Source organism: Zalophus californianus, chromosome 7 (genome assembly GCF_009762305.2).
Source record: "Zalophus californianus isolate mZalCal1 chromosome 7, mZalCal1.pri.v2, whole genome shotgun sequence".
In the NCBI taxonomy this organism is placed as follows: domain Eukaryota; kingdom Metazoa; phylum Chordata; class Mammalia; order Carnivora; family Otariidae; genus Zalophus; species Zalophus californianus.
In genome coordinates this window covers 34,456,524-35,460,472 of record NC_045601.1, presented here as the reverse complement: position 1 = coordinate 35,460,472, position 1,003,949 = coordinate 34,456,524, and the positions used below count along the sequence as shown (strand labels likewise).

General features: G+C 36.5%; 1 protein-coding gene and 1 long non-coding RNA gene across 9 annotated transcripts; one reads left to right on the top strand and one right to left on the bottom strand.

The window, feature by feature from the left end:
- Positions 1-65,863: 65,863 nt before the first annotated feature.
- LOC113926190 lies at positions 65,864-136,684 on the bottom strand. Its single transcript, XR_003521219.1, has 3 exons — positions 136,600-136,684; positions 84,223-84,393; positions 65,864-66,081 (listed from the first exon to the last, which is right to left on the bottom strand). It is a non-coding gene; the product is annotated as an uncharacterized LOC113926190 (long non-coding RNA).
- A 236,223-nt stretch (positions 136,685-372,907) lies between these two features.
- On the top strand, positions 372,908-987,996 carry LAMA2 (laminin subunit alpha 2). Of its 8 annotated transcripts, none has more exons than XM_027602583.2 (67): positions 372,908-373,113; positions 515,312-515,482; positions 525,943-526,055; positions 582,173-582,415; positions 627,682-627,861; positions 631,237-631,326; positions 632,730-632,847; positions 639,347-639,525; positions 642,947-643,046; positions 650,082-650,242; positions 663,685-663,825; positions 665,952-666,125; positions 720,939-721,043; positions 721,988-722,199; positions 731,068-731,179; positions 736,694-736,747; positions 736,931-737,044; positions 741,582-741,709; positions 750,736-750,822; positions 759,128-759,339; positions 763,188-763,294; positions 764,041-764,304; positions 768,556-768,736; positions 771,790-771,926; positions 782,339-782,575; positions 783,803-783,946; positions 784,630-784,809; positions 784,918-785,106; positions 785,187-785,320; positions 789,080-789,197; positions 796,710-796,844; positions 808,895-809,019; positions 815,368-815,454; positions 819,639-819,694; positions 840,793-840,935; positions 844,552-844,650; positions 859,919-860,030; positions 865,056-865,218; positions 866,236-866,446; positions 872,473-872,589; positions 873,288-873,451; positions 874,740-874,878; positions 894,652-894,754; positions 903,441-903,557; positions 905,393-905,614; positions 907,201-907,206; positions 910,122-910,276; positions 916,197-916,340; positions 917,332-917,465; positions 919,368-919,527; positions 922,543-922,667; positions 927,737-927,899; positions 928,575-928,719; positions 935,627-935,765; positions 937,830-937,841; positions 940,609-940,729; positions 943,665-943,841; positions 947,266-947,414; positions 952,650-952,826; positions 953,063-953,231; positions 964,267-964,379; positions 964,717-964,906; positions 966,857-967,012; positions 974,835-974,988; positions 977,559-977,689; positions 979,588-979,810; positions 987,634-987,996. In XM_027602583.2, the coding sequence occupies exons 1-67, from the start codon at positions 372,993-372,995 to the stop codon at positions 987,789-987,791; spliced, it is 9,600 nt and encodes a 3,199-aa protein (XP_027458384.1). In that variant the 5' UTR covers positions 372,908-372,992; the 3' UTR covers positions 987,792-987,996. The 8 variants fall into 8 exon arrangements, with proteins under 8 accessions (XP_027458384.1, XP_027458381.1, XP_027458379.1 ...); XM_027602580.2 differs by having other exon boundaries at positions 819,639-819,832; positions 905,432-905,614; XM_027602578.2 differs by having other exon boundaries at positions 819,639-819,832.
- Positions 987,997-1,003,949: the final 15,953 nt, after the last annotated feature.

The following is a 1,003,949-nucleotide window of genomic DNA, read 5'->3' as shown; positions in this document are numbered from 1 at the left end:
TGGCTTGTGGTTCTGAAACCTTCCGGCCTCTTTCCACTTCTTCCCTCAGGAAGAACCTAAGAACTGCATCAGGGTTTAGTATCTTTTCCTTTCCCATAGGTCTGCTGGAGTAGAAAAAAAGGTTGTTTGCTTTGTTTTTAATATCTAATAGGTACTTAAGGCAGAAGTATTTAACAAAAGGACTTTACACTGACAATGAAAACGGCAACGAATGATTTCATCCGGAGGAAAATGATGCTCTATTATGACAGTAAAGTATTTTACAGTTTGCTAGTTCTTCAGCAGCTTGAAGTGATTTCACCATATGCCACATTTACTTGCTTCTGTGAAGAGACTATTTGGTTGCGCAGTATATCCATTTTTGTAAAATTTTCAAGTAAAATAGATGTGGTCACAATTGAATAGATATTTTATTAAGAATTTTAATGTCATATATACAATTCCTAGAACAATAGAATCTATTGATTGACATCTGTCAAGTACTCATATCTTTGGTCTTTGTAAACAACACAATGTGAAATTCAATTTAACATTCATGTAATGTATTTACCGAGCCATATATTCCTCCTTTATACAAATTAAATATATGCTATCAATGACCAAATTTATGACAGAACTGGAAATATATCTATATACATATATATGTATAAAATCAGGAAGAAAGAGACTTTTTAAAAATTTTGCTAAGAGTAGAAGCTTGATTAGACAGAATTTGGAGTCTTCTGGCTGGCTCATTAGCACACTGACTAGCCCAATGCTTGTCAATTCAATTCACACAATAAAATTCATTTTTCCTTAGGGTGCAGGGTACAATTTTTTTTTCAACTCACTAACCTATAACTGTTCACACATCACTGTTCTATTTCTTTGATTGAGGGACATTCCTAAATCCTAAGTAACAAAAAACTGAAGGGCATATCTTTTCTTTTTGAAGCAGTAAGCAGAACTTTGTAAAATTTAGCGGGAATATGCCTCAGGAAAAACAAACAAAAACCCACCACCCATATACTAATTCACCTGTTCTATTCTTGAAAGAAAGATGAAGGAAGTTCATGACTTGCTAGATTTGTTTGTTTAAACACACAAAATGCTTGTTTGAAAAATTGACATAGGGTGCCAGGGGAAAGTTCACACACAGTTCTTATCATGCCTGTTCCTTGGGTCAACTGATGGAAGATTCATTTCACTTTATCTATCCTGGAAGTAATAACAGTAACAGGCAATGTTTACAGAGCACTTACAATGTGCGAGGCCCGGACTTAAGATACGCAGTGTCTCACTGAGTTCAGACAACAATCCTTTGACTTTGGTACAATTATTACTCCCATTTGACAAACAAGGAAACAAGATTAGGGATTAAGTAATTTGGTCATCAGCACATATCTGAGTGAAAAGTGGGTAAGGGGAAACAAGAAAAGGCAAGAAAATTCTCAAAAGGAATCAGCAAAGTAGCAAGAACAACTTCTCACTGAAAGTCAAAGGAATAAAATAAAACTTTTAGACAAGTAAATCAGTCCTTTTGTCCTTAGTTGTCACAAATGCTGGCTGTAATAACTAATGCTGGCCAGAGTGGATTGAAATCTTTTGAGGAGAGTATGTTTTTCTTCCGTAAGGTATTTGGCAAGTATTTAGAACTTACTAGATCTCTGTTTATTTCACAGAAAATAGAATGAATGAATATATCTATCAATTCATAGAAGAAGTATAAATTTGGTATAACTTTTAGAAAAAATTAGACGTGTTAAAAATCACTAAAATGTTCATATTCTTCAATCTACTGGCTATTCTAAGGAAATAATCCAAAATATGGAAAGTGTTGTATATACAAAGATATTTGTGATTTTCAAAAGGGAAAAGTGGAAATCATATAAATGTCTGACAATAGGCAGATTCATGAACATTATCTAGATAGAATATCTCAGAGCCACTAAAGTGAAAGTTATAAAAAAAAAAGAGCAAGTTGCAACATGGGAAAATGCATATGATAAAATGTTGGGTAAAAAACACCAGAAGACTGTACAGAGTTTCAGTTTGGAAAGATGAAAACATTCTGGAGATGCACCGTAGTGATGGCTGTACAACAATGTGTACTTAATGCCACTGAACTGTATACTTAAAAATGGTTAAAATGGTAAAATTGTATGCAATATATGTTTTACTACAGTAAAAAAAATAGAAGACAAAAATCAAAATGTACTATGATTATAACAGAGAAATAATGAAGAATGAAAAAAAACCCATAAACCATAATACTGATAAAATTAGTAGTAGTTATAGAATAATAAAATTTCATAATTGCCCTTCTCTATTTTCCTACCATTTGGGGTATATGGTGAGAGTATATCTTTTAAAGAGGACAGGTTTGTATTCGGATTGCAGATTTACCACACAGTACCTCCAGTCATAAATTTAGATCTGTGTTTGGGAAAATGTTTTCTGTGGAATCCAGTTTTATCAAAATTTCATAAGTATATTGGAAAATAAGGTCTGAAGATCAGATAAGCTTGGAGAACTCTGAATTGAGCAAAGTTAAAAGGTTCCTTTACCAAAACAGTCTTCTTTACTATGTAGCACTTTTTCCATGGTTATCAATATGGTATTAGGCACCGTGAATCTGGAGGGGGGAAAGAATGCAAAGTTTCTGAAAGTTTTGGACCATGGAACTCTTTAATAAAGAAGTATTTCTCACAAGGAGGATTTCAGGGAACAGAGTTTGGGAAACACTGCCAGCTAACATTTAATATCTCTATATCTCAATTTCCTTCATATGAAAATGAGGCTAATCAATCAGATTTTCAGATAACTAAAAAAAATACAGTTGACTTAAACTGGAGGGTTAGAGGCATTGATCCCCTGCACTGTCAAAAAGCTTCATATAACTTGACTCTCCAAAAACCATAACTAATAACAGCCTACTGTTGACCAGAAACCTATGGCTAACATAAATGGTTGATTAACGTATATTCTGTATATGTATTATGCACTGTATTATTACAATAAAGCTAGAGAGAAAATGTTAAGAAAATCATAAGAGAAAATAACATTTACATAAACTGCACTGTATTTATTTTTTAAAAATCTGCATATAAGTGGACCCATGCAGTTCAAACCTGTGTTGCTCAAGGGTCAACTCTATAGATTTTTAAAATAGATATAAATTCAATTATCGGTATAGATATAAAAGGGCCTGGACAATAATAGTTGCTGAGTAAATGTTATTTTCCTTCTCTCATTCCACTGAAGGATTATGCACAAATCTGTACCCAGGAGAAGCAAAGTTTTTATTTACCCAGTGACAGACCATGAGTACCCACAGCATGTGTTTATGAGCAATTAGATAATATTCTCAGCTTGTTAATAATAATTAATTGCTTACATATGCTTTTCAGTTTGTAATGCCTATTCACCCGCATGATCGCAATCTATCCTCAATCTATCAAACCCTAGGAAGATTGAAGCCAGGGCAGGTAGTTTTACTAATTTCACTTAACTGACAAGGAAAACCAAAGTTTAGAGAGATTAAAAAATTGGCCAAGCTTTGACACTGGTCAATAGCAGAGTTGTCTCTTTGACCTGGGCATTCTGACGGCGAATCTCATTCCTACCTTCCTGCCAATGACTATATACTTCATTCTCATCTCTAAAACTGTTCATTTTAGTTAGATGCAAAATTCTCAGTGTCAATTCACCAGACCGAGCCTCTTAGGCTGGCAAGTGGAAATGAGCTTCTATTTTCTCTTTGCAAAGAGAAAAAAGAAAAAGAAAAAGAAAAAAACGAGAAGCATTTTCTTGCTATAATATTCTTGCATGGGTATGTATGTATCCAGGAAGGGAGGGGCAGGGAATTTCTGACCATAAAGCCCTTGAACAGAGCAGGGACTTCCAGAAAAGGAAAAAAAAAAAAGTGCCTGTTAGGTCTTTGAAAACTGTTGTTCTGGGTGGGTGTTGGGTCTTCCACTGTAGGGCAAAGCCCAATTGTTCGCGGGAGTAGTGCTGGGAGCTGGCCAATTACTACTTAGATATTGACATCAGAACATCCAGGAACAAATTGAATAGTGATGGCCGTGTGCCTAAGTCTCTAAGGAAACCCTTCTCTCTATATGTTCTTAGGTAATTTTGGATCAAACAGAAAAAAATGCACTGTATTCAAAACCACAGTTATTTTGTGTGTCCCTTGAACCCTTTAAAAAATCCATAACTGGGGATTAGTTCAGAAACACTAGTCAAGAAAATGCATGCTCCAAAGGTTTTATCCAGGGAAGAAAAAAAAATTTTTTTTGAGCAGCTTGAGAGCTCGGTGTTGCCAATTTGGAAGAGCAATTTGCCTACAGCTGGATATAATTAACAAGCATGGGTCAAAAAGAAAGGCAATCATAAAAGTGTGAATTGGATAGAGGTGGAGGGATGGGGACAGTGACAATCACTTCCAGAACTGGTGTATTCTGACTTCAGAGGCTCTCCTCAATTTCAAAAAACCTAGTCTAATGATGTTAATAAAAGATTGAACTCAGGGGGAAAAAAATTAGGGTTTTCATAGTACCCTAGTATGTGGTTGATAAATTATGTTTTCTGGAACACTATAGGGTACTTTATCTACCCTTTATACTAGCAAGTAATTTCCATGCCCAAAAAAAAAAAAGAAGAAGAAAAGAAAAGGAAAAGGTGTGTGTGTGTGTGTGTGTGTGTGTGTGTGTGTGTGTGTGTGTTTCTCTCTCCTGGCTCACTAGAGGAAAAAGGGTATAAAGGTATGAGCTATATAGTATCCCACTGAATACTGTTTGAATTCTTTTGGTCTGAATGGACCAATTGTCCTGAGATATTTTGTTTGTTTGTTTGTTATTTTAGTAAAACCAGGAAGGAAGATAACTCTTACAACTGATTAAATTCATCATGTATGCAATAATACATTTTTCAGGGTTAAGAGCTCATATGCAAAGTTGCAGCCTGAGGAGAATTAACACAGCTGAATGAGAAATTCTCTAATGATTATGCTTCTTCCTTCCTCCTACTTACTTCTGAAGGGGGTTGGGGGCTAGCTCCACATATGGAACCCTGTAGATCTTGCCATCTTTCTTCTCTGCTTATTCTTTTCTTGAGACAGAAAGAAATAGAATTCTGAACACACAATGTGGTACTTCCAAGGCTCTGGAGATTTTTCTAATCCTCCAAATGTTCTCCAATAAAATCTTCCCTTTACACTGTTGGTGCTGCCACAGTATTCATAACCAGAGGAAGTCTGACAAGAAAATGAGCCATTAAAACCTACACACAAACACAGGGGCTCATTTCAGTGCTGAAGTCCTCTTAAACTAAAGCAAAGAATTCATTTTGTCATTTGCAAGCATTTATTAAGTGTACAATACAGTGCAAGTTACACTATGGGAGATACAGGAGAATTAGTAGTTTACATTCGAATTTAACAGACCAAAAAAAATAAGAGACAACAAACCATACTGTGTGTGGGGGGGTGTGTGTGTAATGTATATTTACAATTGTGTGCGTGTGTGTAATAATACACTCACACACATGCACATCTCCTAAATGTGAAAGAATAGAAAACAAAGTATTAGGTCATGGTGGAGTACAGTTGGAGGGAAAAGGGGAAAAGCTTTTGAGAGATGACTAGTTTTGAGCTACATCTTGAAGAAAGTGATGGTTGTGGGACACCTGGCTGGCTCAGTCAGGGAGTGGAGCATGCGATAGAACTCAGGTTGTGAGTTCTAGCCCCACATTGGGGGTAGAGATTACTAAAAACCAAACAAACAAAAAGAAAGTGATGGTTGTGACTGGCAGAAAAAAAGTCCTAAGCATAAACCACTTTTTGAAGCTTGAACTTCTTACTCAAACCGGCTTTCTGTGAAGTAGCTTGCTCTCGATAACTGATCAAAATGTGTCTCTTGTTGACTTCGATAGCTGCCTGTCCTGGAGACCAGTTCTTATTTTATTGTTGAATGCTTTCAGATCACCTAAGAAGACTTGTTGGAAGATGCCCAAGATACAGATTTCTTATAACATCAGTTTGTATGCTTTTAAAGCTTCACAATTTCCTAAACTACATAAACCCAGAAAACAGTTCATTAATAAGTAGCCTTACAAGCCCAGTAGAGTATTAAAATCACATGCAGTTTCTTTGGGGCCATAATGAAATAGTCAATTAGCCCTTTTACTTGTTGACAACTACCACTGATATAAACTAATGGTTCACTGATCTCAGCAAAAAGTCAGAGAACGACAAGCTACAATAGTCTAGGGAAAGAATCAGAGGCTGAGTTGGTCTAAACCGAGTTTTATTTCAGTTTCTGCATGTGAAATGGCCACATAACTATCTTGTATAAACTTTAGAGAAGTTTGTTGGACAAGAGGAGTGTACATAAGAAATAATATTAGATAATTAAAAAAAACACTTTACATGGGGTGGTAGAAAGAATAATGACAATATCCTATTCCCCCCAAAATATCCAAGTCCTTGAAACATGTGAATATGTGATAATGTTTCCTTGCATGGCTAAAGTGACTTTGCAGGTGTGACTAAGATAAGGATCTTGAAAATGTACTATACTTGAGGGATATCTTGGTGGGCTCAATGTGATCCACAGGGTCCTTTTAAGAGAGAAGCAACAGAGTAAGAGGGATGTAAAGATGGAAGCAGAACCCCGAAAGGAGAGAAAATGCTACACTGCTAGCTTTGGAGATAGAAGAGGGGACCATGAGCAAATGGCTTTTGGAAACTAGAAAAGTCAGATGAATGGATTCTCCTCTAGAGCCTCCATATGTAATGCAGCCCTACTGACACCTTGATTTTTAGGCCGGTGAAGAACCATGCAGACTTCTGACCTCCACAACTGTGAGATAATAAATGTGTGTAGTTTTAAGCCACTAGTGGCTTAAGCCAAATTTAAAATAATTTGTTAAAGCAGCAATAGGAAGCTGATACACATGGGTTATCTCATTTGATCCTTATAGATATTATACCCATTTTATATACTCAAGCAAGAAATGAGAAAACTGATACTCAAATAGATTAGACAATCTGCTTAAGTAACTGGTGGAGTTAACAGGCATATTCAGGCTCTGACCAGATTCTACAGTGTTGAGAGTTGTGCTGTTTCAAAACACTAATTTTGAACGGCAAGAGTACATTGAATTACCACAAAAAGGTGATTGTGATAGAAAATTTATAAAATTTTTAAAATGTATTTGCAGTTTTCTCTCTTCTGTATTTGCCATGAATACAGGTCTTAGCATTATGTTACAGTTACTTTGCTATAAATGCTACCAATCACATTCTATTCTGATATGATCATATTATTTAATCAGAGAAACACATAAACTGGGAGCTAACCTTTGTCAGTAGTTATTTGGAGATTTAACGATCGTTTACATTTGATATATTTTCTGTCATAACTATCATTATGTTGTCTTCTATAGACTATAAGCTATTGAAGGGCTGAAACTATAGTTGCTCTCTTTTCTGCAAGGCCCACACCCACGTCATCCCATACACTTGCTTAAATCTTCTATATGTGAATCTGTTGGTCATTCATTCTGAGCATCAGTGCCTCTTTGGGAATCAAACTTTAATTGGTGCATAGGCTGTCACTCTAATTTCCTAGAAGTTAAGGATTATCTATTGTTTGTCATTGTATCCCTGCCCATAAAATAGTTACTGTCATAGAGTTGTTCAAATAATGATAGTTGAAGAATGGATGGATGGATTGGATGGATGGATGGATGGATGGATGGATGGATGGATGGATGGATGGATGGGTGAAAAGACTTTTCAAGGGGCACCTGGGTGGCTCAGTCGTTAAGCGTTTGCCTTCAGTTCAGGTCATGATCTCAGGGCACTGGGATTGAGCCCCGCATCGGGCTCCCTGCTCCACGGGAGGCCTGCTTCTCCCTCTCCCACTCCCCCTGCTTGTGTTCCCTCTCTCTCTATGTCTCTCTCTGTCAAATAAATAAATAAAATCATTAAAAAAAAAAGAAAAGGAAAGACTTTTCAAGGTCAAGTGGTTTAATAGTCTGGCAGGAGAAGGTGTAGAATTCTGAGACAATGAAAGAAGAAATCCCTGGAGGGAACATTTAAGAAAAAAAAAAAAAGAACAGAATAAAAAAATCTTAACTACTATACCATTTGAAGTTTAAAGTATCATTAGGATACAAGATACTGAAGACCATTTTTTCCCTTATTCCTTTTCTATTTTATTTTTGCTTAATAGCTGCAATATTGATCAAGAATGCCAACTTATTAATTTATACTTTTATGTTCTTTCTGCTGATGAAATATTTTCTTTTAGGCATGACAAATAACTGCCAACATCACTTATTTATACCCATAGATACTGATGGTTTATAATCACAGCTCATCGTTTTTTTACTCAGTACTCAGTTCCTATTGCATCAATGAAATCAGTGAATCTAAATCCAAGGCATCCTGGACAAATTGAGATTGCACCCTAAAACAGGTTAGGGATTTTTAAGTAGGCTCCATGCCCAACGTGGGGCTTGAACTCACTTCCCTCAGATCAAAATTAGCATGCTCTCTTGACTGAGCCAGCCAGGCGCCCCCAGTCAAGGTCTGTTTAAGTCATCTAAGATCTGAGTGTTTGGGATTTTATCCTTCCTACATAGATTCAAGAAGGGAAAGCTAAGTTTATAACCCTTATTCAAAATGTTGTCTTTTAATCATAAAATACTTTAAGAAATAGTGATCAGGTTTATGGCCGAGGATCCAGTTACTGGTTATAAATCCTTAATATGGTGGTTTGAGTAAGCGTACAACCTAATTTTTTTTTATTTACTTAATAAATATTCACTGTGTACCTCACAGTGCTGGCTACTATTCTAGGTACTGCTTATACAGTAATGTGCAAAGTAGGCAAAAAAAAAAAAAAAAAACTCTAGCAGAGAGAGATGGACAATAAACAAATAAAACATCATCACAATTAATATTGCAGTATCTGAAAAATATCAGAAAAAAGAGAGACTTTTATTGCATTTTGCTTTTGAAACCAAGACTAGGTTCAATGTAATAATGTTATCAAAATTTAAATTTTGACTCTGTATAAAAAAAGAATGTATGGTTAATGGGTAAGAAAAAACTTTTTTTCTAAACCATGTGTATTTATACTTCATGAAAAATTTGTAACTATATATTTCATGAAAAATTTATATTTCATGAAAAATTTCATGAAAAATTTGTTTTCTTTTTTACTTTAGCTGCTAGGAAACAGAGCTAAATTTACAGTTATATTTAGTAATTATGTAGTTGTTGGTCTACCTTGTTATATACTAAATCTCTGGTGGTCTTATTTTACTAGTCTACTCTATTTTCCTTTCACTTTGGTTTCTTTACTCATTTATATTGTAATGTACTAATTTCATTTTTGTAAACTAAGAGCTAAGTCTACCACTAAATTAGCAAATCAATCAGTCAATTGATCGATTGATGGATCTATCCCAGGAGAATAAGTACTTAAGTTTTGCAGATTCACAGAAGAGATCAAAAGTTTCTACCTTCCTCCTTCTTCAATCTTTCTAGATGAAAAATGCCATGTCACAGAAAGGTAGGGTGCCTTATCTGAGATTTCATAGTGCATTCTTAAAGCATGTGCTCATTAACCACTTGTCAGGGTGAAATGGGAATGGGGATGGTTTCTGCATTATGAAAAGCTATGGGTTAATATGTAATTTATGGTTATACATCTCTAAATCACAGAATCCTACTAGTTTTGAGTTTCTACCTCCTCTATGTGACATTCTGCCAGTTATCCTTGGATTTTGCAGAGAAAGAGATTAGGATGACCCACCAGGTCCTCCAAATTCTTAACAAAACTGCCAAGAAAAATAAATCTTGGTACAGAATCTATAAATCTTAGCAAATGGACATGTTTGAGGAGACTAGGTAAGACATTAGAAATGCCTTTAAATTATTGTAACCTACTCCTGCATTAAAAAAAAATTACGTGATTCAGATCTAAAGATATGATTTCTCAAGAAGAAGAATGACACCTGAGTTGGTAAGTGACAAGACCCATCACAGAGCTATTTTGTCCAGTAGTAATACAGCTGCTGATCAGCTTACTAAGGAGCCCAAAGGCAGTTGAATTATTTAGCAGTGGAATAAATTGAAAAGTTGGCCCTAACTACTTCAATACAAATTGAAACACCAGACTCTGCAAAAATCTCAGCAATAATCACAGAAAATGCAAGTGAATTTGAAACTAGGTTTTGCACTTATTCTATCATCACCAACTCCTTTTTCTGCCTCTTCACCCTCAGCCTCCATTTTCCCCACTCCAACCCATGGATTTACCTCCACTCTTCCGTCCCATACACCCACTTCTTGTTAACCAATACCTTCCTAACATGGCCATTCCCCCCTGCATTTCTCCCTCCCTCCTTCCCCCTCCTTTCCTTCCTGTATTTAATGCTCTGTGCTGGGCATTGAGGGGAACAGAGATGGAGCTCAAGGATCTATACATCCAAGAGCATTAGTTGCCATCTAATGTTGAATATCGGGCCAGGGAGAATGACATGGGAAAAAAGAATTAGAAATAAAGGCAAATATGATAGGCACAATTAAGGTACAAACAACCTGCTGTAAAAACACAGCTGAAGAAGCAATTAATTTCTGTCATTTTCTAGCAAGGATGGGTGACAAATATCTTTACTCTGTGTACTCCCCTCCCATCTGTTTCTCTCACTTCTAATGGGAACGATTTGGGATCTGAGTTGTCAGTTTCTGCTACTGAAATGTGAAACCGGAGGATGAAATTTATTCTGATGTCAACCACAGAAGAGGCTGTATTTAACTTAATATAATGAGAGAGCAGTTTGGTGGCCAAATCTCTATGAGCAACAACGATCTGAGGTCCCTGTTGCCAGTTACTGCTTTAGGACCCCCAATCCTAGTTGCTTTCAGTCATGTTTTCTCATCTCTCCCTCTCTCTTCTAACTTCCCAATCCCTCCCTAGGATTTCCCAGTGTTTTGCTTTTGCTGCCTCATTAGCTCCTGGTCCCAGACTCTTCCAGCTGCTGTACAATTCAAGGCCAGAGCAGTCTATGTACGAGGCAAGCTTGATTGCTTCTATGTTAGGAGTTTGGGGTCACTCTTTAGAGTCACTTTGCCTAAAATGCCATCATCTCACATGTCTTGTCAAATGTTCAAATATTCCCCATGAGGGTAGAGCAGAAGGTCTATGTGTCAGTTATACGTCCATTGGAATTCTGTCAACCATCTAGCAGAGATGAGCTACCCTCAGAGGCTAATTCACTCATTCAGCCACTATTTAGCATCCTCTTACAGATTAGCTTGTTACAAAAATGAGTAAGACTTGTCAGTCTCACATGCTGGTTGGGGGAAGAAACACAACTTTGATTTTAATAAGTGATAATGGTTGGGAGGAGAAACCACCAATGCTGCCTTGGGCATTGGGTAAAAGCTTCAGAGAAAGGACCACAGATTCGAGGTAAATCTTGAAGTTTAAGTTGGAGTTGGCCAGAGTTAGGGAAAGAGGGGGAAAAATTGGAATTGTGAATACTTTGAAATGGGGAGGTTTTGGGTGAAAGCCAGGATAGAGACTTGAAGCAGCCAGGAATAGCATAAGACACTGTGGGTAGGGGAGAGGAGATAGATTCAGAATCTGGGAAAAAATGCCAGAAGGGAGAAAGGAATAAGGGAAGATTATAAGACAGTCTGTGACTATTTTCGACTTTTACCATTGAGAGCTTGTTTTAAGAGGCAAAGAAACAAGGCAGCTGGGATTACATTAGTAGGATAATTTGGAAGGAATTCGAATATGAATAATGGAACTGACAGTACACGAATCGTCAACATTCCTTTTAATCGACCCTTCCCCCAGTCACCTAAGATCTGCATTGTTTGTTATACAGAAATATGTTGAAAAGCACAGAAGTCCTGGTTCTATCATTAACTCACTGCTTGCAATTACCCTAAACTCCCAGGGATCTACTTCTTCATATTTCACAGGAAACATGGGAAACGATGATCCCTAAGATCTCTTTTTCAGTCCTAAAGGCTATGGTTATTTTTAGGTCTTAGAAGAATTGTGCTGTGTATAGCACTATCTAAATAGATACAATCTCCTCCTACTAAGAGCATGAGCGTTACCAGAACTTTGGCACCAAAGAACTCAGGGTTTTTATTATTTAAAAATAACTTTTTCCTCATTACAAAAATAACACAGAAAAATTCAAAGGAAGAACTTTGTGAAACATTACAACTCCTACCCACTTGGACACAACCATGGTTAATACTTGGTATATAGCCTTACTAAGAAAACTGTTATTTCCATATCAAATTAATAGTGAATTATTCTCTACTACAAAAAGCTGTTTGTTTGCTTCTTCTAGAGCCAAGGGATTTTTACACACACACACAAAAAACAACTGAGTACTTCATGGGGCTCAACAAATTAGAGCAGATTTCATTCTCCCTAAAAAGTCACTCAACGTACATTAAGTAAAAGTAGAAAAGTTACAACTCAATACAAGTGTCTTCCCTGTGATTGCAGATTAATGATCCTTCTTTAAAGTCCTTTCAAGGAACACACTCCAACATTAATAGGTATGATTTATGGCTTATATACCATGTGTCAGGTACTGTACAAAGTACTTTCCATGTGCTACTTTCAAACCTCATACTACTACTCTAGGGCAGGTAGTTTGATCCCAGTTTCACAGATAGGATTTCAAAGCCTTGAAGAGGTTAATTAACTTCATGATGGCCACATTGCTAATAAAGAACTGACCCAGAACTTCCTGGTACAAATGTCATCTTCTTACCACAATACCAACATTCACCAAGCTGTTATCCAAATAATAATAGTGTCCAGTGAGATAAGAATGTTCCATGAAAAAAGGCCTTAATTTTTGCAAAACTAAATTTGCAAAACATTACACTGTAGGAAAGAAACAAATTTAGCTTAACTCTTAGTTTCTTTCATATATATATATATATATATATATATATATATATACACACACACACACACAGACATTCTTTGTAAATATACATGTGTGCCATTTATTTATTTATTTATTTATTTATTTATTTATTTATTTATTTTTATTCTTTTATATTTTTGAAAGAGAGAGCATGCAAGTGGGGGTGGTGGGGAAGGGGCAGGTGGGGAGAAGCAGAGGGAGAGCGAGAGAGAGAATCCAGGCTGGGAGTGCAGCCCGACCCAGGGCTCAATCCCACAACCCTGTTCTCTTAGTCTCTTAATCTTACTTGGGCACTACACATGAGTTTTTCACTGACGGGCCTTTAGCCACATCACCCTAGAGACTAAGGCCAATAATAATGAATGAGGAAACCCAAGAACTATTCAGTGACCTAGGTTTTTCCTTATGGGGTCCAATTTAAACAATTATTGCCCACTGGGAGCATTTCAGACAAGTTCAGAGAAACCTGCATAATAGAGCATACAAATACCAAAAGTCATTATTTTCTTCCAAGTCTCAAGTACAAACAGAAAATAATTTGTCGTGAAGTTAATAAAGCTTAATTTATAAGCCCCATTTCATGCACCCCTTCCAAAACCCTGGGAGGTCCCTAACAATAGTTCATGTAATCATGAACTTTTTGTAACATTTGCAGAAAAAAGATATTATACCTGCAGTTGCTTAAGACTTTGTCTCTTTCCCCTTCAGCTTGTCCTGTGCCATGTTTTGCCCTACTGAATAATATTGGAATAGTGGTAGACTTTTTTGGTATTCAGTTAACTAGACATTTTTGGATGTCACAACTGAGGTGGGGAGTGGGAATGTTACTGGCATATAGAGGTCACGGAAGCTGCCAAACACCTGGAATTCACACCTACCAATAAAAATTGGTTGGGCCCCAAATGTCAATAGTGCCAACATTGAGAAATCCTGGGTTAGTGGAATAAATTTTTGTGGTTTGCAATTACTTTCATGTATAGTTAAGATATTCCTGGTTGTCCTGGTGTAGAAATGGCTTTCATGAATATTCTGTGCTGACTCACCCAGGGTCATGATATGGAGATAAAAGAACAGAGATTGTATATGAACTGGCCCTACAGTAATTGACACTAGAAGCGTATCAGTGGTGATGGAGAAGAAAGAGTTTGAAACGCATGGAGCCAAAAGCTAGTCTGAGATAATTTTTTCAAATATTGAACATTTAAAACTAAGAGGAAGATCCCCACTTTAAAACAGAAGTCCTCTTCTGTTAGCAATATACTCAATAATGCAACATGTACAATTATAAATGCAGCATACATTTTTTTCTTTTTTCTCTTTTTTAAGATTTTATTTATTTATTTGACACAGAAAGAGAGAGAGCACAAGCAGGGGAAGCAGCAGAGGGAGAGGGAGAAGCAGGCTCTCCACTGAGCAGGAATCCCAATGCGGGGCTTGCTCCCAGGACCCTGGGATGATGACCTGGGCTGAAGGCAGATGCTTAACCGACTGAGCCACCCAGGCACCCCCATATTTTTCTTTTTGTTTAGAATTATGAGCAATGGAATTTATAGAACTCCTCAGATTGCAGGATACATGCCTAAAGCTGTACTATAAACATTGTGTATGTCTGTTCTTAAAGTCACCTATTTTTAACACATGCCAACATAGGGGCATCATGGCATGACATTGCCAACCATGACTTATGAGATGGAAATAAAGTTTTCTAAATTAACTAATGTTAATTTAAAACTCATTTGATCTACCAGGCTAGAAGACAGATTAAGTTATCTTTTCATTCCATTTATAGAAAATAGAGGAATTGTCATATAAAGAGGTGCCGGGGCATGATGTGAGTTACAATTAGGCAGGAATTCATAAAAATGTTATATTTTCCTTGATTTTTTGGTTTATTTTACTTGTCAGCCTTTTAAAATATATAATTCATTGTGATTTCTTTTATCATTTTAAATATTCACTTTGGAATCTAATTTTTAATTTTAACTTCTTTTCTTAAAAAGTGTCCACAAAGTTGTGTTAAAACATCAGGCCCCACAGAGCCTATGTATTCTCCTATATACACATTTTATTTTGATATAAAATCCTGAATTGGTATTTCTTTTATTTCTTTAAAGACAGTGTTTGCTTCCTACTCATGGCTCATTGCATAAAGCAGCCCCACTGAGAAGTCCATTTTTTCCCTCTTCTGCGCTGTCTTACTAGGACTGAAATATTCTCTTCCATTTCCTTTACTTAATGGAAAATGAAGATGCAAGAAAAAAAAAATCCCATTTCCTCTGTGAAACCTGCTGCCCTGGAGTCACAAACATAATTTATGGATTCTAGCCATGCTTGCATTCCTTGCCATGCCAATAAAGTTTATTGAAATTGGAATTGGAATTAAAAAGCTTAAACCAAAAGAACCATTCCAGAGGTCAGAAAAAAATATATATGTCAGCTATATCCAAATAAGAATGTTGCTCTACCTTCAGCCAGACTAAGGCAAATTAGCAAAAGCCATTCTGTTTTATTTTTTAATCCAAACTAATCATGTTAACATTGAAGAAAACTTTCATTTTTATTTAATATTTTATGATCTAATACTTGTTATTCCATATTAGAATGAGGATCCAAGAAAAAAAAGAATTTTTTGCCTTATGGCTCGGAGTTCTAGGGCTTTAAGATTTAAAGGGAACGTGACAAAAAATATCTATGGTGAGGCTAAAATTACTAGTCAGGGTGAACATTATAAAAATGTAAGTAAAAATGAATTTAAAAGTGATATGAGTACATTGAATTGGTTGAAACGTAAAATCCCACAGAGAAGTATTTGTGGATTGCTGCAGGAACTCTACATTAAAGTACATTATTTCATGCAGAGAGAATCTTACTGAAATTATAAAGTACTCGTATGGCAAAAAGGAAAGAACAACCCACAGCTTTATAACAGCAGTCAGAATAACAGCACACATCTCAAAATAAATCTCTCACACTTTCAGAGGAATAACTCCTGCTAATCAAATGTCTTAAAACATCTGGGCACTACTTGAAGTTCCTTGCACATTCTGGCCAAAGAGACAGAAATGTAGGTTGCAACAGGGCATGATAATATTTTGGAGATGCTGCTTTAGAAGCATTTCTAATTTCATTCAGTCTTAAAATGCCCCAGTCTCATAGGGAGACACAAAGCTGGGATGGGCACCACGAGCGTTAGATTGCGGATTAGGGCATATGTGAAGCTAAAAATAATTAATTGGCTGGATGTGCGGGGATAATAGCACAAACCGAGCATTTGAGTTCCTGATTCAACTTCTTACACTCTACTTTGTCTAGTTCTGGAGTGATTGGATAGGCTTGCTGCTAGAAACTTTTGGGGCAAAATCTGTATACTTTGATGTTTTAGTGGGATAATTTGGTCAAGAATTCTATCAAGCTCCCAGCATTAAGAAAAATATCTGTGTGGTTCTATAGACTTAATCTTTTGCAGAATCAGGAAAAAGGGAGTAGTCTAATACAAAGAAATGGCTAGCTATCTAGAGACAGAAAAACTGTACATAACTGGGTAAATTTCTTCACCTTATCGATAAAATAGATAATAGTACACATCTGAGCTTATTGTGCTAAATATGAAATAATAGTTATGTATGGAGAAGTGACTTCACATGGCACCTGGAACAGAGTGGTTTTGCTGTTGTTATTTTAATAGTTATATCTTTCTCTTCCGTTATTTTTTAATTTTTTTTTTAGATTTTAAAACAAAATTATTTATTTTTACGAGAGAGAGAGAGAGCAGGAGTGGGGTGGGGTGGGGAGGGGCAGAGGGAGAAGCAGACTCCCCGCTGAGCAGAAAGCCCAACGTGGGACTCCATCCCAGGATGCTGGGATCGTGACCCGAGCTGAAGACAGACACTTAACCAACTGAGCCACCCATGTGCCCCTCTTCCTTTATTTTTTTTTAAGATTCTATTTTTAAGTAATCTCTCCACTCAAGATGGGGCTTGAACTCACAACCTCAATATCAAGAATCACATGTTCTACCCACTGAGCCAGCTGGGCGCCCCTCCCCTTCCTTTAGCTACACGTAGGTGATTATGTTTAAGAGAACATTGTTTGTCTACTATATTTTGAAATTAATCATAATCATTTTGCTTCTTTATATGGGTAAACATTTTGAAATTTGTGGGAAAACATGTTAACAAAATGAAGAGAAAAACTTACTTATCAGATGATTCACAGAGTAACATCAGAATTCATACTTGCTGAGGTGTGGGAATGGGGATGTGACATTTAATAGTATTTTACCTCTGTAAGTGCTGAGACTATTTTATGTATTCAGCATTTCTTTTCAATTTGTCAAATAAGTCTAACCTAACCTGAATAAAAATCAAGTTTCTGAAAAACAATATTATATATGTAAACCATGCTGAAATTAAGTAAGTGCATATTTAAGCAAGAAGGTTGAGCTAACAATTCCTACCGTAACACATGAAATGTCTAATACATTATTTATTCACCAGAATGAAATACACTGAGATTTTTTTCCTTCCATCCTTCCATTCATTCATTGATACATTCAAAAGTTTCAGGTAAAACACAAGTCAGTTGGACCTCAGTCTTCAATATATTACATTTAAACCTAAAAGATTCCACTATGCTGATCTATAAGGTTGTTCTACATAAACCCTGATGATGGTATTGTAATGAGGTTCCAATGTAATAGGAATATAATTTACTATCTTAAATATAAGAAGTATATATAAAAGTATATTTTAGGTATATCTTGAATATAATATATTATAATTTTTATAGTTCTGCCTACCACACCACTATTCATAATTCTTGAGGTTTTTTTCCTCTAATAATTACATTGGTTTCATGATCCACAGCCACACTGTTAAAAAATTAGATGGCCTTCTGTTAAAACTCTGGAGAAATGAAACTGAAGTACAATAGTTGAAATTTAATAGCCATCTATCTCTATTATCAGCACTTTGAAAGCTAATGCGAATCTGTTAAAATGTATACATGTATTTTTTCATACTTAGGCCCATCTTCTCCAGTATTATGTCACATTTTCTTGTTTTCAACATATTGAAATTACAAAACTGAATCCATAATATCTTACCTGCAAATTGGAAATCCAAAATAATCTGAACACCACAGGTGTTTTGAAACACATATGATGGCAAAACCTGGTTAAACATGAGGTTATTGATAATCTCTATTTGACACATTTATGGATATTAACACCATTGCCTCCAAAAATAGCTGTGTCTTTGATTACAGTGCTTCCACAGACCCCACCGTGGAAGTATACAATATATGGTATATGCACCACATCATTGTTCTAGAATTCTAAAAGTTCTTAACTTTAATACACGTCTTGCTCCATGGACTTCAGGGAAGAGAGAGTAGACCTGGCCTTCCTTCAAGATTGTTTTCGTTGTATTGGTTTTCAACTTTCCTTCCTTATTTCTATTTTTAAAAATTCAATAAACTTGGATTATATTAAAGGTCAGTTGTGTTTAGAAATTGATCAAGGGTTAATAATTCAGGGCCTCTTTTGTGAGCTATTAAAAGTGGAATTAGGGTGATTTTTATTAGAGAGCAGGAAAGAACACTAGATGTCAAACAGGATTATTCATTTAAAAATAAACAAACAAAGGATATGCTTTCTTATCATGGAAATAAAACACTAAATTCTAGGTAATCTTATTTAAATGAAACTAGGTAAACCTTAGTTTCATTTTATCAACTCATCTCAAAAAGCAGATGCCTGGCACTGTATACTGCCACCAGCCCTCTGAGTTTTGACCATAATCCAGATGTTTGCAAAGTTTTTGATAGATGGTTCTTAGTGTTCTGCCACCCTGCTCTGTGAAACATGTAATTGTTTATTGTACTGGTCCATTTAACTCCCATTTAGTACCATATCTCATACATACCCACAGTGTTTATATTTCCTTTCTTTGGCAAATAAAAGAAAACATTTTATATTTTCTATATATGGGATTTTAGAAGTCAAGTTGTTAATGCAATAGAGATCATTTGGGGAGTGGTCTATGTTAGATCCTTTCCTTCCTTCTTCCCTCCCTCCCTCCCTTTCTCTCTCTCTCCCTTCCTTCCTTCCTTCCTTCCTTCCTTCCTTCCTTCCTTCCTTCCTTCCTTCCTTCCTTCCTCCCTCCCTCTCTCCCTCCCTCCCTCCCTTAATTCTTCTCTCCTTCCCTCTCATTTGGTCTTCCTTCCTTCAAGTGAATATTATTTTTAAGGAACTTTGATGCATGTAAACTATTCTCTTGTAACATAATGCTTTTTGCTCACATGGGAGTTAATCACATAAATATTGCCCTATTTAAAACAATTGTAATGAACTTTTATCTTCAATTATAAAAATGCTATTAGCACTTGATTGGTGATAATATGATTATATCAATTAAACAAACGTAGATCATATGTTAATGACATTTGGTCTGGATAGAAAAATAGGAATTTGAAAGTAAACTTCTCTAACTTGGTAAAAATTTCCAAATCACCTCAGATAGGTGAAAATATCATATAATAAACTACATGGATTTAAAGTACACAATCTGACAAATTTTGACACACATATATATACACGTGTGGAAACATCAACACAAGCAAGATAATGAACATATCCATCACCCCCAGGAGTTTCTTTGACACCCCTTTCTCCCACTGCTCCTGGCCTTCTCCCCCATCTTGTCTTCAGACAACCACTGATCCACTTTCTGTCACTATAGATTAGTTTGTATTTTTAATAATTTTATATAAACAGAATCATACAATTGTACTCCTTTTTTGACTGACTTATTTCCCTTAGTATTTTATTTTGAAATCCATCCATGCTGTTATGTGCATTAATAGTTTATTCCTTTTACTGCTGAGTAGCATTACATTGCATGGATATGCCACAATTTCTTTTATCAATTTACTCGCTCATGAATCAAATTGGCTACATTGCAGTTTTTGATATTACAAATAAAACTGCCGTGAACATATTTATATAAGTCTTTGTAAAGACATATGCTTTCATTTTTTTTTTTTTAGTAAATATCTAGAAGTAGCATAGATGGATCATATGGTAGGTGTATATTTAATGTTTCAAGAAATTGCCACATTGCTTTTCAAAGCAGTTGTACCATTTTACATTTCCTTCAGTAGTGGAGGAGAATTTTAGTTATTTTGCATCTTCATCAACATTTGGTATGGTCAGCCTTTTGGTGTGGGACATTCAAGTAAGTGGGTAGTGGTATCAAACTACGGTTTTAATTTACATTTTTCTACTGACTAATGATGTCAAGAATCTTTTCATGTGACTATTTTCCATCCATGTGTCTTATTTAGTCAAGTGTTTTTTCAAAATTTATATCCATCCTTTAAAAATACTTTATTTTTCAGAAGTTTTAGATTTACAGAAAAGCTGAGAAAATGTGAGTTTCCACATTCCCCTGCACCAGTTTTTTCTAACATTTTATATTAGTATGGCACCTTTGTTACAATGAACCAATATTGATTCATTATCATTAACTAAAATCCATACTGTATTTAGATTTCCTTACTTTTTACCTAATATCCTCTATTTGTTCTAGGATCTCATCTAGGATATCATACTATATTTATTTAACATGTCTCCTTAAGCTCCTCTTGTCTGTGGCAGTTTCTTAGACTTCCCTTGTTTTCAATGGACAAAACTATGGATCAGGTATTTTATAGAATGTTCCTCTCATGGAATTTGTCTGGTATTTTTCTCATGGTCAGACTAGGATTATAGTTTCTTTTGAAGAAGACTACAAAGGTAAAGTACCACTTTTATCATATCATATCAACAATATATACTATAAACTTGATTCATCTCTATTGATATTAACCTTGATCACCAGACAAAGATAGTGTTTGACAGATTTCTTCACTGTAGGGTTACTCTTTCCATACTGTACTCTTTGCAAAGAAGTTACTACGTGCAGCCTACTCTTAATAAGTGGAAAGTTATACTCCCCCTGCTTGCAGGTGAAGTATTTTGGTACATTATTTGGAAATCTTCTGCATAGGAAACTCGTTTTTTTTTTAATTTATTTATTTAATCATTTATTTATATTAACATGGACTGATTCATGAAAATTTATTTTACGCTCTGGGTTCTAAACCAGTATTTCTTTTTTGTTGTTACTGTTGCTCAAATTGTTCCAGCTTTGGACATTGGGAGCTCTTTCATTTTGTTCTTGCCTCCCTGTGACATGCCCCCATGTTCTGAGCATTTTACTTTCTGGTTATACATAAAAGATGCTCCAGCTTAGTTTTCCTTATAATCATTTTTAAATTAGTTTGTTGTTTCCTTAACAATGAGCTTTGAGTGTTCTTTATATATTTTGGATATAAGCCCTCTACCAAATACAGAATATGCACGTATCTTCTCTAAGTCTCTGGCATATCTTTTCATTCTCTTAACAGTATCTTTTGAAAAGTAGATGTTTTTAATTTGATGAACTCCAATTTATAATTTTTTGGTTATGTTTTATGTATGATGTTTTCAGTATTATATCTAAGAACTCTTTGCTTAATCTAATGTCATACATTTTCTATGATTCTAAAATCTATAAAGTTTTAGGTTTTATCTCCTGCTCTCTCTGTCTCTGTCTAACAAATAAATAAAATCTTAAAAAAAATAAAAGAAAGAAAAGAAAAGAGGCACCTGCCTTTGGCTCAGGTCATGATCCTAGGGTCCTGGGTTGGAGCCCCATATTGAGCTCCCTGCTCCATGGGAAGCCTGCTTCTTCCTCTCCTACTCCCCCTGTTTGTACTCTCTTGCTCTCTCTCTCTCTCCCTCTGTCAAATAAATAAATAAAATCTTTAAAAAAATAGTTTTAGGGCGCCTGGGTGGCTCAGTTGGTTGAGCGACTGCCTTCGGCTCAGGTCATGATCCTGGAGTCCCAGGATCGAGTCCCACATCGGGCTCCCTGCCCAGCAGGGAGTCTGCTTCTCCCTCTGACCCTCTTCCCTCTCGTGCTCTCTATCTCTCATTCTCTCTCAAATAAATAAATAAAAATCTTAAAAAAATAAAAAAAATTTAAAAAAAAATTAAAAAAATAGTTTTAGGTTTTACTCTTAAGTTTATGATGCATTTTGATTTTTTTGTGTACATGATGTGAGGTATGGATTGAGGTTCCCTTTTTTTAACATATGGGTATTTAATTGTTACACTATCATTTGATGAAAAGATTATACTTTCTCCACTGGATTCCCTTTGCACCTCTGCCAAAACACAATTGGCCATATATGTGTATCTATCTTTATACACTGTATTTTCTTCCTTTGATCTATATTTCTTTTTTTTTTTTAAGATTTTATTTAAGGGCGCCTGCATAGCTCAGACAGTTAAGCGTCTGTCTTCGGCTCAGGTCATGACCTCAGGGTCCTGGGATCGAGGCCCACATCCAGCTCTCTGCTTGCAGGGAGCCTGCTTCTCCCTCTCCCTCTGCCTACCGCTCCCCCTGCCTACCACTCCCCCTGCCTACTGCTCCCCCTGCTTGTGCTCTCTCTCTGTCAAATAAATAAATAAAATCTTAAAAAAATAATAAAGTTTTTATATATTTATTTTGAGAGAGAGAGAGTGAAAGCATGGGGGAGAGGGGCAGAGGGTGAGGGAGAAGCAGACTTCCCACTGAGCAGGGATCCAGATGTAGGGCTTGAACCGAGGACCCTGAGATCATGACACTTAACCAACTGAGCCACCCAGAACCCCTCTATATGTCCATTTTTACACCATTAGCAAACTATCTTGATTACTGTACCTCTATATTGTCTGGAGAAAATGTGATATAATTATTCTAGCTTTATTCTTCTTTCTCAAAAGTTGTTTTGACTATTCCAGTTTCCTTATTTTTCCAGATAAATTTTAGAATCAGCTTTTTAACTTCCACAAAACAAAGATAGCTGGAATTTTTAACTGGAACTGCACTGAATCTGTACCTAAATCTGGGGAGAATTGACATCTTAACAATATTGAGCTTCTGCTCTAGGAACATAATATATCTCTCCGTTTGTTTAGGTCTTTTATTTCTCTTAGCATTGTTTTGAAGTTTTTAGTGTCTATGTCTCACACAACTTCTGTCAGATTTATTCCTAATTATTTCATGTATTTCATGCAATTGTAAATGTTATTTTAGAATTTCAACTTCTGATTATTCAATACCAGCATATATATATACAATTGAATTTATATCTTGATCTTGTATGCTTCAAATTGCTTAACTAACTTATTGATTCTAGTAGCTTTTTGTAAATTCTAAAAGATTTTCTTCATATGACCATGTCATCTGAAAAATGAAGATAGTTGTATTTTTCCTTTCCACTCTGAATTCCTTTTACTTTATTTTCTTGTCTTATTGCATTACCTAAAGCTTCCGTGTCTATATTAAATAGAAGCGGTGATGCAATTATCCCAGCTTTGTTTCTGATCTTAAGAAGAAAAAATTTTGTCTTTCTCCATTTAATATAATGTTACCTATTCCATAGCTTAACCAGAAAGCATTCAACATTTTACTTAAAGTAGCTGTAGGTTAATTGTAGATTGTGGACTTTATCAGGTTGAAGATTTCCCTTCTATTCCTGGTCAATTGAGAGTTTTTACTGGGAATGAACATTGGATTTTGCCAAATATTTATTTTCTGAATTTATTGAGATGTTCCAGAGTTTTTCTTTTTTAGTCTGTTAATATGGTGAATTACATGATCGACTTACATATTATTGATAACAATTTTGCAAAAATTTTAAGAATTATTTCATTTATGGCCATCAAAAATATTTGTCTGTTTTTGGTATTAGCATAATAGTGCTAGTATCATAGAATGACATAGGAAGTATTTCTTCCTATTTAATTATATGAAGCATTTTGTGGAGAATTGCATTATTTCTTCAATAGATTTTTGGTAGAATTCACCAATGAAGCTATCTAGGACTAGAATTTTCTTTCTGAGAAAGTTACTGACTACAAAATCAATTTTTAAGGTACATATAGAGTGATTCAAGGGGGTAAGTGAAATCTGAGTAGGACAAACACAAAGAAAACCATGCAAAGCCCCATCAGGGCCAAACTACTGAAAAAAAAAAAGACAATGGAAAACCTCTTGAAAGCAGAAAGAGAAATGACTATTCACAGTGAATTTCTTGTCAGAAACCAGGAAGACCATAAGAATGTAGCACAGTATTTTTCAAGTGGCTAATGAAAACTGCTATTAACTCACGGGTCTACATACAGTAGATATATCCTTCAAGATTATAGTAGAAATCAAGAAATATTCAGGGGACCTGGCTGGCTCAGTCAGTAGAGCATGTGACTCATGATCTCAGGGTTGTGAGTTTGAGCCCCACATTGGGCATAGAGCTTACTAAATAAATAAATAAATAAATAAATAAATAAATAAATAAATAAATAAATAATATGTTCAGATGAAGTAAAACCAAGAGAATTTGTTGTCCATAAACCTATTTTCAAGTAATGGCTAAAGTAAGTTTTCTGATTGGAAAAAAATGATAAAAAAAAATGTACGTTGAAACATTAGGAAGAAAGAAAAAACAATGGAAAGGTAAAAATATGTTAAATTACAATAATTTTTTCTTCTCTTCTTGAGTTTTTCAAATTTTCTGTCAGACAGTTCAAGTAATAATTATAAAAATTTATATAGAGGAAATACTCTAAGTTTAACTAAATAAACATTCTAAATAATTCATGAGCCAAAGAAGAAGTCTTAAGGAAAATGAATATATTGAACTGAATGAAAATTAAAAACAAAATAAAAATGTGTGGGACATAGATAAAGCAATGCTGAGAGAAATTTAAAGCACTAAATGCTTATTAGAAAAGAAGAAAACTCTCAAATTTTTAATCTAAACTCCCACCATGGGTGCCTGGCTTGCTCAGAGAAGTGAATGATGCTTGATCTCAGGGTCATGAGTTTGAGTCTCACGTTGGTGTAGAGATTACTTAAATAAAAACTTAAAAAAAAACCCTCTCACCTCAAGGACCTAGAAAAATAAGAAAAATAAACCCAAAGCAAGCAAAAGGAAAGAACTAAGAAAAAACAAATAATAATGTAAAGAGTAGAAATAAGTGAAATTGAAAACACAAAAACAATAGAAAAATTAAAGAAAGAAGAAATTGTTCCTTGAAAAGGTCAATACATTTGACAACTCTAGCAAGGCTACCAAAAAAAAAAGGTACAAATCACCAATACCAGTAATGAAATATGATATCACTACATATCTTGAAGCTGTTAAAAGTACAGTAAAGGGAAACTACAAACAACTTTGTACTCATAAATTTGATGGCTTAGCTGAAGTGAACCATTTCTTCAAGAAACACAAACTAATTCAACTCAATGTGAAATAAATAATTTGAATAGACTTATAAATATTAGGAAATTAAATTTGTAATTAAAACTCTCCTCCCAAATATTTAGACTCAGTTGGTTTCACTGCAGAATTCTACCAGACATTAAAAGAAGAGTTAATGTTAATTCTATACAATCGCTTCCACAAAATAGTAGAGGGAGGTATACTTCCTAACCCATTTTATGAAGCTAGTATTTCTCTGATTCCAAAACCAAACTAAGATGGTACAAAGAGGGTGCCTGGGTGTCTCAATTGGTTAAGTGTCTGCCTTGGGCTTGGGTCATGATCCCAGGTTCCTGGGATCAAGCCCCACGTTGGGCCCCATTCGTGGTGGGGAGCCTGCTTCTCCCTCTCCCTCTGTTGCTTCCCCTAATTGTGCTCTCTCTCTCTGTCAAATAAATGAATAAAATCTTAAAAAAAAAAAGATGGTACAAAAGAAGAAAAATATAAACAAATACCTCCCACAAATATAGTTGCCAAAATTCCTAAGAAAATATTAGTGAATAGAATTCAGCAATGTAAAAAGAATTATACACCATTACCTAGTGGGATTTATTCTAAGGACACAAGGCTAGATAAGTATTTGAAAAGCAAAAATATGATTTACCATATTAACAGGATAAAGTAGAAATATCATATGATCATATCAACTAATATAAAAAATCATTTGACAAATTCAAAACCTATCTATGATAAAAACTCTTAGAAAACTTGGAATAGGAGGGCACTTCTCAAATTGATAAAGAACATTGACAGAAACACTGCAACAAATATCATACTTAATACTTAATGGTTAAAGATGAATGCTTTTCCCATAGAATCAAGAACAAGACAAGTGTATCCACTTTCACCATTGCTATTCAACATGGTACTGGAAGTTCTAGCTAGCACATGAAGTTCAGAAAATGAAATAAAAGGCATACAGATTAAAAAGGAAGAAATAAAGTTGTCTCTATTTGTAAATGCTCTGCATGATGTTCTACATACACATTTCAAAGGAATATACAGAAAATAAAACAAAATAAAACTCTTAGAACTAAGTGAGTTCAGCAAGGGCACATGATACAAGATGAAGACACAAAATCAGCTGCCTTTTTATATTCTTACAATGAATATGTGGACACTGGAATTAAAAATACAAGACCATTTAAAATTACTCAAAAAAATCATGTGAAACTTAACAAAACATATATAAATCTTGTAAGGTGAAAACTACAAAATGATGAGGAAAAAAACTTTGAAATTTCCAAATAAATGGAGAGATGTAATCTTTTCATGGATTGGAAGTTTCAACATAGAATAGATGTTAATTCTTCCCAAACTGATGTACAGTATAATGCAATTGCTATCAAAATATCAGTAATTTTTTTAGATATGGACAAGATTTTTATAAATTTATATGGAAGGCAAAGAGACTAAATCAGCTAAAACAATTTTTAAGAATAAGAATAAAGTGGGAGAAATCATACTTGATTTTAAGACTTACATAACTACAGTAATCAAAACTGTGTGGTAATGGTCAAAAGATAGACACACATACCAATAGAACAGAATAAGGAACTCAGATCCCTCTAAACAAGTATGATAAGCTGATTTTTTACAAAGATGCAAAAGCAATTCAATGGAGGAAGGAAAGGGTTTTTAACAAATGATGCTGGAGTGATTAGATAGCTATGGACAAAAACATCCTCCACCAAAATGTCACAGCTTATACAAAAATTAATTCAAAATGGATCATCAATTTAACTGTAAAACATAAAACTATGAAATGTCTCAAAGATTATACAAAATATAATCTTTAGGATCTAAGGCTCAGTAGAATCTTAGATGATGCCCCCCCCAAAACATGATCCCTGGATAAAAAGAAATCCAATAAATTAGACTTCATCGAGATTAAGAACTTTTCTCTTCAACAGATCCTATTACAATGATAAAAAGACAAGCTACAGACTGAGAGAAAATATGTGTAAACCTCATAAGGAAAATGACTCATATTTGAATATACGAAGAATTCTCCTAACTCACCAGTAAAAAAAAGAAACAAGTAAAAAATAATACAATTAGAAAATGGACAAAATACATGAAGAAACATTTTACTGGAGAAAATATACAGATGGCAAATAAGCACATGAAACGATGTTTAGTATCACTAGCTACTAGTGAAATAGAAATTAAGACCATGATGAGATATCACTTCACATACATTAGAACAGCTAAAAGAAAAAAAATAATAGCAACAAAATCAAATGCTGATGAGGTTGTAGAGAAACTCAATTTCTCATGCTTGTTGGGAATGTAAAATGTTACAGCCACTCTCAAAAAATACTAGGATAGCTTCTTTAAAACTACATACATTTAATGAGCACTGGGTGTTGTAGGGAATTGTTGAATTACTATATTGTACACCTGAAACTAATAAAACACTGTATGTTAACTATACTGGAACTTAAAATTAAAAAAAAAATAGCAAGATTGATAACTATCCCCCCCCCAAAAAACTACATACATTTACCACACATTCCAGCAATTGCACTACTGAGCATTTATCACAGAGAAATGAAAATTTATGGACATGGACAAAACTTGTCCATGATTGTTTATTGCAGTTTTATTCCTAAGAGCCTCAAACTGGAAAAAACTAAAATGTCTCCCAATAGTTGAATATCTTTCAAAAGTATATCCATTCTGTAGAATACTACTCAGCAAGAAAAAGGCATGAAAGCGTTATGCTGAGTTTAAAGAGCCAAATTCAAATGTTGCATATTCCATGATTCCATTTTTATAACATTTGCAAATGAAAAATTATAGAAATGGAAAGTATATCAGTCCTTTTTAAGGTTAGAGATGGTGAGGAATACAGGGTAAATATTGACTATAAAAGGATAGCCAGAAGGAGATCTTGGAGGTGATGAAATAGTTCTATACCTTGATTACAGTGGTGGTTACATGAATCTATATGCATGATAAAGTGAAAAAACTATACCCAAACAATGCACCAGTGTCAGTTTCCTGATTTATATTGTAGTATAATTATGTAAGATGTAACCATTGAGGAAATTGGATAAATGAGGCATGGAATCACTCTGTACTACCTTTGCAACTTTCTTTGACTCCATAATTATCTGAAAATACAAACATTCTTAAACGAAATAATAGAGCAGCCAAAATGCAACAGCAGAGTACACAGAGCATATACGAGAAACCCTTCCTGAAGTGCCAGGCCCTGGACAGTGTAGGACCTCTTTTTAATATAGCATTACTCTGAGGTACAGGAAACATAACAAGCTTTCACAACATGCAAAAAATAGAAACTTAGCCTAAATGACAAGTTAGAGAATTCTCCCCAAAAGAAAGGACAGGAAGATATCACAGCAAGGACTTGCTAAAAACAGATATAAGCAATACATCTGAACAAGAATTTAGATCAACAGTCATAAGACTACTAGTTGGACTTGAAAAAAGTATAGAAGACAACAGAGAAACCCCGACCCTGCAGAGAAAAGAGACCTAAAAACTAGTCAGGCTGAAATAAAAAAAATGCTGTAACTGAGATGCAAAAAAGACTGGATATAGTCACAATGAGGATTGAAGAAATAGAGGAGAGAACAGGTGATATAGAAAAGAAAATTATGGAAAATAACGAAGCTGAAAAGAAGAGGGAAAGAAAACTATTAGATCATGAACATAGATGTAGGGAACTCAGCAATTCCATAAAGGGAAATAATATCCATATCATAGGAGTCCCAGAAGAAGAGGAGGAGAAAGGGACAGAAGGTTTATTTGCACAAATTATAGCTCAGAATTTCCCTAATCTGGGGGAGAAAACAGGCATTCAATCCAAGAGGCACAGAAACACCCCCTCAAAATCAATAAAAGTAGGTCAATACCACAATATATCATAGTGAAGTTGCAAAATACAAAGATAAAAAGAGAGTTCTGAAAGCAGCTAGGGAAAAAAGGTCCTTAAACTACAAGGGTAGAAACGTAAGGCTAACAGCAGACCTGTTCACAGAGACCTGGCAGGCCAGAAAGAAGCGGCATGATATCTTCAACCTGCTAAATGGGAAAAATATGCAGCCAAGAATACTTTATCCAGCAGGACTGTCATGCAGAATAGAAGGAGAGATAAAGAGTTTCCAAGACAAGCAAAAACTAAAGGAGTTTGTGAACACTAAACCAGCTCTGCAAGAAATATTACAGGGAGTCCTTCAAGCGAGAAAAAGACCAAAAGTAACAAAGACTATAAAGGAACAGAAACAATCTACAGGAACAGCAACTTTATAGGTAATACAATGGCATTAAATTCATATCTTTCAATAATTACTCTGAATGTAAATGGACTAAATGTTCCAATCAAAAGACATAGGGTATCAGAATGGATTAAAAAAAAAAAAAAAAAAACAGGCCCATCAATATGCTGCTTACAAGAGACTCATTTTAGACTTAAAGTCACCTCCAGATTGAAAGTGAGGGGATGGAGAACCATTTATCATGCTAATGAACATCAAAAGAAAGCTGGAGTAGCCATACTTACATCAAATAAACTAGATTTTAAACCAAAGACTGTAATAAGAGATGAAGAAGGACACTATATCATAATAAAGTGTTCTATCCAACAAGAAGATCAAATAATTGTAAATATTTATGCCCTCAACTTAGGAGAAGCCAAATATATAAATCAATTAATAACAAACTTAAAGAAACTCACTGATAATAATACAGTAATAGTAGGGGACTTTAACACCCCACTCACAGCAATGGACAGATCATCTAAGCAGAAGATCAACAAGAAGCCAAGGGCTTTAAATGACTCTCTGGATCAGATGGACTTTACAGATATATTCAGAGCATTTCATCCTAAAGCAGCAGAATACATATTCTTTTTTTGAGGGCACATGGAACAGAGCAGATCAGACCTCAACCGGTACAAAAAGATCGAGATCATACCATTCACGTTTTCAGACCACAGTGTTACGAAACTTGAAGTCAACCACAAGAAAAAATTTGGAAGGACCACAAATACATGGAGGTTAAAGAACATCCTACTAAAGAATGAATGGGTCAACCAGGAAATTAAAGAAGAATTAAAAAAATACATGGATGCAAATGAAAATGAGAACACGGCAGTCCAAAACCTTTGGGATGCAGCAAAGGTGGTCCTAAGAGGGAAGTATATGGCAATACAGGCCTTCCTCAAGAAGCAAGAAAAATCTCAAATACACAGCCTAAACTTATACCTAAAGAAGCTGGAAAAAGAACAGCAGATAAAGCCTAAATCCAGCAGGAGAAGGGAAATCATAAAGATTAGAGCAGAAATCAATGAAATAGAAATCAAAAGAACAATAGAGCAGATCAGTGAAACAAAGAGCTGGTTTTTCGAAAGAATTAACAAAATTGATAAACCCCTAGCCAGACTTTTCAAAAAGAAAATAGAAAAGACCCAAATAGACAAAATTATGAATGAAAGAGGAGAGATCACAACAAACACCAAAGAAATAAAATAATTATAAGAACATATTATAAGCATTGTTGAACACTACATCAAAAACTAATGATGTTCTATATGCTGGCTAAATGAACATAATAAAAAAATAAAAATAAATAAGAAAAATAAAACCATTAGGATCAAGATACGAATTCTCTACAATAACAACAAAAAAGAACATACTATGAGCAACTATATACCAACAAATTAGGCAATCTGAAAGAAATGGATGCATTCCTAGAAACACAAACTACCAAAACTGAAACAGGAAGAAATAGAAAATATGAACAAACCCATAATCAGCAAAGAAATTGAATCAATAATCAAAAATCTCCCAAAAAACAAGAGTCTAGGGCTGGATGGCTTCCCGGGGAATTCTACCAAACATTTAAAGAATTAATACCTATTCTTCTGAAACTATTCCAAAAAATAGAAATGGAAGGAAAACTTCCAAACTCATTCTATGAGGCCAGCATTACCTTGATCCCGAAACCAGACAAAGACCCCACTAAAAAGGAGAATTACAGACCAATATTCCTGATGAACATGGATGGAAAAATTCTCAAGGATTTATTCCTGGGCTGCAAGGGTGGTTCAATACCCACAAATCAAACAACTTGATACACCACATTAACAAAAGAAAGAATAAGAACCACATGATCCTTTCAAGAGATGCAGAAAAAGCATTTGATAAAACACAGTATCCTTTCTTGATAAAAACCCTTAAGAAAGTAGGGATAGACAGAATATACCTTAACATCAGAAAGGCCATATATGAAAGATCCACAGCTAATATCATCTTCAATGGGGCAATACTGAAAGCTTTTCCTCTAAGATCAGGAACACAACAGGGATGACCACTTTCACCACTGTTGTTCAATATAACACTGGAAGTCCTAGCCTCAGCAATCAGACAACAAAAAGAAACAAAAGGCATCCAAATCAGCAAGGAAGAAGTTGAATTTTCATTCTTCACAGAGTAAATGATAGTCTATGCAGAAAAGTGGAAAGACTCCACCAAAAACTTGCTAGAACTCAAGTTCTAGACCTCAAGCAGTCACAGGATATAAAATCAATGCACATAAGTCTGTTGCATTTCTATATGCCAATAATGAAGCATCAGAAAGAGAAATCAAAGAATTGATCCCATTTGCAATTGCACCAAAAACCATAAGATACCTAGGAATAAACCTAACTAAAGAGGTAGAAGATCTGTACTCTGAAAAGTAAAGAACAGTTATGAAAGAAACTGAGGAAGACACAAAGAAATGGAAATATATTCCATGCTCATGGATCAGAAGAACAAATATTATTAAAATGTATATACTACCCAAAGCAATCTACACATTGAATGCAATCCCTATCAAAATAACACAGAGTTGGGGGCACCTGGGTGGCTCAGTCAGTTAAGCATCTGCCTTTGGCTCAGGTCATGATCCCAGGGTCCTGGGATCAAGCCCTGTGTTGGGATCCCTGCTCAGTGGAAAGCCTGTTTCTCCCTCACCCTCTCCCTCTGCCTGCCACTCTGCCTACTTGGGCTCTCTATCTCTCTGTCAAATAAATAAATAAAATCTTTAAAAAAAAAAAAAACACAGAGCTGGAACAAACAATCTAAAATTTGTTGGAACCAGAAAAGAGCCTGAATAGCCAAATAATGTTGAAAAAGAAAACCAAAGCTGGAGGCATCACCATTCCAGGCTTCAAGCTGTATCACAAAGCTGTAGTCAAGACAGTATGGTACTGGCACAAAAATAGATACATAGATCAATGGAACAGAATAGAGAACCCAGAAATGGACCCTCAACTCTGTGGTCAACTAACTTTGAGAAAGCAGAAAAGAATATCCAGTGGGAGCAAGACAGTCTCTTCAACAAATGGCGTTGGGAAAACTGGACAGCAACATGCAGAAGAATGGAACTGGACCATTTTCTTGCATGATACACAGAAAAAAAGTCAAAATGGATGGAAGCTGACCTAAATGTGAGATAGGAAACCATCAAATCCTAGAGGAGAACATAGGCAGCAAGCTCATTGACTTTGGGTGCAGCAACGTCTTACTAGTCTCGTCTCCAAAGGCAAGGGAAACAAAAGCAAAATGAACTATTGAGACTTCACCAAGATAAAAAGCTTCTGCACAGCAAAGGAAACAATCAACAAAACTAAAAGTTAAGGCAACCCTCTCAGGTGCCCTCCCTCTTCAGGAGCTTTGTACTCTATCAGTCAGTAAACTTTACTATTGCTCAATAAACCTTAATTTGCTGTCCATCACTCTGTCTGGTCTATTTCTTCGTTCTTTGAAGTGGTATGACCAAGAACTGTGGGCACCAAAGGAGAAGAAATCCTGTAACATATGTATTACATACCGTTTTCTTATAATAAAGTAAGCTAAAAAAAAGGAACTATTATTAAGAAAATCATAGGGAAGAGAAAATACATTTACAATAGTGTACTGTATTTATCTAAAAAAAATCCATGTATAAGTAAACTCTTGCAGTTCAAATCCATGTTTTCTAATAGTCAGCTGTATAAGAACAAATAAATGATTTAAAAAAAGAATAATTAAAAAAACTTAAAAGGCAACCTATGGAATGGGAGAAGATATTTGCAAATGATATATCAGATAAAGGGCTAGTATCCAAAATCTATAAAGAACTTATCAAACTCAACATCGAAAAAACATCCAGTCAAAAAATAGGCAGAAGACATGAACAGACATTTCTCCAGAGAAGACATACAAATGGCTAACAGACACATGAAAAAATGCTCATCACTCATCATCAGGGAAATAGAAATCAAAAGCACATTGAGATACCACCTCACACTGGTCAGAATGGCTAAAATTAACAAGTCAGGAAACAACAGATGGTGAGACTGCAGAGAAAGGGAACCCTCTTATACTGTTGGTGGGAATGCAAACTGTTGCACAGCCACTCTGGAAAAGAGTATGGAGGTTCCTCAAAAAGTTAAAGATAGAACTACCCCAGGACACAGCAATTGCACTACTAGGTATTTATCTGAAGGATACAAAAGTAGTGATTTGAATGGGCATATGCACCCGTATGTTTCTAGCCTCAATTTCCACAATAGCAAAAACATAGAAATAGCCTAGATGTCCATCCACAGATGAATTGGTAAAGAAGATGTGGGATATATATATATACACAATGGAATATTACTAAGCCGACAAAAAGAAGGAAATCTTGCCATTTACAATGATGTGGATGGAACTAGAAGGTACTATGCTAAGCGAAATAAGTCAGAGAAAGACAAACACCACATAATTTCACTCATGTGGAATTTAAGAAACAAAATTGATGAACATAGGGGAATGGAAGGAAAAATAAAATAAGGCGAAGGCAGAGAGAGAGGCAAACCATAAGAAACTCTTAACTACAGGGAAAAAATTGAGGGTTGCTGGAGGGGAGTTGGTTGGGGGATGGGGTAATTGAGTGATGGGCATTAAGGAGGGTGCTTGATGTAATGAGCACTGGCTGTTACATGCAACTGATGAATCACTAAATTCTACCCCTGAAACTAATAATACGCTATATGTTAACTAACTTGAATTTAAATAAAATCTTCAGGAAAAAAAAGCTGAAGACAATAAATTAATTGTCATATTGGTAAAGGATGAGCTTGTTAAATTTTCTTCTGATAGTCTATGTTTTAAAAATTGTTTTTACTGAGACCAAAAGTGAACATATAAATGAATATTTATATAGAATACAGAAAACCATAGAAAGAGAGAAACATTTTAAATCCAGTGTGGAAAGACTAAATTATTTAATAGTTATTATTGGAAAATGACCTATATATATATAAAAGTAAATTTCAAATGCATCAAGTTTTAACATTATTGGAAAGTAATTTGAGAGAGTATTTGATATAGTCCTGTAGTGGAAAGTTTGCTTTTTCAAAAGACAGGGCCAAAAAGAATAAAATTAACTATTAGCAATTTAAAAAAGATGGACAAATTTAAATATCAAAAATTAGTCAACTAAACAGCAATAAGCCAACCTATTTATCAATATCAGAGTTCAGAGAACAAACCATAAATTGGAGCATAACTGCATAATTCATATTTTAAAGAATATAAGTTGTTTAAAGCATAAACTCTGGAAGCTAACAAGCTAGGTTCAGATCCCACCTGTACCTACTATTTTATTATTTATTAGGCTTTGGGCAGTTATACAAACACTCTACCTCTATCATTCATCTATCTATCTATCTATCTATCTATCTATCTATCTATCTATCTATCTGTCTATCATCTATCATTCATCTATCTATCTATCTATAGATCTATCTATCCATCATCTATCTATCTATCATTCATCTATCATCTATCTATCTATTTATCTACCTATCATCTATCATCTATCTCTCCATCATCTATCTATATATCCATTATCTATCTATCTATCTATCTATCTATCTATCTATCTATCTATCAGCTATCTATCCATTATCTATCTATCTATCATTCATCTATCATCTACTTATCTATCTATCATCTATCTATCATCTATCTCTATCTATCTATCTATCATCATTCATCTATCCATCATCTATCTATCTATCTATCATCATTCATCTATCTATCTATCTATCTATCATCTATTATCTATCTATCTATCTATCATCCATCTATCTTTCTATTATCTATCATCTATCTATCTATTATCTATTTATCTATCTATCTATCTATCTATCTATCTATCTATCTATCTATTATCTATCCATCATCTCTCTATCCATCATCTATCTATCATCTATATCATCTATCTATCTATCCATCCATCCATCATCTATCTATCATCTATCTATCTATCATCTATCATCTAAGTATCTATGTATCTATCATCTATCCATTATCTATCTATCATCATCTATCTATCTACTTGTTTACTAACTTATTTAATTTATTATGGTAAGACACTTAACATGAGATTATTTTATTTTAACTGATTATAAATATACAAGACTGAAGAGGGCATGAGAAAAATAGGCATTCCTATATATATTGCTGAAGAGAGGGTAAATTATCAAATTTTGTTTTGTTTCCTGTGTTAAACATTGGAGGCTTTCCTCAAATGTGTTTGGATTCGTAACTCATTGCTGGTATTCTTGGAGATTGGCAAAGAAGAGAGTTAGTGGTTAGTGGGAAGGGAGTTAACGACTATTCAACATTAGTCTTTCGCTTACTCTAATTCTTTTCTCAGTGCTATGCCTCCATGTCCCTGATTAAACCAGGGGCCTTCTGTGGAAGTGGGAGAAATTGATCTCAGGGTCCATGGGCTCCAGGGCACACCTCTGCCTGGACCAGTACTAGGAGCTACCATAGCCCAAGGCTTTCTGGGATTCTGAGGGGTGAATCTGCTAATATTTTAATAGTCTCCTTTGTGGGTGTTAGATTACGTCTTCATCTTGCTCCGCCAATTTGGTTACTTTCCATCTGCTTTCATGTTCTATAACTTTGTTCACATCTCTTGCCTGCTATTGTCTTCTCTCTAATTATCTTTGCCCTTGAAGGTTTATTCTTTTATTTGCATTACTTTCATTTCTAGAGGCAGTGGAAATAAACACCAGAGTTCAATCTATGGTGCTTAAATGAAACTTGTTTCTCAAATTACCACAAGAAATATGACTTAATTTTAAAATGGAAAGTTAAAATGAATGTTTAATTTGACGGATGAGGCCACCTCCATCTCTATATTTCTATGATTCTTCAGTTAAGCATGAATCAAATACAGAGTAATTTGACTGTTTTATAATGTCCACATCCCATATATGTGGGATGTTTTTACAGCTCCCTTTTCCTTTTTAGATCGAGATTTGCTTCTCAATTTGTCAAACTGTTGTTTATGTTTGATGTAGGAACATAGCACATAGAGTGGGATTTGCCACATTGAAGAACTGCACACTATGAAGGAAATCTTCAGGGTTAGAATCAGGGAATAGTTGTCTAATTTGTATTTTTTTAAAGTCCAAATTGTGTGGAATTTATAGGAGAGACAATTTAGTAACAATATTAGAAATGTAAAAATGTCAGATAATCGCTAGCTGTTCCAGGAAACTGTTAATTGGAATAAAAAATAATAAAAATGTCCTTCACTTACATAGGATGTTATTGATTTGTTGGCTTGGATCAACTTTCACAGATGTTTCCTACAAGATTTGAACATGGAATTAAGCTTAACTAGGGTCATGTGATGTGTAAATACCTACCTTATGCATGTATTTGACACTTTATACCTCTTCCTCGACTAGAATACAGTACTCTCAAAGAGGAACTTTATCTCCTCTGCTCTATAATTGTTTTCATTTCCATTAAAAGAGAAAGATACAAATAATAGATAGAATGAAAGCATGCAATCTATGTTATGTCAGTAAATCCTTGATATCTATTAAAACCCCACCTAAACTTGCAATTCCCTTGACAGAGCATGTAGCAAGGCCTTTCTCCAGCTGCTGTTTTTGCTGATGAGATGCCAAATGTCTTTACAGATACAACTCAAAAGAGAGAGAGAGAGAGAGAGATGGGAATGCAATTATAGGAACTCTGTTCTCCAAAGAAGTAGTTCAGAGAAAGTAAATGTTTTTTACACTTACTGGATCACCACACAAGGATGATTTCAAATGATGTTCATTGACAATAAAAGATAATTTTATCTGATTTTTAAATGTTGATTTATATCTAATAAATAATGTATGAAATGTCCATCAGTTGCTCCTCAAAACTGTGGAACTTCATCCTGTCATAATTTTTTTTGTTTTAAAAAAATCTTTAAATTTAAACTTTGAATATTTTTCTCATTTACCTGGAATCCAATTTATGTTTATACATCAATACTCATGAGTTGTACTCTGAACACTTGTTATACCGCAATGAATATAGAGGCAATCAATATGTAAATATTACTTATTTTCATGCATATCATGTTTTTATGGAAATGATGTAAGAAAGGTAGCATTAGTGTTAGAAACTTAATGAACTCTATAGAATGAAACTAAAATTTCAATAATTTCCTTTTTTGTTTTTGATTAAAGAACCCCAATATCCAAATAATTTCCATTACTTCTGCTTTTCACACTATCCACCTTCCAAAGAGCTTGCTCCTTATGTTTAAGGATGTTTGGATGGATATTCATATTTGTGCACATATTATTTGCATTAATAGTCTTTAATGGGGATCAGCACAACATTAGAAATTTCTAATGTCAAATTTGAGGTTTCAGAAATATTGGCTGTTGCTTATTGCTATGTTCTCCAAAAGTTTACAATCAGCATTATAACTTGTTACTGTTAGGGCCCAGTAAATTGAAATCTTGGAAGGTAACAATAAAAAAGTAAAACAAAATAACTTGTTTCTCTCTCTTTCTCTCCATGCTCTCTTTTTTTTCTTTCTCTCTCTCTTCCATCTTTCTTCTCCCTCTCTCTTCTCTTTTTATTATAGTAAACATAGCAAATTGAGTTCACAGTTGAGATTGGATGATATTTCTTATTCATCACTTTCTAAGTTAGCTTACATATCTGTTCTTTAAAACATCAAATTGTTACAAAAGTCTGTAGAAAAAAGAAAACTGCTTTTGAGGCCGGGTGCTACATTTTTAGTGTTCTTGAATATAGGTGTAAATTGAAATGGAATAAAACAAGCAAGAGCAAACAGGGTAAGAATTAAAAACACTTTATCTTTGTTCTTTCATTTCCTTTACTATGGAGTGCAATCAACACTTTACAACAGGGTTAATACACTCTCTTCAAACATGCTATTATTCTTTCAGAAGAGCACAGTAACTTTATTAGTTATGCTGTCTACAATCTTTCCAAAGTGACAAGACTGTGTGGGTGGGTAGATCACAAGCAATTCTCGGTGCCCTCTGTTGGAGGCAGGGTGGTGCGACCACCCTGTACACCAACAATAGCAGCAAGAACCATACAGCTGCAGGTAATTTTAATGGTGGAAGTTCTAATTTTAATTAGATAATTAACTGAAAAGAAAGAAAGAAAGAAAGAAAAAACCCAGAGGTTTACACTTCTGCTCAGCAGTTATTGAATATTCAGATCTACATGGGCTCTCCATTCAAGCAAAGCCTGCGTTGCATCACTTTGTTTTAAAGGAGTCTTAGTTTTCTTTCATATGAAGGCAGTATCTCAACTTACTCCTGGATCTTTCAGTTTGGTTCAAGTTACTCTATCTGGATTTTTGTGTTTCTAAAAATATTTTAAAAAATAAACGCAAAAATATGATTTGAGCAACATATAAAATATTGAGTAACCCATCATTATTAAAACTTGTATTTCAACCTGTTTTTTACAGATGAAAGCAGAAAATCCTTTCTTGCTGATGCTTTTCTTATTATTACCATTATCACCAAAATAACTGATAGTAGAAAGCCTTGTAAGTACAGAAATCAAAATCAAATAATGTGAATTCAGCATCTACAGTATATATAACATCATATTTGGTAATTCATCACTGTGGTTTCAAATGGGAAAAATTTGGAAAGCTATCTGTTATGGGCTGAATTGTGTCAACAAAGTCCTAACCCTGGCAGATATGAATGTAATCTTATTTGGAAATAGGATCTTTGCAGATGTAATCAAGTTCAGATGAGATCATACTGGCTTCAAGTAGACGCAAATCCAATGGCCGAGGTCCTTACAAGAAGAGGAAACAGAGACACACACAGGAAGAAGGCCATGTGAGGATAGTCAGAGACTGGAGCTATTCCTTTTTTTAAAATTATTTTTTTATTTAAATACAATTAATTAACATACAGTGTATTATTAGTTTCAGAGGTAGAGTTCCATGATTCATCAGTTGCATATAACACACAGTGCTCATTACATCACCTGTCCTCCTTAATGTCCATCACCCAGTTACCCCATCCCTCCACCCTCCTCCCCTCCAGCAACCCTCAGTTTGTTTCCTATGGTTAAGAGTCTCTTATGTTTTGTCTAGATTGGAGCTATTCTGCCATAAATCAAGGAATGCCAAGGATTGCCAGCTACCACCAGAATCTAGAAAGAGGCAAGGAAGGATCCTTCCCTAGAGCCTTCAGAGAGATTATGGCCTTGCTGACATCTTGATTTCAGACTTTTAGTCTTCAGAACATTTCTGCTGCTTTAAGCCCAGAGTTTGTGGTACTTTTCTTATAGTAGCCTAGGAAACAAACACAGTATCCTCTGGCTAAGTGAGATTGCTTCTAATCAAGGAGATTCTGTTATATGGTACAACCCTTAAAGACCTGCAAACCACACAATTTGGCTGGAAACGTAAGCAGTGCTGAGAGAACAGTTTGTAGGAGAGGAAGACATATAGACTGCTTTTGTGCACAATTACAGGAGGACAATTACCTACACTTAACTGGTGAAGCCATAAGCTATTCAACAATAATGGGACACATCCTGATGCTCTTCAAATACTGAAATTCTAAGAAGGGAAAATGTAATATGTGTATCAACACTTTATCAACTACTTAACACAGGTGATGTTCTCTCTTAAAAACATTTTTGAGCAATTAGCAAAGTAGAGAATTATCAAATATAATGAATGAAAGTGTCAAATAAGTTTAGGGCTGGAAGTCTTAGTACAAATCTTGATAACTTGCTATTGTGCCTCTTTCCCTGGCCCTTGCTCTTCTGTGTTTTGGCCCTGGCTTAATACAACCAAGCATGAGCTTCTGATATTATTTGCAAATACTAGGAATCCGCTAATACTGAGAGAGCAAAACATAGGTGATCCAGAGAGGATAATGTATTAGATTAAGAGAATAGAAGAAAAAGATAGAAACAAAACTTTTACAGATGGACTGGATACAAAATAACTAAAAGATGGTACATTACATCAAGGGGAGGAAATAAACACTGGAAAAGAAGCAGGAGAAAGGAAGAATCAGAAACAGTGCCCTGGAAAAACAAAGAAGATTGAAATAATATTAGAGGCAGGAAAAAAAAAACACCTAAATTGCATTCGAGAGCAATATTTCAGAATAATATATGGGATTATAACTTCACAAATATCTTTATGAAATGATAATTTGATTCAAAACAACTATTAAATCACTATGTAAATACATATTTTGATCAAATATGTGATTGAAGAGGTTTATAATACATTTGTGAGAACTATAGAAGAGATATTTAGAGGTCAAAACTGTCAGTGTCTATATATTAATAGAAGTCCTATTGCTAATAGGAGCTTCTATGATATTTAATTAGTATTTATAAAATACTTTAATCATTTTCACAAAATGTGATATAGAATATTATCAGAGTTTTGTGTATACATTTTGTGTGTGACAGTATCGATGAATAAATAACATAACATTTTTTTCAGAAAGCCTTATCTGCTCAGATAATGTTCACACTCACTTACTCATATGATGAGAACAAAGTCATCCGCCCCGATGAATACATAAGAGGCACAAAGTATGTGAGAAGAGAATGCAGCAGAAGAAACATTTCATAATTTATCAAGATCTGCTCTAAATTATTGAGAAACATAAATATTATTACTGTAAATTATTCCATTCTGTATGCTTTTCTCTGTCTATGCTATTTTCCCCCTTTTCCCAATTATTATTTTCCCTTTTCTACACTTTGTTACCTTAGTCTTCAAAATCATTAAGTTTCCAAAGTACTATTAGCCTGGAAAATGTACATTCTCACCATGCAGATTAATCTATTAATCCCTTAATCTCATCTCTCTCTCTCTTTTACATTTTTTTTCTTCTATTGCCTAGACAACTGTGCATGATGTCAAAATTCTCTCCACTACTTATAATTCCATAATGGTAAGAATGGGGATGAAGGATGATGGATATTAGGTTTAATTCAAATCTCCTAAATTTCCCTTAAACCATGAGGCTATAAAATATTCCTTTGGGAGGACAGGGCATATGTATGCTTCTTTACAGAATACATGCAAACAAACAAACAAAGGAAAAAAAAAACAAATAAACCCAAGACGTGCCTCTCTGGGCCCAGGGGAGAGCAGCACCCTTGGCATCTCTAACTCTTGCCCGTCCTTCCTCTGAACACCCAGTGCGAGCTGCCCTTGTCTAGCTGTCTAGAAAGACTTGTACAAGTGTTTTCTGCTTAAATGCAAAACACATTGATCTATTATCAAGTAGCAGTTTAGTGGGGATTATCCATTATTATCCAATGGCAGGCCCTGGACGAAAAGAGATAGGGCCCTAAGAAGGCAGAGAAACTGGAAGTTTAGAAGGACTCCCAGGGAAGTAAGATGAGTGGAAGGAGCTAAGGACAAACTGCTTTGTCATTGTGATAGTCTTGGCAACTGAAAGTGCTACAACTGCCCCATTGTCCAAAACTTTGCCACAATTTCTTGAATGTTCTATATTTAGTTTTCATCTTTTGCTATAATTTAGAGTTTCTGTGTGTTAGATTTGAGAGCACAGGTAGGTTTTTCCCTGTTCAGTATCCTCCCAGGTACTTTTTCTCCGATACCATTTCTCTGATACTATATTTGTTTGTTCCGTACCCAGATGTATTAAACAAATTTGCTAATTGGAAATATGGTACAGGGCGCCTCGGTGGCTCAGTCAGTTAAGCATCTGACTCTTGATTTCAGCTCAGGTCATGATCTCAGGGTCATAAGAATGAGCCCTGCATCGGGCTCCTATTTAAAATTCTCTCCCTCTACCCCTCCCCCACCCCCACTGCTCTCTCTCAGAAAAAAAAAAAGGAAATATAATATGAAAACTCATCATAAATACTTGTGTCTTCCTTTTGGGTTTTATCATAGTGTGACTTCTCTAAAAGATTTTTTTTCTCTCTGAGTTCAGTGACCATTTCCATAGCACAGCCCTCAGTTCTGTTGCAATAACTTTCACACAGTGATTTGAATTTTACAAACATGTCTTTTAGTTCCTCCTTATTATTTTTGCTTGCTTGTTTGTTATTTCACCTTTGACCAATATCTCCCCAATCCCCCACTCCCCAGCCCCTGGGAACTACCATTGTACTCTCTGTTTCTGTAACTTTGGCTTCCTAAGATTCCACATATAAGTGACATAATACAGTATTTTTTCTCTGACTTATCTGACTTAGCATAATGTCCTCAAATTCCATCCATGTTGTTGCAAACAGCAGGATTTTCTTCTTTCTCATACCTGAATAACATTCCATTTTTGGCACATCTTTATCTATTCATCTATAGACAAACACTAGGTTACATCCATAGACAAACATTAGGTTGTTTCCATATCTTGGCTATTGTGAATAATGATGCAATAAATATTTTGTGAGCTTAATTTTTTTTCTTTTCCTCATGAAATCCCTATTCTTCATAAGTTTCATAAGATGTTCAAAGTCAATTAATAAGTGACCAGACCTTTGCTCATGCTTGTTTGTCTCTCTTTTTCAGGCTCTGTATAATCCATCATGCTTTTCTTGGGATTTGAGTAGCTCTATTATGCGAATAAGTTAAAGCCTTGCTTATTTACATAAACACAACAGGTATTTATTGAAGTTTTTTTTTAAAAAGATTTTATTTATTCATTTATTTGAGAACAGGGTCGGGGGAGGAGCAGAAGGAGAGGTAGCAGATTGTGCAAGCGCAGAGCCCGACACCAGGCTGATCCTACAACCCTGAATTTATGACCTGAGCCAAAATCAAGAATCCGATGCTCAACTGTTACAGGAATTTTTTTCTCTGTCAGTGCCTGTGGTTCTTGGTTATACCACTTCAAAGAAAGAAGAGGTAGACCAGACAGAGTGATGGGCAGCAAAGCAAGGTTTATTGAGCGATAGCAAAGTGATAGTACAAAGCTCCAGAGGAGGGAGGGGACCCGAGAGGGTTGCCATTGGAGTTTCTAAGTCTAGGGGTTTTTATGGGCTTGTTGGTGGGCTGTTTTAATCTGATTAACCCTCCCTGCACCTGTCATCCAATCAGGTTTTTGTCACATGGGAAAGGATGGAGGGCTCCTTCCAGGGTGGTGTAAAATCCTTTTAAGGGTAGTTTCCTCTTGGGGAGGGGGGACCCCTTGTCCCTCCTGCCTGCCTGCCTTCCAACTATCCCTCATCACAACCAACTGGGCCACTCTAGTGCCCCTATTGAAATTTTGTTATATACCGAGTACACTCCTATGTACTATGAAAAATATATGTGTGTTGGAGAAACTATGCATATCCTACAGAAATGAACAATTTAATAGCTTTATCTTTGGGCTTCTTGTATTATTATGCTTTCTCTGTGCTTAAACGGAATTATTGCCTAAATCAGGGGTTAGCTGGGCTACAGAATCCATGTTCTGGTTACTACATTACACTATTTCATAGGACCTGTTGATTATTTCTTCTAAATAGTTTTCATCTGTACAGTTTTCACTATTCCATTATTATTACTTTAGCTTAAGCCTTCTTTAATAATTAACTAGATAGTTGTATGGTAGCCCCTCTCCCTCGTCTTTCCGCTTTCTATGTCCTTTTCTTTCTACCCATCCGTTTGTCTACCCGTTTATTTATTGTTTGCTATTTCCCTTGTTCTTGACTAATCTCTGTTGATATTACAGAGATCCGAAAGTGGAGCCTCCTTTAAGGAACTGACGGCCTAGTCTAGTCCATTACAGTTCCGTTGAGCCTTGTATTTTTCTTCATTAAAAACCTTTAACTCTTCCAGTGACTTTTAGTATAAGGCTCAAATTTATCAGGGCTTGCAAGACCCTTCACATTTTGGCACAATATATTATAATTTAGAAGGCCAGAGCCAGGGCTGATTGATGTCCTGCAATATGCAGGGCTATTTTAAAAATACCGGGAATTATATAACAAAGAATCTTGCACGACATTCAAATGCCCACAAGGTGTCCAAAACTCCATCCGAACCCAGAGTCTAACTCTGTTCTTCATTACAGACAAAGCTTTTATCTTGTTTAACTTTGGGGTAATAGTTTTAATATGCACCGTTCTGATGGTAGTTTGAATGAAGATACTAAACAAGCTCAACTGCTAGAAGCCTCTCCCATTTTCAGCTCCCAGGAACCAGAACAAGAAAATGAACAACACTGTAAGAGAACCCTGTGGTATTGCCTCTGTTGCCTTCTCGGTGATTCGTTGGAAGTGGGGTGGGGTGTGGAGGGGGCGGTGTAGCGCGCGTGCACAGGCGCGCACACACGCACGCGCACATGCATATAGCTAGTTAGCCTGGGATAGGATGCAGCCCAATAAAGCAGTTACAGAATAAAATAGAAAGAAGAGAATAGAAGAGCTGGAATACTGTTCTTCCTCCCCTGCGCCCCACCCTCATTATCTTGGGACAGTCAGCACCTGCTCCAAATCCCTGCCTAGAACTTCTGTCCCATTTTCCTTAAGGATAAATTTTGGGTAGTAAAACAGCTTTTTTCCTTCTGAGGAAATTAAAATAAAAACCCAAAAACCAACCAAACAAAACACAAACAGGTGGAGACAATCTGACTTGAGGCAGAGGTGTCTCCACCCTCATTCTCCAAATTTTTGGGACAGTTGTACTTAATCTTAGCCACACTGTGGAATTATCTATGGAACTTTAAGAAACACTAATGCCTGGGGACCCACCCTTAACAGTCTAGATTTAATTGGTTTAGGGTGTGGCTTGATGATTCTGAAGTGATACAGTTTTGAACTAGGGAATTATAATCTAAGGAGTATCTCCTCCTAATGCTGATTCTGCCAGAGGTTCTGAAAAGTGAAGATCTGACCTAAGATATTTTGGGGGTAAGGAGTGATTCTGGTGTTTGGGGCACTTCCTTTTAGGAGTCATTAACCCCCCACCTGCATTCCCTGATTCATCAAGCTGACACACTGGGAAATAAACATTGTCTGGCAGCATGACTGATATTTTCAAACCAGTGGTTCTCAAATTTTGTTACCCATTGGAATCACTTAGAGATATTTAAAAAAAAGAACTAACACCTGGCTCCCTAGATATGCTGATTTAATTACTTCGGAGTCAGACCTGGCTTTGGGGTTTTTCTAAGTTCCACAGGTAGTTCTAATGGGCAGCAAATCTAGGGAACTAGCCCTAGAGCAAAAGAACTCACAATACAAGAGGATATTTGAGGAGCATAGCCATTTAAGAACAATATTCTGGATTGCAGACATCTGTAGAGTAGAAATATTAAGAAAAATGGATTGTGAATTTAAAATTAGGGAAGAGGGGCACTGGGTGGTCTCAGTCGGTAGAACATGCAACTCCTGATCGTGAGTTCAAGTCTCATGTGGGGTGTAGAGATTATTTAAAACAGTAAAAAGGAATGCAATTAGGGAAGATATTAAACGATGGAGAAGATTTAAAAAAAAAAAAAGGGAGAGGGGCATCTGGCTGGCACAGTTGGTTGAGCATGGGGCTCTTGGTTTCCACTCAGGTCATGATCTCGGGATCATGGGAAGGAGCCTCGAGTCGAGCTCCGCACCTAGCTGGAAGTCTGCTGGGAATTCTCTTCCTCTGCTCTATCTCAAATAAATAAATAAATCTTTAAAAAAGAGAGAGAGGGTAGCCAAATTCACACCATATACATATACAAAAATTTCCAGAGCAAAACACCAACACAGAATCTAAAATCAGATTTTTCAACAGAAAACACTAACTGCAAGAAGATAATGAAGGGATGTTTTTATAAGTAGTAAAAGAAAATAATTTAAAATATAGAATTTTCAAGCCAAACTGTTTTCAGATATGTCAGCATAATAAAAAAAAAATATTCTCAGGCATGGAAAGCCTTAAGAGAATTGCCATGAAGACTTATATGGACAATACTTATAGGTAAATTAGGAGGAGAGAAAAATCCAAGGAATGCTGCAAAAGATATCTGATTAAAGGTGATTAAATAGCTTACCTTATTGTAGCCATTTATTTAAGACCAAATAAAAAGAAAAAATATATCCACAATACTCCAGAATTGAAAGTCTAGAAAAAAATTACACGATGGGCATTGTTGTGGAGGAAAATTAAAGAATTTAAGAATTTGCTAATTTTTTGTCTTAAAAGGGAGGATTAGTTATTTTTTCTTTTTAAAAGGAGAAAGAAAGCATTAAAAAATGAAAGGAGAAAGCATTAAAAAGAAATAGAAATGGAAAACAAAAATAAGGTTGGAGAAACATGCCCAAGTATACCAGTAATAATAATGATAGATTAGACTCATGTATTTAAACTCCAATATTATTTAAAAATCCATATATATATATTATTTATAAGACATATCGACTCTTTTGTGTCCAAGATAGAACAATAAGAACAAGATTTAGTCTTCTATCTGAAACAACTAAAAAATGACACATATAGAAAAGAATGGTTTTTAAAACATTGGCCTTAAACAACAAAGGACAATGATTTCTGGCAGATAGGAAACAAATGAGGTGATCACTATGATTGCTCCAACTTTGAAAGAATTTCCAGATCGTAAAGGAGGTAAGAGATCAATGGACTCCCTGATTTGAGAAGATTGAGCTAAGAATTCAAGGAGAAGAATGCAGTTAAATTTCACATGGCAGCTAGGGGTGCTTGGCTGTCTCAGTTGGTATAGAGCATGCAACTCTTCATCTTAGGGGACTCTTCATCTTGGGGTCGAGTTTGAGTCCCACGTTGGGGATAAAGTTTATTTAAAAAAAAAATTTTCTTTTTTTCACAAGGCAGCTAGAGTACCAGAGAGGAGACAGCTGCACAAAGATAAAACTCTGGGCAACTACAGAGAATCATCCAAATAATATTCATCAAAGTACTGATCAGGGCACGCATTTAAGAAAACCATCTCACTCAATAGTAATTGAGGACCACCCAAAATGATTAAAGAAAACAGGACCCAACATTCATGAAAGTTGGGGAATAATGCGTAATACTACTAGCTACATTGGAAAACTACACAATTCACAAGGCTTTGGGTATAGGGTCTAGTCTTGGTACTGGAAATATTTAGACTACACATGGATCAAGTCTTGTGTAACAAATCTTAAAAGCAGGACACCAAAGGATTAAACTGTTTCTAAGTGACTTAATTTTATCTCAGAAGAAGTTCAAAAATATTTTTAGAATGCAAAATTCATTTCACAAGATAAAATTCATCTTGCCTGATATCTAATAAAACATTACTAGATATAAAAAGAGTAGGAAAAACACAACCCATAGTTAGGAGAAAAATCAGGTGATCAAAACTAATCAATCAATCAATGAGAGCTGACAAAGATGTTATAATTAGCAGACAAGGACATTAAAATACTTATAACTCCATTCTATATGTTAAAGTAGGTAGAAGAAAGATTGAATAGTAAGAAAGTTGGAAGATATAACAGAGAAGCAAAGAAAATTTCTTCAGATGAAAAATACAATGCCAAGGATGAAAAAATATACTCAGTGGTATTTTTTTTAAAGATTATTTATTTATTTATGTGAGAGAGAGAGAGAGAGAGAGAGAGAGCACATGAGGGGGGAGGGTCAGAGGGAGAAGCAGACTTCCTGCTGAGCAAGGAGCCCAATATGGGACGCGATCCTGGGACTCCAGGATCATGACCTGAGCCGAAGGCAGTTGCTTAACCAACTGAGCCACCCAGGCGCCCTACTCAGTGGTATTAACTGGATATTAAGCACAGCAGAAAAAAAATAGTGAATCTGTAGATACAGCCATAAAAAATTATTCAAATGAAGTAAGTAGAAAAAAGACTTTAAAAGAAAATGAATGGTGTACCAGTTAGCTCTGGGACAATTTCATGTGACCTAGTGTACAGATAATTGGAGTTTCCAAAGAGGGAAGGTAGATATATTCGAAGAAATAATGGTCAAAAACTTTCCGAATCTGATGAAGGCTATGAACCTGCAGACCAAAAACATTGTGTTTGGGAGAACACAATTTAGTTCACAACACTTTCCACCCTATAGATTTTTAATTTATTTTGTAACCTATCAGTAGGAACTCTTGTTTTGAAAAAGCACAATGAAATTGTTTATATAATTTTAGGTTGTCCATTTAGGTTTTTCAAATTTTTATACTGTCCCTGGAGATAATTGTACAACGTCTCCACAGACTCTTACTAGGGTCTAAAGAGCAAGCAAGACTCTAATTTGTTTGCTTGCTTATTTCGTCTCAATCCATCCTTCATTTCACAAAAACCAATAGAAAGATGTACTTCAAGTTCTAAGTACGGGTCCCTAAACATGTCTTGGCAGGTAGCAGGCTACCAGGAAATGAGATGTATTTTTTGGCGGGGGGGGGGGGGAGGGGGGGAGAAGGGGGCATTATTCTGCCTACCACATTTTTTCATAACACCAGTTTTTGTTCTACTGTCCATACTTATTGCCATGTTTTCATTTTCCTATATTTGTACAAAATGAGTTCACCTCACCCTACTTGTCATAAATCATATCTTAATCATTTCATGTATGTGCAAGCATCTGACAATTTTCATATGTCTCCTGGTGTACTTGTACCTGAGTTCCTACATGCTGAAATAGAAATTATTTTATTTTCCTATTATGACTCTAAAATTTTATGGTTAGGACTTCCTTCCTTCCTTCTTTCCTACTCTCCCTCCTTCACTCCTTCCCTCCTCCCTCCGTTTTTTGAAATTATGCATGTTAGTAGGTTACATTATCTATGAATTTTATTTCAGAATCATAGAGTGTAACAAAATAATTACAACAAGAAGGGAGGGTTGTTACCATCAGATTGAGAGCCACTGTGTTAGAAGTAGGAAGTTGATTCTGAACAATAAACTGAAACCTCTTCCAGACAAATTGAAGTGCCCCTATATAAAAACAAAACAAAACAAAAACAAACAAAAAATCAACATAAAAACATCACCCACCCCCAATACACACCTCCAAATACTTTGGATATTCAAGCAGATCTAGAGCTACTGTCAGTGAGTATATTGACCTTGGTTTGTTATTTATTTTAGTTTTATTTATTTATCTTTTTAAAAGATTTTATGTATTTATTTTGACACAGAGAGAGAGAGAGATACAGCGAGAGAGGGAACATAAGCAGGGGGAGTGGGAGAGGGAGAAGCAGGCTCCCCACAGGGCAGAGAGCCAGACATGGGGCTCCATCCCAGGACCGTGGGATCATGACCTGAGCCGAAGGCAAATGTTTAACGACTGAGCCATCCAGGCGCCCCTTATTTTAGTTTTATAAAGAACCTCTGCTTACAGACCTGTGACTAGAGTAGAAATAGAGCTTATCTAATATATTTGTTAAAGCCTTCACAAAGCAATAGCAGAAACGAAGCAAATTAACTGAATAGCTCAAACCAAAAATGGGCTAGTTTAAAAAACTTGTTTAGATAAAAACTTAAAATATATCTTAATTGCATGTTGAATACCAAATGATAATGTGTATACATTTTCAAAATTAAAATATTGTATTCTTTGCAACACTTTTAATTTTTACTTATATGATTTATAATGAAATTCATTACCAAAAGATTCCTTAATTTTATGATGATAGTTTACATATGACTATATTTCTCCATATTTTCTAAAGGAGTAAATCTCATCTTTGATGTTATGAACCAAACATGAGCCTTTCACAGATTTCTTTGGCTTACTTCATAAGGACAATAGAAGGACTCGAGATTCTGCTTCAGATTTTTTTCTCCCAACCTTTTCCCTCCTCTGGTCATGTAGTGATGGGGATGATGGTAGGATAGGGCTGAGCATAAAGTCCTGAAAATCCTATCTGTCATGACAGTTTCACAGTTGGTTCCTTCAAGGAAACTACAGGGAAACCCCACCCCCCGCCCCAAACAAAAACAAAACCAAAAATCAAACAAACACCACAGGAGCCACGAGTTGAATAGAGATATTTCGTGGGAATTTATCCTTTAAATGTCTTAAGGGAGAAGGAATATTAATGATCTCCTCTTTCTAGAGACATGCGTGCACCTTCTAATCAAATTGTGGCCATGTGGATGGTGGTCTTCTGCCTCCAAGAAACTGCCAACCAATAACTCAAATTGACTCCACTTGCTGTGAGTGTTTGTACAATTCCCAATGAGTGCCTGGTTGGGTTCACTCACTGCCTATCTCTGCCCCCCTTTCTGGTTTAGGTAATAATGGATAACTTGTAAATTCTTTTTAGACATGATGCTCTTTACTCCGTTATTTCATTTAATGCTCAGAGCGCTCTATGTGGTTAGAACTATCATTATTTTACAAAGGAAGGAAATCAAAGAACATTAGGGAACTAAATAACTCTTGAGATGACAGAGTACATAAATCAGAAATCCAGTAAATGAACTATCATTGTTTAATACTAGTTTGCCCAATTCATTCATTCATTCATTCAACAAAATATCTGAGCACTTAATATATGTCAAGCAGAGAGCTGGGTGTTGAGAATGCAACGATCAACAAGACAGTGAAGGTACTTGCCGTTTGGGAACATAAGTTCTACTGAGAGGAATAGATACAAGCAAGGAAATAGATTAAGTAGTTAATAATTCAATGATGAGCACTGGGTGTTGTAAGTGATGAATCACTGAATTCTACTCCTGAAACCAATATTGCACTGTATTTTAATGTAATTAACTGTTTTAGAATTTAACTGTAATTCTAACTAGAATTTAAACAAAAATTTAAAAAGAAAAAAATAGTTAACAATTCATAAAGATTTTGATTAAAGAACACAAGGAACACAAGGGAAGAAAGGTATTCCAAGTAGAAAGTTCAGGGAAATGGGGGCGCCTGGCTGGCTCAGTTGGTAGAGCATGTGACTCTTGATCTCGGGGTTGTAAGTTTGAGTTGGGTGTAGAGGTATATTTTATTTAAAAATGAAATCTTTAGGGGTGCCTGGGTGGCTCAATAGCTTAAGTGTCCAACTCTCGATTTCAGCTCAGGTCGTGATATTGTGGGTCATAGATCAAGCCCCAATTTGGGCTCTGCGCTTGGCTTAGAGTCTGCTTGAGTTTCTCTCTCCTTCTGCTCTCTCTCTCCCTCTCTCTCTAAAGATAAATAAATAAAATTAAAAAAATAAGAAAGAAAGGAAGTTTAGGGAAAGTGTCTCTGAGTTGGTGCCACTTAAACTAAGTCTTTAGGAAGACAAAGAATGTGGCAGGGAGAGCATATCGGTGCACCCATAGCCTCCTCGTCCCTCACACAAGCCAATGTGGAGGATGAACCGCATGTGGTTTGTAAGACTGGAGAGGTCATATAGGTAAAGCATTTTTTGGAATAAAATTTGAATATACATCCACATTTAAAACACATTTTAAATTTGGTTGGATGTTGCACTTTCTTTTCTTGTAGGCTTATAAAAATATTCTTGCATATGTGACCTAAGCTACTTCAAAAGCAAATAAATCTTTTTCTTAAGGGTAAGGAGGACATGGGATCCCAGGTTGTTGTTGATGTTTTTTCTTTTCTTTTTCTCTCCTCTGGGCTATAAGTGATAATGCTCCATTTTGGATTTTTTTTCTCTACTCTGCAGGCAGTCACTGATAAAGATCTTTCCTGGAATAGTAATAGGAAAATAATGTACAGCAAAGCTGACACACCACATTCTGGGTTGCATTGGAGGGGCAATCATAACTTTCAATTAAAAAAAAGTTTATTTTGGTAAGATAATATCTTTCCAGCTATCCTAACAGATACCGGTGAGAAATGCACGCTGTGGACAGAATGGTGGTGGGAAGCCATCCCAGATCCTCAGGGGTATGCCCTTGGGGTGGAGTCCTTGAGCACTCGCGCTGAGGGGTAGTGAGATTGCCGTTACACCAGTAAAACCTGCTCTGTGGGGCTATGCCAGGCTAGCTTTTTATTTGTGCTTTTGTTTTCCTTTAAATCACTTCTCAGCCTCTGTTTCTCAAGTCTGGAGGCAGCAGGCATGTAATTTTGGTAGACCCTTTCTCGGTGAGTTTCTAGATGTTTTATTGTTTATTTAGAGTGTGGGGGCGATTAATAATGAAGAGACTAGTACCCTAGGTTAAGACTGGGCAAATTTCCATTTGTAGGTCTGACAACGCTCCACATTCTAGGAAAAATGGAGAGTTAAGCCAATTGCCCAGGTAGTTTAGGCAAAAAGGCATAAATAGAGGATGATTAAGTCCTTCCTCCTCCTCCTGTTTGTGTCTTTGAGGTAACTGCCACAATGTTCTGCTTTAGCCTGGCTGTGGAAACCTGAGCCTCTCATGCCTTAAGCTGATTTGTATTGTGAGACTAAACTCTGTCTAGCTCCGTATGCTGTGACTTCTTTTTATGTGGCAAATATATATATATAGATATATATATATAGGTATACATATATATCTATATATATATTTTAAATTTTTCTCAGAGTGCTTTTATTTATTTTTTTAGAGAGTGGGGGAGCTTTGTTTCTTTTGCTTTTTTATGTTCTTAAATCTCCAGCATAATTTGGCATCATATATTTAGTTCTATTAAAAATTCTCCAGGTTTTGGAGATCTGGGTGGCTCAGTTGGTTAAGCATCTGCCTTTGGCTCAGGTCATGGTCCCAGGGACCTGGGATCAAGAGCCACATCAGTCTCCTTGCTCACCGGGGAGCCTCCTTCTCCCTCTGCCTCTCCCCCTGCTTGTGCGCTCGCACTCTCTCTCCCTGACAAATAAATAAATAAAATATTTAAAAATAATAAAAATACATACATAAAAATTCTCCAGGTTCAGATCACACGATCATTTGTAGTTAACTGTGACATATATTCATGTGGCTTTTTATTCCCTTCCCTTCTTCCTTCTTTTCTTCTTTCCACATTTATTTGGTACATATAATATTCCAGGTACTGTGTTATATATTAGAGAAACAAAGTCAAAAAATAATCCATATCTTAGTAAACTCAGACCATAGTTGTTGGGGAGATGGACAAGTAAATTAATAATTATATTAAACTGTGGATGAATACTTGGATAGAAGCTGCTAGAAAACAATACATGATAACAAGATAGTACTCTGAATAATACACTCATGCATAGAGAAAATACACAAAACCAAACAAAAACAAATAAAAAAATAGCAAAGCTTCCCAGAAAGGAAAATCCAGACTATCGACTGAGATGCATATCATATGATTTAGTTGTTTTTAGTTTTATAGGACATGAACCTGATATATAATTATTGATGGTCTAGGAAAATAGATTGACTGGATAAAAGAAGTTTAATCTTTCCTTCTCTTTCATTGAATTATAATGGGACGTATATGGGACATATTTATTTCTTTGAATAATCTATATTTCATGACACATAAGAGGTGCTTAATTAAAATGTTTGGAGGAAAGAAGTACCACAACTCTAAAAAGTAGTGATGCATTTTATGAAGAAAAAGTATGTATGAAACATATTACATACCTCTCTGTATTAGTTAGGACAACACTCAATATAACTTATGATTTCTTTGAGAATCCAGAATCACTATTATGAGTAATAATTATTTAATTGAAATTTATTTTTTAATTTTTTTTAAAGATTTTATTTATTTATTTGACAAAGAGAGACACAGTGAGAGAGGGAACACAAGCAGGGGGAGTGGGAGAGGGAGAAGCAGGCTTCCCGCTGAGCAGGGAGCCCGACACGGGGCTCGATCCCAGGAACCTGGGATCATGACCTGAGCTAAAGGCAGACGCTTAACGGACTGAGCCACCCAGGCGCCCCTTAATTGAACTTTAGATGTACATGCAGATAGAGATATAGGATGTAGGAACAAATGGGTAACGATATGAGGAAGTACATCACATTTTTTTCTTGAAAAGATCCCTAGATTGCTGAATGATTGCTTTTAGTTTATTTTCATACATTTGTTTTCTTTCTCACCTGTGTAGAAGAAAACCAATGTACTGCTTGGCCCCGAAGGAAATATAATATGGCTATTTTTTTCCAATTTTGTTTTGTTTTGTTTTGTTTTGTTTTAAGTAGGCTCCATACCCAGTGTGGAGCCCAACATGGAGCTTGAATTCACAACCCTGAGATCAAGACCTGAGCTGAAATCAAGAGTGGAACACTTAACCGGCTAAGCCACCCAGGCATCCCTCCAATGTGAATCATGGAATAAAAATACCCAGCTTTTTCTCTAATGATTTCCGTACCCTCCAGAAAATTCTTCGCTCTCATTGCCAGCTGATTTCTCAGCACACAAATCATTCTTTTTTTATCAACCCATCACTACTAACACATAGACTAATATATTTTTCTATATATTTATGTTAATATTTATTGTACACTCACTATGTATCAGGCATTATTCTAGGAGTTCAAGATATATCAAGAAACAAAACAGTCAGAATCCCTAACTTCATTGAGTTTATAATCTAATATGTATAACCGAAGAATCTCTCTGTTTTAAGGATTTATGCTAGTGTAATTGGGACAAGAACACCTATTATTTAAAGATTTTATAATATTTTACAGTTGACAATGCCCTTTAAAGAGAATATAATTTCATTAGAGCTTACAGATAAGATCGGTGGATAGGTGTTATTACTATTTTTTTTTTGCAATGTACAAATGCAGAAGTTGGGCTTTAACAAAGTAAATGACTTCTCAAGGTCACATAGCTGTAAGTAGCTGAGCTGCTTGAATCTAGAATATTTAGATACTATAAAATTGCTTCAATACTTGTAATTTAGAAAATATTTTTATATTCATTATTTAATGTGTTCTTCACAAGGATCTATGTGGTACTTATTGATCCCTCTCTAATTTTGGTACTTGATAGTGTGGAATTGGGTTATTTGTCCAAGGTCATCTAGCTGGTAATGGTAGAACTGGGAATCCAACCATGTTCATTGAAAAAAATAATCTCTCTATGTTAAACACCAGACAAATATTTTCCTTAATCTCTTTATATTCTTTTAGACAAATGGAATCCTAAAAGTTCATCATAAATATGACAGAAATGTTTTAATTCTGTATGGGTTAATATCCCATTAAATCGATTTTTGAATAACATTTCATACTCTGAATAACACTCAGGTATACAGTTTGAATAATGAAGTGACAGTGGCAGGCAGAAAAATCACAAAAATATTATGCAACATATTCTGCTTTTCAGAGTACATTCTACAATTTTCTTAGGTGAACCTATCATTCAGACAAGGTTTTTCAAAAAGTACATTGCAGATGCCAAAATAAGGTTAAAGCAACAAGAAAAAAAAAAACCAAAAAAACAACATCCAGAAAATCAAAACATAACTCTAGCCACCTATCCATTAATACATACCTGTAAATATAGAGCTAGAAATGTACATTTTTAAAATACTTAATTGAAGTATCGTTGACATATAATATTAGTTTCAGGTGAACAACTTAGTGATTCAACAATTATATACATTATGAAATGCTCACCATGGTAAATGTAGCTACCATCTGTCACCATACAAAGTTATTACAATATTATTGAGTATATTTCCTGTACTGTACTTTCCATCCCAAATGTACGTATGTATATTATTTTCTATGGATGGTATTTCTAATAGTGCAGTTTTTATTACACAAAAGACAGCAGGATTGATATATGCAAAAGCTGTTAAGGTATCCTCTCTTCCTCTCTCTCTCTCTTTTGTTTTTAAGAGAGAGAGGGTGTGCATGTGAGTGGGGGTGAGAGGAGCAGAGGGAGAGAGAGAGAGAGAGAGAAAGAATCTTAAGCAGGCTCCACACTCAGCACAGAGCCCAACTTGGAGCGGGATCTCACGACCCTGAGATCATGACCTGAGCCAAAATCTAAAGTCCGACCTTAACCAACTGAGCCACCCAGGCACCCCGGTATCTTCTTTCTTCTTAAACTCAGTGGTTTGACATTATTACTGTTTGGCAAGCCGGAGTAAACGGGACCACAATTTCACCTGCTTTGTAGAAGTATTCCAGGAGACTCTAAAATGCCACGTAATTTTCCTGCAGCTTCATTGTTTGATGACTTACTTTCCATGGACACACTCAGTCCTTAGGTTTTTGTCCCACTGCCAAATGTGAAAGGTGCTTGTTGAGAGGCACATAAAGAGTTTCTGCACTTTTGTTAAGAGAAACACTTTGTTTCTATGAAACTATTTGTTATCCTGCTTGTATATACATGAATGTTGCCCTGGTTACCCTGGATATTATTATGGTTTCCTTTGCCAGTAAATACCCCAGTGGAAGGTTCCTTGCCCAATACTGTTTAGGAGTAACCTCAAAATTACAGTCCATCAAATATAGCAAAGCCCTTGAGGCTTGTACGATCAGCGGGACTCAGACTGCCCTCCTCCATGAATAGCCTAAACAATCTGATTAAATATAATTATCTTATACTTTGTTCTAAGAAGCTATTGAGGTCTTTAGGGTAAGGTAGGTGTTTGGTTTTTGTTGGTAAATATAGAGCATATCCAGATAGGATTAAGTTTGGTTAAGATGAAATTTTGTAAGTGGGGTGGGAGTAAGACTGCCTAACTGGTTCTGCTCACTCTTTGCCCAAAACTCTGTTATAATAGGCAAATTCTACTCAGTCCGGATATCTGTATGTAAGAATACATTAAAATGCTTCTTTTCCTTAGATTTTATGATGTTGATCAAAGAATTATTAAGAATGACTAAATACACTCTAGCCTGGGGACTACATTCATATTCTGTATAGAGGTGTCTGACTAGGGGACCATGGAAATAATTTCTACACTTCATTGTTCTGGATGCTTTGTATCTTTTCACCCTTTTGGTGATTTATCCAGGTTCTAAGATCTGAAATCGATACTTTGTTTCAGAACACTAACAAGATCTTTGTGCTTGCATGTAAACATAGCCAAAGTTCACTTTATTTATTTATTTTTTAAGATTTTTATTTATTATTTTGAGAGAAAGAGACAGTGAGAGAGCACAAACAGAGGGGGAGGGGCAGAGGGAGAGGGAAAAGCAGGCTCCCCGCTGAGCAGGGAGCCCAACGTGGGGCTTAATCCCAGGACCCTGGGATCATGACCTGAGCCGAAGGCAGAAGCTTAAGTGACTGAGCCACCCAGGTGCTCCCAAAGTTCACTTTATTTATTTATTTATTTTTTAAAGATTTATTTATTCATTTATTCGACAGAGAGCACAAGTAGGCAGAGTGGCAGGCAGAGGGAGAAGGAGAAGCAGGCTCCCCACTGAGCAGGGAGCTGGATGTGGGGCTCCATCCCAGGACCCCAGGATCATGACCCGAGCCAAAGGCAGCTGCTTAACTGACTGAGCCACCCAAGCGCCCCCCAAAGTTCACTTTAAATAGAATGTTTATCAATAGATTTCTATGGAGATTTTACATTCCTCCAATATGCTTGCTGCTTGATTTACTTATTAGTTCTTGTCTTTTCCTGCCTTTGTCTGTACATACTTAGGTAGGGGATTTTTTGTTTCTGTTTTTTCTTTTTTGACATATATATATATTTATGTTTGGCTAAAGTTATGAGAAGCCCAACTCCAAATGGCTTAAAAATTAAAAGTGGTTAATCCACTCATGTAGTTGAAAGTTTTAATAGGAGTGTGGGTTTCAGGTTCTGTCCAGTGAAAAACCCAGCTCTATTTTTCTGTTATTTTTCTTGGCTCTGGTTTCCTGCAATTTTAGGTTTGCCTTCTATCTGGCTTGTCTTATGATTATTAATGGCTGCCCGCAGCTTCTGGGATGACCTGTTTCTCCGTTCAGGTTTATAGAAAAAAATGAAACCATTGCTTTCCCAGTCATTGAAGTTTTCCTCTGAATAAACCAGTGATGCTCAGAGGAAATGAGTTTAATCTAACTGATTTATTCTAATCAAGGCTCATTCTTGGAGGAAGTCAGCTGCCCCAGAAACGCATGGTTTCTATATAATGGAGAAGGACAGATACTCGTTGGGAAGTAATCCAAATGCCCAACATACTGCATGAACTTAAATAGTGAATTTGTTTATATTTTCATTGTTGTTTGTTTTGCTACTAACACTGGAGAAAAGAAAGTTAGGGGAAGGTTATTGGGATCTTCTTCATGAGAAAGTTACGTTCTTAATGGCAACCATGATGAAAACAGATTTTCTCCTTTATATAAGTACTGAGACACAGTGTTGTCAACTGCTTTCTGCAGGAGTTGGTATGGTGTAACCAAGTGGTTTCTAAAATACGAACACACCCCCTCCCCAGTCACGGCAGGCATCTCCTGGGAATCTTTAGAAATGCAAAGACTAAAACAGAAACTCCGACATTGGCGCAAATCTGAGTCTTAACAAATACTGCAGTTGATTCTGATCAAGTTAAAGTTTGAGAACCATTGGCCTAACAATTACTTCAAGTGTCACTATCCTGTAGTTTGCATGTGTACTTGATAGGATCATTTACTTTCATTTAATTTCTATTCGAGATTGGGGTATATCAGACAACTGAATCCCAGATAAATTATTTTTTTGTTATATTCTGGTACATACCAATAAAATTTTGCATTCAACCAACATTATACAGCCAGTTCTGCTATAATGATTATGTTTTAAAATGTGAATTTGTTCCAATGCCATTGATTTATTAAGAAACAAGTTTAGGGGCACCTGGCTGGCTCAGTTCTCTTTATTTTGGGATTGCAAATTCCAGCCCCACATTGGGTGGAGAGATTAGTTAAAAATAAAATCTTAAGAAAAAAGAAAAAAGTTTAGCATGAGACAAACTTTGCATTTGCTTATACATGATTTCATCTGCTAGAAAAATTAGGTGAATGCAGGTGTGAAAATTAATAAAGGGAAATCTCACTAAAATAATGTCAGAAAGTTTGGCAGTGGGAGCTCTCATGCCCTACTCCTCATAGTCAATTGTAAACCCAACAGGAAGAGACAGACCCTGCAAGCCAATACTGCTTTGCTATCCCCGCAAGAGGAAGAAATGCTTTCCTCCTCCGCTGGCAATAACCCAGCCAATGAGAGACAGTCACAGTTCAGCCAATGAGAAGCCATTATACCTCAACTCCTAGCTTCCTCCAAGGAACTTGTTGTTGATAACAGTCTCCCCCAACTTCCCACTTGCCTCTAATAAAAGAGCATTCTTCACCTTTGGTGAACATGCCTGTGGTTTTTGCCATAGCTTGCTTGTCCTAGATTGTTACTGCTATTCCCCAATAAACCCGTTTTTGCTGGTAAAATGACTGGCCATTTTGTTTTCAACGTTAACATAAGAAACAGCACACAGCTCAGCTGAGCCTCATAGAAAACACTAAATGTGCACACAATCAGCACCCCACCCTAATCCACATCTGGTGTTACACTTCCCATTGATTCAGAAAACCTGCCCTCCCAACACTTCACAATAACGCCCTTCCACAAACAAATCTCAGTGCGTTTTCTAGGTAAATGCCATATTTATTGTAGTATATATGTATTTCTTATCTATTTAACAAGTATAAAACTGTGCTATCATTTTTACTAGGTTCTTTTCTTTCCTTTTTAAAAAAATGTTCTACTTGACAAAAAAATTTTTTTTTGGACAAATTTTTTGAGTATCATGACCCAATTGCATTCTTTTCCATAGTGTGGAGATTTTTAGAAACACAGATGTTGCATTAAAGCAGCACTGAGTGTAATTTGAACAAACCTTACTTAGAACTGTTGCAATCCTTATTTCAGGGCAAATTTTTTGTTTTATTATCATAATTATTTTGTTTCCTTATTAAGGCACATAAAACTGAATTTAAAATTTTTACCATCATAGAGTAGCAACCTTAAAAATATTTACCATTTTTTATATTGACATATTTTGTTTGAATCTAAAATTGCAGGTTTTTACAGACCTATATTATTCTATATTAGAAGACATTCCAAAAACATTGCATTTCTCCTTAGTTTCATCTGTTTTTGATAACCAGTTATCATTGTACTATGCAAATACCTGAAAATGCTCAAATTATTCTTATCTTTTTGGAATAAAGATTCATTGATAAGAGCCAGAAGATATTTAAAGAATATTAGGAATTTAACGTAACATTAGGAAGATTTAATAGCATAGGCTGTTATTACTGTCATTATTACTATTATTATTTCCTTGAATATATATATATATTTTTAAAGATTTTATTTATTTATTTCACAGAGACAATAGCGAGAGAGGGAACACAAGCAGGGGGAGTGGGAGAGGGAGAAGCAGGCTTCCCGCCAAGCAGGGAGCCCAATGTGGGGCTCCATCCCAAGTCCCTGGGACCATGACCTGAGCCGAAGGCAGACGCTTAACGACTAAGCCACCCAGGCGCCCCTTGAATATATATTTCTTTATGTTATTTGCCCTTTTCCAAAAGATTTTTATTCTTATATTTTTAATCAAGTCTTTAAGGAATGTAAAAAAAATGTTTGTCAATTATAATCATCTGTTATTATATGAAGGAGGAAAGTTCTTTGGTAATTAGCTGTGTATATGTTATGTGCTGTTAAAACAATTAGCTTAAAGGTTGTTGTACGGAAGTGACCCTTTAGGTTTATTTATTTTTCAGTATATGCCCCACTCCGTCTTACCCCCCTATCCAGTGATGCAGTGCCAGGGAAGCATGATTTTTGGAGTAAGGAGAGCTCAGTGGGGAAATAATAGCACCTGATGGCCCTTTAAAGCATTTAGCAATCAAAGGTGGGTTGTCCAAATTGTATTTACCCTGAACAGAAATACAGCAAAACTGCTAAGCTTTATTTTTGTAATTATTCATGGCTTATGATTTTTGTTGTTGCCTATCCTCTATGTTTTCTAGATCAGTATTAATAGTCTTGATCTGTCTTGATCTAGACTCTGTTGCCTAAATTGCTGTCAGTTAAATGCTTTGTGATTATGATGAAAAGCATCATTATAACTGTTAGAACAGAGGTCTACAAACAAAGCTGTACCTCAGGGAGAGCAGCTTCCATCACGGAGCCACGGCTGGGTACAGTCTGTATAAGGGCAGGACTGACGATCAGGCGCTATAGAACAATCACTTATATATATCTTTCAATACAGAATACCAGGCCTGTGTGTGTTTATCTATGTAATTCACTTCTTATTTTATGAAGAGAGAATAACAATTAAATTAGGTTATACAGGATGATCAATTAATACATTTGTTAACTGGGGAATTTTGATGGTTTTGTTGATCTCCTATGGTTTGATCTCTTAACTCTGTAGCCTTTATTCTCAATAGTGACACACAATGAGTATTGAGGCATTTGCATCTATAAATATCTTAAAATATCATGTTTTATACTTTGTACAATGAAAAAGTGCCCTGCAGTAGTCTCAATAACTTCCATTAATATTTGCTCAAAGTCTAATAAATCATTAGACATAGGGTCCAATATCACCAACAAAATACTCTTTTTTTTTAAATTTTATTTATTTATTTGAGAGAGAGAGAGCACAAGCAGGGGGAGCAGCAGAGGGAGAGGGGGCTCTATCCCAGGACCCTGGGATCATGACGTGAGCCAAAGGCAGATGCTTAACTGACTGAGCCACCCAGATGCCCCCAAAATACTCTTTTCCAAAATAAAAGTAACAGTATTTACAAAGATGTTCACATTTAAAAAGTAAATCGAACACAATTACATAAATCAGGTCAGTGGGCCAGGGTCAGTTTCCAAAAATACAAATTTGTGACTTTAAACAGTCTATAAAAACCTCCAAGGAAACATCAAGTCATTAACTTCCTTATTTTTGAAAGATTTTTTTCCTCACTAAGTTTGTAGTCTACTTGTCACCAAATACCAACTGGGCTTTAAAAAAGGAAAGAAAGAAAAAAAAAAAAACCCAGACACAAATGTCAATCATGCATGTAAACTTTTGGCATTGTATAATGAAGTACCCTTAAACTCTTGGTGAATAAACATCTTGAATGCCAAATGGATTTTCAGGGGACATACACACTGACATTACTAAAGTTCTAAAGCCAGTTTCCAAATTCTAAGTTATTCTTTCATAATGTACAAAACCCTTAAGTCTTCAACAGAAATTCCTTATTTTAATTAAAAAACCCCCAAAACCTTGAAGTTTGAAAATAAAAGCTTATATTTTGCAGAGTTGGTGAGGAAAGAACCCATGAAAGGCTGCTTTTGTAAATATAAACTGCCAGAGGGACGCCTGGCTGGCTCAGTCAGAAGAGCGTGCACCTCTTGATCTTGGGTTTGTGGGTTCAAGCCCCATGTTGGTTGTAGAGGTTTCTTAAAAATAAATCAGTAAGCTTTAAAAATAAATAGACACATATAAACTGTTGGGGAGAAAATAAGAACTTTAAAAGACAATGACAACATTCTGACATCTCAACATGATGTAGCATTGATGATTATGTGTTGTACAGGAAATCTTTGTTTTCTGGTTCTGATTTGTTCACTGACTCAAGGTTTGACCTTGGGTGGATCATTTCATTTCTCAGGTCCTTGTTTCTCTTATGTCAAAAGAAGAGGCTTGTCTGCCAAATCTTAAGGTCCTTCTGTTTCTAAAATGTTGCAAAATTATAATTCAGACCCCATGATATTATTTTTAAAAATTATCTAAGTGTTTACAGGAAGAAATTTTAAATGCACCCTATATACGGAGCTACTGTGTTGAAAGAATCTAAGACAATTTCAGAGGTGTCCCTGAAAGTACTATTGCTCTGAACCGACCACTACTGGAGAGGGGTACAATTTCTCTCTTAAAACTCATTTATTTGCCTCAAATACTGATGGAGGAAAGAGTACACGAATGTCTATTGTAAAAACACAGACAATTAGATATAATTTATTATAATAGATCTGTAGATAACATGGACCATTACCTACATATTACTTGTTAAATTTAATGCCCTCTAGCACTCAAGTAATTGTATTGAACCTCTCATTTGTGTATGTTGTTTATCTTGAGTAAAGTTTATTTCAAAGATCAGTGCCCCTGAGTTAGTCAGGAAAAGGTCAAAGCTCTTAACTCAGTCTGATGTACATCAACTAAAAGCCTCGGAACTAGTGGCATTTCTTGTTAGAGCCTTTCAATTGCAAGGTAGAAAGAGAGAGAGAGAGAAGAACCATAGTGCAGGATTTGTCTATAGTAGTTCGATTTAGTGAGACTAGTAAACCATTAATTGAATATAAAAACATTGCAAATACATATTTTTGTGCTTGTTTTAGGGCTGTCTGCCACCTTGACAACAAAGTGGAAAATAATGCATTTGTGGGAGTAGATAAACCTTGCATCTCTGAGCTTCCTGGGTCTGAAATAATTGGCAGCATGAATCTGAAATGCAGACACAGAAAGTCATCTTTGATTTGATGCCTTTTTTTGGCATTTCATGTTTTTATTTTGGTGGATTTTTTCCCTCTGATATTTCAAATAACTCAAATAAGTGTGAAGAGAAGCACCAATTATTTATGTATGCACCTAGTTTGTGAGGATTCCTAACTATTGATCTGCAGGTAGGTGTCTAGGCTGAAATAGATTTAAATGTGTAGGTGGCTGTGCTGTGGTTTTACATTTATCATAATTAATATCTAAAGCAGGAGAGAAAAGACAAATTGTCACTCTTCTTCCTTCCCCCATCTGCCTTTGCAAAAGCAGGAAAGAGAGGGGATTGCTTTCTATCTACTTGAAATAAGACATTTAAACTATAGTGAATTCAAAAATCCTTAGGCATTTTCCTCAAAGTTTCCTTCAGTGAAAATTGATATGAATCAAACATTCATATTAAAAAAAAAAAATGGCAGGACCATTGCTCCTAGCAGAGTTATCTGAATGATTTGCTAGGTCAAGCAATCTGTCAACTATTTTCCTCTAGATCAGAGGATTAGTGTATCAGGCCAGATTCTTATCCTGTATAACATGGAGCAAAGTTATTTTTGGAATCTGAGAGGGTATGATATGACACTCCTAAAGGAGACTTTCTAAGACTTTACTTCTAAAAACCAGTGGATATTATAGTAAAATATAATTCCAGTGCTAAAGTACAGCTGTAAAATCTAAATGCAGTTTGAATACATTCAGAGTGAGTCTTCAATGCTTTCTCCATTAAATAAAGAGATTGCAAATTAAAAGTACTCAAAAATTGCAGTTGACATTCAGGAACTCATTAACTTCATTCTTTTCCAAAATCGCCATAGCAATTAGTCTAAACTTTAATTGACCAAAATTGTTCATCATTAAAACACTGATTTTTAAAAGACTACTTTTTTTTCTGCCTTGGACTTACACTTTTTAGAATTTTCAATCCATTACTCTGAAATGATCAAGCAGGTTCGCATTTGCGTTTTATTTGTCCAGAGAAGACCCTCTCACACTGGCCTCTTCTGCTTGGTCAGAGGTCAGTGAGCATCCTGTGCCAATCAGCTATAGATTGCATGACAATCTATTTTCCCAGAAAACAGAGAAAAATTTGTACACTGGGATCCAATTTATATTTAGAAGTCTTGATAGGATCTTTCTGTTAATTCTTAAATGTTTCTTTGTGATATAATCTTTACATTTTCATCTCAGTTTAACTTTTTCGTTTTAAGATATTACTTCCTTGTGAACAGATTTACCACCTTAAAATTGCCCACCTCAACTTAAAATACACGAACTCTTATAATCCTTCCTTCATGTGTTCAGTTAGTCATTTGTTCATTCAACAGCATCCAGTGCTGACACTGTGCTAGCAACATGGAATAAGAAGAGGAAAGGGATGTGTTCTATGATTTAAAAGTGCTTATAAAAGCCAGGAAAACAAGTAAGTGCATTTAAATGTTAAGAGAACAAAGGCAGCAGAATATGCAGGTCACGCTTGGGACCCAAAGGAAGGTATGGTTTTTACCATCTGGTAGGGGGAGGGGGGAACAGAAAGCTGTGGGTGTAGATGATGCTTGACCTGAGTGTTCCAAGGTGTTATTGCCACATGGTCAATGGATAAAAGTGCTCTCCCTACAGAAGGAGGGCCAGAGGAAAGGGAAAAGCCATGAGACTACAGGGTGAATTCAGGAAACCAGTAGCTCAGCCAGGCTAAAGCAGAATGAGAAACAAGACACACGAGTGAGGCAGGGCCCAATTACATGGATGCTACCAAGACTGAGAGTGTGGATTTCAAACAGCAAAATATAGGTCAGGGGAAGAATCAGCAAAGTTAAGCAAGAAAAATAATAAGATATTTATATTTTTTTCTTTTGAAGAGAACATACCAGATACTGAAAGAAATGGAAATAAAACATTTCAGAATATAGCTTTTGCTTCTTGTTAACAAAGTCTCCACTAAAATGGACTAAAACCAGAGGTACAGAAGATAGGCAGAGATGTTGCTTTCCTTCCTGGGATGACAAGACTGGTGGACCATAGAATTCTGGGAATGTGAGGACCAGAGCACAGGTCCTTAACTCCGCCTCCTTCACCAGCGCTTGATAAATACCTGAGTAAACAGAAAATTATATTCAATTAGTTTCTTTAAAAGTCATATGACAAAAATGGAAACTATAAACCTAAGAAAATAAACTACATAATTGAAACTACATATTTTTGTAGAAATAATATATATGACAATAATTGCAAAGAGGACAGGGAACTCTTATTTGGCAAAGTTCTAACATTTTATCTGAAACACTATAAAATTAAGTCTATGTAGATCATGTTAAGTTAATGATGCATCTTGTAATCACATAAACATCCAAAAAATAATAAAAAGATGTATATTTAAAAAAATCGAGGAATTCAAAGGGAAAAGCAAATTTAGTTAATTTAAAAGAAGACAAGAACAGAAAATACCTAGTGAGACAAATAGAAAACAAATAAAAACTTATAATTTGATCTTATTTATTCATTTTTTATTTTAGGTTGAGAATCTGTGTCTTTTAATAAGAAGGAATTAATTTATATTTAATATGATTATCAATTTTGTTAGGGTAAAGCTTTTTTAAAAGACACAGATTCTTAACCTGGATAAAAATGTAAGGCCCAATTATATATTCCCCATAAGAGAAAAATTTTTCATTGAAAAAATACACATGGAGGGGTGCCTGGGTGGCTCAGTCAGTTAAGCATCTGCCTTCTGCTCAGGTCATGATCCCAGGGTCCTGGGATTGAATCCCAGATCAGGCTGCCTGCTCAGTGGGGAGGCTGCTTCTCCCTCTCCCTCTGCAGCTCCCCATGTTTGTGCTCTCTCTCTCTCTCTGTCACATAAATAAAATCTTTAAACAAAAACAAAAACAAAAACACATTGAAGCAAAACAATGGAAAAAAATTATACCATGTTATCAGTCAGCATAGGAAATATGGAGTGGCCATATTAATGTTAGACAAAATAGACTCTGGGACAAAGTATATTATCGTATATAAAGAGGAACATTTTATAATGATAAACTGTTAATTCATTAAGGAAATATAACAGTCATATATGAGTATGTGCCTAATAACAGACTTTTGAAATTCTTGAAAAAGCACCTGGCAGAACGAACAAGAGAGACATATCTAATTATCATACTATATTTCACTCATTAAGATAGAACAACTAGACAAAAAAGATCAGAAGGTATATAGAAGATCAGAATAATATCAGCTACCTTGAACTAATGGACATCAATAGAATACACCCAGCAACTGACAAATATACATTTTTCTTAAGTACACATGGAATGTTCACTAATAGGCCCTAAAATGAGTCTGAGTAAATTTCAAAAGATTGCAATATTCCTGAGTATATTCTCTTACCACGATGAGTGTAAATTAGAAATAAATAACAAGACATCTAAGAGTCTGAAATATTTGGAAATTAACAGATTTTAAATAATAGAGGGGTCAAAGGTGAAATCCTCTCGCTCTGCCCTCTCTCGCTCTGCTCTCTCTTGCAAATAAATAAATAACATCTTTAGAAATAAATAAGTACTCCAATTAAGAGGCAAAGGCTGTCAGATTAGATAAAAAACTGAGTACCCAATTACAAGCTGTGTGAGATATAATTTTAATATAATGACTCACTTTTAAAGGTGTAAAAGAGTGGAAAAAGATGTACCAGGCATTAGAAAGTGGTTACGATGCACTGAGGAGAATGTAACACCACTTCTGTGGTAATCCTGCAAAAAATGTATATCTTGAATCTAATCATGAGGAAATATTGGACAAACCCTAACTGGGGGACATCCCACAGAATAACCTGCCCTCCTCAAAATTCTCAAGGTTATAGAAGTCAAAGAAAAACTGAAGAATTGTTCCCGACTGAGGGAGGGTAAAGAGACCTCCAAGAGGTGATTCTGAGCCAGATCTTTTATAAATATAAACATTAGTGGGACAACAGGCAAAACTCGAATGGGGTCCAAAGACATGTCCTAAAGAGTCAAATTGAACGAGTTTAGTCTTGCATCCATGGTAATTTTCTGATTTTGATAGCTGTGTTTTTTTTCTATGTAGAAGAATATCAAATGCCTTTGTAGGAAATATACAGTAATCAGGATCTTGGGGCTTAGAAGTGATAACTTTTTCTCCAGTGGTTCAACAAAAAATTCGTTGTGCTAGTTATGCAACTTTTCCGTATATTTGAGAATTTTGAGAAATTTTTTAAACTTGAAAATTGACAATAAAAATGAACAATAATTGGAATGAATACCATTGAACTTCTCAACAGTAACACTAGATGCTAGAGATACTGGAGTAGTGCCTTTAAAATCTGAGGGAAATTGATGTTCAACACAGAATTCAATACCCATACCACTATTAGTCAAGTATGAGGATAGAAGAGCAACATTTTCAGATACACACGAATTCAGAAAGCTTATCCTCTCTATCAGACACTGGAGAATCTCTGCTATCAAAATGAGGAAATTAAAAAAATACCTGTTAATGAAGAGAATGGCAGTGTTCAGTTGGCCTGAAGCATTAAAAGAGGGGCCCAAGAGTAGCCAGATTGGGAGGTGGCCAGAGGTATATCTGGAAATTACTGTTCTTTAGTGTAAGTCTTTTTAATTTATTTTTCATTTTTATGTTATTATTCTTTACATCTTGAAAAATTTTAATGTTTGTTTTTTAATCTTTTATGGAGTTTTAATTACTTTTAAATTGAAGTATAGTTGACACACAGTGTGACATTAGTTTCACGTGTATCATGTAAGTCTTTTAAAATGGGTACACGTATTATCTGAATGATGATGTTAAAGAATTATATTTAAAATGAATGAGAAGTGAATGAGTAAACAAAGATGGTAAGTGAAGGCTAGTTTCCTTAACCATAAAAGGAGGAAACAGGAAAAGTAGCTAGAGAAGAACTTTGTTTTGAGAGATTTTTTTTTTTCTTGCTAAATTAAGATAAATAAGCATGGTGCTATAATCTGAGGAAATGCCAGAGGAGGAGGTGATCAACTATGCTGGGAGAAACAACATGATGTCCCACATGGTAGAAATGATTCTGTTGCCTAGTGTGCAACAGAGAGTCCCACTTTTCTTCACGTAAGAGCATATGCTAACAAAATAATAGCACATCTAGAAGAATGAGGGTTGTAAAACTTGGTGAAGATCGGAAACAACATTGGTGGCTGATAGTTGGGGGAGCTGAAAGAGGGACGCACAAGATTGTCAAACATTATGGACGGCCCAGCTGCAGAGATGAGCGTACACGCTTAGCGGCATTAGCCACGCCTCTGCTTGTTTATTTTCCCTCAAATGTTATCACAGCCTGGGTGTAGGGACTAAATTTAGATTTGGGATTTACCCAATGGGTACAAACAAGTGATAAGGCAGGGGGTGGTCCAAATTGAAGAGAAAAGGAAGTGAAACTATGCAAGAATGACAGACGCAATTTAAGAGGGAGGGGTTGAAAAACTGGAGGGCATAATGCATTGAAATGTCAATTAGGGTGGGAGTAAAGGAGCCCCAGCCTGGGATGATGTGAAATCGGAGTTCACGGAAGAACGGAGTGGTGGGGGGAGGAGACTCAGCATTGGGACTGACTGTTCAAAAGAACTGCCATTCAAAGGAAGCGCGCGCTGGTGGAAAAGACCACCAGTAAATGCTCAGAGCTTCTTGAGTGGAAGGAAGAAAGCAGAGAGAGGTCCTTAGGTAATGGTGGAGCTCTTCAGTTTTGGAGAAGTTAGGCTGACTTAGAACCTCTTTGCTGTTTCCTTGCATTTCCTTCTTGGGGATGACATTTCTTGGATGAATCAAACTTCCACCACATTAAACTATCTGTGGGCGAAAAACCACTTACTGTGAAAGTCGGCCTTTGCCGGGTTTCTACGTTGGCACCAATTTAACACCTTAGTCCTTTCTAGCAAGGTTATTTTTTATTTACGTTTTCGATTTCCTCTGCATTTCAGTGATAGTTGTCTTGGCACACAGTCCCAGCTGCAGACAGCTTTTATTTTTAGGTTTCCCTATTCAGAAAGAGTAGTCCCTGTTTAGGGATTTTGCTGTCATTCTAAGCTTTCCACTGAGCTCCGACCCTGCAGCTTTCTTCAAATTCAAGTCACTGGGGAGGCCTTTTGAAATGCTGAAAAGACAAGACAACATTTTGTACAAAAGAGAAAAAGCAAACAAAAAGAGACTCCAGAACCAAGTAGATACCGGAAAAAGGACAAGGAAGTAAAGACAGTGACAAGAGCCAAAAGGACAAAGGACAATACATCAAATCCTTAATAAGCCAGCCAGGAGCACCAACATCAAGGGCAATTAACTTAGAGCTAGAGGTTTGCAAACAGGGAAGGAAATCTTGTTTCATAATTCCCAAAAGTACCACCCAGGGTACTACAGGTCATAAAAATACTTCCCATTGTTAAAATAAGGAAGTTATTTTCTGGTCCACAATATTAGTGAATCAGTTAGTTTTGAGGACTCTTCTTGAAATTCATTCAGGTATAGATATTCAAAGGGGTGAGTACGCTATTTGAGTGTAACAATCTATGTTGAACCTGTATTTTTAAAAAAGAATGTATAATTAGGAAATGTGCCTAGACGTTAAACATACATTTATCTAAGCATTGCCATATTTTATGAATCCCTTTCCCCAATATTTAGCAACCCTAGCTATGAGGCAGGAAGGACAAGCTGATATTCTGTAAAGTAACTGTAATCACATATAAAGGTACAGTTCAGGGCATGAATAGTTTGCCTCTAAATATGGATGTCAGGAGCAATAAGTACTTCACATGATCCCCAAATATGCCGACTTTTGGTCTGTTTGAAGAGCACGAAAGTATTGATGGTCAGGACAGGCTGCAGAAAGCGAGTTACACTATGATTGCTAAGCTGCAGGAGGAAAATCCTGGGTAGCGTTAAGGTTCGTGGCTCCCAAATGAGCCTCTTTTTATCCTAGAAGATTTTAAGAATGATTTTTCAATCATTTCTTGAAAATAAAAGTATTTCATTTTTTTTTAAAGATTTTATTTATTTGAGAGAGAGTGAGAGAGAGAGAGAGCACAAGAGGGGGAAGGGTCAGAGGGGGAAGCAGACAGCCCACTGAGCAGGGAGCCCGACTCAGGACTCGATCCTGGGACTCCAGGATCATGACCTGAGCTGAAGGCAGAGGCTTAACTGACTGAGCCACCCAGGCGCCCCAAATAAAAGTATTTTAGTCTAAAAGACATCAGCCACTTGAGATGACTCATAAGAAACATAGAAAGAGCCTCTACTAACCATTTAAACTAACTCAGCAGGATCACGTACTACTACTGTATTCGTTTTACCTCATTCACCAGTATCAGCAAGAATTTTGGAGACAAACCATAGTTACTATAAGATGTAGCTTTGGAATAAACTAGGCTTATATCCTAGCTCTACTATAACTTTGATCGGGATAACAATAATAATACTTTTCGCCTACTCTTATCGTAGAGCTTGGTACATATAAAGCGCTCAGTATGTATTACTCTTATGGTGATGAGTAAAAATGTGTAACAAATTGCCAAGATTTAGACTGACTTTGAGAGCGATCTTCTTTAGCAGATGCCCGGGCTTCTTGGTTTCTCATGTCTGTGGCATTCTCTCTAAACCTAGAAAAACGTATCTGTATCCTTTGTTGACTGTGCTATTCTCTAGAATGTCCATATCTACACTTCTGGCTTCGTGGAAATACTGTCCCTTCCAACAGTCTCTGCTGGCAGGTCCTACCTGGTATAACAGTCCCTGTCCATCAGATTCTGTCTTTCTGTGACACATCTACTAGAGGTGTCTACTAGAGGTATGTCTCACACAGTTCATCAGCTGGTCTTAGGAACCACCTGGAAAGGTTCCCTCCTGCATAGGACAATGCTCTGGCTGAGCCATTCATACCTTATCACCAAAGACCGTCAGGAACAAGGTCAGTAGGAAAATGGCACTCGCCTCGTGTACTATCTGTATCTTTTCCTCCTTATCATGAGCCTCCTGCTCCATTCGCCCTGGAGTTCTTCCCTGGCTCTTGCAGCACTTGCCACCAGAGATTGTAACTGGTTCTTTTCAGTATGTCTCTCCTTCAAGATGCTAAGCTTTATGAAAACACAGAAAATGTACGTACCTCTTGATTATTTTTTATTACCGTTTCTAGCCCAGGGGTCGGCAGTCTTGAGCAGTGGTTAAGAGTTTGGTCTGGAGCCAGGCTGCTTGGTTCCATTTATGACCCCACCCCTGCTGTCGGTGTGAATTTAGGCAAGTTACTTACGGTATTTGTACTTCAGTTTACTTGCCTGAAAAATACGTATTTTAAAATAAGAGTGTTTACCTCTTAGGGAAGATTAAATAAGTTAATATGCAAAAAGCACTTAGGATAGTGCTTGGCACAGAGCAAATAGCTATTAAAGTAAGGTGCTCAATAAATATTCAATGGATTAATAAATGCCACAGTAGGTCCAGTCATTAGCATGCTGCAGACATCATATAATCAATCTGAATAATTCGGGCTGCCTTGAGAGCCCCTTGTTTTTTTCACACATGTTTTTCCTTTACTGCCTTTTAGGCATTATTGTATTTGTGTCAAATCCACTTGCCTAAGCATTTAGGGAAGCAAAACAGTGCTACATAGTTTTAAAAACCATTATAATTTGACTTTATGGATTTCTAGAACTTCATATACAACATGCCTAATTGCTTCACCTGAGGTTTTACATGGCTGATCAAATCCATTTATTTAATAGAAACGTGGTCATGTGGTGTGTGGTGTGTAAAGAAGGATGCTAGATTGTGTGTGTGTGCGTGTGCGTGTGTGTGTGTATTTGTCTGTGTGTGTGTTTTGGGAGTGGAGCTGGCAATGCCAAACATGAACAAGATGAAGTTTCTGCTGTATGGAGTCTTGAAATCTAATAATGGAGATAACCATGTAAACATCGAACTAAATCACAAAGCCCAGTCCTCTGAGAGCCTGTGAATATCTGCATCCTGCTCTGGGAAAGCATAATCTCGCTGTCTATGATTTTACCCAGGCTGACATCTGAGTTAGGGTGTAGGCTCCTAATGTTTCACTTTATCAGTTTGTATAACGCCCTACATCTCTGTACACCGAAATAACATGTTGCTATATTAGCACAATATGAAAAGGATGTTTTTTCCCTGAAAGGAACAAAAGTGGTGCCATGAAGCTATAGAAAAAATAAGTCTCTTAGTAAAAGACTCTTCCTGAAAGGATTTCCTAAGAAACACTTAAAAGTATTTAAACAAACGACCAAACAAATAAAACATGATAACTGAGTAGAGTTTAAGCGTGTGTCCCTTCCATATTCTCTCATCTCAGTTCCATTGACCTTTAATGAATCACTTCTTGGGTTATTTATTTCCACCACCATTTTATTGTAACACTAAGAGAATTCCCAGATGGGAGACTATAGAAGTCTGTCAGCAGCCGGGTCTATTCTGGCAGGAAAACTATTCTATAAAAAAGAAAAGAAATGGATTTCCTTTCCCTTTAGTTCAATATTTTCTTCCTCTACACATTGGCTAAATTCCTCCATCCTATTTCCTCACAAATGTCAGGGTTGGGTTGCCCCGCTCTCAGACAGCTCTCTTCATTATGATTATCAGTGTTAATGCCATGTCATTAATCCTCGCGGGTATACGGAGGCCTCACGCTGAATGAATGGGGAAGGTCACCATGGAAACATTTGTCTCCATAGCTGACTCACTGCAACCCCCATAACTGCTGAGCCACATCCTGTCGGCCATCTGAATTGCACTGGATGAAGCCACAAATTTGGCATCTCCTACAGGACCATATTCTTCACGGAAGCTATTAAAAATCGATGCCAAGGAAACATTCCTCAGATGCAAGGTAATAATACCGTTTGAGATAGGTTTAAGTGGGTGATGCTCTGCAATTAGCTGTTAACACCTTTTAATAAACACACAGTAAACATAACCTGTGGTGTTTCAGCTCTCAGTTACCGCGAGTCTTGTGCTCTCTGGAGATATGCACTGGCAAGGAAAAAAGCACCCATCTAGAAAATAAGCAAAACACCTGCCCTCTCACATTTCAGAAAGGATCCCCCTCGGGTGTTCGTGTGATCTATCAGTCTGTAGCACAGTGGAGGGGAATAAAATGGTCTTTGCTGGATTTTCTTTGGCTGTTCCAATGAAAAAAAGCAAGCAAGATAACCCATGTAGAAAAATCACATTTGTGGACTGTGGACTTCTTATTTAGCCTTATCATGAGAAGGCAGGATATCATTATTTCCTAGATGGGAAATTAGGTCTATGCTGGGAGATATCAGGCTTAAATAAAATCACATAAGAACTACCGTGCGCTTCCCAGCCACCTCAGCACAGCTGAACCGAGCAATCTGTCTAGGCTTGCTGTGTTCGGATGTAATTATACAGATCTAGGCCCAGCAGAAGCAAGCATGGGAGTGTAAACGGGATCGGACTACTTCCCAGGCCGGTCAGGTTGACTAGGTCTTCAGAGGCAGGTAGGTCCTCATCTCTCGTTTATACCTTGGATCCCAGATGGAAGTCTTTAACAGTAGACATTTATAGAGTACTTGCTTAAACATATGCCAAGCTGCACATGTTGTCTCATTCAATTCTACAGATTATCATAAGAGGTAAGTAATATTCTTGACTTCATTTGACAGATTAAGAAACTGAGGCACGGAGCAATTTTGCGATTTCCCCATGGTCACATAGCACTTAAGGAACTAAGCTGGGACGGAAACCAAAGCAGTCAGCCTCCGGAGTTCATTTACTTAAACATTAAGCCATATCTTTGTCCCTTGTGGAGTTAACATTTATTCACCCCTCTCCCTGTCTACTCTCTCTCTTTCCTCCCTCTCTCTCTCCTCCCCTCCCCCATCCTTGGTTGGTCTCTCTTTCTCTCTTTCTTGCCTCCTTCCTGCTGCTGTCCCCCAACTACCTCCCTCAGGGCCAGCCCCATTCCCCCTTTGTTTTCCCTCCCTCTCACCGCTAAGTGGACAGCTGATGGGCTGCACCTGCGTACACCGGCTGGTTCTAGGCTAAAGGAGCTTAGTCTCTCCCAAACTAACTTCTACCTGTAAAGCAGTAAAAGCTAATATTTGCTTCCAGATTCCTCCCAACCCTCCTTGGTCCCTCTGCTACCGTTTCTTCCATAGGCTTCCAGTTCTCTTGTACTCTTTTCCCTCTCAATATTTTTCTCAGAAAGGATAGGACATCTTAAACTCCTACAGTGAGTTCAGTCACTGTTTTAATTAAAGTGTTCTCATTTTATGAACATTTGCTTCTTTTATTTATTTTTAATTTAAACTTTGTTATTGAGATATACTGTATATGGTGCAATGGACTGAAGTGTGTGCCCCTTCCCCCAAATTAGTATGTTGAAGACTTAACCCCCAATGTGACTGTATTTGGAGATGGGGCCTTTAAAAATGTAATTAAGGTTAAACGAGGTCACAAAGGAGGGGCCTTATTCCAATAGGACAAGTGTCCTTATAAGAAGATCAAGAGATCAAAGAAAAGGCTGTGTGAGGATACATGGAGGAGTCAGCCCTCAGCAAGCCAAGGGGACAGGCCTCGGGAGAACATTGTTGGTACCTTGACTTTGGACTTCCAGCCTCTAGAACTGCAAGAAAATAATTCCCAATTGTTTAAGCCACCCCATCTCTGGTATTTTGTTATAGCAGCCCTAGCAGACTATTACATACAGAGAATACAGAAATCTTAAGTGTACACCTTGACAGCTGTTTACATATTTATATACTCACGAACTCACTGCAGATGAAGAAATAGACTATTTTAAGTACCTAAGGGACCTCTCATGTCCCTTCCCACTCACTGTAGTAGCTTGTGCCCATATTTTCAGATCTGCCCTGCCTGCAGAGAGGGTGTGCTCAGATCTGTCCTCTGGGATGTGGTGGGTCTCTGCCTCTGCAGGCTTCTACCAGGCTAGGGGTCTGGGTCAGTGAGTTGATTCCAGGGACCAGGTTTAGCAAGGCACTTGGCTCAAGATCTAAAGCAACATTCTCCAAGCTGTTTCACAAATGATAAAGATGATGTCATAATCTTCATCTGATTTTTCTGTGTATTCTCAACTGTTTCTGAATTGGAGAGGGAAAAGGGTATCTTTAGCATCTTAAAACCTGACATCTTGGTGCTTCGCTGGGCCCAAGTTTGGAATTAAAAAAAAAAAGAAAAAAAACACCTTACTGTTTTTATCATGAAATATTTCAAACATTCAAAAACATGTAGATACTAATATAATGAACCTACCACCTGGCTTCAATAAATTTAGACAATTTACTATATTTACCTCTGGAAAAAAATTTAAACTACTCTAGTAAATCCCAGTTTCTTTTTATTATGCTTGAAGTCTAAAGGCTTTGGGTCTTAACAAATAAAGAGTGCCCCTAACTGAATCAAATAAAAAACACAACACAAAACTCCCATAATTGCCAACCCCATTTTTATCTGATGTATTTTCCATCATGTTGCAGATCAACTGTTAATCTAATTAAATGCCCCAAGGCTCAAATTGGTAAACTTTAAAACTTCTCACTTCCTTTGAAATGTGATGAGGATCCTGGCTTGATTTGGATTAGACATCTGATGAAGGAAATGGGAACAACTGGAAGTTTAAGCAGATTTGGGACTGGCCTGCATGCCTAATGTCTTTTGTCTCAATTCCTAGCAGCCAGGTAGGAATGGTCTTGGGATCCATTTACTTACCTAGCAATCACTTCAATGATACATATAGGAGGACCAAGTGGTGAACCACCCCTTGAAGATGGGGCAGCTATTTCAAGAGATTACAGAAATTCTGAATAGATTTGAGAGGGGATGAGCAGCATAAACTCTTCAAAGAATTGCTGAATGAGTTTAGAGTTGACAAAACTATTACTGGTGAATAGTGTGAATGAAGAATCCTGTGTCCTGAGGGAATATGTTCAAAAAATGAGAAAATTGGGAGTGTAAGGGAAGACAAATTGAATCATATTAAAGGTAAGCCAGGTAGAAGATTACATTCAGGGCAGGGTTTGTTATTATTTTGGGGGGATTATCCATTCTAGGATGGTGAAGTTAAACTGTGGATGGTTTTGAACATAAAGAACTTGATGGCTTCCCGTGCTTACACCAGAGATCTAAAAAGGATGTTGGAAAATCAAATGGCAAGGCCTGGAGAGAGAAACTGAGAGATCGTGAAAATGGAGAAGAAATTAGTCAGTGAAAGCCTGCAAATGTCAAGAGCCCTACATAAAATAGAGGAAAAAAGAGACCAATTTAAGAAAGTGGTGAGTCTGTTAAAGGGTGCACGCCTTGATTATCTTGTGCAATCATTTGTTAACTCTGGATTTATCAATGTGAGTGAGAGACCACGTGTATTTCAGTAATAAGTCCCAGGCTACAGCATCTAAAGAACTTACAACCCATCCCAGTGTCTGAGTAAGATATTTCTACCAAGACACAGCAGTAATTGTAGAGAAATAAGTATGGACTTTAATTTCTTTAAAAAATTAACTTACAAGGGGAACATAATTGGATTTCATCCTTTAACTCTTTGTAAAGAAATTTAATTTTTTTATTTAAGTTTCTTCCAGGGTACTTCATAAGAAAGGTAGCTCTAAATTTGTATATTCCTTTGTTGGCATAAGTATTGGAGAATCTTTGTGTTGTCATTTAGTTTTACTGCAGAACTTCTGAAGATCTATGTTGAACAATTGGGCTGGAAAGAACTTGAAATAGGAAATAACATAAGAAGTGAGTAGCGTATGGTGTGATTTGGAGCTAATTTATTCAGTGAATCTGACCTGTTGTAGACCCGTCTTGGGTATAAAGTAAACTATCCCTTGGTGTTCATAGGAGAATGACCAAATGAGCTATGGTTGCTATTAGGGAGGGTCCTTAAGAAGAGAGGAGTAAGATTTTTCACATAGATTTTGGTCCTTTGGCAAGGGGGTTGCCATTTCTGGCTGATCTGTTTAAGAATAATGAAATAAGTGAATAACAGCTGTTAAATGTTGGAGGAGATCATCCTGCGCCAGGGTAATTCCTCCAGTCTCTACCCATCTCTCATGTTTACCTACTCTTGGGAAAGGAAAAACTAACCTATTATAGCAAATATAATCAAGGCAGCTTCTTCCCCTTTTACTTGAGTTGTTCTGCCAGAAGAGGTGCATTGTTGGCAGCACTTTGCCATTTGATAAGGACCCTGCACCAGGGTGATGGGCCGGGAGCTTTCTGGTCCTCCCTGTGATCAATGGAGGAAGGGCTTAAATTTGTTAATTTCAGTGATAGAGTCTTAAGTTCATTCTGCCCATAGTCTCCAATCACCTTTGCTGGATATAAAAGTGATATTTTGATGTTATTTAGTCCGAAACTTATACACGGAGAGATCTTACTTGACAGTACCCTCAGTAACATTCTACTTTACCATAAATGACTGAATAGAACTAAAATAAGTTTGCAATAATATACTAATATACATAAATAAAGCATCAGTAGTATGAATATATAAATTAGGACTCAGAATATAGACTTGGACAAGGTGGGGAACAGAATATAGGATTTTATATAATCATATTAATAGCTAACATTTGCTAAGTGTTTATTCTATACAATTAATTTTGGTAATATTGAAGTCCCATTTATTTTTAAGATTTTATTTATTTATTAGAGAGAGAGAGAGTGCACAAGCAGGGGGGAGGGGCAGAGAGAGAGGGAAAGGAAGAAGCAGACTCCCCACTGAGCAGGAAGCCTGACAGGGCTCCTTCCCATTTTTAAGATGAAGTTCCATTTTTAAGATGAGGAAAACTGAAGCGTAATAAGGGTAAATGACAATAGCCAATGAGAGGTAAAGCCTGAATTCATAATCAGGTATCCTGGGTGGTTACGTTTAGGTGTCAATCTGACTTGGCCAAGAGACGCCCAGAAGGCTGGTAAAACATTCTTTCTGGGTATGTCTCGGATTTGGGTGTGCCTCAGGTCTCAGGAAGAGATTAGCATTTGGATCAGTAGACTTGAATAAAGGAGATAATCCTAACCAAGGCGAGTGAGCATCATTCAATCTGTTGAGCCCCTAAATAAAACAGAAAGGTGGGAAAAGAGTGAATTCCCTCTCTGGGCTTGAGCTGAGACATCCATTTGCTCTTGTGCTCAGACACCAGTGCTCCTGGTTCTCAGGCCTTTGGACCCAGACCTGGTCTTATACCATCAGCCTCAAGACTGTCAGGACTTTGAACTTGGACAGAACCATACCACCAGTTTTCCTGGTTCTGCCACTTGTAGGCAGCAGGTTGTGGGACCTCTCAGTCTCCAAAACCACATAAGCCAATTCCTATAATAAATTCCTACATAAATATCTATATCTATCTTCTTGGTTCTGTTTCTCTGGAGAACCCTAACACATGGTTGAACTCAGAGTGGTACTTTTAACTTACAATACACTGGAAATTTATTAAAACAAATTTGGCCTTGGGGCGCCTGGGTGGCTCAGTCAGTTGAGCGGCTGCCTTCCGCTCAGGTCATGGTCCCAGGGTCCTGGGATCGAGCCCTGCATGGGGCTCCCTGCTCGGTGGGGAGCCTGCTTCTCCCTCTCCCTCTGCCTGCCGCTCTGCCTACTTGTGCTCTCTTTCTGTCAAATCAATAAATAAAATATTAAAAAAAAACAACAACAAATTTGGCCTTGAACTTACTGGAAAATAAAACTTTTGTTATAAGGGTTAACACTTCTTCCCGTCTTCTTTTTTATATTAGGATAGAGTACCAGGAGAAAAATGAATAATTTAATAATCTCTTAGGATATCCTGACAAAGTTTACACCAAAAAGTTTACCCAGTTGTACCTGCCCTTAACAGTGTATAGAGTGTGCAATTTTAACACAACTTGTCAAAATAGGCTGTTATCACTTTTTACATTTCATTTCAGTCAGGATAAACTATGTCATCCAAGTAACAAGCAACCCCAAAACTTCAGTGGTTTACAACTTAGGTTTATATCTTGCTCAAACAATGTACCTTTTGTGGGCTGAATGGGCACTCTGCTCTGTCATCCTTCCTGGAATCCCACCCAGGAGACTCTGGAGTTTTGCATCAGCAATTAAATGTTTTGGCCTAGAAGTGAAAAATAATCACTTATGCTCACAACCCCGTTAGCCATAACTAATGGGTGAAGCCAATTGCGATTTGCCCAGGTAAGGCAAATCTACCATAGACTTCCTTATTAGGAAGAGAGCTAGAAAATACTTCATAATCAGCACTAGGCTTGTTAAAAATTTTCACAAATTTCATAGCTGAAAAATGTCAAATTGCTTTGTTTTACATTCATATTACAAGAGAGGTTGAGAAATTTTTCTCTGTGAATTTTTTGTTCATGCTTTTTTTGTTCTATGTATTAAACTGAGTATGTTGGTGGAGTCCGGTGAAAAAACTGATTGAGGAATTTAAGTTGTTCCCAAGTTAACATCAATAATTTGCCACTCTCCCACCGTCCCCAAGAAATTCCATCTAGGGAAATATTCTGGAGGATAGTGACCACTTGATCCGCAACACACTATAAACAACACATCTTAGAATTATTTCAGTAGGGGCATTGACAATTGACAGTGTTTGGTAACCTATGACTGATTTATGTTTACACCAATATAACATTAGTCATTCTATGTAACTTACTCTGCCAAAGGTACCATTTTTTCCAAGGTCTGTTTGTTAGGCCTCTTTCAATTGAAAGTGACAGAATTCTAATTCAACCTAGTTTAATAAAACAAAAATGTATGGCCTCAAGTAAAAATTATGGGGGCTCCCTAGGTTTAAGCATGGCTGGATATTTGTGGTCCAATGACATCATCAGAATTTTCTCTTCTTTCCATCCCTTATGTCTGTTGTTCTTATGTTGATCCTTATAGGTTTTCCCTACATGACTGCAAAGAGAAACTTTGCAGCTTATGGAGAAACTTCCAAACCTGTATCATCCTTGGAACTAGGAAACTCAGACAAGACCTTTCTACATTCTTATCAATCCTCAAAAAAGACAAATCTTAAACTTGCTTGAAACATATACCCACAGGACCAACCTCTCTCTTTAGGGGCATTGAATATACTGATTGGCTAGCATTGGGTACAATAAAATTCATACAGTGAAGTTCTAACTCCTAGTCCTTCAGGATATAACTGTACTTCTTGAAATAATTTCTTTAGGGAGGTAATTAAGTTAGAATAAAGTCATTAGGGTGGGCTTTAATCCAATATGACTGACATTCTTACCCAAAGAGGAAATGTAGACCCAGACATGTACAGAGGGGAAGACCATGTGAAGACACAGGGAGAAGGCCATCTGCAACGCTAAGAGGGAGGCCTCAAAAGAAACCAACCCTCCTAATACATGTATCTTACACTTCCAGCCTTCAGAACAATGAGAAAATAAACTTCTATTATTTAAGCCACTGGTCTTTGGTACTTTGTCGTGGCAGCCCTAACAGATGAATACACATTCCCAATCCTGTGGTGTGAAAGGATAGATGTGGCTCTTGGATTACGCACCCAACTGCAAACTCCAGAATGGGAGACAGGCAGTCCTCAGGAGGAAAGGAGAGGTTCCAAGACCCAAAAAAGAAGGTAATGATGCTGAACACACCATAATTGCTGATGTTTCCACAGATGGAGAGTAACCAATCTCCCTTGACCCAAAAGTCATGATTTCACAGCACCATTCTGGAAAAAGAGTTTACTGTTTATGATAGATATCTCATTGAAATTGTTCAAAAAATTTTGAACCTCAGCTTCAACCACCACAATTTAGTATAGGTTGGAATGGCAGTAGAGCATAGTGCTTACAAGGCTTTTGGGTCAATCATGTCTGGATTTGGATACTGAAACCATCTATTTATTACTAAGATCACTTCAGGAACTTATTTGAATCTATGTTTTGTCACTTATCAAATGGAGATAATGAGAGTACTTTTCTCCTACAGTCGTTGTGAGGGTTAAGTTAATTCATGTAAAAATCTTAACATGATGTCTAATACATTAATAGAAATAGTAGATACTGCCTACTATTGTTTGCATTATATCTACTATTACTGTTGTTATATATAGATTGTTCAGCACACTAAAGTGGCCTATTTGCATATAAGTCATTCAGAGTTTTGACTTTTAGCTTAACCTTATCATTGACATGCGAATGAAGGTGGTGATGGATATAAAAGCTTTGAAGCTCATCCTAAAGCATATTTTGGGAAAATAATAGAAATTATGCTTGCCACATTTCACACACCTCAGTGTTGAGTATCCTGAATTTGAGGTGTCTATGTGATAACAAAATAGAAATATCCGGTTTATAGCTAGAGCCCTGATACTGGACCTAAGGATAGAGGTCAGGACAGTCAGGAGTCATTTGTTTATGCCAGAGATGACGAATTAGCAACCTTGAGGAATGCATTTTTCCCCCCTCCTAAGTAGGCTTTAACAAATGAATGGGCTACCATTTAATATTGTTGGGGAGGAAGACCTTATTCTGCCCTAAGGTCCTTCTAGCTGGACTTAGAATCAAATTGACATGAGACAGGTTAACAGGAAAAATCAAATTTAATAGTCATATGTATGGGACGCCTGTGTGGCTCAGCTGGTTAAGCGTCTGACTCTTGATTTCAGCCCAGGTCATGATCTCAGGGTTGTGAGATTGAGCCCCAAGTAGGGCTCTGGGCTGGGCACGGAGCCCGCTTAAAATTCTCTCTTTCCCTCTCCCTGTGCTCCTCCCCACTCCCTCTCTAAATTAATCAAACAAACAAACAAACAAACAAACAAATAAAATCTTTATGTCAAACTGGCCTTTCTTGGGACAGCATGCCCTGGACCCCTACATTATCATCCTATATTAAACAAGTAAATGGGTTACTATTTAATATTATACTACATTAAAAAAAGACTGGGTGGCTTTTCTTAATAAATCAGATGATCTGGGCATAGTGCTTGGCATTTACATATGGCAAATATCAAAGGGAACTGAGTAGCTGCCCTTTTTGGTCATGAATCCAACCCTTCACTCAGGGTATGCATGTGCATATATTCCCTATTCATTTGGGCCACCTCCTTCCTTTCTGGAGGCATCTGAGCAAGACCCTTGATGAAACTGATAGTTGAGGAGAGAGATGTAGATGAGATTGCCACATGGATGAAGAAGGAAAAGGGGCCAATTATGGAAGTAGGTAGAGGCAGAAGAGTCATCCAAGAAACTGAGCAGTTAGTAAGAACATCTAACCAGTTAGTAAGAAGTTAGTAGGTTAGTCAGTTAGAGCACCAGAAAAGAGCATTGTCATCACACTGAAAGTGGCAAATAGTGTTAATTAGAGGAGGGATGGTCAAACAGTGTCATATTCCCCAAAGACATCTGGTAGGCAGAATGAAAAGAATCTACTCATTTTGTCAACTAGAAACCCACTAATGGCATACAATAATGAAAATCGTTTCATTCTTATGAATGGGCAGAAATCTACAACGGACAGAGGAAGTAAGCAAGTCCTTTCTTTTCTTTTTAAAACCTTTCATCTAGGGCGCCTGGGTGGCTCAGTTGATTAAGCTACTGCCTTTGGCTCAGGTCATGATCCCAGCGTCCTGGGATCGAGTCTGGAATCAGGCTCCCTGCTCAGTAGGGAGTCTGCTTCTCCCTCTGCTCCTCCCCCCAGCTTGTGCTTGCTCTCTCTCTCTCACTGTCTCTCTCTCTCTCTCACAAAAATAAATAAAATCTTTAAAAATCTTTCATCTAATGGAATGATAGCTACATGAGGTTTTATGGGAGTTTTTAAAAAATTATTATATGATAAAAAGGTGTTTATTGACCAAATGAAAAGTAGTTCAAGTAGGAGATGCAGCAAATAGAGCAAAGGGAGAAACAACGGATGGAGCCCCATTCTAGCCAGCTGAGACCAAAGAACAACATTTCAGGGGCCATGCTATTCCTCTCTATACTGTTCCAGTTTTAGTATACATGGTGCTCATATATATAATTTTGAAGGCTTGCTAGTCTTGCTGTGAATGTCCCATAAGTCCCTGGATCTCAAAAAGTTTAAAATTAGTTTCGTTAATTGACTCCACTCATCCTCAAACATATTTCTATCCCTATATTCTCTCTCCTAGTTACTCAGGCTCCCAAATTAGAAGTCTGGAAGTTATTTTATATTTCTTATTCACCACCAGTCAATTCTGCTCACCTTTCTTGCCACCTCTTACCCAATCAGACACAAAGTCCTATTGATTCTTCTCTTAAGTTTGTCTGGAGTCTCTCTTTTTTCTTAATCACAGTTCTCTATTTTGTGATATCACTGAGTTGGAGGCTCTTTGAGGACGAGGCCTGTTCTTTATGTTTTTCTGCATTTCAACTCCTAAAAGTATATATAAAACATATTATAAATGTTGGTAAGTTTTGTGGAGACGAACTAAATGATCACCCAGGTTCATGTCCTGCTACCCCTGGATCTTACACTCCAGTCACACCATACAACCTACTCTCCCTTGCATACCCCATGCTATTACATGTTTCCTTGTATTGTTTCTGCCTGGGATGCTCTTCACAATGCATTGTCCACCTGGAAAGTGGACCATGTTTCTGAAAAGTTGGTAGAAGAATTACTGCCCCTGTCAAATTGCCCTTTAGTACTCTACTTTTGTGCAGACCTTGCTGCAGAATACCAATGACATTTCTTTTTCTATCTAACACATGACAAAGTATTTCTCAACCTCACCTGGGTGGCATGGCCATAGAACGTGAGTAGAAAAGTTGTGTACACTCTTAGGCTTGGCCTGCAAATTCCTTCTTGTCATCCTCCACACTGTTTTCTACTTTCAGGTGGTTGGTTTAAAGAACCCCTCAAGGGGATCTCAGGAGCTGTATGTTGAAGATGATAGAGCTATTATAAAAAGGGAACCCAGGTCCCTGAGTCATTGGTTGGAGGAGAGCTACCCAAATAGCAACTCCTGTATTGGATCATTGTGAAAATGAAAAATAAATTTTTATTGTGTTTAAACCACTGACAGTTTGGAATTTATCCATTATAGCCACTATAAGGGAGTACCATTTGCCACCCCAAAATGTGTCTCTTTGGTATAAGGATTATTTTAGGCTGGTTATTTTTTAAGAAACTGCAAACTTAGGAACTCTGAAAACCAAATAGAAGTTACCTTTTTATAAGAGACTCTTACATGTATAAGGAAGAATCTCTATTTGTAAGGGTGTCTCCCTTGCTGTACCAGGAAAAGGGGGATAACTCAGTCTTTAGAAACTCTTATTAATGGAGAAGACTTTGACTTAGATGTGCATAACAACCTCACCCTTGCTTACTGTGCTTTTCTGGGTAACCTCTCATAGCTGACTCTCCACCCCCAGTATCTTGTTTTGTCTTTAGCTGAAGATGGTTTTAAGGTGATGGCTTTGGCCATTTTAGAGACTTACTCAGTTTTTCTGGGTCTCTCCCATGTATATGTGTTACTAAACTTTTGTTTTTCTTCTGTTAATCTGTCTAATATCATGTAATTATCAGACTAGCCAAGGAACCTGGAAAGGAAAAAGACAAAACTTTTCTGCCCCTACAGTTTTGGCAACCTGGATGGGATTTTCACTGGCTGGACACTGGCTCTGGGGCTGCTGCAGCCAAGAGATCTTGAGACTCTGACAAAAAGCTGGCAAAAGGTAAGAATTCTGCCTGCAGGATCCAAAAGAAGTGAGAGTATTTTTTTTTTTTTTCTTTTCTAACTGTAGATAATCTAAACAGGAAAAAATATTTGTGGAACTAGTTCCTTGGGTATAGTGACTTTTGTAAAAATTTGGTAATAAGTATTCTTGTTTTCCACTGGTTCTTTTTCATCCCAGAGAGGTTCACCATTTTCTATTGTCTGCTTTATGACCAGTGAGAATATTCTCTCTGGTCTTTACCAGTTGGAGGATGCATAGTCATCTGAGGAGCAGCTGAATACACTGCGGATCCAAACTTAGGAAATAAAAACGAGGTGGGGAGGGGAATGGAGACACACGTGATTCCCTGTGTTTGGAAAAGCTGCTTAAAACTGGGCCCCTTATAGTTAGTGCCTGTGCTTTCTTAGGCTCTGGGAGCAACCTGTCTGGATCTTGGGAGGCCTGCATCTCTTGAGTTCTCCTTTAGGATACCTCTTGCATCCACGGTTAACTCATAAAAAGGCTTATTCATTTGAGTTCCTATTAAGATTAATAAATCCTAGTCATCAATGGCCAGATGAAGGAACCTTTGGAGAAACTTCTAGATTGAAAAAAACTTTGTAGGCAAACCACGAGAGACTCTTAACTACAGGGAAAAAACCGAGGGTTGCTGGAGGGGAGGTGGGTGGGAGGGTGGGGTAACTGGGTGATGGGCATGAAGGAGGGCGCTTGAGCACTGGGTGTTAGATGCAACTGATGAATCACTAAATTTTACCCCTGAAACTAATAATACACTATATGTTAACTAAATTGAATTTAAATAAAAATTTAAAAAAATATATATTTTGAACAGAAATGATTTGACACACAAAAATACTTTTTAGAGGGCTCTGACCTAAACAATCATCTTATTGGTACTTATGGAAAGGCTAAGTTAAAAAGAAATATAATGGCTAACCTTAGGGACTCTCTTAACAAGATGAAAGAACAGAAATTAGACAATTTTAGAACAAAAATTAACAATCACATCCAATGTAATTCCCCTTCTCAAAAATTGGCACTGATGCAGGCAGACCAAGTCCCAGGACCCAGAGGCGTCCCGCAGGACTAGCCAAGAGAGACCTGGGCTATGCTCAGGATAGAAATGACACACGAAAGCCAGCAGGAAGTGAGAGCAGAGTTTATTGAATATAGAGAGAGAGCAGATACAGACAGAGCGTCTGGGCGACTCAGAAAGGAAAAGGAGAAATGAGTCTCATCTTTGCTTGGGGCCTGGGGTTTTTACTGAGGACAGTGGTCTGGAGTACGTGTCCTCTCAGGCATCCAGGAACTGGTCAAACAAGGAGAAGCGCTCAGATGTCCTTCATAAGTCACTTATGCCTTGGAGCCAAGGGTCTTGGTGAGTCAGTGGTCTTGGAAAATATACATTAGGGCCTGGCCTGGTCACTCCTTAGATGTTATCTATTGTGCTGAAAGACTCCAAAGAAATCATTAGCTTGACCTTTAAAAGGAGGACATACATCAAGACATGTGTGAGGTGAAAGTGCAGTCCTAGCGAGAACAGAAGCAGGAAAAAGAGCAAAGAAAAAAAAATAGCTTTTTTTTTTCATGGGTTCCTTTCAGTTTCCCTGTCTTAGTTCTATCTGCCTATTTTCACTTCCCTTTCCCTAGAAGATTTATAGAGAGCACTCCAGCCCAATCTCCCATTCCAGTATGCAGGTTAGTCTGTAATTACTAAGAGCTAGGAAGGGAATTTAGCAGAAGCACCTGAGACTGGTGGCCGTTTGCTTTGCTGTCACTTCCAATTCCTCCTACTTTCCAGGGCTTTGGAACAAGGCTCTGCCTCCTTCAGGCCTTCCCATGTCCTTTGTGGAAGTATTCTGGACCCCCACCACAAAGAATTCATGTCCCCTGGATATCAACAGAAGTCTCCTTGATACAAAGAATTAAATTTAGTTGGGAAGGGGGGCCAGTTCCTTAATAGTCAGGCTATAATCCTGGTCTTTGGGGAATGGGAAACAACTATTTTGTCTTGCAGCTCTCTACAAAACCAAAAATGTGGTTCTAGAAACAGTTCAAAGCTCATCTATCTTTACCAGTTCCAAACCTCCCTCCATTCATCTCAAAATGCTTTTAGATATTGTAAGATACCAGAATATTGGAAATAGAATTGTCTTGCACTTAAGGAAGGGAAAAAATTTAAAGAGTAATTACTCTAGACCTCTGATAATAGGCAAATATATCCTAAAATTCCTGGAAGAAACCTGGTATATTTTCTCTGTGCCTCTGTGATGTAGATTTTCTCCCCTCTCTTCTCTAGCACTTAAGAGCCATTCCCCGAAATGCAAACATTAGGGAGATGTTTCTCAATAGAAGAAAAAAAATTGCAGGGGAGCAGAAAGGTATTGGAAATTAGGCTAATGAAAATTCTCAGGGGTGCCTGGGTGGCTCAGTCAGTTAAGCATCTGCCTTTGGCCCAGGTCATGATCCCAGAGTCCTGGGGATTGAGTGCCCAGGGAGCCTGTTTCTCCCTCTACCCCTCTCACCTGCTCATGCACTCTCTCTCTCTTTCTCTCAAATTAAGAAAGAAAGAAGGAAAGAAAGAAAGGAAGAAAGAAAAAAAGAAAAAGAAAGAAAGAAAGAAAGAAAGAAAGAAAGAGAAAAAGAAAGAAAGAAAAAGGTCTCAAATTTCTCTCCACAAATGTTAGTAGAAAAAGCTTTAGCCATTTGAGCAAGTGGACTTATTCCAACTGCCAAAAAACAAACAAACAAAACAATTGGATCAAATTATTCTTTTGTAAGCTAGTCAGTTTTGTGTTGTGCCTGACTCATGGCTAAAATTTTAAGGCAATAACTGTGGAGGGTCTCTGTTGTGTCTGTATGTGTATATCTCTCTCTCTCTCTTTCTCTTTCTAGTGTGTGTGTGTGTGTGTGTGTGTGTGTGTGTGTGTGTGTGTGTGTGTGTGTGTAGTGTGTGTGTGTGTACATATAATTAGATGTGTTATATTTTTCTACCTCTGGATCTTGTTGCCAAAATTAATTTGTAAAGAGCTCTATTTAATTGGCCTAAAATTAAGTGTTTATAGATTAAATATTCCTAAAGTTCTCAGAAATATAACAAACTGACCCAAATACTTTTCATGTTTATGTGATCTGGAAATATATTTGATATTAGAGCTAGTTTAAGTTCATTGGTGTAATTAAAGTAGACATGTCCTTAGAGTTATCAGCATCGAATATAATGCAGACAACTTTTATTCTGCCTGGGTTTACTAGTCAAATATGTTTATGTTACATCTCTGTTTCAAAATTTGTCAGGAAGAAACAGCTTGGGATGATGCAGACTTTGTCTAATGCCTCATGAAGTTTTCATGGAAAGTCTAAATGTAATTTTTGGGAGCAAGTGATTTAGATAAATGTAAGTGGGGTAAGAGTTTTTAGGTGAACTTGTTAGCAGTAATTATATTGTATGGTATGTACCCTTAAAAATAGCTTTTGTTAACCTTAAAAGTTAAACTGCCAGTTATTTTACCAGCAAAAGATGGGTTTATTCAGGAATAGGAGAGAATTGCAATCTGGAACAAGCAAGCTGGGGGGAAACCATCGGCAAGTCTGCCAAAAAAAGGAGAGAAATGCTTTTTTAGAAGAAAGTGGGAAGTTGGAGGCGGGGGGAGCTCCTGGGTGGCTCAGTCGGTTAAGTGTCTGCCTTCAGCTAAGGTCATGATCCCAGGGTCCTGGGTTCAAGCCCCATGTTGGGCTCTCTGCTCAGGGGGGAGCCTGCTTCTCTCTGTACCGCCCCCTCCCCACCGCTTGTGCTGTCTCGCAAATAAATAAATAAAATCTTAAAAAAAAAAAAAAGGGAAGTTGGGAAGGCTATTATCAACAAAAAGTCCAGTGGAGTAAACTGGGAGCTGGAGGTATTAGTGGCTTTTCATTGGCTAAGTTGTGACCATCTCTCATTGGCTGGTCTGTTGCTGCAGGGATGAGGAAAGCCTTTCTCCTTCCTGCCGGGATAGTAAAGTAGTGTCTAAAGTAGCATCTATGTTCAAGGTCTGTCTCTGGCTGGATTTGCAATTGAGGATGGGTTGTGATGCATGAGAGCTCCCCCCGTGCCGAACCTCCCAACTCAATTTTAGTGAGGTTTCTCTTAATAAATTTTCACATTTTTTCCTTTTGATTGAGATCTGTTTTTGAAAGTATTGGTGATCAGTAGTCAGGTTCTTTTTTAAAATTAATTAATTTATTTTTGTGCGAAAGAGAGCACACGAGTGTGAGCATGAGTTGGGGGAGGGGCAGAGGGAGAAGAAGACTCCCTGCTGAGCAGGAAGCCTGATGCAGGACTCAATCCTAGAACCCTGGGATTATGACCTGAGCTGAAGGCAGACACTTAACCGACTGAGCCACCCAGGTGCCCAGCCAGCTTCTTTATATTAGTGGTTTTGTACCTCAGTGCCAGGAAGGACCTTTGCTGGTTGTCAGGTCCTATGTTGGAGGGGAAGTGTTTCGCAGTTGGAAACCACTTAAGGTCACATTTGAGTAATAAGGAGGGTTAGGAGGGAGAACCCCCAGGTGCTTTTCATCTAAAATCTTTTTCTCAAGGTCATAAGTATTGGGGATCATCTTGAAACACTGAGCTAGCTTTATCTTACTGGGTACATCTTTTAAAAAATCAACAGGCAACAAAATGTGAAACTTAAAATAATTTTGCAAAACAGAAGTAACAGAGCAATTCAAAATTGTATGATGGTTCTAAACCAGGACTCTTGCTCTGAAAGTAACCAACTGAAATATTTATTGGCACTTATTCAGACATGGGGGAGAAAGGTTCTCCCTATAAAGGCAAACCTGGCATCCCGAAGGCTCTAAGGGCAACGATGAAAGCAGAATAGTGAATACAGCAAGAGCACACTGGAAGAATTAACTGAGTGCATTTGGGAAGATACAGTGTAGGTATAAATACGAAGCAATAGCTGATGAACTTCTGGTAAGAGGGCAAAATTTCAAAGATGTTTTAAAACAGTATTGCTATTTCAAAAGAACTATTTGGAAAAAATGTGTTATTGATAATAAAACCTATAAGTTTGCAAATTCAGAGATGATACATTTGGATAAGAATCCAAAGTCAGTTCATAGTACAAATGAAAGAAGACTTTTGTGAATTCAGAACCTTCTAAGCTTTCAGAAACAGCAAGTGAAAAATTAATTTGTTTTGAGATCAGGATGAGTCTATTTCCCAAAGCTCATGGTCAAAAGAAGAGTTTCTTGGGATACCTGGCTGGCTCAGTTGGGAGAACATGTGACTCTCAATCTCGGGGTTTTAAGTTCAAGCCCCATGTTGGGTGTAGAGCTTACTTTAAAAAAAAAAAGAACAGAAAAAACAAAAGAAGAGTTTCCTCCTTTCACAAGGGCTTGGGAAACACAGACAAGGGTCTTGTCTTTCCATGAAAGAGAAGCAGAAGCAATAGTGAGAAAGAGGCCTGGTCTGAACATCTTAGGAAAGCTGCCTTGTCAGATGTCCGATGTCATCTGCGCCACTGCCAGGAAATCTTTACTTTCAGGTCAGCAGGTGGGGTACAGCTCCAGCCAGCGTTTGGTGCTTGCTTGCTTGCTTTCTTTCTTTCTTTCTTTCCTTTTTTTTTTTTTAAGGTTTTATTTATTTATTTGTCAGAGAGAGAGAAAGAAAGAGAGAGAGAGCACTCACACAAGCAGGGGAAGGGACAGGGGGAGAAGCAGGCTCCCCACTGATCAGGGAGCCCGATGCGGGACTCGATCCCAGGACCCTGGTATCGTGACCTGAGCCAAAGGCAGATGCCCAACCAACTGAGCCACCCAGGATCCCTGGTTTGGTGCTTTCTTTACATGTGTCATGTGAATCCAAGAGTCTATTCCCTGGAGTTTGGCAGCACAAAGTTTGGTTAACAGTTCATGGTAAAGGCCTTTCCAGTGATGTTGAAGTGTCTTTCTAGAGATGTCTTTTTCAACATGCAGAATTTCCAGGTTGCAAGGTGTGATGCTTGTCATCATCTCCTGAGAATGAGCTGTAAAAATATTGCTCTACCAAAGCATGGTTATTTTTAATAGATGGAACTAGGCCTTCATGCTATTGAAGTCTATTTCCTTTTATCAACTATGGATAAAAGGAGGCAGGGGCCGGGTGTATTGGGTGTCCTGTGACTACCTCAAAGGCTGAGAGTCTATGTGTTCCACAGGGGGTGGATTTGAAATTTAAAGGACCAATAGCAATGCTTTAGTCCATGGTATTTGGAGAGTTTCTGCAAATTTTGCCAATTGAATCTTAGTAATGCCATTAGTGCATTTGACTAACTCTGAGGACTGAGGATGGTATGCGCAATGGAAGTGCTGTAAAGTAGCACAGACTTGTCAAAGCACCTGACCAATTAATGGGTTTTCTGCTCACTTTGTAGTTTGAGAAGGGTTCCCCAGGTAGGGATAATGTTTTCTAACAGAATTTTAGCCACAGAAGAAGGGGTATTGGCCTGTCTAAAAAAAAATCTTCAGTCCAGTGATAAAACACAACCATGACTAAAACATATTTGTACCTATGAGATGGGGGGAACTATATGAAATCCATATGCCAAACCTCAAATGGTCCATTGGGCAATTTAAAATACCCAGGGGTGCTATGGACAGGCTCCCCAGGACTGTACTTTGGACAGGTAGACAAGCAAAAGTTAGGTACTTTTTGTGGTCTTAACTTTTTCAACCAACACTGATTCATGAAAGTTATAATGTTGTCAGCAGACCAATGGTTTAATGCATGTACAGTTGTAAGTATTGGGAATTTTAGGATTTCTGGTAGGACCAGGTTGGTCTTTGGATAGTTCCTCATTTTATTGAACCAACAATTATTAGATTTCTATTATTGTTTCTCCTTTCTGGGGCCAACTGTTGGGCAGCTGTGGTCAGTTTGTCCAAATTGTCATTTAGGAGAACATCCTCTTGTACTGTGACAGAGGCTTGGCTATTGGTTTCCTTGAGAGCAGCATTTTTAGTGGAAATATCAGTGAGTTGGATTACTTTGGCTTCCAGGGAGTTGAGTCTGGAATGTCCACAAACCTTAATAAATTTTGGACATAGGAGCCATTTTTAATCTTATTCCCATTGGAGGTAAGGAAATCTCATTTCCATAACATTCCAAAATCATGAGCTACCCCAAAGGCATACCCACTATCAGTATAAATGTTAGCAGTTTTCCCCTTGGCTAAAGTACAAGCCTGGGTAAGGGCATATAACAGCCTGTTGGGCTGAAGTAGCCAAGGATAAAAGTGTTGCATCAGTGACTTCAGAGGAAGCTGTAATAGTATCCCCAGCATGATGTTTACCATTTTTATACTTTAAATAAGAATCCTCAGTAAATCATGAAAAATCTGAATTGGTTAGAAAACTTTCTATAAATTATCATGGGAGTCAAAGGGTCATCTGTCAACGTTAAGTGGCTATGAGAGGTTTCATCTGGGTACAAATGTAGCCCTATTCTGAGATCAGATGCTCTAAGTATCTAATCTGAGCTCGATGTTTTTTTGGAGACTCTAGGTCCTTTTAAGGCCAAGAGTTTTAATAGGTTGCTGTTTGTGAATAGGTTTGAGAGGGGAGCAGAGAAGTAAATCATCTACGTATTATAATAAGGTAGATCCTGCAGAAAACTTTATATCCTCCAAATCAGCTTCTATGTTTTGTGAAAAATAAGGACTATCTAGAACCCTGGGGCATTACTGTCCACGTGTATTTCTGTCCTTCCCAAGTGAAAGCAAAAGATGTTGGCTATCCTTATCAACTGGAATACAAAAAATGTATGGCACAGATCAATTACAGTGAAAAATTTGCTTTCAGTGGGAATGGATGTTAGTAGCACCTGGGGGGTAGGAACAACAGAATGCTAAGGGATAACTGTTATTTATTGCCCAGAAGTTGTGGACAAACCTCCATTGTTGGACACTGGGCTTTCTCACAGGTAAACTAAAAGTATCACAGGGACTAGTGCAGGGAATAATGAGGCCCTGAGCCTTGTAATCTGCTATTATGGGCTTGATGGCTTGAGGGGCTTCTTTACCACAGGGCCTTGATTAATTCTGTGGAGAGGTTTTGAGGGATCTATTTGAATCTTGATGAATCTACACTGTGGATTCTACCAATATCAGTTGAAGATTTTGCCTATAAAGAGAATAGTAGCTGATCCAATAGGAACAAATAATCAGTGTCCCCAGACTCATCTATAGTGCCATTAAAGATGGAACACAGCAAAGATGCTGAAGGGACATTTAATTCTCCTGGTTGGTTATTCTGATTACTACTGTCAGATTCTAGAATTATTTCTCATTTTTGGAGAAATTCTGGCATGGTGGTTTCTACGAAATCTCAGCCCAATAAATTAATTGGGATGGAAGAATTAAGGAGGAAAATGATTAGTGTCTCTCAAAAAGCCTAAACCAAAGCGAATAGGTTCAGAAACAGGAACCTGTTGACGTTTATTAGAATCTTCCACTGGTTGAACTGCTTTAGCGCCCTGGGGAAGGAGCCGCTTTATAGCAGTGGAATTGAGCACTGAAGAGCTACCTTCTGTGTCAATACAAACAGACTCATTCCCAATCTGAAGAATGGTTTCCTTAAGCTAATTAAGGGAAAGAACTGGGAAGAACCCAGGTAAGGCCACCTGGGTGGCTAAGTCAGTTGAGCATCCCGCTCTTGATTTTGGCTCAGGTCATGATCTCAGCGTTGTGGAACTGAGCCCCGTGTGGGGCTCCATGCTGAATGTGGAGTCTGCTTGAGATTCTTTCTCTCCCTCTCCCCCTCTCAAATAAATAAACAAACAAAATCTTAAAAAAAAAAAGAACCCATGTAGTTCCTCAGAGCCCCATTATTGGGAAATCGGAGGACATTGGAAAGGCTGGCTAGAGGGCTGAAGACACCAAAGTGCTTAAATCTGTAATAATCTTTTTCTTGTGCCCTGGCCCTTTGTAAAAGCAGCAAAAACTAGAAGGCTTTTGGTTTTGTTTAGGGGCCTTCATTTGCCGGAGTTAAAAATTGAGAATTTTAATGGTCTTTCTTTTAGGTTAGTCATCTAGCATGTGAGCAAGCTGGTTTGCCATATTAACTAAATCTGGAGTGGTCAATTTCCCATCCTGATCCTTTTAACTAAAAGAGAAAGATCCCAGTTCAGCTCATTAATAAACATACAGTTAAATACTAGCTGGGTGGATTCAACATTTAAAGGAGGATCAGAACGTTCTGAAAAGAATTTAAAACTGATTGTAATAGTCATGAACAGGTTCATTAGGCTTTTGTGTGCAAGCCTGAATTTTTTTCTAAACAGCAGGTGGAAAAAGCTCCCGTAGTTGTTCAGGGGAGATTTCCAGGGAGTGTGAAAAAAGTTAGAGGTTTATTTCTCTAAATCTCCTTGGGGGTGTTTCCTTCAGGCTAGTTTCATCCAATGTTTGGCCTGGTCCTCACCAACAAGCATGTGGACTAATTAAATCTGAGAAACCAGGTTGGTAAGTTTTGAATAACTAACTGTGTTAAATTCTTCAGCAAACTTATGGGGGTCCTCAGTCCCTTTAGGAAACTCCACAATTTGACCTTAGTCTAGGCAACATAAGAAATTTGAGGTTTATTTAGATCTTCAGAAGACTTAACTTTAAAAAGGCAGTTTCACTAGGCTCCAGAGAGGAGTGAGTGGGGAGAGATTCAGAGGGAAAAATAAGTTCACCAGACAAAGTAGAGCAAAATGGCCCTGGAAGTGGGGCCATTGAGCACAAGGCAGCCATCAGCTGTCTGCAGACAAAAAAGATGGAAAAGGGGATAAAGGGGCCTCAGAAGCCATTTTTGCCTCTTTCTATTGTTTGCCTCAGTTAGTTTAGAAATAGTCTATTGCAAAAAGGCAAACTTAGAATTCTGAAAGCATCTGGAAGCCTTGAGGTACCATTTAAAGTAGCCATCCTGGGGGGCCTGGGTGGCTCTGCCAATTAAGTGTCAGACTCCTGATTTTGGCTTGGGTTATCATCTCCGGGTCATGAGATCAAGCGGCACTTTGGGCTCCACGCTGGGTGTGAAACCTCCTTGGGATTCTTCTCTCCCACGCCCTCTGCCCCTCCCCCACCAAACAAAGGTAAAATAAATAAAACATTAAAAAAAGTAAAATAGCCATCGTATTCAGGTTTTTGTTTTTTTTTTTCCTTTCCCTTTTCTTTTCTTTTAAGGAACCATGGCTTTCTCATTTAATTTTGAGTAAAACAAGCATGGGGAGATAAAAAATTTCCCATAATAGCCATTGAAGTTTTAAATTACTTTTGGTTAAGTCAGTCCATTTCGTTATAAATGGGCATACAGAGGGACCATGGTTTTTAAGCATAAAACTGGTCAGAGTCCCAGCAAGGGGGCGGGGGGTGTGATCAAGGCATTTTGATGCCTGGAATCCCATGTCTTAGAGGTTTTTCAGGAACAACCTGATTCTAGAAGGAACTGGACACAAGGGCCGCATAGTTCCAGTAGGGGCGGTCCAATCCCAAGCAGGAGCTGGATGGAAGGCTAGCACACTTCCAACAGGCACAATTCCAGCGGGAATAGTCCAATCCCCAAAAGGAGTCAGATCAAAAGCTAGCACAGTTCCATCAGGAACAGTCTGATTCCAAAGAAGAGTTGGACTAAAATCCAAATGAGTACTCTCGGAGATAAAAACAAAACAAAGGCCTTAAAACAGATCCCAAATGAAGCCTGGACAGCTCAGACACAAAGAGTGGAGCTCAAAATCTGGAAGAAAACTTACCCTCAAATCCTAGGGTCTGCAAGAAAGCAGTAAGCCCAATTGGCTCTTGGGTACTGTAAACTGTTTGTTCACCAGCCTCAGAGCTGTTGGGGGTCTTTTCTGGATCTCCCGATGGTCCAGCAAGTAATGTTAACCTTAAACATCAAACTGCCAGTGATTTTACTAGCAAAATATGGGTTTATTCAGGAATAGCAGAGAATTGCAATCCAGACAAGCAAGCTGTGGCAAAACCATAGGCAAGTCTGTCAAAAAAAGGAATGGAATGCTCTTTTATAGAGGAGAGCAGGAAGTTGGGAAGTGGGTTATATTGACAAATGGAGTAAACTGGGAGCTGGAGGTATAGTGGCTTTTCGTTGGCTGAGTTGTGACTATCATTGGCTGGTCTGTTGCTGGGGGGATGAGGAAAGACTTTCTTCCTCCTGCTGGGATAGTAAAGTAGTATCTAAAGGAGCATCCATGTGCAAGCTCCCTCTATTCCAGTTGGATTTGTAATTGAGAATGGGTGGTAAGGCAGGCATGAGAGCTCCCCCTGCCAAATCTCCTGACTCAATTTTAGTGTGGTTTTTCTTAATTAATTTTCACGCTGTTATAAAATCTTTTTGGTAACTTGAAACGTTAGAGTTTTGCTAAGTTAAGTTAAATATTAGAAATTCATTGATTATCTATGGCATTTCCAAATAAAATAGTGAAACATTAATTACTGAACAAAGGTTTATCTACATTTGGCTTCCTTATAACAGAGAAACTAAAGATAAACATGCCTTGTACTTTACTGGAAGATTATACTACGAAGTAGCACATGCTTCTAGAAGTCCTAAAATATATTCATAAATTTGCCAATCTAAAGAATACTGGTATAACAAACAGTTTACAATTGTTTACTGCTTAGTTTTTACTAGAAATCAAGGTTTCCAAGAGTTAAGAATGTTAATGTATGTTAACTAAAAGTATTAGAAATAATAAGGGAAACATCTCCATATGCAAGGAAATTAGGATGTGTGTTTGGAGTAAAAGAACGTATGGGAAATTAAAACACATTTTTATTGAAGGAAAATAAAAAGTAAATTTGTCCTAAAATGAAACTGGTTATTTGAAAATGGGAAAGAAGAACACCACGGGACAAACCTGGAAGTTGTAGGTTTGTGGAAAGAAATCCTTAGAAAGGAATTTTATGCATGCTCAGGACTGGCTCAGACTGGAATTAATTTAATTGAGTGAAAGAATTTTAATATCAAAAGTAAACTGGTACAAAATTAGAATTTGGTGTTCTCTTTGTTAAAAGGACAACATTGCCTTGTATTATTGGTTTGCTTTTGATGAGAGATTGGAAAAGGTTTTATTTTATTTTTTTTTTACCTTTTAAAGTAATCTGCCTAAAAAGCAAAGATTTTATGTTTTATCAAAATAATTCCCTATGCTTCATGTTACCTTTATCATCAGGGCTTTAATTACTTATGTAAATATAATTCTCTTGATATTAAAAGAGCTATGCTTTGCTCAGAATAATGTAGCCTTATTGTATATTTACCTGTGAAGTCTTTGTCACTTTGGTTACGTAAATAACTAAGTATTGTTTCACAGTGGCCTATGATCCAAAACTTTTCATATATTTGACAAGATTCCCAAAATAAATCCTCTCTTTTTTGAAAGATTATATTTATTTATTTCAGAAATAGAGAGAGAGAGAGAGCATAAGAGCAGGGGGAGGAGCAGAGGGAGAGGGACAAGTGGTTTCCATGCTGAGTCCAGAGCCCAGTGTGGGGCTGTCCCATGATTCTGAGATCATGATCTGAACCAAAATCAAGAGTTGGCCACCCAACCAACTGAGCCACCTAGGCACCCCTCCCCAAATAAATTCTAAATGAAATCTTTTTAACCCAGAAAAAAACTTTGGGATATTCTAGAGAGTACCTGGAACATCTCAAAAACAAAACAAAACAAAACAACAAAAAACTTGTTAAACTAATTAGGCTTATTTGGTATTTTAAACTACGTGGAAAGCATTGTCAAATAAGTGATACTAAACCTTCTTAGATTATACTTGTATAAATATATATTAATAAGTGTTCTAGAAATTATATGAAATTCCTAAAAATCTGCTATGTTCTGGTGTAATATTATCACTTGTAATTTTAGTTATCTTGAAGTGTTGTGTGTCAAGGAAATAGCCACATTTCCTTGTCAAGTGCATTGTAGTGAATTCTCATTAGATCTTTAACCATGCCAATTTTTAAGTTTTTATCATTTACAGAGAGTTATTATTTCACTCTGATGCTTTTTCAAAAGTGTTTGCAAAGTGCCTTATCTTCAAGGAGACTTATGGAAGGTCTTCCAGAATACAGCTTTCTGACAACTGTAAGATTATAAAACTGAACTGGGTAAGAATTTCCAGAACCAATGATAAAATTGGATCTAGGCAGAAAAAATTAACATGGGACTGAATGAACTAATGAAGATGATTGTCATTTTTGTGACTTTTGTTGATTTTTAAAATGTTTTGTTTTTTCCCAATTTAAAGAAAATTTTTCTCTTAAGCTGACCATAACTATTGAAGTTTGGTAAAATACACCTTCATGAACAATCAAACATTTATCTTTTTCTCCCTACCACATCCCTCCAGAATTTGGAACTTTCAGTGAGGACTCATATTTTCACGGTTATATATTTATTTGCATAAGTTCTGTAAGAATCTGTTCTCCCTTTATTTTTTTTATTTTTTATTATTTTTTTTAAATAAAGATTTTATTTATTTATTTGAGAGATACAGAGCACGAGAGGGAAGAGGGTCAGAGGGAGAAGCAGACCCCTCTGCTGAGCAGGGAGCCCGATGTGGGACTCGATCCCGGGACTCCGGGATCATGACCTGAGCCGAAGGCAGTCGCTTAACCGACTGAGCCACCCAGGCGCCCTCTGTTCTCCCTTTAATAGGATACAATTGGAAACATTGGTTATGTTATTGAGGCTTTATGGAATGTTGTATTTGAGAGAGACATGCTCTTTAAAGAATGAGACAAGCAAGTTTAAGGAACTAAGGTTGACTTTATGGAGCCAATAAAGCCCCTTGGAAAAACAGCCTGGTACCTTGTTTACAGGGTTTCTAAATCCCTTACCAGATGAGCAAAGTCACTTCCTGGCAGGTACAGGAAACTTTAGGATATTTTGGGGACCTTGAAAAGATTGGAATTCACCCAATCTATATGCATTGCATGCAAGTCTAACAGCAGATCCTTGGCTTGGCTTCCTGGCCTTAAGAGGCTTGTAAAAGTTCAATCTGAGACTCCTTACAAAAAGTTCCAGAAAAGTAGATCTAAAATGGACCTAAATAGACAATTGCTATTCTTGCTGCACTTACATAATCAGGCCAAGTTTATTGAAACTTAAATGTATTTGGCAAACAAATTTGTCTTAATTTGCCTATCTTTGTTGGAAATGAGGATGATTTTTTTATTTTTATTTATTTTTTTATAGTTCACAGATTTATTGTGAGAATTAAAATGAGAGGGTAATAACATGTATTCAGCAAGTATTAACATAGTAAACAAGAAATAAATTCCAATATTACAATTATGATGAGAAAGTTGTAATATATATATTACAAGTAACATATATGCATGCATAACATGAAATATATAATATTTAGTAAAATTCTTATATGTGTGTGTGTATTCTTTTTGTGTATGTGTATTATCTTTAATTAAACATATTTTTTAGATTTTATTTATTCTATTTGACAGAGAGAGAGAAAGAGCATAAGTGGGGTGATCAGCAGGCAGAGGGAGAGGAGAAGCAGGCTCCCTGTTGAGCAGAGAGCCTGATGTAGGGCTTGATTCCAGAACCCTGGGATCATGACCTGTGTCAAAGTCAGACGCTTAACCAACTGAGCCACCCAGACACCCCTAATTTTAAAATTTGTTATTTAAATTCAATTTAATGGGGCACCATATATAGTATATATATGTGTATATCTATATATATATTTATAGATAAAGATATACACAATGGAATATTACTGAGCCATTGAAAAGAATGAAATCTTGCCATTTGCAATAACGTGGGTGCAACAAAAGGGTATTATGCTAAGTGAAATAAGTCAGTCAGGAAAAGATAGATACCATATGATTTCACTCATATGTGGAATTTAAGAAACAAAATAGATGAACATAGGGGAAGGGAAGGAAAAATGAAATAAGATAAAGAGAGAGGGAAGCAAACCATAAGAGACTCTTAACTCTAGGAAACATACTTAGGGTTGCTGGAGGGGAGGTGGGTGGGGGATGGAGTAACTGGGTGATGGGCATTATGGAGGGTACGTGATGTAACGAGTACTAGGTGTTATATACAACTGATGAATCTGGAAATGTGGATGCTTTTAGAGAGAAAAATTATTTCAGTAACACATCTTTGTAGATATTATATTCTAGTTCTCATTAATTGCCTTTAAGCATTTGTTGTTTGCCTATAAACCAAAGTGGATCCTGAATTCTTCTGGTTTCCTCAAATATCCGTGATTCTTCAAACTAATGTTTCCATTTTTTTCTCAGTCTTTTGATTTGGAACCAATGAGAACTAAACCTGCCCTTTTTCCTGAAGCTCTGCAAACTGAAGCTAGACAACTTAGTATGAGCTTCAGAGAAATCATCACGAGAGCTCATCTTTAGACAGTCTGAATGCTTGCTCCTGTGTGGCCCACTCAGAGTTTACCTGAACACCCAATGACATCATCAGAAACATTCAAACTGCAAACTAGGCTTTGACCCTTACATCTGTCAACGGCATGTTCTGTACCTGGCCTCAGTTCTTGAGTTCAGTCAAGAAAATTCAGAGCCAAACTCTTAAGTAAGCAAGGGTTTCATAGCAGTTTAAGCAAAAGTACAGTCTCCAAGATAGGAGAGTGTGCAGGCCCAGAGGTGGCAGCTGCATGGTGGGGAGGGGTGTCAGTGCTATCTTTTTGGATAAGTTATGATTTATAGCTAGGCAGTTTCTGACTAAGGTTACAGCCAGTCATCTAAGGGACTTCCTCTACTAGTTGGGAGGGGGAGTTTTTGGCCCTATATGGTCCTTCCTTGTCTGAACTGTCCTGGCAACCATTTTCTGCAAGGCAGGTTAAAACCACAATGTGAATGTATTATAATGAAGCTATAGGTTACTGTAGGGCAGTGGTCATATGGAAGAACACATGCATATCCCTTGGGATCTCTCTGGACTGTTTGGAGCTTGGCCTCCATACCCTTTCATAGGTTGGAAAGCATTTGTTCCCTACTCTTATCTAGCTAACTGCCTACTCTCACATCTAGAAATCTCTTTTCTTGACCGCCCTCAGAACTCAGACTGGGTTTGTAGTCATCTCCAATCTTTAACTTTTGGTTTTCTTTTGCCTCCATAGAAATACCTTATTAAATACCCAATTTCTCAGATAATATAGGCCAAACTTTGGGAGCCCTTACAAGGGAAAACCTCCAAGACCCACCTCCTGAAGTGAGACACACTGTTAAACTAAACTGACCTCTTCTTTGGAATGAGAGACTGGTTCAGTGAAATGTTCACTCTATCAACTTAGCTTCTGGACTGTGAAACTTGTTGGGGAAATTTCAAAGGCAGGACTGTAGGGGAGAGAATTTGCCACCTCAAAATATGTCCCTTTGGCATAAGGATTGTGCTGGGTGTTTTTTGTTTTTTTTTTTTAATTTTATTCATTTATTTTTTTTAGAATCTGCAAACACTGGAGAAGCTCTGAAAACCAAGTTATTCTTCAATAAGGGACTTTACATGTATATATAAGGGAAATCTCCATTTGTAAGGGTGTCCCCCTTGGCTATACCAGGAGGAGTGGGAGGAAGGTGTCAGTCTGTAGAAACTCTTGCCAGTGGTGAAGGTAGTGATTTATATCTGCATAACAACCCTCCCCTCCTTACTGTGTTTTCCTGGCAACCTCCTGTAACTATTTACCTCCAACATCTTTTTTTGTCTTTAGCTGAAGATGATATTTAAGGTGATGGCTTTGGCCACTGGGAAGAGTTATTCAGTTTTTCTGGGTCTCGACCATGTATACATGTTACTACACTTTTGTTTGTTTTTCTCTTGTTAACCTATCTAATATCAGTTTAATTATTTTTTTTGTTTTTCTTAAATGAAATAACTTTTTTTTGTTGTTAAGATTTTATTTACTTGTCAGAGAGAGAGAACACAAGCAGGGGGAGTGGCAGGCAGAGGGAGAAGAGAAGCAGGCTCCCCACTGAGCAGGGAGCCCGATTTTGGGCTTGATCCCAGGTCCTGGGATCATGACCTAAGCTGAAGGCAGATGTTTCACTGACTGAGCCACGCAGGCATCCCAAATACCAATTTAATTATTAAACCAGCCAAAGAACCCAGAAGGCAGGAAGGGAAACTTTTCTACCCCTACACTACTAATGTAATTTGAATTAATACAGCTTCATTGCATCTTGCACCTCCATTATAACTCATTATGTTAGACTGTAATACTTGGTGGATATGTTTGTTTTCCATCTTGACTGTGCTTGTCCTTAGACATAATCTCTATTAATATTCCCTAATATCTGGTACAAAATAGATTCTGTTTTAAAAATATAAAACTTAAATTTTATGTGAGAGCCATGATTTACTATATTGGCCTTTTCTTGAATTGTTTTTTGGGGGTAGGTTTCATAAAAACAAAATAGTCCTCATAATTATAAGTAACTAGATTTTTTTGTACATGAAATTCTCTTATTAGAAAACATATCAGGGGATGCCTAGCTGACTCAGTTGGTAAAACATGCAACTCTTGATCTCACCGCTGGGAGTCCAAGCCCCACACTGGACATAGAGCTTACTTAAAAATAAATGAATGAGTAAATTAATGATGAATGAATAAATAGAAAACATATCAGATGTAAGCAGTCATATGTTAACCCAGTTACCATAGACAGTTCCTTCTATTCAGGATATTGAGTGACAGATTTTCAAACTCAAATGTAGTTTTAAAATGTATAATTTGTTATTTGTATTTTCATTAGTTGCTAGCGATGGTAGTTTGTGCAAATTAATGCTCACAGTAGGAGTGTTTTAGTGCTATTGAATATAACAGTATGCAATTTGGAAGATCACTTATGGCAAACTTCCTGGGAAAAACAAGTGGCCTGACCGTTAATAAAATTTGGTCATTGTTAGAAATTAAAAGTTTATTGAATAATAAATACAGTAGTCATTTGGCCTTTAAAAGTGAAGTTTTGAATTGTTGGTAAAAAAAGGTAGTTTCATACAGTTCTTTTCATTACCTGTTTCTTCTTTTGTCTAAATGATCAAACCCTGGATTGGAAGTAAGAGTTGTGGAGGGAGCAAAAGGGTAATTATTGTTCAAGTCAAAATAATAGCTCTTTTAGTTCTTTCTACGCTTCTCCCTTCATTCCAGGGCAAATAAGATATTTTCAAGCCATTTTAATTATAATAAATGTTAAAATAATAGAGAACAGAAAATTCCTTTGTTATTCATAATTACTCTATAAAATAATTAGTACAAGTAGAGTTAGGAAAATTTACTAAAATTTAATATGAGGATATATGAATATTATTGTTATATAGAGTCTTATTTTATATTTTATCTTCAGAGTAAATCTCATTAATTTAAAGTGATAATTATTTAGACTTAATAAGTCAAATACTTTAGTCTGAAGCTTAAGATGCTGACATTAAAGATGATATTTCAGAATCTTTATTTACTTAGTGTTTTATTTATTTATTTGAGAGAGAGAGAGAGAACAGAGGGAGAGAGAGAGAGGGAGAAGCAGACTCCCTGCTGAGCAGAGAGCCTGATGCAGGGCTCAATTCCAGGGCCCTGAAATCATGACCTGAGCTGAAGGCAGACGCTTAACCAACTAAGCCACCTGAGTGCCCCTACTCAGTGTATAAGAAGAAAAAAATGCATAGTCCTTTTTGTGAAATTAATGCCAATTACAGTGGATTCATAGTTATTTACCAATGTAAATATAAGATTTGATACATCGATAATTGAGTTTCTGTTATTATACATACTTCGGGTGGATGCAATTATATTTCTTTTAAAATATCATAGAATCTTACTTTTTTGCAATTTCTTCACATATTTCTTCATTAAACAAGGGACAAACAGACAGCATTTAAAAAATTAACATTAAATCTTTGCTGCTGGAAAAAATATCTCTGTAAATTAATATGCAGAGTTTCAAAACAGGAGGTTCTAGGAAGACAGTGACCTGAATTGGTGTTCCTCCCTTCTACTACCTACTCCACCCAAATTGTCTGTCTCTCTTGATTCAAATGGCTGCTGGAACCCATAGAACAGGTGGGTGGAAAGGTTTTCATCTCTCCCCTTCTAGTGGGGCAAGTACCCAAGACTATTAAAGCAGGCTTGAACTAAACTGTTAAAATCCCTGGAATCTGTAGAGAGCACTGTCCTTAGAGATTAGTGGAAACCCAGTAGAAGATCAACATGTTTGTGGGCCTGATGTTCATTAGTTTCTAAAGAGGAAGACTTTTTTTTTTTTCTTTTAATGAAAGAGAATTGGACTATCCTCAGACTTCTTCCATGTAGTCAAGCCAGGGAGAGAACAACAGGTGCTTTAGCAAGGACTTTTTAATGGCTGGTGGGCCACCAGAGAGGCCTTCGATATTTGTGCCCCTTTCTTCACTTTGGTACATTCCAATCAGCCTCGAGTTCCACTGAGCAGAAAAAAATGAAACAAGCCAAAAACATCTAAAAAGTCCTGGTAGCCAAAGAGAGGAAGATCACTCAGAAGAAACAAAACGTGTCAAATGAAAGTGAGCTCCTGGAAGAGATAGACAGTAATTTGAATTGAAATACAGAATATTCAAGGAGATTGAAGTACTTCTCAAGATGTCTTTTTGGGGGCTAAAACAAATAAACAAGCAAAAATAAAATTCACTCCCTCCCCAAAAAAGATTTCCACACCAAAGAATTTATCAGAAGATTTGAAGGAGTGGTAGTCTTTGGTGAAGATGACAGAGACTGCTATGTATTCCATAAGACCTGGCCTCTCTTTGTACTGGGCATGTAAAGTGGCGTTGGGGAGGAAGAATTCTCTGCCCTTCAAGTTCCTTCTAGCTGGACCAGGAATTAAATCGACATGAGACTGATTGATGGGAGAAAAATCTAGTTTAAAAGCATAGCCACACAGACATGGGAATTGTAAAGACAGTGAAGCAACATGATGCTCATACAGAGAGGGGTAGGGGTCTGAGGGAAACAAAGAGGAGAAAGATCATTGGTGGGAAGGTGAGAGGAGATGTTTGGAAAACAGAAGTTGCCCTATTATGTAGATAACTTTCCCAAGTAAAGAGGAATTTGTTAACAGCTTTCTTCCTGGTATAAGCAGGTGATGGAGGGGAAGGTAAATAGCTTTTCCTCAATCTACTGGGTTTTGATTGCCTTAAAGTCAAAATAATGTTCATGCCCAAGTGGCCCATCTTGGGACAGCCCGACCTTGGTCCATACAGTAGATTTCATTTCCTAGCCACTTTTGCCCTTACACATGCTCATACAGTCAAGTTCTTGCTAATGAAGAGCGAATAGAATTAATGTGCACAAATTATAGAACTGACATGCCAACTTCTAATGGTGATCCCGCACTCTCCTATATTTTAGCTGGGGGTAGATGCCTGAGGTGACCTAGGAAGCCCTATGTAGAAGGTGAGAAGTCTCCATCAGACCAGGTTGACTGAGCAGAGCAGACTGCTCTTATTTTGACCATTTACACTTTATATGATTAAGAAATACAATGCTTAATTGTATTAAGCAACTGAGTTTATCTGTTATGTTTCAAGAATACCTTAATGAATACAGTGAGCTGAAAATAGTGATCTGAAAGATTGAAGGAAAGAAATATCTCAATGCATACTTTATAAAAGTAGATTTATATTAATTGTACATTTGAAGGTAACTATAAAATATAAATAAATGGAGGGGCACCTGGGTGGCTCAGTCGACTCTTGGTTTTGGCTCATTATCTCAAGGTCCTGGGATCAAGCCCTATGTCAGGCTCTGCACTCTGCTGGGAGTCTGCTTGAGGATTCTCTTCCTTTCCCTCAGCCCCTCCACCCACTCATACACTCTCTTTCTCTAGAATAAATGAATAAATCTTTAAAAAAATGTAAACAAATGGAGTTCCAGAAGGAGAACAAAGAACATGGAGAGGAGAGAAATGATTAAACCAATAGTAGAAAATTTCTCTGAGATGTAGAGACCCAAGAGAACTTAGCTATTTTCAAGTAGAATTGATGAGAAAAGACATGAACATAAAGATTTCATGGTAAAATGTTTAAAGAAAGATCCTTTCTGGGTGACTCAGTTGGTTAAGCATCTGCCTTCAGTTCAGGTCATGATCCCAGGGTCCTGGGATCAAGCCCCGCATTGGGCTCCCTGCTCAGTGAGGAGCCTGTTTCTCTCTCTCCTCCCTGCTCATGCTCTCTTGCTATCTCTGTCTCTGTCTCTCTCAGATAGATAAATAAAATCCTTAAAAAAAAAAGAAAGATGCTTATAAGCCTCTATCCAAAAAAAAGGAAAATAATTCTTACATAAAAAAGAGGATCCGACTGTCAATGGACTCCTCATCTGTAAGAGGTAAATATAGAAGAGATGGAATAACATCTTGAAGGGAGAAAGGCTTCAAGCCAGGAATCCTAATGTACTCATAACAGATATTCATATTTCAGGGTGTGAGAAAGATATTTATGATTATGCAAACCATGAGTATATGCTGCATTAGAAGAAAATAATTGAGAAAACAATGTGTTCAAACTGTAGGGAAAATAGAAGACAGACTCTGTGATAGAGAGAATATGTAGCCATATAGCTAACCCTGTATGGATAATAGTATCCTACTGATTTGTAAGTGTTAATTACGGAGTCTTGAAACTGAAGGAAATATGGGGACTAAATATTAGCCTACAACCCAAAGGACTACATTATTTGAGCAAAATCCAAGAATTTGCAGTGGGTCGGAGAAGAGAAAAGTAAAAGCATTTAAGGAGCTTTATCTGGGTCATGCTGAAGAGGGTGAAAAACGAAGCACAGCTCATTGGTGTGGGATGTGGGTCTGTGTGTGTGTGTGTGTGTGTGTGTGTGTGTGTGTGTGTGTGTTTATGAGTAAGGGTAGAAAAGCAGGAGCTAGGATGGAATTACAGCATCTTGATTGAAAAAAGACTTGCCATTTGATTTTTTAAAAAATCTTATTAAATATTCAACCTTTATTTTAGGTTATAGAGAGATACAAATATGGCAAGTGCACAAAAACTAAATCTGTGGGGTTTTTTTTTAAGATTTTATTTTTAAGTAATCTCTACACCCAGTGTGGGGCTCGAATTTACAACCCCGAGATCAGGAGTTGCATGCTCTGCCCACTGAATGAGCCAGGTGCCCCTAGCTATCTGCTTTTTTTTTTTTAATGTTTATTGTTATGTTAATCACCATACATTACATCATTAGTTTTTAATGTAGTGTTCCATGATTCATTGTTTGTGCATGATACCCAGTTCTCCACGCAGAACATGCCCTCTTTAATACCCATCACCAGGCTAACCCATCCTCCCACGCCCCTCCCCTCTAGAACCCTCAGTTTGTTTTTCAGAGTCCATCGTCTCTCATGGTTCGTCTCCCCCGCCGATTCCCCCCCATCATTCTTCCCCTCCTGCTATCTTCTTTTTTTCTTTTTCTTAACATATACTGCATTATTTGTTTGAGGTACAGATCTGTGATTCAACAGTCTTACACAATTCACAGCACTCACCATAGCACATACCCTCCCCAATGTCTATCACCCAGCCACCCCCTCCCTCCCAACCCCCAACACTCCAGCAACCCTCAGTTTGTTTCCTGAGATTAAGAATTCCTCATATCAGTGAGGTCATATGATACATGTCTTTCTCTGATTGACTTATTTCACTCAGCATAACACCCTCCAGTTCCATCCACGTCGTTGCAAATGGCAAGATCTCATTCCTTTTGATGGCTGCATAATATTCCATTGTGTATATATACCACATCTTCTTTATCCATTCATCTGTCGATGGACATCTTGGCTCTTTCCACAGTTTGGCTATTGTGGACATTGCTGCTATAAACATCAAGGTGCACATACCCCTTCGGATCCCTACATTTGTATCTTCGTGGTAAATACCCAGTAGTGCTATTGCTGGATCGTATGATAGCTCTATTTTCAACTTTTTGAGGAACCTCCATACTGTTTTCCAGAGGGGTTACACACCTTGCATTCCCACCAACAGTGTAGGAGGGTTCCCCTTTCTCCACATACCTGCCAACATCTGTCATTTCCTGACTTGTTAATTTTAGCCATTCTGACTGGTGTGAGGTGGTATCTCATTGAGGTTTTGATTTGGATTTCCCTGATGCCAAGCGATGTTGAGCACTTTTTCATGTGTCTGTTGCCCATTTGGATGTCTTCTTTGGAAAAATGTCTGTTCATGTCTTCTGCCCATTTCTTGATTGGATTATTTGTTCTTTGGGTGTTGAGTTTGATGAGTTCTTTATAGATTTTGGATACTAGCCCTTGATCTGATATGTCATTTGCAAATATTTTCTCCCGTTCTGTCGGTTGTCTTTTGGTTTTGTTTACTGTTTCTTTTGCTGTGCAAAAGCTTTTTATCTTGATGAAATCCCAATAGTTCATTTTTGCCCTTGTTTCCCTTGCCTTTGGCGATGTTTCTAGGAAGAAGTTGCTGCGGCTGAGGTCGAAGAGGTTGCTGCCTGTGTTCTCCTTTAGGATTTTGAGGGACTCCTGTCTCACATCTAGGTCTTTCAACCATTTGGAGTCTATTTTTGTGTGTGGTGTAAGGAAATGGTCCAGGTTCATTCTTCTGCATGTGGCTGTCCAATGTTCCCAACACCATTTGTTGAAGAGACTGTCTTTTTTCCATTGGACATTCTTTCCTGCTTTGTCAAAGATGAGTTGACCATAGAGTTGAGGGTCCATTTCTGGGCTCTCTATTCTGTTCCATTGATCGATGTGTCTGTTTTTGTGCCAGTACCATACTGTCTTGATGATGACAGCTTTGTATTAGAACTGAAAGTCCGGAATGGTGATGCCTCCAGCTTTGCTTTTCTTTTTCAACATTCCTCTGGCTATTCAGGGTCTCTTCTGGTTCCATACAAATTTTAGGATTATTTGTTCCATTTCTTTGAAAAAGGTGGATGGTATTTTGATGGGGATTGCATTGAATGTGTAGATTGCTCTAGGTAGCATTGACATCTTCACAATGTTTGTTCTTCCAATCCGTGAGCATGGAACGTTTTTCCATTTCTTTGTGTCTTCCTCAATTTCTTTCATGAGTATTTTATGGTTTTTTGAGTACAGATTCTTTGCCTCTTTGGTTGGATTTATTCCTAGGTATCTTATGATTTTGGGTGCAATTGTAAATGGGATCGACTCCTTAATTTCTCTCTCTTCTGTCTTGTTGTTGGTGTATAGGAATGCCACTGATTTCTGTGCATTGATTTTATATCCTGCCACTTTACTTAGCCATCTGCTTTTTAATAGTAGTGGAACGATAGGAAAGATATGTGTCTGATTAAGAGTCTCATTAATATAACCATTAACAGGTGGAAAAAATATAGATCAATTAACATGAATAAAAGCAGAAATAAGTTCATAATCTAACCAGCAAAAATAAGGAAAAGGAAAAAGAAGGAAAGAGAATATAAAAATGCCGTCAAATTCTATGACTCAACATATTCGTTTCCAAAATGACTGCCTTCTGCAAAATCATAGAATTAAAAAACCACAAGGCTTATGGGAAAAAATGGAGTGAGGAGTGCAACACTCAAAACCTTTATCAGAGATAATAAGAAGATTAGAACCTAATAAAAATGAGCGGGACAGCTTTATACATGCCAAATTGTTAAAATAATATATAAGGACTGCAATAAACATGTCAAATTACCTTGAAAACGACTGCAGTATGCTTGTGAAAGTGGGAGTGGGTACGGTTGCAGAATGAGTTTCTGTGAAGGGATAGAAGGAGGGCTATCAACATTTGCAGTCTTTCGCAGCATGAAACCCGGAAGCATGTTTGCCTTTGATATGTAGGTCCTTCGAGGCACGTGTTTATAATAGAGACTTGTTTCATCAGTATTTAAAATTTGATCCAATGCCTGGCATTCTCTTTGACTGACTTGGGTAGCACTGCTGGACAGATACCTAATCTGTGGTTTTCTCAAGTGTGCTCACAGCTTTAAGGACAGGGAATTGTGATGTTTGGAACCACCAAAACAGTTGCTAGTAGCATTAAAAGGAGCCAGTTCTGCAGCGTTTGGTGATTGAGGTCTTTGTATATGGTGATGCTTTCTCTTTGATAGTGAGAACTCATTGTGTCCTGTTTGATCTTTAATTCACATGCTCAACAATCTTTCAATTTCTTCTTTTTTTTTAGGTCTTGTTCTTATTGATTTTCACAGCACTTGGAGTCATTCCAGGCACAAATATTTATTCATTTATTTTTGGTTAAGGCCAACCAGTAGTTCTCTGCCTTTAAGGATATTCATGAAATGATCCATAAGAAAACATGGAATTTATTTCCAAATTTTTCCCTAACACGTCAATCATGTTGGAACAAATTCATATTTTAAAATAATCACCATAGCAGAACTGACTATATATGATAAACAAGTAACATAAGGGATAAAATGTTCTATCTGTCACTACATTAAATGTTAATTGACTGAGAACTCCCTTTACAAGAAAGAGACCATCAAATTGAGGTAAAAAAAAGCACAGCTCTGTACTGACTATGGGAAACATGTTGTAACAAAGGGATGAGCAGAGAAATATGAGGTAAATTCAAACAAAATAAGGCAGGAGTAGTATTATAAATATCAGAAAAGCTGAAATTTAAGGATAATGGCACTAATCAGAATAAAGAAAGATATTCTACAATAATAAAATTACTATATACAAAGAAGATATATTGATACCATTTACGTACCCAGCATAGCAACTAAATAGATAAACTAAAATCTATTAGAAACTAAATTAGATCCAGCAGAATTTATAACAAAATTTTAGGATAACATTTTCAATCTTGAACAGGTCTGGTAGGGAAAAAATAAAAATTGTTTTGGGTAAAACAATATCGTATGTATATGTATACACATGTACATATATGTGACCATAAATATAACTATATCCCTCAACTAAAGAAAATACTATAGATCAATCTTCCTTTTTAACAGGTAAAAGAATGAAATATTAGAAAAAGAATTTTACAATTTATCAATTAGTATACTATGATAAAAGTTTTATTTTAGCAATGGATGGTGATTTATTACCAGGAAATCTGCCACCAGAATTTAATCCATGATTTAATATAATACAAACTTAAAGAGAATAAACATGTTCATAACAATAGATGTTGAAAACAGCATTTAAAAAATTTATTAGGGACTTCCAGTAAAACATGTAGAAAAAACAGAAAAAAATACCACATTACAATTAAAAAGACCATTTTACCAAAAACACAGCTGAAGCTTATTTCTTTCCTAAATGATGAAAGGCTAAAAATCCCTGAAAAGGGGGCACTTGGCTAGCTCAGTTGGTAGAGCATGTGACTCTTGATCTCTGTTGTGAGTTTAAGCTCCACATTAGATGTGGAGCTTACTTAAAAAAATAAACAAAATAAAATGTTAAAAATCCCTAAAAAAATCATTGAAGGTATGTGTTTCTAAATGAAAAAAAAAAAATGGACAAAGGACATGAATGGACAATTCACAGGACAGCAAATCCAAAATGTAAATGAATGAAATGATGATAAAACTCACTAGGAGTTGGAGATGCAAATTAAATTAACTGAGATGGCATTATAACCTGGTTAGATCGGCCAAAATTAAAAAACAAAAACAAAACAGAACTAAAACACTGATATCTTCCTACTGCTTGTGGGGAAAAGAGTATTTTCAGAAATTGCTAGTGGATGTGTGAATTCTTACTTTTGGGGGTGATAGAATATCTAGTGACAGCTTTTGTAACTAAAAAGGAAAAAAAAATCCCCTGATATTCCCTTTCACCCCGCAATTTCATCCTGGGTATTTAGGCCATAGAATTAAAGGCACCAATATATACGTATAAATATATAAGGATGATTAATTAAACTTGTTCATAGTACCACAAAAACAGGAAAAAAGGGTGCCTGGGTGGCTCAGTTAGTTAAGCATCTGACTCTTGATCTCAGCTCAGGTCTTGATCTCAGGTTTGTAAGTTCAAGCCCCACAGTGGGCTCCATGCTGGGCATGGAACCTACTTAAAAAAATGGGGTACCTGTGTGGCACAGTTGGTTAAGCATCCTGACTCTCGGTTTCAGCTCAGGTCATGATCTCAGGGTCCTGAGATCCAGCCCCATGTTGGGCTCCACGCTAAGTATAGAGTCTGCTTGAGATTCTCTCTTCCTCTCCCTCTGCCCCTCCTGCTCTTGCTCTCTCTTTCTCGCTTTCAAATAAATAAATAAATAGATCTTTTAAAAAAATGGGAAGAAAGGGAATATCCACTATGATGGTTGAATTATTGTAGTTGCATATAATGAATTATTTTGCAGCTATTAAAACTGAATTAGAGCTGGGGCACCTGGGTGGCTCAGCCTTTAGGCGTCTGTCTTCAGCTCAGGTCATGATCCCAGGGTCGTGGGATCAAGCCCCCTGTCGGGTCCCTGCTTGGCGGGAAGCCTGCTTCTCCCTCTCTCACTCCCCTTGCTTGTGTTCCCTCTCTCTCTGTGTCTCTCTCTGTCAAATAAATAAATAAAATCTTTAAAAAAATGAATTAGAGCTATATTGAGGTACTTTGCAGAATTTCTATGGGGTATTATTGGGTTAAAAGGAAAAGAATCAGAAAAATATATGTAATAAGATTTTTTGTTTGGTAGCAAATCTTGAAAATAATCTCTATTCATGTACATACTGAAAAATATGGTCAAATAGTACTACATTTTTAACATGATTTTCTTGAAGAGGAAAGATAGAATAAACGTGAAGAAGGGGGGGAGGGAGAGGTGGTATCAAGAACAAAGAAAAGGAGGGGTGCCTGGGTGGCTTAGTCAGTTAAGCATCTCCCTTTAGCTCAGGTCATGATCCCCAGGGTCCTGGTATTGAGCCCTGCTCAGCGGAGAGCCTGCTTCTCCCTCTCCCTATGCTGCTCCCCGTGCTTGTGCGCGTGCCCTCTCTCTTTCTGTCAAATAGATAAATAAAATCTTAAAAAAAAACAAAGAAAAGGAAAAACAAGCAATAACAGACTACAAGAAGACAAAATGTCCAAGATATGGTCACGTTTATTCATCTATGTAAATTAATATTCTCTAGTCGTATGCTTTCTAGAAGAGATAGATTGATATTTAACCATTAATAGGCTTACTTATAAATGCAATGAAAGACCCAATAATGGGCACGCAGCCTTACTTTGTCAAATTATCAGGCTCCAAAAATGTGGAATTACATGGAAAATTTGGATTTAAGAAGGGTGTGGTATGTCTAGGCTACATTTGTATCCTGCAGATCAGAGAGGGCATAGGCAAGATGCTGTCCTTACATTGACCTTACCTTACCTGGAACAGTAGTGATGGATTCAGGGCTTGGGTTTCTCCACAGGGAGAAACTACACATTTCAAAAGGAACCAACAGGATTATATTTACACAAGGGTCTCATCATTCTGCTTTGCTTTCTCCATTGACAGCTGGAGCCGATTGTATGGAAGGCTATGACAAGTGGCCATCTGTGTATAAGAATAAAAACAAATTCCTGCTTTGCGGAAAGTTTCCTCAGGTTTGAAAAAACAGTCTGATATCTGAGTCCCAAATGCAGAGATTCTGATTCAATTGGTATGGTGATTGGGCTGGGTTTTTGAGATACAGTGATAGAGAAATAGAGAGAGAGAGAGAGAGGGAGAGTTTAATCCCCAGGTCATTTCTTGCTCAGCTGGAATTGTAGAATTGTAATCAATTTCAAATATATCTAATTTTTCTGCTATTACACACCATTCCACATCTAGCTTAGTTTCTAGAAGGGCCGAGATCCAATGAGGACTGCATCATTTAATGCTCACTGGTCAGTAAACCAGGGCAAAACAGAGTGATTAATTATTAACTCAAAGGCACGGGTTAAAGATGTGTTAAAAGGGAATGGTGATGTTTGTCATCAAATTAGTTTGTATGAGGCAGGGCACGGACTAGTATAAAAGAGCTGAACCTTTTATTGTGGTCAACTTTGACATTACATTCGAATCACCTGGGGAACATTAACAATTACTGATACTCCCCCTCCCCCAAGATTCTGAGGCAATTGATCTGGGCAATTTTTTTTTAAAGATTATTTGAGAGAGAGAGAGAACACGCAAGGTGGGGGAGGCGGGCAGAAGGAGAGGGAGAGAGAGAATCTCAAGCAGATTCCCTGCTAAGTGCGGAGCCTGATGCGGAGGCTTGATCTCAGGACCCTGAGATCATGACCTGAGCTGAAATCAAGAGTCAGACACTTAACCGACTGAGCCACACAGGTGCCCCAGTCTGGGCAATTTTAAAGGTTGCCCAGTTGGTTTTATTATGTAGCCAGGGTGAAAAGCCACTGATCTAAGAGAAAGTAGCACCAAAAAATAAAAAAATAAATTTGTGTAGAGGTGCAAAGACACTTTGAGATGGATGCCATGCCATTCACTTATTTATCCCTGCAGTTTAGGCATTCAATTTAGTCATTTTTTTCATTACATTCAATTAATTCAATATTAAGCACCTATTTTGTATTTGGCACTAAGTTAAGGGCAGAGATTCTCCACTCAATCATCATGTGATACCTAAAATGCAAATCTGTTTTCACTAATTTCTCCTGCGCCTGGAAAGTGTCTCTCATTCTGACTCCGGCTCTGTTAGAAAGAGAAGCAAATTTTCTATTCTATTCTCTCCTCTCTCTCTCTTTTTTCCCTTTCTCTTGTTTGGTTTTAGCAAAGTGAGCAGGACAGAGATAGGAAAAGAGACTCAGAAACTTCCATTGAGTACCTGTTTTACATTTAGGCAAGGGTTAGCATTTCATGGTTGGAAACTCACAAATCTGTGGAGGGATTATTAACTCCATTTTACAAATGAAGATACCGAGACTCAAAAAGTAAGTAACTTGTTGAAGGTCAAAAAGCCACCTATTTGCAAAGGTGGATATAAACTGCAAAGTTCTTCTCAGAAAACTTTCCACTACAGAATCTCTAAAGTCAGAAGAGTAAAATTATGTCTCCACTGGAAATTGTGTGTGTAAGCGTGTATTTGGGGGGGGGTGTCTGGAAAGGTAGTTTCTTTGAAGTTTCTTCATATATCTTACATATTCATTTGGATTTTTATTTCATCCCTTATATGCTAGTTAAAATATAAAAATTGTGGGGGCACCTGGGTGGCTCAGTCAGTTAAATGTCTGCCTTCAGCTCAGGTCATGATCCTGGGGTCCTGGGATGAGCCCCGTGTCCTGCTCAGTGGGGAGCCTGCTTTTCCCTTTGCCCCTCCCCCTTCTTGTGCAGGGGCTCTCTCTCTCTCTCTCAAATAATTCTTTAAAAAATTTTAAAAATAAAAATTGTGTTTAACTTAGTATTAGGAAAAAATCTTTTAAAAAATTTTTGAGTATAATTGACACAAAGAATAATCTTATGTTTCTGCTTTAATGGGTGCAATTGCATCAAGTTTATCAATTGCAGAAAACTGTGCTAAAGACAACTGTACATACAAATGTCAGTATCCAGGAAATTGTTGTCCTCTGTCTTGTGATCACTAAATTTCAGGATTTTGTACTAACATAAATCTGGGGATACAAATGGCAATAGGTCCTTTTTCACTATGTTTTGAGAAGTCTTGCTGAGACTCTTAACTCTTACCTGAATTGGAAAGATCTCTGCATCCACTGGCCAGTCTTGCTGATGATGATCTTTACTCCTGATGGTGTAATTCTCATCTCATGAATCAAGAATCTCAGATGACTCATAGTCCCTATTATTAACTCCCTTCATCCAATTAAAACTTCATTTGCTGTGTAGTGATCATATATGTATTTTCACCACTCCATTTGCAGCACTTTGAGCCCTTGTAATTATTCAACTCTTGTAATTATCTGTTTAATTTGTACATTCCCTGATGGTATAAGCTCCAGGAAGGTAGGAATTTTGTCTTTTTAACAAGTGTATCTCCCACACTTAACATCTTGCCCGGTGCATATCAGACATTTTGTTGAATGATTGTAGATGTAGGACTTTTCCAACTAACTCACTCTTAAAATTCACTTGTTACATGCCAACTTTCACCGAACTTGAAGAAAGCCTGAAGTAATTTTTAATTTCGTCGCTTGTCCTATCCACTATTTTTTAATTGCATAATATCCTAACAACTTTTAAGAGATTTGTTTGAAATGTTGCTATATGAATGATGACTTATTATTGCCTAGGAATTTTAAGAAACAAAATTCCACCCAATATTTGGGATTATTTATCTTTCTATAAAAAATGTTAGAATATAAGTGAGCATCAAAGTTCAGCAACACTGCTAGTGGTAATGACTTATATGTACTATAAATTCACCAGTTTGGATTAGGAAGATACCTTTTGGTTGTTCCTTCTATCAAGACCATCTCAAGGATATATCAGTGAGAGCTGAGGGACAACTGACCGGATCAACTATTCATTTCTATTTTTTGGTATGTTTTTATTGGTTTCAGACATAGTTTTAAATGATTAAGATTCAGTCTTGCCCAAGGTCACGTAAACCCATACAGAGTTGGAACCATCACAGAACTGCTCTTTGTCTGATGCTGTCCACTCTGATTTCAAAGTAGAGGCTCTTTTTCACTTTTTCCTGTTTTAATTTTCAAGTTCTGGCAGAATAGAAGAAATATAGAGAAAATGGTTCACTGCTTCCTCTGGTATATACTTTATCTTGTGAGAATTTATGGTAGGTAGTACTTGAGAACATTGCATGGAAATTCGGACAGCATCTCTCCTGCTGTATATCATCCCATTTTCTTATTTGCCACATTATAAATCAGCTTTGCAAATAGCCACTCATGCAGGGAACTAACACTTCAGGCTGGATGATATAGTACTTTCTAATCTTGTATACACCTTAGGAAGCTGTTATCTGCTAAATATACCATATATTTTTTTTATCATTGTCATCTCCAAACCACAATTAATATTAACTGACAAGTGGTGACAGTCTCAAAACTTTTTGGGCAAAGAAATGATACTATTGCACACCGCTTTGTTAGGCAGGGGGTTATATGGGTAATTAATAATTTTAGAATATCTAAATACCTATTCTAGGGGATTGAGGTAGAAAAGCTTCACCAGGGGTTGGTGAAAAATAAACAAAAATGATGTGGTATAGTGAGATGCAGCTAAAAAATAACCTTGGCAGAAAGAAGAACAGGCACAAAACACAAACTAGCCCTTTTCAAGAAAAGTTTTGAGCTGATCCAACTGAGTATAAAGTAGAGCTGCAAGCCCAGGGTAAGGCTCTGTAAAAAGAATTGTCTGTCTATGTGTTTATGGTTTTCAAAGCTAGAACTAGTTCATGTGCCCACAGCTTTGATGGCTTCAAGGGGATGGGAAGCAGCAGGAGTTAGGAGGGAGTGTGGACTAGCTAGCAGCTCTGGCTGGGCTCCGCGGTGCTAGCTAAAGAGCTGGCCTAGCCTCTTGCCTGGGGCTGAGAAACAGCAGTCGGCCTAGATCAAGGTCCTAGGGAGGGACTGAGCAGGTGGTTTGATTTGAAAGGTTTGAACTGGCATGAAGTCAAGTAGGTCAGCCTGGTTGTGCAGAGGCAAGCATGGCAAGAGCTCCATGAACCTGTGGCTTTGAGAGGGCTATTTGACCTTGAAGGTATTTTTGGTTAAGGGCTGCTCTGTTCTTGCTTTTTCTGCTCCCCCATGCGGTGGAATTCTCAAATCTAAAAGGTTCAGAATTGGGAAAAAGCCTTGTTGCCTGCGAGTAGTATCATATCCTTATTCCCAGGAAGAGTCCTCATGTCCTGAATTAGAACTTGTTACTGATCATTGGCCTCAGTGGTAAAATCATGATGCTAGTGAAGGGGAAATTTTAAAGCCAAGGATGCATCTGTGCTGAAGGAGTAAAATTCTAACCTGAGAGGATCCTTAAAATCTGTAGCTCTCCTTACTTTGCCCTTGACTCTGTCAGCTCCCTTACTTATAAGAAGGATGTGGGGCAGACTGATAAGATGGGTTCCCCAGAGTATATCTACCCCCTCTTCAACCTGTCTGTGGGTTGACAGTTTATGTAACACTAACTCTGAATGTGTGGCCCTGACAGTTGTCAAATTAACATTTATACAGAATTTTTTCCATATGCAAAAAGAGTCAGGCTCAAGTTTTTAAACAATGGACACCAGTTTTCCAGTTTGGGATGCTTTAAATATCATCCCAGTAGGACTGAGTCTTCCCTTGGCATAGAAATGTGGTATATAAGTGAGTGCTGGGCCACTTTTAGTGCTCAGTAATTACGTGTCTCCCACAAGATAACTTTATTATTATCCCTCAAAAACTATTCTTTTTCTCTCTTGTCTAACTCCAGTCACAAACTGTCTCAGAAAGGAGCCTTAACTAAATGTTCATTTTCCCCATAACTTTTGTACAACTCCATCAAGGCTTCAGCATTCGGAACAAGCCCAAAAGCTTCCTTTAGGGCCATTCACTACCCAAATAGCTCTTCTCTACATTTACAAAATGGACAATAAGCTTATGGTATCATTACTCCAAGAAATTGCACAAGCTCAAAATATGTGCAAAATTAAAAGGTATACACTTAAAAATATTTTGAAAACATTTAGACATGTCTAAGGAATGTCTCTATCACTTGAAAATATTATGCGGGACCATTATTTTTATAACAGTTGAATGGTCAGAGCCAAACTATATCTGGAGCCATGAAGATGTTTGAGAAATAGGGTTTGGTCAATGGATAGCTACAAAACAGTTTCTGAGCTGGGAAATAAGACCAACAGGACTTCAGAGAATGTAATAAAATGGGGAAGGGGATCTTTCTCTTACTTCACCATCAGAATTACCTTAGTTATCCTATGTATTTTTCCTTTATGACACTTAGTGAGTTTAGAATTATGCATATTTAAGTGAATAATGCCTATTTCCCAAATAAACTCTAAAATCCACAAGGGCAGGAATATTGCTCGTTTTCCTCATCTTGAATCCCCTATATATTGTGCATAATGCACAGAGCCTGTGCAAGGTGTATACTCAACATATTTTTGTGAAAGAATAAATGAGTGGAAGAATGAATGAGTCTCATAGATAAGTAGAGGTGTAGACAATGAAGGAAGTTAAATCCAAGGATACCATAGTCAGCAGAGGTGACCTTGAATGATAGACTAAAGTTTCTGTGCTCTGTGCCCTGGTTTATGGCCTGTTGGGTAAGAGTGGCTTGAGTGCCCAGGTGTTGACCATGGCCAGGGAGCACTGTGACACCTGGAGGTAACTCTTCTCTCTGATCGTGAGGATGGTAGCAAAGCTTTCATCTCATCCTGGATTCGGATTACACACTCTGTATACAGTAATTGTGCAACAAGCCAGGTGAGCAGTAAACAAAAGCTGTTTTCATTTCTTAAACTCCCTACGCAATTCTTTAGCATAAGAGATGATAAAAAATTTTGGCAGTCAAATGTTTTACACATATTTTCAGGGTGGTCATGAATACATTATTATTGTAATTCCTCAAATTTTTGGAATTTAAGTGTATGTGCAAGAGGAACAAATCCATGCTGACCTAACTAGTTGGTTGTATAATAATTAATGCACGTAATAAAGACATTAAAGGACCATCTTAGCTAGTAATAGTAAGTTTATCTTCCTTAAATGGACTTTTTTCTTCTAAAACACTTTGCAATATAATTTATTTGGGCTACTTTGCATTCACCAAATTTCTTTATGTTCTATCTTTTGGAAGCTATTTGTCTTCTTTTGTTAATAGGCTTATAAATTTGAGTTTTAAAGCCAATTAAAGAGAAAATCACCAAATGAACTAAGCCTAATTTATTTAGCTAACTGACAAGCGTTTGCTTGTAAAGAATTTTTAAAAAATATGTATTTTATGTCTTATTTCATCTTAAAGGCTTTAATTGTACTTTAGACTTCAGTGCCTCTGATACATAATCTGTAGAATGGGGTGAGTCATTTAATGGCTATTCTCTGTTTATGGAGGTGTTCTATTATAAGCTAAAGTATATCAGTCATGAAATCCTCAAAACAAAGCTATATTAAGGAATTTGTTTACTATTTATTAAAACATTTAAAAATGTCTAAATGGTTTCAGAAAACATTTATTTAAATCCAGGCTGGATATTGGGGATATAGAAATAAAAAATGTAATCTTTGTTCTGAGGAAGCTCACTGTCTAGTAGGGAATATAGATAAGGAAACCAGGCATTTCATTCCAGTGTGATGAGTAATATAATAGAGGAATTCACATGATATTTAAAGATGAGAGCAGAGCGTTAGAGGCATGTTTATTTTTTACCCTGAAAATAATTTATTTTGTCGAAGAAGATTTTCTAAAGGCAGTTATACTTGATGACTTTCTTGAAGAAAAAGAAGATAGAGCCAGGAGGAAATTGTGTGTGTATGTTTGTGTGTGTGTGTGTGTGCACCAGCCTGTAGTTTGGATATTTCAAATAGAGAAAATAGCATGTACAAAGACATTAAGGCATCAAATAGCTCTTTATCACTTGTAGCGTTATATAGTGTTAATGTTTAGTAATCACTGATGAGAAGCTGGGGGAGATCAACAGGAACCAGATCATTGAGAACCTTATAAAACATGTTAAACAAATGGCTCCTTATTCTAAAGTTAATATGGACCCACTGAAGAATTTTATACAGTACAGTTTCTTTAAAAAAAAAAAACCCACATGCCATCTTTCAATATACATAAACATATGGGCCTTCTTTAAAATATTTTGAAGTTCAAATAAAAATTATTACTGCAAACGGTATAATCATAATCTCCAATAGGATTTTTCAAATTATCATAAATATGATTTGTTTAAAGAAGTCTTTCTTTTTTGCCCTTCCTCTGCAACATTTGGATGGGATTATATGACTTCCTTCCAGTCACTCCATTAAGAATAACAGCTCTAGCATCTGCGTGGCATGTGGATAAATTTCAGAATAAACTGGGGGGGGGGGATCTGCTAGGACATTATCAGGTATTGCAGGTAAGAAGTGATAAGTACCTGAGCTAACAGAGCTGTGATAGGAACTGAGAGGGTGGAGCTGATTGAAGAAGTTTGGGTCAGTAGGACTGGATGAGAGAGGGAATGGGGGATGGAAAAGAGAAAGCGGTTAAAGGTGATTGCTCAGTTTCTGGCTTACCCTAAGAGTTAGATGGTGACCCACGTCAAAGCGTTTTGAAGGAGTGGGTATGGAAAACAAGTAGGAAAAATGAGTTCAATTGGGGATCTACTGATTTAAAGATGGATGATGTGTAATAGACATACGGATACATGGGTTGGAGCTCAGGAGAGAGATCTGAGAGGCAAATATAGATTTGAGATTCACAGCTGAACAAATCGTAGCTGAAATCAGAGACTTGGCTAAGATGTTCCAGGACAGAGGGTTAACTGGAATCAGAAGAGTACAAGTGAAGGAACTTTGGGAAAAACACACATTTACAGGGAAGGGAAGAAGGTGAAACTTAAAAAGAGACTGAGAAAGAATATTATTGAAATAGGAATTAAACCAAGACATGCAGAATCTTGGAACATGATGGAGGAAATGATTTCAAAGTAGAAGAAATAATTACAGGGTCAAAAGTGACTGTGAAGTCAGGTAAGATGAGGATCTATAAGTATCCCTTCAATTTGGGATTTAAAAAGCCATTGTTGGAAAAGCAGGATCAAACCTAGAAATTCAGAGACTAAACTGATGGTTGCCAAGGGTGGGTAGGAAAAGGGGAGATGGGCAAAATGGGTAAAGGGGAGTGAGAGATACAGGCTTCCAGTTATGGAATGAATAAGTCACAGGAATAAAAGGCACAGCATACTGGGTATTTACCCCAAAGATACAAATGTAGGGATGCGAAGGGGTACATGCACCCCGATGTTTATAGCAGCAATGTCCACAATAGCCAAACTGTGGAAAGAGCCAAGATGTCCATCGACAGATGAATGGATAAAGAAGATGTGGTATATATACACAATGGAATATTATGCAGCCATCAAAAGGAATGAAATCTTGCCATTTGCAATGACATGGATGGAACTGGAGGGTATTATGCTGAGCACAATAAGTCAATCAGAGAAAGACGTGTATCATATGACCTCACTGATATGAAGAATTCTTAATCTCAGGAAACAAACTGAGGGTTGTTGGAGTGGTGGGGGGTGGAAGGGATGGGGTGGCTGGGTGATAGACATTGGGGAAGGTATGTGCTATGGTGAGCACCGTGAATTGTGCAAGACTGTTGAATCACAGACCTGTACCTCTGAAACAAAGAATACATTATATGTTAAAAAAAAAAGAAGAAGAAGATAGCAGGAGGGGAAGAATGAAGGGGGGGAAATCGGAGGGGGAGACGAACCATGAGAGACGATGGACTCTGAAAAACAAACTGAGGGTTCTAGAGGGGAGGGGGGTGGGGGGATGGGTTAGCCTGGTGATGGGTATTAAAGAGGGCATGTTCTGCATGGAAAAAAAAAGGCACAGCATAAGAAATAATACTGTCAGTGTTGTTGTAATAGTATTTAATGATGATATATGGTAGCTACACTTGTGGTGAGCATAGCATAATGTATAGAGTTGTTGAATCACTGTGTTGTATACCTGAAACTAATGTAACGTTATGTGTCAACTATATTCCAATAAAAATTTTTAAGAAAGTCATTGTTGGCTAGATTGCCTCATTTGTGAAAAGTCAGGTGATATTGTAAGGATTTTTAAGGAAAAGAATTGCTCTTGAAAGGATAAAACCAACCAAACCAAATTAAAAACAGTCTGGTACCAGTAGATTATTTCTTTGTACTCATTTTTCTAAATGTTATAAGACCCTTTGGTCATTTGGTTGAAAAAAAAGGGGGGGGAGGAGTTATATTTGCTGCATCAACATCCTTATTCATTCAGCCGGTTGTTGATTTTAGTAAATCCATATAATCAAAATGATGAAATTGGCCTCTCAGATTCTATTTCTTTTCATTATATTATTTGTATTTCTTTTCTTAATTTAAATTTGAATGTCATTTTCTAGAATAGCATTAATGGTTCTAAATTTATAATGTAAGTATTATCAGGTGAATATTTTCCCAGCTTTTTTGAGATATAATTGACATATAACACTGTGTAAGTTTAAGGTGTATGATGTGATGATTTGACATATATATTGTGAAATGATTGCCACAATAAAGTTAGTTAACACATCTATCACCTCACACAGCTACCTTTTTTTTTTTTGTGGTGAGAACTTTTAAGATCTATTCTCTGAGCAACTACACTATACAGGATTGTTAACATAGTCACCATGCTATACATTAGATCCCCAGAACTTATTCGTGTTACAACTGGAAGTCTGTACCCTTTGACCACCTTTACCTATTTCCCCGTCCCACTCTCTTCTGGCAACCACCATTCTACTCTGTTTCTTTTCTTTTCTAACTATTTATTTGAGAGAGAGGGAGAGAGGGAGAGCATGCGCACATGGGGGGGCAGAGAGAGAGGGAGAAGCAGACTCCCCGCTGAGCAGGGAGCCAGATGCGGGGTGCGATCCCAGGACCCTGGAATTATGACCTGAGCCAAAGGCAGATGGTTAACTGACTGAGCCACCCAGGTGCCCCTTACTCTCTTTTTCTATGAATTCATTTTTGTTTTTGTTTTTTAGATTCCACATATAAGTGAGATTATACATTATTTTTCTCTTTCTGACTCATTTCACTTAGTGCAATGCTCTCAAGGTCCATTCATGTTGTCACGAATGGCAGGATTTTCTTCCTTGTTTATGGTTGAATAATATTCCATTGTATATATATCACATCTTCCTTATCCATTCATTTATCAATGGACACTTTGGTTGTTTCTATGTCTTGGCTATCCTAAAGAATGCTACAGTGAACACAAGGTGCAGACATCTTTTTGAAGTAGTGATTTCATTTCTCAGAAGTGGGATTGCTAGATCATGTGATAGGTCTCTTTTTAATTTTTTTGAGGAATCTTCCTCCTGTTTTCTATAGTGGTTGCACCAATTTGCATTTCTACCAAAGGTGTAGAAGGGTTCACTTTTCTCCACAACCTTGCCAGCATTTGTTATCTCTTGTCTTTTTAATAAAAGCCATTCTAACAGAAGTGAGATGATATATATGGTGTGAAATTTAACACTAACTTTAGATGAAATGAAGAGAATTTAATTCTTTTCAAACCCATAGAATCTCTCAGGAAGAGGGACTTCCCTAAGTTAATCAGTAAATTAAAAGCATCGAGGAAAATTTATGCCCAGAGCTGGTTTTCTCCCTAGCTCATTTAGGTTTTTCAGTTAACTCTTAAATGTGGGAAATACTGTACATCAAGTTTGACTCTGGTGACAATGAAAGCAAGAAGGGGAAGGAAATATAAAGACTTGCCTGTGTTGGGGCACCTGGGTAGCTCAGTTGTTAAGTGTCTGCCTTCGGCTCGGTCATGATCCCAGGGTCCTGGGATCGAGCCCCGCATCGGGCTCCCTGTTCGGTGGGAGGCCTTCTTCTCCCTCTCCCACTCCCCCTGCTTATGTTCCCTCTTTCGCTCTCTCTCTCTCTCCATCAAAATAAATAAATCTTAAAAACCAAACAAATTTGTGTTACCTAACATTATTGTTTTAAGCAATAGGCTAATTTCTGTTTCAAAGTAAAATGATCACAAAAGCTCAAAATAGCCTTGGGCAGTACAGGAGAGCAGAGAAAGCACTGAATTGGATGCTAAAGATGAAACTTCATGAGGAGAACAGGTGAAAAAATGGCAGCAGGGGTAATATTTTGGGCTTAGGAATGACTAGGATATTTCCAAGAGGCTACCTACTCCCTGAACAGGGATTGTGTGAATTGTGTTTCCTAGATATACAGCACCTGCAATGTGGATGGTTAGGTATTTTGGAGAAGTTGAATTGATTATTTCATTCCAGGCCAATGCAAATATTTCTCAATAAATAGAATATCTCTACAATTAACAAAGGAAAGTTCCAGAAAAGGTGGCACTTCCTAAGCCAGGGTCTCCTTTGTGAATGAGAAGATGTATTCTTATTTCTGTCGTCTCTTGTTCATGCAATGGGCAGAGACAAGACTAAGGAGGATAATTTTTATTCTCTCAGAAATCTAGCAGAGCTGGTTGAAGCTATTGGCCTTTAGAACATCCTCAGGACTTTGATGTCCTCTAATCCAACTTGTGAGGGACCGAAGAGCTCTTGTCTTTTCAAGGTCAGAGAGGCACTCTACTCTAGGCTTTAGGTGAGAGGTGCACAAAACTTTCCAGAAATTCCCCATGACACTATATTTGGAAGTAGGAATTTCCTTTTTAATTCTAATTGATTTAAGAAATGGTCCATGTAGAAACCAATTAGAATTTTTACCTACATATTTCAATAATCTAGCACTGTGCATCTGACTTAAGATAAACCTTGAAAATCACTGCGTATGTCCATAAAAGCACATAGATCACATACACATGAACATAAGATTTTCAGGGTGTGACTCAAGGAAATATACAGTTATACTCTGTGATGGAAAATTTTGGTTCCTGATATTTATATCTGTAGAATAATTTCCATCTTGCTAGATTTGAGTAGAAAAAATTTACAAGAATTATACAAAGTTACTTTAGAAAAAACATTTCTTTAGAAAGACCATCAACCACAAGATAACCAAAGGTTGGTTATCAACAAGGGACCGGTAATTGTTCAAATTTCTTTGATCTTGTGAAATGTCATAGGAAGAGCTAATTATTGCATAAAATGTATTCCCAGTTTTAAATATGTGAGGGTTGCTAAAATTCAACAGTCTTAGAAAGAGTGTCAAAATCGCCCTTTGGATGGGACGCCTGTATGGCTCAGTTAGTTGAGGTTCTGACTTTGGCTCAGGTCATCATCTCGGGGTCCTGGGATCGAGCCCTTTGTGGAGCTCCATGCTCAGCAGGGAGTCTGCTTATCTCTCTCCCTCTGCCCATCCCCCCATTCATGCTCTCTCTCTCTCTCTCTCTTTCTCAAATAAATAAAATCTCCCTCTGAAATGAATAAAATTGCCACTAAAAATGTTGAGGTAATTCCTTAGCTCTTATTTGTCAAAACCTGGCTACAGAGGGTGACATTCTTCTGATGTCAGATGCCTACTATTCTTGTTCAAAAATATTCAGTGATTGCATATTTGCTAGCAAATAGCTCTTCCCCCAGTTTTACTTGACAAAAATCTTAATCATTTTAAGATTCTTTCTTAAATATCACCTTTTCATGAAGACTTCTCTGAATCTTTTCAACTGAGTATGATCTCTCCTTCCTCTCACTCTACCAACTGCCCTACTCTTCACTTTGTTAGACTTGTTTAATCTGTTCATTTGCCACAATATTTTGTGGCAAATTTCTTTGAGGGCAGAGTTTCTTCTTCAGCTTTGTATTGTCTATCTCCTTAGCCCAATATTAGATAGATAAGGTAGATAGATAATAGTTGATGTTTGAATATTTTATTTTCAATTGAAATTATATAGAGGAGAAACAGGCGGACATAAAAGGATTTTGAAAGAGAGAAGACAGACTTTGGCCAAAAAGATCTTCATCATTAGGATACTAATGGTCTATAATTGAAAATATTACGCCAATCCGTGTGGGAACTAGGTCATTTTTTGGTCAACACATGTTTTTACTCTTGTCACAATAGCTTTTTTTAAATTATATTTTGATCTTAATTCACTTGCCTTATACTGCTGAGCTCTAGAATGGTCATGTCTCAATCTGGCCAGAGCAGGAAATGTTTAGGAGTTTACTTATGGAGTCCAGCTTATTTTAATTTCAAGATCACCTTACCTCTGAACTTTTAAGAATTTTTTTTAAGGATTTTATTTCTTTATTAGAGAGAGAGAGAGAGAGTGTGCAAGCGCGCACGAGCAGGAGGGAGGGACAGAGGGAGAAGGAGAAGCAGACTCCCCGCTGAGCCAGGAGCCTCAAACGGGGCTCGATCCCAGGCCCCCGAGATCATGACCTGAGCAGAAGGCAGACACTTAACTGACTGAGCCACCAGGTGCCCCACCCCTGAACTTTTAATCAACTATTTAGTTCATCTCAATCTTTGGCCTTTGTATACTTCCAACTCCTGAAAGTAATGTTGCTTCTCGCTTTGGATCCCATTGTAGTACCTTCAATTCTGAGAGTTTTGGATCCCAAATTCCTCTTGGCTCTCTCAGTAACTCATAACCCTGACATGATCTTTGTAAGGTTCTTCTTGGGTATTTTCATTAGATTAAGGAGAAAGGTAGGTGGGAGAATAGTACAGAAGAAAATAAATTTGACTACTTTTAAGTGTTACGTAAATTTATGTGATTTTTGGGCAACTGACTGGCTCAGTCAGTGGAGCATGTGACTCTTGATCTTGGGGTTGTGAATTTGAGCCCTACATTGGGTGTAGAGACTACTTAAAAATAAAATCTTAAAAAAATTTATGTGATTATTATCATGTAGCTCTTGCTGCTGTCTTTGTCCTTAATTTTGCCTGATAGTTGTTGCTATGCCAAGGGGTCCTGAAATCTTCTTAGGGTCCCTTCTGTATCTATAATGATCTCCATAGATCAAATTCAGTCCAGAACATTCAAAGCTTGGGGTTTCTATCTTCTTGATTACTAATTGACTATAACTTCCAATACTCATAAGTAAAAATTTGCAGTCAAGTTATAAGCAATTGATTCAATTTGGAGGACATGAGAATTTATTTCCATAGAATTTCAAAATCAAAGGAGATGAAATTTCAGAAAGCAGTATTTTGACTCTCAAAAATCCTTGATTTTATATGCTCCTAAAGGTGTGTAGAAACGTGGGATATTCTGGGATGGTCTATATCATAGCTTTTAGGAAATAAAGACATGAGTAAAAATAAATTGATAAGAAGGTAAATTTGGTATTTAAAAAACTTAAATATGCATGGTAAAAATGATGGGGTGCTCTTAGAATAGGTAGACCAGCCAGAATTTTTGTGACACTAATATTCAGCTCAAGGGAATTTTACCAAGGTGTAGGTTAGAAAATTCCAAACCAAACCAATGGCGCACAGAGAAGATCCTGGAACAAAGAAAGAAATCTGTTTGAACAAAGGCAAAATCAGCAATAAAAGAAAACAAAGGGGCATCTGGGTGGCTCAGTTGGTTGGGTGTCTGACTCTTGATTTTGGCTCAGGTCTTGATCTCAGGGTCATGAGATTTAGTCCTGTTGGGCTCTGCACTTGGTGGGGAGTCTGCTTGAGATTCTCTCTCTCCCTTTCCCCATCCCACCCCATGTACTCTCTCTCTCTCTCCCTCCCTCCCCCTTTCTCTAAAATAAATAAATAAATCCTAAAAACAACAACAACAAAACACACACACACACACAAATAAAGCCAGGTGACAAAATCAAGGTCAAGTATGATAATGGTCATGAATCAGCATAAATAATCAGCACCAAAGGTAGCCAGAAACAGATGAGTGGGAGGTTCAAGTAAATTGTTACATGTTGTGTATTACCACAGTCTCCTTCCTTCTTTCTTTTTCCCCCCCCTCCTTCCCTGCCTGACTTCCTTCCTCTCTCTCCCTCTCTCCTTTCCTACCTTCCCTCTTTCCCTTCCTTTTAGAAAAATAACCCAGAGGCACCTAGGTGGCTCAGTCAGTTAAGCATTTGACTCTTGGTTTCAGCTCAGGTCATGATCTCATGGGTCATGAGGTGGAGCCCCATGTTAGGCTCTGTGCTCAGTGGGGAGTCTGCTTGAAGATTCTCTTCCTCTGCTCCTCCCCCCCAATAAATAAATGAATCTAAAAAAAGAAAAAGAAAAATAACCTCTACTATGTGCACCATACTAAGCACTTATTGTAATAATGAATAAGATGTATTTTCTGCCTAAACAAGTTCTTAGTTCTAAAATCTAATACTAAACACATGGCTTGTGTTGTCAAGAGTTATGTGCTTATGGGCAGGAACTCACCCCTGACCTTCAAACAGAAATGACTGTTCAAATTGATGTAATGTGTGTAGCTCATGTTGTTATACAGTAGAATTCACATGTATAGTGGAGCTGAGAGACTTGGATAATGGCCACATGTAGACTTGGTGATCAAATAAGAGAAATTCATAATGAACTTTTAAGTAAGAGGACATGATTTTCTTGCAGTGTAGCTGAATCCTTGCTACTAATAAGAAACATTAGGGTGAAATTTTTTGGAATTACACAAAACATATTGAACTACCATTATGATAGTATGAAGTATGATATCAAATCCATACTTGGATAGCATACATGCTTAGGCTTAAAATACATTGTATTTCAAGTTGAACTTCATGACAGCTGAATAAGGGATATGATATTGCTTTTAATGAGCTAATTCCTTCCCAATTTTAGGACTGATGAAAGGTCAGCCCTTTCAGATTACACAGCACACACTTGTATGAAACCCTTATAAATCATCCCCATGTTCAAGAGCAAGGGTACTATACCACAACTCCATGTATTAAACTGAAAGTGCTTTTCAAAATAGGGGAAAGAGGAGCAAATATTCATAGTGACAATAAGCATATTGTCATTCTCTATTTCATAAGTGCATTATGAAATAGAGAATTTACCTTGGTAGTTTCTCAGTGGACAAGGCATGGATAAAATAGAAAGTTATTCCTTAGAGGATATCAAACCGCATAGAAACACTTCCCATTTGGATGTAGGTATATGTGCCATCTGTTCAGTGCTGGGTGCCTGGTCCTCTAGCTTTATCCCCAGATTTCAGAAAATGTATACTATGTACAGAGTGGCTCTAATGGATCAGGTTTAGTGAGGGTTGCCTGAGCATTGGAACATTTCTGAAAGTTGCTTAGAGAGTTTGAAATATAGCAAGTGTCACACCTGAAACCTGAACAGAATTGGGGAATAGGTAGTTAGTATTGGTGGGTGGCCAGAACTTAGAATCTACCTCCAAACTTCAAAGGAGATTCAGAGATGTGTTTCTAACAAAATTGTAGTTAAAGGGGGATGGAAACGGGAGTATAAATTGCTACCACCTTTTTGAATGAAAAGTTATTATTAAACAATGGCTAGCATTAGTTAGTACTTTCTATATGCCAGAAACTATGCTAAGTTATTTATATATAATTTTATTACTATGTGTCAGGTGTCTTAAAAGTGTTAATTTTCTTGACCTAGTATTTTTACATCTAGGAACCTATAGTAATAATTAATGATCCGTATAAAGCATTAGGTACTAGGATGTTTGCTACAACATTATATAGCATGGAATCTGAAACAAATGTCCGACAATAAAGAATGCTTAGATAAAGTTACATGATGGGATAATTATGCACTCATTGAAATCATGTTTGCAAAGAATATCTAATAAAATTGGAAAATGGTCTCCATGCAGCATTAAGCAAAATTAAAGTAGGATGCAAAATAACATATAAGGTATCTTCTATGTTACAATAAACCTGCATTTTTATAAAAAAGACTTTGGGGAATACAGTGAAACATTAGTTATGGTTTTATCTGGGTGACAGGAATTCTGAATGACTTTAGTAAATCTTTTAAAATTCGTTTTTGCAGTTTCCAAATTTTCCACAAGTACACATTAATTTATAATTAGAAAAATAGCTTAAGAAATATCCTGACAATATAATTCCTGGCTTCTCTATAGTAAGATTCCCTTCACTTGTCTCCCTGCCCAACTACCTTGTCAATGGGACCTCCTGCTTATCTGATAATTTCTTTGAGGTAATTTTTGGATCTCCAGTTTAGATCAATCTTCTTCTGGACTTTGAGTACTTAGTTTCCTTCCTCTGAAGAAACCACTCCCCATAGTAGACTGTTGATTGCGGCACCTCCCTTTGGTGAAGGGATCCTCCAGGAAAACTATCCCGTTCTACATTTAGTTACTCACTGACACTCTGGCTAGCTTCATGCTTTACTGGTGGTACTCTGATGGGACTTCTGGGGATATAATGAGTGTCTTGAAAGGTACTTGAAATCATGGGATATCAACAGGGGAAGTCTAGTAGTCCTCTGTTCTCAGAGGAGTGGTTATATCTCTACACATCTACCGATCTGTTTTGAAGACTTGACTGGCAAAACAGCATACAAGAAAATTTTTATAAAAGTCCCTAAGACTCCTGAGTCAATTAAAGATAAGAGACTTCTCAGATTAAAAGTCAGTGGTGAAAATAGAGCTACCATATGATCCAGCAATTGCACTACTGGGTATTTACCCCAAAGATACCAATGTAGGGATCCGAAGGGGTACGTGCACCCTGATGTTTATAGCGGCAATGTCCACGGTAGCCAAACTGTCGAAAGAGCCAAGATGTCCATTGACAGATGAATGGATAAAGAAGATGTGGTATATATACACAATGGAATATTATGCAGCTATCAAAAGGGATGAAATCTTGCCATTTGCAATGACGTGGATGGAACTGGAGGGTATTATGCTGAGCACAATAAGTCAATCAGAGAAAGACATGTATCATATGACCTCACTGATAGGAAGAATTCTTAATCTCAGGAAACAAACTGAGGGTTGTTGGAGTGGTGGGGGGTGGGAGGGATGGGGTGGCTGGGTGATAGACATTGGGGAAGGTATGTACTATGGTGAGCACCATGAATTGTGCAAGACTGTTGAATCACACACCTGTACCTCTGAAACAAAGAATACATTATATGTCAAAAAAAAAAAAAAAAAGATAGCAGGAAGGGAAGAATGAAGGGGGGGGACATCAGAGGGGGAGACGAACCATGAGAGACTATGGACTCTGAGAAACAAACTGAGGGTTCTAGAGGGGAGGGGGATGGGGGAATGGGTTAGCCTGGTGATGGGTATAAAAGAAGGCACATACTGCATGGAGCACGGGGTGTTATATGCAAACAATGAATCATGGAACACTACATCAAAAACTAATGATGTAATGTATGGTGATTAACATAACATAATAATAAAAAAATAATAAATGTTAAAAAAAAGTCAGTGGCTGTTACAGATCTTGGAGCATTATGGGGGCTCAAGGAATACATGATGAAGGAAGGAACACAGAGGAAGATAAAGATAGCCTTTACTATAATAAATATTTTTATTATTGGAAAATATATTGTTTTTCAGAGGATAGGATGTGGGGCAGACATATGAAGAAGGTAGGGAAATCACTCTGGGGTAGGGAAAGTTTAGGGACAGTGTCCTTCCTTGGGATAAATACTCCAGATTGATAAGGGAAAATGTAGGCTGATATTATATAAGTGTACATAGAGATGTTCGATATCAACTCTTCATTAAGAGAAATCATAAGCTGTTTCTTCTGAAGATCAAAAGAAGTAAAATTACTTATGACCCAGACCTTCTATGGCTGAGTGTAGCAGGCTGAAAGATGGTTACTGAAAGTTACCAATCCTAATCTCTGGAATTTGTAAATGTTACTTTATTTGAAAAAAAAAGAAAAAAAAAGGATCTTTGTGGATGTGACTCAGTTAAGGGTCTTGAGATGGAGAGATTTCCCTGGATTATCCAGTGGGCCCCAAAATACCATTACAGAAGTCCTTATAACTGTATAAGACAGAGGCAGAAGGAGATTGCATACAGACACGCCTAAAAGACATACAAAAGATGAGGTAATGTGAGCCTGGAGGCAAAGACTGGAGTGATGCCATCACAACCCAAGAAAGTGCTTAGTGCCACCAGAAGGTGAAAGAGACAATGAAGGATAGCCCCCTGGAGGCTTTGGAGAGAACACAGTCCGGCTGACCCCTTGCTTTCAGACTTGTGGCCTTCAGAACTGTGAAAGAATATAGTCCTGTTGTCTTAGACCATTAAATGTGAGGTAATTTGCTGCACCCCTTGGAAATGAATACGTAAAATAATTCTTATTTTAATAAGAATTTATTTAATACTTATTTATGTATTTAATGAGAACAGTCTCATTACAAGTGGTTGGTGAGAAACCTGATTCTAAACGTTGTGCTTGTGATACGGTGAAAAGTAAAATCAATTCTGAAGAGCAGCTAGGCAGTGGTGGTAAGGATCTGAGTACAATGCAGCAATGGTGTCAGCTCTTGCAAGAGGACCGGAGAGTGAAAGGAAGGGAGAATAAGAGGGAAAGGGTCTCCTTCCTGAGTGCCCCGGTCTCTCTCTTATTTGAAACATTAAATCTAACCACCTAGGTGAGCAGGAAATTGCTCTAGTTACAATACCAGGGGTGGGGGTGGGGTGGGAACTGGAGCCTGATACTCCGTGGGTTATTTACCCAAATCGAATTATTTTTCAAAAATTTCATAGCTGGGTAAATAGAATCTATGCTATCATTTATCACCATGGGAGCCCATGGAAGGGAAGTTGCCAGACTCATCTTTCTGGAGTTGGAGAACAGTCCTTTTTAAGGAAATGGTTTGAATTACTTGTTTAAAAACAAAACAAAACAAAGAGAACTGTGGCTTCAAAACTCAAACTTGATCCACTCCAAAGCATTCTTTCCTCAAAACTACCTTGGGGGTGCCAGACCTAGTAAATTTACATTTGATAGACAAATAGAAAAGTTTTCCTTGTTACACAAAGGCAACATTATAATCTAGCTGTCAGGCCTCAGTTCCATCCATGCAGGGAGATGTGGGACAGATGAAGATAACTCAGGGAATCCACCTGCAGCCACAGTCTCAGGGAGCCTCCCTCAGTTAGTTGAAATCCCAAACGCTTATCACAAAAGCGAGAGAAATTTGATAAGGACCTGGCAGTGGTGACCAGACTTACCCTTGCTAGAACAAGAAAGTGATATGCAGAGATTGACATACTCTTAAAACGATCAAAAGAGTAAATGCAAAGGTTTTCTTTTCAGAGGTTCACGTCACACTGAGTTTGGTCAGATAGTGTGAGGGGCCCAGTTAAGTCACTTGTTGGAGTATGTAAAATAAGTTGGGAAAGAAAGGACAAGATTGAAAAGAATGGGGTATTTATTTACTGAAAGGGACCAATGAAATCAATCCCTTCTCTGTGTAAAAGGAGGAAGGGAGGGTACTCTGCTAGGTATTTAAAATGTGTGGACTCAGGATTATTTCTAGAGGGCACTTAGTAGATACCATGGTATGCATGGAAGGTAATAGAATTATGTCAACTATCCCAAAGTAATGGGCTAAGAAATCAATATTGACATTTGTTAATGAAAGTAATACAAAGCATTATTTAGAAATAAGGTGGCAAGAGCTGTAATCAAGGCATAGAACAGGGAGGGGGACTTTTTTTTTTTTTTAAGATTTTATTCATTCATGAGAGACAGAGAAAGAGAGAGGCAGAGGGAGAAGCAGGCTTCCTGCAGAGCAGGGACTCTATCCCAGGACCCTGGGATCATGACCTGAGCCGAAGGCAGACACTTAACCGACTGAGCCACCCAGGCGTCCCCATGGAGGGTGACATTGCCAGGCTCTACTCCTTGGAGTCAGCCACAGTCAACAGCTTGGTATACAAAACTGTAGAAGTTAGAGTTGATAAATTTGAAAATGTCACCCAGCCTACCCCCTTATTTTATAGTGGAGGAAAATGAGGCACAAACAAAGCTACTGGGTTGTTGAAGTTTGCGTAGCTGATTAGAGAAAGATCTTGGTTTGCTCCTATGTCACCTAGAGATACAAATGCTTTTTATTCAGCTGACTTTTCTCTTGAGCTACCAGGACACACATCGTAGATATTCTAAACCTTCTACTAGGTTGACTCAAACAAAGCAAAGAAAGAAATTTAAAAACAACAGAACAAAACAAAAAAGCTAAAAAAAATCTTGGGACAGCTGAAGAGAGTTCCTAAGGTAACCAAATGAAGAGGTATTTTGTGATTGAATCATCAGTCTCAGTAATTGAAGAGGGTTCTATTCTTATTTTCAAACTAGAGGAAAAACATAATAGAGTATATGCCAATCTCCAGAACTTTCTTTGTGTGATGCAGAAGTATATTTTAAGCTTTTTCCCTAGGAAATCAGCCTCCAGTCTCTGCATCATTTTGGCTGGTTTCTACAATCCTGCTCATCTATCTTCTGCAGTATCCCCAAAGCTGCTTATTTTATGGCAAATAATGCAAAAGAATTTTTGAATTTTCTCTGAGATATCCAAAATTTTACTAAGTGCTGATGCTTTTTCCTCAAAAACAATCTTCATGACCATTCCTTTCTCTATTTCTATATCTTATAAAGACCATATTTAATACTTAACCTTTCCTAGGGAGATTGTTTTCAGTACTCTGAAAATCAATCCCAGAAAATTGATTAAATCATTTACATATTCTTAGTCTGCACCAACAATCCTTTCTCTCTTAAATAGGTTTCCATTTTTTTCATGATTTTATGATTTTTCAGTCTTTCAAAGTAGTAGAGCAGAAATATGGTCTGCACAGCTTTCCCCCTTATAGTGCCTATTATAGTTTTCAAAATGTCGAGGAAATTGTATATGAATGATATTCTAAAATATGTGTATTCATAGTGTGAATACATGTTTATTTGTATATGTACATAAACAATGATAATATGTAATTCACACGTTTTTGATTAGGAAAGAAACTTGGACTTTGAGCCATATAAATTTGGGATCAAGTGTTGGTTCTTCCACTTGCTGTGTGATCTTGGGCAAGTCACTAAGCTCCTGCACCTTATCTTCCTCATTTGAAACATGAAGATAATAATGACTCTCTTGAAGCATTGTTGCCAGAATTAAATATGTTAAAGAAATAAAGGGTATGATACAATGTCTGGTATCTGGTGGGTGTCAGCAAACGGAGATTAGCATTATTTTCTCATAAATCACATTATATTTTCAAGAAATTAAACATTATTGCCTGAAAATATCCAGGCAATTTCTCTACCAATGTCTGTCCTTTAGAAAACGCTGCTGCCTTGAAGATCATTCACAGTTGTAGCTTATGCAGTCATTCTCAAACTTACGTTTTCTCCTCTGCTTCCACTCTAACAAAAATAGCTGCTCTGCTATTATCACTTTCTGGCTCTTCTACTTGTTCATGCATTGTTTCAGATGGACTGTAATGTGTTCTAGAACCATCAGAGGGATTCTGTGCTCTGCAGTTGCTTTAGAATCAGCTTCTCCCACAATTGGTTGTCACTTGCAACATTTGTTATCAGTTGACCAAAATGCTCAGTTGAACATAGATTAGGTTGTCATGCCTCTGGTGTGTCTGAGGTTCAGAACTTTTTACTGGACACATTCTCTTGTCACTTGATGCTAAGAGGACCATGTCAATAGTAGAACTTATCTGGAAGCTGAATATGATGTTACAGATAGAGTTAGGTGTCACATTATTGTAGTGGGCAGTAGTGTTGCCTGATAGAACATGTTTAACTTTGTGCCAAAAGCACATTGGGTTCACTATAGCTGTCTAGCTCTTCACATATCAGTAAGTCATTTGCTAGCATGCTAAAAATGTAGCAAGAGCCCAGGATTATTTTTAGTTGGAAAAGCTTCATTTACTTCTTATAGGATAAATAGATCTTTAATGAATAACTTCTGTAATTTAACCTTGTTTTTAACAGATGAAAAAGGAATAAATATTCAGTGATTTGAATGATGGGTTCTCTGTAACAATGAAATATTTAAATGCTCTTACCAGGAGCATTAATGGACCATAACGTTTCTTTTGACAACAAGTATTTTCTATTAAGTGAGAGTAATCTTCTTTAAGCTGAACATAAAATCGCAAACATAGAGAGCTTCATTTTGAACTTTTTATTACTTTGAAGTGAGCTTTTATTCAGGCTGCTCTCGGAGGTGTTTTCCTTAACTGTTACATGCGTGAAGATCTCTTTTAAATCAGCAATAGTTTCGTGATTAACTTAGAAACAAAACCCTAAATTTTAGTCACTGGCATGAAATGTTTCTTGGAGTAGGAAACTGGAATTTGTTTTCCTCTAGCAGTAACTCATTCATCATGTAATGCCCTCTGATATTAAATGTCATATTTTCAGTAATCTAAAATGATGGCGCCTGGGTGGCTCAGTTGGTTAAGCGACTGCCTTCAGCTCAGGTCATGATCCTGGATTTCCAGGATCAAGTCCCGCATCGGGCTCCCCGCTCAGTGGGGAGTCTGCTTCTCCCTCTGACCCTCCCACCCCTCATGCTCTCTCTCAAATAAATAAAATCTTTAAAAAATAATAAAATGATGCATAATTTACAAAATATTTCAATTCTCTTGCTATAACACCAAGTATGGTAGGCTGTATATAGTAACATGAGCCCACTGGTAATGAATTTGATGAGATTAATTGAAACCGGAGTGCAATCTGCCTGTGGAGATTATCCTGACTTGGAGTAAGAACCCAATTCATTCAACTCAAGATTTGAGAGTTCATGCTCATGTGATGAACTACTTTTGTCCAATTCCTATCAAAAAGTGTATAACCAAAATAAAATGTTTTTGAATAATTTCTTATAGTAAATTAAGATATTCTATTTCCCATATAAGTAGCCCTTTTAGTAGATCATTACATAGCAAAAACATTGATCTATGGCTTCACCAGAGGGGTGGTTTTTGTTGTTTATTTCCTTGTGTTTTAATTTTCTAAAGGATTAATTCTCATTTTTTTGGACATATCAAACTTGTGGTATTTTCCTGTATTGTAGATTTCAGTCAGAAGATCAGAATTCTCTCTAGATATTCAAATAGGCAGGGGTTTGGCCCAGGAATTATAGGCATAAGTATTGTTAGGGCTGGGGAGTGAAAGTAAGGGAAGCCAACTTGCTGGTCTCCGTGGCCAGTAGACCTAGAGAGGATTCTCAAGAGTTCATCTGCATGTTAATGTGAATCTTAAGACTCTCCAAAAAGTGGCTACTAATGTTTCCATTACCTGAGGCACCCAAAGTGGATGATTTGGAAGTCGTCACTATGTCTCATGTCTATCTGCTCATATTTTTTTAATTGCTGTCAGAAAAGAATGCTAATTTCTTCTCTGTTACTTTCTGCATCTTAATGCTTGCTCACCATTTGCAGGCTAACCTGGAACCATCCAGTTAAAGGGGGTCTTGAGTCTTGGAAATGGAGTTTCAGGTTCTCCTTTGAAGCAGACTGGAAGATAAAATACTATCTTAGATGGGGCTGCTATAACAAAAATACCATGGACTTGGTGACTCAAAATGCAAACATTGATTTCTCACAGTTTTGGAGGCTGGGAAGTCCAAGAATAAGGTGCTGGCAGAGCCAGTGTTTGGTGAGTGAGCTTTCCCTGGTTTCCAGATAGTTATCTCCATGCTGTGTCCTTACATGACAGGGAGACAGCTCTTATGTCTCTGACTCTTTTTATAAGGTCCCTACTTTCATAACCTAATCTAATCCTAATTCTTTCCCAAAGGCTGTATCTTCAAATACTATCACATTGCAGATTAGGATTTCCAACATACAAATTTTGGGTAGACACAAATGTTCAGTCCATAGCAAACAGGCACAGGGGTGATGCGAAGTTGAACACAAACCTGACTTAGTTCACCCTTTGTCACCTCTGCATCCACTTATACCTTTCTACCCATATTTTACCTTCAAAAATAACAGCCACCCAACCTCAGCCTTCCACATGATATGAATGAAGTAAGTCTGCATTATGTAGCCACATATACATATGGCCATACACAACTCACCCTTTTATGAAAAGGGTAGACTCAAAATTCTATGAATCACTGTATCTCTGGGTCATGTCCATTCTTTTTCAAACTTGGTTTGAATTTTCCTTTGATCTCATAACTTTATTCTGAACTCTAAGGTTAATCTCTATTACTGCACTTTATATTAGAAGAAGTGGAAGGCTGGAAAATAAACTGGTTGAAATACACAAATATATATATCATAAAGCAGAAAAGGAAATGAGCTTAGTTTCTACATACCTTATTTCTGCAAGTGAATAAGAAGCCATAGCTGGTATTTATGATTTTCTTTTCTCACTATCCATTCCATTTTCCCTCAGTAAGCACCTTAGCTGGTCATGGTTCTTTACCTGATGCAGAGATGCAACACTTATTTTTCAAAGGGCTGGAGTAATTAGTGGCCCTGTTTATTTGGGTTGCTCCATTGTTTTATTAACTATTTCCACTGGACCTATGAGTACTAAGATGCAACCCGAAGGATTCCTTGAATCCTTTTTGCCTTCAGTATATAGCAGCAACTCTATTTATCCTTGATAATTGGGATAAATCACTCCAGTTCATACAGCAAACCCTTCTTTGCCTATTGACTTAGTGGTGTGAAGAGTTCAAAGTGACAGAGGATAGTTTAAACTTCAAGTTCAGTGGAATCATTGTCAGGTCCACTAGAGCCAATGATGGAAAATAGGAAGGAAATATTTTGTGATTGGGTTCCTAAGGATAACAGTGAGAGGAACCACTCCCATTCCTACTTCTTGGTCCTTGACCCATGTCTTCCAGTTATAATACAAATAGCACAATATCGGTTGCTGGTTCAAAACATACTCAAAATCTTGCAGGAAAGCACTTAGCTGGTCCAGGTATTATTAGTCAGCACCCTAACTGGGTCTTTACTAGGGTATTCCACTGTTGTATCAGACAAAGAACCTTGAAGTGATGTGGTACATGATAAGATGAATAAATTCCATGGGGTTGAACATTTCCCCATTCTTTGCTGGTAAACATGTTCTATGGTCTGAAGCAAAGTTTTGTGGGATTCGGGATAGAGAATCAGAAATTCCATTAGCCTTTGGGTAGTGGTGGTTCAAAGCAGCACAGATAGCAAAGGCATATCCATATGTATTGCATTTATTCCTATGAAACATGTTGCTTTCTCTTCATAGAGGTGGAGTGGTCATCCTGGCTAGTTGATCCCCTTGGGTATAATGTCATAAAAGGAAATCAACATCAGACTCAGCTTATGGCATGCTAGATATTTAGCAATAATGGTAGCCAGAATAGTCTTGTTGAAGGTAAGACCATGTTTTTAAACCCATGCATAGCCTCTATCCCTGATGCTTGACTATTTTGTTCATGAGCCCACTGACAAGCTAGAGTGGCTGGGGAAAGAGAGTGGCTAATATCCACTCCACAGAAAGTGTTATCTTCTTCACTATCAGTGAAGTGAAGAAGAATTATTGAGAAAATTCTTCACAGTTGTTGCCTTTTTGTGAACACTTATTTGGGATACAAATAATTTCATTTTTACCCATTTCCAAGAGTTTACCACTTTTTATTCTGATCTTGCTATCAATCCATTATTGTTTCTTTCAAAGTGTAGATCAGTGGGAAAACTGTTATCCATTTTCCATGATATAGATCTGTCATCTCAAGAAAAAGTAAAAAATTGAATGCATTAATTTATATACAAAATGCATCCATTTTTGGGTAATTTGGTATATAATTTGATGAATTTTAGCAAATGTGTACATTATAACCTCCACAAAACCCAAAATATAGAACATTTCCTTCATTCAGAAAGTAACCTTGTGCCTCTTTACAATCAATAACTCCACTTATTCCTTTCCGCAAATACTGATTTGTTTTCCATCACTATGAATTAGTTTTGACTATTCTAGAATTTCATATCAATGAAATCATGCAGTCAGTATAAATCTTCAGTGTCTTGTTTCATTTCATTCTATAGTATTTCTGAAATCCATGCATGTTGCTGCATGTATCAGTAGTTGGTTCTGTTTTACTGCTGAGTAATATTCGATTCTATGAATATACCCTAACTTCTTTACCCATCACCATGATGGGTTTTATAAACACTTGTTATTCATTCTCATGGGTAAATACTTATGAATGGAATTAATGACTCAAATGTCAAGTGTATATTTCACCTTATAAGAAACTCTCAAAATGTTTTCCAAATGGTTGTAGAATTTTCATTCCTACCAGCAATATATGAGAGTTACCATTGCTACATATTCTTGCCAATACTATCTATTGTCTGACTTTTTAATTTTAGCAATTTCTATTGGGCACTGATTGGTTTTAAGTTGCATTTCCTGTTGATTAGTGATTTTTATTACTTTTTAAAAGATTTTTATTTATTTTAGAGTGAGAGCGTGAGTGAGGGGGAGGAGCAGAGGGAGAGGGAGAATCAGACTCCATGCTGAGCACGGAGCCCGACATAGGGCTCGATCCCACAACTCTGAGATCATGACCTGAGCCGAAATCAAGAGTCAGATGTTTAACCAACTGAGCAGCCATGCACACCTGATTGTGATTTTTCAAATGCTTATTGGTAACTTATATATCTTGTTTTGTAAAGCATGAATTCAAATATTTTGCTCATTTATAATTTTGTTATTTTTCTTATTATTGAATTGTAAGTTGTCTTTATATATTCTGGAAGCAAGTCCTTTGTCAGATATGTATATTTTGAATGTTTTCTCCTAGTCTGTGGCTTACCTTTTTGTTTTTGTAAAGGTCTCCCAAAGGGCAGTCACTTTTAATCTTGATGAAGTATAAATATCAATTTTTTACGTTCTAGTTTTTTATGTACTACCTAAAAATAGTACACAGAAGTGATAAAAATAGTACTCCAAGTTCACAAAGACTTTCTCATGTGTTATCCTAGAGTTTTATAGTCTTAACTTTTACACTTCGGACTACGATTTTTTCAAGTTAATTTTTATGTATGATATGAGGTAAGGGTTGAGGCTTATTTGTACATCATAGTCTTCATCTCCAGTTTGGTTTAGGTATTTTTCATATTACCCATATCTCCGTTTAAAATGCTCAATCTTTCCTGTAGTCATTTGAACATGTGGGACATATTACAACACATAGTTGTAATAACTGTTTTAATGTCCTTGTTTACAAATTCTGTCATCTTTATAATTTTGGGTCAGTTTTGATATTTTTCTCCTCATTATGAGTCTTATTTTTCTGTTCTTTTTATTTTTGGAGAACAGATTTTGTGAATTTTACTGTGTTGAGTGCTAGACATTTTTGTATTACCATAAATGTTTTTGAGCTTTGTTCTAAGACATATTAAGTTACGTGGAAACAGATTGGTTCTTTTAGGTCTTGAGTTTAATCTTTGTAGGGGAATCAGAGCCACATGACTAAGGAAAAACCATTATGTGTATTCTGCCCAATGCCCTATTTTCCACTGTGGCTTGTGAGAGAAGAACTATTCCTGGCCATGTGAGAACCTAGTGACTTTCCCCCTCAGATCCTTTTGGGTTGTTCTGTTTCCTCACAGATATGTTCTCACCAGGACTCAGCCAAGGACTTGAGGGAAGGGAGATCCTCTGAAGATTACTGAACATCTCTCTGGGTGCAACTCTCTCCACTATGGCACACTGACCAGCAAAATGTAGCCTTCTCCAAAGAGACCTGAGGAGTTTGTCAAGGATTAGAGTACACTCGTTCTGAAATGATGGGAGATGAAATGCTGTTGTGGCTATCCAGTCAGTTTTAGGGCACCATTTCTTATGCAGGGGAGAAAATTCATGTCAGCTGACTAGAAGTCCTCTCCCCTGGACGTGCTAGAGACTCCCTGTGACTCTAGTCCTCAGTCTCCTTTGCCTTTGCTACATGCTGACATACTTTGCTTGATGAACCTTCTTTCTTTAGTGATAATTTTATAGCTCTCTTTGTCTTAGTCACATTGCTGTCTTCTAAGTAGTCATCTGACTTGGGGTTTCCAGAACTCTTTACACACATATACTGATAGTCACATGAGTCATTCTCATAAATGAGTAATTCAGTAATTATGTGTTGATTTTTAACAGTTTTACTTTCAGAGATCAATTCCATTGTAAAGATTGTGACTACAATTATTGTGAATTAAGAATCTTGGAACATATTCCTAATTAAAAAAAGTCTTTGCTAGGGCCTTCTATCTAAATTTGTATGAATTCATTTATGATCTAGATTTTTTGGGAGGAAGTATCATTTATTTGTTAGCATTTCCTGGTTTGCTGTTTCCCTTTTTGTTTCAGTTGTATTTTATTTTATTTTTATTTTTTTAAAGATTTTATTTATTTATTGGCAGACAGAGAGAGACAGCAAGAGAGGGAACACAAGCAGGAGGAGTGGGAAAGGGAGAAGCAGACTCCCCGCTGAGCAGGGAGCCCAATGCGGGACTCAATCCCAGGACCCTGGGATCATGACCTGAGCCGAAGACAGACACTTAATGACTGAGCCACCCAGGCGCCTCTCAGTTATATTTTATTATTTACAAAATTTAAATTCTTATATAGTAAAAGTTATTAATCTTTACATTTATTTTTCCTTCTCTCACTTCAATGCAAATGAATGAATTAATCTCTAATCTAGAGACCTGATAATCATTAGATACTATTTTCTGCTAGATTGGTGAATATTTATATTTGCAGACATTTTAGAGTGCTGTCTCATGTTGCATATTTCTCTCCTTATAATGAAGCCAGTTCCTTCCTTCCTGGCTGCCCCCACCCCACCATTTGGCTAATCTATAACATCATTGGGTTGGGTCCATGAGAGCCATGTTGGTACAATATGATTCTTTCTTTTTGATGATGGTTTATTGTAACACAGTGGCCATCTGAATCAAGACAATCTAATTGGCATTATTTTCCTGGGATTTTAAATATGGGCTCTAAAATAAAATTGGAAACAAGGGGAACCACTTGAATGGATATAATGCATTCTTAGGATGCTGTAAAACGGACACACCTTTCTTCATTGTGTCTCTGAGGTCTTCAGTGAAAAATGGATGGATGAAGTTAGTGCTTAGTGAGAAGAAAGGGGAGAGGAGAAGAAAGGGAATTTTCTGGGTTTTTGATGTCTTCCACTTTTCTATTTCAGTTTTTCTCTAAAGCCAACCTACATGTCTGTCCTTAGGCATTAATGAAATATAGCTATATCTTTGTAATAAATTCTCTCTCATTTTCTTGCTTTATCTAGCTAAATTTAATTTATAGTGCTAATAACATGAGTTCCAACTAATAAACTTTTCAACTTTTTTTCCAGTAATAATTTTGATATAAGCTTTCAGATGTGTTATCCAACATCCACCCTAAGAATAGAAGCTGTGTAAACTATATGCCATCTTCTGGGCAGCATATGAAGGCAGTTTGCAGAGGAAGGAAGCTAAGGTCAAGTCATAGCCTGGTTATGAAGAAATCTATCAGAGTCTATAATTTATAAGAAGAATAAGATTATCCTTGAGCCAAGTTAAAAAAAGAAAAATACCAAAAAACCCCCAAAACTTCTGTGTGGGTAGTTTAAGTACCAAGACCCTAGAGATGGAGAAGGGACAGAAGCAAAATGCAAGGGTAATAAGAGAAGACTGGAAGTAGCATTTAGTAAAATGAGGTAATCTGTGCAGAATCAATCTAGGATGAATCTCAAGGATACAGAATTTAGTTAACCACTTATTTTTTTCACTGAGCAGCTATGAATGCATAAGACATTGGATATATAGCACAAACCAAGGCAGATAATGCCCTTTCCTTATGGATCTCATATTCCTGTGGGGATGAAGAGGAAGATCTTAAATAATTAACTACTCAATTATTTAATTCATTGTTATTGTGATGAGTGCTATTCAGAGAACCATTGAGAGAAGGAATTTGACTAGGTCTGCATGATATGAAATGATATTTTGAGGAACTAAAATAAAGTGTTTTTGTATATATTTTCTAAGCCAGATGCTAAAGTGCCAGACTTGTTCCAATGGGCCTGCGGATTAAAAAAAAAAAAAAAAAATCACTTTATAATTACTTGTGACAAAAAAGCGGCAGAAATGTAAAAGTGGATGAGTATAAATTTCTGAATTCTTTTTTTGTGCCTTTGACATTAATTTTCTTCTTGAAATAAGTGTTAGTCTTATGACTTAAAATGCAGAGAATAATACACTTTATCTAGTTTTGTCAGAAGCAAGTAGTGAATGCAAAGACTTATCCTGCCTTAGAAATCTACCATTCTAAGTGGAAAGGCTTTGACTATCAAATAAATACAATGCTGGTTACATATATTTCCTTACACTGTTTTAGTAAGACTTGTTTCTTTCTGCTGCGCAACTGACATTGCTCAGACTTCTTCTCTCCAAAACATCAGGCATTGGAAAGAAAAAGAAGATAGGAGAACTAACCAGATTTTAAACATGAATTATGCATTATATTGTAGAGGAGTGGTTGGCCATTTTTGGCTGTTTCCTTATCCTTAGAAATCCATTCTTTTATTCACCAATCTAGTCATATCCAATCATATTTAGTCATATCTAACTCCAACAGAACAGAACTATTTTTCCTAAGGCCATGGACCTTTGGAGTTTGTGTTTAGGCTTCAAGGAGTCAGTGAAACTTATAAATTGTATACATAATTGCAAGTGAATTTTGGAGTGAGGATTGGGTAAGAAAAATGGGTCCATAATATTTACCAGTTTTAAGAGAAAGCAGTGAGTTGAAATTGTTAGGCAGCCATGCCCAAAAATCCTTGTTTGTCTCTGAAAACTCTATCCCACATTGATCTCATTCTGGAAGCGGTTCTGAAAGATGTAATGTGCTTAAACATAAACTGATGCTCATGCTACTTACTGGTTTGAGAAATGAATATCTTCTCTTGCAGGTCAGACAGAGTTCCTAGAGATATAGGTTTTATGTCTTTTGTAACTTCCTTAGCTTCTAGCACAGGGATTTAATTTTAAAGAGTAATTAAAATTCTTTTAAAAAACATAAATCCTTGCTCCTTAAAATAAAAAAAAAGGAATTTTTTAGTGAAAATTTATCTATCATCATATGTCTACATTTCTGTAATTTACAATTGTATTCAATTATTGTTTACAGGAATGTTTTTGTTATAAAATTATCGATAAAAATATGTTTAGTTCAATGAAAAATATACATACAGTTAGTTGACTTTGTTATCACCCTGTATCATTGGGTTATTTTGAAAAGAGATCTTACAAATGTCAATCTTTTCCTATTATGCCTAACTTTAAAAAATGGTATAGTTAGTAAATTAAATAATACTATTTACTCAGTATATAGTAAACAGAATAGTAGCATCCCTGTGATACTCACCAGCTAATCCTCAAATCTGTCAATAAATCATGTTGGCATAATTTCACGGCAAGGGAGAAAGAGATTGCAGATAGAATTAAGTCTAATCATCAGGTAACTTTAGAATAAGGAAATTATTTGGGGTGCCTGGGTGGCTCAGTCAGTTAAGTGACCGACTCTTGATTTTAGCTTAGGTCATGATTTTGGGGTCCTGGGATCAAGAGGAGTTTGGGCTCACTGCTCAGCAGGGAGTCTGCTTCTCTTGTTCTACCTCTTCCTCTCCCCTCCCATGCGCATGTGCGTGCACACACACACACACACACACTCTAAAATAAATAAATAAATCTTAAAAAAATTAAAAAAATAATAAGGAAGTTATTCGATATTTTCAAGGTGGGTGCAGTGTAATCACAAAGGCCCTTAAATGTGGAAGAAGAAGGCAGAAGGATCAGAGTCAGAGTGATTTGATGTGAGAAACTCACTAGCCTATCATTGGCTATGAAGATGGAAAGGGGCCATGAGCCAAGGAATGCCAGTGGCCCCTAAAAGTTGGCAAAGGCATGAAAATGGACTCTTCCCTAGAGCCTCCAGCTGGAATTCAGCCCTACTAACACCTTGATGTTAGCCCAGTGAGACCTATTTTGAACTTCTGACCTCCAAAACTGTAAGATAGTAAATTTGTATGGTTTTAAGCTATAAAATTAGTAATAATTTGCTACAGTAAGAACAGGAAACTTAATATACACTATCTGGCAGGAATAATATTAGCTTATGTTATTGTCTATATACTATGCAGAGAATAATTGGTTAAATAGTTTATATACTTTTTTTTTTAAGCTCTAACAACTTTATATATTAGACTTTTACAGCAGAGGGCAAAAGTAAGTTTTGTATGAAGATCTGACTCTAGAGCCTATGGTCTTAACCACTATGCTATACAATCTTCTTTTTATATATCATTGAATGAATAATTGAGATATGTAATGCCAACTCACGTATATACAGAGCACATATGAAGTGCTCAGAAAATGCTTGTGAATAATTCATATTATAATTAATAAATTGAATTTTCTATTAGAATCCAATTCTTAATGTTCTGAAGAGAAGTACTTTTGTCAATAGGATATTCAGGAGGCTGGAATTATTCTACCTTCTTGGTCAGAGTTGTCAGTGGCTGGAGTAACTTTGAGCTTGACTATTTCTGTCTTAGCTGTTCATTACATCAATCATTTGAGAGATACTCAAACCTTTGAGAGCTCATTCTTATAATTTTGAGAAGAAGAAGATATATGAATCTCCTAAGCCTACCTTGGTGAATCATCTTAATCTGGGTGTTTCCCTCAAGGTGTTCCAAAAAGGCATTTTTTATAGTATGAGAAAGTGAAAGCATATCGAACATAAGGCCACGTTATAGATTCCCTACAGGTAAGCATCATATAAAACAAGCGATCCATTTTTTTCTTCAACTTTCCAAACTTGTTTTTATCCATTTGCTTGAAATGTTTTCTCTCTCACTCTATAAGTATGTTATGTGTAGTGCCTGATTCTCCCTATGGTATTTGCTTTCCATGAACTTCCTATTGATTTTCGGTTATGTGTATACAGCCCCGCATGAACATAAACTGCCAACACCAGACTTAAAGAAGTTCTGCACTGTAACTGTTTTATCTTGGTGACAGAGCACTACAACGTGAATATTTTCTATGCCCTCTTTTAAAAAAATGTATTTGAAGGCAGTTGTGACAGGTAGGGGCAAGTCTAACCAAGTGATGATGTTTATAAATTATAGTGGGAACAATTTGGCATGTGGGATGAAGGATGTTCATGTAAAAAGGACAGATTGGAATAGATAAAGATGAGCTGTTGAAAATGTAGCATTATGGAAGGTGAAGTACAGTATAAATCATGAATGAAAAGGTACACACAGATGAGAAAAGTGAAGAGGAGTGGTAAGGAAGAAAGACATAGCAAGTTGAGATGACACCTAAAAGGGAACACAGTTCTGAGACAAGTGAAATTTTACCATTATTTTAACTTGAAATGATTAATCATGCCATTCACATTTTTAATCTTTTGCCTGAGAATCTCAAACACAGTCACGATACTTTGAAATCAGAGAGATGGAGCTCTATGTTGGGCAAAATACTTAACTTCTTTATTAGTTTCAGTTCTATCATTTGTAAAATGGTGATAAATATTAACTCAGGGTCATTGAATGGCTTTTACCTTAGTAAAGAAACTGGAAAAGTGCCTATGAAACTTTTATATTCTTAAAACATAATAGAAACAACTAAGACTCATTGATATTGAAGCAGATTGAAACAAACAGTAAATGGCACAGAAAAGACTAGCCATAAATACAAGGGATTGAAATCATCAAGCAGAAAAGCCCATGTGTTTTAACTTATTTCAATTATTTTAAAGGTTTTGACTAAAGTCCACAGTTCTGATTAAATGTATATCTCCGTTAGTAGGTATTAATAGAACAGAGGAAATAAGGAGATTGATGGTGCAGATGGGACTTTTTAAAGCTGATCTGTTGTGGAAATGATCTGAAGTTAAAAGATTGTAGTGAGCTTCCTATATATTATAATCTCATGTTTCAAGAGTTTATGAATGTATCACTGCATTAAATTGAGGATTTTTTTCTCTATCAAATCAATAACAAGTAATTTTCTAGAATTCCAAGATTGTATTTCACTTTTAGATAGTATTTTTATTTATTTATTTGAGAGAGAGTGGGAGAGAGACAGAGCATGAGAGGGGGAAGGGTCAGAGGGAGAAGCATACTCCCCGCTGAGCAGGGAGCCTGATGTGGGGCTCGATCCCAGGACCCTGGGATCATGACCTGAGCTGAAGGCAGACTCTCAACCCACTGAGCCACCCAGGCACCCTTTAGATGGTAGTTTTAGAAATGGAACCTAAATTATAAGAAAATTTTTATCACATTTCTAAAAAATGTTTACATAAGAGACCTGTATTGTATGAGAACATTTAAACAATATTCCTCTACATGACCGTGATGTCTCCTCTGAAGCTTCTTTCTTATTAAGCAGGGGGATAAAAAAATGTGTTTTTTTTAGAAGAAAGATAAGCTGCCTGTTTTTCTTAGCTTTACGCCTTCTTTCTTGCATATCATTTGTTTAAATAAGAATTTCTATTTATCTTTTGTTAATTATTTGAAACACTATTTTGTTTTTTTTAAGCATATTTTGTTTGAAGAGTTCAAGATTCTAAAGCAAGAAGCTTAGTTACTGAATATTTTATATTGATCTTGTTTTGTTTTTTTTTTTCTTTCCATCAAAAGCACTTACAAATACTTCAAGTGTAGGAAATAACACTGATGTTTTTCTCCTTTGGACTGGTTGAGTTGGACCTGAGTGGGTTACTGGAATATAATTGACAGAATGACTTTTTCTTGCAGAACGACTTCTTGGACTGCTAACTAATTTGCAAAAACTTAATCAAATATTCCTGGCCCAACTGCAAGCTTCAACTCAATTAAATATTCCTTATACAAATTCTTAAAAAAGGAAAAAGAGTGTCTATTGAATGCCTATTTACACATTCTTACCTTTCTCAGAAATACCCTCCTAGTTCAGACAAATATTGGCTCTTGATAAGCTACTTTATTTTGGTATATAAAGCCTTCTTCTGGACCATGGTTCAGTCTTGTAAATTACCATATTTTCCTGACTGGGGAGGAGGGAGACTAGGTTTCAAACCGTCTTGAAAGAGAAGATGTGGATGTACCACCAGGTGTGGTAGTCAAATTATATGATTAGGGTTTAGATCTTTTAAAAGGAACTTCCTTGGGGTGCCTGGGTGGCTCAGTCATTAAGTGTCTGCCTTCGGCTCAGGTCTTGATCCCAGGAAGGAAGCCTGCTTCTCCCTCTCCCACGCACCCCTGCTTGTGCCTTCTTTCGCTGTGTCTCTCCCTGTCAAATAAATAAATAAAATCTTTTTTTTTTTAAAGGAACTTCCTCTAACAAGGCTTCTTAATGTGGCCTCTCCCACTGACTGATTCCCCTTCTCTAATACTGTTACATCAAAGAAGAGCACGGAGGAATTTGGAATTTGGGTGAGTTTTGTGTGCATTCAGAAAGGGTGCATAATTCTTTTTGGCTTATTTCCTCATAATCCAGTCAAAATTTGTATATGGTGGCATTGTTCTATTTGTTTATCTACTTTATCTTTCTTTGGGAAACAAGATTAAGAAATCAGAACATTCTGCTGAATTCTATTTACCAAATTTATCTTTGAATCATCCTAATTTAGAACGAAAGCATTGTTACTCTTTGAACACAGCAATTTGGTATAGTTTTAGCTTCTATTTTCCAAGGTGAAGGTGAGAAAAACCAAAGAGGAAAATTCCCACTTGTAGCTAATTCATTTATCAACTGGAACTTCAAGGTTATATCACCTACCCAAGGTTTAAGAAATATTCTCTATACTGACAAAAAATTCTCCTGATCTAGGTTTTGTTTCACATTGGCATATCCCTGGGGCATCAGTTCTAGACTGGGAAAGCACACAGTTAAAGCAACTGAATTTATTCTTTTTAAACCAATCCTTGCCTTTTTAGTCACATAAACCTTGGTTCTCTCACTGTGTTCATAATTTCAGCCCTTTGAGTTAGAAATTTAAAGTGGGGGCACCTGGGTGGCTCAGTTGGTTAAGCGACTGCCTTCGGCCCAGGTCATGATCCTGGAGTCCCAGGATCGAGCCCCATATGGGGCTCCCAGCTCAGTGGGGAGCCTGCTTCTCCCTCTGAACCTCTCCCCTCTCATGCTCTCTCTCTCTCTCTGTCAAATAAATAAATAAAATCTTTTAAATAAAAGAGAAATTTGAAGTGGGAGTGGGGACATTATAATACATCCAACTTTTTTTCAGTGCCTTCTATGTGGAAGCATGGTGACATGTGCAGCTAACACTGAACAAAAGTTTTTTTTTTTTTTTTAAGATTTTATTTATTTATTTGACAGAGAGAGACAGCGAGAGAGGGAACACAAACGGGGGAGTGGGAAAGGGAGAAGCAGGCTTCCTGCCGAGCAGAGAGCCCAATGCAGGGCTCCCCCCGGATCATGACCTGAGCCGAAGGCAGACACTTAACGACTGAGCCACCCAGGCGCCCCTGAACAAAAGTTTTAATGGGAGGAGAAACTAGTACAGAAATAGGAATGGAGTAATAGCACACATAGCCATCAGTCCCTCAAGTTGTATTTATATTTGCTTTAGTCAACAATTTCTGTGTTTTAGGCAGACCACTGATAATTTTAAGGTGGAGTAGAGAAGAAAGTAGAGATGATACAAAAAGAATATTGAGAAAGTTGATTGCAGAGTCAATGTGCAATAAATATTTGGCATGTTAACAATACAACCTTCATTACGAGCTTCAAAATGTAGACTCTACATTTTTATGGTAAAAAGAAAATGGCCCCGGGACTTGAGCGTGGAGAAAGATGTTCAGCAGGCTATTGACCCAGAGGGTAGCTTTTGCCTTAGTGTGTCCGTCACCATTATCAGGTCTGCCCTGCAGGCTTTCAGGCAGGGATTCCCGATCCATCACACATTAAGGATAGATCAGTCTCAAGCAGTGAACTCATTTTGACCAAACATACAGAAAATGTGTATAAAATTAGATTCATTAAGGCCACATTTTACAGAGTGTTCATTATTCATTGTTGAAGACTCTGGAAAGCATGGAATGGCTGCCTCCTAATTGCTTTCCCGTCCATCTGAGACTGCAGATATCAGTTGGAAGTTGCTACACACTTCAGCTAAGGATGTTCTTTCAGATACTCTGCTTTCAACTCTCTACCTTTATTCCTCTTTGAACCTGTTTTCTCTCATCTGGTCTACTCTGCCCATTTTATGCCTCTTCCCAATTCCCCCTTTTTGGTGAATCTCTTTGATGTTTTGATCAGATGTCTGATTGGACATTCTTATCAACTTTTCCCTTGGATGTTGCCTTGCAAGTGACTAATTTTTTTTTCAAACCCTGCAGTACAATCCCTGTACCCATCTTGGGCTCTCTGGATACCATATCCTAGTACATAACCAGAGACTCAGGAGCCTACCTGACTGAAAAGGAGAGTTAGTTATGTAATGTGATGTTTAATGGCATCTGACAAAAAGAACCTGATACATCCATCTGTACAATAGGGATACAGCTGTTATTGGAATTGGATAGGTCACATCTTTAGGCCATAAATCCTTTCCTAAATAATACCTAGAAGAGCACTTCCATTATTTATCTCTGTAAGTAAGACACTTTTCCAGATTATAGTACTAATGATCCTCACCTCAGATGGACCTCCCCCCTCCTTTTTTTTGGTGTGGTAATACTGTCATTGTCAGAGCTGGTCAACTTTGGAGTTATTCTCTTTTTAGTTAACTTTCATCACTGTGCTTAAATCAGTTATGTTTTGGTTTATAGTTATTCTCAGGTGGCAGTTTTTTACTCTTATTTCTAATATCTTGATGGGGTATATCATTACTATTCCTATATACCACCCATAATAGAGTATACACTGGTAACTGAATATGGGTTCCATATATAGAAAACGCCATCTATATCCATTTCCTAAACAAATGATTGAGATTCCACTGTATGCCAAGCACTAAAACCATTCGTTAATGTATTAATTTATTCCTTTAAAGCATGCTGCATTTATTGAGCATGTACTACTGTATATTGGGAATTATGTTAAAAGCTTATTATTCCACAGAGAGCAAGTTGGACATAGTAACTACTCTCAAAGTGCTTACAGAACAGTTGGGAAATCAAGGGAATAAAATCACAATACTGCCGGTAAGAGAGAACACAGAGGAGGTAATAGGGTCTTATAAGAGAAATAATGCATAAATATAGTAGTTTTTACACTGTAAAATTTAGTGATGATGTAATTTGAACAAAACATACAAAGTGACCCAAATCAATGAATTAGGAAATTAAAATATTAGCTAATAGTATGGGGGTGCCTGGGTAGCTCAGTCATTAGGCATCTGCCTTCGGCTCAGGTCATGATCCTGGGGGCCTGGGATCGAGCCCCACATCGGGCTCACTGCTCCACGGGAAGCCTGCTTCTCCCTCTCCCACTCCCCCTGCTTGTGTTCCCTCTCTCACTGTGTCTCTCTCTGTCAAATAAATAAAAATTTTTTAAAAATAAATAAAATATTAGCTAATAGTAAAATAATTAAATAGTTTAAATCTTCTAATGCCATTTGCTGGGCTGGAAATTTTGCCACATCTTTATGAATGCAAGGAGAAAAAATAAGCTTAATTTAGGTTTGGTTCGCTAAGAAAAGGGAAACCAAATCTAGCAACAATCTGAGACATAGAAAATGAGTGAAGAATAAAGGTTACAAATTACCTTCTAACATTGATAAGTAAAGGTGGAAATGTGGAAATCAACAGAAGTTTGGCAGAAAGACAAATAGAAAAATTGTAAACTTTAAGAGAAAAACGAAGCCTAGATCTTCAGGAAACTAAGCCTTAAAGGGGAAAAGTTAATGTTAGAAAACCACACAAAAGCCTGAAAGCTTAGAATGTTCAGATCTCTAAAGAAATAAAGACACCATCATACAGATTTTATAGGGCATCTTATTTTCACAATAGCTGGTACTAAACATTTTTTTTTCCCCAAAGAGAGTCTACCATATAACAACTAGTAAAACAGCTAGAACAACAGGTAAAATTGGATAAAAGACTCCATCTTCTAGCAGTCCAGGATTTTACCATGTAATTTGTCCTTAAGTTTTTTACTTAGCCTGTTCCTGAGTGTCTCACATAACAATTGGGTTGTAGATTATCCCATCATTGAGTTGTTTGACTGTTTCTGAATCATAGACTGGGGAGGCTTATAGAGAGTCTATTTTCCTGACTCCAGGCCCAACAGCATTCTAATCTAAAAACATCACTCTTGGTTCTTTTGTGAAAGAGAGACCACAGTCTTCCCTTTATAGGCTCTATGGAAAGCATCTAATTGGTAGGCTATTTTAAGATACATTTTCAAAGATTATGCTTTTTCCAAGGCTTTTCTCAATATAGTACTGGTGCAGGATGCCGACAGCCCATGCTAGTATCATGTCATTCTAGCCCTTTAACGAATAGACCTGGGGAGGAGGAAAATGAGTTTATCCCTTGGAAATGATATATAGATCTCCTTTCTTAGTTTTATCTAGAGTATAAACTTATATCCTCAGATCATGTCGTTTCTTTTGTATTCTACACAACACTCTCTTTGGCTTTAGACAAGGTTTAGAAAAAATAATAAGGAAGGATATTTAAAACGGTAGTAGAATTAAAGTTGAATGAGAGACTTGGGGGTGAGTTGAAGGGTTTTGAGTAAGTAGTTGCTCAGATAAGAAGGAAGGATGGAACTTTGTCTTCAGAGGACGCATCCTGGAGAGGCAGACTAGTGTCCAACATTCTGGACCAGGTGAACTGAGAGCATCAATTCAGACTGATAATAGCTGTGATTACCTAATTTGTAAATTGACATACCTGTGCTTTTTCCATTGTCCTTAGAAAGTTGACATTATATTTCAAAATATTTATCTGAATATATCTGCTACTCTTGCTTACCTAGAACCCATCACCTTTTCTCTTTTACATTGTTTTTACCTCTCCCTCCCTTTGGGAAACTATCCTGCTCTCAATTTTAGGGCTTGTATTTTGAAAGGTTTGACCACTAACCTAGATCCAGAGATAGCTGTGATCTAGGCATAGACAATTATTCAATCCCTATGTCTACAGAGCATGGTTGGGGTGGGGTAGGGAATGAGGGTTTCACGTTTTTCAGAGCTATTCAACTATTGAAAAGGAGGAGCTCTTTCCACTATGATTCCTAAAGGTGGAAAACAGGCTGGAGCTGCTAGCAGCCTTCTCGCTATTTCCTAAGATAGCCTTGGCTGCACAAAGCCCATACAGAGAAAAGCAGACCTGAGATAAGAAGAGAGACCAAGTTCTTATTCATATAACTTGAGCCACTGGATCTGGTATCTTCTGAATGTTCAGATTCTTGAGCCTATAGATTACTGCCCTTTATCTTCACAAGACACCATGACTTGCATGTTTATGTTACTCATAACTAGAGCAGTCCCAGGTAATAAAATGTGTTTTGTTTCCACAGCCATAAAGCACCTTGGGTGCTTCTATATTTCAAATGCTGAGAACTCTACACAGAATCCACTTTCCTTCTGTATTGCTTCACCATCTGAAGAGAGGACAGTGAAGGCAGCATGAGTGGTCAGCCGGCCAGGCACACTCTACAAATAGCTGACATGGGTCATTTCTCTTATGCTGATAGCATAATAATAAATATTTCCCTCCCTTGTTAGTGAACAAGGTAGATTTATCTTCACCTACATTTTTTTGTTGTTGTTGTTTTCTGTACAAAGAACAATGAAAGCTGGTATTTTAAAAGAGAGATCACTGTCAACACCCTTTGGTAGAGCCTAGGAGGCTACCAGGAGATGTGAACAACGTGACACTTCTATTCTCCAGTCTGCTCAGCTGGGATCCTACTGTTGAAATTGTTGCCTTATAAACGGCTTCTTCCTATCCAGCAAGGCTGGCGTTACAGGAGATCATGGACACTAATCACTCATTCATGCTAACTTTGAAGGACATGGATGAGAGAATGAAACAGCTCTCATTGAAATGGTCCAAATATCTGTAGCTGAGTTTTTCCTTGGAGAAGAGTGTTAGATATTGGAATATTATAATTCTATTCCAGTGGTTTAAAGAAAAATAAATAGATTTGCAACACTACGTATTAATTATATAAGAAGATATGTTTCATCTGTAATACTAAGATAGAAAAAAAGCCTCATTTTCCTTATTAATTTTCAAGTTGTTGAATCTTTTTTTCTCTTCTTCTCAAGACTGATGGCCATTTCTATACCGGCAGATAAAATGACAAGTTAAGAAGGCTCTGAGTCATGTGATGGTAGGGAAAGTGTTGGTTTTTTTTTTTTAAAGATTTTATTTATTTGAAAGTGTTGGGTTTTTAACTAGCAGCAGATTTTATCTTATTATTTTTAGAAAACACACATATATATCATGTAAATTAAAAGTTGCCCAAATTATAAGTGGAGAGCTTGATGAATTCTCACAAAGTGAATATGCCAGTGTAACAAACACCCAAATCAAGATATGCAACATGACCAGCACCCCCAAACCCTCTATTCAGTCACTGTCTACCCACTTCTTTATCATCATGACTTCTAACAACGTAAATTAGTTTTTGGCAGAGATCTGGAAAGACAGAATGTCCTACTGAAATGTGAGGAGAGTTCCACTAAAATTGTATGAATATTTTTTTTACAACAGTACCCGTTTTCCTCCAGCCCACATAGGAACCTAGCGATACCTACTCCACATTTCCTCTGGGGCATATATGATATCAAGTTTTAAGTCTTGCAGTTGACTGAGGTAAGAGGTTTTGTCATAAAGAGCTATATAACATTGAGTAAGGTTGCCAGTGGGGCTCTCTGCATTAAGTAAGCACCTGTAATAGTCGTTGGGAGAAAGGGCCAAGAGAGAGGCAGCCCTGTCCTCTTCTCCTCCCTCATGCCCTGTTCCTTAACTATCATGGTTTACTTTTTAAATAAAAGAAAAAGGAAAAGAAATAAAAGTGTCCTTTAAAGAGTTTCACTTTAAATCTTTTGCTTCATTCCTACAATCCACTTTCTCCTGGTTTCTACTTTAAGGAGTACCATTCTCTTGGCTCATTCTACTTTTCTCTGATGCACCACAATTGGACACAAGCTAACAGGTTGAGAAATACTCCAGGAGTGCTGGCCAGTGTGAGCCTTGTAAGGCTGGGCTAAGTGATGTTGAAAAGGTGACTTGCTTTGGAAGAATAATGGTCATCCCAACATCCTGTCGGCTGTCCTGAGTTTCAAAGTGTGATACTCCGTATCCAGCTAAACTGATCTCTTGGTCATTTGCCAATGAGAATACTGAATGTTTAAGAGAACTAGTACAAATGCAGGTTTACTGTCCCCAAACTAATAGGTGTTACTCATCATACTGGGATATCAGAGCAAATTGACTTTTAGGAGCATAGAAACATGATTTGGTTTAAAACTACAGACACTGGATTACACAGTTACTCATAGCATTAAGCAAATTCAGAATTAAAAGAATGTGCCTAAAATGATATTTTATTCTTTTCATTGAACAATAATCTCAGTAACACTGACAGTGAGAATCTATGCATTTAGGAATTTGCAGAGCAGTTATTTTAATTAGATTTAAAAGGGATATTATACTGTATAAAACCCTCAAAACATTTTTCTGTAGTAGTGCTATGGTTTATTATGTAGAACTTATTTAAAGGCACACATGCAACATATTAATTTTTTATAATCCTGTATATTATACATATTTCTTCCTGCAATGAGTAATTATTGAGAAATAATGAGAACTGTTGAGAGGGTGATTTTAAGAGTTTAACAAAGACAGTCTCTGACCTTAGAAGCTTGTAGCCTTCTTGAAGATGAGGCCTCTGAGTCTGTGTTTTGGCTCAGTTTCTGTTGCCTGAAATAGCATGTGGAAAACAACAATAATGGGAAGGAATAGAGTTTATTTGAAGGCAGAGTGGACAGATCGGTCTATCTGAATGCTATGTGTGTATGCGTTTATGAACCAAGTGTAAAATAAAGTTGGACTCACAAAACTGGGCATAGTATAGTCTGCATAGTGACAGATGTAATTATACTCACTCAATAAATGTTGAATGAATGAATGAAAAAGAGCCTTGAATACCTAATGGAGGATTTGAGTCTTCATCATGTAGATATCAGGGAGACATCATGACTATAAAGTGTTTCCCTCTTTGTGATCAGAAATGTTAGAGTTCTTTTGATAGACTGAGCAAAGTTACAAGAAAATGGATGAGAACTGACACAACTTTTCAGAGAAAATCCTCCCCCACATTGTACATATTTAAATTTATGTGAAGTTTGCCCACAGGCCTTGGAGGGAGTTAGTAAAATAAATGATAAAGAAACTTCAAAACATCTTGTACTTGGATATAAATTTCGTGAACTATAACCAGTCCATCTTTCTCAGGCCTAATAACATATTTTTTTCTGTGACATTAAAAGCATTTAAATTGGGGCGCCTGGGTGGCTCAGTTGGTTAAGCGACTGCCTTTGGCTCAGGTCATGATCCTGGAGTCCTGGGATCGAGTCCCACATCGGGCTTCCTGCTCAGCAGGGAGTCTGCTTCTCCCTCTGACCCTCTTCCCTCTCATGCTCTCTATCTCTCATTCTCTCTCTCTCTCTCTCAAATAAATAAATAAAATCTTAAAAAAAATCTTTAAAAAAAATAAAAGCATTTAAACTATACCAGCAAGACTTGTGACAATATCAAGTGCTGCTAGAATGATAAAACCAAAATGCCATATATATGTACATATATACATACACACACACTAACATATATGTATACACTAACACATATATATACTAACATACATGTTAATGTTATACACATGTACACATACCGTTAATTAGGTTTTTAAAAACTCCATGAGATGAAATTTTGAAAACTCTCAAAAAATATTAGCTCATTAGAGTTTCTGATAGAAATTCAAATTTTATAAGTATTTCCTTGAAGTTAGATCTATGACTTTTAAAATATAAACTGATTTATTTTATTTTGTTTGCTTTGATTGTTTTATTAAGATTTTATTTTTAGTAATGAGCTCTAACAAAATGGTCTACTTGGTTGTGCTCATACAATGCTGATGTTAGCCTATTTCTCGCCAGATACAAATGATGTATTTTGATCTCTGGTCCTATATCCATCAACACTGTTAGTAAACATGAGATGGGCGATGTGAGTCAATTATTTTCTGACCATTATCGTCTACATAATTGGGTTACCTCCTAGATACAGTCTTTGTAAATAGTGTTGGGTTCTGAAAACTAGAGTGGCAAATGGCATATGGGGAAACATTCACCAGGATTCTGCAAGTATATAACAGATACTAGTATTAAGAGGACTTGGAAGTTTCTGAGATCAGCATGACATTTTGCTTACAAGTTCTCAACATGATACAGAACTAAAAATAGGTAAGGAAAAGAAAGCTTTCAGATTGTTTTCAGCCTTTTTTGGGGGGAACAAATGAAAGAATCTGGTCATCATTGCATTTGGCATCTTTGGATTATTTTAATGGATTGTGTCCCAGATGGGTATTAGCATATTGGTAGGGCATGGTCAAAATTTTTAAAAAAGCAACTGCTAGTGGATTGGCTTGAACGGTTTCCTTAAAATGGCAGATTAGTTTTACTAGTGGTGTTTTTAATACAGCTTCACAGCAAAGCAGATTTGTGTAATTTGGCCACCTGCTATAAACATCAATTTTAATCAATCACATATATCTTTGCCAATATAGTTTATCAGTGGTAAAATGTTTGAAGATTTTGAAATAAATTTCATGATAAAATTAAGCAGCCATCTGGAATTATAATACAGGTTTTTTTCTAAATGATTTGCAAGGCATAAATTTGAAATGTTGTATATAGAGAATATACAGACATAAGTATACATCTGCTTTGTCCCTGTTCACAATGCTGTGAGGACATTTTATTGGGAATCATACAGAAAATTTACCTACTTAACAAGGACCTGAAAACAACCATGGGCAGAAAGATTCTTGGGTTCTGCTGGTCTAGCTTGTGTGCTTAGATAATGACTCCATCTGCTCTATCAGGGTCTCAGTGATTATGATCCAATCTCTGTAGCTTTTCAGTCAGTGTAAAATTATTGCAAAACACAAAATCTGCTTTCTGGTATTTATTTCAAGTGATGTGGCTTTAATAATGTGGCCCCAATCCAAATATAATTTATGGGAAAAATATTGTATTTGTTGTGCATAGGCAAGTTAGATTTGCACCCTCAACTCCCTTTCTCTGTAGTAGAAACTTCCAAATTGTTCGGGAAATACACATTCAAAGAATTTGCATAAAGATTATTTTACAATCTGGATCTGTGAAACCAAAGTATTGAATATTTAAATTAGTAGTAATGTCTGCATGTAACCCCTCAATCCACTTATTTCAGGGACATAGTTTGTTTGGTTTTTGTTTTTTTTTTAGATTTTCTTATTTTAGGCTTATTTTAGGTTTAGTGATTTATTCATCACTAGTGGAGGGGAAGGTGGGGATTGGTTTTCATATCCTCTGTTTTATCCCTCTTTTTATACTCCTTTTATTACTCATTTTAACGTGCCACCTGTGGGGGTTTCTCCGTGAAATAACCAGTATTCCTCCAGCTATGAACATATTTTATTAGCTTTATAGCTTATCCTGCCTTTTGTTCAAAATCATAGGCCTTGGAAAAGATGAGCTAGAAAATTAAAAATGTAAAATCTGAACAAAAGTATTTTTAAAAAAGACTTGGGATTGCCAATGAAAGATTCATGATTAGCACTGAAAAATAAACTATTTTAAAGTCATTAGGGATGACATGTTTTACTTTTAATTTCCATGGCATTATAGTCAACATATGGGATATAGAATCCCTACTTCATAGAGATTAACTTTGAGCATGTAAATAAACCAAGCCTCATATAACCACTCTTGTGCATTCTCTTTTCCATTTCATTTAAAAGTAATATTTTTAATATTTGAAGTATTTCCTTAGGTTATCACCTCAAAATCAAAAGTTTTATAAATCATTTATCCATTTAACAAAACACATAAAATGGGCTGGGTACTTCACCTACATCAGCTGATGTGGAAAGCCTGTGAACTAATGAGGTTGACTCTACATGGCTAGCTATTGTCAGTATACCACAGGACTAATTCTGTACAAACATCCATGACCCAACTTGCATGGCACAATAATTATGAATAAATGCCTGTTTTGAAAACAGGAGGAAGCAACTAACTCTTCTTTGAATGGTAAATAATGATTTCACAGAGGAAGTAGTATTTATACTAGACCTTGTGAGATGCATAAGAGTTTACCAGGCAATGCAGAACATTCCAACAGAAAAAAAAAATAGTATGAAATAATATAGCAAATTAAGAGAAGGCTGGGAAATTGAAGCCCATGGAATTGGGTAAGGGAACAAGACAGTCAAAAAGTAGAATAAAGGGCATAGAATTCATCTAAGGTCAAATTAAGGATATTATTGCCATGATAAGGAATTATTCTGTAGGTGTAGAGAGCTAGCCAATATTTTAAAGCAGAGGACTGACATAAATTGATAGATTTTTGTAAATAGATTATAAAGTGATGGTGTGGAGGTTGTACTAAACAGGAGACTGGTAGAAGAGCCAATTATACAGAATAAAACCATGGGTTTTTCTAGGAAGAAAGTTGCTATTTCTTTCTTATCTGTGTCCTATACAAACGTTGGTTTTACTGCTAGATTATAATAAAATGTATGAAGATTAAAGATTACTGTGCACACCTAATTTTTTAAAATTTATCATCCTATGATGAATTTTTGTATGTCTTTACATTTTTTTTAAAGATTTTATTTTTTATTTGACAGAGAGAGAGACAGCGAGAGCAGGAACACAAGCAGGGGGAGTGGGAGAGGGAGAAGCAGGCTTCCCGCTGAGAAGGGAGCCCGATGCGGGGCTTGATCCCAGGACCCTGGGATCATGACCTGAGCCGAAGGCAGACGCTTAACGACTGAGCCACCCAGGTGCCCATGTCTTCACATTTTTTTTTTTACAAGTTTTAGGAACATTTTCATATGTCCAAATTACTATTTTACATGTTGCTAGAGGGGTTCATCAGGTTGATGAATTAACTCCATTATAACCCCAAAAAACTATTTTTTAATATAAATATGTTTCCTTTATCAACATTTTGCACATATACAAGGGCACAACCAATTGGTTTGTGTTTTGTCTCTTTTACTTGACTGTTCTTCAAAAGCAGATATAATGTAAATTATTAGATAAATATCCAACAAGCAGCTGCCTGTAGAAAAAAGGAAAAAGTATGTGAATAAGGAACATATCAAAAGATAATTTAATTCTTCTATAATTGAAACTTGTAAAGACAAGATGTGATGGGGTTTGGAATGTAGGGACTCCTGTTATAATTAGTATTATTGCTATTACAATGTCTTTATTTTTTTAGTTTTCTCTTATTTACACTGCTCAAAATCTCTACTGTAGTGGGTTATGAAATGGGATTCACATGTGTATGATTGTTTGTCCATGTCAAGTTTGATTTGATGGGTTTGACTTGATTTGACAGGTCAGATCAATCAAGACAATGAAACAAGCCTCTACACTATATCCAGTCTAATTATACTGTCAACACATAGATGTTTTGTAATAGTAAAGCATATTAATTGTTTGCTGCAAGAAGTTTAGGATCCTCAGCTGCCCTTCTAACATGTAAAATATTGTTCACTTTAGCAAATATGTAAAGGAATAGTTGGATTAAATTTTTAGCAAAGCAATTTATTTCCTTACTTAATGTGAGACTAGCACTAATGATTCTTGTAACAATTGTCATAAAGATGATTCATATTTTTCTATGTGGCTTTATAAATGCACCATCTAGCATAAGATAGAAGATTCTAGTTTAATTGCTAACATTTATCTTTTTGGGTCTCATTTTCCCCCTGGAGTAACATTTCTAGAAATGATAAAAAATAAATCATTACTTAAAAGATTGGGTTTTAAAATGGAATTCAAAATTATTAGATAAAAATTTTCATAGATGGTAGTGGTGGTGCATGCATTATCCTAGTTTACATTATTTTGTCTGTGAGGCTATAGATATAATTAGAGAGTTAATTGTTGTAATTGTCATTTGGGGGGGTCAAAATTTAGGTAAAAATTTAAGAGCAGTAGACATTTGTTGTAAGATTATCCTGTTAGATAATACCTTATATGGGTAACTCTTTCTGTGTCTTTTTTCCTCTCTTTGCTCTCTACCTCTCCTCACATCTGTCATTTCCTCCTCCCTTCTTTTGCACCCACACATATTTATTGAGAGCTTACTGAGTATAAAATGTATCAATGTAATGATGAATATATTGCCATGCAAACAAAAGCAAATATTTCTTAGATTAAAAGTACTGTTAAGATTAGCCTTGAGCAATATTTGAAGAAGGAAAGAGCCATACTTTTGCAGGGACAGTATCATAAGTGGGCAAGGACTAAATCAGGGCAAAATTGGTTATTTAGGACCAAGTCCAAAATAGACCTGCTCTGCAGGTCTAGCAGGCAAGAGGTCATGTTCCAGCTAGCAGAGGGAGTATCTATTAGACCATGACTCAGGTAAGGAAATTACAAACCAATCACAGTTTTACATGGACTTTTAGCAGATCCTTCTGAGAGAAAATGCATGGTGAAGAAAAAGAGCATGGATGGTCAAAAGAAGGAAGGCATAATTAGTGACTTGGGTCTTCAAAGAAAACAAAGAATTCATTATAAGAAACAAAATCTTTTTGTCTTCATCAGTGAGCAATAGCTGGACCATGGTGGAGTTGACTGAATAGGGTGGGCCCTTGTCAAGAACATTAATTTAAATTGACTGACTAGGGGTGCCTGGGTGGTGAAGTCTGTTAAGTGTCCTACTTTTGGTTTCGGTTCAGGTCATGATCTTAGTGTTGTGAGATGGAGCTGTGTGGGGGGCTTGAGATTCTCTCTGTCCCTCTGCCCCTCCTGCTTGTGCTCTTTCTCTCTCTTTCAAATAAATAAGTAAATCTCAAAAAAAAAATCAGTTGATTGGTTGTGATGGACTTTGCAGTCAGACTGCCTGGATTCAAACCTCAGCTTTACTGCTTATAAATTATGTGACTTTGGGCAAATTATTCAACTACTTTGTGTCCCAGTATTCTTATCTTTAACCTGAAGAAAATAATGGTACACGCCTCATAGAATTATAAGAATCAATTGAAATAATATTTGTAAAGTGCTTAGAATAATGCCTGGCCGATAGTAAATCATTGTTAAATATATTAAAAAAATTAAAGGCTATATGCATAAATAGTTCATAACAGAAACTATAAGTACTACCATTACAAACAAAAGCAAATGCTGGGTAATTGGGGTTTGGATTAGAAGTGTGGCTTGCGGTACATAAGGGAGGGAGTGGATCTAGAATTTATTTCCTCTAGTTTTATGAGGCCAATCCAGTTCTCACCCAGGCATGCCAAATTAGCCTGGATATATTGTAAGCTCAGGCATATAAGTATTAAAAGAATCTAAGATTTCAAATTCTTATTTGGAGATACAAGAATTGTTGTGACTCCCAGTCCACTCTTGAGCTAGCAAAATTTGGACCGAACTTCTCTTTCCAGGAGACTTACTAATCTTCAGGTGTAGAAACTTTGGGGCTTCTGATAAAAATAGCATATCACACAGTCCACACTGGTCCATAGATTAGACAAACAGGCCAAACACAACAGCAAAAAGGATTTTAAAGCTGTTTCAGTGGCTGATGCATGTGTTTGGCCCATTAATGAATAGCTGACTCTTGTGATTTGTACAGTTTTTGTGGGTAGCACCTGGGACTTTTTGACATCTGGAAGTCTCATTCTATCTTTGAGTCCATGATATATCCATTTGGAGAGTCCAAAAATGTGAAGATATTTTGTTGAAGTTGGAGAATGATGCAGATTAAGAAATGATTAATTGTTCTGTTGAAAGGTTAGTTCATGTATTCTGTTATTCTAGGGGGAGAGTTCTATTGGATGACAAAAATGTGAATTTCTCTCTATGTCATTTTGTTCAGTCTGTGGAGAGCAGAGTATTATTTTTTACAGTATATTTTCAAATAATTTGTCCAAACTAATTTTGTATTCCAGAGTCACATATTGCTCTTAGGCTTTTCTCCCCACATTTCCCCCTAGTGGATTATTTATACTTTTAACAAAATGATGAATGGTTCTTTGTATATTCTAAATGTGTTTATTTCCTCTGGAGAATCTGAGTGAAACAAGTATATTCTTGCAGAAGAAACCTAATATGGTTACCTATTCCTTTGAAATTCGCTTTATCTTTGATTCTATGAATTCTCTACAAATTGGATGCTGTATATTAAAAAGCTACAATATTTCATATTTTTTTTTAAATTTGAGCACCACTACTTTATTTTTTTTTTAAAGATGTATTTATTTACTTGAGAGAGAGAGAATGAGAGAGAGAGAGTACATGAGAGGGGGGAGGGTCAGAGGGAGAAGCAGGCTCCCTTCCTGAGCAGGGAGCCTGATGTGGGACTCGATCCCGGGACTCCGGGATCATGACCCGAGCCGAAGGCAGTCGCTTAACCAACTGAGCCACCCAGGCGCCCAATATTTCATATTTTTAATAGCAAAGACAAGATTGTAGAAACAGGTTATAGTAAAGATTTTAGTTTCTTTTAGAGAGGAGTATTTCATAACAAAATAAATCCATTTAGGGATTTAAAAATATATTTTCTTTACAGGTTACTACAAAACTTTTAAAGACATGAAATTATTTTTCTCCTTCCTGGAGATCCTTTCTCTCTTTCTGATTTCCTTCTCTAGCCCCCATCACATTTTTGTACTTTGGCACATAAGCATTCGACTACAATTTTGACTTCAGAGATGTATCCATTTGTTTTCATGCTGAGGACATGCACACACACACACACACACACACACACACACACACACACTGCTGGTTTTGGAGAAGAAAGGATAAGGCAAAGTGAAGATATGGGACAACTTAAGGCACAGAATTCTCCAGAGGATTGCTTCATTTTTTTTTTCTTCCTATGTAATCAAAGTGTTATAAAAATTATATTTAAGTTTTTGGAATTTCCCAAATTGGAATGGAATTAAATATCATTTGGAAATTCTTAAAAGTATATTTGTGAACACATGTATAAGTAATTTTGCAGTAGGTAGTATGAGTAGAAAAATATACAAGTTTAGTTGTTAATAATCTTATTGAAAATTTTTTATAAGAAGGACTTCAATAGCTACAGATTTTTGATTTTTAAAAAAATTTTAAACTCTAATCAAGACATTGTGGCACTTATATGGAAACATACACATGTTCACAACATGATCTATACCCTCCAAGGTTTTATAATTTAGTTGAAGAGAAAAACGGTTGATACCATGAAGATATAAGCTAGTTTGTGAATGGCACAGAAGACTAAAGGCATTTTTGACTCTTTAGGATATTAGGCAGATGTGGATATGCATTGTTCTCTGTAGAAAGGATTCCTACATTCCTTTAGTTTTTCCTCAGCTTTAAAATTGTAATTGCTCTCATTGTTTGGGGAGCTGTTGGAAAAATCAGGGATGGCCTCCTAGAGGAAGTAAGATAAATGCAGGACCTAAAAGTAGTGTAAGATGCCCGTGGATAGGGACACATACAGAGGAAGAGGGAGCATTCTATGAGAGGTCAGTATAAGGCAGGGAAGTGTAAAGTAAATTTGTTCAGAAGTGATGAGTAGGCAGCCAAGTCGAATTAGAGCTGAATTTAATTGGGCCAAATTATAAAAGGCTTTGGTTTCCAATTAAGACATATTGGTAGAATGGGAACTTTAAATATTTTTGAAAGTAGAAATTGTGGTGTATAAAACAGATTGGGAAGTGAAAAAAGATGAAGCTGGTGTTCTTTTTAAAACATAGTATATATAAATACATAAAAGATTTAATATGAGGAAGAAAAAGAAGAAACAAGGATGAGAGAAGATGATAAGAAAAAAACCTGCAAGGACTTTTCAACTAGATGGGCATGGATATAGAAGCTATAAATATATTCATTCACAACAACAACAACGACAACAATGACAACATGGCAGAGTGCCTATTTATGAGCCAGCCACTATTTTAGGAACTTGAAATACATCAGTGGACACAGCAAGGTTACTGCTCCTGAGGTGTTTCCATTCTAGGGAATGGTAGGAAATCCTAAGTGAATGGAACAGTTATAGTGGCACAAAATACTAGCTGTGAAAGGGGAAATTGTTACAAAATAGTGGAGCAATTTCAAAATTTTGTGCTAAAACAGTAGAAAAGAAATTTGTTCATTGGAGTTTGAAAGAGACGTATTATTTGCCATTAATATTTCATTTGAACTAAAGAATAAAGTAACTCAAGAGTATTTATATTAAACATTTTAGAATCTCAAGGTAAGTCCCAAAGGTAGACCAGGTAGAAAAGGGCATTTCAGGTTGAGGAAACTGCACAGACAAATCAATCAAAGAGGTGTAAAGTAGAGAATGCTAAAGAGATAACAAACTAAATGGCAGAATGCTGGCAAAATTGTCAATAAACAGACACGATCCTGGAGTGTGGCAAAAGCCAGCTCATGAAAGACCTTCCATGCCAGCACATGTTAGAGAGCATCCTGAAGCAGAGTCCTTCCAACCCTGTGATATTAGGAGAAATAATGCTATCATTATAATCTCCAAACATAATATGTCAAGCAATAACACAAATCTATGAAGTAGTATAAAATAGGATGGTGTAGTCTAATGTACAGCCAGTGGTCATATCTGTAGGATGAATTTAGATTCTCTGGGTTGAAGGAGAGTCAGACCATAAACAGATAAAGGACATTTAATGAGTTTCCAAAAGGCAATCTTCACCTAGTCAGAATATAAAACAGAATCACAAAACGAGTAACACTAATTTATTAATTTATCCAATAAATATTTACTAACTGCTCATAACGTATCACTGTGGGAGATGAGAGTTTTGCTCTTGAGGAGTTTATAAGGTACCACAAACATCACAATCTTTGAGTCTGAAGAACTAAAGTAATAGAATCTACTGAGTGATGTTGTGGCTACTTCCTGCCCCCTGGGTATCTTGAGTGAATTATGTTGCTGATCTTCAAAGATTAGGAAGGTTAATGGACAATTGCATTTCTTAATGTGCTTCTAAGTGCTTCTTTTGTGAACTGAATGTTAGCCTATTTATAAGACATGCCACAAAGTGGTCTAGTGGGAACTCTTTAAGCTGGTGCTACAAACTTGGGGCTGTGAAAAATAAGTCAGTACTTAAGCATATAATGAAAGTAAGAGAGAAAAGAATGCTTGAGCAGAACAAAAAAGGTAGTATTAGAAACCGTGACAGACAGTATTGGTTGGTGGTCTCTATGTAGACATGCACTGGTTTTGTTCATGCTCTGTCCAGGGATGTTGAGCATCAGGAGAATTTGGCTTCCTCCCCAGCTCCAGGGGTGAAGCTTGATTAGTCCAAGCCAATTATGGTAATTCCATACCCCTGCCAAGTGATTCATTCTGGCAGGGGCATGTGACAGAATTTTGGCAAGTGAGATGCGAAAGGAAATCAGTTGGACAGCTTCTGGGACAGTTTTAGCCCTTCTTATTTAAGGATATAAGGAAGAGAATATGTCCACTCTTCACTCTTGTCTTTTTGGATATTGTTGTGTGAGGATGTAATGTTTGAAGCTACTGCAGACATCTTGCTATCCTAACAGGACAAGCCTAAGGACCTATGTCTACATTCTGATGATGGCAGTATGGGAGAGATAGAAAGAATCCAAGTTCTTTGTGATATAATGGATTCTTGAATTAACCAACTAACTGATGCCCGCCACAGTTGTGAACTCCTATATAACATAACAACTGTCTTTACAAATAAATCCATTGTTGTACTGGCTTGCTTTCTCTTGCAGCCAAAAAGCATTGCTGGGATGGAAAAACTTTTCCTCTACCCTCTTAGGATCAGAGTTTCAGGGGCTTGTGAATTAAAATGACAAAAAGCAGATTAACAGGAGAAAAGGCATGTGTTTCTTGATATAATATCCTTTGTATGTGCAGCCCCACAGAAAAATAGTGAAAACATAAAAAAGCAGTTAGATTTGGGCCATCTATACCATTTTAACAAGGAGTGATAAATTGCAGAGAATGATTGGACAAAGGAAAAAGGATTTGGGGCTACCAAGAGCAGTACATTGTGGGAAGCTGACTAGGAAGTGTATAGTAGGTATGGATTGTTTGAGTATGGTTTCATATGCAGATAAGAGTTGCTTTCCCCTTCCTGGAAAGGGGAGCATATCTACAAATAGTAACTTATGACACTTTTACAAAAGGAAATTTATACTCTGCCTTTAGGCAGAAAGGGGAAGGGCAGAATGTTCTTCATGTATCTCCTGCTTCTCAATTACCTTTAGCTCAAAATTATCCTTATGCCAAATAACATATTTTGGGGTGGTATATTCTGATCCCTTTCAATGTCCTACCTAATACAGCAATTATTTCATGTTATGACTGAATGTTGTGTCTCCCCAAATTTCCTGTGTTGAAACCCTATCCCTCAAAGTGATGTATTAGGAGTTGGGGACTCAGGAGGTAATTAAAATTAGAAGAGGTCATGAAGGTAGAGCCCTTATAAGTGAGATTAGTGCCCTTAAAATAGTCAAAAGAGAGCCCACTTCCCTATCTGCTTTCTACCTTGTGAGGATATAGCAGTAAGTCTGTAACCCAGGAGAGGGCTCTTACCAGAATCCAACCATATTGGCACCCTCTTGGACTTCCTGTGTCCAGAATTGTAAGAAATAGATTTCTGTTGTTTATAAGCTCATGGTATTTTGTTATAGCAACCTGAAGTAAGACATCCACTCTTGTGTTCCTAGAGGTTGAGTTTGAGTGTCTTGTTTAGGCTGGTGGGTACATTTTGTACTCCCTTAGGAGCTAAAGCAGATTGGAGGGGGGGTTACTTTTCATGTTAGACATATTTATAACAATTTTTATGTCTGTAGTAAAACCAATTTTAATTATCAGAGTGAAGCTGGAAGTGATAAATGAGAAATAAAAAAATCAAAACAATTTATAGGCAGGTTTTAAACTAAGTCTTTAATAGTTTACTATTTAGGCATTTTTCTTATTTTCATGACTACTAAGAGTGAAAACAGATCAAAAGCAAGTGATCAAGAACTAGCGATGGATAAAGAAGACAGCTATTTTTTTCAGGTATAAAATTAAATGCAGTCTGTAGAGAAATTAAAGGAAGTGGATGACCAGCAACTGACCCTTAAAACAGACATACACATAAGACAAAGTTTAACCCTTGATAAATACAGCCTGGGTGTAAGGAAATTCAGATTTGAACCATAAGATCAATGAAGTGTCTCTTTTTACGTCACTATTGATACATTTGTGTAGGAGTTTGAATGACATTTAAGAACCTCTTAGTTATATGAAATTGAATTTCAGTGAAACTAGGCTGTTATTTTGTGATCTGACTTAGCATTTTTTCTTTAGGAAGATATTTTAATTAGCGTATTTGAAGGTTGAGTGGAGAGTTTTATCCTTTCAAAGTAGTGATTTTCTTCACAGACTTTAGTTCTATGTCATATATTACTGACCTTTAAAATGTCTCTGAATTACTGCTGTTTTCCCTTCTTAAATTGGGAGAACTTTATTCCTGATTGAGAAGCAAGAACTGAAAATGTCACTTCTCCTTTTGAGGTATGAGGTGTGGAGGAAATCTTTTAGAAATGTTCGGTTTTCTAGTTCCACCAAGTGCAACTTATACTTGTATGGAATGTTAGGTCAAACTTTTGTATTTATTGGCATTTTTCATATTCAAGCATGAGGACTTGATGTCCATGTGAAAACAAGAAGTAGAACTCACACACACACACACACACACACACACACACACACACATCTCCACCTAGTTTAGGGAATTCAGTACCCAAATGAGAGCAATTACTGGCAATATTAGCATATTGACAAGAGGTGTCAGAGTTCAAATGTCCACTCTGTTCACTTTTTACTTTACTTACTCTGTGATACTGGCTTAAAAAGGGTCCTTTTTAAAGGAAGATTATGATCTCCTGTGGATTGACAGACAGCAGTCATGGCTCCTATAATATGAATCATGGCTCTAGATTAAGAGAAAGTTATTCACTCACTTGGAAAATATTGTAAGTGTAGGATTTGATGTCCTGAAATTCATCAAATGTTTACTGTGTGATTGGCCTAACAGGTGATCATAGCACTTTAAAAATTGTTCTAACAGCTGCTTAGACTACATGGAGAAAAACTTTACTTTCTCAACAATTTATTGGGTACTACCGCAGGAGAGAGACTTATACTGAGTTCTTGATGACCGCAGATATTAAGAATATACAGACTAATAGAGAGAAATAGATGTGTACATGCAGCCATATCTAAGTGTAACAAGGAACTGCAGGTGATACAGTTGAAGCATAATTAGATGAAGGGACAAAGATTAGATACCATTTGATGAAAAGAAAATCATCCATCCATTCATGCAACAAGTATCTATTATGCTTTGTGGAGAGTGAAGATGTAAACGAAACAGACATATGGAGATTATTTTTGGATGGCGAGTGAAGATGTAAACAAAACAGACATATGGAGATTATTTTTGGATGGCAAGAGATTAATTAAAACATCTCACTAACATTTAATTACAAAATAGGTTAAGTATTGTGGTTGAACTGTACTGGTGGGTAAAGGTCAGGATATATACAGGGCAGAGAATTTAACTTCTATATTGTTTAATGAGCTGGGGACCATGAGATGTGTTCTGAGATTTAGCCATGTAACCCTTTGGTGCTTTATTTTCTTCAACCTCTTCAAAACCAGAAGTTATATTTATCTTATCTCATAGAGCATAGGAACATAAGTGAACCAGCCTTGAAAAATTAAAAACATTATAGAGACTGAAGGTGTATCTTGTTATAGAATAATAGTTAAAAGTACTAACTAAGGCCAAGAACATTTTTTGCAGAACAAGATTGTCATACAAAATTAATTATGCAGGGTTGATAGATGCAATTTTTTGTTGTTGCAAGTATTTCACAAAAATATTTTGCAGTAGGTAGCTGATTTTTGAGAACAGAGTCAGTAGAACACTAAATACAGAAATAGATTGTAGTGGTTTCAGAAAAAATCAGTGGGGAAAAAATACAAAGTAGGGCTAAAAGTGAAATTCCTTATTCAATTCCCTTTGTAGAGGAATAAGTCAGTGAAAATATCCTTCTTTTAAGTTCTGATCTGTTTCCTCAGGAGAAATTCTTCTTCCCTCTTAACTCTCTTCCTCGGTTCCCTCCTGCTTTTTGGCCAGCAATGTCCTGTCTCCAGTGGGTGATTATGACTTCTCTGTGAGCTTAATCGGTGGAAGACCTGTGTCTGGGGTCCTTGTAGGTCTAGGTTTTGCTCCTCCTTCCTTTTTTTAAACAAAGTACTCTACACTGATATCTATTCCATCATGTTTTTCTTCATATTTTCCTGCTTTATATTATATTTTTATAATATATATAAAATATATATATTTTTATAATATATAATAATTATATATTATTATAATAATATTTATATTATCCCCACATTATTCTTCTAAAGATAAATTTTTAAAGATTAAATTCTATAGATCTTGTGCTTTCTTTAACCTGACTCCATGGCCCACTGTAACCAGATTTGATATTGCATATTTCTGACACCTTCTAGGTAGTCATCACAAGTACCTACTATCAAAAGCATAACAAATCAATAGAAGAGGTAGCCTACGGCTTTCTGTCATTCTCAAGCCACTCAAAATTATGATCTATTTCAGGAAGGAAAAAATTCATAAAGCTCCCTGTTATCTTCCTTTATGTCAGGTAAGCAAGCTCTGACATTCTAGGTTTTTAAGAAACATATCACATAGAATTGATAGGGATTTTTTTTTTGATAGAATTTCCAACTGTGATTTTTATTTCATACCTACACATCACTCTCAGCAGGTCACAAATGATTGTATTATGAACATCTAATTTGATTCTTTAATATATTTGTATCAGCAGCAACATCTCCTGGAAAAGCAACACTCCGATTCCATGTATATGAGGGTGATTTGGCACTGACATCTATCGTTCCATTAATCACTGAGGGAGATTTGGCTGAATTAATTTGTTTTCTGATTCTCCCTTTTCTCCTCTACTGGTCCATTTCTGTTCTTTACTGGGTTAAGATCTTGGACATTTTAAAGATACTTTCTAAGATAAAGAAGGATTGTCATCAGAGTTACAAAAATCAATTACATAAACCTAACATCAGTGCACTGAAGTCCCCAACTATAAAACATCACTGGACATAAAGAAAACTTTTTGTCCCCCTTTCTAGAACAGCACTTCAAATTCATGAGCATTTCCTCAAGCACTTAGTGACAGGGTACTTTATGCCCGGTGCTCTCTGTAAGGTGGACACTGGGGCTGGAGACTCCGGGTGGCAGGTGGGAGGAAACACAGGTGAGGGCCTTTTAAATTCTGTATCAGCCGGCTGTATTTCTGTGGAACTGTGAAGAATTTTTTTTTTTCTCAAATCTTCTTTTGTAGGGTGTGGTCTGTCTCCAAATAGGGTGGGTTTTTTTCTCCTTTGTACTTGCAACAATCTCTTTCCCTAGTTGACACTGTCCCTGCACTTCCCAGCGGTTTCACACCTGGGATAACCCAGGCTCTTTTCTGTGTTCATGACCGTTTTCTCTTTTCAGAGAAAATTGGAAGAAAGTAGAACAGGATAAGTCTATATTATTTTGTGCCCTTTGTAATATCTCGTATTTTTTTTGCACTACTTAAAAAAACAAAGCCAAACAAAAATCCTTTGTCCATGATTTTCCTTCTCTTCTGAATACCTTTTTTTCATTTTTCTTTCTTCTCCTTTGTCCTTCTTGTCTTAGTTAACAGTAAAAGCCTTCTAATTTTTCTAAAGCTATTTTTCGAAGGAGTCTTATTATGTTTGTGTAAAATTTCTCCTCATTCCCCCTATTGTACCATCTTCTGTAAGACTTTAATGTGATCTCTGCCCAGATGACTAGAACAAATATCGTTATTATTTCTCCACACATTGCATAGCATGAAAAAGACTGTCCTTGTATTTCCCATCTGAAAACACTTATCCATATTGTAATTCACCTTAAAGTGCCTAAAAAGTATGCATAGAGCTTTATCTTAGCAGTATTGCTCATTTATTCTAATTCTTCTTTATTTGAATAGGGAATCCTTCTTGTGAATTCTTTCAGGGCATGGAGACATTAAAAGACTAATTATTTAGGTGTTGGTTGGAAAAAAGTGAGGTAGCAAGTGTTGACATTTGGATTTCTGGAGAAGGCACTTTATTTTTATGAAAAGATGATGGTGCCACGGAAGATTTTATATGTGTTGATTCATTTCACAAATACAAATTTAGAGGAAAGCCCCAAATGAAAGTTTTAGTGAAAGTGATCAGATGATAAAACTCTATGTAAGAGGTAGGCCAGCCAAAAAAAAAAAAAAAACAAAAACGGGGGGCTGGGGGATAGAGAGAATGAAAGCTGAAGTTAGCCCTATAAATTCTACACTGGAAATGGGAAATGGGAAAAGTAAATGAAGAGGAAATAACTTGATTCCAACTGTAAGCTCCTCATTTGAAAGTACATATGATTTGATTACATATTTCCTAATCTTGATAAAATGACACCAATGTACAAATTTACCCCAACTCTACCAATATTATCATTATCGTCTTCATCAGCATTATTATCATTATCATTGAGCACCCACTTCATGCAAAGTAAGATGCTCTGTGTTTGTGCTGTGACCAGAGATTAGACAATAGCTCTGTTCACAAGGATGCTATGATCCAGGAGTAGAGAGTGTAGATATACAGAGCAATGAAGGAATGCTAATCAAAGTCATTAGACTTTCTGGAAGAGTGCTGAGAATTTGCCCTGATTTTGATTTTCTCTTTACACTATTATATATAATTCCTCTATCGTTCATAATTTGATTGACATTGGATGTTAATCAATGTGGTTCATATGAAGAAAATTTGTAATTCCAAACACGATTTGTTCTCTTTACAAAACTAATCTGGTATGAACTATATTTGACTCTCTAGAGAATATAGTGAGTCCTAAAATTATTGATACCTGTTTGAAATTATGAATGTAATTAATGCTTATTATTGGAACAAGTAATCTTACAAATCTCGTACTACTTTTTCTTCTTTTTTTAAAGTAGTTTCCACACTCAGCATAGGGCTTGAACTCTAAGATCTAGAGTTGTATGCTCTACCAACTGGGCCAGACAAGCACCCTGTAAATCTCAGACTTTTAACATGAGGTCTGATGGGGATTTGGGTAGAGATATTTCCCGGACTACACCTCTAGGCAATGACTTAGGGATGTAGCTTCCTTTAATTATGTAGCTCTGCCATCTTGGAGTCTATCACTTCCTGCCTCAGATTAATGAGAAAGAATGAACTATCAAATGGGATTTTTTAAGAATATGTCACTTCTGTCAGTGTTTATTGGTCTGAATTTAGTAGAGTGGCTTCAACTTTATAGTAAAGGTGGGCTAAGAAGTGTGGTCTTCTTGTGGGACCTCCAAAAGAGAGAATGGGTTTGGTGAATCCATAGCATTGTCTCCGTCACACTGCAGAATAGCTAATAAAATGACAATGGGCATTTGGAAATTAGGAACTTAGGAGAGAGGACAGAATGATAAATATAGCTTTGGAAGACAGTGACGACGGTATAGGGTTGATTAGTTTGATGTTGGATAATGAAAGCCATTATCCAAAGAAAGAGCAACATAGCAAATGATTAAAAAGGGACTTAAAGAGTGCCTGACTGGCTCAGTTCGTAGAGCATGCAACTCTTGAGATCAGAGTCATGAGTTTGAGTCCCATGTTGGGTGAGGATCCTACTTAAAAAAAAAAAAAAAAAGATTTAAAGAATGCTTTTAAAAATGAAGGACAAAGAGGAAACTCTCCTGCAGCATAGACTTTTAATTGCCTCTTATTGTCTATTTGTTCCTCTTTTGTAACAAAACTGATTTACTGCCCAGGTAAATGACTAGTTTGTACCTTTCCTTATAATTGAGTATGACCAGGTGACGAATTTCTTTCCATTGATATATAAGTAGAAATGTTATGTGAGATTTCTGCGAGGTCTTAAAAAAAGGAATTATGCTCTTCATCTTTCTTTTTTCTTTTTTGAATCATGAGCTGACCTTTGGGATGGAAGCATATATGGGGTTGCTGGAGTAGGAAGAAAGAAGTCTTGGTCTCTGAAAGCTCTGCCTTATTCCAGAATCCTTTTACAGGAGAGAAAATTATAGTACTATTTTATTCAAGCCACTATTAATTTTTGTTTTCTGTCTCATGCAGCTGGTCCAAATCCTAAACAGCACATCAAGGAATACCAACGTTGAACACAAAAAATGGTACACTGAAACTAGATTTGATACTTCATATTTCTGGTTTTTCCAGATAAGCATCAAAGTTCCATGATAGCAAAAGAAAAAAAATAGAAGATGTAACCTCTGTTTTTTTGTCATTCTCAATCTACTCAAAATTATAATTTTTTTAATCAAGAAAATAAAAAACATCTAGAGCTTCCTGTTATCTTTCTTTCTGTAACAAAAACAACCTCTCTGACTTTCTAGGTGTTTAAGGAACCGATATCTTTGGAAAATCGTCTAAGAAAACTTTTCCTAGGTTCTACTTTTAGGTTTTTATCTCTATATGAAATACAGAGATTTTATGAAAGGTGAAATAAAAAGAGATGTGATCATAAAAAATCTTAATCGATTTTGGTAAACCTGTTCTTCCTATAGGCTAGAACATCTCGGAAAATTTAGAGGGCAATGCAATCAATGGGCAGTAAATAACATGGTGTTATAAAGGATAAATCATGTTGAAATTTGTAGTTCATGTAGAATTACAAACTTTGAGAATAGAGAAAAAACAGTAGATTGAATATGTAGTTCCTGGAATTTAATAAACCATTAGAAGTACCTGAAGAAATATTTGAAAAATTAATATGAATTGCCACTGTCGTTTTGGCTGTGAAATGAATGGCATTGAATGAATTGAAAACTGTCTTATGGGTGATAAGTGCATGGTAAGATTAGTGACGTAAAACTGAATTTTGGCAGAGCTATCTAGAAACAAGTCAGTTCTATGATTCTCTCTCTTCTCTATCTCTCTCAGCATATTTTTATTAGTCTTCTGAAAGGATAGTATCATGTCGTATTCTAACCAATTAATAAATCTATATTGCATGCTGGACTGTTGTGCTGACCAAGAATTTTGGTTAATTATTATTAACTGATGAGTTGATCATAAATTGGTTGTTTTGCTTTATTTTAATGTCTTTGCTTTCCAAGAAGCTGCATTTTATAAATGTGGTGGTTGCAAGCCTCTTTTATAGACTCCTGATCTGTTTTCTTTATTTTTTAAAAACTTTTAGAGAGGACACAACTTACTTCAATAACTTCTTTCTTGCCCTCTTTTCTTTAATGGTCTCTTCCACCCTACCCCATGGTTTATCCTTTACTACTTTTTTCTTTGGCTCGAATATTATCACTAAGATATTAGATTTTTAAGTGTTTGTTAGAATAAATGAATAAAAGGTGAAGTACAAAAAGGTTGTTTTTCTAGATTCAAGATCAAGATCTTTACACAAGATCTGGTTTAATCATTCATATTAACTGAGTAAACTTGGGCAGTTTATCTAACAGCTTCAAGCCTTTTTTTTAATTTATAAAATTTGGCGTATAAATACATCTGTTTCAGGCATGCTGTGGGACTGAAATGATATGACACATATAAAAATAGTTAATGGAAATAGGTGAAGGTACAAACTTTCAGTTTTAAAACAAATAAGACATAGGGATGTAAAGTACGGCATAGGGAATGTAGTCAATAATATTGGAATAACTCCTGTTTGGTGACATAGATGGTAACTACATTTATTGTGGTGAGCGTTTTGTAATGTATATAATTGTTGAATTACTATGTTTACACCTGAAACTAATACTAATATTGTATGTCAACTATACTTCAATTAAAATTTTAAAAATGTAAAACCAAAAAAGGGTCAATGGGTGCATCTTACAGACTCTCTAAGATTTTTCTTTCTGTCCTTATTTTTTTGTCTCTCTGTCCTTCCAGCCTCCCTCTTCCCCTTCATTTCTCTAAAATAACATATTTGTACTTTAACAGACAACAGTATCCTAATCAAAGACTTAAGTATACCTCTTAACTCACACCTTGCCAAATTTTTATTCAAATCACTGGAGACTCAGATGACTTCTGTACAAAAACAAAGGAGCAAACAAAATATTTCTGACTATGGGTATTTTTATACTGGCATTTTCAGTGTGAACTTAGGGGAAATGTTAGCATTTGCTCTTTCTGTATCATCTCAGGAGTATTTTCTCATTCCACTCTTGATTTCACTCGCCTACACATCCTGATTAACGTCATAGTAGTGGCAAGTATGTAGATGCCTAAAAATGTATAAATAGTAAGAAAGAGGCTGTTTCAAGGCAGGCTTTTGAAGTGGCTCTTTTTGTGGGAGTTAACTTTATCTCTCTCTTGACAGAGTTCAAGACTTCCGTGATAGGTCATAGTCATGAGCCATCCCACTAGTGAAGAAATAGCATCATTGACAATGCTTGCTCCTAAAGCTCTCCTCCCTGCTACTGTAGAAACTCCTAGTCCTTCCCCATGATGTCTCTTCTTCTCCCTCACTTTCCTTTACACTGAGTGGACAACCTTTATTTGAAATGTTAAGTACTGATCTCAGCGTCCCTCTCACCATCTTCTCTCTTTGCTTCCTTCCTTTCTGAAGAAGCACATTGTAACACTAAACTATTATGCAACTGACGGATACAGTTTTTAAAATGCATTTTTTTTAAAGTAAACTCTACACCCAACATGGGGCTTGAATCACAACCCCGAGATCAAGGGTCACATGCTCTACCAACTGAGCTAGCCAGGCATCCCCTGATGCATACAATTTTAAAACTGATGAATTAATTCTTATTTTCTTAAGAAGTGAAACTGTTACAGGTTGGCCTATCATGTAGAAGTAAAAACTACTCAAAAGAAGGCAAGTTATGATTATAGAAATTGGGTGCTTAGTGAGAAGTTGCTACTTAAGTGACCACTTTGGAAAAGAGGCACAGGAGTGGTTGACAATCCCAAGGTAATGTAGATCCATTCATGCTGAGTGTGCGGCTGCAGACATCATTTTGAATATCTGTATTATGAGTAAGTGGTGCAAATACAAAGACACAGCCGTACTCTGTATGGAATTAAGGGGACAAGCAATTTGTTTTCTTAAATCTGTGAACGGACCCTATAACTCATCAGAAATAGCAAATTTACAAACACAAAATTGACAGAAATATGTAAAACTTTTCCAGCGGTTCACTTCTGAATATATTACAAAATATGACAGAACATAGTAAATTTCATGTCACTTTATTTACTAAAGGAAGTGCTATGTTTGTAAGTCCTAGAATATCATCAAACTGTGTTTTGAACTTCATTTCTTTTTGAGCTAGAATTTTAAAAGATTACATATTTTCTTGAAGAAATGTTCATCCACTTGCTAATAATGATGCTGAAGGAATGGAAATGTAATTTCTAGAAATTACTTACCACTTTTTAAAGTTTTATAGTTCATGAACTGGGATACTAAAGATTGAAGTTTGGTTTAATATTTAGTGGAAAAAGGAGAGCTTATTATTTATATCTTTGATAATAGATATTATTTGAGGTTTCTCTTACCAAACTTCATAAAATATATTTTGTAAAAATGATTCCTAAATCAGGTTTTAGAGTAAGGAAAAGAAGACTCACTGAAAGAAATTAGATCTCTAACACTGTAGCTGACCTAAACAAGTTGGAGAGTTCTTATACAATTTTGTTTCATTTTCCCATCAATAAAAAGAGTGATAATAATACTTAATTATTTATTGCACAGGAGTCTTGCAATAATTAATTAATGTTTTAAAGTACTTTGAAGATGAAAACAATTTTATAGGCCTCATTATTAAAGGTAAATTTTTATGGTAAGTATTAACCAACCAAAGTCATGCATTTGGTCTCCTCAATTTATTTTTGTAATGCTTCATTTGGATCCTTCTGTTAATTAGGAACTTAAAAAATAACACTTAAGAAAAAAGGTGAAATCTTGCTTTGGATCTTGATGTTTGTTTGGACTGTGAGATCATGGGTAACTTGCTTTTATGAATTTTGTTTTTCTCATGGTCATAAGCCTCTCGTATCCCAGCAAGTGAGCAAGTATTATTCCAGTTCCCTATTACAAAAAGAAATTTGTCATGTCAGAGCTTCTAAGATTCATCTTTCTCTAAAGCCCTTCACTTAATGCAAAGACAAAGTGACTATATAATGACAGTTCTGCATATGAAAAACAACTTTATTAATTCATTTAAAATATTTATTGAGCATATACTGTAGCCTACGAAAGATACATCACCAGGTACGTTGGGAAATATAGAAATGTTTCATTCTCATGGCATTTTCATCTCCTGAAAGAATTCAAGTAATTAAATTTAAGGTGGAAAGTGATAGGTACTCTATAGAAGGTTAAAATTCAGTATCATAATGGCTGAAAAAGGGAAGACATCATATATGGTTTCAGGAAACACAAAATTTCTGTAAAGGTAACATCTTAGAGATGTCTTTATATTTAATAAGAGGAGTAGTATTTTATAACCATGGTTCTTAACAAGGAACCTGGCTCCTTCTCTCCCTCCACCCCCCCATTCCCCTGGGACATTTAGCAATGTTTAGAGACATTTTTGGTTGTCACAGCTGGGGAAGTGTTACTGGTATGTAATGGAATGCTGCTAAACATCCTACAATGCACAGGACAACCCTCTGTGACAAAGAATTATATGACCTTAGTGTCAATAGGACCAAACTTGAGAAATTCTGTTCATGATGGAGAATACGGAACTATCAAAGGTACCAGATGGAGAAAGTATAGGACATGTATTGGGAGTAGAGAATTAGAGGTAGTTAGGATTAAAAATGAAAATTAATAATTTTAATTAATTTATTCTTTCCCTTACTCATTCAATAAATATTTATATCTCAGGCAATGTGGACAGAAAGATGCAAGACAGAGTTCTTGCTCTGGAGTTTACAGCGTAGCTGGGGAGAGTCGGGTAAACCTGCCACTGCATGTTCAGTGAATCTTTGCCTGGTGATTTCGATGAAACACCAATTCTAAGTGTGTTTTAAAAGAGTTCCATTGAAAATAAAGTTTTTTTTTCTAAGATTTTGTTTATTTTTTTTTGACAGAGAGAGAGGAAACACAAGCAGAGGGAGTGGGAGAGGGAGAGAAGCAGGCTTCCCGCTGAGCAGAGAGCCCGATGCGGGGCTCAATCCCAGGACCCTGGGATCACGACCTGAGCCGAAGGCAGACGCTTAACAACTGAGCCACCCAGGCACTCTGAAAATAAAGTTTTGAAAAGACTGTATTATATCCTTCCTCATACCTTGGGACTACATAAAACAGGTATATATTTCTCTCTGTGTCTCAGTCTCTCTCTCTATATATCTGTTTGGCTTTATTTCAGCCAGCCGTTATTTTTCTATTGTATCTTTTCTTTCTTTTTCTATAACAACTGTTGGCAACCTATGACGTGTTGAATCGCTTCCACTGTTGGCTCTTCCAGATTCTCTCTCCACTCTTCACACTCTTCCATGCCCAGGATGCTAACCTTTGTGGATTTCATGCTCAAGGGCCCCTGTGTTTGGCTCAACTGGGACATTTGCAACCACAGGAGAGGAGAGTGAGAGAAAAGAGCAGTTAGGATGTATCTTCATTGGCTTCCTCTTCCAAGAAACCAGGTCACCACAGATTTGCTACATCCTTTAACTCCTATCAGATGGCCTTTCTCATAGAGCCACCCTCTCTGGGTTCTTATAACTTCTCCCTCTCCTTACCCCTTCAGACCTAGGGCTGTCAATGCTCCTCACCTATTATAAGCCTTATGATTCTACACTATCCCTCTTTATGAATCTGTCTACATATTTATAAAAAGTCCTTTATTAAGATCTCCTCAAATTACCCATCTAGGACCTCATTGTTATGTATGGAACACAGGACTTAGGAAATGTTAATGTGGTAGCTGCTTTATAAAAGTTCTGCGTAGCAAGGAGTCCGGCAAAGTTTAAATTTTGTATTACCCATGAGAAGCTATTGAATTTATCTTTTATTTGTTGGCTTACTTTTAAGTGTGGCACAGCTCAGGGATTTGGCTATTCCACAGAACAATTTTGATATTCTCTATGTAATTCTACATTTGCTATATTTGGTTTTAGAACAGATTTAAGGTTTTGAAAACTGATGTGGTATCCAAAAAGCTATGCTTTATTCTGGTGGCTGTATTACAAAGGCGGGAAGGAGTTAATGAGGCAAGGAGAGCAACTAAGATACATAGTCAATACTGAGTAATTAGTATTTTATTCCTCCAGTTTCCCTTTCCTTTTTTAATTCTCAAGAAATAAAGATAGTACTTTAAAAAGTCAAGACAAGGACTCAGTGTTAGTGTTGACAGGGAAAGCAAGAATGAATAAGTGAGCATGTTAGCATAGTTTGCTTGTTGGATAGGAGAGTGCAGAATGCTGATGTAGGATAAGTTGGGAAAGGTGGTAATGAAAACGTAAAACATGAGGCAAAGAAACAAACTCTTTCCCCTGAATGCCTTTATAGCTACCAATTGCATTTATCTCATATGAATATTGAGGTTAGAATTTTATTGAGATGAGGTCAGAACACTGGGTCCTCACAATAATGCTTTAGGTAAGTAGAGACTCAGTTAATGGTGACAGTGATTCCTGGTGTGAATTCACTGGAGAAAAAGTGATTCTTTTTACAAGAAACTGGAACTTCAAAGGCAGACCCTTAATAGACTGAAGAAGGGACTCTATCTCCCCCTTTTGATCTTTAAAGTATCTCCACAGGGATGCCTGGGTGGTTCAGTTGGTTAAGCGTCTGCCTTCGGCTTAGGTCATGATCCCAGCATTGGGCTCCTTGCTCAGCGGGGACCCTGCTTCTCCCTCTGCCTGCCACTCCACCTACTTGTGCTCTCTCTGACAAATAAATAAATAAAATCTTAAAATTTTTTTTAAAGTGTCTCTACATCAAGAAGAACCTACGGAAGTTTGCATGGACCACATGGAGAGAGACCACAAAGAGACTTAGGTAAAATATCATCATTGTCCTAAGGTTCCACTTGGATGAAATAAATCTGTACTCCCTAGGGGTGGGGGTAATGTATTGCAAAGTAGTTTAGCTGAAGCAAAGGTACTCTTTATATTTTCTTTTTTGTTCAGCTGTGTTAATTTATACTCATTGGACAACATACTGCGAGTCACTGTCAAGTGTGTATCAAGTGTGTATACATTTGTGTATCAAGGGATACAGAAATGAGTAAGAATATGGTCTCTGCCTTCAAGGGGCAGTTAATAATCTTTCCAACTATGTCTCAACTATGCTATGGGGAACCAAAGAATAGGTTATTTATCCAACTTGATAAAAGGAAGAATCCTCCTTGATTAGCATGGTGGTAGTAGCAGTAAGCTGTAAGAAAACCAAAGATCAGGGCGCCTGGGTGGCTCAGTCCATTGAGCATCTGCCTTTAGCTCAGGTCATGATCTCAGGGTCCTGGGATCAAGCCCCACATCGGGTTCCCTGCTCCGCGGGGAGCCTACTTCTCCCTCTGCCCCCTCCCCCACCCCCCCACTTGTGCTCTCTCTCTCAAATAAATAAATAAAATCTTAAAAAAAAAAAAAGAAAACCAAAGACCAGTATGAATCTCAGAACAAAGTGAAGGTGGTTGGTGTGATACAGTGATTCTTCCTCAGCAGGGGATACTTTCTGAGGGTCAACCTTAGAGCATCTTTTTTTTTTTTTTCCATTAAAGAGGGAGGTATTTCCTTTAGTTAATGCTGAGATTTCCACCCTGAGGTATTATAATAATGGTTATATAACAAAGTTACTATCAGGCCAGTGTCTATTTTAGTTACAGAATTTTAAAAAATATTAACTTTTTAGCTCGAATGATATTTTTCTGATTAAAATGTCTGTTAGTCACATATTTTTTTGAAAGTTGAAAACAAAATTTTTATGGTGTATTATATCTGATACACTCAGATAAATATAATTGGCCATTGAACAATGTTGTGTTAGGGGCTCAGTCAAGAATCCATATAACTTGATTCCCTGAAGTCTTTACTAATAGCTTACTATTGACTAGAAGCCTTACCAATAACATAATCGTCACTTAACACATATTTTGTATGCTGTATTATTATATGCTGTATTCTTACAATAAGGTAAGCTAGAGAAAAGAAAATGTTATTAAAAATCATAAGAGAAAATATATTTATTAGTACTATATTTATCGTAAAAAATCTGTATGTAAGCGGACCTGTGCAGTTCATACCTGTATTGTTCAACGGTCAACTGAATTTGAGGAATTGGAATTTTAATTTATTTTTGAAGATATGCATTTGATCATCTCCAAGTTCTTTTTCAGTTACTGTCCCAACCCTTCTTCTCCTCTATCCACCAGCACCACCAAACACCATCTCCCTTTCCCAGTGATGTATGTATCCCCTCATATGTTAACAACTTCATTGGAGTATAATTTACATATCACAAAATTCACCATTTAAAGTGTATAATTTGGGCACCTGGGTGGCTCAGTTGGTTAAGCATCTGCTTTTGGCTTAGGTCATGATCTCAGGATCCTGGGATTGAGACCCTCATCTGTCTCTCTGCTCAGCGGGGAGTCTGCTTCTCCCTCTCACTCTCCCTCATTACTCTCCCCCTCTCTCTCTCAAATAAATAAATAAAATCTTAAAGAAAATAAGTAAAGTGTATAATTCAATGATGGTTAGTAGATTTATATCATTATGCAACCATCACGACAATCTGGTTTTATAACATTTCACTTACCAAAAAAATTCTCTTGTGTCCCTTTGCAGTTATCTCCTGCTCCTACCCTAGCTCCAGACAATCACTGATCTTTTTATCTCTATAATTTTGCCTTTTCTAGAAATTTATTTAAACAGAATCATGCACTGTGTAGTCTTTTGTGTCTAGTTTCTTCATATAGTGTTTTTGAGGTTCATCCATATTGCTGCATGTATTAATATTTTGTTCCTTTAATTGCTGAGTAGTATTCCATGTTTGAATATACCATATGTTACTTATCCATTGACCAGTTGATGGGTATTTGGATTGTTTATTTTTTGCCTATTATGAATTATTCTAAACAAGTATTTATGAATAACGCTTATTTATACACAGGTGTTTTTGTAAATGTATGTTTTCATTTTTCTTGGGTAGACACCCAGGACTGGATTTCTGGCTTATATGGCAAGTATGTGTTCAAATTTTTGAGAAACTACCAAACTACCATTTTTTTCAAAGTACTATACCATTGTAGGTTTCCCACCAGCAATGCTTCTCCATGTGCTTACTAATTCTTGATATTGTCAGTTGTTTTAAATACTCTAGTGGATGTGCAGTGGTATCACATTGTATTTTATCCATTTTATTTATTTATTTATTTATTTATTTATTTATTTATTTATTTATTTATTTATTTTTGAGGGTTGCGGGGGGGAGCGGCAGAGGGAGAGGAAGAGAGAATCTTAAGCAGGCTCCATGACCAGAGCATGCCTGATGTGGGACTTGATCTCAAAATCCTGAGATCATGACCTGAGCCCAAATTAAGAGTTGTTTGCTTAACCAACTGGGCCACCCAGGTGCCCCTCACATTGTATTTTATTTTATTTATTCATTTAAAAAATATTTTATTTATTTGAGAGAGAGAGTGCACATGAGTGGGGGTGAGAGGCAGCTGGAGAGGGAGAAGGAGAAGCAGACTCCCCATTGAGTGGGGGTCCCAAGGAGATGAGGCTCAATCCCAGGACCCTGAGACCATGACCTAAGCCAAAGTTGGATGCTTAACTGACTGAGCCACCAGGTGCCCCCATATTGTATTTTAATATGTATTTTCCTAATGACTACTTATATTGAACTTTTTTTCATGTGCTTACTGGACATTTGCATATCTTTTTTATGAGTATCGATACACATCTTTTGCTCATCTTTAAGATGATTTATTGTCAACTTCTGGAAAGAGGGGAGAGTAGGAGGATCCTAAGCTCACCTCATCCCATGGACATACCTAGATAACCCGCCACATCAATGCATGGAACTCAAAAACAATGAGAAGATTGGCAGAAGAGACTTGACACAGTTAATATAAGAGAGGAGGACACATAGAAAAAGGAGGGATGGAGATATGGTCAGGAACCAAACTGCAGGAGAGACTAACCACAAATGGGAGATCCCCACAGGCATGGAGAAGGGAGAGGAGCAGATCCCATACCAGTTGCTCTAGACATGGGGGAACTGCACTGGGAAGATGAGTGAGTCCCCATAAAATTTGGCTTTGAAACCCATGGGGCTTAACTTCAAAAAATTAATATATATATAAAAATATTAACTATTAAAATTAATATAGACCTATATAAAATATATATAATATATTAAAAAAATTTATAACCAACTTAACTCCAGGTACTTTAAAAATCAGTGGGCTCAGCTCTGGGAAAGCCAGAGGGTGATAGGAAATGGAGACCTTGTCCTTAAAGAGACAGTGTAACAAAAACAAAACAAAACAAAAAAGCCACCACCAAGACACAGCGTAGAGGCAGCAGTTTGAAAAGCATCTGGGGTATATGTGAAGGAAACTTATTTGCTAATCTTAGAATGCATGCTGGAGGAGCTGGAATCTTTAGGAGATTCTCTAAGAAGGAAAGAACTAACAGGTGCCATTTTCTCCCCAACCCACCCCACCCCCAGTCTAGGTAGCCGAACACCTGCAGGAAACATTGCAAACACTCTCCACCTAACTTGATAACACTGGGCAGGAGACCCTCCGAAGCCTTTCATCCTTCAAGCAGCCCTGGCAGGGACTGTGCTACTCCAAAGTGACTCTTGACCTGGGGAGAGGGGAAGATAACCACACACACCAGTACACTCACGGTTATAGCAGCTCAACATTATATGCAGAGAGTGCCCTGCCAATCAGTGTGTCTGCAGCCCTGGTAGGCATCTGGTCTGATTGCTGGCCCCTCCCACCAACAAAAGCCTCTCAGGGGACAACACAGGGAGGAGTGCTTTGTGGTCCAGTGTGACCACAGCCCTGGCAAATGGGCTGAAGGCAGGCATTTGGTCTGACTGCTGACACCATGCAACTAAAATCCCTTGGTGGCCCCAAACTGGCCCCTTAACAGCACAGGGACCAAACCCTGCAAACAGACAAAGTGGGCCATTGCAGTTCCATGGACTGAAGGCAAACAAGGCTCAGCCACAACAGTAGGGTGCACACAACCCACATAAGAGACACCCCTGAAGCACTTGGCTCTGGTGAACAGAGGACATTACACCAAAGGACACCACAGGATCTCTTCTTCATAAGGCTACTACTTTCAAGATCAGAAGATGTAACTGACATTCCTAATACATAGGAACATAGAGGGTTAGACAAAATGAGGACACAGAGAAATATGTCCCAAATGAAAGAATTTGAAGTAACAGTCATAAAGACATTCACTGGACCTGAGAAAAGAGTGGAGGATCTCAGTGAGACCATCAACAAAGAGATAGAAAACATAAAAAGGAACCAATTGAGATGAACTCAATAACTGAAATTAAAAAATACATTAGAAGGAATCAATACTAGACTGGAGGAGGTGGAAGAACTGGTTAGTGAGCTAGAAGACAAGAGTATTGGAAAGCAATCAAGCTGAATAGCAAAAACAAACAAACAAAAAAACCCAGAAAAGAATAATTTTTAAAAATGAGAATAGGTTAAGGGAACTCAGCAACATCACCAAGAGTAATAACATTTGCATTATAAGGACTCCAGAAGGAGAAGAGAAAGAAAAGGGAACAGAAAATGTATTTGAAGAAATAGTAGCTGAAAACTTCCCTAATCTGGGGAAGGAAACAGACATCCAGATCCAGGAGGCAGAGAGAGTCCCCGACAAAATCAACCTAAGGAAGTCTACACTAAGACAAATAATAATCAAAATGGCAAAAAGTAGTGATAGAGAATTTTAAAAGCAGCAAGAGAAAATAGTTACATGTAGGGGAAATCCTACGGGGCTAGCAGCTGATTTTTCAGCAGAAACGTTGCCGGCCAGAGAAAGTGGCATGATATGTTCAAAGTGGTGAAAGGAAAAAACCTGCAACCAAGATTACTCTACCCAGCAAGGCTGTCATACAGAATAGAAGGAGAGATAGAGTTTCCCGGACAAACAAAAATTAAAACCACTAAGCCAGCGTTACAAGAAACATTAAAGGAAATTCTTCAAGTAGAAAGAAATTTTCAGGATTAAGAAAACTAGGAAAGGAAAGAAATTCATGGGTAAATACAAACAATGAAAGTACTAGATTAATCACTTATAAAACCAGTATGGAGGTTAAAGCACAAAAGCAGTAAAAACCAATTATATTTATAAAAATCAGTCAAGGAATTCACAAAGATTGTGAAGTATGATACATACATAAAATGTGAATGGGTGGAGAAAAATTTTAGTGCTTTTAGAATGGGTCCAAACATAAGTGACTATCAATTTAATACAGACTGCCAGATGCATAAGATATTATATCCAAGCCTAATGGTAACCACAAATGAAAAACTAGTAATAGATATGCAAAAAATAAAGAGAAAGGAATCCAAGTATATCACTAAAGAAATCCAACAAACCACAAGGGAAGAGAGCAAGAGAAGAAAGGTATAGAGAACTGTAAAAACCATAAAACAAGTAACAAAATGGCAATAAGTACATATCTGTCAATAATTACTTTTAATGTAAATGGTTTAAATATTCCAATCAGAAGACATAGGGTGACTAAATGGATAAAAAAGCAAGATGCATCTGTATTCTGTCTATGTGAGACTCACTTCAGACCTAAAGACACATGCAGATTGAAAGTGAAGGGATGGAAAACACGTGCAAATGAAAGCAAAAAGAAAGTTGGGGTAGCAATATTTATATTGAACAAAAGAGACTATAACAAAGCCTGTAACAAAAGACAGCACTACATAATGATAAAGGGAATAATCAAACAAGAGGATATAATAATTGTAAATATGCATCCAACATGGGAGCACCTAAATACATAAAGAAAATCTTAACATACATAAAGGGAAAAATTGACAGTAGTATAACGATAGTAGAGGACTTTTAACAGCACACTTACAACAATGGATAAATCATCCAGAAAGAAAATCAGCAAGGAAACAGTGGCTTTATTTATTTTTTTTAAAGATTTTATTTATTCATTTATTTGAGAGAGAGTGCAAGTGGGGAGAGGAGTGGAGAGAAAGAGACAAGCAGACGCTGTGCTGAGTGTGGAGCCCAACATGGGGCCCAATCCCATGACCCCGAGATCATGACACGAGCTGAAACCAAGAGTTGGATGCTGAGCCACCCAGGTGCCCTGAAACAGTGGCTTTAAATGATGCATTGGACTAGAGTGATCTAACAGATATATTCAGAACATTCCATCCAAAAACAGTGGAATACACATTCTTTTCAAGTGCACATGAAACATTCTCCAGAATAGATCACATGTTAGGCCACAAAACAAATCTCAATACATTCAAAAACACAGAAATCATATCATATGTCTTCTCTGACCACAATAGTATGAAACTAGAAATCAGTCACAAGGAAAAATCTGGATAGACCATGAACACACAGAGGCTAAGTAGCATGCTACTAAACAATGAATGAGTCAACTAAGAAATCAAAGAAGAAATCAAAAAAAAATATATGGAGACAAATGAAAATGAAAATCCATTGGTGCAAAATCTTTGGATACAGCAAAGTCTGTTCTAAGAGGGAAGATTATAGTAATGCAGCCCACCTCCAGAAGCAAGAAAATTCTCAAACAGCCTAACCTTATTTAAAGAAGCTAGGAAAAGAACTAAGTTCAAAGCCAGTAGAAGGAAGCAAGTAATAAAGATTAGAACAGAAAGAAATGGGATAGAGACTAACAGAACAATAGAACAGATCAATGAAACCAGGAACTGGTTTTTTGCAGAGATAAACAAAACTGAAAAACCTTTAGCCAGACCCATCAGAAAATAGAGGACTCAAAGAAATCAGAAATGTAGGAGGAGAGGGGTGCCTGGGTGGCTCAGTCAGTTAAGCATTTGCCTTTAGCTCAGGTTATGATCCCAGGGTCCTGGGATTGAACCCCACATTGGGCTCCCTGCTCAGCGGGGAGTCTACTTCTCCCTCCGCCCCTCCCCATGTTTGTGCTCTCTCTCTCTCTCTCTCAAATAAATAAAATCTTTAAAAAAATAGAAATGTAGGAGGATAAATAACAACTGACACCACAGAAATACAAAGGATTATAAGAGAATATTATGAGGAACTATATGCCAACAAATTGGACAACCTAGAAGAAATGGATAAATTCCTAGAAACATATAACCTTTCAAAACTGAAGCAGGAAGAAATAGAAAATTGGAGCAGAATGATTACTAGCAATTACATTGAATCAGTAATGAAAAAACTCCCAACAAACAAAAGTCCAGAACTAGGGGGCTTCACAGGTGAGTTCTACCAAGGAAGAGTTAATACCTATTCTTCTCAAACTATTAAAAAAATAGAAGAGGAAGGAAAGCTTCCAGATTCTTTAGACAAAGCCAGCATTACCCTGATATCAAAAGCAGATAAAAACAGTACAGAAAATAATAACTACAGGCCAATATCTCTGATGAACATAGATGCAGATATCCTCAACAAAATATTAGCAAACAGAATCCAACAATACATTTAAAAAATCATTCACCATGATCAAGTGGGATTTATTCCTTGGATGCAAGGGTGGTTCAATATTTGCAAATCAATTAATGTAATACATCACATGAACAAGAGAAATGATAAAAATGATATGATCATCTCAATTGATGCAGAAACAGCATTTGACAAAGTACAACATCCATTCACGGTAACAACTCTCAGCGAGGTAGGTTTAGAGGGAACATACCTCAATATAATAAAGGCCATATATGAAAAACACTTAGCTAACATCATAATGGTGAAAAACTGAAAACTTTTAAGATCAAGAACAAGATAAGGATGTTCACTTTCACCATTTTTATTAGTATGGGATGTCCTTGCCACAGCAGTCAGACAAGAAAAAGAAATAAAAGGCATCCAAATTGGTAAGGAAGAAGTAAAACTTTTACTATTTTCAGATGCCATGATACTATAAATAGAAAACTCTAAAGATTCCACCAAAAAACTACTAGAACTGTAAATGAATTCGGTAGAGTTGCAGGATACAAAATTAATATTCATAAACCTGTTGTATATATATACACTAATAATGAAGTAGCAGAAAGAGAAATTAAGAAAGCAATCCCATTTAAAATTGCATCAAAAAGAATAAAATGCTTAGGAATAAATCAGACCAAGAAGGTGAATGAATTTTATTCCAAAAACTAAAATACTCATGAAAGAAATTGAAGATGACCCCCCAAATGGAAAGAAATCCTGTGCTAATGGACTAGAAGTGCCAATATTGTTAAAGTGTTCATATTCCAAAGCAATCTACAGATTTAATGCTATTCCCATCAAAATACCAACAATTTTCACAAAACTAGAACAAAAAATCCTAAAATTTGTATGGAATCACAAAAGACCCCAAATACCCAAAGCCAACTTGAAAGAGAAGAACAAAGCTGAGGTATTGCAATTTCAGATGTCAAGATATACTACAAAGCTGCAGTAATCAAAACAGCATGGTACTGACACAAAAATACACATATCAATAGAACAGAATAGAATCCAGAAATAAACCCACATGTTTATGGTCAATCTATGACAAAAGAGGCAAGAATATACAATGAGATAAAGACTGTCTCTTCAACAAAGGGTGTTGGGAAAACTGGGTACCTACATGCCAAAGAATAAAACCGGACCTCTTTCTTACACCATACACAAAAATAAACTCAAAATGGATTAAAACTTTAATATGAGACTTGAAGCCATAAAACTCCTAGAAGAAAGCATAGGCAGCCTGTGGCTTGTCTTTTTCTTTTCTTAAGAATGTCTTTTAAAGCCATGGCTATATAAATATGTGTATCCATAAGCCATATATGGAGGGATTATTTGGCCTTTTTGGTTTTGTTAAAGTAGAATCTGAGTCTATGTCCATTTTAGCATATCGATTATCTCACTCAACATTACCTTACAGAAACTCTTCTACTGGTTCTAATTCTTTATTTTTAATGACTGTATACTATTCCATGGTATGCATTCCTCTGTTGATGAGTTTTCAATTTATTTTTTTCTCCACAATAGGTTTATTTTTTCTCTCCACAATAGCCAGTGAAGCAACAACCATACCCATATCCATATATGTATATTCTAAGAATTGGTGCCTTTCTTTCTTTAGCTTGGAGATCAGGAGTTCAAGATTTGGCTCAAAGACTGTGAATACTTTTTATTTTGATAGCTATTGCTGGAATGATTTCTGGAAAGGATATGATAACTCACTCCTCTACTAAATGTGTGAGCATCCTTTCTCTCTTATTCACACGAGTCAGCAAGATGTCCATTTAAAAATGTTTGCCAGCGAGGAAAGTAAAATGTGCCTGGACTTTTGAATTTCTATGATGACTATGAAATTTGGGCATTTTCCATGTTTGCTGCTTGACTGGATTTGCTCATCTATTAACTTCCATTTAAACCTTCATACATATTTCCATTGGTTGTTTGCTTTATTCTTTTCAGAATAAAACTGTATTTGGATATTACACATACTATCTTTCACCATCTGAATTACAAATATCTCTTCCAGTCGTATTGTTTGACTATTGGTTTTGTTTTTGGTATTCCTTGCTGTAAGAATTTTTAAATTTTATAGCTCTTGGTCTTGCTGAAGAAAATCTTCATCTCTAGACTCAATGTAGTTTCTTAAAATACTTGTATTGTCTTTTTAATATATTTTAAAATCCTTTTCTAATATTTTAAGGTAGGTACTAAGTTCCTTTATTTGTGCATTTCTCCTTTAATAATAAAGTAGTACCATGGAAGGAGTGATATCCCCCTAGCAGATGCTTATAGCATGGATCTTGGTTTCTGAAAACCACTGACTTCTGGAAGGAAACCAAAGCACCTTGGAGAAATGGCTGATTATAGATTGTGGCCAGGAAAATACAATCAAGTCCTGATTATAGTGTGCTGAAGTTAAGTGAGAAGTTGTTCAGAGACTAATTGGCTCATATCAAAAGACAGGAATCACATTGAAAGGTTTCCCACTGATCTAATTTGAAAAAAACTTGAACGTTAAAAATAGAGAACAAATAGCGATGATTGTAAATGCTTATAAAATATTTGAACAAAAAAACTTCCAGGAGTCAATAGATGTATTCCAGAAAAGAAAGAAGAGACACAGAAAGAGAAATTAATGTAGGAAAAAAAAGATAGATTTAAAAAGCACCAATATAATATCTGATTTAGGCAGGAAGATCAAGGGAAGCGAAAACCTGTGGCCCATAGATTGTTGGGGAGGATGATAGTTTCTCAGTGATAAAGTATCACTCCACAGGTTTCTTACTAATTGTGAAGGGAAAAATGTACCGTTATTATGGAAAGATCTGGCTGTCATGACCCCATCCAAGTAGACAGTCTTATCATTTGCTAATAATAGGACCACCTGACAGTTTGGGTCTCTTCTGCTATGCAATGTAAAGTATATAAATCATTACCAATAAAGTAGTCTTGACAAAAGTGTTTATTCTGAATAAAGTATGTCCTTAACTTGTAGTTTAGAAGTATTGGAATTAGAGAAACAAGGTAAATGACATCATTTTGAAATAATCAGACAAATCCATAATTTGGGACATTCTCAAAGCCAACTGCCTGGATTTTGTAAGAAAGTCAAAGTCAAGAGAAAAGAAAAATTGCTCTCTAAAAGAGTAGGAGGAAGGGGGCGCCTGGGTGGCTCAGTCGTTAAGTGTCTGCCTTTGGCTCAGGTCATGATCCCAGGGTCCTGGGATCGAGCCCCCTGCTTAGTGGGAAGCCTGCTTCTCCCTCTCCTACTCCCCCTGCTTGTGTGCCCTCTCTTCTTGTGTCTCTCTCTGTCAAATAAATAAATAAATAAATAAAACCTTTAAAAAAGAAAAAGAGTAGGAGAATGCTCTGGATTAAAAGTGATCTCAGAGACATAAGAATCTTTCTTGCAATATATGACTTTGTAAATGGATACTGGAGTTTAAAAAAACTTTAAAAATCTTTTTAGTGTAATTGGGGAAATCTGAGTAACAACTGAATGAGATGACATTGAAATTACTAGTTTTTTCAGTTGTGATAGTAGAAGCATGTCCTTATGAGGATATGTGAGCTGAAATTTTTTAAACTTGGGTTTTACAAAATGTACAAAAATGTGGGTTTTAATTGCTGCCGAAGTCTTCATATAGAATGAAAATCTTTTTTTTTAAAGATTTTATTTTTATTTATTTATTTGACAGAGAGAGCAAGAGAGGGAACACAAGCAGGGAGAGTTGGAGAGGGAGAAGCAGGCTTCCCGCGGAGCAGGGAGCCCAATGCAGGGCTCGATCCCAGGACCCCGGGATCATGACATGAGCCGAAGGCAGATGCTTAGTGACTGAGCCACCCAGGTGCCGCTAGAATGAAAATCTTTTAAGTACTACCTACTGGTCTTCATTCTGCCACCTGGTGCTCAACAAGAAAATACCAACAAAATAATTAAAACATATCATATAAGAGAGAATTACAAAAATTGGGTATCCTGATACTATTATATTAATCATATGCCGCTGTGGCACACACCATTTCAAATGCATGAGTCTTTCTAACAGCTATGTCTAGGTAGAAGTCAGGAATGTCAACTGTTTCCAACACTTAGATGTCATTAGGTTGCAGTCAAATAAAGATTTGTTTGGTAGTCTGCAAAAATAATTTATTTAAAAATGTTTCTTGAAGTGTGTGTATATACACACAGACAGGATATATTTTATATAAGTATATATATTATGTAATATATATCACATTATTATAAAAATATGGTCTGAAAATGTACTTGAATTTGTTTTAAAATATTCTTTGCCATTTTATACTTGATAGGCATTGCAGGAATTTCAAGGACATAACAAAAATAATGCATATTATCTTGAGTAACTCTCTCCACTTCTTATGCTATCTTCCCTTTGGCAAAAAGAATGATCTGATGGCGAGTGGCGAGTGTGGAATACCATTGCTCCATATTGCTGGGTGTTAAAAGTCACTCACCCATGTGGACTCTATCTCTGCAACACACACGTGTTTGAAGTATCCTGCTTCAGCTATCTGGGTAGGATTGTCTGTTCCCATAGACTTAAATTATACTTTGGAGGGGTGTTTCAAAGTCTGCACTTAGGCGGGAGTACCAGGAAGCCCACAGAGTTATAGGTTTAAAACGAATCCTCCCGTCTAGCATTGTTAATAGCAGTGCTGGTATTTTGATATCCATCTCTTTGATACCTGCTTCTATTTCTGAATTGGTTAGCACTTGAAGAGTGAGAGAGAAAATTTAATTTAGTGCCCACACCACAATTTCCAACACTTAGTAGTGCATAGATATTATGTATTTTAAGCATATATGATCGTAGCCAAAGGGAAGCCAGAATAGTGCTATTTACTTGAATTTTAATTTGACTCCAGAATTTATTTTAGACCCTTTGGTCCAATGCTAATTTAGATCACTTTCAATAGACATTATTTTCTTCCCTTCCTGCTTTACAATCCTAAATAATAAAAGATATTAAAGTCCATATTTATTCTACAATCATGATTTTTTAGCTTCATGAGGGCTTGAAAGACTAATAAATGGTAGTGATATGGTGGTTTTAGAAGCAGTTGCATCAGAGCTTGGTTTTAAATCCCAGCTCTGCCTTACAGCAACTGTGTGAACAGGTTAAGTTTACTTCATCACTATATCTCAGTTTCCTTATATGTAAAATAAGAATAGTAATAGTATGTACCTCATAGAGTAGTTGGAAAGATTAAATGAGCTAAGACACGTACAGTGCTTACTGTGGTAAGTGCCATATAATCCTCAAAAATTTAGCACCTGTTATGCATACTTATTTGATAAGTAGATGAAGAATTGGTTAGGAAAGCTGGGAATTCATTCTTGCCATAGTTACAGTGAATGATGGTCCATTTTCAAAGGCTGTGAAGAAAGCTGAGGATAGACTTATTCTAAAATAAGAACAGACAACAGTCATGATCTTTATCCTAGAAAATTGAAAACAAGTAGAACAACACTCCATGAAAGCTAAAGAAATCAAAATATCAAGGACAGATTTTTGTGAAGAAGGAAAGAAAGAAAAGAGGTAAATCATCAGTTATGGGGAGGAGGGTGAAGCTCAAAAGAAGAAATCTCCAAAAAAGTAATTAAGAAATAAAAAGTGATTATTCTGAATTGATCCACGCACCAATAGACTAATTGAATAGCATCTATAAGACTGCAAATTGATGTATTTTTTCTGACCATTATTTACATAAACATTTCTCTACTTGAGAACAACAATAGGCAACTGGAAAACGTCAGTCAGCCAGCATGCCCAGCTAGATCTTCCTTGTCTTCCTTGATGTTCATGATGAAAGCTTCGTCTATGGAGAGACTACAAATTTCATTCTAGATACCAGACTGATGATAGAGGTAAGACATGCATATTCCTTGGAGTTTGTAGTTTCCTATCTAATTTTTTTTTTTTTGGTTGGTACTTTGTAGATTTGGAAAGAAAAAGTTTGGTGAGAAAAACATTAGTGTGAACATATATTAAGATTCAGCTGCTAACTTTTACATTTAAAAATAATTCTTCACTTTTGAGTTATAGTCCTTCAGGTGTGATCTGTTGTATCTATAGCATAATTAGTGGTATTTAAATGTCTCTAATCCTGACAGTTCACTTGGACAAATGCAGAGCACAATGAGCACTGGTTTCTAAGAAGCTAGTAAGTAATTCACATAACAAATTTGCTTAATTTTAGTTTACAATAATCTAACATTTTAGAAAGGTTTACTTATTTGTATATTACAGTGACATCTCTTAGAAAAACATGCTTATTTTCAGAGGCTTATAAGGATGTGATATACATGAGTCTGTTTAATGTATGTAACTATGGACAGAGTTAACATTGAAAGTTTTAAGTACTTTTTTTCAGAATTGGGATTTTTATTTTCATTCTCTGTAGCAAGCTAAACTTGAGATCTGTGTGAAAAGAAAGGGTGGATGGTGAAATAGAATGTTGTGATGTGAAGGGAAATTTGATGAAAGTATAATTGATTCAGAGATTTTTGGTTGAACAAATGAAACCAAAGATTTTTTTTTCCCCCAATACCACAAACTAATTACACTTCTTTCTGATTTCCTTGGAGACACACGTGGAATAAAATGTAATAAATACTGCACTTGTAATAAATACTGCATTACTTACCAGAATGTTCTCCTCAGAAAAAGTAATGATACCCTTTCATTGACATCATCCAAGTGATAATATACTTTTGTTTCTATCATTGGAGTAATAATAACCTTTCAACCACATCACCACACAGTGCTTCTTTTATTGTACATAATGCATAAAAATAAAAAGGCTATATTATTTCTTAAGGAGAAAGATTGTTATTTAAATAAATTCACAGACATCTGAAAACTACAGTTCCTTGTTAACATGTACTAAAATTTCTATAGTTACTTACAACTTTGTACAAGAATTTAATTTTAATATTCTTTCAATTCTCACAGTATACTTCAGATTGCTGCTACTACACATCTCAAAAATATGACTTAAAATGAGTTTTAGTTGCTTATATCAAAATGGTAAGAAATTGGATTTTTTTTTGGCCAAATACTTCTTAAGCTGATTCAGGGTCTGACTTGCATAAAATATTATTAGGAAATAAATTGTATGTTACTAAAGGACAGATATTACGTCCAAGTTTATGTTGATGGGTGAAGTGAATATAATTCAAAGGGTTGACACTACTCATGGTGAGAATTTAAATTTTTTATTTTAAGTTGTTTTAATCACTTAAATTAACTCACAGCTTTAAGGTAAAACAATATGTATTTAATAGAGTCCTTTATGAGTTGATACCTATCATAATACATTGTATACAGTGTAAAGTAAATTATGACTTTGATCTCTTAGTATTTCTTAAGAATAAACATAAATTCTTTCTGGTTTTGCTTAATTTTGCATCACTTTATCATAAATTGTAAAAACTGTGATTTTTTCTAGATGAAGGAAACTCAAACAGCATTACTCTATGTAATAAGAAAAGTAACCATATATTAAATACTTCAAATAAACTAATCTCAATAGTAATAAACTAATCAGAATGCTTCCTCATGCAGACATGAATCGCAGGAAATAGGCTAGAGGAATTCGATAGCAATTAATTTTAAAAATTTACATTATTAAATATATGTTTACTAAATAAGTGCCTGTTTCTGGTCTTATTCTATGCCCTAAAATGCTGCATCTGAGCTGGATAACATGGGTTTGAAGGCACACTTAAAAACGTAGGACAGAAATATTACCATCATTTCCGGATTTCTGCTACTGCAAATACTCTCTGGGTTAAAGCCTAAACTGCCTATTGGATTTTACTGGAACAAAGGTAACCCAGTTAAAGCTTTTTCCAAAATTCAAATTTATTTAGGAGAGCAGGAAAACAACCTCAAGACTGTTTTTAGTTGTTTTAGAAGTCAGCTTTTGGTTTTCTTTTGGAAGGAGAGGGATTGTTCACCACAGTGGTGATAATAGTGCTGGAATGACAGTATTATTTAGTTGGTGTGACTTAACGTGCCAGGTCCCTTTTAGGGAATATTAAAAGTGATGTATTATTTTCAGCAGTGATTATTCTTATATATATATTTTTTGGTACTAGCTTTATTGACATAATTCACATACCATACAATTCACCTACTTATAGTCTACAATGCAACTTTTTTTTACATATTCAGAGTTATGTAACCATTGCCACAATCAATTTTAGAACATTTTCATCACTCCAAAAAGAAATCCCAGACCCCTTTACAGTCATTCCCACTTCCTCCCAATTACCCTCCTACTGCCCCAGCTTCAGGCAACCACTAATTTACCTTCTGTCTTTATAGATTTGCCTATTCTGGATATTTCAGAATCACAATCAGACAATCACAATCAATCAATTTGTGACTGGTTTCTTTCTCTTAGCATAATGTTTCAAGGTCATCCATGTTATAGTGTGTATCAGTACTTTATTGCTTTTTAAAAAAAATATTTTCAAATTTTTTCCAAACAAAAGTTCTCATATATTTATTACTGAACCAACCTACTGCTGTAGAAGCATAGTAACAGAGAAAAATCATTTCCCCAATAAAACATGTCAATTGTTCAGGTAGTAGTGATATTTACAGAATGATAGGATACAAGCACTTGACCTTCATGAAGCGTAAATATATATGTGTGCCATATCATATGTGATCCCTTATAGTCCCAGCTTGGTCCTTGTCCAGTGCCTCTTTCTGGAGTTGTATCTGATTTTACTACCAGTTTTCATCTACATGCACTGAGGAATGGGGCAATTCTGCTTTTGTTTCTTGGCCAGGAATCATGTGATCCCGAAAGTCTCGTGAGAAGACTCGGAGAAGAACAGTCAATCGCACACAACATGATGGCAGAGAAAAAGTTTATTGCCTTTTAATATCAAATAAGATTTTATTACATGGATATACCACATTATTGTTTATCAGTTGAAGGGCAGTTGGGTTGTTTCCCTCCTTTGGCTATTATGAATAATGCTGCTATGAGCATTCCGGTACAGTTTTTAAGTGGGTATATATTTTTACTTCTTAAGAGTGAAATTGCTGGATTATATGGTAACTCTATGAATAATCATTTGAGGATTTTCCAGACTGTTTTCCAAAGAGGTTATGCCATTTTACATTCCTACCAGTGGCATATGGATGTTCTGATTTTTATACCACCTTGCTAACACTTGTTATTGTCTGTCTTTTTGGTTGTGGCCATCCTAGTTGGGGGGAGAGGGTATCTCATTCTGGTTTTGATGTGCATTTCCCTGATGATTTTGAACAAATTTTCAGATGCTTTTTGGCCATTTGTATATTTTCTAGGAAAAGTATCTATTCAGGTCCTTTGCCTGTTTAAGCAATTATTAGTTGTATTTTTATTATTTTAAAAATTCTTATATATTATCAATTTTGCTTTGAGTGGTTTATTAAAATAAACACCGTAAGTGTATGTGTGTCTAAAATAAGTTCAATTATTAGCAAAATATTAATCAAATATAATTTTTTGGTCAACATGACATAGAAAAACTAATTTGACTTTTCTTTCAATTATTCTGGAGTCTGCTTGACTACCAAACTTTGTGGATTTTAATATGTTACCCAGAGCACAGCTTATATAATAATAGGATGTATTGATTGGAAATTAAATTCAGGGAAATAAATTATTTGTTGTGGGTCTTAGAAAGATAATATGAAGGAAAAAGTAAATTTTCACAGATTTATATATTTTTCTAATGCATTTAAGTTTGTTTGTTTTTTTTTAAGATTGTATTTATTTGACAGAGAGAGACACAGCGAGAGAGGGAACCCAAGCAGGGGGAGTGGGAGAAGGAGAAGCAGGCTTCCCGCCAAGCAGGGAACCCGATGCAGGGCTCGATCCCAGGACCCTGGGACCATGACCTGAGCCGAAGGCAGATGCCCAATGACTGAGCCACCCAGGCGTCCTGCATTTAAGTTTTTTTTTTTAAGAAGAATAAAAAATTTTAGGATTTGAGCAGTCTTCTTTCAAATTTTTTTTCATAATCCTTTCCTTGTATATATTATTACTTTTAGGCTATAAATTAAATTTAAAAGAACATAAATATTTTTACATTTCAACAAAATCAATCACCTCTGTTCCCCACTTCCTTATCTTCAATTGAACAAGTAAGGGAAAGAGTAAAATTCATGGTTGCCCCATTGATGTTGCTGATCTAGCCCATGTGGCACAGATAGTATAAGCCTAGCTTACATGGAAGGGCACTTAAGAACAACTGAAGTTTGGAGAGGAAACCAACTGACAACAATGTCCAAGTATTAAGTATTCCTGCATGTATACCTGAAGGAAAGACAACAGAGTCCTCATGATGAGGCCCTGGTTCCCTGGCATTTGAAAGAAGGGTGACAGGTACTAATGGTCCTTTCCTTTGGGGTCTTTCCTTGGGTGAGGGATGTAGTATGAAAATCGCCTTAAGTAACTAGACAAAAAGAATGTGTAACTCAACATATACCTGACCTCCCTTTTATGAAAGGAAGATTTTGAGAGGTATATCTGAAAATTATCTCAATTTGCAAACTCACTGGACAGTGTGAATTTCTTTTAGGACTCCTCATATATTTTGATCAGGTAACAAATTTTTACCATGAAAACAAAAATGAAATGGATGAAAAAACTGAACGGACTGGACTTAGTTATAAATTTGAAAATTTGGATACACACAGGGAACCAGCATTTAAAGTATAATCCCTGGGGTGCGTGGGTGGCTCAGTCGATTAAGCCTCCAACTCTTGATTTCGGCTTAGGTCACGGTTTCAGGGTCTTAGGATGGAGACACACATGGGGCGCTGCATGCAATGCGGAGTCTGCTTAAGATTCTCTCTCTCTCTCTCTCCATCCACCCCTCCCCCATCCCACTCATGCACGCATACTGTCTTGCTCTCTAAACAAAAAATAATTAGTTACATTAAATATCCCTATTTGAAGTGGTCTTTGAAATAAAGCAGGGTGTGAATGTATGGTATATAACTTGAAGATAAATTCACGAATGTATAAAAAATTATAATTTTTTACAAGCACATGCAATTCTTGCTCTTGGACAGATGAAATTCGAAATATTGACACGTTGCGACAAACGAGAATATGCTGACTGTAAGTCATGATCCAAGACCTGGACGTAGTGATAACACTGGCATCTCATTTGAGTAATAGCTCCTTATACCAGGTGCCAGCAACAACATCTGAGCTTCTCTTTCTTCTGCCCACCCTTCTTTACTTTAGCCTATTCACAGGCAAGTGGAATTTTACTGTTTAACAACCAAGCTCTATGACAGGGTAAGTCACAATCTAGTGATGTGAAGGTGGAGAAGAGCATGTGTTAGGCCAGGAGAGATGCAAATTGTCCATACAGAAGAAAAAAAGCAAAAAGGAAGTAAGAGGGAAAGAAGGAGTAAGAGAAGGACAACCTTAAGGGCAAGAATTTTGTATTTACAAATATGCTTTCCTTTAGTTGTGGCTTTTGAAAGTGTGTGCCTGCATTTTGTGGTCTTAGTAAATCATGGCTATTTAAACACGAGTTTAAAGTTATTAAATTACTGACAGCCAATCCCCTAAAACTTATGTGCATGAAAAGATGTAAAAATAAAATAAAAGAAAGAAATTTCCTATTTAAAATTTAATGCTGATGTGATTAAAAACATAGATCAACAGCTTAAAGGCTATCAGACTTCATAATCAAGGAGTAGGCTTGTTATAATAAAAACAAGCTTCATTGTCATTTCTGGGTGCAGATTTAATTTATTCTTATTTTTTTAAAAGCCAAACATGGTAGGAGGTGATTCATTTATTTGGATGGAAAACTACATCTGGGTCAGAGTTAATAGCCTTCTAAAAGTAAAGTATCATTTGAGAAGGCTTGTGGATATGCCTGGAGCTTTTTACTTTTATATCATTTGCTAATAAGCTAGTTATCTGGAAGCTATTAAATTAGAATATTTGATTTTGCTGAGATTAAAAAGAAATATTGGATCATAATATTTTGTTCAGAAAGCTTCCATTACATTCTGTGACTTTTTAAAATCTAATGTCATGGCTTGTTTCTTCTGTTTTTAGGGGTTTTGTTTTGTTTTACTTTAGGAAATGTTTCTCTATTTGTATGTAAAATAAAACAAGTATGACAATTGAAGTAAAATAAGCTTAGCTGGTGTTTTACAAGGCTTCAAACTTTAGAACTATGCCTGATTTAAAAGAATTTCATGGTTCATATTTGTGCTGTATACATTCACTGGTTTTTACTAGCAGGTAGTAAATTCCCAAAACCTATCTCTGAAGGATAATTTGTTATACTCTAAGCATTTTCCCTTCTGGCGCTAATGGAAACATAGGTATATAGTGTAGGAAAATGTGAGAATATTCACAAACTACTCCTGAAAAAATTAAAATTGAGAAAAAAAAAAGTTAGAGATGAGAGAAATGTCATAGCCAACACTTGTATTTGGCAAATGTTATAAGGTTTTTAGATTGTAATTTTTAATATTTGGTTTTTCCTTTATTTTCCTTTTTTAATTCTTCTTTCCCTTCTCATTTCTTTGTTTCTTTTCTTTTTTTATTCTACCAAAATTACTTTTTGCTACAAACAGACATGTTTACACTCTGGGAAAGATTTTAGAATTTCAATGATCTTTCATTTAGTTTTGCAGGGTCAAGATGTGTGTGTGTGTGTGTGTGTGTGTGTGTGTGTGTGTGTGTGTGTACTGGAGAAGTTTTTATTCTAAGAAAATTTGAAATATAAATTTGAATTTATTATTTTTCTCTTTGCCTAACATTTTATATAAATTCTACATAGTTTTGGAAACAAAGCTGCAGTAAATAGTTCAGAATCTCTGTGGTCATATTCTTTCCTTAAAATTTCATACTAGAAATCCCTATATTGACTTATTTTAACTTGAAATATGATATAGTCACACATAGACCTCCCTATAATAACCTTTCTCAAGGTTCCAACTATGGAACTGCAAATATGAAAATATCATAATTAATTTCTTCAAGTAGTTATTAAGCATAGTCCTCAAAGATCACCTTCTTTAGCACAAGGAGTATTGACTTATGAATGAGATTTTTAAAATTTCACTTAAAAGATCATTGTTTAGAAATCTTGGAAATCATTTCCCCACTGCAGTGATATTAAGAGGATGGGACTTGGTCCAAGAATGATCCCCAAACTGGTTTATCTATCTCCTAATGAAGCTGAAGTGTAGAAATATGGACTCTAACTTTGACGTATTGTTTGCAAGAAAAAAAAAATGGGTTGAACACTTTTGATTTTCTGCTTAACCAGGGTTCTGCTCTGCCTCTGTACTCTGATTCTTATCCCTGGCTGCACAACTCCATACGGAGAGAACCAGGAATTGCTCAGATCTGGTTCACGGCAATTTCATGCTAATTTTAACCGAGCCCATACCCCTGCTCTTCCTTTTAAATTTATCTCTTACTGGTTCTCTAACAAAATATTCAGAAGAGTAGCTGCCATGGATGTTTTATCTTCCCCCTTATCTTTCTAATTCCATATTCCCCCTTTCCTCAGGTTTCATCCTATTCCTCATCAAATGATTATTCTTCCTACTTATTTGAAAACATTCAGATTTAGGGCACTTTCTTTTTTTTCCTCCTCGGCTTGTCAGTTTGTGATTTGCTTCAGTTTTAGAGAAAGAGATGATTCTATTATAAAACCAACCCAGCTCTTTGTCCTTGACCTAGCTCTTTCTGTTTCAGAAGGGGTATTATTCTTACAGATATTCTTTTCTAGTCTAGAATCTCACACCCTGCTTAACATACACATTTATTCCCACATCCCTCTCTAGCTACTGTCTTCTTTCCTTCTTCCCTTTATTGCCAAACATCTTCAGTGTTGCTTTCATCTCTATCCATGTGACCTTAAATTCATTTAATTTTTTTCTCTTCTCCTCATTCTACTGGGAGACCGACTCATTGTCAGCTCTAAATGGCATTTATTCATTCTCAAACTATTTAATTCTTTAATGCATTTCACCCCTGAAGATTGCTCTTTCTCGACTTCCGGGAAAGCATATCACATTGCTCTGCCATTCTCAAATTCCTCCTCTCTTCCTGTCTTCTAAGTGCTGTCTTTTTCAAATATTCTTATTCACTCCTCTGTTCTCGCCATTAAATACTACACCTCAGGGATCTCACCTCCCCCAGGACTGCAACTCTCCCTTCTGTGTAAAATAATCTTAAAATAACAGTTGTTTCCTGTTTCCAAAGGGTTTTTGCTTACATAATTACATTTAATCTCCAATACAAATCTGTGAGGTAGATCTTATACTCATTTTGCAGACTACAAAATTTATCTTTTTCAGCTTCCAACTATCTGGCCACCTTCCAAAAGTTAACTAGCTATATACAGCACTTGGGCACTCAATATAAAGCAGTAACATATTCAGGATTCAACTTACAATCCTTTCCCTGTCCAGTGTCCTCCGTCCCCAACATTCCTACTGAGGTTAATAATACAACTACCAGCCAAGTCATTTAGTTCAAAATCTGGACTTAAGTTCCATTTCAAATAGTAGGGGCTTCCAGTGGAATTAATCTGGATCATTGCCTCTTGGTCACAACTATGATTTATTTCTAACCACAGGACTCCTGACATTAAATCTGTGGGTTTTCCACACCAAACAGTTCTCCCATTCTCTGTGGACTCAACTGGGTGTCCTATAATCTAATTCAATTCTAACACTAATTACCTGGAGTTAATTCAGACCCCACAGGTTAAGGGCTCAGTCCCACAAGACTGTCCCCTCCACGGCAGATGACAATTATATGTAATGAGTTCCCAGGTTACCCACACTTTTGCTCAACGTGGCTACAGATCAGAGGTTCTTACAAGTCCCTCCTCAGGTTGTTATAATGGCTCACAGAATTCAGGGAAACACTTTACTTATTATTACCAGTTTATTATGAAAGATATATGTATCTATGTATGTGTACACACACACACACACACACACACACACATCTGGCGGGAAAGGCAGCAGAGAACATAAGCTGCTGGTTTTAGGTAAAAAGATATTTACCCTTCCTCCTCCACTGTCATTCCCAGACTCCAACACCAAAGGAGTAAGGTGCTATTGAGGAGGAACAGGTGATACCCCAGTATATAATACTCTATATTCGTGGGATATAAAGGATATTCTAAAGGATACAAATGAACAGCCAGAGAAAGAGGCATGCAGGGTAGGGTCCCCATGGAGTTTGGGGTGCACCACCCTCCTGGCATGTATATGCATTCACCAACCTGGAAGCTCTCGAACCCTTCCATTTAGAGTTTTTATGAAGTCTCCATTGCATAAGTATTATTGATTAAATCATTGGCTCTTGGTGATGGAATCATCCTCCAGTCCCTCATCCTTCTGAAGAGGGAGGTCAGGGAGTGGGGCTGAAGGTAGGTTCCAACCCTCTAATCAAGAGGTTGGTTCCTCTGGCAACCAGCCCCTGTTCTGAAGCTATTTAGGGGCTCATTAAGAGTCATCAAGAGCCCTTCTTCACATGAACACAGATATCATTGAAAGGGGCTTATTATAGATAGCAAGATACTCCTCTCACACTAGCATTCAGGAAATTCCAAGGGTTTTAGGAGCTCTGTGCCATACATTTTTCATTGCCCCACGTTATCACCGTGGCCTTCTCTGTTACCTATCAACTCCTCCTTTAAAAGCCCATTCAAATGTTCATTCCTTCACATGATCCCAACATTCCCAGGAATGGCTCATGACTCTGTTCTGTGGCACTTGTTTGCCCCCATCCTGATATTGCTGAATAATGTGGCTGTCAGAGCTCAAGATCTTGAGTCAACCAGGCCTGCTTTAATCCTTGATACTTAGAAGCCAGATGACTTTGTTACAAGTTACTTAACTTTCTGAAGCTTCATTGTTCCATAGTGGTAAATAATGTCAGTAATAATAATGCCTCATTTGTATGATGCTTAAAAAGGATTAAATGAGATAATGCACATAGCTGGAACATTGTAATTGCTCAAAAAGTTACTGGTAACTCACCTCCTAAAGCATTATATTATGAAAATATGCCAAACGTGGAATTTGAAAATCCAGTTCCCAGTTTTGTACCTTTTGGCTTTACAGTACTATGACCTGGTCATGATAACTAAACTCATAGTACTTTTATTACCTGTGCTACAAAGTGGGATGGATTATAATGCAAATAAATATTTGCGGGATTAGAAATTTTTCTGTGAAGATATTCATAAACTAAGATTGTTGGTAAAATATAAACAATGACTAAAATGAACACTTGAACAGAGGAATCAGGTGTTGTACATCTTCGCATTTTGTTCATTAGATGAACAAACATTAATTACATAAACAAACATGGATAATAGAGTGACTTTTATATATAAAAAGCCTTTGGTTGTTGATTGAATTAACTTTGATATCAATTCTCCATTTCTCAAATACAGACACTTTCCAGATTCTGTTGATTAAGAAAAAAACCTCTTATCTTTATTACTTTCCTCTGTAACCCAAAGCCACTCTCCTAACCAGGCCTTGGTCTCCTTTGAGAATAACTGTAAGTAAAACCTACTTGGCTGCCTTGCCTCCAGGCTTTAGCTCTATTAATCCATTCATTAACAGGATACAGAAAAATCCTCCTTAAACACTTATTTGGTCATACCATTCCCTTGTTCAAGAACCTTCAATGGCTTGTTTTTCTCTAGCAGAACAAAGCTAAACTTCTCCCCTGAATTTTAAAATCCTCCATCTGTTTCTGCTCTTCCTAGGCAATATTATTTTCCATTATTCCTTAACAGGCTTCCACTGCCCTACTGAGACAGGTATATTTTTTTGTCTCTAGTAAACTAGGCCTTGAAGATAAAAATTTGCATAAAATATTCAGTAGCATGTTCCGTATTTTTCTCTTACCTGCTATGCTTCTGTGCATGCCATTTAAGTCTCCTGGAATGCCTTCTTCTCTCCCATCACCTTACATAAATCTACCCAAACTCTATGAGTCAACAAATGTTTTTACTCCTCTATTAATCTTCCCCCTTTCTTAATAGCATTACATTGTCTTTTAAGATAGTCTGAACTAGATGATTTCGTCACATGGTATATGATTCAGAAGGTACCATGGGACATGTAAAGTCTCTGTCCCTCAGTGACTACCCATTTCTTGGCTCCGAGAGATGTTCTGTGTATAAACAATATTGTATATGGCCTCCCCTCATCTCTTTTCCACCCCCCTTTTGAGTACAAATAACGAAGGGAGTGTTGAAGGTATCCCTAAAGAGGTCATATTCCATCAGAAATGTGAATGAAGTGATTGAGCACGTTGGGTGAAGATCTGGGGAAGGAATATCCCAGGTAAAGCAAACTGCAATTGCAAAGTCCTTCCCATGACAGCAAGCTTGCTGTGCTCCAGGAGAAACAGGGTGGACAGTGTGGTCTGCTGGGGAGAGTGCGGATGAGGTGACAGGGGTGGGGGGGCTGCGGGGGTGGGGGTGCAGGGGAGGTATAGGGCTAAATCAAGGAGAGTGACCTAAGCCAGGGTAAGGAGTTTGGCATTTATTCTCAACTTATTGAAAATCTATTGTAGGATTTTGAGCAGAGCATGCTGTGAACTATTCACATTTTAAAATGACCGTTATGGACAGTCTGTTGAGATTTGACAACAGACAAGTACAGAACAAGCAGGGAAGATATTTATTGGTTTCAGCTGAAAGGAAGCTGTAAAAACAGCTTTGGGTTTTGATATTGCAAATCAACTGAAATTCCAGAAGACTTAGACATTAATGACATTACTATGTATTGAAACCTAAAAGATATAGGCAAAGTGGAATTTGGGGAGAAATTCATAATAATAAGAGCATCTATTTAAAATGTTGAAAGTGAACTGAACATTTCGCTAAGCAAGAGTTGGATTAAGAAAGTAGGCTAAAATAATTTAGGTGGGAAGGACAGAGAAAGAAATAAGCAGGAATTAAATATAAACAAAGGAAGACTAAAAACCGGTTCAGCAAAAAGACAAGTGAGAAGGAGAAAATTGGAAAGCTCGAAGAAGAAGAAAGAAGAAACATTAATTCCGGTTACAGGTAAATTTTGTGAGACTTGTACAACTCAAAATTCCACCTTTTCTAGGCCTCCAGTATATAGTGATTGATTCTTGGTGGCTTCATCCATGGTTTATGGGCCTCTCCCAGTGGCTGCCTTTCATTGAGCAAGGACTAGAGAACTCCCCAGGGCTGGGCCAATTATGTTCCCCCCCGCCCGCTAGAAATTTAGCACTTAAAATTATGAGAGGTATGGGGCACCTGGCTCAGTCTGTGGAGCGTGAAACTCTTGATCTTGGGGTCATGAGTTTGAGACCCTATGTTGGGCATAGAGTTTACTTTAAAAAACTTAAAAATAAAATCTTAAAAAAAAATAAAATTTTGAGAGACACTGAGCATTATGCTTTCCTCATTTTTATTTTCACAATAGTCTTTTTCTTTTACAAAAAAAGGCATACACCTCACTCAGTGGTAAATTGCACCAATGTGTAAAAACCACCAAGATGCCAAGCAAAGAACTTCAGAAATATTAATGTTGGTGTTGAGAAAGTAAACGCCTAATAATTGGGTAACAAATCCTCTTGCAAATCAGGGAATTACTTTTTCATCGAATTAAACAAAATTTAAGGAGAACCTAATAGAATTTTCATTGATAAATCATTAAAAATAATTTTTAAAGAAATATCTGTAATTTTTATCATATAACAAATAATGAGTTCAAAGAACTAAGTAATTTCACTATAACAAAACTCCTTCTAAGACCAGTTATGAATGCATATGAATAAGCTTTCTCAGCACTTATATCTATGAAAATGAAAATAGGGATATCTCACTTGAGAAATAACACTCATCACTGAATTTATGAATTAATAAAAAATGAAAAAAAGAAAATCTTTAGTCTCATCCATTTCACTAAGAAAAGCAATTTCAATTAAAGTTTACATTTTATGATTGATAATTGTGAAAACTTGTGAATTGTTTAAATCAATTGAGAACAACTAGTAATTATATAATGATTTAAAAATCATTTAACACTTAGAAACTTATAGTCAAAGGAAATTAAACATTAAACTTATAAGCATAGTTTTCTTGTAAAAAATATTAAAGGCTGATAAAAGTTGCTTGAGCATAAAAATATGTATTACCTTGGTATAAAGTTTTATGGGGTTAAATGAAATATGAAAAGAAAAAAAGGAATAATGTAAGATTTTTTACTTATAAAAGCTTTTCAAAAAATGGATTGTGGCGGGTGTCAAATCACGATGGTATTTAGATTCCACTGGATACCTTTTAAAGTGATAGAACAATTTCATTTTTAAAGTTCTATATTTACAGTATATACCTACAATTATCTTTTTCCAATTACTTGAGTTTACAATGCAACACCTTAATTTTCAATTTAAAAATTCTTTACAAATATCAAATCATAATGTTTTACACCTGAAACTAATGTTATATGTCAACTATATCTCATAAAAAAGTTTTTACGGAGATATGTAAGCAAAATGTTTGATGACCTCTATTTTAGAGAGAAGACCTGCCCCTGGAACCTGTGCTACAGAGGTCTGGGGAAAGCCTATTCCTTTCACAAAGTAAGTTACATCCTCAATGAAAAGAGCTTTAACTATTGCCAGATTTTTATACGGTTCAGCTAAGGACCTATAGGCATTGAGTTTGAACCCTCAGTTGGCTACTTGCTTTCTGTATGATATTGGACAAGTAACACACTTAATGATTCCTCAATTTCTTCACTGAAAAGTGAGGAAAAAATATGGTGCCTATCTCAACAGTTGTTGTAGGAATTAATACAGTGCCTGACATACAGTAAGAATCTGAAATATCAGTTGTTAGTATAATGAAGAAATGGGCTCTAATTAAAGATAGAGAAGGGAATATTAGAATATTTTAAACAAGTGATTGACAAAGTAATTGTGAAAAACTGAATTGGGTTTGTCTTTAAGAAAATATACATTGCTAACTTCTACCTATAGAAAGTAGGAATCTTGAACAGATCAACAGTTATAGAAGAAACTGTTACCTGAAACGGTATTGGGATTTGATATTTTAAGTTCTTCTAACTTGTATAAGATGTTTAGATTTTTTTTAAATTTTTTATTGTTAATCACCATACATTACATCACTAGTTTTTGATGTAGTGTTCCATGATTCATTGTTTGTGCATAACACCCAGTGCTCCATGCAGAACATGCCCTCTTTAATACCCATCACCAGGCTAACCCATCCCCCCACCCTCCTCCCCTCTAGAACCCTCAGTTTGTTTTTCAGAGTCCATCGTCTCTCATGGTTTGTCTCCCCCTCCGATTTCCCCCCTTCATTCTTCCCCTCCTGCTATCTTCTTCTTTTTTTTTTCTTAACATATATTGCGTTATTTGTTTCAGAAGTACAGATCTGTGATTCAACAGTCTTGCACAATTCACAGCGCTCTCCATAGCACATACCCTACCCAATGTCTATCACCCAGCCACCCCATCCCTCCCACCCCCCCCCACTCCAGCAGCCCTCAGTTTGTTTCCTGAGATTAAGAATTCCTCATATCAGTGAGGTCATATGATACCTGTCTTTCTCTGATTGACTTATTTCGCTCAGCATAACACCCTCCAGTTGAGTACAAATAACAAAGGGTGGACAGTGTGGTCTGCTGGGGAGAGTGCGGATGAGGTGACAGGGGTTGGGGTGTGGTCTGTGGACAGTGTGGTCTGCTGGGGAGAGTGCGGATGAGGTGACAACAATCCATGTTGTTGCAAATGGCAAGATCTCATTCCTTTTGATGGCTGCATAATATTCATTGTATATATATGCCACATCTTCTTTATCCATTCATCTGTCAATGGACGTAAGATGTTCAGATTTTTAAAAACTGGCTCTAAAAACAGGACAAGGTGGGGGTGGTGGTTCGGTTAGTGAAGCGTGTGATTCTTGATCTTGGGGTTGTGAGTTCAAGCCCCACACTGGGTGGGTGTGATTACTTAAAAATAAAAAAAAATCTTAAAAAAAAATAAAAACAGGACAAGGTGGAAATTGCCATATTGCTACCAGAATGATACTGGTTGCAAAACCTGCCACACAAAGAACTCATGTACACACGCACACAGACACAACAAATCCCACTTATAAAATATGATTTAAAAATCAAAGTTTACTCTAGGAATACAACTCTACTGACATATTAGAGAAACTGTTGCTCTCATGGGACTAAGAAAAGAAGAAAGCCAAATACTTATATTGAGAACTGCTGATACGAGAAATAGCAACAGATAGGATATTCCTAGATAGGAAAGCTCAATATGTACAGATATCAATTTTCCTTAAGTTAATCCTAAAAAGGTGTGTAATTCAAATAAAATTTCAATGGAATCATGATTTCAAATTTTATCTGAATTAAATTAATATGTGCAAAGAAATGAGCATATTCAGACACTCTTGGTGGAAGTGCCATTTGTTACAATATTTTGAGGGGAATAATATGGCATTATATATGTGATAAATAATGTGCATAGTCTTTGATCTAGCAGTGAGGTAGATATTAACTGATCGGTGGGGTTCTTAGTAAGGGAAGAAAGCAAGTTGAAAACTATGCTTAATGTCATCTCATTTTGCTAAAAATCCATATGTATATATTTAGATATACTTGGATATACACAGGAAAATATCTCAGAAGATACACATCCAAATGTTAACTCATGAGGCACTGAGAATTCTCTACTACCTATTACATACAGTTCTGTAACATTAGTTCTGTTTGTTTTTTTTTTTAACAACAAGAACACAATTTTTGGTAATTAAAATAAAAGTCTGGTCTTGGGACAAACCATAGGTTGACAGTGGCTATTGGATAAACATGGTACTTAGCTTGGAATTACAGTCAGAGAGATATAGACCAATGGGGAGAAGTCAGACTCAGAAAAATTAGTTTCTCACAGCCTCTTTCCATGTAGTAATTAGAGACAGATCCATGTTAGAAACCAGATTCACTCTCACTTCATGTAAACCACCCTATAGCTTCTGCAGTCAAATATTTAGACCTAAGTGTAAGACCTCATGTTGGTCTCTTTTCACGTTACCTTGTTAATTTAAACTATTCTTCTCGCCTTAATCCAGATGGTTTGGGAACTTTGGGTAGATCAAAACAACATATTTTTCTTTCTAGTTTTATGACAAACTACATATTTATCTAAACTATTGCTGAAATGGTTTCATTGTGTAGAACAAAGGACAGAATATACTCCAAGTTTTAATGTTAAAAGTCTCCTTGTTTTTTTTTTTTTTTTTTTTTTTTGGGGTAAGTACCTAGTAGTGGAATTACTCGATCATATGGTAATTGTATTTTCAATTTTTTGAGGAACCCCCATACTATTTCCTGCAATGACTGTACCAATTAACATTCCCACCAGCAGTATACACGTGTTCCTTTTTTTCTATATCCTTGCCAATACTTGTTATTTCTTGTCTTTTTTGATACTAGCCATTCTGACTGGTATGAGGTGACATCTCATTATGGTTTTGATTTGCAGTTCCCTGATCATTAGTGGTGTTGAGCATCTTTTCATGTGTCTGTTGGTCATCTGTATACCTTCTTTGGATAAATATCTATTCAGGTCCTCTTTCATTTTTCAGTCAGATTGTTTGTTCTTTTGGTGTTGAGTTATATAAGTTCTTTATATATTTTGGATATTAATCCCATCAATAGACAAATGGATAAGGAAGATGTGAGATAGGCACACACACAATACATATTATGCAGTCATAACAAAGGATGAGATTGTGTCATTTGCAACAACATGGACAGGCATAGAGGGTATTATGCCAAGTGAAATAAGTCTGACAGAGAAAGACAAATAGCATATGATTTCCCTCATATGTAGAATCTAAAAAAAACAAATGAATAAAGAAACAAGCAAAAAGTAGAATCAGAGATAAATACAGAGAACAAACTGATGGTTGCCAGAGTGGAGGGTGGTTGGGGGATAGATAAAATGGATGAAGGGGAGAGGGAGATACAGGCTTCCAGTTATGGAATGAATAAGCCATGGAAATAAAAGGCGCAACATAAGGAATATAGTCAATGATGGCGTTGTATGGTGACAGATGGTAGCTACACTTGCGGTGAATATAGCATAATGTATAAACTTGCCAAATCACTATATTGTACACCTGAAATTAATGTAACATTGTGTGTCAACTATACTCACATAATAAGAAAAAAAGTCTCCTTGTTTCAAGAATATTTGTTAAAGAAAGTCACTTATGTCAGCCATTTATCCTTGAGATATTCCCACATTCCAGTCTTTCCTTTTGTTGCTCTGCCTTCCAGTCATAGGATAAAATAAAGTACTCTGTTCCCATCCAGAAGCATTGTCCTCTCCATTCTTCCCCAAATTTTCCCAATAGCTGTTCCTGCTTCCCAAAAAAGACCCTAGATACGGACCTCACCTTCTGTCAAATTGCTCTCTCTCTCATCTGTCATTGATCTATCTATCATTTGGTTTTTTTCAGTACAGGCAACTGCCCTTAATTTTCACATGGATACGATAAACACTTTTATTTTAACAGCTTTACACGTTATCTCTCCCAGGAGATCTAAATCTGAACAGAGAATTTAACTGCAACTCTTTCCATAGAAATAGTCCAAATAAAAAAGACCTCTATAAACCAAAGGACTTGGGAAAATAGCTTAAAGCACCCCAGCAAATACTAAATGTCTTTGAAGCCCCATGGTTTATCTCTATAATTTTAGTATTGCCGAGTTCTACTTCATTATATGTTTATTTTAATATGAAATTATGGCTTCAAATATGAAATAAAATGAATCATTTATTCCACAAAATCTTTAATAAAATTGACTCTCCATCTCCAAGATGTATTCTGTTAATACCATCACTTCTCATGCTTCCTTGCACACCACCTTCCCAAAGCACGCTATTTACTACTTCACTCTTTTGTGCATTTGTGTTTTGGGAGTATGTGTGTGTGTGTAAGTAGGGTATCATTTTGTATTATTATTTGGCAAGGAAAGATCACCTTCCTAATGTTTCTTAAGAGCCTGCAATGCTTACGTGTAGGAGTTATAGGTAAAGAAAGCAAAATGTATGCGTAAGCTCCTTCCCAGGAGCTTATGAAAGCTGTGCACTTTTGAAAGCTGCATTTCAAAGAGGCCATTTCAGTGTCTTAGGAAATTAGTCACTGGAAGGAATTGATGCAGGTTTTGAAAGAAATGGAAGTTCCCAGAGAGTGCTAATGCTCTGCTACAATGAGCATCAGTAGGCAGGTAAATCAATCATACAAAATGAAATTATGTATGCACCTATTAAAAATTACCTTCCTGCTAAATAAATGAAAAATTTTATGATAGACACATTGCTTATAATTGGAAGTCCTTGATTGCTGGGGCATAATGACAGCAGAAACTTGAGGCAACCTGTTTGAATGAATTCTTTTTATAAAAATATTGAAAACACAGATTCAGAAAGGGTATTTTACTTTCTTCCAAATGTTTAAAATCACAGAGATAAAAGGAATAAAATAAATCTTTTAGTACTAAGTCGTCTCGGAGAGTACAGTCTTGTTTTTGTCAATATAAATACGATTCTTTCAAAGCATTATTTTAAATAATTTAGCATGTGTGATCTAAATAATTTACAGTGACGAGTTAGATAACAGATGTTTACTGGGGAACCATTTCTGTGAAACAAAAAAGGGATATCTTTCTGGATAAAGGTGAGGGGGCACCTACAGGGTAAAGTCAGGGGATGTAGGAGAAAATCAAAAGGAAAATCCACTTTGAACAAAACTGAAGGACTTTGATAAGGCTCGAGGGTTTTAAATGACTAACAGAAATAGTTTGCTGGTAGAGCTGGCACTTAGAAAGCTAAAGATATTGGCTGTGAACATCTCACTGAGTGGAAGGTTGTCTTTTTCATGGAATCCTTAGAACAAAGCAAGAGAAGGGATCCGTATTCTCAGCATGAGTTCAAATGTGTTGGATGGCTGAAGGCGGAGGTAGCGGCAGTCACCTTTGAGAGTGGCAGTTTTCTTGTCCTTTTACATTCTACCACCCGTATTATATTGGCCATTTCGTCGCCATATTCGGTTTCCTTTTCATCCCTTGTTTTCCCCATCATTCTCGTATTTTTTCCTTGTTAAGCCCAGAGCGAGTAAAGGGAAGTGGCAGAGCTGTCCTCAGCACAAACTTTGCTGAGGCAACTCTTCTGTCGCTGTGGCACCTGAAACTCAAAGGGAGAGCATTACGTGTCTAATTTCTGCTTAGCTCCGTGCTGGTGCCAAGCCAGCTCCAGTCAAGAGCCTTAGTAAATAATGGCAATAAAACTTCCCAGCAAAGAACTTCATGGCTTTCTTACATGCTATATTGTTTTCTCCAGGAACAATTCCTCTTCACATATAAGATTTCCCTGTCCCAGCATGTCCTCTTTTGGCCAAAACCTCCTCTGGTTGAGTGACAGTGAGTTCACATGAGGCAGTAAGTCCCTTTTGACCTCTCATTTCACTTCATTTTGTCACAAGTGACAGATGTTCAAGCCAAACTATTTCCCTTTTTCTGCAGGACTGGTGACCTTGAGTTTGTGGAAGGTGAGTTATTCTATGCAAACACTAGTGTGGAAGTAAATGATTCTCTCACGATTTCCTTCCTCAATACTTCACATGGGTCTAACGCCGTGGCTCCAGTGTGTGTCTACAGACAGTTAAGGTAAGTGAATTAGGTGTTTTGATTTGTTTTTGCTTTATAACGAATGCTACTGAATTCTTCCCCACATTTTTGGAGCTTTCTGGTCTTACATTAATTTGGTTTCTAAAGGCCAACACTAGGGGTCACCCTTCCTTATTTTAAGGTTTTAGTCATTGCCTAGAACCCACGGACAGTCCATTAATCTCAGAGGAAAGTAAGCAATTTTGTAAAGGAAAGCAAAAGTCTTTTGGCTCTAAGATTGTTAGTAATTTTGCTTTTTGTCCTTGCTCTGTCATGGAGCCCAGATTTGTAATAGAGTTTTATGAATGAGAGAATGCTGTTGAGTTTATTTTTTGGCAAAAAATATTTTGAGCATAAGAATTAACTGAGTTGATTTGAAGCAGGACCTTATAGACAATAAGCATTTTAGGCATAATATAAAAGGTTTTACTTGAAACCATTGAATTTAAAAATGAGTTCTAAATTTAATGTACTTATAAGTGTGACAATAATTTTGTTTAATAAAATAGTACAAATATCTTTATAAAACAAAATGGAAAATGGGAGGAGTTAGATAATTAATGATTATTCATATCCTAACTCTAAGTTTCTAAAAATTATCTAAGAATGAAATTGTAGACAAAAATATATACTGAACCGTATCATGTTGCTTGTTCACGCTTTCTTTGGTCCATTTGTGTGTGTGACTGAAAGAATATTTCCATCTATTTAGTAATGCCAAGATCGTGATCACATAGAGTCGCAATCAGTAGTTCATAGGTTTGCTCCACAGTTCAATTTTGAAGATAGGCCTTATAGTTTTATTAGGAAGCTTGTATCTCTCAGTACCTATCTCTTCTTGGTTGGAATATTTCAAACATATTGTGACTAAAAAAGATCGCTTAGCATCGGAGAGAGTACTTCTTCTTCCAAGAATTTTAACAGCCTTAGATTCTTTTTTCTTTCCTTTATAACTCTTACCTCTGCCTACTTCTCCCTTATGTTTCTTCCCGGTTGTGAACGGCACCCACTGATCTTTCATTTCAGACATCTAGGTAATAAAGATAATACACTCCATTATTAAATGCATATTATGTGCCAGGCATTAAGTCTTCACATCTTTATGTTATAGGTTGAGAAGTGGAGGCTCAGTGGCATAAGAGTGCTGGAGGTGGACTCTGAACTGAGGCTGCCTGGCTGCAGAAAACATCTCCTAAACTCTAGATTGTGCCAACTTTGCCAGCTGACCACACAACTGTTATCAGTCACACATGGAGACATACCCAAAGAGCACCTAGCGTCACATTAGGTGGCAAATGTAAGATTATCTGTAACCCTCTGAAGATAGTGAGGCCATTTCGAAGGAATAATTCCAGTTGTGGCATTTTGGACCTGGTAGTGGGATGAATAGGGCAGCTAGCTGGAGATCACACCACACCCTAAGCTTTTTCCACATCGACTTAGAAGAAAGAGTCTAGTTCAGGTGTTGGCAAGATGAGCAGCTTCCATAGCAATAACCAAGTGCAGATTCTGCTGCTTGTTTGCAGTGATGGTCGAGTGTGTTGAACAGGAAGAATGCAGTGGTTAAGTGGAGATTTAATGACATTTTGTTGGTTCTTTAGCTAATTTTTCCTGTCTGGATAGGTTTTCCCAAATCCAGAGGAAGAACAAATGTCTCCTTCCTCGTGCTCCTATAGCAATTTTTGTGTGTGTGTGTGTGTGTGTATTTATATATATTTACTATAATTTTCTCATTACCTCATAATTATGTCTTCAGTTTCCTATTTCTGCACCTAATTAGCTCACTGAAGCTGAGACAATGTCTTAGTCTTTATACATTCCTGACACGTATCATAATGTCAGACGTATGAGAAACTCAAAACAATGGGTGTGAAGAAATGAACTCTCCATTTTTAAAGGACTCTTCGTCATGTTTTGCAACATGAGACTAAAATATTGCTGAACCCTAGAGAAGTGGATTGGGGCTGGGGTGCGTGTGAGGATGCAAATGAAGCAGGCTATGGTTAATTGGGAGAGAGACAAGGAGAGAGAGCAAGCCCAAATTAAATTTTCAGAAAAGGAAGGGAAGTGGTGAGGCTCATCCCATTCCTGGACCAAGGTAGCTCTTCTGTTAATTTCTAGATGGCAGTCTCTCTATTGTACTTGAAAGGTTAAAATAATCTTTTGCCAAATTGAGTTTGATATAAGTGATGAAATTTTCCTCATTTCATTTTCAGAGTTGACTGAAACTCGCTTTGGGGGCTGGAGAATCATGGCTTTGCAATCTGATGCCTGTTGAGGCATCTCTGTCACTGCGTCCACACGTGCTGCTTCTGTTCTTCTGCCCCCATCTACCCATGAAATTGGCCAATTTCCCATGTTTGCCACAAAATTTCCCCTCACACCCAGGATTTTTTAGTTTAGAAACTCTCTTTGGGACTGATGAGGGCATCAAGACCAGTCACATGCCCACTCGATATTGGCTGTACTCTCTCCAGCAATAGAGAGAGTACAGGTGTCTCTCCTCTTTTCTCTGACTAAATCCTTCTCTCTGCCTTGTGTGGCCTTGCCACTAGCAGGTGGAGCAAAGAGAAGAAATGAGCAGGAAAGATCTTACATGGCTAATGCTTCCATGAGCTGGCACTGAGCTCCCTGGGACTTGACGTGGTTTCAAATTACCTTTTTCTTATAAGGCACTTTTCGGGGGTTCCTCATAGGCTCCCCTCCTTCCACTTCACATTGCTGAAGGTCTCACACCTATAGTTTCCTTGTGAGGGAGAGCTCCTTGCTCACCTTTATATTTAAACAGGCATCACTGTCTAAATGGTTTCTTTAAAGCCATCCTCTGGTTTTGACGTGAAGACAAAAGAAACACCAATTCCGTTTCCCTTGGGTTGGGGAGACGTGCAGCAAACCAACTCTCCAAAAATTCACCGCTAAGTTTCTCCAAACCTTTTATACACTCAGTATGGGGTAGGAATTAAAGACCCCAACACCAATTCTTCTCAGCATTTTCTCCAAATCTCATTTCGGGGAGGTATTCTTGCACCTCACTTTGATAGGTGATCTCAAGGCTTTGGCAAAAAATTGAGATTAAAACAGTTCAGTTAACATCCTATTAATCAAGTTATGGCTTGTGCTAATATGCTGAAAAAGAACTAAACCTCCACATGGTTGAAATGCTTGCCCAGTGTTACTATCCAGTAAATGGAACAATCTACTTATTTTTGTTGTGGTAAAATATGCACAATGTAAAATTGGTCATTCTAATCATTTTTAAGTGTAAAATTCAGAGGCATTAAGTATATGCACATTGTTGTGCATTGAATATACTTCAGATGAAGGTCTTTCTACTCCCTGGGTGTGTACATGTTTTGTGACTGGAGATTTTTGTTCTGTGTTTATGGCACCCTAGACTTCATGAGAGGTTCGCGAGGCTCTTCAAATACCCTCTCCTTCTTTCTCCAATCCTTCTCTTATATTCGAGCATCTCCTCCATATCTAATGGCTTTTCTTGTATAAATATTTCACTTTCAAGTTCTATGCAAAATCTGGGTTCATTCAAAAATATTTATTGAGTCCCAAGTACTGTTCTAGGCATTGGGGTTAGAGCAATGAATGTGATAGATAAAAATGTCTGACCTCCCAGAATTTCATTCTATCAAACTGCTGGAGCAAATCCTTTGACACAGTAATTATACTTCTAGAAATTTATCGAATAGGAAAGTTTGCTCAAGCGCACCGAGGTTTATGTGAAATGATATTCATTGTAGTACTGTTAGTCATGTGAAAATTTAGAAACAAGCTAAAAGTTCATCAATATAGAACTGGCTGTATAAGTTAGGGTATTAATTGTGCAAAAGTTTCCTGTAGCTATTAAAAATAACAAGGCAGGTTTGGGTCTGTATGTTCAGGCATAAAAGATTAATTATCAATGTGTATACACACTTGCATAGGAGAAATTCTGGCAGCATATATATAAGATGGTTTCCTCTGGAGGTTGAATTCTGACAGCTTGTCCTTTCCTTCTATGCTTCTACGTGGTGTGGATATGTTTTCTAAAAGGTACATTTTGTTTGTACCGTCAGAGTCTCAGAAATGTGCAGCCTTATCAGTAATTTTAAAAATTCAACTCAAACAACATGAAATACCATTGTTGTCTTTCAGATCGTTTTAAAACAGGAAAAGAAGAAATATTGGTGTTGGCAAAGGTGTGGGGAAATAGACACTCTAGTACATGGACGTTCTATTGACACCCTTTTTTCCTAGGGAGCAGTACTTAGGCGGAGTCACTTAGGACTGTCAAGCTAGCTTGTGGGTTTAGGCAATACTGCCCCCTAGCGGTTGTCATTGTCTGGTCAGGCAAACTTCTGAGTTCCAAGGTCCTGGGAAGTAGGCGCTTCCCTAGGAGTCTAGGCGTAGAGTCCATGCATGCAGCATGCTTGACCATCCACTAAGCCACCAATCTGTCCACCCCCAGTCCTGCCTTTGTTATCTGAGAAAAAGGCTAGATGGTTAAATGAAAGGAGAGAATGATGTTATCAGGTGCCCAATGTGGAAGAGCAAGACTCTAGAAGGGGAGAGCTTTCTTGTTGGCTAAGTGAAAAAAGCACCAGTATTCAGAGATCCAGAAATGATCAGTGTGTGGGCAGCTGAGGGGATGTGGGAGAGAGAGGGAGGACTGGAAGACTGGAGGGCAACTACCAGGGTACCAGGGAACTGGCGATAGCTCCCTCCACTCCTCTAGGCCAGCAGTTCCCGGAGGAATAGTTAGTAGAGTAAAACTCGCTCCTAATTTGTGTTATCACACCATAGTAGACATATTTATATTTGCAACAGGGAGGCCAGTGTAAAAGATCCACCTACGGAGGCCAAAAAAAAAAATCTGTTTACCTAAAACCTCCACTTCTAGGAATTCATCCTAAGGAAAAGTATGTGGTATCCCCACAGATTTAAGCACAAGAATGATTATTGCAAATAGCAGAAACTATCCAAAATCTAATGGGATTGTTGAAATATATTTATGCCTTTGTCATGTGACTGGATACTGGGTAGCCTTAATAATCACCTTGAAGAATACTTACTGTCAAGGTAAAATATTAAAATATTTTTATTAAGCAAAAAAATCAGGTTGCAAAATAATACATAACCAATTTTGTAAGAAATATAAAAAGCATGTGTTTATTCATATAACTGAGAGGATACTGTGTATGTACCAAAATGTTAACAATGGTTATCCTGGACAGATGGGATTTTTAAATGATTGATAATTTCTTCCTTTTACTTTTGTATATTTCCAAATTTTTAAAATAGAAATATATTACCTTTATAGTTAGAAAACATTTAATCTTAGGAAGTACCAATGTAGGTACAATTCACATTCTTCCTTTCATGCAATTGTCCTCATAATAGTTTTTTACTGGTGTAATTTAAGAGTCAGTGATTTTAGAGCCTAGTATGTGTCTTTGAGATTATCTTCTTATTATTTAATCAGAAAGAATGAAATGATATATGTCATATTTTAAAATTTATTCTTATTTTTTTAAATTAAATTTATTTTTTATTATTTTTTTAAATTTTATTTTATTATGTTAGTCACATCATTAGTTTTGGATGTAGTGTTCCATAATTCATTATTTGCATATAACACCCAGTGCTCCATTCAATACGTGCCCTCCTTAATACCCATCACCAGGCTAACCCATCCCCCCACCCCTCTCCCCACTAAAACCCTCAGTTTGTTTCCCAGAGTCCATAGTCTCTCATGGTTCGTCTCCCCCTCCGATTCCTGCCCCCCTTCATTTTCCCTTCCTACTATCTTCTTTTTTTTTTTTACATATAATATATTATTTGTTTCAGAGGTACAGGTCTGTGATTCATCAGTCTTACACAATTCACGGTGCTCACCATAGCACATAACCGTCCCCAATGTCCGTCACCCAGCCACCCCATCCCTCCCACCCCCCATCACCCAAGCAACCCTCAGTTTCTTTCATGAGATTAAGAATTCCTCATATCAGTGAGATCATATCCTACTTGTCTTTCTCTGACTGACTTATTTCACTTAGCAAAATACTCTCCAGTTCCATCCACATCATTGCAAATGGCAAGATTTCATTTTTTGATGGCTGCATAATATTGCATTGTATATATATACCACATCTTCCTTCTCCACTCATCTGTTGATGTACATCTTGGCTCTTTCCATAGTTTGGCTATTGTGGACATTGTTACTATAAACATTGCGGTGCACGTACCCCTTGGATTACTACATTTGTATCTTTGGGGTAAATACCCAGTAGTGCAATTCCTAAGTCGTACGGTAGCTCTATTTTCAACTTTTTGAGGAACCTCCATACCGTTTCCCAGAGTGGCCGCACCAGCTTGCATTCCCATCAACAGTGTAGGAGGGTTCCACTTTCTCCGCATCCCCGCCAACATCTGTCGTTTCCTGACTTGTTAATTTTAGCCATTCTGACTGGTGTGAGGTGGTATCTCATTGAAATTTTGATTTCGATATCCCTGATACTGAGTGATATTAAGCACTTTTTTGTGTGTCTGTTGGCCATTTGGATGTCTTCTTTGGAAAAATGGCTGTTCACATCTTCTGCCCATTTCTTGATTGGATTATTTGTTCTTGGGTGTTGAGTTTGATAAGTTCTTTACAGATTTTGGATACTAGCCCTTTATCTGATATGTCATTTGCAAATATTTTCTCCCCTTCTGCCGGTTGTCTTTCGGTTTTGTGGACTGTTTCTTTTGCTGTGCAAAAGCTTTTTATCTTGATGAAGTCCCAATAGTTCATTTTTGCCCTTGCTTCCCTTGCCTTTGGCGATGTTTCTAGGAAGAAGTTGCTGTGGCTGAGGTAGAAGAGGTTGCTGCCTGTGTTGTCCTCTAGGAATTTGATGCATTTCTGTCTCACAGTTAGGTCTTTCATTCATTTGGAGTCTATTTTTGTGTGTGGTGTAAGGAAATGGTCCAGGTTCATTCTTCTGCATGTGGCTGTCCAATTTTCCCAACACCATTTGTTGAAGAGACTGTCTTTATTCCACTGGACATTCTTTCCTGCTTTGTCGAAGATGAGTTGACCACAGAGCTGAGGGTCCATTTCTGGGCTCTCTATTCTGTTCCATTAATCTATGTGTCTGTTTTTGTGCCAGTACCATACTGTCTTGATGATTACAGCTTTGTAATAGAGCTTGAAGTCTGGAATTGTGATGCCTCCAGCTTTGCTTTTCTTTTTCAACATTCCTCTGGCTATTCAGGGTCTTTTCTGGTTCCATAGAAATTTTAGGATTGGTTTGTTCCATTTCTTTGAAAAAGTGGATGGTATTTTGATGGGGATTGCATTGAATGTCAGACTGCTCTAGGTAGCATTGACATTTTCACACTATTTGTTCTTCCAATCCATGAGCATGGAACGTTTTTCCATTTCTTTGTGTCTTCTTCAATTTCTTTCATGAGTATTCTATAGTTTTCTGAGTACAGATTCTTTGCCTCTTTGGTTAAATTTATTCCTAGGTATCTGATGGTTTGGGGTGCAATTGTAAATGGGATCGACTCCTTAATTTCTCTTTCTTCTGTCTTGTTGTTGGTGTATGGGAATGCCACTGATTTCTGTGCACTGATTTGATATCCTGCCACTTTACTGAATTCCTGTATGAGTTCTAGCAGTTTTGGGGTGCCATCTTTTAGGTTTTCCACATAAAGTATCATATCATCTGCAAAGAGTGAGAGTTTGACTTCTTCTTTGCCGATTTGGATGCCTTTGATTTCTTTTTGTTTTCTGATTGCTGTGGCTAGGACTTCTAATACTATGTTGAATAGCAGTGGTGATAGTGGACATCCCTGCCATGTTCCTGACCTTAGGGGAAAAGCTCTTAGTTTTTCCCCATTGAAAATATTTGCTGTGGGTTTTTCATAGATGGCTTTTATGATATTGAGGTAAGGACCCTCTATCCCTACACTCTGAAGAGTTTTGATCAAGAAAGGATGCTATACTTTGTCAAATGCTTTTTATGCATCTTTTGAGAGGATCATATGATTCTTGTTCTTTCTTTTGTTTATGTATTGTATCACATTGATTGATTTGCTGATGTTGAACCAACCTTGTAGCCCAGGAATAAATCTCACTTGGTTGTGGAGAATAATTCTTTTAATGTACTGTTGGATCCTATTGGCTAGTATTTTGGTGAGAAATTTTGCATCCATGTTCATCAGGGATAATGGTCTGTAATTCTCCTTTTTAATGGGTCTTTGTCTGGTTTTGGGATCAAGGTAATGCTGGCCTCATAAAATGAGTTTGGAAGTTTTCCTTCCATTTCTATTTTTTGGAACAGTTTCAGAAGAATCGTTATTAATTCTTCTTTAAATGTTTGGTAGAATTCCCCCGGGAAGCCATCTGGCCCTGGGCTCTTCTTTGTTGGGAGATTTTTGATGACTGCTTCAATTTCCTTACTGGTCATGGGTCTGTTCAGGTTTTCTATTTCTTCCTGGTTCAGTTTTGGTAGTTGATACATCTCTAGGAATGCATCCATTTCTTCCAGATTGTCTAATTTGCTGGCATAGAGTTGTTCATAATATGTTCTTACAATTGTTTGTATTTCCTTGGTGTTGTTTGTGATCTCTCCTCTTTCATTCATGATTTTGTTTATTTGGGTCCTTTCTCTTTTCTTTTTGATAAGTCTGGCCAGGGGTTTATCAATCTTATTAATTCTTTCAAAGAACCAGCTCCTAGTTTCGTTGATCTGTTCTACTGTTCTTTTGGTTTCTATTTCATCGATTTCTGCTCTGATCTTTATTATTTCTCTTCTCCTGCTGGGTTTAGGCTTTATTTGCTGTTTTTTCTCCAGCTCTTTTTGGTGTAGGGTTAGGTTGTGTATTTGTTTCTTGAGAAAGGCTTGTATTGCTATATCCTTTCCACTTAGGGCTTTGCTTCAAAGATTTTGAACAGTGTGTTTTCATTTTCATTTGTTTCCATGACTTTTTTTAGTTCTTCTTTAATTTCCCGGTTGACCCATTCATTCTTTAGTAGGATGCTCTTTAGCCTCCATGTATTTGAGTTCTTTCCGACTTTCCTCTTGTGATTGAGTTCTAGTTTCAAAGCACTGTGGTCTGAAAATATGCAGGGAATGATCCCAATCTTTTGGTACCGGTTGAGACCTGATTTGTGACCTAGGATGTGATCTATTCTGGAGAATGTTCCATGGGCACTAGAGAAGAATGTGTATTCTCTTGCTTTGGGATGGATTGTTCTGTCCATTTGGTCCAGTGTGTCATTTAACATCTTTATTTCCTTGTTGATCTTTTGCTTAGATGATCTGTCCATTTCAGTAAGGGAGGTGTTAAAGTCCCCCACTATTATTGTATTGTTGTAGATATGTTTTGTTGCTTTTGTTATTAGTTGGCTTATAAAATTGGCTGCTCCCATGTTAGGGGCATAGATATTTACAATTGTTAGATCTTCTTGTTGGATAGACCCTTTAAGTAGGATATAGTGTCCTTCCTCATCTCTTATTACAGTCTTTGGTTTAAAATCTAATTTGTCTGATATAAGGATTGCCACCCCAGCTTTCTTTTGGTGTCCATTAGCACGGTAAATGGTTTTCCACCCCTTCACTTTCAACCTGGAGGTGTCTTTGGGTCTAAAATGAGTCTCTTGCAGACAGCATATTGATGGGTCTTGTTTTCTAATCTGAACTGATAGCCTGTGTCTTTTGATTGGGGCATTTAGCCCATTTACATTCAGGGTAACTACTGAAAGATATGAATTTAGTGCCATTGTATTGCCTGTAAGGTGACTGTTACTGTTTATTGTCTGTGTTCCTTTCTGGTCTATGTTGCTTTTAGGCTCTCTCTTTGCTTAGAGGACCCCTTTCCGTATTTCTTGTAGGGCTGGTTTGGTGTTTGCAAATTCCTTTAGTTTTTGTTTGTCCTGGAAGCTTTTTATCTCTCCTTCTATTTTCAGTGACAGCCTAGCTGGATATAGTATTCTTGGCTGCATATTTTTCTCGTTTAGTGCTCTGAAGATATCATGCCAGTCCTTTCTGGCCTGCCAGGTCTCTGTGGATAGGTCTGTTGCCAATCTAATGTTTCTACCATTGTAGGTTACATATCTCTTCTCTCGAGCTGCTTTCAGGATTTTCTCTTTGTCTCTGAGACTCATAAGTTTTACTCTTTTTTGAGGGGATTTTTTCCATTTTGTCATTTTGTCCAGAGGAGAATAGATGAATGAGAGAACGAAATGCTAACAGGGTAACAATGACCCCAGAAAAATATACACTAAACATATCAGAAGAGACCTGAAACTAGTGGGAAAAAAAGTAAAAGAAAGAAAGAAAGAAAAAGAATATGATCAAATATGATCAGGCTGGTGACTAGATCAGTACCACACACTATATTTGGGTGTATTTTGGTCTGTTAGAAGAAACTGTCTCCCAAAATTTTAAAGAAAGAGAAACTTATATATGTACAAAAGTAAGGGTAAATACGACGAAGGAATAGAATATGACTGTAAAGATGAAAATTATAAAAGTTTTTATAAAAGGAATTGATAAGAAGTTGGTTGAAAAAAGAAAGAAGAGAAATTAAAAAAAAAAAGGGACAGAGAATGTGATCCAGCAGGAGACTAGAAGAAAGCCATGCATTAGAGATTTAGGGTATATTTTGATCTGTTAGAAGAAACTGTATCCCAAAATTTTAAAGAGAGAACAACTCATATATATACAAAATATATGGTTAACTACAACGAAGGGATTGAATATGACTCTGAAAATGAAAAATATAAAAGATTTTTTAAAAAAGGGATTGATAAGATGTTGGTTGAAAAAGGGAAAAAGAAAAATTCAAAAAAAATAGAAAAAGAAAAAATAAAGAAAATTTAAAAAACTAATTTTGAAAGACTAAAGAATCATGGGCGGGGGGAAGCCATGAATTCTATGTGTTGTATTCCCCTAGTGCTGGAGTTCTGCCATTCTCATTGATGGATAAACTTGGTCTTGGCTGGCTGTTTTTGCTGATCTTCTGGGGGAGGGGCCTGTTGCAGTGATTCTCAAATGTCTTTGCCTGAGGCGGAATTGCCCCGCCCTCGCCAGGGGCCAGGCTAAGTAATCTGCTCAGGTTTGTTCTCGGGAGCTTTTGTTCCCTGAAAGCTTTCCATACAGCTTTGGAGGATGAGAGTGAAAATGGCAGCCTCTCAATCTCTGGTCCTGGAGGAACCAAGAGCTCAGGGCCCCACTCCTCAGTGATCCCCCAGAGAAAAGCAGTAAATCACTCCTGTCTCCCTGGTCTCCAGCCGCACTCCATGTTCACCTGGCCCGTGATTGAGCATTTCTATCTCTGGCACAGGACCCTGTTTGGAATCTCCAAACCCAGCAGATTCCTATGGTGCACTCCCCTGCCACTCCTCCCGGGGGAGGAAGGGGAGTCTCCCCGGATCTGCCTCTTGTTGGGTCCCTGCTGGAAGAGTAGTGGCCTGACTGTGCTGTGGATCACGGTTTATGGCAACCCCAAGCTGAGAGCCCACTCCTCGGCTCCGTCTCTGTGGCCGGTTTCCCTGCTCTGATACCTGGGAGCTCTGCCGCACTCAGGCACCCCCAGTCTTTCTGTGACCCCGAGGGTCCTGAGACCACACTGTCCCAGTGAGGGTTCCACCCCCTGCTTAGCCACTGGAGCGACGTCCCTCAGCAGAGCTGACTTCTAAAAGTTCCGATTTTGTGCTCCACTGGCTCTATCACTTGCCAGAAGCAGTGGATGGAGGCCCCTCCCTCACCGTCTATCCTCCTGAATATCACGTCGGATTCACTTCTCCACACATCCTACCTTCCAGAAGTGGTCACTTTTCTGTTCAGAGAGCTGTTGCTACTCTCCTCTTTGATCTCCTGTTGAGTTTGTAGGTGTTCAGAATGGTTTGATACCTATCCAGCTGAATTCCTGGAACCAGATGAAATTTAGGTCTCCTACTCCTCTGCCATCTTGCTCCTCCTCCCTATGTCATATGTTTTAAAAAATATATTTTAGTCTTTTATTTTTTAACTAAGAAGAGTGGCACGTGTAGGTTGGGGAAGTATTCTTCTCTATAAAATGGAACTAATGCCACTATCTATCCTGTTGGTTCTTTGAGAAGTAAATGAAATTGATTCATGGAAAAGGCCTGGATCATAGGAAATATTTTGCAATTATTACCAATCAGGAAACAATAATATAATAGACATGATGTCCTGTATGCTACATGATATTGTCTCTTCCACTGCTTTCAGCATTTAGCCCTGGTCATGTGTGCAGAGAGTCTCAGAGTTATATTCTTAGTGTACCTCCAAGTGGTTGGGTAGAGACTGATGAACAATGTGTCCACCATTTATTGATCATTATTCCCCATCAGATATATTAGATTTGTTACCAAAATCCAAATGGATGCAATGCTATTAAATTCTGTTTGGCTCTACATTTGACTTTATTTTAATCAGTAGTTGAAGGAAAGTAACATCTTCTTGGCAAAATATTCTAAGATCTGTTGATTTTTGTTCTTTAACAAGCTTGCTTCTTGACATATCAAACTTTGTTCAAATTCACCAACTGAGTAAACAAAGTAGAAAGCACTTCTGAGTGGCTCTATATTCTACTCAGATTCACAGAGTAGAATCTGGACAGATAAATTAAGGAAGAGAAGAGCAAATACAAAAGGCACAGATAACTACTTCATATTCACAGTAAAAGTTTCTCATATCCACACATATGCTTTGGAAATTCAGAGGAAGGCTGAGTTTTAATTGCTAATAATTTTACATTATTTCACTATTGTAGTATTTCTAAATAAATAAGTGGCAAGTTTTGTGTCTATTTTTAATGACATCTTACTAAGCAGAAATTAGCAGAAAACAAAAAGGATCTTTAAAGGCATTTAGTTGTTTTTTGTTTTTGTTTTTAGATGAGTGAATTGAGATTCAGAATCTTAGTATGAAGGGTGATTTTTGTACTTATTTTTTGCAATTCTTCCCTATCAGTGAAAACTATTGATTTGGCAAGCCAGTCTTGTTACAATAGTACAAATGTACAAAGTTAAATGCATTTATTGAAATGCAAAACACATACCTCTATATAATTACAAGCCTATTAAACCACAGGTAGAAACACCTAATTTCAATGGAATAAATTACTAATTTTGAATAGTTTATCATGGGAATTGGAATGAACAGCTTTTCAGGCTATGAATTATTTATCAACAACAAATAATCATCAAATGGCCCTTTGCTATTATTATGTTTGTAGGGTCAGAATTTAAAAAATAATATTTGAAGTGTCAAAAAAAGTAGCAAGCTCAATTTAAATCAATTATACAGAGAATTCAAGACTTTTGCCTTTTATGATTTCTGATCTAGCAACTTCTACAAATCAAAAAGCACAAGGAGGGGTGGAGAAAGATGCCGAAGGAGTAGGAGACCTAGATTTCGTCTGGTCCCAGGAATTCAGCTGGATAGGAATAAAACCATTCTGAACACCTACGAACCCAACAGGAGATCAAAGAAAAGAATAGCAACAACTCTCTGAACAGAAAAGCGACCACTTTCTGGAAGGTAGGACGTGCAGAGAAGTGAATCCGAGGCAATATTCGGGAGGATAGATGGCGGGGGAGGGGGCCTCCGTCGGCCGCTTCTGGCAAGTGATAGAGCCATGGAACACAAAATCGGAACTTTTAGAAGTCTGCTCGGCTGAGGGATGTTGCTTCAGTGGCTAAGCGGGGGGTGGAACCCTCACTGGGACAGTGTGGTCTCCGGACCCTCGGGGTCACAGAAAGACCCGGGGTGCCTGGGTGTGGCAGAGCTCCCGGGTATCAGACTGGGGAAGCCAGCTGCAGAGATGGAGCCAAGGAGCAGGCTCTCAGCTTGAGGTTGCCATAAACCATGATCCGCAGCACAGTCGAGCCACTGCTCCTTCAGCAGAGACCCAACAAGTGGCAGATGCAGGGAGACTCCCCTTCCTCCCCTGGGAGGAGCTGCATGGGAGTGCACCACAGGGATCTGCTGGGTTTGGAGATTCCACACGAGGTTGTGTGCCAGAGATAGAAATGCTCAGTCACAGGCCCGGTGAGCATGTAGTGAGGCTGGAGACCAGGGAGACGGGAGTGACTGACTGTTTTTCTCTGGGGGTGCACTGAGGAGTGGGGCCCTGGGTTCTCAGCTCCTCCGGGGGTGGAGATTTGGAGGCCGCCATTTTCACTCGCATGCTCTAAAGCTGTATGGAAAGCTTGCAGGGAACAAAAGCTCCCGAGAGCAAACCGGAGCAGATTACTTAGCCCAGACCCAGCAAGGGCAGGGCAATTCCACCTCCAGCAAAGACACTTGGGAACCACGGCAACAGGCTCCTCCCCCCAGAAGATCAGCAAGAACAACCAGCCAAGACCAAGTTTACCAATCAATGAGAACGACAGAACTCCAGTGCTAGGGGAATACTGCACATAGAATTCATGGCTTTTTTACCATGATTCTTTAGTCTTTCAAAGTTAATTTTTTTAACTGTCTTTTTTTATTTTTATTTTTCCCTTTTTTCAACCAACATCTTATCAATCCCTTTTTTTAAAAAACCTTTTTTATTTTTCATTTTTAGAGCCGTATTCTATCCCTTCATAGTAGATACCTTTATTTTTGGTATATATAATATAAGTTGTTCTCTCTTTAAAATTTTGAGATACAGTTTCTTCTAACAGATCAAAATATACCCTAAAAAATTAGTGTATGGCATTGTTCTAGTCTCCTGCCTGATCACATTCTCTCCCTTTTTTTTTCTTTTTTCTTTTTCTTAAATCCTCTTCTTTCTTTTTCCAGCCCACTTCTTATCAATTCCTTTTATAAAATCTTTTATAATTTTCATCTTTACAGTCATAGTCCATCACTTCATCATATTAACCCTTATTTTTGTACATATATGAGTTTTTGTTTCTTTAAAATTTTGGGAGGCACTTTCTTCTAACAGGCCAAAATACACCCAAAATCTAGTGTGTAGCACTGATCTAGTCACCAGCCTGATCATATTTGATCATATTCTGTTTTGTTTTGTTTTGTTTTGTTTTTGTTTGTTTTCATCTTTTTCTTTTTTCTTTTTTCTTTCTTTCCCTTTCTTTCCCCCCGGTTTCAGGTCTTTTCTGATTTGTTTACTGTGTATTTTCTGGGGACATTGTTACCCTGTTAGCAGTTTCTTCTCTCATTCACCTGTTCTCCTCTGGACAAAATGACAAGATGGAAAAAATCACCTCAAAAAAAAAAACAGGTAGTACTGATGGCCAGGGGCTTAATCAATACGGACATTAGTACGATGTCAGAACTAGAGTTCAGAATGAAGATTATAAAGACACTAGCTGGACTTGAAAAAAGCGTGGAAGTTATTGAAAAAAGCGTGGAAGTTAAAGACAAGAAACCCTTTCTGGAGAAATAAAAGAACTAAAATCTAACCAAGTCGAAATCAAAAGGCTATTAATGAGGTTCAATAAAAAATGGAGGCTCTAACTGCTAGGATAAATGAGGCAGAGAGAATCAGTGATATAGAAGACCAAATGATGGAAAATAAAGAAGCTGAGAAAAAGAGAGATAAACAACTACTGGATCATGAGGGCAGAATCTGAGAGAGAAGTGATACCAAAAGGTGAACAACATTAGAAAAATTGGGATCCCAAAAGAAGGAAGAGAGAGAGGGGCAGAAGGCATATTGGAGCAAATTATAGCAGAGACCTTCCCTAATGTGGGGAAGGAAACAGGCATCAAAATCCAGGAGGCACAGAACCCCTCTCAAAATCAATAAAAATAGGTCAACACCCCGATATCTAATAGTAAAACTTATGAGTCTCAGAGACAAAGAGAAAATCCTGAAAGCAGCTCGGGAGAAGAGATATGTAACCTACAATGGTAGAAACATTAGATTGGCAACAGACCTATCCACGGAGACCTGGCAGGCCAGAAAGGACTGGCATGATATCTTCAGAGCACTAAACGAGAAAAATATGCAGCCAAGAATACTATATCCAGCTAGGCTGTCACTGAAAATAGAAGGAGAGATAAAAAGCTTCCAGGACAAACAAAAACTAAAGGAATTTGCAAACACCAAACCAGCCCTACAAGAAATACGGAAAGGGGTCCTCTAAGCAAAGAGAGAGCCTAAAAGCAACATAGACCAGAAAGGAACACAGACAATAAACAGTAACAGTCACCTTACAGGCAATACAATGGCACTAAATTCATATCTTTCAGTAGTTACCCTGAATGTAAATGGGCTAAATGCCCCAATCAAAAGACACAGGCTATCAGTTCAGATTAGAAAACAAGACCCATCAATATGCTGTCTGCAAGAGACTCATTTTAGACCCAAAGACACCTCCAGGTTGAAAGTGAAGGGGTGGAAAACCATTTACCGTGCTAATGGACACCAAAAGAAAGCTGGGGTGGCAATCCTTATATCAGACAAATTAGATTTTAAACCAAAGACTGTAATAAGAGATGAGGAAGGACACTATATCCTACTTAAAGGGTCTATCCAACAAGAAGATCTAACAATTGTAAATATCTATGCCCCTAACATGGGAGCAGCCAATTTTATAAGCCAACTAATAACAAAAGCAACAAAACATATCTACAACAATACAATAATAGTGGGGGACTTTAACACCTCCCTTACTGAAATGGACAGATCATCTAAGCAAAAGATCAACAAGGAAATAAAGATGTTAAATGACACACTGGACCAAATGGACAGAACAATCCATCCCAAAGCAAGAGAATACACATTCTTCTCTAGTGCCCATGGAACATTCTCCAGAATAGATCACATCCTAGGTCACAAATCAGGTCTCAACCAGTACCAAAAGATTGGGATCATTCCCTGCATATTTTCAGACCACAGTGCTTTGAAACTAGAACTCAATCACAAGAGGAAAGTCGGAAAGAACTCAAATACATGGAGGCTAAAGAGCATCCTACTAAAGAATGAATGGGTCAACCGGGAAATTAAAGAAGAACTAAAAAAAGTCATGGAAACAAATGAAAATGAAAACACACTGTTCAAAATCTTTGAAGCAAAGCCCTAAGTGGAAAGGATATAGCAATACAAGCCTTTCTCAAGAAACAAATACACAACCTAACCCTACACCAAAAAGAGCTGGAGAAAAAACAGCAAATAAAGCCTAAACCCAGCAGGAGAAGAGAAATAATAAAGATCAGAGCAGAAATCGATGAAATAGAAACCAAAAGAACAGTAGAACAGATCAACGAAACTAGGAGCTGGTTCTTTGAAAGAATTAATAAGATTGATAAACCCCTGGCCAGACTTATCAAAAAGAAAAGAGAAAGGACCCAAATAAACAAAATCATGAATGAAAGAGGAGAGATCACAAACAACACCAAGGAAATACAAACAATTGTAAGAACATATTATGAACAACTCTATGCCAGCAAATTAGACAATCTGGAAGAAATGGATGCATTCCTAGAGATGTATCAACTACCAAAACTGAACCAGGAAGAAATAGAAAACCTGAACAGACCCATGACCAGTAAGGAAATTGAAGCAGTCATCAAAAATCTCCCAACAAAGAAGAGCCCAGGGCCAGATGGCTTCCCGGGGGAATTCTACCAAACATTTAAAGAAGAATTAATAACGATTCTTCTGAAACTGTTCCAAAAAATAGAAATGGAAGGAAAACTTCCAAACTCATTTTATGAGGCCAGCATTACCTTGATCCCAAAACCAGACAAAGACCCATTAAAAAGGAGAATTACAGACCATTATCCCTGATGAACATGGATGCAAAATTTCTCACCAAAATACTAGCCAATAGGATCCAACAGTACATTAAAAGAATTATTCTCCACAACCAAGTGAGATTTATTCCTGGGCTACAAGGTTGGTTCAACATCAGCAAATCAATCAATGTGATACAATACATAAACAAAAGAAAGAACAAGAATCATATGATCCTCTCAAAAGATGCATAAAAAGCATTTGACAAAGTATAGCATCCTTTCTTGATCAAAACTCTTCAGAGTGTAGGGATAGAGGGTCCTTACCTCAATATCATAAAAGCCATCTATGAAAAACCCACAGCAAATATTTTCAATGGGGAAAAACTAAGAGCTTTTCCCCTAAGGTCAGGAACATGGCAGGGATGTCCACTATCACCACTGCTATTCAACATAGTATTAGAAGTCCTAGCCACAGCAATCAGAAAACAAAAAGAAATCAAAGGCATCCAAATCGGCAAAGAAGAAGTCAAACTCTCACTCTTTGCAGATGATATGATACTTTATGTGGAAAACCTAAAAGATGGCACCCCAAAACTGCTAGAACTCATACAGGAATTCAGTAAAGTGGCAGGATATCAAATCAGTGCACAGAAATCAGTGGCATTCCCATACACCAACAACAAGACAGAAGAAAGAGAAATTAAGGAGTCGATCCCATTTACAATTGCACCCCAAACCATCAGATACCTAGGAATAAATTTAACCAAAGAGGCAAAGAATCTGTACTCAGAAAACTATAGAATACTCATGAAAGAAATTGAAGAAGACACAAAGAAATGGAAAAAACGTTCCATGCTCATGGATTGGAAGAACAAATAGTGTGAAAATGTCAATGCTACCTAGAGCAGTCTGACATTCAATGCAATCCCCATCAAAATACCATCCACTTTTTCAAAGAAATGGAACAAACCAATCCTAAAATTTCTATGGAACCAGAAAAGACCCTGAATAGCCAGAGGAATGTTGAAAAAGAAAAGCAAAGCTGGAGGCATCACAATTCCAGACTTCAAGCTCTATTACAAAGCTGTAATCATCAAGACAGTATGGTACTGGCACAAAAACAGACACATAGATTAATGGAACAGAATAGAGAGCCCAGAAATGGACCCTCAGCTCTGTGGTCAACTCATCTTCGACAAAGCAGGAAAGAATGTCCAGTGGAATAAAGACAGTCTCTTCAACAAATGGTGTTGGGAAAATTGGACAGCCACATGCAGAAGAATGAACCTGGACCATTTCCTTACACCACACACAAAAATAGACTCCAAATGAATGAAAGACCTAACTGTGAGACAGAAATGCATCAAATTCCTAGAGGACAACACAGGCAGCAACCTCTTCTACCTCAGCCACAGCAACTTCTTCCTAGAAACATCGCCAAAGGCAAGGGAAGCAAGGGCAAAAATGAACTATTGGGACTTCATCAAGATAAAAAGCTTTTGCACAGCAAAAGAAACAGTCCACAAAACCGAAAGACAACCGGCAGAAGGGGAGAAAATATTTGCAAATGACATATCAGATAAAGGGCTAGTATCCAAAATCTGTAAAGAACTTATCAAACTCAACACCCAAGAACAAATAATCCAATCAAGAAATGGGCAGAAGATGTGAACAGCCATTTTTCCAAAGAAGACATCCAGATGGCCAACAGACACACAAAAAAGTGCTCAATATCGCTTCGCATCAGGGAAATCCAAATCAAAACCTCAGTGAGATACCACCTCACACCAGTCAGAATGGCTAAAATTAACAAGTCAGGAAACGACAGATGTTGGCGGGGATGCGGAGAAAGTGGAACCCTCCTACACTGTTGATGGGAATGCAAGCTGGTGCAACCACTCTGGGAAACGGTATGGAGGTTCTTCAAAAAGTTGAAAATAGAGCTGCCATGCGATCCAGCAATTGCACTACTGGGTATTTACCCCAAAGATACGAATGTAGGGATATGAAGGGGTATGTGCACCCCAGTGTTTATAGCAACAATGTCCATAATAGCCAAACTGTGGAAAGAGCCAAGATGTCCATTGATAGATGAATGGATAAAGAAGATGTGGTATATATATATATATATATATATATATATATATATATATATATATATATATATATACATACATACACACACACACACACACACACACACACACACACACACACACAATGGAATATTATGCAGCCATCAAAAGGAATGAAATCTTGCCATTTGCAACGACGTGGACAGAACTGGAGAGTGTTATGCTGATTGAAATAAGTCAATCAGAGAAAGACATGTATCATATGACCTCACTGATATGAGGAATTCTTAATCTCAGGGAACAAACTGAGGGTTGCTGGAGTGGTGGGGGGTGGGAGGGATGGGGTGGCTGGGTGATAGACATTGGGGAGGGTATGTGCTATGGTGAGCACTGTGAATTGTGTAAGACTGTTGAATCACAGATCTGTACCTCTGAAACAAATAAAACATTATATGTTAAAAGAAGAAGAAGAAGAAGAAGAAAGAAGAGCAAGAAGAAGAAGATGATAGTGGGAGGGGAAGAATGAAGGGGGGGAAATCAGAGGGGGAGATGAACCATGAAAGATGATGGATGCTGAAAAAGAAACTGAGGGTTCTAGAGGGGAGGGGGTGGGAGGATGGGTTGTTCTGGTGATGGGTATTAAGGAGGGCACGTTCTGTGTGGAGCACTGGGTGTTATATGCAAATAATGAATCATGGAACACTACATCAAAAACTAATGATGTATGGTGCTTAACATAACATAATAATAATAAAAAAAAGCACAGGGAAATAGAGTGATGGCTTGTGAACTTTAAGGTTACTGGTCTATCCCAGCAGTCAGTCCATATTCTGAAACCAAGTATAAATATTAGCTTACTGATTTTTTAATGCACATTTATTCTGCCAACTGCAACTCATATAATTATCTTTAGAAACCTCACTGGTCTATCTTCAGATTTTGATTTCCAAAATGTAAAGCAAGCTTTTACTGGGAACTTAAGAAAATAAAAAATAATAACTAATTGATCTTAATCATATTACACAAGTTTGCTACTATTTCTAAAAGTATGGTGGGTGAGATACCCTAAATGAACCTCCCAAACAAAATAATTACAATGCTCTTTTGAATATTTAAATATCTTGAAATTTATTGCTTAGCTGGTCCAAAGGAAAGGAATTTAAAAAGGACAAATATAAAATGAAGTCAGAAACACCTGGAGGTAAGGAAGAGCCAAACTTGCTTTCACACTGAAAGACCTAAAGAGTATCCTTGGAAGGACAAATGGTTTGCAGGCAACAGGATATAAAGCCTAGAACCCTTGCAGGATGCACATTCTTCTTGGAGACAATTTGCACATGACTGAAACCCTCATGTAAGGGTTTAGGGCAAAGAGAAAGGAACCTACAAGGCTGAAGGGAACAGCAAGGACATTTTCCTGTTTTCTGTCTCAACATTTGTTCTGGGAAGAAGGAAAAAATAATATGAGAATTTATATCCAAAAACCAACCCTCAAGCAGATTTAAGGTGCAAATTCATATCGTGTTGGTCTAAAACATTTAAATGGTGAATATAGTTTTAAATTGTCTAGGGTTGGTAGTGCCTCCGGGCAATTTCCAAACACAAATACAATTTCTCTCTAGAGAAATAAAACTCCAAGCAAGTCCTCAAAGAATTTTCTCATATCAAATTTACAGAAATATGAGTGCAAAGTTAAAAAATCTCAATCTCTCTCTCTCTCTCACACACACACAAACACACACACACAGAATTAAGAGACCAGAGGAGAGAGAGAGAGAGAGAGAGATGAAACAACGGACTTCACCATCAGATTCAACACTTTAGACTTTGTTATATATGCATTTTAAAATAGAAAGGTAACTGGGAAAATGTATATTGACAGAGGAGAAGGAAAAATGTGATGAAGAAAACCAAACTCTAATCTCAAAGAATTTAAGAAGTTAGTGCAAGCAAGAAAAGAAAGTAGGAACAAAAATTCAGGTCACTCTCACACTGTTGGTGGGAATGCAAGCTGGTGCAGCCACTCTGGAAAACAGTACGGAGGTTCCTCAAAAAGTTGAAAATAGAGCTACACTATGACCCAGCAATTGCACTACTCAGTATTTAACCCAAAGATATAGATGTAGTGATCTGAAGAGGCACCTGCACCCCAATGTTTATAGCAGCAATGTCCACAATAGCCAAACTATGGAAAGAGCCCAGATGTCCAACAACAGATGAATGGATATAGAAGTGATACACACACACACACACACACACACACACTGGAATATTACTCAGCCATCAGAAAAATGAAACCTTGCCATTTGCAACAACATGCATGGAACTAGAGGGTATTATGCTAAGCGAAATAAGTCAATCAGAGAAAGGCAATTGCCATATGATTTCACTCATATGTGGAATTTAAAAAACAAAACAGAGGATCATAGGGGAAGGGAGGGAAAAATAAAAGATGAAATCAGAGAGGGAGACAAGCCATAAGAGACTCTTAATCATAGGAAATAAACTGAGGGTTGCTGGAGGGGAGGTGGCTGTGTGGATGGGGTAACTGGGTGATGGACATTAAGGAGGGCATGGGATTTAATGAGCACTGGGTGTTATATAAGACTGATGAATCACTGAACTCTACCTCTGAAACTAATAATATGCTATATATTAATTAATTGAATTTAAATTAAAAAAATTCAGGTCAATAATAACACATAGAAAGTTGATATAAATTCATCCAAACATAGCAGTAATCACAATAAATATAAATTTATAATATTCTAATCATATAACTTTCAAACTAACAGGAGAATGTAATGAGATTCTAAGATTCTAATCCAAAAGAAGGCTAGAAATTTGTAAGAGGAAAAAAGAAACAGAAAAAGTAAACAGGACAATAAAAATACATAAGGTGATGCAAGTCAATCCAACAGGGTTATAATTATAATAAATATAAATGACTGGACCAAATTTCTAGTTAACAGAAAAAATACAAAATGAGAGTAAAAATTAAATGATCTGCTGCTTGTATGAGATAATACTCTAAAGACACACAATTAAAAAAATGATAAAATGGTAGGCCCCCCAAAAAAATGAAACCAAAGAAAGCTATGTTATTTTCAGACAAGATGGGCTTTTAAGGCAAAAAGCATTGTTAGGTATGAAAAAGGCACTAAATGCTCTTGAAGGGGTATGGGTGAGAGCCCCCAAAGATGCCACTTTGGCATAAAGATTATTTTGACTTAAAAGTAATAAAAACCCAACAGATGCAGGAAAAGTTCTCTGCCTCCCCCCATAACTACCTAAATTTACATTGGAAAGGAGAGTCTGTACCAGGAAGAATGTATCTTGTTTTTCCAAACATTTCCTATTTCCTTTCACCTTCTGCTAATAAGCTTTCTCCTCTTTTCTCCTCTTTGTGTCCTCAACAGCCCCCCACCCCCCACCCCAGTTTTAGCTCATATAAGCTTCCTGTAGCCTCACTGTTTGGAATTTCATGTCTGTGCGGATTCCCCATAAGTACATTTATTAAATTTGATTTTCTCTTGTTAATCTATTTCATGTCAATTTGATTCTAAGTCCAGCTAGAAGGACCATAGGGCAAAGGAAGGTTTTCCTGCACTATAAAACAAAAACATTAAAATAGTAAATGAACAAATCTGTCTTAGTAGAAGACTTAAAAACCTATTCCTCCAGGAATTGATAGTTTAAGGAGACAAAATAAATAGTAAAGATACATCATATTAATGCATTTGATCTAACAAACACAGAATGATGCTCCCATGGTATCCTTATAATCACTTGGACAAACTCAGTATTGGATATTTTATCATTCACCACTGACATACATCTATTATATACCTTTCCATTTGTGTGGATATCTATCTCTAGGCTTTCTTTTCTCTATTTGTTTATTCCTGCATTGAGATAATACTGACATAATTATTGTGATTTTTAAAGAAAAACAGTGGTAGGACAGTATCTCCATGTTGCTTTTCTTCTTCAAAACTTTTATTTTTTATTGGTAAAATCATTGGCTTTCCATATGAATTTTAGGAATAGAAAAAACAAGTTCCCTGATCAAGATTTTGTTTGGAATTGCATTGAAATTATAAATTACTTTTTATTGCTACTGAAATTATTTATATATAATATAAATAATATATATAATAATATATATTATATATATATAATATACATAATTTTCTATTATTTCTAAATTTCTATTATATTTTGTAGTAGATGATTACTGATGCTACTTTTTTGCAATGCCTTTTATTATTTCTAAGAATATGACCCTAGATTGCTTTTGATTTTCTAATTAAACAACCATATTTTCTAAAAATATGGCGTTTTATCTTCCCATTTACATTCTTGTAACTCTCTGAATTTTTTTTGTCTTATTGAAATGGTTGAAGCCACCAGTATGATGTTCAATAGATAAGTAACAGCAGGCTTCCTTGTTCTCCTTCTTAATTCAATGTCAATATTTGTTATGTTTCCTAAGAATTTTTGTAAGTCTTCTTTTTCCTGGTTATAGTAATTCTCTTCTAATTCTATTTTTTTCTGTGTGTGTTTTAAAAACCATCAATGTTGGGGCACCTGGGTGGCTCAGTAGGTTAAGCGCCTACCTTTGACTCAGGTCATGATCATGGGGTCCTGGGATTGAGCCCCAGGTCAGGTTCCCTGCTCAGTGAGGAGTCTGCTTCTCCGTCTCCTTTCACCCCTCCCTCTGCTCATGCTCTCTCTCGCTATCTCTCTCTCTCCCAGATAAATAAATAAAATCTTTAAAAAAAAGTAAAAACAATCAATGTTGAATTTGGCCAAATGTATTTCTCTATTGAGGTTGTCATATGGGTTTATTCTTTTAATTTGAGTCAATGGTATCCTACATTAATATTTAATTTTTATAAGATTTCCTTTTCCAGGATATAATAGTTATTTTTTAATTCTATTTTCTTTGTTTTTTTTTTTAAAACCATTAGTGTGGAAATTGGTCGAATGTATTTCTCTATTGAGATTGTCATATGTGTTTACTCTTTTGGTTTGAGACAATGGTATCTTACATTAATATTCAATCATCCTTATGGTAAAACCAAACTGGACGTGTGTGTGTGTGTGTGTGTGTGTGTGTGTGTGTTTAAGATACTGCTGACTATGACTTGCTTATATTAGAATTTTTGAAAAAAAATTTTTGTAAATATGCTTATAAAAGATATTGATATTTGATTTTCCTTTTTCCTAACTATCCTAGACCAGTCTTAGTATCAGGACTACACTCTTAAAGTAGTTGGAGGGTATTCTATCTTGGAAACATTTTGTTCCTTGACTTTTTAGTGGAAGTTACCTTTTTGGGTGGAAAATGAGTAAGTAAATGTGTGTGTGTGTACAAATATATATATTTTTTCTTTACAAAATAAAGTTCTTTGTTACTGATTTCTTCAGTTTTTCTGCTCATTATTGAGTTATTATGGCAAAACAGTTAGTTCTTGTGTTCAGATAAAAAGTGATGACTATTTTTTAAGAATATTTTATTTATTCATGAGAAACAGAGAGAGAGAGGCAGAGGCAGAAGGAGAAACAGGCTCCCCACAGATCCTCTAGGACCACGACCTAAGCCAAAGGCAGATGCTTAACCTACTGAGCCACCTAGGTGCCCCAAAAGTGATGACTATTTTAAAGGGAGAAGGGAAAAATTAATTTGAGGAAAATTAGTTGGGTCTTTATATATCAAAAATTTTTATAGCCTTTCTTATGTCTTTTATCTATTTCTGATAGGGTGTCATTAAAAAATTATCATGATGTTTGTGGGTTTTAAGATTTCTATTTGTAATTCAGGCAGATTTTGCATTTTATATTTTAGGCCTGTATAGTTATGTGCATACAATTTCACGATTATTTTTTCTTCTTGGAAGATTCTTTTATGATTGTATAACAACCTTCTTTATTCCTATTAATGTTTTTTGCTTACAATTCTATTTTCCCTGATAGCAATATCAATATTGCTTCAACATCTTTGTATCTGTTACTATTTGTGTGATATAGCTTTTTAACCCCTTCATTTTCAAACTTTCTGTGTTGCTTTGTAGCCTGATACCTATAAGTAGAATACAGATTAATATCTACGTATTCAAATATATATATTTATTTAAGTTTTTCTTGTATGGATTTGGAAGTTAAATTTTTTTTGTTTACTCCTAAATTAAAATAAATAAATACAATTTTTTATTCAAATCTATTTTGTTTTTAATTTCTCTTTCCCCACCATAAAATAATAAAGATCTTAGCATGGATCTGCTCATTGAACAACTCTGAAGCTTCCTTATCTTGTTATTTTAGCAAAGAATTTTAATTCCCCACTTCAAAACACAAAATCATTATTTTTCAAGTGTAGTTAATTGAAATTAATACAGTATTTTATCAATTTCAATGCTGACCATTTTTTTTTCTATTTTCTCTACCTTACCTCCTTGTTAACTTTTCTTTTGATAAAATACATGGTTTAATTTTCTTTTAGAGAATGGCTAGTAGGTAAATGAACTTAGATACTGAATGTCTGGAAACACCTTAATTTTGTCCTCACTCTTGAATAATAGTTTGATTAAGTTGACAGTTTTCTAATTTTTTTTCTTCTGTCCTCAGGTACAATTATTCCACAGAATTTTGAAATTCATTTTTACAGATGAAAGGTATGTCTTCTTTCTGACTGTCATTTGTAAGTAATTTGTCCTTTTTGCTCTGGTAGTTTTCAAGAGTGTTACTTTATCCCCAATGCTCTACAGTGTCAATACATTGTGTCTATGTATGGAAGTTACCAACAAATCAGAGTGTACTTTTGGTTTGAAGGCTCATGCTTTTTTTCTGTTCTGGAGAATTCTGAAGCACTTATCTCTTCAAATATTACATGTCTGTCAGTTTCCCCAATTGGACAAGTGTTTTAGCCTTTCAGTCTCTTCTATATTCTTCACTGCTTTGTCAGTTTCATTCCTCCTTCTCTGAATTGTATTCTTGATATGTTCCTTCCTTTATGTTCATTTTCCTAATCACTCCATAGTTGTTTCCATTTCTATTTTAATCACACATACTGCATTTTATTTTAATGACATTATTTTTCATTTTTGGTATGTTTAAATGATCTTTTTATATTCACAATTTATTTCTTAAGGATCTCTAAGTTTTGCAATTTGTTAAGTTTAAAGGGAACTAGGTCTCCTTTTTCTGTTGCAAATATTCAACATATTTATTTTAAAACTCTTGTCCCATTTTTTTAAAAGAGACTTAAATTAATTGGAATGAATTTACATTCTAATCACTGGTGTCCTTGGCCGTCTTTTAATGTTATATTTCTTTATGTGTTTTAGATTTTCACTGTCTCTCCCCATTTTGCTTTCCCCCTCCCTCCCTTACTTCCTCTTTCCATCTCTTTTTCCCACTTTGTCACACCACCCTGCCAAGCATTTTTCATTTACTTCTGGTCAGTTCTCTGACCCTCTATTTCAGAAGCAGGTCAGATAATGACAATTAGTAGTTCATGGCAGATGGTGATATTGACAATATCAGATCTATTCACAAAGCCAGTGATTAATTTGGTTCAGCCTCCTGGAACAAGGTTGTATATCTTTTTGTCTATTTTTCTAGTTCTAAGATATCAGCCTCTCACATTGTTTTGCATTTATATTCCATTACTGGTTATGGAAGTATTTATTTTGAATTTGAAAGTGGCTATCTCACTTTGGATCTCTATATTTTATTTGTCATTACTGTGCATCAGGGAATTTATGAAAGGTGTACCTTTGTACTTTTTTGACCTGAATATTTGTTTATTCAACTTCATGTTCATTTTCTCATCATTCTTTCCTGTTCTGACCCATATTCTGTCTTCTTGGTATTGTGATCATTTTTGAAAGTTGACTACAGGTCTTCCAAGCTTCTTTTAAATTTGTTTTGCATCTGGCTATTGAATTATGAGCCACTACCACTCTCTTAAAAGACCTTCTACTAATGTAAGAGCTGCTATTCCACCCTCCCTTGGTCCTCCGCACTTTACTTTGTGCCATGTTCTATTCTTCTCTTGCACTCTTTTGCTATGTTCTGCATATTCTCTGAAATGTAGCATTTTAAAATTTTTTCTATTAATCTCCAAAATATAGATCTTATTTTAAAGACTCTCAGTTTTAGCTGCCTGACAACAGGGCCTTGATTTTATGGGATGTGTTCTTGTTAAGTGTGACCAGATCACATCTTGGTTATTCTAATTTTGGCTCATCCATACACTCTTGGTATTTACTCTAAATGCTGAGGTTTGCTCTTTGCAAACACACATGACTCTCCCCTTGCAGGCATTTCATGTGTTGTAGTAGCTTGCTTGGCTCCAATTCAGTACACACCAAAAGTGCTGGAGTGTTAATGTCTCCAGAAACAGTTCTCAAAAATACTGGATGAGGTGATGTGGAGCTTTGACAGGTTCCTTGCTTCTCATTTGGGATAACTCTGAAGCATGTTCTATACCCTCTCCCATAGTGTCTTAGTAGGATTTGGTTTGCCCATAGTGGTAATTTACTTGTATTGCATCTTTTATTGGCTTTTCTCTTCACTCTTCTGTAAGTATTAATCTGGATCACTTCCCAGACAAATTACTTATATTCTAATGCTTCTGTTTGGGTTTGCTTCTGGGATAATTCAAACTCAGATATTAACTGTCTTGTCTACACTCTATTTATCTAGTGTTCATCCATTCCTATTTGATCTCATAGCAGATATTGGCAGCACATTTTGACTATCTCTCCTGATGTTTTAGTTTGCTCTTTATACACATGTCTGCTTTTCTATGTACTGAACTATTTACCTACTCCTTAAGAGAAATCCTCTTGTTTTTGCAAAATGTGCAAGATCCTGGCAGTGATATTTAGTAAAATTCCCCCTTACTGACCCCTAGGGCCTGATGAAGAGTCTCTCTTTGATCAAACTTCACTCAGGCTTCTTTGAATCCTTTTCCCAAATAGGCCTTCACTTAGACTTTTGTGCTCTTTGCATTGTCCAATTTTAGCAAGAATTGTACTAAGTTCATTTAGCCAAAATCCCTCTGCCTTTGATACCTGATTAGGTTTTTCATCCTCGCCATCCCCCAGGTGAAGTCTGATCACCCTGGCCTGCCTTCAACAAAAAATTCCATTAGGTCAGTTTAGCTAGAATCCTCCCTCATGTAACCCTCATGTTTCCTCTTAGTAATTTTCCATCCAGAGGATCCCCCTTCCTGCTATTTACTTTTTTTGTTTTTGGTTGTATTTGGAATTGAGCCCAGTTCTATCATGAGGTCTTTTTCTCTCTATTGCAATAGTCCTGAATAATAGCTGCTGTCTAGCTCTGGTTTTCTTTGAAATTCTTTGACAGAGCTCCTCATTTTGGTTTTTCTTATTTTTCTTTCAAAACACTGAAAAGCTCCTAAAAAAAAAAAAAGCTAAATTCACAGTTTACAACCAATGTTGCAGTTTGGAGCAGGTATAGGCAAACCTTTAATGTTCTCTGCCAAAATGGATTCTATGAGTTGGTTCATTTTGTATCAGCAAAGGTATAATTTCATGGTGTGTTTAGGGGATAGTAGACTAGACCTGTTTGCTTGACTTGAGAATTTAAAAGAATAGAGTGGTGGATGGTATGATCAAATGCTTGGCTTATAGGGTTCAGAAACAGTGGTGTCTTACAAGACTACTATTTCTCTTTCTCCTTTTCCGCCTCCTCTTCTTGTATAGTGATAAATAATTGTTTAATGGATAAAATGATAAATCTTTGTGAATGTGTTCTGCAGACATCGCTATGCCACAATGGGCAGGAACTTTCTAGCTTCCTCTGTTTTGTTTTTTGTTTTTGTCTCTGTTTTTTCTGTTTCTTTTGGCAGGGAAGTCACATTGATTTCTGCTATAGAGAGAAGGCTAGATACTGTCACAAACTGCACTACAAGGCAATGTTATCTCAATAATCAGCTAGCTGAATGGAATCCTTCAAAGGCAAAGATACCACCAAGCAAATTCAAAAGCATTTAAACCCAATTTACTTTTAATCTTTCCCCAGCTGGCAAAAGGCAAATATTGATACTGGCCACTAAAATCTGTAAGGCAAAGAGAATAATTTTCATGGCTTTTGAAAAAAATCACTGTAGTGACTTTGTCAGTTGTTGTTTCTTCTTATCTCTTTGAATTGGCTTATTGTTTTAGGCTTTGTCCCTCAGAGGCAATTTTTACAGAAAAGAGGCTTTCATTTGCATATTCTGTTGAAGAATTTGAAGCATGTTTCCTTGGAAACTTCCTTGTCTGGAACAGTTATTTACATAAACAAGGTTTTTATCAAGTTAATGTTTCCAAAGGAAGGGAAATATTAATAGTTTGTCCCAGTTAAAGCATGAATTAAAATTAAAATATTATTATGCTGAGGTTCATCATGATTAGCAGAATTTGGTTACCTTCATCAGCAACATAAAATAATTTAAGAAAAAATAACTTTCCAAGGTAAGTGTTAGGTTACATGTTCTCTACCTTATACAATGATATCCCTCCTACTCAATTCAGGACCTGTAGGTGAAAGTTAATTGAAATACTTGTTTAGTTTAAATGTAGATATAAGAAAAAAATAGATACATATTTTAACACTTCACTTTAAATTAAAACAAGTGGGGAGCCTGGGTGGCACAGTCCATCTCTTGGTTTTGGCTCAGGTCATGATCTCAGGGTCGTGAGATTGAGCCCTGCTTTAGGCTCTGCCCTTAGCTCGGAGTCTGCTTACGGACTGATTCTCTCTCCCTCTCCCTCTGCCTCTCTTGCTTGTGCTCTCTCTCTCTCAAATAAATCAATAAATCTTTAAAAAATAAAATAAATTAAAACAAGTGAATTGTATTCATTTGGTAATCTGTTGATGGAGATCCAAGACCTTTACTTTTGATGGGTCTGCTGAGAGAAGTTTTACTTTTTCTTTCTTACATAAATACACCTAAAATGTACTCTGTGATTTCCAGTTTTGGTTTCCTTACACTTACAATGAGAGCTCATGTACTTGCAAAAAAATTGAGTACAAATTCCTTCAAGATTTTTTCAAGTCTATCAACTTTGTATAGTTTTCTTGTCTATCCTTCATACAGCACAAAATATATGTTAGTGACTCACAATTATGAAATCTTTCAAAGTATTTAACTTAGTTTACATGGCAAACCCATCATCAATCACATTTCATCAATTTGCGTAAAGTTTAGTTACATAATTGTAGTAACAGCTACAATTGGCATAAACAATTTAGGAAATTCAAGTGAATCTTGGTAAGCATACAACTCAACTGGTGAGAGCGTATGCACTTAAAGAAATTGACTGATTACTACAGCGGAGAAAATGTTTTATACCCTCTTACATTCTGAGCCTAGACCTAAGAATTAAAGTGACATAGATTAACAGTGGAAAAGCATACACATTTTATTTAATACTTTTAAATGTACATGGGAGTTTCAAAAGAAAAATGAAGGCTTAAACAAGCTGTTAGGCCCAAAAGATTATATACCTTTTTAAACAAGAAAAGCAATTTGGGAAACGATGTGAAATGGGGCTTGAGCTAGGGGCAACTGGGACAGCAGTATGACCTAGGAAATATGTGGGGGAAATTAATGGAAGAAAAGGGTTTTCTAGTAGGTTCTTAAGTAGGTCCTTTTTTTTAAAGATTTATTTGTTTATTTGAGAGAGAGAGAGTGAGCAGGGGGGAAGGGAAGGGGAGAGGGAGAGAATCTCAAGCAGATTCCCTGCTGCACAGGGAGCCAGACACAGGGCTCGATCCCATAACTGTGAGATGAAGACCTGAGTCAAAATCGAGAGGCACTCAACCAACTGAGCCACCCAGACGTCCCTATACAGGTAATTTTTTTGGTGTCAACTTCTAGTCTCTGGTGACAGGACTGTTTTTCTCTTCCTGTTACAAGGAGGGCACCTTTCTCCTGGGGAATTTTATAACCTGCTTTTATAGAAAGACCTTTCTTCATGTGCTGTTCCTCAAGTGCTTTAACTCAAAAAAATCAATATGCCAGAGTGGCGTATTTTGAGGTGGCATGTTCTGAATCCCTTCAGTACTTAGGGGTACTGAGCTCTGTACTTGTCCTGGTGATACACGAGTGAATAAAACAGATGAGAATCCCTGCCAGCGTGAAGAAATCGATTAGCAAGTAAATAAATATATAATTTAGTAAATAACTATAGCCTCTCTTATGACAGACAAATCAGGATGTTCTCTGCCTGAATACCTTCCCACATTCACAACATGCCTATAGTCCTTTCCCTGCCTGAGATCCCTGGTGTTGAAGTTAAAAGCTATTACAATGGCCCTTCCAACATTCAATGTATTTAATACTAGGGTCTGGATCACCATCATTTCTCATCTGTTTTATTTCTCAGAACCTCCCAACTGTTCTTTCCACTCCATTCTTTGGCCACATACACTTTATTCTCAGCAGTATTAACTCTCTGAAGTTGAAAAAGATGATTTGGCTGAAGATGTGACCAGTCTTTTCATTCACCTTCTCCATCCACCATGAGTTTGTTTGTTTGTTTGTTTTTTTATCTTTGAGCAATGTGGGTAAATACTTTGGTTGATGCTTTTCTCCAGCATGAGCTCTTTGAATAGAAGTATAACGGCACTTAAAGAACAGTTGACAGCATTGCAGTGGACATTAGTCAGTATTTTTATAGTAGAAATGAGGAATGGAGAGAGTAATTTACTCTTTTTGAGTCAGTTAAGTAGACTGAATCTTCCTTACGTATTTGTTATTACGTTATGATTTTTGGGTACAGGAATACAATTAAGCATGTTATCATTTTTTTTTTTCTGATTGGTACACTGAAAATATTTTCTTCCAGGAAATATAAATGCTGCTTTTACCCTCTTTTGATATATTATTTTATCAAAAAGCCATATATATATATATATATATATATATATATATATATAATTTATTTATTTATTTATTGCTTTTTTTAGAGAATGTGTGCATGCGCAAGTCGGGGGGAGAGGCAAAGGGAAAGGGAGAGACAGAATCTTAAGCAGGCTCCACACTCAGAATGGAGCCCGAGGCGGGGCTTGATCTCACAACCCTGAGATTATGTCCTGAGTGGGAATCAAGAGTTGGATGCTCAACCACCTTTTTGAGGTGCCCCTCAAAACGCAATATTTTAAAAATAAGGAATATGTTTATTTATAACTATTTTTGTCAGTGCCACAAACCAAGTTTCTAAGACTTTTTATTTTCAATGACTTGTTTGTTAAATCTATTCAGTACTTTTCTTTTATAGCATATTATGTCATAGTACTTCAGTAATAAGTTATAAAGGAATTTAGAAAAAATTGTTTGGTTTATTTTACCTTGTGAAAAGAAACAAGAGGACCGAGGCTCTTTTCAAATAAACACAAACCCTAAACATGTATAATGTGATAATGTATCCATTAGAGTGCTCCCCCGTGTCAGTAAATAAAACACTATTTTTCAACTTTGCTTCTTCCTGTTTTTCTTTTTACCAAAACAAACTCAACTTAATTGCAGTTTGTCCTTTTGTTGCTATTGTGTTTTCTTATGGAGCAATTTTAGGCAAAGCAGTCAGTTGTATGGATGGGAATTAAGTGGTGTAGCGAGCTTAGAATCCAAAAGAAGCAGTTATAGCATGCTGGGTGAGGTCGCTTGATTTTTTTGGCGGGTTTGGGAAATGATTTTGGCCAGTTTTAATTTTCCTGGTTCTCAGAAAATAGCTTTGATAGTGTTCTCAAGTTGAAGCTAAATTTTTTGTTCATTCTTTAAGTGTTTATTAAACATTAAGAGGCAAGCATGAGTCTAAGCATTTAGGATACCGCAGTGACTAGAACAGTCAAGATTCCTGTCCTCTCAAAGTTCACCTTCTAGCAGGAAAGATAACTGATAAAAAATAAATATAAGAAATAAACAATAGTGTGTTAGATGATAAGCACTATGGAGAAAGAAGCAGAGGAGAGTAAGAAGGATTGGAAGTTTGGGGAACGCTAGTCAGGGTAAGTCCCATTTGGAAGGTGGTGTTTGGGCAAAACTCTGAGAGAGGTAGGGGGTAAGTTTATAGGTACGGTATGGGAAACTGCTAGAGTTTCTGAGTACAAGTCTACCTGGGATGATGGAGGATAGCAAGGGAACCAGGAGAAAGAGCTGAGTGACTGAAGGGAGTATTAGAAAAGTCAGAGCAGTAGAGTCCTATGATCTCAGCATTTCAAAAAGATCACTCTGGTTGCTGTGCTGAGAATAAAGTGTATGTGGCCAAAGAATGGAGTGGAAAGAACAGCTGGGAGGCTCTGAGAAATAAAACAGATGAGAAATGATGGTGATCCAGACCCTAGGTTTTTGCATGGTAGGATTCTGAATATATTTTGAAGGCAGAGCCCTTAAAATTTATATCATCATATATTTTTAGAAGTATTCTGTTTTGTATTCTGTTAGTTTTGTATTTTGCAACTTTACTGAATTCCAGTTATAAAATAACTAAGTCATGGGGATATAATGTACAGCACAGGGAATATAGTCCATAATATTGTAATAAAGTCATATGATGACAGATGATAACTGGACTAACATGGGGAACATTTTGTAACATGTAAAAATACCAAATCCCTATGATGTACACCTGAAACTAATAAAGATACTGTATGTCAATTATACTTCAATTAAAAAAATATTCTTTCTTTGCATAGGTTGGAAATCATATATTGAAAAGATTCTATCAATGCTTAATATTTCTAGACACAATTTATTACTCTTCCTTAACATAAAAAAAATTGAAAGTTTATCTGGCTTATGCTCACACACAGAAATGTCATTTTGTAAGTGGGAGTGATAAATGATTAGAGATATATTTCACAGACTGCACATGGATTAGTTTTTAAGATGAGCTTGGCTCTCCCATGGTGTATCATTTCTTAGCACCCTAAGCATAAGCATATCTACTAATTATAGAAATACTGTAATTCATTTTAAATTTTAAGATTTATTTTCAAAATAAACATCATAGTTTAAAAAGATGATATACATATACATGCATCACATATATTTTATTTTTTTAAATGGACCTTCCTAAACAAATAATAACCTTATTTCTTCTCTTTTATCACCAAATTATTTGAAATGAGGAGCCTGACATTCTGAAGTATCTGCAGATGATCTTACATTTTCCGCCTTTTCTCTAAGTGCCAGTTCTGGTCAGATATTGAAAAACAAATCAAGTATCACCAACCTATTTAACATTGTTGTCAAAATCATTCAACTTCACATGGAGCTGCTCTCTAGATCTTTGACTCCCAATTATGAGAAGGTATCTAGTGTTTTATTTTTCATTTTTTTACACTAATCTCTATTTTAGCACTTATTTTCTTTCCAAACAATTGAAAATTATGTCATAACTAGCTTATTGCCTTTTACTGACATAAAGACATATTGAAAATTTTTTGAGGTTGTAAGAAGTGATGTGATAATGGAAAAACAGAAATGGAAATGCTTAAAGTGAATATAAGAATAGAGAGTGGATGCACCATAGTGATAAAATCCAGTCATCCTCCTAGATAGAAATCTGACCATCCTGAACATCTTTTACATCAGCCTGAATTTGACAGCCTGGGTCTTACTGACAGTTAAAAATATGTGTTGAAGATTTCAAAATTTCTTCAGTTTGAGTACTGATAAGCTTGCTGCTTCTAGCAAAACCAATATTCTCTTTATTGGAATTTAGGCAGTTAGCTCTTCATGGACAGCATAGCCTTAAAATGATGACAGAAACAAAGAAAAAAAAGATCTTACAGTAAATATTCTCAATTTGGTTCCATGCACTTAGATATTCTTAATGTTTTATTTAGATCAATTTTGTTGTCAGACACCACTCACAAATTTCTCTCTCTAGCCAGATCTTTCCCCTGAATATCAGCCTGTATATCTATCTGCCTATGATTAATGAATTTCAAACTGAACTCCCAATCTGGCCCCCTTCCCCCATCTTTCTCTACCCAAACTCCATTAAAGTCATATATGTCTTAATTGATAGCACTTAATCCTTCCAATTTCTCTTGTCCCTAAATTTGGATTTATTGCCAATTCCCCTCTCCTTTATCCCACATCCAGTTAGCAGGAAATTCTGTTTGCAATAATTTCAAAGTATCTAATCACTTCTCTGTTTGAGACTAGGTTGCAACTAGACTTGTTTACAGATTAGATGTCAACAGACTTCTTAATGGACTTCCTACTTCATGTCTTGCTTTTTTACATTTTATTCCCATTGCAGTAACCAAATGATGGATTTAAAACATAATTTTCATATCATTTCTTTGCTGGAGAACTCCATTGTTTCACCTCTTTGATTGGAAAAAAAGCTACAGTTCTTACAATGGCTCATAAATACCTACATGACCTGGCCTACTCTTATATCTCTTATACAGCAATAATATTCAAGATCTATCATGAGAAGGAACACTAGTAAACCTAGATCTCAGATGGAAACTCTGAGTGGCTCACCTTAGGAGTGGGTAAAAATCAGAGGAGTCTTGACAAAATGTAATCTAGACCCTACTTAGCTCAGCCTCTGATTAGATTATGGTGGTAACTACCCCATCCAACTCTATTTGCTAACAGAGAGGACAGAAAAACTCTTTGGAGGAACTCAGTGTTATCTGAAGTCACTATAATTTTTTTTACACCTATTTGTGCTCTTTCACCAACACTAGGCATGTTATAAGATAGGATCATATGATCATAAGAGAAAAAAACAGTCAAAAGAAGTAGATTCATAGTTGATCTAGTTTTAAAGTTAGCAGATAGGAACACTAACATAACTATGAATAATATGTTCAATAAAACAGAGGAAAATGTGTGTGAAAAGATGAAAAGTTAGAGAATATTACTATAGAATTAGAAACAGAAAAAAATGACACTTTGGACTGAAATTAAGATAGAATTCAAGGAAAAGTATCTGATTTGAATCCTTGAAAGAGAAAGAACAACAGAGTTATATAGACCACATGGATACAATCTGGAGTTTTAGAAGGAGAGAAAATATGTGGCAGAGGCAATATTTGACTAGATAATTAGTTTTCTAAAACTGATGGAAGACTTAAGAAAAAGACTTAAAGAGGCTACTGAAAATCTCTAGTGTAATATATACAAAGAAATCATGCCCAGGTATATCATGGCAAAACTATGAGAACTAAAGACAAATAAGGAATCTTAAAAGCAGCAAAATAAAAAAGATACTTCATGTTCAAAGACTTATTGCAATTGCTCAGTGGCAAATGGAAGCCAGAAATCAATAGAATGGTATCTTAAAAATGCCAGACAGGAGGGAAAATGCCTCCTGAATTTTATACCAATCAAAATAATCCTCCAGTCCTCCAAAGAGGTAGACAAATTAATAACATTTCCAAACCAACAAAGAATGAAAAGGTAGTACTATCAGCAGATCTGAATGAACAGAAATATTTAGGAAAGAAGTAAAAGAATTCCAGATAGAAATATGGAAATTCAGGAGATAAATAGGTGGGTAAATCCAAACATATACTGATCATACAAAATAATTGTAATGATTAATGATGCTTAAAAATGTGAAGAATTAAAATATACAATGATATAAAATATAAGAAGGGGTAACAATCAATTTAAATGGTTAACATTCTGACTTTTCCAATCTTTTTCTCTAGAGCTACAAGCTAGATGACTTCCAACAAATTGATACTGACAGTTTTACCAAGTATTTTACCATTGGGTAATACAGTCCTCCATCTTTTTCACTTCTAATATCAGTTTCCTTACTAACAACTGCCTGATCACCAAGCTAATGCCACTGTTGGGGAGCAAGAATTCCTGTCTCCTCAAAGGATCTTGTAACTGGACTAAACCAAATTGACATGAGACAGATGAACAAGAGAAAATAAAATTTGGTCGTGTACATATGGGGAATCCACATAGACATGGAAATTCCAAAGACAGTGAAGCCAAATGATGCTTATATAAGCTAAAGAGAGGGTAGGGGTCTGAGGATACAAAGGGTCTCAAGAAGGACCATTAGCAGTAAGATGAGAGGAGATGTTTAGAAAACAAAGGTTGCTCTATTATGAAGGTAGGTTTCTTAGGTAAAGAGGAATCTGTTAATAGCTCTTTTCCTGGTATAGGGCATGCAGTTGAGGGGGGAGTTGAAGAGCTTTTCTTGCAGCTGTTGGATTTTGATTGCTTTTAACTCAAAAATAATGTTGATGCCAAAGTGACCCATGTTGAGGCAGCCTGCCTTTGGCCCCTGTATCACACATACAAGGTATTTCTTAAAGAAAGAATCCCACCTCAAATTACTAATATCTATGTTAAGCTAACATCAGATACTATACAATTAATAAATAAAACACAAGCAAAACAAAATTTTGTTGGATTTATGTAACTGAAAGTTTTTTTGCTCAAGTAATATCCAACACAAGCACTTTCAGTTGATAATTCGTCTTGTATCAAGTGATTCATAACCTCAGGCTCCTTTCATCGTATGTTTCTAGCATCCTTTAGAACTTCAAAGTCCTTTGCGTTTAGCTGGCAAATAGGAAAAAAGAGTGTGCATAAAGCAGAGCTGTTTCTCAGCCCGAAGTGACATCACTTTGACTCATTACATTGCTGTCACTGCCTAAAGGTGGCAAAGAATTGGAATTGAGGTCTTTGGGTAGACAATAGACTTCCCATAGTGACTCTTACATAAGTAAAGACAGATAATAAATTTTTGTTGGACATTTAACCAGTTCTATCACAGAAGGCTTTTGAATGGATTACTAATAGAGGGATTATGAATTTATAAACAAAGGCTCCCATTATAGTATATAATTAATATAAGCCTCCTATTATACCACCTTCATAATTAAATAGACTTGATGAGGTATCTATAGCATGGGGATGGAAATGCCATATATTTTGTGCCATTATGAGAAAACTCAGTTAAATCTCTTGCTTAGGAGTATCTATCACTAAAATGATAAACATATGTTGAACACAATAATTCAATCAATCTATTATGTATCTGTTGGAAAATGCATACATTTTACCTGAAAGAAATATTTATGTCTTCTTTTTTTTTTTTTTTTTCCCTCAGGGACAAGTTTATTACAGAGAGCACACTAACCTCTTTCATAATATCTAAAGGCATACCAACTGCAAAAATATCGAGCTCTCAAGTGTGGCCAGCTCGGTGTGGGGCCTGGTTGGAGCCATGACTTTGCTGCCCGGTAGGAGCCCATGGCTTCCTCCTGGGCTGCCTGACAGGAAGGCACGAGGCCCCAGAGACGAGAGGGGCAAAATATTTATATCTTCTAACCTACCTATAATTTATTTAATTTAATGAGTCAAAAACACTAGAAATAAAGAAAAGGTACTGGTGAGAGTGTTTTATACGTGGATCTGTATGAGTCCTTGAATTCTGCCTGCAATAGCAAAAGAATCCTTGTTATACAAACTTTTAAGATTTAAATTAGCCTTTCAAAACCCACTCCTCTTAAATATGGGAGGATATACAACAAATAAAAATGTGCATAATTAAGGAGATTATGCTGAAATGCTTAATTTCTCAAAATCACTCATACTTTAACACTGGAAGAAACAAATGGTAATTATGGTCCTCTCATCTGTGACCTAAGCCCATACCTCCAGAGGAGAGAGATGACTATTTTGACAATATAAATTCAAACTTACAGGCTATTTGCATATATTAGATACATGCTGCAGTATCAAGACCAATTAATCGGAGAACATATTTAGTGAGATGCAATAACAATATAGCATATAAAAATGTGTCTTACAGTATTAAATCTAAATTAAATATCAACTCCTGATTATTCATACTATTTAATACAGAAGTACTACTTTTTAGATTTTAATTTAGAAATAGAAACATTTAAAACAATTACATTCTGCCATGGATATATTTATTTGCAGCTCAGAATCAAATGAGATGGCTGTTTAAAAACTGCTCAATCTTATATACTGAGCTTATGCCTCCTATTAATTTACTCAACCCATTTAGCTTTAATGAAAACCTCTCACCAGTTATCCATTTTCAATATCCTTATTAAATTAGTGCTGAAAAATTGTGTCTATAAAACACTGAGTTCATTCACTCAAACTGAGTTCTTGTTCAAAAGGCACCTTCCAGTATGACATAATAAAGCCACCATTAAAAAGTTTTAAACATCATATTAAGTGCTAATTAGATCTGATCAAATACATATTAAATTTTTATTGTGGTTCATTTTGTCCTTGATTTATTATTGAATATAGTAGTTGCATTTTTTATACTTGATAGCAAATGAATTGATTTAAACTTTATAATTTATAATAATCATTAAGACTGCAATCAATCTGTTGATTTTTCTTTTGGTTGACACAGGATTTTAATTTGGAGTTTACAATGGAGTTTTTTGAATAGACAAAGTGGATGAAGACCTACCTGTGAGGTATGTATTTGTGTATTTATATGTATATTTATTTATATTGAATAAATTTGGCATGCAACATTGTATAAATTTAAGTTGTATAGCCTATTATATTGATACATTTATATACTGTAGTATGATTGTTGTAGCAATATTTATCACATTACATAATTGTGCAATATTGTTGTCTATATTCATTATACTCTGCATAGGTTTTATGGCTTATTTCCTGTTCATTACAAGTTTGTACCCTTAAACCCTATCAATCTTAGATTTAGATTTACATATAAGTGATATTATATAGTATTTGTTTTCTCTGTCTGACTTATCTTGCTTAGTATGATGTGCTCATTGTCCATCATGTTGTCACAAATAGCAGGATATCTTTCTTCCCTAAGGTTGAATAATATTCCATATTATTTTATCCATTCATCCGTTGATGGGTGTTTGGGTTGTTTTCATATTTTGGTATTGTGAATAATGAAATACAATTGGGAGTGTATATACCTTGTTGAAATCTTTTGGGTTTATACCCAGAAGGGTATTGCTGGATCATATGGTAGATCTATTTTTAATTTTTTGAGGAAACACCATATTGTTTTCTATAGCTCTTAGACCAGTTAACATTCCCATCAACAGTGTATAAGAATTGCCTTTTTACCACATCCTTGCCAGTATATGTTGTCTCTTGTCTTTTTGATGATAACTATTTAACAGGTGTGAGGTGATATCTCATTGTAATTTTGATTTGCATTTCCTTGTTGAGCAATGAAGTTGAACATCTTTTCATGTGCCTGATGGCCATTTTGATGACCTCGTTGGAAAAATGTCTATTTAATTATTTGATTTCACTTATATGTGAAATTTAATAAACAAAACAGGATCCTAGGGGAAGGGAGGGCAAAATAAAATAAGACAAAATCAGAGAGGGAGACAAACCATAAGAGACTCTTAACTGTAGGAAACAAACTGAGGGTTGCTGGACGGGAGATGGGTGGGGGGATGGGGTAACTGGGTGATGGGCATTAAGGTGAGCACTTGATATAATGAGCACTGGGTATTATATGCAACTGATGAATCACTAAACTTTACCTCTGAAACTAAAAATACACTGTATGTTAATTAATTGAATTTAAATAAAATAAAAAATGCCTAAGACCATACTGCAATTTTTAAAAAATGTGCAGAAGAATTTAAAACTTGCTGTATTAGTAGTTAATAAACAGTGATTAAAAAAATGTCTATTTAGTTCTTCTGCCCATCTTTTAATCAGATTTTTTTGGTTATTGTATGAATTTTTAAATATAATGTGGATATTAACTCCTTATCTGATAAATTGTTTGCAAAACTTTTCTCACATTCTGTAGGTTGTCTTTTCATTTTGTTAATTTTTTTTAAAACTAGGTCACTAGTTTATTATAAAAAGATATAACTCAGGAACAGCTAGATGGCAGAGATGCAGATAGCAAGGTATGTGTTTGTTGTTTCTTTTGCTATGCAAAAGCTTTTGAGTTTGATGAGTCCCATTGTTGATTTTTGCTTTTATTTGTGCTTTTGGCATCATGTTCAAAAATCACTGCCAAGACCAATAACAATGAGTTCCTCTCTCTCTCTCTCTCTCTCTCTCTATATATATATATATATATAAAATTCATTTTGCCCTCAGGGCTAAAACTGGAAAACAATGTGTACATTTCATTGCCAGAATAAAAAAGTTTGGTCATTTGTAAAAATTTTACATTACTTGAGGGCAATGACTATATCTTAGATATTTTTTATGTATAGACTATAGCTAAATAGTTCCATAGCCTACAGCTTTATGAAGAAGTGAGAGAGAAAGCAGGGAGAGGTAAGTGGAATCTTGTTTATCACCAGAGCCAGGGAGACAAATGAGAAGTGCCTTGTAGCAGCCTATCACAAAATCAATCTCCTCCATGAACATAGACTATCTTTCTGTTTGTTTTCCTTAATTTCTCTCAGATTACTTTTCAGTATATAGGACTGGCTTATTTTATCTTGAATTTCTTCCCAAGTATTTATGTTCTTTAATGCCTATATAAATGTATTTTCTTTCTTTCTTTCCTCCTTTCTTTCTTTCTTTCTTTCTTTCTTTCTTTCTTTCTTTCTTTCTTTCTTTCTTTCTTTCTTTCTTTTCTTTCTTTCTTTCTTTCTTTCTTTTCTTTCTTTCTTTCTTTCTTTCTTTCTTTCTTTCTTTCTTTCTTTCTTTCTTTCTTTCTTTCTTTCTTTCTTTCTCTTTCTCTCTTTCTCTCTTTCTCTTTCTCTCTTTCTCTTTCTCTCTTTCTCTTTCTCTCTCTTTCTCTCTCTCTTTCTCTCCTTTCCCTTCCCTTCCCTCCTTCCCTCCCTCCCTCCCTCTTTCTTTCTTTCTTTCTTTCTTTCTTTCTTTCTTTCTTTCTTTCTTTCTTTCTAGTTTTTATTTAAATTCTACTTGGTTAACACATAGTGTAATATTGGTTTCAGGAGTAGAATTTACTGATTTATCACTTACATACAACGCCCAGTGCATAAATGTATTTTTGAAAGTTTCCTTTCATAATTGTTTGTTGCTAATATAGAAAAATAGAACTGATTTTTTATATTGACTTTGTATTCTATGATCTTGTTAAATTCACTTACTCATTGTAGTAGTTTGTTTTCTTAGGTTATTTAAATTTCTGTATATAGTGATGTAATCTATGTGAATAAATGCAGTTTTACGTCTTGCTTTCGTATCTTTATTTAATTTTTTTTCTTGCCTTATTACACCTCCTAAGAGTTTCAGTAAAATTTTGGGTAGAAGTGTTGAGAGTGGGCATCTTTGCCTTATTTCACACATTAAGTGAAAGCATTTGTTATTTTACAAAAGCAGCTATGGTTTATTGTATGTATCCTTCATCAGATTGAAGATGTTGTCTTCTATTTCTAGTTGCTGTGGATTTTTATTATGAATGGGTGTTAAATTTTGTCAGATGTTTTTTCTGCATCTATATGATTTTCTGCATCTGTGATTATATGGCCTAATTTGTTAATGGGGAATTACATGGATAAATGTTCAAATCTTAAACCAACTTTGCATTCTTGTGTTAAACCCCAGGTAGTCAGGACATATTATCTTTGTGTGTAATCCTGGATTAGGTTTGCTAATATTTTGTTAAGGATTTTTGCATCCATATTCATGAAAGATATTGTTCTATAGTTTTCTTAGCTTTTAATGTGCATGTTTCAGCAGGGCTTTGGAAACCCTGCACCCCAGAAGGCATAAGACTGCATGAATTCTGTTTCACACTCTTCTTCCACTACTACTTTTCAATAAAATTCAAGGAATTGTGGGAGAAATTGTCTGGCACATGGACTTATTTTTTGCATCTCGGGTGCTTCCAGATTTCAGTCCTCTTTGCCAGCATACATTGTTTTTAAAAGCTAAGCTGGTTTCTCCTCATTTCTGCAGTCTTTCCATCTATGATAGGCCCACTTACCGCCCATTTGTACCCAGTCAAGGCATGTGCCTTCAGGCATGGAAACTGTCTTGGCTTGCTACTTGTCCATATATGTATAGTTCATTTCTTGCTGGGATTCTGCTTCTCAAATCTTCCATGAATCTATCAACCTTTGATAGTCTCATAAAATATTAGACACAGGTTTGTTATCTTTCACGTTTTCATGTGGTTACCATGAAAAGTATATATTGTTTGACATCCTTCTACATCCTACTCATGGGCAGAAATTCTTTCAACTATCTTATATTGTGCTTTTTGTTTGTGAAGATACAGAATTATTCTTATTATCTCTGTTTGCTGACAGACCAGTGTTTTTTTCCTACTAAACCTTTTTACCAAAGGTTCAGTCCTGCATGGGTCCAGCTTATGGTTATGTCCACAATCTTGTCTCTTTCATCTGCCTTAAAATCCAAGACTTTCATTCACTAAAATCAATAAATATTTCATGAAGAATCTCATTAGGTCTTACCATACCATGCAGGTTGTCAGTGCTTTCTCTTTTCCTTTCTTTTTTTTCTCACTCACTCTTTTAGCGACCATTAGGAATTGCCTTACCCTCAAGTGAGCTAAACTCTGCTTATAAAAGCTTGTTTTCTATATGTTATTCAAGTGCTCTGTGGTTGGACAATATCAAGTATGCCATATTGATGGAAAACATAAGTCACTTCTTAGGCTTTCAGTGACTTCTAACCTTTAATCTACACAATCTGGAAATACTATTTTTCCTCCTCAGAAACCCTCGAGTACATTTCAGTTCTCCTTTTATGATGCTTAACATATTCTGTCCTGTATCATTCTCTATTACTGCTAGTTTGCACATTTGTACTACCTGTACTACAAGAGTGAAAGCTCAATGAAGGAAGAGATTTTCCTTACACTCTTTATATCAGAGTGCATGCCTGGTGTGATAACATTGTACACACTTCTCACTCAATGGAGGAACTCATGTATGAAGAGTGTAATAATGTGGACAATTTCCACAAAGAAAAAGCAAAAACATTTCTGTCAGCCAGGTAAAATATGGAAGCTTTTTTCCCCCTTTAGTTGTAGCTGCAGACAAGAGTAAATCACAAGGTTGGGGCGCCTGGGTGACTCAGTTGGTTAAGCAACTGCCTTCAGCTCGGGTCATGATCCTGGAGTCCTGGGATCGAGTCCCACATCGGGCTTCCGGCTCAATGGGGAGCCTGCTTCTCCCTCTGACCCTCTCCCCTCTCATGTTGTCTCTCTCTCTCCCCTCTCTCAAATAAATAAATAAATAAAATCTTTAAAAAAAATAAATAAGCGTTTAAAAAAAAGAATAAATCACAAGGCAAGAAGACAATGGACAATGGTGTTTTTCTCAAACCACTTACCCCAAAGTCATGTTGTTTTTATACCATGGTTGCCAGATTTACTAAATAATAGTAATAATAATAAACATACAGTTAAATTTGAATTTCAGATAACAAAGAATAATGTTTTAATATAACTGTGTCTCAAATTACAATATTTGCTCAAGTTTAACTAGGTGTCCCTCTTTTATTTGGCAATCCTATTCACATTACAAGTAGATACCAGAGCTGCACTGTTGAACACTTCCTAAGTTTAGTTTCCTTGGACTGTGACTAAGATCTCCCCTTGAATCCCAGTTCTCTTATGAGGACAGTTTCCTCTGTATTCTTCTTCCTGTTTCTCAAGATGACAATTAGCAAATTGACAAAACTAAGCTGTGTTGTAAGTGAATAATAGGGAGTTAATTTTGGAATGTTCAATTCTCATGAGACACGCTCCCGAGGTAACAGTGGTGTTTTGGAATTAGTGTCATAATCCAAAATGTGTGATTCTATTAATGGAAATTTCAAACCAGAGACAGGTATTTTCAAAAAGCAAAGAAATTTGTTGTCTTCAAAACAGCCTAGTAACATGGTTGTTAATGACCTATGTTAGGAGGAGCATTTCCTCCTTGTTGGGATCAGTAGCATATAGACTCTGTGATTATTGGCTACCTGGTCCTATATATATAATTGAAAACTCTTTTGGGGGAGTGTTATTACTTAAAACTATTTTAAGGAATTTTCTTGGAGTACTTTAAAATTTCAAATGATCCCTTGCAGTCTAGATTCTAAAAATTTAGTGAAAAATTATTATGAAAACTCAATTGAAACCAGTTACTAAACCCACAAAGTTACTCACGTGACCAGTGTTTTTTTTCTCTCCAGATCATATATACTTATTGAATACCAAAACTTCCCCATTATTAAATTAAGCAGAAAATCAGAAAATAAGATATAATACAATTGGAACCAAGAAGAAATAAGTCATCCAACTAGATGAATTTTTGCATTTGGACCTAAAGAGAACCCTTTCATTTAGTAATTTAGATTTGGGTTGATCCTTTCAGAAAGTATCATTATTACAAGAGAGGATGAAAAAAAGAAATCATGAAATATTTTCAGGTAAAATAAGAATTTTATGAAAGTTTTAAGAACATACTTTATTTTTATGGGCTAAGAGAGATTTCAGATTATAACAAAAACAATTGTTACATTGAATATAAGGAAATACTTGTATTTGGAGTGTATAAACCAGAAAAGATAGCTGTGGACACTTTTCAGAAGAACACTAATAATCATCACTCTGGGTTGGATATCTTCTTGATGATTGTACATTCTAAAGACTCATCTGTGGTTTATTTCAGTACAACAAATTCAATTTTAGAGTTGAAAGGTATTGTTTTTCCTGTGATCCTCAACCATATCTCCCCTACTCAACACAGTTGATGGAAACTGTGACTGGTCCCCAGAGGTTGCAAGTTCAGCATCTCTTTTTTTTGTTTGTTTGTTTTTAGGGCATATATTTGAGTTTATTAAAAACTGTCAATTTTCTTTTTTTTTTTTTTCCCGGAGTAGAATTCAGTGATTCATCATTAACATACAACACCCAGTGCTCATCATAACAAGTGCCTTCCTTAATAATAATGATCACTCATCTAGCCCATCCCCCACCCACATCCCTCCATCAACCCTCAGTTTTTTCTCTATCTTTAAGAGTCTTTTATAGCTTGTATCCCTCTCTTCATTTTTTCTTTTTCCTCTTCCCATATGTTCATCAGTTTTCTTTCTTAAATTCCACATATGAATGGGATCATATGATATTTGTCTTTCCCTGACAGACTTATTTCACTTAGCATAATACATTCTAGCTCCAACCACATTGTTGCAAATGGCAAGATTTCATCCTTTTTGATGGCTGAGTAATATTCCAGTGTGTGTGTGTGTGTGTGTGTGTGTGTGTGTGTGTGTGTGTGTGTGTGTGTGTACACACACAAATATACCACATCTTCTTTAACCATTCATCAGTTGATGGACATTTGGGCTCTCTCCATAGTTGGGCTATTGTTTATAATGCTCCTATAAACATCAGGGAGCATGTACCCCTTAAAATCTATATTTTTGTATCCTTTGGATAAATACCTAGTAGTGTAATTGCTGGATCATAGGGTAGTTCTATTTTTAACATTTTAAGGAACTTCCATCCTGTTCTGCAGAGTAGCTGCACCAGTTTGCATTCCCACCAACAATGCAAAAGTGTTCCCCTTTCTCTTCATCCTCACCAACACCTGTTGTTTCTTATATTGTTCATTTTAGCTACCCTGACAGATGTGAGATCATATCTCATTGTGGTTTTATTTCCCTGATGATGACTGATATTGAGCATCTTTGCATGTGTCTTTTAGCCATTTGGATGTCTTTTTTGGAAAAGTGTCTGTTTATGTCTCCTGCCCATTTCTTAACTGGGTTATTTGTGTTTTTTTTTGGGAGGGGGAGGTTGAGTTTGATAAGTTCTTTATGAATTTTGGATACTAACCCTTTATTGTATATTCCATTTGCAACTATCTTCTCCCATTCCATAGGCTGCTTTTTAGTTTTGTTGACTGTTTCCTTTGCTGTGCAGAAGTTATTTTATCTTGATGAAGTCCCAGTAGTTCATTTTTGCTTTTGTTTTCCTTGCCTGTTGTGACATGTCTAGTAAGAAGTTGCTGCAGCCGAGGTCAAAGAGGTTGTTGCCTGTGTTGTCCTCTAGGATTGTGATGGCTTCCTGTCTCACGTTTAGGTCTTTCAGTTATTTTGAGTCTATTTTTGTGTATGATGTAAGAGAGTGGTCCAGTTTCATTCTTCTGCATGTTGCTGTCTAGTGTTCCCAACACCATTTGTTAAAGAGACTTCTTTCCATTAGATATTCTTTTTTGCTTTGTTGAAGATTAGTTAGCCATATAGTTGAGGGTCTATTTCTGGGTCCTCTATTCTGTTCCTTTGATCTGTGTTTCTGTTTTTTGTGCCAGTACCATACTGTCTTGATGACTACAGCTTTGTAATATAGCTTGAAATCCAGAATTTTGCTGCCTCCAGTTTTGTTTTTCTTTTTCAGATTGCTTTGCCTATTTGGGGTCTTTTGTGATTCCATACAAATTTTAGGATAGTTTGTTCTAGCTCTGTGAAAAATGCTGGATTTTGATGGGGATTAAATTAAATGTGTAAATTGCTTTGGGTAGTATAGACATTTTTACATATTTGTTCTTCCAATCCATGAGCATGGAATGCTTTTCCATTTTTTTTGTTTCCTCTTCAATTTCTTTCATAAGTGTTCTGTAGTTTTCAGAGTATAGATCTTTTACTTCTTTAGTTAGATTTATTCCTAGGTATCTTTTTGTTTTTGGTGCAATTGCAAATGGGATCAATTCCTTGATTTCTTTTTCTGCTACTTTGCTCTTGGTGTATAGAAATGTAACAGAATTTTGCACATTGATTTTATATCCTGTGACTTTGCTGAATTCATGGATCAGCTCTAGCAATTTTTTTGGCGGAGTCTTTCAGGTTTTCTACATAAAGTATCATGTTGTCTGCAAATAGTGAAAGTTTGAGTTCTTCCTTGCCAATTTGGATGCCTTTTATTTCTTTTTGTTGTGTGATTGCTGAGGCTATGACTTCCATATAAATAGTAATGGTGAGAATGGACACCCTTGTCTTCTTCTTGACCATAGGGAAAAAGCTCTCAGTTTTTCCCCATTGAGGATGATATTAGCTGTGGCTCTTTTGTATATGGCCTTTATGATGTTGAGGTATGTTCCATCTATCTTTACTTTGCTGGGGGCAAGTTCAGCAACTTGGTGAAGGACTGGGAGATTACAGAGAGGGGTATGGGTAGTTTGATAAAGTTCTCCAAAAAATTCTGATATCCTTTTCCTTCCTTAAGGATCTTCTTTCTAATGTTTTGTTGTTGTTGTTTGTTTGTTTTTTAATGAGACGATTGAGTTGTCTAACCATGTCCAGATAATTAGGCAAGAAGTTAGAATTGGAACCCATGTCTCCCATTTTCAAATGTAGTACTCTTATAATGCATCATGTTTTAATGCACCCCTCTTAAAATTATCTTAGTGTCAGTAATGATTTATCACTTCAGTTCACAAATGCCTGTGGATTCTTTGACCTCCTTTAAAAAAACAAACAAACAAACCTGATTTCCCTTAACTGTTGTAAAACAGAAGGTCTCTGGCAGAGAAATACTCAAATATGAATTACCTGAGTTATTCTGAGTTTGATGCTTCCTGACAAACCCAGAGGTAGCAATTCCATTTTACCAGTCTTTAAACAGATTTCATCTTCTTTTATCATTTTAGGTTTTGGAACATATTGTTAGAATGTTTAATCAAGTATGAAAAATGTCAGAGCTCTTGCTCTAATGACTAATTTTGATTAACTCATCCAACCAGTCTGGTTTGCATTTCCATACTATGGTTTCACTAATTTCATAAATTCAGACAGTACTATAACTAGAAGGATAATCTTAGAGGATGGAAGACAGTGAAGATCACATTCCTTTTCTGGTGCTAGGCACAAGTAGATGACAAGAGGCATCCTTATGCAGCTGCAATCTGTCAGTCCCTGCTCCAGGTACACGCTCCTTGGGTGAATCTCTAGGAGCTTCAATTCACAAGCAATTGAGTTGGATCAAAATGACTCTTCCTTTCATTCACATACTCACCATGTGAATTCTCTCATGTCCTTCAATTTAATGTCTGAGCTTTGAATGATATTCTTTTTTTGTTTTGTCTTGAACTTCATTTTTCTCTCTTAAAGTTGTATGTATATAAATGCTTATCAGGATTATATTCTTTTAGTAGAGATTCATTCATTTATTAAAATAAAAAAATCACTGAGTGCCTACTATGTGCCAGACATTATCCTAGGTCGTGGGCACAGAGCAGTCAATAAGACAAAATCTTTGTTCTCATGAAACTTATTGTCTGGTTGGAGCTTAGAGTTTTATACTGTAGTTGGTAAAGATTTTAGGTATACACACACACACATATTGCATATATATTCTACATAAACATATATATGCATGTCTACATACATGTAGATATGTGTGTGTGTGTGTGTGTGTGTGTGTGTTTGGTGATACATGCCAATAAAAAATAAAGTGAGTAAGGGGACAGAGAAATTCACAAAGATACTATTTTAGCTGGTCAGAGAAAGCCTTGCTGATGAAGTAACACTCCAGCAGAAATATAGATTAAGTGGAGTGAGCCAGGGAGATATTTGAAGGAAGAATAACCAAGAGAGGAGATTGCTTTTTCTGAATGCAGGTTTAGAAAGAAGGGGTGATATATATATATAACATTATATATATATATAATATTCCATTGTGTCTATATCTACACAGCCATCAAAAAAAATGAAATCTTCCCATTTGCAACAACGTGGATGGAACTAGAGGGTATTATGCTAAGCAAAATATGTCAATCAGAGAAAGACAATTATCATATGATGTCACTGATAAGTGGAATTTAAGAAATAAGGCAGAGGATCATAGAGGAAGAGAGGAAAAAATGAAACAAGATGAAATCAGAGAGGCAGACAAACCATAAGAGACTCTTAATCTTAGGAAACAAACTGCGGATTACTGGAGGTGAAGGGGGTTGGGGGGATGGGGTGACTAGGTGATGGACACTGGGGAGGGCATGTGTTGTGGTGAGCACTGTGTATGTGTAAGACTGATGAATCACAGACCTGTACCCCTGAAACAAATAATACATTATATGTTAATTTAGAAGAAGAAAGAAGGGGTGTGGCCAGAGCAGTGTGATTGTAGAGTAAGAAGAGATGAGGTCTGAGATGTGAGGAGCCAGGTCATTTGGGGACTTTGTGGGCCTTAATAATGTCTTTGGGTTTTATTCTTATTCATTGGTCATATACTGGAAGGTTTTGGGTTGAGGAAGAACATAATCTGGTTTATGTTTAAAAAAATATAATGTATGTGATATAAAGAATAGACTGTAGTGAAATTAGCATAGAATCAGGCAGACACCTTGGGAGGCTGTTGAAATAATACAGGCAAAAAATGATGGTACTTGGACTGATATGGGATCTGTAGAGGGGTCAGATTTTCAATATATTTCCAAGGTAGAACCAACAGGCTCTGCTGCTGTCTTGGATATGAAATCCAAGAGGAAGTAGAGCTAAGATGACTCCATGTTTTAGCCTGAGAATCCCCAAGAATAGACATAGCCATTTTATTGAGAGGTAAAAATAATATTAGGTAAGTAGTGATTTCCAGAACCTTTCCTAGTAGTTTAACAGTTCCTGCTGGATATAAGTAAAAATGCTTCCAAAAGACTGAATTGGTTCAGTACCTCTTTATGTTACTTCCTGAGCATTTTTCACCCTTGCTAATGAAAGCTCAGGTTGGCAGCCAAGATAAAAATGATTGGTGGAGCTATTAGGGAAATATTCACAGAGGCTAACAACTATCTTGCTTGACGGGCAGAAACAATGACTGCTTAAGTGGCTTTAGGGGCTGGGAGTAAAAAAAAAAAAAAGGAAATTTCGATCTTACCACTGAATTCATTACTTCATTATCTATTTGCTAATATGAAAGAAATTGGGGAGGTTCCCCACCTCCCTTAGTTGGATTTTAAATCAGTACTAAATATTTAAATGCTGAAAATTAAATCAATTTAATTTTTCCTTTTTAATTATCAGGAAAATATTTGTTGTTCGAATTCAGTCCTGAGAGCAGAAAGGAGAAATCTAGGAATACTAGATATAGTGATAATTCTCAGACTGACAGAAAAATAATTATTAGACAAACAGCATAACTAGAAAAAGATACTAAACAGAAAATTAAATAATATGTAAAATCGTTATTCAAATTTATAAAATGGACTTTTTTTTTTTTTTTTTTTGGTCTGGATGTATGCTTTTTGATTTGTATGTCTGCATTTCATAAAATCCAGGATATTTTATTGCTAGGGGAAACAATGCTTTTCAAATGGACATAGTAATTTAAAAAAATACAATAGTGTACCAAAATGCAAACATTCCCAGTTTTGACACAGTATTTTGTGTACTATGTTAATATACTGCATGAGGGGCTCCAATAGCAATCTGTCTTATTTTTCTGAAAGAATGGTGTTATGCTATCATATATTTGAAACCAAATCTACCACTTATTTAAGAAAATAAACCACAAACCAAGAATTTTGTTTCCTAAAAGTAAGAATGTCTCCAAAAAATTTTTTAAAATGTTGTTTTAAATGCATTTGTGAAATATCCCATTTTTCACTGAGAATTCATCACTTATTCTGTTCACATTGTTATCAGAAAGCAGAACTGTCCTCTTTCAGCTACAAACCATTATTCCTTTAGCACCATGTGGAATGCCCTGCTGCTTTTGAAACCTTTACCATGACTCCTAGGCACTTTCCTCATTGCTTTCATGATTAGACTTTTCAGTCTTTCCCTCCCATTCGCTGAATGGATGACAGTTTTTCATTTTATGCCATATTTCTGTATCATCCCTGGTGACTGCAGCAAATGTGGGTGATTTTTGCCACATTCTAACCTCTCAGTTTCTTATGTTCTCATCTCTACTTTCCTTCATTCCTTCAGTCAAATATCTTAGATATTTATACCACCCAGGATTTACCCATCTCTTAAGTCAATCCCAAATTCCAGTTTCTGTCCACAATCTCTTCCCATTGAGTCCCACCAGCATACATTGCCTTCACTGGAATCTCCCACAGTGGACCTTCTAATTTTCCTTCTCTGCCAGCTCCAGCCTTTAGGTGCATTCTTACTTAATGCAGATATCTTGGTGTATTATTCACAGTCTTCCATCTTGTATCAAATTCTTCTTCCACCCTATCCGTTGGGCAAACTGTGATGATACGTATGCATCAGGAATCCTGGTTATAAGAAACAGAAACTTCTGGATCACTACAGGAGAAAATAATTTATTGGAAGGTTACTGAATAGCTTACAAATTGGTGGGAAGATAGGAGAACAGGGCACAGAAAATGGGCAGGCCCTGGTGGACACTCTAAAATGAGCTCTCAGGCAAGGTCAGCTTACAGGGACATCTGGTTAGGATGCTGATGGGGTTCGGGACATGCTACCCTCAAAATATGCAAGTTGGCATATCAAATATCTTAAGCTGAAGGAGTTTGAGAAGGAGGGAGTTCTTTCTGAACATTCCATCTATTTCCCTTCTTTCCTGAAAGCAGGAGATAAATTTTACATGTGAAAGGTACCCTCCCTGTACCAGAAGGGAGACGTTTTTATCACCAGAGAGAATTTAGGACCAAGTATAAACACATCTTGTTGAACTAAGTCTTATCTTCCTAGTTACTTCTTCACCATTTACTACCCTTAGGCCAATCCCCTTTGTCCTGTCAATTCTTCACAAATGTATTGTTTCTTTGTTTAAAAGGTATAAAATCATGTATTGAATGGAGCACTGGGTGTTATATGCAAACAAGGAATCATGGAACACTACATCAAAAACTAATGATGTAATATATGGTAATTAACATAATATAATAAAATAAAAACTAATGATGTAATGTACAGTGACATAACATAATAAAATAAAATAAAAAATCAAAAATCTTCCTGCTTTGTTAATTTCTTCAGGTCTTCATTCTCTTGTGAAGGCTCCTGTATGATGTAGGATGTTAGGGTTCAAAGCTGATGGCCAAGAAAGAATTCTTGAGACATCTTTGGTGAAAAAAAGTGGTTTTATTAAAGCACGGGGTTAAGACCCGTGGTGAGAAAGAGTTGCACTGTGGTCATGAGGAGTGGCCCATTGTATACTTACAAATTGGGAGGGGGTTAGGGATACCATAAGTCTCTAAGGAATTTTGGAAACAAGGTTTCCAAAAATTTTTTGAGGGGGCTAGCTATTGTTGGGAAAAGGTCATCTATTACTGTCTAATAAAACCTGAGTCATGAGACCCTTCAGATGTATATTGGTGGGTCATATGCTTGGGGGATGATTGCCAACATGTGTCTTGGGGCGTAGAGATAAAGGAAGTTTCCAAAGGAATTTTTGTATGTTAAAGTAGACTTACAGGATCTTGGGGGGTCAGGCTAAGATTGCCTTTTGCCCTTAGCAAAGTATTAACATTGAGGCAGCTGAGTTCCTAGAGGAATGTCCCTGTGCCTGTTTCAAGGACTTGTCAAAGGAAATATAATAATTTTTCTTCTGCCTTTGTTTCCTACATCATCATGTATGTGTAAAAATTTAGCAAAATATAAATGCTTTGCTCCTATTAATCTGTCTTTGTTAGTGTAATTTTCAGACTTAGCTAGGGACCTTAAGATGGTTGAAGATAACTTTTCCTCCCCTACAATGTTGATTCTGAAACTGCCAGCCACACTGATGTGACTGCCTCTGAATAGTGCTGCTATAGTACCCCAATATTGATACTGGTGGATTATCAGAGCTGTATTGTTGCCATAAATAATTTCTGAACTGGGTTTAAGTCTTCGCATCACTTATTCAAGATTCAAAGTTTCAGGTGGGCGAGTGTGTTAGAATTGATGTAGTTTTGAATAGTATTGGTGCTGGGGTCTGGAGCTAATGGCCAAGAAAGAATTCTTGAGACACCTTTGGTGCAAAAGGTGATTTTATTAAAGCACGGGGATGGGACCCATGGGCAGAAAGAGCTGCTGCACTGGGGTTGTGAGGTTGATTATATACCTGGGAGTTGGGGGGAGGGCGGTAAGGACAAAGGAAGGTGTCCAAAAGGACTTCTCATATGCTCAGGATACTGGAGGCCTGGCTATCTTTCAAGTTAAGGTTGTTTTTCCTTCTAGTAAGGCATTAACATTAAGACAGTTGGGAGTTTCCTGGAGGAATGTTATATTCTATCTCAAATATTTGTCAATGGGCTACAAGTTATAAGGAAATTTAATTTTATTTATATTCCCTTCTGCCTTTGCTTCCCACATCACAGTGACCCTGGTTCAAATGTTTATATCTGATTTTAAGAGTGGGAAATACAAAGTTCTCTCATTTTTATCTTTTGTAGTGGGAGGTGAGGCAGGACATCCCATCAATCCCACAAGATGAGAATTTTCTCCCAAATAGTAAATAAAAGTGTTTGGAAGCCAGATGGCCAAGACCTGACATACCAAGTTTATGTTAATCCAATTGGCTTCCTCATTGCACCTGTACATGGGCTGCTGAGCACTGTTAGAGAAAATTATATAGTCATAAATTCATATTCTTTAATAACAACAACTAGACCCCAACAATGTCTAAAATAGTATTGATTCCTAATCATTTTTTTCTCCTGTTCTCCATGATAGTTATTGCATATTTTCTCCTTCTAGTCCTTCCCTTTCTTCTCTTATTCTCAGGAGTTGTTGTCATTGCTTTCTTTAGAGAGAAAAATAGAAGTTCAAGAAAGTATCCCTTCAGTTTCCTGACAGGATACCAACAAATTCGTCTTGTCACACTCGTATTTTCTTTCTTCCTTCATCTCCATTGTTTATCTTCCCACCTGTGCTCTAGATTCCCTACCTCTATCTCTTTCTCTGCTTTGCACTTTTGCAGGTTTTCCATTTGGTTGATTATTCCCCTTGCTATCAACTTTTCCTTTTTTTTTTTTTTTTTTTTTTACTTATTTGTATGCACTGACACTTAAGAATTCAAATTAGTAACATTAAAAAGAAAAAGTTTTTTTTAAACCTATATTGCTTAAGCTACTTCTCTATTATTCTACTCAATGATGCTAGAAAGTTTTCTATAGTTGTCCTGAAAAAAAATGCCTTTTTTTGGTGGTTATTTCTGGAACAATTTTGCTGGAATCAGATGCAAAATTGAATTGAGCAGTTTGCAGAATTATAAGGTAACTAAACATACAGACTTTCCAAGTAACCTGGTATGACTTGGCTGTAACCTGAGACGTGGTTGACTCAAATGGAGTCTTTCAGATACTCCCTTGCCAACGAAGAGCTCCTTTTTTCCTGTTCCAAGAAGACCAGCCTCCTCTTTCTTGAATCCCTTGTAATATTCTCATCTAAGTCAGTTGCTGGAAATGGAATACCTAATTTCCTCACTCTGTATTGATTTGCTGTTGCTATCATAACAAATTACTTCAAATTTAGTGGCTTAAGACAATACAAATGTATTGTCTTACATTTTTCTAGTTTGGAAGTTCAACCTGGGTCTTGCTAAGTTAAAATAAAAGTTTTCTGGAGAGAAATCTCTTTCTAGGAGAGAATCTATTTCTTTGCCTTGCCCAACTTCTAGAGGCCTGCCTACATTTCTTGGTTCATGGTCTATTTCCTCCATCTTTAAAACAAGCAATAGGGATCAAATTCTTCTCACATTCCACCACACTGATCTCCCCTTCTTCCTCTCTCTTTCATGTTTAAAGAACCTCGTGATTACATTGGACTCACTGGAATAACTGAAGATTATCATGTCAAGATCCTTAACTTAATCATATCTGAAAAATCTTTTGCCATTTAAAGCAACATATGCACAGGTTTCTGTGGATTAGGACATGGGCATCATTGGTCACCATTATCCTGATGATGACAAGACCACAGTATCCACCTCAAGTACTCAATTACTAGTTGCCACTGGACCCATAGCTATGGTCATTTATCAGCATGCTTCAGAGTGGTAGGTACAAAGAACAAGGAGGAGATAGCTCATTTACAAAAAAAAAAAAATTGCAAGATTTTTCTAATATATATTGTAGATACCTAAGGAATAGATTTGGGAATGCATGATAGTATTAAACCAAGGAGGACAAAATATAACACTAGATTGGACCAATTTTTGGAAATGGATTACTTACTAGATATTCTAGATTTTATATGTTAACTTGAGCAGCAGGTAATAGCTTTAATAATTTGCTTTGTTGGTGATGGAAATTTTGATTGAGAAAAGTTGATACCCAGAACTTCCCTAGCATAATGTAAAGGAAGGAATCTAAATGTCTAAGCAAATAGGAGTGTTGGAATGTTTATCATGCATGACAGTGCATTGCCTATCCATTATATATTCTAAAGAGACCAAAGGATTCTTGCTTAACTAAGGCATTGAACACCAGTGTCCCTGAAAAGCCCTGTAGGCTAGTCATGACCACAGGAGATGCCGCCAGTGAGTTAAGTTCCCTGATTATATTAAGGATGATGGGATCCAGAGTGACAGAAGCTAAGTGTCAGAGCTTAAATAGGATCAAAGACAAGGTACGTACTTTTACAGCAATGGGCAGTATGAATGAGGTGGTGATCTGAATATTTTGACCCACAGGAATCTTTGGAGAGAGCTATTTTTAAAAAATGGTATCTATCAAAGATGTATTTAACTCATTATTGATGCAACCAACAGTATGCTAAAGCTGATTAAGAAATTGTAGGGTGGATAGAATTATTTATAGGTATGAAAAGAAAAAAATACTAGATTAAGATTTCTGAATTACATACAAAAATTTTAATGCCCTACATGGAATGTAAAGTTTTCTATGGCATAAAAACCATTTGCATTTCTATAGGACAAAATTAATCTGCATTGCTATAGAAACAGAATCATCTGCATCACTATGAGTTTTCTCCTCACCAATTGGTACCCTTACAGAGTTGTAAAATACTATAATCAAACCTACATGTCCCTAGGGGTTAGATAATCCTAGTTAGATAAACCTGCTACATAAGTCTCTACTGTGACATTGAAAGGGCATGCAATCATCCAACTGCTTATTTCCAAGTTTTGGATTTTTGTTTTACTTAACAGTTCTTTCCTTTTGTACACAAATTCCTTTCACCCTTGGCCCCTGTCAGTGACTGATGCTTTTTGTCACTGTAAAAAGATTTATCCTGCATGGAGTCATATACAATGTACTCTTTGTGTCTGGATCTTTTGCTTAGTATAAAATTGTTGGGCTATATATCTTTTAGTATCTATCAGAAGTTCACTATTTTTTGTTATTGTTGAGTTGTATTCTGTTATGTGGGTACACCAAAATTTGTTTAGCCATTTATCTATTGATGGACTTCTTGTGTCCTTCCAGTTTATAGCTATTTTGAATCAAGCTGCTAAGAATCTTCAAATGCAATTCTTTATGTGAACATATGTTTTCATTCCAACTGAGTAAATAACAATGAATGGAATCAATAAGTTGTATGGTACGTGCACAACTTATAAAAAAGAAATTCTCAAAGTGGTTAAATCATTTTACATTCCTACCAGTGGTATATCAGAGTTTCAGGAGCTCCCCATCCTTACAACACTTGGTATTGCCAATCTTGTTATAGCCATAATAATGGGTAAATAGTATGTCTTAGTTCAGGCTGCTAGAAGAAAAATACCATAGGCTGTTTGGGTTAAACAACAAACATGTATTTCTTATAATTCTAGAGGATCCAAGTCCAAGATCAAAGTGCTAGCAGATTTAGTGTCTGGTGAGAACCTGCTTCCTGGTTTATAGATGGCTATGTTCTTATTGTACCCTCACATGACAGGATGGGAGTAAGAGAACTCTCTGGGTCTTTTATAAGGGCACTAATCCCATTCATGAGGGCTTCATCATCATGACCCAATCATCTCTCAAAGTCCCCACTTCCAAATATCATCTCATTAGAGATTAAATTTTAGCATACAAATTTTGAGGGATATAAACATCCAGTCTATAGTATAGTAGTAACTTAGTATGGTTTTAGTTTTCATTTAGCTGATTATTAATCACATTGAGCTTTTTTCTATGTAGTTATTGGTCATTAATATGTATTCTTTTGTGGGGCACTTGGTTAGGTATTTTGCCTGTTTTGGTGAAGAAGTGTTTTGTCCTGTAGTGTAATACTCTCTATCTTTCTTTTCTTATGATTGATTAGGTATGATATGTTATGATGAAAATATAGGAATATAAGATTGTATATATTTATTTTTAATATGGATTAATACACAAAGGTTTTTCTTCTTTCATTTAAAAATATAATTTAACCCTAAAATATATATTAAAAATATAATTAACCCTAATTAACTATGTATTATTATGAATTTATTTAGTAGTGTTTAGATTTGATGAAGAACAAAAAAGATTAGTCTGAATAAATTATTCCTTATTGAAACAGTTCTATTTTTTCTATGCTATATTTTAGATGAATGAACTGTATACCTCAGCTATTAGTAAGAAAACTTGTACAAATTCAAAGTAAATTAATAATTTTAGCTTTATACATTTTAGATATAACCTAAGGGTTTAAGATAAACAATTTATATAAAGAATTGAAAACATGATTTGATTCAGTCTTATAGCAATAAAAATATATTTTTGAAGATTGAGTAACTTGTGGATAATATTGAACTGAACTAAGTAAATAAAACAAATTCCAATGAAAGCATAACTTTTGAAATTGAATGTAATATCACACAGAGTTATGAAAAATTCACATAGGAAAGTATAGTTGAAATTACTTGTAGAAAGAAATATAAATATTAAAAACCTTACGTAAATGTAGGAGACATATTTGGAAAAAAGAGAAATTGTTCATTTGACTGTAGAACTTTGATCATTCATTAATTTATTCAATATATAAACATTTGTCAAGCTTAGCAACTACAGTATAACACATTGTTATGTGTTGAGGATATAAATTATATAAAATCTCTAATTTCAATGAAGTCACATGTTCATAAAGATTGTATTTTGATACAATGTTAAAGGTGATAATATAGATATATAGCACATATACTCTTAATGATAGATATTTGATCTATAAATTTTATAACATTACTAATGACTATGCTAATATTATAAATTATATTAGCCTAATACCAATATTTTCTAGTTTTAAAAATAATACCTTATTGTATTTATATATTTTATATCAAGCAAACAACCTAGCAAGTCTAACAACAGAAAAACATTGTCATGAAGGTTGCCATGGTATCAGTGAGAAAACAGAACATAGGTTGTCCCTTTGAATTTGTTCCTTTTTCTTGGGCTTCACTTTAAACTGAGAAAACAAAACTATACCTAGTTAAGAGCTTAGAAGAAAACAGTTCCTGGGGGAGCAAAAGAGATCATGAATAGGAGACTAAAGAGAGTCAGATGCAAAGTTTCTGTGCTGAAATTGTGCCTTCTGTAAAACTCATGAGTTCCAACCAATACTATTGATTCCAGCTGCATGTTATTCACATGGCCCCTTTTCCTTTATCTTGCCCTCCCTAATTATTGATGCCTTTCTTTGCCCTCACATAATGTGTTCTCTCCCCAGTGAAAGTAGGACTTAGGATTTCCATTCCAAAACATTTGAGAACACAGTAACGCTATACCCCCTGGTTCTTCAGTGCACACCTTAAAGGTAGCTATAAGAAACTCTGACTAATTCCATATGAAAAATTATAATTGAGGATTAAATAAACCAAAGATCAAATTTAAATATCATATATCTATTCTAAATCATCATCATCATAGGTTTGTATTGTTTTCGTGAACTCATAAGCATTGGCAGAAAAAAACAAGTAGGTATCCTACTGTTTTAGATTAGACAGTCACTACTGGTCTGGTAGTTGGGTTATTTATTTCTTGGAGAATGTTTAGCTTACTCTCATATTTAAATGTGTCACTCTGAAGGAAGTGACTTTTTCCTTCTCTTTCTCAAACTCCAGCATTATCATCTCCACTTTCTGGCACATGTTATCATGACAGTTCCCTATGTCCTTTTTGATGATGTTAGAACTCATTCCAGTTCTAGTGATATTGGATACTCTTTGTATCAAACCACAGAATCTTTTCTGATGTCTCTGAAACAAACAAATACATGAATAAACAAACAAGCTTCTCATGATAGCTTTCTAGAATTTTGCCTCTTACTGGTTTCTGTGTCAACTCATATATATTCTTCATGTGAAAGACATGGTAAAGGCACAGCACTGGTCCATGCATAAAATTTCCCCACTTTCAAACTTTAGGGATTTAATAAGTGGGAATTGGCTATAATTGAATAAGGAGACTGATTTTTATGGAATAAATGAATTTTCATACCTTGAGCAGCATTTTCCAAAGCAAGCCCCCAGAATAACCTGTGGGATGATTCACGAATATATGAAGGGTTTTATGGACTAATAAGTGCAATGTAATAAATATAAACTATATCTTAGGTTGTAGATTTAATGTACTTAAACATAATAGTCTCTCTCATATTTCCTATTGAAGAAATCTGCTTGGCAAAATATTTCTCAAGTTTATTTGAAAGGTGGTTTAGTGCATTGGTTAAGAACTCAAGGTCTGGGAGCTCCTGGGTGGCTCAGTCTGTTAAGTGTCTGCTTGCAGTTCAGGTCATGATCTCAGCATCCTGGGATCAAGTCCCGAGTTGGGCTCCCTGTTTGCTCAGTGGGGAGCCTGCTTTTCCCTCTTCCTCTGCCTGTCGCTCCCCCTGCTTGTGCTCACTCTCTCTCTCTTTCTCAAATGAATAAATAAATAAAATCTTAAAAAAAAAAAAAAGAACTCAAGGTCTGCGTTCAGGTGACTCAAGATCATATCCTGACTGCATTTGCCAGCTGGAGACCTTGGACCAGTTAATCTTTGTTTCTCAGTTCCATCATGTACAAGATGGAGTTAATAATAACTGCCTCATAGGTTTCTTGTGAGGTTTGAATGAATTAATATATATCAGGTGCTTTGAGTAATACTTAATATAAGTGCTCTAAAAAGATCTGTGATTTTAATTTGCCTTTGGTATCCTTTTTTCATGTAGTACCTACTAGTAGCTTGTGGCTAATCATGTACTTATCATTCATTGACTAATTCCCAAATGCTAGTTGTGTGTTAAGTGTTGTCTTGGTCAGTTTGAGCTGCTATAACAAAATACTAGAGTGGCTTAAACAGCAAACATTTATTTCTCATGGTTATGGATACTAGAAAATCCAAGATCAAGGTGCTGGCAGATTCCATGTCTGGTGAGAGTCCATTTTAGGGCTTAGAGATGGCTGTCTGCTATATCTTCATGTAGTAGAGAGCAGGGAGTGAAGATGCAAACTTCTGTGTCTCTTCTTACAAGGGCCTAACTACTCTCCAGAGACCCCCATCTCATAATATCATCACATTAAAGTTTTAGGATTTCAGTATGTGAATTTTAGGAAGCAGGGACACAAACATTCAGTCTATAACACAGTACTACTAATATTTATTTTTATTTTATTTTATTTATTTATTTGACAGAGAGAGAGAGAGAGAGAGATCATAGAGGAAGAGGTAGAGGGAGAAGCAGACTCCCCGTTGAGCAGGGAGCCCGATGTGGGACTTGATCCCAGGACGCTGAGATCATGACCTGAGCTGAAGGCAGACACTTAACCGACTGAGCCACACAGGAGCCCTATTTATTTTTATTTTAAAGATAAACTGAGGCAGATTAATCCCTTCAATCAATCAACAAATATTGACTTGGCAAGATGTAAGAATCAGGCCTTTATCTGTAGATAAGAGGCACACAGAGTTTAAAAATGTTGTTCTGTCTGACTCTGATGCTTGTGCCATCAGTGGATGGATGTAACAGTCTTCCTGTATTTAAGATACAGGAAATCTTGAACATGACTCTCTGGGGGTGCTTGGGTGGCTCAGATGGTTAAGCATCTGCCTACACCTCAGGTCATGATCTCCAGGTCCTGGAATCAAACCCCGCTTAGGGCTCCCAGCTCAGAGGGAGTCTGCTTCTCCTTCTGCCTCTCTCCCCTGCTCAGGCTTTCTCTTTTTCAAATAAATAAACAAAATCTTTATATATATATATATATATATATACATGACTATCTGTTACCAAGTGTTACCAAGATCTCAACTGCAGAAGATGCATCTATTATGTTGAGAATTTGCACATATGTGTGCTCCTAGAGATGATTTTTCATGGCTGACTGTATCATGGGTAAGTGCCTGACCCAAGAAGGGAAGATCAGTTGCCTAATGAATTCTACCAAACAGGGATAATGGTGATTAAGTGAACAATCCTAGACTTGTTTTTAGGGCATCTGAATATCAGACATACTAGGAGGGAGTTTTTAATCTCATTAATATGGGATGGAGAGATGGCACATTGCTAACTCACCATAATGGTTAAGTCCTAGCTGGTAGAACTGTAAGAGGCAGGTGCATCTGATTTTCTGCTAGGGCTGACACTATACTATAGTGTCTGTGAGGTCTGGCTTGTGGCTGTTCACATTTTCCTTTCTTCCCTTATATCCTTCTAGAACAGAAAAATTTTGACTAGCCAAGAAGGTGCAAAAAAATGCTGTTAGCACTTTCTCAGTTCTACCTTTCACAAATATCAGTATTCACATATGCAAAGTACCCTTGTTTCCTAACTAGAGAAAGAGGGAAGAATTTTAGTTATGAGTAGGATTTTTTTGAGAGAAAGAAGAGAGAAAATGATTCTATTAATTTTGAGCCCGTTACCCTTTAACAGGGAATTAAACTCAGCTAAAGGGGTTATAAAGAGATACGATTTCCTCCATCCCTTTAAAAGAACTGTGTGTTATTCAGCAAGAGATTGTGACCAAATTTGATGGAATTGTTTGTGTAGTTGTCATGAGTTCAGGGGCCCTGCAGAGCACAGTCTTTGCCCACAGACAAAGTATAGCCCAAAGTTAGTGAAAAGGTTATTCCCACATCTGCATGGCATACAACATCCTCCTAGTCTTTTAGAGGCCTATAACTTGGGGCATTGGAGTTTTCATGACTACAAGCAGTGACTTCTTCAAGGGCTTCTGCAGTCAGGGAGGAAGAACTTTTGTGAGCCTGAAGGAGAGCTGAAGAGGAGTATAAATGTGACATGATGACTGCAGCTGACAGACTGGTTTCTAAGTATAATTGAAACATCCTTTGAGTACTTCCAGAAAAAAATTAAAAATCTTGGAGAACAAGTTGAGGGGAGCTTATTTCATGCTTAGGAAGAGAGGAGAGAGGATGATGACTCATAATTAAATATCTCTCCATTTTTAAAAATCACAGTCTGTTAAGGCTTGAGAATACTGGTTATAATTAAAATAAATCCCTATCAACTGAGATAATATAAGCATATCCTAAAAGATCCCTCCCAATCCGAGAGAGCTTAACACACACAATTATATGGTATACTACCTACAAGAAGTGACCACAGTCAGCAGTAGCGAGGGTTATTTTCTATTAAATTAATTTGAGGATGGAAAAGACAGTTATTTTGTTATTTTTATTTTTTGTTAATTCAAACCAGAAAGGGCTGAAATCAAAGAAGTAAACAACAAACTAAGAAACACATGGTAGAAATTCGTTCCTAGAACTAAATAGTTGAATTTTGCACAATTTAACAAATTATTAACAATTGCTATTAAAAATGTATGTACTTCTTTTTTTAAAGATTTTATTTATTTATGTATTTATTTGAGAGAGAGTATCTGAAACAGACCCCACTCTGAGCACAGAGCCCAATGGAGGGCTTGATCCCATGACCGGGAGATCAGGACCTGAGCCAGAGTCGGACGCTTAACACACTGAGCCACCCAGGTGCCCCTGTACTTCTTTTTATTCAACTTTTTATTTTGGAAAAAAATATTATAGACTTGAGGGATTCCTGGATGACTCAGTGGGTGGAGCATACGACTCTTGATCTCAGGGTTGTGAGTTTGAGCCCCACATTGGGTGTAGAGATCACTTAAAAATTAAAAAAATCTTAAAAAAATTTTTAAACTCAGCAGAAGTTGCAAAAATAGTACAGAGAAGGTCTATGTACCTATCATCCAGCTTCTGTCAACAGTGGCATCTTACAAAGTATATTACCCAAATCAGGATACTGATATTGGCAAAATATAATTAACTAGACCAATTACTTCAACTACCATAAACCACAAAAACTCACCCAAGATGAAATAGATAATTTGAATGCCCCTATAAATATTAGATCAATTGATCTATAATTTGAAAGCTCTGGAAAACAAATTTCTATGGGGTTTCACTGGAGAGTTCTACCATGTGCTTAAAGAAGAAGTAATATTAGTTCTACACAAGCTCTTCTGGGAAAGAGAAAAGGAAGCAATATTTCCCAACACTTTTGGGGGACTAACATTACCCTAGTACCAAAACCAGGTGACAATTGCATAAAAAAAGCAAGCTAATTTCTCACACACATAGACACAAAAATCTTCAACAAAATATTAGTGATTTGAATCCAGCTAATGTATTGAAAAAAAGCATAGAGAATGACCAAGTAGATTTTATTCCAATTATGCACGGCGAGTTCAACGCTTCAAAATTCATTAATGTATCTCTATGCTAAAAATTGCAAAACCATGGTGAAAGAAATAAAGAAGATCTAAAAAAATGGAGAGGGAAACTATGTTCATGGATTGGAAAGCTCAACATAATAAAGATGTCAATTCTGCACAAACTGATCTATAGGTTAAATACAATTCCTATCAAATTTTCAGCAAGACTTTTTCTTGTAAACGTAGACAAATATATCTTAAAATAAATATGCAAAGGCAAAGGAACTAGAATAGCCCGAGCAGTTTTGAAAAAGAAGAATAAAGCTAGAGGAATCACAGTACCCAATCTTAATACACTGTTTTATATATATATATGTTTTTTCTATGTCTCTACTTAATATGCTCAATCTTTCTAGCTTTTGAATATATAAAAAAACAATTATAATGATGAATTTATTTTCATGTTCTGTCTGCTAATTCTAACATCTGTTTCAGTTCTGGGTCAGTTACAATTGATTGCTTTTTCTCCAAACATAATTTCCTGCTTCTTTGGATGCTTGTTGATTTTTTTTTTTTTAGTCAAATGACAGGAAATATAAATCTTACTTGGTTGGATGCTATATACTTTTGCATTTCTAGAAATATTCTTGACCTTTAATCTCAATGCAGCTAAGTTACTTGAAAAGAATTTGATTCATACTGGTCTTGTTTTTACAATTTGTTTTTCAGGACAAGAGCAGCATTTAATCTAGGACTAATCTTACTCAATTACTAAATCAAGATGCTTCTGAGTACTCTACACAATGTGCCTTGATCTATGAGGTTTCCCACTCTGGCTGGTGGGAGCAGTCAGTATTTTTGGTCCTGGGTGAGCACCAGGGACTGCTCTCTCTATTTCAGGTTTTTTTTTTTTTTTTTTTTTTTTTTTTCCTCAGCCATGGGTGGTCTCCTCACATCCATGCACCAATGAGTGCTTGTCTGTATCTTGGAGGCAAACCCTCAATAGTTCCAGGGGTCATTCTTTGAGAAGCTGTCTTCGCACTGGTGCTCTTTCCTTTGACTCTTGTCTCCTTGGTCTTTCTGGATTTCCAGTGCTGTTTTCTCTGCCCAGGGGGTCTGCCAGTCTCTTTCTCTGGAACGCCTTCTTGCACAGAAGCCTGGACACCCTTTCAAGTCAGTAAGCTGGGGCAGTATTAGAACTCACCTCATTTGTGTCCCATCTCGCAGGGATGACCATCCTTCATCTGATGTATTGAAAATACTGTTTTATATATTTTATTTGTTTTTCTTAGTTGTTTCAAGTAGGAGGGTAAATTCAGTGCTATTGCTCCTTCTTGGCCAGATGTGAAAATCCCACCATTCTACTTTAGTTCTGTTTTCTTCTGGACGTTTTGATTTCCTGACTTCTCTTCCTTCTTCCATTCTAGTAACTTCCTTTTGCTACAACCAGAGTAATTCTTTTAAAATACAAAGTTGGTCAAATACTGAAAAACTTCATGGCGTCTCAAAGCATTTAACATAAAGAATAAAATCTAATAAAAGCTTAATAAAGTTTACAAATCTGGCCTTAAGCCTTCTAATCCAACATCTTCTAGTACTTCTTTCATACCCTATACTCCAGCCATGCTCAGCTTGGAGCTCTTCAAAGTTGTGGATAGTCTTGTGTCTTTAGATAGTCACTACATCCTTGCACTTTTCTCCTAGCTGTCGCCTACTCATCCTTTCTCATTCAAAATATACCATCTCTTGGTTTAACTCAGTACCTAGCACATAACAGGTACACAATACAAACTTCCTTTAGCATATTGTTATTTAGGGTTGGTGTGGGGAGGACGGAGTTGAAAATAGAAATTGATCTGGGATATTTGTGACTTTAGGAAAATAAATGAATTTTAAATAAAATTATGTTACTAATGCTTATATTCTCACCATCTTTCTATTTCTACTGAATAGTTAGGAGTATGACTGTTTTCAACAGCCCAAGTTTGCAATGGAGTTTATCCACCTGCTCCCTTTTCCCATCACTCCTACTGAGTCTTTTGGCATTTCTCCAGGGCTCTCTATTTAGTGCCAGATTTTACCCCATTCAAGGTTGGCATGCTCATTCAATTTTATTCCAGGAAAGGCCCTTCTACTCCTTGCCCAGGCCAGCTGGCATCTTCTTAAAATCCTTTCCAATATTCGTGGCCTATCTCATGTTCCAGGTTCCTCTTGCCTTGGCTTTTTTCATAACACACCAGATTCTCTAATGAGGCAAAGGCTATTTGTCTTGACTGGTGGTGGGCAGAATTCCTAGTCCTATTACAAGCCACCAAGCAGAAATTATTTAACTAGAAAGGAAAGATGGCATTTAAAATTTAAAAAAAATTTAAAAATTGTCAAAGGATAGAAGTGAACAAAATCTTTTTTCTATACTTTAGATAAAGAGCCTCAAAAGAATATTCTCATAAAAACCTACAATGTTAATTATTGACATATAAAACTGTTCTTTGGAACATATTTCAAAGGTATTTTTTAAATTTGAATTACTTTAAAGTATATGTACAATGATGTTTTTGGAAAAATAATTATTTTTCTCTGCTTTTAATTTTTGAGAACTTCTTGAATATGGACTGGGTTAATATTTGAATCATATATTCACTTGTCATAAAATACTAAGTACAGGTAGTACAAAGCACAGTGCTTGATTTTGGGGACACATATGGATCAACAATACACATTAGTATCTCCCTTTTTTTTTAAGATTTTATTTATTTGACAGAGAGAGACACAGCAAGAGAGGGAACACAAGGGGGGGGCGGAGAGGGAGAGGGAGAAGCAGGGAGTCTGATTTGGGACTCGATCCCAGGACCCCTGGACCATGACCTGAGCTGAAGGCAGACGCTTAATGACTGAGCCACCCAGGCGCCCTATTTCTCCCTTTTTGTACCTATGTGTGAATAGATCACTAAAAGGCAAGTTATTGGTTCAGAGCTGAACCATAAAATATTAGATCATCTACAACTTCTAGCAATATTACATAACTATTATATATTTTTTACTTTGCAGAACTGATATGTAAATTAAAATGTGGCTTTCTTTTTATCCTGTTGTTTCTGTGTTTGTATCCCAGGGACACAGAACTGGGTTAATATTTGTCTTTATCACATACTCTCTTCAGTGACCTTGCATACCTTATTTATTTGTTTTTGTTTGCAAGCAATGATAAAACAAATACCAGTTAACATAATACCCAAACAGAACATCTAATGATCTGGTTCTTGCCATTTCTGTCCCCTACCTGTCACCACCTTCTAGTTACTGCTATTATCTTGGATCATATGTGGATATTATCTTGCTTTATCTTTACCAAGCAGATTGTTTTATATTTTTTATTTTACATTTACATTGTTTTTAGCCTTATAAAATTATATTATGCAGTGTTTTAGCTTTTTGGACTTACTTTTCCCACTAAAATTTAGATTGCTTACCTTCAATAGTGTTGTATGTAATGTTTATTAATTCATTATTTGACCTTATTACATTTTATAAATATATAATTAGTCATCCACTTACCTGTCTATATATTTTTGACTGTTTATAAATTTTTGCTATTACAAACATTACTGATATAAATATTCTGTATATAAGTCTGGTTTACCTTTGGAAGAGATTCTCTTTGGTATAAAATTATCTGAGTTAACTGTAAGTTTCCTAGAAGTTATGAGAAAAAATATGACATTTTTAGATTGAATTTTGTTATTATATAAACTTATATATCCCAGACAAATTCTATTAATTGTAATGTACATGTGTATAGAAATGTAATAAAAGTATTATATATATGTATTTAAAAGTATTAACTTTTTCTTGAAAGTTAATTTTGTTGGGAATTTCAAATTTGCTGTCCAAGGATTAAATTCAATCTGCAAATGTTTTTCTTTGTTGTCTTATTTAAAAGATATATTCTCTTTTTCCTAATTAAAAACAACAGAAAAAGCTAAGTACTCTGTTGTGTCTCACTTGTATATCAGTTAATGTGAACACAACATCCATTTCTGCATGGGACAATATTTCTTTTGTTTAGTTCAAAAAAGTGAGGTAAGAGTTGTGACTAGATTTGACAAATTGGGAAAAACTAGTAAGCATTGTCCAATATCATTTTCTCATATCCTAGAGCACAGAAGCTTAACCAAGCTGTTTGGAGTAAATTCATCCACTAATATCTGTTCAATGTTGATATTATTCAACATCACTTTCAATGGCCTCCAAAAATCTATTTGTCCTAAATCTTCTTATTCAAATCTTTTATTTTTTTATCTCCTTTTCACAGAACAAAACTGCACTAAACTTTTTTCCATGACCAGGTAGGACAATGGCTAATGCTTCCTGAAAGTACCAAACAGATGACTCACAGTCGTTTCTTTTAGGGCTGACTTTATGCTCTGAAATTTTTAAGGTTGCATTTGTAACTTATTACTTTACCACAAGGGTGCACTAAGAAGCCCTCGTAAACACAAGAATCAGCTATTTAATTTGCTATAACTCATTTATCCAGAGAAGTAAAATGTTTCTACTGGATTCACAAGAAGCTAGCTGTTCATACTCAAAGAACTTTCCTACATTCTTAGAGATACTGTGCAGAGGAGCAAAAAATGAATTCTCTTCACAAAGAAAATACCAGTAAATAAGAATTTCTTTATAATAATTTATAATTGTTTTTAAAACTGTTTCATAAATTGTTTTAGGCATGAAAATGAATTTCGTCAGGGATTTTTATTTCTTTGGCAGTTAAAAATAGTTTTCCTCTCTAAAAAAGTTTTGATTACTTCGGAGAGATAGTGATAGGATTTTAGCATATATTCTAATTATGAAATATAAAAGTTTCATATATTATGTTAGAATTATACCAGCTTTTCTTCATTACTTAGATTAAATAAAATTGTATATTGAGTTTTTATGAACCTTACATAAACCAAGAGACACTTTACATACTGCATATACCAACCTGGACTACTGGTAGTGAGTTTTGTTTTGTTTCATGAAAAAAAAAAGCAAAGAATAAATCAATAGTGCTCCACATCTAATTATGTCTATATATTAAAAACATATATCACCTTTGTCATCTCACTGACAAAAAGTGGCAATCATTTTGCTTTTAGATACAGCTTTGCACTTATTAACATATAGATGTACCACATCATGTCCTTTAATCTACAGTGAGCATTTATTAGCTGCCTATTGCATGTCAGGCGCTCTGATAGATCTTGGGGAATTGAAGTTAATAACAATAGCAGATATAAAGCCTTCTTTAAGGCATTCACTGTCTATTAGGAAAGCAGTGGAGATGGAGTTATTAGAAAGGAGTGTGAAGGGCCAAATCTTTCTTTAGTATTCATTGGAGAGTTTGCGTTAGCAACAATCAGAATGAATCTATTTGAAAGGGACACTGTCTCATATCATGTTTTTAGGTTGGGTAGTAGAAAAACCACTAAATGGGAGGCAATTCTGGGTTTTAGTCTCAGCTCACTCAGTGATACTTTGGGAACTTCAAAAGGTCTAGTTTGCTCATTTGTAAAATACAAGAATTAGAGTAAATGATCTTTCAATTTTCTTTGAACTTTAACATGCTGTGATTCTACTTATGTGACTGCATAATTAAGAGATTTATTCTACTAAAATTCAAAAGACACTGGATTGCAAACTGAGCATTTTAAAGTATCAGGACAATAAATATATTGTGGACTTTTGATTTTGAACATAAAGACATTATTCATTTTTATGTTTTAGTTCAGCAGCAGGCGCCTTGCCAATGTGATAGGCACAGAATGACCCCTACATACAAAATAATCCTTTGAATACAACATTCCAGTCTACTGCTATTCATCACTGTAAATTTCTTAGTAGGCTAATTGGCTTGAAAATTGAAAATATGGAATAGCATTTCAAGAAATATTTTATATTGAAGATTTAATATTGTGGGATTTTACTGAGGACTTCCTTATTTTCTGTCACATCAATCATCATCTTTAATTCACATTTAAAATTGTTTGTTTCTTATGAAAGATATCAAACATAAAAAATGACAGAATGACATAATAAATTCCTATGTGTAGCTATCATATGTCATCATACAAGTGCTATTAAAATACCTTTGATTATATTCCTTATGCCTTACCTTTTATTCCCATGATGTATTCATTCCATAACTGGAAACCTCATAGGTCTGATTCTGCCTTTTGTTTGTTTATTCATTTGTTTTGCTTTTTTAGATTTCACGTATGTGAAATCATGGTATTTTTCTAACTTATCTCACTTAGCATAATACCTTTTGGACCCATCCATATTGTTCCAAATGGCAAGATCTTATCGTTTTTATGGATGAGTAATATTCCTGTGTGTGTGTGTGTGTGTGTGTGTGTGTGTGTGTGTGTGTGTGTGTGTGTGTGTGACATCTTCATTATCCATTCTTCTATCAGTGGATAGTTGGGCTGCTTCCATATCTTGGCTATTGTTAATAATGCTGCCATAAACATAGGGGTGCATATATCTTTTTGAATTAGTGGGTTTTTTTTCCTTTGGGTAAATATTCAATATGGAATTATTGGATCATATGGCATTTCTGTTTTTAATTTTTGAGGAGCCCCCATACTATTTTCCACAGTGGCTATACCAGTTTGCATTTCCATCTACAGTGCACCAGGGTTCTTTTTCCTCCACATCCTCACCAACACTTGTTTCCTGTGTTTTTGATTCAAGCGATTCTGACAGGTGTGAAGTGGTTTCTCATTGTGGTTTTGATTTGCATTTCTCTGATGATTAGTGATGTTGAGTATCTTTTCATGTGTCTGTTGGCCATCTGTATACGTTCTTTGGAAAAATGTCTATTCGGGTCCTCTGCCCATTTTTAAATTATATCATTTGGGTTTTTTTTTTTTCTTTTCTTTTTTTTGGTGATGAGTTGTATAAATTATTTATGTATTTTGAATATTAACCCCTTTTTAGATCTATAGTTTGCAAATACCTTCTCCCATTCAGTAGGTTGCCCTTTTTGTTTTGTTGATTGTTTCCTTCACTGTGAAAAAGCTTTTTAGCTAATAGTTTGTTTTTGCTTTTGTTTTCCTTGCCTTAGGAGACATATCTAGAAAAATATTACTATGGCTGATGACAAAGAAATTACTGCCTGTGTTTTCTTTTAGGAATTTTGTTTTCAGGTCTCACATTTAGGTCTTTAATCTGACTTTATTTTTATGTACAGTGTAAGAAAGTGGTCCAGTTTCATTCTTTCATGTGTAGCTGTTCAGTTTTCCTAGCACCATTTATTGAAGAGACTATCTTTTCCCCATTGTATATTCTTGCCTCCTTTGCCATGGGTTAATTGACCTTATAAATGAGGGTTTATTTCTAGGCTCTCTGCTCCCTTTCATTGTTCTATGTGTCTATTTTTGTGCCAGTGACATACTGTTTAAATTACTATGGCTTTGAAGTATATCTTAAAATCTGGAATTATGATACCTCCGGTTTTGTTCTTTCTTGAGTGCTTTGGCTATTCACGGTCTTTTGTGGTTCCATACAAATAATAGATTATTTGTTCTAGTTTTATGAAAAATGCTGTTGGTATTTTGATAGGGATTTTATTGAATCTGTAGATTCTTTGGGTAGTATGGGCAGTTAAAAACAATATTAATTCTTCCAGTCCATGAGCATGGGCTATCTTCTCACTTTTTGTGTTATCTTCAATTAATTTCATCAATGCTTTATAGTTTTCAGAGTACACATCTTTCACCTTCCTGGTTAAATTTATTCCTAGTGACTTCATTCTTTTTGGTAGAATTTTAAATGGAATTGTTTAAATGGAATTGTTTTCTTAATTTCTTTTTCTGCTACTTCATTTTTAGTGTATAGGAACACTACCAATTTCTGGGCATTAGTTTTATATTCTGCAAGTTTACTGAATTCGTTTATTACTTTGTATCTATCTATATCTATATATCTATATATAAATCTATCTATCTATCTATCTATCTATCTACCTATCTATCATCTATCTGTCATCTATCTATTGGTGGGGCCTTTAGGGTTTTCTATGTATAGTATTATGTCACCTGCAAATAGTTACAGTTTAACTTCTTTCTTTCCAATATGGATGCCTCTTATTTCTTTTTCTTGTTTGATTGCTGTGGCTAAGACTTCAAGTAGTTTGTTGAATAAAAGTGGTGAGAATGAACATCCTTGTATTATTCCTGATCCTAGAGGGAAAGCTCTCAGTTTTTCAACTCTAATTATGATGTTAGCTGTAGGTTTTTCATATATGGCCTTTATTATGTTGAGGTATGTTCCCTCTAAACCCACTTCATTAAGAGTTTTTATCATTATCATACAGTTTTTAAAAAATATGTATTTATTTATTTATTTTAGATAGAAGGAGAGAGCATGGAGGAGGGGCAGAGAGAGTTGGAGAGAAAGAATCTTGAGCAGACCCTCCACTGAGTGCGAAGCCTGAAAGGCTCAATCTCATGACCCTGAGATCACAACCCCAGCCAAAACCAAGAATCAGGACTGACTGAGCCAGCCAAGTGCCCCTATCATCCAGTTTTAACAATAATCAGTCTGTGACAAATTTTCAGTACTATATGCTATCCACTGCTGATTATTTTCAAGGAAATCCCAATATTGCATCATGTCATCTGTAAATATAATGATAAAGCAATCTAACTCATTTGTAAATCAAGTTTAGGCTTTTTCCCACTTCTTCAGTTGTTTGTATTTGACTTTTCTTCTCCCTTATGGCCATTGCTGTGAGCATGGTATAAGCATAGTGGGTAATAAGGGATTCTGGGATGTCTGCTTATGTGTCTTATTAATTAATGTGCATTAGTATTGTTTGACCTTGATCCCAGATGTACCATTTTCATCTTAATATGGATTGCTGCTGGGCCTGCCTGACTTTATGACTTAGTGGACCAAATCAAATACAGCTCATGATAGGCAGTTCCTTATGTATGGTCACTTGGTTTTATATTGTCAAGTATTTCAACACTACCAGGGCCTGATAGCTCACCAGGATCTCTTTTTCAAAAGTGTGTGATTCTTCACCCAAATGGCACTACCTTGTTCCTCACCCCAGTTGCCTGTATAGTGATTCAACTACTGGGGCTTGCTATAAATTCCTCACTAACTTTTTCTATCACTGAGACTTCCATTTTATTATAGGATCTACTAACTTGTATAGCATAAGCAGTAGGTTTATTATATCATAGCCTGAAACTGTTTCATCTCCCTTTTCTGCTCCAGCTCTAGTCAAAGATAGCAGGATTTTATGCTATTCAGGATACAGACCAGATCGGTATTCTCATGTGAGGAATGCATTGCCTTCAGAAACTTAAGAAGTTGAAGAGGCACTATATTTCCTACTTTATAGTTCAGGATGCAAGATACAATAATTTGTCATTTAATCTGGAGAAAGTGTCCGGCCATGCCCCTGACCACTGGATCTCCTAAAATTTTGCTGATACAGCAGATTCCTAAATCTTCATAGATGTTTTCTTCTTTTCATCTGGAGCTTATGTGTCTTACCAAGGCTTGCAGTGTGCCAACCACCTTTTGCCTATCCTGCCTGATTGCATGATATCATTGATCAGTGTGATGTTCTGGGGCATGCCCACATGATTCAGGTCTCTTTAGACTGAATAATAACATGGAGCTAGAGAGTAAACTTAAATTTGAGGCAAACGGTGATTGTATTTTGTTGGATATTCCATATGACTGCGAAACTTTTGTTTCTTTTTCCTGATTGGGATAAAAGCACACATGACCAGTCACCCACACATTCTCTCAATCTACCACATACCATGTCCTTGAGGTCTTATTAATGTGCTTGAGTAAAAATACCATGTTTGGCAATTGGGCTGCTACTTGATTGAGTTAGCAGCAGTATACAGTCATTCTCCAGGATCCATGTTTTTTATAGAAGCCAACTAGTAATACAAATGGATGTAATATGATAGGGACCACTACTCTCTATCATCCACCATCTTCTACCCCACCCCACCTCCAGGATGCAGTATTTTCTCTGATTTTCTATTTTATCTGGGAGGTGAGAAGGGTAGAGAATAGAGTTTCCAAGTCTTCCTTTTTGGTAATCCCCACTATAATAGCTTTTACCCCAAAGGCCAAAGAACCAATGCAAGGATTACTCCATCTGCTAAGAATACCTATCCCATTTATACATTCAGGGATTATGTGGGTCTGTGTGTCTAGTGAAACCACTATAAACTAGATTTTAGCCAGAATGCCATTTATTACCTCATTTGCGCCCACCTCACTTGCCCCCACCTCATTTGCCCCTGCCTCTAAAAGAGACCATAATAATTCTTTGTGTCTCTAGAGATCAATGTCAATGTAGATTCTCTGTCTAATAATCCTCACAATGTCTGGTTATTTTTAGTGTACAGAGACTTTACATTTAAGAATATAGTCATAGATCCCTCTGAAGAATGACTGGGGAAGTCATTACCATATATATTTCCCATGGTACTGCAGGATCCTAACTCCTGGTGAATTCATTTGTGCCTTTTCATATATATTTGGTATTGATTCCTAGCAACCAAATTGCTGGATTGAATGGTAGGTATATGACTTGCTAGATAGTTTCAAATTTCCCTCCATAAGTGTTGTATTACTTTCCTTTCCCACAGCAATATTTGAGAACACCTGTTTCCCTATAACTTCCCCAGAAATATGTGCTAAATTTGAGATTTTTGCTAATATGATAGGTGAAAAATATCTCAGTGTGATTTTAGTTTGCATTTTCTTATGAGTGCATTTTCTTATCATGCATTTTCTTATGCATGATCTTATCATGACTGAATATTTTTTCATATGGTTAAGTGCTATTTGCAGCTTTTACTGTGAACTCTTTTCTTAATTCCAGGAAATTATTATTGAGTTTGTGGATTTTTTTTCCTTCACAATTTTAGAAGCATTTATATATTTGTGATATTAACTGTTTTCTGTGATAGATATTTGAGTATTTTTCCCACTTTGTCATTTTATTTTTTCTTATTTTCTTTTTGGTCATACACGTTTTATGTAATAAAAATACCAACTTTTTGTTCCTGTAGCTTTCAGTGTCTAAGTCATACCAGGAAAGTTTCCCTCACACCTATGTTACATTGCAATTTACCCATGGTTTCATTAATTAATTACTGCTAGAATTTGATCCATTTGGAATTTGCCACCATATATAGTATGAGGAATGGATACAATGTTATTTTTCCCCTATCCAGATCTCTCAATACCAATTATTAAAAAGTCTTGCTGTGTAATAATCTTCCATATATAATTAAATATACAAACACGCAGACAAATGTGTGTGTATATGTGTTAAAATTCTGTGCTATTGATTTGTCTGCCTATTTGCACATTAATGCCTTAATTATAGAAGCTGATAATACATATTAAAATATGAGGGGGTTAGTCACCCCTTCTAGACATTAATCTTTTTTCAGGGATTTCATGTCTATTCTTACTTATTTATTCTTCCAAATGAACTTTATAATAATGTTATCTAGCTCAAGAAAAAATATCCTTGATGATATTTCTGTAGAGTTTACATTAATTTTATAAATTAACTTAGGGAGTTCTGGTGTCTCCGTGGTACTGTGTTTTTGTCCACATATATTTTTGTGTCTTGGTGATTTCAGTGTGTAGATTTTGTATATTTCTTGTTAATTTTACTTCTTAATTTATATGTATGTGTATATGCATAAGTATATTAATACATCTACGTATATAATTTGTTAATCTAACAATGCACATTTGCTATCATAGATGGGGTTTTAACCAGGTTTATTTATATATATGAAGGCTATTGTTTTGTTATTGATTTTATAACCTATGTTATCAAACTATCTAAACATAGTAGTTTTTCCATTATTTCCTTGTGCTATCCAGAGATATAATTATTTGATTTGTAAATAGAAAGAATTTACCTCTGTCTTTCCAAGTATTATGGCTTTATTTATTTATTTTTAATTAATTTATTTGACAGAGAGAGAGAGAGAGAACATGCACAAGCAGGGGGAGCGGCAGGCAGAGGGAGAAGCAGGCTCCCTGCTGAGCAAGGAGCAAGGAGCTCTGATCCCAGGGTCCTGGGATCATGACCTCAGCTGAAGGCAACTGCTTTTGCCACCCAGGCTTCCCCAAGTATTTTGGCTTTAATATGTGCTTCCTTATGTGCTTCCTTGTGTTCAGTTTATTTGGCTAAAATCTCCAACAAAAATGTTAAATAGAAGTGGATATAGTGGGTATTTTTGTCTCATTTTTAAATTTATAGGAATAGTTCTAACATTTTCCCATTAGGTATGATATTGGCTTTGGACTAAGGTGGTTATATTTTATTAGATTAAGGAAGTACCAATTAATTCTATTTATTTTAAAAAGAGAATGTATCAAACTTGTAATATATTGTTTATGTATAGAAATGACCTTCATTTTTCTCCTTAGTTCAGAAGATATAAGGATTATATAAAATGAAATAAACCTCATTTGCTTATGCTGTGTTATTTTTTAATGTCGTATATATTTTTAAAAAACTTTTGTTAATATTTTGGGTGGTTTTTCTTCAGTATTTGTGAGTGAGTTTGAGTTGTAGTGTGTTTTTTTGTTTGTAATCATTGCTTTTGGGAATCAATGTTATATTTCTTTCATAATGTAATTTAGAAGTTTTCTTTCTTTTTCTGTCCTCTGGAGTAGCTGTGTTGGAATAATCTGATTTTAAAGGATTAGGAGAATTCTCTGGTTTTATTATTATTATTATTATTATTATTATTATTATTATTTGTTCTTTAATGGGTCCCAGGTGAACTCTAACCATTTTCTCTTTTTATTTTTGACAAATGGTATGTTTAATCTTTTTATTTCTATTGGGGTCAATTTTGTTAAGTTTTACTTTTGGGATAAAATTATCTTTTTCATCTAGATCAAATAATATTTACATAGCATTATGCAAAGTATTCTATTTTTTGACATTCCTAGTTTTCATGGCATTTCCTGTCTTACCTATATGTCATTTCTTCTATTTTTCTTTCTTTGGCTATTTCAGCTAATGTTGTATCTATTTTGTTAACAATTTCAAAGGTCCGGGCTTTGAATGTATTAGTTCTATTTTTCTGTTTTAGTGTTTATTTTTTCTTTAATTTATTTTTATTAATTCCTTTATTCTGCTTACTTTTGGTTTATCTTGTGATTCTTTTTCTAACATTTTTAGCTGGATTTTAAAAATTCAATTATTTAATAGTAGTTTTTATTCATTTAAGTACATAATACCATTAATTGGCCTATTATAATTGTCTTAATTATATTTCATATATTTTTATTTTGATATATCCTGTGTTTACTATTATTTTCAAAAATTTTTTGTTTTATATTTCTCTTTGCTTAATAGTGTGTTTTTAATTTTCAGTTGGACAAAACTCTCAATTTAGAAAATGTATTTAGTTTAGTTTTTTTGAATTATGACCAAAGAGTGGTGATTATATTATTTCTACTTTTTGGAATTTGTTGAGGTTTTTTGTGGCCTATATTGTTCTACATTCTTACTTAGTTTTTCTACTTTATTTGTCTTAAGTTGATAGAGGTATGCTAAAATTTCTTACTGGTAGTTTATTTCTATTTCTCCTTAAATCTGTGGATGCTACTTCTTGAAAGTTTTTATTGTATTATTGGTTTCATAAATATTAATAATTTGTACATCTTCATTGTGAATTGCAAACTTTATAAACTATTTTACTTTGTCTCCTTTAGTGTTTTTTGATTTGAATTCTACCTTGTTGAAAATAAAGACTGAGATCACCTGCTTTCTTACTATTTTCATTTTCCTGATGTAGCTTTGTCTTCCCCAACCTTTTTTTAACCTCTCTGAAACTCGGTTTTTAAGATATGACTTCAGGATGTAGCATAATGTTGGATTTTGCTTTGTTAGCAAATTTGAATATTACTCTTTAAATAGGAAAAGTAAGCCCACTCACTTTTATCAGTGCAAGTAATATGATTATCTTCAATTCTATAATACTAGTTTTTATTATGTCATTTATTTTTAAATCATCGTGCATTGGTGTTTGGTGTTTTAATATGAATGCTAAAGAATTTAGTGTATTTATTTCCTAAGGCTACTGTAACAAAATATCACAAATTTGATAACTTAAAACAACAGAAATTTATTCTCTCACAATCCTGGAGTCCCAACATACAAACTGAGAAGGGTCACACTCCCTTAGGAGGCTCCAAGAAAGATCTCATTCCTTGCTTTTTCCAGCTTTTGGTGGCAATCAGCATTCTTTTGCTACATAGCACCAATGTTGGCCTCCATGGCCAATTACCTACAACCTTTCTGTCTGTTCTCCCGTGTGTGTCTCTTACAAAGTTTTAGTCATCGAATTTATGACATGTTCAGATAATCCAAGATGATCTCATCCCGAGGTCCTTAACTTAATTACATCTACAGAACACTTTCTTCCAAGTAAGGTATAATATTTGCAGGCTCCAGGGATGTGATATGGGTATCTTTTGAGTGCCATTTTTTCCCTTTTATAATTTTTATTATGAAAAATTATCTAATCATCTAACTTGAGCAACTATCAACATTTTGACTTACTTGACTATTCTCTGATCATTTTTACTAAAGTGTTTTAAAGTGAATCCTAAAGTCAGGTCATTTCAGCTCTCCTAAATGTCAATATGCATCTCAAAAAAGGGGAGACATTTTCTTACATAACCATAGTGCCATTATCACATCTTGTGTAATTATAAATAATTTTTTATTATGTTCTAATACCTAGTTCAAATTTCATCAATTATCTAAAAATGTATTTGTGGTTAGTTTGAATTAGAATCCAAGAAAGGTATTTTGTATTTGGTTATTATGTATTATGCATTATGTATTATGCTTTTTAGATTATTTGTGATGTAGAATGGTGTTTTCTCCTTTAGATTTTTATGCCATTGACTTATTGAAGAAACCAGGTCAGGTGTCCTGAGGAACTCTAGAATTTGCACCTTTCTTCCTCTGGTGTCATTTAGCTTGTTTCTCTATCTGCGGTATTTTCTATAGAGTGGAATTTAAATGTAGAAGTTTATAATTAGGTTCAAATTATTTTTGGGTGCCATTTTTGGACTATCTACATTGGTACCTCTTCTTCCTTTCCACATACAGTATAAAATAATTATAATGTATCTATCTTTTTACAGGATTGTGATTCTACTCTTTTCTTTATAACCATCAGTTAATTTTGGTTCTACTGGTAAATATATACTTAAGGTCTCTTCTAGACATTGTGCTGATGGCTTCCAATTTTTTTAGGTTGCCTGAAACTTTTCTTTAGTGGATCTTTCAGAGGTGCTTCTGTAAGCAATATTCTCTGGGTTCTTAATGTTCCTAATAGTTGGATGCTTTTTTGCTTATATGTGTAGTATGTTTGTATGTATGTATGGTACTTTGCCTGAATATTAAACTCATTGGGTTACACTTTTTTTAAGATTTTATTTATTTATTTGACAGAGAGAGAGAGCACAAGTAGGCAGAGCAGTAGGCAGACAGAGAGGGAGAAGCAGGCTCCCCACTGAGGAAGGAGCCTGACATGGGGCTCAATCCCAGGACCCTGAGATCATGACCTGAGCCGAAGGCTTAACCAACTGAGCCACTCAGGCACCCTGGCTTACACTTTCTTTTATTGTATTTCTCAAATATGTTTCTTCATTGTCTTCTGGCATAAAATGCTAGCTGTCAGAAGTTTAACAACAGTCTAATTTCCTTTCCCTTTAGTTGTTTTGATGCTTTTGTCTAAATGCTTAACCCTTCTCTCACCCATCATTTTCCCCCCTTTTTCTTAAAATTTAATAATTTGCCTAAATGTATCTGGGTGTTTCTAGTTCTGGATCATTTATCCACATTTACAGTGTGCCTTACTTTCAGTATATACCTTCAACTTCTCTTTTTCCAGGAAAATGTTTTGAATTGTGTTTTTTGTATTTGTTCTGTTTCATGGTCTTGATTTTCATATGTTGGATCTTGACTATCTTCCAGTGATACCTATCATTTTATTTTGAAACTCTTTTTGTCTCCATTTTATTTTGATTTTTAAACATTAGTTCTTCTCCATCTTCTTTTTAAGTCATTATTCATGCTCATGTGCATGTCCCTTCTAGTTTAGTCTTTATTTCCAAAGTGATTCTTTTCTTTTATTTATAATTCTAAGTTTTGTCAGCAATCTTTCAAATAATATTTTTGTCCAGTAATTACATTTATAACTTTGTGTAATTATTATTTAAGCTGTTAATTCATAGCTTATAACAATTTCTTAATTTCTTTGGATGAATTTAAGTAAGTGTTTGTAGAAATGTTCTTCTAGTGTACCTTCATTGTCTGTAGGGACATAAACTTTCCCTTTAATCTCAGTTTTATTACAATAATTTCATCTGTGATTTGACTGCAATCATTTTCATTGCTCATGCTTGAGATTACTTTTCTTATATTATTAGGAAAGAAGAATGGATAATATTATATTTCCTAGCTTTATGGTTCTAGACCTCCCTCTTCTGTTAGTTTAGTGAAGTGTTGAAAAATACGTATTGATACTCTCTGAGATATTATGGCTTTTCCCCCCTCTCCAACATTAGATGATCATTTTTTTTTCTTTGTCCCTCCCACTTCTTTCCCATGTCCTGATAAATTTGGATTCTGTCTCCCAGAAGGTTTTGGAAAAAGCTTTGATTGCTTTTTGTTTGTTGGTTGGTTTGTTTTTTAAATAGAGTTCAAAGGACTCAGACTCTACAACACCGTATGACCTTACCATGTTTTCCCACGTTGTACTCACAAACTGGACCCTGTCAAATCCTTTGCCAAATCAGTTACTGTTTCCATATTTGCTTTCCAAGCCTTCCAGAGCTTGGTGATTTGAGGGTTCTCTAGCTCTCATGGCTCACAGAAGTCCCTGTGCTTTTCCTCTGCTTCCTTCTGCATAGTTAATGCAGCAGGACTCTTTGGGTTTTGTTCTTGAGGTATGCATTTTTACCTGTTAACATTTTCAGGTTCATGAGGTCAACTTTTCACCCAGTACTGATGTAGAGGTTTTCCATAGTTTTTGATTTTGCTTCACCAAGTGCCCATCTGTTTTTATGGGAACATTAACGAAGATTCAAAACTATGTGTATTAGTTCACCAAGCTGCCATAACAATGTATCACAGACTGAGTGGTACAGTTCTGGAGGTTGGAAGTCCTGGAAGTAAAGTCAAAGGGTTAGAAGTGAGATAATGTTCATGTCTGTCCAAATTGCACAGAGAATACTGACAGATTATAGTAGACCTCTGGAAGTAATTGGGAAATGACTGGGAAGTGATGATGTGAACAACTTTTGGTAACCTTGAAAGTTAGGCAGAAGAGCTAGACCACTCGAGGAAAGAAAGTGAAAGCTGAACAAGACTTTTAAGACCTATTTTGTGTTATAGCAAATTTAAGATTAATCTATCTGCAGTATGCTTGATGGATTCAAAATAAAGTAAAAATTATAGATTAATTTACAGTTTGTAAAATATATTTACATACATTTTCCCAGTGCTGGTGGGAGGATAAAAAATGAAGACTTATTTAGCTTTGATAATTTTGAGGGAAGTTTGCACAAATGTTATTTCATCTACTCCCTGCAAAAAACACTTTAATGCATTTGCTAAGGTTCATATATTACAAATGAAAAATTTAAGTCCAAGAGATTGAAGTAATTTCTTCAATAGCATATATGTAATAAATGTTAAAGTTAAGATTTGACTTCAGGTCTCTCTGACTTCAAAGTTCATGTTCTGTCCACTATTATGCTGTGCCTCACAAGAGGTTACTATGTTTTAGAGTTGTTATAAGATATATATTAGAGACTTGGCAATGAGAAGGTAGAGAAAGAGATAGGCATGAGAAACTTGGGGAGGAGTATGAGTTAGTGAGTAATCATATACTTTTTGAGGTCAGGGATTACACTTAGTCATTTTTCCATCTCCCATGTTCAGCACAATGTGGCAGCATACTGGTCTCTTTTTAAATTTCTATGGGAATGCATCGGAGGACTTAAGATGGCAGAGTAGTAGGGGGACCCTGGGCTTGCCTCTTCCCTTGAACACAACTAGATCAACATCAAATCATTTTGAACAACGAGGAAATCAATCTGAGGATTAAGAAAAGAATCTGCACAATTGGAGGGAGAGAACATGGCAGATGCAAGGTTTGGAGACATGAATTGGAAGAGAGAAAAGCTGTAGTGCTATGGAGGAGAGGGAACCCTTTTCACACATAGAAGTCAGGGAGAGAGGGAGAAAGTGGGAGATAGAGTGGTGTGGCAGTGCATAGGGTTCCAGCAAGATGCTGTGGTGTGGGGATCCCCTGGGTCGCACAGGGAGAGAATGTTCCTATTCTTGGAGTACATTTGGAAGAGAATATATTGCCTCTCCAAGGACAAAAGACTCTCCAGGTGGCATTGAGCAGCTGTTCAACATCAGGGGATAGAGATGCACTAAGAAGGCAGATAACCTGGTCACAGCTTTTTGCTGTGCTTCACCATAGACTCTGGGCACTCATGTAGGCATGCTACTGTTTTTCCAGGACAGAAAGATGCCTGGTACACTGCCGCGAGGCTCTCCTCTGGGGAAGCCTGGGACACAGAAGAGCAGATTGTTCACCTTTCTGTGAGGGCCTCCTGAACAGTGGGGGCCATGACTTTCCCTCCAGGAGGGAGAGGGTGGAGTGATGCCATCTTCCACTTTCTCCCCTGTCACCCTGCCTACCAGCATGGTAGGACTTCAGAGAGAAACACAAACCTCCAGAAGAGGCTGGAGTCACTTACACCAAACTCCCCACCTCTGTGCTGGGCAGGGGTGAGCCAGTACAGTGGGCCTCTCCCTCAAAAGAACAACACAGGCCTTCTGCATGCATCAAGACTACTGATCATAGAGTGCTCCAACGTATCAGCTTCATTCTGGTGGAAATGAACCAGGCTTGTTTTTTGTTTGTTTGTTTGTTGTTGTTGTTGTTGTTTTTACTTTATTTTTAATTTTTTTTTAAAACATTTTAAATATATTTATTTATTTTTTTTACATCAGGCTTATAGTTTTTTGTTCATTTGTTGGCTTGTTTGTTTATTTCCTTTTCTCAGTTTTTGGATCAGTTCCCCCCCCCCCGCCCCTTTCTTTTTTTCTTCTTTCTTTCTTTTTCTTCGAAATCAGGTTTATGCTTTTTTGTTTGTCATTTGTCTATTTGCTTTCTCGTTCCTTTTCTCTTTTCTTGGATCAGGCTTCTTCTTTTTTTTAATATTAGGCTTATCTTAACAAACAAATCAAAGCACACCTAGTTAAAGGTCCAAACACTCCCCATGGCAAGTGAGGAGGAACTCTGCAGAGGACTAACATGTGAGGAAGAACAGCCAAAACACAGCAGCAGAGTGCACACAGGATACACCAGAAACACTTCCTGAAGTGCCAGGCCCTGGACAGTGTAGGACCCCTTCTCAATATAGTATTACTATAGGAGCAGGAAACATAACAAGATTTCATAGCACACAAAAGACAGAAACCTAGACATAATGACAAGATAGAGGAATTCTCCCCCCAAAAAAGATGAAGAAGAAATCACAGCCAGGAATTTACTCAAAACAGATATAAATAATATATCTGAACAAGAATTTAGAATAATAGTCATAAGAATACTAGGTGGGCTTGAAAGAAACATAGAAGAGCCCAGAGAAACCCTGGCTACAGAGATAAAAGATCTAAAAACTAGTCAGCCTGAAATAAAAAATGCTATAAGTGAGATGCAAAATCAACTGGATATAATCACAATGAGGATGGGAGGAGCAGAGGAACAAATAGGTGATATAAGAGATAAGATTATGGAAAATAATGAAGCTGAAAAGAAGAAGGAAAGAAAATTATTAGATCATGAATATAGACTTAGGGAACTCAGCAATTCCAAAAAGTTCAATAATATCTGTATCATAGGAGTTCCAGAGGATGAAGAGAGGGAAAAAGGAGCTGAATGTCTATTCACACAAATTATAGCTGAGAACATCCCTAATCTGGGGAAGGAAACAGGCACTCAATTCTAAGAGGCACAGAGAACTCCCTTCAAAAATCAACAAAAACAGGTCAACACAAGGACCTGTCATAGTGAAACTTGCAAAATACAAAGAAAAAGAGATAATTCTGAAAGCATTTAGGGACAAAATTTCCTTAACCTATAAGGGTAGAAATATAAGGTTAGCAGCAGACTCGCCCACAGAAAAATGGCAGGCCTAAGGGATGTGGCATGATATATTCATTGTACTAAATGGGAAAAATATGCAGCCAACACTGTGTCATCCAGCAAGGCTGTCATGCAAAATAGAAGAGATAGAGTTTTCAAGACAAGAAAAACTAAAGGAGTTTGTGAACACTTAACCAGTTCTGCAAGAAATATTAGAGGCGACTCTTTGAGAGGGAAAAGAGGCCCAAAACAACAAAGACTAGAAAGGAACAGAGACAATCTACAGGACCAGCGACTTTACAGGTAATACAATGCACTAAATTCATATCTATCAATAATTACTCTGAATGTAAATGGACTAAATGCTCCAATCAAAAGACGTAGGATATCAGAATGGATAAAAAAAAAAGACCCATTGATATGCTGCTTACAAGAGACTCATTTTAGACCCAAAGTCACCTCCAGATTGAAAGTGAGGGGGTGGAGGACTATCTATCATGCTAATGGACATCTAAAGAAAGCTGGACATACTTATATCAGATAAACTAGATTTTAAACCAAAGACTGTAATAAAAGATGAAGAAGAACACTAAATCACAATAAAGGGGTTTATCTAACAAAAAGACTTAACAATTATAAATATTTATGTCCCCAGCTTAGGAGCAGCCAAATATATAAATTAATTAGTAACAAACTTAAAGAAACTCATTGGTAATAATACAGTAATAGTAGGGGACTATAACACCTCACTCACAGCAATGGACAGATCATCTAAGCATAAGATCAAGGAAACAAGGTCTTTAAATGACTCACTGGATCAGATGGACTTAACAGATATATTCAGAGTGTTTCATCCTAAAGTAGCAGAATATATATTCTTTTTGAGGGCACATGGAACATTCTCTAGAACAAATCACATACTGAGTTACAAATCAGGCCTCAACCAGTACAAAAACACTGAGATCATACCATGTATATTTTCAAACCACAACACCATGAAACTTGAAGTCAACCACAAGAAAAAATTTGGAAAGACCACAAATACAGGAGGTTAAAGAACATCCTACTAAAGAATGAATGGGTCAACCAGAAAATTAAAGAAGAATTTAAAAAATACATAGATGCAAATGAATTATATTAAATTATTATATTATATGTGGAAACAAATGGAAATGAATACAGGACAGTCCAAAACCTTTGGGATGCAGCAAAGGCAGTGATAAGAGCAAAGCAAGAAAAGTCTCAAATACACACCTAACTTTACACCTAAAGGAGCTGGAAAAAGAAGAGGAAAAGCCTAAAACCAGCAGGAGGGAAACAAGATTAGAGCAGAAATAAGTGATATAGAAATGACAATAGAACCAGTAGAACAGATCAACAAAACTAGGAGCTGGTTCTTTGAAAGAATTAACAAAATTGATAAACTCCTAGCCAGACTTATCAAAAAGAAAAGAGAAAGGACCCGAATAAATAAAATCATGAATGAAAGAGGAGAGATCACAACCAACACCACAGAAAAAGAAACAATTGTAAGAGAATATATGAGCAATTATATGCCAACAAATTAGGTAATCTAAAAGATATGGATAAATTTCTAGAAACATATAAACTACTAAAACTGAGACAGGAAGACATAGAAAATCTGAACAGACCCATAACCAGTAAAGAAATTGAACTGGTAATCAAAAATCTCCCAACAAACAAGAGTCTAGGGCTGGATGGCTTCCCAGGGGAATTCTACTGAACATTTAAAGAAGAATGAATACCTATTCTTCTGAAGCTGTTCCAAAAAATAGACACAGAAGGGAAACTTTCAAACTCATTCTATAAGACCAGCATTACCTTGTTCCCAAAACCAGACAAAGATCCCACTAAAAAGGAGAATTACAGACTAATATCCCTGATGAACGTGGATGCAGAAATTCTCAACAAGATATACCTAATCGAAAACAACAGTACATTAAAAGAATTATTCACCATGGTCTAGTGGGATTTATTTGTGGACTTCAGATGTGGTTCAATATCTGCAAACCAATCAATATGACACATCACATTAATTTAAAAGATAAGAACTGTATGATCCTCTCAATAGATGCAGAAAAATAATTTCACAAAATACAGCATCCTTTCTTGATAAAAACCCACAAGAAAATAGGGATAGAAGGAACATACCTCAACATCATAAAGGCCATATATGGAAGACTCACAGCTAACATCATCCTCAACGGGGAAAAACCGAGAGCTTTTCCCCTAAGGTCAGGAATACAACAGGATGTCCACTCTCACCACTGTTGTTTAACAGAGAACTAAGTCCTAGCCTCAGCAATGAGACAACAAAAAGAAATAAAAGGCATCCAAATTGGCAAGGCTGAAGTCGAATTTTCACTCTTTGCACATGGTACAGATGATACTCTATGTAGAAAACCTGAAAGACTCCACCAAAAAATTGCTAGAACTAATTCATGAATTCAGCAAAGTAGCAGGATATAAAATCAATGTACAGAAATCTGTTGCATTTCTATACACCATTAATGAAGCAGCAGAAAGAGAAATCAAGGAATTGATCCCATTTACTATTACACCTAAAACCATAAGATACCTAGGAACAAATCTAACCAAATAGGTAAAAGATCTGTACTCTAAAAACTATAGAGCACTAGGAAAGAAACTGAAGAAGACACAAAGAAATGGAAAAAATATTCTATGCAATGGATTGGAAGAACAAATATTGTTAAAATGTGTATACTACCCAAAACAATCTACACTTTCAATGCAATCCCAATCAAAATAACACCAACATTTTACTCAGAGCTAGAACAAACAATCCTAAAGTTTGTATGGAACTTTAGAAAAGAAAAGACCCTGAATAGCAAAAGTAATATTGAAAGAGAAAAGCAGGGCGCCTGGGTAGCTCAGTTGGTTAAGCGACTGCCTTCGGCTCAGGTCATGATCCTGGAGTCCCGGGATCGAGTCCCGCATCGGGCTCCCTGCTCAGCAGGGAGTCTGCTTCTCCCTCTGACCCTCTTCCCTCTCGTGCTCTCTATCTCTCATTCTCTCTCTCTCAAATAAATAAATAAAATCATTAATAAATAAATAAATAAATAAATAAAATCTTTAAAAAAGAGAGAGAGAAAAGCAAAGTAGGAGGCATCACATTCCCAGACTTCAAGCTGTATTACAAAGCAGTAGTCATCAAGATAGTATGGTACTGGCACAAAAACAGACAGATCAATGGAACAGAATAGAGAACCCAGTAATGGAACACAACTCGATGGTCAACTAATCTTTGACAAAGCAGGAAAGAATATCCAATGGAAAAGAGACAGTCTCTTCAACAAATGGTTTTGGGAAAACTGGACAGCCACATGCAGAAGAATGAAACTGGACCACTTTCCTACACCATACACAAAAATAAATTTAAAATTGATGAAAGATATGAAACCATCAAAATGTAAGATGTGAAACCAACAAAACCCTAGAGGAGAAAACAGGCAGCAACCTCTTTGACCTCGGCTACAGCAGCTTCTTACTAGACATGTCAGCACAGGCAAGGAAAACAAAAGCAAAAATGAACTATTGGGACTTCATCAAGATAAAAAGGTTCTGCACAGCAAAGGAAACAATCAACAAAACTAAAAGGCAACCACCTATGGAATGGGAGAAGATATTTGCAAATGACATATCAGATAACAGGTTAGTGTCTCAAATCCACAAAGAACTCATCAAAATTAACACCCAAAAGACTAATAATCCAGTTAAGAAATGGGCAGAAGACATGAACAGACATTTCTCCAAAGAAGACATAGAAATGGCTAACAGACACATGAAAAAATGCTAAACATCACTCAACATCAGGGAAATACAAATCAAAACCACAATAATATACCACCTAACATGGGTCAGAATGGCTAAAATTAACAACTCAGGAAAGAACAGATGTTGGCAAAGATGCAGAGAAAGGGGAACCCTCCTAAACAGTTGGTGGGAATGCAAACTGGTACAGTTTGGAAAACAGTTTGAAGATTCCTCAAAAAGTTAAAAATGGAACTACCCTACAACCCAGCAATTGCACAACTACGTATTTATGCAAAGGATACAAACAGTGATTCGAAGGGGCACATGTATATACATATTCCATATATATAAATAATGGAATATTACTCAGCCATAAAAAAGAATGAAATATTGCCATTTGCAACAACTTGAATGGAAGTGGACTGTATTATGCTAAGTGGAATAAGTCAGAGAAAGACAAATATCATATGATTTCACTCATATGTGGAATTTAAGAAAACAGATGAACATAGGAGTAGGGAAGGAAAAATAAAATAAGATAAAAACAGGGAGGCAAACCACAAGAGACTCTATAGTTTTAAGGTTTTTTTTAAGATTTTATTTATTTATTTGAGAGAGAGAGAGCACAGAGGGAGAGTGGGAGGAAGAAGCAGTCTCCCTGCTGAATGCAGAGCCTGATGCAGGGCTTGATCCCAGGACCCTGAGATCATGACCTGAGCCAAAGGCAGATGCTTAACTGACTGGGTTACCCAGGCACCCCCAAGAGACTCTATAGGTAAGAGAACAGACTGAGGGTTGCTGGAGGGATGGTGGGTGGGGGATAGACTAGATGGGTGATGGGTACTAAATAGGCAATTGTTGGATGAGCACCGGATGTTATATGTAAGTGATGAACCACTAAATTCTACTCCTGAAACCAATGCTACAATATATGTTAACTAACTGGAATTAAAAAAAAAACAAACAAGTATAGGAAATGGAAAAATATTTCTATGGTAATGCAATGCTAAACCTTTATCTTAGTATTATGCAAGTCAAACAGCATTCTGTAATTTTGTGCTTCCCCCACTAGAGTAAAAGTAAATGGTGAAAAAAAGTAATAATATATAATTAATTATCTATACATTTGTCTTATATATTAAAGAGAAACTTCTTTAGTCATTTTTCTTAAGTTAGTGGTCAATTATCTCCTACTTACTATAGTCTGAGAGAAGTTTAATGAAAAAAAGAAAACTGAGGGAAGAAAAAGCAGATGATTAGTTACTAATAAAGTCTTTCTTTTGAGGGAGATAGAATTTAGCTCAATAGCAGTTCAACAATGCCATTTTACCTCCACCTTCTCTCTGGTTTGGTTTCTGGTCTTTAATGTTTCTGCATTTAGCATGATTTTTGGACCTCTTTTAGTTACATCAAGTTATGGATAATATAAGGATGTTCCTGTATTGTCTGCACAAAATAGGGAAGAGAAATGAGGGATGCTAATGACAATGAAAACATGGGCAGGGTGAGGAGTTTCTCACATATAATATTTTGAATTATGGATTTTTTTGTTTTGTCTTTTAAATATTTTATTTATTTATTTATTTATTTATTTATTTATTTATTTATTTATTTATTTATCATTTATTTAGAGACTGTGTGTGAGCAGGGGGAGGGTTAGAGTGAAAGGCAGAGAGAATCTCAAGCAGACTCCATGCTGTGTGCGGAGCCTAATGCAGGGCTTGATCTCACGATCCTGAGATCATGACCTGAGGTGAAATTATGAGTCTGGTGGTTAACCAACTGAGCCACCCATGTGTCCCTAATTATGTTTTTAAAAATTTTTTTTATTTAAATTCAATTTAGTTAGTATATACTGTATTATTAGTTTCAGCGTAGAATTTAGTGATTCATCAGTTGCATATAACATCCAGTGCTCTGCACATCACGTGCCCTCCTTAATGCCCATCACCCAATTACCCCATCCCCCTACCCATCTCCTCTCCAGCAACGCTTGGTTTGTTTCCTATAGTTAAGAGTTTCTTAAGGTTTGCCTCCCTCTCTCTTTATCTTATTTTATTTTTTCTTCCCTTCCCCTATGTTCCTCTGTTTCCCTGATTATGTTTTAAATGATGTTAAGAATGAAGGATTTGTGTTAAAACATTATGGTAATGTTTGTTAAATTATGTTATGTTGAAATTATGGGATCATGTTAAAACATAAGGCATATATATTTTAGTCTCATTACTAGTATTGAATATTATTTAAAAAATCCTTTTGATTTATTATAAAATTATGAATTTCATAAAAGCAAACTTTAAAATTAAACAATAAGGATAAATGTATTACATTTATTATAATAAATAACAAATTAATACATAGGAATTATGGGGGGTTGCATTAAAAACTTTTTTAATTGAAAGAACATTGATTAGAGTTCCCATTCCAGTAACATTAACTTTTATGAAAGCGATCCTCCTGTTGATAGCTATTATAACTGGATTTTTAAAAAACTTTTTAAGGATACTAAAAGGAATTAAAAGCATCGGAAACTGCATAAGACACAGTTTTTAAACGAAAAGAAGTAAACAAAATGATACTCTTACTTATTGGTTTTCCCCCCAGAGGACGCTTCCCAGTTTCCTGAGATATAGAGAGTAATAGAATTCAATACAAATTAGTCTTATGTACTAAAAAAGACAGAGATTGAAAAAGATGGGAGTAGGCAGATATTGAAGGGAAAATTCTTAGAAACGAAGAAGCTCAGAGAAGGGATGCCCATCCCCAAATTCTGTATGGACAGTTCTGTATACATACTATCTTCAATTCTTTAGATGTTTCCTAAAATATGCATATAATAAGCAAGGCTCCAAAGAACCAAGAGAAAAGCAGAAGCTGGGAGGTCTAGGAAATGAGAAGAGATTTCAACAGCTGTCTCTTGCTCAAGAAACAGAATTTGCCATTTAAGTGTCACTAAATTCTAGCTTCCAGAACTCTGAGACAATGCATTTATGTTGTTTATGCCACTCATTTTGTGTCTTTTGTTATGGCAGCCCTAGCAATGAGGAAATCATATGCAGCAACATATAACAAAGATAATAAATGTTGACCAAGTACAGTTCATTCCATAATGTAAGGTTGTAAAGTTTGGAAAGCAACTTTGAAACCGATCATAATTTCAACACATTAACAGAAAAAAAGTAGGAAAAAAATAGGATCACTTGAAGATGTATAAAAATTATGTGACAAGATTAAACACTGATTCATGATTTAAACAAACAAAAATTTCCAAAAAACTAGGAATACAGAAAGATATCCCTAACCTGATTGAAGGACATCTATGAAAATCCTACAATTAACATCATAATGTTAAAAGACTGAAAAAATCTATCTAAAATGAGGGAGAGACTTATTACTCTCACCACTTTTTTTTCACCATTGAAATTAAAGTCCTGGCTACTACAATAAAGCCAGAAGAAAAAAAAAAGCAGTAAGATTAGAAAGGAAGAAATAAAACTTTTATTTGAGGATGACATGTATACTTCAAAAATTCTATGCATTTTATAAAAGAAAACAAAAACAAAAAACAAAGTCTACTAGAACCAATGAGTAAATTTAGTATGGTTACATAAACTCTTCCAGAATATTGAAGAGGAAGGATTATTTTCCAATTTATTCTTTGAGGCCAGCATTTTGTCTGACACCAAAAGCAGACAAGTACACTATTAGGAAAGAAAATTGTAGACTAATACCCTTTCTGAATACAGATGTAAAATTTATTGACAAAATTTTAGCCAGTGAAATATAATACATACAAATGATAAATCTTATGCCCAACTGGAGTTTGTTCTAGTAATATAATTCTGATTTAACATTTGAAAATCAAAGATATGAATCACTTCATGAACAAACTAAGTAGAAAAACCATATAATCATCTCAATACATGCAGAAAAAATGTTTGATAAAACTTTTGATAAAATCCATTCCTGTTATTTTTTTTTTTAAAGATTTTATTTATTTATTCATGAGAGACAGAGAGAGAGAGAGAGAAGCAGAGGGAGAAGCAGGCTCCCAAGGAGCAGGGAGCCCGATGTGGGACTCGATCCCAGGACCCTGGGATCATGACCTGAGCCGAAGGCAGACGCTTAACCATCTGAGCCACTCAGGCGCCCAAAATCCATTCCTGTTAGAAACACTTAGCAAACTGGGAATGGAAGGTGTATTAGTATTCTCCAGAAAAACAGAACCAATAAGATTATCTGTCTATCATCTATCATCTATCTATCTATCTATCTATCTATCTATCTATCTATCTATCTATCATCTATCTATCTATCTATCATCCATCTATCTCTCTATCTGGGGAAGGGGATGGAAATGGAGATGAGGGAGAGAGAGAGGGGAAAGGGAGGGAAAAAGACATTTATTTTTAAAAAATTAATTCATGTGATTGTGGGGTGTGGCAAGTTTGAAATCTGCAGGGCAGTCTGGTAGGTTGGAAACCTAGGGAAGAGTAGATATTGCAGTCTTGAGTCTGAAGGCAGCCTGGGGGCAGAATTCCTTCTTCTCTGGAGGACTTGTGTCTTTTCTCTTATGGCCTTTAATTGATTAGATGAGGCCCCCCCACCACATTAAAGAGGGTGATCTGTCTACTCAGGTAGCTACTGATGTCTACTGATTTAAATGTGAATCACATCTAAAAAATATCTTCATAATAACTTCTAGGCTGGTGTTTGACCAAAAAACTGGCACCATAGCCACACGTCAAATTAATGCCCAGAAGGGAAAATCCTTAACTTGATAAAAGTCTTTTATAAAAAACCTACAGTGAACCTCATACTTGATGGTGAAAGATTAAATGCTATCCTCCCTAAGATGAAGAAAAATGGTAAGGATATTCAATCCCACCACCATTAATCAACATTGCATTTCAGGTTTTAGCCAGTACAATATGGTAAGTGAAAAAAATAGAAGAAATTCAGATTAAAAAGAAAGTAATTTTATTTGTATAAAATATAATTTTCTTGGTAGAATATTTTATGGAACCCATAATCAAGCTACTATAACTAATAAGTGAGTTTAGCAATGTTGCAGGATACAAGATACATATCTAAAAATCAATTATGTTTCTACATACAAACAATGCAAAATAAGAATATTAAATAAAACAATACTATTTATAGTGATATCTAAAATATGAAATAGAGATAAATCTGACAAAAAAAGGGCAAGAACAAAAAGGAGAAAGACTAAAAAACTCTGCTGAGTGAAATGAAAGAACGAAATAAATGAAGAGATACACTTATGTTCATGGGTCAGAAGATTATTTTTAAGATATCAATTATCTACAAATTGATCTGTATATGCAATGAATTATATTCATTTATATATTGTCTCAGGTTGCTTTAGCTCTGCAATAGTTAAGTAAGAGACTGCATGCCCAAAAAGCCTAAAATATTTATTACCTGGCTCTTTACAGGAAGTTTGTTGATCTCTGCTCTATTTTGTTTTCCCAAATAGATGGCCTTGGATCTGTTTTTGGCCCCATCTCTGTCACTTTCCATTCTTGCACTTTACCCATGATGAACTTGTTACAGATAATGTAATGTACCATGCTATCTTTTATCTGTGGCCCTGTACATGTTGTACCTGCAATATTCTTCAACCACCATACCTCCTATTTGACTGGGTTATCTCTCTCTCTGTCTCTCTTTTTTTTTACCCTCCAAGTCCCACTTTAAGATATTGCTTCTTGTAGAAAAGCTCACTGAGTTCTGAAACCTTATAGAGTTGCCCTGACCAAATGGGTGCTCCTATTGAGCTCTATACATTTTCTAACACAGGAGTTAACACGCTGGAAATAATTGCTTCTGTCTTCTCTAAAAGATTATAAACTGTGCAAAAGGAATAATGTCTAAATTTTATTGGGGACAAGCACATAATATCTGCTGAATGAATAATTATTGAATGAACAAATAAATAAATGACAACTTAAGAACAAGATAGCTTTGGACCTGGATAGCATGGTCAAAGAAAGGGACTATCACAATGACACTGATAATTGTTCTCTACCAGAAGAACTCCATGCCATTTTTCCTGGTTAGTCTAAATTCTAATTTGAGACACAGAGTTACAGCTTGATGACTCTAACATGTAAAAAAAAAATCATGGAATCATATTATGAAGAATTTTTCTATAAGCATTTGTGAAATTAACTTTTCCTTTGGCATAGTGTTGATAGAATTCTGTCTTCCAGTACTATGATTTTATCTTAAGTGAAAATAAAAATTAGTCTATTGACTGATATGCTAACATGGGATGCGAATTCCCTGGGCTCCTTTCCCAGACCAACCACTGACTTATTTGTATAAAAAGTACACACTTTTATCTGTAGCCCAGCTTCTTCCTATTTAAAGTATGAGACAATTGCTATCCCCATAATTCCCTAATATGGTTGTTGAGAAGATTGACATCTCTTTAATATCTTAAAGTAAAAGGTTAAGACAGTTTCTGAGTGTCATTACATGGAGGAAGAAGAAGCACAGCCCTATTCAGCTAGTGGAAATGGTAGATCAGAGCAGCTAGGTCAAGAAGAAGACAGAAAATTATACTTCTATCGTGTAAAAAAAATACCATATTGATATTCAAAGTAAACAAATGAATTGAAGTTGCTTTAAAACTAAAAATGAAATTAGTGTATGATGAAGACAACCATATGGTATTGACAAGTGAGATTGATTTGCCAAAGGTTTACCAGTGAAAGTTACAAATAGAATCTTGAATGCAAATTATTAGTTGAAATAGACAGCTACTAGTCTAACAATTAGAGAATTTGATCTGGGACAGCTACATTTTGATTACATTTTCACTGAGACAAGATGGCTCTAATAGTAAATGTTTGGTAGTTTGGATTAAATACACTAGGAGCAATTCCAGGAAGCTAGAAGGTACAGTGAAATGTCTCAACAACGAAGGGGTGATACTTGACAAGGAGGTACAGGCTCATTACTGAGATTTTTAAAAGTTACAAAGGAGTGGCAGTACTTATTTTTAGTTAAGGATTTATGTCATATCCATATATTGGAATATAAAGAAATAGTAAACATAGATTGCAATATAAAGATTGTAAGTTGACTAGAAAGAATACACAGTGGAATCAGTCATGTTGTCCTGGAAAAATAATGTCTTAAAATCTTTCTCCATTTTTTGTGCAGTGCTTTTGACCCCCACCTGTGCGAGAGAAAAGGGGTTGTGCAGAAGAAGCTGCCATCAGCTTCACAGAACATTTTTAACTCTGCAGCTGAAAGTGATGGCTTATAGAAAATTGGTGGAGATACAATTGGGTAAATAAAAGTCATTTTTTTCTTTCAGAAGTTAGGGTATATAAACTAAGAAATAGAAGTTTGCAAAGCCTACAAATCCAAATCTTAGAGGAGAGGTGAGCAGAAACTGTTGAGTTAGAGTGAAAAACAAACAAAAAAAAAGATAAAGAAAGTACACATCATAGGATTACTGATGTTCTTTGTTCTCTCTGGGTCATTACCCAGTTTTCAGAGGTGAACCACAGATTGTGTTAGAAAGTAAGCAAAACAACAGAAACAAGTGAAAAACCACCACCAACACCCTGCCCCACCAAATCTCAGTATGAATATTTATGAAGAAAAATATTTGAGAGTGAGGGCAGAATTGAAGCTAATAAATATAAATTGAGAAATCATTTAGGAAAAGATTTATGATATTTATACAACTCATGAAGTATTTTTAGAGGGGATGTGTCCTTAGAAGAAAAATAACAAACTCTTTAGTGTTGGGTTTAGGGGATCAATTGGTTATCAGCCAAACTTATTTATCAGTTGAACTGTTTTCCTAAAAGATGTTATCATAAATGACAACAATAATTATGTTAAAAAGCCTTTTGATATGTGAAAAGTCAATTTGTTAAACATAATTCCACCACCATTGACTGATGACAGCATTGCCCTTGGGTGTTGAATAGCAGAACTATGTTCTGGCTCTTTGCTAGGCAGTAGAGACTGTGGGGATTCTCAGATGGCAACCAATCTTTGCTCTTAAGTTGCTTATAATATAGTGAGAAAGAGATGTAGAACCAAAAAATAAACAACCGTGTACTTTTGGAGATGTGTGCATGGTACATACGTGAAATATTGATGAAAGAGCTCTTAGGTCTCAAATGCTCAGAATGGATGCTCAATTTGGAGGACAGAGACCTTACCTGTTTTGTTCAACACTATATTTCCAGTTCCTAAAATAGTGACTGGCACAGAATAATACCAAAACTTTTTTAAAAGAATGAAAAAAAAATTGTCTGCTCTGCAGTGTTAAACTAAATTTCACCGTGGAGGTGATGCACAAACTGATTATTTAGAAAAGGCAGGGAAACAGCATACCAATGTGCCCAACGGCACAGAAGGATAAAGCAGCTTGATTGTCTGGTCAATAGCCAGTAGTGGCTGCCAGACTTGTCAGAAGAGATGAATTCTCTAAAGGCTCAAGAGCCTGTAGAGATAGGCAGGAGTCATCGCTTTAAATGAATCAGAAATGTGAAGATTTGATATGGAAGTTTGCTGAGATAATGGAAGAGAACCACTTGCCTGAAATTTGCTTCCTGAAGGAAATGAGTTTCAACATTTCTAAAAATCTAAAAATCTTTGAATGTGTACCTCAATCAGGGCAGAGAAATTTCTGAGACTTGGAGATGCCAGGAGAGTTTCTGGGGGTAGGGTCTAGATTGCCTCTGGACATGGGGCGGCAGGCCAGGGTAAATAGCTCTTAAGATTTGGGCTACTCGATATCACAGTATAAATCACTTACTGTTCAAGAATTCTCTCCCATTATCACCCAGTCTTTAATAAGAATCATGTCCAAAGTTATAGCCTGGTCTTGGTTGACTGGAATATTAAGACAAAACCTTGGGATACCATCATGGATATCTGGAGAACACGGCAATAAAGCCACTGATGCCCAATGCAGTTGGATTTTAAATAAGACATTTAGCACATTGCTCAGACACCCAAGTTGTGCATATGTCACCTTTATTTCTTCTGCCCTATATTGAGTATCCATTTTTCTCTTACTGCTTTTTATCAGCGAGCCTCTCATTTAGAGACTCATTTTGTCTTTTTCTTTTCCTCTGTAGAAAACACTTATTCCTCTCCTTCCTGTATCCTAAAATGCTTATCCACATTCTCTCCAATAAGCCATATTTATCAACTCTATTAAAAATCTGAGGATTATCTCTAGCAAGATACCTAATGTCAACCTAACCCTGTGTGTTTATTTCCTACACTTGAAGTTGTTTTTCCTTTCATCTCACAAAATCATGGCCAATGTTTGTGGCCCACCACGTGCTCTACCTAGTCCATAAAGATCACTTCAACCCTACCAAGTTTGTCAAACTACTATTACCATTAGATTAGTGCCACTTATTAGGTCTTACTGCATGGTACTAGCATGTTAGCCATGGTGTCATGGATAGATTATAAACTCCTTGACCATCAGGCTTTTGTGTGTATTTATATCCCATAGAGTACTAAATCCAAAGCAAAGCATATGATAGATATTATTAAGAGCTTGTGGTTGCTGACTTAAAGAAAGGCCACATGTGTGTGGAGGATTCTTGAATCTCTGGATAGTACTAGTACTTGGACCTTTCTGAACAGGGAGTGGTAAACCAATTATTCAAGGCTGGGTGGTGCCCCTTCCACTTTATTTTTCTGTCAGACATCTTTATGACCTTCCTTTTGTCATTCTACTGTTTTCCTTCTGCCACCAAGGATTTGTTGGTTCTGCATCTATGGGATCTTTATGTTTAGAAAATGACATGAGGTAAGCATGGAAAGAATTTGTTGCTTATCACTGAATAAGAGATGTTGCTCATCACTAGGTAATGTGATATGGTAAGCCCTTAATCACTGGAATGTTCTGAGTATATTACTGAACACAACAAAAATGGAACACTTACACCATACACATATGACTACAAATTTATTCTTAGAATCGGTGAAGGAGTAACCATAAATAACTGATTATATTTTGCTCTGTTATATATAAATATAATAACTAAGTATAGACTTACCTCCAGTGTCTTGGTTAGTCAACTGTTTATCAGCTATCTAAGGATCTTTGCTGTTATATAGATACAGAATGGAATAGCGCTTGGTTAAACTTTTCCCTTTATGCTCTATAAAGGTAGAAAAAAGAGGCAAGAACACTGGAAAATTTATTAATGATATCAATATTGCACAAAAAAATCTATATAATAAATTGGACTGGATTGCTATAGAATTGTTATCCCTCTCAACATCCTTACTACACAGCTTTCTTTTTTTTTTTTAAGATTTTATTTATTGGGACACCTGGGTGGCTCAGTTGGTTAAGTGACTGCCTTCAGCTCAGGTCATGATCCTGGAGTCCCGGGATCGAGTCCGCATCGGGCTCCCTGCTCAGCGGGGAGTCTGCTTCTCCCTCTGACCCTCCCCCTCCCATGTGCTCTCTCTCTCTCATTCTCTCTCTCAAATAAATAAATAAACTCTTTGAAAAAAGGATTTTATTTATTTATTTGACAGAGAGACACAGCGAGAGAGGGAACACAAGCAGGGAGCGTGGGAGAGGGTTACACAGCTTTCTGAATGCATAATTTTCTAAGTTATTCTAAACAACAAAGGAGAATCATGTACATGTACACAACTGACAATATAATTAACTGAATTATGATAGTATTTTTCTCACGAGTAACTTAGAATATTAGAAAGGCAAGATGATGTATTTTCTGTATTTGTTCTTCAAACAGAGTTCTGTTTTTACTTCTAATGACCATAACAAAAGATTTTTTTCTGAGTTGTGACACGGAAGGGGAAGACACTCATTTTTCTTTAAGAATATGTGTGATTGTTATTCCCCAGAGAAATTGCCTAAAGGCCCTCTTCTCTATTACATGCTTTCTCAAAGACAAAACAAAACAAAACAACAATGGCAACAACAAGACAGTCTCTCAAAAACCATGGAGAGCTGTGAGCAAACAAAGCTGTTTCCTTGGGCTTTGCTGGGTGCCTGGGGTCTACTGCCTCAGCTGTACCCCCTCAATACCTTTCAACTGGTTTTTGTCTTGAAATTGAATAGAGTTAAAAATTGATAATACTAAAAGACTACTTGGAAATGCTTGGTGAGTGACCAAGTATGCAGTCATATGCTTTCAAAATGCTATTTAAAGTTGATTAAATATGATAAAGAGAGGCAGAACTTTTAAAAGGAAAAAGATTCCATATGACATATACAGACATATATGCTACTCTTTTTAAAAAGATTTTATTTAGAGGGATGCCTAGGTGGCTCAGTCGGTTAAGCATCTGCCTTCTGCTCAGGTTATGATCCCAGGGTCCTGGGATCGAGTTCCATATCAGGCTCGCTGCTCAGCGGGGAGCCTGCTTCTGCCTCTGCCTGCCACCCACCCCCTGCTTGTGCTCTCTCTCTGACAAATAAATAAACAAAATCTTAAATAAAAGATTTTATATAGAGAGAGAGCATGAGTGGGGGTGAGGAGCAGAAGGAGAGGGAGAGAGAGAGATCCCAAGCAGACTCCCTGCTGAGCATGGAACCTGACGTGGGGCTCGATCTCATGACCCTAAGATCATGACCTGAGCCGAAACCAAGAGTCGGACACTTAACCAGCTGATCCACTCAGGTGTCCCAGTGCTACTGGTTTTGATTGTTGGTTTTTTACAGTGGTACATAGGATGAAGTAAGGCTTAGGAGGATGCTTTTTGTGTGGTGCACTTATGCATGCTTTTTAACTGTTCACAGTTAACTCTTCAATTAGTTATAAACTGATCCTGTTTTTGAAGAATTACAATCACATCATCTCTGATTGGCTCTAATTTGTGGATATATTTTAAAAAAGCCAGAAAAGAGCCTTTTGGAAATGAGGATCACAGTCTGTGAGAAACATATTGGTGCTAATAATTTATTGTTACTTCCTTTGCCTCTCTTAGTTTGTCCTCAGGAAGTAGACAAGCCAAGTCTCTAGTGAGAGTAACAGAGGTATCCATCTCTAAGCCCCCACCTAGCACTGTTGCAAGATGTCGCTCAGCTGGCTTACGTACTTACATTTTCATTTACCCATTCTCTGAGAGCCCATATAATCTTTGGCTGGGGCGACTGCTTTCACTACCATTGAGAAGCTCCTGTAGGACTGTGAATGCATGTCCGCCACATCTACCTTTAGAATATTAATTCAAACTTATTTTTATCACCAGTACTCACTTTTTCCCTTGTCTCCAAATACTACCACAGATAGTTATAAAAGTTCACAGAGTTGACTGAGATTCTCTTTATTGATTTTAGCATGAGTGACCAACAATGTGTAATTGTATTTTTCAGTAATTGCTGCATTTCAATTTATCTTTATAGACCTTTTCACAGAGGTTACAAAGAAGAGGGGTAATCAAATATATGAATTAAAAAAATTTCTTTTCCAAAATGTACCTTTGGCAGTCATGGAGGTTGGCTGTTTGAATCTCTCTTCAAGAGAGAACTTGTTCAGCGCCTGGGTGGCGCAGTTGGTTAAGAAACTGGCTCTTGGTCTTGGCTCAGGTCAGGATCTCAGAGTCGTGAGATGGTTCCCGCATCTGGCTCAGTGCTCAGCACAGTCTGCTTGAGGTTCTTTTCCTTTCTCTTTACCCCTCCCTCTTGCACACACATGTTCTCAAATAAATAAATCTTAAAAAAGAGAGAGAGAGAGAACTTGTTCAACTGCAGTTAGCACAGTGAGCTGATAATCTATACAGCTGGGTGTACCTTTGGTCTCTCTCAGTTTTTGGCTCAACTCTGTGGCATTCTCAGCCAGCTCAGAGTCATGACTGAGCACAATATGGGTACTGGTCCTGGCATATCTGCCCAGTAGTCCACTAAGGAACATCTTTGCACCAGAGCTCTCTGTTGACTGGCTAAGATTTTGTCAGATCTGTATCACTGTTAGAAGATCTCCCTGCCTAAGACTTCTTATAGCTCCCTTTTCCTTTCATTGTGATTTCAACTTTTTCTCTGTGACATTCTGTTTCCTTTACCTTTTATCTTTTATAGGCATTACTGTTCAATAAAACTTTTCATCTCAGAGTCTGCTTCCCAGAGTACCCACCTAACATAGTATTTTAAGTGGTTTGTTTAATGCTTGAAAAAAATGCTGTAGTTTATAATCTAATTTTCCTTTTACTCTCTTGATTAATTCTCAGAGAAGCAGAGCTTGCAACAAGGACTTATGTCCAGCCAGCTTATTTTGCTAAGTCATTCCATCAGTGGAGCCGCAGACAGAGTGAAACAGATAATCCAGGGGTAGTTGCTATGATCACTGTGAGCTACTGGGCCTGAGTTCCATTAAAGACTTTTGAGGAGTCTGTTCAAACCCTGCAGAACTGTCTCCAGGAGGAAGGGAAAGACGGAGTAATTTTCATTAGCCCCATCCCTCATCAAAGGTTGACCTCGAGTGCTAACTCCCTTGGACCACCAGGTTTGCCTGTGTTAACAGAATTGCTGAATGTGTTCCTGCTGGCAATCCAGCTATGGGATGGCAGAAAACCATCTCCTTGCTAGTAAGAGAGAGATGAGAAGCAACTGAGTCAGGATGCTGCCATATACACCTTTGCACAGCAGGTAGCTGCAGTTATGACTGCAATAAAAGAGCGGGTTAAGTGGCTGTGAGGTGTGGCAAGGAGGTGCCCAATACACCCCTCTAGGAGCTTCATTGCCAACTAAGTTAGGTTATATTTCTCCCATCTTAAAGGCTTCTGGCGATTTGTCATCCTTAAGCATCTATTTATTAGAGAAATTCTGAAATTAATAAAATGATTAAGGATGGTGTAATAGAACCCCATGTACTCAGCTTTGACAGCTGCCAACAGTCTGGTACCCTTATCTCACCAATCCCTTCCCTCACTTTTTATCCTGGTGTATTTTAAAGCAAATCCAAGATAACATATTAGTTTTCATCCACAGTAACTTGAGTATATGCCTCTGTTAGAAAAGAATTTTTAAGCCTAATCATGATATCATTGTTACATTTAACCAAATAAACTTAATACCCCATCTATGCCGATTTATACCTGACACTTTCCAAATAAGTTCTATAGTTGGTTTATTTGAATTGGGATCTGGACATTGCATTTGGTTGAATGCCTCCTAAGTCTTAAACATTTGTTTCATATCATACATTTTTTTGAAGTAATTAGATCATATGGCCTGTGGAATTTCCCACTCTCTTCCTTTGACTGATAATAATTTCATGGTATTATGTAACGTTCTTCCACACTAGAATTTTTTTTTTTAGATTTTATTTATTTGAGAGAGAGAGTGAATGAGAGAGAGAGCAAGCATGAGCAGGAGGGGGAGCGGTGGGGAGGGGGGAGGAACAGAAAGAGAGGGAGAAGCAGACTCCCTGATGAGCAGGGAAGGGAGACTGACAAGGGGCTCAATCCCCAGATTCCAGGATCATGACCTGAGCCACAGGTAGCTGATTAACCGACTGAGCCACCCAGGTGCCCCTCACACTAGAGTTCTTAACTGGGTGTCCCAGATCCATAGAATTAAAAAAGTCTATGAATATGGGCTGGGGGAAAATGACATCTTTATATTTCTTAATGCCTCTAACAGAAACTTAGCTTTTCTTTCACGTTGAATAGAAGCAACAAACCACAGAAGTATTAGCACAACTATATAGATTCTTATTTCTATTGTCATAAATAGAAGTTTTTATGTCCATATCATATTACACTTGTTACAGAGACCTTGAAATACTATTTTCCTTCATCGTAACTTTAAAATTTTATTGTGATTATGAGATACTCCATTAGATTCCAAATAATCACAATCATCTTGTCCACAAATCCGGCTGGACTCCTCTGGGGCAAACCTGGGCCTAATAATTATTCAGGGACCACACAGTGGTTTCATGAGGTCTGGACAGGCCATATGCGTATTATAAACTCTCAGTTTGTGTTACAAGAAATGGGTAGCCTTTTATAACCAAATGGAAGCACAGGCCATGATTATAGACCACATAAGTTGAAAACATCTTACCATTGAGGTAAATACAGTATTTGCTATTTAATGTAGTTTATTATGAGTATAAGCAGATTGTATAGTGGATTATTCATTGGTTCTAAGTTCTATGAGTAACGAGATTCTTTTTTTTTCTACTACCCTTTGAGCACTATGTTATGAAATAAAAACATTTACATACTGAAAAATTGTACTTAAAACTTGATTTCAGGGAGGCTGTTTACATATGTGAGAGAATTCTTGGAAGTGTTTGTGTTGGAGTGGATTCCAAAGTATTTCTTTGACAAATCTAACTCAGTTACAGATCATTGCTCTCAGTCTCTGACACTTGGAGTTGAAGAAAATAAAGGACAATGAGAAAGCATTGTCCATTAGAGATAATTCCTTTTTCCTATTTTATTTGAAGTTTATGGAAGTTCTTAAGTTTTGAGAATGGTTCATCAAATTGTAGGTGACAAATAAACCTTAGGGATTCACATTGTGTTTAAGTCTTTCTTTCCATGTAATTATTAGATGAGTAATATTGGATGAAATAGGACTACAGCTAATTTTTGACAAATGCTGCTAATAGTATACCATATTAGTGTATCACATTACCTGATATATTTCTTGATGGATCACCCTAAATATTTTAAATATTACTTAAAAATTCGGTTTTTAAAAAGTTGTACTTAGTATATTATCAATGTTAATGTTGATGTGTTAATGAGTTCCTATTTTCAATTTTGCAAAATTTAGGCTCTAAATAATTAATGAAACACTTTCCATTTTAAAAAATATCAATTGTTACTACAATAATATTTAGAGGAAATAATTCAATTTGTTTATGAGATAAAGTACCCTTTCTCCCCATGCACTTTATCAAAGTCAGTCATTTCATGTTGAGGCACTAGGATTGTAAGTCATGTAAAGTAGTGGTTCTTAAATTTTAGGCTACATCAGAATCACCTGAAGACCTTTAAAATTCAGATTGCTAGGGCTCCACAGTTTCTGATTCAATAAGTCTGGAGTTGGATTCAGAAATATGCCTTTCTTTTTTTTCTTTTTTCTTTTTAAAGATTTTATTTATTTATTTGACAGAGAGAGAGAGACAGAGAGAGAAAGAGCAAGAGAGTGCAAGCAGGGGGAGCTGCAGAGGGAGAGGGAGAAGCAGACTCTGCTGAGCAGCGAGCCCAATGCGGGGCTTGATCCCAGAACCCTGGGGTCATGACCTGAGCTGAAGGCAGACGCTTAACCGACTGAGCCACCCAGGTGCCCCAGAAATGTGCCTTTCTAAGAAATTCTTAGATGATGTTGTTGCTGATGGTCCAAGAACCACATTTTATTTTATTTATTTATTTTTTAAAAGACTTTATTTATTTATTTGACAGAGTGAGTGAGAGAGCACAAGCAGGGGGAGGGGCAGAGAGAGAGGGAGAAGCAGGTTCCCCGCTGAGTAGGGAGCCTGATGTCGGACTCAGTCCCAAGACCATGGGATCATGACCTGAGCTTAAGGCAGACACTTAACTGACTGAGCCACCCAGGTGCCCAAAGAACCACATTTTAAAACTACTACCATAAGATATATGAATTTATTCAATCATTAATTCAGCCCTTCAAACCAATTGGAGTATCTACTATGTGCCAAAATCTGGGGATAAAAATGCAGAGAAGCTACATTTTCTTTTGTTTAAAAAATTATTAAAGTACAATTGACATACAATATTAGTTTCAAGTGTACAACATAGTAATTTAACAATTACATACATTATGAAATGCTCACCACTGTAAGTGTAGTTACCATCTGTCACAGTACAAACTTACTATGATATTATTAACTATATTTCTTATGCTGTACTTTCTATCCCTGTGACTTATTCATTTTATAACTAACTGGAAGTTTGTGCCCCTTAATCCCCTTTGCCTGTTTTACCTATGTTCCTCTCCACTTCCCCTCTGGCAACCCCTAGTTAGTTCTCCATATTTATGAGTCTGTTTCTTTCTTGTTTGTTCACTTGTTTCATTTTTTAGATTCCACATATAAATGAAATAGTATGGTATTTGTCTTTCTCTGTCTGATTTATTTTACTTAGCATAATATCCCCTGGGTATTCTTCTTTAACAGCTGAGTAACTTTCCATTGTGTGTATATACCCCATCTTCTTTATCCTTTCATCTATTGATGGACACTTAGATTGCTTCCATATTTTGTCTGTTGTAAACAATGCTGTATTAAATATACGGGTGCCTATATCTTTTTGAATTAGTGTTTTCATTTTTTTAGGTAATTACCCAGAGAATTACTGGATCGTATGGTACTTCTATTTTTAGTTTTTGAGGAACCTCATTTTTCAAAGGTTTTGAGGAAAACCTTTATTTTCCAGAGTAGCTGCACTACTTTACATTTCTACCAACAGTGCGTGAGGGTTCCTTTTTCTCTATGTCTTCGCCAACACTTGTTATTTCTTGTCTTCTTGGTACTAACCATCCTGACTGGTATAAGGTGATATTCTCACTGTGGTTTTGATTTGCATTTCCCTGATGATTAGTGATATTGAACACCTTTTCATGTGTCTCTTGGTTGTTTGTATATCTCTTCAGGAAAATGTCTATTCAGGACCTCTGCCCATTTTTTAAAATCAGATTATTTGGGATTTTTGGTGTTGACTTGTATGAGTTCTTTATATACTTAGGATAGCATGACATTCATGATATCCATGACTTATCAGGTGTATCATTTGCAAATGTCTTTTCGCATTTATCTGGTTGCCTTTTTGCTTTATTGATGGTTTCCTTTGCTGGGCAAAAGCTTTCTAGTTTGGTGTAGTCCCAATTTTTTATTTTTGTGTTGTTTCCCTTGCTTGGGGAGACACATCCCGAAAAATATTGCAAAGGTGATGTTCAAAGGATTATTTCCTGTGTTTTCTTTTAGGAGTTTCAGGATTTCAGGTGTTACGTGTAGGTCTTTAATCCATTTTGAGTTTATTTTTGTGTTCGGTGTAAGAAAGTGGTCCAGTTTCATTCTTTTACATGTAGCTGTCCAGTTTCCCCAGAACCATTTATTGAAGAGATTGTCTTTTCCCCATTGTATATTCTCACCTTCTTTATGATAGTTTAATTGACCATATAAGCATGGGTTTATTTCTGGGCTTAGAGAAGCTACATTTTCTTCACTGGAGGGAGTTATTCTAAATGAGTGTCTAAGTTAACTTTATACCACAAAATAATTGACAGGTTTCAGCTTCTACCACAACTCTACGTGTCTACATAAATTTTACATCACTCATTTTTTTCCCATAGGAAATGAATCAGTGTTTTGTTTATCAAATTAAGACAATTAGACTTAAAATGTAATGGATTCAGTGTAAAGCTACCTCACTAAATCTGAAAAGCAAGTAGGTCTGAAGATCCTATATTTATAAACAGATTGAGATATTATATTAGCTTTCTAGGGCTATCATAATAAAATACCATGCATTGGGTAGCTTAAAAACATTTCTTATAGTTCTGGAGGTTGGAAATAGAAGATCAAGGTGCTGGCAGGGTTGGTTTCTGGTAAGGCTATTCTTCTTGGCTAGTAGATGGTTGTCTTCCCAGGGTGTCCTCACATGGCCTTTTCTCAGTGCCTGAGCATTCTTGGTGTCTTTCTCTTATAAGGTCACCAGTCATATTGGATTAAAGCCTCACACCATCGGCCTTTTTTTAACTAAATCACCTCTTTGAAGGCCCTATCTCCAAATACAGTCACATGGATTAAGGCCCATCCATCTGGCCACATTAATTATCTTTTTATTTTATTTTTTATTTTTTATTTTTTAAAGATTTATTTATTTAGCCAGGTGATGGGTATTAAGGAGGGCATGTACCACATGGAGCCCTGGGTGTTATATGCAAACCATGAATCATGGAACACTACATCAAAAACTAATGATGTACTGTATGGTGACTAACATAACATAAAAAAAAATTTATATATTTATTTTAGATTGACAGAGAGAGAAAGCATGGGTGGGGACAAGCAGAGGTAGAGGGAGAGAGAGAATCCCAAGCAGACTCTGTGCTGAGCACAGAGCCTGATGTAGGAATCAATCTCACGACCCTGAGATTTTGACCTAAGACCAAATTAAGATTTGGATGCATAACTGACTGAACCATTCAGGTGCCCCCTTAATTTTCCTTTTAAAGGCTCTATCTCCAAATATTGGTTACATTCTGAGGTACTAGGATTTGGGATTTCAACATATGAATTTTGGGTGAACACATTTCATCCCATACAGATATTCACAGATATGAGAAAACATACCTTTGAGGATACAACTTTAAAACTGTCCCCTGACTTATATCCAAAACATCATCTTTCTTTTTCCCATAATCAGTCTTTCTATAACCATATATTAGGAGGCTATAACATTTCCAGGACTACTATAGGAGCAAAGGGAGGAAGCTTACTTTGCCTTCAGTTTTGAAGATTATTTCCAAATGTCTATGTGTAAATATATCTATTTGCAGACTGTTATGCATAGTCCTTTAGAAACAATATTTGGTAGAGACTCCATTTCCTAGAAGAACTAAAAAAGTCCATTTAACTTATTTTTTATTATTGTTTTTAAAAGATATATTTATTTAAGAGAGGGAGAGAGTGTGTGAGCACTGGGGGAAGGGCAGAGGGAGAGGGAGAGAGAATTCTAAACAGACTCTGCAGGGAGCCAATGGGGCTCGATCTCATGACCCTGAGATCATGACCTGAGCCAAAACCAAGAGTCAGATGCTTAACCAACTGTGCCACCCAGGCATCCCTAGTCCATTTAATTAATTAATTTATTTTTTAAAAAATTTATTTTATTATGTTATGTTAATCACCATACATTACATCATTAGTTTTTGATGTGGTGTTCCATGATTCATTGTTTGCCTATAACACCCAGTGCTCCATTCAATACGTGCCCTCTTTAATACCCATCACCAGGCTAACCCATCCCCCCACTGCCCACCCCTCTAGAACCCTCAGTTTGTTTCTCAGAGTCCATAGTCTCTCATGGTTTGTCTCCCCCTCCGATTTCCCCCGCTTCATTTTTCCGGGTATTTACCCCAAAGATAGAAATGTAGTGATCCAAAGGGGTATGTGCACCCCAATATTTATAGCAGCAATGTCCACAATAGCCAAAATATGGAAAGAGCCAAGATGTCCATCGACAGATGAATGGACAAAGAAGATATGGTATATATATATATATATATATATATATATATTCCATAATATATATGGAATCAGAGAAAGACATGTATCATAGTCCATTTAATTTATAATGAGGTTGAACTACTATATAACTCAAACACAAACTAATGCAAATTCTAACTGGACTAAATATAATTCAGATTTTCTTTTCTTTTTTAAAATTTTATACAAAGAATCCTAAATATTAAAAAAATTATTTTATTTAAATTCAATTAATTAACATATAGCATATTATTAGTTTCAGAGGTACAGTTCTGTGATATAATTCAGATTTTCTTGATGCAAGTGGCAAAATGGGGATAATTTTAATCATAGCTGTGAACATTTTACTCCTGATCTTTAGCAGCGACTTCCATCCATTCAAATAGACATTTATGGGACACTTGCTTTGTGTTCAGGGTCCTGAGTGCTTATAATACAGCATTCTGTAAGAAAGAAAAATCTTTGCTAGAATGGAGCTAATAGTTTAGGAGGTGATTGGGAACTGAAGGTCCAACAGTAGAAGGAAATCAAGCTATCCATAGCAATAATATGGAGAACAGTTTTGGTGACTAAATGGTCCTGTCAGGAAACAATTCACCTTAGATGACTCAAAGGAAGGTTCTTCTGTGAAAGAACTAGCTGTGCTGGTATGGGCAATGTTGAGGAAATAAACAAGGTATCTTGAGATTCAAAGAGCCTAGCCATTATCTATCATTAGTTTTTTTTTTTATTATGTTATGTAAATCACCAGGCTAACCCATCCCCCCACCCCTCTCCCCTCTAGAACTCTCAGTTTGTTTCTCAGAGTCCATAGTCTCTCATGGTTCTTCTTCCCCTCCGATTCTCCCCCTTCATTTTTCCCTTCCTGCTATCTTCTTTTGTTTTTTTTTAATTTTTTTTTAAACATATAACGTATTATTTGTTTCAAAGGTACAGGTCTGTGATTCAACAGTCTTACACAATTCACAGTGCTCACCATAGCACATAACCTCCCCAATGTCTATCACCCAGCCACCCCATCCCTCCCACCCCCCACCACTCCAGCAACCCTCAGTTTGTTTCCTGAGATTAAGAATTCCTCATATCAGTGAGATCATCCCATACATGTCTTTCTCTGATTGACTTATTTCGCTCAGCATAATACCCTTCAGTTCCATCCACATCATTGCAAATGGCAAAATTTCATTCCTTTTGATGGCTGCATAATAGTCCATTATATATATATACACACACACCACATCTTCTTTATCCATTCATCTGTCGATGGACATCTTTGCTCTTTCCATAGTTTGGCTATTGTGCACCTTGTTGCTATAAACATCGGAGTGCATGTACCCCTTCGGATCACTACATTTGTATCTTTGGGGTAAATAGCCAGTAGTGCAATTGCTGGGTCACAGGGTAGCTCTATTTTCAACTGTTTGAGGAACCTCCATACTGTTCTCCAGAGTGGCTGCACCAGCTTGCATTCCCACCAACAGTGTAGGAGGGTTCCCCTTTCTCCGCATCCCCGCCAACGTCTGTCATTTCCTGACTTGTTAATTTTAGCCATTCTGACTGGTGTGAGCTGGTATCTCATTGAGGTTTTGATTTGGATTTCCCTGATGCCTAGCAATGTTGAGCACTTTTTCATGTGTCTGTTGGCCATTGGGATGTCTTCTTTGGAAAAATGTCTGTTCATGTCTTCTGCCCATTTCTTGATTGGATCATTTGTTCTTGGGTGTTGAGTTTGATAAGTTCTTTATAGATTTTGGATACTAGCCTCTTATCTGATATGTCATTTGCAAATATCTTCTACCATTCTGTCAGTTGTCTTTTGGTTTTGTTGACTGTTTCTTTTGCTGGGCAAATGCTTTTTATCTTGATGAAATCCCAATAGTTCATTTTTGCCCTTGCTTCCCTTGTCTTTGGTGATGTTTCTAGGAAGAAGTTGCTGTGGCTGAGATTTAAGAGGTTGCTGCCTTTGTTCTCCTTGAGGATTTTGAGGGACTCCTGTCTCACATTTAGGTCTTTCAACCATTTGGAGTCTATTTTTGTGTGTGGTGTAAGGAAATGGTCCAGGTTCATTCTTCTGCATGTGGCTGTCCAATTTTCCCAACACCATTTGTTGAAGAGACTGTCTTTTTTCCACTGGACATTCTTTTCTGCTTTGTCAGAGATGAGTTGACCATAGAGTTGAGGGTCCATTTCTGGGCTCTCTATTCTGTTCCATTGATCGATGTGTCTGTTTTTGTGCCAGTACCATACTGTCTTGATGATTACAGCTTTGTAATAGAGCTTGAAGTCTGGAATTGTGATGCCTCCAGCTTTGCTTTTCTTTTTCAACATTCCTCTGGCTATTTGGGGTCTGTTCTGGTTCCATACCACTTTTAGGATTATTTGTTCCATTTCTTTGAAAAAGTTGATGGTATTTTGATAGGGATTGCATTAAATGTGTACTTTACTCTAGGTAGCATTGACATCGTCACAATATTTCTTCTTTCAATCCATGAGCATGGAACGTTTTTCCATTTCTTTGTGTCTTCCTCCATTTCTTTCATGAGTATTTTATGGTTTTCTGAGTACAGATTCTTTGCCTCTTTGGTTAGATTTATTCCTAGGTATCTTTTGGTTTTGGGTGCAATTGTAAATGGGATCAATTCCTTAATTTCTCTTTCTTCTGTCTTGTTGTTGGTGTATGGGAATGCCACTGATTTCTGTGCATTGATTTTATATCCTGCCACTTTACTGAATTCCTGTATGAGTTCTAGCAGTTTTGGGGTGGAGTCTTTTGGGTTTTCCACATAAAGTGTCATATCATCTGCAAAGAGTGAGACAACCTAACCCTACACCTAAAGGAGCTGGAGAAAGAACAGCAAATAAAGCCTCAACTCAGCAGGAGAAGATAAATAATAAAGATCAGATCAGAAATCAATGAAATAGAAACCAAAAGAACAGTAGAACAGATCAACGAAACTAGGAGCTGGTTCTTTGAAAGAATTAATAAGATTAATAAACCCCTGGCCAGACATATCAAAAAGAAAAGAGAAATGACCCAAATAAATAAAATCATGAATGAAAGAGGAGATCACAATCAACACCAAAGGAATACAAACAATTATAAGAACATATTATGCGCAACTATATGCCAGCAAATTAGATAATCTGGAAGAAATGGATGCATTCTTAGAGATATATAAGCTACCAAAACTGAACCAGGAAGAAATAGAAAACCTGGACAGACCTATAACCACTAAGGAAATTGAAGCAGTCATCAAAAATCTTCCAACAAACAAGAGCCCAGGACCAGATGGCTTCCCAGGGAAATTCTACCAAACATTTAAAGAAGAATTAATACCTATTCTTCTGAAACTGTTGCATAACATAGAAATGGAAGGAAAACTTCCAAACTCATTTTATGAGGCCACCATTACCTTGATCCCAAAACCAGACAAAGACCCCATCAAAAAGGAGAATTACAGACCAATATCCTTGATGAACATGGATGCAAAAATTCTTACCAAAATACTAGCCAATAGGATCCAACAGTATATTAAAAGGATTATTCACCACAGCCAAGTGAGATTTATCCCTGGGCTGCAAGGTTGGTTCAACATCCACAAATCAATCAATGTGATACAATACATTAATAAAAGAGAGAACAAGAACCGTATGATCCTCTCAATAGATGCAGAAAAAGCATTTGACAACATACAGCATCCTTTCTTGATCAAAACTCTTCAGAGTATAGGGATAGAGGGTACATACCTCAATATCATAAAAGCCATCTATGAAAAACTCACAGCGAATATCATTCTCAATGGGGAAAAACAGAGCTTTCCCCCTAAGGTCAGGAACATGGCAGGGATGTCCACTATCACCACTGCTATTCAACATAGGATAGAAGTCCTAGCCATAGCAGTCAGAAAACAAAAAGAAATAAAAGGCATCTGAATCAGCAAAGAAGAAGTCAAACTCTCACTCTTTGCAGATGATATGATACTTTATGTGGAAAACCCAAAGACTCCACCCTAAAACTGCTAGAACTCATACAGAAATTCAGTAAAGTGGCAGGATATAAAATCGGTGCACAGAAATCAGTGGCATTCCTATACACCAACAAGACAGAAGAAAGAGAAATTAAAGAGAAATTAAGCAATCAGACAACAAAAAGAAATAAAAGGCATCAGAATCAGCAAAGAAGAAGCCATTATCTCTCCTTTGATCTGAAGGGTCAGAGGAAAGAATTCCTGGTGTGGGAGCCCAGTAAGAAATGGAATCATGGAGGAAGGGACACACAGTGGGAGCTGTAGACGGTGGGTGGGTTGGTGGGGGAGGGAAAACTACTTTCAGAAACATAACCCAAAATAAGGAAGTGGTGAAAAAAAATTTCACTTTCTCTTTCCTTCTCCTCACCATTCTCTTGATAGTGTCTTCCTTTGTCCAAATCCAACAGTAAACCAGATGAAGAGGGAATTTCCAGTAATGTAATCCACTGGGATTAGGAAAGAAGGAGGAGAAAAATACGGTGGTGGGGGTTGGCCCAGGGGATAACAGCAAATCACGAGCACAGAGATTGCAGTGGAGCTGAGATTGTTGGTAGAACAGTCATTCGGATATGTTATTTACAGAAAAGAATACTTGTAATTTAAAGATTGTTGTTATGAAATGAAGTTTATATTTTGCCTCTGATACCAAATCACAGAGAAATCTAAGTGACATGCAAAAAATTACAGAGCCATAAAGAATAGGAAACAATCATGAACTAAGTAATTAACCAAAAGTGGTGGCCCAGGCAGAGACAGAGAGAGAGACCACAGGGCGGGAGGCTGTTGCAAATATATATTTTATCAAAAATCAATTTTAATCAACTGACCAATTTATTCAATGGTGACTTTTTTTTTTGACCCTGTGCTCAGCATCATGGTAATTCCATGGCTGATGTGAGGTATTTTTCCAATCTGTACAGCAGATATGCCCCACTGGAATCTATTTCTTTGAGAAGCTTTGACAAGAAGATCTTGGCAGTATTCCCAAATGACAAAGTCTTTGGTGACAAAGTCTTTCTATCTTTGGAAAGAGTTGTACAGTTTCCGAAACTGTTAAGGTAGCTGAGTGGTACTTGGATTCAGTATAATTAGATAGTATTTTTAAGACATTATGTGAGCATAAATATATGAAGTGATAAGGTGAATGAATCCTGGAAGAATGATAGGAAATTACCAAGTATTTATATGCATAAAACAGCAAAAACTATAACATTTTATAAAATATTTTTATATCATTTATCAAAATAATTGGAATAATTATAAATAAAAATCTACCATCTGATCAATTTATTCCCATCTCTGCATAGTGTCTTGGCTTTCTGAAATGCAACATATTATGATTGACAAGAAAATTCATCTTTTAAATAGTTCCTAAAACTTTATCTCCTCAGACAAATATTTCTAAATTCAATCTATCTGAACATATAAACTCTGTAACTCATTATTTCTTTAGTTACCAGTGGCACAAAATATCCATCACTACTGGAAATAATTAGCTTGCTTAATTGCTGGATTTAATTCTATTCATCGATTAACTGTTTATCATCTGTCTCACACATTTGTAGTAATTAAAATTTTTTATTTTGCTAAATTTTAAATTGGAAAAGGTCTGATATTCTGGGAAAAGTCATGCAATGATTAATCCCAAAGGCTTGAAGTTAGATTTTATGGTTTTGAGTCTCACTTGTCTGCTAGCTGTTTACCTTGACCAAGTTATTGAATGTCTATAAACCTTAGTTTCTTTATCTGAAAAAAAGAGGAATAATAACAGCATCTACCTCTAAGAATTATGATGAAGAATACATGAAAATTGATTCCTGATTGGTCAGTAATTTAAAAATTTAAATTATTATTATTAATACATATAGCTCATATTATAGATATTTAAAATATCTAAATAATGATAATATTTAGTTTTTATAAGTATCAAACTTATGTTATATAAACTTGATGTTTATATAACTTAATATTATCATCACAATACAATATACAACATTCTCATACTTTAGAATGTGACATGGTTACACAATTCAGTGCATGATATTCTTAAGAATAGTAGTAAATTAAATGTTTTAAAGACTTATTATTTCTCCTCTGCAATTATTGACCTTTAAAGTAATTTATTATTGATGACTTTTGATAAACTTTTAATATTAAGTAGTCCATCTCTATATCAAAACATATAATAATTTGAGTGAATTTTTGGAGAAAAAAAAATCCCTAAATGTTAGAGGAGTTGCCCCTAATAAAATTCTAAGATATTCCAACATATTAACATCTCCATTTGGTCTTTCCATTATTCGTGAAGCATGTGGTATATGTACATGTAATCGCCAAGATAGAGCAAAAATCATGTGGCCTTTCAACAAGTGTAATATGAATTTAAAAGAAATTATTACTATTTCTATTTATAAAAATATTTCAAAATGGAAGATAAATTATTAGAGCAAATGATATTTTATTTTTTATCACATAAAAATAGAGGATTAAAGTCATTTGTGCCTAATGCCATATTTTAAAAGGAGAACCTCTAGCGAAAAACATTTCTAGAGATCAGAAATCCATATCAATAGGTAATATGCCTTGGCTTGTATATCACATTATACTGCATTTTTTATTCTTTATGTTACGTGTAACAAAAAACATTCCAGTGAAAGTGACTTAAGGGCCCATTTTTTTTCATTTTCCCTTCCATTGTCAAGTTCATTTGAGCTTTTCTCATATTGATAAAATAGTTCCAGCAATTCCAGTCTTTGAAACCACACATCATGCAGAAGTAGAAGTGTTTTTTTTCTCAAGGTTTTAAGTCAAAGTCCTAAAATTTACTTTTAAAAAATTTAATTTCTGGCTGGATTGGCTAAGATCATGTCCGTTTGAACCTGTCACTATGCAAGAGAATGGAAATATACTGACTGGCTTTGGTCAACTAAATACTACTTCCCCAAATTTAACTTTCCCCAGAACACATGGGCTACATAGTGGAATGGTAGATACCCAAATTGAAATTGATGGATATAGGGAAGAGAAAGGAGCCAATAAGTACCAACTAGATGACTAACAAATCCACTACAGTCACTTTTATCAAAATCAGCAAAAAGAATCACAAAAATCACAGAAACTAATCTTGAGGATCTTGTAAATATAGCTGTACATCTTAAATTATGTATAGATAAAATAAAACCACATCTAAGGAACAGACCCATGATATTACCGTAATTGCTAGACTATTTTTTCTCACTTAGAACCTCTAATCCCAGAGTTTTTTTTCTACTTTTCTATGTAGATTTTCTTGAAGTTTATGGATCTGGAGATCTAAGAGTCTTAAATGACTGTGGTTGTGAGTATTGGGTAATGTGTCCTAAATGAGGGAATTATCAGTTATGAAAATTGAACACTTGTTTCAAAACTATACCTCCTGATAACTTAGCTCTTCATGACATCTGGAAGACACTTGTCATGTGGTTCCATCATGCTTGGTTCAGACAACTTTTCATCTGGAAGCATGAATGATATTGCATTTCTAGATCTGGTTGAATACTGAATGATTTAAGTATGCCAGAGGATAATATATATCAAAGTTTTACATGGTTTTATCTCTCCCCCTATTTTTCTGATGTCAGCAAATAACCACACCTCCTTCTTTCAAATAGACTTCCAAAACTGACAACTGTGTCTAGGGAGGCGAAGAGTTAACATTCTCTTCTGTCTTTTTGGTTTTAGCAAATCACTCTGGATGAGCTGAGGCAAAACTCCGAGTAGAACGAGCTTGAGAACATGAAGTCAGTATTACAACACAAGCTCAGGATGGTTTGTGATAAAAGTTGACAGTTACTTCAAACTCTTTAGGGACTGCAAAAGGCAATTTTGCTTAAAGTTCAAATAAATAAATGAAATGAGTCTGAACCAAATCTTTTAAGGTTTTAGAGCCAAAATTCTTCAGTTTTTTTTTTATACATTTTTATCCACATACAGCTACACAGAGCAAATAAACATGGGTTTGTATATGACTGCCTTGGAGGAATTAGAAGGATTAGGGATAAGGAAACATTGGTTAGCCTAGAAAAGATTTCCAGGAAGGACACCTCGATAGTGTACACATCTTCAGGCCAAACCATGCTTAAATTCCCCGGGAAGATTATAGTTCTAATATTTCTTAAAATCCTCCAGAAAGGCAGGCTCAACCACAGTTTGATAGTTGAGATACTGCATACCATATGTAAAAGGAGTTACTGCTTAGTCAAGCCAGTCATGAATTTATTTGCACAAAGGAGAGGAGACTTAGATGTAGTTTGTACTTGGTTGGGGTGGGAACTTGACACAATGCAGAGACAGTCCCATAGACTCTTTCTATAAAGGACTCCATGAACCAAAGGAAGCTCCAGCAATGTTGGTTCAATACTCTGCTTTAATGTGTAACAGAAAAGAGAGACATTCCACTTGTTTATTTTATCTGAGCAACACAGCATGACACATACACAGTGAAAACTGAAGGAAATTCAGTGTCATTTTGTTCTCTAGTGGGTTTGTAGCTTTGTAAGCAACAAGAGAAGCTGTCCTTATTCTGAAATAATATTTTCATGGAGGGTACAGAGAGCAGCAGCTGTGTGACGGGCCACTGTAGAGTACCTTGGTAGATAGCAAACTTCAGGGAAATGTTGAACTAAGACCAGAAAATCATTTGAGAGCATCTATGAGACAACAGGTGGTGGGGTACTGGGTGGGGGTGGTGAGAATTCTTCATAGACAGAGAGAATCATACTCCAGAGATATTTGAAGTATTGCTGTTAATAAGATTATTTCATATTGGTAAGAGATGCAGACAAAAGCTCAGTTCTGAGTTCTATGATCTTAGAAAGTAAACAAGCAAACAAAAAGAACAAAACAAAGATGACTCACGAATCTCAGGACAAAGGATTGTACATTCCATTTATGCTGTGTATTTCAGGGGCTATTTCCCTACATTGTTTTCATTTTACTTCAGTTGTGTGAATGATAGTAGGTTTCTTACTTTAAGTTTAGAGGCTAGTTTGATCACTGGGGATATGGAGAAATAAATCAATTAAGAAAGACTCAAAGGTCCCTTTTATATTATGGGAGGCTAGCATTACATTTGGAAATCTTTAGAGTGCAATTCCTTAGATTGCTTAAAGTCAGTAGATTTCAGAAATATTTACTCATGAGGAAAATGTCTTTGATGTATGGCATGAATGACTTCTCTACCATTGCCCTAATTCTGATTTTTTTTGATGATTTTAAGTAGAAAAATTTTTGTAAAGTAAATTTCAAGTATGTAAGCTATACTATAGGCTTTCATATATTTCTTGTTCTGCTTATAATAGAAATATTAGTTTCAGGTATTCAACCAAGAACCTTGTATAGAACAACAGACATCGAAGTAAAATGGATCATATTTCCTATGGAATTGCTAAAAAACCTATACAGCTTTAACAATATTATTTTGGAGATTTGAACCAGCTGTCAGGGTTGGACTGGTTCATCAGGCTCTGCAATTTTTCTTCTCTCACAATCATTGTCTCCATCAACTTTGTGCTAAAACTGGTTTAAACACAAGGGAAGGAAGAATGAGGATCACTTATTCAGCAGATGGAGGCTCAGAATCATCACCATAAGCACTAATCCAGCTCCCACTTCTTTATTCCTGAAAACTGGGATTCTGGCTTGCTCCTGTTGGTAGGGTACATGGATTGAGTAAATGAATTCATTACCTTTATGAGTGGAAACACGTTCCTTCAAATTCCCTACTTTAGTAATGCCATTAACATTAAGAGTTTCAATTAAGAAAGTTTGTTATTGTCCTTAACTCTACCCTCTACTTCATATTCTTCATGTAATTGTTCATCAAATTCTATGCTCTTTACTTCAAAAGCTGATCTCATCTGATTACCCCAACTCTTATTTCCTACTCCGGGAATTCCATTATCTTTTGTCTCATCATTTGGTATTGCCTCTTATGGGTTTTCATTGCTGTTGGGTCTCCATTTATAATTTATCTTTCAAAACACTCTCAGAAGCATTGGAGTTAATATATGCAGTGGCGAAGAGTCATGACCCAGCTGTCAGACTACCTGCATTAAAATTCCAGCTCTACCTTGTCAGCCCAACCTTGGGTGAATTGCTTAGCTACTCCATGCCTCGGTTTCCTATTCTATAAAATGGGAACAGTAGTGGTTGTGAGGAGTAGGAGAGAAAATATACTATGTGAGTCACTTAGAAGATAGCATTCTATAATGCTGACGATCATAAAACATGGTTTTGATCTGCACCCTGTGATGACTCTTTAACGTGCTGAGTATATCTGCTCCATGGCAGACAGGAATGTTTACAGTGATTCCAGGTTACCTTTCCAGGCTTATCTCTATGCCCATAAATACTCTACCTACTTTGAAATGTATGCTATTTTATAGATGTATACAGTATGTTCCAATCACATATTTTCTCTTCCTAAGATGATCTTGCATTACTTTTTTTCTTTTTTTGATCTCGCATTACTTATTGCCTCAAAAAACCCCATTTGTATTTCAAGGTCACAGTCAAATTCATCTCTGCTTGTAGCTTTTTCTGACCCTTGTTGTCTGCAGTGGACATCATTTGTGTTTTGTCTATATCCCCTTGGTTCTGCCATTTCTTTCCACGTACAATGGCCTGATTTCCAATGGTCATTTTTGTCTAACAGCAGCCTATGGGCTGTTGTACTTACTTTGTCATTCTGCTAATCAGTCTACTTCACAAAATAAGAGCGGGGAGGAAGAGATGAGGTATAGAAATACCTGGGAATTAACATTCATTGGGAGCAGCCCCTAATTACTAAGTATCATACAATGCTATGTAATGTGGGGATGTGTTTTCCTGGAATAATCTTGAGGTATGTGTTTTACTGTGTTTCTTGGAGTTTCTTTCACAGTGATAGCTTAATAACGTACCCTTTAATGGCTGTGTTCCTTTCTGCCATAAAACTATTTGCATTCTAATTCTTGGCTCAGGATCTATTCTTGGAGGTGCTCACAATAATATACTCCTTCATATACTTTCTATAGCACTTTATACATGTTCTTTCTGTTCTTTAGAGGATTTTGTTATAATTTTTTTTTTAGCTTTTATCTGTTCTGCCACTTGCCCTGCACTGTGAGATGTTCTAGTGAAGGGTCATATCACATTTATCTTTGTATTTCCATGATCTTGGCTGGGCTTGGCCCCAGATGGACCTTTAATAAATTGTTTGCTACCAAAATGAACCGGAATTATCCTTTGTGTCATCAAAGTCCCTTAATCACTCTTTTTATTCTCTGGCTCTGCTAAGCTTATGGAGTATTTGACCCTGCCTTGATCTTAAGTGTCCCCTTCAGGGACTGAAATCTTGTCCCTAAAACCCAAACTCATGGCTTTGCCTTCTAACTGATCACTGTTTTGTTTTGTTTTTTTCTTTTTTCTGTTTCTGCTTTCCTGGCTTGTCTTTCCTGAAGAAAAAGAGAGGGAGAAAGGAATTAAGAAGGAAGAGGGAAAGGAAGTAAGAGAGAGAAAGTAAAAGAAAGAGAGAAAAGCATGGAGCAAAATGAGAGGTGGGATTGGGGAGAGAGAGAGAGAGAAGAAAGAGGAGGAGAGGAAGAAGTCCAATGACAGGGAACATTGAAATGGAGAAGAGCGTTTAAAGTTCGTGCGAGAGACTCTTTCTCTTTTCAGTAAGATAGAAGGCCAAATCAACTGCTGAGATCAAGAGACATGAAAATGTAGGTTTGAGTAGAATGGAGAAGGTTTCAAAACCAATGGGAAGAATAGTAGCTGGATAATCACTGATGAGTCAAAGCATTGGTGTTTCTTAAATCTACTGATGATTATAGAGCATCTATTATGTATCATGTCCCATACTAAGCAGACTGAGACCATGGTATCCGACAAATCATGCAACCCTATTACCTTATATTGGTCTTTGTGTTCTCATTTTTTGGCCAAACCACCTCAAAATGTGTATGAATAATACCATTAACCTAAAATATGAAAATAGTCATAAACAACAAAAAAACTTTGTTAAATGAATGATTTAAGCCTCAAAAGTAGCATCCTTTTATAACATATAGTTGCTATCAGTGTCAGAATCTATTATTTTACTATTTTGTTGTCCAGTGAAGAGAAAAGTACCCCTGGCAATATCACTTTCTTTATTATCTTTGCTATCCAGAAAGCAGGATATTGAGTCATTGTCCCAAAGCAGAAAAAAATGTCTGCTGATTTCTGCTCTGAGCTTTACAATATATTCTAAAGTAAAGTGTAATTTTATAACTAGAGTCTTCTGACCCAATTTCAGAATCCTAAGAAATTTTAGGCCCATGGCAAAAGTCTTAATCTAATGAGTCAGGTTTAAAATTCAATCATAATGTTACATTCTTCTTTCATATGACATTTCTTTAGCACTTTATCAGCTTTCTCCAAAAGAAGCAATATTGTATGTCAAAATTACTATACACTTTGGACCTTGTGAGAAAGTTAATTATGCAATTATAAACAATGCCCATAATGGGTAAGAAGGTAGATTTGGCATCTGACAGACCTGAAATATAATTCTTTTTCTGTCAGTTATTAGCTGTGACCTCAGAGAATCTATTTAACCTCACTGTATTTTTGTTTCCTCTCCATTAATGAGGAAAATAATGTAAGAATGTAATGAATTAAAAGATAGAGAGCTCATAAAACACTGCCTGGCATTGACAAGAATTGGCTGTTTATATTGAATTTATATTGAATGTTTGCCTTTCCGTTTGTGTAAGCTATCCATTACGTGTTATACAGCTAGCCCTTATACCATTGTCCTGTAAACAGGGAACTCCCTACCTGAAAACCCTGGGGAGGATGGAGTTGACTTTCCTCTCTAGAAGTTGAATGGCAAGTATTTATGATGCTCACATGTCCAATCCAGTCTCCTTTCCATGCACTTAGGCTCGGAAACCAAATGCATGTAGCCTATACTTTGAATTATGGGATAATGATGCGGAGAAATATACAAAGAAGTGAATGTGTTTGGTGGAAGGCAGAGATCACTATAGCAGTAATAACCACCTTCCAGAGGCAGCAGTAAGTAATAGCAGGAGGCCTAACAGTGACATCCAGAATTGTGAGGGGTGCTTCCTATGGCTTTGAATGCCCAGCAGTGGCAAGAGCAGCATGAAGAGCAGCCAGTTTGGAGGGGATGGTCTGGGTGCTGCTCTGGGTGTGTGGCCTCTGTCTGGTTTTCCAGTGGGAGACCCCGGAATATCTTTTGAAACATTCTTTTATCTTGAGTCAGCCAGTGTCACTCTTTGTTGCTTTCAGTGAAGATCCCTGACTAATATAAAATTAGGGCCAGAAACGTTTGCCTCCAATAAGCCTAAGGGAGAATGGTCGGAGCAGGGAGGAGCCCAAGAGCACAGGCATGTGAAGAAATCTGGGATTTGTTACCTGGCCTAAAGGCAGAAGAATTCTAGCAAATATTAAAGGATAGAACGTTGATAGCCAATGGCATGTGGTACCTGAGCCACTGAATAAATGATCCCCTGGGGTTATCAACTATAAAATAGCAAGGCTGTGAGAGACCACCGGCTGTTACAGTAGAGCATGAAGGGAAGTTCAATGAGTATGAGAATTTTTTTTTTTCCTAAATGCATGGACTTCTTTAAAAGGGATAGTTTGCTCAAGTGTCAAAATTCTTGGCTTAAGGCTGTAAATAAGACTGTAAATAAGAGATTTTCTTTGTCCATGTTAAACAAGAAAAACGTTATCTTTTGTTGCACAGAGCTTCGGGAGAGTGACTGGAATCTACAAAGCACATAATATACATTAGTAATTATATTATTGCTTATATTGAAATTGTCAACTCTGTATTAATTGTTTGACCATGGAAAATTCGAGTAACTAATTTATGAAACCACCCAAAACAGAGAAAGAAGGAAAAATTAGTATGTCTAGAATAGTTTTAAGTAGAAATGCGAAAAGGAAAACAGATGGGCAATATCCAGAAAGAAAATTTTGCTTAGTATTGCCCATCTGCTACTCTTTGCCTGCATGCTTTGCAGTAATATAAATTTTCGAACAGCAGAGCAATATAATCCTCAATCTAGTTTAATTTATGTTTGCAGCTCATTGGCTGCTGGCAAGGGGATGGTTAGATTCAGATTTGATGATAAAGCCATATAGTCCCCATGTTTATCTCATGAGAGGCAAAGCTGTACAAAAGATTAAAATTAGTAGGAGGCAATTATTCTCCTTATTAATCAATTCTAGACACATTTGGCAGCTTGTCTCCAGCAACAGAAGTGCAATTCAAATAAAGGTGGTGAGACTCTTTCCAACAATGTTATTTTAATTGAAAGCATCAAGCTCTTTTTTGGTAGGTCATAACCTTCTTTGCCTAAGACAATGTTAAGATTAGTATTTTTCATATGAAACAGTTTTTTAAAAGCACCATCAGTATTCATTATCCTATTAATTTAAAGTATGCTTATTCACACTAAAAATAAACAGAAGATTATTTGATACAGGAACTAAAAAATGCATTTTTTTTCCTAATGGGAGAAAAGTTGGTACTATTTTGTCTTCTTTTCATAAATGGCCATTCACATAGATCCAGATCATATGTCAGATGATGGGTTTTTTAAGACTAAAGCCAGGACTAAAATAAAGTTTCCATACTTAGTAAGTAGTTACCAGTTTATACAGAAATAAAGACGGTAAGGGAGAAAGTCTACATATTACTAGAGCAGATGATCATTTTTCTGTTTTAATCAGTCAATTCAAGGGCTTCGGGATGAAATTTTTTTAAGAGGGATTTTTACTTACTTTTAATACAGAAGAGGAAAGTAGATCAAAGGCATTTCCTTTCCTTTCTCTTGATGATTCTTGGTATTTGTAGGGATAGGTATGCTCCAACACAGTTATTTACAACTTTAAACTCTCAAGGTCATATTGTAACAGCAAATGCTTATACCTCACTTTCACCACCATCCCACTCGATGGTCCCAGCTTCTCTGGAACATTGCTAGTCCTCATGACACAGTGGGGGAAAGTAAACAGGGTGAGATATCCTATTTCTTATTTCACTGGTCAAAGTCAGTCACATGGTGAGCCTGAGTTCAACATAGTGAGGAGGTATAATCCCCCCACGGGCAGTATTTATCACAAATATAACCAGAAGAAGACTTCTCAAATCCCTGCAGGCTTGTACCTGAAAGATGCAAGGGGAGAAGAGTTTTAGTTGTAAGTTGGTCCTCTCTCTAATATGGGAAGAGGAAGAAAGGATCAAATAAGAAGTAAACAAAGTTAAAATTGGTTTTTTTATCCCAAGTACCATCTCTAGCCATTCCCAAATTACTCTGGTTAAGGTATTTTGAAGGTATGTGTCCTGATAAGGACAGGGTGCTTGAATTTTGTAAGGGCATTTTGCTTACTCAAAATTAAGTCTGTCAATTCATTTTGTTTCTCATTACCTCTTTTGACATCAATGTTCTTTCATTTGAGAATTTCTGTAGTACCCCACTAGTTATAATGAATCTGTAAGTACTTTGTCGTTCTTTATATACTCCCTTTTATGATTTTTGCCTGCACGTAGATCGTGGAAACATTTTGATTTCAGTTAAATTATAATAGGATATAAAGTAAAATAGGTTGGTGGGAAATTTGGATTCTAAGGGATATTCTTTGATACTTAAGATATAAATTTCAACCCTGTTTTTCTTCTTCAGAGGATCACTGATTCAGGGAACATTCTATATTCTTAAAACTGTAAGTCAAGGTTAATGATGCATTTTATGTTTTATATAAAGGATTTAGGTTTATCTGCTGCAGAAGTTATATTAAAAAAACTGAAAGGACCACATTTTCTTTAAAATGGTAGAAATGGTTTTAAGGTATGCTTTATAATTTATATTATATATAAATTGTATATATATACATATAGATATATTTATAAATGTGACTTGATTATTCTTTGAAACCTTTCCATATCGTCTGTGGTAGACTTTCCCTAATTATTCATTTAAATATCCACTTTTTTAAAAAAAGATTTTATTTATTTATTTGAGAGAGAGATAGAGCATGAGCAGGGAGGAGAGGGAGAAGTGGGGTCCCTGGTCAGCAGGGAGCCCCATATGGGGCTTGATCCCTGGGTCCTGAGATCATCACCTGAGCTGAAGTCAGCTGCCCAACCGCCTGAGCCACCCAGGCGCTCCAAATATCCACTTTCTCTTGGACTCCCTGTAAGAAGAGGTGGGCCCCCCTTTTGCTTGCCTTCTTGTTCCCACATGAGGGACATGGATTAATACTCCTGCCCCTCCCAGTCCTCACTCTCTCCTCCAAGGGAGGAGGAGTGAATGACCTGGTTGATAAACTGAGGAGTAGGAATTGGGCTTGTGAAGCTGAGGTTTTTCTATTCTTGGTATTTGCCTGAACCTCATAAATAAATCTTAGTTGGGTGGGCTTGGTAGGGGTGGGGCTGTGCTTGTAGTTCCCAAGAGTTGACTGTAAGTAGGATAAATGTCCAATTCTGGGGTCTGGTGTTAAGAAGTTCTCATGGTTATATGATTGAGCAACATTCTCCAATGGTGCTATCATGTACACTCATTTTCTGTTTCTCCTCTGCCTGACTTCTTTGTCTTTTGATTCTGAACTCAGGCAAGGAAAGCATTGCTCTTCTTTATGCCCTAACCATCTATCCCCCTTCTAACCACCCCCACACTTTGCTCACTGCTGCAGACGAACTGCTTTTCAACACCTGGTTATTCTGTCTGACTTTCATGTTCCTCCTCTCCTGACTGAACAGGGATTTCTGGAGGTGGGGCTGTGCATCTGTATTTTCAGAAAACGGCATGTATTTCTTGGTGTGCTCCCAGGTTAATGAAAATATTGGCTTACATCAGTTATATTGATTGCATATATCCTTCAAGTTTGCATTTATAGTTTTATTTATTATTTTTGAGATAAACATTTGCAATTTACTAATAAAGGCTATTCATCTTTCTTATCTTTTCCCACTTTTATCCTCGCCTCTCCTAAGAGCTGAAAATTATCTTGTTGATTTTTAGTGTTCAGATTTTAAAGTATGTTAGGTAAAAATCACTACAAAAATGATTGATGACTATTTGCATACTGTTTCAAAAAGCCTTAAATTATACAGAAACATATTTACTAAAACATGAAAATTCTCCATTGTTAACTTTGCATCCTTATATGTAATGATTGGGAACAATTTGGTACAAGTAGATTTAAATTTATATTCCTCATTTTAATTTTAAAAATACATATTGCTTTTTAAACTTACTATATCTTGGTGAAATTTCCATGCCTATGGATCTATCTCTTTTTGATAATGGCTTAGGATTCTATAGAGAGGACTGATTACATTTTATCTAACCATTTCTTAATAGACTTGAGGTTTCTGATTATGTACCATTGTGAATACTCCTGAAATGCTCATCCTTGTACCCATTATCTTGTTGCTAACTTGTGCGAGTATGGCTTTCTTCTCTAATGCTATCTATGAACTCCTGAAAAACCTCATGTTCTTTGAGATAGGGAAATTAAGATACCAGGACATAAAATAGGGTTGTGGCAGACCACTTAATACCTATGCACCTTTGAAATCAGAGCACCAACAAAAACAAGCTAGTACTTGGGGAGATCGTGTGAACTTCCCAGCCAAGAGATCCCTGTGTGCCTGTAGGCTGGCACAATGGATAGCAAAAATGTAAAAAATCACTAAATGGAAATGCAGGAACATTACCTGTGTCGATGAAGTGTGCTGTGAGCTGAGTGAGTGCCATGAAGGTGAGCATAGATGGCAACAAAACCTGCCATCGAGTGAATGAAATAGGACTGAGGGTGAGTCATCATAGGAGAAGGCTAGGTGCAGGCGCTGAGTTTTGATTTTCTAAAAAAAGAGCTGAATGGGAGTCCTGGTACTACTGCATCAGCCCAGATGTGGACTTTTTCTTTTTCTCCTCAAAGTTGTTATTTTTACTCATGCTTTCCCTGCTTTCTTTGCCTGGAAAAAATAACGTATAAACCTACACAACTTCTGTGTGATATTTGCATCCATCCCCTTATTTATGAATCAAGTATGAGTAATTTATATTCGAGAAACATGGGCCTCGGTAAAACAGACTGTGTTTATGAACCGTATGTTTCTGCAAGTGGAATAATTGGGTCAAAGGCAATGCATGCTTTGTGAGGATTTTGACAAATTGGTCCCCAAAGAATGATAATAATTTATATCACAGAGTATAAAAATGTCAGTTTTTCTTGTATTTTTTTGTATTTTCATAAGCACTAGGTATGATTGAGCTTTAAATTTTTTAATCAATTTATTTTACCCATCCGAATTGAAACAGATTTCATTGTTTTCATTTAGATTTCTAGGTAACTAATTGAACAAGGTTTTCATCAAATTTTTAAAATTTGAATCTTTGTTCTTGTGAATTATTTGCTGATATTCTTTGCCTACTTTTATACTGGATTGTTTTCTTTCTCGTTAGTGGTTCATAGAAACTTTTTAAAAACCACATATATAAGCCATGTACTCATTAAACATTTTGAAAAAAATTTCTCAGTCCTTTGCATATAATTTAACTTTCCCTGGGGTTTCTTCCCACATGAAAGTTTAACATTTTTCTGTGATCAATTCTAATTTCTCTCTTGTGGTTCTAAACCTTCTGACTTGTTTAGGAAGAACTTTCAAACCCCTATATTATTAACATATTCTCTCATATTTTTAATTTATACTTTTCAAGTGCTTTAGTGTTGTTAAAATTTGAAGCCATATGGTACTTATTTTTATGTAATGTATGCAGTACCAACCTAATTTCAATTTTTTTTCTCAATTGATAGTCAGTGGTCACAATGCCATCCTTTCTCCACTAATTCATGAACATTTATAAATCTAAGTATACACTATTAAATTGATCTATTTTCTCAATGCTGCAGTGTTAAATCTTCCCTGCTGCTGGTGATGGTGGTGGTGGTGATGGTGGTGGTTGTTCTTCTCTCCCTTCCCCTTCTCTTTCTTCTTCTTTTCTTCAGTTTCCAAAGTTATTTTTTAAGATTTTTTTAAAAGTAATCTCCATATCCAACATGGGGCTTGAACTCACAACCCTGATATTAAGAGTCACACGCTCCACTGACTGAGCCAAAAGGGTTTTGTTTTTTGTTTTTTGTTTTTTTTTTGGTAAATACGCTTTAGAAAAGATCATTGATCATGTAGCTTCCAGATTAGTGGAATGAAGAGCTGTGTTCAGGAACAGACAAATCAAGTGGTGTCCAAGGAGACAGCTGCTTTGTCTACCTCTTATATATGCCTCCAGTCATAAGGACAAGACATGTAGTCGACCAATTCTTAAGGCTTAAACCATTGGTTGATTTCTTCTTCAGCACTTTTTACTGAATCACTACCATGAATGATGTCCCTGTCAACTTGAATACAGAAGTCTCCCAGAATGGAGGCTGGCTTAGAATGTGCTAGATTAGTCACCCAACTTCACCACATCCAGGCTGTCCCGCACCAGGGCCACAACCAGCTCTTAGTTCCAACCAGCTCCACGAAGAATGAGGTCAATATAGTACTGCTTCAGGTGTTCCTCAGAGACCCAAAGGAACATCATGGTCACGAGATGGCATCCCTTTTGCATCAAGACTTTAATGATCTCTCCTACCAGATCTTAGTACCCCCTTTCTGGCTTGATTGTGATGAAGATGCTTTGGGTGTTGGCTATGATATGAGAAGCTGGTGGGGCCTGAATGAGAGCTGTGCTGCTATGCCAGAGCCCAGTCCTGGAAACTTTTTTTTTTTCAAATCAAATTTTTGTTTTGGTGCCCTGTAAGCTTTTTTTCTCTAAAAGAATCTTAGAATGACAATGACACTTTCCTTGGCCAACCTTTGGTCAGGCTCTTCTGAGCCCCCTTCTGGACTAAGCCTTGACCTTGGGCATCCATCACCATGTCTGCAGAGTCATGTTTTAGCACATCTCCTGCTAAGTCCATGTAGAGAGACCTCCTATGGTTAATATCTAATCCCCCAGGATATCTGATCAAATTCCTCACCTCCACCATGCTCCAACCTCAATATCTGATCACCCTGGCCTTCAGCAAGAATCCTGTTAAGTCTTTTTAGCCAGAATCTCCCTACCCTTGATATCTTCTCTTAGAGATTTTCCATCCATTGATGACCTTGCAGCTATAAATCCACTTGTGCTTGTGGTATTCAGAGTTGAGGCCAAAGTCTCCTAGCTGCTGCAAAACTCCCATTGCAGTAATCCCTCTTAAATAAAGTCTTTTTTTAAAAAAGATCTATTTAATTATTTTAGAGAGAGAGAGACGAGAGAGAAAGAGCATGGGTGCACACACCCTGGGGTGGGGGAAGGGCAGAGAGAGAGGAAGAGAGAGTCTTAAGCAGACTCTGCACTGAGCACTGAGCCTGACACAGCTTGAACTCATGCCTAGAGATCATGACCTGAGCAGAAACCAACAGTCAGGTGCTTAGCCTACTGAGCCTACCAGGCACCCCCTGAATAAAGTCTTAATTTCCATCTTTAACATGTGTCAGAATAATTTTTTCTTTAACAAGTGTCAGATTTCATAAATAATTCTTGGATTTTAATTGGCATTAATTCTGAGAATTGATATATTTAATATTTGATTCTTTCTTCAAGAAACATGGTCTGTATGTCTATTTGAATAGATCCTGAGGACTTGCTTTTTCTTTTTTTAAACATCTGTTAGAAGTCTTTTATTTTGGGGCATCTGACTGGCTCAGTCAGTAGAGCATGTGACTCTTGATTTTGGGTTGTGAGTTCTAGTCCCATATTGTGTATGGAGATTACTTAAAAATAAAATCCTTAAAAAAAGAAGTTTTTTATTTCATCTTTTATACTTCTAGGATATACGCCTACACACGTACACACAGGTAAGTAGTTTTAAGCTTTAGAAACATCAGAAGTATTACAAACTTACAAAACCCATAATTCAAAACTTTAATTACTTGAATTTCTTTTTTTAAAAAAAGGTTTTGTTTTATTTATTTATTTTAGAGAGAGACAGAGAAAGAGAGCAAGCACATACGGGGGTGGGTGGGTGGGACAGAGGATGAGGGAGAGGACAACCAGACTCCAGGCCGAGTGCAGATCTTCATGTGGGGTTTGATCTCAGGCCTCTGCAATCATGACCCAATCCAAAACCAAGAGCTGACACTTAACCAGCTGAGCCACCCAGGTGCCCCTTGAATTTCTTTATATTTATTTTGTGAATTTAAATAATAAATTTTAAATTCTTTTAATCAATGTTTCCCATCTTCAATGAGAGACTAGAACAAAATTAAAAATTTATGATTCATAAAGTTAAATGCATATACTGGAAATGTAAATAAATACTATTTCAAATTTGGGGGATGGAGTAGATTTGTAGAATCTATACTTCTGAAGTTATCAAAACTTAAAACTGCACCAAGATATTTGAACACTTTGTTGATGGATTTATTATAATTTATAGTACATGTCACTTAACGTAAATTCCTTACAAAAAGGACAACATGTCACTGTAGATACATGGGAAAAGTTTTATTGGCATTTTATCTCGAAAATAAGACTAAAATTTAAAAAATGGAATATTTCTCTTTATTTTAGCTAAAAAAGAAGTATCATTTTTAAAGGCTCCTATTTTGGGCCTACTGAAGAATGAATTGAGAGTGTTTTCCTGTAAGTTTTTCTGACAAAATTATATAAGAGCATGATATGCAATCAATTATTTCACATTTGACTTTTACAGCAGAATTCTAAAGCAGAACATTTTTGCAAATGCATGCAATCTCTGTTTGCTAAACATTTTGATCTTAAAACCATTTTGTTTAAAGTCTTTGTTTTTGTTACTATGCCACCTTATCTTCTCTTCTTTAAATTACTAATTTTGAATAGTGTGGTCTGTGACTTGTGTCGTTCCTCAAATCACTTTAAAGGACTTCATGCAGTGTTACAAATTTCTGCATGATTTTCATTTTCATATTGCAATTGATTTACATTGCATTTTTATTGAAGTCATAGCTGATAATCAGTAAGAGACTGGCTGACAAATATTTAGTTTGACATGCAGGGGTAGATATTTCACCTAAGTCCAGGAACTAATTTTAAAATTGAGCTATTAAAATAGACTATTTTATTTACTTATTTTTTATTTATTTATTTTATTATGTTATGTTAATCACCATACATTACATCGTTAGTTTTTGATGTAGTGTTCCCTGATTCATTGTTTGCGTATAACACCCAGTGCTCCATGCAATATGTGCCCTCTTGAATACCCATCTCCAGGCTAACCCATCCCCCAACCCGCCTCCCCTCTAGAACCCTCAGTTTGTTTCTCAGAGTCCATATTCTCTCATGGTTCGTCTCCCCTCTGATGTCCCCCCCTTCGTTTTTCCCTTCCTACTATTTTCTTCTTCTTTTTTTTTTTAACTTATAATGTATTATTTGTTTCAGAGGTACAGGTCTGTGACTCAACAGAGCTTACCATAGCACATACCCTCCCCAATGTCTTCCACCCAGCCACCCCATCCCTCCCACCCCCCACCACTCCAGCAACCCTCTGTTTCTTTCCTGAGATTAAGAATTCCTCATATCAGTGAGATCATATGACACATGTCTTCCTCTGACTTATTTCGCTCAGCATAATACCCTCCAGTTCCATCCACGTACCCTCCAGTTCTGTCCACATCATTGCAAATGGCAAGATTTCGTTTTTTGTTTTTTTGTGTTTTTATGATGGCTGCATAATAGTCCATTGTATATATACACCACATCTTCTTTATCCATTCATCTGTCGATGGACATCTTGGCTCTTTCCATAGTTTGGCTATTGTGCACCTTGCTGCTATAAACATCGGGGTGCACGTACCCCTTCGGATCACTACATTTGTATCTTTGGGGTAAATAGCCAGTAGTGCAATTGCTGGGTCATAGGGTAGCTCTATTTTCAACTGTTTGAGGAACCTCCATACTGTTCTCCAGAGTGGCTGCACCAGCTTGCATTCCCACCAACAGTGTAGGAGGGTTCCCCTTTCTCCGCATCCCCGCCAACGTCTGTCATTTCCTGACTTGTTAATTTTAGCCATTCTGACTGGTGTGAGCTGGTATCTCATTGAGGTTTTGATTTGGATTTCCCTGATGCCAAGCGATGTTGAGCACGTTTTCATGTGTCTGTTGGCCATTGGGATGTCTTCTTTGGAAAAATGTCTGTTCATGTCTTCTGCCCATTTCTTGATTGGATCGTTTGTTCTTGGGTGTTGAGTTTGATAAGTTCTTTATAGATTTTGGATACTAGCCCTTTATCTGATATGTCATTTGCAAATATCTTCTACCATTCTGTCAGTTGTCTTTTGATTTTGTTGACTGTTTCTTTTGCTGGGCAAAACCTTTTTAACTTGATGAAGTCCCAATAGTTCATTTTTGCCCTTGCTTCCCTTGCCTTTGGCGATGTTTCTAGGAAGAAGTTGCTGTGGCTGAGGTTGAAGAGGTTGCTGCCTTTGTTCTCCTTGAGGATTTTGAGGGACTCCTGTCTCACATTTAGGTCTTTCAACCATTTGGAGTCTATTTTTGTGTGTGGTGTAAGGAAATGGTCCAGGTTCATTCTTCTGCATGTGGCCGTCCAATTTTCCCAACACCATTTGTTGAAGAGACTGTCTTTTTTCCACTGGACATTCTTTCCTGTTTTGTCGAAGATGAGTTGACCATAGAATTGAGGGTCCATTTCTGGGCTCCCTATTCTATCCCATTGATCTATGTGTCTGTTTTTGTGCCAGTACCATGCTGTCTTGATGATGACAGCTTTGTAATAGAGCTTGAAGTCCAGAATTGTGATGCCACCAGCTTTGCTTTTCTTTTTCAACATTCCTCTGGCTACTGGGGATCTTTTCTGGTTCCATACCACTTTTAGGATTATTTGTTCCATTTTTTTTTGAAAAAGTTGATGGTATTTTGATAGGGATTGCTTTAAATGTGTAGATTGCTCTAGGTAGCATTGACATCATCACAATATTTCTTCTTCCAATCCATGAGCATGGAACATTCTTCCATTTCTTTGTGTCTTCCTCCATTTCTTTCATGAGTATTTTATGGTTTTCTGAGTACAGATTCTTTGCCTCTTTGGTTAGATTTATTCCTAGGTATCTTTTGGTTTTGGGTGCAATTGTAAATGGGATCAATTCCTTAATTTCTCTTTCTTCGGTCTTGTTGTTGGTGTATAGGAATGCCGCTGATTTCCGTGCATTGATTTTATATCCTGCCACTTTATTGAATTCCCGTATGAGTTCTAGCAGTTCTGGAGTGGAGTCTTTTGGGTTTTCCACATAAAGTATCATATCATCTGTAAAAAGTGAGAGTTTGACTTCTTTGCTGATTCGGATACCTTTTATTTCTTTTTGTTGTCTGAATGCTGTGGCTAGGACTTCTAGTACTATGTTAAATAGCAGTGGTGATAGTGGACATCCCTGCCGTGTTCCTGTCCTTAGGGGGAAAGCTCTCAGCTTTTCCCAATTGAGAATGATATACGCAGTGGGTTTTTCATAGATGCCTTTTATGATATTGAGGCATGTACCCTCTATCCCTATACTCTGAAGAGTTTTGATCAAGAAAGGATGCTGTACTGGGCACCTGGGTGGCTCAGTTGGTTAAGTGACGGCCTTCAGCTCAGGTCATGATCCCGGAGTCCTGGGATCGAGTCCCACATCAGGCTCCCTGCTCAGCAGGGAGTCTGCTTCTCCCTCTCACCCTACCCCCTCTTGTGCTCTCTCTCTCTCTGTTTCAAATAAATAAAATAAAATCTTTAAAAAAAAAAAGAAGGGATGCTGTACTTTGTCAAATGCTTTTTCTGCATCTATTGAGAGGATCATATGGTTCTTGTTCTTTCTTTATTAATGTATTGTATCATATTGATTGATTTGCAGATGTTGAACCAACCTTGCAGCCCAGGAATATGTCCCACTTAGTCATGGTGAATAATCCTTTTAATGTACTGTTGTATCCTATTGGCTAGTATTTTGGTGAGAATTTTTTCATCCATGTTCATCAAGGATATTGGTCTGTAATTCTCCTTTTTGATGGGGTCTTTGGTTTTGGGATCAAGGTAATGGTAGCCTCATAAAATGAGTTTGGAAGCTTTCCTTCCATTTCTACATTATGGAACAGTTTCAGAAGAATAGGTATTAATTCTTCTTTAAATGTTTGGTAGAATTCCCCTGGGAAGCCATCTGGCCCTGGGCTCTTGTTTGTTGGGAGATTTTTGATGACTGCTTCAATTTCCTTAGTGGTCATAGGTCTGTTCAGGTTTTCTATTTTTTCCTGGTTCAGTTTTGGTAGTTGATACATCTCTAGGAATGCATCCATTTCTTCCAGATTGTCTAATTTGCTGGCATAGAGTTGCTCATATGTTCTTATAATTGTTTGTATTTCCTTGGTGTTGTTTGTGATCTCTCCTCTTTCATTCATGATTTTATTTGGGTCATTTCTATTTTCTTTTTGGTAAGTCTGTCCAGGGGTCTATCAATGTTATTAATTCTTTCAAAGAACAAGCTCCTGGTTTTGTTGATCTGTTCTACTGTTCTTTTGATTTCTATTTCATTGATTTCTGCTTTGATCTTTATTATTTCTCTTCTCCTGCTGGGTTTAGGCTTTATTTGCTGTTCTTTCTCCAGCTCCTTTAGGTATAGGGTTAGGTTGCGTATTTGAGACCTTTCTTGTTTCTTGAGAAAGGGTTGCATTGCTATATACTTTCCTCTTAGGACTGCCTTTGCTGCATCCCAAAGATTTTAAACACCTGTGTTTTCATTTTCATTGGTTTCCATGAATTTTTTTAATTCTTCTTTAATTTCCTGGTTGACCCATTCATTCTTTAGTAAGATGCTCTTTAGCCTCCATGTACTTGAGTTCTTTCCAAGTTTCCTCTTGTGATTGAGTTCTAGTTTCAAAGCATTGTGGTCTGAAAATATGCAGGGAATAATCCCAATCCTTTGGTACCAGTTGAGACCTGATTTGTGACCTAGGATGTGATCTATTCTGGAGAATGTTCCATAGCCACTAGAGAAGAATGTGTATTCCGTTGCCTTGGGATGGAATGTTCTGAATATATCTGTGAAGTCCATTTGGTCCAGTGTGTCATTTAACGTCTTTATTTCCTTGTTGATCTTTTGCTTAGATGATTGGTCCATTTCAGTGAGGGTGGTGTTAAAGTTCCCTTCTATTAGTGTATTGTTGTCAATGTGTTTCTTTGATTTTGTTATTACTTGGCTTATAAAACTGGCTGCTCCCATGTGAGGGACATAGATATTTACAATTGTTAGATCTTCTTGTTGGATAGATCCTTTAAGTTTGATATGGTGTCCTTCCTCATCTCTTATTATAGTCTTTGGTTTAAAATCTAATTTGTCTGGGGGCGCCTGTGTGGCTTAGTCATTAAGTGTCTGCCTTTGGCTCAGGTCATGATCCCAGGGTCCTGGGTTCGAGCCCTGCATCAGGCTCCCTGCTCTGCAGGAAGCCTGCTTCTCCCTCTCCCACTCCCCCTGCTTGTGTTCCCTCTCTCGTTGTCTCTCTGTCAAATAAATAAAATCTTTAAAAAAAATAAAAATAAAATCTAATTTGTCTGATATAAGGATTGCCACCCCAGCTTTCTTTTGGTGTCCATTAGCATGGAAAATGATTTTCCACCCCCTTACTTTCAATCTGGAGGGTCTTTGGGTCTAAAATGAGTCTCTTGCAGACAGCATATCGATGGGTCTTGTTTTTTAATCCAATCTGATAGCCTATGTCTTTTGATTGGGGCATTTAGCCCATTTACATTCAGGGTAAGTACTGAAAGATATGAATTTAGTGCCATTGTATTGCCTGTAAGGTGACTGCTACTCTATATTGTCTGTGTTCCTTTCTGGTCTATGTTGCTTTTAGGCTCCCTCTTTGCTTAGAGGACCCCTTTCAATATTTCTTGTAGTGCTGGTTTTCTGTTTGCAAATTCCTTTATTTTTTGTTTGTCCTGGAAGCTTTTTATCTCTCCTTCTACTTTCAATGACAGCCTAGCTGGATATAGTATTCTTGGCTGCATATTTTTCTCCTTTAGTGCTCTGAATGTATCATGCCAGTCCTTTCTGGCCTGCCAGGTATCTGTGGATAGGTCTGTTGCCTCTCTAGTGTTTCTACCACTGTGGGTTACATATCTCTTCTCCTGAGCTGCTTTAAGGATTTTCTCTTTGTCTCTGAGACTCGTAAGTTTTACTATTAGATGTCGGGGGTGTTGACCTATTTTTATTGATTTTGAGGGGTGTTCTCTGTGCCTCCTGGATTTTGATGCCCATTTCCTTCCCCAAATTAGGGAAGTTCACTGCTATAATTTGCTCCAATATACCTTCTGCCCCTCTCTCCCTTTCTTCTTCTTCTGGGATCCCAATTATTCTAATATTGTTTCATCTTATGGTATCACTTCTCTCTCAAATTCTGCCCTTGTGATCCAGTAGTTGTTTATCTCTCTTTTTCTCAGCTTCTTTATTTTCCATCATTTGGTCCTCTATATCACTAATTCTCTCTTCTGCCTCATTTATCCTAGCATTTAGAGCCTCCATTTTTTTTTTGCACCTCATTAATAGCCTTTTTGATTTTGACTTGGTTAGATTTTAGTTCTTTTATTTCTCCAGAAAGGAATTCTCTAGTATCTTCCATGCTTTTTTCAAGCCCAGCTAGTATCTTTATAATCGTCATTCTGAACTCTAGTTCTGATATCTTAGTAATGTCCGTATTGTAGGTCCCTGGCAGTTGGTACTGCCTCTTGTTCTTTTTTTTTTTTTTTGAGGTGATTTTTTCCATCTTGTCATTTTGTCCAGAGGAGAACAGATGAATAAGAGAACAAAATGCTAACAGGGTAACAACTCCTCCAGAAAAATATACACTAAACAAATCAGAAGAGACCTGAGACTGGGGGAAAAGAAAGGGAAAGAAAGAAAAAAGAAAAAGAAAAAGAAAAAGAAAAAGATTAAAAACAAAAACAAAAACAGAATATGATCAAATATGATCAGGCTGGTGAATAGATCAGTGCCACACACTAGATTTTGGGCATGTTTGGGTCTGTTAGAAGAAACTGCCTCCCAAAATTTTAAAGAAAGAAAAGCTTATATATGTACAAAAATAAGGGTAAATATGATAAAGGAATGGAATATGACTGTAAACATGAAAATTATAAGATTTTATAAAAGGAATTGATAAGATAAGAAGTTGGTTGAAAAAAGAAAGAAGAGAAAATTAAAAAAAAAAAGGAAAGCATATGATCTGGCAGGAGACTAGAACAAAGCCATACATTAGAGATTTTTTGTATATTTAGGTCTGTTTAGAAGAAAGTGTATCCCAAAATTTTAAAGAGAGAACAACTTATATACTTACCAAAAATAAGGTTAACTACAATAAAGGGATAGAATATGACTCTAAAAATGAAAAATAAAAAAGATTTTTAAAAAAGGGATTGATAAGATGTTGGTTGAAAAAGGGAAAAAGAAAAATTAAAAAAATAGAAATGGAAAAAAAGAAAATTAATAAAATTAACTTTGAACACTAAAGATAATGGAGAAAAGAGCCATGAATTCTATGTGCTGTCTTCCCCTTGTGCTGGAGTTCTGCCATTCTCATTGATCGGTAAACTTGGTTTTGGCAGGATGTTCCTGCGGATCTTCTCGGGGAGGGGCTGGTGCAGAGATTCTCAAATATCTTTGCCGGAGGCGGAATTGCCCCGCCCTTGCCAGGGGTCAGACTAAGTCATCTGCTTGGGTTTGCTCTCAGGAACTTTTGTTCCCTGCAAGCTTTCCGTACAGCTTTGGAGGACGAGAGTGAAAATGGCGGCCTCCCAGTCTCTGCCCCGGATCTGCCGCTTGTTGGGTCCCTGCTGGAGGAGCAGTGGCCTGGGTGTGCTGCGGATCACGGTTTATGGCAACCCTGAGCTGAGAGCCCACTCCTCGGCTCTGTCTCTGCAGCCGGCTTCCCTGCTCTGATACCTGGGAGCTCTGCCACACTCAGGCACCCCCGGTCTTTCTGTGACCCCGCAGGTCCTGAGACCACACTGTCCCAACGAGGGTTCCACTTAGCCACTGGAGCGACATCCCTCAGTGGAGCCGACTTCTAAAAGTTCCGATTTTGTGCTCCGTGGCTCTATTACTTGCCAGAAGCGGCCGATGGAGGCCCCCTCTCCCGCCGTCTATCTTCCCGAATATCGCCTCGGATTCACTTCTCTACACATCCCACCTTCCAGAAAGTGGTCGCTTTTCTGTTCAGAGAGTTGCTGCTATTCTTTTCTTCAATCTCCCATTGAGTTCCTAGGGGTTCAGAATGGTTTGATTCCTATCCAGCTGAATTCCTGGGACCAGACGAAATTTAGGTCTCCTACTCCTCTGCCATCTTGCTCCTCCCTCCTAAAATAGACTATTTTAATGTCACAGTTATTTAATAATGACTATATTTTTCTCTACCTAACCTCACAACTGTGGGGACTCAGAAAACTTCTTCTTAGATAAGCATCATACCCTTTTATCATGCAAATTTTATTGTCTTATGTATTTTCAGTCAACTTCCTTTTTTATTAAGTTATCTATTAGGCATCTTTCCATTGGGACCTATGGATATATTTTATTCTTTTACGTGGTATGTATGTTTCATAGCTTTATTTAGTCCTCTGTTGGTGGAAATTCAGGCAACTTCTGATTTTTCAATAGTACAGTGAAAAACGTACATAGCCTTTTTTTTAGTGATATAAGAATATTTCTCTCAAACAAGTGCCAAGTGGATTTGCTGAATTGAGATGACAGCTATTTTACACTTTAATATATTTTATCACTTTGTACTTCTTGGTGTATTGGCCAATGACATACTTTCATGGAATTCCCTCTATTATGCTTTGTCCAACTCTTGAATCTTTCAACTTATTTGCCAACCTGATGGATGAAAACTGGCATTTCATTGCTGTTTTAATTTGTGTTCCCCCCACTAACTGGTAAGGTTGTGTGCCTTTTTGTATGTGTATAGCTATTTGCGTTTCCTCTTTTGCTAATATCCTCAGCATATTTTTTGCCCTTTTTTTCCCATTAAATTGTTCAACTTTCTCCTCATGACTTATCAATATCTTATATATTCTAGGTACTAAACTTTGGTCTCATCTACATTAACATGTATTTTCTACTTTTCTGTTGCTTATCTGTTCATTTTATCTATTTAATGTTGATATTGCTTATGGCTTTTGAATTTGGGGATGTTAAGAAGGCTTCCCTATCTCTGACTATAGTTCCTTCTAATGTTTTTCTGATTTTATTTTTTAACAGTTTTAACAGCTTCTTAGTCCCCTGGAAATTTGACTCTGCAAAAAGTGTGAAGCGGTCTCTTACCACCTTGCCCACCTCCTCTTCAGGCCCTTGCCATCTTCAAGGAAACCCTGTGGGCTCTACCTTTAAACTATGTCCAGAATATTTTCCTTCTTTCCTCCACTGCTACTCTGGTTCAAGTCATCATCAAAAGCTCTGGATTTATTTCTGCAGTGGCCTGCCAATTGAGCACCTTGTTCCGACACTTGCTCTTGACAGTCTATTTTCAGCACAGCCACCAGAGTCATCCTTTAAAAATGTAATATAGCCACAGCTGCTCCTTGTACTCAAAGTGAAACCAATGTCTTTAAAATGGCTACAAGGCTCTGGCTCTGTCATTCCCAACCGGTCTCTTACCACCTTGCCCACCTCCTCTGCAGGCCCTTGCCATCTTCAAGCATGCACTGGCTTCACTTTGTACACCACCATCAGATTACACACATGCCCTGCGTTCTACAGATAGTAGTGGCTTGCCCTGGCCTGTGGGCCTGGAGTTGGGTTGTTGCTGCTGTGTCAGCAGCTTCTGCTTTACATTGATGTCCCCACCGTGCCCGCTACTCCTCCTCCCTCTTTATCGTATGGGCACAACCTCCCTCTTACCTCCTGAGGTTCCATATTGCCACTGACCTTCAAGACAACGGGCACTAGCTCTCCATTTTACTAGGCACCCATGCATGTGCAACTCAGAAGTGTGAGGGGCTAATTCCTAAATGATGAAGTTTGACAAAAGGGGGAGGGAGAGAGTGGATGGAGTCTCCCTTCTGCCTCATGTTGGAGGCAGAATAGGTTCATGTGATGTCTCTGAAAACGTCTTGTATAACTGAGTGATCAGGGTGCTGGAAAGCCATATCCAGCTCAATAACGCTCTGCCTTGGTTTGTTTTATCTCATCCTCTGTTTTACTCCATTTTCCCAGTGCTCCTTCTTCCCTGGGATTGTATTTCCCAATAAAATGCTAGCAAAAACACATTTCCTTCACAGTCTGTTTTCTAGAGACACAAGACTAAGACAAGTCTCTTCTCAAATGTCATGTTTGCACTGAGGTCTACCCAGGCACTCATTCACAGCCACAGCCCCACATCTCCCTGACTGATGCATTTGTTACTAGCTAACACATGATTTACTCAATCATCATGCTCATTACTTTCATCTGTTCTCCTTCCCCAGAATGAAAGCTTTATTATTATGGTTATTATTTTTATCTTCTCTCTTTCCCCAGAGTAATCATCCTAAGGCTATAGAGAAACAACCATTGCAGGCTGTTTTGTGGACAGCTGCATCTCCAGCACTTAAGCACAATGTCCAGCACACAGTAAGGCTCTCAGTCAGTACCAGTTGAATGAACAAAAGAATGAGTGGTGGCATTAATGCTATTGATTAAATGTAACCATCATCACCACTGCAATGCATCTGAACTTGTCTCTGCTTCTTTATACTATTAGTTGCACGTTAAAAGCCTGATGTGGTGGGAGCACCTAGGGGGTGGGGGGTGGGGCAGTGCTTAACAGTGTTGCCCTCATCAGTTTCCAGAAAACTTGTCTTCTGTATTGGGCAACAAGGTCCCTCCTACTAGGAATTAAATAATGGCTAGGTTCCCAAAAAGACAAGTCAAGGAAGAGAGAGAAAAAAAAGACATTCCTTATAGAATTGCATTTCATTTATAAATTAATTTGGAGTGCTTCATTATAATGTTGAATATTCTTCTACAAGGGTATGCTAGGTGCCTGGGTGGTTCAGTGGTAGAATTCTCAACTGCCAAGAGCATGCTAAAAGCCTTTATTATTTTGGTCTCTTTTTTAGGTTATTCTGACTTTTGGAAATATTGTTTCACATATCAGTTGTATGCAGTTTCTCCTTACATTTATTTCTAGTCAGAATTTTTCCAAAACTAGTTTGAATAGATTCATATTTTTGAATTGATTGTTTTGGTATATACCACACTATGTTTATTTCCACAGTACTTTTATATATATCTTCCTTGCTCTATCATTGTTTGTCATTTTTTTACATTTTAAAATCATTTGTCATTTTTTACATTTAATCATTAAATGTATTTGGGTTTTTATGTACAGCATTTAGTGAAGATCTAACTAAATTTTACTTTTTCCCAAATGCTCAGTCAATTGGGTGACCTTTATAGCTGGGTATTCCTTTTTTTCTTCTCATTAATTTATGGTGCAAATGAGCATTCACTAAATTGTTTTGTATGCTTACACTTGCTTCTAGGCTAGTTATGTCCTATTAGTCCCTTCATCCCCATTCCTCAAATGCATGGAAAATCGATTCCCTTGACTGTGTGGTCTCTACATGGGATGGCTGAAGTGCCTTCAGAAGAACTAAAAATAACCAACTGGATATTTCCAAGGGCAGTTGCTTTAACATATCTGACTGGCACCTGGTGGTCTTCCTGTATTTCCTATCTCAGTTATTAATACTGCCAGACAGCCAGTTGCTCTGACGTGAAACTTAAGAATAATCCTTAAATCCTCATATCCGGTTGGTGAGCAAGTTTTGCTAATTCACTCTCTCAAACGTCTCCAAAACATTTTCTCCCCTCCCTACTGACACTGCATTCATTGGAGTCCTGTGTTCTGTCACATCTCAGCTTAAGTGTCACCTCCTCAGAGAGGGTTTCCTGACACCCTATTTAAAGAAAACGTCACCTTACCCTTACCATTATATCACCTTGTTTGTTTTCTTCATAAGTGCTATAACAATTTGTAATGACTCATTTAAAACTTTTTACTTAATTATTGTTTGTTTCTCCACTGGAATGTAAGTGCCATGACAGCAGGAACTTGTCTTCTTGTTTTCTGTGGTAGACAGAGTGTCTAGTTTCCAGCTTACAGCAGGCATGATATAATAATTTATTGTAAAAATGAGTGAATAACACTATGCCTTCTTGTTATAAGGTTCATTTGCTTCCACTTTCCTTATTCATCTTACCAATCAACCATCCACACTGATAGAATTTTTTATTAAAAATGGAGATCTGATCATACTTTCCAGCTTAAAATTTTTCAAAATTTTCAGTGTCTTAAGGACAAGATAGATGATAATTTTCTTAGCCTATAAGGAGTGATAGGATTATCTTAGTCTATTTTAAATGAGGTTTTGAGTAGAACTGAATGTCCAATATTAGGTCAAAATCTTGAAATTCATATTTGGTCTTATATTCTGCATTTAAAAAATCTGATTCTTTGTAGAGTTTTAATTAAAAAAATGAATTTGTATAGATTATATCTACCCTTTCTTCATAGATGTTTTTGACTTATTTTTTCCCATATATTAAATTCTATTTTTTTCAATTTCCGTGTTTCTTTTTTCTATTTTTTTAACTTTGTTATTCTTTTTCTATATTTTAGAATCTTAACAGTTAAACAATATCCTTTTCTAGATAAAGCTATAGGAAGTCCATAGCCTATGGGACTGGTTTCTCTCATGCTCTTCTGTCTTCTACAGATCACATGTTTGTGTGTGGCAGATATCCAGGAACTTACATTTTAATATCTTTCCCTCTTTAAATAGAAATAATTTAAAAATCATTCATAACTGGCATTAAAATTATGTATTGGCCATATGGCTCATTTTTAATAGCTTTCTATGTTATTTTGGCCCTATAATATATTGGGAGTTTTTTAAAATTATGAAGTTATAGGGGTGCCTAGGTGACTCAGTTGGTTAAGCATCCAACTCTTGGTTTTGGCTCAGATCATGATCTCAGGGTCATGAGATCGAGCCCTGTGTCAGCGCTCAGCAGGAAGTCTGCTTGAGAGTCTCTCTCCCCCTCTCTGTCTCTCCCCCGACTCTCTCTCCCTAAAATAAATTAAAAAAAAAAAAACAAGCTATGAAGTTTAATGATATGAATTAATTCCTACTAAGGTGAGCCATAAAACAAAATTTCTAAGTTTTTTCTCCTTTCAGAATAAGTTTTTTTTTTAAGATGTATTTATTTGAGAGAGAGAGAATGAGCTGGAGGCACAGAGGGAGAGGGAGAGAAAATCTCAAGCAGACTGTGCTGAGCATGAAGACTGACTCGAGGCTGGATCTCTCACAACCTTGATATCGATACCACCTGAGCCAAAACCAAGAGTCAGATGCTTAACTGACTACACCACTCAGGCACCCCTCTTTTTAGAATAAGTTTTAATAATGTTATCTTGAATTATACTTTTTTCTTAACGGATCTATGCTGTTTTCACTTATACATTTTCTTTTTAAGTCAGTTTTTAAAAAATATATAGTCAAGATACCCTTTCCTTTTTTGGGTAGGAAATTTCCTTCCTTGCTATCAACTCCCTAATTTTCTGACCTTTAATGCTGCTTTGTAGTATAAAGTGTTCCCACATTTATTACAATCCAGTATTTTGTGGTTAATTACTTAGAGAATGCATTTTGGTAAATAAGTCCCTAGTTTGTTCATAAATGGTGCTAGACTTACCCATTATTTATAAAGTCAATAATAAATTAAATAATCTGACATAATTTTATAGTTTAGTAAAAAGATTAATTGGGTTAACCACATTATTTTTTTTTCTGTTTTTGGTCTTGTCATATTTTCTTAAAGTACAGCTTGTGAGGCGCTATTTAAAGTATAATTTGAAAAAAATTTTAAAGCTGTGATGTATTTTAAAGGTCATATGATTAATATGAAGAGTAATAGAATAGTCTCAGGCTATGATCTTCAAAATTGTTGTAGCTCATTACATTTCTTAAATCATTAGGATTATTTATCATTATATATGTATCTAGTCTTTCTTTTATCATTTGAAATTATAACTTTGAGACTTTTACTGGCAGCCAGGAGGGACTAATTGGTTATTAAATTTACTATATATAAACAATGAGAATGCTGGGGATATATAAAAATGTTGTTTTAAGATATTAGATAATAGGTAGTACAGATCTATACACTCTGAGAAAAGAGAACTCATTAGAGGGTTCCAGTAATTGACCCATCTTTCTCTCTGGAGACTGTCTCTCAGACTATAGTACAGGGAGAGAAAACCTAAGCAAAGCCCAGAAGTTTTACTGAACTGCTGAGACAGAAATCAGTTTGGGGAGGCAACCCAAGTTTGTGAAGCAGAGTACTTGAGGAAGGTAATTTTGAGAGATCAAACTCCAGGAATCTATGTGGGGGGGGGGCCCCCTGTATTTTTGACTAAATAGCATATTTCTCATGCAAAAGTAGAAAACCATGCACAGAATTATGAAGGAGTTGAAATTGAACATTTAAGACTGGGATACATGTCATTTCCAACCACCCATAGTGAAGAGATATTATTTAGTACAAACCCTAGAGGAGTCATGCCTTACTAGGAGAGCTAAAGTAAACCTAGAGTAAAGTCTACTTCAGTGATACCCTAACAAAGCTTTAAAACTAACACGGAAAAGATCATGCTAATCCACAAAACACTTCATCTTAGCCACAAGGTCAAGAAGCGATTAATCCACAAAACAAACAAACAAAAAATTCTTCTTCAAAAGAAGATAACAAAGTCCAGATACTCAACAGCATAAAACTTATAATGCTTCATCACTTTAACAATTGATCGATAATTACTAGATACACAAGCAGAAAAATATGACCCATAATCAGAAAAAATACAACAGAAATTTCAATGACAGAGATGTCTGGATAAGCAGATAAGAACTTCAAAACATCCATTGTAAATATTTTCCAAGAGCTAAAGTTGAACACAAGAAGACAAAAAAAGGAAACCATAAAATTAAAACTAATAGAAATTCTAGACTGGAAAAAATTAAATATAAAACACAGAAAATGTACTAGGTGAGTCTGAAAACAGATTAGATGCTACAGAAGAAAAGATAAATGCACATAGTGTTATAGGCTGAATGTGTATGTTCCCCCCAAAATTTGTATGATGAAACCTGATCCCTAATGTGGTAGTATTCGGAGGTGGCACCTTTGGGAGGTGATTAGGTCATAAGGGTAGAGTCCTCATCAATAAGATTAGTACCCTTATAAAAGAGACTCCAAAGAGTGTTTTTGCCTGTCTGTCATGTGTGAACCAGGAATTGACTTTCACCAGACACGGAGGCTGCCAGAATCTTGATCTTAGACTTCCCAGACACCAGAACTGTGAAAAATAATTTCTGTCGTTTATAAGTCACCCAGTCTATAGTAATTTGTTATAGCAGCCCAAATGGACAAGACACACAGATACAGCAATAGAAAATAAACTGAAACAAAGAGAGAAAAAAATAATTTTTACAAAATAAGTAGAATGAGAAGTGATCTGAGAAGTAGAGAGGAGACATAAGATTGTTGAAGAAATTACTTAAATTTTCCCCAATTTTAAGAAAACTCTAAGTTCATAGGTCCAAGAAGCTCAACGATCCTTAAGCAAGATAAATATCAAAGAAATCTCTATGAAGGCATATAATAAAATGTATGCAAATGGAGGATTACCCAATAATCTTTTGGGGGGCTTTTATAGCATTTAATAAGAAGTCAAACAAAGATGATTTTATTTTTAAAAGAATAAATTTACATTCAGTACATAAGCAGGACAGCTGAAAACTTCCAAAATAAAAACCTGTAACATATTGCCTTGAAACTCCACATGCTTTTGGTTGCATTCAGGAAGCATGATTCACCTATTTGGGTGTGAAAATCTCATGTTACAGTGAACCATCAGGTATGTTGTGGAATGATTTCAGCCACCACCATTTAATGATTCTTAGATCAGGGTCTTTTCTGCATATTCTGTTATGGTAAGCATTACACAATACTCTTAAAGTCAGCCAGAATAGAAATTGAGAAAGACACGAATAACTGCTAACTTCTTGTTAGGAATTATGCAGTCCAGAAGACAATGAAACATCTTTAAAATGTTTCAGAGGAAAACAACTTGTCAAGCTACATTTCTATATGAAGAATAAAGGCTAAGTAAAAACTTTTTCAGCAAACAAAAGATAAGATGAATTTCTCACCATAAGATATTTATTATTATAGAAAATAAGAACTATTGTGGGGATTATAACATATAGAAAAATGATATATAAATACTAACAGTAAAAGGGCAGAAGGGAAAAAATGAAACCATACTATTTTAACGTTCTAACATTATATATGAAGTAATATAATGTGAAGGTATGATAAGTTAGAGTTTCATATGATATGCATATAAGTATAATACATGTATGTGTATATTATAATACTGTGTGTTATGATTTATAATAATGCTATTTATAATATTATATATGTATATAGTATATATGTATATATATTATATGTAATATGTATGTACAATAGTGCAGATAAAAATACAATACTAAAAAGTAATTATTCAAAAAGCAGAAAAAGAAAAAAGATAAAAGAGCAGATGGAATAGAAAACATATAAAAAGAACTAGATTTGACCCAATTATATAAATAATTCTATTAAGTGTAAAGTGGCTAAACCAGAACTGTATGATAGAACTTTTAGTTACAAGAGAATTGTCCCCTGTATACATATAGTTTATGTTGTCCACAACGGCTTTTGAACACTTGAACTGTGGCTATAGTGACTGAAGACCTGAGTTTTTAATTTTATTTGATTTTAATTTATTTAAACTTAAATTTAAACAGCCATACGTGGCTAGTAATTACTGCATTGGACGATGTATTTCTAAACATTCCAAAAAGATGACCAAAGTTATCAGTCTAGTTTAAAAAGCAAGACTCAGTTATATGTTGGCTATAAGAGATATCCTTTATACATAAAGACTCAGATTGAAAAGTAAAGAATGGTAAAAATATGCCAAGAAACCTTAATTATCAGAAATATAGAATGGACATATGAATAATAGGAAATTGACTTTAGCAGAAAAATATTAATAAAGAGACATTTAATAGTGAGAAAAGATAAGATTTTGAAGAAGACATTAACAATGCTAATATATATATATACTGATAGCAGAACTTTATATTACATGAAGCAAAAACTTACAGAACTGTGGTATGATATTGTGACCTATAAAAAATATATATCTGGTCATTAGATGACCTTGTTATTTTTTTAAAATTTTTTATTGTTATGTTAATCACCATACATTACATCATTAGTTTTTAATATAGTGTTCCATGATTCATTGTTTGTGCATAATACCCAGTGCTTCATGCAGAATGTGCCCTCTTTAATACCCATCACCAGGCTAACCCATCCCCCCACCCCCCTCCCCTCTAGAACCCTCAGTTTGTTTTTCAGATGACCTTGTTATTAATGAAGGTGGCCTTTGGAGCCCACCCAAGGGTGAGGGATGGTTGCCAGGAGGACCAACCATGTGATTAATGGGTTGGAACTTTCAGTCCCATCTTCCCTGCTCCCCAACCTCTGGGGAGGGGAGAGTAGCTGGAGGTTAAATCAGTCAATAACCAATGATTTAGCCAATCATGACATTGTAATGGAGCCTCTATAAAAGCCACGAGGACAGCTTTTTGGTCCCTTTTTGAAGAGTTTCCATGGCTTGGGGAACCATAGCACTCACACATGCCACATGCCATCATCAAGCCAGGCTCCAAATTCCACGAGGACAGAAACTCTTTTGTTTGTGACCTTCCTCTATGTATCTCTTTATCAGGTTTTTGATTCATATCCTTTATCATATCCTTTAATGAATTAGTAAATGTGTTTCCTTGAGTTTCCTTGAGTTCTATGACCTGCTTTAGCAAGTTAATCTAAAGAGGAAGTCATTGAAACCTCCAATCTGTGGCTAGTAGGTCAGAAACAAAGGTAACAGCTTGGGGTTTGCCCCTGGTATCTGAAGGGTGGTGGTGGGGTTGGGGAGGAAGTCTTGTAGGACTGAACCCTTAACCTGTGGAATCTCATGCTATCTCCATATAGTGTCAGAATTGAGTTGAATTGAGTTGAATTTTTGCTTAGTGTTGTACATGGGGGAACCCCTGCTCACATTGGAATTGGGTCTAGGAACTCTAAAAGAGGTGGTTTTAAAATATACCCACACATTTTTGATAGTTCATCTTTTAAGAGTTGGAAGCTAATTGTCCATCCCTTGAGTAGGATCTGTGTTTATTAGCTTGCTTCTAATAAATAAAATTTGTCAGAAGAGATGGTATGTGACTTCTGCAACTAGGTCATAAATGGTAATATAGTTCCTCCTTCCTCTCTCTCTCAGACAATATGCTTAGGGTAAGCCAACTGCTATATCATAAGCAGCCCTATGGTGAAACATATGTGGCAAAGAGCTGAAGTATCTAGCTGACAACCATTTTAGAAGTGGATCCTCCAGCCCATTATACCCTGTGGGTAACTACAGCCCTGACCAGTCTCTTGATGGCAACCTCAAAAGAGACCCACCCAAGTGAGGAGAAACATCAAATAAATTGTTCTGATTTCCTGATTCACAGTAACTTTAAAATACTTTAAAATACTAAATGTTTAGTATTTTAAGCTTCTAAATGTGGGAGTGATTTGTTGTGAAGCAATAGATAACATAACACCTGAAAGGTAAAATAGAAATATCAAAAATTATAGTTGGAGATTTCAACATTTATCTCTTAGTAACTGATAGAACAAATAAACAGCTAATGATTAAATATAAAGAACAATGCTATCAACTAATTTCACTTAATTAACCTTTATGAACTATTCCATCTAAGAATAGCAGAATATGATTATTTTCAATTGAATATGGAACTTTCATTAAGATAGATCATATGCTAGAATAAAAAGCAAGTCTCAATGCATTTAAAAATATTGAAATCATAGAGAGTATATTCTCTGCCCATAAGAGAATTAAATTAGAAATGAATAATAATAAGATACCTAGTAAGACCCAAGAAATTTGGATATTAACAATTGTCAATCCATTTTGGCTGCTATAACAAAATACCAAAGACTGGGTGGCTTATAAAGAAGAGAAATTTATTTCTCACAGATTTGGAGACTGAGAAATGCAAGATCAAGGCGCTGGCACATTCAGCACCTGATGAGAACGCACTTCCTGGTTTATAGGGATCCTATTTTTGCTGTGTCCTTACATAGCTAAAGAGGGCCGGGGAGCTCTCTGGAATCTCTTTTATGAGAGCACTAATCCCATTTATAAGGCTCCATCCTCATGACCTAATTGCCTCCCAAAGGCCCCACCTTCTAATACTATCACTTTTGGGCTTTAGGATTTCAACATGAATCTTGTGGAGACACAACCATTGAGACCACAGCAACAACACACTTCAAAATAACACACAGGTCAAATAAGAAACCACACACAAAAAAGATTTTGCATTAATTTTTTTAAATTCCAAATTGGTAGGATGTTATAATAGTTACATAAATTATATAAGAAGAGAGGTCTCTAAGCAATGAGTTAAGCTTTCACCATTCGAAGCTAAAACAAAGAATGAAGTAAACTTAAAATAAGTAGAAGGAAGGAAATTTTAAAGATTCAAGGATAAATCAGGGGCGCCTGGGTGGCTCAGCCATTAAGCGTCTGCCTTTGGCTCAGGTCATGATCCCCGGGTCCTGGGATCGAGCCCCACATCGGGCTCCCTGCTCCGCAGGAAGCCTGCCTCTCCCTCTCCCACTCCCCCTGCTGGTATTCTCTCTCTCTCGCTGTCTCTTTCTCTGTCAAAGAAATAAATAAAATCTTTAAAAAAAAAAAGATACAAGAATAAATCAATAAAAACAAAAAATAGACAAACAATAGGAGGAAATGAATAAATATAGAAAGAATAGAAGAATGAATAGAAGAATAGAATAGAATGGATAGAGGAAAAAAATAGAAGGATGAATAAAATTGACAGACATCTATTGAAAAGCCTGATATAAAAAAACAGAGGAGACACAAATTACCAATATCAGGAAAAAGAGGTCATCACTGCCAATCATAACAGACATTAAAAGAGTGATAAAGAAATACTATGAATAACTTTATGCCAACAAATTTGACAACTTAGATAAAATGAATTCCTTAAAAATTACAAGTTACCAAACTGATATAAGACAGAAAATCTGAATCATTCTATATCTAATTAAAACATTGACTTTGTAATAAAAACAGATTTCCCCCAAAAGAGAACGATGGGGCCGGATGGTTTCACCGGCGAGTTCTGTCAAACATTTATGGGAAAAATTATACAAATTCTAGACAAATTCTTTCAGAAGGACCATATTCCAACTAATTTTATAAGGCCAGCATTACTTTGATACCAAAACCAGGTATAAATATGATAAGAAAAATTACTATAGACTAATATCCCTCATGGACAGATGTAAAAATACTTAACAAAATATTAGTAAATATAAATTTGAAACATATAAAAGGGAAACTATATCATGACAAATTGGGGTTTATGCTAGGACTGTGAGTTTGATTAACATTGAAAAATAAGTCACTATAATTCACCATATTAACCAAATAAAGAAATAAATTGTTTATTTAAATAGATACACAAAAAGCATTGCCCAAATTTAAAATGCTTTTGTTATGAAAACTTTCAGCAAAAGAAGTGAACTTCCTGAAACTTCATAATAAGCACCTACTGAAAACCTGTAGACCTCATCATAATAGTCAGTGAATGACTGATGTCCCCTCTGATCAGAAACTGGGCAAAAATGTCTAATTCACCACTGCTGTTCAACTTTTTACTGCAAGTCATAGCCAGTGCAATATGGCAAGAAAATATGTAAAGGCATACAGATTGAAACAGAAGGAGTAACACTGTATTTGTAGATAACATGATCCTATACATGAAATATACTAAAGAATCTACCTATAAGCTACTTTAAGTAATTTTAACAGTTTTGCAGAATCCTATGTATATGATCCAAATCACTTGCATTACTATTAGCATGAAAAATACTGTTTATAATAGCAAAACACAAAACACTTAGAGGTAAATTTTAGGAAGTATGTTGAAGACACATACATTGAACCCTACAGAGCACTGCTTAGAATAAAGATCTAAATAAATGAAGGCAGGCTATATTAATGGATTGGAAGACTTACTATTGCTAAAATATCAGTCCCCCCAAAATTAATCTGTAGATTCAATGAAAACTCCCTCCTACATTATTTTTTGGGGGTAGAAATTGATGAGCTGATTGAAAAAAGTATATGGAAATGGAAAGGACCTAGAATAGTCAAGAGAGTTTTGTTTTGCAAAACAAAATTGTAGGGTTTACACTACCTAACTTTGAGGCTACTATAAAGCTACAGTAATAAAGACTATGATATTGGCATAAATAAATGTATATATTTAGAGTCCAAAAATAGACCCACATGCAATCAACTTCAAAAAAAGGAACAAGGTAATCAGATGGGGAAATAATGTCTTTTTCCACAAGTGGTGCTGAAATGAATGGGTATCTGCATGAAAAAAGAAAGTCCTTACCTGAAGTACTTCATAGCAAACACCAAAATTTACTGAAATAAATCATAAACCCAAATGTAGTAGCTAAGATTACAAAATCTCAAGGAAAAAATAGAGGATGGTGTTCACAGTTTTGGCGTAAGCAAAGATTTCTGAAATGGGACACAAAAAGCTTTAAGCATAAATGAAAATAATCTTCACAAATTGGACTTAATCAGAATTAAACAATTCTGTTTTTTGAAAGCAGTTGTTGGTTTGCAAACTGGTGCCCACACAAAGGGGTCAAGGAGAGACAGAAGAAAGGTAGGTAGTAAGTTTAATGAGCAAGGGAACTTACTTGAGGCTTGTCTTGAGCGGCCTGAAGCAGATCTCCACATCCAGTTGTCAGAATCTTAAGAGTCTGTATAGAGGTCAGGCATTCCTAGGTTCAGGCATGTATACTGTCCAGATGTTCTCAACAACACTACTATCTCAAGGCTGTGTCCTTGAGGCAGCTGTAGTGCTGGGAGGGCAGGCAGAATGCACATTCCAAGGACAGGGGAGGAGGTGAGGAGCCTCTGGTTCCCTGAATCCAGCCCACAGGTCAACTGGCAGTCATGTCCTCCTGATGACCTCCTCAACATGAGTCAAGAAATTGAAAAGTCAAGCCACAGACTGAGAACAATAGGCACTATATTAAGTGTATCAGACAAAGAACTTTTCTCCAGAATACATGTTTAAATCTTACAACAATCATATGACAAATGAGCAAAAGATCTGAGCAGACATTTCATTTAAAAAAAAGTAATATAAATGCCCAAGAAGTTCATCAAAATATTTTCAGCCTCATCAGAGAAATGCAAATGGCAATGCCAGTAAGATACTACAGTGCAACCTCTAGTGAAGATAAAATTAAATAACATTCGGGGTTGGTACACATGCAGAGCATCTGGAACTCTCATATCTTATTGGGGGAGCTTAAAGCAATAGAACCATATCATAAGCAGTGTCATAGTTTCTCACATACCCACCAAGCAGCCCAAAAATATCACTCTTAGGAATTAAGAAATATAAACATATGTCCTTCCAAACACTGTATTCAAATATTCATGGCAGTTTTATTCTTAATAGCTTAAAACTGGAACAATCCAAATGCACTTCAGGTGAATGTATAAATAACTTGTGATATTCCATGTAATAGACAGTATTCGGCAATGAAAAGGAAGGTACTACTGACAGAAAGCAACATCACCGTACCCCAAAATACTGTGCTAAGTGAAGAAAAACCCATTATTTTCTTATTCCATTTATATGAAATTTGTGAATAGCTAAAATAATCTGTAGTGGCAGAAATCAGAGCAGTGGCTACCTGTGGTGGGGGGGAGGTTGGGGAAATTATTGCAAGAGGGCAGAAACTTTGGGCAAGTGACAGACTATATGTTAATAGGGGTAATTGTCAAATGTGAGTTTACATTTTAAAAATTTTTTTAAAAAAAGATTTTATTTATTTGAGAGGGAGAGAGGGTGGGGGGGAGGGGGAGGAAAAACAGAGTGAGGGGGAGGGAGAGAATCTCAAGCAAACCCCACTGAGCACAGAGCCAAACACCAGGCTCAATCTCACCACCCAGAGATCATGACCTGAACCTAAACTAAGAGTCCAACGCTTAACTGACTGAGCCACCCCGGAGCCCCGGAAGTTTACATTTTTTAAACATATCAAATGGGTGCATTTATTTTGTGTAAATTGTACCTCAAATAGGTTGAAGAAAAACTGCTCTGATAATAATGGTTCTGTATCTTAATTTTGGTTAAATGACTTTATATTTTTTTCCTACGTTGGATCACAAGTAGAGTTGACATCAGAGATCATAGTTTTATTCTCAAAGCTTGGGCCAGACTCCATTTTGCAATTTCCACAATAAAGAAAAAAAACAATTAGAGTTTCTTAGTACTAATATTAACAGAACTAAAGAAGATGGATAATATTAAGAGAGATCCATTTACTTGGGCACCATTTGACCAGATGTTCTCATTCAGTCCTGGTAGGAACAATACTTCGTTTATTTTATTGAAAGGAAATTCATAGATAATATTACTTAACTTCAATATAGTATTTAAAAACTCAATATAATGGCTTAAGTATAAAATAAAAAAGGAAAAAAGGAATCTATATAAAACAATATACATCTCAATATGTAAATGCTTGCATAAAACTTAACATTTAGTAGTTTGCCTACATTTAGCAGGCAAAATGAAGGCAAAATAGGAGCCTGAACCTATTCCCAGAGTCACCATCAATGTGATGGATGCATACTGATACTGTCTGGAAGACACAAGCATGAACAGACTTGTTATCAATAATGTGATTTTTGAGATGGTAAACACCTCCTGGTAAAGTTCAGAAACACAAAGTATATGTTTCCTCAATTTATATAGTAGATGCATCCTGGAAAACAAAAACTGCAAAACATTTTATGTGCAGCATAGATTTAAATTAGGCTCCAAATATAATCCAAGGTTTTTCACCTACACGAATGCCCAGTGGCCTATTCAGAAGTCCCTGGTTAGTAGGATTGTCCCACCCAGTATGGGTCAAGGGCACTCAGACCTCACAGCACACTGACATAATTAGTACTCCGGCAGACATCCTGCAAGTCCCATAAAGACCCAGTAAGGAGCTTTCAAGCACCATGGGAACCTCAGACCATAAAAAGCAATCAAACAAAAAACTAGAAAGGAGCTGTCATTGGAAGCTGGGGTGGCAGAAAAACTTGCAGAAATTCTGAGTTAAGGAGAAGCAATAGGGACTGAAGGGATGAAATTTGGAGTCTGAAAGGAAACGCTCGCTGAGGCCTTTATCCTATTTAAACAAAGGTCTCCTGGCGGAACTGAAAACCTTTACCTCATAAGCATAAGCATTGCAGTGGAGCCAGGGAGATTTTTAAATTTCGTCCCACCTTGGCTGCCCTGCCAGCAGTCTATCAAGCAGTAAGTCAGCGCCCTGGCCTGACTTGCAGAGGCCCGGGGCCAGCCTTCCGCCCCCTGGTAACTTCGCAGTCGCCGGGGGCTTTTGGGCCCGTCCGATGTCTAGCGTTGGATCACCTGGGTACACAGTGCCCGCACACAGCTTTGCCAGGCCTTTCTCGGGAGGTGCATCGACTCAGCTTCGGTCAAGTTCCCAGCTGTGCAGATTTCCCACAAATAATGCTTTCCACGTGTAGAGACTTTACAGATCACAAAGTGCTTTCATATCAATTACCTCCTTTAATTTAAAAGAAGTTCAGCTACCAGACCAAGCTAAGGAATGATCCCTTCTCGCAGGGAAGGACGGCTATAGGAAAGGTCTGTTTCACCGAGGACCCTTTAAGGGCCTGTGCCTGGACGGCTGTGGGACGAGAGCCTGGGAAAGGGGAGGGAGGGGGAGTGTCCTCTCTCTCCCCCCACCCTCCGGCGGCCGCAGAGCCAAAGCCAGGGGCCGGGCGGGGGCGGGGGTAGGGGGGGGCTGTCCCCTCCTCTTACCCAGCAGCTGCTGCTCATTCAGCTCACAAGCCCGGGCCAGGGGACTGGGCGGCAGCGACTCCTCCGGCTCCTGAGAAGCGGATCCGCTCCGGGCCACCGCAATGCCAGGAGCGGCCGGGGTCCTCCTGGTCCTGCTGCTCAGCCGGGGCCTCGGGGGCGGCGGGGCGCAGCGGCCAGAGCAGCGGCAGCGGCAGCTCCAGCTCCAGGCACATCAGCAAAGAGGTACAGTCGAGGAACGGGCTCTAGATTCCATCCTTTGCGGGGGGCTGCGGCCCCTCCTGGTCCCTTCTTCCAACAGCAGGGACCGATTTCTGGCTCTGCCCTCGGGTGGTTGGGGCGCGAGGAGCTAAGCCTGATGCGAGTACACTTTAGCTCCCTGAGTACATCGTGGCGGGTGTGTTGGGGGGATTGCTTACTTCCCCCCAAAGAATGTGAAGCCCGTTTCATTGTTCATTCGTTCGGAGAGACCTTGCTGTCGTTTTTACATATTGCCAGTTGATTTCCGAAATCTTCCAAAGAGGCAAACTTTTAACCAATTGAAAAATAAAAAGTTTTTCCAAATCAGATTCCGTCCCTACAGAGAAATGTTTCCCAAGCTGTGGCTCATCTTGGAACTTTATGGAGGGCAGCTGATACATTTTTTTTTTTTAAGGACTTTGTTTCTAACTATTTGAACAGAATTTGTAAAGTAGTAAAGTAAGTGGATTTTTTTCTTTCATGCCAATGGGACCTCCAGCCTCATCTTTTTCTGACTCACATCCTACCTCAGGGATCCTCTTTATTATTATTATAGTGAAATTTCTCCTCTGACTTAAATATAGACAAGACTTATATGTCACATTTAATTAAGGTCACAGTGACCAGATATACATTTTAGGGGACTTTGGAAAACGGTTTTATTTAATGTAACTCTGAAATTATTCTCTTCAGAGCTCTGTAATGTTTATGTGCATATATTTCTGATACTCTTGGGAGTCTTTGAAGGGTTATTTTATGATCATGAATTTTTTTTAATTTTATTATGTTAATCACCATACATTATGTGATCATGAATTTTAAAGAAGCAAATGTATAGCATTTTAAAACAATTTAGAATACATAATTTCAGCAAACATTTTTATGAATTGGAAAACGTATTAAAGTAAAAAATATTTAAGGTTTGGTTTCAAATATCAAAATATTTACCGTAAGAGTACAGAATCTGGACGTTAGCAGCTTTTGAAAGTTTTGATGAGTCTGAATCTGTCAAAGTTTTGAAATATATTTATCCCTCTTTTAGTTAACTGGAATAAAGCTATGTCTAACCATTCTGATAGTTCTTATAATCTAACATTTCTAGCAGTACTATTATATCTTAAGAGGAGTAAAAAAAATAATCTTCTTGCTACAATAATAACTCCCTGATTAAAATTCCTAGAATAAAAATGACCTTAAGTTCACTACATAACTTTTTTTCTTCTATTTTTGCTTTTCCTTCTCTGTGAGGTAAAATGGGGTCAATGTGGCTCAATTAATAGAATTTATGAGCGTGAGTTTGAGAATATCTCTGGCAGCTGATTTTTAAAAATACTGCCTCAAAATATTAGCCTTGCTTAGTTATATGATATGTTTTAACAATACATATTACTTTAATACTGTTAAGCTGGGAGTAAAGAGAAGCCAGGAGCACCAACCCTTTTGTTCACCTGGAGTGGGGCAGAAGCTCAAAACGGGGGGGATAAAGTGGGTCTCTGAGGAATTTTCTAGTGCTCTGCCCACCCCCCTCATTCTCTCTCCTCCCGACCCGACCCTCCCCGCTTTTGCCCCCTCTACCTCTTTTCCTCCTTTCCTCCTTCTTCTCCTCCTTCCCTCTCCTCTTTCTTTCTCTCTCTGTCTCTCTCTCTCTCTAGATAAAATTAACTCTGATTTCTATGGTCCAGGCACAAGCTGAGGTCAATGCAGAAGGGAAAGTTTATACTGCCGTTCTGTTCAGGGATCACTTGAATGCTCTATACAATAAGGAATTCTGTGCAAAACACTTATAACATAGAATCGCCTATAGACTGCTATCTTCTGCATCCTAGGATCTATTAATCTATTACTATAGATCATTTGTAATATATTTCAAGATTGGCTTAGGGATAAATGGTTGAAACTTGTTAATATTAAAAGTATGTATATGTTTTATAATACCTTAAATTTGTAAGTGTTTTGTAATTTAAAAATGCCTTGTATGCATTAGCTTATTTCAGCTTCAACTACTATTATTCTTATTGGACAAATTTAAAACTGGAGACTTGGAGTAGTGACTTAAATTCATGCAACTGATAATAACTTAATTTTTAACAACTAAAAACACTTCTAGTGGTGTTTATGCTAAAGTTCCCTTTTCTATGGTACCAAGTTTTCTTTCCATTTATTGTGGGGCCATGTTTTCTTTTTAATTTTGTTCTGTTAAAGCACACTCTCAGTGAAGATCATTGGATATGAGCATGACTGATGGAGTTTTGGGCTATCAACTTTTTTCTTATTGATTATACTAGCGTTTTTCTCTCTTATAGTATGGTGCCATTTTATTAAGAAGACTGACAAGAAGCAATCGTTCTTAAATGTTGTAATTGCGTTAGAAATTTAACCACATTTTTTGTTTGTTTTTAATTTTTTCTTTAAAATCTTGTGTAGCTTCTCTAGCTCACTGAGTTGTAGGAATAACATTGATTCAGTAAGAATGATATTCTAAGAAAATTTTTTAACTAGATATGATTGACAGAATAGAATGATGTAGTCAAAGTGGGTCTGTGTTTCGGCAAAGCAGTAGATAAAATCTTTTCCCGATATTCTTATGAATAATTTGTGGAAATGGAAATCTAATGGTAGGTAAATTACAACTGATCGGAAGTAGTTGCCAAAGAATACCGTGTGGTGGTTTAAGGTCAATTTGGAAAGAAGTCTCTGGGAGTGTGATAGAGGATTTCTTATGTTCATTTGTCTCGGTGGTGGCTTGATGGAAAACATAAAGTCCAAGCTTATCAGAACTTATGGTGGTCCAAAATTGATTCAGGTGGCTAAATAGGTTAATAACAGATTCAGGAATTTTGAAGGTCTACATGGCCTGGACCATGAACAGAACCTACGCAGAGCTGGTTTTGTTATTTGTATGCAGACATTAAATAATTTCATTTGCCCTCTCCTGGAAATGTTTTGTTTCCCTTATAAATACAGGGATGAGTACAAAAATTGGAGGAGAAAGGGCAGTCTCAATTGCAGCAAGTTCAATATGAACATATAGTGTGACATGGTGACAGAAAAGTGAACTCTTATTAAAAAAACTCAGGAACAGAGAGGGCTGTTTTAGAACACATTGGGGTGCTTCACTGACAAATGTAGGTCAATTCAGAGGAGGAAGAAGAGAGTAGTTAGGACTCTGGAAAGATTTCCAGAGGAGGACATTTCAAGTGAAAACTATTTGGAGAGGGGGGCTCAGTTGTTAAGCATCTGCCTTCGGCTCAGGTCATGATCCCAGGGTCCTGGGATCGAGCCCCGCATTGGGCTCCCTGCTCAGCGGGAAGCCTGCTTCTCCCTCTCCCGCTCCCCCTGCTTGTGTTCCCTCTCTCGCTGTGTCTCTTTCTGTCAAATAAATAAATAAAATCTTAAAAAAAAAACTATTTGGAGAAAGAAAGACTTAGGAAATCATAAGAGATATCCTTGAATTTGGGGATGGCTGTTTTATGGAAAAGAGAATAAAATGTGCTTTCTAAATCCTGAACTCAGATCCCTAGAAGCATATGACAAAGGGGAAGGTTTGAATTAAATAAGATGAGAGGAAGCCTACCTCTTCTCCCTGTTCTTCTCCATTCTGAGCTGTTCCGAAATTACTAGGTTGTATTGGAGCACCTAGTTTCTGGAAATGTCTATGTGTGATCAGATGTGCAAACTGTCAGGGATGAGTTAGGATGAAGTGCCTTTACAGAGACATAGTTAAAACTCATCAAGTCTCCAGTGCTTTGCTAAGCCCAAGATTCTAGTATTACAGTCTATTGTTTTTGGAGTGCACACTTGCATTTGAACTTCTGAATTCTTAAAGATGTCAAGAAAATATGAAATGTATATAAATGTGTTTTCAGATGCCTTCTGGGATTAAAATAAAAACATGTTTGAGATGATCCTCACTCATTTTTGGCAAGACAGCTTATAATTTTCATATGGAATTCTTACATCACATTAATTGCCTAGTTCTAAAACATCCTGTGCTATAAAATATGAGAATGCTTCATAAGTTACCTGAGATTTATTGTAACCATAAACCTGGAATTAATTTCTTTTTAATCACTTTTGCTACATATGTAACTTTTGTACATATGTTGGCTTGGTCACTACAAACTGGCCTAATAGTTTAGTAAAAATGATTTATAACAGATAAAATGTAGGGTTCAGAATAAGAACATATTCAACATTAACAATTATAGATGTAAATTTTTTTAAAAGACATAAACTTTATATTATGTATTTTATCTTACATATCAGTGTATACAAATTGCTGATTGATCTTATTCCTAAAAGTTTTCTATCTTAGGATTTCATGCAAAGTAATGAACCAGATCTCCATCAAGAACTGCCAGGGAGGGTGCCTGGGTGGCTCAGTCAGTTAAGCGTCTGCCTTTGGCTCAGGTCATGATCCCAGGGTCCTGGGATCAAGCCTCGCATCGCGCTCCCTGCTCTTCAGGGAGCCTTCTTCTCTTTCTGCCTCTGCCTCTCTCTCTGTCTCTGATGAATAAATAAAATCTTAAAAAAAAAAAAACTGCCAGGGATTATGAAAAAAACTGTACATGCTCTGCCAATTTGTCCTTAATTCACTCTGAAATATGGGATGACTGTCCCCTACACTGTAATAACCATAGTTTTATCAATAGTAACCAAAGAGCTTATAGCTCTTTGGGATATACCAGCTATGACTCTGTAAGAAAAGCATGAGTCTATATTTTTATGGGAGAGATTTAGTTAAATTGGAAGAATTTCTGAAGTAGTAAGACTTAAGAGTTTTTACATCATCCAACTATATTGCAGTAGCAATGACAAAGTTTACTTTTTGTAGATTTCACATATCAGTAATTTCTCAGTCCCCATTTATTTAAAACAGATCATTGTCACTATTTTTCTGTTCATACATTTAATAAATACTGCTTATTCATTGACAAAGACTATTGTGCTAGACTTTTCAACTTGGACCTTGGAGACTGGATTATTGTTCATCCTTTTAATCCAAACAAATTTAGCATTAAATGATTTTAAAAAAATTCATTGAAACTTTATTTGACCTTTCACATCTTTCATAATCTCCTTTAGCATTATAGGGCCTGAATTCTGGGCCACAAGCAAAGAATTGTCAGGATAGGAACAGCTAGCCTCAACCTATGCAGAGCAAGATTAGTGGGGTGGCTGGTTGTCTGAATTAGAGAGTCCAAATGCATGCTTGATTCCAGTCAGCATAACTATTCAGTAAGATTTTACTGTTTGGGTGGAGCATGGCTGGAAGTTTCCAAGCAGGATAATAATAATAACAGCAATAAACAGTGACTCCAGGTCATTTGTGCAGGTTGCAATACATTCTTTTTTAGCAGCTGGAGACTATGAAAAAGATCAGGAAGAAAGTGTCATCACCAGTTAGACAAATTATTTAGGCTTCCAATCCAGAACATTGGGGTTTAAGATTTGTGTAGAGTCACGACTTTAAACTAGGTAGCTAGGCAGGAACTTAGGCAGAAGTCCAGGGATTGAGAAAACAAAGTAGAGGTAGGGAAAGACAAAATTAGATTGGCACATGGTTCTTAAGACCCATGCTGGGCTCTGTGTATACCAGTCAGACAGAAAGAGGACAAATTCTGGACTGTACCGATTGCTCAGATGGAGTTCAAAGGCCAGAATCTGTGCAGGAAATTGGTGGGCATGGGACTATATATATTGGAATATGGTTATTGAATGAAGTAAGTAAAACAGAAAAAAAAATCCCTGCTCTTCTGGAGTTTATATTCTAGTTGGGGTGGAGATGGGGGGCAGAAATATGATGAATATATAGTGAATAAGTAATATATGAATACCTGTATTTTTAGAATGTAGTGAGTGATGCACAAACGAATAGACCAGGGTAAGAGAAGTCAGGAGGTCTAGGAATAGAGGTTGGTTGCTATTTTAAATAAAATGATAAAGGTTGACCTCATTGAGAAGATCACATCTGAGCAAACCCTTGAAGATGGAGTGAGAGTGATTCATACAGGTATCAGATGAAAGAGCTAATACCCTTAGTACAGGGAGCAGGTTTATAAAGGTCTACAGCTGGAGCACAATGAGAACAGTCAGGGAAGCATTGGGGAGCTGGATCATTGTAAAAAAATTGCCTTTTAGTCTGAGTAAGATGGATGGAATTGGAGAATTTTGAGCAGAGTTAAATGAATGAATGAAATAACAGTTACTATTTCTTTTCCCAAACAGGCTTTAATACACTGGACTAGACCAATAGTCCAAATGTAGTATTGATTGAGATCCATTCCTCCCCCACACATCCTATTCTTAGAGCATAGTTAAGTGACTCCATTCTAGAGTACTACATCTTCTACATCTTGACAGTCTTATCACTGGGAAACTCAGATGCATTTTGTAAAATTTTTTCTTTTTTTCCTTTTGGCATCTCCGTCCTATTACAATTAAAAGAATTTTAGTATCAGGTACCTGGTTGGCTTAGTTGGTTAAGTGTCTGACTCTTGGTTTTGGCTGAGGTCATGATCTTGGGGTTGTGAAATTAGCCCCCCATCAAGCCCTGCAGAGTCTGCTTGAGGTTCTGTCTATCCCTTCCCCCTCCCCCCACCTCATGCACATGTGCTGACTCATGCACACTCTCTCAAATAAATAAATGTTAAAAAAAAAGAATTTCAGTACATTAAAACAACTGAAGTGCAGGGAACGTCTACATACCCTTTTATTTGCCCAGTGTTCTTAGAAATATGCCAAAGATTTCCTTTTTTTTTTTTTTTAAGATTTTATTTATTAGAGAAACCATGAGCAGGAGGGTGGGGCAGAGGGAGAGGGAGAAGCAGGTTCCCCACTGAGCAGGGAGCCCAGTGTGGGGCTCGATCCCAGGACTCTGGGACCATGACCTGAGCCGAAGACAGACGCTTAACCGATTGAGCCTCCCAGGCGCCCCTAAGTCATAGATTTCTTAGAGTAATTTTAATTAATGTGGATGTTAAAAATAAGTTATTCACAGTCCTGCATAAATATGAATACCTTGAAGTTCTCTTTTATTATTCCTTTCAGTATCACAGCTAAAGTTTAGATACTATTGTTAAAAATGACACAATGATGTATTGATCTGATGACTTCTTTTATAAAATGAACTTTGAAATGTTACCTATTTTTACAATCAGTAACTTATTCTATGTTCTGTTTAAATTTTTATAACTTCTTTAAGGATCACGATAAGTCTTGCAGTAACCTTTGCAGTAAAGTAATACAATTTTGGCCTGACTATATTCTATCATTTAGAACAAGAGTTGTGGAAAAAATTGCATAGGTTCTTTCTTTTCTTCCCCCTTCCTCCCTTCCTCCCTTCTTCCTTTAGGATCCTGCTTGTGAAAAAAATGTGGTTTTCAAAGAGATAATTCTAACAAATACAACTTTTAGGAAGATATGTAGGCAAAACTTCACTTAAATCTTACCAAAAGTCAGATACTTACAATCTAAATATAGTTTTGAGGCATAATCTAAATTTACATGGTGAGTTAAAGCTAGATATTTGCTTGTCAAAGATGTATAATATGGGTGATAAAACAGTATTTTTTTCTAGTCATCTTGAATGTGGATTTTAACATGGAAATCTGATGCTCTTTGGTTTTTATTTGGACACGTGACTTTTAGAAAAAGATCATAGTGATAGTCTGCTAGGGGTTATTATTCATACCCCTGGCTTTCTGTGACAGTCTTAATTTAGTTCAAATAGTGAGTTAATCTATGCAAATAAAGAATGACGAAGACGGAATTATTTCATGCCGGCACTTAGGAAAGGCACTTTGTGCAATGTTAACAAAGCCTTTCCATGTAATGTCCTCTTAGTTGACCACCAAGCTGTGCTTCTCTGCCAGGCTCTTTGTATAACTGCATCTTGAGGGCCAGATGCTTTAGATTGGCTTAATAGTCTCTAGCACGTTGTGGGCATTAACACGTGTATGTACATAGTAGAGCTGTTTAGTAGGTTAATATAATTAGCTTCATTTTAAAGAAGGGAAATAGATGCCTTGCAACTTGTCAAGGACAAACACAAATTCCAGTGCATGCTTTAGAATTAGAAATTAGGATGAGGTGCCTGGCTGGCTTATCTGGAAAAGTGTACAACGCTTGATCTCAAGTTGTGGGTTTGAGCCCCAGGTCGGGTATAGAGATTACTTAAATAAATTTACAAAACAAGAAATGAGGATATGTTCCTGCTCCTGAGTTTTGCATCCTACATTGTCATTTCTTTTAGACTTTTAGCTCTTTCTTTATCTTTTATAAAAGACCTTGAAATAATCATATCTCCATTTCTGAGTTGTTAGTCTAATTAGAAAACAGAGAGTCACTAGGTATTGTGAAAGAACAAGAAATGTGTTGCCTTTAATGGTCTTTTTCATTTAAACACACACACAAAACTATGGAGAAACACACCCACATCACTTAAGATTTTACACAAATATAAAAATATTTGTCAAATTTTAGTCTTTAAATTCTTAGAATTTGGATTACTGGACTCTGGACTATAGGAAAGTATTAATTGATTATGGCTTTCCTGAAGTCACCTTATATAAATAATGTCAGTGGGCTAGAAACATAATGGTATTTATTATATAATGAATGCTTTAAAAAAGGGCAATATATATATATATATATATATATATATATTTCAGTGAATGAGAAGAAGAACCAAACATGTGTACCTGACTCAGAGAAGAGTTAATCTCAAAATTCCTTTTGAAAAAAAGTAGAGCACTGGTATTTCTGTATAAAGATCTAGAGTTCAATCTGAAATTGAACTTCTCTGTTAGAAAATTGTGCAAACTTCCTACAATGTAGGTGTATGTATGGCACCAATGAGTGTGTATTGTAGGTACTAGGTACTATTTATAGTTTATTTTTAAGATTTTATTTATTTATTTGACAGAGACACAGCGAGAGAGGGAACACAAGCAGGGGGAGCGGGAGAGGGAGAAGCAGGCTTCCCGCGGAGCAGGGAGCCCGATGCGGGGCTCGATCCCAGGACCCTGGGATCATGACCTGAGCCGAAGGCAGACGCTTAACGACTGAGCCACCCAGGTGCCCCTCTAGTTGCCTTTGATAAATGATTATGAACCACAGAATAAATTATAAATGGGATCATTCAATTTTTTAGTCCAGTAGCTATACTATTAAAACTCTAAGGTATAATAACTTTTAAGTTGCTTGCAACATAGAAAGCTCTATTCTAAAGGGGAAATAAGGTTAGTGGAATTTGCCACATTGAATATATTTTTTTCTAAAGCCTGTATAGCTACCACAATTTTCTGGCTTATTGCTTGTTCTGCCTTTTTCAATTACCGAATAAGGCTGAAAATATGAAACAGAACATGAGGTAGAACAATTGTCATTTCAGGGAGCTACTTTATCGCATTGGTTTGTTGTGAGGAGTATATAAAACAATGAATATAAAACATGGAGCATCTATTAGGGCCTCAAAAAATGTGAGTTTCCAAAATGCTTCAAGAAAACTGAGTTAAGTTTAAAAACTGTCTTGGTGTCAAGAAATTCTGGCTTAAAGCAGCACTTTTTCTCCAACCACTATGGTATACCAAACTCCGCTGAGGCCGTGTATCAAGGAATTTGCTTGTATACTGGAAAACACAAATGTATGGATTCAGTTTTAACTGGAATTTCTGTTCTAGTGTTTTGCTAGTCTGAACTTTATAGCTTAGCATGCAAAAAATACCTATCAAGATAGATCCCCTTATCCCTTCAATTTCCATATGCATTCCTCTGCTTTGGAGAGAACTTTGAATAGTAGAAAAAGTGTCTTTGGGAGATGGCAAGAATGGGATTCATAGTGGTGTTATCCCTCTTTTATTAAGCCAATGGAGTTTAAATTTCCAATTAAAGTAGAATTAAATTAGATAATGTGCAAATACTTGGCAGCTAATCAGTAAATATTAGCTCTTCTTTTTCTTTACTGATTGATCATAAAGCTCAAAAATGATATTTGCAGTACATATGACAGCACTTTTGCTTAAGAAGAGTGAAACATTCTAGGAGCACCTGGGTGGCTCAGTCGTTAAGCGTCTGCCTTTGGCTTAGGTCATGATCCCAGGGTCCTGGGTTCGAGCCCCGCATTGGGCTCCCTGCTCTGCGGGAAGCCTGCTTCTTCCTCTCCTGCTCCCCCTGCTTGTGTTCCTTCTCTCGCTGTGTCTCTCTGTCAAATAAATAAATAAAATCTTTATAAAAAAATTTAAAAAAAAGAATGAAACATTCTAGAAGCTTCTTTGAGTAGACCCTAAAAGACTATAGTTGGCAAGCTATGTCATTGAAGAGAGATGGAAGAATTCTACCAAGGTCACACAAGTCAGTAACAGAGATAGGAAGAAACACAAGGTCCTATAATTAGCTAATAGTTACATTGGTAGCTCAACATAAGAGGTGATTTAGACATGTAACAGGATGGAAATTTTAGCAATACTTTGTGGCTATTTATATTTCAAATATGATATAATTAACATTTTTTCCTAGGAATCTCTCATTTTGGACATTTATTAGAGATTGATAAACTATTTTGTAAAGAAGGGTTTTAATGTGTGATAGGTAAGAAAAATGCGTGGCACATAGTAAATACCCTATAAAGATTAGTTATTATTTTCAGCCTATGAACCACATGTCTTCACTGACATCTGCCTGAGTAGAGAGCATATAATTCAGCATGTTTGACACACAGTGAAAGTTAATTTTGGGATGGTCTTCAGTGGAAAGTCTAATTGGACTGTAGAAAAGCTTTCAAAATAGACCCTCTTTATTTGGACTCTTTCTATTCACTAAGGTAAAAAAAAATAGTCTTGGAACACATTATTTAATACCAACCTAGATTGGGAAAATTTTTAGTGTGTCTTCCCACATATTAAATCTAATGGTAAAATTCTAAAAAACCAAAGCCAAAACCAAAAACTACCTCGGGAAATCCCATAACTTCAACAGATCTCTAGGGATACCTGCTTTTTTAGACCTGGGAATATCAGATTTTGAAAAAGCTTCAGACAAAAACATTTCCCATAGGCCCTTTGCTCTTCAAAAAGTTTCAATCATGCTTAACATGTAATACAACCATTCAGTTTTTCAATCTGGCACATTAGAAAAATCACTGATTTGCAATTAGAACTCTAGGATACAAGCTTTGCCTCTAGCTCTTCTGAAAGATGTCACCTTGAAGAACAGATAAGTCATCTAACTGTTCTGAAGTTCAATTCTCCATCCAAAAAAAAAAAAGAAAATATAATGTTCAAATCTATCTCATGGAGGTGTTATAAAAGTTAATTAAAATATACAATACAAATATTAATAATACTGTTCATTATTGTAATAAATGACAGTTTTGGCCAAAGACTTTGATGGTTCATGGAGTTCTGCTTCGCCCTCTTTCTTTGATTTTTTTTCCTCCCAATGACTCTTAATGTATTTAGTTTTTCTGTATTGAGAATCATGACACATTTTCTTTCCTTCCTTTTTTTGCTATATACGTCCAGGTAACAGAAAAAGTTAATTCATATGGAAGGGAAATATTTTAAAATGTATATCATATCATTATTGATTTTGCACATAGCCACAGATACATTTTATATGTAGACAATGATACATTTAAAAATTCTTCAGAGTGCCTGGGTGGCTCAGTCAGTTAAGCATCTGCCTTCAGATCATGATCCTGGGTCCTGGGATGGAGCCTGCATCAGGCTCCCTGCTCAGCTGGGAGCCTGCTTCTCCCTCTGCCCCTCCCCTTGCTCGTGCTTTCTCTCTCTCTCTTTCTCTCTCTCATATGCCTTCTCTCAAATAAAATCTTTAAAAAAATAAAAATTCTTCAAAATACTTTTTCATTCTTGTATATTTTTTGTCAGCTTTCAAGAACCGATTTTATCCATAGGGTTCCTGACCTAGTGCTACCTAAGATGTGCTGAGAAAGCAATGCTGTCCTACAGTTCATTATCCATTTAAGGTTTGAAATCTTTAGCTATAATTTTGGACAAAACATTGCTCTCAGGCCATTTTCCACATCCTAGGAGATCCTTAATTTTTTTTAATTAACCTGTGACTGTGTTTGCGTTATTCCAAATATAATTCCATGAATTAAGTTAAATTTGGTTTAAGTATGTAATGAATCTAGCCTGTTTATGATTTTCAATTATGTACCAAGTTGAAAGACCACTCAGATTCAGACAAACTTCACGAACTATTGCTATTGCAGAAAGCTAGAGGGTCATTTAACCAGTTAGTTTCTCTTTTAAGATTTTAAGGTATTTAATAATCAGAAATTAATAACATAAGTGACACACTGATAGGACTATTTGTTTTTATTTTTAGTTACTGCTTTATCTCTAGTCTTAGTCTGGCATATGGTAGGCTTTTAATTAAATAATTGTAAAATGAATGTAGAAGCCACTCTTTGGTTACACCCAAAGAGTGCCTTTCAAAAAATTTTACATGTACTATTTTTCTTAATGCTTTTATATCTTAATATTTTTATAAGTTATAAATTTCCACAAATACTGAAACAGAGATACAGGGTATTGTTATCAATGACACTTAAGTGACAAATATAATATTTTAGAAGTATTTTGGAATATTTTATCTTGCTTTTAAGATGTATTTTTTCCCTAAGGATATTCCAGTAAGAGCTGAGCAATTTTTAAGCTTTGGATGAGGAATGAATATTTCTTGGCTTAGAACTTTCTGATTTGAGGACTTTTTGGACAAGACTCATAATGCATAAGATTAAAATGCCCACTAAGATTTAAGTTCTACTTCAACAAATGGCATTTGGAAAAACTGATCAGTTACATCCAAAAGAATGAAACTGGATGACTTTCTTAATACTATATTCAGAAATAAGCTCAAAGTGGATTAAAGACCTAAATGTGAGACCTGGAACCATAAAAATCCTAGAAGAGAATACAGGCAGTAATTTCTTCAACATTTCTTCAACACTCAACATAATTTTTCTAGATATGAGTCCTGAGGCAGGGATAATAAAAGCAAAATTAAACTATTGGGACTATATCAAAATAAAAAGCTTCTGCACAGTGAAGGAAACAAGAAAACTAAAAGGCAGCCTACTGAATGAGAGAAGATATTTGCAAATGACTTATCCAGTAAAGGGTTAGTATCCAAAATATATAAAGAACTTACACAACTCAATGCCCAAAAGCCAAATAATCCAGTTTAAGAATGGGCAGATGACATTAACAGACATTTCTCCAAAGAAGGCATACAGATGGTCAGCAGACACATGAGAAGGTGCTCAGCATCGCTTATCATCAGGGAAATGCAAATCAAAACTACAATGAGGTATCTCTTCACACCTGTCAGAATGGCTAAAATCAAGACACAAGAAACAAAAAGTGTTGGAGAAGATGAGGAGAAAAAGGAACCTTCTTGCACTATTGGTGGGAATGCAAACTGGTACAGCCACTATGCAAAACAGTATGGAGGTTCCTCAGAAAGTTAAAAATAGAACTACTCTGTAATCCTGTAATTGCACTACTGCATATTTATCCCCAAAATACAAAACCACTAATTTAAAGGGTACATGTACCCTATGTGTATGTATGAGAAAAAGAAAAAGAGACAAACCAAGAAGCACTCTTAGGTATAGAGAACAAACTGGTGGTGACCAGAAGGGAAGTGGGTGGGGGGTAGGTGAACTAGGTGATGGAGTTTAAGGAGTACACTTGTGTTGGTGAGCACTGAGTGATATATGGAATTGTTAAAACACTATATAGCACACCTGAAACTAATATAACACTGTATGTTTACTGGAATTAAAACAAAACCTTAATACAATAAATTGATTCCTAAAAATGATGTAAGTTCTAGGGGTAGAATATAGATAACTCACACAGGGAGATTTGATTAGCATCTGTTCCCATTTTTCTTTGTTTCCTCTTAGATAATACTGAAGTCCTTTATATTTTAGGGGGAAAAAAAAGCTTTTAAAGAGCTATTCACCAGGCCTCCACAGTATGTCAAATAATGTATGTACTGTGTCCTTAGATGTGGTTTCTTTCTTGGAGTTATTAACAGTCAAAATGGTAACATACTTAGAATTAATAAAAGAGAATTGTAGTCCAAGATACTTGGTAACCTGTATTGTTATTTTAGGAATGGAACTCTAAGGCAAGGTAGAGCTGATTTTGTTTGTTAGTACTTTATCCTTATTGTATAGGACAGAGCCTGGCATGTAGAGTGGTCACAATAAGAGTCGGATGATGGAATAACAGAAGAGCTAACATTCAGGAGGGAACACATACTGATAGATATTGGGGGAGGGGGAATGGAGATAGTTAAGATATGATGCTATCAGAAGTAGGCAGTTAAAATTTCTACTCAAGAACAGAAAAGGAAACCAAAGAGAATTTACTAAGACATGGAGGAAGGGTGTAAGATCATGGAATGCTAAAACATAACGTTCCAGTTAAATGTTTAAGTGATGCTTCTAGAAGTTTACCTGCTATCATTTTAAATATAAAAACTGATATTCAGGGCTCCCCACCTGTTTCTTTTGCAACTCCTCCATATTTTCCAAGCTCATTACTTGGAAAGAATTCTCTCTTTACTTTTTCTAGATGAGTCCATCTTTTGTGAAAAAGATAATTCTCTCCCACTGTGCCTTTACTAAGGCATTTGAGCCATCAAGAAACCTTCCTTTTTCCCTAGCACATCCTACTTTTGAACGCCCTACCTCTTCTTTTTCTACTTTTAAAATGGAGTTAACAGTTCGTTTCTTCCAGGTCCTCACTGATGAATTCACTTATGTCTGATCATTTCTGTTATTGTAGCCTCCCAGATCATTACATATAGTGTAAAAAGTTGTCATATCAATTACTTGATTTCTTATTTTTCTTGCTCGTGTGTTTATGTGCTGAGAGTATGGGACAGGTGGAATCTGTGTTGAAATCATATGTTTTTTTCTTTTTTTAATACCAATTGCAGCACCTTGGGGTTGAATTCTATGTGAACTCACTAGGCCACTGCAACATTTTCAATTGGGAGTTTACTTAAAGATCATAGGAATGTGGCATACTCTTTAATTTTTATTCTCTTGGTATGTGTTCCTCATGGATAGAGAGACAGTAAAGTGGGGATTGAAAAGGTAATATGAATCAATTAATGAAGAAGCTCTGCAGTCAACTATAGAATTATTATTATGTTAGCAAATTTCTCTCAAGTTAAATATGCCACCTAACCTGGGAATTAATATTAAACACTTTTTGTGTTCAGAGATCAGCTAATATAACTTTTAGATAGAGCAGATCCTATAAAGTAAATGTTTAAATTTAAGTAACTACGTAACATATTTATCATGATTTCCATGGAGAGAGAAAACCAAATCCTATCTGATGGTCTTAATTATAGCTTCCTTCCCACCATGCCACTATCATAGGCTTTACATTTGTGTAGCATCTGGCGTCTAGGACGTTTTATCATTTCTATGCCTCTACACAAAGCTTTTGAGCATTGTGTTGTATAAATGAGTATACTCCCATGTTGGAAGAAAGAGGAGTCAATACTTAAGATGGATGACCTAGCCTGATAAATATAAGAAAAGATAGACATAGAATCCCACATTTTCTAAATCCCAGACGTGTGTTTCACTTCTATATAAATTCTTGTTCTAATATGGAACATAGCAATTTTTTTTAAGGGGAGAAAGCTAATATGAAAATTGTAGCATTATGATAATATGGATAGTAGGGGTATGATTTTTGAAAATGGAATCTACAAATAATGTATGACATGTTATTTTTTTATTATTTAGTCCAGAAATGATGTTTTCTCATGTTCTTCAGAGGAAAACATGAATTTATTTTATTTGTGTATTTAAGACATTAGTCCTTCCTCTACTTAATTGACATGTTTAATTCATTTTTACATTCCATTCATAAATATGACCAAACACATATTAGAATATGCATATTGTATTGTTTTATATTAACACACACATTTTCTCTTTCATGGTGGCTTTGTGTATGGTTTCATATATTAGGGAATTATAAATTGAATTTATTATAATTTGCTTAGTAAAATATTGATGTTAAAATCTAATGTTATTTTGAATATTGCCTTGAGGGATATGGGAGACTTACAGTGAAATCATCATTTCACCAAGATTTCTTTCTAACAAGTCATTCACCATTACTGGAATTGTATTGTGTGCATTATATTCCATTGACGTAATTTTAAACTTCCACTCTACTTCACTATAAATGGAATTTCATTATATCTGACTCCACAATAAGCGGGTTACAGTATCGTTGACATTTAGTAGAATTACAGATCTTAGTGTCTTTTTATACTCTGCATTAAAATGTATTATGTGCGCTTTCAATTCTGTTTCAAAGAGACTACTATTGATTTACATAGTTGTATGGAAGATTTCTGTGAAACTCCATCACTTGATTTCATGGTGGGTTTTTTTTTTCCTTCTGAAATCATTTGAAAATATTTTTTAGTGTGTTTGCAACTATTGGATAAAAATGAGATAAAACTTAGGGATTATAAATATGCTTGTGCGAGTTTTTTCTATTCTCTCTAGCAGTAGGTCTTTATGAAGCCTTTGTGGGTCTTAAGCTGTAGCTTTCTCTTGCAACTTTCTTTTATTCTATACTTTATTATGAAAGGCCTTGTAGAAAATTAAGTGTTTTACATAGTGCTTAGAATGCCTTTCTCTTTTAAAGAGTGAAATGGAAATATTTCTTTTGTCTCAAGCTCAGGGGAAAAAGCCTAGTGGGAATCAGCTCTTTTATCTGGAAACTTGTTTGGGGGATTTGGTGGCAGGGCTACTGCTGTGGAGGCTGGGGAATAGGGAAGTCTGGGTTGAAGGAGGTGACAAAGACAAGGGACTTCAGTTCTAAGAGGGTGCACACTGGGATCTCCTCAACTCTCCCCAGATCTCAGAAGTAGGCATCCAGCTGCAGTAATCCCTTTTTTGGCTCAGAGGGGCCTTGAGAGGACCAGACCCAAAGGGGAAAAATTGCCCTAGAATAGTAAAAAACAACTTTAGTTCTGGAAGCATTTCAAGGGTCTGAGACCCAGGAATAAGCAATGCCTGGGCCACATCTACTCTGTCCACTTTCATAGGAGGAACATTTTAAATTCATCCAGGTCAAGATCACCCAGTAGGTCTGTGCTTGAACCTTACCACTCCTTCCCCTCTTTCTCTTCTTCCTGCTCTTTTCTGTTCAGGGAGAAAAGGGTCACAGAGTTAGTAACTACCTCAAGATACAGCTTTGTAATTCATCATTATGCCACCCACAGTTTTAGTTTTTCAGCTTGGTTTGGGGGCATCCTGTTTGTAACTTACAGTAACAGATTTGGAATAGAAACACCCTTGACAGCAGTCTTAATGAGCATTTTTAATTCCACAATAAAGTAATTCAGCGAATTGTTTTCCTTTGTATCTATCTCCCAAGATAAGAGTATCTGGAGGCCAAATTTCCTGCTGAGTTCTTCAGCACGATTGCCGGGTCAAAAACTAGGCATTTTAACATGAAACATGTTGTTCTGCATCTGGAAACCAGAATATAATGAGCATTGTTAATTTAGTTTAAAAAAACAGCTGTTTAAGATTAGCCTTCTCGTATGTGTGGGAGTTAACAGAATAATGTCTCTTTCTCAAGATGTGTATGTTTTTCTTTTGCTTATATGAGAATTTTAATTGATGAAGGAATTCAGGAACCAAATGAAATAATAAACCATTTTATAATTTTCATTGGAAATTAGTTGACCAGTACTCATCTGAATGGCAATATAACTTCCAGTAACCATGCTATATGCCTTATATTCTGGGTTATAGTTTCCTACAGTATAAACTACTAAGCCAGATAAAGCAACTCTATTTCCAAGATCTACCTTCATGGTAACTATTGGTTAAAGCCCTGGCCTCATTGATGCCTTTCGGTGAAAGCACTTTGTATTCTGAAATATGTATTTTGATGATTATCTAGGTTATACACATTTCTGTAGATGCATGTAATGAGATTTCTTCGGGAAATATGGTTTGTATTTGTGTTTAAACTTCTTATTTCCATTTAGCTTTCATAAGCTTTAACCATTTTTCTGTTTCATCGAAGTAGTACTAATTTTGTGTCAGGCATTTTATTTGCTTTGTTTCCACAATTCCTGAAATCCCTGAAGACTGGTATTATTGCAGGTATCAGTCTATAAGTGAGGAAATCAGGCCTGTCTGGATCGTAGGATATTTACATAACGACATAAAGTCACCATGTCTTTTTTTTTAAACAACTTTTTCAAGGTATAATTTACATACAATAGAATTCCCATGGAAGTATAGGGATCGATAACTTTGTCAAATATTTTTGCCCATGTGAATACCACTCTGATCAAGAAATAGAACATCTCGACTTTCTCAGAAAGACCCCACTTGCTCTTTGCAATTTGATTAGTTTCATCTGTTCTAGAAATTCCTCTATATGAATCATCAACTATGTACTTTTCTGTGTCTGCTTTTTTTTCTCTCAGGCTAATATCTGTAAAAATCATCCATGTTTTTGTTCAAATTTTTGTTCTTTTTAATTGCCAAGAGTTTCCAGTGTATGAATGGATCTCAATTTTTACTTTAGATCTTGATGACATTCAGATAGTTTCCGTTTTTAGATATTATGCCTGAATTTGCTATATGCAATTGTGTACATTTCTTTCTATGAACATATGTTTTTATTTCTCATATTTATCTAGGAGTGGAATTCCTGAGTTACATGGTAAATACATTTAATTTTATAAGGCATGGGAAAATGTTTTTCCAAAGAGGCTGTATCATTTTACTTTCTCAAAACAAAGTCATGATCTTGATCTAGTGATAACAAACCAAGCGTTAATGTTGGGCAAGCTAACTCTGGGTTGAGGAATGATACTATAATTGATCATTTTTTCTTTCTACTCCTTTCTTTCTCTTTTAGAGAACTACAAAAAATAAGTATTAAAGAGCTTGCTCTATATGGGAAGATTTTATTCTTTAAGAGGGTTAATGGTAGATTTAAGTTTCCTTTTTTTTTTTAAAGATTGTATTTATTTATTTGAGATAGAGAGAGAAGCAGGAGCAGGGGAGCAGGGGGAGATGGAGAAGCAGGCTCCCCGCTAAGCAGGGACCCTGGGATCATGACCTGAGTCGAATGCAGAAGCTTAACTGATTGAGCCACCCAGACCCCCCCAGATTCAAGGTTTCTATAAAAATTTTACATAGACATAGGAGACAACAAATATACTTTGTTCAGCTTTTAAAGCAGGATATTAGTTACTTGTTAGTTAATTGTTTTACAGTATTATAGTCATGGGTAAAGCAATAATAATAATGTGAAAAGAAAAATCCTAATTTATTCATTAGACAAGAATGTGTTGAACATGTACTATGAGTAAGAAAAGGTTTTCTATACTGTACATACAGAGATGAGCAAGACATAATTTTTTTTTCCTGTAAGAATTGTGTAAGTAGAAAAGTAAATGTTTATATACAGGGAGTCGAATATAGACAGTATATAGGTGGAAAAGGCTTTAATAAATTATTAAAAATGTTAGATTCTCACGGAAGTGAAAAGATTTCCACTTCATAGAAGTAGAGACAATTTCACAGAAGTGGTAAATTTGGCTGAGCCTAATAGAAGGGAAGAATATTTTTTAATCATGTTATTTTATTTTGTATTAAAATATAGTTGACATGCAATATGTTAGTTCCAGGGACACAAAATAGGGATTTAACAATTCTTTAAATTATGTAGTGCTCACCATGATAAGTGTGGTTACCATCTGTCATCATACATAGTTACTACAGTATTACTAACTATATTCTCTACGCTGTATTTTACTCTCCATTACTTATTTTATGCCTGGAAGTTTGTATGTCTTAACCCCCTTCACCTCTGTTGCCCATCCTGCCACCCCCTCCCTCTGGCAACCGCCAGTTTGTTCTCTGTATTTATGAGTCTGTTTCTGTTTTTTGTTTGTTTGCTTATTTGCTCATTTATTTGTTTTTTAAACTCCACAAATAGCTGAAATCATATAGTGTTTGTCTTTGACTCATTTCACTTAGCAGAATACCCTCTAGGTCCATCCATGTTGTTGAGAATGGCAAGATTGTGTTCTCTTTTATGGCTGAATGATATTTCATTGTATGAATGTTGTGTGTATATTTTCTTTATCATTCATCTATTGATGGACAATTAGGTTGCTTTTTCTGGGCAAATACCCATCAGTGGAATTATTGAATTGTGTTTTTTTTTTAAATTTTTTGAAGAACTACAATACTGTTATCTGCAATGGCTGCACCAATTTACATCCCCACCAGCAGTGCACCAGGGTTCCCTTTTCTCCATATCCATACCAACCCTTTTTGTTTTTTGTCTCTTTGATACTAGCTTTTTTGACAGTGTGAGGCAATATCTCATTGTGGTTTTGATTTGCATTTCCCTGATGATTAGTGATGTGGAACGTCTTTTCATGTGTCAGTGGGCCATTGGTATCTCTTCTTTGGAAAAATGTCTATTCAGATTCTTTTCCCATGTTTAGTGGACTTACTGAGTTTTTTTTTTTTTTTTTTTGGTGTTGAGTCATGTAAGTTCTTTATGTAGTTTGGATATTAACCCCTTGTGGGATATATAATTTGCAAATATTTTCTTCCATTTAGTAGGTTGCCTTTTTGTTTTTAAAATTTTTATTTATTTATTTGAGAGAGAATGAGAGAGAGAGAGCATGAGGGGGGGAGGGTCAGAGGGAGAAGCAGACTCCCCGCTGAGCAGGGAACCCGACGCGAAACTCGATCCCGGGACTCCAGGATCGTGACCTGAGCCGAAGGCAGTCGCCCAACCAACTGAGCCATCCAGGTGCCCGTAGGTTGCCTTTTTGTATTTTTGATGGTTTTGTGCAGAAGCTTTTCATGTTGATGTAGTCCCAATAGTTTATTTTTGCTTTTGTTTCCCTTGCCTGAAGGGATATAGCCAAAAAAAAAAAAAAAAATGTTGCTAAGGCCAACGTCCAAGAGATTTTCTTTTAGGATTTTTGTGATTTCAGGTCTTACATTTAATTTTTATTCCATTTAAGTTTATTTTTGTGTATGGTGTGAGAAAGTGGTCCAGTTCCATTCTAATGCATGTAGATGTCCAGTTTTCCCAGCACCATTTATTGAAGAGACTCTCTTTTCCCCATTGTATAACTCTGTCTCCTTTGTCATAGATTAATTGGCCATATAAGCATGAGTTTATTTCTGGGCTCTCTGTTGTGTTCTATTGATCTGTGTGCCTGTTTTGATCCAGTACCATACCGTTTTAATAACTTAGCTTTGTAGTATACTTAAAATCTGGGATTTTATTGCCTCCAGCTTTGTTCTTCTTTCTCAAGATTGCTTTGGCTATTTTGGGTCTTTTGTGGTTTATATAAATTTTTGGATTATATTTTCTATTTCTGTGAAAAGTACTGTTGTTATTTTACTAGAGATTGCATTGACTTGTAGATTGCTTTGGGTATATGGACATTCTAACGTTATTAAATCTTCTAATCCATGAGCATGCTATATGTTTCCATTTGTGTCATCTTTAATTTCTTTCATCAGCGTCTTGAAGTTTTCAGTGCATAGGTCTTTCATCTTGGTTAAATTTATCCCTAGGTATTTTATTCTTTTTGATGAAATTATAAATGGGACTCTTTTTTAAATTTCTTTTTCTCTTACTTCATTTGTAATGTATAGAAATGCGACAGATTTCTTTATATTAATTTTGTATCCTGAAACTTTACTGAATTGACTTATCAGTTCTAATTTTTGGGTGGAGTTATTAGGGTTTTCTATGTATAGTATTATGTCATCTGCAAATAGTGTTAGTTTTACTTTTTTTTAAAATCACTTTGGATGTCTTCTATTTCTTTTTCTTGTCTGATTGCTGTAGCTGGGACTTTGAGTACTATGTTGAATAAAAGTGACAAGAATAAACCAGTTATTTCTGATTTTGTTTCTGATCATAGAGGAAAAGCTTTCAGCTTTTCACCATCAAGTAAGATGTTAGCTGTGGGTTTGTCATATGTGGTCTTTATTATGTTGAGGTATGTTTCCTCTAAACTCATTTTGTTGAGAGGAGAGAAGAATTTTGATGGGCAGATATGGAGAAGAACAGTTCAGGAGAAGAAAGCGTAGGCTGTGGGTATGGCTGATCAGAGAAGCAGGTAAGTTAAAATACGGTTGATGAACTGGGAGAAGAGAGGATTAAGTTTAGGCTTACTATTAGTAAGGAAAGAGGTTAGTTTATGATGAGAGAAGGGAAGCTCAAAATTAAATCTTGAAAAGCTATCCTCCTGAGAGATTGTGAAAACAAAAGTGGGTGGCCTAGTAAGTTATTGAAAGGAAATGCAGAGAATAGTCATTGGCTTTGATAAAGTTTGGAAGCTGTGAGAAATGTTAGCATATGTTATGCTATGTTAGCATTTCTCAGTAGCTGGAGACGTTTTTTTATTTTTTAAGGATTTATTTATTTTAGAGAGAGTGTGTGTGTGTGTGTGTGTGTGCATGAGTGGGGGGAGGGGCAGAGGGAGCCAGATGGAGAGGGAGAGTGAATCTCAAGCAGACTCCTCACTGAGTGCAGAGCCCATTGCGGGGCTCGATTTCACAATCCTGAGATCATGACCTGAGGTGAAATCTGATGCTCAACTTACTGAGCTACCCAGGCACCCCAGTAGTTGGGGAATTTTTTAACTTTCAGATTTCATATTTTCAGTAACTTTTCTAATTTGATCACTTCAGCCAAAGAACAAGAAACCCTATCATTGATTTAACCAATTATTAAAATGATTTATTTCACTGGTGTACTTTTTCTCCAAATAAGACACATTTTGTGTGTGTGTGTGTGTGTGTATGTGTGTGTGAAAATAGGTTAGTTTTACTCCTTGGAATTCCTAAGACTTTTTATATTGGATGTATATCCATATAAACTTGAGCTATATCTTTACTTCTTATTTAAATGACACTAATAATTTGGCTTATTAACTAGAGATATTCTAATACAAAATTCCTTTTAAAATTGTGTACTTGTAGCTTATAGCAATATAGTGACTAAAAGCTACTACTTCCTTTGGAATCTGATTTGTGGGCATTGTCTACACTATATTTTATAACTGCCATACTAAAGCAATCAGAGTTAAGTTCTCAGAGCAGATTAGAAGTGCTTATTAGCAATAAAATATAGTCAAAATATACCAGGCATAAACATATTTTTATGTAATGGAATTACCACAGCACATTGTTAATCTAAATTAAATGAGTTTATAATTGAGGTTTGTGCAAGAAAAGAGAAAATTTATCTGTTATGCAGACTATGTTTTTAATATCACAAAGTCTTATGTATCTTCTGAGAGTAAGTGTGGATGCCATTAAAAGCAGCTGTCCTCTTCTGCTGGAATACAAATATATGGCAAACCAATCCCCAAACTTAGAGAAATAAAAAAGGGGGTTGTGGGGAAGTGGAAGAGAACAAAATTAGAAGAAAAGAGGAAAGCTAACTTTCTCATCCTTTTTTCCCCACGATTGTTAACCAAAATAATTTCTGACTTTAATAGTGGAAAAATAGGGAGTTTTTTTGTATGTAAAAAATTAGCCCTGGATGGCTCAAGGTTTGATTGAGTTGTTTAACTGTCATGACTCCTAAAAGCCACACGGTTTGGAGATGCTATATTAATTTGACATTTCAAATCAATGGTTTGTGCTCCTTGGCTTCCTAGTGTAAACAGGCAGATAAATGGTGCATAAATAGTATTCAGGTATTTTTAGAAAATATATACATGTTTGTTAGAGAATTGGAAGTTGAAATCAGCAAATAAAATGTGAAGTGGGCAAAAAAGAAATACCACTTATGATAAGAGCTGACCTGTATAATTTGTCTGTAATCCTCCAATTTATGTATGTAATACTTGCTTCAATTCAGTATAGCTTCTGGCCCCAGTACATCCCAGCCCAGTCTCAAGGATGCCTAGTTTTGAAATAACTGTGCTCACCTCAAAGAAAAATTTGCTTCATTTCTAATTTATTTTATTTGTTTTGATTTTAAAGATGTGCTACCTAGGTAGACAACAAGTCCACATTCCTGAACAACTCTATTTAGATGAGTCTTTTTTTTTAAAAAAAGATTTTATTTATTTATTTGACAGAGACACAGCAAGAGAGGGAACACTAGCAGGGGGAGTGGGAGAGGGAGAAGCAGGCTTCCCACGGAGCAGGGAGCCCGATGCGGGGCTTGATCCCAGCACCCTGGGATCATGACCTGAGCCAAAGGCAGACGCTTAATGACTGAGCCACCCAGGCACCCCTATTTAGATGAATCTTAGGATAATTCTTTTACTTGAGAGTTCAGGTGAATATAGCAAATTCTCTAAAACAAACAGAATTGAACATGGGTTAGTCATTTTTTAGTTCATTACTATTGAATATAAATATGTTTTTATTTATAATGTCTAAAACATGTTCTTAAATTTGGTAGGATATTCATATTGTACAGGATTTTACAAATTTCTAAATTCAATAGGAAACTCTTAATATGTGGTACTTTTCAAATTAAAAACAATTTTTTTACTACAAACAACAAAAATATTCCCCCCCCAAATGTTTTTATACCTTGTGTAAATTACTGATTTTGAGTAGCAGTCAGAAACACTTGAAACAATGAGTTAGACCCATTTATGAATGGGGTAGCAATTTGTTACTAGACCCTATTCCGTGGTAGAGATAAAGCTGAGATGGAAGAATAGTCTAATTTGAAATGCTTTGCTTCACATTGAACTTTGCCTGAATGCCATTGCTATGTATTCACTATTTGGCCAAGTGCTGAAAATCAACATCTATTTGCTTTTGTCAAAACATTTTGTAAACATTCCACACAGACTCACATGAAGAAGACAGAAAGAATAATGGAAAAAAAAAAACTTATTGGTTTTCTTAAAAAACCTACAAAAACACGTACATACGTACATACATACATACATACGTATTTCCCCTCTTTTAATTGCTCATCTGCTTTTTAGATTAGTCCGTGGTTGACTTTGAAGACTTTATGGGAGTAGAGGGTAAGAGCTAAGGAAAAATTCTAGCCAGAGAATTTGTGATTCTCTTAGTATTTTGTGGAACAGCATGAGTGATCTCCTCCAATTGTGTAGGATAAGTACAGCCCACCAAACCCTGCTTAACAGCAGTTTACCACAAGCCAGTTATGATGTCAGAAACATCGGAACCTTTTCTTTTCTTTTGTATTTGAATAATGATAAATGCCTTCATGCTGTGTGAGAACTATTGAAGTGTGTTTCTCTGCAGGTAAACTTGGCAGTGTCTTATATAACTCTACTCCAAGGGAGCATTATTTAGACAGTGTGAAATACATTGTCTGACAAGAATTATATTACAATTTGGAATGATGTTTATGCGAGTGGATAGTCTTCCAGTTATTTGTAGTTCAAAAAGAATGGACCTCTGAGGCCACAATAATAAAACCCAAGTCTTTATTTGGATAGTTGTAGTGAAAACTCTAATTGTTCCTTGTGGGAGCATAATGCAAGCTCAATTATTAGGCCATAGTCCATCCAATATGTATGATGAGAGATAACGGCCTTGCTCTTTATTTCTGAAATAAAAGGCATAAAATAATTAATAAGTCACCATTGTTTTCCAATGTCTAAATATAATTTTCATCGAACTTGTGTATGTACCTGATGGCTGATTATCTGCCTTTGGTTGCTGTTATTCATTTTCTAATTGCTGTGCCATTCTTTGCTGCTAATTTGTCACTATCCAGGTCTCCTGGTGATGATAGTCCTACTTCTCATGGCAAGTTACAGTAGGGGTTTTATGGTCCTAGCTGGACAGTGTAATAGCCAGGTAACCAAAAAGCATATTTGGCTAGTGGGAATATGGGAATGGAGGCCAAGTATTCAAAGTCTTGGTAAATTTTCAAAAGAATTTAATTCTGTTGATTCATATTCTCATTCATTTAGTTTCTAGGCACTTGAGAATAAATGTAATAATCAAAGAGAACACTAAGTGTAAATACCAATTTTAGCAACTGAAAAAATTTGTATTTGAATCACTGAGTTTCTGATACAGGAATACTTCATTAGTTATGTGACTGCTTGTAAAATGGAATAGGAAATGCTCTTATAACTGGGAATGGCAATTGAGTACTGAAATCTGAAAAATCTCACCACTCTGATCATTCAGTAAAAAACTTGGTATTTCAAGTTTTCTTCACTTTGTGATTTCTTTTTTATCTAAACATTGCTTTTAAGTTAGAATCTTGTTGCATACAACTCCAAGATCCTTTCTTTATAGGGTGGGGGTTTTTCCAATAGTTTGGACATTCTGTCTCGGAGGCATCACACTACTCGGCCAAGCTGCTGTGTCCTGTCCACAGTGGCTGTAAGTTCAGCCTGTGATTTAGGGATAGAGCTAATTCATAGCTTTCCCACCCAACTTCTTCTCCATGTGAATGGTCAAGTAAAAATGGAAACCCACTGGTCCTCAAGTAGGGGTATTTTCTCTATCTTAATACAAATGATTTCAGCAAGTCGCCGTGAAGATGGTAAGATTAGATCTGATGGGGTGGAGTAGTGGGAAGCAGAAATTTTTAAACATTAGATTTAAGCTAGGTGAGGAGTGTTGACCACTTCTCTAACCCAGTTGTCTTTATGTTTGTGTTTACTATTATCCCTTCTCTCCCTCAGCCCACCTAATTTTTGTTCTTTCTTTCATTCTCCTTGCTTTGGATTTCATTTCCTCTATTTCATGGTGTCTCATTACTTCCTCTTGTCCTTTTCCTTCCAGAAATAGAACATGAAATGAAGTCTCCTCTTAAAAAAAATTGTTGGTAATAGAATAACGTATGCTTATTACTTACTTGTATAATTAGAACTATATATAAGCAAAAAATAGGGAAAAATTTCCATCATTCCACACCAGAAATTAATCGAGTGATTTGAAGAATTGTAATTATCTGGAAAGAAGTTTATTTTACCTTACTTCTCTTAGATATTTAAGAATTTGTTCTATGTCCTCAATTTAAAAGTCATTTTATTTTTTATTTTAGTTTCTTCTCTACTCCTTTTCCATGCTACAAAAGCTAAATTGAATTTTATTTGCTTTGTATATGGCCTACTAGCCTTTGTGAAGAAAGAGTTTCCCCTCACTTGCTTCAGGATTTATATATTTTTATATTTATCTCTGGATGTAAGGAAAGTGAGAAGACCTTGGCATCGACATTAGTTCTTCCCCATAGAATTTTAACTGCACCAAAACCCTTTTACTGAATGTGTATCATGTTGAGTATTTGTTGTTTCCATACATCTATATTTCTCTTTATTTTACTCTGTATCCCTATATCTTCCATTTTTTTTTTTTAAATCTCAGTATCCCTGATCTGTCCTCCTTATTCCCTTCCCTTTGATCTCATTGTTATAAAGTGGTATGAGTCAACCTAGAAAGGTTAGTTTCATTATTTTCTTGTGAAAGTAAGCAAAAGTAATTATTTTCCCCAACTTGCTGATTTCTCCCCAAAAACCCTGCTATCATTACTGTTAATTTTCTAAAGTTATAATTCAATTTAGGGAAGTAGGAATTCTGTACTTGATTCTAGAAATACTGGAAACATATGCTTTAGGATCTAAGTAAAGTTGCTAGAATGAATGTATATACCAACACACATATGCACACATATAGCCATTCCAGTAATAGTTGTGTTTATCTGAAAATTTAATATATTTCATCACAAAATATATATTGGAGTTAATTAAAGAAATAATAGAATGTTGGAAGTCAGAATTTGCACATGTATCATCTCCTTTTCTAGCTGTCCTCCAATAAGCACAATCTAGAAAAGCACTGTTACCCAACCCATTGTCAAGCCACAAACCTAGTAGTCATCCTAATCTTCATTTCCTTCATTTTCTTCAGCACACCCAACATTCCCTTGTAACAGGTGTAATATTCACAGTGTTGTGCAAAAAAAAAAAAAAAAATGCAAATTATGTATTTCTTTTTTTTTTTAAGATTTTATTTATTCATTTGACAGAGAGAGACAGCGAGAGCAGGAACACAAGCAGGGGGCGTGGGAGAGGGAGAAGCAGGCTTCCCGCTGAGCAGGGAGCCCAATGTGGGGCTCGATCCCAGGACCCTGGGATTATGACCTGAGCCGAAGGCAGACGCTTAACGACTGAGCCACCCAGGCGCCCTCAAATTATGTATTTCTATAGAACTCGATTTGTGACTCTGAGCCTCTCGTTTGTTTATGGTAAACAACTAGGAGTTTTCAGGTAATTTCAGTTACATTTAGTAATTTGGGGGTCACTTTTCCATTTAAAATTGATGGGTCATTTCATTGATCTTTCTCCTGATATGGAATCTAAATGTAGGGAGAAGCATGTGTAACATCATGGTATCAGGGCAGAGAGGTGTGCATTTTGGATTCTGACTGAATTGTGAAGACATAGTAGGTTGCGATTGCTTCAACTAGTGGAGATTAGGAATCCCTCCCAGTACAGATTCAGTTCTTCCAGAGTTAACTTCAGTGTTAGCTTCAACCATATAGTCCATCTGGCCCACGATTTTCTCCTGTGCTGGTCACTTTGTACTGCATTCTGGTGATCTTTAGCAGATGAATGGATTTGCACTCTTTTTTCTTCCATAACGGGCCCACAAGAGTGTTGGGAGTTTTCTTCCTCCCCTTTTGAGAACCATGGAGGACTCATGGGACTGTTATTCAGGTTGGTTCCCTGCTTGTGCCTCTTTGTACATGAAGTGTAGGCAATAAACTCTTCTGTTATCTACAGGTATCAATTTTGAATGTTCTGTGATTTATTTTTATTTTTAATTTTTTTATTTAAAGATTTTATTGATTGATTGTGTGCAGGCACAGGAAGGGACAGAGGGAGAGGGAGACAAGCAGACTCCTGCTGAGTGGGGAGCCTGATGCGGGGCTTGGTCCCAGGACCCTGAGATCATGACCTGAGCTGACTGAAACCAAGAATCGGTTGCTTAACCAGCTGAGCCACCCAGACACCCTTGACTGTTCTATGTTTTAAACTTCAGTGTACGACCGATGTCAGTCAATCCTGATAATAACAATGCTCATATTACTACTACCACTACTGTTGTCAACTAACAATTATATAGTGGTTGATATTTGCCACGTACTATTGTAAGTGTTGGAAATACACTATTTTACGTAATTCTCAGAACAATATGATGATGTAGATAATATTGTCCTCATTTTGTAGATGAGGAACTGGGGCATAATGTCAAATGACTCGCCCAAGGTTGTACTTATTTACTGGCAGACCCAGGTAATCTGACAGAGTATGCATTCCTAATCTCCGACCTCTGCAGGGGACTCCTGTATGTCTGACTTTCCTCTTCTTTTTTTTTTTTTTATTTAAAGATTTTATTTATTTATTTGAGAGAGAGAATGAGAGAGAGCATGGGAAGGAGGAGGGTCAGAGGGAGAAGCAGACTCCCTGCTGAGCAGGGAGCCCGATGTGGGACTCGATCCCGGGACTCCAGGATCACGACCTGAGCTGAAGGCAGTCACTTAACCAACTGAGCCACCAGGTGCCCCTGACTTTCCTCTTCTCACCTCTAACAGTTCTTTTGTCCTTCGCGGTCCAGAGCTGGATTAGTCTAAGCGATGGTGCTGATGGATTGTGGAGGAACTTGTTCCATCTGCTCTCAAATACCCTGCTGACTCTCACCTGAATTCTGACCTCTAAAATTCAGAAACCATAGATTTGGGGTCTATATTTGTTGTTCTCTTTCTCCCCTGACCCTGGTCTCGGGCCTCCCATGATAAAAGGACACCTTCATAGTCTAAGATTCAGCCAGTATTGGTCACATGGGAGAAAAACAGGACACATTCATGTTTCAAGTTGTTCACCGTCTACCTCACACTTACAAAGAAATCCAATCAGTCCTATTTCTTGCAAATCTATTAGTCGAACCTTATGAAACTGCTACTTCTGTGGGTTAAAAATGATGAATGGCGGTGATTTCATAGGGTTCAACCTAATGTTGCATCATCAATTTCCTTACAGGCTCACCATCATTACAACGATCTAGGCCGCCATCCCCTCACAACTAGAAGTGATCACAGCTGTCTTTTAATGGATCTTCCTTCTTCCCATTTCATCCTCTCCCATTTGTTTATTATACGTCAGCTAGAGTAAGCTTTATAAATTACAATATCACTGAGCCACTTCTCTGTATAAAATGCTGTCATGGTGTCTGATTGACCTTAGGTGCATTGATGTGGTTTAGAGGTCTTGTAGCTACACGTCCCAGTTAGGCTCTGACAGCCCCGGGTCACACCTGCTGCCCCAGCCTAATTATTAAAGGAGCCCCTTTTTATTCTCCAAAGTGGTCAGTTTCAGATGATGAATCATATGATCACCTTGTTTATAAGGTACCTCATGATCTGGCCTCTGCATTTCTCTCCAGCCTCATCTCTCACCACTTTTTAAAGTCATAATCTAAGTTGTAGCCATCCCGAGCTCCTTTGATTTATGGAGCATGTCATCCTGTCTCTCAGTCTGAAGTTGGGCCCAGGATGGTGTTGCTGTCTACAGCGTTCTTCTGTTAACCCACTAATTCATGCCAGTTTGTCACACAAATTTCATTTATATACTTCCTGCAAGAAGCACTTCCTGATCTCTAGACCAGCTTGCATTTCCCTGTTTTTCTGTACTCATATTTGCTCTGTACTTCCCCAATCAAATTCTCTTCCCACTTAACCATGTTTGTATATAATTTTTGTGCTTCCTTTCAGACTATTAGTTCTGGCAAGACAGGACTCTCAGTTTATTCCCAACTGTATTCCCAGGGCTTAATGTGTTTATTGTCACATAGTGTTACTGAAAATATACATATATGTATTGAGTTTATGAAACAAAAATAATTTTAGGGTGATTTTGCACTTTGACATCTACTCTTTTTATGTGAAGAGACAGATGTTGAGCAAGTAGGAAGCACTTTAACAAGGGAGAAGAGAAAGGAAGACCAAAAAAGGCCAAGTCTTGAGTATCCAGAAAAGAACAAGTAGAAAAAAACCTGAGAGGCCTCGAACTGACAATTTGGATGGACACCTACATTCCATTTCTGATCATCTGATCCTGGCTTTGCAGTGCTGTTCCCACTTATCGTAGCAGGAGCACTTCAAAGGCCCGCATCCCAGTATGTTTTGCCTGCCGTGCGCAAACTTATTAGAACATCTTATATAATCACATAATTTTCAGTAAGTGCAAAAGGTAATTATGTTTGAATTTGAGGAAATGCTGGACTAAGATAATTTCTGCCTTTAAAAGTTGGTAATGGTTATGTTAGACAAAAACAAAACAGTTTCTGAAATGGTGGCTAAAAGTAGGGCTGTCGAAATCCAGTTTATAACATTCACTTCCAGAAAATGAAAGTGGGAAGCTGTTTGCAAGCCATTGTTGTGGTTTGCATTATGTCCTTGGAAAGATATGTGAAGTCCTAACCTCCAGTACCTATGAACGTGACCTTATTGGGAAGTCGGGTCTCTGCAGATATAGTTAAGATGAGATCATGCTGAGTTAGGGTGGGCCCTAATCTAGTATGACTGGTGTCTTTGTAAGAGGAGAGAGAGAGAGAGAGAGAGAGAGATACAGGGAGGAAGCTGTGTGAACATGGAGGTAGAGATTGGAGTGAAACCGATACAAGCCAAACAATGCCAAGGATTGCTGGCCACCACCAGGAGCTAGGAGAGAGGTACGGAATAGATTCTCCCTCACAGCATTTAGAAGAGATCAACTCTTCTCTGAGACCTTGATTTTGGACTTCTAAGCCTCCAGAACTACAAGAGAATAAATTTCTGTTTTGTTAAGCCACCCCATTTGTGGTAATTTATGTAGCTCTGGGAAACTATATAGTTATTTTAAAAGGAAAAATAAGTATATCCGATATATTTGAAATGGAGAGGTTAGAGCTAGAAATGGTAAAATGATTACAGGAATAATTATTTAGGGTTTAAATTCTGTGCTGTGCTTTCTTACTGCTCTCAATCTCACTGCTGAGTCTTTTCTTAACACAATTACTGGTCCCCTGTCATGGTCTGATCAGTGGCAGGCCATGCGATAGGAACGCATGACCCCCTCGAATCTCAGTAGAGATGTATATTACCGAGGTGTAGGCTTCAATCACGCAGTGTCTAGCACAGATCCATCTGGAGACTCAGGGTCCCCGTATTCCTCTCGTCAGGTCTCCAACTCAGCACATGGCTTTGCACTGTTGCAGCCACAGAGGCAGACAGGAGGGTGGAACAGGCCCTCCAGTTCTTTAGTGCCTCAGCTACGGAGTCCTGCACATTCCTCTCATCTACATTTTATTATCGCAAAAGAGTCATAGGACCCTCCAAACTATGAGGGGGCTGAGAAGTGTAGAGGACAGAGGACACGAGGGATGTTTGGTGAGAACTATCTCTGTCTAATTGTTTGTTTTAAAGATTTTATTTATTTATTTATTTGACACAGAGAGCATAAGTAGGTAGAGTGGCAGAGGGAGAGAGTGAAGCAGACTCCCCGCTGAGCAGGGTGCCTGCCGAGGGGCTCGATCCCAGGACTCTTAACCGAAGGCAGACCCTTAGCTGACTGAGCCACCCAGGCGCCCCTATCTCTGCGTAATTGTAATGGTAAAAGAAAGTTTTCTTCAGTCTATTACAATCACATGATCTCAAATATTCTAGCTCTCCCCTTATTTTGGTTTCTTTTTTCCCCTAGTATTAGTCTTTTAAAAGTCGTTCCATTTCCACGGTGTTATGTTTGTCCAGACCAGAACGACTGACAGTGCTAATAAAATTCTCCTCCATCCAAAACCATTTCTTTCTTTCTTTCTTTTTTTTTTTTTTAGATTTTTTTATTTTATTTGAGAGGGAGAGAGAGAGGGCACAAGCTGGAAGGAGGGGCAGAGGGGAAGCCGACTCCCCGCTGAGCAGGGAGCCTGTTGCAGGGCTTGATCCCAGGACTCTGAGATCATGACCTGAACTGCGGGCAGATGCTTAACTGACTGAGCCACCCAGCGCCCTACCCTCCCCACAAAAAGTTTCTTATGTAAACATTCATTAATATTCAGTTCTAACCTGTTTGAACTGCTTATGGAGAAGGATGAGATAGACGAGGAAATTAGAAGAAGAGAAAAAACTGAAGAAAAAGTAGAAAAGAAGGAGAACAGAAAGCATGAGGGGGAGGCATCCACTGAAGTTTTTAGAGTGAAAGAAACATCCTGACATTTTAATTGTATTATTTTGTCTATCAGTTGAATTATCAGTTATCAAAATTCAAGAAAATATACCCCAGGGAAAAAAAATCCCTTATATAACAAACTAAAGCTTTACCTAACATTCTCCTTAGTCACTTATATAAACATGTATGTTCCTCTGTATTTATAAGAGCTTAATGCACAGGTGGCTAGGGTGTCCCTCTAACTTTCCCCTAGATTTATAGGTGCAGCTCAGATAGGTTATTTCCCTACATGTGGATGTTTATCTGGCTCTAATACAGGCCAGCCACCCTTTCACATCAATCTGATTACAATTACTCTTTACAAGATTACATCGTTTTTTTAGAGAAGAAAATCATTTAACCAGAAATAGCATCCAAAAGCCTTTCACAGAATACATATGCGTTAAGTCCCACATGTATTCTTAAGATATTGATATGTGTTTGCAAATGCAATATATGAATATATTTTGATTTTAAAAATATCAACCCAAGTGTCTAAGGACAGATGAGAGGATAAACAAAATGTGGCATATACATACAATGGAATATTATTTAATCTTAAAAAGGAAGGATATTCTGACATATGCTATACCATGCATGGACCTTAAAATTATGCTGAATAAAATAAGCCAGCTACAAAAGACAAATACTGTATAATTCCACTCACATGAGGTACCTAAAGTGGCCAAACTTAGAGCTAGAAAATTGAATGGAAGGGTTGCCAAGGGAGGGGAGTAGGAGGAATAGGCAGTTATTATTTGATGGGTACAGAATTTCAGTTTTTGAAGATAAAGAGAGGTCTGGAGATGGATAGTGGTGATGGTTGCTCAACAGTATGAGTATACTTGATGCTACTGAACTGTGCATTTCAAATGGTCAGGATAGTGGGGCACCTGGGTGGCTGAATCAGTTAAGCATCCATCTCTTGGCTTTGGCTCAGGTCATGATCTCAGGGTCATGAGACTGGGCTCTGCACTGGTCATGGAGCCGCTTAAGATTCTTCCTCTCCCGGGGCGCCTGGGTGGCTCAGTTGGTTAAGCGACTGCCTTCGGATCAGGTCATGACCCTGGAGTCCCAGGATTGAGTCCCGCATCGGGCTCCCTGCTCGGCAGGGAGTCTGCTTCTCCCTCTGATCCTCCCCACTCTCATGTGCTCTCTGTCTCTCTCATTCTCTCTCTTTCAAATAAATAAAGATATTATAGGCCATATTTTGAGTATTTATGCTCTTTTTAAAAATCAGTTATCCTTTTCTGAGATAAATTCAGGAAGTCTGAACTTTCTTCTGAGTCCCTCCCTTTTTTATTTTCTGAAGTCCGTAAAGACCACTTTGCCAATAAGAGATATTTAGTATTGTAATAAAGTTCAGAGTTGTTAAGGTGTTTTAGTATTCAACAGATATAATGTCGTAGTATTATTGGTAAGAGTGTGAAACAAATCCCAGTACACTTTAGCTCTGCTAACAAAGATGAAATGGAGAATTAAATATGTATATGCAGAATCTGATTAAGGTTGACATCCAGTTTGAATACATTCAATTCTCTAAGGTATAGTTTTGGGTAAAAATCATCAACCAAGCCTAACGTGGTGAAGTTGAAAGCAGTAGAACACAAAGACCTGGTGGATTATAAGGGACTGAGAATATTCTGTGGGGACTGGGAATGTTTATTCTTCGTCCACACACCAATGTCCCTCCTCTCTCCTTGATTCCTCACAAGCAGTGGCCTTTAAATTCTTTTTTTTTTTTTCTTTTCTCTCTCTCTCTCTCTCTCTCTCTCTCTTTTTTTTGGTAAGAAATGCAAATGAAAAAGACCAGTTCTTTTTCTCTAACACACACACACACATACACACAAACACACACACAGAAAATGTCATAAAATATCTTCAAGCAATACTTAGACTTATGACAGTCAATGCATTCCAATATTTTTACTCTGTATTCTTTATTCTTAATACCAGCTTTAATCTACTAAATTGATTTCAATATTCACTCACAGATCATAATAACAATTTAAAAAATCCTCTCCAGTGTGTTTCATTTCATATATTTGACTTCATTATGAGAATAATTGAATGTGTGTTGACTGAGTAATGGATCACTTCATATTTAACTGAATAGACAAGTAAACTGCTTCTTTGAGCTGGAATCTTTGTTCAGGAGATTTGCTTGAAATCTTTCATAATAGATTCACCTCATTACTTCTTTACTAAAAGTTCATGTCTCTACATGTTGATCAAAGGGAAAAAAAAAGCTTTTAAAAAAATCATGGGACTGTTACAATGCCATACAGAGGATAATTTTTAAGTATGTGCTTATTATCCTAGTGGAGATTAGTAGTCTTCATTTTTATTTATCTGGTGACTCTCTATGAAAAAGATACACAGGCTATAAGATTGTATTAACAAAAGACTCCTAAAGGATTGAAAATTCATAACTATCACCAATTTTAATAATTGAAATAGTAGGGCTCATTCATCCTGAACAACTTTGTGAGTTCTTTTCTGCATTATTTTTATCATCAGTAGTTTCTTTTCTTTTTTTTAAGATTTTATTTTATTTATTTGAGAGAGAGAATGAGAGAGAGAGAGAGAGCAGGAGAGGGGGGAGGGTCAGAGGGAGAAGCAGACTCCCTGCTGACCAGGCAGCCCGATACAGGACTCCATCCCGCGACTCCAGGATCATGACCTGAGCCAAAGGCAGTCGCTTAACCAACTGAGCCACCCAGGCGCCCAGTAGTTTATTTTCTTCCAGGAATATGAAACCAGTAAAATAAGGTCAACATTCTCTCCTATCGGCTCAAGAATGTGGTAAAGTCAATCTAATGATGCATAATTTGTAGTCTTATCTAAGCCCATAGATTTAGACATTACTTCTCCATCAGTGACTCTAAAATCCTTATTCCTATATTTGAACTCTTCTTTGAACTTCAGCTCCTAATTTTTAACTGTCCTTTGGATATCCTTAATCATATCTCCCTGTCAGGATTTATAGGTTAACGTAGTCTGCACTTAACAATTAAGCATTCTCTCTCTGAAGTTCCTCATTCTGAGTAGGTTTCCAATTCTTTTTTTTTTCAGATTTTTTATTATGTTAATCACCATACATTACATCATTAGTTTTTGATGTACTGTTCCATGATTCATTATTTGCGTGTAACACCCAGTGCTCCATGCAGAATGTGCCCTCTTTAATACCCATCACCAGGCTAACCCATCCCCCACCCCCCTCCCCTCTAGAACCCTCAGTTTGTTTCTCAGAGTCCATCGTCTCTCATGGTTCATCTTCCAGTTCTTTTCAGGAAGAAAATGGTCTTTCACTTCCATATTGTTGCAAACTTAATTGCACAAGCCCTCATAAATATCTTAAAGTTGATAAATGAATGAAATTAAGATTACATTTGGTTTTAAAACTGCCACTCTGCTCTCTAGAAACCATGTGGGTATTGGCAACAACAATGAGACAAATAACACCAATTAATAATTCTTAAGTTAAAAAATATAAATGTCATAGTACTCATTTCCCTTCAGATTATCTTCTTAAAAATTATTTTTTCTAAAATCCACTTTGACTTTTACTCTTTTATCTGACTTATTTTATTTGACTTTCAAGCCTGTCTTTGTGACTCCAGTTTTTAAGCACTTTAAACAAAAATTACTTTAATGAACTGTTATTTTCAGACTGTTATTTTCCAAATAGTGCACTTGGACTGTTATTATAAAATCCTTATTCTTTTCATTTTAGATATATTACTTTGTTTTAAAAAATAGCAATTGTTTATTTTATTTTTTCTCAAACTGCTTTAAGTGCACCAATGATTCTTTTTTGATTTTAATATGAGGACACAAGTCAATAACTACTCTTTTAAATTGTCCTAACTGGGGGTGCCTCTGTGGTGCAGTCAGTTAAGTGTCCGACTCTTGGTTTCTGCTCAGGTCATGATCTTAGAGTCTGCTTGGGTTTTTCTCTCCCTCTCCCTCTGCCTTTCCCCCACCCCCCGGCCCCCTCCCCCCATGCTCTCTCTCTCTCACACTCTCCCTCTAAAATAAACCTTAAAAAAATAAATTGTCCTCACTATAATTATTAAGAGAAAAGAACTAAACATTCTTATTTTACAAAATTGTATTCAAATATGCCTCTATCTTTTACTATAAAAGTAACCTTCACAGTAATAGCCAAAAGAACAAGATTAGGTCATTTCTCATCATATATTATAAGAGCTTTGCCTCTTCTGTGTGGGCTCTTGAGTGATATTCTCACGAGTGGAGCTCTGTGTCATTCATTGATGCTCTCTGCAAAAATGCTCTCTGCATTTTTTGCTAATGTGAAATCTTCAATAGGAGTGACTAGGCCTTATGCAAATCTCTCTAGTTGTTGTTCCTTCCAGTAGCGATGCCTTGAAGCCTGAGAATCAATCACCCACAAGTATTTACCGAGAGCTTACTGATACTCAGGCGTAGAGCTGTTACTGAAGAGAATACCAAGACGGGATATAATCCCTGCCTCAAGGGCTTGCACTCAAGACAAGACTTACATCCATTACAGAAAAATGTAAGAATAAATTATTAAATTAGAATTTTCACCGTAGAGCCAATGAGTGAAAACAATTGAGAAAAAGGAGAAAGCAGTGTGGGACAGGGATGGTAGAGGAGAGTGGCCCTTAAGCAAGCCTGGAACCAGGAGGTGAGGCAAGGATCTCCTGGATCCCTATGGGAACGCCGGGATCTCCTAGAATTAAGATTTCTGACTTTAAGGCCAGGCTGCCTATGTTCTTTTTTTTTTTTTTTTAAGATTTTATTTATTTATTTGACAGAGAGAGGCACAGCAAGAGAGGGAACAGAAGCAGAGGGAGTGGGAGAGGGAGAAGCAGGCTTCCCGCGGAGCAGGGAGCCCCATGTGGGGCTGGATCCCAGGACCCTGGGATCATGACCTGAGCCGAAGGCAGATGCTTAACAACCGAGCCACCCAGGCGCCCCAGGCTGCCTGTGTTCTAATTACAGCTTCAGCATTTGCCAGCTGTATGATTCTAGGCAAGTCCTGAAAACTCTGTGTCTCAGTTCCCTGACCAGTAAATATGGGGATGATAGTTACAATAAAAATCACATGAGTACCTCTCCTGTAGAGTTTTTGTGAGGATCAGATGAAATTGTAGGATCAAATGAAATGGTGGGAATTGTAGGAAGAAAGTAATTACTTTCTTTTTTGAGGGGGGGCAGAGGGAGAAGAGAGAAGCTTAAGCAAGGCTCCATGTCCGATTCGGAGCTTGATCGCATGACCCTGAGATCATGACCTGAGCCAAAATCAAGTCGGACACTTAACCGACTGAGCCACCTAGGCACCCCTATGATTATTTTTAACTAATGTTTTATGAGGTCCTTACAGTGCTAGGGACAGTTTACATGGTGTATTTTATTTAATCTTCACCACAGTCTTATGAAGGAAGTTTTGTCATCCCATGTTTCAAATAAAGAAACACGTAGGTTGTAGAAGTTGTCACCAGTTCATACATGGAGGAGCTGGGATGTAAACATTAGGTTTTTATATCTAGCACAGAAACTGAACACTTCACCACCACATCTCCCTCCCCAAATATGTATAAATTCAGTGCTTGGATTCCATTGAAATGAGGAAAGATCAAGGCAGTGGACATTAGAGTTTATAACTTAACTCCACAGAGTATGACCTTCTTGGTATTCCTCTTCCTACGCTACTTGTGTTTTGTTTCTGTTTGTTTATAAAAATTACTGTTTGATTTTTGTATGTATCACAAGGCAAGGAAGGTCCTGGGAGTACCAACATTTCAGAGTGAGCAAAAGAATAAGAGAAGCAATGATGGAATCTGAAACACAAACTGAGGGTTCTAGAGGGGAGGGGGGTAAGGGGATGGGTTAGCGTGGTGATGGGTATTGAGGAGGGCACATATTGAATGGAGCACTGGGTGTTATACACAAACAATGAATCATGGAACATTACATAAAAAACTAATGATGTAATATATGGTGATTAACATAACAATAAAAAATTAAAAAAAAAAAGAATAAGAGAAGCAAAAAGAAGAGAATTCTGTGATCTTGACTCCCAAACACAGTCCACGTCTGGTAGTCTTATTCTCAGTGAGTGAGCCCTGCTACCTGCTCCAGAAACCTCAGAACGATCCCACTCTTTTCTTTCCGTCTGTGCTGCTTGTTACCTCTTCAGAGTCCAAATGTCAGTATTTTCCGCTCGTACTTTCACTACAGACTTTTAACTTGTCTTCTTGCTGCTTAGCCTCTTTTTTGAGAATCCTCCACTCTATACTAAGTTCAGAGTTATTTTTCAGAAAACTAAAGGTTCTGCAACTTTTAATTTCTCTACTCCCACTCAGATTCTTCACATGCTCATCACGCAGTCTAAAAAGGCTTTCCTCCACAATTTCAGCGGCAAACTCTCTTTTGTCTGTTAAGACTCAACAAAAATGGGTACTCTTCTATCCTCTTGATATTAACAGTTTTCTTTTTTGTTCCTGTCTCTGTAATAGCCCTTATCTTAATGTGTTACAATTTATCTTCTTCACTAGAGGTAAGTACCAAGAGATCAACCATTTTTTGTTTCACTACGGTATCCTTATGCTTAGTACACAGTAGCTATTTAATAAATATGCATTGAATGAAAGCATGAATCTATTTATAACATCCTCTTCTTCAGTGGACTTTGAGGTTTTTTTTTTTTTTAAGATTTTATTTATTTATTTGACAGAGAGAGACACAGCAAGAGAGGGAACACAAGCAGGGGGAGTGGGAGAGGGAGAAGCCGGCTTCCCGCTGAGCAGGGAGCCCGATGTGGGGCTCGATCCCAGGACCCTGGGATCATGACCTGAGCCGAAGGCAGACGCCTAACGACTGAGCCACCCAGGCGCCCCTGAACTTTGAGTTTTATAAGGCTTGCAACTGTTCATAATTCATTTACTTTTTGGGTAATTAACAGATTATTTAATACATAGTACAAAACTTAAACACATGAATAAACAAAAGACTAAATGCATAAATATTTTAGAGGGAGGCAGAAAGAAAGATTTCAGTATCTAGGAAGTCTACCCATCAATGAGAAAGCAAATGGATGTTGTGATTAAAGGTAAGTAAGCGGAATCCAAAGTGTAGGGACATAGTCAAAAGCAGAGAGGAAAAGGAGGGTCAATAAGAAAGGAATGATCAAGCAGATTGAGTAGAGACTGGAATACCCATCTCTCCATTATCTTATTGACCAGTTCCTACTTCTCACAAGACAATTAGCTCAAACACCACCTCCTACGAGAAACAAGTGTTTCTCCTATGCAGATTGTGTTGCCCTTCCTGGTTCTCCCTGACTGCTCTGAGCAAGCCCCATCACGGCCTTCTAAGACTTCTTTTCCCATTCTAATCTGTTCTCCTCACAGCAGCCAGAGATGGTTCTCACTCCCCTATTTTAAAGTTTATAATGGTCTACCATTGTTCTTATAATAAAGACCAAAAAAAGCCTCCATCATTCCAGCCCATGATGAGTTGTGCCACTATTTTTCAGGTGATATTTTGTCTATACTGGATTCCTTTGATTTCTTGAATATGTTCCATTCTCTCTCCAGCTTTAAAAAGCCCTTATCTCTGAGGCTTCCTACTGCTTCAGAAGATTACCTCCACCTACCCTACTCATTTTTCAAACTTCAGTTGAAATATCACTTCCTTAGAGAAGTCTCAGTAGATTGCCACCTAACCCCTCACTAGATCACATTCCCTTGTTAGGGTGCTCTTGTTTCCTATGCTCTTCCTTATTTAGCACTCATCATGTATTATAGCTGTTGACTTTTTGAATGAGTTGATTAGTGTTCCCTTTTTCTCTAAGCTTTAAGAGGGCAAGCTTATTTCTGTTTTCCTTACCATCACTCTCTCTAATCCTAAACGCATTATTTGGCACTGGCAGATACCCAAGAAGTATTTGTCGGAATGAATGAATATTGAGCAAGGGAATAAACGGATAATGCATTCATGAATGAATAAAGAATATATCACATTTTTGTGGCAAATATTTTGTTTACTTCCCTGGCTACAACTAAGAGTGCCATATGGAGATATGACCTGGCAGCTATGGAATCAGAAAGAATATGTTAGATATGCAGAACACGGTCATATATATGTTACTACATATGTATAAATATGATGTGTATATATTTATATAATATTTATAATGTAAATATTAATGAGACATGTGTAATATTTATACATGTACTGAACCACATATTCTATAAGAAGTCCAGAGCAATGGCATGGAACAAGCATGGGGCTTTTAAGATAAATTGCCTGGTTTTCTTGGGGCAATGGTGGAAAATAAGGCTTGCTGGAGCAAGGAAATAGAAAGCCTTCAGAGTAAGGAAGAACAATTTAGGTGAAGTGAATCTATCTCAAACTTTCAACAAATACTGACTTAATGTCTATTGGTTCCCAACCATGTAATATTAGGTGCTAGGGAAGTTGAGGTAATGAAGTGGGAGAGACTTATTGTGAGCTCTTGAAAAGCGAAATACATAATTAAAGTTTGTGTTAGGAAGATTAATTTGAAAGCTTTTCAAAGATGGATCTAAGATAGGTAGGAGAGTTGTTGAATGAATGAATGAATGAAATGAAATGAAAAAGTAGCCATGCTTTTTTGTGAATATTCTGTGCATTCTTATTTAGCTTGGTTCTCTTGACTGTGAAATTTGACTTTATATTTCAGTAATTCTTTGGTTCTCTAATTTTTTTTAAAGAGATTTTTTAAATATGGTTTTAAGATTCAGAAACAAAAAAATGACATACTGAGCAAATAGATGAGTTTAGAACAAAAAAAAGGAGATGGTAAATATATGTGAGAAACATAATAATGAGTTTCATTAACAAGATACACCATTAAATGCAAACATATTCTTATGTAGTAGATGGTAGTTTTATTCTGTGTGCCTGACATGCATCTGCTGATGGTAATTTTTCAAATACACTGCAGCCAGGGGTCATCACCTTATCCACATATACCTCTGTCACTGAGAAGTTCAGAGGTAGAAGATGAAGGGGGCCAGTGTTGGTCTCTGTTCATCTTAGCTTGAAAAGGTCCTCTCTAGAGAAAACTACAAATTTAGCTATGTTGAAAGTGTTCCACCACACAAGAGCAGCAAAACACAATCTCATTAAAACAAGATCAGAAAACAATTCCAAGATATATGATTAAAAGCAAACCAAACAACTGAGGCACAAATAGTGTGACCTTCTCTTGACTTCTGCTTTTCCAGCTCTATTTATTCAAGATCTGTTTTGGACATTAAGCTTCGTTCATAGCCATAATTTTGTGGTTATTCACCCATTGCATCTATTATTTTCACCCTTCTATTTTTACTGAATTATTTTAAGAGAAACTTGAAAATACCTTGATCAACAAAGGTTTTCACTCAGGTGCTTTTAAAATAACTATGTCTCCAATAGCATTTAGAAGTATCTATACTGTTGCCATTGAACTAGAGCAATCCTTTTCTTCAGTTTAAAAGGAAAAGTAAAAAAAAGATGGACAGCAGTTAAAAACATTGAACAAATTATTATCTTTTAATTTAGTTTTTAAAATTATGAATTGACTCATTTAAATTGATTCTAAATTGTGTGTGTGTGTCTGAACACTCTTGTCATGGAGATTAAAACTTTTATTTTCCAGTTGTGTATATTGGGAATGCCAGATTTCTTTAGCTGATGCTTTTGTAGAATAAGCAACTTAGTTTCTGTAGAATTCTGTAGAGTAAGTCCTCTCGATGATGCTTTTGAAGAATAATTAAAAAAAAAACTTTAAAAAATGCGTTTTAACTGGATTGTTAATATTTAGTCTTATTTTAGATGACATTTTAAAAATCACTTATATTTTTTTTACCTGTATATTACAGGGCATATCGAACAATTATATTTCACTAATTCTGTGGTTCTCTTATATTCTTTTTAAGATTCTGTTATCACCGCCTTGGGTGTAGTGAAGCCCAAGTACTTACCAAAGGGGAACTCACTTGGGTGGCAGGGCGTGGAGTTGAGGGATTATCCTGGAGACCTGTGGACAATGTGCTGGCTGGACTGCCCTTGATGAGGAAGAGTGCCTTCTCTGGAACCTTTCCTCAGACTTGCTCTACAGGGTTCTCATTGCATTGCATTTCTACATTCTCTCTCTCTCTCTCTCTCTCTCTCTCTCTCTCTCTATATATATATATATATATATATAGCATTTAGAAGTACTGCTTTATTGAAACTTCATATATATAATAATAATCCTGGGGGGCTCAGTGAACAGGAAGTTCATTAGGTGTCAGTCTGTGGTAGGATCCCAAAAGAGCTGATGGAATCTTCGGTGATTTTTATAGACATGGTTTCTCAAACAGTGGTCTATGGCTCACCTGAATCCAAATCATCAAGGGTGTTGAACAATGCACATTCAAGGGGCTCTACCCAGATTAAAGGAATTAATCATAGCCTGTGGATTTGAGTACAGAAATGTGCATTTTTACTAAAATGTTTAATGCTTTGCCAAAGTTTGCAAACCACTGATCTAAAATAAGAAAGGTGATAGCCCTGATTTATCTTCTATTAGCTAAGTTAAATATGGAAAACATAAACTTCACATGCCATACTTCAGAGGGATATGGGAAAGCAGGTTACCTTTGAGAAAAGAGTAGAAATGGCAGTGAGGGGTATAACATCATGTCATTTCATGTCATTTGAGGGACGGCTGGAGTGATGGCAGGTATTTATCATGTATCAGAGCAGGCTGAACAAAGATGCGTCCGTGGTCTTGAAATATCTGAGAGAATATCAGTGTGAAGTATATTCATAAATGTGTCTCACTTACCTAAAAGATTTGGTTAAAAATATATTCTAGTAGATTTAATTGTGCCTTTTCCTCTAGTGACCATCTGTTAGAATTTTGAATACCTTGTCCTATGAAAATTTTATGTCAGTAAGATATATTTGTTATAGCAAACTTCTCACTCCTGGACTTTTTAATCAGCATCACTGCTATCCGCCTGACCAACCAGCTTGCCTGCTAATCCATCTGATCCATGTCACACTCCTACAGCTGCAAGTGGGAAACAGCTGCTGTTTTTGTTTCATTCTCCTCCTATCTGTCATGACATCCAGGTACTAACAACTGGGGTTAGGCATTTAACCAAAAGCAGTTGTTACAATAGCTCGAGTTTAAATCTCATTTTCCACAAAATGAAGTTAAAATTGAGTGTCAATTTCAATCGTAACACATAGATTCAATATTTGGGGTTGATAATTTTTTTTATTAAAGATTTTATTTGAGAGAGAGAGAGCATGGGGAGAGGGGCAGAAAAGGAGGGAGAGAGAGAGGGAGAGATTCTCAAGCACACTCTCTGCTGAGTGCCGGGCCGGATGCGGGGCTTGATCTCAGGACCCTGAGATCATGATCTGAGCCTAAATCAGGAGTCAGACACCTAACCGACTAAGCCACCCGGGTGCCCCTGCGGTTGGTAATTTTTAACTGTGGTTGTTTTTTAAGTGACTGATCTGGGTGACTGAGGGCTTTGTGTATATACAGTCATTTGTGGGACAGTTAGGTTATTTAGTATGGTAGGCAGGTTCTAAGATGGCCCCCAAGGATTCCAATGCCAGGGACACGTATCCTGTATACAGTTAATAGAGCAACAAGGGGGTGAGAGGGGTGTTAGAGATCCCTCCCCTGACCCCAGTCAAAAATTTACATAAAACTTTCGATTCCTCAAAAATTTAATTAATAGTCTACTGTTGACCAGAAGCCTTACTGATAATATAAACAGTAGATTAATACATATTTTGTATGTTACATGTATTATATATTATAACAAAGGAAGCTAGAGAGAACGAACTATTATTAAGAAAATCATGAGGGACTAACATAACATAATAAAATAAAATAAAAAAAGGAAAATCATAAGGGAGAGAAAATATATTTAGAGTACTGTATGTATATTTATTGAAAAAAAGTAATATATAGGCCAGCTGGCCAGGGCAGGGGTTGCTGGGCCTGGGAGAACAGCAGCGTTGGTGGTGGGGCCCTGGCCCTGGGATCGCTGTGTTCTGCATCCTAGTGGCCTTGGCTCAGCAGTGGTGGCTTCTGGGAAGCCCATGAGTGGGGATGGCCTGTTGAAGGTATAGTAGAGCTGCCTCCATCTACTTGGAGATGAACAACTGGCCTTTGGCCATCAACAGTTTTGGCTACCTGTGTGTGCATTGGCCTTGAGGAAGCCATGGCACCAGGACACAGGCATGGGGAAGGGTCCAGGCCTGGCCTGGGAGGGGCCCAAGGCCACGGCTATCCTTGCATAGCCCTGGAGCCTGGTGCACAGAGGAGTGGTGGTGGGGGGGGCACATGGGGCTCCCTGAATAGTGCTGTTTCTCTGGGCACCTTTTAACACTTCAGCCCAGCCTCCTGCCCCCACCCCTAACTTGACCTGACCATCCCGTTGGCACATGGGGTGACTCGAAGCCCTGCCTCCCAGGGCCTCCAGAGGCTGCTGACAGCCTCGGTGGACCTCCCCAGTACTCAGGGCAGCAGGCGTGACCTCTGAACTAGTAGCCTTGGATTTGGTCCATGGAGACTGGGGCAGAAGTTGTAAGTAAATGCCTTATGGCCTTTGCTATCAACTCTTTAAAAAGAAAGCTTGTAAGTGGACCCACGCAGTTCAAACCCACGTTATTCAAGGGTCAACTGTAATCACTTCGCCTTGAGTATGAGGACCTTTGAATATGATGGGATATCAATCCCTTGATTAGGTTACATTTTATGACAAAGTAGAAGGGAAATTTCAGATATAATTCAGGTCCCTAATTAGATTACTTTGAATGCAAAGGGAGATTATCCTGAGTGGACCTGACCTAATCAAGTGAGCTCTAAAAGAGCATCTAGAGGTCAGAGGAATTCTCATGCTAGCCTTGAAGAAGCAAATAGCCATGTTGTGAGAGGGTCACATGCCAAGGAACTTTGGAGGCCTCCAGGAGCTGAGAGCAGCCCTTGGCTGATAACCAGCAAGAAAGCATAGCTGGGCCAATGCCTGGATTGCAGTCTGTGAGACCGTGAGCAGAGGACCAATCGATGCCAACTCCTGGCCCACAGAAACTGTGTAATAATAAATGCATTTTCTTTTAAGTCACTGAGTTTGTGGTAATTTGAATAGAAACCAGATACATCAAGATTAAAAAATATTATCACCAACCAAAAACACATTACTCGAACACTGGATGTTTTCTCTCAAAATACATGCAACTTCTATTTATATAGTCTGTCATTATTGGTTTAAAAGAGGATCAGATGATAGCTGAAAAGTTTGAATGATCATAGTTTTTTTGTTTTTTTTTTTTACTTTTCCTCCAAATCAGGATCCAGTTTAGACATTGCCCACTTTCAATTCTCACATTATAACTTGCTGAAAGTTGAGATTTTCTTGTTGATAATTCTGCTAACACTTGATAGGTGTGTCTTGTGGATACCAAAAGTAAACTATTTAAGAAGATTGGGAGACATACCTTTTAACTGAGGATAAACAAGGAAAATAGAATGATGATTTATATTTTCTCCCTATTTGTGGACATTAGATATTAATGGCCTGCACCTTCTGTGGCTTATTAAATTGTTTGGCATCTAGTTGGAAAGTAAACTGTTATAAATAGCTTTTCTAATTGCAAGCCCGTCAGCTTCGTTTATTAATTTGTTCACCAAATTTGATTAGGTATCATCCTGTGCCAAATAGAATGCTAGATATGGGAATATAAGATGAACAAGATTTCAAATCTATAGAATGTTTTAGTATAGTGTGGGGGAGAGAAACATAAAGAAATAATGTGGCAAAGTATTTTAGCTATGGGGTTTGCATATTATGCTTCATTTGGACTTTTTAAGCTTCCAATGGAAGCTCGAGTTAACTCTTTCATTAAAATTAATTGTTCCTTCTTTATGTCTCCATCTGTAAGAAAAGCATTAAGTAAACAGTGGAATCTGATGACATAGTGCTTTCAGTGTGACGTTGAGTGAAAAAAAGCAGTATTTTAAACTTGTATATTCAGAATGATCCCGATTTTATGGGTATTAAAGAGGGCACGTTCTGCATGGAGCACTGGGTGTTACGCACAAACAAGGAATCATGGAACACTGTGTCAAAAACTAATGATGTAATGTATAGAGATTAACATAACAATAAAAAATTAAAAAAAATAAACATTACAAAAGAATGATCCCAATTTTATACTTCTATACTCCTTTCATATATGTGAATATGACATATAAAAAAGAAGTTGGAAGTAAGTTACTCATGAGGTGAATGAGTTTTATCCCTTATGAGATTGTGGGTAATTAAAAAAAGTTATGTTTTCCTATATAATAAGCATGTATTACTTTTATAATAAGAAAAACATTTTTTTTCCAAAAAAAGTGAGTGAATTTAAAGTGAGCAAATGAGACCATGATTCTTACATATTTTTAAAAATTTATTGAGAGAGGGTGTGTGCTTGAGATCATGGGAGGGGTGGGTGGTGAGGTGGGTGGAGGGTAGAGGGAGAGAAAGTCCCAAGCAGACTCCACAATTTCACAACCCTGAGATCACAACCTGAGCTAAAACCGAGTCAAACGCTTTAACCACCTGAGCCACCCAGGTTCCCCAAATCTTACACATATATAAAATATATAAAATAAATAAATAAATAAATATATTTTTTGGTGCAACTTGATTGTAACGGAAAACAGAGAGGAATTGTGGGAGGTGGAGATGCTGACCTGGAGAAACCATGGAAAGGGAGGCTTAAATATTATAATTTGGGCAGCATGAAGAAATTATAGGCAGGGAGAGGCTGAAGCACAAGGGAGAAAATAAATAGCACAGCAAGATTTTCCCGGAAGCAGGAATGACTCAGATTTGAAGGACAGGTGACGGGATTTGCCTTGGGAAGGAGAGAGAAGACCTCCTTTGAGACTGTAGGAGAGGACATGAGACTTGATGTAGCCGTAAAAACACAGAGATGAGAGGGTAGGAGGTTAAAGGGGTCCATGCATGTGGCCTAAACTCTTGCTTTGGATTAGGAAGCCGGGTCATTAGCTAAAATAGAGAAGAACAGGACGACGGGCGTAGTCTTGGGGAGGTGAAGGCAGGGAAAGTCTAAACAAAGTATGTAACAGGAAAGGGGTTTAATGTCAGTCTAGTGATCAGATTTGTGTCTGGGTCAGATAGTCACCCTGAGGTTGGGCTACCATAACTCGTCTTGGGAATGTTACAGGATTACCAATTTCTCTTTTCATATGCAGAGATTATACTGGTCCTGTAAAATGCCTTCATCACTTTCCAATGTATACACTTCTGGGTTACCTTTCTAAAACACAGATTTATTTGGTTTATTCCTTCGCCTGACCCAGTCTGCCTGCTCTCATTCCAAGACACCACAGCCCCTTTCCATACACACAGTGTGCCCTGGGCTTCAGTTATTCCAAATTGCATGCCTTTCTCTGAACATTAGTGTGAAATTACGAAATTAGGGAAATTAGAAATTTGGTATTTCCCAGGATGCTATTTCCCAGGGCACGCTCCAGATCTGGGATAAATATAGTAGGAATATTTTAATGTTTTTAAGAAGTAATAATTAATCTTATTCTTTTCTCACGACAACCCCAGTGAGGGCTGTCTTATTTTAATATCATTAAAAAGATGAAGAGAGGGTTACTTAATTTTTCAAGGTCACACAGTTCCTACTGTGAGAGCTGGAACTCAAAACTAGACTGAGGCCAAGGGGTCTTTTTTTTTTTTTTTTTTTCTTTTCTCCTCTTGTTCATTGTCTTAGGGCAAACCTGTTGCTCTCTCAATTACAGTGAAATAGAGGGAAGAGTGTTTCAAATTGCTTGATGAATTAACCCCGTGGGAGGTCAGAAAAATGCCAGGTAACTCACAGGGCAAAGAACACAAGTATCCAAATCAGAAAAAAAAATTTTTGAAAAAGGGCGGGAACAGAGGAAAGTGATGAAAAGGCAGGGAAGAGAGACAGGGAGGAAGAGGAATATTTGTTGAGTTTGTGACGAATTTTGTTGTTGTTGTTGTTTTTTTTTTTGCCACTGAACGTGCGTATATTTAGATGCATTTACTTAAAAAATATCCAACCAGATACATTCAGTAATTTAAAATAGGGTAATGATTTTTGCTTTCATTTAAAATGCTTCTTAAAACTTATTTTAGAGTTTTAAAATTTTTGTAGGTATAGGTAAAATGCTCAGTTTTCAGGAAAATAATCACATCTTTAAACATAAGGGCATATTGTTTATATGACAATCTAACATTTACCCACTACTGTTAAAGATGAACCAGTTTGGAGAAAATGAAAAATTCTTTTGAGTATTTGGGGGGTTTAGACTGCCAAAAAAATAAAATGTGAGCCTTTATTATATTTTCTGATTATTTCTGAAATATTTTGATCCTAAACAAATATATGTGAATGCTCCATGGAGAATTTAGGGAATTAAAAATTTAACAAAAAATATTTTTTATGTGCTCAAAATATATCAGGTAGTGTGTGTGATGCTAAAAGTTCCAAGACGTAATGATTGCTGGACCCAAGGAACATATTTTTTAAACCGTTGGAGAAATGAATAAAACAAAGTATAACATGATACAAGCTTATTCCTCTAGTGAATGTGGGGTGCACAGGGAAAGGGGTATGCTGGGCTGCAGCCAGGGGAGAAGTTCAGGGTTTGGCACTCAGGAAGCATACAGGCAAGGCAGGAGGGGGAAAGGGCATTGATGGGTCAAAAGAAGTGAGTGCTCTGGGAAAGGGTCATCATTTTTGAAGCAGCTCATCACAAAGGAGCCAGGAAAGGAGAACATGCAATAATAGCAAGATGGAATATGGGTGAGGAGCGAGGCAGAGCAGGGCCTCCGTGGAGGCCCTGGGTGGACCTTATTATCAGTGTTTCTCCATCTAAACTCTATTAGTCCTAGAAGTACCATAAGTCTTATGGACATTTTGCTTACTTTTACTGGAAAGTTCTAAGTTCTAAGTTTTCCAATCAGTGACTTGGGAAGCGCCATTGTTAGAAAGTGATTTGGGTGTGTTCCAGAGCCATGTTTCCTGGGGATGAATCCCCATCTCTCACTTATTAGCTGTGTGACCTCAGGCAAGTTACATAATCTCTCTGAGCCTTGCCTGTAAGTTGGGGATCAAAACAGAACATTTCTCATAGGAGTAAGGTGAAGATTACATAGGCATATACATGTATGTACCCTTATATATTCCTATTTTACATATATACTTACACCTACATATAAGTATGTCGATATATGCATGTGAGGTGCTGAGCAGAGTCCCTAGCACCAAGTAAGCACTGGGTAAATGTTAGGTATTATGATTTAGTTTACCTGAAACACTCACATGGTGTAGTACTAAGGGCATGTGAAAATAACATAAACCTCAGCTATTGAAATTTTATCAGACTTTTGGGTATCTATGATCGAGAAGAAAAGGAGAGATCTAGTAGCATAATATTTGAGGTTTAGCAAACGGTCTCAACCACAATGTGGCTCTCTCTTTTTTTTTTTTTTTTTGCCCGTGTGAAGTTTTGCTGACGGCAATTTCCATAGAGCCAGTAAAGAGCATTGACTGTGGAATCAGGTGTGAATTTGAACTGTAGTATTTTTTCCCCATCTACTAGCTGTTTGCCCTTGTGTAAGTGCCTTCAACTCTCTATTTTTTAAATCTGTGAAATAGGGATTCTTTCCTCACATGATTGTCAAGGGGATTAGACGTGATAAAAGGAATAAGTGACTAGTAGAGCACCCGGTCAAGAAAAGTCCTCAATAAATGGTAAGTATTATTAAAAGGAAGATATTACTGGAGAAGATATGGCTCCATTTCCAAATCAAAATCCTGCCTTGGTGTTAGGGGGAATCCTTTAAAAGCCATCTCCTTCCAGCATGATGTCTAAAATTAAAAGTATTCATTTATAATGCATAATAAAGGAGTTATGAAGTTATTGACATATCAGGCACATCCACTGAAGTATAGCTTGAGTCTGAGTTACAAAGTGATCTATTGTGATCTGAGGGAGAGATGCAAGCCCCAGGAAATGATTGTAGGATAAATTCTGCTGGTATTTTCAATCTCAGGTCATCAAAGTTCTCCTTACAGAGAGAAAAGTTTCTCATTGTTCTCAAAGCTGTTGATATTGAATTTACCTTCACATGCTACAGAAAGGCTGTTTATCCACTTTGACTTTCTGTTTTAAAAATCCTTTATCCTTTTATTTTTTAAGTTTCCATGTTTTATAAGCAATACCAAGCCTCAAAACTATTTAAAAAACACTTCAATTCCTAACAATTATTATTTTCTGAATTAGAATATAAAAGACTTTCTTTAAATATATGGAAAAGTAAATCTCTTCCTTACAGTGCATTATATTTTAACAGCTCTTGAAAATTCACCGGAGTGGTCTAGTGTTTGTGGTTATGTGGATATTAGCTAACAGGAATAGAAATTAATTCCATACATTATCAACAACAAATTTTTGAGCATCTACTGTAAATAAGGCACTGTATTAGGATTTATATATGGGAAGAGATCATTTCAGCTCTTGAGGATCTCAGTTTATGGGATAATAGGCTTCATTACAAATAACTATTGTTGAATTTAACAAAATTAAACAGTATTCAGAAGGCAGTTAAGACCTTTTGTAAAAGAGAAGAGGATCACCCTTTTATCTTAATAGTAATGATAATAATTATTAACATTGTTGAATACCTTCTGTGTACTGTCCTAGATACTTTATTTATTCCTAGAATTTAAAAAGATAGTTTTTCTTATGTTAGTCTTCAGTTGCAGGTGATAGAAATGCCAATTTAACCTCCATTCACCCCTCTGTTAATTTACCCAGAGAGTGCAGAGGAGGCCTATTTCGCCACTTGTTGACCAGGAGCTGCAATCAGCTCATCAGGACTCCCCCCTCCCTCCTCTTAGCTCTCCTCCTTTTTGTCTCTATTTATTTATTTTTTATTGAAGTACAGTTGATCTACAATGTTATATTAGTTTCAGGTGTACAACATAGTGATTCAGCAATTCTACACATTTTGCTATGCTCACAGCAGTACATGTGGTTGCCATCTGTCACTATACAATATTATTACAATATTATTGACTATATTCCCTATGCTGTGCTCTTAATCCCCATGACTTATTTATTGTATAACTAGCAGTTTGTACCTCATAATCTCCATCACCTTATTTTACTCACCCCAACACCTGCCCCCTCTGGCATCCACCATTTTTTCTTTATAGTTATGATATTGTTTCTGTTTTTGTTTTGTATTTTAGATTCCACATATAAGTGAAATCATATGGTATTTGTCTTTCTCTGACATAACTCAGCATAATACCCTCTGGGTCCATCCATGTGTCAAAATGGCAAGATCTCATTCTTTTTTTTAATGGTTGAGTAATATTCCATATATATATAATATATATATATATATATATATATATATATATATATATATATATACCACATCTTCTTTATCCATCTGTCTATGGACACTTGGGTTGCTTCCATATCTTGGCCATTTTAAATAATGCTGCAATAAACATAAGGGTGCATACATCTTTTTGAATTAGTGGATTTTTTCTTTTTTCTTTTTTTTTAAAGATTTTATTTAATTATTTGAGAGAGAGAGCACGAGTGGGGTGAAGGGCAGAGGGAGAAGCAGGCTGTCTGCTGAGCAGGGAGCCCGATGCGGGACTCGATCCCAGGACTCTGGGATCATGACCTGAGCCGAAGGCAGATGCTTAACCGACTGAGCTACCCAGGCGCCCCATTTTTTTTCTTTAATACTCAGTAGTGAAATTACTCGTTATATAGTATTTCTATTTTTAATTTTTGGGGGAACTTCCATACTCTTTTCTTCAGTGTTTACACCAATTTACCTTTCTGCCAACAGTGTACAAGGGTTCCTTTTTCTCCACATTCACACCGACATTTGTTATTTCTTGTCTTTTTGAGTCTAGCCATTCTGATGGGTGGAAAGTGGTACCTCATTGTGATCTTGACTTGGATATCCCTGATGATTAGTAATGTTGAGCATCTTTTCATGAACATCTGTTTTCCATCTGTATGTATTCTTTGGAAAAAATGTTCAAGTGCTCTGCCCATTTTTTAATGGAGTTATTTTTTTTTCTTTTGAGTTTTTTTTTTCCTTTGGTGTTGAGTTATATAAGTTCTTTATATATTTTAGATATTAACCCCTTATCGGATACTTCATTTCCAAATATCTTCTTCTATTCAGTAGATGGCCTTAGTTTGTTTTTGCTTTTGTTTCCCTTGCCTCAGAAGACATATTCAAAAAAAGTTGCTAAGGCAGATGTCCAAGAGATTACTGCCTATGTTTTCTGTAAGCGGTTTTATGATTTCAGGTCTTCGATTTAGGTCTTTAATCCATTTTGAGTTTATTTTTATGTGCGATGTAAGAAAGTGGTCCAGTTTCACTCTTTTGCATGTAGCTGTCCAGTTTTCCCAGCACTATTTATTGAAGAGACTGTCCTTACCCCCTTGTATATTCTTGTCTCCCTTGTCATAAATTGTGGTCTATTAAGGATCTCTCCACAGGGCACCTAAGTGGGCCCTTAATAGTTACAGGGTTAGATGGTCCTTACGACTTTAAATCTCAGAAGAAAGGCCTCCTACCTCTAAGGTCGCCATTAATCACCGAAGGCCCTGCATGGGTTATGTGTCCAACCCTGTCCCACAGGGACCAACATACCTTGGGTAGCTTAGGTCACATTTCCCCGAGTATCAGATAGGTAAAATTGCCTGATATGGATTCCATAGCTAGTAAGTGACAACTGGGATTGGAATCTGTGCTCCTTCCAAATGATCCTCCTTCTGCTTGAAGTACCTTTCAATTGAAACTGCTTCCTTGTTTGTTTCTTTAATTTTGTGTGAAAAACCATTATCATCATTTTTAAGTAAAAGCAATAAAAAAAAGGTCCTATAACATTTTCTTCTCACAAAGAAAGTAGTTTTTGCATGGAGTGAATTTCATTAGTACATCTAATCTTTAAGGAGAAAAACAGTTTCTATAAAATATTAGGATATCCTTTATTATTTAATGTCTCCTGGATTCTAGCATAATTGACAGCTGGTACAGTAACACGTCCTATTCTCCAGATAGACCCCTTGTAAAAAAAAGCCACAACAAACTTTTGGTTGTAGTGTGTGTTTGCACATATGAGTGTATGTGCTCATGGATGTGTGTTTTATGTATGTTTGTGTGTATGTGTATGTATGTGTATGTGTGGGTGTGTGGGAAGCAAGGGGAAGAGGGAAAGGATATAATGTTAGCTTTTCAATGTACTATGATAATTTGTTGAATGTTTCTTTTTCTCTCTTCCAAACTAATAAAGGGGAACTGTTGGATGTGCTATTTAAAGGAGATGAATTTTTTTTTCTTTTCTGAGGGCACTTTTAAAAGGAGCTCATTTCTTAGATGTTTCTAGTCAAAATGACAACTCTGTGAAATACATTTGCATTATCCTAGGTGTATTTATTGGCAGTACCCTTTAACTGTTGAATCTCAGCTGATGTTTCTTGATCTTCAGGAAGTTCAGGGACCAAATTAAATACTGCAGGTTTTTGTGTTATTGTTGTGCTAAATATCATGTTTTGTCTCTTCTACTTCAGTTCTATAGGGATGTTAGATCAAGATTGTTTGAAGGTAGGTTTGGATTTTGATGTCTATCTCCTTGACCAGTGGATTATTTCCTAATTTAAAAAAAAAATGTGGCTTGTGCATTGGAGAAGGTACTTATTCTGAGTCTCAATGTGTTGTCATTATTAGTACAAGAACACATCTTTCAAAGACAGAAAATATGAGCCTCATAACAATGCCTCATAATATGACTCTCAAAGGTAGCTCTTATTTTAGCTGTTATAAAACAGGAAGAGACATCACAGAGCATTAAAAGTATAATGTCTATAGTCACAGTAGCATACTATTAAATAAAATGAAGATATGAATATTTAAATTAGGATTTGTTTTTATACTATATTTCAGGAAGAAATTGCAAGCTCTGGAAATTCTTTGTGTCTTAGTGGAAGAAGATTCTGGTTTTTATAGCTCTTTAAAGGAATATCTGCATCAGCAGAAGATTGCCAACAGTCATCATATTTGATTTTATTTAATATTTCTTAAACACACAGCAGTTGTTTTCATGAAGGAGGGGTTTGTTGGCATTTATATTACCGATTCTTTGATTTAATTTTTACTGCCAGGGCTGACCTGTCATATGGGATAAATCTGTACTACAGCAAATCCCTGTTGTGAAAAAGTACACAGCCAGATATAACCCATTTGAATGAAAAAACTCACAAAATCATAGAAGGGGATCTACTTAAGAGCGTTTAAAACAATCCTTTGGTTTAAGGTAGAGAACTATTCTACCACCAAATACTAGATTGCATGAGATGAGTCTGTACGTATTCCAACTTAATCTTCTTTATCAGTCTAAGTACTCTCCACATGAATTTAAATTTCAGCAGTGTTAATGTGCATTCTTCAGTGTGTCAGGAGAGGAAGATTATGATTTGTGAGCTAGATAAACCTATAAGACACAGGTGGGAGCAAGGAAATTACTAAGAGTAAGAATCACTTCACAAGGAAATACTAAATAATAAAATTATTATTGAAAAGCTTCACACACATTTTTTTCCCCACAGTAATAAGAACTGTCTTCTTGAAAGAGAAAAAGTTCAATGCAGTAATCATTGGAATCATTCTATTTAATGTAGTGATAAATCTCGTTTGTATTATTTTATATAAGAACCGAGGACTCATAAAAGCAAAGTCTTACATAATATTTACTCTGTACCAGGAAATATTCTGAAATCTTTACATATAATGAATTAATTTTCTCACTGACTGCTAGGAGATAGGAACTATTGTTATCCCCAGTTTAGACAAGAAAGCAGAGATGGAAGTTAAATAACCTACTCAGCCCACACAGCTAGTAAGCGGCAATCCAGGATTTGGGCGCATAAAAAGGCTTTAGAATCTGGATCCTTAACCACTAGCCTATATGGCTGCAGCAGGTGAGTTATAGAAAATTATATAGAGATAACAAGTCCTAGTTTCATTAAAACTCAAAATCCAAAGGTCAAAATATGTGGACTGACTCAAAATTGGGAATACTTTTTCAATAGAATAAAATTAATAGAAAATAAAATTTAATAGTTTCATCTTGATGCTACTGTTACCACTCCAATTATGGTCATTTGGATTCCATTTGGGTTTCTAAATATGGTTTTTATTAAAATAAATAAATTTATCATCTCTTTTATTTCTCCCAGTCAGATTTGACAATTTTGTCAGATTTGAGGAACAAAACTAGAGCTGCCTATCATAGACTAAAGAATTTATAAGTTTTACGGTTTCAGAAACATTTCAAATGCCTCTATTTCTTGGATGAGAGCAACGTAATGAGGATGGGGTGTAGGTAGGATGCTTGATCAGTAGATCTAAATAGATTCTACTGTGTAAAAGTTTCAGTAAAATTTTTTAGGCAAAAAGGAAAAATAATGTCTCAGCTGATCAAAACACATGAATTCATATGATTCAATATATCATATATTACCATAAATTTCACTGCCACTTTTATAAAAAAAAATCACACAATTTGGAATGTGGGGAGCAATACCTATCAAAAATGCACAGTGATATACCATGGTATATATAAAGCCACAACAAGAACATGGCACCTCCATTTTACTCACGGGCAATTTTAAACACTATATTTATATTAAGTAAACATTATGCAGTAGAATAAAATTCATTTGAATTTTTAAAAGATCCAGTCTTACTCTTCAAAGAAATTTCAAAATTGTGGCTGATAAATTGGGGCTATGCCACCAGACCCCAGGGTATATTCAATTTATTATTTTCTACCTTTAGGGATGTTTGGGGGAAAAAAAAAAGTTTGAGAAGCACTGAGTTAATGCAGCTTCCCATAGATATTCTATTTGTAGATCCGTAGTAAATTTTTGATACTTACTATGAACCCAAGAGTTGCGGTGCTTGTTATTTTTATATACCTTTTATGTACTAGTCTATGTTAATCAAGTAGGATAGATCGATGAATAATCTGATTAGTGAAGGAAAATAAAGAACAATTAATATAGAATAAACACAAATTAAAGCTACATGATATTGTACATGGCATAGGGTTGAAAATCATGAGTGTCTAGTAAATTTTTTCATCTTGGCAATTGCCAAGCAATAATTATTGCTTTCTAGATTTTTATTCTCTGTCTCTAAAGATAACACAACATATTCTGATATTATCATCTTTTATTTCCATTTTGTCATGTTGTTCAAATTCATGTTCAGAATTTGAAGAAGCCATAAAGAAGACTTTTTTTTTTCTTTTTTAATGGAACAGTGAAGTGCAATGATGACAGGGATGGATTTTATGTGTGACGGAGTGTGTGTGGAGGGAAGAGAAATGCAAAGTAAATGTTCTTTAAGACACACTGAATAGAAATATCAGAGCAGTGCAACTCTTCCACAAGTTAAAGATGACACTTTCCTTCTATCTGTGGTCCGAGGAGAATATTTTGGTGGAGACACAATTCCTCAGGCCGCTCTTCTGTTTTTGATTGTGGCACCAAAAGACTGGCCCCGGGGAGAAATGATTCGCTGTCATGATGTCAGTCTTATTAAATTGGAATGTTTTTCCAAACATTCACTCAAATTATATTATTATATTATTATGAATAGTTATTATATACAAGGCACAAGGCTAATTACTTTTTGAATATAGAAGGGATTTGGACTCTAGTACAATTCTTGAATAAAATTCTTTATTTTTATTCTGTGTCCATTAAATCCTATAGGTTTATACGTGGAATTCTGTTTTGTTTTAAATTTACTGCACCAGGCTTTAAGGGGTTATTTCAAGTACTCAGCTGGTATTTGATACACTGTGTCTTCTGTCTTTATGTCATTCTATAGATTTCAAATGTATATTTCCATTACATTTTTTTTCCTGGTTGAAATATTTATCTTTTTTTAAAATTTTATTTATTCATTTATTTGAGAGAAAGAGAGAGCACATGAGGAGGGGAGGGTCAGAGGGAGAAGCAGACTCCCCGCTAAGCAGGGAGCCCGATGTGGGACTCGACCCCGGGACTCCAGGATCATGACCTGAGCCGAAGGCAGTCGCTTAACCAACTGAGCCACCCAGGCGCCCGAAATATTTATCCTTTAAAAATCTATTCTGTAGGACGCCTGGGTGGCTCAGTTGGTTAGGCGACTGCCTTCGGCTCAGGTCATGATCCTGGAGTCCCGGGGTCGAGTCCCACATCGGGCTCCCTGCTTAGCGGGGAGTCTGCTTCTCCCTCTGACCCTCTTCCCTCTCGTGCTCTCTATCTCTCATTCTCTCTCTCTCTCAAATAAATAATAAAATAAAATCTTAAAAAAAAGTCTATTCTGTAACTACATCAAAAACTAATGAATGATGTAATGTATGGTGATTAACATAACATAATAAAATTTAAAAAAAAGCTAATAGCCTGGACTATAGAACATTAGTCACCCAATAAAACCTTATTATAATTTCTTTCTGGGGAAAAAAAAAATCTATTTTGTGGCAACTTCTCCACTGTAATCATTCCCTTTTTCCAGACCTCCCATTAAAGTCAGTGTCTTCTCAAAGTTAAGGTTACTTATGGAGAGGTGTGAAAGGCACCTTTTTTTTTTGTAAAAATTGTAGAATAATACTTTTTCTCTTGTTTTTAATACTCTCCTCAATGTTGCCCAGTGTTTTAGTAATTTTACTGGCTGTCTCAGGTGGCTTAGATCTGTTGTTGTCTTTAAGGAGTCATTTACACACTATCGACGAGGTTCCTGAGAGGTCATACATAGCTCAGTTTCCATTAAGTATAGTGTAGAGTATTTTTCCTAGATTGTACTACTTCATGCCAATTTCCTGCCTATGTTATTGAGAGTTTTTCCTGAAATGTATTTCCCTCTGTGTATTTGACTATCAAGAAGAGCTGTGTCATCTGCAAATTTGAGGTTTCACTTAAAAATTCTCTGAGCTCATACAGGGGATAATTCATTTTATTTTGAGTTGATTCTTTTTATCCCTTCCCTGTTTCCTATTTCTAATCCATTTTATTGCTTTTTAAATTAAATTAAATTAAAATTTTAAATTTTAAAAATTACCATACATTCCTTTTTTCTGATTACAAAATATTACATACTCATACTGAAATTTGCAAAATTCATAAAGGCCGAAATAAATAATCTCACTAGTCAAGAGCAATGTCTGCTAGTATTTAGCATATGTTATCTTTTTATTTGCAAATATACATTTTTACTTATTTGTGATCACCCTTTACCTACCATTTTAAGTATGTATTTCTTTCTTTATGGCTTTCAATCTCTCATCTATATTCTTTTATTATCTGAATGTGACTTTTATCCCAAGATTATCAAGTGTTCTTAATAAAATTACCAGGTGAATTAAAAAAAATCTTTGCAGTACTAAATTTATGAACAGATCCCCTTCCAAAACTTCCAGTTTTTCTGATTGTTACACAATTGTCAGTAGGTTTCAGCCAGATCAGGCTTTGGATAGTTTCATCTTGGCTAGGTTACTTAATTATATTTGTAAGGAATTCAGTTTATTCCAAACTTTAAAAATGCTTACTTATTAATTAAAAAAAATAAATGCTGATTGTCAAAGCAGTGTTTCCTAATAATTACAGTTATTCATGTGTTTTGGTTTTAATTTTTCAGCAGCTGGTCTTCCTAATCTGTAGCACATTTTTGCATGACTTCTAAATGATATTATTAAAGTCTCTAGGCTTCTTAAGGCAAAATTCTGAAAACTATCATTTTTATGTTAATATAATTTTATACATTTATTTTGAAAACAGACAAATAATAGGTTCCTGGGTGCCCATGGTGTTTATTATGAAGTAAAATATTATGTGTACAGTTGAAGCCCCTTGTGTTCCCCACAATCACATCCTTCCTCCTTCCCGTAGAGGAAACCAGTTTTAATTCATAATATGTGGTCGTGAATTATTTCAAATAACTGTTATGGTAGTTGTGTTTATTCCACACTTTCACCCCCGTCATCGTTAAAATAGATTTTATAATCTGGAAATATTGATGTGCTTTTGAGTTTTATCATCACCTGCCTGTTACCCCAGCAAGTTCTAGGATGTATTGTATTATATTGTATTGTATATTGTATTCATTCATTCATTCACCTTTGTTTTTGTTTTTTTTTTTACATCTTTTTAAAAATTTGAACATAGCATGGTTGACACATGATGTTGCATTAACTTCAGGGGTATAACATAGTGATTGAACAACTAGATATATTTTTGCTATGATCACTCTAAATTAAGAGGTATTTTCAGTCAGTTTAATTGTATTTAAGTAATACCAGTTAAAACATTAAATAATACTGAAAAGCTAATGACAAAAAGTTGTAATTCCTCTATCCTTCTTTCACTATAAGAGGTGTAACTCATCTATCTTAGCTGGTTCTTATAGCATTTATCTCCAGATTTTTAAAATAATATAACAGCTATATCTTGATTTTTAAATTTTAGATATTCTATTTCCTTTCCTATTATGGAATACCAAGATTGAGCTCTCTCATCTAGCCCGCGTACACACTTCTTCCTGTATCTGTCCGTATATATTTATATTTTAAAGTGCTTAATGTTAATGTCATTAAAAGTACATGAATATTACTCATAGATGATCTCTGTGGTGCCCTATGCCTATGTTTTCTTTCTTGTACATTTTTTCCCCTAGCATGAAAAATTGTCTTGTTTTTTTTTTAAATTTTTAGTTTAGTTTGTTATATACGTATCTCTAATTCTAAACCATGATCTTTGACAGAATTGTAAAATTCCTCTCAATATACTAAATCACACTTGGAAATATATTAGTTGATTTTTTTTTTTTTAAACATCCTGGAGCTCTTTACTCCCACATTTTTGTGGATAACACCCTCTACTAGCTTCCCTAGAAAAAGTGAATGAAAAGTAAATATTTTTTTATAACTCACATGTCTGAAGATGTCTTAATTCTCCCCTCTTTTAAATATCAGCTGGCTCTAGAATTGGAGATTGAAAAGCATTTCTCCTCAGAATTTTGAAGGTATTGCCTCAAGGCTCCTACTTCACTTCAGCCACCCTGGCATTTTTACTATACTTAAACATCGAAATTTCCACTTCAGGTCCTTTTCACTGCCTGGTTCTCTGCCTGGTGTGCTTCTCCTTAATAATCTGCATGACTAAGATCCTTCCCTTCTTTGAAAAGTTGCAAAATGTACCATTTTCAGTGATCCTCCCTTTATCCCTTTATTTATTTTTTAAGGATTTTATTTATTTATTAGAGAGAGAGAGAGAGAGAGAGCGCGCATGCACGCGGGGGGAGGAGCAGAGGGAGAGCTACAAGCAGACTCTGAGCGCGGAGCCTCATGCGGGGCTCAGTCTCACCGCCCTAAGATCATGACCTGAGCCGGAATCAGGAGTTCAGAAGCCTAACCAACTGAGCCACCCAGGTGCCCCCTCCCTTTATCCCTTTAATTAATTTTGCCACTGCTCCTACCTGCTGGTATTCTTGATCTCCCTAAATAAGTTCCAGTATTTTTTCTTTTTTTCTTAGAATCTCCAAATACAATATTTTATTAATGAAGGTGTTGGTATACTTTTTTGTTGTCTGTCTCTGTCTACACCCTCCCTGCTGCTCCCCATCCCCTGACAAAATGTAGACTCTAAAAGGGTATAGCTTTTTATCTTACATTTAAAAAACGTGACATATATAAAGCATCTAGATATGTCCCTAAACACCTGGAAAAGTATCTGGCACATGGTAGGACTTTTGAAAAAAATTGTTGAATGGCTTTCTGATTTCCCATGTTGAAGTTGAGAAGTCTTGCAAATTTTTCCCATCCTATATTTGTGATTACATTTTTTTCCTCTGGAAGCTCTTACAATCTCATATGGATCCACAGTCTTTTGCAATTTGATGATGATATGCCTTGTGCTATAAAACTTTTGACTCTGGAAACTTATACCTATTCTCTTGAATTTTAATTTTTATTAAACTATTTAATTTTTAATTTTAATTTAATTTAATTTTTATTAAACTAATTATTTAACAATGTATTGTCCATCTATGGGTCTTGTCTTATTTGGATATTGGACTGCTCCTCTAAATTTTTATCTTTTCTCTAATACTTTGATTTCCTTTTCTTTTTATTCTATTTTTTCTACCTAGGAGACTCCCTCACCTTTATCTTACAATAATATTTTTGTTCCTTTTACTTTATTTTTGGTAACTCATCTGTGCTTTGAATACCCTTTTAAACGTTGATATGTTATCCTGTTCTTCTTTCATGCATGCCACATACTGTCCTGGTTCTCTGATGGTATGGAAGAGTTATTCAAGTTTTTATCTTATCTTTGCCTTTGTTTCCTCTGCGCTCCATTCCACTTTTCTGATTTGTTTTCTGTCTTTCATGGTAGATGTAAAACGTCTGGGGAAACTTGGCTGTCCAATTTATATTTATCTGAGACACTAAAATTGTTAGATCTGGGTGTCAGAAAATCTTGTTAACTCACTTAAGTATGATCAAGTTGTCATTTAAATGGGAGACTTCCAAATAGTGTATCTGTAGACTATTTTTATGGGTGTGCATTTTCTAATCTCTTATCTGCTAGCATTCCTATTTGGAATAGAGTAAGGGTTAAGAGTTAGAACAACCATAATCACACTATGCAGTGTGTAGGTGTTTGCTTTTCTGTTTTCATTATGGAACCCTGCTTTCACCCCTATCTTTTACTGCATGGAGAATGGAGACTTTCTGGTTGTGCTTCTCGGAAGAATAAAGCCCCTGTCTCCTGCCAGGTCAGCAATGGGGTAGCAGCTGGATTTTATGAGGTTGATGAGGGCATCTGGTGACCTATCTCATTGTTACAGACAGATTTTGCAGCTTCAGTTCTTACTCTTGCTTTATAAATTATTTGATGCCTCAGATTTCAGAGACTTTCTGGGGCTCAGCCGCCCAAATATTCTTTTTTGCTATGGTTTCCTCCTAACCCCTTGCACATACATCCTTGCCCCAGCTTTCTCTACTCTGGGCCAGTACGACTCACTCCATCTCCTGTCTTTCCATCCTCTATGAATTAGTTGACATTTCTCTTCTGTTGTCATCTTCTGTCTAGTTATCCAGTGGTGACATATTTTTTATTACTTTACTCTTACTTTAAAAGTTTTCGTAAGTAAGTAGGATTTAAATGTGTGTGTCTGGCCATCTTTCATCAAAGTTCCAGGTATTCACGCTTTAATGTGAAGCACACACAGAATATATTACTTTCATCCCATTGCTTTTGAAACGTTGTGAATCTGAGCCCTATGTTTTCAGTCAAATTACATACAAATAGTGTTAAACTGTTTGATTCTATGTGCCTTACATTAATACAGAGAAGTATATGGTGACTTTCCAGGTTTTTCAGTGGCAGGGCTATTATGAGGAGGATGCTTAAGTGTTATTCCTCATCTCCATAGTGATAAAGACAATGGAAATTGGTCTAAGTACATTAAGTGTTTTATTGCAAGTTGAGCTGTGTTTTTTAAATTATTAAACAATGAAGTAAAATTTATCCTTAGCATGTGTTTATAAAGACAAAGTCTTGAGTGATTTAGTCCAAGCCTTCAAATTTATGTGATATTGACCTCTGGGTCCTGAAGAAGTCTCTAAATCCAAATCATACCCAGAATAACTTCTAAAACATTATGTATTTATTTAACTGATGACAGAGGTAAAATCCAATTAAAAAATATTTCAAGGTCAATGGCTCTATTTCCCTTTGTTTGAAAGTGGACTCTTCTGAAATGGCAAAGAAAAAGCTTGTCATCTACCTCTCCTATTAATGAAAGGGCAACAAATACCTACATTTCTCCTGCTTCTGAATAAAACAAACTGAGAATGAGGTTATGTTAATTCCTTGTATATCCTTGTTGTCATTAAATTGTTATTACTTTTTTGGGAAAAAAGGTACATGGTTGTGTTGGGGGAAAGATTACTGACCTGAGAAATAGATGGTCTTGTTCTGGTACAGTTCTCTCACTAAGTCGTGTTTTTAGTCTCTGGAGTATGTTCACAGATGAGTGTTGGACTAGATAATTTTGAAAGCTGCCTTCTTCCTATTCTCCCACTTTCTGTGTTATTGTCTTTCTTCCCTTCTTGATACTAAGATACAATTGCTGCTTTCAACTGGCTCACATTCTAAGTGGGAAAATGTTGGTGCACATTGTTGACAAACATACAAAGAATATCATACGATCATATTGCGCCTACTGTAAAAAGGTGTGGAGAAAACCCTGAGGTAGTGTGGAGTATTTTGAAAACAGTTTTATTTCTTACCTAGTAGGCACTTACCACTTCAAATCATGGCAATGTAATTGAAATAGTGTCTCATGTGACTGAAATCCTTCGCATCTGGTTATCTTTAGACCCTGTGTTGTGTAAAATTCACTGAGTATTTTCCACTGAGTGCTTTGTTTACTGTTATAACATCTTAAAATGTTACATCAAAGGAAAACTTTCATCAAAAGAACCTCAGCAAAACCTCAAAACAACCAAACATTTCACTCGTCTGTTTAAATCATCAGCAGAGGCAACACTATTACCCCAGCTTACAAACTGACTAGTCTCATCATGGTGGCCCTTTTTACATACGCTCTTCCCATGGCCCCAATTCTGCAAATCACTAATGAACACCGGCAAAGAGAGAGATTAGAAACAGGCATGCCATGGCATTTTAGCTGACAAAACATTTACTGAAATGCTATCTGTGTGAAGCACTGGGAAATTCATCATCTGAATAGTCTGACTTACAATCCATGAAGAATGTAACCCACTTGGGGGGCGTACCTTCCACGTTCTCCTAGATTAATTTAAACCAGCATGCAGATGTTTGATATGCTTCTTGCATGGCATTCCACAAGGTTGTGGTTTTCCTTCTGCCCTTTGAATATGCTGATCACCTTTAATAAGCAGTACCATTCAGGGCACTTAAAAAAAAAAAAACAACTTTTTTTTTTTTTTAGAGTAACTAGTGGGAAAGAGCAGTCATTAGAGACTGGAGTCTGGAATTGCTGTTGACTGAAAGGGAATCAAGAGAGTCGAGCCCTGTATTTTTAAAATGGGAGTGATCTCTATTATGACTAAAAGAATCTGCAGGTTACACGATACCTGACACGGGAAGGGAATGCTTGATGAGTAGCCAATGATGTTGAACTTGCTGTATTTTCCAATTGACTTGTTTTTCTTACAAAGGCAGCATTTTAGTGAAATTGTGCTTGTTTTTCTTTCTGATAGGTTTTAATTGAAGTTTGAAGGTTCATTACCCAGTGCCTGGGAATAGGTTGTCAAATATAATTCACCTCTCCCCTAGTGGACGTTGGCATAATTTTATGGGACAGGGGACTCCAGAGTGCTCAGCTGTCCTCATATTTGGCTCCACTTTCATTCATCACGGAGAGAATTTCTTCCATATTTTGAATCTCTACTTTCAAATGTCAGGACCCCGAAGCAAATATGAAAGAATAGGTTTGAAGCTAAGTAGGTGAATATTGGCATTCAAACAACACATTATAGGCTAAATCTTATGTCTCTTTCAATTATATAACCTTAAGGGTTCCACAGACGTATCACCTGAAATCCAGAAAACACGCTACTTCTTCAAAGTCATCTTCATTTAAGTTTAATCAGAAAAATAAAAATCAGAAATATTTGCTCTTACACTTCTCACATAGCAAGACATTTCTGGTTTTATTTGGGAAATTGAATATACGTCGGGTAGGTTTGGATCGCTTGGTAAAGGAGTCTACTTTAGCGTGAGTACTGTTTTTATTAACAGATTTTATAAACTGGCTTGGTAGTTTCTAGTTCTGTGGCAAAAACAATCTATCATAATAAACCTGTAACATAAATGTACAGGATACATTCTTGTTTCAAGAGTCTCTTAGAGGAGTCCCCTCATGAACAATTTATATCAGAGGATCATAAAATGAAGTTCATCGGTAGCACAAGCAAGTGCAGTGAATGGTGTGTCATTGAGTTCCTTTAAATCATGAAAAAACTATACTTTCAAATATGTATTAATCTTCCTCCAAATATACATATTTTTGTAAATAACAATTGGAAGGAAGAGGTTCTATATTTTTTAGCAGTCCTGAGCTGCCTGCTAAAGGAATAGCTGAATGCTATTAGGAAACTAGATAAAGGAGGACAGTGATCTCTGTTCTGAGTGAAGTATTTTGCTGTTAGAACGTGGGGGGCAATGATGGCTGTGCTGGTATCATTTTATTTTTCTCTTGTGCAAGTTTGATAAAACTCTTTAAATATTAATTTGCATTTTGGAAAACACAAACTCTGTTATATTATGTTGTATTTAGAAGAAAATTGGCCTGAGGATGTAAATCAGATTTGGTAACATGGTCATCAATTGAACTATTCTGTTTATTTAATTATTCAAAATAGGTAACACTGTGAAAAAACATTGAGATTTGTCAATTTTTATTATACTCCCATCTTATTTCTTGTATATTTGAATACATTCACTTTATTCTTCTTTCAGCTCGGGTGGGCTATGCTCTAAGGGGCTAAGGAAATGAGAGGTTATCTACAGTGTATGGATTTCAGAGTGTGAGTGTCCGTAAGTAAACAAGCAGTTATCGTGGCATTACATTATTGATAGCATTTAAAAAGTGTATTTAAACAGTTTAAAAAATCTCCTAGTGAGTTACATTTACTTTAAAATTTTTTTTTCATTGTTTAAAAATGAATCATTGAAATGTCTCCCACTCTTATTCTACCTTTAGATAGCAATATGTGAATCCATCTAAAGTCATTCTTTATTCTGGTTTTCCCTTCAAGTGTAGTTAACAAACTAGAATAATGTAAAAAGTCTTATATTTCTAGTCCCATAGTTCCTCTTTTCTGTTGAAATATACGTAGCTGTTTAGAAGATTAGATATGTAAACCAATCTTTTTTTTTTTTAATGCTTAGAACAATCTGACTAATCTAAAACACTTCTTAGTAGTATTGTCAGTAAGGAACATTGAGATCCACAGATAAACTTATAATGAGTAGAAAACTCATTTTAGTAAATTTTTGATATTAAATAGAGATCAGAACTAGATTAAAAAAAAAAAAAGACTCTTCAGGGGCGCCTGGGTGGTTCAGTCGGTTAAGTGTCTGCCTTCAGCTTAGGTCATGATCCCAGGGTCCTGGGATTGAGCCCCGCATCAGGCTTCCTGCTTGGCGGGAAGCCTGCTTCTCTCTCTCCCCCTGCTTGTGTTCCTTCTCTCTCTCTGTCTCATAAATAAATAAAATCTTTAAAAAACAAAGACTCTTCAGTCAGTAGACTTCACTACTTCAGTACTACCTGGTATCTGAAATTCAAATGTTTTTGATTTACTTTTTGGCTAAGCAGTGGTCTAAGTATTTGACCACAGATTTAAAAATGTGACTGTCTTTATATTCTCTGTTAGTAGAAGTTCAGAGGTTAGACCCTTGTTTAAGAGCAACTGAATATGTGAGTTAAATGATTTTTAGAAAATGCACGTTTTCTCTCTAATTTTTACCTTATATGGACTTCTTGAGGTCTCCTCTGTTCTTGGTTAACACAGAGACCCTTCAACTTAAAAAAATAAGCTAAAACAATACATCAGGACAATGGTTGGAAACAAAAGAAAAATAATTTGAACTCAAGGGATTTTCCTTAGTAAGTCTTAGAGAATGTGCCAGTTCTTCTTAAGGAAAGAATTGTACATAAAGGCCACATTTAGCTGAACAGATTGAAAAATCCTTATTATTTTGATTAATAATTCAATTGTTATATCAATGCTAAATATTCATAAAAAAGTCTTCATTCACATTTTAAAATGAGGTAAATGAAGGGGAAAGTAGGTCAATGTGCTGAGAAATGAGCTTTTCTTCATCAAATGGTTAATTCTGTATTCTTTAAAAAGAGCAAAGATCAGCTCAGCATGAAGGGTACTTGTGATAAGGAAAGTACTATACACAGGAAAACTGCCCTTTTGTTTTGAATCTAGAATTGATTAATTAAATTTCATTGTAGATGTATTGCCTAACACACCTTTCAAGGGCAAAAATACTTCTCATTACACTCCTAGTGAAGGTCCAAATTTCAATGACTAACTCAAGTGTAGGTGAGGAACTGTGTTCAGGCTTTACACAGATTGTTAGAGAAGGGTAGGTAACAAGATTGTTGTGAAGACAGACTAAAGATGTACCCAGGACATTAATTCTCAGTCCATTTTTGCTGCTACAAGCTCTCAGGCCTAGGCCATGCACAGTGACACAAAGCAGCCTCAGGGAAGCTTAGTTACCACCTCTGCCCAATGCGGTTTGTCTGACTGAATGCTAATTCACACATAGAGTCAAACTCTCTACCATTCCCAAAGACTTACAAAATCAAACACTGATAAAAAAGAAAATACTCACTAAATCAATTTTAAAAGAAAAAGAAAACAATGTTTTTAAAGGTACAAAAGAAAAACATAAAGAATATTCAGTATCAATTATTTCATTAAATATTCATTGAGTAGTGTATCTGTGCGGGCACTGTTAGGTTGACCTCGGGTGCTTTGCAGGAGCGCCCCCTCGCTGTAGGTCAGGTTCAGAGACACACTCTTGACCACTTATGCTACTTAATTCCTGAGACTGTACTGAGGACCACCAGAATGTGTGCTGACCAATAATTGATGAGTATATTTGCCAGACATTTTAAAATTCTCCCTGCTCAAGACTGTAGGGGGATCCCTGTCAATCAGGAACCCGAGGTTTGCCTGGGCTCCCAGGAAGAGGGCCCCATTCTCTCCCTAGGGAAGCACAGATTTTACTGCGCAGGGACAATGCACATTTTAGCCTGAGCTTTGCACCTCAGGTTATTTCTAAGTTACTCAATCTCTAAAGACATAACATTCCTAGCCCCAGATTCATCATTGCTCAAGGACAAGATCCCATACCTTGTGCAAAATTGGTCCTAAACGGTGAGGACCAATTGTGCTCCCTAAGGCTTTGCATTAAAGATATCATTCATTCTAGTTTCATTCTAAAGCTGAAATAGGTTTATTCAATCAAAAAAAGGAACTCGTTATGAGACAACTATTAAGGAAAGGCTTTTCCTCCAGTGTGGGAACAGCTGCCATGCTGGCTGGTCTTTGTAATGACTGAAGAGAAGTTGTAGCAACACGGATGTCCTGAATGGGATCGTCTGTTCTGGGCAACTAGGCTTAGTAAATATATTAGGGTTGAAAGCATATTCATGTCATTCTTTCATTCACTCATTAATTTAACAAGTATTTTTTAACTGCTTTTATGTGCCAGCCACTGTTCTAACCATTAGGCAAAAAAGGGAGTGGACACGTCTCTGTTCTTGTTATGCTTTCATTTTAGAAGGGATGGGGGGGACTGGGGCCGGGCGGAGGGTTGGTGAGGAACAATGAAAAGGAAACAAATCAATTTATTTCAGGACTTTATTGATTTGTTGATTGTTATATTTGTTTCAGATAGTGATAAGGAATGGGAAGAAAATGAAACAGGTGTCTTGATAGTTCATGGGGGTGGGAGTCACTCTGGTGGTCAGGGAAGGCCTTGCTGAAAGAGATAATGTCTTACCTGAAGTCCAGCTGGGGGACTTTCCAGCTACAAGAGATCTGAGAGGCAGGCGGTTCCAAATGGACAGAGTAATTCAGAAGTCCTAAGATGTGAATGAATGTCTCATGTGTGGATAAACTTCTAATGTTGGAGGAACAGAAACAAAGCCATGAAGGCTAATACAAGCCAGGGTAAGGGTTATATGAGGTAAAATCAGAAGACATGTGAGGGCCATACCATAAAGGATCTTGTAAATTGTGGGGCTTTGTTTGAATTTTATTCTAAGTGCAGGGAAAACCATTTATGATTTTGAATCTAATACTTTTTTAATACTTGGTTACTCTGCTATTTGGAAAAAGATTGTAGGAAGGGTTGGAAGCAGGCAGTTATTCTAGTGAAAGACTCCATAGGAGACTGCCAAATTCAGTTTCTATAATTCCCAAACTCTGAAGGAGAGTACTAGGTCTTCTTCCTCAGTTGCTCCTATTCATTATGGGCCAAGACTCCTGAGCAGATACAATTGGGAACAATTACTCTTTATTCTGGTCACACTTTGGTCAATTGAATAGGATTAATATAACTATAGGGCAGATGACAGAGGGGAAACCATATATTTTTTAACTTCTTTAGTCTCCACAGGATGACGGTACTACTTGGTAATAATCACGTTTATGCAACTTAGCAGATATTTTGAAATCTTAGATTACCACTGACATTTCAATTTCTAAAGACAATTCACGTGAATTCCCAGTTCCTTGATAATGTATTTCAACTGTTATATTACAACTTCCTGTATAATTTTAGACTTGGGTTAATATTTTCTTTATTTTAAAGCAAATTAATATTCTATATGCAGAAGCCATAACAATGTTACTATTTATATAGAACACGGAAAATTAAAAATGTTCTACACATGGAAGACATCATATACTTCGGAAGTAACTGGTATTCCCATGAAGATGGGTTCAGATCTAATGCTGGATGAAGATTAACACCAAATACAATGATAGCTGATAGTTATTTTGAGGTCTCAAAAGAGATAATAAACATCTATAAGAGAAAACAGTATGTGTAGTTATTGGTGGAAATAATTTTTATTTCAGGACTAAATAAATTGAGTGAATTAAAGATTCTGGCTTTTAAAGGGAGAAATATGATATTGTTTTCTTTAAAATGTGTAAGTTATAAACTGCCAATCACCAGCATTATTATGATTACAAGTTATCAAATTTCTTACAAAAACTGAAATAATCTTCTGAACCCCATGTCATATTTTAGCCACAAGACTTTTTGATTTGTTTAATAACCAAAAAGAATGCACACTTATGGTGACTTTTATTATGCTAAAAGGTATTTTTAAAATTTCTGCTGGGATAAAATGGAGTCTGAGTTCAAGACATAAAGGTAGAAATTAGTGTGTGAACGCTCTTCAAATATTCTGTCACTTTTAACAGTTCTCGTCTATATTACTTGACCTGCCAATGTTAAGAGTCTGTAAGAGTCTTTTCAGCTGCCTTTGATTTTCCTAGCCCCTTATGGGCACAGTTAAAAAGATGACTTATTTGGGTCTTTATAACTGAAATTGGATAAGGTTCGAAATTTCAAGTGATATAAAAACAGTTTAAGAATAAATAATATATTTTTAAAAATTGCTCTAATAATTTTTCTCTAAAACTGATTCCCGAATGACAACATATAAACTTGCATTGTAGAATAGAAAATTCAATTGTTGGAAATCATATTCTATCTTATTCTGTTAATTTGTTTCTCTTGTCAGGATGCTTTTACTTAAAATGTATTTTATGATTAGTGATAGAATTATCATCACTAAGTTGATCCTTCCCCATTGGTTTGTCTACACTAACTGTCTTCTGGTGAAATGAATTAAATTGTAATTTGGAATGACTGTAGCCTACAGCCATGAACATTGATAGCGAAGTGTGTCCAGTGAGAGGTACTAGCCTTCTTTGGTATGTCTCTTGAAGCAAGGTTCATTTGCAGTAGGGCTGGTTTTATTGGTGGCTGTGTGGGAAGGTAAGAATAGGGGCCCAAGCTACTCCTTTCTGATCTTGGCATGTGGTACCCTCTTTTCCTTTTAATTAACTTCAGAGAGTATGTGTGACCATGGCTTTGACAGTCAGGAAGAGCTCTGCTCTTTTGCCCTCCTATGCCTGGCGTTGAAAAGGCACAGTGAAGACTGAAGGAAAAATGTTTATTTTCTTACAGAGAGGAAGCATTTCAAGCATTTTGTTATCAATATTTATAATTTAACATAATAGTTGTATTGATAACTTAAAGTTGAATACATTATTTTAGCAGGTAATACTGTTTAATGTGCTTAGTGTTGTCATAGGTATAAATGCAGTGGGGTACTTGCCCTCAAGAAAATGTATAGTCTTATTATGGATAGAGATAAGAAATGAATGTTGTCACAGAAAAAAAAGCAATTTAAAACTAATATAGAGAACTTAGGCAAATAGGTGATGTGAGAATATAGAGGAGAATGAGAATCATTGCCAGGTGAGTAAACACAGAGAGCATTCTAGAAGTGGCACTTGGAGGATGTGTTGGGATTAAATAGGGAGAGAGTAGAGAGAAGACAGGCAGGTCTTCCAGGCAGAGTGTCTAGAAGCAGAGCCTGTAGCAGAGATTTTAGTGTCCGCGATTTCCCGAGGGGGTGCTCTCAGGAGAAACCTGTGACAGTGAGGAAGCAGCAAAGGGTAGAAGAAGAAACTGGACGAAGATATCCTGTCAGGAGAGGCTGAGCCTCAGCCTAACACATGGTGTGGTCTGTGTTAGAGATCTGCACCACACAGAGGTTTCCTCCTTAAGGAGCGGGGTGTCAGATCAGTCAGTCCCTGTCTCCGGCTAGAGGTGTGGGGGGTAGAATGAGTGATATAACTTGCTGCATGTCCTGGGGCAACATGGCTCTCACCCACAGAGGCAGTTCTCAAGATGGAATGGTGCCGCCCCAAGCCATCAGCAGCCAGCCCTTGCTGCAGTTGAGAGATGGGTCTCCAGCCTGGGAAAGGGGCCTGGGTACGGCACCAGCAGAATTTCCTACTCTGGGGAAAGAATTGTTAGGTGTGGGAGATGAAACCTGCTTGCTGGGGAATATCCATTCATGCAGAGTTGTCATGACTTGTAGTTAGCAATACTTTATTAACCATTAGCTTAATGGTTAATAAGCTCCTTCATGGTTTGAAGCAATGACATGGCTTTAAAAAATATAACTTTGTAAAAGATCCATATCATTCCTTTCCCTACAGATAGGACAGTTGATTGATTAAAAATGCTAGGTTTTGAGTCAGACAGATCTGGCCTCACACCCTAGCTTGGCCCTTGCTCTATAAATGGCTTTGTGTGAGTTCCTGAACTGTGCTGAATCTCAGATTGCCTGAGCAAAATATGAGGAATCATGTATGCCTCACAGTTGTTGTTTAATTGCAGTAATCCATGTGAACCATTCAACACAGTGCCTGGAAGTGTTCAATGAATGGTGTTTACTACTTCACTCCAAATAAGTAAAACTTTTATTCTTTCAATACAGAGTATTTGAGGCTATTGTTGATTTTTGGGGGGGGGTATTGAAAAGCATGGGACCAGGATGAGGGATGTGACATGCCTTGGGCACACTTGTGTTTGTAGGATCTGAGAGTGAGTCTGTTCTTAAATTTTGGGTCACAGAGGACCTGCTCTGCAACATCATTGGAAAGTAAATCTTTATGCTAAATTAGAAAAAAAAATGATACTGGAAATGAAGGTTTATAGATATGTTAGAGCATCCATAAAATCCATTACAAAGGAAAATACATTAATAATGAAATGATTTTGATAATACCTTGAGAATAGCTCTAATCCCAAATGATCTCTATGTCTGTGCCTCTTGTAATGGCTTTTCAATATTTTCTGAAAAGTATTGGTATTGTTTTAGTTATGCTATTGGCATTTCAATTTAGTTTTCATATCCTTTTATTCTTGATATGTTAAATTTCATATCCTCTTATTCTTGAGATGTGAAATTTCAGCTGCAAGCATTGAAAATACATAGAAAAATAACAAATTAATCTACTTGTTTATTAATATTAAAACAGTTACTAAAAATCACCATATTAACAATGGAAAATAGTTTCTGAAGCTGGTAATTCAACAATTACTGCCCTAACAGCTGAAGTCATTTTTAGGTGTGGCAATCCTAAATCAAAGTCATCATAAGATGTTCCAGACCTCTTAATACTTTGGCTCAGGTGCTAATGAGTTCAGGACATTAGAGCTCATTTGAGAGCAGGATTCATGATTTCTTTACTGTTCAGTACTCCTATCTCTGGCTTTGGCTCAAAGACATAGCCACATTTCAAAAAGGACACTGATAACAGAGTTTGACATTCTTTTCTCTTTTTCTTTAAGACTATTAAGTATATCTTTTTTTTTAATTTTATTTTATTATGTTATGTTAATCACCATACATTACATCATTAGTTTTTGGTGTAGTGTTCCATGATTCATTGTTTGCGTATAACACCCAGTGCTCCATTCAATATGTGCCCTCTTTAATACCCATCACCAGGCTAACCCCTCCCCCTTCCCCCCCCCCCCTCCCCCCCTCCCCTCCAGAACCTTCAGTTTGTTTCTCAGAGTCCATAGTCTTTCATGGTTTGTCTCCCCCTCCGATTCCCCCCCTCTTCATTTTTCCCTTCCATCTTCTTCTTCTTCTTCTTTTTAAACATATAATGTATTATTTGTTTCAGAGGTACAGGTCTATGATTCCTCAGTCTTACACAATTCACAGCACTCACCATAGCACATACCCTCCCCAATGTCTGTCACCCAGCCGCCCCATCCCTCCCACCCCCGACAGAGTTTGACATTCTTTATAATTTTTCCTCTGCTGGTTTCACTTTATAATCCTTGAATCAAAAAGAACAAGGAAGCTATTTTAAAAATAGAAGCTTGATTGGAAACATACTATTTTCTGCCTTTTTCTTTACATTATTTTCTTCAAAAGGCCTTTAAAAACTCCACTGATGATTAAAAATTGAAACTATAACAGTATTTATGGTATGATTTTTAAATACTTCTTGCAGGGGGTGCCTGGGTGGCTCAGTTGGTTAAGTGTCTGGCTCTTGATTTTGGCTCAGGTCATGATCTCAGGGTTGTGAGATCGAGCCCTGAGTCCAGCTCTGTGCTCAGCGTGGAGTCAGGCTTGAGATTCTTTCTCCCGCCTTCTCCTTCCCCCTCTGCTCCTCCCCGCTGCTCTCTCTCTCTCTTTCTCTCTCGAAATGAAATAAAATCTTTAAAAAAATTACTTCTTACAACTATGTATTTCTCTAGCTCTATGACAATATTTGGTCTAATTGCCCTTAGATAACGTTCGTTATAAGAGTTTGCTGGATTTCTTCATGGGAATTTGAGGTTGAAGGAGGGAGAAAGGAAAGGTGGGTAGATAAAGAAGATAAACTGATTTTTCAGTCTACTGAAGGGACTTCATTGAGACAAGGGGCCATTTAAGTATAGCATTAAACCCATTGTTTTACCTGTCTCCATGAATAACTAAGAGTACTCACTACAAATGATCAGTAACCATGGGAATGGCTTTATGGTGGCAATCTGGTGGGACTCTGTAGTTGATGGCCCCTTCCAAAAGGAGTCCTGAGAATTGCCTTCTAGCACAAGTGCAGACTCACATTTCAAGTAAGTGAATTTTCCTTCTCCATTGTTTTAAAGCTTTGCACATTAACACTGATCTCGTCACCATTTAAAAGGCCTAAATATATAACACAGTAGTAGCCCAAAGTAAGTGGTCAGACACCAGCATGCTGTACACAGTACATCAGCTGGCCTGGCCTGTAATCCAGGGTATTCATTCCATTTATGCCTCATCAACCAGGTGGGCTTCTAGTTGCTTTATCAAACATAAACTTGATGGTCAAAGAGGTCACACTAGGACAAAAACTGTTCCTGTATCCTACTAAAGTGATTGCTTGAAATCATACAGCATTTGTTATTAGTTACTAACATCCAATTTCTACCAAAAGACATGTCTCTATAACTTGTGAAGAAGTCAATTCTGTATGTAGATAGTATCTTAAACTCTAATATCCCCACCTATTGGGGTACATATCAGCATGCCAAGAGATAGCCAAAACTGAAGGATAAACATGATACCATCTTGTGGATATAAATTCTACTTAAAGTTTTTGATGGGGCATGTGGTAAGAAAAACACTGATTTGTATTAAAATATATTCAAACACATAATGAGATGGAACTGAAAGTTCACATGCAGTTTTCAGATAAACCCCCAAAAGTTAATATATTTCCTGAGGCTACTAATTCACATTTTTTTTGTCAGTAGTATTAATGCCTGGAAAAAGTTTGAGAAGTACTGCTTTAGACTGTCATTGATTTTGAGAGAAATATTTACAGAATAAATCAATTAGAAAATCTAGTGGAAATGAGCCTGTAGATTCACTGATCCATCCATCCATTCATGAAATGCTTATCAAGTCACTACTATGGACTAAATATTTTGTTATTAACTTTGAATATAAAAATTAATCAAATAAGAATTATATCTGCTTTATGGTATTTATAATCTACTATAAACAATTTTAAAAGTAAATAACATATGGTGAGCTAAGTACAACAATAAATTAAACAAGATATAGGAGCATATGACAGAAAAACAACAGATTCTTAGGAGAGTTAGGGAATATTTCCCAGAAAAAGTCACAAACTAAAAATCTGAGATTTTTAAGGATGAGTAGAGTAATTAGAATTTGCAATCTGGTTAGGAATGGGTGGATGGGGCAGAAGGTTTTAGGCAAATAATTTAGCGCTTTAGTTTATAGGGAAGTTCTAGGTGAGAAAGTGTATAAACTATTCCAGGAACTAAAACAAGTTTAGAATGTTTGGAATTTAAATGTGGAGACAATAATGGAGGAGAAGGAGAAATCAGGGATCAGGAGTAAAGAGTGGAATGGGGGAAGGTTGAGTAATAAGCAAGAATCTGATCATGAACCACTTTATAAGCCTTGTTTAAGAGTTTCAGGAAATCCCTCTGAAGGCAATAAGGAAAATGAATCAGATGGATCAGAACAAGAAAATTCATTAAAAGGCTATTGAGGTAATTGAAGGGATGGATGATAATGACCTGAACAAGGAAGGTGGCAGTGAAGATGAATGGGTGTGAATGGACTGATGGACTTTTTTAGTAGTTCCATTCTAAAGGACTTGGTAATGGATTAGATGTAGAATGTAAGGAAGAAAGGGATAGGCATGAAACTCCAGTTTTCAGATTGGTTAAAAGAAACAGATTTTGAGAGAAAACAAGAGTTTCCACTTGGATATTTTTTCTTTTCATTTCTGGTGCCTGATAGATACCCACATTCAAGTGTCTAAGCAGCAGTTGAATTTAGAGTCAAAGCTCTGGGGAGAACTCTAGCTGGTGATTATGATTTGGGAAATTTTCACATAGAAGTAGTCATTGGAACCCAAGGGAATGAGTGATACTGCCCAGGACAAGTTTGTAGGATGAAAAGAAGATATAGTAGGAACACTGTGAAAGACATCAACAGGAGAGGAAGAGATGCTTTGCTTAAGGGTATACTGAACATTTTGATTTTCCTGTTTGAGAAATAAATTTTCCCCATATTTCAGGCTATTTTACATTGGTATCTTACTAATGAAGAGGGAACCATATGAATACTATTGACATTGTTGAGGAATGTGTCTTGGGACATACAAATCTGTAAATATCATTTTGGTATATATGAATCCCAAGAAATTCTGAAAAGCTTAGCTTCATGGTTTTGTGTTGCAAGATATTCTCCAAATATAGCACTTATTAAACTGATCCATACGGTACCTTTGTGACCCAATAGAATATTCGGCCATAGATTATTATTCTTGTTCTCCAAACTGGGGTTCTCATATAATAGAGCTACCAAATTTAAGACATAATCCATAATTGGCTATTTCTGCTCTTTGTATATATTCACAGATGCATTTTATTTTGGCGATATCTGTGATGAATATCTTTCTGGCCTCTAACCTTTTTCTTTATGATAACCCTCGTTTAGAAGGAACTTCACATGGTCAACTTTTAGCCTCTTAAGTTTTTTTTTTAAAGCCAGATTTTTAAACTATGTGAACCAAATTTTATATATGATAAATCCTGGCTCATTAGCTTCAATACTGCTCTCAGCCTCTGTTGCTTCAGAGGAGTGATTACATATACTTTACATTTCATTTGAATTAGGTTTCTGTTGAGACAAGTATTTTCTGAATATGTCCTCATTTCACAAAATTAATTTATTTTCAGCCTCTCTCTAATTTCAGCACTGTTTTGATAGTTTTATAGCAGAGGAAAATGTATTGAAACAATTTCAAGACTTTAAAATTTTTCTTGTTTGTCAGATAATATGGTTGATTCATTCCCTGCCTAGATTGGAACTACTGAAAAATCAAAATTTTACTTTTAAATGAATCCAAATGTATATATTCTGGTTAAATTCCCTTAGCAGTTTCAGTTGACTCTTCTTTCAAAGGAACTTCTATTTCAAAAATACACCATTAAAAAATTATTTCCTGAGTTACTCCGTAAGAGGGGATGAGTATGAAGTAGCAAGCCGTCAATAAAATAAGTATTCTAGGTGTCCACCAGATTCACTGACTAGCTAACTGACTCACACCTTAACCAATTTTGAGATTCAAAGCAGGGTCTGAGGAGAATTACCACTGGATGTTTGTAATGAATTATTGGAGTTGATTGTAAATATTTGAAACTTCCTATATTAAGTCTGTGTATGCCAAGAATCCAATTATTCTTTCAGCAAATATTTTCTGACCACCTACTCTGTGCCTAAATCACAGATACTGAACAAAAAACACACTTGTCCTTTCTTTAAGGGCACTTTTCAGTCTATGGGGGAAACTAATCAATCAAATTAACCTAAGTATAATTTAATATAAGGTAAGGTAAGAAACAGGGTTCTTGATGGTGTGTCCCCAAAGACTTGGGACCCCATGACAAACAACAGTCAGAAGACACTTCTCTGAGAAAGTGACTCCTGGAAGAATGAGTAAGAGCTTGGCAGGCAGAGTGGGGTGGGCAGAGAGGGTTGGGGAAAATGTTTAGAGAGAGGAATCCCCAGAAACCATAATCTCCTTCTTATATACTCAGGCCATGGAGACCTTAAAGATCTGAAAATGTCATTGTGACTGGAACACAAAGGTGAGGAAAAGAGTTTGAAATGAGGAAGGTGTCAAATCATGCAAGGCTTTAAAGATTATACTAAGGATTTGGTGCATGATACAAATTAAGTAGTACTGACTATTTACGTCAGGGTTTGACCAACTTATTTTGAAAAGGGCCAGATGGTAAACCTATTGTTGCAGCTATTCAATTCAGCTGTGGTAAGGAAGAAGCAGCCATAGACAACATGTGTGTGAGGGGGTGTGGCTGTGTTTCAATAAAGCTTTATTCAAAAAACAATCACGGGTGGTACCTTGCGTACACAGTGATTGGATAAATCCTGAAGTTAACTGCCTTATTTCCAAGTTTCTCCATTTGAACTGGTGCAAGGATATTTTGGGGACTTTAACAGTGCCTAGTCAGCAAGCATCAATGTACTTAATACATTGAAAACTGGGTTAAGAAAAAAATTGGACTCCTTTGATTTTCCTTTGAAGTCATGTCATAAGAAGAAAGGAGCAGGCTGGTTCATCTGCCAAGAGAAAGAGCATAAAAGACAAAATGAAATGCCAGAAACTGGATTACTGGAGGGAATGAGTGCTAAGAAAATGTTAAAAAGGTTTCTTGAAAAGCAAGGATCACTTGGGAGGTGAACTTGTTCAAAGCATGCATTAACTCACCTCTTGCAAGAACAAACTATATTACAAGGCTCTGCTCCAGCTTGTCTGATATACAGCACCCATGGTCTCTGTAGACAACAGGCTCTGTACTTGAAAAGGATTGAGTTTAGTGCTCATGCTATAGAGAATGATGTCCTGTCATAAAAGTGTTCAGATGAAACCTGGAAAAGCTAAAAAGACTTTTAAAAAAGTGGATTTGGCTCTGTCTTGAGTGATTTCATAAAACTTTTTTATGCTGAAGGGACCAGTTTATAAAATTCTTACCAAAGTCATATAGGGTATTTAAGAATCTTGGAATTAAAATGTGGGGCACAGCTTGGAGAAGGTATTTATCACTCAGGATGTGCTAAGTTATGCTGCATTAACAAGCAAACCCCAAAGCTCAGTGTCTGTAAACAACCAACATTTTTTCCCCCACTCACATTACACGTTCATTGTAGTCAGCAGGGGCTCTACTAATCATAGTCACTGATGGAGCAGTCATCAATTCAGTGTTGGGGGACAATGATAGAAGGAAAGAGACAGCTCTGGAGCAATTAAATGCTTGGTCTGAAGTGACATATATTAGTTTTTCTCACAATGCAATGGTCAGAACTAGTCAAATGGCCTCCATTCACCCAGGGTGGGCCAGGATATTCAGCCTTACCATCCATGTACCAGAAAGTAGAAAGTTGGGAATATTTGGCAACCAGCATTAAAGACCATCACAGACATTTTTATATTTGCATAGGTAATTATTTCATTGATGATTATTTTGTCAACTTAATGGGCAGAGGGGCTACCTAAGAGCAGGGACTATGATGGTTTTTGCTCATTTTCCTCTATCCAGTGTCTGAAACAGTGCCTGGCACAATGAGGGGCTCAAAAACATTTAAGTGGATGAGGAGGCCTATCTAATCTAGTTCTTTGATGATAGAGTTTGTGAGACAAAGTGCCTCTTCTTGCTGTCAAACTCATCGGGAATGTGAATTCTATGTAATATTACCCTTCAAGGAGATAGAAAATCACAATTGAAAATAATATCCCCCAAATCTCTTTTTAAAACAGATACAGTTTAGAAGGAGCTAAGACTAATTTTTTAAATGGTCACCTATTTCCTATTATAATAGGGGAGACTCTTCTCATGCTGCATATTTGACCTTGGGGGTTTACTCTATTTGTTCATGCTAATCTAAATTATTTTGCTGTAATAAAAAACCACCCACATCTTGGTGGCTTAATACAATGGGGGATTTAGGTCCCATGCATTTCTTCTCTGCTTTGGCTAATATGGCCTATGCCACTTCTACCTAATATGTGAAGGTCACTGGCCAGAATCTATCACCTGGCCTTACCTAATGCAAAGTATCTGAGTGCTGCAGCAGAACAGATGGGATGTTTTGAGGGCTCCACGTTTTCTAACACACAGATAATCTGGACGGAGGTCGTTGAAAGGCCCAAATATTTCTATATAGAAGAGTCCCTTTGCAACTGTGGGAGTTTTATCCTGAATATGGGACTCAACTAGAAAACAAAAGGTATGTTGAGACCATATGAGATAGAGTAGCTCAGTCATGGTTTGCAAAACCCAGCAATATAACTGATTTGATGATGAAATGAAAGGAAGAATATCAAAGATGAGACAGATTGCATTCTTCGGGTCATGTCTGGGCCCAATAAATGTAGGTTGTCACTTCTGTTATTGTACAAAACAATGAAAGACTATTTGCTGTTAGGAGAAACATTTAATGAATTGATGTCAACAATCATTTCTGATATCAAGTGTTAGAACAGTGTAGGAGAAAAACGATTATTTTACTTTTCTGGATTGGTATCATATACACTAACATTTGGTGTATATTTTAAAATATTTTGCTGGTTGTCCTTTAAACACTTTGACTTTCCGTATCATATGCCACTTGAAAGAATAATACTCCACACGTATGACTAGGTTGCTGATAATAACTTGCCAGGTTCTAGACATTAATACAGATCGAAAGAGGTTCTCTTTGGGATTTAATTTTTCTTGTGGCAAAGAAAGTCCTGTTTTGTTTTTTGTTTGTTTGTTTTTGGGGTTTTTTTTTTTTTTGGAGGGACATTTCTCATGGAATAATGGGTCATATTAGGTTACATTGAGAAAAGTTTTGTTTATTGAGCTGTCCGCATATCTGTTACAGGAATTTCACATCTATAAATAAATAAACTTATTTTTCCATGGTGCCAGAGAGATAATAAGACTTTTATATAAAAATATTTCTACCAGCTGAAATATCATGATTGTTATTCTAATACTCTGCAGATACTTAGGGAACTGTGTGTCTGTTTTAGAATATTGAGGTAGATGTTTTAACTTTTTCTTGCTTCTTGAGAAAACTACTTACAACAACAATAGATTTGATTTTAATGTGTATATCTTAAGATGTCTTTGAACCAATACTAATAAAATGAACATAACTCTAGGAAACCAATCATTGGAAAATGTAGGATTTTAATTTAAATTTAAATCGATGCAAGATAGTATTCAGAAAGTCGTAGTACTTACCTTTCCAATTATAGTCATGATTGTCACTTGCTCCAAACCAAGCTACATACATACTACCCTATTCCATATTTCCTGACTAGGGGAAGGGCCTCTTCCTCATCCAGAGGGCTAAGTCAGAAGCCTGGAGCCATCCTCTCATTCTTTTTGTCCCTCACAGTCACCTGTAGTTAGTCCTGTAGTTTTCGGTCTCTAAATACCTCCTGATTCCCTTCCCTCTGCTTTATTGTTTCTTCATTAATTCAGCCTATTGTGAGGCTATGGTAAGATCAAACTCTTCCATCTCCCTGCGGTGATCTTTCTATAGACTACAGCGGGTAATATTCCTCTAATTAAAGCCCAAAGTGGCCCCACCATCAGTCAGGATATAGTTCAAACTCCTGAGAGTTGGATCTCATTCCTCTCAGGATCTCACCCTTGCCTGCCTTTCTTGCCTCAATTCCTGTTGCTTGTCTACACACCATCTGAACTTGAGACATTAAAAATGACTTCAAGTTCCTCCCACGTAACACGTTCTCTCTTGTTGGCTTTCCTTTGTGAATACTGTTTTACTGCCTTCAACACAGAAAAACAACCCCCAGCTCTCAGTTCATCAACTTCTCCTCATCTCTTCATTGCTAGCAACTCCCTTCAGGAGCCATTCTGTAGCTCCTGGTCAATTAGGCTGCTGACCTCTCTGCTCTCAGCATAGTCTAGTCTTCTAACATGGCACCAGTCACATATTATCAAAATTGCTGTTTTACTTCTTCACTGCTTTGTTCCTTGAGGATACCAACTGTGTCTTCTTTGTTTATTCATTTTTTCATACTGAGAACAAATTTTAAATGCGGAAAAAAAGAAGTGATAAAATAAATACCCACATTCCTATCTTCTAGAAATAACAACTTTTGGCATGCCATTTTTTTTCTTACTAAAGAAATAAAATACAACTAACCTCTCTTTCTATCCCCAAATCCTAATCCCTTTCTGTCCCTCTTACAGGCAAATAACATCATGGGTTTCTTGTCATTTTCTTTTCCATTAAAAATGGTTTTACATCCATATTATGTATCTATAGCCAATATTGTATATATTGCATACTTTTCCAATTAAAATTGTTTTATACCTTTTATAAGCTGCTACTTGCAATTGTATTTCAATATTTTCTTGACTCGTATAGATTTCACAAACATAATATTGAGTGAATATTGTGTCAATACGCCGAGATAGAATGTTATTAAAGTTTAATTTCTGTCCCTTTTAAGAGTGAAAATGGCCTGTCATCATTTCATTGTTGCCTTCATTTGCCATTTGATTAATAATGTGATCAAGCTTTTTCCCATTGACCAGTCAGATGTTCCTGGCTGAATTTTCTGTATATTCGTGTTTTTCTCGAGAGGATGAAAGGGTGAAATTCCATGGAGTTGAGGAAGTAGGAATGTTCTAGGCTGCATAGGCAGGCACAGCCAGTGCCTACTTTACTGTGAAAGAGTGGCTGAAGGAGAAGACAGGGAAGGAAGATGATGCTAAGAAGCGTGGAATTTATTCTCCAGTGACGGAAATTTATTGATGTGCTTTCACTAGGGGAGCAATTGCTTCAGAGCTCTGTTGGAAAGAATGAGCTTGTGAAGGATGCTTTCGAGGTCAGGGCAGTAGGGACGAGAAGATCTGGAGCAGGAAAACAACTGAGAAAAATATTGCAGTTGACCAGACGAGAAATGGTGATGGTCTGAAATGAGCAGAGGGAGTGGAGGGAAGTGACGGCACTTGTCATTTATTTGGGAAATTGAGTTTTAAGGATTTGGGTTACATCAAGTGTAAAGGTAGGCATTTCACGCACATAGTGTAAATATTAATTATATGTATTTAAGGTCTACCGCTGGTATTAGTTATTTTTCCTTCATTAAACTGAAAAATAAGGTAATCAGACCCTATTAAACATTGTCCCGTGTTTGCCATTTTATACCCAGCGCCAGCACATAAAAAGCAGGCAGTGAATAAATAAAATGGACACCTAGACACAACTACCTGTGTTTTGTAGAGTGTGGTTGTTCTTGCAAACTCTACCCTTTCCCTTCTTATCTTTCATCATCCTCATATGCCCCAGGTGTGATTCAGCCACCACATCTTTTTGTTGTGTTTCCTGCTGTGATGCTGGTGTAATTCAGAGCTACTAGCAAATTCTCATGTTTCCTTTGAGGAGATCTTTTCCTGTTCATCAGGCAGTCTTGTTCTTGCTGTGGTGTCATCACTATGTATCACCGATTTGACTAATGCCTCCTCTTTCATAGTAGATGTTTGAAAACTTACCTCTCCCCTTAAGGACCCATTCATATGTATTTAAACATGAAGATCATTAAAGCATCCAGATATGAACTCCCTCTGCTACTCCCCTTTTCTCTAAATTTCTCGTTTTTTTCTGTTCAAAACGTTGTCATCTTTCAGCTTTCTGGACACTGTTAAAGGAAAAAAAAAAGCCGTGTCTTATAAATTCTGCAGGATCCAATTACACGTTTCTCATAGTAAAAGGCAATTTTCTATGGAAGAAACAACGTTTCTTTGTAGAGATGAGAATTTAAATGGATTATTTGCCATGGGAAAAGGAGATATTTTTCACCAGTCTTACTAGTCTTCACCTGAATTTCTCTAATTTTTTTTTTACTCTTTCTTTTATTCAGAAATAATTTTAAGCCTACAGAAAAATTACAACAATAAAATAGTACAAAAGACATACATACCCCCAGATTCACTTACTGTTTACATTATATCTGGTTTGCTGTTTCTCTCTCCCAAACTGAACCACTTGAGGATGAGTTGTGTGGATTAGAACTCTTTATCCCTGGATATGTCACTGTATTTTTTCCTTAGAGTAGGAATATTCTCGTACATAATCACAGTTATTAACTACAGTAAATTCTATATTGATATAAAACTTTATTCTAATCTAATATTTCTATTCTATTTTTTTTCAATAGGCCTAACAATATATTTTATAGCATTTTTTTCCCTCCCTAACAGGATCCAGACTAGGGCAGGTAACATTTAGTTGCCATGTCTCTTCAGCCTTCTTTCATCCAAAATATTTTTACTGATCCCTTTTTTTTCTTTAGTGAGATTGACACTTTGGGGGAATACAGTCCTTCCCACCATTTTTTAATAGAGTTTCCTTTTTTTTAGTTTGTTTGATATTTCTTCATGATTGGATGCAGGTAATGCCTTCTTAGCCAGAATTCTATGTAGGTGGCTTTGTGTCTAAGAGTGTATCCTGTCGGGAGGCACAGGACAACCATCTGTCTCACATTGATAGTCACTTTTAGTGGTGGCAGATACAGTTTAGTTAAATTTGACTCCATTCTTCAGTTTCCCTGGAGGAGTACCCGTGGCTGTTGTTTGCATCACAAAACAACCTAAGTTGCCTATATACACCTTGAGAATCACTTGACTGCATTGAATTAGGACAGAAAGTAAAATAAAGGTTCATGAATATTTCAAAGTTTACTAGAAACTATCACTTTCTTACTCTACTGTGTAGATCTACGAATTAATTAGTTGGTAGGTCTGAAATGCATGGTTTTTATTATGCATTCAAAAGCTGTATTACTTTTTAGTCCTTTGATATAAATCATAAATATAGTGTCTTATAAGCATAGCTTTAAAAAAAAAAACTCTTGTTCATAGCCTGTCTCATTCTTTTTAGATTTATGTACATGATGTGCATGGTCCTGAATGTGGAATGGGTCCCTGTGATGAAAAGTGGGTCAGATGGTTGCTTGTGCAGTTTGGGGAGAAACTGATAGCTTCCTAGGCTCTTTTGAAGGGCACTGTTTTAAAATACGGATTAGTCAAGGTTTACAGTGCTGTTACCAGCCTGAACACTTCAAACCACTATGCAATTTTCAAGTAGTCATTGCTTATGGCAAAATTCTGGTCTTTTGATGTCAGGACAGGAATAGACATTTTGTTGGAAAGTGAAGCAAAAATAGAGAAAAAAAATTGGATGATTTTTTTTTGTTTTTGTTTTTTGGAGGGGATTGACTTTAATAGGAATTTTTTACTTAAGCTCTAGAAATCTCAGTAAAATGGCGAACAAAAATAAAACGAAACTTTAGTTCAGAGCCTACTTAAGGATTTGATATTAATCCTGTAACGTTTAAAACAAAATGTTACTTGGAAAAATTTTGAATAGAGAGTGTAATATAGGGAATCCCTCAAGTACACATTACTCACTTCAGTAATTACCACTCATCACCTAATTTTTTTTTCATCTGTAACCCCATTGGATTCTTTGAAGCAAGTCTCAGATATTATATCATATAATCTTTAATCTGCTAATATGCAAGTATGCATCTCTAAAAGGCAAGAATTTTTTATAAAAACATAATTCCAATACCATTGTACACTAAAAAATGAAGAAGAATTATTCCATATCATTGCATAGTAAAGTCTAACATTCCCCTTTGATATAGGAGCTGAACTTCTCATATGAAGAAGAGCTTTCCATCGTTAACTCTTTTTTTTTCTTTTTTTTACCCTCATGTAGAGTTCACATAGGAAAGCAGATCAAATACTTCAAACTTTGTCTTTATTACACAGGTTTTAGAAACAATGAATTGGTTGACTAGTATTCTTTAATTGGTGACCAATTTGTCTTTTGTATCTTAATGAACTCATGGATTTTTAGCATACATGTTTCAGTGAATTGTAGTTACTCTTCTTTTCAGTACTCAAATTGTCCCATCTTTTTCTGGTGGGAGTGTCTTCAGTTTGGTTTCTTAGTCTTTTCAAATCAATATTCTTTGATATTCTCTATACTTTCTGGTATATTAAGATGTTGCAGGATTGTCTTGCCTGTTTCCTGCCCTAGTCTTAGAAATGGTCATTTCGTTGAGGAACTCTGGTTCCTTTAGTGGGAAATGATACTTAGAGACTCCATCTGGGTCTGTAGGGCTTTTGGCTGTTAATGTATCAGTAGTTTCTAGGTCTTTCAAGGGATCATATGAGAAATGTATACTTTTTAATAGAGAAAATCCTTAATGAGCTTGGGCTGATATGTACATTTATAATTATAGGGCTTATATTTAACCTCTTTAAATTTTATATTTGTATCTCTCTTCTCATCCCCTGAAAGGTCCTGGACACAAGCCTGATGGTTTCTAAAAGATGCGCTCATACTCATTGCTACACCACCTTGATTTTTTTTTTTATTGTTCAATGGAATGGCATAATATAAAATTACATTTATAATGTAATCTCAAAAAAAAAGTTATTCCTAATAACTTATTTGCTATCATGCTATCTCTTCATATATACGGTTTCAGAAAATACCAATATTATCCTATACAACATAGTTATTGAAATGATTTTTTTAAAATATTCTAGTTATTATTTTGTGTTTCTGAAACATCCCACTAGGCATGTAGAATCAAATTACCTTTTTTTTTCTTACTTTTTTTTCATTTTTCTTTTAGAGAGAGCATGTGAGTGGGGGACGGGCAGGGGGTGGCGTGGGGGCAGTGGGCAGAGGGAGAGGGAGAGAGAGAATCTTAAGCAGGCTCCATGCCCAGCTCCAAGTACGGCTTGGGGCTTGATCTCACAACCCTGAGATCTGATCTGAGCCCAAATCAAGAGTCAGATGCTTAACTGACTGAGATGCCCAGGTACCCCAGAAATTACCCATTTTTAAAATTTATTTTTTAAACTTTATTTTTTTTATTTTTTTAAGTAGGCTCCATACCCAACATGGGACTTGAATTCATCACTCTGAGTTCAAGAGTCCCATGCTCTTCTGCCTGAGCCAGCCAGGTGCCCCCATGTATGGTCAAATTTCCTTTAAAAAAATTCACTTGAAAAAGTCATTCTGTGGTTAAATCACAGACTCTAATTACAGCTTTATTTCATACGATTTTTGCCTTAAGAAATTTTTAGATTTTCTGTTTTGTTGTATAATGATATAAAACTTTTACATAGTTCCAAAGTCAAATCTACAGAATAGAGTATATTCAGAGAAGATTAGACTCCATTTTTGTCCATCCATTGTTTTTTTTCTCCCTGATGTCTAGCCTTTTTAAAAAATATATTTGCATTATCTTTTCAGTTTTTAGGGATATATAAAAATAGTTTATTCAAACAATCCACTGAAGGATTTTTTTTTTCCCCAGTCTTCTGCTGCTATAAGTCGTCTTACATTTTATGCATGTGTCCTCTATATATTTGTCAGTGTACTTTGGGAGAGATTCCTAAAAGTGTGATTAGTCAGAAAAGGGGTAAACATGGATGTAAATTAGTTAAATATTGTCAAATTCCCTTTTATGGGGAAGAGTATTTTCTAGTAAGATCAGTGAATAAGAGTGTATGTTCCTCTCCCTCCTCTATAGATTCTCCAGCAAATCATGTGCCCAAACTTTATATTCCAAAGCTTCTCTGAGGTTATGTGTGGTAGCTGGTTGGGAAGAGGGAAAGGGGAAACTCAGTATGATGGGAAGAGTCCTGGGTTGAAATGAAAGACCCAGGTTCAATTCCTGGCCCGTCAATGACTACTTATTTGACCTTGGACAAGTTAGCCAACTTTTTCATTTGCCCCGTAGATCTATGATGAGGACTGAATGAGATGGCATTGATGGAATATGTGACAGAAAACCTTACCATACTAGTTACTCAGCATGTAGTTTTAAAAATGTAAAGCAATAAAAAAAAAGTAAAGCAATAGAGATCTTTAAAGTATTTAGAAATTCTTCTTTTTTTTAAGTTAAAGGAAATTAGTTTTATTTTTAACTTTTAAAAAACATAAGAATTATCAGTATTATTTATTGAATGTTTTTGGAAATTTTTGAAAGTCCCTTGGTGAGAACAGATAAGGGGATATTTCTTACTGGCCAATGATGTTCAGTTTGCTACCACCCAGATACCATCATGACCTCTGGCATCACCTCCAAAGGCAACAAATCCATGTGCAAACAATAATTATAATAGTAGATAAGTAATGTGTTCAAAACTACATGCCAAGCTCTTTACCTGCATTGATAATTATATAATTATAATTATCACAAAACTGTAATATAGGGGTTATTATTATCCCTGTTTTATCAGATAAGTACACTGGGGTAAGAAAGACTCAGTACCTGCCCAAGATCATATAGCTATTATGGTTGAGTCAGTATTTGAAATTGGCAGTGTGTGTGCGTGTGCGTGTACGTGTGCGTGTGTGTGTGTGTGTGTGTGTGTGTGTGTTTTGGATGTTTGGGTTTGAGGGAAGAGAATGTTCAGCCCAATAAATAGAGACCAGTTAAGTGCCTTATAGGTAGTATGGCTGTATGTCCTCATCTGTCTGCAACTGTGCCAGTTGATACTTGATATCTTGATATAATTGCTAGTAGCACCAACTTTCATTCTCAGACGTCCCCATACTTGTGGGTAAAAAGAGGCTATAACGCTCTCTTTAGAGGCAAGTAACAAAGTGGTTTAATGTTATAGTAGTTCAAAGTGTTTAGTGGGAGAATCTTCTTTCCTAAATTAAAAAAAGACCATTGAAAACACCATCCTCCTGGTGTGTGGTCTGCTGACTTCTTTATAGTAGCTAGGAATTGATCCAACCTGCAGTTGTAGTAAACATCCCCTTAGAGTGCCAGTCCATCATGGGGCTCAGTGCAGGTTTGTAGAGAAGAAAAAGAACAGGCTGCTCTCAATGCTGGTCTCTGGTTCACTCCGTTTTAACAATCCACATGTTCCCAGGCTTAGATCTGTGCCTGGCACTCACTGATCACGTAATGTTTTTTGACTGAGTGAATGACCCTTACTTGGTCTCTTGCCAGTGTGAGAGGCAAGAAAGGTAGCTTAACCAGAGAACTAACCTCAGTTGAGGACTCACCTAAACATGTACTTTCATATTACTTCACTCTCTTGTTTCAGAGAAGAGTGGTACTGACTACAACTGGAAGCTGCATTTTCAAATTGTGTCACTACATTTTTTTTAAGAGGGGGGAGGGAAGGGAAGGGGCAGAGGGAGAGGGAGAGGGAAAATCTTAAGCAGGCTCTACGGCCAGCTCGGAGCCCAGCGTGGGGCTCGGTCCCATGACCCTGAGATTGTGACCTGAGCCAAAATCAAGTGTTATCCACTTAACCAACTGAGCCAGCCAGGTGCCCCCTACATTTGTTTTTTAAAAGAAAATCAGGGATTTTCTATCCCTGGGTTAAAGGGTCTATCCACCTAAGTCATTGCTTGGTTTTATTTTATTTATCTTGTAATGTTTTATTTGTGCACGTACTGTTGAGCATTTGATCTGATAATCGGCCCCTGAGATCTTAGAAACACAAGTGAAAGACTTTTAAGAGTGGACATAACCATGCAAACTTAATGGAGAAGATCAAAGTGTCCACTTGATGTTAATAAAATAGCCTTAGCAATGCCAAAAGGAACACAGAGGCTATGGATATGTGATCTTGGGTAAATAACATTTAATTTTCTCTATAAAATGTATTTTCAGTAAAAAAAATCAAACACAGATAAAAATATTTATTTGGGTAAATGTTTCACTAAGGAAATGTTATTCTTTAAGCAAAACCTGCTAGGCCAGTATGAGACTAAGGCATTGGAATAACGTGTACGATGGGCATCAGAGGGCTCAGGTAGTAGAGAGCTCAGCCCTACGTAAGCATTACCTGGACAATTAAATGGTCAGTTGTTGGGCTTCTCATATGTTGCTAGAATCTAGGCTGAATGAAGAGCTTTTTTTTTCCTTTTGAAAATCATAGGACAGAGAAATTTGGTTCTTTACATTTATTTCCTATGTTGATGGAGATTACATTTCATCTGAGATGAGCCAAATAAATTAAGACTGAGGTATTTGATGTAGAAAACTCAGAAATTTCTTTAGGCTAAAATTGTTCATTTAAACAAGTCTGTTAGATTCAATTTAAATTAATAGGGTACTGAATAAAAATGAAATTATCCTTTCCTAGGCAATTAAATGAGAAAGAGGACAAAATTATTTTACGAAGTAACATATATTGAGTTTCTAGAACAGCAAAGGAATATTTGTCTCCATGATAACACTCTATAGAGTATGGAATGGTGGTGGTACCTGGATTTGGGTTGCTTAAAAATCATGGTTTTCCAGAAGTTTGGATTGTGTTTTCAGTCTGGTTTCTCTAATTCTGTAATATGTAGTTGAACATGCTTATTGATTCTTCAACTTAAAATGTGTAAGCAAATGACTGAAAATAGGGCTCCATCCTCCAAAGTTCTAACAACTGAATGGTAGTAAAGAACACACATGTGAAACATTTGTTCTTACATTTTAAAAATTGTAAAAACCAATATAAAGTATGAGGATGGAGAAATGCAGGGAAGAATCATGTGAGCTTTAGTTTTCGCTTATTTATTTTGTTTTTTTTAAGTGCAATTAGGCATGGTGCCATTTATGCTCAGTTTATAAAGCATCAATTGACAAAACAGCATTCAAATAGCTTGCCTAGGCTATGTAAGCATAAGCCTTTGAATTTGCACGGAAATTCCTGATGTACATTTTTTATCCGGGCTACTAGAAAGCAAGACATTTTCTTCTCATGCCCCAGGTGCTCCGTCTATTAAATCTCTTCCTTGCCACGCTGTCCTAAGGATTGGAGATAATAGATACTAAGGGCCTGGCACATAGTACGTGCTTATAAACTGTAACGTAGTGTGTGTAAGTTTACCTCAGGCTTTGTCGATATTTACAAAAACCAGTTTTCTAGAGAATTTGATGAATAGAACTAAGAGTAGTTATAAATATGTATTATTTAAAAATGTTTTCTCTTTATTATGGCCACTGTTACAAGAGAGCGCAAGACTCTATCAGCAGCCAGGGTATCTTATGTAACTTTGTCTCAGCTTTGTATTTATCAGGCTTCTACCACACACAATATGTGGTGAGCTCTTTCTGTTTTTCAGGTCCTTGGCCTGCACTGTTTTAGAAAAAAATATTATCCTCTTTGGTATTTCCTACTGATTCCCTGCAGGAAGCAATTATTTTAATTATTGATTATTTATGGTTTAATGGGGGACCATTTTATTCTAACTCGTAGGAATAAAACAACAAATGAGATGCATGTGAAACATCTCATAAATGTGTCTAACAAAGAAAACCTACATCTTCAAATGTGAATATGCATTTAGAGCCTGGCTGGCCGCCAGACCTCCTAACAAGTTGTTCTGTGCTGTAACTTCCTATTATAGTAGATCCCGTAAATGGAAGCTCTGGGTCCACAGCTAGAGGTAATGGCACCCCATAGAGTTTTGCATCTAGGAAGAAGTGGACTTCTTTGTGGTGCAGCGATTAAATATTTATCAGTTTGCCTTAAGCCAAGCACATAGTAAAAGACTAGTTTGTATTTTTGTTTTGTTTTCAAGTAGGCCCCTTCGACTCTTATTTATCTTGCCTTAATCAGAGAGTTCATTGTTTGTTGAAAAGCTTTAAGCTGAAATACTTTCATTGTGTGCATGTTTATGACCTAAAACAAATGAGCTAAAAATGTTTTTGAGCTGCAAGTGGTAACTTGTCAATACAGCCATAAATCACACTATATTTTATATTTTTATATAATGAGGAGGATATTTCAATCAGCATGCATCCCTACATTTAAAAGTTGCAAAAACTACCCAGAGCTAAGAATGGTGGATATTTTTTTTTTAACCATTATAAAGGGGACAGTTCCATCGTTGTTTCTTTAGTGTCAGACAGAAGATTGTGATCCAATCAATTTAAACAAATATAAACATAGAGATGATCATTTAGGTTGGATTTTGATTCAAAGAGTAAATTCTTAGGATTTGGGGGTATTGCACAATCTGTCCCATAAAAGGGAGAAAAAATCACCTTCTTGGGATTTTTATTATTTTTTCCCTGAGAACAGCATCCTATTGGGAAGCTTATTTTATTCTCCTAGATTTGCTCCCTTCTTTTTTTTTTCCCCTGACAGTGATGACTGGTTTACAAATAGAAATGTGCATCAACTAACACAGTCCCTTTTCCTTCTACTGTTGATCTCAAAATTGTTCTGCAGTCCCAAAATATGAACCACTATTGCTATTTTTTTTGGTGAAACTTGTCCTCCCTAACATGTAAATGGATGAAACTGCTACAATCTATCATGGAAGCAAAAACATTTTCATATTTGCTTTACAGATTTTTCAAAGTAAAATACAGTCATGTTTGTCATAAAAACTCATTTTAGAATTCCTCACAATAAATTGAAGAAGATAAAGCAATCTGCTTCTTGTATTAAACAGTGAAGTAAAAAGGATGATTTTAAAAAAACTCTTGCTGTTTTGTTAAGATATAAAAGTCTGTGACAGTTGCTAACTTCTTTAAAAAATTCTTTAGGTGAAACTTATGGCTGGCAATGAAATCTATTATAGAACAAAATAAAATGATATTGGAATTACATATCTAATTAAATGATGAGCTGTTTGGGCAAACTGACCATTCAAGTTTTAATTTTCATAAGTATTTCCCCTGGGCTCTTGATGTCTCTACATGTGTTTAATTTCCAGTGAACTCAAAATCCTGGAATTAGGTTCCTTTGAGTATTATCTTGGGAAATACATTCATAGCCTAGTAATTTTCTTTTATGTTCACATTATTTTAAATCAAAGCATAGATTTGCCACTGTATTTTATGGACAGAGAACATTTATATGTGCATTTCTTAGCTCTTTTAATATTATAGCTTATAGTCTAGGATAATTGATAGGATTAACTGTTAAAAAATTCTCATGCAGTAATGGAGCCTTGGCATTTATAGATTTAGCATTTACAGTTGTACCTTTTTCAGTTTCAGACATTTGTGAGGAATCTCAAAGGTGTGTAATGCAGTTTGAAATTTGTAGGGACAGAAATCTGTGCTTGGACTTCAGTCATCAGCAGCAAGTAAGTTAGCCCAGCTGACTACCCAGTGCCAACATTGCAATGTTGCATATTCGAAATAGTCTGCAACTGACAAGGCATTCACATAATTATCATTTTTGATAAAAATCTTTTTTTTTTTCAATTCTGGGTATGTGGGTATGGGACTCAGGAATTGGCATTTAAAGAGAACTACATACACATACACATACACACACATACAGCATGCTTTCATATTTAAATTTAGATAAAATGTCTGTGTTCTGTAGTATCCAATTACCTTACTGTGTAGTGGAGAGAATGAAGAGTTGAATTCCTGATTAGCTAGGTCAGAGTAGGCAGACACCAATTATATTTATTTTGTGTGATGACATTTCGGTTTTCCCATATGGCTTTGTCCTTTCCGTTTTCACTTGTTACCGATGGTTTTATTGTAGATACGTATGTCATCTCATTGAATATACTAGTATGAAGAGAAAAAATACAAATGAATCTGGGTCCAATTCTCAGTTATGGACAGAGCTATCCCAAAGAAGAATGGAAATTTCATTTATGATAGCTGAGTTTTTTAAGTAAAAATATTTTGAGTATCATCTGCCAAATATATCATGGGTCCTACTTAATTTCTCTACTTGTCAGTGAGAACCATCCCTGAGATACATCATGAAATCTTTCTGTAGATGAAATCACTTAACCCCAGCGGTGAGTGCCACAGATTATTTATTTTAAATCACAACAACCACATTTCTATGCACATACATTGATCATGCTACAAACATTCTGACTGGAAAGCTGAAAAGAAAACAGAAAAAGCCCTTTTTTTCCATATGGAAATGTCACTGACCAGCAGAAACTGGAAAAATATCCATCAAGAATTTAGATGTAATGTAGATAGGTTCTGACTTAACAATGAGTGAACAGTTATTTCTCACAAATTTCAGTAACATTGTCTTGACAGTGGTTCCTGGTGCCTCTGTGTTGCTAGGCAACTCAAAAGGAGATGGGGAATTTACACTCAAATTTACTTGTATATGTTAGATTTTATACATATTGTATTGAGAATGTATTACACACATCATTACAGGCTAGTTGTACATTTCCACTCTGTCTTTTGTGTGGGCTCCTCAGTAAATGCATGAAAGACACTCTACCTGAATCCTTGCTCTCACTTTTTTGAAAATTAACACAACACTAATATATGCATTGTTATGGTTGACTGTTGTGGCTACATGGAAGAATATATGTAGGCTTTTTTGATGTAGGAGGAAGAATTTTTCTTTCAATAAAAGCTTTACAGTGTGTGTGTGTTTGTGTGTGAAAGAGAGGGAAGCAATGTTTCTAAAACAAATCAAAGAAAGGAATAATCTCTTAGTTCCACCTGATTCTTCTCATTTAATTACAATAATTAACTGATGCAAAAAGAAAACTTCATAGGATACTTAAATCCAGTGAATTATTAAAGGTCCAAACTGTGGATATTTGAACTAAAGACTAATCAGCTTGGGCTTTTTGAAAAATACTGTATGATTTTAAGAAACTGGTGGCATAATTTCAAGTGAGTGGGAGTATTATATTTGAAAACTGGAGTGGTTTTTAGAACTGCATTTTAAGAGTTAATGTTATGTCAATGCCACAAACCACAGAATTACATATCTGTAACAAAAGAGCTTTAAGGAATAATGCATAATGGATTGTGATGGATGAAACTGCTGAAAATTGATGATCTAAATCAAAAGAATGGATTAGGAATCTTTGTGGGATAATTATACCTCTGTACTTTTGTGGGAAGGACAGGTAGGAAGAGCAAGGAATAGCAGGGACTTTTATTTCAAGGAGCACTCCAAGGATTTGGGGGTATATACCATTTTATTAGCTTAGTTTCCAACTAGCTAAATGGTCCAAATTTGTGAAAGAAGATATTTTTAGTGTATCACACCAAGATTATGGAACCACTTCTGGACAGTAGGCCAGAGTTTATATTCCCCATGCTAAAGGGATGCTAGATAGATAGAATCTAATACATTTAGAGTCTGATACACATTGAGTTCCTTATAGTAGTTTGGATCAATATTTATTTGAATGCTTTTTGATTGAACCTATATAGTTTCATCTTTGAAACTGGAGGTAAAACTGAATGTAAGTTCTGTATATTTTGTCAAGATTATTTGTTTAAATTGCATTTATTATAGGAATCTAATATAATATCTAATACATTCTTCTACTCTGTAGAAATTTAGAGATAATTAAAAAGTATCTTCATGGGTATAGTTTTTTGAGCAGAGAGAATGAAATACATGTAAAAGTTTATCACATCAAATTATATATAGTCAATAGAAGTTATTTTGTGGATGGAACTTTTTATTGATATTATATGTCAGATTACATATTATTAAACATAATTCTTTTATACTTAGCATAATACTATATATACTTGGGTACTTAAGATTTCTGTAGGATGAAGTTGAGAAGTATTGATAAGAACTAGATAATTAGTAGAGCAATCCCGTGATTCCTTAGATTTGTGAATCTTTAGTGACACATTCGATTACTTAATGGTCTGTGAATCTCAGAATTCATTCTAACTAGAATGGTTTAGCATTTTTTTTATTTAATAATTTAAATCTGATTCTCCTTTAGCTGAGTTTTTGGGTTCTATCTTTGTTTTTCATGTTACTTTGAATTCAGTTTTTAAAAATTGAATTCAAATACCGTTTTCCTAATTATATGTTATCATCCTATTTTATTGATTATTCTTTTTAATTAGTCAATTTTTATGTCGGTTATGACCAGTTTTTACATAAAAAAGCATTTATATGGTTTAACTTTTCTGTATCAAACAAAATAAAAGCATAATTAGTAGAGTTGGTATGTACTAATTTTTTTTTGGTATGGATGGCTAAATATTGCACTTTCTTCTTTACTGTTTTTAGATTTTTGACAGGTATATAGCCAAATCTTACTCTTCTCTTAGTTTCCATTTATTCTTTCTATTAATTTGTATATGAATTCGTTCTTTGCTAATAATATGAAAGTGAACGAAACAGGGGAGGTCTTTGTCTTTATGTAGCTTGTAAGTCTAATGCAGTAGATAGCCAGTCAATAATTAAATAATGTAATTATATATATGATAAGTGCTCTGAAGGAATTAAACAGGGCAAAGCAATAGAAGGAGTTGTATCAGGTTATTTTAGATGAGATGGTCAGAGAAAGCTGTTTGTGGAGGTACAGTCCCCCTGAGATAAGAAGGATGAGAAAGAGACAGGCATGTCAAGAGTTGGGGAAATAAGCTCATCAGGCAGAACAAACAAGTGGCTAGGCACAATGGTAAGAAAGGGTTTGGTGAGTTCCAGAATTAACTAGTATGGCTAGGGTAAAGTAAGGGAGATGAATAATAATAGGACTCAAGTTTGGAACTGTAGACATGAGCTGGCTATTCACCAGTTCATACCTGTGATAAGATGTTAAAATTTTCCAATGGGTTTTAATGGATGTAGCAGCTTTCTTAGAGGAAGGACTTGAGGGGGTTTGTAATGCAGCTATTTCAGTGATGGATCATGGAATCATTAAACCAGGGAGGATGGAATGACAGCAGGCTGTAGGTGATGGATGAGACCAAAAACCCAGACTTGTCATGTGGTGCAAGAGTGAGTGAACAGACAGATGGATGATGTGGATGCCAAGCCTAAGGAGGAGCCATGAGAGTGGGTGTCTGAGATGGACAGGTGTAAAGAAGTCAATGAAGAAGTCAAAGACCTGAATGCTGGCGTATGTCACTGGTGTAGATTTTGCGGTTATCCAAGGAGAGGTAGGAAAGAAGATAGTGAACCATCAACCGTGACTTTAATCCATGACTGGAAGGTGGTTTTATGAACGTGATGGGGGATATAATAGATGGTATAGCCCGATGGTAGAAGGTTCAAATTAGCTGAGCTTTTTGGAGGGTGGGAACTTATTTGGTAGTAGCGGCAAAAAACCCCAAAAGGTCCACATGTAACCTATTGCAAGGTCTTGAAGTCTTTTAGAAAGTTAAGCTTCCAAATCAGAAGTATGATGATAGTGGCCATTTCCTTTAAAATAAAAGCATGTCTCAGCACTCAGGACTCACAAGCACATGTATTTCTGGGCAATTTAGCAAGAATGTATCTCTGTGAGAACAGGGATCATGTTTGTTGTGTGGACTGTGCATTAGTCAGGGACTAAGGTTGTCTTCTCAGTAAATATAAATTGACTTAAATCCATTAACTAAATTGTAACTTCAGTTTCTTGTTTTTCTTGCTTTGATTTTTTTTTATTTATTTTATTTTTTTAAGATTTTATTTATTTATTTGACAGAGAGAGACACAGCGAGACAGGGAACATAAGGAGGGAGAGTCGGAGAGGGAGAAGCAGGCTTCCCGCTGAGCAGGGAGCCTGATGCGGGGCTCGATCCCAGAACCCCGGGTTCATGACCTGAGCCAAAGGCAAATGCTTAACGACTGAGCCACCCAGGCACCCTACTTGCTTTAATTTTAATCTGCAAATTAGGAACAATGTAATTTTCCTCTTTTGTGGCTTTATTTCTAATTCTGTTACATGCTATTATAGTATAATGTTCATATTTTGAACACTTTTAATTATTGCCAAGTCATAAATACTATTAATTAATATCCTATTGACACTTCATAATATTCTGTCAATTGGCATTTAACACATTTCCCACTAAATGTATTTCAGGACATATTTATAGTTAGTGCTTATTGACACCAATTCATCATGGCTTCAATTTATGTGATTTAAATTTAAAGTAAAACCTTATAGAATTATCAGATTCCTCACAAACATACAAAATTTTTTCTAAAACACCTGAGTTTTCAGACATTTGTTTTGGAAAGGAAAAAATATACTGGAGAGAAAATTTTATTTTATTTTGAATAAAAACTTCTATAGGTTATGATCTTACTGTTCTTTTTATATAAAAATGCTATTTTTTTCCCAGAGTTTATTCTCAGTGTTTATGGTGACCCCCGAGGTTAGATTTGTGATGGATATTGGTAAATTTTTGACCTCTCATTACTTTCAAATATGTTAACTAATTAAATAGTAATTATCCAATTTTAATCAAATTCTAACTCCTATGCTAAACACAGGGAGAATTGCTTTTGGAGGAATAAATTACAGTATTTTTATTCTGGAAAAGTTTTTCATTTACTCTAAAGGTCTATAGATTGAGCCAATGAAGTCTCAACTCAGGGCAAGAATATATATATATAATTTTTGTATCTCTGTCTTTTTGTATATTTACTTAACTACCTATTAACTCTATTATTATTTTTGGGAAGATAATATTTTCAGATATTCTCTTTTTATACTTGTTCAGAAATCACTGTTTGCCATTTATTGTATCTTTAAAGTATATGTTAAGTATGATGTAATTATTCCTAGTTTTTAGTAATAAAAAATTAAGAACTCTAAGATTGGAAAGCATCTGTCAGTGTCTCTGATGGCAAAGCCTAGGGTTAAGCATTTATCATAAAGTTTAGATTAGTATTAAATAAATCTATAATTAAATAAATAACATTGTGGGGTGCCTGGGTGCCTCAGTCAGCTAATGTGTGACTCTTGATTTTGGCTCAGGTCATGATCTCAGGGTTGTGAGACCAAACCCTGCCTGGGGCTCCATGCTGAGTGTGGAGGTTGCTTGAGATTCTCTCTCTTCCTCTTTCTCTGCCCCTGCCCCTCGCTCACACACATTCTCTGTCTTTCTCAAATAAATAAATAAATAAATAAATAAATAATCAAACAAACAACATTGGCAGCAAACATCACAGACTAGATAAGAACCGACTTGTACAATCTTTAAAATGCTATCTTCAGTGAGAACCAGAGAAGTGTCATTTGTAGTTATTACCACATATGGGAAATGGTATTGTTCTTTGCATTATGCTTCTGTAGAATTTTAGTGTGATATTGTAAACTGCTTTTCGATAGAGTGTAGTATCTTTTTACCATTTGTGTCAATAGATATTTTCAGGAAGAAATGAGTGATAATCTTGACTTTGTTTTGTTTTACCTGACTTAGACATACTTGTCTGGATCTTAGAGGTCAGGCACTAGGCAGTGAGATCTCTCATCTCTCCTCTGTATTGCTGATCTCTGTGATTAGCCCCATTCACCAACCTATCCACATCACAAGCCACTCCGTGCAGCCCTCTTTTAGTCACCTTCTAGATCAGCCACCCAGTCCTGGGTGTATTGCCTCTGACATCTTTCTTAAACCCTTCTGCTTCTTTCCAATCTGACAGCCAGTACCTTCATTCAGAATCTAAGTATTTCTTCCCTCGATTTCTGATTTCTTAACAGCTTCTTACATTAGTCATCTGCCCACCCTCTCCTTGCTCCTCCCCTCCTCCCATCACTCTTGCTTCATCCCCTGTAGCACTCCCCTGAACTCCAATCTAAAATGTATGCAGAAACGTTCAATAAGGCCTGCATCCCCTTTACAATCTGGTGTTTGCTCCTCAGGCCAATCTAATCCTTAACACTTCTCCCATTGATGCGCTCTCCTCCTGGCAGGCTGAATGAGCCCCTTGCAGTTATTGTGCAGTGAACTTGCCATATGCTTTTTCTTCTGCCTCTCTGCTCCTAAACTTCCCAGTATTTGCATGCATAATGTGTCCTCACCTTTTAAGAATTTCCTCAAGTTTTCCCTGAGATTTGAATCCCTCACCAGTCACCACTTTGGGCTACCGAGTCTTTGCCTTTCCATCATTTAGCGCATGAATATTGCCACTGAAGACTTTAAGTGTATGTTTCCCACCATGGGCCTGGATAGCTGTGCAGAGGGGCTGAGAGGAAGCAATCTAGTAGAAGGGGGCCAAGGAGACCTGTCTCTAAGATCTATATTGATTGGCAGATCTGTGTTTTACTTAGATTATATTTATGGGAATATAAATATTCATTTATATTTATAAATTATAGGGAAACTCATTTATATTATTATAGGGAAGCTCAGAGAGATCGCTGGGGAAAGGCAGAGTATGAGGGATCCTAGGCCTCTCTTGGCACCACTGTTGCTGTTTCCTACAGTGAGCTCCTGGAAATAGGGACTATGTCTGTCACCTGTGTCCCCTGTGTACCCCATAGTGTTTGGCAAATAGATTGTATGCCATGTACATAGTAGGCTCTTAAAACATATTAAGTGCATTGGGGATTCTAGATGATATCAACGCATCCATATTAAATGGCTTTTAAAAAATGCCATCATGGCATTGAAACCTATTTAAAAGACAAATGAAACTTTTTTTTTTTTTTTTTTGCAACTGACGTGTCTGATCCATGCTTTTTGATGAAGATGTGTGGGCTCAAATGGAATTAAACCAAACCATTGTCACATATATGTAAATATCACCAGTAGTTGGTCTAGCATTCTATTCCCTGATGGAGATTTAGTGAAAGGAACCTCTTTGACCAGTGCTCTTCTGATGAAGCAATAAGTTAGAACTATTAAAAGTCTGCTTTCTCCATTTTAGGCTGACATTTTTTCCCCCAAGAGCCGCTACACATCAGGCATACCTCAGATGCCTTTTTTTGAAATATGAGAACACAAATGTATTGTCAGTAAAATGGTTTGTGTTGATTAGTTTGTCTTTGGGGTGCAGTTGATTCATCAACTGAGGAGATGCTGCTGGTGTTTCATGCAACCTGCTATGGTGGGCTTTCTTGGCTTCCCAGCAGCGATGCTGACACCAGTTGTCAGATTTTATGGGCAGTTTTAACACCTAATGAAATACATCCTCGAGAAACTTCCTGGTACAAACGAAAAGAACGAACTTTCACAACACAGGGTAATTCAGGACTGAAATCGTGGAAGATGATGACAACATGCTTATTTTGCTCTTGCACATGGTATCATTAACTGCACCATGGGACACTGATGCCACCTCAGAGGCTGGTATTAATCTTTGTGCCAAAGCTTGCAGAAGCCCTGCGTGCTTCCACTGATGTAAGAGTTGCTGTCCATCTTTTTGATCTTAAGATTACTCCTTTGGGATATAAGATAATGTAAGGCTGCTGAACTTAAAAAAAAAAAAATTAAAGTTAGCGAAGGTAAGAGATGTTCATTTTCTTCCAGTACTGAAAATGAAGAGTACAAAGCCACACAGGAGACAAGAGTTCTATCACTGTTGGGTAATTTACATACATTATCTAATTTAATCATAACCCTGGGAGAGCTGAAATAATGTTAGTCTTATTATACCAACGAAAGACTGAGAGGTATGCTGGTATTTGATCTCAGGTCTGTAAGAATCCAAAGATACATCCTTAATTAGTATTTTTTTCTTAATTAGTATTTTAAATAGTCGGCTATCAAAGCACTTGTTTTACTAAATTTTTATTCTTTATTAAATAAACCTAGATGCAGAAAAAACACCCCTGTTTTCACAAGGAAAGAAATGTTGGCAAAAATGTGTGTTGAAGAATGTATAATCCTTTCATTTTTTGCTACCTCTTTCAATATTCCTGAAATGGTGATATAGTCAGGATCTGTGTATTGCCAGGAACTTTGGCAGGATGGGAGATTATTTTTTGGATAGCATCATTTGTAGGAATTTTCCAAATGATTCACACAGAATCAACTTAATCTTCTGGATAACATGTTAGGGACCGCAAACACATATTGTACCCAGGATGTAGTGTGCTTATTGCAGTGTGGTCTATGATTTTTCTTTTAGCATGCAAAATCCAAAGACCTAGATAAAAAAGGCTGATTTTAGCACTTTCACTATAAAACAAATACTTTCCTATAAGAGAATATTTTCATTCATATTGAACACACTAGTATCTCTACCAACTACAGTTAAAAAAAAAATCCAGCCATTGGGACCTCCCCTGGTGGTGATGGGGAACTAATCACCCTTGAGGGTCTTTAGAGAGGATAGATGTTAACTGTTTAGTCCAATAAAGACTTAATATAAAAAAATGTTTATAAAATGCTTGCGCCACCTAGAAATAAGTTAACTATCTTCCCACCCAGACCGCAGGCTCTCAAGCATTTAAGAATCTCTCTCTTTTTGTTCTTCCAACCACTTTGGAATTAAGGCTCAGACTCTTTGAAACATGACTATTGTGATTAGTTTTTCAAAAACCTCAGAATTTTGACAAATATTCCACATTCTCTTCTAATTAAAATAGCTATTTTAAAAAAGTCAAAATGTGCTTAATTCAAAACTCTGGACTGAAAATAGACATTTAGAACAAGTCTTCAGAAAAATGAAGAAATAATTTTTTGGAAAAAGTGTGAAGTCATTAATTAAATATTTGACCTTTTGTGGCTTCTCAAATGTCCATTTTCAAAAAGATAGAAGCAGTTAGAAGGAAAAGATGTGAATGTAGATTCAGGGCAAGAGGAGAAAAGGAATTTAAATTGCCTTGATATATGTTCATAGATTGCAAACGAGCCCTTCTTAAAATTTAAACCCTTGAATATGATATCTGGGCACAGAGTGAGTCTTTATATATACAATGCAATTCTGACTGCCTACCAGCTGTGTTCTGATTTCTGAAGATGACCTTCCCTGTAGGTTTTATATGTAACTCCTAAAATGCACGGCTCTGGAGAACAATTATCATGACAGGGAGTGTGCTTTCTTGATTATACGGCGGGGTCCCGTTTCCTACCTGAGACGGAGCCAGAGTTATGCTACATGCTCAGCGGGGAGTCTCCTCGAGATTCTCTCTCTCCCTCTGTTTTTGAAGGATATTAAAGTTAAGATTAAAAATGTTCCAGTTGTTCTCCTTGCCCGATTGTAACCGTGGAGGAGACGAAATTGATTCTAGCTTATGGCTCCGTGTTTCAAAGTCGTTCAGCAGCACCTGTTGGTCGGCAGCTGTTGGAGATTATTGCAGGTTTCCTTGTCAGAAACAGTGTGGCAACAATAATAAATCAGTTTTAAACTGGTTACTGAAGGGGTTTGTTTAAAAGATTTAAAAGTCTTTTTATAGCCAAAGAGGTTAATTCTAAGTGGTGAACTGGAATGAACCCACGTATATCTTGGTACCAACTTATATTTTCTAAATCTGGGTAGTGATCACACATGCACTGAAGCCAGGACAGTTTTCTTCCAGAAATACAGCACCATCGAAAGCCTCCCTACCAAACAGGCTTGAAAAGAGGGGAAGGGTATGATATTTCTTTATTTTTTTTTTCCCTCTTTGGTTCAGGTAAAACGGAGGATACATTTCTGATAATTAGAATTTCATGTAGCAAATGTTCACGTACATAGTGGATTTGAGGAAATCAATTTTCACTAATCTAGAAAATTCTCTTCAAGAGAGAAGAGATTTAAAAACTTTCATGATCTATTTAAATTCAGTGTGTGTCTTCTGTTTTGAATAGGGAAAAGTGACTCAGGTCATAATGTGGAATTCATTCCTCTCTTCCTGGCATATTATGATATTTCACATTAAGGCAAACTAGGTAGAAACATTCACGGGTGAATAGGAAGGCGGGAAATGTAGTTTTTTACTTTATTATTTTCATGGTAATACATACTTTATGCAATCCATCATTCCTGGTTGTCTAAATATGTGTTTTCCCTGAAGTAAAATCTCAAAAAATTCAGATGTTTTGGGGTTCTCCTGGGGAGGTGGATGCTCTAGAGTTCAAGCAAGCATTATATGACTTTTTATTTAATATACTTATTTCCTATATCTTTACCTATACATACACATAAATCCATATATCCCTATATATTCAAGTGTTCATTTTTGATATTCAAATTTTATTTATGAGAAAAGTAGATTTATCCTTAATCTTCTTTATCTATCTGGAGAATAGCCCACCTTGCTCATTTTATTTTGCAGGCCTCCTTGCTATTCTTTTTACCTCCCTCCTACTCTTTCTTTTTATCCTTCACTAATAGAGCCTTCAGCTATTAAGGCATATAGGTCTGCTTTCAGAAGAGTAACTGAAATTAACCACATACATCATTTTGGTGGTAACTTGGTAGGCACTGGTCATTTGCAACATCAAGTCCCTGCTCTTTTGGTAAAGGGAATAAGAAATGCTACACAAGCTCCTCATGAGGAGAAGCCTTTCAATTTGGTAGCCTTGAGGCGCCCCCCCCATCCCCTTTACACATGAAATTACTGTGACTTGTCTCTTATGTCTTCCCAAGTATTCATACAGTTAGTTTAGGCTCCATCTAATGGAGAGGAGTTGCATTCTGTGCACCTGTGGTTTGTCCATCATTGAGTCTTTCCAAGCATCAGAGTTGTCCCTACTGTGCTTGATATCAAGACTGAGCAAAGAAAAGACATTCACAGAGATTTTTCTTAAAATCTCCTATTCTAAGATCACCTGTTTCTCCTACAGCTGCTTACTCCAGGACTTTTAGGGTTAGTAGGAATGCTTTTCAACAAATTTGGTTCCTTTGTTTTTTAAGACTTATTTATTTAATTGAGAGAGAGAGAGAAACAGAGAGCATGAGCAGGGGGAAGGCGAGAAGGAGAGAAGCAGACTCCCTGCTGAGTGTACGACCCCCCCACCCTCCGCCCCGCCAAGATGGGACTCCATCCTGACCCTGAGATCATGACCTGAGCCTAAATTAAGAGCCAGTTGCTTAACTGACTGACCCACCCCGGTGCCCCAAATCCAGTTCCTTTTTTAAAAAATATCTTTGGTAGGGATGCCTGGGTGGCTCAGTCGGTTAAGCATCTGCCTTTGGCTCAGGTCCGACTGAGCCAACTCAGGGCGCACTGAGCCTGCTTTATGTCTGCTGCTTCCCCTGCTTGTGCTTGCTCCCTCTCTCTGACAAATAAATTAATAAAATCTTTAAAAAATATATTTTTGGTATATTTGTTAACACGTGCCTGGTCATTTATTTTAAGTGGTGAAGGGAGAAAGATGATGAGTAGACAGACTTCTAAGTGTGCTAAGGCTCTTTTACCATTCTTTTTTTTTTCCATAAATTTTATTTGGTAACATATAAAAATTGTAAAAACCAGAATAGGTTTGGGGCACGTGGGTGGCTCAGTCAGTTAAGCATCCAACTCTTGATTTTGACTCAGGTCGTGATCTCAGGGTGGTGAGACGGAGCCAGAGTTATGCTACATGCTCAGCGGGGAGTCTCCTCGAGATTCTCTCTCTCTCTCTCTGCCCCTCCCCCTACTTGTGTGTGCTCTCTGTCTCTCTGAAAAAAAAAATTTTTTTTTGTAGAAAGAATAGGTTTAACATTATTGAATACAGAAAATTTATTAAAAAGTGACAAAAACAAACTGAGGGTTCTAGAGGGGAGGGGGGTGGGGGGATGGGTTAGCCTGGTGATGGGTATTAAGGAGGGCACGTCCTGCATGGAGCACTGGGTGTTATGCACAAACAATGAATCATGGAACACTGCATCAAAAACTAATGATGTAATGTATGGTGATTAACATAACAATAATAAAAAAAAGAGACAAATAAGGCACTAGATTACTCTGCTCTTGCTTATTTTCTTTGCCCTTTTGCCCCCTCCTACTCAGAACCTGCTTGTAAACTCTCAAGATTAATTTTAGTCATTTCATGCAATTCTGTACTGTACCTTGTCTTTCTGCAGAGCAAAGATAATACTGTGGTTCAAAACTCAGCTTTCCACAGCCCTTAAGGAATATGTTTTTATTATTTTTCAGCAAGAACACTTAAAATTTGTTTAGCTATATTTTGCACTTCCTCGCATTCTTAAACACAGACTATAGATAATACGTTTACCTATCTTTGTAGCTCATTCACTGTTATAGTTCTGATTTGAATACAATGATCACATTGCACACTGTTGGTTTATTTAGAATGGTGTACCTCTATCTATGCATAATCCTAAACTCCTGTACTGTCATCACCCTTAATTTGTTTCTTCAAAACTGCTTTAATTTGGAATTAAAATCATTAAAATTGATAAGATTATTTATAAAAAAAGGATCCTTCTATGGATAAAATACACATTTATTTTAGACATTAAGGAGACTTTGTTTTGGGAATACTTCCTGTTTCTTGACTATTTACTAGAAATGGCCAGTTATCATTTTTACATGTCTCTAAGTTATTACAGTTTCATTAGAGATAATGGATTCTTGTCCTAGCAGAAAGATACAATGGAAATAATGTTTGCTCACTGAAGGACAGGAATATACTGTATTTTTTGTTTGTTTGTTTGGTTGGTTTTTTTCGTTCATTGAGATGATGGTTCATAAAGGAAAAGTAAATGTTCCATTGAAAAAGTTATGTATTTTCGCTTATTAAATGAAATAAATGACAAAGTTATTTTCAAACCTGCTGTGCTTGGCCCTCACTAATTATGTTTTTGCCTATGGGATATAGATTTTGGAGAATTTATTTGGAATCAGTGATACACTATTTATATATGATAAAATATTAAATGTTTCCCTTAAATAGAAAAGTATGTAATGTCCCTTTCCCCTTCAATGTAAACAGAGTGCACTCATTCTTCAAAGACCAGCAAATTCCCATTTCTTCTTGAAGTATTATTTCTGGCCATCAGGCTATGGTATGAAATTCACTTTTAAAGATAAAGCAGATACAGCCAAATGTCGCTGGTCTTTCAGCTTTTCTCTGTGATTGGCATTTTATTTAAAAAGATTTTAATAAATAGCAAAATGTGATAGTGAATGACGAGGTAGCTATTAAGGTAGTCAGGGAAGACTCAGTGGAAGAACCCAGAACTGCATGTTGCAGGAGCCAAAAGAATGCTTGTATGGCTGGAGCATAGAAGGTATGGGTTAGAGAAATAGAATGTCCCTATTCTAGACAACAAATTGTCGGAAATGTGGACAGGTGCCAGAGCATGTAGGGCTTTGGAAACCAAGAGAGACATTTGCATTTTCTTCTAAATAGAATTTAAGTAGAGATGTGGCATATTTCTGACTTACATTTTTGAAAAATTTCTTTGGCTGCCATATGGATGATTTATTATTGGGGTGCAAGATCTGAGGTAGGGAGAACAAGCTGTAGGAATCCAGGTGCGATGATGGTTCACATAAGGTGGGTTTCAAGGAAATGAGAAAAAGCAGACGTGTATGGGATATTTTGGTAGGTGGAATCCTAGTACTTACTGGTGAATTGGATGGAGGCGATGAGGGGAAAAGGAGAAAGTTAAAGTAGTGAGGGAAGGAGAATTAAGGTTAGATCCTAGATTTTGGTCTTGAGCAGTTATGTAGCTGGTGATATCACTGAATATGCTAGAATAATAGATTGGGAGGAGAGTAAGATTTTTAGGGAGGAAAGGCCAGGGAATAAAGAATTCTGCTCTGGCTATATTGAATTTGAGACATCCTCTAGGCATCTAAATAGGGCAGAGTCCTTGAGAAGGTGGGAGAGGTTATGATACAGACTTATTGACCACATGTGGAGAACTAAGTCTTTGATAGGAAGAGCATGGTTTCATCCCTAGCAACTGGAGGGAAAGTAGTGTCTGGGACAGATGCTGATAGTTTGGTCCATTAGTTGTTGTGAATGTGAGAGGGTTTCTGTCTCATTGCTTCTAGTTTCCTGAAAGAGTATGAGGCAAGGCCAACAGTGGAAAGTAAGGTAGGGGAGAGGGGTATCTTGTGCATTTGAAGAACAAGAAAATATGGATACCTCATCTATGCCTTTTCCAGTTATCTTAGTTTGGCTACTGTGTGCTTTGTACACTGGCCTGGACAACCTAGCAGAAGCTGGAGCTCTGTTTATCCCCTCTGCATTTTTACCATTTCAGTGGGTGGGTCTAGTTTTAGGTTGTGCCATTTACAGTTCATTATTCATGTATGCACCAGTATTTGTTGTGTCAACTTCTTGAGTAGCAGAAACTGCACGTAATCATTTTGACCTTGAGTTTTTCATCCTTCCATCATCTAGATTTCAGTTACAGCAGAAGAGTCCATATATAAGTGCTACCTGGTGATAAGATGACCCACTAGCGATGATGAGAGTCTCTAAAGTTATGTTTTCTGAGTATAAAGCAGAAAAAAGTGCCCTTAGTCCTGTGCACATTAAAACAAGGAATACAAAAATCTGATAGAGTGGGTCACACGATTATGAAAAAGTAAGGATATAAGGCTTATGAAGTAATAAGCATTCAATGTTGTCATTAGACTCTATCCAAGCACAAGTATATCAGGTATTCCGTTGGGGAGAATTATGAAGCCATAATTGTTTGAAATATAACTCAGGAATCTATTCAAATAAGAAATTAAATAGAATTTACTCCAAAGTAACCAATTAATGCTTTTTAAAATAACTGAGAACAACTACATTGAACTCAATATGTACCATTTATCAGTAAAAATGTAAACATATTAACTAAAGGATACATACATACCAATTTAGAGGTTAAAAATGTAGGTGATATTATTTGAAGGTACAAATCAAGAACACAGATGTTGAGTTATTTTGATCATATCAAATCTCCAGGGTTCCCACTCTTCCCCCTGAAAAACATATACATAAGTTTAGGCTGATCAGAATTATCAGTGTCTTTGCTCTAAGATATCAAAGTCATGTGTCCAGTCTAACAATCGCTGGTGACAAATGGGAGCATCATAAGAGAGCCAGAAAAGAGACCTCACTTATGCATACCAAAAAAAAAGGAAACAAACAGCACCTAAATCAATATTTGCTTCTTCCTATAGTTTATCTGTGTTACAGATTGTGAATGTGTTTTTTAAAAATATATTGTTGAGGGGCACCTGGGTGGCTCGGTCGTTAAGCGTCTGCCTTCAGCTCAGGTCATGATCTCAGGGTCCTAGGATCGAGCCCTGCATCGGGCTCCCTGCTCAGTGGGGAGTCTGCTTCTCCCTCTCCCACTCCCCCTGCTTGTGTTCCCTCTCTTGCTGTGCCTCTCTCTGTCAAATAAATAAATAAAATCTTTTAAAAAAAATAAAAATATATTGTTGAATGTAATAGTATCTGCAAGTATTTCACCATGAAAAGCATTAAACATTTTAAATATGTAATATGAAATACACCATCTTTGATAATTATTTTTATTCCATACTCTTGCCAACTCTAATTTTATTAAGAAATTTAATACCCTAACACTCCAGAATTTGAAATGTTCTTTTTTTTTTTAATTTTTAGTATGGTTGTTGAAGGATGGTATTGCTTTTTAATAAACATAGTACTCCTTATTGTTCCTAAATAAATCACTTCTCTTTATGCAGTCTACACAAAGAATTGGAACTGATGCATAAAAATACAGCTTTTTAACTTGCAAGGTTGTTTATGCATGTTGGGCCTGCTTATTTTTACAATTGTGTGCATTTAAAAATCACCATTTGTGTTTCGCAGTGTAGCTTTTGACTGTAGTGGAAATTTGGATTGGAGACAATGGGAACTGTGATGTGCAATATATAACCCTGCATCCAAGGGAGAAAAACCACCCCTCTTGTCTATGCTTCAGTCAGAAGGAGGTTTTCTTTTAGTTTGTTTAGAAGAACCAGATCCTGTCATCTGCATGGCATACAATATTTGATAGAAAAATTTTCTTTTGCCCTTTGTAGCTTGAATGCTGAATGCCACAAAACTTCTGTCTAGCTCAAGAACAGTTTAAAGTATCATCTGTGAGAATGGTAACAGTAAAATGAAATCATATTTTAAATTATTATGCATACTAGGCTAAGAACCATTATCTGAATACCAAAGAGAGCCAAGAAAAGTCTATGATTGAGATTATACAGAAAGACATTTTAAAAACAGGTATATAATATAAGCCACTTGGGAAAACTCTTTGGCATTTTCTGCTGAAGTGAATATAGGCATTCTCTTTGATGCTGCAGTTCAGCCTGTAGGCAGACACCCAAGAGAAATGTGTGTTCCAGTGTACCAAACACACACATCCAAAAATGCTCATAGCAGCATGATTAAATCCAAAGCATGGGCTTAACCAGTGGCATCAATAATAGTACGGTAAGATATTCTGTGGTATAATCATATAAGGAATACCATAAAGCAGTAAAAATGAACAAACAGCCACTATACCTGACAGTATGAGCAAATCCTCAAATATATTATTGAGCAAAAGAAATTTGACATAAAAGGGTACATACTGCATGATTCTATATATAACTCAAAAATAGATACAATTTATCATGTTAGAAGTTAGGATAATAGTTATCTTTGGGGAGGGTGGAGATAGGAATTGAGAGGGTAGGTTCTTGGTTATGGGAAATATCTTCTCTTGACCTGCATAATGGTTATAAAGGCTTTTATTTATGATGGTACATGATAATATTATGATACTGCATTATATGATAATACATTAATATTTTTATTTGTGATAAGTGAAATTATACAAAGATAAAGGTGTGCAGTTGTCTCTGTATATTACGTAGGTATACAAAATACACGCCATATTTAATATATATAACTTACCTATTATATATGTAACATACGTAATATGTCGGTATTTAACATATATCAATTTTTAAATATTTTAAAAGGAAGAGAACATCTCAGGAAATAAAAAATAGTCCATTTCCTCTTCAGTAGAGATAAATAAATCAGCTATGAACAAGTCATGTATGGAGAATTTATGTATATGTTAAAATAAATTAACTCCATTTAGATTTTCTTAATGGATCACAAAATAGAATTTTAGGAATTAAAATGGAAACTTATTTTGGTCACGTTAGGAATTAAAATGGAAACTTATTTTCTTTTCCTGAACAGTCTTCAAATATATTAACTGTAAGCAAATTTAACATAATTTAATATTATTTTAAGGATTCTATAACTCAAGTCAGTTGAATTTTTCTTGGTTTTCATTGAGTTCAACAGTTCCTTTCAATTTTAAGTTAAACCATTTTATTTTGCTCTTCCTTCATGTGACACACTTTATATAATGTTTCTAATATGGCCTCCCAGTTAGAAATTTTGTACATGAGAGTACTATTGATTATAGCAAGTGAGTATGTATGTAAACCTATAGATTACCTACCACTCAAAAAGTGCATTATGAAAGGTAGAAGACTGGTATAAATGTGCCTGGCACCTGACAGCTGAACTTGGTAACGTAAAATCTAGCAACATGTTAATGTTCAAATGCACAATATATTGCTTTTTAAAAACTATTTTTCATAATCCCTTGGGATGCATCATCTGGGAGGATGATAAAGGTTATACCGAGAGCTGCCATTTACTAGGCACATGCTATGCTATGTGCCGGGCACATGGTGCCGTGGTTGATAATATATTTGCTACCTATATATCTAGAAAGTTAATTTAAACAAGAATTTTTTTCTGCCTTAAAATTGATAAAACTATTATTTACCCTATTAAAGAGAAAATCAGCCATTCGAAAAGAACGCTATCCTTTGATGGCTATCATCTGATATTGAAAGATTCTCTTAAAAATTTGCATCAAGGGGAGGATAAAAGCAGATGCAGTTATCTTACTTTAGGTCTTGTAGATCTAAGTAAATCCATAGAAATACCTAGTGTTCTGAAACTAGAAGTTTTCTTTCTGATGACATCTCTTTCCATTATGTGATTTGAAAAAGTTTAGGGGATTTTCCTGTCTACTTTGTATGAAAAAAAATAGATTGAGAATATTTCTTTGTCAATCTAGTTGCCTTGGAAAAGAGTGAAAGAGAGGAGATGTATTGGACCTTGTAAAGTGTTTTTGCTACTTCAAGTTAGATTTGATTGTGAAATAGTAGTGTCTGAACAAGAGATTTTCTTTTAGGAAACAAAAAATGAAGTATTTTAGAAAAGGACTGATTAAAAGAAAGGACATGATGATCTTTTACATTGCTTTAAGAAGCACATGCAATAACTCTCAGGGGGTTGAAAATGTCAGGAAATTAATCTTAAATTAAAATTAAATTAAACAGAAAAGTTAAAGAGTATTAACAAGCCTGAAATAAAACAAAACACATTTATCCACCCATCCTTAACTCCATCCCAGTCATGTTCCTTTTAGGGTGTCTAATGTTAATATTTTTTGACTATTTCTTCTGATATTTTAATGATAGGCTTCTATTCACATTTCTCAATTTGTTAATTTTAGATACCATCAGTTGACATTCTATTTTTCTAAATTACAATTTAGTTTTCTTACATCTGACCTTCCTTGACTATCCTTCTAATATAGTTACATCACAATTTCATTTTTATTTATTTTTTTTAAAGATTTTATTTATTTATTTATTTGAGAAAGAGGGAGTGCAAGCAAGGGGAGGGGCAGAGGGGAAGAGGAAGAGAGAAAATCCCAAGCATGATCTCCATGCTGAGATCATGACCTGAGCCGAAACCAAGATATGACGCTTAACTGACTGAGTCACCCATGTGCCCCGTCATCAGTTTTTATGTCTTATGATGTAATGTTCAATGTTAAAATACCTACTATTCCTGTCTTGATAGCTATCTATGTCCTATCTTGAGAGCTTATTTTTCATTGGTTTATGTTTCCTGAGTTTCTAACTATTATATTGTTTTTCCCCCTTTAAACATATTTCAGTGTATTATTCTAAATAGCCCCCCCCCTTTTTTTTTTTAGATCTCTCTGCCCAAAGTCCTCTGTGTTTTGCCTGAATTTGGAGTAATTGTTCCCTAGGCTTACTGTAGTGTTTTCCTACATTTAATTCATACCTTCCTTTTTGGGGTTTATTTTTTCATTTTGCTGGAGCACATCCTCAAGTAGTTTCTTAAGAAATGTTGCATGGGCAATAAACTTTCTGAGTTTTTTGAAGTTTGAATAATTAAACCGAATGATAGTCACTTTTAGTCTATATACTTGTTCCTTCAAATTTGGATGATTTTTCTGCGTGTGTGTTTTAATATAAATTCTTCTGTTTCCATTCTATTTTTTTTTTTTTTTGAAGCTCCTATTTATCAAATTTGGCTTTCTTGTATTGGTGATCTGTGTCATCTTTCCCCTTCTAATTTTAACCTATTTTTCTTTTATTTCTCTTTTATAGGCAATATCATCAACTCTATCTTCCAAAAGTTGTATTAAAACTTTATCTTAGAAATATTTCCATTTTTATATTACTCTATTCTTCTCTTTTTGAATTTCTCCAAGAGTATTAATTGGAGGTTTCTTCCTCTTTTAAAAAAAGTCTTCATCAGTCCTTTGTATAATCTTTTGTCTTCCAAATTTTTCTCCTCTTTAATCTTGATTCTTGTTTTCTATGAGGTACTTTTGTTTCACTAAGACAACAACAACAACAAAAAACTGCATATCTTTATTCTCTCTCTCTCTTTTTAAGATTTTATTTATTCATTTGAGAGAGAGAAGGAGAAACTGAGTGAGAGAGCAGGGGCAAGCGCAGAGGGAAAGGGAGAAGCAGGCTCCGCAAGGAGCCTGACTCTGGGTTCCATCCCAGGACCCTGGGATCATGACCTGAGCAGAAGGCAGACGCTTAACCAACTGAGCCACCCAGGTGCTCCTGCATATCTTTATTCTCTATTAATATTTCACTGTGGACCTAAAATGACCTGATTTAGGAGCTGATTGAGATGATTGAGGAGCTGACTGAGATGATTGAGGGGATTGTGAGGCAGAACAACAGGTTGATTAGGTAGAAAGCCAGCTATTTTTGCCAGGGCAGTGTCAAATGCAAGAATGTATAGATTTTTTCCCCCCTCTGTGATCATGTGGTTTCTCAAGAGAGGTAAACTCCATACTTTTCCTTGGGGGAGAGATGGCTACAAGTATTTGGGGCCACAGCTGTTCTTGACCAAAAATGGAAGAAGTATTCACCTATGTGGAGAATTTTTCATTCTTTTTGTTAAATTATGTCTCTTAATAGAATCACATTTTATGAATAACTTTTATTTTACATAAGTGATCCATTGACGAAAACTTCACAATTTTAATTCCCCTTGTAACTCGCTGAAGTTTTGCCTTTTGGAATGTGCATTTCCAAGGATAGCAGGCTTAAATCCCAGGATTTGGGAAAAATCCCAGTTTTAAAATTATAGTCCGTTTGATTATGTAAAGACCTGGAATATCTGCAATATCTCATGCACTGAGCAAAATGTTAAATTGTTTAGCACATTATATTATTTATTCCAAAATATCTCATCTTTGAATTGACTACTCTTCTATGTTGACTTTTCTTTGTACAAAAGTTAAAATAATTTTGGAAAGGCAAATTATTCAGAGGTGGAAATCACATTGTCATTGATTTCAAGTAGATTATAGGCTGGTAGAATTAGACATATGCTTCATGTAACACAACTTATTTCTTAAAATTATACAGAGAGTACATGAAATTCTGGAAATAAAAATGTCTAAGTGCTGACAAGCTCTCTTCTGTTATTTTTTTTCCTCCTCTGGCTAAAATACACATATATGTAAATATAGTGTAGTTAGTTCTGTACCCAGAAGAATTAGCAGCAGCTTTGGAGAGAAAAGGTAAGTGGAAGAATGCCCTGAGCATCCCTTTGAAGAGCTCAGGCAAGAACAGGTGTTATTATCCCAGGAGGAAACTGTAAGTGACTTTTTTGTATTGGAAGTGTGTCCTGCCCTGATAAGAACTTGCGGATAAGGAAACAAGAGACTAGTAAATAGCCAAAGGCAAGAAAGAAAAGCTTGCTGTGTTCCTCCCTTTAAATATATGTCATTTCTCTAGGGACTGCAGGTTTTACAAAGAGATGAGGACTAATTTGAGTTGCTACTTACCTCTGTTTCTAAAAGAAAAACTTTCCTTGGGAATGTGGTTTTAAGTAGGCCATGGACCAAAAATAGGCCATAAGGCATGCACAGCAGCTTGATGAACTTCAAGATTCTAGGAAATTTCATCCATTGGAGAGTTCCTCAGTGCTTTAAACAGTTTTAGAAAAGAAATATCAGTAAAAACCATGCTAGTAGAAATCTCTCCTTCAAGAAATGACTGGATGGTAGAGCCTAAGTAGTTGTGCTGTTGTTGTTTTGCTGACTGGATTGTTTGCTCTGGCTATTTTCTCCTTGATTTTTAGTATATAAATAAAATTTTGCAAGGCTGACAAAAGAAAATAAAGTAGGCTTTCAGGAGGCTGTAAGATAACATCATACATTTTTGAGGTTTTTAAGGCTGAGATTCTATTTTGTTTTACTTAAAAGGAATGTTATAATGTTGCACATTTTTTGCTTATTCTACATTTTGCTTATTCATGAAACTCAGAAGAAATTCTGTCCATTGACAAGCTCTCATTGTGTATTCATCACCACACTAAACCCTCATTTACTCTAAAATTAAGTGTTCAATGATATGCATGTTATAAATTCATTCTCAGTTGCAAAATTTTCTTGGTGCCTAAGAAATTGAACTTTAATCACTTAGCCAGAGTTGAGCAAAAATAGTACTTTGACATACATTGTCAGCATGTTCTTAGATCTTGATAAATGTGGGCAAAGTCAATAGATAGATACATGAGGAGTGTCCAAATAAAATCATCATACTTCAGAAGCTTTTTTTTTTTTTTTAAGGCTTTTATTTATTTATTTGACAGAGAGACACAGCGAGAGAGGGAACACAAGCAGGGGGAGTTGGAGAGGGAGAAGCAGGCCTCCCACTGAGCAGGGAGCCCGATGCAGGGCTCGATCCCAGGACCCTGGGATCATGGCCTGAGCCGAAGGCAGACGCTTAACGACTGAGCCGCCTAGGCGCCTCCAGAAGCTTTTCTTAACATAACTCACAGCTGTAGACTTTTCCTTTGAATAATAAGAGAAAACAGTTTTGATAACCCGAAAGCATTAACCCCACTTTCTATTCAATGAGGACTTCTTTGCAGGAGGCAAAATAATAACAAAATGAATATAATCACTAACTTTAAAACTCTATTGTACTTAAAGGTAATGTGGGTCCTAAAATTATTCAGTGTTTCTAGTTTAGATATGTGGGAACACTGTTTGCATCCGATGCTGATATCAGATTGGCACTTTGAATAGTCCCTATAATTGGAGTTCTCTCTATCTACTTTCTTTCTTCTCTCATAATTATACTTTTAACATACACCCTATCATCTCTTTCCTTTCAGAATTTCACTTTGCTCAATTCTTTCCCTTTTTAAAGATAAACAAAAATTGATACACTACCCTCCTTTGCATCCATGTCCATACCAGCTGCCTTATATCCATTCTCTCCTCAACTGGTGACAATCTGCCTTCAGTTTACATCTCTGTAAACCGCTTCTTATTAAGTTCACCTTTAATTTCTGAATCCAGTGAAGATTTTTCTCTGTCTTCCCTGAATTCTTTGTGGCATTTGTCATGTCTGAGCACTCCCTCTTTTTTTAAGGACTCTTTCCCATTGACTTCTGAGATGACATTTACTTTGAATTCTCTTCTATCCTCGTAGGTCGGTACTTCTGGGTAACCTTTACAGGTTCCCCTGTGTAATTCTTCCATACTGAAGTTCTGAATTCCAAACTTTGTCTCCTTTTCAGTACCATAGACTTTTCTCTGTGCATCTGCAAACACTTCCTTGGCATCTGTTCCAAGTGTACATGGGAGATTCTCAGGTCTAGACCTTCGACCTGATCTGTTGCACTTTCTGCATTCCATACCTGAGTGCCAGCAAAGAAACCTGGAGACCATCCTTGAGTCTTCCTTCTCTTTTACCCCCACATATAATGAATGCCAAATCTCATTGATTTTACCTTCTCATATTTCTTAAATTGTTCCTTTTTTTCTCTGTATCTATTGGCAGTACTCTTTAGCCATGGTTATATCTTGCTTGCATTGCTAGACTAACACTCAGGTTTGCTCTGTTGTCCCTAGTTTTGCCAGACTCATTCAGTCATTCCTTTAATCTCCCTGCCTTTTACCATTTATCATATTGTTGGATTTATATTAGTTTGTATTATATATTTGATTTTACTTATTCACTTATAAGTCATGTACTTCATTATTAGCTCATTAAGTACCAATTCAATGTCAGTATTATTTTTGTCCTTGTCTTTCACTTCATATCATAGTACTTGTTATAAATGCTTAATATATATACATATATATATTTTGGTAAACAGGTACATGAACAGATACAGTCCAACTATTCCAAAGCCAGATGATAATGACCAGATGAGTAGGGGGGCATGGATGAGACCTACATACTGAGTTTGGAAGGGTCTTTTAGCAGCTACTTTAGCAACAGTCTGGGAGAAGTTCTCCATCTCTTCCTTGCATTTGCAAAGTTGATCTGTATTAAAAGCAGGGTAATTCAGAAATTTAATATAGAATTTAAATACAACCTCAGTGTTGGATCTACTAAAGAACTATATTATATAGTGAATACATGAGCTAAATAAGTTAAATGATGTGTGAAAAACATTTAGGAAACATGATAAATTATTTCTGAGTTTCTAGAGGAAATATAGTATGCCTAAGGCATAGATTCAACTAAATTACTGTATAGCTGTAGATTTGTCTAAATAAATTCATGTTACGTCTTGATAGAAATGAGATAGCCAAACATCTTTCCATTTTTTAATTAGGCAGAAGTGTGCTTAAAGACCATCAAAATGAAGTCAAGGGCCATGCGGAATACTTTCTTCTGACTTCTAAAAATTTAAAAATTAATTTAGTGCTCACTAGTTTTGGGATTCAAAATGTATGAAAATAAGTATCGCAATGACAGCAAGTCCCCATTACACATAGTAAGAGTCCATATCTGAGTGAATCTGTTGAGGAGTCTGGTTTGAATCATTGGGAAGAAGGAGAACTGAGGTGTTATAAAATGTGAAAAATAAACGAAATGTGCACCTCTGCTATTTTTACGTAAAATAGACCTTTCTCTTCCACTGACAAAAAAGCCATTTTTTTTCTCACTCCTGGATTGCTTGTTTATCAGTATTAAGTAAATTTATAAGAGAAGTACAAATATTCATGCACATTGTCTTTACATTCAAAAGAGTGTGTATTCAGCCTTGCTACTACATAAGAAAATAGAAGCTTAAATCGTGAATTTTGTTTTTATTAAGGATTTTTAAAAAAATAGTGATCTGAAAACATTATTGTTCCTTCATAAAGCTGGAGAGACTGCATTTTGCTGTACTATAGCTACGCTTACTCTCTTCATCAATAGTTTTGTTAGTAGGTCAAGGAGAACTCATACCTAATAAGAAGAGTCCATGGAGAGAAGAGACTAACCATATCAGAATTGAAATTAAATTGAAAAAATTTAAATCAAGGAAACCATTTTTGCTTCTTTGTGGTATGATGTGCAAATTCATGCATTTTAAATGGGAAATGGGAAATTTCATAGCCACTGAACCACAGTGATGTGAGCTCTGTGGTCAGGCTGGATGCAGGGTACAATATACCTGTGGCAGCTTTTGCTCATTTAAGGAAATTACATTTGAAACATTCTGACTACATTATAGAGCCGCAAGAAACTTTACAGTGATTTCTTTTTAGTGGAACAAAGTACTCGCTCTTTTTCAGCTCAGAATCATTTTCCAGTCTTGCTACACTTAACAGGCAGTGCAGATCCAGTCATAGAAATGTATTTGCTGTGCACACACCTGCACACACCCACCCCCCCACCCCCCCACACACACAATTTTACTAACCTGTGTACTTCTTTGTGTGTGTCACACCCATCAACTAGAATTTGTGCTTTAATTTGAATATTAATTTACCTCATTGATAAAATGCCCTTCACTTACTCTCTCGATGTATGTGTTCAGGATTTCATATTTAATCTGATATGGAATAGAATGATAGGTTATGTGAAATTGAGGTCACGATATCAATGATCTTTCTATGATGCAGAATGAAATAGACTTTGACCAGATAAAAAAAATATCTGTGGTAATTAAATACATTCATATTATATCAACTAAATTTGTTGAATATTGATTTCCTTGTTAAATTACATAACATTTTTTTAAAAGATTTTATTTATTTATTTGACAGAGAGAGACACAGCGAGAGAGGGAACACAAGCAGGGGGAGTGGGAGAGGGAGAAGCGGACTTCCCCAGGGAGCAGGGAGCCCGATGCAGGTTTCGATCCGATGGCCCTGGGATCATGACCTGAGCTGAAGGCAGACACTTAATGACTGAGCCACCCAGGTGCCCCTAAATCACCTAACATTTAAATTAACACAAAGACATTGTCAACTTGCAAGTAGTACAGTGATATTTTGCATTAAGACAGTTGCGTAGATGTGCACTAAAATTGAGTCTAACAGCAAGGATGAATGTAGCAGCCACACATTTAGAAACCAACTCCAAGAATAGAGCTGTTTACAAGCAATTAGTATATGTGTGCTTTGTTAAAGAAAGGAGAATTTATTGCGAGTGGGGATGCCTTAACTCTTTCAGACATAAGGATTCTATTTCCCAGAAAGCTCCATTCATGTAGACAACACTTTAAGTCAGTTTTTAGTTTCTAGCTGTTTTCTGATGTTGGAAAGTGAAACACTAGGGTTAGAAATGGTTCTGGGGACACAGTCTTTCCTGTCAGGGATTCTAGCAGATGCTGATATAATTTAATATTTGTGGAAGACAGAGCAAATATAGAATAGCATCAAATTGATTTTTCAGAGTTTTCAAGCCAGATGTCCCTTGGCATTTACATGGAAGAAGTCTACTCTGTACCACGTTGCGTATTTTCGTGTTCAAGTTCTCAGCCATAGTATGTAGTCATTGGTGTTTTGACAGCCATATGCTTAGTCCTTACTTTCTCTATTCAGCCATAGCTAGAATTGAACATTTTTCAAAGTGGAAAATTCCAGGTAGTTTTGATTATAAGAGAACAGAAAACTAGTATTCAATATTAAAAATAAAAAGGCAGGATGTATCTTTGCTTACTAATAGCTCCTGTATTGAAAGAGAATGTCTTACAGCTGTGCAAAATAAATAAGCACTTTGAAAACAGATATCCTAATTCTTGTCAATAGAGTTTATTTTAATTTTGTACAAGGCTCTAGCTAGACACTGACAGAGTTACAGAAATGAGTAACTCTGGAGTGATTAGCCCAAGGCTGGCCTCATCTTGTACATAACAAGCACTCTGTAAATATTTGCTGAATGAATGATAAATTAATATGTTAGAATCCATATATAATAGTTTGTAGGAATGTTTACCAATAGCTGATAGGTTTTAATATGTGGAGATATACATACACACAGATGTGTGTGTGATATGTATGTTGATATAGTGCAAGTGAATCAAATAGTTTGATGAGAACTTTTGAGCAGTGTCCGTGTACCTTTGAACACCACATGCTGGCATTCTAGATTTTCCAAACTAGTATGTAATATTTTGTTTTAATGTCATGAGTATATCTACATAAAGCAAATAAAATAAAAAATGTTCTTCGAAATGATGAATTTTATGACATAAATTAATTGATAAGGAGTAGGGAAGGATGGGAAAATTTTTTTATCAAGAGGATGGATTTTTAACTGACTTTGAAGGAAATATTAAATTGAGAACCACGGATAATAAATCAGATAGGGAAATTAACATAACCTGGGTAAGGTGGGTAATGAGATAGTGTTTTATCCCCCAGTTTTACTGAGATGTAATTGATATACGTTATTCTATGTTTCTGGTGTATGGCATAATTTTTTGACTTCTACCTATCGTGAAATGATTACCACAATAAGTTTAGTAGATACCAAAAAAAGAAGAAGAAGAAGAAAATACGGCTTTTTTCCTTATGATGAGAACTCTTAGGATTTACTCTGTTAACAGCTTTCATATACACCATGTAGCAGTGTTAACTATAGTTCTTATTACTAATCTAATCTTAGAGAGGTAGTGTTTTCAGATTAATATAATGAAATCATTTCACTAGAGCATGGATTTTAACTGAGAATAATAAGAGACAAATTTAGAATAGATTTAGGTAGGGAAGGGGGTTTGAGTCAAATTATGGAATACTTGGAATACCTAGATGAAACATTTATATTTAATCGAAGAGTCAAGTGAGAGTTATCAGAGGATCCAGAGAGGGGCAAGTACAAAAAGAAAGTGGACTTCTGTAGACCTTAACCTGACCATAATGCACAGGAATCTAACAAATAATGATAATTTCTGCTTTGAATAAAAATGGGACTTTAAGCTGCATCAATACTGATTGAAGATAATGTGAATTTAGAACATAGTTTTGAAAAACAAGGATTGAACCTGATAATTAGAAGTTAAAAGAGAAGGATTTATCTCAGCTACCTCTAAAACAATAGAATGCACACACATATATGCAAAATACCATATTTTACTCATATTTTTACATGACGAACTATTTCTGTTGCTCTTTGTGGTGTAATTTTTCCTGATTCATATTTAAAACCACACTTCCATGTTGTATTCATGCATTAATTGATCTATTTATCAAATATTTCTTGAACACTTTCTTGAGTCCATCATTACATCAAGCAGATATATTATTAAGCAAGCTTTCAATTTAGTTTAGAGAAAGACAATAAACAAATATTATGAGTGCCTAGAAATTCTAAGGCCCCAAATCCATCTACCAGTTTCATAAGCATGATTTACAAGCCTGCTTCATTACTGACAGGGTAGACAAAATATATATATCTCTAAAGAATAACACTTTACTGGGCATGCTTGCAGTAGCCAAGAAAATATATAGCATTCTGAAAATGTTGTTTAAATTTCTTGTTTCAACATGTTCGGGACCAGTTAATGTTTACAGTTTTGTGAGTGAATACATCTATATACTGAAAACATTTCATTCAATAAGTTGATCTTCTTGAGTTTTGAATAAATTTTGAAGCCTGAGGGAAATAATATGGTCCTTAAATTTAATCTTGTATGTGTGTCTAAGTTTAAGCTCCTAGTATTATCAACTCTTTATTATTATTGTCATAGTTTGAATAAATGAATTACCTTTTGGAATATTCTACTCTGCCCAGTAACTTCTAGCCATCACCCAATCTGGCGACAATCTCAAGATTCAATATTAATAATGAAGAATGACCAACCTTTAGCTGTCTTGACATGACCGAATCCACCAAATATATATTTTGCTTCCAAAATAATCCAGGATATATTACCTAGACATGATTTTAGATGATACAGTAAGTTGTTACATTTATCAGCAGTAAAAAAATAGATAAAATATTGTTAGATTAAAGGAGAGAACAATAACTTAGACGAGCAGATGTCAATCAGAAGTTTCATCAGTAAAACTGAAGAGCAGTTTACTTTGAAAGCAAAATCTCATGACACTAAAATGAGATGACGAAAAAATTACACTGTGTGCAAGTGTGGAGAAAAAATAGCTTGTGATTCTGTAGTGATCTGAGAGCTCATTATGCATCAGCAATGAAGAGTTCTAACTACCATGCAATTAAAATACTAGAGTGTAAGTAAGAGTGTATCATGTGTGGTGGCATATAAAGACTCAGAAGTGGATGGAATTTTAGTAGAGTGATACTCTTGAAAAAGGAAACTGATTAGGCGTATTTAATTAGAGAACAGTTACACAGCCACCTTCTGTAACATCTTTTAAACAAGAATGTCTCATTTTGGATATTATACTTATAGTAAGATTGATACTCCAAAGACCAGTCAACCCCAGATGTTGATAGGGATGTTTTCCTTCAACCCCAGTAACCTATATCCCGGAGTCCATCATTTTCCCACTGTCAATTTGACTGCCAATCAGTATTAGGAACTGAATAAGTTTTGATGTAGACAACTAGTAACCACTGCAAGTTATAAAGAGTCATATTAATAACTCTCTTCTCTATTTGTGTCTCCAACTCACTGACTCCAGTGAAGACAAAACACTTTTTAAAGGTCTGGAAATAGTTGCAATGGTATTTATTCTGGGGGAACTCTAATGAAAATTAGAAACTTTAAAGGTGACTGAATATAAACTTGATGATGATGAGCTGTTTCCTTACTGCTTATTAATAATTGGAAAAAAGAGATATGCTCCCAAATACATGAGTTGTGAGAAAAACTGGTGGTGAAAGACCCCCAAAAAATCAAGGGAAATTTTTGGAAATCTTTAGTAAGCGGTAGAAAGCTATTTTTGGTCACACGTTGAAAGCAGTTTTTCAGAAATTTTTGAATTTTTGAAAATCTTAAGTTGATTTTTAGGAATGGCAGGTCACTGTTTTCTCAGACCAACCAATTGCAGATTCTTCTTGCCTCTACCCATTGACTCAGATGTGCTTGCCTGCTAAAGACTACCTCTGACTCTAGGCTAGAATACAGAGTTTTTCTTTCTGCAAGCTGTTGACTCAGAATCAGATCCTTTCTGTTAAGACCCTTATGTTTAATTTCTTCATCTCCAAACCTAGATTCCAGGTCCTTATCTAGGTATGCAAGGTAAAGATTAGCTGACTCCGATTTCTTTGGACTTACATCCACCATTATCTTAGCTTACTTACTCCCTGGACTTCTGGCCAGGCTGACTTTGAATATCTTTGAAATTTTCTTCTTGCTCCCGGCTGACACCCCTACTTCTGGTTTTTTATTTACTGTATCCAATATGGAAATGTTTCTAATAAACTTTCTGTAGAAATTCTATCATATAGTTCTCTTGCAGTGGTTTGAAGCTCTGTGAAGAGAGGGGTCATGCCTGTGTTGTTTATTCTTGTATAATTACTGCCTAGCTGAGTGCCTCAACAGTTGGAGGAATTCAATGAATATGTGTTACATATAGCTAAAGAACTGGAATTGAGTTTGAAAAATACATGTTCCTCACCTAGGGAATTAATTATCATTACTGATCTTCCATTACTTTATTTATAAAATTGAGCTAATATTGCCTATCCCATATCTTAGAGTTTCATGAGAATAAAGAGATAAGTGAAAATATTTTGTAATGGACAGTGCTACACATTTATTATGATCAATGAATTGCATGGCTCAAACAAACATTAATGGTACATGCCCCATGACAAAGAAGGGCACATGGCTTTCGTTTTTGTTTTTATTTGTTTTAGATCAGATGAACTAGAACAAATATACTAAGTCCATGCAGAATTTTTAAGAAAGAACTTAGAATTGGTATGACTAAATCAATTCACAGAATCTCATTCATTAGTGAGCCTCATTAATTTTATGGATATCAACTGAGCACCCATTTGATGTCAATGATTCTAGTTGTCTCTGAGAATAAAAAAGATTAGTAAATTACAGTCTTCATCTTCAAGGAACTTAAAGTTTAGTGGTCATTGAATGTTGATAAAATAGTAAAAAAAAAATTGACAGAAACCTCATTATATCTGAGAGTTTATATGTGCTTGGTAAATGAAAAGTATTATTAGCAACACTATGCAAAATGGCTGTAAAATGCTGATTTTTCACTTCAAGTATTTACAAGAGCAAACAGAATATTTGTGAGTTTTCCTGCATATTTATGTGTGTGTTCAAACAGCTGCTAGAGAACAAAGTGTTTTGCTATAAACACTGTCAAATCTCACTTCAAAAAAAATTTGTCTATAAAACAAGTATTTCCATAGATATACTGAAGCTGCATAGAATTTGCTTTTAAAGCATAAAACAGAATTAGATGCTTGAGTCAGCTGTGAAGTATTTTTTCATGCAACTCTCATTCTAATTCTTTACCCTCTGGATCAGGCTGAGACCTGGCGCAATTTGAAAGTGATAATGCAGTATAAACTTACAGAAGCAATCCAGCGGTGGGCATAACTTTAACATTGTGTTTGTTAGAACGGTACATTTATATCCTCCAAAATTGTGTTTTGTTTTGTTTTTTTGTTGTTTTAGTAGGAAAGTATTGGGGGCGGAAAGATAGACGGGGTTTTTGGGAAATACATCAGTCAATCACTATAACTCCTAAACCAAAAAACTTATCAACTGAACCAACTTAATCCCAGCGAGAATTCAAAGTGACTTACAACAAAACACAAAAGATGGTTTTGGTTATTTTCTAAGACAGAAGCTGAGAAACTACCCAGAGGTAGGGATTTAAGTTTAAGAAGACAATTAACAAAATAAACTTTAAAGGAATATTGGTTTTAGCCCTTGATGCTAACATTATCTCTGTGTTATCAAGTCACCAAAACGATGAAAGAACTAAATCTGTGTGTGGGTTTGTTTGTTTTTTTTTTTATTTGTTTTTTTGTATGTTGTTACGTTTTGCTTTCTTCATGATTTATTCTTTTTATATTTTGACAAAAGGAAGCAAAAGGAAGTTTGTCACGTCTTCAGAAGAGGCACACACCATGTATGCCCTAAATTCTAAGATGAATTTTTCCTTGGGGAGTATTTTGGAGCACCTTTATGTGCCTGGCCTTGGCTAGGCTCTGAGAATACAATGGTAAACAAAGTAAACAAAGCAAACATAACCACTTCTATCAGGGAGCTTCTGTTCCAGCAAGAGAGATAGACCTTGGATAAATAATCATTACATAAAATTATACATTGTGATCAGTGCTACAGAGGAAAAGTAAGGCATAATTAGGGATTGTAATGGGGCACTGTTTGGAAAGGTTTAGCAAAGATCTGAGGAAGTAAGATATCAGGAGGAAAGACTCATGAAAGATAGGAAGTATGAAGAGTAGAGGAAAGTTAAGGAGCAGGGATATCTAGGCAAAGTCCCGAGGGAGGAAAAAACAGAACCTTGTTCTAGAAACTGGCTAAAGACAGTATTCCCTGAATGTAATAAAAGGATATCGTAAGCCAGGATAACTTTGAATTCTAAACCTAAATTATAATCCATTAAAAGATTTTTAAGAGTAGTGACTTGATCACATTTGCACCTTAAGAAAATCCAGTTTGTTAAAAATCGGTCGAAAAAAGAGAGAGGGTAAACAGGAGTCCATTTAAGAGACTCTTGCTGAAGTCCAGATGTTAAAAATGCTGTAACGAGGCCCCAAGTGTTGGTAGTGGCACAGATATATCTGAAATTATTTTTGGAGTTACAGTAGTATTTAGTGGTGGGGTGGCAGCAACAATGACTCCTAGCTTTCTGTATGAGACACGGGATAGGTAAAGTAGAATGTGTTGAGCTAGAGAGAATTTAGGAGTAGCCAGTGGGGGGTTGGGGGGAGGGGCTCTGGGGATCATGGTAGTGCTGGAGCATAGGAAATCATGAGCTCTGCCTTGGGTAAAGTTTGAGATGTTTGTGAGACATCTAAGTGGAAGTGTCAGCCCAGCATTTGGATAAGGAGGCCTGGAGCTTCAAAAAGATATCTGGCCTGGAGATATAACTTGGGAGTTGTTGACTCTGCAGATGTTATGTAAATGGCTTCGAAGCGGATGAGATTATTTGGGGAGGAGAACAAAATGAGAAAAGGATACAGGATCAAGCCCGGAGGAACTCTTGTATTTACTAATAAAAACAAATAAAAAGAACAAAGCAAATGTAACTTTTCTCTTTCTTTCTTTCTTTCTTTCTTTCTTTCTTTCTTTCTTTCTTTCTTTCTTTCTTTCTTTCTTTCTTTCTTTTTCTTCTTCTTCTTTCTTTTTCTTTCTTTCTTTCTTTCTTTCTTTCTTTCTCTTTCTTTCTTTTTCTTTCTTTCTTTCTCTTTCTTTTCTTTCTTTCTTTCTTTCTTTCTTCTTTCTTTCTTTCTTTTCTTTCTTTTCTTTCTTTCTTTCTTTTTCTTTCTTTCTTTCTTTGCTTCCTTGCTTCCTTCCTTTCTTTTCTTTCTTTCTTTTCTTTCCTTTCTTTCTTTCCTTTCTTTCTTTCCTTTCTTTCTTTCTTTCTTTCTTTCTTTCTTCTTTTCTAAGCCTGGGCGAACACAATGTAGAACAATGTTTTTTAATATATCTGTTTCATCATTAGAGATAAGAGATAATCTAGCAGTCCTTAAAGAGCAGGGCCCATGGGGAACAGCATCTTTCCTGCTGCCATTGTATGCCTCAAAGCTTACATGAGCCCCTTCTGATATTTTTGTTTGAGGGATGCAAATGCAAGGTCATGCTCCTTGCATAGCAATTAGCTTCGAGATTTATCATATTTTTATTTTTACATTTTGGATTGTTAACCACAGATAGACACAAAGTTTTCGATTTTTTTCCAATAATGCAAACACCTCTGTTACGGGGTAATTGCCAATTTAAGGCTCTCGGTTTCATTTTCAGTGACTTAAAAATGTTTTTGCATTTCCTTTCCTTGCCTTTTTACTTCTCATTTTGAATTTTCAGGCAGACCTGCCAAAGAGACATCTAGTTTATAGGTTTGGTTTTGTAGCCAGGCAGAAGAGAGCAGATACTGAACATATGTTCTGCTGATATTGATGAAGTGGAGGTTGGAAGAAGTTGGAAGTAATCTATTTCTCCCCAACTGCCACCCCCTCAAGGAATATTTTGGGTACCCTTATGGTAGAACATTCTAAGTAAGTATCCCAGCTATAATAATTATTTTCATCCATAGGATTTTGAAAACCTTTAGGATGAATCAGGATCGTTGTACAAGTAGAACATTAAAAAAACAAAACAAAGTAGTTTGTAGATTCTAATTTTACATGGATAGCGGATAAGATTTCCATGCAAAGTGAAAGGACTGGAAATTTTGTGATCAGAGCAGTCCACTGGATACTCAATAAGCGATGGAAGTGGGAATAGCAGGGACCTGTATTTTGAGCGGGTAAATTTGAAGTGAGATAAAGAATCTATTCCATCTACCCCAAGAATGACAGTTTGCTAAATGTGATTTTTTTTTGTTCTGCATTTCAAGAAGTCTTTATTGATCAGAGGTAGGATGTTCAACTTCAGTTTACTAGGCATAGGATAGTTAGAGTTGGTTTTGAAAAAAGTTTGGAGGAGTTTGAAGAAGTTTGGGTACAAATGCCTTACTTGAAGTCATTGTCATGGAGACAGACGCATTGTTCTGTCCCTTCCTGGTGCATCTGTTAGTGTTCTTACCAGAGATCTGGGTCACAATGGTAGTTACCAGCTTGTGTATGCATAAGTTTTAGGTTACGGCAAATTCATGATGTGATCCTGTTTTAATAAGATAAATGATATCCTTTGTGAGGAATTTAGTAAAATCCCATAGTGCTTGTCCGGGCCAAGTGGCTAGATGGCATTTGAGTTCACAATGGCCCTCATGGTCCTTGTTTTAGTAAGAATATTTGCTATGTAGAGTGGTATTGATATTCTATAAGCAAAACAGGTTTAAGAGCCATTGGAGTACATATGGTTACATTTGGTTTATTTTATTTCTGATGATAATGAAAATGCTTACATTTTCTTCTTAATCTGTTTAGAAGGAAGGGAGTAAACAATTTTAAAAATTAATTCCAGAGAGGTACATGTACTGGTTTCTTATTTAAAAAGAAGAAAGGAGACCAAACTAACTCAGAAGCCTCCAAAAATTTCCTTTTATTTTGGAAGCTGGAAAAGGCAGAACTAAGCAACAGTACAATACAAATTTGAAGGGCCTATAAATGCAAGGCAAGACTAGAATACATGCTCTCTTTTCTTTTCTTTTCTTTTTTCTTTCTTTCTTTCTTTCTTTCTTTCTTTCTTTCTTTCTTTCTTTCTTTTCTTTTCTTTTCTTTTCTTTTCTTTTCTTTTCTTTTCTTTTCTTCCCTCTGAACAACTGGATTCAACATTATTTTTTTTCCAGCTTACAAGCATTGTTGTGTCTGGATGGCTATTAGTTCAAATTGGACTGATTTTCTAGTTCTCTAAAACTCTTCATCTGCATCATGTATCAAGAGCATTGAGTTACTTCCTGCAGCGCACAGCTGGAAATCATTCTCTTCGGCAGCATTTTGTTTTATCCCATTTTTGTTTTATACCAGTGTGTTCCCACACACCCACATAGCTCAGAATTTCAACAGACAAGTATCTCCTTTTCTTCCTTGATGCATCTTAGAACATTTTAAATTGGCAGGTTCTCTTTTCTTTTGTCTTTCAAATACTGAACCACTTGCAAACAGCTCTCTTTGCTTGCATGAATATTTTTAACAATGCTCCACAGACCTGAAAGACTTAAATGGAAAGTTAGAGACATTCAAACAGACAGTTTCCTCTTATTCTGAGAGGTGATAGGTGCTTGGCATGAACAAGCAGGAGAACTATCACGTACCAAGGCTAGGATGGTTAAAAGGGGGAGAATGAGAGAGAGAGATACATAATGTTTTGTTGTAAACAATATGTGATGATTTTTTAAAGTTATTAAGAAATTGACTATATTATATCGAAGAGAAGTCATTGACTGGATGACTTCTCCATAGCAAATTGCTTCGTACCGTCCGTTATCAATTATGTGAGTGATGGTCTTTGCAAGCCGGACTATAGATGTTAACAAACGTGATTTGAGAAATTAAAATGCATATAATATGTATGCCAATATATAAACATATATATCAATATCTCTGAGTAGTAATAACAAATTGTAATATGCTAGGCACAGACAATGAAGACAACTACTCTACAATATTCACTTAGCTGAATATTTAGACTGATGAAAACGAGAAATATATATTTAGAAATTATTTTTGCCAGACTACATTAGAAAGATTTTCTTTAAAGACATGAGTTAGGTTGTCATCATTTTAAAGTGATGGTTTACCAAACTTCAAACAGTTCAAGGTAATCAAAAAAGAGCACATGAAAAAGAAGAAGAAGAAAAAAGGAAACTTCCACTGTGAAGCAGAATTTGTAAAGTGGCCACTTCAGATCATAATCACTGTATAAGCATTGGGTCTTTGTGTAAATAATTGTGATAGTTGTCACTACTGTTCCTTCACATTTTGTTCTAAAGATGTTTAAATGAAGCATCTGCTTATGTATCTATTTTGTTAGTTACAATAAAATTACCCTCTTGATCTTTGTATATGTGCACAGGCATGCAAGCTTGTGTGTGTGTGTGTGTGTGTGTGTGTGTGTCTTTATGTGCATATGTGGGTGTAGAGGAATGTATAAACATAATATAGGGTCTTTGTCTCCACCTGGCTTCTTGACCAGAAGCAACAGAAATCACCAATGCTGTTTAACTTAAGCAGAAATGTATTTGAACTATATCACATAACTAACTTGCAGAAAGTTCTGAACACAAGGCTTGGGAGATGGTGCTCATCAGGGCCATTTCCAGGTTTCAGTGCCTGAATAATCTAGTCAGGGTCTTTTTACCAACGTTGCCCTTAACACCTTCCTTCCCCACCACCACTGGTACTTTTATCTCTGTCACTGTCATCTTATTTTTCTTATTCCCCAACCCTTTTCTTCAACGGCTCAAGATGCAGAGCCCTAGGCTGAAGTCATGTGCACATGCCCAAGCTGCTTAAAGGAGGGGAAGAAGAAAGATCTCCCCTACTTTCACTTCCTTATCAGGAGGGTACTGCATACCCTCTGTACTAAATACAGTGGCAATTACCTAGGAATAGAAATGGAGGCTGGATGTTGGACAGGCAAGAAATGATAAAGATCCACCACATTTTCAAATCGCTTGGGTTCTTTGAATTATTTCACTGAGCTAGACTGCGAAGGCAGAGTCCTACCAAATCAAGGGTCTGATCAGTTTAATGGCTTTGGTTTGCCAGACTTCTCTCTAGAAAGATTACACAAGTGCATCTATTTCTTCTCACTCGATAAATTTAAATTGGAGTGTTGTTACAGGCTAGTGCTTTATATTCAATGATGTTATAGAGTAGAAATCCATTGTAAGGATATTAAAGTTTCAGTGTGATGAGGGTTATAATAAAATATCAACTAAGTACTCTGTAGACCTCAAGAAGGAAAATCAAATTCTTTGTGGCAAAGTGAGGAAACACTTTCACAGAGCAGGGATATTTGAACTGGGTCATGAAAGATGAGTGGATGACCATGGCCCAGAAAAAGAAAGATATTGTAGAATGGATGAGATAATGGATGAGGTGATGCACAACAAAGAATTTTCAAAGCACCTGGTATAGTTGTAAAGAATAAGGTGTCAGTACATGTGACATATACAGATAAGTTTAGAGAGGTAGATAGGGGCCTGATTATAAATGTCTGGAGGACCAAGGAGGGGCTGCTCTACTATAGGTGATATAGAGTTCTTGGGGAAAAAAAAAAAGGGATGTGATCAGACATAATTTTTAGGAAGATAATTTCCATGACACCGTGGAAGATGAACAGAAGTGGTTTCATGCAGAAAGACGAGTTAGGGGGCCATTGCAGTGGAGGTAAGATTGGATAGGATATCCTTATATCAAAGTGTAGACAGACAGATGAGAGAGAGAGAAAGGATGTTAAACTAGAGACAAAATAAATAAACAAATTGGAAGCAGAAATCATAGCATAGTGAGAAGTAAGACATATTTGTTCTCAAAGTGCCTTTTAACATTTTCTGGTTTCTGTGGAATAACATTAAGGCTGGTTTATGTTCACCTTTTGAGTGTGAGTGGCAGAAAACTGGGGGGGTAAAGATAACCGAATCAGTTAGCAATATTTTTGTGGTTGGTCTTCATGAAGTCAGCCAGTAACGGAGATGAGCATGAGGAATGGGTGGATGACTTGAACTTTATTGTTCTTTTAAGATTTTATTTATTTATTTGAGAGAGAGAGAGAGAGAGCGCACAGTGGGGGGGGGGGGGGGAGGGAGCGGCCGGCAGAGCAGAGGGAGAAGCAGGCTTTCCACTGAGCGGGGAGCCTGATGTAGGGCTTGATCCCAGAACCCTGGGATCATGACGTGAGCTGAAGGCAGACACTTAACTGACTGAGCCACCCAGGTGCCCCTGATTTGAACTTTTTTAAAAAAGAAGTTATAAGTGACTAGAGGAACTGATTTGTAAGTAGCAGTTAGAAGCCAGGAGGAGGCTACTTTTCCTTTCTCAGTGGATCTAGGGATCCACCGGGCAGATCTACAGTGTCACTGTCAGAGGAAATGAAGGCTTCAGTTACAGTAAGAAGGCTGAAGAAGTGCTTTCTTAAAACAGAAATTTGGAAATAAATTTCAGGAGTTACAAAACTATGATGGAAGTTGATCTGTGAGCATGCATATGGACATTAAACTGAGGAATGATGTAGGATGTGGAAGGGATTTTCCTTTAGAGCAGGGAGGGAGGTGAGGCCAGTGGGTTTTATTAATTCAAATCCATTTGGGATTACAGTAACTGGGTTTGAAAACTAGCAGGGCCATTTAGGTTCTGGGAATTATTTTCTTCATTCGTAAAATTTAAATTCTTATGAGGCTTTTTTGAACTGAATTCTTTTTGCTACCAGTTAACAGCCTTCTGGTTCGTCACCTAGAGAAATACCACTTAAAGCCTAAGAAACCAGTCCGAACTGCGCCACACAGGAGATCACTTACTAGCACGTTGAATGCATTTCTCTCCAACTCACTTGTAGGTCCTCAAAAGACAACACTGTGTATTAAATATGACTTGAAGTCAAAGTTCTTTATTTTTATGAAATAAAAGCTGGAAGGATTGGAAAGTTGTACCAGGACAACAGAGTCACCTGCTGACTGCTGGACTGCTGGGGTCTTGGAGAGACTTTCAGACGTTTTGCTGATACTGTGCTTGCTTTTGCTTGTTTCTACTGATTCTGAAGGGGACTGAAAAGATAGTTTTCCTCTGTGGTATCCAATAAACTTTGCCACATTTGATTTAAGAAATATCAGTTTAAAATTTTATTGTTACTGCTATTGACAATTATAAAAGCCAAAGAATGATATAAATAGTATATATACATATGTGCATCTACATATATGTGTATATGTATAGATGGTTATATATAGATATATATGCATGTATAATATTCTATAGATTCTTTGCCAAATTTTATTAAAATTTCCTCACATACAGAGAAGTTGAAAGAATCATAAACACTCATATACTCAGCATCTAGATTCTAAAATTAATACCTTACTATATTTGCTCTATTATACATCTATCCATCTGTACATAACTGTCCATCTTATATTTTGATCCCTTGCAAACTTCATCCTCTGCTCTTCATCATGAATATCAGGAACTAGAATTCAATATTGGTTTACTGTCTTTTTTTTTTTTTTAAAGATTTTTTTAATTTATTTATTCATGAGAGACAGAGAGGGAGAGAGGCAGAGGGAGAAGCAGGCTTCCCGCTGAGCAGGGAGCCCGATGAGGGACTCGATCCCAGGACCCCAGGATCATGACCTGAGCCAAAGGCAGACGCTTAACCATCTGAGCCACCCAGGCACCCGGTTTACTTTCTTTTTTAAGGTAAAACTTACCTACAGTGAAATGCACAAGGCCTCACTGGGTGTAGCATGTACTCATTGAGTGTAACATTCAATAAGCTTTAGCAGATGTGCACACTTGTATAATACAAACTCCTATCAGGAATATTACCATCATCCCAGAAATGGTCTGATGCCTCTTTCCAGTCAGTCTCTACCCCTCAAATCAACCAGGTTTTTCTGTTTTATTTTCCCAATAGATTAGTCTGTTCTAAAAAGTCAAATAAATGAATAATAGAATGTGCACTCTTTTTTGGTAAAGCTTCTTTTATTTGGCATAATGCTTTTGAGAGTCATCTCTTTCCATGTACCAGTAGTTTGCTCCACACTAATGCTGAATAGTATCCCATTGTGTGAATAAACCACAGTTTCTGTATCAGTTCTCCCATTGATAAACACCTGAGCGGTTTCCAGATTTGGTTATTATAATAAGAACTTCCATGAACATTTTTGCATAGGTCTTTTCATGGACCTGTATTGTTATTTCTCTTGGGATTTTACCTAAGGGTGGAATGTAGGGGTCTAGGTTTAAATTTATTAAAGAAAAAAACGAACAATCAAACAAAAAAATGCCTAACTCTTTTCTAATGTAGTTGTACTAATTTACATTCCCAACAGCAATGAGGTAGAGTTCCAGTTGCTCCACAAACTTTCAAACATTTGAAGCTGTCAATCTTTTTAATAATCTACCACTTACTGTAAAGCATAAGAACCTTGGAAATGTATGGTGATTAACATAACATAATAAAATTAAATTAAAAAAAAAGAACCTTGGAAATATATAGATCTACTTACCATGATCTTTCCACCCACCATATCTTTGTTATAATTGTCATCTGTATTACATTAACATACATTGTAACCCTCCCTGCCCCCTGCAGCATTATAATTTCTTCTTTAAACATTAAAATGTATTTAAAGATTTAGGAGGGTGCCTGGGTGGCTCAGTTGGTTAATCGTCTGCCTTCGGCTTAGGTCACGATCCCAGAGTCCTGGGATTGAGTCCCACATCGGACTCCCTGCTCAGTGGCGAGTCTGCTTCTCTCTCTCCCTCTGCCCCTCCCCCCGTTTGTGCTCGCTCTTTCTCTCTCTCAAATAAATAAAAAAATTAAAAACATAAAGAGGAAAAAAGTCTATCACTTTATATTCAAGTTTATTTACACTTTTTTTCTTCTCACCCAATTTTCTATTAATCCCATGCTATGATTTTTTATATTCTAGATACTGCATTTTTCAGTTCTAGAATTTGTATTTGGTATTTTTTTTTTTTTGTAATTTCTATTCCTCTACTGGAATTTCCTATTTGTCTTTTCATTATAAGCATTTTTTTGTGTGTCCTTGATCATAGGTTTAAAGGTGCTTAAAAATATTTGTATGCTAACTCCAACATTGGGTTGATATCAGTGTTGGTCTTTATTCATTGCTTTTCTTTAAATATGGGTAGCATTTTATTGTTTTTTTGTACATTTAATATTTTTTAAAAAAATGCAGTCTGGACATTGTGAATGATACATTGTAGAAACCCAGGATTCTGTTATGTTTTTCTGAAGAATAGTCCTCCATTTTTTATTTTTGTGTTGTATCAGTTGACTAACTTGTGTGGACTCAAACATTAAACTGTTGTATCCCCTGTGGAATGCAGCTACCATAGATTTCTGTTTTGTTCTTTTAGCCCCAGTTGGAGTACAGGCTGGGCCATATTCAGGTCTGGCGTCAGTGAAGGATTTGGGAAGAGTTTATACACATATTTTTGGCTCCTTTTATGTGGTTTTCTCTTTTCCAGCATTTTTTTCTCACTTTATTGCAGCTATGGCTGTTCTTAGTTTTGTTCTCTGGTTTTTCAAGATTGTTTAGAAAAAGACAGACAGATGAGAGGAGCTGTGGAATTCTGTTTGCCTTTTCACCACTGTGCCTGGTGCCGTCTGAAACACATCCAATATCTTCCTTTTTCTAAGCATACACATCCCTCCTACCTTACCTGTTTTGGGTTGTCTCCATTGTTTTTAGGTATTTGGGGTTTCTAAAGATACATAGTTTGTTCAGAATTCATAGCTGTAATTTGTGAGGGGTTTGATTCATTGGAAGCTGCTCCACAATTATTAAAAGTAGAACCTCTATATGCAGGTTTTAAAAGTGCTTCTGCCCTTTGAAACCAGAGTGTAGGATTTTGAGGTTACAAATCATCACAATCATGCAAATGTGTATGAACACACCACAGTATTTGGAGTAGCAAATATAGTATAAAAACATCCAAGTGAAAATTTGGTGAACTTTCTAAATGTTTGCCATATTGTAAATAATTTCTATTTTTCACCTGATATAACTTAGCTTTTTCTAGACTATTTATTATATGTATACATTATATAACAGAATATATATTATTCTCTATATAGTAATCATATTCCTATCTCTAATAAAATATATAATATAGGGAGAATAAATACTTGTTTTTGTTCAGACTTTGTTCGTTATGCCACAAATCCAACTAAGTTTACTTAGTCTAGATACTATTCAGAAAAAAATGTCAATCATAATCGTATGGGTAATGACGACTGGCTTTTATATCATTAAGATTACATGACCTCAAATTGAATTAAGAGTCTGTAAGTCAATACTCTATAAAGGTTCACCAGCTATTTGTAGTTCATTTACACTCACAGTGTTTACATAATCTTAACTAAGCAGCCCATATTGAATATAGCAATAAATATTGCTCTGCTGCTTTTGAGTGGGAATAAATAGGAACAGCTTAATAGATTTAACATATAATGAAAATGGGCTGCAATCTATAATACAACCTGTTGAAGATTCAATAAAAGCTCAGATATTGACTGACTCTTCAAATTGGTTGTTAGCAACTAATTGGAGAACTTCCCTGACCAATATACTTTACTGATCTTAAAAAAATAAACAGCAGAATAGCTGATAAAATTTCAAAAGGCAACTGTTCCTTGGCCACAAAGCAAGGCAATTAAATTGAAAAGGTTAATTTTGAGCACATGATTAATAAGTGTAACAAACAAATCAATGGAAAGAACTGAAAGATAATAAATGTAAATTTTATTAATATCTTTATGAGTAGAAAAGTCTATGAAGCAACAAAGGGGTGGTGACTGGGCAAGTTATTTCTTCTATTAAATATGTAAACTGATAAGCTGAGGACCAGGTTTTGGCTCTTCTTCATGCCCTGATAAGAATAAGTCTTCTAGGTTAAAGGGCTGAGTTCAAATCTTCGTTTTCAGTCTTACTAATGCATAATTTTGTGCGAATTGTTCATCTTCTCTGGGCTACACGTTCTTCATTTGTAAAATGAGACTGATAAAATCTATACAGTGGGGTGACCAAATGATTAAGTCCTATCAATGAATATGAAATAGCTTCTGAATCAGTGTTATTTCTCTACATGTGATTCTTTTACAGCCATGTCATTTTGCTCACATTTTATTCATTTAATTCTGTGGGGGAATTGGATCCAATTCTATATTTTCAGACCCTACAATATACAGTAAAATAGTTTTCACCAGTCGTCTTTCCTTTCTGGCCCCCTCCCATGATTACTCAGACCTGAGAAAGTGCAGATCGAGCCAACTCAAATCAGGTCCTACACAGGGCTGCACCAGAGCAGGGCATGGGGAGTCTTACCCATACCTGTGAAACAGACTCAAGGTCAGGGTCAAAGTCAGAACTAGTCAAAGCTGAGGGAGGAGACAAAGATCACAGAACAAAACTGACAGTGTCCTGGGGCAGTTTTAGAGATGGATGGCCACTGCCTGAGATGGCTTTTGTATAAGTAAACTGGTTTTGTTTGGAGGAATTAGAAGGGGTTTAACTACCTAAACTTACTCTGCAGGCCAGCAAGATGAGAGGTAGAGTTTTGTCCTAAAAACACGATGCCTGGCATATGTCTTCCTTCTGATTACCTATTTTGTTCTACACTATACACTAAAATTATGAAGACCTGGAAAAAAATCCCACTAAAACAAATTACTAACAGTGACAAATAGGCAGCAGTTTGTTTTGATGTATATGTGACCCATTATGTATAGTCTGTGTAATCTGTATGTGTCTAGATCTGTAGCCATATCTGTATCTGTATATCTATATACCTGGATCTGTATCGTGTCTAAACAGTCACGTCATCTCACAGGTTAAGACAATGACAAAGTCAACAACTCCATTAGTCACTCAAAATTCACATAAGCTTTCAGAAACAAGTCCATACTCATATGCTGTTCCCTCTGCCTGCTGTGTTTGCTCTTACCTTCTTCCTTTTCTCTACCAGATAAACTACTATTTTTCCTTTGAGATTCATCTCATACACTTCTCACAAGAAAGCCTATCTTAATAGTGTTTTCATTCCCAAATCTTTTATGGTATCTGGCATACTGTGCTCAATACATATTTGATGAAATAATAATTGTACAGTTAAATGCAAAATGGCAATGAATGATAGAAGAGAAAGACAAACTTTATTTAATCATATATCATTTACCAATCTAGGTAAAGAGATAATGCTTTGGGAAAGATCAAATTATTTTAAAATTCATAATGTGGTGAACCTCACAAAATTGAGGTAGTTTCCAATAAGTCTGCATATATAAGTAAAACTAAAAAAAATAAATAAATAACATTTGTACTTATAGTACTTTACCGTTTAGAAAACACTCTACATTTCCTCATGAAATATATAACAGTAGCTTTATGAATGGCTAATATTTTTCTGACAGTGACCATCTGATCATATTAGCTCTACTCATGTCACATTGGCAGAAAGTCTCATTGAGCAGGTCAGGGCATACAGATGAGGGAAACGAGGGGGTTGGGGAAATAAACTTATCGGGAAGAATGAATAAGATAGTGATTGCGATTGAGTAAAAAACTAAGTTCTGTCTCTAAAGGCAAGGGAAACAAAAGTAAAAATGAACTATTGAGACTTCATCAAGATAAAAAGCTTCTTCACAGCAAAGGAAACAGTCAACAAAACTAAAAGGCAACCTATGGAATGAGAGAAGATATTTGCAAATGACATAACAGATAAAGGGCTGATATCCAAGATCTATAAAAAACCTCTCAAACTCAACACCCAAAAAACAAATAATCCAGTCAAGAAATGGGCAGAAGATATGAACAGACACTTCTCCAAAAAAGACATACAAATGACTAACAGACACATGAAAAAATGTTCCACATCACTTGCCATCAGGGAAGTGCAAACCACATTGAACTATCACCTTATACCAATTAGAATGGCCAAATTTAATAAGACAGGGAATGACAAATCTTGGTGAGGATGTGGAAAGGGGAACCCTCTTACACTGTTGGTGGGAATGCAAGCTGGTACAGCCACTCTGGAAAACAGTATGGAGGTTCCTCAAGACATTAATAATAGAGCTACCCTATGACCCAGCAATTGCACTACTGGGTATTTACCCCAAGATACAGATGTAGTGAAAAGAAGACACACGTGCACCCCAATGTTCATAGCAGCAATGTCCACAATAGCCAAACTGTGGAAGGATCCAAGATGTCTTTCAACAGATGAATGGATAAAGAAGATGTGGTTCATATATACAATGGAATATTACTCAGCCATCAGAAAGGATGAATACCTACCATTTGCACTGACATGTATGGAACTGGAGGGGATTATGCTAAGTGAAATAAGTCAAGCAGAGAAAGACAATTATCATCTGGTTTCACTAATATGTGGGATATAAGAAATAAGGCAGAGGACCATAGGGGAAGGGAGAGAAAACTGGATGGGAAGAAATCAGAGAGGGAGACAAACCATGAGAGACTCTGGACTCCAGGAAACAAATTGAGGGTTGCAGAAGGGAGAGGGGTGGGGGAATGGGGTAACTGGGTGATGGGCATTAAGGAGGGCACATGATCTGATGAGCACTGGGTGTTATATGCAATGATGAATAAATGAACTCTACATCTGAAACTAATGATGTACTATATGTTGGCTAATTGAACTTAATAAAAAAAAATTCCTCAAAAAAAAGTAAGTTCTGAACATCTCGCAAACAAGGAAAAATTGGAAACCCCAAGTAACTATTAGCTGGAGAAAAGCACAAGGCAGGAGGGCTGGGAGGGTGGGGGCATGGCTAGATTGGAGCAGCAGAACCAGAGGGATTTTAGAGACTGGTAAAAGTGTGGCGAGGGAGGGAAGAGAGAGATTGTTTGGAGTCAGCTTTTTGGGAGACGCTGAGAGTGACTGAGACAATAATTGTGGTCTTGTCTGGTCTTATGAATTCGCTTACCTCTTTGAAATTGTTGAGCGTGATTACAAAAGAGATCAAAATTATTTAAAAATCTTTTTTATTTGCTGTACTGCTATTTCTTTCAATGCAGTTCTAAGATCAACCAGGACCACAAGTTAGCAATAGATTTATGTAGTTTCATATGATATAGTAGAGAACATGCAGTATAGTGATTAAGAGGATAGACTCTGGAGCGAGATTTCTTGGGCTCAAATCACAGTTCTGCTATTTGCTAGCTGCAATCATAGGCAAGTTACTGAACGTCTTAATAAAATAAGGGTAATAATAGCATGTAGCTCCTAAGGGTATCATTTGTAGCAAATTAGTCCAAGAAGATAGGGTGCAGGAACAGTGCCTGACAGAAGAGTTCCTGGCACATTATAAACATTCAATAACGCTGATGAGGGGGAGGAGGATGAAGATGCAGATAATGCAAAGAACATTTATGTGGCCAGTATTTATAATCCGTTCATTTTACAAATATATTAGGTACTTACTCTGTACCTAGCGTGTGCTAAGGTTTGAAGATAGGGAAGAAAACACTGATGAACTCAAAACTCTAGGGATCTCAGTAAAACACTGGGACATAAGATTTAGTTAACAGAGAACGTTCTATCAGAGGTTGAGCTAATGTAGACCTACTTGGCATGTGTGTAGAGCAGAGACCACCTAAATGGTTAGCATGTTCCTTATACAAATTGAGTCAAATTATCTGTAATCTCAAATGTACTTTCTCCAAAACAAGTTTTTTAGTTAGCGTGGCTTCTGATAAATGGCTTTACTATATTGTCATTGAAAATAGATCCATAAAATACAAATACTAGACATGTATACATGAAGCAAAATTGACATTAAGTTGTAGAAAGTCAAGACCTGAGTTCATTTGGAATGAAGGGCCTTCTCAACTCTACACTAAGATGGGTCTCTGTGATTTTATCTGAGCAAGCTTAAACTTCTATTGTATCTAAGAAATAATTGCTGGTAGGATCACGGACTACTATACTTATTGTTTCTGATAATATATTGCTATATAATATGGCCTTATAGCACAGAAGGCAGTAAAGAATTGTTTTCCAAAATCTTTTTATCATTTGTTATTTTCTCCAGTTTGGATATAAAGGAATTACAACCACTTAATTCTAAATAATAATTGGAGCATAAAAATAACCACAAAAAACATAAATGCAAACTTGTGCAAAAACTTTACATATGATTATAGTTTACTGCTAGATATAAAATAGCTGAAATGGAAGACGGAAGATGGATCTTTTGCCAATAACACGAAGAGAAGATTTTTTTTAAAGTGTGTGTTAGAGATGGGAATTTCTTCCTAATTATTAGAGGTTAAAAATTAAGAAGATAGGTTTAGATTTTATATTTAAGACCCAAAAAGAAATGTTCATTTGAGAACACATGTTATTTATATGGAGTACTTAAGTCAAATATTCAATTATCACTGATTATTTAATTTTCAATTAATTTAATGCTCTGAAAAATATCCTAATTTCATCTTAAAATGCAGCAAAATCATACCATGTTGTTTCTGGCCCACAAATCTTCATTTGTCCTTCTTTTTCAGGTTTATTCCCTGCTGTCCTGAATCTTGCTTCTAATGCTCTCATCACCACAAATGCAACATGTGGAGAAAAAGGACCTGAAATGTATTGCAAATTGGTAGAGCATGTCCCTGGGCAGCCCGTGAGGAACCCCCAATGTCGAATCTGCAATCAAAACAGCAGCAATCCATACCGTACGTATTTTTTTTTTTTTTAGATTTTATTTATTTATTCATGAGAGAAGGAGAGAGAGAGGGAGAGAGAGAGAGAGAGAGAGAAGCAGAGGGAGAAGCAGGCTCCCAAGGAGCAGGGAGCCTGATGCGGGACTCGATCCCAGAACCCCGGGATCATGACCCAAGCCGAAGGCAGACGCTTAACCATCTGAGCCACCCAGGTGCCCCATACCGTATGTATTTTAATATGTATTTGCCTGACACTGGCTAGGATCTGTAATTGAGAGATTTTGAGGTGAAGTTGTATTAAAGTCAAAGGGTTTGTGGTCTCCCAAATTCCTAGAACTTGGAACTTAGGAAAGGGAGCTTCTTTATACCCCTTCTCTACCATCTGACAAACATCATTGGAGTTCTTTATATGTACTAGGTACATTACTTGAGGAAGGCTTTCTAGCTGAAGATCTGTGTCGGTCATTAGGTTTACTACCTCCAGAATAGTATCTGAGGATGTGGTTATTAATGTAGGCTTTTGTCATTCATTGGTCAATTATGTGCCAGGTACTCTGGTGAAGGTTCAACTTCAACAGGAATAAGGTGTGGTCCCTCACTTCAACTAATGAAGAAATGGGCAAAAAGTCCAAAGTAAAGAATCAGTAAGAGGGGCCTGAAGGAGAGAGAGGAGGGTCACAAATTCAGTCCTGGTGCAAAGGCAGGCTTGCCAAAAGAAGGGCTATCTAAGCTGAGATCCAAGGACAAGTATTAGCTGAGCAGGTAAAAGAGAGAGTGGGAAGAGAAGAAGAAATGCCAAGAAGAGAGTTCAGAATAAGACAGAAAAACTTACTTGCTCAGGGAACTACAAGTAGTTAGGAATGGCTAGAACTAAAAGCATCAAAAGGCAGAACATAGAGATAAATCTTGTGCAGAGCCTGGAACCAGATTATGGAGGTTCTTAAATACCACAAGAGGAGTGTTTTAAGGACAAGTGTCATACAAAACCCCCTTGCTGGCTTCTATGAACTACACTGACATCTCAGGTTCATTTATGTATTTATTCGGCAAGCGTTTGAACACCTGTTATTAGCAATGCATTGTATTGAAGCATAATGGTAAATCATAAGTAGCCCTTAACTTAAGAGACTTAAAGGGGAAATAGGAGCAGAAAAGTAAATAGAGTGTTAAGGGAACATGAGAGAGGTTATTTAACTATTCCTGGGGGAAAGTGACCCATGTGCTGCAAAAATAAGAGTAAGATGAAAAGTATTGTAAAAGAAAAAGCATATGCAAGTCTTGGAGGTATGGAACAGCATGATACATTCAGTTAATTATGAGTAATTTGGTTTAACAGGTAAAGAATTTTTATGGAGAAGGGGAGGGTGGTGTGCAAGAATTCTAGAGATGGAGGTTGATTTAGAGATACACATTGGGAAATTATCAAATATATATTGGGGAGGTTAATAATGTAAATACTTAATGTCAGTGAGGTGAGTTATAATAGGGATAAAACTTCACAATTATATTATTTTAAAATTTGCTTAGTTTCTTTCTCTTTTTAAGTTGCAAAGCTTATAAAATAAAGGAAGTTTTCTCTCACAGTCTACATTTTTTTGTCTCGAAAGTTGGAAGGCATTGTGCATTCTTTATTGGAACTGGTTAAAAGGAAGAATGCATAGTCGCCTCTCTATTGTATAATTTAGGGATGCTGAAAACATTATTTTCTTTGGAGAATTGGGACTTTTGTGACTAAAATTGGTGGTCTTGTGTATCACAGAATGTTAAAAAAAATAGCTAAGAAGAAGATGGCGACCATCAGAAACCTTCCTTGCCTTTTAACGGCTCTGGTTATTTCTCTGATGTAGATTATTATGGTATGGGCATAGGAGTGGGGAGTGATGGAACACATCTTACCTGTTTGCTTATTTTTGTATAGAACAATAAAGGCAAAGGACCTAGGTCAAAGCCCTATGGAAATATCAAAAGCTGAGGGAGGTAGGTTAAGTGGAATCTAGAAAGGCAATAAAGAGAAACAGAATCCAAGGAAGGAAATCAGAAGATTCAGGTACCATGCATGTGAGAAAGGAAAGAATTTTCAGGAAGAACCAGTGATCCACAATGTTAACTGCTTCCAAGAAATTGAGTAAGCAAAGTGTAAAATAGATTTTCCTTGATTTTGACAGTATGGGATCCATCGGTAACCTTGTTAAAGCAGTCAGTGGATTGATGGTGGCAAAAGTTACACCACAGAGTTGATAAATGAGTGGTAGAGAGGAAAGAAAGGAGTGTAGGAATATTCCTTCAAATATCTTTGGAATGTGAAAGGGAATGGAGGACTTCGACAGAGGAACATGTGGTGTATTGAAGGTTTTCAGAGTCAGGAGGCATTTGAGCAAATTTCAGTGAAAGGAGAGGCCAGGAAAGTTGAGGATAAAGTTGAAGATAAAGGTGGGGGTGGTAGTTCTCTAGAGGTAAAAATGGATGAGTCACTAAACAGAGGTGGAAAACCTTGAATTAGGAGACACGTATCTGATCAAATCAGAATGAGGGAGGATGAGTAGAGGCAGATAGAAGGAAGTATTTGGGAGGGAATTATTTAATGTTCTTTATTTTCTCATTAAGATATGTGTCTGGGTCTTCTGTTAAGGAAAGAAGTAAAATTTTGATTAACTGCTTTTGCAGAATAGGAGAATTACTGAGCCATAATGAGAATAAAGTAAGAATTCCATATGGGATAAAATGGAAGAATCAAATGTTTGTACTGAGCCTCATGGAATTTTACAGAGAAAAAGTGGAATGGAAGGATAAGGTGGCAAGAAAATGGAAGTAAAGACCAGAAGATAAATGAATTGATGGACTATGAGCTTTAGGTTCATTAGGGAGGAAAATGAAGCCTGATGGGGAGAAACTGCCATTGGTTTAGACTGGTAGCCTTGATGATTTCATGAGGAATGTGAGAAAGCCCGGAGGCATGGAAATGGTTGGGATGGAGTGGGGAGTGATGGGCAGGTGGTTGGGAGTGTGTGAATGTGTGTTTAGGTTGGGCTGGGCAGAGAGGGAGAGTTAAAGTGTGTACAATTGTGTGTGTGTGTATACATGTATATATGTGTGTGTGTGTGTGTGTGTATAAATATAAATACACATATTTATAGTTCCTGCCTATAAATACAATGTTAAGATAGATAAGGTTTGAATAAAGAAAGCAATTAAACAAATATTTGAAACTATAAACTCAGGGCTTATATACCTAGTGGTACATATTATAAGTGATACAGAATTTCTGAGAAGGAAAACATTAGTGGGAACTGAAGTATCAAGAGAAGTTTCCAAGAAGGTGGTCAGACTTAGTTGGGCATTAAAAAGCCTAATTGCCTGATATTAGAGGGAAAGGTATTCCCAGGAAAGGAGAAAAGCAAGAAACTATACAGTCACAGAGACAGAATAGAAGGAAGATGCAAAGATTGGGGTAGAAAATAATTGAATGGAGACTCTTGGTTGGAAAAAATGGATGAGATGCATTTGCCAAATTGAGTCCAAGGGAGATCCTGTCACTTCCCCCTTCGGTCTCTTGTGTCTCAGTGGAAGCATCCATATTTAGGCAAATTTAGCTTTATATTGGGACAAAAGTGAACAGAATGTTTTAGTAACTAAGCACTAGGCAAAGGAGATATTTTTTGTATTTCCTCATTTTTATTTACCTGAAGTGTTCCTTAAACTTATCATAGTCTGGATTAACTTTGTGTGATTAATTTTAAGCTACCAACTTCATTACATTTCAAAGTCCTGTTTTAGAACTAGAAATTTAGAAAGAACAATACCTTATAAGGATAAACATCTAGCAATAAACTACATGAATATATTTTAGGAAAAGTTGGAGCAACAGATGATAAAGTTTTACAAACCCATTGAACAGTTAGAATAAATCTGGCAGGTAGGTACTCAATTACCATACAAAGAAAAGGGAACTTGAACTCCCTGTTAATAGATTGTGCTTCCCAATTAAAAACTAGCAGTTTGAAAGATTTACCCCGTCAATGATTCCCTCACCAATTTTCTGATGCAGTTAGCCCTTGGATTGACTTGTGTAGCTATCCCTGTTGAGGATGTTATAAGTTTCTATCTCATTCTAAATAAGGGAAGTATGCCAACAATCAGTATTTGCAAATTAATTATGATTAAACTTTCATAATGGGGATTTGGTTAATTGTTGATTCATCTCCCAATCCTCATTTTCGTGACTAATTCTCTTATCAATTTGACCTGAGGTGGCAGATATCAAAATTTCCAATTAGATAGCTTCTCTCAGAATTACCTAAGAGCCACAAATCTGATTTGTAAATGTAGTTTTGTGTGTGTTTTTTGGTCACATATTAAACCCACAGTCTGTAAAGAAGGTTCTGGAGGATATTTGGGGAATGTTTGCTGTGATATTTATTTTTCTTCAGAAGCAATGCCAGAAATATTTCACTTTTGGTTCTGACTCCTAATGTGCCAATTTCAGCACCCACTGATACCACAAGGGCATTTATTTGATATTTGGTTTTGCTTATGGTATTTGCTATCATTATAAAGACCTGACACCTTTCCTAGCTTCAGCAGAACAAGTGCTAATTATTAAATACATTCAGCAGTTTTACTTTTCAGTAATGAGGTAGGATGCCTCATCTCAGTGGACTGCAAATGTGATAAGACTTGATACAAAACAAAATCCATCCAGTTGTTTAGCTGAACTAAGTAATTTATCATTAAAAATAGAATATTTTTCTCCTGTCCTGTGTTCTCATATTCCCATAAGTAACTGGAGAACATAAGCCTCTATGTTTCTAATTAAACAAGTCATAGCAGGCTACTGTAATAAAACTAATATAGTCAAAGAATATTCAGTTTGAATAAAAATTTTTCTTTTGAAGATGATTTCACTTTATTATGAAATTCCTATTGCATTGAAAACTTCCTTTTGCTTGGTTTTGTTCTATCCAAATTTTTTATTAAATGCAATTCAGCTCTAATTAAGATTCAGAACAGTGTACATTTTGAACAGATGTATAATTTATTTTATGTATATGCATAATGGTTAGAATATTAATAGCCATAATGTTCCTCTGGTAACCATGTTAGTTTAGAGTTCTCATCCAAGGTATGTTTATTGGTCCATGGAAAAATGAGAAGATGAGAAATTCTAAATTTTTAATGACAACAAAATGAACACATTTTAAAGAACTGTTCTTCATTTTAAAATTATGGTTCTTCAAAACTTGTGTTGGTTTCAGTTGTTCATTATTTGATGAAATAATAGTGATGGTACATTAAATGACAGTAAAGTAGACTGGAGGTTACTGTGACTTGCATCAATGAAGAGCCAGAACTCCTATCAGTTCCACAAATCTCTCTCACATACATTTTTTTTATTTACTTTTTTTCTGAAAAATAAGCTGGGAATCCCTGCTGTGGAGTGGAGTTTTGTTATCCCTATTTCAAGAATTGCACACACAATTTAAGTGAGTTGCCATGGTTAAATACCAAATAGTGGAGCCAGGTGGAATATCTAGCTCCTCATACTCCAGCTCTTCATATTCCAGATCTCATGCTTTTTTCTTTTTTTTTTTTTTTTTTTTTTTAATTTTTTATTGTTATGTTAATCACCATATATTACATCATTTGTTTTTGGTGCAGTGTTCCATGATTCATTGTTTGTTCATAACACCCAGTGCTCCATGCAGAACGTGCCCTCCTCAATACCCATCACCAGGCTAACCCATCCCCCTACCCCCCTCCCCTCTAGAACCCTCAGTTTGTTTTTCAGAGTCCATCATCTCTCATGGTTCGTCTCCCCCTCTGACATACTCCCCTTTTCTTCCTCTCCTGTTATCTTCTTCTTTTTCTTTTTTCTTAAAATATGTTGCATTATTTGTTTCAGAAGTACAGATCTGTGATTCAACAGTCTTGCACAATTCACAGCGCTCACCGTAGCACATACCCTCCCCAATATCTATCATCCAGCCACCCCATCCCTCCCACCCCCAACCACTCCAGTAACACTCAGTTTCTTTCCTGAGATTAAGAATTCCTCATATCAGTGAGGTCATGTGATACATGTCTTTCTCTGATTGACTTATTTCACTCAGCATAACACCCTCCAGTTCCATCCACGTCGTTGCAAATGGCAAGATCTCATTCCTTTTGATGGCTGCATAATATTCCATTGTGTATATATACCACATCTTCTTTATCCATTCATCTGTCGATGGGCATCTTGGCTCTTTCCACAGTTTGGCTATGGTGGACATTGCTGCTATAAACATTGGGGTACATGTACCCCTTCGGGTCCCTACATTTGTATCTTTGTGGTAAATACCCAGTAGTGCAATTGCTGGATCGAACGGTAGCTCTAATTTCAACTGTTTGAGGAACCTCCATACTGTTTTCCAGAGGGGTTGCACCAGCTTGCATTCCCACCAACAGTGTAGGAGGGTTCCCCTTTCTCCACATCCCCGCCAACATCTGTCGTTCCCTGACTTGTTAATTTTAGCCATTCTGACGGGTGTGAGGTGGTATCTCATTGAGGTTTTGATTTGGATTTCCCTGATGCCAAGCGATGTTGAGCACTTTTTCATGTGCCTGTTGGCCATTTGGATGTCTTCTTTGGAGAAATGTCTGTTCATGTCTTCTGCCCATTTCTTGATTGGATTATTTGTTCTTTGAGTGTTGAGTTTGATAAGTTCTTTATAGATTTTGGATACTAGCCCTTTATCTGATACGTCATTTGCAAATATTTTCTCCCATTCTGTCGGTTGTCTTTTGGTTTTGTGGACTGTTTCTTTTGCTGTGCAGAAGCTTTTTATCTTGATGAAATCCCAATAGTTCATTTTTGCCCTGGCTTCCCGTGCCTTTGGCGATGTTTCTAGGAAGAAGTTGCTGCGGCTAAGGTCGAAAAGGTTGCTACCTGTGTTCTCCTTTAGGATTTGGATGGACTCCTGTCTCACGTTTAAGTCTTTCAACCATTTGGAGTCTATTTTTGTGTGTGGTGTAAGGAAATGGTCCAGTTTCATTCTTCTGCATGTGGCTGTCCAATTTTCCCAACACCATTTGTTGAAGAGACTGTCTTTTTGCCATTGGACATTCTTTCCTGCTTTGTCAAAAATAAGTTGACCATAGAGTTGAGGGTCCATTTCTGGGCTCTCAATTCTGTTCCATTGATCTATGTGTCTGTTTTTGTGCCAGTACCATACTGTCTTGATGATGACAGCTTTGTAATAGAGCTGGAAGTCCGGAATTGTGATGCCACCAGCTTTGCTTTTCTTTTTCAGTATTCCTCTGGCTATTCTGGGTCTCTTCTGGTTCCATACAAATTTTAGGATTATTTGTTCCATTTCTTTGAAAAAAGTGGATGGTATTTTGATGGGGATTGCATTGAATGTGTAGATTGCTCTAGGTAGCATTGACATCTTCACAATGTTGATTCTCCCAATCCATGAGCATGGAACGTTTTTCCATTTCTTTGTGTCTTCTTCAATTTCTTTCCTGAGTATTTTATAGTTTTCTGAGTACAGATCCTTTGCCTCTTTGGTTAGATTTATTCCTAGGTATCTAATGGTTTTGGGTGCAATTGTAAATGGGATAGACACCTTGATTTGTCTCTCTTCTGTCTTGTTGTTGGTGTATAGGAATGCCACTGATTTCTGTGCATTGATTTTATATCCTGCTACTTTACTGAATTCCTCTATGAGTTCTAGCAGTTTTGGGGTGGAGTCTTTTGGGTTTTCCACATACAGTATCATATCATCTGCAAAGAGTGAGAGTTTGACTTCCTCTTTGCCGATTTGGATGCCTTTGATTTCTTTTTGTTGTCTGATTGCTGTGGCTAGGACTTCTAATACTATGTTGAATAGCAGTGGTGAGAGTGGACATCCCTGCCGCGTTCCTGACCTTAGGGGAAAAGCTCTCAGCCTTTCCCCATTGAGAATGATATTCGCTGTAGGTTTTTCGTAGATGGCTTTTATGATATTGAGGTATGTACCCTCTATCCCTATACTCTGAAGAGTTTTGATCAAGAAAGGATGTTGTACTTTGTCAAATGCTTTTTCTGCATCTATTGAGAGGATCATATGATTCTTGTTCTTTCTTTTGTTAATGTATTGTATCACGTTGATTGATTTGCGGATGTTGAACCAGCCTTGCAGCCCAGGAATAAATCCCACTTGGTCGTGGTGAATAATCCTTTTAATGTACTGTTGGATCCTATTGGCTAGTATTTTGGTGAGAATTTTTGCATCCATGTTCATCAAGGATATTGGTCTGTAATTCTCTTTTTTGATGGGGTCTTTGTCTGGTTTTGGGATCAAGGTAATGCTGGCCTCATAAAATGAGTTTGGAAGTTTCCCTTCCATTTCTATTTTTTGGAACAGTTTCAGGAGAATAGGTATTAATTCTTCTTGAAATGTCTGATAGAATTCCCCTGGGAAGCCATCTGGCCCTGGGCTTTTGTTTCTTGGGAGATTTTTGATGACTGTTTCAATTTCCGTAGTGGTTATAGGTCTGTTCAGGTTTTCTATTTCTTCCTGGTTCAATTTTGGTAGTTGATACATCTCTAGGAATGCACCCATTTCTTCCAGGTTATCTAATTTGCTGGCATAGAGTTGCTCATAATATGTTCTTATAATTGTTTGTATTTCTTTGGTGTTGCTTGTGATCTCTCCTCTTTCATTCATGATTTTGTTGATTTGGGTCATTTCTCTTTTCTTTTTGATCAGTCTGGCCAGGGGTCTCATGCTTTTTTCATCACCATTATCATTAGAGTACATGTCTACATTACTACATCGTGTAGGCAAATGGAGAGTCCATGACTGCTCCTTGTAGTGATATGGTTTGTTCGTTATTTGAAGTATTCCTTCCATTTACAAAAAAGATCCTGTTCTACTCTAAAAGGTTACTCTTAGACCATTTATTTAAACATCTCCCCAGAAAAGTAGTGTTAAAAAGTTCTCAAGACTGACACCCCAAGTCATATGCAATCCATAATGTACAGAAGAGTAGCAGGGAAGCTAGCCTCTGGTTTGTTTACATTTCAACGGTTAAATATGTTGACTTTCAAGTGAGAATTTAGGAAGTTAAGTACCTTAGTGCAGCCCTTGGAATAGAAATAGGAACATCTCCATCCACCTCCACTCCTGCCATCCTCACCTGTGAATGAGGTTGGGCCTGTTTAGAAGAGAAGAAAAAACAAACAAACAAACAAACAAAAAAGGAATTTGTGTTACTTGGAAAAGGAGAACAGATTTCAGACAAGAACCCATGACTAAGAACCAAACCAGAATGAGGGCTTTGGAACCTTAGGGGTAATGGCTGCTGCTGTGAGGGGCACAGTGCTAAGCTGGAGGAAATGCAAAGTGTGAGGAGCGCAAGAAGGAAAGGGATGGCAAGAAAAGACTGCTGGGGTAGGGTAGGGTGGGGTGATTGTCCACCCTCCTGTTGTCTATCTCCAGTCTTCCTTTTAATTCGCACACTGGGTTCTGTTCTCATCTACCTGGAGTAAAGGTGAGGGAAGATCCACGTTTTGTTGGTAGGACAGAGTTCCGTGGGCTATTCTCTCCCTGCTTACTATTACTGTCCAGACTCCTCCATTGAGTTAGTGATGATGGAGATGGGCAAATGCTTGATGATGGGAGATTTGGAGTTATATATATAAATTTTAAAGATAAACTTCTTTATGAGAGTGCACACACAAACGTGAGCAGGGGGAGGGGCCAAAGGAGAGGGAGAGAGAGGATCTCAAGCAGGCTGCTGGCTGAACATGGAGCCCTATGTGGGGCTTGAACTCACAGCCCTGAGATCAGGACCTGAGCCAAAACCAAGAGTTGGACGCTCAACCGACTGAGCCACCCAGGCGTCCCATCTTTCATTATATTTTTTAAATAGTGGTTAGAAGTTGGCCAGTTAAGGCCTGACTGCAAAGTCTCAAAGGATGGATTTGACAGCATTTTATATTAAACCCAGATACATACTGGACTGCCCAAGTCTTGGTAATAATGAATGTGTCAGAAGGGTAAATCTTCAAGTACCTTTCAACCACAATTCAGGATTTCATGTTTTTGTTCACAAAGTGAATGGCATACTAGAGCTGCCTCAAACAGTAGAGTTTTTGCTTCTTTGAATGACTGACACATCCATTAGATCTCAATATTATTTCTTCACACTTAAGTTCTGTAGTAATCTTTAAAGTTGCCTGTTTGATTGGATGACCAGAGTGTTGAGCAGCTTTTTCTCTTACAGCCTAACTATTGAGGCATTTCATGCTACCTTATAGAGTGCTGTGAAAAAGTTGGCATTGTATTAATTCTGTTGAAGATATGAGTTGCTCTCTCTTTATATTAATGTTTGATATTCACATGATGATGCTTTCAACTTAGTTTTACTTTTTTCTTTAAAGAAACAGCTATAAATTCATTATATGATTTTTTTTATCCTTTCACATATTGCTGCTGATTCAACAGAGAGACACCCGATTACAAATGCTATTGATGGAAAGAACACTTGGTGGCAGAGTCCCAGTATTAAGAATGGAATTGAATACCATTATGTGACAATTACACTGGATTTACAGCAGGTATAGTGCCTCTTTTTTTTTAATCATTTTCCACTTTTAAAGTTGTATCTTGGATTTACTATTTGTTTAGTTAGCAGTTCTTGGGTGAGACAATACTTTTCTTATTGCCCTCTGTCATTTTCTTAATACAAGGAACAAAGGAGCCTCTTCCTTTAGGATACTGTTATTTAGAAATATTTGGCATTTATTTCTAAAGCACAACAAAAATGAGTTCCCATGAAGACTTTAGAACTGAATTAGGAGCTGATTCTGTTTTGACTAATGAGAGTTAATGATGAAAACATAGATCAACAAAATTTTACATAAAGAAAATATATAACCTTTAAAATAATACAGCACTCCTGCTCTGTTCATGGTGTGTGCACTGAAATGTTCTTGGATAACAGGGCTCTTGAGTAAATTGCCTCTCATTACTGAGAGTTGAACAAGCTGTGACAGTTGATTCTTAAATTAAACTTGGGCCACTAAACAAGGTAACAAGCCTTGTAGTTGTACAAAATTGATGTTGAAGTTATTAGAGTTTGTGTGGCAGAGGCCTGGGTGCCTTCTACACTTAATTTCTTTCTTCTTTCTGTTCACAATAATCAGGCCAGGATGAAGTTATTAATCAATAATTACCATCATCCCAAATTATTTAGGCTTGCAAATTGTATGGAATCTGGTAAAATGTTCCCATATTTTGCTGTTATTTCAAATACAAAAGTTAATTTAATTGACCGATGGCTGAAACTGGGGGCGTTTAACTTGGATGACTTCTGTAACTTTAGCCTGTTTCTCATTCCCTGGAATCAGTGTAGGAAAGGTTCTCAGCCACTCCTCCCATGCCCAGTGGAGTCGGAGCAGCAAGGCATTGTGGAGTTAGTGAAGGCAGAATGGCCGAGATAGTTAGTGCAGATACTATTTATACACTGCAGATGTCATGTTTCCACAGGTGGTCATAGTGGAGGGAAGCACCAGCCAATGGGGTTAGTCACATTCCCAGGGGACCAGATAGGCACCAGCCATTTCACATATGGTTGCTATTTGTCATCAACAGGAGTACAACCTCCCCTCCCCCCCAACCCACCCTGAGTTTGGGCCCATTTTTTTGCCAGGGTAGACAGACTCAGGAACTACAGTTGCTGGCTGGTGAGTCTCACAGGAGACCCTCTTCTCACCCATCTAGGACAACTCAGGACCTTAGCAAGGGGACAGCAAGGGCTCAGGGTTGTAGCTAAATTGCCAGCTGGCATGGATTCATGTCTGCCCATTCTAACAGCTGAATGTCAGCCTTGAGTTAGTGGCATTTCTCAGGAAGTCTCATAGTACTATCAGGGACTAGCAGAGCAAACTACAGCACTGATCAGTCGTGCATTAGGTCAGTGAAGACTTGTGCATGAATACTCTGAGGATCCTACTCTCAAAATGCACTTCATCATTCTTCTGATGAAGACAGCTTGGTCCTTTATCAGTCACCATGGTTCTCCCTCTTCATGTGGTTATTGAAAGTCAGCCTTCCCAATCAAAAGTAAGTCTGCTGTCTGTTCCCTTGTGTCATCTTCTGGGATAGGGAATTAATAAATGGTGATGGTCAATTTCTCTAGTTAACTCTCTACTTATTCTTTAAATGCACATGGGACAAGAGTCATCTATTAATATAATTTACTCAAATCACTTATATTACTCTTTGATCTCAACCACAGTAGTATATATTTATTAAATATAACAGCATTTTTTTCTTCTAATTTAAAACTGGATGGTCCAGTTAGAAGCTTTTGTTAAGTCATTTCTATCCAATACGTATCATTTTTTAAGCATTTTCTTTTTTCTTTTTTTAAAAGTTCTTATTTAAATTCAATTTAATTAACATAACCTGTAATATTAATTTCAGAGGTAGAATTTGGTGATTCATAAGTTGCATACAACACCCAGTGCTCATTACTTCAAGTACCCTCCTTAATGCCCATCGCCCAGTTACTCCAATCCCCCGCCATGTACCTCCCTTCTAGCAACCCTTAGTTTGTTTCCTATAATTAGGAGTCTCATGATTAGCCTCCTTCTCTGTTTTCATCTTATTTTCCTTCACTTCCTCTATGTTCATCTGTTTTATTTCCTACATTCCACATGAGTGAAATCATATGGTATTTGTCTTTCTCTGACTGACTTATTTCGTATAGCAAAATACCCTCTAGTTCCATCCATGTCGTGGCAAAAGGCAGGATTTCATTCTTTTTGATGGCTAATATTCCATTGTGTGTGTGTGTGTGTGTGTGTGTGTGTGTGTGTGTGTGTGTGTGTGTATACCATATCTTCTTTATCCATTCATCTGTTGATGGACATCTGGGCTCTTTCCATATTTTGGCTATTGTGGACATTGCTGCTATAAATATTGGGGTGCATGTGGCCCTTTGAATCATTATGCTTGTATCCTATGGATAAATACCTAGTAGGGCAATTGCTGGGTCATAGGGTAGCTCTGATTTTAACATTTTGAGGAACCTCCCTACTCTTTTCTAGAGTGGCTGTACCAGTTTGCATTCCCATCAACAGTGCAAGAGGGTTCCTGTTTCTCCACATCCTTGCCAACATCTGTCATTTCCTGGCTTGTTAATTGTAATCATTCTGACTGGTGTGAGGTGGTATCTCATTGAGGTTTTGATTTGGATTTCCCTGATGCCTAGCGATGGTGAGCACTTTTTCATGTGTCTGTTGGCCATTTGTATGTCTTCTTTGGAGAAATGTCTGTTAATGTTTTCTGCCCATTTCTTGACTGGATTTTTTTGTTTTTTTGCGTGTTGAGTTTGCTAAGTTCATTATAGATTTTGGATACTAGCCCTTATCTGATAAGACATTTGGAAATATCTTCTCCCATTCTCCATAGGTTGCCTTTCAGTTTTGTTGACTATTTCCTTTGCTGTGCAGCTTTTTATCTTGATGGAGTCCTAATAGTTCATTTTTGCTTTTGTTTCTCTTGCCTTTGGAGACGTGTCTAGCAAGAAGTTGTGCTGCTGAGGTCATGGAGGTTGCTGCCTGTGTTCTCTAGGATTTTGATAGATTCCTGTCTCACATTTAGGTCTTTCATCCTTTTTGAAACTATTTTTGTGTATGGTGTAAGGAAATGGTCCACTTTCATTCTTCTGCATGTGACTGTCCAATTTTCCCAACACCATTTGTTGAAGAAACTTTTTTCAATTGGATATTATGTCCTGCTTTGTTGAAGATGAGTTGAGCCTAGAGTTGAGGGTCCATTTCTGGGTTCTCTATTCTGTTCCATTGATCTGTGTGTCTCTTTTGGTGCCAGTACCATACTGTCTTGATGATTACAGCTTTGTAATACACCTTAAAGTCTGGAATGGTGATGCCTCTAGCTTTGGTTTTCTTTTTCAACGTCACTTTTGCTATATGGGGTCTATTCTGGTTCCATACAAATTTTGGGATTGTTTGTTCCAGCTCTGTGAAAAATGTTGATGGTATTTTGATAGGGATTGCATTGAATGTATAGATTGCTTTGGGTAGTATGTTCATCTTAACAATATTTGTTCTTCCAATCCATGAGCATGGAATGCTTTTCAATTTCTTTGTGTCTTCAATTTCTTTCATAATTCTATAGTTTTCAGAGTACAGATCCTTTACCTCCTTGGTTAGGTTTATTCCTAGGTATCTTATGGTTTTTGGTGCAATTGTAAATGGGATTGATTCCCTGATATCTTTTTCTGCTGTCTCATTGTTAGTGTATAGAAATGCAGCTGACTTCTGTGCATTGATTTTATATCCTGCAACTTTGCTGAATTCATGCAGCAGTTCTAGCAATTTATTAGTGGAAACTTTCAGGTTTTTTACATAGAGTATCATGTCATCTGCAGAGAGTGAAGTGTGACTTCTTCCTTGCTGGTTTGGATGCCTTTAATTTCTTTTTGTTGTCTGATTGCTGAGGCCAGGACTCTGGTACTATTTTAAACAACAGTGGTGAGAGTGGACATCCCTGTCATATTCATGACCTTAGGGGAAAAGCTCTCAGTTATTCCCTATTGAGGATGATATTTGCTGTGGATTTTTTGTGTATGGCTTTTATGATATTGAGGTATGTTCCCTCTATCCCTACATGGCAGAGAGTTTTTATCAAAAAAGGATGCTGTATTTTGTCAAATGCTTTTTCTGCATCTGTTGAGAGTATCATATGGTTCATGTCCTTTACACTAAAGCCATTTATATTTTCCTACGTTTGCTTTGCATTCCGCACTCATCCATTCTCAAATGATATCTATAGAGTTATGTGGATTTTTTCCTACTCATTCTTCTTCCTATTTAGTTTAATAACCTTAAGATCAGTGACTATTCCAAGACATCTTTTATAGTTCAGTCTTCCTAACTTGTAGGTTTCTATTTATAAGACAGGACTATATACCTCCAAAATCTGGAGTACACCTAGTAAAAGTGTTATATCTGCTCCTGTATCCCAGGATGGCACCCACCTATGTCCTTATTTACTTTAACCCCTGCCTACTTCCTGAAGATCAACTTGCTGTGTGCTCAAGAGAAAGGCAGCACAATTTGCAAAATGCAATAAGTCTTTATTTCTTCTTAACTCAAGATTTTAATTTAGTCAGGATTTTGATGATGTAAAACATTAAGTAGGTTTTGTGATGTTTTTATAATGGAATTCCTCAGGGAGAAAGGGGCTTTAAACCTCCTATTTGGTCTTAGGCTTTGAGGTAACAAACTGTGGAATGTGTTCCTAGATCTTATTTAGCTAAGGACAGAGCTGCAGGCAGGCATATTTCAGTGCATTGGCAATAGAGAAAATGTGGACATCCTTATTATTTATTTACTTCTCACAAAAAATCTTAAAAGGGCAGATGGAATTATCCTTATTTAATAGTTAAAGAACACTTAGGTTTAGAAAAGTCAAGTGACCTAGCCTTCTTTACAAAGCTTATTATGGGCAGGGCTGAGATTTCAACCTAGGGAGTCTGAATCCAGACCCTGAAATATACCAGTATTTCCTGAACTGGGATCTGAAGACTAGCTTAGGGAGCTCAAGAGAATTTTTTGTATATAATGTTAAGGGGCCCATACATTGTTTGGATTCTAGAAATACCACACTATGATCTCCTGGCTTCTATGAGAGAGTACAACCAACAACTGTTTTGTTGTAAACAGACTAGAGCTTTCATTTTCCAGTACATTTTAGTATGCATCTAAAATGGCATAACTTCTGTCTTTTCCACCTACAGCATGAAAGATTAATAGGTTATTGGGCATAAAATGAACTATCACTCTACCGGGAGTCAAGGACAGCAGTTTTATAATGAAGCAGTTTTATAATGAATAGGTAGATATCATTAAACGTTTGTTTGTCATTGATTCAGCAAGAGGTTTGGCCATTCGCTAGTTCTCCTTTTTATTTTGAGCTGTATGATTTCAGTCAGTGCCAGTTTTATTTGTTGTTGTTGATATATACTTGGATCCTTTGTGAAATTCTTTTATTTTATTTAATTTTTAATTTTTATTTATTTAAATTCAAGTTAGCATATAGTATAGTACTGGTTTCAGAGGAAAATTAAGTGATTCATCACTTACATATACCAGCCAGTACACATCCCAAAGTGTCCTCCTTAATGCCCATCACCCATTTAGTGCATCTCCCATCTTCATCCCCTCCAGCAACCCTCACTTTGTTCTCCATAGTTAAGTATCTTTATGGTTTGCCTCCCTCTCTGTTTTTATCTTATTCTGTTTTTCCTTCTCTTCCCCTATGTTCATCTGTTTTGTTTCTTAAATTCCACATATGGATGAAATCATATGATATTTATCTTTCTGTGAGTGATTTATTTCACTTAGCATAATTCACTCTAGTTCCAACCATGTTGTTGCAAATGTGAGGATTTCATTCTTTTTGATGGCTGAGTAATATTCCACTATATATACATAACACATCCTCTTTCTCCATTCATCAGTCTATGGACATGTGGGCCCTTTCCATAATTTGGCTATTGTTGACAGTGCTTCTGTAAACATCAGGGGGCATGTAACCCTTCAAATCAGCATTTTTTATCCTTTGGATATATACCCAGTAGTACAATTGCTGGGTTGTAGGGTAGCTCTATTTTTGACTTTTTGAGCAAACTCCATATTGTTTTCTAGAGTGGCTGTACCACTTTGCATTCCCACCAACAGTGCAAGAGGGTTCCCCTTTCTCCACATTCTTTTTTTTTTTTTAAATGTTTTATTTATTTATTCATGAGAGTCAGAGAGAGAGAGAGAGAGAGAGAGAGAGAGAGAGGCAGAGGCAGAGGGAGAGGGAGAAGCAGGCTCCCCGCAGAGCAGGGAGCCCGATGCGGGACTCCATCCCAGGACTCGGATCATGACCTGAGCCGAAGGCAGATGCTTAACCATCTGAGCCACTTGCCAACACCTGTTGTTTTCTGAGTTTTTAATTTTAGCCATCTGACCAGTGTGAGGTGGTATCTCATTGTGGTTTTAATTTGTATTTCCCTGATGATGAGGGATGATGAGCATTTTTTCATTTGTCTCTTAGCCATTTGTATGTCCTCTTTGGAGAAATGTCTGTTCATGTCTTCTGCCCATTTCTTTCCTGGATTATTTATTTTTGGGGGGTTGATTTTGATGAGTTCTTTACAGATTCTGGATACCAGCCCTTATCTGATACATCATTCACAAATATCTTCTCCCAATTCCATAGGTTGCCTTTTAGTTCTGTTGATTGTTTCCTCCACTGTGCAGAAGTTTTTATCTTGATGAAGTCCCAATAATTCATTTTTGCTTTTATTTCCCTTGCCTCCAGAGACGTATCTAGTGAGAAGTTGCTACAGCTGAGGTCACAGAGATTGCTGCCTGTGTTCTCCTCTAGGATTTTGATGGTTTCCTGTCTCACATTTAGGTGTTTCTTTCATTTCAGATTTATTTTTATGTATGGTGTCAGAAAGTGGTCCAGTTTCATTCTTCTGCATGTGGCTGTTCAATTTTCCTAAAACCATTTGTCAAAGAGACTGTCTTTTTTCAATTGGATATTCTTTCCTGCTTTTTTGAAGATTAGTTGACCCTATAGTTGTGGGTCCATTTTTGGGTTCTTTACTCTGTTCCACTGATCTGCATGTCTGTTTTTGTGCCAGTACCGTACTGTATTGATGACTGCAGCTTTTTAATACAGCTTGAAGTCTGGGATCTCTCACTTTGCTTTTCTTTTTCAAGATTGCCTTGGCTATTTGGGGTCTTTTGTGGTTCCATACAAATTTAAGGATTGTTTGTTCTAGTTCTGTGAAAAATGCTGGTGTTATTTTGATTGAGATTGCATTGAGTGTGTAGATTGCTTTGGGTAGTATAGCCATTTTAAAAATGTTTGTTCTTCCAATACATGAGTATGGAATGCTTTTCCATTTCTTTGTGTCCTCTTCAATTTCTTTTGTAAGTGTTCTATAGTTTTCAGAGCACAAATCTTTTACCTCTTTGGTTAGTTTTATTCCTCGGTATCTTACTGTTTTTGGTACATTTTGTACATTTTGTAAATGTGATCAATTCCTTCATTTCTGTTTCTGCTGCTTCATTATTGGTGTATAGAAATTCAACAGATTTTTGTATATTAATTTTATATCCTGTAACTTTACAGAATTCATATATCAGTTATAGTTTTGGTGTAGTCTCTCAGGTTTTCTACAAAGAGTATCATGTTGTCTGAAAGAATGAAAGTTTGGCTTCTTCCTTGCTGGTTTGGATGCCTTTTATTTCTTTTTGCTGTCTGATTGCTGAGGCTAGGACCTCCAGTACTGTGTTAAACAACAGTGGTGAAAGCAGACATACCTGTCATGTTCCTGACCTTAGGGGAAAAGCTCTCAGTTTTTCCCTATTGATGATCATATTTGTTGTAGGTCTTTTGTATATGGCCTTTATGATGTTGAGATAGGTTCCTTCTATCCCTACTTTCTTGAGGGTTTTTATTAAGAAAGGATGCTGTACTCTGTCAAATACGTTTTTGCATCTATTGAGAGGCTCATATAGTTCTTATCCTTTCTTTTATTAATGTGGTATATCACATTGAGTGATTTGCAGATATTGAACCCTGGAATAACCCACTTGATAATGGTGAATAATCCTTTTAATATACTGTTGAAATTGATTACCTAGTATCTTGAGAAATTTTGCATTGGTGTTCATCACAGATATTGGTCTGTAATTCTCCTTTTTAGTGGCGTTTTGAATCAAGGTAATGCTGGTCTCATAGAATCAGTTTGAGAGTTTTCCTTCCATTTCTGTATTTTGAAACAGTTTCAGGAGAATAGGTATTAATTCTTCTTTAAATGTTGGGAGAATTCCCCTAGGAAGCCATAAGGCACTGGACTCCTATTGGTTGGGGGATTTTTGATTACTGATTCAATTTCTTTGCTGGTTATGGGTCTGTTCAGATTTTCTATTTCATCCTGTTTTAGTTTTAGTAATTTATATTTTCTAGGAATTTATCCATTTCTTCTAGATTACCCAGTTTCTTGGAATATAATTATTCATAATATTCTCCTATAATTGTTTGTATTTCTGTGGTGTTGGTTGTGATCGCTCCTCTTTCATTCATGATTTTATTTATTTGGGCCCTTTCTCTTTTCTTTTTGATAAGTCTGGCAGGGATTTATCAATTTTGTTAATTCTTTCAAAGAACCAGCTCCTAGTTTTGTAGATCTGTTCTACTGGTTTTTTTATTTCAATATCATTTACTTATGCTCTAATCTTAATTATTTCACTTCTCATGCTGGTTTTAGGCTTTGTTTGCTGTGCTTTTTCCAGCTCCTTTAGGTATAAAGTTAGGTTGTGTATTTGAGATTTTTCTTGCTTCTTGAGGAAGGCCTGTATTGCTATATATGTCCCTCCTATCACCCCTTTTTTGCATCTCAAAGGTTTTGGACTATCCTGTTTGCATTTTCATTCGTTTCCATGTATTTTAAAAATTTCTTCTTTACTTTCCTGGTTGACCCATTCATTCTTTAGTAGGGTGTTCTTTAACCTCCATGTATTTGTGGACTTTCCAAATTTTTTCTTGTGGTTGACTTCAAGTTTCATAGCATTGTGGTCTGAAAATATGCATGGTATGATCTCAGTCTTTTCATACTGGTTGAGACCTGATTTGTGACCCAGTATGTGATCTATTCTGGAGAATGTTCCATGTGTACTCAAAAAAAACATGTATTTTGCTGCTTTAGGATGAAATGTCTGAATATATCTGATAAGTCCATCTGGTGTACTGTGTCATTCAAAGTCATTGTTTCCTTGTTGATCTTTTGCTTAGATGATTTTCCATTGCTGTGAATGGGGTGTTAAAGTCCCCTACTATTACTATAGTGTTATCAATGGGTTTCTTTAAGTTTGTTTTTCATTGATTTATGTATTTGGCAGCTCCCAAATTGGGGGCATAAATATTTACAATTGTTAGATCTTCTTGTTGGATAGACCCATTTATTATGATATAGTACCTTCTTCATCTCTTATTACAGTCTTTGGTTTAAAATCTAGTTTGTCTGATATAAGTATGGCTACCTCCAGCTTTCTTTTGATGTCCATTAGCATGATAGATAGTTCTCCACCCCCTCACTTTGAATAGGACGTGTCTTTGGGTCTAAAATGAGTCTCTTGTAAACAGCATATCAGTGCATCTTTTGTTTTTAATCCATTCTGATACCCTATGTCTTTTAATTGGAGCATTTAGTCCATTTACGTTCAGAATGATTATTGATAGATATTAATTTAGTGCCATTGTATTACCTGTAAAGTCGCTGTTCCTGTAGATTGTCTCTGTTCCTTTCTAGTCTTTGTTGTTTTGGGCCTCTCTTTCCTGCTCAAAGAGTCTGATCTAATATTTCTTGCAGAACTGGTTAAGCGTTCAAAAACTCTTTTAATTTTCCTTGGAAACTCTTTATCTCTCCTTCTATTCTGCCTGACAGCCTTACTAGTTGAAGTATTCTTGGCTGCATATTTTTCCCATTTAGTACATATGAATATATCATGCCACATCCTTTTGGCCTGCCATTTTTCTGTGGACAAGTCTGCTGCTAACCTTATGTTTCTACCCTTGTAGGTTAAGGACCTTTTGTCCCTATGTGCTTTAGAATTATCTCTTTATCTTTGTATTTTGCAAGTTTCACTATGATATGCCTTGGTGTTGGCCTGTTTTTGTTAATTTTTGAGGGGGGTTCTCTGTGCCTCTTGTACATGAGTGCCTGTTTCCTTCTTCAGATTAGGGACAGTGTCAGCTATAATTTGTGCAAATAGACCTTTTGCTTCTTTTTCCTGCTCTTCTTCTTCTGAAACTCCTATGATACAGATATTATTGTACTTTTAGGAATTGCTGAGTTCCCTAAGTCTATATTCATTATCTAATAGTTTCCTTTCCTTCTTCTTTTCAGCTTCATTATTTTCCATAATCTTATCTCTTATATCACCTATTTGTTACTCTGCTCCTTCTGTCCTCATTGTGATTACATCCAATTGATTTTGCATCTCACTTAATAGCATTTTTAATTTCAGGCTGACTAGTCTTTAGGTCTTTTATCTCTGCAGCCATGGTTTCTCTGGAGTTTTCTATTCTTCTTTCAAGCCCAGCTAGTATTATTATGACTATTATTCTAAATTCTTGTTCAGATATACTGCTTATATCTCTTTTGAGAAAATCCCTGGCTGTGATTTCTTTTCTGTCTTTCTTTTGGGGAGAATTCCTCCATCTTATCATTATGGCTAGGTTTCTGTCTTTTGTGTGCTATGAAACCTTGTTGTGTTTCCTGGTCCTAGAGAAATACTATATTAAAAAGGGGTCCTACACTGTCCAGGGCCTGACACTTCAGGAAGTGTTTCTGGTGTATGCTGTGTGCACTCTGCTGTTGTGCTTTGGCTGCTCTTTCCCACAGTCAGTCCTCTGCAGAATTCCTCCTTCCTGGCGGTGGGGAGTGTTTAGACCTTTAACTAGGTGTGCTTTGATTTGTTTGTTACAATAAACCGGGTTTAAAAAAAAAAAAAAAAAAAGCCTGATCTGAGAAAAGGAAAAAGAACAAAAGAAGTGAACAAACAGACAAGGAAAAAACTATAAGCCTGATTCCAAAGAAAAAGAAAGAAGGAAAAAATAAAATAGGTTATCTGCCCATCACGTGTGCCTCTGTCCCCTGCTGTAAAACCTGCTCAGTGCCACCTGGCAGATCTTTTGTCCTTGGAGAGGCAAAATACCCTCCTCCAAACGTACTCCAGGAAGGGGAACATTCTTTCCCAGTGTGACCCAGGGGATCCCCACACCATGGTGTCTTGCAGGAATCCTATGTGCTGCTCTCTTTCTCACTTTCTCCCTCTATCCCTGACTTCTCTCCAAGAAAATGGCTCCCTCCTCACCCACAGCACTGCAGCTTTTCTCTCCCCCAATTCATATCCCTGAACCTCACATCTGCCAGGTTCTCTCCCTCCAGTTATGCAGATTGTGTTCTTAATCTTCAGATCAATTTCCTAGTTGTTCAAAATGATTTGATGTTGATTTGGCTGTGTTTGGGGGATGAGGCAAGCCCAGAGTCCCCCTACTACTCTGCTGTCTTAGCTGACCGAAAACACTTCTTAATAAAACTATTATTTAAAAATAAACAGCCACCATTGAATTTCCTTGATCAAATCTTTATAGATTACACTGGGAAATTCCTTTTACATTTTAACATTCAAGATGAGTACTAAAAAAAAATAACAATTTATTGAGAAGATAGTGGCTACTTATATATAGATTGTTTTCATATTTTTACTACTGAGGGATTATTAACTTTTCCCAATTCTGTTATTTACTCACAGCATATCTTGAGCAAATGATTTAATCATGCTGTGCCCTAATTTCTAGATTAGCATAATAAATATTACAATATCATGGCAAGAAATTTGAAATGATAATAATAGCAAAATAGTTTTGTGTATTGTGAGGTCCTGGTATCAGCATAAACTTGAAGAGAAGCTTAGCTGCACTAATTTGTATGCAAAAATCCATATGATGGCAAAGAAAAATATACAACAATTTAGAAGACAATAATGGGGACTTGAAGTTTAATAGGACATCCAAAATATCCCCTTTTAGCTACTTTCCAACCAGATTTTTACCCCAATATGTATTATATCTGATCTCCATTTATGACTTAAAAAAAAAATCGGCCATTTTCTCTCCCTTCAATTTATTTAAGAAAGCTGATTGGCAGCAAGTGTGATCAAACACAGAGGGGCACCTTTTTGATAGACTTTGTTAACATAAATTGAGGTTATTTTCATTCCTGGGTAATCCAGGTATGTTATGAAATTAGTATTGCCCATGTGTAGGAATCTCCTTCCCTTTAATAAACAATTCACTTCTCTTCCTGGTCTATCCCCCAAAACTAAAAATGCATTTGTCAGGGAAGATTGTCTTACAGCTACAGAGATCTTGACCTAAATATTTTATTCATTTATCTTATAGAGACATATTTGGTGAGTTAGGTTAACAATGTTAAATGAGGCTTGGAAGGGGGTTGAATTAGCATTTCTGTGCAAATACTATACTTTTAGAATCTATGTGAGTAGCATAGAAACATTTTCTCTAAACTGTTAATGAAATGATTGAACACTTTTGTAAAAATAAAGCATGAAATATACTGAAGTATTTCAACACTTTCAATTTTTTCATGTATTCTGTATTTGTTGTTTAAACATAATAAGGATGGGGCACCGGGGTGGCTCAGTCAGTTAAGCCGCCAACTCTTGATTTTGGCTCAGGTCATTATCTCAGGGTCCTGGGATTGAGCCCTGTATCAGGCTCCCTGCTCAGTAGGGAGTTTGCTCAAGGATTCTGCTCCTCCCCTGCTCATGCTATTTCTCTCTCTCTAAAATAAAAATAAATCTTTATAAAAGAGACATAATAAGGATTATCAGATTTTCAATCTCAAAGGAAGATTGTTATTCTTTCATTGCATATTCTTTCCTTACACTCTTCTTTCTCATTCCTGTAAAAGAATCTGTTGTTCTGTAGCTTAGAATACATTAGCTCAGCCTATTCAAGCATGCAAAAAAGAAAAAGTGAGATAGATACAGTTCATAGTTCATTATTCAGGAGGTTGAAAGGAGTGTAATGATATAATTTAATATCTCATTATCTAAATAAGCAAAGGAGACATACACATGTAATATTCTTAAGAAAAGATACAAGATTTAAATAGTGTTGGTTGAAATTGCTTCTGTTCAACACAGTCTATTTGATGTAAGGGTTTCCTGCTGGAGACAGATCTCTACAAAAGCATTAGCCCATGAACTGGTGATCAGATGTTTATTTCCCACTATACTGTCCCACTCCATTTTGAGTCCTTGAAGGCAGAGGTTTCTGTTTATTCCCTCATGGAGCTTGGCATTTAGCAAGAACCCAGGAGATTTGATGAAAGAGCTGTCCATGGCTGCTCTTCAAATCACTGAAGTTTTTTCTTAATAGTATTTGGGTCACTGCTAAATTGATGAATACAAAACTAACTGTAGAGGAGATTATAATCTACATGTTCAAGATGTCCTACATGGATACATCTTGTTTAGTATAACAGAATATAATTAAAATCACTGTTCTTTACCTACTTCAGTTTTTTTTTTTTTCTTTTAAGACCATTGATTCAATGTCACAAGTAGGATCTGTGGTTAATTAGAAAATGTATTCTTCCTCTAAATAAATTTATGCTGACCTTTTAATCATTAATGAAGGTGACAACCAGCTTTAGTGTCTATATTGTGCAGAACATTAGTTCTAATTTCCTCCCCTTTAGTCTACATTCAGCACTGCAGTCACATTGATCTTATTAGTACAAAATCAGATTATATTACTCCTTCCACTAAAGCCTCTAATGGCTTTCCATCCCACCCAGTGGGAAAAACATAGTGACTAATGAGGATTTACAGGATCTTTACTTCACCCCATTTCATCTCTGGACTCATCTCCCTTCTTCAGTTGCCCTGCTGGTGTTCTGTCAGGTCTTAAGGGTCTCTCTACTTGCTATTCGTGCCTCCGGGCCTTTGCACTTTCTGTTCCTCTGTCTGGAATTATTTTCCCCAATTTACATTTAACCTTTTTCCTCACTTCCTTTGGGTTGTTATTCAAGTGCCACCTTCTTAGTGAGAATCTCCCTGATAATACTATTTAAAATTGCAAACTCCTCTCCACTTCCTAATCCACTTCCTTGCTTTTTTTCTCCATAAAATATATTGCAGCCTAATTACTATGTATATGTTACTATTTATGTTTAACATTGTTTACCTCACCTTCCTAAATACAGTTTTCATGGGAGTGGATATATTTGTCTTTTTTAATGGCCACATTCTAAGCACTTAGAATAATGCCTAGCATATGAGGCACTCAATAAATTTATGCTAAATGAATAAATGATTAAATGAATGAACAGTGCAAAGTAACCCATGAGATAAGAATCTTATTGAAGCTTAAAATTAAACAAAGGATGAGGTAATCTCATTGTGATGTTATGATAAAATATGCTGTACCTTTTTTAATTTATGAATTTTTCTTTATCTCAGGCTGAATAACACCAAGTAAATTTTCTCACTAATCCTTTTTCCATATTCTAAACTTCAGTCTATTTGTCACCCTGTATGACTTTACCATGTTTATAGCTTTATGTAGGAAAAGCAGGTTTTAATCAATTTAACTGTTCTGTTGTAACAGAGAAGTCTAGGACTATAATTATTTAAATTGGTATTTTATTGTTTCTTAGTGAAAAAGAAAAAGTAGATGTAAAAATGAGGAAAAAAACCAACCATGATGCTATGTAAATAAAAGTATAGACATAGGTTGTATGTATTTTGATATAAAATGCTGACAGAATAAATTCTAGCCACATCACGGTAATGGGAACTTTTTGGAAATACAAATCCTATTTCAGGTAGTCTCAAGTTGACTGCCCTGAAAATGGTTCTCAGAACTAGGGAATAAGGCACTTGTTTATTTAAAAACAGAAATAATAATACATAAGGAAGATAGCTGTTAGAAATCTGTGGGAAAAATCTGTTAAAATTTTAAAATCATACAAATTCTGTTATGGAAAGATTGAGCAGAACTGCCTAAAATAGACTGAATGTGGCAGTTTTTCACAGCTGTCTGATGGCTTCCACACATAAAATACAACTGCATTTCAGCATGTTGGTCTATATTGTGTATTCTCTCATTTTATTCTCAGAGTCTAAGTGTTTACTTTGTGTGTGTGTGTGTCTGTGTATTATATATATATGTTTTTATTTTATATATATATAGTTTTTACTTTGTATATGTTTTTACTTTATATATATATAAAGTCTATTTGATGTACTTTATATACATATACTTTATATATAAATATATATAATATGTTGGAAATTATATATATGATTATGCCTATATATGGTTACATATTACATACACATATATTGTATTTTTTTTAGAGATTGGCTACATATTTAAGTTATATGATAGCATGTGTGTTTTAGTTCATGGATAATACATGTTCTCAATATGACCCTGAGTCTCTAAAATACAAAAATGGCAGAAAGGATGAAATGGGGCTAAGGAGAAAAGAGTAGATATAATTGTGCTCAAGCTCCATTTCCTGACCTATCACTTATCGGTTCATTTGCCTTTGGTAAATTGCCCCATATTTATGCTCAATTTGGTCTCATGTAGAATGGAGCTAATAGTACCACTTCTTTCTCAAGAAGAGTGTTATAAGAATAAAGTTATGTAATGTAGGCAAATAGTCTAGCACACTGCTGCATATTACATTACTTGATACTCAGTGAATATTAGTTCCTGGATGTCTACTGAAAGTGATGCTAGGGGCACCTGGGTGGCTCACTCAGTTAAGCGTCTGCCTTCAGCTCAGGTCATGATCTCAGAGTCCTGAGATCGAGCCCCACTTCGGGCTCTCTGCTCAGCAGGGAGCCTGCTTCTTCCTCTCCCTCTGTCACTCGCCCTGCTTGTGCGTGCTCTCTCTCTCTCTCTCTCTGTCTCTCTGTCTCTCTATCTCTCTATCAAATACGTACATACATACATACATACAATCTTAAAAAAAAGAAGTAATGCTAAGCAGAGAACAAATGGGCTGGAGTTATAATGGGAGTGTTCTAAGAAAGTAAAACAAAAGCTAGTTTAAGCTCAAAAGCAGTTTAATTACTGAGATATTTAAATGATACCTACAAGTTTCACTTGGCATATAACTTAAGAAAATTATTGTATTTAAAAACAGTAATTTATGAAAATTAATATTTATATAGAGAAAGCCTAAGAAGTGTCACTTGGACATTGAAACTCTTTTATGACTCTTTCTGTACTATTTTGTTGTTTGATTATATCCTCTTGGTTACTTGAATATTTAATCATTAAGAAGTCATCTTATTCATTTACTTAAAAGCTTTTTCTGTCTGGTATTATTTTACTTATATCAACTTCAATTTGTTATTTGTGGGATTTTTAAAAAACTTTTTATTAAAAAAATAAATCTTTTGATTAATTTCAACTTTGCTGCCACCTTCTATTTTATTTATTTATTTTTTAAAAAAGATTTTATTTATTTGAGAGAGAAAGAATAAAACAGAGAGAGCATGAGAGGGGGGAGGGTCAGAGGGAGAAGCAGACTCCCTGCTGAGCAGGGAGCCTGATGCGGAACTCGATCCCGGGACTCCAGGATCATGACGTGAGCTGAAGGCAGTCGCTTAACCAACTGAGCCACTCAGGCGCCCTATATTTTAAACTTTTAAAACATGGGTGTGTCTAACATGCTTAAGAACACATAGGTGTTTATAATGTTTATGTTATAAATATGTACTGTTATTTATAAGTACTTCTTTTTTTGAATTTTTTAAGATTTTATTTTATTATGTTATGTTAATCACCATACATTACATCATTAGTTTCTGATGTAGCGTTCCATGATTCATTGTTTGCCTATAACACCCAGTGCTCCATGCAGTACGTGCCCTCTTTAATACCCATCACCAGGCTAACCCATCCCCTCACCCCCCTCCCCTCTAGAACCCTCAGTTTGTTTCTCAAAGTCCATCGTCTCTCATGGTTCGTCTCCCCCTCCAATTCCTTCCCCTTCATTTTCCCCTTCCTATCTACTTTTTCTTTTTTTTTTCTTTTTTAACATATAATGTACTATTTGTTTCAGAGGTACAGATCTGTGATTCCTCAGTCTTACACAATTCACAGCGCTCACCATAGCACATACCCTCCCCAGTGTAGCCACCCCATCCCTCCCACTCCCCACCACTCCAGCAACCCTCAGTTTGTTTCCCGAGATTAAGAATTCCTCATATCAGTGTCTTTTTAAAAATATTTATTTTCCATGTATATATATGTGTCTAACATGTTTATCAAAGTGAAGCATGTACACAAAAGAGTTGACAAATCCTAAGTGAAAAGCTTGGTGTATTTTCACAAAGTGAATCTACCTGAGTACTGTCTAGATCAAGATAACCAGCAACCCAGAAACTACCCTCATGCTTTTTCTAAGTCCATCTTTCCCCTCTCCCCCTAAAGATGATGAGTGTTCTAACTTCTAGTCAACCACGATGCCATTTGACCCTAGGAGTTTTCTCTGTGGATGGGTGTTAGTTACAGATCAGTAGCTATAATACATCAAAACCCTCTTCAGAGTTTTCTTATCTTCTCTGTTTAGTTGAGTTGGCTTTTCAATAAATTTATCCATTTTCCCTATATTTTCAAATGTATTGTCATGAAGTTGTGAATGATAAACTGTTATTACCTTTTCAATGTATAAATGATCTATAGTGATGCCTTTTTTTTGAGAGATTGTTTTGCAAATTTTTTTGTCTTTGACAGCTTTAATAGGTTTTTATAATTTTATTAGTTTTTTCAAGTAGTCAATTTTTTATCATTGCATTGAATATTGCACTGAATTCTGCTTTAATATATCTTTTCTTTAACTTCTAGTTTTTTTTTATTTTAGGTAACTTCTTTCTATCTTCTTGAATAAGTTCCTAAATTATCAATATTTTAGCCTTTCTTTATTCCAAATATTTTTACTTATATGTACATATTTGCCCATGCACATGATTTTAGTTGTGTAATATAAGATTCATTATGTTGCATTTTTCATTATCATGTATTTAAAAATATTTTGAATTTCCATTGTTATTTCTTCTGTGACTTATGGGTTATTTAGAAGTGAAGTGATTCATTTCCCAAATATTGAATGTTTTTCTCATTTTTTTTGTTTTTGTTTCTATTTTTTCTCACTTAATTTTACTGTGGTCATTATATTTTCAATTCATTGAGACTCAGTTTTTTAAACCTTGTTTTCATCTAGCATATATGGTCAGTAGCTTTTGCACGATTGGGAAGAATGTGGATTCTGTAGTTGTTGGTTGCAGCGTTATAAGTACATCAGTGAGTTATGTATGTCTCTGTAAATATATATTGAGACTATTTTGTTAGGAGCATACAAACTTAGGATTGGAGTGTATTAATCCTTTTCCATACTATTGCTAGCAATAATTCTATCCTCAAAGTTTACTTTTGTAGCTTCACCAGCTTTCGTTCTGTTAGTGTTTGCATAATATAGTTTTATCCATCCCTCTTTATTTTATTTTTATTTTTTTAAATATTTTATTTCTTTGACAGAGACAGTGAGAGAGGGAACATAAGCAGGGGGAGTGGGAGAGGGAGAAGAAGCAGGCTTCCCGCTGAGCCAGGAGCCTGACTCGGGGCTCGATCCCAGGACCCTGGGATCATGACCTGAGCCAAAGGCAGACGCTTAACGACTGAGCCACTCAGGCGCCCCTCCATCCCTCTTTATATTTAAGTAGTATCTTTTGTGAGCATGATATAGTTGAATTGTTTACTTAACCAGTTAGACAATCATTGTCTTTAAACTGGATATTTAATTTAATTTATTTATGTTTAATGTTACTACTGATATTTGGGTTCAAAATACCATATTCCCATTTTTTTCTGTCTTATTTTTGCCTTCTCTTCTTTTGAATATTAAAGATTTTTCCCCATTTAATCATTCTATTTCTCCTTTCATTAACTTGTGTTCTGTGTAGTCCTTATTACTGATTACCATAAATATTACAGCACTTATCCTTGATTCATTAGAACTTGCTGTAAATTGGTATGTTCATCACTTCCCAGACAGGGCAAGACTTAGTAACACTTTACCTTAATACCGTCCACCCTACCCCATCCCTTATCCAGGCAGAGTTTTGTCCTGTTGTGTTAATTCGATATATAAGTTAAGATTCATAAGAAGTAAATGTTACTGTCAGAACAGGCAGTTTTTGCTTAATTTTGAACACGCTTAACTTTCTCTGTCTCTCTCTTTACTCTTAGTGTAGTTGAGTACAACGTAGTGTAGTTGACCTCTGAGGTCATTTCTCTTCTGCTTTTTTGTTGTTGTTTTTAATGGAAGAGTTTGCTGGTGACAAATTCTCTCAATTTTTTTCCTGAAAGCCTTTATTTTTCCTTTATTTTTGATTTGTACTCTTTGTTACAAACAAAATTTTCATGTGAAAGTTATTTTCTTTTAGCACTTTAAAGATTTCATTCCATTATTGCCTGGCTTTCATAATTTTTGTTGTGAAGTCAGTTAAATTCTTATTGCTTCTCCTTTCAAAGAAAAGTGTCTTTTCCCTTTGTCCCCTTTGAAGATTTCATTTCTTTGACTCGTGTTCAGGAATTGACTACAATGTCTAGGAATATGAATACTGATTGGGTTTCAAAACTTTTGAATTCTATGGGTTGATGTCTTTCACTGGTTTGGGAAAATTCCCAGCTAATGTTTCCTCAAGTGTTGTTATTATCTACTTTCCCTCTTCTATTTCTGAAACTCCAATTACAAATATGTTAGGCTTTTCATCATGTCCATTATGTATTCCATGCTTTAATTTTTTCCTACACCCTTCTCTTAAGGCTTCTTTATACATTTTCTTTTTTTAAATTTTTTTATTGTTATGTTAATCACCATACATTACATCATTAGTTTTTGATGTAGTGTTCCATGATTCATTGTTTGTGCATAACACCCAGTACTCCACGCAGAATGTGCCCTCTTTCATACCCATCACCAGGCTAACCCATCCCCCCACCCCCGCCCCTCTAGAACCCTCAGTTTGTTTTTCAGAGTCCATCGTCTCTCATGGTTCGTCTCCCCCTCCGACTGACTCCCCTTCATTCTTCCCCTCCTGCTATCTTCTTCTTTTTCTTTTTTCTTAACATATGTTGCATTATTTGTTTCAGAAGTACAGATCTGTGATTCAACAGTCTTGCACAATTCACAGAGCTCACCATAGCACATACCCTCCCCAATGTCTATTACCCAGCCCCCATCCCTCCCACCCCCCACCACTCCAGCAACACTCGTGTTTTCCTGAGATTAAGGATTCCTCATATCAGTGAGGTCATATGATACATGTCTTTCTCTGATTGACTTATTTCACTCAGCATAACACCCTCCAGTTCCATCCACGTCGTTGCAAATGGCAAGATCTCATTCCTTTTGATGGCTGCATAATATTCCATTGTGTATATATACCACATCTTCTTCATCCATTCATCTGCCAATGGACATCTTGGCTCTTTCCACAGTTTGGCTATTGTGGACATTGCTGCTATAAACATTGGGGTGCACATACCCCTTCGGATCCCTACGTTTGTATCTTTGTGGTAAATACCCAGTAGTGCAATTGCTGGTTCGTACAGTAGCTCTATTTTCAACTGTTTGAGGACCCTCCATACTGTTTTCCAGAGGGGTTGCACCAGCTTGCATTCCCACCAACAGTGTAGGAGGGTTCCCCTTTCTCCGCATCCCCACCAACATCTGTCATTTCCTGACTTGTTAATTTTAGCCATTCTGACGGGTGTGAGGTGGAATCTCATTGAGGTTTTGATTTGGATTTCCCTGATGCCAAACAATGTTGAGCACTTTTTCATGTGTCCGTTGACCATTTGGATGTCTTCTTTGGAAAAATGTCTGTTCTTGTCTTCTGTCCATTTCTTGATTGGATTATTTGTTCTTTGGGTGTTGAGTTTGGTAAGTTCTTTATAGATTTTGGATACTAGCCTTTATCTGATATGTCATTTGCAAATATCTTCTCCCATTCTGTCGGTTGTCTTTTGGTTTTGTGGACTGTTTCTTTTGCTGTGCAAAAGCTTTTTATCTTGATAAAATCCCAATAGTTCATTTTTGCCCTTGCTTCCCTTGCATTTGGCGATGTTTCGAGGAAGAAGTTGCTGCGGCTGAGGTCGAAGAGGTTGCTGCCTGTGTTCTCCTTTAGGATTTTGATGGACTCCTGTCTCACATTTAGGTCTTTCAACCATTTGGAGTCTATTTTTGTGCGTGGTGTAAGGAAATGGTCCGGTTTCATTCTTCTGCATGTGGCCGTCCAATTTTCCCAACACCATTTGTTGAAGAGACTGTCTTTTTGCCATTGGACATTCTTTCCTGCTTTGTCGAAGATTCGTTGACAATAGAGTTGAGGGTCCATTTCTGGGCTCTCTATTCTCTTCCATTGATCGATGTGTCTGTGTTTGTGCCAGTACCATACTGTCTTGATGATGACAACTTTGTAATAGAGCTGGAAGTCCGGAATTGTGATGCCACCAGCTTTGCTTTTCTTTTTCAACATTCCTCTGGATATTCGGGGTCTCTTCTGGTTCCATACAAATTTTAGGATTATTTGTTCCATTTCTTTGAAAAAAGTGGATGGTATTTTGATGGGGATTGCATTGAATGTGTAGATTGCTCTAGGTAGCATTGACATCTTCACAATGTTTGTTCTTCCAATCCATGAGCATGGAACGTTTTTCCATTTCTTTGTGTCTTCCTCAATTTCTTTCATGAGTATTTTATAGTTTTCTGAGTACAGATCCTTTGCCTCTTTGGTTAAATTTATTCCTAGGTATCTTATGGTTTTGGGTGCAATTGTAAATGGGATCGACTCCTTGATTTGTCTCTCTTCTGTCTTGTTGTTGGTGTATAGGAATGCCACTGATTTCTGTGCATTGATTTTCTATCCTGCTACTTTACTGAATTCCTGTATGAGTTCTAGTAGTTTTGGGGTAGAGTCTTTTGGGTTTCCCACCTACAGTATCATATCATCTGCAAAGAGTGAGAGTTTGACTTCCTCCTTGCCGATTTGGATGCCTTTGATTTCTTTTTGTTGTCTGATGCTGTGGCTAGGACTTCTAATACTATGTTGAATGGCAGTGGTGAGAGTGGACATCCCTGCCGTGTTCCTGACCTTAGAGGAAAAGCTCTCAGCTTTTCCCCATTGAGAATGATATTCGCTGTAGGTTTTTCATAGATGGCTTTTATGATATTGAGGTATGTACCCTCTATCCCTATACTCTGAAGAGTTTTGATCAAGAAAGAATGCTGCACTTTGTCAAATGCTTTTTCTGCATGCATTGAGTGGATCATATGATTCTTGTTCTTTCTTTTGTTAATGTATTGTATCACGTTGATTGATTTGCGGATGTTGAACCCACCTTGCAGCCCAGGGATAAATCCCACTTGGTCGTGGTGAATAATCCTTTTAATGTACTGTTGGATTCTATTGGCTAGTATTTTGGTGAGAATTTTTGCATCCATGTTCATCAAGGATATTGGTCTGTAATTCTCCTTTTTGATGGGGTCTTTGTCTGGTTTTGGGATCAAGGTAATGGTGGCCTCATAAAAAGAGTTTGGAAGTTTTCCTTCCATTTCTATATTTTGGAACAGTTTCAGGAGACTAGGTATTAATTCTTCTTTAAATGTCTGATAGAATTCCCCTGCGAAGCCGTCTGGCCCTGGGCTTTTGTTTGTTGGGAGATTTTTGATGACTGCTTCAATTTTCTTAGTGGTTATGGGTCTGTTCAGGTTTTCTATTTCTTCCTGATTCAATTTTGGTAGTTGATACATCTCTAGGAATGCATCCATTTCTTCCAGGTTATCTAATTTGCTGGCATAGAGTTGCTCGTAATATGTTCTTTAATTGTTTGTATTTCTTTGGTGTTGGTTGTGATCTCTCCTCTTTCATTCATGATTTTGTTGATTTGGGTCCTTTCTCTTTTCTTTTTGATAAGTCTGGCCAGGGGTTTATCAATCTTTTGAATTCTTTCAAAGAACCAGCTCCTAGTTTCGTTGATATGTTCTATTGTTCTTTTGGTTTCTATTTCATTGATTTCTGCTCTGATTTTTATTATTTCTCTTCTCCTGCTGGGTTTAGGCTTTATTTGCTGTTCTTTCTCCAGCTCCTTTAGGTGTAGGGTTAGGTTCTGTATTTGAGACCTTTCTTGTTTCTTGAGAAAGGCTTGTATTGCTATATACGTTCCTCTCAGGACTGCCTTTGCTGTATCCCAAAGATTTTGAACAGTTGTGTTTTCATTTTCGTTGGTTTCCATGAATTTTTTTAATTCTTCTTTAATTTCCTGATTGACCCATTCATTCTTTAGTAGGATGCTCTTTAGCCTCCATGTATTTGAGTTTTTTCCGACTTTCCTCTTGTGATTGAGTTCTAGTTTCAAAGCATTGTGGTCTGAAAATATGCAGGGAATAATCTCAATCTTTTGGTACCGGTTGAGACCTGATTTGTGACCTAGGATGTGATCAGTTCTGGAGAATGTTCCATGGGCACTAGAGAAGAATGTGTATTCCGTTGCTTTGGGCTGGAATGTTCTGAATATGTCTGTGAAGTCGATTTGGTCCAGTGTGTCATTTAAAGTCTTTATTTCCTTGTTGATCTTTTGCTTAGATGATCTGTTCATTTCAGTCATGGGGGTGTTAAAGTCCCCCACTATTATTGTATTGTTGTCAATGTGTTTCTTTGCTTTTGTTATTAATTGCCTTATATAATTGGCTGCTCGCATGTTAGGGGCATAGATATTTACAATTGTTAGCTCTTCTTGTTGGATAGATCCTTTAAGTAGGGTATAGTGTCCTTCTTCATCTCTTATTACAGTCTTTGTTTCAAAATCTAATTTGTCTGATATAAGGATTGCCACCCCAGCTTTCTTTTGGTGTCCATTAGCATGGTAAATGGTTTCCCACCCCTTCACTTTCAATCTGGGGGTGTCTTTGGGTCTAAAATGAGTCTCTTGCAGACAGCATATTGATGGGTCTTGTTTTTTAATCCAATCTGACAGCCTGTGTCTTTTGATTGGGGCATTTAGCCCACTTACATTCAGGGTAACTATTGAAAGGTATGAATTTAGTGCTATTGTATTGCCTGTAAGGTGACTGTTACTGTTTATTGTCTGTGTTCCTTTCTGGTCTATGCTGCTTTTAGGCTCTCTCTTTGCTTAGATGACCCCTTTCAATATTTCTTGGAGGGCTGGTTTCGTGTTTGCAAATTCCTTTAGTTTTTGTTTGTCCTGGAAGCTTTTTATCTCTCCTTCTATTTTCAATGACAGCCTAGCTGGATATAGTATTCTTGGCTGCATATTTTTCTCGCCTAGTGCTCTGAAGATATCATGCCCGTCCTTTCTGGCCTGCCAGGTCTCTGTGGATAGGTCTGTTGTCAATCTAATATTTCTACCATTGTAAGTTACATATCTCTTCTCCCGAGCTGCTTTCAGGATTTTCTCTTTGTCTCTGAGACTTGTAAGTTTTACTATTAGATGTCGAGGTGTTGACCTATTTTTATTGATTTTGAGAGGGGTTCTCTGTGCCTCCTGGATTTTGATGCCTGTTTCCTTCCTCACATTAGGGAAGTCTCTGCTATTATTTGCTCCAATATACCTTCTGCCCCTCTCTCTCTTCTTCTTCTGGGATCCCAATTATTCTAATGTTGTTTCGTCTTATCATATCGCTTATCTCTCGAATTCTGCCCTCGTGATCCTGTAGTTTTTTTATCTCTCTTTTTCTCAGCTTCTTTATTCTCCATCATTTGTTCTTCTATATCACTGATTCTCTCTTCTGCCTCATTTATCCTAGCAGTTAATGCCTCCATTTTTTATTGCACCTCATTAATAGCCTTTTTGATTTCAACTTGGTTAGATTTTAGTTCTTTTATTTCTCCAGAAAGGGTTTCTCTAATAACTTCCACGCTTTTGTCAAGCCCAGCTAGTATCTTAAAGTCATGATTCTGAACTCTAAGTCTGACATCGTACTAATGTCCGTATTGAGTAGGTCCCTGGCAGACGGTACTACCTCTTGTTCTTTTTGCTGAGGTGATTTTTTTCATCTTGTCATTTTGTCCAGAGGAGAATAGATGAATGAGAGAACAAAATGCTAACAGGTTAACAACGTCCCCAGCAAATATACTCTATAGAAATCAGAAAAGACCTGAAATCAGGGGAAAAGAAAGGGAAAGAAAGAAAAAAGAAAGAGAAAAAAAAAAAAAAGAAAAAGATAAAAACAAAAACAGAACAATACAAAAAAAAAAAAAACAGAATATGATCAAATATGATCAGGCTAGTGCATAGATCAGTGCCCCACACTAGATTTTGGGCGTATTTTGGTCTGTTAGAAAAAAGTGCCTCCTAAATTTTAAAGGAAGAAAGACTTATATATGTACAAAATAAGGGTTGATACAATGAAGGGATGGAAGATGACTGTAAAGATGAAAATTATAAAAGATTTTATAAAAGGAATTGATAAGAAGTTGTTTGAAAAAAGATTTAAAAAAAAAAAGAGGGGAGAGAATGTGATCAGGCAGGAGACTAGAACAAAGCCATACACTAGTGATTTAGGGTATATTTTGATCTGTTAGAAGAAACTGTATCCCTAAAGAGAGAACAACTTATATATATATATATATATATGCCAAAAATAAGGGTAACTACTATGAAGGGATAAAATATGACTTTAAAAATGAAAAAAAAATGTTTTTTTTAAAAAAGGGATTGATAAGATGTTGGTTGAAAAAGGGAAAAAGAAAAATTCAAAAAGAAAACCAGTTAAAAAAATTAACTTTGAAAAGCTAATGAATCATGGTAAAAAAGCCAGGAATTCTATGCGCAGTATTCCCCTAGCGCTGGAGTTCTCCCGTTCTCCTTGATTGGTAAACTTGGTCTTGGCTTGCTGGCTGTTCATGCTGATCTTCTGGGGGAGGGGCCTGTTGCCATGGTTCCCTAATGTCTTTGCCAGAGGCGGAATTGCCCCGCCCTTGTCGTCTGGGCTATGCAAGCTGCTGGGGTTTGCTCTCAGGAGCTTTTGTTCCCTGCAAGCTCTCAGCACAGCTTTGGAGGACCAGGGTGAAAATGGTGGCCTCCCAATCTCCACCCAGAGGAGCCAAGAACTTGGGGCCCTGCTCCTCAGTGCGCCCCCAGAGAAAAGCAGTCACTCCCTTGTCCCCGGTCTCCAGCCGCACTCCGTGCTCACCCGGCCTGTGACCGAGCGTTTCTATCTCTGGCACCCGACCCCTTGTGGAGTCTCCAAACCCAGCAGATCCCTGCGGTGCGCTCCCGTGCCGCTCCTCCTGGGGGAGGAAGGGGAGTCTCCCTGGCTCTGCCGCTTGTCGGGTCCCTGCTAGAGGAGCAGTAGCCCGAATGTGCCACGGATCACAGTTTATGGCAACCCCAAGCTGAGAGCCCACGCCTTGGCTCCGTCTCTGCATCCGGCTTCCCCGCTCCGATCCCTGGGAGCTCTGCCGCACACAGGCAACCCCAGTCTTTCTGTGACCCCGAGGGTCCTGAGATCACACTGTCCTGCGAGGGTTCCACCCCCCGCTTAGCCACTGGAGCGAAGTCCCTCAGCAGAGCCGACTTCTAAAAGTTCCGATTTTGTGCTCCGTGGCTCTATCACTTGCCAGAAGCGGCCGATGGTGGCCCCCACCCCCGCCATCTATCCTCCTGAATATCGCCTCGGATTCACATCTCCGCACATCCTACCTTCCAGAAAGTGGTCGCTTTTCTGTTCAGAGAGTTGTTGCTACTCTCTTCTTCGGTCTCCTGTTGAGTTCGTAGGTGTTCAGAATGGTTTGATCCCTATCCAGCTGAATTCCTGAGACCAGAAGAAATCCAGGTCTCCTACTCCTCCGCCGTCTTGCTCTGCCCCCTTCTTTATACATTTTCTGGTAAACTTTTTCCAGTATACTTGTCCTTTCTTCTGTTGGATCTAATCTTCTATTAAACACTAAGCCCTAAATTTACTAAATTCTTAATTTCAGTAATTCTATTTTTCAGTTCTGGAATTTCCATTTGATACATTTTAAAAATAGACTTCAAACTACTCCTTCATTTATTCATCGGGAAGACATTAATCATAGTTATTTTTAACTATATGTGTGATAACCACATGTAAAACATCTGTGAGTTGCTATTGTGTTTTTATTCCTTCTTGGTTTATTGATTCATAGACATCTTGCTAGTTTTTTATTATTAAATAATGTACATTGTGTGTAAAAATCTGTAAAAGTTCTCTTCAATGGATTTATTTTTATTCTGGCAACCATTAGAATCATGCTGTCTTGCCTTGATTCAATCAGCTATTAATGTTTTGTGCTTTGATCAGGGATTCTGATGACTGTTTCTGGTTTGACCTTATTTCTAGGTAGACCTTCAGGGTTCCCAGCAGATAGCCTTTTCTTCCCTTCTCAGCTGACTCTGTACTCCAAATTTTGTCTTCTCAGCCCTGTGAGATTTCCCAAAAAATCTTAGCATTTCACTTCTTATGAGTTCTTTTTGCATGGTATTTATCTTCTGGCTCCTTCACTTAATTTGGTAGATCTCTTGAAGGCAGAAGCTGATCAGAAAGTAGGAATCATTTTTCTATGGCTCATGACACTTCACGTCCTAGCTTCACATTTTTTATGGCTCATGACTTCATAGCTCTTAACTCCAGTGTTCATCTTCTCAGCCTGTGAGATTGATGAAAACCCTAGAATGTGGCTTTGTCTATGAGCTTCTAATCACCTTTCAGTAAATCAGTGAATACCCTGAGAGGAAAATGGCCAGCTCATTCTGATGTGTATCCTTTTAGTCAAGCCTGACTGCCTTTGTTGCTCTCTGATGCCTTCAAAAAACTGTTCTTGGTATTTTACTCAGCATTTATAGTGCTTCTTTTGAGAAAATAGAAAATTTGTCTCTGTTTTATTTATGGTTTTAAAAACAAATATCAGAGTATATTATCTAATAAAAATTCTTTTTTTATGTGAATTTAAGGAGCAGTGCCAATTATTGCTTCAATATTAAAATATGCTAATTTGGGGGATATTTTGATGGATTATAAAAAAATAAGAAAGAATATTTAAGATTGGGGTCATCCTGGAAAACCTGGGATGCATGAATTTATCAACTAAATATTAATTGAACAACTGCTACTTGATTCTCACTGTTTTTAGCCTGGACATCTGGCCATGAAGGAGACAGAAAGCCTTGTTTTTCCGGATTTTACATTCTAATTGTGGAGGGCTATGGTGGTCACCTGAGGTGAGAGGAGAGACATGGAAAATTAGGTAAATAACTATAATAGTGAAAGTGTCATGGAAAAAAAACAGAACAAGATAATATAATAGAAAGTGATAAAAGTAGCCACTTTATTTGTGTGTTCTGTCTATGCATTTTTCAGAAAATGATATTTGAGCTGAGACTTGAATAACAGAAAATGCTAGTCATGGAGAAAGCTGAGCAAAGTATCTATCAGGCAGGAATAAACTTGGTGTGGTGAGGAATGGAAAAAAGGCCTGTGTGGCTGGAACATAGTGAACAAGAGCAAAAGTTATGAGATGATGTCCTCAAGGTATCCGGGTCGAGTTAGTTCCTGTAGGGAGCAGTCAGTCCTGATAATGAGTTAGATTTAATTCTGAGCCTAATAGGAGACCTACCGTGGGATTTAAGTCAGGAGTAATATGATTTCATTTATTTTGATAGAAATACTATTCTGCCTGATAAATGGAGGATGATTGCAGTGAAAGAAGTGGGAATCGGGGTGGCAGTTAGGAAAGCACTGAAGAATTCTAGCCAAGAGGCAAAGGTGACTTGGACTCTGGTCGTGCTAGCAGAGATGGACAGAAGTCATAGGTTGAGATTTACAGTAGAGGCTGATATGGCCGCCGTTGATGGTGTAGAGAGTGGGGCAGAGATGTTGACTCCTAGGACTTTGGCCTGAAGAAATGTATTTTACCAAGATTGTATGGACAGAAGAAGGAACAGGATGGGCATGCTATGTAGTAAATAAGGGCTCTGTTTAACATGCTTTGTTTGAAATGTACATTATCCCTCGAACTGGAAACATTAAAGAGACAATTGGATTTCTAAGTCTGGAGTTTAGTGGAGAGACCAGAAATAGTGATATGAATTTGGATATTACTGGCAAAGAAATTAAATTTAACACTAAGGCCTTGTTTAAGATCACCTGGAAAGAAAGTGTAGAGTTAAATAGATGTGCTAAAATTGAATTGTGGACACTTCAGATTTAGAGGTGACTGGAATAGAGAAGAGAGGAAGGTAAAGTCAGAGAAGCCAAGATAAAATCTATCAAGAAAGAGGGAATGATCAGCTGTGGTGGTCTAGCTGCTGAGAGGGATGAGTTAAAGAACTCAGAGATTGGAAATATGAAAATATAGAAAAAATATTAAATTTCAATGAATGGCAGTCTTTTAAGAGATCCTTAATAGAAGGTGAATGGCTCCATACACAGATTTAATTTGGAAACTCCCACCACAGCAACACCTATTAGTGTTAAGTTCATTTATTTAAGTATGCACGTATTGATATTGTAATTTTTGAATTAAGGTAACAGCTAATAAAACTATACAGAAAAAAATTTGTAGCATCCTTTACTTATTAGCCAGGTTGTGTCTAAATATTAAAAGTAATATATTCCCTGTCAAAATACCTCAGTTTTGTTTGCTTTTACAAGTATTTTAATGTGGCTCTTCAGCCAAATGTGCTGTCAGAAGGTTATGGTAACTTAATCTCAAATTAGCTGAAACCATAAACTCAACTAAAGAAGGTTCAGCCTCATAATGCACTACAGTCAAGGAAATTAGTCCAAAACACTAATGAGCAGTTGCCTCTCTGCTTTGGGTTATTATGATTATATTAATTTAATAAGTCAGTTTGGGAAGCAAAGATGAATAATCTTCAAAATACAGAGTAAATACTTAATTTAGCTGTCTGCCTTCATAGAATTCACTTTTTCTGTCCTAAAATCTTATAGTAGTGGATTGGAATATGATTTTCTCTGTAATATTATTTAAATGCAATTTCCAGTTTTGCTTCACCATCTTCCTCACTACCACCTACCCTCAATTAATTCATTTCACATGATAAGCTTTTCCATTCATCAATGCTGAGAATAATTTATTTAATTAATAGTTCTGAAACTATGGCAATGTTTATAAAATGAAATAGAAAAATCAAGAAATGGAGTAAGGAAGTAAAAAGATATTTTCCACTGATTTTAGAATACACTTAAGATAATTAAACTAGCCGCAGAATAGATTCTAACCTAAGATTATCATTTACTTTATTTATTTAATTTATTTTTAAAATTTTTAAAAGATTTTATTTATTTATTTGTCAGAGAGATAGAGCACAAGCAGGGGGAGCAGCAGGCAGAGGGCTCCCTGCTCAGCGGGGCTCAATCCCAGGACCCTGGGATCATGACCTGAGCCAAAGGTGGATACTTAACCAACTGAGCCACCCAGGCGCCCTTGGATTTATTAATTTTTTAAAAATTTCTATTTACTTACTTATTTTTTTGAGAGGGAGAGAGAGAGAGTGTGCCCACATGCACACACATGTGAGAAAGGAAAGGAGAGGGAAAGAGAGTATCCTACACAGTCTCCATGCTCAGTGCAGGGCTCAACTCGGGTCTTGATCTCATGACTCTGAGATCATATTGTAGTATGCATGACTGAGGCTTTACAGAATTTTTTTTCATAAATTATGTAACATCCTGATGTCATGATTAGCATGCCTCCACCTGCCATTAGGGGACTTCAAGTGGCCCTGCCACCATTTTATATATGTAGCTAGATAAAGAAGGGTATGTACCAGACACAGAGGAGAAGATATTGAGTAGATGTGTGGTCTTAGTCCATTTGGGCTGCTTTAACAAAAGATCACAGACTGGGTTGCTTATAAATGACAGAAATTTATTTCTCACAGTTCTGGTGGCTGGAAGTCTGAGACTTCTCATTGTAGCTTCATGTGGCAAAAGGGACTAGGTTGCTCTGTGGGGTCTCTTTTCTGGGGCACTAATCCCAATCATGTGGACTCTGACTTCATGACCTAATTACATCCAAACTCTCCACTTCATAATGCCATCACCTTGGGAATTAGGATTTCACGGTAGGAATATGGTGGAGGGGTATGGACACAAACAGACTACAGCGATGTGTTACTCTATTGGATTATGGGATATAGAATATCCTCTGTAATACATAGTACCCTATATATCTTTCTTTTAAGAGAACCTTCTAGGGCTTCCTGATTCATCCCTGAAAAAGTTACCATTTTTTACATTGTCTTTTGATATGTTAGAAAGGTTCTCTTTCTGAAAGCTGTTGTTTTCATTTACATCTTTGTACTCTCTGACAATCAATATAATGTTTTTCACTTTCTTTAAGACGAGACTTTATGTTCCTGAGTTACATTTCATTGAAGATTATGCCCCCTTTTTTTCTCTTTAAACTCAGTCAATATTTAACACTTTGGACCATATTTTCACTTATGGTCAGCCTCTCAGAGTATGCTATGGTTCATTTTTCTTAAATTTCAGTAAAATCCACATAACATGAAATTTATCATCTTAACCATTCTTAAGTTTCTAGTTCATCACCACCATCCAGCTCCAGGACTTTTTTCATCTTATATAGCTGAAATTCTGACCCATTAAACAATAGCTTCCCATTCACCCCTCCTCCCAGCCCCTGGCAACCACCATCCTATTTTCTGTCTCTATGAATTTGACTACATATGTCCTATAAGTGGAATCATACAATATTTGTCTTTTTGTGACTAGCTTTTTCACATAGCGTAACATCCTCAAGGTCCATTCACATTGTAGCATGTGTCAGAATTCCTTTCCTTTTTAGGGCTGAATAATAATTCCTTGTTGTATATACCATATTTTCCTTAGCCATTCATCCATCCATGGACACTTGGATGTTGCTTCCATGTTTTGGGTATTGCGAATAATGCTACTATGAACGTAGGTTTATGAAAATCTATTTGAGTCTCCACTTTTGTTTCTTTTGGAGTGTATACCCAGAAGTGGAATTGCTAGATCATACATTAATTCAATTTCTAATTTTTTCAGGAACTGCTGTAGTTTTCCATAGCAGCTCACTGGTTTACGTTCCCACCAACAGGCATAAAGATTCCAATTTTTGTGTAACCTCACCAAGACTTGTTATTTTCCACCCCACCTTTTTTTGGGGGGGAATAGATGACATCTTAATGGGTGTGAAGTGGTATCAGTTTAGATTTTCTTTTATAAAACTTAGGCCATATGCTGTCAGAAAGAATAGTGGTAATGAGTGCCCATGTAAAATTTAGAATCTAGAAACATGGCAGATACAAGAATTACATTAAAGGAAGTTAAATCTTGAATAATTTTGCTCAGCTTGCTAAAATGACTCATCAACAAAGGCCAGAGATAACTTAAAGAGTCAGGAAATAAACAGTTTTATTTATTATTTATATAAATTATGGTTTTTATAATATAAATCACCTAAGTATGTAGAACACTTGTGTCTAGAAATACAACACAGGTACTTTTGTCTCTAGGGAGTTAACTACTGGCACTTTTTGAAAATCTATTTTGTCCTGAGCACTCGGCAAAATGTTTTACGTGAATCACTTATGGGTGTTTTTTTTTTAACTCTGTGAGAAAGATACTATTACAGATGAGAACATATGCATCAAGGAGATTTAACAACTTGATCTGGTAAGTAATAGAGCCAGAGTCCAAATTCAGTTCTTCCTCATTTCAGAGCCTGCTGTCTGTACTCCAAATAGACATTCATGCAACTTAACTAACTCCTTACCTGAACCTTGCAGTAATTAAAAGCATCAGGTCTTCTCTGTATACAGTGTACATTAACAAAAATAATGGCATGTGTACATGCCAATAATTGCGATAATCTCACTAAAAACAAGAACACATTAATATAAAAGAGTGTTAACTTTAAAAATGCCACCTTCAAATTAACTTTAGGATTTACCAAAAATACTACTAACCTCTTATATATATATATATGTATATGTAGATATAATTTGAAATATTGAGTTGACTATTTAAATGTCTGTGTTTTTGATCTTTTCAAAATGTTTTGGAGAGAGTTATTACATTATTAAATGCTATTTATTGGTCAATTTATGTACTTTTAATCAATCATGCAGAATTTGTGGGTCTTTGATAAGAAAATTCTTCGGGTAATTAAAATTACAGCAGACTAAACATTCTTCTAGAAGATTTGAGAAAGATCATCATTGATCCAACTTGGTCAAAGTAATTTCCAGAAGTTTAGATTCTTATTTCTTCATTTTTAGTATGATTTATAGATTTTCCTAAGGAAGGGCTTTTAAACTTTTCTTTGGTGATTACAATAAAAGTCTGCCTGTGTCCATATCAACATAACTTTTAAAGTCCTTATTACATAAAGACATAAAATAGAATTCCATACTCTAACTTTCACAAAAGAAACATTTCTGAAGACGTAGAAAATAAATTTAACATTTTAAACACAAGAAATTACATGTTTTTTATATTGTTCTCAAATGTACAAAATGAAAGTTAAGGTGCTAAAACAACTTTCTGGAAAAAATTATTATTAACTTGTTTACTCCTATATGTCAAATATCCGGGATTTTTTCAAAGTCTTATATTTCAATCAAAATATTCCTAAAAACATAGAACTTTGACAAAATAATATTTTATACTTGAAATGAAATTTGTACTGGATAATTGGATTAAAAGCCATCATTTCATATTATACTATTTAAGTGTAGAAATATGTAAGAGTTCTTGGTTATTCCTTTACACATTTTCATTACTTTTTGAGCATCTGTGTGGTGACTGGAATACAATAGGTGCCCAATAATTAGCTGTTGAATCGATGGACAGCTTTGCTGAATCTGCCTGTTTCTGAGCTTTCTTCTTTGTGTTGCTATGATATTACTTTCTTAATTACATTATTTCCTTCCTCTCTAATAGCATTATGTAAATTATTCCTCACTCAGGAATAGCATAAATGGCTAATCCAACCTCCTAGACTTAACTTTTCAGTAATCTAAATTTTATAAACATCCAATAAAATTAGGATGCAATGTGTTACTTTTCCAGTAGGAGCCTACTTTGTAAAAGCCTCAGTTTCAACAAAAAACACTTGTAACGGGTGTTGAGTTTGAGACGTTTTTATTAGATTTTGGATAGTAGCCCTTTATCTGATAAGACATTTGCAAATATCTTCTCCCATGCCATAGTTTACCTTTTGGTTTTGTTGACTGTTTCCTTTGCTGTGCAAAAGCTTTTTATCTTGATTAAGTCCCAATAGTTCATTTTTGCTATTGTTTCTCTTGCCATAAGAGACACTGAACTCTAGGAAGCAAACTGAGGGTTGCTGGAGGGGAGGTGGGTGGGAGGAAGGGTTAATTGGGTGATGGGCATTAAGGAGGGCACTTGATGTAATGAGCACTGGCTGTTATATGCAACTAATGAATCACTAAATTCGACCACCAAAACTAAAAAAACACTTGTATCTGTCGATTAAATAATGTGGGGATTCTTTTTTAAGAATGCAGTTACAGCAGATGATATTGTAAATTGTAAAAATAAGACTCTTACGTGAAGTCCTAAATTTAGCTATATTGTCAGTTTCCTGAGAATAATCTTTACTACCTGTCAGAATACTGACTATATTGGCTAACTTTAATTCCCTTGATTTTCATTCAAAAATCCAGTTCCAAAATAATTTGTGAATGACATTCTGCTATAAAAGTAAAATTCGGGGCACCTGGGTGGCTCAGATGGTTAAGCGTCTGCCTTCGGCTGGGGTCATGATCCCAGGGTCCTGGGATCGAGCCCCACATTGGGCTCCCTGCTGGGCGGGGAGCCTGCTTCTCCCTCTCCCTCTGCCTGCTTTTCCCCCTACTTGTACACTCTCTCTGTCAAAAATAAATAAAATCTAGGGGGGTTAGGGGATGGGTTAGCCTGGTGATGGGTATTAAAGAGGGCATGTTCTGCATGGAGCACTGGGTGTTATACGCAAACAATGAATCATGGAACACTACATCAAAAACTAATAATGTAATGTATGGTGATTAACATAATAATAAAAAATTAAAAATAAAATCTTTTTTAAAAATTTAAAAATAAATAAAAGTACAATTCATTGAACATCTTTTTCTTTATCTCTTAATATCATCACATTTTACTATTTCCAGTATGGTTTAAAATGAGTATTTTTTAATTTAATTCTTGAAACATTTGGTTTTTCCATTGAACTTTCCTATTAATTTTTTTTCATAAACATCTTGGGATTTTTACCTAGATTTCACAGCAAGTATAGCTATATTTATCGATTCTTTTCTCATGAACTAACTTTTTGCTAGAGATTATGCTTTATTGTCTTATAAAAGTTTGTTAATAACATTAATATTTGGGTTTATTTCCTTTCATTTCTGCCCCCCACACACACACCAACACCTAAGCACACATACAAATAGACATGCATTTTTTTAAAGTTTTTATTTATATTCTAGTTAAACATACAATGTAATATTAGTTTCAGATGTACAGTACAGTGATTCAGCACTTCCATATAACACCCGGTGCTCATCACAAGTGCCTTCCTTAATCCCCATCGCCTATTTCACCCATGCCCCCCACTCACCTCCATTCTGGCAACCATCAGTTTGTTCTCTGTAGTTAAGAGTCTGTTTCTTGGTTTACCTCTCTCTTTTTTTTTTTCCTCTTTGCTCATTTGTTTTGTTTCTTAAGTTCCACATATGAGTGAAATCATATGGTATTTGTCCTCTGACTGACTTATTTCACTTAGCATTATCCTCTCTAGCTCCAACTATGTTGTTGCAAATGGCAAGATTTGATTCTTTTTGTGGCTGAGTAATGTTCTAGTTTATATACATGCCACATCTCCTTTATTCATTCATCAGTTTATGGGCATTTGGGCTCTTTCTATAGTTTGGCAATTGTCGATAATGCTGCTATAAGCATTGGGGTGCATGTATCTCTTTGAATTAGTATTTTTTTATTCTTTTGTTAAATACCTAGTAGTACAATTGTTGGGTTGTAGGGTAGTTCTATTTTTAACATTTTTTAAAAGATTTTATTTATTTATTTGACAGAGAGATAGCAAGAGCAGGAACACAAGCAGGGGGAGTGGGAGAGGGAGAAGCAGGCTCCCCGCAGAGCAGGGAGCCCAATGTGGGGCTCGATTCCAGGACCCTGGGATCATGACCTGAGCCGAAGGCAGATGCTTAACGGACTGAGCCACCCAGGTGCCCCTATTTTTTTAAATTTTATTTTATTATGTTAATCACCATACATTACATCATTAGTTTTTGATGCAGTGTTCCATGATTCATTGTTTGTGTATAACACCCAGTGCTCCATTCAGTACGTGCCCTCTTTAATACCCATCACCAGGCTAACCCATCTCCCACCCCCCTTCCCTCTAGAACCCTGTTTGTTTCTCAGAGTCCATAGTCTCTCATGGTTCATCTCACCCTCTGATTTCCTCCCCTTCATTTTTCCCTTCTTACTATCTTTTTTTTTTTAACATATAATGTATTATTTGTTTCAGAAGTACAGGTCTGTGATTCAACATTCTTATGCAATTCACAGCGCTCACCATAGCACATACCCTCCCCCATGTCTATCACCCAGCCACCCCATCCCTCCCACCCCCCACCACTCCAGCAACCCTCAGTTTGTTTCCTGAGATTAAGAATTCCTCATATCAGTGAGATCATATGATATATTTCTTTCTCTGATTGACTTATTTCGCTTAGCATAATACCCTCCGGTTCCATCCATGTCATTGCAAATGGCAATGGCAAGATTTCATTTTTTTTTGATCAGTTGCCCCTATTTTTAACTTTTTGAGGAACCTCTGTGCTGTTTTTCAGAGTGGCTGTACCAGCTTGCATTCCCACCAACAGCACAAGAGCGTTCCCCTTCCTCCACATCCTCGCCAACACTTAATGTTTCTTGTGTTGTTGATTTTAGCCATTCTGATAGGTGTGAGGTGATATCTCATTGTAGTTTTGATTTGTATTTCCCTGATGATGAGTGACGTTGAATATCTTTTCATGTGTTTGTTGGCCATCTGTATGTTTCTGGAAAAATGTCTATTCATGTCTTCTGCCCATTTTGTAATTGGATTATTTGTGGTTTTTTGGGAGTATTGAGTTTTATAAGTTCTTTATACATTCTGGTTACTACACATGCATTTTAAATTGGTAACATACTGTAGATAAAGTTGTGCGTCCTTTTCAACTGTGTTTTGTTAACTGGATATTATATTATGAACATCTTCCTCATGTAATTATATAGTCTTTGAAAATTAGTCATTTAAAAATTAAATCTCAAACATCTGATCTCATAGATCATGTTCTTGCTTCCAGACCTCCTTGGGATGGTGGGTTGTGGACTCCCTAAAATGCAAAGGTAATTTAAGTGAGACAGAACACCTAGAAGGATCTCAGGAAATACCATCAACTTTATAGTACTTGCATATTTCATAGGAGCAAGTAATGTGACCTTTCAAAACAAGGTATAAATCAATAATTAAAAAAGATGTATTCTACTATTGCATTATTTACTATCCCTTTTCTTCATTCTCTATTCATTACAATAATAAACCCAAACCAAACCAATAAATCCAAAATCGAATACACTGTTGGCTGGTGATTTATAAGTATAGATGGGAGTGAGGACTTTACCCTCAATTAGAAGATATTTGTTTTCTAATCTAATTTTTTTGTCTCTCAGTTAAAAGTTTCAAAATAGATATGCAATGTTCTTTCCCTTTCAAGATTATATAAAAACTAACAACTTAGATCTTATGTATCAGCTAGGAAATAGATGAAAGTATTTCTACTGATTATAATAACATATTTAATGATTGCTTAGCACAGGCTGGACATCACTCTAACACTTCGCAGATACTGTTTTGTAATCCTCACAACTTTGTGATAGGGTGTATTATTATTTCCATTGTCCAGGTGGGAAAAAAAAATGAGGTATGGAAAGGTTATGAAACTTTCCCAAGTGGCCAGGGCCCATCTATCACTATACTGAGTCTGTCTCTCAACCAGCAACTCCATTTGAACATCTAATGAAGCATCCCATGTTGTATAGCTTAGAACAGCTGTCCTGATGATTTCCTACCCCCAAACATGCACTTTCTCAGGAAAGCACCACACTTGATCCAGTTATTGAAATAAATAAATAAAAATAAACAAAAGCCCTGGGAATTATCTTTGATTATTTTTCCCTTCATACCCCTTATTCAAGTTCTGCAACCCTGACCTACAAAATATATCTTGAATCGCACCATTTATTGTCTGTACCTCTCCCACACCAGTCTAAGCCACCATCATCTCTTACCAAGATTAGCATAGCCCCCTGAATAGTCTCTTTGCTTTCACATCTCCTCTTCATAGCCTAACTACCAAACAGAAGCCACAATAATCTTTTAAAAATATACACTGTATTTTTATATCCTTCTGCTCAAAATCCTTCAGTGGCTTCCCAACTTACATAGACTGATGTCCCCCATACTCTGTGTCACACCCTGCAGAGCTTGTGTGACCTGGCCCTTTTGTACTTCTTCAGCATCGTAGTTAATTACAATCTGTTGCTCCTATTTTATTCTAGCCACATTTCCTTCTTGAGATGAACAAAATTCATCCTTGCACCAGGCTCCCTATACTTGCTATTTCTTCTGCCTTAAATGCCCTTTCCCAAGATCTTGACATAGCTTCATTTCTCATGTCACCAAGGTCTCTGCAAGGTCATCCTCTCAGAAAACCCTTCCCTGATCACCATGTATTGTAGAAACCTCTACCTAAAATTGTATTATTTATTCACTTACCTTGTTTGGTACAGTGGGGTCCTGGCTTTTGTTTAACAACTGGCTCTCCAGAAGATGAAGATAAAAAGCCATAATTTGTAGTGTTAGCTAATTTCCATGGTAAAAAAAAAAAAAAAAACAACCCATCAGGACTGATTTCAAGCTACCAATATGATATCATATTGAACAAGGAATTGGGAAGAAATCCACACAATTGGCTTTTTTAAATTGAAATATATTTGACAGATAACATTGTGAAAATTTAAGATATACAACATGTTAATTTGACACATTTATATATTGTAATATGATTGCCACTTTAGTGATAATTAACACCTTTATCACCTTACATAATTATCATCTCTTTTTAGTGGCTGGAAAAATTCAATTCTAGTCTCTTAGCAAGTTTGATAATTATAATGCAATATTATTGTCTGAATTTACCATACTGTTCATTAGACCTCTAGGGTTTATTTACTACTCATTGCAGGTTTGTCCTCAACACATCTGTCCTATCCACCCCACACTCATCCCCTGGTAACCATCATTTTATTCTCCATTTGTAGGAGTTTGGTCTTTTTAGATTCTACATATAAGTGATATCATAATTTGTGTTATCTTTCTCTGTATGACTTATTTCATCATAATCTGCTCAAGGTTCATCCATGTTGTTGCAAATGACAGGACATCCTTATTTCTCATGATTGAATAACATAAAATTGTGTGTATGTGTGTACATATACATTCATCCATTGGTGGGCACTTAGGTTGTTTCCATATCTTGGTTATTGTGAATAAGGCTACAGTAAACATGGGAGTGCAGATATCTCTTGGGTATCCTATTTTCAGTTCCTTTGGGTGTATTCCCGGAAGTGGAATTGCTGGGTCCTGTGGTAGATCTATTTTATTTTCTGAGGAACATCCATACTATTTTTCATTGTAGCTGAACCAACTTACATTCCCACCAGTAGTGTACAAGTGTTCCCTTTTCTCTACATCCTCGTCAACAATTGGCTTTTGAAAGCCAGTGCGGGCTGGCTTCAGCATATCACTGGTGTATTGCCTGTTTCTCAGAATATAATCCCCATGAAAGAGCGACGTTGTTATCGTCACCTCTATATTTCAACACTTAGTTTAAAGTCTGGCACAATAAAGAGTGTATTGCTCAATAAGATATGTAGAATACATGAATCAATGCACTAATTAATGTAACACTTTGTGGGCCTTTAAAATATGTATGGAAGTACAGAATTGTAGAATTTATAATAGGAATCTTGGGGAAAAAGGTGAGAGTAATGCTAGCCAAAGCAAATTTGACTATGAGTATAACTGTCTTTCCCATCCTTCTTAATCAAGGAACCCACTCCATCCCCATTTGAGTATTCTCTCTCAAACCTTTCTAAAGAGATTACTGAGAATGTAGACATTTAAATGTATTCAGTTCATATTTAAATAATTGCATTTATGTTTAGTCTGCAAAAATTGATCTGAAGTTTTTCCAGTATGTTGTATACCTTAAGCATATGATGCATGTCTAAACTGTTGTTCATGTCAAGAATATCTACAATTTAAATTATGACCTTCTTTTTGGTCTGTTTTATAATTTTAAAGTGACCTAGACACACAAAAAATTAGATTCAAGAATTTTAGTAGTCATAGGACTATTCTTCACTTCAATCTGTGATGATACTTGATAGTGTATTGTGCTGACAGGGCAAACAATGGAATAAGGGTCTCCTCCACACAAAATGTGTGTGTAAAGTCTGCTTCCAAAAAGTGCCTGTATTTACTACCTGCTGTTTATGGCCGCCCTAATTGCAAGACCATTCTTCTACTCACTGCAATAAGGAAGAAAGCCTCATTCTTCATACCTCTTGTAATGCTTTGCTAACAGCTGCAGTTACTTTGGGACAATCCACAGCAGGTTTAGGCTTAACAGAATCTTGGCTTCATAATGAAACACTTCACTAAACTGTTGTTTATAGTGTCTCTTTTTTTTTTAATTTAATTTTATTTTTTTAAATTTTTTTATTGTTATGTTAATCACCATATATTACATCATTAGTTTTTGATGTAGTGTTCCATGATTCATTGTTTGTGCATAACACCCAGTGCTCCATGCAGAATGAGCCCTCTTTAATACCCATCACCAGGCTAACCCATCCCCCTACCCTCCTCCCCTCTAGAACCCTCAGTTTGTTTTTCAGAGTCCATTGTCTCTCATGGTTTGTCTTCCCCTCTGACTTACTCCCCTTCATTCTTCCCCTCCTACTATCTTCTTCTTTTTCTTTTTTCTTAACATATGTTGCATTATTTGTTTCAGAAGTACAGATCTGTGATTCAACAGTCTTGCACAATTCACAGCGCTCACCATAGCACATACCCTACCCAATGTCTATCACCCAGCCACCCGAACCTTCCCACCCCCCACCACTCCAGCAACATTCAGTTTGTTTCCTGAGATTAAGAATTTCTCATATCAGTGAGGTCATATGATACATGTCTTTCTCTGATTGTATAGTGTCTCTTTTTTACAGTTATTCCTCCATATATACTTATGGTGGAATTGTATGGATGTTCTGCTGTCATCATTCTCTGCTGTGTAGATGGATTAAATTTATAATGTCAGATTTTACTACTGTTGACCTTGCAGCTTTACCAGTTGATGCTTTGTAATGATAGTCAATCAAACTGCTCAAGAAGCCCTATAGGTTATGTTGTATGCCTTGGGTATCACACACGAGATAGAGCTTGAGTCCACATTGGTGAAATACCATGTCTGTTTCCCACAGATGTATTGCTCTTTATGACTTGTTTCTAGATATTGTGATTAAATATTCTATTGGGTAGCGATTTCACAATCAGAATAGAATGACAACACTTTGTTATACTTTAAATGGAAACGCGTGTGGGTTTTTTCTCGTGAAAGATCTTCTATAAATTAATCATCTTAAGAGCTAGTAGGCTGCTCACAGCAGGACAGTAGTTCTACAGAGTATCTGAAATTATTTGCTCTCTTTTCTGGACAACTATGACCATACTTTTTGTGATGTTCATAACCTGCTTAGCTGGAAGGATTTCAATGTTAAAAAATCATCCTATGTCACTTTTTAAGCATTTTTTTTTCCCTCTTGTACTATGAGTCCTAATTTGATTAGTCTTGATTTTCTCTGGTGGTAAGGGTTTTGTTTTCTTTTTAAAAGAGCTTTTTATTTTGGTGCAACCAATTGTCCTACATGGAGAGCTTTGGAAAGTCCATAAGCAGTCAAACTTGACTACAGGGCAAAACATTTATTTGTGAATAAATGTTTTTATTCAGCGTAGAGAAGACAGTAAAATTCTCTGTGCACTGTTTGTGCTGTGGATCCTTTTGGAGCTTCAGAAATCCAGATCTCAGCACTTCATAAATCATTTTTGACTTGACATCAGCAAAGTTATATCATGATTTGGGTGCATTTCTAACTCAGAAAGAATCAGGATAAATCTAGGCAGAATAGAAAAAATGAAGAATTTGCAATATGGTTGTTATAAGAATTGTATCATATATCCTCTTAAAATGGTAGCCTTTCAGACATATTTATCATAACTTTTTGGCACTCAGGCTTTAGAAAATGTCTACATAGTTATATGAGTGTCATCTCCTACCCTTAGTTTTAAATTGCAGCCAGAATGACATCAGGCTCTGCAGCTTTCTCATTTTTCATTTCATTTACACTCTTCACACTTCACTGGCAAGTGGGGTCACCTCTTAAAATTTGGGGTAAAGGCCAGCTTGACAAACTTTAGCAGAATGCTCTCTTTTGCAGATTCTCATTTCAGAAGGAGAATATGTGATTCAGACATATTTAAGATTGTTTTCTTGTCAATATTATCTTGTCACATCTCTCTGTCAGTGATGAGGGGGTGTGTCATCTATACATACCATGGTTAGCACCATATAATGGTTAGGCAGGTTCACCCTGTAGGTACTTGTAGAAATCACCTCAGAGGCCCCTGGAATCATTTCAGAGGTGGCATTCTATTTCTGATCACCTGTTCAATTGAATTAAAAGAAATAATTAAGAATCTATTACATGTAAAACATTAAAAGACATTTAAAGCTGTTCTGTAGTTTCTACTATTAGCAACTTATAACTTAGTTTTATTTTTTTTAAAGATTTTATTTATTTATTTGACAGAGAGAGAGAGAGAGAGAGAGAGAGACAGCGAGAGGGGGAACACAAGCAGGGGGAGTGGGAGAGGGAGAAGCAAGCCTCCCGCTGAGCAGGGAGCCCGATGCGGGGCTCGATCCCAGGACCCTGGGATCATGACCTGAGCCGAAGGCAGATGCTTAAGGACTGAGCCACCCAGGCGCCCCAACTTATAATTTAGTTTTAAAACAAAGGCAAGATTGCTTCTTTACAAAGCAAGATTAAATTGTTAAAAGAAATATTGAGTTATTTTGAGATATTTTGAAATGGGACTTGAGAATGTGGCTAGACTAGAAGTTGAGCTGTGGGAAATATCTGTATTAAATGAGTTAGTTGAAATATTCTTAGACATAGAAAGTATTATGCAGAAAGCAAAATTAGGCAAACTGGATTTATCAACTTGCTTTCATGTGAAGTGGAAGTTCCTTAGTGTATTGGTTTTCCAATCCTGCCATAACAGATTACCGCAGATTTAGTGTCTTAAAACAACACAAATTTATTATCTTATAGTTTAATAGGTTAGAAGTCTGAGATAACCCTTGTTGGGTTAAAACCTAAGTGTGGGCAGGGTTGCATTGATTTCTGGAGGCTCCAGAGAAGAACCCATTTCCTTGATTTTTCCAGCTTCTACGGGCCACCTACATTCTTTGACTCATGGTCCTTTCCTCCCTCATCAGAGCCAAAAATGTGTTGAGTCCTTCTCACATTCGATTACTCTGATCTCTTTTGCTTTCTTCTTCTATTTTTAAGGACCCTTGTAATTACATTTGGCCCACTCAGATTATCCAGGTTATATTGCCATCTCAGGGTCTTTAACTACATCATATTTGCAGTATTTTCTTTCCATATTAAGAATTAAGATATGGACATTTTTGAGGGGTCATTATTCTTTCTACCATACCTACACCCTCTCATTTTTTAAGACTTTATTTGAGAGAGAGAGTGAGCGAGAGAGAGAAAACACAAGCGGGGCAGGGCAGAGGGAGAGGGAGAAGCAGACTCCCCGCTGAGCAGGGACCCCCCCCCCCCCCGCCCCAACATGGGACTCCATCCTGGGACTCCAGGATCATGACCTGAGCTAAAGGCAGATGCTTAACTGACTGAGCCACTCAGGCATTTATACACCTTCTCATTTTAATCTTCTAATCAGTCCCTACCTATCTTGTAGGGTTCTTGGTCACAGAAACAAACTTCTGCATGCTGAAGTGTCTGGCAAATGCTGGGCTTTAAATAAAATATAATTTTCCCCAAGGAAAAGATTTTTAGGAAGTAGAACATCGGGGCATCCCTTTGTTAAAGAAACTTGAATTAAAAAGAACCACAGCAGGTGTACATATACAGGGTTTGGAGAGAAATTCAGGACATGCTGTCTTCTGAACAAACTGTCTGTCTTTACTCCCTCCTCTCCTATTTACTTTCCATTTAGGTGAAAAGCTGTATTAGGAACACATGTTTGTTTGTTTGCTTTAATCCCTAAATTATAAATAGTGTCAATACCTTTTTTCCCCCCAAAGATAAAGAGAGTTTCCAAAAAGGGGAGAATAGCAGTCAAAAGCAGTAGAGATTTCAAAAAAGATAAAGATGAGGGGGAAAAAAAAGGAATTTTTCAACCAGGTTTCTAGTAACTCTTCTGAAAGTGATTAAAGTAGGTGGGCTGCCAGGGGTTAAATAGAGAATGGGTAGTAAGGTTATAAACAACAGAGGGTACAGACTACTCTTAAGAAAGTCTCTAGAGAAAAACAAGAAAGTGGGACAGTATATAAACATAAAAATAGTTCTATTTCATTTGTAATAGCTAAAATTGAATAAGTGTTAAGTGACTTTGATCTGCTGAAAGAATTCATGAACAAAAATCAGAAAGTTTTATTCTTTGATTTGTTATTCTACACTGTTAACATTATGTTTCTAACTCTTCTCATCACTACAAATCTTTGCTATTATTCCCCAAATGCTTTGAACCAGAGTGATTCATTCATGTCTGCAATGTCATAAATTGGAGAATGCATAGATTCTTCTTGCCCCGGTAACTATAGAAGCACAAAGACAAAGGCGATGCTGGGTATTTCTCAAGGGTGAATAATTTTTAGAAGGCAAACTTTAAACTGTCACATTTCTGATTGTGATTCACACCAATATTGTGCTCTGTGATGGCTTCATTGAAAGAACTGTCAGTTTCGATGGGGGACTCAGCCTACCTGCTCTTTTGCCAGCGGCTGGTGTGAAAGCCATGCTGTGCCAATGGCTTGTTCACAGGAGGCAGGTCAATCTTTGAAACCATAGGTTGTTTCAGATAAGAGAAAAATATGTGAGGAGAGAAGAGATGTCAAGGGCAGTGCTAAAGAGAAAGAAAATGCTTGTCTGAGTTTTACCTGTAGCTAACATTGTTAAAAATGATAGCAACTTAACAAAGCATGAAGTACTAAAGGCATTAATAAGCTGGGGGAGGACCTTATTCATTCCAATTTGGATTCCATTCACTCGTGTTACTAGTTTTCTTAAGACTGAACTAAAATTTTGATACCTTCTGCCACCAATGCCCTTTAGAGTTGATAATTAATTTGAAAGAATTGTTAAGGCATATTTATTGAGCTTAGGATGCAGTGTAGTCACAGTATGAAGCAGAGTTCACATTTATCAAGATAATAAAGAAAGCGCATTAAACATTTGCTCAATGAGAACAAGCACTAAATTACCAGTAGTGGTAAAACCACTGTGTAAAAGATAATCATTTGTTTATTAAAATAAGATGCAATAGTAACATTTTAAATTCTGATTATAAAAATTTCCCAACATACCCCCAAAACATTATAGAAGGAAGAATATCATAGACCCAGGTGTACCCGACACCCACTGTAAGAATTAACTCATGGCCTTTCTTGTGGCAATTCTACATTTATCTATACCCTATCCTGCCCTCCAGATTATTTAGAAATAAATTTCATACATATCACTCTCTCTATAAATATTTTAACATGTATTTCTGAAGGATACAGCTCTCCTGTAAATGAAACCATTGTCACATCTAAAAATTAACAATATTATTACTACTTTGATACTAATAAATATCCAGTCAGTATTCAGATTCATCACAGTTACCTCCAAGTTTGTTTTAACAGCTGTTTGGTTGAATCAGGGTGCACCTGAAGTCACATACTGCATTCGATACATCTCTGGAGGCTCTCTTAATCTATAACCTCGTTAGTTTTTATTTCCTTATAATTTCTGTCTTCTTTTTTAAATTGAAGTACAATTAACATCGAGTTAGGTTAGTTCCAGGTGTACAATATAGTGATTCAGCAAGTCTTCACATTATTCAGTGCTCATCAAGATAAGTGTACTCTTGATCACCTTAAAGGTTTCACTCATCCCCCTCTTATCTCCCCTCTAGCAACTACCAGTTTGTTCTCTGTATTTGAGTCTGTTTCTTTTGTTTGTCTCATTTTCTTTGTCTATTTGTTTTGTTTCTTAACTTCCACATACAAGTGAAATGATACGGCATTTCTTTTTCTTTGACTGACTGATTTTGTTTAGCATTATACTCCCTAGTTCCATCCATGTTGTTGGAAATGGCAAGATCTCATTCCTTTTTATGGCTGAATAATATTTCTGTGTGTGTGTGTGTGTGTGTGTGTGTGTGTGTGTGTGTGTGTGTGTGTGATCTTCTTTATCCATTCATCAATGAATGGATACTTGAGTTGCTTCTGTATCTTAGCTATTGTAAACAAAGCTGCAATAAACATAGTGTTTTCATTTTCAAATGATCTTTTTGAATTGGTGTTTTCATTTTCTTTGGGTAAATACCCAGTAGTGGTATAACAAGATTATATGGCAATTCTATTTTTAATTTTTTAGGAACTACATACTGTTTTCCACAGTGACTATACTAATTTGCATTTTCATCACCAGTGCACAAGGGTTCATTTTTCTCTACATTCTCCCCAACATTTATTATTTTCCATGATTTTGATTTTAGCCATTCTTACAGGTATGAGGAGATATTTCTTTGTGGTTTTGACTTACATTTCCCTGATTATAAGTGATGCTGAACATCTTTTCAAGTGTCTGTTGGCCATCTGTATGTCTTTGGAAAAATGTCTATTTGGGTCTTCAGCCCATATTTAATTGTATTTTATTATTATTATTATTATTATTATTATTATTATTATTAGTGTTGAATTGTAGAAGTTCTTTATATATTTTGGATATTAACCCCTTATTGGATATGTCTTTCACAAATATCTTCTCCCATTCAGTGGGTTGCTTTTCTGTTCATAGTTTCCTTGCTGACCAAAAGCTTTTTATTTTGGTGAAATCACAATTCTTTAATTTTGCTTTTCTTTTCCTTGCTTGGGGAGACATATCTAGAAAAATGTTTCTACAGTTGTCACAAATTACTACCTATGTTTTCTTCTAGAAGTTTTATGGTTTCAGTTCTCAGATTTAGGTCTTTAATCCATTTTTAGTTTATTTTGTGTGTAGTACAAGAAAGTGGTTCAGTTTCATTCTTTTGCATATAGCTGTCCGGTTTTCCCAGCACCATTTATTGAAGAGACTCTTTTCCCCATTGTATATTCTTGCTTCCTTTGCCCTAGATTAATTGACCATATATTTGTGGGTTTATTTTGGGCTCTCTATTCTAATCCATTGATCTATGTGTCTATTTTTGTGCTGTTACCATACTGTTTTAATTACTACAGCTTTGTAGTGTATCTTGAAATTTGGGATTATGATACCTCCAGTTTTGTTCTTTCTCAAGCTTACTTTGTCTCAGGTCTTCTGTGGTTCCATGAAAACTTTAGGATTATTTGTTCTAGTTCTGTGAAAAATGTTGTTGATACTTTAATAGGGATTGTTTTAATCCATAGATTACTTTGGGTAGTATGGACATTTTAACAATATTTGTTCCTCTAATCCATGAACATAGAATGTATTTCCATTTGTTTTTTTTTTTAATTTTTTTTTCGATTTTATTTATTTGAGAGAGAGAGACAGAGATAGTGAGAGAGAGAGAGCACAAGTGGGGAGGAGAGGGAGAAGCAGGCTCCCCACAGAGCAGGGAGCCCGATGCGGGACTTGATCCCAGGACCCTGGGATCATGACCTGAGCCGAAGGCAGACGCCTCACCGACTGAGCCACCCAGGCGCCCTTTCCATTTGTTTTTGTCATCCCTTCATAGTAAATAGCAGTATTCTATATAACTGCAATTTTCTCCATGTTGCTTTTTTCATTTAGTAATATATCCCTCCACTTAGTACTGTTATATCTTAGGTTTTCTTGTCTTTCTTGCTTATTAATTCTTCCAAATCGACTTTATAATCAACTTGTCCAGTTCTAGGGAGAAAGGAAAAACTTATGTTTTTAATGAAAAAAAATGAAATTTCTTTACATTTATATATAAATTTAGTAAGAGCTGAAAAGTAGCTCTTGTTATCTTCCAGAGCTAAAAGTTGAGATTTCCCTTTTTGGAGGAAGAGGAAGAGAAACCCTTCAAATAATTTCCCATGAAATGTTAGGCATTGATTAAAACCCCTTTAAAAAACAATTTCAACATATAATTGAACATTTTATCTTCAGAGGATTACCATTAATCACCTAATTAGATTATTGTTTCTTACAAATTTGGAGTGGTAATTCATTTTCAGATGTATAAATTTCATGTGAGTTTAATGTTAGTATAAAAAAGCCTGTTTCAGTTGAGGACACAGTGTTTCTGTTTCTCTCATGATGCAGGAAGCACTTACCCCGAGTTGAAATCACACATTTGTTTACCTGTAACTCGTTAAGTTGACACTCAGCAATTGAAGTATACACTTGGGGGGGTGGTGGTGAGTGGAATAAATAGGCTGTACAGGACCACTGAGTGATAATTACAAATCATTTTAGAATGCAAAACTACTGTAAATGAATCTGTCTGAAAGGAAGTATAAGCAGGCAAGGGGGCCATCCTTCTGGATTTCACCACATTACTCTAGGTTTAGTGAAGATTGTGCAAATTTATAAGAGACATAAAATTCACCCAGCAAGTAATAATTGCTGGTATTTCTAGATTACTTTTTTTTTAAATTTAGAGCATCATTTAAAAGCTTTCATTGTTGGAATTTGATTTAAACAAGGTCTAGTAATAGTATTATCAAAATCTGTAGAATAATCTCTTCAGAGCATTTTTAAGATTATGAGCTACTTCTCTGTGAATGCCCAGAAATTTTTTTATTGTTATGTTAATCACCATACCTTACATTGCCCAGAAAATTTTCCTGGTAACTTGGTTACTCATGGTAGTGGGTCTTTTGAGTGAATCTTATATTGTACTCAGACATTTGATGAATGGGTCTTTTGAGTGAATCTTATGTTGTACTCAGACGTTTGATGAATTTGCTGTGTTAAGCTCCACTTTTTTACCCCTGCTTCTGTTCAGACCAGCCTCTATGAGGTTCTGCTGGTCTTCTCCAGGGCTACATCAACTCTGAGTTCTTAAGGCCATGACCTCTGCTCTCCCTCATCAGCCAACTCTCATTCACCTTCCAGAAAAAAGCTGAATGCATCTCACCCTCTTATATTTGCTCTTATTCGTTTCTGTTTTATTTCTGTATTCCCTCTTTTGAGTTCTCAGGTCAAAGAGCAGATAATCCCATGAACTGCATTTATCAACTCAAACACAGAGACATGTGTACCTATCTATAAAGCTTCCCAGATTATTCCAATGGATACTAAGCCTGGAAACATCTAATTCCTGGAACCCCTTCTGGTTCTGAAAATGTGTAGCTCTCAGTGCTTCCTGAAAGCCAATATACCTGTATAGATAAATGAGAGAATTTGACTAACTAGTAGAACTAAGAATACAGATGAGTTTTTAAAGTATATTAGAATTGACATCACAGCATATAGAAATGTTAAAATCCATAACATTGGCAAGAGCAGATGCTAGAATATGGCAAAACCTCCTCAAAATTAAGCAGTTTTGTTAGGTGAACAACTGTGTGCTGTAGGAAGTTCACAGACAGCAATGTCAGGAGGGAGGCAAAGTGCAACAGTGGGCAGGTATTAGATGACCATATGTTGTTCTCTTGAGAGATTACAAAAGAAAAAATGGAAGAGAGTAACTTAGGTCAAGTCCTATGAGAAGGGTGAAGTGTCATCCTCCATAGAGAGTGACCTTTATTAATATTTTTATGGCTTTCATGAGGATCAGGCCTATAGGAAACTGAGATTCTATGGCCTTGTTACATCATTAGGGAGCCATACTTTTTTTTAAATTTTATTTTATTATGTTAGTCATCATACATTACATCATTAGTTTTTGATGTAGTGTTCCATGATTCATTGTTTGTGCATAACACCCAGTGCTCCACGCAGAACGTGCCCTCTTTAATACCCATCACCAGGCTAACCCATCCCCTGACCCCCCTCCCCTCTAAAACCCTCAGTTTGTTTCTCAGAGTCCATAGTCTCTCATGGTTCATCTCCCCCTCCGATTCCCCCCCCTTCATTTTTGCCTTTCTACTATTTTCTTTTTTTTTTTAACATGTAGTTTATTGTTTGTTTCAGAAGTACAGGTCTGTGATTCATCAGTCTTACACAATTCACAGTGCTCACCATAGCACATACCCTCCCCAATGTCCATCACCCAGCCACCCCAACCCTCCCACCCCCCACCACTCCAGCAACCCTCAGTTTGTTTCCTGAAATTAAGAATTCCTCATATCAGTGAGATCGTATGATACATGTCTTTCTCTGATTGACTTATTTCGCTTAGCATAATACCCTCTAGTTCCATCCATGTCGTTGCAAATGGCAAGATTTCAATTTTTTGATGGCTGCATAATATTCCATTGTGTATATATATGTATATATATATATTTATATATATATATATACATATATATATATATACCACATCTTCTTTATCCATTCATCTGTCAATGGACATCTTGGCTCTTCCCATAGTTTAGCTATTGTGGACATTGCTGATACAAACATTGGGGTGCACGTACCTCTTCGGATTACTACGTTTGTATCTTTGGGGTAAATATCCAGAAGTGTAATTGCTGGGTTGTAGGGTAGCTCTATTTTCAACTTTTTGAGGAAACTCCGTACTGTTTTCCAGAGTGGCTGCATAGCTTGCATTCCCACCAACAGTGTAGGAGGATTCCCCTTTCTCTGCATCTTCGCCAGCATCTGTCATTTCCTGACTTGTTAATTTTAGCCGTTCTGACTGGTGTGAGCTGGTATCTCATTGAGGTTTTGATTTGGATTTCCCTGATGCCGAGTGATGTTGAGCACCTTTTCATGTGTCTGTTGGCCATTTGGGTGTCTTCTTTGGAAAAATGTCTGTTCACGTCTTCTGCCCATTTCTTGATTGGGTCATTTGTTCTTTGGGTGTTGAGTTTGATAAGTTCTTTATAGATTTTGGATACTAGCCCTTTATCTGATATGTCATTTGCAAATATCTTCTCCCATTCTGTCAGTTATCTTTTAGTTTTGTTGACTGTTTCTTTTGCTGTGCAAAAGCTTTTGATCTTGATGAAGTCCCAACAGTTCATTTTTGCCCTTGCTTCCCTTGCCTTTGGCGATGTTTCTAGGAAGAAGTTGCTGCAGCTGAGGTCGAAGAGGTTGCTGCCTGTGTTCAAGGAGCCATACTTTGACCTAGCTCTCTTAACTGCATACCAGTGCCACTCAGAAGTCTCAATAAAATTCACAAAATGTAGTACTCTTTGGTAGCATTTTCCTGGATCTGTGATTCTTCTGAACACAAAGCAACTGGGATACAGTGGATTCCTGAGAGTCATTGCAGAATGTATTAAAAAAAAATCCAGTCCTAACAATTCATGTTAGAAATTGTTTGTAGATGTCAGACTTATCCACATGGGTTATAGGTTAGCTGAGATATTCAGCACAGGGCAGCTTCTAGAATAGCCAGAGTTACTAGGTTTCTCCTTTTAGTCTGTGAGGTCTCCTCTTTCACCCCAGTGCCATTCCAATATCATCTTATCTCAGCTGTGATAGTAAAAAGCATCACTACATATGTTGGTCACATGTTACTTGTTTGGGCCTGGAGGATTCTTCAGAAAGATTCTGTCTACCAGTTCCACCCTATATGAGATCAAGTTCTTAATACTCTGCACATGATAAAAGGAACATCTAAATTAATGCTGCATCTGTGAAGTAATTACATGATATTTTGCTAGGTGACATATGAATGGAATATGAAATAAAAAGTGGTTATCTTTGTTACAGTAAAATGTCAAATATTTGATATTATTTTCAAAAGTTATTTGGATTTTTTTAAGGCGTGAAGTTCATAAAAAATGCCCACTGACAGGGGAAAAAAAAACATTGGGGTATTGTGTGCTGCAATCTAAGGTTTGTCGAAGCCTCACTGTCATAGCATTTTTGTATTTCTTATAATGAGGCATTTGCTCTTGTTGCACAGCACAGATTAGGGTTTTGTTCATCTGGAAAAAAAGGTTTTATAATTACTGATTTTTAATGAGTTTTTATCCTGAAAATGCAACACATAATTAATACAAGTGGTATAGGTACATTAGAGAATTATTCTATGAGGGTCATTACAATTTTGTTGTACTTAGAACATCACTGTTAAAATTTTCACAGCATTCCCTGATGCCTTTGAAGACTGCTTCTATTCATTGTGTTTTTCAACAATGCTGTCTACCACATTTTTAAAAGTTTATTCAAAATACTACATGCCAACTAATTTAATCAATTTTGCATGAAATGTGAAAGAATCCATAGAAAATAAATGAAAGTGGGATATTGTTTTGAAGTGGGGCTCCTCTAATATTCTCTAAGGCAATGCCTGCTTTTCCATGTCACTTAGTGCTGGCTGTTATATTGAATTATAGAAAGAATCTGTGGGGTTTCTAGTATAACTTTGTTTCATGGATTTCATCTATTATTCCAGAGCCAACACAGAAGTTTCGAAGTCATAAATCCACACTGTAGCTCAAAGAGAATTTGGCCTCTTCCTATATTTGCTTGCTGATCGGCTTTCTGAACAAAGTTCTTTATCCGTAACCTCAGTGTGTCTTTATTTTTATTATTGGGTACTTCTGATCCCTAATTATGCTTTGTTATTTTTCTTTTTGTTTTCTATCTTAAAAAATAGCTGTGTGCAATTTTTTATCTGAATGGAAACACATTAATTTAAAATATTTATATAGATTCTTTTCCCAAAGAACATGCAATGTTTTGTTTTCATCATCTTATTATGTCTTCCATGGTTTTGACATTGGAAAATAAACATTGTGAAACAAAGGGTAAAAGAGTTTAAGTAATTTTCTCGGCTCATAGACACATATAATATGACGAACACCCAAACAATGTATGTCGTAGTTCCTGCAAGTGAAAAAATATGCTAGTGTTGGCTGGGAATCAAGATATAACAGGAAAAAAAGTATTAAGCTAATAGAAATAACACGGTATATGTTGCAGTGACTCTGCTTATGCAACTAAATGTAATTAATATTGAATGCCCACTATTTCAAAAGAGTTGTAATAAGGATTGTAATATCTTTAAAGTTATAAAAACTCTAGTCTCTGCCCTTTAGGAGCTCACAATTTAGTTACTTATATATTTTTTTTTATCATTTTATAAACCTTGCCATGAATACTTTAAGATTACCAGAAATTGAGATCAGAGCTTTATGTTTATAGTCGAAAGAACTATCTCCGTGTTGTATCAGATTAACCAATTGGTATGTTCCTCAGTGAATTTATTTATAAAAAAAATTCCATGTGCATCAGTTGTTGAATATGGAGTGTCTGAGAGAAATAATTCCTTCTGAATAACACCAAAAAAATTGCAGAAACAAATACTTTGGGTAAGGATTAATAGAGTATGTTCCATCTTACTCCTACTCTTATTCTTTGTCTGAGAGAGAATTTGACTTTAACTGTTCTTTATTTTAAAAAATATCTTTATTAAGAACTAAGAGATTTATGTTAATACATTAATATAGCAGGATATTGGATGCGAAGTCAAATCTCTCCTCCTCCTCGACTCCTTATTCACAAACCTCTGAGGTAGTAATAGCTTTAACGCGTACATGCATATTCTTCCTCAAAGTATCAATATCGAAGCACATACATACATTACATAGATATATGTGTCAATTTGCACTTATACTTTCCTGTATTCCTTTGTAAATATAAATTATAATATTTCCCACCTGGACTGATAGGCAATAAAACAGAACTGTCAAAACCCAGACCAATCAGAGCAGATGTCTTGGCTCTTCTTTGTTATGGGGAGGTTAACAAGATGGTCTCAGGAGAGGAGGCATTTGGGAGGCTTGGGCAGCAGTGATTTACCAACAAGTACAGAAATTTATTTCAGAATTTTAATAAATAGTTTCTCCACAACTGTGCCTAACAGGCCAATACCAGCCCTAGTTTCAGTCATTTGAAACCTCATGTTTCCCCTCACAGCACACCTGTGTCCATGTTCTTGTAAAGACCACAAAAGCCCAGCTCAGAACTATTTGTTTTGCCCCTTCTGTACCAAGTTTTCATATTTTTAAGTTTGGTCCCTTGGAGTTGACCATGGACATTGTACATGCATTCGTGAAGGTCTCATGTCAAAACTATGAAGCAGATGAAGTTTATTTCTAGAACATTTCACAATTCCCTCTGTTGTCCAGTGGGTCCTCTAGTCACATTTTAGTGGGTCCATCCTCCCACTTGTACCATTCCAGGGATTCTAATTACTCAGAGCTTAGTGTTTTTTTCAGGCTCCCCATATTTCATAGCATTTAATAAACAAAAACATATCATGTTGTTTTATTATTAGTGTACTTTTTATGTGTCTCTTTATTGCAATATATTATCAACCCATAAATGGTAGGACTGTAATTTAAACTAGTTTATATCTATCTTTCTACCTAGGGCATTGCATATAAATGTCACTCAATAATGTTTGTGCATTATTCTTTTGGACTACATTGGTTGTGCACTATCACAAAAACATCTAGAATGTTTACTTTTTATGCCTTCATATTTTATGTAGATTTCAAAATAAAGGATTTTGCCACATTCTGCTTAATTGTCACTCTGCTGACATACAATAACTTCGTCTTTCTCTTTATTTTCCTTTTTTAAGAAATACATGTTTATTTCTTGTACCAAAAGTATAATCACCCTTCACTTAATGTGTTCCAGTTTCAATCAGTTGTCTGCAGGTCCTAGAATTTCTTCTCCATTATTTTCCATTTGGGGGTTGTAGAATAATTGACATTTATTGAGTATTTACAAGTCCTTTGCCAAGTACTTTGCATACATTATCTCATTTGACTCAAGTTGTCACTCAGTACCGTACCTATTACCTCCCCTAATTTGTAGAAAAGGAAGCTAATGTTGGAAAAGTAAAAACATCATCCAAGGTCACATAAATGCTAGACCACAATTTGAACACAGGACTGAGCCTCTAAAGCTCAGTCATTATGTTGTTTTTGCTTTTCATAACAGCACCTAATTCCTCCTACATGGTACTTTTCTGAGGATTAGGTGATATAAGTGAGTATATTTTTCAAACTCTCAAGCACTTATCCACACATGGAATTTCTAACATACTTTATACTTTCTAACACAGTAAGGTGAGTAAATTGTTGTGTAATGAAGGCTTTAGGTGATCATGATTATAATGGGATTTTAAAAATCAGATGGAATGATGTCAATGATTTGTTAGAGACCTAAAATCTAATCTTAACCCATTGCCTTGAAAGCCATAGCTGTCAAGATGAAACATCTCATTTTAGCAAAAGGTATTAAACATGAACATGTAACAGTAAAGTCGTTTCAGAGAACATAATAGCGTTATGGAATAAAATCTGAAATAAAATCTACTGTAGCATTAGGCTTTATCTTTGCTAAAAAATGGTGCGAGTACTCTGGAATTCAAAGTTGCCTGTTGTTGTCATCACTGTTCCCCAGGTGTTCCAGATTGCATATGTGATTGTGAAAGCGGCAAACTCCCCTCGGCCTGGAAACTGGATTTTGGAACGCTCGCTTGATAATGTTGAATACAATCCCTGGCAGTATCATGCCGTGACAGACACCGAGTGTCTAACTCTCTACAATATTTATCCCCGCACTGGACCACCATCCTATGCCAAAGACGATGAGGTCATCTGCACTTCCTTTTATTCCAAGATACACCCCTTAGAAAACGGAGAGGTAAGAGGGGAAAACTCACCATAAGTACATTTAAGTAGGCCTGTCAGAAAGATGGGAATATATCAATAATTAATGTCTGGGAGATTTTAAAATAGGATTTAGCAGAAGTACATTTAAATGAGTTATTAAATAAAAAGGAAAAACCAAAGGTGATTAGAATTTTAACTACCTCATCCAGTATGTGTCTCCCAAACCCAATAAAGATCAGAAAAGCGGAAATGGGTTTAAGTCAGAAAGTCAATGATTAATTTCACATAGGAGACTTTTTTGACAATGAGATTGCTAATAATTGGAGAAAGATTGAGACCTTCACAGAAACCTTAGATCTGTGTGTATTCTGGTCTCAAGATGGGGACAAAAGAGATGAAATTTAGGGAGAAATATACTTGATATGAAGGACCTAAATAAAAGGGAATTCTGTTGGATTTTGCATGTTTTTCAGTTCTCGCCATGTAGGGCTAACATGGATTTTTTGTTTGTTTGTGGTCAGGCTTCTTATATGCTTAATTCAAAAGTGTTCAGCTTCTCTGTAGCATCTCTTACCCTTCAGTTAAGATTTTACATTTATTCAAACCATGGCTTCACCTGTTACCATCTGTGTGATCTTGAGCCAGTGACTGAAATTCTCTGTGCTTCAGTTTCATCTCCCATAAATTGGGGAAAATAATAATAGATCTTATTTCATATGATCATTAAGAAAATTAAATGAATTATTATATTTGAAGCAGGACAACGGTGCTGACAGACCTATACTAAATGTTCCGTGAGCATTAACTATTTTTATAGTTAAATAAATAATAACAATAATAACCATTATTTTTAGTAGTAGTAGGAGTCAGTACTCCTCTCAAATCCCAAACCTTGACTTAGTGATTCTCTTGGGTACTCTAGTATTTCCCTAATCTGTCTCCCTTCAGTGGGTTGGCCTGGCTACTTTTGTCCTACCTGCTTATATACATCTCAATTTATACTCAAATCTGATAGTCCTTCCTCACGCATCCACACACCTGAAGCTAGTATCATTTTTGATATTCACATTTTCAGTAAACCCATATTCATATTCTATCAGGCCCACCTCAGCCAGTTGAGGGTTATCTTTTTAAACACTTTTCAGGAAAGTTGGATTTTTTGCATAAATCGATCACTCTCTTTGGCAGTGTTATTTTATGAATGTATACTAGTGCCTCACAGTATTTCAAATCCCATGTTCAAAAAATATCAGTTTTGGGAAAGAAAAATTCCAAATGGTGCTCTCAGCAGAGATTTCAATCTGCCAAATGACAAGGAGTCAAATGCAGTGAGTCAAACAGCTGTTCAACCTGCTCTGTGCCCAGAGGCATCGAAATCCTGGCCAGATTGGCCTGAGGATATGGGAGTAAGGAGGAAATGCAGAGATAATATATTTGAGTTGAATTTTTATTATTTTTCCCCGGGATCTAGTGCTTACCAGAACTAATAATTATCTAATATTTATAAAGCTATTTTTTTACCTTGAAAAAAATGGTCCAATTCAAAAATTGGTTGAACAGTATAAAATGTACCTACATAGATGTGTAACCTACAGATTTACATGCATATCCCCAATGTTTGCTCTCCCTACATTGATGGTAGTTCTCCATCCTTTAGACCACATCAGCCTGCCAACATGGAAGAGATATGTTGTTTGTTTGCTTAGCTGGTTTTATTGTTTTCACTCCTAGACACACTAAAAACCACCTGTCAATGGTGGCTATTAGGAACAAGTTACTCAGATTTCTTTATGACATTTAAGTCTATTCCTTTCTCGTAGGAAAGTGGATGTTAGGAAAAGAAAGTAATTCAAAATATTTGAAATACAGTGGTAGTATTTAAGGGTAAGAATTAAATTCAGACCTCTCCTAAAATACCTGTCTCAATATATATAGCTTACTCTGTGAAACATGTTACTTCTTGGAATAAACGGATCCAGGGAAGGTAGGTGAGATATATTCTCCAAGACTTCCAGCTCACTGGTAACAAAACTGAGGTAAGAATCCAGGTATCCAGTTCCCCTGACCTCCCAGATTGATGTTTCTTTCATACTCTAGTGAAGACTGGAACTTCATTTTTTTTCCTTTTTTTTAGAGTTGGTAATTGATAAACTCAAGAGTTTAGAGGAGACAGAGATTCTGGATCCAGGACAAGTAGAAAGAGTCCTAATTCTCAGGTGTCACAATATAGGGGAACATAATGCAAGATTAGAAGACTCAGTTCTGGTCTCGCATCTAGTTTTTGTGGTATCTTAGGCTGGTCACTTGATCTTTCTGTGACTGAATTTCTTTAATACATGAATTAGTTTAATATATAAATTATCCTAGGACATCTTTATGTCCTAAAGTAATACAATTTTGGATATCACTTATAATATAACATGTGGAAATATTCTAAAACTTTTGGATGTTTGGCTCCAGTATTTCTCAGACCAGTGACTGTGAAATAAATCTTACTATTACTAACTTTTCATTATAAAATGATGCTTTTTGGGTACCACCTGAAATATAATTATTAGTGCTTATGTTCAAAACTTCCCAGAGAAGTGAAGTCATACTCAAGTAAGAAAAATGAACATAAAACCAGTAAATGCAAAAAAAAAAAATTATATAAATCCTACAACAGAAATGTTTACAGAGAGTGACAGACTCCCCTAGGTAAGCCAAAGGAGCCACACTGAGAAGGTCACTTCTCAGAATACAGGTACACCAGAAACAACTCTTGGTTTCTCACAATTTCAAGGCCAGTATGCAAATTTATTTCCAAAATGGAATATGGGTTAAACTAGGCATATAACAGAATTTACTTCCAATGTTGATGGATATTTTTATTAGGTATAGAATTGTAGGGTTGCAGCTTTTTTTCTTTTGGCACATTTGTTTGTCTTCTGGTTTCCATTGTTAATATAGAAAAGTTAGCTATTGAATAATTATCTATTTTCTATCTGTTTTCTTTGATTTCTTTAAAGATTTTTATCTTTGTTTTTGTTTTTCAGTAGTTTTATTATGATGCTCCAGATCTGCACTCCCTAATACAATAGTCACTTGCCATATGGGGTTATTAAATTTAGATTTCATTAACTCAAATAGAATGAAAATTCCAGTCCTCAGTTACATAGCCACATATCAGGTGCTCAATAGCCTGATGTGACTAGCAGTAAACCACACTGAATTATGCAGAATAGAACATTTCCATCATTTCACAAAGTTTTGAGCAGCACTGCTATAGATCATACCTTTTTAATATCTGTATTAATATTTATTTGGTTGGTATATTTGCAAAGTTACATCTTTCCTCAGTTCAGGAAATAAATCAACCATTAACTATCCAAATACTATTCCTTTCCATTCTGTCTCCTCTATAAATACAGTTAATAAATTGGAACTTCTCACTGTATATCTTATACTCTCTTTTGTATACACTCATCCTTTTGGCCTTCGTTCTTCATTTTAGATATTTTCTTCTGGCTTACATCCAGTTCACTAAGTCTCTCTTTAGCTATATAAAATCTGCTATTAAAACTGTTCATAGGATTCTTAATTTTATTTATTACATTTTTCAGTTCTGGAATTTATCTGTTTCTTTCTCGCTTTTTTTTTTTTTTTTTTTAGATTTTTATTTACTAATTTATTTGATAGAAAAAAAGGCAGTGAGAGAGGGAACACAAGCAGGGGGAGTGGGAGAAGGAGAAGCAGGCTTCCCGCTGAGCAGGGAGCCCAATGTGGGGCTCAATATCAGGACCCAGGTCATGACCCCTGATCTGAAGGCAGATGCTTAACAATTGAGCCATACAGGCGTCCCATAGAATTTATCTTTGTTTCATTTTCAAATAGTTTAGCATCTAGTTTATATTGAAATGTTATGTATTTATATATATGTTTAACAAGATTATGTTTACATTTTTAGTATTCTGTCTTTATCTTATTGAGCATAAAGTAACAATTATTAAGAGTTTTTGTTTGATAATTCTAATATCTGGCCTCTGTGGCTTATCTGATCTGCTGATTCTTTTTTATGATGTCTTATATCTTCATGTTTCTGATTATTTTTGCATAACGGAAGTTATATTTTAAAATATGTATGTGGAGGGCTCCTGGGTGGCTCAGATGGTTAAGCGTCTGCCTTTGGCTCAGGTCATGATCCCAGGGTCCTGGGATTGAGTCCCACATCAGGCTCCCTGCTCCTTAGGAGCCTGCTTCTCCCTCTGCGTCTCTCTCTGTCTCTCATGAATGAATAAATAAAATCTTTAAAAAAATTATAAAAATAATAAAATAAAATATGTATGTGGAAATAATTTGAGGCCTAGGATATTGTGAGAATTTTCTGATGCTTTGGCCAGGCAATGGCAATATGGATGATCTTAATAAATATCAGATGATTTTACTCATATGTGGAATTTAAGAAACAAAACAGATGAACATAGGGGAAGGGGAGGAAAACTAAAATAAGATGAAATCAGAGAGGGAGACAAAGCATAAGAGACTTTTAACTACAGGAAACAAACTGAGTGTTGCTGGAGGGGAGGTGGGTGTGGGATGGTGTAACTGGGTGAGGGGCATTAAGGATGGACTTGATGTAATGAACACTAGGTGTTATATGCAACTGATGAATCACTAAATTCTACCCCTGAAACTAATAATACACTATATGTTAAATGAATTGAATTTAAATAAAAAATTTTAAAAAAATACAATTTTAGGGAGTAAAATTTCTGGGACTTAGGTGACTCAAAGCTGTGCTGTAACCCAGTAACAGCTGCTTTAATTCCACTTTACTTTAGGCTTCCTGTTTTTGGAGTCTAAACCAAAGTATGTGGGATTTACCAAAGTCCCACCTGTACAAGTCCTGTCTTCCTGGTACACTAAGGCCATCAAAGCACTGCTTAGTCTCTCAGCCATGCCTTCTGGACAGGGAAAGGCCCACCAGACAGAAGCTATCATGATATGCCAATTACCTCTTTAGACATCTTTCTTCTCCTTGATATTGAGAAGGTGATATTCTCAATATCAAGTTATCTCTTGATAACTCTCTGAGGACTTTAAGTAAATGTTTTGACATGTTTCTCCACTTGGTCTAGCTGTTACCACTGAGTGTATTAACACCAATTATAGAATCTACCATAAAAAGAAACATAGTCTCATATGCATTTTTTAAGAATTATTTTGGAATCATTTTAGATTTACATAAATGTAAGAAGAGTATAGAGAATCCCCATGTCGACTTTACCCAGCTCCACTCATGTTAATACCTTACAAAGCTACCATGCATCTGTCAAAACTAAGATATTAACATTGATGCATTACTTTGATACACTGATACATGATTTCATTCATGTTATCATTAAGGCCTTTTTTGTTTTCTGGGATCCAATTTGGGATATCTAATTGTGTTTTCGTCATTGTGTCTTCTTAGTCTCCTCTGATTTATGAAAATTTCCTAATCTTCCCTTATTTTTCCCAATCACTTTTAAGAGTACTGGTCAAGTGTTTTGTGGCATATTACTCATTTTGCATTCTCTGATGTTTTCTCATGATTTAACTGGGCTTCTGGGCTTTTGGGAAGAATATCACAGAAGTGAAACAGCTTTTTCACAGCATCACTCTTCTTTCTTTGTATGTGCACATCTTTTGTCTATTTCCTTTTTATTGGTTTATAAGTCTTATTGTGTTTTTGTTTTTTTGTTGTTTTTGTTTGTTTGTTTTTTAGAGAGAGAAAGTTGGGGAGGGGCAGAGGGAGAGAGAGAATTTTAAGCAGACTCCATGCCCAGCAAGGAGCCTGATACAGGGCTCAGTCTCAGGACCCTGAAATCATGACCTGAGCCAAAATCAAGAGTCAGACGCTTAACTGACTGAGCCACCCAGGCACCCCAGTCCTCTTGTGCTTCTAGGTAGATTTTTATTTTGGACAACAGTATCTAAATATTCGCTATGATTTGAAATATGTATTTTTGACTAAGCATTGATGATCCTTTGCTTCCAGTCCTTCACAATACACTTTAAATATAAATTTAAGTCAGAGAATAAGAGAAATAAGAACAAAGCATTTTTAAGGCCCACCCATGAAACAAGGCATTATAAAATAAACATGTCTCAATTTTAACACACTAATTAAGCAATAATGTTTGTGTTATAGGTATAGAATATTTATAGAAAATAGCCTTCTGTGACTAATATCAAATCTATGGAGTCTAAGGTTTATTATATTGTTACTTGTCTGGAGAATTTTGGAGACATGTTAAAATGTTTAGAACATTCTAGAATATTATACTTCAGATGAAAAGTCCATCATTTTAGACCTGAAGGGTACCTTAGGTAAATTCCTCACTGGTCTCTTAAAATCCTTTAATAATATCCTTCAATATTATAGCACTCAACGTCAACTTCTTCTGTTATCTACACTTTAATACAGCCCTTTGTCCATGTCATTATTAGAAACCATTTGACTTTTCCTTCTGGTCTCTTGAATTTTAGCAGCATGATCTCTGCTTATTTTTTCTACTTTATTTGTTGCTCCAGCCACCCCCACTCTTTTCCCTCCACTGTCTGGATTGGCCCCTTTTCTGCCCACTACCTCATGTTTCCTGAAAGAGATCAACAAATGTTGATCGTGTGGATTCACCAGAAGGATACTTTAGGGCACATATCCAGTCCCCTAGACAACTAGATTAAACTACTTCCAAGAAGGAGAATAGTCCAGCAGTCTAGCATCCTGGGCTTGCACCCAGAGGGAGAAGAGTTCACTCTGAGCTATGAGATGATCAAGTCTCAGGGCCTGGCAAAAGAGAGATAATAGAGGATAATGGAGGCATAATAATTTGACCCAATATGTTGTTACCCAAACTGTAAACAGAAGGCTTTGAGCAAAAAGCCTGCAAGGATTTTCATTTTAGAAAAATTGTGTATCAGTAATGCCAAGAGAGGGCTTAGCAGGCAACATGCCTCGCCTTGCTTTGAGAAAATGATCCTGAGCTTCCTAATAGGAGTTGTAGGGTATGAAGCAACAGACTCCAGTGGCCCTCCTTTACTTTGAGGCCAAAGAGAAAAGCTGTGGTGGGAACAGCTACATAGATATATCTCTCCAGGAGTGCAACAGGGAGTCAATTCCATCCAGAGCTACTATCAGCTCAAGTGCTGCCTCTGCTGGAAACATTTGCCCCAAGACACTTTTGAGACCTGCTAGTAAGAACCGCCACTCGGAGACACCACTGAAGACCATGCTTGCAGCACTGGTTCCTCCCAAGCTCAGCTTTACTTGGACATCATCACCAGGGGCATTTGAAAGAGCTATTTCTGGGTTCGGGCTTTATAATTTGGTAGATTTGGGAAGGGTTTAGGAAGCTGTAGGTATATTTTAAATGAGTAGTCCTGGTGATTTTGATGTCCCTCCTCCTAACTTATTGTTCAGATTATTTCCAGCCTTCCCGAACTCTGGAGAAGAACTGATCATCAGCTATTTAAGGAAAGAGTATCAGTCATTCTGGCTGCAATACTTCTAACTAAAGAGACTTCTGTTTTTCTGTCAGGAAACATGATTGGCTTTGGCTGACTGAATCTCTGGGTAGGTTTGAGTTGAGTAAATAAAATTTGAGCTATAACTAGGTTATGATGGTTGAAGAAGTGGCTGAAAGAGGAGAATCACATTACTACTATTGACAAGGATGGGGATGTATAGATGGCACTACTTTAGGAGTCCTAGAGTTAAAATCGTCATCAGTGTTTTCCTTTATATGAGATTCTCCCCTTTCTCTGGCTGGGATTATTCCTTTTTAGTTTCTTTGGGTTGTCAGTAGACTGCTAACTAAATATGCATGGTTACCATAGTAATTTTGCTTCAATTTCCTCATACAGAGGAAAAGTTATTTACATATGATTTCCTCTCCTTACCACTCTTCTGGATTGCAACTCAAATGGAACTTAGATTCATTTTGATTCTGCTTTTGAAACATGGCAGGCTTATATAAAAATCCCTGAGAAACCATCATTAATTCTTGAGGACACTTTTTTCCCCCTGTAAACTATATGTAGAGCTTTGATATAATTTTGATTTCCTATGTGACAGAATTTTATATACACAGACAGAATATTTTTCTTCCTCTTTTCATCACCTGACATTATGGTGATTCTTAGAACTGCAAATACTGGAGAATGAAGAAATGAACCCAGCCATGTATTTAAAACTGTTTTTGAGATCTTTCTTTGATGAAATAATGTTGAGGGTAGAGCATGATTGCATGAGTCAGTTTGTGTGGAAATGAGGAATGGGCCTTTCACAATTATCCTTGGAGTTGTTCCTTTATGGAAAGCATCCAGGTATCACTAATTTGTTATGAATAGAAATTTAGGGAAATGCTTATTTAGGGTTTCAGACTTCCTTTCTCTAAAAATAATTCTTGTATTGACCAACGTGGTGCCAGTCAGTACCTTGAACGACAACATGAGAAAGTTCCTCATTACAATGAGGTTTACCTGGCATCCTCCAAAACAGCAAGTTTCCACTCTAGTTAGAATACACAGAGCACTTGAAATATTTTAGAATTACGCACACATAAAATTCGTAATTCATTTAAAAAACAGACCTTTGTAATAAAGGATTGTGTTCTTTATTACAGATGAGAGGATTGTGAGAGGATTGTGTTCTTCCTTTCTGTTGATCAGTTTATAGTTTCCCCCTAGCAATATTGTGCTAGAAAGTATCAGTAAATCCTTGACAAATTAATACAGTATTATTGAAAAATCATGAAGGCCAGAGAAAGCAAGCAAGAATGGAATCTTGAGGAGGTAGCACCAATACTTTAGGGCTGGTTATCTCAGTTTTATGGAAGAGAATCTACCAAGATTTATTAAAATGAATAAACAGAAGAAACTTATGCTTCTGTTAAGCTAGGTAAGGTAGTACAGGGTTGTAGTAGAAGGCACAAAAGTACAACTTGCTGTCTTTTAGGGTGTTCACTAGATTTGGCTTTCAGATATAGCTTTGCCATTGATTAAACATGGCGCTTAGATGAGTAAACTATCCAATGTGTGTGCCAGCCAGTTCACCTGACTATAATAAAGATCAAAGTAGGTCATTTATGGTACTGCCTCCTTGTCTATATAAGATGCTTCCAAGTTCTCTAGTTCAACAGTTAATCTTGGCTTAAATTCATCCCTAGTTGCATTGTGACTGAGCTGGCTTAGCCTGGATTGAGACTAGGGTGCATGGAAGTGGCAGAACCCTGCTGTGCTGTTTTGTATGATCAGCACTGGTGGGGAGGTGGATGACTAAACAGGAATGAAAGAAAAGCAAACAATAAACCTTGAGCTTGCTGGAGTTTAAAGAGATAGAAGAAATAGATGAAGGTCTCAAGTACTGACATGGGTTAGTCCGGGGCCTGGAAGATTATAATAATGATAGCTGATGTTTATCACACACTTGTTTTATGGCAGGCACTACTCCAAGGGTTTACAAGTAGAAACTCATATGTCCTAATACTTGTCTCATTTTATAGTTGAGGGAAATGTGGTATAGAGAGGTCAAATAATTTACCTAAAGTTCCAAGCTAGTAATTTTTGGAGCTATGATTTGAATCCAGAAAGTGTATTCTCTGAGCACCAGAAAGGCACAAGAACAAAAATTTTCTTCTGTGTCTGGGGTTTTCTTGGCAGATCTGCTGGGCACTGCAAGCCCAAGAGGCCTCACCTCTTAGCAGACCCTGCTTCTCTCTGCATGAGCTTGCACAGACCTGAGATTGAGCTGCTGCCTGGTTTTTCCACTTAGAGGGATTTAATCTTTTAATGTTTTATGTTATGAAAAAATTCTGTACCCTCCTTTTTTTCTAAAATTTGCATTCTTAGTTTTGTAATCTTTTTATTTATCTTATTTTTTTACCTTTTTAATGATTTTTAATTTCTAGTTTAAAGAGTTTTATCTTGGTATATTTACATTTATCATATAGTGTTTTTCTTTTTTAAACTTTATTCCAGTAAAATTTCTTTTATATTGTCTCTTATACACACACACAAACACACACCTGTAATTATTGTTTTTAGAATTTGATGGGTTCCAATTGTATTATATACTTGTCAGAGTTTTTTTCTTCTCTTTCAAATTTTTTTTAAAAATCTGGCTTTTATATCTCAAGTAACTTTTTCTTATAATTTCATCAGTTTTATTGTAGTTAATATTTAATTTTTAATTTTTTAAAGATTTTATTTATTTCACAGAGAGAGAGAGAGAGAGAGCACAAGCAGGGGGAGCGGCAGGCAGAGGGAGAAGCAGTCTCCCCGCTGAGCAAGGCGCCCCATGTGGGACTCGATCCCAGGACCCTGGGATCATGACCTGAGCCAAAGACAGACACTTAACCGACTGAGCTACTCATGCGTTCCTGTAACTTATACTTTAAAGTATTTTACGTTATTTTTGATCATTTTATTTTGAGCTTATTTTATACTTTTATTATTTAAATGCTATTCTCTGTGTCTGCGTTTAGTTTTGGTACATCGTATTGACATGGCCAATGGGAAGTGCGATCATACAGACCACAATAAGAGTGACCACACTAAGAGGGGCCTTGTATCTCTTATCCCCCAGTTTAGATTATCAGTACCCCTTTTAGCTGTTCTGAAAAGAGAGCCTCTAGAACTTAGAGTTTGCCTTCAAAGCTGAATCTCAAAAAACTAATAGCAATGCAGAAGATCCACTGACCAATAGATCTTCTCAAGATACTACTATAAATTTAGACACACAACTGTGAAAATTCTCCAGGATCTTAAGACAAGTTACTTTAAAATTTTACTGTATGAAATGGTTAAATAGTGAATGAATATTTTAAACACATAAGGAAGATGGTACAGGTTTTACTAAGAGAAGAATCCTCAGAACATATATCTGGTTTGATTTTAATAAGAATCACATTTCAGGAGACCTAATAGAAACTATATTAAGAGGGTTTTAGAAAAAAATGTTTTAATTATAATTTGTATCCATTATGGCATTAGCTATTCTGTACAACTTGCTTCCAGGCATGGTTATAGACTGAGTGTTCTAGACTGTGGGTGTCCCAGAGGCTACCCCATATTAAATAGGTCAGTGACAGATGGGGTAAGATAAGATTTCTCATCAGAGCATCTTAGGGACGTAATTCACTGATTCTATGTGGGTGTCTTAGTCAGTTTGGGCTGCTGTAACAAAAACACCATAGACCAGGTGGCTTAAACAGCAAACATTTCTCAGTTCTGGGGATAAAGAAGTTCAAGATCAAGGTGCCAGGATGGTTGGGTCTTGCTGAGGACTCTTCTGATTTCCTCACGTGCTGGAGAAGGCAGAGAAAGAAGCTTTTTAGTGACTCTTCTTATAGAGGCACTAATCCCATTATGAGAGGCCCACCCCTGTCTAAAAATCCCTAGTCCTATCTGTCCTCTAACCACCCTTAACTATCCTCCAAAGGCCCTATCTCTAAATGCCAGCACAGTAGGATTGGGGTTTTAACATACGAATTTGGGTGGGACACAAATATACAGTCCATAACAGTGGGTTCCTCTCATAAACAACAACAGAACTTCTGTTGTATAAGTGTACATAGAAGTCCAGAATGCTTCAAGCATCCTATAGGTGTTTGTTTTCAATCACATGCTTTAAGGCCCCATCAAAAGCCCTCTGAATATAAGAAACTTTCACTTATTTTTCCACTTCTGTAAGAAAATATACAATGCTATGTTAGACAGACTTGAGACCCATCATAATAACATAATTACTTTTTAAAATAAAATTCTCAAATACCCTAATACAGTAATCCTTTTCTGAAGCTTTTAAAATTGGCTATTAACACCAATAATAAAATTATATTTTTTGAAAATAGTTACCAATTTCTTCCAGGGTAATAGAAAACAGGGTCTTAAATAACTTCAAAGAGATTCATTTCACCAAAGTATAGACAATTATATCAAATATTACATTTGGCAGAGATACAGCATTTCCCCGTGTTACAGGTAATTGTATCAAAAATATCAAGTAAAAGCCAGGTGAATTATTTCTTTGGTTCATCAAAACTTTTAAAATTTGTGTTCTTCTTTTATTTTGGCTCGTGCTAATTCTTTAAAATTGTTTCTTTTATTATCGATTAGGTAAAATCCTATCTGGATTGAATTGACATTATCTATCTCAATGTTAGAAAAAACAGCCGCCTATACCCCTAAATTAACTAATGTCTTTTTTTTTTTAATTTTTTTTTTAATTTTATTTATTTATTTGAGAGAGAGAGAATGAGAGATAGAGAGCACGAGAGGGAAGAGGGTCAGAGGGAGAAGCAGACTCCCGGCTGAGCAGGGAGCCCGACGTGGGACTCGATCCCGGGACTCCAGGACCATGACCTGAGCTAAAGGCAGTGGCCCAACCAACTGAGCCACCCAGGCACCCTAAATTAACTAATGTCTTAGTCTTTGGACATTTTTGTCAGTTTTGATTGCAGTAAATTTCAGACTTTATTTTTTAGACAAGTGGTATTTTTTGTGTGAAAAACAGTATTTTCATACACTCCATTTTGGGTCAGTGCTAAAATCACTATCATGTAAGGAAATTTGCAAGGGATGGAATAAGATTTAATCTTATATAGAATTTTTAGCTTACACTAATTCTTTTCTTCCATGTAAATATTATAGAGACATAAGTGCATGAGTATTTAATTATGGTAGCACATTATAGAAGAATTTCAGAAAAGCTGGGTAAACCAAGATCCACTTGTTATATTAATTGCAACTTGTCATAGAAAACATCTATGTTAAAGTTCTCTGAACCGAGAATTATAAATTGTTGTCAGTTATTTGGGTCTCATTTTTAAAGCATGTTGAGTTTACAAAATTATGAAGTAGGAATAATATTTACTGTGTATTGAAAGAGGGAAAAATAACTATTAAATGTGCTGGACTTTATAAGAAGCACTTGAGACCACTGAAACTCATCTGTGGCTTTTAAAATCAAGAGTGAAGTCCTGAGCAAACATTCCACGATGGAATAGCAGGTCATGCTCCATTTGATGATGTCTTATCATTTTTATTTTTAACATCACCAAAGTAGGGGCTGAGCCTGTCATTTCAAACATAAACTCCATGGAAAGGAAGAGGATTAGTGGGTTAATCATTGTTATTGTGATGAACAACGTTGGCCATAATAATTTTGTATATGGTACCTCATTGATTACAAAACACATGTCATACACTCTGCCGTCTCACCTTCACCAAAGGCTTGAGGACACTTGAAGCTGAAGTATTTTTCATTCTCATTTTGCAGATGGAGGTTAAATAACTTGTTTGTGGTAACATAGGGGTAGATGTTCAACATTAATCTCTGGTCCAGGTCCAGTTCAAATCTTCTGATGGCAAGTCTCATAATCATTTCATTTCCTAAACTGAACCCTTGGGTCCAATAAGCCATCTTCTAAATATGTATTTGCCATTGGTCACAAGGGCTGTGTGACACTGTGGACAATTAAGTGCCATCCACCATCTTTACTGAGAAGAACCTGAGAGCATATCAGAAAGTCAGTCTCACATGGGAAAGATAATGTACTATTACCTTTATTGCAGAAGTATATTTGAAAATACAACGAAGGATCTTGAAGCTAATAGAGTAAGCTCCTGATCTCTAGGGAAACTACTTCTACACTAGAGCCATCATCAAAAGTCCTTGAGACAAGTAACCCAGGAGTAGAATGGTTATGATTGTACTTTACAAGCAAACTTAAAAAGATATCAGGAGCTGCTTTAACAGGTCCTCTGCTATGAAATAAAAACAGGAGAAAAATCTACTACAAAGCATTCTACTAGACTGAGGATGTGTACTATTTTGTACCATGGCAGACTGACTGCAGCCAAATACGTATTTTCATTGGAAATATGTAAATGAATAACTGCTGAATTCTGCTACCTGGGAATCACATAAGACATACAATTTAAATTCTAATCATGGGTAGCAAAAGTCCTATGATACTCATTTTGCAAAGGAGAATGGCAACCTTGGCAAGATTACAAGTTAGAAAATTATATTCCCCTTGTGTAAATTTGCTCTTCAGCTTCATTCAGTAAGAATTATTTATTTTCTTATTCAACAGATAAGTACCTTCTAAAACTAAGCCTACTATTAGGTTGAGCCATACAGAATTGCCAATATTTGACTATTTTTAGTCAATAAATATGCAGTTTCATATGGTTTAAACTAATATATGCCAAAGCATGAATAGAAATATTTGCAGAAACTTAAGTTGTCCTCAGCATAACCTCACCTGTACACATTATTTTAGCAAAAGCATTAAAGGGAAATCAAGTTTCTTCACTGAAATTAAAGTTTATGAGTATAATAATTTATACTAGTTATCTTGGGAAGGTTTTTTCTTACTTTGTTAGTGATATGGTGAGTACTAAGCTAAAGATGAGTCACGCTGCATTTGTTTCTTAATTTTTGGTGGAGGGGAGAATAGCAAATAGCATTTTCATCTGAATAATCAGGCATTACTTAGGAGCCATGGGGAACAACTATGTGGAAGTTGAAGGTATATTAGTTAGAAGTGAGAAGTTTGGGAACTGAGTTGTTTTGGCTCCTAGAGTATAAAGCATGTATGCACACATCTGTGTTTTGACATTGACACATTCCAGTACCTTACATGTGCAGCATAATCACGTGGGTAGATGGTGGTTTTATCAGAAGTGCTAGCTGCCACCTTCTTAGAGGCATTTCAAATGTTTTTAATTTAAATTCAATTAGCCGACATCATTAGTTTTTGGTGCAGTGTTCAGTGATTCATTAGTTGCGTATAACACCCAGTGCTCACCGTATCACGTGCCCTCCTTAAGGCCCATCCCCCAGTTACCCCATCCCCCCACCCACCTCCCTTTCCACATCCCTCAGTTTGTTTCCCAGAGTCAAGAGTCTCTCATGGTTTGTCTCCCTCTCTGATTTCTTCCCATTTTCCCATTCAGTTTTCCCTCCCTTCCCCTATGATCCTCTGCACTGTTTTCTTATATTCCACATATGAGTGAAACCACATTTCAAATATTTTTAAAACTGACATCCAGTTTATAGCAGTTATTCACTATTTTCTTCAGGATGAATTACCTTATTGCAAGACTATTGGTGAACATTTTTGAAAGTTACTTAAGGGGGAAAAACCTTTTTTTGTTTTTTGAAGAGAAAAATCATAGTAATGATTTAATTTTGCTATTTCTTATCTTTACATTTGTTCCTTTTATCAGTGGATGAAAAACATTTTGTTCTTCCTTCTTATGATTTGTTATGCTCATTCCATTTATCTTATAACAAGAAAAACTTTGGTGTTGAATTAGCTGTGATACAGCCACTCACACATTAATCACTCCTGAACAAATGCATTACTAAAGAGATAGGACATCAGAAATACGGCTGGGATACCATTTCAGTTCAACCACCAAATGACTTCATATTACAAAGAAATGTTTAGTAGCCAATTAGTAGTGCTTAGCATTTAGCTATTTTTGTCATTACAAACACTGAGCACCACCTGTGTAGCAAACTCTATCTTAGGTGCCTGGGACAAAGGACGTTATATTTTGGGGTGGTAAGAGAGATTAATAACTCAGGGAAAACATCTTGAAGTCTTGGACAAAGTTGGAAAAGCATATCTAGCACAGAAAAGCCTTGGGTACTGGGGGTGGAGTTAGGGGAGGGAGGAAGGAAGAAGAAGGAGACAGAGACTGAGAGAGCAAGAAAATGGCAGGGACCTGGTTGGGGAACTGCAAGGTTGTTGCAAAGGAAATGTGGAAGCAAGTGATGGGATACTCATTGTGTTCAAACTAATTGCTTGCCTCACCAGGATTATTTTAGTTACTGCATATCTGAATAAGTTGAGTAGAGAGGCTGTCTGTTCTGAGCTATAAAGTAGTTTCAGAATGAGAAAATTCAATTTTATTTCATTTATTTTGGGGGGCAGGCAGAAGGAGGGGGAAGAGAGAGAGAATCTTAAGCAGACTCCACTCCCAGCGTGAAGCACAATCTCATGACCTTGAGATCACGACCTGAGCTGAAATCAGGAGTTCAGTGCTTAACCAACTGATCCACCCAGGTGCCCTGAGCACATTCAGTTTTAAACTACACTTAGGAAAAGACCCAGACACCTGCCTAGCAGAAACATGTCCCAGAAACAGCTTTTAGGGGAACAGAATTCCTTCCCTGTGCAATAATTATGACTAAGTGTTAAAATAAAAAAAAAAAATAAGGATGTTTATCAGCATAAAGAATGAAAGCATTTAGGTTTTTTGGTTGGTTCTTGTCTTTGTGTTAGTTTGTAAGATGTATCCTGTTTTGTAATTCTTTTCCGACAAGTCTCATGTCATGTGAGGTTCACTTTGTAGTGTGAGTAACCTGTTATTAGAGTTGCAATGTGCAGTCTCTCATTTTTTCCTAGTGTTTTGGTCAGTCTTTCTATTGAGAGGTAGCTTTCTAATAATTCCTCAAGACAAGCACGGGGTAGCATTTGTCTCTATGTTACTGTCACAGATGGAACAGGCTACCTGGTAGAATATGGGTTCCATGCTAAAGAAAGCATACACATTTTCCTTGAGACAATGACTAGAAGAGAGCATTAGAGAACTGATGGAAAGGGAGAAGGGATAGAACTGTAGAGAGAAAAGGCAAAAGCAGAGTAACATATTTTGTCAGCACTTACATTATGTTGTTTGGGGGCTATGACGTAGTCTCAACTAGTCCATTCCATTAAGAATCTGATTCTTGCTAACAAGGCTAAACTACGTACACGGATGGTGTTAAAAATAGGCAAGCAACAAATAAAAGCACCTCTCTGTGACCACAGAAAGAATATCTCAAGTTGGACAGTGGATTGCAAATGATGTTCTCTGGAAGCCAAATCATTAAGACAGCAGCAAAATGAGGGCAGATGGTGTCCTGGGCAACATAATGTGTGTAACCCACCTTCTTACGCACAGAGCCACGCAGACTGAGATTTGCCAAGGCTCACTAGTATCTTCCAGGCGCCCCAGGGAGGGGAGTGCCAGATAGCAGTCACCCTCAGCCTCGCCCTGGTTAAGGCCCTATATTAGGACTGAGAGGAGAGATGGTTCAGGGCATTTTTTCCCTAACTCTGGAAAAATTGCACAGTTGGTGTCTAACTTTCATTTCTGAAAATAGCACAGATAATTTTGCAGCCCAGTGAAATTTTTATAAAAGAGAAACAAAGGTAGACTGTGGAGAGGAGTTGCTATCAGTGCCTCAGATGATACTAAATTTTCTTTTACAGTAATAGAAGAAACAGTATCTCCAGGCACTTAAGGCTCCAAAATTGGAAGCAGATCAAATAATGACAAATAGGGAATAAATATATATACATACATATATATATATATGTATGTATATATGAGAGAGGGGACTGTAAAGCATAAGGTAAATGCAAATCAAGGTTGAAAAGATATAATTAGGTCAAGAGCAATCAGTAAAATCTATGCCAAACTAAACAATACTTTGGTATTCTGTTATGGAACAAGGATTTGGGGTTATTTTGAAAAATCCCATCACTATGACTCCATCCAGAATTCCCAGCTGCAGACGGAGAAGTAAACAAGTCATCCCGTTGGAAGACTGCAAGGTTAAAGAACAAGCAAAGACGTAAAACTCAATGACATTCTTGTTGCTTCCCAGTGACATGATTATAGCTCATATAATTCCCTAAAGGAAGACTACAAAAGGATGTTTCTAGAGATAGGAATACAAATACCATTTGCTGGTGTGTTCTAAAATCAGATAACAAGAATGAAGTTTAGGTAAAGGAGGTTGTCTGTATTTGCTTTTAAAAAGTATTTCTATATCCTATATGCAGTCATTTAACATAGAATTTTTCCCACTACCTTTTCATAGATCATTGTGTAGCTGAAGGATGCTACTGTTTACTAGGCATTGCTAAAAGCTAGCTATTGAGTTCCTTGAGGGAAGGGACCATGACTTACTTCTTTTTGCGTTTCTCTACTCCTCAGCCTCCATCACATAAACATATGTGTAAGGTCTTCCATGCCAACAGCCAAATCAGATCATTCTTGCCTGGGAGTAGAAAGTGGGACTTGAATTACCTAGTTTGACTGTCCCGATGAATCAACCAGCTAGCTTTCAAATTTGTGACAGGAAAGTAACACCTTCGAGTTTTGTAGGTATTTTCATGTGTCATTCATGTATGTGCTGGAGCGACACCAGACTTCCAGGAAAATCAAAGACGAAAAGGCAATCAATTATTTTGGATTCAAATCTAAATATCCACATAAGACATGAATGGGCAAAATATATCTGTATGACAATAATTTTTATTTAGTCCCTCTCATCTCTTGGTACCTAAGAGATATATATATTTTTTCAGTTCAAAAATAACACATAAGCAAAATGCTACAGGGGCCGCAAATTTTATCTTGAAGGCTGTGCATTAAGTACTCACATTAGGAAACAATTTCGCATCCCTATTCCATCATTTAAGAGAGCACTTTGTAGAAAGCAGAGAGAGAACCAGTGTCCTGTAACAAGGCACAAAACCAAATTCGTGTCTCCCCTTTGATTTCTCTTTTGGAATTAATTTCCAGTTTGATTTTCTTTTGCCTCTGGTGTCCTAGATGATCATTTAGTAGCATCTGGATAATTTTATGTTAACATCTGGAATTGAGATTTTTTTTCATTTGTCTGATGCATATAGAATACGTCTATAAGAAATGTATTTTCCCCAGCTGCTCTTTATTCATTTCAAAGAGACATGGTTAAGTGAGTGTAACTGCCTCTAAAATTCCTGAGGAAACACAAAGCATGTTTAATATAAAGTCCTGCCAGTCTGTTCTCTCTCCTACCAGCTTTTCCCATGGCAAAAGTGGTGGAAATCTGCATGGAAGGAAGAGTTTTGAATGGTAACAGGTGATGGTGTGGAGTGCATGGACCTCAGAAATCAGACCTGCTTTGGAACCATTGGTCCATCAGTCAATGGCTGTGTAACCTCAGGCAAAATCTTTCAAATTCAGTTTCTTGATCTCAAAATGGAGAAGCATAAATACATGCCTTCCAACATAGGTCATATTAAATGAGACGATTTATATCAAATATTTGGCTCAAGGTGGGGACTCAATACATGGCAACTGTTATTATCATTTATTTTTGTGTATTACATACAGAATGCAATTTAGAATTCTTTTCTTTTCCTGACTTTCTAAGGCTTTTATGTGTGTGACTGGCAGTTTGATGATTTGTACAAGGTTTTGCAGAGCTGCAACTAAATCTTGTCTTTTAAAATGCTTACTCTTTGAGTGGAAGAGGACGAAGGACTCAAGCTGGCTAAAGACATCGTAGTGAAAGCCAGAGAATGCTTCTTTACTGAGCTTCTGTAGTGAAGACTGTGAAGTGTGTGTGTGAAGAAACTTGACTGTTCAAGCAGTCCTTTGGAATTCACAAACTAAAAACCTATAAGTTTCAGTCTTGTGGTGGCAGGGATAAAAGAGTGCATTGCCATCAGTGAAATGTTGTTCCAAATGTTGTGAAACTCTTCTCGGAAGAGGCTAAATGACTTGTTTTTATCCCCCACCCTCCAGTTATTCACCTTCAACGATAAAACTTGTAATATTTAGTTAGAGGAATGCACTGAAGGTTATGAATACAGCTCTGAACAGTTCCAAAATCTCCTGAGTGTTGTTGGGATATGTGTAGAACCAAGGCAATTAATGTAAAGGGTTTTTCGTTTACTTGAATTTACAACTTTTGATATCTTTGTTAAAAAATTAGCTTCATTTTACATTCACAGATTAAAAGGCATTTTTCAATGTAACATGAGTTAACAGTTTCAGAGAAATGATTTTAATAACATGGATTTCACATATTGAATCTGAAAACCCAATAATTTTCTTAAGTATATACTTTCCTGTGTTCTTATGCTACCTTAAAGAAACTGAGGGTTTGCAGATTGTCTCATTCTTTGTTTTTTCCCCAATACTTAGCAGGGTTGGTACTCAATAATACTAGATAATACGAGGTGAGTGAATGAATGAAAAGATGTTAAAATAAATGAATTTATTACCATTATTATCAAAGAGATATCCCCTTTGCCTCCACCCTTCCCAGGAAAAGCCTCAAGGTGGCATACATAACAAAACACTTGAAACTGACAAAAACGACAAAAAATTTAACTGAATGACAAATTAGAGAGAAATTTATGTTTACTGCTCATCTGGATTGAGTTATTGCAGTTGAACTCTTAATTTAATTTGGAATTTTCAGACAATTAGGGCAAAAAAAGGAAAATGTTAAATTATGTAGTTTCCTTGTCTCACAAAAGAGAGCATCCAAATTTGTAGAACAAACATTTTCTTGGCAGAGAATTCTCAGAGAAAATTTTAATGCAGTCCATATGTACAGACTTCAGATAGCAAAAAGTACAAGATTTTCAAGCATAACTAGCACAAAAGGACAATATCACTTGTTTATTTCTACCACATAAGAAAACTAAGGATATAAACTTAAAATTTTCACTCAATGATGATATATGAGTCTCTGAGCAACTAAGATGGTATGATTTAATTCCATAATTTTGTGACAATAAAAGTCAACCCGGGAAGGAGCCTGGAGGATGGGTGTGTAGTTTGTCCATCTTTATGTCCCTCTCAAATGTCAAATGCACAGGCAAATCCACAGGGTTCAATTACTTACAGGGACTTAAGCATCAACATTCCCTGTTGCTGGGTAGTCCTCTGGGTGATTAACATAGAGAATGTATTTCTAACCAAATGAAGCGCTAGCTCACTGCCATGCAGAAGTGCATTGTCGGATGACCTGTAGTTAGAACCGATATATTTACCCCAACATTCATTTGAAGTAATAACAGCTAACATTTATGGATCACTTGCCACATGCCAAATATCCTTCTAAGTGCTTTGATTCTCTTAACCCATCAAACTTTCGCAATAAATACATGTAGGAGACATTATCAGTGTTCCTGTTTTATTTTTTTATGACAAGTTTAGCTTTATTATGCAAGTTTTTTTATTATGTTAATCACCATACATTACATCATTAGTTTTTGATGTAGTGTTCCATGATTCATTGTTTGCGTATAACACCCAGTGCAGTGTTCCTGTTTTATGAATGAGGAAACTGATGAGCAATATTACTTTGCTCAAGATTATACAGTAATAAATGGCAGAGCCAAAATTTTAACCCAGGCTGATGCTACAGCCTGAGTGCTTAGCCACAGTCATGAACTTACTCTCAACTTGCCTATGAATGTGTATCCAGCATGTGGACTCTGCAGAATGTATACTTTAGACCATTTCATGGAATGCAGAAGGACACGAGCAATGATAACAGGAGCATTAACTAAAATCTACTTTCTTTAACCATGAAAGAACATCAGTGGGACTTCCTGCCAAGTATCTGATTGTGAAGAAATTGTATTATGATCAGCAGGCTAAAGTGAAGACAGTAATAAATACTTTGAAGTAGGTGAATGAATGGATTAACCTTTCACATGGTGTCAGATGGGAAAATAGTGCTCTTCTTATGGAAGTGGTTGTGGTCTACAGGAAAGTGCTTTGGATTTGAAGTAAATTTTGGGGAAGAGTTTATTCCCAACTCTACTTCTCATATTCTCTGCGACCTCCTAGGTTCTACTTTCAATGTACCTTCTTAGAAGCTCAGTTTTTAACCTGTAACCTGGTTTAAAATTCTTGCTCTCTCTATCCGCCACCCCCAGCTTTGTTGTGATGCCAAATAAAATACTGTAAGTGCATACCCTCATAGATTCTAAAGCAATCTACAGATGCCCAGTATTCACACATACTTGCCATGGGTGAAAGACATGCATCCAATTAATGTACAAGCTGTACCAAGTTATTTTAGTTCAATTAAAAAGACAAGTAGCTTATCTACAGGCCAATTTCATGGCATTTCAAGTTGGAATTTTATCTGTTATAAATCTGTTCTTAACTACTCTCATTCAGTCTTCGAGGAAACTTTAATAGACTGGAATATATTCAAGAGTATATAGGGTCAGAATCTCTCAAGAATCAAAAGCTAAGGAGAAACTTTTGAAAGCCTTGAGAAGTGCCTTATCATTTTTAACCACTTCCCTCAAGAATGGAAGTGAAGCCAGGACCAGTAGTAAGGCTGATGGGTCATTGCTCTTTATGGGTAATACGTAAGAGTGAGCGACCCAGTCTGAAATTCCTTAAGGGAACAAAAAATCTTATGGAACACTTAAAGTTTTGTTTTAATGTTTTTGAATGACACTTAAGAAATAAATGGTATAAAGTTATATTAAATAATTATATGAGGAGAATTGCATCACGATCAATAGGCCAAGATGGAAGAGAGTCCTTTTCCTCCCTCTGTTTTTTCCATGGCTAACAACTATTAATAGTTTGGTGTGTATCTTTTCTTCTAGGTATCATTTTTAATGCACGTGTGAGAAGGTGTATAAAAGTGTATTATGGAGTCTTATTTTTCTCACAAATAGAATTATCCTCCACATAGTGTTAATGATTTGCTTTTTCACCTATGATGTTGTGGCATTTTTTCCCATTTCAGTATTGGTAGATTTACATTGTTCTTTATTTTAATTGTCATGTGGTACTTCCCTGAAATGTAGGTATCCTACAATTTATTTAATTATATCCTCACTGATAGCCTCTTAAACTATTTCCAGCTTTTCATGATTATAGGCAATTCTATAATGGACATCCTGTATAAACATGTTTATGTTCTCCCATGATTATTTCTGTAACTAAGTCTGGTAAGATGAATCAGTAGGTCAAAGGACATATACACATTTAAAATATAATTTCCAGTATCTATATACTAATGTCATAAAGAAGTTCTATTTATAACCAGAAACTGTCACATTCATAAGAAAAACAAATATGTTCAGAACATTTTTAAAGTTGTCAGAGCAGATTTCAGATGTTCAAGCCTCAGTCCTCAGATACATATTTTGATGCATTCAAGAAAAAAATCAAAAGAAATTATATAAATATCCAAAATTCCATTCTTTCTATCTCTCTATCCTCAAGAGTCTCTCTATAAGAGTCATCATTGTTACAGTAAGATTCGGTTGAAAATTGAGTTCTTAAATGTTTGGGGATTTCTGAACACAGTGAAGATCCATAATGTAATCATTTGTAAAGTTTTAAAAGTTTATTATTCCAGAAAGAAAAAAGAAAAGTCAAATTCAAGTGAACTAAAACAAATAAACTTTGCTCCATGGAACATTGACATACGTAAAAATTGACACGATTGGATGCATACATTTTTGAACTTGCAGGATCTTAGGAGACTCAAACTGAATAAAAATGTGTAATTATTTTGTAAATAAAAATATATAGGATTCTAGATTAAAAAATCTAGAAAGTGAAATAGTTTTACAATGTTCACTAAAAGATAATAATTAGTATGTCCTAGAGCATCTGGACTTTAGATTTATATGGGCTTAGAAATCAGACCCTTCTTTACAGGTAACTTCACTTTTGTCTTCAGAGCTGTTTTGTTTAAAGACTCATTTACCTCCATCAAGTGATCTTTCTAAAGCTTCTCAGTAGGTCTCTTCCAATTGGGTTGGAAAATCTTCAAGGAAATTATTATCCTCCCGAGTCCTGAGTCTATACAGTCTTTTGCTATTGCATTTGCCATGACTTAGAACAAAGGCAAACTATACAGGAAAATGTAGAAGTGAGCACTCTAGAATGCAAAGGTGCCTAATGTCTTCTCATGCCACTAACTTGTTGCCTTTAATAAAAAATTGTTCTTAGGGCGCCTGGGTGGCTCAGATGGTTAAGCGCCTGCCTTCGGCTCAGGTCATGATCCCAGGGTCCTGGGATCGAGTCCCGCATCGGGCTTCTTGCTCAGCAGGGAGTCTGCTTCTCCCTCTCCCTCTGCCTCTCCCCCTGCTTGTTCTCTCTCTGTCCCTCCCACAAATGAATAAATAATATCTTTAAAAAATTGTTTTTAAATTGCAAGGATTATTTTTAAACCACATGAATCAGTATGCTCCTTCGGCTGGACTTTTCAAGGAGACTTTTTGAATGCTGAAATGATTAAAAATATCTGAAGCAAAATTGCACAAAGTGTGTCGTGTGGCAATAGTGGGTGGGAATACATAATAGTCTACAGGCTCCTGCTGAGTGCAAGGCAAAGACCGCTTTCCCCATTGTCCCTCACCGATGATGGTGGGCCTGGGATGTGTTTTCAGAAATAATTACTTACAGAGCACTTAGAAAAACACATGAATCACCCTCTTCACCATGCTTGTTCCCTTTTGGGGAAGTTTGTCTACTAGGCTGTTAAATTGGGAGATTTACCAATTTAGTAAGAAAAATATTTACTACTACTTTGAAGACCTCAGAATCTTTTGCAAATATACTTACGATTTTTATTACAAACCCCCTTGACACTATTGTTTATAGTGCATTTTTACTTAATTTGAATAGTTTAATTTTGCATGAGTCACTCCTATGGGTTAACAACTTTCTATTCCAGTTATATCTAGTCATATCATTGGGTTTTCAATGGTGTGCTTGCTGCTCCAAAGATTTCCCTGAACTTTGCACATGAGAACTAGCAGAGCCCCATGATACCTGGAGTTAAAAGCTGGAATCTCTGCAAGGAGGTGCTAACAAGTAACCGCAAAGCTGGAAACTGTAGGCTTTAGAAAAAATAAAACCATCTTGTTAGTGAATCTCAAGATTAGATTAGAACCTCTAATACCATTATAAGTGGATTTTAAGAAAATTATATTGGAGCCTCTGCAAACTTTGGAAAAGGCTGTAGATCAAAGAAATTATAAGGCAGTAGCAAATTGTAAATAATATATTTTGAAATTATAGTTAAAATTAACCAGATTCAATTTTCTGAGGAGGCATTGAGCTATTAAAGATTTATGAGTTGCCTAAAATCTCAAATCTTTCCTGAGGTAATTGCTTCAGTGGACATAAAGGAAAGGTATCTTATTTGCTGCTTCACTGCTTAAACCAACATGAGAAAACCAAATTTGTGATTATTACTCATTATGAGGATATTTATTGCAAAACACGGTTAGCCCGTAAAATTATGTGAAAAAAGATCACTAAATGTTGTTCTAGTCTTTCCCTAAAACTTACAGTTGCACAACTTACAAGTTCCCTAAACCAATTAAGCTCTACCTGAATATGTAGGTAAAGGTCCTATTGAAACTTTAGGCTTCAATCTATGTAAATCTTCCATCATATCAACTGATAATTTATAAATGATTAATAGAATATTGAAGGAAATCAACTTTTTTCTAATCACATTTATGCAATCAACCCTCAAAATAGGATTTTTGAAAAAATCTTACATCAGAATTTATTCCATTTGTCAAATGTTCCTGCCTGAAATGGCACCAGTGTAGACTTCTGAGTTTCTGGATTTCCCTCTGGGGACCTTCAGTGTGTAAAAGTGCTCATTATCCCAAACACAGCCTTATTAATTCTTGCGGTCCAAAGTGAAAATTCAAGGAAGTAGAACCCAGAATGCCTTCGTACTGTTCTTTGCTTCATGCCTTTGGAAATCTGTGGGAGGCTCTATAGCACTAGACAGAACATTGGAAATAGGATTACATATAAAGTTTACCACCAGATTTTTTCCAAATGGTGCTTATGTGAACATTTGTAACTTGTATTTTTATGAGGATTGAATGATCTCTGGGTTTGCTGGTTGTGCAGAGTGGGTGTCTGTGGCAGAGTACATTCAGAGTGGGTGTCTGTGGCAGAGTACATTCTCCCCCCGTCACCGCCTGGGTTAGCATGCTCCAGCTCACCCACATAGCCCCAACACATGCATTTACTGTGGGACTTGAATCCTGGGCTCTATCACTTTCTACCCATTTGCTCATGGGCAAGTTCACTAACCTCTCTGAGCCTGTTTTCTCATCTGCAAACATGAAGAATAGTAATACACTCCTAACAATTAAATGAGATAAACCTAAATGATAAAATCAGCATACAAGTGCCTATTTAAAAAATATTACGGCTTAAAGCCGTCTAATTCATGTGGTGTTTCTTGAAATAATAGTTATATTTTGATTACTGGTCAAAATCCAAAAGCTTAGGCCTGAATTGTCAGATGACAGACCTGATTGTCAGATGACAAGCCTCGGCAAAATTCAAAATGAATTTTGAAACCGGAGGCACTGATCATCTTTGTTCTCGACTATCGTTTCAAGGCTGTTTATCGAGTGAACAGCCTTAGCAAGTGAAGTTAGTGTCTCCCTGTGAAACAAAGCACAGTTTTGCGTGGAGCCTTGGAAGATACAGATGGTGCCTCCCTCCAGAGCAGGGGACAAGTATGCTTTCTGCCCAAAGTAAAAGATTTGGTTTCTTTACACTGGAAGTTCCTCATGTGTAACACAACCCCCTGGAGTGCACATATCAACAGGTGCCTATTTTATCTCTGCGGGAAGGGAGGTTCAGAGACCCGCACCAAATATACTAATGCTTAATGCCATCCCCTGTGCTGTGAGGAATACCGTCATTTGACCCTCTTGTAGGTCTCATATGTTTTGCCAGTAGCCATGAAATTATGTCAGGCTAACTTGTTATCTTGCAAATCAGGTAACATTTCAGACCCTTCATAGTCTTTTTTTTTTAAAATAGCTTTATTAAGATATATTTCACGTAACACAAAATTCAAAAATCTAAAGTATATGCTTCGGTAGCATTTAGTGTATTCATGGAGGTGTGCAACCATCATCATGATCTAATTTTAGAACTTTTTCAACACCCCCAAAAGAAACCCCGTATGCATCTACAGTCATTTCCCATTCCCGTCCTTCCCTCCCCCTCCCAGCTGCCTTGGGCTGATGTTCGAGCGTAGGAGGGGAGGGTGGAAGTGGGAACATGGTTAAGAGCCCTTTGTAGCACTTAGCAAAGGTGAGAGGTGTCTGAATAGAAGATCTGTTTTAGAAGTAGAGCCAATAGGATTTCCTGACCAATTACATCTGCCAGAAGGATTTGCTGATGGATTTTCCGTGCGGTGTGAGCAAATGAGTAAAGGATGAGTTGGCCATTTCTGGCCTCAGCAGCTGGAAGGATTAAGTTGCCATGAAGTGAAGTGGGGAAGACTGTGGGTGTAGCAACTTTTGACGGGGAGGAATGAGAGTTACACTTAATTGAGGTTAAGCTGAAAATGTCTGTTAGACATTATAGCGAGGTTGACTAGACAATATGTACTATTCTAGAGGTCAGATGAGAAATACTGCTTTAAGATATGAATTTGGGAATTTAGAGCTGTGAGACTGCATGAGATCACCCAGGAAGTACAAGAAAAGAAAGAGTCCTAGGACTGAGCCTGGAGGCACTTCATCCTGGAGAGGTCAGACAGATGAAGTAAAACTAGTCACATCAAAGAGCAAGCACACAGTTTTGGAGGTTTCTTGCAAGAACATTGCAAGTGTTAACATATCCTCTTTGTTGCCAGATGTGAAAATAATCTTTTGGGAAATGTGCGCTCAGACCTTGGTGTGATTTATATAATAGGCAATTGACTAGCAAACTCCATTTGCTTCCTAAGAGAAAGAAAAAATTAAATGGTAAAGAATTTTAAGAGAAGGGGCTTCAGACCCATCGAGAAGAGCTTGACCAGGGTTCCCCAGGCAGGGTGTAGAGAAGGCCAAGCTCTGGTATATATCAAACAAAAGCAAACAAATGAGTGTATACTGTTTCATGGATCTTAATGGACATATTTCATTTATGATATTATAAAAGCCTTGCCAATTGAATTTTACATATTGAGAAGAAAATGAAGTACCCACCATTTCATTCATATTCGTTGCCTCTACTATACATGCCAGAACACCAGAAATACTTTACTTTTATGTAAAACTAAGGTGGTGTCTTATGGGATGCCAAACATCTGGGTGAAACTGAAAAAAATAGTCATCAATGTTTATTACTATCTGGATATTTGATGTCATAGAAATGATAAATCATAATTAGCATTTCAATTTGTCAAACAGATGTTCATTGAAATACAAACACAACCTATTCTACAAGCTAGAAGGACGTTTTAGATGACCCATCATTGTTCTTCTGCTTCTCAAAGTTAAAGAGAAACACAGTTTATTAACATAATCCATTCAGTGATGTGTAAAGATAGGATGTGTTACTTTATAAATTTGAGATTTTGCACTGAAATGATAATGTGTTGAAATTGATTTCACCAGTTGTGTTTTAATGCTATTAATGACTGAAAACGGTAGCAGGCAGAATTATAAATTAGACTTAGGTTTCAAGCATATTGCATATTTTCACCAGGTTTGTCTGTTTGCGTTTTAACTCTAAGTCTTTTTTTTATAAGTGACGTTGACATAGCAAAATCCTGTCCATGGTGAACGATTATTTGTCTTCAGCGGGCTACAAGGACTTGATTTTATAATGAGTGGAAGGTTTTCTCAAGTAAACTATCTCTGGTTCCCAGTTCCTTTCTCAAATCTTTAATATTTCCCAATACTTCCCTGTGGTTGATTCCTAAGATATATTGCGGCTGACAGGAGCTCTGGAATTGTGGGTGGTAGAGGAAGTATGCGGGCAGGCTCCGCTAGCTGTACCTTATTCTGTTTCCAGCTTGCATTTTCTATTCTTAGTCTTCTAATTTTTGTGACCTCTTTTGCTTTCCCTCAATGATTTTTGTTTTTGGAATAGTTTTGAAATAGTCTTCCTCTTACCACTTAAGGAAATTCTCAGGAATAATGGAAAACACCAGGAGCATTAAAATCATTGGGGAAGATATGTGCTACGGTGAGCGCTGTGAATTGTGTAAGACTGTTGAATCACAGATCTGTACTTCTGAAACAAATAATGCAACATATTTTAAGAAAAAAGAAAAAGAAGAAGATAGCAGGAGAGGAAGAATGAAGGGGAGTAAGTCAGAGGGGGAGACGAACCAGGAGAGATGATGGACTCTGAAAAACAAACTGAGGTTTCTGGAGGGGAAGAGGGTGGGGGGATGGGTTAGCCTGGTGATGGGTATTGAGGAGGGCACATTCTGCATGGAGCACTGGGTGTTATGAACAAACAATGAATCATGGAACAGTACACCAAAACAAATTATGTAATATATGGTGATTAACATAACAATAAAAAATAAAAAAAAATCGTTAGGGAAAAGGCAATACTGTTATAAGTAATGCACCTCAAAATAATCATTTGGAAAAAGGACAATACTCAATTGGAGATGTAAATTCTGGGATGCTTATTCTTTAATTGCTCACTAGTTTGTTGACCCACATATGTATTTGCATCTTTCCTTGAAAAAGAAACAAGATTGTTGGTGGTATATATGTACTTCTCTACAGATTGTATAACTTGATATGATGTTTACATCTTAAGAGAATGTTTTCCTTTCTCTTTGTCAGTACCATCATGTTGTTTGTTAAATATACCACTAGAAGGAAAAAGGAATGTATAAATGTGAGAGAAGAGAGCCAGGTATATACAATGTGGTGAATTAGAATTGAGAATAAGGTAAATTTTTATTTTTTTTTAAATAACATACTTTAGAGACTCAGTAAAGGAATTTTAAAGAAACAGGGATATAGATGTAGCAGGAAGAGGAAGGATTGTTTAAGTCAAAGCACATTACTGGAGGATAGAAGGTCATGAGATATATTAAATCATATGTAATTATAATGAAAGGGTGAGAAATAGAAAAGAAGGTGAATTATCAGAAGTGAAATTAGAGAAGGGACAGAAAAATTGATCAGGTTTTCAGAAAAGCCTACAAATAAACCCATTCCATATTAACACTAGCCATGGGTCCAAGATTTTTCAAAACCAGCTTTCTAGGGATGTACGTTGTGAATAGAAGGGGGCTTTGGCACATGGCCATTGTGGTTTCTGGCTCTGCGCTATGGAGTGAGATGACTGGAATTAGGAAAGTCTATACATCGTCTTTCCACAAGGTAATCAGCCCCTTGTGGATGCATATAAATAGGAATTCAGATATTCTTCCTTGTGTTTCTCGGAATACTGCCATACCCAGACCTCTAATAAGGAATGGCATCTCCTATTAATGAGACTATGGCTTCAGTTCACAACTTATCAGACTTAGAGATACTGAAGATGGCCGGGATGCTGATGATGGTGGGATACGGGAGGCCTAGGGAGAAGATGCAGGGCAGGGAAGCCTGAGATAAGTGAGAAGTGGGGAGATTGGAAACCTTGCATTCTGACCCATGAATATTCACTGGAGTTACACTGTACGTTTTTTTTTTTTTTTTTTTTTTGTCAAAGAACCACAGTGTTACAACCACAAAGATAACATGGACAGTCATGACATATACTTATTGTTAACATTGTACAGGTGTCATTATTATAAACTATCTCCAAAAGAGATTGTTAGCTTCTTATTGTGGAAATAAACACAGCAAGAGGGAAGAAGAAATGAAACTGTCTTCTTGCCATTTCTCATTGGAGCTAGTTTAGAATGAAAACAAACCCAAACACTCTTAAGCCCAGCAGCAACATTTATAACAATTTTCCTAATTTAACTCCTTTTCTTTTTGCTAAGGAGGAACAGTTGTATTTTTGTCATTAATAGCAAAGGGAACAGTGCCTAAACAGCCCATTATAAATTCTTCTGGGAAAGCATATTACAAATAATTGAAAACAAACCTGCTTCTGTGAACTTGGCAGCAAATGTATAACAGAAAGCAATTCAGCCCTGGCCCCTGGATGATTGATTAAATGTTTTATTCCCTTTACCTTTCACTCACACTGTGTTCGTCAAGAGGAAAGAAAAAAGGGAATGTTGTGAACCAAAATCCACTTTAGGCAAATAACTTGCAATCATGATCAATGACCTCATATCAGCTGTTTATTCATTTTTCTCAAGGTTTAATGTTTCTAATATTCACAAGTCTGCATGAATTCTTGCAGAAAAGGAGGCTCTGGCTTTCAGCACGTCCCCACCCCCTGCCAGCTAACCAGCATCACGAGCTGTATCTTAGCTTCTTTGAGGGCATGGCCCTGCAGCTTCCTGTGGTCAGTTATTAGTGTGAGTCCAGCAAAGGAACAAGAACACTGTGTACTCAGTAAATCTACAGAAAACTTCATCCCCTGGTTGTGTGGGAGGAAAGGTCCCTTGGTGCACTCTGTTTCTTTGAAAGGACTGGAGATCTGTTGGTGCTGTACAGATGTCAAGGGTGTGCAGAGCCAGCATCCTACAAACCCAGTAAATAAATGATTATGATCCAACTCTGTACAGACTAATGGGAGGACCCGAACTGAGGAGGCTGTTGACACGGATCGTGTTTGTGGTGTTGTTGCTCCATACAGTGTGCCGCATTAACACTGAGCCTCCTGGATGAAGCCTTTTTTGAAAACCTTGATGTTTTTGAATGTTCTGTGACATCACAGTGTATCCTGCAAAGCCAGCAACTCCAACGAAATCTTCAGTATGAGGTCATATTTACAGAGATCCCTTCCCACATCACATCCTTTTGTTCTTCATCTTGGTCTTCTCCCCAACGACTGCCCACATGTCAGGGGTTCCACAGCCTCCTCTTCCTGTAACCCCCATGTTGGCACTTGGTCACCTGTCTGTCATCTGTCGCCAGCCCCAACGGCCATTGTGTCAGCAGATGGAAATATAGGCCATCCCCAGAGCCGCAGCCTGGCACAAAGCTGGAGGGCATATGATCAGGCATCCCTCTGATCTTTCTTTGTCTTTGTCCCTTGTGTGAAATTGGTTATGAGTAAGAAGGCAAAATGCAGGCACGTGTCCTGCTCTTCTTGATGCGTAGTCTCCCGTGGATGTGTATCCTTCTTAGTGTTTCCAGAATCACCTTTCCATTGTGGGAGGGAACTTTGCCACTGCGGCTTATATTGTCTGAGGCTGTTCAGGTGGGTAATAGGTAACTTCTGTAAAGGGTGCAGCACATTCTGCTTAGCAGAGATACACATAACCATTTGTATTATTTTTCTTACTTTCTCAAGAGTAACAACAACTAGCGCTTAATAGTTTTTCCTATGTGCTAGGCATCTTTCTGTTCAGGTTGTATGCCTTATCTCTTTTAATTCAGCAAACAGTATGATAAATTTGTATTTGCCTTTTACATAGGAAACTGAGACACAGAGATTCAGGTGCCTAAATTCATACAAGCAGTCAGAAGCAGAGCCAGAATTTGAATCCAGGTTGTCTGTCCCCAACATATAAGGTCTTAAACAGTGATTAACTATCTGAAAACACACGAAGACACACATATACACACACACAATTATACAAAACATCAGGCACAAGCTTAGCCAAAATTAGGGAAGCATACGTGTACAAACATCCTTACCATCTTATACACAGACTCGTTGGTACTCAGGTTTATAAATCCACTGAAATAAAAATCCCTTAATTAGGGAAAGATGAAATTTTGTTCTGCAAAAAAAAATCTCAATTTTTTTTTTTGTTTATTATTTTACTCTTTGTGTAATGAAAAATCAAGATTGGAGAGGGGAAACCTGTACTTCCCTCTTACAAAGCTAAGCTAGAGGCCATAATTAGATATTAGAACATACGATTTCACTTGAAAGCATAGAAACTTGACCAACCATGGATGTACAATTTCACTCTAAAGGTAATATGAAATGAAGCAGGACAAGAGTTTAAGAGAGAGAGACAGAGAGAGAGGAGGAGCGAGAGAAGGAGAGGGAGGGAGGGGGAGGGGGAGAGAAATAAAGATATGGATATGGAAGAAGACAATAAAAAATTAATAACGTGAAAGCAAAAGGAAGATGAGAGAGGAAGGTGGCAAAGAAGGGAACAGTTAGAGAATGAGCCTGTCCATATATTGGTGAGAGTAGGGAGCAGATATGTAAGTGTCCCAGGGTGAAGGCACGTGGGCATTCACCACAGGGAGTCCAGTTTGCAGACATATATGTTAGGGATGTTAGAAATACAGGTAGCCTAGGGGACATGCTCAATCCTGAGAACCTTGTGTCTATGTTCAAACTCTTCTCTAAGTATTAGTATGACTCTGTAATCTAAAGTCTCTTATATCTTGTTGTTTGAGGTAGAACTTTTCAGAACAATAAACTAGTTGAGGTCAATGGCCACCCCCAAAATGGTGCTTTTATAGCAATGGGAGAAAAAAATCAAAATAACGTATTTATACAGCTTTTCATTTATGTACTTGCAACCCCCCCACACGCACACGCACACGCACACATGCACACGCACTCACAGTTGCTCTCTGAGGAACCCTTGAGTCAGAGAATAAGAATGGAAGAGAGAGACTGGATTTCTTTTTCAAGCACGCATCTAGGTTTTGTTCCAATCTAATGACACAGGATCTGGCGCAGTATTTAGACCTCCTGCTCCAAGACTTTTTAAATTTTAAACAAGTGTTCCCACACAAGGACTGAGAACAAAACAGGAAAATGTTGCTTAAGTTTTCCTTTGTGCTCTTATTATGTGTCTTTCAAATGTACTGATTGTTCTGTCCTTCCAATGTGGGTCACTGTACTCTCGGTTGCTTTTTTTCTGTCTGGGACTTTCTCTAAGAGCTCTCCACAGTGAAGAAAAGCATGTTAGTTTTACAGATATTTGCTTTTGTTATTAACATATTATTTTCCCCTTCTTCCTATAATTTGAGGTTTTAGTCCTTCCTACTTAGTAGATTTTACTGTAAACTATCAACTAATTATTTCGCACACCAGTGAATGGGTTTTACTTACTCCAATACTTAAATATTAAACCTGTCATAACCAATTTCATGTATTATGATATTAGTAAGACCTTGCGGATTGTTAGTTCTTTTCTGGATAATTGATGCTTTAGACTTCAACTCTCAGACATGTTCTGGCTCTGGTTTTGAGCTTCGCATCTGTTTACCAGGAGGATCCCTCCTGCTATGGATCAATGCCAGGAGGTGTTAATCAGGTCTAAGACTGTCCTTAGCTTAGTGATCCTTTGACCTTTAGTCGACTTCAGGAGGCTGGGCATCCAATCTGGTGGCGGGTCCTGAGTGGTGCCCTGGAGCACGGTACACAGTCTACCTCAGCAAGTCCAGAGTGGATAAAACTAGTAAAGATCAATTTGATCCAAATTTATGAAGAAAAGCCAAGAGCTGTGGAAATCAAACAACAGAGAGAATTCCAGAGGAGCAAAAGGACAACAAAGAGAAAATGGAATTAGAATCCTCGGGTCAGTCCTAGATAGGACCAGAATGGAAGTAAAGCAAATAAGAGAATGGAGGGAGGGTGCATGGAAAAGTTCTCTCTCCAGGGGTGAGCTTCTTGTTGCTAAAATCTGCAAATAGTGCCTAGATTACTGGCTGTTATTTCTTCAACAAATGCTCACACAACCTCTACTCTGTGTCGTGTTTGAGCTGAGGAGTTCAGCCAACAGAGTCAGACTAGAACTGGAACAAATCCTAGCTATATGAACTTAGCCCTACTTGTTAAAAGGTCAATATCTGTTTTCTCTTCTTAAAGAGATAATATCGACCTCGAAAACGGTTGTTGTAAGTTTTAAGTGACTGGCTACTCTGTGAGTTAGTCTACACAGATCACATGCAAGAGTGTCTGTATTCAGTAAGGACACAGTAATAGCTATTGTTTTTATGTGCAAGGTATTATGTATTGCAGAGGCATTTCTGAAATAGCTATGAAGTTGGAATAGATGACTAATGAAACTATTCTCTTAGTCTCTCTCTGGTTGAGGCACACCCAAACAAAATTTGGAGCAAAGCAAATGTTAGAGGAAAGTGAGAGAACTTTCCTTCTGGTGACTTTCCCTCATGGCCTGCTCTGAAGTGACTCCTCTTAGATTCTTTCCTGGCTATGAATTTCAGATGATGTCTGTGTCCCTATATAGTCTTAGCTTGACAGCACGAAGATTTAGTAATGGCATGTGCATTTGATAAAATTTAAATGAGAAGCTCCCAAAAAGAGATTGAGAAAACCTATTTTGACAGCTCTTCTTTTATCCTTGCAAATATTAAATACTTTAACTAGCAAAAGAGAAACACAAGTAATAAAAAATTTTTAACTTGGAGTAGTTTTAAAAATTATTTTTGAAAATAATTATAAATTTTTCAAATAGATGTACAATGAGAACCTGCATGTCAAGGTTCTTTTAGAGCAAACATAAAAGGGTGGGGGGAGTTATATTTGTATTTAGTAATAGTTTTCTCTTTTTGAAAATTTTAGCAACTTAGTTGTCATTGTCCCTTTTATACATCATGACCAGTGGGAATGATACCCGGATCTTCCATTCAGTTATGACAGATTATAGTTCACCCATCTGGGCATGTTTCAGATGAAACTAACCTAAGCTTCTTTGGAGCAAGTGGATTAGAAATAAATGTTTTTCTGGATTGTTTTGAGTTGTACAAAGCAAGAAGACCACCAGAAACTTTGGAAAAAAAGGACCATACCAGTGTTGAGACTTTGAGAAAATTGAAACTCCTAAAGTGGCTGAGATTTGCCTCTATATTTTTACTTATCTAAAAAACTTTGCCCTTCTCTGTCCATAGGAGTTAGACAGTGCTGCCACATAAGATGTGCTATTGGTAGAAAGAATAAGTAACTGATACAAAGTGAGAGAGAGGGGAGGGAGGGAGGGAGATGTTCTTTGATCAGTAGAGAAGCTATGCAAAACTTTGGAGTACAATATTTAACTAGTTTCACTAGGAGAGAAGAAAAATAAAAACATGACAAGTGCTCCTTGAAGAGAACTGATTTTATTGTTATGCTGCAATTTATTAATGACTATTGTTTTAATAGTGAAGAATCTGTTTAAATATTTCATGGAGATATGAAAGCTTTTATCCAGAAATGACAAATGCAAGAAATGTAGTTCTAAGAAGAAAGAGAAGAAAAAAAAAAAGAAAGAAAGAAAAACAGGAGGAAAAAAATCTAAGTTTCGGGGGCATTTGGAACCAAGTAGGTGTCAAAGCAAAATATCGTCTTGTGGGGAGAGAAAGACCTGTTATGACTAAGTCAAGGGTAGAGCAGTCAATGATACAGTGATATTTGTTAAACAGTTCATTAAGCGGACATTTCCCTGTATTGAGATAGGTTAGTTAAGGAAGTTAAAGTCACACACAGAAATGCAAATTAGAATATTAAATGTGCATATTTTAATAAAATATTGACATTTTATATATTAGAATATTACTTTTCAAGTAGCTCAGTGGTCATCAAGCATGGAAGAGTCATTGTTTTGCTTAGGTTTATAAAACTTGTAAACTTCTCATGGTAGTGGGATACTTATTAAGGACCATCCAAACTAAGTCACTGCATTGTACTATGCATGCAAAAAGTCTTTGTAGTTCTGTTAAGTAAGAATATTGAGATACTTGAAGGGATGTACACCGTTATACAAATGTACCCTATTATTTGTCTCTTCAGCAATGGCTCTACCAGTATCTTAAATAATTTTTTGTTGACTTATCCAAATATTAGGACTACAGAGATACTCCTATATCTTTTTAGGTACTTGAACTATTGCAGCTCTAGGGAGATTTATTCAATCATAGCCAGCAAAATTCATGCTAAAATTCTTGATGTATATCCAATAAATGGATTTTAAAATATAGGTAAAAGACATACAAAATCAATTTTTAAATGACATACCCAATACACAGTTTGTGAATGTTTGAGGAAAGAGTTAACTCATTGGAAGTTCTATAATAGTCTCTAATATTGGGCTCTGATACTGATTTATTCATTCAATAAATAATTATTGAGAATCCACTATGTACTACTCACTATGTTCAGCACCAAGATGACATTGGAAATAAGACAAAATTCCCATTCTCATTTAACTTACAGTCTAGTAGCAGACACAAGCAAGTAAAAAGGCAGTGATAATAGGGGAGAGTCATGGGAGCTCAGAGAATTCACAGGAGGGTCTCCTAGACAGGATATGGAGATGTTCGTGGAAGGAAAGAATTGGCATCTCAGCTGAGACCTGAAAGATGTATAAAGTTATATCTGTGTAAACAGGGAGCATTGGGGAGACAGAAAAGGAGTTTGAAAAAAGGAGCCCAGAGATGAGATTAGACCACAGCACAAAAGGGGAAGTGAAAATGACTCAGTGATTTGGAATATACTAAGTAGCCAATAAGTATTTTTGAATAAATTAGTAAGTGAATGAATGAGAAATATTGAAGTGTGAAGAGGCAGACCAGAGATAAAGCTTTGTAAGCATGTGTTATAAGCCTTCAAAGTACTTCAGTTTCTGGATGCGCAAATGAGCAATGTTTGAATTAATAAAAATAATCATAAAAGTGTCGGCTCTTAGTTGGAGCAAATAACAAAATACGGGGTAAAAGAAATTGGAAAGAGGACTTCAATAAACTGTGTCTGATATAACTAGAAAAAATGGACTGGAAAAACATTGATTCCATAATGCCCCATTTCCTCATTAAGGCCCTAAAGATTCTTGATAGGAAAATCTCTAGTCTGAAATGTTTAAATATTTTATTAACTTGTATTATAAATGACATATTATGCCTCATTATTATCTAGCCAATATATTTTTATTACCCAGGCCTTAATTTTCATATATTCATATATTTTCATATATTTAAGACTTTTAAAATAATGCATTGATTTGAAAAGGCTTTAAAAAATTGCAGTGAAACTTTTTTGATAAGGTAAGGAAGGTTCTATGTAAGTGATGAATCATTAAATTCTATACCTGAAACCAATTTTACCATACATCAACCAACTAGAATTTAAATAAAAACTTAAAAGATAAGGATGGGTATTTTTAATAACTATTCAGTTATGTATAATAAAACCAAACAATCCATAAAGATAATGGTTTAGTAAAAAACATTTCTGCTAGAAACAAGGTACTATGTAATTTTTAATTCTTTGGATTTTTTTAAAGAATTTATTTATTTGAGAGAGAGAATGAGAGACAGAGAGCATGAGAGGGAGGAGGGTCAGAGGGAGAAGCAGACTCCCCGCTGAGCGGGGAGCCTGATGCGGGGCTCGATCCCAGGACTTCAGGATCATGCCCTGAGCCGAAGGCAGTCGCCTAACCAACTGAGCCACCCAGGCGCCCCTGTAATTTTTAATTCTTATAGATTTTTACTGCTTGTCTATGGGGTTTAAGGAATTTTTAATTTAAAATAGTTTATTGTTTTTTCATCTACTTTTGTGTAAATAATAGTATATCAATTTTATAGGTTGGACACTGAGATAGCCAGATATAATTTGCACAAACCACTGGGTAAGGTCTACCTTGCTCTGACTAACAAAATTAAGTTGAGTAGACCTTAAGTTTAAATACATTGTTTTACAACTTGGAAAAAACACTTATGTGCTTTTCCCAGCTGAGAGGAACCTGTCAAAATGAAATTTTGGTGTAATAAAGAATGAAGTTAACTAATGTCTAACTAATATTAAAAAATCTAGTAGACTTAGATGTAAGGAAATCATGGATCAAAGCTGTTAATTTCCTAATTTTCTCTAAATCAACTTAACTCAAAATGCTTGGGTAGAACATGATACAAAGGATTAGTGACTTTAATTTCATTTTGTGGAAATAACATACTCAAAGATTTACTCACCTACTATCAGAAAAATCTGATTATTTTATGAAATTGCTTTTTAGGTAGAAAGCTAGTTGAATTTGCTAAATATTCAAGATTTACGTAAGTTTCATTTTTTCAGAAATTTGTACTTAACACTTACTTTTTGCTAGATACTGTCCCATATGCTGGGGATTACATCAGTTAACAAAATTCCTGAATTCTTGCGATTTATGACCCAAAGAGTGGAGAGAAGTAATCATTATGATAAATAGGCAAAGCATATTCATGGTGTGTTAGAAGAGAAGTACTAAGGAGAACACTGAAGCAGGTAGGGGGAAGATAAATGCCAGGATGAAGTTTGCCACGTAATTAGATAGTCACTGAAAGACTCACCAAGAAGACCTCATTTAAGCAAGGGTAGAAAGAGACGAGAAACTGTGCATTGCAGTACCTGGGAAGAGAACATTGCAGGCAAGGGAACCCCAAGTGCTAAATCCTTGAGGTAAAATCCTGCCTGACATGTTCTAGCAAAGATGGTGGTCCGGCCAGAGCAATGTGAATAGAGAGAGTAGGAAAAGAGGTCTCGAAGTTAATGTTTTCTTTGGCAGTGTTTCAGGGTGGAAATGGCATTGAGATAATTTAGGATCTCGTAGTTCATTGCAAAAATTTTGGCTTTTATTGGTCATGAAATAGAAAGGCATTGGAAGAGTTTAAGGACAAGAATGACATGAGCGGAGTTATATTTTCAAAGGAATTTTTAGAGGGATCCCTGAAACAGATGCTAACCTCGAGAATCTGCAGGACAGTTGTTGAGGCACTAAGTGAAGAGGAGAAACTAAAAGCTTTTGCTCCTGTTCAGGAAATGATGACTTTTGTGCGGTCTACTAATGATGAATGTGATTATGCCATGGGGCTTGAGTTGGGAACGGACCTGTTTTGCTGTGGTTCACATTACGTTGGTGAGTTGCTGGCCAGTTTTTGCTTCTAGCATATAATCTGTTGAAGAGGAATTTCTGCCAAAATTACCAAAGATCACCTGGCCGACAAAAGTGAAGAGAACATGGACCAGCTTGGAGCATGACGAGGGCTGGGTTTGGTGCACAGTATTTTACATCATTAATATTAAACTTGTGATTTTTGTTTTTAGGGAATACAGAGAATAAGTTGATGGAAACATTTAGTAAAGAATTTTTTAAAAAAAACAGCTGTTATGGTTGCAAGTACACTGTACAGAAATAAGAGTGGTAACAGGGAAAACTCCTGGGAAGCTATTGTGGTGCCTGGGTGGGTGGGGGCAGCAGGGGGAGATGATGAATGTTGGCACCAATATGGTTTTAAGGGAGGTGAGAAGAAATGTTTGGATACTGGATATATTTTGAGGGTAAAACCAAGAGGATTTGTAGACAAATTGGATGCCCAAAGAGAGAAAACGAAAGCAGTCAAGCGGGATTCCAATTTGGAGGACTGAGTAGGTGAAAGGATGAAATTATTTTTTTTCTTTTTTTTTAAATTTAAATTCAATTAGCCAACATATAGTAAGTACATCATTAGTTTTTGGTGCAGTGTTCAGTGATTCATTAGTTGCGTATAACACCCAGTGCTCATCGCATCACGTGCCCTCCTTAAGGCCCATCCGCCGGTTCCCCCATCCCCCCCCACCTCCCTTTCCACAGCCCTCAGTTTGTTTCCCAGAGTCAAGAGTCTCTCATGGTTTGTCTGCCTCTCTTGATTTCTTCCCATTTAGTTTTCCCTCCCTTCCCCTGTGGTCCTCTGCACTATTCCTTATCTTTTTTTTTTTTTTTAATTTAAATTCAATTAGCCAACATATAGTACATCATTAGTCTCAGATGTAGAATTCAGTAATTCATCAGTTGCATATAACACCCAGGGCTCATCACATCACATGCCCTCCTTAATGCCCATCACCCAGTGACCTACCCCACCTACCCCCTACCCACCTACCCCTCCAGCAACCCTCAGGTTGTTTCAGGTTGTTTAACTATAAATTAAGAGTCTCTCATGGTTTGTCTCCCTCTCTGAAGACTTCCCATTCAGTTTTCCCTCCCTTCCCCTATGATCCTCTGTGCTGTTTCTTATATTCAGTGAGGTTGGGAAGATTGTGGGGATGAAGACCAAGAATTCAGTTTGGGATACAAATTTGAGATACCTATTTGGCAGCTACATCAGTATATCCAGAAGGCAGTTGGAATCTGCATTCTGACCTTCAGAAGAGAGGTTAGGCCTGGAGATACATACAGGTGTGTGAGACGGCAGTATAGATGGTATGTATGTATGTATGTATGTATTTTTTGCCACGGGGTGTGTTTTACTTTCATTAATCACATAAACAATTACAGATGGTATATACATTGGTGAGCTTTGATGGGATCACTAAGTAAGTGTGGATAGAAAAGAAAAAACAGGCCAAAAACGCGATACTGTGTTGGTCCAATATTAGAAAGTCAGGGAAGAAAGGAGGGAGGTAGTAGTAAGCAGTGAGGGAGAGGGAGAAAGGTAGCCGAGGGGTAGGAAGACCAGGACAGTGTGGTGTCCTGGAAGTCATGGGAGTAACCCATTGTTTTAAATGCTACAATAGATCCAGTATGGTGAGGACTGAAAATTGATTGTTTGGGGGTTTCTATTGACCACCCGGGGCCAGAACCAGAGCCTTTTCTCTGTGCTAGAAACACAGTGACAAATTATTGCACTATCTCCTTTTCCTAAGCTTCGCACAGCTTCCCCCCTTCCACCAAATATATGCTTTTTTCCCCCCTCACAGGATAAAATAAAAGTGATTAGCTCCCTTTTCAAAGTTATTATAATCTTACTCTCCCTCTCTGAAACATTCTATTAAGCATGACTGGGTTTAAGAGGTTCCCACAAGTCTCAGCCACTTACTTCTGTACAGATTCTTTGGCCACGCCTATAGACAGCTAATCTCATCCTACACACATGGATTTTCTTGCTGTATCTCCTCGGATCACCTCACTTTCAACTTGTTGTACTTACGTCACTGGCACCCTTAAAGACTGGTAATAAAAATGGGATTTTTTAAATGTATGAACAGAGTATACTACATGGCACGTTGTCAACGCTATCCTTTCCACTACTCATTTCCACGTTTCTGATGATTAGTGATGATCCTTAATGATCGTTCTCACACCCATCCATTTACTCAATGAACTTGTATCATTGGGGAACATATTAGGACTATAGCTCTTCCAGCAATCTAAAGCAGATGCAATAATATAAATAGAAAAACATAATAAGAAGGGACAATTATCCATACTATAAAATTGATTATTTGCTGTGAAAACTATTTTTAAGTTGTATTCTAATCACAAAAGTAAAAACGCCATAGAGGCACAGAGGTCTTATCCATCTGCAAAGGAAATGTGATTTAAATAGTATGCTTACAACGAACAAAAACAGATTTATTTGGATGGGTAGAGTATAATATTGACTTAGATGTTTGGTCATAAAAAAGGGTATTTCTCATGAGTTTTCATTTTCTTTTTATTTATCTATGAAAACTAATTTCAGAGAAGTGTGTAATTTTAAAATCTAAAAAGCCGGCTGTTAATCAGGCTGATATTTTCAGTTGGGAATGAATTCCTTTGACAGCATGAACATATACTCTCCAACATGTCTGTAATGGAAATCATTTCAGAAGACACCAGACCACCACAGACTTCCCACGGCCTCTCAGCAAGGCAGCGGTGGTCTTAAGGATTGACACTTTTCATCTTTTTGAAGATAGACACCCTCCAGTTGTCACCCCCGCCACCCCCCCGCCGGAGATCAGGAAATATGCAAAGCTATCCAGTGGACTTGGAATTACACAGCCAAGTGCGAATGGACATATCCTATCTAATATTAGGATTTATTTTGAAGGAGAGTGGGAAAAATGACGGAAGGAAGCTGCACACAACATGGCCAAACATCTGGCTGGTTTTATATCCCAGAAACAGCTTGGAACTAACTCACAAGGTCTCTTGGCAGAGGAGCTTGATGAAAATACCGAAGCCATGAGGAGAAGTGTTCTTTTGCCGAATCCTTTATGTCACTATCACATGGTTTATTAACCTAAATGAGAACATGTGCACCATTTTTTTTTAAAGTTCTTATATGTTTAAATGAGGAACTTCTGATTCCGTGTACAGTACAGATATGGCTCCCACAGCATTTACACCAAATAAACCTTAATAATTTTCAGAAACATTAATCCTGGACATGTGGTGATGTCTTCCTTTCTTTCAAATGGCACTTTTGGAAGCAATGAAGGGAGAGCTTGATAAGATACAAACTTAAGCATGAATTCAAGGGCACTGGTGATTTCTTGGATGCCAAAATCTCTAAGGGCAACTAATTTTAATTGCTTCATGCATCTATTTGTTCAAGCTTTACATTTAATTGATACATTCTTAAGTCATTGAGACAACTTAATTTTAAACATATTTCTGGCTCACCTGCTAGATACCAGAACTGTGGAATGTGCAAGTCCGACTTAAGTCTTCTAGAATTTCCTACCTTATTCAGGATATTGAGGTTCAGTGTTTTAGAAGATTTTGCATTCTCTCATCCTCAAATGCGTTAAGTGAATTTATTCTCCACTAAATATCCAAGGTAGCCTCAGTTAGCTGGGACATTTCATATTTTTTATCCTGAACCATTTTGAGTTTATTCTTCATGGCATCAGAATTAGTTTCTCATCTCAGAGTTTGCTATATTTATTTTTCTAGTGATTCAGTAGTTTATTGGCAGTTTGTAAAATCTCTCAGGGATTATCTAAATGCAGAATGTTAGGAATAGAAATACATATCATTGCCTCTCCTGTCAAAAAACATAATTAACACACATGATTTATCGTCTTTCAAAGTGGATGAGAATTCCAGCGGGTGACCTCAAGTCACAGTTTCTCAGTGTACATAAGGACCGCCCTCAGCCCAGCACACGTTCTTCTCTTCTTGTATTCCTGTCTCTTTAGCCTCCTGTAATTGTGTGTGTGTTTTGGACAGGTTTTGGACAATTTTGATTTAATTTGTCACATAGGGAATACTGCATTTACGAAGGACAGAAAAAGTAAAAGTACAGTACTTTTATGAGTTTCCTCATTCCTTTTCATCATACATGTAATTCATTGTATAGGTGTATAACTTATTTAACCAGCCATACATTATTGTCAGATACTAGATTGTTTCCAGTCTTTTGCTATTACCAAAAAAAAAATAAAATGCTGTAGGAATATATATATATATATATATATATATATATGTAGGATATTTCCCAGAAGTAGAATTTCTAGGTCAAAATTCTAGGCATTTGTAATGTTGATAGTTATTGCTGAATTCACCTTCATAGTGGTTTGTGTCACCCACACCTGAGTCAGAGAATTCCTATATCTCCTCAGTCTTGCCATGAGGGAGTTTTTAAAATTTAAATTTTAAAATTTAAAAAAAAATTTGGGGGTTTTGACAACATGAAAAAATGGAAACAGTTTATTACTGTATTTTAAATGAGCTGTCGTGGGGCGCCTGGGTGCCTCAGTTTGTTAAACATCTGCCTTCGGCTCCAGTCATGATCCCAGGGTCCTGGGTGGAGCCCCGCATCAGGAGCCTGCTTCTTCCTCTCCCTCCCTCTCTCTTTCATTCTTTCTCTCAATCAAATAAATAAAATAAAATCTTTAAAAAAAAACTTAAATGAGCAGTCCTGTTATTATGAGTGAGGATCACTGTCTTATCAAAAGCTTAACGGCCACTAATATTTCTTTTTCTTTGAATGGTCCCTGTATAGTTTTGTGTTTTTGTGTTAGTTGTTGGTCTTTTTGTTGTTGTTGATTTATAGGAGCTCTTCAGGTAATTTGGAAATAATTTCTTTATCTGTAATAGGAATACTTTTGGTTTTATCAGTTTTTCCTCATCAGAATTCTCTACTCTCATGAGATGCCCGTGAGAGAATATAGGCTTTGTGCACCTCTAGAGGGTAGTTCTTTGCTAATTTCTCCATTTTTTACATGATTAGATTTTATTTCTTCTGGTGTTAATTGTGCAGAATTATTTTCCTGAAAATGTACGATTCCATCCAGGTTTCAATGTATTTTCGTAGAGTGAATTTTTCAAAGAATATGTTAAATCTTCGTTAATTATTTTGTCTTTTTAATCTATCAATTTCTAAAAGCCAAATAACAAAAAAACAACTTTTTGAAATCTCTCACTGTGATTGTAGATTTGTCTAGTTTTCTTCGAATGTGTCAATTTTTGCTGTATATATTTAAGGCTGTATAATTAGATACTTTCAATCTTAGAAGTACTTTAAGTTCCTGTATTATCTGAAATTTTGTAACTTTTAAAAACCAAGTTTTCTGGTTTCCCACTATATAGCAGATTCTTAAATAATTTTAGGGCATAACAATTTTCAGAAAAAGAATGATTGATTTAAGATTTTATGGAAATCCTAGCAAAATCAAGTGGATGCAATGCCTTAGAAAAAAAGAATATGGGGAATTGCAGTATATAGAGAATGCCTAAAATATAAACAAATGAATTGCTTATACATATATTAGAAGGTCCGTAAACTTCCTCAATTACTACACCATATTCCAGTGAGTAAATTATCAACCTGCATCTGCCTAATTGGGAGATGTGAAGCTGAACTTTATTTTCCCAAGAAAAAATCAGAGAAAGCCAGATATTTCATTTTTGGTAACCTTAATTGTTAAATTATTTCCTATATTGTGTAGATTCACATCTCTTTGATCAATGGGAGACCAAGTGCTGATGACCCTTCTCCTGAACTGCTAGAATTTACCTCTGCTCGCTATATTCGCCTGAGATTTCAGAGGATCCGGACCTTGAATGCTGATTTGATGATGTTTGCTCACAAAGACCCAAGAGAAATAGACCCGATTGTCACCCGAAGAGTAAGTTAGTATGAATCATATCGCAGCCTGTAAATGATATTTTTAATTGTTAAGTAATTTTAAAAGATCTCTTTCAGTGATTTGTAGGAGGGGTTGTTATCAGACTAAAATTCAACATAACCTTCCTTTGTTCAAAGCCAAGCTCTGCCACTTATTAGATATGTAGCATTTATCAAACTTTTTAACATTTTTAAACTTGAATTTCCTCATTTATAAAGTGAAGATTGCAGTGCCTAGTTCATAATCTTATTTTTGATGACTGAATTTGTTTTTGTCACCTTAGGTGTTCTGAACTACTATCATAATTGCCATTGGGGAGTTACTACAGGAGGTGCCATGGCTTTGAAACATTTTTGGCCACAATCCACACTAAGAAATATATTTTCTGTCATAACTCAGTATAGTACATACACATGCACATACACATCTCAATATATCTTACACTTTTTAAAATTTTTTAAAGTTATTTATTTATTTGACAGAGAGAGACACAGAGAGAGAGGGAACACAAGCAGGGGTAGAGGGAGGAGAAGCACAGGGAGCCTGATGTGGGGCTCGATCCCAGGACCATTGGGACAATGACCCAAGCCGAAGGCAGACGCCTAACGACTGAGCCACCCAGGCATCCCTGTATCTTGCACTATAATGTGAACAGAATTAGCTGGTGAAATTGTGGAAATGTAGATTCTGGCCCATTCTTTGAAAGTGCTCAAGTTCAGTAAACACTACCTATAAATTTAAATATATACATCTAGGGCAAAGTTGAAAAACAATAATTCTAGCAAGTTTTTAGGTGATCTAAGTGTTGCTATTCTGTGGACCATTTTGCCCAATCAAATAATTTAACTTTATGTTTCATTAATGAATCGCAAGGCATAGTGTTAAAAAGCTCTACTGTGGCAGAGAACTGATTGTATACCCTGTTTTATTGTCTTTTATAAATAGAATATCGGGGGGGGGAATGGTGATGGTGTCCCTTTTTATTAAAAATCTTTGAAAACAGGAGCTAACAGAAGTGCTGTTTTCCAATGTTAAACTAGGATTTGTGCATTATGACATGGGGGATCAGTCCAGGTTACTAAAGTAATAATTGCATTTCTTCCTACCTATTCCTTACCACATTCATTAGTTTATGTCCCCCTCCTTATAGGCTGCTATACAACCAAGACATTGTTATCAATTCAGCTGTAAATCCATACAGCAAACCTATGCTAACAGAGTATCTACTCTGTGACTAGAGGTGAAGGTGGAAATAGGATTGTAGAGAGAAACTGAGATTGTGAGACACAGCACTTAATTCTAGAACAATGCACTTAGTTCTAAAAGTCTGATTACTGCCACCAGTTACAAATTGCTGAACCAGCAAAAAGTGCTGAATATCGAAGGGCAGCACTTTTCACAGTTCATGAATACCCCTTATGTATATTTTCTTCTCATTACTTAACTTACCCACACCTAACCGCTCCATCATCCCAAAAATAACTTTTGAGGTTTGATTATCCTCATACAACCCACGTTGGATGTTTTAGTGCCCTGCATTTTCCAAACTTGAAATAATTTTACCTTGCATTACATTTCAGCGTATTGTAAATTATCTTATGCAGAAGTAATCATTATTTTACTGCAATGTTTAGCCTCTTGTTTAAAAAAATCACCTTTGTTATTATGTTGACATGACTTAAAAATATACCCTGAGGAAGACTGAGTAATTTTGAAGTGAAATTTAATCTTTTCCGACAGTATATCTAACAGAGGAAAAAAAAATCAATGTAAATAAATATGTTCCTTTTATCATCTGTTGCAGAAGGCTGAGTGGGGGTTGGATGCACATCTATTATTTATAACTTCATTGTACATGAGCCTTTAAAATACTGCAATAAAATGCAATATATAAATAAGCTTTTGGAAAGTGCTCAAGTTCAGTAAACACTACCTATAAATTTAAATATATAAAATAGGATATTGAATTTCAGCTCTTCTTGACTCAAAAGTGAAGCATTATGCATTTATATTTAAAACAAATTTCCCAGTTTTAAAAGCATCTACAAAAGTACTCTATCAGCTTTCTGAGCAAATATCCCTATTCATATCTATATTATTAAGTGATGAAGTTAGTGAAAAGCAGACTTTTACATTACCTAAACTTCTGGCAAGTTTCATTTCAAGTTCCAGGTCTAGGTATATCAAGAAAGAAAAGTAACAAAAAATATTATAAAAGATACTCTATGTAAACAACAAAAACAAACAGGAAAAATAAATGGAAAAAGGGAATTTGTAACTAGGGAACTCAGATTTGTATTCACCTACTTATTCTTGCTGGGTTTTTAATTTTTTTATTTTAATTTTTAATTTTTATTTTTTTTTAAAGATTTTATTTATTTGACAGGGAGAGACATAGCGAGAGACAGAACACAAGCAGGGGGAGTGGGAGAGGGAGAAGCAGGCTTCCTGCTGAGCAGGGAGCCCGATGTGGGCCTCGATCCCGGAACCCCGGGATCATGACCTGAGCCGAAGGCAGACGCTTAACGACTGAGCCACCCAGGCGCCCCCTTGCTGGGTTTTTTAATGTGAATAATTGGAAAAATAGAAATATCTACCATGGAGATGGTTATTTGGATTCTATCAGATAATGTATTCCCCCAATTATAAAATGTTATGTCATATTAATTAAAATTTTTAAATAGTCCAGTACTATAATTATAAATTATCTTTAAAAATAGATGGGTAGATTAAAATCATTAAAGACATAGCCCTATATTAATTTCAAATAAGAAAGTAATCACATGGACATTTTCACATAAAAATGAAAAAAATAGCAAGTGTCCCACCTATGTAGTTTACTCCTTACATTATATCAATCTTGCAGTTCATTACCTTTTATTTCCTCTTAACATGGTTAAGAAACGTTTTGTTATGAGCATGATTTCCTCTAAATATATTGAGTTTCTTCAAATCCATTGAGTAAGACAGTCTGCATGTGATTAATGAACACTGAGCTTCCTATAATGGCAATAAAGGAAGTTTTCTTTCACAAAACTACGTAAAACAACTTTTATGAAGAGTTATTGCTCTTACCCTCCCCCACCCCGCCATAACAACTTGCTCTCAAAAATAAATACTCCAGCATAGACTTTATATGTCTGGGGGAAGGAAATTTCTCAAATGCCCACCAAACGTAAATCAGAGGCATTCTTTCTCTGGGCTCTGATCACAGTGCAAAGAGTTAACTCGATACCTTTTGTGAGCCCTCTGTTGTTTCCCTTTTTCAAACTAAGGATAAAAGCAGAAAGTAATATTTTTAAGTGAATGTTCCCTTTGGTTACTTACACCTTGCAGTCATCCTAACAGGATTTCTCTCTGGATTGCTTTTTGCAGTATTACTACTCGGTCAAGGATATTTCGGTCGGAGGGATGTGCATCTGCTATGGTCATGCCAGGGCTTGTCCACTTGATCCGGTGACAAATGTATGTATATTTATAGGATGCTTAGCAAAATGAAACTCTCAACTGTCCAATGCTTCATGAGCTGCTTTGCCGACAGAGATGCTGTGAATGGGTGTCAGGTCCCCAGTTAGACGGTGTAACAGAAAGCCGCGCCAGGGTGAAATAGAACTGGCAGTTAGGATGATAGACTTTGAAGTCAGCCACCACAGTATCAGAAAAGAGAGATTAGGTTGTTTTTTTTGTTGTCGTTTTTTTGTTTTTTTTTTTTTTTCCAAAAAGGCTTCCAAACTGGTCTATTTTGAAACCTCTCTGGCGATGACAGCCTGCTGTATGACTTAACTTTAGAGAATGCCTGCCATCAATCAACCTGACCATTTCTTTTAAAAGTTTTCACCAAAAAAAATTAATGCAAACAAATGAAAACTGCGCATGGAAGTAAATGGGAATGGCCATGGAACAGGAGGCTGAGGTAGGGCTGGGGTGATACGGTGCAGAATTGAAGAGTGTATTCAAGAGAGTGATGAAACTTCCAGGTAGAAAATGCTAGAATGCTTTTGGCTTGAATTTTTGATTAATGCCCATGTATTAAATAAGCATCATCTAAAAAGAAGATGAATGGATATCTGTTTTTCTCAGTCAGAAACTGGTGAAATACAGAATCATCTATAGTATATTATAGGGAAGAAACATATTGAGTAGTAAGATCAGTGAACATAGTTACTTATGTACAGATTGTTTTTTCTTCTAAAACTGTAATACAAATGGTATTTCTCTCAAAGCTGGTTTTCTGACTAATGCATCATAATGTGACTGCCTAGGGAAGGTTCAATGCCCTGGCCTATCCTTCTGGGCAAGTCCATGGTGCGACTCTCTGCAGAGTGTGGCTGTTGTCTCCCATGTGTTCCCTGAGCTGCGAGAGCCCCCAAGGCAGCCTTGCAGGCCTGGTTCCACACGGTGAATTGGACTCTACTCGGAGCACACACAGACAAGAGATTCAGTCCTGGGACATTAGATTTCTATTAGACCTATGGCCTCTGGTGCCTAGGAACCTATTCTCCTCTTCCCACATCCTTAAATGTTAACGGTACTTTGCCTTAAAGTGGACATCTCCAAACCAGAAAACCTATAGAACTCGGGAATCAGAGTGAGTTCAGTCTTCAAGATCAATGTCAGTTGGGCCTGTGCTCTCTTTCAGACTTGAGCCCAGCAATTCTAGAACCTGTCTGGACCTCCTTAGGCTGGTGTTGATCAAATATGTCCACTCCCACGGCTGGTAGTTCTTCCTTTCCAGACTGACAGGAATTTCACATTTTGGCACGTGGTCTCAAAGTTCTGTCTTTTCTTCCTTCCACCTTCTGGGGAAAGCCCTTCATTTGTGGTTCCAAAAATACTAAAATTATGCTTTCCCCCCAATTTTTGCCTAGAAATCCCGCTGTGAGTGTGAGCATAATACATGTGGTGATAGCTGTGATCAGTGCTGTCCGGGATTCCATCAGAAACCCTGGCGAGCTGGGACTTTTCTGACTAAAACAGAATGTGAAGGTATGTTCCTTAGAATTCAACAACATATGTGGTTCTTCCTTTTCTGGGATACAGGTAATGTAAACATGTGGTGATTTTAGGTAAGTGCATGTTTCCAGTTTATCTATTTCATCCAAGGCAAGAGCTGGTAGGCTCTTTTACCCTGTTTTACTCAGTTTTGTTTTGTTTTTTAATTTGACAAATATTACTAAACACCTAGACTTTACCACTGTGTGGGCATTATGAAAAATAGATAAAAGCATAGTAAAAAGCATGCTTTTTATAAAAGTACACTTACTGTCATCAGAGTAAATCTCAAGCTATAAGCATTATATAAGCTTGTGCACACGTGTGCACACACAGAATTGACCTTGAATAAAGTGGAGGTTAGGGATGCCAACCCCCACCCACAGTTAGAAATTTGTATATAACTTCTGATTCTCCAGAAACTTAATTACTAATAGTCTACTGTTGATCAGAAGCCTTACCAATAACATAGTCAATTAACATGTATTTTATATATGTATAATATAATGTATAATATATTGTATTCTTACAATAATATCTAACTTTTTCTTATTTTTTTTGGTATTCCTAGGCTATATGGATCATTTGTGAGTGTTTTTAAATTGTCAAAAATCTCCAAAAAAATTTCCAGTAAATTTATTTAAAAAAGTCTGTGTATAAGTAGATCCACGCAGTTCAAAACCCATGTTGTTTAAGGGTCAACTATGTACACATACACACAAACACACTCCACTAGAAATGCAAATGAACACTCAGCAAAATCTACACTGTAAAGAGACTAATTTTCTAATACGTTTATATGTTTGTAAAATGATTCTGAAACCAGTGTAGCTCCAGATTCTTCTGCCTTCTCCCTTTGTAGCTCCTCCCCTGGTCGACAGCTTTTTGTATATCAATCATCTACTAAATGGAGAAAAAAACAGAGAGGAGAGATTATACCTTTCCAGTTAGAGCTATATCATTACCTAAAAAACAAAAAAAACACTCTGATTCATTAGTTATACTTTGTAAAGGGTGGTGTTTGGGCACAGTAGCTGGGAAGAATATGAGAGTAAAAGGTAACAGAGAAGGCAAAAAAAATCAAATTTGTAGAAAAATAATATTTTAATGGTAATAATAAATATTTTAAATGTATGGTTTCTCATTAATAACAGTATAAGATACTAATATTAGAAATGGCACCAGTGATATTCATTAGCATAAACTATGCTGTAACAATTATGGGACAGTGACAACCAAGAAAAAGCCAGTAATGAAAAATAGTAAAAAATCGGTTGTGCAAATATGTGTCAACAAACACTCATTAACACTTGAATGTTATCATTTTTAAAGACAACCCCATATGTCCAGTTTTTTCCGAAGGGAAATAAGAAAATAAGAAGTGTAGCAGATGACTTTGTAGCCTAAAATTGTCAACTGGCCCAACATGGTGACAGGGATGCTAGAGAAACCTGTGTTCTGGAGATCTGCTCAGGCCAAGACAAGACCTAAAAACAAAGACTTGTGCTGAGCTATAAATCCAAACTAGCCATGAAGCCCAATTCAGTTGAATTCAAATATTAATATTTTAGTGAGTCCTAGCTACATTTTTTCAGTTCCACAGGTATATATGGCCCCCAAAACAGGCTTGGTAGACATTTTAAGCTAATACCAACTTTGTGTACTTATTTAAAAAAATTTTATCACGTAGCATGTGTCAGACATGGTAGGTTCTTAAAACTATTGAATCATAGCAAACTTTAATCATAAAATCCCCCAACCATAAAATATTTTCTCTCGAGTTTAAAATTCTGCATATACTATCAATGCCTTGAGTCCCTCCATTTTCTGTACTCACCTTTTTTTAGAAAAGATTTGCTTATTTATTTCATAGAGGGGGGAAGGGGCAGAGGATGAGAATCCCAAGCAGACTCTGTGCTGAGCACTGAGCCTGATGCAGGGCTCAATCTCACGTCCCTGAAATCATGACCTGAGCTGAAACCAAGAGTTGGCGCTTAACCAACTGAACCACGCAGGTACCCTTTTTTTGCCTTTTGATTCGTGTCTGCCTCACTGTGAAGATGTTTTGTTAGAAATCACCCATTTTTACTAAGTTCTATCTGCAGAAATAGGCCACCACCCCATACTGTGGTAAAAGGGGCATCCGGAGCCCCAGCTTTTGTTTTCGTCACCTCCCCCCTACCGCATTCCTGACCATCCCTTGGCTTCTCCCAGGGAGAGCAGATGTTCATTCCTAAGAGTGAATTTAAGTGAAATGCCACTCATGTTCTCAAACATCTTTAAATTTAATTATATTTCTCTTCCTCTGGTGGAATATCAGCCATCCCAAGTGGGGGCAGTGTTTGAGGGCAGAGATTCTTACTGTTGCCCCTGACATTCTGTCACACAATTCTAGTTTTGTAAAGTGGATCTGCAAAATCCTGTACCACTCTCCATTTGTGTATATATATTTACACAAGGAAACAAAAAGTATAGCTCAAATTTGTGAGCAACAGGGATGGACAAAGCAACACAGAAGCACATTGCCACTTGTTACTATATACATTTTTTAAATAGTAGAATTCCGAAACAATTATCTTTTCTTATGGGACAGATGGGAGGCTGTATTTCCAAATTGAAAAAAAAATGTTTTTCTATTTTATCCACAAATTAAAGATAGGAATCCAAACCTTAGAAACTTACATAAATATCATGCTTTTAGGTATGCATTCCTAAAAGCTTATATGAAAATTTTCTTTTCCAAGTTGAATTGTGTTCCAGTCACCTTAAGATGTAGAAAAACCCTTCTGTAACATGACGTATCCTTCTATAAAATGAATAATTACCTACTAATTCATTTGAGTTTAATTTGGATTTTCATCAGTCTGGCTTACTTAAGGCAAGATATATCTCTAAAAAGCAAAGAATATTTCTTCCCCTGCTAAGCCTGTACTAAAGACATTTCCATCACGTGTCTTGGACATTCTGTGAAATAGCAAACTGCTGATGGCCGAGTGAAAAATTGCTCTTTGTGAGTGGGTACCATCCGTGTTCTCTGAGGCTATAAATGGGGAATTTTGCAGGTGCAGGGCCTTTAAAACAGCCGTGGAAGCTGTAGGCAGAGGGCCCTGGGCATGGAATGTGAAAAGCAGGGCTCCCCCAACCTCAGTGTTTTACCTACGTAGCTCATGGTTATAAATACTAAATCTAAATAATGTGAGAATCACTTTGCATTCCTCTATATTTCCCCACTACTTAAACTGGAAGCAGGAATCTTGCCTGTTTTCTTGCAATGTATTTTTAAAACAGGATTTTTAAGAATTCTTGTGTATTGTCCTAAAGATATAAAACTGCTTCTAATGCCTAGTGATTTATATTTATGGCTACAGGTTCCCTAGAATAAAGTTTGAAAACTTTCCATCAGTATAGCAAGAATCCTATATTCTAAACCAAAGTCAACAGACTGGGGAAGCTATTTGCTACAAACATGACAAGGAGATGATATTCTTACTATATTAAGACATCTTCTATAACAATAAGAAAGAATTCAATAAACGGGTTAAAAATGAACAAAGATTAAAACAGACATTTCTCAGGAAAAGAAAAGACTCAAAACCATCTAAAGAGGTTATCACACTTATTCATAATTAAAGAAGTACCAATTAAAACAATGAAAATACTCTTTTCTTTTTTTTTCTTTTTTTTAAATTTTTTATTGTTATGTTAATCACCATATATTACATCATTAGTTTTTGGTGCAGTATTCCATGATTCATTGTTTGTTCATAACACCCAGTGCTCCATGCAGAACGTGCCCTCCTCAATACCCATCACCAGGCTAACCCATCCCCCTACCCCCTCCCCTCTAGAACCCTCAGTTTGTTTTTCAGAGTCCATCATCTCTCATGATTCGTCTCCTCCTCTGACATACTCCCCTTTTCTTCCTCTCCTGTTATCATCTTCTTTTTCTTTTTTCTTAAAATATGTTGCATTATTTGTTTCAGAAGTACAGATCTGTGATTCAACAGTCTTGCACAATTCACAGGAAAATACTCTTTTCAACTTATCAAACTTATCATTCATTCACTCAACAAATACCTGAATGCTTACTATGTCCAGGAACTAATTAAGAGGGTTGATAATACACAGTGTTGGTGAGGCTAAAGTTTTATCATTATCTATTGGAAGGAAAGTAATCTGACATAGCATTTTTGGGGGGACATTTTTCAAATTTTTTTTAAAGATTTATTTATTTATTTATTTATTTATTTATTTATTTATTTGAGAGAGAGAATGAGATAGAGAGAGAGAACATGAGAGGGAAGAGGGTCAGAGGGAGAAGCAGACTGCCCGCTGAGCGGGGAGCCCGATGCGGGACTCGATCCCGGGACTCCAGGATCATGACCTGAGCTGAAGGCAGTGGCTTAACCGACTGAGCCACCCAGGCGCCCCAGAAATTTTTCAAATTAATTGAAGTTAAAATTTGACTAGAAATTATACTTGTAGGAATTTCACCTATAGATGTCGTCGGATAGCTGTACAGAGCACATTATGACTCTGTCAGGAGCACATAATCACTACTACGACTGCTTCTAACATTTATGCAGCGGAGTATTTCCCGGGTGCCAGCCATTCCACTGGGTGTTTTGCATTCTCACCACATCCGTTAAGAGGGAAGAATAAAAATGACACCAAGTGGAGCGCCTGTGTGGCTCAGTCAGTTAAGTGTCTGCCTTCAGGTCAGGTCATGATCCCAGGGTCCTGGGATGGAGCCCCGTGTAGGGCTCTCTGCTCAGTGGGGAGCCTGCTTCTCCTTCTCCCTTTGCCTGCTGCTCCCCTGCTTGTGCTCTCTCTCTCTCTGACAAATAAATAAATAAATCTTTTTAAAAAATGACACCAAGGTTTAAATTTTCTTCACAGAGTCACTCATCTGACAAATGGGAAGCAGTATGACATTAGAACCCCCAATCCTCTCCCACCTCCTTGTTCTCCTAGTATGTACTCAGTGTTACTTATAAAAGAGAAATCTGGAAACAATATAATTACCCATTAATAGGGATCTGTTAAACACCCCATTCAAGAAGTACCCTGTGTAGCCTTAGCGGAAACATATGCTAATAGAGAAAGAGTATGCTATTTATTATTAGTAAAATTTGGAAATAGTTCAGAACAGTTTATAAATGTTTCCCTCTGTGGTGGGGGGGGGGAGAAGAGTAAGCTGTGTGCCCCACGCATGAAGCCATATACACATATGTACCCACCCCCCCACACACATATATGTGGACATCCATGTAAGAACATCTAAGAAACTCAGCATCTGTGGAAGGAGATTCTGCATAATATATCTTTTTTCCTAGTTCCCATTCTAAAATAAATTTTACCCATTTTTTTAAAGCCTTACCCAGTTCTTTCTGGGGGAATAATTTTTTCACATCCCTAAGCTCCTATAGTGTGACACGAAACAGAAAAGGAGGAGGAAGAAGGGAAGGGGATTGGAAGACAGGAGGATCAAGGGGGAAGGGGGTCGGGGGAAAAAATCGATTAAGAACTTATATACAAGGCATTATGCTAATGATTCTACAGGCATTTTCTCACCTAAAGCTTTTAAATATTCCTGTCTGGTAATTACTATTGACCTCTCCATGTTTACAGAAACTGAGCCTAAGTGAAATTAAGAAGTTCCCTACATCACATGACTACAAAGTGCTGGAGCACCAAGACTGGTGCAAAACAGTGTGATCTCAGCCACTAAGCAGACCAGCTGTCATATTGCCCTGATTCCTTGGCACTTAGCATACAGTTCACCTCTCTTATCAGATAGAACTTGAAGGGATTTGCCAGGTGTTAGCCCTGTAGACTCAGGAGCCTGACTTTAGAGTGAGGTTGACAAGACTGATTTGGTTACCTTCTATAATTACTTCACTTCTCTTTATCGCCTGATAGATGAAAAGAGTCCCTACTCGTAAAAGCTATTTGGAGAATTAAAATCAGCGGCAATAAGTATAAAACAGAACATAGCATATAAAAAAACCCAAGTTTTAGTTATTATCAGAAGCACAAAAAAGGAGCTATGTCCTAAGTGTCCTTTTTTACCCATAGGTTCTAATGCTGAGATTCACATATAATAATTATCCATTTCAGATTACCTGGATATTAATCATTCAGTGCCATAGTTTAATAATTTATTGTTTGTCATAATAGGAAATTATGGGTTGAACCATGAGAAATTTCAGTTTTGTAAGATAAAATCAGTCAAATATTGGCAGTTTCATATGATTCAGTTTAATTTATAGGTTTTAATTATTTCAAGTTTCATTAAAAAGTATGAATTTATTAATATATTCAATAAATCCAAATACTTTCTAGATAATTTTGTACTGATTTTATATATATATATATATGCTAATGCAATATAATTTCTCATAGAGTACAAAATCTCTTATATAATAGAAGATGATTTTCAATATCTGAAACCTGAAATTAATGTTTATGAATTTATTTTTCCCTAATGCAGCATGCAATTGTCATGGGAAAGCTGAAGAATGCTACTATGATGAAAATGTTGCCAGAAGAAATCTGAGCTTAAATATCCATGGAAAGTACATTGGAGGGGGTGTGTGCATTAACTGCACCCAAAACACGGCTGGTATAAACTGTGAGACATGCATTGATGGTTTCTTCAGGCCCAAAGGGGTAAAGCATGCTTTTTCCTTCACAAAGTGTTATTTTTGGCTTTTTCATACAGAGATGTATTATATGGAAAAATAATTTTGAAAGCTTCCCTAAACAATTTGACTGCAAATTCTAAGAGGTGACTAGAAGTGTTTCAAAATAGAAACTGGATAAATCTTTGAGGATGTGGTATAGAACACTTCCATCTCTCTAGAAAGTTCCATCATGCCCCATTCCTGTCAATCCTCACCCCTTGGCAAACTGATTTTTAGAACGTAAATTAGTTTTGCCTCTTAGTGAATTTCATAAAAATGAAATCATAAAATGAATACAATTTTGTTTTCCTTCTTTCACTCAATATAACATTTAAAGAGTTATCCATGGTGTGTGCATCCATAGTTCTTTTTTTTTTAATTACTGGATATTATTCCTTTGCATGAACGTACTGCAATCTTTAATCCATTCTGTTGGTGGATATTTGTGTCATTTTCAGGTTTTGGTTAGCTCCTACAAAACACCGCTTATATTAAATAAAACACGGCCACAGAAAGACTTCTATGTTATGTTAAGTGTTTTTGTGGTCAAGTTTTATTTACCTTGTTTGCACAAGTATCTAGGGATAGAATACTTGTTTTATAGGATATTTATATGTCTTTATATGACTTTATAAGAAACTGCCAACATTTTGCCAAATTAGTAACAATATTTTACATGTTCACCAAAAATGTGTGAGTTCCAATTCTTCCATATCATTTCTAATATTTGGTATTGACTGTCTTTTTGAATTAGCTATTCTAGTGGGTGCAGTGGGTGTGGCGAGTGGGTATTTGGCAGTCACTAAGTCATTCCTATCAATGCTTGGTGCTACTGCAGATCTTCTATTATAAATTTACAGCTGATCCCATTTTGGATTTAATTTTCATATTAAGTGCTTATTGTCTATTCTTATATCTTGTGAGGTTTCCCTTCAAGCCAAGGTATTTTTTTTATTCTAGAAACATTATAATTTTAGCTTTTATTTTAAGATTTTATTTATTTATTTGAGAGAGAATGAGATAGAGCATGAGAGGGGGGAGGGTCAGAGGGAGAAGCAGACTCCCTGCTGAGCAGGGAGCCAGATGCAGGATTCGATTCTGGGACTCCAGGATCCTGACCTGAGCCGAAGGCAGTCATTTAACCAACTGAGCCACCCAGGCACCCCATAATTTTAGCTTTTAGATCTATGACCCATCTCAAGCAAATCTTTGAGTGTGGTATAAAATAATGATTAAGATCTACGTGGTTAACCTCTTGTTCCAGAACCATTTTTTTTTTAAGTACGTTTTTTCCCCTTTAAATTGCTTTGAGACAGGGCACCTGAGTGGCTCAGTTGGTTAAGCCTCTGCCTTCGGCTCAGGCGGTGATCTCAGGGTCCTGGGATGGAGCCCACATCCAGCTCCCTGCAGAGCAGGGAGACTGATTCTCCCTCTCCCTCTGCCTGCCACTCCCTCTGTTTGTGCTCTTTCTCTCTCAAATAAATAAATAAAATCTTCAAAAAATAAATAAATAAATTGCTTTGAGGCATTTGTGGCAAATCATGTGGTTTGATCATGTGGGTCAATTTCTGGAGCCCTAGTTCTGTCCCATGGATTATTTTGTCCATCCTTGCATTAATAGCATGGTATCTTGATTTACTTTACCTTTAATAAGTCTAGAATTCAGAAACCTAAGTGCACTAACTTTATTCTTCCTTTTGAAGATTGTTTTGGACATAATGATTTCTTTATATTCCCGTACAAATTTCAGAATGAAGTTGTCAATGACAGAAATATTAGTTGAGACTGTTGTATAGAATCTAAATACAGATATGGAGAGAACGAAGACTAATATTGGGTCTTGTAATCCATGAATACAGCATGTCTCTCCAATTATTTATATGTCCTTTAAATATTCACAGCGGTTTCAGTACAGAGATCTTGCATATCTTTTGTTAATTCTCAGTATATTTATGTATTATAAAAAATAATTTTTAAAATTGCTTAATATTATTATCAAGATTTTCAAATATTGATGTTATATCCTATACCTGAGTTCCTTTATTCATTCTAGTAGTTTTAAACTAGATTATGTAGCGGCTTGCTTTACACTGTGTTAGGGTAGATTAACAGAAAGCTTCAGGTGGTTGTCTAATCTTGCAAACTTGGTTGACAACTCCAATCTCTGTTTACTTTATGGTATGCAGACCCGAAAACTTTACTCACATCATTGAGCTTTCCTGCTGTTACTTTCCACTGGATTCCTTGGAGTCTCCGGAACGGATGTATGATTATTGGATCACTTAAGCATTCGAAGGGTGTTGATATGCAGATTTTGGAGCTCCCTATCTCTGAACATAGATCTCAGCTAGTATATTTTTTTCTTTCAAACCTCAACTTCTTCCAAGTTCTGCCTGCTTTTGATTAATTTCCCAGGCCCTTAAATATTCTGCTTTCATATTTTGTCCGGAATTAATAATTGTTATCTGAGAGTAGATTGGACCATACAAGACACTATCATGATAAAACCTGGAAGCTTCCTGTTTTTATTACAAGTCAATTAAGTGAATTGGAGCCTAGATTATGGTGTTTTAATACTTATAAAAATACTTATGCTACACTATTTCTTAAAAAATTCAAATCTCTCAAGTGCCTAATATTTGGGTAGAAGCCCCATTTCATATCACAAGGAAGTAGAGAAGTTACATGATGTCACATAGCTAGTCAGCAGGCACACTGAGATGTGAGCTCACATTTTCCTAATTGTGGAGACTACATTGTTTGCCCGTGGCTGGTGCTGTCTCTCCAGGAAGCTAGATGTTTAATTTGCCTACCTAATATTATTTTTTTCAGCACCAAATATAAATTTCTATTTTTAATTAGCCACATCATGATCAACGTGAACAAATGTCCTAAAAAATAAATTTGGGGAAATTACTAATTTTGAACTATGTTGTAAGAAAAGAAAAACATACACAAAAAAAATCAGAAGAATTTTATTAAGGAATATATATTAGAGACTATCAAGTAAATATTGTTATTTTATTTGTTATAATGATACTACGATTGTAAAAGAAAGATGAATACTGAAATGTGTAAGGATTAAAATACTCTATCTGCAGTTTTCTTTAAACTTCAGGGAAGAATGAAAAATGATGGAACTCATATGGCAAAATCTTGATAATTGCTGAATATAGGTAGCAAAAAATTGAAGTATATTGTACTATCTTCTTTGCATTTGTGTATCTATTTAGAAAGGGATTTTGGAAATTGCAAATATATATTAAAGATAATTTCCTATATAATTTTCTCAATATAATTTATTACTATGTGTTTTTAAATTTATTTTGTCCTTAAAAGTTTGCCACGTTGAAAAATATTGATCTTTTTATTACATTTGATTAAGAGCCTTTTAATATTCTTGTTAGGTATCTCCAAATTATCCAAGACCATGCCAGCCATGCCATTGTGATCCAGTTGGTTCCTTAAATGAAGTCTGTGTGAAGGATGAAAAACATGCTCGACGAGGTGAGAGCGATAGCAGAGAGCTGTTGTTTTGATAAAAGGGCAACAAAAAGTCAGATATGATTATTTTAAGGGTAACATTTTACAGTAAATTTCATTCATTTAATAATTTTATTCTCATATCTATCAATGTTCCTTCCAGGAAGCAGTTTTTTATTCATCTCAATAATTATTTTCCTGTAAATTAATTACAATTAATTAATTATAATGCTTTAAAAGCAAAAAGAGTTAAATAATTTATTTTACATTATATGCATATATATGTATATTCACATATACATATTTACATATCTATGCCCATCTTCTGGTCAGTCAGAAATCTGTGATGTATATAATTTTTTAATATCTTGTTATTTATGGAGTTGTTTTTTGTAGTTTCTGTGGTTTCTAGCCTGAAAAGACCGCATTCACTGAGGGATGTGTGTGCTGCATGGGAGGAGAGAACAGACGTCACACACGGAGGTGTAGTCAGTAGTACAGAAAGCAAAACTGAACATAAAGGACTAAAAATAGATAGTAGTCATGAGTTAATGAAGGGAAAGAGGCTGACAGAAATTTAAGCCACATACTTTCTTTGAGGATTGAAATTTGTGATGAACTCCAAACATTGAAGAATCAAATGCCAAAATAACTCCTTGATGTAAATTTTTGAAGAGCGACTTCCAGGACAGTTGCTTGCCAAAGTTAAGTAGAACATTAAGACGTATCTGAAACAGTTTCTTTATACTGCTAAGAGTGGATTCTTCTCTTAGGAAAGACAATGAATCATGGCTACGATATAGAGTTTTTCCTCCCATTGCTCTCAAGTTAAAACCTTGGCAATGTTTCTTTGGCACAGTGTAGCTTACCTGGCTTCTTTATAAAACTGTAAGATTATCAAGGTAAACCCTAGAGTCTTAAATCTTAAAAGATTAAAACTCTGATTATTTTAAATCTCAAATGGTGAATTATTGAGGTCATTTTTCATTTTATGGCTCCTTATCTTTTGTAGTAACAACTAAATCATGTTATTTTCAGTAATGTCATTTAACTTTTTCTGTACTTTTTATTTTTTTATTTTTTTTAAAGATTTTATTTATTTGTTTGACACACAGAGAGAGCGAGAGAGAGAGAGAGAGAGAGAGAGAGGGAGAGAGCACAAGCAGGGGGAGCGGCAGGCAGAGGGAGAAGCAGGCTTCCTGCATAAGCAGGGAGCCCGATGTGGGGCTTGATCCCAGGACCCTGGGATCATGACCTGAGCTGAAGGCAGCGGTTTTAACCAACTGAGCCACCCAGGCGCCCCTGTACTTTTTATTTTTTGTACTTTTTAAAGTATATTATTTTTGAAAAAGTGATAAAATTTTGAAAAGTAGAAAAATAAGCATACAATGCAGTGGTAATTCATCATAAATACTCTTATTAACATGTTTGTGTTAACTTCACATAAGGAGTTTTTCCCCAAACTGTTGAGAGTTTCTCTGAAATCTGGTTTTAGTACCTGAATAGTATATCATTATGTGGATATACCATAATTTATTTACCCACTCAACTTTATATAGCTATTAAGATTGTTTCTAATTTTGTTTATTGTAACCAATGCTTTAGTGAAGATATTTGTGTATAAATATTTTTCAATTATTATAAAAACCATACATAGTAAAAATAAAATTTTAACAATTGGGAAGAGAATAAAATAAATAGCAATAGTATCCTCTTCAACTTATTCATCCCCCAGTCTCATTTCCAAATTTTATCACATTGAGCCATTTCTTCTATTCAGTTCTGGAAAAACTTAACTTCCAGACAATATCTAAATAGTATTCTTCGTACTTTCATCACCATTAAATATTGCCAACTGACTCTCCATCTTAAAAGACAAAGAAATATTTTCATTCACACTGCTTCCTTCCTTCTCTCCACTATTCAGACATTTTTCTTATGTATGGTATCTTTCTCATGTTAAATAAAAAGTTTAAGTCATTATTTTATGAGCCATTAAATTTAGACTCATCTTTTGAGGTCCTACTATGTGTAAGTCCCTATACTCTCCACTGATCTTCCAGCTCACTTGGCAATATCTGTCAATTGCATCTTTATCTTTTCAAAGATCATCTATATATAGGTATATAGATATACATACATACACACATAAATATATATGTCATACATATCATCGAATATTATTCAGCCATGGGAAAGAAGAAAATCCTGCCATTATGTGACAATGTGAACAGACCTTGAGGGCATTATGCTAAGTGAAATAAGTGAGACAGAGAAAGACAATAACTGTATGATATCCCTTATGTGTGGAATCTAAAAAAGCTGAACATATTAAAAAAAAAAACACAACAGAACAGAACGGTGGTTGCCAGGGACTGGGGAGTGGGGGAAATGGGGAGATGCTGGTCAAAGGACACAAACTTCCAGTTATAAGACTAATGAGATCCAGGGATTTAATGTACATCATGGGGATTATAGGTAACAGTACTATATTATATACTCAAACGTTGCTAAGAGTGTAGATCTTAAATGTTCTCACCACAAAATGAAATTATGTGAGGTGATGGAAGTGTTAACTAACACTACTGTAGTAATCATTTCACAAAAGATAAGTCTATCAAGTCAAAACGTTGTACATCTTAAACTTATACAATGACATGTCAATTATTTGTCAATAAAGCTGGAAAAACCGAATGCAATAAAAAATAAAAATCAATGATTCCCCCCAAAAAAGATCATACAGTTATATTTAATTTGAGACCTAATTAATTCTTCTAATTTTAAAATTGAAATGCAATAATCAGAATTTATAATATAATTATATATTATTCAATATAGACCTGGGTTACAAAATTAGACACATTCCCATGATACATTTTTATCTTCATGTTTAGCTTGATGATTTTTTAGGAGAACCTAAGTTGTAGTCTAATGCTTTGGAGTTCTTAGTATGAGTAACCAGATAGTGGGAAATGGTATTTTATGGCATTACCTTGATTACCAGAAAACTGATTACTTTTGGTATAAGGTGGATTTTCCCTCATAGATTTGTAAGAGCTCTTTAAATATTAAAAACAACAACCAGATGTTAAATTTGTTATAAACGTAAACAGATTTTGTGTCTCGCTATTGTTAAGATTTTTTTTATGTATGAAACTTTAAAATTTTTTATATAATCACCTATTACAACTTAGAAAACTTCTTTAGCTATAATAAGATACTATGTCAAGATTATTATATTTTAATATTTTAATTGAATTTTTGATGTGCCTTTAGAATTCTAAAACTCTCATCTATCCCAAGATCGGACAAATGTATTCATTTTCTTAATTTTTATTATTTCACTTTTTGATACTTAGTTCCTTAATCAGTATGGGATTTATTTGGTATATTTTATAAAGAGAGTTTCTAGCTGTATTTTGTTTTTTCAGTAGTCTCTTTTAAATTGATCTATATTTAATACAATTTCTTTCATTAAACATACTAAGTATATTTATTTTGTATTCTGTATCTCTTAGTAACATTCTCTGTTACCTATCTGAACCTAATCCTGGGGGTTGATTTTTCTGCTAACTTATTCATTGGGGCCTTATTTTCTTGTGTGTTCCATGATTTGTGTGTGTGTGTGTGTGTGTGTGTGTGTGTGTGTGTGTGTGTGTGTGTAAATGTCCTAGTTTATCCTTTCAGGATCCTTGAGTTTATATAATCTCTGATATGATCTCCTAACTTGAGTAGTACCTAGAATTTGTCTTTTGTTCCATAAAGCCACGCTCAGTGCTCTAGTCTAGTTAATCAGAGTCAGTCAACTCCAGGAAAGATACTGGTTTAGGGCTAGCTTATTTCTTTAGAATCTCTTCTCTCTCTCTCTCTCTCTTTTTAATTTTGTAGTTTCTGATCTTCAAGGAGTTTCCTTATTTTAAACCACAGTCATTCTGTCTGTCTATCTGTCTCTAACTTTATTCTGTGTTCTCAAATGTTCTGACCAAGAGGGGGTCTTTGGACATCTAGTTCGCTATATTACAATGTTACAACGTACACGATATTAAGCACTGGGTGTTATGCGCAAACAATGAATCATGGAACACTACATCAAAAACTAATGATGTACTGTATGGTGATTAACATAATAATAAAAAAAAGACACGGTGTTTATATGGAATACATCTACACTTAGTGTCTGGAGATTTTAACATGAGAAGTAAATGTTAATTTTTTGGAATGCTTTTTCAACCTTTATTGAAATGATCAGATTTCTTTTTCATTTGACTTATGAATAAAATATGTTAAAATGAATTTATTAATATGAAACAATATTTAAATTACCAGAATAAAATCTTCTTGGTTTTATATAAATTTATATTTTATATAAATAAAATCACATAAGAGCCTTTTAATGTACTTGAGGATTCAGTTTGGTGTTTATTTTATTTAGGATTTGCTCCTCTGACTTCATATGTTAAATTGGTTTTGGCTATGACATCTGCTAGTTGTGCAGTCTTGGCAAACAAATTAATTTCTCTGTGCCTTAGTTTCCTCATCTGTAAAATGGGAAACATAATAGTGTTTACCTCATTTTGAGGTTTTGAGTATTAACTGAATTAACCCATGTGTCGTATGTAGTGCCAAGCATAATGCCTAGCATAAAATAAGTGCTATTTAATTGTTAGCTGTTATTATGTTTATTTAGGGTTATCTTTGTTAGATTTTGATACCAAGTTTTTACCAGCTTCATAAACTAAATTACATAGTTCTCCATGTTTTAGATGCTCCATAAGAGTTTGAAACATTGAAACCACTGTAAAAACTAACTGCTACTAAAACATTTTTGTGGTGATCTTTGATCATTTGTCCTCTTTTGATATCTTTGATTATCTTTAAGGTTCTCTTTTGCCTTATTTTCTTTCTGTTTATTTTTCAAACCTTCTTCTTTCCTGTGGTGTTCATTTGGTTTTATCTTTTTTTTTATAATTACATGAGCTAAATCTTAGCTTATTTACATTTTTAATGTATTTAAGCTTGAAAGTGGCTACCATTTTTTTTCTATATCCCATAAACATTAAATTCCTTTCTCACTGCTATTATATTCGACTTAGAAAGCTTTTTAATCACAATTAAAGTCTCGATTTCTCTTTCACTCGAGTTAAAAGGAGAAACATTTATTTATTCATTTTTAGAGTGGTGGAATTTTGCAAAATATTCTATTATCATGTTTAATATTTCAAATTATTTCAATCCTAATTTATTATGACATTTGTTACAAATATAGACGTAGTAATTTATGTTAAGAAAACAAGACTTGGGGGGCACCTGGGTGGCTCAGATGGTTAAGCGTCTGCCTTCGGCTCAGGTCATGATCCCAGGGTCCTGGGATCGAGTCCCGCATCGGGCTCCCTGCTAGGCGGGGAGCCTGCTTCTCCCTCTGCCTCTGCCTCTCTCTCTCTCTCTCTCTCTCTCTGAATCTCATGAATAAATAAATAAAACATTAAAAAAAAAAAACAAGACTTGGATCATTTCTGCTTTGAGAAATTGAACATTTTTGTAGATTAATGATGAGCTGCAATAGGTAGGTATATACAATATAATGTGTAATTCAATAATAGTAGGTGATTCACGTTTTTCTATGTCTTTTTTTTCTAATTCGTCTACAAATATTTGAAGTGAGTAGGTTACTGTCATTCTCAGCCACTGATTTTTGGCCAGTTTCTTTTTGAGCCCCCAAATCTTTTGTTGTCTATATGTTTTTGTACCTAAAATTAGTGCTTCTATGGAGTATAAATATAATAACTTAAGTCATGCTTTTTATTGTATTGTCATCAACGTAAAATGAGGGCTTGTCCTAATGAATCTATTTTTTTTAAGATTTTATTTATTTGAGAGAGAGCGAGAGCACTAGCAGGGGCTTAGGAGGGAGCGGGGCAGAGGGAGAAGGAGAAGCAGACGCCCCGCTGAGCAGGGAGCCTACAGTGGGGCTCAATCCCAGGACCCTGGGATCATGATCCCAGTTGAAGGCAGTTAACCAACTGAGCCACCCGGGAGTCCCCTAATGAATCTATTTTCATTGGATTCTACTTTGGCCATTACTAATATTACAACTGTACATGCTCTCTTAATGTAGATTTACATTCTTTTTTTTTAATATTTCTTATTTTGCCTATCTGTTCTGAACATTACACGCACATAGTTTTAATGGGAGCAGTAAGACAGTGAACTCATTTACATATGATTAGCGTGTGGGTTGGACAGTCATTCTACTGTGTGCTTTCCCCCTGTAATGTTCCTTTCCTTCTTTCTTCCCTCCTTTCCTTTTTTGAGTGGGCTATATTTTACTGATTTGCTCTCATACTTTTCCAGATTTTGAAAGTCAATAACGTATTTATTCATCTGCATTTTGCATTTTTCTAATCAAGGAGAATTAAAATTGTCTTTTGCATTTCTCTATTTAAAAAGAGAAAGTAAATTTAAATTGCTTTCATTTTCCTCTATGTCTTGTCCTCAAAATATCTATCCCCACGAACTCTCAGTCTTTTTGTTGTTGTTGTACTCAGTGATGTCATACTTTGATGATTGTTGTTTAATTTGGGGTCTAAGCAGTATATTTTTATTTGCCAGACACTTTTTCCATCTCATGATAGTCTGAGTTATGAAGCAACAGGTATCACAGGTCACTGCTTATTCTTTGAATGTCAGTCAGTTATGGAGATGAGTCCTTGATCATTGTGGCAGTTTTTCTGTAGCTTTAGATTTGGTAGATGCTTCGAGATTTTTATCTTTCTTTTGTTCATTCTTAGTATTTTTATTTTTTTTATTTAATTCAAATCTATTTTTTTATTATGTTATATTAATCATATTTTAAAGATATGTAAGAGATGCTGTGTTAGCGACTTGTAGCCAGCTTCTAATTAAACCTTATACCCTTTGGTTTTAACTCTTTTTTTATCGATATTCGTGAATTTGTTTTTGTGTCAAAATAGAATTTGGAATGTTATTATCATTAAAGCCTTAGGAACTGAAGTGTGTGTGTGTTTTTCACTTGTCGATATGTGGCTCATCTTCCCTTAGGTCTGGCACCTGGGTCTTGTCATTGCAGACCTGGCTTCAGAGGTGTGAGCTGTGACCGCTGTGCCCGGGGCTACACTGGCTACCCAGACTGCAAGCCGTGTAACTGCAGTGGTGCAGGGAGCACAAATGAGGACCCTTGCTTTGGACCCTGCAACTGCAAGGTGTGTTGTATATGCCGGTAAAGTTGGCTGTCAAGACAGAAGGTCCTTTTCCTTGGCTTCTCTGTTCTGTTCTGTCTGTTGACAGTAAGCCAATTGTAACAACTTCTCCTGTAAATATCCACCATCTATTCTCCTTGTGGTCCTCCTCTATGCCTCTTTACAACCAGGTTGGCGGCTGCCATACATCCACCATTTGTCTAAAAACCTACCAACTCAAGAAGGACCGGTCACCCTAAGAAGAGGTGTCACTTTATAGCAAAAACACCTTTCCCCCATTACCCAGCTAGTCTGTGAATTGAAAAACAGCATTACAAAGAGCAACCCTGTAAAAACGATTATACACTCAAACTTACCATAGCTTTTTATCTAACTCTGAAGGTAATTCTGCTGAGGGTTACATTCTGGCATTTTAAATAATCTCCTGAAGTTTAGACCCAGATTGTCTGAAAATGCTACATTCTGATTCTTCTGTTTTATTACCGAAAATGTAAGAAGCCCTAGGGGAATTGATGAAAGCCTCAATTTTTCCTCCTAAGAGTACTTTCAGAAATACAACTTTCTTTGTTGTACATACTCAGCCAATAGCTCATCATGTTAACGCGGAGGGATGCATTACAACCACAGCTTGTACGCATAGAGGAAACAGAGGCATGTCCAAGTCTAAAACGATAGAACTGATTTCCTTTAGCTGTACCAATCAGTTCCAAAACATTGGGATTGAGCAGTGTTATTATCTACATTAGTCAAGAGAATGAACAATCATTGAAAAAGTTAGAATGTCATACTGATATAAAAATGAATGTTACTTATTTTTTTTTCTTTGTTCTCAATCATGGTTGGAACCTTATTAAGAACCTTTATTAAATCATTCATCTTATCTAGGAAGCTGTAAATTATATGCTTCCATTTGTTATGTGTGTATGTGCATACAAGCATTAAAGTATAACACAAGAAGAAATATTAGTATTAATGTGATGTATATATTTATTGGGACAAGAATGTCTGACATAAGAAGCTAAATATTATAATAGTTACATAATAGGCTTATGTTATATCATGGGTCATTTAGGTACCTTTTTTTGACTACTGAAACTATACAACTTCTGTCTGTGTAAACTGACAGAAAGTCCATAATCTATAGTAAAAGTTTTCATGTACTGGAACATAGTAAATTTCCTAGATATAGTACATTTTATTCCAATATTCTTTGACAAATTGCCACAGTGCAGACCAAGACTGTGTCGCCGTCTGTGGGTGATCACTTGTTTAAGGACCCTAAACTCTGCTCTTCATCCTGTGTGTCTTTTTGGACAATCCTACAGGCTTAGTTCATCTTCTCTAAAAATGTAACTTGTGTGGATTTTATTTCTTTTACAAAACTCCCCGGAAATCTCTAACTTTTATCACTTGTTCAAATAAAGGACAGGCAAAGCTGAACTTAAAATGAAGAGAAATCTCCCGAGTCTCTAGAATACAGGAAATCAAAATGGAAAAAAGAAAAGGAATGTTTTTATATATGTACTGTTCATACACTGGAAATGTCTGGTATTTGCAAGGAAAGAGTAACAAGTGAGTGAGGGATGCAGGCCTCATTTTTTCCTTTCTTTGGTAAATATAGAGAGAAAGGCTAGAACAAGAGAGCTATAGCCACTAGCAGGACTCTGAGCGAAAGTTCCTTGAGCCACTGCCTGCCCCCCACCGGATCTCTGCCTGCCTCTGTCTTGTACCGAGTGATTACCATCCTAGTTAAGAAACATGCCTCTTACAAAGACACTTGAAGCTCTACACAGACAATTAAAACACAAAGCAGCAATTAAGAAATCATAAAAGAATAAATAAGTAGCATCATTAAGAGAGTTGCCCTTCAACTGTGTGATATTTTAAATAGATGACTATAACCTCTTAGATAAGACTAAATGTATTTTTTTCTTTTTAGGATAAAAACTTGCAGAAAACCAATTTCAATAGACATAAACATAATTTTAAAAATCACTAATTATATGCATACAGCAGGTGAATTATATCATAATATGCATGCATGTAATGTACTATAATTAAGTACCTATAGTCTCTTGTTTAAAAGAATAATAAATACCCAGTGTTCCAACCAAATATGCATATAATTTAAATACTGAACAGATATTTATTAATGTAGAGAGAAACGTAGTGGGTTATTCTGTTTTACAAAAACATGATTAGACATAGGTGTGTCCACTAGTTATTTGAAACAATATGGATCGATCTAAATGGTATTTAACAAGCAACACTTCATTGAGCAGCTAAGATACTGGAGACTTAAATTCAAATAAAATGATATCAATATAAATGCTCATTTCCAAAATGCATATTAACCAGAAAACATGTACACATTTATTTGGTTGCACTATACCATGTGATGTGTTTTTTTTTATGATTTTCATTAGGAAGAAATATTGTCTTTACTGAAGTATGTAGACACTTTAAGAAAGCACTTGGTTATGAAGTCTTGGGTTTCAGTATATTTCTATTGTAAATTTTAAATGGCTAACATTCTGGTAAGATATCGTACTGAGAAAATTGGGCACCATTTCTGCCACTTCAAGTACAAATAGGCTGGATGAAACAAAGTAAATAAATTTATAATCATGTTAATACAGGAAAGAGAGGGAAATTTCTAGATGTCAGACCCAAGAGGAAAATCTAAGTTAATAAGCATAAGCCTAAGCAAAGCTGAACAACAAAGGTCATAAGGGTGGGGGATGGGAGGCTGGTCTTAATCCAAAAATGCGGGTTAAAGTTGGGAGTTTTAATGGCCTCTCTAGGACTTGACATTAGGGTTTGGGCTCATGGAGGGAAATTAAAACTAAGTTCACCTAGTTTTCACTTAGACTCTAGAAATGTCCCCTGACAGTGAAACAGGCACCAGAAAATTCCACCTGCAGGCTGGCAGTGGCAATGGTAACTTTCTTTCTCCTTTGGGGCTCTAGGTGGAGAAAAATTGGTGTGCAGTGAGGAAGCAAACACCCAAACCTGTGTACCACATGGGAACGTGGTCAGTTTTATTCTCCCTTTATGTTAGAATTCTTCAACAAGTCAGGCAAGTGGTATTCCCACTTGCCTCACCTGATGATGAGCTCACCATAAAGCAGTACACTGCACAAAAGGAAAATAACTACAAAATGAAATCAGAAGCCACAAAAGTCAGAATGTTTGTACACTAAGACCTAGAAGAATAAGATAGTCTGAAATAATTTGTATAAACATAAAAGTATATATTTTTATCATATGAATCAGAGAAATATGTGAAAAATGTACAATCATAAAAATATGATTTGAAGATAAAAGAATAAAAAATAGGAGAAACAGTACAAAATAGGGCCCTATATTAAAATAAATAAGCAGCTTTGGAAAAGCAGTCAATATCATTTACTTCTAGAAATAAAAATTGTATAGAGCTGAAATTTAAAATTTAGTTGAAATTTAAAATTCAGTGAATGGGCTGAGAAAAATATTAGAAGCTGCTTAAGAGAGAATTAGAAATGCAGACCTGAGGAAATTACCTATAAATTGACACAGGGAGGTAAAGAAATGAAAATATGAGATGCTAAGTGGCATGGCTCATAGAAGGATAAAATTCAACATAAGAAGCAGGAGTCGCCAAAAAAGAGACTAGATGAAATAGGTGAGAAAGAATATCCAAAAATGATGGAGAGAAGAATTGTCAAGAATTAAAAAAAATTCAGTATTTTCCATTTGAAGAAGATAAAAAAGAAATCCACCACCAAAGCTCCTAGTAGAAAACTTGCCCACAAGTTAAGATTGAAAGAGTCTTAAATGTATTAGATATATTTTTATTGTATATATCATATGTACAAGAGACAAATATCAGATCACTGTGTGTGTTTACCATTCTCAGTCCAACTGCACTGAAAACACTACTCGATGATGTACATTAGCAAGAAGAATATTGAAACCAGAAGAGAGTTCCACTGGCTTGAAGAATGCAAGAATCAGTCTATAAAAAGCAATAGCATTTCTATACATCAGTGATAACCAATGAAAAAATGTAATGAAAATATTTAGAATAGCAACAAAAACTATATGATACCTAGAAATAAGTATTTTTAAATGGAGATACTTTTTAAGACGATTATTGAAGAATGTAAGATAAAATTTTAAATGGGGAAATAGAGAATAATATCAAATCCTGGTGAAAACCTGGAGAAATGGAAATGTTTACTGCTGCGGTCATTTGGGTAAATTAGTACTACGAGCTTAGGAGGACAGTAGGGTATCTGGTCTCATTAAGATAATGAAGTCCTGTCAGTCAGCAACTCCACGTCAAGATATTCACGCTAAAGAAACTTGTACAATGTGTAGAAAGAAGCAAAGATGTTCACCATATACCTACTTGTTAAGATAAAAATTAGAAAAAAATCAAAATATACATAAATCAGTAAGAAAAATGAAGTGCAACATTTTCATAAAATTTGATACAAGGAACAGTCCAGTGATTGAAATAGGTCCTCATGTCTGAGCATTGATAAATTTCAGAAACTTCAGGTGAGGTGAGGAAAACCAATGTCATCATGCTTTCATTTGTGTGAAGTTATAAGACATAAAACAGTTTTATATTGTGTGGACACACACATATATAAATTAAAAATTTTTAAATACACTGATATGTGTATTTCAGAAGAGTAAACTCTAGAGAAAAGGGGAAAGGACTACGATAGAAGTGAAGTGAGATTCAAATGTGCCTAACGACGTGGATGGAACTGGAGGGTGTTATGCTGAGTGAAATAAGTCAATCAGAGAAAGACATGTATCACATGACCTCACTGATATGAGGAATTCTTAATCTCAGGAAAGAAACTGAGTGTTACTGGAGTGGTTGGGGGTGGGAGGGATGGGGTGGCTGGGTGATAGATATTGGGGAGGGTATGTGCTATGGTGAGCGCTGTGAATTGTGCAAGACTGTTGAATCACAGATCTGTACTTCTGAAACAAATAATGCAACATATTTTAAGAAAAAAGAAAAAGAAGAAGATAACAGGAGAGGAAGAAAAGGGGAGTATGTCAGAGGGGGAGACGAACCATGAGAGATGATGGACTCTGAAAAACAAACTGAGGGTTCTAGAGGGGAGGGGGGTAGGGGGATGGGTTAGCCTGGTGATGGGTATTGAGGAGGGCACGTTCTGCATGGAGCACTGGGTGTTATGAACAAACAATGAATCATGGAACACTGCACCAAAAACTAATGATGTAATATATGGTGATTAACATAACAATAAAAAAATTAAAAAAAATATATATCTGAGGCACACATGGAAAAATGTTAATATTTTTCAACCTCTAGGTTATAGATAATGGATAATTGTCATATGTACTTTTCTGGCACTTTAAAATAATTCCCAATTTAAAATTTCTTTAATCAAAGGGAAAAAAAACTCCCAATTTGAAAAGACATAAATGAAATTAATATGTATCAACTACTATCAATATTACACATAAATTTTCTGTTATATCCTTGTTCAGACAATGATATTAATGAACATCATCCTCATTATATTTCAAAATATGAACACAGCGCTAGCTCAAGACACGAAAATACTAATTTTTATGCATTAGTAAAATTTTTAAAATTCCTCTATCCTCTTGTGAATTACAAGAGGCAAACATTCTCAGATGTATAAGTCAGTTGAATGTAAATGCTGTTCAGACTCTTGGTATTTATTTTAAGTACCACATGCTAGAAATTGGCCCTTTTGAAGTTTGGTGTCATGTTATCCATTCAAAAGCCATTGGATTGCAGACTCTGATACATAATATAAACTGACCTTGATCTAGGTTGGAACATGTGCTTTTATTTTATCAAAGTATAATAGAAAGATAAATAGTGAAGGAAAAGATTAGAAATCAAAGTGTATATTTTCATCGTGCTTTGCTTTGGGTTTTTTACTGCACTTTCCATTAAGTCCTTACTGGCTTACAGGCTTATGTGATCTGACCTTGGGTTATCTTCCCAGAATGTTCTGGAGCTTCGGTCCCTGTCTTCCAGCCTGGCTTACATTCCTTGGGGGCACCAAGCTCTTTTTGGAATTTCAGAGTCTATTTATTTACTTATTTTTAAAGATTTTATTTATTCATTTGAGACACAGAGAGAGAGAGAGAGAGAGAGCATAAGCAGGGGCAGAGGCAGAGGGAGAGGGAGAAGCAGGCTCCCCGCTGAGCCGGGAGCCTTATATGGGGTTCGATCGCAGGACTCTGGGATCATGACCTGAGCCGAAGGCAGATGCTCAACCATCTGAGCCACCCAGGAGCCCCCAGAGTCTATTAAGATGAGTGGGAAAACCTCATCCCGAGCCCTGGCCCATTGCTTGCTGGGCAGTTTTCAAGGCTCATCTCCACTTTCTTAGCAAAGCTGGGATCCTAGATCCCCTGATAGAAATCATTCTCCTGCCATGATCACTTGTAACATCTTTGTCTGTTCCTTTATTATCTTTTCACAGCTTGCAATCTATTTAATTTCAATCTCACTTCTGTTATTTATTCTCTTCATCGATCAATAAGAAGCTGGCAGTGACTCATACATAAAAAAGAAGGAAGAAAGAAAATGAAAAATTGCAAAAATTTGAAAGTCACTGAAATTGGCTGATTCTTATTTCTTAATCTATAAAATGATGATATTAAATTTTTCTTGCCTAACTCTCAATAGGTGTAATTATAACATTGAAGCCTTTTGCAGGTATAAGGGATAATCATAAATACGTACTAATTACTTTTTCTGTTTATTTATATTTCTTTTTACAAGTACAGCTAAGTTTCCACTCTTTTCCTCTAATAGGATTTTCATGGTATGTGCTAAGACTTTTATTGGTTTTGTATTTCCCTTTTTTCCATTTATATACAGAATGATCACCTCATTAACTTGTTAGGCTCAAACCCTGGGTATTTCTACAAAAGGCATTCAATTTATATATTTGATCCTGAATCTAAATTACCGATGTAAATTTTTTCGCATGAAAAGTGCATACCGGAATTCGTCTCTTGCAACAGCGACAGTTGAGAAATATTATGTTAATCAATTTTTTAATATTAAAAGCTGAAGTTGTGCAAAGTGAGAACTTGTTTTCTTCTGTTTTCTTCTTTCTTCCTAACCACCAACTGCTTATTATTTAGCCATGGAGCAGTGTATTTAAAGAGTAAGCACTCAACAAATACTGCTAATTAGCTAATTATCCTTCTTTTGTTAACTTCTTTTCATACTTGGATGCATTAGAATGAAGCCCATAACAGAGGAAAATCTGTAATTGACTACAAACGCCCCCAAAAACAGGCATGACTGCAACATTCCTGGAGCAATTATCACAAAAAATAACTTAAATGTCACTGGAAATACTCCTGGTAACTTTCTCAATAGAATTCCCAGTCGACTAACAATCACAGTTAAACATGTACTGCTGAAGTTGTACCTAATTTATAAGAAGGCAGCTTCCTGAGCACGGATACCGGGAACCGATTGTGACTCTATTTCTCTAGAGAGAGCCTGTGAGGAGGAAACGCTAGCAAAAAGAAAATTTGTGTCAACCCAACAGTATCTGACTTTAAGATAAAAGAACTGAGTAAGGTTTTTCTAATTCAACTTTGGTTTTAGAGGAAAAGACTACCAAAAGAGAAAAGGCAGTTATTATAAATATTTTGTAGGGTGGGCCACAACATATCTACTTATCTACTCAGCTAAATAGTGTCTAAAGCATGCATTTCTCCCTAAGGGGGTGAACATTGGTTCTAAGAGGGGTGGAAATGCCATTTTTGTTTTACATATATAGCAAACATATTCACACAGTATATCTGTACATAGAGTATATCTGTGGAATGAAGAATTTCATGGTGAGGATGATTATGAAAAAAAGAAAAAGGTAATGAAATTGGCTCCTTAGGGGCTTGAAAATAAAAAACTAGGCTGGGAAGCGCTGTTCTAAAGTGAAGAGGCACTGTTTATCATCAGCAGATAAGAGAATAAAAATATTTGTTACACGGATTAATTATTTACCATGGAAAAATGGTTGACTATTATTAGTTGCTATTTAATTATTTTAATCAACTAGAACGATGGTTTAGAAACCAAGAAAGTGGAATATTTGGTTTTAAGAAAATTGGTGATATAAGGGAATATGAATCTCTAGAGTGGAAGTTGGGAGTGTTCTAGAAATTACCTATTTCATGGGCTTAGGTGTAAAAATGATCAGTAAATTTGTAAAGTACAAAAAAAATCTATTGAATTATATTAAATTCTAAATAAGTAAAATATTAAAATTACTGGATTGACAAGAGCTGTCCATTTGAATGCTGAGAGAGAATAAATTAGACCCCCCTTTGTTTAAATAAACAGAACAACCTTTAGAAATTTTATTAAATTATACATTAACTCTTTTTGAAGTTGATCAGTACAAAGAGGTAATAGAATGATAGCTAAAGGAGAGAGAAATCTCATGACTAAAATAACATTTGGGCCGGAAGTTGCAAACTCACCATTATTGGATATTTAGGATCAGTTACTTTGACACCTGTCTTCTTTTTCTGTCTTATTTTTCCTGCAGAGGGGTGGAGGACTCTGGAGATGAATCTGGTGTCTGACTCACAGCATGTCCTCAGTAACCCTTTAGGGACAGTGACTTCCTTCTGCCTTGTAGTATATTGATTTGTCCATACTCTTACTTCCCTTGCCATAATCCTGAACATTTTTATATTCCCTCAGGCATCTCACATATTGCTTTATGTTTAGTATATCACCTATGATTTGATGATATGAGTGAGTAATAATAGTAAATAAGGGAATAGTGAAAAATAACATAGATTTTATTAATAATTTGATACTGACAGCATAGTAAGTTAAATTGCTCAAGGAAATTACCCATAAAGCAGAAGATTCACTCTCAATCTGCGAATCAAAAATTCATATCAAAACGATCTTCCAGAAATGAATCAGGAATATAATCACAGCCACTTCAGGTATGGCATTGTTGATGAACCACAAAGAAGTTTTGAAAAAGCAATTATGTACCTTGGAACCCATAAAAAGAATTGAGAACCAAGCTGCCAAGATTGTCTATGTTAGCAATCTAGTAGAAGGTGGGGAACTTCTCTCTATGAAGGTTCAATATAAGTCCTGGAACACTGTCCCATTGTGTTTGAATTGTGCCACTCTAAAATATATTAAATATCAAACTGTTTTGTGATGTTTTCACTGTTTTGAAGCTAATATCATTTGAAATAAAACTTTGGAAACACAATCCTTAAATAAGAAATTACTTAGATATACTCTCAAGGGAGATTGGAAAAGTAGGAAGGAAGTTGAACCTGCTATAACTAATTAATTCTCTACAGGTTGAGACATGACCGGAAAGCAGAGCTCTAGTGATCTAAAAAGATTTTATGTTCAATTCATCTCCTGTCAGCCTCGAAATACCCTTTTAGTTAGGCCATGAAGACAGATATATAAGTTGGTACTATATCCACCATATTTACTATTTAGTTTTGGCTTAATATTTGTCTGTTGTAGAACCTGAGAACAATCAGAACCAAGCACTTTTCAATCCAATGAACCTAGCTACCACTCACTAAAGAAAAAAATATGGTGCAGACTCAGGACTAAATAAGTAGGAGTCTAGAAACTTAAAGTTGTGGCATGAAGCTGACATGCTATGCAGTCATGTGTAAGGTCTATGAAAATCTTATAGAAATTGATCATTACTTATGAGGAGGGTTGAAGTGAGCATGGGGATGTAGAATAGGATTAGCTTGAGGACCTATAAAAAGGTCTAAAATGTTTTGGTTTGAAGATTTGTCACAACAAACAAAGCAAAGCTATCACTTTGGGTAACCTGTTTTTATAGGTATAAACATCCTCTTATCTTTACCACAGTATGTTGAGTGTGTTTACTCATGGTGTGTGAGAAGGATTCACAGAATTCTGAAAATTTCTTGTGGCTATGATTATATTCCTGATTCATTTCTGGAAGATCGTTTTGATATGAATTTTTGATTCGCAGATTGAGAGGTTTATCACAGGGAAAGAATCAGCAAAGACAAAGGTGCATAGGGAATTGTCTAGAAGAGACCAAGTGCAAACTTCCAGTTATCCTCTCCCAACGGAATCATACAGAAAGTATTTATTTCTCCAGTAGCAATGTATGGCAACACTTATGAAGTATTGCCAACCAAGGAAACTCACCCAAGTCTTGCTATTCAGGATTTTTATTGGGAGGTCAGTCATTCAGGTATGAAGCTCCCACATGACTGACCAGTCTCCAGTTCCTCCAGAGATCAAACTGATACATTGTGACTCAGAAACCCAGGTAGACAAAACTCGGCATTCACCATAAATGGCATTGTAAGCTGATAAATGTGGCCCAGGGTCATGGGTAAACAAAACTAGACATTCACCATAAGTGGCATTGTTAGCATAAACTGTCTGGTGTGACCCCTGGCCCCAAGTATACAAAGACATTTTTATCAAGCAGAATATTCCAAGGGCTTATAGGTTATCTCCCAGGAGCTGGTCAAGGGATGGTCTTTTCAGTTTAGAATATGTAGGGTTTGAGCATTCCCAGTCTATTGAATTAATCCTTTACCTCACCATGTGGTGATGAAAGAGTTCTTTGTACCAGTGTCTTGCCTTTCTTAGTCGACATTTTACCTGTTCCTGCCAACTTAGGTGCATCAAGTATAGTTCTTTTGATTTACCTCCTGCTGAATGACCTGTAATGATTTACCAGTTCCGAAGAGAAAAGATCCATATCTCAGAGTAACCTTGAAAGTTCATTATGTGAGGGCAGGGACACTGGAAGCCAAGTACCAAGTGCAGACCCTAGCATACAGGAGATATTCAGTGTCTCTGTTTTGAAAGAATAAATAACGAATGCATCTTCCACTCTTTGAATTATTTCTTGTTTCCAATCTCTTTGCTAACATGGGTCTCTCATTTTATCTCATCCAACAGGTTGAATTTTTAAACCAGGCTTCAAAATTTAGGTCAAATTCCACTCCTGTCCCAAAGCCTCCTCAAGGCCTTGTAGCACAATTAGTCCCTCCTCCTCTGTGTTCCCATAATTTAATTGATTTCTCAGATGCACGATCCTATTCCACCTTGCATTATAGTGGATTGTAAATATATCATTTTACCCGGCTCTAGATGTTGACTTTTAAAGACAGAGATCTTGACCTATCCATCTTTAGAGTCCCTAGAATTCCTACTCAAATGTGTTGCCTCAGGTTATTAATTAATTGAATATTGAAATTATTTAATCCTATTTTTTCAAGGTTATATTACCAGGCTAAAACAGAGATAAGGAAAATGTAATGTCTAAAAATTTCAAATTGTTGGACTCAGTCTGAATCTCAGAAAAGTAGTATTATGAACTTTCAAATTAGAGTAAATGAAAAGTAGATTAGACCAAGTGCATAAGAGCACAGTCTACAGAACAGCTGTATTGTGTCCTCAGTGGGATAAGCTAAACTGTAATTATAAAGATGTTTCATCTTTCCTGCCTGTATACTCTTCTGAGGATCCTCCCAACTTCAGGGCTTTAGGGAGTTACTTGTCACCATAGGTCTGAAATTAGTTTTGATTAGTTTTCCTGACATTTATCATCTGAAAATATCTGAAATCTGCCTTAGAAATAAAAACTAGCAAGAATGTCTGTGGCAATAACTCAGTTTGTGTATATATCAGGATGCTAAAATTTGACATGTGAAATGGGCCAGGAGACACCCCTTTGTTTAGGTTCCCAACAATATAGAAGTGATTGTGGTCTTAAGTGGGTCATACAAATTGAGTCAAAAAGTTAATTCCAAATAAATTATTCTTTCAGATACAAGCAGAACCTCTTTATTTGTTTATTCTTACAAATCTTGCCATTTTTTTCCACACTCTTTTTCTCTCTCTTATTTTTTCTCCTATGTTCTCAGATCTTATCAACCCTATCTTCTGCCCAGTCTTGATTTATTCAAAAAATAGTTATATTAAACATCTACTATATGCATGGTACTTTACTGTGGATGAAAAGCACAACCACCAAGAAGTTCACTGGAGTGCCTGGGTGGCTCAGTCAGTTAGACGGCTGCCTTCGGCTCAGGTCATGATCCCAGGGTCCTGGGATCGAGCCCCACATTGGGCTCCCCGCTCAGCAGGGAGTCTGCTTCTCCCTCTCCCTCTGCTGTTCCCCCTGCTTGTGCTCTCTCTCTAATTATATAAATAAATAAATCTTTTTTTTAAAAAAAAGGAATTCATTTAAACTTAGTAAAATTTTGTTTAGCTCGTGCTCAGTGTTGTACGAGGAATGCCAGTATTTTCTAGGAACTATCAAAACAAGTTAAGACAAGGTTTCTACCTCTGAATAGATCATGGTGTATAACTGGAGACGACAATCTCAGAAGATGTACCTATGCTTCTTTTGGTGGTTATAACAGAGCAATGTGCAAAGGACAATGGGAACACAGCTGAGACAGAAGTTCTATAAGGAGGAGGAAAGCTTCCAAATTAAGGTGTTGAAGGAATTCAAGGAAGAGAAAAAATGTGGAGCAAATGCAGGTGTAGGGAATAGTGAGAATCTGTTTCTAGAAAGCAAGGAGCCTTCATTTAGAAGTTATTAGTTAAGATTAACTGTTCTTTAAATTGAGAGACTACAGCCTTCCCAGTTTTTCATCAGATAATCAGCTTTCCCTGGCCTGAGTCCACGGTATAGGCCCATCTATAAACAAATAATTTTTCAGTATGTTTGGACTAGGATTAATGATACCAATCTGGACAGCAGTCACCACATGAGATTTATTTTTCCCATATTATTACTATATGATTAACTGGCTACACCAATGTATTAAAGAAAACACTGTGAAAATTAACCAAGAAAAAACTTTCCTCTTTTTCTGCTTAGTTGCATCAAGGAAATCTATGGCCATTTATTCCAGTTTCTCTCCCTGTCAGGTTCTCATGCTGGCCCCAAGTGTATGTATTTTTAATATGTAATGTGGAAAGCATCTTGCCATCTGTATAATATCAACATGCTGTTACACATCCATGAGTTTAATTCTCTAATTTTGTCATATATCATGTGTTCTAAGAGGAAGTATTTCAACAACAGAGAATGCTGAACCAGATTGTGTCCATTTTTGTCAGTGTAACTCACTGCTGTATTTATCATGATGTTTACTCCAAACTCTTGACATACCTGAAGATCAAAACTGTAGCTTTTATGACAGTAGATTAATATCCAATATCCTTTCGCATCAGTGTGGCTAGAAAGGAGGCAGCTTAATAATGAGATTTTGAGCAGATTTTTAAAAATATCATTATCCTTTAAATATGGTTGAGGGGTAAAATGAAGATGATCCAGTGTATATTTTCCTTTCATGGAACTAGAGAGAGTTATCTTGAAGAGCATCTCTGTTTCTATTTGTAGGAGAATGTTGAAGGTGGGGATTGCAGTCGCTGTAAAGCCGGCTTCTTCAATTTGCAAGAGGATAATCGTAAAGGTTGTGATGAGTGTTTCTGTTCCGGGGTTTCAGACAGATGTCAGAGCTCCTACTGGACCTATGGCCGTGTAAGCAATAGCTTTTTCATTCTGTACCCTGCTCCATTGTTCTTCCGTAAGAAATTTTTTAAAAATGGTTTTCTGGTAGTAAGTTTCTACTTACCATTATCATGAAGAAGGGATGGATTTTTCTTTCAAATGCTATTTGTGTATTTTTGATCAAAGACTTGAAGGTTTTATTTGTAGCAATCTGGAGCCTGGAATCTCTTAGAAATAGTAAATATTAGTCTTTTCAGTGTCCATGAGTACTACGTGAAGCAGTAATGGGATTATTGTGATTATAGCCCCAACGGCATATGATTCAATAGAGAAAGCATCGGGTATGATATGAAGAATTGTGTATTCCATTCACCGATATTTTTGGTATACAAATTAAGAAGAATTGCTCCCCATTGCCTTTTCAACTCTGCACAGACAGTGGTTTGTGTCCTGATAGAGGAGGTATGAGAGGAAAATGGGACCCTCAAGGAATTTCAAATAGCCTGTATGGCAGCTCTTAAGACTACAGAGTAGCAGGACGCAAGCTGGAGAAAGAGAAGCCCAGGGAGGAGGGTGGTAGGGAATGAGAAACTCTACCATACGGAGTTGCGAATGCTAAGTTGGATTCTTATCCTTGGAGAGTCACTGGGGTATTTTAGCAGGGGAGTGATAAGACCAGATTTGTGCTTTACAAAGCACACTTTTGCAGTAAACAACCTTCCAAACACACCTTCAACTTTAATCAGGTAAGTAATCCTTAACACAACTACCAAATATTCTCTTCTGCCTGTGTTGCTTTTATGTCAAGTCTATAATTTCATGAGTAGTTTCTGATTGTACTCTCATGTTTAAATTGAAATCTATACACTATTAAATGTATTGCCTTCAGAACAGATTGCCTAGAACCAACAGCAATTAGACATCTAGCCCACTTCCTCCTCCTGTTTGTAGAGTTTCACCCCACCCTCTAGACTGTTCCATTAACATCAAAGTTCCATGGTCAGCAGAAGAGCAGAAGTGGCATTTAGCCTTGGTTTTCAGCAATTAGGTCCAACTGATATTTGCATTTCGGTTAGCCTTCTGGAATGAACTTTGTCTGAATCTCACTGTGCTGTCTTAGCATCCCTGAAGGATGATGTTAGAAAGAGGAGAGAAGGAAGTAACATATATCTTAAGGTCTAGTCCCAGCAATTCCACAGCTTTGGGAGATGGAGAATCAAATGACCTCTACATGAAAAAAAAATTTAAAAATCTGTCATCCACAGATTATCACCATCACTATTCTGCTCCCCATCACCTACAACACCAAGTCACTCACATCTAAGTGGGCCCCTGGTAGCCAACAAACCTCAATATCTTGTGTTTTGTCCCAACTAGTTAGGGCAGTCTAAATTAGAATTGTAGCTGTATGCCCTCTCCTGGCTGGAGTCTAAAGATGGAAAAGCAAATCATCATGTGTTTCCTAATTTTTCCTTTAAGGCTCCTTCCTTTTCTGGGCCAAGGATCTAGGCTATGAATTCCTATAATACTTTGAACCCCATGGGAAGGACTAGGTATAGTATTGTGAGCTGTGGCCATAGCAACAGGCTGGTGGATTCAAATGTCCTTAAGCCTCAAAACTGAAATTTAATTAAGTGGAAAGGGTGAAAATACTGAATGAAAAGCTAACTTTCAGGCGCTTGCATATTTTATTTCTTTTCCTGTGTTTTACAAATATATATATAAAACCTTTTGGAAATTATTTTTCCCATCAGCAACAAGAAATTATTAGTGGAATGAAATACATGCAATTTAGAGCCCAACTCTCTGATAATTTACAACATTATAATTATTGTGTAACTTTGAACACATTTCTATTTTTTAAGAAAGAAGTATTTGGAGTTATAACTTTTTAAAAAGTACTGGAGCAATAATAACAGATTATTACATATTACTATCCAAACTCCTAGAATCAACAAGAACACAATGAGAATCTATAATGAGTACATATAAGTTTCACATTTTCCACAGTTCTTCTGTTTTTCTAAACTTTAATAGGTTTTTTTTTTTTTTTTAATTTCCAAAAAGTGGACACTATACAGAATAGGAAAGAAAGAGTTGGAGGTGGTTTTTGGTTTTGTTTTTCATAAGTAAGATGATTGTGTGTTTTCTTGAAGATACAAGACATGCGTGGCTGGTACCTGATGGACATCTCTGGCCGCGTTCAAGTGGCTCCCCAGCAGGATGACTTAGACCCACCTCAGCAGATCAGCATCAGCAGTGAGGAATCCCACCGTGCTTTGCCACAGGGCTACTACTGGAGTGCACCAGCTCCATATCTGGGAAACAAAGTAAGTCCACACAGTGCTGGCTTCTTGCTACTTCGGTTTAGCGGATCAATACAGAGAAATGGGTTTTATTAAGTATTTTTTTAAAGAAAGGTCAGAGCAAATTCATGATGCATTGGGTGGCCAGAAGCAACTAAATCAGTTTAAGTTGGATGTTTCTCCGAGGCCCCCTGTGGAAAGTATGTATACCAAAAGTTAATGGTCTATAGCATCCCTAATATACAACGTTACATAGTTGGTGTTCTATGCTAACTTTTTTGGGGGATGGGGGGAGTGGTTTCTAAGTCATATTTATGCTAATTTTTGAATGAATGAATACACTGAGGAAGACTCTAGGATAGTTTTACAAAACCTCAACGATATTTTTGTGAAACAAATGATAAATATTGGAAGAAACTGTGTTGTGTTTACTTGAAATAGCTGTTTTTCTAGAGTTGTCTGTGGTAGGATACTTACTGAAATTTTCTGCATCTGTTTCTATTTTATTTCAAAGCTGATATTCAAGACAGCTAATTTTTCTACCTTGTATGAATGTTAATTGGAAATGAAATTTATTATATAACTGACTTAATGCTTGCCATGAAGCTTATGCAAACAACATATTTCCTGGAGCTCAAAAAGAAAACTACCGTAAAAGAAATGCCAGATCGAAAGCACGTTTGTTTTAAAGCCCACTCATACATATATAAAAACATACACAGATAAACAAATGTAGCAGCCTCAGACATGCAGGTGTTTTTTGTTTTTTGTTTGTTATTTATTTTTTTCTTCTGCGGATGAACTCTAGATAGGGACCATGGCTTTTATTATTTTATTTTATTTTATTTTACTTTGCCTAAGAATTTGTTGGAAACCAAATTTGGCATAGTAATTCTAAATGTTCTGCTTGTTCTGCAAAAGTTAGTACCTTATCAGCTGATAGTTAAATTACCTAATCACACCAGAAACTGTAACGGTGACAGAAAACTCCCTTAGCAAATTGATGCTATGTAAGCCTCTGAGTTTTCACCTCTAAGAATATAGTGTTGCTTTTGAAGAAATCTTCATTGATTAAACAAACAAAATATATTTATTGTAAGTGGTTCTCTTGCACGGTGTCTGAGTATTAAGAAAGAAAAACTTAGTAGTTCACATCTTATTCAGTGAATGGAAACTGGTGGTTTTAGCCGATTAAGAAAAAATTAACTAGTGGCCAGTTTCTTATTTTTAGCAGACTTCTAAATGCTATTATGAAAAATGTGTTAGTGAATAAAATCCATTTTTCAATGAATATGTACTTTAAAAGAGACAGTGTGTATGGCATAAAATTCTACAGCTGTAATAAAAATCCAATTAAACTTGTATTTGCACGGCCTTTTATAGCAAGAAGTCATTCTATACTGTTCTATTTTGGAAGCTCCTGTATTCCCAACAAGAATAAAAGAGCACATAAGACTTTACTGTCTACAGCTTAAAATTGTGGGAAAAAAAAATAAATATATAAACTGTCAAATTTTTCCCCCTGCTCTGAAGAGTTCAGAGAAGAGCCTTGGGTCAAAATTGGATGCGTTTCAAAGGTCTTATTTTTCTTACAGTGGTGAAATTTATTTAAGAATCGCTTATAGTAGAATATTCTTTATGGCATTTTCCATATTTTTTCTTTGGTCATATGCTTTTTCTTTCTGTTGGCTGAAAATCAAACTGACATAAGGAAAGCAAGCAAATGGGATATTAAATAGCAACAGAGCAAAGAATTTGGACATCCTGTTCATAGTTGTTGGTACCCAAAGATAACTTCCTTTATCCTGGCTGAGCTGTTTCTTAATAACCACCCACAATGAAGCACTTCATATCCCCCCACACATCATTTTCACATCAAAAAGCTCTGCTTGCCTGTGCTTCAATTTCCACTCAGTGAGCAAAATAATGGTAACAGGGTGTGCAAATTGTTTGAATATGGAAGACATTTTTTAATGTAATGTGGAAGCCCTTGGTGGTTTACTGTCAGATATCTCAGTATGAATGAAACAATTTGCTTTAATAACTGAACCATATAAATTTTTGATACTACAATAATACTGCAAGCTCTCACAAATTACCACAGTACATCTTAACTGCCATGTCACATCACGTAAATTACAGTCATGATGACATGCTTAGCTTGGTTGATTTAATATCTTGCTAAGGAAATGGAAAATTGTAGGGCCTTGTTTGTAAATTCAATAAAGCCACTTTTTCTAAATAGTTGAGGCTAAATTCTTTACCAGTAATTGCTGTTCAAATCAGAGCCATTGCCAGAATCTGACAGAAATAGTATATCAAGAAACTAGTACATCTGCTTTGATACTGAATTTCATTTACATCCATGACCAGGAGGCTGTGGGTATATCATCCCTCCTCCGCTTTTTTAGTGTTAATTCCTAAGTCAAAAAAATATTTATGGGATGCTATTAGCTTTGCTAAATATTTGTATAACCAATTTTCAAACATTTTCCAAATCACTTGGTTATAAGGCTTCTTATAACAAAGGGAGATGTGCTGTGCATATTCTATTATAAGGAAGATGCCACATGGCATCCTTGCTTTTTTTAGGAACCTGACTCCAAATAATGAAACTGCTCTCACATGGGATACACTTTGCTGACATAGAGGTCCACCCGATTGTGAGAAAACTCAAGCACACCCGCCAGTTTAGAAAAGGAGTATTTCTTATCCTAAGAAACATTTTTATATACTGCCCATCTAAATATTTCCACAATCTCCGTTATGAATTAATTCCTCAATAACAATCTTGAAAAAAAATTTTTTCCCTCACCTGTGGGTGATTATTTAGCACGGCTGGCACTATCCAGTGTTAATTCCCCCCACCCCTCACTCAAGAGAGTCAAAGAAGATGAAGTCAGGCACCCACAGGGTTGTACTAGGCAGCGTTGCATTTTTCAGAATGCTTTGCAAGTGTTAATGTCTGGTTGTAGGGCATCGGTTTAAGCTTGGGACCAGGCAGGAATGGAAAGAACTGGAGGACAACATCCTGCTGATTTGCTACAGGCCACAGCTATTCAGAAACAGTTTGAGTATTTCAGAGTTGGAATAATTCACTGCTTTAGTAAACTAAGTACTGTTGGAACGTGGAAATAGTAATTTACTTAAGGTTACCCTAGTGGTCTGAAATAGTTAGTGCAGCTTCCAAAACCAATTCTCTCCACATCAGTTAAGTTCCCTGAGAATCTGGCTTGGCTTGTCTCCTGTTCCCGCATTACCATTAAGTTTTACAATCCTGTCTCTGAACATTATTAAATTAATCTTATGTGATTTGTTCTTCAGCGAACAATGCTTATTTTCTACAACATTACATTGTCTTTTTCTGTTTCCAACTTCGGGAGCTTTTAAATTGTTTCATGTCGTTGCCAAGAGTACCTATAGCCTAGCTTAAGATGCACATTACGAGTCTGCTGACAAAATAGCATCTGGCCTCCAAAAGTAATCTCTGGTTCTTCTCTGTTGTGCTTGCTTGACTTTCAGTTCTGTCTCTCAGATCTCAAATTGAAGCTGTGGATTTGAAGGAGATTGATGTTTGAGATTCACAGGACAGGGTCGTTCTTGGCACATAAAAGGAGCTCAACAAATACTTTGTGATTAATGCTCCATGCTTAACAACAACGACGGAAGTAGGTTTGATTAGTTTGTTCGGAAATGACTCTTGACTTAGGATTTATATAAGGGTTGAGAAATGATTTCAAACATGATGAAAAAAATTAAAAACTGATAAGCATGATCCCCTCTCCTCTCGACAGCAGAATGTGTTTGTGACTTGTAATTATTCAAAAGTAAAGGTCAAACCCAATCCCCCATCCTTACCTTCCTCCAATTCAAGTCTTGGATTAAATGGATTAATTAAGAAGGTATTGTGTATGTGGAGAATGGCATGGTCAAAAATGTAAATAGGACAAATCAACTGTGGTTGAATTTTTATTTAATAAATCAGATCTCGTTAAGAATGATTTGGTAATGGAGTAGGATCAAGAAGATTTGCTACCTAGAACTAACCAAATGAATTGTTAGGGGTACATGAAGAAATATATTTATTCCAAAAAAAAAAAAAAAAAGCCAAGGACTCACTTGTTGCCCATAGCTATGGTAAAGTCTACTATGCAAAATTATCCCACCTACAAGGACTGAAGGTCAAACATACATATCTCTCAAACTTACCTAACCTTATCATAACAGTATCCTGATATTTTTCCTGATTAAATATATAAAGCACTAATTCTAACATTGTAAATTATTACATAAAAGCGTGTTTTAATATTCATATGGCTCATTTTGTTTGCAGCACCTTCTAATGGAGTGCAATGGGGACAAAGATCAGTTTTTACAATTGAGCAACTGAATATGTACCAGATAGGGGAGGATTCAGTTTAACAGCAATTTGGTGGGAAAAATTAAGGAGTTTACTTAACAGTAATATCAATCTCAGTTAACTTTGGGATATGGTTGCCAACAAAAGTAATCTAGGGCTGCATTGGTAGGCATTTACTGGTCAGGTCAAGGGAGGTAATGGTTATACAGGTTCTGCACAAAACATGTCACCTAAAATATTCAACTTGTGAATTTATGTTTTCATCTATCTTAAGATACATGACCAAGGTTATCAGCTGATAAGCCAAGATATCCCAACTAGTAAGACAGTCAAGATTGGAATCCAGATGTGTCTAGCCCTTTTCTACTAGTTATTTTTTTCATTCCGTTATGTTTTTTAGTGCTTGTAAGGCATTTGGCTTTGGAATAGAAATGCTTGAGCAGCTTATCCAAAGGGAAGCATAAGAAAGGAAACAATAAAGATATGAGTTTATATAAATGCAAATTAATGAAATAGAAAACAGATATCAATAGAGAGGCCACAAATCCAAAAACTTGTTTTTAAAAAGAATTACAAAACTCTAGCAAGATTAATAGAAAAAAAAAAGTGGGTAAAGATATACATAAGACTTTAAAATGTAAATATGGACATAACTAAAATTACTTCAGAAAAAAATAAGGAAAATCATGAAACCTTTACACACAATAAATTTACTTATAAAAATAAGTAAACGTCTAGGAAAATAAAAATTAATAGCCCTGATTCAAGGGGAAAAAACCTGAAAGTCATATGAACATTAGAACAATTGAATCAATAGTCAAGGAAATCTTCCCAGTAAGAGACCACTAGGTCTATTTTGTTTACAGGTGATTTCAATGACTATTCAAATTTTAAAAAAGGAATCAATCTTATACAAGTTTTCTAGAGAACAGAATCATGGGGATTACTCCTTGAATAATTTTATGTGACTTGATATGCTTGATATCAAACCTTCAAGAGAGATATGAAAGGGAAATCCCTATCCAAAGTCACTCATGAAAATAGATCCCAAACAAAGCATAACCAGTCTGAATTTGTAATGTATAAAAAGGGCAAAACAAAATTGGCCAAATTGCTTTTGTCAGAAGAGTTCAGGTTGGTTTAATATCAGAAAATCAGTTTAAGTAATTGGCCATATTGACTGACTAAAAGAGAGAAAAATGAAATGATTGATCTCAGTTGGTGCAGAAACATAAATAGGCAAAATTAAGTAATGATTCATGATGTTTTTAAAAAATTTGCAAACTATGGAAGCACTTCTTTAACTGATGAAGAGTATCTCCACAAAAAGGAATAGCAAATATTTAATATAAAATTTTGAAAGACTTTTTTAAGATCACAAATGTGAAACAGTTTTCACTATGATCACTTTTATTCAACGTTATACTAGAAGATCTAGATGGTGCAGTAAGATAGGAAATAAAAGATATGGAGATTGGAAGGGAAGAAATAAAACCACCATTTGTAGATGATAGGATTATCTGTTTTGTGAACTCAAAAGATAAAATATTAGTGAATCAAAAGGGGAACTGTATACAAAATTAATTTATGAAAGTCAATCGTATTTCTTTACATCAGCAAAAATCAGTTTAAAAATACTTTTACAATTAGTCCTTTATAATAGCAATAAATAGTAAAAGTACCAAAAATTAAATGTATATGGAAAAGCAAAGGACTAAGAATAATTCAAGGAAATTCTAAAACAAAAACTGGAGATAGGTTTTTAATCAAAACTTACCTGCTATAAAGGCTTAGGACTTATTTTAAAAAGATATAATTAAGACACAAGGCTATTGGTGTGAAAAAAGATAAAAATACATAATAGATAAAATGGAACTGAGAGTGGAACCTGGATGACTCAGTTGGTTAAGCATCAGGTCATGATCTCAGGGTTGTTAGATCAAGCCCTGTGTTGGACTCTACCTAGCAGGGAGTCTGCTTGAGGATTCCCTCTCTCCCTCTCCCTAAACCCCTCCCCCTTGGGTGTGCCCCCCCAAGTAAATAAATAAATCTTAAAAAAAAAAAATGGAACTGAGAAAACAGCCCAGAACTATTCCATGGATACTTGATTTTTGACAAAACAGACTTTGTAGATAATAATGGTAGCATAGAGCATATAATAAATGTTACTCATACATCGGTTATCTAAAGACAGAGAGAAAAAAAAAATCTTTGCATCCCTACCTCACATTATATATAAAAATAACTTCTGGTTGAAGCAAGAACTATAATTTCAAAAATCATTCTAAAAAAGCTTATCAAAAATAATACTTTGGAATTTTTGCTTCTGACAATAATTGAATAATAGAATCTCAATTTACCCACCTGCCTTAAACAAGAAAACTTGAGAAAAAAATGTGAAACAACAATTTTTAGACACTAGACAACAAATAATATAGGGTCTGTGATCTTTGAGAAAAGAGAAACAAATGAAGTAAAGCTTACGATTATCCCAGATTATTGCCTGGGTACAGTTCCAAGTGCTTGGAGGGAAAACCCAAACATCAGGGTCTGAAAGATGGAGACTAGAGGTCAAGGAGGCTAGAACTGTGGGACAGGATGTTGGAGAAAAGGGATATGGGGAGAGAGAGGGAGAGAGAGAGACAGATACACAGAGAGACACAGAGGGAGAGATCTGTAAAGGCATAAGGTAAGACCTCCAGCCTGGCTGACTATTGAGTTGGATGGGAGAACACCACCTAAGGCTGGTAAAAGAAATACCAAAAAGTAGCAAGAGAAACAATTCCTGGAGGTAACACAGAGCTGGTAATAGTTCATTTTCCCACCACCTAAAATGGACCACCTTCATAGTGGGGAGGACGTCAGGCAAAGTATTCAGAGAGTATTGTCTTAGTAGGAGGGTTAAATTAGCCCAAGATTACAGGCTGCTCTAAATTCACCCTAACAAATCTTGAAAGCAAACCTTAAAAGAAATCAACTTGTTCCAAGTAAATTAACTGCATGCCAGAACAAAGTCCAATACTACTTAATTACAACAAAATCCAACACCCAACAATGTAAAATTCAGCATGTCTGGCATCAAATCAAAAATTACCAGGCATATGAACAAGCTGGGGCAGATGAACCATAATCAGGAGGAAAATCAGTCAGTGAAAACAGACCGAAAGTTGATGAAAACATCATGCCAAGGCATATCTGAACTGAATTATTAAAAAAAAAAAAAAAAAAGAGGGAGACAAAGAGAAAATCTTAAAAGCAGCCAAAGGAAAATAGGGTACGTGTACAGAAGAACAAAGATGAGAAAGATAGAAGATTCTTGTCAGCCATGATGTGAACTAGAATATAGTACACGGGTGTTTTAAAGTATAGGAGGGCAAAGAAACAACAACATACAACAACAACAACAAAATACCAGTCCAGAATTCTTTAGCAGGCCATAATATTCTTGAAAAAGAAAGGCAGAGAGTTTTTCAGAGAAATAAAAGCTGAACTGCTTTTTCACCAACAGATCTACAGTAGGAGAAAGTTCTGCTGGTGAAAGGAATATGATGCCAGATAGAACTTTGTCCCTACAAAACAAAATTAAGAGTATCTGAAACAGTATAAAATAATGCTTTCTCCACTGATTGTCGCCTAACACAGGACCTCAGGCTAGTCATCTCTTTAGCCCTAGGGCTTATTAATACAGTGGTTACTGAATAATAACAAGACACAGATTTAAAATAGAATTTGAAGCACTCTTTGTAGACAATTTTCTTTGAAATTATGAAAAGAAAGACTGTGAATGTGAAAGTTCTTCCTTCTTCAACCTTCATTCCTCATCTCAAAACCAAAGAAAGCAAAATCAACGCCAATTTGAAAGAGTTTCAATCGAATCTTAATGTAAAACTGCATTTTTTTTCCTCGATCTTTCTTAATAACACTTGATGCATGTTCTCCATGCAGCTCAGTGGAAAAGCACAGGGAACTGACGAATTGCTGGTTCTGATACATTAGCCCAAGCTCTTCTGGGACAAACTCCCAATATTCTTTGTAGGGCAGTGTTAGGCCATTTGGAACCTATCCTAGCCAGAGTATTCTTTATATACTGGGTTTTTTGTTTATTGTTGCTTGTTGGTGGTGGAAAGAGCAAGTTTGTAAGGAAGGATGGGAGACAGATATGTGCAAGAGGAAGATACCATAAAGACACAAAGAAAAGATAGCCATCTATAAACCAAGGACAGAAACTTGGGACAATCTTCCTTCACAGCCCTTGGAAGAGACCAGTCCTGCTGATACCTTAATCGTTGACTAGTAAACTCCTACATTATTTTCCTTCTTCCTTTTCATGAGAATCGATTGAAAGGGATTAAGTAAGGAAAAGTCACAGTCAGTTATTTTTAGTATTTTGGTCCTTATGCCTTTCACAGATCTGATTCAAATTCCAGATATCTACCTTATTAGTCTTATGATCTTGGACACATCCCATAATTTAGTTGAGTCTTTCATTATTTACAGAATGAGAGTTCCAGTCTTAGAATTGTGCAAAGCCCTCTAAAATGCCCTTAGCACTCAGAAGCTGTTCAATAAATGCAATTTCTTCATGGATTTCTGTAATTTGCACTGTAGGAATTTATATTGGAGGTAGTCTATATCAATTAAAGACGTTTGTTGAAGAACCCTCTGTCCCCTGTTTACTGCTGTCTGACAGAACATCTGGTGGTGGTAAGGGACAAGATATCATTAAAGATGAAAATGAACAGTCACAGAGAGTTAATTTTAGCAAATAAGTAGATTATATGACTTAAGCGGTGGCTTTGCAGATGTGAAAAAAATTAGATCGGTTAGCTAGCTGTTTGAGAAAGCTGCAGAATGTTTTGTACTTTATCTCAAAGGTACCAAAATAAAGCTAACAATCATCACTTCATGTCTTTCCAAGCAAATGACCTGATAAGTATCTATCTCACTATTCCTGCTTCACCGAAGACCAAGTATGTAAAGGAATTTGCAATTTCTGCCCATCGGTAACTCATTAGAGAAGTAAATTTTATAAGCATAATAAACACAATCAACACCCTGCAGCTGTAATGTCATTAAGGTGGTCATTAAGATAGATCCCAATTCAATAAGACTGGTGTCCTTATAAAAAGGGAAAATTTAGACACAGACCCTCATATAGGGAGAATGACTTTGGGAGCATGAAGACAGCCAGCAACAAACCAGAGAGGGAAACTTAAACACAGCCTTCTCCCACAGCCTCAGAAGGAACCAAGCTGGCCAACACCTTGATTTAGGACTCAACAGCCTCCAGAACTTTGAGATAATGAATTTCTGTTGTTTAAGACACTCCGTTTGCCGTACTTTCATATGGCAGCCCTAGCAAACGAATACAAATGGTAAGATAATAGCAATTCTTTTTTAAAATCCCACATTTCCTTATTATAATTTGCAGCAGACAGAAAGCTGATTTAATATCTAAAGAGGTTATCAAAATTGATGAGAAAGGCCAATAGTCCAACAGAAAAATGGGCAACAGATATGAACAGTTTATAGAAAAGGAAATATATGCTGTATGCTTTACACTTATACAATGATGTATGCCAATTATTTCTCAATGAAACTGGGAAAAATATAAAACAATGTTCAACCTGACTCAACTATACTGGGAAATCATTTGTCGTCTATCTTAGGATAGAGAAAAAAATGGATAGCACAGAATTACTGAGACTTTAAAAAGACAAAAATCCTGGGGTGCCTGGGTGGCTCAGTCGGTTAAGCGTCTGGACTCTTGGTTTCAGCTCAGGTCATGATCTCAGGGTCCTGGCATTGAGCCCCAGATCAGGCTCTGCCCTCAGCTCAGATTCTGCTTGAGATTCTCTCTCCCCCTCCCTCTGACCCTCCTGCTCAGGCTCTCTCTCTCTCTCTCTCAAATAAATAAATCTCTTTAAAAAAAGGCAAATATCCTTAGATATTGGTAGTGAGGATATACATTGATGCAATCCAAGAAAACCAATTTAGAAATCTCCACCAAAGTTACAAATGCACATGTGTTTATATATTTCTCTTCTGGAAATTTATCCTACAGGTATATATAAACATGAGAAATGCAAAGTCATTCATTCATAAATGTTTGTGATGCCCATAAAAATGTCTGTCATTGACAGACAAATTAAATGAGTTTGGGTACATACACGTAACCAAACACTGTAAAACTTTAAGGAAAGAAATTTTTTGTATGCTAATATGGAATGATCCGAAATAGATGGTTAAGTAATTAAACCTGGAAGCGGAATAGTATACATATGACCATCCTTTGTATAAAATTGTGGAGAACAAGAATATGTATTTATAATTATAAGGTTACTCAGCTATTTACAGTCACAGCTACCATTTTACTTGAGGCGCGTTTGTCCCTAGAGACTGTTTATGCCCTCTGTGAACAGAATATTATCAAAGATGTGAAATAAAATATTTTAATTAGAACAGCCTTTATTTTTAATTTAACCTATTATAAACTATTGCTTCTCTATTCTAGACTTTGTTGTAAAAATTACTGCTTTAATGTGATCCTTTAAATAAGTATTAAGTGCCCCAATCCTATGAGCTAAAAATTGGTTGGTGTGCTTAATTAATCACAAGGGTTGGAATAGCAGTCTTATCTTTCCAGATACTTTCAGGGAATCCTTTTATTGTCAGCAACGCCTACAGGAGAAGCGTAAAGTTCACATTTTTATTCCTGAGGTTTTCTCATCACTTCCAGCGGTAAGAGTTGAGTCAAGCAGGTGCTGTCTTTAATTTTTCAGAAGCACTTCTGTTACCCGAGTCTGCGATTCCAAGTAGTTGAAATCCAACATTTGCCACATGGAAAAGGGAGCTATGTGATAAGACCCCAATCTGAAATGTGATGAATTATTAAACAAGTAGTTTGTTGGGTGATTGAAAATTACCTGCAAAAGAGTGCTTATCTCCTTGAGGCACGTCAGAGCTAACGGAATTGAGCCAATTAGACTGACTGTCTCTTCAATGAGTTGTGACCTCTCGATGGTAATAGCTTATTATGATGATAAATGAACCCATCTCTCCAACTGAAGCCTGAGTACACACTTCAGCAGTTTCCTTGAATCATGAGGCCATTACCTTTCAACTTCAGATCAACAGCAGTGACAGCCACAGGGGCAGAGAGCATGCATGACTAGACACAGATGATTGTTTTACTCAGATGAATATATTTACAGCTATTTCCAATGAAATGGGACCTCCTGTATGTTGAGTGTTCACACCTGAAATGTTTACCATATGACGTTTCCTTTATTAAGAAGAACTACTTCCTGGCTACATCATCATTCTGAGATAACTAGGTTTTGCTTCCTTCCCACCCCCCCAGTTTTTGTTTGCTGTTTTCAATGTTTGAATTCCTCATTCTTGTTGGTCTCCTGATGGAATAAATTTCAGAATAAAAATATTTTCTTTCATGGAAGAAGCTTGTAATATACACACAAACATATATGTCTTTAATTTAGGAGCGTGTATCTTTAATTAATTTAATCTTATTGAATTCCACAGCTTATATTTATTTCATGTGGGCTGAGCGAATCACTCAGACTCTTTTATTTGTAGACAACTTTTGTAAAGATTGTTGGTTTAAGAATCAAGCAAGTGTAAATACTTTAATTTTTGGTTTTTTATTTTAAAGAAATGCCAAAATTTCTTTAAGTAGTTACTGCAGCTTGATGTCAATTTTCTTTTTCTGCTGTAGTGATAATTTGGTTTGAAAGGAATTAGAGGAGAAAGTGTTATTAATTGCTCTATAACAAAATATAATGTTCTAATTCCTCATAAGTATTAGATATCAGCTGCCAACTTGCCAAATATATTCTTGAAAAAAATCTGTTGGCCAAGCAAAACTAAGTTTATGAAGGTACTGCAGTAAGAGGAACACCAACCACCTTGACAGAGTGTTAGTAGTGTCTTAGAGGGTAAACATCTGGGGGGGATATTCATTGATTTTAGGGGAAAGGTTGGGTAATTTCAAGGTGATTTTTTCATTGAAGGCAATTGGGCAGAGTTTATGATACCATAGCCTTGGATTTGTCACAAGTGAGTGAGAGTGAGACAAGAGTCCTGAAGCAAATGTTGAAGGGCATGTGATTAGTCTGTGAGCGAGCCAGACTTGGATGGATCACAGCCCATGAACCAGGTTTTCCTGGAGCTTGCTTGGAGAATGGTTTAAAACAGCGGTTAGGAATGATGGTTGTTCCCAGCACTAACACAAGAATAGGGAATTGTGTTGACTTTAGTTCTCACAGAGAGTAGCTGTGTGATCATAACATAGTTGATTAGTTTTTTCTGTGCCATTTTTTCTCATGTATAAAGTGAAGATAGTAATACCCACTTCACAGAGTTATTCAAGACAGTGCCTTATAATAAATAATAAACACTTGGTATTAGCGATTATTCTTAACTCCAACTGGGCCTAATTTGGAGTCAGACATTCTTCTGTTGACATTTTAGAAAGACTATACCCACACAGGAAGGAAGGAAGGAAGGAAGGAAGGAAGGAAAGAGAGAGAAGGGGTGGGGAGGGGAAGGGAGGAAGGAAGGAAGGAAGATATGAAAGGAAAAAGGAAAGGAATAGAGCAGGAAAGGGAAAAGGGTAGAAAGAATCTGTTCATATATATTTAATTTTTAGTGTATTTTAATTTAGAAAGTAACTGTCTATTGGGATCTCTCTCTTTTAGTCCAAATTTATCAAGAGGTGGTCTGGTCTTTGAGTAAATGCCTTTTCTCCAGTTTTCATCTGGGGCTGGGTATGAAGTGATCATCAGACTCAGTGTTCTGGAAGTAAGTCCTTTATGATGAAATAGCACTGGAAATAGCCCACAAGCCAAAAGCTTTATAGGCCATTGAAGGTCCCCAAGGCCATTTGCTGGTTTAAGCTTATTTTTACTCATCATCACAGGAAAAGAAATAAGTAGGGTTTTGTTCTTCTTATATCAAATAATTTTAGATGAAGATGTGATGGTTTTACATAAAAGTCGAAATGCTTTATTTTGCTTTTACTTTCAAAACAAGTAGAGAGATACAATTTGATCATGTTAATATCCAACCATGATTCTGCTCTTGATCACAAACTCTTTTGAAACTTTACACAGGAAACTTTAGAGCAATTTACTGTATGTTACTCTCTAGCAGGTATTTGGAGGATGATGGGTGGAATAAGCTTTTGAAACAGGAAACCATTTTCTGTTCTGCCAAACATGTGAACTTTGTGCTTGGTGAAAGATGTCTAGGCCAAGGAAGGTGCAGGCTGCGCTGTGAAGGAACCCGAGCCAGGTCGATCCTGTGAGACTCAGCAGGAATGGCTTTCATTTCATGTGCCTGACTCAACGTAGGGCAGTCTTTTGACTTAAAGCAGATATGGCAGGTTAAAAGGTTCAGAATCACCATTAAACTAACCTCTTCTAAAATCTAGTTATGGCTACAACAGTCTCTCAAGTGTGGTGTTGAGGCCCCTCTGCTTCAGCGTCACCTGGGGTCTTTATCAAAAGTGGATTATTGACCCCGCCCCCCATTCTGGATTCACTCAGTCAGGAGATCTGGGGGAATGTGTGGGAATCTACACTTTAATAACCTCCCTGAGTGACCCTTGACCCATAAAATTTTGAGGGCCACTCTTTTATGATTCCTTTGAGAAGTTACTGATGATCCGTTAAGCATCTCTAGATGATTCCTGAGATTTAACATTCCCAACACTTAAAAACAACAACAAAAAAGAATCGTGCGACATGCCTTAGTCTGAATTCAGAAGTTGACTTTCTTGCTCAGTAGTTCAGCCTGTACAAGGAAACCCTAAAATAACTCCTTCTTAGCCACCACAAAATATGCCAATCTGAATCTATTTACTAATCTCACTACAAACAGAAACACACCTACAATACACACAACCATACATATTCACATAGGAAAAAGTGAATCTTAGAAAGAAGCTGTTTTCTTCTTTAATAGGAAGCCTAAGCTGCACCGCCATTAATATTTGGAATGAGGACGCTGGGCAGGCCGGGAACACAACATGGGGGTTGGGGATACTTTCAGATTCTAGAAGAGGTTCCAGCTCTCCCTGAATATGGGTAAACAGTTTTGCCATAAGAGCTCTGCTAGCCCATTAGACAAGTGTAAACACAGGCAAGACCCTTACCTTCACGGGGCCTCCAGTCTTCATTGGTGAAGTTGGGGGAGGGAGAGTTATAGTACCTTAGCAGCAGAAACTGTTTTCAAACACACAAAAACAAGAAAAATGGTTCAGGTGGGTGACAGGCCAGTGCTGACTGCAGGAGGATAGAGAAATCGTGCCAATGGCCATGGTGCTACTGACAGGACCAGTTCCGGTTATAGGAGTCCCAGGGCTAGGAGCTCTGTCTCCATTATCTACAGCCCTGTGACCTCATCTGCAATCTCCCCCAAAGAAACCTAGGATTTGGAGAACCATGGTATGAAAACAGACCAGATGAAGTAGAAGGTCGCCTGCAGATTTAAAAGTTGATGATTCTAACACCAAATAGAATCATGCAATCAGCTGACTACTAACAATGACATAGTAACTCTACAAGGTATAATAAAGGACTACATGACATTAATTGAAAAGAAACAAATGTTTCTCAGCTGAGCTATTGTCCGTATTCAGATGCACTGGTGATACATAAGCCCAGACAGAGAAAATGTGAGATGTGTCAGAGCAAAGCAACTAAAATGATTCAAGACACTGAACAATCGGTGCTCAGCCCACATCATTTCTTACCTAGATTAAAGAAAAAGCCATAGAACTTTCATTCTACCTCCAGCTTCCCCAGTCTAATACTTTACTCACATGCCTGATTGAGGAAGATCTTTATGAAACTCCAATTTGATTGCCTCAGTCCCCTGTTTAAAAATCCTGCTGTCTTAAGGATACAGTGAAAGCTCTGAGACCAGTCTGGGCTTGTAGCTCAGGAGGAAACCTGGGCTCCAGCTAATAAAATGCCCATACGTATCCCATACTCTCTCGTACTTTACTATTTCACAGTTTTTATTTTTTATTTCTGTCTGAAATTCCCTTCTCCTGTTTTTCTGAGTGACTAACTTCTATTCATCCTTCAAAATGCAGCCCAGGCATTGACTTCTACACTTGATCTTAGCCAAAAGGCCGAGAAGCAATCAGGCATTGACTTCTATAAGAAACTTCTCTGACTACCCCTTCTCCTAGCACTGGCTGAGTCAGGCCTTTCCTGTGCTCTTCCACTGAGACCTCCAACCACCCAACATGAGAAATACTCCTCCCTAAACCACATCCTAAACCTGGATGCAACTGGATTCTATTCCCTTTTGTACCTATAGGGCCCGGCAGATTGCTCTGAACAGCGTAGGAGCTTAAAAATTCCCTGTTGGGACATATGAAAAAATGTTCATCATCATTAGCCATCAGGGAAATTCAAATCAAAACCACATTGAGATACCACCTTACACCAGTTAGAATGGCAAAAACTAACAAGGCAAGAAACAACAAATGTTGGAGAGGTTGTGGAGAAAGGGGAACCCTCTTACAGTGTTGGTGGGAATGCAAGGTGGTACAGCCACTTTGGAAAACAGTGTGGAGATGCCTCAAAAAATTAAAAATAGAGCTACCTTATGACCCAGGAATTACACTACTGGGTATTTACCCCAAAGATACAGATGTAGTGAAAAGAAGGGCCATATGCACCCCAATGTTCATAGCAGCAGCAATGTCCCAATAGCTAAACTGTGGAAAGAGCCAAGATGCCCTTCAACAGCCAGATGGATAAAGAAGATGTGGTCCATATATACAATGGAATATTCCTCAGCCATCAGAAAGGATGAATACCCAGCTTTCTCATCAGCATGGATGGCACTGGAGGAGATGATGCTAAGTGAAATAGGTCAAGCAGAGATAGTCAATTATCATATGGTTTCACTTATTTGTGGAACATAAGGAATAACATGGAGGACATTAGGAGAAGGAAGGGAAAAATGAAGGGGGGGAATCGGTGGGAGAGACGACGAACCATGAGAGACTATGGACTCTGAGAAACAAAATGAGGGTTCTAGAGGGGAGGGGGGTGGGGGGATGGGTTAGCCTGGTGATGGGTATTAAGGAGGGCACGTACTGCATGGAGCACTGGGTGTTATATGAAAACAATGAATCATGGAACACTACATCAAAAACTAATGAGATACTGTGTGGTGACTAATATTACATAATAATAAAAAATATTCCCTGTTGGGTGAATAAACGAATGCTCTGTATGAATGGCAATTATGTTTCCATAAGATGAACCAGAGGAAATATAGGTAGACATCGTCCAAATTAAGAAAAAAAAAAATTGAAACCTTAGAGAAAGTACTTGGTTGGATTTTTTTCAAAATTGCCTGTCTGGTTTTATTAAAACTATTAAAACTATTAAAAAAAATTCTGGGATCATGTAAGGCCACATCCATTCAGAGCCAGGCGGAGGGCCCAAATAGTCTGCCAAATTCTTTTCCAGTTCCCAAATTTTATGAGCCTGAGCAGCATTGTTTGGGTAAAAGTCTTGTTCTTTGTAAATCAGGAGGAAGTTAAGATGTTTTAAATATTTACATGGAAACAAAGAATTTCAGAACTGGAAAGAATTTAGGCAACAATCTGTGAAGTGGTTTTCACACTATGTTCTGTGTGGTCCTTCTGTGCTAGGGCAGGAGGTGTGAGGGAAAAAATAAGGAGCCCCTTTTCCTCTTGAACCAGAGCACCTTTATCTGTTCTGCACCTTGAGAGTACATGGAATGGAATATGGAAACTGAGACCCTGAGAGATTAAGTCACTTAGACGAAGACAGATAGCTTCTCCGGAGATCAGGCTGACATTAAGTTTATGACCCCTGACTTCCGCTGTAGATCTCTTTCCATTTTTCTGTGCAAGGCAGAAAAAAAAGAGTAGGCTATTTACTTTACAATCAAGGTATGTTAAAATCATGACTTTTGTTTTCAAACATCAGTTTAAAGTTCATGCCATCAAATTAAAGAAGTTTGTTAACTAGGTTTAAATTGCTTTCACTAAGGAAGCAGCTGCCTTTCAAGATAATAAAATAAACACATACAATAATATTTGGTCAGCTGTGGCTTTTAATTTAAACGTTTGACTTAGTACAGTTTAGTCTGCTGGATTCCAAAATACTCTCTGCAAGAGAAGTGCACACATTTTAAAGCATTTCAAATGTTTATTATGGTGTTCTAGGTCTGGTTGTCTTTCTTTTGCTCTGCATCCCCTCGCAGACATGACTTTGCTTTGGCAGCACATATTTTCCAATAGACTTGTTCCTTTCATAATCTAAAAATTTTTAGAAGAAATGACAAATATAGGAGACTCCACTTTCTTCTTTACTGTCTCTATAGTTTTGCCTTTTCTAGAATGTCATGTAGTTGGAATCACATAATATGTAGCCTTTCCAGATTGGTTTCTTTCACCTAGAAATATGCATCTAAGGTTTCTCCAGTCTCTTCATGGCTTGATTGCTCATTTATTTTTAGTGTTGAATAATATTCTATTTTCTGGATGGGTCGTGGTTTATTTATCTATTCACCTACTAAAGGACATCTTGGTTGCTTCCAAGTTTGGATGATGATGCATAAAGCTGTTATAAACATGTGCTTGCAGAATTTTATGTAGACATAAATTTTAGTGGGGACTTATTTTCAACACCTTAGGGTCATTTGGGAAGAGAATGTTTAACTATGTAAGAAACTGCCAAAGTGCCCTTCCAATGTGGCAGTACCATTTTGCATTCTCACCAATGATGAATGAGAGTTCTTAATGGCCCACATCTTTACCAGGATTTGGTGGTGTCAGTGTTTTGGACTTTGACCATTCTAAGAGGGGTGTAGTGGTATCTCCTTGTTTTAATTTGTGATTCTCTAAAGATGTATGACGTTGAGCATCTTTTCACATGCTTATTTGCCATCTGTATACAATCTTGGGTGAAGTGTCTGTTCATATTTTTAAAACTAGATTGTTAATATTCTTATTGTAGGGATTTAAGAGTTCTCTGTATATTTCTATTACAAATTCTCTGTCAGTTAAATTTTTTGCAAATATTTTCTCCCAAACTGTGGCTCATCCTGTCATTCTCTTGACAGTGTCTTTTTCAGAGAACATTATTTTAAATTGTAATAAAGTCTAATTTAAACAAATTTACTTTCACAGATCACACCTTTGGTATTATATCTAAAAATTCATCACCAAACGTAAAGTCATCTTGAGATTTTTCCCATACTGTCTTCTAGGATTTTTATCACTTTGAATTTCACATGATTTATTTTGAGATTTATCATTTATTTTTATTTAATTTTTGTGAAGGGTGTAAGGTCTATATCTAAATATCTAGATTCTTTTTCTTTTCTTTCTTTCTTTCTTTTCTTTTCTTTTTTTTTTTTTTGGCATGTGGATGTCCAGTTGGTCCAGCACCATTTGTTGAAAAGATTTCCTTTCTCCATTGAACTGCCTTTGCTTCTTCATTAAAAACCAAATGACTGTATTTGTGTGGGTCTATTTCCGAGGTCTCTGTCCTCTTCCATTGATCTGTCTATTTTTTGGTCAATACTATACTGTCTAGATTACTGTAGCTTTATAAAAAGTCTTGAAGATTGGTAATGTCAGCCCTTCATCTTTGTTCTCCTTCAATATCATCTTGGGCTATTCTGGGTCTTTGACTCTCCATATAAACTGTAATATTAATATGTTGATATGCACAAATAACTTGCTGGGATTTTGATTTGGAATTGCATTGAATCAATTCAAGTTGAGAATAGCTGACATCTTAACAATATTGAATATTTCTATGCATGAACATGGAATATCTTTTTACTTAGTTCTTTTTTGATTTCTTTCATCAGAGTTGTGTGGTTTTCCTAATAAATCTTGTACATATTTTATTACACTTGTCCTTAAGCATTTTGAATTATTTGGTGCTAATGTAAATGATATTGTGCTTTAAATTTCAAATTCAAATTTTCAGTGCTAGTATATAGGAAAACAATTGACTTTTGTACCATTTTCTTCTTTAGACAGATGGGATCAAATGACTTAGAAATTAAATATGTTGCTCTAGCTGTAATGAGTGTCTTGAAAATTCTCCACTTCCTTCTGAGAAACAAAACCTGTGCATCTCAAGGTTATAGGTAACATGCTGCCTATAAGGTCCTTGCAAGGCTTATCATCTAAAAGACTGAATAGGTCTCAAGAAATTATTCAAGTCAGATTTTTTAAATTCCCAGTGAATTCATACAGGGTTATATGTAGTGTGTTAGCTATAAATCTAACCTACTATCAAAACTTCAGACTTAGACACTCCCCTATATCTAGAAGTTTTTGTTTGTTTATTTGTTTTTAAACTCAAAAAAAAGAAACTAGAGATAATGTTTATCCACTCCATTCCACATGAATGTGTTTCTGGGGATGCTAGGATGCTGAGGGGTATAACTTCAGCCCAGCCCAAATATATTTCTGAAGGCTGTGCGGTGTAATAGCAAATGTGATGGAGTCATTATAGATAATGCTGCTATAAACATCGGGGTGCAAGTGTCCCTTTGAATTAGTGTTTTTGTAATTTTTGGGTAAATACCTAGTAGTGCAATTGCTGGATAGTAGGGTGGGTTTTTTTTTTTTAACTTTTTGAGGAAACTCCATACTATTTTCCACAGTGACTGCACCATTTTGCACTCCCACCAACAGCGTAAGAGGGCTCCCCTTTCTCTATATCCTCTCCAACACCTGTTTTTCCTGTGTTGATTTTAGCCATTCTGACAGGTGTGAGGTGATATCTCATTGTAATTTTGATTTGTATTTCTCTGATGATCAGTGATGTTGAGTATCTTTTCATATGTCTGTTGGCCATCTGTGTGTCTCCTTTGGAAAAATGTCTATTCATATCTTCTGCCCATTTTTTAATTGTATTTTTCATTTTGGGGGTATTGAGTTTTATAAGTTCTTTATATATTTGGATACTAACCCTTTCTTGGATGTGTCATTTGCAAATATCTGGTACTATTCTGTAGGTTACCTTTTAGTTTTATTGATTGTTTCTTTCACTGTGCAGAGCTTTTCATATTGATTTTATAAGTCCCAATTGCTACATTATGGAAACAGCCCAAGTGTCTATTAACTGATGAATGGATAAAGAAGATGTGATATATAGATCCAATGGAATATTACTTAGCCATAAAAAGAATGAAATCTTGGGGTGCCTGGGTGACTCAGTTGGTTTAGCCTCTGCCTTTGGCTCAGGTCATGATCCCAGAGTCCTGGGATCAAACCCCACATCGGGCTCACTGCTCAGTGGGAAATCTCCTTCTCCCTCTCTCTCTCTCTCTTCCTGCTTCTTCTCTCTCACTCTCTCACTCACACACACACTTTCTCTCAGATAGATAGATAGATAGATAGATAGATAGATAGATAGATAGATAAATAAAATCTTTTAAAAAAAGAATGAAACCTTGCCATTTACAATGACATGGGTGGAGCTAGAGAGTATTATGCTAAGTAAAATTTTTAGAACCTAGCATTTACTAGCTGTAAGACCTTAAAGGAATTCTTTCACCTTATATTCTTTGTCACTTCAGCTATATAACAAAGTTTATAAGCGCTACGTCATAGAATTATCATGATGATTTCATTTAATATTATAAAACATCTGGTATGTAACAGGAGCTGGATAATTATTTACCCCTTTTCTTCTCTTGACATTTCCAGAAAAACAAATAACTTGATAGAGTATCCAAAATTATACAGTGAATTCCAGTTGACTAAATCTGGAGGAAGAGGTTTTGTCACTTTATTTCTCCCCCTTTATGTTTTCAGAAGTACCTGTGGAAGAAATAGAACCACTGACTATCAACAAATTGCTGCCCTCCTGATCAGTACAAACAAGGGCAGTAATGGTTGACTATACCCTGCTGTGCAGGGCAAACATGAACTCAATATATGACAGAAATCATGAATCAGAAAGCAAATTCTGTTTTACAAATAATAAATAACCACAAAACAACTAGGAAACGGTCTCTAGTTAGACACTACTGTAATCTGCAGTTAGATTCTATGGAATAAGCACCATTGTAGAGATGGCAACTTTATTGTTGATATTTTATGAAAACTATTCTCCTTTGTTTTCATGTCAGTTTGAGGATAGAAGATTATCCTTGAGGGCAAAACATGCCTTTCATACATTAGGGTTGCCTAGAGAATATTCTGGCACATTATATAAATATTAAGTTATCCCTATATTTAAAATGATGTTCCTTGGAATGAGGATGGAGACACATGGTTATCTGAATAGCCTTGAGCTACTTTTGCAGTAAGTTGATTTTTACTTTTCTAGAATATGTAATGAATAATGCTGTGTTACAAGTAAGAATTAATGGTTGAAATACTAAAGACATTTTGGGGGGATTATGTAATAATCTACGTTACAACGAAAGGTATTTATCATGATAAATGCGAGTCAAGGTTGAAGCATGGAAGGAAAAATGAGATGCATTTTTATTCTTAAAGGAAATTATTATTTTATTTTATTAATACAGTCAGTAGTAACTTAGTAAGTAATAAAAGAACACTAATATAAAGTACAATTCTTAATATTTTATTTGCAATGCATGATTTTTGTTGAACAATTAGAAAATACTTTGAAGTATTGAGAACACTCAGAAGAGGTTGTAATTATCAGAAACACATGATACACCTAAACATGAACTAAGACCTTAATTTTGAAATTAGATTTTGGAGCAAGAAAATAAGCGTTCTTAAAATAGAGGTAAATACAAAGAGTGTGCTTTGAATACAAAATATGTTTTTAGAATCTTAAATCCTTAAGTTACTTTTTTTCATATACAAGTTCCACCATCTGGTTTCTATAACCAGTTCGTGTCTATTAGGTTTGTAATTATGTCAGTTGTGTGGATGCATATGAGTATCGAATCATTTGGTCAATTTTATGAGTTTTTTTGGCAATTATCTACTCTCCTTGGGGTTCAGTTCAGCCTCCCTTTAAGTTAGAGAAATGAATGTCAATGAACTACCTGTAGTTAAGACCACCACAGGAAAATGGGAAGCTCTGCATTGTTTTACCCAGAATCTTTCTCCTGTAAATGTGCCCATGGTGTTTTCCACAGAGATCATCTGTTACCAAATTGTGAGTAAATTCAAACCTTTCTTCTTTTAAAATACCCTGTTCATATTAAAACATGAGATGTTTCCTCCTTTGAAACCAGATTGTGAACAGATCTGGTTGGACCCTTTTGAATGTTTTTCATAGAGAAAAATGAAGACAAAATTAAATAAATGTCAGTTTCTGAGAAACTGCAGGATATGATCTATTCTAGGCTATCATTCATGAACAAAAACAGCTTCCTATTTATGAGCTTGGGGTAGTTCAGCCTCTGTAACTTGAAGAGGTGGTTCTGAAGCTCAGATACAAATGGATCCTGTGAATTTTCACAAAATATTTCTCAAAGTTCCTTGAGAAAAATAAACTTGGGCCAGTAGCCAGAAAGTTGTGTTCCAGAAGAATCCATATAAACCTAGTACAGGCAAGAAGTATCTTTCTTACTTTGCTTCTTAGACATGTACAGAGGTAGAGATAATTGTCACTTATAGGCCAACCAACACCATCCCAAAGCCAAAAGTTCTTGGTCCACATCACCAGAATTCATAGTTGTTGTTTTTTTTTAAATCAGTAACACCAAATTTTTATTGCCAAAGGGTCATGACATATTCTAATGTAAGTGCAGAAACTATGAATAATGAATCAAGTCCTAAAGCATTGAAACGTAAAGTGTAAACTAGATTAAGACAGATAATATCCCCAAATTCATTATTGCAGATGACATTAAGAGCAGGCTTGCTATTACCACAGATGGCATGGCAATTAAATCAATGTATCAAAACACAACCATGCTCTTATAAGTAATGTAATAATGACATTCATTTGAAATGTCTTATTTTATCATGAAAAAGATTCATTTGTGCAGTGTTTTTCCTCCTGACTACTTTAATCTTCTTGGTGAGAGGGACAGTATTTCATTCATCTTGTGGTAACCCTCCCTCTTAATCCTGCCTTTGACATAATAGCTATTCAGCCATATTTACTGTATTCGATTGAATTTTATAAATCTGAATTTAAAATGTTTGATATATATACAACATCCTGGTGCAAATTATAAAGCTTTTCTTGAAAACTGGCTAAAGCATATTTAGTTGTTAAAATTATAGGGGAAAATGTGATTAGATGTGAACTACCTCCACAATATAAGATAGTGACATGCTCTAAGTTAAAATAATGATTTTCTCATTTTTCAGTACATTTGTTAAATGCCTATTATAATTCTGTACTTTCTGAAAATTGATTATAATAAAGAGATCCTGGCCATTATAAAATTATCATCTAGTCATAGGTAAAATAAATAAGAGAATTATGGTGATTCAAATACAGAAAGCATTTAAATTGGAAAAAAGAGGAATTTACACTTCTAAAACATCTTAGTGTTCATGTTCTATATTTTATGTTAAATTTTAATTTGCAGATGCTTAAATTTAGATATATGTGTAAAACCGTAATCATCTTTATTAAACACTACTTATTTATTGTTAAATATTCATATGTAAAGTCACAAATTTATATATAATTTAATGTAAGTGATAAAAGTACATAGGTAGAGTAGTGATTTGCCAATTATTCCTTCAAGAGTTTCTGGTAATTTGCTAGTTTTCATGAGTTTGGGGTAAGGCATCCTAATAATGTCTTGAATCATGTATGTCAAAATATATGGCTAAAAAAAATACTCTAACTTAGCAGTCTTCAAGAACCCAGGAAGTATGTAATCCATAGAAGTGTTTGTAGTAGGAACATTAGAATTTCAATATACATATTTTATTTAATCTAAAAAATAAGAAATAATAAAAACATTTTAAATATTCAATGTATAGACTGTCACTAACTCATTCACTTGGGGAGGTACCATTCTGAAGATGTTCTGAGGGAAAACATTTACAAGGTGAGAGTATTTACAGTAGTAACCTTGCTTGTTCATTAACTGAAATATTATGACATATTTTACTATAATTTTGCTCCACTAAGCGGGTTTATAAGTTATGATGTTTCCTATTTTTTTTAGCTAGTGAAGACTCACCAAATAAATGTATGTTTTTTGTTTGTTTTTATTTTGGTTTTGAGGGGTCAAGGGGCAGAGAGAGAGAGGGAGAGAGAGAGAGAATCTTAAGCAGGCTCTGTGCCCAGTACAGAGCCTGATGTGGGGCTCCATCTCACGACCCTGAGATCATGATCCTGAGCCAAAATCAAGAGTCAGACGTTTAATTGACTGAGCCATCCAGGCACCCCAATCATGGGTTTATTTTTTTATTTTTATTTTTTTTAAAGATTTTATTTATTTGACAGAGAGAGGCACAGCGAGAGAGGGAACACAAGCAGGGGGAGTAGGAGAGGGAAAGGCAGGCTTCCCGCAGAGCAGAAAGCCCGATGCGGGCCTCGATCCCAGGACTCTGGGATCATAATCTGAGCCAAAGGCAGACACATAACGACTGAGCCACCCAGGTGCTCCCCAATCATGGGTTTAACATGTATCCCTTAAAAAGAAAAAAACTACAGTGAAGATAGTATTCTATGCACGTAAAAGCAAAAAGCAAGAAAATACTCATGTTTACCATGGCTTTATGTAAGAGCTGTTCCTGCTTCACAAAATGAAGACCAAATAATGACAACATCAAACCTGACAGAAAGTTGGCCAATGAGTGGGAAATTGTTTTGCAAAATCAGCTTTTATTTTACAGAAACAAATTTGAAAGCAATTGTTCAGAAAGTTTCTATCATTTTGTGGTTCAAATTCATGTTTATTTATCAACTATGAATACTCTCCTCTGCACTTTGGAACTAGAGAATAGCATTGTCTAACCTATTTTTAAAGTCTGAACCCAAGGTTTCCATGAGATTTGAAACTTTTTGTTAAATATATTAAAATGCCACATTATTCCAAATAATTTTCAAGTACAACCAGTTATCATAAGAAAATTTATTATCCACATTTCAACCAGAACCTATGATAATTGGTGGAGAGGATTAAAAATAAGTATCATAATCTGTCAGCCAATGATGTAAATCTTACAGTGGGAACTGTGTATTTTGTGTGTATGTAATACCTTTTCTAAGCTGTGAAAACCATTAACACTAAGCATTAAATGGAACTTAGAAACAGACCTTAAAATTTCAATACTTAGCAATATCTCTGAGTAGTAAGCCAACATTTTTAAAAATAGAAAGGCATATTTAATTACGTTGCTAAAAAAGAGTATTACATTGTTGAGTAAAGAGGATTTTAATATAATAATTAAATTAAGTATTCTAAAATAGTGTTTCATTTGTTTCTCATACTTTTAAATTTTTATCTTTGTCTTTAACAAATATATATTGTCATAGCATATTATGTAATATATAAATACGTAGTGTATAGATACAACATGTACTATAAATGTGTACTTTAATATATACAAAAATTTATTGATAAAATTATAAAACCAAAAGTCTAGTAACCCCTGCTTTAGGTAGCTGAGTGGTATAGTAAATCCAGCCCTGAGAAAAATCTATGAAACAGATGAAGTTTATGTTTCATGCATAATTATCATCATTCCAACTGTGGCTCTTATTCTCCTGGGGTTATCTAGGATTCTCTTATTGCTTTTAATTATACAATTATATAGTCTTAAGTGCTCAAAATAGACACTCAAGGGAAGTACCAATGCAAACTACCATTTGATGACTCATTTATGTATTCATTGATGTCTACTAATTTGTCAGGAACATTCTAGTCTGTGAGCAGTGGGTACAACAGACAAAAATTCTGACCTCCTGGAGCTTACATTCTAGTTAGAAAAGAAAAAAAATTGATTAGGAAAGTGCATAAAGTATGTTAGATGATTATAAATGCTAAGGAGAAAAATAGAGCATGGGAGGGAATAGAAAGAGTGACAGCAGGTGGATTGTACTATAACTTTAGGTAAAATATTTATTCAAAGAACTGAAGATGATATAGGAGCAAAGTATATGGATATCTTGGGCAAGAAGGTCTTATGGCAAGAGGAAAGCAACTACAAATATGCTAAGACGTAAGGATGCTTAGTATGTCAAAAAACATTCAGGATGGGATGAGTGAGGGGGAGAGTAGAAGCAGATGAGGAGGACGATATTGTAGAACTTTAGGCCATTGTAATTTTTCTCATATTTTTCTCACAGTGAAATGAGAAGCCATTGGGGTGCTTTGAGCACAAAAGTGTGATTATCTGGCCTGTATTTTAACAGGATGAACATGATTGTTACATTGATAACAGACTAGAAGGGGACAGGTGCCGAAATAGGGAGACCAGAGGCTTTGTAATCACTGGGCCAGCAGATAGATGGCTTAAAGACTAGAGTGGTAGCAGTGAAGGTAATGAAGAGTGATTTGATTGTGGATGTATTTATATATAAAGACAAAAGACATATTGGTAGTTTGGCTATGGAATATATATATATATATAAAGGAATGCCAAGGATAGCTTCAAAGTTATGGATCTAAACAAATGAAAGCATAGGGTTCCCATTTACTTAGATGGAGAAGACGGAGAAGAGCAAGTTTTAGATGGAAGATCAAGAGCTCAGCCTTGCTAGTTTATTGTTTAAAATGCGTTTTAGACATCCAAGGGGAAATGTGAAGATGATAATGCCATACAAGTCTGAAGTTCAGTAGCTGGTGCGAAGGATCTGAACTGAAGATTAGAAAGAAATTATCAGTACAGAAGTCATTTAAGCTAGGAGACTAGGTGTTATAACCAAGAAAATGAGTAAAAGAAGACAAGACAGATCTGAAGACTGAGCCTTGCAGCCCTCCAACACTTAGAGGTTAGAGAAGTGAGGAGGAACCAGAATGGATACTAAAAAGGAGCAGCCAGAAAGATAGAAGGAAAACAAGGAGAATGGTATATTGAAAGCCAATTAATCAATAGGGCTCAATGTCAAATACTATAGGTAGGTCAAATAAAATAAGGAATGAGAACTGACCATTGGGTCTAGCAATGAATGCAACTGGTGAACTTGAAAAGTGTATTTTCAGTAGAGTGATGGAGACAAAAAGTTGGTTGGTGTGGCTCTATGAGAGAACAAGGAGAACGATTTGGAGACAGCGAGCATAGACCCCTGTTTCTAGGAAGAAAATAAAGACACATATGCTTGTATGTGAATTGAAGTGCTGCTGGAAAGCACTGAAGTTTTTTGTTGGCCTTTGCATTCTTAAAAAAAAAAATAGAAGAGAGTTGGGCATGAGGCTATGGAAGGAGAGTCTGGAGTTTAGAGAAGAAAAAAGAAAGTGTGAAGTAGCATCCAGGATCATAGGAGAGAAAATGGACCACCCAGTATTTCTTCAGATGTGTTCATCTCAACAGCTGCAGGTACAGAGAAGGTAGAGAAATGGGATTTAACTCTAGTGTGGATTAGCCAAGAGAGTATGGTGAAACTAGAGAGAGGCAAAGGAGTTGAGACTATGTGCAAAAGAGAGATTAAATCACTGACCATGGACTTCACTATGGTGATGGAAAAGCCTCGGGCCATAACAATTTCTCATTTTTCCTTCCTTTCAATGCTATTAATATTTTAGGTGTTTGTTTTATGGGAATATACAAAGTATTAGAAAATATTTAGCATGTGGGGTGCCTGGGTGGCTTAGTCAGTTAAACATCTAACTCTTGAATTGGGCTCAGTTCACGATCTCATGGTCATGGGATGGAGCCCTGCATCTGGCTCTGCACTCAGTGGGGAGTCTGATTGAGATTCTCTTTCTCCCTCTCCCTCTCCCCCTCCCCCAACTCTCATGCACATGCACGCTCTCTCTCTCTCTCACTCGCTCTCAAATAAATAAATTGAATCTTATTTATTTATTTATTTATTTGAGAGAAAGAGTGAGCAAGCGAGAGAGAGAGAGCACAAGTGGGGTGAAGGGCAGAGGAAGAAGCAGACTCCTCACTGAGCAGGGAGCCCAATGTGGTATTCGATCCTGGTCTCCAGGATCAGGCAGGACCTGAGCCAAGGGCAGATGCTTAATCGGCTGAGCGACCCAGGCACCCCAAATAGATGAATCTTTAAAAAGAAAGAAAGAAAGAAAAGATTTAGTAAACTTCGGCCCCAGAATCTAAATATCAATCGCATTTCGCCAAAATTAAAGGAACAGTACATAGTCCTTAACAGTTTTTTTAACCCTGTTGCATTTTCTCCTTCTTTGAAGTAGACTTTTTTCTATATATGGCAAAAAGCAAGGATAGTTTATATAATTTTAAAATGCTTATATGAACATGAAAACCAAACCAATCATCTAATTATTTGCTATATTCAGTACAAAATATTCCAACAAGGAAAATATAGGTTAATTTTTGAAATTATGCTTTATTAGACACACAAGAATTTTTATCAGTCATTTAAATAGTTATCTTATTTCTTAGATATATTAATAATAGTAATAACTGACCAGTAATGAAATGAATCAATAATAATAAAAAAAACTCCTAACAAAGTTTAAGACCAGATGGCTTCAGAGGTTATTTCTATGAAACATTTAAAGAAGAGTTAATACCTATTCTACTTAAACCATTCCAAAGAATAGAAGAGGGAGGAAACCTTCCAGTTTCATTCTATGAGGCCATTATTACCCTGATACCCAAACCAGATAAAGACTCTACAAAAAAAAAAAAAAAAAGAGAGAGAACTACAGGCCAATATATCTGATGATCATAGATGCAAAAATCCTCAACAAAATATTAGCAAACTGAATCCAACAATACATTTAAAAAATCATTCACCATGATCAAGTAGGATTTATCCCTGGGATGCAAGGGTGGTTAAATATTCACGAATTAATCAGTGTGATACATCGCATCAGTACGAGCATAAAAACCATATCATCATTTCAATAGATGCATAAAAAGCATTTGACAAAGTACAACATCCATTCATGATGAAAACTCTCAACAAAGTAAGTTTGGAGGGAACATATGTCAACATAATAAAGGCCATATAAGAAAAACCCACAGCTAACATCATACTTGATGGTGAAAAACTAAGAGCTTTACCCCTAAGGTCAGAAAAAAGACAGAGATGTCCACTCTCACCACTTCTATTTTACATACTACTGGAAGTCCTAGCCACAACAATCAGAAAAGTAAGAGAAAAAAAGGCATCCAGATTGGTAAGGAAGAAGCAAAACTTTTACTATTTGCAGATGATATGATACCATATATTAAAAAAACGTAAAGACTCCACCAAAAACCTACTAGAACTGATAAATGAATTCAGTAAGGTCATAGGATGCAAAATCAGTAAACAGAAATCCATTGCATTCCTATACAGTAATAATGAAGTAGCAGGAAGAGAAATTAAAAAACAATCTCATTTACAATTGCACTAAAATAATAAAATACCTAGGAATAAATTTAACCAAGGAGGTGAAAATCTGTACTCCAAAAACCATAAAACACTGATGCAAGAAATTGAAGATGACACAAATGGGAAGACATTCCATGCTCATGAATTGAAGGAACAAATATTGTTAAAATGTCCATACTACCCAAAGCAAATCTACAGATTTAGTGCAATCCATATCAAAATACCAACGGCATTTTTCACAGAAATAGGACAAATAATCTTAAAATTTGTATGGAACCACGGAAGACCCTGACTAGTCAAAGCAGTCTTGAAAAAGAACAAAACTGGAGGTATCCCAAACCCAGATTTCAAGATACACTACAATCTGTAGTCATGAAAACAGTGATGGTACTGACACAAAAATAGACACATATATCAATGGAGCAGAATACGAAAGCCCAGAAAGAAACCCGTGCTTATATGGTCAATTAATCTTTGACCAAGGAGCAAGAGTATGCAATGGAAAAAAGACACTCTCTTCAACAAATGCTGTTGGGAAAACTGGACCACTTCCCTACACCACACACAAAAATAAGATAAAAATGGATTAAAGACCTAAATGTGAGACCTGGAACCCTAAAAATTCTAGAAGAGAGCACAAGTAGTAATTTCTCTAACATTGGTGATAGCGATGTTTTTCTAGATATATCTCCTGAGACTAGGGAAACAAGAATAAAAATAGACTTATTGGTACTACATCAAAATAAAAAGTTTCTGTGCAACAGAGGAAACAATCAACAAAACTAAAAGTCAGTCTACTCAATGCAAAAGATACTTGCAAATGACACATCTAATAAAGGATTAGTATCCAAAATATATAAAGAGCACATCCAACTCAATACAAAAAAAAAAAAAACCTAAATAATCCGTTTTAAAAATGGGCAGAAGACATGAACAGACATTTCTCCAAAGAAGACATCCAGATGGCCAACAGACACATGAAAAGATGCTCAACATTACTAATTGTCAGGAAAATGCAAGTGCAAACTACAATGAGACATCTCCTCACCCCTGTCAGAATGGCTAAAATCAAAAACACAGGAAACAAGTGTTCACAATGATGTGGAGAAAAAGGAACCCTGCACACTACCACTGTTGGTGGGAAGGCAAACTGGTGCAGCCACTGTGGAAAACAGTATGAAGATTACTCAAAAAATTAAAAATAGAAGTATTATGTGATCCAATAATTCTACTACTGGGCATTTATTTACCCAAAGAATATAAAATCCTAATCTAATATAATATACACACTCCTATGTTTATAGCAGCATTATTTACAATAGCCAAGATATGGAAACAACTCAAGTGTCCATCAACAGATGAATGGATAAAGAAGATGTAGTATATATACAATGGAATATTACTCAGCCATAAGAAACAATGAAAGTTTGCCATTTGCAGCAACATAATAGAGCTAGAAAGTATAATGCTAAGTGAAATATGTCAGTCAGATAAAAACAAATATCATATGATTTCACTCATATGTAGAATTTAAGAAACAAAAGAAACAAACAAAGAGAGTCAAACCAAAGGGTGGACTTTAGCTAAAGAGAACAAACTGATGGTTACCAGAGGGGAGGCAGGTGGGAGAAGGGGTGAAATAGGTGAAGGGGGTTAAGTGTACATTTATCACAATGAGCACTGAATAATGTATAGAATTGTTGAATCACTATACTGTACACCTGAAATTAATAGAACACTGTATGTTAACTATACTGGAATTAAAATAAATTTAAAATAAATAAAATGGTAAAATAATTACAGTAGAAATTGAAATATATCGGGTATTAATATGTATATCTGGAATGTATAAAGTATTCCCATATATACCTGGCACAGGGCTAATTGTTTCATCAGAGCTATCTCACTGGATCTTCACAGAGTGCTCTGAAGTATGTATTATCATTATTCCTATTATATAGCAAACAGTATAAAAATGTGCTTAGTACTTGGAGAATGGAGGAATGTTTTGCAGTATTATAATATGGCTGTTCACTTTTCATCTGTATATGTTGGCATTTAGTAGTTTCCAGCTGCTAAGGTAACACTGTAGAGTGCATCTTTTTTTTCCAGGCATAAACACACTTTATGCCTTTGTCCTGTATTTCCTGAAACTGGTCATGCACTTTCTTCCAATCTTTCCTTTTACTCTGATGATTAAAATTGAGAGGTTAGACTTTCTTTTAAAACAAAAAGCAAGCCAATGGGAGATGTGCCCTCCAAAATACTGTTTAGTGCATCGTAAACATAAAATGATTCAGTTGCTTAAAGAGAAGTATCCACATCTGAAGTGGCATGTATGAACTATTAGTGACATTTACTTGTGAAGGAATAGATATCATCTACCTCTATGTAGTTACCATTTCTGTATCAGTACAATATATATGGAGTTCCAAATACACTGCACAAAAATGATATAGAAGGAATAGCGGTTACTAAGATCCCCTTGATTGAAACTGCATCATACAATGTTCTTTCCTTTCAGCTCAATAACCTGAGAAATATAGCTGTCTATTTAAAGAAGACATTTTCTTGTTTGGCAGAATATTACGATCGCACAGCGTATGTACAATATGGTCTTAATTTGTGTCTATCTGTGCTAGGCTTAGAAAAGTCACTTTAGGTTTTACTTAATTTATTTTGGAGTTTAACTCTTACTTTTGACATGATTTATATTCTAAGGAGATCTCAGCTTCTTCCTGCTTGAAATTCAGCAAAATGACATTGGATACATAGACCAAGTACATGCTCTCATTACAGCTGTGTCTGGTAGGGCTACAGTCCTTTTGTTAGAAACCTGCCAAAGTTTTCAATGCAAGCCTTCCTTTTCCGGGTGTTACGATTTAATCTGCTAACTTCTATTGCTCCCTAAAAACTATGCAGCCATCCTGTATCTTTAGAACAAAATCGATATATGCAAGTTTCTTTTTCTTTCTCTCTACTTCCCTTCCCTAAAATATTTTGTTTTTATTATTTCAAAATTATTGTCACTGTACCCGATTGCAAATTGCAAAGCTGGGTCTGTTTGTAGAGCTGGTGGGTAGTGATCCCTCAGGAATTTCTTTATATTGACATATGTGGTAGGCTAAATAATGATCCCTCTAAATATGTCCATGTCCTAATCCCCAGAGCATATAAATATGTGACTTTACAAATGTGATTAAGTTTGAGGACCTAGAGATTATCCTGGATTGTCCAGATGGGCCTAATCTAATCACATAAGGCCTTAAACGTGGAAGAGGAAGGCAGGAAAGGGAATCAGAGTGATGTGACAACGAAGGACAATGAAGGAGAGATTCGAAGCCTGAGAGGGACTCCGTCCATCATCATCATCTTTGAAGCTGGGGGGGCCCATGAGTCAAGAAATGTGGATGAGCTCTAGAAGCTAGGAATGTGCATTATTACTGGCCAATACCCAGTAAAGAAATGGGAACATCAGTTCTACAACCATAAGAACTGAATCTGCCAACAATCTGAATGAGCAAGAAAATGGATTCTTCCCCAGAGCCTCCAGAAAGAAATGTAGCCCTGCTGACACCATGATTTTAGCCTTGTACCCTAGTGAGACCCATGTTGGAATTCTCACCCACAAAACTGTGAGATAATTTTGTGTTGCTTCCAGCTGCTAAGCTTGTTATGAAAACAATAAGAAACTAATCCAGTATAGATGGATGCTTGTATCTTTGGATAGAAGAAAGTGGGAATTATTTTTGACAAGACCAGGAGGAGATAATGGGATGGAAAAAATCAATAGAGAAGATGTCATGGGGTGTGTCCCTTTTCTCCTATCTCCTCTTTGTAGGGCCTTGAAAAAACTGGTTTGGATCCTCAGTTCAATGGAGATAAAGGCAGAGGACTGGAAGTGAGGGAGCTATTTTTGTGAAAGATGTTGTGAGACAGATTGTGGCACAGGGTGGAGGAAAACCCACTCTCCCCCATCTGACTGAGGGTCAAAGGCAGATTTACATGAAGCTGGGTTCCCACTCTGGATACTGGCAGCCAAGTAACAAAGAGATGTATTGATGAGAGAATAAAATGGATTTGCTTAGGAGATGTAAAGGGGCCTAAGAACTATTCTTACTGGACATCAGTGTCAGAGAGACTTCATTTCTATCCATAGATTTGTAAGGCCTGGGAATATGTGCATTATGTTAGAAAGCCTATTTATCATTAGAATAGCCTTAGGTGATTAATGTCCAAATATTCAGCGATTTTAAATGATGTGTACATAATGACACACATATAAATGGAAACCCGAAAAGTGAATCATCCATCATAATAATTCTACCAGTCTAGCTATCTGTTATTATGTAGAAGGCCCTCAGAAGCCACCTGGTCTTGCTGACTTTTATGAATTTTTCGCTAATATCACAGAGTGAGGATGTTGAAAGTATAACAAAAAATGGGAGCTAAGTTGAAAGAAGAATGTGTAGTGGTATTTCTTCTCCATACACATGTTACACAGATTTTGCTCAACTTAGGATGGGGTTATGTCCCAATAAACCCATTGTGAATTGAAAATATCATTCAGTCAAAACTGCATTTAATACTCCTAACCTTTGGAACATCATAGCTTATCCTGGCCTACCTTAAACATGTTTAGAACCCTTACATTAGCCTACAGTCAGACGAAATCATCTAACACAAAGCCTGTTTTAGTTGAGTATCTCATGTAATTTATTGAATAAAAATTAAAGGGAAAAACAGAATGGCTGTATGAGTACAGAATAGTTGTATCAGTTGTTTAATTGCAATCGTGTGGCTTACTGAGCTCTGTGACTCAGGGTTGCTGCCCAGCATCATGAGAGAGTATTGTACCACATATCACTAGCCCAGAGAAAAGATCAAAATTCAAAATGTGAAGTGCAGTTTCTACTGAACGCACACATATTCCTTTGGCACCATCGTAAAGTCAAAAATTGTTAAGTCAAAACATCGTAACTCAGGGGCCATCTATATTGGAGCTATGTTTTATAATAAGAACTCCACTGACATGGATATAGTTTAAATTGGATCGGTAAACTTCATTAAAGCAACAAACTATTTATTTAAGAGAGTACATTCAAGAGTAGTTGGGAAATCAAAACTGCATTTTTATAATTAAGCCATATTGATGTGAATAAGTCAAAATTCATATGCTCATTGTTAATTGCATATGTACTTTCATGCTATTTAGGAAACTCAATTACATGGAATGTATTTTAATATTTGAGTGTTAAAGCACCTAGGTCATATACTAGGAGGCATAAAACTCATCATTGACTGTGTCTTTATGAAACTATATATGTGTGTGTGTGTGTGTGTGTGTGTGTGTGTGTGTGTGAAAAATTGTCAATCAACTGAATTAATCTGAGGTTCATTTGTAGCCTACTACAAATTGTGGCCTATGTATTTGAGTGAACAAAATGCAGTAAATTAAGTTAGTCTTATTCTAGTTTATTTTAGACATAAATGTATGATTTAAAAGAACTGGAAGTAAAATCTTAAACATGTCTCTGAAATGTTAGAAAGATAATTTCATAACTTCAACCTTTACAAGAACTTCCTGACTCATCTGAGAATGTTTTGCATTCACTATTGGACGCTCACACTGACACGAATGACAAGCAAGAAAATTCCAGGGACTGGGAAGCACAGAATCAACTGAACTAGAATAAAAGAAACATTAGGTGTTTCAATGTATTGAGTTTGTCGACAAAAAGAATGGGTTCCTTCCAATTATTGTGCTACTAGAGTATCCATAGTTTTGGGTTGTTTTGCTTTGCTTTATCAAGCCATGATGAGAAGCCAATGAGCCTTAACAAAATGACTCAAAGATCCTTTGTGCTCTTTCTTTCTCCCCTCACTTCCTGGGTATGTGAGCACCTCCCCAAAAGAGCAAAGTTTGCTTCTCCTCACCTTTTCCCTCTATTGACAAAACCACCAGGCTTCTCTAACTTTCTGTCTTTAATTTAAAAAAAGAGAGGTTTATATTTTTGTAAATTGTACCAAAATAGGAATATGCAATTCTCTTTGCTATATCCCTGGATTTGCACTTGTTTTTAATTGGGCCAAACCTAACACCAAGCCATATGTAACATTTCTTCAATTCTCATTAGTTAAATATAATGTAACTCTAAAAATGTCTGTTATTACATTAATTTGTTAAAATTTATTATGCAACATATCTCGCATAAAGAATACTTTCATTTTTAAACTTTTAATATATTTGAAATATGTTGTCAGATTTGATCACTTTTTTTAGAAATAGTGAAATTCCATGACTGTTTTAGGTTGTTTAATTATTTGATTCTTTTAAAAAATTATTTGATTCTCATTATTTTTAAGTAAGTAAATAACATGATTAAACAGGGAGGCAATCTTTTCTTATTAGTATATTTTCTTAGAATTGGTTGCTAATTAGAAATGCTCCTAATTACCTCTTATAGCTATGAAACTATTCATACCATTAGATTTCCATTAGCAGTTCTTTGTTATAATTGAAAGTTATGACAACATATCATGAATTTCTTCTTGCATTTGAATATTCACATTACTGGATACTTTTTTATTGCTATGCAAGCAAACAACTATAGTAGCAATAGACTTTAATGCATTACTCAGTCTTTGAAATGTGAGGAAAGAGGAGGTAAACATTTAGCAAATAAATTGTACTGAAGATTAAAAAATAAATAATAGTACTCTCTTAATCTTACATTTATAAACACAGGGCCTGTGCCAAAGGAACATTTTAAAAGTTAGTCTCGTGAGAGAGAGACCAGATATGTACACACTCAGGCACACACACGCTTTTCAAAAATTCTAAAACCAGAAAATGTTTAGTTTTCACTCTGTGACCACAGTCTGGTCAGGTATAAATTAAAAATAATAAATTAGAAGACCACTTAAAAACTTAAGAACATATTATAAAATAACTATTCTGGCCACAAAAAAATTAAAGTAAAAGCTATAATTCTGAAAACAAAGTATCAGAAAGCCAAAACTCTGAGGTGAAGCAAAAGCAATATTCAAGAGTAAGTCTAACATCCTAAATGCTGGGGCGCCTGGGTGGCTGAGTCAGTTAAATGTCTGCCTTGGGCTCAGGTCATGATCCCAGGGTCCTGGGATCGATTGTGCATCAGGCTCCTTGCTCAGTAGGGAGTCTGCTTCTCCCTCTGCCTGCCGCTCCCCCTGCTTGTGCTCACACACTCTCTCTCTCTGACAAATAAATAAATAAAATCTTAAAAAATAAAGTCTTAAATGCTTTCATTATAAAGAGAAAAAGGAGAAATAAATTAAGTAGCAATTCCCCCTCTCCCCTCATCCCCCACCCAAAAACAGTTATTTTATTCATATTTATTCATCTCTAGATCTTTGAAATCTATCAATTTTAAAAACATGGATTATATATTAAGTAAATGTTTAGTGAATGAATGAAATTAAAAAAAGAAATTTGACTCAGAAAAGTAATCGTGCATAAAAATAATATATAAAAAGTTGACACAATTATAGCTCCAAAGAAAGATCATTTAAGAAAAGCAAAGCTATAGAACAGCATAGCTTTTGACTGGAGGTGGCTGAACTTATTAAACTAGCCAATGGTGCTTAACCCATATTGGAGAAAATTAAGATCTAAGAGTTTTCCAGTTATCTATTGCTGAGTGATAGACCATCTCAAACTTTATAGTGTATGTTAACTATTTTAATATGCCTACAAATGTTACCCAGTAAGGAATTTGTACAGGGCATTGCAGGGATAGGCACTTTTTGCTCAATGATATCTTGGGGCCCAGCAGAGCAGACTTGAATGGTTATGGGGGAGTTGAAGAAACTGGAGATTTCATGTACATGTCTAATGCCTGGAATACAATAACTCAAAAGTTGGACTCACCTGAGACAGACAACCAGACATTCCATGTATGAACAATACATGCACGTTGGGCTTCCTCCAAGCATGGGGGCCTCAGGGTAATTGGCAACGTGGGGCTCCAATAGAAAATGTGCCCAGATAACAAGGCAAAAGCTCAATGGTTTTTAATGACCTTACCTCCAGAAGTTGCACACAATATTTCATGGGTTAAAGCAGTCAGAAACCTACACAGATTCAAGAGAGGAGATAAAGACCCCAATGATACTCGATGGGATGAGTGTCAGATAATCTGTGACCTTGTTTTAAAACCATTATAACAAAATAAAATAGAACAGAAAACATGTTGTTCTAAGCAATAGTATCTACAAACCCATGTGGAGACATGGAAGTGAAAGCCAACACCCAGAATCTCTGCCATTATTTGCAATTTGGCCTTGGACAGATCGTAGATAATCTCTGGCTCTATGTTTTATTAATGGTAAAATAAGTGCTTTGGGCTAAAAAAAAATTTAAGTCTTTTGATAGGTGAGGAAATAAATGAAGTTAGTAAGATTTTCAGTCAATTTCTCTATATATGATTACCTTCAGAAATACTGCTTAAACTCTAAAGTGATGCAAGGTTGTTTGTATTATCGAACTACTGCTTATTTATTGTTGAATAAATAAATGACTACTGAAAATCAGATGGTGATGTGTGTAGGTTTTTTATTATGCACATTTAGTGAATTTCTACAAAATAGGTAATATTTTAAAACGTATCATTTCTAAGAATTACATGAGTGACCTAAATGATTTGATTTAGGAGATAAAGGTCAACATTTTTGTGTCTCAGCAGCCAGAGCATGGATTGACTCAAGATGATTTTCATCTCCCTCAGTTGGGGGTGGGGAGGGGAAGGTGCTGGTAAATGGACCTGAAAGCTTTTTGAAGTTTTGCTGTTGCCATTTACAAAGTATACGAACTACTACCCGTTTAATCGAAAATATTTTATGTTAGTTTAATAGCTGGAGATAGCCTTCTGTTTTACTGATAACACAAGTTTTATGCTTTTCCACATACCGAGATATAAATGGTAACTCAATGAGAAAAACTGATGAAGAGCTTGAAAATTAATGAGACATAAAAGCTTTTGACTTTGACCTTGAGATGCAGTTTGGTATTTATTATGTTAAATTACTTGCCTTCTTTTAAATGGAGAAACAGCTGGTCTGTGTGGGAGGGATGTTCAGTTATAATTGAGAAGAAAAAGAAACAACAGAAATTTAAAAACCTTATAGAAATAGTATATAAAATGAAATACACACTACAAAATTCAATGCAATATGTTAAAGTTCACAGAATGCATAGATGTTGCTCCCCCACCAAGAAGTATACAGTTGCTGTGTTGATGTAAACTACATGAAGAAAATAAGTGTCCAAAGCTGCATGAACATCGCACCCCCGCGAGAGTGTGAGAAAGTGTGTGTTTCATGTTGTGATTGACAGGACTGCTTTTATGGCCCTCTTTGAACTCTTAGCAGGAACTTTGGAGTATCCTGAGGGTCTGTCTGCCTTTATATGGCAGGAACTCTGTTTTCTTAGAAAATAGTAAAGAACACTGTTTGTACTCCCTTTGTACCTACAATTTATGGGAATTGGGGAGCTTAGTAGAAAAATTGCAAACTTTCTCATATAGCTTATGAAAAATGCTCAGCTTCATCTTGAAATTTTCACCATTGTTTTTCCTTGACTTATAGTATAGGTTTCTTTCTGTCTTTTTTTTTTTTTTTTTGGCTTTTTTTGTTTTGTTGTTGTTTTAGTCAGCGAGGCCAGAGTCTGATCTGCTTTTAGTAAATGTCTGATGAAATTTATAGAATTTGGTGAGTATATTTTATTCTAATGATTTATCTACTGGAAACAAAGAAGGAATGAAGGGAAGAAAAATCTAAAATACCATGTAATATATTTACTTGAGTGCAATAATTTCTGCATATTAGAGCGTTTCCCTACTGAAGCAAGAAATCTTGAACATCTAGTTGAAATCAGATGATCTGATAGGCACCAGATTTCTATTTTCATTTAAGTCAGGGGATTTTAGAACTAAAGGTATCAAATAATAAAAGTGTGAATATATGTAGTCTCCAAAATGTGTTAATAAATAGTACATTGTATAAATCTTAAAATAACACAGTAAAATAAGCAGGGAAATTGTTGGAATTTGCACAGTAGAGGCAATTTTTAAAGCTCACTGAGATAAATATTTGCTCAAAGTCATACTTCCTTGAGATTCTCATGACCCGAGTAAGACATCATGTCAGCTCTCTTTACTTCCATATTCTATACTTTGGTTTTAACTTCATTCTTAAGAAACAAATACTTTAAAAATTACACATCTGCTTTGTGCAAGGCTGGCTAGCACTCAGGTCTGATCCCCTTTTCTCTGTGTTTTCTCAATATCACTCCTCTAGAAACCCCAATAAATATATTTTAAAATACACTTGCTAATTGGTTACCAGAGACATTTTGCAGGTGCTTAAATCACAAATATTTTACTTCACTCAGATATTCCAGGTAGCAATGCTGATTCTATTAGTCATTCCATCTGATAAAATTAAGAATAAATAATATCAAAAGGGTGTGTATTTTGGGTTAACTCTTATTTTCTCTATTTCTACATTTCTGTTTTAATAGGATTCATATATAATAAATATATGAATATTTATACACACATATCCGCATACATATATACTTTTCCCTCACTTTACACAAATGGTTACATGACATACATATTATAAAAGTACATTATAGTTGTTTTACTTAACATAATCAAGATGATTCTATATTAATGAATAAAGTTTTTCTTCGTGTGTGTGTGTGTGTGTGTTTGTGGTATATGTTTTATTTGATTGGTTGGTAATTGTCTTTTGTTGAATAAATGCACCCAAGTTTGTTCAGCTGTCATAAAAGAGGCTAAACATTGACTCTGCTGCTAGGTTTTGAGGTTCAAATCCTGGTTTCACCACCTGCCAGCCTTACAACCATAAGCAAGTTAGGGAATCACTCAATGCTTCAGTTTTTCTCAACATTAAAATGAATGTGATAGGGGTGCCTGGGTGGCTCAGTCATTAAGCGTCTGCTTTCGGCTCAGGCCTTGATCCCAGGGTCCTGGGATCAAGCCCTGCATCAGGCTCCCTGCTCAGTGGGAAGCCTGCTTCTCCCTCTCCCACTCCCCCTGTTTGTGTTACCTCTCTCGCTGTCTCTCTCTCTGTCAAATAAATAAATAAAGTCTTTAAATTGTGTAAGACTGTTGAATCACAGACCTGTACTTCTGAAACAAATAATACACTAAATGTTAAAAAAAAAAAAAAAGAAGATAGTAGAAAGGGAAAAATGAAGGGGGGGAAATCGGAAGGAGAGACGAACCATGAGAGACTATGGACTCTGAGAAACAAACTGAGGGTTCTAGAGGGGAGGGGGGTGGGGGGATGGGTTAGCCTGGTGATGGATATTAAAGAGGGCACGTACTGAATGGAGCACTGGGTATTATATGCAAACAATGAATCATGGAACACTACATCAAAAACTAATGATGTAATGTATGGTGATTAACATAACAAAATAAAATAATTTTTTTTAATTTAAAAAAATGACTGTGATAATAGTAATATACCTATTACCTAAGGCTATGTGCATATTGTTTGGGGGATTAAAAGAGTTAGTGTAGGGGCGCCTGAGTGGCTCAGTTGGCTAAGCGACTGCCTTCGGCTCAGGTCATGATCCTGGAGTCCCGGGATCGAGTCCCACATCAGGCTCCCTGCTCAGCAGGGAGTCTGCTTCACCCTCTGACCCACCCCCCTCTCATGCTCTATCTCATTCTCTCAAATAAATAAATAAAATCTTTTAAAAAAAAGAGTTAGTGTACATAAAATCACTTTGCAGTGTGGCATCTCCATCATTACTCATTAATATGTCTATTAGCAATCACTATTGATGGACATTGGTCTATTTTCAATATTTTTCTACAAACATTGTTGCACTGAATAATCATGTGCCTAGCTATATCCTATATGTGCAAGTAGAGCTGTTGGATAAATTTTCAGAGCTAAAATTGTTATGTCAAAATGTATATGCATTTTTAACTTAAATAGACATTGCCAAATTGACCCCATAGATTTTGTACCTACTACCACAAAGGCGTGAAAGTACTTGTTTCCCTAATCCCCTAACTAGTAGAGTACGCTATCAGACTTTTAGATCTTTACTAGTCTGATGAGGAAAAAATAGCATTTTTTTGTTTTCATATTATTATTAATGAAGATAGTATATTTTCATGTTTCAGCAACCATAGTATTTTCTTTTCTACACAAGTACTTCAATTCAAATTAGCAAACCGATTTTGAACTTACTGAGTTCTCAAAATAATTAGGAGGGAAAATGGAATAATGTTTCATGAAATTCTGAATACTTGGTATAGAACACGGAGAATAGGTTTTACAGAGTTCCTCTTGTGAATTCCTTATAAAAACCCTTCAAGGTAGTATTTTGATTCTCTTTTAGACATAACAGAAAGTAAACTTCAGGGGCGCCTGGGTGGCTCAGTTGGTTAAGTGACTGCCTTCGGCTCAGGTCATGATCCTGGAGTCCCTGGGTCGAGTCCCGCATTGGGCTCCCTGCTTGGCAGGGAGTCTGCTTCTCCCTCTGACCCTAACCCCTCTCATGTGCTCTCTCTCTCTCTCTCAAATAAATAAATAAATAAATAAATAAATAAATAAGTAAACTTCAGAATTAGATTAATTTGCCCAAAGTCACACAGTAAATATATGGACTAAGATTCTCTAATAGGTCAGTCTTATTCTCTAATATAACAGTCTTATTCTGAAGCACATGATCTTTGCATTCTAGACAGCTTGCACATTGAGAGTGAGTGTGTGTGTGTGTGTGTGTGTGTGTGTGTGTGTGAGAGAGAGAGAGAGAGAGAGAGAGTGAGAGACAGTGTTGAGGGGGGAGTATTTTAAAAAATAAGCATAAATCAAGAATGCATTTCAGTATCACCAAAGTAACAGTGTGATTGTGTACAACTTAACCTCTTAAAGCCTCAGTTTCCTCGTATCTACAATATAATAACAATAATCATAAACCTATCCTATAAGATTTGTAGAGATTCAATAAAATGATGCAAAAAGTGCTATTTAAATTCTAAAGTTCAATATAAATATTAACTGGATTTTGTATGGCTCAGCGATTGAGTCCCCTTAAATCTTGAGACATACCATATTTTTATGTTATCTGTATCTTGCTTAAAAAAGTGGCAGATGTTTTTATCTTCAAGCTTAAAACATCCAGATCATACTGATGTGTCCCAATGGTATGGTGGTAGTCAGAGAATCTTGCTCTGAATAGTTACAAAATTTTGGAGATTGTTTTCCATAATGGCAACAATAACAAAGCAATGGTAACCTTTGTTACCTTTGTTTTGTTACCTAGCTAACCTTTACTAAACATTGATAAAGTATCAAACACTATTCTAGATCATTCAGTTGAGTTCTCACAACAACCCTATGACACATTTACTATTCCCTTCTCTCCATTTTCCAGATGCAGACTTGATATAAAGAAAGATTAAATAATTTGTTCTATCTAGTTATATGCAGCTAATAAGTGGCAGAGCACTCTATTCCCTGCTTCCCCAAGACTAGCTCTGGAACCTGTACTGTTTCCCACTATGCCATACCGAATCTCTGATACTGTCTATACAAGTAGTATTCTCTTAATGACATGTGTTGCCCTGTCATTTAAATGCTTTATTTCTAAAACCACAGAGCAAGGAGCAGGTGTATAAAAAGCTAATTACTATCCTGGTACTCTACAATAGAAATTGAAAAGGATTACCCTGATATTTAATTAACCAACTATCAGTAAATTAGCTGTAAAATTTAGCATGGCGGAATTATAAATTGCCAGTGATATCAGAACTAGTCCAAACTCATAGCAGATGTAGGCATTCTTTCTCCATCATCCCAGACAGATGGATCCCTATTCATCTATCTATAAGGATATGTACATCCTACAAAGCTCATTCCATTTTCAAGTTCTAGATATTAGAAGTTAATTTTTATGCAGGATCAAAAAATACCCCCCCACTTCCTTGTATAGACTCCATTTTTATGTGACAAACAGAGCAAGTTTTCTTTTTATTATACATGATAGACCTTCAGACATTCAAAGAAAACCACCATGTTTTCCCTATGTCTTCTATTTTAAGGTGAAAGACCCCCATTACCTTTCTAAACCTCTTGTTCTGCTTTTAGAGCCATCAGCATCCTGGTCACACCTGTTTGGGTGACCTCTAATCTGTAACTACTCCCTTAAGTGGTGGTGTCAAGAATGTGCTCTGACTAGTTATGATGCAGTTGGCTCATTGCTTTCTATAATCTGTATGCTAGGTGTCTTTTTAGTACAGAGAGTACATTGTTTGCCAATATATCAGAACATATTGAAAATGTATTTGTAACTTATAAAATATGTATTAGTGGATGCTGGAATTTACACTATTATCCTAGCATATAGAATCTGGTGAAAAGTAATGACGTATAGTTGCTTTATGTGTGTAAATGTCTAAATGATTTAAATATTGATTTTTCCTTTCAACTGCAGACAAACTTCCCAAATGCTAAAGGGCCTTATTTTAAAATAAATGCACTTAGAGTTTGCCAGTAAGCAGTGAGGTAAGTTCCTGCAGTAGGCTCGAATCACCAAAAAACAAATAGACATATTTCCTTTGGTCTGTTTTTAGGATTCACAAAGATAAGAATAGAGAAACCAGTAAAGGCCTATTCTAATAACAACTGCAAGTTATCTCATGGGGATAGTACAAATTTGTCCTGGTTTTTTATGCCTTCTCCATCTAAAATACATTGAAATGATATATGGTATTGAATTTGATTAAAATTCAGCAGATATTTATGCAATATCTACTATCTGTAAGATGCATATGCAAAATACCATAGGGGAACATTAAAACATGAATAAGATCTGAATCCTGCCCACACTGTGATCTCTTCCAGAAACCCTAAGATTGCAAAGTGCATTTAGATCATGAAATAAATATCATTATGATCAGGCTTTTAGTGTGAAGTGTATATTTATTTCAATTTTGAAAATTATCCTTATTAAAACAGTATGATTTACAACATTTATTGAATATATACTATGTGCTAGGCATCAAGTGAGGACTTTTATGTGTTTTTCTCTTTTCACCCTCAGAACAAACTTCTAAGGTAGGTGTAATTCAGCTCACATTAGGGAAAATTAACAGAGACTCTGAAAGCATAAATTACTTTCCCAAGGGCCATACAACATTTAAAGGCAGAAAGAGAATCCAAAACCAGGTCTGAAAAATCTCCAGGAATGAGCTTGATCTTTTGTGTGATTTATATCTGATTTCCATGAACAGACATGTCAGATAACTAACACAAATCTTTATCTGTTCATTCTGGAAGAAGACACTTGAATATATTTTATTAACCTGTTGATTCTCCTCTGGGGTGTGACTTAGTTTCCATTGCATCTTTGGGAATCTTTTCTTCTAAAATTCATAACCAGTTTCTGCTGTAATAAAGAATCACCTGCAGAGCTCATGAATAAGGGAAAAGAGAAAAGGAAGTGTGGTAGATCAATTTTGAATCAAATAAAAATTATATTCCAAGACTAGTAATCTGGCATCTGCCTTTGTGGGAAGTTGACTGTTATTTCAAAATAACCACAATTTAAATAATGTAACCTGGAATTAATTGAGCTCATTTAAGCATACAGCCCTTCTGGCTATATTTAGTGTTGCTGAAGGTATAAACATTGAACATTGCCTATGGGAAAGATAGGAATTCTCTTTATTACAGAATTCTGTTTATTTGTTCCTGCTTTTGCAATAAGAGGGGAAAGGCTATATAATCGCCATATACTATCCAAAGTAAAGAATATCCTTATAGGACAGAATGCTTAAGCACTAAGAGAAAGGTTAGCTAAAATTCGTATTCAAATAGAAAATACTGTTATTGATATCTCCATTTTACAATGTTTTCATAAGTTTTTTCACCAGAATTTGTGTATGCATAAATGTATAAATATATATATATTCATTTATCCTTTAAGTGAAAATAGTAAGCCTGTTTCTCTTTAACTTAATGGAACTTGGATTAAAATGTTGTTATTTTAACCAACATTCATGTTGTATATCATGAGCATACAGTTTTCTGTTTTCTTGGCAGAGAACTTAAAAAGAAATTAAGTCCCTAGTCAATAAGAAATTTACATATATATAAAACTATAATTTACAGCTTATTTGATTAGATCAATGTTTAATTATGTATTACATGTATTTTTTGTACTGAATATTTACACATAAATTAATCCAACCCATAGCAAGAGTACTAATGGAACATTCCATCCAAACGTAAGTAAACAGAAGACAAGCAGCTGTTGCAAAGATCCTGTTTTTGAGTTTGGGCCTGATAACAAAAAACAGTTTAGAGAATTTGGCTGCTACCATTTACTTACATCTGTTGAGAGTATTATTTCAACTCAGCACTTATCAGTGCATGTCACAAAGTAACAAGTAGTTCTCTCTGTCAGAAAACCTGGAGGAAACACTAAATCTTAATTTGTGTACAGGATAGTGTACTTCATCATCTTCTATATGATGGTTAGCAGACCTGTTTATGAGGTGTTTATATTTTTAAGTGTCCCCAAATGGATTTAAGTGTTTGTAGAAAATATGTGAAGTTGTGGGTGGGAGGGAGATAATCTGTTTGTTGTATTTTAAAATTTGATCTGTTTAGTCCTGGACCTCTTGTCATATAAGAATCGCTAATTGTCTGGCTTTCAGTTACAGCCAGAAACATTCTTACCTGATCAAACCTTTATAATTCTGTTTGCTTTGAATCATAACTGAGTGTAGAGAAAGTAAAATCGGGCCTTACTTTGTTATATGGAAGACATAAAGCTTATGCTGAAGATAGGTTGGCATTATTTTATTTTATAAAAATTCATATAAGAAGCTCATAACTAATTTCTCCATTAAGCAGTTAGGGGACTGGTCTCCAGGGACACTGATTGGTCAGTTGGTGTCACACTGAGAGAGTATCTCTGATGGGCTGCCTGCCATAAAACTCTGTCCTTGGCACAGTCACATTCATAATTTTCATCCCTACTTTGGATACTTATGAAATTTAGCTGATAGAAAATACAAAGGAATGCAAAATTATCAAGTTGGATGTGGCCACATCTAAAAGGAAAAAAATAATCAGAAGGAGGAGGAGATGGAGCTGGTAGGGGCAGGGAAGAGGAGGAGTTGGGGGGGTAAAAAAAGGCAGAGGTATAAAAGGAGGAGATGGGTAAAAGGAAGGAAGGGGGCAGGAAAACCAGACAGGCAGGAAGAAATGAAGGGAGGGAGGAATGGAGGCAGGCAGGCAGGAAAATCCTCAAGATTTTCCTCTTTTGTATCTCCTAGATTACATAATGTGGTCTCTTGCCTTATGAGCCAATGTTTCCAGAATGTGTTGTTTCTGTTTGACCCTCACAATTCCTACTCCTTTTTCTATGCATTAAGGTGATATAACTTTAGGACCTGCTATGCAAATTCTGCCTGTTCTCTAATTCAACATCCCCTTACACCCATTCTATTCTAATTGTCAAACTTTGAAAGAAGAGAAACATGCTCTTATCTCAATGTTATAAATGTACAGAAAATCATAACAAAACATGAAGTTCTGTTTCTATATTAAAGGAGAGTTCCATGAATAGATGCATCAGTAAACACTTTGGTGGGAGGGACACATTTTCAGAATTTAAGGCTATGGAGCTTCAAAATCTAGAAAGATGAAACCTCGCCATGTTTATGATGCTAAATTGAAAACAAATAATGCATTATATGTTTAAAAAAAGTCAGAAGAAGATAGCAGGAGGGGAAAAATGAAGGGGGGGAAATAGGAGGGGGAGACGAACCATGAGAGACTATGGACTCTGAGAAACAAACAGGGTTCTAGAGGGGAGGGGGTGGGGGGATGGGTTAGCCTGGTGATGGGTATTAAAGAGGGCATGTTCTGCATGGAGCACTGGGTGTTATACGCAAACAATGAGTCATGGAACACTACATCAAAAACTAATGATGTAATGTATGGTGATTAACATAACATAATAAAAAAATACATGTTTCATTTATCCTGCTCCATATTACAAAGACTTTCCCTCATTTGGTTTTTGTATATCCCTCCCGAAATATTTGCTCTGGTAAGCAAAAGTAAATATTAAATTGTACACCCCATTTAATGGAATAAGAGAGATGATGTTCTGATCTCAGACAACCAAATAATCCAGTCTTATTTTACAAAAGAATTTCTCCCCCAAGTATATTGTCCCTCCATAGATCTTCACCCTTCACCCTGCAATTCATATTTCTTGAGATTGCAGGTAGGGGAGGCTACAACACAGGTAGCCTAATACTAAATACTGATGTAAAGCTTAGTTTTAAGAATTACCTTTAGCTGGGCGCCTGGGTGGCTCAGTCATTAAGCCTCTGCCTTCAGCTCAGGTCATGATCCCAGGGTCCTGGGATCGAGTCCTGCATCGGGCTCCCTGCTCAGATGGGACCCTGCTTCTCCCTCTCCCACTCCCCCTGCTTGTGTTCCTGCTCTTGCTATCTCTCTCTCTCTCTCTGTCAAATAAATACAAAAAATCTTAAAAAAAATTACCTTTAGCCTTTTCCACTCATGAGGCAGAACTTTCCTGCCTCATTAAATCTTCAATGCAATGTGCTGCATGCACACTGCATTATTATGTGTGACATTGGGTTGTATATTGCATAGTAACTGTAATGTTACTTGCAAACAAGCTGTTTCTTTCCCCTGAAGGTAGAATTAAAACAGGTACTTGTGGGAAACAGCTACTTGTGTTGCTCTTTTCTTAATGGGGTGAATTTGAGGATCAGAAGAGTGAAGGGCTTAAAATTGAACCATTGCTGTGAGTGAATGGATGCCACTCCTTTTCCTTCCTTGATATCCTTCAGATATCAATTTGATATCTGAATCTTCCTGAAGAGAATTTTGCTTAATGGATATAAAGAAAGGTAAAAACAAAACAAGACAAAACAAAAAAAACACAAAATACAACACTGGGACTTTGGAGACCTTTATGAAATGAATTATTCTCATTAAATTCACTTTCTCTTTGTATTGAAAAGAAATACAACTTTCATCTCTAGTAAATATAGTCTAATCTATCTAGTAAATGTAAGAATTGCCTCAATGTGAACTGGAATTATGCTTACTTCTATCTGTGGAAAACTGTATTTCTCGGGCCAACAGTGACAGTTTTGTTCCTCAGTAACAGGAGAAAATGAAATGTTCTATTGGCAATACATGCAGTGCTCCAGTGTTGTCCCCAAAATGGATGAATTTGAAAGTCTCAAAGATAAAATTAATAAATTGAGTCTACAAAGTCCAAAATTGTGGAAAATTAAAGTTATGCACAGTACATGTAACTTACCAATGTCGTGGGATATATTGTTAGAATGCATTCTCCAGCGTTAATGGATGAGATGGTTCATGCAGAGCCCTCCCTGTTCTAGAGTCCTTTAGCTCTCTTATTTGCTGTGGTTGCCACTGAGTCTGGGACTATCACTGAGAAACCCTTTTTGCTTCCTCAGTCTTCTGACCAGCAGGACACTAGCTAAGGAGAGGAAGAAAAGCAGTGTTTGAATAGTCAGAGAGCTGTAGGGGTGAGAATTTCAGCAGGAAAATGAATTGAAGCAAATCAAAGCAGCAGAATGGGTAGATATAAACGGGATAGGTTGGAAGTGCCAAAACTTCTTCAATTTGTGGTACTCTTACTGTCTCTGTATTTTTTTTCACAGTGTCTCCTAGACCAATTGAAATGTGCCACAGTAGTGAGGGGCAAACAGCTTAATAAATATTTGCATTTTAACAACTGAGCAACCACTTAAAAAGATAATGCACATAAGTTCAGGCAATATAATAATTTCTTTTTTTTTTGCATAAATAACCCACAGTGACTTACTAAAGGGGATTTGTGTGCCTGCTGGGTAATGCACAACTTCTCAAACCAGAAACAGATTGGACACTGCTACCTTTAATTCCTGTTTCACATCGATTTTTGTGTAATATGTGGTTTTTATCACAGCATCCACTGAAGACTTGCCTTAACAAAGATACGGCATGGCTGAAAGTGCAAAAACATAGCTCAACGTTTTGAGAATATCCCTGAAAGGAATATAAAGTTTTCTCATGTCAAAACTGTGAAGTACCTCAAGCTATTTGGTTGTGTGGTGTCCAACAGACACATAGTCTTGCTTGTGTTTCCTTTAAACATCGACAGTATCCCACAGTGCCTTTATGAGTTTACTGCAATGCCCTGGGCCACCTCTGCACACAGTTTGTGAATAGGGGGCTAAATAGATCCTAGAGAGTATTGAGACTGAGTAGAAACTTGAATGATATTATAGATCCAGGACCACTAGAGGTCCTTTATTAGGGAGGCAACAACAGAAGTAATAGTTGATAAAAATTTTCCCCCCAAAATGACTGAAGTCAGAGAATTGAATTCAAACACTTGGTGAGGACTTAGTAAGTGTGATTTGGTAGTGAAAATAGAAAGTTAGACAATAAGCATTTCAATAGAATAAGATTGAGACTAATTCGATATAAATAACACAGTGAAAAAAATATTATGTTACACCTGTGGTTTCTAATTAAAAAAGAGAAATAAAGCAATTGGCCTGACCCAATCATGGAAGTTGGGAAAATAATGAAGTTTGTTTCCTGGGAAGATCCAGATAATAAGATTAACTGGGTATGTTGAGTGTTTGAGATGCTATTAAACAATCACTCAGTACAGGACTGTTACAGGCTGAACTGTATCCCTGCCCCCCAAATTCATATGTTGAAGTCTTAACCCCCAGAATCTTAGGATGTGACTATTTGGAGAAAGGAGTTTTAGAGAGGTAATTAAGTTGAAATGAGGTAATTAGAGTGGGTACAATTTGATATGACTGGTGTCTTTTTAAAGGGAAGAAATTAGAACACAGATGAACACAAAGAGAAGACCATATGAGGACACAGGGTAAAGATGGCCATTCTCAAGCCAAGAGGAGACACTGCAGAAGGAACCAGTTCTGCTGACACCTGGATCTCAGATTTCTGTTGTTTAAGCTACCCAGTCTGTGGTATTTTGTTATGGGATCTTGAGCAAATTAATATAGGGACACAGCACAGGACAGAAGATACCAATTGAAGAACCAGGTATAAACATAATTAAATCCACTGGAGAGAAATAGAGTCAATAAGAAAGGGTAGCCAAAAGGGAGTAAGAGTCTTGGAGACATCCATCCACAGAGTATAGAATAAGAAAGAAAAATGTATCTACAAATGAGACAGTGGTATGACCAAGACAGAGGAAGGAGTATCACGGAAGTTTGGTGCAATAGAAGACAAAGGAGTCGAGAATTTTAAGAACAAGTACATGCCACATAGAGAGTAAGAATAAAACTGAACCAAAGGTCCATTAGTGGTTGCTAGGTAGAATTGATAAATGACCTTTCAAGAAACTCTTTTAATGGAGTACTAAGGGTGAAAGACAGGATGCAGTAGGTAAAATAAAAAAGGTTGGCTGGGTAAGAATAAAGAAAATGAGTGCAATATCCTATATCAGAGTTTGACAGTGAAACTAATAAATAACCATAGATAATACATAGAGGAAACAATAAAGTCAGTTGATGATTGGCAACCCTGTGCACACTGGATTTGATGGAGAGATTGAAGATTGGGATAATGAAGGGATTATAGGAGAGTGGGAAAGCAAGGACGTAGAAGAGCCAAGTGAAGGTGACATTTGGAAAATGGAGTGGTGGATAGATGGAGAAGCGGCAGAGATTTCTTCATCCAAAGCTATAGGAAAGGACAGTTTATACTCTGAATATTCTCACAGGTTTTTCCCCAAAATCCCAATATCCCTCAGAAAAGAAGTTGCTGTCTTATAGTTGACTCATTACAAAGACTTTCATATAATGGTATGTACTTGTTGGGAAAGACAACTTCTAAACTGCGGGATGGCATCTTAAGCAATCCTTTTTGAAAATTAATTAAATAAGTACTTGACTAAGCTGTGATATAGAAATGGCCCTACACCTGGGTGGCTCAGTTGGTTAGGCATCTGCTTTCAGCTCAGGACATGATCCCAGGGTCCTAGGATTGAGTACCAAACAGGGCTCTCTGCTCAGTGGGGAGTCTGCTTCTCTCTCTCCCTCTGACCCTCCCCCCTGCTCGTGCTCTCTCTCTCTCAATAAATAAATAAATATCTTTTTTAAAAAATGGACATAAATATACAGCTTTAGAATGAAAGAAAAAGACAATAATTCTAATACTATGGAAATGGGTATTTGTGACGTGGAGAAGAAACCAACATCATCATCATATACCTTTTTAAAATGGTCTGTTTCCACATAACTTAGGTGGAAGTAAAATGGATTCACTCATGAAAATTTTTAGATAATTCAAAAACTGGTTCTAACAATACCTTAGTATAAGTATCAAAGATGCATGGAAGAGTTGGGGAAAATTTGCATTATGAAATGTGAGTGAAAAGTCAAGTTTTCATTTTTATTGCTATTATTATCATAACCCCTAGAAGAATAGGTTGAATTAATTCTACTCCTTAGTTCATGTTTTATGTTATGACCTGCAGAAGGGCCTTTTCTTTTTCTTTGTTTGTTTGTTTCTTTTTCCCATTTCCATCCTCATTCTTCTCTCATATTATTTTATATGTTATTTGACTTTATAATTATTATGAGTAGGTATGGAAACAACATAAACAAATGAAATGTTATAACAAATCAAACCTTTTTCTATTTCATCTAAAGTCTTAAAAGCTTGGATATTCTGAGGCACCTGGGTGTCTCAGTTGGTTAAGTGTCTGACTCTTGATTTTTGGCTCAGGTCATGATTTCAGGGTCATAGGATCAAGTCCCCAGTCCAGTGCCAAACTCAGAGCAGAGTTTGCCTGAGATTCTCTCTCTTCCTCTCCCTCTGCCCCTCCCCCATGCACATGCACACATGCTCTTGTGTTCTCTCTGTCTCTCTCAAATAAATCTTAAAAAAAAAAAAACCTTGGAATTCAAATTACATTCGCTTTGGCTCTTATGAGCAAAATAGGCATTACCTTTCATTCTGAGTTCCTCACATTTGTGTAATTTTTTTTTTTTTTTTCCTTAACTTTGTTTTTTTTTTTTTTTTTATAAATTTTTTTTTAAGATTTTATTTATTTATTTGAGAGAGAGAGAGAGAATGAGAGATAGAGAGCACGAGAGGGAAGAGGGTCAGAGGGAGAAGCAGACTCCCTGCTGAGCAGGGAGCCCGATGTGGGACTCGATCCCGGGACTCCAGGATCATGACCCGAGCCGAAGGCAGTCGCTTAACCGACTGAGCCACCCAGGCGCCCCACATTTGTGTAATTTTTAAATTAAGAGACTATGAACTAAAATTGATCTTTTTTCCTTTTTTTTAGGGAAACATATTCCCCAAAATAAATAAATAAATACATAAAAGCTTGTAGTCCACATTTTAAATGATCAAAATATATTTGGAAGCTCAAAAGTTTTGCAACATTATAGTTCTATATCCTGGTGTTTTTCCCAATCTCCATCTGTAGGTCCTACTAAATATTTTTAGTGCAGAAAATTCTAAACAGTTCAGTCTTTAAAATATGTAAGGCATTCTTTCCTGCTGCCTCTCTAGATTCTTCTCATTGAGAAAATGGTCTGGCTGATTTTGAACAAATATGCAAGGTAATATTTAGGATGCTTATCTTAATAGAACCAAAAACCTTTTACATAGATTCACCCTTCGTTACTCACAATAATGCCAAGTGCTATAGTCCAGGCAGATATTTATTATTTTATATATGAAAAGACATTAGAGTAGGGCTATTTCTCAGGAGAACAGGGGAATAAGAGTTTTCTGAATTCTAGTTCCTCATAGAGCTCCATGTAATGAGCTCTTGGAAGACATTGCAGAGCTGTGATTTGAAAACCCTGTTTAATCAGCCATGGCAAGCTATGTGCCATTCCCTAGGGAGCAACTCCGAGAGGAATCCAGGTTCCTCCTCCTCCATCCAGTGCATCGCCGGGAATTGCTTTGTGGTCAGGGTCTGCAGTAAGAGGCTACAGAGAGCCAGCGGCTGCAAAGCTGGGGCTCTGTGTGTCAGCATGGAGGAAACAGCGGAATACAAATCATCAGCTTTGTTTTATGAATGTCTTTATTTACAGTGCTAGAGTGGAATTTTTAAAAAAGGACTGCAGTATTTGCATCGAGTCTGTCACTCAAGTTCCAATGTTGATTCCTGTCCTATAAATGATCTTGCTTCCCTATTTTTTTTTCCTTTCTACAAGGTTACTCTCAATGTCAGAAGATGTAAACCTCAAGCATCCATTATATGGGGCTTGGCATATAGAAGTTTATTTAATGCAAAGGAATAATAACATTCATTCCAACTAAGCATATTTGATTGCACAGGGAAAGTGTATCTTCTTTGGGAATTTTGATTGAATTGTATCATAATATAAAATTTGCTGCCATTCTTTTATTTTGCTCTGACCCACAACATTTCCCCGTGTAGCTTATAGTCTATGTAAAGTTACTGTCAAATGGAGTGATGTCTTTGTTGAAAGTGTTCAGACCAACAAGAAGTGAGTGACCCTCAGGGATGGGTAGAAATCTCCCAATTTTGACGAAGATCCTTCTCTGCTTGGGAATTGTAAAGCTCAAGTTATAGATGAGGAAAATGACAGAGGGGCTGTGTTTGGTTTCACAGAACTTAACCTATTTCAGCAAGGCTGCAATACTGGGGAAAATAATACATGAATTTATATTTATGTCAGGCTTGCTGTTGATGGGTAAGGTTCGTATAAAGGTTACTGCTAAAGAAATGTCTATCATTCTCACTCTGCACTCTTGTGATTTCTGTTTCTTTCAAATCCTACCCTCTAGAACAATAAAATGATTTTAAAATGATAAGTGAAATATGATTTAATAGCCCATCTCCTGTCTTGTAATGATTACGTATCTCCTCTCTTGTAGCTTACCGCAGCTGGAGGACAATTGACGTTTACCATATCATATGACTTCGAAGAAGAAGAAGAAGAAGATACAGAACGTGTACTCCAGATTATGGTTATCTTAGAGGTAGAGTACAGAGCAGATCATTTATGTTCAACTGTTTCACACTCTTAAGTTATTCCTTACCTGATTGGTTTGACATTAATTTACATATGACTTAGGGAATATTATATCTTGGGAAATTTTTTTATGCCCGTCTTCTGTTTCACCCTGAGAGATATCTAAAAGACTGACCATATTCATTAAGTTCCAGTGATAACGGAGACCTTTAGACCAGACTTGGACTTTAAAATAAAAACATATTGACCATATTCCCAAGAATATAAGTATGATGAAGTATTTAGGCAAATGCTGATTTACATAGCTTAATTTTTTCCATCTCCTCTTGCTTCCAAGTAGATTTTATGGTCTACTTGGCAGATGCAAATGAAAAAGGAAACTTGTTTATTTAGGTGTAGTTAAATCTTGACTTCAGAACTCTTAATTTAGATAAGAAAGATATAGGAGAAACAGCTTTCAGGATTTAGGGGGCCATGGACAATTCCAAAATGCTGGAGACCTAAAGATATCTTAGAGCCTCCCCCCTTTTCTCTTCCTCTTCCTCCAATACTCAATCTCAAAGGCACACACTTGCAAGCACATTTGTGATTCCAAATAGGTTGATGTTGATTTAGCACTGCGCTCAATAGGTTGATGTTGATTTAGCACTGCACTCTGTTGTTCTTTGCCTTAAACCTTTCATGCATGTGAATCAATGACAAAATTCTTCCCCCAGCATACATATTTCCAGTATTAAGTGATCGGGATGATCTGGTTAAGGCCAACAGTTAATTTGCCTTCTCTTACTTCTATATATACCAGAAATATACTGAACAAAAGGAAAGCCAACCTGGAATTAAAAATTTACTGAGGATAATTCACCAAGTGGCAAATCCAAATATGCAACCTCTTTACCCTTTTATACCTTCTTTTCACAGTTTTACCCTTTTGTACTTTCTTTTCCCCTTTAGGGAAATGACTTGAGAATCAGCACAGCCCAAGATGAGGTGTATCTGCAACCGTATGAAGAACATATTCATGTACTGTCACTTAAAGAAGAATTGTTTACCATACATGGCACAAATTTCCCTGTCAGTAGAAGAGAGCTGATGACAGTGCTTGCGAATTTGAAGAGAGTCCTCTTACAAATCACGTACAGCCTTGGGATGGATGCCATCTTCAGGTAAACTCAAGAACTGCATCTCCCGGTGTTCCCGCACTTCCTCTGGAGCAAACGTGCATGCGGTAGAAGAGTGACTTTGAAGATCTGTAGGTTTCCTTCAAATAGTAGATAAGAATCGAGCCCTAGTTTTCCAAAAAGCATTTCTGTTAAAACCTCAAAATTTAAATACCCAGAAGGAATGTGTCTTAGCCCTTTTCTAGTATTGAGGATTCCTTCACAGTTTGGCCAGAGCATGTGATAAAAAATGATCCGTATTCTGAGAAATTCTGTACTGGAAAATAAAATCTCCATTATGCTGACTCAGATTGTGGGGAACTAAAGAGGCGTAACTCCAGGGTAGTCATATTCAGAAAGTAGTTTGTATTTTCTTCCCTTAATTAATTAACGTGTATCTAACTTAATAGTATATAGTTCATAATAAGAAATATAAGCACCTTCATCTAAATAATCCCAAGTCTCTTTATAAAAGACTAGGATGGCTGTGTGATGTAAAGGAAAGAGTATGAGCTTTGGAGCCAACCTAACTCGGTATTCTGTGAGTTCAATTCCTCATTTTATGTGTGACCTTTGGCAAGTGATTGGTCCTTGTGGAAACTTGGTTTCTTCAAGTGTAAAGCGGAAATTATAGTGTCTACCTTTCAGGGTCACTGTGAAAATTATATGTGATAATTATGGAAAGTGCTCATTAATTGGAACTGGTTGTTTTCCATTTTTTTTCTCTAAAAAGAGAACTTTTGACTGGAACCAAACATGCTCATATCCAACTAACTGTAGGCTGCTGTGCTTTTCATTTTAAAAACAGTGATGTATTAGTCCAGTGAAATGTAAACTTCAGCTGTGTCTGAATGAGCTTTTTTCCCCTTCTGCTTTTCTGCTCTAATAATAAGCACAAGCTAGCACGGCAGCGTCCCCCCTAAATGAGATTAAATTAGATGATGAAACATGACCCAAAACTGACAACGTGACATATTCAGAATTAAAAGAATGTCTCCAATACTGGTTTATCTACAGAAGGATTTTTTTTTTATGCTGATGCTCCCCACCCCCATCATTTGCTTGTGCTGCTGCCTATTTTGTCTTTCACTTGTGCCATTTCAACTAAGTGTAATCATCATTACCATCTCCCAAAGGAGGGGACTCAGATTCATAAACAAAACTATTGTCAAACAGTATACCTCTTTTGCATAGGCAATTCTGCTAGAAGCTGGGTTAAAATGCCATGAAGATGTGAAGCAGCACTTAGGAATTAATTATGTTTTCTCCCATTTAGTAAATAGAGGTTGTCATCATGTTTAAACAGTACAGAGAGATGAGTCCTCTGGCTTTCAGTGGGAATGACAACCAAATTGACAAAAGTGGCTAGGGGGCTTATTTATTTTTGTCAGCCTTGCTTCTCAGACTAGTTCATCCAAAGGCATTTCCTCCTGATTTATGTCAGATAATTTCAGTGTCTACCTATCAAAATCATCATTTTCATTTGAAGCCTTCCAAAGTGTTCCCCTTTATGAGTGACTTGTTCACAGAGCAAGGGTATGGGAACGACACTGGAGATAATCCAAGTAGGTGGCTGCTTTCTGCAGCCTAAGTTACCTAAAGTACTGTCGTTCTAGAAGGAAAAGCCAGTGTCAGATTTGAAACTCCTACCCGTTTCAGGTAAGCAGAAAGTCAGCATAAATCCTGACTCTGTGAACTTGTTATATTTTATTTATCTCTGATCTACAAGTGGATGGAATCATATTTGTAAAACATCACTTGAATTGATTTCAACTTGTCTTGCACAGTAGGCTTCCGACCTGGCATCCAGTTTGTATGTAAGCACAAGTAAATTGAGGCTATCTCCACAAAACTTGGTGTTTTAGTTGTATTTAAAGAAGATTTTCTTCCATGGTAGTTCTCAGCACGTGGACTTCGCTTCCTCCAGCTGTGTGGTTAGATGCAGATGAATAGTTGAAGGAAAACTAGCCTGTGGGTCAGGATTTTGACTTCTGTTTTCAATTCAGCTATTTAATAGTTGTAAACATAACTGTAGCTTTGACCTCTTTGAATTTCAATCACCTCATCTGTGAAATACGGAGGAGGACAATTGCCTTGCCAACTTCAAAAGGTCACCATGAGAATAGAATTAGAGGGCTGCAAAAACATTTTGCTAATGGCAAATAGGCACACAAAAGGAAGCATTTCTATCTGACCTTAGTCACTGCAAGCAACACCATTTTCTCCAAGTACCATTAAGACTTTGGAGACATGGAGGATAAAGCACATAGTGATAGTTCTAAAATGGTGACAATTTTTGCTGTCATTCTTTTCCAGAATGCTGAGAGGCTCACACAATAAAATTGATTTCTTTCTCATTGCCCTCATTGGGAAGATGAAAACAGAAAAATTTCATCCTTCTATTAGAAATAGAAATCAACTTAATCAAATCATACATCTTTCTCCTATAAATTCTCTAAACATTAGCTTTACTAGCACCCTTGATATTTAACTCAAACAAGGAGTCTGTTCAGCTTTTCTTAAATATCAATTAGGTATAAACTCTGCAACTTTTTTTCTTTTACCTTATGGCAGACATTAGTTCAATTCATCAAATTTCCAATCCCCTCCTTTTTTATTTTATTTTATTATTTACTAATTTATTTTTAAAATCTTCATTGAAGTATAATTGACATATTATCATTAGTTTCAGGTGTATGACATAGTGATTCGACAATTATATACATTACAAAACGCTCACCTTGGTAAGTGTAGTTACCATCTCTCACCATACAAAGTTATTGCAATAATATAGACTATATTCTTGATGCTGTACTTTTCATCCTCATGATTTATTTATTTTATAACTGGAAGTTTGTACCTCTTAATTCCCTTCACTTATTTTGCCTATCCCCTACTTCCCTCCACTCTGGCAACCCCCATTTGTTTTCTGTATTTATGAGTCTGTTTCCATCTTTGTTGTTGTCGTTTGTTTGTTTATTTGTCCCTTTGCTTTGTGTTGCAGATTCCACGTATAAATGAGATTATATGGTAGTTACCTTTCTCTGTCTGACTTATTTCACTTAGCATAATACCCTCTAGGGCTTTCCATGCTGTAACAAATGGCAAGATCTCATTCTTTGTTATGGCTGAGTAATATTCCATTGGTATATATACCACATCTTCTTTATCCATTCATTTATTGTTAGACACTTAGGTTGTTTGCATATATTGACTGTTGTAAATAATGCCGTAATAAACATAGGGTGCATACATCTTTTTAAATTAGTGGGTTTTTTTTTTCCCTTTGGTAAATACCCAGATCCAAACTCCTCCTTTTGTACCCTTACACTTCCCTAACCTCTGAGGGTTGATGTGGTCATATGACTTAGTTTGGCCAATGATATGTGAGAAGAAGTGATTTGCCCTGCCGCCCCTCCACCCCCACCCCTCCACCCCCACCCACACACACAAGAAAGCATTGAATTGCCGGTATGAGACTCTCTGGAGCTTATCCACCTACAAGAAGATAAAAGTAGCCTGAAGTATTTACAGCATATAGAGGTCAGCTGCCCTAAACAGTCACCCAGAACTGTGGAGGATTTTACATGAGTAAACTTTTTGTTTTCATTAAACCACTAAGAATTTGGAGTTGTTTGTTACCACAGCGTAACTGAGCCCCCATCATGACTTTATCGTGATATACCCCATTGTGTCTTTATTGCTTGAAAATGAATTCAGAATCATTTCAAGGCAAGGTATGTTCATATGGCTTTTTAGAGTAAATGTGTGTTGGGGGTTCGCACCAAAAATATTACACAGAATTTATGGAATAAATAATCTAGAAAAACCCTTGTTAATAAAGGAGTCTCTTGATGATTTTAGTAATAGTGTTGAGAGATGTATGATATGCATCTACCTTTTGAAATAAATGAAACAGGTAACTGTATTTTGAAGAAATTGTACTGATAAAGCCTTCAAAACTTAAAAAAAAAATCTTATGCAACTCACTAGGCATTGGGCTCTTGGTAAGGGGTTTAAACCCACCTGTTTTTCCTCCCTATTGCCTTTGACTACCTGCCAAATCAATTCTGTAAATATTGGATTCATTCAGTCTGCCACCATTTCCTGAGTGTCTTATATATATCTATCTTTCTAAGTCTCAGTCTCCTCTTCTGTAAAATGGCAGAAAAATTACTAACTTTCAAGATGGAAGACTAGGTGAGAAAATGATGTACCAAAAAACACCTGATATGCTATCTAGCAATATATTGGGAGGCAATGTAGGGTCACAAGGTGATCATTGGTTTTGGGTTTGAATCTGTGCTGCACTGTTGGCTAACTGTATTATATTGGACACAGCACTTCTCTGAGTCTCAGGTTCTTCATTTGTAAATGTGGACAATAACACGATTACCACACTGTATTCGCTCATAGTTAAATGAGATGTCTGTCAAGCCCCATTATAGTACACAGATGATAGCAGACACTCCATAAGCAGTAATTATTATGATGTGGTCGTTCTAGACTAAGGAAAAAGTACAATGATGGATAAATGATCACTGAATTAAAGAAAGACATACTCCAGGATGGAAGGCAGACATGTGCATTTATGGTAGTATAAGAAATAGTGCATTAGAAATGTACACAGTACATACATACTGGTAGAGCTAAGAAGAAAGAGATGAATTATCATATTAGCATTTAATATAATGTTTGTGAATGGCTTCAGTGGTATCCGATTCTGTCAGTTATTTCCCTTACTAGATGGGGAATTAAAAATGATTGTAGGAAATGTCTAGCTCTTGTTCAGATGGCCCACTCAGACATTACCTGGGCCACTAAATAATTCTTTGCCTTTTTAGGAGTGGAGTAACATTTATCCGTTCCCGCTGAGCGGTACTTGATGGAACTTCCACAAGGTAGAGACTACGGGAAGTTCTGAGTCATCATCTTGGTTTGACAAAAATGAAATAGAACAAAGCACCTGAAACAGCAAAATAAAATCTTCATCTCTGGTGGCTAACCCAAAGTAGCATTTGTTTAAGTAGAATTAAATGGATGCCTTCAACAGAAAAAAGATAGGGAAAAAAAATTATTTACAATAGTTTTATGATCAGAGTTCTTATTGTTTCAAAGAATATTTTATATATTATTGTTATTATTATCTTAGCAAAGCTTAACCTATGTAAGTCTGATAGAAATATAGTGAAACAAAAATATTGAGAACAATCTTTAAGTCAGTACCAGGACAATACTTCTGATATGATTCTAATATTTTCAGTACAAGCTTATATAGTTATGTCTTTTCTCTTCATCATCTTATCCATATTTCCAAGTCATAAGAATAAGGGGAAATAGCCAGCTAAAGCATGTGTCTTAGTTGACAAATCTTTGATAGTTCATGCACTTCTAAAATTTAGTACCTTATTACTATCAGCATTATGTATTTAAATAAATGCAGCCTGGTATCAAGTAAAGAACGTGTCTATATTGAAGGGGGGAAAAAACTGCAGCCTTCTTTATGAGTAACACTTAAAACTGTTAAACACATTAAAATCCCATTTACCAACAGCAGAACCTGATGAACATTGGGTCTGCTCAGTGAATACTAATGTGGGATATGACTGGGAAAGATGTTTGAATGTTGAAATTAACTCAAAATGGTTACACAGATTAAGGAGAGGAACATCTGTTGTTCAAAAGACAAATGAAATTTGGCAATTCACTGAAAATATTTTTGTTTTTGTTTTGTTATATTTTAAATTGTTCCTTAAAGTAGTCAATTACTCACTTTTCTATTTTGAAACATTCCAATACTCAATTTTATATTGAAAATCCTGGGACTATATACACAATTGACCAGTCTGCTGTTTAGTAAATTGTGACAGTCTTTTATGTGATAATAAACTAGTATAACAACCCTGAAATCATCTAATTCTGAAATTAAAGTGATCAGAAATCTAAGTGAATCTTGTAACAGTCCATTAATTGCAGGCAATAATATGTCACAATTCATTCAGTTGAGTTCTGACTTCTGACCTCAAGTTCTAACTCTAACATTTTTCAATTTACTTATTTATTTATTTATTTGCCAGATCAAACAAGTAATTTGTCTTTTACTTATCTGACTTTATTTATCTGGAATGTGGATACTAGGCTTCAGTGTATCATTTGTTTGGGAGTATGTTAGTCGGTGTTTATAACTACATTCCTTTCACCTATTCATTTACCTATCCATTCATCTATTCATGCATGTATGTTTGTGTATGTAGTCTTGTATCCATTCATTCATCTATCCATCTATCCATTCATCCATCCAACAAAAATTTATTGAGCATGTATTGAGATGATCTGGCTAGGTACACAGATGACACAATAGGGTTTTGTGAGAAGTAACTCATAAGCTCACGTCGACACAAGCAAGTACTCTCCTTAGTAACTCAAACCCTATGCTGTGGTGTATTCATACAATAGAATACTACTCAGCCATAAGAAGGAATGATGTATTGATACATGCTACAACATGGATGAACTTTGGAAAACATTATACCAAAAGAGAGAAGCCAGACACAAAAGGTCATGTATAGTATAATTCAATCATTTATATGAAATATCCAGAAATATCCATGATAAATCTGTGGAGACAGAAAGCAGATTCATGGCTCACCAGGGGCTGGGAGAAAGGCCAGAATAGGAAGTGACTGCTTAATAGGTATAGGGTGTTCCTATGGGCTGATGAAAATGCTTGGAACCAAACAAAGGTTGTAGCTGCCCAACATTGTGAATGTACTAACTGAACATGTTAAAATGGTTAATTTTATGTTATATGAATTTCACCCCAATGGAAAAAAAAAAGGAGTTGCCAGTGATACTTCTTGTACAATTTTATTTGATGGGGGAAAAAATGACCTCTTAGAGATTTTCTTAAAAGTCTCTATGTAACCTGAACACTGTAAAAGAGTGATTTTTAACACTTACCATTTTAGGAACTTCTATTAGGTTGTACAGACTGTACCCCCAGAGAAGAAAGCATTCAAGAAGTAGTGTTCAATGAATTAATCTGTGGCTAAAGATAAATCCCTTATCTTTAGAAGATGTCAGTTAGTACTCAGCACCTGGGATGATCCCATCCAATTGCCTTGGTTTTTCTTTTCAACTTTTTGGTTATGTCTGAGGTCATATACATTCCAAGGTACTATCAAGTGTCTAGGATTAGTAAAGTAAGAGTAAAAACAATAAAGATTTTAATGTATTTTTTTTTTATTTTAAGTAGGCTCCAATGCCCAACGTGGGGCTTGAACTCACAACCCTGAGATTGAGTCTCATGCTCTATTGACTGAGCCAGCCAGCTGCCTCAAAACAGTAATATTTTGAAACTTATTAGCTAAAAAGCTTACAATTTGGTTAAAGGTTGTTACCTTTGAAGTTACATTAAATGAGCCCATTAGCTTTGTTGTCCGGATTGATTACAGCATAGATTCCCAAATCTCGGAAACTCCTTGATAAATGTAAATCACCGATTAATAAAAATCTACTACCACTCTTTTGGAAAGCAACTGAAAACGCAAGAGTTGGTTACATCTTTCTTATGGTTAAAGGATGGCATATAATATTGTGTTAGGGGAGGTTAACAGTCATTTTAAGAAACAATACTTACCACTAGTCAATAGCAATCAATTAATTTTGTGCCCCTAGAGTTTATTTTAAATTTGTTTTAATATATTAAAATGGCAAGAAGCTAGATTTGGAGATTCAAGTAGTATTTCTTGTAGTACTCATGTAGAAATTTTCTATCTTGTCTCACAGTCAGTGAGAATAATGTTAATAAAATGCCTACTATTTAATAATCACCTACTATGTGTTATATATATGAACTTTATCTTCATTATTTCATTTAATTCTTTAATCAAGCTTATGATGTATGAACTCTTATATAATCTTCACTGCATAGAGGAGAATACTGAGACCTAGAGAAATTAGTAATTTTTTCTAGGCTACAGGACTGGTAAATGTCAGAGACAGGATATGAATCTTCGTCTGTCTGACTCCCAAGTCTGTGTTGTTAACAATGAAGCTTTTAAAATTTCTTTTATGAAAAAAAAATGGGAAAAGCCAAGAAGACCCAAATAACATTTAATTAAATTGTTTTAAGTTTTCGTATTTTTGGAAGGAAATACATATGGGAAATACATATACATGTAATGTACATAAATACCATATATATAAATAAAAGGCAAATATAACAGCATTTTTCAATTTGGCCAAACCAGCTTCTCCCCAAAATAATGGGTGACACCAAGTCACTCTGCTAAAATCACTGGATTATACAGAAGTGCTGGTGAAAATGAAACCCATAGATACAGAGAACAATGCCTTCAATTTAGGCCAAAAACAAATTAAGAAAATAGTTCTAAGTAATTCAACTGAGCATTTGAAAGTTTCACTTTTACCTACCAATGTGCAGATTTGTTTCTGAGAAAAAAGAAATCAAAATAGCTTCCTTTTTCTTTTCCTTCCATCTTTCCTTCCAATTTAAATCCTCAGGCTTGTGTTAACAATGTCTTCTTTTGATTTCGTAGTTTAAATGTTAAAGTGAGTCAGTCATGTGAATGTTTTCTGTTTTAAAAATACCTTCAACTATGTTATTTTAAACTCTCTCCCCAAGAAAGGAAATCAAAACACATAGCCAAAGCCCAAGAAGTGAACAAAAATATTCTCCTATCTTTTCAACATTTGATGTTGTAGTGGTGGTGAGCACTTTTCACTGGACAGATTTAATGAATGACCAGAGCTTCAAGTTATGGATATCTGTTGGCCATTTACCTATATTTACATTCTTATTGCTACACTATTTCTCAAGCTATTTACCATCTCTTTTCCTTCCCACTGTAGGTTAGGCTCTGTTGGCCTTGAATCCGCGGTCCCCTATCCTACTGACAGAAGCCTTGCAGCAGCTGTGGAGGTTTGTCAATGTCCTCCCGGGTACACTGGTTCTTCTTGTGAAGTAAGTTTGCAAGAATAAATCCTCAGCGCATTCCAAGTTCCTTCCACATTGCTTTCAATACGCTGTTTTAAAAGTAGTTTAGCTCTTCCATCAATGATTGCACAAATAAATGATAGTGTTTTCCTTGAGGAAGAAACTTGAGTGTCTGCCAAAAATCATGGCTTTTCAAATAGAGTGCTACTCACATTATGTCATCTTGAAATTATGTTTCTGTTCTGGATATTTTTACTTTACAACAGCTGAAAATCTGATATTTTCCTAAGTGTGTATTTCCTATTTAATTGGTTGATAAAATAAGATGAATGATAGCAGAATAATATTTAATATTTCAAAATAATTTCCCTTCATTTCTGTCTCTGTACTTACCAGGAGTTAGCACATCCCCCCCCTTCCTCTGGTTTTGAATGTTGTGTATCACACTCTTTCTCTACTTTATTTCTAAGAATACCAAACTGCAAGTATCTGAAGGATACAATCTTTAAAATGCCAAGAATATAATATATGGCAGAAATACCTTGATCTGGAAAATTTCCTACTTGTGTTTGATTTGCTTAACACCTAAAATTTGAGATATTTATTGTTACCCCAATATTCTAGTTTTGTAATAAGATTAACATTTCTTATTTAATACCACAGTGTGTCATTTTAAGGTAATAATTTTCATGTACTTGTATGTATGTCTTTTTTTAGGTAGTTTGAAATTGGTTTTACTTGAAACCTGGTCAAAAAATGTAAACACCATTTTCCTGATAGAGGACATAGCTTGCAGATAAATAGGAGCTTAAATTCTTTAAAAATGGTGCCTTTAAGGAATCATTTGAGTACACCAAAATGTTCCACTTCAACACACTATCCCATTATGCCATTTGTAGAAATACTCTAGGCATTGCTTTGTCAGTTCCTTCGTACTCTAAAATAGTGCATGCTTTTGGAGGGTATGCGGGATTTAGAGTCATATTCATGACAAATGTGTTTTCTTTAACTAGGCTCAGATTCATCTATCTAGAAATAAAACTAAATGAAATTCGTTGAGACACTTGCTTTTCCAAAATTCGTCTAAAGTAGAGAAAAATAATTGTGGAAATAAATTTGTTCTGTCAACCTAAATTTGATTTTACATTTAAAATACATGCTGTATTTGATGAAACATATTCTTTTATTAAGAGCCTACCAGTTTTTTTTCAAGCCAGAAAGCTCCCTTTGATCCTTTAAGTTCCTATTTCAATTGGAGTAATAAATACCTTGATTCTATTTTTTGCTTTAATCTTATCCCCACATTCATTATTCCCTGTACTCTTCTTCATCTTTATGAGTCCCAAACATCCACTGATATAAAACTGAATATTAGAATTGTTCAGTTGGCTATATGTTTTGTTTATTCTTTCCTCTCTTCAAAAATATTTACTGTGAATCTTTGGTAAATTCTGTACTACATGCTGAGGGGATTATCTAGAAGTTTACATCATAATCCCTGTCCTTAAACAGCTAACGATCTATTTCGGGAGACAGAACAAACACCTATGAAAAATTGGATCACAGCACCATATAATTAAGGGACTGGTAAATGGTACAGAACATAAGTGCAATAATCATTCAAAGAGGTGAGCAGTTCCAGTAGAACACAGTGTCACTGAAAGTATCCCAGAGTGGAGAAACCTCAAATTAGATGCTAAATAATGATAACAATTAGGTAGGAAGAGAGAAGCCTGGAAGAGTCAAAACAAAGAAACAGAGGAGGGAAAATAAAAGCTTCCTGTGATTCTCACACAATAATTGTTTGATAAAATAAAGGTGTTCTGAAGCCCATAAAGGAATTTAGTGAATCAGGCAGGAGACAATGAATTCTGGAACTCCGGAATTTCTCTCTGACTTTTTCATTTTTTCTACTAACAATTCCTTCTTTTCCTCATCAAAACTTCCAATTTTTAGACTTACTATTATTCATTTCTATCCTTTCCTGATTTCCCTTGCTTTTTATTGAGTTCATAAAGCCAGTCACGCTGGCTTTGCTATCACCAATACCTGCAGACCACTTAAAAGCTGAGTAAACTACAAAGACCAGAATGTCGTAATTCTTGGTTGTCAAAAAACAGGTCAAACCACTCATTATAATGTCATTCTCTTTTACTTTATTTGGGGTCACAATGTTGATTCGAAATCTTATTTTCTCATTTCTCCCCAACTTCTTATAAATCCCTCCACAGTTTATCTTTCAAATATTTTCTGACTTTCCTAGTACCAGCATAATTCATTTCACTTCACAGTGGGACAGGTGAAGAAGTGGAAGCAAAGTGGGGTAACTGAAAAAAGAATTATCTCAGTTCAAATCTTTGTTTTCTTTTCTATATGATGGGAATAATATTAACCACCTCATGAAAGTGTTCATACATTTTTTTTAGCTAATAGATATTGATAATCATGTATTTTGACACATCAAGACCCCTGATATGGATCATAAGGTGATGAACAATACAGATATGGTCCCTGCCCTTGAGGACATTACATTTAGTGGTTGGTTAGACAATATGCCAGAGAGCAAACTTAACTAAAAGTAATAAATACCATGAAGAAAATTAATAAGATATCTTGATAGAACTAAGGATGGGTGTTGGAAAAGTAGATGAGAGGGGCTACTTTATAAAAGGTTGTCAGGAGAGGCTCTCTAAAGTGACATGTAATCTGAGTGTTGAAGGATGAGAAGTGTCACCTCATAGAAGAAGCTGGAAGTGGATGAGGAAGGAGTGGAAAGGAGCTTTTTGGAGTCAGCAAGGACCTGAAAGAGGGCAAGGAAGCCTAGAGCTTAGTACGCAAGGGAGAGAGTAGCACAAGATGTGATTGGAAGAGCCGGACCATTCAGAGCTTTGCCTGCATTATAATAATTAGGGATTTTATTCTAAGTGCAACGGAAATTCATGAGAATATTTTAAGGTGGGTAGTACCATGACCTGAGTTTTATTATTTGAAAAAGACTTTATGGCTATAGTCTGAAGAACATAATATAGGAAGGCAAGAATGAGAGGAAGAATAGTTAATATGCTACTGTGGTAGAGCATGCTATTATGGTAGAATATGCTGTTGTGGGGTTTATTTTAGACTAATGGCAGGGATATAGAAAGATAGGAGTTTACTCTCTATATATTTTGGTAGTAGAGCCAATAGGATTTATTGATAGTTTACACACCAGGGGAGAGTTTGAAGAACTAAGCAGTTTAAGAATGAGTCATCGATTACCAGCTTGAACATTTGGATATGATGTCATTTACTGAGCTGGGGAAAACTGGGGAGGAATAGCTGTGGGGAGAGGACAGATTTAGTTGTCCATCTTAGAAATACTGGGTTTGAAAAGTGTAAATTATAGATGTCAATATTCAGTTAGAATATGCAGGTCTTGAATTTGGAATATCAGTCTGGTCTAGAGATATATATTTGGAAGGCATCATCAACCATGGGACTGAACAAAATTACCTAGGAGAGAGCGTGATGAGAAAGAGAAAAGTGATCAAGTTCCCAGGAGCTCCGGACAATGAGAAGTTGGGTCAAAGCAGAGGAGAAAGCAAAGAGCGAGGGCGGAAATGAGACTGTGATGAGGTGGAAATTGAAAGATGAGGGCATTTGAGGGGGAGAGGAATCAACAAAGCCATATGTTGATGGGAGGTCAGATAAAGTGCAGTCATAGAATTGTCTACTGGCTTTGGCTACCTGGAATGTGGTGACATAGCCATGGTTAGTTTTAATTGAGTGGTGGCGGCACAAGACAGAGTAGAATGGAATGAAGCATGAGAGGGAAGTGAATGAAAGAATTTTTGGTAGTTATACTGAAAAGAAAAACAGGTAGGTAACTGGAAAGTTATGGGATATTAAGGAAGTAATTTTGTCACTCTCATTAGTTAATTTTCGAGCTGATAGTAGTGATCCAGTAGAAAAGAAAGCTATTACTGCTGCAACCCAGAGAGAGAACACTGGAAAGACAACGGATAATGGAATGCAGATTACGAGTATAGTGATACTCCTTTGAGAGGAGTAAGAACCCCCATGCCCCACCACATTGTTCTAGAGGGGAATATGGCAAATGGAGATATTGCTGATGCTTTTGGACTCAATGAAGTTGTGGTATGAGTCATACATTTGCAGAGTAAAAAGAAAAGCTTACAAATGACAATTCTATGAATATTTGTCCTGAAAACAGTAAATCAGTTCTCTCCCTGTTATCAACATGCTTAATTTCCACCCTTTCTGGGTCTGCCGCTTCACCAGTTTTTAGAAATACATATCACAGAAGGAAATTTCTTCTACAATGAATCTAGGGTGGCAAAAATTTTAATGAGAAATTGTAAGAAAGGGATAGAAAATCGACACCTTTTTTGTACTGTCCAAATTAAGAGGGAAGTCATTTTTGCTTTCCTTTCAGATGTGAAGTATCAGCAGACCCTTCTTTTATGTGTTTATTATTGATGTTCAAATTTAAGAGTCTTCACACCCTGAGGCAGAAAGAACGTTTCCAACAGTACACAACACAACTCTCTACTTTATTACTTCAGTGGTGTCTCTTGTTTCCATTTTTCAACTGGAAAAAAAAAAAGGCCTTTTCATGATATATTATGTTATAGTTAACCATCCAGAAATATAATAAATAACCCACAAAATGCAGTTCTAACTTGAGGGAGAACACAAGCTTCTAGAGGGCAGCAGTGTCTGCCTCCCTCAGTTTGCCTCCCATACAGTTGGTAGTAACCCCCACAGAAGGGAAACTTCAAGGCTGACAGTGGACCTAGAATTGGCACTGACACAAAGTTCTTCTAAGAACCGAACGTTTCTTTGAATCAGAATTCCATTTTTTTAAAGATTTTATTTATTTATTTGACCAAGAGAGACACAGCAAGAGAGGGAACACAGCAGGGAGAGTGGGAGAGGGAGAAGCAGGCTCCCCACCGAGCAGGGAGCCCAATGTGGGGCTCGATCCCAGGACCCTGGGATCATGACCTGAGTTGAAGGCAGACACTTAACGACTGAGCCACCCAGGTGCCCCTCCATTTTTGTATAATACAGTGTTCCACACTTTAAAAAGGGAATGATGAATATAAGTAGAGTTCTAGTAGAATAATGCAATAAAATATCAAGGGAATATGTGGTAAAGAAATCCTGAACTATTTTTGTGCCAACTGGAGAAAATGTACAAAGATGCAGGGAATTGAGAAGGAAAGAGGTGACTTCTTTATGTGTAGAAGTCAGATATGTATGTGATCAAATGTAAAAGGGGGGCACTACCTTTCTTCCAAGTGATTGCCAAGTGACAGAGTTCAGGGCAGTTCTATGTGGGTAAGGGAACGCTTTCCAGAAAAATCGACATTGCTTGGGATGACATTAGGTGCTCTCTTAGGCTGAGGTTCTCTGAAAGTCCTTTTATGTCTGCTGCCCTTTTTCTGTATTTTTCCTTCTCCTTTCCTGTCTGTGCGTTTTACTTTGAGGCTGTCCCATTTCACTTCTTTATATCTCTTCTTTCTTTTACCATTTCAGAAGAGACACCAAGCTAATGCTTCCTCTAATCTCATACCTGCCAGTAACGCTAAGGTCAGTACCAAGTCCCAAGTATCAGGAGGACTAGCTCTGTAGCAATGTTTCAGTAATGGCCGCACTCTGAAGAGCATGTTTGCTGAGCGTGCTACCTACATATGTTCCTTTATCTAAAAAAGACAAAAAAACAAACTTAAAAAAAAAAAATCCCTAAGACTTGACACCTTATCTTCCTTTCAGTCTTGTTGGCCTCGGCACAGACGAATTAATGGCACTATTTTTGGTGGCATCTGTGAACCATGTCAATGCTTTGGTCATGCAGAATCCTGTGATGACATCACCGGAGAATGCCTGGTAAGTGCTTTCTCCTCTGGGTGTGCTGATTGACAAGGCTGAAATCAGCTCAAGAGGCCCTGCAATTCAACTACTACCTGTGGGACAAACACTTGAGGCAAGAAGTGACTTGACAGGGATCTTTATATTGAACTGAGTTGGAAGCCAAGAATGCTCTTTCATATGTGGTCATCCTGACTAACAAGTATTAGGAAATGTTTATCCACAGGAGTCTGAGAATTGAATTAGAATTAGATATATCATAATAAAATATAATTCCTGGCTGGGATACCTATCTACCATGAAGATATATGGCTTCAATTCCTTCCATAAATCTATCAAAAAGAGACTGTATTTCTATAATGGGAAATGATTTGTATCCTCATAATATGAAAGTATAAAATATAGTCTTTATAATAGACATAATTCAGTTTTTTCCCACAGTGAAAAAACGAGGCCATGCTGCATGTTTTTTTTATTTTAAAATTTCAACAGTTAAGTAAAAACAAAGTATCATATGTAGATTAAAAATAATAAATATATGCATAATTATATGCATAGTCATCAGAGCTGCTTACCCCTTCTGCAATTAAGTTTAAACTTTTAAGCAGAAGAAAAGCTCTGCAGATTCCAACACTTCCCATGCTGCTAAGAAGCCTCTAGATGAGAGAACGTACGCTGCATAGACCATTCTGATGAACTCAAGGGCATGTTCATTTCATATTGTCTGACGTGGCATGAAGCTTGAAACAACACTTCTCATTTCATTAGTCTTGCAGAAACACAATTTGAAACAGTGCCAATTTAGGAGGATATCATATTCTCATTTCCCTGTAGAATTTAAGGCAGACCCTGTTATCTCTATTTCTTAATGTTCTCTCTTCCTGTTAGTTTTCCCTCCTTTTTCGTCCACTTAAAAGCTTCTGGGAAAAACCCGAAATGAAAATTCAGGGCTTTTGTTTCAATGCAATTTGGCATTTAGGTTTATTGATGCTCTTTCTGTTTTCTGTCTATAAGATTTTATTTAATTGCATTGCAGTATAAAGCATGATAGCCTTAATTTGTGGATCAGTAGATTTTTCAAATGGCATTTTTATGAATAAAAAGACTAAGCGATTTTCATTTTAATTATACCATAAGTCTTTTAAAATGTACCTTGGGAAAAATATTGAGTTACCTTTAAGCACTTTGCTAACATACTATAGGAACTATTCAGCCCAAAGCTGATATGGATTTGCTTTATTTAAATCTAAAGAGACAAAACAAATGGATTACAATACCAGACTTATACTGTTTCCAAAAGTCCTATTTCATGTTGAATTGATGAGGAGTAAATCAAACCATGCTGTTGGTCCATTTGGTTATGTGATATTTCTGAGAATGGAAGCCCTCTTTTTAGAATAAAATAGTTTCATTCAGCATAATTTGGGGAGGAAGAAGGGAGGAAATGACGATTATCTGAGATCTTCTACTGATGAAACCTTGTTTATTGACTCTGTTTCACGGAGAAAAAAATAGAAGGCCACCTTCAAATAACGGAGAGAATCTTAGAGAAACAATAGAGATCTTGTCAATAGAAGTAGAATCTTGTGTTTTCTGGGTTTCCCATTATGGCTGGTTAATATGTGATCATGTAAGACATTTCTGGAGAATTTCAAATGCCTTTTATCTGAAATGATATTGATAACTAAGTGCTAATATACCATTTTGAGCATATTGGTTCTGATATGACCCACAGAGAAAAATATTTGAATGTTGCACATTAAAGACATTTTTAGTGTTTACTTAACCTGCATTTTATCTCCTTTTTTATTATGTATGTTTTTTTTCCCCAGCATTAAACAGAGAATTTATGAAATTTACAGATAAACTGCTTTTCAGTTAGCTTGGTTTGAAATATGATTAGAAATGGACTGAAATATATTTTTGATATCAAATCAAAATCCAGACCTCTGTTTAGTGTGGACCTTTATAAAAAGGTCATTTTAACTCAAAGTACATTTGAAGTGACCCAGGAAACATTCAAAGCCACATGGGAAGAATGTATACTTGGCCCTTCTCATTGTTATTGTCATATGTGCTGTGAGTGGACATTTGGAAAGCACTTTATATCAGGACACCTGTGAAAATAACCAACCCATCAGAGTACATTTATCTTTTTCAGTTCTGATTTCCACTGTATTGTTGTCTAATGCTGTTTTATAGGCTCAGTTGCAAAAGCACTCGAGTGTTAAGACTAATTTTATGATTTCCACTAGATGAAATAGGCCATTAGTAAATATAAGCAACTTCCACATGTTCTTTTTCTTTTAGATCAGTAGTTAAAGAAAAACAGGGTGTCTGGGTTATGCAAGATTTTCAGTGGAATTTTAGAAATACCACTTTCAACATGATTAAGACAATCAATTTTATGATCTTATTTTTTAAAACCCCTAAGTCTTTGAAAGTTGCAATTTGGTCATGACAATATGCAAAGAATATTGCAAAAAATACACAATTTTTTAGTAATAGCCAACCTTAATTAAGCTTGAAGACTGAAAGGAATTAATATGAAGATGAAATCAGAGGAAAGCCTTTCTTCACATTGATCCATGTTTTGTACACTCCATCTTAATATGCTGTTATTTAGACAACTGTTGATAGTGAAGTTAACGTCTGTGCTGTCTTTGAAAAAAGGCTTGCTAAATGCATTTGAGAGAGAAATTAAAGTACCTTAAAGAAAAACCTATTTTCAAGTATCACCAGATACTAAAGAAATACCTATTCACTTGCACAATATGCAAAGAATATTGCAAAAAATACACAATTTTTTAGTAATAGCCAACCTTAATTAAGCTTGAAGACTGAAAGGAATTAATATGAAGATGAAATCAGAGGAAAGCCTTTCTTCACATTGATCCATGTTTTGTACACTCCATCTTAATATGCTGTTGTTTAGACAACTGTTGATAGTGAAGTTAACGTCTGTGCTGTCTTTGAAAAAAGGCTTGCTAAATGCATTTGAGAGAGAAATTAAAGTACCTTAAAGAAAAACCTATTTTCAAGTATCACCAGATACTAAAGAAATACCTATTCACTTGCAGTTGATGAAACTGTCCTGGGATTTCAGAACTTGAAAACTTCATGAATCATAGGCTTTAACTCCCTCATTTTATAGAACGTGAGAGAATCAGAGTGTTAAATGATTGGATTTTAATTTAATATCTTCTACTCAATAAAGAAGCTGTCCCTCTCCCCAAGGAATTTAACAAGCTTCATTTGAAACCATGTATTTATTTGTGGTGTTATTAAATCCATTTACTAAGTGTAATTAAAATGAGCTTCTTTAAAAATTTACTGATGTAATAATATTTCAGACCTTTCATTAAATTAGGCTGGCCATCCCAGTGGTCATCCAGATTAATAAATATTTGCTTTATCCTTAAAGGGAATTTACATTTTAGGTATTTCTTCTGCATCTTTAATTAATGATCATAAAAATAAAGATTTTGTACCCCTCAGCTCTGATGAACTCTTTTCAACATGAGAAAAATATTATAATTTTATGTGGTTATAAAAATAAAAATATTTCAGTCATAATAATTCCTTATTGATGATTTTTTAAAGGAATTAGATACATTTTATTGTACCGTTGGAGGCAGAAGAAGTTAGGTCTACATGGTGCCAAAACATAAAAATTTATCAAATTGTGCTATTGAAAGCTTTATAGACAATTCCAGTGTTTGGTTAATGGGATTGTTCACCTTTATACCAGTCTTTTGTGAACACAGCCTGAGTTGGTAAGTATACTTTAACTAATATGAAGAAATCTACATATAAATTATTTAATTTTGATTTTTTATTTTTGGAAAGGACATGGGACCAAAAATTACTACTTTGTAGAAAAATGCAGTTTCACTTAAAAAAAAGTGTTGGAGAAAAATTGTTATGTGCCTTGTGGTTTCATTACATATTGATGTATTTAAACATCTTTCAGTATTCTCATTGTTTAATTATAAGCCAAGCAGGCCCCTCACAGACGTGATATGTTAGGGCATTGTCCAAATCATCAGAGCCCACTAAGGTCCAAATTAATCTCTGAGGTAAGAGCATCATTGTCCCAGTGGATTTGTATGAGTAGCCACTGTTCTCATTAAATATGCAATTTTAAACTGACAATTGACTTTTACCTATAATCAGCTACAATTTCCATTAAATATATATTATTAGGACTCTGTAACTATGCACATGGACACACATAAGCACAATCACATGTATTTCCTTATGAAAAAAATTGAAAACTAACAGAAAAAGGAAATAAGATTTGTATAATGAAAAACATTTTAAGGAATTTCAGTTGTTTTTGTTAAGCATGCATATGCTGAAACTGACACATAGTTTATAAGCTCTGTATTAGATTAATTTTCAATACAATTTCCCAGCTGTAAAATTGACCATTTAATGTGGGAAATTATTCTTCCTAACAGGGAACAGACTAATAACTCTGTAGATCTATTTTTGGTAATATGTTGATGCTTGAGACCAAAATAATAAACTTTGATGTGCATTTCTTTCTCAGAACTGTAAGAATCACACAGGTGGCCCATACTGCAATAAATGTCTTCCTGGTTACTATGGTGATCCTAGTAAAGGAACCTCTGAAGACTGTCAGCCCTGTGCCTGTCCACTCAATATCCCATCCAATAAGTGAGTAACCAACTTACCTCTTAATGATTTGGGCATCCAATTCTGCAAGTGCATTTTTGATATAGAATGTTTCTTTCTCTTGTCACACATAAATAAATAATAAATATATGCATGAATTTCTCTGGAAGGTAATATGAGTTTTTCTAAATATAAAATATTTAAAGTTACGGCTATTTATTCTGCAGAATTTTTAATATTTTCGTTCTAGTTCTGGTGATTTAATATGTAAGCAACAGAACTCAAATGGAATTTCTAAAACAACTATAAAGGACAGACGTATTTTATACAAATGTATATACATGCCCACATGTACACACACACACACACACACACACACACACACACACACGTGTTTATATAGTAATAAAAAGACCACTAATACTGGAGCACCTGGCTGACTCAGTGGTAGAGCATGTGACTCATGATCTTGGGGTTGTGAGTTTGAGCCCCACATGGGGTGTAGAGTTTACTTAAATAATTTTTTTTAAAAGATCACTAATACATTTACTGCTTATTTGGGTCCCAGTCTCACACTATTTATTTATGAATCTTTGGCAAGTCACAAACTCCTAGAAAAAGTAAAGAGACCAGTCTAGCTGACTTTTAAACACCCATCCTATCCCTTGGTTATCACATGGTTTATCACATTATCATATGATATCATACGTGTAGGATATATATATGTGTATATATACATATTTCAGTTTATCTCACTAAAACAGTTTAGTGGTAAGGACTAGATTTAAATTATATGAATATTGAAATATGGGTGATATAAGCACCTTATTTTGTAAAAACTAAGTCTTTAAAAAGTTTAATGAAACTTTATACATGTTTTCAGTCATCTAGTTTTTATTCTTTATTTTTAAAAAATTTTCTGATTATTCACCTAGAACAATAACCTTGGAGTCTTGGAGAAGACGTTTAAGAGTATATGTTTTGTCTGCCTCCCCCCCTTACCTTTTAGGGGAGTGCTTTCTTTCAGCTGCTCTAATTCCCATTCCTTCCGAGTGGCCAACTTTAAGCCACTACCTAAGCAAAACCCTGCATCACAAACACTTCTCATTTTAATGGGGCATACTATGTTGAACAAAATCCAACCTTTCTGTACTAGTAAAAAATTGTAAATAATGGTGATTGTAAGTGAAAGGCATCTTTTTGGAGACTCTTCTTAAAGGTAAGCATAGTGCTTCCTCTGCCTTCAGCTCAGGTCATGATTCCCCTCAGGCTCCCTCCTCAGCAGAGAGTCTGCTTCTCCTTTTCCCTCTGCCCCTCCCCCCTAGCCATGCTCTCTCATGAGCACACACACTCTCTCTATTTTTCTCTCTCTCTCTAATAAATAAATTTTAAAAATCTTTAAAAAATAGGTAAACTTAGTGCTTAATAATGTCTGTATTATATTAGGCACTTTCCAGCTATTTCTAAATGCTGTGATAATGCTTGAAGAGCTTAAATTTTTGGTGCTTTTTTTAAATTTTATTTTATTATGTTAATCACCATACATTACATCATTAGTGTTTGATGTAGTGTTCCATGATTCATTGTTTGCGTATAACACCCAGTGCTCCATGCAGTACGTGCCCTCCTTGATACCCATCACCAGGCTAACCCATCCCCCACCTCCTCCCCTCTAGAACCCTCGGTCTGTTCCTCAGTCCATCGTCTCTCGTGGTTCGTCTCCCCCTCCGATTCCCCCCCCCCTTCATTTTTCCTTAAGTCTATCAGCTATGGTCTTTTAATGTAAAGGTGTTATCAACTTGGTCCTATTCTGCATGAGGTCTTACCCAAGACACTGCCAATGAAAATGGTCTTTTTATTAGAGTCAAAAAGACATAGATAATAATTCTGTCGCTAAGTTTAAAAGTCCTCATGGAAATTAAGGTTCCTACTTTTCAGCCCACCTGAAATGCTTATCCTCCTGTCCAACAAACCTCCTCCTTCAGAATTTTACACCTTAATCATTGGGGCAGGGGGGAAAGAGAACTAATATTTAATTAAAACAGACTACTAGGGGCGCCTGGGTGGCTCAGTCGGTTAAGCGTCTGCCTTCGGCTCAGGTCATGGTCCCAGGGTCCTGGGATCGAGCCCCACGTGGGGCTCCCTGCTCGGCGGGAAGCCTGCTTCTCCCTCCCTCTACCCCTCCCCCTGCTCGTGTTCGCTCTCTCTGTCTCTGTTTCTCTCTTTCTCAAATAAGTAAATAAAATCTTTAAAATAAAATAAAACAAACTACTATATTCTAGATATAGCAATATACAGTCCCAATAAGGTGAATATTATTACCCCCATTTTACAGTTTAAGAAAAAAGTCTCCAAGTGGAAAAATAGCATTATGGAACCAATTTTGGAGCTAGAAATCCTTGATTTAAATTTTTAGTTCTATACTTTCTGGCTGTGTGACTCTGAGAAAGTTAATTAAGTGCTCTGTGTCTCAGTTCTTTCATCATTAGTTGTGATAATAGGACCTCCTTATAGGGTTGTTGTGAGAATTATGTAAATTAAAATACACCAAGCACTTGAAACAATGATTGGACTTGATAAGTCCAATACAAGGGCTGATTATTATTAAATAATTTGCTCAGAGTCATAATATTAAAGTATCAGAGTTGGAATTTTAAGTTTCAAGTCAGTGTACTTTCCAGGCTTCTGCAGTCTACATTGAGAACTTTTTTTAAAAAGCACACTGAATTTTAAGTGCTAAGGTCAAAAGCAATTGAACTTGGATGGACACAAAACTGAAGATCCTTTGGCAACCAAAGGTATCAGAAAAAAGAAAGAAGCTAAAGGGAAATCTACTAGAAAATAATAAATATAGGAAGACAAATTAAATTCCTTCATATTTTGTGGTTAGCCAGTCCTATGTTGGCCATAATATGACACAACCCTTGCTCGCTAGTGTGCTTGTGAAGGGTTAGACCATGCAATGGAGAACCTGCTCACTCACTATGGCTGAATGAAATTCTCCAGGGCCATCCAATATATTCAAAATTCAGTGTTCAACACTTGCTCTCACTGAGAAAAACAGGGACTACATCTGGCCACTCATTTCTGTTGTACTTCTTCTCAGGCAAAATGATAGTCACTAACAGAGCTACCAATCCAGCAGGCTGCCATTGATTGTACAATGCAAATCTTAACTTAATACATTTTGAGAATTATGTATCAGCAACACCATCCATCAGTAACAAAGGGATTGGGTCCCAGTTCCAAAGATGGTATTTCCTCAAGTATATATGTTCGCATTTTGTATAATTTTGCAGATCTTGATATTTTTTTTTTAAATAAAGACAACTCCATAGCATCAGTGACACCAAGTATTTAAAGATCCTTCCATTTTTGAGATGTTTCACTTTCATTAAATAATAATTAAATTATTAAATAATAATTTTATCTTTAGAAGTAGAACTGAGAATAGAGTAGCAACCTGTTTTAAATTCCAGCTTCAAATATAGCTTTTGTTCCCAAGTAGAAAGACAGTGATAATCCACTTAGTTTAAAAATACTTAGTTTTGTGTTTAAAGTTAAAAAGACTTTTAAATTTAAAACCACGTGGAACATTAACATTGTTTAGCTGTGCCATTGTGAGTAGAAAAATCCCCTGTAATCTAATGGCCTGAAGTGTTTTATTTTTAAATCATTAAATAATGAGATAGGGAAACTCTCCATTTAAAAAAAAAATTTTTTTTGAAAAGTCATTACTATTATAAACTGAGTTGAAAACTCTGAGGAATAAATTGAATATTCACAAATAGTCCAGAAGAGGGAATTCAAATTTTCACAGGTTAATAACAACAACAACAAAAAAATCAGCTAAAGGTTTGCTGTAACCTTCATCTAGAAGTATAAGGCTTAGTGATAGTTTTGCTTTGGTGATTTATCTATTTAATCCCTGATCATAAATCTTATAGATCACAAGCATTTTGCTTCCAAATTTCTTAGTTAATATTGCTAAATAAATCAAATATGTAGGGAGATAAAGATAGATTGGTATAATTATTATGATATATAAACACAGACAAGCATATATTTAAATTATACATATATATCAACTTCATCAGCTATTCACAGTGTCCACTGTTTGCTTTGCCCTCTCATCTTGGTGATGTATATATTCTAGCTATAGATTGTAACTAGGTAGTGAAATTTATCTCTAGAGAAGCAAATAAGTATGTAAATATTTCAAATGTTTTATATTCATTAATTTCTGGCATCACATAGCTTATAAATTAAATATAATATGAAAGAGACACATGAATGTCCACCCTTAAACATTCAGAATGTGTTTGAATAGATAATATTATTGAAATCATTTGTATAATAAAATTCAAGATAGTCTTGCCACAAGACTGGACAGAGGGTAGGCCCTCAATAAAGTCCTATTTACTAATATCGTTTTGAATACTACTTCTTTGGGTGCATCAGGAATGCTAGAATTTAAATTTTTAAAAGAATGGAACACTCCTAGAGCTGACTTTTGGGCTCACTCAGAGGGCTACATTGAATTATTGCTGTTGTAATTATTACTTTTAATAGAGAAATAGAACTATTCCAAGACAGAAGGTAAATTTAAGAAAATACTCACCAACATTCTTGAGAAATCTCTGAGGGTGTTAGATGTTTCAGAGCACTTTCGTACACATTGTTTTATGTCTCCATGAGCGATTATGATGTATTTTACCAGAGGGAGAGCTAAACTCCAGAGAAATTAAATGCCTCGATCATGATCATTAGAGCCCATATATTCTGATTCACCTTTCTGTGCTTCTTCCAAGGGGGCTATAGAAATAGAAACAATTACAGAGACATTGAAGAGAAGCAAGAAAACAAAAGGAAAGAAAAGAAAATTAACACAAGTTCATGTTAGACACACTGCAAATGTCCGTCATAAGAAATGATCCCAGGATTTGGCAACAGTTATGCTAACACAAATGTAGGGATTAGAGCATGATGAAAAAGTGCAGGTTTAATTAACAAGTAATGAAATACCTTAAAATGGAAACAAATCAACATATTTTGGCAAAAACAATGTAAAACATTGTTAAATGGCAGCCGTAATTTATTGTGGCACTCTGCGACATGCTTGCTTTCGTACTTGATCAGTATGAAAGGCTTTACTAGGTAGATCGTATTCTCTCATTTTGCTGAATGAGACACTCGAGTTTAGAGGACAAAGAGCATCCCAAAACACAGAAAATAACCCAGTTCTAATTACAAAATTCAGGGATGGACATTAAATTGGATTTCATATCCTCTGAAGGTAATCAAAGAAATATTTATGTTTGCTTACTGGTTCTCCTGAGATTTAGGACAGAGATCATTGACCTGAAAGAAGAAAACCTTACAGAAGAAAAACTTCAGAATTTCATGTGGCCCAAACCACCGTCATCAAGTAAAGGAGTTTTCCCTTCATTTTTCTCCCTTCCTTCGGTCCTCTGCTCCTTGGGCAGCTGTGACTGGGTGTTCTCACCACCCTTCCCGCAGCTCTTTTGTGGACACTGCAGCATCATCTTCTTCTGGTTTCTCTTTCCCTGACTCAGACGTTCCAGGTTGCAGCTAGTTAGCAAGAGTCCTGCTCCCCTATTCTATACGCAACATAGAACACGCCCTGATTTTATAACCCTGGTTTTACAATGCTGGAAATTTCACACCAGTGGCAAAAGGGGTGGTTATTTCATTATCACATCAGGGTCCCAAGAGGCAATGCAGTTCCCTCTTGCATTAGCTGAGAGAAAGCTCAAAGCCATGTGTTGACTGCCACTTTCAAAAGAACATACCCTGGGGCGCCTGGGTGGCTCAGTCGTTAAGCCTCTGCCTTCGGCTCAGGTCATGATCCCAGGGTCCTGGGATGGAGCCCCGCATCAGGCGCCCTTCTCTGTGGGAGGCCTGCTTCTCCCTCTCCCACACCCCTGCTTGTGTTCCTGCTCTCGCTGTGTCTCTCTCTCCCTGTCAAATAAATAAATAAATAATCTTAAAAAAAAAATACCTTATGATATGTATGCATTTTGTGCTCTAAAAGCACCCTTGATTTTATCTTATTTTTAAGTGTTTTTTCTCTTGAACCTTATTGCACCATTTTATCTTCATGGACATATTTTGACAGGTAGAATTAAATTCTTTTTGGAGCAAGGCCAATTGTATATGTACATAGGCACATACGTTAGCACAAACACCTATATTTGCATATATATTCATATATATATATACACACACACACAAACATACACATATTACATACTTATAAATGGATCATTATAAATCTAAGAATCTATGTTCAGCCATTAAGAAGGACTATTTCCATGTGCAGATCCTTACTAGGTCGTTGACCAGTAGCTTATCTTCCTCCTACTTGTGGAAAATGCCTGCTATTTTTGGATCACTTGTGTCTTCTGTGGCATGAAGTGGATAATTCAGGAAGCAGAACACAGTCTCTCTGCTGATGGAGAGCTAGCCAGCTAGAGTTAAATGACATAATCTTGGAATCACTGGAAATCAACAATGTTCTTACAGTTCCCTCTTTCTGTCACAGAATAGTTAGCTTCATATTTTGGCCAAAATCAGTGTCAAGTCACTTGCTGCATTGGCCAGAATAAATTCTGTAGACGTTTTCTGTTGTCCATGTTTATTTCCCATTCTCATTTTATTTCTGTTGTTGAATGCCCTCTTCCTTATAGCAGTAACTGTAATTATAGTGAGAAGTGAGTAAACCCGCAGTTTATATTGTTTAAAGAATATTGAATCACAAATACAGATATAATTTATGGGGATATTTTATTTAGATGCATCATGTCAAGTGATGTATTACCAAAAGTTTAAACTTACTTAATTCTTACCAGTAGAATGAATGCTGGTTGGTTACAGGGAAAAGAGAATATCAAATTAGAAATGAGAAGTCCTAGATTCCATGCTAAAGTCTCCTGGATATTAGCTATGACCGTGGGCAAGATAAATGATGCTTGCCCCAACCAGCTTATAAGATTTTGTGCAAATGTGATAAAATTATTTGTAAAAGTCCTCTGAACATGTAAAGAGCTGGTCAAATCGAAGATACTGTTATTCCTTATTTTTTTTTCCTGAAAAAGTATTGATTTTTGTCAGTGGGTGCATTTTCCTTTACTTCTGTTGGTTTTAACTGACACATGAGTATATTTAAGAATTTGAAATCTATTTTATAGTTTCAAAGTGTCAGAAACCTTGTCAAGCACCTTTGACATGACTTATGGTAAACTGATTTAGGATTTTAAAAAATAATTGGTGCGGTTTTCTTTCAATCACTAGAGCCCCACATGAGTGGGAGACCCGGGGCTTCTAGTCAGAGTCATTTTGTCCCTGGACAATGAGACAGTATTGAATGCCAATTTTAAAATAAGACATACATGTATTTTAGAGATTTGTCAAAATCCAGTACTCCCTTTTATGTCTGGAAACAATAGCAAATCATGAGGTGAGGAGGGAAAAAAACATCTGTTTCTTTCCATTTTTACATGTGCCAAAACACAGTCATTCACCTGCCAAGAAAATCACTCATGGTGAGGTCCTTTTGGGAGCAAGTGCCAGGCTGCTCTCCAAAAGATGGCCCTCCCTCACAGAGCACAGGCTAGTTGGGACTTGGTTCTGCTGCTCATGGCAGCCTCCACAACCCCTTAACAGGGCGTCTTTTATCTGGGTAATGTTTGTAACTCAAGGTAGCACAAGCCAGGCTTCTCCCGTGCCTTACCTCAATAGATTCATTTTGGCTTTCCACTGAGTTGAAATGTTTTAAATGACAGACATTCTGATAACTTGCTACTCTCAAAAAAAATTATTAAATCTTTGCAGGACTGCTGTGAGTTAAGCCAGAGGAGTATTATTCAGAAGTAGTACTTGCGATCTGACCCACACAAAAGTCAAGGAAGTATTCCAAAGTTATTCAAGCGTCAGGAGCAGAACACAATCAGGACTTGGAATATTTAATTTGTTGTTTGCTCATTAATTCACTTAGCCATCAAGCAAGCCTCTATTGAATTGTCCTGTCATATAAAATAGAAAAGTAAATCTATTTAGGGAAAACATAATGGGAGAGCGATTAATTGGGGGCATTTTATTTTAAAATGGTAGAGCAACAGATCTCACAGAATTCAGAAGGGTTGATGGCTCTTCAGAAAGCGATTGGGTCAATCTTGGGACAAGTGTTCATGCGTGAGGGGTATCTCTCAAAAGGCAAAGAAGTATGTCTGGGGTTGTACATGTTGTTGAAGGCTGGCATATAATTCTGTAATTACTCTGCTGGATCCTAATGTGGTCTTCAGTTCTGTTACTTCAGACCCAAACTGGAAATGTGTACAAAGAGAGAGATCAAATTTGGAATATGTCAGAAGATGTGCAATGACAAGGTTTTGGGGGATTGTTTGGTTGACTATATATTTAAGCAGAATCCGTATGCTTTATCTCCTCTGAAAACTTTTTGGAAGATTTCATCTGCCTAAACAGCATGTCCCTGGGTCCACATGGGCAGCAGCTTGTGCATATGCACACATGTGTGCACACACACCCACACCCCCCCCACACACACAAGGAAGCAGTACTGAAAGTAGGAGCCCCATCACCACCACCACTCCCATCACTACTCCCAAGATCACATACTGAGTTTTCCAAAATCTCTAACAGACTTTTCTGAGCTGCTTCAAATTCAGAAGGTTTTGAAAGAAAGTGTATGATGCCGTGTCTTGCCAGGCCTGGGCTACCCCTACAAAGCGACTGTATAGTGCCACTTGTTACTGATGATCATGGACCCAGAATAGTCAAAAGTCAGTTGATAACATGCCACAGAGCTCCTGCTCTCCACTGGGCTATATTCACATCTGCAGTAATAACAATGTCATTTCATCCTCGATTGGCCAGACCCTCATCTCCATCTGTGGGACAAGAATGACCATCCTGTGTACCCTTTTGTCACAGCAGTCCTGGAGGAAGAGAAATGAAAATATGCCGTTAGTGACTTTGTGTATGTGCTTCTTCCTTGTCTCTGTTGTTCCCCAACAATGTCAACATAGCTTTAGCCCGACGTGCCATTTAGACCGAAGTCTCGGACTGATCTGTGATGCATGCTCTGTCGGGTACAGAGGACCACGCTGTGAGAGGTAAGCACGGACTACACTGTCTGTCACGAGGATTTTGAACTCGGGAGTTACAAAACCACAGGCATTATCATCCTTTGCACTACTTCAGAAATGCTGCCACACTCAGGTGAAGTAAAGTTTCTCACTGTACTTGTCATACAAATGCATTTTATTCTTATAGTTTATTTATTCTCTAGAAATTGCTCTGTAAAGCTCCGTTCACTCAGAGAGTGTTTGATTAATGTTTTTATCTTCAAGGTTAAGCATTAACCTACAATCTTTCTAGAAAGTATTGCTCAAGTGGAAAGTCATGCACTTTAAGATTTATCTTACTGTCTATGTTGGCACCATTTATTTTTCATAATTAGTTTTTTGTTCTTAAAATGGGGCTTAAATGTGTAGTTCATAGTTCAGCAAGCGGTCCATAATTTACTTTATATTTGAAAATAGAAATAAAACGTGATTTATTATCATGATTTCTATCCTCTTCTAATTACTTCTAAGCCCGTATTTTAATTCCTGTTGATTTTACTAGGTTGCTTTGCAGTGGAACCAGAGATATGATTTTATGTAATTTGTGTGGTTATTTTTCTCCTGAACTATTTTTGAAGGAAAGGTTCTTCTGTATTTCGGTCTTAGTATAAAAATGATACAAAATTCTCCCTTGATATCATTGACAAGTATACCGACATCTCTCTGGTTTTAGCCCTGGAAGTCTTCCCCTTTGCTGCCATCACTGGGGGGTGGGGGAAGCAGAGGAAGTGACCTGCTTTCACCCATTATCACCAAGGCAGAGCCCACAGAGGGCTATTTCTGCATCTCCTTTCCTGTCCTCTTGTCACCCTAGTTCAGCCAGGGTGCATAAAGTTAATGAAGCAGGAGCCGATCACCCAGAGAGAGTTTAGCCAACAGCTAGCCATCTGTGGACGATGTGCCAATGACGGTTCCCAGCAGCAACAAGGACTGTTTGTGAGCATGGCAACATCTGTAAATGAGTAATGGAAGACTAGAACTGAAATAGGGATGATTTATTTGCAACCGAGGGACTGGAGGTCTTTGTGTTAATAATAAAAAAATAAAAAGGAGGGCATGTGTAGATGACTTACTCTAATCGCAGGATACATCATTGCCAAGACAGACTTACACCAAGTGCCTAAGCCCCTGGCTCACTACGGGCAACCTTTTCTTTAGCAACTGGAAAATGATAGCTGATCTGTCACGCTACGCCATTAAATCCACTTATCCAGGGGAGCATGGTCTCTGGTGTATTTATGTTACTTTGCTTTATGCTCTGTATTTTCTATACATGGTAGACAATCCTTTTTGAACCAGGTAAGTTTAACATTCTGCATTTTATTTAACAAACATCAGTTTAGCAACTACCACGTGACAGGCGTGGGGCTTGCTATATAGGATACAAACGGATGCATTGCACCGTCCTTACCTTCAAGCAGCTCACATCGCTGTGAGTGTGTGTGACTGTGTGTGAGTGTGTGTGTGTGTGTGGGGGGCTGTGAGTTTGTATGAGTGTGTGGCTCTGTGTGTGTGTGTGTGTATGTGTGTGTGTGTGTGTGTGTGTGTGTGTGTGTGTGTACGTGCCTGGGTGACAATGGTTGAATGTATTCTGGAAACAGTTCTAATCTGAATAATCAAAATCACCGAGGAAAGAAATACCTGACAGTAAGCATGATTTTCTGTTCAAAATCTTTATTAATTGGCTTAAAAAAATGGAAATGGATATATGCTGCTTCTCAAATGGCATATCTTTTCTCCAAAAGTTTTTCAGTCAAAAATCATCTTAGACTATTATGATATGGAAGATGGAATATTATATTTTTCTAGCCAGAATTTGGATTAGGGTTTTCCAGGAATATTCAGCGTTTATCATTTCTCTGTATTTATATGAGCTCAAAAGTCCATTAGTAGAGGGATTCACAATATGAGGAGAAACGTTTTTGAGGATGTGCAGGCTGAAATGGAAGGAGAGGAGAATAAGGGTCAGAGGAAGAAGAAGATCCTGGTTGCCCTGAAAATCTTGTAATCAAAACTATTCTGTAAGTGATTGGTGTAATCAGTTTGTGCACATCATCTACATAAAATCAGCCTTGGAAAACTAGAGCAGTGTTTCCCAAACTGTAGATGTTTTTGAAATAGAGTCCTGTGATCACATAAGTATTGAAGTATCTATTAGCATGTTAAAAATTCTGACATGTCCTGGATGGAAGAAATCTGTTTAATTTCTTTAAGCCTTTTCTTTTCTTGAGGTGTAGCTGACACACAATGTTACATTAGTTTCAGGTATACAACATAGTGATTGGACAACTCTATCCATTATCCTGTAACCAGCGTTTTCTAATCTTGTGTGACCATAAATCCTTACTATATCTGTATCAATCTATATTTATACCCATCTATCTATCTATCTGTCTATCTGTCTATCTATCTGTCTATCTATCTATCTATCTGTCTATCTATCTGTCTGTCTATCTGTCTATCTATCTGTCTATCTATCTATCTATCATCTATCTATCTATCTCAAGAATGCATCTCAGACTACAGCTCAGGTGGACAGGAATCATAACTTTATATTCTTTATCTCAATTTAATTTCTATTTTGAGACCAAATCTCTATATGTGGAAGCTGTGAGAGCTTGGAAACATAATTTCAGTCAGGTACACTTTAAATTTACTCGATGTTATATGTCAATTATATTTCTATTTAAAAAAATCTGTTTTTTTCCTCTCCTCCCCATCTCCCAGGCTTGAATTAAAGTTCTAACAAGCTTACTTAGTATGCAGAAACCTGAATGCCTGAGTGAGTGAGTGAGTATGTGTGTGTCTGTGAGTGTGTATATGACTATTTGTGTGACTGTGAGGTTGTATGAGTGTGTGGCTCTGTGTGTGTGTGTGTACGTGCACACACACGCGTGTGGCTCTGTATTGTGGGGGCAATGGACAGATGGTGGGACAAACATCCAAGGCTGTTTCTGCCAACGTCTTCCTTTTTCCCATCCTCCCAACTGCCTTTCTCTTCAGGCCAAATAACGCTGCACTACTTCGTACCACTAGTGGGGGTGCAGGACTCAATCTGCTGTCTTCACTCCACACTGGGACCCACCAACTCTCTATTCTCATCCCTTCTCCATCTGCCTTTCTAACCTCATGCCATTTTCTGTTTGGGGGCGAATTGCAGTAAGAGGGGCCACATTCATAGAAATGGTGACTTTTAGAGCCCGAAGTCTGGAAGATTGCTGTGTTTCTGCTTTCGTCCTTGTCAGATCCTCTCACTCAGTCATGTAGCACAAGATGGTCTTGCTGCTAGACCTGAGGCAATGAAAACAATCATAAGCAAGAGAATGGCAAAACAAGCTATGACAAAATATTAACTATTTTTTTTTTTAGTTGACCCACAATGTTACATTAGTTTCAGGTGTACAACGTAATGATTCAACAACTCTATAGGTTATCCTGTGCTCACCACGAGTGTAGCTCCCATCAGTCACCATACAACGCTATCGCAATACTATTGACTGTATTCCCTGTGCTGTGCCTTCCATCCCCGTGACTTATTCATTCCATAGCTGGAAGCCTGTACCTCCCTCTCCCCTTCACCATTTTGCCCTACCCTCAGCCCCGACCCCCATGGCAACCGTTAGTGTGTTCTCTGTTCTTATAGGTCTGATTCCGCTTTTTTTTTTTTAACTTCATTTAAAATACTGTCTGATTGGGGCGCCTGGGTGGCTCAGTCGTTAAGCGTCTGCCTTCGGCTCAGGTCGTGGTCCCAGGGTCCTGGGATCGAGCCCCGCATCGGGCTCCCTGCTCGGCGGGAAGCCTGCTTCTCCCTCTCCCACTCCCCCTGCTTGTGTTCCCTCCCTCGCTGTGTCTCTCTCTGTCAAATAAATAAATAAAATCTTTAAAAATAAATAAATAAAATACTGTCTGATATTCTATAACATGTAGAACACTAGTTACACTTTTCAGAAACTTTTGCTTGGGGCCAAAGCACCCATATTTTCAGATATTACTGCTTTCCTCTGGGGAATATTTTAAACAAAAGAAAAACAGAGAGAGAATGAGGGAATGAGGTATTCATCATGGCACTTTGCTAAGATTCTGGGCATCTGTCATCATCAAGGAGGAGAAAAAATAGAAAAACAAAGTATCTTGAAGGGTGAAAGGGTGAGTGTTGGAGCATCAAGAGAAATTTAAAAGAACATGGAGAAACAGTGAGCTAAATGCCGATGAGACTTGCTCTACTTGTCACTAAGCTACTTTCAGAATAAGACTGTAGCTCCAGCAATATATCATACTTAATGGAGAGACACTTAAAAAGACCGGCGCAGCTCATGGGTGGCTCAGTCAGTTGAGCGTCTGACTCTTGGTCTCAGCTCAGGTCATGATCTCAGGGTCATGGGATCAAGCCCCACATGGGCAGGCTTTGCGCTTAGCAGGGAGTCTGTTTGAGATTCTCTCTTTCCCTCTGCCCCGCCCCCCAAAATAAATAAATAAATCTTAAGAAAAAAGACTGTGGCAAGTTGACCCATTTGGATCCACATGAAACTTGATGAGGTACAGGGACCCCCGAAGCCCTGTCCCCTCCCTAGCTGGCAAATTTTTAACAACTCCTCCCCAAGTGAGGAGAGAGAGGGCAACGTCAAGACTAATTTCACAATGGCCACTGAGAATGCAGAAGGTGTTGGAACCTAACTGCTTAAAATTCGGAATTTTACCTACAATTTTATCCGTATGATACATATTCTAGGTCAGAAAAATTTTTGCTTTTTAAATTTCAATCCCAAAATCCTATTTAGATATTCTCTGCTTCATGAATTCCTGACTTTGAATGAGTCTAATTACCATATTACCACTATGCTGGTGAGAATTTCTACTCACGCCTGAGTCTCCTTGTGCCCTTGAGTCTCAGATGTGGAGCGTATAGTCACAGAAATAGAAAAAGCAAGACAGTCATACTTAACTCGGTAGTACCGTTAGCAGAATTGTGACTCCCAGTAAGGTTTCAAAGTCTGCTCCTATGTGGTTGGGCAGTTTGTATACTGCACAAAAGTATTCAGCCGAGGGGCAGATTAGGAGCCTGAATCCTGGGTGCTCAATATGTCCATTATCTCTTCGTTTTTCTGCATATGCTCAAAGAGGACCCTTTTCTTCCTCTAGTTTGCAGAAAGGAACCACATAAGCAGGCAAACTCACTCAGTCTTTAACTGATTCAGTCACATGGGAAGTAGTAAGAATACATCCCTATTGCATAGCCACTCCCATTTACACTCCAGCCACCCTCCTCTGTGCCTTCGCCAATACTGTTCCCTATGACTAGAAGTCTGCAGCCCTTCCACTCCTCCATGTGAGACTCACCCTTCTGAACTTTTCCAATTCAACTCTATCATCCTGACAGTGTCCTTGATGAATCCTAATCTGAATTGGTTGCCCTTTTCTGTTCTTCTCTGAGAACATTGGCATATCTGTAGTAGCTCCCTGCCACGTTTTTAAGTACATCTTTCTTCTCCCTGGACTGCAGCATAAAGATTGTGCCTTATTTATATTAGTATGATGCAGTGTTCAGTAGGTATTTGAGGAAGGGCAGGAGAGGCAAAGAACAAGAGCTCTTCTAGTATGCTTATAGAGATTGAAGCACTATGTTTAGTCTATAGATACTGAATGGGACCTTAGGCCACATATTTTAGCCAAAAGTTATTGAAAAAATGAAGCAGCAGAGTGAGAGAAATCTTACCAATATTGCTCTGCACTTCTCATTGCCATTTCTCTCCACTTTTGCTATCCTCCCTCTCCCTCTCTCATCTCTCTCTCTCTCTCTTTCTCCCTCATATTGTTCCTAAGTCATCGATAGAAAGAACCATATTACATAATGGCATGTGGCATCTAGAATCTCATCTACATTAAAAGGTCTCTTTCTAAAATATTGCAATTTGGTATGAAAAAAGTTAGCGAAAGTGGAAAGGAACAGCGACTTTGTATTGTCAGAACATCCATCTGTAGCAAGGAATCCAATAACCTCTGCTAAGAAATGTTCTCATTCTGCCTTACGTATGAAAATGAGAGACCCTGAGATTTCAAATGACAATTAGTTTTTATAGAGTGAAAAACTCAGAGGCTGGCAAGGTCTAAAGGGCTGTCATTCACACTAATTTTTATTAAGTGACTCCAACTTGATCAGACTATAAAACACTATTATTATTTACAAACGTTAGATTATTAGCTGTATTATATTTGCTGACCCTAGAATTACTTTTAAATTTCTACTTACACATTTTTATGTCTCTAAAACTACTATGTATGGAAACACACACACATATACACACACTAGTAATAAAACCTGAATGCACACTTTTGATGGAGCGGCATATGAATTATCTATCATGTATATTCAATATGCTTTCTTACGTGTTCTCCAACAAAAAATAAAAGATGCTTCTTTGGTTAGTCTACTTAATTGTAATGATTTTCTCATGAACAGAAAGTTCCTTTTTATTGTAGGAGAATTTTAGGCTTATTAATTGGTATCTATGTTAAGGAAAATTCCCAGATCTTGTTATATAATACCATCTCTCCTGAGGGCAGTAAGTCATTTTGCGGAAAGTGAGCTGAAAATAATGGGCTTTTGTTGGCTGCAATAATGATCATTGTATATCGTTATTCTAGTGGAGTGGAGTCACACTCTTAATGGTAAACAAAATGAGATGGGAGTATATGTGGATGTGATCATAAGCTCTGCATATCGAGTAAGGCAAGGAGAATTGGGCTCAAATTCAAAAGTGTCTTCCCACTATCTTTATGGAATACCACTTATGAATTGTGGGGAAATTTTATGCACTAAAATGTTAGTTCATATTTTACAGTGGATAATTAATAAGCAATTATATTTGTGGGTGACATATTCTTCCAAGCAGTATTTATACTATGACTTTCATGATTTGTACAATATTTTGTGAATATAATTAAAACTAGTAATCTCATTTAAAAATTATGGACAAAAGTTAATTCTCTTAAAAAAAAAGGTTATGGCACTTACACGTGTTCTAGAAAACTCAGAGTCATTAATGACTTTGGCCCATAATTGTGATGTTATTAAATATCCTCACATAATGTAATGGATTTAAATCATTTCTATTTTGAATGGTAGAGAGCATTTCTCTACATAGTTACTTACGTGTCTGTGACTAGAGGAGCACAAAAGTGTGTACTATTGAAATTATATTCTTCCATATTGTTTTTGTCCCCCTTCAGTTTTGATCTTTGCTGCACAGGACTTTTTATTTTGCCAAGATGGTACAGATGACAGAGCCAGCTTGACTGTAAGACTAGAGATGCACTGTTTTGTTTCTCCTCTGGCAAGTGTGGTTTAATATGAAGCATGAACAAATGTAAACTGAATGAGAAGACAGAGCAGAATATAAATAGATGCCTCCTAAAACCATGTATCTGTGCATCTGTGACATTAAGGAGCATTTTGAAACAACCTATGGATAAGGGGAAATTTGATACTATAATTTAAAAAATCTTCTCTGCTCTGCCTCATAAACAAACAAACTTGTTTTTCCAATAGTATGTAAAAGAGTACTTAGTCCTTAAAAAAAGAGAGAGAGAGAGAGACTTAGAGTTTGCTAATACGAGTTGTGGCACAATTAAGCATCACCTTACAGCATGTTACCCTAAGATGCAGGCATACCTGCTTCTTGGTAAAGCTCTTCAATGAAAATCTGCCTCTGTATGGAAATGCAAATATATACAAACCTATTATTAATGCAGCGATACCCACGGCCCCCACCTGAATAATAATGAGAATCGTTTGAGTCACAATTTTCTATTTAATAAATTCTGAATTCTTGCTGCTAAATTGCCTTGCAAGTCTGTTTCCTCATAACAAGCTTTTGCTACAACAACAACAAAAAACGTGAACCTTACATATTTGTACAAAAAACAACCAATTGGAGTAGATACATATGATGTGTTGCACTACAAAGGCTTTCCAAGATGGACCTGGATTCCTCTAGAGGGCCAGCAGCAGATTTCTTATTATGCTTTGGTCTCGTCTTCAGTGCCAGTGACAAGATTTTTTTTTTTTTTCCTGGCTGAAATCTAATTACTAGTGAGGCTGGCAGGATTTCATCTTGTATCTACACTGCAGTTATAGAAAAACATTGTTTAATCACCTTGCGTTCGAGAAAAGGAGCACTTAAAAGGAAAAACCTATCATCCTGGGAGAGGGTAGTGTAAAAAATGTATAAGCATTGCCCCCAATGGGTTTCATGAGTTCTTCCCAAATACTCACTGATGAAATTTTTCCCCGTAGGTGTGCAGAAGGCTATTTTGGACAACCTTCTGTACCTGGAGGATCATGTCAGCCATGCCAATGCAGTGACAACCTTGACTTCTCCATGCCTGGCAGCTGTGACAGCTTGTCTGGCTCCTGTCTGATATGTAAGCCAGGTACAACAGGCCGCTTCTGTGAGCTCTGTGCTGATGGGTATTTTGGAGACGCAGTTGATGCAAAGAACTGTCAGCGTAAGTCCTGAACTATTGACGCCCTTGACAGAAGTGATGCCTCGCACCTCAGAGCAGCTGATGAGTTCTTGAGTGGGGATTGGAGGGTAGGAAATTATGTGGATACATGTATCATAGACACACAGCCTATACACAGAGTCTGCACATCCTAAAATATTTCACTGGAGTAATAGAGTCAATCCTTTGAAAATCGCTGCGTTGTCAAAGGGTTGTTGTTTTTCAAATGATGCACACATTTTTGTTTTTGTTTATGTGTGGAATGAAGATTTTAAAATAAACTTATGCCCGCGATGGGAGAGAAGAATTTAGAAATTAGGTAAGCCCCATTTATCCTTATTGTTTATCTCGATGGTAATCATTTTCTTAATGAATTTATCTGTCCGCATTATTTCCTTGGTGCCTGTTTGTGGGTGTTCATCCGTTATGCTTTCATATGTGAACTTCACATTCTTGCACTTCATAATGGGTGTAAAATTCTGCCCATATTTCTACACACTGGCATTTGTAATTGTTAAATTATTGACTTTCACCTTAGGACTATTCACAGAACAGTATTTCTGTGTTTCCTTTTACAAAATTAGCTATTGTAGGGCTTATCCATGTTAATCAGTACATTTCTCCTGCCACCTCCACCTCCTTAGCTGCATTATTCAGCATTGCATAGAATTTACTAATGCTTTATATTAGCAGTAACGTAATATGCAAGGGAAATCTTCTTGTGCAGAGTCCAGTGGAATGTGAATCCATGTCAGCACCTGAGTACTTTACATGCCATCCTCGACTTCAGCTGCTGCCATAACGTTTAGGTAGGGCAGGTTATGATACCCACAGTTCACTTCTGCCAACTTCATTATGTAAGAAGGGGTTCTTCCAGTCATTCAGTTAGGACCTAGGAGCTGCAAAATTATAGAAACCACTGTAGTGTCCTGTTATTGTCTCTGCTATGAACACCAAAGACCAGGTAGGACACCCCATCTCAATAACAAAGGATTTATTAACATCACCTATAAATTGGTATTTTTTTAAAGTAAAATTTCCAACAGTCTCAGAAAGAAGTACCTTTAAACATTGTAAGTTTACCTGTGTTAAATCACAGGGCGCTTAAGAAATTCTCCCATTCAAAGACATCTAGGATCTACAGTTTCTAGCTATGTGACCTTGGACAAGGCAGTTGACCTCACTGAGATTCAGTTTCCTCATTTACATAAAAGGTCATGATTTTCTGTGGGGATTAAAAGATCTAGCACATGGAGAGTGTCCAGTGCACTGCTTGGGCCTGGGATGCTCACACGTGGTAGCCCCTTTGGCAGTAGCACTCATAGTAGTTGTTTCTGTGGCTTGCATATTTAGGGCTGTGTGACCTCTTTTTCTATCTTCTGATAACTCCCTCCATAAAGTTAAGGAGATCTTTCCACTCATTTTATTGTAGTAAATTGGGGATCTGTGGCATAAGAACACATAGGAGAGGGGCACCTGAGTGGCTCAGTCATTAAGCGTCTGCCCTCGGCTCAGGTCATGATCCTGGGGTCCCGGGATCGAGCCCCGCATTGGGCTCCCTGCTCTGTAGGGAGCCTGCTTCTCCCTCTCCCCCTACTTGTGTTCCCTCTCTTGCTGTGTCTCTCTCTCTCTGTCAAATAAATAAATAAAATCTTTAAAAAAGAAAAAAAACACATAGGAGAATTGTGGTATAAAATTATTTTTCAAACCATCACCAATTTTTATACCACTTGCCATGAGGTACATGTAGAAATGATTAGGGTTTTTAATGCTCTTTAGCTTAGAAAAATATAAGAAACAAATTATCTATTTTTATAATTTTTCTTATATATGATAGCTCATCTATGCATAGGTAGTAAACCCTCAAGAAGAGAAAATTCATGATAAATCATTATTGTAGTTTCCTCTAGGTTTGTTCACGGAAAGTACACCACTACAAAGAAATATACTTTGCTTTTTAAATTTATGTGTTATTGTTTGGTTCATACATTTCATTTAAAAATGCCACTTAAAAATTTGTATTGCTTTTGTTATTTTTTCAAGTTTTTATTTTAATTCCATTAGTTAACATGTAGTATAATATCACTTTTGGGAGTAGAATTTAGTGACCCATCATTTACATACAACACCCAGTGCTCATTACAACAAGTGCCCTCCTATTAATGCCTGTCACCCATTTAACCCATTCCAACCCCCCACCCCCATTCACCTACCCTCTAGCAACCCTCAGTTTGTCCTCTATAACTAAGGGTCTCTTATGGTTTGTGTCTCTCTCTTTTCTTCCCCCTATGTTCATCTGTTTTGTTTCTTAAATTCCACATATGAGTGAAATCATACGGTATTTGTCTTTCTCGGACTGACTTATTTCACTCGGCATAATACCCTCTAGTTCCATCCACTTCATAGCAAATGGCAAGATTTCATTTTTTGTGTCTGAATAATGTTCCGTTGTATATATACCACATCTTCTTTATCCACTCATCACTTAATGGACATTTGGGCTCTTTCCATAATTTGGTTATTGTGGATAATGCTATGAACATTGCAGTGCATGTGTCCCTTTGGATCAGTATTTTTGTATCCTTTGGGTAAATACCTAGTAGTAGGGTAGTTCTATTTTTAACTTTTTGAGAAACCTCCATACTCTTTTCCAAAGTGGCTGCACCAGTTTGCATTCCCACCAACAATGTAAGACGGTTCCGCTTTCTCCACATCCTTGCCAACATCTGTTGTTTCCTGTGGTGTTGATTTTAGCCGTTCTGACTGGTGTGAGGTGATATGTCATTGTAGTTTTGATTTGTATTTCTCTGATAATTAGTGATATTAAGTATCTTTTCATGTGTCTCTTAGCCATCTGAATGTCTTCTTTGGAAAAATGACTATTCATGTCTTCTGCCCATTTCTTAACTGGATTATTTGTTTTTTGGGGTGTTGAGTTTGATAAGTTCTTATAGATTTTGGATCTAACCCTTTATCAGATTTGTCATTTGCAAATATCTTCTCCCATTCCGTAGGTTGCCTTTCAGTTTTGTTGATTGTTTCGTTCACTGTGCAGAAGCTTTTTATCTTGATGAGGTCCCAAGAGTTCATTTTTGCTTTTGTTTCCCTTGCCTCTGGAGACGTGTCTAGTAAAAAGTGGCTATGGCCAAGGTCAAAGAGGTTGCTGCCTGTGTCGGCCCCTCGGATTTTGATGGTTTCCTGTCTCAATTTAGGTCTTCCATCCATTCGGAATTTATTTTTGTGAATGGCACGAGAAAGTGGTCCAGTTTCATTCTTCTGCATGTTGCTGTCCAGTTTTCCCAACACCATTTGTTGAAGAGACTGTCTTTTTTCTATTGGATATTTTTTCATGTTTTATTGAAGATGAGTAGACCATATAGTTGTGGGTCCATTTCTGGGTTTCCTATTCTGTTCCACTGATCTATGTGTCTGTTTTTGTGGCAGTACCATACCGTCTTGATGATGACAGCTTTGTAATAGAGCTGGAAGTCCGGAATCGTGATGCTTCCAGCTTTGCTTTTCTTTTTCAAGATTGCTTTGGCTATTCAGGGTCTTTTGTGTTCTAAACAAATTTAAGGATTGTTTGTTCTAGCTCTGTGAAAAATGCTGGTGATTGGGAAAATCAATCAATGCACTGTGATGTAGCTTTACATGAATCATCTCTACAGCTTTTGTAGACTCATTATAAGAATTGAATGCTATAACGCCTAACAGAACACCTAGCAAATCAGAAAATATTCTGTTCTAAAACTTAGTTCCAGTGTTACCATATGGGGGGTATTACTATTTAACAAGCCTATTCATACTACAGGAAGTGTTTTCCCAACCACAGATCGCTCTTCTTTTTGCAGCTTGTCGCTGTAATGTCAACAGCTCCTTCTCTGAGAGTTGCCATGCCAGGACGGGACAGTGTGAATGCAAACCTAACGTGCAGGGACGGCGGTGTGATGAGTGTAAGGTAAGGAGTAGGAGCTGATGAAGAATCACTTCCTCCTCGAAAATGTTCATTAGCTTTCAACGATGTACATACTAAATATATTGAAAGAGGAGTTCAGGATTATCCAATTCTATATGTGCCATCACTGTGATCATTGAAATATTTTTTCCAAAATAGAAAAAAATTTGCTATACACTAGCTTTTGACCTTCAACCTGTCTCTCCTTGGCAGTGAATTTGTGTCATATTTACTGTAATTCAGACTTTTTAAAACAAATAGCATATCAATTTAATCCCAGTCTACAGTGAGTAAAATACTCTTTGCTCTTACGTTGGCAGAATGAAATACATCACATCCTTTGTTTTTAGCAAACACTTTTTTCTAGTTCTGTCATTTACAAGTGAGTTCCAGGGAGCACTCAACTAAAGTTTTCAGTAGAGAAGCTAATCCACATATTTTTAGATACATCATTTTTCTAAAAGGGAAACAAAAATATCAAAACATGTTGCCCTCTGTTCCTGAGCATATTGCCCTGCCTTCAGGATGGCAAGCGCCTTCCTTCCCTCCATGAGAGTGACAGATCCGCACTACCTCTTTCTTCTAAATATGTATGTTTGGTGATAAAGACTATTAAACAGAACAAACATTTCTCAGATGGCAAACTGGCCCCGCTGTAGTAAGTTTGAAAGTGTCATCAGCATCCATCTCGTGAATAATGGCGTATGCTCTTTTTTTCCTTTGTTTTGTTTTTCTGTTGGCTTTTAAAGCCCGGTACATGGTGGGATCCAGAGAAGCAGTTCTGTGTGTGGTGTGACTGCAATCCCGTTGGCTCTGTGACACCGTGGTGTGATGTGACAGGAAGATGTGCGTGTAAATCTGGCTTCGTAGGGCGACAGTGCCGCCTCAGCAGGCAGATGCAGCGGCAGGAGGAGAAGTCACAGAGAGCACAGCGGGGGCCAGGGCCTCCTCTGAGGTGGGCTGTCAGCAGCTCCAGCGGGTGCCCTCGGGGAGCCTATCGGGCCCCAGCTCCGGTAATCCCAGAGGCGCTGCATGGCTCATGCCTCCGCATGTTGTGTTGCGTGTGCTGCAGCGGACCTTCCCCGATGGCCTTGTTCCCGTAAGGGTTGCTCAAGGTGCCAACTGCGAATGTCAACACTAGGCAATTCCCACTTCAAGCCTTGCCTTTTGAAAGTAGCTGTATCTGTGTAGTTTTAAAAGTATTTTCAAGTTCATAGGTTCATAAAATTTCGACTAACCGTGGATCTAGAGGAATGAAAGTTTATTTTTTAGAAACCTATGATCTTAGAAGTGGAAGGAATTTCAGGCATCATTTGGAGCAAATTCACTTCTACAAATGAACAAATGAAGGGAGATCTAGCAGAGAAAGTGACTTGCCCAAGAAAAGGTAGCCCATTGGTCTGACATTCTGCTAACATTTCATCATAATTGATGGCTTTGGGACTTTTCCACGTCGTAAGTTTGCCCATAGTTACCACAAGTCACACATTTTCACATCCCACAAATGTACCACATACACAAAGTAAGGAAGCATGTTTTGTACTACAGAAGTTTAGCCCCCCATCTTACAAGGCAAAAGAAAGCAAATACCGGAAGGAAGAGAGAAAGGGAGGAAGGGGAGGGAAAGAAGGAGGAAGGAGGAAGACCAGGTCCAGGATCCTGTTGCAGAATGACTGGCGATAAGACTTGCCAGGATAGACTCATAGCCTCCAGGGTGGGGGAGGGAAGGGGCAGGTAACAGATAGAAGAAGGTGAGAGTAAAGTAAAAAGCAAAAGAGTAGAAAAGAAAAGAAAAGAAAAAAAACATGCATTATTTCTAGGCTCTTTACTGGCATTTTAAGAAAACTAGTTCTGATATCAGAATGCCTCAGGTCAAATCCCAGTCTCGCCACTTGCCGTAAGACAGTTCCTTCAGTCTTTCTGTAATTCACCTGCTTCATCTGTAGTGGGACCCACTACAGATAGGGAAATGTCTATGAAAGATGAAGGAGGAGAGAGTATAATACGCAGGGAGCCTTCTGTTGCAGTGCAGGCCAGACTGAAATGAAAGGAAAAGGGGAAGGAAATGTTGGGTTTGGAAAAGCCTCATTCTTTGCCTTTTGCCAAAACATCAAATGCGTGCCAGGCCAAAGGGGAGTGCCCAAGCACCATTTGCCTGTTAGAGGCATCCTGGATTGGGCAGGAAGGCTCTAATACTTTATTGTCATCAGTCATTGACCTGGTGCGAGCTCCTCCAGGGGATCCACAAGAGTAGAAACCGGAGGTTGTCAACCTGCCACAGTCCCCCTGCAGATTCTTTTGTAGGGAGATCTGTCTAGGCACCTCCATGGCTGTTTCTGGATTGTCATGGTAACAGTGCATAAGGCACGCATCTGGAGAGTTCTTAGTAAATCTTAGGTATTATTGCTGTTGTTATTATTTTTGCTATTAGAGGAAGAAATCTTTTCAAAAGATTGTTTTTCAAAAACAAATTAAAAAAAACAAAACAAAAACAAACGCATACATTTAAAGTAAAAGAAAGGGACAGGAATTGATTGAAATGTCTCCAAAATAGAAATTTAGCAAAATTCAACCCTTATTCACACCTTTTTCCTACATATCCTATAGAACTTTGTACAGGATGGTGTTTCGTCCTGAGACCATTTTTGTTCTGAGACAATATGTGTGAGAGTAAAGAGCACAGACTCTGAAGCCAGGCTGGCTGACGTGGAATCCTGACTCTGCAGTTGGCTAACTGGTGACCTTAGACCAATTACTTGAACTTTCTGTGCCTCAGTTTCCTCACTCTGTAGAGAGGTGATGGTAATAACTATCTCCCAGGATTGTCCGGAGGTTTAAATGAATTCATGTTTGCAAAGGGCTTTAGAACAGTACTTGGCACCCAGCAAGCACCATATGTAAGCTCATTGTCGTTATTACCCCAAGTGAAAATAATTTCTGGGAGATCATCAAACCTCTCATTGATACTGGATAGGGACTGTCTCCCATATTCATTTTACCTAATTAATATTGATTACGGACTAGGAATGTCTACTTTTGAATTTGTTTACTACAGAGATTTTCCCTAGTCTCTGAATTAAATTTTTGTACATCAAATTTATTAAAATTTTGTTGCTGAAATTTGTTTCTATTTGTTTTGGTGTAATTTAACTCTTTAAAATTACATTACTTAAATATTTTATAAGTATGGCAGAGATATTTCTTCTTACATATGTTTTACATAATGAACTTTGGAATTTTCTTAATAACTATGATTTGGCAGTTCATTTAATACTATATAGATATATCCATTAAAGATATATAGATATGCCAAGCGAAGAAAAATTTAGGAAATAAATGCAAAATACTTTGCATAAGAAATACAAATATATTTATGATTCGGATTTTTAAAAACCATTTTAATGTAGCATGTTCTAGTCTTTTTTCTATGTATGTATGTTTCCATTTGTGTGTGCCTGAGTGGTGTGTGTGTCATTATAGGTATATAATTGGAATGATAGTGTGTATATAATTTTGTATTCTGCTTTTTGAAATTTTGCATAACGCTATGTCCTAAGCATATTCCTATCATTAAAACTGCTTCAAAACAGGATTTTAATGATGGCGTATTATTTCATAGCATGAATGTATCATAATTTAATTTATTCAACTTTCTAACATTGAGAAGTTACTCTCATAAATAATACTGTGATGGGCATGCTCATACTTTAACCATTTTCCCCATTTCTGATTATTTCTCTAGGCCAGGTATCCAGAATTTTACAGCTAGTTGCTTTTTATGAATAAAAATCTTATATGTCTTAATCATTCCTTATATAAATGAAATTTAATTTCAAAATCATGTGTTAAGTCATTTGTTAGAACTGATACTTTCTTCTTTCTTTCTTTGTTTTTTAAATTTTGTTTCAGTACCAGTAGAGTTAACAGACAGTGCTATATTAGTTTCAGGTGTGCAATTTAGTGATTCCACAAGCACACTTTCTTCTTTAATCATATGATGACATCTGAATTTGAACTGGAAATAAAAATAAAGCCAGCAATAAATACAAAGATTAAATGATTGTTAAATTCAATCAACCCATTTTATATTTAAAAACCAAAACTGTTCTTAGCTATAGTCATTTTAAGAGAGTAATTTTCAGTGTGATTTTGTTTTCTGGAACTGTTTTTCATACTGTTAACAATAATGGCAAAAATATGTAATGAGCCTTATTGGTTTCTCTTTGGGTGGCTACCATTAAGTAGCAAGATTTATTCTTACCAGGAAGTAACTATTAAGTCTAATAATCCAAAATAGGAATTATTTTTTGCAAAGAACTAAAAGACAAATTTTTCAGATTAAAATATCATAATAATGTGACACACTTCATATTTTAAAATACAACCCTGTTGTACTTTAAATAGGATATGCACTTTTCACTTTTCTAGTAGAGGTAATTTTTAATCCATCCACACTTTCTAACACAGTCGCTCTAGGTCAGATAACATGTATTTCAGGCCAAAGCTAGCAATGAAAACCGATCATAGAAAGTTATTTGTTATGCATAGATAAGAGATATGCCTAGGAATAACTCATCAGAGAATGGTTTCCTTTCATCTACCTAATCTGGTGCTTTGATGTGTGTTCTCTCAAATCAATTTCAGTTGTTAAAATGAAACCCAAGAAACTAGATGTTTGTAAACCAATTATTTTGTCAGCATAGGCATAAATCTGTAAGTTATATTTATAAAGTGATCCCTAGCATGATAATTAGATTTATAGAGAGATGACAAAAATTAGATCAAATATTAGAAGAAAAACATTTATTTTAACTGTAGGCTTCTGGTCAGTAATATCGAAAACATTTTTAACAAGTAGAAGGAGTTTATAAGGTCTAAAATTAATCAATTCAGATTATTAGGAATGAAGCAAGTACATTTTTCAATTAAAATATAAGTAACACCCCATAGCTTAGTTCCACATTGCTCTAAAAATCTTGGAAAGTATAGGGAAAGACTGGTGAAAATATAGCAGACATAAAGGATAGTACCCTAATTCTGCTGTTAACTTTGATAAAATTTTAAAGTAATCGTACTCTTCTTTTTGGATTTTGTAGAAAAGGATCCATTAGATTAAATTGCAACCTCGTTGTCATAACGTCAGTGAAGAACCTCGACAACCCATAGGTTCCTCCTTCCTGTTTCATCTCTTGATATTGTGCATCTTGTTTCATAACGAGTTAATTGATTTAAATTTAGTTTTTCTCTTTCCTTCCCTATGCCAGCCTGAAACCTTTGGCCTACAATCAGGAAGGGGGTGTGTTCCCTGCAATTGCAATTCCTTTGGGTCTAAATCATTCGACTGTGAAGAGAGTGGTCAGTGTTGGTGCCAGCCTGGAGTGACAGGAAAGAAATGTGACCGCTGTGCCCATGGCTATTTCAACTTCCAAGAAGGAGGCTGCACAGGTCTGTAAATAAGACTAAGCCCTACACATTCATTCTCTGGTTTTGGCATTTTGGCAACCGTAGCAGTTCCTTCTTCTGCATTCCCAGAGTTGAAAGCATAGGCACCTTGACAACAAATATATGATCCAAAATTTTTAAACTAATAAGTAATGTATATTTATTTTAAGTAAACTAACAAACAAAATATATTGCAGTGTGAAACATCACCCCATAAATAACTGCTTGCGAGTACTCAATGAAAAATCCATCAGCAGGTCCCAATTCTGCTGTGTCCCTTCCTGTGTGACTGCCAGTCCCTCACTCAAAGGCTACTGTAGCCTGAAAGTCAAATGTTCCGTTTTTCTTTTGCCGGTGTTCTCTTAGTGTAAACTTCACTCTCAAAACAGTTCAACATTCCCTTTTCCTATTGCAAAATTGGTACAAGGATCAGAGAAGTGAATACCATTTTCAGGTACAAAAACTATGTTGTCATCTCTTTTCATGTGCCTTGAAAACTATGATGTTCCAAGAAAGAAACAGATTTGCACTAGGTATTTGCTAGTTCTTGGGGAAATGCAGGAAGGTTTCTAACCATGATTTCCCACAAGCAGTGTCTCCATGTTCTTCCCACAAATCATGAATTAAGAAAATAAATAGGAATTAGCATACTGCAGATGAAAGTGAAGATTGAACACTAGCCTTGCTTTATATGCCACTAATTTGGAATTGACCCTTATTCCAACATTCACAATATTTAGTATCACCTTTGCTTACTAAACTCACTGATTCAACACTAATGATACTCCTCTACCTTCAGTACCATGATAAATACGTGGTAAGATTTTAAAACATTATTATTGACTATTGTATCAAATTTATGTAAGAAGTGGCAGGAATAAAATTTCAAATTGTTTTAAAAACAATACCTTTTAGATATTCTCAATCACTTTCAATATACACTTTGTATCATAAAGATACGCCATTATGTTATTCTGAAAGTTATAATTATAGATCTTCTAAGAATCTGTATGTGATCTCTAAGTCAGTATCTATATATACTAAAAACTATAATGCTGCATTTTAAAATATATTGTTCTTTTTTTAAGATTTTATTTATTTATTTATTCATTCATTCATTCATTCATCTGAAAGAGAGAGAGCATGAGCAGGAGGAGGAACAGAGGGGAAGGAAAATGGAGGGGGGAAAGAATCTCAGGCAGCCTCCGAGCTGAGTGCGGAGCCCGAGGTAGGGCTCGATCCCAGGACTCTGAGACCATGACCTCAGCGGAAACCAAGAGTTGGACATCCAACCAACTGAGCCAATGAGTCACCCCTAAAAGTTACTGTTCTTTAAATCCAACTCTTACTAACATGTTCAGTTGATGTGATTTAATGAAATGATACTGTGCATTCAAATACATTCACTACCAGAAATTTTAAGTTAAAAAAGAACATTATTCAAAATTATGAAATGGTGATAACATTAGAAATGCAAACTTAGTTAGCATTCAAATCCAGAGAAATAGGATAGAAAACAGCCCCAAACAGATGGGATAGCATTATGGTCAAGGGTATGACTTCCACAAAATAGCTTGGATCAGTTTAGGGGCTCCACGGGTAACTAGTTATGTGACCTTGACTGAGTGACTGGGTCTTGCTGTCTCTCTACAAAATTCATCTATTAAATCAAGAAAACAAGGATATCTATCTCATGGTTTTTGTAAGAATTAGTTGAGTTAATGGCTATAAAATATTTAGAGTACTGCCTGGCATGTAGGCACCATGTAAGTGTTTATCACTATTATGATTATTATCAGTGTTTGTTAGTATTCTGAATTGTGGTAAACATTCTGTTTAGGCTGGGAAAAACTAGCTAATGATTCAAGTCTTTTCCCTACTCAGTTTTATGATTCCATTGAAGAACTGCTTAGAGAATTTCTACTTGCAAGTAACGACTCAAACCGTCCTAAGCCTCTTTTTAGCACATAAATTTGAACATAATGTGAACTATTTTTCTTCTTAATAAATGGTACATACAAAATAAATCCTTTGACTTAAAATTATCAACGACAATAATAATAACAAAAACAGCTAACCTTTATTTGGTGTTTATGGCCAATATTATACTAAACATTTTTCACAGCTGGTATGGAATGCTGTGAACAATGATAATTGTGATCCCTTAAAAATTGAACTTAATCAAACACTCTAAATGTATTTCATTTAAAGATTTAATGATCATATAATCAATGCAAAGGTTTCTTATAACATTAGTCTTCTGTCTGAATCAGAGTATCTGGTGGTGTTTCTCCCCGTGATTTCACTTCAGTTTGAAACACTGCACGTTTCTACAGCTACTTATTAGCTATATTATTAGAGTCCATTGCTCATCTTAGATGACTTTGAAACGCCTCTGAAATAGTTCTTTTTTTCAAATCTTATTTTCACATTCTTTGAGAATTTCTACTTATATATCATAGCTAAGAAAATGAAAAATATATTGAAAAGAATAGACAGGTGGTAAATAAAACTCAAAAATACCTTCATATACACACACAAACACACATATACACACTGTTACATAACTCAGCTGTTTTAAATTTTTGCAGAACTGAAATATCCTGATGTATGGCAACTATACTGAATTTAAGAAGCCTGTTGAGCTTATTGGTTTTTATTGCAAAACAGAGTCATTAACAGAAAGGAAATATTAATCTATACAGCATAGAAAAATTAGTTATGAACTTAGAATAACTATGGAAACTAAATTTTGAACTTTATAGTACCTAGATACAGTTAGCAGAGAATCTGAGAGTCCACTTCTTTCTTTAAACTTAGTTGAAAAACTAAAAATATTTTACCTTTTGAAATTATTAAAAGCAATGCAATAAAATTTTATTGATCAACTCCTCTGTGAAAAACACCTTACTGTGATATAAAAGATGAACGAGGTAAGTTTTCACTTTCAAGGATCCTTAACCATAATATGGAAAATAACACAAATCCCAATATAAATTCAGTACTCTCTATCAAATTTTTACTATTTTACAATTTTTTCCCTTTCACCTGTGAAGCTTGTGACTGTTCCCATCTGGGAAATAACTGTGACCCAAAGACTGGTCAGTGCATTTGCCCTCCCAATACCATTGGAGAGAAATGTTCTAAATGTGCACCTAATACCTGGGGCCACAGCATCACCACTGGTTGTAAGGTGAGTTAATTGCTTTATTTTATCTGATCATGTTTTAAGAATTTTTTTTATTTTGTTAAAGTTTCTAGTTGGAGAAATCAAAAGCCAATATTATATTAAAAATCAGTATAGAACTATCAGTATAGATTGACTGGAGATACTGATCATCATCTTACATTTTACTTGTGGGAAATAATGATGAAGTAAGTACACATTTATGTATCTTCATTCATGATACCTACAAAAACAGAGGAAAAATTATAATAAAACCAGAAACAGCAACAACTTCATACTGAAACCCAGTGAAATATCTGCAAAGTACAAGGAAATTAGGAACTAACTAAAGCAATTTGCCAAAAATCTATAGTAATTGCCCCCAGATTATGACTAGGTTTCAATTTTCAAGAAGCAGTTGAGAGGATTCTGTGGAGTTATATTAACAGCCGTTAGCCTGAAAGACTCCTCATTTTTCCCGTGGGCATACCATAGAAACTGGCATGACCAAATTACATAACATATATTACATACATAATAGCTATTGAAGTTATATTGGTGAGAGGTGACAGAAGCGTGGACCCCGTCAGTGAGCCTCCACGAAGACAGAGGGAGTGGGCTGTGTTACTGCTGGTATGGCTTGGTAAACTCATAGATTTGGAGGCTAAGAACGAGACATCTTAAGGACGAGGCCCGGGTTTCACTTTTCAGGAAATTAGATGAGGGTATTATTTACTGCTAGAGGGATTATAGAAGACTCAAGTTCAGGTAGGAAAGGTGATGAGGTCAGGATTTTTGTCAGTGTTTTGTGAGATATTAATTAAATAAAATACAATTCACTCACTTAAAGTGATGAGTTTTGACCAGTGATTACAGTTGTATAACCGCCTCTTATGCCCCCTTGTAGTCAACTTCCCCTCACCCCTCAATCAGCACCAGGAAACTACTGTTTCTCCTTCTATCACCGCAGTTATGTTTTTTCTACAAATTCATATAAATCGAGCCATATTCCATGTTGTTGTTTGGGTTTTGTTTGTCTGTTTGTTTGGGGGATTGTTTTTGGTCTGGCTTCCTTAGTATAATGCCTTTGTGATTCATCCATACTGTTGAATATTATCAGTAGCTTGTTATTTTTAATTGTTTAATAATTTTACATTAGCTGATATGCTGTGACTTGTTTGTTTATTTACCATTTAATGGGCATTTGGGTCGTTTCCAGTGGGGGGCTATTATGACTAATTTTGCTGTGAACACCAGTGTATAAGTCAAAGGCACAGTTATAGATGTATGATTTCATTTCTCGTCACAAGCACACGCCACATCCTACCCAACACTTCAGAATGTGACCAATTTTAAGCATTCAGTTGGGTGTTTTTTTGTATCTTTGCATTGCTTTAATGTCCAGTGATATTGGGAATAATTTTATTTATTTACCATTTATATATCTTCTTGGGTGAAGTGTCTATACAAATCTTTTCTATTTTGGGTTGTTAGTTTTCTCAGTAATGTGCTGTAAGTGTTCTTTATATGTCCTAGATGCAAGTCTCTTAACATATATATGTTCTGTAACTGTTTTCTCCCACTATACAGCTTGCATTTTATTCCCTCTGTAGTATCGTCATCTAATTTTTATAAAGACTGTTTTTATTATCTTTTGCTTTCACAGCATCCTTTTTATTTTCTAAGAAATACATATTTGCTTAAGTCAAGATCTAAAGATACCTCTCCTATGTATTCTTCAAGAAGTTTTATATTTTTGGCTTTTACATTTAGGGTCCACATTCCATTATCATTAATTTTTCTGTATGGTTTGAGGTAATGGCCAAATTTCATTTTTTAATGGATATCCATTTTTTCCAACATCATTTTTGAAAAGATTGTTCTTCTTCCCCATTGAATTACTTTGGTCAAAATAAAATGACCTTATATGTCCCTCATACATTTCTGAACTCTATTCTGTTTCGTTGATCTATGTCTATCCTTGGACTAACACAGTACTGTCTTGATCACTGCTGCTTTCTAGCATAGTGTAAAATCAGGTGGTGCCAACTCCAGTTGCTTTTCATTTCCAGTACCTTTTGGGTTCATTAGATCCTTTGCATTTCCATATAAATTTTTAAAGCAGCTTATCAATTTCTTTATTTAAAGCTTCTAGGATTTGATTGGGATTACATTGAATCTACAGGTCAATTTGGGAAAAATCAACATTTTCAGAATATTGCATCTTCCAATGTATGAATATGACATAATTTTTAATTTAGTTTTCTATAATTTTTTTTCTCAGCAATGTTTTACACTTTTTGGTGTGCAAGTCTTATACATGTTCTGTTAAATTTATCATTGTGTTTCATATTTTTTACAAAATGTTATTATTTGTTTCATTTCAATTTCCCATTGTTGCCAGCATAGAAAATACAATTATTTTTATGTATTAACTTTCTATACTGCAACCTTGCTAAGCTTACTCTGGTTACTTTTTGGTAGGTTCATTAGGATTTTCTATGTAGACAATCATACCATCTGCAAATTGAGTTTTACTTCTTCCCTTCCAATCCATGTAAATTTTATTTCATTTTCTTGACCTATTGGAGTAAAATGTTGACTTGCAGTGCTGGGAACAAATATCCTTGCCTTATTCCTTATGTGAAGTAGAAGGCATTCAGTCTTTTAAAATTCAGAATTTTGTTAGCTGTATTTTATTTACAGATGCTTTTTATCAGTTTGAGGATGTTCCTCATGTTCTTGGGTCTATTAAGTACTTTTATCAAGAATATATGTCCAATTTTGTCAAATTCGTTTTCTACATCTATTGAGATGATCATTTGATTTTTCTTTTTGAGCTGTTAATATGGTAAACCATATTAATTCATTTTCAAATGTTGACCCAACTTTACAATCCTGAGAGAAGTCCTGCTTGATCATGAGGGATTGTCTACTTTAAATTATTTTAGATTATGTTTGCTAGCATTTTGTTAATGATCTCTGGTTCTCTGTTCACAAGGAATATTGGTTCATAGTTTGGGGGGGTTTTGGTAGTTTTATTATCTAGTTTTGTAATTGGGGTATTGCTAACTTCATGAAATAGATTGGGAAGTATTCCTTCCTCATAGTTTCTAAAGGAGTTTGCATGATCAATGAAAAACAATGAAAACAAAAATACTTTAGAAAAAAGACAATGAGGCCCAAAAAATGGTTCTTTGAAATTATTAATAAAGTTGGTAATACTCTAAGAAGATTGATCAAGAAAATAAGAAGAGAGGAAAGAAATAATCAAAATCAGAAATAAAAGACAGGACATCATGGTGATCCTGCATATGTTAAAAGAATAATATGAAAATAATATGAGCAACTTTAATCAATGAATTTGATAACAAAAAATAACAGTTCCTTCAGTTTGTTTACTTTGAGTTTAAGTTTCCCTTGTGTTCCAAGTTTCTTAAGATGAAAGCTTAGATCATTGACTTGAGATAGCTCTTCTTTACTAATATAAGCATTTCATGTTATAAATATCCCTCCAGGCACTAATTTAGTTGCATCGCACACATTTTGATACATTGTTTAAATTTTCATTGTTAAAATCTTCGTATTTATTTTATTATTTATCTGTGATACATTGATTATTTAGAAGTATAGTGTATCTTTCTGTTATATCTGTATTATAATACATATAACATTTTGTATTGTTTCAGTTCTTTTGAATTTACAGATTTCTTTTATGTCTCATAATAGTGTCCATCTCGATTAATGTACTAGGAAACAATGCATATTCTGGTATCTTTGGATGAAATCTTCTATAAAAGTCAGTTATCCCTAATGATTTTTATGCATACATATTCTATCAATAACTGAGGGTGTTTATACTTACGATTTGTCTATTTTTTTCTTTCAGTTCTCTCGGGTTTTGATTCATGTATTTTGGAGAGATAATGCTAGGTGTATACTCACTTAGGATTATTTTGTCTTTTTGAAAAGTTGATGCCTTTATTAATATGAAATGTCCCTCTTTATCCTGGGTAATATTTCTTCTTCTGAAGAATATGTTTTTCTGATAATCATATAGCCATGGTTCGATCTTTCTTTTGATTGCTATTTGTCTGGTTTACATTTTTCCACACTATCATTAATTCCATCTCTTTTTAAATATTTTAATATGTTTCTTTTAGATAGAATATATTTAAATCTTTGTTGTTGCTCTGATCCTAATTGGATTATTTAACACATTTCCATTTAATGTAATTATCAGTATGATTGGGGTTAAGTCCACATTTTGCTGCTTGCTTTGCCTTATCTGCTCTTGCCTTCTTTTTTCTTCTTTTCTTGTCTTATTTTGGATTGAGTAATGTTTATAATTATATTTTATCTTCACATTTTACTTATTAACTATACCTATTTTATGTTTTTTGTCTTTGTCTAGGGATGTACATCTTAACTTTTCATAATGTATCTTAAAATAATAGTATACACGTTATATTAAGCATAGAGACCTTATAAGAGTAGACCTCTAATTCCCTTTTTATCCTTGTCACTCCCTTTCTTGTCCTTTATGTTATTATTGTCATACATTTTACTTCTGTATATTATATATCCTACAGTATAATCTTATGATTTTGATTTAAATAGTCAGTTATTTTAAATAAATACCCAGTTTAAACCAGGCAAAAATGCTGCTTTTCTGTTTTTCCACACATGTATCAATTCCCATGCTCTACATTCCTTTGTGTACAAATTTCTGTTTCATATCTTGTTTCTTTTTCCATTAGATACATCGCTAATTATTACTATTGTTATTTCTAGTATTTCAGGTCTACTGGCAATGATTCTTTCGATTTTGTATGTTCAAAAACAGTATTCTTCCATCAGTTTTCAAAAAGATATTTTTTCTAGGTATAAAATCCTAAATCCTGATTTTTAACAATTTGATTATGCTATCTTTTTATGGTTTTCTTGTTTATTTCTCATGCGGTGAGTTAGGCCTTTTGGATCTGTGGGACCACAGTTTTTATTAAATTTGGAAAATTTCCAGCCACTACTTCTTCAAATACTTTTCTGTTCTTTACCCCCATGTTTCCTTCTGGAACTCATTATGTGTATGTTGGTCCACTTGGTATTCTTCCACAGCTGACTGAGATTCTGTTCATTCTTTCATTCTTATTTTTTCTGTATTATTTGTTTTTGATAGTTTCTATGGTTAAGTGTCCAAATCTAGTGATATTTTTTTCCTGCGGCATCTAATCTGTTTTTAATCCAGTTGGTTGTATTTTTTTCATTTCAAACTTTTCATCTGGAAAAATTCCAGTTGGATATTTTTATATCTTTCATTTCTCTCCTCATTCTATTCACATTTCCATTTATTCTCTAGAATATTTATAATATTTGTAAATACTAGCTTTTGCCATATGATTACTAATTCCACCATTTCTTTTATTTAAATACTATTCCTAATGGTTGTTTTTCCTCCTGGTTATGAATCATATTTTGTTGCTTCTCTCCATGCCTGATAATTTTTATTTAGATGACAGATGTACATTTTTCATTGTTGCATGTTGGCTGGCTTTCCTTGTATTCCTTCAAGGAATATTGAACTTCATCTTGGCAAACAGGTTAATTACTCACTTGGATCCTTTTAAGCCTTGCTTTTAAGTTTTTGGTTAGTTTAGTTTAGTTTAGTTTAGTTTAGTTTTGTTTTGTTTTGTGTTAGGGAGAGTCTAGAGCAGGCTTAATCCAGGGGTCATTTAGCTCTACTACTAAGGGGCTAAGTGCATTGAGAACACTACCCTAGGGCATTACTGTGTCTTTCTACTCTGGGTGTTGGGAATATGAATTATTTCAAGCTTTCTGTGAGCTCTAGGAATTTTTTCAGCCTATGGCTTTCCAATGTTGTTTTTTTTTTCCCTCAGCCACATAGAATTTTACCCCATGCATACACAGATCAGTACTCAGCCAAAGATTCAAGCAGACCCTTCTGCAGATCTCTGGAATACTCTCTGTGTATGACTTTCTCGTTTTTTAGACACATATTCTATTGGCCCCATAAATTGTATCTCAGCTTCTCCAAACTCTGTGTTTCTCAATCCAGCTATAGTGCTAGCTTTATTAGGGCTCCCCCTTTTTGGGTTGCAGCCTAGAAACTTCCTTCATGCCCTGCCTCATTTGCCTTCCTTCTCTCAGAAATCAGAGTCCTGTGCTTCCTGACATCCACTGTCTGAAAATAATTGTTTCTTAGTTTTCATTTTCAGTTTTTGGTTTTGTAGTTTAACAGCTTAAAAGAGAGAAGATAAACCATGTAAGTGCTTTAAATAAAAGACTGTTTAAAAAGAAGGAATATTCTTTAGTATCAAATGCAACACAGAGGACGGACGAATAGGATTAGAGTTGACCTGAGTCCATTAAGAGCAATAAGTAAGGGCATTTTGATGTTAACGAGAGTCATTCCAGTCACATTGGGTTGAGGAATATTAGAACATCGTGGCCAAATGTGGCCTGTTTGACTCCACGGTAGTACCAAATAGAGATGTAAACCATTTTTTCTGCTCACTTAGCACACATGCAGGGTCTAATCATCTTTACAAATGATAAAGCATTTGAATACACTGGCCCAGAATACATAATCTGGAGGAAAACAAGAGTATTGGTGATTGTTCAAGGAAGTTCAGATACATGACTTCAATTAGTCATAGGATTAAATAAAAACTAGACAGGATACTCATTTTTCTAGTGCCAATGGCACTATTAAGTTTGAAATACATTTTTGGAAATAAAACAAAAACTTCTCAAGAGTTCCAAAGCTTTTTGTTGAGTATAAACAGTGCTATCAGTTTCCACGACTGACTTCTTACATTTTCAACTTTGAATCCAAGCATCTACCCATCCCTTGGACTCTTGAATAAACCCCAAGGAAAGTTAAAAGGGTTCCATTCTATCCACAAAATCTTGTGATGTGGCAAAACTCTTTAATCTCCTGAAATTGAAGCTGATGTCTACTCTGGATATAAATCAAAATGGAATATAGACCAAGTTTCCTTAAAAAAAAAAAAAAGTAGTTCTATGTTTGAGATACCATTATTTTTACTGGTTGTTGAATAAACATTATGTTGATTGAAGTTGATTGAAAATTTTTGATTACTTTGAACCACTGTTCAAAATCTGAATTTCTGAATAGCTACACACTTCATCATTATGAACAATTACAAAAAAAAATTCATAGAGTCCTCACAAATATTTATGAGCATGTATTCTACTATTGAAAAAATTTGGATGATTATAATCTAAATGAACAGTGATTTGAAATTTATAGCTTCCTTTGTGCCATGGGTAATTTCTCTGTGCTGAAGTGTGAGCACACACATCATTTGAGCTTTCACTGAAGTAGAATACAAAGCCTGCCACCTTTCACTAGCAGGGGAATAGTGCATAAATCTGCTATTGCTAAACAAACATTACATCTAATTATGATTTAAGTTTGATGTTGGCTATAGTGCTATCTAAACATATGGTTAATGGTCCCTTTTATTCTCCACTATAACTTCCTAAATAAACTTCCCAATTTGGAAAAGCCCCAATGTCTACTTGGACTGTCATCTAGTCTTTAAGAATTAGTGCTTTGGTATTATATAATAAATTGGGTAGCAGACACTTCATATTTTAGTTAAAGGATGAGAATGTCTCATGAGACATTTTAAAATATATTACATGAATATAGTTTCTATAATATATCATAATTTTCTGTTTCTGGTTATGGCCCATTTTATTTAAGTGAGTCAAGGAAAAGTCATTTAAGTGAAAGAATTATTCTTTTTTAAAAAAATTATTTATTTATTTGAGAGAGAGAGAGAGAGAGAGAAAGAGAGAGCAGGGGGAGGGAGAGGGACAAGCAAACTCTGCACTGAGCATGAAGCCTGACCCGGGGCTCTATCCCACAACCTCTGAGATCATGACCTGAGCCAAAATCTAGAGTCGGATGCTTAACTGACTGAGCCACCCAGGCACCCCTAATTATTCTTATTTTGAAATCTCATTCTACATCTGATGTTCTTATAAGGATGAGTTACTTGGGGTGACAGCAACGGGTTATTCTATGCTTAGGAAACTATGTCCATGTTTATAATATGATAAATAATCATATTTTGGATCTTTGGCCTTAAAATAACTTTCAGTGACATTTTTTTTTAAACTGGATAACACTGAGGACAGAAAAATACTTAATCATAAAGACATCAAAAATAATAAGGCCTGGTGATTATTTTAACATCAGAATCTGGGAAGATATTTCACCAAATATTTGGACAGGAAGGAGATGATAGATGGAAGCTGGTGATTGTACATCACATCCTAGAAAGAGTAGTCTCATAAGTAAACTACTGTTGGCTAGAGCAGAGGCAGGAAGATCCCCAGTAGTAGTGGATATAAGAATTAAGCTGAGCAATGAAAGTGCGAGAAATGCAAAGGGGTATCCAGCCAGACTTGGATCTGGGAATTTGGCAAGTTGAAATGCATACAAGTCTGCTATAGAGCTATACAGATATAGATCTGAGAAGGATAATAAAACAGCAACAAAAAGAATCAGGTCATTGATGACCTACAAACATTGCATGGTGGAAAACTCAGACACAAAAAAGATGATACCCACGTGGGTACCAAGTCGGGACTTACTTGGGCTACAGAAACCATAACAGTTATTTAAACAGGGGAAGTAGAATATAAAGAATTGTTAACTGGTTAAAGGTAGTTAGTTACTGAAAAAGCATAAAGGAGGGATATAGGGGGACCTGAAGTAACAGGTACAAAAGAGTAGCTACTATTTCTAGGCTGAGTGAGGGTAAACAGATTGTGGGCAAGTGCTGGTCTGTAGATGCTGTCCACCATTGTTTCAGGATATGATCATACTGGAGCTTCTTGTCATGGTCCAAAGATGTGCACAGACCAAAGCTACTCAGAAAGCTGCCTGTGGGGAGAGAGTGGCCTGAGGGCACAGCTGCGATTCTTTCTGGGCTTCTGGGCTCTCAAACTAAAGAGTAAAATAGTAATAATGACAATAGTCATGAAGAACCAGAACCCAGGACAGAAGTGTCTTCCCACCACTGTGGCCTTATTAGGTTTCTCCAGGGCCCACTGTTGACTAAGCCTAACGTTCTGCTACCCAATCACAGAGAAATGTCTACAGGGTACAACCACAGTATCATAAAGCAGGACAGGGAAGGAGGGAATTTAGAGCTCAGAGACAGTAGATTGATCATTGCCGCTGCTGATCTCTGAAAATGACTTATTCCAAATCCTAAGTTGGCATTTTCACTAAATTATAATGAGAGATGAGCTCTGTAAATCAAGAGCAGAAAGACTTAAAAGAATATAAGACAAAAAGACACAGATTGAAACTGAGTGAGATGAAATACATTATTGAAAATCAGCTAAAAATACAAGAGTGTAATTAAAAATGCATTGGTGGCATACACATACAATGGAATTTTCACTGTTGACCACTGTAAAATGGTCAACAAATCTGAGAGGCAAGTAGGAAAATGGCTGTAGAGAACATTAGGATATCACAGGTTGGGCAGACAGACAAAAGTGGTGTACTTTAAGAATTGTAAGTGACCCTGAGGAAACAAATGGGTAAATTAGGACAGAAGTAAGTATCAAAAATAAATTTAAGTAAAAAAATACTGTTGTTCTCAAACTGAAAGAACTCATCAGATTCCAGTAAATTAATTAAAAAGACTCAAACTTTTAAAACTTACAGCAAAATTTTGAATTTCATAAATAAAGAGAACAATCCTATGCATGCCTAGGAAGAAGAAAATAGGCTACCAGCAAAACACCTCAAATCAGGCTTGTCTGCAAAACAAAATGCCGGAAAACAACATCCTGGCTAGATGTCACTTTCTTGAATTCTCTTGATTTCCCCAAATCTGGTTTGGGGCTCCCTGTATGTTCAGAGACTTCTGTACTTCTCCTATTAAATAATTCTTATTTTATCCTGATATATATATATATATAATATATATATATATATATATACTTGTCTCCCTCTGTTACATTATGAGAGAAGTCTCTTTACAGCTTAATTTCTGTAAATTCTATAAAAATGAGATGATAAGGTAAAATGACTCTGTAAATTTCAATCTTCATAACAAAAAGAGGTTGAGAAAAACCCATACCTACCTCCTCCTTGCCACAAAAAGACAAAAAAACCACACACAATTTCTTTCTTATTCAATAGGATTACGGTTTCTGGACACTCATCAATTTTAGTAAATGCAGGAAGCAATTTTAATGTTATGTTCATTGATGTTTCCCAAGTGACTAAACTAGCACAGTACAAAGCATATAATAGACACATGATGAATATGTGTTTAATGGAAGCATAGAAACACTCGAATTAAAATTTTAAGCTATTTCCCATGAAATGGTGTTAATGGTTGCTGTTTTTATCTCCTCCATAGGCTTGTAACTGCAGCACAGTGGGATCCTTGGATTTCCAATGTAATATAAACACGGGCCAATGCAGCTGTCACCCCAAATTCTCCGGTGCCAAATGTACAGAGTGCAGCCGAGGTCACTGGAACTACCCTCATTGCACTCCCTGTGAGTGCTTCCTGCCCGGGACGGATGACAGGACCTGTGACCCAGAGACTAAAAAGTGCTCCTGTATTGATCAGACTGGGCAGTGCACCTGTAAGGTGTGTGCTGCCGAAATACACTAAAGGAAAACATTCCCTAGGTTCTCTTTCCATTGCTCACTTTTAACTTCATTCATGCTTCACTGCATTAAACAAATAGACAAAAATTCTTTGCCAGACACAATGTTTATTCATATATGTTCATTGGCATACAGATAAGCGCTGCTCTTTAAGAACTTGTTTTCAACCCAAATCCAACTTTGTTTCCAGTTGATAGAGATGGTATATTTTTAATGGTAAAGTTAAATTTCTCTTTACATATTTGCTTTGCTTAAACAGGAATAATTTGGGAAGGAAAAAAAAATGACAGTTCTCTTAAGCATCATCAGAGGAAAATCACAGCTAGATAATAAGACTTCTAAAAAACCATTTCTCTTCAAATTAATCCACAATCACTGTACACTGAAAAATATATTTGTTGCTGTGGAAGTTCAGTAAAATTTTATCACGTATAAACACTGACATAACAAACAGCGACTACATGCAAAATTCAGCTCTCCTTAATATTGTTAAATGATGTAGAAAAACAGCCAATTAAAAAAGATAAGAGGGATTCCCCCCCCCCCTTAGATATTTCTGAAAAATCAATCCCAGGATAAATGCTGTTAAGACTGTGTCAGAGGTAGCTTTTCAAGGAAAAATCCATGCAAAGAGGGACAGAGGACATAGGAAAATGAAATCCAGGGAGTGATTATTAAAATAGTCTTCAGAATTTAAGAAAATGGCAGCCCTTGCCATTGAAGTCCCCAGACAAAACACAAAGTCCAGTGCTGCATTATTACATACTATGATTACACACTGTATTTAATATGCATTCCTTGTGCTTATATACGCTACATAATGATAATTCTATAAACCCTCTATTTTAACACCCTGCCTGTTTTTTACAACTTTGTATCACACCACTGTCTGGGAATCAATGTTTCTGTTTTGCTTTTGAAATTCTCATGACTCTTTCATATTGCTCACAGCGGATATCAGGAAATGTGTTGCTTAGATTTTAAAACCAATATACAATAGCCTCTGCAATGTATTTATGTATAAATAAAGCCTTTTTTAGACTTCTGAAATCCTGACAAGGAAATTAACTACATATGCCATTTGAGATGTGAGTCTAATACTCAGTGTTCCTTTTTGGTTAATTAAGAAGAAGCATTACTCATTCTCAAGTTTATTTCTCTCATAACTTCATCATCTACCCTGAGGAACTCTCTCCTCTTCCTTCAGGTGAATGTAGAAGGTGTCCACTGTGATAGGTGCCAGCCGGGCAAATTTGGACTTGATGCCAAGAACCCACTAGGCTGCAGCAACTGCTATTGCTTCGGGGCTACTACCCAGTGCTCTGAAGCAAAAGGACTGATCCGTACGTGGGTGAGTAAGGAACCACTGAGCCATGTAATGGTATAATGTCAGTTCCTGCGGGTGTCCTTCAGCCAGGTACTGAGGGAGAGGAGGCAATGGTGAAACATTTAAGTAAGCTTTTCCCCTGTGCACATTTAGAACTGGGGCCATGTCACATTAGACAGTTGGGATAAATGCCTTTTTTTTTCCTCCTAAAAATAGCTCATTTATTGTTGATAAGGAAATAGATGCCCAGTGAGAAAGGGAGACGTTGTACCCAAAGCATTATGTTTGGGGGATGGGCAGCAGCTGCATTCTGGAGAGTGAGGGCACCAGAGCATGAATGCAGGCACGTGCTAAGGCAGTCATGAAAACCAGAACTTGTTGCACGTTCACTTGAACCAGCCTTAGAGAATCGCTGCCTTTTAGGGTGGCAGCATGTTCATTCTTACTTTCATTTTTCTCTAACTCTTCCCACTTTTAAGTTCTACTTTTTATTAGTGTAAAAGACCAATTTTCACAGATGTTGTAGTTTTCACTGTGCAAAAAGGCAGAAAGACTCATCCCCTGCCCTGGTGGCTCACGATGCACAAGTTTTCTTTCTCATCAGAACGAGAATGGGGCTGCAGACACACACAGTCCCTAACTTAGATTTAAAGGGGTGCCGGAAAGATGTGAGCTGAGTGCCCTGCTGTGTTTTGATACCCACGCAGGTGACTCTGAAGCCTGAGCAGACCATTCTGCCCCTGGTGGACGAGGCCCTGCAGCACACCACTACCAAAGGCATCGTTTTTCAACACCCAGAGATTGTTGCACACATGGACCTCGTGAGACAGGAACTCCGTCTGGAACCTTTTTATTGGAAACTTCCAGAACAGTTTGAAGGACGGAAGGTAAGGACAAGAACTTCAAAGTCATACGAGAACAAAGTAAAATATGCTTTTGGACTCATGCCATTTGGGGCTTTATCTGACACGTCACTCCTCACTTTATTTTGTCAGTTGATGGCCTACGGTGGCAAACTCAAGTACGCAATCTATTTTGAGGCTCGGGAAGAGACAGGTTTCTCTACCTATAATCCTCAAGTTATCATTCGAGGTGGTACCCCTACGCATGCTAGAATTATCATCAGGCATATGGCTGCTCCTCTAATTGGCCAATTGACACGGCATGAAATCGAAATGACGGAGGTAAGCTTATTAGTTTGGTGCAAGGATGCCAGTGGTTTTGCATTTAGTTTCATCAAAGTGGTTTCTTTTCCTATTAACAGAAAGAATGGAAATATTACGGTGATGATCCTCGAATCAGTAGAACAGTGACCCGTGAAGACTTCTTGGATATTCTATATGATATTCATTATATTCTTATCAAGGCAACTTATGGAAATATCATGAGACAAAGCAGGTAAACTGTAATAGAACAAAAGTTCAATTCTTATTTTAGAGTCGTCTATAGGTAAGATTGATGAGACACCGAAAAGAAAGATTTAGAAGTGTTTGGTTTGGGAGTGTGATGATAGAAGACAAGTCAAGGATGGCTTCCAGGTCACCTGGTGGAAGATGATACCGTTTCCGCCCCAAAACAAAATAGGATGAGAAGCAAGTTTAAGGGGGGGGGAGTCAAGTTGACCTTTGATCTGGTGAATTTTAGACACCAGTCAGAAATTCAGAAGGAAAAGCCCTGCAGGGTAGAGATAGATAACTGTTGTGCTATAAATAGATTACAAGATTGCTGAGAAAGTGACCCCCTTCAACCTTCAGGGGAGCCAGGCAGGGTCAAATTGGTCTCGTCTTTTCCAACCGTGAGCATTCTCAAGTGTTCATCCCAGTGTGCCCTACAATATTGTCCCTTTCACTGTGCATCATAATGTGAAAAGATTGGGAATCACACCAAATAGAGAACAGAAGAATAGTAAGAATAAATGTGGTGTCATGGAAGCTAAAAGATGAAAATACTACAAAGGAGTATCGTGTTTTCGCGTAACCCAAAGAGGTCAGCTAAAATGAGGCTTTTGAGACTGACACCTAGGATCACACTGGTCCCATTCATAATACCAATTTTTGTAGAATCCTGGTGCAAATCTCAAAGTTTTGAGCTATATGAATGGGACACAGTGGCCCTAACATTATGGGCGTAGACTATTGTTTTCCAGGAAGATAAATGTAGAAGGGAGGAATGAGATAGTGTCAAAGATCAAAGGATGATCGTTTAATCTGAGTGAGAAGTAAACTTGTTTACAAACCCTGAGGGAAAGGAGTCTGTAGCAAGATATACATTAAAAATGATAGGATAAAGAGAAAATAATGGAGAAGGCAGGAGATTTCAACATGGGCACACATGATCATTTTCTAGAGTGGAAGGGACAATTTATCCAATGAGGTAAAATGAGGAATTGCTCACATGTAGCTACGTTTCCTACCATGGAGGCAGAAAGGTGAGCTGAGTTCGTACACATAGTCTCAATTTGTCTGACATGTCAGTTTCTCTGTTCCTGTAAGAATATGGAATCAATAGATGTTTCAAAACAGTCTTATATAATAAATTAGTAGATCAGTTTAGGAAAACAAAACAAAAGAAAAAAATTATGAAGTCTTTTATTGGCAAACCAATGAATATATAAATTCCGCATTTCAGATATTTAAATTATACTAAACATAGGAGAAGATTTTTTTCTTTGTTGAAGAAGATCCATATTATTCTTCCGATTGTACCATAAGTAGGGACTTTGGGTAAAAGAATAAATCCAGGATCAAAATTCATTTTCAAATCTGTATCCCTTTGGTGTTCTTTTTATTTTCTCACTTCTAAGATTATTTTATGTGAAATAATTAAAAAATAAAGGCATGTGCCAAAAAATGTACTGTCAGCAATAGCATTAATTATTTTAAAATATCAATTGTAAATCAGGTGGCAGAAGCCAAGCCATGTTCGTATGTCATGGAAGACAGTGGGTAACTTTGTGAGGATGGAGATAATTATTTTGCAAATTCTTCCATGCTGCAGTGAGTTGGGTAGCACACAGAACATTGTGTTAGTGGAACTGATAGAAATAATGTTGTCGGGTGCCTGGGTGGCTCAGATGGTTAAGCGACTGCCTTCGGCTCAGGTCATGATCCTGGAGTCCCGGGATCGAGTCCCACATCGGGCTCCCTGCTCGGCAGGGAGTCTGCTTCTCCCTCTGACCCTCTTCCCTCTCATGCCCTCTGTCTCTCATTCTCTCTCTCTCAAATAAATAAATAAAATCTTTAAAAAAAAAAATGTTGTCATGCACTTTTCATTATACTTTCTTTGCTTCCCTCATACTGATTCCTTTTTATGGGGTGAAACACCACCTTTATTCTGGTGCACCCCCCACCCCGTAAGTCTCTTTCTCTTATCATATTATTCACAGACCTCCCTAAATAAAATTCTTTGGTTTAAGAGATCATTTTGTGAAGCTTAAGGATAAATACATACATACATACATACATACAATCACTTGTTCTAGACTCAATAAAAACTAAAGCCATTGTCTGTCAACAATAAGAATATAAATAAAGCAATGGATCAGCACTTAATTTTCTAATACAGTGGAATTGTGACAACAGTGAAAAATCTATTTGAATCTTCCCTCAAAGATAGTTAGAACATAATCCTGCATCTTTGTTCAGTTACAAATTTAAAATAATCTCAGAAGCAGAGAGTTTGAGAGTTTTACTTGTAGTTTGAGACTTTGTATATAATGTCAATGCTGACATTGCCTTTTTTTCTTCTCTTACATTCATTTGAAGGATGTAACAACTTTGCATTTCAGCCTTCACTTAAATAGAAGCTTGAGTTTGGCCAAATCCCTGATTCAAGCAAAACAGTTGCTCTTTCAGCCCCTGAGAAAAACCAGGTGCATTGCAGAAATATCTGTTGTTGACATACAATTCAAATTTTATTCAGTTTTTTAAATACTCACTAGCCTGTTGTGTGCATGCATGTGGGAAAGAAAAGAAGATGATGCTAGTAAACCCTCATGTTATGAAATACCATCTGATGCCAACAGAGAGGACTCATAAACAAACCTCAGATGACCTGCTCATTCCCACAGAGAATCCAGGGGAACATAAAGGTAGAGTCTTTCTTACAGGAGGGGAGTGGTTTGTTTATAGATCAAACTGCTCTGTGTACTCTAAGGAGGGGAGAGTGAAACCTGAATTTTAATTGAACATGTGTTCCATAAAGGCTGGCTGGTCTTCCGCCGGCTGATTCCATTCTAGCGAAGTCAGGGTGCGCATCCATAATTCAGTGTCAATAAAATCTAGCTAGGCTTGTTATAAAGTTTATGATTCAAGCTCCTTAAGCTATTGGAGGTGACTTTTAGTGAAGCAAAACTATTCATTTTCTCATTTAAAAGTTTATTTGCAGAACTTTTCATGTTCCCCGTTAGTCAGTCATGAAATAGTCTGAGTTTATGGACCGCATATATTTTTTAATGCCTAATTTCAAATGAATGTAAAAGGTACCAACATTTTCACCAGGAATGTATCTTTTTCAATTTTAAGGACCTTTCTACCAATAGGAAAGGTGAGTTAAATTAGTTGAAGGGCTTATTTAATAAAATTAACAAAATCACTGATTTGAAAGTTTCTTTATCCTTTCTCCAGTAAGATCAACATTACTGGATTATGTTCAGTCAGTTTCTAGACGTTTTTCTAAAGTTCTTGAAAGGACATTCAGAGACTCGAAAGGAAGAAATCGGGCTAGTTATAAATTAAAAGCAATTTCACTAGTGACTACAGGAGATACTCTAATGGGGAATGACCTTGGTTTGTCTGTTGGAAGGAATATAAATGTCTAATTAATTGGCCATGTCTACCTGAAGCCACTCACATTTTAAAATGTGGGGAAAAAGATCTTTATAATAACTTCTCAACAGGACATCAGACATCTAATTTACTAAACTCCTTATGATTTATGTGAATATTTTGCTGATGTGTAATCTCAGCCTTTGAGGAAGCAAAGATGCAGGACTATGATGTGGCACATGAGTCCCTGGAATTTAGGCAGCTTGAAAACAATAGGACAAGCTTGAGGTTATTGACAAAAACCTGAGAAGACTCCTTTTGTAGGATTGGGTGCTTGCTACGTGAGCTTAATTTATGGGTGTGATAATCTAAATGTACTCGCTGTTTGCAGGATTTCTGAGATCTCAATGGAGGAAGCTGAACAAGGGCACCTAACAGCTGTGACTTCTCCAGCTCGCTCCATAGAAAGATGTGATTGTCCCCCAGGCTATTCTGGTCTGTCCTGTGAGGTAAGGGGCTACTGCTAACCTGCGTAAGTTCAACTCACCTAACCAGCCAAATCGAAATCCTTCCAGAACTATCTTGGCTGCAATGAGTTTTCCTTGTTCATGCATGTCCTTAACCTATTTTTTGTTTTTAACCCTCCACTCACATCATGAGACACAGTAGGAGGAGGATGGTGTTACTGTGACCTAGAAGTAGGAATCACATCTGAAGGGAAATATTTGATGAAAATTAAAAGATTTGTCAAAATACGGAGCGGTCAGGAAACAAGAATGTTTTCATAAGGCACCTTTAGTATATCTGAGCTATTTTCTCGGCACCTCTTCTGAATGGCTAAAGACATTTAAGCTGCAATGATTATGAGATAGGATTATATTGGGTTTTGAAAGATTGTTTTTGTGTGGAACATGACAAAACGTAGGCACTGAATAGCAGACTGTTTCCTTCAATGTAAGCTTCCCAAAAGGACATATATTTTTCCCACAATGCCACTATCATCCAGTCGTTAATATTTTTAAAAATTGCTTATTTTGCTCTCTGGGATTTTCCTTTGATTATCTTTAGAACTGGTATATTTTCTAGATCTTTATCCTCTGGAAGCCTATTTAATTTTTGTGAATATTAAATATCAATAGGAAGAGTATAATATAGGGGAAAGTGGGATGGATGGGAAACTGGACTGGTCTGAATCTCGACTTCACCATGTACCAGGACTGAGACCTTGCACCATTTACTAAACTTCCAAGCCCCTTACTGCCACCACACTTGCTCCTCTCCTGCAGACCATAGTCCTCCCCACAGTGCAACAACCAAAGGTGTAGGAGGGGGCGTCCAGGATCTGCTCCAGTCCTGCAGTGTAGATGCCTTCCTGGTAGGCAGATTGGTTGGGGCCCACTGCATAGCTGGTTAGATATTCTTAATGTCTCTCCTACTGCAGCTGATGAATCATATGAAGACGAAATGACCTATGACCCTAAAGCACTATTACGGTGCCTGGCAGTAGTCAACGTTGGTTGATGTTAATAGTGTTATTACAGAATAATTAGTTATATATCCATGCATTGATTTCTTTATAGAAAACGGTATGCATCTTTTGTAAATAGGATTTAAGGAGTTTTGGTAAGTATGGCTCATAAGGCAGATGGTGGCACCAGCTCAAAACTAAAGTAACTTAAAAATAATGAATATAAATATCTTGAAATGTAGCATATTATGATGAAAAGAAAAAGGAGTTTGGTTTCAGCGATTCCTCCCTAGCTCCACTACTCGGGCAGGGCATTCACTCTGTTTGTTGCTGGCCCTTAGGATTTTTACCTGTAGAGTCATGAGGATTGGTTTAAATGAAAATATGTATGTGAAAGCCCTATTATGATCTGAAATGCTATTCAACTTAGTTACCATTATATAAATTCCATGCTGTTCAGAGAACAAGTTCATAAGAATAAATGCAAACATCTGTAAAACACCCTTGGAATAATTTTATAGCTTTGTGGCTGCTCTGAAAGGCAATATTCATATGAATGTGTCTATTTTGATCTAATAAATAGTCAAATAACCCACCTCATTATGAAGTCATAACTCCTACCTATACATATATGCACTTGTACACATACTAGTAAGTTATTTATTGCATTTATATGCACAACCAACCAAAATACACATATGCACACAGTGTAGATGTGAACAATGAGACAGTGAACGTGGCGCATATAAAACATGCTACCTTTCCAATGAGCATAAAAGACTTAAAGACGGAAGACAGAAAGAACTTGAGATTGTTCTACACAAGAATTTTATCCCAAGAAGCGTTTGGCTGTACTGTTGGTTTACTGTGTGACCTTGGTCAACTCTTTAATTGTTATAGGCCTTAGTTGCTATATAGTTATCCAATCTATAAAATAACAGGTTGGGTTTTGAAGTTCTAAAATTCTCTGGCTCTGCAATATTATTTTGCTATAAAAGGTATTGTGTAAGTAGTCAAGATTGACCTTTAGCCGTCTTAAAGAGAAAGCTACCACAGCTATATTTTTTTCTGCATGTATTTAAAAGAATACTGTTCACTTACAAATAAAAATGTGAGTAGAGGAGCAAATTATTTTAATGCGGTCTACCTTCCATTCCAGATTTTAAATGTTAAAAGCTCTTATTGCTGTGATTGGTAGGTTTTTTAAATAACATATTCTAAAACATGCTTTTCCATTAATCTTAGTAATTTTCCATCATTATGTGAAAATATATATTAGCACAAATAAAGAAACTGATAAATGAAGAAGATTAAGAAAACTAGGAACACATACAAAACAGCATCTGCATTGGTGGCTTCGCCTATATCCTGTGAATTTCACTTAAGCTCCTATTTACAGACAATAATTACAGTAATATCCTAGTGTTGAGATTATGGGGATAAAGGCCTATCTCTCATAATAAGGTGCCTGAGGTGTTCTCCACATCCCATTGCCTCTAATCCATTATACATCTTATTTATAATTCATCTTGATTCTGAAGTGTAATTGCCCAAGCATAAAATCTAATCATCAAAGCAAGAGCTAAGGACAGTTTTGAAATAATACCTCCCATTCCAGTAACATATGCTTTGGGTCATGAATACACAAAGCAATTCCTTTACAATACTTTCGCCAAATGTATGGTATTCTAGAGACATTTGCATTTACAAGCTCTTCATTTTCTGTTTTTACCCAAAATGTGGTTGCAAATAAACAGAATTAAGTGTTAGTTACTGCTGAAAATATAGCCAACTGTGAAGACACTTAGCCTTTGCTTGTTACCTGTCATCTTATAATGCTTCGGCCCTATTCATTGAGAATATTAGTTCTAGAAATGCCCACTTATTACAATCTATGATTTGGTGTAAAGATGAGATTACCTTTAGAAGTCAAATAAAGGACTCATTTTCCCTACCACATTTGTTGGTGTGGGAGCCATTGAGTTTCTCACCATTGTCTGAGTTCACATGATTGCCTGACTGACCTAAACTCAGGTTAGTTTGTATGTAGAAATGGAAATAGTCAGCACTGAGTATATGGTTCTCTGCAATAAGATTATGGTGATCAAACAGTTGCAGATGATTTCTAGATCATATGTTGCGCAGTTCAGCCTCTGTCTCCTCACCCTCATGTTATAATAGGGGGCTCACGGTTGAATGGCTGCTGTCTACTGGGTCACCATTCAGAAGCTGTTACTTTTGGCTACTAAAAATAATTTTTTACATATCCCCAAAATGTATACCTATTATCAACTCATAAAACTCAAAAGACAAAATCATGAAAATAGACTTTTCTTCTTCCATACACACATCTCTTGGGATACCCTTTACCACTTTTGTTATATGTGGAAGATCCAAAGACTGTTTTCCTGTGCACAAAAATATTGAGGCACATGGTATGGGTAAGTAGGCAGACATGGATATTCTGTTACCCAATGCAACGTAGAACAATTACTGTTGTTTTTATTTTTAGTCTGTCTTCAATGACTATATTTAAAAAATTATCTGGAATAGAGGCATCTATGTTGATTTATTATATGTGAAGCACTAAACATACATCATCTTCTTTAATCCTCACAACAACCTTATAAAAGAAAAAAACAACTTACCGTTTACTGAATGCCTACTGTATCCTGCACAACCTTTCCTAATATACCTACACCAACACTGAGTATGTATTATGACCCCCATGTTAGGGATGAGGAAATGGAAGCCCAGGCAGGTTACAAAACCTGCCCACGGCCACACAGCTAGAAAACAGCAAAACTGCAATTTGAGCCCAGTTAAGTCTGTTTCAAAAAACCTAGATGCACTTACATACTCAATTCTGATGTTCTACAAGATCCTTATGTTCCAGGTGAGGAAACTGCAGCCTGCAGTGTTCAACGCCTGTGTAAAATTATATTAGTGAGCAGTGAACAAGAATGAAACTGAGGATTGCCTGGTTGCAAAACACGCGTGACGATATCAGATAGGGTTTCCATTGGCAACAAGCACAAGTGTTCTTGTTAAAGTCTGAGGAGAGAGGTGGGAAATGGTGTGTAACCCTGCACCTGGACCTGTGGGTTCTCTATTCTCTTTGTCTCCATCCTCCCACGTTTTTATGCAATTCGAACATTTTGATGAGATGCCATATTATGAAAATAAAGATAGAAGGACTGCAGAAGACAATTGTGCTAAGAATAACTTTAGCACAAGGAAAGAGAACTTTGGAAAAGTTTGAGTGAGGAAAAAAAGGGACAGTGTTTATTTGCTTTTTTTAAATTCTCCATTTTGTCTCAGAAAGGATTGTAGACAGGACTTGAAAAAATAGCTATTGTCTTTCCTCTTTTTATTCCAACTCAAGTATAATCATTCTCATAAATGTTGCCCCAGTTCACTGAGAACATCTGACATTGAAAAACTTGCAAAAATACCAAAAAAGTGGAAAGAATAAATACAAAAAGGATCCAAGAAAGGAGGGGATTAAGATGAAACAAATACATCCAGTTCCTGTAAAGAGTGTTTTAAGGTGCTAACTCTTGCATTGTCTCTTGCTTTGCTCACTCTTAGAAATTTGATCTAGCAGGACATAAAATTTAATCTAGAGTGTTAGAACAAAAGATTCAGAAATCATCTGAGTTAATACACCCGCTCATTTGTGGGGTGGGGAAACCACGTCTTAATTATGCCGCGCAACTTGCCTGTATCCCTTAGAAAAAACTAACTTGTAAGATCAAGGCTTCCATATTCATTTGTGTCACAGTATTGGAGTCTCTATGCCCTTTAAAAGCCACACATTACCAGCAGAGAGTGAGGAGCATGCCAGCGATTCTCAATTCTGGCTGCTTCTTAGACCCATCTAGGAGTTTTAAAACAAACCCTGGCCCTAATCTCTACCAATTAAATAAGAATTTCTAGAGGTGGGGTGCCTGGGTGGCTCAGTCGGTTGAGCATCCAACTTTTGGCTTTGGCTCAGGTCATGATCTCAGGGTCATGAGATTGAGCCCCACATGAGGCTCCTCGCTGGTTGGGGAGTCTGCTTGAGATTCTCTCTCCCTCTCCCTTTGCCCCTCCCCCCCCTCAACTAAATAAATAAAATATTTTTTTAAGAATTTAAAAGTTAAAAAAAAAAAGAATTTCTGGAGGTGGAACCAGGCATCAGTATATAAAACCCCTCAGATGATTCTATGTGCAGCCAGGGTTGGGAACCGCAAAGATAGGCCTAGAAGGTTCAACGTAGAGCTCCAGTGGGAGCTCAGGCTCAGACTCCCATTACAGGTGCTTTTCGGCTTCGTCCTGTTCTCTTTCCTGGGAAGAGTCATAGTAATATGGGTAATTGGGTGTGTGTTACAGTAAACTTCACCTGCCCTGCTCACCTTCAGGTTTCAGTACATAACACTGAATTTCATGTAATTCCTCAATGAAAAGTCCTGTTTCTGAACTTTATTCTTCCTCTGAGACTTGTCTTGAACTTCTGTTTGAGGTATAAAATGGAGCTAGAAAAACTGTCTATTTGTGTGATTTTCACATTCACACACACAGACACAGACACATAGAGACACACACACCTCTACACACACCTACACACACACACCCCCCAAGCAAATACACCAGTAAAATAACAATAATTATATAGGGCGCCTGGGTGACTCAGATGGTTAAGCATCTGCCTTCGGCTCAGGTCATGATCCCAGGGTCCTGGGATCGAGTCCCGCATCGGGCTCCCTGCTCCTTGGGAGCCTGCTTCTCCCTCTGCCTCTCTCTCTCTCTCTCTCTCTGTCTCTCATGAATAAATAAATAAAATCTTAAAAAAAACAATAATTATATAGGTATCCAAGGATGAAATCCATGTAAAGAAAATCCAGTTTTATTCTGTAATCAGCATACTAAAGAACTGGAGCAACTCATACTGTGAAATATTTTTAAATACACTTTGAATGGTTTCTTTAGTTTCTTAAATGAGTTCCTCAGCCATAATATCTAGGCCTTATTTGGTAACAATAGCAATATGAACCTTGATTTTAAATAATATGAATAAACTTATTAAAATATATGATTAAGTCCACTATAAAATAAATGAGACTCAAAATATTTTGAATACTGTTCCCGATTTTCTTTTATCAGCTTGCTCAAAGCTGGGACATTATTTAATCTCATTAAAATATCTTATAGGCTGTGATAAAAGCAGAGAGACTCTTAATTGAATGCTTAATTGAGGTGCTTTTGCAGTATCCAAATCAAAATAAGTGAGGGAGTGTTGACTATCGATCTTTTTCTTTCTCCAAGGAACCTTTTTGTATATACCACCCTGGATGGTCTAGTCCAGAACCAAAAGAACTTAGAGGCATTGGGAAGTTTTTTTTTAATTTTTTTTATTTAAAGATTTTATTCATTCACTTGAGACAGAGAGATACAGAGAGAGAGCATGAACAAGGGGAGAGGCAGAGGGAGAGGGAGAAGCAGGCGCCCCGCTGAGCCAGGATCCCAATATGGGGCTCGATGCCAGGACCCTGGGATTATGACCCGAGCTGAAGGCAGACGCTTAACCATCTGAGCCACCCAGGTGCCCCCACTGGGAAGTTCTTAATGCATATGTTTTTTTCCTGCTTATTCGGCAATCATTCTTTCATCAACAGGAACAAGATATCCTGTGGAAAAAAATCCTACATAGCTAAGGTGGTAAAACGGTCCCTTTGTAATCTTCATTGGGATCTGAAGAACTAACTCTTACCTCTCACTCATAAATCAGTGTCTGATAAATGCGGTAGCTTTGCATACCAAGAGGACTGAGCCTGGAACCCAAGACCTTTCACATTATCTCTTCGGGGCTATGGGCTTCCTTCTCAAAAGCCAGAGATGTTTCTTTGATACATTTGCATAATAAACCCAAATGAAGATGGAAGTCTTGATTCTGCATATGTCAGCTTTGCTGGCAGTTTTCTGTTTGCTCTCAGATTTTTATTGCAAAATGAAAAAAATAGATCAGGGAAAGAGAAATTTTATTGGTGGTCTAATATTCCCAAGACATGAGAATTTTGAATTTCTTGCTTTTATCATCTTTAAATTATATCGATATAAAAAAATGCAACTGCGACACTTTTCTATTTATTTAATATTTCTCTGAGTCTCATTGGACATTAGCTAGTTATCCATCAAGCATAGCAGAAGCAGACTTTAGGTTGTCAAGGACATTGGAATTCTCTCTTTAGTCCAAATGACAATTTTATTTAAAAATAAGCCTCTTTCTCAAGAAAAAGATTAAAAAGATTATTTGAAGCTTTTTCAGATTGAGTGGTGTATGCAAATGACGGCCCTCCTTTGCTAAGGTCCGAGGTCTTGGATGCTTCCTGTATACGTTAAGGACCACACAGAAATACACATTAGGAATCAAAACTGGCCCTTGTGTTTATAAGTGATGTTACCTTTAATGCAGGTAGGGGGAAAGAAGTCCTTTTTCACCCCTGAGGAACCCAAGTATTGCTAAACCAAGATTTATAACTTGACTGTCCTAATTGCTTTCCTTTTCTTTTAGACATGCATGCCAGGATTTTATCGACTGCGGTCTGAGCCGGGTAGCCACACTCCTAGACCAACTCTGGGCACCTGCGTTCCATGTCAGTGTAATGGACACAGTAGCCTGTGTGATCCTGAAACCTCCAAATGCCAGGTATTTACCACGTCTTTCTTGACTAAGGCCCATGTGATCATTTATCTTTATACATGCTCAGATAGCATGTGCAGAGGCAAGCGAGCTAAACTGCAGGGAACTTAATTGTGTGTGTGTGTGTGTGTGTGTGTGTGTGTGTGTGTGTGTGTGTGTGAAATAAAACGTGGGAAAAAAGACATTTACCATAGTATACATTTTTTAAAGTAATTAAAAATTGATCATTGCAAAAACCACTGCTCGTGTCAAGAAATAAAATATTAACAGCATTTTAGGAGAACACCTGAGGACACTACTATTTATTTAAAAATCGTACGAGGGCCTTTTTTCTGATTACATACAAAAATAAACTTATAAAAAATCTGGAAATTATAAAAAAATAAAAAAAGCTAAAAGTCATCTAAAATTCAACATAAACATTTAATATTTTTGGTATTTTCTATGAGTTTTATGCATGTTTTTATAAATAAGATTCATATAATACCATAGGTGCCATTTTATGTTCTGCTTTTTAAATATACCTATTATGAGCGCGTTATGTTGCTGGATGTTCTTTGAAATCTTTAGTCTTTGATTAGATTATGAAATCCCTATTTCCCCCTCTCTCTTGAAGCATCACTTTTTGGCTTCTTTGCTATCTTAAAAAAATAATAGTAAAAATAAAAACAAAAAACAAAACAAAAATAGGGGCACCTGGGTGGTTCAGTTGGTTGAGCGATGGACTCTTGGTTTCTGCTCAGGTTATGATCTCTAACCAAAGACTAAAGATTTAATTTAACCACTTAATTTAACCCATAATTTACCACTTCCCATAGAATTCCAGCTACTCTTGTTGTTGTTGTTGTTGTATTAATGCTAACAGCCTGCCCTCCACCACTGCTATCCACCTTGGAACAATTGGGACTCTCAAGAAATTCAGGTTTGCCACGTCACCACATAGAGTTCCCCAGACTCTAAACCTCACCCAGGTCTGGACGTCAGATTTGCTAAACCCATTTCCCACCTCTCCTCATCTACTGAAACCCCTCCAGTGAGGCTTCTGGAAGTCAAGGTAGAAACTCAGCAAAACCCCCCACATATTCTCCCTCTTTGTTTAATGTTCTCTTTGTTTCGCTGTCCCCAACATACTGCTCCCCGTGGAGCCCTCCAAGTGGTAGCTCTTGCCTCACGCTCTTCATTTCCCTGAGTCTGAAGGCAGGTATCCTTGCTCCTCACTGCCCCTTTCCTGTCGTCCTCCCTTCTCCCCCATAACAACACGTGGCTTTGAATCTCATGCCCCCATCTATTTGCTCACTATACCTGCTCATCAATGTTCTCTCCTAACCCTCAGGTCACTCACCTCATTCCTTGAAGATTTTTCCTCTGTATCTTTGCCATTCTCTCTAGCACTATTCCTATCATAATTCTTGGTGATTTTAATGTTTGTGAAATTAACTCTTCCATACCCTTAACTCTGCTTCTTTTCCTCACTCCATGGTGCTATTCTAGAACTTGTCATTACGAGAAACACAGTCTCAAGGTCAACTGTCCTCTTCGACCACCATCTCTTTTCTTTACAATTCACTTCTTCTTGATACATCAACTCCAACCTTTTTAGTCTCACCATGGATGCTCACACCTTTTCATTGTTCCTTAGCTCCTTCATGCCCTAACTTTCTCAACCAGCTTAATATTCACGACCCTTCATTAGTATAGCTGCCTCGTAATGTTCATTTCTCTTGCTACTCCTTTGTTTTCACTCAGTTAATTCTAACGCTTGTTAAATCCTACTGCTCCATACCTATGCCTTCTAAGCTGAATGTGGCTGTTGAAAAACAACTATGTGTTCTAGTCTCACCATAAATTCATTATCACTCACTTCAGATCGACCCTTTGTGCTGCTCCGCAATCATATCACTTTACTTCAGTCCATTTCCTCTCCCACGTTTCTGGATGATTATTTCATGCCTTCCCCTTCCTCTTCAAGCCCTCAAACCCCTCTGCCAATCCTTTTCCAGACTTAATCTCAAGTGATGGTCATGCTTTTATTTCACTGAAAGATTAGAAGTAGTTGGAAAAGAACTAATAGGATCTTCCATTACCACATGCACCCACCTTTCTGCATCTCTGTGCAGTTACTCTGACTCTTCCATCATTTTAGATGAACTTTTCTTGTTTCTAGAAAAGACAAGTAGCCCTTTCTCCTGCTCAAGGTCATCATTCTGCCCATCCCTATTTCCCCTCTCTCTTGCAGCATCACTTTTTGGTTTCTTTGCTATCTTAAAAAAAAAAATAATAGTAAAAATAAAAACAAAAAACAAAACAAAAATAGGGGCACCTGGGTGGTTCAGTTGGTTGAGTGATGGACTCTTGGTTTCTGCTCGGGTTATGATCTCATGGGTCCCCCATGTGCATGTGTGTGCATGTGCTCTCTCTATCTCTAAAATAAATGGATGATTTTTTTTTAAGGTTTAATTTATTTTAGAGAGAGAGCATGGGTGTGTGCAAGGGGAGGGGCAGAGGGAGAAGGAGAGAGAATCTTAAGCAAACTCTGCCGCAGTGAGCATGGAGCCCCACTCAGGGCTTGATCCCAGGACCTGAAATCATTACCTGAGCCAAAATCAAGAGTCAGACATTTAACCAATTGAACCACCCAGGCACTCCATAAATGGATGAATCTTTTAAAAAATAAAATAAAATAATAAAATAAGATAAAAATAAAAACAAAGTCTCTTGACTTCACTTTCCCTCTTGACTTCTACCACTTCATTCCTCTCCTTATATACAGTGAAGAGTTGTTTATACTCTCTCTAGTTTCTCTCCTCCATTCTCTCTTGAATTACTAAAATCAGACTTTTACCTCTACCACTATACTGAAACCAGTGACTAATATTCAGCTATCAGCCTTCATCTTTCTTGATCGATCAGCAGCACTTGCTACTCTAAATCATCCATTCTTCTTTAAAGTTTTTGTTCACTTTGCGTCCCTGGACATGCTGTTCCAGGGATTTCTAAACCAGGTGACTACACCTTGTCTTCTTTGCTATATTTTCCTCCGCACCTGAAATCTACATACTGGGGTTTCCAGGATTCAATCCTTGGAACAGTTTGCTTCTCTAACTTATACTCATGGTGACCTTACCGAAGCACATGCCTTTCAGGACCTACACTGAGAGACCATGGTATTTAACATTGTTTCTATGATTAAATTTTAGATCCAACCCTTTAATCTCTCTGGAATTTATTGTGGTATGAAGAGGTATCTTTCTTCAAATATATATTACTTTATTTTTTATTTTATTTATTTTTACTTATTTTATTTAAATGCAATTAGTTAACATATAGTGTCAGATATAGAATTCAGTAATTCAGCAATGGCATATAACACCCAGTGCTCATTACTTCACATGCCCTCCTCAATTCCCATCACCTATTACTTTAAAGAAACATTTATTTATTAACATTTCCTTTATTAATACTTATTAACATTTCCTCCTTAATACATCGTGCTATCTGCATATATACAAATTTGTTTTATCCATATTAAGATATGTTTAAAGGATCATCTTTTCTGTACTATTTACCTTCTAGTTCTTATTATACTGTTCTGATCACCTTCATTTTATACTAAGTTACAATATCTGGCAAAGTAGGGGGTGCCTGGCTCAGTCGGTTAAACATCTGCCTTTGGCTCAGGTCATGATCCCAAGGTCCTGGGATCAGACCCCATGTCGGACTTCCCGCTCAATGGGAGTCTGCTTCTCCCTTTGCCCTTCCACCACCTCCTCCCCCTGCTCATACTCTCTCTCAAATAAATAAATAAAATCTTTTCTAAAAATCTGGCAAACTCAGGCCCTTTCTTCTTCTTTTTCTAATTTCTGGACTAGATGTAATTATGTATTCTTCCAGATGACATTCTGATTCAGTTTCAATCTCTTCACCAAAAAATGTTACTGGAATTTTTATTGGAATGGCATTAAACCTATGTGTAAAGAATTGCTGTCTTTACAATATCCAATTATCTTCCCTCAACCGAGTTGTATAACACTCTTTTCTATTCAAAATGTTTTGTGTCTCACAGTATACTGTTTTTATTATTAGCTGTATAGATTATGCATTTCTTATATTAAAGTTATTTCTGTGCATCTTACATTTTTACTTCAATGGTGAATGTTATATTTTTTTCTGTTTCAATATATTTACTAACTTGTTGTTACTGATAAACATTAACAGAATAGATTTTTGATATCCAACCACTTTGTTTTTAGTTCTAGGAGTTTCTCAGTTGATTCTTTCAGTTATTTTTATATTTACAATATATTATTTACAGATAGTTATAATTGTGCTTTTTCTTGCCAGAAGGTGTACCTAGTATAATAATTTTATGTTTTTGCCTTAAGTCTTCTAAAAATATTAAATAGGAGGGTAATCAGCTTCCTATCTAATTCCTAATTTTAATATGAATGCCTCAAGTCTTTTGCCACAAAGTATGACGTTGGTGGTTAGCTGAAGATAGATATTCTTTACCATGTTGAGAAAACTTCTTTTTATTCCTGACTTCTTAAAGATACTCCCTTTCAGTCAGGATAGGATATTGAAATTGATTATGTGCTTATTTGTGAGGAGTAAAGGAAAAGATGCATTAAAGATACGCATTTTAGATATGATCATATATTTCTTTTTACCTTAAACAGAATGATGAATGATATTATTGACTTGATGAATAATATTAACCACCCTTGAATTCCTGAAACAATTATTATTTGCTCAGTGTAGTATTCTCTCTCTAATCTGCTGGCTTGTAAAATTCAGTAAATAATTCAAGAGAGGGGATTAATTTATACATCTTAAGTGAGAATTAAATGCATTGTTTCTTCTTATGTAATCTTCACTGGTATTTCTTGGCAGGGCTATATTTAATTCATATGATTTTTTTAAGATTTATTTATTTGAGAGAGAGAAAAAGCGTGAGTGGGGGGAGGGGCAGAGGGCGAGGGAAAGAAAGAATCTGAAGCAGACTCCATACTGAGTGTAAAGCCCGACACAGGGCTCGATCTCCACACCCTGAGATCATGACCTGAGCTGAAATCAAGAGTTGGACACATAGCTGACCGAGCCATCCAGGTGCCCCCCTATGATTAATTTTAAAACATTCATAAAGGGTACAGTTTAATTTCAATTTTTAGGATAAAAATTGTCTTTATATTGTCCTTTTTAGAACAATTGGCTATTATAGCTATTTTTGTGCTACAGGTCTATTTTTTGAGATATCCCCAGATGAAGTGAAAAATAAATACATGGTGCAAATCAGACATGCACAGCTAGTATAAATTGCTGTGCTCTGAATTTTTATATTTTCCTTCAGAGAACATATATAACTTTTGAATTTAGGCAACTTTGTTGATCTTTGAAATAACCCCAGGAGGCAAATAGGAAATAGCTATTCTTACTCTGATGCTATAACTGAGGAAACCTGAAACATACTGATTTCTTTTCTATGTGTAGTATGGATCCCAGTTTAATATCAATGCCATTACACAGAGCAATGCCCTCAACCTTGGGTAGACCCCAAAGCAGGACTCTGGGGTCAGACAGCTTTGATTCCAGTCCTCACTTCATCTTTTATGGGCTGTGGGAGCTCAGTCAGTTATCTCAAGTCAGTGAGGTCTTAATTTCCTCATTTATAAAATGAAGATAATAATAGTACCTACTCAAAGTTCTTGTAAGGATTCAGTGAAATATTGTATAAAGGGTGTGGAACACTACTTAGTACATGGCAGGCTCCAGAGAAGTGATAGTGATGACGATGATGATGATGAAGAAGAAGAAGATAGTAATTACCATACATGTTATCAACCATTCATAGTCTAGGAATCAATCAGATATTAATTAATCAAAACACGTAAAAATCATTATCAGCGCTATGCTAGATTTCCTCACTTTTTCTTTATATCTTTCTTCAAAAATATGGAGTAGAGAAGAATAACACTATAGAAAACTTTACAGCCTAAGCATTTCAACTTTTAAATAAAATCCACATCACTTTGTAACTATTCTCTTCATAATTTCTAATGAGACTTATCAGAGAACCATTGTTTCCCTCGAGGCATTAATATATCCTGCACATAGACATGTTACTACCAATAGCTCAGTGATTATTGTCCCTTAAGGAAAATTTTCTTCCAAATGGAAGAGCAAAACCTATGTGATATTGAACCCCAAGCCAGGGGGAAGCAGAGGTGAGGGAGCAAATGCTAATTAGTAGACACACAAATACCCAATAGACAATCTCAGTTCGGTGGGTAGGTAGATAGATGATAGATAGATAGATGATAGATAGATAGATAGATAGATAGATGATAGATAGACAGATAGATAGATAGATAGATAGATAGATAGATAGATAGATATAGATAGATGATAGATAGAGGATGATAGATAGATAGATGATAGATGATAGATAGATAGATAGATAGATAGATAGATAGATAGATAGATAGATGATAGATGGATGATAGATGATAGATGATAGATGATAGATGGATGATAGATGATAGATGGATGATAGATGATAGATGGATGATAGATGATAGATGGATGATAGATGATAGATGGATGATAGATGATAGTTTCTCCAAGTTGATATAATACACACATCTCTATCTATTTATATCTGCACCCACACCTCTCTGTATATATTATCACCACTCCCATGGTTAGTACTATTTTAAAATGAAAAGAAAAAAAATCATTATTGATCAGCTCTGTTGTCTGAAACCACCAGCATCTGTGATTAAGCAGTTAGCCCTGTATTTGGTAAACAGACTCATAACTAGAATCTACTGTGTTTAAGGTACTTTATAAACACGATCTCATTGAATTTATCTAACAATATGACCAAAATAGGGATAGTTAGCATTTTATTACAACTCTGAAAGTTAATGCTTAGAAAATTTCAGTAACCTACAAGCCTTGGCTAAAGTGTATTAAAATCAGGTTTCAAATCCACTATAAAATGCTATCTACAGACTGTGAGAGAGAGTAAACACACTGTTATCTGATTAAATGATTTGATTTTGAAGGCCTAGAATTCCATCCTAGAGTACTGATAGAATCTGCAAATATGATTAAGAGCCATGTATGAAAAATATTTGCAAAAATCATGGAAATATGAAATTTGCCATAGGATGGAAAGCTGTGAAATGCCACTCCAGGTTTATAAAGGAAAGTAAAATGTAGCAAACGTTGATTTTTGATCTCCAGTAAAACTTAAGGATTGCTTACTTAACTAATATCTGTTAAGTGTAGAAAAAATAGTGCTCATTAGGTTCACTCAAAATAAAACATATCAGACTAATTGCTAGATTAATATATGTATAAATCTGAGATCCTTCCTGAATCTCATTATGATATCAAAATCATCAGAAAGTGTGATAGATCATATCTCAAATTCAGCAAAAATAGTAACAGCCCCCAAATGTTCAACCCTATCTACATACGTGCCAGGACCAAGGCTGATCATTATAGATAGATTTTTTTTCTCATTTATTCTTACAGTAAACTTATGTGACAGATTGGATTGTTCCCTCTTTTACAGTTGATAAACTGATGTTGACAGAAATTAAATAATTTGCTTACATCATAAGCCACTAAAGATCAGATCTATGATCCAAACTCTGGTTTGTTTAAATAGGCATTTGAGAGAATGTTTCATGATATTTTCACAAACAAGTTTGAAGAGATATCTGGGCCAGATAGTAATCAGTTAACAAGTTTAGTGACTACAGAAGTTTCTCTACCCCTGAAGAATGTGTGCTGGGTTCTAGGTTCCTATCTCCAATGATGAGACATAGGCTTTGTGTTTCACCCCATCCTGTTCAAAATCGTGATCTGATCAGTGATCTGGATGAGATGTATCAAATAAAGCTGGAAGTGTAATCTAATGTATTAGATGGTGGTCAAGAAGCTAAGAGCCTGACAGGTGGGAGTATGAGCCACAATTAACAAGATGAAATTAATATAAGAGTTTCTGAACTTAGGGAGGCTCACTTGTTCATTCATTCTTGTGGCACTTAATAAATATTTCCAATGCGCAGGTATTGCAGTAGGTGATGAAAAGATACCAAGATGAGGAATTCAGAGGCCTTGCCCTCTAGGAGCTTATATTCTAGTGCTTAGGGAAAGAGCAGAGAAAGTGACGTGTAGTAGCAATTCCTGTGAAATAGGGGTTTTTACTTGACTGCAGAGTCATGTATCCAAGATCCAGATGGGGGAAGGGAATATAGTCACTATATTTGCAAATCACAGGTAGAGACTTTAATATCTATTTTAAGAGAAATTCTGAGTGATCAAGATTATTAAATGTTTAACTTGAAGAGATTTAGGAAGTAATAGTATTTTGTAGACATTTGAAGACTTGCCTTGGGAAATGGGAATTAGACTTAATCTTCATAGCTTCAGAAGGCAGAACTTGGATCATTAGCTGAAAACTAAAATGAGATATGTTTTCATTCAACATAAGGAAAAAGTTCATAGTTTATAATTGTACAAGATGAAAAAGGCTGCCTTATAAGGATCATTCATTCAATAATGTATTAAAAAAAAAAGTGGGAAGTAGGGAGGCATCCCTTTAAGGAAAGAGGACTAAGTTAAGCAACTTCTCACCTCAGATCTAAGGTACTATATAATATTAATGTTATATTATTTTGATTTAGCAGAAGGAATATATACCACCGGTTTTTCCATGTGCAAAAAAATATAAATATCATATATCCTAATCTGTTATTGAAAAGGTACTAGAACATATAATATCACTCTTGAGAATATAATTAAACTTCTCGTTAGACTTCTAAAATATAGGAATTTTTCCTAAAGATTTTCTTTTTTTAAATTTTTTTTAGAGATTTTTATTTGACAGAAAGAGACAGCGAGAGAGGGAACACAAGCAGGGGGAATGGGAGAGGGAGAAGCAGGCTTCCTGCTGAGCAGGGAGCCCGATGCGGGGCTCGATCCCAGGACCCTGGGATCATGACCTGAGCTGAAGGCAGATGCTTAATGACTGAGCCATCCAGGCACCCCGAGATTAATTTCTGTACAAGATGAATATTGTGTCTCAAAGTAGACAGGAAAGTCATAGGAAAGGTCTGTGTCAAAAAGTTTCAAAAATAGCATCATGATTTATGTGTTGTGTTTATCACAACACATAAATGAAAAACAAACCAGAACATATCAAACCAGAACATTTGATTTCGTTAACCAAGTTTAGTATGTCAGTAACCTGTGAAAGATTGACTGTCCAGAGAAGGTTAAAATATTTGCTTGATCTGTGAAGAAAGTATATAGAGTTGTAGGTGTAAGAGCAGCAAACCGTATTTTTGAATCTCTGTATTTCTGGTAGTGATCAATATTATCTAAGTATTTTGAGTCAATTATTAATGCTATATTAGGTTACATAAAATAATTCATTATGCAGTGGGTTTATTTTTACAAAAGCAAAATGCTGTTAATTGTTCAAGAGCCTATGTATTTTTTTGGCACGTGTTTATTCACATAACTGTAAAATATGTCCTTAAAACACTCCCCAGTTAACTTACCATTTGACACTTTGCTGAATTATTTAGACTGGAACGTAAGGGTAATTTATCCTGGAATGTATCCTGGAGCCATCTCTTGCCATGCTGTTCTTAAATATGGAATAGTTATTTTATTGCTAAAATACTGGTTCCTTTGGACGGGTGAATAAAAGAAGATCATGGTACTTATACAACAAATCCTAACTCAGAATACAACAAATTATCTTGTTCTGTTAACTACATTTCTATAAAGTCATTAGACTTGAAACTTGGCCTTTTTCATCTTAAGAAGACTGACCAGTTTCATCTGTACTTCCTATATTGTGCATTCAGTCATTCAGAAAAGTCATCAAATGACTACCATGTTTCAGTCACTGTGTTGAGCTAGAATGAGCATTTAGCCCAGACTTAGGACGTCAGGGAATGTTTATCAGATAAAGCACCATTTAAAATGAGAGCTGAAATGAATAGGTGCTAATCAGGTAAGAGGAGGGGAAAACATTCCAAAACAAGGGATTTGCATATAAGAAGTCCCAGAGGAAAGAGAGAGCATGGCGTAATATGAGAATTTCAGATGGTCCTATATGGCTTTCACATAGCATACAAAGGTAGCAGTGGCTAGAGGTAAGGCTGGAGGGGTAAGCGAGCAGATGAAAAATGTCTTTCTTGCCATGCTGGAAAGTTTATGATTCATCCTAAGGACAATGGAGAACTAATAATGCAGGCTTTCCAGCAAGAGAATGGCATGGTTTGATATATTCTATAAGATGATCATTCTGATTGCAGTGTGGGAAAATCACTGCATAAAAAATTTAGAAGCAGGGGGCACCTGGGTGGCTCAGTCATTAAGTGTCTGCCTTCGGCTCAGGTCGTGATCCCGGGGTCCTGGGATCAAGTCCCACATCAGTCTCCCTGCTCCATGGGAAGCCTGCTTCTCCCTCTCCCACTCCCCTGCTTGTGTTCCCTCTCTCGCTGTCTCTCTCTCTGTCAAATAAATGAATAAAATAAAAGTAAATAAATAAATACATCCTTCTTTAAAAAAAAAATTTAGAAGCAGGATCTTTACCTAAATTCTCTTTCAATAAACCAGGTAAAAAATGAGAGTGGCCAGATAAAAATAGTAGAGACAAGGAAGTAAAGAAACAGAGAGTAATAGAATCATGGAGCACGCTGATCAAACAGGTTCTCTGGCATGAGAGAGGCCTCTAGATTGTTCACCTGGGCAATTGAACAGGTGATAGCGACCCCAGATGAAATGAACAATACAGAAATATTAGCAGGTTTAAAGAGAGATGAGCTTAATTTTTGATAGTTCAAATTCAAGGTACTTTTGTTATGCAGTAAGATCTATTCGGGAAGCATTTGGAAATGTAGGTCTAGAACTCATTAGAGAAATCTGGCCTGAATATGTAAATTTAGAGTTTTTGGCAATTAGATGCTAACTAAAGTCATAGTAATGGGTGAAATCACCAAGGTAGAGTGTGTAAGAAAAAGAAAAAGAAAAGAAAAAAAAAGAGGTGAGAGCCAAAGTTAGAATCAAGGACACCAATCTTACTACACAGAAAGGGAAAAAAGAGTCCATGAATGAGCATAAGGAAGAGTAGCCATAGAGTTAGGAGAAAAATCAGCAGACCATACCATTAAAGAAACCATAGGAAGAGAAATCTCAAAGAGTAGCCAGAAATATTAGCTGCTGCAGAAAATTCATATATCATGAAGACTTATTGTCAGGGAATTTTTATTTATCAACAAAGATCTCATCAGTGAGCCTGGAGTCCTGGTGACATGAGAAGCTTTTTTAAAGTGGGGAGAGCTGAAGGGAGATAAGGAAATAGAAATCAGGAATGTAAACAATGCTTTTAAAATGCTTATCAAAGATAGGATGGAAATTTCCAGACACTTGAGGCCCCAGAGATATTTTTGAGCTAGGGAAGTCTGGACCAACCTCAAATGCTAATGGGACAAATGAGCAAAGGAGGGAAAGATGCAGATGCTGGTCAAAAGGGGGAGGCAGAAAGGCAAGGAATCCAGTTTAGGAAGAGAGTAGCTTTAGGCAAAGGACAAACACCACTTCCTATGGACAGGAATAAATGTTAAAGGGATGGAAAGTACTGCCAGACAAATGGCAAGTCTTTCACAGGAAGCTGAGGGAACACTCAAATGAGTGCTTCCTTTTCTCTGAAAATAGGGGGCTATCGTCAGCTCAGGTAATGATCTCAGGGTCATGATCTCAGGGTTGTGAGATCGAGCCCTGAGTCAGGGCCTGTGCTGGGTGTGGAGACTGCTTAAGATTTTCTTCTTCTCCCTCTGCCCCTCCCCCAGCCCACCCCCTTACACACCCTCTCCCCATCTCTCTAAAGTATATACTTCTCAAGAACTCTTTCAATGAGATGTGTGTGTCTGTCTGTGTATACAGGAGCACACACAGGTGGGGAGCTATATGAGAAATTACATTCTAAGTCTCAGTAAATGAAAAACAAACTTCTCCCTTTTCCTTTACAGAATTGTCAACATCACACCGCTGGTGACTTCTGTGAACGATGTGCTCCTGGATATTATGGAATTGTCAGGGGATTGCCAAATGACTGTCAGCAGTGTGCTTGCCCTCTAACTTCTTCCAGCAACAAGTAAGATTGAGAAATATTACCTTGTTTCCCAATCAGTAGCACCATCTGTGTAGCCCACGGGCTTTCTATGATTTAACTATTTTTTCCATGTAGACAAACTCTCAGTTTAAGATTGACATTTTTTTTTAAACAATGTAAAAACATGACAAAAGTGAGCACATAATTCTCTGTGGTTTATTTTTCCATTAAAAGCCTGTCCCAAGTAAATAATACTTACTAATTTGCACTAATTAAAATGTAAATACTAGTATTAACATAATTTATGTTTCTGAAATAAATGATATATGTACACACGTGTGTAATTTGATACACTTTTATAAGGGTCTTGTATTTGCATATAGTTCTGCCATAAACTCATCTATGAAGGATTGTTTGGGTACATATTATATGACTTTTGTGACTCCTTCCACTCACTTTGTGTATTTAATTCACAATTTGTAAAGAATTATTAAGAAAATAGTTGAAAAATAGTTAAAGGACGGTGACTTATTTTTATGCTCCAAAATAAGTCCATATTTCCCAGAATCACAGTCCCGTTCTGTTAAGATGGTCTGAGGTTGGTACCATGGAAACACAGCCATAAGGGGAAGCAAAAGCCAGAATATCTTATTTCAGTGCTGTCTGCACATTCTGCATTGGTTTATATATTGATGAAAACCCTTGTTGCTAAGTATGTCCATACTTGAAAGTATAAGTGATTTATAGACTTCAGTCACTACTTGGTAGGGCAGTTTTTTCTCTAAGAATTTGCTTTTGAAAAGAATGTAGGGCAGTTTGTTCAGAATTAGAATCCTGGACTCCTTTTCTTGAGTATATGAGAACCACAAAGCAATTGAGATAAAAAAGATTATTTCCCCCCTGCTGACTCAGGGTTTGTTTGGTTTTTTTTTTTCCTTGTCCTTGGCTTTATTCGGAAAACATTGTCATATAAATTGTCTCTTCTGAAAGCTCCTCTTTTTTTTTTTCTGCTTAAGAGAATCACAGGTCTTTTGTCAAATGTAAATTTTTAGGTAAGTGGGATATTGACAAGGATAAAATACGTGTTCTTTTTGTTCACGCAAGCACCAAGGGGTAGGAGTATGAAAAATAACGTTATTTCTATTTTCCTTTCCCTAATCTCCTTCTGATGACTGGATTTAAACAAGAGAATGTTATTTATTGTATTGTTATTAAAATGTGAGCCATTGGATTAGAAAGATTCAGTAATTGATAACTTCTTTGATAAGAATGAAGCATAACATCTGTTGAAAAGGCTCACAATAAAATGTGTGTCTTAAGAGAAGTCAACTTAAATATAAAGGGAATTCAAAGGTACAAAATACCACACTTGATTTTGGAAGCTTCAAGAACATGTTGAAAGAAGTAGTAGCATTGAAAGAAGTAGATGCTGCTACTAGTACTAGTAGTAGATGCTAGTAGTAGCATCTATTATAATAGATCATAAACAGTGGATTGAAATGTTTTCACTGGTGGAGATAGCAAGAAATTACATGAACAAAAGCTTAGAAAACAGAAAACACAATTCTTCATGTTTAAGAACTAAAAAGTAAAGAGTTTGGAGCAGAGAGTTCAAATAGAATTCATGATTGCAGATGAAACTGAGCAGGAGAATGGAGGCCATGGTATAGAAATCCTTGAATACCCATCTCAGAAATTGCTATTTAATTTTCTCTGTAATGAGGAAACACTGCAAGTTTTTAGTTAAAACAAACAAAAACAAAAGGTTAATGTGACTAGAGCCACACTTTAGGAAGACTGTTATGGGAGAGCTAAGTAAAATGAATTAAAACAGGCAAAGGAGAAAGTGAAGAGCACGGTTAATATAAGCTATTGCACTAATTTAGGCAAAAGGTAATGAGAACGTGAAGGCAGGCGATAGTAACAGGAAGGGAGAGGAGGGGACTGGTGTGGTGAGAGCCTTGTTGAATGCAGCTCTCCAGAAGTGCTAACTAATTAGACATGAGCAGTTCAGACCAGGCAGGAGTTGAAGCTCAAGGTTGTTAGCTAGGTTGACCTCAAAAATGGTAGCGCAATTAACCGAAATAGGGAAACCAGGAGAGAGCTGTTGCAAAGGACAATCTATGTTCCAAATAGGTTAAAATTGATATGAAAGATCTGTCCAAATGGAAATATGCAAATAGCTTCAGAAAATGGAAATAGAATTGGAAGGGCAGATGGAGGAAGAGATATGTTAATAAGTGAATTAAAATTGGATAAGATTTCCCGGGGTTATGTTTCCCAAGGGGAGCGTGTAGAAAAAAGGAAGAATTCCCTACACTAGAGAAACCAGAAAAGAAAGATGAGCCAAGACAGGAGCTGTCAGGGTGGCAAGGGAATGGAGACCACATGGCTATGGACACCCCCAGCTAGAAAAGCAGCTGCTTCCAGAGAAACCCAAGTTCACAGGGGAGCCATGACCTGTGAGGGTCACGGAGGAGTTTTGATAGTCAATTGTGGAAACAGACATTATGTTACAAGGATGTCCGTTTATAGCTTTAGGAATTTCCGAGAAGGAAAAAGAAAGAGTGCTACCTTGATTGGTTAGCAGGATCAATAAAAGGGTGTATTTTCATTTTTGTTTTCTGTGATTTGTATAATTTAAGTATATTTTTTATGGAAAAGACCCTCTAAGAATCAAAATACCAAATCCAAGTGGCTAGTTCAGTGGCTTTCAAACTTTCTTAACTGCAACCATTGTAAGAAATCATTCTTTTATATCATAACTTAGGACACAAAAAACTGGTGTGTATATAATATAAAATATATTTATACATATATTTTATATATATATATCCTATGACTTTTATTCAATTTTATTCTCCTGCATTATTAGAAGAAATTTAAGTCCAAACCTACTAGAGTGATTTCATGACCCACTCCTATCACCACCTAAAGCTTGGCACATTAATTAACAAAGCAAAGACCTGTGTGTGGTAAGAAGAGTTAAAATACAAAGCAAAGAAATACAAGGATGAAATACAGTTGAAGGAGGCTGAGATACCTCTCTTCAGTGGCTTCGATCTGTGCAGCCAATGAAAAGTAAGGACTAAGGCGAGTGATCACTAACTCACTTCCATGCATGACTTTTTCAATATTTCCTACCAAGACAAATAGGACAAACTGTCAACCATCATGACAGTGTAGCTCAGGCGTTACCCACCGCCTACTCAAGGAAAGGTCAGATATCTTTCAGCAGAGTAGAAGAAACCCTCTCCCCTCTGTAATCTGACCACCTTTCCCCACCAAGGCTCTCTCCTCCCTTCTACAATGAGGCCACGCTGGAGTCCCTTGTTCTTTCCCAAACACACCAGCCATCTTTGTCAGACAGAGAAAGACAGAAACTGTGTGGTTTCACTCACATGTGGAATTAAAAAAAATTAAACTCATAGAAACCAAGTGTGGAATGGTGGTTGTCAGGGGTTGGGGAGGGGGGGAAATTGAGAGAGGCTGGTAAAAGGATACAAATTTTCAGTTATAAGATGAATGGGTCTAAGGATCTAATATATAACATGGTAACTGTGGTTGGTAATACTTTATTGTATAATTGAAATTTGCTAAGCAAATAGAACCTGTGTTCTCAAACTGCCCCCCTTGCAAAAAAAGGTAGATATGTGGGGGTGATAGATGTGTTAATTAATTTGTACATATATGTATATCAAATCATCCCACGCATACTTTAATTATATTACAATTTTATTTGCCAGTTATACTTCGATAAAGCTGAGCAAAACACAAATAGATGTGTAATGTGATATCAGACAGTGCAGGTGCTACCAGGGAAAACAGAGCAGCCTCAGTGAATTAAGAGGGGCTGGGGTGCCCTTTTAGCCAGGGGCCTCAATGAAGATCTCCCTAAACAAAGGCTTGTGCGGAGATGAATGAAGGAATGGGGAGAGCCACGTGACTGCCTGGAAGAAGAGTAGTCTACCAGAGGGAAAAGCAAGGACACTGGCCCAGAGACGGGCCCATGCTTGGCAGACAGCATGGATCCAGGGCAACTGGGGCAGAGCAAATGGTGTCAGGGGAAGCGTGACCAAGATATGACTCAGGGAAGCTCCAGTGGCTAATGAAATGTCCCAGCTGCTAACAGTCTTCCAATGGCAAGAGGTGGCTTGGAACAGGGAAATGCAATGATGTTAGCCATGGCAACAAGATCAGCAGTTTCTGGTAGAGTGTATGTGGAATGTGAGAGAAAGGAGACAAAGTTGACTCTGTGGCTTATGGCTGAATAAATGGAAGCACTGAGTGACCATGGATGAGATGCGGAAAATTATAGAAAGGTCAGTGGGATTGTTTTGGAGGGGGAAACTCAGTTTTAGATCTGGTAGGGTAGATGCAAAGGTTTTAAGACTGAATGAGATCATTTAGGGGAGAGAGTACAGGACAGGGTAGGAGAAATCTGAAGACTGAACTGAAGGGCACATAAAGAGGTCAAGGACATGACGTATATTCGGCAAAGGAGACTGAAAAAGAACAACCAGTGAACTGGGGTAAAAAGGAGACAGGGGTAGGATCCAGGAAGCCATTTCATCTCTGTAGTATTCACAGGAACAACACAGACTAGCAGACTCTAAGTCTTAGAAACTCTCTTGAGGCAAATTTGGAATTAGCAGATAAAAGGAAATGTCTAAGATGGCCACCAAGAGAAAAGCACAAGGATTTCTGAGCGGCCCTGCAGATAATATGAGAATGGAGAGTAGATGAGGGAGTTGTGAACAGAAAGAATCAACTCCAACTTAAAGTAAGTTGTGATCCCTGTGCCCTCCTTCGTAAGTCCTCATATGTGATTTAAGAAAAGGGTTCAATACACCATAATATCATAATTCAAAAAAGTTATAAACTATTCAAGGAGAATTATAACATTCTTGCATAGTAATTGAGGCAGATATATTACTGTAAAGGATTATAATTTAATTAGGTTGGCTCTCTAGAGTTTCACTTGAAATGTCTAAAAACTTGTTTCCAAGTGCATTTTATATATATATACATATATATATCTATATATATCTTGTATTTTGTGTATATATATGTAGCTCATATATATATGAGTTCAAAATGTGATATATGAGTTTGTGTGTGTATGAGCTTGTATCTGTGTGTACAGATGCACTCAGCTTCAAACTTTAACTGAGAGAGCTAAAAGCTTGCCAGAATGTGTCAATTATGTATTTGTGGATCTATTTTACGAAGGCAAAAAATAAATTTGTTGGATAATGAGTTTGTGAGTAGTAGATCAATTTGTTCACGTACTTCACAAAGGTTAGAGCTTATTACTCATTCATATACTATTGATTCAATGCACTAGAAGACAACTAAAATAGGGTCATAATGGTATCTGACTGATAGGAGTTGCAGCCCTGGTCTATACACAATATATCTTTTTCAGCATCAAATATTCTTTAGCAGACCAACAACAACAACAAAAAATGGTGTTTGCAGCATTACCATTTTGCAACAAATAATATTTTTTCCTTCCAAGTTTCCAATGCATCATGCAGTTTTATCTAGTGGGAATCCTCTACTTACATTTGAAAGAAGTTTGTAACAACCTAAAATTACATGTTAGTACAGGTTAGTTTTCAAGTGTTGTTAAGTGTTTCTTTTGTAGGGTAAGATGATCAGAAATTGTGGCAAAGCCTGACTGGTGGTGGCCTACCAGTGCAGTCGTGAGAACAGGGCAAGTTATATAAGACCTACTTAATAGAAAAGATCATAAAATTGTCAGAAAATCTTATTTTCATGTAGAGAGCTTTCCCTTCTTTCCTCACACTAAATCACATTACTTTGTGTTTAAAATAAATTTAGTTTGAAATCCGTATGTAAATTAGAAAAGGCACTCTTATTTTAAGTGAAATATTTATTCGCACTTAATGTGTTACAGTGCTAGTGGCAATTCGGGCTGAGTTTTTGGGAAAAAAATTATAAACTTTTAGGACTATTTTTTACTTGAAAAATATTCCGTAATACTTATTCTGCTATCAGACAAATGTGCATGAATTCTAGTCCTATTTTTCTTTCAATTCATGAAAAACAGGACACTTGCTGGATGTTTAATATTTTTATGGTTGTCATATAATTGTTAAAATTTCAAAATATTGATGTAGTTAGTGTGAAGCATCGCAGATTCATTAAAAACCGACCACATTTATTTGTCAACTATTATTGGTAGTATTTTGTTGTGACACCCTACCCTTAACTAGAAACTCATAATTATAAACATGCCATTTATAGTTACCCCCAAAATAAGTTCCGATCATCTGGATAATGGACAGAATTAGTTAAATATATAAAATAAATAGATTAAAAGATTTTTTACAATCTTTTTTTTTTTTTTTCTTTCCCATTCAGTTTTAGCCCTTCTTGTGTCATGGAAGGCCTGGAAGATTACCGTTGCACCGCCTGCCCCCAGGGATATGAAGGCCAGTACTGTGAACGGTATGCAGTCGTGGAACCTAGAGATCCTACAATAAAGGATCACAATAGACACGTATTCATTATTCTCATAACTTATTTTCATTTTTTCTAGTAGTTCGTATGCTTTCCACACTATTTTTTATTTTTATATCTGTAGACTTTCTCAAAAGACAGTTATTTCCATCTTATATTTAGACTTTCTCAAAGATTCCAAATTATTTCACAATGACCTAATTTATGTTTTAGTGTACACATATCTATACATGTGGCACATAGTATATATTTAGTGTACACATATATATCTACGGGATACATATCTCTATATCTGTATATTATCAATAGTTAACAATGATAAAAAGCTGGCTACACATAATTCTCATCTTAATCCACTGGAAAATACTGGCTAACACTAACTGTGTGCATGTCACTGTTCTGAGCATTATGGCACTATGCCACCAAATGTAGACAGAATTCAGAATTTAAATGTATCAAGCATTCTTAATTAGAACAACACAAATAATAAATTTGATTCTACTTTCCAGTAAGCAAACAATATTATTTAAATGCTTCTTCCCTCCATATTTTTTCAAAGTTTTTTTTTTAGATTTTATTTAAATTCCAGTCAGTTAACATACAGTGTAATATTAGTTTCAGTGTACAATTTAGTGATTCAACACTTCCATATAAACACCCAGTGCTCATCACAAGTGTACTCTTTTTTTTTTAAAGATTTTATTTATTTATTTGAGAGAGAGAGTGAGTGAGAGAGAGCAAGCATGAGTCGGGAGAGAGGCAAAGGGAGAGGGAGAAGCAGACTCCCCACTGGGCGGGGAGCCCCATCTGGGGCTCTATCCCGGGACTCAGAGATCATGACCTGTCAAAGGCAGACACTTTGACTGAGCCACCCAGGCGTCCCCAGAAGTGCACTCTTAATCCCCATCGCCTATTTAACCCATCCCGCCACCCACCTACCCTCTGGTTCACCATTTTTTTTTTTTTACAAAATTTGATAATGCATTTATGTAGCTATTAAATTGAATACTAACTGTAATACAAATGGTAAATTAAGAAACAAAGCTTCAGACTGACTGTCTAGTAAGGTAATTAATATCTTCTGGATCCATATTTTCCATAAGATCAATATCTTGGACATTGAAGCTTATCACCACCATTTTTAGTGTTTTAGGTATTATCTCTAAAGTAACTATTTACATTATACACACATAATAATTTTAGCATTAATTGATAACAATATAAAGTTTTTATCCATGGATATAGTCTAGCTCCGCCAATTTAGCTAGGTCCCATTTTTTTTTATACCTATACTATCAGAATAATTAATGCTCTACTTACTTTACACTAACATTGTCAAGATTGAACGTGGAGAGGAAACTGTTGCCCTGCCTAAGTGCCTACGTGGAAGCCTTCTCTCCCATAGGAGGGTCAAGAAGGCCTGAGAATTTACCCTACCTTCCTCCAGTGGTCCATAGCCAGTGACAACTACTGTGGGAGTACAAATGTCCAGATGCTTATGCTTATGCTTGCTCCAGAATTTTCCATGGAATTGGGCTAAGACCTGGAATCGTACCATAGCTTGGATTTTTTCTTTTCTGTGCCCTGCTTTACCCACCCCTTTGCTGGGTTCTTCTAGGAGCACTTCCTTAAATTATCAAACTTGAATATCAAATTATCACACACTTTGCAAATATAAACCAATTTTAATTAATTGTATCATTACCCATTTAAAAGTCTTCTTTTGATATAACCAGCAATGGTTGTGTTAATAAGAGAAGTAAGTAGATAACTAAATAATTAAACTTAAATTTTATAAATTCCAATGAAGTCTCTACAAGTTTGCAAATTATATTTCCAAATAATTCTGCATGTGGTAACTTTAAACAGAATATCCAATACTTGCATATATATAACAGTTCATTCACAATTTCTGTGCCAACAGAAATTAATAGCAATTAAATAATTCAAAGCAATACAAAAATCCAAAAATATTTCCATTTGTTTTGGAGATATATACAACATTTGAATATATATATATATATATATATGTACATATATATATATTTTAATGTGCTTTGGTATTCATGGTTAGGCTAATATTCATTTCATGCCCTTGTAAATACCAGTAGGATGATGACTAAAAGCATCCCGGGACACCAGTATTATCTGAAGTAATTCATGAAAAAAATGTTCGGTAGTACACTACATTTATAAATTGGAGTTCCCACTATCTCTGAAAGCATGTATATAGAAAAGACTGGAAGGGTGCACTGAAATGACAATTACTGTCTTAAGGCAAAGTGATTATAGAAAAAAACATTTTTTTCATATCCATTAATGTTTAATCAATAGGAGTTGACAGATCATATAGCATATAGATGAACAGGGCATGTACTCTCAAATGTGAATGTCTTGAATTGTTTTCACAGTTCTCAAATGTTGTTACAGCTTTACATTCATCATCTCTAACATATAAATGATCAAGTTATATTTCCCTGAAAAATTGCTTTTATTCAGCTAAATTAAACCAAAGGTCTTGGTTAAATTTTTATTGTAACATTCCAAATAAATTTGTTCCACTTCTGAGAGCTTCTTAAATCATTTAAATCACCTTATGACCTGCCTAAGCTCATCAGCTCAGGTCTAAAATTGCTTACATGTTTTGAGTGTCCCTCTAATGTAGGAAACCCCTCCCCATGTTTTATCTTTGTTACTTTTATAATTAACTCTTTGAGCATTTAATCAATCTCAACCTGCTTAGAATAGAATTCTTTCACCTGCAAATGTTAAGAAATAATTTAAGTGGACTTATTTAAATGGTACTTTCATTGAGCATTTATAGTATTACATTGAAAATAAAATAATTAAAAAACCACAAATGTATAAAAGCTTAGTTACGGATAACTTTTTTTTTTCTTTTGCTTTGCCTTTTCTAACCAGCACAAGATAAATTAACTTTCACAATCAGCTGTGCACATTTCCACAATCCTAGGCCACTAAAGATAGTTCAGGATTATCTGCCTAATGTTTGTAATTTTTAGCTTCAACCTCCTACTGTCTCTCAACTTCCTCCCAGACTTGTCTCTGGAACAAAAGCTGTGGGTGTTGATTATAGTTAGCTGACCATATATATAATTTATTGTCCAAACTGCAATACTCTAAGGAGACATAGGAAGGGTTTTAATAATTAAACCAGGACAACAGGTAATTTGGGACCATCCTGGGTAACCCAGAGCATATGGTCCTGCTAGTATCTTGTTTTTACCAGACTTCCAATAACATAATCCACAGTGGTATATTCTTAGGTGAATGGATGTGTGAATGAGTAGAAGTCAATGTATTGATTTCATTTGGGGTTCATCCAGTTGGATTTTCTTTCTGATATCTCAAATTAATGTTATATATTTTATTTGCCTAACATTAACCCACCTCTTTGGATATATAATGGAAAATCCATCTTGAGGAAGATGTGATAGAAAGACCAGTAAAATTAAATAGAAAGTAGTAGTTTATTGCCACTTAACTTACTTCTTTTTGCTCATTAGTAAACTTAGTGGGTTGAATTATTTGGTCATTTTGACCTTTAAAATGCATGAGTCTAGGAAAGCCCAGGCGTCAATATATAATTTTATTTATTTCTAATTTTAAAAAAGAAGACCTCAAAACAACATTTATGATCTAGAGCAGTGATGGGCAAACTGGCCCACAAAATTTGGCCCATTCCCTGATTCTGTATGGCACTGTAAGCTAAGAATGGTTGTTACAGGCAAATATTTACAATCAGTGTGATGATAGAAAGCACTATTTGAGCCCTAGTTAAGTAAATTTGATACCTTAACAAGAACTTCCTTCTTCTTGTTAGTAGATTGATTTTACATTAATAGATTATTATTACAAAATAATTTGTACTTGCTGATGATGATGACGATGATGATGTTTTGAGTTCCATCAACCAAAAAAATGTTTGCGAATATATTTCTCTCTCACTGAATGATTTTGATTCTGCATCTTCGTCTGGAAAAGCCTAAAATAGGTACTGGCTGGTTCTTTACAGGAAAAGTGTACTGGCTCCTGATCTATTGACTCTTGGTATCAGTTTTGTTCCATCCAACACAGAACAACACACATGCAACAATTAAGAGACGTGACTTATTATTCATCTCTTCTGCTTTTTCACTATTTAAATCCAGGTGTGCCCCTGGCTATACTGGCAGCCCCAGCAGCCCTGGAGGTTCCTGCCAAGAATGTAAGTGTGACCCCCGTGGCTCGCTGCCTGTCCCCTGTGACCCCATCACAGGGCTCTGCACGTGCCGACCTGGAGCCACAGGGCAGAAGTGTGACGGCTGCAAGCCCTGGCATGCACGCGAGGGCATGGAGTGTGTGTGTACGTACACTAACTTTGCCATTCGTTCTGGGGGTCTCGGTTCCACTTCTGTCTCCTTTCCAATGAGAACGACTGACTTTTCTGTTTTTCTTTTCCTGCAATAGCTAATGCTGCTCGGCATTCTTCCTGACATTAACTATCTACCTTATGCTGTTTGCCTTATGCGGTTTCCGTCTCTATCCTGCTGAGCTGAGAACAGCTGAGAAAATCCTCAGCATGCTTTAGTCAGGGCGCAGAAGACCTACAACCAAGCTCCTGGAGGCATATTTTATTTTGTCCATCTCCAAATTTGCAGTTTTACATGGAGTTGGCATAGGCTTCGTGACAGATTAAAGACCTGGGCTCATTCAATTTTTCAGAATCCTCCTGAATTTGTAATCGGCTGGACGGGCACTTTAGGCCTTGAGTTACAACTGACTTTTCTTTCCTGGCTTGTAGGGAAATCCACGGGCATAGTGCTTCATAACTCTCTCTTGAACTGCAGATCCTGAAAGCAGTGACAGTGAACTCAAGTATTCTTACTCACAGGTGCAGTAAATGGAAAGCAGTTTGCTTTTTCTTTTCTTTTCTTTTCTTTTTTTTTTTTGGAACTGCTGCTGGATTCAGTAGTGCCATATAGAAAGTACACTGAATATCAGTAGTTAAATATAATTTGATTATATAAATTCTAATCTAAACTTAGGTTATTTATAAATTTAAGAGGGACTGTTATGTTCTTCTTTGCCTTGAAAGAATTTACATTAGTGGTCTCAATTCTTTTTTTAAAAAAATAGAAATATAAAATGTTTGAGTAGCTTTTATTTCAATATTTACCTATTTTATGCATGCCAATATTTCTGGTTTTCACATCTTATGTGTGTGTAAATCTTAATAACATTTTAATTCGAATTTTTTTCGTGCTCCAGTTTTATAAGAGTTACCTCAAAAGCTAAGGCTGGATGACATGGATGAATGTATATATGTATTTGAAGTATAATTAACATACAAAGTTATATTAGTTTCAGGTGTACAACATAGGGATTCAACAATTCCATACATTTCTCAGTGGTCACCATAGTGTAGTCACCATCTGTCACAAACGATTATATTCCCAATGCTGTACTTTTCATACTCATGACTGATTTATTTTATAACTAGAAATTTGAGCCTCTTAACCTATTTCACATTTTACATATCCCCCCACCACCTCCTTTCTGGCAATTATTAGTTTATTCTCTGCATTTAAGAGTCTGGTTTTTCACTTTTTTGTTTTGTTTTTTAGATTCCACTTATAAGTGAAATCCTATGGTATTTGTCTTTGTCTGACTTATTTCGCTTAGCACAATACCCTCTAGGTCCATCTGTGTTGTTGCAAATGGCAAGATTTCATTCCTCTTTATGGCTGAGTAGTATTTCACTGTGTATATATACCACACCTTCTTTACACATTCATCCATCAGTGGACATTTGGCTTACTTCCGTATCTTGGCAGTTGTAAATAATGCAATAAACATAGAGGTGCATATATCTTTTTGAATTTTCTTTGCATTTTCTTTGGCTAAATACCCAGTAGTGGAATTACTGGATCATATGGTATCTCTACTTCTAATTTTTTGAGGAAGCTCCATACTGTTTTCCACAGCAGTTACACCAATTTACATTCCCACCAACAGTGAACAATTCCTTTATCTCCATATCCTCGCAAACACTTGTTATTTCTTGTCTTCGTGATTCTAGCCATTCTGACATCTGACAAGTGTAAGGTGATAGATATCGCATCATGGTTTTGATTTGCATTTCCCTGATGATCAGTGATGTTGAGTATCTTTTCATGTGTCTACAGATGTTGGCCATATGCAGGTCTTCATTGGAAAAATGTCTATTCAGGTCCTCTGCCCATTTTTGATTAAATTATTTGGGTTTTTTGGTGTTGAGTTGTAGAAGTTTTTTGTATATTTTGGGTATTAGCTCCTTATCAGATATATCACTTGCAAATATCTTCTCCCATTCATTCAGTAGGCTGTCTTTTAGTTTTGTTGGTAGTTTCCTTTGCTGTGCAAAAGCTTTTTATTTTGGTGTAATCCCAATAGTTTATTTTTGCTTTTGTTTCCCTTGCCTGAGAAGACATATCTAATAAAATGTTGCTAAAGCCAATGTCAGATAAGTGCTGCCTATGTTTTCCTCAAGGATTTTTATGGTTTGAGGTATCACATGTAGGTCTTTAATCCATTTTTAGTTTATTTTTGTGTATGGTCTAAGAAAATGATCCAGTTTTACTCTTTTGCATGTAGCTGTCCAGTTTTACCAACACCATTTGTTGAAGATACTGTCTTTTCCCCACTGTATAGTCTTGCCTCCTTTGTTGTTGATTAATCCACCATATAAGCCATATAAGTTTTCTTCAGGGCTCTTTATTCTGTTCCATTGATCGATGTGTCTATTTTTGTGCCAGACAATACTGTTTTGATTACTACAGTTTTGTGGTGTATCTTGAAATCTGAAACTGTGATACCTCTTTGTTCTTCCTTCTCAAGATTGCTTGGGCTATTTGGAATTTTTTGTGGTTCCATAAAAATTTAATATCATTTGTTCTATTTATGTGAAAATGCTATTAGTATTTTAATAGGGATTACATCAAATCTGTAGATTGTTTTGGATAGTATAGATATTTTAACAGTATTAATTCTTCCAGTCCCTGAGGTGTTTCTTTGCATCATCTTAAATTTCTTTCATCGATGTTTTATAGTTTTTAGAGTAGAGGTCTTTCACCTCCTTAAGTTTATTCCCAAGTATTTTACTATTTTTGGTGCAACTGTAAATGAGATGGTTTTCTTAATTTCTCTTTCTTCCCCGTCATTATTAGTGCATAGAAATGCAACAGATTTCTATATATTGATTTTGTACCCTGCAGCTTTAGTGAGTTCATTTATCAGTTCTAACAGTTTTTTGGTGGAGCCTTTAGGGTTTTCTTTTTTTTTTTTAAGATTTTATTTATTTATTTATTTATTTATTTGACAGAGAGAGAGCACATGTAGGCAGAGCAGCAGGCAGAGGGAGAGGAAGAAGCAGGCTCCCTGCAGGGAGCCCAATATGGGGCTCAATCCCAGGACCCTGGGATCATGACCTGAGCCGAAGGCAGACACTTAACAGACTGAGCCACCCAGGCACCCCTAGGGTTTTCTATGTATATAGTATCCTGCCATCTGCAAAGAGTGACAGTTTTACTTCCTTCTTACCAATGATTCCCTTTTGTTTTCTTCTTGTCTGATTGCCATGGCTAGGACCTCCAGTACTATGTTGAATGAAAGTAGTGAGCGTGGACATCCTTCTCTGTCCCTGATATTAGGGAAAAAGCTCTCAGTTTTTCACCATTGGGTATGAGTACCTGTGGGTTTTTCATATGACTTTTATTATGTTGAGGCATATTCTCTCTAAATAAACTTTGTTGAGAATTTTTATTATGAACAGATATTGTATTTTGTCAAATGCTTTTCCTGCATCTATTGGAATGATCATATATTTTTTTCCTTTACCTTGCAATGTGATGTATTATCCTGATTGATTTGTGAATATTAAACCACTCTTATATACCTGAAATAAATCCCACTTGATTCTGGTGAATGATTTTTTTAATGTATTGTTGATTTTAGTTTGCTAATATCTTGTTGAGAATTTTTACATCTATGTTCATCAGAGATATTGGCCTGTTTTTCTCTTTTCTTTGTAGTATCTTTGTCTGCTTTGGTACCAGGGTAATGCTGGCCTCATAGAATAAATCTGGAAGTTTTCCTTCCTCTTCTATTTTTTTGAAATAGTTTGAGGAGAATAGGCATTAACTCTTCTTTAAATGTTTGGTAGAATTCACCTGTGAAGACATATGGTCCTGGACATTTGTTTTTTTGGGGAGGTGGTTAGTCAACTTATAGTACATCATTAGTTTCAGATGTAGAGTTCAGTAATTCATCCGCTCCATATAACACCCAGTGCTCATTACATCACATGCCCTCCTTAATGCCCATCACCCAATTAGCCCAACCCCCCCACCCACCTCCCATCCAGCAACCCTCAGTTTGTTTCCTATAGTTAAGAGTCTCTCATGGTTTTTCTCCCTCTCTGATGACTTCCCTTTCAGTTTTCCCTACCTTCCGCTATGATCCTCTGCACTGTTTCTTATATTCCACATATGAGGGAAACCCTATGATAATTTCCTTTCTCTGATTGAGTTACTTTGCTCATCATAATACCCTCCAGTTCCATCCACGTTGATATAAATGGTAAGTATTCAACCTTTCTGATAATTGAGTAATATTCCATTGTATATATATATAGACACACCACATCTTCTTTATCCATTCAGCTGTCAATGGACATCTCAGCTCTTTCCATAGTTTGGCTAGTGTGAACATTGCTGCTGTGAACATTGGGGTGCAGGTGCCCCTTCAGATCACTACATTTGTGTCTTTGGGGTAAATACCTAGTAGAGCAGTTGCTGAGTTGTAGGGTAGCTCTATTTTTAACTTCTTGAGGAACTTCCATACCATTTTCCAGAGTGGTTGTACGAGCTTGCATTCCCACCAACAGTTTAAGAGGGTTCTCCTTTCTCCACATCCACACCAACATTTGTTGTTTCCTGACTTGTTAATTTTAGCCATTCTGACAGTTATGAGGTGGTAACTCAGGTGGTTTTGATTTGTATTTCCCCAAGTGAGGTGGAGCATTTTTTCATATGTCTGTTGGCCATTTGTATGTCTTCTTTGGCGAAATGTCTATTCATGTCTTCTGCCCATTTCTTGACTGCATTATTTGATTTTTGGGTGTTGAACTTGATAAGTTCTTTATAGATCTTGGATAGTAGCCCATTATCTGATATGTCATTTGTAAATATCTTCTACCATTGCCTTTTAGTTTTGACTATTTCCTTTGCTATGCAGAAGCTTTATTATTTTTTATTTTAATTAATTAATTTATTTATTTATTTAATGGAGAGAGAGACAACACAAGCAGGGGGAGAGGGAAAGGGGGAAGGAGGCCCCCTGCTGAGCAGAAGGGCCAAATGTGGGGCTCAATACCAGCACCCTGGGATCCTGACCTGAGAAGAAGGCAGACGCTTAACTGACTGAGCCACCTGACTGTGCAGAAACCTTTTAATCTTGATGAAGTCCCAATAGTTCATTTTTGCCCTTGCTTCCCTTGCCTTTGGAGACGTGTCTAGCAAGAAGTTGCTGTGGCTGAGGCCAAAGAGGTTGCTACCTTTGTTCTCCTCCAGGATTTTGATGAATTCCTGACTCACATTTAGGTCTTTCATCCATTTTGAGTCTATTTTTGTGTGTGGTGTAAGGAAATGGTCCAGTTTCATTCTTCTGCATGTGGCTGTACAATTTTCCCAACACCATCTGTTGAAGAGACTCTCCTTTTCCCATTGGACATTCTTGTCTGCTTTGTTGAAGATTAGTTGACCATAGAGTTGAGGGTCCATTTCTGGGCTCTCTGTTCTGTTCCATTGATCTATGTGTCTGTTTTTTTTGCCAGTACCATACTGTCTTGATGATGACAGCTTTGTAGTCCAGCTTGAAGTCCAGCTTTGTGATGCCACCAGCTTTGCTTTTCTTTTTCAACATTCATCTGGCTATTTGGGGTCTTTTCTGGTTCCATACAAATTTTAGGATTATTTATGCCTGCTCTGTGAAAAAAAGTTGATGGTATTTTGATAGGGATTGCATTGAATGTGTAGCATAGACATTTTAACAATATTTTTTCTTCCAATCCATGAGCATGGAATGTTTTTCCATTTCTTTGTGTCTTCCTCAATTTCTTTCATGAGTGTTCTATAATTTTTAGAGTATAGATCTTTTATCTCTTTGGTTAGGTTTATTCCTAAGTATCTTTTGGTTTTGGGTGCAGTTGTAAATGGGATCGATTCCTTAATTTCTCTTTCTTCTGTCTAATTGTTAGTGTATAGAAATGCAACTGATTTCTGTGCATTGATTTTATATCCTGCCATGTTGCCGAATTCCTGTATGAGTTCTAGAAATTTTGGGGTGGAGCCTTTTGGGTTTTCCACATAAAGTATCATGTCATCTTCGAAGAGTGAGGGTTTGACTTCTTCCTTGCCAATTTGCATGCCTTTTATTTATTTTTGTTGTCTGATGGCTGAGGCTAGGACTTCTAGTACTATGTTGAACAACAGTGGTGAGAGTGGGCATCCCTGTTGTGTTCCTGACCTTAGGTGAAAATCTCTCCATTTTTCCCCATTGAGAATGATATTTGCTGTGGGCTTTTCATATATGGCCTTTATATCAATGTATGTTCCCTCTATCCTTACACTGTGAAGAGTTTTAATCAAGAAAGGATAATGTGTTGTGTCAAATGCTTTTTCTGCATTTATTGAGATCATATGGTCTTGTCCTTTCTTTTATTAATGTGATGTATCATGTTGATTGATTTGTGAATATTGAACCACCCTTGCAGTCCAGGAGTAAATCCCACTTGGTCATGGTGAATAATCTTTTTAATGTACTGTTGGATTCTATTGGTTAGTATCTTGGTGAGAATTTTTGCATCCATGTTCATCAGGAATATTGGTCTGTCATTCTCTTTTCTGGTGGGATTTTTGTCTAGTTTTGGGATCAAGGTAATGCTGGCCTCATAGAACAAATTTGTAAGTTTTCCTTCCATTTCTATTTTTGAAACAGCTTCTGAAGAATAGGTATTAGGTCTTTATATGTTTGGTAAAATTCCCCTGGGAAGCCATCTGGCCCTGGACTCTTGCTTGTTGGGAGCTTTTTGATTACTGCTTTAATTTCCTTTCTGGTTATAGGTCTGCTTAGGTTTTCTATTTCTTCCTGTTTCAGTTTTGGTAGTCTATAAGTTTCTAGGAATGCATCCATTTCTTCCAGCTTGCCTAATTTGTTGGCATATAATTGCTCATAATATGTTCTTAAAATTGTATTTCTTGGTGTTGGTCATGATCTCTCCTCTTTAATTCATGATTTTATTTATTTGGGTCCTTTCTCTTTTCTTTTTGATAAGTCTGGCTAGGGTTTTATTGATCTTACTAATTATTTCAAGGAACCAGCTTCTAGTTTCATTGATCTGTTCGACTGTTCTTTCAGTTTCTATTTCATTGATTTCTGCCCTAATCTTTATTAATTCTCTTCTCCTGCTTGGTTTAGGCTTTATTTGCTGCTCTTTCTCCAGCTTCTTTAGGTATAAGGTTAGCTTGTGTATTTGAGACTTTTCTAATTTCTCGAGAATGGCTTGTGTTGCTATGTACTTCCTTCTTAGGACTGCCTTTGCTGCATCCCAAAGGTTTTGAACAGTTGTGTTTTCATTTTCACTCATTTCCATGAGTTTTTTTAAATTCTTTAATTTCCTGGTTGACCCATTCATTTTTTAGTAGGATGCTCTTTAGCCTCCAAATATTTGAATTCCTTCCAAATTTCCTCTTGTTATTGAGTTCCAGTTTCAAAGCATTGTGGTCTGAAAATATTCAGGGAATAATCCCATTCTTTTGGTACCAGTTGAGACCTGATTTGTGAACCAGTATGTGATATATTCTGGAGAGTGTTCCATGTGCACTTGAGAAGAATGTGTAGTTTGTTGCTTTAGGATGGAATGCTCTGAATATATCTGTGAAGTCCATCTGGTCCAGTGTGTCATTCAAAGCCCTTGTTTCCTTGTTGATCTTCTGCCTAGATGATCTGTCCATTGCTGTGAGTGGGGTGTTAAAGTCCCCTTCTATTATTGTATTATTATCAGTGTGTTTCTTTAATTTTGTTGTTAATTGGTTTATATAATTGGCTGCTCCCAAGTTAGGAGAATAAATATTTACAATTGTTAGATCTTTCTGTTGAATCAGCCCTTTTATTATATAGTGTCCCTCTTCAGCCCTTACTACAGTCTTTGGTTTAAAATCTAATTCATCTGATATAAGGATTTCTAACCTAGCTTTCTTTTGATGTCTATTAGCGTGATAAATTGTTCTCCACCCCCTCACTTTCAATCTGGAGGTGTCTTTGTGTCTAAAATGAGTCTCTCATAGATGGCATATGGATGGATCTTGCTTTTTATCCAATCTGATACCCTGTGTCTTTTGATTGGAGCATTTAGTCCATTTACATTCAAATAACTATTGAAAGTTATGAATTTAGTACCATTGTATTACCTGTAAAGTCCCTATTTCTATATATTGTTTCTGTTTCTTTCAGGTCTGTGTTACTTTTGGGCTGTCTCTTTGCTTACAGGATCCCATTTAATATTTCTCCAGGGCTGGTTTACTGATCACAAATTCTCTTAGTTTGTTTGTCCTGGAAGCTCTTTATCTCTCCTTCTATTTTGAATGACAACCTTGCTGGATAAAGTATTCTTGGCTGCATGTTTTTCTCATTTAGTACCCTGAAAATATCATGCCAGCCCTTTCTGGCCTGCCAGGTCTCTGTGGATAGGTCTGCCCCGCCAGTCTAATGTTCCTACTCTTGTACATTAAGGACTTCTTGTCTCAAGCTGCTTTCAGGATTTTCTCTTTATCTCTGAAATTTGCCAGCTTCACTATTATATGTCAGGGTGTTGATTTATTTTTATTGATTTTGCCAGGGGTTGTCTCTACCTCCTGGACTTAAATCCCTGTTTCCTTCCCCAGATTAGGGAGGTTCTCAGCTATGACTTACTCAAGTATACATTCTGTCCCTCTCTCTTTCTTCTTCCTCTGGGACCCCAATAATTCTAATATTGTTTTGCTTTACAGTATCACTGATTTCTTGAAGCCTCCCTTAATGGCCCATTAGTTGTTTTTCTTTCTTTTCCCCAGCTTCCTTCCTTTCCATCATTTTGTCTTCTATGTCACTGACTCTCTCTTCTGCCTCATTTACTCTAGCTGTCCGAGCATCCATTTTAGACTGCACTCAGTTAAAGCATTTATTTCAGCCTTATTAGATTTTATTTCTGCACTAAGAGGTTCTCTGTTGTCTTTTATACTTTCTTCAAGCCCATAGTAACTTTGTAATCATTATTCTGAATTCTAGGTCTGACATTTTACTTTTCTCCATATCGATTAAATCTATGGCACAGTATTACCTCTGGTTTTTTCTTTTGTTGTGAATTTCTCTTTCTCACCATTTTATCCAGAGAATAGATGAACGAGAGAACAAAATCAAAAATATCAACCACAAACCCAGCAAAATACACACTAAACAAATCTGAAGAGGTCAGAAACCAAAAAAGAAAAGGAAATAAAAGGGAGGAAAAAAGAATATAAGCTCACAGGTAGACAAAACCGGGTGATCCACTTGGTCCTGGGTGTTTTTTGGTCTGTTTGTTGGAAGACACTAAATCCCAAAATTGTAAAGAAAGAAAAACATGTATATACAAAAATAAAATTGAATACAGTGAAAGGAAGCCAGAAATGAAGAATATATCTATATAATGAATATGTAAAAATGAAAATTAAAAAAGACTTAAAATCAAAGAGTTGATAAAATAAGCAGCTACTTGAAAAGGAAAAACAAGAAAAAAGAAAAAGAAAATTTTAACTGAAAGACTAAAGACTCATGAGAAAAAGACCTCAAATTCTATATACTATTTTCCCCTAGCACAGGAGTTTTTCAGTTCTGTGTGATCCATAGATTTGGTATCACCCGATGTTCCTGCTGGTCTTCTGGGGGAGGGGCCCATTGCACTGATTCTCAGGTGTCTTTGCCTGGGCTGAGTTGTACCATCCCTTGCCAAGGGGCTGAGCTCAGTGTAAGCTGCTTTGGGTTGCTCTATGTGGCTTTTGTTCCCTGAAGGGTTTTGTGCTGCTTGCAAAAAGTGGTTGCTTTTCTATTTGTAGAATTGCAGCAATTCTTTTCTTAGCTCTCAGGTTGAATTCACAGGAGTTCAGAATGATTTGATAGATATCTACGTGAATTCAAGGGATGAGATGAAATGCAGGTCCCCTACTCTTCCACCATCTTCCCTCTATTCTCCTTTTTTTAGTTCTTTTCAGTATAAAGTTAGGTTGTTTATTTGAGATTTTTCTTGTTTCCAGAGGTAAGCCTGTATTGTTATAAACTTCCTTCTTAGAACTGTTTTTGCTGCATTCCAAGGATTTGGTACCATGTGTTTTCATTTTTATGTGTCTCCATGTATATTTTTTTCCTCTTTGATTTCTTGGTCAATTCATTGTTTAGTAGCATATTGCTGAGTCTCCATGTGTTAAGGCTGGCTTTTAAAATGTGCCAGAAAAGGTAAAAACTGGGTATGTTTGCTAATATAGGTTTTTAAATCATTTTTTTCAATGTATTTCAATCATCTTTAATAAAAATGTATCACGTTTAGAATAAAAATAAATTTCAAGGTTGAAGGGAGGGAAAGATTAATCATAACATATAATATATATATACATTATCATGTTCAGTTATTGGTTATATGCATATGCACTCTTTTTCAAATATAATGACATATTTTAATGATAATTGAAGTGGACTTCTAATGTAATCAAATTCATCTTAATATTGTTTTCAAGTTAGATTTTTCACATTGACATATTTAACTAGATAATATATAGATGCTCCAAATATAAACAGTAATATAAACAGTCCTTGAATTTTAAATCCATCAATTTTCTTAATTATCCAGAAGTAAACTTGAAATACAAACACCACATTTGATGTTAATCACAAAAAATTGCAGTAACACATTAAAGTCTATGAGATAAAATAATGGGATTATTTTCTGAACAATCATTTTAAAGGGAGTTGTCATTCTTCCCATCAACAACAGTGGCTCTAAGTTCTTATTATGTTGGTGATTAACACTTTATGTACATTTAAATAAATTTATAAGAAAACTCATTTTTTTTCTCTGTCACATCAATGGAATTTAAACCTCCCAGGGTCCCAGGTAATAGCAAAAGTGCCAATCCTTCAGTTACGGAATTACTCTAGCCTTATAATGTTCATTTGCATTTTTCTTATCCCACAGAGAAATGTACTCCCCATTGCTTTACATAATATTCAGTTCAGTTTCTATACCCAGGAAATTTTAATATTCTTCTGGAGGATTAAATAATAGTGTTTTTTTCTTGTACAAAAGCAGTGTTAAGTTATGGGGATTTTTTTATATGTAGACATTTTTTCTTGTGTTTATAATTTTATAAATAAATATCTCTTTTATATTTTAAGATATAAGAAATATTTTAATTTTATAAATGCTGTGTAGATTTTCCTCATGTTGCTCTTAAACATTAGTGATTTCCATTTCTAGTAATGTTTACTCTTTACCCTTTATTAGGTTAACTGTTAGAATTGTTGCATGGGCTTTTCTTCTTTTCTCATATTTTAAAATTTCTCCTGTGGCAGAAAAATATGCCATACTTCTATTATACTGACCTGCCCCAAGACTCAGTTTCTACTTCTAGTTTTGAAATAAGATAATCAAGACACAAATAACAACATAACTGACTTATCTTCAAATCTCTTTTTAGTATCTCTCTATATCCTTAAGCTAAATAAGAGCAAGATACCAAAGAATGATTCACCTACCTGTTTGATCTGAAAAGCCTGTTTTATCACATGTGACTATAGTGGAATTTTATAAGGCCTGTGAGTGGGTGTGTATGAAGGTAGCCTGGTTTGGGTAAGAGATTATGTATGTGTAGTAAGAGAAATGTCTCCTGAGAAAAATCTCTTCTGAACTTAGAGCCCATGTTACATTGATGAAGAAAAGAGATAAATTGGTGCTGGTTGTTAATAGTGGTGACTATAAAAATCAAGATGTTTGTCCTAGTATGTAATAAATTAGCACTCGGGTTAGTAGCATGCATTATATAGTTAATTTTTCTCTCTTTAATTAATTCTCTAGAAAACAGGACTTAATTTCACCCATATTGTGGATTTGTGTATTTTTTAAAAATAGAAGAAAAAAAAACACAGTAAATGATCTAGGCATGATCATTGCATTATCTCAAGAGAGTGGCATACTGGTGGAAAGAATCGTTATACCTCCTGTAAAGTTAGTTACATAATTAATTTATTTAACAAAGGATATAAAATTTTGCTGTAGAGATTGTGCAGTACAGAGCAAATGCAGAAATCATGGAAGAGCTTCCCTGGAGCACCTAAGAGTCTGATGGCTGCCACGGACAATTGCCAGTGAACAGCTTGGATTTTATAGGAGCCAAGATGGTGGATTTCTGGTGGGACATGGCCTTTTATACATGGAATTTCCATTACTGTCATGAGGAATGTACACAAATAATCTATCCCCTTAATAGGTAATATTTAGATAGCAGAGTGTCTCCTAGTGAGCCAAATTCAATCCACCAAGGTTATCAACCTCACTCGTCCGAGTTAGTGCCTGGGCATGCCTAACCAAAACATCTGTTTTCAGATTCTAGGCATTCTCCAAAGCCCATTTTACCACACATGGTTCATCAGAATAGTAATTTTTTAAAGATTCACCTATATCGAGAGCTTACCATTTGCCAGACACTATATTAAGCACTCTATATGTTTTTAAATGATTACAGCATCCCTATACATTGTTATCTCCACTGTGTGATAAGAAAACTGAATTAGGTGATTTAAGTTGCTTTTCCAAAGCTCACAGTGATTTTTCCATAGAGCTATAATTTGAACTGAGGTTTGCCTTGCACATCTTACTTTCTTTTATGCTGACTGCCAATGCAAGACACAAAGCAGATATCATGGTTTTCCCAGTATATTCAACATTAATTAATTCAGCTCTTTATTCATTTACTTCTTGGGCTTAAAGCCCATGTTACCTCAATAAAGAATAAAGATAAAATGAGCTAAAAAATGAAAAACTTTAAATATATATGTTAAAAGATAAATACCCTTTTTTTTCCTACTAACTGTTGAGACTCTCTCCTCTAAGATTTAAAACATTATGATAGTTATATGGGAGTTAGGATAGATTTTTATTCATCAAGGATTGTCAGGTAGAGTCCTACCTTCTATGCAAGTGAAAAACATTATTAGCTGGGTGCTCAGATTTCTTTCTAGACCTTTTTACTTTTTTCTAATAGGAATAATTTGGGACAACTCTACAGTGTGTTCTTCCCTTATAAATGTTGGTGAGTCCTGAAGAGATATTTTGTTGTACTTCCCAAAACAGGACGGACTTCTCCTCAGTATGTTAGGTTAATACAAATCCAACTTCCTCTTCCAACCCATCATTCACAATTTACATTTCATTTTATAAAATGAGAACAACCACCTGCCTTTCTGAAATTTGAGAATGAGCAAGAAAGACATTATTTATTTAATAGTAAAGTTCTGTATGGTGAATCACAAAACTTGGATTTTTCATGTCTTATTTTCTACAGCTCAGTAGTTAGCACAAAACAACTCATGTAATGTTTAAAATAGATTATGAGTGGCATAGTAAAATATATTACTCTTATAGAGAACAGAAATTAAAATTAGGAGCTGTTGGCAAGATGTTATTCCATAAAGAGTGCCTGAAATAGCATTTTATAAGTATCAGATTGATGCTTCCTATTTTTATTCACTGCCTATGAGATATTAAGAATATAAGAGCTTTATTGATTATAGTCACAGTTTATCTATAATATAACATTTAAGATGAGGTTTTGCTTGCCAGTGTTGCAAAAACAGTTATGAAGTGTGTTTTTTATCTGCAACCTAGCTAAATATGATAACACACCTTAATTCGGTAAAATACATACTTTTCAGCCACTTGGTGAAAGCTAAGATCTGAAGTTTTATCCTACCTTGACACTGATCTGCAGAGATGGTCAAGATTATTGTTTTTAATATCCAGTTGCCAGCAAGGATCTTATCACAATAATGTAGCAGCCCTTATATATTATTGCTAGAACACTGTTATACTCTTATAAATCACCGATGATTGTTAATGGCAATTATTGCTCCCCTATAAATAAGAGCAGGAACAAAATAGTGCAATGTGGCTGATCACTGTAAAGAAAATGAGACTTTCCATAATAAAAGATGATGATAAAGCATCAGTTGACCTCCAGATGCTTTTTAATGAGCTATGGCTTTGCTTGTGGGGCATGTGATCACCCTCCATCCTTGCCCCTTAAATGCCGTCCTCTTTCTGCTCCCACTTAATCCCCAAATGCTACTTCCTATCCCAAGACCAGTATGTCTACTGTAGTTTCTTACAACTCCAAGCTGTGGCATGTTATTCAAATCTGGATGTCATAGAATCTATAGAAGCAACTTCTGTTCACTCTGTTTGCACTTGACTTGTACTTGTTTTGTTAGTAAAAGATGCTTTGAGTTTTTTGTCAACCTTCTTAGCATAGGTCCAGGATTACGAGATTGCAACTCTTACTCTGATTCTAGGTAATTTTCCTAATCATTGGGTTTGTATATCACACTGAGAAAGCCATTCTCTTAATGGAAGAAGGAGTTGTGCTATTGAACTGTCATGTACAGGAGGCTGATCACTACTTCCTTTATTTTCTGTCAGGCTTAATTTTAAGAGTAAACTCCATTTGATTACAGTTTTCACTCTGTTAGATCGAAGGAGTTCATTGACCTCGAAGAACAATAGAATCATAAGATCTTCAAGTCAGAGGAATTCTTATAAGTAAGATAGTGCAATTGTATTTTCTGTGGTGTCCGTGAAGCAGACCATCTCCTGATGCCAGGAAGCACGCTGTCATGATGTGTCTCTAGAAGTTTCGAATCCTGAATGGTCACATAAAAGTTGTGTGACACCATTTAGTCAACTCTTTTAAACCTCATTTCATCATCTGTAAGATGGAAACAAAATACTATATACATATATGCGAAGTACTTAAGCTTAATACATGCTCAGTAAATTCTAGGCATTATTAGCATCATGGTTATTATTTGACCACTTTTTTGCAAAAACATGTTTTGTGCAACTCATCAGTTTCTGATGAAATATTTAGGTTAGGCTGACTTCTGGTTTTCTATAATTCTAATTCTAGGCTCTTCAACTCACTGAAAACCCCTTTTATGACCACCTTATATTTTCTCCTCTCTTTGAGTTTTCACATGGCAATATTTATAGACTCGTATATAAAATTATTTTGACTATTTTACTCATCTTTTAAATGAGGATATTAATAGCACTTTATAGAATTACTGTGAACATTAGATGAGATAATGAAGGCACAAAAGAACATATTGCCTGCTATGTAATGAACATATAGATAAAAGTTACTATCCCATTATTATTATAGGGCTTACAAAAAAGTTTCCTTTTTTGTTTTTTGTTGCTGTTGTTTAATATTTTATTTATTTATATATTTGAGAGAGATCGAGGCAGAGAACTAGAGAGAGCATGAGAGCAGGGTGAGGGGCAAAGGGAGAAGAAGACTCCCCGCTGAGCAGGGAGACTGATGCGGGACTCGATCCCAATCATGACCTGAGCTGAAGGCAGACACCTAACCGACTGAGCCACCCAGGCGCTCTCCTTTTTTTTGGAACAGTTATGCCATACTTAAGCCATATTGAACTTGTGTTATATATATATATATATATACTTAATGTACAGAATTTTGCTTAACATATATAAATATTTAAAAATTAAGTTAAAATTAAGATATAAAATTTATATTATATAACATATAATTATATAAATTTATTAGTTTATTAATTATAAATTTCTTATTTATATTATATATTTAATATAATTATACTTATATATTATATGATATCTTAAATATACAAATTATATATAATATATAAAACAACTTGGTGCATGAACAAATTCATCAGCCTCATCTAAAGCCTACAGAATACCTTTCCCTTTATTCAGAGAAATAATAGGCAAAAAAGACTTCTTAATCAGTTTAAAACCAAATTTTTATTTTAGGAAATAGTATTTCTACATAATAATAAGCCCTAAATATAATCTAAAAGTTTCTTCTTGAAAGGGAAAGAGAAAGGAGAGAAATATAAAATCCATATCCTAGGAAATATCAATGGCCTTAATATAAAAGTTAAATTAAAACATGAATATAAGTACACAAATTTTGTCCTTTGTTAGAAATGTATATTTACTCATTCATCCCTATTTTATTAGGGCAGACAATTTATGTATCTTTACCTAAAATTGGCTAATGGGTTTGGCCTTTTCAAAAAATACTCAATGCACTCATTTCAGCTTCAGCTTCTTTGGTGTGGACGTAGTGTGTGAATTTTTTGTGACAGTAAGCCAGTAGTTATTATGCATGGGGGACTCTGGTAGAAATGCAGTATTTTGTACTAATTGCTAACAGAAAGATCTGTAATATCAGTTGCATGATTTGTCCCTTACATGTGCCCAGCTATAACGATCTGAATTTAGTATTGCATTTGTTAATATTAGACACAAATTTATCCTGACACTTTTATAGGCAAAGCCTCAGAAACATTTAGTCATGTAAAATATAATCATAGTCTTGAAATATTTGCTTTTGTTCCCATGCTGTTTAGCCAGGATCTCACTTTATAACCTTATCTCTTCTGAATAGAATGGTTGGAAGAGGTTCTTTGGGGGTCCTGATTATAAGATAGGTGTTAATTTACACTGAGCAGTTACTGCACGCTTATCAAAGAACAACTGTTTACATAATGTGAATATTCCATGTCTCTGTACACTCTTCAGATCTTCCCACTTATAGTGAATTAAATGTGGTTTTAATTTGCATCCATGTTTGTTGCCAGACACTTTAGACTTTTTGAGGACAAATAAAAGTAGCTTACGGTATATGTAAAATATTTTGTGTCAGAATAAAATAGCAAACGATTATGTAAAAGGCACATTTCCTCGTGGGTGTATCTTCTAACTGCATGAACTAAACTTATATAGAAGCTTTAGGAAAATCCCCATGGCTGTCATAGCCATAAGTCTTTCTGACCCATTTGGACAAATGTTAGTATATTACTTGGAGCATACTGTAAAACTTACCTTTAACTTACAGAAATGTGCTTCTACTTTGTTCCTCAAAAAGCAAATATGGAGACCATAAGACATGGGACAATAATAGATCTTTGGAACAGAAACATAAAATGGGATGTATGAGTCCTTGAAAGAGCAATTAAATATATTTTATTTCAACAACTGAAGATGAGGAACCAAAACAGATGGGCAGGGGATAGAATAAGTGATGAGAAAAATCAGTATTCCTCATGCCTCTTGGCGTTCCAGTTCACCAATTTACTCTGTGGTGTATTACAGTAAGTCAGATCTAGCTCTGCATTCCAGTGCTTGATTTATTCTTATATGAAGTAAAATCTGAGAACTTTTCCCTGGAAATTTCTGGAGCCACCAGTAAGGAACCTCTAGACACACTATTGTTAGTGAGCTGACTCAATTTCTTCTTGGAAATAGGCAGGTAATAAATTATAAATACATTAGCGAAAGGGCTAGCAAAGGATTCCTGAAGAACACACTGCCCTAAAAAGCATGGTGAGACGTCCTATTATGAAGTATCTCTCAAGATCTTGAAAGTAAAAAGAACATATTTTTTGTTTACATCCTGGGAACATCTGCCCAAAATCCATCTTCACTAGAAGTTGAATGGCACTTTATAATAATGATAAAGTTAGCCTCAGTGGAAAAGGAACCTTTGTATCCTTCCTAACTTTTAATAAAATTAAGAATTTTTGCTAATACTTGTTCTTAGCCTGTGAATTGCCACTTGTAAGTCTCTGATCTGAATTTGAATTCTAAATTACACCTGCAAAACTTGGGAAAGTGTATCAGTTATGTATTGCTGTCACTCCAAAATTCAATAGCTTAAAACAACAACTGGATATATCCTCAAGTTTCTGTAGGTTGACAGACTGGGCTGGGCTCCAGTGGATAGTTCTTTTGTTGTCATGCCCGGGGAGGCGCAGATAGCCCAATTCACATGATGGGGCCTCAGCTGGAGTGGTCGGGCCTGCCTTTCTCTTGCTCCCAGCTGCCTCTCTTCCTCAAGAAGACTCATTTGGGATTATCCATAAGGCAGCAGGGTTCCAAGAATGTGAAAGCAGAAAATGCTGAACCCCTTGAAGCTGAGGCTGACGAGTCACACAGTATTCCTCTGACACACTCTTTGGGTCAGAGTGTGTCATAAATCCAACCCAGATTTAAGGGGAGGGAAATAAGGCTCTACCTCTTAATGGGAGAACAGGAAGGAAGTGGTGACCATTTTTAATCCACCCCAGAACTGAGCATTGCCCTTATCTGGTCAGTGACCCATCTGTGTTGTTTCTTTCTTGATAACATCTCTTATCTTTTTTCTTCTCATCCCTTCCTCCATTCCAATAACTCTTTCCTGAGTCGAAACTGAATTACCTCAAAACAAACAAAAACCTGAATTACTTTATGTGGGTATCATAACAGCCATATCCCGACATTACTCAATCTCTGCCTCTCCAATCACAAGACAGTTTTCTCTCACCATTGTTTTTATTCTGTTCTCCTGTTCCTCACATATCTGTGTTGTTCTCCATTTCCTATCTCATTATCATGTTCTCCCATTTAGACACTTCCTGTTTGACCATTCTTCTCTCCTTCCCTTCCTCCCTCCCTCCCTTCCCCCCTCCCTCTCTCTGTTCTCTCCTTCTAACACTCTGCTCTTCTCCAAAATATTTTTGCTCTTCTTTCACAAAGATAGTCGTAAGCACATATTTTTTTACTATGTTTACTGTGTGTAAGACACTATGCTAAACACTGTGACCAAAGGTTTTTAAGATCTCTTCTCTGGCATGGAAGAAGTAATATATAAACAAAGTAATAAGGGAGCTCATACACACATGAGTGTTAAGATAACAAGACCAAGGGAATGCAATAGTGATTGCTGGAGACAGTCATTTCTGAGTCATCATGGCCTTCCCCTCCGAGGAAGTACCACTTAAGCCCTCGACCTGAATATCCAGGAGCCGCATAGGGGAAGATGGAGGGAGAAGTACCCGAGGCAGAGGAGACAAGAAGCAAAATGACGACTTTCATCTTTAGCATTGAGCATCCCTAAAGCTTACCATCTGCAATGGTGTCTCTAAACCCTAGCTGTATGATGGGATCCTCTGTAATCTAAAAATCCTGACGCCCAGGCCTTACCACAGACCCAAGAAATCAGATGCTCTGAAGGTGGGGGTGGGAAGTACCTGGACATCTGTATTTTATAAATCCCCATAGGATTTTAATGTACAGCCAGGTGGCTGTCTTTTGTGATTTAAGAAAATTCTTCAGATGATTCTGAGACCCACTAGCGTTTGAGAACCAGACTGTGTTCTGATGTTTAGACAGAGTCAACTCGGCACCTAATTATGTTGCTGGTTGTGTTTTCTGTAAATGTTTCATGTAGACAGGTGTGTTAAAGTTTCTCAAGCACTCCCATTGAACTGGGAGCAGGAAGACACAGCGCTCTGTTGTTTTCATTGAGTTTCCATGTAGAGCAAATTCCCTTTCTTTCCGGTTAGCAGAAGAGGAAGAGAATACAGCTCTAGTTCCACACTTGGGCTCCTGCCTCCAAAGCCTCTTTGTTCACTCAGCTGGTGAAGCTCCTGCAGGGGACACTCTACAGTTGCAGGTATCACCTGTACAGAGCTGATTTACTGAAAGCCCTGCTGGGGCAGTTGAATCCCTGTGAAGGGATCTTGTAACTCACCTTTAACTGCTGTCCTATCAAAAAAATCACGCTCTGTACTACTTCTCTTTGTTTACAAGATTTAGTTAGTAGCTTTTTCTCCATTAGGCAGCTCAGGGGAGTGCTATTTTAGAGGACTAATTAAATTCTTGCCAATTTGGGGCATGGTCCAAAGCTACTCCAAATCTTGGTATTTGCCATGTTATGCATTTACCTCTCTTCTCATTGTACATAGTTTTGATACCTCTTTCTGCTGAATATATGCTAGAAATGATAACTGTCTACATGAATGCATATCATAAATATGGTAATACATGCTCCTTGGCATGGAGAAGCTACACCTCATTGCTCTGTTGCAAAGGGTTAAAAAAAAAAAAAGGAACTAAAAACTTCAAACTGAATATGTATATATTTAAAATCCTACAAAATAATTCATGTATTTTCATTTTAGAAATTCTACTGTTTATGAAATTAATCTAATAATGAAAAAACCATCCATTTTTTTTCTCTCTACTAACTCTACCACCAGCCCCCTTCCACCCCTCCAAGCTTGAATACTCCCTCTTTCTAATTATCGAAAAGATTATACATAGAATATTAGCACTTCTGGCTACTTACGGAATAACATTTTCCTGGCCCTTAGCAATTATTTATCCGCAAGGCTGGATGAGGTTAATTAGCAAAGCAGGAATTTGTGGGAGTACATGTAATGATGGGCGATAATGTGTTGAAAGGCTAAAGAGGAAAAGTTGGCAATTAAGGTGGTAAGTAAGTAAATAAATACATACATATCATGAGCCAAAGAAACACAAATTATAAAAAGTTCTTTCTTTTGACTTCTCTTTTTTAAAAATTATTCTTTTCCGTAGTTGTCAAGTGGAAAAGTTGTACAAATTTGGGATATGCAGCCTACATGGTACCGTGAAACATGGGGAGACCCCATTGCTCTAGACACTCTCCAGTGCACTGCAGTAGAGCACATTATTTGCATACAGTTTTAGACATGGGAGCATGTTTTATCCTCTAGTTACAGAGGTCCTCTAGATTGCTTATGGGGGAATTGCTGGAACATTCATAATGTTATATCCCATGTCTTACCTCTCGTACTTCTGTTATATGCTCATTCCCCTCAAAATCCATTTGCTCCTCCTCTTTGGTTCCTCAACTTACGTCCCTGTCCCTATTTCAGCTTCTGGCCAACAGGCATGTCTGCTCTCCTGTTGTTCTTTTCCTCTTTCTTCCAACCGTGATCCGTTTGAAAGCGTTAATTATCTAAGATGAGTAGCATCATCTCTTGCGGAATTATACGTGGGCCATAAAATATTTCATAGCTGAAATCTTTGAACATCTGCCTGGGATGTTTAACAGAAGTAAATATTCTATGTCGTTTCCCCTTTCACAGTTTGTGGTGATGAATGCACAGGCCTTCTTCTCGGTGACTTGGCTCGCCTAGAGCAGATGGCCATGAGTATCAACCTCACTGGCCCACTACCTGCCCCATATAAAATGCTGTATGGTCTCGAAAATATGACTCAAGAACTAAAGGTAGGTTGGAGCAGTCATGGCAAGAGCCAGGGAAAAGATGACAAGCTTCCCAAGGGGTAGTGACCAGAATTAGTAAATCTTCCCTTCACCCCAAATCAAGGCAAGCAACCAGGAGGAAAATTCAGAGACTTTCTAAACCAGTGTTTTTCAAATTTGAGTATTAACTATAACAGATTGCTGTTAAGGGAAAGTGGCTTATGTACCCTCAGTACTTGGCCTAAATCAGCTTTATTATGTTATTTAAATATGTACAAACATAAAATCAGGTATAGTTCCTATACTTACAGCTCAATAAAATCAAAACACATTAATCCTTACAAAAGCCTAAAAAACACTAAAATTAAAATTAAAAACATTAATATAAAATAACAGATGATTTTTGCTGAGAGCAAATTGCTGCTTGCAACGAGAATATGACCCTGACTACTTCCACACAGGTTCTTTCATCAGTATGTATATTACATATAACTCCCACCATTCTACAGTATGAACTACAGAGCCCCTTGCAAGGGGTCCTAAAATGACATTTGGCATTACTTGACAAGGTCACATGATTTACGTGTTCAATCTGCCATACGATCAGACATGCAAGCAGAAGTAGGCACTGAGATCAGATGGCCATATCCATCTCTCGGGTGCCCGGCCTGAGTTCCAGAAATGCTTACATTAACATTTAAGTTTCCTGTCAAAATGAAAACACAAAATTAAAACTTTGTACTAGAGAGCTAGCAGAACTTTGAAAACACTTCAACGAGAACTAATTTGAAAAACACTATTCTAAAACATTGTTAAAACTTTCGGTAGTGGGTGGGAGAGGAGGAAATGTTAAGGAAATTGGGACTTCCTCTGATAACAAAAGATGGAAAGTGACTCCCGATTCACTATCCGTCAATGATCAGGTACTTTTGGAGAAATTCTGGAATGTTTCGGTATTGCACCTGGTTCCCTGGGAGTTTCATGACTCCTACACTGTGGTCACTACCCTCAGGAAGCTTACAGTCTATGTGGTTAAAGCAATAATTTAACAATCAGGATAATCATCATGTATTTTATAAATTTTTGACTTACAATATTGTACAAAGATTGGAGAAACAGGTAATATTCGGAGAAACCAGGGAATGCATTATTAATGAGAGTGTAATTTGTGCTGGAACTTGAAGAATAGACACAATTTAATAGGCAGAGAAATGTTGGCAAGGACTGGAGGAAAAATCTAAGATTTATTCACTAGACAATGGCAGATACTCTTCTAGGGAGTATATTCTGTAATCTGGACCATGGCCTTCAAGGCAAGTATTATTATTCTTATTTTCCAGAAGAGGGAGCCAATAATGATGACAGCAAAAATAACTAACACTTATTGATGAGTATCTCTGTGCAAAGCAATTAACTGACTAAAGTCTTACATGAATTATCATACATAAATCTTCTAGAAACTCCAAGAGGTAGGAAAGAAGTACTGTTTTTTTCAGGTAGGGAAACCAAAACACAGAAAAGTTAATGTGAGACACAAGATCACATGGCTACTAAATGCAGAGCCAGGATTTGAGTAGAGGCCCTATGACATTAGGACTGGGGAGAATGAAACTACCTTTGTCAAGCTCAGAAAGAGAAAGTAACTTGCCTGGAAAGGCCCAGCCCAGCCTGCCAGCGATAAGGCCTCCCTGGCCCTGGGCTCATACGCCTTCCTTGAGTCGAAGAAGAGAGTGTGCGAGCAGAGATGGAGCTGTGAATTCACGGGGCCTCTCTGTCCAACACGAGAAGGCAGGCATGCTCATAAAAGATAAGGCTAGAAACGTGAGTGGGTCAGGGTGATATGAAGGACAACCTTGAAAGCTAGACAGAGGAATCCGAGTTTACCTTGTAGGCCTCATATTCAGAAATAGGAGTTTTAATGAGGAAGATGCTGACTGGTGATTTTCCTTAGTCCCCCCACCCCCACCCCATCCACGATTTCAGTTACTCACAGTCAACCTTGGTTCACAAGCAGATGATTCTCCTTCTGACTTGTCATCAGAAGGTCAATAGTAGCCTCATGCTATGCCACAGTGCCTCATTATATAAGTATTTCATCATTTTACATCATCACAAGAAGGGTGAGTACATTCCAGTAACGTATTTTGAGAGAGGGAGAAAGTACATTCACATAATTTTTATTACAGCATATCTTTATAATTGTTCTATTTTATTGTTGTTAATCTCTTACTGGGCCCAATTTATGAATTAAGTTTTATCCTAGGCTCATATGCAGAAGGAAAAACAGTATATCAGGGTTCGATATTACCAGCAGTTTCAGGCATGTACTGGGGGTCCTGGGACATAGCCCCCACGGATGAGGGGGACTACTCTGCACGGGATGAATACAAAGAAAGGAGATTGAACTAGAAAAGCAAATACTTCAGTAGGACGTAAACCGTTTTGGAAATACTACATAAGCACTGGATGAAGTAGCAAAAGGCCCTAATGGAAGAGCTTTTAATCTGTGGCCACTACCTGAGCCAAGAGATACAGTCCTCTACCTCCTGAGGGCTGGCTGAGTGTTGGTCAACACCACCTTGATTTTCCTTCAGTTCCAGTCTTCCTTGATTCTGGGTTTGTGTCCTTCTTCAGCAATTTATTTAATACCTGGATCCTTGGGATCCTATTTTGATATTTTAAAATGGTAAGCAAATTATTTTACCTCCCTGTTTGTTTCCTCTCCCTGTGTCCAGCCAGAGACAGCTGAGAACAGAGTTGTGTTTCTGAGCTCATTGCAACAAGGGACACTGCCCACCATGGGGCATGTGGGTGTGTCTCCTTAAGAAGGTCATAGAAATGACTGAGTATTGGGTTTGTGCTGGGTGTTCTGGGGCAGCTGTAAGAAAGCAGGGGTTTGGGCTGGGTTGGGTGCTATTAGGAAATGGAGGTAATGGATTATTCTAATGAATCTTATGGAGAAGGAGGGAAGAACACAGGGAGGCTAAAGCTGTAATGACCAAAGGTCACTCAGATTCAACAGCAAATGGATTTTTGGTACCTTTGAGACCATGGCTTTGCCTGTGCTTAGACAAGATTATGGAGTGGTCTTGTTTTCTTTCATTCATCACTGTCACAGGGTGACCCTGTCGAATGTTACTGTTCTGTGACATTGACTGTCACAGAAGAAAATGGCCCCTCTGTGAGTGCCTTACCTGGCCCCTCCTCTCTTTCTAACCTGTAAACTGTATCTCTGTTGGTTGAAATGGGAGCCTTGAACAATCAGACAGAGTTCATCTTGACTCTACCCCTTACTGGCCATGTGATCTTGGGCAAGTTTTAACTTTCTTCGAGCCAGAGTCTCCGCAGACACAAAACAAAATAACATTTACCTCATAGAATTGTTGTAAGAATTAAGTGGGGGAAAAAAAGCCTGGCACGTTGTAATTTTTCAATAAATGACTGCAATTTGCATTGCTTGCCAGGATATTTTGCGTAGCACTGCATATAAATGTGCCCAGTTGAAATGGTTTATCTTACCTTTGAAGGCGAGATGGTGAAGTACTTTGTATAAAAAGGAAAACTGTTGTGTTAAATGTGCAACCCCATGATCACTGCAAAACCTTTTACTAAAATGTATGTGGAATGACATCTTTTTCAGCACTTGCTCTCACCTCAGCGGGCCCCAGAGAGGCTCATTCAATTGGCAGAAGGCAATCTGAACACGCTCGTGTCGGAAATGAATGAGCTTCTGACCAGGGTAAGTTGGGAGGGTCATGAATCTTCTTATAGCAGATAGATTATGTGTTTTAAGGAAAATTACATCAAATTTCTGAAGTGCAAATATTGTTGTTTCTAATTCCCAATTTGGTTCATGAAGTAGATGCATTTTGACTTGCTACTTCCGCCTCAAATAAAATCCTGAAACTCAGTAGCATCAAAGGAAGTTGTGATGCTTGGGCAGTGTCAAGGACAAGGGCTAAAAATATCAGAGTGACAGTATATTTTGAAAATTCTATCCAGTCACACATAAAAGTTTTTATCAATTTTGAATTCTAACAGCACTGTCTTTGACTATGTAAGGAAAAAGAAAAACAAATGAAAATACTTACAGACGCTTTGATCTCATCACGGGATATTTGCATTTGTATAGAAATCAGTCTAAATCAGTATTCCCACACAAAAGAGGAAATCTTTATTGTGAAAATCCAAAGCATTTAAGACACTTTGAAAAGTTAGAATGTAAAGTCCGTGTTGTAAATTTATCAGACTTTTTAAGGAATTGGGTGTTTTAAAAAAACTACAAGAAGGTCAAGTTTCTTTTTACTGTTAGAGGATGAAGAAAACAACACAAAGTCCGCCATCTTGTGGCCAGAAAAATGCATGAGCAGAGAACTGGCCGGTCATTTAGGGATCTAGTTAGATTTTCTAAGAGCTTTAAATGACAACAAATATTGGAGCTAGAATGTTCTTACATATTATCTAGTTCATTTTTTGTTTGTTTGTTTAAGAAGAGATACCTCAGGTCGTGACAATGAAAAGAATTACCACTGGCCATACAATTCACTAAACTCAGGGACCTAAGTAGAACCCAGTCTCCAGATTCCCATTGATTCAGTAATCTTTCCACCTCACATGCACGCTGCTGGTTTAGGAAAATTTCCACAGGGAAATCAAATCGGCTTCTGAGCACATAACACTAAACAATGGCCCTGAGATTACAAATAGCATATGAAACGCTTTTTCAGAATCTAGTACCAGCTAGATATAGAACGGTTTCTCGCCAGTTCTTGTTAGGTATTAATTAGATCAATAAGTACATTTATCTCATATTAATTTAATAGCTAATAACTTTGTATTTGCTATGTAATTACAACTAAATAAGAAATTTTAAACTGGTCATAGCAAACAAAGTAAACTCAATTCAGTAAGTATGTATGAATGTTCACCCAAGCTAAGTGTTTGCAGATGAAAGATATAAATGAAGCCCAGTCTTTGTATTCAAGGAACTTCGGTCTAGTGTGTGTGTGTGTGTGTGTGTGTGTGTGTGTGTGTGTGTGTGTGTGTGTGTGTGTGTGTGTGTGTGTGTGTGTGTATACGATATCTATTTAGATGTGTGGAGGGTAATGTGGGACAGCTGCATGCAAATATATAATAAAACATGAAATAAAATAAAGGAACAAGAAATGTACCTGAGAAACATAAATGGAATGATTTAATCTCCTTAAGGGTAATTAGGGAAAATTCCATGGAACAGGAGGCATTTCATTTATTCATTCATTTTATTAATACTTACGGGGCAGCTACCATGTTCTAGGTACTCTGTCAGAATGCCAGACACGGGGAATAGAGGGATAAAGCAAAACTGACACAAGCATTCTCTCATTGATCTGATTAGAGCCTAATGATCTCAGCCTAGAAACACAAGAAATATTTTACTAGGAAAGTCAGACCTTTATTATGTCTTAGCCTGCATCTTTTCATCTCTTCAGCAGACTCTCCCATACTGAATAAATTTTTCAAAATAGACTGCATATATTAGAGAAGTTTAAGGTTAAAAGCAAAGTTGATTGCAAAGTATGGACGGTTCCCATATACCCCCTAACCCTATACATACATAGCTTCCCCATTTTTAACACCCCCACCCGCAGAGTGGTACATTTGTCACAATAAATGAAGCTACACTGACAATCATTACCATTCAAAGTTCATAGTGTACTGTGTGGTTCACTCATGGTGTTGTACATTCTTTAGGTTTTGAGAAATGTTTAATGACATGTCTCCACCATTACAGTATCATACAGAGTAGTTTCACTGCCCTAAAAACCCTCTGTGCTCCACCTCCCTCCTTCCTCTCAAACCCCTGGCAAAGTGATCTTTTTACTGTCTCTATAGTTTTGTCTTTCCCAGAGTACCATATAGTTGGAATCATACAGTATGTAGGCTTTTCACGTGGACTTCTTGTACTTAGTAATATCCATTTAAGTTTCCTCCATGTCTTTTCATGGCTTGATTTGCTCATTTCTTTTTTAATGCTGAATAATATTTTCCATTGTCTGATTGCACCACAGTTTATTTATCCATTCATCTACTAAGGGACATCCTGGTTGCTTCCAAGTTTTGGCAACATGAATAAAGCTACTATAAACATTTGAGTACATAAGTTTTCAATTCATTTTTGTAAATACCAAGGAGCTCAATTAGTGGATCATATAGTAAAAGTATGTTTAGTTTTGTAAGAAATCACCAAACTGTCTTCCAAAGTGGTGGTACCATTTTGCATCTCACCAGCAATGAATAAGTTTCCAATTGCTCCACATCCTCACTAGCATTTGGTGTTGTCAGTGTTTTGAATTTTGACCATTCTAATAGGTGTGTAGTTGTAGCTCCTTGTTTTAATTTACAATTCCCTAATGATATATGATACTGAGCATCTTCTTACATGTTCAATTGCCATCTGCATGTGTATCATCTCTGGTGAGATGTCTGTTTAGGTCTTGCGATGGACTGAGGGTTTATGTCCCCTCCAAAATTCCTATGTTGAAATTCTAACTGGCAGGGTGATGATAATAGGAGGTGAGGCCTTTGAGAGGTGATTAGGTCGTGAATGTGGAGTGCTCATGAATGGAATTAGTGCCCTATAAAAGGAACCCCTAGAGAAGAGAGATTCTTTTCCCCTTCCTTGCCTTATGAGGGCACAGTGAAAAATGGTACTAGAAAATAAGTCCTCACCAGACACCAAATCTGCTGGGGACTTGATCTAGCACTTCCCAGTCTCCAGAATTATGAGAAATAAACTTTTGTTGTTATAAGCCACCTAATGTATAATATTTGGTTATGGCAGCCCAGATGGACTAACACAAATCTTTTCTTATTTGTTTTTTATTTGCGTTGTTTTCTTATTATTAAGCTTTAAGAGGTCTTTGTATATTTTGGGTCCTAGCCCTTTATCAGATATATCTTTTGCAAATATTTTCCCCCAGTCTGTGGCTTGCTTTCTCATTCTCTTGACAGTGTCTTTCACAGTGCAGAAGTTTTTAATTTTAATGAAGTCCAGCTTATCAATTATTTCTTTCATGAATTTGACTTTGGTGTTGTATCTAAAAGTTGTCACCATAGTCAAGGTCGTCTAGATTTTCTCCTATGTTATCTTCTAGGTGTTTTATATGTTGTATTTTACAATCAGGTATATGATCCAATTTCAGTTAATTTCAATATTATTTTAAATAAACTTGTTATTTTAGAATAGTTTTAGATTTACAGAAGAGTTATAAAGGTAATATAGAGATTTTCTCTATACTCCATACCCAGTTTCCCCTACTGTTAATTTCCTGGTATGGTATGTCTGCCACAACTAATGAACTAGTATTGATCCATTATTATTAACTAAAAACTGTACTTTATTCAGATTTCTTCAGTTTTCACTTAACATCTTTATATTATTCCAGAATCCCATTCAGGATACTGCACTACATTTAGTCATCATGTCTTCTTAGGCTATGGACTGAGATTTAGACTTTCCTTGTTTTTGATGATTTTGATAGTATTGACAAGCTCATGTATTTTGTAGGATGTCCCTCAGTTGGGGTTCATCTCATGTTTTTGTGATAAGTATAGAGTTATGGGTTTTTGTGGGAAAGGCTAAAGAAGTAAAGTATCATTTTTATCATTTTATCATTTTTATTACATCAAATTAAGAACCCATGCAATCCATATGTCTTATTATCTTGATTACCTGGCTAAGGTAGTGTTTGCCAGATTTGTCCACTGTAAAGTTATTCTTTTTCTAAGACCATTTTTATCTGTGCAGCCTTCAGATTTTATAACACAAAAAGCCTAGAAATAAGACTAATGAAAGCAAAGATCTCTTCAATGAAGTGAGGATGAGGAGGAAATGAAAATCCTCATTTATTAATTAACCTTGTCTCTATCACATTTATAATTAGAAACATAACTATCATGGAGACCGTAAATACTCAAGTCAACATGATCAATTCTTCCCCTGTGGTCATGCTGCATGATAATCAAAAGGTGAATTGATACATATGGAATCATCACTAGAAGGCTAGATGACTGAAATATCCAATAGTATCAGCCTAAGACCACCAGTACCTTTATCTCGTGGCCATGAATGATCCAGCATTGGGACCACAGTCTGAGAAGTGTGGTAGCCATGACTTTCATGGTTACATTAGAGGAGACAGTGCCTTAAACTAGGAGCCCACATGGGAATTACTTGGGGCCAGGTCTCACTCCCAAAAGTTGTGATGTAATTTGGTCTAAGGGGGGCAGTAAGTGCACTGGGATTTTCAAGAGCTCTTGGGATGATTCTGATGTCAGCCAAGGTTGAAAACTACTGTGAGCTTACAATCACCTGATAATTCCAGCTCCCTTCTTTCAGGGAAGCTTATAATCACCTGATAATTTCAGCTCCAGTTGTTTCACTGGTACAACCAGTCTTTTTAAGCTCCTTTTTTTCTGCTTTGTTGGCTGACCAGTTGATTTATGACTAACGCATTCTTTAGATTTGTTAAAGCATTTGGTGAGTCTCATCCTACATAGCTGGTGTAGGTGCTTGCCTTTTCTCCTACAAGTGCTTATATATTTTATGCTCCTTTTTTCATGGAGCAATCTAGTTCTCTAATAACCTGTGGTAAAAAGAATCATATTCCTCCCCAAACTAACACTTAACATGCATTTTATATAATTTATAGCACAAATATTACATAGGCAAAATATTACATAAGCACACATCTCTTTCAGTGTATTTTGGCTTATTGCCATTTGATTTCCCTCTTGAAATATAAGTTTCTTGAAACATAGGAATCATATTTAGCATATTTGAACTGTCCTACAATGTGTGTGAATACCGAGATGCTTTTTGATGCCAACTCCATATATCTCCATACCTACTGTTCTTAGCTCCCTCTCCTGTTTCACAGCCAAAGTTTTTGAAGGCTTTGGAGACAGGTCTGCATTCTCTTCTCACTCCACTGCAATTTAGATTTCCTCTCCCGGCTTGCTACTAAAGCTATTTCTAAAAGATAACCAATGGGCGCCTGGGTGGCTCAGTTGGTTAAGCGACTGCCTTCGGCTCAGGTCAGAGTCCTGGGATCGAGTCCCACATCAGGCTCCCGGCTCAGCAGGGAGCCTGCTTCTCCCTCTGACCTTCTCCCCTCTCATGCTGTTTCTCTCTCTCTCTCTCAAATAAATAAATAAAATCTTTAAAAAAATAAAAAAAAGATAAAAGATAACCAATGACATGTTGGTCACTAAATCCAATGAAAACTTAATTTACTTGAACCCCCTGTAGCAATTGCCATTTTTTTACCCTTCTTTCCTTCTTCACATATTCTCTTTCCTTTTATTCTCAGGCTCTTACTCTGCCCATCCCTTAAAAGTTGGTTTTCTTGGGGTACAGTCATCAATCTACATCTTTTCTCATTTGTAAATTCTTTCTTTGGGCTTTAATTGCTGAAGATTCAAAAATCTGTATTTTCAAAACAGACTTTATTCTCCGGCTTCAGTCCTAGAAACCTAGCTGCCGACAGGACATCTAAAATTAAACTCATCATCTTCCTCTTAAAACCCATACTTTTTTCTGTTTAGAGCATCTTAGTGATCTGTCCTTCAATATGTAGCCAGTTCTGCCCCCCCAAAATGAATGAGTTACCCTTTACCTTCATTTTCAACCCAATCCAATTCAGTTTCCTTGTATGACCTCTTTCCAAGCCATCTCCAGCTCCAACAAATTATTAATCATGTAACAGAGTAAACTATCCAAATCACAGACCTCATCATTCGCTCTCCTTCAAACTCTGCAACAGCTCTCCATTTGGTGTAGTGTGACATATGACGCTCTCACATTGTGATCTGACTCTTGCTTAACTGCCCAGCCTCATCTCTCCCCAAATTCGCGGCCTGGTTATCTGGACCCTGATGCATTTAACATATAAGCCAGAAAGCTAGAAATTTTCCTCAGTCCTTCTTCTTCTTCACTGTACTCCCACTTATTCAACCCATTATCAAATGCAGGGGGTTGCTCTTGTATAGATCTCCTCCCTGCTCTCCAACTCTCATTCCATCTCCATAATCTTTAGTTTGGAATTACCACATGGGTTTTCTAGCTACTCCCTCTGCTTTTACTCTTGTTTTCCTTCCACTCTGTTCTCTACAGTGTAGCCAGAATGCACTTTTGCTATTCCAAATCTGAAGATGTCACCCGGGTGCTTAAACTCATCCTCCAGCTTCTCGTTGCTCTTAGGTTAACGCTTCCCATCCTCTTGTTGGCCGCATCTCCTGCCACCTGTGCTTCTCACCATCTGCACTCCAGCCATACAGCCCTTCAGTTACCTCATCCCACCGCAGAGCCTTTCCACAGGTTTTCTTTAGCCTTTGAAGTAAATCACCTTCTCCTGTATCTTGTTAACTTCTATTCATTCCAGTTCACCTTTCAAACCTCAGCTCATGGAACGCTGCCTTAGGGAGACATTTTAGGTGTGATGAGACTCCTCTATAACTGTCTTATACCACTGTGCTTTTTCTTCAGTTTGTAATTATAAATTTATTTTCATGATCACTCAACAAATACATCTCTACTCTACCAGACTATAGGCTCCAAAAGGGCAGGAGGTATGTCCTTTAATTTTTTTTTTCTCACCACAGTATCACCAATATCATGCACACAGTAGTTCAGTAATTTGTTTAATTAATTAACTGTGAATAATTTAAAAATAGCATTTGAACAACTAGATAAGAGGTAGAAAAACTCAAAATAAGTATTGATTTTTAATGTCTCTAAAATACACTAAAATCAGGCATATATTTATAATATTCAGTTGGATGTTTTACTTCCTTTGATAAGCATCTTCTAAATGTTTATCCATAAGGTGAGAATGTTATGTAATAGACTAAACTATATAAAATATCAAAATTGAGCTTTATTTTCATTGTCTTTTACTGCCTATTTAAAATCAAATTTAAATAAAAATTACTTCTAAAATGATGAAACTAGTTTTTAAATGATTTAAGTGCCAAAAATATTGTATGTTTATCTTATTCATAGTGTTAAGAGGTTTAAGTTTCCTACAATGTTTTTTTTTATTTCTATTACATTTTAAAAGAGAGAGAGAATGTAAAGCACATCATACTTGTTTGGTTTGGGACTCTGAAAACTGACGCCTGAAATATTTAGGGAGAAATTGTAGAGAACTCACTTATTACCATTCCAGAGAGCCACTTGGCTTCTATCACTTTCCTTGTGTGTTGTCTAATAGCTTGCCTGAGGACTCCTTCACTGACACTTAGATATACAAAACTGGTAGTTTTTGAAGATGACCCTTGAGAATATCGTATAAATGATTAGATCTGAAATTTAATTTTAGCAGGAAGCCATATAAGTCTGCAAGTGCAAAAGTGGATGGCATCTAAGCAATGTTGTCTATTCACTAGATTTGCCCCATTAGATTCTAGTTTTAACATAAAGAAGGCAGAAAATGAAAGACACTGGTAATATCCAACCAAGAAAATTATGTGCAGGTTTCAAGAGGCACAGTGAGAACTGCTTGAGCTAAAGCAAGAAAGTAACAGCTACATTGTTCAGAAGTAAATTAATGCATGCCTAATGGTAATGCATGCTGCCTAATATAAATACTCTAAAAAAAAAAAAAGGAAAAAGGAAAAAAGGAAAATAGAAGGAAAAAATACCTAGTTTAGTGAACTTGAATGTAAAAAAAGTAATCAAAAGTAAGAGAGAAACACAAGGTACAGCTTAAGGCATCATTTAGAAGGGAATGCTGGAAAGATTGTAGAACTGAGGTAAGAGGATGTAAAAATAAGAAAATCAAAGACAGAGAATCAAAGGAAGATTGTACGGCATAGTAGGATAAATGAGAAGACATTTGTCAAATACTCAAAGGACAAGATAATAGTGAATAAGAGGGAACATGACAAAGGGATGGAATGGTAATTTAATAAAATGCAGAATAGAAGAACTAAACTGGATCAGACAGATAGCTCCTATCATGTAGCATTTAGCATTCATCTGTAACATTATCAATAGCCTGTCCTGGGTAAAACTGATTGTCGTGAATTTCACCATGATACCACTATCTATCACTACTCCCTATAGGTGATAGTGCATTTGTCATAGGCTTCCTTTATGGAGTCTCTCATGGGTGGTTTTGACAAGGGTGACTTTTCACCTTAATTACTGTGTAATAAGACATGACTTTTAAAAATGTGTCTATATGATGTTCTGCTATGGATTTTTAAATATGTTAATTTACTAAAGCCTAAAGGTGATACACTTCAAGTACTACCTAAGCTCAAGCAGTGTCCCTCCTCCCACTCAGAATGCTCAAATTTTCATGGATTTTCCTATTCTTCCTGGATATTAGCATAATATAAATTCGTGCTTGATACAGACAAAATATAAAGCTGTGAGAAAATTTGTGTTTTGCCCCCAATTCCCTGTGTGTATGAGTTCAGATGAGTCACTTAACCTCTCCATACCTTCATTTTCATCAGTGTAAAAATAGGGATTATGCCCTCTGTGTATCTTTAAAAGCAGGAAGAGTAAATGAGACACAAGAAAGTATTACAAGCCCTTCTGAACACACATATCAATCCAGGATATGGTTGACCCTGATTCTGTAACCCATCTTTTGGAGCACTAATACCATGAATCAATGCCTTTTTGGCAGGAACCTCACATTTCCTCCTCTTCTGGAACATGGCCGAGAGGGGCGGCTCTTCTCATTTCTGCAGGGGAAGGCTACCTTCTTCCTCAGGAAGCACTGTGCTGGCCCTAAACTGTGCTGGCCCTAAAGAGTCCTGCCTCCTCCCAAACCCAGTCCTGCCTGCATTATTTGGCGTGTAAGTGCAGGTTAGTTTTCAATGACCGTGAGGCCAGTGACAAGAATGCAGTGTGGTTGGGATTGAGGGGTCTCTTGCCTGGCTCTCTTCCTAAGCACTCAGCTGCAGCTCTTGAGCACAAGCTTCCCATTAGGCTCTGAAAAATACCCAGAAACTGCCCAGCCGTCTACATTCACTGGCAAGCCTAGCACTTGGCAGAAGGCCAGTTTGCATGGTATTGGGAAGGCATAGAGATTTTTTTGTTTGTTTCCTTCAACAGGTGTTGGAACGTCACAGGGATTTATAGTTGGTTTGATGATTATTATACCAGCTAATCACTCAATATCTACTATGCCTGGCACTCTGAGGAATAAAAAAAATAGACATAAAAAATTAAGACATAGCCTCAGCCCCAAGGACAGAGATTAGATAGAAATGGCAAAACACCTAACAAAGTAACTACCCGACAGAGTCATGAATGGTGGTAATGATAGTTGTTTTTAAAAATCTAAGAAAGGGTCCTGCCTCCATGGCCATCTGGCCTGCTGCCTGGTGGCACCAAGTAGGTTACCCCACAGACCCTCCAGCAACAGGACTGACATTGACCCCAGGGGGACGATGAAAACACTGAAAGAGAAGGTTGAATCTGGAAAGGGGGAAAGATGTCTTTCCTGTAGCAGGTCAAAAATTAATTTATTCCAGCAAAGTCCTCAATGATGATACTGCTCTAAAAGAGTATAAAAGTGATGAAGAAACCTTGTGATGGTTATGGTGGCAAAACCTAAAGCTGTCACAGCACCAGCACCGATCACATCCTGCCAGGGCACCACCATTAGCTCCTCCATGACGTGGGCTGTGGCTTGAAGCCCCACTCCCACACCTGCACCTGTCAGGGCCACAAAAACAAGAAAACCCTGCAGAAAAGCCAGCAGAAATGAATGGTACATCACGAGAGTCTTCTTGGCCAAACCCTTTTGAAGACGCAACAGGTGCACGTGTCACAGGGCAGTCTTGTGAGAATGTGGTAACCGAGATCATGTCAGTGGGCTATGAAGGCCAGCAAATGACCACAGCCCTAAGAGCTGGTTTCAACTACCCTGACAGAGCAGTAGGGCATCTTTCTATGGGAACCCCAGAGAGAGAAAGTCGGGCTGTGGTTGATCCCCTCCCCCAGCAGCTAGGACGGGGGCTCCTCAGTCTTCAGTGACTGCAGCTGCAACCCTACAAGTTCTGGAGAAGACCCCTTGAATTCTTACGGATCAGCCTCAGTTTCAACAGATGAGACAAATGACTAACAGAATCCTTCCCTGCTTCTGGCATTGCTGCCAGAGGTCAAGAACATTCTCAACTCCGGCAGCAAATTAGCCAACCCCAGGATCATTTGATTCTGGTGTTAAATGAACCAGTTCAAGAAGCAGGTGGTCAAGGAGGAGGGCATGGAGGCGTGGGGGCGGAGCTGCACAAGCCGGAAGTGCGCCTGCGAGATACACTCAAGGAACACCTCAGGACTGAGAAGCCGTAGAAGGATGAAAGGAACTAGGATTTCCTGAAGGACTTGTGATACGAGCAAAGTTTGCTTGTGAGAAGAATGAGAACTTGGCTGCCAATTTTCTTCTATAGCAAAATTTTGATGAAGATGGAAAGGGACTTCTTTCCTCATATGTCACAGCAGATCATCACACTGCATTCACCGGACTGTCTCAGATGACTTGGGCTCATAGGCACAATAGGTGGTATCAGGTAGAAGATGGTTGGGGGTGGGGGTACAGGGCAGGGATCAATGCCCACATGTCTGCTGCATTTAGCAGATGCCACAGTCCGCATAGTGTGTAAAATATTATACAACCCAAAGTCAGATTTTGCAGGTCTCTGTTTCTTCTATAAAACATGAGGTAACTTTTCCTAGGTTTCACTTTTTCTTTTTCTTTTCTTTTTTTTTTTTTTTTTAGTGTATTGAATCCAAAAATTTAGTGTAACGCCCTGCTTCACACTTCTTTGACTTAACATTGATTTCAGAATGTTATGTAGGGTACCTGGGTGGCTCGGTGAGCGTGGGACTCTTGGTCTCAGCTGAGATCGTGATCTCATGGTTTGGAAGATCAAGCCCGGCATCCAGCTCTGCGTTCAACAGGGAGTCTGCTTGAGGTCCTCTCTCCCTGCCACTCCACCTGCTCACAGGCATGCTCTCTCTCTCTCTCAAATAAATAAATCTAAAGAAAAGAATTTTTGCTCCCTGGAATCTACAGTCTCTATTTTGGAGCAACACTGGATAATGGCTTTGTGAAATTGAAAAAACAGTTGGAGCAACTATAAACAGAAATGCCAAATTATTGACTTATTGTTGCTGCTTCATATAGGTATAAAATTAATGTGTAAGAAAGCCCATTCTCTCAAGTTAAATACCTGGGGAGGGGGAAGGAGGAGAAAAGGGGAACATTCTAAAATGAAAATACTGTTATTTGAAAATTTTTTGATCACTGGGGCGCCTAGGTGGCTCAGTCTGTTAAGCATCTGCCTTCGGCTCAGGTCATGATCCCAGAGTCCTGGGATTGAGCCCCGCATCGGGCTCCCTGCTGGGCAGGGAGCCTGCTTCTCCCTCTCCCACTTCCCTTGCTTGTGCGCTCTCTCTCATTCTGTCAAATAAATAAAATCTTCAAAAAATTAAAAAAAAATTTTTTTGATCATTGATCATGTTAGACATCCTTCTAACATGATTGGAGGAACTGCAAGAATAGGTAGAGTTATCTTCCTGTTTATGTTTTTTGGTTTGTTTGTTTCTTGGTTTGCTTTGGGGAAAAAATTGGTAGGTGTCTAATTACTGTTTACTTCATTATTGTGTTGCAGTAAAAGTTTTAAAATCACCATTGCATGTTTATTTTGGAAGTACCCCTTTGTGAGAGTGAGAATTTTGGGGCCAACGGAGAAATGCAGCATTCACTCTGCTTCCCCTTCCCTCAGCAGAAATGTGTTTATCAACAAGTCACCAGTTCAAACTGCTGCCTTTCTTTAAAGCCAGAAAATGCTAATTCAGTTCAGAATTAATGCAAAGGTTTCAGAACTGGGTTTCTGATGTTTGTAAATATTTTTCCATATTAGATAAGAATGTATGACCATTGATGTCATTAGGATGATATTACATTCAAAAAGAGAAGGAGGAAAGAAGTATAATACAGAATCTTTCATTGCATTGAAAAGACTGGTGAAGTCTTTTAGAAGAATTGGAAGATGCAACTGCAAAAGTACTTTGGAAAATATACAATCAAGATATCTCATGGCGTATTAAAAGAAAAATTTTAATAGGAAAGAAAGAAGAAAAGAAAAGAGAAAAAAAAATCTAAGAAAGGAAAGCATAAGCCAAAATGGTCAGGGGTCACAAAGAAGGTTGAGTTGGAACTGACTCTTGAAGGCTGGATTTATTTTGGATAATTGGAGAGGAGTTAAGGAACAATAGTATAAACGAAAGCCCTTTCTGGGAGTGTTCATAGAAAGGTAGGCAATGAGAATGGTAATAAGGTCGGCAAGATTCGCTAGGTAATTGCTTAATCATTTATTGAACATTCATTCAATATTTGCTCTCAATGAGGCATCACACTAGGAGCTGGATATAAAGTGATGAACAAAACAGACCAAGTCCCTGCTCTCTTACAGCTTACCTTTTAGTCAGGGAGATAACCAACAAATAGGGGAGCCATAAGTAATTCTAAAATGCATGGTGTTATGAAAAAAAAATGTTCTGTGGAAAGTCTGGAAACCTGGCTAGGTGCCCTAGAAATGGCCACACCTAGAAGGGACACTGAAACTGAAAGATGAAAGATGACAAATGACAAGGATCCATCCATTGAAAGGACAAAGGGAAAGTTTATTCCAGGCAAAGACAGCAGGATCTGAGAAGAGCCTAAGAAGGAGAGAGTTTGGCATATTTCACATACTAAACAGAAGCCGGGGAGGTTGATTGCACAGGGTCTTCATGATAACTCTTTTAACTTGTTTCTTATCATGGGTCATGTAGAATTCTTGACATCTTACTATTGGAGTGCTCCTATAATCAGTACCAAGTTTGTTAATGATGACTCTTACATGTTGCTGTATAAATTAATTAAGAAAGAAGAATTAAAGGCAGTGGATGGAATCGTGATCATCCAGAATTTAAAAGAGACAGTGTATCAATATATATTTATTTTTAAAAATTAAATGCGGGCGCCTGGGTGGCTCAGTTGGTTAAGCGACTGCCTTCGGCTCAGGTCATGATCCTGGAGGCCCGGGATCGAGTCCCACATCGGGCTCCCTGCTCAGCGGGGAGTCTGCTTCTCCCTCTGACCCTCTTCCCTCTCGTGCTCTCTATCTCTCATTCTCTCTCTCTCAAATAAATAAATAAAATCTTTAAAAAAAAATTAAATGCTTTAGGCTATGAGCCAGAATTGGTAGCCTTTGTTGTGTGAATATGTAAGTTATGATCTTTTAGTAATATAGATAAGATACTGATAAAGCAAAGAATAAATTTTAAGTTTAAATCATAATGTACACTTCCTGTGTGGTAATACAGTGCTGGTAATACATTAATAATTAAGATATTGAAAATGACCATAATGTGGATCAAGTCCCTTAGTAAAGTCTGTGATACGTGAAAATAGGAGTGATATTGTAGAGTACAATCAAGTCCAGGCTAGACAAACATCTACGACAGCTTAGAAAGCCAACATCTTAAGCAGCTGACTTCAGTAATTTTAACATTTAAAATGTTATAGGTATGTGTATATGCATGTGGTGTGTATATGTAAAAATATTGATTAGCACCTTCTAAATAATTTTATATATTTACTGCAGACTGTTAAGAGGGATTTTTAAAACTTCCAGTGGATCTTATCCTTTCATCCTTTTATTTGTGATGGTAACACTCACAGGTTGAGAAATTAGTTGATGATAGTTGGACTTTATATTCTACCTTTTATGTAAAACCTTGAAAGGGGTCGTGAATTAAACCTCTTACTGTCCCCTGGGAAATCACAAAATGCAGTATAATTTCTATAGCATCTCTTACTGTATTCTGTGTTGGCCAGACATTTAGTTCTATTTTAATTTCTATCTAAAATTCTCTTATGTGTAAAAAAAAAATTTTAGAATCTCTGGGCATGTCTAGAATGCAAACACTCTGGTACAGGATTATAGATATTAATACTCTGCCAATTTGGACCTTTTTCAAATTATTTTAAGGCAGTTTGTGATTCTTTGATTCATTATCTGTAGTTAGATTATCCCTATCTTTTTAGTAAAAAAAAAAAGTCCTATTTATTAGCATATGTTCATGCATAGAAAAATGACCTATACCCCTATTTCAAGGTTCTCTAAACTTTATAGTATCTTTTAAGAAACTTTGAATATTACGTATGACATTTTTATTTGACTAAATATAACCTATCTTAACTGTGAACACATTGAATGGATTCCTTTGTGTCAAGTGGCATCTTTAATGTGAATGAAAGTGCAAATGTGTGGCGATATTCTTTGGGGGCATGAAGCTATTTGTGGAGTTGTTTTATTGTGTTGACAATGATGTATGGTACTGTGATTAACAGCTGTCTTTTCTGGTGATGACATATGGGAAAAGTTATCATTTATTCTCTTCAACGGTTTCCTGGCATCTTTAGAGTGTTATAAAACAAGCATTTACTACTGAGTAGCTAAGCATTTCTCCCTCTTTGTTTCTTTAATTAACGTATTGATCTAGACTGCATTTATAGGATCAAGCTTATTGAGACAGACTGCCTGTGCCTCCTCAAGAGATCATTGCTACGCTCCACACTTTTTCGGTAAATAAAATATGGACAAAACTGCAACATGTGGAGGCTGAAGAATCCATTAAATACTTTTGGCAACTGTACCTCAAAGATACTTCAAAAATAATTGTGTTTTATCGCTTCTTCTATGTCATTGCATAAAGCAAGGGTTTTAAAAAGCCCAAATACAACTCTCTGATTTCCATTTAATGGAAGAAGTAATAAAGTTTAATTGTATACTGGAGCATGGGGTGTCATTTCCAGTATATCTGATCAATAATTCATCGATTCCCTTTGGCTCAGAGTTATATTTGAAAGAAAATGTAGCCAGTGGGAGCTTATCTCGCTGTAGCTTCATCATCTCAATTAATTATGCTTTTCCTGAATTTGGATCATTAGGCTACCAAAGTGACAGCAGATGGCGAGCAAACTGGACAGGATGCTGAGAGGACCAACAGGAGAGCAGATTCCTTAGGAGGATTCATTAAGGAGCTTTCCCAGGATGCAGAAGGTATTAGAATCATTTAATTTAATCATTATGTCTCCCACCAGAAAAATAGAAAAAGGGATTACACAGGACTGGAATTTCTCCAGTAAGAAATGCCCTTTCTCAATCTGAGGGTTGGCTTTTGAAAAGTACTTTGGTTGGGATAGTCAAGGGCATTATCTGCCAAGTATCTCCAATCTACAGTGTTAAGTAAGGGATAATAGTCAGTGAATTAGTCATTATGAGTGCAGCGTCATGGTAAACTGAATGCAGTCCCTTAGGAATGCCTTAATTTTTGAGGAATGACTATTATGAGTAAATAACCAATAAACTTATGCTTTTGCTATTGTTTGTATTCAAAACTATTGAAAAGATTAATTTTTTAAAAAGCTAATTTTATCATTCCACTCTACATTAAAGCAGCACTCTAATTTCGCAAAATGGCTTTTAAAATACTTGGTGCTGTTTTTAATGAACATCTGTTGCTTGGAGTCTGGACTTGCTACCTTACCAGAAGCTTCACTGTATCTAGTCCATCATTCTCTAGGAATTAGTGCTTGGCATCTGCCAATCTGATTTAGGATCAAAGTGGAAGCTATTTGGGAGCTAAACCCCAGATTAAGAACTTAAAGAAAACATAAAAAACCCAAAAATCTAGATCTTAAGTGTCTGTCTGTTATAATACAGTAAACATACATGCAGGCTTAGAAAGTAGGAAAAATGTTTGGGGTTTTTTTCTCTTAAAAAAATAAAATATTTTTATTGCTTTACAGTGTTACGTGTTTTAGATATTTTGCTTGGAAATACAGCCAAATAAATCAGAACATGAGATAACCTTCAAGGCAGATCCTAACAGGTAATTCTTAGGAATCACTGGCCAAAAAGAGACAGAAAACTCCCAAAGATTCCCCACTGCAAGAAGCAACAGCGTTTTAATCTGAGGCAAAACATGTCAGGACCTGAAACAGAAGTTACACCTACCAGAAAATTCTTAACTAACTCATTATGGTTTAACTTCTGCTAGATGGAGTTTTTTGTGCTTTTCCCGGTTTTATTTTCCATTAATGCGACTTGAAGTGTTCTCCACCCAGCACTCCCTCCACCCCACAAAAAAAAAAAAAAAAAATCCCATTGCAGGTAAAACAATTTCTGCCTGGATCCATGAAGGCACTGGTCAATAACCCAGTAATTTTCCTTTTCCTTCTACCTCAATCTCAAACACTCAATACTTAGAGCCGATCCTGGAAACTTATTTTGAAATCATTCCAATCAGATATTCGTGCATAAGAATAAATGCTGATCCATGTTTTCAACAGACTCCAACATCAGCACTGCTCATGTGCTCGCTCTCTGCAGTGTACCCACCACCCAGTCTGTGCACCACACAAAGGCACCAGCAGGGGGCAGGTGGAGACGAGATTTTTGTCCAGGTTTTGCTCATCACCCACAGTCCGTCATCCATCAGAGAAAAGGGTTATGTATCATCAAAGGTGTCTCCCATTCTCTAAATTGTGCATCCATCAGGCAGTCTGGTTGTGTCTGTCCAGACAGGACACCTTTTTCCTAATTTACATGAAGGTCCATGTGGGATAGCTGTGATCCTGTACCCGGGAGAAATGTGGACACTGCTCCCTTCTTCCGGCAGCTACTAATGTAAATGATAACACACATGATATGCACAGCCCTTAGAAGAGAACTTTGGTAAAATTAATCCAACTGTTAAAATTTCCTGAATGTTTAAATTTGAATATGCCAGAAGTAAACGAAATCTTGACTAGGATGTTTATATGTACTACAAGTCTTGGCAGTTCAGGAGATTTTTTTTTTTTTTTTTTTTAAAGAAAAGGAAACTCACCAAAAGCCTTAAGTAGGTTATACGACATATCCACACCCATTTTTTTCTCTTAGAACTACACTAATTGGGGATAGTATCAGTACTTTGAGGTTTTATTAGTGACAATAAATTGCTGCGGGGAAAAATGAATTTGTTAGCCTGGCATTTGTCTAGTTCAGTTTTATTTTTAGTTGGGATACCTTACTCCCCCTATCTTCCATTATAAGTCATGGTCTCTTCCTAGATAATCACGGTCTATTAATCTAGGGCATTCTTATCTCCCATTAATTTTTTAAAATCTTTGCTATGACTCCTGATTAGATCACAAATACTCTATATTTCATTCCATGAACTATTAGAATTAATGAGCAAATATATATATGTATACATGTATGTATACATATATATAAACAACTCATTAATTACCATATGTACTGACATATATGAGGACTTAATAAATGCTAGACACCTTCTTTCCTGTTTCTCAGGTCACAGTAGTATTTGTCATTCATGATGAATTTACCCATCAGAGCATATTTTTTTTTTGGTTCAGTGTGAAAAACAACTTTGTTTTTCCTGAGGGATTAATGTATTTGTATGTTACAGATCCTGTATACTTGTTAAGTATCCCTTTTTTATCCCCTGCTTTGCCTTGGCTACTGAGATACTGTCTACTAAGATGTCTTCTGATTTACATTATTTTTTATCTTTACTCCATCTCCTTTTCTGTTAATTTTATCTTCTTTTAAAGATATTTCAAAACTACTTAAAATTTCCTTTGAAATAAAGTAGAAATAAATAAGTAAATTTCAGAGCTATCTTAATGTCATAATTATTTTCAATTCTGTTGAAAATGTACTGAACTGAAAGTGCTGATAGTGTATACCTTTGAATCTAAGAGACTAAATAACACATTCATCTTTAATTTAAAAATATTCAGAGAATTTCCAAATTCCATATATAGAAGGAATGAAGCAATCACATCTCTTCTATTAAAATGATGCTTTCTTTTTTAATGCAGTATCTCTACAATATCTCTACTGTCATTTTTGTGTGCCTTAATAATTTCTTCTAGTTGCTTACATATTACTTTCATTTAAAAGAAATGGTGTATACGTTCCAAAAGGTACAGCCATCTTTTCCTTTCCTCTCTCTTGTATCATGCTTTTTCCAGCAAGTTCTTCTCTGCAGAAGTTTAGTTTTGAGAATAGACCACAAGTGAGGCTATATCTCTCACATTGCCCCTTACAACCACCTGGGCCCAGGACCTAAATTCAATGAAATTTCAAAAGCTCATTTATATATTCACTTAATAAAAGAAAAACATACACCTTTGGCAAGTTGAAAAGTGGGATTTATGAATGCAAATGAGGTCAGTGGTTAGTTACATAATACAATTAGTTAAAGTCAACATACAGGCAGATATGCAGTCAGACCAAAGGAGAGGTACCACAGGGAAGGCCAAATCTACAGCCTTTCCTGAAATCTAATAAGTATAAACCTTACATTTTAACCATTGGCATTCTGCCATAGTTCTCACAAAGTCTGCTGGATCAAGGAGCTTTCCAATTAATCAGTCCATGGTCACTATTGTTCCTTAACAAACACAATGCAGCCTAGGTGATAACTTAGCAACAGTAGTGGTGGGATCTTGAGAAGGTTCTTTGGTATATGTCAAAGTATGACTATGAGTAGTTGACCAAGAAAGAGCCACCCTCACCAACTTCTAGGAATATGGCACCTGAGCAATAATTTCTACCACAGGACTAGGAATGGCCATGTTTGTTCTTTAAAACAGCTGATTCAAATCGTTCTGCAGATTATGACTGTGGGAATAAGGGGTTGACAGCCGCAACTTTCTGACTACCTTGATCATGAAAAGAGAATTTGAAAGATGCATTTTGGAAAGGGTAAAATTCAAGATTGAAACCCAATTCCTTCTGCTAAACCATGATTTTCAAACTCGGGCATACAGCAGAAGCCCCTAGGGGGCTTGTTAAACCACAGATTGCTGGTCCCCTACCCCCAGAATTTTTAGATCAATAGGTCTGGGGTAGGCCCTGAGAATCATTTCAGAACCAAGGTACTAACCCACCATGTCACACCCTTCATGGTGGCTGTTTGGCCTGTGTGCACCTGTTACAGGAACTTGGAGTAACTGTTACTCTTGGGACAGCTCCAACCAGTGTTAATCAGAAAAGTTTCTCCAAGAATAGAAGTGAATTTTCAGGATTCTTTGCCTAAAGACATCTTAGGATATAGCACTGAATAGTAGAAAATGTCTCTTAGCCAACCCCAAGCTTCATTCTAGGGATGTTCACAGATGATATTACAGAAATAAGGGTTTGGCACACAAGAGTTTGAGAAACATCTCCCTCCAACTTGTTGAGTTAATGCGCCATAAAACACACTTCAGGAGAAGTTGGCCTAAAACTAATGGTAGAACTACATAAATGTTTCAACTCACCAGTTTTTCAAACTTTTATTTGACAGAATTCTTTTTTCAAATGAAATCTTGCCCAGGACACTAACCTATCAAATAGATACTTGACAGAATAGACATTGTTTGTAGAAAACCTGAAGCACCCAGAGAATCCTAAAATTCCAAAGAGCACAGTTTGAAACTTTATTCAATGCATAATAAACACAGACTGTTACAATGGATGTTATTGCTAGAAGGTAGCTTTGAGCCCTAATCTATAACCCTCCTCCCAAAACCAGTGCTTCCTCCCTCATTCCTTTTAACAAATGAACATAGAACTGTGTGGAAGAACAAGGGCAGGTTTGTTTTCAGAGATCTCATCACTGAGAGTTTTTCTATACCGGGTATTTTCAAATTTGACTGAATAGGACTGTGTCTTATCAGCAGCGCAGACCTTATATTTTCATCTTCCGAGGGCTATGCTTCGTGTCTCATTGTTTACCTCTGACCTGAAGAAGGTTTGGGCCATTTCTTTATTTACATTTTTTCCCTTGTGAGATAGAAACACCATGCTTTAATTACTGTGCCCCCCAAAAGAAATATGATTGGAGAAATATGTCACCTTTCCCTGTTTGTTATGGATCATTATTAACTACCTCTCTGTTCCCAGCAGGAACACCCGTGGCAAACTACATTTCATTTGGAGATCATGGGGAAGAGCAGATGCTTGGTGCCATTATTGCATGTGGCACTTTTGTTTACTAATTTACAAAATTTGTCTTACCCCCTGCAGCTGTAAATGAAAAAGCTGTAAGACTAAATGAAACTCTAGGAACTCAAGACAAGGCCTTTGAGAGAAATTTGCAAGGGCTTCAGAAAGAGATTGATCAGATGATGGCAGAACTGAGGAGAAAAAATCTAGATAAACAAAAGGAAGTTGCTGAAGATGAGTTAGTGTGAGTAGATGCTTTATTATTTTTTCATTTGATACACTGAGCTTTCCAAATGATTGCTTACAGTTTTCTAAAATTTTTGTCACACTTAGAAGTAGAAGATGCTCTGTTATTTATTTTTCATTTAGTTATGATTTCTCTTGCTCTAAAATGGATTAAAAGCATGTCTTTGCCTATATTTAAATAATTAAATAAATGATCTTTTCTGGAGCTGTCTCTTCCATAATTAGGCTAATGGACTTGCTTTATTAATTGCCTGTATTAGGGACTTCTAAACCATCAACAGTATTTTGTTGTTGTTTTTAATGAAAATATTTCTGAATAAATAAAGTTATGAATTTAGCAGTCCATTCTGTGCATTTGGTCATTTTAGGAAATGCTAAAAAGAGGAGTCATCAAATAATAAATACCTAAGACTTTGCAATTAGGGCTGAAAATTTGAGGTTGGGAATAGCAATCGTGATTTTACTAATGCAAATGAACTCTGTGACCATAGATTCAATAAAAAAAATACATGTTTACATTTATAGTCAGCTAACTTCAAAGTGATGGTGTTATTAATACTTAAATAATATATATATTATATATATATATATACTGCTCATTTAGTATGTATACTAAAACCAAATATATCAATGTTCATACCTTAAATTTCAAAGTAACAGAGAAAATGTATCACTATGGTGAATTAGGGTTTTTTTTTTTTGGTATGTGAAGTGAATCATAAAATGTATTTCATCAGTCAGATTATGAGAATAACATGACTCTTTCCAATTGAGGATGCTATATTACTAATACACTTTAAATGTGTGTATTTTTTGTACTTTAATATATTAATTATAAATGGCCTTGCCACTTTTCTGTTTTCATCTTCATTTAGTACATAGTCAATCTGCTTTAAATTCTGTCTTATTTTTCCATTCTTTGAATGCTAGCATCTCTTTGTAACACAGTTTAATACCAATAAACCGTGAGGCAGTGACAAGGGCTTATTGTCTGTTATTGGGCGGGTGCTTGCAGAGCTGCAGAAGGCCTTCTGAAGAAGGTGAAGAAGTTATTTGGAGAATCCCGAGGGAAAAACGAGGAAATGGAGAAGGGTCTCCGGGCAATATTGGCAGACTACAAAGACAAAGTTGATGATGCTTGGGACCTGTTGAGAGAAGCCATGGAGAAAATCAGAGAGGCTAATCGCTTTTCTTCAGCAAACCAGAAAAACATGACTGCTTTGGAGGTGAGTCTTAGGGATTCTCATCTGAATCTGTAGGGATAGGGGAGAGGGTTGGGAGTTGAACATGGCTGGATAAGTCAAATTGCTGCGCATTTACCCAAATCAAGAACAACTCTGAAAGGAGACTTCTAAAAAGCAGAGCAGGAAATGATCCTTAAAAAAAAAAAAAAAAAAAACAGTGACCATTGCTATAGAATCTAATAAAATTTAGATAACAAGATATTGAAGATTCAGAGGACAGTGTGATACAAATGGGACCTTGATCTTAATGGCAACTGTTTCACTTTCTAGAAATACATCTTGGGCAAGGCAACTCAAGTCTCTAAGCTTCAGTCTTCAAACTACGCAATGAGTGCATTATACCAGAGCACATCCAGTGTATCTCTGAGTACTGACCTCATATGATTTTGTAACCCATACACCATTGTTTAGACATCTAGCTGCCATAGGTCACAAAAGTACCAAGTATTTCCTAATGGAATCTGGCACATTGAGAGTCCAATGCTTGGGAAGATTTTGGTTTTCTTTTTCTTTGCAATGTGTTCTACGCAAATGAAATTTTAAAAGGGACTAACATGAACAGATCACATCTGAGTAATTTTTTCCTCACAGACAAGAGATAATTCTCTCCTCAAGAAATGATGGGCAGCTTCTGCCTTTTTTAGACAGCTGATGAGGCTAGAACTAAAATAGATTCTTCTCTTTCTCCCTCCCCCCCAACCCTTCCTTTCTCTTCCTTCCTTCCTCTCTTCCTTCCTTTCTTTCCTTAACACTTGACATGGCAAATTGAGCACTTTTCTCAAGAGTAAATTCAGCACATATGATGCTGAGCAGGAAGCCCGATGTAGGACTCGATCCCAGGACCCTGAGCCAAAGGCAGATGCTCAACCGACTGAACCACCCAGGTGCCCCGATGAGTTAATTTTTTAAGTGTTTTTTTCTAGTCCCTCTCCTGGGATATATCCTCGTCATTCTGAAGGAAGATTGAGGGGGTTCATTTTTTTTCTTAACTGCAGTATCTAATCTTAACCAATTTGGAGTCTACTGCTACTGACATGCTGGAAATATTAAAGAAAACGTACCATCTTGAGAGGCAGGATGCTGGGATACCTTCTTCTCCCCAGTGCCAGCATGATTCATCCTGCTCAGTGACACACCAGTGGTGTGACTTACCCAGATGCGCACCTCTCCATTTTATGGCAACAGTTTAAGAAATTAAATTTACCTGTGTGGAAAGCATAATAAGCATTTGGGAAGTATTTCAAGAAGAGTTATAGTGGCACAGTAAATGGTCCTTGCAGCCTCTCCTTCCTTTTAGTGATATTTAAAACCAGGAGCCATCATTCTTGGGCGCCCCTAGAGATGCCTAGAGCTTATGTAGTCAGTATGCGATTCTAAGTGGTCCGTTCTGTATTTTCATTTTATGTGTCATGCTTAACCAAAGACCTGTTAAAAACTTACTGGAGTAAATAGATAAACTGACTAAATTAACACCGGTAAGGCACAGCTTACTTAAGATTGCCAGGGCTGATTAGGTTGCTTACCAAGGTTCCTGCTAGACCAGCTAACTGAGAATCACCTGAACAGTTTGTTCAAAGACGGGTTCCCTGAGCTTCTTCCCAGAGTGTCAGTTGGTTAGTCTGGGCTGTAGCCTAGTTTTCATGTTCTAAAACTCTCCCTAGGTTAATCCAATGTGCATACTGGTTTGAGAATAACTGATACAGCTTATTATTCAATCACATGGATACAACGTATTTTAAATAGATAACTGCATTGTGCCTGTGTTCACAAAGAAGGGGCTATAATTAAGACCCAGCTCAAATGTTATTTGTTGATTTTAAGGAGATAAGCTTTTTTTTGTTGTTGTTAAAAACTCTTATTAAGCCCCTACTAAGTTCAAGAAATGTGCCAAACACAAAAATTGATTATATCCAAGACTGGTCCTTATGGTGTGGTCCTTCAAAGAGCAACATGAATATCAACTAGAAACTTAAAAATGCAAATTCTTGAGCCCCATCCCAAACCTATCAACTCAGAAACGGGGAGTGGAGTTCAGCAACATGTGTTTTAAAAATCCCTCCAGTGATTCGGATGTAGCCTTAAGTTTGAGAACCAGGGATATAAAGAATAAAACACCATCTCTGATGACTCCAGGTGACTTGTATTTAGTGAGAGGTGCACATAAGTAAGTCACTCTGTATGCACTGCAGTGATTATTATGGAGCTAAGCAAAGGAAGGGCATCGAAATCACCCATGGGTTAAGGAGGGCTTCACAGAGGACATGATAAATGTGCTGAGTCTTGAACGAAAGGCGCTAGTTGGTCAAAGTAGAAAAGGAAGAATATCCCAGAAATAGGGAAAACTATATGCAAAGACATGGAGGGGAAAAAAGAAAACATAAGAAATCTGGGGGAAAATTCAGTGGTTTGATAGGACTAGAATGAAGACTGCATGGGAACGAATAGCAGATAGAGAGCCGGAGAAGACAGACAAGCTCCAGAATTTGAGTAATGAAAGACCAAGTGCATTCTGAGATCAAGTGAAGGAATTTGGGTCTTATCCTGGAAACTATCATTAACAATTGAGATATTGAAGTCATGGATTAAAGTTATATTTTGGAAAATTTGTGAGTGGTTTATATGAACTGGAGAATTAGTTTTGTGTTAGGAAATAGTGTGGTACAAGGTTAGGAAAGTAGGCAGTGGTAATATTAAATGTCTGTCTGATACCCATCACAGCAAGGGGCTGTTGGTAACCAGGGTGTTTGAGACTGACTAGGAATGATTCCTGGACTCATAGACCTTACAATTCAGGTAGTTTAACCTCTCACAGTACATAATACTGTGATTAATATGGGCTAGGAGCATCCGCAAAAGAGTCACAAAAATGATGGCATCATAGCAGAGGCTGAGAGAAATGATGGAGTCACATGAGCCCAAACACAGAGTCCTGGAAGGGCAAGGTGATCTTACAAAATGCCAAAGAGAGCCGTAAAATTCATTGCCCAGCTCCGGAAGTGTGTAGCAGAAGATGGCTTTGGAAATAGCATTTGGAGTTAGATCATAGAAGCCTTTGAATGCAGCCTTCTGGAGGGGCACGGGCTTCGTGTGCACTTCCAGCGATGCAGAGAAGGCAGAGGGGACTGTGTGCCAGGTGGACCCCCAGAATGTGAGCCATTCAGTTATGCGAGGAAACATATACTGAAGAGTCAGTCCCCAAATTGACCATTAGAAGGATGCAAACCCACCCAACCCAAAAAGGTTTTAAACTTAGAGAGATTTGGAATGAATTAAGATCTGATTAGAAGTTAAAAGTAGAAATATAATCAACTTTGGTCCTCAAACGGAATCACGTAATAGTTATGCTTATGGCATACTTTGGGCGAATTCCCTTTATCCATGGGTCCCCTTTTAGTTCCTTGAACACTTGAAGCTTCCTACCTTAGGTATTTTTTATCCTACATCATTCTCTATCCTCTCTTTATTTACTTTTGTGGCATTCAGAATTACTTTAAAAATATTATCATATTAATCTACTCCCTCTATTCATTTACTCCCTCCAGGCAGGCCACGAGGAACATGTCTTTTCTGCCCACTGTACCCTCAGGGCCAAGAACAGTGTCTGGTGCAAAGCTAGAACCGAATTTTTTTTCCGGTGAATAAAGTACCATAAAGCAAAACCAAACAAATGTTATATCAATACTTTCATTAATATTTGGGAGCTCCAAATAGTCATCTTTCCTTGTGTCAAAGCTAGATTCCATTAGTATCTAATTTGAAAGTTAGCCACCTCTAAAATCTCCCTAATTTCTGGCTTATCATTTCTGCTTTAGTATGATAAAGAATACATTTTGACCTTTGCGTAACAATTGGTTCCCTAAAGTGACTCAAATGGAGCTTTTAGGAAGATTCTCATTCACTACTTAATTGAAATCAGAATGGATATAGCTCTTCACCTAATATCCATGTGGAAATATTCTCTCCCTCTGATTGGTACAGCATTTTAAATTAGCTTGATTCATGAATATAAACAAGCCAAATTGAGAAGATTATCAAATGTCTGAGTATGGCATGACTTTAAATCAGTTCACTAGGGACTAACTGGTAGTTATGGAAAAGAATGTCAAAGCCTTGGAAGATAAGATGTGACTTGTAATCACAACACCAGGACTCCCCTACCTGTGTTGTCCATGAGTAAGACTGACATAACAAAACTTGCCCTGAATTAGCCAGTGATGGGACTAGTTGAATGATCCAAGTGTCACCAGTGCAAGTCCCAGGAATGGACTCTAATTTCATTTATTCATTCAAAAAAATTTATGGAGGAAACTTTTCTAGGTCCTGAAGGTACAGTGACACATATAGACTGTCTTTATGGCATTTAATTTAATATAAATTAAAGTGACGGAGATGGTCACTAAACCAATAAGTAAGTACATAATATGGACATAAAGTCTGGAGCATGGACTAATATACATACTAAGTGATATGTTCAGTGATATTAAGTAACAGTGCTTTTAGTAATCAAGAAGCAATCAAGACAGTTCAGTCTATAGAAAAAATAAAATAACTATCTATGTTTCTATAGTTTGTGGCCACCCTATAGAATAGAATTCAGATAAATGAGTGCCAAGACAAAGAATAAAATAATTATAATAGTTAGCAATTACATTGTGTTTACTGTGTGCTAGGCAGTGTTCTAAGCCAGTTCTTCTCCAATTTTACTGCATATATCACCTGGGATTCTTGCGAAAATGTAGATTCTGAGTTGAAAAGGTAGTGAAATCTACCAGCTCAGAATCTACATTTCTAACAGTTGCTAACAGCACTGTTTAATGAAAATCAGTGACACCAATTCATCATAAGATGCATGTAGAGTATAGGGACCGTACACAAATGCGCAGCCTGTTGAACCATACATAACTGAAGAAGCATAACATACCGAAGACACCATGCAATATCACTGAACATACTACTGAGTATGTATATTAGCCCACAAAAAAGACAAGTGATTTCCATAATAGGAGAGACAGTGCTTTCATTGCTCAAGACCCAGGCTTTATCATTAGGTAGACCAGGGTCCAAACCTCTACTGCATAGTTAGTGTGACCTTGAGCAAATCATTTGTTCATTTTCCTATTCTTTGAAAAGGTGATAAACACAGGACCTGTCGAGTTAGTGTAGAATTTAATGAGAAAAGCCTATAAGCTACCTGACACATCTTGAGCTATAAATGAATATAAAACTAACACTGTTATCTGTATAAAAACATAAGTGGCAGAGGTTTAAAATAGATGCCATTAAATCCACAAGTGATTGGGAGAATGAGTGAGATATATCAAGGAAAAAAAAAAGAGGCAAAGTTACACTCCAAATAGAAAAATAACAATATTTCTCTCTCGTCGATTTTACCCTTCTAGGCTAGGAATGAGTTCCATGTAGTTTTGAGACAAGCTCTCAGCATCAAGGAAAAATTAGAGCTTGCTTTTTATGGAACAATCCATTAAGTTTATTCTTCCATGTGTTCGTTTCTCTTTTTTTGAAAAGCACTTCCCCTAAGTTCCCTTAAAAATCACACTTCTTCCAATTTTTACAGAACTCCCCTAGACTAAATCTGCTTATGTTTATGCTCACAAAATACTCATTTGGACTTCGATTCTGGAATGTAATGTCTACTTCCAATGTAATTCAGGGTGCTACCACATGCTCAGGAATATATATTCAGCACTTACACTTGAGTTTAAGATGGGTGTCCATCTTGCTTCAAAAATAGTTCTTAATTCCTCAACTAACATCACATAACTTTTCTTCTCGTGGATGACTTCCTCACACTGGGAGGAAGAAAGTACCTAGATAGACATTTAAACAAAATAACTCTTGAAGGACCGGCCAGGTAGTTGATATCATCCAGCCTCATTGTCAACACTATGTGCCTTGTTTGCAAAGCCTGTGTTCAGTCAGCTCAAGGAAGTCAGGAAGGAATATCGGGTTGGATAGGGCTTTGATGTTCTGTTCATACTGTACTACAGAAAAAGAAGGAGGCTATTGAACGTGACAAACAACAAACTGAGAACACTTTAAAAGAAGGCAGTGACATACTTGATGAAGCCAACCGTCTTGCAGGCGAAATCAACTCAGTCATAGATGTGAGTATTTCATAAAAGCCAAAATAAAAAAATAACAGTGGCATAGGTTTTCATAAGTGGGAAATAGTGATAAATCTCAGTAACATTAAGCAAATACTAATTTTTTTTTCTTGTGGATGTCAAATCGTTTCTGCTTGATTCCATTGTGACCGTGCCTAGCTCTTGGCAACAGTTAAAACTTCACATTGTTCTCCCAAGAGACACGAGTGCCTGTGTGAGAATACTCACAACACTCCTATAAACCTGTATTTTTCTCCATAGTGATGAAGGGCATTTCTTGTTCCCAGGATAGCTCTTAAAATCCGTTTCAATATTTATATAAAATTGGTTAAAAGAGAAATGTAAACCTATAAGCGGACTTTCAATATAGTGCATAATGCAGTAGATGCCATACTATATGGCAATAGAAACACATATGGTCTAAAAAATCCTAATGACTATCATTTATGCATTTATACCTACGAAGAAGCAATTTCTTAGAAAAAGATAGTTAGGTTCTTCTTGGTGTAAATTGGCTCCATATAGTTCCTAACCTCTCTCATTAAATAACAGCTTTTATTCTGTATTCTCTTTTTGCTATATTAGTAAAATTGAAGTTTCGTAAAAAAAAGTGTGTAATTATATCTCCTAGAGAAATTAGTAACTGAGAGGAAGCTTGGATTCACTCACTTAAAATGCCCTCTCTTCTTATATATCAGTATGTTGAAGACATTCAAACTAAATTGCCACCCATGTCTGAAGAGCTTAAAGATAAAATCGATGACCTTGCCCAGGAAATAAAGGACAGGAACCTTGCGGAGAAGGTGTCCCAGGCTGAGAGCCATGCAGCTCAGCTGAATGACTCATCTGCTGTCCTTGATGGGTATGTCATTTATTGTCGGAAATGTCTATGTATCTTGACACTTGTCCAAAAGTTGTGACTAGCAGAAATGGTAGAGAATCTCTTTCAAATCTTGATTTCTCTAATTAGGAACATATGAGCTACAGGGCCTTTCTGTGGAAGAGCCTAATTAGGAGGGTCTGGGCAAAGCTCCACTGAAGCAGCATCAAAAGTCTGAGTTCAAAGTGGATTCAAATACGGCTTGGTAGGGAGTGAACATAGCCCTAGGCTATACTAAGAAAAAATATTTTCTGTTCTTTATTAGAGAGCACAGCGGTTGCTTTATTAGCATTTTAAATAATAATGGATAAACACACATCCTGCTTCAGATTCTAGTTTTATATTTTTAATGAAATCAAAACTATTTATTGGCTTTTGACAATGCCAAAAACATAGGCATTAAGTCTGTTTCTTCTCTTTCAAACTCCAGGGAGACCCTACATACTCCCCTGTGAAATAACAGCTTACTATAGCTGGGACTCTTACATGGGTCCGAGGAGCAAGGTCAAGTGGCAAAGTGTGTCTGACCTATAAATAGCCTTCTAGGTCTAACTGGTATGCTTCCCCTACAATTTTGGGATTGTCATAATAAATATATAAATATCGGTCCTATAAGCCCCAAGAACAATTGCCTCAAATCTGTTATTTAATATATAACATGTGTAAGGTTCTATTCCAGGACTTGATATCATTGATACAAAGGAGACTATTAATGTTTGAAGACCCTGGCCACAATTCATGCACAATTCATTTTATAGTAGACTTTTGCCTATTTAGCAGGTAAGCTAGAAGCCCACAGATGCAGACTCCAGGTCCTTAATTAGGGATGTATTGGTCATGTAACCTGAGACAAGCTATTTAACTTTCTGAGATTCATTTGTTTTCATCTGGGCAGTACACCTCCCCTAAAGAGATTTTGTGAAATTCATTCCAGTAATATGGTACAAGTGCTCTGAAACATATAGCAAGCTTTACAAATGACCTAAAGGATCATCTCCCTGCTCACAGTTGCATGGTACATGTGGTTGCAGAAATTTTTAAAGGATACTATGGGTGTTTAAAAATCTGTTGGTAGTATTTCACAGCTGAATTATTTAGGAATATGAGTTTAAATTGAAAACTATAATACAATAAGTAGATACCTCATTATGACTTGGAATCATAATGATCTTGGCTGTGATCATTTGGAAGCCATATTTCTGATAAGTAGAATGTTCTTCATTTGAGTACCAACTGCTCTGATGTTCTTTTTGGGGGGTAATCCCAACAGAATCCTTGATGAGGCCAAAAACATCTCCTTCAATGCCACTGCAGCCTTCAATGCTTACAGCCATATTAAGGACTCTATTGATGAAGCTGAGAAAATAGCCCAAGAAGCTAAAGGTCTTGCGCACGAAGCTACAAAACTGGTAAGAACTGAATAGTGCTATGTACTAAGAATGCAGGTCAATCTTTTGGAAAAAGTACCTAAATGGAATTTCTCGAATTTAAATGAGCTCAGAAAAATCCCAGTAAACTAGAATATTTATTTTGAATTATTTTCAAAGGTTCCTTTTAAATCGAGTCCAAAATAAACTTTCAGTGCGCTGTAATAATAGAACTCTTTTCTCAGTCTCACTACTTCCTACTACTGATGAGGGTCTTGAAATTATTGCAGATGCCAAGCAGTTTTTTGCCACCAACTCACAGAAGAAAGACAGTCAAACATTAAGACTCTGGACAGGAAAATTTATTGCTATTGCTCCAAATACCATCAATAAGAAAGTGCCCTGAAAATTAACACCACTGCTTATACTCACCCACAAATTGGTTATATGTGAAGCTTGACTAGAAAGTATACATTTTACAAAACACATGAGATCATATGCTTCTAAACTATTTATACTATTGAATCCTGTATCAGTTTTATCAGTTGAAACCTGTACCTTCAAAGGAACCTTGGGCTGTTGTCGTTGTTCAAAATACATTTGGAAATATTTCAGAATTTGGGGTCTCCAAATATAGCACATTATCTGAGTATCTTCAGTACTAACAAATCTTCATTCTTTACATGTAGAGCAACATTTTGAAAATAAGTCATGTGATACACCTTCATAATACTATTTTAAGCTAAAAAATATTTCATAGGAAGCACATGCTGAGTTAAAATGTTCTGAACTAAATGTTCTGAACTCCTTTGGTCTTTGCATCAGAATTTCAGAAAAAAAAAACTAGATTGGACCTTTGATTGTGAATGATATACATAAACAATTAGTGCTAAAGAAACAGATCAATATTTTCTTTGCTTTGGTATTGGACACAAAGGGTTTTTTGGGCCTCAGTGATAATAAACATATTTACCACACTCTTAGAAGGTTTATCTCATGGTTGTAGTGAAAACATCATATTCCATCAGCAGTTACTACTGTTTTGGTTCTTCTGGAATAAGCTCTAATACCATATGCTTTCTTTATTTCTTATTCAAAATGGTAATACAGTTATAGCAGAAACTTCCCTATGCCCAGTTATCTTTTCAAAAATGAACTTATTTTTCAAATCTATCTTCTCATAATCTATTTTAAAGACCCAAATTTCCAAGTTCACCATTTTCATATGACCTATGCTTCATTATAGGACCATTTTAGTGTCTAGCTAGCACTGTGCCTAGCAAATAGTAGGCACTCATGAAGGAATGAATGAATGAATGTCATTCTAACTAATATCTTTCAAGTCTATCTATAATCATTTGTACCAGTCAAGATCTCACTATTGTCCTTGCTTCATCTTATAAACTTCTAACGTTGTTTTATTAAAAAGCTGTTTAATTTCACCTAAATTTAATACTATCACTTTATATATAGAAGACTGTCATTTTTATGCAGGCACAAAATGTTCTCTTTCCTTAACACTGATGCTTATACATGACAATCTAGCCAGCCTCAAACATAGAGCTGGGATGAACTATAATGCATTGCAACATGTCCTCTTGTTATCATCATTCCTTCTCTTTTTCCATATCCCACATAAAAAAATAATTAAATGCCTGAAAAAGTACAAAATAAATGCTAAAGAGAATCCCTTATTGATTAAATGGCTATCCGCAAACTCACAGAAGACTGATTTGTCCCAGAAAACTTATTGGACTGAACAGAAAGTTTGTTTCTTGAACAGAAGAAGTAAATTTTTAATTTTAATGTCATGATAATGTATAGTTCTGTTTTACTAGAAAATAAATATATTCGCCAGTCATTAGGTTGAGCAATTACATAGCTAGGACTAGCATTCTGTATATGTAAGATCTGGTATTATTGGTGGATAAACACAAAAGAGCGAGACTCAGTTTATTATTTATGTATGAAAGAATTCAAGGATAAAAATACAGGAGAGTCCTTTACTCATTTGAGTTTCTCCCTAAAAAGAGGGAAAAATGTTTTCAGTGAATCAGAAAGGACAAAGAAACAAAGGAGGAATTTACATGAGGAGAGAAAGGACCTGTTAGACAAGCAATAAAACAACCAATTACTACTGTGAAGAAAATGGATGTGAATTAATGTGAGAAGAAAAAAAAAACATTGAAAATAACATTAAGGACAGAAACAAATGAATGGTAGAAATAACCTCAAAGCATAATTGACAGCATTTTTAAAGCAACTTCACTTTTAAGAAAATCTGCTTAAGTCTACCTATTTATAAACACACACATAATCAAGAAGGTCATTGAAAAGAAAATATGAGTGAGAGAAAATTGATCACTTAACCAAATAATAAGCAGGTGGAGGTTTTCTACGATTAAAGACTGTAGTGGAGCATTCCTATGTAAAGAGTAACAGCTACGTGTCTTGCATCATTTATTTATATTGAAATAAAGTATTTTGGAAGTGTAGACATTATGAAGAAACAAATGCTATTTTTCTGTTAGTCTCAGGTGGGCTAAATACTATAAAGCATTTGTTTTCCAACACGCAATCTCCAAGATAACATCTCATTTAGTATCTCTCATTGGTGGGTACAAGGAAAGGAGAAGGAAAATGTGTCACTTTAGAAAAGAGAATAGGAAGATCCAGTTATTTTGTTCTAATCTTAATTGCTTTGGGTCTATAAAAAGTCCTCTGATGCTAAAACAACAGAAAATTAAAACTAAAAAAAATTTCCAGATAGGTGAACTTAAAACCTATGTTATCAGCCAGATCAGGTTTTAGAAGTAGGTGGACAAATAGATTTCATATGCTGCTGGATGCTTGGAATCACCACCAGAGGCAACAGACTTCAGTGGTCCTGCGATATGAGGCCTCTGAGCTTTCCACTCGAATGGTCTTAAATGCTGTGCACTTGAATCTGGTGCCTTCCAATAACAAACAGCAACAACAATGAAAAGAAGGGTTATGTAGAGTGAATTCCATAGTTCTGGATCACTAAGATCATAAGGAATCATCACATAGTAATAATCACACAGTCTCACCTATTCTGCAATGTCATCTCCCTTCCTTTCCTTCCTCCCTCCCTTTCTCTAAGTCAGTGGAATGTGCTATGTCGTACATACTAACATGTAGGAAATTTAGGCAGTCATCACCTTCCCTTGGTATCTTTCATTAAAAAAAAAAAAATGAATCACCCTTTCACTCCTCTGGCAATGGGAGGTTTCCTCTCTTCAGTACCCTCTTGTTTACCCTGGAGTCATTGTCTCAAACTCACTCTCTTTCTCTCCCCCTCTCCCTCTCCCTGTCTCCCCCCTTCTCTCTCCCCTCTCCCTTTTCTTCTCTCTCTCCCCCTCCCCCCCTCCCCCCTCTCTCTTTCTCTTTCTCTCTTTCTCTCTCTCTCTCTCTCTCTCTCTCTCTCACACACACACACACACACACACACACACACACCAGCAATATTCATTAATACCCTCTAGCCCAGGCTCCCCCTTCTCAATTAGAGTCAGTGTTCAGTCTGATCTTCACTAGAATGAGCATTAGAAATAGAAGAATTTATACTGGGCTTCAATTCCAGTACATTGTGTTCTTTCTCTTTAGTCTCCAAATTCAAGTTCTGTTACTTGCTACAATTACCCATCATTTGAGGGAGCCATAATTCTAAAAATCTTTAGCATGGTCTTTTCTAGATATTTCTAGAAAAAAATATAAAATACAGAATAAAATGAAAGCAATTTGTAAGTGACATCTTCTTTTTCACAGAAACAAGAAGAGTGAGGTAGTAAAGAACAGTGCTGTATAAGCAAGGTGTAGGCTTTAGATAAACTAGAGATGAGGGGTGGTCTAAAAAATATATTTTTATAGGAGGAAATATACCTAAAAATTAAGTAAGTTTAAAGCCTTGATTCTAATAAATACATGAACTGCTGTTGTAAGTGATTTTCTAGTGTTTATTCCTTTAACATGAGGAGAGTGGGAATACATAGAAACCTCAAAAGGAGTTTTCTCTTGCTTTAGGGTCAAGAGTCTAGGGAATAAACTGGATTTTTGTAAATTTACTTTTATGTGGCAGATCAGTGGGGAAAAAAACCCTGATAGGAAGCAAGGACCCTAGAAAGGAAAGCCAGAGATTTCTGACAACATGCAGCCTGAGTTAATTCAGATCCATCCTAATGTTAGAAATTCATAGATATGCTAAATAAATTATAACTCCCCCAATTTAATGCATACTTCATTTTAGAAAGAAGAAACAAAGGGAAATCTAAAAGTACAGAGGGAGGTTAAAACAGAAAGGCACACTCTAAAGCTGGCACCTTTGTGGCTCAATGAATTTGGAACCTAAATATGCATCATAATATCTAGGGGCTGGGATTTTAAAGACCAGGCAGGGAAAGAAGACATCATAGATATCACCTTAGACCTATAACAGAAGTCTCTAATTGAAGGTCTGCAAAAACATGAAACTCTGGAACAATTGTCTTCATTAATGAGCACTCATGCCTTCCAGCCCCGGAACATTCCCGGAAGTCTTGTTTCTTTTCATGCCCCTGGTTGTGAAAAATGTGCCTCATAAGATGCTAAAATCACAAGCCTATGGATTGAAGTCCAAATTTATACCATTCATATGGTACAAGACTTTTCAAGCTGTGAAATTAACGGCAGGGGTACTAGTCTTGGCTACTAAAACCTCTAGAGCATCTAGGAAGATACAGAAAACTACTCTGTTTAGATACACTATAAATAATCAAGTAGGAGTGAAGATAGGCAGGCAAAGTACTTAACATGATCCTGAGATTACTGAAAAATCTGAAAGAGAATATAAAATTGTTTAAATTATTAAAATGTTAAAAGAATGAATAGAAAAGAGTGATGGAAGACTGAATTTCCATTTCCTATGGAAATTTCTAAAAGGAGCAAATAAAATTTCTAAAAATGAAAAATATAGTAATTAAAATTAAAAATTGAATGGGAGGGCCAAACAGCATATTAGTAACAGATGAAAAGAGAATGAGTTAGAAAGAAAGAGCTGAAAACATTGTCCAGAATGCAACAAATATGGTAAAATATAAAAGGAGTTTAGGAGGCAAGGAATGCAGATTGTAAAAATGTAAGTCTATGAGGAGTTCCGAAGTCAAAAGAGTGAAAATAGGGAACAGTAATGGTCAAAGAGATACTGAAAATTTTCAAATATTGGTGAAAAATATGATTCCCCAAATTAAGGAAAACCATCACGATAAATAAAAATAAGTCCATACCTGGAAAGATCACTGTTAAACTTACAGAAACGAAAAAGAAAACAAAATCTTGAAATAATCTAGAGAGAAAATGCAGACTATCTACAAAGGAATAAGATTTGCTGGTTAGCATACTTCCCATTGAAGTCACAATAGAAGTCAGACAATGCACTAATATCCTCATGGTATTTTATATGATACAATATGCCACTCAACTCAGAATTCTATATCCTGTTTTACCTCATTCAGAGGGGAGGACAAAATAATGGCATCTTCAGAGAAAAACTGAGAGTTTACCGATTAGACTCTCACTGAGCTACTATAAAATACACTTCAAAAGGAAAGTCAACATAATCAAGGAAATTGGGGATTAAAGAGACAAAGTGAACAGAAAAATAGCAAATGTATACAATTTAAGTAAGTATAGTGAAAATCATAATGAAGATAATTACTAAATGTATGTAATTGCTTTAAAAAGTTGAGCCAAAAGAACAAGAGAACAACAACATGAAAATGGACAGATGGTCAGAGTTACAAGTTTGTAAAGTCCTTAAAATTTTGGGAGGAGAGTGAAAAAAGACTGATTAGATTTAAACTTTGTTAAATATATGTTTTAAACATTGAGGAAAATTATAGAAGAATAAAAATAGGGATATTAATCAGAGTTCTCTAGAGAAGCAACCAATAGGATGGATGGATGGATGGATGAATGCAGAGATTTTTTTGAAATTTGTTTTAAGGAATTGACTCACACCACTGTGGGGGCTGTCAAGCCTGAGTTCTGTAGGACAAGCCAGCAGGATGAGAACCAGGGAAGTGTGGATGTATCAAGTTCAGAGACAGTCTGGAGGCAGAATTCTTTCATTTTGGGAGGAGTTCAGTCTTTTCTTCTAAGACCATCAACTGATTAGATGAGGTTCACCTACATTATGGAGCGTAGTCTGCTTTACTTGAACTCTACTGATTTAAATGGTAATTACATCTGAGATACTTTCAGAACAAGGTATAGACTTGCTTGACCAAAACCTGGAGACATAGCCTAGCCAAACTAATACATAAATTTAACCATAACAAACAGTTATACTTTCCCAATAAGTGAAGAGAAAAAGATGTGGACAGTAGAATTTTCAATCAATTCCATAAAAGGCCAAAAACAGAAAAACAGAAGCAAAAAAATGGTAAATATAAAACACAAAATATGATAGAATTAAATCAAAATACAGCAGTCGGAGTAATTATGACTAGCTGCCTCAAGAAATAAGCCCTGAAAAATCAGTTGCTTACCACAATCCATATTTCTGTCTCATAATGTAACCAAATGTGTGTCAGGCAACCCTACTCCATCTCGTAGCCACACTATACCATGGAGCCTCCGAGGTTGTCCTGGCAGGAAAAAAGAAAGACAAAAGAGACAGGCATGCTCTTCCCTGCCTTGGCCTGGACCACATCTGGTCTGTTGATCAGGAATAGTCACATACTTCGATCTAACTGTAAAAGATGCTGGGAAAAATAAGCACATCAAATTTTTGATGAACATTAACTGTCTCAGTATCAGGTTGTCTTCATAATAAATGCAAACAGATTAAAATTACTAGATGACAATAATATTTATACTCATTTAAAAATGTTGAAAAAATACAGCCATCAATATATGGTGTACACAAAATACCACTAACTCTAAGGGTACAGAGGACTGAAAAAGAAGGGACGCAAAGAGACACACCAGGGCGACACTAACCAGAAGAAAGCTGGTGTACTAATATTAATAATCAAAATAGACTTTATATTTTTTAAAAAAGAGTTATAAGATATAAAGAAAATATCACAATATAATAAAAGGATCAAGTTAACAGGAAGATTAAAAAATTTTGAACCCACAAAGTCATAACTGCGAAGCCTAAGAATGAATAAAGGCCAATGTGAGAATGAGGAAATCAACATAACTATAATAATAAAGGGAGATTTTAGGGCGCCTGGGTGGCTCAGTCGTTAAGCAGCTGCCTTCGGCTACAGGTCATGATCCCAGGGTCCTGGGATCGAGTCCCACATCAGGCTCCCTGCTCGGCGGGAAGCCTGCTTCTCCCTCTCCCACTCCCCCTGCTTGTGTTCCTGCTCTTGATGTCTCTGTCAAATAAATAATAAAATAAATAAAATCTTTAAAAAAAATAATAATAATAAAGGGAGATTTTGTCATTTCTCTCTTAAAAATTGAGAGGTCAAGCAAAGAGATGTAAGGATACAGATTTGAAAAGTACAATAAATGAGCTTGATTTAATGGTCTTATAGAACTCTATATTAATTAGATAATTCCATATGTCCCATTAGATAAAGCACTCATGAAACTTAAAAAAGAGAGAGCCATAAACTAGATCACAAAGCAAGTATAAGTAAATCCCAACACTCCAATAGCATCTCAATTCTCTGAGCACAGTGCAATAAAATTAAAAAATTACACATCAGTATTGTTCCCCAGAAATGTTTTAAATAAAAATCACACTTCAAATTAATTCATGGGTCAAAGAAAAATATAGTTTGAAATTACGAGTACAAAATATTTCATAACAAAATGGAGATAAAACTACACATCACACCCAGTGGCACTAAAAAAGCAAGTGAAGTTTAAAATACAGTTATTAGGAAAAGGTGAGAACTGAACCCAATTATCTAAAGTCTCTGATCAAGAAGTTCAAAATAATATATAAAGAAAGGAATAGAAATAAAAACAGAAATTAATGACCTAGGGAAGATATTAGGAAGCTGATTCTTACAATAAACAGGCAAAACAAGACTAAGTAACTAGAGCTGGCACATATGGACGGGATTAGGAATGGAGAGGGGGACATAACGGTAGAGATAATATAGATTTAATAAATATGGATATACTCGGGTACATGAGCGACTTTTTTCAAATAAATTTGAGTGCTTAATGAAGTGGACGATAAATCCAAATGTACTCAAAAAGAAAGAGTAAACCTGAGTAGGAGTCTCGTCATTAAATGAGTTGAGTCAGTTGTTAATAATCTACCCATAACAAAATAATAATGTCTACCAAAATTTCAAGGACTCAATATCCAAAACATTTTAAAGAAAAGAAAAACAAAGAAACATTCCCTGGCTTATTTTATGAGTCTGATATAATCTTGATGGCGGAACACTGTGCAAACAAGACAGGATCAAAAAGAAAAACTATAGGTCAATCATAAATAGAGATGTAAAACTTTAAATAAAATATTATCAAACCAAATCCAAATCTATATTTTTAAAGATGTACACAAATACGGTAAAAAGTTAATATTAGTCAAGTATGGATGATGGGGATACAGGTATCTATATTAATTTCTGTTCTTATCAGTATACTTAAATTATTTCCTAGTTAAGTGTTTTAACTAAAATGAAAGTAAGAGGAAATTGAAAGTCAGTTCTGCAGGAAGATCTGCCCTGAAAAATATGAAGAAAGTGGTTTTTCAAGGCTCCCGGAAATGAAAGAGCAACCCTCATCCTTCACACCAACAAGAGGCCCTACATTTCTTTCTTTCTTTTAAAATTCATGATGCATGCATATTTTATTTCCTTTTAAATTGAAAAGAGAAGCAGGAAATTTCAAGCAACAATCCCCTGACCTAACCTTTCTCACCTCTAAACTCACACGCCCAGGGACAATCATTGCTAAGTCTTCCAACTATTTCTTCTCCTTTGGTCTCTCTTGATAATATCATTATCATGTTATCATGCTATTCGTTACTTTAGGGAATTATCTTTTTAATTACTGCAGTGATATGTGACATGAAGTTCACATAGATCCTATCACATCACATCTCCCTCTCACCCATTTCCCAGTGTAGGTAGTTACCGTGTTTAGATCCTATACTGTTTTCTTTTTAAACTTAAGTGGAGGGGCTCAGAGCTTTATTTCCTGTTCCTGTCAATGATGGACTCCCCACTCTATAAATGCAGACCTTTGTGCCTTCATCCTGCCTTTAGTTCCCTTTCTCCTTCCAACTTCTAACCCCCCCCCCCCTTTTTTTAAGATTTTATTTATTTATTTGACAGAGAGAAAGATAATGAGAGCAGGAACACAAGCAGGGGGAGTGGGAGAGGAAGAAGCGGGCTTCCCGCGGAGCAGGGAGCCGGATGCGGGGCTCGATCCCAGGACCCTGGGACCATGACCTGAGCTGAAGGCAGACGCTTAACGACTGAGCCACCCAGGTGCCCCCCAACTTCTACCCTTTTAACTTTCGTATTGTCATACAAATAGAATTTAAATTTTTGTCTATAACCAGAACCTTAATTGGAAGCACTTCCTTAAAAGACCGCCTCTGATTTTTTTCAGTGCGGGAAGCCTGGGGGGCACTTGTCTGGCTGCATCGCCCTGTGCCACCAGTGAAGGGGTAAAGGGCACTCTGTTCCATAAAAGGATTTGCAGGGCATTTTCCATTTTTATCCTCATGGCTGACTCTCATCCCCTACCTCACCCATTGTTTCTGAGCCTGGCCACCTTCAAAGTCTGTGAGCCTCCTTCCTGGATTACCCCCTCCTGAGCAAGGTGAGGGTCCAGTGACTGCAGTGGATTGAAGGGGGAGTAAGTATCTGAGGACCCGTGTTGATGTGGTGAGGGAGGCGTGTCTATCCTTCTAAAGTGAAGATTCCTCCGCTGAAGTCATACACTTTCTCTTACCTCCTTTTCTTTACACCACCATACTTTTAATTTCCACCATCTCCCCTGCACACTTACTCCCATTTTATTTAGTCTCTTGGTACTGTTTTGTGAAAACAGTGTCTTTTGCTCAAAATTCAGATTTTTAAAATTTTTTTTTCTTTTTCAAAATTTTATTTAAATTCAAGTTAGTTCACCTATAGTGTAGTTTTAGTTTCAGGGGTAGAATTGAGTGAAGAATTCAGATTTTATTTTATTTTATTTACTTATTAGAGAGAGAAAAATAGCACGAGCAGGAGGAAGGGGCAGAGGAAGAATCAGACTCCCTGCTGAGCAAGGAGCCCGATGCGGGGCTCGAACCTGGGACCCTGGGATCATCACCTGAGCTGAAGGCAGTCACTTAACCGACTGAGCCATCCATGTGCCCCAAAAATTCAGATTTTAAATTAGGTAATCCATATTTCTGAGGAGTCTTTTGCTCTCTTCCTATATTTTATTTCCTCGTGGGGAGGGTATGTTTGAGGGTCTCCACTAACCCATGCAGTGGTTGGAGGGGTCAGAAAAAGGCATCCCCACTGGGTGAAATACACCACCAGGCCACACAGTGTGGTGAGCAGTAAGCTGGCCAGTCCAGTGCCCCTCTGTGTGTGTGTAAACCTTTGGGCACAGCCCCAAGATCCCTGGGCTTTGGAAGCTGCTGAGTTTCTCTGCCTGCCCTCTGCTGTGCACAGTGAGCTCCCATGCTATTTCACTGCTCGGTGACTGTGATGTTTTGTTTCCTTCCTACTTGCTTTTTTCCAGAAAACAATGTTCCCAGAATTAAAATGTAGGCTGATAATAGACCCGTTAGTGGACAGAAACGTGGATCACCACAACTGGCCCCCTGAGTATTTTGCTCTTTAACTATTTCTCACCCAGGATGCCATGATTTTCATATAGGTAACACCTGATACATAGTAGCCGATCACAAATGTAAATTGCCACCTCCCATCTCCAAACACTAATGTCAGAAATCTAGCATGGCCAGGATGCCTCAGATTTTCAGAATTGATAAGATATTTGAATTGTCATGAGATATAGGAAAGTTGAAGAGAGAAGACGATTTCAAAGGAAAAATAAAATTTCTTTCCCTATTTGGTTTGAGGTAATGTCTGAATATCTGTTTGAATGTAGATGTCATGTGGGATTTTTTTTAATGGATGGGAATTAGGTTCTAGTGGTGTGCTAGAATTTCTAAATCAAGTTGGGGAAAGAAAATAGCAGGATAGAATTTGGGAATTAGAAGATCTGCCTTCAAATTGAGTGCATTGTACGATCTATTCTGATCCCTCCCTTGACTTGATTCTTATGGTAAATATAGTACATAAAGCCCAGATCCTTTTATCTGATTTAATATTCAATCTCCAACACTCTAAGATCATTTCTTACTCTTCATTGGCCTAGTTATGGTACTTATAAGAGGTGCTCATGAACTACTTATTGATAAGTACGAGGTATTACACATGTCCACATTTTAAATTTTCTCTTTAAGATTTTAAAAATTGTGACCACATACTTAATGTACTTAATGTGTAAATAGCATTACAAAATACAACATACAGGGTAATCAGAGAAAATTGGAATTCTAACCTGTCCTCAAACCAGCAATAATCACAGATGTTTTCATTCGTCATGCTAATAAAAATAATACATTTCGACTTTTACCTAATTTATTCTTTGTTATAAGTTTTCCTTTCTTTCCTACTATTATTCTGTCCTTTAATATTATTAATATTATTCCTAATAATTTCTTCTTATTTGTTAGTTTTTGAGTCCTTATAGTAGCAAGATTCTTTGACATAATGGCTATTGGTGTATAAATCATAAGGGTAAACACTGTGAATCTTGCAATAGAATGATTAAACATTAAGGCATTTCTAATGAGTGTTTGTTTAGAGATATGGTCATATCTTCTCTTCAGTCTGTCTTATTTAGTATTTGCTTTGTGTAATTGGATGAACCAAAATACATAAAGAATACTTGCAAGGTCATTTTTGAGTTTTTATTTCCTACATAAAGGACTGTGCAAATATTAGCAGAATACATACTGCATTCAAAAGGCTCGATAAAATATGGTGTTAGTCAAGTTGTACCCTTTAAATCACATATACCTTGTATTTTATTCTGTCAACCACTGCTTAGAAGTTATTCACACAGTCATTTTGACTTCTTATTAATACCTACAATCACTGGGGGTGTCTGGGTGGCTCAGTTGGTTAAGCATCTGCCTTTGGCTCAGATCATGATCCCGGGGTTCCAGGAGCTCAGGTCATGATCCCAGGGTTCTGGGATCAAGCCCCAAGTTGGGCTCCCTACTCAGCGGGGAGCCTGCTTCTCCCTCTCCCTCTGCCATTCCCCCTGCTTGTGCTCTCTGGCTCTATCTCTCTGTCAAATAAATAAGTAAAATCTTTTTAAAAATATACCTACAATCATTGGAATTTAAATTTTGTACCCATGTAGTATTAATGGGAAAATGGCATAAACCCGTAATTGATATGACAATTGAATCTGCTGATAAGATTGGTGAGCATTTTTTCTCCATCAGCAGCTCAGCAACTTACCTAACAACTGAGTGATTCACACAATAGCAAATATGGAAAAAGTCAGTGAGAATTGAAGTCATCTAGAAAAATATTGAATCTGTATGTAAAAGTAGTATTCATTAAGCCACCATGATTTAGTGATTTTCCCAGTATATGATATGCTCATTGGAGTCAATAATTTTAAAAACTAGATAGGAAACAAAAAAGCAAACTTCTGTTTTATGACCCAGCATTAGACATATTTAAAAATTCAGGGCATGAAAAGTTAAAAACCAAAGGGTTTGTTTGTATCATCAGTCCAAAACATGGCAATTCTTTGGGGTGATGCTATAATGCAACATAAATAAGAACTAATTTCGTTCAAGGTGGTTGTGCTCTCAGACTCATTATTTAGAATTTCCACCTATAAGGGCAATAATCAAGAGGTGAAATGGCCACACTGGATTGGACTTTGAACATCAACTGGAAAAAAAAATATTAGGCTCTGAGAATGTTCTCCAACTCCATAAATGCTTCTCTATTGCCTTGACTCCAAATCAAGATTTCTTATAGTATCTGCTCATTCTGCCCCCATCAGCTTCTTCAGTTCGTGCCTCATTGCAGTAAGCTAGTGGCACCCATAGGTGCTGGGGCAGTGGCTGTCAGGCTGTAATTGGTGAAAATCTGTTCTCACTTAGTCATATATTTTTAAATCCTCTCTTGATTGTCCTTCTTGGTGTTCTCGTCAAGCTGAAAGTGCCCAGTCACAAATTCTAAACTTGCAGTTTTGAGGATTCCTATTTCATGCAAGTCTCCTCTGTATGCTCACTGGCTTTCAGTCTTCTGCAGAGATTCATCTAATCTCTCTCTCATCCTAGGGCATAGTGTGCGAGGCCAGGACCTACAGCCTTTCAACAGATTTCTGACCACGGCCATCTCCCTGGGTTGTTTGTTCCTCACTCTTTATTTACTATTTCATTTTAATACCCTGTAGTGTTTTAAAAATATAGGTCATATTAAAACACCTTTAAAATCAATGAACAGTGATTTCCTTATTTTAAAATTATGATCTTTTTTAATTGTTACAAAGGCAGTTCTTACCTGTTATAGAAAAGTGGAAAATACAAGCAAAAGGAGAAAATATATAATGTGCATAAGCCCACCAAACACAAATGATCAATTTTATAATGTTTATCTGCACGTACCTTTTCCTATGCAAACAAATTTTTGGCAAATATAGAACTGTTTTGTAACTTAATACATAAATATATCTAATTAACATCACATGCACATTTTTTCAGTATTCTCAAAAATTATATCTTTTACAATGTATATAGGATTAGATTCCACCATTTCTTCTGAGAATTTATTTTACTAGAGTAAGAAATTTCTCCCTGATTTTTAACAACACTCTAACATACCTGAATATAAATTTCTTCTGATAAACACCTCATACAAACACATTACAGCTAATCACCAGCCCTTACATGTATCCCTGCATATTATTGGAACCATTTTCTTTATTAAAAAAATTTTAGACTTAAAATCATTTAAGTTATGTAATGTCTTTGCACAGTATCTCCTTTAGAGATATGCAGGACTTATCTTCTAAAATAAATTATTTCATAAAGAGGGAGCAATGGAATAAGTCACAAACCATGCTGATGAATCTTCAATTACTTCTCTAACAAATAAAAACAAAGGAAAAAAGAAATATTCTACATCTGTCCTTAGAGACAACTCTTTGAATGAATTCAGAAATTCTGTCTCTAATAAAGAAATTATTTGAGGACCATTTAGAAAAGCAATAAAAGTGTAATGTAGAAGGTAATACAAACAATAGCTTTTATAATTCTTCTTTTTAAGACTTTATTTACTTATTTGACAGAGAGAGAGAGAGAGCACAAGCAGGGGCGAGCGGCAGACAGAGGGAGAGGGAGAAGCAGGTTCCCCACTGAGCAGGGAGCCCGATGCAGGGCTTGATCCCAGGACCCTGAGATCGTGACTTGAGCCGAAGGCAGACACTTAACCAACTGAGCCACCCAGGCACCTCTAAAAAACAGCTTTTAAATTTGCTTTCTTAAATAATAAATCACTGGGAGACAGGTATAACACCCTAAGCTTAACTTCAGGTCTCATATTCACATCTTCTTCTCCTAATAGAGCTTCCTCTGACAACAAAACACTGCCAGGTTTCCATGCTCCATTATGGTAGTAACCATTTTCTTTATAAGGGATTGTTTTTTTGTTCTCTACTACAGTTCCAGTGGGCAAGGCAGACTGTCTCCGTCTTTGGATAATCAGAGCTTACTTTGGTGCTTGAGACAGCTAAAAACTTTTTTTGGGTAAATCAGTCAATTCCTTATCAATGACATGGTACTTTAACAAGAGTTACTATGAATATTTAACAAATAGTAGGAAGGAGAATACTAACATGTATTAAAAACCAATTAAATGCCAAGCCCTCTATAAAATCTTTGTAGACTTTATCATTTCATTTTTTTCTGTATCTTTCCTTCTCTAAAAATGTCTTAAATTATCTCATATTTTCCATAAACAATCATTAACTAATAAAAACATACAGTAGCCTACATATAATACTGTGTATGATATATTTTCATAAACATTTTATATAATTTATATATATATACATATACACACAAAATAACTTATTTATAAAAATACAATTTCTAAAAAGCAAGAAACAACATATCTTGCAACTCTAAGAACCTCATTTATACTTCCCATATGCTGTAGACACAGCTCAGAAACTCAGATGCAGTGCTTATGAATATGTATGAAGTATAATTAGCTTGGAAAATGCTGCTTCATCACCTGTCCTGATGTAGATGTGCTTCGGTGACTTACTAAGCAATGTTGGAAAAGGAACTCTCCAAATTCCAATGAGTTGAAACAGTTCCATTCATCCATAACATGTTAGTAAGTTTTCATTCTGTTATCATATGAAAGGCTGTTCTTTTAAACCTGGGTTGTGGATGTACTGTTTATGACTGACAGTTGTATGTCATTAGCCCTTTACTTTAGTATTTTGGAGTGCTTCTTGAAACACTGAAAACCTGTCTATCCCTCCGCATCCCTTGAACACAAACCTCTCATTTCCACTGCCCTTGCCTAAGGTTACAACTTTTTTTCTCTAGCCTATACTATGATAATAGCCAATTGGTGTCTCCTTTTTCTGCCACACACCTGCCCAGTTCATCTTCCTGGACTAAAACTCTAACCATACACTCTTACTCAGAAGCTTTCAATGGCTCCATGTTACTTATTGCCCAGTGTTTTTAGCCTGACATTCAAGCTTTCCAGAAATTGACTCTAACCTGCCTAACAGCCTTAGTTCTTCATACTGCCCTTCATAAACTCTACAGTCCTTTGCAACTGAAATACTTGTTCTGTTCTCCGCACATCAAAATTTCCTGCCTCCTTGGGGCAACTGTGTGGCTCAGTCAGTTGAGCATCCAACTCTTGATTTCAGCTCAGGTCATGATCTCAGGGTCCTGGGATTGAGTCCCACGTCATGCTTCACACTTGGCAGGGAGTCTGCTTGAGGATTCTCTCCCTCTCTCTTTGCCCTTCCCCCCACTCATGCTCTCTTGCTTTCTCAAATAAATAATAAATAAATCTTTAAAAAAAAAAATTCCTGCATCCTTGCCTTTCCGTCCCTTACCTGAGCAAGGAATGGTTGACTAAAAATCCAGGAAGAAATCATCAGCTTCCTGAAAAGCACAAAAGACAAGATGCTTGGGAGCAAAAGAGAGGTGACATTCATAAATGCAAGAAAATAGGAAATTAGCAGCAGGGAAGTCTATCAGCAGATGGACTTTAGTTAGGGCTCAGTCATGTTGTTGGATAAATGTGCCAAGGCCCAATGAAAGATCAATAAGTTGATAATCAGACTAATCAGAAAAAAAATCAATATCCAATATTCAACATCAGGAATAAAAGAGGTAAAATCAGTACAACTTCTGCAGACAATAAAGGATTAAAAAAAGAAAATTATTAATGACTTTATCCCAGAAATTCAACAATTTGAATGAAATGGACAGATTCTTTGAAAATTACCAACTACCCAAACTCATAAATAACTAACTTGAATGTCCATTAAATAATTGAATTTGTACTTAAAAACCTTTGTACACACATATATACACACACCCCACACACAAATTCAGCCCCAGATGATTTCACTGGTGAATTCCATGAAACATTTAAGGAAGAATTAATAAATTCTTCAGAGAATTGAAGAGAAAATATGTCCCACCCCATTCTATGAGGCCAGGATCACTCTAATACAAACCAAAGACAGTATGAAAGAAAATTTTAAATCAATATCCCTCATAAACATAGATGCAAAAATTCTTGACAAGGTTATAAAAATGAAATCTAACCATTTATTAAGATAAGCTACAAACTATTGGAATATATTTGCAAATTACTTGTCTGATAAAGGATTTATATCCAAATTATGCACAAATATCTTTCAAAATTCAGTAACAACAAACAACCCAATAAAAAATTGGGCAAAAGATTTAAACAGATGGAAAATAAGCACATGAAAAGGTGCTCAAGATTATTTGTCACAAGGAAAATGCAAATTAAAACCAAAATGATACACCTATTAGCATGTCTAAATTTAAAAAGACTGACTACATCAAGTACTAGCAAGGATGTAGGCAAACATAATTCTCATACACTACTGTTGGGAATTTAAAGTAGCACAAATAATTTAGAAAACAAGTTGGTAGTTTCTTAAAAAGTTAAACATACTACTATATCATCTAGCCACTCCACTTCTAGGTATTCACTCCAGGAGAAAATGAAAGCATATGTTTATCTAAAGATTTATACACAAATGCAACTACCACTCAATTTACAATGGTCAATGCTGGAGATGAGTGAAAGAAGCCAGACAAGAGAACAAACTAGATGGGCCCATTTATATAAGATTTTGTAAAATACAAATTAATAGTGATGGGAAGAGGAGCAGTGTTTGTGTAGAGATGCAAGGAAGGGTGGAAGGGAGAAAAAAAAGAAATGAATATTTCCTCTACCTTAATTGTCGTGATGGTTTCATGGGTGTCTATATGTCAAAACTTACCAAAATGTAAATTTTAAATATGGGAAGTTTACTTATGTCTCAGTAAAACTGTTGAAAAGTGTAAAAGGCAGACAAAAAATGAATACTGGTCACCATTGTCCATAGTCCCTCAATTTCCCCAGCTCAAACTTTAGTCTCTTTCCATGTTGTCTGACTTTTCTCCCTCTTTTCCTCTGACTTCATTTCATTATTTTCTTCCTTGCAGCAAATCAACTTTCTCTCCCTCCTTTATCCACTTTGCATATCCAAGATAAGCTTTAAAATTGTGGTTGTTAAATGCTTGCCAGATTGTATTTTTCTAGAAAGACATTCACATCTCAAGGCTGCAGGGATCAGATGAGATCGGGCACGTTCAGGGTGGTATGAGGGGGAAGGCTGTTTTTCTTCCTTCCTCTCTCCCTCCCTCCCTCCCCCCCTTCCTTCCTTCCTCCCTCCCTGCCTCCCTCCCTGCCTCCCTCCCTCCCTCCCCCCTTCCTTCCTCCCTCCCTCCCTCCCTCCCTCCCTTCCTCCCTTCCTCCCTTTCCCATCTTTGCCTAATTTCATCTAGTACTCTGGGTGACCCATATCATCGGGGTGACTCAAGATCGTCAATACCAACATTAGTTATTTTACTACAATGATATTAGCATCTACTGAAACCTACTTTATCCCTATCCAAATTGATTTGGACTCCTGAGCCTTAAATTTCTTTCTCTGCTTGACCACTTCTCCTTCCTCATTGTCAGACAGATTGTCAGCTATCACTTCTGCGGCTTTCATGTGCCTATTTAGAGAATCTTCATCCTTCTTTCTTTGTAATTTCCTTCCTCTGATCTGTTTTGATCCAGAAAACTTATAACCAAGGGAGTAAGAATGGCATGTAAATTTGGAACAGATGTAGAACCTGAGTAGCTAACTAAGGCTTATTTTTTTTTTTTTAAGTAAGGTACACTGGATTTGTGCCACTTACACCAATGCTCTTTCCTTTTTTTTTTTTTTATTTTTTTTGAGATAAATGACACTATGTGATGTTAGTGTATCTAATTTCCAAAGGAAACTGTAGGACTAAAAATTTCTGTGTTCTCAGTTGAAGAAACTGTCCATTTGCCATAGAATAATTTTCTGGATTTGTCGCTCTTTTTGCAAGTACTAGCTACATACGCACAATGTCCCTTTTTATTTATGTAGATGTATCCAATATGTCCTTTTGTAGATTTCTTAGTATTATGTAATCAATCTGTTCTGTGACCAGTAGAGCTGTTAGTATAAGACCTGAAAATAAATTTTACCGCAATAGTCACAAATTCTATGATCTTTCCTAGTTTAATGCTCAAATAATGTGACTGGTTAAAAAAAAAAAAAAAGTGACAGAGGCATTGCCGGTATCATTTGGAGTGTTATGTCTGGGATAACCTGAATTCAGCTTTATAACTTCAACAGTAAGTTTAGCATTCTCTGGCTCTTCTTGCACCTGAAATACTTTTCCAATTTAAACTTTACACTAAGATCCTGTTTAATTTATCTCTTGGTATAAATGTATTACATGATGATTGCTGAGGAACAAACACTATTAAAATGGACCCCTAGACATTAAGTTAAATGATCCCATTCCCATATCATTCTTCTATCTTTGTGTCATCTTTTTTAATCTAAGCCTCAACAAATACATCTTTGCTAGGAGATGATTGTAGCTCAGAGATTGTTATTTAGAAGATTTTGTTTTGCTGTAGTGCTTGGAGACGTGTTTTCAAAAGGAGCGGTGTTCTTCCTCATTTGAAGGGGATAGGAACTGCTCCCCCACTTATCACATAACTCAAGTAAAATGTGCTTAGGGATAAAGTCAGTAGATGTGTTCAGTCCTTAATATGCTCAACCATTCTATAGCATTCAGTACCAATTATGTCCTTGCAACACTGCCAACCATCATGCTTTGAGTCACTTCTGCATCCCTTGGTTTCTGTAATATCATGCTCTCCTGGTTTCTCTTTGCCCTCTAGAATCTGTTATCTTGCCAGTGCCTACCCCTTAAATTAAAATTCCTAAGGTTTCTGTTCCAGTTGTTCCCTCTCCCAATAAAGAGTCTCCTGACTTTAATCGCCAGTATGTGCTGATAATTTATAATTCTACGTCTGTAGCCCAGAATGCTTTCCTGAAAGTAAGCTCTGTATGCCAGCTGCCCGCCAGATATGTCTACTCCATAATTCTGTGGGTTTTGATATGTGACACTTCTTTTACTGTCCACAGGCAACAGGTCCTCAGGGTTCACTAAAGGAAGGTGCCAAAGGCTCTCTTCAGAAAAGCTTTGGGATTCTTAATGAAGCCAAGAAGTTAGCAAATGCCGTAAAAGGTTAGTGTGACCTCTCTTTGTTATTATTTTCAGGCTAATCATAGTTCTATTTGGTAGGATATTTTATTACACTATTGGAAAAGTGGAATTGTTTCACTAGAGTTTTTATGATGGTTTTTATTATTGGGATTTAATGCAAGTAAACTATCTCACCAGTTTTATGCCATTTTATCATCACATCTCATTTTGCATTGGGTAATATTTCATAATTTTTAGACCTAATTTATATAACATCATTTCACTTATATCTAAAGTACGGTGACTTGTAAATTAAAGTATAACAAGTTTTTAAGAGTACCAAGCCCCACTTGTTTTGGCTTCAGAAATGACAGTCAGAAAGGAATGAGTTAGGCAGATGTAGTATAAATGTCCTTACGAAATTTTCAATTTGTTAGTGGTCACGTTTCCTGAAAAGTTTTCACACTTTTTAAATACATTCTTCTTGTATTTTCTTCCTAATTCAATCATCAAAGTGTATAAAATATCTACTCTAATCCATTAGGGGTTTTTGCATTAAAAATGTATTACTCAATATAGCTGCTCTCTAGGTAAGCTATCATATTTATTATTTCATTCAAATATCTCCTGTTTCTCTCTGCAGCCTCATTCCTTGCCATTTTCTGGCTTGCTTCCATCTCCCCAACTTCCTGAAATATTCATGGTCCTTCCAAAACATACTACTATTCCAAGCCTCCGTATTTCAGAGTGTTAATCCTTCTCTTTGGAATGCCTCTCCATCTTTCGTTCTTTTTCGTATAATTACATTTACCAGACCTTCAAGATTAAGCTCAGATGTCATCTTCCCCAGGAACCTTGACACCCCATCTGAACCACATGCCCCTTCTCACTGCGTACCTTTCTCACAGACTTGTCAAACTGCAACCATGTACTTAGAGTCCATCTTCTTGAGGACGGACACGGGATCTTCTTTTTAGCGTTGTTTTTCTAGTGTATAATATCACAGGGACTAGCTCAAATCAGGAAATAAGCATATTTTTGAGAAGAACGGAATGGTATTGGTCTTTGCTAACCTTAGAAAAAGAAGAGGTTTTATAAGCATTTATATTTGTCATGCTTTAACTAATTGTCCGTGGTCTCTAATAGAGGCTGATAGGAGATTACAACTTCTGGTATCCGTGTGATGGTATTTTGAGAGCAAAATGCTTTGGACTGTGTGTCACAGGTGGAAAAAAAAAAACCCTGTACACATGATTTTGTGCAGGAGCTTGCTCTTACTCTAACCTCAAGAGTAACTGTAGAGTCAAAACCTATTTTCCTCTAGGGCAAGTTGAGTTGATCTCATTACTTTGTGGCCACTCCTTCCCATCCAGTGCCTTTGCCCAGCGCTAGGAAGGATTAAGGTGAGGTGAGTGAGGTTAGGTCGTGCAAGTATAGGGTGATGTCCTGTATTATTTAAAAGTTTAATATTTTGTTCATCATTGATCTTTTTTGAATCCATTTTAATCTTTTTAAATACTGCATTAAAATATTTTTGATTACTGAGTGTTTGGTGTCCCTTTAAATTTTATACCTGAGGTGAATGCCTGAGTCACCTGCCCTCACTCCCTGCTCTGCCCTCACCTATATTTCCCCCAAAATACTGGCGTTATAAAAATAAAGAAAGAATTCCATTTTCAGAGATTTTTTTTTTCCAAAAAAAAAAGAAATCTGAAGACAGGCCTGGTGGAAAAGGTTAGGAGACAGAAATGTTCATTAGTTTAAATGTTGGTTTTTTTTTTTTTGTACTTCAGGTAGTACATTATTTAAAGTAATGAAAACCCACAAACTACTCAAGTAATAATTTCTCCAAAAATCCAAGCCAGGGCTCTGACGGAGATGGGAATGTTTTCTTGCTACATTATGACATTCCCCTGATTTGTGGCCAATTACACAAGTTATAAAATGGCTGTTAATCAGGGAAATGCCATATATTACCACCAGGAACTGCTGAAATAGGCCCTACAGAGCAAAACTCTTGACAGCAGCTATTAAAATAGAGATTTAGTCATTTCCCTTTCTCTGGTGCCTGGAGTTAGAAGGAATAAAAATGGTGAGGCCAGTCTACCCTCCGTATTTCTAATTTGTTACTTGGTTCAATTCAGTATAATCCGGTGAGTTCATGCTTTAGTCACGAATGACTTAGTGCTGCTCCCTGCCATTTTTATGCTGTCCTTGCCTTGAGGGAGTCTGAACTTGCCAGGAGCAATTTGTTTTGCTTTTTAATTTTTGAATATACATTTGTTAAAAGTCAATTTGCCCTTGTACGCATTTGAAATTTGAAACCAGTCTACACTGCACTGATTGAATGTCTACGGAGGTTAAAATCATGTCCTTGATAGATACGGAACTTGGGACAAATTGATGATCGAGAGAGTTAGAAGATGAATTAATACCAGCAGGTGAATTAATGCTCCTTTGCAGATTGACAAGAGAGTTTGTCAATCAAATGGCCAGTTGAGGTTCTCACGGAATGTGTACAAGGCAAGGAATGAAGCAGAGGATGGTATATTAGAAGCCTGAGAATACTAAGAATTTACAATTATATACCGTATCTTATATAGAGTAACTTCTCAATATTATTTACTTCTTAATTTATCCCTAATTTTTGTCTTTGCCCAAGTAAGTGAAATCATTCAATTACTAAGGAGCAAATAGAAAACATTTCTGTAAAATGGATGACACTCCTATGAAATAAAAAGATCAATTCCCAAACCCAAAAATACTGACTCAGTGAACTGCATGACACATGGTACTGTCCAGCACAAAGAACAGTACCAAAGTTATTCCACACATTATCTTTTAACAAATTAATCAATGCTTTTCTTCTATACTATGATCCTCCAAACACTCAGGCTTTCAGTCTAGACAAGTGTATCAGAAAGGTTCTGCCTTCATGAATGTAATACAGTTTCATTGACTAACCTGGTAAGATTCTGTTATTATTTTAGATTAGAAAAAAAAAGAATAAACAGGAATACTGCAGTGCTGTTAAACCAAAGTATGATGCAGGATTTAAATTTTGTCCAAAGCCTTCTTTCATTATTAAAGATATACTCCTTTTGACTTCACTTACTACCACTTGCCAGAATCAGTCTTTCTGAAGATAGACATGTGAAGGACAAACAAAATCCGTTCCATGGACAAAAAACAATGTTGGACTAAATGGATGAAATCAAGCTTGGATCCCCTAGCTGACCGTAGTGTGGAGAACAATACAGTCTTTTCCCAAAGATATTGCCAATTCCTCATACAGAGCTGTAGTTCCTCCTTTGGAGTGTGAATAAAGAAATAAAGATAATAAAGCCAGGTTGGAGTTGGTTGAGGAGTTAAAATGAAAAGTGAAAAAGTAGTGGCAGACATGGAAAGGGAGAAACTATTGGGCCAGACAGTACTTGTCTGGTTCTTTTCAAGGTCTTTTAGAATACCTTGCTGGCCAGAACACAGTGAGCCTACAGGCCCACAGTCAGGCTTCAGAGCTTGTCCTAGCGGAACTGTAAGCAGGTTTCAACTTCTGGCCATTTTGGTTTCTCGTTACCCTTGCTGAAGAGAGGATTCGCCTCATCTCTATTCTGGTTTCTTAAGTCTTTGGAGATCCTGCCACCAGACAAGCCCCCCCTTCCCTCCTCTCCTCAGACTTTTCACTATGACCCTCTCTCTAGCGGGAGGAAGAGCACATTCAGTGGCAGCTGACGGTTACTGAGGGCCGGTCAAGCACTGTGCCCGTGATGAACAAGACCAAATTTGGCCCTTTGAGATCAGGACAAGGTTTCTCCGTAACATGCCTCCCTATAAACCTGCCGACCAAGCGATCTCAGAGGTTCCCATGCATGGTCACTCTAGTGCACTCTGGGCAGAAGAGGCAGTCAGAGACAGGACACATCCCAAACTTGTGACAGCAACTGGAGAAAGGGAAGCATGGGAGTAAAGTCATGAAAGGGGGCTAGAAATACAAAAAAGTGGCAAAACTGGGCATAGCGACCTCATTGAGTCAATTGACAGGAGGCTGGGGACAGGAATCGGGGTCTCACTTTCACCTGGCTTCCTTCCTTATGCAGCTGTCCTTCCTTCAGCAAGGCCCCAGATTCCTGCCCTGGGTCGTGGGGTTAATTTAGGGGACAGACTCTGGATATTTTAAGATTTAGAAATATTAAGCAGGCAAAGGACTAGATAGGTGAGTGAAAAATTATAGTAAAGTGACCTGAGGGAAGCTGTACCTCTTATGTTCTTAAAATATGCAAAGATGATAATACATAATATAATACAATAAAATTGAAAATTGTGTCAAGCAATCATATATTATGTAATTTGGTAGATTTGGCCACCTCTCGTATGTAAAACAAAATCATTTGAAGAAACACCAACAATCTGAATGCACCCCATTTATATAGTGGCACCAACACTTTAGGCCACATTAGTCTGTCTCCAAACCTGATGCTTTTACCTACTGCTGGGCAAAAACACTGGGCTTCTGCCATAGTCCAGAGGGTTGGCACAGTGACATTCACGATCCTTACAAATGCTTGATCAATGAATAAGTGGATGAATACCCAAGTGTAGCCAAAATCTCTCATTATCAGGAAGGTCACAATCAAGATATTTTACATGACCTCATGCCGATTCCTTGCCTATTTCAAACTTTCTGCTTCAGACCTACACAGAGAAATGCTGCAGAGATTAACCTGTTCTCTAGTTTAGAAGGTGCCTCGACAACAAAACATGAAACACATTTGTAACAAATACAAGTTATGTGGATTAAATTCTTCTTTTACAAAGAAATCCTAAAGAGAGGATATTCCTTCATTTTTTGGTAAAGAAGCAAATCAGAAGTGATAACGAGTCCATCAGAGTATTGGTTCATAATAAGACAAATGTCATGGTAATCAAGGAGTTCACTGCAAAATATTATCTGAATGGCAGTTTGGCAGTAGATTCCATTTAACCAGACCCCTTCAAACTTAATAGCCATTCTGTGAATTTCACCCTTGTGAATGAGAGATTCTCTTGAGGTATTCGTTTGTGCCTAAATAAAAAATAAAAATTGCATTTGAAGAACTTAACTAGATGAGTTTCTTTTCTTTTTTTTTTAAGATTTTATTTATTTGAGAGAGAGAGAGACAGAGATATCGAGAGAGAGCACAAGCAAGGGGAGGAGCAGGGAGAAGCAGGCTCCGTGCCGAGCAGAGAGCCCGTCATGAGGCTCGATCCCAGGACCCCGAGATCATGACCTGAGCTGAAAGCAGATGCTTAACCAACTGAGCCACCCAGGCGCCCCTAGATGAGATTCAATAGTCAACATTTCAGTAAAATCTATAAAAAGCATTCTTATATTTAGTTGAAACCTGTTTCAACATCATTGAAAACTGGTAATTACATCAGGGCAATCATCGAGCCGATGTGAATTAGTTACCATTTACTTCCGGTCATAAATCCAGTACTTTCTCATATACTTCCAAAGATTTATTTCTCATATCAGTCATATGAAGGAAGGCACTATCCTCGTTTTATACACACAGAAAGGGAAAAATGAAATGGCATCTGAACCCACCTCATCTTCCACTTCTCAGTCATTGCACCGCACCGCATTTTTAATGACGAGAATTTTGTACAAGAAGACATTATTGATGATGACAGAAGTAACATAATAGCTTTATTTTGAGATATTACATAACATAGCTCAACGTTATCAGTTCTAATTTAACTAAACTGTCATTCATATTCAGCCTGGCATCAGGAACATGGTAAATGAATAAATGTGTGCTCTGAGTGGCAGTGACTTACAACTTTGGTGAGTTTTATTTTGAATATGTCTACCCTGTACAGTCAGTGGACAGGCAACAAAAGGAACTGATATCACCAGGAATGTTCACAGTCGACCCTTATCGCGCTGCTGCTTTCTCTCACCGTATGAGCTCTGTGTCTGCCAAACCCATTGACATTTGTGTTCTAATGTGTGAGGACACGATGGGAAAGGGAGAACCAAAGCGGAAAAAGCATGTGTGTGTAGCCTTTGAGGTTTGGTGGGTGTGATATCTAGAGAGGAGATAAAGAGAAGGTCTTAACTACAGCTACGGGGTATGAAAGCTGAAGAAGTGAGAGGAAATCCTATAAAATATCGCTATGAATTATAAATCGGATCCGTGTCTTGTTCTCCAAAATTTACAACTAAAGGATCAGGTTGGATGTTCTTTAACTATTAATAATTCTGTTTCTTTGGTCATGTTACAGTTCAAACTAGGTCAGATGCAATCTTCCTTACATGTCAGCTATAGATAAACTGTGCCTCATATCTCTTTTCATTTAAAGCCAACCTTGGAGGGCTTCTTTTTGGGGATTTTCATTGCTATGGTTTCGCAGGTTTTCCATTTTGAAATCTGCAGTACTTTTCTGTACACAGCTTCTACTCACCTAATTCTATTGACAAAGCTATAAAGTGTTTAGATTTGGTTTTAAGGAATTCCAGAAACTACTACTTCAGAAAAAATGATCGGAGCGTAGGAGAGGATCCATCAGGAAGGAATCCGAATCAAATAGGTGAAACATAGAAATCAGAATGGGGTCAGAATATTCACATTCTGACCCGAGTACAGAAAGCAGAGGATCAAAATTACTGCTTTGGAACTTGAGAAATAGCAGCAACAATGTTCTTCGGATCAATCTCTCTTCTGAATAATTAGCCTGACTATTCAGCCAGTATTTGCTATTCGAATGCATAAAATAGTATAAACCAAGTGATGTCCTTGAAATTAATAATGGTTCTTTCACTGTACATGAAGATCTTGCTTGTCAGAACATTTTGAATGCTTCTTTATTTAAAAAATCAAATCCAATCAAGAAGCTAAGAAATAAAATTTCTACTGTTCCATTTCCTTAATTGATGAAGACTTCCAAGGTAATATTGAAAGAACAGCCCTTTATTCTCAAGGAATTCATATAGCGATCACAGTCATAATCAGACTGGCTTTCTCTCTGAAAGTAGACTTTCAATAACCTATCCAAAGATTTTATTTTAGTACAAACAGTGAAAAAGAAAGATGCATCATGATTGACAGAGGTGAAAAATCTAATTACTTGGAAAGTATATTTTGAGGCACTGGAATTGAAAATAATAACATCTTAGTGACTGAAATGGACATGATGTTTTCGAACAGTGCTTTGCTAAGATATTTTATGCTTTGTTTTTCAGTGATGTCATCAGGTCTTTGGCTTGGAACTTAAAGGCAGACGTGTTAATCTGTAGTATGTGCTTGCATTACTATTGTATAACAGTGGTTTAATCTGTCTGCCTATAAAAGCCTTATATGAAATGAAGTGGCTCATTAATTAACATGTTCAGTCCTCTTTTTCACAGCCAGAGTGCTGATAGTTAAGAATCCTTCATCTTCCTTTCCCTTTGCTCTTCTCCCCGGATGAAGGCCAGTAAAGGGCAGGGATCCTTCTCAAGGTGACAGGGGCCCACTCAGTTCCCCTGAGAAGTCAGGTGCACTGCCTCTACAAGGGATCTGCATACAAGCAAATGCATACAAGCAAAGCATACAAGTAATTGAGGACTCTGCCTTTTATTTATGTTTTGCGTTTCTGTAGAGCTAATTTGAAGGATCAGCCTGCATCTCCCCAGGAAACAAATATTATGGCAAAATAAACTATGTAAAATATTTTTTAAAGAAATGATCTGCTTTATCCAGTCAGGAAAGGTGAAAAGTATTATAGGAAGCACAGAATTTTATATCTTTCATTTATTGAATTCCACTTGTCACTAATAAATAGTGTTTGAAAAAAAAAAAAGGCAGATTTGGTCTTAAGATACGTTTGCAGTTTGATGTGTACCTAAGCAAAATTTCTAAACTTCTGTTCTTCTATCAGCAGATTGGATCTTTGTTTTCTTTCCCCTAAAAGATTTTATAACTTTTACCCTTTATATTGTTACATTCAAACTCTGAAGCTCTCAGTTGCTATTATAATACAAACTAACCTAAAGTTTGGGCAATGTTAAAAACTAGTGGAAAGAAGTTGAAAAATTTACACTTGTAATATTAAATTATCTCCAGTAAGTGATTTTTTTTAATGTTAAAGAAATCATGCTAAGGTAGCAAGAAATAAAAAACCTCTAAAAAGCCTATTTGAGAGCAATTTATAAAATATTATTTTCTCTATTTAACAAAAATACCAGTTTATCAGAAATGCACTAGAAGTTGTTTTTTCATTCATTTTAAACTATGTATTAATGTGGTATTTATTGAAGTTGGGAGAGTCTACTTAACAGTCATATCTATTTGAGATTTTTAAAAGCTAATCCAGTGATCCATTTTCGTGAAATTTTTAAAATAAGTAACACTAATGGGAATAATGTCAAGAGGGCATCATTACAAATGCAATAAGCGATTGAATCTTTTGCAGTTTTTTTCTCAATAGAAAACCCTCAAATTAAGTCAGATAAAGATCAGATACTGAGAGGAAAACATAGCTGTTGAACCTGTTGAAGAGTGAAATGGTCATTTCATAAACACCTATTTTATATTATGATCTGAAATGTATTTATTGATAGATGCCAATAAATTAAAGGAATTAAATCAGTTCTGCTTTTTATAAACCTTATATTAAAATCATCTGAAATTACATATCCATATCAGACATGTGTAAACTCAGATGATTAAAATTGTTTTATTCTTTTTTTGTTTTCCATTCACAGAAAATGATGACTATCTGAATGGCTTAATAACCAGATTAGAAAATGCAGATGTTAGAAATGAGGATCTCCTGAGAGCTTTGAATGACACTTTGGGGAAGCTGTCAGCCATTCCAAATGGTAAGCACTTGGGACACTGCAAACTGTGTCAGTTGACCTGTACTATTAAAGAATGTCCTAACGTTTACCATCTTTTCTGACATTTCACTTGGACCGTTGTCAGGAAATTAGATATTGGTTTTCTTACTTATGAATTTTTCCTTGTGAGAATGAGAAACTAAGCCATACTTTACCCTGTGATATTTCTTATGCTTTGTTACCCTAGCTGACATCCATTGGTATATGTTGCAAAAAGGAAAATATAGCCATCTTATTATTTTACTGTTCTTCCATGTGTCAGCCCATAAAATCTTTCTAATAAGATTATTATTATTATTACAAATAATATTGTTTGTAATCTCATGTTAATGGGAAAGTATGAAATCACACGGGTACTGTTCTCTAAAATGTTGCTCTGCTACAAAGTCACAGGGGGTTATAATACCGACATGACAGATGAGAGCCTTTCCCCACATCATTCTTTACTTCTTTTTTGGTTTTTTTTTTTTTGAGTACAGTCGACACACAATGTTACATTATTTTCAAGTGTTCAACATAGTGATTCAGTGAGTCTGTAGGTTATGCTATACTCACCACAGGTGTAGCTCCCATCTGTCCTGATACAACACAATTACAGGATCATTGGCTATATTCCTTAGGCTGTGTATTTATTTCTTTGACATATTCATTCTGTAACTGGAAGCCTGTATCTCCCGCCCCCCTTCCCCCATCCTGCCCCTCCCCTCAACAGCCCTCCCTCTGGCAACAGTCAGCACATCTTTCTTGGCAAAGTTCAGTTCCTTAAATGTTTCAGCTTTGAAAACATTAATGGCTGAACCATATCTGTAATATCTTCCTACCTATTGTAAGTACTTGACGTTATTGTTTGGTATTAGTTCCTGAAAACACTGTCCTTTATATTTTAATAATGTGATACAATAATAACAAAGTCTGCTAATGTTTACTGAGTGTTTATTCAATATGCTTGTTAAGTGTATGTAATCCTCACAGTAATCCTACAAAATTAATAGTGTTATCCCCACTTTACAGGGGACAAACTGAGACACAGTATCATGCTAAGGGAAATAAATCAGAGAAAGACAAATACCATATGATTTCACTCATATGTGGAATTTAAGAAATGAAACAGAAGGCTGAAGGCCATTGTTAAAAGTAGTGTATATGAGATTTGAACCCCACAGTTTAACTCTGGAGCCTGTGGCCTTAACCACTAATCTACACATACTAGTAGGCATCTGTATGTTCAGTATATGTTTTTTATACAAATTATGATGAAGGAAACTAATGCATACATTTATATAACACAGGAAATATTAATGATTTTTACTCTTTCAACATTAAAAAAAAAAAACTAACTGTCCAGGATTGCTTGTCATCTCTTTCAGTAGTAAGGACATACCTGAAAATTTCCAATGCTGAAAACAAATATAAGTACATAAACACAAGGTCTAAAATACCTGAGAGAGTCTCTCCATCTTTAAGTTGAAGTACATTCATTCATCATTCCCCCTTCGGAATGTGCAGATTAAATCTTAAACCTAGTTTTGACGAAACTATGATTTGTGGATAAATTTCTCTCCGTAATATGTTCAGCAGCAAATCACAGTATACCCTTCCTTATACAATGAACATTTAGAATAATCACTTTGCTATCTTAAGAGCTAATCAGGTATTCATAGCAAAGGTCCCTGGGAAAATTTAATTTAGCTAAAAATTTACTTTATTTGCTCCAACCGAATGAGACAAAGTTCAGCCTTTCCCTTTGTGCGTGTGCCCCTGAGGTCGGCCGGCTGCAACCTCCCTTTGACAGGCGTGGTGCGAGCCACTAACTCCAGACTCTTTGCTTCGTTCCTCATACCCTCTCCTGCCAACAGACACAGCTGCTAAACTGCAAGCCGTTAAGGACAAAGCAAGACAAGCCAATGACACAGCAAAAGACGTATTGGCACAGATTAAAGATCTCCACCAGAACCTTGATGGCCTGAAGAAAAATTACAATCAACTAGCAGACAGCGTAGCCAAAACAAATGCTGTGGTAAAAGATCCTTCGAAGAACAGTAAGATCTCCTTTTTCCTTTGATTATGTCATGTGTTTCTTCACACTATAAAAAGACCCTAGACTCCTAACTTGTAGAGGTGGAGGAGACCCCAGAGCAATGTTGTCTGCTCTCCTCATACACTGGGCTCAGGAATTGAGTGGCTAGAATCCAAGTCCCCAGGCCCTGCACTAGTGCTTTCTTCATCCACATTTTGTCCAGTCAAGAGGATATTCAGAATTATCAAAATCTGCATGATTTTTGGTATAGGGATGCCAAATACTGTTTTTTTTTTTGCCAAATACGTTTTTAATCCTTCAGTGTAATTGAAAATGCAGTTGTACTTGGGAAATTATATCCTCTGAGTTGGTGAAGTTCTATGGAACATAGAGGTCAAGGCGCATACTTACCAGGAGGCCTCTTAGAACAGCGTATTAAAATGGTATCAACCTGAAATGCATTAAAATTCAAAAATAATAATTTATTATTTAAATTTACATGTTTAAATGTAACTTCCTGTTTTCAGGAAGTTAAAGTATCTAGTTTATCAATATTTCTTCACAACTTTTGTGTATTACATTAAATTATAGCAAGTTAATAAGGATTTACTGAGAAAATATGGTAGAACTTAATATAATGATAATTTAAATTATTAGCTGTAGTCAATAAACATTATGATTTTTATAGTCTTTTTTCCATTCTTCGAAGTGATGCAACATTATCTTAGTATGTGATTTCGCCAAAGGAGAGACTTGATTTTTTTTGTACTTGTCCCTCTGAAGAGACTAGCCCTCTATTTATCTACCAACATTTCCATTGGGTATCCACATGTTGGTAGCGTGAAATAACAAAACCACTGTTATAGACGTTAGGTGTTCTATAATTCAGGTGCTGATTTTTCAGCACCATTGCCTCAAATCAAATGCTAATGTTGCTACAAAATAGTAAATGCTACTAGCATGATTCCTTAAAGAGCAAGGAAGAGTGCAAACATATATAATGTGGATTTCAGAGCTAGGGAGGATTTATAATTTGCCATTTCTTATAAAAAAAAGAGGCCATACAATCATTTTTTTCATTTTTTCTTATATAAGCCCAGAGTTAGCTGTTCTCTGTAGTTCAAAGATTCCATCCGAATAAATGGTTCCAGTGCATGCCAGATCACAATATCTCCCACCCCACAAGTGAAAATAAGTTTTAAAGTCATTCTCTTATTTTATAATTGAAAATATTATTCCATTCAATTTCAGATTGATTCTCAACTGATAGTGGCCTCTGCATAATATTTATCTTTAACTTTTTGACCCTACCCTCTATCTAGAGATAGTTACCTGTAATACTAATTCAACGGGGTCCATTTTCTATCTTATTAGAACATCATAATAAAGTTTCTTTCAATATGAACAATAGCCTACCGACTGACATGTGTTTGTGGATTTTTATTTGATCACACTTGTTTTACTTAAAAAAGGGTGCATTTGTAATTAGTACCTGTTGTGAAAAGTACCATTTTTTTGATAATCACTGCTTTATAAAATCTATAAAAATATTTCCTCATGAATTTTCTAATTTCTTTTTGTTTTGCTTCCATATGAAATTACCTGCAGAAATCAGTATGTATATGCTTACTTGCATACTTTTCAGTAACTTTACGCTTGACTGCCTATTGCAAATGCTTCAGCTTTGCATGTTACCATGTTTTGGTATTGCTTTAACCTTATATAGCTATTCTTTCCAGTGTCACAGTATTAATATTAGATATATTGAAAAAAGACATCTGTTTTTACAAAACGTTAGCATGTGGATGTATCTGATATAAAATGCTTTCAATGGTATTATAGAAATTAGTGAAATACCTGTATGATACCAACAGAAAAGTGGAAAACAGAATTCTTCTACAGATTGAACTAAATTGTAATTCTTCCAATAAGACAGATTCAGCCACTGAAGTTCAAACAACTTCTTTGCAGTAGGATTAAAATAGATTAAGTGTATGTTGTTGTCATCACCTCTCCCCCACCCCGATGCTCACTTTCCCCCCTCCTTATGAATAATTATTCTCAACTTCTAGAGAATTCTACTTGGAGAAGCACATAATAAAACTAATAAAATTAGATCTTATCAAATGAGCAATTATTGGGATATATTCTCTCTTAAACATCTCATAGTTTAAATTCAAAGTCAAAAATAAAATTGCAGAATGGAAAATAATAATAGTAAAATCCAACATATCAAAACCTGAGAAATATGACCAAGGCTGTCTTCAGTGGAGAATGGGTGTGATCACATTACTAAACCAGCACTGAAATAAACAATTTAGGTTATCAACCCTATAAGTTAGACAAAGTAAAATTAAAGAAGATGAAAAAAATGGTGAATTGGAAGACGGAAAATAATACACTTGATAAATCCAAGAGGTGAATCCTTAGGAGTATAAAGATAAAACATTTTAAATACTTGGCAGGCTTACTCAAGAATAATAAAGTGCAGATAGGCAAAGTTCTAAAGGAGCTTTAACTAGACATGGGGGGGAAGGACTTAACACATAAGAGAGTACTTGTCAAAACTCTATGCTAATGAATTTTAGAGCCTAAAAGAGATCGATAATTTTCTAGAAAAACATTGAATTATCATAATCTGTCCTCAAAAGTGATTTTAAAATGTATACACTCAAATAATTATAGAAGAAAGTCACAAATTTTTAAAAAGTACTATATAAAAAATTATCAGACTCAATATCACAGAGGTTTTATTTTTAAAACTGTCAAGAAGATAATTTCCAAAAGACTTCAACTGCTCCAGAAGCTAGAAGGAGAAAGAAAAAAAAAATGAGGGAGGTGGGAACCTTTGGATTTCATTTGGAAACATTTGATAAGAATCTGAGAGCTTTCAAAGGAAAGAATGCATTCTTGGATGAAGCTGAAATAGTCTTTGCTTTACCCTTTTTCTTTTTCCCATGAATCTAAATTAAATCATTTTTTTTCTCAATTCCAGAATAATTTGTAGAATATCAGGGTAATATTGGGGAATTAAAGGAAGGGAAAAATGGACAAATGGCTTATTAAAAGTATACAAAACAAAGGGATAACTGTGTCTGTGTTGAATATACAATTATGTAACCAGGGCTTTGACCCAAGTAACCTGCATTTCAGGCTTTGACCTAGCAACTCTGTTAGTTAAATTTTATAATAGACTTATGTCCTTTTTAAACATCACTTACAATATTGTTCATATTTATGAGCATGAGTTCAAAGTACTGAATTCAAAGCCTAGTTTAAAAATAATAATTTCTGGGGCTCCTGGGTGGGTCAGTCAGTTAAGCAACTGGCTCTTGATTTTGGCTCAGGTCATGATCTCAGGTTCATGAGATCGAGTCCTGCCTCAGGCTCCGCTCTGTGCATGGAGCCTGCTTAAGATTCTCTCTGTCCCTCTCATGCTACCTGTGTGTGCATGCGTGCGCGAGCCCCCCCCCCCACTCTCTTTCTCAAAAAATAAAAAATAAATAAATAAATATGCTTAAAAATTTAAAAATAATCATGTCCTTCCTTTTGAGCACCTTTGATTCATTCCTGAGATTAGTTCTCAGTGGTCCATTGGCCACCAGAGAGCTGATCATTCATAGCTGAGCAGGGCACACAGCCTTGGTCCTTAAGCAGTTTCACTTTTTCATTAGGGTCACAGTGACAAAAAGCAGAGCAGTACGTGCTCGATCAGATAATGAATGGCAAGGTTTGGGTAAGACGGCTGGTGTCCTTGAGATAGAGTCATTGGTTTCCAGGTGTCATTTGTCCTCCTGTGAAAAGCACATGCTGAAAGTCTATGGATCAGTGATAACCTTCCGTTATTTTGGGGTTAAACCCCTTTTGAAATTGTTGATATTCAACCTTTTTTGGAACCTATAAAAATGGCCGTTTAATATGGTTCAACCTAATATAGAGATTAGGATAATCAATTATTCTTCAAAATGAAAATGAACTGCAGCATGAAAGATTTAAAGTTTAATGTAGGCCTTCAATCTAAGAGTTGTTCAACATTGAAATGTTTTCCGAAGACATTTTGATCACTTGTCTGTTTAAGACGTCCAAAGACAGCGTGAGAAAAAGAAAGAAAACCAATTTTGTTTGAGAACCCTGATTTAAATACAGTTCTGGCTTGGACAGACAAAGTGACGTTTTAAAACACTTTCATTTCCTTGATTCTGTGACTAAAATTCTATAAAGGTTAGCTTATGGGCTGAAGCTGGAAATTAATCGTCAAATTAAGGTCATCATATTCTCTACCTTCAGTGCTAACTTTCACCTTGATCACAAAGCCAGAGTGTTGGTCCTCTATCTCTAACACCTCCTGCTTTGGCCTGCCTGAGTCCCCACTGAAATATCCCCATTTGCCATCACACACTGTGCTTCAGCAATCATCGCCCCGCTTTATCATGTGAATAAGATGAAATCCTTTCAATTATTTAATAAAGCCTACTACTATTTTCATTTCTGTGTGTATGTGTGGTATGTGCTTATCTTGTCCTATGCAGTTGCAGATGCCCATGCCACTGTGAAAAATCTAGAACAAGAAGCTGATCGTCTGATAGATAAACTCAAACCCATCAAGGAACTTGAGGATAACCTAAAGAAAAACATCTCTGAGATAAAGGAACTGATAAACCAAGCCCGGAAACAGGCTAATTCTGTAAGCTCTTTTTATTTTCAGTGTCAGTAATTGATTGTCATTTTGGGTATTATTCCCAGAGGGAATGCCTTCCCCCAGTGTATTCTGTTGACTAATCACTGGTTATTTTCCTTTAACCTGAAGCAATTTTAGGGGGAGGGGAGGAAAAAAGATTAGATTTTTTTTTCCATAAATTTCAAAAGATATCTCATAGGAAGAATAATCGCCATTTATTGTTATAGAAATGGGAATTTTTATATATTTCATCATTGTTTGAATAGAGTAGCACAAATAGCAAGAATGGAAATCTTACTACTGTATGTTTAAAAGGCATGGATGCTTTTGATAAAAGCAAAAAAGGCCAACCAGTAGGGTTGTATCAGCAATGAATGAACAAGGTTATATAGAGTAATAGCAATGAACAACCATTATTTTCTATATTTTTTGTCTGAGTACTACAACAACACAAATTATTTTGGTTACAATTTCTGCAGGGTTTTTTTTTTGTTTTTTGTTTTTTGTGGGTTTTTTTTTGGAGTAAAAATGGAGAATACCTCACTTGTATCAAAATTTGGCTCTTTATTAACCCAATTAGAAAACTCTTAGGAGAGAGGAACTTTCTAGAAGATAGTAACCTGGTGAATCAGGGGAGAATTGCTAAGTGCCAATGTGAAACTTTATCTAGACTAGCAAATTCATCCCATGGTGACTTTAGAAATAGAAGAAAAAAAAATAACAGTTTATGTTGTCAGGTTTAAACGCAAATCTTTTTAGATCTCCAAGTTTTCTGTCTCGAAAGTTCCATTTTCTGAACAACTTTGAAACTAGAATGACCAGAAATGCCCTTTCTTAATTCATCAACTTATAATTTTTTGAGTAGTGGCCAAGAATATAATGCCCAAAGAGCAGTATATCATTTCTCCTCCTTATACATAGCTGATACCTCTAAACAAGGTTAAGACAGTAAGTTCAAGGTGCACTTTAAAAAGGAATTCAGGCCTGACTAAGGAGAAATTTAGAAAATGATAAAAAAATTAGTCAAGATGATGTACATAAGCTCAAAGTGAAAGAAGCAGATAGGGTTGAGAACATCAAGATGATGTACATAAGGTCAAAGTGAAAGAAGCAGATAGGATTGAGAACACATATATTGAGTTACAGTCTGAAAACCATGTGGGCAGTATGATGACATAAGATTATTGTATACACAAAGCACAAAGTGAAAAGAAGTAGATGTTAGTTCAAGGTTTGGGGTGTTAGCTAAGATTTAGCCCATGTAGAAAAAGCATCTCCTACATTCAAGGCAACTTCTACTTACATAGTTTGTAACACCATAGAAGAAATAAGACATGTACGTAAATAACTCTAAGGTAATGCCAGATAGTGTGCTACATTGCATGAGCAATAGGAAGTGCTATAAAGTTCTGAAAGAAAAGATCCCCTCTAATAGAGGCCAGAAGATTTCACAAAGACAAGAATTTGAGCTAGGCCTTGAGTGAGGTAGTGCTGGATTTGGATGGGGAGAGTAAGGAAGGAGAGCATTCTGAGAATGAACCAAGGCAGAGAGGAAAGAAAGTTTCAGGATCACTTCAAGAGAGAGTGGTCTAGTTTTCCAGGATTGTTGGTCGAGTGAACATTAAACTGGAAAGGTCAATGGAGGCCAGGTCTTGTTAGGCCTTAGATGGCAAAGTAAGCAATTTCGTTTAGCCAGAATTGTCCCTGAGATAAATCTTATTGGTAAGGAGACGCTGAAAGTTCTCAAACATGAAATGTCCTATTATCAGAGCTGTGTTTTTTGAATATGAATTTAGAAGTCATTTGGGGCATAAATGAGAGGAAACTAGGAAGAAGATAACTTTAATAAGAGCCCCAACTGTAGCAGGTGGAAGTAGCTAGAGAAAGGGAGAGCTTGAGATATCACTCCTGTCATTTGCAATATTAATTTTAAAAAGCAATAATGGTAATATTCTCCGGCGAATCACACACTTAGCCATATTTTCTTAGTCATTGTGTGGGGAAATCTGGTCATTTTTGTTATTTCTTCTTGTAAAGAAATCTAGAAATATGCCATATATTCATCAGTTGTGAGCGCTGCCTCCTACCCCTCCCCCTGCGCAGGGAAAAAGATAAAATTCTGGCATGTTAAGTATATAAAACCTGTCTCAAAATACAAAATGAAAGACAGATTTAAAGAAATGCTACAAAAAGTAACCATTGTCCATGACTTCAAGGAAATTTTCAATCATTTTTTGAAATGGAAGTTACAACAAAGTGTCTTATTTTTTATACGATGTTAGAAATATGTAAGCGAGCCAATTTTTTTTTTCAAGAGAGGTTTGTACTAATTGAAGATGACATTTGCGTGATTTTATAAATGTATTTGTAACCTGGTATGAGTGTCTGGATGTGGCCCTGACACATATTCAATATGACCAAGAAATTAAAGACATTTCTTTTAAAGTAGCTTTCTTTAGTTTGTTGACTCTGAAATTGAGCAGCTGATACTCTTTTTAAACAAATGACCTAGTTACATTTATAAATACTGTATTTTGATTTACCTGTTTTAGTTTAAGAAATCTCTACAATTGGAAATCAAAACACAAGGTATTTTAAAGGAGAGATTAGTAGCTATGGACTGGTGACCAAGAGTTTGGGCTCCCTGAATTTTTCAGGTACTGAGGGTATATTCAAAACCACAAGCCAGAAAACAGAAAATCCAGAGGGTTTTTCATATAAATGTGTAAGAGTTGAGCAATAGGCTACTTTACAAGATCAATTGCTGGCATTTAGGGCTTAACAACGTCATTTTGTTCAGAGAACCATATTTTTTAGGTATGTAAAGTATGCCACAAAGTAGATTAATTGTAACTCCTACTGCCATTAAATATCCTTCATTTTAAAATGGCTACTCTCTTAGCCTTTCAGTTCTCAGATAGGATTTCCTCAGTTCAGTTAGCCTTCGGTACTCAGTGCTCTGTCATCTACACTTTGGTAATCCCCTTTTCAACATACCATCATGGAGGTCGCTATCATTTCTACCAGGTGTACCCAAGCAAGGACAGAAACCAATCCTGTGATCAAACAGTCATGCATTTTGCCCATATTCAGTCATTTCTTCTCTAAACAGCAACCAAGAAGGATTATTACATTGTATTCTTTTTTTTAAGATTTTATTTATTTATTGGAGAGACAGAGACAGAGATAGCAACAGAAATAGTGAGAGAGAGCACAAGCGGGGAGGAGAGGGAGAAGCAGGCTCCCCACTGAGCAGGGAGCCTGATGCGGGGCTCGATTCTAGGACTCTGGGATCATGACCTGAGCCGAAGGCAGATGCTTAACCGACTGAGCCACCCAGGTACCCCACATTGTATTCTTTAAACAAAAATAAGTTAGTTGTGATTAAATTAGCCATAATATGGCTCGATGGCCAAACCTATAAAGCATTTGTGAAATAAGGATAAAACAGACCACACACACACATTGATTACTAATCCAGCCCCACTAGGAACTTGGATATGATTTCCTGTAGCTCAATCTGCTGCTCAGCTCCACTCATGAATTCCAGTCAGACCTTGACTTCTTTTCTTTGATCATCTTATGATGTCAATGATGCTTATACCCTGCCTCAGATATTGAATTTACTCAGTGCCAGGGTCTTCTCTGATGATGGTTTCGGTTCACTTGCTAACAATTCCTAAAAACTCACCATATCCTGTACCTTTTCCTGAACATTAAAAATATCTGAAGGCTGCATTTCCCCTACCTGCCCTCCACCGTATTATCTATCTCTTGCTTTGCTCTGTACTTTTTATCTCTGAGCCCTTGGATAACCCTCTGTATAGCTGCTCCTCTACCCTGTAGCACCCTCGGCCAACCTTCACTGCACATGTGCTCTATAGTGTTAACACCCAGAGTACAAGTTGCACATTTCCTGGTTCTGTTTTTCTGCAACTCATTTTGATTCACCGACTCTCGGCACCTTGTGTAGAAGGAAAATCCCATCATTTGTGGAGCAAAGATCTAACTTCCGGATGGAGAACCACACTTACCAGGAAGACTGTCTCCCCCAGAATGCAGAGCAAACATTCCGGGTACCAGAGTTGCAGTGTGGGCCCCAACCCTAGGAGGAAGGCAAGGACAAGGGAACCAGTCTAAGCAGTAGACTTTGAGGTTATTCTAGCCCTGGGCCACCACGCAGGCTTCCATTAGGCTGAGCCCCTGTTTCTTTCCAGCACGTGATTCCTCTGCAGAAGATGCAAGTCAGTTAGCAGATGAGGTGACGAAACAATAATAGACAAATACATGACGTCTGCAGAGTCTGTAGGAAAGGCAACAGATCTGCTGTATCCCCAGAAGCTCTCAGACATATCTGAATTTACATATTCATCAGAACCAAAACCCCTCCTTAGCTTTCTTTTTAAAAGTTAACCAGTTTTTCAAAACAGAGGATCATAAAGGGAAGGGAGGGAAAAATAAAATAAGATGAAATCAGAGAGGGAGATAAACCATAAGAGACTCTTAACTATAGGAAACAAACTGAGGGTCGCTGGAGGGGAGGTACGGGGTAACAGGGTGATGGACATTAAGGAGGGCACGTGATGTAACGAGCACTGAGTGTTACATGCAACTGATGAATCACTAAATTCTACCTCTGAAACTAATAATTTACTATATGTTAATTAATTGAATTTAAATTCTAAAAAAAGGTTTCACCCAGCACCTCTTCGGTGTAGTCTATACCACCCTTGGGGAGGAGTCCTGGGGCTGCCTGTACCCATTCCCTAATGAGACTCTTGGAGATGCTTCCTGTGTCACCATAATGTGGAGACTGGTGATCTTATCTGGAGTCTGTAGTACCCTTTCATGGGGGGAGCAATAAAACTAGTTGTTTTCTCCCAAGTGCAAAAACTATTTGAGTAGCACAAAGTGCTAGAAAATTCACCACTAGTGAGACCCAAGAGGCTTCCTGAAGCTGAGCTTTTAAATCAGTGGCAAAGAAGAGTTTTGCACCTTTCCCTGTCTCTGCTTCCCCCTTTGAGCTCTTTCATGGAGCAAAGCAGCAGCTTCTTCCTGTGTCCAAGCAGCTACACTTCCATCCTGAAAATGCCCCTTTGATGGTATACCTGAACCAAAGGAAATTAAATCCCATAATCAACTAGTGTTATTTGTGGTTGAAGAAAGGCTCCCTAAATGTAAGTAAGAATTAATATGAACAGTTTCAGTTCTGTTCAGTTCTATTCTTTCTTAGCAATTTATAGTAATTTTTAAAGTACTAGTCAAAAGAAAAAGGAGCTGTTAAATACATTAGTAGGGATAACCATTGAAAATTATTTCCATTTCATTTCCTGGCAACTTAATAAATAGGTATAATTTATTCTCAAATGTATGTCCTGAGTAGCATGATTAATATTCTTCATATTGTTAGAACATCTAGAACAAAATCTATTTGGCCTCTTCTAACTGTAAGAACATGAGAGGGTAGGTAATTTCCTCTTGAAAATGGAAAGAAAAGTGGTGTCCTACTTTAAGTGATACCAAAATCACTGAAATTTGAATCGTAAAATTTTATTAAACAACCTTAATGAAGATCATTATCATTAGCTTCATATAAAATCACCTTTTGAAAATGTCCCCACATTCATAAAGGAGGAAGGTATGAAGGTAAGAATTTGTTAGTTGCATGCTCCGAAAAATAGTAGCACGCTAACAAGATATGGGGCTGTGAACAGCTCATTGTCAAAATCCTGGTGGGAAGCTGCTCTTCAGTGACCTCATTAATGAGTATAATGGTGTCTGCATATGGGTATTTAATGATTCTATTTGATGATAAAAAAAAATAACTTCAAAGAAGAGATGATGATGGTTTTGTGGTTGTTTGGGAGGTATTTCAAACTTGCCAAGAGATTTAGTCTTGGTTCTTTGTACCTTGTTTTTCTTGAAGATCAAAGTATCTGTGTCTTCCGGAGGTGACTGCATTCGAACATACAAGCCGGAAATCAAGAAAGGAAGCTACAATAATATCATTGTCAACGTAAAGACAGCTGTTGCTGACAACCTCCTTTTTTATCTTGGAAGTGCCAAATTTGTAAGTTTGATGTTCAGCTTGTTCCGTCTCCTGGATATGTGAATACGCAGAGGTTAATCCTCATAGTGAGGAAAATGTATAGAATCTAATAACATGGTCCCAAAATTGTGTGATGTAGCCTTTCAGACTTGAAAACCTTATGAATCTTATCTTGCAAAGTTCTGAAGTGTCAGATTAAGTTAGAAGAAAAATGAAATGAAGAAAACTTTTTACAGTATTTAGGCACATCTGCTTTCATTCATGAGTAGACAAGCATTTACTTAGAATTATGTTTTCAGGTCTGACTATTTAAGAAGGAGGACTAAGAGGAATAAAGCTTTATAAAAAAAAAGTCCCTAAGAAATTACAATGAACTTTCATGTTAAATGAAAATGACAAATTGTGTACTTTTTTCCTACCATTGAAAAGTCTTTTGACTCATGTAGAATTTACAACTCAAACTGAAAAAACAGAAGTTGATTCTACCAACACTTACCCCCAAAAGTTTTCATTCCTTTTATTTGAACATTTGACTCTGTATGCATGGGAATCTTCCTAAATGAATAAAATTTTCAACAGACCAGTCATTGCTTAAGTCAATACTCATCATTTAGTTGAGAAATTTTAGATCACCTTGGGTTAAAAAAAATCACAGCTCTCCCCTTAAAAATGTCAGTGTCCTTGGTGAAAACAATAATGAATTCTGCATCCAAATATTCTCTTTTGTCCCTTCCACAAGAACCAGAATGAGAAAAGACTTTTGTTTCAAAGTAGAATTGGTTAAATTAACACATATGCCTCAGCAGTATGGATACCTGTGTTGCCTTAAAGATACAATAATAAAATATGTCTTAATCATACCTAATAATAAGTCATATCGTTTGGGAATTTTTATTGTGAGACTTCTAATTATTTCACATATCTATAAATAGCACCTGTTGAAAAGAACTCTGTTGGCCTCTTCAGGGTATCTGATATCTGAATCTATTGTTTTTGTGTTTCTCTGAACCAGATTGACTTTCTGGCTATAGAAATGCGGAAAGGCAAAGTAAGCTTCCTCTGGGATGTTGGATCTGGAGTTGGACGTGTAGAGTACCCAGATTTGACTATTGATGACTCTTATTGGTACCGTATTGAGGCATCAAGGTAACTAACTCAATAAAGATTAAGACAGTTAAATGACAGAATTTGGAAGTAGTTTCCCAGTTTATAAGAAACCTCTTCTTTCCATTTTAAGGAGGTAGCTATGTATGCATGTATACAAAATTTATATATTATACGTCCATGTACAAATGTGTTTGAATGGGTGTCTTTGTAGTATCTGTTTGGAAACTACACATCTTCCACGTATTGACCAGAATGACCCATCCATTTTGGACCATTCATCTGGTTGTCTCATAGTCATGCTATCATACTCTCAGTCATACTATCTCCCCCAAAGAAGGAGCACTGAGACTGGCCCTCGTTATGAACAAGCCAGAGCATGAGGGCTACTGCTGGTGCTTAGCTACTCTTCCGGTCTACACAGCAACCTTGCCTACAGGCAGGTGCACTATCTAAATGCTGGCATGAATATATAACATGTCGCATCCACGCTACTTAAAATGGTAAGTAACAGGATATTGGTTGATTCTGTCTGAAGCTTTCATTCCATTAACTTCCAGCAGTGTGTAGATAACGTAGAGAACCCATTCCTGTCCTCAGTCCTTTCCCCTCATTTCCTCCTCTTCTTTACCTAATTCTCCACACCTATGAAACCCAAAGCAGCTAACAGTTGAGAGGTATAGTTAAGGGCCTGGGTCTAGAGCTGGCCCTTGTTGAATATAGATGATGGGTGCAGAGAGTTTCACTCTGTGTTGTATACGCTTACATTTTTTCATAATAAAATCTTAAAACTTAATGAGAAGCAATATTTTTAGTTCCTTTTTAAGATCTTCAGTAAAGGAATGTGAGTGTGTGTGTGAGTATGTGAATGTGTGTGTAAGTGTGTGTGAGTGTGTGTGTGCGTGTGTGCATGTGTGTGTGTGTGTGTAGCAAGAGAAAGCAGCAGACAACATGCTTCCATGCCTGAGAGTAGGGAAGGGATTAAGTACTTTCATGATTTTAAGAACATTTATATTCACAAAGGTCAATTCGTTGATCAAAAGAGATACATTCTGGTAAGATGAGGAAGAACCTTATTTGATAAATTCATTCTATTGTTTCCATGTGCTTCAGTTAATGCTGCACCATCAGAGATAAAAAGATTACCTAAATGAGACAGCGGGGAGAGACAGAGACCCTCAAGTTTTGTTATGACTGCTTGTCTCAGAAGAGAGACCAGTTTTTCATATTTAACAATTCATAGACATCAATCACTTAAGAAAATGAAATGAAATAATAAGAGCTTCCAAAATTCCATTCATTGAATTTAAAAGTGCAGTTCTTCTATACACTTTGTATACACGACGCTGAAGACGAGATATTACGCTATATATATATATTGAGATGGGATGCCAAACCATAAAAGATGCACAATTCCAGGAAGACTACTTCAGCAGATTTGGAGCCAAGATATAACAAGGGATTTTAAGAGAAACAATGCAGCTTATAATGCAGAAGGGTGGCTCATTTGGGGTTCACTTGCTGAATTAAATTAGACAAAATGCTAAACGAAGTAGTATCAGCTTGTTTAAACAGCATGTGCTGGTAAACAGTAAATTGTTTTGTAAGGCAATGGAAAAAAGGCTTTCCGTTTAAGCAGGGGCAGTGCCATCCCTGATTGCTGCTGTGTCATTTCACCTCGACTCTCACGTGCAGAGTCAGGGTATGTTGCTCACCGGTCCTGGCCACGTCTGCCAGTAAACAGCCAGCAAAGATCAGACTCTTGGTCTTGATTTGCAACTTAATGAATCCGGATCTTTTGAAGCTAAGCACCCAGTTATCTCTTAAACACTCTAAAACAAGCCCCTACATTTCATACCCTTTAAAACTAAAGTTATTATAAATGTGATACATATTTTATGTTCTGCATTTTCTTTCACTTCATTTCAACACGCACCCCTCAAGAACTGGGAGGAATGGGACCATTTCTGTGAGAGCCCTGGATGGACCCAAAGCCAGCATTGTGCCCAGTACCTACCACGCAGCTTCTCCTCCAGGGTATACTATTCTCGATGTGGACGCAAACGCAATGCTGTTTGTTGGTGGCTTGACTGGGAAACTGAAGGTAGTATGTTCTTTCCCGTGCTGTTTATTTCATCTCTGCCTATAACTCCTGACATAATTGCTCTGGGGGAAGGCAGGATAAAGCTCTGCAAAAACTCAGTGACTTTTTACTTAATTTGTTTATGAAAACATACATTTCTTTTGAGTAAGAATTTTTTTCTTCTGTGAATATCCAGTCTGGAAACACAATGTTTTTAAGCCTGTGTGTATTTACTTAAACACTTGTTTTGCCCTTTTCTGTGGCACCAACTTTTTTATAGTCTTGTTTTAGTTGCCTCAAGAGCAAAGTGTTTTTTAAATATACCCCATTTTCTGAATCAGTTTATGATTTATTGATATGAAGTGCTATAAAGTTCAAGCTCACATCTAATTAAAAGATTTATGAATACCTTGGGAAATATCACAGAGGCCATAAGCTTTCAAATCATGGTCTGATTTTTAAAGTTTTCAAGTTGCTCTTCTCTTCATTCTTCTAGAGCAATGCACTTAATATTCATAATTGCTTCATGACAGGTCCTTGTGCATTCCAAATTGCTAAGTGCCTGCATTTTAAAGAAGCTCATGTTGATTAAAGGAAATCAGGTGTTGGAAAACGACCTGTAGGTGAGATGCGAGAGCACAACCAAATAGGATGGATAATCCTGGGCTTGTCAGAATCATCCTGGGATGAGATTAGTCAGAAAATGTGAAAAGCCAGGGTGACCCCCAAATTTATGAGAACTCAACCTTCATATAGAGTGAGGTTGTTTTATTTGCTTTGTGTATGAGATGTGACTCTAAAGTATTGGAATTGATTCTACAACTACACACTAAAACCATCCTCACTTCTTAGAACTGCATATAAATATACATGATACATAGTAATATATAGTTATATTGCCAACTTTCTCTCCTCCCTAGAAAGATAAATATAGGGGTAGCACGGAGTAGTATAAAAACCATGAATCTTGAAATCAAATCCAGGTTGGATTCCCTGTTCTCTCACTTACTAAAATGTGACCTTAGGCAAGTCACTTAGCGCCTTGGGCTTCAGTTTTCTCAACTAGAAAAGGGAGATAAAATATCTACCTTGTTTGGTGGTGCCTGGGGTGTCTCGGTTGAGCATCTGACTCTTGGTTTCAGCTCAGGTCATGATCTCAGGGTCCTGAGTTGGAGCCCCTGCAACGGCAGGCTCTGTGCTCAGCAGAGTCTGATGGTCCCTCTGCCCCTCCCCCGCTGGTGTGCACTCACGCTCTCTCTCTCTCTTTCTCTCTCAAATAAATAAATAAAATCTTTAAAAAAAATATCTACCTTGCTTGCATAGTGAAGGATACAATAATAAACTTTGATAACATATTATAACCCTATGATAGGCTAAGTCATATTGTAAGTAATTTACATGAATTAACGTACAACCCCAAACGGTAGATAATATCCTCCTCATTTTATAGTTAAGGAATCTGAGTCAGAGAGGAGTTAAATGACTTGACCAAGGTCACACAGCAGTTAGTGGCACAGCCAGGATTTGAACAGTTTACCCGGCACAAAAGCCTCCACTCTTAGTCACCACGTTTCACTGCCACTGTGAGTAGTGAGAGATTATGTGCATAAAATTTACAAGTGCCTAAAACGTGGAAGTCACACATGAAATTGCTTCTTAAATAGTTATTATTATTCAGATATCACCAGACGTAAAGAAACTCTCTTATGCCAGTCTCAAGGTAAAAGAAAACAGACGACTGAAATCTACAGAAAATCTTAATCATTTTGGCCAAGAGTTTCAAGGCTTCTGCTACATCAGAATATGAACCGAAAGCTGAAAACAAGTAACTAAATCAACATGCTGGTGAAAACTCAAAGGTGCAGGAAAATATCCCTAGGCTAGTTTTTAGGATGCAAGAAGGAAAAGCAAAAAGGCAGTAGAATCCACACGTAGGATAATCAACCTCCAGAAAATTAAGAGAGACTCCAACTGATAACGGAGAACTCCAAGGGCCGTGCTGACTTATAAATGTCAGTGGCTGTGATACACATTCTTCCTACAAGGCAGTGCTCCCCTTGAACACAGCAATAGAAAGAAGCACATGTTGAGTTTAAATTGTAACTACAAACATTTAGCTATTCAGGGATCATCTTCCTACATTTGTTCTAGAACCCAACATGTCAAGTCATTTTTTTTAACCCCGGATTACTCAGATAATTGTGGGGAAGCCTTTGGCAAAGTGTTTCTAAAGTTACAGGTACCAGAATATAGAATTTATCTATAATGTGTCAGTGCCAAAAGAAATAGTTGTTTAAATTACAGCAAGTTTCTCTAGAGTGGACCAGGTCATTCCCCTCGTTCATGATTGTGTTATATATCAAGCTTAAGACCTTTCCCTGTGAAAATGACACCAGGGTTGTCATTCAACAAATATTTATTGATCCCTAATAGGCCCTGTGCTGTGTATACCAGCAGACAATCACAATATGGTCCCTTCTCTTACAAATTCACTGTTTCCCTTCATTCTCCTGTGTTGGAAACCGGCTTGGGGGTATAAGAGGAAATGAAAAATTGGGGACAGCGCTATCATTAAGTAATCTATATGTAAGCTTTTTTCCCTCTGTGTAGTCAGTATGCAACCCTTCTCAAGATCTTTGGAGAGATGTCTCTTCAGTGGCGTATGAACACTAACATTAATTAAATACCTCCTCTGTGCCAGGCACTGACTGTGGTACCATAAATAAATTACCCAATTTAACTCTAACAATCCCAACCCAGAGACAAGGAAATAGAATCTCAAAGTGAATAAGCAGCTCACCTAAAGTCAGAAGCTAGGAAGTGTTCATTTACTAATGGTGATAAACTGGTGTAGCACATAAATAACCAGGATCTGTGAGGATATAATATGGTTAAAAGATGAATAGGTGCAAACCAAGAGTATCAGAAAGAGCGGATAATAACTACTCCAGATCTCACTGCTAGTAACTCTCCTGGGTGTTCTAAGACTTCTTGTGAAATTCTAAATTCTAACAAATACTATGTTTCTCTCTGCAGAAGGCTGATGCTGTGCGCGTGATTACATTCACGGGCTGTATGGGAGAAACCTACTTTGACAGCAAACCTATAGGGTTGTGGAATTTCCGAGAAAAAGAAGGTGACTGCAAAGGATGTACTGTCAGGTGAGTTGAAATGAGGACTCCCCTAAGGTCTGGCCTGTGCCTCACAAAAACTTTAATTTTGTTGCACAATATTCGATTATTGTGTGGATGATATGGAGCAGGTTGGATGGGATTATGTCAGGGGGTGATTTTTCATGATAAAAGTTCAAATTCTTTCACCCATTTGTACGAGTACTTTCCAAAGCTCTGGGAGGTGCCCTGGCAGTACTTTGAATGTATTTGTAAAATCTGCAAGGAAAGGTATTTTCTCCTCAATCAGTTGAGACTACTATCTCTTTCCACTCCAACTTCCCTCCATGTCCAGAACTAGGAGGTTTTTCATGTCTGTAGCTCTGCTCTCATCATAATTTCTTTTTTTTTTTTTCTTAAAAAGAGTTTTCCCTGAACTGATTAAGCTTCAGGTGTCACAGAGCCTGGACTCACTCCACTTAGGTTTATAACAAAATATAGAATGCTAGTACAAGTGTTATCTCTGACAGGATTTTCCACATGACACATACAGTCCCAGCAGTGTTTCAAGTGGAGACCCATTGGACTTGAAGATTCTGCTTAAGTGGAGAAGGATAAGAAGGGGCCAAGATAGGCCAGGAGAAAGTGCCATAACGCACATCATCAATTACTACATAGAGGTTAGAGTGTAGGAATCTAAAAATATTTAACAAGCAGACAAAGCATATGTAGAGAATAAATATTCTTATACAAACCAGAAGAGAGGATATAAAACAATTAGCTAGAAGGGCAGGATTTCTCAACATAAGAAACTTGAGCCCAGCTAATCAACTGAGCCTATTAAAACTATAAAATTTAAATTAAATACCTAGATGCTTAATATACACACATAGCAACTCCAAATCATTAGGTGCTATGTGGTTCATATTTTTTATTTCCAATTTTAAAGAGCACATGCACGTTGCCAGGGCCCCGAATTCCCATCAGTGTAGCAGAGTGCGCTTTACTTCCAGTTTAACTTACAACTCTTTATTTCTGTCATCATGGACTTGTCAATGCAGCATTGAAGAGAGTTTAAAAGCCTAACCCATTCACAGTTTAGATTGGTTTGGTGAATACTCTTCAACAAAATCTACTACGGAATGTTTTCTGTAAAATGTTTTCAATACGACAAGGACAATGAAGTTCACGTTAATATTCCTTTACTCATAAATTAATGCCAACTTTTCCCTGAACATTTATTTAGTAAATTTATAAAAAGGATTTTCAAAAGCCTATCATCAACAAAACATCTAAGGATTTAAATGTCCATTCAGCAGTGCATATAATGTGTTAGGACTATAACATGCTATTTATAAATTCTGCAAAGATCTTGTACCTTAGTATCTAAAGTATTATATGAATTAATATAATAGTATATATGTGTGTGTGTATACACACACACACACACACACACACATACATTTATAGGATGTTTTTAAGGTGCCAGAGATTCACACGTAGAACTTCCTTATATGGAGATGAATATAGTCCAGGGCTAGCCATCAAGTAATTCACAGCCAGGAAGGGAGGAAAAGACAAACCCTAAAATAATCAAAATGCAAGGAATAATAAAAAAATCCCTTTAAAAAAGACACGCTCAGAGTATAGTATGATTATTCACAGAGGGTTAGATCTGCTTCATAGAGGAGGTAGTATCTGGGGTGGGCCTTGCCGTGGAGTCAGATTCCAGAGGGGAGCTGGCAAACGAAGGTGAAGAGCATTCTAGTCCCAGGGACCAGTGAGGGCAAAGGTAGGAAGGCTGGAAGGCCAGAGTGTTTTTAGGAAGGGACAAGTAAAATCTGTTCTGCTTCATAAGCGTGAATTCGCTCAGGCAGAATTGGCAAAGGGGACAATGATGTCAGTAGGTGCCAAAGTCAGGTAGGTTCCTACACAGTTCTTCCCAGTGTGTAAAGATTTTGCACCACTAAGTAAAGGCAGCTGAATGTAAAGTCTACCAGCATAGCTGAGTTTACCAAGCTCAAGCCTACACACAGTGCCTCTTCATCCATGAACTTGCCCTTGGTTTGGCCAAGCACTCTGTCTTAGAAGTTCATCGCTCAGTTCCCGCCCAATCATTGTGCACTTTTACCACCTCTATCACTCAGCACTGTCAACCCTTCCTTAAGCTCCTTGCCATCAAGTTACTTTTACCTATACCCTTGAAGGTAAAGTTTTATATTTACTGAAAGAATTCTTCAATTTAAATTTTATAGCATACCTTTTTGAATTATGCTAATATTTTGATCAAGATTGTGATTGTTTCTGTGAGTGCCCTGACTATAAAGTTGCATAAGTTTTGAGTGACCTGCACCAACCCTATTTTCCCATAAACCTTGGTGTGTATGTGTAGGAATAATTTTTACAGAACTCCTGGTGTTTGTTAGGTTGTATTCAAGAGACTACATATCACATTTTAACATAAAGACCCATCGTTCCAGTGTAAGAGCAGAAATGATTATATGTGGGAGATGTAAAAGATGAGGCTATAGGACATAGACTAAGAACATGATATTGATCTTAGAATTTATTCAGTAATTTATTCAGTAATCAGGAAAAAAGGATATAATTGTTGTTATGCTTTAAAAAGAGTTATCTGCCAGGACTATAAGAAAAGAACTATATCTTATTTTTCTTAAACTTCTAAAACTCACATTAAAATTAAAATAGAAAAAAACTGCCACAAGTTTAATGTATTTACTCAACACTGAAACAATGATGAAATGTTAATATACTAAATAAACCCCAATATACATCTAGTTCTATAGTTAACAAGTGACATGTGGAAGAACACGGCTGTTCCAAATAACATAATTAATCCTTAATAACTTGACCAGACATCAAGTTTCAAAAGAGAAACAAGAGGCAAGTTAAGAAGCTTAGCAAATGTTAATTATAAAAAAAAAAAAAAATAGTTACTTTTCCTGGTAAATGTACTCAAACATGAATAAGAACACTCTAATGTTAGACGTTGAGATATTATAGACTACGCCTGGAAGGACTCATTTTTTTTCCCTATCTCAAACTCACCAAGTTAAAACCAGACTTACCTGGGTTTGGCCAATGAGTTAAGGGGGGTAGGCTGATCTACATCTGTGTGTTTAGCTGTTCTCGGCACAAAACCCTTCCCTGCAGATTTGCCTTTTGCTTGAATACAAGAATTTTCCAAAGGGCTGGAATATGAATAGGCCATAGAAATCATTCACTGATCTAACCCTTTTATCTCAAGGTAACACCCTGAGGGTTAGGTGACTTGCTGCAGGATCTCAGTGAGATTCCACATCAGACTCCAGGGTACCTGCCATCGATTTGGCTATTTCTTTCATTCACCTTGAAGGAATCAATGGATTAAGGACACAAAGACATCAGGTTATAAATATCCCAGAGTTCTTATACAAAAAAAAAAAAGTGATGTTTTTTATTCCAACACTTGTTCTCTGTAGTGAGATTTTGTGTGTGTTTGTCTGTTTAAATTATAAATAACAGTGCATTGTGTTAAAACATCCAGAAAACTGTCAACAGTGACTCCCACAACCCTTTCTAGAGTCATCAATGATAGTGTGACGGCATAAAATGCAAAATTCTAGTATTTGAGAACTACAAGGGACTTCTCCTTAGTAGACTGCACACAACATTCTCTTCTCTCTAATGCAGTGATCCGGAAATTAATGAGTTTGTCATAATGATGAAGAAAGGCCAAATCATAGCCAATTTATTCACTATCAATTATACAGTTAATAGTCTGATTTAGTTCCTTAAACTTTCCGTTAGCACTTTGCAGGAATACTGAAAAGTATCTTTTAAGTTTACATTAGAAAAAAAAATTATGACATCATCTGATCTTACTCCAAATTAGATATAACTTAAAATTACAAGGATCTGACCATGCAAGACACAGAATAAGACTCTTCCCTTCTTTTCTTTTTGTCTTCAGTTTTATTTCTGATCCAGGAACATAGAGAAAGCCAACTTGTCTAAAATGTGGAACAGTTCTTCCTTCATGAGCCTGTTAATGTTCGTACACTATCATTTTTCTCATTTAGCCAAGATTTCATGCAAATGATATTCTAGGCTCTTATTATTTTACAATGACATTACTATAATGTTTCTCCATATCTCCTCTCTACCCTCAAGTTAATACAACACTCCAATTTCAGAGATTCAAATATATGCTAACATGCAGATCTTTAAAGTTTTAAAAAGTCTCCACAATTTGAGACTTACTCTGTAATAACATCATTAGGTAGATTGATTGATAGATGATAGAAAACTGCATTTGAAAAAGAAATGTTCTTAAATGTTATTTTTACAAGGTTTATCTTAAATATTTCTTAATTATTCAACCAACATTGATTGAACATATAGTCTCTGTGGGGTAATCTGCTATACTAAAATCTCCTTCATTTGACATATGCCATATTCTACTCTGGGCCATGTGCCACACTAGGTGCCAAGTTTGTGCCTGACATAGAGCCTGACCGATAATCTCTAGTTGGTCTCATAGAGCTTGCAATCTATTAAAGAACAACAGATAACCACTGAGATAAATAGAGGCATCCTTTATTGTCTTAATCTAATTTGTCCCAGAAAAATCTATTGGAGAGCAACTATTCAGAGAGTAGAGACCTTTATTCCATCATGTGTGTTTTTATTTTTTCTTATAACTCTAAGTATGTATCTTTTGACCACCTTCACTCATTGTACCCAAACCCCCCCATTATCTTATGCATATGAGAAATGTAATAAGACATTATCAGTCCATCCAAAACCCCACCTCTTCACACCACTAAGACACAGTTAAATACCAATATAACTATCCACCAAGTATTTCAAGAGAACATAAAGCATTTAAAACATCAGTGACTTAATTACTGAACACCAAATAAAGTCCAGGTAAGAAGTGATTGCTGCTTGGTCTAGAATGATGGCAGTGGAGATGGAGAAAAATGGAAGGATGGAAGATCTATTTGGGATGGTTCCTGTCCTATAACAGCTCACAATCTAATCTCAGGAGACAATTTGATGTATTGAATACTGATGGACAAAACAGACATTGGTTCATGTGAAATGTCTCTCTTCAGTCCTCAGGTAGAAGATAGTGAAGGGACTATTCAGTTTGATGGAGAAGGGTACGCATTGGTCAGCCGCCCCATTCGCTGGTACCCCAACATCTCAACTGTCATGTTCAAGTTCAGGACATTTTCTTCAAGTGCTCTCCTGATGTACCTTGCCACACGAGACCTGGTAAAGACATACATGGCTGATCTTCCATGATTAAAAATGTTTGCCTCTTTTCTGTAGGATTCCAATACAATTATCAGTTATTGTTAAATTATCAATTATTATTCAAAGGATTCCAGGATGCTGTGTGATAACCAAGAGTAGGTGATACAGATAGTACTTTATATATTTTCATTGATAAATTCAATTACAGATGCAATTATTATTTATTTTCAATGCAGCTCCCCATATAATCCTTTATTAGAAGCACCCAGTAAAGATTCCTCCAATATGGAATCATGCAGCAGCAAAACTGCTCCCTTAGTCTTCTAAAGACCTAAGTTGAAAGATGGTTCTAAATGTCCTCATTATTTTTTCCAGGCTAATATTTCTTAGTAAATTCTTCCAGGGAACATATCTTTTAGTTGGCTTAATATGTTTTCAAAGGAACCTCCTTTATTCTCCTGTCATAAAAGATATGTCCTAGTAATTTGGTTGTGACCATTTACACCATAATGTCACACCCACAAACATTCACAAAGTAGTAACACCAATTCTACTTCTAAAATGGATATCATTTACAGATCAACACATTCAGTAACTTAGCCATAAGGCCGTATTATAAACCCCACACAAAAAAGTGAATACTCCTATTTCTCTGTGTATTGAATCACTGGTGTATTTTTACTCTATTAATAGAAAGATTTCATGAGTGTAGAGCTCACTGATGGGCATGTAAAAGTCAGCTATGATCTGGGTTCAGGAATGGCTTCTGTTGTCAGCAATCAAAACCATAATGATGGGAAATGGAAATCCTTCACCCTGTCAAGAATTCAGAAACAAGGTGAGTTTCTATAGTAATAATGCACTGTGAGCCTTAATCATGCTATCCAACACTCCTGTGTACCTAATCATGAGGAGGACCCTGTGTCTCTGATTTTAGGGACTCACAAATTCTGTGAAAAATGGATCCAGTCATTTCTTTGGCTTAGATTATAGGTGACTTGGGTTACACATGACTGATTGAAGAGCCAAATGGTTCTCTGTCATTTTCTTTGGAAACTGAGAGCTTAATTTGAAAGCATAAAACTGTCTTACAACTTGTAAAATTACATCCTGTACTAGGTTTGAAAAGGTTGTGTGCTTTTTTTCTCATCGTGTTTTACCAAGATGTTGTAATTATAGTGGCCCACTCGTCGAATTTATAGGGGTGATAGAACACAGTGACCAGGTCTTTGCTTTTTAAAAATGCCAGACATTTGTATGTATGCAAGTAAGGAATTGAATAATAATAATGTAACATTTTTATAGTCCAGGAACTCTTTAAAAATATACTCACAAACATTTTTTCATTTGCTGAGATAAGGAGGTATTTTGTTCTGGTGTTAGAGAAAGGGAAACATGGGCTCAGACTCACACGTGGTCAAAGACGTATGTATGTAAGCTCTCACAACCAAGGCAGAAATCCAAATATGTTAGCTCTTAGTGTGCTGCTACTGTTATCTCAGTATAATTCCCCTAATTCTGTGCACTATAGTACTACCAATATCTGCAAATGAAATTTGATGCTTCTGTTTATAAAATTAAAGCCTAATTAATTTTGACCATGCCAGTGTGACATTTCATGAGAATTTCAGTTTGACTTTCACCATCCTTCACTTCCTGCATTTAACAAGTATCTGGCAAGCACCCACTAACTATTGTGCCAGACCTGAGTGAGGTCTGTGACAAGTCCTTGCCTTCAAGGAACGGGCGGTCTACTGGGGAGATAGACAAGTAAACAAATCAATGATGAGAGGATAGAAAGCGGATAGCTGCATCAAGATAGGTACAGTAGGCTAGGAATCACAGGAGAGAAATGTTGAAGTCACACCAAGAGGTCAGCTCCTTGAGGCACAAGCAGGAGTTGAGGATTTCACTGGATGGGCAGTGCCTTTGGACATTTCAGGGAGGTGAGAGTAGTGTGAAAGCCGGGAGGCCTCAGAGAGCATTATCCATCATCGTTCATCATTTTCCAGGTGCTCATCCTTGGAATGTGGAGGCCTGGAGAAACTCTTCTGTTTGAACAAAAACTGGTTAGCGCTTATATAAGTTGCAGTGCGACCTTATACATCGTTCCCACATAAGGGAGGCACATTTGCACGGGAGAGGGAGAGGCTCTGCAGAGTAGTGAAGAAGAATGTTTAACTCCATTTGACCCAACATTTCCCAAACTCTACAATCTCCAAAATCTCTCCATTCCTGCTGAACACACTTTGGGAAATGCCTTAGTTCATGCTGAGGAGTGAGAATTTCCTGTCCTTTTCTGGGTCCTTCTAGCCTGATTCAGAATCAAATTGACATGAGACAGATGACCAGGACAAAATCAAATTTAATTTTGTACAGGCAGGGAATCCACACACACATGGGAATTCCGAAGATAGGCAAAATCAGGTACGCAGGTCTTTCTGAACTAAGAAGAGGGTAGGGGTCTGGGACTTCAAAGGGAAGAATGCAGTTTATAGGAAGATAAAAATAACAACAAAAAGGGTAAATGTTTGGTAAATAAATGTTGGTTGAACCACTCAATGGACAAAGGGGACTTTAATCAAACTTTGCTAAGTTTCTCCCTGTCTACCATTGTTCCCGTATAATGTAGTTATCTCTGGTGATAGTGCTCTTCCTGGGGCAGGTCCTCTACCTAAATTCTTTTTAGGCATTGGTGGGGGAGGTAAAGGGCTCTTCCAGAATCTACTGGGTTTTGATGGCTTTTTTTTCCCCCCCTCCAAGTTTTTATTTAAATTCCAGCTAGTTAACATACAGTGCAATATGTGTTTCAGGTGTAGAACTCAGTGATTCATCACATCAATACCCAGTGCTCATCACAGCAAGTGCTCTCCTTGATAACCATTACCTATTTAACACCTCCCCACCCCCATCTCCCCTCCAGTAACCATCAGATTGTCCTCTGTAGTTAAGAGTCTGTTTCTTGGTTTACCTTTTTCCCCGCCCCCCCATGTTCATTTGTTTCTTGAATTGAATGTATAAGTGAAATCATATGGTATCTGTCTTTCTCTGACTGACTCATTTAGCTTAAGCCTAATCCTCTCTAGCTCCATCCACATCATTGCAAATGGTTTTGATTGCTTTTTGACTCAAACTAACCCTCATGTCAGAGTGGTCCATCTTGGGGTAGCCTGCCCTTGGCCCCTACAGTTACTACAAGTAAATCCATAGCCTAACAGGATGAATGTTGGCAAAAAAGTATCAGATGAGGCTAGAGAGATAACAGAACCAGTTCATAAAAGGCCTTGTGAACTAAGCTAATGAGCTTCAACTTTATCCTGAAATCTATAGGGAACTACTAAGTTTTAATCGAGGATGTGACACCATCAGACTTGTGCTTTAGTAAAGTTTCCTTAGAAAACTTTGGAGGGTAGATTTATGACAGTTTCAGGGGCTACTGCAGTCTGCAGTAAACCAAGTGAAGAGTGAGGAGAAGGAAACCCTGAGAATGGAGAGGAAAGAGTAGAATTGAAAGATATTAAGCATTTTACAATCAAGGAGCTTTGTGATATATTCAATGTGGAAGATAAATGTTTTAAAAAGGGATGTCAAGAATAATTCCTTTTTTTCCCTTAAATAACAAAAATATTTTAGTGAAGTCATATGGTACTGAATATAAAAAAGAATAGGTTTTCTAGAAAAGATGCTGAGTTCTATTTTGGACATATTGTATTAAAAGCACTCTTAACATCTTTAGCAGCCTAGGCAAGCTGTGTAATTGGCAGGCAATCAGTTGCACGTACCTGAGGTTTAGCAGAGCTGTAGGAGAGATGGACAGTTTAGAATCATTATCATGCCATTAATAGTTATGGCTGAATAGGGATGAGAAAAACCAAGCAGTCATTTCTAGAGTGAGATGATCCAAAGCCCTGCAGCAAATAGCAGTGTTGAAGGGATATAGTAAAGGTAGACCCCACAAAGGGGGCTGTAAAGAAATAATCAGAGAAAGGAGAAATGAGGAAGATAAATTTTCAGAAGATCAAACTGAAAGCAGAGTGACAAATTAGGTTCAAGAACAGTCCAGGCAGGAGATGAATGATGGCTTGAAATAAGAGTTATAGCGGGCTTTGACACTAGGGAAATGCAAAATAAATCCACAAGGTGATACCACCATACAGTTATTACAATGCCGACAGTTAAAAAGACTGAACACGGGGCACCTGGGTGGCTTAGTCATTAAGTGTCTGCCTTCAGCTCAGGTCATGATCCCAGGGTCCTGGGATCGAGCCCCACATTGGGCTCAGCGGGAAGCCTGCTTCTCCGTCTCCCACTCCCCCTTATTTGTGTTCCCTCTCTCACTGTCTCTCTCTCTCTCTCTGTCAAAAGATAAATAAAATCCTTAAAAAAAAAAAGACTGAACATACTCAAGGCTGGAAAGAATGTGGAGCAACTGGAATTCTTACACTCTGCTGATGAGGATAGAAAATGTACAGCCACATTGGGAAATAGGTTAGCAGTTTCTTAACAGGTTAAATATATACGGACTGTATGAAGCAGCCATTCCACTCCTAAGCATTCACCCAAGACACATTAAGCGTATATCCATACAAAGAATTGTACCAGAATGTCCACAGTGTCTTTATTGGTGACACCCAAAAAACAAAAAAATAACTAAAACAGGTTAATTTATTAACGGGTTAATAGATAAATAGATTGTTGGATATTGTCACAATGGAATACTATTTAGCAATAAAAATAATGAGCTATTAAAATGCACATAAAATGGATGACTAGCAAAATAAATATTCTTAGCCAAAGAAGGCAGACATAAAAGAATACATTTATGTCAAGGATGTAGAAAACACAAATGAACCAATAGTCACAGAAAGCAGATAGAGGCTATGGAGAATGAGGTTACAGAGGGAGGCCCAGGAAGGAGGGATGACAAAGAGGCATAAGAAGACTTTTGGGGTGATGGGTATGTTTAGTTTTTTGACTGTGGTGATGGTCTCATGGATGTATACATATCTAAAAACTTGCCAAATTGTATACTTTAAACATAAGCAACTTTTACTATGTCACTTATAGTTTAGTAAAACTTTCAAAAAATAGGGTAGATATCAGCATTATTTAGGAGATGAAATTAGTAGGGCTGTTGACTGATTAGTTGTGGAATGGTGAGGGGACTGAAGTTCAGAGAAGATACACAGACGATGCTATCTCATCTGTTGAATGTGGATTTCTAGGCAAAAGTCAGGTGCAGGCATATATATTTCTGAATTGTCAACATATAGTAGATAGATATAAACTGGAGGTTACCTGGATAGCTAAAACCTGAGAAGTGGCCAAATGAAGACACATTAGGGAACAGAGCACTTCAGAAGTGTTCAAAGACATAAGTCACAGAGAAGGAAATTGAGAATGAAGTTGGAAAGGTGCAAAGAGCCGGAGAGGCTGGTATTAGGGAAGCCAAAAGAGAAATTTCCTAGAAGGAAGGAAATGTGAACAACATCAAATACTGCACAGACGGGGATGAAGATAAGGACCAAAAGACCCCACTGGGTTTGGATGTGGGGAGGTCCCTGCAGATTTGAGCAAGATTAGACTCCTCAGAGCAGTAGGGTAGGAATTCAAATAAGCCTCCAGCAATGTGACCATTCCTCCTTTTTAGTGGCCAGATTAGTTGTTTTATATGAGTTGTTCTCAGCTAGTTTATAGAAGCACTGTCCCTTGAAATTCATATATACTCCATCAGGGGGCATTCGGCACCTTCCCTGAGAGTCAGTTAGTAGAACCACGGCCACCACAAGGAGCACGCCATATCCCTCAAGGGCACTGATATGAACACGAGATGAAGAATGATCGTTAGATTTTCACTGAGCTGAGAGAGAGAAGAAAGGAATTACCAGAGTAACAATTCATTTATAACAACTCAGCATTGATTATAAAACACTTGCTAAGCCCCTACTCTTTGTCTAGTATTTAATAAAACCCTTATTTCCCTGCTTACCCAATGATGTCTGAACTCATCAGCTCTGAAATTTTGTGTGAATAGCTACTCTGTAAGGGAAAGAAATAGGGCAGGAAATAAAAGCAAGTATTGGCATTTCATAGCAGAGCCCACTTCATTGCCAACACTCATGAAGGAGAGAGTAAAGCCCTTCCTTTAACTCAGTAAAAATATGCCATCCTGCGTCTGTCTGCTGGAGTTAACGCTTGGGCCAGTGAGTTTCAATTCAATGTATTTTTGCACTTCAATCAGTTTTTCTTAGATCGTTTCTAAAAATGCATATATTCACTCAGGGATAAGGGAGAAAACTACCTCCAGTCACTGGCTTGCCTGTGATAGAGAGGCAGAATCTCATTTTCACAGATACCATTAAAATATGCACCAGATCTGTAGAAAGAGCTATTTTCATGTTCCAGTCAACAGCTCCATATGAAAACCTCTTTGCTGATCTGGATAAAAAGGAATATGTATGAAAAAGTCTTGAAAATGGTTTTATAATTTTTTTTATTTTAGCCACCAGTCCAGTCAAAAGGATATGTGCATATAAAATGAATATATATATGAAAGTAATTAAACTTTTAAATCTTGACTTGCTAAGTATATTTTAATAGGACAATTATTTAACAGGTGTTTTTTGTTGTTTGTTTTTACAAAGCTCTACTTTGAAGATTTGAGGTATTGGTTTGGTATTTTATTTTGGTCATTTATTAGTAAGAATTATGTTTGGTTTTTTTTAAATTTTTTATTGTTATGTTAATCACCATATATTACATCATTTGTTTTGGTGTAGTGTTCCATGATTCATTGTTTGTTCATAACACCCAGTGCTCCATGCAGAATGTGCCCTCTTTAATACCCATCACCAGGCTAACCCATCCCCCCACCCTCCTCCCCTCTAGAACCCTCAGTTTGTTTTTCAGAGTCCATCAATTATGTTTGGTTTTATTGAAGATACTTTCTACAGATTACAGTGGAATTTTAGAGTTTGATATTTTTTCTTTGTTTTTCAAAGAACACTATCCTAAAAGATGATGTGTTAAGGAAAAATAATAATGCTCCATGGTCAAATAAATTTGGGAAATACTTCTTGCTCTATATCCCCCTGTTGGAGCATTACACTGAATACTGGTATGTCGAAAGATCTGGGCAGTCATAAAATTAAAATATACGTTTAATTTTGCTTAACCCAATGTTTGTCATGTTTATTTGAACAAGGAACACCCAGGAAACTAGTGTTTAGAAATACCCTTATAATCCACTGGTTCAAATAGCCATTTTCAGACCCTCACTAATTCAGATCCAAGATGAGGCAAAGATTTAGAGGCCAAATCTGTCATGTTAATGAACTGATGTCTCAGCATGCATTGCGGGTCCAAAATATATAAAGCAGTTAAAGGCTGGGCCTAAATAAATATTGTGGTGAGAGAGCACATAGTTCAGAAAGAGCCTAGCCTGACTCTCAAAAATAAAGGGGAGAAAAATCAATGAGTTAAGGGGTTCCCATCTGCTTCCTGAAAAAAACAGTTTAAACAGGGAAATGCCTCTCTTCTTTCCTTTGTCTGGCTGTTATTTTTATGCCCTTTTTGTGGATAGTTTAATAATTTATCTTATCAATGTCATTGTTTCTGCAGTTATTATACAGATGCTTGAGAATGTCAATGTTAATTTGAGAATGAAAATAAGTTTATCTTGAAGTAACAGTGATCATACAGATGTGGTTGGCCTTGCTCAAGTAAGCCTTTTCTTTCCTTTACAGCCAACATATCAATTGTAGACATAGATACTAACCAGGAGGAGAGCATAGCAACTTCATCTTCTGGAAACAACTTTGGTCTTGACTTAAAAGCAGATGACAAAATATATTTTGGTGGTCTGCCAACACTGAGAAACTTGAGGTAATTTAGTGTCTGTTTAGAGCTAAGGATTAAGTTTTAATTAAATGGCCACTCTGCTCTGTAGAGTTCTGAAGTTTAATTACAACAGGAATGTCACATAACCTTTAGTTGCAGAAAGGCTTAACTAAAAAAAAAAAAAAAAAAAAATCATGTGGCATGTTAGAACAACACCAGGATTTAGAAACCCAAGGATTAATTTGATATCTTTGTTGAAGAGATGGATGGGAATCATGATTTCTCTCATATTCACCTGATGGAAAGAATTATAAAAGTAATTAAAGATGGAAACTAGAGTTGAATGTGCATCTTGTAATTGCCGTTCCCCTTGCACAGTCGCTAGAGATAATGGGAAGCTGACACTGCTTAGTGTTCTAAAAATCAGTCAGTGTTCCAGGATCCTGGGAGTATAACCTATTTTATTGCTAAGCATTAGCATGCTAATGATATGTTGGAGCTTTCCCATATGCCTAATGCTAAAGCTATATTAGGTATTCTCAAGCCCATGCCAACTTTTCTTTTTCAATTTCACATATGTTCTATAGATAGCAGGATGGGGAGATATAATTAACTCATAGTTTAGTTCAAAAAATAAATGCAAGTAACTAAAAAAACCTAAGAAAATATTTCATATGGTATTTAATTAATTTACTGCTTGTTGTAAAACATCTCATAAGAAATGGAAGTTATAAAGCACTTGATGCTCAATAAATGTAATTGAATGTAACTAGAATGGAATGAATTGATTTGGTTAAACCATAAGAGTTTGCTGCAAATACAGACTACCATGTTTTAAATTTTTTTTGTTGTTTAGTTAGTTTTTAGTGGTTATAAATGTCCTATCTCGGTGTTTCTACTCTAAAAAGACACACCACGATAGGAGGGAATCTCAGAATAATTAAAAAGTATGGTAGTCGGTTGTTCTCGTATTTTCCAAATGAGCAGAGGAATTTCAACCTCATTTTATGATAGCTAGCATACAGACTGAGTTTTACTCTTCTCCCTGTACCTAAACTCATAGACCAGGCAACTAATTACCAGTCTTTCAAGGGTTTACGTTAATAAGCTTCATGGGGCAGATAAACTGGTTCTGCATTCATCCACACTATAATGTACTTGTGTTAGGATTGTAAACTTCAAGTGTCTGGTCAGAGAAACCATTGCAGACCAAATATATTTGAATAATGATGTAGTGATTACTCAAAAATCTATTTATTCAGGCAACAAGTGTTTGTTGAACATCTACTCTGTGTCAGACACCATAGAAATACTAGGGATCCAACAGTTGCTTAAGTCTAAGATTTATTTTGCAAGATCATTCAGTAAATTCCCTTTAAGTGAAAATAAGGCTATCAAGGCACTGCTTTATATATTCTAGTGATGACTTAGTTTTAATTACCATAAAGTGATTTTTAGGTATTACCTACAAAGGTGTATATGTTGAACTACGTGGAGATGGGTTTATGTATTAGCTTTCAGACTACATATCCAATGAGTCTGTATCACTAAGATGTTTTTACTTGCACAGTACAGCATTTTATAACATTTCTATGGCATGGCACATTATTCCAGTACAATCTTTAGACATATATCTGTGATTAAGCAAGGAGCCACACATTCATAGTTTGCTGTTATTTTGCCCACAGACAGGATCGTAATATGATAAAGTTCAAAAGATGAGGTAAACAGAAATTATTTTTACTTATATTAACTTCAAGCTCCTTGAGAAGCAGTATTTATCAGCTACTCATGAATACTACAGCATAGCAACATTTGTGCATTTTCCCATTCATAAAATAGATTAAAATTAGTATTTTAAATTTCTACTTCAAAATAAAAATTTCCCAAAAGAATAGTATGGAAAATGGTCATCTTTGGATTCTCATTCCACTGTGGTCAAGGGCATATGTCTGTTTTCTGTTCTGTTGGTTTTGTTACATTCCCTTCCTTTTAAGATCCCTGTGAGATACTTTTTAAAAAGACTTATGATTAAAGTTTATTGTTTTACTAAATGAAAATGCAATTATAAGTAAATTCTGTTTTTCTTTTCTCTTCCCTTTGACCTAGTATGAAAGCAAGGTAAAATTTAAATTATGCATGCCTGCTTCAATTGCATGGGTTGGGTAAATGTGGCTTCTTAGATAAAGCGGTGGAGACAAAGAACAACACCTATGCAGCTTTATTCCTAGTACATTTCATGAGCACATACTGCATCCTGAGAGTTCTCATGCTGTCCTTTACTTACAAAGATGCTGCTGCTCACCCACCGTGAACTGGGCTGCAATTTCACTTGTTTCACCAGCCACAGCCACGAGGACGGATTTGCTCTGCTTTTCTCAACTGCCCACGCACAGTGCCCCCTGGCACAGATATGCGGCAGCACACGTGCAAAGGCAGCTGGTCAGGTTTACAGGCACAGTGTAGTTCAGCGGAACAGAGCAAAGTTGTCTGATGGGTTGAACCCTGGACCCCCATCGCTGTAGCACTATGCTGTCTGCTGAACAATCAGCCTGTGCGCCCAAATGCTCACCAATGCCTTGCTGCTTTTTGCAAGCCTGCAAATATGCAAACGTTTACAGGGCCCTTGCACCTCTTCGCAAAGCTGCTTATTTATCGATTTGTTTATTTAGAATTAGGTATGAAGCCAGATAAAAGGAACCTCTGGAAATACTATACTTAAAACAAGTGTTTGCCTTGATGGTGAAGAAGTTTGTGGACAACCCGCCTAGCTTCCCAGGAGCATTTTAATTCCTGTTTGCGGAAAGGCATTAGCGTGAAAGCTATGAGGTGCAGGCCCCTGTAAGTGGCTGATCAAACCGCAGAGATGTGCAGGGCTGGCACACTCTGGCTAGAGCCTGGTGCTTTGGTATTTCAGAGCCTAACTATGCCGTCTTTCTGGAAAGGAGATAATATGGCTGAGCTTATCCAAGAAATTTTTAAAGCAAATGCCAGACTTCTAATACCGGAAAGTTGAATATACAGAAATGAAAGTATATACAAAAAATAATCCAAGTTGTTTTATCACAGTATAGTGATGAGCCCAGTCATGCTATTTGCTGAGATGGCTGAAAGGCAAAGCCTGGCTTTCAGTGGAACTGTATAAAACTCTGGAGTGACACTGTGTAGCTTTGTAATGCTGCCTTTGAGGCAAACAGAGGAAACAGAGGCCTTTGGTTACCATTAGGAGTCTGATCACCATATGTGATTGCTTATTCCCCATGCTTTTCCTAGCACCTAGCCTGCTAAATCATCGTGTTTTGAAATAGTTCATTGTACGTCCATGAAACAGTGAAGTACATAACTTCTAGAAGTGATTTACTTTATTGATATGACCTCTGAAAAATTGGGGATAAATTACTCATCCTCTAAAGGAAAATGAACACTTGGAATGAAATTCACCCATTCTCTTCACTTTATAAATAAGATTATAAGCAAGATCCTCACCCTCCAGTTGGGCATGTTCTTCATAATAACCAACTGACTAAATAGAAGGAGAAGACCTTGGGAATAAAGGGAAATGATCAAAGAAAATGAAGCGGTTCCAGAGAAAGAAAAAAAAAGAACAGATACCTGGCATGACATAAATCACCAGCTACACATGCCAGGGTCTGAATTCCTTTCCCACCTGTTTTTCCTCATGCCGTGTGTTTTATATTGAGGCAAAAAAAGGGAATCCTGGCATCATGGGACCATGAGGAGAGAATTATCATTATCCTAATAATATCTTGGTGTTGGTTGGACAGGTTTTACAGATGCTTCTTAACACCAAAAAAAGGTATTTTTTAACCAAATAGACCTGTACTATTCAATATGGTAGCCATCAGCCACAGTGTTCAGTTTCAATGAAATAAAATTAAACAACAGTGTGCAGTTTCTCATTGGCATAAGCTTCGTTTCAAGTGCCAATGCCACATGTGACTAGTAACTACCAATTTGGACAATGCGGAACAGAATATTTCTATCTCCACAGAAAGTTCTATTGGATAGCACTGCTCTCAACTAAATAAAGAAGTATCATCACTGACATTATACTAGCTTCTGTTTATTGAACACTTACTGTGTGCTAGCATGCTTGTCTTTTTCTAAGAAGTAATGAATAAAAAGTAAATGCTCAAATGTTATTTGGGTATAGAAGCCATTCAACCTTATTGGGAAAAAATGTATGTTTTGTGCCTTTGGTTGCTTCGTTTTGTTATTGCTCCAATATAAAATAAGGATTTTGGGGTCATTCTGTAAATCCAGTGTTGAAGTATTTTTTTAGAACATGTAATCCAAAAGAATGTTTCTTAGGCTTTGTTTTAGTTAAAAGCTTTAAAGAGAAATACAATATTATCTTAATCTTCAGCTGCCCCTTGTCCCCCCAAAAAAGTCTCAATGACGAAAATATTTTCTTCTCACAATAAATGAGTCCAGATTTTTTCGCCTAAATTTTGAGCAAGTTCTTTTTTTAAACTTTTTTTGGTATGTAGTTTTATTATACTGTCTACCCAACGGTCTATGCTTTGGTACAAAAAAAATGCATTTCATTACGCATATGAAGCACTTAAGAAATCCATTAATTTCTGTACCTTGAATTTAAATGCTGTGGTGAGATTATTTAAAAGAGCAAGAAGAACTTCATAAAGATTCTTTCTGCAGGATGGGAGTAAAAAATGCACTTAATTCAACCAGTAGATAATGGAACCACAGTTTGCTAGGTACATGTGTACTTGTGTGCACGGTTCAAGAAATGTGTGCCAGCCCATGTGTCCGTTTGCTCCGTATGGCTTGCGTCCCATAGTCACAAACACTGTACTGCCATTTCCCTCATGCTGTTGCTTTTATTTTCTGTGAAACTTTTCAACAGACCAGAAGTAAATTTGAAGAAATATTCTGGCTGCCTCAAGGATATTGAAATTTCAAGAACTCCATATAATATACTCAGTAGCCCTGATTATGTCGGTGTTACCAAAGGATGTTCACTGGAGGTTAGTTTATTTTTAATGGCTTCCTAAATACTTTTGTCTCTGATTTCATTTACTTAATTTGGGTGCTCTTACAGGGAGCAGTCCCTTGTTAATATATTTTAAATTCCTACTGACCACCCTTGTCTTAGCAATTCTCAAATAACAAAGCAAGATTGAAGCACTTCTATAAATTACCATAATCACATAAATGTAGGAAATGGTTTGATGAAGACCCAAAATTATGAAGCAATTTCCCACTTATATAATAAATACTTCATAACATGTATTTTTAATATTAATCTCTTCTCCAGTTTCTCTCTTCATTTCCAATACTACTTTTCCCTTTTCCTCATTTTTGTCATCTATTTTAGATTTATTTTATCTTTATGGCTTACATATAGCTTTTTAGCGACCTTAATTTTTTTCCACATTTTTTTCACATTCCACATCCATGTTACACAAATAACAAGTAACCATTTACACCATAAACATTAGTGCATAGCATCTTGTCTATAGTTTGAAAGTCAAACCTCCTTTTCTTTGAAAATGGCACAGATAAGGAACCATCTACAAAAACCATCTTTGACAAGGCTGTGAAGTCCCCTGCTATCGGGTATCTTCAGTATCTTTTCTTTGTTGCCAAAGCACGTCCCTTGTTCCATTTAACTCCTCTGCTCTGACTCTTCACTGGGGGCTGACTCATATGAGAAACAAAGGTCCAGCTCTACTCTCTTAAAATGTCTATAAGCAAGAGTCGACAGTCATCAGGAAATATTAGTAAGAAGTTTATGGGCATCCTGAAAGTAATGAGTTTGTTTTTTAAAAAATGTTAAATATATCATGCTTATAAAATTTTGATTATGCTTATATGACACCACAATTCATTTTAGCTGTTTTCTCCAACCGGAATTATTTTAAGGCATGGCTATAGAATTCAGGGAAATGAAGGGAGAATCAGGAGAAAGAAAAAGTGAATCCATCCCTGAGACATGAGGTTTAAAGACTGAAAGAGAACGTTCAGGATCTTCATAGTTAGAGGCTCCAATTTGGAATTAGCCATAGATATCCACCATGAGAAGCTTGGGAATAAGGAATAGGGAGCTACAGAATTGAAACTCTAAGTATCCACCCTGGCTTCTTTAAGAAAGTTTTATTGAGAGTTTTAATCTTCCAAAGCTTAACTCTCATCCACATCCAAAAGATAAATATATGAGGATGGAAAACTGTCCAGGAAATGAATGGCCTGTATGTGTGAAAATCATAATTCTGTAAAGGCACTTTTCAGTCACCAGGAGTTATTTTACAACTGAAATATGAGGCAGAAATGATGTGGATAAATATTGAAAAGTCTGCACAGTAGTTTTATCTGAACTATCCAAAAGTCTATGATTTGAAAATTGGAAAAGAAAATAGATGATACATTTTACAACACTTATGTCACTTAACTGGGCCTGAAAGACTGTGCAGGAAAATATCCTGTGTTAGAGGATGCCTTGCTTTTACTCCAGCAAAATCCAGGACTTTTAAAATGAGCATTTTAAGCACTCAAAATGCCCAACTACATGGGCTTGCTTAACTAAATCCTAGCACATTCATGCAATGGTGTGTCTTCCTGCCTTTAAAAGTGATGATGATTGACTTATTTCGCTCAGCTGGTATGAGGAATTCTTAATCTCAGGAAACAAACTGAGGGTTGCTGGGGTGGTGGGGGGTGGGAGGGGTGGGGTGGCTGGGTGATAGACATTGGGGAGGGTATGTGCTATGGTGAGCGCTGTGAAGTGTGTAAGACTGTTGAATCACAGATCTGTACCTCTGAAACAAATAATGCAATATATGTTAAAAAAAAAAAAAAGAAGAAGATAGCAGAAGGGGAAGAATGAAGGGGTGGGAATTGGAGGGGGAGACGAACCATGTGAGACTATGGACTCCGAGAAACACACTGAGGGTTCTAGAGGGGAGGGGGTGGGGGGATGGGTTAGCCTGGTGATGGGTATTAAAGAGGGCACGTTCTGCATGGAGCACTGGGTGTTATACGCAAACAATGACTCATGGAACACTACATCAAAAACTAATGATGTAATGTATGGTGATTAACATAACATAATAAAATAAATAAATAAAATAAAAGTGATGATGAGACCTGTGTTTTCTGAGAGAGATATCTCCCACAGATGCAGTGAAAAAAAGAATTTACAAAAGAATGTGCCTATCGAGATTTAGTTTAGGAGGAGAGAGGAAGAGGGCAAGGTTATGAAAAGTAAATGAATAAATCCATGCATGATGAACAGATGAATGAACGAATGGATGAATGAGAAATGCTACATGCTTCTACACAGCTTTGGCATGGGATGATTTTTGCTTTCTCTCTGTAAACAATTAGTTGATTGAGGGTTTTCAAGGGATTGTGAGAGTGTTTTCCAGGGAGATTTAACAAGATAGATTTAGACCAAAAGAAAATGTTATCTGTCAGTGATAGTTGTCTATATTTTAAATCAAAAGTGCTCACTGGGTGGCTCAGTAAGTTGAGCGTCTGACTCTTGGTTTCAGCTCAGGTCATGATCTCAGGGTCCTGGGATCAAGCCCCACATCAAGCCCTGCATCAAGACCTACCTTGGGCTCTATGCTCAGTGGGGAGTCTGCTTAGTGGGGAAGGTTCTCTCCCTCTCCCTCCACCCCTCCCCCTGCTCGCTCGCTCTCTCTAAAATAAATAAATCTTAAAAAAAGCAGAGGCCAGAATTTTTATTTTAACCCAGGCTGCTCAGAAAGTTCAGTCACACCTAGAAATAGTATTTCTTCAGTTGCTCCCAAGCTCTCTATATAGCTGTGAGTTTCATATTTTCTAAAACAATGTATTTCATGGTGACACTGAGTGCCTGGAGGAGGCTGAGTGAGACAGAGAAATTAATTTAAATTTTCATTTCTGATGCTTTCTTCTCTTTTTCCCTTTAACCCACAGAACGTTTACACAGTCAGCTTCCCCAAGCCTGGTTTCATAGAGCTGCCCCCTGTGCCAGTTGATGTAGGGACAGAAATCAACCTGTCCTTCAGCACCAAGAATGAGTCTGGGATCATTCTCTTGGGAAGTGGAGGGACACCAACACAACCTCGGAGGAAACGAAGGCAAACTGGACAGGTACCCTCATACCTGGTTGACAGTGCATTTTCCCTAGTGCTTATATAAAACATTTTATAAGGAGACTGGTGAGACATTTAGGTTTTATAAATTGCCTTTGTATTTTTAGACTTACATCATTTATTTCCACTCTCATCTTTTTTAGGACAGTTATCTCCTCGAGGCTTTTCCTTGTTGGTCAGCTCTAGGTGCATGGACACTTGTATTTGCACCTGTATTTCATACGGGCTTAGCATATGTATATTTAAAGAGAGAAAGCTTCAAATATATTCAAATTATAATAATCTTCTCTTGTCTTGAAGTCCAATTACTTACCGCATCTATAGATATCTTGCTAGGGTCCCTTAAATTCAAATTTAAATTTCTTCTAGGATCAGTTTCCCAGTTTTGCTAGCCAACATGATGCAGTCTATTGAGGTCTGACCCACTCCAGCCTCTCTGGACACAGAAAAGGGAGAGAATGGACCTGGGATAGAAGAAGGCAAATAGAGCCCAACCCACACAAACAAAGACAGTAGCCTATGCTCAGGTTCACTCATGACATGAAGAGAAAGTCCACAGAGTAAGGTGTGAACTTCAATTTTCATACCCCATAGCCATTTGATTCTGTTAAAAATGATGTCTTAGGCATCATAACCCTTTACTGCCTTGATATTCCTCCAGCAGTTTTGATCTTATGTTTTTAAATATATGCATTTTTCCATTTAATCTTGTTTTTCTCAGTGAAAGAGTTCATAGGAATTATCTAGTCTGCCATTACCAAAGAATGCAATGCTTTACAAATATGTCCTTAAATACGCATGCATCCTTATAAACCAGGTTGTGTTGTTTGTGATTTTATGTGTTTTTAAAATCACATTTATCCTTTAAAATTGAGTAGTCAGTAATATGGTTGACCCTTCAACAATATGGGAGTTAGGGACCCCAACGCCCCCCTCAGTCAAAAATCCACATATAGCTCTTGACTCCCTAGTGACTTAACCACAAATAGCCTAGTATTGACAGGAAGACTTGCTCATAATATAATCACTAGATTAATACATATTTGTATGTTATATGTATTCTATACTGTATTGTACACTGTATTCTAAAAGTAAGCTCGGGAAAAGAAAATGTTATTAACAACATCATAAGAAAGAGACATACATTTACAGTACCATACCGTATGTATCTAAAAAAAAAATCCACATATAAGTGAATCCACACAGTTCAAAGCCATGTTATCCAAAGTATTATATAATAAATCTTATTCTTTGCCCCCCAAAATTAAAGACTAAACAAAATAAATTCAAAGATGTGTAACCATGAGTAACTTGGGTTATCTCAGGAATACAAGAGTATTTCAATATCAGAAAATCTAAAAACTATATAAACATCTCAGTAGATGCTGAGAAACCACTTGGCAAAATTTAATACTCATTCCTGATTTAAAACAAACAAGCAAACAAGCCAACATAAGAATATGGATGGATATTAGAAACTGAAGAGAAATGAAAAAAATATATGACATACTGTATGATATCATTTTTACAGATTTCTAATACAAGTAACACTAAACATAGGAGCTACTGGCTGGCTCTGTTGGTAGAACATGCAACTCTTAACCTCAGGGTTGTAAGTTTGAGCCCCACATTGGGTGTAGAGATTACTTGAAAATAAAATCTTTTAAAAAAAGTAACACTAAGCAACATATTGTTTACAGGTATATATGTGAGTTTCCAGAAATAATTTTTAAAAAGCAAGGGAATGATAAACATAAAATCTATGTTAGTGGTTACCTCTGAGATGGTGAATCTGGGGGATAGTGTTGGGAGGAAACTCACAGGAGATGCAATGGATTGTTTCTTAAATGGGGTGTAGTTTTACTGGTATTCATTTAATTGTATAATTGGGAACATGGCTTCATGTCTCATATTTTGAGGAATGTATCAAATAGTCATAACAAAAATATTCTTTAAAGAAGAGAGGGAGGAAAAAGTGTTATTTTCTCTCATTTCTTACTGCACATAAGCACTGAATACATATAATATTTAAATTTCCTCTTAAATTCCTTCTCTTTTAATCCTGAAAAGTTATTTTCTCACCATTACAAATGATGAGCTAGGTATAATAAAAGGGCCAGATCAAACATTCTGAAGTAGATTTTCACTAAAGAATATGTGTTTCCTAGGTCACTGTCAGATAATTAAGCACCACCTACTGGCTCCAAATTTCTCCTCATCAAGACTAAGTAAATGGACTTAAATCACCAGCTTTCAGGATTGTTCTTAAAATAGAAACTGTGCCCATTAAAACAATTAAAAAGAAAATATTAAGTACTATAATGCAAAGTAAATTGGAAATAATATGTTAATGTTTCAACATTTTATTGATAATAAATATTCATTTTTTAAAAATCTCATAGTAAGTGCTATTTGAAAGAGGAAACAATGTTAAATGGTTCCAGTCAGTTATAGAATCAGTGCTGGTTATGTTGACATATTTTCTTTTCCAAAGCTAACGTTTTGATGCCATTGGGTTATTTGTGATTCTGTTCTGCTAAAGGAGTTTGTTTGTTACCTCGAACAATCAATCCAGCTGAGAAAATTTTAATTGAGTGAGTAGTTTGCAGTTGCCCCTTTGGTGAATGGTGAGCACTAGTCCAGGTCCTCTGGACCTTCTGTGTTGGACACACAGCTGCCTAGACAATTCAGTAGATCACTGGAGACATTTTGATGTTTGACTGAAACCGTCTCCACCACCTCCGGTGACTCGTGGAGGACCGAGTGATCATCGTGTAGCAGGCGCCCTCACGTTCCACAAGAAAGGGAGCACGCGTGGCTTCAGCTTTGGGGACTAGCACTGCACTCAGGCTCCCTGGAGTTCATAATCTGATCTCAAAACCATACTGGTTGCTATAGTAACAGTAGCAAGAAGAAAGCAGTCATGTTTGTGGATGAAAAATTGTCTTCCTTCTTTCTAAATGTGGGAGACAGTTTACATGTTGGTGATAGCAATCTATTCGACCAGCTCAGAGAACATATTGAAAGCTAATCACTCAAAATGCCATGAGATTGGGAGTCAGATCTGATGTCCAGAAGCTAGCTGTCCACTTGTGAATATAAGGAAGGAACCCTTTGTTTCCTGATGGGTTTTGCAAGTTAGAGACCCCAGTGCAAGCACAGCTGTTCCCTTCAGCATGGCAGATTTGCTTTGCAGAGACTGCTGTATTACTACATCCACTTTCCACATCATCTAACAAGTAACAATGGTCAATGATTAAAAAGCTATTCTCAGCTGCTTTAAACACTCTAAGAAAATACTGAGTCTTTAAGGGCTCAGGTAAGATCTCCGAGCCAAGGAATCTGCAGTTCTGTCCGGGAACCTCTAAGACTGTCATAGTTGAGACCCCTCTTTAATCTTCCATGACCACTTGCTCTTGCAGGCCTATTATGCGATATTCCTGAACAAGGGACGTCTGGAAGTGCATCTCTCCATGGGCACAAGAACAATGAGGAAAATCGTCATCAAACCAGAGCCGAGTCTGTTTCACGACGGGAGAGAACATTCCGTTCATGTCGAGAGAACTAAAGGGTAACAATAGCTCTAGACAATTTGTCGTAACTAATGTCAACTCCCCTGCTCACATGACCCTCTGGACCTTTGTATGTGTGGTCATACAATGCATTGCAAAACTGTCAAGTAGCTTAAGTTCATCTTCTTGACATTTCATGTTTCCGGGAACCTCATGTCCCTTGGCTCCTGGGAATTCTCTTCACGTTTTTACTCTGTGCAGTTCACCACTCTCGCTTTGGAAAAACCGAATGCCTCTTCTGAAGCTATAGATAAGAAAAATCCCTCCCTCCCCCCGCACCTTTCCAGTATCCTCCTCTCAGTAAGGTAGGTGCAGAGAGAAGCACACAGAACTCAGCTGGACCCCACAGCCTTTGGTGGCGGGTCTTTCATTCAGGTCCCAAAGCTGAGAAACCTGTCACAGACCCGGAGTGCGGCTGCCATGGCAGGACCTCCTGAGAGCTGCTAAGTGCCTGCCTCATCCCTGCACCCCTTCGCTGCCCAAGGGGTGCGGGGGTCCCTGCAGAGTGGCTTCAGGAGGGAACAGAGCCCAAGGGAAAGACTGGAAAAGCTGCTGTCCACCCATCAGTGCATTGAGGTTGCCTCTCTGAGGGTCCGAAAGAGCACTTGCTTCCCAGCCCTGAGTCACGAAACTGGCAGTGACCACATTATAAACCAATCTCTCATTTCTTCAGAATGCTGGGGCACTTGGTATTTCCTTTACTGGGAAAGTCGTCTGTATTTTCATCAAAATGTTATATGACAACTCAGGTCATTCGTTTAGAAGGACAGTTAGAGAAAAGGAAACCAGAAGCCCCGAGACTTCAGAAGTCCAAGCCAGCAAGTCACTTAATTAGAGTTAAGACATAGAAAAGACCTGGAAATCAAATGTGAGGAAACCTCAAGACACAGAGGTTATTTTTTAAAAAAAACAATAGTAGGAATGTGTAGCAATAGTTCAAGTGAGCAGGTGCTATTCTATACAGACCTATATTTTCTAATTATCCCCTTGTGTGTAAAACAGTTTAGATAAGTAACAAGAATGTTTTATCTTCCAAGTAATGATAAAGCTTTCCTTGGCTTTTTATTATTATTATTATTATATAGAGCATTAGGTTGTGGGCTGAATTGATACTAAGCATTCTTGCAGAATATCTACTAAGTGAGATGTTTAGAAACCATGATTAAGACAAATGAGGGATCGATATTTGGACAAACTAAGAACTTTTTCTATCCTAATAGCCAGATATTGTGGTCATGGTCTCTGAGGAGGATTGCAAGCTGAATTTTCTCATTTGAATCTTACAGACAGCTCTAAAATATTGTTTTACATATCTCCCGGACTAGATTTCATGTTCTTTGTCAAACATTAATCCTTTTCATTGTCGGAAGGACTTTTTAACGTCTTTAAAATTTAGAGAATTTCAATAAACAAGTGCAGATTTGAGAAATACAGTTGATAAAAAAAAAAACATCCGGAATATGTTTTGTAGAGAAAAGATTCTGACGTTCCCCAGTGCATTATGATGTTGCGCTAAGGTGTCCTTTTAACAGGTGTCTCTTCAGGAAGGGCATTTTATTATGCCAACTTCACAGCTGTTGGCCATTAATCCAGACTTTATTTGATTAAGTTCAGTGTATAGTACATCACTGAAAACTGGTCATTCAGTTAATTGGCCATATAAACAAACAGTTTTGCCATTCGCTGTTAATTAAAGGATAATGTATTGGACATATTAGTGGGTAGTCACTGAACTCTGTGGCAAAGCAAGAACACATTTGCTACCATCATGTCTCTTTCAGCTCTAAGGTCAAACACAATCACACCTATCCTTTAAGCAAGTGCTTCAATTACCTGATTAACCAGAGATCGCTAATGACCCTAAAAACTTTACCTAGAAACATTTTTTAATGCTTTGTACCTATTCTATGGCACACTCTGTGTCAAATACTAGACACTTTTAACACCTCCAACTGTGCTCACCAACTTTTTTCTTACCCTTTTGTGTGACCTCAAAGATTGTATTATTTCATGTTGATTATGATACTCTTGTTAATTTGGAAATATTTGCTTTCTCCCAACACTATTCAGATCATAAGTGTCAGTTATCGCTTCTTTTCCTAAAGCCCTGGATAAGATGGTGATTTTAATACCACCTTACAAAATTATGGAATTTTTATCAAACTAAGAGGCAAACTTTTCAAGATTGTTCTTGCCTTATTCTCTCCCCCTCTGCTTCTCTTTACACTTCCTCCCTCAACCTCTCTCCTTTTCTACCCCTTCCTCTGAAAAAAATCTCACTTGAGTCACTTTGGTGTCTAATTCTGTGGTCCAGTGGTCCAGTGATCCCTGCCTTCTATAATTGTTTTGCCCTCTAACCCTTTTCCTGAATTCCACCTAAGGGGCCAGTTGTTCTGACTGGACAAAAGCATTCAACCCTAAGAGTCTGGAGTAGATGCATAGGCAAGTAGTTTTCTCCTCTGTGAGAGCATTCTTCATACAGGTATAGAATTAGCCTGAAGGCCACCAAAGTTAGATCAAATATTTCAGGAATAATCTGGGATTTCCAGAATGGTGATCGTGATTTGGACACTGCAACCCAAATATTTCTTACCATCCAAAATATGTTCAATCAAAATAAAATTGCAGGGGCCCCTGGGTGGCTCAGTCGGTTAAGCATCTGAGTCTTGATTTCAGCTCAGGTCATGATCTCAAGGTCATGAGATGGAGCCCTGTGTTGGACTCCATGCTCAGTGGGAAGTCTGCTTGGGATTCTCTCTTTCCCTTTCCCTCTCCCTCTGCTCCTCCTCCCCCACCCTTAATGCAAGTGTGCTGGGACTCATGTATGCATGCTCTCTCTCTCTCTCAAATAAATAAATCTTTTTTAAAAATAAATAAAATTGCAGACGTTGTCCTCCATGTAAATTACAAATGTCAGGACACCTACTTCTCTTAATATCTTCTTGCGCATATATAACCCATTTGGCAGTCGTTTGAAAGCAAAAGCTTAGACTGATATTCCAAACAAACAAGAAACAGAATATTAGTAATGAAATGTCTAATTATGGAACTCTAAGAATCAACTGTTGAACTTGTAAGAAAATACAGCTAACCTGTCATAATACTAATAGTAATGTTTATTATAGTGCTTTTTGCATATAATAGGTCCTCAGTAAAGAATTACTTAAAAAAAGAGGAAATACACCAGAATCATAATGGATATATTGGTAATGTTCCTCTTTACAAAAGAACTAGATACGTGATCTAGTTTGGTGCTCCTAGAATGTAAAATACAAGCAGGATTTAGCTAGTCTTCTAGCTATGCCCTTATTAAGTAATACAGCTTCAGTACAATCCCTTAATTAATGTTTTCCATAGCTTAAAGTAGATATTTTTATCCTCATTTTATAAATGAATGAAGTGAGACTGAGCAAGATTAAATAACTGGCCTAGGTCACACAGTAAGCTTCTACACTAATACTTAATTCCAGTCTGTTCCTTCTGAAAGCTCATGCTCATTCTCTATCTCCACCCTGTGATCTAGTAAGAAAGGACCACTATAATGGTCCTTGGGGCAGAACCAGATCAGACAGTCTACATCAGAAACATGAGGGCCTCTGGCGCTCTGAAACTCTAACCAAGAGCAGAGATATGCTCTCCTTGGACAATCTTTAATAGTGGCTTAAACCCCTCATTAAAACTCTTAGGAACATTGCTATGTCATGTTAGTAAGAGGTTGCTTTTAGAAAAAGGAAAAAAAAGAGGTGTGGGGGAGTGGGGGGACTTCTCAGTGAGTCACACATGCCCAGCAATGAGTGTTTTTCTGAAAGTCTCATAAAACCACCAGCATTCTTAGCAATAATGTTGAACCTCCTGATTTTTGCCAACACACTCTTCCAGAGTCTGGTAAAAAACCAATACATCATTTCCCCCCATGTTTCCTTTGAAAATAAATCCAACCTGCTCCCTTTCCACTCCTTGAACCAATGACATTATGAGCACCAATGAAATCCAATTGTTTTTTCATTCTCTTACATCTGAACTGTCTCAAAGTGGACCAGTTGCTCAGGACCATTTCAGAGTCTCTTTGCCCTGGTTTATTATTTCTAGTTCCACATGTGGTTTTTATTCTTTATAAAATCAAGTAAGATGACATTTTAGGACTGAGTTTTCCATCTAAGTACTTTGGTTTTCTCCCCAGATATGTAGTAAGTTTTTAGTAATCCATTCGTGATCCTCAGGCTAGTGACTAACACTAATAGTTTCATGCTCCCTGTTTGGGACTAAAATTCAAAACCTGCTTCTAGAACAAAAGAAAAAATGCCTTTGGTCATTTTTGTCATCAGAACTCTTGTCTCCTTTGATTCTTTGCCCCAGGATCCAGGGATTGTTGTGAATAAGTAGCATGAGGTTCTCAATAGTGTGTGAGTTCTCTCTCATAGGCAAATTAGGGAAATTAATGAAACAGTCACTAAGGAAAATCATTGCAAGGAACAATTAGCATGATGTTCTTGCCTGCCTCTTCTATTCAAAAGCTAGCAGCTGGGGTGCCTGGGTGGCTCAGTTGGTTAAGTCTGCCTTCAGCTCAGGTCTTGATCCCAGGGTCCTGGGATCAGCCCTGCTTCCTGCTCAGCAGGGAGTCTGCTTCTCCCTCTACCTCTGCCCCTCCCCTTGCTCCTGCGCTCTGGCATGCTCTCCCTCTTGCTCTTTCTCATTCTCAAATAAATAAATCTTTAAAAAAATTTTAAAAAGCTAGCAGCTATGTTCTTTATAAAATGCCCTGTAAGTGTTCGCTGTCGAGTCCTGCAATCCAAACTCTCAGGAGCAGAGTTTGTCCCCCAGCAAGAAGATAATAGCTAGCACAAACCAAGAAATAAAGAACAGAACAGCATGTGCCCCATGCTGTGCTAAACCCACTGAGCCTTTTGCGATTAGACATAAGCACACTGTACGGAAGCCTCAGCTCTACAGGCTTCTGTGTCGGGCCGCTGTTGTCAACAGCACCAAAGGCTAGGCTTGTAGCCCCACCATCACCACCTTTCAGTCAACTCTCAGGGAGAGCTAACCAGGGAGGCAGAGGGACAAGATCCTGAGAAGCAGTATCATTAGCTTAGTGTAGAATTCCTCACTATCAAATGTTGGCTCCCTAAAAAGCTCCTGGAGGAAGGGGAGAGGGGTAGCAGGAAAAGAGTTTGATTTTCCAACTATACTGGATGTTATGTGCTTAATACTGATTATTTTCACTGTTTTATCAGCATCTTTATTGTTCAAGTCGATGAAGACAGAAGCCATATGCAAAACCTGACAGTAGAACAGGCAATCCAAGTTAAAAAGCTTTTCGTTGGGGGTGCTCCACCTGAATTTCAGCCTCCGCCTCTCAGAAATATTCCTCCTTTTGAAGGCTGTGTATGGAACCTTGTTATAAACTCTGTGTAAGTACCTCTGCTGGCTACCTTTTTTTTTTTTTTTTTTTTTGTATGGGGATCACTCTACACTCTATCTAAAACCAAGGCAGGGTGGGCAGAGAGGAAACAACGAAGAGCTTCTCATTAGATTTTTTTAAAAATTGCACTGATGGCCTTTCGAAGGGGGAGGGAGAATTTAATTGTAAGGCAGCGAGACAATGAAAAATAATAAAAAGTACTTGATTTTAATTCTTTTCCACTAGCCCCATGGACTTTGCACAGCCTGTATCCTTCAAAAATGCGGACATTGGTCGTTGCGCCCATCAGAAGCCCCCTGAGGATGAAGATGGAGCAGTTCCAGCTGAACTAGTGACCCAGCCGGAGCCAGTCCCCACCCCTGCCTTTCCCACACCCACCCCAATTGTGGCACATGTAAGTGTTTATATTCTAATGCTTTCTCATTTTTAATTGTTTTCAGAGAGAAGATAATTCAGGATAGCTAGTATGCTCTACTCCTAGAATTAGAGGGAGGGTAATTGATCCTTACATCTTTCCTGGATCACTTTTACTTATATATCTGTTCTGCTTTAATTTTCTTCCTTATAAAATGGCATGTGTTTTCATTTGAAAAGTTAGCATAGCCAAGAAACCTCTACAGAATCAAAAACGAGATTCACCTATCATATCACCACACGGAGGCAACCATATTAATTTTCAGTCCCTTTTATTTGCATTTTAAATAGTAGATCTCATATCATGTATATCATTCGGTATTCTGTTTTTTAAAACTGGTAATACATAATTAAACATCAAATGTGTATGTCTGATTATGATACTGACAGGCCATGTCCATGGACCCAGAGAGGGTCTCACAGGACCAGCCAAGAGGGTCCTTGGCTTCTCGTGGGATGGAAATCAAACATGAGCCCACAGGAAGTGAGAGCAGAGTTTATTGGAGATACAGAGAGAGCACATATATTCGGAGGATCTGGGAGACTCAAAAAGGAAAGGAGTATGAGTCTCGTCTTTGTTCGGGCCTGGGGGGTTTTTATTGAGAATTGTGGTCCAGTGTACATGTCCTGTTCTCTCAGGCATCTAGGAACTGGTTAGAACAAACACGAGAGCCCAGGTATTTTTCCTTGGAGCCAGGGGACCTTGGCGTCAAGATTCTAGGCTGGTGATCTGGAATACACATATGATAGCTTTGTCTGGCCATTCTCACCTGGTCCTTCCTTAAATGTTATCTATTTTAAAGAAATCATTAACTCTTTGTCCCTTCCAAGGAGGACATACACTGTTTGCATTCTGAGGTGTGTGCAAAGTGGGGTGAGGGCACAGGTCCTAGCGAGAAGAGAGGAGCAGAGGAGCAAAAAAGAGCAAAAAGCAGATCTTTTATGGAGTCCTTCAGTTTCCCTATCTCAATTATGTGTGTGTGTGTGAGAGAGAGAGAGAAAGACACACACACACACACACACACACACACACACACACACAAAGAGACACACAGAATATTTCGTTGTACGGGAGGTAATCATTTCATTGATTGGAGCATGGGTTCCTGAGTGGACGGTCTGGGTTGCAATGCCTACAGTCCAGTCTACCATGTGTATGAATTTGGGAAAGCTATTTCGCCAGTCTATTCCTCAATTTCCTCATCTGTGCACTATTAATGACACATGAGTCTAAGAGTTAACGTGAGGACTTAATAATGTTTGTTAAATGCCTAGTATATACTAAACATTTAATAAATGGCATAATTACCATATAGTAATGATCATAATGACTGCTTCTAAGTGCTTACTATGTGCCAACCACTGCCTAAACAATTTCTATTCAACATTATATGTGATTTTCATAATGGCTCTGTGAACGATATGTCATCCCATCTTTAGTTGAGTTGATAAGAATTATCTAGCTTCAGTCACCCACCTACCAACACAGCCAGTAAATGGCAGGATAGGAATTTTAATCCAGTAGGTCTGACTATACAGCCTGGCTCCTTATCACTGCAACACTCTGTCTTTACAATTTATTCTACTTTTTCCTCAATTGTGGGCCATTTAGGGTGCTTTTAGTTTTTCACTATTAGAAACTATATTCTGATGAGTGCTTCTCTATACCAAACTTTCTCTTTGTTTATTTTCTTCAAATAGATTCTTAGATGGATAATTACAAGATTAAATGATGACTATACCTAAGGTTCTCAAAACATATATCTGAATTACTTTTTCCAAAGGTTCCATCAATTTACATTCTCACCACCAATATATCCAAGAGGGTGGATCTCACTATACTCTGACAGCACATGCATCATATTTATCATGCTTGCCAATTGATGGGTGGAACATGCTGTCTTGAGCACAGATTTTGAAACCTCTTGAACATTTCATTTTCTTCCTTAGTTTCCATGATGGAACTGGTTGTTCTGTAGAGCAGTCTGCTCCTCATCACTAGAAATAATTTGAGCTTATGTCTTCTCTAGCATTCCTTCCAGGATTTGAAAATAGCTAAGTCCTTACACTTGTGATGAGCATAGCATAACATATAGACTTATCGAATCAACTATGCTGTACACCTGAAACTAATGTGACATTGTATGTCAATGATACTTCAATTAAAAAAGAAAAAGAAAAAAATAGCAAAGTCTTTCTCCCCAGGATAAATAGTCAGTAATCTCAAGCATTCTTCATGTGAACTAATTTCTTTAAAAAAATTGTTTTTAATTTATTTTATTTTTATTTTCTTATTGAAGTATAATTGACCTACATTATATTAGTTTCAGGTGTACGATGTAATAATTCGGTATTCATATATTGCAAAATGATCACCACAAGTCTAGTTAACATACATCAAAGTACATAGTTACAGAATTTTTAAAAATCAGAACATTCTTTTTTTTTTATTAGGTTATGTTCATCACCATACATTACATCATTAGTTTTTGATGTAGTGTTCCATGATTCATTGTTTGCGTATAACACCCAGTGCTCCATTCAATACGTGCCCTCTTTAATACCCATCACCAGGCTAACCCATTCCCCCATGCTCCTCCCCTCTAGAACCCTCAGTTTGTTTCTCAGAGTCCATAGTCTCTCATGGTTCATCTCCCCCTTAAATTTCCCCCCCTTCATTTTTCCCTTCCTACTATCTTCTTCTTTTTTTTAACATATAATGTATTGTTTCAGAGGTACAGGTCTGTGATTACACAGTCTTACACAATTCACAGCGCTCACCATAGCACATACCCTCCCCAGTGTCTATCACCCAGCCACCCCATCCCTCCCACCCCCCACCACTTCAGCAACCCTCAGTTTGTTTCCTGAGATTAAGAATTCCTCATATTAGTGAGATCATATGATACATGTCTTTCTCTGATTGACTTATTTCACTCAGCATAATACCCTCCAGTTCCATCCACATCATTGCAAATGGCAAGATTTCATTCCTTTTGATGGCTGTATAATATTCCATTGTGGGGTGTGTGTGTGTGTGTGTGTGTGTGTGTGTGTGTGTGTGTGTGTGTGTACCACATCTTCTTTATCCATTCATCTGTTGGTGGACATCTTGGCTCTTTCCATAGTTTGGCTTTGGCTATTGTGGACATTGCTGCTATAAACATCGGGGGGCACATACCCCTTTGGATCACTACATTTGTATCTTTGGGGTAAATATCCAGTAGTGCAATTGCTGGGTTGTACGGTAACTCTATTTTCAACTTTTTGAGGAAACTCCATATTGTTTTTTAAAGATTTTATTTGATTTATTTTATTTTATTTATTTTAGAAAGAGAGAGCACATGTGCAAGAGAGAGAGAGAGTGCAAGAGAGCGAGCATGAGCAGGGGGAGTAGCAGAGGGAGAGGAAAAAGCAGACTGCCTGCTGAGCAGGGAGCCCAATGTGCGACTCTATTGGAGGACCCTGGGATTTTGACCTGAGCTGAACGCAGACACTTAACCAACTGAGCCACCCAGGCGCCAAATATTTTATTTTTTTTTAAGATTTTATTTATTTGAGAAAGAGAGAGAGAGAGCGCACGGGGGGTGGGGGTAGGGGCAGAGGGAGAGGGAGAAGCAGACTCCCTGCTGAGCAGGAAGCCCAGTATGGGGCTCGATCCCAGGACCCTGAGATCATGACCTGAGTTGGAAGCAGATGCTTAACTGACTGAGCCACCCAGGCACCCCCTCATGTGACCTAATTTCTAATTCCCATAGTTCCACTGATAGATATTCTTAAGTTTGAAATATCCCTTTCAAAATGTGGCACCTCGAAAAGACCATATTACTCAAAGTGCTCAGTTCAGGGGACAGCAGTACCTCTCATTCCTTTGGTCTGTCCTTATATTTTACACCTGAGAGTACTTTAATGTTTTAAACCAACAGATCTCGCTATTAGCTCATCATCAGGTCCCCTATTCAGTCAACCACAATCTTGGGGGCCTTTGTAAGACTTGAACTTCTCTTGCATCAGGTGTCTCAGCCAGCCAGTCTTGACTTGGTACAGTTAACTGGTGGAGAAGCCTGCTGGTCCCCAGTGATTGCCTTTCTTTTATAAGTGCCCACACAAACTTTGTTTTATAGGGAGTGTCAAGCATTTCTGTCCATGGTTTCTCGAGATCACATTTTTTTCCCTTTTTCTGAAAATAAAGATACTTTCCCATCTGGGACTGGAGATTTTAACTCGTTTAAGTTTTCTTGTAACCTTCTGTTCTAATTCCAATTTCCATTTTCTCTCAGCAGTGTATGTTTTAACTTTTCCAAAACAGAGCATCCCACTTAGACAAGACAAAAGCAAAAGAGAAGTTGAGTGGCAGTCCTGTGGGCTGGTGTGCAAAGACTCACAGAACATCAGAGCTAGAAGAGACCTTAAAGATTCTGACTCTTAATTTACACATTGGAAAACAAAGCCCTAGAACATACCTCATGGCCTGTGATCACACACATTATTGATAGTTGGCACTAAAACCCAGGTATCTAAATTCCAACAGCTATCTCCCCTTCTCTTGCACTTTATAATTGTTTATGCTATGTGGGCATAATTACATTTCTTAGAATTTCCATCCCTATTGAGTTATATTTCTACAGTTTCAGATCAGGGAACTATACATATCTTTTAATTTGATTTCTTTTATTTTCGTTCTTTGTGTGGAGAGAAGTGTCTGCTTTTTAAAGGTGACTAAAAGTTAGAGGTTTGACAATTTATAACATAATCTGTTAAGAGCCTACTAGATGCAAAAATGAATATGATATCATCATTGCTAGCAAGGGAAAGACAGAGAAGCAGATCTGAGAAATCAGACATTAATATAAATGTCAGAGTGAGCGAGTATGGGTGGAGGTCAGTTAGGATAAGTGTGGAGTGTGGGCTACAAACACAAACTGCTAGTTTTCAAGATTGAAAATTGGAAACATGGTAGGGTGTCCCATTAAATGCCATCCAAACAAAATGATTAGTGGTTTCTGGAAGTGTAAAAATAGGTTATAAAATGCAAATTTTAATATGTCATCACACTCTTGTACATAAAATCTTTCAATTGAAACAATACAAAATGATGATGACATACTTACGACATTATGTGAAGTGGAAAAAACAGTATATAAAACCATACATACTGCATAATCACATCTACATCAACAGATAGAAAAACACATTTAAAAAACCCTTGCAAGAAATATATCAGATGCTAACGGCAGATGGATTATGGACTAGAGATGATTTTCATCATCTAAAAGAAAATTCTTACATGTGTTTTGTTTTTATAACTTTTTTAAAAAGAGAAATCAAAAGCAGTGGCTTTCCACCTTTATTGCTCTGCAGCATCCCACTAGAGAGCTGATTTCCCCTCTGGGGAAGTGCGACGTGGGGAATGGCCCCCTCACGCCCTCCACGTTGGGGGCCACTAAGGAAGCATACTGGCCTTTACTCCAGTGGTCTGGAAACTGGGCCTGCCCACCTGCCCTGCCATAGCCCACCTACTTTTACTCACTGGATTCTGTCGGGTTACTTGTCCTCTCTAAATGTAAGACTGACCCATTGAAAAATAAGGAGGATACTATCTACCTGCAAGGATTATCGTGAGGGAATAAATGATACACTGTATACAAAGCACCCAGCACATTGCCTGGCTCACAGTAATACCTCATTCTTCTGTGGGAATAATTAGCCTTTCACACTTTTAGGGGGGAGAGCAAATGGAGAAAAGGGGGTGGGTATTCCGTGTTTCAACAACTACAGACTCTAGTAGGATATGGCTATTTTAACTCCAGTCTCGCATCATTTTCCATTCTCACCATCTTCTTCCTTTTTTCTAATCAGAATTTAGATTGTAAGAATGTAGTTAAGAACTAAGACAAGTTAATTCCTGATGTAGGAACTATCCTCTCTCTCTTCTAGCAGAGTGGACAGAAACGATCCCCTATTCTCGGTCCCCTTCTTCTTCTCCTTTACATCATCACACCCCTCCCTGCCAACATCTGACACCATGAGGATGGCATTCACTAGACCCCAGAGCAGTTTCAGGGTATCCTGAGAAAGCCCTGCCCCCATGCAATGGACTGTGTCAGCCCCGTCATTAATATAGGGCCAAAACGCCATTGATCAGAGGGCATTGTATGTATATTATCTCATTTGATGGTGTGGTAGCCCATCTTCCCTTTATGCTTTTCTCTTACTCTTTGGCCCATTTAGAGCTGGATTAAATATTTCTACATATTGTATTTGTGGAGATTTCTCAGGGAGGGTGGGAGGGTGGGCTTAGAGAGGACTGTAGACTTCTACAATCACCATCTGCAGGTATATAGGGTGTTTATACCAAGTCTTTATAACCAGCACGGCCTGTGTGGATTTGTATACAATGAACTGGTTGTATTTTTTTTTTTTTTTTTTTGCTTGAAGCTCATTGGAGTGTTGAATTTTGAACCTTGAAATCTGAAATGTGAACACTAAGAACAGTGATATAAATAGCCATGAAGAGTCCCTGTGTTGTTAAGGGCTTTGGAGAGTTGGGGGAAAGAAGCAGGCAGAGAAGGAAAGAATAGACCAAAAGAAAGCTATTTCTCTAGCAACTTTAATACTACAACTTTAAAAGCTAAGCACAGTCCATGCCAAAGGATGAATCAGTTGGACACTGATGTGTATTTAAAGGGAAAATACACATTTTCCATACCACAAGAAATCTCCATTCAGGCGTTAGTGTGTAAATATTACTACAAATGCCCAATATTTACCAAAAGAGCTCCTGTGCAGGGTGGTAACATAATTCACTTTCTCGATAAACAGCTTGAGTAGGGATTTTATATTTCAGAACATTAAAGTCAATGCCGTGGAAAGTGTCTTCCACTTAGTATTCATCCATTAAAAAAAGAGCATCACAAAGAAACCTCCCAATTCTCGGATGTGACTTTAGCCCACATTCGTTAGAGGGATTACTGACTCATGAAAGAAGAAAATGATGCAGTTTTTATGATCATTCATCACTCAGTGCTTTCAAGAACAAAGATGCCAGTTTTGATAAATGCAATTTAAATCTCTGTTCTGCACCAATCTGAATTCAAGGAACGCTTGCCTACCAATCATATGCTACCCTGAAGCCAGTAACTCATATCCGAGTGTCAGCCAACAGACAGCAGTTGGAAATGACCACTGCTTTCATCTGACCTGAGGTGGGGTAACTGTGAGGCAAAAAAGTTTTCACTGTTACTAATCTGTGGCATGATCCATTTGCCTAAGCTCGGCTTTAGGAAGCGTGGCTTCCTTCACAGTCCTCTCCAGCTCTGCCACTGCTCTGATCAGCACGGGCACCGCCACATTCAGACTTCCCCCTTCCCACCTCCCCCCCACACAAATCCTGTCTGCCCACAACTTGTCACCTGCCAAACAGAGACAAGCAAGCACGCTGTGTCCTCCAGATTCCATTTTCCCCCTTATGCACTAGCAGTACTTCAAAGAGTCCCCACAAGGTGGCAGGATTGTAACGTGTTGAGATTGATGAGCCTGTGGGGGGGGGGTTTTGTGGGTTTTTTTTTTTTTTTATTATTACTGTTGTTTTAATACATTTCAAAGATAAGTGTTTCCAAAAGATGATGCCTTCCCTCCAGCTCACATTAGCTTGGAGGAGGAATTTGTCTTGCAACCATCATTCTTTTTCAAAGCTTCCTTAGAGGGACACATGGGTGGCTTAGTTGGTGAGGAATCAGGCTCTTGATTTTGGCTCAGGTTGTGAACTCTGGGTGGTGAGACTGAGGCACCTGCTTTCCCCGCCAGGCTCTGTGCTCAGCGCAGAGTCTGCTTGTCCCTCTCCCTCCCCCTGCTTGCACTTTCTCTCAAATAAATAATTTTTTTAAAAAAATTTAAAAAATAAAAAGGTTCCTTGGAATTACCTCATTAGAAGACCCTTTTTCTTACCCCTTTGATTTCTCTAGGAAGCATGTTGAAAAATAAGATCATCTTATTCCTGTGCAAACCACAGGGTACTTTCTGTTCCATCTCACAAATTCCCTTTAAGATATTAGAGGGAGAAAAAAAAATGATGCTTGAGCAGCAGGAGGAGCAGGGGGCCTCTGAGGGGCTCTAGGGAGAGGAGGGAATCACTGGGGTCTGTGCCCTCCTGCATGCGTCCCAAGTCAGGCCTGGTTTCAGACTCACCCAGGGGAAAGTGAGGCAGCGCAGACAAGATCCAATCCTACTTGCCTTTAACCAAGTGAGAGGAGAAGGCTACACTTTCACCAAAAACATTATGGGAAAATTGTCTTCCCATTTATTTTTTTTCAAAGATTTTATTTATTTATTTGACAGAGAGAGAGACAGCAAGAGAGGGAACACAAGCAGGGGGAGTGGGAGAGGGAGAAGCAGGCTTCCCGCGGAGCAGGGAGCCCGATGTGGGACTCGATCCCAGAGCCGCAGGCAGACGCTTAACGACTGAGCCACCCAGGCGCCCCTGTCTTCCCATTTAAATCTAAAACTACGTACATTTAAAAATTCTCCTCTACTAGCATTTCTCGGTCCTCTTCCAACTGCCAATTTTATAAAGGAAGGTGATAGACGTTTTATTCAAGAAATATTCATAATATCCATCCTGTTGCAAATTGATGATATAAAAGATCAGTCGGTGTCCTTAACATACAATGAACTTAGCATATGGGTTTTAGACTTTGAGGCTACCTAATAGAGTGACCTGTTTGTTATCACTCTCTTCTACAACATTGGCCAGTAGGACACTGTTTTGTTAACCACCATTACTATCTGCTCCTCAAGATCCGCCTGTTATAAAAGTGAAGCAGGAACTGGCCTTCTTCCTCAATTTCCAGTGGGTGTGTCACATAATGCTTCTTAGAAGAACCCTCACGAAGTCCCTGTCCTTTTCTGGTCAAAGGTTTTCCTAAAATAACGTAAGCAGGGTCTTCTGCATCTAGAAGATCTGACAGTATGTGACAGAGAACTGCTGATCAGCTCAGGGCCAGTGTTGGAAATCTCTGTCCAGTCTACCAGCAAGCAAGCTTCCTGTGGCGTTTGGGCCTCAGTGCCCAAAATATATAAAGACAGAAGTTCTCCATGACCTACAGCTACTACCAATAAAATGCCTGATCTTTACAATCACCACTTGGATCATTTAAAAAATTATATTAGAAAAGTTATTTTATATTAATATTTGTAAGGAGTAGCGAGACGAGTGACTGCAATGATTAACAATAACAACCTGCTGGTGGTTTTCTTTTCGGCCACACATCATGGTTCCCTAATTCCTCAGCATCCATTGACTTTTCCGATCTCCCAGTTTTCAGAGCTGATGGGTTAGAGATGTTTTAGCCAAATTTTGCCCCTGATGGACTCACAGCAGGGAGGGTTCTCTTAGAGATTTCAGAGGAGAACTGAAGGCTACTAATGTTTGTAGCAGTGGGCCTCTGTACAGGAAATAGGGTGAGGTTGATAAATGATCCCAGTTCTATTAATAGCGTCATGGCTGGCTGAGACATTAAGCTACCAAAGCCTTTCCATTTGGGCTCTTTTTACAGGCAGTGTAATAAGAAAGGGGCCACATGTTGATTCCAAGAGAGGCCATTCAGCTATGCGAATAAATAGCATTTTCCTGCTCTACCCACTGGGTTTTTACATATCTGTATGAATTTCTGCCACAGTTTGCTCTTTGTAACTGACCATCTCCTGGGAAGCAAGAAGGGAAATACTTCCACGAAGACCAATTTTACAGCATTTCAAACACTTAAAGCCTTTTACCTGCTGTGGCAGCATGCTCCGTTTGACTAAGCTCAAGAGAAAAGAGAACAAGGCTTTTCCTCATCAAGTAAGAATGTCCTGTGCGCTGATGATTCATCTCATCTTCTATCTGAGAAGAACATTGTGCCATCAAAAGCCTGCCTTGGGCTGTTTGAGAACCTCTGCTGAGTCAGCGCTCACTGGGGTAGTGGCCCATCCAAAGCTATTAAGTGCAGATCTTAAAAACAGATGTGCTGTTTGAGAGTGTGCAGGTTATTTATTTTCTCGAGTACTGCGTGTTCTCAAAGACTGCCGAAGCAGCCTGCACTTCAAGCTCTTTTGTGAAAATAGAGAACAGAGAAAGGAATTATGACTTCAGTAATTTGAGGAGCCTTGATTATCTACTGAGCTAAGGGTTATGCTGGCCAAACACAGTCCACCCAACCAGGACTGACTGTATCATTTGCAGGGCCCAGAGCAAAATGAAAATGCAGGGCCCCTTTTTCAAAAAAAAAAAAAGTATTAAGAAACTCAAGATGGTGACAGCAGAGCATTAAACCAAGTAAGCCAGTCCTGCACCGAGCTCTCCCTCCTAAGAACCCCAGGAAGTGGATCTTTGAACAGTGACAGTTGAAATGGTATATGATGGGTTACATTAAAAATGTACTGGGTTGCCTAGCAACTGGCTCAGGGCCTGAATGGCCTGACTTGCAAGTTTAGATACACCATCTTGAAAGCCTAAATTCCTGGAAGCCTTCTAGTAGACAGATAATTTTCAAGAAAAAGTAATATAGTGGGAGACAGAAATGGGGAGGGCAAGAAAGAACACATTTTTTCTACTCATAACTTGGTGGCTAGCTTGTCATTTTCCCCATCCCATCTTTGAAGACTATAACTCTTCATAAGTAAGTAAACATGAAAAGGAAATTCCAGGTTTCTCAGAAACATCAACAGTTTTTTTTTTCTTAGAGGGTAATGAAAACATGAATTGATCAATAAATATTTTTGAGCATATTGATTTGGCAATTCAAAGGTGCACTATAAGAAAACGGATTCCCACTCACTGAACATTTCATAGGAAGTGCCTACTATGTGGTAGAGTATAACGGAGATGAGTAAGAGACCGTTTTTCTTCTTAAGGAGCTTCAATAAGATTACACAAGAACATTAAGCGAAAATAGAAGAAATAATTAGATAACAGGATTAAATTTTTAAAGAGCAGAGTCCATAATCTCCTCTTTCTCTCCTGGGTAATTTTGCAGGGTCCTTGTGCGGCAGAATCAGAGCCAGCTCTTTTATTAGGGAGCAAGCAGTTTGGGCTTTCGAGAAATAGCCACATTGCAATTGCTTTTGATGACACCAAAGTTAAAAACCGGTATGTATTATTCGAAGATATTGGAAAAGAACTGATAAGTGGAAGAACGGAGTATTTGCACTTATTCAAGTTTTAATCAACTACACTTATTTAATGCAGTAAGCCTTTTAATTCACAGAGTAAAACAGAGAATCGAATTCTAGTGGCCTGAGCCTGAGGAGCTCAGTTTTGGAAATCAGCAGGAAAAGTGGATTTGGAAATCACCTGGAAAGTCCTCATCTCAAAGAACATTTTACTGTCCTTTATGAAAATTCACCCACGGGATCAGAGGCAACTTAATCTCAGAATAAGAATGCTTTTGTTTTTCAGTTTTATTTTGCATGCTTTCTTTCCACAGCCTCACAATTGAGTTTGAAGTGCGAACGGAAGCTGAATCGGGCCTGCTTTTTTACATGGCTCGGATCAATCACGCGGATTTTGCTACTGTTCAGCTGAGAAATGGATTGCCCTATTTCAGTTATGACTTGGGAAGCGGTGACACCCACACCATGATCCCCACCAAAATCAACGACGGTCAGTGGCATAAGGTAATAATAGTCCATGGGAGGTTGGCAGTGTCCCCTGAGGGGGTGCCGGGTGGCAGCCGCCAGCCTTCCCCTGGTGCAGATACAGTGTTGCCAGTGCAGATCCTGACCCTGCTGCTACTGGAATGTGGCTGAGGCTAAAAATAAAGCCAGCACCACAGACAACTGCCCAGCCTGGGGAAATGTAATCGGACCCGGCTGGGTCACACACTTCATCATGGTACCACAAGATGCCATTATTACCATACCGCTGTGGTTCCCAAACATCTGGCCACAAACCAGGGCCAGGTAGTTGAAGACATTTTTGCTACTCTCAGTGAGAAATGTGGGACGATGGAGCATGTTAATCTTAAATTAGCTCTATGTCTTCAGTATAAAGGAGTAATATTTGTCCTGAGATTGTATTTTCTTCCTTTTAAAAGGTGCCAAAATGGCCTCTCTTTTATGAATATTTGACAAACTTAAAAGCTGGGAAACTAAAATGGGCCCTAACACTTGCCCTCCCCTCCCCCATCACACCCCATACTGGTCTGTGAAAACCAAGAGTCTGAGAATCTGCTAGATCATGTTTAAAGGGCTCTAGGGCCACATTTCCGGCAATAACCATTTGGAACAACTTTTAAAACATTGGCCTTACACCCAGAAACTGGTACTATTATGGGCACAGAAGGCTCATCTGCCGCCTTACTGTCCTCTTTGGCATGACTGCAAATAGATAATATACTGCCTGATTAAAATGAAAACTCAGAATTTGTTTCTGCACCTGTGATCGCCTATTCAGTAAAGCTTCCCTTGGTCGACCAATAAAATGTTTAATTTTGAGAGTTTGATATTATTAGGTGGTGGATTTTATATATTAACATACTGTGACTTGGCATATCCTATAAAAAGTCAGAGGACCTGAAAAAATACAATACAAATGCAAAGTCAATCAATTTGTTATCTTGGAAATAAGAAATGGAATCTTCCTATTTGCCTGGGAGTTTATGAGTAGCAAATACGGGTCTTCATGAAGGAGTTCTCATTAAGGCTTATTCTCCTCTCTGGCTAATAGAATAAACAGGACACTTGAAAAACTGACAAATTGTTGGTCCACAATGCGTCTGGGATTAAGAAAGAAAGTCTAAACACTATAAGCAGCAAGTTAAGGAGGGATTTATTTTTGAAGATTTTTTTTTAAACAATTGCTTCCCAAACCAGAATAGATAAGTGTAAAATGAGGTCTTAATTATTCTAATCCTGATGTAGAGTCATTTTAAACCACCATTGTGCTCCAGCATTAGACTGGGTCACCCATTCCTTTTCCTAAACTCAGACTCAAGTTTTTTATGCCCAAGCCAGTCTTGACACCCCTGATTTCACCCTGCCCCCAAAGAGAATTCACCCCACTGCTGTAATTTCAGCATCAGGGAGCTGTCCGTCTTCCTCCCTCCCTTTGTACCAATCACGGCTGCCGTGGAAACGGCTATGCAGCCTTGATGCACAGCCCTTCCTTCCATTCCACGTGAGAAGTGCCTATTAGGCAGAGGGATGTAGCAGATCTGAAATTGTGCAGGGGAGACCAGGCTTAGCTAAATGAATGCATGTTTAAAACCGGACATGAATTTTGCAGCCCACTTAATTCAGGACAGTGCTCTCAATCAGCAAGGCTCCTGACAACATGCATGCCTCCTGATACATGGGGTCCCTTGGCAACCTATAGCAAAGGCTTTAATCTAAAACTCACCCAGGATGATTTTGTACCCTTTTGGAGATGGTAGTCATGGAAAAGACAGAGTGTGGGATATTCTGTAAAAACTGGTTTAATTTCACTTATGGGTTTCACACATATTAGATACTTAGTAAATTCTTTCATTTTTTCCTGATGAATATCCAAAAAGTTCCTACATCTTACACTCTGCATATTTGAAATTTATCCATGATTGGCTTTAATGACTCTTCTTCTTTTTTTAGATTAAGATTATGCGAATTAAGCAAGAAGGAATTATTTATGTAGATGATGCCTCCAACAGAACCATCAGTCCCAAGAAAGCGGATATCCTGGATGTGGTGGGAATGCTGTATGTTGGCGGGCTACCCATCAACTACACTACCCGAAGAATTGGTCCAGTAAGGGTCTAATTTATTTATTTGTGTGTGTGTGTGTGTGTGTGTGTGTGTGTGTGTGTGTGTGTGTGTGGCTTAAATAACTGCCTGAGTCATATATGTTGAATTATTAGGTCATATTGGCCCCTGATGACTTTGAGGTGAATAGGAAATCATCTTTTCTGAGAAGTAACAGGTTTTCTAGATAGATTTGACTAGGAGAGGTAATATCACCAAACAGAGTGTCGACCCTGGAGCCAGACTCCCTAGGTTTGAATACCTATTAACTAGCTGTGTGGTCTGGAGCAAGTTACTTAATCTTCCTTGACAAAGTTCCCTCTTTTGTAAAATAGGATAATAGTACCAAACAAACAAGGTTACTGTAAAGATTAAATGAGGTAATATATTGAAAGTGCTTAGATGAGTACTAAGCATATAGAAAGTACTGGAAAACAAGGAAGATAATGTTGATGGTATTGTTTCAGAACTAGAGATTTCACAAATATTGAGAGAGGCAGTATTTAAACTACATTTGTCCAATACTGTACTACAGTATTTAGAGTACAGTACAGGATTCAAAATTTAAAGTCCTCACAATTTTACAAACCAATATTCACAAAATAATGTTTTGTCAGACCACGTGTCCTGGTTTCCTTTGGAAAGAAAGCATGATTTTAAGAAATACAGGGGATCAGTGTTTTTAGAGAACATATTAGAAATGTATTACATTTCTGTACTCAGAACATGTGATAATGCATAGCTGTTCTTCATCAAAGACATCTGTTCATCATAGTTGTAATTCTCAGCATTTGGCTCCCCTTGTGGGTGATCAGTAGTGTGCTCCTTTCATAGCTATTGGATATGCTACCCAGGCCTATCAAAATGAGAGTCTCTGGAGAGTGGCAAGAGTGATTAACATGTGTCCCTAAAATCATATGAAATATAGTGGAGCAAAGTATGCTTGAATTACTTCCATGGTCCCTAAACTCTAAATACTTCATGCAAACTTTCAAGTTCGGAGTGTATGTGCATTTTTTTAGGAAAGAGTTCACTGATTTCATTAGATTTTCATAAGGAAGAAGCACTAAGCCAAACTTAATGATCTTTTCAAATAGAATTTGAAATTAGATTATGACAAAATGTATATATATAGTAAGGTTATTAAACCATTAATTGAAACATAAGGGCTAATTAAAAATTTGTTTAATTGTATAATTGACACACAACGTTACATTAGTTTCAGGTATACATGTAATTTGACAAATTTACACATTATGCTATGACCACTACAAGTAAAGCACCATCCGTCACTATACAAGGCTATTGCAATATCATTGACTATATTCCCTATGCTGTACCTTTTATTCCCACGACTTATTCATTCCATACCTGGAAGTCTATACTTCCCACTCTTCTTCACCCATTTTGCCCATCACCAGCCATCACCCCTCTGGCAACCATCAGTTTGTTCTCTGTAATTATGGGTCTGGTTCTGCTTTTTGTTTGTTCATTCATTCATTTGGGGTTTGTTTTTTGTTTTTATTTTTTTAGATTTTACGTGTAAGTGAAATCATATAGTATTTGTCTTCTCTACCTTATTTCATTTACATAATACCCTCTAGGTCCATCCATGTTGTCACAAATGGCAAGATTTCATTCTTTTTTACAGCTCAGTAATATTCCGCTGTATATAAATACCATCTTCTTTATCCATTCATCTATAATAGATACTTAGTTTGCTTCCCTGTCTTGGCAGTTCTAAATAATTCTGCAATAAACATAGGGGAACATATATCTTTTCAAATTAGTGTTTTCATTTGCTTTGGGTAAATACCCAGTAGTGGAATTACTGGATCATATGGTAGTTCTATTTTTAATTTTTTTGAGGAACCTCCATACTGTTTTCCACAGTGGCTGCATCAACTTACATTCCTGCCAATAGTGTACAAGGGTTCCCTTTTCTCCACATCCTTGCAGAAACTTGTTATTTCTTGTCTTTTTGATTCTAGCCTCTCTGAGAGTGTAAGAGGATATCTCATTGTGGTTTGATTTATATTTCCCTAAGGATTAATGATGTCCAACATCTTTTCATGTGTGTGCTTGCCATCTGTATGTCTTCTTTGGAAGAATATCTATTCATATCCTCTGCTCATTTTTAATTGGGTTATTTTTGGTATTGAGTTGTATAAATTCTTGATACATTTTGGATATAAACCCCTTATTGGATATGTCATTTACAAATATCTTCTATTCAGTAGGTTGCCTTGTCATTTTCTGGATGGTTTCCTTTGCTGTGCAAAAGCTTTTTATTTTGATGTAGTCCCAATAGTTTATTTTTGCTTTTGTTTCCCTTGCTTAAGGAGACATATCTAGAAAAATATTGCAATGGCTGATGTCAGAGAAACTACTGCCTGTGCTTTCTTCTAGGAGTTATATGATTTCAGGTCTCACATTGAGGTCTTTAATCCATTTTGAGTTTATTCATGTATATGGTGTTAAGAAAGTAGTCCAGTTTCATTCTTTTACATGTCACTGTCCAGCTTTCCCAGCACCCTTTGTTAAGAGTCGGTCTTTTCCCCATTGTATATTTTTACCTTGTTTGTTGTAGATTAAATGACCATATAAGTGTGGTATTATTTCTGGGATCTCTATTCTTTCCCATTGCACTACATGTCTCTTTTTGTGCCAGTATCATACTGTTTTGATTACTAAACCTTTGTAGTTTCCTTGAAATCTAGAATTGCGGTACCTCCAGCTTTGTTCTTCCTTCTTAAGAATGCTTTGGCTATTTGGAGTCTTTTGTGGTCCCATACAGTAAATTTTAGTATTATTTGTCCTACTTTTGTGAAAAATGCTCTTGGTATTTTGACAGGGATTTCATTGAATCTGTAGACTGCTTTAACAATATTTATTTAACAATATTAATTTTTCAATCCATGAGCATGGAATATCGTTCCATTTGTTTGTGTCATTTTCAATTTCTTTCATCAGTGCATTACAGATTTTAGAGTACAGGTCTTTTACCTCCTCAGTTAAGTTTATTCCTCTGTATTTTATTCTTTTTGGTGTAATTATAAATGGAGTGGTTTTCTAAATTCTCTTTCTGCTACTTTTTTATTAGTATATAGAAATGCAATCAATCTCTAGCTATTAATTTTGTGTCCTGTAATTTTACTGAGTTCATTTCTTCTAATAATTTTTTGGTGGAGTCTTTAAGGTTTTTCTATGTATGGTATGTGATTTGCAAGTAGTTACAGTTTAACAGTTTAGCTCTTTCCTTACCAGTTTGGACACCTTTTATTTCTTGTCTGAGCGCTTGTGGCTAGGATTTTCAGTACTATGTTGAATAAAAGTGTCAAGAGTGGACTTCCTGGTCTTGTTCCTGATCTTAGAGAAAAGCTCAGTTTTTCACCATTGTGTATAATGTTAGCTCTGGGTTTTTCATATATGGCCTTTATTATGTTGAGGTATGTTCCTTCTAAATCCACCTTGTTAAGAGTTTTTATTAACAAATGTTGAATTTTATCAAATGTTTTTTCTGCATCTATTGAGATTATATGATTTTTATTCTCCATTGTGTTAAATGTAGTGTATGCTGATTTTTGAATTTTGAACCATTCTTGCATTCCCAGAATAAGTCCTACTTGATTGTATTTTTAATATATTGTGGAATGTAGTTTGTTAATATTTTGTTGAGAATTTCTTGCTTTTATGTTCATCAGCGATATTGGCCTGAAGTTCTCCTTTTTTGTGTGGTATCTTTGTCTGGTTTAGGTATCAAGGTAATGCTGGCCTCATAGAATGTTTTTGAAAACTTTCCTTCCTCTTCTACTTTTTAGAATAGTTTGAGGAGAATAGGTATTAACTCTTCTTTAAATGTTTGGTAGAATTCACCTGTGAAGCCACCTGGTCTAAGACTTCGTTGGTAGTTTTTGATTACACAATTTTGTTACTAGCAATTGGTCTCTCCAAATTGTCTATTTCTTCTTAATTCAGTTTTGGAAGATTGTATATTTCTAGGAATTTATCCATTTCCCTAGATTGTCCAATTTGTTGGCATATGATTTTTCATAGTACTCTCTTATAATCCTTTGTATTTCTGTGGTATCACTTGTTCTCTTACATTTCTGATTTTATTTGAGTCCTCTTTTCTTGATGAGTCCAGCTAAAGGTTTATCAGTTTTGTTTATCTTTTCAAAGAACCAGCTCTTGGTTTCATTGGTCTTTTCTATTGTTTTTGTCTCTTTCATTTATTTCTGCTCAGATCTTTATTATTTTCATTCTTCTGTTCACATTTGTTCTTATTTGTCCTTTTTCTAGTTACTTTATATGTAAGTTAAGTCATTTACTTGAGATTTTTCTTGTTTCTTGAGGTAGACCTATAAATTGGTATAAATTTCCCTCTTAGAACTGATTTCGCTGTGTCCATTGTATTTTCATTTTCATTTTTATTTTCTTCAGTGATCCATTGGTTGTTTAGTAGCATGCTGTTTAGCGTCCACATATTTGTATTTTTTCTATTTTTCTTGTGATTGTTTTCCAGTTTTATACCATGTGGCCAGGAAAGATGCAGATGATGTCAGTCTTCTTCAGTCATATTTTGTGGCCTAACATGTGATCTATCCTGGAGAATATTTCATTTGCACTTAAAAAGAATGTGTATTCTGTTGTTTTGAGATGGAATGCTCTCTATATATTTGTTATTTCCCTGTTGAATTTCATCCTGGATGATGTATTTTTTGATGTAAGTAGGGTATTAAGGTCTCTTACTATTGTATTGCTGTCAATTTCTCCTTTTACGTCTGTTAATATCTGCTTTATGTACTTAGGTGCTGTGATGTTGAGTGCATAGATATTTTCAATTGTTATATCTTTTTGCTGGGTTGATCCCATATCATTGTGTAATGCCCTTCTTTGTCTCCTGTCTTTGTTTTAAAATCTATTTTGTCTAATATAGATACTGCTGCCCTGGCTTTTTTTCTCATTTGCACTGTATAGCTCTTTCCATCCCTTCACTTTCAGTCTGTAAGTGTCTCTAGGTCTGAAGTGAGTGTCTTGTATAAAGCAGATAGATGGGTCTTGTTTTTTTACCCATTCTACCACTCTATGTCTTTTGATTAAAGCATTTAGATCATTTATATTTAACGTAATTATTGTTAAGTATGTGCTTAATACCATTTTGTTAATTGCTTTCTCATTGTTTTTGTAGTTCTTCTCTGTTCCTTTCTTCGTTTGCTCTCTTTGTGGTTGATGACTCACTCTTTGCAGTGTCATGGCTGGCTTTCTTTCTCTTTTTGTGTATCTATTAAATGTTTGGGGTTTGTGGTTACCATGAAGTTCACATATAATATCTAAGTACATAGCAGTCTATATTGATCACCATTTACATTCAAACACATTCTAAAAGAATGTATTTACTCCTCCCTCCACATTTTTTTGTCTATGTTGTCATATTTTACATCTTTTTATTCATAGTTTTCTTACATCTAATTATGGCCTTACCCTTTAAAGAAGTCCATTTAACATTTCTTGTAAGGCCACTTCAGTGATGATGAACTCCTTTTCCTTCAATTCTGAATGGTAATCTTGCTGGGTAGAATATTATTGGTTATAAGTTTCATTTTTCTTTCCCCACTTTGTATATATCATGCCACTCCCTTCTGGCCTGCAAAATTCCCACTAAAAAATCAGCAGATAGACTCATGGGGTTTCCCTAGTACATACCGTTGCTCCTTTCTTGCTCCTCTTAAAAATTCTCTGTTTATCTTTAATCTTTGGCATTTTAATTATTGTTTAGAACTATCTGTGCTTCTTGGGTGCCTGGGTGGCTCAGTTGGTTGAGCGACTGCCTTCAGCTCAGGTCATGATCCTGGAGTCCCGGGATCGAGTCCCACATCGGGCTCCCTGCTCAGCGGGGAGTCTGCTTCTCCCTCTGACCCTCTTCCCTCTTGTGCTCTCTATCTCTCATTCTCTTTCTCTCTCAAATAAATAAATAAAATCTTAAAAAAAATCTTAGAACTATCTGTGCTTCTTGAACCTGTAAGTCTATATTTCCTTTCCTCGGTTAAGGAAGTTTTCTGCCACCCCTATAATGCAAATGTTTATTTGCTTAATGTTGTCCAAGAGATCCCTTAACCTATCCTCATTTTTTTTAAGAGTTCTTTTTTTCTTTTGGCTGTTCAGCTTGGGTGCTTTCCATTACCATCTTCCAGATTACTGATCTGTTCTTCTGCATCTGTTAATCTACTGTTGTTCCCTCTAGTGTAGTTTTCATTTCAGTTATTGTAGTCTTCAAAACTGACTTGGTCCTTTTTATATTTTCTGCCTCTTTGTTGAAGTGTTCACTGAGTTCTTCCACTCTTCTCTCCAGTCCAGTGAGTATCTTTGCAATCATTATTTAAAACTCTTTATTAGGCATATCGCTTATTTCTGTTTCATTTAGTTCTTTTTCTGAAGTTTTGTCTTGTTCTTTTATTTGGAACATATTTCTTTGTCTCCCCATTTTGCTTGACTTTCTGTGTTTTGGAACAGCTACTTCTCCTAAATTGTAAGGAGTGGTCTTATGTATGGTCATCCCCTGTGCGGACTGTGTGTGCCTGGTGACTTGCTGGCTTGCATGGGCTGGGGGTCACAGGGCACTCTGTGCTGGAACTGAACTGGGCATGTGCTGGAGTGGTCCTGAGGCTTTCTACACAGGGGGTACTCTGGCAGGACAGCTGAAGCTAATGCAGGCTGGAGAGTCCTTGGGTGCTCCCCATGGGGGGTGCCCTCGTGGAACAGCTGGAACTGAGTCAGGCATGGCCTGGAGGTTCCTGGGGCACTCAGTGCAGGGAGGACCCTGATGACGCTCACTCGGGCATCAGTCAGGAGATCTTGGAGTGCTCTGCCTCAGGGTTGCCCTAGCATGCCATCTTGAGCTGAGGTAGTGCAAGCCTGGAGTGTGTTCCAGCAGGCTTTGCTCCTGTGCCACCTTGGTGTGATGCCTGGAGCTAGAGGGAGCACTGACCAGGGGTGTCTCAATATGTACCACCCTGGGGCCACCTGGGTGGGACAGCTGGGGCTCATGCGAGCTAGGGGCCTGCGGCTTCCTGAGGCAATAGGCCAGAAGCTGGACCCTGCTGTGGTCCGTGCTATCGAGGTGGAGGGGGAAGATAAATCATGGCTCTCATCAGCCCATCTGACCCAGAGAGTTCCAGCAGCTCCCCTGCCATTTGGCAGAGTTTGGGGGCTGAACCTTTTATGTACTAGTTGCTCTTTTTCTGTGCCCTAGGTCAGACGAATCTGCTTTCAGTCCTTCAGTACTATCCCTCCCCATTGTTCACAGTGTTGGGGACGGAGGTTCCCTTCATTGCCGTGTCTCTTGCCATTCTCTTTACCTTTTGTTGTGCTATTCAGTCAGCCTTCAACTCTTCTTCAGGAGGAATTGCTTTATAAATAGGTATAGATTTAGTGTGTCCATGGAGGTAAGTTCAGGATCTTCCTACATCACACCATCTTGGATCAGAACCAGCATAAGGAACTAATTAAAAGTTATGATATTCACATGGAGCACATACTTCTGCCAAACTAGTGGTCCCGTTAGAGACACAGTATGCACTATTTAGAATATCAGAACAATCTAGACACAGGCTAGATACATCCTAGTTGAGAAGCACAACACAGGATTCTCTGCACGCATTGTGTGGAGCTCGGGGTGATAGCACAGATCCAGGTAGTGTAGGGGCTACCTTAAGACAGCTGGCCAATGATTGCAAGCACAGAGCATCCCCACAAATTACTGAATTCCATATAAAGTCAAAGTTCTGGTAAAACCTGATATTTGGTTTTTTCTGACCTGAATACTTAGGTGACCTACAGCATTGATGGCTGCATCAGGAATTTTCAGATGGTGGAGGCCCCTGCTGATCTTGAACAGCCAACCTCCAGCTTCCATGTTGGAACATGTTTTGCTAATGCTCAGAAAGGAACATATTTTGATGGAACAGGTTTTGCCAAAGCAGGTGAGGCACTCCCATTTTCTTCCTGTTGAATATTAAGCAGGTACCAATATTAACTTCTTGCTTGTATGGGAAAATAAAAGTCCCGGATTTATTAAATAAAAATGTATAGAATAAAAAATGTCAAAGATTAATGTATCTGATTCTGAAGCAAACTAATAGAAAAAGTAGAGTAAAAGGCTATTTGGAGAGTTTATTTCATCTCCCCTAGAGATCAATAACAACAAAATAAATTTAATTCCAAAAGAAGGTCCATATATTTATATGTGTAATTTATCTATATTCCAGTTTTCTCTGTCTACCTTTCTGAAGATGAGATAGCATTTTTCTTTCTTCCTCTCTTCAATTCCTTGTAAGGCTTCATGTCATGATCTCCCACTCCCACTCATACACCCAATATACACATACTGGTGCCCATTTCTCATTGATGGTGATGATGACTGGTACTTTTCCCTGACTTTCTTTAAGGATTTGCACCTTGTAGTGAACATCTCCAGAGCAGATCTGGATCACTGATAGTAAATGTACAGTTTGGGGAAAAATATGAAATACCTTCTATATAATACAAAAAAGACATTAACATACCTCAGGATAGACTCTTCAGTCTTAGGGTTACCATAGATACATGCATTTGTTTTTTAAAAAAGAATAAATGTGCGCATAATATATAAAAGTTATCATGGGAAACGGAAGTAAATAAGGTGTCATTCCTTCCTTCAAAAATATACTATCAATGGGTAAGAATCGGTGTGTTCAGAAATCACAAGAAGGTAAGTAAAATATATTTAAAACTATAAAAGACATACAAGCAAGGTTCTGTGGATATTTAGAAGAAAATTTAATTTTGATTGGGGAAATCTGGAACTGACATTTGAGCTAGGATTTAAAAGGTGAGATGAAAATACTCACATGCAAAAGTTTTCAGAGATGGAGGGGCAGGGCCCTTAAACAGAGTATAGGTGGGAAATTTCACCTACAGCAGAGGCAGAAAACAGATAAAGGATATGTTAAACATTAAAACACTGGGGGTAATGATGAGCCCGAAATTCCACATGCAGTGAAAATCAATAGCCTTCCCCAAGATTTCTGCAAATTCACAGATGGCTGGCATTCTCTGGGTCAAATTTGATGGCAAGCTTCAGCTTCTGCAGTTGATATACTGATTTGCCATTCTGCCTGGCCTCTTTTGGTTCTGGATCAAACTGGACCAGAAAATGAGCCACTTCCCCAATTTCTAACAACTGCCATCCCCTCAACAGACAGTGAAATACAATCTATTTAAGACTTTTTAGAAAAGCTTACATCACTGGAAACATACAACTTCAATTACACCTTCAACATCCTTGTCCTTAAGAACTTGTCAGCCACCTGATCACCATGGCTTTTACTGGTCACTTCACTCCGTCTTCAGCTGAACTGTTTCATGTTCCTTTCTTCTCCTTACTTCTCCCTTTCAGGGACAAAAACAAGCACTTTCTGTTTTATTTTGCAGAACAATTCAGCTTCTTTTTCTCTTAAAAATCTGCTCTGAATCCACCTATGCACATCCAAACCCATCAAGGCTCTGAGTAGAACAATAAGTTTTTCACATAACAGACATTACCCTTCACTGGAGACAATGGTGGTTACACATAGCACTTATTTCTTGCCTAATAAATAGAAGACATGCAGAAAATTTCCATGAGTTCTTCCCTAGTACTCCATGCAGTCAATGTGGTCTAGCCTGCTCTTAATGAATGGCTTTGCTTCTAAGAGGCATGTCTTTAAATAAATTAATGCATCAAATATAAGAAATTATAGAAAAATCTTACCTGGGTGCACTGGAAAAATCTATGTCCCAGATTCTGTTCCTTCAAAATTGTGCTTGCAATTCCTTTCTTTATTAATAAAATGAGAACCTTTTTTTAATTTTTTTAAAAGATTTTATTTATTTATTTACTTGACAGAGAGAGACACAGTGAGAGAGGGAACACAAGCAGGGGGAGTAGGAGAGGGAGAAGCAGGCTTCCCGCAGAGCAGGGAGCCCGATATGGGGCTCAGTCCCAGGACCCGGGGACCATGACCTGAGCCGAAGGCAGATGCTTAACAACTGAGCCACCCAGAGAACTTCTGAATCCTTTCAGATCACTGTGGCACAGTAATCTTAGAATGGCCTAGTAAAATCTTACTGAATAATCACTGAAATGCTTGACTTAATCTAACAGTAAGACTTCCAACATAACCATACATTGCTATGAGATTCTTTAAGTTAATCTCAGTGTGGGGTCATCCATTTAATTATTCAACAACTATGTATTAAACCTCCCTGTGTTTCAGATACTTTGGTAGGCACAGGAATAAAATTGCCCTCCCAGAACTTACATGCTAGGAGGGAAGGCGACCAAGAAAATAAGCAATAACTATAAAGTGTGTTATATGATACAATGGTGGAAGTATGGGCCATAAGAGAGTCTGGAACTTACTATAATTGACTAATATCTGAACTGAAATCTAAACCATTGCATTGTACAAATTTGAATTAACAATCCCTAAACTCTAATCCATAATTTTTTTAAAAAATCTTCATTTTACAGTTGGTGGGTTCAAAGTGGGATTGGACCTTCTTGTAGAATTTGAATTCCGCACAACTAGAACCACTGGAGTTCTCCTGGGAATCAGCAGTCAGAAAATGGATGGAATTGGTATTGAAATGATTGATGAAAAGGTGAGTGTCAGTTTTCTAACTATTTCTGATTTCCTTATGATAGTGTTGTTCATATGTAAGAACCTCTATTGTGAAGCCCTACTGTATTCTTTGTTGGGAGAAACTAGATTGTGTGTTTTCAACATACTTACTCTGTAGATCAGTGTAAACTTTAAATGTGCTAATTCTACAGTAAGCCACTTGTGTTGACAAATAATAGGCCAAAGGGTTTTAGATCTCAAACTCTTACTGTGTTGCTCAAAGTACATGAATACATTGTATATAAAACTATAGATTCCAATGGAAAAAAGAGGAGGGGGCCTGGATTGTCTAAAATCAGTCTTTGCCTCTTCTAACACATTAGGCACTTCTCAGAAGTCAAGGTGGCGAGCTGACCTATCAGCTGCGCAATGTTTATTTAAAAGCATCCTGATACCATTTTTTAAGAAGTGCAGATTTATACTAAATTTATATTAGTATAATAAATTTTGTCAATTTGCTTACAATGAATAAGCTAATTCTAAACACCGCTCCAGTCCTTGTCTGCCTATGAACAGCACCCTGCAACAAAATGACCTGTGTATATACTTTGTAGTACAGGCAGCAGGTAAAGAGGCAGGCAAAGCAAGAAGTTACCCAAATTTTCTATCTGGCTCTTAAATAGGAATCATACTTCATCTCTGGTCATATTTCCACTCACACAGTATTGCGGCCTCCCAAGAAGAAAGACCACATAGTAACCTCCAATATGCTTTCTGTTGCCTCCTCTCCCCCTCTTGTCTTCAAACCATCATCAAAGGCAATAAAGCAAAAAGATCCAGGAGTACAGAGGCAAAAAAAGGGGAAACAGACAAGCAATAGTTAATGGCTTTGCCAGATTTTCAAACATGTTCACTACATCTTGTTGGAGCAAGCTTCATTTCATCACCTGCTTATAACCACTGTTACTATCACTTTGTTGGGGTATCAAGTTCCAATACAATGCATGTGTATTTCTCACCAACTCCTGCTATTACAAACTCCACCCAATATAGTAAAATCTTAATCTTTATATCACCATTTAGTTTACAAACTTTTCACCTATTGCAGTTTGTCATCTTTTTAAAGCCCCTATGTCTTTTCTTTTACCTTGTCAAATGTGTTGCCAGACACATTTTTAATGTTTCAATATGTTTCTTTCCTTCATCAGCTTCAAAAGAATTCTGTCATCTCAAATTTCAGGGACTGTGCCATGTTACTGGAAACAGATTTTTCTCATTTAGACATGAACTTCCAATCTAAGTTTTTCATTGTTAAGAATTTAACTGGCCTCCTGGCTCAAAGTCTTTGGCACCGTGATATGAAGCCTGCCCAGGAAAGTAATTGATGTTATTCTCAATCCTGCATATAAAATGAAATCCATGAAGGAAAAAAAGAATACATACAATTAAAACATCAAAAGCTTACATTTAAAAAAAAAACAATAATCCTCTAAAATGAATTTGTAATTCGAACGAATGAATCACTCTAAACATCTTTTAAGAAATTTTATAAGGTTCACTAAGAACTCTCACACTCTATAAAGATCTATGGTAGGATTTGTCCCTGTGCATATGAGGTCTTTTTTTTTTTTTTTTTGTCAGCCAGCCTCAAATTATGTCACATTTTCTGAAAGCAGAATTATTACGAGTCTCACACATCTTGCCTTTTGCCCCCACCAATGCCCAGAAGCAAAGAACATACGTTGTGACTCCTGGTTATTAAATTTGTATTTTGATTTCTGTCAGCTTTTTTTTTAATTTTTAAAACGCCCAGATATGTTCATTTCTAACTATTCCAGCTGATGACTCCCTTAAAAACATAACAATTTTTGCTATGTGAACCATCATGATACCTTTCTAATGAAACCATGTGTGACTGTTCAATTTCCTGCTTTCTAGCTTATGTTTCATGTGGACAATGGCGCTGGCCGATTCACTGCTGTCTATGATGCTGGGATCCCAGGGCATTTGTGTGACGGAAAGTGGCATAGAGTCATAGCCAACAAGATCAAACACCGCATTGAGCTAACAGTAGATGGGAATCAGGTGGAAGCCCAGAGCCCAAACCAAGCATCTACATCAGCTGATACAAATGACCCTGTGTTTGTTGGTGGTTTCCCAGGTGAGCCTTATCCACTCCAGCAAGAATTTCTTTGCTGTTACTGGATTTAAAATATTTATATTTCTGTAAATATGTCCAAGAATGTGTGCTTAAATATACTTCTTAGCTTTAGAATCGACTCCCATAAAAAACACCTTACCTGAAATATCCAGGGTGTAAAATGAGCATACTACTTATATAAACCACATGGGACTGAACTTTACATGATAGCCCCCAAAGTTTCATTATTGGGGAGATGGGGGCTAGAGGAAATGAATTTGGCTTATAAAAGATATGAGGCATTTAACAGCAATGAAGGCCAGAGTTGGTGTTCTTTCTGATTTTTTGAAAATTAATATACCAAAGGAATCATAAAATGTAATGGAACTTATTTCTTCAAGTTCTGGAAATCATTGGGTTAAGCAAGCTAATTTCCCCCTTAGGTTATTATAGAGTTTATATTACAAAGAAACCCCAGCAATAAATCTGCATTCAAAAATCCCCATCCAGCACATTAAGTATAGCATGTAAACCACAGAGTTACCTAAAGTGCCCATAAACAAGAGTGCCCAACTTGATGAGAAATAACCCAACTGCCTCTTTATAAATACTGCAATAACACACTCTTGGAATGGTCTTTCAGCATTTTGGTAAGAGAAACTGTCACTCCCATTTATGTAAAGCTCCCCTGCTTAACAAAACAAGCAAAATATATATTCAGCAGTTGTTAATGGAGGAAAAGACATAGGAGCAATGGGGACCAATTCACAGCTCCTTTCTCCAAAGTTGCTTCTAAGTTTGAAAAGAACCGACTTCTGCTTCAATCAGGATAACCCCCAAAATACTATGAAGGAGGTAACATATTTCTCCATTCATGGTCTATGAAATGGGATCCTAGGTAGCACCTACAAGTCCTGCTGGAAGAATGGAGTGTCTCCTTAACAACAACAAAATTTGTGTGAGTTTTCAACCAACTTAACCTTTGGGGATGTATTTTTACAATGTAAAAAACTAATAAAGTCACCATTAAAAGTCCATGTCCTAATTCAGTAAAGTATTTGGTCAATTGAAGTCTTTCATTAAATTCCATAATATATCACAGCTATAAATTTGTTCATTCCAAACCAAATTGCTATCTTAAAATGTATAATTTCTACATGTCTCCAGATTTCAGAACACATAACTATAGAAATACTATTAAGTTTAATGGTTAGCAAAGCTAAGAACAAAATCACTAACTTTACTTAAAACAGCCTTCCAATTTAATCTGAAGCTAACAGCTGACTTTAAAACATTCTCTTAAAAAACTTTCAGAGAAGATGGCAGAGAGGACTCTAAGCTCACCTTGTCCCACGGACACAAGTAGATAACACACACATCAGTGTGAATAATCCAGAAAATGAACTGAAGACAGGAAGAAAAAACTGCACAACTAAATGCAGAGAAGAGGCCACACTGAAGAGGGTAGGAAGAGTGCAGACGCAGGGAGGAGCTAAAGGACTACACTGGCAGGAGTGAGGGAGCCATGGGTGTGGAGAGGGGAGAGAAATAGACCATCACACTGGGGAGTCTGCATGGGGAAGAAAAATCCCTATAACACCTGGCTTTGAAAACCAGAGAGGCCAAATTTTGTCAGTTCTTACCACCACCAGCAGGACTTAACTTAAAGCCTGGAATGTTAAAAAATCAGCACACTTGACTCTGGGAGAGCCAGAAAGATGATAAGAGACTGAGTCCCCACCCATAAAGAGAGAGCACAATGAACAGCCTGCGGAGGAGCAGCAGAAAAGCATCAATTTAAAAAACACCTGGGGTATAGAAGAGGGAGTTATTTACTGTCCTAGAGAGACAGTGATTGCTAGGAGACTCCTCCAGGAACAAAGAAGCCAGCAGGTGCTGTTTCCCTCCCCTGCCCCCCAGCACAAACACAAAGCCACCTGCAGAAACCAGTGTAGTCCCAACATTCATTACCTAACTTGCTTACACCAAGCCCGACACGCTTCAGTCCTGGCTCTGTGGCTTCCCTACCTCCAAAGACCAGCACAAACCTTGCCAACACTGCATCTCCCGACCTCATGCTTTGCAGGGCCTCCATGCCAGCAGCAGCGGGCAGTCACCTCCCACAGAGGGCATGTGCACCTTGTTAAATTTGTGCACCTTGATCATGTGCATTTTGCAGATTGGTCTGGTCGCAGTGGCAGAGGCACATTCCCTCTGGCAGGTGACCAGCTCTGCCTTGTTAAAAGTGCATACCCACCCACTACTTTCAAGAGCAAGAGACTTAGCTGACTTTCCTAACACAGAGAAACAAATACAGAGAGACAAAATAAGGAGACAGAGGAAAATGTCCCAAATGAATGAAAGAACAGGACAAAATTACAGCAAGAGACCTAAGTGAAATATAGATAAAGTAATATGCCTGATAGAGAATTTAAAGTAATGATCATAAAGTACTCACTGGACTTGAGAAAAGAGTGTAGAACATCACTGAGACCCTTAACAAAGATAAAAAAAGAACCAATCAGACATGAAGAACACAGTAATTGAAATTAAAAGTACCTTGGATGGAATAAATAGCAACTTAGAGGAAGCAGAAGAACACATTAGCGACTTGGAGGACAGAGTAATGGAAAGTAATCAACTTCAGCAGGTGAGAGAGAAAAAAATTATGCAAAATGAGAATAGACTTAGAGAACTCAGTGACTCTATCAAGCATAAGGACCTTCACATTATAGGGATCTCAGAAGAACAGCGAGAAAAGGGGGCAGAACATTTATTTGAAGAAATAATAGCTGAAAACGTTCCAGACCTGGGGAAGGAAACAAATTCAGATCCAGGAGGCACAAAGATCCCCAACAAAATCAACCCAAGGAGTCCACATCAAAACACATAGTGATAAAAAGAGAAATTTAAAAGAAGCATGAGAAAAGAAAATAGTTACATATAAGGGAAATCCCACAAGGCTCTCAGCAGATTTTTCAGCAGGAACTTTGCAAGCCAGAAGGTAGTGAATAATATATTCAGAGTGCTAAAAGGAAAGAAATTTGCATCTAAGAATATTCTACCCAGTAAGGCTTTTGTTCAGAATAGGAAAGATAAAGAGTTTCCCAGACAAACAAAAGTTAAAGGAGTTCATGACCACAAAACCAGCCCTCCAGGAAATGTCAAATTGGACTCTTGGAGTGGAAAGGAAAGACATAAGTAAGAGTAAGAAAAGTAGGAAGCACAAAGCAGTAAAAATAAGTGTATCTGTAAAAATCGGTCAAGGGACTCACAAAATAAAAGGATATAAAGTATGACACCATATACCTAAAATGTGGGGAGGAGAGGAATAAAAAATGGGTTTAAACTTAAGTGGCATCACATCAGTTTAATATAGACTGCCATATGCAGAAGTTGTTATATACAATCCTATGTAACTAGATCAAAAACCAGTAATAGATATGCAAAATATAAAAAGAGAGGAATCCAAGTATATCACTAAAGCAAGGGAAGAAGTGAAGAGAGTAGATCTGCAAAAACAACCACAAAACAAATAACAAAATAGCAATAAATACATACCTATCAATAATTATTTTGAGGGCGCCTGGGTGGCTCAGTCATTAAGCATCTGCCTTCGGCTCAGGTCATGATCCCAGGGTCCTGGGATCGAGTCCCACATCGGGCTCCCTGCTCAGCGGGAAGCCTGCTTCTCCCTCTCCCACTCCTCCTGCTTGTGTTCCTGCTCTTGCTGTCTCTCTCTGTCAAATAAATAATAATAATTATTATTATTATTTTGAATGTAAATGGACTAAATGCTTCAATCAAAAGATATCAGGTGACAGGATGGTTAAAAAAACAAGCCCCATTATATGCTGCCTACAAGAAACTCATCTGAGACCTAAAGACACCTGCAGATCAAAAGTGAGGGGATGGAGAAACATTTATCATGCAAATGGATGTGAAAAGAAAGCCAGGGTAGCAATACTTATATCAGACAAAATAGACTTTAAAACAAAGACTGTAACAAGAGACAAAGAAGGATACTATATGATACTAAAGGGACAATCCAACAAGATGATATAACAATGGTAAATATGCACCCAAATACATTAAAAAGTTAATAATAAATGTAAAGGAACTAATTGATAATAATGAAATAACAGTGGGGGACTTTAACACTCCACTTACATCAGTGCACAGGTCATCTAAGTAGAAAATCAACAAAGAGTGGCTTTGAATGACATAGCGGACCAGATGGATTTAACAGACATATTCAGAACATTCCATCCCAGAACAGCAGGACACACATTCTTTTCAATTGCACGTGGAATATTCTCTAGAATAGATCATGTATTAGGCCACAAAACAAGTCTCAAAAATTTTAAAAAGATCCTAGTCATACCATACATCTTTTCTGACTAAAATGCACTGAAACTAGAAATCAACCACAAGAAAAAGTCTGGAAAGACCATAAATACATGGAGGTTAAATAACATGCTACTAAACAATGAATGGGTCAACCAAGAAATCAAACAAGAAATCAAAAAATAAATGGAGACAAATGAAAATGAAAACACAATGGTCCAGAATCTTTGGGATGCAGCAAAGGTGGTCCTAAGAAGGAAGTATATAGCAATACAGGCCTATCTCAAGAATCAAGAAAAATCTCAAATAAATGACATAACGTTACACCTAAAGGAACTAGAAAAAGAACAACAAACCCAAAACCAGAAGAAAAGAAATGATAAAGATTATGACAGAAATAAATGAAGTAGAAACTTAAAAAAAAAATAGAACAGATCAATGAAACCAGGAGCTGGTTCTTTGAAAAGATCAACAAAATTGATAAACCTCTCGTCAGATTAAAAAAAAAAAAGACTCAAAATCAGAAATGAAAGGAGAAATAACAACTTACACCACAGAGATACCAAGGATTGTAAGAGAATATTATGAAAAACTGCCAACAAATTGGACAACCTAGAAGAAATGGACAAATTCTTAGAAACATATAACCTCCCAAAACTGAGTCAGGAAGAAATAGAAAATTTGAACAGACCAATTACTAAGGATGAAATTGAATCAGTAATCAAAAAATTCCCAACAAACAAAAGTCCAGGACCAGATGGCTTCACAGGTGAATTCTACCAAACATTTAAAGAAGAGTTAATGCCTATTCTCCTCAAACTATTCAAAAAAAAAAAAAAAATAGAAGAGGAAGGAAAACTTCCAGCTTCATTCTATGAGTCCAGGATTACCAAAACCAGAATAAGACTCTACCAAAAAAGAGAATTGCAGGCCAATATCTCTGATGAGAAGAGTTGTAAAAATCCTCAACAAAATACTAGGAAACTGAATCCAACAATACATTTTAAAAAATCACCACTATCAAGTGGGGTTTATTCCCGGGATGCAAGGTTGATGTAATAACCACAAGTCAATCACTATAATACATCACATCAACAAGAGAAGGGATAAAAACTGTAGAATCATTTCAATAGGTGCAGAAAAAGCATTTGACAAAGTATAACATCCATTCATGATAAAAAGCCTCAACAAAGTAGGTTTAGAGGGAACATACCTCAACATAATAAAGGCCATATATGAAAAACCCACAGCTAACATCATACTCAGTGGTGAAAAACTGAGAGCTTTCCACCAAGGTCAAAAACAAGTATGTCCACTCTCATCACTTTTATTCAACATGGTACTAGAAGTCCTAGCCATAGCAATAAGGTAAGATAAAAGGAATGAAAGCAATCCAAATTGGTAAAGAAGAAGTAAAATTTCACTATCTGCAGATGACATGATACCTATATATAGAAAACTCTAAACTCCACAAAAAAGCTACTAGAATGGATAAGGAATTCAGTAAGGTCACAATACAAAATCAATGTACAAAATCCGTTGCATTTCTATACACTGATAATGAAGTGGCCAAAAGAGAAAGTGAGAAAACAACCCCATTTATAATTGCACAAAAAAATAAAATACCTAGGACTAAATTTAACCAAGGAGGTGAAAGACCCATATTCTGAAAACTACAGAACATTAATGAAAGAAATTGAAAACGACACAAACAAATGTAAAGACATTCCATGTTCATGGATTGGGAAAAAAAATATTGTTAAAATGTCCATACTATCCAAAGCAATCTTCAGATTTAATTCAATCCCTATCAAAATGCCAACTGCATTTTTCAGAGAACTCAAATAATCCTAAAATTTATATGAAACCACTAAAGATTCCAAATAGCAAAAGCATTCTTGAAAAAGAAACACAAAGCTGGAGGTATCAGATTTCAAGTTATATTACAAAGTTGTAGTAATCAAAACAATATGCTACTGGTACAAAAATAGACCTACTGATCAATGGAACAGAATAGAAAGCCTAGAAATAAACCCACCTTTTTATGGTCAATTAATATTTAACAAAGGAGGCCAGAATATGTAATGGGGAAAAGACTGTCTCTCTTCAACAAATGGTGTTAGGAAAACTGGGCAGCTACATGCAAAAGAATGAAACTGGACCACTTTCTTACACCACACACAGACACACACACACACACACACACACACACACACACACACACACACACCCTCAAAATGGATTAAGGACCTAAATGTAAGACTTGAAACTATAAAATTCTAAAAGATATCACAGTCAGTAATTTCTCTGACATCAGCCATAACAACATTTTTCTACTGTCTCTGGAGGCAAGGGAAACAATAGCAAAAATATTGGCACTTCATCAAAATAAAAAGCTCTGCACAGCAAAAGAAACAACCAACAAAACTAAAAGACAATCTACTGAATGGGAGAAGGTATTTACAAATGGCATATCCGATAAAGAGTATCTAAAATATAAAGAACTGATAGAACTCAACACCCAAAAAACAAATAATCCAATAAAAAATGGGCTGAAGACATGAACACACATTTCTTCAAAGAAGACATCCAGATGGCCAACAGACACATGAAAAGATGCTCAATATCACTCCTCACTGGGGAAATGCAAATCAAAACCACAATGAGATATTACCTCACACTGTCAGAATGGCTAAAATCCCAAAACACAAGAAACAACAAGTGTTGGTGAAGATGTGGAGTAAAAGGAACACTTGTGCACTGTTGGTAGGACTGCAAACTGGTGTGGCTGCTGTGAAAGACAGTATGGAGGTTCTTCAAAAAATTAAAAATAGAACTACCCAACCATCCATTAGTCACACTACTGGTATATACCCAAAGGATATGAAAACACTAATTTGAAGAGATATATGCACCCCTATGTTTATTGCAGCATTATTAACAGTAGCCAAACTATGGAAGCAGCCCAAGTGTCCATTGATAGATGAATGGATTAAGATGGTGTGTGTGTGTGTGTGTGTGTGTGTACACACACATATACACACAATGGAATATTACTCAGCCATTAAAAAAGAATGAAATCCTGCCATTTGCAGGAACATGGATAGATCTAGATAGTATAATGCTAAACGCAATAAGCCAGTCAGAGAATAACAAACATGATTCCACTCAAATATGAAATTTAAGAAACAAAACAAATGCACAAAGGAGGGAAAAAAAGACAAATCAAAAAACAAAAATGCAGATTCTTAACTACAGAGAACAAACAGATGTTTATCAGACAGGAAGTGGGTGGGGGCATGGGTGAAATAGATGAACAGGGTTAAGAGTACACTTACTTGATGAGCACTGAGTTATATATGGGATTCTTGAATCACTAGGTTGTACACCTGAAAATAATATAACACTGTATGTTTATACTAGAATTACAGTTTTAAAAATACCTTTAACATAGAAGCTGCCTTTTAAAACTGAGCCCTTTTTGCTTTGTTTTTCAGATGGCCTCAACCAGTTTGGTCTGACAACCAACATTAGGTTTCGAGGTTGCATCCGATCTCTGAGGCTCACCAAAGGCACAGGCAAGCCACTGGAGGTCAATTTTGCCAAGGCCCTGGAGCTATGGGGTGTTCAACCTGTATCATGCCCAGTCAACTAATACAAATCAGTTTAACTCCAAGAAAGGTCCTTCAAGTAGATCGAGTAAAACAAATATATCTTACCTATATATGCTATTAAAACTAATTTGTGCATGTATATTGAATTCTTTCTGTACTCAGATGGTGCTAATGCAGATCCCAGACTGAATTTAAATTCAAGTTTTCTCAAGTCCATAAATATTAAACCAATTATTTCATTCTAAATAATTGCTTGTTTTGTGTGATTTTAAAGATGAAAGACAACTGACATAAATTAATGAATTTGCAACATGCCTTGGAGGCATCTCAAGAAGAGTTTAAGTGTTATTTGTGAAGGTAACATTTTTGTTTTTACTAACTCCTATTAATACTTTTGTCATCCTTTTCCACGTTATGTCAGCCTTGGCTTTCTGTTCAGGCCACTGAAAACAACAGTGGATTTGGCATGTTTGGGAGGAAATCAGCTCCTTTACTCTCTATGCTTGAGAAGGCATTAGCAAATCATTTCCCTGATGCAAGTTCATTATTAGGGAGTTTAACTAGCCATATGAGTGAATACTTTTTCATGCTGAGCATATATTTAGAGAGTATAGATCAGATTCAGGCCAGAGAGCTTAATTACTTGATTTTCTTGTTTGATAATGATTTATAGGCTTTGGGGAGACACCAGAACCAAGTTCCAGAATGACAATTAAGCACACATTTGATACTACAGTGTTGACACTCTGGGCTCCTTCAGTTTGCAGTGAATATCACAATATACATAATCACAGAGGAATAATGCTGAAATACATTTTTACTTTCCAGGAAACAATAAACCAAAAATGTAACAGAAGTACATCGCTGAGTCTTTTTGAGTTGTAATTTGACCTAACAAATTCATTTCCTTAAAAATGTCTTTGTTTGGTTCTTTTATCCACTATTTAAATCATCTTCAAAAGGGTCTGTGAGAAAACTAGTCTAGATTTTATTCATCAACTTAGGAAGGAAGTGTTTCATTTGCCATCTTCAGTAGAAATAGTTGTAGTCTAATAATGCCAAACATTTAAAAGAACAGATCACATAGTAGTTTTAGCAAAAGAAGAATCCTTTCTGACAGTGCTAGCTGCAAGGGGGGAAGAAGGTGCTGTTTCTAACAAAGGAGATGGCTAACACACTCTTAGCATTTCGTCATTGGCCAGTTGCTTGTTACCATTTGCCTTCACAGGTCCATTCTGGAGCAAGTGATTCTCAACAATCGTTCCATTTTGGAAGTACCTGGGAAGCTTGATTTGGTCTAGGATGTAGCCTGGGCATGAGGGTTTTTTAAAAATCTTCCCAGGAAATACTAAAGTGCCATCAGGAATGAAAACCACTATTTTAAAGAGGAAAATTATCCACTATGCCACCAGTTGTAGAGTCATCTGAGAATCTATTGTTGACTTTCTTTTGGCCACTTCTTCACACACAAAAATAATATTGAATCAAGGCCACTTCTTCACACACAAAAATAATATTGAATCAAGTTAATGCCTTTTGAGCCATCTTGAAGCAATAAAACTCTTTGAAAACCAATGTGTTTTTGAAAGTGAAGATGTTACTTCTGCACTGAACACTGGCAAGCTTTGGGCTTATCTGGAAAATAAGTGGATAAACAGAAATAAAGATGCTACGTTCCTAAATTAACAGTTAACAACTTTCTTTCCTGGAGCCTGAACAGAAAGAAATATAACAAATTTGAAAGTAAAGTTACCTAATTAACACTCCTTTCAGAGTCAAGCCCTGTTGAAGTCAATTTGATGCAACTTTATCTCTGTTTTTCAATGTCTTTTATTCTCTGTTGAATCGAGAGAGATATAAATCTATGTACTGTACTCATTTGCTTGACCGAGATTAGTACATACTTCAGACCCAGTGGGTACCTGAAGGGAAGGAATGCCTCAGGCTGGGCCTGGAATTCTCTTATTTTGGAATCTTGATAAGGCAGGTTAGTGTTTGGCATTTGTGCGGGATACCTGAGCGAGCATGAAATTTGTGGCCATTGTCAAAGGGAGAGTGTTATGATGTGAACTGTGCTCCCCTTTCTCCAAACTCATTTGTTGAAGTTCTAGCCCGCAGTACCTGAAAATGTGACTGTATTTGCAGGTGGGGCTCTAAAGGGTAATTAAGGTAAATGAAGTCACGTGGGTGGGCCCTAATCCAGCATGACAGACGTCCTTATAAGAACAGACATGGGGAAAAGACCGTGTGAAGACAGAGAGAAGATGGCCATCTAAGCCCAGAAGAGATGCCTCTAGAAGAAACCAACCCTGCCAACATCTTGAACTCAGATATCTAGCCTCCAGAATTGTGAGAAAATAAATTTCCATTGTTGAAACTACCCATTTTGTGGTACTTTGTTATGGCAATCCCAGCAAACTAATGCAGAGCTTTTCTGCATAAATGCATACATACCTACACATATACATACATACCTACAGGATCAGTATATTTCAGCTTCCTTCAGAATGACATGTACATCAGAGAAACCAGTTATTTTGAACAGTGACCATTATCACTTACGTAAATGAATAGGAAAAAAATTGAGACTAAAAAAAATAAAAGAATATTCATAACATACTTAAATAGAGGAAGTTGTTTTTATATGTGCCTGGGGATATTAGGAATAGCTACATAGTAATTATAAATCAAAGAAATAATGTTCCTCTCAATAACACCACTTACTGAACTTTTCAGCAGAATGGATTCTCTGGAGAGCTTTTCTGGTTTGTATATTCAGGTTTAGAGAACTACTAATTTACCCTTGGACAAATCAAAGCCCTCTTTTATTCGGGAAAGTTGTCTCTCTGGAGCTCAGCCCACTGTAGGGACATAGCTAATAATATAAAAGGTGGTAGCAGTGGAGGTGGTGAGAAGTAATTAGATTCTGATATATCTTGAAGACGGATTAGTGTTCCCTGCAGGATTGCCTTCGGTGCATGAGAAAATAAGGTACTGATAACTTCTGATCATCTGAAAGAACAGAGTGGCCATTATTCTTGTAGTAGGGGTTGTAGTTGAAGTGGGCTTTTTACAGAAAGGAAAACCAGGTGATTGGTTTTAGATATATTATTTTTAAACTATCCACTAGGTATCTAAGGACACTCTACCATAAGCAGTTAGATAATGAGGCTGGAGTTCAGAAAATAGGTCTGAGCTGTAGTTATAAATGATGATGAATATTGATGTTATTTATAGCCACACGACTGAAGGAGATCACCGAGGGAGTGAGTGTAGATAGAGGACTATGGACACACTGAAATTAAGAGTATTAAGAGTATGGGTATCATAAAAATTACTCAGAACTTAAAAATAGGAAAATGAAAGTATTGTTCTTTCAGTGCGGTACTGGGCTTGACTTTCTATTGACTGGACTGTTTTACAACTCTGTAGGGTCAAAGGTATCTTGTAGGTTTTTGTCTCATAGAAATGTAAATAAATTGTCTGGTTGAAGGTAACAATTTTTTTCTGAGTAATCTTACCCTAATATCCCTTTATGTTTATGCAGGTATATAGATTCTCAAATGCTCTTTAGGCCAGTTCATCGTCTTATTTCTATCCTCATTAATTGAGTTAAATAAAATCTTTGACGTGTTCACATTATGTTTGCCTGAAAGTCATAAATATTTAACCTTTTGAAAACTGTACTTTAGCAGGAAAGAAGGGGAGGAGAAGGAACCAGCTGAATCTGTCCAGCTTAAATCAAAACCAAAAATCAAGTCACACAATTTGTTCACTTATGAGTGAATTTTCTCGTTTCCCTAACCCTCTGTTTTCATTGCTACATTTCTTGTGAAGTAAAGATTACTTTAGAAACCTAAAATAATGTTAAGAGAGAAGAAAAGCTTAAGAATGACAGGGGTACCTGTGTGGCTCAGTTGGTGAGCATCTGCCTTCGGCCCAGATCCCCTGGTTCAGGGATCGAGCCCCACATGGGCTCCATGCTGAGCAGGGAGCCTGCTTCTGCCTCTCCCTCTGCTGCTCCCCTTGCTTGTGCTCTCTGATTCTATCTCTGTGTCAAATAAATAAGTAAAATCTTAAAAAAAAAAAAACAGCTTTTTATCTCACTTTTTATTGATAATTTCTCTCTCCTGCTGGTTCAGCCTCTACTTTTACACACACACACACACACACACACACACACACACACACACACACACACACATCCAGTCTTAGCTATTTAGTAATGTTGGAGCCAGGAACAGATTCTCTGTGGCCAGATACACTATTGACTTTAAAATTCCTTTACAGAAGTGTGGCCTAAACTTTTGACACTCAAACTCTTATATATAACACCTAATCATAAAATCATGCATAGAATCTTTTAATCATTTTGTTACGTTTGAATTACATAGGATAAATCAAACACTTAAATTAGATCAGTACATTAAAATCATTTTATATAATTTATTATATATTTTCTAATAAAGCCCATTATCTTACCTAAAATAGAAATCAAATTGACTGTTAAAAATAACAAAGGAAATATCTGAATAGATGACCAAATTTGGAGAGTATGTTTTGGATTAGCTGACTTAAAATGAAAGCTATGCACCAACCACAGAATTCCTCAGAGGTACCCTAATGGGCACTTCAGAGAAATGGGCAATCAACCCTAAAACTGAAATACCAGGGCCTGGGTGGCTCAGTTGGTTGAATGCCTGACTCTAGATTTCAGCTCAGGTCATGATCTCAGGGTCCTGGGATGGAGCCCAGTGTTGGGTTCCTTGCTCAGCGGGGCATCTGCTTGAAATTCTCTCCCGCTCCCTCTGCCCCTCCCCCCATCCACATGCTCTCACTCTCTTTCTCTCAAATAAATAAATCTTTTTTTTTGTTTTATTTATTTATTTGATAGAGAGCGAGAGCACAAGCAGGGGGAGCAGGAGAGGGAGAAGCAGAATCTGTGCTGAGCAGGGAGCCTGATGTGAGGCTCAATCCCAGGACCCTGTGATCATGACCTGAGCCGAAAGCAGATGCTTAACCAACTGAACCACCCAGGCGCCCCTCAAATAAATAAATCTTTTTTAAAAAAACTGAAATATCAACATTAAAGACTGCTGACTGCAGATGGAGAAAGATATGCCATACATACTAAGACATGATGAACAGGAAAAACACATAATATCAAGTATGAGCCCCAAATCAAAACTCACCGAACAGATGCTACAAATTTTAGGTGACGACATTTCACTGAGATGTATTTTGCATTGGAAACTCTACAGAGTATGTTCCAGGGTTAAAACTGTCAGGATCTATTTAATTAAATAAATGATTTGTGAGTCTTCTAAGAGGTATCGAATAAAGCCAGCCAACCTCTTTCTATATAAACAGATGGAGATGGAAGAAGAGAGGGAGAGAAAAAGAAAATGACTGAGACTTTTCTCGTTTTAAAGGCAATGCTCCCTTTAAATATACAGTAAAAGTAAATTTATTGATAAATTCCTTTTGTTTGATCTTAATATACAGAATTCATATATTTTGATTAAAATTTTAGCAATGTGTTGTGGCATCAAAAATGGATCAAAACTATATAATCATGTTTGCAATTTTTATATTTTTGTACTATAAAACATCAATTGGTTCATTTTAACATTTTTTCATTTTTTATTTCTCAATTACAATTAAAAGAAGAATTTTCCACTACTACATGCAGGCACTTCTCAAAAATGACATATTGTTACTGCGAATAATTTAGTGCCAGTAAATAAAAATTAATTGGATATAATGTAACTATTTTCTCTTATAAATTGGCTTCTAATAGAGATAATTATGCGTCATACATAATTTTTTATCAGATGACATAAATTAGGAAGCTGATGAGGAAAATTTGCAGAAATTAACTTCATTATAGTCACAACATCAAGGTGCCCAGCATCTCTCTATTGTGTAGTAAACCTGAATAACTGAAAACTTGAAGTAGGGATTATCAGAAACATTAATGTGGGGAAAAAGGGGGACTAATAAGGAATTTTTTCAGGGAGATTAAATTAACACATTTATAAAAAATTAATAATCCAAATAATATTGGTTTAAACAAATGTAATGTATATAATTAAACTGAATTCCTAAACCATGCTAGAATATTATATTTAAATGTATAGGTTAAAATAGCTTCCCAAATATGATTGTTCTGACTCTACCAGGTACCAGTGGGTTCAAGTGTATCCAGAAGCTCATCTCTGAAAATGTACAGTAATAATAAAGAAGAGTCATGGAAGAACAAAGTTCTTGAAGGAATAACTGGACAGAAATACAACAAGAACTGAAGATATTAGGATCCAGATATTAAAATCAAAGGAGTCTCTTTAAATTAAAACATTGCCAAAATCCCTTTTCCTTAGAAGACTATGAAGAGTAGACCCCCTATAAAAAGAAAAATAAATAAAAAGACAAAGAACTATTTGTTTAAATCAACCTTTCAATTAAGAATAAATTATTTCCATGCTCATGGATTGGAAGAAATAATATCATTAAAATGTCTATTTGACCCAAAGTAACCTACAGATTTAAAGCAATTCCTATGAAGTTACCAACAGCATTTTTCACAGAAATAGAACAAACAGTCCTAAAGTTTACTGTATGGAACCACAAAAAAACCCAAATAGCCAAAGTTATCTTGAGAAAGAACAAAGCTGGAGATTCTCAGATTTTAAGATACATGACAAAGCTGTAGTAATCCAAACAGTGTGGTACCAGCACAAAACCAGATACATAGATCAATGGAGCAGAATAGAAAACCCAGAAATAAACCCACTCTCATATGGTCAGTTAATCCATCACAAAGGAGGCAAGTATATACAATAGGGAAAAGACAATCTCTTAATAAATGGTGCTGGGAAAACTGGACAGCTACATGCAAAAGAATGAAACTGGACCGCTTACACCATACACCAAAGTAAAACTCAAAATTGAATAAAGACCTAAAGGTGAGACCTGAAACCATAAAACTCCTAGAAGAAAACATAGGCAGTAATTCCTTTGATATCAGCAACATTTTTCTAGTTATGTTTCCTCAGGCAAGGGAAACAAAACAAAAAAACTACTGGGACTACATCAAAATAAAAAGCTTTAGCACAGTGAAGGAAAACATCAAGAAAAAAAAAGGCAACCTACTGAATCAGAGAAAATATTTGCAAATGATATATATAATAAGGGGTTACTATGCAAAATATATCAAGAACTTCTACAGCTCGACACCAAATAAAAACCCAAATAACCCAATTAAAAAGTGGGAGGAGGACCTGAATAGACACTCTTCCAAAAGAGACATACAGACAGCCAACAGACAAATGGAAAGAGTCTCAACATCACTAATCACAAGGGAAATGCAAATCAAAATCACAATGAGATATCACCTTATACCCATCAGAATGACTATAATCAAAAAGGCAAGAAATAACAAGTATTGGTGAGAATGTGAAGGAAACAGGAGCCCTTGTACACTGTTGGTGGGAACATAATATGGTACAGCCACTCTGGAAAATAGTATGGAGGTCCCTCAAGAAATTAAAAATAGAACTATTATATGATCCAGTAATTCCACTACTGGGTATTTACCTGAAGAAAAAGAAAGCACTAATTAGAAAAGATATACGCACTTCTATGTTTACTGCAGCATTATTTATAAGAGCCAAGAGATGGAAACAGCCCAAGTGGCCGTCGATAGAGAAATTGATAAAGAAGGTGTGGTGTATATATATATATACACAATGGGATATTACTCAGCCATTAAAAAGAATGAATCTATATGATTTCACTTATATGTGGAACCTAAAAAACAAACGGATAAACAAATAAACAAAAGGCAAAAACAGATCCATAAATACAGAGAACAAACTAATGGTTGTCAGGGGCAGCGGGGGAGGGCGGTGAAGGGGAGTGGGAGATAGATACAGGTTTCCAGTTATGGAATGACTAAGTCACAGGGAAAAAAGGCACAGCATAAAGAATATATTCAATAGTATTGTAAGAGCATTGTACGGTGACAGATGGTAGCTGTAACATAACATAACACATAGAGCTGTGAACATAACACATAGAGCTGTCCAATCACTACATTGTACACCTGAAACTAACATAACATTATGTGTTAACTATACTTTTATAAAAAAGAAATGTTAGGGGCACCTGGGTGGCTCAGTCATTAAGCATCTGTCTTCAGCTCAGGTCATGATCCCAGGGTCCTGGGATCAAGCCCCGCATCGGGCTCCCTGCTCAGCGGCGAGTCTACTTCTCCCTCCCCTCTGCTGCTCCCCCTGCTTATACTCTGTCTCTCTGTCAAATAAATAAAAATATAAAAAACCTTTTTTAAATAAGTAAGAAAGATTTTTAAAAAGAATAAATTATATCTTAGCATCCATTTCACATGTTGAGACAAACTAATGAAAGATTATGCAACAATTGTAAGAGTTCATTCATAACAAAATATTGGGGAAAATAATATATTCTATTTTGTGTAGGTGTTTCAAATCCTTCCAAAGGTAAAAGAAAGGTACATTTATTGAACTTATTGAGCTGTAAAAGACATGTATTCCAAATTATTTATTCCCCTTGCTTCTGAAAAGAACTCCCTACATTTCCTTTGGGGACCTATCCCTTCCACTACTCCTACATCAGAAACGGGTGCTGACAATTCCATCAGTAAATCCCATCCCATCCTCTGGCCTACAGTGACTGGCATAGTAAGGGATCCAATTAGAACCAATGAGTTTTCTGTGAGGCCTGTGGGAAAAGATATACCCCTCTTCCAAGCTAATGCATTGTGTGCATAAGGATGTGACAGCTGGGATGGTTGCATCCAATTTGCTGCTAAGTGGGGAGCGCCCACATCTGCCAAGGGACCTCAGGATGGAACCCAAGGATGAAGCTGATATTGCAAAAGGCAGAGTAGAGAAATCATGTCATCGGTGAGTTAACTTCAGCTAAAGGCTGTCACAACTCTGGCCTATTCAATTGCGTGCACTAGGGTAATTTTTTTTTATTGTCAAAGCCAATATTAAGAGTTTTTCTCTCACTTGGAACATTTGATTCTTACTGCCAGACATGCAAACTATATGCTACCCTATATACACATTCTCCAAGTTAATCCTCTCAACAGCTTTTTGGGCAGAACTGTTAGCATCCCCATTTTAGATGTGAAAAAACAGAGGCTTGAAACAATTAAGTGACTTGCCCAAAGTCACCCAGCCAGGAAGTCTGGAACCATGAATTTTAAATTGAAAACATCCACATAAGGTTCAATACTTTCCGAAAGGAAAGTCCTAGATTATTATTTTTCTTACACTTATATTACTTCTAATAAATGGAATTTGAAGATTAAGTTTAAGAAGTAGTTATTGTGAGCCCAGTGCTGTTCTCATTGAGAGGAGAAGCTGTCATTCCTGACCTTTCTTTCCACAAATATTTTTAAATCCTAGAATATACAGTCACTGTTGAGGTGAGAAATATATATTTTTTCCAACTTTCTTTAGTGTATTAAGACCGTCAGGCCAGCCAAAGCAACACAAGGGTATTTATTATCGCAATATCAGGGCTGCTTATGGAACCCGAGGAAAGAAGAAAAGCCTGGCCTCATAAGGTCAGGTGATGAAGGACTGACAACCATCAGGTTCTCCGCCAGCTATTCCACCTTCATCTGTTTCCCATCATGTTGCTGCTCCAGGCTTCTCTCTCCAGATGGGATCCCCTGCTACGATTGCTTGTGAATAGACAACTTCTGATTACAAAGTTATTTTCGAGGAACCCACAGAGAAGGACTAGCTGTTCTCACATCCAAATGTTAAATTCCTAAAAAGAAAGCATGATTGGCTGGGCAGGAATCAAGTGTTGACCTCTTGTGATCAAATCGATATGGCTATGGGAAAGATCAGGTGGTACAAACATACCTGTATAGTGACAACACTCCTTGGTGGCCCAGAGGTAGGAGCAATTCTGGAGAGTAGGATTACACCAGAAACCCAACAATCTATTCTACTATAGCACGGAAGCAAGACAAAACCAGAAAAAGTCAGTGCTAAATTTAGGGTGCATAGAAGTTCAGGAGAGAAGGGGCTCTGTGAGGCCATCAGCAGAGGCTTTGAGTCCCTGGCAGGACTTTCAGATTCTGACTCTCATCCCATTTCCCATCACCAACTATGATTCCACACCCAATTCCGGGGTGGAATGTGAGGGTTTTTTCCACACCAGCTAGCAGTTCTCAGACACCAGCTGGCTCTCCTACGATTTCGTGCAATTTGGACTTTGTCTACCTGGAGATAGCATCAAATCCCACAGGCTAAGGGCTCAGTCCTTAGACAACAGCCTGCCCCTCCAACCTCAGATGCCAGTCCTAAGTCCAGGATGTCACCTGTGCTTCCGACCAACTGGCTGTAGATCAAAGGTTCCAGTGACTCTTTCCTTAGGTTTGGTTAACTTGCTAGCATTACTCAGAGAACTCAGAAACATTTTGCTTACTAGATTACTGGTATATTACGAAAAGATGTAACTCAGAAATATGCAGATGTAAGGTATAGGGAAAGGTTGTGGAGCTTTTACGTCTTCTCTAAGTGGGCCACTCTCTCCCAATCTCCAAGTGATCACCAACCTAGAAGCTCTCTGACCATTACATTACATAGGCATGATTGATTAAATCATCAGTTACTGGTGACTGATTCAACCTGCAGCCCCTCACTCCTTCCTGGAAGTCCAGAGGTAAGAATGGGGGATGGACATTTCCAATCTTCTAAGCACATGGTTGGGTCTCCTGGCAAACAACCCCCATCATTAAGTTACCTAAGTGTTTTCCAAAATTCACCTCATTAACATAATAAAAGACACCTTTCCTCATTCTTATCATTTAGGAAATTCCAATGGTTTCAGGAGTTCAGTGCCATAAATTGGAGGAACACCAAATATATATTTCTTCTTATAAATCACAATACCACAGATTTGAACTTGGCCATAACGTATTTGGGAAGGAGAAGGAAAGGTAATACTAATAGGGAAACCTGAAATCTATATCATATTTTAATAAAATATTTATCAACAGAAACATAAACTGAAAAGAAATGAACTGACATGTTGAAACCAGAGCTTCTCTGATATTCCCAAAGAGATTTTTAAGAACTATGTGGTGTCTCTTAGAATCCTTCCAAAAAGACAGCTGATAAATGAATTTCTAAACTAGGTACTGGTTTTAAATGAAAGTTTTATCACCACAACTAAAAAATATTTAGTCATTGATTAATTGATAATGAGTTTTTTAAATCTGTCTTCTTTCTTCCCCTGCTTCTAAACATCCTCATCTGCTTGATAAGTCAATCTAAATTGCTCCATAATTTAAAGGCCTAGTGTCTACCCAAAAATGTTTGGTTTCTGTATTTATTGCAGTCCACATAGTGCAAATATGAAAAAAAATCTAATTTTCTTAATGGAAGGGCTATAATGGACTCATCTAATGTATTTCTGAAAGATTAATAAAGCTACTTTTCCTCATGGCAGGAAGACAGACATTAAATAAAAATGTTTCTCAAGAGTGAATAGTAACCCCAGTGACCTCTTATTATCTGCAAGCCCTTTATAAACTCACACAAGTGGAATATGGTCACTGGATTCACAGTCATCTCTACCAAACTAAACTAGATGTTTTCCCACTCAAATGGAATAAAAATTGTAAAATTTATATAATGACCTTTATTTATGCTCTCTAAAATCAAATGTCTCAGAAGTGAGAATTTTCAAATTCTAAAATGAGATACTAATACTCATAGCATGTTAAATTATAAAATGCCTCCTACCTTTTAAAATTATAAAATGCCTCCTACATTTTAACTGTCTTTTCCCCTTTTCTCTGCCTTTCCACTGTCACTCTCTTTAAAAAAAAGAAAGTCAAAGCTTAATGAATGCCAGATTAAGATCAATAGACATGGCTATTAAAAATAAGAAAAAGAAACAAATGAACAACAACAAAATAGACAAAAACCAGACTCATAAAGAACAAACTGATGGTTACCAGTTGGGTGGTGGGGGGAATGGGTAAAATAGGTGAAGGGGATTAGAGTTCAATTTTAGTGATGAGCACTGAGTAATGTATAGAATTGCTGAATCACCAAGTTGTACACCTGAAAGTAATAGAACATTGTATGTTTATTATACTGGAATTAAATAAAGGAAAAGTTTATTACTCCTCTTTCATCCAGCACCGAATATTGCATCTTATATGTAATGCATTGGCTAGGTGCTGGAGATATCATGTTGAACAAGACAAGGGGAATCCTTTGTCTCTTCCATTCTTGTGGGAGAGAGAGGTAAGTAGAGCAGTAAAATAAATAAAAAAACAAATAAACAAACCTTGCAATGGCTTAAAAGGAAACAAACAAGAGACTAAACCAGAGGGAATCAATGGGGAAGCAACTTTAGAATAGGTATTCAGGGAAGGCTCTTTTGAGAAGGTGATTCTTCTGCTGATATCTAAAAATATGAAGAGACAATTATATGAACTGTATACGCATGTGTGTGAGAGAGGCAGGGCATCATGTTAGAAGGCAGTCCAAGCAGAAGGACTAGAGAGTGCAAAGACCCTGAAGTAGGTCAGATGTCTTCTAGGAATGGGAAGCAAATCAGTGTGGTGGAAGGATAGCAAGCCAGTAGAATGGTAGTGTGAACTGAGTTTGAACGGTGACAGAGCCACATCATGCAGAGTGTTACAGGCCCATGGGGATGAATTTGGATACTGATTTAGGAACAATGAAAAGTCACTGAGGACATTAAACATAGGGTCTGTTTCTATTTCTGTTGCTGCTTTCTGGAGACACAATTGGAGGGGCCCTGGAGTGGATAAAAGAGGACCTTGCAGCAATTCTGGCAAAAAGACAATGGTGCCTTGGACTAAGGTGTGTTTATAGAAACAGAGAAGAGGATAAACTACAGAAAGTTTTGAAGAAGGAGTTGAACTTACAGATGGACTGGGTGCTTGGGAGGTTCCTGAGGGAGTAGGCAGGGAGTATATAAAAACAGCTTTTAAGTTTCTGATTTGAATGACCATGTAGACAACACCGATGTCATTTACTAGAATAAGGAAGACTAGGGAGGGTAACAATTCGATTGCTGTTGGCTAAAGAAAACCCAGTTAATTTGCTTTAAATCTTACGAGAAGTGTAATCTGATATAACCAAGAAGTAAGCAGGACAGGATCCAGGTGCTGTCCTTTAGAGCTCTAAGTTTACTTCTCTGCGGTCCTCTTAACTCTCTCCTCTTCCTTACATAGGACCTATCCTCAGGCACAATAGCTGTAGGAGTTTTAGGCATCAGCATGTCTAGAGATGGGAGAGGCCATCCCAATCATTGTCTCCTTCCTAAGAGTGAAGAAGATTTTTCTAGAAGTCTTGCAGAAGTCCTTACTCGGGTGTTATCAGCAGAATATGACCACTCGAACCCAGCTGCATGCAAGAAGAAAGTGATCTCCATATTGTTTTGTATCAATCAAGATATTTCCCTGAGACTGAAGACAGAATCCTGTCTCCAAATTAAGTGAGGAAGGTGCAAATAATAAAATAAAATCAGAACCTAGTAATTTACCTAACTGTGTTAAAAATGTATGTTCACCCAAAACCTACATAAGAATGTTTATGCCAGCTTTATTCATAATTGTCAAAAATTAGAAGCAATCAAGATATCTTTTGATGAATCAAAAAACTGTGGCATAGTCATGCAATGAAATATTACACTTGTCAAAAAAGGAAATGGGATCTCAAGCTATGAAAAGACATGGAGGAAACTTAAATGCTTAATATTTCTTAGTGAAAGAAGCCAATCTGAGGATATGATTCTAACTATGTGACATTCTGGAAAAGGTAAAACTATATAGACATTAAATAGATGAGTGGTTCTATTTTTAACTTTTTGAGGAATCTCCATACTGTCTTCCACAGTGGCTGCACGAGTTTGCATTCCCACCAACAGTGCAAGAGAGTTCCCCTTTCTCCACACCCTTGCCAACACCTGTTATTTCTTGTGTTGTTTATTTTCGCCATTCTGTCAGGTGTGAGGTGATATCTCATTGCAGTTTTGATTTGTAGTTCCCTGGTGATCAGTGATGTTGGGCATCTTCTCATGTATCTATTGGCCATCAGTATCTCTTCTTTGGAAAAAGGTCTATTCATGTCTTCTGCCCATTTTTTAATTGGATTATTTTTTGTTCAGGTGTTGAGTTTTGTAAATTATTTATTTTGGATATCAATCCTTTGTTGGATATGTCATTTGCAAATATCTTTTCCCATTCTGTAGATTGCCTTTTATTTTGTTGATTGTTTCCTTCACTACGCAGAAATTTTTTATTTTGATGAAGTCTCAATAGTTTATTTTTGCTTTTGTTTCCCTTGCCAAAGGAGACCTATCTAGAAAGAGACTGTTATGGCCGATTTCAAAAAGATTACTGCCTGTGTTCTCTTTTAGTATTTTTATGGCTTCAGGTCTCCATTTAAGTCTTTAATCCATTTTGAATTTATTTTTGTGTATGGTGTAAGAAAGTGGTCCAGTTTCTTTTTTCTTTTCTTTTTCTTTTCTTTTTTTTTTTTTGGCATGTTGCTGTCCAGTCTTCCCAATGCCATTTATCAAAGAGACTGTCTTTTTCCCATTGGATATTCTTTCCTGCTTTGTCAAAGCAAGATACACACACACACACACACACACACACACACACACACACACACACACACACAGACTGGAATATTACTAAGCCATAAAATAGAATGAAATCTTGCCATTTGCAATGACATGGATGGAGCTAAGTGAAATAAGTCAGTCAGAGAAAGACAAACAGCATATGATTTCACTCATATGTGGAATTTAAGAAAGAAAACAAATCAGCAAAGGAGAAAAGAGAGAGAGAGGCAAAACAAGAAACAGATTCTTAAATATAGAGAACAAACGTTACCAGAGGGGAGGTGGTTGGGGGGATGGGTTAAATAGGTGATGGGGATTAAGGGACAAAACACCCTGTGATGAGCACCGGGTGTTGTATGGAAGTGTTGAATCACTATATCATTCACCTGAAAACTAATATTACACTGTATGTTAACTAACTGGAATTTAAATAAAAAATTAAAAAAAAAGATCAGTGATTGCCAGGGGGTCAGGGAGGGAGAGATGAATAGGTGGAATGTTAGGGATTTTTAGTACAGTAAACCTATTCGTCTGATACTGTAATGGTGGATACATGACATTATCCATTGGTTAAAGCCAACCAGGTACAACACAAATGTAAACATTAATGCAAACTATGGACTTCAATTAATAATAACTTACCAATTTTGGTTCAATTGTTATAAATATACCACACTAATGCAAGATGTTAACAGTAGGGAAAACTGTAAGTGGGGTGCCAAAGGGGGACTGTATGGGAACTCTCTGTACTTTCCGCTTAGTCTTTCTCAAAACCTAAAATTACTTGAAAAATTATCTAGTGAAATAAAATAAAGTCGGAGTTTTGCCAGCAACAAATATAAGATGAGCAGAGTTGCACAGGTGGCTAATAGTGTCTACAATGGTTGAGGGAAAGAACTCCTGTTCCTTTTCAAACATAACTGAATTTGCGATGGGAAGCATCACATGAATATGTTAAGTAGACCCAGTTGGATGTGAGAATCTGACAATGAAAGGAAAGATCTGGGCGAAATATATGAATTTGGGAGGCAAGGACTCAAGAATCCACGGAGATTAGTAAGATCTAGGGAGAGAGAGAGGGGGTCCCACGACCAGGTTTAAAGAATTACCACATTTAGAGGTTGGACATAAAGGAGCTGATGTCAACAAAGGAGAATGAGAAGGAACAGAAAATGAGATTTTCATGAAAATGTGATGTCAGGAAAGACAAGAGAGGAGAATGTTTCAAGGTAGAGGTAGTGTTGATGTGTTTTTCAAAGATAAACTGAGTAGACAACATGGTGACCTTGTCAAGTGCTGCTTCTCGAGACTGGTGGAGGAAGAATAGGTTTGAACAGTGAATGGAAAACAAGAAATTAAGGAGAGAATTCTCGTCAATTAAATTTTTCCTATTTTTCTGTAAAGGGATTATTTTGTGTCAGCCCTGTGTCTTGCATATAAATTTGTCCCACTCACCAAAGAGTAAAGTGAAATAAGAACATTAAATTATGTGAACATATGTATGCAGACACAATTCTGAT

Excerpts from the sequence above, each read along its gene's own strand:
- LAMA2 (XM_027602578.2), top strand. The coding sequence starts at position 372,993 with ATGCCAGGAGCGGCCGGGGTCCTCCTGGTCCTGCTGCTCAGCCGGGGC. Across the intron at positions 840,936-844,551 it reads ATATGACTCAAGAACTAAAG|CACTTGCTCTCACCTCAGCG; the intron begins GTAGGTTGGAGC and ends CATCTTTTTCAG. Across the intron at positions 940,730-943,664 it reads CCAAAGGATGTTCACTGGAG|AACGTTTACACAGTCAGCTT; the intron begins GTTAGTTTATTT and ends TTTAACCCACAG.